The sequence below is a fragment of the Microtus oregoni genome, unplaced genomic scaffold (genome assembly GCF_018167655.1).
Source record: "Microtus oregoni isolate MIOR12 unplaced genomic scaffold, Mior012 000046F_ref0000063, whole genome shotgun sequence".
Lineage (NCBI taxonomy): Eukaryota > Metazoa > Chordata > Mammalia > Rodentia > Cricetidae > Microtus > Microtus oregoni.
Window position 1 is genome coordinate 10,302,168 of NW_024543220.1, and position 1,095,532 is coordinate 11,397,699.

Here is a 1,095,532-nt window from a genome sequence, read left to right on the forward strand (position 1 = left end):
CACTCTGGCCTCTTTGGTGAACCCACATGGTGCAGTTACAAACACACATAGCCAAAAGACCAATGCACATTAAATATATGTTTTTAAAATGTCAATAATGCATCTGGAAATTTCAGAAACAAGCAATTTGTTACTTGTAAACTTCCAATATATTACATTGTTATAAGTGTCCTGCTTTACTGTTTATCTCAGTGTAATACATTGTAACATATTGAAACCCCAGTTCAAAGGGTGAACCTTTGAGAGGAAGGTCCAAGTCAAAGGGTGGGAGAACTCCAAGGCCAGCCTGGTCTACAGAGGAGTTCTGGAGCAGTCAAGGCTACACAGAGAAACCCTGCCTGGAAAAAACAAAAACAAAACAAAACAAACAAAAAGAACTCTATTCACCTCAGCATCCCCAACCTTAGGGAGATGTGGACAGATGGGAGGAATAGGCTGGCCAAAGAGGAGGCTGAGGTGAGACAGATAACCATCCACTGGCCGTCCACCCATGGAGTGAGATAGCCCCTTCACTGGCCGTCCACCCATGGAGTGAGATAGCCCCTTCACTGGCCGTCCACCCATGGAGTGAGATAGACCCTTCACTGGCCGTCCACCCGTGGAGTGAAATAGCCCCTTCACTGGCCGTCCACCGTGGAGTGAGATAACCCCTTCACTGGCCGTCCACCCGTGGAGTGAAATAGCCCCTTCACTGGCCGTCCACCCGTGGAGTGAGATAGCCCCTTCACTGGCCGTCCACCCGTGGAGTGAGATAGCCCCTTCACTGGCCGTCCACAGCCACCCATGGAGTGAGATAGCCCCTTCACTGGCCGTCCACCCATGGAGTGAGATAGCCCCTTCACTGGCCGTCCACCCATGGAGTGAGATAGCCCCTTCACTGGCCGTCCACCCATGAAGTGAGATAGCCCCTTCACTGGTCGTCCCCCATGGAGTGAGATAGCCCCTTCACTGGCCGCCCACTGCCACCTGGGGGGCAGAATAGCAGAAATCCTAGAATAAGAATTCCTTAGAGGGGGTCTTATGTGGAGTGGGGTTAGGCTGGGGAGAAGGAAAGGGACAAAGCGGAAAGGCTGAGGGGCCTCTCTGAGGCTGCCCAGAGCCCACGGGCTCCTCCCCTCTCCCTGAGTTCCTGTCAGAGCCATCTCTCTTCTGCCCTCTTTCATCACCCGTCCGTCAAGTGGACTCATCTCCAGTCACACGCCTTCCTCTCCCTCGGGTAGAAGGTGACACTCCTGCCCACTCCCACTGAGCTGTTTTTCCTGTAGCGTGGATGGGTGGCCCTGACTCACCCACAGTCTTTATCTGGTGGCTCTCAGGACCTGGACACAGAAGGATGGGATTTATCTGCATGTAGAGTCCCTACCAGACTAGGCTCCCTTTGACAGAAAAATGACTCTTAGGGTCCCCATCTCTTCTCAGCCCCCCTCCTGGGAGCACTCTGCCCACGGCATCTGCCTGTGGGTGACAGCCACCTTCCTTCATTCTCTTCTTACATGGACCCTGTAACACACTGTCTAGGCTTCCAAACAGGGGACATTTCCCTTGGACCTCAGACTCGGGGATAGGGCTGATGTATGTCCTGAGTTACCAACACTACGCCTTGGGAAAAGTTCCCAGCACTCCGCCTTGGGAAACATGGCGATGTGGTGTGTGTGTGTGTGTGTGTGTGTGTGTGTGTGTGCACTATATACATGTTCATGTGGGTGTCCTCATACATGTGCACATGGAAGCCCAGAGGTCTTCATTGAGTGTCTTCCTCAATCGCCATCCACCTTTAAATTTTTATTTTCTTTTTGACTCAAGGTCTCTGTTTCCTGGAGCTCACTAACTGGCCTCACTGGCTGGATCCACCTGTCTACACTTCCTCAGCCCTTGGATTACAGGCTTTTGTATAGATGCTACAGATTCAGACACAGATCCTCACGCTTGCCCAGCAAGCACTTTGTTGACTGGGCTGTCTCCCCAGCCCAGCAGCTGACGATGTGTTTTTGGATTATGGGCTGTGTCCAAGCCACAAGACCTCTTGGTGCTTCCCCAAGAGTAGACAGTACCTCTCTCTGGATCTTACACTTCCTCCCCGGCTGCCCCACCCTCCTCCCCTTCCTGCCACAGGTGATGGAGAAGAGAGAACAGGGACCCAGGTCTAGCCACCGACTCCCTGCTGGCTCTCTCTCTGTGCTGCCCTCATTCCTCCCAGATGACTGACTTCCCTAAGCCACTCTTTCCCTAGTGGATTATAGTTCCCCCCAGGAATGCAGCCCGTCTCTGTTGACAACAGCGCTCACATGGCTGCGATGAGGAAGGACAGGCCTTTCCCCTGGACCATGAAATAGTCAGATGCTGGAGATGCTGGGCTGGGATAGGGCAGAGCCCACTATTGTAAACCCCTCAGGAGCTCTGGTGAGTGTCCCCTCCCTGGGTAACATGTTGCCCCTGGCTGGGAGTCATATTCTGAGAGCAGCTATCATGTGCTCCTCCCTCAGAAGGTTCTCTGTGGTGTGAGCTGTTGTCAAATCTGTCCCACTTCTGCTCCTCAGCTCCTACAGTCTCTGTCTCCTCTAAGACTGCCCTTGTGAGCCCAGCCTGGCCAGCCTCCATTTTCCACTCTTTCCATGCCTGTCCTTTTCCGCTTAACAGTCCCTCGACTCCAGGGGACTCAGGGAGCACAGTGAGGATTGAGTCCTCAGGGAGCACGGTGAGGACTGGGTCAGAGCCAGGTGCATCTTCAGGCTCGAATTCTGCAAGAGAAAGACTTGGCGACCAGGGACCCCATACACCAGGCTCCCTGCACCTGGACTCGTGTCCCCCACTCCCCTCCCCCAGAGCAGCACAGTCACCTGAAGGTCAGTCAGGCTCCCTGAGCTCAATACTGGCCCTGTTTAAGTGGCATCTAATTCAGCCTCCACTCCTCTTGTCCTGTGAGGAGACAGAAAGAGGGTGTGATTAGCGCTCAGGATAACAAAATATTTTTTTCTTGTCTGCTTTGTGGAACAAGGGCCAGGGAGCCCTGTGCTCACTGCCTGTCAATTAGCACGCCTATTAAATAGTCAGTCTTCCATTGTGCCCATTAGCGCTTGTAATTGGTCACCCAGAAACAGAGGTCCAATCCCTCCCCAGTCAGGACCCATGCACAAGAAAGGCTGGAGGGCGGGAGGAAGGGAGGGAGGGAGGGTCACGGCACAGTCTACCCATGGTTTCATGGCCTCCAGGGAGGCTGGAAGGACTGGTTGGGAGAGGGACTTCTAGGCCGGGTGTGGCATCCCTGTGGGCCATCGCCTCCCAGCTCTTCTGGAGTTTTCTCCCCGGGGTCTGGTAGGCCAGTTAGCAGCACACCCTGTGAGCAGCAAGGGGGAAAGACTGTTGTTGCCCAGACGGCCCTCAGGGCTGCACAATCACTTCCCACCAGGGAACAAAGCCAGGCCCTGGGCACCAAAGCATCCAAACACCCCACAGTCAGGCTCTCAGGGGCTGAAGGAGATGGAGAATTTCCCCTCTGGTGTCACAAACCTAAGTTCAGAACGTCAGCATGATGCCCACTCCCCAACCGGGGGCTTCACCTGGATCACTGACCTGTGCGCCACTACACAGAGAGACTGCGGCTCCCAGAGGCTCCCATGATGCCTTACTCCCTCAGTCAAGTCTGTTTTGGTCCCCATCATCTCATCAGAAGGGTCTCCTGTGACTTTTTTACTTAAACAATGTGTCAAGACTTGGAAGAAGGTGCAACCTGGATTCAACTCTAGCATGCCTACAGGGAGACAGGAGATGGAGAAGCACCCAGAAGTTTGTTGGCTAGACAGAGCCTGCTGCTGTGGCAGAAACCAGAGACCGTGCCTCCACACGGTGAAAGTTGCCTTCTGTAACTCCTCCGCACATCTTCTGAGGCACACACACAATAAGTAACTTTTAAAGTATATCTTCTTAGCCATTGCTACCACATTCCCATCTCTGAACTGCAGGACAGACTGTCTCACTAATGTGTGTGTGTGTGTGTGTGTGTGTGTGTGTGTGTGTATGTGAGTGTGTGTGAGTGTGTGTGTGTGTGTCTAAGTATGTGTGTGTGAATGTGTGTGTGTTTGTGTGTGAGAGTGTGTGTATATGTGTGTGAGTATGTGTGTGAATTCGTGTATGTATGTGTGTGAATGTGTATGTGTGTGTGACTGTGTGCTTGTGTGTGATATGTGCGCGTGTGTGACTGGATTTCATGGCAGTTGTCACTACACGATGTCCTACTACAGACACTTGTGAGCCCGGGAAGCAGTCACGTGTCCACTCGGAGAGCAGGGCCACCCAAGCCCCTAACAGCTGTCACCAGCTTTCGAGCTTCTGAAGGAACTGAGGGGTGAGAGAGTAAGGAACGGAGTCTGGGAAGACGGCCCAGTGGTTAGACCCCTCGCCGCCCAAGCTCGAGGACCCGAGCTCAGATCCTGCTGTATGGCTGTGCAGTGACTCTCCTGTAATTCCAGACTCGGGGTGGAGACAGGAGGTCCCCAGATCAGGAGGGCCAACGAGACTAGCCATGTTGGTGAGCTCTGAGTTTGACTGGGAGAACAAGGTAGATCAGTAGAAAATGATTTCCAGCACCAAGCTCCAGCCTCCACACGTACATACGTGCACATGAACACACACACACACACACACGCACACGCACACGCACATGAACACACACACAATGGACGAGGAAGTAAAAAGAATGGCTGTAAAGCCAAGAAGTCTGTATTGGTGTCTTCCTGCTGTCTTCAGTTTCTCTCGCCTCACTTCAGCTGCCTGGCTCTTCTCAGAGGGGTCCCCTTGGTGGCCAAGAGGACTCTCCCTCTGATGACCATGGCCCTGAACAAAGGAAGGCGCCTTTAGAAAAACACCGGTTAAGAAACTCTGGGCTGCCCTCTGGTGGCAGACCGAGGACTACCCACGTGGGAGAAAGAGCCGGAGAAACCAGGTCTGGGTTGTGGTAGAGACCTGTAAACCCAGCGTCAGGAAGGTCAGACGTTCAAGGTCATCATCACCTGGCAACTTCAAGTCCAGCCTGGGCTGTACGAGACTGAGTCTCAAAACACAAAATAAAGCTAGATGTGGTGGCTGAAGCAGGATTGGCCACAAGTTCAAGGCCAGCCTGGGCCACAAATCGAGAGCCTGGCAAAACAAAAATAAAACCTCAAGCTAGGTGTTGTGGTGCACAACTTTAAATCCCAGCACTCGGGAGGCAGAGGCAGGTGGGTCTCAGGGTTTAAGGCCAGCCTGGGCTACATAGTAAGTTCCAGGTTAGCCAAGGCTACATAGTGAAATGTGTCTCAAAATAAATAAACATATAAGTGAGTAATTTGGTGCCATGGTGTGCATGGTTGCAAGCTCTAGATTGAACGAGGCTGGACTGTCCTTTTTATTTTATTTTGTTTTGGTTCTTTGAGACAGTTCCTGTGTAGCCCTCACTGACTTGGAACTCACTTTGTAGACCAGGCTGGTCTCAAACTTGAATTCACAGAGATCTGCCTGCCTCTGCCTTCCCAGCGCTGGTATTAAAGGTGTGCGCCACGGCCGCCACCGCCACCACTGCTGCCACCGCCACCACGGCCTGGTGGCTGGAGTATCCAGAGATTTTGAGACCACTCTGAGCAACAGAGCAGAAGCATCTCTTAGCAACAACAACAACGACAGATAAGAGGAAATCTGGGGGTGTGCTCAGTGAATAGCGCGCTCACCCTCTCTGTGCACACAAAGTTCTGGGTTCAGTGCTAGTACCAGGGATGGCAGTGCACGTACATACAGCTGTGAGCCTAGCACTCCGGAGGTGGAGGCAGGAGAATCATGGATCTGAAGACATCTTAGCTATGGGAGAATCCAAAGACAACCTGGGGCCAAATGAGACTCCGTCTTAAATAACAAATATGAACACCATAATGGGTGAGAAAGTGTAGCACAATGCGGATCGCTGAACTAGTGTGGTGTGTGTGTGAGATCCTGAGAGCCATCCCCAGGACTGAAAGAGAAAAAACAGGGACAAAAAAAAACAAAAACAAAAACAAAAAACAAAAAAAAAAAAAACCCGATATCAGTAAGAGAGGCTGAGCCCACGACAAAGCGAAGCCAGGAGAATGTGAGGATGGCATTGGCAGATGCTTGGGGCTCCTCTTTAGCTTGTGGAATACCTCTTATTGCCGTCATCATGATTGACGGGTTTATTTTTTCCCTAGGCTCGGAGCTCCTTCAGGGCAGGGAGGACAGAAACTGCTTCCTGGGTCTGTCACAGCACCCGCACCCCACATGACAGGAGCTCAGAAAATGCGGGTGGAATCAGGGACAAATGAGTGGCTAGAGGCTCCCGGCCTGAGATCTTCAAAGATCTCCTGTTCCCCAGGAGGGTGCTCCGCTTCTATTATTAGATCATCCCATGAAATTAGCGCAGCTCTTTTCCAGCCTTGGCTAAGCATTTATTGCCCGTCCTGTCCGCCTCGTTATTGTTATGTAAATCTGCCATTCTGTTTCATCACCTAATTCCAAGGCTCCCTGTTGACGCAAGAGTACCTGTGCCCACTGCAGGCTCTCTCCGGAGAGACTAGGTACACCGGGAGGAAGGGACATAGACCAGCACAGTGGCTCTCCCTGAGTTAAGGATTCCTCACCACCCAGTCCCACTCAGTCTCCTCCCACCTAGTAAAACATGTCGTGTGTCAATGCAAATACAGTCTATTAATAGGACCTGAAACCTCCAGTTTCCTATCCCTTCATCCCACGGGTCCACCTGCTGTGTCCAACTGGGAATGAGCTGGAGCCAAAAAGTGCGCTGCCTGGACCTCCGCGCTGGCGTGTCTTGGGCAGGTGAGTTACCTCATTGCTCAATGTAGTTGGCTTGTTCTCCCCCCACTTCTTTCTTTCTCCCACCCTCTTCCCTCCCTCCCTCCCTTTCTCTTTTCCTTTTTTCCTTCCTCTCTCGCTTTCTTCCTGCCTGCCTTTTCCTTGAGACCGGATCTCACTGTATTGCCCAGGCTGGTCTCAAATCTTCAGCCCTGCTCCCTCAGGCTTTTGTTTTTCAAGACAGAGTTTTTCTGTGTAACAACCCTGACTGTCCTGGAACTTGCTTTTTTTTTTTTTTTTTTTTTTGATTTTTCGAGACAGGGTTTCTCCGTAGCTTTTGGTTCCTGTCCTGGAACTAGCTCTTGTAGACCAGGCTGGCCTCGAACTCACAGAGATCCGCCTGCCTCTGCCTCCCGAGTGCTGGGATTAAAGGCGTGCGCCACCACCGCCCGGCTTGGAACTTGCTTTGTAGACCAGGCTGGCCTCGAACTCACAGAGATCCACCTGCCTCTGCCTTCCAAGCGCTGGGATTAGAAGTGTGTGCCACCACAGTCCAGTTAATAGAGAAGGGAAGACAGAAACCAGCATAGCACAGGATCAATGTGGATCATGACATCGAGAGCCCTTCACTCCTTAATTGGGCCACACCAGGGCCTGCAGGACTATTTTGTTCCTTTAATGGCCCTCTCTCCTAAGAGGTTAGTATTGTTTTTTATTTCCCCCAATGCGCTGAGTATGTCCCTCAGTGAAAAATCTTCCCTGGAAAGTCTGAGGAGCAAGGAAGGTTGTAATCACAGTTCTTGTAAAACCTGGAGTTCCGGGACACCCTGGGCTACAGGAGTCTTTGCTTTAATAATAATAATAATAATAATAATAATAATAATAATAATAATAATAATAAAGGGTTGAGGAGGAGGCTGGGAGTGTAACATCGACGGTAGATTGGCTGGCCTGTCTAACTCGGACGGCAGATTCCCTCGCAGACATACACAAAGCCCTGGGCTAGATGCCTAGGATATAACTGGGCATGGTGGTGACCATCGTAACCCTAACGCTCAGGAGATGGAAGAAAGAGACTCAGAAATTCAACCAGGAAGGGAAGGTAGGGTATACTGACACACACCTTTAGTCCCAGCCCTCGAGAGGCAGAGGCAGATGGATCTCTGGGAATTTGAGGACAGCCTGGTTGACAGAGCCGTTCCAGGCCAGCCAGCCCGGGCTTTGTAGAAAGAACCTGTCTCCATACATGCGTGTATGTGCATCGTAAGCATGCAGTTTATGCAGTGCCCATGGAGAACAGAAGATGTCAGGCAGCCTGAACCTAGAATTACAGGCAGTTGTAGCCACCATGTAGGTGCTGGGAATGGACCCTGATCATCTACAAGAGCAGCCAGTGCTCTTACCCGCTGAGCCGTCCTGTGTGCTGTGCAAGTCTCTTAGCCAGTATGAAACCACCGGCTTCCTTTTTCTTTTCTTTTGTTTTGTTTTGTTTTTCGAGACAGGGTTTCTCTGTGGCTTTGGAGCCTATCCTGGAACTAGCTCTGTAGACCAGGCTGGTCTCGAACTCACAGAGATCCGCCTGCCTCTGCCTCCCGAGTGCTGGGATTAAAGGTGTGCGCCACCACCACCCGGCTTTTTTTACTATTTTTTTTTGTTTTGTTTTGTTTGGGCTTCCTTTTTCTTTAGCTTCTCTCTCCATTCCCTAGAATTTTGCCCCAGTGAAAGGTTTTTCGTTGTATTTTTTCTTTTCCTTCTTTCTGTTTTTAAAAAAATTCTTCTCTCATAAAATAATACATCCCAATGGCAGTTTCCCCTTCTTCCGCGCCTCCTCTGCTTCCCTTCAGAAAAGAGGAGGTCTCCCAGGGATATCAACCAAACACGGCATAACAGGATACAACATGACTAGGCACAAACCCTCCTAGCAGGGCTGAAAGAGGCAACCCAGTAGGAGGGAAAGGGTCCCGAGAGCTGGTAAAAGAGTCAGAAACTCCCCCACTCCCACTGTTAGGGGTCCCATAGAAACACCAAGCTAACAACCATAACACATACGCAGAGGACCTAGCACTGATCCACACAGGCTGTGTGGCTGCTTCAGTCTCTGAGCCGTAAGAGTCCTGCCTAGTTGATTGTGTGGGCCATGCTCTCCAAGTGTCCTCAACCCCTTCCTCCCCATCTTCCACAGAGTTCCCCGAGCTCCACGGGGAAGGACCCAGTGGAGATGGCCAAGTTGGGCTCTCTCTCTCCACCCAATGTTTGGCTGTGGGTCTCTGCATCTGCTCCCGTCAGCTGCCAGAGGAAGCCTCCCTGATGATAATCGGGCTAGGCACTGACCTATTTTCATTCTATTTCTTTCTTGTATTTTCCTGTTACTGCATCTCTCTGAGGGCCGTGGAGCTGAGTGTTCTCACGCCCATTGTGAGACGACTGTGGACTGGACTGAGGCTTTGGACGCTAGGGCAAGCGCTCGCTCTACCCGCTGAGCCCCCCCCCCTTGGTTGAGCCACTGTTTCTTGCATCCCGGACGACGCCTAAGTTGATGTTGTTGCGGATGAACTTGAACTGAACTTCTGTCCTCATTTCCCAAGGGCCAGGCTTACAGGTGTGTATCACCACCTCGTATGACTTGTGGGTATTAAATAATTATTCAGCACCAAATTTATATTACAGCTATCATAAAACACAAATATCAAAGATAAAAAGCACTGATTAGGCACTAAAAACAAAACTTTCATTGAAAATGCATCTTAAAGCTGGGTGTGGAAGCCCATGCCTTTAATCTCAGCACCCGTCCGGAGGCACAGGCAGGCGGATCTCTGTGAGTTTGAGGCCAGCCTGGTCTACAGAGAAACCCTGTCTTGAAGGAAAAAAAGAGGGAAAAGCAACCTAGATTCAGAAGTTCAGAAGAAAACACGGCTTTTATTTTTCCATTGAAGCACCATCCTGGTCTACTGTCATTTCCCAGCTAAGGCCACCAGGTGGCAGTAGGGAGCATGGTGCTCAGGCCCTCCCAGGAGGTGGAGTTCTAGACGCCCTGGGAAGAGGAAGCAGGAAGAGGTTGGGTGAGGTAGGAGTGTGCTTTATGTTATTCTGACCAAGAAAGGCAGAGCGGCTGAATAAGGAGGTCAAGGTGAGGGGGGTGGGGCTGAACTTGGAGATCAAGTTGAGGGAGGGGGGGCTGAACATGGAGGTCAAGGTGAAGGGGAGGGGCTAGACATGGAGGTCAAGCTGAAGGGGGAGCTAGACATGAAGGTCAAGGTGAAGGAGAGGAGCTGGACATGGAGGTCAAGGTGAAGGGGCAGGATGTGGAGGTCAAGGTGAAGGGGCAGGACGTGGAGGTCAAGCTGAAGGGAGCTGGAAATGGAGGTCAAGGTGAAGGAGAAGGGCTGGACATGGAGGTCAAGCTGAAGGGGGAGCTGGACATGGAGGTCAAGGTGAAGGAGAGGGGCTAGACATGGAGGTCAAGCTGAAGGGGGAGCTGGACATGGAGGTCAAGGTGAAGGAGAGGGGCTGGACATGGAGGTCAAGCTGAACGGGGAGCTGGACATGAAGGTCAAGGTTAAGAGGAGGTGGTTGAACATAGACACCTGCACACAATCCAACCAGAGACTTAGGGAGCTAAGAGATTAGGAGGCAGGGAGCAGAGGTGGGTTGGGTGTGCTCTGAGGAGGCTCAAACTCCCTGAGGCTCCTCCCTATCTGAACTCTTCCTGGGGCGGGTCGAGGTCAGGTTCCTCCTGAGATCCATGGTCCATTTCAGGGGCAGGTGGCCAGGGGTTTTCTGGGGGCTGGGTTCCTGCTGGCCAGGGGTCATCAGGCAGAGGAGGCTGAGGGGGATCAGTGCTAGGGGGCTCTGGGGGCCAGGCACCGGCATTAGGCAGATCTCTCCAGGGGCGGTTGGGGCCTGGAGGTGGAGGCTCATCAAACAGAGGAGGTGCTCCTGGCCAGGGGTCACCAGGGATTGGGGGGCCCAGTGGCAATGCTGGGGAGTCCTCTTCTTCTTGGGCTTCTGTGGGTCTGGGAGAGGGGTCCTCACTGCCTGAGATGCCTGTGGAGGAGGAAGGAAACAGATGCAGCCACAGACTGCTCCTCACCCAGTTTTGGACCCAAAGGCTGAGCCTCCTGCACAGCCTGAGCTGGCCCCAAAGCAGACCCCCCATCTCCCGCCCCCCCGCTAAAGTGCTCCTCATACACTTCCCAAATACTGAAGCCACCTCCATGCTGTGTGAAAACCCTGGGCTCCTTGGGACCACCCACATGATCAAGCCTCCAAATGGCTCTGTCCAATCTGGGTTGGGATAGCCCACAGCACACAGACTCCACACACCCACGTCACGACCCTCCACCTGACCCAGCAACATATCCACAACCGAACTGCCCCTGCCTACCTTCCCTGAGCTTCGCCCACTAAGAACACTCCTGCCCTCCTTGGGGGTCCCCGCCCTAAGGGTGAGTCGCCCCAGCTGTGCTCCTGGCCTCTCCCGACTTACCTCCAGCACACAGGCAAAGGACCAGGAGCCCCAGCAGCTTCCAGTTGAGCATCATGGCTGTCTACTGGCCCCCAATGTGGGGTGCTCGGAGTCTGGGTGCTTGAGAACCCGAAAGGCTTTATAGTAGAGGAGGTGACCAGCATGTGGGGAGGGGCCAGCCCAGTGACTTGCGGAATCCCCATCAGAGCCCAACTGGTTGGACCCGTTTACAAGGAACCCGCCAGTAACATCTCTTCAGTCCCCAGCCCAGGTCCCATCAGCCGGGTCTCCCCATCAGTGACCCAGACCCCAGGAGGCCCCACCCTTGTTTCCACACCTCCTTCATCCACACCCTGTAGCCACCGGTACCCACCTGTCATCTCTGTAATCACAGAGGCCACCTTTCATCCTTCATAGTTATTGGGAGCCACAAAATGGGGACAAACCTCGCGTGGGGAAGCTTGGTAATTACAGGTGGAGGCAGGACGCCTGGGTCAGTCAGCAGAACCCCTCCCCCACTTCCCTCCGGACCTTGCTGGCTGCTCTCTGAGTGTCTCTCTTTAGCTACACAGGGACCTCCTAGGCAGTGACATCTAAGGAATTCCATAGGGAGCCACCTAGGTGACTAGAAGCCAGGATATCCTGGTTCCTGACCCCATGCAGAGACCATTGCATCAACCCCCCCCCCCCCCCCCCCCCCCCGCTCCCCCCACCATCCCATGTAATCTGGTTTCTTCTTCCTTCTCCTTCCTCGGCACCACGGCCCTGCGACCCCTAAACACCCCCTCCCCCATGAGAGATTCCTTAAGAACACTTCAGAGTCTCCACATTGCTCCCACTGCCTGGGGTTGACCTGGGAAACCTAGCCCTGTTCCCAGATCCCTCACTTGGGCCCCTTCCTGAACCTGGACCCATTTCACTCAGGCTCCCAAGGTTTTAACCCACTGTTACTCCCCCCTCCACACACACCCAAAGTTTTTTCTTTTTAATTTTTATGTGCATAAGTGTTTTGCCATGGATGTTGAGTCCCTGGAACTGGAATTACAGTTGTGAGTTACCCTGTGGGTGCTGGGAATTGAACCCCGGTCCTCTGGAACAGCAGTCAGTTCTCTTAACCACTGAGCCATCTCTCCAGCCCACATACATACACACACACACACACACACACACACACACACACACACACATATATATATATATAATATATATATTAATGTGAATGGGTGGTGTTTTTTTTTTTCTTAACTTTTATGTGCATTGGTGTTTGCTATGGGTGTTGTGTTCCTTGGAACTGGAGTTACAGAGTTGTGAGCTACCATGTGGGTGCTGGGAATTGATCCCAGGCCCCTGAAAGAGCAGTCAGTGTTGTTAACCACTGGGCCATCCCTCCAGCCTCATGAATAGGTGTTTTGCCTGCATGTATATCTGTGCACCACATGTATGCAGTGCAGACAGGTCAAAGGCACTGGAACCACCAGAAACGGAGTTATGGGCAGTTGTGAGCTGCTGTGTGTGTGTGTGTGTGTGTGTGTGTGTGTGTGTGTGTTCTGGAAGAGAGCCATCTCTCCAACCCACCCCAAATCCCTTTACAGCACAATCTGGACCAGCTTTGGAGTAAAATCCAGCCCGGCCTAGCATCCCCTTCCCTCCTCACGCTGTTGTCACGGTGACCCTGGGCTAGGAAGGCCTCTGCTACGAGAAACTTCTTAAATACTGAATGTTTAGTGACCCTGGGCTAGGAAGGCCTCTCCTATGAGAAGCTTCTTAAATACTGAATGTTTGGTGACCCTGGGCTAGGAAGGCCTCTCCTATGAGAAGCTTCTTAAATACTGAATGTTTGGTGACCCTGGGCTAGGAAGGCCTCTCCTATGAGAAGCTTCTTAAATACTGAATGTTTAGTATTTTGCTCCAGGCATTCATCATCACTCAAGGAAAATAATTCTTTTTTTAAATATTTATTTATTTATTATGTATACAGTATACAATATTCTGTCTGTGTGTATGTCTGCAGACCAGAAGAGGGCAGCAGACCTCATTACAGATGGTTGTGAGCCACCATGTGGTTGCCGGGAATTGAACTCATGACCTTTGGAAGAGCAGGCAATGCTCTTAACCACTGAGCCATCTCTCCAGCCCCCAAGGAAAATAATTCTAAAACAAAAAGTGGAGGTAAAGAAAACTTGGTCCAGGGGCTGGAGAGATGGCTCAGAGGTTAAGAGCATTGCCTGCTCTTCTAATGGTCTTGAGTTCAGTTCCCAGCAACCACATGGTGGCTCACAACCATCTGTAAAGAGGTCTGGTGCCCTCTTCTGGCCTGTAGGCACACACACACAGAATATTGTATACATAATAAATAAATAAATATTTAAAAAAAAAAAAAGAAAACTTGGTCCAGGTGGCAGTGTCACTTGGGAGGCAGAGGCAGACGGATCTCTGTGACTTCGAGGCCAGCCTGGTCTACAGAGTGAGTTCTAGGTCAGCCGAGGCTACATGAGACCATGTCTTACAAAAAAAGGAAGGAAGAAAACGAGAGGTGGAGACAAATAAAATCTCTGTAAGTTCAAGGCCAGCCTGGTGTACAAACATAGTGAGCTCCAGGGTGGAGACCCTGTCTCAAAAGTCAAAACAAAAACCCCAAACCTGGGAGCAGTTAGGAAAGGGTACCACTCGGGAAGGTCGGGCAGGAGGAGCTGGCTTCAGGGAGAGTCCAGACAACTCTGAGCATCCGCCCCGCTATAGCCATCTTTATTTATTGCAGAATTCAGACTTGGTGGGAGCTGGGGCCCCGAGGCTTGCTGGGAAACAGGTCAGGCTGGCCCCTGCCCACTCCCAGGGGATCCAGCTCCAGGCTGGCTTCACTGCTCCTCCCCGCAGCACGTGGTATTCGGGACGTCTTCTTGGCATATAGCCTCCTCTCTGGAAATGGCCTCGCTCAGGCCTTGCAGGTTGTCGAGCAGGACAGTCAGGGACCCTGATACAGAGGACATTGCAGGTTGAGAACAGGCTCGGTGCTGCCCAGGGCACAGAATTGCACTGGCTGGGAGGCCTGAGGGGAGGGTCCTGGGCACAGGAGGCTGGGGGGGGGGGGGAGTCTTTCGGCGGAATTCTACCTTTCACAGATTCTCTGGAAGGTGCAGTTGCTGGAGACTCAGGATCTGGGGACCCTACAAGCTGGGAGCTGCACCCCGCCGACTTCTTATTCATTCCCGAGGGAAGCACAGCTAACAGGCGCTGCTGCTTGTAACGGGAGAGGAGACCCTCCTGCTTCAAGGTGGCCTGGGAAGGAGAGGGTCAGCCGCACCGCACCAGGGCCCACGAGCCGCCCCCACCCTACAGCTTTCCTCACACCAGCTACCAGGTCCCTGCTCCCGCCGTCCCCTACCAGCATGAGGTTCTTGTCCCTCTCCAGCTCCTGCACTCGCCGGGCCAGCCGCTGCCCTTCCTCCTTCCGGGCCTCATCCTGCAGGCGCCTGAGCTCCTGATTGCGCTCCTTCTCCCGAGCGGCTTTGTGCTGGATCTGGCGCAAGGAAATCACTAAGGAGATGGGAGTGGGTCAGCCCAGAGCCCAAAAAATCAGACCGTGCTCTCAGCTCTGACTCTCAGGGACTCTTCAACACCGCGAGTGGGCAGATGCCATGGATCCTGGGCTCTGTAAACCCCAGTGCCTTCCTCATCCCTGACAGCAACTCCTCAGGCAAGGCTTGTCATCTGTGCTGCTGTTGTTTTGAGACAGGCCTCGCTATGTAGCCCAGGCTGGCCCTAAACTATCCTGCCTCCTACTCCCTAGTGCTGGGAAGATAGGCAAGAACCACCGTGTGTGGCGAAGGCTCATGGAATTGACACTGGTGTCATGTCTGTGGGGTGGTGTGCGGCTGACCCATCATGTCTCCAGCTCCCACGACTCTGTCTACACGCATGACCATGGGCGCATGGGGAAAGACGTGATCATTCACCCAACGCCTCTCGCTCATGCGCAGTGACACAGGCCAGGAGCCAGGGAGGTCACCTGGTATTAGCGGCGGTGTGCTCAGCTCACTAAGTGAGGATTTATGCTGGGCAGTGGTGGTGCACGCCTTTAATCCCAGCCCTCGGGAGGCTGAGGCAGGAGGGTCTGTGAGCTGGAGGCCAGCCTGGTCTACAGAGCGAGTTCCAGGACAGCTAGGCCATTCGAGGGCCAAGTCCTCCCCAGCATATCTCACCAGCCTTGGCCTGCTCCCTCCGAGCCTCGTTCAGTCTCCTCTTGGTGTCTGAGAGCTGCTCCCGCAGCCGCGTTTCCACCTCAGTCACCTTCTCTTGCAGGGCTGCAGGGAGGGTGGGAGGCGGGGTCAGGAGCTGCCCATCCTGAAGGGTGGCGGGCATCGCCACGCTGCCCACGCTGCCCACGCTGCCCACCTTGCCCGTAGATCTGCTGCTGCTGTGTCAGCTCCTGCCGGAGGCTGGCGGCTTCCTCTGTGCTCTCCTGCTGGCCCTGCCGGGCTGCCTCCAGCTGTTGCCCCACGCTGGCCAGGGACTCCTGGGCGCGCCGCAGCTCCTGCTCCAGCTGCTGGGCCACCTCATTCAGCTGCCGGCGCTCTGCCTCCCCTAAAAGGAAGTTTCTAGGCACCTGAGCTTCAGACCCCAAGTCTTCCCCGGCCCCGCACACCCACCAGGGCCGCCATACCTTGCTCCCGTGCCCGGCCCACTTCTTGCTGGATGAGGTGGGCACTCAGCTGCAGCTCTGCATCCAAGCGATTTCGTTCTTCCCGTAGCTGTTCCAACTCAAGGCTCAGGTCTGCATCCAGTGAGGGTGGGGGTGGGGGTGGGGGATAGCTGGGACGGAAAGGAGGAAGTCAGAGAAAACTCCCTCAGCAGCCACCTGGCCAGTGCCTCTATCCTTTCTTGTCCTTTCTGAGTCCTGGCAACCAGTACCATACCACACACAACATCCACACACCCTCTACCTCAGTACACCTGTCCCAGACCGCCCTCGACACCATTCACCCTCCACCTCGGTACACCTGTCCCAGACCGCCCTCGACACCACACACCCTCCACCTCAGTACGCCTGTCCCAGACCGCCCTCGACACCACACACCCTCCACCTCAGTACGCCTGTCCCAGACCGCCCTCGACACCACACACCCTCCACCCCAGTACACCTGTCCTTTACCTTTCCAGGCGCAGCTGGGCAAGCGACAGTTTTCGAGCCATCAAACCTGAGAAGGAAAAGCAAAGGACAGGGAGATAGTTATACACGGACAGAAGGACAGTGGGGCACAGGGCAGGGATGCACAGGGCACAGAAAGTTACCAAGGCAACAGAGGATAGTTATGGTGTCAGATCTAGGGCTAAGAGGAAGGGGTCTGGGCCACTGGGGACAGGCTGGAAACCCACAATTGCTATACGTACCCTTAATGGTATGGACCTTACGGACAGCATAGCTGAGTCGGTTGCTGAGGCTGGGAATCCGGGCTACAGCCTGATTCACCCTGGTCATGGTGCTATGGAGGTTGGCCTGAGTGCTGGAAAAGGCACAGGTCACTCGCCCTTCCCCTCCCCTCATCTCATCTCTGAAGGACGTGCAGGGTATGTACACAGGACACATCCATCCTAAAGGATGTGCAGGATGTATACACAGGACACATTCGTCCTGAAGGACCTACAGGGTGTACACAGGACACATCTGTCCTGAAGGACGTGCAGGGTGTGCACAGGACACATCCGTCCTGAAGGATCTACAGAGTGTACAGAGGACACATCCGTCCTAAAGGACGTGCAGTGTGTGCACAGGACACACCTGTCCTGAAGGATCTACAGAGTGTACAGAGGACACATCCGTCCTAAAGGACGTGCAGGGTGTGCACAGGACACACCTGTCCTGAAGGACCTGCAGGGTGTACACAGGACATGTCTGTCCTGAAGGACCTGCAGTCTGTACACAGGACACATCCGTCCTGAAGGATCTACAGAGTGTACAGAGGACACATCCGTCCTAAAGGACGTGTAGGGTGTACACAGGACACATCCGTCCTGAAGGACCTGCAGTGTGTACACAGGATACATCCGTCCTGAAGAATCTACAGAGTGGACAGAGGACACATCCGTCCTGAAGGATCTACAGAGTGGACAGAGGACACATCCGTCCTGAAGGACGTGCAGTGTGTACACAGGACACGTCTGTCCTGAAGGACGTGCAGTGTGTACACAGGACACGTCTGTCCTGAAGGACCTGCAGTGTGTACACAGGACACATCCGTCCTGAAGGATCTGCAGAGTGTACAGAGGACACATCTGTCCTGTACTGTTACATAAGTGGGGAGGTAGGCTGTTAAGCAGCAAGAAAAGGGGGGACAGAGACCACTAGGAGGGATGAGACCTTGGCAGACCCTGAAGGTCACAGTACATCAATTAATCAATCAAGCTCCTTAGCAGACCTTAAAAACATAAATGCTTAGCCGGGCGATGGTGGCGCACGCCTTTAATCCCAGCACTCAGGAGGCAGAGGCAGGCGGATCTCTGTGAGTTCGAGACCAGCCTGGTCTACAGAGCTAGTTCTAGGACAGGCTCCAAAGCCACAGAGAAACCCTGTCTCGAAAAACCAAAAAAAAAAAAAACCATAAATGCTTAAGCTTTAGTGACTGTCAGATAAAAACATCCAGCATCCAGCTGAGCTTGGCAGTGGTGGTGCACACCTTTAATCCCAGCACTAGGGAGGTAGAGGCAGGTGGATCTCTGAATTAGAGGCCAGCCTGGTCTACGGAGCAAGTTCGAAGACAGACAGGGCTACGCAAGACAGCCCAAACCCTGTCTTGAAAAACAAAAACAAAACAAAAAAACCTCAAAATAAAATCCAGTTGAGAACAAACCCAACACCATGGCTCGGGCGTCTCATTTGGTTTGGCAGGGAAGGGATGGTCAGGGTTGAGACAAGAGTCCCAAGTAGCTGAGTCTGTGTTTAAAGCCGCCATGTGCCATCCTGCCTGGCCTGCAGTGTGCAGTGAGGAACCATCAAGGCTCCCAGGTCAGAGCCACCCTGGATCTGCAATCCATAGCTCAGGGAAGCGCTCAGTAAAACCCACAGCGGCCAACAGTGGGCACCGGGGCTGGCCAAGCTCTGAGTGAGGCTTCTACTGCAGGCTGCCACTCAGGCTCTGGCACTGTCTGCCTCCCTCATTGGGGTTTCAGACACTCTTTAAGCCTGGGAGGCTTCCTGGAGGCAGGAGGCTCGTGCGACACTCTGTATCTGGGCAGGGGCTCCTCTGACTAGTCTGTTCCAGGGATTCCTGAACGTCAGGCCAGTGCTGTGCTGAGCTATAGACCAGTCTGGCTGTCCGGCTTAGATGCTTTCCCCAACTAAACAGGGCATGAGTGAGAAGGAAGGACAGATCCCACCACTGAGCTCTGAAGCCATGGCCCCGCCCAGCTGCCCTACTTAGCTTCAAAGGCTACTGGACTGACCTGCAGGAAGCAGGATCCCCTCCAACCACAGGTGAGTCAGTTCACAGCGGGCGCCCCCCTTCTGCACCCTTCAGCCCGAGGCTGCTCAGGGAAGCAGCACCCCACCACCTGCCACCCCACGGAAGATACCTGCTCATGGCACGGACCAAGAACTTCAGCTGCTCCTCAGCAGAGGCTGTCAGCTGCTCCTGCCTCTGCCTGGCCTCCTGAGCCCGATTCAGCTCCATCTGCAGGGTCTGGTAAGGATGCGGCTTTGTGTGTGTATCTTCTTTAGAGCCTCCTCCTCCCCGGTGTCTGGTCAGGGTCTCTGTCCCCCTCCCTCAAGTCTCCTGGCTCAGACCTTAGTGCTCATCCGCTCCACCTCCAGCTCAGCGGCTTTGTCTTGTAAAGCGCGATGCAAGATGGCCTGCTCCTGGCTCTGGGACTTCACTTGTTCCTGCAGCTCTGCTACCTAGGGGAGCAGAGGGAGCTGGGCAGGGAAATCTGGAGCCCTGAAGTGGGGCTGGAGACACTGACTCAGCTGGCTAAAAGAACTGGTTGTTCTTGCAGAGGACCTGAGTTCAATTCCCTCTTCCCACATGATAACCATTTGTAACTCCAGTTCCAGGGGAGCCAACGCATTCTGACTTCCATAGGCACACAGTACATATACTTACACGCAGGCAAAACATTCCTACACATACAATCAAATAAACACATCTTTTTTTCCCTCCTAAGACAGGGTCTTACTATGTAGTTCTGGCCATTCTGATACTCACTATATAGACCAGGCTGACCTTAAACTCAGAAATTCTGCTTCTCCCTCCCTAAGTGCTGGGATTAAAGGCATGCACCACTACACCCACCTAAATAAATATGTGCTAATAGAAAGAAAGAAAGAAAGAAAGAAAGAAAGAAAGAAAGAAAGCCAGGCAGTGGTGGTGCACACCTATCTTTAACCCCAGTACTTGGGAGGCAGAAACAGCTGGATCTCTCAGTCTTTTCTTTGATCTCTCTCGCTCTCTCTCTCTTTTTAAAATCTTACTTTTTGTACACTGGTGTTTTGCCTCACGTATGCCTGTGTGGGAGTGTCGGATTGCCTGGAATTGGAGTTACAGACAGTTGTGAGCAGCCATGTGGGTGCTGGGAATGTAACCAGGACCCTCTGGAAGAGCATCCAGTGCTCTTAACCACTGAGCCATCTTCCCAGGCCTGGACCTCTGAGTTCAAGGTCAGTCTGGTCTACATGGCAAAATCTAGGACAGCCAGGGCTACAAAGAAAAACCCTGTCTTGACCATGCCCTGCCCTGATGGATCGGAAGCATCGCTGACCACCCTGCCTATCCACTTCAGTCTTGTCAACACCTTTTCTCTTTGCAGCACATCTGTGTGACATCAGCACATCTGTGTGACATCACCCATTCTTCTCCTTCCCCTTACAGCACATCTGTCTGACACCACCCATTCTTCTATCTCCCCCTTGCAACACATCTGACATCACCCATTCTTCTTCTCCCCCTTACAGCACATCTGTCTGACATCACCCATTCTTCTTCTCCCCCTTACAGCACATCTGTCTGACATCACCCATTCTTCTTCTCCCCCTTACAGCACATCTGTCTGACATCACCCATTCTTCTTCTCCCCCTTACAGCACATCTGTCTGACATCACCCATTCTTCTTCTCCCCCTTACAGCACATCTGTCTGACACCACCCATTCTTCTACTTATTCCTTCATCTTCCTTCAGAACTGAAGCTCCTGGGGAACACGTAGGCATCTCTTCAGGGCCTGTGCCCAGCACATGGTGACCACCCAAAGCAAAACTGTCATCATTGTGTGAGATGCTGAGCCCCTGACCTGGTCTCTCAGCCCCTTCATGGAGTTCCTGTGTTCCAGGTCCTGGGCCTTGAGCTGTACCATGAGGACAAACACCTTCTCCCGCCAGCAGCGCAGCAGCGATCGGTACTTCTTAGGAAACTCTGGCTCCAGGGCATCTGAAGGCTGGATCTGCATGTGGGAAGGCAGGAGAAGCATCCTGAGGAGGCGGATGGGGTGACCTTTGCTCTTTCTGCCCTACCACAGCGAGGAGCGAGGTTTTGGAGAAAAAGGATCCTAGTGGGTCTGGGCAGCACACCAACTACTGCCCCCAGAGGGAAGGCCTGCAGCCGGTCAGGGGCTGGCGGGTGAGGGAGTCCTACCTTCCTGGTCAGCTCCTCCTCCTGTAGGGCGAGCATGTGCATGAGGCTCTGGACCCGAACCTGCAGCAACTCCACAGTGGCCTGGAGGTCAGTGCGGTCCTCCGTCAGGCGCTGGGCAGAAGAGCATGCCAGTGAGTCTCCGTGCTACACCCAGGCAGTGGGCAGGCAGCCTGAGCCCTGCGACAGCGTGGCCTCCCTCCCTGGGAGTTATGCTCTCTCCTCTGGGCCATCCCTGTCCTTACCTGCACGGTGTCTAGAAGTTCCTTCCGTTCCAGCTCCCATGCCTGGCTCTGAACCTCAGGAGGGACCTGTTCCCCAACATACTTCCTCAGACTTTCGACCAAGGTCACCTGAGCTTCCAGCTCTTCTTGGGTCTTACTAGGGTGGAGGCAGAAACGGGAGAGTCCTCAGCGGAACAGCCCAGATGCCCCCATGCCGTCACCTGCTAGGCCCTTCCCAGTCGCCCCTGCCCCTGACCTCAGTTGACTCCGAAGCAGCTCCACCTCCTTCTGGGCCATAGCCAGCTGCTTGGTCTCCCCTGCCCGTTTCATTTCCAGGCTACTCAGAGACTTCTCCAAGTCCTCAGCCTTGCTGGTCAGACTGGCAAGAGCCTTTTGGTGAGCCTGGGTCAGGGAGGACATCTGTGGAGGGAGAAGGGGCTGGAGAGGGACCCGGCAGACGAGAGAGAGAGCTTCCCATGCACCCAGAACTCATTCAGTACTCAGCACCCACAGCAGGCACTTCAGAGGATCCAGTGTCCTCTCCTGGCGCTGGGTGCCCGCACACACGTGTGGTAGGATCCAGTGTCCTCTCCTGCCGCTGGGTGCCCGCACACACGTGTGGTAGGATCCAGTGTCCTCTCCTGGCGCTGGGTGCCCGCACACACATGTGGTAGGATCCAGTGTCCTCTCCTGGCGCTGGGTGCCCGCACACACGTGTGGTAGGATCCACTGTCCTCTCCTGGTGCTGGGTGCCCGCACACACGTGTGGTAGGATCCAGTGTCCTCTCCTGGCACTGGGTGCCCACACACACGTGTGGTAGGATCCAGTGTCCTCTCCTGGCTCTGGGTGCCCACACACACGTGTGGTAGGATCCAGTGTCCTCTCCTGGCTCTGGGTGCCCACACACACGTGTGATAGGATCCAGTGTCCTCTCCTGGCGCTGGGTGCCCGCACACACGTGTGATAGGATCCAGTGTCCTCTCCTGGCGCTGGGTGCCCACACACACGTATGGTAGGATCCAGTGTCCTCTCCTGGCGCTGGGTACCCACACACATGTGTGATATACATTTACCAACACCACACACATAAACAGAAGTCATCTTTTTTTTTTTTTTTTTTTTTGGTTTTTCGAGACAGGGTTTCTCTGTGGTTTTGGAGCCTGTCCTGGAACTAGCTCTTGTAGACCAGGCTGGCCTCGAACTCACAGAGATCCGCCTGCCTCTGCCTCCCAAGTGCTGGGATTAAAGGCGTGCGCCACCACCGCCCGGCAACAGAAGTCATCTTTAAGGGGGGCAGCTCCTCCACCTTGGGCCTTGTCTCTCAGAGAGCCACCCGCAGACCACCCTGCTATAAGCAAATGGAGACTTCCCTACATCTGGTTCTCCTGCTAGTTTCAATCATCAATTCTTGTCTGTTCTTTTCCCTCCCTCCCTGTGTCCACTAACAGCCCCAGTAAACATCGCCTTCTCCTGCCTGCGGGTTTGTGGGCTGAAAAGATGGCTCAGTCGGTTACCTCATAATTTAAGCCAAAAGCTGGGCACACCTGTAATCACCCAGCTCTATGGGCCAGGAGGTCTGGCCTACGTGATAGAGTTACAGGTCAATAAAATACCATGAAGGAGCTCAAGGACCCACGCCTGAGGGTGCCCTCTGACCTCCACCTGTGCCGCGCACACTCACGCCCCTCCACACCTGAATGTACACACACACACACCCTCCAGTGGTCCTGAGCATGTGGTGGCAAATGTCTATAAACCCGTGTTCTAGTGAGGTTTTGGTCAACTTGACAAAAGCTAAAGGATTTTTTGATTTTATTTCGAGACAGGGTTTCTCTGTGTAACCACTCTGGCTGTCCTGGAACTCATTGTGTAGACCAGGCTGACCTTGAACTCACAGAGATCTGCTGGCCTCTGCCTGAGTGCTGGGATTAAAGGTGCGCACCTCCACCACCCAGCTGTCAAGCTAGAGTTTGGGAGGAAGGGGGACCTCGACTGAGAAAATGCATCCATCAGATTGTCCCATAGGCAAGGACATTTCCTTGATTAATAGTTGATGTGTGAAGGCCCAGCCCCGCGGGTCCTGAGTTACATAAGCAAGCAGGCTGACCAAGCCACGTCAGTGACAGTGCTCCTCCTTGGCCTCTGCTTCAGCTCCTGCCTTGGCTTCCCTCAGTGGACGTGGCCAGGGTTACATATGCCAAACCCTTTCCTTCCCAAGTTGTTTTCTGTCATGGTGCTTTAACACAGCAACAGAAACCCTAAGACACCCCAGTTCTTGGGAAGCCGAGACTGGAGGACTGTCAAGTTTAAGGCCAGCCAGGGCTACATATCCAGACCCTGCCTTAACACACCCCTGCACCCCAAAATAGATCTGCCATACCTACCAAGCCTGCTGCCTGACAGAGTGCACTTCCCCAAGCTCTCTCCCGAGGCCCTCCCTGCACACAGTCTTTCTCGACATAAAATACAAGTCTGACTGTGTTGTTAGCCTGCTTTTCTTTCTGGAGCCCGTCGATGTGGCGCACACCTTTAATTCCAGCACTTGGGAGGCGGAGGCAAGAGAATGTGAGCTCCAGGCCAGCCAGGTCTACAAAGCAGGTCCCAGGACAGCTAGGCTACACAGAGAAACCCTGTCTTAAAAAATCAAAACAAACAGCAAAGCAAGCAGCTGTCTCACAATGACTGTGGAGTTGCCTTCTGACCGTGGTACCAATTACACAGGCTATCAAATATCAAAGCTGGTGTCTGCTTAGGGAAGCGACACATTCGGGGAGCCTTCTCAGTGATGACTCCCGGGCACAAAGGCCTCTGCTGCCCCGATATTACAAACAAAACACTCATCTTTATAGCTTCCCTTCCTGACCTCGCCATGGCCTGGGGTGGCTGCCCTCCCTGTCCCCGGCCACATTCGTGCTCCTGCACCCTGCAGTACTTTTCCAGCTGCAGCTGGCTATAGCCACATTAAATGTGTCCCCACCAGGCTGTCAGCTCCATTCATGACAGCAGAGACTCAGGCAACCTGATCACTGAATCCCCAGGCGAGCGGCTCCTACCTCGAGGATGGCAAAGAGAAGCCGTGGGCATCCTGACTGAACAATGTTCTCCTCTCAGTCTTTCCCGGGATCCATACCCGCTTTCCTCCCTCCCTCCACCAGGTTCCTAGAAGGGTACCTGGCAGAGAACTGGGAAATACTACTTGGGAGCGTTTCAAATGGTGCCAGGTCACATGACTCCCAAGAACAACTGCAGCCTGAGCAAGACCAAAACACCCACGTTCCCCTTCCAAGATGCCATGGCTCTGCTCCCACCCCCCCACCCCCCAGGCTCCCTGCACCCTCTCGCCCCCATCTTCACCTGCTCTTGGTGCAGACTCTTCATCTCCTGCAGCTCCCTCTGGCTCCCCTCCTCCAGGTTCTTCCGGACCATCTCGGCTCCGGCCAAGGCGGCACGCAGGCCCTCAGCCTCAGCTTGGCCAGCCTTCTCTGCCACGGCGAGAGCATCCAGCTCCAGAGCCTGTGCCTCCAACCGCATCTTCTGCTGCAGCGAGGTCTCCCGTAGCGATCGGACCTCCTCCTCCAGCCGCCGCAAGTCCTGGAGCTGCCAGGAGATCAGCTCGGCCTGCTGGCTCAGGGCGCTGGAGACCCCCAGTTCCAGAGACCTTCAAAGACAAGTGGGCACGGGTGAGATGCGTCCCAGGTACTGCGGGGAGGGTGGAGACAGCAAAGAGGATAGTGACCCCCTACTTTATGTGGGGAAGCCAGGGGCTAAAGCTGAGGCCGGAGGATCTCTACACGTACACCATCATAAGAACACCACGAGCAGCCGGGCAGTGATGGCGCACACCTTTAATTTCAGCACTTGGGAGGCAGAGGCAGGCGGATCTCTGTGAGTTCGAGGCCAGTCTGAGTTGTAGAGCAAGCACCAGGTCAGACTCCAGGCTTCAAAGGATTCTCACTCACACACAGACATATTCCTGGGGGCTGGAGAGATGGCTCAGTGGCTGAGAGTGCTGGCTGCTCTGGCAAAACCCCCAGTTCAGTTAGTTCCCAGCACCCACATCTGATGTTCACAGCCGCCTGTAACTCCAGCTCCAGAGAACCCTACAGCCTCTTCTGGCCTCCAAGTACGCATGCTCGCACATAGATAGAAATAAAATCTTATTTTGCTTTCTTTCCTTTTATCCAGACAGGGTTTTCTTTATGTAGCCCTGGCTGTCTAGAAACTCAGTCTGTAGGCCAGGGAGGGGCCTTGAACTCAAAGATCCACCTGTCTCTGCCGCTCTAGATTAAAGGCAGGCCATGCCCAGCTCAAAAATAAAATCTTTTTTTTCCTTAAATATTTATTTATTTATTATGTATACAATATTCTGTCTGTGTGTGTGCCTGCAGGCCAGAAGAGGGCACCAGACCCCATTACAGATGGTTGTGCGCCACCATGTGGTTGCTGGGAATTGAACTCAGGACCTTTGGAAGAGCAGGCAATGCTCTCAACCTCTGAGCCATCTCTCCAGCCCCTTAAGATTTTATTTTTGAGGGGCTGGAGAGATGGCTCAGAGGTTGAGAGCATTGCCTGCTCTTCCAGAGGCCCTGAGTTCAATTCCCAGCAACCACATGGTGGCTCACAACCATCTGTAATGTTATCTGGTGGCCTCTTCTGGCCTGCAAGTATACATGCAAGCAGAACACTGTATATGTAATAAATAAATAAATCTTTAAAAAAAAAATAAAATATTTATACACTGGAGCACTGGACTGAGCTCCCAAGGTCCCAATGAGGAGCAGAAGGAGGGAGAACATGAGCAAAGAAGTCGGGACCACGAGGCGTGCACCCACCCACTGAGACAGTGGAGCTGATCTACTGGGAGCTCACCAAGGCCAGCTGGACTGTGACCGAAAAAGCATGGGATAAAACCGGACTCTCTGAACATGGCGAACAATGAGGGCTGATGAGACACCAAGGACAATGGCACGGGGTTTTGATCCTACTTAATGTGCTGGCTTTGTGGAAGCCTAGCCAGTTTGGATGTTCACCTTCCTAGATATGGACGGAGGGGGGAGGACCTAGGACTTACCACAGGGCAGGGAACCTGGACTGCTCTGTGGACTGGAGAGGGAGGGGGAGAGGAGTGGGGGGAGGGGTAGAAGTGTGGAAGGAGGGGGAGAAGGGTGGGAGGAGGGGGAGGGAAATGGGAGGCTGGGAGGAGGTGGAAACTTGTTTTTTGTTTATGTTTTTTTTTCTTCTTTTCTTAATAAAAAAAATTGTTAAAAAAAAAAATAAAATAAAATCTTAAAACACATATTCAGAGCATAGCCATATGCAGAGGCATAATCCTATAAAGGATTTTTTGTTTTTTTTTTTAAGATAGGGTTTCTCTGTGTAACAGTACTGGCTGTAGGCCAGGCTGGCCTTGAACTCACTGAGATCCGCCTGCCTCTGCCTCCTAAGTGGTGAAATTAAAGATGTGAGCTCGCTGAAATCTGTTGTTTTTAAAGTATTTATTTATTTATTTTGTATATGGTATTCCGCCTGCATCTATGTCTGCACACCAGAAGAGGACACCAGATCTCATTGTAGATGGTTGTGAGCCACCATGTGGTTGTTGGGAACTGAACTCAGGACCTCTGGAAGAGCAACCAGTGTTCTTAACCTCTGAGCCACCTCTCCAGCCTGTATAGACCTTTTTAACTACTCCATAAGAAGCAGTATGGAACACTGTACCGGGTCAGCATGTCTAAGCTACGTGTCATCTTGCTTCCCAACAGCTTCTGGGCCATCCACCCATCTCCTCCCTTAGACAGTTACATTCCTTGGTAGCTGGGAATTTAAGTCCAGGGCTCTCTTTGTTATCCCCAGTGCATATGGTATATGCATTGTAGGCACCAACAACGCCTACAGAAAACCACACAAGTTATGGAACCAAGGGCTGAAATAAAGGCATGTGTGTACAAAGGATCACTAGCAAGTCCAACCCCTACCTGCCTCTCCGCCCTGTCCCCTGTCCATCTCCACAAACATCCTGTTCCCACATGGTCACTGTAGGCCTCTGAGTGTCTAACCGCCTCTCGACGACACCTTGGCCAGCCCTGGATTGGACCCGGGCAATGTCGGAAGCCCAGGTAGGGGCCATTCTTGGCAGAGTTGGAAGGGGCCGAGCTTGGAAGTGAGAGGGAGGAACCAGCCCAGCAAAACCTGAGGGGATCACAAGAGTAAAAGACTGTCAGTTTCTCAGCAAGAGAGGAGACCCCCAGCCTCCTGGACTGGCCTCACTGACCTGAAGGTGGCAACATCTCTGTCTTATCTGAAGCCTCTGGATCGTGTCTCCAGGCATGTACGTTCCCCTGGACAATAGGAGAAACAAGGACACTCCAGTTCAGTTCTCAGGCCACCTTCCAAAGAGAAAGTCCTATAATAACAAAGTGATAAAATACTAAAGTTACTGACTGACCCACAGGGCTCTAAGCTTCTCTTTCCCTACTTCCCTAAGAAGGCAGATGAAAACCAAACCACTTGCCTGTCCCAATCACATTCCTAAGAGAACGAACCCGAGGCAACAACCATGAGGTAAATGTACTGGGATGGGGGCCAGAGGGTGCCTTGGAGATTGCTTCTACTTACAGGATTCTGGGTGGTGCTTTACCTTCCTCCTTAAGGGTCTACGGTCCCTGCAGCTCAGGGCTGGAGGTGAGAGGGCCCGTAGGAAGCTCGGTCTCCACAGTTCTCGCCATGGAATGGTAGGGATGTTGGGAAGCCCATCTAGGTACCAACGAGCCATGATTTCTGGGTCAATTCCTTTCAAAGCGTTAGCCCAAGGCCTGGCCCCAGAAGAATGAGGCCACATATGGGGTTAAGTGGCTTCCCTAGGATCCCCGGGGAACGCAAGCAGCCTAGAGCCCGTTGCCGGGAACCCAGCTTCCTGCTATCTCAACGGAGCCTCTCGGTAACCGGCCTCAGTTTCTCTCTATCCCCATCCCCTCTGCTTCCATTCCCGAAGCCCGTCTCTGTTCGGAGCCCTACAGCATCTTCTTTGTCCAACTCCCATCCGAATTCAAATGTCTTTTTTTGTTGTTGTTGCTGCTGTTGTTGTTTGTTTTCACGCAATCCAGAGATTCTACACGCTTCTCCTCTTAGTTCTAGTCTGCATCCTTCTGGACCGAATTATCCTGCGCTCCCTGTCCTCCGGTCTCCCCCTCTCCTCTCCTGCACACACCCCTGACGCATCCCCCTGAGCACCCTGAGCGCTAAGGCTGTCTCGCCCCCCTCATCTATTTGTTTTCCGGGCTCCTGCACCCCCTTCCCCTGCGGACCCCGTCCACCCACCCTAGCACCCCCTCTCAGACCCTTTCCGCCCCCAACCGACTCTGGCCGAACGCCCCTTACCCGGCGCGAGATCCGCCCTCTTGCCACGCCCCTTACTCCGAGCTCCCGGTCCAGGCTTCACACCCCCGATCACGCATGCGCGAGGCGGGTGGGTTGGCGGGCTGCTCTAAATGCTCTAAAGCACCATTTCTCCTGGCCGGAAGGAGGAAGAAGAAAGGTGCGCGCCGGCACACTGACGCCTAAGGCCTTCCCCGCGCCCTGATGGCCCCACCCCACCCCGGGAACCCGGGAAAACGTGTGAGCCAATCAGAAAAGGCGGAGGGCGGGAGAGGGACAGCTCCTCCCTGTGCCTCATCCAGTAGAACGGAAGAGGGCAACTCAGACGGCCAATCAGAAGCAGCCGGGGGGGGAAGGCGGGCTCGCAGGCGCGAAGCTGGGCCCGGGAATTCTGAAGGAGGAGTCTGCGCGGCGCGCGCGCCTAAGCCGCGCCCTCCCGGCGGCTTCCTGGCTGTCAAACCGCAGCGGGAGCGAGGGGCGCAAGGTGTGGAGTCCCTTCCTCAGTTTACCCCGCAAGCGAAAAAGGAAAGGGTGAGATCCACTTTGTTGCAGTATCAGGGACCTGTCTGCGCCGCGCTTTGTGGGTGACAGCGGATTCTCTTCCCTCGAGGGACCGAAGAGCGGGGGCGGACAGAAGGGGTGCTCCACCTGGATTAGGAAGTTTCCCGGCTCCGGGCTACAGCTGAGGGGACACGTCCGTGCCGCACGCACGTTCGTGTCGCAGGACCTCCCCACCCCGTCTGCATGTTCCCAGCTGCCGCTTAAAGTAGCTTTGCCTTGCACAGATTGTTAGAGCCTCCCCGGATGCTCTGCGGCCCGAGAATCCGGCTCCCCCGAGGTCCCGCAGCACGTCTTCCTAGTTTTGCATCGCATCAGGACTTTCCTGGAATTGCTTTTTAAGTCTCGTCCTGACAGTCACTACCGCCTCTGGCGCCCTGAATCTGTTATTTCTCAAGTTGGCATTGCCCTCGGTACAGCTGTTGACGTCACTTAGCACTGAACTGAAGCCCGCGGTGCGTGGCCCAGGAGCAGGGGCGGTGATGAGCTGCTGAGGTGGCAGAAGTTGGTGCAGAGGGAGCACCCCCGATGCTGCCCTGCTTCCAGCTGCTGCGCATAGGGGGCGGCAGGGGCGGTGATCTCTACACCTTCCACCCCCCATCCAGGTCGGGCTGCACCTACCGACTGGGCTGCAGGGCTGACCTGTGTGATGTGGCCCTGCGGCCCCAGCAGGAGCCGGGCCTCATCTCTGGGGTCCACGCGGAGCTGCATGCTGAGCTCCAAGGGGACGACTGGAGGGTCAGCCTGGAGGACCACAGCAGCCAAGGTAAGCGGTGAGCAGGCAGCCCCAGTGTCAGTGTCCCGTGAACAGGCAAGCAGGATCAGGTCTGGCCTGCCCGCCAGAGCTGTGCAGTCAGCTCTTCCCAGGACTAACCTGCTCGGCTGTTTTGGCTCACGCTGGGCTAGGAAGGAGGCGCTGGGGTGTCATTGGTAAAGCGTCACAGCGGGACACTCTAGTACTAAGCTCAGACTTGTTCCCATGAAGGCAGTGTTCCACCCAGCCCTAGGCAGCCTCAAAAGTCCACAGTTCTTTTATCTCCAGTTCTTAGTTTCCTATTATTAGGTCAGATGCAAGGTTTGGAGAAGCCTCATCTGAAGTTTTTGGCATTGGTCTGTAACAGCCAACAGTAAGCGTGAGTGCTTGCTGTTACGGGCCATTTACGTTTACAGTCAAGGAAAAGGACAGCAGGGGGCAAGTATGGCTCTGTGTGTGTGTGTGTGTGTGTGTGTGTGTGTGTGTGTATGCACGCGCCCTGTGATCTCAGCGCTCCAGAGGCTGAGATAGGAGGGTTGTGAGTTCTGGGCCAGTCTAGATGACAGATTAAAACTGTCTCAAAAAAATATAAGCTGTTTAGGGGTAGATCTGCTCAAGCAGGAATACAGCGAGAAAACGTCCCATTCGTGGGACTTTCCTAGGTGCTCCCCTGAAAACCAAATGACCAGGTCGCCGTTCTTGTCACTTGTCTTGTGCCTCACCATCAACAGGGACTTTGGTCAATAATGTCCGACTCCCAAGAGGCCACAGGCTGGAGCTGAACGATGGTGACCTTCTGACCTTTGGCCCTGAAGGGCAAGCAGGAACCAGCTCCTCGGAATTCTACTTCATGTTCCAACAAGTCCGGGTCAAACCTCAGGACTTCGCTGCCATCACTGTCCCTCGGTCCAGGGGAGAAGCTGGGGCCGGGTTCCAGCCCATGGTGCCCCCTCAGGGGGCGCCCCAGCGGCCACTCAGCACCCTCTCCTCTGCCCCCAAGGCCACACTGATCCTCAACTCCATCGGCAGCCTCAGCAAGCTGCAGCCCCAGCCCCTCACCTTCTCCAGGGGTGGAGGCCGACCACAAAGCCTGGCTGCTCCCACCCGACCCGGCGAAGTGGGAGCTTCATCTGCTCCGCCCACAAGGAACCGGAGGAAATCGGCTCACAGAGTGTTGGCAGAACTAGATGATGAGAGCGAGGCTTCCCTGTGCCCCCTGTCCGTCCTGATGGAGCCCAGGAAGAAGCTCCGCATGGAGAAAGCGGCTCTGGTGTCCAGTGGGTAAGTTGAGTCCTCAGTGTTAGCCTCTGTCTGCACCTCACACCCTAGACTCCTTTTTATGAAGTCTTAGAAGGCAGGGATGAGAGGTACAGGGATAACATCCGGGTTAGCTTTCATCCGTAAATGCAGGAAATGTGTGTGAGGTTGCAGGAGTAAGGGTTAGAACTAGAATCTAGGGGGTGGGGCACAGGAATGCCTCACTGAGACATTAGCTAGCATGCACCTGACTTGCCCAAGGTTGGCGTCCCATCACATACATAAAACACCATCAATCTCAGCACTGGATAGTCGAGGCAGAAGACAGGATTGCCAAGTGTGAGACCAACCTGACCCATACTGAGACCCCGCCTCAAAACAAAAACTAGAGTAAGCAGGTCAACTTAGGATGTCTGTGTACCACGTGTATGCAGTACCCTGAGGCCAGAAGGCATTGGATCCTCTGGAACTGGTGGGGCACTAGACCCCAAATCCTCTGGAAGATCAGCTGAGCCATCTTTCTAACCCTGTTTGCTTTTGACGAAAGGGTCTCATTGTATAACCCAGGCTAGCCTCAAATTCCCCAAGTAAAGGACAGGGCAGTCAGAATGGAAGCTGATCTGTCCTGCTGGGGTTCCAGGCGTCACCTTGTGTGTTAGGCATGGATCTGTTGGCACCCCTTACCCTCCAAGTTCCTTCCTCCCACAGGCCTGGAGCCCCTTGTGCCGCTCTAGCGAGGTCTAGACTACAAGATACTCAGGAACACTCCCAGACTCCCACTGTCCTTAGAAGTGGGGAGCCCCTAGCCGGGCAGTGGCGCACACCCTTAATCCCAGCACTTGGGAGGCAGAGGCAGGTGGATTGCTGAGTTCGAGGCCAGCCTGGTCTACAAGAGCTAGTTCCAGGACAGGCTCCAATGCTACAACCCTGTCTTGAAAAATCAAAAAGTAGGGATCCTCATGCACCTTTGCGGCCACCCACAAGACAGTAGCCTTGGATGGCGGTGATGTCCGGTACCTCGTGACCTGCATTGGCCACCCAGGATGCCGTGTTGGATTCACACCTTGGGCTTTGCAGGCCAGAGGACACAGATGTTGGCTCCTCCGGTTTAGGGGCAGTGATAGTGGAAATGGAACTCACACCGTAGTGATGGCTCAGTGATCAAGAGCGCTTGTTGCTCTCAGCTCACCCCAGTCCCACGGGATCCAACGTCTGCTGGCCTCTGGCCTCCAGGCACACATGTACATACATATATACAGGCAAAGCATTCATTTTTTGGAAAAGAATGGATCTTGAGAAATATCTCCTTTCTCCAAAGGAGGGAATGAGCACAGGAAAAATCCATTGCCGTAGACTCCAACTCAAGGCTGAAGAACCCTCATGGCTGAGGTGACAAAATAAAAGATGGTTTCCTGCCAAAGGTGTTGCTGCCAACTTCCCAGTGAGCTGGAATGCCCAGTAACAAGGAATCACGCCTCGTTCCCATGGACACCAGAGTTACCTGCTGCTGGAGCAACCATCACAGAAGCCACCCCAGGGCTTCCTTATACTATGGCTAGCACCACAGCTGACTGGGTCTCTGTGACTGGCTTTTCAGAGCTTTGCCTTTAAATAAAAATAAATTTGCTTCATCCACATGGGGGTATTTATCCTTGAGTCTAAGCCCGCTTTCCAAATGCTGGGAAGCCTAGACGTGGTGTGGTGTAAGATGGAATTCCCTGCAGCAGAAGCACCGTGGGAATGACGTGTGTGTGTGAAGGCGCTGGCTACCGAGCCCAATGTGGAAGGAGAGAGACGTTCACGCATTGTCCCCGTGCTGTGGCACTCAAGGATTCATGCGTGCACACACACACACACAGATTTAATGTAGAGCGTGGAAGCATACTGTGAGTTCCAGGCCAGCTTGGTCTACACAAGGTCCTTTCTTTAAAAGGAGGGGCCAGAGAAACGGCTCAGAGCTGCTTTTCCAGAGGTCCCAAGTTCTATTCCCACAACCACTAGTGACTCACAACCATTTATAATGGGATCTGGTGCTCTCTTCTGGCATGCAGCCAGAACACTCCATATATAATAAAATCTTTGCTGGGCAGTGGTGGCACATGCTCTTTAATCCCGTGACTCGGGAGGCAGAGGCCAAGAGTTCTAGTGGAAAAAAAAAAAAAAAAAACACTTGAAGACTTGATTTTTTTTAGGTGGGAGAGATGGCCCAGCAAGCAGCTAAGAGCCACGGATAGACAGCCTTTAATCCCAGCGCTCTATAAAGGCAGAGGCCATCCTGGTCTACAGAGTTCCAGAACAGCGCGGCTACACAAGAGAAACCTTGTCTAGGAAAGTTGCAGAGGACCCAGGTTTGGTTCCCAGAACCTACAGTTCCCGGGGATCCAGTGACCCCCCCACAGTCACTTTACACAAATAAAACAAGCCCCAAATGCACCCATACAAACAAAATATAAAAACTAACAATTTAGGCCAGGCATGGCAAGGCACGCCTTGAATCCCAGCACTCAGGTGGTCAACTGCATGTAGACCTTGAGTTCCAGTTCAGAGCAGCCAGGGCTACACAGAAACTCTGCTCTGTAGGTTGAGTTCCAATCCCAGCTATCCCTTTGGCATTTCATAACCCAAGAGTTTGCAGGCGCCTTTATTTGAGGACTGCCTGGGCATGAGGCTCCATTACTGGATTTCTCTATCCCCAGACTAGCTAGTAACTAAAGGAAGACACAGTTTAGCCATCCAATGTGTCCCAGGCTTTATTTAAGAACAAAATGAGTGACAGGCTCACGATCAAAACAGCATCACTGAACTTCATCTTCCCCACCCTTTTTGTGCTTGGGACCCCTCCTCAGTAAAGGAGCTTCACCCCAAGGCTGTGGTGGCTCCAGGTTCTATCTACCTCTCTCCCCCTTGCCTCGGCTCACCTCATCCCCGGGCAGGGCTGGCGCCTCAGTTTGAATGCATGGGAGAGCCCAGGGCAGCGACGGGAACAGTAGGAAAGGCCTCGCCCTCAGGGAACGGGACTGGAGAGTAGAGTGTGGTAAAGTGGGGGCTCGCATAGCTTGGGGCACCAAAATGGGGCCCTGGGGGTAGAGGAAAAGATACAGGTCCCCCTGGGAAAGGGGACCCGGCAGCCTCATACTCTTCTCGTTGGGAATAATCAGCGTTTGATCGTTTGCCCTTCTGGCGACGGTTACAGAACCACACCCGGACCACCTAGGATGGTACAGAGAAGATTGGCATCAGCTCGCGGGTGCCGAAGCCAGAGGTAGGGAAAAGAGAACGGGGACCCAGGTACCACTCACATCCTTCTCCAGGCCGAGCTGCTTGGCGATAATGCTTATCTGCTGTAGGGTGGGCTTCGGGCACTGCAGAAACATGCTCTCCAGGTTCCCCCTCACGCCGTTCTCAATGCTCGTCCGCTTTCTCTTTCGAGCCTGCACCAGGGTCTCCGCTTTGCATATCTGGACATGGGCGGAAGGGGTTGTCAGGGAGCAAATTGCTATGGGAGCGTTGACTGGATGTGACCCCAGAGAAGGAGAATACTATAATGAAAGAGAATCCTGGACGGGGTGGGGGAGACCTAGATTAAATCTCTGAGCCTTTCTCAGCAGAACGGAGTTTGGGGAGGGACCAGAACTACGTTCCATCAGATTTAAACCTGGGATGAGGGGGCCCCAGGAAGAGAGAAACTGAATAGCAAATATTAAGGCCTTGGATTCTAATCCTCAGCATTAGAAGCGGGGGAAGAAACAACCACAGGACACAGAACTGCATCTCTGGTTGGAGAGGGAGCGTTTCAAGCGATGATGAATGGAAGGAGCCGGTGGGATTGGTACCTGGGAGGAAGGCACTGTGCGTGCCTGCCTGCGCATCATGGGGGACCGGGAGACGGGGGACGTGAAGCTCACCTCCTGAAGGTTCTCGTTGTTGTCGGCTTCCTCCACCCACTTCTCCAGCAGGGGGCGCAGCTTGCACATGTTCTTGAAGCTGAGCTGCAGCGCTTCAAAGCGGCAGATGGTGGTCTGGCTAAACACCTTTCCTGGGGAGCCACGCAGGCCAAAGGGGAAAGTAAGGTAGCGTGCAGGGCCTCCAAGACCCCTCCTCGCAAGCTCCCACCTCTTCCCAGAGGCAGTTCAAGTTTCTAATCTCCCTCTACACAGGTGAACGAGAGGTAGCCCCTAAAACGCCCTTCCCCTTGCAACTACATTGAGAGCTGTGACGGCTGTGGGGTCAGAACATGCAGAAGAAAACCCACCAAAGAGAACACCCAGGGTGAGCCCCACGTCGGCCTGGGTGTACCCCAAGGTGATCCTCTTCTGCTTCAGCACCTTGGCAAACTGCTCTAGCTCCTTCTGCAGATCTTTCATGTCCTGGGACTGCAGGGAGAAAGAGGGCTTGTCAGTCTTCGCCCCTGGGGTCCCCAGATCTCAGCATTTCAGGCTGCCCACTAAAAACCGGTCTGCTGATGTCATTTACTCTCTATCCCCAGGTGGCAGGGATTGCTCTTTCCCTAGCAACCGGTCACCTACACTACCCAGTGTGCCCTGCATTAGAACACAGGTCAAGCATCCCAGCAAATTCCCATTTGCTAACAAATTGCCCAGAACAGCCCCACTGGCAACATGTGACCCCAGTTTTAGTAAGTTTTAAGACTACAGAAAGAGCCAGGTAATCCCTGCATGTAATCCCAGCCCTCAAGAAACAGAGGCAGGAGGACTGCAGAAATAAAGAGCAGCAGGTCCACTGGACTCCAAACTCCACGCCCTCCCAGCTTGCTTTGAAGTTTCAAAACTACTGACACAGTACAAGTGGAGATATTGAAACAGGGACTTGCTAGGTAGCTGTCCTGCCTTGGTTTCTCAAGCCCTGGGGATAACAGGATCCAGGCTGGAGAGCTCCTTTAGAAACCACACACCTCACAAAGCAGGCAAATGCCCTGCTCTCATGAGCTGACAGTCCAATGTGTGAGAAAAAAAAACCCTTGCTAAGAGATGAGCTGTGGAAAGCCAGGAGGGCAGGGTAGCAGCTTGTGCAGGTGACAAGTCGAATTAAGATGGTAGACAATGCGTCAGAAGCTAAGGCATTACCACACATTTTAAAATATGGATTTGGTGCTAACCAGACAAACTGAGCTTGATCCCCAGAATAAGCAGTGTAGAGAATACCGCCTCTGATGCCCACAGACGCTCGGTGGCAAGCTTGCGAGCACAACAAATGTTTGTTTTTAAAATTAAGGCTGGGAGGCGCATCTTTAACCCCAGCACTCCCCTCAGAGGCAGGCAGCTCTCTTGTGAGTTTGAGGCCACCCTGATCTACATAGTTCCAGGACAGCCAAGACTACATAGAGAAACCCTGTCTGGAAAAAAAAAAAAACGAAATAAGCCGGGCGGTTAGTGGCACACGGCTTTGATCCCAGCGCTCGGGAGGCAAAGGATGGTGGATCTGAGTTCGAGGCCAACCTGGTCTACAGAGTGAGTTCCAGGACAGCCAGGTTACACACAGAAATCCTGTCTCGGGAAAACAAACAAAAAAGAAAACTAAGAGCCCGACTTAGGCCTTGGCAGGCAGTGGCGGTCGGGCCCAGGTGGGGAGGGATATGGGATGGCCAGTGGAGGCCGCTTCCCAAAGAGCGGAGGCAGCCTCAGAGTGAACCGGAACAAAAATGGCGGGAGGCATTTCGGGTTATCTCTAACAGAAGATGGAAAAGGAGGCGGTCATTTGGTGGCGCAAGTGAGCCTTCGCGGGGTGGGAGTGGGGGGTGGGCAGAGCAGGTCTGTCTTAGATACTCCAGTTAAGGCTGGTCAACCCAGCAGCCAGCGACGCACAGCCCAACGCGGTAGCACAAACTTCGGAAGGTGTTTCAACGGAGATTTTACCACCTTCGAACAAACTGACTTTCGTCTCCAACCTCGCTCCGCAAAGATCAAGTGCCCGCAGCTGGCGCCTCAGCTTTTCTAAATCCTACTTTGTGGATTTGGGATAAAGTAAACCACGGTTCAAGCTCCCTGCTTCATTAAGGCCACTTAAGACGTGAGATAAACTACTAATGCCTTCCCAGGGGGCTCCCGGTAGCTAAGAGGATGCGAGATAATGCATAAACAGGCACTTGGGCAGGGAGCCTCGAACTCACTAATTGCTAATACTGGCCGGCACCAGCGTCCACTCACCTTTCCCTGATGGCTAACTGCTTACACTTGCTTCCGAGGGCGGCCCCGCATTTTGCCGCGGTCCCGTCCAGGGCTTGCTGGAGGCCATCAGTCACTCAGCAAAGCCCGTGCACTCGCGGCACGATCTAGAGATAGCGATAGCATCTCCTACCAGAGTGCGTTTACAACTTACGGAAGTAGGGCTGAACGGATCAAATCTGCACCTCCAGCTCTCTACAAGAGGTGCCGGGGTGTTTACTTAGAGTAATGGTCACTCACGCATGGGTCTGCAGCAGAAGCAGGGCGGACAAGCCGTAAACTTGACTGAAGGTGAACCCAACTCCAACTCCTGCTGCCCAGAGCTATCAGCGGTCAGTCACACCCAAGCTTTGGAGTAACAAGAACTCCAAGATAAGCGTTTTCACCCTCCAGCCATGTTTAACCTGAGGGCCTGGGTCTGACCGAGAACCAAGTCCCCAGAAGGGCTAAGTGCAGAGGGAGAAGGAGCTGAAACCGGCCAACACTGGGGCACAGTCAGGCCCAGATAGTGACCGTCGACATGACAAGGACAGGCCGGAACAATACAGGCCAGTTTCGGATTCTTGCAATTCTGGCTTCTAGTTCAAACAGTGTCCTTCTCAGGAATAGACAGTCACCACAACCCCTTCTTTGCTAGGAAGACTGTCCTGCAAGCTCCCAATTCTCTTCGCTGCCGCCTCTGCCAGTGGAGCCATGTCCCCTCGACCGTCCCAGGCCGATCTCACTTACCTCCTCCGGACTTGGTTCCACCTTCTCCAACTTCACGGCACCAGGACGGATAGTGCCGGGCTCAGGGGAGGCCCCCTCCGAGTTGCTCTCCGCTCCTGCTCGATCCTCAGGCTGCGAAGTCTCCAGGCCAACTTGAGGCACTAGGCCCAGTCCAACCTGAGGTCCACAGTATGCCATCCCTCCACAGAACTCATATGGCGGAGGACAAGGGGAGATCCCCAACACCTCTGAGCCTGGCCCAACCCCTGGCCCGATTCCAGGCCCACCTGGAGGCCCTTGGAAACTTATCCAAGTCCGAGGGTCCACCCAGCCTGGCTCCAGCCCTCCCGACCCATCACCCCCACCAGGTGGGGGTGAGAAGGCGAAGTCTGAAGCCAGGTGTCCAGCCATAGGGAAGACAGGCACCCCAAGCCGGGGGCCTGACGGAAGGAGGGCTCACCTAGGGACTGCTTAAACCTCTCTCCCGCCCTCCTTCCCCAATCCCACCCGCTAGCCTTGACCTCTGGCCCCGCCCCCTGGATGGGTGGAGGAGTGGGCCAAGGGGGTGGGAGAAATTGAGGCGAAAGGTGCCCGCGTGTGTCTGGAAGCGATCCTGAGGGAGCAACCTTTAGGGCAGGACTCCAGGGGGACCTTCATTTTCAACTCTCAACGTCTATTCACACCTACCGTGGGCCCCGAACACCTCGGAGTTGACCACCTCCACATTGCTCAGGAAACAAGTGCTTGGCTCCCCCATCCCACCCCAAAGCCGCTTGGTACTGTCCCGCTCCGCCTTTCACTGCCCCCATCCTCTTAGAGGCTCCAACATTTATTGAATGTCCTGTCCCAAGTATTTCTGGGGCCACCCCTCAGTTCTTCAACTTACAAAGTGTGCTACCAACTGGACATCCACCCATTTAGAATTGTAGGTTCCAGAGACCGGGAAAGCCCAGTATTCCACCCTGTCTCCGGGGGCAGGTGGCGGACGAGGCTGGCGCTCCATGCCCATTCAGTCCTCCAGACTCTAGAGGTTCCTCATCTCCGGGCCCCCAGCCCCAACCCGCAATGTCCCCATATATCTCCCAACCTAAGTTGTCCAAAGGCTAATGACAAGCCAATCAGGGACTCCCCTCCCCCCACTGTGAGGCCTCCACTCAGGCCCACGATCCCCTCACAGTCAAGGCCTGGGCATCCCTCAAGGGGTTTAGTCCTCTCTCCCCCCACCTCTCATCCCAGGCCTCCAGCCTAGTTCCTGGGTGGAGAAACCCAAAGGGTGGTAGGTGTGTAGAGGGGGGAAAAAAATCTGATTTCAGGTTCAAAGAAGCCTGGGAGGGGACTGGGGGGGGGGAGGGTCAGGACAATGGCCTTGGCTGGACAATCCGGGTCCCCAGAGGGGGCATCTCTAACCCTAAACAAGTGCTCAACCCTTGAATGGGTTTGGATGGCTCCCCTGGGGACAACTTCCTGCTCCCCAACCCCCTCCCAGCCCCGTCCCCTCATACAAGGTTCCTCTCAGAGCTCTTCTGCATCTCTCTCCAATCCCTCAAAGACTGAGCCTCAGACTCAGAAGGGTACCCAGCTTCCCTTCGTCCTGGTGTTCGTCATCCACCCCTCCCCCAGCTCCCCAGGCTGAGGGATGGGATTAGGAGGAGGGGTGCAGGAAGCCTACCCTTAGCTTTCCTGCAGGGATTTTCTGGGCCTGAGAATCCTCCAGGGTCCCGGTTGCTGGCCTGGTGCTTGTCACGTTTGCAAGAGAATAGCCCTCGGAGAGCCTGTCTGCTAGGGAGGATGTTTGTCTGTCTGCACTGACACCGACACCTTGCCCTAAATGAAGTCCCCAGGGTGGATCTCACAGCCCCAAAAGGGCTCAGGGCCAAAGCACCCCACAGTGTAGACAGCCAGACCAGAGTTCTGAGCCCGGGCCCTGTCCCCGCCTGAGAGACGGCTGGCTAGGGTCAGTGGCTCTAGCTGCCTACGAGAGCCAGAGTGTTCCTTGGGGAGTCTCCTGATGCAGCCAGCAGCCTCTGTCATTGGTTCATTTATTATTTGGAGACGGAGCCTAACTCTAGATACCAAGCTGACCTTGACCTCAGGACAATTCTCCTGCCTTAGTCTCCCAAGAACTGGGATAACTGGAATGAGCAATGACCTCACCTTATTCTCTAAGAGACTTTTTTAAAATTACGTCCTAAGTGTGTGTGTGTGTGTGTGTGTGTGTGTGTGTGTGTGTGTGTGTGTGTGTTCCGCAGAGCACGGGTGGAGGTCCCCTTCGTCAGACCGGGTTGTTGGGCTTGGCGGTGGCAGGAGCCGTCTCTCTGGGCCTCTCTGGCCTTCCTCCCGAGTCTGCACCGTGCCCTTCATTTCTCGCTCATCTTCCTAGCTCTAAGCCTTAATTGTAGTTCTTTTCCATCGATTAGTCTGACAATCTGCAGATGTGCGGCTGGCGCTGGGTTCACGAGGCAGCCGTGAACTGCCCCCAAGGCAGATTAAGGGAGGGTAGGGCGAGAGGTGCCCCACCCCACCCATCTTCTCTGCCCCCAAGACAGAGCCAGCACACACCTTTGTCATGCAGTTACCTGCCGTCTGCCCTGCAGACTCGGCCTGGGGGGGGGGGGTGGGGGGGGGTGGAGGGGTGGGGGGCAGGCTAGAATCCCCCACACCCAGCTCCTCCACCCACCAGCCTCTAAGGCCTAGAGATCTCTCTCCACAGCAGGCCCTGTTCCTCCCCTGCTGCCCTGTTTTCCCAACCTCGGTTCAAGGATTATAATGTGTGGTTACTCCAGGTGGTGACCCACTGGCCAGGGCAGGAGGCATGTTCTGAGTGCTTGGCTCCTTAGTGACCAACTGTCGGTGCCAGGCTTGGCCCTAAGCATTCCTGGAGTCTAATGCCCACCTTAACAGCAACTGTCCCAGCAAGTCACCTCAGAGCTGGCCTGAAGATGAGGCTCTCCCCAGCCTGGTTCTGTGCTGTCAGCCGGTGGCCCTGGAGATCAGAAGGCTGGTGGCTTAGCTGACTTGGTTTCTTGCTTCCTGGGTCTTAGAGAATCATAATATATTTTTTTTTCTTTGAGAAAGGTCTCCCTATATCACCATAATATCTTAAATCCCCCAAATTACAGCCAAAATTTATTAAGTCTCCATGTTCACCATATTTTAGGACCAAGCCAAGACGTGTCCCAAAGCTCTAGAGTCCGCCTAGGAAACCAAGAAAGGCAGATGACACCAACTTTTCCAGTCAGGGACAGCCTACCAACATAGCACAAAGGTGTGATGGGAATCCAGACGTGGTGGTCCACACGTGCGATCCCAGCCCTTGGGAGCAAGGTCAGGGGCGAGAAACAGTCCAGCATTTAAGAGAGGACCCTTTTAGATTCTGTTCCCAGCACCCAAGTTGGGTGGCTCATAACCTCTAACTCTAGCTCTAGGGAACCCCCAAGTCTCTGACCTCTGTGGGCATCTGCAGCCATATGCACACACCCAAACATACACACGACCCCCACCCCCCAGAAACAGTGTTTCTCTGTAGCCCTAACTGTAAGACTTTAAGACAATCCTGAAGCCATTTTGACAATTCTGAATCCTCTCAGCCTCCGTGCCATAGTGCTTCCCCTCCTCCCCTGGGAACCAAGGACCTAACAGCTACACATGCACATACTCAGTTCCTGAACAATTACTCATATACGAATGTTTTGATTCAGTCCCCTGGGAAATGGGGTCAAAATGACCTCTTACCTCATCTGATCTGGCAACAGCTCTCCAGTCAATTATTGATAATAGCCCTTTCAAATAAGCCAATCAGAATAGTCAAAGATCAACCCCCCTTGCTTCTGTGGCCCCTTTAAAAGTAGCCTGTGCCGTCTATTCGGGGTCTCTCAGCTTCCTGACTGCTGGGGAACCCTGTCATGACAGAATTAATAAAATCCTCATGCTTTTGCATCGGCTATGGTGTGTGAGGTGGTCTCTGGGGGAGACTCCTCCTCGGTGTTTGGATGCTAGAGTCCAACATAACTTTCCTGGAATTAGCTCTGTAGACCAGGCTGGCCTCAAACCCACTGATATCCTCCACTTGCTTCTGCCTCCAGAGTGCTGGGAATAAAGGCGCACGCCACCAAGCCCGCTCTGATTTCTTTAAAAAGAGAGTTTAAGGCCAACCTTAACCACAGGAGTCTCCAGGCCAGCTTGAGCCACAGGAGACCTGGTCTAAAACAAAGTAAGCAGAGGCTTTGATGGGCAGCTCTGCTACTGTGAGCCCAGCCAGCGCTGGCTCGCTGGGTTTGCGGCACAGGGCACCTGGAAACTCAGCGAAATGGACTCACACGAAGGACTACTAGACTAGAGCTGGAAACCACGATTTTAGCTTCTGGGATCTGTCTCCCTATGAGGCAAAGGGGAGAGAAGAAATGGGGAGCCACAGAGACCTGGGCTCAGTCAGGCAAGAAAATATTCTCCCCTGATCATTTGCAGGGCCTCCCCTGCTGGTCAGCACCCAGCCCCTCCAGCCGCCGGCCCCATGGGGCCGGCCACTTCTCTTCCCAAAGCGCAGGTGAGAGCCAGGAGTGGGGAACAGGAAGAAACCAGAGTTCTCCACACTGGTTTGGATTCCTTAGCTGACTGCAACTGCAGCTCCCTTTCCTGGCCTTGGTTTTCGTGCCTGATCGGGAAGACTTGGGGCAGGCTGAGGAGGACGGTGGAGATGGCTCAGTGAGTGATGATACTTGCTGAGTCTAACAACCTAGATCTGATCCCTGGGGCACACAGGGTAGAAACATGTATGTGTGTGCATGTCTGTGTGAGTACATGAAGTGTGTGTCTCTGTATGCTCACTACAATGCCTGGCCTAACTCACCATTTTCTTCCACCTTGGAAAGAAAACCGCTGTCCCTTCCCACACATATGCCTGTCCTCCTCGCTCCATGTTGGGAGGGGAATTCTCTGTAAAGAGAAATTTGGCGTTGGAGAGATGGGAGGGGACCTGGTGAGGTGAAAGCTCCCATCTTCTCCATCTTCCACCTCCAGGCGACCTTCCTGGGAAGGCTGGCAGGGCTCCTCAAGTCTGATCAAGCTAGACCTGAGCAGTTGCAAGTCCAGTGTAGCTTTGGGTTTCAGTACTTGGATACCCATGAGAAACATTTCCCAAACTGGGCAAGATGTCAAATCCTGTAATCTGGGCACTCAGAAACTGAGGCAGGAGTACAGGAAATCAAAGATTAGCCTGAGCTACCTGGTGAAACTCTGTGTCAAAAAACCACAGAGAGGAGAAACTGGGAGGAGGGGGAAGGCTCAGAGGCCCTTTAGGTGGAGCTCAGCTCTAAAGCTGTGAACAGTCCTTTTCAGTGTTGGACCCTAGCGTCCAAACACTGACGAGGAGTCGCCCCCAGAGACCACCGCACACACCACAGCCGATGCAAAAGCATGAGGATTTTATTAATTCTGTCATGACAGGGTCCCCCAGCATTCGGGAAGCTGAGAGACCTCGAATAGCTGGCACAGGCTACTTTTAAAGGAGAAGGCCACAGAAGCAAGGGGGGTTGTGATTGGCTTATTCAAAAGGGCTATTACCAATAATTGACTGGAGAGCTGTTGCCAGATCAGATGAGGTAAGAGGTCATTTTGACCCCATTTCCCAGGCGACTGAATCAAAACATTCGTATATGGGTAATTGTTCAGGAACTGAGTATGTGCATGTGTAGCTGTTAGGTCCTTGGTTCCCAGGGGAGGAGGGGAAGCACTATGGCACGGAGGCTGAGAGGATTCAGAATTGTCAGAAATGGCTTCAGAATTGTCTTAAAGTCTTACATCAGGGATGTGCCCACCTCCACCCCTACCCAGGCCCCGTCCTCTATCCTGTGCAAGAGGAATAGATGTTACAGATACTGTAGACAGCTCTGGGAATATTTTTTAAGACTTATTTATTATGTATACAACATTCTGCCTCCATGTATACCTACAGGCGTGAAGAGGGCACCAGACCTCATTACCATGTGGTTGTGGGAATTGAACCCAGGACCTCTGGAAGAGCAGTCAATACTCTTAACCTCTCAGCCATCTCTCCAGCCCTTATTTTATTTTATTTTATTTTATCTTATTTTGGTTTCTTGAGACAGGGTTTCTCTGTAGCTTTGGAGCCTGTCCTGGAACTAGCTCTTGCAGACCAGGCTGGCCTTGAACTCACAGATCCACCTCCCTCTGCGTTCTCGGATTAAAGGCACAGGCCACCACACCAGGCTTTCTTTTTTAAAGGAACAGGGTTTCACTGAGTAGTCCTGGCTGGCCTTGAACTACTTTGTACACCAGGCTGGTCTCTATCTCCTGGAATTAAAGGTATGAACCGTGACCATGACCAACCCAAGTCTTGAGATTCTTGACGTAAAAATTTTTTTGGAAGAGCCAGAGTGAAGGAGTCAGTTTGTTGATGGGAGGCCAGCCCGATGTGATGCACTTAGAGCCAAGCTCTGGCTTTGGGGGAGTGCACCCATGTGCTACGGGCTGTGGCCGACAGACTGGAGCTCCTGGAGTTACACTGGCTAAAAGAGGTGATGACCACTGAAGCTAAGAGAGAAGCGGAAAAAGTATAAAATTTTTATCTCAGGTGTGGTGGTAGATACCTTTAATCCCTGCAGAATATCTTAGTTTGAGGCTAGCCTAGTCTGTATAATAAGTTCCAGGACAGCCAGGGCTGTTTAAAAAAACCAAAATAACTAAAATAACTTTTAAATAGTTAAGTAGTTTCAATGAAATAAAATAAATAAATATTTCTATTTTTATATTTAAATTTTTATATTTAGCTGGGCAGTGATGGCGCATGCCTTTAATCCCAGCACTCAGGAGGCAGAGGCAGGTGGATCTCTGTGAGTTCGAGGCCAGCCTGGTCTATAAGAGCTAGTTCCAGGACAGGCTCCAAAGCAACACAGAGAAACCCTGTCTCGAAAAACCAACCAAACAAACAAAGAAATAAACAGATAAATAATCTATATTTAAATTTAAAATAAAATAAATAATTTTTAATTAAATGAGATAAATAATTAAAATATTTTTTAATCAAATTTAATTTATAGTACGTGTAAACAGAGGAGGAGAACTTTAGGCAGTGCGCTTACAGGTGCTGGGAACTGAACTCCTGGAGTCCCTACCCACCATGCCCAGAGGCTGAAAGAGAGGCTAGCCTGTAGCCCTCAGCATCTCCACCTTCCCTTTCATGGGCCCCACCTGTTCTGTGTGCTGAGGCCCCAGAACCCAGCTCCCTGGGTTTCTAGGGAGGATTATTCCACTCTGGGTCAGGACAGCATCAGTCCTTCCCTTCTCTGTAACACTGTCATTTGAAAGACTCCCATAGTGCTGAGAAGGGCATCCCAGCAGTTATGATTACACGGGGGTTTACCCCGGTGTTCTGCCTTCCTGGTGGCTCACAGACCACCCTGCTCTGGAGGATGTGGATTCTGTCACAAAAAAAAAAAAAAAAGCCGGGCTGTAGCTCTTCCCATCTCCCGGAACACCTGGAATTCCCGTCTCCACCGATAGACACTCATTCTCCCAGGTACCGCTTCTCCGTCACCTGAGCGCCCAGAAAAAGAACTATGACACACTCTGCCCTGCGTCCCCTGCATCCAGTGGCTTCCTCCTGCATCACCACGGACCTCGTCCCTTCAAACCACCTCCTCACTTGTCTCCTCCAGGAGAGGGAGATAAAAGCCCACCCAAAACCCCACGGGAAGATCAAGCGACGCTTGCTTGAGATCTTCGTGTTTTAGACTCTCTGACCTCGCCCCCAACACGGTCTCACTACCTGGGCTAGAGCTTTCTGTATAGACCAGGCTGGTCTTCCTGCCTCTGCCTTTGCGTGCTGAGACCCGAGTCATGTACTCCCATGCCCAGCCCTGCTCTGATTTCCTGAGTTCTAACTTTCCTTTCCAGCTTCTGCTCTCTACAATTTTTGCTCTCAAACTCCAAGAGAGATGTCCTGCGGCTGCATTCTGGCAGACCCTAGGGAAGGGGTCAAACTAATGAGATGGGCTGGGGTAGAGCTCATTGGAAAGTGTTGGCCTAGGATGCCGAAGGCCATGGGTGGGTCGCATCTGCATCCCACCACTGCCTGACAAGATTAAAAGGGACAGTCCATGCCACTATATGGGACCGTGGCTCAGCGGTAGAACACATGCCAAACACACACATGGCTCCCGATTCAATCCCCAGTATTGCAAAGAAAACAACAGCAAAAACCATATAGTAAGAATTTAAGGGCTGGGACTGGAGAGATGGCTCTGCTGTTTAGAGCACTGACTGCTCTTGCAGAGGATCCAGGTTCAATTCCCAACACCCACCTAACATGTCACAACCAAACCGTCTATGACTCAGGTTTCGGAGTTTCTTCTATTCCACAGGGTCACACACATATAGGGTATATAAGCTCACACAGACAAAAACAGTTTAAATAGCACTTGTTGCTCTTGGAGAAGACCTGGGTTCAGTTTCCAGCACCTACATGGTGCTGAAAATTTCAATTCCAAGGGATCCAATGTCCTCTTCTGACCTTTGAGAGGAACAAGCATACATATGATACACATACATGCAAGCAAAACACTCATACACATACAAAATAAATACACCTAAAATAACCATGATAATCACAAATAGCAATATGGGTCTGGAGAGATGGCTCAGAGATTAAGAGCACTGGCTGCTCTTCCAGAGGTCCCTAGTTCAATTCCCAGCAACTACGTGGTGGCTCACAACCATCTGTAATGAGATCTGGTGCCCTCTTCTGGCCTGTGACATATATGGAGGCAGAATGTGGTACACAATAAATAAAAAAATCTTTTAATAATGTAAGCGTGAGTGTATTGACGCACATCTGTAATGCTGGGGACAGAGGCAGGCAGATCTCTGAGTTTCAGGCCAGCCAGTGATGGACAGTGAGACCCAGCCATAAAGGGGTTTGGGGTGGGGGCGCTAAGAAAGGGATAAAGAAAGATGTAAGCCAGGTGCTGCAGCTCAAGCCTATCATCCTGGTACTGGGGAGGCAGAGGCAGGATCTCACCTTAAGGCCAGGCTGAGCTGCCGCAGGGAGGTGTGCAGTAAGTGAGTGGTACCTTGGTTCAGAGTAGACCCAAGGTTATCTGCTAGTTGGAAACAAGGTGATGTCTGATAGAATAAGCTTACTTTAGGACCCTGTCTTTATAGCTGCTGGAACAGGGACGGGGCACTCCCGGAAGAAAGTCGCTCCTGGATTAGGAAATGTGGGATTGGATTTCTTTTCTCCTTTAAGGAAGGCTGGGGGCAACGACTAGAGAGGTAGAGACCTAGCCTTGAGCAAAGCCGTGGTCTTATATTTCATCCCACCCTTTCCTGTATCCATACCCAGGAAGTTGGCACCGCTGGGGAGTAACGAGGGAAATCAGGGGTGAGATCTTCAGGCAGGAAAACATAGCCAGGATCCCAGGAAGAGTGGAGCTCAGAGCCTAGCACCAGACCCACACAAAGCAGAACAAAATTTAATAATAAAATCAGCTTCATATATTTGGGGAGTTTTTGTTTGTTTGCTTTGATTTTATGTTAGTAAGGGGGGCAATTTTTAATTTTATTTTTTAATTTTTGAGATTATAATATAATCCCATCATTTCCCCTTTCCCTTTCCTCTCAAATCCTCCCAGGTACTCCTTCCTGGTCTCTTTCAAATTCAGGGCCTCTTTTTTTCAGAAACCTTTGTTAAGAACATATTGCTTGGGTAAATGTGTCACCCCAGCCCCTGGCATCCATATACCCAAAGAGTCTGGAATGTTCCCCTGGAAGCTCCATCCCAAGAACCCTCTGGAGATGCCTCAGTCCAGACCTGTTCCTGAGAAAGCTCGCCAAATGATGACCCCTCCCCAGAGATGCTCCCCCCCCCAGAACAAACACATGGTCTCCTCAACTTCCCCTGGGGCCACCCAGGAATGCTGTGCTCAGAATAAACCTGGATTTATTGATTTGGTTTGATTGGCTTATTATATCATCTGCAGCGGATTCCCAGTAACCAGGAGTTAAACCCAATACATATACATGCGTATGTGTATATTCTTAAATATAACCTGTTCAGTCTGTATAATGTTACCTGTTTATGTTTTCGGGCTGACCATTGTGTAGGTTAACCAGCTGGTGTGCTCTTCCCTGGGGAAGACCATTTCTCCTGCTCCCAGCATCCCTCAGTTACTGTAGACCTTCTGTAGGTCGAGGCCTCCTGGGCTTTCCCCACCTTATCTCCTGTCCAGCTCGCGTTTGCCAGCTCAGCTCATGTTGCTGAGACTTTATGACATCATCAGAAGTCACAGTCTCACAGCTAACTCCCTGACCCTCTGGCTCTTACAATCTTCCTCCCTCTTTCCCAAGCCTTAGGTGTGGGAGTTGTCTTATAGCTCAACAACGCAGCATTTGATTGATTGTGGTCCATGACTTCGCTACCCTTGGGCATTTGGCTGGGTTGCCAGTCTCAGGCACGATTTCCCTATTGGATTTTTGTTTGTTTTGTTTTCCTAGACAGGGTTTCTCTTTGTATCTTGGCAGTCCTGGAACTCACTTCTTAGACCAGGCGGACCTTGAACTCACAGAGATCTGGACCCTGTCCCCCCCCACCCTTTTTTTTGAGATAGGGTTTGTCTGTGTAGCCCTAGCTGTTCTGGAACTCACTCTGTAGACCAGGTTAACCTCGAACTCATAGAGATCCGCCTGCCTCTGCCTCCTGAGTGCAGATGCCCAGCAACTTAAAACACTTATTTTAGTTCACGTGTGTGAGCGGTCTGCCTGTATGTGTACCACGAGTGCCTGGACCCCTTGGGGGCTAGAAGAGGTGCCCTTCCAGGTGAGTTAGCTCTCCAGCCCCATCAAGCACAATGTTTTGTTACTTAATGGGTTTTTATAAAATAAACAAATAAATATAGTTTTTTTCTGTTTATTTATTTATTAAAGATTTCTGTCTCTTCCCCGCCACCTCCTCCCATATTTTTTAAATTGGGGTTTGGAGAGATGGCATGGACAGCTTCTGCAGAGGACTGGTGTGTGGTTCCCAACTCCTACATAAAGGCTCATAACTACATTTCCAGGGGATCCAACATCCTCTGCTGGCCTCCGTGGGCACCAGGTACATGGTACATAGCCATACATCTGGGCAAAACACTGTACGTACAAAATAATTTCTCAAAACTTTGCTGGTTCATCAGACAGAGGTCTGATCTCCAAAATATACAAAGAACTCAAGAGATTGGTCATCAAAAGAACAAATAGTCTAATAAAAAAATGGAGTAGAGGGGGCTGGAGAGATGGCTCAGAGGTTAAGAGCATTGCCTGCTCTTCCAAAGGTCCTGAGTTCAATTCCCAGCAACCATATGGTGGCTCACAACCATCTGTAATGGGGTCTGGTGCCTTCTTCTGGCCTGCAGGCATACACACAGACAGAATATAGTATACATAATAAAAATATTTAAAAAAAAATGGAGTAGAGACCTAAACAGAGAACTCTCAACAGAGAAATCTAAAATGGCTGAAAGACACTTAAGGAAATGCTCAACATCCTTAGTCATCAGAGAAATGCAAATCAAAACAACTCTGAGATTCCATCTTACACCAGTAAGAATGGCCAAGATCAAAAACACTGATGACAACTTATGCTGGAGAGGTTGTGGGGAAAAGGGAACACTTCTGCATTGCTGGTGGGAGTGAAAACTGGTACAGCCCCTTTGGATGTCAGTGTAGTGATTTCTCAGAAAATTAGGAAACAACCTTCCTCAAGACCCAGTAATACCCCTTTTAGGTATATATCCAAAGGATGCTCAATCGTGCCACAAGGACATGTGCTCAACTATGTTCATAGCAGCTTTGTTTGTCATAGCCAGAACCTAGAAACAACCTAAATGCCCCTCAACCAAAGAATGGATAAGGAAAATGTGGTACATTTATATAATGGAGTACTACACAGCAGAAAAAAATAATGACAGCTTGAATTTTGCAGGAATATGGATGGAGCTAGAAAACATTATTTTGAGTGAGATAACCCAGACCCAGAAAGACAAATATTTCATATGTCCTCACTCATAAGTGGCTTTTAAACATAAAGCAATGAAAACCAGCCTACAATTCACAATTCCAGAGAACCTAGACAACAATGAGGATCCTAAGAGAGACTTACATAGATCTAATCTACATGGGAAGTAGCAAAAGACAAGCTCTCCTGAGTAAATTTGGAGCATGGGGACCTTAGGAGAGGGTTAAAGGGGGGAGGGGAGAGGCAGGGAGGGGAGCAGAGAAAAATGTAGAGCTCAATAAAAATCAATTTATAAAATTGCTGGGTGTGGTGTTTCCAGGGATTCCTAGGCAGAGCCAGGCACTCTGTGAAAGCTTGAGGCCAGCTTGTTCTAATTAGAGTCCCAGACTTCCAGGGCTACACACAGAAACTGTCTCAAAAAGCCCACCAGCTCCCAAATGCCAAAACCATCCTATCTCAGCTCTTGGCTCATGTGGTTTCTCGGCAGCCTGAGACCTCAGATCCCCCTTCCTCTTGTCCTTCTCAGCCTCCCTCAGTGGCTGCAGTGGATGCTGTTGTGACCAGAGGGGTTTCCTGATGTCTTCTTCACTGCTTCTCCTGGTTCACACTATCTAGCACAACAGGCTAAACTCCAAAGCTCTTCACTGGGCTTTCTTCCCCCTGATGCTCCTACCCTCTCTCCTGCACACAAACATTTTCAAGGGACCTCTTCTGAACTCACCTCCGTATAATTTCCAGCAGCGATCCTCCAGTGCCATATTCTCACTTTCCATAATCAGAGTCGGTGTCAAGGTTTGGCTCCTGTGCACACCAGCATCTGCTTAGGAGTGACTCAAAGAACTAGACAGACAGTCGTCGCTCATCTCTGGCAACTAAAACTTCTAAGCCAGCCAGGCGGTGGTGGCGCACGCCTTTAATCCCAGCACTCGAGAGACAGAGGCAGGCGGATCTCTGTGAGTTCGAGGCCAGCCTGATCTACAAGAGCTAGTTACAGGCCAGCTCCAAAGCTACAGAGAAACCCTGTCTTGGAAAAAACAAACAAAAAAATCTTCTAAGTCATGGGCTGGAAAGACGGCTCAGTGGTTAATAGCACTGACTTCTCTCGCAGAGGGCCCAGGTTCAGTTCCCAGCACCCACAAGGCAGCTCAGAGTCTCCTGTAACTTTGGTTCCAGGGATCTGTTGCTTTCTTCTGACTGACCTCCTTGGACGCCAGGCACACTTAAGGTGCTCATACATACAAACAGGCAAAATATCCACTCATATGCATAAAATTAATAGATCTAAAATGTTTTAAAAACAAAGCTAAGAAATTTTGGTTTTTTTATTTGATATACATTTTTGATTGACGTTTATTGAGCTCTACATTTTTCTCTGCTCCCCTCCCTGCCTCTCCTCTTCCTCCTTCAACCCTTTCCCAAGGTTACTCAGGAGAACTTGTCTTTTTCTACTTTCTACTTCCCATGTAGATTAGCTCTATGTAAGTCTCTCTTAGTGTCCCTATTGTTGTCTAGGTTCTCTGGGATTGTGGTTTGTAGGCTGGGTTTCTTTGCTTTATGTTTAAAAACCACTTATGAGTGAGGACATGTGATAATTGTTTTTCTGGGTCTGGGTTACCTCACACAAAATAATGTTTTCTAGCTCTATCCATTTTCCTGCAAAACTCAAGCTGTCATAATTTTTTTCTGCTGTGTAGTACTCCATTGTGTAAATGTACCACATTTTCTTTATCCATTCTTTGGTCGAGGGGCATTTAGGTTGTTTCCAGGTTCTGCCTAAGACAAACAAAGCTGCTATGAACATGGTTAAGCACATGTCCTTGTGGCGCGATTGAGCATCATTTGGATATATACCCAAAAGTGGTATTGCTGGGTCTTGAGGAAGGTTGTTTCCTAATTTTCTGAGAAATGGCCACGCTGACATCCAAAGGGGCTGTACCAGCTTGCATTCTCACCAGCAATGCAGAAGTGTTCCCTTTCCCCCACAACCTCTCCAGCATAAGTTGTCATCAGTGTTTTTGATCTTGGCCATTCTTACAGGTGTAAGATGGAATCTCAGAGTTGTTTTGATTTGCATTTCTCTGATGACTAAGGATGTTGAGCATTTCCTTAAGTGTCTTTCAGCCATTTTAGATTCCTCTGTTGAGAGTTCTCTGTTTAGGTCTGTACTCCCATTTTTATTGGATCATGTGATCTTTTGATGACCAATCTCTTGAGTTCTTTGTATATTTTGGAGATCAGACCTCTGTCTGATGTGGGGTTGATGAAGATCTTTTCCCATTCTGGAGGCTATCATTCTGTCTTGTTGATCATGTCCTTTGCTTTACAGAAGCTTTTCAGTTTCAGGAGGTCCCATTTATTGTTTCTCTCCATGTCTGTCATTCTGGGGTTCTATTTAGGAAGTGGTCTCCTGTGCCAATGCGTTCAAGTGTACTTCTCACTTTCTCTTCTATGAGGTTCGGTGTGGCTGGCTTTATGTTGAGGTTTTTGATCCATTTGGACTTGAGTTTTGTGCATGGTGATAGATATGGGTCTATTTCCATTCTTCTACATGTTGATATCCAGTTATACCAGCACCACTTGTTAAATATGCTTTCTTTTTTCCATCTGATATTTTTTGCTTCTTTATCAAAGATCAGGTGTTCAAAGATGTGTGGATTGATATCTGGGTTTTCTATTCAGTTCCATTGGTCCTCCTGTCTGTTTTTATGCCAATACCAGACTGTTTTCAGTACTGTAGCTCTGTAGTAGAGTTTTAAGTCAGGGATTGTGATGCCTCCAGAAGTTCTTTTCTTGTGCAGAGTTGTTTTGGCTATCCTGGGTTTTTTGCTTTTCCATATGAAGTTGAGTACCGTTCTTTCGAGGTCTTTGAAGAATTTTACTAGAATTTTGATGGGCATTGCGTTGAATCTGTAGATTGCTTTTTGTTTGTTTTTTGAGACAGGGTTTCTCTATGTAGCCCTGGCTGTCTTTGAATTTTCTCTATAGATCAGGCTGGTTTCAAATTCCCAGAGATCCACCTGCTTCCCCAGTACTGGGATTAAAGGTGTACTCCCCACCTGGTTAAGAAATGAGGCACTGCTGGGCAGTGGTGGCGCACGCCTTTAATCCCAGCACTCAGGAGGCAGAGACAGGCGGATCATTGTGAGTTCGAGGCCAGCCTTGTCTACAAGAGCTAGTTCTAGGACAGGTTCCAAAACCACAGAGAAACCCTGTCTCGAAAAAAAAAAAAAAAAGAAAGAAAGAAATGAGGCACTTCTAAGCTATTTTTGCTTGTCTGTGACCCAGAAAAATTAGGCTTCTAGGAGAGCATGCCTGATTTAAGTGCTCCTTAGTAAATCTCAGAGCATGACAGAGGAGGTGCTGATGACCCAGCTGCACAGCTACTCCTTCCTCTCCTGTGTTTTAGGAGCCCCACTTTCTAGCTTCCCGTTGCCTGGAGAGCCCTTCACTGGTGGCATCCTCAACCACCTTTCTCAAGCCTGTCTGCACCCTGGCAGAATTCATCCCTGTCCCTTGGGAAGGGACCCCAAGCTGCTTCACAGTCTGCTGCCCCAGCCTCTACACCATTTTATGGATCTGCTCGACAGTTCCCCAAGAGGAGACAGCAGCCCCTAAGATCAGGGCTCATTCACCATCTTAATGCTTCAATCAAGAGAGCCCGTTCCATAGAAACTCATTTCTCTGTTCATCTCTTATCAAACTGAGCTGCTGGGAGCAGATCATCTGTGACCCTCCCCTCCCTCACCCGCACTCTAGAGGCTGAGGCAGGAAGATTTCCAGTTCTGGGTCAGTGCGGTGACAAACAGGCCCTGCTCAAACCACAAACCAACAAGCCAGGCATGGTGAAACTACCTCACTGTATCTCCAGCACCCAGAAGGCAGAGGCAGGAGGATCGCTGCAAAAGCCGTCCTGATCTACACAGTGAGCTCCAGGCCAGCCTGGTCTGCATAGTGAACTCCAGACCAGCCAGAATCACACAGCAAGACCCCTTCTCAAACAAACAAAGCCCACAAAATAAAAACATGAGGAGATGGTTGGCCAGTCACCCACTTCTGAGAGGCACCAGCCTCTGAAGGACCCTGTCTTTGCTCTCTGGGCTCCAGGAAGGCTCACAGCGTCCTTCAAAGGTTACAATATATGGGACCCCAGACGGCAAGGTTTCTCCACCACTGAGCACATCTGAGCCCTTAACTCACTAGTGTCTGTGGTGACCAGTGGGGGCAGCTGTGGTTCATCCAGGCTCAGGTCTCCGAGAGCAAGCGCAGCCTCTCCTGCGAGCCTAGGTCTGGTGTGGCGTGGGTCCGGATTCAGCTGGACTGGAAAAAGTAGAGGCAGCAAACACTCACACATACGGTGTCCAGCAGTCCCTGACTTTGCTTCCGCCAAGAACGGAGGGGCACCCTGAGTGCCAGGCGCCTTGTGCATCTCCCCTGCACCTGTGTAAGCCCTGGGAATCCCAGCAGCGGGGGTATGGCTTCCCTGAGCAGGGAAGTTGGCAGGGGTGGAGACAGACAGGATAACAACACCTGAAAAGCCCACCATTTTATTCTTTGAGATAGGTCTGCCACTAAACCTGAAGGCTCCCAGGATCCACCTGTCTCCACCCTCCATGTTGGAGGCAGGTCCAGCTATGCCCAACTTTAATGTGGTTGCTGGGAAATCAACTTAGGCTCCTCTTGTGTTCCCAGAAACCCTTCTCAGCCAGTGATTCTTCTCCCTAGTCTCTTGCTTTTTCTGCTTGTTCAGCTGGGTATCCCAGGCCATGGACTAAAGCTGCCCATAATTAAGGTGGGTCTCCCCACGCTAATTAACCTAATCTAGAAAATCGCTCACAGGTATGCCCAGAGGCTGGCCTAATCAGGACCACCCCTAACTGGCATGCCCAGGGGCTGCCCTAGTAGAGACCACCCCGACTGGCATGTCCAGGGGCTGCCCTAATCAGGACCAACCCTGACTGGCATGCCCAGGGGCCGCCCTAAACAGGACCACCCCTGACTGGCATGCCCAGGGGCTGCCCTAAACAGGACCACCCCTAACCGGCATGCCCAGGGGCTGCCCTAGTAGAGACCACCCCGACTGGCATGCCTAGGGGCCGTCCTAATCAGGACCACCCCTAACCGGCATGCTCAGGGGCTCTTCTCCTAGGTGATACTAGAACTTCAGCATCTTTCTTTCTATTTATTTATTTTCCAGTTTCTAGACAGTCTCACCACGTAGGCCTGTCTGGCCTGGACTTCGACGTGCAGATCACGCTCTACTCAAGTTCCCATAGTTCCACCTGCCCCTGCTTCCAGAGTGCTGGGGAGACTAAGGCAGGCAGGTACCACCAGGCTGGAAACAATCATCCTTAAACAGCCTGAGCTACGTGAGACCCTGTCTCAAAAATGGAATGGGGAGACGGGTGGCCCAGTGGTCAAGAGCACCTTCTGGGGATCGGTGCTTTTCCTAAGCATCATTTGTCAATTCCAAGTCAGGCATCAGGTGCCTCCGACCCCGGCAACGTCTACACTCGGGTGAACGTAGTCACGTGCAAGCGCACACCTACAAATAATTAGAAATAAATCTTTTCTTTCTTTCTTCTTCTTTTTCTGAGACGGTTTCTCTGTAGTTTTGGAGCCTGTCCTGGAACTAGCTCTTGTAGACCAGGCTGGCCTCAAACTCACAGAGATCTGCCTGCCTCTGCCTCCCAACTGCTGGGATTAAGGGCGTGTGCGGCCCTGTTTAAACTGGGCGATGGTGGTGGTGCAGGCATTTAATCACAGCACTTGGAAGGCAGAGGCAGGTGGATCTTTATGAGTTCTAGTCCAGTCTGATTTACAGGTGAGTTCAAGAGCAAAAACCAAACCAAAACAAAACAAAAAAAAACCCCACAAAAACCAAAACCACAACCAACAGCAGCAGCAACAACATAGAAAGATTAGGTGTTTTGGTGGATCGCTGACTCAGGCTCCGGGGCAGGGAGTATTTCCAGGACAGTGTAAGGTCACACTTGGTAGAAGCAGTTTCCAGAGGCCATAGGTTTCTTTATTGCCTTCTTGCTTCCAGAAGGGTCTTTTCCCCCTGCCTGTTTGTCAGCCACAGGTGTTAGTCTGGTCATCTGAGGTCGTAAACAAACTTCATAGGCGGGCTGAAGTGCCTTAACTCCCTCTCAGGCAGGTGACCATCCCACTGCAGGTTCACTTGCCCCCGCCCTGGCTGAGGCTAGCAGCAGCACAGAGGTTCAAGGTGAAGGTCACCTCAGCTGCAGGGAGCTGTGAGTGAGTTCAACCAGAAAGAAGCCCCTGTGGGGGGGTGTGAGCAACAACTCAGGTCACTACCTGGGGACTAGAATCCACTCCAGAGTTTTCCAGTTTCTGAAAACATCTTGCCCATCCCTCAAGAAGAAAGAATTTGGCCTTTGATGTTTGTTTGTTCTAAGACAGAATCTCAGCCGCCCAAGCCCTGGCTGGCTTGGAACTTGCTCTGTAGACCATGCTGATCTCAAACTCAGAGAAATCTGCCTGCCTCTGCCTCTAAAATGTTGGGAATTAAAAGAAAAAAATTAATTAATTTATGTGTATGTGTGTGGACCCAAGTATATGTGTGTATGGGTACCACACACATATAGGCTTCGGAGGAGGCCAGAAGAGGGCATTGGATCCCCGGAACAGAGTTACTGGCAGGTGTGAATTTCCCATGTGGGTGCTAGGAACTGAACTCAGGTCCACTGCAAGAGCAGCAGGTGCCAGGTGCGTCCACCCCTGAGCCACCTCTCTAGTCTCTCCCTCCCTCTGGGGCTTAGGATGTAGCTCTAAGAGCTAAGTGGAGCATGCCTGGAGTGTGTAAGGTGCGGGGTTCAATCCCCTGTAAAATAAATAATCCCACTGAAAAATAAAAACTACTGATTAAAAAGTATTTTCCTGCCAGGCGATGGTGGCGCACGCCTTTAATCCCAGTACTCGGGAGGCAGAGGCAGGTGGATCTCTGTGAGTTCGAGACCAGCCTGGTCTACAAGAGCTAGTTCCAGGACAGGCACCAAAGCTACAGAGAAACCCTGTCTCAAAAAAAACCAAAAAAAAAAAAAAAAAAAAAAAGTATTTTCCTTTTTAGCCATTACATCAGTAGTGGAGAACAAAACGGGATGTTGGAAATTGAATCCTTTTGGGAGAGTTAGGCTCAAGATCCCTAGACTCCTCCAAGCATAGAGTAATCCCAGCACTTGGGAGGCCGAGGCAGGTAAATCTCTGAGATCAAGGCCAGCCCAGTTTACAGAGCGGTGCTGCCATAGTCAGGGTGGCTCAGAGAAACCCTGTGGGGGGCAGGGCAGGGTGGGCGAGATTCCCAGAATCCTTTGTGTGTCCCCACCTTGTATATGGGGTAGGGAGAGAGGGAAGAGCCTAGGCATGACACAGTCAAGAGAGTAGACCCAAGACACCTGGTTTGTGTCTTGGTCCAGAGGAAGGAGGGACAGGGCAGGGTACCAGCTGCAACCAGGGTCGTCTCAGCACCTGGACTTCTCACTTCTCGTCCATTTTGTTCCTTTCTTGCAGGGTCTGGCCCAGTGATGGTCTCCCGTCACTAAGCCTTGTACCTACTCCAGAGTCCCCTTGGTGGGTTCGCCATCCTATGGTTCCATCACAGTCCCCCACCTCCTTATGCTTTGGGTGGCCTTTAACCTACTCCCTCCAGGTCTATGTAAGCCACACCAGTTCCTTCAAAGAGACTCTGGTCCCTCCAGCCACCGCCTTCAGGGTGCCTGTGTTGGGGGTGGAGTGAGCTGCTTGGTCCACGGCAGCTGCTTTGGAGCTCCTGTCTGGTCTTTCTCCACTGTCTTTCTTCTTGGCTGCCTCTAAAGACCAGCAGGGCGGGGGAGAAGGAACCCTCATTCAGTCTCAGCCTCGTGTGAGCCCTGGATCCCTACTGAACGTTTTTAAATCACACGTTGTCAGAAATGGTGCCCGAGAACTTGGGGTGAGGGCTTTGACATTCCACAGAATTGTGTAAGCAGAAACTGGACCAAAGTAAGGCAGTTTTTCAGAAGGATCTAGGAGTGACATAGGAGTTTGATTTTTAGTTTGCAAAACCTATAGGTCTCTCTGAAGGCAGAAGTCAACGGGAATTCCCTCGTCAAGGTACCAGAGATAAAGGGCCCAGCCCAGCTACCACCCACCTTGTCACCTAAGGGCACCTTTCTTCCTCTACCACCTCCGGCCGCTTTGTTCCGGTTCTGGGAACTCAGTCCTTCTCCTCAAGGTCATCAGGCTGAAGGCTGAAGCCGTAGGAAGTCTTCACCTTCTGCCTTGCAGTCCCCACCCCCAGTGCCCCCTCCTCTTTGTTTGCTTTGTTTGCATTGCTCAGTTTCTGTTTATTTACCTTCTTTACCGATCACGTGTTATTGAGAAATAGTTCCACACTGAAGAAAGGCGCAGAATTGATGGAAAGCGATGGAAGACAGGTGTGGAGACCAGCGTCTGAAATCCAAGCAGAGGCAGAAGGACCGTGAAAATATGGCCAGCCTAGGACGGTGTGCCTTCAAGTCTCTGTGTGTGTGAAACAGAGAGAGAGAGAGAGAGAGAGAGAGAGAGAGAGAGAGAGAGAGATTTTACCTTTTAATCATCATCATTATTATTATTATTTATTTATTCTTCTTTTGTTCATTACATCCTGGTCACAGCTGACTTTTTACCAATTTGAGTTGTCTTTTTTTCATTTTTTGAGACAGGGTTTCTCTGTAGCTTTTGGATCCTGTCCTAGAACTAGCTCTTGTAGACCAGGCTGACCTGGAATTCAGAGATTCACCTGCCTCTGCCTCCTGAGTGCTGGGATTGGGATTAAAGGCATGTGCCACCACCGCCGCCCAGCGAGTTGTTCATTTTTTAAAACCAAAAAAGACAAAGCAAACAGAAAAAAAAAAAGAAATTTTAAACAATGATGTGGCCAGGCCCTGGGACCAATGCCCAGCACTAAGACACAAACACACAAGACACACACACAAGACACACAAACACACAACAAAACACAAACACACAAGACACACAAATGTAAGACTTTAAGACAATTCTGAAGCCATTTCTGACAATTCTGAATCCTCTCAGCCTCTGTGCCATAGTGCTTCCCCTCCTCCCCTGGGAACCAAGGACCTAACAGCTACGCATGCACCTACTCAGTTACTAAACAATTACCCATATACGAATGTTTTGATTCAGTCCCCTGGGAAATGGGGTCAAAATGACCTCTTACCTCATCTGATCTGGCAACAGCTCTCCAGTCAAATTATTGGTAATAGCCCTTTTGAATAAGCCAATCACAACCCTCCTTGCTTCTGTGGCCTTCTCCTTTAAAAGTAGCCTGTGCCAGCTATTTGAGGTCTTTCCGCTTCCTGAATGCTGGGGGACCCTGTCATGACAGAATTAATAAAATCCTCATGCTTTTGCATTGGCTGTGGTGTGTGAGGTGGTCTCTGGGGGTGACTCCTCCTCGGTGTTTGGATGCTAGAGTCCAACACAAACACACAACAAAAATACAAACAAAAAATGTTAAAATCAATGTTTTTGCTTCTTTCATTAAAGTTAAAAGATAAGATAAAAAAAAAACTGAGGGGGCTGGAGAGATGGCTCAGAGGTTAGGAGCATTGCCTGTGCTTCCAAAGGTCCTGAGTTCAATTCCCAGCAACCACATGGTGGCTCACAACAATCTGTAATGAGGTCTGGTGCCCTCTTCTGGCCTGCAGGGATACACACAGACAGAACATTGTATACATAATAAATAAATATTAAAAAAAAAAAAAAACAAACCTGAGCTCAGTGCTGGGCATATGTCTATATCCCAGCACTTGGGGTTTGGGGTTGAGGCAGGAGGCTAGAACGTTGGGGCCAGCCTGGTGTACATAATACGCATATCCACCAATAATTTTTGTTGTTGTTTGTTTTTGAGACAGGGTCTCACTATGTAACTCTAGCTTTCCTGGAACCCACTCTGTAAACCAGGTGAGTCTCAGACCCACCTGCCTCTGTCACCCAAGTGCTGAGATTTAAAGGCATGTGCCGCCACACCCAGCACAATTAAAAATTTTAATCATTGAAAAGGAAATGAGAGGACTGGAGAGGTGGCTCAGTCGTTAGGAGCACTGGCTGCTCTTCCAGAGGACTGAGTTCAATTTCCAGCAACCATACAGTGGCTCACCACCAGCCATGATGAGATCTGGCGCCCTCTTCTGGCCTGCAGGCGTACATGCAGGGAGAACACTGTAAGCATTATATATAAATTAAAAACCAAACATCAACAACAAAAACCCACGGGGCTGGACTGTCATTTGGCTCAACAGCTAAGAGCACTGGCTGTTCTTCCCAAGGATCTGGATTAAATTCCCAGTAGCCACATGGGAATCCGACACCCTCACACAGACACACATGCAAGCAAAACACCAATGTACATAAAATTTTAAAAAAATCTTAAAAAAAGGAAGAGCTGGGTGGTGGAGGCACATGCATTTAATCCCAGTTCTTGGGAGACAGAGGCAGGCAGATCTCTGAGTTTAAGGCCAGCCTGGGTTACAGAATGAGTTCCAGGACAGCCAGAACTGTTACACAGAGAAACCCTGTCTTGAAAAACAAACCAAAAGAGTAAAGCAAAAGAAACACCAGAATGAGCGAAACTGTCTGTGGATATTAGCATCCTTCAAGTGGAGATGCCTCCTGCCCTAACTGCATCATCTGTTACCTCTTGTTACATATGGATTAAAAGATAACTAATCGCCTCAGCACTTGGGAAGCTGAGGCAGGAGGATCACCTTGGATTTGAGACCAACCTTGAGTCATGAACAGGATAGCCTGGGCTACAGGTGAGCTCCTGCAAAATAAATGAAAACCCAAGGGCTGGACAGATGGCAGAGTGGTTAAGAGCACGTGCTGCTGTCCCAGAGGACTCGGGTTTGAGTCTCAGCACCCACAAGCCTGCTCACTCCAGTTCTCTCTTCTGGCTTCCCAGGAGCACCACACAAGGTAAATGAAGGCAAAATAGAAAGATCGCGGCTTCCGCGATCTCAGCGCGCCCTCTAGTGTCCATTAGGCGCCATCACACCATAGGTAGAAAATATGGATTGCAGTGCAAGCAGTAGGGTACCCCTGGATCTATTTGAAGCCAATCCCCAAATTTTCAGCGTCGCTATGGCCCCTCCTGTTAACCCTGTAATTTACTCATCCCCCTTAACTATGTTACTACAATGTCACTACATCTGAGGGTGCGAGAATTCCCAGAGCTCCTTTGGTTACATCATAGCCTTGACAACAGAACCACAGTACAAGGTCAAGCAGAAGGCCCCGGTACAGCGCCTGCGCTCTTCATGAGCCCTGTGCTGCCTTTAAAGCCCCATCTCTTGTTGAACTCTGACCCTACACCTGCTCCCTTCCCAAGTGTCTGTCATTGTTGGGAGCTTTCTAGGACGGACAGGGTGTAGTCTGCTTTGGAGTATTTTCTCTCCCTGTCTTCTGGTTTGAGAAACCAGCCAGACTGGCTTGGGACAGTGTGGTCTCAGGGCAAGAAGCAGATGCATCAGTATCCCTTGTTAGGAATGCCCGCTGAGCTCTTGCCTCGTACCCTGACCGCTTGAGTTCTACTCCTGGACTTGTTCTTTTGAGACAGTATCTTACCACGTGGCCCTGGCTGGCCTGGAACTTGTTATGTAGACCTGGCTGGTCTCAAACTTAGAAATCCGTCTGCCTCTGTCTCTCAAGTGCTGACTGCTGGGATCAAAGGCATATACCTTCACACCAGTATCGGATTTCTTTTTCTTTTTTAAAAATATCTATTTACTTATTTATTATGTATAAAGTGCTCTACGTGCATGTATGCCTGAAGGCCAGATCTCATTACAGATGGTTGTGAGCCACCATGTGGTTGCTGGGAATTGAACTCAGGACCTCTGGAAGAGCAGCCAGTGCTATTAACCTTTGAGCCAGCTCTCCAGCCCCTGGATTTCTTTAAAAAAAAAAAAAAAAAAAAAAAAAAAGACTTATTTTTCTTTTATGTGTATAGGAGTTGCCATGGTCATGGTGTCTTTTCAAGCGATAGAAACCCTAACATGTGCCTTTTTTGTTTTGCTTTTGGTGACCCAATGTGTTTCAATAGGGTTGCTCTCGGGAGTGCAGGCTTCTTACCAGTGCTACCACTGTCTGACTAGCCATCCTCAGGGAGGGAGCCTGTCCCTCCTGCATGTGGGCATTTTGACAGATTGGTGCGCAGCAGGTCTCTGAGTTCCAGACTGCAGAGGCTATACCATACCCGGGAGATTGCTTCACCTCACACCGATGCTCCTGGGACTTGAAGGGAGTGGCAGAGATGTCCCAGTGAGCAGTGCGGCACCCTGGGGCCCCAGCAGAGGGAGAGTGTTGTTGAAACTCCTCCCCCAGTTGCTACTGAACCTTGTAGCACTGTGAACACTCCCCAGCAGGGAGGACGCTTCCAGCTCAGTTCTCCCTTGGTTTCTCTAAGTCCTGTAACTAGAGGACGCGATATCCTCAGACATTGGTCTCATTATCTGTTTCTCGTGGGCAACTCCTGTGTTGCTGTTGGGCCCTGTCTCCCAGACAATCATGGGGAGATGGCTCAGCCCTGGAACTGGGTGCCTTTTTTTTTTTTATTTTAATAACCCATGGCTTTGGGGAATAGCCTTTTTGAGACAGCACTCAGTAATCCTAGGTGACACAGAACTTGCCATGTACACCAGGCTGGCTTCAAACTCACAGAGACCTGCCTGCATCTGCCTTTCTTCTTTGGGGGATTTTTTTCATCCCCACGGCTCACTATTTGCTTTCTCATTGTCTAGTTTTTGAGTTCATCTGTACTCTGGATATTAATCTCTGTCTGCTGGCAAAGACTTTCTGTAGGCCCCTCTTCACCCTGTTAACTGATTCCTTGGTTGCTCAGAAGACAGTGAATTCCATGGAGTCCCCTTAGTTGACTGGTGTCTTTTTCTCAGGTGACTAGAGTCCTATTTAGAAAGTGCTTTTCTCTGCCTCTGTCTTTTTATTGGTTTTTCTTTTTCTTTTCTTTTTTTTAAAAAGATTTTATTTATTTATTATATATACAGTGTTCTGTCTGCATATATGCTTGCATGCCAGAAGAGGGCAGCAGATCTCATTACAGATGGTTGTGAGCCACTATGTGGTTGCTGGGAACTGAACTCATGACCAGTGGTCTTAATGGCTGAGCCATCTCTCCAGCCCCTTTTTTCATTTTTCAACACAGGGTATCTGTATAGCCCTGGCTGTCCTGGAGCTCCACCTGCCTCTGCCTCCCAAGAGCTGCGATTAAAGACATGCGCCAGCACAGTCAGGCCAAGTTCCTGGTCCCATACTGGGGTGTCTGAATCGTTTGGGGCTGGTTTGAGTGCAGAGAGAGAGAGAGAGATGAGGACCGAGCTTCATTCTTCCATATGAGACACCATTTTCTCAGCTCCACATGTTAAAAATGCTCTCTTTTCTCAAATATATAGTCTTAGCACTTTTATCGAAAATTGGGTGGGGGCTGGAGAGATGGCTCAGAGGTTAAGAGCACTGGCTGCTCTTCCAGAGGTCCTGAGTTCAATTCCCAGCAACCACATGGTGGCTCACAACCATCTGTACTGACATCTGGCACCCTCCTCTGAAATGCCGGCATACATCGAGGCAGAATGTTGTATACATAATAAATAAATAAATAAATAAATCTTTTTTTAAAAAAAAATTGGGTGGCTGGGGAGTGGAGAGATTGTTTAAAAAACTGGTTCTCAACCTTCCTAATGAGGCAGTCTATAATTTGGTTCCTCGTGTCGCTGTGAACCCTAACCCCAAAATTATTTTCTTTGCTACTTCATGACCGTAATTTTGCTACTGTGATGAACTGTAATTTAAATATTTCATATGCAATCTCTGTTGGGTGTCACCACCCGAAGGTTGGGAACCATTGGTTGAGGTTAACAGGGCTCACAGCCCTTGGAGAGGTCCTAGGTTCTAATCCCAGCACTGTCAAGGTAGCTCACAATCATCCATAATCTAGTTCCGGGGGATCTGAGACCATCTTCTGACCTCCTAGGGCACTAGCTACACATGTGGTCACATACATACATGCAGGCAGAACATTCCACACACAAAAGTTCTGTGTCGTTGCCATGCTGACTGTATTGCTATTGCTGTGATGTATAACTTGAAATGAGGTATGGTAATACATCCAGCAATGTTGTTTTGTTTGGTTGCTGTTGTTATTTTTGGTTTTTTGAGACAGAGTTTATTTTATTTTAATTAATTAATTAATTTTGGTTTTTCAAGACAGGGTTTCTCTGTAGCTTTGGAGCCTGTTCTGGAACTCGCTCCTGTGGACCAGGCTGGCCTCGAACTCACAGAGATCTGTCTGTCTCTGCCTCCCGAATGCTGGGATTAAAGGCGCACACCCCACTGCCTGATTCAGTATAATTTTCTTGTAAACAAACTGGCTGCTGATGTCTGCATGGTGATTTTGTGACCTGCTACTTTGTTCAAGGTGGTCATCAGCTGTGGAGTCTTCTGAAGGAGCCTTCGGGTCTTCTCGATACAGAGTCATGTCATCTGCAGGTAAGATGTCTTCCTCCCGATGTGTGCACCCCTGTATTCTTCTTCCCTTGCCTTATCACTGAGCTCAAGACTGGAAGGGCTATGTTGACAGGAGTGGAGTGTGGGAGAGGGGTCACTCATGGGAGCAGGGATAACTGGCAGTCCACAGCCTCACTGAGAAGCTCACCTTGACACAGGAAATGACTCACGGATGACTCATCTTCCTGGAGTTTTCTGCACAGCTGCCAGGCAGCTAGAAGTTCAGAGAATTTGCTTCTCCACAGCTGGCTGGCCAGTCCCCTCCCCAGGACATGTTACTCTTTGTACCGCTGGGGAGGGGTCCTTGAGAGATTTTAAAGTGTTGTGGTTTTTTTTTTTTTTTTTTTTTTTTGGTATCGAGCCATGTGGCTAACATAGATAAGAATAATGGGCTATATAAGTTATAAGAGTTGATAAGAAGCCTGAACTAATCAGTTTATAACTTTTAAAAAAGTTTTTGTTGCCGGGCGGTGGTGGCGCACGCCTGTAATCCCAGCACTCAGGAGGCAGAGGCAGGCGGATCTCTGTGAGTTCGAGACCAGCCTGGTCTACAAGAGCTAGTTCCAGGACAGGCTCCAAAACCACAGAGAAACCCTGTCTCGAAAAACCAAAAAAAAAAAAAAAAAAAAAAAGAAGTTTTTGTTTTTTGTTTTTTGGCAATGTTTCTCTGTAGTCCTGGCTGCCCTAGAACTCACTCTGTAGACCAGGCTGACCTTAAACTCACAGAAATCTGCTTGCCTCTGCTGGGATTAAGGAGTGTGCCACCACTGCCTAGACCTTTTTTTTTTTTAAACTGTTTTATTTGACATACATGGGCACTTTTTCTGCCCATATATATATATATATATATATATATATATATATATATATATGCGCCATGTGTGTGCAATGCCCACTGAGGTGAGGGAAAGGCACTGGATCTTTTGGAGCTGGAGTTACAGATGACTGTGAGCAGTTGTGTTGGTGCTGGGAACTGAACTTAGGTCCCTTAGAAGAGCGGTCAGTGTTCTTACCCACTGAGTCTTCTCTCTAGCTTGTTGTTCTCCCAGACACATTTTGGCCTGTGATAGGGCAGAACAGAGCTAGGTGGGAAAGCTAAACTGAATGCTGGGAGAAAGTAGGCAGAGTCAGAGAGACGCTGTGTAACCACGGGAGGGGAAAGACACGAGCTGCCAGCTGGAACCTTGCTGGTAAACCACAAGCCTTGTGGTAAAATACTAAATAATAGAAATGGGTTAATTTAAGGTATAAGAGCTAACTAGTAATATGCTTAAGCTATTGGCCAAGCAGTGTTTCAAATAATATAGTTTCTGTGTAATTATTTTGGATCTGGGCAGCCGGGAAATGGAGTAGTTTCCACCAACAAAATGGTGCACCAACGTGGTCTGAAACATTTGGGGTTGGTGCCCGCCACCCACTTTGGGTCCAGATGCTTGTGTGCTCACTTGGGGTCAGGAGGAAAGTAGCTGAGACCATGCTGTGACTCAGCGCTCCCTGCCTGGGAAGGCTGCAGGATAGGGCCTGCTAGAAGTGCACAGGCATGCCTGTAGCTCAGTGCCCCCTGCCTGGGCAGGCTGCGGGATCAGGTCTGCTAGAAGTGCACAGGCAGGAGAGCATGGCGGATTCCCACCATCACACACAGAGATATTTCCAGGCTGCACAGTGCACTGCATGGCAGATTTAGCTTTTATTCAGATAAAAAGGTGCTTCCCAGAGTTGAGGTGATGAGGACGGCTCCTTTCTGGCAGTCTCAGGGGCAGTTAACTGGCCTCTGCTATGCTGGACTGGGCAGAGCCAACAGGCAGGGCTGTGGAGTTGGTTCTAGCCATGCTCACTTAGCATTAAAAAAAGTGCTTCTGGTCAAAAAATAATTATGGATACACATGTAATAAAGACAAATCCAAATGGAAAAAAACCTCTAAATAGGTCACAGTATTGGATGAATGTACGTGGGCTTGAGAGAGAGAAGGAAAAGAATAGAGAAAAAACAAAACAAAGTCTTTAAGAGACAGAGTACAGACAGTTGTAGATTAAAGGAGTAAAGAAAAACAAGCCACATAAAGATGGAAAATACACAGAGAGTCTGGATTATGTATATTATTGTATTTTCTTTGAATTGTCTGACTGTGAACGAGCTAAGTACAGAGAGACAGTTCATTGTACAGGCTGCTAAGCTTAGCCAACGTGTATCCTTTAAATGTATCTTGACTTCACAGTTTGGGTCTAAGGAGATGTTGTTTGGAAAGGAGGTTCTGCTTTTGTTTCCACAGAAGATGAGAACCTGTGGATTCCTTCCAAACTAATGTGATTTGATGGACCAAGACCACTCAAAAGGTCTCCTTGAACACCCAAAAATACTTCCCCCAATTAAAATCTGGAAGCAATTTGGAAAGAACTATGTCTAAATTCCCAAATATTATTTATAAATGTTTGTTTACATTTAAAGGGGGATATGCTATAGAGAGGAATGCTTTGCATTGGTATGGATCTTGGTTTATTGATATAAATTTAAGGTCAAATTTGCTATATGTATCTTTCTGCTCTTTATTAAGGTATTGCATTTGTGCAGCTCATTTAAAAATGTAATATATAATTAAGAGATACAGGTTAATAGAAAGTTATTTATAATAGTCAAGCTTGTAGTCATGTTAGTTAGGTTTTCTAGATGTGCAGAGATATATTTCAGTTAGATAGAGAATCTTCAAACCTCTCAAAGACCTATGGAATATGACATTCAAAATGTTTTAAGCACTTAAGACTTTACATGACAGTGAGACACATCTGTTCCTGGCAGCACCAATCTCCTTCAAGAGGATGATGAGCATTGAAGAGACTTCTTTATGGTGTTTGTTAGCCATTTGGAAAAGAAACTGCGCTGGTCTGGATTGCTTGATGGTATGTTGTATGAACTGGAAGTGCAGGACCCAGAGAAAAATGACTGCTGAACTTGCCGAAAGGTGAGATGGTACCTTGGGGTTACTGCTTCATTAAAGAGTCTGCGAGACATTCTGTAGGACACAGAAGAAAGTGACTGACAAACTGCCAATATAGGTGGAACTGCCTTTGAAATTTCCTGCCTCATGGAAAAGTCTGCTGGATACTATGGGCCTGTAGGTTGAAGATGGGTGCCCCAGTGTTACAAAAGAACTTTGGGTGACTATCCAGGCAGTGAAATGTCTCTGTCAATTCTAGAGTTTTGGAAGTTGCTTACAATGTACTTTCTGTTTACTTAGGTAATATTATGTCCTTCTGGAATCTTTGATGGAGTTGAAAAATAGATATTTATAATTATAGTTTTCCTTAGTTATGATAAAAGATAATGTAGATACAAATATTGTAACTGCAATTCTTGTTTGATACCTGTTTTGTTATATGTAATATTACTATGTTAAAGTTAAAACCTTCCTTTTTATTGGAACAGAAAAGGGGAAAGAGTATGGGAAACGCTTCTGTATATGTGTTGCTTTTATTGATTAATGAATAAAGAAGCTGCTTTGGCCTGTGATAGAGCAGAATAGAGCTAGGCAGGAAAACTAAACTGAATGCTGGGAGAAAACAGGCAGAGTCAGAGAGATGCCATGTTGCCACCAGAGGAGATAGATGCTGGAACTTTGCCTGGTAAGCCACAGCCATGTGACAATACACAGATTAATAGAAATGGGTTAATTTAAGATGTTAGAGCTAGCTAGAAATATGCACAAGCTAATAGGCTGAGCAGTGATATAATTAACATAGTTTCTGTGTGGTCATTTTGGGTCTGGGTGGCACGGAACAAATGAGCAGCCTCTGCCAATACACACGTTCTCCCAGACACATCATGACCTTTTGTTACCTCCTGAGTGTCATGGGCATCCCAGTCCCTTCAAGGTGGAATGTTTGTTTCAACTCGGGAGAAACTTCTATGGAACAGCTTGGTGCTTCCAGCATCCTCCAGGCCTCATTCTGTAGACAGTGACTGTTCCAGGCGTCTACTTCCTTATTGTCGGAACACACAGCCATGCTCCTTCCTCAGTGTGTCTTCACTGCGGGACCCACAGCCTGGAAGGAACTTGGTCCAGCGCCCTTGAGAACGAGTCTTACAATCTTCAAATCCTTCCCCACATGTCACACACTGCACACCTATTTAAACAATGTTTTTTCCTATGTGTTTATTACACACCTGACATAAGTTGTCTAATAGCTTTTGTGGGTACAAGACTGAAAAAAATCACACCCTGTCATCTGGCCCACAGCATAGCCTCCCGAGGCTTAATGGAGGGTGGTCAGTATTTGCCATGCAAGCCAGTGGGTATGTAGGGACTGGGAACCTTGCCACTGTGAGCCCGTGTGTTGACTTTCTGGTCAGCCAAGGAGTCCTCCTGTCCTCAGCCTATGAGACTCTGAAGTGTTCTCTTGCATCACTAGGAGAAGCAGACATGGAGGGGATCGTTCACCAAGCTGTGTGGACATAGTCCAGCCTCCCAGTTCCCCACTCTGCATGAGAAGGTCTCAGGAGGAAACCAGGAGGGCCAAGAAGGAGGGGCTGAAACGGTGGCATGTGGCTTGCATGGCATCAGGCTAGTGCCTTGTGGTCACGGCTCTTCCTACTTATCTTCTGTGTGATACACAGCAATTCTTCTTAGGAAGTATTTCTGAGCATTTCCCATTTCCATCAACAAATTCCATCCAAGAAGTATTTGTTGGGCATCTCTAGCTTCTCTGTGGCTCCTGTGTACACAGAGCCCAGTGACATCCTTCCAAGAGGAGATGGATGTGGTTCACAGCCCCTCAGTACAGCCTGAGTAGCAGGCTCAGAACCTCTCAGGCAGGCCCTGGGGTCTGAAGTAATTAAGATTTTTGCCACATTGGCCCCATTCCTCAGCTATTCAGGTAGTTTTTCAACCCATGGTTTCTCATTCCAAATTAAGACTGGCTTAGGAGGCCCTTAAAGTGTTTCTTGTCTGTGCTGAAGTTCAGATGTCCACAGTTTCTCTTCATTGGGCCTCAAAGTTGCCCTGAGCAGAGAAGTATCTGCCTGAATTTTTTTTTTGTTTTTTTTTTTTGTTTTTTGAGACAGGGTTTCTCTGTGGTTTTGGAGCCTGTCCTGGAACTAGCTCTTGTAGACCAGGCTGGTCTCGAACTCACAGAGATCCGCCTGCCTCTGCCTCCCGAGTGCTGGGATTAAAGGCATGCGCCACCACCGCCCGGCTTCTGCCTGAATTTTGTTAGTGACTTTTAGATTGTCCTGATAGGCTCTCCACAAGACCCAAGTCCCTTGTATGGCTTCTTTGAAGAACAAATACCAGCCATCACTGCTGACTCCCATGAACAGAGAAGAGAAGACAAGGATTGCGGCAAGCCTCATGGTACATTTGGTGGTGTACTTGAGGTACACAGTTCTTAGGGCTGGAGGGATGGCTAAGACACTGAAAGCACCTTCTGCTCCAGTCAAGAATCAAGGTCAGTTCCCTGCACCCACACCCAGGAGCTCTGATCCCTCGTCTGACCTCCAGAACCCCCACCTGACTACACCCACACAGATGCTACATATTCACTGTGGTGGATTCCATGAGAAATGTCCCCATAGGCTTGGGTAGTTGAGCTTGGTTTTCTACTTGGAGGTGCTATTAGAGGAGGTTGAGGTTTAAGAGGTGTGGCCTTGAGGGAAGAAGTAAGTTACTGTGAGAGGAAAAAGTCCCATCTGCCTCCATTTTGCTCTCTCTCTTCCTGCTTGCCACAGAGGATGTGAGCTCTCAGCTTCCCGCTCCAGCCACCATGCCTGCGGCTCAGTGCACTGCTTACCTGTCATGGTGCACTCCTATCCATTGGAGCTGCGGCCCAAACAAACTCTTCTCAGGATTGCTTTGGTCGTGGTGATTATCACAGTAACAGAAAATTACTAATATATACACATGATTTAAAAAAATACTTTTTTGAGATAAGGCTTCATTTTGTAGACCAAGTTGGCCTTGAACTCCCAGAATTCACCTGCCTCTGATTTCAGAGACCTGGCTAGCCTATGAGTTCAAGGCCAGCCTGGTCTACAAGAGCTAGTCCCAGGACAGGCCCCAAAACTACAGAGAAACCCTTTCTCGAAAAACAAAAACAAACAACCCCCCAAAAAACAAACAAACAAAAACAAAAAACAAAACCTCTCTCTCTCTCTCTCTCTCTCTCTCTCTCTCTCACACACACACACACACACACACACACACACACATCTTTTAAAGACAACAGCTCTCAGCTGGGTGGTAGTCACGCATACCTTTAATATTAGCACTTGGGAGGCAGAGACAGGTGGATCTCTGTGGGTTCGAGGCCAGCAGGTTTACAGAGTGAGTTCCAGGACAGGTTCCAAAGCTACAGAGAAACCCTGTCTTGAAAAAAACAAAAATAAAAGCAAACAAACAAAACCAACCAACCAACAAACAAACCACAACAGCTCTCTGAGCTGTTGCTTCCATCTGCACTCTGGACACCCTTCCTATTCGCTCTCCACCCCTGAGACAACCTGTCCTTGTTTATTCCCTTGCACTGAATCACAGGCATCTTACTCCAACAGTAGAGGTTAGCAACATTGTATTACATTCTTCCCTGTAGGAGACCAGCAACACTGTATACATTCTCCAGCTCAGAAGATCAGCAACATTGTATACATTCTCCAGCTCAGAAGATCAGCAACATTGTATACATTCTCTAACTCTAGAAGATCAGCAACATTGTATACATTCTCCCACTCCAGGAGACTAGCAACATTGTATATTCTCCCCTTTAGGAGACCAGCAACATTGTATTTCTTTTTAGTAGGAGGGTAGGTATATCTGGAACAGACTTTGTGGGCAGATCACAGTGGCTATATCTGTGTCCCTTGCTTGAGGAGATTTCCTCCACCCAGAGGGAGACAGTGACAGCAGACCAAGGAAAACATCCATCCACAGTCAGCTCGGTGAGCCCTGAGCTCACTGGTCTCTCACAGGAGCCTGGGTGAGTCGGGGATAACCACTGACAGCCCTCCCCCAGTGCGCATGTCCGCTCACACAGCTGCACCACTGCAGCCCCCTGCACAGCTCCCAGCAGCTCCACTCCACAGTCTCCTCTCCCTCAGGAACTGCAGCTGGTTTAACCCTGAGAGGGAAGCGCTACATTGTGTCAACTCCGATGTTTCAGTCCAGAGGAAAATTCACAGTCACCTCCCTCTTCTACAGAAGCTCCCTTTGTTAATGCAATACCAGGTCAAGGGTTGGTGTGTCAAGTGCAGCCCCAGGTCCCCTCACACTGAGGTCAGAGACACCTGACTTTCCCCTCAGAAAGGCTCTACCCCCCCGCCCCAACTTCTTCCCTCATCTTCCTTCTGTCTTTAACATGTGATCTTATATTTTATTCACTCACTATATACTTATTTTGTATGAATATTTGCTGTGGTCAGGGTACTGGAAGTCATCATCCCTCACAAGATTATCACCTTTTTGGTCACTATACGTCTCTGCTAAGGCTCCTAGAGCTCCTGACTTGAAGTCACAAATCTAGAACAGAAAACTGTGGAGGCCATAACCTGGAGCAGGGAATGAAGTAATTTCTATCTCTGGTGAGCCTTTTTTTTAAAAAATTATTTATTTATTTATGTATGCAATATTCTTTCTGTGTGTATGCCTGAAGGCCAGAAGAGGGCACCATTACAGATGGTTGTGAGCCACCATGTGGTCACTGGGAATTGAACTCAGGACCTTTGGAAGAGCAGGCAATGCTCTTAACCACTGAGCCATCTCTCCAGCCCCCCCCCCCCCTTTTATTTTGGTTTTTGTAGACAAAGTTTCTCTTTATTGTTTTGAAACTTTTTCTGGAACTTGCTCTGTAGACCAGGCTGGCCTTGAACTCATAGAGATCTACCCACCTCTGCCTCCTGAGTGCTGGAATTAAAGGCATTCACCACCACTGCCCAGCATTTTTCCCCTTTTATCTTACTTTTACTCTCTCTAAAGAATTTATTATATTTAAACTATTTCTTTTTTTATGACTGTCTATACTCATTTGCTTTTCTTTCTTAAGTCTATGCCAGTGTTAAACACACTGAAATCTGTTTAGAGTTTTTTCCATCTGGATCCCTTTTACTGAGTATCTTTAATCTTTTTTGACCTTGTGAGTAAATGTTAAAGCACTAAGCTACTGCTGGGTCCTCCTTGTGGTTCTATTTGACTGGCTCCGCCCCACTCCGGTTGTGAAAGCCAAGCCTAATGCTCAAGGCCTGGTTGGAGGGGCCTGATTGGAGGAGTCTTGTTGGAGGAGCTTGGTTGGAGGAGCCTGGTTGGAGGGGCCTGGTTGGAGGACCTGACTGAGAACTGCATTCAACCCCAGAGCTCTAGAATGCCACTGCTTGCTGGCAGCTGGCAATTTCTTTTCTGTTTTTTTTTTTTTTTTTCTTCGAGATAGAGTTCCTCTATGTAGCTTTGGTGTCTGTCCTGGAACTAGTTCTTATAGACCAGGCTGGCCTCAAACTGACAGTAATCCACCTGCCTCAGCCTGTCAAGTACTGGGATTAAAGGCATGTACCACCACTACCTGGTGTCTTATGATTTCTTATGAATACCCACCCTTAGTTTGGCTTGTTTCTAGTCAGCATTTAACTTAAGCCATCCCATGTACCTTTTGCCTTGGGTTTTTATCTTTCTCTATTTTTGTTTTTTTTTTTTTTTTTTTTTTTTTTATTTTTCGAGACAGGGTTTCTCCGTAGCTTTTGGTTCCTGTCCTGGCACTAGCTCTTGTAGACCAGGCTGGCCTCGAACTCACAGAGATCCGCCTGCCTCTGCCTCCCGAGTGCTGGGATTAAAGGCGTGCGCCACCACCGCCCGGCCTTTCTCTATTTTTGTATACCTTTTTTACTTCTTCCTCTGTGGCTTGCTGTGTAGCTAAGTTGCTGGCCCCCAAAGTCCTCCTCTGTAGTAATAAGGGCGGCGGGGCTGCATCCCCAGCACCCCAGCCGCCCGCACGGCTAGCTTTACCCGAAATAACAACACACAAACTGTATTCATTTAAACACTGCTTGGTCCTTTAGCTCTAGCCCTTACTGGCTAATTCTGATATCCTGATCAACCCATCTCTAATAATCTGTGAGAACCGGTCTTACCGGGAAGATTCTAGCCTAGTCCATCCTGGGTCGGAGCTTCATGGCATGTGTCTGCCCAGGAGCCAGGAGCATGGCATCTCCCTGAGGCGTCTGCTCTCGAGAGGAGAGCTGTCAAGTCTGAGCTCAGTTCCTCTTCCTCCCAGCGTTCTGTTCCGTTTACTCCTCCCACCTATCTTCTAACCAATAAAATGGGCCAAGGCAGTTCCTTTATTAGCCAATGACCTTCCTCCATCACTCCTCTCCTTCGTTTGCTCCTTGATCTTCTCTTCCCAGATTTCTCTTCCTATTTATACGCTCTGCCTACCAGCCCTGCCTATCCTTTCTCCTGCCTTGCTATTGGCCATTCAGCTCTCTCTCTCTCTTTTAAGTTTTTTTTAAATGTTTATTTATTTATTATGCATACAATATTCTGTCTGTATGTATGTTTGCAGGCCAGAAGAAGGCACCAGACCTCATTCCAGATGGTTGTGAGCAACCATGTGGTTGCCGGGAATTGAACTCAGGACCTTTGGAAGAGCAGGCAATGCTCTTAACCACTGAGCCATCTCTCCAGCCCCTTTTTTTTGGTTTTTTGAGACAGGGTTTCTCTGTGGTTTTGGAGCCTGTCCTGGAACTAGCTCTTGTAGACCAGGCTGGTCTCGAACTCACAGAGATCCGCTTGCCTCTGCCTCCCAAGTGCTGGGATTAAAGGCGTACACCACCACCACCTGGATGGCTGCTCAGTTCTTTATTAGGGGTTGATCATGTGTTTTAGACAGACATACACAGCTTCACAGAGTTAAACAAATGCAACATAAAAGAATGCAACATGGGGACTGGAGAGATGGCTCAGAGGTTAAGAGCAGTCTTTGCTCTTCCAGAGGTTGTCCTGAGTTCAATTCCTAGTAACCAACCACATGGTGGCTCACAACCATCTGATGCCCTTTTCTGGCCTCATATATACTTACAGAGTTCTCATATACATAAAATATAAATAAAATTAAAATATAAATAAAATTAAAAAAGAATGCAACACATCTTTGCATCACTAAATAGATGTTCCACAACATAAACAAATGTAACACATCTTAAAATAATATTCTACAACATACCAGGATTTCCATTTGGGAGGGAGGCAGACCATAAATCTAGTAGGACCCGATTCAAGAAGAAACCCTGTAGATCCCTCCTCTCTGCCCATCCTACAATCCAGGTTAGATGGGAAAGAAGGAGAGAACCTCCAGGGAGTGGCCTGGAAGGAGGCAGGAGCTCAGGAGACTGAAGCTCATGTTCTCATCTCACAGTCTCCTGAGTGCAGGGGCCTAGTTGGGCCTTGACAGGACAGGGATGGAAAACACTCAGGGACCCCGAAGGAGAATGAGACAGGCACAAGAACAGGCCTAGTCCTCCATACTAACTAAAAAGACAAGAATTAAACACAGAAGACAGGGGAAAGAGCCACAGCTAGGACTGACCCCAGGTTGACCTGTCACAGCAGCCTTGACAGAATGAGTCTCTGGCCATCCCAGTGTCCCTGTGATCACAGATGTCAGCATGAGGCTCAAGTGATGAAGAGAACAGAGCCAGGAGGGGACAGAGCTGAGGAGTGACCATGTCACAGCCAACAACGGACTGAGCTCCACCTGGGCACAGCCCTGTTCTCACTCAGCTCCCACAGCCTCATCCTGTCCCACCAGATGCACACAGCATAATGAACACAGATTCTGGGAGGTTCTCCATGCTGCTATTTACTTCCTCCACAAAACAATAATATTCTCCCCTTTAATTTATAAACCATCAATGCCTCAGGTCAAGTTCACATTCACAGTCTTTCCTTTCCTTTCTTTCTCCTCCTCCTCCTCCTCCTCTTCTTCTTCTTCTTCTTCTTCTTCTTCTTTTTTTTTTTTTTTGTGCTTTCAATATAGGGTTTCGCTATATATCCCAGGCTGTCTTGGAACTCTGTAGACCATGCTGGCCTTGAACTCACAGAGATCCACCTGCCTCTGCCTCCCGAGTGCTGGGATTAAAGGTGTGTGCACCATCACCTGGCAACATTCAGATTCTTAATTTCAGTGGGGAAGTCAGGGCTACAGCTCAGGGCAGCTCCTGTCTGCAGGAACAGGAAGGTTGGCTGTGGAAGGGAACAGAGCAGTGCAGGGACAGCGTCCTGGTGTGCAGGGGTGGGCTGGGCTCTCCAGTTCTTCACATGAAACCCATAGGATCACAGGGAACATCAGACACTATTGCTGAGAATGAACTGAGGGGCTCTGGATGTCACTCCATCCACACCAGGCAGCTGTCTTCACACTACAGAACAAGAGTCATGAACAATCACTGTGAAGAGAACATCCCGACAACCCACCACTCACTCAAAGGTGATTCTGGGAGTCCCTGTCCCCTCTGCCCCTCCTCAGGTCAGGTTGAAGAGTGTCACCTTTACAATCTGGAAGAGACACATCAGAGACAGAGCTCTGGATACTGTCCCTGTCTAGAATAATACATAACTATTCATAGCAAGGTACAGAGGATCCAGAAGGTTTGGATGGTGGGATTATTATGGGCTGACTATGTTCCCAATCATCTCCAGATTCACCCCAACAGCCATAGGGACAATCCTGCCCCCATTCTTACCTGGAGCTGGAACATATTCCATTCATTTTCCACCTGTGAGAAGAAAAGCTGTGAGAGACCAGGGAAGACCCTGACCCTAGGAAGTTTCCAGAACTGACAGCAGACCCAGGTTAGAGAGAGCAGCAATGAGGGCTGTGGATGTGTTTCCCATTAATGAGGCAGAGCACACTTCTAAAAGGGGCTGAGAGAGAACTCAGACCCTGCCCTTTCCTACCTGTGTTTCTCCTCCTCTTCCTTACAACAGCTACCACAGCTACAATGACGGTCACAGTTCCAGGGAGAACCAGAACGACAAGGATTGCCGTGATGGGAGCCGCGATGTGGATGGGAGGCTCTGGGAAGGGAAGGACAGGAGGGAAGATGAGGGTCATGACCCCAGCTCTCAGCTCTGACCCTGCTCAGGGTCGGTAGAAGGCTCCAGCTTTCCCTGACCCCAGCTCTGCACCCACTCCCTCCTTACCCCATCTCAGGGTGAGGGGCTGCCTAAGCCCCTCATGGTACACATGGCATGTGTATTTGTGCTCCTCTCCAGAAGGCACCACCAGGGATGCCCACTTCTGGAAGGTTCCATCTCCAGAAGGTCTGGTCTCCACCAGCTTTGTGTCCTGAGTCTGTTCCTCCTCCTCCCTCTGCCAGCTCAGGGTGATGAAGGCAGGATAGAAGCCCATGACCCAGCACCTCAGGGTGACATCACCTTTAGGTCCAGGATGGTGGGTCACATGTGCCTTTGGGGGATCTGTGCTGATATGAGGAATTCCACAATTTAGCATTTGTTCAGGGAACCCCATAAGAGCTCAGGTGACCATTCTAGGAAGAGATAGAATTGGGGTGTGGGAAGGATGCAAACCTCACACAAAGGCATCTGGGAGAATGTATTCTTTGGAAAGTTCTAGAAACTGGGGGAAGCACCCTAGGGTAGGGGAGTCCATGTCTCCCATCAGGTAAAGGAAACTCCGGTCCTGGTGTGTAAGGGCTGACACACTCAGATGACAAAACAGGACTCAGTGTCCACACACACTGGGTGTGGGCAGAGAACCCAGCCTGGGAGAAGCCATGGCTGACAGGGGCTGCAGACTGAAGGAGCCACTGTTGGTGATGTCTGGATCCTCTCTCCTCCCTCCTGAGACAGAGGTGGAACTGTCCAGGGAGAAGGCTGAGCCCTGGGAGGTCAGTGCAGTCCCTGCCATGCTGGATCAGGAGACCCAGGGACACTGTCTGCCCTCAGAGACAGGGGCATGACCCCCGTGAGGATTTCCTCTTCCTCAGGACTGAGCCCAGCCCGAGGGCAGAGGGAGGAGTTGCCCGTGCCCGCCACCCCAACCCCGTACCTGTGCGCAGCAATGTGTCCTTCCCGTTCTTCAGGTGTCTGAGCAGAGACTCCACGCACTTGTTCTCCAGGTAGGCCTTGTGTCTCTCTGCAGCACCAATCTTCTCCAGCTTTCGCCGGGAGATCTGCGCCGCCGTGTCCGCTGCCGTCCACATCTTCAGGTCGTCGTTCAGGGCGATGTAATCGCGGCCGTCGTAGGCGACTTGACTGTATCCACGGTAGAAGCGACCGTCCAACCACGAGCACACGTGACAGCCATACGTATGCTGGATGGTGTGAGAGCCTGCGGGGATCCCGCGGTCAGCCCCGCCCACTCGCGGACTTCAGGGATTTCCGAGTCCAGCATCTCTGCGAGCTTCGTAGCCTCGGGCTGAACCTGGGACCCATGGAGCCTCTGGCCCAAATGTAGGGACGTGGAGGAGTCTTGACCTCCGATTAAAGGTCACTCACCATTCTCGCTCTGGCTGTAGTAGCCGAGCAAGTTCTTCAGGTTCTCTCGGAATTCCTTCTCCCAGACCTTTACTTTCCTTGTCTCCCTCTCCCAATACTCCGGCCCCTCCTTCTCGATCCACGGCGCCCGCGGCTCCATCCTCGGAGTCTCCGCGTCGCTGTCGTAGCGCACGAACTGCGTGTCGTCCACGTAGCCGACGATAATGAACCGGGGCTCCCCGAGGCCGGGCCGGGACACGATGGTGCGAAAATACCGCAGCGAGTGCGAGCCTGGGGGCGGCGCGTGGTGAGACCCTGACCCTGCTCCCGGGACCCCGGGCAGGAGCGTGGGCCGGGAGGGGAGCAGGGCGCGGGGCTCGGAACACGGGTGGAGAAGGGGCAGGAGGGTCCGGATGGGCCACGCGGGGACGCGGCTTCCCCGTTGCCGCCCCCGCCCTCCCCGCAGAGCCCGTTTCCCTCCCGACCCCGCACTCACCCGCGCGGGTCAGGGTCGGGGCCAGGGCGGCCGCCAGCAGCAGGAGCAGCGTGCGCGGCGACATCGCCCCCATTTAGAGATCTCGTGCGGGTCTCAGCCCTGTGGGAGTCGACTGAGTCGACTTTATAAGCAGTAACTTCGGCGACGCTGGTTGGTTCTCCAGGTTCGCGCCATCCAATGAAGTTATGACCTGGAGTCTTGAAGTCATCAGTGTCCAGGCAGACTGACAGGGCAGTTTAAGAGATGGAGAAGTGAAACTGGGAACATGGGCAGTCCTCAGCTCCGGACATCCCCACGCCAGACCTCACCCACTAAAGGAACAGCTTTTGTCTCGAACCCTGTGTTGCGGGATGAAGCACTGTTTGTCATGGTGTCTCTAAGTTCTGACCCAGAAGCTGAACACAAGGAGGCCAGGTTCCTTTTGTTTTCTCTTCCACCCTTCCTCTTCCTTCTTCTCTTTAGTTGCCAGAGGCTGAACTTTTCTAGGAGAAAAGTCTTCTCTGGGAACACAGTGGCAACAACAAGCAGGCTGGAATGCAGTGGACAGATGCTTCTCTTTAAAGCAGAGGCGCTGGCCTGCAAGCACCACACAGACTCCCACAGAGACCAGGCTCCTGTGTTCACCTGCAGTGGGCAGCTCACACTGCCAAGCCTGACGCTCAGGATCTCACATGTAAACAGAGACTTTGCCTCTTCACTCGGGATCGTGTCTTCACAGCCTGTGCTTACACTCAGACTCCTAGGGTTTGTTCCCAGATGATCATCTGTGGCTCCAGGTGCTTGTGTTTACACGGATCTTCATTCCATAGTCCTGAGATTGTCCGTGTGGACCTGGGTCATTGACTCAGCACAGTAGACCCTTTCTCCATGGGAAGAGACCCCTGTGGAGACCAAATACAGCAGGGCACTGACCCTGTCTACACTCCGTTTCCCTGTGTGCACACACTCCCATGGTACAGTTGCTTTAGTGAATAAACCCCAGTCAGAGAGGAACTGGAACTAATAATAAAGAGAATAACGGTGACAGCATGGTAGAAGATACATAACCTGTGACCATATCTCCCCCATCTCTGTCTCCCTTCCTCCCCTCTTCCCCCCCTCTCTGACCTTCGCTCTCACTTTATGAGCTGATGAGATGAGGGAGATGAATGTCACAGACTTGTGGGATCCTGGACCTGATAACAGTTGGCTTCTGAGTTCCTCAGTCCTGTGCAGTGTGGACACTGGACAGAGGGTGATTCTCACGGCAGGGTACACACTGGGGCTTTTAGGTTTTATCCTACTGTTCCACAGTGTGGAAAATTTTAAATTAATCATTTCTTTGTTTCTGGAGATTTTGACTTGATCACTTCAAATCTCAACCACACATAACTGAAGCAGAAAGTAAAGGCGGAGGTGAGTGGGGACTCGGTTGCACAGAGTCACGCACAAAACAGGGTGTCATAGTGTGTTTGACCAGAGCTGTAAAAACCCCAGTCACCTCTGAATGCAGGTGTCCAGGGCAGCCCCACACTCCAGGACTCTGTGACAGCATCTGCTTCCGTGAACATTCATTTTAAGTGCTGTGTGTATTTTACCTGGAATCTTCATTCTCTTAGGTTTCATCCTGACTAACCTGAGAAGGCAGTTAGCTTTTGGAAACTCTACAGAAAGTGTCTGTCTTAGATACTTTTCCACTTTTTAAATTTTTTTTATTTTTTTTAAATTTTTTATGGTTTATTTAACTTTATTTTATGTTCATGGGTGTGAAGGTGTCAGATCCCCTGCAACTGGATCTTCAGACAGTTGTGAGCTGCCATGTGGTTGCCGGGAATTGAACCCAGGTCCTCTGGAAGAGCAGTCAGGGCTCCTGAACCACTGAGCCATCTCTCCAGTACCTTTTTAAACTTTTAAATTTGTTTGTTTGTTTTTTTGAGCAAGAGTTCCTCTGTATAGCTCTAGCTGTCCTGGAACTTGCTCTGCTGACCAAGTTAGCCCGGAACACACAGATATCCACCTGCTTCTTCTCCTGGAATGCTCGGATTAAAGGTTTGTATCACCCCCTTCTGGCTTTAATTCTGCTCTTATTTTTGTGGGTTTGTTGTTTTGTGTTTTTGTTTAACTGAGATGGGGTTTCTCTGTAAAGGCCTGGCTGATGTGAAACTCATTCTGTAGACCAGGCTGTCCTGGAACTCAGAGATCTGTCTGCCTCTGCCCCCTAGTGCTGGGATTAGAGGTGTGTGCCACCTCCACCTTGAATAACTATTTTCTTTTTTAAGAAAAGGTCTTTCTATACAGCTCTTACTGTCCTGAGATTTACTATGTAGACCAGGTTGGCATTGAACTCACGGAGATCCAATTGCCTGTGCATTCCTTGTGTGGCCAGCACACATGCCCATAGTTACTTTCTTATGACTGTGATAAGACACTGTGACCCCAGCGAATTATAAGAGGAAGTGTTTTTTTTTTGTTTGTTTGTTTTTGTTTTTCGAGGCAGGGTTTCGTGGTTTTGGAGCCTGTCCTGGAACTAGCTCTTGTAGACCAGGCTGGTCTCGAACTCACAGAGATCCGCCTACCTCTGCCTCCCAAGTGCTGGGATTAAAGGCGTGCACCACCACCGCCCGGCAAGAGGAAGTGTTTAATTTGAGCTTAAGTTTTCAGAGGATTTGAGTCCATGATGGCAGAGGAAAGCTATGGTGGCTGAAACAGCTGAGAGCTCACATTGTGATCCACAAGCAAGTGTCAGAGACAATGGGAATGGTGGGAGTCTCTAAAACCTCTGTGCCCAGCCCCAGTGACACACCTGCTCCTACAAGACCACACCTCCTGATCCTTCCTGAACAGTTCCATCAGCTGGAGCTGAAGTATCCAAACCTCCGAGCCTGTGTCCATTCTCATTCAAACCCCCACAGTATTCAGTGTGGGATGTCAGATGCCCTGCAGGGTTCTACAGATGTGTCCACTGTGATCTGTAGACAAAGACCCTCAAACAGGAGGACCCCACTGCACCAGGGTCTCCCCCTTTGCTTCTGTCTCCTCCTGCCCAGTCCTCTGCCTTCTCCCTCAGGCCTCCCCCATCAGTGCCCAGCACCCCTCACTCCAGAGCTCTGCACTAACACTGTTTCTTTGCATCTAGATTATCTCTCCGTTGTCAGTCATCTTGCTGTGATCCGGGCTGCTGTAGGATGATGCTCTCGTACACTATAAAAATTTATCATTCATAATACTTTAATAAAATGCTGAAAAATGCTGATTGACCAGTAACCAGGCAGGAAATATAGGTGGGGCAATCAGACTAGGAGAATTCTGGGAAGAGGAAAAAGCAGAGTTAGTTACTAGCCAGACCAGAGGAAGATGAGAAGGCCTTACTCAGGAAAGATACCAAGCCACATGGCTAAGCATAGTTAAGAATTATGGGTTAATTTAAGTTGTAACAGCTGGTTAATAAGCCTGAGCTAAAAGGCCAAGCAGTTTGTAGTTAATGTAAGTCTCTGTGTGTTTTTTTGGTACTGAATGACTGTGGGACTGGGCGGGACAGAAACTTCTGTCTACAAGGCTGCAGGTTCCTTCTGTAAAAGCTCCAATGGGAATAGAGAGATGGCTCTGCAGTTAAGAGGACTTATTGCTGTTGCAGAAAATCTGGGTTCAGTTCCCAGCACCCCCATGAAGACTGGCAAGCATCTGTGACTCCAGTCCCAGGTGATCCAATGTCCAGCTCACCTGCGTACTAATATTCAAAAACCAAAATTCACCTCATAAAAACAAAAGTTTAAGAATACAGTTTAGGGGCTGGAGAGATGGCTCAGAGGTTAAGAGCATTGCCTGCTCTTCCAAAGGTCCTGATTTCAATTCCCAGCAACCACATGGTGGCTCACAACCATCTATAACGGGGTCTGGTGCCCTCTTCTGGCCTGCAGGCATACACACAGACAGAATATTGTATAATAAATAAATAAATAAATAAATAAATAAATAAATAAATACATAAATATAAAAAAATACAGTTTAAAAAGAGCTCAAACAGCTTCATATCTCCCTCCTACACATCTTGAGTATGACAGTCAGGGGCTGAGAGCACAGGGCTGTTTGGTCAACATTGAACCTCCAGTCAAGGAAGCCAGAGATGCAACAGGACAGGGACTGATGACTGAAATAGACGGTGCTGAAATGAAAAGTTGCCGAACAGCATAAAATTAACAATACAGTAATATTTCATTTTATGGGTCCCAGTGCACAGCCGATCACAGCCTTGTTACAGGAAGAAGACACTGTGTGCGCTCACCTTTGCAAATGAGCTGTGTGCTGGTTTTTGATTGCTGCTGAACAAGACAAATTCCTGTCAGTCATTTCAGTGGTAACTTGTAACAGACCATGACAGCCCACATCCAGCAAGTTCCTGCAGCTCATGATGTCTCTTTTCCCATCTTCCCTGCCACATGAGGCCCTCAGGCTCTCGTCTTTTTAATATGACAGAGAAGCATCAGAGTCTAAGGCAATAGTTCACCTTCTTGAAGAAAAAGAAACAGAACTCAGTCTGAGCCCACAGAATTTAAGGATGAGAAGGAGGAATCACGGTTGGCTGAACTGCCCCATGACCTCCCCGCTACACCACTGCTAGGGTCTCAGGCTGTCCTGCCCTCATGAAAATTACATCCAGATGGAACTTCCCATCCTTTCCCTCCCGTGGGAAGACAGCTCCCTGCAAGAGGGTAGGGAGGGTGCCGAGCCAGAAGAGTCACAGCAGCTGCAAAGCCAGGAACCAGGGAAGTTTCTAGAACTCTGAAACAGACTGTGATGTCTATTCTCGGTTGTCAACTTGACTATATTATATCTGATATTGACTAAAACCCCAAAATGGAGGGCACAGCTGTGAGGGATTTTTGCTTAAATTAAAGTGGAAAGATCGACTTCTGGTCTGGATATTTGAGATAGGAAGATAAACATAGTTGGACTTTCTTTGGATGGTCAGCTCCTGACATGGAGACCTTTTATTAATTATGAAAACTTGGCCTTAGCTTAATCTTGTTCCCAATTAGCTCTTAAAACCTAAATCATCCAATTTATCTTAATCTAAGTTCTGCCATGTGGCTCAATACCTCTTGTCAGTACCATGCATCTGACTTTTTCTTCTGGCTGGTAAATCTCCCCATCTCTAGGTCCTTCCCAGAGTTCCTATCTCTGTCAGGAGGTCCCCCCATATTCTCCTGCCTAGCTGTTGGATAGTCAGCTCTTTATTTTTTTATTTTTTTCATAGCATTATTGTTTGTTTTTATTTTTATGGTTTATTTAACTTTATTTTTGTGCATTGGTGTAAAGGTGTCAGATCCCCTGGAACTGGATCTTCAGACATTTGTGAGCTGCCATGTGGGTGCTGGGAATTGAACCCAGGTCCTCTGGAAGAACAGTCAGTGCTCTTAACTACAAACAATAATGTTCTTTAACACAAGATAAGGCAGAAATCAATCAGTTATTTATTGGAAATGAGCTGGAGGCCTCAGAATTTCATAAAAAGTGTCATGTCAATAGCAAAGGTTTAAAAAAAGACTTCCATCATGTGACATCAAGCCAAGGACATTTTAAGGAAATGTCCTACTTGTTCTTTACACAAACAATTACCATTACCTGCAGGAAGTAACCCAAAGGGTACTCAGAGGAATGAAATCTGGCAGATGGATGTGTTTCATTTTTTAGTATTTGGAAAACTAAAATCTGTACACCGCACCATTGATACCTATTCAGGTTTTCAATGGGCAATTGTTTTGAGTTTAGCAAAAGTGATTTGGTAATCACACAATTGCTAGAAGTTGTGTCCATCATGGGTTTACCTGCACAAGTGAAGATAGACAATGCTTCAGCATAAGTCTCTAATGAGATGAAACTGTTTTTTGATTTATTATAATATAAAGCATATTACAGGCATACCACACAATACTACAGGCCATTATAGAATGGTCAAATCAAACTCTAAGTGGCATGTCAAATAAACATAAAGGGATGATAAATATTCCAAGAAATAGATTGCATAATATTTTATTAAGTTTGAATTTTATAAAATTTTTTTGAATTTTATAAATGTTAACGAGAAAGGAACAACAGCTGCGGTGAGAAATTGGATAATAGAAAAACCTACAGAATTAAATCAAGTGATATACTTTAAAGACATACTGACTTCAGAATGGAAACCAGGACATGTGTTATGTTGGGGAAGGAGTTTTGCTTTTGTTTCCATAGGAGAAGAAAAGCTATGGATATCATCAAAATTGATGAAGATTTGATGTGAACAAGAGATACCTCTTAATTAGAAGAGATGATAGTTCATCAAGCAACTTGGCTCTTTAATCTGAACTAACTTATAAAAATAACAAGTGTTTTTCATTTGAACAGATATAAATTGCCAAATAAGAATTTCTCCAAAATTAGGGTCAGGGAAGGGTTTTGTTTCTGTCTTTTCAGGAGAATGAAGGTATCCAGCTGAAGAATCTAAAAACCACCGGACAAATGAGTCATCTGAAGAGAAAGGGCGAATCATGCATAAAAAATGTTCCAAGAACCAGAGTAAATTGGCAACTGGTATATCACATTCCCAACAGGGTAAATTTCATAAATCTTGGCAAATGTTTGCTTCTGCTGTTTTCTGCAGACATGTAATGCAAATGCTCTTTTTTGTAGCCCCAGTTCAATTAAAGATCAAAGCTGGCTTTGCAGTTGGAGTGCGGCTCTCCTTCTCTAACGGAAGCATGCGTATTAAAGCAAAATCCAAAATGTCTGTCTCATATCAGAAGAACCACCTGATATGGGAAAGAAGAAAAAAATTTAAGGACATTTTATTGCCACTAATCTCATAATCCTTTGGCTATATATTGACTCTATAACAACTTCTCCAGAGGCATAAATTTTATGTTTAATATATTTATTAAACTTTTCATCATGATATTAATGGTCATATAGAGTACTAATTAATTCTAGAAAATTATTTCATATACCTTCCTGTACATCATTTCGGGTTTGAGTCTCTATGAGTTTCCTGAAGTGTAGGACAATATTATACAGGTCACATATTTCTGCACTGTATTGGCAGCCAGGCTCTCAGGCCACCGTTTGCACCTGAGGTGGTCACATGACACTTACAGACTGGGTGTCACCTGGGTCAGGATATGTTAATGTTGTTCTGCTCCCTTCTTTGTAATTATGGAGATTGCCTGGGAAGAGGTGTTAATTCAAGCTAGCGACAGAGCTGAGAACTTGAAGTTAGTCCTGCTATCCCAGAAACAGAATGCGAATGAACTTCCTCCTCAGTTCACCTTTGGATATAAAAGCTGTTTGGAGAATAAATGCTGGTGATCTTCAGGATTTGAATGGACCCTGAGACTCCTTTCTGATATTGCTGTGTGAACTGTGTCTCAATTATTCCCATGCCTCCATGCTGGTCCAGAGAGACAATTTATGTTGGCGTTGGACCCCGACACTGAAATGAGCCATGAGCATACCTAACAGTGATCTCTGAAGTCTCCATAAAGAGAATGGGACCCCATTTATAGGAGTGGCGGGGTTGCGTCCCCAGCACCCCGGCCGCCTGCATGGCTAGCTTATGACCCGAAATAGCAACACACAAACTGTATTCATTTAAACACTGCTTGGCCCATTTCTATCTAGCCTCTTCTAGGCTAACTCTCGCACCTGGACTAGCCCATTTCTAATAATCTGCTGTAGCCCACACGGTGGCTTACCAGGGAGATTCTAGCCTACATCCATCCTGGGTCAGAGTTTCATCGCGTGTGTCTCAGAGAGCAGAGCTATCACGTCTACCCTGGAGAGGGGAGCATGGCGTCTCTCTGAGGCGTCTGCTCCCGAGAGGAGAGCTGTCAAGTCTGAGCTCACTTCCTCTTCCTCTCAGCATTCTGTTCTGTTTACTCCTCCCACCTATGTTTTAACCTATGAGGGCCAGCCAAGCAGTTTCTTTATTTTTTTAACCAATGACCTTCCTCCATCACCCCATGACAATGATTTCTCCAGGACTATGACAATACCACTAAGCTGAGAAACACCACCTAAAGATCAGTTTTGGACTATAAACTGCTCAGAACAATTTCAAGGTGTCCAGCTAAGATGATCCATTCTAACAGACTACTCTAGCCAGGACTTGTGACAAACCCTGCACTTTCCCATTATGCAGAGACTGAACAACAAATGATACATCTATCTCCCCCAGGACTTGACAAGTAACTCAATTTTTTCTCCACAATCCCTTAAAGATACTGTCACCACCCAGACAAAAGGAAGTAAATTTAAGAATACAATGCCCACATTCCCAAAAGGTGGCATGGGTAGCTTTTGGCCTTTCCACGGTTTATGAATATTTGTCATTGTTTAGGGGGATTGGTTACCAGTTGTTATCAGTTATGGTCAGGAGAAAAGTTGAACAAAGGAGATTAGATACAGAGTACTTGTTTTGAAAAGAAAAAGGGGGAAATAGATATGATAGGTTAAAAGGGAGGATTATTGACTCTACTCTAAAAAGAAAAAAAGAAAAATACCTATATATAATAAGATAAAAAGGTAGATTCATGAATCTACTTTTAAAAATAACTACTAGTTTTAAATGTTTTGCATTGGACTGAACTTTTGTTTATTTTATACTAATTTTTTTAGTATTTATTTATTTATTATACAATATTCTGTCTGTGTGTATGCCTGCAGGCCAGAAGAGGGCACCAGACCCCATTATAGATGGTTGTGAGCCACCATGTGGTTGCTGGGAATTGAACTCAGGACCTCTGGAAGAGCAGGCAATGCTCTTAACCTCTGAGCCATCTCTCCAGCCTCAGATACAAATTTGAAATTAATTTTGTTAGAACATATTATACATAGATTTTTACTCTTGTTTAAAGTATTATACCTATACAACTCATTTAACTATGTAATGCAAGTTTCTAGTCCTTGAAACTTATTATTACCGACTGTTTAGGATGATAAAGAAATGCTGGTTAATAATTAGTCACCTATTTTAATCAAACTTGTAGTCATGTTAGTTATGCTTTCAAGGCCAAACCAAGATACATTTTAGAAAGACAGGTCATCTTCAGACACTTCAGAGAGCTACAGAGTATGGTAGCATTTATGATGTTTTAATAGCATAGGGTTTTTTTGTTTGTTTGTTTTTTGGACAATGAGAAATTTCTGCTCCTGGCAGCACCAATCTACTTCAGAGAAGATAGCAGGCATCAACAAAACTCCACATGGAGTTTACTTTCTTGGCAGCAAAAGTAAGCCACTGGGCATGAAAAGGTCCTTGGCTAGACTGCTACAGCATGCTGTCCGAATTGGACAAGGACACAAAAGAGAGTGACTGATAAACATTGTCAAGACAAGGAGGGACAGCCCTTCAGAATTTCCTGCTCCACAGAAAAGTCTGTCGGATATGCTAGGCCTGTAGGTTGAGATGGGTGCCCGAATGTTTCAGAGGAACTTTTGGTGACAGTCTAGGCAGTCAGATGTTTCTGTCATTTCTTATATTTTTGGAAGTCACTTGCTTGTACTTCCTGATTATCAGTTAATATTATTTCCTCCTTGGGTCTCTGAGGGAGTTGAAGGCTGGATAGTTATAGTTTTCCTTGTACACCAGAAGCAGATAGCAAGCTACCTTGGAAAGTAATTTAGGTACAAGACATTGGACTCACAAGATAGGATCAATATAAAGTATTTTTTCTCTGAATTTGTCAAATGCAAATGAATTAGATATTGTTGATGTGTTTATTGCCTGTATATATTGTATATAGTTATTGTACTTCTTCTATAGTTTTTCTTATATTAGTTACAGCCTTTATTAGGGAAAGTATATTGCTATTTCATTTGTATTTTTTTTCTTTTTGGTTTTTCGAGACAGGGTTTCTCTGTGGTTTTGGAGCCTGTCCTGGAACTAGCTCTTGTAGACCAGGCTGTTCTCGAACTCACAGAGATCCGCCTGCCTCTGCCTCCCGAGTGCTGGGATTAAAGACGTGCGCCACCACCGCCCGGTGATATTTCATTTGTATTTTAATAAATAAAGATTATCTGAAGAACAGAATGTAAAACAGCCATGTTAGTTAGCCATACAGGCCAGGCAGTGGGGGTGCACACCTTTAATTCCAACAGCCACACTAGATAGCCATAGAGGCTGGGCGGTGGTAGTGCAGGCCTTTTGTTTGGTTAGAACAGTCACCTCAGCCCCTATCATCCTTATCCAAGGAGTCTGGAATGTTTAATTTAACCCATCTCCATTAATCTGTGCATCATCATAAGGTTGTGGCCTACCAGCAAAGTTTCAGTGCATCTGTCTCCAGCGGTGGCTCCATGGCTTCCCTTTTTCCCAGCGTTCAGTTTAGTTTTCCCCATCTAAATAAGTTCTGCCCTGCTATAGGTCCAAAGCAGTTTCTTTCTTCATTAATAGTAATCATAGCATACAGAGGGGAATCCCACATCAATTGTCTATTATAGTGATTGATTTAAAAGACTGCCTTTTTTTCTGTTTTGCTATATATTTACAAGAACAGGATGGAGAAAAATTTGCCTTCCTGGTTCCTGCTTATTATAATAATCTATTGAAAGATATCAGTGGAAAATTCTTCCTGAAAAAATGTTTAACAGCCCCACCTTGTGTCAGCATTTTGTACAACAGCCATGAGAACTAAATCATAGTTTCCTAAATCTAAAAATTATCATTATATGAATGATATCTTACTGGATGTTTCAGATGCAGATTCCTTAGGAAAAATGTTTGATGAAGTAAAGAGAATTTTGCCTGCTAGAGATTACAAATTGCTCCTGAAAAAATACAAAAAAGAGATTCTATCTAGGATAAAAGATAGGTTTACAGAAAATTCAACCACAGAAAGTACAAATCAGGAGAGATCAATTATGAACCCTTCATGATCTTCAGAAGTTGCTGGAGATGTTAACTGGCTACAGCCCACAATTGGATTAATTATACAAGAGATAATTTATTTAAAATCTTATAAGGTGATAAGGTCTTAAATAATCCAAGATTATCATCTGAGGCTGAGAGAGAATTGGCTTTGGTAGAAAAAAGATCACAGGATGCACATGTGGATCATCTGGATCCAGACCTTGATCGTACCCCAGTCGTTCTACCTTCTACTCACTTTTATAAAGAAATTCTCTCTTTTTGCTGTTGTTGTTGTTTTTAGGACAGGGTTTCTCTGTGTAGCTTTGGCACCTGTCCTGGCACTCACTCTGTAGCCTTGACCTCACAGAGATCCTCCTGCCTCTGCCTCCCAATGCTGGGACTAAAAGCGTGCACCACCACTGCCTGGCTATAAAGGAATTCTTAAGCAGAGAGAAGATAATGTTTTAGAGTAGATATTTTTAGCACACAGATTAAAGAAATAAAGACCTATGGCCAGGTGGTGGTGATGCACACCTTTAGTCCCAGCCCTCAGGAGGCAGAGGCAGGAGGATCTCTGTGAGTTTGAGGCCAGCCTGGTCTACAAAAGCTAGTCCCAGGACAGGATCCAAAGCTACATTGAAACTCTGTGTCAAAAAACCAAAAACCAAAAACAACAACAACAACAAAAAAGCAAGAAAAAGAAATAAGGACCTATAATATAGACAGTTTCTGAATTGATTCTGCAAGGAAAAATGGGACTTCATCAATTAGCAGGAACAGACCCAGCTGACAATCTGGTACCTTTTACTCATGGTGAAATTGCCTCAGCATGGGCAGAACCCTGACTTGCAGTAATTGCTTTGGGAGGGATTAACAACAAATATCCCCAAAGCAGGAGACTTCAGTTTATAAAAAGATCTAATTGGATTTGCCTTCATATAAAGAAAGGACACCAATTCCTGGAGCCTCTACATTCTATACTGATGCAGATAAATCAGGAAAGACAGATTATGTCAAGTGCAGCCCCAAGTCCCCTCACACTGAGGTCACAGTCACCTGAACTTTCCCCTCAGAAAGCCCCCAATTCTCCCCTCATCTTCCTTCCGTCTTTATCGTGTGATCTTATATTTTGTATGTATCTTTTATTCATTCATCATATACTTATTGTGTATGAATGTTTGCTGTGGTTGGCACTGGAATCCATCATCCCTCACAAGACGAAGATGGCAGAATCATGACAGCGATCATCACCTTCTTGGTCTTCAGACATCTCTGCTAGGGCTCCTGGAGCTCCTGACTGGACATCACAAAGCTCGAAGAGAAAACTGCAGAGGCCAGAACATGGGGCAGAGGATGAAGGAATTTCCATCTCCAGCATTCCCCACAATCTTTTCATTTTAAATTATGAATTTTGCATCTATGAGTGTTTTCTTGTTAGTAGTGTTTGCACCATGAATCTGCATGGTGTCCAGAGGGGCATTGGATGTCATGGAACAGGAGTTAAGAATGGTTATGAGCCATCAGGTGGGTGCTGGGATCTGAACCTGGGTCCTCTGCAAGAGCAGCAAGTGCTCTCAAGCCCTGAGCCATCTCTTCAGTCCCTGGATCAAGTTTTTTAATAAACATAAATCTAAAGTAGACTCAGCCTGTAAATCCTTGAGTCTCCACTGGAGGGAGCACCAGGATTCCCAGAAGCAGAGGGGGAGAGGAGACCTTGGGCAGAACACAAGACAGATCTGAGATGAGACCCTGTGGATCCCTCCTCTCTGCCCATCCTACAACCCGGGTTAGATTCTGATAGATGAGAAAGAAGGAGAGAACCTTCAGGGAGGGGCCTGAAAGGAGGCAGGAGCTCAGGAGACTGAAGCTCATGTTCTCATCCCACAGTCTCCTGAGCACAGGGGCCTAGTTGGACCTTCAGGGGAGAGGGATGGAAAACACCTCTTACTGCTGTCACTCAGGGACTCCACAGGATAGTGAAGCAGACACCACTCACAGGAGCAAGAACAGTCCTAGTCCTCCATACTAACTAAAAAGACAAGAAATAAACACTAAAGACAGGGGAAAGAGCCACAGCCAGGACAGTAACCCTGACTGTCACAGCAGCCCTGGAGGCTCATAATCCCGGAGACAGGACGAGGCCATGGCCATCCCAGTGTCCCTGTGATCACAGATGTCAGCATTTGGTTTTAAGTGATGAAGAAAACTGAGCCAGAAGGTGACAGAGTTGAGGAGTGACCTTGTCAAAGCCAACAATGCACTGAGCTCCACCTGGGCACAGCCCTGTTCTCACTCAGCTCTCACAGCCTCATCCTGTCCCACCAGATGCACAGAACACAGATTCTGGGAGGTTCTCCATGCTGCCATTTATTTCCTCCACAAACTCTATCTCAATTATTTAATTTAGCTGCCAAACAACCTGTCAGATCAGGACATTAACAAGTTCGCGTTTAGATCCTTATTTTCAGTGGAAGTCATGGAGGTGACAGGATGGAGATGTCCCCTCCTGTCTGCAGGAACAGGAAGGTTGGCTGTGGAAGGGAACAGGGCAGTGCAGGGACAGGGTCAGGTGTGCAGGGTGGTCTGGGCTCTCCAGTTCTTCACATTGAGCCCATGGGATCACAGGGAACATCAGACACTATTGCTGAGGGTGAACTGAGGGGCTCTGGATGTCACAGGAGAGACCTGGACACATCGTCTGTCACTCCATCCACACCAGGCAGCTGTCTTCATGCTACAGAACAAGAGTCACGAACAATCACTGTGAAGACAACATCCCATCAACCCACCACTCACTTAAACATGATTCTGGGAGTTCTGAAATCCAATCATGTCCAATTTGTTCCTCCCCAAATCAGTCCCAAGAGTTTCACCTTTACAGTCTGGGAGAGACACATCAGAGCTCTGGTCACTGTCCCTGTCTAGGGTAAAAATATATGTATTCATGAGAAGATAAAAACTTGATCCCTAGAAGATTTGCTGGAGGAGCTATTATGTGTTACCAGAGCTCCCCAAATATGCCAGCTTTACCTCACAGGCCTCAGGGACAATCCTGCCAACCACTCTTACCTGAAGCTGGAGCATAGTTTCCTCCTTTTCCACCTGTGAGAAGAAAAGCTGTGAGAGACCAGGGAAGACCCCGACCCTTGGAAGTTTCCAGAACTGACAGCAGACCCAGGGTAGAGCAATGAGGGATGTGGACGTGTTTTCCATTAATGAGGCAGAGGCTCTTCTAAAAGGGGCAGAGAGAGAACTCAGACCCTGCCCTTTCCTACCTGTGTTTCTCCTCCTCTTCATCACAACAGCCACCACAGCTCCAATGATCACAGCTCCAAGGAGAACCAGACCAGCAATGACTGCCATGATGGGGACTGTGGACTGAGGAGGCTCTGGGAAAGGAAGGACAGGGAGGGAAGGTGAGGGTCATGACCTCAGCTCTCACCCCTGACGCTGCTCAGGGTCTGTAGAAGGTTCCAGCTTTCCCTGACCCCAGCTCTGCACCCACTCCCTCCTTACCCCATCTCAGGGTGAGGGGCTGCCTAAGCCCCTCATGGTACACATGGCATGTGTATTTGTGCTCCTCCCCAGAAGGCACCACCAGAGATGCCCACTTCTGGAAGGTTCCATCTCCAGAAGGTCTGGTTTCCACCAGCTCCATGTCCTGAGTCTGTTCCTCTTCCTCCCTCTGCCAGCTCAGGGTGATGTCAGCCGGATAGAAGCCCATGGCCCAGCACCTCAGGGTGACATCACCTTTAGGTCCAGGATGATGGGTCACATGTGCCTTTGGGGGATCTGTGTAGAAGATTTAAGAAACCCCACAATTAACAAGATAAACTGAAATCTGCAAAGAAAAAGTTAAATCAATGATGACACTAAACTATGTGACTGTTTGAACACTTCTGTCATCACACTAGTGACCTGCAGGTAGAGCTGGTCCCCTCATCACAGAACTGCACAGTTTCCTGGGAACCCAGAAGCTAAGAGGGAATCCACATGAGCCAGCAGGTCAACATGGTCTTCTTATGTGATGTTCTATAGCATAAGTTAGGTAGTAAACAAATGGAGGAATGGAAAATAATTGATTTATACATGTGATTAAACTCATATCAAAATAAGAAATTAAGGGAGCTGGAGAGATGGCTCAGTGGTTAAGAGCACTGGCTGCTCTTCCAGAGGTCCTGAGTTCAATTCCCAGCAACCACATGATGGCTCACAACCATCTGTAATGAGATCTGGCGCCCTCCTCTGGCGTGTGGGTATACATGGAGACTGTTGTATACATAATAAATAAATAAAAATTAAAAAAAAGAAAGATATTAAGAGGCATGGGCTACACAAAAGGTGCCACCAACTTCTGCTGCCACCATTGAGGCACAACCACTGTGATCAATTGCTGATCTGTCCATCCAAGTGAACAGCCATCACCACAGTGAGCAGCAAAATGTGGTGAAACTCTGATACTCAGCCAGAGAAAATAAGTCCCCTAGCCCTGCCTCTTGGGGGGGAAAGAGACCAGGTATTGCCGGGTGGTGTTGGCGCTAGCCCTGCCTCTTGGGGGGGAAAGAGACCAGGTATTGCCGGGCGGTGTTGGCGCACGCCTTTAATCCCAGCACTCGGGAGGCAGAGGCAGGCGGATCTCTGTGAGTTTGAGGCCAGCCTGGTCTACAAGAGCTAGTTCCAGGACAGGCTCCAAAGCTACAGAGAAACTCTGTCTCGAAAAAAAAAAAAAAGATACCAGGTATTGTCACCCAGGATCCCTGAAGTGTGCTGTGGAGCCCAGTGCAGCACTCACTGGGACACAGCGGTGCTCACAGGGTGTGTGGATCTTCCCTGTCACTCCAGTCCTGGAGGTGCAGAAGACCCTGTCTCTGAGGAAGTTCAGTTCCTAATCCACTAGGGCAACACTATAACTTGTTGGGTCAGAGGGAGAGCAGGGGCTCTGGATGGCTAATCTGGCAGAAAATAATCTAAGATCCCAGGAATCTTTCTCATTTAAAGGGGACCCTGATTTATCTTATCTAATTCTCCAGAATGTCAGTCCCCATGGCACCTGTGGAGACTGATACACATGATAACACAGGGGAGGGAGAAAGAGATCACCCCAGTGAGGAAGAAAAACTCACTAAAAGCAAAATGACAACTTAAAAAAAAAAAGAATTAGCCGGGCGGTGGTGGCGCACGCCTTTAATCCCAGCACTTGGGAGGCAGAGGCAGGTGGATCTCCGTGAGTTCGAGACCAGCCTGGTCTACAAGAGCTAGTTCCAGGACAGGCTCCAAAACCACAGAGAAACCCTGTCTCGAAAAACCAAAAAAAAAAAAAAAAAAAAGAATTAAAGAAAGAACTCCTCCCCCCTTTTAGTATTTGTCCAGGGCACCCAGTAAGTTCCCACGAGACCATTTTAGAAAGAGATAGAATTGGGGTGTGGGAAGGATGCAAACCTCACACACAGGAATCTGGGAGGATGTATTCTTTGGAAAGTTCTAGAAACTGGGAAAGCAGCCTAGAGTAGGGGAGTCCATGTCTCCCATCAGGTAAAGGAGACTTCAATCCTGGTGTGTAAGGGCTGACACACTCAGATGACAGGACTCAGTGTCCACACACACTGGGTGTGACAGAGAACCCAGCCTGGGAGAGGCCATGGCTGACAGGGGCTGCAGACAGAAGGAGCCACTGTTGGTGATGTCGGGATCCTCTCTCCTCCCTCCTGAGACAGGTGTGGAACTGTCCAGGGAAAAGGCTGAGTCCTGGGAGGTCAGTGCAGTCCCTGCCATGCTGGATCAGGAGACCCAGGGACCCTGTCTGTCCACAGAGACAGGGGCATGACCCCAGTGAGTGTTTCCTGTTCCTCAGGACTGAGCCCAGCCCGAGGGCAAAGGGAGGAGTTGCCTGCGGCCCCGCACCTGAGCGCTTCAGTGTGTCCTTCCCGTTCTCCAGGTGTCTGAGCAGAGACTCCACACACCGGCTCTCCAGGTAAGCCCTGTATCTCTCTGCAGCACCGGTCTGCTCCCACTTGCGCCGGGTGATCTGCGCCGCCGTGTCTGCCGCCGTCCATGTCGTCAGGTCCTCGTTCAGGGCGATGTAATCGCGGCCATCGTAGGCTTCCTGACGGTACCCACCGAGGAGGTGCCCGTCTGGCCCCACGTCACAGCCAGACATCCCCTGGATGGTGTGAGACCCTGCGAGGACCCCAGGTCAGCCCGGCCCATCTGCCCCGTCCCGGTCACCCACGCCTGCAGCCCCACCCACCCGCGGACTCCAAACTGAAAGGGAACCAGGTCCGGTCCCCGTTCTCCTCCCCGAACTTCGGACCTGGGATCTGGGGCCACTCTGGGGCGATGCGGAGGGATCGTGACCTCTGACCGCGGTCACTCACCTCCCTCGCTCTGGTTGTAGTAGCCGAGCGCGGTCCTCAGGTTTACCCGAAAAGTCTGCTGGTTGCTCCTGGCGATCTGTGTCTCCCTCTCCCAATACTCCGGCCCCTCCTGCTCCACCCACGGCGCCCGCGGCTCCATCCTCGGAGTCTCCGCGTCGCTGTCGTAGCGCACGAACTGCGTGTCGTCCACGTAGCCGACAGAGATGAACCGGGGCTCCCCGAGGCCGGGCCGGGACACGGCGGTGTGGAAATACCGCAGCGAGTGCGAGCCTGGGGGCGGCGCGCGGTGAGACCCCGACCCTGTTCCCGGGACCCCGGGCAGGATCGCGGGCCGGGAGGGGAGCAGGGCGCGGGGCTCGGGACGCGGGTGGGGAAGGGGCGGGAGGGTCTGGCTGGGCCACGGGGGGGGGGGGCGCGGCTTCCCCGGTGCCGCTCCCGCCCTCCCCGCGGAACCCGTTTCCCTCCGGACCCCCGCACTCACCCGCGCGGGTCTGGGTCGGGGCCAGGGCGGCCGCCAGCAGCAGGAGCAGCGTGCGCGGCGCCGTTGCCCCCATCTCAGATCTGGGGCGACTCTGAGTTCCGCCGATTCCGTGGACTCCGTGGACTTTATAACCTGTAATCTGGGCGATGCTGGTCGTTTCTCCTGGATCTCGCCACCCAATGGGGCTGAGAGTCGCCAAGTTGTCATCAATTTCCGGGCAGAAGGACCTGACCCAGGTTAGGAGCTGGAGAAGTGAAACTGGGGACACGCTTGTCCACCCAGACCTCACCCTCCTGGGGACTAAGACTTTGCCTGAGCCCTGTGCGGGATGGAGCGCTGTTTGTCATGGTGTCTCTTAGCCGCCTAAGGACAACTGCTCCTCAGGTTAGTCAGAATGAAACCTGAGAGCATGAAGTTTCCAGCAAAAATACACACAGCACTTAAAATGAATGTTCATGCCGGGCAGTGGGGGGAAGGGGGGAGGCTTTGATTCTAATTCTTAGGAGGCAGAGGTAGCAGATCTCTGTGAGATGATAGAGGCCAGCCTGGTCTACAAGAGCTAATTATAGGACAAGTAGGGCTGTTACACAGAGAAACCCTGTCTAGAAAAACAAACAACAACAACAAAGAATGTTCACAGAAACTGGTGCTGTCTGAGCCCTGGAGAGAGTGTGGGGCTGTGACTGGATTTTTCACAGCTCTGGTCAAGCACTTTCGACACACTGTGTTATATGACTCTGCAGGAAGGAGCCCCTGCTCACCTCTGCTTTTACTTCTTAGTTCAGCTATGTGTGACTCCCATTTGAAGATATCAAACCAAAATCCACAAAAACAAAAGAATATATAAATATGAATTTCCGCACATTACTGAACAGGGTGAATCCTTAAATCCCCAGTGTGCACCCTGCCATGAAAATCACCCTCTGTCCAGTGTCCACACTGCACAGAACTGAGGAACTCAGGAGCCAACTCTGTTATCAGATCCAGTGTCCCACACACAGCGACATTCATCTCTCTCATCTCATCAGCTCATAAAGTGGGACTGAAGGTCAGAGAGAGAGCTATCATCATTATTCTCTTTATTATTAGTTCCAGTCCTCTCTGACTGTGGTTTATTCACTAAAGCAACTGCACCATGGAAGTGTGTAAACACAGACACAAAAAAAGTGAAATGTAGACAGGGTCAGTGCCCTGCTGTATTTGGTCTCCACAGGGGTCTCTTCCCATGGAGAAGGGGTCTACTGTGCTGAGACAATGACCCAGGTCCACACGGACAATCTCAGGACTATGGAATGAAGATCCATGTAAAACACAAGCACCTGGAGCCACAGATGATCATCTGGGAACAAACACTAGGAGTCTGAGTGTAAGCACAGGCTGTGAAGACACGATCCCTAGTGAAGAGGCAAAGTCTCTGTTTACAGGTGAGATCCCTGAGCATCAGGCTTGGCAGTGTGAGCTGCTCACTGCAGGTGAACACAGGAGCCTGGTCTCTGTGGGATTCTGTGTGGTGCTTGAGGCCAGCGCCTCTGCTTTAAAGAGAAGCATCTCTGCCCTGCATCCCAAACTGCTTGTTGCTGCCATTTTGTTCCTGGGAGTGACTTTTCTCCTAGAAGATTCAGGGTCTGACTACTGGAGAGAAGGAAGAGGAAGGATGAGGGGAGGATGAAATGAGTCTGACTGCAGGTCCCTCCTGGTGTTTTATGAGACAAGGTTTGTGTCCATAGCTCTTACTGTCCTGAAACTTACTGTGTAGACCAGGCTGGCTTTGATGTCACAGAGACCCACCTGCCTTTGTATCTCAGGTCCTGGGATTAAAAACTGTGTCACTATACCTGGCTTTAGTTACTTTTCTATGGTTGTGATAAGAACTGTGATCCAAGCAACTTATACAAGGAAGTGTTTAATTTAGGCTTAAGTTTCAGTAGGTTTGAGTCCATGAGGGTAGAGGAAGCTGTGGTGGCAGGAACAGCTGAGAGCTCACATCGTGATCCACAGGCAAGTGTCAGAGACCCTGGGAATACTGGGAATCTTTAAAACCTCTATGCCCAGCCCAGCAACACACCTCCTCCAACAAGGCCACACCTTCTCATCCTTCCCGAACAGTTCCATCAGCTGGATCTGAAGTATCCAACCCCTGAGCCTGTGTCCATTCTCATTCAAAGCCCCACAGTATTCAGTGTGGGATGTCAGATGCCCTGCAGGGTTCTGCAGATGTGTCCACTGTGATCTGTAGACAAATACCCTCAAACACTAGGATCTCCCCCTTTGCTTCTGTCTCCTCTTGCTGAACCCTTCTCCTTCTCCCTCAGGTCTCACCCCAGCAGTGCCCAGCACCCCTCACTCCAGAGCTCTGCACTAACACTGTCTCTTCCTTTGCATCTAGTTTCCCTCTGTGGTGAGCCATCTTGCTGTGAGCCAGGCTGTGTGGTTTCCTTCTGTAAAAGCTGCAATAGAGGGTGAAGAGATGGCTCAGAGGTTAAGAGCATCTGTCACTGTTCAGTTCCCAGCACCCACGTGGTGCTCCACAACCATCTGTGACTCCAATTCCAGGGGATCCAGTTCCTGGTGCACCTGCATACTCATATGCACAAACTATACATCTAATAAAAATACATTTTAAAGATTGCTCCAATGCCTCCCTCTCTCGCTCCTACACATCAAGAGTGCACAGGGCTGTTGAGTCAACATTGTACCACCAGTCAATGACGTCAGCTCTGAAACAGGACAGGATCTGATGATTGAAACAGACTGCTGAAATTGAAAAAAAATGAAAAGCAGTATAAAATTAAAAATAAAAATTCCTTTTATATACCTGCTCCGCATAGCGGGCCACAGCTTCACTCCAGGAAGAAGACACTCTGTGTGCTCCTCTTTGCACTTGAGCTGTGTGATAGTTTTTTTTTTATTTTTTTATGATTTATTTAACTTTATTTTATGTGCATTGGTGTGAAGGTGTCAGATCGCCCTGGAACTGGATTTTTCAGGCAGTTGTGAGCCACCATGTGGTTGCTGGGAATCGAACCCGGGTCCTCTGGAAGAGCAGTCAGTGCTCTCAACCTCTGAGCCATCTCTCCAGCCCCCTGTGTGATAGTTTTTAATTTCCACTGAACAACAAAAAAATTTAATCAGTCACTTAAATGGTAACTTCTAAAAGACCATGGCATCCCCAGCATCCAGGGAGTTCCTGTAGATAGTGATGGCCTCTGTCCCCATCTTCCCTCTTTCTTCAGCTTTCCAGGTCTCATCTTTTTAATGTGACAGAGAAGCATCAGAGTCTAGGGCAATAGTTCAACCCGGTGAAGAAAACAGCAGGACTTGTCCTGAGCCCACAGAGGGTGAGACTGGAGGGGGAAGTATGGCTGAGCTGCCCCACAGGCTCATGCTTACAAGACTCCAAGGGTCTCGGGTCTCAGGCTGTCCTGCCCTCATCAAACTTATAACCTGTGTGCAGAAAGCATCTTATTTTCTTTAAGGGAGGAAGCAAATTCATGGAAACCAAAAGAGGTTGCAAAGCATGGACCCAGGGAAGTTTCTAGAACTCTCAAGCAGCAGTTAAATTTAGTAAGGGAATTTATTGGTGAAAATGGGATCCTGTAACTTGGGATGAGGATGTGTGCTACTGAAGCTGAGAATTTGAACCCTCAGATTCTGGAGGGTTTATCTCACCTGAGAAAGCAGCCTCTTCACCCTCAGCCCCAACACCTGAAATGCTGGCTTTTTTCACCTTTGATTAGCAAATTCATCCTTCACTGTCTGTTAACCAGCAGGGACTTTCTCTGCAGGAACTGTCAAATAGGACATCCTGACCTCCCTCAGGACCCAGCAGTAGTTACCTCTGGACCTCTAACCAGACCACAGGTAAGGCTGACAGCTACAGGGGAGGTGGAAAGTGTAATCTCAGAGGGGATGTGCTGTACAGCTAAAGAGCTCAAAAAGTTACTAAGTCGTTCTAGCGGAAGTCTGGGGAATGTGTGGGAATGGATTTCAAGGCTGTGGAATAATGGTGGAAGGAACCTAAAACTGGGTCACACTATGTTATTGATATGGGCCCTGTAAGTGCAGATTCTAGATTCTGTATGAAAGCTCTCACAGTTTAGAAAGGTGACAAAGTTTGTTTTAATGTTTGTCTGAAGCACTTATCAAAGATGGCCTCTGAAAAGGACTTGGAGCTGCCTGACATCCCTTGGCTCAGTGTTGACGAAGGGATTTTAAGGCTCAGGGAAATTGCAGTGCTGGAGTGAGTGTGCTGTGTAAAACCTAACCCTCCACAATGGGAAGTCCAGAAGACACACCCTTCACAGATCCTGTAAGTCACAGAGTGATGAGGGCACCAGCAAGTTTTGTTGTCAATCTTTCGCTTGAGCCAGACCTTAGGGTTGGGATACTGCTGGTCAGTGCAGCTCATCTGGATGAATTAAAGACAATGGGATCCATTGGGTCCCAAGGTATCAGAGACAAATGGCAGCATGGAATTGCCAAAGACAAGGTGATCACAGTTATATAATGGTCAGCACAGGCAAAGGTAATTTTATGGTGGCATGAATCACACGGACTTTGGTACTGGATTAACCATGGTGTTTCCAGATAAGAAATAAATAAGAAGCTGTTGTAGTCAGTGTTCTATTGCTGTGAAGAGACACCATGAACATGGAAAATCTTATAAAAGAGAGCATTTAATTGGGGTTTGCTTACAGATTCTGAGGTTTATCCATTATCATCATGATGGACAGTGTCACAGCATGCAGGCAGATGTGGTGCTGGAGAAGTTGCTGGGGGTTCTTCATCTGGATCCTCAGCAGCAGGAAGAGTGGGGACTACTAAGCCTGGGTTGGACTTTCGAAAAAAGCCCACCACAGTGACACACGTCCTCAAACCAGGACACACCCACTCCAACAAGGAGACCCCTCTTAATCTCTCTTAAACAGAGCCACTCCCTGATGATAATCATTCAAATATATGAGACTGTGGGATCTTATTTATTCAAACCATCACGTTCCACTCCTTAATCCCCATAGGCTTGTAGCAATGTCATGATGCAAAATGCATTCAATCCAACTTCAAAAGTCCCCAGAGTCTATAACAGTCTCAACACTGTTTAAAAGTCCAAAGTTCAGAGTCTCTTGGCAATCTCTTAACTGCAATCCCTTGTAAAATCAAAATAAAAAAGCAGATCACATATTACCACCCCACAGCGGCACACGACATATATTACCATTCCAAGAGGGAGAAAAGTGAGCACAGTGAGGAAACACAGGACCAAAGCAAGACCAGAATCCAGCTGTGCAAACTCCATACTCTGCATCTCCTTGTCTGATGTCAGAACGCTCTTCAGATCTCCAACTCCTTTCTGCTCTGTTGACTTCTCTCTCTTGGGCTGGTTCCACAGAGTTTTAGCATCTGACCTTGAGAGGTGTCCCATGACTGTGCCATCTCTTCATGTAATGGCCTCTCTGGCCCCCATGCGGGGACGCCCTGACACACAGCTGTGCTCAGCTACATTTCTAAGTTTCTGCATAAGGAGAGAGATGCCACAACTTTATGGACCACTTCCTCTATGGAAAAGACAACACTTTGTCCTTCCTCGAGTAGATAACTATTCTGGTTATAAATTTGCCTTTCCTGCACATAGTGTTTCTGCCAAAACCACCATCCACGGACTACAGAATTCCTTACCCACTGTCATGGTGTTCCACACAGTATTGCTTCTGACATAGGAACTCACTTCACTGCAGAGAAGTGGGACAGTTGACACATGATCATGGAGTCTCCTAGTTTTACCATGTGCCTCACCCTCCTGAAGCAGCTGGACTAACAGAAAGGTGGAACGGCCTTTTGAAGACACAGGTGCAGAGTCAGTTAGGTGACAGCAGCCTGGGCCGCAGAGACAGGGTCTCCAGGAGGTGGTATATGCTATGAAGCAATGTCCAACATACGGTAAATTACCCCAGTAGCCAGGATCCATGAGTCCAGGAATCAAGGGGTGCAAAAGAGGACAGTTCCACTTACTGTCATCCCCAGTGACCCACTAGGAAAATTTTTGCTTCCTGTTCTAGTACCTTAAGTTCTGCTGGCCTGGAACATTTGGTTCCAGAGTAAGGAGAGCCCCTGACAGGGTCCACAAGAAGCATCCCACTGTACTGGAAGCTCAGACTTCTCCCTGGCCACTTTGGGATTCTGATGTCCTTTGGCCAACAGTCTAAGAAAGTAATAGTAGCGTTAGGAAGGGAGATCGATCCATATGACCAAGGGGAAATTGGTTTGCTTCTCCACAATGAAGATGAGAAAGATTATGTTGCCAGGCAGAGGCGGTGCACCCTTATAAATGAAAACTTTATAAATACACATCTTCCTCTACACTGGTGTTTCCTCCAGCTGATGAATCCCAGAGCCTCGGATGAACTAAAACTTCACTTTTCTGAAGGCGCTGGTGAAGTTAGTGTTGGCTGGAGAACAGCGGAGTCTACAGCAGGACCCGTGTGCAACCTTTCTGGCCGTTTGACCACAGGATCCTTTCTGCCCAGTGTGGTCTGGATGTGAGCACACGCACAGGAGATTCCCTCAAACCCAAGCACAGGGAAGCCTGGCTCAGCAGATGGGAAAGGTTGGCAGGGAGCTCACTTCAGTGTGGATCAAGTTACGGGAGAACTTGAGAAGGACCACAGCATAGAGGAAATTACCCTGGGAGAGCCAGGTGCTGAGAGAAAAACAACCCTGCTACTCCCCACAACCGAAGACGTCAAAATGCGGTCATGGCCATCAGGGTCCACCAACTCCACTGCACATTTGCTCTCAGTAGCACAGTGTGCAAAGTAGTGTGTCCCTGTGACCTTGTCACATGTGTGTGTAAAGTAGTGTGTCCTGTGACCTTGTCACATGTGTGTGTAGTGTGTCCTGTGACCTTGTCACGTGTGTGTAAAGTAGTGTGTCCTGTGACCTTGTCACATGTGTGTGTAGTGTGTCCTGTGACCTTGTCACATGTGTGTGTAGTGTGTCCTGTGACCTTGTCACATGTGTGTGTAAAGTAGTGTGTCCTGTGACCTTGTCACATGTGTGTGTAGTGTGTCCTGTGACCTTGTCACATGTGTGTGTAGTGTGTCCTGTGACCTTGTCACATGTGTGTGTAAAGTAGTGTGTCACTATGACCTTGTCACATGAGCATATAATATAGTGTGTCATGTTTTCTCTCTGTTCCTCTGTCCCTTTCCACACACCCTTACCCATGTCTGAGTCCCTAATACTCCTCCAGCTCTAATGCATCACCCCATGAATTTCCCATGATCCATCCAGTTTCTTTTTGGTTTTGTTTTATTCTATATTTATTTTATTTAGTTTTCCAAGACAGGTTTTTTCTGTGTAGCCCTGGCTGTCCTAGAACTCATTCTGTTGATCAGGCTAGCCTCAAACTCATGAATCTGCCTGCCTCTGCCTCTCTTGTGCTGGGATTAAATTGTATATGACTGCCAGGTGGTGGTGCACGCCTTTAATCCCAGCACTTGGAAGGCAGAGGCAGGTGGATGTCTGTGAGTTTGAAGCTGGTCTGGTCTACAGAGGAAGTTCTGGGACAGGCTCCAAAGCTACAGAGAAACCCTGTTTCAAAAAATCAAAATAGGGGCTGGAGAGATGCCTCAGTGGTTAAGAGCACTGGCTGCTCTTCCACAGGTCCTGAGTTCAATTCCCAGCAACCACATGGTGGCTCACAGCCACCTGTAATAAAATCTGGTGCCAACTTCTGGCCTGCAGGGACAAAAATAATAATAATAATAATAATAATTGTGCACCACTACACCTGGCTCTCTCTTGTTTTATGAGACAGCTTTTCACTGTGCAGGCCCAGCACGTGTAGGCTTCAGGGAATCGAGACGTTTGCTAGGCATTGTCTGGACAGCCCTTGGGCTCTGGTTCTAGTTCAGACCTGGTGCCAGTGGCTTAGTTTTCCACCAGCCTCCTTCTGGGTAATTCAGGTCGTTCCCTTCCCACTCGGCCTTGATGCTCACATTGGCACAGCAGCCTGCACCAGCCCAGTCCCCAGCAGGGGGTTAGGACAAATGACTGTCACTCAAGGGTCTTCCCATACAAGATGCAAGGTGGTCTCCCACACGGATGTCTTCAGAGGGTCCTGTGTGGGATCCTCACTGTGCACTCATGACTTTGGCATTGTTTCTGTCTCCCTCCCTCCCTACCCCCTCTCTCCCTCCTTCCTTCCTCCCTCCCTTTCTTCTTTCCTTCCTTCCTTTTTTCCTTCCTCCCTCCCTCCCTTTCTTCTTTCCTTTCTTCCTTCTTCTCTCCCTCCTTCCCTTCCTTCCATCTTTCTTTCTTTTCTTTATCTTCTCTTTTTGTAAAGACAGGGTTTCTCTGTGTAGCTGGCTGTCCTGGAACTCTCTCTGTAGATCAGGATAGCCTCAAAGACAAAGAGATTCACCTGCCTCTGCCTCCCCAGTGCTGCTGAGATTAAAGGTTTCATCATGGCCAGGTTCTGTCACTTGACTCCAATGTTCAAGGAGACCTGGAGTGAGCCTCCATGGCCTCCCTTCCTCAGCCTCTGCTTCCACCCACAGTAATGCCGACCTAGCATCCTGGGAAGACATGGACAGGACAAACCTGTGCCCCTGTCTTTCCCATGACAGTGAGTCCCTGCCATGTTCTGCACCAGGGCTGCTGTTTGCCCTCCATGTTCATTACCAGCACACAGAGTACAGGTGCCTCTCACAGACCTCAGAAGGCTCTGGCTACAACTAGAAACCTCACAGAACAGCAGCCTGTTGGGGTCCTTGCAGGAGGGGCCCTGAAATGTGGGTGCAGGGGTGACACACATGCCACTGTTGTCCCTCAGACTGGAAGTTGCTGAGCATGGGGACCATCCTTCTTCACCCTCACTGCCCATTGTCCGGGCTTGCACAGTCCCTGCTGCAGTTCCAGCAGTCAGGAAGCATGTGGCTTCCACTCTCTCACCCTGAGAGGGGACCTGTCCATGTGCCCCATGTCTTCACTGATGTGGGGGCTGAGGGGACCCTGGTGGCAGGCAGTGGGGGAGGGGAGAGCAGGGTGAGGAGAGCAGACAGATGCCCTGCAGGTCAAGTGCACCGCTTGTCTCCCATTTTCAGCTCTCAAACCCTTAGGATTTTACATTTTAGTATTTATTTTATGAGTATGCCTGGAGCCATTGATGGTCAGAAGTGATGTCAGATCCCCGGGATCTGGAGTTAGGGAGGTTGTGAGCCCCCATGTGGGTGCTGAGAAGTGAACCAGGTCCTCTGCAAGACCAGTGCTCTGAACACTGAGCCAACTCTCCAGTCTCTCCAAGTTGATTTTTAAATAATTACCTTACTGTGTGTGAACAGAAATTGTGTTCTGTCTGAAAAGTAACTACTTCCAGAGTTAACAACAGAGTGAGAAGAACGGATCTTTTCACAGGTTACTCTTTCCCACGTCCTCTTCCTGTCCACTTGTTAGAAGACCGATGGATTTTCCTGTTCACCTGTGTATTATTTCACCATCATTCTGGTTGAAGTACATGGAGAGAAAACTCCAAGTTCGCATCCACAATAAGAGCTGATACTTTGTTGTCATTGTTTTGCTTTGTTTTTTCCAGACAAGGTTTCTCTGTGCATCCCTGACTGCCCTTGAATTGACTTTGTAGGCCAGGCTGGCCTGGAACTCACAGTCACCTGCCTCTGTGCCCCAGTCCACGGGTAAGTCAACGGAGACCCTAGAGGGGAGTGGGAATGGGATGGGACAAGAGACACAGAGATGGAGACAAGACAGGATTCTGATCAGGTCCCGTTTATTCAAGGGAATAATCCAGGTAAACACAGGGTAAGGGAAACGAGGAAGTTCTCCTTGTGTACATGGGTAACTAAACAACTTATTAGGCCACCTAACCATGGTCTGATGGTCAGGCGGAAAGTCCCTAACTGCAACATGCAGAAAAGTCAGAATGTTCAGAAGACAGAAACAATGGAGCAGTAACTCCTTGCGGAGTTAGTATTTGACACATCAGAACAGCAGGAGAAGCCAAGCGCAGCAGGGTGGGTGAAACTGATCCAGGGAGCAGTGAGTCTCCCACACCTCTGCCTCCCAAGTGCTGGGATTAAAGGGGCGCGCCCCCATCACCTGCTGTTATGCTTAATGTCTTCAAGTAGTCACGGACACTCAATTTTAGTATGACAATAAAAAAACACCTTTATAAAGCTTTTATAAATGTTTGTTTATTTTATGCATGCGAGTGTTTTGTCTGCATGTGGGTATATGAACCACAGGGGCCTGCAGCCTGAGGAGGTCAGAATCAGGCATCAGGTTCCCAGGAACAGGAGTTATTGGTGGTTGTGAGCTGCCTTGTGGGTGCTGGTCCAGGGCGAGGGAGGGGTGGGGTTGAGCTGAGGAGGGGCGGGGTTGAGCTGATGAGGGGCGGAGCCTGCAGGGAGCAGAGTGAGGCTGTGTGCTCCTCTGTCCTAGTAATCTGCTGCTGCACAAACACCAGACCAAGAGCTACTTGGTAGAGCAGGGGTTTATTGCAGCTTACACTTCCACATCACAGTCCAGCATCCAAGGGATTCAGGGCAGGACCTTGAGACAGGATCCTAGAGGTGGGAACTGAAGCAGAGACCATGGAGGGACACATCCTGTTGCCTGGTTCCTCATGGCTTGCTCAGCCTGACTCCTTACACACCCCAGGTCTACCTAGCAAGGGTTGGTTCCTCCCACATAGGTCTGGGCCACCCACATCAATCATTGATCAAGAAAGTCCTACAGAATTGCCTACATGCGTTTCTACATGGAGGCGGCTTCTCAGGTGAGGTTCATCTCCGCAAACATGTCTAGGTTTGTGACAATTGACAAAAAAGAAACAGCACAACCTCCCAGTGAGGGGTCGCTGAGCCTAGAACCTGAGGGAGGAGGATTGTGTGAGCCTCTTCCCTGGTGTGGAGCACCAGGAACCCATCCTCTTTGGGGCAGCCCCATTGTTAGAAGAGTTGGACTTTGGAGGAGGGGACAGAGTGGGTTCCAACTCCATTTCTGTCCCTCAGTCCTATGGCCCTTCCTCCCCCTTGCCTGGTGTGTGACTCTGTTGATATAGTCATAGGAGCAAACAATGTAGGTCAGGGAAGTCTCTCAGAGCAGCCAAATCTGATTATGGGAGTGACTGATTATGGAGGGTTTGGAAAGAGAGAGAGAAAGAGAAAGAATTTATAAAAGAATAAAATAAGCATTCTCCCACTTAGAGCAGGCCTTGGGTAAGCTGGAGGAAGCGTCTCTTCCCCACCAAGGTCTGTTCTCCTGGGCTGTGGGTTAGCAATGAAGTTTGGAGGGTGCAGATCCCACAAATGCGGAGCTGCAGACTCACTGTGTGCAAAGCCTGCAGCTGCACTGCCCAGCAAGAAAGAACCGAGCTCAAAGGCGGCTCACTGCCTGCTCCTGCAGCCTGGAATCCTGTCAGAGCAACCTGGGACTTTCAGTTTGATTTGTCTTGAGGAGTGGCAGTCATGTGACCTTCACCTGGGCAGTCTCCTCAGGTGGAGCAGACTCTGAATGCTTCCGCCATCCCACCCCCCTTTCAGACTCTCCCAGGTCACCTCTGCAGGGGCTCAGAGTTTCCTTCTCCTTTCTCCATCCTCAGCTGGGCCAGTCAGCCTGGAAAAGACAGTGAAGGGAAGAAAGGGAATTTACATCAGAGCAGGAAAGCTAGGGCCCTCGGAAGCCTGGTGTTTGGGTGTCTCAACACCAGGAATGGAATCCTGTGAGGAGAATTCTGAATGCTCGTGAGAACACTCCAAGCAAAGAGTCTTGTGAGATAAGTTTGTTCAAAACAGGGAATTATTCTTGGACTGTGGTTTTTGTGCCCCTCCCAACTGTAGCAGATAGGAGTGAGTCTTTTTCTGATTACCCACAATTACTTTCTGTTGTTGTTTTAATCAAATGTTTAAACTGTCCTTTATAAGTTTCTATGGCAACCGTGCTTTTCCCATGTGCAGCTTGTCCTTGTGACTGTACACAGCTTGAACCCATGAGAACACTGCTCCTGTGACCTTTCCTTCTCCAGGAGTCCCATGATCTCAACCACACAGCTCCGCCTGGGGTGAGGCTGCTGACACTGCCAGCCGTGACTCCTTCAGACCACAGGAGAGTCCCCTCTTGTGGGCACTCTTTCATTGTGCTACCCTCCTTCCTCTTAAACCAGGATTTCTCTCTCTTCCTCTCTCCCCTTCCCTCTCTCTGACTCCAATTCCACAGCAACATTCGATCTTTCAGTGCTCTTGTCATGTCTGAAAAACATGGTTAAAAACTGTCCATCTGACCAGGCCAGACATCTACTTGACACATGCAGGGAATCACGGAGCTGGCCTGATCAAGTTGCCTTAAGAGGCATGAGCCATTGGTTTCTGAGGTTTGAATCCACAGCTCCTCAGACACTGTCTTCCCTTTCATTCCTGAGAAACCAAGGCCCTCCCTCAGGCAGTGCAGCCTTCAGACCACCTGTGTTTCTCTGTGTTCTTTAGAAGTCCGTGCCACATGTAGAAGTTTGGACTACTTAGTATTAGACAAGAATCTTGCACGCCCTGTCTAGCTTGCAATCAGCAGTGTATCATGGCTGTCACAATATTCTGTTTTGATAAGTGTACAAAAAGTCTGATTGCTGGGAACGAACTTGTCTCAGCCTTAGTCTTCCTGTGACCCCTTTAAACAGGCCTGGTTTTAATTCCCTCCAACCGTATCAGGAGACCCTGGTTCTAAGTAAGTGCTGGCGCTTACAGGTGCCTCCTTGAAGAGGGACTATAGTTATGTATTATTTGTGTTTTAATAAAGTTTTCCTGAAGATAGAAGAGCAAACAGCCATACTTGTTAGTCATACAGACCAGGGAGGGTTGGCACACACCTGTAATCACAGGACTTAGGAGACAGAGGCAGGTGGATCTCAGTGAATTCAAGGCCACTCTGGGCTACACAAAATTGAATCATCTGAGCTCACACAAGGTGGTCCCAGCACTTGGGATCACACGTCTTTAATCCTAGCACTAGGGAGGTGGAGACAGGAGCAATATGGCTGGACAGAGAGAGGAAGCGGGAAAAGATAGGAACTCAGGTGGTGTGGAGTTTGAGGATCTCACCCCATTTTGGTCTGAGGTCGAGGTAAGAGCCAGAAGCTGGCTACTTTGCATTTCTGATCTTCAGGTTGAACCCCAATATCTGTCTCTGGGCTTTTATTATTTGTGCTACTTTTGGCACCCAATGTTTGGGGTACAAATTCATGAAAAAGCCATTTTCCTGTGGCTTTGCAGGAACTGGCATAGGCTGGAGCTACACGCAGCAGCAATCATTGCCCTACCAGCTAGGATTTTCTTTTTTCTCTCCTGGCAGGCTCTCCATGAACCCCCTTCTCGGGCTGATCCCAAACAGGTAGCTGCCTTTAAATCCAGCCAGGCTTTTGCTGTTTTACACAGCAGCAATCAGCCTCATATCTTCATCAACTTCATCAGTAGATTTGATAAGACAAGTGGAAATTCTTTTTTTTTATTTTTTTATTTTTCGAGACAGGGTTTCTCCGTAGCTTTTGGTTCCTGTCCTGGAACTAGCTCTTGTAGACCAGGCTGGCCTCGAACTCCCAGAGATCCGCCTGCCTCTGCCTCCCAAGTGCTGGGATTAAAGGCGTGCGCCACCACCACCCGGCCAAGTGGAAATTCTTAAAGGGAGAAATTATTTAAAAGAGAGAGCTTTTCTCACATTAAAAAATGGAAAAATCCATTACAATGGAGGGATTTGGGTCTCTGTTGATAACAGGCCGGGCAGTTTGAAAATGGAATGACTAAATGAGAGGATGTCTAATTCAGATGGGATTCATGTAACGTCAGCTGTAAACATTATCAGCTTTGTCAGTTTTTTATCACTAAAAAGTTGATTAATCTTATCGCTAAGATACAAAGCTCAGAAAACCTTAATAAAACAGATCACAGAGATATTCAAATTTAGAGAGAGGAATTTAATGAAGAACTGATTTCAGCATTGCATTAAAAGAATAGAGTGAACCAGTCTATCATTTTCAAACAACCCACCTTAATATATCCAGAAATCTTATGGGAATTCTCAAATGGCAGAGGTTCTGCTACAGCTGACTGAACTCCTGTGCCAACATTAGATTTAATGAGATTCAAAGAAGCAGTGGTTTCATATGGCATGTGTTCACCTTTCATGAAGCAATTGTTAAACTCGTGGTCAGTTTGCAATAGAATTATTCCTAAAGACTGGACAGAATTGGTTAAAGGTGTTTTAGTCCCTGGTTCACAGTTACAGTGGACACCTGGATCAGAGAAGGGCTAAGATTATTGAACAATGGAGGAAAGCTAGAGGTAGGGAAATCTCCCAAGATCAACTTCGTGGAGAAGGAAACTATCTGTATACGACGACCACACCCTGGGATTTATGTCCTGCAGCAGCTTTGAATGCTTGGGGCACAGTGGGAGAAATAGGAGAGAAAACTGACTCAATTACTAAAGTTTTTTTTGTTTTTATTTTTGTTTTTTTGTTTTTCGAGACAGGGTTTCTCTGTGGTTTTGGAGCCTGTCCTGGAACTAGCTCTTGTAGACCAGGCTGGTCTCGAACTCACAGAGATCCACCTGCCTCTGCCTCCCAAATGCAGGGATTAAAGGCGTGCGCCACCACCGCCCGGCTCTCAATTACTAAAGTTATACAAAGCCCAAAGGAAGCCTATATGGATTTTTCACAAAGATTGATTTCAGCAGTTAATAGGATGATACCACATTCAGAAGCTAAACAAGCAATAATTGAATCTTTGACTTTTGAAAATGCTAATTCTCAATGCAAAAGAAAAATCAGATAATCAAAGGGAAGGTCAGCACCTTGGGAAAATGGATCCAGTATACAATTAAGGTTGAATCTCATGACCATGCTGATACTTGGATAGCAGAGTTCATTTCCAGAAGTTTGAAGAAAAATTGAAATGTCAAGTGTTTAAATTGTGGCAAAGAAGGTCACCTTAAAAGGAGTGTAAACAGGATGTTCCTAAAAACAATGTCTTTTCTAAGCATAATCCTTTCAGAATGCCCCTTCCTTCTGGATTATGCAGAAGCTGTGGCAAAAGCAGGCATTGGACTAATGGGTGTAGGTCAACAAGGGATATTCAAGGTGACCCTTTGCCTTTGGGAGACTCAGGAGGGGCCTCTCACAGGTTCAGTCATTTCCCGCCACTGTAGAGGAAACTCCTTCCCAGAGCAGTTACAGGACCTCATGCCTATTGTAAGAAACTGTACTGCTCTGGGTAGTAGAACAGCTATAGAAGAGAGATCAAAAAATTCAGGAGAAACGTAACGTGAGCATTTCAGCAAGCTTCTATAAGTGAATAAAGACCAAATTAAAAATACAAATAAATCGTGTCATTAAAATTCTGATAGACACAGGTACAGATATACCAATAATTTCATCAGAATTTTGACTCAAAATTGGCCTCTTCAAAATGTAAATGTTCAGTTTTTAGGAATAGGAACTTTATCTCAGGCAAAGCAGTGTGTGAGATGGGTTGAGGTATAGGACTAGAAGGACGGAGAATATTAAAACCATATGTTTAAGATAGCAATGAATTTGTGGGGACATGATTTATTGGAGCAATGGAATACTCAGATTCACATTCCTCCAAACTTAGGAAAAAACCCATAAATTAACATATGCTTTTGGGGGAAAATGTTACAAGGTACTATAAAGAACAGTCACCAACCAAGAACAGGGCAGAAAAGCTGCTGATCTTTCAAAGGGACCAACAGTCCTACCTTTAAATTGGTTGACAGACAAACCTGATGGGTTCACTATACCTTTACAAGAAATGGACAGAGAAAAATTTTCCTTCACAGTGCCTGCTTATAATTTTCAGCCTGCTAAGAGATATCAAGGGAAAGTTCTCTCACAGAGACTGTTAAATAGCCCCACCCTGTGCCAACCTTTTGTAATTCAGCCATTGGAGATGATACTTAAGCGATTTCCTGAACCTATCATTTACCAAGACATGGACAACATTTTCTATTGGATTCACATGTAGATATTTTAGTAAGAATGCTTGAAGAAGTAAAGAAAATTTTGCCTTGATGAGGATTATAAATTTCTCCTGAAAAAATACAAAGGAGATTATATTATTTAGGCTATAAAATAGGTTTACAAAAAGTAGACCCAAAAGGTACAAATTAGGAACGATCAATTACAGACTCTAAATGACATCCAAAGATTGCTAGAAGACATTTCCTATCTATTGGGATAGGTCCTGGTGATGTGACTAATTTAAACAAAACCTTAGATGGTGACAAGGACTTAAAAAGTCCCAGGGAATTATCAGCTGGAGCTGAGAGAGAATTGGCTTTTATTGAAGAGAAATAACGTAAGGCACAAATGGATCCATGCTGATCAGATTCGTAGCTGCATTCTGGCCATAACACCCTCCAGTCAGAGGGAAGACAGTATCTTAGAATGTGTAATTTTACCACATAAACTGAGTAAAATATTAAAAATTTATGTGGAAAAGGTCTGTGTGTTAATTCTAAAAGGGAAAATGAGATTTGGTCAATTAGCAGGGAGAGACCCACTGGAAATTATATTACTTTTCATAATGATAAAATTGACAAATTATGAGAAGAAAGTGAACCCTGGCAAAGAGCTTGTAGTAATTTTTTTTTGCAGAGATAAACAATAACTATCCCAAAAGCAAGAGAATTCAACTTATAAAAGAACTAATTGGATTCTTCCTCACATTGTATAGGAACCACCAATACCTGGAGCCCCCGCATTCTACACTGATGGAAATAGTTCAGGACAGGCAGGTTACACATCAGAACATTTAAGTAAAGTGCAGCAAAGCTTTCATGTTTCTGTCTAAAAGTCAGAATTTTGTGCTGTTCTCATGGTACTAAGAGATTTTTAAAGAACCGCTTCACATAGTTACTGAATTGTATCATGTAGAAAGAGTTGTTTTTTATATCAAAACCACTGAATCTATACCAGATGATACAGAATTGTTACAAGATACATCATGAATAGGAACCATCCCCTATATGTAACACACAGTTGATTCCATACCAGTCAACAATGTCCTCTAGTGCGAGGTAATACAGAAATCAATTAATTACTTATTGGTAATGAGCTGGAGGCCTCAGAAATTTATAAAAAAAATCATGTCAATAGCAAAGATTCTAAAGAAGACTTTCCCATCATGTGGCAACAAGCCAAAGATATTTTAAGGAAATGTCCTACTTGTTCTTTATTTATCCAAACACCACTAACTGTAGGAAGTAATCCTAAGGGTAATCAAAGGAATGGAATCTGGCAGACGGATGTGTTCCATTTTGTAGTATCTGGAAAACTAAAATCTGTACACCACACCATTGATACCTATTCAGGTTTTCAATGGACAACTGTTTTGAGTTCAGAAAAGGTGACTTGGTAATCACACTTTTGCAAGAAATTATGGCCATCATGAGTTTACCTGCACAAATGAAGGCAGACAATGCTCCAGCATATGATTCTAATGAAATGAAACAGTTTTTGATTTATTATAATATAAAGCATATTACAGGCATACCACACAATACTACAGGCCAGGAAGCTATAGAATGGCCAAATAAAACTCTAAATGATATGTTGAATAAACATAAAGAGATGATAAATACTCCAAGAAGTTGATTGCATGATACTTTATTAACTTTGAACTTTATAAAGGCCAATGAGAGAGGAACAACAGTTGTGGTGAGAGACTGCACAGTAGAAAAACCTACAGAATTAAATCAGATGATATACTTTAAAGACATACTGACTTTAGAGTGGAAACCAGGACATGTGTTATGTTGTGCAAGAGATTTTGCTTTTGTTTCCACAGGAGAAGAAAAGCTATGGATACCATCAAAATTGATGAAGATTTGATGTGAACAAGAGATACCTCTTAATTAGAAGACATGATAGTTCATCAAGCAACTTGGCTCTTTAATCTGAACTAACCTATAAAAATAACAAGTGTTTTTCATTTGAACAGATGCAAATTGCCAAATAAGAATTTTCCCAAAATTAGGGTCAGGGAAGGGTTTTGTTTCTTTCTTTTCAGGAGAATGAAGGTATCCAGCTGAAGAATATGAAAACCACGGACAAATGAGTCATCTGAAGAGAAAAGAAAAATCATCCAGAAAAAATGTCCCAAGAACCAGAGTAAATTGGCAACTGGTATATCACAACAGGGTAAATTTCATAAATCTTAGCAAATGTTTGCTTCTGCTGTTTTCTGCAGACATATAATACAAATGCTCTTTTTTGTAGCCCCAGTTCAATTAAAGATCAAAGCTGGCTTTGCAGTTGGAGTGTGGCTCTCCTTCTCTAATGAAAGGAAGCGTATTAAAGCGAAATCCAAAATGTCTGTCTCATATCAGAAGAACCACATAATATTTGACAGAAGAAATTTTTTTTTTCGAGACACGGTTTCTCTGTGGTTTTGGAGCCTGTCCTGGAACCCGCTCTGTAGACCAGGCTGGTCTCGAACTCACAGAGATCTGCCTGCCTCTGCCTCCCAAGTGCTGGGATTAAAGGCGTGCGCCACCAGTGCCCAGCTGATAGAAGAAAAAAAATTTAAGGACATTTATTGCCACTAATCTCATAATCCTTTCGCTATATATTGACTCTTTAACAACTTTTCTTGAGGTATGAATTTTATACAATATATATACACACACATATTAAACCTTTAAACATGATACTAATGGTCTTATAGAAAACTAAATAATTCTATAAAATCGTTTCATCTACCTTCCTGTACACCATTTTGGGTTTGAGTCTCTATCACTTTTATGCAGTGGACCATGAGCATGCCTAACAGCGATCTCTGAAGTCTCCATAAGGAGGATGGGGCCCATGACAATGATTCCCCAGGACTATGACAATACCACTCAGCTGAGAAACACCACCTAAAGATCAGTTTTGGACTATAAACTGCTCAGAAAAATTTCAAGTTCATCTCCTCAGCCCACAGTCTCCGAGTGAAGGGGCCTAGTTGGACCTTGATAGGACAAGGGCAGAAAAGTCCTCCTAATGCTGTCACTCAGGGACCCCACAGGCACCACTCACAGGAACAAGAACAGGCCTAGTCCTCCATGCAGACCAGAAGGATAGGAATAAACAGAGAAGACAAGGAAAGGGCCACGACGAGGCCAGAGCCCAGGCTGACCTCTCACAGCAGCCCTGGCTGCTCACAATCCTGGGGACAGGACAAGGCTCTGGCCATCCCAGTGTCCCTGTGATCACAGACCTCAGCATGTGGTTGTAAGGAACCAAGAGAACAAAGCCAGGAAGGGACAGAGCTGAGGAGTGACCACGTCACAGCCAACTGGGGACTGTTCTACCTGGACACAGTCCTGTCCTCACTCAGCTCCCACAGCCTCACCTTGTCTCATTGGATACCCACAGTATAATGAACACAGAGTCTGGGAGGGTCTCCATGCTGCTATTTATTTCCTCCATGAACTCGAAGTATCACAATCCCTCAATTTACCCACCAATCTACCTGTCAGATCAATGATGAGAACAATCAAGTTCACATTCAGATCCTTATTTCCGTGGGGGAAGTCAGGGCCTGCAGCTCAGGGCAGCAGGAGGTGGCAGGAGGGAGATGTCCCCTTTTGCCTGCACTGAACCAGGGAGACTGAAGGAAACCCAGACTGGACAGAGACAGTCTCCTGGTGTGCAGGGGTGGGCTGGGTTCCATCTTTCCTCACAATAATTCTATTGGATCCCATGGAAATTCAGACAATGTTGCTGAATGAGAACAGAACATCACAGGAGAGACCTGAACACATCTGTCGTTCTGTCAGGCCGTGCAGCTGTCTTCATGCTACAGAACAAGAGTAATGAACAGTTATTGTGAAGACGACAACCCAACAACCCGCCACTCACTAAAAGGTGATTCTGGGAGGCCCTGAAACCCAATCATGTCCACTCTGTCCCTCCCAATATCAGCTCTCAGAGTGTTACCATTACAGTCTTGGAAGGACACATCAGAGCTCTGGGCGCTGTCCCTGTCTAGGATAAATAAATATACATATATATATATACACATATACATACATATGCTTTATATACATTTGCTTTCATAGGAAAGCAAAAACAGGAACCACAGCAAATTTTAATGGAAGGGCTATTGTGGGTAACGAGATTACCAGAGATCTCCCAAACTATAACTTTACCCCAAGGGCCTCAGGGCCAATCCTGCCCCCCACTCTTACCTGGAGCCTGAGCATAGTTCCCTCCTATTCCACCTGTGAGAAGAAAAGCTGTAATAGACCAGGGAAGTTCCTGACCCTAGGAAGCTTCCAGAACTGACAGCAGACCCAGGGTAGAGACAGCAGCAATGAGGGGTGTGGATGTGTTTCCCTTTAATGAGGCAGAGCACACTTCTAGAAGGGGCTGAGAGAGAACTCAGACCCTGCTCTTTCCTACCTGGTTTTCTCCTCCTCTTCATCACAATAACCACCACAGCTACAATGATGGTCACAGCTCCAAGAAGAACCAGACCAGCAATGACTGCCATGATGGGGACTGTGGACTGAGGAGGCTCTGGGAAAGGAAGGACAGAGAGGGAAGGTGAGGGTCATAACCCCAGCTCTCAGCCCTGACCCTGCTCAGGGTCTGTAGAAGGCTCCAGCTTTCCCTGACCCTAGCTCTGCACCCATTCCCTCCTTACCCCATCTCAGGGTCAGAGGCTCAGGCAGCCCCTCATGGTACACATGGCATGTGTATTTGTGCTCCTCCCCAGAAGGCACCACCAGAGATGCCCACTTCTGGAAGGTTCCATCCCCAGAAGGTCTGGTCTCCACCAGCTCCATGTCCTGAGTCTGTTCCTCCTCCTCCCTCTGCCAGCTCAGGGTGATGTCAGCAGGATAGAAGCCCATGGCCCAGCACCTCAGGGTGACATCACCTTTAGGTCCAGGATGATGGGTCACGTGTGCCTTTGGGGGGTCTGTGTGGAAGATTTAAGAAATCCCACAATTAACAAGGTAAACTGAAACCTGTAAAGACAAGATAAATCGATGATCACACTAAACTATGCTTCTGTTTGAACACTTCTGTCATCACACTAGTGACCTGCAGGTAGAGCTGGTCCCCTCATCACAGAACTGCACAGTTTCCTGGGGGACCCAGAAGCTAAGAGGGAATCCACATGAGCCAGCCAGCAAGTCACCATGGTCTTTCTCATGCATAAGTCATGCAGGAAAAGGATGAAGGAATGGAAAATAATTAATTTATATATGTGATTAAATTCATATCAAAATAAGAAATTAGGGGCACGCACTACATGACGGTGCCACCACTGAGGCACAGCCACTGTGGCCATCTTGCTGTCCAGCCTTAACTGTCCACTCGAGTGAACAGCCATCACCAAAGTGAGCCTTAGAAACGTGGTGAACCTCTGACACTCAGCCAGAGAAAATGCCTCCACAATCTCTGTCTCTGGGAGACGAGATACCAGGTATTGTCACCCAGGATCCCTGGAAGTGGAGGGCAGAGGGAGGAGTTGCCGGTGGCCCCTGCACCTGTGCGCAGCAGTGTGTCCTTCCCGTTCTCCAGGTATCTGCGCAGAGATTCCACGCACTCGCCCTCCAGGTAGACCCTGCTGATCTCCCCAGCACCAGCCTGCTCCCACTTGCTCAGAGTGATCTGTGCTGCTGTGTCCGCTGCCGTCCACGTCGTCAGGTCGTCGTTCAGTGCGATGTAATCGTGGCCATCATAGGCGAATTGTTTATAACCCCGGAGAAGGCGCCCATCAGACCCCATGTCACAGCCATACATCTCCTGGATGGTGTGAGAGCCTGCGGGGACCCCGCGGTCAGCCCCGGCCACCTGTCCCGCCCCCTCACCTGCGCCCTCGGCCCCGCCCACCCGAGGACTGTAAACTGAAAGTGAAACAAGGTCGGGTCTCTCCAGAAGCTCGGTCCTGGGACCCTGGCGACTCCAGGCCCTGCTTAGGGACGTGGAGGGGTCGTGACCTCCGACCGCGGTCACTCACCGCCCTCGCTCTGGTTGTAGTAGCCGAGCAGGGTCCTCAGGTTCCCTCGGAAAGCCTGCTCGCGGTTCTTGGTTCTTTGTGTGCTCCTCTCCCAATACTCCGGCCCCTCCTGCTCCATCCATGGCGCGCGGGGCTCCTTTCTTGGAGTCTCAGCATCGCTGTCGAAGCGCACGAACTGCTTGTCGTCCACATAGCCGACTTCCACATATCTGGGCTCCCGGAGGCCGGGCCGGGACACGATGGTGTAGAAATACCGCATGGAGTGCGAGCCTGGGGGCATCGCGCGGTGAGACCCCGACCCTGCTCCCGCGACCCCGGGCTGGAGCGCGGGCCGGGAGGGGAGCAGGGCGCGGGGCTCGGGGCGCGGGTGGGGAAGGGGCGGGAGGGTGAGCTGGCCCGCCCCACCTTCCACGCAGACCCCGTTTCCCTCCGGACCCCGCACTTACCCGCGCGGGTCTGGATCGGGACCAGGGCGGCCGCAAGCAGCAGGAGCAGCGTGCGCGGCGCCATCGCCCCCATCTCAGATCTCGGGCGTTTCCTGAGTTCCGCGGACTCCGTGGACTTTATAACAGGTGATCTGGGCTACGCTGGTTGTTTCTCCGGATTCTCTCCACCCAATGGAGATTAGAACAGCTCAGTTGTCAACAGTATCTGGGGAAAAGGAGCTGACACTATAGGAGCCTGTCATGATATGCTAAATAGAAACAGACCACCCAAAGGAAGTTGTTCGCTTCCAACCATTATCACTGCCAGTGTAGGACTCAGCCATCCATAAGATTAGTGGAGGCTTAAATCTCAGTAGTTTACCCTGAAGCAACACATGGGGGCTTTTACATATGGGACTTGGTCTCCTTGTTGGTTTTTTTGGGTTTGTGGATCTGGGCATAACATTTGGGGGCTCGTCACGGATCCCCCAAGTGCACCGGAACTACCACCTGTAGAGTTTTCAACAGGTTGGTAAATTATCTGTGTTTTGTTTCATGTCTCATGTCTATGTCTCATGTCTTTCTGTCAGCGGGCCCAGGAAGTGTAAGAGCCTGTAGATGATCTAGGCAGAAGTAGGAAAAGATCACAGGCGGGCTACCGGGGAGAGGTCCCCAGGGTCCTCTGGTTTCTGTAGAGAGTCTGGCGGGATGCTCCTGGTGTATCAGTTCTGTCTAGAGACATGCAGGCTGTGCTTCTCAGTTCAGTAGAGAGACATGGGGGATGCTCTCAATGTCTTGGTTCTCTAGATAGATGGGCTGGTTGCACTGGCAAAACAGCTTGAGGCTGACGTCTTTGGTTTGTTAGGCACCAAGAGGATTTATCTGTCCATTGTCCTGTGTATCTGCGTGTTGTTGTGTTTTGTCCTGACTTAGACTGACACTGACGTGGGACAGATTCAAACTGCGACTTCTTTGGCCTTGAGATTGGGATCACTAACAGGACTTTAGAGATAGGGCCATAAGCATAGGGGTATATTTTCCTAAAAGTCATAAGACAAATAACCTCTACCCGCTGCCTTAAGCATTTCATGAAAAGCAGTCAGCCTTGGCCTGTAGTGCAGGGGCAACATGGGCAGATTCTCCATACTAGCAGGAGGCTGCAGGGCAGCATGCTTGTATGGATGGGTGGCTGGACTGTGCAACCTTGTTGTTACAATGTAGCAAGGCTGCCAGCCACAGCTGTAGGGAGTGGATGTACCTTAATAGTTTCAAATAGTTTCAAACACTGAACAGAGAATCTGGGTTAATTGCTGTGGCTGGAGAGGTTAACTTATTTCCCCCCCCCCACCCTCTGCATACCACCCTGCCCCCTCCCATGCTGGTGGATGAGTTCCCTCCACCTGGCCTGGGGCCTGCTTGCCTCAACTTCTGGCCAAACCTGAACAAGGTTTGGCTTCACTGGTCAGCGACTCCGGCTACAGGTTTTAAGCTGCAGTGGCCATGCTGTCACACTGTAGTCAGACTTCCCTCCACCGGAGCTGCTTTGGTCATTCACATCCAATGTGTTATAAATATCTATCATCATTTAGAGGGGCCGGTTACAAATTATTATTCCTTAGGGTATGGAAAAAAAACCACAGTTAGTCTCAAATGTTTCACACTGATTTTATGTGATGTAAAGTTATTTTGTTATAGTGTATGCATGTTTCTGTCCTTGTTTAAAATATTGTAGCCATACAATCTATTAGGTACCACTGAGGGAAACCACAAGAAAGACTTTGGTAAGAGATTTTGTGTTGTCCGGAAAGCGAGGGAGGAAGCAGGAGACTGAAAGGACGAAGAGAGGAAATGGATTGAAGGTTTATAAAAAGTTACAGAAGATCAGGAGGGGATGCGAGCTATGTTTGTGTGGTTTCTCATGCCTGCAAATACTGAATGTGCTTGTTTTGTTGAAAAGTTTGTCTCTGTAAGTTTTCTTGCAAGCATAGAGCTGAGACAGAAATGGTTTGGCTATTTTCGCTGTCTCTGCCACCCATCATCGCTGTGGCCACATTCATGGGCCTGACTTCAGAGGTTATCACTGAACTCTAGTTACTGAATTTGGTTTACCAGAAATTCAGATGATTTTTTAGTATAGATAATGTTAAAACATCTTGTTTATGTGAACATTCTGTAGCTTTAGATTTATAAGTTTATTTTTCTCAGATACGGTCAAAAATCTGTTAAAATAAAAAACTAGTTAAAAATTAATTAGTAACACTGGGAATTGATAACTTAAAACCTATACATGGGTAATTTTAAAGGAACCATAAGGTATGATTCCATTTTAAATTTTGAATTGCCATTTTACTAGAGTTCAAAAGAAATGGATGACACATAATTTCACCACCATCTTGATTAAAGGTGACCACATGGAGTGGGTCTAACAAATCTCCAAGATAGTTTGGATTGGGATGACTCATGTCCCGCTGTAAAAACATGGTTTAAAAGATACATATATAGGATTTAAAATCTTAAAGTTGCACCTTAATATTTTTATACACAAAAATATACCTTGCTCTGCCAGCTAGACTTTGTTAATTTAAGAGTCACCCAAGGGATAATGGTTATAAAGACTTAAAGGGATCATAGCAAACAGCTGAGGTTTACAAATGTGTGGCAGGACTAGAGTCCCAAAGAATGTGCAGAATGAACCTTAACAGTTTTAGAAATGTCAGTGCCAGGTGACAGTCACCAGAAGCACCAGCTACAGTGAATGGAGCAGGCTGAGATCTAAAGAACAGGCTTTGTAGGTGTTGTTGAGGATGGGACCAAAGAAGTACTTTATTTTTGATATTTCAAGAAGACGTTTAAGAAATTTTAATTTTTCCTAAGAAAAAATTTAAATAACTTTATAAGGCTGTGGGAAATCTGTGTTTATAAAATGTTTTATATTGTTAATATTTGAACTTAAAATAAAAAGACTAAAAATTAGGGTCAGAGCCATAAGCACCAAAAGCAGAAGACAATGACCTAAGCAGTTTGACAGAGGACTTGCAACAGCACCCAAGCCTGTGATTCTCAGTCCTTGGGAGGTTGGACAGGGGTAGTCTGGGGCCACCTGCAGGTCAGATGTTTGAACTGAGATTCACAACACAGGCAAAACTGCAGTTGTGGAATGACAGCGAGGAATTCTGTAGTGGGAGGATCACTGTAACATGGGAAACTTTATTAAAAGGTCAAAGCAGGGCTGGAGAAATGGCTCAGAGGTTAAGAGCACTGACTGCTCTTCCAAAGGTCCTGAGTTCGATTCCCAGCAACCGCATGGTGGCTCACAACCATCTGTAGTGAGTTCTGGTGCCCTCTTCTGGCCTGCAGGCATTCACACAGACAGAATAGTGTATACATAATAAAGAAAGAAAGAAAGAAAGAAAGAGGTCAAAGTATTAAAAATATTAACTAATGGTTTAAAAATGTATTTCCTTGTTCAAGGTCTATTCTGGCTTTAAAGAAAAGTTTGTTTAGTCTCCTCATCTTTGCTACCTTTGTTGGGTTTAAGCAATTTCGATAAACTGAGTCATAAAATTTTGTATTGATATTAAGAGGTTTGGACCTCTCTTTTGGGGAAAAGAATATTGTTTCTATGTCAATCACTCCGGGGTAATTAGAGATTCAATGGCCTTGTTAAGAAAATGGATTAATGATAGAGAACAGACGCTCACACAAAAGTTAGATGGTGTGAAAACTTGTTTAACAGGTCTCCTTGGTAAACCACCTTACTTTCAGCTCTTGGTCCCTGCCTTATCAACAGACTCATGGCTTTTGTTTGAGAATGAGTCAATACTGTTCACCTGATGGTGTTGAGGTCCCAGTATCATCCCTTGAACCAGTGGACAGAGGACCCATGGTTGCGTCCTGTCATCAGTACTTGTGAAGGGGAAAAATGTAGGGCCCAGGGCAGCTTTCCCAGGGCACCTTGGTACAAACCTGCCAAGACGGGTTCTATAGATCAGCAGGAAGGGAGACCTGAGTCTCAGTTTGCCCTAGGGCAGTGCTGGTTCCTAGACTCCCTCCTGCTCCTGTCTCACCCTGGGACCTTTTCCAAGCCTCCGCAGGAGACATTAACAACTACATACAAACCTGTTCTGTTTTTACCCTCGGAATGAGTAGCTTCAACTCAAAATCCTTACAGAGTGTGGAGTTCTAGTCTTGTGAAGGCTGCTAACTCACTGTAGACTGTTGGGAAGTACAAGTCAGTCATCTTTAAGGTACTGATATAATTAATTACAGGAATAAGCCTTATTTAGGTCCTTGTATATGTTTTCAAAGTCAAACTTAAAACAAGTAACTAGAAATAAAAGTTGTAATCAGATATACCTAGGCAGGCCCCATACTTCAGAGAGCTGCAGATTATGGCATTTAAAATAATGATTAAAAAGCTTATTATATTAGACAGAGACTCCGAGATCCTAGCAGTAACTCAAGGTCTCCAATGAAGATTATGGAACACCATGATGTCTCCACCTGGATTATGAGGACGCTGACCAATGGGCAAGATACACAGTGCAACACCTGCTCCCGGGACCCGGTCCAGACTGTGGACAAACAAGAGGACATTGGAGAATTGATTGCACCTCTTTTGCCAAGACAATAGAGGGTCAGTCTTTTCCGTGTCCCTCTTCCATAGGAAGCGGTATTGCTGGGTCTTGAGGTAGGTTGATTCCAAATCTTCTGAAGAACCCCACACTGATTTCCAGAGTGGCTGGACAGGTTTGCACTCCCACCAGCAATGGAGGAGTGTTCCCCTTCCTCCACATCCTCTCCAGCATAAGATATCATTGGTGTTTTTATCTTAGCCATTCTGTCTGGTGTAAGATGGGATCTCAGAGTCATTTTGATTTGCATTTCCCTGAGGGCTAAGGATATTGAGCATTTCTTTAAGAGTCTTTCAGCCATTGAGATTCTTCTGTTGAGAACTTTCTGCTTAGATCTGTACCCCATTTTAATTGATATATTTGGTATTTTGGTGTCTAGTTTCACAATAAAAGCAATATATAGCAAGCTGACAGCGAACATCATTTTTTTGTTTTTTTATTTTTTAAAAGAGAAAACAGACTATATTTTTTTCATTATAGATACCAATCCAAGGTTCCACTCTCTCCCCTCCTCCCATCCCCTTTCCACACCCCTATCCACCCATCAGAGAGGGTAAGGCACCAAGGCCCTCCCTACTATATCTAGGCTGAGAAAGGTATTCATCGAAAGGGCAGAGGTTCCCCAAAAGCCAGTATAAGCAGTAAGGATAAATCCTGGTGCTACTGCCAGTGGCCACTCAGTCTGCCCCAGTCATGCAACCGTCAAACCACCATCAGAGGGACCAGTTTGGTCCTAAGCTTCTTCCTTCTCAGTCTGGCTGGTGGCCAAGAGAGAGGTAGGGGAGAGGAGAAGGGAAGAGAAGAGAGCAGAGTAGAGAGAGAGAAAGAAAGAGAGAGAGAGAAATTAAGACAAAAAAACCACTACCCATTTAGGACACCTCTCCCCCATCACATACCTAGAAAAGGATGTTAGGTTCAGCTAAAAAGAGGCTGGTTTGGGGCTCAGCATTCTGGTGAGGCTCCCCCTAGCCTCTGCTGCCCCATCCACCGGTTCCTGACTTCATTCTCCCTCTGTACCTCAGTGCTTCTCTGCTGCAGGCTCACATCAGCCCAGGCTCTGTGGGTGCGAGAAGGAGCATGTAATTGGTTACTCCAGTAGCAGGCTTGCCACTATTGCACCAGTGGGCACATCTTTTCTGACCAGTGAGTCGTGCAGCACACAGGACCCACAGCTAAGGAAGCCCTGATGAGAACCCTCCCCCCATTCTCACAGCACACAGGACCCACAGCTGAGGAAGCCCTGATGAGAACCCTCCCCCAGATCCCGAGCACCTTCCAGCTCTGTGCACACTCTATAGCAGGGAGGATGCTTCCAGTCAGTTCCCACCTGGTGTCTCTATGTCCTGTAATTAGCGTGCGGTTCGTCAGCCACTGGTCTTGCTTCCTGGTTCTTGTGGGCAGCAGGGGCACTGGCAATTTCCTGTGTTGTTTGTGGGGCCTCTGGCTGACAGCTCAGGGAGATGGCTCAGCCCTGGCACTGGGTGCCATTGTTAATAACCCCTGGTTTTAGAAATAAACCTTTAGAGAGAGCATCTCACTGTGTATCCTTGGCTGGCCTGGAGCTTGCTTTACTGGGTAGATCAGGCTGGCTTCTAACTCATGAAAACCTGCCTATCTCTGCCTCCTGAGTGTATATTTCTTCCTTAGGAGATTTCTGTTCATCTCCATGGCCCACTGGTTTATTGGGCTGTTTGCTTTCTTAGTGTCTAGTTTTGGGGTTTATGTGCACTCTGGATATAAATCTTCACATGATGTAGAGCTGGCACAGACATTCTGCAGGCTCTCTTCACTCTGGTAACTGCTTCCTTTGCTGTTCAGAAGACCATGAATTCCAGGAGGTTCCACTGTTGACTGGTGTCTTATTTCCTGATCATCTCATGTCCTATTCAGAGAGTGTGCTTCTTCCTCCATCTAAAGGTGTTTCCCCTGCTTCTCCTTCTAGTGTCCCCAGAGTTCCAGGTCTCATACACGGGTGTCTGATGCTTTTGGGGTTGGTTTGAGTGAGGAGTGAGAGATGTCCTCTCCTTTGTCCTGGGCCTTCGAGCTCTCCAGCATTTCCTTACTGTAGACCTATCCGGGTCCCAGCCTGGTGGGCATCCAGGAAGAAGGCAGGGTGGTGACCTATGGCCTGTCCTTGCTTCTGACCCCAGGGCTGGTGAATTGCTTTGGAGGGGACTGGGGGACTGCTTTGTAGCTCTCCAGGATGATGGCACACGCCAGAGGGCCTGGGAACATGGACAGCTGTGGGCACTGTCCTGAGGGCTAGCATGGGAAAAGCCAGACTCTGGGATTGTCTGTCTCAGTCCCTAAGTGACGTCACAGCTTTTCTGAGGGTGGAGGGTCTGCAACCCCTGATCTAGACATTGGGGCAGGGGTGGACCTGACTCCAGAACACACATCTTGTCATTCACATTTGACCCAGACCCTCCTGTTGCCCTGCTTCTGTGCCCAGTGAAGACCACAGCAGTGGGTCCTACCTTCCTAATACTGCAACCTTTAATACAGTTCCTCACATTGTGGTTACCCCATAAAATTATTTTCATTGCTACTCCATAACTGTGATTTTAATACTGTTATTAATCATAATGTAAATATCTGTGTTTTCTGTTGGACTTAAGCAACTGCTATGAAAGGGTCCTTCAGCCCCCAAAGGGGTCGTGACCCCCAGGTTGAGAACCACTTCTCTAGCTTGAAGGAAGTTCCTTGACCAAGTCCTTTTTTTTGGCGGCGGTGGGGGGGGGGGTTTCAAGCAGTTTCTCTGTGCAGTCCTGGTTGTCCAGGAACTCACTCTGTAGACCAGGCTGGCCTCAAACAGAGATATGCCTGCCTCTGCCTCCTGAGTGCTGGGATTAAAGGCATAAACCACCATCCAGCCACCTGACCAAGTCCTAACCAACAGCCAGGATGGTTTTAGATGCCAGCTCATTGGGAGACTGAGGCACAGGATGTAAAACCTGTTTGGGTTACAGAATAAGTTCAAGGCCAGCCTGGACCAGGTTTTAAAAGTAGAGGTGGGGGCAGGGAGATGGCTCAGCGGGTAAGAGCCCTGGCTGCTCTTCCAGAGGTCCTGAGTTCAATTCCCTGCATCACATGGTAGCTCACAGCCATCTATCCTGGGATCTGGTGCCCTCTTTGGCATGCAGGTGTATGTGCAGATCGAGCACCATAGACATAAGATAAATAAATCTTAATAATTTTTTTTTTTTTAAATGTCAGGAATGTAGTTCAGTGGCAGGAAGCTGGCAAGGCTGACAGCAGTCCCCAGGTTCCTTTTACAATGTGGGGGAAAGAAGCTATCCAGAAAAAAATAATAACAATTTGACGTCATTTCCTCCTCCTCACTCACTTTCAGGTCCTTGGCCAGTGGCGGCTCTGAGCCCTCACCTAAAGATCTGGCACTTTGCAGCCCAGAGAAGGGAGAGGAAGGAGGAAGACTCTGAAAGCCGCTCTTGATTGGACCGTATGTCTTGTGGGCGGAGTCAGTGCTGTCCTTATGGAGCTTGCCCACCTCATTTCCCCTTCCTGGTTCCCAGTTCCAGCTTTGCCAGTCTCGCTCCAGCTCCCAGGATCCTTGAGGCTCACCCGGCGCAGCACTAGGTTGGGGGCCACAGGCTCACCCCAGATCCAACCCTGAGAATCCTTCATGGTCCTTTCTAGCTTGCCAGGCCTCAGATATCTACTCCACCGCCGCCGCCCCGCCCTGCCCCAGGTGTCAGTCTTGGGGATCCCTGTGTTCTGGTCTCACTCACCTTATAGTCCTGGCTGTCCTGAACTTGCTATGTGGATAAGAAAGTCAGAGATCTGCTTGTCTCTGCTACCTGACCACTGGTTTTAAAGGTTCCCAAAGAAACCGGGACCCTTTCTTCGGGTTACATCAAATTAAGCAGAGATGTCGTTCAGTTAGGACGAACTCAACACGCACGGTTTAATCCCCGGCAACATCAACAACTAAAGAAAGAGAAACTAACGCTGTGATGTGAGGGGCTTTGTAGGAGACAGCCGGTTCTCCAGTGTGGCGCAGACCGCCTCCAAGGCTCCTGAACCGGGCCAGCAGGTGGAACTCCGCAGCCTTCAGACTGATGAACATTTAACATCGTGCTGTTTCTCCCGCGATCTTCGGAAGCCGCGATGCCGCTAATGACCACCAGGGGGCAGCAGGACACAGAGTGTGAGCTGGTCCGGGCGCCTGCTCACCTGAGGGGCTGTGAACTTTGCTTGCTGGGGAAGGCAGGGAGGTGTAGCCTATGCCATCTTCGTCCTGAATCAGGGAGGGATTCACCTTTCAGTCCCGAATCCTGTTTTGCGGTTTGCACTGGTCCTTGTGATCTCCGGGCTGAAACTCAACTTCTGAGGAAAATTACACCACTAGCTCCTTCCACAATTGTTAGTTAACTCAACATCACACTCTCCAATCATTGTCACACACACAGAGAGACAGAGAGAGACAGAAACACAGAGACACAGAGGCAGTAAGAAACAGACACACTAACAAAACAGAGATGCTGACACAAGACAGAAGGATCAAGAATTCAAGGCCAGCCTGGCCTAAAAGAAGATAAAACAAAACAAACAGAGTAAACGGACACACAGACTTCACAGATCAGCAGCATCTAGACCCATCTGAAGCAGATGCTGTGTCAATTTCCCCTTCCTCCACAAATCCCTATGACCATCTAGGGCAGGCGACCATAGTCATTTAGGAGGGGTAACATCCCCTATACTGTTCATGGAGCTCTTTCTTTGGAGAAATCGTATTTCCGTCCATTTTTTTTGCTTTGATATTCTTTTTTTTTTATTGAGAAAAGGAAAAAAAAGTTTCCCTCTCCTCCCAGCCTCCCATTTCCCTCCCCCTCCTCCCACTCCTCTCCCCCTCCCTCTCCAGTCCAAAGAGCAGTCAGGGTTCCCTGCCCTGTGGAAAGTCCAAGGTCCTCCCCGCTCCGTCCATGTCTAGGAAGGTGAACATCCAAACTGGCTGGGCTCCCACAAAGCCAGAACATGAAGTAGGATCAAAACCCCGTGTCATTGTCCTTGGCTTCTCATCAGCCCTCCTTGCTCGCCATGTTCAGAGAGTCCGGTTTTATCCCATGCTTTTTCAGTCATAGTCCAGCTGGCCTTGGTGAGCTCCCAATAGATCAGCCCCACTGTCTCAGTGGGTGGGTGCACCCCTCGTGGTCCTGACTTCCTTGCTCATCTTCTCCCTCCTTCCGCTCCTCATTTGGACCTTGGGAGCTCAGTCCAGTGCTCCAGTTTGGGTCTCTGCCTCTATCTCCATCCATCACCAGATGAAGGTTCTATGGTGATATGCAAGATATTCGTCAGTATTGCTATAGGATAGGGTCATTTCAGGTTCCCTATCCTCAGCTGCCCAAGGAACTAACTGGGGACATCGCCTTGGGCTCCTGGGAGCCACTCTAGGTTCAAGTCTCTTGCCAACCCTAAGGTGGCTCCCTTAACTAAGAATTGTGCTTCAGTGCTCCCCTATCCAGCCTTCCTTTATCCCAGTCATCCTGTTTCCCCAATTCCCCCCATCCTCCCCTTCTCACTTTTCTCTCCCCATCTCAGTTATTTTCTTTATTTTAAAAAATATTTTTATTGGGGCTGGAGAAATGGCTCAGAGGTTAAGAGCATTGCCTGCTCTTCCAAAGGTCCTGAGTTCAATTCCCAGCAACCACATGGTGGCTCACAACCATCTGTAATGAGATTTGGTGCCCTCTTCTGGCCAGCAGGCATACACACAGACAGAATATTGTATACATAATAAATAAATATTTTTAAAAAATATTTTTGTTGTATGTGTTTGTGTGTTTTGCCAGCTTTATGTCCCTGCACCATGTGGATGCAGTGCTCCCGGCGGCCAGAAGAGGGCACCCTATACCAACCTCTCAATCCCGAGAGACTGTAGTTGCAAGTGTGTGAGCTGGTCCTAACCCAGGTCCTCTGGGAGAGCAGTGAGCACTCTTTACCCTGAGCAATCTCTCCAGCTCCAGGACTGTCCGTGAAAGTGACACCGTCTTCATTTTTACGCTGAGTTTTCTCTGGTTCTTTTCTCTGCAGCCCAGGGCCTCACCCAGGGCCTGAGCCACCAAACCCCCTGCAGGGAGGGTTTTAACTGGAGAAGCTCAGGGTCCTCAGGTCACAGCGTCCAAGCCATGGACTCTCTGATCAAAGAGAAGGAGCTTCCCCGTCTGTGCCCACTGCACTCTACAGGAAGGTCTGCTGTCCTCCAGCACCAATGCAGCTCTGTTAACACAAACCACGCAGGGAACTTTCTAGATATCCTGGTCCTCCTGGAGGGTCCCCTGCTCAACCGGCTGTGTTGCCATGGTCCAGCCTATTTTTTAATTTGTAGCCTTTGATTTTGTCTTCATCCCAAAGTTTTAGTACATACAAGTCTTTAAAATGACTTCAATCCCTGTTGTTTGAGATTTCCCCCCATACATCAGGAATGTGGCTTGGTACGAGGCCCACCTCGTACACCCCAGGCCCCGGGTTTGATTCTTCAACACCTCCAAAATTAGGGTGGGGGCACACAGGCTGGGCAGGTGAGATGGCTCAGTAGTTAGAGGAGCTTGCCACCAAGTTAGACCACCTGAGTTCAGTCCCCAGAACCCACAGTGGACAGAGAGAACTGGCTCCCCAAAGTTCTCTTCTGATGCACACACACACACACACACACACACACACACACACACACACACACACACCATGGCCGGGTGTGCCCTTATTCTCACACCACACACACAGTGATACTATTAATGCATAAAATAATTTGCTAGGTGTTGGTAGCACGTGCCTTTAATCCCATCACTCAGGAGGCAGAGACAGGTGGATCTCTGTGATTCTGAGGTCAGCCAGGGCTACAGAATGAGTTCCAGGACAGGCTCCAAAGCTACACAGAGAAACCTTGTCTTGGAAAACTAAAATAATGATGATAATAATAATGAGGAGGAGAAGGAGAAGAAGAAGAAGAAGAAGAAGAAGAAGAAGAAGAAGAAGAAGAAGAAGAAAAAGAAGAAGAAGAAGAAGAATTTAACATTTTCCATGATTATCTTTGTATGACTTGACTTCCAATCCTTCAGACAGCTTCTCATCACAGGATGGGTTTTGGACACAGGAAAATTCACCCACCGGAAGGTCTGAGGCAAACTAGACACAACATATAGATTTGTGTTTCTGTGTTCTTCAACATAAACTCATGCTTTCTTTTTTATTTTGTTACATTGATTTACTAATTTTGTGAAGGGTGTCCATATCCTGATGCCCATGTGAGGCTTAGAGGACGACTTCTGGGCCTCAGTTCTCTCTGCCACTGTGTGGTTTCCATGGATGGAACCCGGGTCATCAAGCTTGGTGGCAAGGTCCTCGAGCTGTCTATCTCGATGGTCTCCTTGGAGACCAGTGTGTTTGGACTTTTCCTTTTGAAGGTTCCTTCATTTCTGGAGTTGGCACACAGGAGAACCCCTGATTTAGAAAAGGTGTTTACTGGTCTGATATGTAGTAGCGTTCCCTTGCGTGTCTCTGCGGAACCGTGTCTTCCTGTCCACCTTTAGTAGAGCCAGCTAGTGTTGTCTGGAATGTTGTCAGCCAGACTTTGGGGTGACTTCTGTCATGGTTCAGCCACGATGGCTTTGTATGTTCCAGGGTGGAGGGGGTGTGGATTAGAAATAAATATTTAAAAAAAGATTGATTTCAGGTGTAAATAGAATACTGTCAGATTTAGAAGTCAGACAAGTATTAATTGAATCTTTGACTTTTGAAAATGCTAATTCAGAATTCAAAAGGGCGATTGTGCCTTTAAAGGCAAGATCAGCACCAATAGATGAATGGATTAGAAATACAGCTGATACTGGACCTCAGGTTTATGATGATACTTTGATAGGAGAAGTGATTTCTAAAAATTTTAAGGAAAATCAAAATGTCAGGTGTTTTAGTTGTGGTAAGCAAGGTCATCTGAAATGGGATTATAGGCAAGGCATTCCTATAAAAAATGTATCTTTTCTAGAGAGAATCCAAACAGAAGGCCCCAGCTTTCTGGAGTATGCAGAAGGTGTGGCAAAGGCCAGCACTGGACTAATGAATGCAGATCAACATGGGACGAACAAGGTAACCCTTTGCCACCGGGAAATACCAAAGGGGACCTCTTGCAGGCTCCAGGGTTCAATTTGGTTCAATTATTCCCTGTCAGCATTGGAAAATATCCACAGAGCAATTAAAAGACTTAATGCCTGGGGCTGGAGAGATGGCTCAGAGGTTAAGAGCACTGCCTGCTCTTCCAGAGGTCCTGAGTTCAAGTCCCAGCAACCACATGGTGGCTCACAACCATCTGTGATAAATTCTGGTGTCCTCTTCAGGCCTGCAGGCATACACACAGACAGAATATTGTATGCATAATAAATAAATATTTTAAAAATACTAAAATAAAAGAAGACTTAATGCCTGTTTGTTAAAGACAGCACTGGATTTGATCAAAGACAGATCAGCCTTAGCAGAAAAAAATAAAAAATCATGCCAGGAGATGGTGGCGCACACCTTTAATCCCAGCACTCGGGAGGCAGAGGCAGGCGGATCTCTGTGAGTTTGAGGCCAGCCTGGTCTACAAGAGCTAGTTCCAGGACAGGAACCAAAAAGCTACGGAGAAACCCTGTCTCGAAAAATCCAAAATAAATAAATAAATATAAAAATACAAAAATCACAAGAGACAAGAAAACAAGTATTTTGGGCAAACTGCTGTAAATGATCAGAGATGAAAGCTAAAATACAGATAAATGGCATTGAGATGGAAGGTTTACTAGACACAGGTGCAGATGGAACAATAATTTCACCAAAGTCCTAGCATCCAGCTTGGCCTCTTCAGGAGGTCAATGTTCAGTTTCTAGGGATTGAAACTTTATCTCAGGTAAAACAAAGTACAAGGTGGGTGGAATGTATAGGGCCAGAAAGACGAATAGGAAACTGTTTTTACTTTTTGTTTTGTTTTTTGGTATTTTTTTTTTTTTGAGACAGGATTTCTTTCTTTCTTTCTTTCTTTTTTTTTTTTTTTTGGTTTTTTGAGACAGGGTTTCTCTGTGGTTTTGGAGCCTGTCCTGGAACTAGCTCTGTAGACCAGCTGGTCTCGAACTCACAGAGATCCGCCTGCCTTTGCCTCCCGAGTGCTGGGATTAAAGGCGTGTGCCACCACCGCCCGACGAGACAGGATTTCTTTACATTGTCTTGACTGTCCTAAACTACCTGTGTAGACCAGACTGGCCTCAGACCCACAGAGATATGCCTACCCCAGCCTCCCAAGTGCTGGGATTAAAGGTTTGCACCACCATTGCCCAATTCAAATAGGAAAATTAAAGTCATATGCGGGTAATATAGCCATGAATTTATGGGGCATAATTATTACAGCAATGGAAAACACAGATTAACATTTCTCCAATCTCAGAAACAAACCATAAAATAAAGAACACTTCTGAGAAAAATATTAAAAGCTATTATCAAGAACAGTCACAGCCAACTCAGGTTGTACATAAGCAGGGCACAGCAGCTGTTTGTCTCTCAAAGGCACCAACTCCCTACCTTTAAAGTAGATAAATGACAAATCTGTGTGTAGAACAACAACCTTTGACATCAGAAGAATTACAGGCACTAGGACAGCTGGTACAGGAAAAGCTAAATGCTCAACATTTGAAGCATCGACCAGTTCTTGGAATTCTCCTGTATTTGTCATTAAAAAGAAATCTGGAAAATGCAGGATGGTAACAGATTTAAGAGCCATAAATAAGGTGATTCAGCCAATGGGCTCTTTGCAGCCTGGAATTCCCTAGCTTTCTTTACTGCCTAAGTGATACTCTATGAAAGTGATTGATATAAAAGACTGCCTATTTTTTACTATATCTTTACAAGAACAGGAGAGAGAAAAATTTGGCTTCATAGTGTCTAGTTATTATAATAATCTATTGGAAGGTGTCAATGGAAAATTCTTCCACAAGGAATGTTAAACAGCCACACCTTGTGTCAATATTTTGTACAACAGCCATGAGAACTAAATCATAAACAGTTTCCTCAATCTAAAAATTGTCATTACATGGATGATACCTTACTGGATGTTTCAGATGCAGATACCTTAGAAAAAATATTTGATGAAAAAGAGAATTTTGTCTTTCTAGGGATTACAAATTGATCCTGAAAAAACACAAAGAGGAGATTCTACCAATTATCTAGGATAAAAGACAGGTTGACAGAAAACTCAACCTCAGAAAGCACAAATCAGGAGAGATAAGTTATGAACTCTTAATGATTTTCAGAAGTTGCTGGGATTTTTATTAACTGATTACAGCCCATAATTGGATTACAATACTCAAGAGCTAAGTAATGTATTTCAAACCTTTCTAGGTGATAAGGTCTTTTTTAAATTGATTTTTATTGAGCTCTACATTTTTTTCTGCTCCCCTCCCTGCTTCTCCCCTCCCCCCTTCAAGGTCCCCATGCTCCCAATTTACTCAGAAGATCTTGTCTTTTTCTACTACCCATGTAGATTAGATCTATGTATGTCTCTCTTAGTGTCCGCATTGTTGTCTAGGTTCTCTGGGATTGTGATTTGTGGGCTGGTTTTCTTTGCTTTATGTTTAAAAACAACTTATGAGTGAGTACATGTGATAATTGTCTTTCTGGGTCTGGGTTAACTCACTCAAAATGGTATTTTCTAGCTCCATCCATTTTCCTGCAAAATTCAAGATGTCATTATTTTTTTCTGCTGTATAGTACTCCATTGTGTGAATGTACCACATTTTCCTTATCTATTCTTCAGTCAAGGGGCATTTAGGTTGTTTCCAGGTTCTGGCTATGACAAACAATGCTGCTATGAACATAGCTGAGCACATGTCCTTGTGGCACGATTGAGCATCCTTTGGATATATACCCAAAAGTGATATTGCTGAGTCTTAAGGAAGGTTGTTTCCTTATTTTCTGAGAAATTGCCACACTGACATCCAAAAGGGGCTGTACCAGCTTGCATTCCCATCAGCAATGCAGAAGTGTTCCCTTTTCCCCACAACCTCTCCAGCATAAGTTGTCATTAGTGTTTTTGATCTTGGCCGTTCTTACAGGTGTAAGATGGAATCTCAGAGTTGTTTTGATTTGCATTTCTCTGATGACTAAGGATGTTGAGCATTTCCTTAAGTGTCTTTCAGCCATTTTAGATTCCTCTGTTGAGAGTTCTCTGTTTATGTCTGTACTCCATTTTTTTTATTGGATTATTTGTTCTTTTGATGACCAATATCTTGAGTTCTTTGAATGTTTTGGAGATCAGACCTCTGTCTGATGTGGGGTTGGTGAAGATCTTTTCCCATTCTGTAGGCTGTTGTTTTGTCTTGTTGACCATGTCCTTTGCTTTCCAGAAGCTTTTCAGTTTCAGGAGGTCTCATTTATTAAATATTTCTCTCAGTGTCTGTGCTGCTAGGGTTGTATTTAGGAAGTGGTCTCCTGTGCCAATGCGTTCAAGTGTACTTCCCACTTTCTCTTCTATAAGGTTCAGTGTGGCTGGCTTTATGTTGAGGTCTTTGATCCATTTGGACTTGAGTTTTGTGCATGGTGATAGATATGGATCTATTTTCATTCTTCTACATGTTGATATCCAGTTATGCCAGCATCATTTGTTAAGTAGGCTTTCTTTTTTACATTTGATATTTTTTGATTCTTTGTCAAAAGTCAGGTGTTCGAAGATGTGTGGATTAATAACTGGGTTTTCTCTTCAGTTCCATTGGTCCTCCTGTCTGTTTTTATGCCAATACTGGGCTGTTTTAAGTGCTGCGGCTCTGTAGTAGAGTTTGAAGTCAGGGATTGTGATGCCTCCAGAAGTTCTTCTACAGTACAGGATTGTTTTTGCTACCCTGGGTTTGGTTTTTCCATATGAAGTTGAGTACCATTCTTTCAAGGCCTGTGAAGAATTTTGCTGGGATTTAGATGGGCAGTGATAAGGTCTTAAATAATCCAAGATTATCATCTGAGGTTGAGAGAGAATTGGCTTTGGTGGAAAAAAGATCACAGGATGCACATGTGGATCACTTGGATCCAGACCTTGATTGTAGCCCAGTTGTTCTACCTTCTACTCACTTTATAAAGGGATTCTTTTTTGATTGTTTGTTTTATTTTGTTTTGTGTTTTTTGGAAAATGGTTTCTTTGTGTAGCTTTTGAGTCTGTCCTGGTCCTCACTCTGTAGGCCAGGCTGGCCTTGAACTCACCGATATCCACCTGCCTCTCTCCCAGTGCTGGGATTAGAGGCATGTGCCACCACTGCCTGGCTATAAAGGAATTCTTAAACAGAGAGAAGACAGTATTTTAGAGTTGTTATTTTTTAGCACACAAACAGGGTAAAGAAATAAAGGCCTATGGCTGGGTGGAAATGTGATGGAGGAAGGTCATTGGCTAATAAAGGAACTGCCTTGGCCCATTTTATTGGTTAGAACATAGGTAGGAGGAATAAACAGAACAGAACACTGCAAGGAAGAGGAAGTGAGCTCAGACTCCACAGCTCTCCTCTCGGGAGCAGACGCCTCAGCGAGACGCCATGCTCCCGGCTCCTGGGCAGACACACGCAAAGCTCCAACCCAGGATGGACTAGGCTAGAATCTTCCGGGTAAGACCGGTACTACAGTTTATTAGAAATGGGTTGATCGAGATATCAGAATTAGCCAGTAAGGGCTAGAGCTAATGGGCCAAGCAGTGTTTAAATGAATACAGTGTCCATGTAATTATTTCGGGTTAAACTAGCCGAGCAGGCGGCTGGGGTGTTGGGGACGCAGCCCCACCACCCATATTACTACAGAGATGCACACCTTTAATCTCAGCACTCAGGCAGCAGAGACAGGCAGATATCTGTGAGTTCAAGGCTGGTTCAAGAACTAGTTCCAAGCTGGGTGGTGGTGGCGCACGCCTTTAATCCCAGCACTCGGGAGGCAGAGGCAGGCGGATCTCTGTGAGTTTGAGATCAGCCTGATCTACAAGAGCTAGTTCCAGGACAGGCTCCAAAACCCACAAAGAAACCCTGTCTCGAAAAACAAAACAAAACAAAAAACAAAAAACAAAACAAAAAAAAAAGAAAGAAAGAAAGAACTAGTTCCAGGACAGGTTCCAAAGCTACAGTAAAACCCTTTCTCAAAAACCACAAAAAAGTCGGGCGGTAGTGGCACATACCTTTAATCCCAGAACTCAGAGCCAGATGCAGGCAGATCTCTGTGAGTTCAAGTCCAGCCTAGGCTACAAGAGCTAGTTTCAGGACAGGCTCCAAAGTTACAGAGAAACCCTGCCTTAAAAGACAAAAAAAATAAAATAAAAATAAAAATCACAAAAAAAGAAAGGGGCTGGAGAGATGGCTCAATGGTTAAGAGCACTGACTGCTCTTCCAGAGGACCTGGGTTCATTTCCCAGCACCCACATGGCAGCTCACGACTGTCTGAAGATCTAGCTCCAAGGGATCTGACACCTTCACATCAATGCACATAAAATAAAGTTAAAATAAACCATAAAAAATAAAAAATAAATAATAAAGAAAGAAAATGAAAAAAAGAAACAAAGTCCTATGTAGACAAGGTTTACGAATTGTTTCTGAAAGGAAAAATGAAACTCCATCAATTAGCAGGAACAGACCCAGCTGAAGCTGTGGTACTTTTTACTAACGGTGAAATTGCCTCATTATGGGCAGAAAATGGACAATGGCAAAGAGCTTGTAGTAATTTTTTGGAGAGATTAACAACAATATCCACCAAGCAGGAGACTTCAGTTTATAAAAAGAACTAATTGGATTCTCCCTCATATAGTAAAAAGGACACCCATTTCTTGGGACCCTACATTCTATACTGATGCAAATCAATCAGGAAAGGCAGGTTATAAATCAGGAAAAATAAAGTGGCTCAAAGTCCTTACGATTCAGTTCACAAATCAGAGTTGTATGCAACTTTATGATATTATTAGATTTTCCTGTGACTCTTTTTTTTTTGTTGTTCGAGACAGGGTTTCTCTGTGGCTTTGGAGCCTGTCCTGGAAGTAGCTCTTGTAGACCAGGCTGGCCTCGAACTCCCAGAGATCCGCCTGCCTCTGCCTCCCGAGTGCTGGGATTAAAGGCGTGTGCCACCACCTGGCTCCTGTGACTCTTAATATAGTTACTAACTCTCAATATGCCTCTGAGTGCTGGGATTAAAGGTGTCTGCCACCACTGCCCAGATTTTTTTTTTTTCAAGACAGGGTTTCTCTGTGTATCTTTGGAGCCCATCCTGGAACTCATCTAGAGACCAGGCTGACCTTGAGCTCACAGAGATCTGCTTGTCTCTGTCTCCCGAGTGCTGGGACTAAAGGTGTGCATCTCCAGCGCCCTCTACTGCTGGGACTAAAGGTGTGCATCTCCAGCGCCCTCTACTGCTGGGACTAAAGGAGTGCACCTCTACTGCTGCACAATAATACAATTCTTTCCTGATTATTGTCCTTATTGTACAGTTTTACTACGTTAGAGTTAAAACTTTTCCTTTTTATTTAGACAAAGGGGAAAATGTAGAGGGATATTGGATTGTACTGTGAAATTCTAAGACTCTTGGTGAAGTTACCCTTGAGTCAGGGGGCGGAGTCAACAACCAGCTGTCTGGAATTAGCCATAGAGGTTTTGGAGGAGCCAGGATACGATAAGATAGAGAGGCACAGAAAAGTGTAGGGTGGGGCCTAGAAGGATTCATGGGTCTTTTTGATGTGGAAGCAAGGAGAGAGAGGGTCAGCTGCTTGTTTCTCTGCTGCTTTTTTACCCCATTATCTGACTCCTGAGATTTATTAATGATAGAACAATTTATATAAACAATTCACACAGCTGTGTCCCCTGCTTCAGGAGTGGATTTCCTCCACCCAGACGAGACAGTGACAGCAGACCAAGGAAAACATCCATCCACAGTCAGCTCGGTGAGCCCTGAGCTCACTGGTCCCTCACAGGAGCCTGGGTGAGTCGGGGATAACCACCGACAGCCCCCCCAGTGCGCATGTCCAATCACACAGCTGCACCACTGCAGCCCCCTGCACAGCTCCCAGCAGCTCCACTCCACAGTCTCCTCTCCCTGAGGAACTGCAGCTGGTTTAACCCTGAGAGGGAAGCGCTACATTGTGTCAGCTCCGTGAACCTGTAGCTTCTTGTGTTTCCTGAGCCTCATCAGGAAAATTCACACAGTCACCTCGCAGTTCTACAGAATTTTCCTTTTTTATAATTTTAAAACGTTTTTTTAATATTTATTTATTATGTATATAATATTCTGTCTGTGTGTATGCCTGTAGGCCAGAAGAGGGCACCAGATCCCATTACAGGTGGTTGTGAGCCACATGTGGTTGCTGGGAATTGAACTCAGGATGTTTGGAAGAGCAGGCAATGCTCTTAACCACTGAGCCATCTCTCCAGCCCACAGAAGTTTCCTTTACTAACACAACCTCAGGCCAAGTGCTGTTGTGTCACGTGCAGCCCCAGTTCCCCTCACACTGAGGTCACAGTCACCTGAGCTTTCCCCTCAGAAAGGCCCCCCCAATTCTCCCCTCTTCTTCCTTCTGTCTTTGACATGTGATCATACATATCTTTGGTTTTTCAAGACAGGGTTTCTTGGAGCCTATCCTAGAACTAGCTCTTGTAGACCAGGCTGGTCTTGAACTCACCGAGATCTGCCGGCCTCTGCCTCCTGAGTGCTGAGATTAAAGGCATGCGCCACCACTGCCCAGCATGATCTTATATTTTGTATTTACTTTGAGTCATTCCTCATATACTTATTGGGTATGAATGTTATCTGTGGTCAGCACTGGGACCCATCATCCCTCACAAGACAGAGATGGCAGCATCATGACAAAGATTATCACCTCCTTGGTCATCAGACATCTCTGCTAAGGCTCCTGGAGCTCCTGACTCAAAGTCACAAAGCTAGAAGAGAAAACTGCAGAGGCTGGAACCTGGAGCAGGGAATGAAGGAATTTCCATCTCTGGCATTCTTCATAATCTTTTATTTTAATTTATGAATTTTACATCTATAAGTGTTTTCTATCTTTTTTTTGTTTGTTTGTTTTCAGAGACAAGGTTTCTCTGTAGTTTGGAACCTGTCCTGAAACTCACTCTGTAGACCAGGCTGGCCTTAAATTCACAGAGATTCACTTGCCTCTGCCTCCTAAATGTTGGGATTAAAGGCGTGTGCCACCACCGCCGGCTATAAGTGTTTTTTTGCTAGTAGTGTTTGCCATGTATCTGCATGGTGTCCAGAGGGGCATTGGATGTCATGGAACAGGAGTTAAGGATGGTTATGAGCCATCAGGTGGGTGCTGGGATCTGAACCTGGGTCAACTGCAAGGGCAGCAAGTGCTCTCAACCGCTGAGTCATCACTCCAGTCCCTGGACCATGTTTTTTTAATTTTTATTTTTATTGATATTTATTGAGCTCTACATTTTTCTCTGCTCCCCTCCCTGTCTCTCCCCTCCCTTCTTCTACAACCTTGTCACAAGGTCCCATGCTCCCAATTTACTCAGGAGATCTTGTCTTTTTATATTTTCTACTTCCCATGTAGATTATATCTATGTGAGTCTCTCTTAGTGTCGGCATTGTTTTCTAAGTTCTCTGGGATTGTGGTTTGTAGGCAGGCTTTCCTTGCTTTATGTTTAAAAATCACCTATGAATGAATACATGTGATAATTGTCTTTCTGGGTCTGGGTTACCTCAATCAAAATAATGTTTTCTAGCTCCATCCATTTGCCTGCAAAATTCAAGATGTTATTTTTTTCTGCTGTGTAGCACCCCATTGTGTAAATGTACCACATTTCCCTTATCCATTCTTTGGTCGAGGGGCATTGAGGTTGTTTCCAGGTTCTGGCTATGACAAACAAAGCTACTATGAACATAGTTGAACACAGCCCTTGTGGCATGATTGAGCATCCTTTGGGTATATACCCAAAAGTGGTATTACTGGGTCTTAAGGAAGGTTGTTTCCTAATTTTCTGAGAAATTGCCACACTGACATCCAAAGGGGTTGTACCAGCTTGCATTCCCACCAGCAATGCAGAAGTGTTCCCTTTCCCCCACAACCTCTCCAGCATAAGTTGTCATCAGTGTTTTTGCTGGATCTTATTTTTTTTTTTTTGGTTTTTTTCAAGATAGGGTTTCTCTGTAGCTTTGGAGCCTGTACTGGAACTAGTTCTTGTAGACCAGGCTGGCCTCAAACTCACAGAGATCTGCTTGCCTCTGCCTCCCAAGTGCTGGAATTAAAGGTGGACCATGTTTTTTAATAAACATAAATCTAAAGTAGGCTCAGCCTGTAAATCCTCGAGTCTCCACTGGAGGCAGTACCAGGATTCCCAGGCGCAGAGAGGGAGATGGGACCTTGGGCAGAACACAGGACAGATTTGAGATGAGACCCTGTGGATCCCTCCTCTCTGCCCATCCTACAACCCAGGTTAGATTCTGATAGATGGGAAAGAGGAGAGAATGTAAAAGGAGGGGTTGAATGGAAGCAGGAGCTCAGGAAGTTCATGCTCTTATCCCAGTCTCCTGAGTGCAGGGGCCTAGTTGGGCCTTTAGGGGACAAGGATGGAAAACACCTCTTAATGCTGTCACTCGGGGACCCCACAGGATAGTGACGCAGGCACCACTGACAGGAATAGGAACAGGCCTAGTCCTCCATACTAACTAAAAAGACAAAAAATCAATACTAAAGCCAGAGGAAAGAGTCACAGGCAGAACAGCAGCCCTGACTGTCACAGCAGCCCTGGTGGCTCATAATCCTGGGGACAGGACGAGGCTCTGGACATTCCACTGTCCCTGTGATCACAGATCTCAGCATGATGTTCTAAGTGATCAAGAGAACTGAGCCAGGAGGGACCAGAGTTGACCAGTGACCTTGTCAATCTCAACAACGCACTGAGCTCCACCTGGGCACAGCCCTGTTCTCACTCAGCTCCCACAGCCTCATCCTGCCCCACCAGATGCACACAGCATAGTGAACACAGATTCTGGGAGGTTCTCCACGCTGCCATTTATTTCCTCCATAAACTCTATCTCAATCCTTTATTTTACTGCCAATCAACCTTTGAGATCAAGGACATGGACAATCAAGTTTACATTCAGATTCTTATTTTCTTATTTGGAGAAATCAGGGTTGCAGCTCAGGACAGCATGGAGGAGACAGGATGGAGATTCCCCTCCTGTCTGCAGGAACAGGAAGGTTGGCTGTGGAAGGGAACAGGGCAGTGCAGGGACAGGGTCCTGGTATGCGGGGGGGGGGGGGGGGGCTGGGCTCCCCAGTTCTTCACATTGAGCCCATAGGATCACAGGGAACATCAGACACTATTGTTGAGAGTGAAGTGAGGGGCTCTGGATGTCACAGGAGAGACCTGGACACATCGTCTGTCACTCCATCCACACCAGGCAGCTGTCTTCACGCTACAGAACAAGAGTCATGAACAATCACTGTGAAGACAACATCCCAACCACCCACCACTCACTTAAACATGATTCTGGGAGTTCTGAAATCCAGTCATGTCCAATTTGTTCCTCCCCAAATCAGTCCCAAGAGTTTCACCTTTACAGTCTAGGAGAGACACATCAGAGCTCTGGGAACTGTCCCTGCCTGGGGTAAAAATATATGTATTCATGGGAAGGTAAAAAATTGGCCCCTAGAAAATTTGCTGGAGGAGCTATTATGTATTGCCAGAGCTCCCCAAATACATCAGCTTCACCCCGCAGGCCTCAGGGTCAATCCTGCCCCCCCTCTTACCTGAAGCTGGAGCATAGTTTCCTCCTTTTCCACCTGTGAGAAGAAAAGCTGTGAGAGACCAGGGAAGTCCCCGACCGTAGGAAGTTTCCAGAACTGACAGCAGACCCAGGGTAGAGACAGCAGCAATGAGGGGTGTGGATGTGTTTCCCATTAATGAGGCAGAGAGTCTTCTAAAAGGGGCTGAGAGAGAACTCAGACCCTGTCTTTCTTACCTGTGCTTCTCCTCCTGTTAATCACAACAACCACCACAGCCACCACAGCTCCAATGACCACAGCTCCAAGGAGAACCACAACAACAATGACTGCCATGTAGAGGACTGTGGACTGAGGAGGCTCTGGGGAAGGAAGGACAGGAGGGAAGGTGAGGGGCACGACCCCAGCTCTCACCCCTGACACTGCTCAGGGTCTACAGAAGGCTCCAACTTTCCCTGACCCCAGCTCTGCACCCACTTCCTCCTTACCCCATCTCAGGGTGAGAGGCTCAGGCAGCCCCTCATGGTGCACATGGCATGTGTATTTGTGCTCCTCCCCAGAAGGCACCACCAGAGATGCCCACTTCTGGAAGGTTCCATCTCCAGAAGGTCTGGTCTCCACCAGCTCCATGTCCTGAGTCTGTTCCTCCTCCTCCTTCTGCCAGGTCAGGGTGATGTCAGCAGGGTAGAAGCCCATGGCCCAGCACCTCAGGGTGACGTCACCTTTAGGTCCAGGATGATGGGTCACAAGTACCTTTGGGTGATCTGTGTAAAGGTTGAAGAAATCCCACAATTAACAAGATAAACTGAAATCTGCAAAGACAAACTTAAATCAGTGATGACACTGAACTATGTGTCTGTTTGAACACTTCTGTCATCACACTAGTGACCTGCAGGTAGAGCTGGTCCCCTCATCACAGAACTGCACAGTTTCCTGGGGGACCCAGAACCTAAGAGGAAATCACATGAGTCAGCAGGTCAACATGGTCTTCCTTATGTGGTGTTCTGTAGTATAAGTCATGCAGGAAAAGGATGAAGGAATGGAAAATAATTATTTTATAAATGTGATTAAATTCACAGAAAAAAAAAGACTAATAAGAAGGAGGTACATGAGGTGCCACCAACTTCTGCCACCTTTGAGGCACAACCAACGTGGCCATCCTGCTGACCAACATTAACTGTCTGACCAAGTGAACAACCATCACCAAAATATGTAGAACTATTGGGTGAACCTCTGACAGTCAGTCAGAGAAAATGACTCCCCAAGCCCTGCCTCTGTGGGGGACAAGATACCAGGTATTGTCACCCAGGATCCCTGAAGTGTGCTGTGGAGCCCAGTGCAGCACTCACTGGGACACAGCAGTGCTCACAGGGTGTGTGGATCTTCCCTGTCACTCCAGTCCTGGAGGTGCAGAAGACCCTGTCTCAGAGGAAGTTCAATTCCTAATTCACTAGGGCAACACTGTGACTTGGTGGGGCTGAGGGAGAGCAGGGGACTCCGGGACTACTAAATCTGGCAGAAATAGACTAAACTCCCAGGAATCTTTCTCATTTAAAGGAAACACTGACTTGCTCCAAAGCTACAGAAAAACTGTGTCTCAAAAAAAAAAAAAATTCCAGCAACAACAAAACCCCACTGACTTAATTTGTCTAATTATCCAGAGTGTTAGTCCCCATGGCACCTGTGGAGATGGATACACATGATAACACAGGGGAGGGAGAGAAGGAATACCATCCTAGTGAGGAAGGAAAACGCACTAAAGGGAAAATGCCAACTTCGAAAATAAAACAAAGCGCTGGGCGGTGGTGGCGCACGCCTTTAATCCCAACACTTGGGAGGCAGAGGCAGGCGGATCTGTGTGAGTTCAAGGCCAGCCTGCTCTAGGCAGAATGTTCCAGGACAGGCTCCAAAGCTACAGAGAAACCCTATCTCAAGTTTGGAGGCTCAACTTACTAGACCTGGATGGAGGTGGGGGTTCCTTGGACTTCCCACAGGACAGGGAACCCTGATTGCTTTTCGGGCTGAGGGGGGGGGGACTTAATTGGGGGAGGAGGAGGGAAATGGGAGGCAGTGGCGGGGAAGAGACAGAAATCTTTAATAAATAAATAAATTAAAAAATAAAAATAAAAAAAGAAAAAAGAAAACAAAGCATACTAAAAAATGAAAAAGAGAAGAGAAAAAAACCTCCACAATTTAGTGTTTATTCAGGGCTCCCCGTATGTTCCCACGTGACAATTCTAGAAAGAGATAGAATTGGGGTGTGAGAAGGATGCAAACCTGACACACAGGAATCTGGGAGAATGTATTCTATGGAAAATTCTAGAAACTGGGGAAGCACCCTAGGGTAGGGGCGTCCATGTCTCCCATCAGGTGAAGGAGGCTTCAATCCTGGTTTGTAAGGGCTGACACACTCAGATGACAGGAGTCAGAGTCCACACACACTGGGTGTGGCAGAGAACCCGGCCTGGGAGAGGCCATGGCTGACAGGGGCTGCAGACTGAAGGAGCCACTGTTGGTGATGTCAGGATCCTCTCTCCTCCCTCCTGAGACAGATGTGGAACTGTCCAGGGAGAAGGCTGAGCCCTGGGAGGTCAGTGCAGTCCCTGCCATGCTGGATCAGGAGACCCAGGGACCCTGTCTGCCCTCAGAGACAGGGGCATGACCCCAGTGAGGGTTTCCTCTTCCTCAGAACTGAGCCCAGACCGAGGGCAGAGGGAGGAGTTGCCCACGGCCCCGCACCTGTGCGCAGCAGCGCGTCCTTCCCGTTCTCCAGGTATCTGCGCAGCCACTGCACGCACGTGTCCTCCAGGTAGGCCCTGATGATCTCTGCCTCCCCAGCCTGCTCCCACTTGCGCTGGGTGATCTGTGCCGCTGTGTCCGCCGCCGTCCACGTCGTCAGGTCGTCGTTCAGGGCGATGTAATCGCGGCCGTCGTAGGCGTGCTGTTCATACCCGCGGAGGAGGCGCCCGTCAGACCCCAAGTCACAGCCGGACATCCACTGGATGGTGTGAGAGCCTGCGGGGACCCCACGGTCAGCCCCGCCCACCTGTTCAGCCCCGGGGTCACCCGAGGCCCCGCCCACCAGAGGTCAGCCAGCGCAACAGCCCTGCCCCGAGGCCACGCCCTCCGTCACCCAGGCCCACGGCCCCGCCCACCCGCGGACTCTAAACCGAAAGGGAAACCGGGTCCGGTCCCCGCTCACCTCCCGAACCGCGGACCTGGGACCCGGGGCGACTCCGGCCCGTGCGTGGGGACGTGGAGGGGTCGTGACCTCCGACCGCGGTCACTCACCTCCCTGGCTCTGGTTGTAGTAGCCGAGCAGGATCTTCAGGTCAACTCGGAAAGCCTGCTCACTGTTCTTGGCGTTCTGTGTCTCCCTCTCCCAATACTCCGGCCCCTCCTTCTCGATCCACGGCGCCCGCGACTCCATCCTCGGAGTCTCCGCGTCGCTGTCGTAGCGCACGAACTGCGTGCCGTCCACGTAGCCGACAGAGATGTACCGGGGCTCCCCGAGGCCGGGCCGGGACACGATGGTGGAGAAATACCGCAGGGAGTGCGAGCCTGGGGGCGGCGCGCGGTGAGACCCCGACCCTGCTCCCGGGACCCCGGGCAGTAGCGCGGGCCGGGAGGGGAGCAGGGCGCGGGGCTCGGGACGCGGGTGGGGAAGGGGCGGGAGGGTCCGGCTGGGCCACGCGGGGACGCGGCTTCCCCGGTGCCGTCCCCGCCCTCCCCGCAGAGCCCGTTTCCCTCCCGACCCCGCACTCACCCGCGCGGGTCTGGGTCGGGGCCAGGGCGGCCGCCAGCAGCAGGAGCAGCGTGCGCGGGGCCATTGCCCCCATCTCGGATCCGGAGCGACTGTGAGTTCCGCGGTCTGCGTGAACTTTATAACCGGTGACCGCGGCGACGCTGGTTGGTTCCCTGGGATCCCGCCACCCAATGGGGGTGAGAACCGCCAAGTTGTCATCAGTGTCCGGGCAGAAGGACCTGACCCAGGTTAGGAGCTGGAGAAGTGAAACTGGGGACAGGGGAATCCCCAGCCCTGATCTTCCCCACCCAGACCTCACCCTCCTGGGGACCAAGACTTTGCCTGAGCCCTGTGCTGCTGTGCTGCGGGATGGAGCGCTCTTTGTCACGGTGTCTCTGAGCCGCCTAAGGACAACTGCTCCTCAGGTTCGTCAGGGTGAAACCTAAGAGCATGAATTTCCAGGTAAAATACACACAGCACTTAAAATGGATGTTCATGGAAACGGTGCTGTCGGAGTCCTGGAGGGTGCGGGGCTGCTGTGGACACCTGCATCGGGAGGTGACTGGGGATTTTACAGCTCTGATTAAGCACTTTCGACACACTGTGTTATACGTGACTCTCCCTGCAGGAAGGAGGCCCTGCTCACCTCTGCTTTCACTTTCTACTTCAGTTGTGTGTGGCTGCGATTCGAAAACATCAAGTAAAAAATCCAGAGAAACAAAAATTGAATAAATCTAATTTTTCTCTACACTATTGAACACGGATGAAACTTCAAATACCAGTGTGTACCTCTGTCATGAGAATCACTCTCTGTCCAGGAACTCAGAGGCCAACTGTTATCAGATCCAGGGTTCCACATGTCTGTGACAATCATCTCCCTCATCTCATCAGCTCATAAAGAGTGAAGGTCAGAGAGACAGAGATATGCTCACAGGTTATGTAACTTCTACCACACGGTCACCATTATTCTGCTGTATAATTAGGTACAGTTCCTCTCTGACTGGTTTATTCCCTAAAGCAGCTGTACCATGGAAGTGTGTGCACACAGGGAAACGTGGAGTGTAGACAGGGTCAGTGCCCTGCTGTATTTGGTCTCCACAGGGGTCTCTTCCCATGGAGAAGGGGTCTACTGTGCTGAGACAATGACCCAGGTCCACACGGACAATCTCAGGACAAGGAATGAAGATCCGTGTAAAACACAAGCACCTGGAGCCACAGATGATCATCTGGGAAGAAACACTAGGAGTCTGAGTGTAAGCACAGGCTGTGAAGACACGATCCTGAGTGAAGAGGCAAAGTCTCTATTTACAGGTGAGATCCTGAGCATCAGGCTTGGCAGTGTGAGCTGCCCACTGCAGGTGAACACAGGAGCCTGGTCTCTGTGGGATCTGTGTGGTGCTTGCAGGCCAGCGCCTCTGCTTTAAAGAGAAGCATCTGTCCACTGCATTCCAACTCACTTTTTGCTATTCTATTCCTGGAAGTAACTTTTCTTCTAGAAGTTTCTGGGTCTGACTGTTGGAGAAGGAAGAGGAAGGGTGAGGAGAGGATGAAATGAGTCTGACCTGCAGGTCTGTCATGGTTTTTGGTTTGTTTTTGTTTTTGTTTTTTTTAAGACAAGGTCTGTCTCCACAGCTCTGGCTGTCCTTCATCTCACAGAAACCCACCTGCCTGTGCATCCCAAGTACTGGGATTAGAGGCTGTGTCACCACATCTGGCTTTAGTTACTTTTCTATGGCTGTGACGTGACCCTGTCAACTTATAAAAGGACTTGTTTCATTTGGCTTAAGTTTCAGAGGGTTTGAGTCCATGAGGGCAGAGGAAGGTGTGGCAGGAACAGCTGAGAGCTCACATCTTGATCCACAGGCAAGTGTCAGAGACACTGGGAATAGTGGGAGTCTTTAAAACCTCTGTACCCAGCCCCAGTGACACACCTGCTTCAACAAGGCCACACCTCCTGCTTGTTGGGGTTTGGTGCTAGCCCGGACCATAAATTATTTCTCTTAACCAGACCCCAACATAAACTCTCTCTGGACCGGCGTAGAGGCGTGGGAATAAAGACACAACTCAAATGGCTTTATTGGGAGGGAGATTCTCAGTGGTCCCTCATGAAGTCATGAGTTCACGTCCTGAAGAATTTTTCTCGCTTATTCTCCAGACAGCGTTTATACCAACACGCTAACTGAGCAGGAAATACACCAGCATTCTGTCTCCTAGGAACCAGGTGAATGGCATTTTGTCACATCCACATCTACCTGTCTGCTGTGTATGCTAGCCGTCACGTAGGCTTGAATCAGCATCTCTATCAGGCATCCTTCAAATTACAAGAAAGGAGCAACAACATCCTGACCCTTTGTTAGGGCAGGGACAGCCTGTCTGCAGGGCCATGTGACCACCTCGGGTGGGGCCTCTGGCTTCAGAGCCTGGCTGCCACACCATATAGAAATATGGGCCTACACCTGCTCTTTCCCAACAGTTCCATCAGCTGGAGCTGAAGTACCCAGACATCTGAGCCTGTGGCCATTCTCATTCAAACCCCACAGTATTCAGTGTGGGATGTCAGATGCCCTGCGGGGTTCTGCAGATGTGTCCACTGTGATCTGTAGACAAACACCCTCAAACAGGAGGACCCCACTGCACTAGGATCTCCTCCTTTGCTTCTGTCTCTTCCTGTTCAGTCCTCTGCCTTCTCCCTCAGGCCTCACCCCAGCAGTGCCCTGTAACATGAAGCGGGGGCCTGTTTGTTTGTTGTTGGGGTTTTTGTCCTCCCACCAGGTACCCCACAACTGTTTAGCCCCAAAGAAAATCACACATAGGTCTCCATAAATTATAAGCTGATTGGCCCATTAGCTCTAGCCTCTCACTGGCTAACTCTCACATCTTGATTAATCCATTTTTCTGATCTATGTTAGCCATGTGACTCAGTAACTTTTTTCAGTGGGGCAGATCACATCCTGCTGCTTCCATGATCTGGGTAGGAATGTGAGGAATCAACTTCCTCCTTCCCAGAATTCTCCTGTTTTCATTACATCATTTCTATTTCCTGTCTGGTTTTTTCGCCTATATTTCCTGCCTGGCCAATCAGCATTTATTTATAACATGATTGACAGAATACGGACAATTCTCCCACACCAGTGCCCAGCACCCCTCACTCCAGAGCTCTGCACTAGCACTGTCTCTTCCTTTGCATCTAGTTTCTCCTTGTGGTCAGCCATCTTGCTGTGAGCCAGGCTGTGTGGTTTCCTTCTGTAAAAGCTACAATAGGGGCTGGAGAGGTGGCTCAGAGGTTCAGAGCACCTGTTGCTGTCACAGAGGATCCAGGTTCAGTTCCCAGCACCCACATGGTCCTTCACAACCATCTGTGACTCCAGTTCCCGGAGATCCAGTATCTGGTGCACCTGCATACTCATAAGCTTAAAATATACATCTTATAAACACAAAATTATCAAAATACATTTAAACAAAATTCTCAAGCATGTCCTTCTTCCTCTCCTACACATCTAGAGTGTGAGTCCCAGGCACTGAGGGCACAGGGCTGTTTAGTTAACATTACACCTCCAGCCAAAGGAGCCAGAGCTGGAGCAGGACAGGGACTGGTGACTTAAACAGACTGTGCTGAAATGGTAATTTGCAAAGCAGCATAAAATAAAAAATACAAAAGATTTCATTCTATAGACCTACTGTGCACAGTGGATCACAGCCTCATTAAAGAAGACACTGTGTGTGCTCATCTGTGCACTTGAACCATGTGTTAGTTTTTATTTTTTATTTTTTTTTATTTATTTATTTATTATGTGTACAATATTATTCTATCTGTGTGTATGTCTGGAGGCCAGAAGAGGGCACCAGACCTCATTACAGATGGTTGTGAGCCACCATGTGGTTGCCGGGAATTGAACTCAGGACCTTTGGAAGAGCAGGCAATGCTCTTAACCACTGAGCCATCTCTCCAGCCCCATGTGTTAGTTTTTAATTGCTGCTGAAGAAGAAACATTTTAGTCACTAAAAAGTCCCTTGTGACAGACCATGACATCCCCAACATCCAGAGAGTCCTGCAGTTAGTGATGTCCCCTGTTATAGAAGGAGCAGCAGGCCTGCTTTTCATCCCGCCCAGCTCCCTCATGGCTAGCTTTACACCTGAAATAACAACACACAAATTGTATTCTTTTAAACACTGCCTGGCCCATTATATCTTGCCTCTTCTTGGCTAACTGTCATATTTTGATTAACCCATTTCTATTAATGTGTGTAGCACCACGAGATGGTGGCTTACCAGGAAGATTTTAAGCTGTATCCATCTTGGAGAAGAGAGCTATGGCGCCTGCCTCATTGCCTTCTACCCAGCACCCTGTTCTGTTTACTCTGCCTACCTAATTTTCTGTCCTATCAAAGGGACAAGGCAGTTTCTTTATTAACCAATGAAAGTAACACATAGACAGGTGACTCTCTTCCATCACCCTGTCCCCATCTTCATTCTTACTTCAGGCCTTCTAGGCTCTCACTATTAATATGAAAGAGAAGCATCAGAGTCTAGGGTGAAAGTTCAACCCGTTGAAGAAAAAACGCTAGACTAGGTCTGAGCCCACAGAGGGTGAGGCTGAAGGGGGAAGTATGGCTGGCTGAGCTGTCCCACAGGCTCTTGTCCACACTACTCCAAGGGTCTCGGGTCTCAGGCTGTCCTGCCCTCATCAAACTTACAGCCAGGTGGGACATTACATCCTTTTCCACCAGTGGGAAGAAGACATCTTGTTTCTTTCAGGGATGAAGCAGATCCATGGAAACCAAAAGAGGCTGCCAATCCTGGAACCAGGGAATTTTCTAGAACTCTGAAGCAACAGTTAAAGAAAGGGCATTAATTGGTTAAAACAGGATCCCTTAATTTGGGATGAGGATGTGAGGGAGGGCCCTACTGAATCTGAGAACTTTGAACCCGGGTTTATCTCATCTGTAGAAGCAGTCTCTCTACCCTCAGCCACACCCCCTGGAGACAGGGCTTCTTTGTGTAACAGTCCTGTCTGTCCTAGACTAGGCTGACCTCAAACTCACTGAGATCCACCTGCCTCTGCCTCCTGAATGCTGGGATTAAAGTCGTGAGCCACCAGTACCCAACAGCTTTTTCACCTTTGATTGAGCAAATCAATTCTTCATTGTCTGTTAACCAGCAGTGACTTTCTCTGGAAATGTTAAGCAAGACAATCCTGATGTCCCTCAGAACCCAACATTAGTTACCTCTAGAACTATTGTTAGCATCCAGGTACACCTGGCCCTGCCCCTTGGGGACCTCACAGAATGTGTCACCCTGTGTACATAGCAGGCAGTACCCTGGGCTGCTGTGTGGTCTCTGCACATGTGCTGTGCCCCATCCCTTTAAAGAGCACAACTTCACCGACTCCTTTCTCTTCTTTCTCTTCCTCTTTGTCTCTCCCACAGTTGTCTCTCTCTCTTTCTCTCTCCAGCTCTCTGCCTCTCTGCACCTCTCTTTCTTTCTCTCCCCACAAGACTGCTCTGTGCTCCCCTTCTCTCTCCCCTTGCTCCCCACACCCCGCCAATAAAACTCCACATAGCTCTGTCTGCATGGCGTGTCTGTCTCTCACCCACCCTGGGGCTCCTTGGACCCTCCCTGCCCTCTCAGGTTCATCTTTTGCCACATTGTAACACCTATAACCAGACTGCAGGCAGAGCAGACAGCTAGAGGGGACATAGAGACTATAGTGCCAGAGGGGATTGCTGCAAAGCTAAAGAGCTTAATAAGTTTGCTAATTCACTCAAGCAGAAGTCTGTAGAATATGTGTGGGAATGGATTTTAAGGTGTGGAATAATGGTGGAAGGAATATTAAAACTGGGTCAGATTGGGTTTATTGATATGGGCCCTCTAAGTGCAGATTCTAGATTTAGCTCTCCCAGTTTAAAAAGGTCAATAGTGGGCTGGAGAGATGGCTCAGTGGTTAAGAGCATTGCCTGCTCTTCCAAAGGTCCTGAGTTCAATTCCCAGCAACCACATGGTGGCTCACAACCATCTGTAATGAGGTCTGGTGCCCTCTTCTGGCCTGCAGACATACACACAGACAGAATATTGTATACATAATAAATAAATAAATATTTAAAAAAAAAAAAAAAGGTCAATAGTTTGTTTGGATGGTTGTCTGAAGCATTTATCAAAGATGGCTTACTGATAAGGATTGGAGATGCCTGACACCTTTGGCTCAGTGTTGATGAAGGGATTTTAAGGCTCAGGGAAATTGCAGTGCTGGAGTGAGTGTGCTGTGTAAAACCTAACCCTCCACAATGGGAAGTCCAGAAGACACACCCTTCACAGATCCTTCACAGAGTGATGAGGGGCACCAGCAGGGTTCAAGAGTTTTGTTGTCAACCTTTTCCTTGAGCCAGAACTTTAGGGCTAGAGATGTTTTTCTTTCTTTTTTTTTAAAGGACAAATCTATCTATCTATCTATCTATCTATCTCTCTATTTATTATGTATACAATATTCTGTCTCTGTGTGTCTGCAGACCAGAAGAGGGCAGCAGCCCTCATTACAGATGGTTGTGAGCCACCATGTGGTTGCTGGGAATTGAACTCATGACCTTTGGAAGAGCAGGCAATGCTCTTAACCACTGAGCCATCTCTCCAGTCCCAGGGCTGGAGATGTTGCTGCTCAGTGCAGCTCTGATGTGGGAAGGTCATTTGTCTATCTGTTGCTTTCATTGGTTAATTAATAAAGAAACTGCTTGGCCTGATGGGTCAGAACATAATTGGGTGGAGTAGACAGAACAGAATGCTGGGAAGAAGGGAAGTGAGGTCAGACGGAATGGAGCCAGCCACCAGGTCAGACATGCTGAATCTTTCCCGATAAGCCAACACTTCGTGGTGTTCCACAGATTATTAGAAATGGGTTAAGCAAGATATGAGAATAGGTCAAGAAGAGGCTAGAGTTAATGGGCCAAGCAGTGTTTAAAAGAATACAATTTGTGTGTTGTTATTTTGGTGCATAATCTAGCAAGGCAGCCGGGAGCTGGGTGGCAGGAATGCAGTCCACAGCTCCTACACAGCTCAGCTGGAAGAATTGGGTCCCATGGTATCAGGGACAAATGGCAGCATGGGATTGCTAAAGACAAGGTGATCACAGTTTTTGATCACATAATTGTCAGCACAGGCGAAAGTAATTTAATGGTGGCGTGAGTCACATGGACTTGGTACTGGATTAATCATGGTGTTTCCAGGCAAGAAATAAATAAGAAGCTGTTGTAGTCAGTGTTCTATTGCTGTGAAGAGACAGCATGAACACAGCAAATCTTATAAAAGAAAGGATTTTTAAAATATGTATTTATTTATTATGTATACAATATTCTGTCTGTGTGTATGTCTGCAGGCCAGAAGAGAACACCTCATTACAGATGGTTGTGAACCAGCATGAGGTTGCTGGGAATTGAACTCAGGACCTTTGGAAGAGCAGACAGTGCTCTTAACCACTGAGTCATCTCTCCAGCCCCTAAAAGAGAGCATTTAACTGGGGTTTGCTTACAGTTGCAGAGGTTTAGTCCATTATCATCTTGATGGAGAGCACAGCAGCATGCAGGCAGACGTGTGGCTGGAGAAACAGCTGAGAGTTCCGCATCTGGATCCTCAGCAGCAGGAAGAGTGAGAGCCACTAAGACTGACTTGGGCTTTTGAAAACCAAAGCCCACCACAGTGACACTTCTAAGAAGGACACACTCACTCCAACAAGGCCACACCTCCTAATTCCTCTCATCAGTGCCATTCCCTGATATCCAATCATTCAAATATGTGAGCCTACAGGGACATTGCTATTTAAACTACTGCATCCCACTCCCTGGCCATGATAGGCTTGTAGCAATATCATAGTGTAAAATGCCTTCAGCTCAACAACTTCTAAAGCCCCATAGTCTATAGCAGTCTCAACATTGTCTAAAAGTCCAAAGTTCAAAGTCTCTTCTGTGATTCATGGCAATCTCTTAACTGTAATCCTTTGAAAGATGAAAATAAAAAAGCAGATCACATATTCCCAACCCTCTGTGGTACCAGGTGTACATCACTGTTCCAGGAGGGAGAAAAGTGAGCACAGAGGAAACACGGGACTAAAGCAAGACCAGAATCCAGCTGGGTAACTCCACACTCTGCATCTCCATGTCTGGTGTCAGAACGTTCTTCATATCTCCAACTCCTTTCAGCTCTGTTGACTGTGACACACTTCTCTCTCTTGGGCTGATTCCACAGAGTTTTAGCATCTGACCTTGAGAGGTGTCCCCCACTGTGCCATCCCTTCATACAATGGCCTCTCTGGTCCTCCATGCAGGGACGCCCTGACACACAGCATCCTCAGCTGCTTTCCTTAGCTGCAGAGAGAGTTCCCACAACCCATGGACCACTTCCTCCTTGGAAAGGACAGCACTTTGTCCATATTGGAGTAGATGCTTATTCTCATTATGGATTCCTGTCTTGCACTTACTGCATCTTCAAACCCACCATTGATGGACTTACAGCATGCCTTACCCACTGCCATGGTGTTCCACACCAAGGAACTCACGTCACTACAGAGAATTGGACACTAGGCCCACTATCATGGAATCTATAGTTTTACCCATCTCCCCTCCATCCTGACACAGCTGGCCTGACAGAGATGGAATGGCCTTTAGGAGACACAGTTACAAGTCAATTAGGTGACAGCAGCCTGGGGGCTGGGGCAGGGTCTCCAGAAGGTGGTGTAGGCTTTGAATCAGTGTCCAATGTATGGTACAGTTTCTCCAGTAGCCAGGATCTGTGAGTCCAGGACTCGAGGGATGGAAAAGGGGACAGTTCCACTCACTGTCACCCCCAGTGACCCACTAGGAGAATTTTGGGTGGGGAGGGTGTCACTTATAGGTAGAAAGCCAAGTTCTAGGAAAGCCTTGGCCACACAGCACAGCTCCAGTGAGAGCCTTATAAATACCCATCATCCTCTACACTGGCGTATCTTCCAGCTGATGAAACCCCAGAGCCTCAGATGAACTAAAACTTCAGACAAACATGCTGGGGTAGTTAGTGTTGGCTGGAGAACACTGAGTCTACAGCAGGTCCCGTGAAGGCGTAAGTCACAAACAATGCCACACCAATTTGGAATTATGATTAATAGGGTGGTATTTATTTAAAGGGGAAAAAACTTACAGATAACTGTCCCAGACAACAGCCCTCTGCGCAATCAGGAATTAGTCTAGTCGCTGGAACCGGAGCAGGAAGCAAAGAGAGCAAAAAGGGAAGTAGCCGCTTTTTTAAAGGGAGAGAGACCACATCCCAATGTGCTGGTATCTCAGCGGCTATTGGCTGGAGGAGCAGAAGGACCTCCCGCAACACCTCCCCCTCTTGTTTAAGTAAGAGAGTTCTAAACCTACTACGAAATTATATACAATAAGTACAAATATCCTATTCTAACTAGCTTAGGTCTTGTATAATAAATAACTTGACCAAGTCATGAGAAAAAAGTAACTACATTTATACAGTCTTCAACCCCATCGAAGATCTGAGAAGGGAAATAATGTTACCTGGGTAATTAAAAAGTTCAGTAAAAGCCGGGCGGTGGTGGCGCACGCCTTTAATCCCAGCACTTGGGAGGCAGAGGCAGAGGCAGGCGGATCTCTGTGAGTTCGAGACCAGCCTGTTCTACAAGAGCTAGTTCCAGGACAGGCTCCAAAACCACAGAGAAACCCTGTCTCGAAAAACCAAAAAAAAAAAAAAAAAAAAAGAAGTTCAGTAAAACAACTTCCAAAACACGCAACAAATCACAGAGACAACTAGCTACCTGGGGATTCACCCAAGGTCACGTTAGCAGCGTTGAAGCAACCAACTTTGGCTAAGGCCTAACATAACTGACATACCATTTTCAAAGGCAAGCAACTTTTCAAAACTATCTTACCCTGTCTTGGCAGGATATGACAGCCCTGTTTTATCCATTGATGCACGCTCTGTATCTCTGTCAGTGGTTGAGGTGTGGGCATTTCTTTGCCCAAAGGCCAGTTCTGCCAAAAGGAAAGGCTCCAGGTGGAGTGTCTTTGGTGCTCAACATTCTCTCGGGAATAGAGCGGTGTTGCCAGGAGCAATTGTGTCTCACTACCACAAAACTCTGAGTTAGATTAAAGGCCATTTTCTACAGCTCTTTGAAGAAGTTGAAGATTATTTATCTATACTGAGTATAATCTCTATATATCTAAAGAACCTGATTAGTCTAATTATAAATGACAAACTTAGATGACTATTAGTCTATATAATTTTCAATATCTATCTAACTTAAAGACTAAGACAATAAACGACTGTGTAACAAATGAGGACAATGACCTCCAAATATAAACAATGTACAAATATACATTGCAGTATGGTAAATATATATCAATACACAAACATTATATAAGTATCTTAATCCGAGGTAGAAATGTACACTGGAATATGGTAAATATATACTATATATATCAATACAATATATGTCAATACATAAAAAATGTTTTAAACAGAGGTGGAAACATGCTTGCATACAATAGTCAATATAATTTAACTTTGTATCAATATACAAGAATCAATACCAATATATTTGTCTAAAAACAGTAACTCACAATTACAACTCTATTATCCCATCATCCCTCTTTTTTTTTTTCAAAATGATCCCTGAGCTTATAAAATTCCTCCCCCAACCTCCCAACCCCTAAATGATATCCCTAAACCCAAGGGCAAACTTTACTGGGAGAGGGGACGTTGTCCTCTAGAATTACTTCCAGCTGTCATGGGGGCGACGTTCTTTCTAGGGGATCCTGTGAAAGTAAAATGATGGTTAAATTTCAAGATCAATGTCTTTTAAAATTGCAAATAGTCTCTGAGTAATTTTGTGCAGGTCTGGCCAGAATGTTGTATAAGATATGCACCATTTCAGCTAACCAAGTTGGGATTGTCTTGTGCAGCTGGTACCCAAAACAGGTCTTGTAGTAGTGCTATCAGTATCATGACATCGTATCAACCAGGTAGAGTTGTTGTTATGGGGCCCCATCTTCTTCCTGGAAACTTCAAATGTCACTTCAGGAAAAACTCATTGTTCATTGTGAAAAACTTAAACATTAATCATATAGACATATATAGACATATATATATATTCAATGAAATGCATGATAGATATATTCAATGAAAAGTATAATAGATATGAAGAAAAGCAAAGATGTTTTCTAAACTCATATTTCTTTCTGTCCCATATCATGGCTCTTGACATGAGACAGAAACTCCAGAAACTCTGGGTTTTTCTCTTACCAACAGGCTTGGAATTGGAGAGGGACTGAGCCAGAGTCCAACTTCAAAACCAGCTCTATCTATTTATAAATAAATGCACATTAATACATATTTAAAGATAAGAGTAGAATAATTTTACTTACGAGATCTATTTGATTTTCTTGCTGAATCTTATTGGGTTGTAAATAGTTTCCATCTGTCAGTACTCAAACATCCAGGGTTCCTTGAATTTTCTGAAGATGAATGTTTTCCTGCAGAGATAAGAAGAGAACCCTGCCCCCATTCTATATGTTTTTCTTAAGACCTGTATAAATATCATCATTGTGGATGAGTTGTTATTTCTCCTTTCCAAGAGGTTTCTCCTCTTCAAATCAAAACTTTATTAATTTTGATGGTATCCACAATTTTTCTTCTCCTGTGGAAATAAGAGCAAAACCCCTTCCCCAACGTAGCACATCTCCTGGCTTCCATTGAGAGGTCAGCACATCTTTGAAATAACTCGGTTGATTTAGTTCAGCAGACTTTCCCATTATTCAATGTCTTTCTGCTGCTGTCGTTCTTTTCTCATTAGCGTTAAGAAAATTCAAGTTAATAAAGCATTATGTAATCTATTTCTGGGGGTATTTTCGGTCCCTTTCTGTTTGTTCAGCATATCCTTTATAGTACGATTTGATCTTTCTATAACTGCCTGACCTGTAGGATTATTTGGTATACCTGTAATGTGTTTTATATTATAATAATCAAAAAAGCGTTTCATTTTCTTAGATACATATGCTGGACCATTAACTGTCTTTATTTGTGCAGGTATACCCATGATGACCATAACTTCCATAAATGTGTGATTACTGAATCAGCCTTTTCTGAGCTCAGGGCAGTAGCCCATTGAAAACCTGAATACGTGTCTATGGTGTGGTGTACATATTTTAATTTACCAAATTCCATAAAGTGGAACACATCCATCTGCCAGATTTCATTTCTCTTAGTACCCTTTGGGTTACTCCCTGCAGGCAACGGTGTTTGATTATAGAAAGAACAAGTAGGACATCTCTTTATAATGTCCTTAGCTTGTTGCCAAGTAATGGGAAATTTTTTCTTTAGGCCTTTACTATTGACATGATGCTTCTTATGAAATTCTGAGGCCTGCAACACACTTCCAATCAATAATTGATCAATCTCAGTGTTGCCTTGGGCTAGAGGACCAGGCAGACCTGTATGAGACCGGATGTATGTTATGTACATCGGACAAAGCCTGTTCCTGATTATGTTTTGTACCTGGATAAACAATGAAGTCAACTCTGTGTCATCTGGTATAAATTCAGCGGTTTCAATATGCAAGATAACTCTTTCTGCATATTGTGAATCTGTAATTATATTAAGAGGTTCTTTAAAATCCCTTAGCACCATAAGAATGGCATATAATTCTGCCTTCTGGACAGAATTATAAGGACTTTGTTCCACCTTACTCAATTCATATGACTTGTAACCTGCTTTCCCTGATTTATTTGCATCAGTATAGAATGTACGGGCTCCAGATATTGGAGCATCACATACAATTCTAGGAAGAATCCAAGAAGTTCTCTTTATGAGGTTAAGTCTACCACTTTTGGGATAGTTGCTATTAATTTCTCCCAAAAAATTAGCACAAGCTCTTTGCCATGGTTCATTGTCTTCCCATAACTTTTTTATTTCTTCAGTAGTAAAAGGCACTATAATTTCTTCTGGGTCTATACCTGCTAGTTGACAAAGTCTCAGCTTACCTTTTATAATTAATTCAGAGACCTTTTCCACATAAGTTTTTAATTTTTACTTGGTTTATTAGGTATAAATATCCACTCTAAAATAATATCTTCCCTCTGCATTAGAATCCCTGTAGGAGAAATTCTGGAAGGCAATATGACTAGGATGCAGCTAAAATTTGGGTTCACCCTATCCACATGTGCCTCCTGTAATTTTTCCTCAATCATTGTCAGTTCCTTTTCTGCTTCAACTGTCAGTTTTCTTGGACTATTCAAATCTTTATCACCATCTAAGGTTTTGTTTAAATGAACTATTAGATCAGGTGTTATCCCAACAGCTGGTCGTAGACTGGAAATGTCTCCTAACAATCTTTGGAAGTCATTAAGAGTCTTTAACCGGTCTCTCCTAATTTGTGCCTTTTGCGGTTTAATTTTCTCTAATCCTATTCTGCAACCTAGGTAATTGATAGAATTTCCTCTTTGAATCTTTTCAGGGGCAATTTGTAATCCCCACCTAGGCAAGACTTTCTTTACTTCTTTTTTTTTTTCTTTTTTCTTTTTGGTTTTTTCGAGACAGGGTTTCTCTGTGGTTTTGGAGCCTGTCCTGGAACTAGCTCTTGTAGACCAGGGTGGTCTCGAACTCACAGAGATCCGCCTGCCTCTGCCTCCCGAGTGCTGGGATTAAAGGCGTGCGCCACCACCGCCCGGCAGTCTTTACTTCTTCAAACATCCTTTCTAAAGTATCTTTATTTGAATCAGATAACAAGATGTCATCCATGTAATGATAAATTATGGACTTGGGGAATTGTTTACGAATTATTTCCAATGGCTTACTTACAAAATATTGGCACAATGTAGGACTATTGAGCATATCCTGTGGGAGGATAGTCCATTGATATCTCCTATTAGGCTGAGAATTATTATAAGTAGGCGCTGTGAAGCAAATTTTTCTCTATCCTTTTCTTGTAATGGTATAGTGAAAAAACAATCTTTCAAATCAATAACTATAAGAGGCCATCCTTTTGGTAACAGAGAAGGCAAAGGAATTCCAGATTGTAGTGAGCCCATAGGTTGAATTACCTTGTTAACAGCTCTTAAATCTGTCACCATTCTCCATTTACCAGATTTCTTTTTTTACAACAAACACAGGAGAATTCCAAGGTCTGGTTGATTCTTCAATATGGTGAGCATCTAGTTGCTCTTGCACCAGCTGTTCCAATGCCTGTAATTTATCTTCAGCTAGAGGCCACTGTTTGATCCATATTGGCTTCTCGGTTAGCCATTTTAAAGGTAGGGCTATTGGTACCTCTAAAGGTTTGGTATTTGCTGTATGTTCTTGTACAGCCTGAATGGCTGGTGACCTTTTTCCATAATACCTCATCATATCCTTCCCAGAATTATGAGTTCCTGGAACTACAGAAATGTTAATCTGGGTATTCCATTGCTGTAGCAGGTCACGGCCCCATAAATTTATTGCAATATTGGCTATATATGGCCTTAGTCTTCCTATTTGCCCTTCGAGCCCTATGCATTCAACCCATCTTGTGCTTTGTTTCACACGAGATAGGGTTCCAATTCCCAGGAACTGAACAGCTACCTCTTGAAGAGGCCAATACGAATGCCAAGATTCTGGAGTAATGATGCTTACATCTGCACCTGTGTCTAATAAGCCTTCAATAAAAGTGCCATTTATACAGTCTCTTAGCTTTGGTCTTTGATCATTAATAGAAGTCTGCCAAAATATACGTTTACTCTGTCCTACTGGGTTTTTTGACTCATCCTCCATGCGTAATTCATCATTTAGACCAGTATTACTTTTTACAGCAGAAATTGGAGCCTTTCATTTTCTAGGTGAGGCACGTTCTCCACTGTAACTGGGAATGACTGGGCCACTGTTGGCTTGGAGGCCTGTGAGAGGCCCCTCAAGGAGTTCCCCGATGGTATTGGGTTGCCTTGTCTGTCTGTTGTTGAACTGCATTCATTGGACCAATGTCGGCCTTTACCATATCTCCTACATATACCTGAAGACCGAGGTCTCCTATTTTGGTCATTCCCAGAGGAGATATTATTCCTGGAAATTCTGTGCCTGCAATCCCTTTGCAAATGTCCTAATTTATCACAATTAAAATACCTGGCAGTTTGATGTCTCCTCATTGCTTTGGAAATTGCTTCTCCTACCCAAGGTTTATCATTATAGCTAAACGCCTCAACATTCATCGTATGCTGAATCCATTCATCCATAGGTGTTGATCTAAACTTTAAAGGCCCAATTATCTTTTTGCATTCTATGTTTGCATTCTCAAAAGCTAGAGATTCAAGAAGTATTCGTCTAGCTTCTGGGTCTGTTACCCCTATGTCCAGAGCCTTAATTAATCTTTGCAAAAAGTCAATAAAGGGTTCTCTTTGTCCCTGCCTAATTCTGGTATATGATTCAACCCTTTTTGCTGGATCTTGTATCCTATTCCAAGCATTTAAAGCTGCTTAGTGACATAGAAACAGTACTTCATCGTCATAAAGAGCTTGGACCTGTGGATCAGCATATTCTCCTGCACCAAGAATTTGATCTTGGGAAACCTCAATACCTTTTGCTCTTCCTTGCTGTTCCATATGTTTGGATTCTTCTCTGAAATAAATTCCAAACATCAAGGAAGGTCCATTATCTAAAACTGCAGACACTAACTGATGGAAATCATGGGGGGTAGCTCTAGCATTAGAAGCCCAAGTCCTTATCATTTCCTTTACATATGCAGAGTGCAAGCCAAAATTAACAATAGCTTGCTTAATTTCTTTTAGATCATTCATTGCTATTGGCGTCCATCTAGCTTCTCTGAAGCCTTTAGAAGTTGATGCTTTGTCAGAATTAAGTATAGGGTATGCCGCTAAAACCTTGGGTAAGCCAGTTCTAATAGCTGGTGCTGGCATTGTATCCTGTCCTTCTGCCTTCTTACTCTGTTCACCAGCTCCAATAATTTCTTCAATCATTTCAAGTCTTTTTATTATTGTATTTATTATTGTCTCTTTTGAATCCTGAATCTCCTGACCTGCATGAGTTTCTAGTAAAGATTGTATGGTTCTTAGGTGTGCCATATTCTTCCTAAATGATAGAATATGCAAAAGAATACTGAAACCTAGTAACCAGTAAATTAAGTTATCCCCATATTCATATAAACCTTGCACGATATCCCATTGTATTGGTAACCAAAACAGTAAAATTCGTGTTGGAAATGAAAACTGCCATATTACCTATTATCCAGCAGGTGGCACTGTTGCCAAGTCATGCCGAAAACGGGGTCCTGTTTCAGTGTCCGCCTAGTATTTGTTAAAAACTGGGAAATGCAAGTTGCTCAACAAAGTAAATGTAATTAAATCAATTCCGTACACAGAACCATAAACCCAGAATCCAGGGGTAGAGAAGAGTAACCTGGAAGCCGTGTATGCTTCCATGTGACAGAGTCACCCTGAGGGGTTGCAGCTTTCGGCAACTGGCAACCGCGTGCTCTGGTTCGCGCCACTTAAGAGCTGTGCTTGCAAAGGAGATTTAAAAACGACTCAGAAAAGAGCAAACCATGCGGGCAGAGATTACGTGGGCCTGTGGAGTTTAAATCCATGTGGGGAGGGAGACGATAGGGTGCGTGGGGACTTGAAGTCAATCTGAGGTGTCTAAAGGGAAAATATAAAGAACTGCAGCAAGAAAAGCCTGTGCGTGAGGATTTATATTAAACTGCACAAGGCACAGGCCGCAAGGCACAGGCCTCGGCTGAGGAAGGGATGGCTCATGCCAAGCCGAACTCGTGGCAGGCAGCCGAGCAGGGGAAGGAGGGGTCCTAAAACCAAACATTGGGCGCCAGGTGAAGGCGTAAGTCACAAACAATGCCACACCAGTTTGTAATTATGATTAATAGGGTGGTATTTATTTAAAGGGGAAAAAATTTACAGATAACCGTCCCAGAAAACAGCCCTCTGCGCAATTAGGAAGAAGTCTAGTCGCTGGAACTGGAGCAGGAAGCAAAGAGAGCGAGAAGGAAAGTAGCTTCTTTTTTAAAGGGAGAGAGACCACGCCCCAATGGGCTGGTATCTCAGCAGTCATTGGCTGGAGGAGCGGAAGGACCTCCCGCAACAGTCCCGTGTGCAGTCACTTGTCCGAAGATGCTGGTGAAGATAGTTGTAGTAATTAGAGCGGCGGGCTGCGTTCCTGCCGCCCGGGCCACCTGGCTAGCTTATGCCCCGAAATAACAACACACAAATTGTATTCATTTAAATACTGCTTGGCCCTTTAGCTCTAGCCCTTACTGGCTAATTCTGATATCCCGATCAACCCTTCTCTAATAATCTGTGAGCACCGGTCTTACCGGGAAGATTCTAGCCTATGTCCATCCTGGGTCGGAGCTTCATAGCGTGTGTCTGCCCGGGAGCAGGCAGCATGGCGTCTCTGCTCCAGACAGCAGAGCTGTCGAGTCTGAGCTCACTTCCTCTTCCTCCCAGCATTCTGCTCTGTTTACTCCTCCCACCTATGTTTCAACCTATGAGGGCCAGCCAAGCAGTTTCTTTATTGCTTAATCAATGAAATCAACAGATTGATATATGACACTCCCACATCAGTTAGTGTTGACTGGAGGACAGCGGAATCTACAGCAGGACCCTGTGCAGTCTTTCTGGCCGTTTGACCACAGGATCCTTTCTGCCCAGTGTGGTCTGGATGTGAGCACATGCACAGGAGATTCCCTCAAACCCAAGGACAGGGAAGCCTGGCTCAGCAGATGGGAAAGGTTGGCAGGGAGCTCACTTGAGTGTGGATCAAGTTACAGGAGAACTAGAGAAGGACCACAGCATAGAGGAAATTACCCTGGGGGAGCCAGGTGCTGAGAGAAAAACAACCCTGCTAGTCATGACAACCAAAGACTGCAGAATGAGGTTCATGACCATGACAGTCTACCAACTTCATAGTGTGCAAAGTAGTGTGTCCCTGTGACCATGTCACATGTGTGTATAATGTGCTTGGGTCATTTTTCCTCTCAATTCCTCTGTCCCTTTTCCAAGTCTTCATCCCCAATACTCCTCCAGCTCTAATGGATCACTCATGGATTTCCCATGATCCTTCCTTGCAGCGGATCTCTCGACCAGCGAGAAAGAACAACCACCACACGAGGATTCTTCTCAGATCACGCTTTAATGGAGTGCCCTTGGTTGAAGGAGCATGAAACAAGAGGGCAGGAAACGAGGGGCAGGAAGGGAGGGGCAGGAAGCGAGGGGCAGGAAGCGAGGGGCAGGAAGCAAGGGGCCCCGAGAGCACTAAGGCAGCTGCTTATATAGGGAATTGGCACACGGGTCGCCCTGTGATTGGCTGCCACCATCAGCTGACACCAGACTGCGTCGGGATAGGCCCAAGGACCCTTAACCACCACGCATGCAGGAAGCGGGGGACACACAGCTCCCAGAGGCATAGCCAAATATGGAGTTGTTTGTTTCCAACAAGACAGGATGTCGGCGCCATCTTGTAATGGCGATCCTGTCCGGCTCCTTACAGTTCCCCCTTTCTTTTATAAAGACAGGCAGCTATTAAGTGGAGGGCATCAGGTCAGAGTCCAACCATGGTGTCAGATCTCAAGGAGAAGGGACTGGGACAAGGAGAGACCCTCCTCTCGAATGGTGAAGCAATTTACCTCTCCTGGGAACAGAGGGGTGCCTTATGATATTTAGGTCGAGTGGGGACCAGGCCTTTTTCCCCCCTTACCCATCCTAGGATTCCCAGTATCCTGTCTTAGGTTGGGGGATGTCCTGCCACAAGTCACCCGTCCTTGGAGCTCCTCAAATAAAAGGTATCTAGCGAGATTTAAAGTAAGCAGATCGGGCTGGAGAGATGGCTCAGTGGTTAAGAGCATTGCCTGCTCTTCCAAAGGTCCTGAGTTCAATTCCCAGCAACCACATGGTGGCTCACAACCATCTCTTCTGGCCTGCAGACATACACACAGACAGAATATTGTATACATAATAAATAAATAAATATTAAAAAAAAAATAAAGTAAGCAGATCACAGGGCACCCTGTTTTAGGCCATGTGGAGTGCACCCCTCGTGCCTGGGACCATGCCATGTGGAGCTGGCCAATACAGCCTCTGTATGGTGTGCTGTTCAGGTGAGGGCTCCGCAATATCTCCCGTCATTGGGCCCCTGTGTCTATCATTAATGAAAAGACTGTGAGGAGCTCCTCAAACAAAAGATATAATGATATAATTTGGGCACCAATAACTCCATTTCCAGACAAGAAGAAAGGACGTTTTCCAAACCCAGTATTCACCTTTTAGTCTGGCCTTAGGTATTCTCCTTCTTAAATGCCTACTCCACATAAAATTACGTGTACTGCCTGCCAACAATTAGGGCAGTGTAAAAGGGATCAAAATCTAAAATTCTTAGCATATGCATTAAACCCAAACATTTTACAGCGTGTGTCAAACCTTTTCCAACATCTATAAGCAGTTACAAATATCATTGGATCAATTGCAGTAAGAGCACAATGACATACATTGTTGTCATCAAATACCACCAGTTCCAGTCTCTGAGCAACAGTGACAGGAACCCCAATCTTTCCCCTTCTTAAGTGAAGAGGGGTTAATATTTTAATTAAAATGAGTTCTGTGTCCCAAAGGTTAAAACTGTCAGATGTTTAGTCTGCACCTTAGTTATAAAGCAAACCAGAATTTAAACTGCAGAAGGAGCTCAGCATTTGTGCTTCAGGGCAGGTGGGATTCCTGAGTGAGGTGAGCTGGATTCAGCTATCTGAAGCACATCCTGGCACTTATCTCAGCCGGGTCTCCCTGGGTCTCCCTGGACTCTCCTGGGAGAGTCCATCCTGCAGAGTGGCACAGCAGGTTCTGTTAGCAGACACTCCTCTCCTTGGGGGCAGGAAAGGCCAGACCAAGGACCTCTCCCCAGTCGCCTCTAGAACTCCTCTGTGGGCGTCTGCAGCCTCAACATCATATCCAGCTTTTATTTTCTTTCTGTGAAAAAAGCATAAACATATCCTCGACCCCAAATATATATAGGTCAGGTTTTTTCATAATGCATTGTAAGGGCCTTTCCACCTTGCCTTAGCAAAGGTCAGCTTGGTGTTATCACATCAGATCTATTTGTATCAGGATCTGCTTGCAACTTTTATGAGTTGCTTTTAAGGAGCCTTGTTATGCTCCATAATTTTTTTTATTAGCCATATATGCAGTTCTTCCATTGAAAGAGCCATTTGTAAAATTTAGCATAAAATCCTTTAAGGGATTTTTTGCTATAACATTAGCAAAATACAGGTGTGTGAATTGTAGCAATGACCTGGGAAAAGATTATTGTTTTTGCCTTTGAATTGAGCAAACATAATTGTCCAGGAATCAATCTTAAAATTATCAGTGAATCTATTATTTAGTATATGAAACATTGATCATAGTCAATATTTTGTCAAACCATTTTTCACCCATTTTAAAAATATATAAAGAACTCAGGAAATTAGTTATTAATAATTAATCCAATAAAAATATTTGTTACAGACCTAAACTGAAAACTCTCAACAGATGAACTTGAAAATGACTGAGATATTTAAAAAATGTTTAGCCAGGCGGTGGTGGCACACGCCTTTAATCCCAGCACTTGGGAGGCAGAGGCAGGCGGATCTCTGTGAGTTCAAGACCAGTCTGGTCTACAAGAGCTAGTTCCAGGACAGGCTCCAAAACCACAGAGAAACCCTGTCTCGGAAAAAAAAAATGTTTAAACATAACATCCTTTAGCCCTCAGAGAAATGCAAACCAAAATTTTGAGATTTTACCTTATCCTTGTAGAAATGACCAAGATTAAAAATTATTGCTAACAATTTATGTTTAAGAAAATGTGGGTAAAGAAAAAACCTTATTGCTGGAAGTGTAAACCGACAGTCACCTTTGGATCATATATAGTATTGAAAAACCTGAACAAACCAGACTTTCCCAGCAGGAAGAGAAGAACCAAAAATCCAGGGCCAGCCTGTTCAGTGACCCTGCATCAGGAACTAGCAGAAGATGAAACCAGACTGCAATCCTGATAATAATCCCGAGAAACAGTGAGTCTCCCCAGTGAGATTATCATTGTACTGTTTTAGGAACTAGCCCAAGAGAAAGTCAGACCATATCTTGAGAATAATCTTGAGAAACAGGGAGTTTCCCCCTGCAGGTACTACTGTTTTAGGAACTAGCTGATTACGACCTTGGGAGAGGCAGGGAGTCGCCCTGTGACCATCATTGGATTTTTGGAATTTATGACTCTCCCTGACCATAGGGCTGTGGCCTCTTTTCTTAAAAATTCTTTCTCCCGGTCACTTGGGGTCGAACTCCTCCCCCGCCAACCAAAGCCGCAAGCGCAACCTCAGCAAGGACAGCCTCCAGCGAACCATGGGGGGGGGGGCGCCATCCCAAGACCTGAGTGAGAGTCTCCCCAGCACTGAGGGACCCCCATTATGTCTATATTTTTAAAATTAAGCAAATATCTACCTCAAAACTTAGCAATACCCCTTTTGGGCCTAAATATAAAGTTGTTTAACCATAGGAACATGTGCTCAGCCTTCCTTGGATGCGTGGCTGAGCAGAGGGACTGGGCCCGACTGTTCAAGCTGATGAGCCTTACCACGGTCATGCTGTGCTTCTATGCCCTGAGGCCCACGCTGGGAGTGGCCTAGCGTTCTAGCCTTGTTGGTCCTCAAGGCAGGTCCCGTGTTTGCAGCTATGCAGACCCTCAGTGCTGCTTGGCCTTGGAGCCCCAGCTGTTCACATTCTACAAAATCCGGAGGCCTCGGTAACTCAATCCACAAGAATATAATTCCCTTCCTTAGCATATTTTGTTCAGCGGCAAAATCCAGTTCTCTACCATGCCTATCATAGGATGACACATTAAGATTGCCAGAGGTGGCAAACCAAGGTGCAACTGTGTCACCCTCAGCCAAAAACCTCTCCAAAGCGCTCCGTAACAACTCGTTAAGAGCTAGAAAAATCAGGTGTGATGTTGAAGCGCTCATTCTAAAATCCCATTCTTTTTTTTAGTTTCATTTTAAAACTTCTACTTTGGTTGTGGCTATACTTTAAACCGTCTGCTTTGGTCGCAGCTCTATTACCTCCACTCTCCCTTCTACCGGCGAGAGCAGAAAACCTGCTTTTTGTTGCAGATCCCCAATCTTTACCTTGAGGATTATTTGGTGCACCTGCTGACTGCAATGAGCATACTTGGAAAGACTTACCGACATCACCATTCCACGTGTTGAGTTCTGAATCCTCTTCGGCCCCTCGCCTGGCGACCGAAGTTCCCGGGGTTTCGGCACCAGCTGCGACCAGCGAGAAAGAATAACCACCACACGAGGATTCTTCTCAGATCACGCTTTAATGGAGTGCCCTTGGTTGAAGGAGCATGAAGCGAGAGGGCAGGAAACGAGGGGCAGGAAGGGAGGGGCAGGAAGCGAGGGGCAGGAAGCGAGGGGCCCCGAGAGCACTAAGGCAGCTGCTTATATAGGGAATTGGCACAGGGGTCGCCCTGTGATTGGCTGCCACCATCAGCTGACACCAGACTGCGTCAGGATAGGCCCAAGGACCCTTAACCACCATGCATGCAGGAAGCGGGGGAACACGCAGCTCCCAGAGGCATAGCCAAATATGGAGTTGTTTATTTCCAACAAGACAGGATGTCGGCACCATCTTGTAATGGCGATCCTGTCCGGCTCCTTACACTTCCTGGTAATACATATTTTTTCTTTTATTCCTTTTTTTCTTTTATTTAAATTTTCAAGACAGTGTATTTCTATGTACCCCTGGCCTTCCTGAAACTCACTATATAGATGAAGCCGACCTCACATTCAGCTATCTCCCTGCCTCTGCCTCCCGAGTGCCGGGAGTAAAGTTGTATAACACTGTGCCTGGCTCTCTCATTTAATGAGACAGTTTTTCACTGTGCGGTCCTGGCACATGAAGGCTTCATGGAGTCCAGTTGTTTTCAGACATTGTCTGGACACTCCTCGAGCCTCTGGTTCCAGTGCAGACCTGGTCCACTGGGTTAGTTTCCCACTGTCCTCCTTCTGTGTAATTCAGGTCGTTCCCCTCCCACCTGGCCTTGATGCTACATTCGCACAGCAGCCTGCACCAGCCCAGTCCCCAGCAGGGGGCTTAGGACCAAGGACTGTGTCACTCCAGGATCCTCACATGCAGGTGGCATCCACTCTCACCCTGAGGGGGGACCTGTCCATGTGCTCCATGTCTTCCCTGATGTGGGGGCCGAGGGGATCCTGGTGGCAGACGGTGGGGAGAGAAAAGGAGAATGGTGGCCTTCGTGTGGGTGAACACTTGGGTCTCGTGTGCAGCTCTCAAATTCCTCTGATTTTTCATTTATTATTTAAGATTTATTTATTTTATGGGAACAAAACTCAGTCTTCTCCGAGACAGTATGTGTTTTGAACCACTGAGCCAACTCTCCAGTTCCTCTCAATTAATTTTCAATAATTATCTTATGGTGTGTTAACAGAAATTCTATTGTGTCTGAGAAGGAATTATTTCCAAAATAAAGCAGCAGCAGGGGGAGTGGGTCTTTTACACTTTGTTTAACCCCACCCTCCTCTTGTGCGTTTTGTTAGAAGGTTGCTGGATTTTCCTGCTTCCTTCTTTTAATTTCAAAAACTTTTAAGGGCCTGCCTTTATTGTGGTATAGTACTTGTGTTTTAATAAATAAAGCTTGCCTGAAGATGAGAGGACAAAGCTAAGGCACTAGAGGCTGGGCAGTGATGGCACAAACCTTTAATCCCAGGATTCGGGAGACAGGGGCAGACAAATCTGTGAGTTCACGGCCACCCTGGTCTACACAAGATTGACCCAAGTGGTGGTGGCTCACATCTTCAATCCCAGCACTGGGGAGGTGGAGACAGGAGAGACATGGCTGGACAGAGAGAAGAATATAAAGGGGAAGAGACAGGACCTGACTGGAGCGTGGATACTGAGGTTAGTGGAGAACATTGCAGGAGCCCCTTTGTAGTAATAGGAGTGGCGGGGCTGCGTCCCCAGCACCCCAGCCGCCTGGCTAGCTTATGCCCCGAAATAACAACACACAATCTGTATTCATTCAAATGCTGCTTGGCCCATTAGCTCTAGCCCTTACTGGCTAATTCTGATATCCTGATCAACCCATCTCTAATAAACTGTGTAGCACCAGTCTTACCGGGAAGATTCAGCATGTCTGACCTGGCAGCTTGCTTCATAGTGTCTGCCCAGGAGAGGGGAGCATGGCCTCTTTCTGAGGCATCTGCCCCAGAGAGGAGAGCTATCCAGTCTGAGCTCACTTCCTCTTCCTCCCAGCATTCTGTTCTGTTTACTCCACCCACCTATGTTTTAACCTATGAGGCCAAGCAGTTTCTTTATTATAATTAACCAATGACCTTCCTCCATCACCCCTTTGTTTGCCTGAGCCTTGGCAGAGGTAAGATCTCTCTACTGATTTGACTGTTTTGCTTTTCTGATCTTCATCTTGAACCCCAATATCTGTCTCTGGGTTTTTATTATTCCTGCTCCACCTACAGAGTGCAGACCCCTGAACCAGAGTTACAGATGGCTGTTAGCCCACTGTAGGTGCTGGGAATCAAACTCAGGTCCTCTGAAGAGAAGCCAAGTGCTCTCCACCCCTGGACCCTCTCTCTTTCCAGTCCCAGACAACTACACTCACACTGTGGGTGCTAATGAGCTTTACGTCAGCTTGACACATGAACTCCAGTCATCGGAAAGGAGGGAATCTCAGCTGAGAAAACGCCTCCATGATATCCAGCTGTAGGACATTTTCTCAATTAGTGATCAGGGGGAGGGTCTAGCCCATTCTGGGTGGTTCTGGCCCTGGGCTGGTGGTCCTGAGTTCTATGAGGAAGCAGGCTGAGCAAGCCATGAGGAGCAATGAGTAAACAGCACCTCCCATGATCTCTGCATCAGCTTCTGTCCAGGTCCTTGCCCTGTGTGAGATTCTGTCCTGACTTCCTTCAGTGATGAACGGTGTTGTGGAAGTGTAAGCTCAACAAACCCTTTCCTCCCCATCTGGTTTCTGGTCCTGGTGTTTTGTTGCAATAGAAACCCTGACTGAGACCTGAGCCAACTCAAGTAGCCATCAGATGCTATTCTGCTTTATTTTCTTTGCTACGGCAAACACTGTGACCAAAAGCATCGTGGAGTGGAAAGGATTTGACTTTTAGGTTACAGCCCGGCCTTGGAGCTGAAGGCAGAAACTGAAGCCGGGACCATGAGACATGCTCACGGGCTGGCTCTCACTGGCTTCCTCTGCAAGCTTCTTTCTGTCCACCCCAGGTGCCCCTGCCTAAGGGTGCGGCGTCCACAGTGAGCTGGGCCATCTGACATCAATCTGTGTGGCACCCACTGCTCTGCTCCTAGAACCCTGGCTGGGGCAGTGAGGGAATGAAGAAAGGACAGACACACACACGATGGAGCTGGGATATGGGGGTTTCTCTAATGCTGCTGACACCTCCACAACCTGGAATCCCCACGTTTATAGGTACAGTGGAGGACAGGGTTGGCTAGTCTGGGTACGAGGTCTCTACAGGTGAGCAGGAAGCCACAGTTGGTAATCTTAGCACACGTTCACCCATAGTTCATAGACTCTCATGCTTGGATCCCAAGAAGAGCATTGCCATCTCTGGAGCCAGGCCTGTGCTGGTAATGGTCTTGACTATGTCCCATGGGCCATTTGATCATGGAATCCTCAGAAGGCCATGGCCGTGTCGAACACACACTCACTCCCTCAGGACTTCCTCTGCTCCCTACAAACCAGCAATCAAGAAAATGCCCACAAACACACCCTCAGGCCAATCTGATGGAAGCAATTCCTCAGATGAGGCTCACTCTGCCCAGGTTAGACACCACAGGAAGCAAAGCTCCATGTGTAGTTGGATATGTGCTGTCAGCAATAATACCCAGGGCAGACACCGTCTGGAGTGTTTTTTAGACTTTATTTTATGTGTATGCATGTTTTGTATGTGTCTGTGCTCATGTGCAGAGCCCGTGGTGGCCTGAAGAGGGCGACAGACCCCTGGAACTGCAGTCACGGATGTGAGCTGCCATGTAGGTGCTGAGAACCAAACTTACATCCTCTGTAACAGCAGCCGGTGCTCTTGACCATTGAACCACATCTCCAGCCCCACCATCTGCTTCTGTTTGAGGCAGATCAGGGGCTCATTACCTCCCACTGCAGCCTCTACCTGCAAGACCCTTTTCTAGAGGAGGGTGGAAGAGGGCGGCGGCTATGTTGGTGTTCTGGAAGAGCTAAGGGGTCGCATTGGACAGAATTTGAATCTTAGGAACTCTGGTGAGACATCCACCTCTCACCCCTTAGCGTGTTTACGGGGACTTTACTGGGCAACTAGACCCACAGTGGTGTCCTAGTCAGGGTTTCTTTTTTTTTTTTTTTTTTTTGGTTTTTCGAGACAGGGTTTCTCTGTGGTTTTGGAGCCTGTCCTGGAACTAGCTCTTGTAGACCAGGCTGGCCTCGAACTCACAGAGATCCGCCTGCCTCTGCCTCCCGCTAGTCAGGGTTTCTATCGCTGTGATGAAACACCATGACTTGGAGAGGAAAAGGTTTGTTCATCATTGGAGGAAGTCAGAACAGGAAGTCACAGGAGGCAGGAACCTGGAGGCAGAAGCTGATGCAGAGGCCATGGAAGGTGCTGCTTTCTGGCTTGCTCATCCTGGTTTGTTCAGCCTGTTTTTATTTTCCACCCTCTGGTTGTCCTGTAACTCACTCTATAGTCCAGGCTAGCCTTGAACTGAGATCCACTGGCCTCTGCCTCACAAGTGCTGGGATTAAAGGGGTGTGCCACTATGCCTAGCTCAGTCTGGTTTTTTGTAGAGCCCAGGACCAGGGATAGCATCACCCACAATGGACTCTGCCCACCCTCATCAGTCACTAAATAAGAAAATGCCAGCAGGCAGTAGTGGTGCTCACCGTTAATCCCAGCTCCTGGAAAGCAGAGGCAGGTGGATCTGAGTTTGAGGCCATCCTGGTCTACAAAGATAGTTCTAAGATAGCCAGGGTTACACAAAAACCCTGTCTTGCCGGGCGGTGGTGGCGCATGCCTTTAATCCCAGCACTCGGGAGGCAGAGACAGGCGGATCTCGGTGAGTTCGAGACCAGCCTGGTCTACAAGAGCTAGTTCCAGGACAGGCTCCAAAACCACAGAGAAACCCTGTCTCGAAAAACCAAAACAAAACAAAAACAACAACAACAACAAAAAAAAAAAACCCTGTCTCAAAACCAAAGAAAAAAAGGAGGGGGGGTTGGGGGAAAGGAATGGAAGAAAATGCCCTACAGGCTTTCCTATGTGGTCCTATGGAGACATTTTCTTGATTGAGGCTTCCTCCACTCAGATGACTGTGGCTGGTGTCAAGTTGACATAAAACCATCCAGGACACATGGGAGTGGGCAGAAAGGGTGCTCTAATCGTAACTGAGTGGGGAAACCTAGCAAGGCTTTCCTAGAATTTTCTGGCGTTCTCTGTGAACATCTTCTACCAGGACTCGGCCAAATCTCTTCAGGAAAGATGGCTCAGTGGTGAGAGGACTTGATGCCCAGCCCTCCTGTCAGGTGGCTCACAACCACCTGTAACTGCAGTTCCTCAGGGCCCAGTGCCCTCTTCTGGCCTCAATGGGTATTACACATGTAGAAAGCTATTTCTGATTTTCTGAGGCCGGTCAGCATGAGCTGGGTGTGAACACCCCCTCAGGTTGCCTGTTAGTGCTGAGGAAACTGGCTGCACACCAGCATTCTAAAGCAACTGAACTGCTAGGATCTGAAATCTCAACCAGCAACACAAGTTCTAGTCTCTGCCTGGCCAGAACAGGCAGGGCCGCGGGCAGGTGCCTCATCCAGGCCTGGCCCTAAAGATGCTAGGCAGCTGTCATGGAGCACACTACAGCTTGCTACACGGTCACCTGACACCTCCTATTCCTGCCCCTCCAGGGATCCCAGCGACTTTGCCAAGAACTTCCCAATAATCATGGAACAGATACAGAGCCATGTAAGAAACTTCACACATGACCTTCTGAACATCAGATCGAACAGGAGAAAGAGACGACAGACTTCAGGCCCCTGTCCTGGTTGATGCTGTGCCCATTAATCTTCCCAACCCAGAGACCCAGCCTCTCTACACAGCTCTGCTGGCCCAAGGGAGCTGAACCAGGCCTTGCTTACAGGTGCCGGATGCGTGAAAGGCACTGGCCCTGGTACTCTGGGACCCAGAAGCTGAAGGAGCAGATGAGATGCTGGGAAACAGACCTTGCTCTCGCTCCCTTCCGATTCCAGGCTCAGTGTCCCATCCTCACCCTCCATGGCCACTTTAGAATGGGAGAGACACCAGGAAGAGAAGGCAGCGGGGAGCCACTGCCTCCTGGGTTTGGGCCGTCCTCACCTTGAACCTGCACAACAGGGCTCACGATCAAGCCCTGAACAGGAACAGATGGAGCACGTAAGACACCACAGACACAGCAGTTTCATACTTAGTTTTGTTAAAAAAACAAACAAACAAACAACTCTGATAAATCAGGAACAGGTTCAGGAGTGGTGGTGACAGAGGGAAGCATGGGCAGGACAGGGTGAGGGCTGGCAGGGGCGGGGGACAGTGGTGTCTCCACCCTGATCCCTGGTGTCCTCTTCTAACTCAAGAGACGGCCACACTCCAGACTGGGTGATTCCTCTACCGCGTCTGTTCAACTGAAGAAAAACACCAGCAGTTACCAAAAAAGGGAAATTTCTCTCTCACACACACACTCTCAGCTCTGTCATAGGTTCAGAGGATACTTTTGGGAGTGGAGACACACATGAACACACACACACATGAACACACACACATATACTGTTTGTGTCACAGGTTCAGAGGATAGACTTGGTAGTGGAGACATGCACACACACACACACACACAGACATGCAGATGTCACAGGCTCAGAGGATACACTTGGGATTGGAGAGACAGACAGACAAACACACGGTTAAAACTTTAAAAAAAAAACAAAAAGAGGAGGCAGCATGCTGAGGGTGTACTCACTATAGGAGGAGATGTCAATCTCATCAGGTAGTTCACTGATGTTCACCTCAAAGCGGTCCTGCACGTCATTGAGGATCTTAGCATCATTCTCATCTGACACAAATGTGATAGCCAAGCCCTTGGTGCCAAACCGGCCTGCCCTGGCCACCTGGAAGGAGACAAGGAAAAGATCACAAGCCTCAAGGGGGAGACAGACAAGAGAAAATGTAGAGTGTGCATGCTAGCATGCGCGCGCACACACACACACACACAGGAAGTGGGGTAGGGTGGGCAGCTCACCCGGTGCAGGTAGGTGTCCGAGTCCTCTGGCATGTCATAGTTGAAGGCGATGTTCACACGTTCAATGTCCATTCCTCGGCCAAACAGGTTGGTAGCCACAAGAATCCGCCGCTGGAAATCCTTGAACTGCTGATACCGAGAGAGCCTTTGTGAGGAAGGAGAGATGATTAAGATTCCCTCCTCAGCACACCTTTTCCTCCCCAGAACACAAACCCACGGTCTCCAGCTCACCTCTCCTCCTGGGGCATCCCACGGTGGATGGCAATGGCTGGGAAGTTCTGCTCCACTAGAAGCTGGGCCAGGGCAATGCAGCGCTGCACGGACTTCACAAAGATCACCACCTGGGGGAGCATGGGCATCATTTCCGGAATCTCACCTTTTGTTTTTTAAAGTTTATGTATATGTGAGCACATGTGTCTGGTGTGTGGAGAGCCAAAAGAGGACACTGGACCCTCTTCAGACATGTAGGTATCATATCAGGAACTGACCTTGGGAACCCTGTAAGAACAAGAGTGTTCTTAACCTGAGCCAATCCTTCAGCCCCAGGGATCCGACTGTGTAAGGTTTTTCAGATGGATGGATGTGTTTGTGAATGTATGCGGGGCTGTGCAGGTGCCTTTCAAGACCAGAGACCTGGGGCCAGTTACAGGCATCTGTGTAGGGAGTGAGTGCGGATCCTCTAAAAGAACAGGACGTTTGAGGCAGGGTTTCTCTGTGCAGCCCTAGTTGTCCTAAAACACATTATGTAGACCAGGCTGGCCCAAAACTTGAACTCACAAAGGTTCCCTGTCTTTCATTAATCAGTGCTTGAGTTTAAAAATGTGGGCCAGCACACCTGGCACAACTTTTGCTTGGCTGGTTCTTCGGTTTCTGTGTAGCCCTGGCTGTTCTGGAGCTCAGTCTATAGACCAGACTGGAGTTGAACTCAAGAGGCTTGGCTCCCGAGAGCTGAGGTTAAAGGCAGATGCCACCACAGCCCAGCCCTGGCAGAATTCCTAACGGAGTTCCCCAGTCCCTTATCACGTTTCTTCCTGGATGTTCTTTTCTGCTCTTGAACCATCTGCCTGGGTCTAGGACAAGACTTCTGAAAAGCCTGGCCTCTGAGCTGCCATGACACAAGACCCCACACCGGCACACACGGGTGAGGCCACCTCAGGAAAATGCTAGAAATGACAGCTACAGCCTAGAAAAGCAGATGAGCCTCTTCAAACACTAAGAGCCCCATACTGGCTCTGCGGCCACCTGAGCACAGGCTGACACTGCTGCTCTTAGGTGACTACAAGAGGCGACAGCTGAGCACCCCCATCTCAAGGCTTCTCCACTTGCTGAGGTCATCAAGTCCTCTCACCCAGCAGCTCCATCTTCCCGCCTCAGACTTGCTCTTCACTCTCACCTCTTCACTTACTGGCTCCTCAATCACAGGCTCCTCCTACACAGGCTTCTGCCACAGCTGGAGCTGTCCAGTGCTCATGCCCACAGAGACCCTCAATACTGACCTGGTTGAACTCGAGGACATCGAGAAGGTCAAAAAGCTTCCGGTTCTTCTCATTGTCCTTCAATTTCACGTAGTATTGCTGCAACCCATGCAGCGTCAACTTGGTCTCGTCATCCACGAAGATCTCCATAGGCTGAGGGAAGGAGGGGTGGGGGCAGGAGGAGGGCAGAGTGGGGGGGTTAAACCTGGGGGGGGTGGAGGACGCTGATCTCCAATACACCCCATGGACTGATGGGGAGGAGAGAGAAGACTGAAGTCCCTCCCACCACAAAGAACACTCCGTACTGAGGTCCCTTTCCAGTAGATCTGGTGGCATCGGCATCAGTTGGATTTTGAGAAGCCCAACTGAGAACCGTCAGAGAAAGGAACTCTGCACAGAGCACTGAAGCTCACAGTTACAAGATGCCAGTGTCAGGTGGAGCTGGTGGGGGAATGATTAACAATGGAAGATAGTGCTCAAGGGGACAGCATGGCCAAGTCACACAGGAGGCAGGGGTGCTGGGGCCTGGGCAATGGCGCCAGAACAGGAGACAACTGCCCCACTTAACTGTCCTCTCAACACACGTCAGCATATGTCAAGGCCAGAAAGTTGTAATGGACACAGTCCTAAAGCCATTCAAAAGCTGGGCATTAGTGCACACGGACCCCAGTCTCAGGTGGCTGAGGTTGAAGTTTTAAAATGTCATTAAAGAGAAGCAAACATTGACAAAGTTGAGAGACAGCCTGTACCCAAGCCACTAGATCAGTTTTAGGGGAAACAAGTCAGAATCAGACCATCTATACTCGGGAGGTGAGGGGTCAACACATGGTCCTCGACAACAGGAAGTGCAGGCTTCCCCCAGCCACAGCTGGACCTGACCACCTTTTTGAGCTCTAACTCAGCACAACTTTGACTTTTCCCAATATTTCCTCTTTTATGGCACCAGACATCCTTAGCAGTTTGTGCTGATCCTCAGGGGTCTCCCTTTCTCTGCAGCCCCACCCCTTGCAGATGCCTACAGACTCCATTCCTGAGCCAATCTACTTTCTTGGAGTCTAAGGACATGGCCTCTCTCTTCCCCTCCTCCAGCTCCCTCCTTCCCGGAAGTTTTAAGATTTACAGCTTCCCTGTCCTACTGCTTTTCTCTGAAAATCTAATACAACCATCTTTTAGCATCAAAGGTGAAAAGGCAATAGAAAGGAACCGCTCTCACATTTCATAAGGAACTGTATACCCACCCTGAACCCTTGAAGGGGAGGAAGGAACCTAAGTATTCAATCAGACACCAGTGAACTTCAGGCGGGACTTTCCCCGTGCTCCATTCTGTCTCGAGAGACAGTTCAGAGAGCCAGGAATAAAGAAGGAATAAAGAAGTCTCCTCCCGAAAGCAAGGTGATAAGGCAGCTCCCCAAGTAAGTTTCACAGCCTCCTAATTCTAGCCCCAAGCCCGGCCCAAGAGGCAGCCATCTTCTCAAGGGAAGAAATGGGTCAGGGCAGGTGGACCCCACCTCCCATGCTCTGTCTTGGCGCTGCCACCCTCCTGGTTACATCCCAGTGCAGCTTCCTATTTGGCTTTTCCCATCACCCTCCTTTAAGAAAAAATGAGAAGGAAAAATTCTACCACCCCTTTCAGGACACCCCTCCCCCAACAAGTATGGGGAAATGGGGTACAGCACATTAGGTTCAGGAAACCGGGAAGAGAAAAAGAGGCTGGTTTGGTCCTCAGCATCCTGGTCAGGCTCCCCGTGGCCTCCGCGCTGCCATCCACTGCTGGTAGGTCTGCGTGCTCCCGCCGTGCCTCAGCTTCTCTGCTGCCAGCTCACGTCAGCCAAGGCTCCGATGGGCGCAAGGAGGTGTGGGCAGGAAGGAGGGGGGACTGGGGACTGAGGTGCCAATGGCCCCCGCCCCTGGAGCTGGGAGGGGTGGATTCATGGTGCCGTTTGCTTGCTCTTCTTCTTGACAGGCCCTGCCACCTGACTGTCCCTGTCTTGCTCTCCTGCCTCTGAGATGTATGCATTTCGGTGAGCAGAGGCTCCAGCTGAATGCCCATGCCACCTGGAGGGTGCGTGGCTGTGGTCGTGTGTAGGAGACGATGGCAGGTGACAGGGCACAAAATCGTGCCCTACCCCCGACAGTGAGAAGAGGTTCAAAAATGTTGTGATTAAAAAATGTCAAAGGCTACCCGCTCTCAAGTTAACCCGACCAAGTCTTCCGGAGTTTCCCTGGCACGCGCAGACCCTAGCGCTAACTGTCTCTGCCTCTGTGTTTCTTCAAGGAGCCATCACTCCCAGGTGGACACAAGCTCCCTTCTTGGTGCTTGAAGGACAAGGGAGTCTGGAGGAAGAGGGCGAGGAAGGGGAGGAGGCAGCGGGCGGGGAGTGGAGGGAGAGAAGGTAGAAGGTATTATTTACATCTTGCATGAACTTGCGGCAGACTGGCCGGATCTCTTTGCTCAAGGTGGCACTGAACATCATGACCTGCTTCTCGTGGGGGGTCATGCGAAAGATTTCCTGGACATCCCGACGCATGTCTGCGAGAGAGGATTGTAGAAGGAAGTGAGGCCACAGCCAGTGAGAGCTCAGGAGTTACTCTAGAGCCATGGCCTCCAGAACAAGCCAGGCTTGGGGCACAGCCTTATAAGCCCAGGACTTAGGAGGCAGGAGGATCAAGAGTTATACTTTGAGTTTTGAGACCAGCCAAGGATACTCGAGATTGAAAAAACAAAACAAAAGTAATAACATGGAAAAAAGCGATGTATTTACAAAGATACTTGGGGTCAGGTTCTCAGCCCTTTTTTTAGCCAAGAAATTTAACTTAAGCTAAAGTCCAAATTTATAAAATGGAGACAAAATCCAACATGGGCTCAGGAATGGCAGTCCTTAAACCCGGAGCATGAGGCTGGAGAGAGGCTCAGCATGCAGGAGCTCTCGCTGCTAGGGAAGCCAAGGCCTCCATGGGAACTCACAGAGAAATAATAAACCCGAGCCCCCCAGCAGCACTACACTAAAGCTGGACTATAAAGGGAAGACTAGTACAGCCCCTACACAAGAACGACACAGAAATCTCTGGAACATTCCATATAAAAATAAACCTTAAACACAAACTATCTTGCCAGGTATGGTGGTAGACATCTTGAATCCCAGCACTCAGGAAGTAGGGGTAGGCTGGTCTGAGTTGTCAGCCTGGCTCACACAGCAAGCTCCAGGCCAGGAAGAGGACGTACCGATGTGTACATAGAAAACCACGACGCTGAGGCCTGTCTAGCAGCTCTTCCCCTACACCAGCCTACAAAGCACTCACTGCAGACATCATCCACTCTGGCCTTCACAAAACAAAAGTAATAACATGGAACAAAGCGATGTATTTACAAAGATACTTGGGGTCAGGTTCTCAGCCCTTTTTTTAGCCAAGAAATTTAACTTAAGCTAAAGTCCAAATTTATAAAATGGTGACTCCAGCCTCACATCCCTGAACGGCCAAGCAAATATGACCTAATGCCCACCGTTACTCTGCCATCTCAGGCAGCCAAAGGCCATTTGGAAAACTTCCCTCTGGGGCTATGTGCTTTCCTACTCTTGCAACTAACCAAACCAAAATTATTGTTTTCTTTCTTTCTTTTTTTGGTTTTGTTTTAAAGATAGGGTCTTAAAATGAATGGAGCTAGAAAACACTATTTTGAGTGAGGTAACCCAGACATAGAAAGACAATTATCACACGTACTCACTCATAGGTGATTTTTTAGACATAAAGCAAAGAAAGCCAGCCTACAAACCACAATCCCAGAGAACTTAGACAACAATGTGGACACTAAGAGAGACTTACATAGATCTAATCTACATGGGGAGTAGAAAGTAGAAAAAGACAAGATCTCCTGAGTAAATTGGGAGCATGGGGACTTTGGGGGAGGGTTGAAAGGGGGAGGGGAGAGGCAGGAAGCCGAGCAGAGAAAGATGTAGAGTTCAATAAAAATAATAAATATAAAAAACAATTTATTCCTTGCTAGCCCTAATTATCTTGTAATAATATATTTCAAATAAAAAAAATAGGATCTTACTATGTAGCCCTTGGCTGGCTTGCAATTCATAAAGACCCACCTGGGTTTAAAGGCACACAAGTTTTTGTTTTGTTTTTAAGAGAACAAGTTTCAGTGTGTAGACCAGGCTGGTCTCCAACTTAAGAGACCCTCAGCTTCACACTTAGTGCTGGGATTAAAGGTGTGCACCATCACCACCAAGCAATAAGTTATTTTTAATTTTTATTATGTATGTAGGTGTTCTGCCTGCAGAATAGGGCTTTGGATCCTGGGTCTGGAGCTACACATGGCTACACTGCCATGTGGGAATGTGCCGGGATGGAAAAGCAGCCAGTTCTCACCCTTGAACACCTTCATTTTTAAAGTGTATGGATGTTCTGTCTGTTCTCCACTTCTATTCAGTGCCCATGGAGACCAAGAGGAACAAGATCTTAGATTACAGACCATTATATCTACCATATCGGTGTTGGGATAAACCCAGGTCCTCTAAAGAGCCGTCCACTCTTAATTGCCCTACAAAATCCTTAACATTTTCTTTTTAGCGGGGCAGTGGTGGCTCAGGCCTTTAATCCCAGCACTGGGGAGACAAGAGGCAGGCGGATCTCTGTGAGCTCAAGACCATTCTGGTCTACAGAGCTAGTGCCTAGACAGGCTTCCAAAGCCACAGAGAAACCCTGTCTCGAAAAACCAAGGGGGGGGGAGAAGACAAAACAAAAGTTTCTTTTACCCCACGTGACACACTGCCCCACCAGAACTCATGACTTCTGTGAACACTCAGATGAACCTCAGAATTGACCTCTAGAAACCTGCTTGTTTATGAATTCTGGTCAGGCATGCTATATACCACAGTGGTTCTCAACCTGTGAGTCCAGACAGGGGAGGGGGTGAATATCCTTTCACAAGGGTCCCTGTATCAGATTATTTTTACATTTTGATTTATAACAATAGCAAAATTACAGTTATGAAATAGCAACAAAAACAATCTCATGGTTGGGGTCACAACAGTTCACCATCAGAAAGGTTGAGAACCACTTTGTCCTGAGGCAGAAGGGCAGGCCCTCTGCTCTAACAGGCCAGCATGCACAAGGCCTTCAGCGCCCAACCCCAGGGGAGGAAAAGGAATGCAGAGCCATCAGTCATGGGTGATAGATCCAGAGTCGTCCTTGCACACGCGTGCTCCTGTGTCAAGCAAACATCATTTGGCTCCAAGGGGCAGCTCCCAAACCCCGATCCCAGCCGAGAACAGCCACTCACCGAGCTGTTCAAGCATCTTGTCACACTCGTCCAAGATAAAGTGTTTAATGTGCTTGAGGTTCAGGCTCTTATTTCGAGCCAGGGCTAGAATTCGGCCAGGAGTCCCCACGACGATGTGTGGGCAGTTCTTCTTCAGCACCTCTTCATCCTTCTTGATAGACAGACCGCCAAAAAACACTGCCACCTGTCAGCCAACAGGAAAGGCTCATGAGACAGGAAGAGGCTCCAGTCTCCCCAGAGTCCCTGTTACTTACCTTTCCCCCTTTCTTCTCTTGTGATAAAGTTTCACTGTGTAGCCCTGACAGGTCTTACACTCACTTTGTGATTAGCCTGTCTGCTGCCCAAATGCTAGGAAAAGGCACAGACCACCCTGCCAGTTAGCGGTGCCCACTCTTAGCCGACTGTAGACCAGCTGCTGGCTGTCAGCCCTGCAGTGACTCACAAGCCTCCAAAATCAGGCAAGAAACAAAGGGACCTGATCAGCACTGCGGGACCAACTGGGGGCAGGGATGAAGACGAGTGTCCAGTCACTCAAATACTTTTTTTTTTTGAGATAGGCTCTCTACATAGCCTTGGCTGACCCACACAGTAAGGCCCATGTGAATCTAAAGCCATGGCTTTCTTAGAAGAATGAAAACAGCAAGAACACAAGTCATCAGTAAATGTGAAGTACTACCAACACACACACACACACACACACACAATACTAAGCTTCCCTAACTCAGCTGGCGTAGCTTTGGCTGACCTCCTGAGTGCCAAGATTAAGTCTTGCCTTGTGTAAACTACTAGGTGAATGCTGGGATCTGAGCTGTAACACTACATCAAGTACCCCATGGACTTCTTCAGTTTCAAGGGGAAAGAACAATCAGGGAGCACAATGTCACACACTTATTCTTTTTTCTTTAAAGATTTATGTATACAGTGTATACTTAATTATGTACTCAGGACCTCTGGAAGAGCAGCCAGTGCTCTTAACCTCGGAGCTATTTCTCCAGCCTCCCCAACGCTTATTCTACGGTAACCTCTTCCTCCACTCTCACTCCAAAACCACTATTGGTTAACAAGGTTGGTGGCAAACAGAAGCATTCATGCCCAAAATGTTTTACCTTACATCTAATTACGCTTCCAGATATAAGTTTTGGTCTGCAGTAACTACTGAGGAAAGAGTAAGCTAGACCTAATGGTGACTAGAAAGGTCATTTGCAGAACCAAAGAAAAGTAGACAATTCTGTAAGTGACTGACGAGGGGTGGGGGCAGCACAAGGGGTATTCCCCCTAACTAACTGCAACTATAGGTGCACACACCACATCATCCCTACACAAGACAGGGCTCCTCTGTGTAGTCCTGGCTATCCTGGAACTCACTCTGTAGACCATGCCTCAGAGATTCACAGGCCTCTGTCTCCCAAGTGCTGAAATTAAAAGCATGTGCCACCATGCCTGGCCCAGCCTTGTATTTGATCCCGACCCTAAGAGCATTCTGGGTCGAGCACGGTGGTGCACTGCACGCCTTTAATGCCAGCACTCAGGAGTCAGAGGCAGGGCCAGCCTGGTCTACAGAGCACGTTACAAGACTACCAGGGCCACACAGAAAAAGCCAGTCCAAATAAATAAATGACATGTTGGGGTGGTAGCCTGGGCTCTCCCTTCCGCCTGCACGCCGTCTGAGCTCACAGCTCAGCCATCAGTCTGCGCAGCACACACTCTAACCAGAGCCATTTCTCCGGCCCTACTTTGGTTTTTAAAAAATTATTTTCAGTTTAGGGTTCTGATCAAAATTACTAGTTTAAAACATACAGTTGAATGCCGGGCGATGGTGGTGCACGCCTTTAATCCCAGCACTCGGGAGACAGAGGCAGGTGGATCTCTATGAGTTCAAGACCAGCCTGGTCCACAGAGCTAGTTCCAGGACAGGCTCCAAAGCCACAGAGAAACCCTGTCTCAAAAAAGCAAAAAAAATAAATAAATAGCCGGGCGGTGGTGGCGCACGCCTTTAATCCCAGCACTCGGGAGGCAGAGGCAGGCGGATCTCTGTGAGTTCGAGACCAGCCTGGTCTACAAGAGCTAGTTCCAGGAGAGGCTCCAAAACCACAGAGAAACCCTGTCTCGAAAAAACCAAAAAAAAAAAAAAAAAAAAAAAAAAAATAAATAAATAAATAAATAAATAAAAATAAAAAAAAAAATAAAACATACAGTTGAGTCAGGGTGGCGGCACACACCCAAAACCCCTGCATTCAAGCCATAGAGGCAGAAGGATGGCAATCACCTGCCCATGGTGATATTCTTTCTCAACCAAGCAAAATTGTTATCTGTAAAGAGAGCATGACTGCCCCCCCCCCCCAACCAGAACAGGAGTCTATGCGTCATCCCTCCACTCATCACAGGGCCATGAAGCACTCTGGTCACAGCAGACCCCACACACTTAAGCATAGCAACACATCATCTCCAAGTCCCTAAACAATGCCAAGCTCCTGGTGAAAGTCCTCGCCGCGTCACACCGTAGCAGACATGGCCACCTCCTACAGTCTTCTGTCACCCCAGAGTCCACACCATGTCACACCGTAGCAGACATGGCCACCTCCTACAGTCTTCTGTCACCCTAGAGTCCACACGCAGCTGTTTTGGAGCTTTTGTTTCCTCTTGCTACACACGCCCCCTCTCCAGCAATCTGACAAGCAGTGCTGGGGAACAAAAGAGCGCTCCAGCCAAAGGCCTGTCCCAACTACTCAGGAAGCTGAGGCAAGAGGCTCAGGTTCAGGGCTGGCTCTAGTCTGAGGTGAGTTCAAGGCCTACCAGGGTAATTTGGTAAGAGTCAATCTTAAATTTAAAAACAAGGCACGGGGTGGGGACTGGGAGAGATGGTTCAGAGGTTAAGAGCATAGACTGCTCTTCCTAGAGGTCCCGAGTTCAATGCCCAGCATGTGGTGGCTCACAACCATTTATGAGATCTGGTGCCCCCTGCCGTGCAGGCAGAGACTACAGAAACAATGCACAGGGTAGCGCAGGAGCAGACTCACTTAGTAGCTCAAGGCTCTGGAATCAGATTTACAACACCACAAAAAAATAAAATAAGTGAATCAAAGTGTCATCGTGAACTCTCTGGGACACAGATGCAGTCACAGCACTGCACCCGCACGGACAGCTGCAGAAGGCCCTGCCACTGCAGTAAAGGCACCCATGCTGCCCGCGGAAGCTCACCTCATACTCCGACCCCCACACGTCCCTGGCGTCTCAGCCTCTCACCTTGACGTTCGGCATGTACTTTGAGAAGCGCTCGTACTCCTTGCTGATCTGAAAGGCCAGCTCCCTAGTGTGACACATCACCAGCACAGACACCTTAAGGGAGCAATGGAGACACAGTGAAGTCAGTCCTTCGCCACCCTCTCCAGAGTGACTGTCACAAAAGTGCTTAAGCCCATGCCGCTACAGAACATTCCCCCTGCTGGCAGGGAGACCAGCTCTGAGAGTGTCTTGTAGCCACAGTCTCCGTGCCCTCCCCAGCACTGCCCCAACATACCTGCCCAGTGATTGGCTCCAGCTGCTGCAGTGTGGCCAGGACAAACACTGCTGTCTTCCCCATGCCCGACTTGGCCTGGCACAGGACATCCATCCCCAGAATGGCCTGAGGGATGCATTCGTGCTGGACTAGAAGGGAAAGGAGGAAGACTTTTTGCACCACGCCAACCCCTTCTTCCCAGCTGATACTCCAGATTTTTCACCTGTCCCTGTCACCTTTCAGACCCGTCCTATCTCTGTCCCGTTGGTCACATTTATATCCAAGTCAAGCCCTTCTTAGCTTCAGGCCTCCCTGGTGCTATAAAAACCCTCTGGCACCTGCCAGCAGCTCACCTCCAATGTCCCTGGCTGTCTTTATTTTCCCTACACTCTAACGATCCAGGAATCTGAATGCCTACTACAGACCAATTCTCCTCCTATGCTTTTGGGTCAGGTAACCCTGCAATCTTGGACAAAATGAAGGACGTGGCATATGACCCAGAAGCCAGCACCTTTAGACCAATCATTACGGTTGTTAGAGACCACAGCCGTCCTGGCCCGAAGGACGGGAACTAAAGGTCCAGCCAGGCCTTCTGTCTGATCAAAGCCAAGGAGTCTTCTAGTGCTGACATATGGATACACTCTCATGGCCTGGCCTATCCTAAACACAATCCCCTCCTTAAGATGCTTCACAAGGTCTCTGCCCACCTTCTGATGGATGCTCAAAGCCACAGTCTACAATGGCCCGGAGCAGCTCTGGCTTGAGCAGGAAGTCTCGGAAGCCGGAGCTGTGGATGGAGACGTAGGAGCCCTTGACGTCTTTCTTGGCAGGCGCTTCGGTGCCATCTCCCCCAGCCGCTGTCTCCACTTCATCATCTTCGTAGTCTAAGAGCTCGTTGTCGACGTCATTCTCTGCCATAACTGGGCCGGCACGGGGAGAGGGAGGTCTTGGGGTGAGTGGTCCCAGAGCAGGTGAGAAAGAATGGGAAAGAGGCGTTCGAGGAACAGAAGAGAAAGACACCAGTGTTCTGACAAAAGAGCTGAGAGAGTGGGGAACAACAACAACAAAAAAGGAAAACTCATCAGTCACGAATAGACTCTGTACTTCTGGTCCACCCCACTTCTTCCTACTTTCCCTCAACTACAAACCTTGCCTGGAAGGAAAGTGACTGACAGAGACACATACAACACCAAACGGGACACGTGGAGAGCGGTCTCAGGTGTCGGCGGCTTACTCAGACACAGTGAAAAACGAGCACGACAAACGACTGGCGGGAGGGGGAAATGAACGGGGACGAGGAGACGTAAGGCTGCGCTGTCCCTGTCACCGCCTGGTGCTGGTCCCCACCATCAGCCATCAGTCAAGGGTGATAGATAAAGGTCAGCACTGCGCGGAGCGCTCACTTGCAATTGCGAACATCATGTGGCTGTGGTCACCCGTCCAGAATCACCTGGGCACCCGTCCCGGCGGCGCACACCGGCGATCCCAGCCCCAGCCCCGGGGAAGCTGGAGCGGGAGGGAAGGGAGAGGGAAGGTGGGCGGGGAGGCCTACCGCCAGAACGGGAGGTGCCGGGGTGCAGGAAATGCAGGGGTAAAGGAGAAGAGGTACAGAGGGTGCAAGGGATGCGGAAGGTACAGGGATGCAGGAGGTGGAGAGGTGCAGGAAACGCAAGGGTGCAGGAGAGGGAGGAGGTGCAGAGGGTGCGAGAGGTGCAGGGGTACAGAAGGGGCAGGGGTGCAGGAGAGGGAGGAGGTACAGAGGGTGCGAGAGGTGCAGGGGTACAGAAGGGGCAGGGGTGCAGGAGAGGGAGGTGGTGCAGAGGGTGCGAGAGGTGCAGGGGTACAGAAGGGGCAGGGGTGCAGGAGAGGGAGGAGGTACAGAGGGTGCGAGAGGTGCAGGGGTACAGAAGGGGCAGGGGTGCAGGAGAGGGAGGAGGTGCAGAGGGTGCAGGGGTACAAATGCCAGAAAAAACCCACAACCGGGAAGGCTGGAGCGTGCGCAGTTAAACGGCAGCGCTTGCCCGGCCTCGGTCTCGTCCCGGGAGGACGCCCTTCGGTGGCGACACCGCCGGCCGCGCACGGAGGCAGCCATTCGGGGGGCGCTTGGAACGGGCCCGGGCGGGCGCCATCTCGTCCCCTACCCTGCGGGCCCGCGACGGGCGGCCCCGCCCTCCCATGGCGCCACCTCCGGTGGCCGCGGCCCCGGGGGGAAGGGACCCGCTGGGTCACCCACGCCACGAGGAAGCGCGGCGGCGGCCCCGGCCACCATCTTGGACGGGGGCCCGGCAAGGCTGGCTCCCCGGGAAGGGACGAGGACAATGGAGTCGGGTGCCCGACTACGCGCCAGCAGCCGGACCGCGGCCCGGGCGAGCGGGATCAGCGGCGCGGGCGGCGGGACGCGGCGCGGGGAAGGCGGATGGCGGCGGATGGCGCCCGAGGCCGAGCCTTACCTAAGCACTGCGAGCGCGTATGGCGGCGGCAGCCCGGACGGAGGCGGGAACCTGCCTTCACTTCCGGTTCCAGGCGCGGCCGCCGCCTCGCCTCCTTCCCAGCTGCCAGGGCGCAGGCGCGGGATGCCGGAAGTCGGCCCCGCGGCGGGCCTCCCGCGGCGCGCGCTCGGGGCTGCCTCTGAGAAACGCCTGTTTGGAATCCGTCCTCGGGCCCCTCCGCCGCCGCCGCCAGGGACAGCAGCACGGCGCGAAGGTCGCGCCTCTTCCCCGAAATGCTTCCCCGCTTCTCCACACCTCTCCCCTCGGCGTTCGGCTTTGCTTTTGTTTTGTTTTCTTTGCCACCCCAGGCTTCTCTCTGGACGCCTCTCTCTGGGCGCCGCGGACTCTGCGTGCCGAGCGGGAGGCGTTCTCACTGGGGCCTGAGCCTGGTCGTCAAGGTGACCTGGGGGTGGCCAAGCTCCGTCAGGCCTCCCCCGGGGAGGGTGCTGGGGCGGGGATTGGGGGAGAATGAGCACGATCTATCTGAGAGTTACTAGCGTCGTAGCAGCTTGGGAGATGGAGGTTTGCATTCTGACTAAGCGTTAAAAAACAAATGGTGGGGTTTGGGAGTTAAGCGATTTTCCGTTATTATTAACGAGAGCAGAATGCCCTTGGTCCTACCCAGCAGCTCCATTGTTCAGCCTGGATTTTCCCCCTATATATGTTGTACTCCCTTCTTTGAGACGCTACCTACATAAAGAGTGATGTTCTGCTGACCCGCTGCATCATAAATGTAAGCGCGAGAGGTACCATTGTCACCAAGGCTGTGTCCTGATCAACTCAGAAGCATTCGCTGCTGAGGGAGGTGCGCCCTCCCGTGTTGGCATCACAGACGCCACAGCTTTTGTGTGCGCCTAGGAGTAAGCGGGGATTTGGGGCCCTAGTACACTAGGAAGTGCCGCAGCTCCAGAGAGAGAGGTATCTGGGGCCCATGGCTGTGAAGACTTCCCAGGTTCTCAGCCGCTTCTGTTACCAGCTCAGCCTAAAAGGCCAGAGAAGCCCTCTCAAGAGAAGCCTTTTATTGGACCTAACATTGTAGCACTGAGGAGAGTAACATAGTACGGTTTATCCCCAGTTATCCCGACTGACCCACCAAGTGAGCCAAACATGTTGCTTTACAGCTAGCAAGGGTTGTTTGCACCAATCACAGCAAACTCGTGCAGTGAAGGCTTGTGTTTGCACCAACCACAGCAAACTCGTGCAGTGAAGGCTTGCCTTTGCACCAATCAGTATTGTCCCTTTTTAGTACCAGTCGTAAGGCCCCCTCTGCTCCAGAATGGGAAGTTCTACCACGCTACCATGGAGGGGGCGGTACGGGGCGATGACGGGACTAAATGTCGTCTAGAGTCCATCAAAGCATGTGATAGCAAAAAATCCAGTAGCTAACTGTTTGAAACAGTCTTGACAAAGGCCACACCTTAAAGAGCTGGAACAATTAGCTGTCATCACTGGGTGGTTTTCCCAAAGTGTTCAAAATGGCCAGTGCTGGGCAAAGGATGATCTGACTGGCTGGCTGGCTGGCTGACTCACAGTCCTGCTTAAGGCAGCTGAGGCAGAAAGGAATTGTCCAACAGCTGTCAGTAGAGAGTCAAATTGCCCCACCTGTTGGTGAACATCAGAGGAGCCCTTACGATAAATAAACAACTCATTAACGTTCATAGTGATTTTAGCAATGCTTAAACCTGGGCCAGTGGCCCAGAGCAAGGAGAAGCCTCGTCTTACTGTGATTCCTTTTCTTTGTCAGTAAGTTTGAGTCTGTTATATGGCCCAGACTAGCCTCAGACCCTCAATTCTCCCACCTCAGCCTTCAAGTGCTGGGATTAAAGGCAGTAGGCACCGTGCCCTGCTCAACTACTCCTATAAACATAAGCAAACAGAGAATAAAGCAAGACGGCCGAAGCAGTCCAGATAGCACGGTCACACCAAGATGGAAGCATCCCAATTTCCCATCACATCTGTCTCCCTACTTCAAAACTCTGGTTGATTTTACATAGCTATTTCTTCTGGATTGATACATCCCCCCTCATGAGATTTTCATGAAAGACTTTCAGAAAGAAGTTGCAAGACACAGAGCCCTTCTCCCAGACTGTGTCACCGGTAAACAGTCCCTGGTGACGGGAGTCTCCGGTGGATCCGCGTGGATCAGAGAGCTCTAATGATGGAGGAAGAAGACTTTTTGATGAAAAGCTGCTCTAGTCTCCCTGCGCCTGTGAGTGACCTACCACCCACGCTACCGACAATGGGCTCCTCGGTCTCCCTGCTCCTGTGAATGACCTATCATCCACGCTACCGACAACGGGCCCCTCGGTCTGCCAGTCTAGACTTGGAGGAGACATTTCTTAGGTCTTTCATTAGTGAGCTATCTGGCATAAATGGACTTTCTTTTATGTCTACCTACAGAAAAGTCATGCAAGAAAAGACTATAGGTTACCTCACTGATTCTCACTGGGTGAAAGGAGAGGAGCTCCTCCCGTAGTGAGGAGAGCTGCTGCAAGAACAGGGTCACAGAGCAGTCTCCCACCCCAGTATTATTTTACTCTATGGTATTTGCCAGCTGCCAATCATGTGCCAAGTGCTATCCTGGGCTCTGGGGACACAACAGCCTATCATCTGATACTTTACATAATGAGAGCCAAGATCTAAACACACAAGCCAGGCATGGTGGTGCGTCTTTAATCCCAGTACTCAAGAGGCAGAGGCTGGTGGATCTCTGTGAGTTCAAGGCGAGGTGGTCTCCTTAGCAAATTCCAGGACAGCCAGGGATACGTAGTAAGATACACCGTGAGACTTTCTCTCTCTCCCTCTCTCCCTCCCTCCCTCCCTCCCCCCCTCTCTCTTTCACACACATGCACAGACACACACCACACGTGCACACGCACACACACACCAGGCACTAATAAGCAGGTAGAACAAGGGAAGGTGCAGAGTGCCTGTCCCGACACGCCAGCTTGTCTCTTACTGTTATCCTATGCAGGCCTCGGTTCCCAAAGAGCCGCACGTGTTCCCGTTTGAGGGAAATTAATACATTACTATGTGTTTTTGCTTTTCCAAAAAGCGTCCCAGCTCAGCCTCTTGCAGAGATCTGAGGCGAGCGAATCAAAATGAGAAAGGGTGAGGCAAGAAGAGGCTGCTCCCATCACCAAGTGACGCGCCGTGGATACTTTATTGACATTGCTGTTGCACGGGGAAGCGAGGTGTTGAGGGCACAGAAAGGAACCCGTGAATGTGGGTGTCACTGCATCCTTCAGCTCTGAGGTGCAGTAGGCTTCGGGCAAACAGGGAAGGAGAGCCAAAGGGAGAGACCCACTCACGAGAAACAGAGAGAGGCACTAAGGGGTTCAACATACACTTGGGACTCCGCGAGGGGCTAAATGGCATTATCATACTGACTTTTCAGGGGCCATGAGGTGCCTGGGAAGAGCAGCACAGACATTCTTTAGAGATTGCTGGAGTCACAATGACCGAGCATCACGGAGTGCCGAGAACAGAGTATTAGGACTCGGCCAGGCAAGCAGGGGTCGGGGCAGTAGTCATAGCATGGGCTTGCCATTCATTGAATCACAACTAGTGCCCATCTGGAGCTGTGCTGACTTCTTACAGCACGGGTCACAGCACCACCTTACAAGGCGAACACTGTTATCATTCCAGTTACAAACAGGAGGGCACTGGGGCTTCCAGGTTAAATAGCTTGTCCCAGTCTAGCAGCCAGCAAGGAACAGAGGAGGGAGAGGAGCCCAAACCCGCCAGCTCTGAAGTCAGGGTGCGATCCACACCCCTGTCACCATGTCACACATGTCTCACAGAAGGCTCGGGCGAGGACGAGCTGGGCATTCCTTAGTATAGTTCCAGTGGACAGAGGTTCGGGTTTGAGTAGGCTGTAAGCCTTGTGGGAGAATGTTGGCTCCTGTCCCCTAGGATAATCTCTCCTAGGAACAGGTTATGATGTGAAGTGACGGGGCGGGGGTACTAGGGATCAAAGCCAGGACTCTGTGCATGCTACACAAGCAAGCGATTCCAGTTGGGATATTTCTCTGTGGAAGGAGCTGGCAGGAGTCAGCCTCTAGGGACATTGTCCCTATGATGTTCTAGACAGTGATCCGATAGTTGGGGTGGACCTGGGGCCTGACGTCACAGACCATGCCAAGAAGCTGAGCCAGGACACGCTCCCGATTTCTCTGCTGGGAGCTCTGCATGCCCTGGACCTGGCGTCTGGTGGCCTGTTCCACTTCAGCAGACAGGTTCCCCTGAGAGCCCATGGCCTGAGGGAGGGGGAGGAGGGAAAGAAAGAAAAAGGCAGAAACAGAGAAAGAAAGGTCCCAGCGTGTAGAAAGGAGGATCCCGAATAAAGCTTGGAAAACCTTTTCAAAACTACATGCACCCCACAAAAACATCTAGATACCAGACAGGTGAGCACAATCCCGATTTCTCACTCAGAGTCTAAAACCTCACCACAATGGCCATAAAACTCTGCCCCCCCCATCGATGTTGCCGCACTCCACACAGACTGTGAAGGCTGCTCCCCTCCCCCATCGATGTTGCTGTACTCCACACAGACTGTGAAGGCTGCTCCCCTCCCCCATCGATGTTGCTGCACTCCACACAGACTGTGAAGGCTGCTCCCCCATCGATGTGGCCAGGATCCCTTCTGTCCCCTCACACCCCAGTCTCTTGTTGAGGCACCTGCACACGTCTCACAGGAGGCGCCCACTAAATTTGCACCTGGGCGGGTCCACCCCTGCTGCCCGTCAGCTCACCGCCTGCTGCTTGCTCTGGAACTCCTGCTCACGCTCCCTGCGGTATTGCTCCACCTCCATCTGAGCCTCCTCCTTCGCCTGCTTCAGTCGCCGGGCCTTCCCTAGAGGCAGAAAGACAGTGGGTATAGACACACACACACACAGGTGTGGGAGCAGGGACCAGCCCCCCCCCCCCCAGAAAGTTATTCAGCTTCCTGTCAGCCAACCAAGCGCTGATTCTAAAACCCACCCACTTCTTCTATCCTAATAAGCTTTCGGCCCCCAGCTCTGTCTCCATTATCCTTGGGTTTTCCTAAGGACTCAAATGCCCGCTATCCCCTGCCCCTAGATTCTCCTTCCAGAGGAAAGAGGAGGCTCACTCTTCCTGGCATCGGCCACCTTCTCCGCTGCCCTCTTCTCTGCTTGCAGGAGCTGCTGGATACCCTGGGACTGACTGGCCATTTTTGCCACTAGAGAGGATGCTGTTGCGAAGGCGACCAAGGTACCAGATGGCTCCCACCCTCCAGCGCCTACTCCTCCGGCCCGTCGCTGCAGTCCTCCACTCCCACTGGGTCTTAGTGCTCCCGTTTTCTCTCCAGCATCCTCACACCGAGGACTGGTCCTCCTCCGGCGCCTCGCTGAGGTAGTACCCCATACGGCCGCCTGGGGGCAGCAGAGACCAGGCCGTGCTGACTAACGGCGGCAGGTGCAGGGCCTCGGTGTCCCCGGGTCTGCAGGGCTGAGGATGGGGGAAGGGGAGGCTGCGGTGTTCGGGTGGGAGGAGAGCGTGGTTGGTGGTCTCAGAGGAGACGCAAAGACGATGAGCACGGTGTGGGAAGGTAAGGGTGTGCTTGGAACAGTACCGTGGGTTTCACACTCCCAGCTCTGCTCGGTCTCCCCCCCCCCCTCAGTCTCCATCTTTTTTTTTTTTTTAATTTGGATTTCCCAAATCCGAACGTCTGCACACATCTCGCCTGCCGTCCTACGTTCGCCTTCTTAGCGTCGTCTCATGTATTTTTGTTTTTGGATCTACTTATATATTTGGCCCCATTGTGATTTTTTTTTCTTTCTTTGTTTTGTTCAGTATTCCGAGACAGCGTTTCTCTGTGTATCCCTGGCTGTTCCGGAGCTCACTTTGTAGACCAGGTTGGCCTCGAACTCAAGAGATCGGCCTGCCTCTGCCTCCCAAGTGCTGGGATTAAATTTTTTTCACTGTAATTTTTTTCATCTTTACTTCCCCCATCTTTTCTCTTTTTCTCTTTTCATTTTTTTTCTATCCGTTATTAAAGTATTCCCCTCCCCCCCCCCCCCCCGTGAAAGGGTCGGAGATAAACTTCCACATAGCCCTCCTGCCTTCCAGCCCCGGCCTCTGATCCAGTCTTCCGGTTTCAGGAGGACCCTGTGTCGCGATCACCTTGTTTCCCCTCCGGAGGCCTAATCGCGAGTCACCCAGTGTGGACGGAATGATTTCCGGACGGGCCCCGCAGTTCATATCCGCCCGCCCGGAGCGCTCTTCCCTTCCCGCCTCCGCCTCCCTTCTCGGAGCGACCTAAACACGGGCTCGGGCCTCCAGCTCCGCGGGTCCTGGGGGGCGGGGAGCAGGTTTGATGAGTCACCCCCCCCCCGGCCCCCGAGGACGAAGCCTCCACGTCTGTCTGTCTGTCGGGTGCATTGTATTCCGTTTCTAGATCATGGCTGATGAAAATTTCCCCGCTCTGGCCTTACTTGATTTTTTTGTTTTTTCTTTTCCCCTCCAAAGTCCAGAATGAACTTTTTTCTTGGACTCTGGAGCCTTAAAGCAATCGTGTATCATTTTCTCAAAAATTACATCCAAAGTGAAACCTGTGGCCCCGACCCCAACTCTGCCTCCCCGGCCCCCCAACCAGTCAGATGGTCAGGGACGAGAGTTTAGGTTATAGACAAGCTTCATCTCCGCTGAGTTGTGAGGGAGATGGGAGGTGAAGGCAGCAGCAGGCGGTCGTGTCCTCACATTTCCCACTTCTTCCTCAGCCCAAGAGTTCCATGGCCTCTGCTTCCCGCTGGCAACGCCGAGAGCGCCGCTTCCGGCGGTACTTGTCGGCAGGGCGGCTGGCGCGGGCCCAGGCTCTCCTCCAGCGACACCCGGGCCTCGATGTGGATGCCGGGCAGCCCCCTCCCCTGCACAGGGCCTGCGCCCGCCACGATGCCCCAGCTCTGTGCCTGCTGCTGCGTCTCGGGGCTGACCCTGCCCACCAGGACCGACACGGCGACACGGCGCTGCACGCTGCAGCCCGCCAGGGCCCTGATGGTGAGTGGGTCGGGGGAACTGGTCACGAGAGGCCGATCCGAGAGGAAATGAAGGCCTGGTGTGGTGGCGCACGCCTTTGACCTGAGCACTCAGGGGCAGGAGGATCTCTGAGTTCGAGGCCAGGCCAGCCTGGTCTACACAGTGAGCTTCAGGGCTACGTAGAAAGACCGTGCCTCCAACAACAACAAACATAGTTGGGAGAGCTAGTTGTATGGTCCTTGGGACCTGTTGAATCGGTTGACCTGGTTGGCATGTGGCCATCACATGCCTTACAGTAACAGATAATGTTATCCTAAAATTGCCCAGTCCCGTCAACTAAGAGGGTGTGTGTGTGTGTGTGTGTGTTTGGTTTAGTGTGGTGTGACTGTGTGACTGTGCCGGGGTATTGTTTTGAGTTGGGGTCTTGCTGTGTTTTTCAGGCTGGCTCAGCATCCTCCCAAGCACTGAGATTGCGGCCACCCCCAGCCACCCAGCCTGCAACCTTTTCCGCTACATTTCCTCTCTTGCAGGATTAGTGGTTACTTTGTTTCTTTGAGGGCTGTTTGTCTGTAGCACAGCCCTGCGGGAGTTAGAGTCAGATCCCAGCTGCAAGAAGCTTGCCCGCCTCCCACCCCCAGCTTAGTTCAAGTCTCTCTGTAAATTAGAACAATAGCAACCTTTGTGGTTTGCCACAAAGTCTAACAAAGTATCCTTGCTGGCTGTCACATGACCAGCTGGGATGACCCGCAGATGTGAAACCTGGCCTGGAGTTCTGCCGGAGACCTGCATTCCTGTGTTGGGAACAGATTCGTGTTCCTTGATGCAGACTTCTGAAACACCCTAGGGACCAGTTTTCCCCGGTCTCCACCAAAAATCTAATTTAAAGCTACTTTTAATCCAGTACTTTGGAGGCAGAGGCAGTCAGGACTGAGCTCACAGCCATCCTGGCCTACATAGTGAGCCCCAGGCCAGCCAGAGCTATAAGAGAGACCCTTCCTCAAAATAACAACAGAGCATCTCAAATCATTGCTAATGGCTTCACAGTGCAAACAGCCCCCTTCTAGCCTCCGGTTTGTGCAGATAACCTGCTCTGAAACAACCGAGCCACCTACAAAGATGGGAGATTACAGCACACTCCTGTAACCCCAACACTCAGGAGTGCGGGGTCACCCAAGGCCAGTCTGGTCCAGGCCTCAGTCTCAAACAAACAAGCAAATCTAACCTAAATGCAAGCCAGGGTGATAAGTTTATCCTGCTGAGCCCAACGCTTCGTGTGCTTGTCTGCCCTGGCTCCCCCAGCCAGGTGACCTCCTCTAGGCTCTTCCAGAAGAGCGCCATCAAATCCCAGGCAGTTCTGAAAGCAGCATGAAGTGTTGCTTCTACTGTGCGGCAGAAGCAGCACCATAGGGAGCGGCCTCCTGACTAGAGGGGAGAGCCAAGAGGGGGCTCTGTCCACTGAGGGTTTGCCTTCTGAACATAGAGTGTGAACAGCACCAACCCTGCTTGCTCCTTCCCTCATCTCCAGCTTGACCTCTCCTTGGTCAAAAAGAAAAAAATTCTTTTCTTTAATTCTGCATACTTTAATATTTTTTTAAGCTTAAAGAGCGTAAGTTTGCCAGATGCAGGCTGCAGCTGGCTGGCTGGTTTTGTTATGGAGTGTCTGAGGAGTGAAACTCCCCAGATGCCTGAATAAGTCCAACGGAGTCTTTATTTACCATCAGCGGGACTGTTCCAAGCAGGGTAGCGAGCTGGAAGCAGCCTCGACCTCCTCCGGTTTCTCTGAGTTTCTCAGGGCAGTGAATACAACTGTGACGTGCACAGAAAGGCAGCTCTGACATCTGCCGCCACCAAGGCTTGTTTACAAAGCGGGCAGACAGCAGTTAAATGGTCAGACAGTTAACCTTCAGCTCAGGGTCACCACAGAATGTGTGTTTGGTCTAAGTGATGGAGACCAGTTGTTACCCAAGGTAGTTTTACAATTTGGGTCTCATTAGAAATGCTTTCACAAGCCTGGATGGTGACAAAGCCCAGTGCCTGGGGCAGCTGCTTGCTGTCCTTACCTCAGGAGGCCTTGGTGAGCACATGACCCACAGACTAGCTGCAGCTTTGCTAGCTAACAATAACTGCTATTTTATGTGGCTCAGGTGAACTTTGCTGAGTAGCTCCTGATGGTGGAGCAGGTACCTCCGTCATAGTATTGAGTTCTGAGACGCATGTGGAACATTTGAGACACGGAGGCAAAACACTGTATTGTAGGAGGCTCAGGAGCTTGTCTGAGATGTCAGAGTTGAGAGTTTGCCACTGTCCCAAAGAGGAAACCCTCTCAGACTGTCACTCGCCAGCCCTGCCACCAGGTGGCGCTCTAACTTTGGCGGCTCCATAAAGAAACCGCCATCACCAAGAGCAGGACGAAAGACTGCAGCTCCTTCAGGAGTCTCCCTCAGTTCCCACGTTAGGTCTGAGGGATGCCAGAGTTCGCTGAAGTGACTGTGCGGGTTTATCATACCCACCAGAGGCCAGAAGAGGGAAGAGCCCCCCTCCCTTGTAGGATTTGGTAACTTTTTGGAACCTCGTGGGAGAGCTCTCTCAACCGTCAGAGGAGCCCACCAGTGGAGCCCATGTGAAACGGCGACAATGACAAACAGTGGTTTTCTCAGGCCTTCTGGGGGGTGAGAAACAAGCAAATAATTGTTGTGATATTTGGGTTTGGGGTTTAAGATTTGTTCTAGTTGTTCTGATGGTTTTGTTTGGTTGTTTTTTTTTTTTAAGACAGGGTCTCTCTGTAGTCTTGGCTGTTCTGGAACTCGATGTGTGGGCCAGGCTAGCCACGAATGTACAGAGATGTGTCTTCCTCCGCTTGATTAGAGGTGTGAGCCAGGGTCCCCACCTAAATTTGGGGATTATAGGTGTAAATCAGCGTCCCCACCTAAATTTGGGGATTATGGGTATAAGTCAGGGTCCCCACCTAAATTTGGGGATTATGGGTATAAATCAGGGTCCCCACCTAAATTCGGGGATTATAAGTGTGAGCCAGGGTTTCCACCTAAATTCAGGGATTACAGGTGTGAGCCAGGGGCCCCACTTAAATTCAGGGATTATAGGTGTGAGCCACTGTATTTTAGTTTTCTTTTTTCATGGTGCTGGGACTTAACCCAAGGCCTTGTACACACCAGACAAAGCCCTGAGCCTCAGCCCCAGGCCTCCTTGTTCTCTTTTTAGTTTGAGATGGCGGCCACAAGTGTAGCCTAGGCAGTTTTGACCTTTTGGTATCCCGACTCTGCTGCCCCAGGAGCTGGAACACAGTTTGTCTTTATGTAACACTCCCTGCACTGCCACCCTGATGCCGGCCTTGTTTGGAAATGACTAGGCACGGTTTATGTTCCACTGTCCCCCAGCCGCAGTCTGCAGTGACCCAGCACGGGTCTCAGTGCCTTGCCCTGTCAGGAAATGGGTAATGAAAGAATTTACCAGATCCAGGCAAGGTGTCACACGCCTGTAATCCCAGGAGACTGAGGCAGGAAGACTGAGTTCAAGGCCAGCCTTGGCTACACGCGCAATTCAAAGCCAGTCTGAGCTACGTGAAACCATGGGGGTGGTATCAGAGGCAGCAGAGAATTTATCGCTGCAGTGTAGACGGTAGAGAGGAGCTGTCTACACTTAGGTGTCCAGTTCTATATGGGCAGTAGGAAGCATTTTCACTCCATGGTGCCCTGGTTGTTCAGGTCTTATGGAAAGGGACACTTGTGTGGGCTCATGTCTAGATGCTTACGTGGGCATTCATTCCTTATTGTCAGATACATTATACAGTTTATTTCTTCTTGAAGCCAGGCGGTGGTGGTGCACACCTTTAATCCCAGTACTCAGAAGGCAGAGACAGGTGGATCTCTGTGAGTTTGAGGCCAGCCTGGTCTACAGACTTGAGTTCTAGGACAGGCCCCAGAGCTACAGAGAAATCCTGTCTCGAAAAAACAAAGAAAAAAAAAGAGGGAAAAAAAAACAGAAGAAAAAGTTATTTCTACTTGGGACTGTATCACTATAAGATGTCATGAGTTACTAGGGCTCAGACTAGATGGCCTGAGCCTACTCCTTAAAATCTCTTCAGTGCTATCGCGACACCCTAAGACAGACTGCAGCCAGGGCTTGTTAAGCTGAATTCTTCCTCTTTTAAAATTTAGTTTTATTTTTCTGTGTGTAGAGGTCAGAGGATACAGTTGTGTTTGGACTTCAAGTTCCATTTTATTTGAGATAGTGTCTTGTTTCTTTTTAACTGTGTACACCAGGCTAGCTCGCCCCTGAGTCTGTAGGGGGGCCTGGGATGGCAGGCGTGGGCTGGGGAGCAGACGCAGGGCCTCACGATCGCATGGCCAGGCTGTACCAGCTCTGCGTTCTTCTAGCCCCAGAGGCAACTCTTTCTGACCCTGCTCAGAGGGCAGCAGCCTTGCTTGAGCCGAGCCCACCACAGAACGGCATCCACACCCCCTACACACAAGGCTCACACAAGATGGAGGCCGTCTTCTGGAGCTGCAGCAGGGCTGGGGGCCCTTGCTGGCAGTGCTCATGTGCTATAGTTGTGAGACCACTGGGCAGCGGACGTTCTGGAAAGGGAGGTGGGGTTGCTGTTGAAGGAGACCGGAGGTCAGAAGACGACACTAGGTCAGGAGGTCCTGGGTGGCGGGAGGGGGCGTCAGGGCAGCAGTGACTGCTGCCCTGAGGTGGCACCAGCTGGAGCTGAGACCTAGAATCAGGAAGACGTTGATTTCCCAGGAGCTTGAGTAAGCAGCGACCAAAGACACAAAAGAGAATAAACACAGAAAGGGTTTGTGAGGGCTGCGAGGAGCCCCAGCCAGGAGGCTGATGTCCGAGTTAGACAAGGACAGTTGTTGTGTTTCTGGCTGGAGTGAGGGAGGAGAAACATCCAAACATAGGGAAAGGGAGACAGCACCGAGGGGCGGTCAGGTGGTTCTGAGACTTGCAGTCATTTATAGGTTAGAATAGGGAAGCTGCCAGGATGGGAGAGCCATCCCGAGACAGGGTGCTGTGAGCATCTCAGACCCAGCCTGCGCAAAGATGGCGCCTTTCTGGGTGAGGAGTTGGTTCCTTAAAACAATAGCATCTGAACAAAATAACAGTGAGCGGCCCTCGCACAAGACCATCGTACACTGGGCCTGAGGGAAAGCTGCAGGACAGCAAGGCAGGGCGGGGTATAGGTGACCACGCAGAGACTCCAGGAAGAACGCAGCAGTGACCATCAGGACAGAGGGACCCTGCGGATGTCTACGGAGTCTGAAATACTGGGGTATGGGAGTAAAGGTGGCAGCACCCAGGAAGTTTAAGAGGTCTCCTTGAGGGAACAGAGCAGGGATGAATTCCTTGAAATGCGTTGGGTCCCTCAATGCCTGGAGGGTCAAACGACACAGAGCTTGAGGTGGAGAGAGCGCCTGTCGCCCCTGCAGAAGACCAGGTTCAGCTCCCAGCACCACGCTCAGCTCACAGCCACCTGTGCCTCCAGCTCTGACCTCTGCGTGCATCCCGTACATACCTGTGGGGATGGGCGGGTGCTGCAGTACCATGCTCACAGCCTCCCTCTCTGACCTCTGCTTGCATCCCGTACATACGTGTGGGGATGGGCGGGTGCTGCCAAAATACTCAGACACAAAATCTCTGGGGGAAAAAAAAAGAGGTTAAATTACACCATTACAGCTCAGAAAGGAGAAGTGATCTTGGCTATTCATTAGGATCTGGGGTGTCTAAGGAAAAAGAGAAAGGGATCCCCAAGCAGCGCCTAGGAACAGGCAGCTTGCTCTTTTACCAGAAGAGCCTTACCTCTGGACTGACACCCGGAGCGGCAGGCCTTGCCATCTGGCTGCAGTGGAGGGGAACTGGCAGCGCCCAGTCCAGGGAACTCTGAGGGAGGACTCGCTGGTCTCTGGCTGGCACTTGGGACTTGCGATCCCTTTGGAAGAGAAAGTGTCCGTGCTTAGCTGACTGCTGTCCTAATGCCCTGCACCTTGCCTCGAGCATGCTCGAAAACTACCTTTTGTCTTAGCGAGGTAAATCCATTCAGTAGTTCCTTGAGGTCAGCAGCTGTTGGTGCCTCCTGAGGCTGCAGCCGGACTCTGCAGGATGGGCCTGCAGGTCTCTGAGCACTGGCTCCCGGCTAACCAGAGAGGGGAAGGTGAGACTCCTGGGAAGGTATTGTTTCACTTATTTCTGTTGTGTTCTAGACAGGCTTCTACATAGTCCTGGCTGTTCTGAACTATATAGACTAGGCTATTCTGGAACAAACAGACCCTCCTGCCGCTCCCTCACAAGTGCTGGCATTAAAGCTATGTGCTACTGCACCTGGCTTGAATTTTAAATGAGCAAAATCCTAGTTTTGCTAAAATTCAGTTTTCAGAGTAACAGAAAATCCAACAAATTCAGCAGAAAACGATCATCACGACAACATGAAATCTCTGTCTCGTGAAGCCAGCTTTTGGCGAATGTTCTTAACCGCAGCGGGAGCGGCGTCTCAGGAGACTTGGGCCTTAGCCGTGGGAGGTGTGGCATTGATGTCGGTTTCGGGGCCGCTAAGCAGCAGCACAGGCTCACCGTCTTCGAGCTGAGTGCAGACCTGTGACTCACGCTCGTTCCTTCGCCCTCGTCTTTTCTTTTCCATTTTGGAAAGTCCAGTCCCTTTATCTTAGGAGAATCGTAATCAACACAAACTTCTTTCTTAACTAAAAATACCCTTTCCTTTTCGCCCTCCTCGCCCAGGCCCTCTCACACTCCCTGCCCCTACCCGTGCCCGCTCCTGCTCACGGTGCTTGCTTCTTTACCAGAGACTTAGGTCTTCAGTTGCGTCCATGGCGTGAGGAAGCAGCCTAAATGTCCTGCAGACACAATATCAGACTGGAGGCTCTGTCTGGCCACGGTCTTTAGTCCATCGCTCATCTCCTGTAGGTTACTGTACAGTATCAGGAGCAATTGGAGCCAAATGCCTCAGGTTGACTATGTGTGTATTATTATATCCCTGCTAAACATTTTCCCAACGGAAAGCCAGGACACAGATCCTATTACCAGCTGTCTGCTGTGAGTGAGAAAGAAACGGAGTGTCTAAGAAGTGTGGGCCACTGATGGTCAGTGAGAGCAGACTTGACCCAAGCACTGGTGCCAGGATTTGATCCCTACAGAGAAGAGGTACATCTTTAAGATTGCCGGAAAATCTCACAGTGCCGCTAACAGTGGTGGTCACGGGCTGCTGATAGTGGCGGTCACGGTGCGGCTTTCAGGACTGGGATTATTTGATTTTCAGGTCCTTTGAAACACACGTAGGTTTTCTAATTGTTAAATTTTTCCTGATCTGCCGGGCGATGGTGGCGCACGCCTTTAATCCCAGCACTCGGGAGGCAGAGGCAGGCGGATCTCTGTGAGTTCGAGACCAGCCTGGTCTACAGAGCTAGTTCCAGGACGAGCTCCAAAGCCACAGAGAAACCCTGTCTCAAAAAAACCAAAAAAAAAAAAAAAAAAAAAAATTTTTCCTGATCAGTGGTTCTGTTTGTTTTTATATCCCAACTCCAGCTCCCCCCCTCCTGTCCTCTCAGTCCCTCCCCACTACTGCTTGGATTGGGGAAAGTGCTACAGAGTGTCCCATTTCTGTAGGCCAGGTGAGGAGACCACAGGACCTTGGCAGGGGATTGTCCTAGTCTAGGCACAGACAGGAGACAGCCAAGATTGTGTGTTCACCGTGCAGTGTGAAGTTTTGGATCCCTAAAAACCTGAAGGAGCCGGGCAGTGGTGGCGCACGCCTTTAATCCCAGCACTCGGGAGGCAGAGGCAGGAAGATCTCTGTGAGTTTGAGGCCAGCCTGGTCTATATAGAGCTAGTGCCAGGACAGGCTCCAAAGCTACAGAAAAACCCTGACTCGAAAACAAACAAACAAAAAACCTGAAGGAAATAGTAAACGGTTAGTATTCTTGGAGGATTGGAGCAGAGGGGAAAAAGAGAGATAGGGAGCTGGAGGGAAGGAGAGGCTGTCCAGTGTGGGGACTGGAGGGGAGGAGAGGCTGTCCAGTGTGGGGACTGGAGGGGAGGAGAGGCTGTCCAGTGTGGGGACTGGAGGGGAGGAGAGGCTGTCCAGTGTGGGGACTGGAGGGAAGGAGAGGCTGTCCAGTGTGGGGGCTGGAGGAAGGAGAGGCTGTCCAGTGTGGGGACTGGAGGGGAGGAGAGGCTGTCCAGTGGAGGGGAGGGGAGGGGAGGGGAGGGGAGGCTGTCCAGTGTGGGGACTGGACCTGGAACAGTTGGGACACAGCCTTCGGGAGAAGGGGATGAGGTCTCTCTTAGCTGCTTTGCCGAGGGCACAGATGTTGGGGGTGAAGTCCTTGAATGAATGTGTGAGAGAGAGAATGTGCGTGGGTGAGGAGGAGGTGCAGTTGGAGGGGGGAGACAGAGATGTCGCAGGGGAAGGTGCTGGAGGCTGAGAAGCTGGAGGCTGAGTGGGACATGCATGGCCATCAAAGATGTCATCTAAGGCTGAGTTCCAGGGAGGCACCTGTTGGGCCACGCAGGGTCAGAAAGTACTGAATAGGAGGAACCTGGGCCAAAATTACGGTAAAAAGATCCAGTTGTAGGCAGGATTATAGCTCAGTGTTCCTCATCAGGGTGGAAACAAGGGCCAAGTGTTATTACAAAGGAAAATAAGGTTTTGTTTGCTTTGTTTTTTGAGAAGTTAAAGACAGAATTTAGACCAGTTCTGAGAATATATCCCAGGGTGAGTGAGGGAGGGGTCATGAAACCCACCTTGTATCCTACCAGAGACGCAAGCTTGCCCCAGAGGCATCTTCAGAGGGCAGCAGCCCTCCCTGTTTTCAGTCCTGATTTGACTGAGGTTTGCTCTAAACCAGGGCGTCCTCCGAGAACAGAGACCTCCTGACTCACAGGGTGAAACCCAGTTGGTCAGACTAGGCTGACCTCAAAGAGAGACATGCTGGCAGAAAAGGGGGCCCCTGTCCCAAGAAAGTGAAGCATTGGTTACCCCTGGGGCCGCAGGAGTGTTGTTCTTGTTTGTGGTGTGAGGTCCCAGCCAGGGCATTGGGCATGGCCGAGGCAAGCAAGTTGGCATGTCTCCACTGAGCTGTGTCTCTGCAGCAGCAGGGGCTGCTGTCAGAGGTGAGGAGAGGACCTGCTCCTGTTGTTAAGGGAAGGTGTCTCTTCACGGACCCTTTCCATATACACTTCTTCCCAGACATGATCCCACACACCTTTAGTCCTGGCCGTTGGGAAGCAGAGGCAGGTGGATCTGTGCACTCTAGATTAGCCTGAGCTACATGGTGAGACCCTATCTTAAAAAAGAAAAAGGGAGGGAGGGAAGGAAGGAAGGGGGGAAAAGTCTATACTAATGAACATTGGAAAAGTTGGTGTAGGGTCTGGAGAGGCAGCTCCTTCGAAGGACCCAGGTCCATGTGCTGGGTGCTCACAACCGCCTGTAACTCCAGCTCAGGGATCTGTCTTCCTCTTCTGGCCTCTGCGGGCACCATTCTTCCCAAAGCTGAAAGGAAGTCAGGAAGAAAATTTTGGGAGAGAATTAAAAACTTTTAAAGGATAGATGGGGTAACTGTTTTAACCGTCCTACGAGGACTTTCATAAGCCACGCCTTTAATCACAGCACTTGGGACTCAGAGGCAGATGGAGCTCTTGAGTGTGAGTGAGGCCAGCCTGGTCTACAGAATTCTAGGACAGCCAAGGCTATACACACAGAAAACAAAGGACTTTCATATCTGTATGAGTATGGAAAAATTTCCAAAGAAGAAAATGAAAAATATGAATAGGATATTCACAAAATAAATACTAGTAGCCAGAAAAATTAAAAATAAATAAATTTATTAATAAAACTTTTTTTTTTTTTGAGATAGGATCTCCGCATAGCTCTGGTTATCCTGGAACTCACTCTGGATCAGACTGGCCACAGACTTACAGAGAACTCCCTGCCTCTGCCTCCCGATTGCTGGGATTAAAGGTGTGTGCCAACACCTCCCGGCCTTTTATTAAAACCATTTCTTGATCTGTCCCATTAGCAACATGAAAAGGTCGGTATGCACGTACAGGAAGGAAGGCGGTACACTGTGTGTTCGTGACACAGACATTGTGAACAACTCACAGGCTTCTCACGCTTTGGCTCGGAACACCAACCCTGAGCAGAGGCATATGCATACATAGGCATACACATATACAGGTTTGGCACAGTCTAGCAACCAGGGGTGGAGAGAGTCCTGTCTCAGACTCACAGGGAGCACTCCTTACCGTTGCCAGAAAGTAAAACAGACAGTAGGTTCCCGGGAAAATACAGGTGCTAGGTGAAAAACCTGTGAGGAGGAAGGCGTGAGCTTCAGCCCGGCTGAGTCTACAGTGAGGCCCTGTCTAAGTTAGTACTGCCTACTGTCAGCCTTGGGGGTGTATTTAACCATGTGTGATGTGGGTGCCCTAAATATTCTATTAACTGAAGTGGATGTGTGATCCATACACACCTCGGACACACGAGTCAGAGGTTTGAGGCCAGCCTAGGCTACAGTTACAAAGTGACTTCTAGGGCTCTGAGAGCCACATGAGGCCCTCTCTTACACACACACACACACACACACACACACACACACACACACACACCATAGCTAATAAAATAAGTTGGGTATTTCAGAAAAAAAGAAAAATTTTAGAAAAGCAAATTGCCAGGCTGGTCGCCTGCCTCTGAGCAAATGTGCATAGCGTGTGGTCACAGGCCGTGTGTGTACTCACAGCCTAGCGTGTCGTCAAGAGCCGTGTGTGCACTCACAGCCCTAGCGTGTGGTCACGAACCGTGTGTGTGTTCACAGCATAGCGTGTGGTCACAGACCGTGTGTGCATTCACAGCCTAGCGTGTCGTCAAGAGCCGTGTGTGCACTCACAGCCTAGCGTGTGGTCACAGGCTGTGTGTGCGTTCACAGCATAGCGTGTGGCCACAGGCCGTGTGTGTGTTCACAGCATAGCGTGTGGTCATGGGCCGTGTGTGCGTTTACATGGACCAAGGCAGGACTGGGGTTTGCAGCAGACTGTTAACAGAATTTTAAGTGGGCTGTGTTGGTGAACAACAACAAAAATCCTGAGTTAAACCTATGCAAGCCTGGATGCAGTCATATACACACACATAAGCACACACACTGTGCACTCACACACATGTAAACACACACCCTTGTGAGCCCTGGTGGGAAGAAGTTGAAAGGCAGAAGCCAGAGCAGGCAGTTGCTAAGTGGGACAACTGGGAGGTTTGTGGCAGGCAGGTCACAGCAGCACTAAGGAAACCTGCCTCACCCTGATGTGGTTTCGGAGGGGATTGGCACCTTGGTAGCCATGGGTAGGCCCTGCCATCTTCCTGGCAATGACAGGTCAGCCCTGCTTCTGTGCCATTGTCCTGGTAGGTGAACAGCACTTCCTGGAACCAGCCAGGCTGGCCTCCCATCCCTACTCTGGGAGACAAGATGGGCCCACGGGGCAGGAAAGCTGCCCGCTGCCCGCCTCATTGTTGCCTCCCTTGGGTAAGGCTGAGAAATCCTGCAGAAACATTTATTTCACTCAGCCTACTGGGTGGAAATAGTATGTGTGCTTCTCTGTGGTGATGCAGACATGGCGTCTGATGATCTCTATATAGTATGTGTGCTTCTCTGTGGTGATACAGACATGGCGTCTGATGAGTTCTATATAGTATGTGTGCTTCTCTGTGGTGATACAGACATGGTGTCTGATGATCTCTATATAGTATGTGCGCTTCTCTGTGGTGATACAGACATGGCGTCTGATGATCTCTCTTCCCATTCCTATTTATTTACTTATTTGTTTTCTGAGGCAGGGTCAATCATGTAACTCTGGCTGTCCTGGGATTCACCTTGTAGACCAGGCTGGCCTCAAACTCAAGACTCACCTGCCTTTGCCTCCTGCATGCTGAGAGTTAAGATGTGTTCCACCACTGCCTGGCAGAAATCTTAATATGTAGTTTTGGGTGAGAACTATATAATATTAAAAATATGTATGTTGTGATAATAGTTTCAGACCAAAAATAAAAAATAGTCAAAAGAATTTGAAGTTGTCCTAGGTGGCAGGAGCTGGGCCCAGAACTGCCTTTTGTTGCAGCACACGGAGCGCCTGAGGCTGTGGGGAGCTGTCAGAGCGCTCTAAGCTTCCACACTCACCACGCGTGTCATTGTACGTGAATGTCAGGAGTTAGAGACTCCAGGATGGTGGCCCTGCCAGGGCTGGAGCCCCAGGTGATCTCCCCGTCTCTGCCCCCAGCTTACAGGGACTTCTTCCTGCCTCTGCTGAGTCGCTGCCCCTCCGCCATGGGGATAAAGAATAAGGATGGGGAGACTCCTGGGCAGATTCTGGGCTGGGGCCCCCCCTGGGATTCTGCCGAAGAGGAAGAGGACGAGGAGGTTTCCAAGGAGCGGGAATGGCGGCAGAAGCTGCAGGGCGAGCTGGAAGATGAGTGGCAAGAGGCCATCGGGAGGTTTGAAGGTGAGGGCCCGCTGCCACCGCCACCAGAGCTGCCCTCCTCCAGGCCCTGGGCGAGTGCGCTCTATCTCACTGCCTTTCTAATCACCTCTCTCCAACACCCGCATCCCTCCTTCCAAACAGATGATGCTTCTCACGAGGTGCAGGAGCCCGAGTCCTTCTCAGCCTGGTCAGATCGCCTGGCTCAGGAGCATGCCCAGAAACGGCGGCAGCAGCTAGAGGCAGAGAGATCCTGCAGACCCCAAAGGGCGGAGGGCTCCAGTCACAGCTGGCTTCAGCAAGAAGAGGAACAGCGGCTTTTCCGGGAGCGAGCCCGGGCCAAGGAGGAGGAACTGCGCCAGAGCCGAGCCAGGCGGGCTCAAGAAGCTCAAGGGGGCAGAGAGACAGATCCTCTCCAGCCTGGGCCTGGGGCAGAGCACCCACGAGGGGCAGGGAGGGGCAGCCTCTGGCGCTTTGGTGACGTGCCCTGGCCCTGTCCTGGTGGAGGGGACCCAGAGGCCATGGCTGCAGCATTGGTGGCCAGGGGCCCCCCTCTGGAGGAACAAGGGGCTCTGAGGAGGTACTTGAGAGCCCAGCAGGTCCGATGGCACCCTGACCGCTTCCTGCAGCGATTCCGAAGCCAGATTGAGACCTGGGAGCTGGGCCGCGTGATGGGAGCGGTGACAGCCCTTTCTCAGGCCCTGAACCGCCACGCAGAAGCCCTCAAGTGACCCAGGGGGATGGGCAAGAACCTGTGTGGGTGTAGCCTCAAGGATGGGCAGGAAGAGGCGCAAGGTCATGGATGGGGATGGACAGAGGCAGGCCCTGCACAGAGAGGATATGGGGCAGGCTCACGTAATGGGTGCGGGGGTGGGGCAGGGGAGGCTCTACCACTGCTCTTGACTGCCGCTTCCTAATAAGACCTGGTTCCCCCGCTCACTCCAGAGTCTGCTCTGCTTTTTCCATTGCTATGGTTTTCATCACCATGACATCTCCTCTCCCGCCCAGCTGTCGAAACCCGCAGCTCCCACACACCTGCAGCACATAGACAGTGGGAGCTCTCCATGGAGGCCAGAAGCCCACCCTCCGCCCACCCACCCTCCCTTGAGGTCAGCCTTTAGAAGGTCCAGTTTGTCCTTCAGACCCCTTCTGCTCCCTCCCCTGGGGTCCTGACCACTTCACTGTCTGCAGCTGAAGAAAGATGTCAAAAAAGGGAACAAACCATTTTCCTCCCCCCTGCTCCCCAACCAGAACCACATCCTCCTCCCCACTGCACCCCAACACGGGCTTTCCCTGTGCTGAGTCACTAGAGAGCTGAGTTGGGGGCAGCCAGGGCTGGGGATCATAAAGACCTGGGAGGGCAGAGACTAGAAAGAGGGGATGGAGAAAGAGCCTGTGGGGGAGGGAATTTCAGCTGCTAAAATTAGAAGCAGGAAGGAGGCCGGAAAGAGCCAGATTATGTAAACTGGGTTGTCTGTTCTTGGGCAACTAGAGATCCACACCCGGGCTCCTGGGCAGCGCCTTCTCTGGCTCACCTCTCCAGGTCTCCAGTCTTGGTATCTACTGTTTGACTTCCCAACCATAAACCCGGGCTTCAGCTCTGGACAACCCAGGCTTGGCCTTCCACATAAGCATCTCCTTCCCAAGAACCCTGGGTTGAGGTCCTAGGGATTGGAGAGAGGAATGGAAGATGGGCAGGGAAATCCATCCGTATCACCGCTCAAATTCTGAGACGTGGAAGACGGGCAGGGAAATCCATCCGTACCTCCGCTCAAATTCAACATCTCTCTGGAAATGGAGACGCTAGGCATATTCCACTACCAACACCTAGACACAGCTGGGAACTCAGGTTTAAAGTAGAGCCAAGACAATGTTATGCAGGTGTGTACTGTATGTGGTTGTGTTTGATCCCAAAGGGCATCGTCAGGGTTGCAGCCAACGCCTACTTGAGGGCCGGGGTCCTGACATCACAAGGGAAGAAACTGCTGGGAATATACGGTTGACCTCAGACCCGGGGAAACATCGGGGAGGTTAGGAAGAAGCCCGAGCCCCCTGGCCCCAAGGCCAGGCAGATGTTGAGCAGTGGGGGGAAGAGCTCTGTGAGAGGAAGCTGCTGTGATTCGGAGAAGAGTCCTGGAACTGTGAGCGGGCCCGGCATCCGGTTCCTCTCACAGGCTGGGGATTTCGGAAGTGGCATGCAAAGAGCCCGCTTTGGAGTCAGGACCCTTGAGCTGGGGTTGAGAGGACCGGACCGGCGGTGCTGGCTTGTGGACTGAAGCACTTGGTTTCCTCCTCTACAGGAACTACATAACACCAAAGTACGCTGATACCCCTCCCCTGGCCAGCAGACCTCCCCCTCTGTCTCCCCCCTTGCAGCCTCCCCTGGCTGGCAGACCTTCTCCCCCCCCCCTTGTCTGGCTGGCAGACCTCCCTCCATGCCCCCCCCCGGGTGTCTGGCCCCCAGCCCTGGTGGGGGTTCCCCTGAGATGAAGGCTGTTCACTTTCTCTGACCACATGGTTTCCGCTTCTGCAGCTCTCATTTCCTAGCTGATAAAAATACTGAGTCCCAGAGGCCCCGGCTTCCTCTGACCCCCTGGTACCAGGCAGCAGGCATCCTGTCCACCATGGTGGGTGTGGGGAGGGAGCTCAGGGATCCCCAAGAGTTGACTCGGTGCCTACCGTGAAACAAGTTGTGGAAATGTGCCCCCCATCAGGCTGGGCCCAGGAGTTTGATCTCTGGGGTGGGGTACTTTGGGGCTCAATTTAAGAAAAGAGGTTAGGAAAGAAGCTAGAGATGGAATGTCATGCTCAGGACTGAGTGGGGGTGGAACAGGAGACTGGGCTTCTGTTTGACACATTTCAGCTAAGGATCTGAATTTAAACCCTGCATCTGAGGCAGGAAGAGCAGCCTTTACAGCCAGGCAGGAGGCTCCCCGGAGGGCAGGAACAGTGAAAAGACCAGCACGTGCTATGGTAGGGGCTGACTAAAGAGCTTGGGCCGAGGTTGAGAAGCCAGGAACCCAGCTGGTGTGAGCTGGTGTGAACTGAGCATCTTGGAGCAGAGAAGCTCAAGTTTGAGGGTGTACACAGGGAAGGCTGGGGCTGGGGGATTGATTGGTGCTGTGATGGTGACCCTGGGGTGTCTGTGAAGCTAGAATAGGGGGCTGCTGCCCGCTGCAGGGCCAGCCTGGGTTAGCTCACCCTTTCCAGCCACTGTAATCCTGCTGGGGACTCCAGAGCTCTCCAGAGAGGGCCCAGTGGCCGGCTGGGTGCTTTTCCCGAAGGGACTCCAGAGGTAGGTCTCTGCTGTTCTCCCATCCTCCGGTTTCAGCCCCTCCGCCCTCCCATAGCCGCTCACACACAAGGACTCTCTCCTATTGGGGTCATCGAGACCCCTCCTCAAAAGACCAACCATAGAGCTTAACAAAGTTCTCTGCCCTCCAATTTTCTGTGTAAAAACTGCCCATAATGAAGTCTTTGGACCATGTCTGACATCAGCTCCTCTGCAGAGGTTTTGAGAGGAAGGGTCCTGACAGTGGATGGGCGTGGCTGAGTTCCCTGCCTCTATCTGTTAGGGACAGTCTCTGTCCAGCTGTTCACTGTGTGCTGTCAAATCTAAAACTGAAAACTAACACCCACTTAGGGCTTTGAGTTTTCATGTCTGAAGACTTCTGTTGCAAAATTATTTTTTATATGTTTATCTCTCATTCGCACGTGCTTGTAACAGCAGGTGCTATGACCCTTGAGGGAAGAGGTCACAGCCTTCAGCCCCTACACTGTCAGCATCTCAAGAACGTAGGTGAGGGCCCTCCTTGCATAGCGTAACCATGCAGATCCCTAACTCATGCATTTCCACTTAAGCGCAGTAACTGCATTCAAGTGGGGAGGGGAACAGAGGTGGGGAGAGAGCCCATAAAGCGCTTGCCTTGCATACAAGAAGCCCTGAGTTTGATCCTCAGCACCCACATAAAAAGTCAGGCTGGTGGTGCATACTTGTAGGCCCTGTCCTGGAGAGGTGGAGGATCCCAGGAGCTCACTGGCCAGCCAACCTAACACAGTCAAGAAGCTCCAGGTCCCAGTGAGAGACCCTAGCTCAAAAGAAAACCATAGTGGGCAGAGGAACGTGTGTTGTTGACCACCAAGCCTGAAAACCCAAATTCTGTTCACATAGCGGAAGAGACCTGATTCCCATAACTGTCCTCTGACCTCCACACATGCCCTGTGGCACTCCTGCACACACGTGAAAGAGCAACTAAGCTGTTTTAGCCAGGTGGTGGTGGCGCAGCCTTTAATCCCAACCTCTGAGGTCAAGGTCAACCAGGTCTACAGAGCTACAGAGCGAGTTCCAGGACAGCCAGGGCTACACAGAGAAACCCTGTCTCGGGTGGACGGCTTCTGAGGAATAACCGAGATTGGCCTCCTCTGCACACGGATCCATGTGCACCTGCACACATGAACATACATACATCCCTGTGTATACACACCTATGAAAACAACAACGTGAAAGGAAGGAACATTCTGTCAACTGCAAAGGGGCAGAGGATGTGACAGAGGGCTGCTGGGGGCTGCTGAGGGCTACCGGGGGGGCTGGGGGCTGCTCAGGGCTGATGGGGGCTACTGAGGGCTGCTGGACGCTACTGGGAGCTGCTGGGGTTAGGGAAGGTCTGAGATGGACTCAGTTTCAGCCTCCTAAAGGGTTGGATGGGTGGTGGCGGCCTAAAGCAAGAAGGTGCAAGCTGGGCCATGGTGGCACATGACTTTAATCCCAGCACTCTTTGTGAGTTCGAGGCCAGCCTGGTCTACAAGAGCTAGTTCCAGGACAGGCTCCAAAGCTACAGAAAAACCCTGTCTCAAAAAGCAAAAACCAAAAAAGAAAAAGAAAAAAGAAGAGAGAGTTGCTTTTCACTTTGAGGAATGAGTGGGAGGTGAGGGGTGGAGGGCACAAAGCATGGTGGAGACAAGACAGGAATCATCTCTGCCCACAAATCTTGATGACAGGGAAAATCTTACTGGTTTTTGTTAGTCAAGGGGTCTAGTATTTTGAAACATCAGACAGAGAATGCAGGGGAGGGGGAGGAAGATTCCAGGCAGGGATTATTACATTTATCTTCAAGAAATAACACCGAATGTGTTTGTTAAACAAAGGGAAGAGCCGGGCGGTGGTGGCACATGCCTTTAATCCCAGCACTCGGGAGGCAGAGGCAGGTGGATCTCTGTGAGTGCGAGGCCAGCTTGGTCTACAAGAGCTTGTTCCAGGACAGGCTCCAAAAAGCTGTGGAGAAACCCTGTCTCGAAAATTAAAAAAAAAAAAAAAGGGAAGAGACGTAAATGGAGAGCAACAGTAGAAAAGTAAGGAGGGTGGGGAGGAAGGACTAGGGAGTACAGTCTGAAGAATCAGCCTTGGAAAAGAAGCGGTACTTCCAAGGACGGAGTAAGGAGGAAGCACGGGCCGGGCGGTAGTGGCTCACACCTTTAATTCCAGCACTCGGAATCTCTGTGAAGTCGAGGCCAGCCTGGGCCACAGAGTGAATTCCAGGCAGGCAGGCAGGCTCCAAAGCCACACAGAGAAACAAATCTGTCTTGGAAAAAAAAAAGTGAGCACCAGTGACATGGAGCACAGAGGAGGAGGGAGACACCCTCAGTGGGCTCAAGTTCTACGAGGTGGACAACATCATGCCAACTGTCGTGGAAGCCGCTGCGTCAGGGACAAAAGGGGTCCCTGGGATGCCACTCCGTGTTTGGAAGCTCTGGAGGAAAACCCAGGAAACTCTTTCTCAGTTCCTCAAACTGAGATCTTAAGGGTTTTTGTTTTTGTTTTGTTTTTTTGATAAAACATCAGGCGGATAACAGATTCAAAACAGAGAGTAAAATTGTTAGGCCTGTCCTCTGTGGTAAATAAAACCAACAAGAAAAGCTGGGGAAGGACTGGACTGGGGTGGCGAGGCTAGAATATTTGGAGGATAGCATGAGATGGCTGGCTGGATAGACAGACAGACAGATAGACAGACAGACAGACAGACAGACAGATAGATAGATGATGGATGGGATGGTGGATGGGTGGGTGGACGGACAGACGGACAGACGGACGGACGGACAGACAACCTAGGGATAGTGCAATGGGTAAACACTGGCCACAGAAGCATTAGGACTGTGGCTGGGAACTTGTGGGTCTGCAATGCCAGCATCCCTACAGTGAGGTAGAAGGTGAGGGAGAAAGAAGAACCCCCAGACACCTGTGAGCCAACTAGCCTGATATGTACAGTCACAAAGACATACATGAACCTGTCTCAAACAAGACATACAGCTAGCCTGATAGTCATGAAGACATACATGAACCTGTCTCAAACAAGACATACAGCTAGCCTGATAGTCATGAAGACATACATACATGAACCTGTCTCAAACAAGGAAGAAGGTAACAAAAACCACTGAAGTTGCCCACCGCCCTCCAGACACACGTGTGAAAGCACACGCCAACAAGAGGCATGATTACTTCTTACACCTGCAACCCCAGCCTTTGGAAGGCGGAGCCAGAAGGATGGGGAGTTCAAAGCTAACATCAGTTACATATTGAGTTCAAAGCCAACCTAGGCTACATCACTATGTCTCAAAAAAACAATCAACAAGAGAGAAGAGGAGGCAGGCAAGATGGCTCAGTAGGTAAAGGCTGAATTTAAGAAAAAAAAATTCAGCCAGGCTCTGGTGGTGCATGCTTTTGATCCCAGCACTTGGGAGGTAAAGGCAGGTGGATCTCTCAGTTTGAGGCCAGCCTGGTCTCAGAGTGAGTTCCAGGACAGCAGAGACTGTTATACAGAGAAACTATCTTGGGGGGGGGGGGGGAAGGAAGGAAGGAAGGAAGGAAGGAAGAAAAAACAAAGGAAAGAAAGAAAGAAAGAAAACCCAACATTTTTTGAGATAGGTCTCACTATGTAGCCTTGTCTGGTCTGAACTCGCTCTGTAGACCAGGCTCCTCTCAAACGAGATCCACCTGCCTCTGCTTCCCAAGAGCTGGACTGAAGGATTGCACCACCGCACCAGGCCCTAATGCCCTGTGTTGGTCCTTGGCACCACAGGGTAGAAAGAAAATTGTACTGACCTCCATAAGTTGTCCTGTGATCTCCACATGTGCTGGAGCACGTGTTCACCCCCCCACACACACACACACAAAATAAACAAATTTTTAAAAATTAAGGAAGAGAAGCCAGAGGAGAGCCAAGTCGAGATAAAAACCAATTCAGCAGAGAGGCGAGAACGGGGGAAATGGGTGGTTACAACCAGAGAGAACTCAGAGGTCAGACTCTTAAAGAGAATTATTTTATTAATTTATGTGTGTGAGAGAGTGCCCACCTTGGGGCCAGAGTCACAAGCATCTGTGAGCGCCTGGCATGGGTGCCGGGAACAGAGCTTCTCTGGTCCTCTGCAGGAGCAATGCGCTCTCTTGACCCCTGAGCCATCTCTCCAGCGCAGTCAGCTTTGAAAGGCTACCTCACTTCCAGGGGAATCTGAGGTGGGATGTGTGGCCAACGAGAAAGGCTGAAGCTGCCAAAGTCAAGAAAGTTGGAGAACTGAGTCCAGAGCCTAGATATGTGGGCTGTGTGTGGTTTTGAAGATGGGGGCAGGGGATGAGACATAGAGACTGAACTCGATGTAGGCTGTTAGGAGCACAGTACAGATGTTGATGGGGATTCAGCTGTGAGGACAGGAAGAATGTGGTCAGTGCAGTCAAGACCCTCTGAAGAGGAGAAAACAGGGGCAGCATGGCCTCTCTCCTCTGCCCCTTCTCCCTAGCACTAGTGCCAGAGAAAGAGCAGACACCCCCAAAGAGGGCAGAGGAGAGAACCAAGCCTCTGGTACCTAAAGAAAACACCTTCAATAATGAAACAGGGATGTGGGTAGAAATTCCACGGCAATAGAATACTGAGAACCGGATCTACAGAGGGGTCCTTGTCCTTATACCACAGTGAGAACCAAGGAGAAGGTTGTGTGGACAGGGTTTCTTTTGGAACTCATGAAAGAACATGCATGACATTTATTGTGGGGAGGTGTGTGACCTTGACAGGCCCTTGGTCCTGGCTTCAAGATCTCCTTTGTGCTGGCAGATCCTAGTCTCCCCTAACCCAACTTTGCCCCTGATTCTGAATGACAGCAGAGGGTGGATTTAAAGCTCACACCCCCAAAGCGGCCCAGCTTCCCCCTCGACTCCCACCCATCCAGCCCATCTCTGTCCATCTTCTCCCTGGAATATGTCCCAAGTGTGTCCATCTCTCTCACCTCCATGACCGAAACTACTGTCTCCTCGGCAGGACCGTTACTGCCCCTCTTTTTGTCTGTCTCCCCTCTTGTCTCCCAGAAGGCAGCAAAGATCAGGGAGCCATGGGGAGCTTTTTGTTTAGACTGTGTAGATCATGATGGCTACAGACTCTGAGGTCCACCACCTGCCTCCCAATCACCACCACCCCTCCTCCTGTTCCTCCTGTCCATCCCACACACTCCCACACCCTCCCAAAGATCCAGGGTAGAATAAAATGGAAATCCTTTGCCTCTGCTCACGTGGTCCTGACTGATCCGCTCCTGCCTTCCTCTCTGACCTCATCCCCACCCCTTCCACCACTGACCTTGCTGTCCATCAACTCCCCACTTGTCCCTCCACTCCACGTCCACCATAGCTCCTCCCTCTGTTTTGGAAACTTTGCCCTACACTTTCGCCCAGGTCTGTCACCTGTCTTCAATGCTACCCACTCCGAGAACGACATTACTAACCACCGTACCCAGAAGAATTCGCTTCCACTGCCCCACCTGCCTTGTTCCCTCATAGGACTATTTTACAGATTCATTTTTATTTTATGGCAATGTTTGGATGGGGTTCAGGGGCTTCCACATCCTAGGCAAGTGCTTTATTTCTGAGCCCCACCCCTCACTCTCTGATGTGTTTCTCCAATGTCTGGCCTCTCTGGAGCACGATCCCCAGTAGTACGGGTCCTTGTCTCACTTTTTTCCCACAGTGTCCTTCCTGCCTTGAATAAAGCTCCTGGCTGGTACTCGGCAAATATTTATTAAGGGTGGTGTGATAAAGCAGGGCAAAGCCCAACTGTGACTCGGTTCAGGTGGACGGCCCACCTGGTGCCGTGCTGAAGTCTGGGGTTAGAAACTGAACGACGGGTGGGGGGGGAGGCTGTGGGGGGTGAACCGTCTGACGGGAAGGATTTTATTGTGAGAGATCTCTAATCAAGTGTGTGCTTAGATTTGAGGTTGAGTTTGAACTGTGACTTGGTTTAAGGTTAAACTTGGATAAAGTCTGAGGCTACTGTCACCTCAGCCTGGTTTGGAGGCCCCAAAGGTTTCCGTGGCGGCCTCTCCTCTGAGAGCGCTATAGCCGCCACACAAGACTCCCAGTCATCACCCACCCAGGGAAAGTCCCAAACAGCTGGTAGCCTCCCCAAGAAAGAAACCGAATTTCACACAACCTCTAAAACTGAGATTGAAACCAAAATTGGCCCACGGCAGGGCACATCCTTCACGCTGCCAGCTCCCGTGACACGGCTTAGCCCCTTCGTGCCCTTCCTTCCTCTGTGTCTCACATCTCATGCTCTCAGCCTTCCCCTTCCATTGTCCCTCCATTTCCTTCTTCTCTGACCCAAATCTCACTCTTCCCCACCTCTCTCTCCCTCCTTAATTGCAATGCCATTTTCCCATTTTAATACGGTTTGGCCAGGATCTCAGTCCATTGGCTACCACCATTTAAGAGGCAGAAACAACAGGAAGCATAAAGATTCCCAGGGAAAGAGGAAGACAGAAAAGGAACCAAAGATGTCACAAACAATGACTAGATTAAAATTCGGTCCTAGAGAATGCAGCCAAGATAGAGGGTGCTTGCCCAGCATGCTCCAGGCCATGGTCCCCTTGCCAGCACTGCCAAGGATCAAAAGAACAAGAAGACAAAGTATTACAGAGGCTGGTTTTGTTGTTGTTGTTGTTACAAAGTGTCTCCTGTAATCCACGTAGCTAAATCTGACCTTGAATTTGAATCAGGAAAGCCTTCTGCCTTTACTTCCCAAGTGTTAGGATTACAGGCGTGCATCACCACCAGTTAACATGGAACTAGGAACAGAACCCAGGGTTTCCTGCGTGCTAGGCAGGAGCTCTACCAACTGAACCACATCCCCAAACCTGAAAGAGGCCTTTATGTGTTTCCTTCCTCCTTTATACCTGGGCAGCCACCAGCACTGTAGGCTCTGCTGGAAGCACTTTCTCCCAAGGGCCACCTCTACCTAGATGTGACACCCATCGTCTCCTAGCTGGGTCGTTGTAAAGTGCTCTTCACCATGGTGACCTCAGGCCCCTCCATTCTTCCCGTGTCCAGACTGTTTTATCGTCGCAATGTAGGTGGATCTCTTATTTAAATTTGCTGGAGGCTCTCAGAATGAGATTTAAATTCCTTTCCTTGGTGTTAAACCCTGCAGGTGTGTTTTCTGCTTACCCACACGTATTTCTTTTTTTGGTTTTTCGAGACAGGGTTTCTCTGTGGTTTTGGAGCCTGTTCTGGAACTAGCTCTTGTAGACCAGGCTGGTCTCGAACTCACAGAGATCCGCCTGCCTCTGCCTCCCAGGAGTGCTGGGATTAAAGGCATGCGCCACCACCGCCCGGCCCCCACACGTATTTCTGTCGCTTATTTCAGATGTACCCAGATGCACACTTCAGCCCACGAGGGCTCTCTCACCTTGAGTGCTCCTCCCCACCTTCCTTACCTTCCTACATAATGCCCCCAGTTCCGTGGATTTCCTGTGGGCTGCCCTGCCAAGGTCATGAAGCATAACCATTCTCCACTAAACTTGAGATCCCGGAAGCCAGGGAAGCGCTGTTGAAACTGTCTCCTCGGTTCCTTGTGCCGGGTGCGCAGTGTTTGTGGGATGCAGAGGACACCGAGCAGATTGTACGTGTACGAGAACGGGAGCTCACAGCGCATGCCCCCAAAGCATGGAGCCTGAGCATGCTGGGAACTCCAGAACGAGTATGAGATCTGAGAAGCGGCACCAAGTCTTTCAGCTTGTCGAGCCTTCTGTTCTGCCCGCATCTTCCGCCTAGGCAAGCCATCGAAACTAGAATTCCTCTTTACCAGCGTGGGTCGTAGAGACCAGAATCCTCCTTTTTCCATGACCTAGAAGTGTTGCCCTTCCCTTCCCCCACCTTTCTGTGTAAGAACCAGTCTTTGAGAAAATTTCTGCCAGGTGGTGGTGGGGGCGGCAGCGCATGCCTTTAATCCCAGCACTCCGGAGGCATAGGCAGGCGGATCTCTGTGAATTCAAGGCCTGGTCTACAGAGAGAGTTCCAGAGTTCCAAACTACACAGAGAAACACTGTCTTGAAAATCAAAAGAAAAAAAGAGTCTGATCCTGGGTCACAAGCCTCATTCAGCAGGGTCCTGCCCGATTCTGAGGAGGAAGGGCTGCTCATCAGAACACCCATGGGGAAGCTGAGCAGGCAGAATCAGCTTATCTTCCCACGCAGTCACTCGGGCCTGAGAACAGCAGCGTGCCCAGTGACCAGCCTGGCGGCCAGCACTGCCAGCTGCAGCCCCTTCAGCAGCCCGACTGCACAGCCAGCGGCGGCAGCTGTGTGAGGCTGCCGTCCTTTACCGCAATCCCAGAAAACATGACCAAAACAGCTTCTCACAAACTTTGCTCTTCGAAAGCTGTAACTAACAAGCTGAGTGAAAACGGGCTTAAGCTCACAGGTTTTCTAATCCATGTTTTTACGTCAGACAAAAGCCAGAAGCAAACCCCATGGCCATCGCCAGTGTCCTGTCCAGTTGTCACAGCCAAGAGCTACCAGCAAGGGGGCTTCAATGAGGGGTGGGCCATGTTAGAGGCTGTGCGAATGCCTGTGGGGTGTTAATTGAGGGCCCAGGCCATCTTCCGGATGGTGCTGCTGGATCGTCTGAGAAAGCCAGATAGACTACACGTGGAGGCATACACCCTTAATCCCGCACTCCGGAGGCAAAGGCAGGCACTTTCTGTGAGCTCAAGGCTAGCCTGATGTATGTATTGAGTTCCAGGCCAGCTAGGACTATGTAGTGAGACCCTGTCTAATGTAAATATGTGTGAGTGTATGTGAGTATACATATATAATAATAATAATAAATAACTGTTAAAACAATAAAATTTTTTTTAAGAAAAGCAAAATATGGGTGGTGGTGCACGCCTTTAATCCCAGCACTCGGGAGGTAGAGGCAGGTGGTTCTCTGTGAGTTCAAGACCAGCCTGGTCTACAAGAGCTAGTTTCAGGATAGGCTCCAAAAGCTACAGAGAAACCCTGTCTCAAAAAATTAACAAACAAAAAGACAAAAACAAACAAAAATATAAGAAGAAGAAGAAGAAGAAGAAGAAGAAGAAGAAGAAGTTGTTCTAAGACAGACGAAAAGGTAGGCCAGGAAGATGGCTCAGTGGGTAAAGGTGAGTGCCACCTTTACCTAATGGCCTGACCCCCGGAATCCACAGGGCAGAAGGAGAGAACCAACTCCAGAGAGTTGTCCTCTGACCTCCACATGTGGTCCATGGCACTTCCTTGCACTCACGTGCACACACACAGAATAAATAAATATAGTTCTAAATGTTATGTTGTGTATGGGAATTGGCCTGCACCTATGTTTCTGCACCACGTGAGTGTAGTGCCTGTCAAGGCCAGACGAGGGCATCAGATCCCCCAGACCTGGAGTTACAGATATACTAAGCCAACATGTAGGTGCTGGGAACTGAACACTGGTTCTTTGGAAAAACAGCCAGTACCCTGCACTGCTAAGCCATTTCTTCAGCCCTCAAAATAAATAAACATTTTAAGATATTGTTTTAAGAAAAAAAAATCTGGGAATGTGGGATGGACACACAGCTGGCAGGCAAGCTACCTGAGCTGTACCCCAGGCCCTTCGGACAGTGAGGGCTCCTCAGGTGCTGCTTCTAGACAAGACCCTGTGGAGAAATCTGAAGGACTCTGACCTGCAGGGAATGAGCTGGGGCCTTACTCTATATGGGAGTGGTGGGCTGTAATTGAACTCCCCCCCACCATCTTCCAGACCTGGACATTCTAAGGCAGTGCTTCTCAACCTTCCTAACGCTGTGACCCCATTAAGACAGTTCCTCACGTTGTGGTGACCCCAACCATAAAATTATTTTCATAACTGCGATTTTGCTACTGTGATGACTCATAATGTAAATAGTTTTTGAAGATAGAGGTTTGCCGAGCGGGTTGCAACCCACAGGTTGAGAACCACTGCTCTAGGGAGTAAGAGGGTGCCAGACCATGGGGGATACCTAGTGGAACTTCATGCCATGAAACTGACAGAGGCCAGAAAATAAGTTTACCGGAGCAAGTGTGACTTGAACCCTCAAAACCAACAGAGGAAGAGGGGTCTAGGTCCATGGCAGAAGGCTTGTCTTGCATACATTAGACCCTGGGTTCAAACTTGAAAAAAAAAAAAGGTGTCACTAGCCACATGTGGCTACCGAGCCCTCCAGATGTGACCAGGGAGGATGGAGAAGGAAACATGCAGAGAAGCCCGTGAGCAGCCAAGGGTGCAGACGTGTTACAAACCACTGCTCTTCAGGGAACCCGGCTTCCAGCCACAGCCCAGCTGTAAGCTCTCGTTCTCCACGAACTGCCTGTCCCTTGCCTGGAACTCCCGGGCCTGACCCTGCTCCCTGATAGTCCCTGCAGCCCACAGTTCCCCTGACCCAACTCCCTTTCCCAGAACTCAGTAGTCTGAGCCCCTAACCTGTGGCCTAAGCCTTTCCTGCCTTCAACTGAAACAGTAGCATCTTCTAAGCCCTGGGGGCTTCCCCAGGCCCCAGCCCCGACCTAGAACCCGCCCGCTGCCTGCCACACTGCCGCTTCCTCTATAAAGGGACCCAAGCGCCAGCGCCCAGGACCCCGCACAGCAGGTGAGCCTCTCCTGCCCCATCTCCTTGGGCTTACCCTGTTGCAGGCATCCCTCAGGATCCTGCCTCTTTATTTGGGCCCCAGCCCTTCCTGTACAAGCTGCCTGGATCCCCAGCCTTGTTGGGACTGTGGCTTTGACTTTTGGTCTGTTCCCCGTGGTGTCAGTCGCTCTCTCTGTCCCTGTCACCCACTGTCTGATTCTTCTGTGGTTCTTTCCTCGTCCAGTCTCTGGCTCTTTCTCTTTCTCCCTACCCACCGCACGCTTCAGGCAGGGTTCCCCTGCTTGTATCTTGTCCCCTTCTCTTGTCTCTCGCCCTGTATCTCAGGGTAGCTGTCTCAACTGGGAGGTAAGATCTGTCTTCCGCTGTGTGCCCCGCCTCCCTGATGCACACACTCTCTCTCCCTCTCTCTCTCTCTTTCTCTCTGCAGGTTCTCTCCATGACACCACTTGGACGCCTCTACCTCTTGAGGGTGCTTAGCGCCCCCCCTGTCTTTCTTCTGGGACTGCTGCTGGCCCTGCCTCTAGGGGCCCAGGTGAGGCAGCAGGAAAATGGGGGTGCATTGCTGGGGTGGCCTAGCATACCCGGAGTCTTAGAATCCTCTCAACTCTGTTGTCTCCTAGGGAGTCTCTGGTGCTCGGTTCTCAGCTGCCAGGACGGCACATCAGGCCCCTCAGAAGCATCTGAGTCATGGCATCCTGAAACCTGCTGCTCATCTTGTTGGTAAACTTCTGCCTCCAGAGATCCAGTCCCTGGCTCTCCTTCTGCCAGCCCAGGGGTCCAAGTGATCACCCCATCTCCCCACCTAAAGATAGGCATCCCCCCAAATCCATCCTATTGTCCAGTGCCTGATTCCTCCGGGATGGTGACTTCTGACCTTGACCCTCAACACCTTATAACCTTTTCTAGGATACCCCAGCAAACAGAACTCACTGCTCTGGAGAGCGAACACAGACCGTGCCTTCCTCCGACATGGCTTCTCCCTGAACAACAATTCGCTCCTGGTCCCCACCAGTGGCCTCTACTTCGTCTACTCCCAGGTGGTCTTCTCAGGGGAAAGCTGCTCCCCCAGGGCCATTCCTACTCCCATCTACCTGGCCCACGAGGTCCAGCTGTTTTCCTCCCAGTACCCCTTCCATGTGCCTCTCCTCAGTGCACAGAAGTCCGTGTATCCAGGGCTACAAAGACCGTGGGTACGCTCAATGTACCAGGGGGCTGTGTTCCTGCTCAGTAAGGGAGACCAGCTGTCCACGCACACAGACGGCGTCTCCCACCTGCACTTCAGCCCCAGCAGTGTATTCTTCGGAGCTTTTGCTCTGTAGAATCTAGAAAATCCCAGGATTGGTTTCCAAGCCTCCGTTCTGACCATTTTAAGGGCCACACCACCTCTCCTTTGCCTGTGCCCACAGTCTCAAGCCTTCCCCACCAAAAACACTCAGAGCTTTCACAGGAGTCTGGGGCACGCCAGAGGAACCAACCTCAGATGCTCAACTGAGGATTCAAGCCTGCCTACAAGTCCGACACAGAGCAGGGTCTATGTGGGTCTGGTGGGGCAGAGACCTGGACGTGAAGGAGGGGCAGATGTGGGGAGATGCCTGGGGACAGGGAAGGGAGGCTATTTATGAAGGGAAAGGTTAAGTTATTTATTTATGGAGAATAGAACGAGGAGAGAAATTGAGAGGCATCGGATGACAACCAGGTTCCAGACACAAAGAGTAAGGTGGCATCAGGACAGGACTCGTCGAAGGGAGAGAGAAGCAGGTGTGAGTGACCAAGGGGTTTAGAAGGAGGCACAAGGCTCTGAGCGCACTGTTTGGCTAGACACCACAAGGAGATGTCTGCACCATCAATGGCGCCCAATAAACCTCTTTTCTCTGAGATTCTGTCTGCTCGTGTTTGTTCAGGTTTGGGGGAGACTCTTCCTTGTCTGTTGAAGGGATGGAGTAGGGGACATGGGGTGTAGGCAGAACAAGGAGATGTAAAGGAGCCGGCAGCTCCCAGATACATGGTGGACTTGTGGGAGTCAGCGCCTACCTGACGGCGGCAGGGAACCAGAGGGTAAACCAGGGAGATCAAGCCAGGGGAGCAGAGAGTTTGGAGGACCAGACAAGAGGGTGGGAGAGTGCCCGGGTGGGTGGGAAAGGGACCCATCTGAAGATGGAGACATAAGAGTGGGAGAAACTGTGGAAGCAGGGGTGCGCAACATGGATGTCTAAGGAGACAGGAGACGGGGCCACACATCAAGACTACACGGCAGAGGCTTTATGAAAGAAAAAGAAAATCCTTTGGAAGCCGAGACTGAAAGCAGCAGTAGGAGCCGAGGTCAGAATGAAAGGAGAAGGCTTGCCTCGTGGGGTCTGTGAATTTCCAGGACTGAGTTCATTCCCTCAGGGGCTGTCCCATGCTTGTCCCAACCACTGCCACCAGCCCTCCCAAAGCCCATGCACACTCCACTCTCAAGCTGCTTGGCCCTCAGCCACTTCCTCTCAAGAACCCAGAGGGCTTCCCTCTCCAACAGCAATTTCTCCCCCCCTCACGCACCCAGCTGTCAGAAGCACCCCCAGTGCCAGCTTCTACCCCCATGGAGGTCCCATCTAGAAATCAAAGGGAGATAGGCCCAGGTGTGGTCTCCCTGCAACGAAACAGACATTTCTTGGCACTAGACGGCAGGGAGGAAATGGCCTTCAGCTCCCAGGGTCCTGCACGCACAGTTCGTGATTGGCCCAAGATTGCCACAGAATCCTGGTGGGGAGGGGGAGGAGATTCCTTGATGCCTGGGTGTCCCCAACTTTCCAAACCTCTGCCCCCGCGATGGAGAAGAAACCGAGACAGAAGGTGTAGGGCCACTACCGCTTCCTCCACATGAGATCATGGTTTTCTCCACCAAGGAAGTTTTCCGCTGGTTGAATGAGAGCATTTCCCCGCCCTCTTGCCCAAGGGCTATAAAGGCAGCTGTCTGCACACCCGGCCTGCAGAAGCTCTCTCAGCGAGGACACCAGGGGACCAGCCTGGAGGAAGAACAGCGACTCCAGAACACCCAGAAAATAGCTCCCAGGAAAGCAAGCAGCCAGACAGGCAGGTTCTGTCCCTCTCACACACCGGCCCAAGGTTCCACATCTCCCTCTGGAAAGGACACCATGAGCACAGAAAGCATGATCCGCGATGTGGAACTGGCAGAGGAGGCACTCCCCAAAAAGGCGTGGGGCCCCCAGAACTCCAGTCGCTGCCTGTGCCTCAGCCTCTTCTCCTTCCTGCTTGTGGCAGGGGCCACCACGCTCTTCTGTCTGCTGAACTTCGGAGTGATCGGCCCCCAAAGGGAAGAGGTGAGTGCCTCGGAAGCCTCCGTCTCACTTAGGCAGAAGCAGGGCCGGAGGGCATGAGAGGGAGTGAGGTGGGCAGACGGGCACAGGTAGTGTGGAAGGGTAGAGGGGCAGCCCATGTAGCGATGGTGGAAAGAGAAAGACGAGAGACAGGACCTCTGACCCATGCAGCCAGTTCACTAGGCTTCTGTTCCGTGGCTGCGTGGAGGAGCGAGTGAATGAAAAGGCGTGTATACAGATGTAGAGATGCAGGGGAGAGGTGGGATGCTTATACAGATGTAGAGATGCGGGGGAGAGGTAGGATGCGGCCAGAAGAGGGAAGACGTGAGCGATAATTACAGGGAGATAGTGATGAGGGAGGCGTGAGTGATAAGGAGAGAGATGAGGGGAGATAACAGGAGACATGGCACGGAAGATGCTCCACGGAAAGATGTTGCGTGGCTGGACAAGTGGACGAACAAAGGATGAGTGGACACGGGGGTAGAGAGAGAGAGCTGGGGGCTTCTCCTTTGTGGGTGACTCCCCAGCGACTGGCTACTAACCTTGTCTTTCTATTCCTACACAGAAGTTCCCAAACAACCTCCCTATCATTGGCTCCATGGCTCAGACCCTCACCCTCAGTAAGTAACCCCACTCTCTTCTCTTAACTTAGGGTGGGGGCAATGAGACCTGGGATGGAAGCAGTGGGGAGAACTTAAAGCTTGGTTTTGGAGGAAAGGAAATAGGGGTTCAAGTAGACAGGTGCTTGCTGGGAAGCCTAGAGGTCTCACCTTTGCCTTTCTTCGTTCCCCTTCAGGGTCATCTTCTCAAAATTCGAGTGACAAACCTGTAGCCCACGTTGTAGGTAAGAGCTCTATTGAGTGTGTGCACCTTGGGGGTGAAGGGACAGGATCTGGGGGTCGAGCCAGGTGAGAGGAGACAAGAGCTTGGGGTCAGAGGGGGGGTGACTCCAAAGGAAGAACTTAGTGGGGGTACCCAGGACCTCGCGGCCAATGGGTTGTGGGAACACAGAGGGTGCAGGAACCGGAAGTGAAGAGTGGGTAGAACGCGTGGCTCAGGATGTGGAGTGTGAACTAACACAGTCACCCTGACTCAATTCTCCCTCCCTCAGCAAACCACCAAGTGGAGGAGCAGCTGGAATGGCTGAGCCAGCGTGCCAATGCCCTCCTGGCCAATGGCATGGATCTCAAAGACAACCAGCTGGTGATACCCGCAGATGGACTGTACCTCGTCTACTCCCAGGTTCTCTTCAAGGGCCAAGGTTGCTCCAGCTACGTGCTCCTCACCCACACCGTCAGCCGCATTGCTGTCTCCTATGAGGACAAAGTCAACCTCCTGTCTGCCATCAAGAGCCCCTGCCCCAAGGAAACCCCTGAGGGGGCTGAGCTCAAGCCCTGGTATGAGCCCATCTACCTGGGAGGGGTCTTCCAGCTGGAGAAGGGCGACCGACTCAGTGCTGAGGTCAACCTGCCCAAATATTTAGACTTTGCAGAGTCTGGGCAGGTCTACTTTGGTGTCATAGCTCTGTGAGGCAGATGGATGTCCACCTATTCTCTACCCCGCCCCCACTTCGATCCCCAAAGCCCTCGTCCATCTCCTTCTAACTTAGAAAGGGGATTATGCTCAGGGTCAGACTCTGAGCTCGGAACTTTCAGCAACTCTAACACTCAGAAACACAAGCTCCTGGGATAGCAGCCTAGATTGTGGGGTTCCAGAATCCACTGGAGCCTCAAATGTTGATTCCTGAGTTCCGCCAAGGGGGCTCAGGCTACCTCTGGCTCAGAGTGCTGCCAGAGAAAATCTCAGGCCTTCCTGTCTTCGGATGCTCCCCAACCCTTCAGTGCCCAGCCTTCCTCACAGAGCCAGCCCCTCTATTTATGATCGCACTTATGATTATTTATTTATTATTTATTATTTATTTATTTGCTGTTGTATGTATTTATTTGGGAGGCCAGGGTGTCCTGGAGGACCCAGCGTTGGGAGCTATCTTAAGATAGACTTGTTTTCTGTGAAAACAGAGCTGAACCCATCAGCCACTCCCACCTGGCCTCCTGGCCTCATTGCCTCTTTTTTGCTTATGTTTAAAACGAAGTATTTATCTAACCCAAGTGTCTTAATAATGCTGATTTGGTGACCAGGCTGTCGCTACATCGCTGAACCTTTGCTCCCCACGGGAGCCGTGATTGTAACCGCCCTACGGGTCAGTGTAAAAAATAAAGATTGCTTGAAAATGAAATACAGTTTCTTTCCTGGGATTAAATCTGCATCTCTCTCTCTCTCTCTCTCTCTCTCTCTCTCTCTCTCTCTGGAGGTGGGAAACCAACCCCTAATGTCTTCCCTCCGGAGGCATAAGGTCTTTGGGTCCAGATCTGAGACTTTACAGTCCTGGCCCTTAAGACCCCATGGAACAAAAACCAGCCAACATTCCCCACCTGTCCCCGGAAACAGGAGCCTAAACCTAATTATCTTTGCCTATAGGCATGGGAATTTCCCACTCTGGGAATTCCAAATACCTGCTGGGAAAGTACTGCAGTTCTTTCCGGCTGTTGAGGCTGGGATGAGCTGGGGAGGAGCCACATTCTCAGGTACCTGAATCACAGCCAAGGAAGTTCCAGATTCAGGTGTCTGGGCTCCAAACACTAACTGTGCACCCTGAACCATTCAGCCTGCCCCTCTGCCCCTGAACAGAGACAGAGCGGGCACGGTCTGTGGGGAGAAGGCCTAACCTTCATCTGTTCCCCATTCTCTACTGGGCAGGGCGGGCTCAGCTGCATTCCGTGCTGGACAGAGTTCCGTGCTGGACAGAGTTCTGTGAAGGACAGGGCAGGCTCAGCCAGCTCTTCCTCCCTCCCAGCCATTAGCTGCCTGTTCTTTGCATCCTCTGAAGATGAGAGAAAAGTTTTTAAAAGACGAACGGCTAAAAGTGTGGTTCTGCAATGTGTGTGTGTGTGTGTGTGTGTTGTGTGTGTTGTGTGTGTGTGTGTGTGCTTAGCGTATGGGATGTCCTGAATTCAAACCCGAGACAGCAACAACAAAGAGAGAGGTACTCCGTGGGTGAAGGAGCCATTGCCAGCTTTGGTTTCACCAGTGTTTGGACAAATGATGACTACAGGAGGTGGGTGGGTTAGAAAGAGAAAAACACCTTGTTTAAATACTTTGTTGTTTTTTTTTTTTTAAAAATTACTTAATCATACATGCAGGGCCTTGGATTAGATCCCAACACCAACAATAATAAGAGTAATGATAATAATAATAATTCATTATTGTTGTTGTTGTTATTCAATAGTACTTGCTGGAGCATGTAGGCTGACTTTATTCAGAATCACAGTTATCGGAGCAGAGACTTGCTGGAGAGCGTGCAGCGAGAGCAAGCGGGCCGTAAGAGGCAGAGCGGGGTGGGCGTTGGGAATGGCGAAGGACTAAGAGGAAAGAGAGTGAGGGGTAGGGGACTCTGTCTAAACAGATCAGACGAGGCGCCTGTTGAGACAAGCCAGGTGATCAGACATCGCTCCAGGGACTGCGGAGGATGACGGGGCTGATCAAATATGGGAGAGGGAGCTTGCTAAACTGACTTAATGGGGTTTTTCACTAAAACTAAGTTTTACAGGGAAGGCAATGACTAGGTGGAGAGACTCAGAAGGCTGGCTAGAGCTTGGCAGAGTTGGTCACCCTCTCACCCTGGAAGGCCCTTGGGCAGGCAAGCAAAGACAGTGAAGGAGTGGGTGTGTAGCCATGCCTTTAATCCCAACACTCAGGAGCAGGTAAATCTTTGTGAGTTCAAGGCCAGTCTGGTCTACATAGAAAGTTCCAGGCTAGCCAGGGCTGCATACTGAGACCCTGTCTGAAAAAGAAAGAAAGAAGGAAAGAAAGAAGGAAGAAAGGAAGGAAAGAAAGGAGGAATTAAAAGTGGACCCCCAAGAGTGGCAGCCCTAATTGGGCTCACAGTTGGTTGGGTCTTTCTTCACCCCAGTAGCCAGAAAGGGGAAAACCAAGCACGTGGTTTCGTGCAGGGTGGTGGGTGACCCACTAGGGTGACCTACATAGAGCCTTGGGTTCTCCTTGGCCTCCTCCAGCCGTGGCGTGGGGGGCTGCAGTTACTCATCTTAGGGGCCTCCCACTTGCCCAACTTTGGGGTGCCTCAAGTGTGAACTAGGGGTGAGGACTTTCCGTTTCTTTCTAGAAAGGACCCCAGGGCATCTCCTTCCTCCGTGCAGCTCCTCCTCAGGGACCAGTCTCCACCCACTCCCTTCTCCCTGCCATTCACTTCCTTAGTCTGCCCCTTAGTGTGCCTGGGACTGCCCTGACCCCTCCTCAAAGAATGGGCTATCAGAGACCCTGGAGGCAAACACCTTTAATTCCAGCACTCAAGATGCAGAGGCAGGTGGATGACTGTGAGTTTGAGGTCAGCCTGGTCTACTAGTGAGTTCCAGAAGAACCAGGGCTACATATGACACCCGGTCTCAAAACAAACAAAACCAAATAAAAGCTGTCAGGCAGGTAGCAGCGGTAAGCTAATGGGCCCACAGTGCTTTGTCTTCGGTCTTCTGGGATTTTTCTCTCTGGGAACGAACTTTCTTTGTGTTGATGCTTCTCACAGTGAGGCAGAAGCCAGGAGAAAAGGAGGATGTGAGGGGCTCCTGGACCAGGATGCTAAGGGGAAGTCTCCGGCTTTAACTGTCCCTTCTCCCCTCCACCTGAACCCGTGGTGTTAGAGCCAGGGGGCGGACACATCAGGTGTCCACCGTTCAAAGCTAAGCCATCCACCCCTGCACGGCTACCCAGAATCAAACCACGTCTGCATCTCCGAGACGACGCTGGCACGCGCCAGCATGGTTTACATTCTTTATTTCCAAAATCCATGTCCTACAGCCCCCGCCCCCATCATGGGGTCCCAGGCTCCCCGACTCTCCGGACATCGTGATTCACACATTCGCACGGTCAGCCGATCCTCCAGGGCTGCAGTCGGCTGTCACCCCACCATCACCGCCCCGAAGAAGGTCTTCCCTCTCCTGTAGTCCACTTTGTCCGGGTGACTGATGTTGACATACACCCTCTCGCCGCTCCGGAGCTGCACCAGGCCGCCGAACCCCACGCTCGTGTACCACAAAGACGAGTACCCGCCGGAATTCACGGTCTCCGCCCCCTCTAGCAGCAGCTCCGGGGAGCCCCGCCCGTAGGCGCCCCCCGCGCGGTACAGGGCGCTGCGCAGTGTGAGCGAGCGAGCGCTGCTGCGGTCGGCAGGGGTCGCCCTGCCCCGGTACCCGACGTGGCAGTAGAGGTAATAGATGCCGTCCTGCGGCAGCGCCAGCCCGTCGGTGCGGGAGAACTGCGCCCCGCTTCTCAGAAACGCTTCCTCTTGGCTCGCCTCCCAGCCGAGCCCTTGCCCGCTCATCCATGCGCCTGCAGAGAGGGACAGGCGTGAGCTCTCGGGCCGTGGTCTCTAGGTTGGGGGATCCGGGTCGCGTGAGCCGGGACCCAGAGCGGAGGGGCGGGTCTTTTTCACTTGGCCATACTCAGCGGGGAGGGGCAGGGATAAGGAGGCTACCTCCCGGGGGACTAAGGTGGCCAGATCCTGGCGGGGTTTTGTTTCCTTCCAGAGAAGTCAGACAGAGAAAAGACTGGGACGGGTGGAGGCTGCAGGGGTAAAGGTGGTGGGGAGTGGGAACGCGCCCGCCGTGTCACAGCAGAGCCAACAGACCCTCGCTCGCTGTGGGGGTGCTTAGCTGGACTTCAGGTCTAACAGATGCTTACCAATGAGATGGGCAGCAGGAAGATTGTGACTGAGGTCAGTTTCTGGCTCCCGCTTTGGCAGCCGTTGAACCCCTGGATCCACGACTGGAGACAGGGTGGTTCCCCATGCTGATGCCTCCTGAGGGAACTGTGCAACAGGCCCTTGAGATGGGGAGCCTAGATTCCTGGAAGAAGAGGGTATCTCGGGACGCAGACGGGGGTCAGGAGTCCCCGAGAGGCGGGAAGGTGAGGGCAAGAGGCAAGATGGTTTACTGTCATCCCGTCTTTTTTGAGCCTGTGCTCCTGAGCCAGCGATCTTCTCAACCTGGATGGTAGGTAGGGTCACAATGCCCAGAGTTCAGATTCAGCTGATGGCAGCTCCACACCTCCCAGCATAGAGCCCAGCCCTAGAGCTACCTCCAGCACCCTGCCAGGCATGCATCTTGCTGGAAGGCAGAGCAAACAAAACATATGTTCTTGGGCAGCAAGACAGGCGCTGGGTATCAGGAAGAGACTTGCAACATCAGGGTAGGACCGCACGGAGAGCAGGCAGAGACAGACCAGACATGCCCTCTAGCGAGAGCCACCAGCTGAACTAGGGAGGCAAAAGCACAGAGGTCAATGAACGTCCACAAGATGCAGCCCTCTGGCGCCTGTTGCAGCCACTCACCGGTCGTCCCTGATCCTGGGGCACCAAGGCCAGCACAGCAAGGACAGTGATGGGCACTGCCAACAGCAGGGTGACCAGGGAAGTAGCTCCTGCCACAGCCAGCAAGAGGCAGCCCCTCCCTTGGGGCCTCCCACCCGGGCCCTGTAGCCCCCGTGTCCCCATCCAGACTCAGCACTAGGAACCGGGGGACAAGGGCTTTCATACCTCAGGGGTAGGGCCACCCCCTCCCTGCAGACCCACACACCTGCTGGGGACTTTCCGCACACCCCTGCTCCCCTCACACAACTTCCTGTTTACCCGGAGCTGGGGTCAGGGTGGGGAGGCTGGATGCCTAGGTTCTCTGAACTGGGGAAGGAGATGTGGCAGAAAGAGTTTTTCAAGGTAAAGGTGAAGGGGGACTTAGCAGGAAACCCAGGGAAGGAAGGTGGCTTGCAGAAGGCCAGACAACGAGATTGTAAAGGCCAGGCAGGATTCCAGGTATTTCATGTGGTCTGCATGCTCCTGGACCTCACAGGCCAGTGCTGGACGGAGGGCTGCACACACACACACACACAAACACACACACACAAACACACACACACACACACACACACAGGTTAGGAGATGTAGTAGGAGGCCACATCGGGGCAGCTGCGCGTCTGTACCCTGAGATGGCCCTGTCTCCATGGCTGGCCTCTTCTATTTTCACCACCAACACTATGTAGGAAGGGCAGGATTCATCCGGTCCACAGTGATAGGACTTCGTGAAGAGGCCTCAGCCTTGCTCTCTCTGGAGAAGAATGGTGGGAACATTTACACTGTGCCTCATCCATTCGGAAGCATTCGCTAAATGGATGAGCGAATTAGCAATTCATTGGATTTAATGAATCAAATCAATGGAAGAGGTGGCAGCTGATTGGAGCCCAAGGATGACTAGGTGTAAGGAAGTTGGCTGGACCAAGATCTCAGGTCATCTCCCCTTCCTGATGGCCCTGCAGTTCCTGTGTCCCAGCCGGGACTATGTGCTTGGGGGACAATGCCAACACGAACACTAAAGAATATGCTGGCTGCCAGCTACAGTCTTTATTATACTGCACATTCAACCTCAACACTGAGGCACAGAAGGAGTACAAGGCTGTGTCTGGGATGTGAGTGGAGCTCATTGACAGAATGCTTGACTACTGGGGTTCATTTTTTTTAAGGAGCAAAACAGTACTAATTTCAGATTTCTGCATTTTACTATATGTAAATTTTATCTTCCTGTGGCAAGGGAAGAAAATGAGGAAACAAATACTGAGCTTGAGCAGCTCAGAGGTAACACGGAGAGATGCTTGCAACTGGGAAAGATTTGAGAAGTAGCCTGGGGGTGCGGCTCACTGGGGAGAGTGCTTGCCTAGCCTGCAGGAAGCCTGGGTGTGGTTCCCTGCAGGAGATCCTGGTGCAGCAGGCAGGGCTGCATTCCCTGCAGGAGATTCTGGTGCAGCAGGGCAGTAGTCCCTGCAGGAGGTCCTGGTGCAGCAGGCAGGGCTGCATTCCCTGCAGGAGATCCTGGTGCAGCAGGCAGGGCTGTAGTCCCTGCGGGAGGATCTGAAATCAAGGTCATCCTTGACTTCAAGTGTGAGGCCAGGCTGGGATGCGGGAGAATGAGCCAGGCACGGTGGTGCAAGCCTTTAGTCCCAGCACTCGGGAGGCAGAAGCAGGTGGATCTCTGCGAGCTAAAGGGCAGCCTGGTCTACAGAATGAGTCCCAGGACAACCAGAGCTACACAGAGAAACCCTGTCTAGAAAAACTTAAAAAAAAAAAAGATAGGTGTGTGGTTCTGCAAGCAAAATGCAGATCTAGGTCAGTGATTCTCAACCTTCCTAATGCAGCAACCCTTTAACACAGCTCCCATGTTGTGGTGACCCCTAACCATCAAAGTATTTCGTTGCTACTTCATAACAGTAATTTTTGCTAGTTATGAATCATCATGTAAGTATCTGGTATTCAGGCTATCTGATCTGTGACCTTCCAAAGGGGATCACAGCCCGCAGGTTGAGAACCACTGATCTAGGTGATAAGAGCAGTTTGTGGGGGCTGGAGAGACGGCTCAGCAGTGAAGAGTACTGCAGCTCTTGCAGAGGACCTGAGTTCAGCTTCTAGCACCCAGGTCAGGTGACTCACAACCACCTGGAACTCCAGCTCCAAGGGACCCAATGCCCTCTGCTGGCTTCTGATGAGTCTGCTTGCATTCATGTTTCTACACAGACATGGACACAAACACAATTAAAAACATAAAAACAAATCTTTTGAGATATAGATTTATTTGTTGTAGGTTCTCTCTGTTTTTCTAGATGTTTGAACTGTGCAAGTAAGTGTGTGTGGTGTGTGTGTGTGTATGGTGTGTGTGGTGTGTGTATGGTGTGTGTGTATGGTGTGTGTGGTGTGTGTATATATGGTGTGTGTGGTGTGTGTATATGGTGTGTGTGGTGTGTGTATGTGTGTGTGGTATGTGTGTGTATGGTGTGTGTGGTGTGTGTATGTGTGTGTGTATGTGTGTGTATGGTGTGTGTGTGGTATGTGTGTTTATGGTGTGTGTGGTGTGTGTATGTGTGTGTGGTATGTGTGTGTATGGTGTGTGTATGTGTGTGTATGTGTGTGTATGGTGTGTATGTGCGTATGTGTGTGTATGTGTGTGTATGGTGTGTATGTGTGTGTGTATGTGTGTGTATGGTGTGTATGTGTGTATGTGTGTGTGGTATGTGTGTATGTGTGTGTATGTGTGTATGTGTGTGTGGTATGTGTGTTTATGGTGTGTGTGGTGTGTGTATGTGCGTGTGGTGTGTGTATGTGTGTGTATGGTGTGTATGTCTGTATGTGTGTGTGGTATGTGTGTGTATGGTGTGTGTGGTGTATGTGTATGGTGTGTGTGGTGTGTGTATGTGTGTGTGGTATGTGTGTGTATGGTGTGTGTGGTGTGTGTATGTGTGTGTTGGTGTGTGTATGTGTGTGTATGGTGTGTATGGTGTGTATGTGTGTGTATGGTGTGTATGTGTGTGGTATGTGTGTGTGGTGTGTGTATGTGTGTGTATGGTGTGTATGTGTGTATGTGTGTGTGGTATGTGTGTGTATGGTGTGTGTGGTGTATGTGTATGGTGTGTGTGGTGTGTGTATGTGTGTGTGGTATGTGTGTGTATGGTGTGTGTGGTGTATGTGTGTGTGTATGTGTGTGTATGGTGTGTATGTGTGTATGTGTGTGTGGTATGTGTGTGTATGGTGTGTGTGGTGTGTGTGTATGGTGTGTGTGGTGTGTGTGTATGTGTGTATGGTGTGTGTATGGTGTGTGTATGGTGTGTGTGGTATGTGTGTATGGTGTGTGTGGTATGTGTATGGTGTGTGTATGGTGTGTGTATGGTGTGTGTATGGTGTGTGTGGTGTGTGTGTATGTGTGTATGGTGTGTGTATGGTGTGTGTATGGTGTGTGTGGTATGTGTGTGTATGGTGTGTGGTGTGTGTGTGTATGGTGTGTGGTATGTGTGTGTATGGTGTGTGTATGTGTGTGTGGTATGTGTGTGTATGGTGTGTGTGGTGTATGTGTATGGTGTGTGTGGTGTATGTGTGTGTATGGTGTGTGGTATGTGTGTGTATGGTGTGTGTATGGTGTGTGTATGGTGTGTGTATGGTGTGTGTATGGTGTGTGTATGGTGTGTGGTATGTGTGTGTATGGTGTGTGTATGGTGTGTGTATGGTGTGTGTGGTGTGTGTGTATGGTGTGTGTGGTGTATGTGTATGGTGTGTGTGGTGTGTGTGTATGGTGTGTGTGGTATGTGTGTATATGTGTATGTGTGTTTGGTGTGTGTATGTGGTGTGTGTGGTGTGTGTAGTGTGTATATGTGTATGTGTGTGTGGTGTGTGTATTCTTGCATGTGAGTGCACCAGGAACAATCCTGGCCAATCAGGTGCCAGTCCTGGCCTCTGCCTTGTTTGAGTCAGGGTCTGGTGGTATCTTCTCTACAGATCCCAGACCAGGCACTCACTGTGATCTTCCAGGAATTCCCCTTCCTCCCCCTCCAGTCTCACAGTGGGAATACGGAATTTCAGTCCGGCTTCCATACCCATCTTTATGTGGGTTCTGGACAAACTCATTCAAGCTTGGATAGTATTTGACCAATGGGAAATACTTCACCCAGCGTTTGAAATTTTAATAAAAATAAGGTGTAATAATGAAATATAAAAAAGAAGAAAACCACTTAAATTATGTCCTATTTGTTCTGCGGGGGAACATTAGGGGAAATAAGTACCACAAAATTCCCGAATTTGGTCACCAAGACATGCGTGGGGTCCCAGGCACCAGATTTCTCACCCTTTGTCTCCATTTAGCTACTACCTTCGCTCTGTCCAAAGACTTGGAGTGCAGCCCTCCGGCAACCCCTCCCTCTCAGTCACAGAGGCTTTCGTCAGGGCCACGATTGCCTTTGGTTCTCTGCTCGACGCCAGAGTGCTGGCTCCAGGGTCCCCCAATCTTTGCTGGCTCCAGGGTCCCCCAATCTTTGCTGGCTCCAGGGTCCCCCAATCTTTGCTGGCTCCAGGGTCCCCCAATCTTTGCTGGCTCCAGGGTCCCCCAATCTTTGCTGGCTCCAGGGTCCCCCAATCTTTGCTGGCTCCAGGGTCCCCCAATCTTTGCTGGCTCCAGGGTCCCTCAATCTTTGCTGGCTCCAGGGTCCCCTAATCTTTGCTGGCTCCAGGGTCCCTCAATCTTTGCTGGCATCAACTTGTCATCCACTTCCTGCATCTGCAGAAGCATTGATCTGGTCTGGCTGCCTCTGAATCTTCTGATATCCTACTGCATATGACTGCCAAGCACCAGGATAAGATGGGTACCCAGAAATGCCCCAGAGTTCCATTTGACACTGCAGGTGCTGGGTGTATATATCTACACACAAATGCCAAGACCACGAACCCTAAGCAGAGGTAGTCGAAGGGGGATCTGGGTTTGAACTCATCATGGGAGGCCCCTGGAGGAGGCAGACATTCATTCACTCACAGGGTGAAATGAAAGGCTGGGACTGAGAGGCACCACCCTAGTGGTTGGTAGCCAGGAGTCAAAGGAAGGATGTTGTAACCCTTCCCCTGGTCATACTTCCTCTCCTAGATTCAGGGAGGTACTGAGGCAGGGTAAAGACACTAGAACTGGAGGAGGGGCACAAATGCCCCAGGTGGGGACGTTTGTTTCTTTTCCCTCAGGTGTCCCCTGCGTAAGCCAGAGTCTGGGTGAGCTAGGAGTGTGTGGCGAGCCTGCATGGGAGGGGTGCCTGCTAAGAGAGAGGGAAGCCGCTGTGGATCTGAGGTTTCCTGAGCCTGAAGCAATCGTCTGTATTCAGAGCCTGTCTTTGGAGTCATCATCCCCTTTCCCCCACCCCATGTCTTCACTTTCGAGATGTTAAAAGACTCTATTGCTGAAAATGGTGGTGTTCCCTGTCATGCACTCTGTAGGCTGAGGCAGGAAGACGGGGAGTTTCAGGCCAGCCTGGGCTACATAGCAAAACCCCGCTGATAATAATCTGTTCCTGATTCATCACAGTTCCTCAGTCCCCTCCCCCTGTGCCTGCTCCCCCCCACTCCAAGGCATTTCTCTTAAAACTAGGAGGTTCTTGGTTTCAAACTGTCTTCCCTGAGTCTGGTTCTTGGGTTATGTTAGGGGCCTCTTTCTGCCCTCAAACAGGAACCAGATTAAAGGGCGTGAAGTACCCGAGGGAACTTAAAGACCTCACACCACTCTTAGTCACTTCCTCACACCAGCCAAGTGTGGCTTTCCAGGGGTGGTCTCTCCCCACATCCCCCCAGCTCCCCATCCCCGTCACCCTGGGGCAGAGGAAATGGGAGGGGCTGGGGCCAGTTAAGCACCTTCTTATTACATCTGGGCCTTCCTTAGCTTTTTGTTTGCTTCCTGTACTGGGTCTTGTTGTGTAGACCAGGCTGGCCCGGAACCCACTGCGTAGACCAGGCTGGCCCGGAACCCACTGCGTAGACCAGGCTGGCCCAGAACCCACTGTGTAGACCAGGCTGGCCCGGAACCCACTGTGTAGACCAGGCTGGCCCGGAACCCACTGTGTAGACCAGGCTGGCCCCTGGCCGGGAAAGTAACACCATAATACATTAGGCAAAGGAAACAGCCCAGCGAGGACAAGGTTCGTAATGGGGCCCCTTGCCTCAGATGGGGAACTTGGGGGCACGTGACTCACTCAGGCCATTAAGGCCAGCAGAACAGGGGTTAGTTTAGTCTTGACCTTCAGGCCTCATCTCAGTCCCTGGCTATGTCAGAATTCCAACTGGGTAAGTAGGGGATGCCTCCGTTCTACAAGGGAAGGGATGGGAGTGTGGGGTGTGTGTGTGTGTGTGTGTGTGTGTGTGTGTGTGTGTGAAAAGTCAGGTTGTGGTGCTCACGGTTACACCCTCCCCCCCCCCAGAACCAACCAGTGCAGGTGAGAGTTGGGTTTCCTAAGCCCCAGGAACAGCAGGGTGTGGGCATGAAGTCAGGAGGGGTGAAAGGTAACCTGGGGTACGTGAACCTCTAGAGGAAGTGAGATGTTGACGTCTCGGTAAAGAACACATCGTGGGCTGGGGATGTAGATCAGAGGGCTCCTTAGCAGGCTTGAGGCCCTGGGTGACAGCCCCAGAGGCTCAGACTGGGCCTGGTATATGTCTCCTGCAGTCCCAGTGCCAGAGATGTGGGGCAGCAGGACTGAGGGTCAAGTACATGTACTCTCTGCGTAGAGACTTCGGGGCGTTTGAAAGCATCTGAGACTATAGGAGACCCCTAAAGTGGTGTAGCTGTGGCATACACCTTTAACCCCAGCTCTCAGGAGGCAGAGGCAGGCGGATCTCTGTGAGTTCAAGGACAGACTGTTTCACAGAGTGAATTCCAGGACAGTCAAAGCTACACAGAGAAACCCTGTCTTGAAAACAAAACAAAACAAAATCTCCTAGAGAATATTTTCCCGCATCTAAGATGGCCACAGGGTGGTAGAGCCCTGGCTTTGACTCCAGAACCACAGAAAACAGGCATGACACACACTAGGCAGCCTAGTTCCCCGAGGGGGAGGCAGGAGGATCAGCGAACTTGAGGCCTCCAGAGACTCTGTCAACAGGAAAGAAGAGACAGAAAGGTGGGGGACACACCCTTTGGGAGGGTAGGGGGAGAGGGAGGAGGGAGCTGGAGGCAGATATGATCAAGAGACTTTGTATATATATGAAATTGTCAAAAAATAGAAAGTGGAAGGAGGAGAAAGAAAAAAAGAGGGAAAAAAAGAGAAACTGTGAAATGTACATTTAACCAGGCTTGGGAAGCCAGTGGAAGAAGATTCCTCTCACATACACTTCTTCATCCTACAGATTACATACAGCTCGCGAGCTTGGTGCTGGGAGGGCTCCTTCTCGTGCCTGTCGTCATTCTGTCTGTCTGCCTGTGCCGGATCCATCAGAGAGGTGAGCCCTACCGCCACCTCCCACCACCACCTCCCACGCCACCCACAGCTTGCCCCACACATCCCTCCTCCTGTGAAGGCAGAAGTCCCATGGGGCCTGCCAGGCTCCGTTAGGAAAGATGAGAACAGTGCCCAAAGGGCTGGGCTTTGACTGTGGTTCCCGGGGCAGCTGGCAAGTGGGGAGTGGGGTGACAGTGTGTTGTGGGAGGCTGTGCTGGGGTAGAGGAGAGCTGGGATGGGGTGGAGGAGAGCTGGGGTGGTGTGGAGGAGAGCTGGGGTGGGGTGCCATTCAGTGTGAGGCTCTGTCCTAGGGTGGATGAGCCACTTTGGGGTGCCGCTCTGGAGTGGGGGAGCCGGGAGGGTCTTTCTGAATCCCCTCCTTTTTTTTCTTCCAGTGAAGAGACTGGAAAGGAATAAGGTGAGTCTGGAGGTTGAGGGGAGATGAGGGGAGACCCAAGTAGGGAATGAGGCGGGATGTAGGGGTGGGAGCCAAGAGAAAAGGGAAGAGGAAGTGGGGGGAGAGAAAATGAGAGAGGCACAGAGAGAAATGAGGCAATAAGAGGAGGGCAGAGGACAAAGCAACTCCAGAATGACAGCCAGGAAAGGAGAGAGGAGACGAGAGAGACAGAAGGGGTCCAGGACAGTCTGGACTACACAGAGAGACCCGGTCTCAAAACAATAACAACAAAAGAGAAGAGAGAGGAGGGGAAAGCGGCCAGCTGTGTGGCTTAGTTAACGGCATCCGTGTAGCGTGTACAGAACCCTGGGTTTGATTCCCAGCACAGCATAAAATGAGAGCAGTGGTGCACACCCAAAATCCCAGGGAGACACAGGGAAGCTTGTCCCCAGCTACATACCCAGTTGAAGGCCAGCCTGAGCTACATGAGACCCAGTCTCAGAAAAGGAAGGGGTTCTATGAAAACCTTGCTGCAGCCTGCCGTGGTGACCTGGGCCTGGAACCCCTGCACTGTGGGGTGCAGACAGGCAGGTCCTAGGGGCTCTCAGGCCACCCAGCCTAGTGGGAAACCAAATTTCAGTTCTAGTGAGTGGCTCGGTCTTAATAATAAAATAATAATAACAATAATAATTAGAAACTATTAGAAAGATGTCCGAGCCTTCTGGCCTACACAAGTACCTACACAAGCAGAGGTCGTCACACATATACGATAGATAGATAGATAGATAGATAGATAGATAGATAGATAGATAGATGATAGATGATAGATAGATAGATAGATGATAGATAGATAGATGATAGATAGATAGATGATAGATAGATAGATAGATAGATAGATAGATAGATAGATAGATAGATGGAAGGAGGAAAAGCAAGAGAGAAAAAGCCCAAGATAGATTGGCTGAGAGTCAAGGAGAAACATCGGTGAGAGTAAAGAATGAACACTTGGGTGAACAAGGGAAGTTTCAGAAAAGAAGGAAAAAGGAGACTGAGGCATCAGAGAGAAAGGTGGGAGGACTGAGCGTGGCACCCTGAGCCCTCATCCCTCCGCAACTCCACCAGGCGCAGACCCTGGAGCAGGAGCTCCACTATGCGTCTCTGCAGAAGCTGCCAGTGTCCGGCAATGATGTCACAGACAGAGAGGACGGCGAAGGCATGAAGGACGACCTCAGCACTGACTATGCCTGCATCGCCAAGAACAAGCCCACCTGAGCACCCCCAAATGCCCCCCTCGATCTGGGCGGGTGGTTAAAGATGCCCTGGGGTCACCTAGTAAAAACTGCTTCCCCACTTCTGTGTCAGGCTTCTCCCTAAGTCTCCAGACCATGGCTAGCCTTTCCCCCTGGTGGGGTCAGTTGTCACTGAGTGAGGCAAGGCGGTTAGGAATCCCAGCTCCTCTAAAAGCCAGGAAACCTTAGTGGTCCCCAAGGTACAATTGACAAGGGGTCAAATCGGCTCTGATAATCTTCATTCTCAGCTGCTGCGGCCTAGCCTCAGCGCCCAGGACAGGCAGGTGTGGCTGGGAGCGGCTCTAAGCATTAAAGGCAGGAAGTCTGTCCCCGGACCTTTCAGTGTCAATCCTGGAAGAAGGGACAGCTGGGGTGGGGGTGGAGAGAAGCATGGGGGTGTCTGGAGAAGGAAGAAAATTCATGAGAGTCCTAAGGAGGAGGGAGGAGCAGATTTATTGCTGGTCTTGATAGTGCTGGGTCACTGAGATACACTCACTCCTCACAGGCTGTGGGAGGGGCGCCGTGTGTTCCCACGTGACAGGGGCCTGGGAGAAACAGCAAGGGGTGGGGAGTTGCTGCTCAGAGCTAGCACCAGAAGCTCTCTCCTTGCAGTCTGTTCCCCCCATTTCTGCCACCATTGCCCCCCGCTCAGCAACTCACATTTGCCCTGATAATAGAGGGTACTACCCATGGCCACAGAGAGAAAACTGAAGGCGTAGAATCCAGCCCGAAGGAGGATACTTGTGTGGACTGCTTGCTCTGAGCTGGAAGCTTGCTGAGGAGTCCCTGAGGCAGAAGGAGCTCGGGAACTCAGGGCTGGGGACAGCCCTTAACTCCCAGGAACATTGCAACTTGGGGTCTCCCACCACCTCACCTTTCCCCACCAACAGCCGGGTCCCGTTTCCTGTTCCGATGCCCAGGCCTAGCACCTCCACCCTGCACACATAGATCCCGGAGTCACGGCTTTGAACGTCCTGTATGATCAGCTCTGCCTTGTGGTCCCTGATGAATCGAGGAACAACAGCAAAAGAGGCCACACGACCCCTGAACTCTGGGGTCATGTTGCTCACCTGCGTGCCTGGGGCCACTTTGTCTCGGTACCATGTGACGGAGCCAATGGCCAGTGTCCCTCGGCTGGCATTGAAAGAGCAGGGCAGGAGAGCGGTGGTGCCCTCCTGGACACGAATCTCTGGGGGCTGAGACACCCAGAGAGCACAGGATCCTGGGAAGAAAGCAAATATCCAGAGAACACTACCCAGTTACTCCAAAGAGAAAGGCATTTGGAGGACACCCCAGCTTTCCTCGTGGGGTGTGTGTCTCAGCAAACCCTTTCCTCTTTCTTCACTAATTTAATTTCTTAGTTTTCAAAGCCTTTCACACACCAACTCCACCCATATCCAGCCCACCGTCTCTAGAAACCATTCTGCTCAACTTGATCCTCACAGTATACTTGAAGCTCATGGATGGATGTAGCTGCCTAGTTAAGGAACATCATTGTGGGATCTCTGTGATATTGTTATTAAGATGGGAGTTGGTTTTGCTTTATGTTTGCTGGGGGTTTTGTTTTGATTTTTGTTTTCTGTACACTTGATACACAAACATAGATGCAGGCAAAATACCAATGCACATAAACTTAGTTTTGTTGGCTTTTTTGTTGTTATTTTTTGTTTTGTTTTGTTTTGTTTTTTGGATTTTTCGAGACAAGGTTTCTCTGTAGCTTTTGGTTCCTGTTCCTGGAACTAGCCCTTGTAGACCAGGCTGGCCTCGAACTCACAGAGATCCGCCTGCCTCTGCCTCCTGAGTGCTGGGATTAAAGGCATGCGCCACCACCGCCCAGCTAGTTTTGTTTTGTTTCGAGACAGCATTTCTCTGTAGCTTTGCTGTCTATCCTGGTACTCGCTCTTATAGACTAGGCTGGCCTTGAACTCGCTTAGCTGAGGATGCCCTTGAATTTCTGGCTCATCCGAGTGCCAGTTTGTGCCGTGCCCGGGGTCAAACCCAGGGCTTTGTGCACAGTGGGCAAACACTCTACCGCTGATCCCCAGCCTCAGCCCAACTTTTAAAATTTTGTTTATTTTTATGTTATGTGCATTGGTATTTTGTCTGCATGTGTATCTGTGTTTAGGTGTCAGAACACCTTCAGTCCCAGCTCTCGGGAGGCAGAGGTAAGAGAATCTTTGTGAGCTGAGGCCCATCTGGTCTACATAGACAGTTCCAGGCCAGCCAGGACTACATAGAGAGACCCTGTCTCAACACCCTCCTCTCAAATTATAGTAACTAGGTGTGGGGATTTATAACTATAATCCCAACACTTGCGAGATAATTGTATATTTGTGCCCTATCTAATAAACTTAATAATCTAATCAACTGCACACATCAAGGTAAGTCCTCAAGGACGAACACAGGAGTGCTAGATGGCTCAGCTGGTAAAGGCCCTGCCACAGACCCTAATGACCTGAGTTTGAGTCCCGGGACCCACGTAGCAGAAGGAAAGAACAGACTCTTGCAGGTTATTCTTTGATCTGTGTGAGCCTTGGCAAGTACGTGCTCCACCTCCAAAATAAGTTCATGTACTTTAAAAAATTAAAACCACAGCCAGGCGGTGGTGGTGGCGCATGCCTTTAATCCCAGCACTTGGGAGGCAGAGCCAGGCAAATCTGTGTGAGTTCAAGGCCAGCCTGGTCTATGGCGTGAGTTCCAGGACAGGCTCCAAAGTTACTCAGAGAAACCCTGTCTAAATAAATAAATAAAAAGATTTTAAAAAATTAAAAATAAAAATAAAATAAAACCATCAAAGAAAGAAAGTCAGCTGAGTGTGTTAGTATGAGCCTCTAATCCCAGCACTCAGGAAGCTAAGAGATGAGGACTGGAAGGCCAGGGCCAGGCTGGGCTACACGGCCGGAGCTAGGTATGCACTCTTTTGGCAGCATGCACGCAGCCCTGGCTTTGGCCCCAGCCAGGCATAGTGGTGCACCACTCTAGTCAGTGGGCATGAGAGAACTAGTTCACAGTCCTCCTTCACTACATATCTGAGATCAGCCTAGGCTGCTGAGACCCTGTCTCAGGAAACAAACAAGGAAAATAACACCAAGAGCCAAACTCAGAATGCTATCCCACCCCTTTCTCCTGGGGCCTTTCAGGTTTACCTTTTTAGAAAGGAGGCTGAGCAGAAAAGGGGCTCCGGGATGGATGACAGAAATGACCCTTTCAGGTGGGGGCCATCTAGCAGAACTGTCTTCTGAAAGAGCCATGGTCAACAGCTTTCTAAAGTGCTTTCTGCATTCCCCCGGGCACGGTGTTTGCCCCCCTCCAGGCACCCTCTGGAGCACCCAAGTCTGGCGTCTTCCTTTCCTCCCCCACCCGTGGGTCCCGAGAAAACTCCCAGTCACCTGGATAAACCACGATGCAGATCAGCAACAGCGCCTTGGCCATGTCTCCAGCCGGCAAGGCGAGGCGGACCTCACAGAGCGCTCTAATAGGGGAAGAATGGCCTGCTACCCGCAGCGAAGCCTAGCACAATGCCAAGGACCTGCACGGCTTGGGGCTCTCGGCATCGTATGCCATGTCCTGCCGCGGAGGGAGATGGCACTGGTGGAGATGCCGGGGCTCTCTGGAGGCAGCTAGTGGTCAGGTGGTGTACCAGGACAGGATGTCCTCCCATCAGATTTTACAAGAGGGGGTGGGTGAGACCAGGATGTGGGTCTCTCACCTTCTGAGGTTCAAGACCAGTTCACCCAGAACAGTTAGCCCTCCTCCTCGCCCCCTTTGCTCAGCCATGCCCAGGCCCGCTGTCTCCGTGCCTCCTCAGTCTGGCTTTTTTCCTCTGGGCTGTCCTAGGATTTCTATAAATGGGGCGGGAGAGGTTAGGGGAGCAAGCTAATTGGTGGTGGTAGGTGCAAGGTTGCCGCGGACTGTGTCTGGAAGCTTCATGTGTACAACTGGCCCATTCTCCCAGCCATGGAGACAGAGGAAGAGTCCCGTGTACAAGGGGGTCATTCTCCAGCCATGGTATCACGTGTACAAGGGGCCCATTCTCCAGCCGTGGAGACAGAGGAAGAGTCCCGTGTACAAGGGGCCCATTCTTCAGCCATGGTATCACGTGTACAAGGGGCCCATTCTCCAGCCGTGGAGACAGAGGAAGAGTCCCGTGTACAAGGGGCCCATTCTCCAGCCGTGGAGACAGAGGAAGAGTCCCGTGTACAAGGGTCCCATTCTCCAGCCGTGGAGACAGAGGACTAGCTGCTGTTAATGGATATGTTTGGCTCATTTGTTTTCGCATTTCCTGGAAAGGGACATCCCCGCAGGTCTGCTTTTCTGTGACCACTACACAGACTTACCCACCGGGAAATCCAATCATTTGTCATTTTATTGATGGTTTAACCACATTTATTGGGAATCTACAAAGTGCCCATATGTGTTCACAGGCACAACGGCAGACATCTTGTTACCTATAACTGAGGTCCCACAGTGCCAGGATCCCCAGGCATGGCACTGGGAGGAGAGGCCGTGAAGTGTGCCGTGCAAACGTGGCCCAGCCTCGCCATCATCTCTCTTGCTCTATTTATTTTCATGTTGCCAGGCAGTGGTAGCGCACACCTCTCATCCCAGCAATCAGGAGGCAGAGGCAGGCGGATCTCTTAAATCTGAGACCAGACTCATCTACAGAGCAACTTGGACAGCCGGGGCTACACAGAGAAACTCTTGAAAAACCAAAGAAGAAAAAGTGATTTGGAGCTCTCTCGGTGCTCTCTACCGAACTGCTCGGCCACCTGGATAACCACACAGGTCACCCAGTCTGGGAAGGAGTCGCTGGGTCATCTGGCCTCCTGGGAGCTGTGGAGCAGCCTCCCTGCTAGGGGGACCCAGGTGCCGAGAGCAGGTGTGTGCTGCCCCCTGGTGGCTGCAGAGCCTGAAGGCACTTAGGCTATTCTCTACAGAGCCTCAATTCCCTGTTCTCTTCATTCCCAGCCCAGAGTCAGTGTGGAGGATACTGTCTTCTTTGCCATAAGCCTATGTTTGGGAAGGGAGGGGAGGTACAATGGCCCTTTGACTTGAGATGAAAGTTGCGCTTTCTATCATTTCCCTTAAGTTTTATTTTTATGTGTAAGCGTGTTTTGTCTGAACGTATGTCAGGCTACCACACGTGCGCCAGATGCCCACAGAGACCAGAAGAGGGCACAGGATGCCCTGGGACTGGAGTTACAGGGGGTTGTGAGTTGCCATGTGGGCTCTGGGAATCGAACCTGGGTTCTTTGGAAAAGCAGCAGGTTTCCTAAGTGTTAAACTGTCCACCCAGCCCTCAGACCGTGTCTCCGCAGACACGGCAGCAGTTCATGACTCAGGAATGACGGTTTACGGGTCAAGCCGTTCTGAACTGCACCCTGCATTGACTACTTGTGTGCACAGAACCACAGCCATGAACTTCCAGACTCCCCCAGGCTAGCTACTTGATTTACATAGTTCTCTTTCCTCCCTTGAGGGCTGGGGTGACCCAGGAGATAACTGAGCCTAAACATAGGGGGGCTCTGCTCCCCCCTTCTCTTTCTGCCACCCAAGGCTTCTGACCCTTTGCCATGGCTGTGGACTCTGGAGACATTGCCTGAATGTTTTGTTCGTTAGTCCATGTCTTATCAGGGTTATTACTGCTGTCATGAAACACCATGACCAAGGGAAACTTGGGGAGGAAGACTATCTGGCTTACACCTCCACATCACTGTTCATGATCCAGGGAAGTTAAGACAGGAATTCATACAGGGTGGGATCCTGGAGGCAGGAGCTGAGGCAGAGGCCTTGGAGGGGAGCTGCTTACTGGCTTGCTCCCCATGACTTGCTCAGCCTGCTTTCTTATAGAACCCGGGACTGTAGTAGTAAGAGCGGCGGGGCTGCGTCCCCAGCACCCCGGCTGCCTGGCTAGCTTATGCCCGAAATAACAACACACAAACTGTATTCATTTAAACACTGCTTGGCCCATTCTCTTCTAGGCTAATTCTCACATATTAATTTAGCCCATTTCTAATCATCTGTGTGTAGCACCCCAAGGTGCGCTTACCGGGAAGATTCTAGCCTAGTCCATCCTGGGTCGGAGCTTCATCGCGTGTGTCTGCCCAGGAGAGGGGAGTATGGCGTCTCTGTCTGAGGCCTTACCTCACTTCCTCTTCCTCCCAGCATTCTGTTCTGTTTACTCCACCCACCTATGTTCTAAGCTATGAGCCCAAGCAGTTTGTTTATTACTTAACCAATGAAATCAACAGATTGATATATGACACTCCCACATCACGGGACCACGAGCCCCTATCAATTATTGTTAAGAAAAAGCCCCAGAGGCTTGCCTGCCTACAGATGGATCTTCTGCAGGCATTTTCTAAGTTCAGGTTCCCTTCTCTCAGATGATTTTTGCTTGTGTCAAGTTGACATAAAACTATCCAGGGCAGCAGGACGGCTGTGGCGCACGCCTTTAATCCCAGCACTTGGGAGGCAGAGGCAGGCGGATCTCTGTGAGTTCGAGGCCAGCCTGAGCTACAGAGCTAATTCCAGGCCAGGCTCCAAAGCTACACAGAGAAACCCTGTCTTCAAAAACCAAAACAAACAAATAAAAACAAAAATCAACAACTATCCAGGGCAGCTCATCTAGAATAAACCATGATGTGTGTGTGTCCAAGAACAATTTTCTCTATCTCTGAGACTTTCTAAGGACTTTATTAGTATCTATTTATTTATTTGAGACACAGTCCTAACCATGTAGTTCTTAGTTGGCCTATAGACCAAGCTGGCCTCCACCTCACAGAGAGCACAGAGCTCCTCCTGCCTCTAATTCCTGACAGCTGAGATTAGAGTTGTGTGCTGCCGCCACCACAGCCCAGCTGTCAATTTAATATTTTAATTAATTAATATAATCTCACTCTGCAGCCCAGGACACTGGAAACTTTAGTATGTAGACCAGGTAAGCCTCAAATTTCCAGCAACCTCTTGAATTAAAAAATGAGTTCTTGGGGTTAGAGAGATAGCTCAGTCATAAGAGCACTGGCTGTTCTTCCGAAGAACTTGTGTGGATGGCAGCTCACACTCTCATGTAGCTCCTGCTTCGGGGTTCTGTTCACTCAGCCTCTAGAACAGAAGTGCTACACAGACAGACATGCGGGCAAAGCCCCCCCCCCACACACAAACACAGTTAAAAAATGTATTTGTCAAACTGAGCAGTGGTGCTCTGTCCTGTGTGTCTTTATTAAAACTGATCTTCAGCGTCAGACATGGGAGAAATGGCTCCAAGTCTCAGCACTTGGGGGCTGAGGCGGGAGGATTGGTTGCTCAAGGTCGGCTTCCAGGCAGCTTGAGCAGCGTGAGCCCTGTCTCAAGAGGATGAAAGGAGAAAAGGCTGTATGGCTTTCCCGTCGCGGGTCACCTGAGATTCACCCAAGGGCTACAAAGACTGCGGAGAAACCTCGGTGGAGCAGGTGCCTAAAGAGGAGTGCTGGTCTTGGAGGAGGTTTGGGCCACTGTGACCTGGTGGGAATGAAGCCACGGGGACAGACGCACAGTGTCCTCCATCCTACTGTCTCCCTGTGGCCTGCACCGGGCAGCCTCCCAAGCAAAGAGCAGAGCTGGAGAGAGAATGAAAGTCAGTGGAAGATCCTCAGGGACCTACACACACACACACACACACACACACGCACGCACGCACGCACGCACGCACATTCACATACGCGCGCACACACACCTTGCACTTTCTTTTTTTTTTTTTTTTTTTTGGTTTTTCGAGACAGGGTTTCTCTGTGGTTTTGGAGCCTGGAGCCTGTCCTGGAACTAGCTTTTGTAGACCAGGCTGGTCTCGAACTCACAGAGATCCCCCTGACTCTGCCTCCTGAGTGCCAGCCCACCTTGCACTTTCTGACCAGAGCATTCTTTTCCAGGCAGCATAGTCTACAGTCCTGGGCCTAACACTAGTCTCACCCCTTGGAGAGACCTAACAAAGGGCCTTTGCAACAGAGGTCTCTAACCTCCCTCACAGGGTTCTAACAGATCCTTCCCCATCTCCATCTTTTCTGGTACATTCTGTTTTGGGGTTTTTTCTTTGTTTTATTTATTGTGTGTGAGAGAGAGTGCATGCCTGGAGGAGTCAGAGGTTAATTTGTGGAGGTTTCTTCCTTCCTTCCTTCCGCCAGGCAGGTTGTAGGCTTCCCACTCAGGCCTTGGAGCTTGGCAGCACTGTAACTCTCTGAGCCATTTCTCTTGCCCTTGCTTTCGTTTCCAGAGCAAGTCCCAGGCTGACCTAGAACTCTTTTAAGGCTGCTTCCCTCAAACCTTAGGCACTCCTGACTCAGCCTCCTCGGTGCTGGGAAATACAGTCCTGCACCTAGGCTAGCTTTTTAAAAATCCCTTTAATCTTTGGTTACATGCCCCGCCCCCAAGCTTTAGTCCAGCTCCATCTGCACCTGACCTCTGGGCCGAGGCGCACATGCTCCAGCCAGGCAGACTGCTCTTGCTTCAAGGCCTGAGTTTGCTGCTCCTCTTGTTCTTCCCCATATTATACTAAGATATGCAACCTCCAATACCCCTGCTATCTCCTAAGTGACAAAGGTTTAAAAGGGCATCTTCTGTGTTTTATAATAAGACTCTTTCAACTGGGCTTATGTTAATAGGGTAACTTCTGGAAAGTCCCTAAAGGGAGAAGTCTTGTTGCCAAGGGCAGGGATGGGTAAGGGGTTATATAACCTTAAACTCAACTGGTCCTTAGCCAATAGCTAATGATTTAATGGCTCATCCTGGCATGATGACGTGTCCTTAACACCCCAAAAGATTGGGGTCAGAGAGCTGTCAGGGAGAGTGGTGCCCAAGGGCACGGAAGCTCCAGACCATCTCCCCAGGACCTTGTCTCTCTGTCTGTTCTCTCTGGGTCACTGTTGGGTACTCTATAAGGAACCAGAACATGTGGCCAAGGTTCTCAACCTGAGCCCTGGGAGCCGGCCTGGCCAGTGACCAAAGCAGAAGAGGGGCTTATAGTGCTCTTGATTTATATAGCTGGCTGTCGAGAAATACAGGAGGCCTGGTCTCAAGGCCCACATCTTAACCTGGAGCGGTCTTGTTGGATAGAGTGCCTTCACGTGGAGGCCTGGTCTCAAGGCCCACATCTTAACCTGGAGCGGTCTTGTTGGATAGAGTGCCTTCACGTGGAGGCCTGGTCTCAAGGCCCACATCTTAACCTGGAGCGGTCTTGTTGGATAGAGTGCCTTCACGTGGAGGCCTGGCAGGCAGTGTTGGACATGAATTACACCGCAGGACATCTGATCAGTTTCCACCAGGAACTGGGGAACTCATTGGTGTGGGAAGACCCTTCCCATGAGGTGCTAACAGGGTACTGGCTGGATCAACTCCTGCACGCTGACCTCCACACACATCCTGAGGCACGTATGTCCGCACACAGACACACCAACTAATCAAAAGAAAAACAGCGTATTTCTTATCCACGTATCTCTTGCATCCCTGAGAGTCGACTTCTCAGAGGCATCTCCCCTGACTGTGACAGTCAGATCTACCCTCTACAGGGAGCTCTGTAGACCTCAGGAACAGACTTCTCGTTTGCTGGTTCACCAGGCCTAGCACTGTTGCATGAACACAGCTAGAGAAGTGTCCCCGTCAGACACTGAGCGTGCTGGAGGGCAGGTGTGCATTGCTCTCTGCATGGGGAGAGGCCACTATCCCCCACCACCTGGTCAAGGAGAAGCAGAGTGGATTCTGCCTGCAGTGGAAGGGGAGACAGCCTGGGGAGGAGAGAGTAAGAGCCAAGGGGTCAGAGTGAGTTAGAGGCAAAGCCCCAGCCTTCCCTAGTGGCCCAATGGCTGAATGAGAAAAGCTATACCTGGGGAGGGCATTTCCATGAGGGTTAGATGCTGCTCGGCCATGGCAGGGTGGGGACGTGCTCGGCTGTGGCAGGGAGGGGATGTGCTGAGCCGTGATGGGGTGGGAATGTGCTCAGCATGGCAGCGTGAGAAGTGCTAGGCTGTGGCGGGGTGGGACGTGGCTATGGCCGTGGCGAGGTGGGAAGTAGCTGTGGCCGTGGTGGGGTGGGACGTGGCCGTGGCCATGGCAGGGTGGGACATGCTCGGCCGTGGCCGGGTGGGATGTTCTCAGCTTTGGCGGGGTGAGAAGTGCTCGGCTGTGGTGGCAGGGTGGAACCCACTTGGTCTGCTGTCCTCTCAGCCTCACTTTCCGCCCTTCCAGAGCGTCTCCCTAAACTCTCCTATGACTTTGTATTCTCTACTAAGGATTTCAAAGTAGGTGAGGCAGGAGGGCAGTGCTGCCGATCATGAAGCGGACAAACCGAAGTCCTTCCGGAGCACGTTTCCACGCATCCCGTCCCAGTGTTCTTCTGGAGCCTGAGAGAGACACGTCTTTCCAGGCCCTGGCTTCAGCTCACCCCACTCCTGGGTCGGACTGCAGCCTTCAGCTTCTCTCCTGCACATGGGAGAGAGCCAGCCAGCTCTCCTCAGCTGTGTGTCTTAACCTGCATCATGAAGCCTGAGGAAATTTCAAGTAAACCCCACCCCCATCCCACTCCCGGGTAGCTGGAAGAGCCACTGTTTCTCTCTTCTTTGACTCTGGTTTTCATTTAAGACAGGTTCCTACTGTGTAGGCCTGGCTGGTCTCCAACTCCCAGGATCCTCCAGCCTCTACCTCTCAGGTGCTGGGATTGCAGGCCTGGGGTACCATCCTTGGTCCTCTCAGATCCCTCCAGGAGCTGGCCAGTCTTTGCCCCATGGAGGAACTGTGTGGAGCAAGGTGTGGGTCAGGGCTGCAGGTCCAGCCATTTAGGAGGCCGAGGCAGGACAGCAGCTTGAACTCAGGCACCTGGACATGTGAGACCCTGCCAAAAAAAAAAAAAAGGAATTTATCAGTGTGTTATTTTAAACCCTCTCTGCCTTCCTTTTTTACGAGGTCTAGTGTCAGCAAAAGTGAGGGGAAGTGATGCCTGGGAGTTAGCAGAGGAGGGAATGAGTAGAAAGGGGAAGTAGGAGAGAGGAGACTAGTGGAGAGACAGAGACCGGCAGGCTAGTCTTCTCCCACCTAAGGCCACCAGCACCTGCTGAGCTATGAGCCAAAGCAGGGATTTGCAGGGTAGGGTGGACCACATAGCATCAGGAGCCAGGATGGGTCAGGCCTGGGCTGGGGAACCAGGAAGGCTGCTGAAGGATCTCAGAGGGCAGAACTTGGGTAACCCTCGGGCATGGGAGGCAGGAAAGGGAGGGGGGCTGATTAACCTCTGTACCTCTCAGGAGGAAAAGCTTTTGGACTGCTGAAGGCCCAGCAGGAGGAGGGGCTGGATGAGATCAACAAGGTAAGAGAAATAAGGAAGAGGGTAGAGTCTGGAGGCTCCCCGGGGCCGAGAGGGATGACCCTGGCTCTGATCTGCCAACAGCAATTCCTGGACAATCCCAAATACAGCGGTGATGAGGACCTGCCCTCTAAACTGGAAGCCTTCAAGAGTGAGGAGACGTGTGGGTGGAGAGGGAAGTTGGGGCCAGGGGTGTTGGGGGGCATGGTGATTCACAGGACCTCAACAAGGCCAGCAGGATCAGTTGCTTTTTGCGGTGGAAGAGGGACCCACTTGTAGTCATTTTCCCTGCTCATCCATCTTACACCCCTATAGGTTCCTTCCACCTTCACAGGGCCTCGCGATCCCCACTTCCTCTGCCTGCCCCTCTTCCTCCTCCCACATCTTCTACACTACCCTAGCACTGGTTAACTGCCTCTTCCTTAAACCCCCATAACCAGCAACTACTTTTTTTTTTAACCTAGAGAAGTACATGGAGTTTGATCTGAATGGAAATGGAGATATTGGTGAGGAAAAGGGGGTGTGGGGGGAGTGTGCAGACCTAGGCAAACAGAGGTCTCTTCTGTTAGCCCTGTCCCCTGTGGACAGGCAAAGGCCCAGCCACAGTCAACAATACAAGGGTCAGGGATGGGTGCATGGAGGGACGAGATGGCAGAGAGACGGGACCCTCCTCTCCCACCTTGATTTTCCACCTTCAGATATTATGTCCTTGAAGCGAATGCTGGAGAAACTCGGGGTTCCCAAGACCCACCTAGAGCTAAAGAAATTAATTAGAGAGGTGTCCAGCGGCTCCGAGGAGACCTTCAGCTACTCCGACTTCCTCTCAATGATGCTGGGCAAGAGATCGGCCATCCTGAGAGTGTGAGCGTGCAGTTCCCACCTTCCTGAACTCCCTGTCTTCTCCATCCCCAGCCCTAACCTTGTCCCGAACAACCACCCTTCCTTCGCAGATGGACTCTCCCAAGATCCTTCACTGTCCCCACCGTGTCCGCAGCTCTGGTCCCCACTGTCCCCACCCTGTCCGCAGCTCTGGTCCCCACTGTCCCCACCCTGTCCGCAGCTCTGGTCCCCAAAGCCCCCACCATGTCCGCAGCTCTGGTCCCCACTGTCCCCACCGTGTCCGCAGCTCTGGTCCCCACTGTCCCCACCGTGTCCGCAGCTCTGGTCCCCACTGTCCCCAGCACTGCTTCCCTGTTCTTATTCTCCCCCCCTCTGAACTCTTACGGACACCTAAGATTTACTCCTTTGAGAGATGTGTCCTGATGCCTGTGTCTCTTCCAGGATTCTGATGTATGAGGAAAAGAGCAAAGAACACCAGAAGCCAACTGGTCCCCCAGCCAAGAGAGCCATTTCTGAGTTGCCCTAATTGGAGGTGGATGTCCACACGGTGCCACCAAGGGGCGGCTGATGACAGCAGCATGGGGGGAGAAAAAGAAGTAGTTGTGAGCCAGAGTCAAATAAATAAATAAATAAATAATGTTCCCCTCCCAGCTCACGTCAGCTCTGCTTTTATTGGGGGACACCTGGCTTGGGTCTGGGGAGGAAGGAAGCATCGCTCATTCCATCCGAGGATTTGGTAGAGGTAAGAACTAGTGACTGGCTGCTCTGGTTTTCCACCTCTCAGTATTTACCCCTTATATCTTACTCGGGGTTTTTATTATTAAAACCAATTAGAGCCGGGCGGTGGTGGCGCACGCCTTTAATCCCAGCACTCGGGAGGCAAAGGCAGGTGGATCTCTGTGAGTTTGAGACCAGCCTGGTCTACAAGAGCTAGTTCCAGGACAGGCTCCAAAACCACAGAGAAACCCTGTCTCGAAAAACCAAAAAAAAAAAAAAAAAAAAAAAAAAATTAGAATTCACTAGAATTCACACTACACCCAGTCTCCAGCCAATAGTTCAGATTCATTCATTCTTTGTTCCTTCCTTCAATGCTAGGTTGAAGCCAGGGCTTCCCACATACTGAGAAGACACTCTATCACTGACATATATCCCCAACTCAGGTTTCTTTACTCCCTGAAAGAGCATTTCATATACAGCAGCTGCAGCATACAAAGCTTCCCAGTGGTTCTTCCCAGTGGTTCTTCCCAGTGGTTCTTCCCAGTGGTTCTTCCCAGTGGCTCTTCCCAGTGGCTCTTCCCAGTGGCTCTTCCCAGTGGCTCTTCCCAGTGGCTCTTCCCAGTGGTTCTTCCCAGTGGCTCTTCCCAGTGGCTCTTCCCAGTGGCTCTTCCCAGTGGCTCTTCCCAGTGGTTCTTCCCAGTGGCTCTTCCCAGTGGCTCTTCCCAGTGGTTCTTCCCAGTGGCTCTTCCCAGTGGTTCTTCCCAGTGGCTCTTCCCAGTGGTTCTTCCCAGTGGTTCTTCCCAGTGGCGAAGCAAGAGAGATCCCCTCTCAGTAACTCCCACAGAGAGATCCAGTAACTGTGCAAAACTTCAGTGAGTGAAGGGTAGAGGGCTAGAAAGAGGCTCAGCAGTTAAGAGTGTACACTGCTCTCGAAGACCAGAGGCCTAGCACACACGAGTCTTTGAGTTGAATCCCTAGACAAAAAAAAAAAGACCTGAATTTGGTTCCAGTTCCAGAGGTTCTAGTGTCTTCTGCTGTCTGTGGGCACTGTACTCATGTACACCCCCCCACACATACACACAGTTAAAACAAAAAGAATAAGCCGGGCATGGGTGGTGTACACCTTTAATCCCTCAGGAGGGATTGGGGTTGGTTTGGAGCCAGTCTGGTCTATATAGTGAATTCCAGGACGACAACATAGCTCAAACATATACTACACACACACACACACACACACACACACACTTTATTTGGTGCTGGGAATTAAACCGAGGAACTCCAGCACATTCTTTATCACAACACTATGCTTCTAACTAAGGCTGAAAATTTTTTAAACTAATTTTTGATTGTATATGTGTGTGTGTGCACACAAGTGCCTAGGATACCAAAGGCACAGAATCCCCCGAAGCTGGAGCTACAGGAGGTTTTTGAGTCACCTGATTGGGTGCTGGGAACTGAGCTCTGGACCTTTGCAAGATCAGTTACACTCAATGGTCACCGCTCCAGTGCCCAACCCCCCTTCTCTCCCTCCCGCCAAGGTTTCACTTTGTAATGTATGCTGGCCTGTTGTGGAATACTCTTAAGGTGTGTTACTTTTGTTTATGCTGTGGATAGTTTGTTTAACTCAGTAAAGATGTGTTGCTTTTGTTTATGCTGCATTTGTCTAACTCTGTGAAGCTGTGACTCTGTCTAAAACACCTGATGGGCCTAATAAAGAGCTGACTGGCCAATAGCAAGGCAGGAGCAAGGATAGGCGGGGCTGGCAGGTAGAGAGGATAAATAGGAGGAGGAATCTGGGGGGAAAGGAGCAAGAGAACAAGAAGAGGAGGGCCTGGGGCAGCCAGGGAGTAGAAGTGAGAGTAAGATGGTATGCAGAAGTAAGAGAAGGTGCCGGGCATTTATAAGTAAGAATAAGCCTCCATGTATGATTTATATGGGAGCTGGGTGGTGGGCCCCCCCAAAAGAGTAAAAGTAAAAACAACACTTTGGCGGTGCAATGTGGGGTTAGCCAACAACACTGGCTTGAAATCATGAAAGATCTCTGTGCTTCGGTCTGGAAGCGCTGGGCTTATGGTACCAACCAGCAGTCCTTTTGTTCTACCTAGATAATTATTAGCTGGCAAGAAGCTCTTTAAGTACAGGGTTTGGCTGATTTTGTCATCCTCACTGTCAGCAAGTGGCGCCCTCTAGTGCAAAGCTCTCACGTGGCTCCCAACACCTGGAAGTGCAGCTTCCTGGCAGATAAGCCTAGGATCCTCCAGTTCTTGAGACCAGGCAGTATTACAGCTGTTGGCAGGGGGTGTCCAGGACCCATCCTGAAAACCTGACAACTCTAGAACTCTTACAGTAACTGGGCTGAAGAAGTTTCTCCTCTCTGGTTCATTTGTTCATTTACTTATTTATGTTTTGTTTTTGGAGACAGGGTTTCTCTGTGTGCAGCCCCGACTGTCCTGGAAATCGCTCTGTAGACCAGGCTGGCTTTGAACTCGCAGAGATCTGCCTGCCTCTGCTGGGATTCATGGGGTGTGTCACCAGCTCCTCTCTGGTTGGCTACAGATTCCTATCCTTTGGCCTCTGCTTTTGCTCTCCATCCTTTATACTTGTCCCTGCCTACATGCTCCCTCGGACGGATCCAGTCCGCTGCTCCTCTTCGGCTGTCAGGCAGCTTGCCTCTGCCACCTCGGTGCTGTTCACACTGCCAGCTCAGCCCACACTACTGAAAGCGGCGAGAGATCACCAGAGAGGCGTCTCATTGGGCCCTGTTCTAGCACTGAGGGAGGCAGCATGGGAGTGCTGCCCAGGCAACTTCAAGGGAGCCAACCGTCTCTGCGGACATCCCAGGGGTGGGCTAGCACCAGTCACAGCAGAGCTCCCACGGAAATGCTCGAGCTGTAAAACTCAGGGAACTGTCCCTTTAGCGGCAGGCGCAGCAGAGCTCCCATGGAAATGCTCTAGCTGGAGCTGTAAAACTCGGGGAACTGTCCCTTTAGCGGCAGGCGCAGCAGAGCTCCCATGGAAATGCTCTAGCTGGAGCTGTAAAACTCGGGGAACTGTCCCTTTAGCGGCAGGCAAGGCAGCATCTCCACCAGGCAGCGTGGAAATGGCGGAAGATCGTCTAGAATTCACGAATGCCTGTGAGAGCAGAAAGGTCAGTTGCAAACCTTTTGAAACAGCCCTGCTGAGCTGAACCTTCAGGGGCTGGAGCCATCAAATGACATTGTTTCTTCAACACTGTGGAATGTGCAAAAGAATGGACGTGGGAGCCGGAAGGTGGTGGCGCAGGCCTTTAATCCCAGCACTCGGGAGGCAGAGGCAGGCGGATCTCTGTGAGTTCAAGACCAGCCTGGTCTACAAGAGCTAGTTCCAGGACAGGCTCCAAAACCACAGAGAAACCCTGTCTCGGAAAACCAAAAAAAAAAAAAGAATGGACATGGGCAAAGTGGTCTGGCAAGCTTCTGACTAACAGACCTTGCTCTCCAGGAAGCCAGGGAAGGCAGGGAGAACCCAACAAATGCCACTGGGGAGGCAAACTGTCTGTGTTCCAGTGTCTTTGCTGTGTACAGGAAGTGAGAAGGGGTGCTTACAATAAAAACTTAAAGAACTTATTGTAAGCACTTAATTCAAACAGTGGTTAGCACCCAGTGCCCCAAGTAGGGTGTTTGAAGAATACAAGCATGTGTTCATTTTTAACTGTGCCCTGCTAGCTTTTTGTCGTCACTGTCTGCACTGGACAAGTGATTCCTTTACTTACCTACATCAGCTAGGCACAGGCCTGCAGACCTTTGTACAGATGTTTCTTTGTTTAGAGTGTTGGTTACAAGTTGTTACGGATAATGAACAGGAATAAAGCTAAACAAAGGAGAATAGACTCAGAGTATTTGTTTTGAAAAGAAAAAAAAGGGGGGAAATGCTGTAAAGATTTGTTAGTTGTATTGGTTTAATAAAATGCTGATTGGCCAGTAGCCAGGCAGAAAGTATAGGCGCAGGGTGTGTGTGGGGGTACCAGAACAGGGGAATTCTGGGAAGAGAAAAGCTCAGTCTGTAGTCATGATCTGGACGCAGAGGAAGCAAGATGAGAACGCCTCACTGATAAAGACACCAATCCACATGACTAACAGACAAGAATTATGGGTTACTGTAAGATGTAAGGATTAGTTAATAAGAAAGCCTGAGCTAATAAGCCAACCAGTTTATAATTAATGTAGGCCACTGTGTGTTTCTTTGGGATTGAATGGCTGTGGGACTGGGTGGGACAGAAACCTCTGTCAACACCTCTGCTTACCTACATCAGCTAGGCACAGGCTGCAGGCCTCTGCTTACCTACATGAGCTAGAGAGAGATGCTGGTACTCATGGAGGCCAGAGACAACCCTGGCTGTCTGCCATCCCTCAGATGATGTCCACCAGGCTAGGCTGGCAGGCAGTGAGCCCCAGGGGATCCACCTGCCCCGGTCTCTGCAGCACTGGGATCCCAAGTGGATGCCAAGTTCTACATTTCCACCCCCCACCCCACCCCCCGCATGTTTCTTGAGGTTTCCTAGAGCACTTACACCCTGCTCTTACCAGCATAGGCAGAGTGTCTTCACCTCCACAGTATTCCATGTTGTCTCTGGTACTTCAAACTGTTACTGATAGTTGCTGGAGAGATGGCTCAGTTAACAGCACTTTTCTTTCAGAGAACCTGGACTTCGTTCCTAACAGCTACATCTGGGGGTCCACAACCACCTGTAACTCCAGTTCTAAGGGATCCAACATCGTTTTCTGAGATCCACCCAGGAACCCATGTGGTGCATATGTGTACATGTATCCATACACAAAAATTAAAAATAAATCTAAAAAAAAAGTCAATTCTGGGGTTGGGGAAATGGCTCAGTGGATGAAATACTTGCTATGCAGCCGGGATCCTCCTAAGTGTGGATCTCGTGAACTCAGGTACAGGCTGAACAGATCACATGGGTTTAACTCCAGCACAAGGGTGCAGAGACACGAAGATCCCTGGAGTTCAGTGACCAGTCCATCTGCTCACCCAACCAACTATCCAGATTCACTGAAAGACTTTCAAAAAATGAATGTACAAGGGAGACCTCCGAATGTCCGAATGCACAGCACCCATAAAGGCCAGTGCGCCGCTCATACACATCAAAAAATTAGCAAGAAAATGTTGACTGAGTAGGCCTAGTGAGACGCAAAGATTTTACAGTCAAGTCCTAAGAAACAAAGAGGGGGAGCAGTGCTACCTTTAAAACTAAAACTCATTGTTGAAAGAACACAAATCGCCAATAAACCATAAAATATTTTTTGAAAGTTACAGGGCATAAAACTAAATGCCCACCTTGGTTATTCACTGCTAAAATTCGGGCGAGTGGGTCATCCCTCGTCTTTGTTCAAGTGATTTGCATACATTATGCAAATACCCAGAACCGCTCGAAGAACGCCTCCTCGGAGAAAGTCAACGATACAGTCCTCCGCGCCCTTTCATTGGCTCGCCTCGCCGCTCATTTGCATGACGTGATTGACAGGCTGGAAAGCCCGCCTCCCTGAAGCGTTCACCTCCCCCGAATGGACGGCAGCCCTGAGGCTCTTCCAGGGCCTACGTGAACTCCTCCCTCCACTAAGTGATCCCTTCCGCTCGTCGCAGTTCTTCCCGTCCTCTGGCCCGAAAGCGTCGGGCGCCGAGCATCCTTTTCCTGCGCCTCTTGCTCTCAGCCCGTCCGCGGACACAGCACGCATGCGCCGCCTTTTCCTCCCACCATCCGTCGTGTAAATTCTGCGCCCAACGGCCCGGCATTCCTTCGGGCCGACGCGTCTCAACCGCCGACGCCAAGGCGCCGCCCTAGCCAACCGGCGTCCTAGCGTCCGTAAGTCCCTCCCCTTTATGCAAATAGCCGCCGCACACGGCCTTCGTTTTTAAAGTAGGGGGACGGCGCTGAGACGCGGAGGGGTCGGGGAGACAGGGGCCCGCCCTCTATGCAAATAAGGGGGCGTGTCCAGCCGCGGAGAGAGGCGGGAGGCGGGGGGGGGGGGGTGCTCCCGGGGGCGGCGGTTGCCCGGATGGGCCGTTAGTCGGAGCCCAGCCGCGGAGTGAGCGAGGGAGACGGGAGGAGCCAGCGCGGCGCCATCCGCCGCCATCCGCCCCCTCCCCGCCGCCATCCGCGCCGGGGAGCCTCTGAACCCGGGTTCCGGACCCCCGCGCACCCGGCCAGGTGAGTCTGGGCGAGCCGGGCGCTGACGCCCTTTCCGGCGCGGGGCGGCGGCGGCGGGCCGGGGGAGAAGCTGCCATCAGCCGCCGCCATCTTGTCCTCCTGCCGCCGGCCCGCCCCTCCCCCTCGGCCTGCGCCGGCCGCTCCCAGGCCGCTGTGGAGGGACCAGGGGCTGACGGCGGCGCGGTCGCCGCGTCCCGGGTGCACGACCCCGCTGCGGGCCGCAGTGCCCGCCCGGCGCCCCGGGCCCCCCGGCCCATCCGGGGCCCCTCGGCCGCCTTGGAGGGTCTCTCCGCGCTGCCCCCCGGCGCCATGGTTCCCGTCCTGCTGCGTCTCGGGCCGAGTCACCCCGGTTCCGGGGCCCTGCTTTCGTCCAGCATCTCTGCCTCTCTGCTCTCTCCATTTTTCCTGCTAGCCGGATCTCCCCCGCTCACCCCCTTTATTCCCGGCTGTCTTGAGGCTGCCCCCTTCTCAGCTATTCTTGCTCCCATATATTATTTCTCTCCCTCCTTTCTCTTTGATTCTTATTAGTTTAAATTTGTCTGCTCTGCGGTCTTTCTGCTCCCCGTTTTTCACCGTAGATGTCAGATTGGTTTCCTTCTGTGCCCGTAGAGCAGCCCCCATCTCCTTGTCTCGGGCTTATGGTAAAGTTTTTTCCCAGGTTTGGGCTTTGATCCTGTGCCTGCCTGCTTTCTTCCTATCTTCCATCTCTCCTCCACACCGTTCCCACCCACAAATGACTGCCTGGTCGCTCTAGAATGCACCGAGATGGAGCGTTTGGCCTGCCTGGGGAGTAAGGGTTATTAAGAAAAGAACTGACTGCCTGTGGGAGATTTCATGAGGATAGAAGATGAAGCTGGTTCTGGTTTGGGCTCTCTGGGCCCATGGGTACAGGGTATTTTCAGGTTAGCTTCATAATGCTTTGTTTTTCCTCGGTTTTACATAGAATACACCGGAGTCCGCTAGTGTTTTTTTTCTGCGAGCAGCATTGTTTCCAAGACCCAAGATGGGGGCAAGTTAAGGAATGATAGATGGAGTATTCTGCTTACAGTGGGTTTTGTTCAACCTGGCAGTGTGTGGAGCCCCTGTTGTTTAGTAAGGCTTATTCTGGCACCAGCTCCCAGTCTGGCATAGCAAGCTCATAAAAATCCTTAACCTCCCAGCATACCTTCCTTCAAACCTCCCCAGATGGAACTTAAGGCTGCTGGGAATGGAACCTGGGACACAGAGCCCTGGGGCATGATTAGGGAGCTGGTGTCTAATAGGTTGGTAGTCCTAAGTTCTCTTACATGCTCGATGGAATTGTGTGCCTCATTCTGGTTTTCTCTGGGGCTTGGACTTGGTTGTCCATTTTTATCATGTATCTCTGATTATTGGAGAAGTGGAAGACAATTGCTTTTTCGATAGCAAGAGAGGCAGCTGCCATTTCTGTTTTGTTTTTCGAGACAGGGTTTCTCTGTAGCTTTGGAGCCTGACCTGGAACTCCCTCTGTAGACCAGGCTGGCCTCGAACTCACAGAGATCCACCTCCCAAGTGCTGGGATTAAAGGTGTATGCCACCATCGCCCGGCTGCTGCTGCCATTTATAAAGTGGCCCAAAGGGTAGCACCTTTATATCAGGAAGATACTATTATTTGTTTTCTTTGTCAGGATGTGTCAGGGAGAAAGGACTGGCTATGGGGGCTGAGTGGATTGTGGTCACTTAAGAGTCTATAGTAGTTTACTCAAGCTAGAGAGTGAAGAGAGCTTCTAGACTTTTGTTTGTGAAGGGGGCAGACTCTGAACTGCCTACTGTCTGACCCACAGGCACCGGCTCGTTTTGGGGGAGGTGCCTGCAGGACCCAACGTACTCAATGAGCTTCCAGCGCAATGTCCGATCGCTCGGGGCCGACTGCCAAGGGGAAGGATGGAAAGAAGTATTCCTCGCTCAACCTGTTTGATACGTATAAGGGCAAGTCCTTAGAGATCCAGAAACCCGCCGGTGAGGGTCCCGCAAAGATGTTGTTAGTGTTTGAAGGTTGAGCATGTGTTGGATGTAGACTCCTTGAACAAAAGTAGCAAACAGAACACTGAAGAGCTCCCGGTCTCATCTTCAGTGTTGGGTGGGGGTGCTGGGCTCTGGGTAAAACACCAGTCATCCTCCCCACAAAGGCGTGTTTTTGGTTCCTTGTCCATGAACACGTAAGAGTCGGAGGCAAAGAAATGTGGATTTGCAGAGATCTGGGACCTGCTTGCTCCCCGCAGGCTCCGGATCAGCTGTCCCACAGAGAAGCAGTGATTATAATGTATTCACCTTTGTCGGGAAAGCTTGGAGATTATTGAGTAGTGGAATGGCTTCTGAGAGAAATCTGTAGTGAAAAGGTAGTAGAATGCTGAGGGTAGTCTAAGTGGGATCTGAATGGGGACTGCTAGGTCTTCCCTGTGAGATATTGTTGACCCTTTCTCCACCTTTGCTTCAGTTGCCCCTCGACATGGCCTGCAGAGCCTCGGAAAAGTTGCCATTGCCCGGCGTATGCCACCCCCAGCCAACCTTCCAAGCCTGAAAGCCGAGAACAAAGGCAATGACCCCAATGTCTCACTAGTGCCGAAAGACGGAACAGGATGGGCAAGCAAACAGGAGCAGTCCGACCCCAAGAGGTAGAGGCCTGGGGAACCTAGAATGATGCGTCTTTTAGCTTCGAACTTGAGAAAATATTAAAGCGCGGGCGGTCTGTTCCAGACAAATGAGAACCAGAGACAGAAGCGCATTTTGCACCTCGTCTGTTAGATTACAAAGGAATGTAGCCTTAAGCTTAGACAGATGGGGAGAGAGCAAGAAGAAAGAGCCTGTCTGAGAGCTAGTTTGTCCTAGTATTTGTAGATGGTAGTGATGGTCTAGGGTTAGCTCCAACTTTGTATCAGTGGGAGAACGAAGGGAGAGGCATCTCAAAGTCTGGATAACCTTTCCATCCTGCTATTCCCCCAGTTCCGATGCCTCAACCGCTCAGCCGCCGGAATCGCAGTCACTGCCGGCTTCACAGACGTCTGCCTCCAACCAGCCGAAACGACCCCCAACAGCCCCAGAGGTACCTGGAGAACTGGAGGGGTTGGAGGAAGAATGATGCTTACTCTTCCCTCCTCGTGACCATTATTAATTACTTTGCTTCTCCAGAACACTCCTTCAGTTCCAAGCGGGGTAAAGTCCTGGGCACAAGCCAGTGTCACCCATGGAGCACATGGGGATGGTGAGTTCAAGAGTGTTGGAGGTCGCCATGTGAGTTCGAGACCAGCCTGGTCTGCAAGAGCTAGTTCCAGGATAGGCACCAAAGCTACAGAGAAACCCTGTCTTGAAAACCCAAAAAGAAAGTGTGAGATCACTGTCGTACGGGAGCCCTGCATTCTGTACTCCGACAGTAAAGCTCCGGGGCCTTTGTCTAAATCTCATCCTCCCAGGACCCAGAGCCTTCCACTGTATGTGCACGCTCAGGAAGCGAACTCTGTCTGACTCGTGCTCTCATTTCAACAGGTGGAAGGGCATCAAGCCTACTGTCGCGATTCTCTCGAGAGGAATTTCCGACCCTGCAGGCGGCTGGCGACCAGGACAAGGCTGCCAAGGAAAGGGAGTCTGCCGAACAGTCGTCTGGGCCCGGACCAAGCCTCCGCCCCCAAAGTGAGTGACCGCCTAGCATAGCCAGGCTAGCGTCTGGTCCATGGAGGAGCTAAATGTTCCTCCCCATCATTTTTGATGCATCCACTTGCTCCCAATCGGTAATAACTTATCTTTTCCCCCTCTTCACATTTTTCAAAATACAGATTCTACAACTTGGAGGGACGGAGGTGGGCGTGGCCCTGATGAACTGGAGGGCCCGGACTCCAAACTTCATCATGGTCATGATCCCCGGGGTGGGCTGCAGCCTTCGGGTCCACCCCAGTTCCCTCCCTACCGCGGAATGATGCCGCCCTTTGTGAGTTTGGCTATCCAGTCTTGGAGTGGTTTCACTAAAAGCCAGAGGGTTAAGTAGTCAAGATTTAGGCAGGGTATTGGTGGTTCACACCTTTAATCCCAGCACTTGAGAGGCAAAGGTAGGCAGATTGCTGTGAGTTTAAGACCAGCTTGGTCTGTAGAGGGAGTTACAGGACAGCCAGGGCTACACAGAAACTCTGTCTGGTGGTGGGGAGTCAGGATTTAGTCTTTAGAAGGCAGAAAGTAAACCCCAGTTCGGGGAGTGGTGTACGCCTTTAGCCTTTAATTCCAGCACTCCAGATGAAAGGATGACGGAGCTCTGTGAGTTCAAGGCCAGCCTGGTCTCCCAGAGTGGGTTCTTGGATAGCCAGGCCTACACAGAGAAACCTTGTCTTGAAGAAGAAAAAAAAAAGGACCCCAGTGAGATGGGGTTGGGAGGAGGATGTGTTTAAAGGGTTGGCAGCTATCTATCTTCTTAGCAGCGATTGTTGGGCCCTTTTGCAGATGTATCCCCCATATCTCCCATTCCCTCCGCCCTACGGACCCCAGGGGCCTTATCGATACCCGACTCCAGATGGGCCTGGGTAAGCAATCAGATTCTGAGTTTGTTCCTGGGGACAGTGTTAATAAGCTGCTTGGGAAGATGTGTTTGTACCCAGGAGGTTCAGTTTGTATGCAGTTCTACTACATACTGTATTTAATATTGTGTCTCCCCCACACTTTTTTTTTCTCTCTCCCCATACACAGCCGTTTTCCTCGCGTGGCGGGCCCCCGGGGCTCAGGGCCGCCAATGCGCCTTGTAGAGCCTGTGGGTCGGCCTTCTATTCTTAAAGAGGATAATCTCAAAGAATTTGACCAATTGGACCAGGAGAATGATGATGGCTGGGCAGGTAAATTTGGATCTTAAAAAGTAAAGCGTGGCGCACGCCTTTAATCCCAGCACTCGGGAGGCAGAGGCAGGCGGATCTCTGTGAGTTCGAGACCAGCCTGGTCTACAAGAGCTAGTTCCAGGACAGGCTCCAAAACCACAGAGAAACCCTGTCTCGAAAAACCAAAAAAAAAAAAAAAAAAAAAAAAAAAAAAAGTAAAATCTGACAAAGAAATGGTGGGTCGTCTGAGAGAGCAGCAGGCATGGAAGGGATGCTTGGTAGAGGCCAAACGCTGCACAGCGTTGAGAGGACTGAGGGTGCCAGGGCTTGGGCAGCAGCTGAAGGCTGGCTGGGTGGGCGTGGTTAGTGTTGGTTCATTTTGCTGTTGTAGTTCAGAAGATCGGTTTTGTTTGGGGAAAGTATCTGAGATTGGAGCAAAGACTGCTTGGCTTGCCTACTGTCAGCTTTCTTTCACCTCAGGAGCCCATGAGGAGGTCGACTACACTGAAAAACTCAAGTTCAGCGATGAGGAAGATGGGCGAGACTCTGATGAGGAGGGAGCTGAGTCCAAGTGAGTTAGGGCACCAGAGAGAAGGGGGCTTGTTTTTCTGTTACATAGACTCCTGGAGGGCTGAGTTTAAACACACTGGTTTATCAACAGCAAGGATTCCCAGTCAGCTGCTGCTGAGGAACCTGAAGCAGATGTCAAAAAGGGCACTTCCCCTGGCAGTGAGCCACCCCCTCCCAAGACGGCCTGGACAGAGAACTCAAGGCCCCCAGAACCGGAGCCCGCTCCTGCTACCCCAAAACCTCCCCCACCTCCACCTCACCGGGCACCTGTGGGGAACTGGGGCCCCCCTGGGGACTACCCAGTGAGTATCTACAGTGAGGGCTTGAGAGGGTCAGTTGTGGGAGGCGTCAGGAATGATGAATAAGCAGTAATAACAAGAAGCAAGGGGGCTGTCCAGTATCTCAGGAAAACTTGGGAACATTTGGTTCTGGGGGTGGGGGATGAGTTGGGATGCTGGGAAGGAAGGCCTGCGTGTTCAGGTCTCTAAAGGAACAGTGAGGATGAGGAGTTGGCCTCCACCCACAGAGACCTGTAACTTCATGGCCTGCTGCTTCCTGTTGATTGGTCTTTGAAAGAGGTAGAAGGTAGAATGACTGGTACCTGTTGCAGGACCGTGGGGGTCCTCCCTGCAAACCCCCAGCCCCCGAAGATGAGGATGAGGCGTGGCGGCAGCGTCGGAAGCAGTCTTCCTCAGAGATTTCCCTGGCAGTGGAGCGTGCCCGGAGGCGACGAGAAGAGGAAGAGCGCCGCATGCAGGAGGAGCGCCGGGCAGCCTGTGCCGAGAAGCTCAAGCGACTCGATGAAAAGTTTGGGGCACCTGACAAGCGGCTCAAAGCAGAGCCTGCAGCCCCACCTGCTACCCCTCCTGCCCCAGCTCTATCACCTGCAGTCCCCAAAGAACTCCCTGCTCCTCCAGCTCTGCCGTCAGCCCCAGCACCAGAGAAAGAACCTGAAGAGCCAGCACAAGCCCCTCCTGTGCAGTCCACCCCCAGTCCAGGTGTGGCTCCAGCTCCCACTCTGGTGAGTGGTGGTGGCACTGCCAGTAGCACCAGCAGTGGCAGCTTCGAAGCCAGCTCAGGTATGCAGAAAGGAATAGGCTGCTAGGTGCTCGTCCTGTGAGGATGCTGGGTAGTAAAGATGGTGTCACGGGAAGAGAGCTGTGGGTGGTAGAGAAAGAAGGGGTTCTGTTTGGGATATCTGGGAGGAGGATCTAAAGCGTTTTTGTAGCACCCAAAGTGGAGCAAAGCGTTTTCTGGTGTTTCACAGAAGTATTTGAGGCCTTGAAGTGTTTTCCCAGGTCTTAGACAGGATGGGCTTTAATATAGTTGGTATTTGGTTGGGGGTTGGAATTTCTGGGTAATTTTTTAGCTGTTTTAATGAACTGAACCTACTCACTCTGTTCTTCAATGCAGTGGAACCCCAACTGCCTTCAAAAGAGGGCCCTGAACCACCAGAAGAGGTTCCTCCACCCACCACACCCCCAGCCCCAAAGATTGAACCCAAGGGTGATGGGGTTGTTCCTACTCGCCAGCCTCCCAGCCAGGGCTTGGGCTACCCAAAATACCAGAAGTCATTGCCACCTCGCTTCCAGCGGCAGCAACAGGTGAGGTCAAGTTCTTCCCTTTTAGGCTGTTGTTTGTCTCTCTCTGCCGTCTTCAGGCAGTGTTCACCTTTTGACTGTGTTCCTGGTCCACCCACCCCGTGTGTGTTTGTCATGCCCTTGCCTTGACTTTTCCTACTAACGCCTTTGGCTGTAAACTGGTAACCTCTCTCCTGACTTGTTCTTGGCAGGAGCAGCTCCTGAAGCAGCAGCAGCAGTGGCAGCAGCAGCAGCAACAAGGCACTGCCCCTCCTGCCCCAGTGCCCCCGTCACCACCACAGCCTGTGACCCTGGGAGCTGTACCTGCCCCACAGGCACCACCCCCACCCCCCAAAGCCCTGTACCCAGGTGCTCTGGGCCGGCCCCCACCAATGCCTCCAATGAACTTTGATCCCCGCTGGATGATGATTCCTCCTTATGTGGACCCTCGACTTCTTCAGGGCCGGCCCCCTCTGGACTTCTACCCTCCTGGTGTGCATCCCTCTGGTAAGGGTCCATTGGAGTGGTGGGAAGCTCCCTGTTCCAGGAGGAGATACTTTGTATGACAGATTGCTGCGATGGTGTCTCTGCTTAGTCCTTCTGAGGGTCTTGTGAGAATAGGCTTGGGGAAGAGGTAAACCAAGGTCCTTCATTGGGCATGGTTTTTTTTTTTTTGTTTGTTTGTTTGTTTTTTGTTTGTTTTTCGAGACAGGGTTTCTCTGTGGCTTTGGAGCCTGTCCTGGAACTAGCTCTCTAGACCAGGCTGGTCTCGAACTCACAGAGATCCGCCTACCTCTGCCTCCCGAGTGCTGGGATTAAAGGCGTGCGCCACCACCGCCCGGCCTGGGCATGGTTTTTGAGGGGCTTTGATTACTTCATAGGGGAGCTGAGTGCTTGACTGTTTTCAAGAAAACCCAGACTTAGAGAACAGGAGGTGCAGGTGCTGCCTGCGTGCAAAGGGAAGATAATGTTGGTGTGGAAAGCCTGACAGGGTAGTTTCTTTGTTTTCTTAGGTCTGGTTCCCCGGGAACGGTCAGACAGTGGGGGCTCAAGCTCAGAGCCATTTGAACGCCATGCACCCCCTCTATTACGGGAACGGGGCACCCCACCAGTAGACCCCAAGTTGGCCTGGGTAGGAGACGTCTTTACCACCACACCTACTGACCCTCGCCCTCTCACCTCACCTCTGCGCCAGGCAGCAGATGAGGACGACAAGACTATGAGGTGAGTTGCTAGGGAGGAACTGCGGCCTGACTGTGTGCCAGGGTTATCTCAGGAGATGGGGAGTCCAGGGGAAAGGAGTGTCTAGGTCAGAATGCACTGAGTGTGTGCTCATCCTCATCCTGACAGACTTCTGTTTCTCCTCAGGAGCGAGACTCCTCCAGTACCTCCGCCCCCACCTTATCTGGCTAATTATCCCGGTTTTCCTGAGAACGGAGCCCCTGGGCCCCCAATCTCTCGCTTTCCTCTGGAGGAGCCAGCTCCTCCAGGACCCCGTCAACTACCTTGGGCCCCGGGCAATGATGAGGCTGCCAAGATACAAGCTCCACCACCCAAGAAGGAACCCCCCAAGGAGGAACCGCCACAGGTGTCAGGACCAGAAGCAGGCAGAAAGCCTGCCCGTGGAGCTGGAGGTGGAGGCCAAGGACCACCACCACCACGCAGAGAAAATCGTACGGAGACTCGATGGGGCCCTCGCCCAGGCAGCTGTCGTCGTGGGATCCCTCCAGAGGAGCCAGGTGTCCCTCCTCGCCGAGCTGGGCCTATAAAGAAACCGCAACAACCTGTCAAAGTCGACGAACTGCCTCCTAAATCCCTAGAACAGGGGGATGAGACCCCCAAGGTTCCAAAGCCAGATCCACTCAAGACAGCTAAGGGGAAGGTGGGCCCCAAGGAGACCCCACCGGGTGGGAATCTTTCTCCTGCTCCTAGGCTTCGGAGGGACTATTCCTATGAAAGACTAGGTCCTACATCGTGCCGGGGTCGTGGCCGAGGCGAGTATTTTGCCAGAGGAAGGGGCTTTCGGGGAACCTACGGAGGCCGAGGTCGGGGAGCCCGGAGCCGAGAATTCCGAAGTTACCGGGAATTCCGAGGAGATGACGGGCGTGGCGGTGGTGCAGGGGGACCAAACCACCCTTCTGCTCCCCGAGGTCGCACTGCCAGTGAGACACGAAGTGAGGGTTCAGAGTATGAAGAAATACCCAAAAGACGCCGCCAGCGTGGTTCTGAAACAGGCAGTGAGACGCACGAGAGTGACCTGGCCCCCTCTGACAAGGAAGCACCCCCACCCCCACCCAAGGAGGGAGTACTTGCTCAGGGCCCCCTTGCCCCACCACCACCAGCAGCTCCCCCATCGCCAGCCCCAGCCCGATTCTCTACTGCCCGGGGTGGTCGTGTCTTCACTCCAAGAGGAGTGCCATCACGTCGTGGCCGAGGTGGGGGGCGGCCTCCTCCTCCTGTTTGCTCAGGCTGGAGCCCTCCAGCCAAGTCTATGGTTCCAAAGAAGCCTCCGACAGGTCCTTTGCCCCCAAGTAAGGACCCCTTGAAAGAGAAGCTGATTTCAGGGCCCCTGTCCCCCATGTCTCGAGCTGGCAACATAGGTGTAGGCATGGAAGATGGGGAGCGACCCCGACGGAGGAGACATGGCAGGGCTCAGCAGCAGGACAAACCCCCTCGTTTCCGGAGGCTGAAACAAGAACGTGAAAATGCAGCCAGAGGAGCTGATGTCAAGCCCCCTTCCCTAACCCTTCCAAGCTCTACCCCTGGACCCGAGGAGACTCTGGCAACAGTCACTGTTCCCCCGCCCCCTCGCCGCACAGCTGCTAACTCTCCTGATCTGTCAAACCAGAACTCTGACCAAGCCAATGAGGAATGGGAGACTGCATCAGAGAGCAGCGACTTTGCCAGTGAGCGCCGGGGTGACAAGGAGACTCCCCCAGCAGCACTTATGACCTCTAAAGCTGTGGGGACTCCTGGGGGCAGTGCAGGTGGGTCTGGACCAGGCATTTCAACCATGTCTCGCGGAGAGCTGAGCCAGCGAGCTAAGGATTTGAGCAAGCGGAGCTTCTCAAGTCAGCGGCCAGGCATGGATCGTCAAAACCGGCGCCCAGGCCCTGGGGGCAAGACTGGCAGTGGTGGTGGCAGTAGTGGTGGTGGTTCAGGCCCTGGGGGACGGACCGGCCCAGGACGAGGGGATAAGAGGAGCTGGCCCTCTCCCAAGAACCGAAGGTGGGTAAGGGTAGATTGCTAACCGTTACAGTTGCTGGGGTGAGGGGGTGTCAGGTGAGGGTGGGTGCCAGGGAGTTGGGGACATGTAGATAATGTCAGGCATCAAGAGGTCCCATAATTCCTCCACCTTGCTAAGGGCAGTTAGTGAGCGGAAGAGTTGGCAGTCCTCATGCTTGTTTTCCCACTCGGTAAACAAAACTTTGAAAGGGTTTTATCGGGAGAGAGCAGGGTACCAGTGGAGAAGCTGGAAAACAGATGCTTGACTTGTAGGACAGAATAAGACTTTAGTGAGCCCTGGAGCTGATGCTCTGCTTTCTCCAGCCGGCCTCCCGAGGAGCGAGCCCCGGGGCTTCCTCTTCCTCCACCGCCCCCCAGCAGTTCTGCTGTCTTCCGCCTGGACCAAGTTATCCACAGCAACCCGGCTGGCATCCAACAGGCTCTGGCCCAACTTAGCAGCCGCCAAGGAAATGTAACTGCACCAGGGGGGCACCCAAGGCCTAAGCCTGGGCCTCCCCAAGCCCCTCAGGGCTCCTCCCCTCGGCCCCCAACCCGTTATGACCCCCCGAGGGCCAGCAACGACATCAGTTCTGGTAAGCTGGGGGCAAGCAGGTGGGAATGACTTCATCCCCAAAGGTCAGGTGCTGGAGTGGGGAGCATAAGTTTGACCTGGGGGCCCTGTTATTGGGTTCAGCGATGAGTAGAGCTGGAAGGACTGGGAGGTGGAGTTGGGAGAGCAAGCTAGGGTCGGTGGTAGAATGAGGTAGATGCTGACAGTTTTCCCCTTTTCCCCAGACCCCCACTTCGAGGAGCCAGGGCCGATGGTGAGGGGGGTGGGCGGGACTCCCCGGGACTCTGCCGGGGTTAATCCCTTCCCCCCGAAACGGCGGGAGCGGCCACCCCGAAAACCGGAGCTGCTGCAGGAGGTGAGGGATGGGGCTGGAGATTGGGTTTCGTTGCACTCTCACCTTTGAAGGCTCTTGGTTATGCTTTCTGTTGTGAGCCCTCACCCCAGATTCTCATTAGCGGTCACCACTTGTCTCCCATGGATCTGTCTCCCCTGTTGCTGCTGCTCCTCACTCAGCCCCAGCTTATTTGTGTTTTGCCCTTCTGGGTTTTCTTTCCTTAGGAGTCTGTGCCAGCTTCTCCTAGCTCTGGATTCCTAGGCTCTAAGCCTGAGGTCCCAGGCCCTCAGGGAGAGTCCAGAGATTCGGGCGCAGAGGCCCTGACCCCCCACATCTGGAGTCGTTTACATAATGGTGGGTAGAGCTGGTGCAGGGGAGAGACTGGAATTGGGGGCAGGGTGTGAGGTGGGCCTCAGAACTGTTTTCTCACTGCCTGCTTCCTGGTTGATGTTCTCCAGCCACAAGCCGAAAGAGTTACCAGCCCGGCTCCATAGAGCCCTGGATGGAGCCCCTGAGCCCCTTTGAGGATGTGGCAGGCACAGAGGTGAGTGGGTTAGGGGGTTAGTGATTTTTGTTGAGTGTTGTTCATGTCTTCTCATCTGTCCTGAATCTCCTTTTCTCAGTGTGTTGATGTACATGCACGTGTTAGTCATTAGGTGTTTTCTGCTCTTAACTTGACCTCTCCTCCACTCCTTAGATGAGTCAGTCTGACAGTGGGGTGGACCTCAGTGGAGATTCTCAAGTGTCATCAGGTCCCTGTAGCCAGCGAAGTTCCCCTGATGGAGGACTTAAGGGGTCAGCAGAAGGACCCCCCAAGCGGCCTGGAGGACCCTCGCCCCTGAATACTGTTCCTGGTGAGGGTGCATCTGGCTCTGAACCCTCTGAACCTCCTAGGAGACGGCCACCTGCTCCCCATGATGGGGACAGAAAGGTAAAAAACTTACCTGGCCCTGTCTGTCAGCCTTTCTTTGTCAGTATGTAGTGGGATTTCTTGGATTTGTTTTTTCCTGTCACCCACCAACTGTACTTTGTTGTTCTCCAATCTAGGAGCTGCCCCGGGAGCAGCCTCTGCCCCCTGGTCCCATAGGAACAGAACGATCGCAACGCACAGACCGAGGCCCAGAGCCAGGCCCCCTCCGGCCAGCCCACCGATCTGGCTCTCAAGTTGAGTTTGGCACTACCAACAAGGTCTGAATGGGCTGAACTTGGGCGTATCCTGGGTTGGGTATGGAGAGTGATGACAGGTGGGATGGGGGTTTGAATTGTGGGACTATCCTGTATCCTCCTCCCCCCATGTTACAGGACTCAGACTTGTGCCTAGTGGTAGGAGACACTTTAAAAGGAGAGAAAGAGTTGGCAACATCAGTTACCGAGGTAGGGGGGCTGTGAGTTTGGTGGGAAGGCCCGTGAACTCTGATGAAGATACACGGGAGTAATGATAAGCATCTAGACCAGTGGTGTCCTCTATCTTACTAGTGCCACAGGCCCCCCCCCCCCATGCAGTTCATGTGGTAGGGGCTTTCACAGAATAACATTATCTGTTGCTACTTAGTAACTAACCTTGCTATTGTTAAGAATTGTAATGTGGGGGCTCAGAGGTGAAGGGCACTGGCTGTTCTTCAGAGGTCCTGAGTTCAATTTCCAGCAACTATATAACAGCTTACAGCTATATAGAATGAGATCTCTTCCGGGATGCAAGAATGCACCCATACAAAACACTGTATATGAAATAAATCTTAAAAGAATAGTAATGTAAATATTAGGTATGAAACCCCTGTGGAAGGGTCATTCAATTCTTAAAGGGATCACAACCCACAGGTTGAGGACTGCTGATGTAGAATGTCAGACTTCCTTCTTGACAAGGCTTTTTTTTGGCCAGGCCATTCCCATATCCAGAGACTGGGAGCTGCTCCCCAGCGCTTCTCCTTCTACTGAGCCACAGGCCAAGAGCCTGGGTTCTGGGCACTGTGGTCCAGAGCCCAGCCCTTCAGGTCAGCGCCTGTACACTGAGGTCTTCTATGGCAGCCCTGGACCTCCCAGTTCCCAAGTAAGCGCCGTTTTTCATCATTTGCCCCCTTTCTACTCTTTTTTCCCCTGTTGTTGATGTTTTCCACATGTCTGCCATGTTCTGGGATTAAAGATGCGCTCTACCAACATGCCCAGCAGATGTGTGTGCCCGTGCATGTGCTACATCTGCCAGCAGAGGGTGCAGTCCTCTCTCCACCAGGTTCCCTGGGTCAGCAGCAGGTGCATTACCTGCCGAGCGGTGTCTCTTGCCCTGAAGTTGGTTAATTATAAAACATTTTGTTGTATGTTTTTCTTTTTCCTGCAGTGGGTAGGGTGGTTAAGGCTTTTGCTCAGGAATTTGTTTTTGTTTTTGATGGCATGTGTTAGATTTTCTATTGCTTTGGCAATACCTAAGACCTGTGGTTTTGAAGGTTCTTTGTGGTGGGACAGATCAGCTGCCTGCTGGAGAGCTGACTCAGGTTAAGAGCCTGTTTCCCAGAGGTCCTGAGTTCAATTCCAGCAACCACCCAGTGGCTCACACCATCTGTAATGAGATCTGGTGCCCTCCCTGTGTGCAGGCAGACATGTAGGCAGCACTGGGAAGGGCAGAAGCAGGTAGATCTATAAGAGCAAGTTCCAGGCCTGCCAGGGCTACATAGAGAAACCTTGTTTCGAAAAAGAGATTTTTGTTTTTGCCTGTATTTGTCTGCACCATGTGTATACAGTGCTCACAGAGGCCATAAGAAGACATTGATCCCCTTGGAACTGGAGTTGCAGGTGGTTATAAGCCACCATGTGGGTGCTGAGGATAGACCAGATCTGGAAGAACAGCCAGTGCAGATAACCAGCCTTGCATGTACTCAGTGGGTGTGTGTACATGACCACAGGTGCCCATGGAGGCCAGCGGCGTCTGATCTCCCTAGAGCTGGAGCTGTAGATGCTGTTGTGCCTGTTCTAGCAGCCGAGCCATCTCTGCAGCCCCCACTCCTGCCCTCTTCTCACATTGTGAGACAGGGTCTGGCCTTGAGCTTACTCTGTAGTACAAGATGGCCTTGAACTTGATGCTTGTCCCCTTCCTAGGAACAGATTCCACCAGGCTCCTCTGTTACTTTTTCACTTTGATTCTATCCAGGCCCTTGGCCTGTAGGATGGTGCTGCCCACTTTGAGGTGGAAAGTGCGCTTTTCTGTCGCCTGTGTGTTACTCAGTCCTGCTGACAGCCAGGATTACCCACCACACTGCTAGAGCACAGACCTGGGGCTCGGGCGGCAGAGAAGCCCCCTCTCTACCACTGCTGTGTGTATCCAGCCCCAGGTTACCTTTTCTTGATCAAAGATATTGGAACTGCTTCTGCCTTGCTGTTCTCCATCAGGTCTCTGGGGGTGCCATCGACTCTCAGTTACATCCCAACAACGGAGGCTTCCGTCCTGGGACACCCTCATTGCACCAGTACAGGTAAAGCTAGATTCCTACAGACCTCCGAAGGAAATAGAGATGGATTCCAGGGACGAGGGTACCAAACAATAGGTTAAGGTATTACTCACACTAAGAATAACATCTCCTCCCTAACTTCTTTTCAGGTCACAGCCCCTGTATCTACCCCCAGGTCCAGCCCCTCCCTCGGCACTGCTCTCTGGGGTAGCTCTCAAGGGCCAGTTTGTGGATTTCTCAGCACTGCAAACCACAGAGCTGGGGAAGTTGCCTGCTGGAGGAGTTCTCTACCCTCCACCTTCCTTCTTCTACTCTGCAGCTTTCTGCCCCAGCCCCTTGCCTGACCCACCCTTGCTTCAGGTATGAGGTGGGCGGCTGCTAGGGCAGCGGGGAGGGCGCTCATGGGGGACTTGACCAGTTTACAACCTGGGGGTGACTTTCCCTGCCGTCTCCCAACAGGTACGCCAGGACCTCCCGTCCCCATCAGATTTCTACTCCACTCCTTTGCAGCCAGGTGGTCAGAGTGGCTTCCTTCCCTCAGGGGCCCCTGCTCAGCAGGTATCTGTCATCTCCACTCCTTCGCCTGACTTAGTTGAATTTTCTCATGTGCCTTGCTGCCCTAATGGGCTCCCGGGGGTTCTTGTTGCAGATGCTTCTGCCTGTGGTAGAGTCACAGCTGCCAGTGGTAAACTTTGGCTCCCTGCCACCAGCGCCACCTCCTGCTCCACCCCCTCTTTCTCTGTTACCTGTGGGTCCTGCTCTGCAGCCCCCCAGCCTGACCGTGCGGCCCCCACCTGCTCCTGCTACTCGGGTGTTGCCTTCATCTGCCAGGCCCTTCCCCCCTAGCTTGGGGCGAGCAGAGGTGAGGTGTGGGGAATAGCGGCTGAGCAGTGAGGTGGCTGTTGGGTGGAAAGACTCAGTAGTCCACGTTGAGTGGATTTTGAAAGATGGCGAGGTAGAGAGATTCAGGGTCTGTCCCCCCAAAAAAGGAAGAAAAAGGGTGAATAGATCAGACTGGAGGTTCATAGGGTGAATCGTCTTTTATCTTCAGCTGCACCCAGTAGAACTAAAGCCTTTCCAGGATTATCGCAAGCTCAGCAGCAACCTTGGTGGTCCTGGGTCATCTCGGACTCCCCCAACTGGAAGGTAAATAGGAATATGGAGACTCTGCATCCTCAGGAGTTTTCTTTGAAACCAGGACAGGTCTTGGGCTTGCCTTAACCAAATTTCTTCCTTTAGGCCCTTCTCTGGTCTCAATTCCCGTCTCAAGGCCCCACCTTCCACCTACAGTGGAGTATTCCGAACTCAGCGCATTGACCTCTACCAGCAGGTGAAGGAGAAACCTTGTGACCCCAGCCTTAGCTTAGGTTCCCTTCTGAGCTGCTGAAGGATTGGTGACTTAACTCTTCCGCATGTGCCTATCCTCAGGCCTCCCCACCAGATGCCCTGCGCTGGATGCCGAAGCCTTGGGAACGGACAGGGCCACCTTCTCGAGAAGGGCCTCCCCGAAGAGCAGAGGAGCCTGGGTCCCGGGGGGACAAGGAGCCTGGATTGCCCCCACCCCGCTGAGGGAATTCCCCTTGACCCCAACCCCCGGGGCTTGTATATAGATTATAAATATATAAGGGGGAAAGGGGTGGATGGGGAGGGGTTGTGGGTCTGGAGCCTCACTTCCCCTCTTCTCTTCCCCTGGTCCCCTATCCCTGGGGCCGTTTGTTAAAAAAGAATAAAAGAATTTAAAAAAAAAAAGTCATTTGGGGGATTAACTAATGTACAATGTGTTGCTTAGTGATGTATACAACATTCTGCCTGCATGTATGCCCACACGCCAGAAGAGGGCGCCAGATCTCATTACAGATGGTTGTGAGCCACCATATAGTTGCTGGGAATTGAACTCAGGACCTCTGGAAGAGCAGCCGGTGCTCTTAACCACTGAGCCGTCTCTCCAGCCCCCCACCCCCAGCTTTTCTCTTTTAACTGGCTTCTGGGACCATAACCTGTTTCTTATTTGTTTGGGTGTTTTTTTTTTGTTTTTTTTTTTTTTTGGTGTTTGTTTTTTCAAGAAAGGGTTTCTCTGTGTAGCCCTGGCTGTCCTGAACTCACTTTGTAGGCCAGGCTGGCCTCCCACAGAGATCCTCCTGCCTCTGCCTTCTGAGTGCTGGAATTAAAGGTGTGCACTGCTACCACCCAGCTCCCCTTTCTTGTAACCTTGACTAAAATGGCTGAAGCTGCCAAGTTCTGCTTGCTGGAACTACTCTCATCCAAACATTTTCATAATTAGTTTTGATGGTTTTTTTAAATATGTATTTATTATGTATACAATATTCTGTCTGTATGCCTGAAGGCCAGAAGAGGGCGCCAGACCTCTTTACAGATGGTTGTGAGCCACTATGTGGTTGCTGGGAATTGAACTCAGGACTTTTGGAAGAGCAGGCAATGCTCTTAATCACTGAGCCATCTTTCCAGCCCCATGATGGTTTCTAAAAGTAAAATTGTGTCACATTGAGCATAGCTTTAGCAAAGGAGACCTCACAGTAATACTTTCTCCAACAAAGCCACACCTAATAGTGCTACTTCCTATGAGTTTATGGGGGCCAATTACATCCAAACCACATTCCATTCACTGGCTCTCATAAGCTTGTAACAATATAATACAAATACATTTAGTCCAATTTCAAAAGGCCCCATAATCAATGACAATTGTCTCAATACTGTTTAAAAGTTCAAAGTCTTTTCTGAGATTTGTGCTATCTCCTAACTAATCCCCTATAAAGTCAGAAGATCATATGCTTCCAACATATAGTGGTATAGAATATTCATTACCATTCCAAAACAGGTTTGAGTGAGGAAATGCTGGACCAAAGGAACACCGTAAACCAGCTCGGCAGACTCCAAACTGCGTCTCTAATGAGCTCCAACTTTCCACTGCTAGCAGCTCTCCTTGCTAGATTTCCATTGCTCTAGGCCATATCCTGACACATGCCTGGCCTCAGCATCTTTAGCCATCGAGAGAGATTCCATAACTCTTATTGCATCTCTGACTCAAAATTCAGAACCATGTGGCTGAAGCTGCCAAGGGCTGGAACGTGCCTCCTTGTTCAATTACAACTTCACCACCTTTCTGTTTACCATGGTTTCCTTCACTGACTAAAACTAAAGCTGTTCTGGAAGTTGTTCTGTAGATGAGACCAGATCCACCACCATCCTAATGCTGGGTGAGGTCATCAGGCTTTTCTTTAATCTGTTTACACTTCCGGGGTTCCTTTTCTCAAGTAGTTCATTTTGTATTTTTCATTGCTCAGCTTGCTCCTTTTCATTATAGATCTGTGTACGTGTGGCAACAAATAACCAAGCCATAGTCACTACTGAGCTATCTGGAAATCTTTGTCAAAACTATTCATAAATCTTCAATTTAGCCTCAGGCACTTTTTTGTAGAAGAGCAGAAAGTCACATTCTTCATCAAAATATGATAAGCATATCTCTAGCCAACATATTAATATCCTCCTCTGAAACCTCTTAAGCCAGGGCCCCACAGTTCAAAATACCCCCAGCACCACACCGCTACTGGCACCTCCTTTTCCCTACTAACATGGTCCACTAAGTCCCATTTAATGTACTTAGCTACTTTCCTATCCTAATCCAAAACTCCAAAAACATGGTATTACCCCAGTTCTTGGTACCAACTGTGAAGAGACACGATAACCATGCAACTATGGGGTTGGCGTACAGCTTCAAAGATTTAGTTACGCTCAACATAGTGAGATACAGGCAAGCATGGTGCTGGAAGAGCCAAGAGTTCTACATCTGGATCAGAGAGCAGCACTGTACCACGGCCTGGCCTGAGCATCTTCAGCAAAGCCACACCTAATAGTGTAGTGACGCTCCCTATAGGGTCCACTTTCATTCAAACCACCAAATATCATAATCAGGCCTTCCTGTTCCAGAGATCCAGGGCCAAGTTGTAAAACTTAGGAGCTGGCCTGAGCTTAAAATGAGACTAGTTTAACTGATGTTACAACAGAGTCAGGATAAGGGGTGGCAGAGGTGCATGGGTGCCACAGAATGTTATGTCTATTCTAGCATTTTCAGTCCTTTGAGACAGGGTTTCTCTGTGTAGCCTGGCTGTCCTGGAGCTTGCTCTGTAGACCAGGCTGGCCTCTGCCTCCCAACTGCTGGGATTAAAGATGGTAACCACCACTGCCTAGCTGAGTACCATCTTGATAGGCCTGCACATAGTCCATAAGGAGAGTATGAACGGTGTATGTGTACTGGGCACCTAGGGGTTCTTTGATGAAATGTGTGAAGGGAATGAAGGTATTCAACACTACCAGACAAAGGAGCCAGGAAAATCCGACTTTTATTTCTTAAATACTGTGAAGGAAGGGGGAAACGGTCCCCTGGTGAGAAAGCTAGGGGTCGTCAGCAAATGCCCGGTGGGCATTAGGGAAGCGCTGGGGGCTGTAGTTGGGATCTTCCTGCAGTCGTTTCTGGATATCAGACCGGAGCTAGAGAGAGAAAGCACAAGCAGGTTGAAGGAGTCCTGGTTTAGCCCTAGGATCCCAGCGAATGCAAAGACAACCCTCAGGATGTACTTCCCTGCCAGCCATGCTGGCAAGCCCAATGCGACAGCTGAGCCTTCCCAAAGGCCACAGGAAAATCTTGACCACCAACCGGCAGCCCCCACACTACCAATTCATCTCTCAATAGATACCGGGAAGCAGGAACCTGACCCGACCCTCCCAATAGACCATCCCTATTCTGCTGCAAAGTGGGGCACCTGCTGCCTGTAGCTCTCCTGAACCTCTGGTGCCTCCAGGTCCCGGCTCAGGCTCTCGGGGCTTGTCAGGGGCCGAGCTCCGGCTGCCTTAGCTGCCCGGCTCACTGCCTCTGAGAGTAGCAGCTGGGGGCCCTCACCCTGCATTGTCTGGGGACAAGTTGAGAGGGAAAAGGGGATCAACATCAGACCCAGTGCCACCACCCAGTTCACCCTTTCCATTAGTTAACCAGTCTCTATACTAACCAGGGTAGGGGAACAGTCTGCATGTGGTTTTAACAGCAGAAATGCCTTCCTAATTTATGGCCAGAAAATGTTTGCTTGATTGCAAAAGAAGGCACCAGCAGGTCAGACCATCTGAGATTCAGAGTTAGCTACTCTTCAAGGCAAAGCCCATCTTACACAATGGACCCTAATCACTTAGGAAATCACACAGCTGAGGTACCAGAACTGCCACAAACAGTAAGATGAAGGTTCACGTGGTCACACGTAACAATCATGAACAAGCCTGACCCCTAAGCAGGCTTCCTAACTAGATGAAGAAACTCAACTAGCTCAACAAGGGTACTGCATAGAGAGAGACATCCTCAGGAAAGAGACCAACCTTGCGTCTCTTGGCAGGCATACCACTGAGGTAGGCATCACTCAGGGGCGGCTGAGGTTTCACCTTCCGCTGGCTCTGAATGTCCTGCTGGATAATAGGGACCCATTCCTGGGGAGGAAAGGATTAGAAATAATTCCCACAACTACAGCTCTTTAGCCCACTGGATCACCTCTCGCCACTTACTGGGGGAACTGCAGCTGCCCAAGGCTCTGCATCAGCTGAAGCTCCGTCCTGCTCATCTCGGGAACCCCCCTCAGGAGCAGGGGGCGGGGCTCGGGACATGGCTTCTTCTGCTGTTGTTCCAGGGGCTGGAGAAGCATTCTCCCGCTAGAAAGCAGATGGCAGGAAGGTCCGGACTTGAGAATTCTTTGCCCCTAAGCCCCTTTTCTTCCAGCCATCTATACATTATCTGGCCTTTCCACCTCTCCCTGGTACCTGAGGTTCAGGGGAAGTTCTTTCTGCTCCCTGAACTTCCATTGGCTCTTCAGGAAGGGCCTGTGGAATTAGACAAAGAAAGGAGCTGGTGGTGGTGTGGGAGGAGTCAGCCCACCCATCTCTCCAGCTTCCTTCCATCCTGACTCCGTACCTGAGGGGGGTCTCCGACCCTGCGCACGTATCTGAGGATGGCATCAGGGCCCACAGGCATGTGCTCCAGGACCACCTGAAGCCTCAGTCCCATCATGGTCGTCAGCCAGCTCACCAAGGACGGGTTCACTCCACGAGACATGCGACGCTGAGGGTTAGAAATCCCACTTGAACTTTCAACCTGCTTGTGTGATCTACATCTACGCAGCAGGTGCAGTGTCTGGAGAGAAATATCAACTCTACAAGACATAACAAAGAAGCTAGAGCCCAGAGAACTGTGCTTACAATTCGGCCATTGATGACGGCAGCAAGCTCCATCTGCTGTCCCCCCAAGCAGTGCAGGTTCAGGGCCAAGCACTCAAACAGGCCCTGGTTACACAGTTCCAGCAACCGGGCTCCGAATCCACTGTCTGCAGAAGATGTGACAGGCGCATGAGTCTGGCAGTCCCGCACAGCCAGCACACCCTCTCCCCGCTGCGCTGGCCTCACCTGTGCAGCGCAGCACGTGAGCAGCAATGCTGTTAAACTGCTCCTGCAGAAACTCTAAATTTGTCCTGATGATGTCCACACCTGGTTGAACCTGCACCAAAGACTGAAACACAGAAAGAACTCCAAATCAGGACCTTGAGGATCTAGAAGGTGGAGGCAGCAGGGACCCCCAGCCTCCCCGCCCAAACCTAGACAGGAAGAAAACACACAAAGGATACTCACAAAACTCTCCCTCACATATTCCTCCAGGCCAGTGATCAGTGTGTGGGTTGCCATCTGTAGAGGAACGTCATAGCTCAGGTTTAGTTCCACCTCACTGACTGATGTCAGGGTTAAGGAATGGAGGTGGGGAGCAAGGAAAGCTCTGGGGCCCGGCGCCTTCATTTACCCGGATGTTGCCAGGCGTGGGCTCCTGACCACCCAGATAGTGCTGGTGGAAGAAAGCCCGCAGCTGAGGCTGGAGCCGCTGCAGTGGCTGGAAATGCCCATGCAGAAGCATCACCACATCCACCATTGAGAAATTCTGGCACAGAAGAGAGAGCAGAGCTCCAAAGAATCCTAGGGAGAGGGTCAGAAGTGAGCAATGGCCTTTACGTCCTAGCCTAGCCCTAATCCTTAGTAAAGAAAGGCCAACTACTCCTCCACCCTGCTAGTTCCCAAGACTATAGCACCTCCATTTTGCTTACCAAGAGCCCCATCAGCCCCAGGCTCAAAGATGTTGCTGGATCCACTGAGGCGTTGGATGAAGGCAGCAATGCTCTCACTGCTGCCAGCCCGAGCCCCCAAGGAGCCCAGGAGGGAGCTCAGCACGCCCTGTACCACCGAGGTGAAAAACTCCGGTGGCAGGCTCTCAGGACCCAAGCCTCCAGGACTCCCTGCTCCACCAGAAGGGGACCCTGGTGGGGGTGTGGTCTGCTGCTCTGGGGCAGGAGGGGGGGGTGGAGGAGGAGGAGGGGGGGGAGGGGCAGTCTGTGATGCCTAACAGAGAAGGAATAAAGAACAGAAGACCAAGACACAGGATCAAGAACAAAAAACTGCATTAAGAAGGCACAAAACAATAAGCCTGGGAGAAGGGGAGGGAGCTAAATTCTGAGTTTGACTTTAAGAAAAACAAAAAACTCTTTTTATCACTGTATTTAATGTGTATGGGCATTCTGCCTGACTACATCAGTTAAACGTGTATGCTTGGTTCCCATGGGGACCAGAAGAGAGTGACAGATCCCTGGAACTGGAGCTCCAGATGGTTGTGAACCACCATGTGGGTGCTAGAAATCAGAGTCAGGTCTCTCTGCACAAGCAGCAAGAGCTAGCTTTAATCTTAACTTCTTAAGCCAAAACACTCAGGGATAGACCGGGTCAGAGCAGGAAGCAGGCAGTGCTGACTTTTAGGCATCCACAGATCTTCAGGTCCCGTCCTCTCTTACGTCACTGTCCCCTCACTAAGGCTATTACTCCACAGTTACAGAGCGGCAACAAAGACCACTGCTCTGCTGGGCTGAAGCACAAGGGAACAAGGACAGCCACTTACCTGCAAGAAGTCAGTCATGCCCTGGAGAAAAGCGGGCACACCGGGCATTGCAACAGTGATGGTGGGAGAGGCCAGGCCAGGCCCGCCAGCCCCGGGCCCTGCAGGCCCCAGCAGGTTCCCCAGGAGCTGAGAGAACTGAAGGTCGGCTGCAGAGGGCTGCGGAGGTGGAGGCTGGGCAGGACCCCCAGGAGCAGGGCCAGCAGTTGTAGCTGTGTTGGTGGTACCAGCACTAGCTGACGCAGTGGCTGGAGCTGGTGCAGGCACAGGGGCAGGAGCAGGAGCTGGGGCAGGAGCTGCAGCTGCAGCTGCAGCTGCAGCCATTCCTGGAGTCCCCTGAGCTGTCAAGAACCAAAAAATAAAAAAGTACAATTTGAACAAAAACCAGATTTCAGCTGCCTCATCCTGGCCTTTCCGGCAGGAAAACAGAAACTAAGAACTTCTACAAGACGAGGACATGAGTGAGCAGGACAGGCTGGGTCATCAGGACAGCTGTCATGGACAGCCCTTTCCATCTTACTCAGTTAGCCCAGGCTAGCTTAGAAATTAGAAGTCTACAGTCTAGGGTGTCCTTGAACTCACAGTAACCCCAGCTGCAGCTGGAAATACCTAAAGTTTGAGCTAGAAAAGAACAGGACTCACCCACAAGGACAGGCTGCATAAGAAGTTGCCCCACAAGGCCGCTCACCATCTGGGCCAATGAAGTGTTTGTACCCAGCCCAGTGCCCTGCTGGGGAACAGGAAAAAGATTCAATCTTGTCCCTCCCCCCTCCCACAATCCTCCAGTATTTTCTCACTGGTATTTTCCCCAACCCTTGCTCACCAGAGTCCCAGAGACCGGAGGACCCCCAGGATGGGAAGGCCGAGCCTGTGGAGGAGTGGGCCGAGCAATCACCACCCGAGTTGGTGCTGTTGGGAAGCCAGGCACTTGCTGTCCTGTGGGCACAAAGAGACCAAAGAGGGCTGAGGGTCCAGCCCTTCCCCGCCAGCAGACAAGACCCACCACCATTAACTAGGCCCCACCTCCCAGGCCTCCCCTTCCATTACCTGCGGCCGCGGAGGCAACAGCTGCCACCATGGCCTGATGAGTGATCTGGTGGGCGACGGCGTGCATGAACTCAGGGGGCAGGGAGGGCAGCTGGATGAGGGTGGAGCCTGGGGGGTGGGTCTGATGTAACCTTGAACCTGGACCACTTCAAGCCACCCACTCAGCCCTACCCCTTTTCTACCCAGAGCTCTCAGCCTGCTCCTATAGCCTCACTCTTACCCAGGGTCTGTCCGTGACCAGGAGGTCCCAGGGGACCAGTGGGAGCACTCGGGACACCACCGGGCTGTGATCCAGAATCTGAGCAGGGAAGACAGGAAAAATTAAGAAGGGTAGGGCCAAGGTTTGGTTGTACCCTCCTGAGATCATCCATTCCCCAGGCCTCCAGAAACCCTGCCCTTTCCTCCACTTTCTCTTTCTGCAAACCCAAGGACAGAGCCCCTCCCCTCCTGCCTCTGCCGCGCTCACCTTGAATGTTCATGTGCATCATGACGACAGGCTCCACGCTCTGGTGGGAAATCCGGATGACCCGTGGGTGGCTGGCAGCTGAGGGTGGAGCTGTCCCCGGTGAGGGGGCTCCTTCAGTTGATGAATCAACAGTGGTAGAAGATGGAGGCAGGGATGAGGCCTGGCCAGAACCCGGGGAAGCTGCCTCTGAACTGGGAGCTGGTGGAGGCCTAGTCCCGTTGCCTGTCATGGTCACAGTAGTTCCCACATTGATCTGAAGAGACGGATGCAGATGTGAGAACAACGCAGGGGCTGAGAGCCACCTCTAAAGACTCCTGATGCTGTTTCCCCAGTTCTTGCTCCAGAGCCTCCCAGCTGTCATCTGGGTCACCCTCATCTCCCATGCCCCTGTTCTCCCTCCAGCCAGGCTCCCTGAACCCACCTGAATGGGAATGGCTGCCTGCTGGAGCACCATGGGAGTCGTGTAGTGAGACATGGGCCGCACCACGTGCAGATGCCGTGGGGGTGCACAAGCCAGATTGCAGCGCAGGTCAGACAGTGCCACAAAAGTGTTGCCCAGCAGCCGGAGGCTCTCCCCCACCAAGTTGATCAGCCTCTGGTCCTCCTCACGGCCCTCATGCTGAGCCCAGGGCAAACCCAGAAAAACAGGAAATTAACAAGAGGGATGATGGCTTCGGAGACTGCCACATGCTTTGTCTTGGGAAGCTTCTACATGAACTAAAGCTTTTCAATTTTCAAGTAAATTCTATTCAGTATACATAAATACTTTTCCACAAGACACAGCGAAGTTTTAGTAACCACATAAGATCTTCCTCACCCTGTACACTTCCTAAACAACTGAGGACACACCAGTCCACAGACTGTCACCACCCCATCACGTAGACCAGTCCCCTATGGGGGGAACGTGTGCGCTAACACTGAGAACAGTGAGGAGCTATCCAGGTACTGGGCTATTGGGTAGGAAGGCCATCCCAAGGCTCACGTTGTTGTTGTAGTCTGTGGTGGCCGCAGCACCGAGGACCTCACAGTAGCGCTGCAGGAAGGGCTGAAGACGGCGCTGCAAGCGCTGCAGCTCCTGGAGCACCTCCACATGCTCGGCAGGGGAAGGGTGGCTGTGGGAACATGGGGCAGTGAGATGAGCTGTCCTCCAGGGCCCCTGCCAGCCCCCAGGGATTCTCTTTGCAGAGAATGGAGAAGAGAAAGCCAATTGCTCTGTGCAGGAGCCAAAAAGAGCTCAAAACCAGACCAGGCCTCTACGAAGCACAGGCGGAGGCATTCAGAGCCTCCTGCCTCAGACATTAGTGCTACACAAGCGCTGACCTTTGATCCCCCCATCATTAAGACCCTCAGCAACCACTTTCCCCGCTTCGTATCTTCCTGGTCCCCAAAGGTTCCCTCCATCTCTCACTTGGGTGTATTTGTCTCTGGAGCAGGTGTTGGACCCGCTGGAGCTGGGCCAGAAGGGGTAAGCTCTGGAGTCTGGGCTGGGGTGCGTTCCTCCATGTCTTCTGACTCCATGGGCTCTCGAGGAGGTGCTTCACTCTCGACTGGTTCTGACGGTTGTGAGCTCAAGGCTGTCTCCGAGGCCACAGTTGGCGTCTGCGGGGGTGGCTGACTGGCCTGTGCTTGGGGTCCCCCTCGACACTGAATGTGGAGGAAGAGTCGGGACACCAAGGACAGGATGAAATTACTGCTGCTGAGGGTTATGCAGATCGAATAAGTCAAGAGTGGAGATGGTGCCCACCAAGGCTCCCCGAAGGCAGGGCTGGCAGAAGTGGGGTACACGGGAACCATTTGTAACCTTTACAGACTAGGAACCGTGCTTCCCTAACTTCCTAAACAAGGAGAGGGAACGGTCACAGTGTGGCTACAACAAAACTGACAGTTACGGTATCCCACCCTGAACACGATGATCGCTAAGGAATTTTAAAAACTGCCCAGGCCAGGCGGTGGTGGCGCACGCCTTTAATCCCAGCACTCGGGAGGCAGAGGCAGGCGGATCTCTGCGAGTTCCAGGCCAGCCTGGTCTACAAAGCAAGTTCCAGGACAGCCAGGGCTACACACAGAAACCCTGTCTCAAAAGCAAAACAAAAAGAAAAAAGAAATTTAAAAATATGGCATGCAGCTTTGCACGGTGCCTCCCACCCATAATTAGGGCACTTAAGAGGATAAGCTAGGAGACACACTGAATTCAAGGACAACCCAGGACAGAGACAGCTCAAGGAAAAAAAGGGGGCTACTTCTCTAAATGCAGGGAATCTATGGCATTATCTGGCAAGCCTGAAATGAACTCAGAAACCGGCATCAGGACTGGCAGCAGCACACAACACTGGAGCATGCCCATAAACCTCACCTGAGAAACTGAGGCAGGCAGCCGCGCAAACAGACTTTCTTTGCCTAAAAGGACTACATAGAAAACCTGCCGGGCAGTGGAGTCTCAAGCCTTTAATCCCAGCACTCAACACTCAGGAGGCAGAAGCAGGAGAATCTCTGAGTTCAAGGCCAGCCTGGTCTACAGAGCAAGTGCCAGGACAGGCTCCAAACTGACAGAGAAACCCTGTCTTAAGAAAACCGAAATAGGGGCTGGAGAGATGGCTCAGTGGTTAAGAGCATTGCCTGCTCTTCCAGAGGTCCTGAGTTCAATTCCCGGCAACCACATGGTGGCTCACAACCATCTGTAATGAGGTCTGGTGCCCTCTTCTGGCCAGCAGACATACACAGAGACAGAATATTGTATGCATAATAAATAAATAAATAAATAAATAAATAAATAAAGGAAAACCGAAATAGGGGGCTGGAGAGATGGCTCAGCGGTTAAGAGCACTGACTGCCCTTCCAGAGGTCCTGAGTTCAATTCCCAGCAACCACATGGTGGCTCACATCCACCTTTAATGAGATCTGATGCCCTCTTCTGGCCTACAGGCAGGACATGGAGGGAGGGAGGGAGGGAGGGAGGGAGGGAGACTGAAATAAATAAATAAAAAGAGAGAGAAGCCAGGTGGTGGTGGCGCACGCCTTTAAGCCCAGCACTCGGGAGGCAGACAAATCTCTGAGTTCGAGGCCAGCCTGGTCTACAAGAGCTAGTTCCAGGACAGGCTCCAAAGCCAGAGAAACTGAAAAACTAAAAAAAAAAAAAAAAGAAAAGAAAAAGAAAGAAAGACAGACTGACTAGGAAGGCAGATTCCTACAGTCACTATGACTGTGGCCAGCAATATTCTTCCTGCCAGACCATGAGAAGAGAGAACAGAAAGGAACTATGGAGCCTGGCAGACTTGCCCACTCACCTCCATCCGGGACAGGAGGGTCTGGATATCCCTGATCATGTGCTGAGCCATCACCAGCCGTACCCGGGGCTCACTCTATAACATAAGGAGGATGATCAGGGCAGGGCAGGGACTAAGCTGTGAGCTCCAAAGCATACTACACCAGCTCCCAGGCATCTCCTCAGTCAGGTTCCCCCCACCTCATGGCCTCCTTCTCCCAGATCCCCTTCCCTGACCCTCCCAGGCCCCTCAATACCTGAATTGGGGCCTGTTCCATGTTGATGTGAACATCCACAGCAGAGCCGTCACTCTGGGGAAAGGGTAAGGGAAGTTGCTCTGGGAGAAGCCACATACTAAGGCCTCCATACTGCCAATTCCTTTTCTGGAGCCCCTACCCTCTTTTCCTCAAAAACTGAGGCCACTATAGGTCAGAGGGTCTTCCAAACTCAAGGCAAACACTCAAAACACCTGTCTTCTATGCTCCCTACAGCTGCCATAATGAGAGCCACTCTCCCCAACAAAACCCTCCCACACGAGAAACACAGGCTCACAGGAAGATTGAAGGTTCCAACCATGACATAGCTGTTGGCATTCCGGTCATGAACAGAGGCCCCAGGCCCCCGAGTGCCAGGCAGGGGTGCCCCACCATGAGCAGCTGCGGCAGACCCTGTCCCAGAAGACGCTCCAGACGGGAGCTGAGTCTGAGGAGGAGCCCGTTCCACCAGGTGGATAACCTTCCCCCCAACATCTGCAGAAGAAAAAGATGTCAGTAAAAACCCACGGCCTCGGACAGCAACCTCAGCCCCAGGCAGTTCCCCCGCCCTTACTGTAATCTTGGAGCTTCTTATCGTCCTGCAGAACCCGGCCCTGGTAGATGAGCCGCTGTTTCTCAGAAGGGATGCTGACAGAGGCAGCAATGTGCTCCTTAAATTCCTTTACATTCATCTGAAAGGACAGTCATGCGTCGGAATCAGAAAACCAAAGGAAGCCGGGCGATGGTGGCGCACGCCTTTAATCCCAGCACTCGGGAGGCAGAGGCAGGCGGATCTCTGTGAGTTCGAGACCAGCCTGGTCTACAGAGCGAGTTCCAGGACAGGCTCCAAAGCCACAGAGAAACCCTGTCTCGAAAAACCAAAAAAAAAAAAAAAAAAGAAAACCAAAGGAAGGAAGAGGAAGAGGGACACCTGACTTCAGGTGCTGAGTGAGGACAAGAGCAAACAGTGTCACTAGCCAACTGTACCAATAGGCAGGTATTTATCAAGCCAAAAACAAAAATCCCAAACAGACAATAAACAAAACTAGGTACGAACGGGAGGAGGGAAAACCCCCAGTAAGAAAAACAGGCTGGAGAAAGGCTCAGCAGTTAAGAACTGACACCAGTCTGTTACTGCACAGGACCACAGCTCAATCTCCAGCACCCATACTGGGCAGCAGTTCACAACTACTGGTGAACTCAGCTCTAGGAGACCCAGTACCTACAGGCACGTACATACCCTGCCCCCACAAACCAATATATAACTAAACATAAGCGGGGAGTGGTGGTGTATGCCTCCAGCACTTGGGAAGCAGAGGCAGGTGGATCTCTTGGGAGTTTGAGGCCATCCTGGTCTACACAGTGAGTTCCAGGTAGACAGAGCTATGCAGAGAGACTGTCTCAGAAAAAAAAAATCCAAATAGTACCCATAATGATAACAATAAATAAATAAAAATAAATCTTACAATAAAAAAGCCAAACAGTTCTCCCTTTCTTTGTGACTTAGTATCTAAAAGTGAGCTCCTTTTCTAAATGTAAAGCCACACCAGGAGCTCACGACTGTAATCTAAAGCTAAAAACAGGTGGGTATCGTGGCACAAGCTTCTAATCCCATGGGGACAAAAGCAGGTGGATCTCTGTGACTACCAGGCCAGTCAGCTACAAAGTGAGACGCTGAATTAAAACAGAACGAGGGGCTAGAGACGTCTCAGAGACTAAAAACACTGTTGCTCTTGCACAGGACCAGAGTTTAACTCCTAGACATGGAGGTTTAAAACCATCCATACGTAACAGTAGGTGCTGTGACTTCCTGACTCCCACAAGAAGAGGAAAAGGTCACAGGGCCTGATACCCTCTTCTGACCTTCTTGGGCACCAATCACACACATGGTACACATTATACTTACAGACAAAACACACATAAAAATAAAACTCAGGCATGACGGCACATGTCTTTAATCCCAGCACTTGGGAGGCAGATGCAGGCAAATTTCTGTGAGTCTGAGACCACCCTGATCTACACAGTGAGAACCAAGGCAACATGGGCTACACGATGGGCACACTGAGACCTGTCTCAAAAATCTTGCCGATAGTGAGTGGTGCTTGCTTTTAATACCAGCACTCAGGACGCAGAGGCAAGCAGACATTTTCCCCCCAAGGCAAGGTTTCTCTGTACCTTTTGAAGCCTGTCCCGGAACTTGCTCTGTAGACCAGGCTGGCCTCGAACTCAGAGATCTGCCTGTCTCTGCCTCTCAAGGGCTGGGGTTAAAGGTGTGTACCACCATCACCCAGGACAAGTGGATCTCTGAGTTCAAAGCCAGCCTGGTCTACAGAACGAGTCTAGGACAGCCAAGGATACACAAAGAAACCCTATCAAAAAAAAAAAAAAAAAGTCAGGTATGGTACACACCTAAAATGTGGCACAGACACTGGAGGCCAAGACCAGCCTGAGATATTGTCCCCACCCCCCAGAAAAGAATCTTCCTAATTAGAATTAGACAAGTGGAGACAGGCGGATCTCTGTGAGTTCCAGGCCAGCCTGGTCTACAAGAGCTAGTTCCAGGACAGGAACCAAAAGCTACAGAGAAACCCTGTCTCGAAAAATCCAAAAAAAAGAAAAAAAAAAAAAGAATTAGACAAGTGACTCTCGGTAAGGGGCAGAAATAACTCCCACGTACACCTACTCACAGAAGCATATGTGATGTTTCAAGTGTTTTAGAAAAACACGAAAATGACCAGCTCATGATTTTTTTTTCAAAGGATTATGCAGTAAAAACAGAGATAATTGCGTCCACACCGCACCTTACAAGCTCAAGGGATTCAAACTATGCCCCAGATACCGGCAATTCTACCTAACAGTGGATGAAAGCAGGTTTCTGGACTCTATGTAGTATAAACCTGTGAACAAGTTGTTTAAAAAAAGAACAGACACACCACACTTGTCTGAGGTCCCTATGCTGCTTCCAGTCCCAAAGGCCGGAGTCAAGTCTGTCCCTTTAGGCCGAGGTCCGCCCAGGACAGGTAGAGATTCCTCCTATTTCCCGCTTCACTGAGTCCCATCAAGGTGAAGACAGACGGAACAAAATCTGCCCGACTCAACAGTAACCACACCTCCTCACTCAACAAGAACATCAGATGTTCTATTCAGGAAGGGACAAAGAAGTCAATGACAAGAAAATCGGGCTCATCCCTAGAAGACAAACGGTATCAGATCTACAAAGGACCGCTGTCTCACCTGGGCCCCCACAATAAAAGTCCGAGTCTGAGAGTCCAGGGTCTTCACCAGTACCTCCAGGCTGTCGGGCTCCTCCATAGCGGTACTGGTACTATCACTCGGCTCCATGGCCGACAGCTCTCTAAGGAAGAACGGGGGGAGGGTGTTTCGCTGTCGCCCGCACTGTTTTATAGACACGGAAGACTCTCTGGGCCCAATCTCCGCCCCAATCCCTTAAAAGTTTCTCATACACAAACACATAAATCCATCCTCGCCCTCATCCCTCCTCTCTGATTCGGGGGCACGGGAAGAGAAGCACAAAGGGCAGGAGATCGACGGCATAGGGAGGTGAAGGACGAAAGGTGGGAGGGGCTCCACGATGCCAATCACAATAGGGAGAGCCAGTTGGGCTAGGAATCGGGGAAGCAAGCACGAGACCGACCGGAGACCAGTGTCATCACCGGTCGCGACCGAGCAAGCGCCCGCCCGAGAGATCGGGAAATCCTAGGACAACGCGAGGGGGAGGGGGAGGAGTGGGGGGAGGGGAGGGTCGCGCTGGAGTCCGCGGAGAGAGTGGCTTCGCGCACGCGCACCACCACGACCGAACCCGCCTAAATCACCACGGACACTCACGGGAGCCTGGACCGGCACGCTGACCACCCCCTCCTTCCGCCTCCGCCTTCCGTCGGTGTTGCAGCGACACGACTTAACCCACACGCGGCCAAACACATACAAACACACATACACAGCCCACCACCCCGTGGCTCCGCCCCCCGACTTCCCCACGGTACCGTCACTTCCGGTCTCCCCCAACCTGGCACCAAAGAACACTTCCGTTTCCCCGATTGTAAGGGGGGGGGATCTCGAGGCGGTACTTCCGGCTTCCCCAGGCTCCCCCCAATTTACTTTTGTGGGGCACGATGAGAAAGTCCACAGCCCCAAACAGTGAGTTTCTAGGGGGCGAGACGGGCCGGGGTCGGCCTAGATGGGAGGGAGCCGGACACCCCGAGGAGCCGCCGCCGCCGTCGCCCGGGGACCGCACTGCGCCTGCGTGAGCCGCGCTGCGCGTGCGCACAGCTTAAGGCCCTCCCCGCCCCCCTCGGGCTGTGTGCGTTTCTTCCCTGCGCGCGCCGGAGCGCTGCGCGACCCAGGTGGCTACTCCAACGCCAGAAGAAAAATTACTGAGGGGGAGGGAGGGAGATGGCTGCCTCTATTTCGAGAGACGCCGCGGGCGCCTGTAGGGCACTTGCGGGGACTGCACCTCGTTCATCTGCGTCCGCCCGTGTGTGGACGGGCGGAGAGCGTTTACAGGCACGCTTCTAGCCACCTAAGCCTGGGCACAGACCCGGGTCCTCTCGTCATCCCTGCGCTGCCGGAAGTCACTCTTTTTTCCCTGGACGGTTGGGGCGTTCCGTGGGCTGGGTTGGCTTGTCCCGGGTGTCCGGTCCTGGCGAGATTGTAGACTCTGGGGCGTCATCTCGTCTTTGGTTGAGAGTCCCCGAGGGAACTCCATGCTCTAGGATAACTAAGCACTTTACTGCTTTTTAAACGTTTGTGAAAATAACTAAATCAAAGAAAGAAACGGAGCCGGGCTTTTTGGCGCTCGCCTTTAATCACAGCACTCGGGTCTCTGTGAGTTCGAGGCCAGCCTGGTCTACAGAGCGAGTTCCGGGGCAGCCAGGGCTACACAGAGAAACCCTGTCTCAAAACAAAACAAAAACTCTGGGATCGGATTAAAGGGCAAGAGAAGGGATTGAAGTCTGGCCGCGAAGGGGGTTGCTCAGGGCAGGACGGTTACAGTTTCTCTGCCACCACCCCCACTTACTCCTCCTTGGTGCCGGTGCTGATGATGAGAGAGGTCCAGTAAGCATTTAGTGAGCAGTTCTTCGGTGCCAACCTGTATGATAAAACTCTGTGTTTTCTGAATTGCCTGGAACTCATAATGTTCATACAGCCACCGCCCAGTGCTGGAATTAAAGTCGTGTGGTACCCTGCCAGACTACGTTTGTAATTTTTTTCCGCCGAGACTGGGTCTCAGCTCCACCTGCCTCTGCCTCCTGAATGATTGTGACCTTGAGTCTGCCACAGCTTAGCATAGATGTGGAGAAACGTGCTGGTGTCCGCTTTCCATTGTGTGGGGATCTGGCGATCTCCCAAGCACCCTCACCTGCCGTGCCATTTCCCTAGACCCAGAGTGTAGATTTTTATTATAAAAACTTAAAGGGCCTGCGTGGTAGGGCACCTACTTGGTCCCACACACAAACCTGATCATTACTCCAGTAGAATAATCAAGCCTATCATCATCCACGTTTTTTGCGGTTGTTCTGAACAAGCTACTATTAGGTACGTAACCAGGGGTGGCCTGATGGCAGGTAGAGCATGGAGCATGAGCCTGGATGGCTCTGGCAGGCCTTGCCCTTCTACCCCGTTCCCTCTGCCTTGCTGAAAGCCATTAGATTGCATTCCTAGAGCTAGCCGGCAATGTCTGTTCCCTTATTTGGCCACTTCCTCCTCAGGCTGACTACTAAGGTCCAGCTATCAAAGTACTGAAGTTCAGCAATCAAAGGCACCCTTTGGCTCAGCTAATGAACCTGCCTAATTAAAATTAAACACCTCATCCTAACATGGAGTTTTCCTTTTTACCTGTATATATATATATATATATATATATATATATATGTTTTTTCTTTTTTTTTATTTATTTGTTATGTATACAATATTCTGTCTGTGTGTATGCCTGCAGGCCAGAAGAGGGCACCAGACCCCATTGCAGATGGTTGTGAGCCACCATGTGGTTGCTGGGAATTGAACTCAGGACCTTTGAAAGAGCAGGCAATGCTCTTAACCTCTGAGCCATTTCTCCAGCCCCCATGTTTTTGTTTTTTCAAGACAGCGTTTCTCTGTGTAGCCCTGGCTGTCCTGGAACTAGCTCTGTAGACCAGGCTGGCCTCAAACTCACAGAGATCCACCTGCCTCTGCCTACCTGGGACTAAAGGCCTGCGCCACCACTGCCTAGCTATTTTTATGTATATTTGAGCATGAGCCTTGAGGCGCTTCAGGAGAAGACAATATTTATGTAAATAAATCCCACCTCATTGCATTGACAGTTCTATATACTAAGACTATCCGGTGACTTTAGTTCCTGACAATGTAGCACCCTACCATTTAAAACCTATAACCAGCAATAGCAGTGGGTGCTTTGTAGTCACTACAATAGTGGACATCTACTTCTGACTTGGGTGTACATGATCTCATGCAACTCTGAGAGTTATGAATCGCCCATTCCACAGATGGAAAAATAGCGCGAGCGATTACTACAACTGTCCCAGGCTCTGGGGGTGTGGATCACTGCTACTCCTGAGCAGACCTGGTGTGCTCAAAGCTCTAGGTTTGATCCCCAGCACAGGAGGGGGAAAAAAACTGTCCCTAGCCCAGCGCTGGTCCCAACACTTGGAAGGCAGAGGCAGAGGAATCTCAGTGAGTCCAGCCTGGTCTACAGAGTGAGTGAGTTCCAGGACAGCCAGAGCCACATAGTGAGACCCTGTCTTGGAAAAAAAAGAAAAAAAGGAGAAAGAACCCCAGCGAGACTGACTGGCGCCTGTTCTAACACTTATCAGCTTCTCTTGCAATGGTTTGTTTGTAAAGCTATTTTTCCGTTTCTTAAAAAAATGTCCCCCAGGATTAGCCAGTTCCTGGCCAACAACGGAAATCCCCAAATCTGCCAAGTGAATGAATGAAAGACCTAACCCAGTCACTTCTGGGAGCTTCACAGACAGCAGAGCTCTAAGTCAGATACAGGCGGGAAGACTGGAGGCTTCTACTGTAGGGCTCGGCTCTCCTCCTGACACCTCAGAGTCACTGGACATGCCCGCATATACTGTAGGGTGGCTGCATCCGGAAGAGGGGGAGGAAGGCCCCAGTGCTGTAGCTCGGCTAGGCTTGGGTTGGAAAACAAGGCTGGAGTTACTTATTAGCAGGTAAAAGGGTCAAGGGTCGAGGCAAGGGGGCTGAAAGCGGAGTGGACTGAGCGGCCAGCAGAGAACAGTCAAGGCAGAGGTCCCCTCACCTGCAGACAGCAGCTCTCTCCTGCCCGCGATGTTCCACCAAATCTGGGCGGCTGTGCTCTACCTCTACGGCCTTGTCTTTAACTCCATGAGCCAATGCCCTGAGCACAGTCAACTCACAACGCTGCAAGTGGGCGAGAAAGAGGTATGGACCGAGGAAAGGGAGACCCGAAGGAGAAGCTGGAGGCTGTGGGTGGGTAGCTCAAGATGACTAGGGCATGCTGGGAAAGGAGGGGAGAGGATGAGGGCACCAGCACCTCAGCCCTGACTCTTAGTCCGCTGACTGATGGAAAGACTGGATGGGTTTCCCGCCGGACCCACTAATTCATCCTCTTGCTTCCTTCACTGCCTCTCCAGTCCCCAGATCCCCACCTGGGCATGTGGTACTTCATCGCAGGAGCAGCCCCCACCAAAGAAGAGTTAGCGACTTTTGACTCGGTGGACAATATTGTCTTCAACATGGCGACCGGCTCTGCCCCAAGGCAGCTCCAGCTTCGTGCTGCCGTCCGCACGTGAGTGTTGAGGGAGCAGAGGCCCCACTGGGTGTGTTCTCTGCCCAGACTGCACAGTCAGCCCACCCGGAGTCCTTACCCACTGCTGATAGCATGGGCCTAGCTCTCCCTTGGCAGCTCGAACCCCAAAGAGCTGGGCTGTGGGAAACAGCAAAGGTTGGTGGTATGGCTGGAAGACACTCCCATCTTTCTACTGCCACCTCCGCAGGAAGAATGGGATCTGCGTGCCCCGGAAATGGATATACCACCTGACTGAAGGGAAAGGAAACACAGACCTCAGGACTGAAGGTTGGTTCTCACCTGCCCTCCCTCCATCCCCCTCCGAAGTGAGGATTAACCCCAGGACCTCTTGCATGCTGGGAAGCACACCATCATGAGCTATCCCCAGACCCCTTTCTAACCTTTCATTGCCCTAATGGGTGGTGAACTAACCCTGTAGCCCAGGCAGGCCTTGAACGTGAAATCCTCCTGCCTCAGCTTCCTGAGCAGCTGGGATCATGGCCCTGCACTACTAGGCCTGACTCAGCTTGGTTTTGCATCTGTCCTCACAATCCTTTCCCAATCCTGACAGGCCGCCCTGACATGAAAACAGACCTCTTCTCCAGCTCGTGCCCAGGCGGAATCATGCTGAAAGAGACGGGCGAGGGATACCAACGCTTTCTCCTCTACAGTGAGTGGGTACAGGGCAGGAAGTGGCCGAGGGAAACTAGAAGGCCAAAGGATCTCCCTTTCAGAACAGGCTGGGCTGATCTTCACCAGGTCTCTTAGGGCGTGGGGGGGGGGGGCAGGGCTGAGAAGCAGTAATGTTGACTGGCCTGGCGGCTCCCTGTCCTTCCAGACCGATCACCACACCCTCCAGAGAAGTGTGTGGAGGAATTCCAGTCTCTGACCTCCTGCTTGGACTTCAAAGTCTTCTTGGTGACTCCCAGGAATCAAGGTGAGGGGTCGAGGTCTCCCAGAAGAGGTCTGTGGGTATTGTCAGCAGAGGCCATGGCCCAAGGCAGACGTTATCAGGGTGGGCACATTGAGGCCTCTACCAAGCAGGGCTCTGGGGGACTCTGGCTCAGAGGTTAAGAGCATTGGCTTCTCTTCCAGAGGTCCTGAGTTCAATTCCCACAACCACTTGGTGGCTTACAGCCATCTACAGTGGGTCTGATGCCCTCTTCTGGCATCAAGGTGTACATGCAGATAGATCACTCAAATAAATCTTTAAAAAAAAAAAAGAGGCTTTTGGTCAGTGACAGAGGCAGAAGAATCGCCACAAGTTTGAAGCCAACCTGGTCCCCACAGTGAGTTTCAGGACAGCTGGGGCTACGTAGTGAGACTGTCTCTCAAAAATAAAAATAAGAAGAGGAAAATGGTAGGTTTCTGAGTCTTTAGAGCAGAGATTCTCAACCTGCCTGACACTGGGAGCCTTTAATACAGTTCCTTACTGCGGTGACCCCGTGACCCCGAGGTATACAATTCTTTTTGTTGCTACTTCACAGCCCGAGCTATACAATTCCTTTTGTTGCTACTTCATAGCTAACTTTGCTACTGTTGTGAATCAAAATGTAAACATCTGATCCATAGGGGATCTGACATCCAACCCCCACAAGGGTCACAACCCACAGGCTGAGACCCACCGCTTTAGAGGCTAACGGGAGCAAAGGGTAGAGAGAGAGAGAGAAGGGTCCCTTATTCCCAATCCATTCCGCTCACTGGGCTTCCTCTCTCCTCCCATCACAGAGGCCTGCCAGCTGTCCAGCAAGTGACCCGTCACTTCCATCTGTGCTAGACAGAGGGTGGGACTGAGCTTCGAGGGGAGACTTGGGAGACTCTCCACGCCCTCTCAAGGATAATAAACATGGTTCTCAATCCTCATCTCCGGAGTTTTGTGTGCAGACATCAGTCACTTCTCCATTTTGGCACGCCCCTGCCCCAGAAGGAAACCTCTGCCACGCGCAGCTGTTTGGCATCAGGAAGGACACAGAGCACCACCTCTCAGACCGCACTGGTAGATGGAGGATTTAGTGTAGCATGTTTATTGCTGAGTGAGCAAATCCCTAGCACGACTGGAGATGAGAGGCACTGTGCTGCCCCCGCTGCCCTGCACAGCCCTTCTGAACTGGTCCTCATGCCCTTGTGGCTTGCACCATCCCTGTCTCTCCGGGATCTCACTGAGTACCCGATCCTCCCTGCAGTACCATCACACCTGGAGCCCCTTCTACAACCCCTACCTCACAGCCCCAGTCCCCTAGGTGGCTCTGACCCTAGAATCCAAGGGAAAGCACAGATCTCCTCACTACCTCTTAATGCAGAGCTCTCTGTCCGCCTCTGGCCCCGCCCACCCTGGGGACTGGAAAGGACCCTTCGGCCTTCATTCTCCACCATCACTCTTATTTTATTTGTTTTGCTCTTTAAAAGTGGAGTGGGGGGGGGATTTGAGGTGGTAATTTAAAAAAAGGTGGATAAATGTAAAAGGAAGCAATAACAACAGCTGGTGACTCAAATGGTGATGTCCCATTGTCCATTCTCGGACACCTAAACAGCCCCAATCTGTCACCTGTATGACAGAGGCTCCTGAGGCTCCTCCCCATCCCTGAGGTCACTGTGCTTACATCTGGGTTTCCCCACCTTCCTCCCAAAGGCCACAGCACTGTCTCACCCTTTGCCCCCACCCTCACCAGTCACAGCGTCCTCTCTGGACCCTCCCTTGGCTCCTTAGCCTCCCTCCCCTGCCCCTCACTCTCCAAATCAGTGCTCTCCTCATCCTCAGTAGGTTCCCGGAGGCTGACAGCCAGCACCAGGGCCTGCAAGAGGCCAAAGAGACAGGCAAAATGCAGGGGATGGGCAGTAAGCAGGCTCAGAACAGCGTGGAGTCCATGGAGGGCAGCCAGGAAACACAGCAGCCCGTGTAGCCAGAGCCCCACAGGCCCTCGGAGGCCCACAGCATCCAAGACAGCTCGAAGAGGCCTGGAGCACAGGGCCAGCAGGGCTGAGGCTAGCAGCTCGAGCAGGTGTAGAGTCAGGTTGGTGGAGATCTGCAGGTACTCCTCTGGGTCCCGCAGGTGATGTGAGGGAGCCCCTGGGTCCCCCCGGAGCCAACGCAGGAGCTTCTGCCGGCTACCAGGTTTCTCCAATAGGGCTTCTGGTCCGGTAGTGCCTAGTCCTCCTGGGGGTGGCACTCCAAGGTTCTTCACGCCGCCTGAATCCACAGAGCCCCCTTCCAGTTTAGGAACGGCTCCTCCAGCCTCCAGTCTCGCAGACTCTTGAACGCCAGAGGCAGTCTTGTCCCGCTTAAAGGAATCCTTTCTTCTGCTCCCAAGTTGATCCACTTGGACCTCTCTGCTCGACTCTGGAGCAGCCCCAGGGATCCTTGATTTCCCTGAGTCCTTGGTCTTCTTGAGAGGCCCCACATCTCCCATTGTCTCTGGGGCACTGTCCCAGTCACTCCCAGAATTCTCGGGGGAACTGTCCACCCATCTGGGTTCTGGGGCAGGCAAACCAGCCTTTGTTGATTTCCTGCGGCCCCAAGGTCGAGGCAGCCAGCCACCAAGCCTTCGCAGGAACATGACTGAACTGTATAATGAGCTCCCCCAAATCTGCGACCGCTTCCTGACTCTGCTTAAGATTCTCGGGATCTCCTCAGAGGCCGGAATCTGTTCTGGTTCAGAATAGGTATCTGCTTGGTGATGTCTGATGTCGTCCTAACTCAGAATTCAGAAAGGGCTCACGCAGCCTCAAGTGTGGTAAATGGCCTGCCTCCTTGTCAGTTTAGAGGAAAAGAAATCCATCTGCCACCCCACACACTCACAGACTTCCAGGGCCTTATAAGGCCAGGATCACCCCCACAATGTTCTGTTTTCAGATTTCCTTCCCAGCGGTCAGCACCCTAAGTTTCACTCACCAAGGCCACACCCCAAGGTGCCCCCAAAAGGGGAGATGGTGCTCCATCGAAGAAGGAAGGTACGTGGTCCTGAGTCCTTCGGTCCTGAATTTGAGGAGCCTTAAACCGCGCTGCCCGAGGGGCTCAAGGAGCAGGAAGTCCCAGGTGGGAGGAAGCCGGGATGGAAGTGTCCAGCGAACTCCAGGCGGTTACACACATTCCTTAACTTAGGAGGCTCTCGGTCCACAAAGTGGCCCCACTGTCCCGCGAGGGCGCAGCTGAGACGCGGCCTCCGCAAGGTCAGAACGGAGACGTCCTTGGAGATGGCAGTCGCGAGGCACAGTGTGGGCCTCCCCGGGGACCCAGGCGTCTCGGCGCCGCACGCTGCGGGTAGCTCTGGGGCCCAGCGTCCGGGGAGCGGCCTCCCGGAGCCGTGCGAGCCCGGAAGCAGCTGTACCGGGCCGGGAGGGACCGGCGGGGGCGGAGCTCGGCCACTCGTGAGGCGGACCCTGCAGAACGACCTCCCCCGTAGCCCCCGCCATCCACTAGCGCAGGCGTAGAGAGGATCACTTAAGCCAGAACCTGAATACAAGCCCAGTTCTGCTCTTCACCGCCCACCTCCGACTCGGCGCTTCGGTCCTTGGTTTTTATTTTAAAAGACAGAGATTCCCTATACGTGTAGCTCAGGAAAGGCCTGGGCAGATATAGGTCAGGCTGGCTCTGAATTGGTTCTTAGCCTCTTCCCCAACGCAGCGCTTCTGGCTGTCCTGCGCTTCTGCACATCCCCCGCCACTCCTCCGTTTCTCACCTACCACTTCACGTATTGTTGGTCCAGAAAAGTAAATAACAGGAGCCACGTGACTTAAGCAACTGCCCTTTGCCCTTCGTGACAGTGATTTGAAAGCTTTCACATCTCTAGTACTTGGTATGAGGATCCCAAGTGAGCGTGGGTGCCAAGCAGGAAAGAAAAATGTCGGGAAAAGTGCTGCCTGTTTTCGGGGAGTGAAATGGAGTCTTGGGCTGTCTGTGGAGGACTAGGACGGTAACTCCAGAAGCACTTGTGTAGCAGGTATGACACTCTAGGTTACGGGGAGTGAAATGGAGTCTTGGGCTGTCTGTGGAGGACTAGGACGGTAACTCCAGAAGCACTTGTGTAGCAGCTATGACACTCTAGGTTACAGCCTCCACATTGCAAGGCTGGGGGGGGGGCGGTGTACACACCTTAGTCTTAGCATTCCAGAGACAGTAGGAGCTACACAGCAAGGTTGAGGCCTGCCTGATCTACATAGCAAGATGAGACTGTCAAAAAGGAAAAAAAAGAAAAAAAGGAAGGAATAAAAGGTCATCTGAAAACTTTGCACTTGGGAGGTCAGAGCTCTCTGGTGCCAGCTAGGATGGCATATAGGTTGGATAATGTTAGGCACACGGGTCAGTTCTGCAGGACTTCACTCCCCGATCTATCAAGGAGTTCAGAACTTGAGGGTTTGTGGTGTTTCCAGCAAATAACAGAACTGGTTTGTGACAGGGCATACACCACGGGATTGGCGTCCCAGAGACACTGAGAGGAGCCTTGAACAGAGCTGGGCAATTCCTACTTCAGGGAGGTTTCAAAGAACAGATAAAGTGCAGCCAGCCAGGCTAGGGACTCCCTTATCACCTGCAGAGCTTGTCCTTCAGTGAGGGTGACTCAGATTTGCCCCAATGCAACAAAGTAAACAAACCACAATGAAGGAAGTTTATTTATCTCCCAACTCTCAGTCATTCTCTCTATAAGCAGAGGCCAAAAGCCAGAACCCGAGGGTCTGGCATCTGGGCGGATCCCAGGAAGTAGAAGTCCAATACCCAGGCCAGGGGCCCAAGTCCAGCAAATTAAAGGCCAGCCTGCCTGGTCAGAACTCAAGGTTCATGTACAGTCTCAGATCTCGCTCCCAGGCTCTGTCCTTCTCCTCTCTCTTCCTGTTCTCCCTCTGACTCAGTGTGGCAACTCGAGGCACCCTCTCTCTCCCAGACACAGCCCGGGTATCTCGCGCTGGGAAGTGCGTGACTCGGGGTTGGGGTGCAGATCTGTAGCCCAGTCCTTCCTGGTCCCTCTTGAGGACAGTGGGAATGGGGTTGGCACGGCCTTCGCCCCGGGGTCCTAGCCCCATTCCTGGTTCCCAGCCACCCCTCAGTAGCAGCCTGAAGCCAGGACTGGAGGTGGGCACCCCAAGGGGAAGGCTGGAGGGCTGGGGGCTCCTGGACAGGGACAGCAGGTGGGCAGTAGATGTACGGTGGTTGGAGTCTTCAAAATGGGCACCACAGTCCTCACAGAACCGGGAGGTCAGGGGAGGCCTGCAGAGAAAGAAAGGAGTTACAGGGAAGGAAGGAAAAGCAGAGGGCCTGAAGCTGCCGCTATGCAGAACCTGGTGGGCAGGGCAGCCTGCTCCATGCTTCTAGATTCAGCGTCATCTGTTCTGTCTCGCATTGGAGAGGGACCCCAGGTCTGCCCAGCCCAGCCCAGCGTTAGGCAAATCTCCACCGGCCCCTCTCCATCGGCACAGAGGGACTACGTGGGGCAGTTAGGGAGGCCTCGAGCTCTTAGGAAGAGCGAGCAGAGCTGGTGTTGTCTAAAGTGCCCACTATGTGAGAAGCATGGCTTCCGCACTGACCTACTGCAGCTTCACGACCCTGAGAAAGGCGTTCCTACCCCCAACTTCTCAGGCAAGGACAAAGACCCTGTCCACCCCCGCTCTATGACATGAACGAGGTACACTGGAAGGTGGAGAGCCCCTGTGAGGGGTGTCCAGGAAGAAGAACACAATGAAGATGGGTATGAGCTAAGCCCCTCCTCACCGGTTCTGGTTCTCAGGGCTCCTCGTCTCCCCAGGACTCTCTCTGACCATGCGGGCTACGTCAGGGAAGCCTGCTTCTTCAGCCAGCTGAGCAGCGTCTCTGCCTCCCAGCTCACAGACCCCTACCCAGGCGGCCCCTCGGCCCAGGAGATAGCGCACAGCTGCCCCCTGGCCTGCCCTGGCAGCGCACATCAAGGGAGTCCACCAGAAGGCATCGCGGGCATTGATGTTCCCTCCGGCTCCCCCTGCCTCTCGGGGTTCCAGCAGCCTTCGAAGTTCTGTCACATCCCCATTCTGGGCTGCCAGCAAGATCCCCGGGGTCATCTTGTCTTCATCCTCAAGTGGTCTTCCTTGCTCCGAGGCTCCTGCCGCAGCATCCCTTGTTATTCTCCTTCTCTTCCTCTTTCTTTCCCTGATAGGGTCAGCTCTCTGGGGCTTAGGGGAAGTACTGTCGTCCGCGATTAGAGCCTCGTAGAAGGCCCGGGCTGCAGCCCCATCCAGGACAGGCTCTGGCTTCTCCGGCTGTGGCTGCTGCTGCCCATCCTTCCAGAGGTCGCTGGAGTCAGTGGCTGGAGTAAATGTGATGAGAGATGGCCTGGACATGGCTTTGGGGAGAAATGAGAACGGCTGAGAAGACCACTCAACTTTTCAGGTCGCCATTGTGATGAGTAACACCACCTCCAGCAGCCTGCTGGGCTGAGAAAGCAGGCTAGAACTAAAAGGGACCTCCCACCCCAAACTGACCCCACGACCTAGGATCTCGAGAGCCCAGGGATCCCTAGAATGACTGCCCAGATGTTAATAAATTTTCATGAGGCCATGGTGGATAAGGCTTTCTGTAGAATGCTTGCCTTGTATTTGGGAGGCCTGGGTTCTATCTCTAACACAAGAAAGACAAAAGCAATAATAGGAAAAAGTATTCCTCCAGACAGTTGTCTAGTGGTCCTGCATTCCACTCCCATCTCCCTTCAAACAAAAACAGCAGGCTCTCTCTGAAAACATTTTTTGCACCCTGTAGCACATACCACGTTAGGAAATACCAGCTTGACCTTTTAACTCTTGCTCGATCTTATTTGGGGGTCTCCTTTCCCCAAATAAAAACAGGCGTGACATTATTTCGGAAGGTTTCCAGGGCAAGGTGTTGCACTGTCACTTCCGTACCGCAAAAGGGAGCTGTCGCAATCTGCAAGAGTTGACACAATCAAATAGTCACGTGGCAGGAAGACGCGTGCGCAGCAGCAACAACAACAAAACACACACACAAGGTTCAGTTTCCCGCACTGGAACCTTTCCAAGCATCCGCGCAAAGCATCGCGTGCCCAGGTAGCGCGAGGACCCAGGGGGACCTGTCGGTTGGGGTCCTACTTTTCCATAACGCCCCCACAATGCTCTTCGTCACCCTCGACGTGGTCCCTCCCGCTCCTAGCTCCTCTTCTGGAGCTGGAAGGCCACGCTCTGCGTTAAGAAAGGCCCTGACCCGTGACATGCCGAGGAGCTGTGCGATGAAATAGCACCACCACGGTGCCCCTCATCACACATTTAGGGTCCACTCCAGCCCGAGGACATGGAGAAGTGCAAAGGGTCGAGCGGCAGATTGGCTGGCGCCACCACAGGTTAGCACGCCCGCCGCACTGCTCTCCAAGAGCCCCGACCTAAGTCCCTCCCCACCGAGCCACACCTCTACGCATGCCTGATGCTGGGCGACCGCTGTCGCGGGCCTGACGGAGGGAGAACCAGGGTCCCCGGGCAGAGCCGCGAGGGAGCGCGGCAGGGAGGACGCCCCGCTGGCGCCGGCCCGGCAGCCGAGCGAGCCTAAAGCGCCGAAGACTATATTTCCCAGGCTTCCTGGTTGGGAAGCCGCGGCCCCTGGCTTCCGCTTCCGGTGGCGCCTCCGTTCGCCCCGCCCCCAGGAGGCTTCTAGGGCCTCGCGACCCCAGAGGCGCGCGCGGGTGCTCCTGGGATTGGTAGTTCACCTTGCCCTCATTTCGTCAGTTTCTCGCCTCTGGCGGGACTCCATCTCCCGGCTTCCACAGAGGTAGGGGGCGGCCTCTGGCGCCTGCGCGTTGCTCTTTTCCCTCCCCCTTCCCAGTTTCCACTCCCCCCGCTCCTCACTTCGCCTGCGGCGGTCGGGTCGGCTTCCTGCGCCGTAGCGGTCGCTGTCGTTCCTTCGAAGCGCAACTCCCCCTTCCCCGCCCCAGTCCCAGTCCCCGTCCAGCCGGTGAGTCTGAGGCTGTCTCCGCGCCGCGTCGTCCGACCCCGGGTGCGGTGCTGGGTCCTGGGCTCCTAGATGTGGGGGCGAGGAAGGAAGTGACCGGGTCGGGAGCCGGGAGAGGGTGGGTGGCCTGGGGAGAGGAGCGGACTTGTGGGGACGCTGGCGCATCCCGCAGGAGGGCAGGCGAGGCCGGTCCTGGGGGAAGGATGAACTTCGGGAGCCCTGGGACAGGCGCCAGGAGCGTGCAGGCAGCGGCGGTGGTGGGGAGCCGGAGCCCAGAGCTCTGCCGCAGCTGACACGGGGGGACAGGGGCCTGGTCTTGGGTAACGGCGGGCACGGGGGTCACACTAGTGCATCAGGATCTGTCATCTTCTGGAAAGTAGTGGAACTCATTCTCACACTGAACGGGGGCCGAGGCAAAGAAGAGACGCGCGGAGAGCGATGCTTCAGAGCCTGGGGTCCCTTAAGCCAAGGTGGCCTCGGGCTCTTTCGTCTTCGGGGAGAGCGCGTGGGAGGAGGGAAGAGCCCAGAGACAGCTTGGTTTCCACTTAACGCTCCTCTTTCCCAGCCGACGTGAAGATGAGTAGCTCTGAGGAGGTGTCCTGGATTTCCTGGTTCTGTGGGCTCCGTGGCAATGAATTCTTCTGTGAGGTGAGTTTAGCTTGCTTCTTGGCCAGCTCCACGTGCCCTCGATGTCTTATTTTATGTTGTTTGAGGTCGGGTTTCACTCGGAGCTTACCACATAGCCTAGACTGGCTTTGAACTCATGGCAGTCCTACTGCCTCAGTCTCCTGCGTGCTGGGATTACAAGGCTTGTCACTGTGCTTGGCTAACAGAGGTTATCTCGGTGACAGGAAGATGCAGATGTTTCTTGTTAGAGTTCTGTAACGTGAAAATTATAGTATGTTAATGTCAGACATTGTAAATGCTTTTCACAAACTAGACTGCTTAGCCTTCATGATTCCCGAGTCCTTAGCTCAGAGAGTCCGATGTCCCTGAGGAAAGGGCAAATCAGTTGCTAGAGATGCGGGACAGAGGTTGAGTTACGTCTGTGCACTGTACAGAAAAGAGCTACGGTTTCTGTGGGACACTGAGGACTTATGCAGAATTGGGAGTAGGGCCCAGGGGAACTGATCGGTCATTAACCTGGTGGGCCCAGGTGAAAGAGGGGAGTCCACACTGGTTTCAGCCTCTTGCCCTCCCTGTCCCGGTAGGTGGATGAAGACTACATCCAGGACAAGTTTAATCTCACTGGGCTCAATGAGCAGGTGCCTCACTATCGACAAGCTCTAGACATGATCCTGGACCTGGAGCCTGGTAACAAGCCCTGGGGCTGTTGTTGAGTGTGGGGTTGATGATATTGTGTGCACTTACGTGTGCGTTGTTTTCTTCTTCCGGCCGCTGCTCACTTGCTCCTTGAATTTCTTATTTATTTATTTATTTACTTATTTATTTTAAGGCAGCATTTCTCTGACCTCGAGCTCACGGAGATCCACCTGCCTCTGCCTCCTGAGTGCTGGGGTTAAAAGCCTGTGCCATCACCACCCAACTGCTTTTTTTTTTTATTTCTAAATTTCCTTTTGATTCTCCACCTCTCCTATCCCCATACCCCTTGCTTGCTATTTATGTGTCCCCCCCATCCTCCATTCCTATCCCAACTGGACTTTACCAATTGCTCTTCCTGCCCTAGCCTTCAAGTGCTGGAATTCCAGCACAAGCAACAACACTTGGCTTCTTCATTCATTTGGTTCCCTACCTGACTCTTGCCTTCTGGGGCTGGAAACATTTGTTTCCATGTTGTTTTCACATTCTTTGAATGTGACTCAACTCTGTTTCATAATGCTGGTTTCTTCACTGGTTCTGTGTACGGCTTCTTCCCTGCCTGTCTAGTGCCGCCCTCTGCCCTATGTGTTTCTGTGTGTGCATTGGGAAAGGGAAGAAGCAGGCAGAGAGGTGTGGAGAGAAGGCAGTGCTGATGCATGGGCGGTAGATAGGGTGGGGCTCAGAAGCAGGTGCTGGATAAACTGTAGGTGGCCACCTTGGGCATGAGGTGGGGTTACAAGTGACCATCCTACCTTTCAGATGAAGAGCTGGAGGACAACCCCAACCAGAGTGACCTGATTGAACAGGCAGCGGAGATGCTTTATGGGTTGATCCACGCCCGCTACATCCTCACCAACCGAGGCATCGCCCAAATGGTGAGGCTCTGCTCCCACTGCTGCTGAGGCAGTCAGGACGCAGGTGCATGAATCAGAAGTCCTGTCTTGTACCTGTCAGGAAGTCTAGCTGAAGAGATAAGAGCTGGGCTGAGATCAGATCCCCACTGAGGGTCCTGCTGAAGTGTCCTCAGGGAAAGATGGAACCATTGACAGGAAGGAGCTCTCAGGGACAAACAGCAAATGGCGTTTGTGTTCTGCAGCCTGCCGACTTGAGAAGTCGAGGCCTGCCTTAACAGGAGCGGCTTCTAGTTAGAAGCGGGAGGCTCGGGCGACTGAGAAGTGAGTCGAGCTGCAAGGAATTGCTCTACACTCACCAGTCCCTTTCGTTTTGTTCCCTAGTTGGAAAAGTACCAGCAGGGAGACTTTGGCTACTGTCCTCGTGTATACTGTGAGAATCAGCCGATGCTTCCGATTGGTGAGTGTCAGGAGGAGGGGAGGGCACTATTTGGCAATCCTCCAAAAAGTCAGGTTAATCTAGTCAGTGCCTGAGTCCTGTGGGAGGTTGGGAAGAGTTGGGGGTACCTGGTCAACAGGGTCTGGCTCTCCCCCAGGCCTTTCGGACATCCCAGGCGAGGCCATGGTGAAGCTCTACTGCCCCAAGTGCATGGACGTGTACACCCCCAAATCATCACGGCACCATCACACCGACGGCGCCTACTTCGGCACTGGCTTCCCCCACATGCTCTTCATGGTGCACCCAGAGTACCGGCCCAAACGACCCGCCAACCAGTTTGTACCCAGGTGGGGAACAGAGGCAGTTGCAAGGGTCTGGAGAGGATTGAGGACAGACAGCCCTTTCTTGAGACCTGCCTCTCCCAAAGTCAGGGCTTTTTCTTGCTGAGTGACTGGGGAAGTTACTTGATTGCTTGTTCTTTCGATTTCTTATCCATAGAGCAGGGATGCTGACGATGGCTGCCTATTTCTAAATGTGTGGCTCTTGGCTATTTATACAGTGGCTATTGCCATCTTGGATGATCAGCCCTTTGCCAAAATCTTCAGGTTTTGTGGCTCAGCATGTTTGTTTGGTTTGGTGTTTGGATCAGGAATAGGGAATGGGCAGTGTTTGACAGGGTCTCTGTTGGCTGAGTTGGCCTCAAAGGATCCCTCTGCCTCTGCCGTAAGTGAGACTACACACCTGCACTGCCATTACCTGGACTAGAATTTGAATTTTAGTGGATGTCTAAGGTACATTTTTAAGGGGCTGGAGAGATGACTCGGTGACTGCTCTTCCAGAGGAAGAGCGGCCATCTGTAATGAGATCCAATGCCCTCCTCTGGCGAGCAGAACATGTAGACAGAGTGCTCATACGCATAAAGAAACTTTTTAGGAAAGATACATTCTTAAGCTGGGCATGGTAGTATATGCCAATAATCCCTGCACTTGGGAGACAGAGGCAGGCGGATTCTGAGTTCAAGGCCAGCCTGGTCTACAAAGCGAGTTCCAGGTCAGTCAGCACTGTTACACAGAGAAAAACCCTGTTTTGAAAAAAGGGGGTACATTTTCAAGTGTTCATGGGGGAAAAAATCAAGTATTCATGAGCAAGGAAGTTGGGGGACTCCTGAGTAGGCATGAGGCGGAGGCTGTGGTAGTGGTGGGATGCTGGCCACAGGCGGGGACGGAAGGGAACTTACCCCGCTGCCTCTCTGACTTCTGCCCGGTCCAGGCTCTATGGTTTCAAGATTCATCCAATGGCTTACCAGCTGCAGCTCCAAGCCGCCAGCAACTTCAAGAGCCCAGTCAAGACGATTCGCTGATGCCCCGTGCACCTTTCCTCTGTCTTTGGCACCACCGTTCCTTCGCTGCTCCCTTTCAGGAATTCTATGGTTTTTAGTTTAAATTAAAGGGATTGCTATCGTGGTGGGAACATGAAATAAACTGGAAGAAAAGGCCATGAGCTCGTCTGCTGGTGCTTGCTGGGTAGGGTTGAGGAAGGGAAGATGGTGGTGTGCCAGACTCCGGGGACCCTCGTAGTTCATCGTCCCTGGGTGGGAATAGCACAGACTGAGGCTGCATGGGTTGGTGATGTTAGTAGACAGGTAGGAAAGGGTGCAGAGCACGTTCTAGGTAATACACAGGGTTGAAAAGAAAGGGTTCAAACCTCTATCTGCTCCGTGGTTGTGCTTCTGCTCTGGGGGCTTCATAAGGCATACTCTCAGTCTCGCTGGTAAAGGAAATGAATCCTGAAGTAAACAGAACCCAGAGAAAGCACAGCCACAATAGTTGCTGTGCTAGCCTGTGCCCCTGCTGGGATAGCTGAGTCACCTCCATCTGGAAGGGATGGGGAGGCCTGGCCAACCTCTCATTCACAGTGGGAGCCAACCCTGTGGTGTAGGTGGACAGCGGGGCATGCCAGAGACAGGCACTGCCCATGGCCCTTGAAGTGGGGTACCGATCTTTCGGACATGTCTAGGATGAAAACACCTATAAGGATCCAGCTGGTGCCCACGTGGGAACCAGACCTTGTGGGAGGACATGCCATCTTCCCGGTCAAGATCTTTCTCCAGCCCTGCACCCCCAGCAGCTCTTCCCAGACCGCCTGTCAAAACCATTCTGCCTCTGAGGATTAAGGAGTGTGGTCCTAGGAAGGTGGGGTTTGGGGTTATTCCACAGGAGCTGCGCCTCTTCCCAGAATTCCATAGTGAAGGCTTGTAGGTGTACTGACCATGGTAGACTCGGCGATGGGAAAGGGTAAATGGGGCCAGGCTCTGGGAGGAAGGGGAAACCAAATCGGGGAAGGGTGGAGCCGGGGCCCTGGGTGTACTTGAGAGTGAGTCCTGGCTCCATCTCCTTTGTTCCTCTATGCCAAGCTCCCAATTGCCAATGTCTTCACCTGCCACTTGTGCCTCTTGGAAGACCCTTCACTGGGCTCCGTTTCTGGCTTAGAAAAGGGCACCATCAACAGCTGTTCATCCCCGGCATGGTTAGCACCATCTACCACTGTGGTAGAACAGCGTGGCCCGGTCTCCAGCATGAGGGTTGATGGAAGGGGGTGTGTGCGTGCGGACAAGTGAACCTGGTCTGCATGAATGCTGGGGAGTTAGGGTTGGGGCTGAGGGGAACTGTTAACAGGGATTATAACTGTCCCCGCCCTCTGGATGTTAAAGTTTCTTCCACGCACACTACAGTTCCTACCGCTGTAAAGAAAAATGCATCACCCACCACTCAGACTACTGGTGTAAGGCTGACTGCAGCCAGTATGATTGCTGCAACTGGTCCAGTGCCCAGCTCCGCAGCCCTCTGCCTGGGCCCCAAGAAGACATCTGGCCCTGTCTGAGTCCCAGATCCACCGGTTCTTCCAGGCCCTGAACCTCTCCTTGCTCCCGCTTGGTTTGTTCAGAAGATGTCTGAGAGCCCAGACCCATTTACCCCGCCCCTGGAGCTGGGTGTGTCCATTGCCGACCTGCGCCAAATACACCTGTTCTTCAACAGTTCCGGACTTAAGGCTCTTCCCCAGACTAGACTCCGGCACGTCCCCTTCCAGATTCTGCTCTGCAGTCCTCGATCCCTGTGGTCTCCTAGGCCTCCTCTATACTCCGACTACCTGGGTGTGGCTTCCCTCCTGTTCAAGCAGGTGTGACTTATGCTCATGCGTGTACTGTCACGTACCTCAGTCTGGTCGTGTGCTGCATCTCCTCAGAGCCGGCTCTTTATCCTCTGGCTTCTGCTCTTCTCTAGCCCCAGTGCCAGGCTCTAGCAGGAAGGGCAGAGGGTGGGCTCCTGTGCAGGTTCCCTGGCATGGCAACCTGTCCCACCTGGCTCCACCATCCTGGTCTGTCATCTTCCCGAGTCCTCAGTTCTCCTAACTCGGGGGGCTGTTCTTAGCCTTCCAGCCATACTTCCCTCCATAATAAACCAAGACTAGGCTAACTGCCATTTAGCTCCATGTGGTGCCGGGTATTTCACCTGAGGAGAAACTCAAGCCCACATTCATGTTTATTGAACAACCTGGATCATTTCGAGAATCCCGGCACCTTGTGGTAGATGTAGCATGCTAGGGGCTGCGGCTGTTAAGTCTTCATTTTAGTATTTTGGGATTTTTTAAAGATGAGGTCTCCTGCCTATATGGGAAGTAGAAAGTATAAAAAGACAAGATCGCTTGAGTAAATTGGGAGCATGGGGACCTTGGGGGAGGACTGAAGGGGGAGGGGGGAGGCAGGGAGGGGAGCAGAGAAAAATGTAGAGCTCAATAAATATCAATTAAAAGGGGCGAATATGGTTCCACCCCCAGAGGGGAAAAAAAAGATGAGGTCTCCCCAGCACTTGGGAGGCAGAGGCAGGCGGATCTCTGTGAGTTCGAGACCAGCCTGGTCTACAAGAGCTAGTTCCAGGACAGGCTCCAAAACCACAGAGAAACCCTGTCTCGAAAAACCAAAAAAAAAAAAAAAAAAAAAAAGATGAGGTCTCCTGACCCTCCTGCCTCTGCCTTTTAAGAGCTAGGATTATCACTGATGCGATATCACACTAAATACTGAGAAGTTTTGGCTAAGCATGGTGGGGCACACCTTTAATCCCAGCGCTCAGGAGGCAGAGGCAGGCCTGGCCTACATAAGGAATTCCAGGACACCAGAGCTACACGAAAGATCCTGTCTCAAACCATAATAACTAGGGAAAATTTCCCAACACAGAGAGTGCTCATTGTGCTTACATGGTGATCGGTTGTATCCCTTCAACAGTTCAACATCAGCCAGGCTTCTAGGCATCTGTGCTCTCAGGTGAGCGAGCGTAACCAGGCTCAGCCTCCATGCTCCCCTTTTCTCCGCTGCCCCTGGAAGGCAGTGCTGGAGTCTGCGGTGGTCACCTGTGCTGGAGGTAGGCCGCCCCTGATTGAGGAGACGACGCACAGGTGTGTGTACTTGAGGACAGACGTACATAGAGATATAGAGATCTTGCCTTTATTTTGGCCTTTTGAGTAGTGGTCTCTAGGCTGGCCTTGACACAACTCGATGCTGCCTCGGCCTTTGAATACACCATGCGAGCAGCCTGTTCTGTAAACCTTCTCGGCAGAGCACAAGCTGTCGCAAACACTTGCATGACCTTGGCCAGCTTCCAGTGCTGCCTTCATGTCCCTTCCTGAGCACTCTGCCTTGGGGGAGACCCTACTCATAGCAGCCTGCTGTGGCACACTCTGTAATCCTAACCCTGGAGACTGGAGGAAGGAGAATCGGAGCTGGAGGCCAGTAAGGGGCAGTGTAGTAGATTTTGTTTGTGCCTTAACAAATAAAGCTTGCCTGAAGATCAGAGTGCAGTGCCCAGCCACTGTTAGCCATAGGGGCCAGGCAGAGGCGACACACACCTCTAATCCCAGCACTCTCAGAGTTCAAGGCCACCCTGGGCTTGATCTTGTTTAAAAGAGAAACCGTGTGGCTCGCACCTTTAATCCCAGTACCTGGGAGTCACACACACGTCTTTAATCCCAGCACTGGGGAGGTGGGGACGGGAAAGGATATGAATGGGCAGAGAGAGGAATATAAAGCAGGAAGAGATGGGTGCTGTCTGGGGATGCAGTCTGAGGATTCATAGAGACCCCTTTTGGTCTGAGCATTGGTACAGGTAAGAACTTTAGTGGTTGGCCGCTCTGCTTCTCTGATGCTCCAGGCAAGCTTTATTTGTTAGGTTATAAACAACATATCACAACAGGGTATACGCAAACACACACATATCACCCCCCTTAAAAAAGAAAATTCCACAATGTTCCAAGATTTACACTGTTCTAACTGGTCAAACTGGGAGAGAGGCTTAAGAAGGGACATTAAACCTGGGAGTTGGAAAGCAAGGCTTCCTTGTTCCCTTGGGCCTCCTGTCCCCTCCTCAGGCACCTCCTCCCTGGGTCTACCTCATTGTTTGTATCCTGTATCCTGCCAATACAGCCCCTCGCCCACACCCAGCTCCTCTCAGGATGTCTGCTAACCTAACCAACCCAACCTTCACCATATAAGGGCATCCAGGTCCTCTTCAGCTTTGTTTGTCTGGAGCCGCCGAGTTGGAGATGCCAAGGCAGGGCTGTAGAGGGGCCCAGTGATGGCAGTCTAGTCCAGCTCCCAAGGCCTTCACCTCCAGAAGAGACAAACCAAACACTTTGCGTACTAGTTTATTTTGGGAGACACGTGAGGACTTTGGACAAGAGAAGGAGCTGGGCAAAGTAAAGGTAGGAGAGTGGGGTACAGATGGAGAGGAGAGGCCAGGGTGGGGCCGAGGGGTGGGGGTGTGTGCTGCTGTGAGGGCCGGGCCCAGATGGAGATCCGGAGAGTGGGGTACAGATGGAGAGGAGAGGCCAGGATGGGGCCGAGGTGGGGGATGGGGGAGTGCTGCTGTGAGGGCCGGGCCCAGATGGAGATCCGGAGAGTGGCTCCTGCTGTCCTGGCCCATAGTCTTCCTGTTTGTCGGATTGTTACAGAAATCCAGGAAGCAGCAGATCCAAAAGCCAAACAAACACCGGAGAGGCACGGGCATGGCAATCGCTCATCTGCTCCCTGCCGTGGCAGTTGCTCACCTTGAGGTTAGAGCAGCTGCCTAGGGAAGGACCACACGTACAGAGCCCCCAAATCCATCCTCAGGCCACCTGGTTGTCCTTAGCACCCTTCTCCCCTCTCTGAACCGATGGATGGACGAGGGAATGCCCAGTGAGCCATCAGCAATGAACTTTAAAACTGTCCATGGAAAGTCCAGAGGATTTGAAGTTGTAACATCGGCTGGAGTGTGGAGTCTGTGAGTCAGGGCTTGGGGAGAAGGATGGGGAGTCCAGCATCATATGACCGTTTGGAGAAAGACACGGAGATGTATTGAAGGTTGGGCGGTTTTCTCCAGCAGAAGAGGGTAGAAGAGTGATGTGTACCTTGGCGGCGGTGGGAGGCCGGCACAAGTCCTGGGTTCCTAGCAACAGAGATGAGAGAGAGATGGAAGATGGCTCAGTGGTCGAGAATGCCTACTGCTTTTGCAGAAGACCTAGGGAGTGTGGGCTACTGAGACCCTGTCTCAAAATGCCAGATAAAATGTACACAAGCCAGGCCAGAAGGCCGAAATCCTAGCACTGGCAAGCTGAGGTTGAAGAGGATCAGTGTGAGGCTGGCCTGGGCCACACAGTGAAATATTTAAAAAAAGAGAAAACGAATCTGCACACTCCAGCCTGGCATCTGCCCACGAGTACTGCAGCAGAAGGAAGCCATGTGTCGGGAATGAAGCCAGCTTTACCCGGGAGTGTTAACCGCACTGTCCTAGCCAGGCTTTCTGGTGCAGGGGGATCACAAGTTCCAGGCCAGCCTGGCTACATCGTGTAACTTGGGACCAGAAGAAGACCCACTTCTGGAGCCTCCTCTGACTGACTCGGTCTGTTAGATTCAGTCAAGCCTTCGGATCTTTCTGCACCCGCTTTTTTCTCTCAAATAGGGAAGTAATGCCCACATCAGAGGCTACGTCAGCTCCGCACTGAGAATTTGTTAATTTAATAGAGGTAGGGGTTGGGAGGAAGAAGAGGAGGGAGGGAATGCTGTCAGCCTTCCACCCTGGACCTGAGGTGGAGACATTCAAATGTGCGCCCAGAGACGAGAAGAGCGCCTTGGTGAACCATCTGGGAGGAGGTCTGAAGCTGATGGGGAGAGCCAGGCGAGCATCTGTGATGGGAGAGCGAAGGACCAACCAAACCTCCTGCCCGAGTCTCTGCCAGCAGTAACGCTGACCACTGAGGGAAGGCCAGTGCCTCTGGAGAGCCCAGTGCCCTCTGGCTGGGCATTGCGGGAAAGTGGGAGGCAGTTGGTATGGGCTGAGGGGGAAATGGGAGCAGGAGTGGAGACAGGTGGTGGCTCTGACAGAAAGTGCTGGAATGTCTTAGGGCTGTGGGAACAGGACACAGTGTGTGGCTTGGGAGACTGGGAAGAAGCTTGTGGGGGCTGGCCCACGGTGGGAGGAGGGGTCCTGTGTGGGAGGAGGGTCTGCTTACTGTTCTTTATGTGCAGGGTGCGAGGCAGACATCTGATCCCAGAGGGCACCCCAGTTCTTTGGTCTCCAGTAGCTATTGATAGCAATGCAGGCACTTGGTTAAAAGATGTCTGTGCCCTCAGAAAAGACTGGTTTGATCTAGAGCACAGAGAGACGCCTGGTCAGAGTCCAACCGCCTCCATCCTGTGTCAACCCCACTGCTCCTGCTCCAAATCCCCAAGACTTAAATGGACCTCATTAAGAATCTTCACTCAGGCTGCAGCATGGCTCAGAGGTTAAGAGCACTGGCTGCTCTTCCAGAGGACCCCAGTTCAGTTCCCAGCACCCACACGGCAGCTCACACCTGTCTGTAACTCCAGTTCCAGGGGATCCAGCATCCACATACATACATGCAGGCAAAACACCGGTGCACATTCAATAAAGATAAACAAATTATTAATTATTAAAATAAGAATCATCACTCTCGCCAGGTTTGGTGATACTCTCGTTCAATTCTGCACTCGGGTAGGGGCCAACGATCTCTGCGATTGAAACCAGCCTGGTCTACATAGTGGCAGGCACAGCCAGGGCTTCCTAGGGATCCAATCTCCAACAAAAGACCAGACCTCTACTCTGTTATATCCCCACCCCCAAATACACGCATCCAGTTAGCATAGTTGAGAGGGATAAACTGCGCCCACCGCTGCTCCATAAACCTAATTTACATCCGCAGGTGACGCTGGCCATCACAGCCCTGCTAGATTTAGTTATTCACTGTCTGGGATTGCCACCCACTCCGGGCTCCGCATTCTTTTTTAAACATGCCGCACACAGCCTCATTAGGTCTCACTGTCAGCCTTGGCGGGTCTTCCGCTTCTCTTCTTGCCTCAGGACCCTGGGTGCTAGGGTTGTCTCCAGTGAACATGCTTTCTCCTCCTCCCTCCTCTTCTTCTTTTTAAATTTAGTTTTCTGAGAAAGTTTCTCTGTGTAGCCCTGGCTGTCCTGGAACTCCCTCTGTAGACCAGGGTGGCTTAATACTCACAGAGATCTGCCTGCCTCTGCCTCCGGAGTGCTGGGATTAAAGTTGTACACCACGGCTGAATGTGGTTTCTTACGTAATAATCAGAGGTGAAAGCAAGAGTCTATCAGGGGACGGAGAAAGTCTGTGTCCTGTAGACAGGAGAACTTAAATAGCCCCATGCTGCGTGCCTTACTCTGGTGGCCCCATCCCTGGGACAGGCTCATGTTGAAGGTTGAACTGCATGCATATGAGGTCCCCTCTTCCCCTGGCCCTTGGTCCACACCGCATGTTAAGAGCTTAGGCCCAGCAGATGGCTTAGTGTGGGGCAGAGGCTTGGCCACTAGGTGAGATAGCACTCTGAATTCCGGGTCGTTCAGCCTTCCGGATTCTGGTTCTCTCTTCTGCACGGGCCCCAGCCCTCCCCACTCTGTGTTGAAACTGCAGGAGGTCTCTTCAATATCTCCTGAAAACCGTTGCTGATCAAGCAGTGAGGCTGTCCCCAGGACTCTCCTTTGGGGTGACCAGCAGTCCATGGGCATTCCCACACCTTCCTGTGGTATCATGCCTGCCGCTTCTGGACAGAAGTGCCCAGAGTTTCTCCATCTGGCCGGCCTGGCAACCCTTCCAAACGCCCCTGCCGTAGGGGCCACATATTAGATCTCCTACATGCTTGATATTTACATTATGATTACTAACAGTATTAAAATCACAGTTATGAAGTAGCAACGAAAATAATTTTATTGTTGGGGTCACCACAACATGAGGAGCTATATTAAAGGGTTGCAGCGTTAGGAAGGCTGAGAACCACTGCTTTGGAGACTCTTGCCAAGAACCAAGTTCGTCAGGACCAGCACTAGTAAGAGACATACATGGCGTGGGTGGAACTATGGAGCTGGGGGCCTCAGAGACCCATAGGCTGCAGTGCCTGTCAGGAACAGCACAACTTCCCTCCATTGGTGGGAGACAGGCGACATTCTGAGGTGGAAAACACCACCAGAACGGCCAGTGCAGAATGTCCTCAGCCACAGCTACTCGGGGCCCTAACATCCTGGCTTGGGGAAGGAGCCCAGATGGACTGTCTGTCTGCTTCCTTTCCTGATGCAGCCCCAGGGTCTACTTTTTAAGCCAGGGTCTATGTAACTGTAGACGGTCTGTAGATCGGGCTGGCACCTCACTCACAGGGCTCTGCCTGCCACTGCCTCCCAAGCCCTGGGATTAAAGGTGCGCCCCACCATGTCCAGCAAAGTGGTTTATTTTAGCTTGTTATCCCAGGTCACAGTCCACCATGGCAGGGAAATCACAGGGACAAGAACTGTAGAGACCTGGCCGTATTGCAACCACAGTCAAGATAGAGAACAAGGAATTCCTGTGTGTATGCTGGGGCTTGCTCACTTTCTTCGTCTCCCCCACCAAGATTTGTGTGTTTGTGTCTGTCTGTCTGTCTGTATGCACACACGTGTATGTGGGTGGCCAAGAGGGTCAGAGAGGGCATCACATTTGTTGGAGCTGAAGTTTGCTCCCATCCTCATGACTGAACTCTAAGTATTGCTAACCTCTGAGCCATCTCTCCTGCCTGGCTTTTCCCATTCTGTACAGTTCAGAATCCCCTTCCTGGGGATTTCCTGTGTGTTGGGTTGATCTTCCGACTTCCATTAATGTGGCCAAGACAATCCCCACTGAGACTGTTCAGGTGATTCTAGATTTTGTTCAGGTGACAAACCAGCATGCTGACCCTTCGAGTCATTGCTTTAGGTGCTGGAGATGCAATTGTGTAGAGTCCCTGCTCTCCCTGGTGGAAGTCTAGTGGGGGGGGGACAAGGTAGCAAGCAGTGGTGGTGGGGCAGAGTGTGGGCGGAGCACCTGAGCAGTGGTGGGAAGGGCAGAGCGTGGGGGGGGGCACCTGAGCAGTGGTGGGGAGGGCAGAGCAGGGGGGGCACTGGGCAGTGGTGGAGAGGGCACAGTAGATAGAGGGACCCTGTAGATAGATGATATGAGAGAGAGGGGGCGGGAACGCTAGCTGTGTGGCTCCTTCAATGTCGGGCAGAGTCGAAACCAGGACTGAGCGCAATTCCTCGGTTCAGCCAAAAGATGGCGACATAGGGCTTGGGAAAGAGGTGAGTGCGCAGACGTTGTGAATGAATGGAGGTAGTATGTTTAGTAAAGTTTCAGACAAGTTCTCGCTCCGGAGCTCTGTGTGGCCTGCGTAGACCGGGCTGTCCTGGAACTGGTCCTCCCGCCCCAGTCTCCCTACACTGGGGTGACAGCACCGCCACGCCGAGCTCTACAGTGGGAAAACAGCGCAGGTTTTGTGTCAGACAGAACAGAACCTGAGGCCAAAAAAGCGGGGCGGGCTTGCACAAAGTGACCAGGGCCCACCCTTCTCTGCCCCGCCGGGCTCGGATAAGGGTCAGTGCGTCTGTCTGGTCTCTGCACCCACGGACTAAGTGCTCCACGGCTGACAGCGCATTGGCTCCAGGGAGGATGCAGGGTTGGCCCCGCGCAGGCGCAGCTCGGTAGGCACGAGCAGGGAGGAGCCTAAGGGTTTGGAGCAGCCAAGCTCTCAGCGCTTGAAACCGCAGACACTCTAGGTGCGCTCTGCAAGTGAGTCCTCCTCTCAGGTCCCGGGAACCCACAGCTGGACCGCTTGCTTCTTCTCCCCAGGCAGGCTGCAGACTTGAAACTTTTTTTTTTTTAAAGATTTATTTATTTATTTTGCTTACAGTGTTCTGTCTGCATGTCTGCCTGCAGGCCAGAAGAGGGCACCAGATCTCATTACAAATGGTTGTGAGCCACCATGTGGTTACTGGGAATTGAACTCAAGACCTCTGGAAGAACAATCAGTGCTCTTAACCTCCGAGCCATCTCTCCAGCCCCCGACTTGGAACTTTTTTATTTTCCACTTTAAGCCACATCGTGCCACGGGAGACACAAGCTGCTTTAGTGTACTGTCTGTCTGGAAGTTCGAGGCTGGACCCCGCAGCCCAGGCCCTCACCTACTGTCAGAACTTTCCAAGAATCGTCACATCTCAGGACTGAGGGAGAAACCCGAGGCCATGAGGGATGGGCCGGGGAGGAAGAGGGACTAAAAGAAGCTTGTGCTGTTGGAGGACCGGGGGAGTACCTGGCACCCACCGATGCAGGATACAAATGTCTGTTGAATGAGCGCAGTGTCAGAAATCAGAGGAGTTTTTTTTTGTTTGTTTGTTTGTTTTTTGTTTTTTAAGAGTTATTTTATGTATACACGTGCTCTATCAACTTTATCCAGAAGAGGGCATCAGACCCCACTATAGATGATTGTGAGCAGCCATGTGACTGCTGGGAATTGAATTCAGACCTTTGGAAGAGCGGGTGCTCTTAACCATGTAGCCATTGCTCCAGCCCCAGAGGAGTCTTGAAGAGCGCACCGGGCTGCTCTGACCCTGCCACCTGTGCTGCCTGCTCTAGGAAGGAGCTGCAAAGGCTGAATTCCCACTGTAAGGCGAGGAGGTCAGGGCTTTGGGACCAGCAGGGCAGGTGCAGCCCTGGGAAGGCTTCAAGACCGTGAGCCTTTCTTTGACGTGTGGTCTAAAGCCCTTGCTTCTTTTTAGTAATAATAATAAAAAAAATTATGGGCTGAAGAGATAGCTCAGTGGTTAAGAGCACTGGCTTCTCTTTCAGAGGACCCAGGTTCAATTCCCAGCACCCACATGGCAGCTCACGACTGTCTGTAACTCCAGTTCCAGAGGGTCTGACACCCTCACTCAGACACACATGTAGGCAAAACCACCAATGTACATAAAATAAAATCATTTTGTGTTTGGCTGTTTTGCTTAGTATGTCTCTGTACCTTGTGAAAGACAGAAGAGGGCATGGAATCTGAGACAGCTGTGAGCCACCGTGTAGGTGCTAGGAGTCCAACTCCCGGTGGTCCGGGAGCAGAGTCACCTCCCCAACTACCCACTCCTTTGTTCCTGTCAGCTGTTGGAGATGGCTGGAGAGGATCCAGGGCCCCGACGGCTCATTTCTATGACAACAGCTTCCCTGAAGGTTTTCCTGAGGTAGAAGGACTTTGCAATAGACATCATGGTGACAGTGGCAGATGACCACATCCCTTGTGGCAAGGGATACCAGAAGGTAAACAGACAGTGATGGATGGACAGGGTCTGAGGACAGGGAGGGACACTTACATAAGGGACAGGCCACAGTGACGGCCTTGGAGAGCCAGCTTCTGTTGGGGAAGTCACTCGGAGAAACCGAGCCTTTAGCTGAATGTTATAGATGCCTAGGTTCACAAGGAGGACAAATAGAGACCCAGCTTTTCGCAATGGCTGGGCCTCCACCCTCAAGGGCCGTTCACTCCAGGGCCCTTGCCTGTTTTTGACAGGTTTGGAGGAAACATGCCCCTTGTGGGTCTTGGAGAAAATCTTCATGCCACCCTGGGGACAGAGCAGGCCTATGACCTGGTCAGTAAGAAGAAGGAAAGATGTGGCCTTGTCCGAGGTCTGGGTACCTCCCCGCTTTGCTCGGGTTGTCTTTCCAAGTATCCTTCTGGAGACCAGCTCCAGGCAGGCCTCACCTGGCACCCAGAACCCAGAGCCTGTGGGGTGGGACTTCTTAGCTAACTGCCTATGTTTGCGGAGCCTTGGTGTATAGAAATGAACAGTGAGCCAGGCCACACCCTGAGATTGTGGGACATGGGGAGTAATCCGAAGTGGACTACAGCCCCTGGGTGACTCAGAGTTCACGGGGTGTGTGCCCTGCTCCCCTCCCACCTTAGATATCCAAGGGCTCCTCCTGATGTGTAAGTTCTGGGAGGTGGTGGGGTTGCAGTTCCTGACGGCTGACTAGGAAGGGAAGCTCTGTGTCCCAAGGAAGGGGAGCTAGGACTAGCGTGTCCCTTAGCGAATTTGGCCTGGAACTGCAGGGTAAGGTTCATGAGCAAACTGGCTTTGGCTTTTTTTTTTCTTTTCCTTTTTCAGGGTCTCACTAAGTAGCCCTGGCTGACCTAGAACTTGTTATGTTATGGTGCTATCAGGCTGGTCTCGAGTTCACAGAGATCTGCATGCCTCTGTCTACTGAGTGTGGGGACTAAGGGTGTGTGCCACCACGCCCTGCCAAGAGTAGCAACACTCTTGCTACACACTTCCCACTGTGTCTACCTCCCAGGGTGGGTCAGAGAGCGCATCCCCACATCCTATCATCCACCCATCGGTAGCAGCTCTGCTGTGCTGAAGCTGAGCACTCGGAGGCGAGGGCCACCTCCTCCTCACCCCAAACCTGTCATGTCACCCTCATTCTCAGCCCTCCGCTGTGTTAGGATTCAGCACACTGTCAACTGTCCCCGAGCTGCCTGATGGCCTCTGCCATGGTCAGAAGTGGTACCCTGGGATCAGAGGCCACACAGGATCACCCCAAGACTAACCAGCACAAAATGCTGAGGCCTTTGCTAACCACCGTTGTTGAAAACAATGGCCCCAAGTGGAGGAGCTGGGGTTACTTCACCTGAAGAGAGGTTTCCAAGGGAAGGAGGCCAGGACAGGATGACAGGACTTGGCACCTGGCCCCGGCTCCCCACTGGCCCTGTTTGCTGGACAGGGTTAGGTTTGCTGCAGGGTCACTCCCTGTCCCTTGCAGAGACAGCAAGAGCTGAGCAACAAAAGGGGGGAGAGGGACAGGTCCCTTAAGGAGAAAAGCTAAGCAGGCAAAACTGTCCCCTACAGACTGCTGTTGTCAATCAGGGCCACCTCTCAGGCCAGGGCAAGGCCTGGGGAGGCCATGAGAGCCGGGGCGCTCTATGCATACATTGGGCACAGTGCTGAAATGGTCTGCATTGGACTGGAGACCGAGTTCATGATGGCTGTGGCAGAGACAGAGTTAAACTGGCCCGAGTGGAGTTTCCCAAAGTCTCACCCTCTGGGGCTTCTGCTCCCCCTACCCTAGCCACTAGTTGCCTGGACATCTGGAAAAAAAACCTCACAATCAGCCAGATAGTAGAAAAAATACCTTTTTATTAATTATTAGGAATAAATCATTCATTTAATGCAGGGTGTGTGCTGGGGAGCGCTAGTGCGTCCATGTGGATGAGGGGAACGTGCAAGAGGACAGTGGTCAGAGGGGCAGCCCCACTGCCCAGACTATAAACAGCAACACCAATAGAGAGAATCACAAAACGTCCCCTCATGTCTCCTCCCATCTCGTCTTTCCAGAAGAGTCTAAATGTGGTCCCTAGAGGTGCCAGGGCATCTGGAAGTGCTGGGCTGGGAGTGGGGTGCAGTGCGTGGCTTCAAAGTTGTGCAGATGTTTCCGGGCCTGGAGAAAGGCAGAGTGGGTGATGTGAGCACCTTCCCGAGCCCATGCCTCAGCCCTGCATAAGCCCCCTCCACAGGACCTTCCCCTCACCCCACTCCCGAGCTCACCAGAAACAGCGCCAGCTGCCTCCGCCCATCCGCACTCATGTCCTCCCCTGCAGAGAAGAGGCCCTCAAATCTGCTGTCTGGGATCCAGGATCCGTCCCCCTCTTCACACCCCACCACGCGGGTCCTCCTTACCCACACTCCAGGGGAAGTCGGGCCCATGCTCTGCCTGGTAGGAGCGGAGCACCGACAGACACCAGTCCTCCTCCACCTCCCACCGACTGTAAACGGAAGCTGCCCAGGGAGAAAGAAGAGTGTCCATCAACAACCTCCTTACCAGGCCCTGCCACCAGCCCACCTCAGGTGCCTCACCTTCCTCCAGCTGGGTCGAGGCCTCCAACCACTGCCTCACAGCTCGGAGCCCCTCCTCCACCATCACTCGAGGGTACCTGGGAGGGACAGGATGGGATGGAACCACTGCACTGCTCAGCCCTCACCCCACTTCTTCCCTGTGCTGCTGTTGGCCTAGCTGTGCACATCCCCAGCTCTCACCGGAACTGCAGGAGCTTCAGCAGGAGGTCATTGCCTCTGTTGGACATGATGTCCTCAGGAACCCTGGGGGCAGCCAGAGATACCCTGGTTAGAGGGGTTGGGCAGGGAGAGTCTCCAGACCTGGGTACATGGTAGGCATAGGTGGAAGGAGCCCGGGCACTCACGTGGTGTGCGCAAACCTGTGTGTTTGTGTGTGTGTGCGTGTGTGTGGAGCCGGGGCAATCACGTGGCATGTGTGTGCGTGTGTGTGTGTGTGGAGCCGGAGCAATCACGTGGTGCGTGTGCATGTGTGTGGAGCCAGGGCACTCACGTGGTGGTGATGATCTCATCCTTGGTTCTGCGGATCAGCAGCACAGGGCCCTGGAACCTTCGGAACAGAGCAGCAAGAAGGAGAGCTCAGAGAGAGCCAGGCCACCACTGGAGGCAGGAGGGTGCAGGCTCAGACTGGCCCTGGGGAAGCCCCCTGTGGAGCCAGGCTTAACCTGTCATTGCCAGATTGTGAGTGAGCAGACTCAGGGTCTCAAAGGGCCTGGGGAAGGGTGGCCAGCTAAGGCGACGGCCGCTCTCACCTACACAGCTGCTCCGAGTTGTTGAGGTTGAGGTGCTGCCTCACAGTCCTGGTCACCAGGACTCCTGGGGGGACACGGTGAGAGGGGCAGAGATGAAGACCTTGTCCACCCCCCACCCCCTGTCCACTGGACAGGACCTAGTTGGAAGAGCCCAGAGCTGGCCACCCCTTCCCCAGAACAAGCAGGGAGCTGCACTCACTCCAGCTGTCGGGCATGACCTTCAGGGCCAAGGGCACCAAGTCATCAAAGGAGGCGTCCAGGATAACAGCACTGATGTCTGGGTAGGACATGGCTGCCCACGTGGCTAGCAGAACAAGAAGGGGGTGGCTCAGAAGTGCAAGCAGGCACCTTTCCTTTAGGTCCCTCTTACCACTTCAACCTCTTTCTCTGGAAGCCGCTTCCCCCTTTGGGAGCTACCAATGCCTGTGCCCACATCTCCTAGGCAGGGACAAGAATCTGTGTTGGGTGGGACGAGCAGGGGTGGCAGGTACCAGTAAAGCCTCCGATGGACCAGGCGTAGATGACAATATCCTGGGGCTGGAAGCCCAGGCGGTGGATGGCAAACTGAACTACCACATCCATGGCATTGGCCTCATTTTGTGGGAATGGTACCCCCTGCAGGAAGATGGGCAGAAGCAGGGCGGGGTCAGCCTGAGGATAGCTCACCTAGTGTGGACCCTTCTTGCAGCCACCCTGTAACACAGAGACAATGGGACCCACTGTGCCCCTCTGCCTGTCGGCGTCCCCAGCACCCAGGTCACACGTGGAAGGCCCTGCAGAAACAGGCACCAGTTTCCTTCCTCCCATGGCTGAGCAGAGGAAGACACGCACGACTGACGGGTTCCGGACAGGGTCTCACCGTGCTTCCAGCAAAACCGGGGTGATTCCAGCCCAGGACGGAGTAGCCAGCTGTAACACAGGGAGGAGGTGAGGCTGTGTGACCCTGTGGGGAAGGGCAGGTGGGCAAGCATGGCGAAGCCACCGCAGTGCCAGGGAGGAACATGAACCAAGGGCCTACCTTCCAGGGGTGTGGAGACACAGCCCACCTCATAGAAGCCCGCATTTCCTTCACAGCAGATCACCTGGGGAGGAAGAGGAGGAGGGCTGGGAGGGTGCTGGGGTGGGCAGTCTGTGCAGCAGAGCCTCAGGAGACCATCAGACCATCCAGGCTGAGCTCAGGCCACTAGGGAGGCCTCTAACAGGACGGGATGAGGGGGCTTGGGGACAGCTGGGGGTGGACCCAGAGCCCATGCCCTAGGGCCTATGATTCTCTGAGGTGAGCAGACAGCTTTTCTGCTCGCTGCGCCAAGCTGAAGCTCAGAGATAGTGACAGCCAGGAGAGCCCAAACCTTGGACTCCTGCAGTCTTTCCAGGCCAGGGCCACCTTAAGGACACAGAACACTGGGGCCTGGCCACCCAGGTCAGGTTCCAGCACTGCTCACGAGCTGCGAGGCTGGCAGCCGCTCTGCGGACGCGTCCCTCACCCACAGAGTGAGCTCACACAGTCCCACCTCACAGGCAGTGAGCATGTGGCAAACGAGTTTTGTTTTGTTTTTCAAGATAGGTTTCTCTGAAACAGTCCTGGCTGTCCTGGAACTAGCTCTTGCAGACCAGGCTGGCCTCAAATTCAGAGATCCGCCTGCCTCTGCCTCCCAAGTGCTAGGATTAAAGACGTGTGCCACCTTTCTGTTTTCTTGAGGCAGAATCTTGCTAGGTAGTTCAGGCTGGCCTGACGTCCTGGGCGCTGAGACCCAGCCTGCACCACCACCCATCTACTGTCTGTTGTTGCGGGGCCTCGGGGTCTTCTGTGTCCCGGACAGGCCTTGAACTCAGTATGTGGCAGATCCTCTGCCTCCTCAGTGCTGGGTGACAGGGTCGCCATGCCAGGCTTTGTGTGTGCTTCCTGCACACTGGGCTCCCTGCATCCCGAGCTCAGACAGTCCTTTCCTCTGTCCGTTTCTGGTGCTGGTGACTGAACTCGGGAGGGGGAACTGCGCACACTACAGTTCTGCGTCCCTATGAGGCTCTAATCTGTGAACTTTTACTTCTTTTTTGAGACACAGGCTGGCTGCAACTCACCGTGTAGCCAAGGATGAGACCTTAAACTTGTGTGCGTGAGTGCTCGTGTGCACACTCGTGTGTGCGCACATGTGTGTGCTCTACAGCTCTGCTGTCACTCCGCCTGTGCTGTTTGGGGCTGCACTGCACATGCTCTACACGCGCTCTGGCGACCAGATCAGGTCCTCGTGCTTGCACGGCAAACATCAGCCACTGAACCATCAACACAGCCCTGGCCTTGAGCCCCAGATCCCCTTGCCTCCACTCCTGAGTGCTGGGGTTGCAGCCATGCACCCCATTCTCAGTGTACGTGGGACTGAGCATGAAAGCTAAGCAAGTGCTAACTGAGAAACCCCAACTCCATGTCCTCCTCCTGCTCCTCTCAGAGCTACCTATGGAGGGGTCCTGGGGGGAGCTGGAAGACGGCATTATTCTTTTTCTTTTTTTTTTCTGAGACAAGAGTTTGTGTTTCCCTAGCTGCCCTGGAATTCCCTCTGTAGACCAGGCTGGTCTTGAACTCAGAGATCCACCTGCCTCTGTCCTCCGAGGCTGGGATAAAGTCATGCACCACCACCGCCCAGTAGTTTTTGTTTTGTTTTGGATGACATTATTCCTAACCGAGGTTCCACAGCAAAGGCTCTGTGGCACCAGGGCCCTAGACTCTACTGCCCCCTACCACCCCCTTTTGCTCCCTGCCCCTTCTCACCAGCTTCTGCCCCTGGGGCTCAGCTGTCCCCCGCCGGTCCACAAACATGGTGTCAATCTCGTTACCATCGCAGGCCAGCAGTTTTGCCCGGCGCCCATTATACTGAGCAAGGGATGCAAAAAACAGGTCATGAGGGCAGGAGCGCATCCCTAGGGTGGCAGGGCGAGCAGCGGGTGGAGTCTCACCTCTTCCACCAGGCGGGCCTGGCCCTGCAGCAGCACAGGCATGAGCGCCTTCTGGAGCAGGTACACAGAGCCCGGGTACAGCATCCGGCGCCCCAGCGTGTGCGCCACCAGGTAGCTGTGGGGACACGGGTAGTGAGGCCAGGCCAGCACGGCCCAGGGACTGATCTCAGCACCTGCAGTCAAACTCCAGGGCATGCTAACCTTGCCCACTGTCAGCCCTCGATGAAACCGTGCAAGTCGGTGTTTCCCAACCTTCTCTATAAGATATCCATTTTAGGGTTTCAGGAATGCAGACCATACATAGCTTAGTGGCAGAGGGCTTGCCTAGCACGTGTGAGCCCCTGCGTTTGGGTCCCAGCTATGAAAACACCAAAAACATTTTCTATTGTGGCCCAGTACGATACAAATGCACAGATGCCCCCAGACTTATGTCAGGTTATGTCCTGAAAAACCATCATAAGTTGGAAATAACAGAGGCCTCAAGAGCACTTGGCCCCCACAGCCGACTGAACATGACGGTGGAGCCGCCCACACCAGTGGAAAGCACCCCGGCTGAGGAGGGAGTGACTCAGGCCCGGCGTGGCATCACAGACCACGCTACCCATTGCTAGGCAGGGAACGAATCCAAAACTCAAAAGCTAAACTATAGCAAACTGGGGACTGCTTGGATATGACCCCGAGAGTTTTACGAGACAATTTCTAGGTACAACACATAAGTGCAGTTCTCAAATATAATTCTGTTAATGCATAAAAATACACCTTATTAAAGGTTCTCAAGGGCCAGCAAGATGGCTCACTGGGTAGAGGGATTTGCTAACAGGCATTCAATGCTGGGGCCCCACACGGTAGGAGGGCCCCACACATACATACATGAACGTGTTTCAAAGTTTTAGTCCTCAAGTAGGACCGGGTGACTGCTGCTCAGTGGCCGAGCACTGGCCTAGTGTGGTCCTACCCCAGCACCACTCAAAACAACACAAGCGGCGGCCTGTGGCTCACCACAGTGACCTCCAGACACAGAGCCAGGCACAGCAACACACCTGTGTTCCCAGCCCTCGGGAGGACCGGGACTCAGGACCAGCCTGGGCGACACTCCTGTCAGAGCAGACACCCGGCTGTTATGTTCATGGTGATAATACCTGCCACACAGGAGCTGCCCAAGGAGAGTACCCCTACCATGTGTGTGGACTCCCACGGTAGGTAAGATGCGGTGGGCATGTAGCCACTTCCGGCTAAGCCGAGCACATCACTGCGCCACCCTGCCAACATCCCCTCAGAAATTTTTCTCAGGTCAGGTTTCAACAGCCAAAGAGAAGTCACACCCCCTTCCTCAGCATCCTAGAGCCTGGGGCTCACTCCCAACACCTCCTGCTCTGTGAGACTGAGCACTCAGAGGGGGTGTGTGTGTGTGTGTGTGTGTGTGTGTGGTCTCTGTCAGTCTGCCACAGCTGGTCTGAAACCGCCAGTTCCCACCACACCACTGAGCCCTCTGGCTTTGCTCTGCCCACAGGCAGGCAGGGAAAGTGGCTGCCATTCCCAGTGTTACCAGTCCATCTAACAATTCCAGTGAGGTAGGCACTCAGATGAAGAAACTGAGGCACAGTGGGAGCCAAGATGGGGAGTCGAGCAGCAGGGCCAGGACAACTGTACAGTGGCACCCTAGAGCCTGTCCAGGAAAAGCAAGGAGTCTTGTCTTCACTGAGGGGCCTGCTGCTCCTCCAGCTGCTAGGAGCTTTGCATCAGTAGACCTGCAGCATCCTGGTTCTTCAAGTGCTCCCCAAAGAAGCCTGGGCCTCACAGAGCCCCCCTCCCCCCGCATGAGACACACAGCACGAGGCCCTAAAGTCAGAGTCCAGGGGCCCTGCCTACATCCCCTCTCCCAGCTGCCTCCCCCCCACTTCCTACCTGGTAATCTGGCAGGGCAGCTTCTTGACCCTGTTGAGGAATGTGTCTGCTGTTCCCCGGTGCAGAGGCTCTGGGCGGAGCAGGGCCACGCCCCTGCGGGAATGGCCACCTCGGGACCCCTTGCTGAGGAAGGGAACAAGGAAGAAAACAGGGTGAGGAAGAGCAGGCTAGACCGAAGATGTCTGGGGGATGCGGGAGGGATGAGGACAGGGTTTCGAGGCAGGGCCAGTGGGGAAGAGCTGAATAACTGGAGCCTCACCGGCTGCTGGGCTCCTCCCAGTGGAAGTCGACTGGCCAGCTCCTGAAGTCGAAGTTATAGTTGGCCAGCTGCCTCTGCGGTGGGCACAGAAAGGAGAAGAACGGACAAGTGAGAGCTGAAGGGAGGCCCAGCAGTCACCCTCGACACCCTTATCGGGCAGGGACAGTGAGCGGAGGTCAGGGCCTTCTCACTTCTATGACCACAATACTGGGAGCAGGCAGCTGCCTCCCCGGCCAGCTCATCGTCCATCTCTACAACTCTTAACCCTGCTCCTGAAAATCTAAGGCTGGGGTAGGGTGCTTGCTTAGCATTCATGATGCCCTAAGTTCAATTCCCAAAGCCACCCAAACACTGAAAAAGCCAGGAACAACAGCATTGTGTCTACAATCCCAACATTCCAAAGCTGGGGACCAGCCGGGGACGTACAGGGAGTTTAAAGCTAGCCTGGGATGTGGAGTGAGATTCTATTTCATGGTAGCATATGTTGTGACCTCACCCAAGAGGCAAGAGGATCACTGGAAATACCAGGGCAGCCTGGGCTACATAGCATGACCCTGTCTTCAAAAAAAAAATAAATAAACAAAAATAAAAAAACCACCACAGAAATATCTAAGGCTGACCCACCCTAAGGGTGATGCTTCTGTGCAAAGATGGGGAGGATGAGGGCTGCTGGCTGCCGAGTCATCCTCCCTACCTGGTCTACAGAGCAAGCTGCAGCACAGACGGGGTTACACAGAGAAGCTGTGTCTTGGGAGACTCCCCCAGCCAAATAAACTGATGGTCCCACGGCTGAGAGGACAGTCACACCCACAGTGGGCTCCCCCGTGTGCACAGCCATCTCACTCCCCAGCCATGGTGTCCAGAGGCCAGCACTACCTCTGCCTGCGTCCCCCTACTGCACTGGGCCACGCGCTGTGGGCAGTGGGGCTGCGTCTTCATAATCCACTGTCCTCCCCCATACCCAGAGCTCCATGGTCTCTATTTTGAGGATTATTTTTTATTTTTGCCACAGAAATGCTTCTGACATTTTCAAAAATAACTTGACTAAGAAAGAGCAATGGAAAAAAATATACAAAAATGTAAATGAGAAAACAGGACGAGCAAAGCGCATCCCAGCCAGGCTTGGCCGGACAGGTCGCACCCTGACACAGGTCACTGACAGGTCACGAGCCTCTTGGTCTTACTCCTCCAGGCTGGAGTAATGACCTCATTGTACATCTGAGGAAAGAGAGGCCAAGAAGCAGATGACTGGGAAGGGCGTGTGCAGCATGCCTGACCCCTCTGCAGCAGGAAGTCGCTTTATGAGGCCCCAAAGCCCATCCCAAAGACAGTCACTCCAGCAACAGCAGGCCTGGCACAGTTTAAAGGATGCGGTGCCCTGCGGGCACGGGAGTGCACACACCTGCCCAATTCAGTCTATCCCAAAGCCAGTGTGGTGCTCAAGGCACACAGTGAGGTATACAGAGAACTGAGCCGCTGGGACAGAGGGCTCCTCTTCTTGGGGACACTGCGGGCATCTATTCTGAGACAATTCTTGAGCGTGGAAGTGGAGAGGGAGCGGAATGTTCCAGCCGACTATCCATGAGACGCTCAGAAAGGTAGAGACCCAGCAGAAGCTGGTGCCTGGAGCTCGGGGAGGCGGGGCAGCAGGACCCTCACCTTGTTTTCTACAGACTGGTTCCGATGTGTGGCTTCCAAGATGGTGATGAACTGCCGGTACTGGGGGTTGGTCCAGCGGCCGATGCCTGGACAGAGAGGACAGAAAACGTATTAGGTGAACTGGGAAGCCAGATATCAAGGAATTAAGAGATGAATTGGAAATGGGCAAGGAGGCCCTGTAAGGAGAAAGAAGCAGAAGGAATCAAGGGCCTCTCACGTGGGGACACAGCTGCAGGAGTCTTCTCCTGAGAGTCTCATTATTTTATATTGTGTGTGCGTGTGTTTGAGTGGTGGGCATGCAAGTGCCACAGTGGGAATGCGTAGACGCGGGGACAGCGTCAGGACTCTGTTCCCACTGTGGGATCTGGGGACTGAACTCAAGTCTCCAGATTTGTGCAGCCAGAGCTTTTACCCGCTACGCCATTTCACCAGCCCTTCTGTTCGTCTATGTTTTGCTTTGCTTTTTCTTCTGAGACATGGTCACGCTGTGTAGCTCTAGCTGGCCTGGAACTCACTATGCCATAAGTTCTGGCTTTGACTCTCCCACGTCCTGAGATTCCCGGCATCCATCACATACCGGACACTTCAGTTCATTTCTTTTGTTTTGTTTTGGAAACAGGGTTTACTCTGTGCCCAGGTGGCCTGCAATTCAGAACACAGGCCAGGATGACCTAGAGCTCTCAGCTACTCTCCTGCCTCAGCCTCCCAGACGCTAGGGCCTGGCAGTTTCTGTCTTTGTAAACCAGCAAGTCTCCCTAGCAGAGCTGTCAAAGCCCTGCAACCTCACTACTCCTGTGCTAACCCTGTTTCTTCCGGTCCTCTCCAGGGGGTCCCCAGCTTGCTTCTGCAGGCTCCTAACCCCCTGCCCATGGTGCCAAGGCCTTGCTCACAACTACTTCCCCACCCTCATTCCCTGCGTTTGCCCCACTGACCCTTCCTGCCTCTCGGGGGCCCCTTTTCACTTGCTCCTGACCCATCCTTGTCCCCTCCAATTCCTGGAGCTTCTGCTGGCTTCCTTTCTCTTCCCGAAGGCAGCTGGCCTCAGTGGTGATGCCTCTCCTCACTCCTGTAGGGTGGAGGCCTGAGCTCTACATTTTCCCCACTCGGACCTGGCCAGTGCTGTGTGCTAGGGATCATCCTACCCACGGAGACAGGCAGGCAGACAGACACAGCTCCTAGTCCTGAGGTGGGTGAGGCGGGGAAAAGACAACAAACCAGCCAATGGGAGGCTGCCAGAGGGCAAGCGCTACAAGGAAAGCAAAACTGAGCTCCTCGGCATCCACACAACATTGAGAAGAGTTCGTGCGGAGTGCCATTTATATCAAGATAGGTAAATGCAGCCGGGTGTGGTGGGGTACACCTAGAATCCTGGGCTATCCACAGACAACATACAGCTTTATTGTTGGTTGTTTTCTGAGACAGGGTTTCCCTGTGTACCCCTGGCTGTCCTCGACTCAGAGATCTTCCTGCCTCTGCCTCCCAAGCGCTGGGATTAGGGGCATGCGCCACCACCGCCCGGCAGAATTCAGTTAAAAATACAAATAAGAGCTGGAGAGATGGCTCAGTGGCGAAAGCTCCTCTTGCTCCTCCAGAGGACACAGGTTCACCCCCAGCACCTGTTACATCAGGTGGCTCACAAAGGCCTGTATCTCCAGTTCCCGGCTATCTGACACCTGCTGGCCTCCAAGAGAATCCACACACGTGATACACAAAGGCAAATCAGGCCCACACGCCCACATTGATAAAAAGTGCATAAACAAATCCTTTTTTAAAAATGCAAAGTACTGAGCTAGAAAGATGGCTCAGCAGTGAAGAGCACACACTGCTCTCCCAGACGGCCCAAATTTGGTTCCGAGCACCCACATCAGGTGGCTACAACCAACCGCCTGTGTCTCCAGCTCCAGGGTCACCTGATTCCGTTGGCCTCTTCAGGCACCTGCACTCATGCTCACAGACCTAAATACAGACCTACACACACACAGAGGCACAATTTTAAAAATGAGTAAAAAATACAAAAACAAAAACCAAACCAGAGCCATCTCCCACCAGGAATCTCCGCAGCCTGTACTGCCCCTGGCAGTCTTTGAGAGGACCACACGTGTGTGTCTTCTGGGTCTCATCACATATGCACGTGTTCTGACCTTTGCTTACATACTTATTCACTGACTGAGGTAGAAACCCCCCAAGCAGCCCGGGCTGGCCCAGGTAGCCTAGGCTGGCCGGGAACTCATCGACCTCCGCCTCACTCTGAGCCAAGCACTGGGATTAGAGGAGGCAGCTCATGCTTCTTCTGAGCCTTGTGTAAGTGGAAACTTAATGCGGTCCACCTGACGGCGTCTCTGTGACTGCACAGCGCCTGCATGTTCGGCTGCACCGCCGGGGAGCTCTACGCAGCCCTGGTGCGGCGCCAGCTCACGATGGTTTAGGTGGTTATCACGTACGGGATGTATGGTGTGAGCCACTTGAAGTGAGATTATTTTCAGCTATTCCCTGCAGGTCCTCTGCACCCACCTCGGAGGCAGGCCACCCCTGCCAGCAGAAGCAGCAATGTCCCGGCATAGTGAGAAAACGGCACCACTTTGGACAAACTCAAGTAACCTGGGAGGAAGAGAGACGACATGAGGCTCCCACCAGCCTCTCAGCAACCCTCCCAGTGGGCCCACAGCTCTATCCGAGACCCTCTCTCTGGGTTAACCATGCTCTTGGAGCAGCGGTTCTCAACCTGGGGGCTGCGAACCCCTTGGCAAACCTGTCTCCAAAAATATTTACGTGATGCGTCATAACGGTAGCAGAATTAGTTATGAAGTAGCAACAAAAATGTTATGGTTGGGGGTCACCACACATGAGGAACTGTATTAAAGGGTCACGGGGTTAGGAAGGTTGAGAACCACTGACTCAGGGGGAAAAGACTCCTGGCGGAAGAGGAAGTCCTGCCAGCGACCTGCCCGCTTCCTCCCCGCCGCACACTGACCTTTCCTGTATAAGTAGAAGAAGGCGAAGGGAGAGGAGTAATAAGAGATGGACCAGAAGACCGAAGCCTGCAGCAGAGACGGAGACAGGCAATCAACATGCCAGTGCGCACGCTGTCCTGCCTCCCAGGCCTGGGCTCTCAGACAGGGGATCCTGGAGCCACACACTCAACTGCTCTGCTCCTGACTTCATGCACACAGTAGGGTCACAAACATCTGTTGCCAGGTCGTGCGTCAGAGCTCAAGGGAGGCTGACACAGTTTCGTCACACTGGAGACACCAGCCTCTCTGTCTACTCAGTTAATCAAGCCTTCGTAGTTGGCCCCACTCAAGACAGCCCTAGGCTCTGTCACCATAGGAACGCTGCCAGAGGGAACAGCTGCCTCTGTAGCCAAAGAGGTTAGTTGCCAAGAGGACAGGTCACTGGGGACTGCAGGCTCAGAGATCTGCACAGGATCCCAAGAGTGAACGTGTCATCCTCAGGGCTCAACCAGCTCCAACAGAGGGAGTCCCCGAGAGGGAGTGCCAACTGTATGCACTAGGGGTGGGCTGGTGCGTATGCATTAGTGAGTTCTTCTGCACAGAGCTCAGAGCACCCCCACCTCCCAGGCTGGGCCTGACAAGAGCCACCAAGTCGCAGATGTGGAACTGACTTACCAGTGCCAGGACGCTGTCAGCATGCTTCTCCAGGGCACGGGGCTGATAATAGGTATCCTGCCAAAACAGACGGCCTGTTAGGGACCCTGCCAGCTGACAAGCCTTCCTCCCACCCAGAAGCCCTAATGTCCTAGCGTGTACCACCTGGCTCCAGCCTCCCTGGCCACTTCTCCTGGGACACTCCTGCCCTCTCTACTGACCCTGAGTCTGACTTCTCACCTCTGACCCTGACTGGGAAGCAAAAGTGAAAGCAGCATTTGGGAGACTGGCTCTTTTCTTTTCCCCTCCAAAACCAGGATATAAACATGATTGGGTATATGCGGGAAGAGGGTTGGGAGTAGATATGAAAGACTCCATGACGATTCTGGGAGGGAAGGAATAGTATTTGGCATCAGGGAAGAATGTAACGAGGTGTGGGCACTTTGGAAAGACTCCTCCTAAACACAATCTGCAGCCAATGAAAAGGGAAGAGAAGATTCGCAGGGCAGGCTACCACCACCTGCGGCTGTCGCGAAAGCGACGACCCTGGTCTTCAGGCTAGGCTTGTGGGTTCGTGCTGCACAAGTGGAGACATGACATGGGGAAGTCATTTTCAAACTGAAAAGTCAGGTTAGAGAGAAAGTCTGTAACACAGCCTAGGGGAGGAAGACTTCGGGAGGAGACGGGCAAAAGCCGACTCCGGACTCAACTGGGACCAGCCGCGAACCGGGGAACGCGAAGGGGGAAGCGGGCGCAAGCGCTGAGAGCGAGCGAGAGAGGCGGCGGCAGGCCCGGCGTGACTGCGAGCGGGGAAGCGCCCACAGGCGGACTGCGCGACCGCTTGACAAGCGGCCTCCCCCGCCGCCGACAGTGGACGCGTCCGGGCAGCGAGGGGCCGGCGCGGCGGGGACCGTACCACGTCCTCAGCCGGGGGGGACGCGACTCACCCAGGAGCTGGAGGAGGGGGCGGGGACGGCGGTGGGCGTCTCGGGGACGCTAGACGCGGCCCGATCCGTGTCCCTCTCCCGGTAGATCTTGTAGAGCCGGGGGCCGAGGACGCAGCTCAGCAGCTTCGCCATGGCCCGGCTCGGGCCGCTGTGCCTCGGCCTCAGGTCCCCGGCGGCCCCGCCCTCGGCCTCAGAGGCCCTGCGTGCGTGCGTGCGTGTGCGTGACGTCAGCACGTACCGGCTCTTCCCCGTGGCCGGGTCCGGCCTGGCGTTCTCGCCGCGAGAGGAGGGTTCCGCGCAGTTGGACCTAAGGTGCTGCGCCGTGCAGGCGTTGGTCAGAAGCATTCTGGACGTCGAGGGTTAAAACAAACAAACAAATCCCGGCGTGTTTAAATCTTTTTTTTTTTTCTCCTAACCCTTAATGTCAGCATGCTCTGGAACGATCGCTGGCTGAAAGTAGGAGCATTTGACAAGAACTTCAAGAAGAGTCTAGCTATGGGTCTCTGAGTTCCAAGCCACCCTGGTCTACGCAGAGAGTTCCAGGCCAGTCTATATAGAGAGACCCTGTCTCAAAGTGCTAGGATTAGACTATGTTTCACCATGTTCAAATTTTAAAAGTGTGTGTGTGTGTGTATCCACATATGCATACAGCCTTCATGTCCTAGAGTCTTGGATTAATGGCACCCGCAAAGGAGATTTCAAGGCAGCCCAGTATGGACTCCACCCTGTGGCTGTTAGTGGTTGTGCAGGTGTGTGATGAAAAGAAGCAGGCAGCACTCTTCTTTGGCTTCTGCATCAGTTCCTGCCTCCAGGTTTCTGCCCTGCTTGGGTTCCTGTCCTGACTCCCTTTGATGATGAGCTATGATGTGGAAGTGTAAGCCAAATAAACCCTTGCCTCCCCAAGTTGCTTTGGTCACGTCGTTTCATCACGCAATGTTAACCCTATCTAAGACACTTTGTTAGGGCTTTACCCTCCTCCCCCTTGTTTTGTTTGATTTTGTTTTTGAGACAGGATCTCACTATGTAGAGCTGGCTGTCCTGGACCAGGCTGGCCTCTGCTTCATAGAGATTCGCCTGGCTCTGCCTCTCGAGTGCTGGGATTCAAGGTGCACACTGCCGTACCCAGCTTAGTTAGGGTTTCTACTGCTGTGGTGAAGCACCATGACCAGAAGTAGCTTGAGGAAAGGGTTTCTTTCATCTTCCACTTCCACATCACAGTCCGTCACTGAAGGAAGAAATTCAAGAAACAAGCCAGGTGGTGGCGAGCATGATTAATCCCAGCACTCAGGAGTCAGAGGTAGTCAGATCTCTGTGTGAGTTCAGGATACTCTGAGTATCCTGGTATACAGAGCAAGTTCCAGGACAGCCAGGACTACACAGAGAAACTCCGTCTCAAAAATAAGAAAAAAAAAATCATTCTTCCCACAGGGCCCTAAGGTGTAATGTTGATGATAAAAGCTAGCCAGGGAAGGGGAGGGGTGCAGGAAGAGGGGATGAGAGGAGTGGAGGGAGAGGAATATAAAATAAAAATAAATAAATAAATAGCAAAAACAAAACAAAAAAAATAGCCAGTGAGTCTGTTCTCTCTGTCCTCCATGCGGCTCCTGTGGATGGAGCTCAGGCTGTTAGGCTCCTTGGCAAAGGCCTTTTATCCATTGAGCCAACTCACCAGCCCATAAATTAATGGCTGGGGATATCCCTCGGTGACAAAGAACTTGCCCTATATTTGAAATGAGTAACTAGCTGCTCATAATGATGCGTACCTATCACCCCACCTCATTCCTTGGGAGGTGGAGGGAGAGGATCAAGAAGTCAAGGTCATCCGTAACTGCACAACCCAGACAGCCTAAAACCCTGGCTAGAAACAAAACAGCAACGGCAGACTAACTAAACATAAGCAGTTAGTTGTGTATGACGGTGTGCTCATGAGTCTAGGTCATGAATAATCCAGGCCCCTGCTGTGTTTCTCCTTGAGGAACAGCTAAAGACACTCCTCGGGGTTCTGGAGTGGTCGATGGCATGCCAGGTAACCACAGGAAAAGTCACTTGAGATCACTGATGGAGCACGGTCTGGATGAACAGTTCTGTGTTGGGTTCCAAGGAGAGAACAGGCAGAGTCATTTGGCTCACGGTTGATGTCACAGGCGGAGTCATTTGGCTCATGGTTGAGAGATGAGAAGCCCAGAAGGCTCCGAGAAGTGGTAGACATCTGGGCTTCCTTCCACACGAGAGCAGCTTACACCAGGACTGCATCCAAGAGCTAAAGATGAAGGTTCCTTTTTGCCCAGAAGACATGCTACTGAGTTTTATCTCCCCCACATTCTCATTGCCCCCAAGGCCCAGTGGCTCCAGCCCCGGGAGTGGGGCCTTTATCTGTGTTCTGCTTCCTCCCTGGAAACACCAGGTCTCTGGAGCAGGGCAACTTGGCAGGCTCTCTTCATGGCATTCACGGTCGCCCTCCTCCTCCTGTTCTTGTGTGGGCACCCCCAGGCTGCCGCAGGTAAGGGGCAAGGGGGGAGCATCCTGCAGCTGTTTGGAAACTTGGGAGGGGCTGCTGCTTTTCCTCCTCAGCACGTCTGAAAATGCACAGGAAGACAGACAGTCTCCTCTATGCACTCTCTTCGCTTTCAGTCCTGGGGAGACCCAGAGGCACCATGGGCCTAGCTATGTACAGTTTCCTGTGTTTTCAAAAATGTAAGGATTAGGTCTGGGGATGTAGCTCAAAGAATGCTTGCCTAGCATGTACAGAGGTCTCGGTTCATCTCCAGCCAAGAGTTTGATCCCTGTCACCACAGAAACGGGTGTGCACTGCCCACCATCCCAGAATTTGAGAGGCGACAGCAAGACCAGGAGATCTGGGTAATTCTCAGCTACGCAGCTGATTTGAGGACACACACGAGGGTCTTGCAGTGTGATTGTGATAGTGACTCTTCTAGTACACACACTTCTGGGCGTGTCAATGAGGGCATTTCCGGAGAGTTTTAACTGAGGAGGGAAGAGCTACCTAAAATGTCTGTGGCACCAACCAGTGGACTAACTCAAATGGGGAAAGGACAAAGCCAGTAGAGGAGAGGTGTTCCCTTTCTCTACTCCTAAGTCCATCTAGAGGCAAGCATATTTCTACCACCATAAATTCCCCACTACGATGGACTGTGTTCCTTAAACCACGAGCCACAGTAAATCTAAGTGGTAGCACACACCTTTAATTCCAGCACTCTGGAGGCAGAGGCAGGTGGAGCTCTGTGAATTTGAGGCCAACCTGGTCTACAGAGCGAGTTCCAGGACAGACAGGGCTACACAGAGAAACCCTGTCTCAACAAAAGAAACAAAGACAAAAAAAAAATAGTAAAAATAAATAAATCTCACTCCCTTAAGTTGCTTTAGCTTGGTATTTTGTCAAATCAATAAGAAAGCTCCCAGCAGTCCAGATGGCCCTGAAACTCAGCCCCAGCCCCGCTCCTTCCTCTGCCTCCTGCATGCCACGACCGAAGGTGTGTGCCACCAGCTTACAGTTCCCCTTATTTTATTATTATGTTTGTTTTGAGACAGGACATTGCTTTATAATTGCCTTGGTACTTCTTATAATTGGCTTGGTACTTCTTATACAATGTAACCTCCTTCCTCAGCCTCCGAGTGCTGGTATTACAGGCATGCGCACCATCCCTGGCTTAGCTCCCTGTACGAAATAAAAACAGATGTTTAGATGTTAGAAGAGATAAGGACTTCCACCAACTATTGCAGCCTGTTTCTGTCCTGTCTCAGAACCTCTCGCTGGCAGGGAAAAACGGAAAGCCTTTATACTCTACCCCACCTCCCCTGTCCCCATCCCGAGTCTTACTGGGATTCATGAATCCCAGGGTAGCCTTGAACTCTTTAAAGATGTCATCCTTGAGGATGACAGTGAACTTCTGATCTTCCTGTCCCTGGGTGTCTGCATCGCCGGCATGTACCAGTATCAATGGCATGCACCAGTATCAATGGCATGCACCAAGATTGCTGGCATGCACCAGGATCGCTGGCATGCACCAGTCTCAATGGCATGCACCAGTCTCAATGGCATGCACCAGGATCACTGGCATGCACCAGGATCGCTGGCATGCACCAGGATCGCTGGCATGCACCAAGATCGCCAGCATGCACCAGGATCACTGGCATGCACCAGGATCGCTGGCATGCACCAGTCTCAATGGCATGCACCAGGATCGCTGGCATGCACCAAGATCGCCAGCATGCACCAGCACATTCAGCTTATGGGTTTATCTAGTACTGGGGCCAGGGTCAGTGCTTCATGCAATAAACAAGCACCCTCCCATCTGAGCTCCATCTACAGATAAGAGTTTTTTTTTTTTCTTTCAGTGCTGGGCATGGAACCCAAGACCTCAGGCAAGCACTTAACTAAGCTATGCCCCCAGCCCATCTCCCTTTCTGCTTAGCAGTCACTGAGAAATAAGCTTGGAGACTCAAAAGGAAAGGCAGGCAGCGGTTAGAGACAAAGTAGGGGTTTGGTGAAGGCACGGAAGGCTCTACTCTGACATCGCTGTTTCTCCACAGACAGCATCCACACCGTCTATGTCGTCTCCGGGGAGACAGTGGAGCTGCCTTGTCCTTCACCCCCTTCCCTACGTGGGGGCCAGCTCCTAACCTGGTTCCGCAGCCCTGCGGGAACCTCCTCCACCATCTTGGTGGCCCAGATCCAAGTAGACAGGGCAGCTCCAGATCTGAGGAAACCCGAAAATGACTCCAGGTTCAAAGTCCTCGGGAACTACTCCTTATTGCTGGAGGGGCCCAGGGATGAAGACGCTGGGCGGTACTGGTGCACGGTGCTGGATCAGAACCACAAGTACCAGAACTGGAGGGTGTACGATGTCTCCGTGCTCAAAGGTAAGTGAGGCTGCAAAGTCCTCTCTGGATACTGGAGACTGGGGAAGACCATGCGAGAAACTGAGGTGTCCCCCTCTCTTGCCAGGGTCTCAGTTCTCTGTGAAGTCTCCAGACGGCCTCTCCTGCTCTGCCCTCCTGTGCGCTGTGGTCCCCGCCAGGCGTCTGGACTCCGTGACCTGGCAAGAGGGGAGGAATCCTGTGAAAGGACATGCTCAGTACTTTTGGGGTGACGGGGCTGCCCTGCTGCTGGTGTGTCCTGGAGAGGGGCTTTCTGAAGCCAAGGGCCGTAAGCCGAGAAGCATCCGCTGCCTTATGCCTCAGAACAAGAGATTCAGCTTTAGCCTGGCAGGTAGGTGAGGGAGGAAATTAAGAAACAGAAAGGGGCTGGGCGGCGGTGGCGCACGCCTTTAATCCCAGCACTCGGGAGGCAGAGGCAGGCGGATCTCTTTGAGTTCGAGGCATGTATGTATGTGTGCATGCCTCTCTGTGTGTGTGCATGTCTGCGTGTGTGCGTGTGTGTGTATTGTGTGCATGCCTCTATGTGTGTGTGTGCATGCCTCTGTGTGTATTGTGTGCGTGCGTGTGTATTTGTGCGTGCCTCTGTGTGTATGTGTATGCATGGCTCTGTGTGTGTATGGCTCTGTGTGTGCATGTGTGTATGTGTACATGTATGTATGTGCGCATGCCTCTGTGTGTGTGTGCATGGCTCTGTGGCATGCACGTATGTGGAGGCTAAAGGTCAACCTCAGGTGTTGTTCCTTAGATGTCCGCCTTATTTTGTGAGACCAGGTCTCCCACTGGCCTGGAGCTCACATAGCAGGCCAGGCTAGCTGACCTGAGAGCCCAGGGGTCTGTCTATCTGTCTCTGTCTCCCTAGTGTTGGGACTACAAGCACGCATCACCATGAATGGCTTTTGTATGTGACTTCTGAGTTCAAACTCAGATTTTAATGTTTGTGTTACAAGCAGTTTACTTGGCAGAACTCTCTCTTCACCCCTAGATTAATCCCTTTCTAAATAGTGGTATATCCCAATAAGGCTTCTGGTCTGGCTATTCCTCTGGGAAGTTGGTTGGTCATGAGAGGTCGAGAAAAAAACTTTCTAGGCAGAAAAGCGACCCTCACCCTGGCCTGATTTGCCTCCTTTTCCAACCTTGAAAGATGTTCCCAGAGAATACCCCTTTCTGTTTCTTTTTTTTTCTTTTTTTTTTTCTTTTGGTTTTTCGAGACAGGGTTTCTCTGTAGCTTTTGGTGCCTATCCTGGAACTAGCTGGAACATGCACACACAGAGCCATGCACACACATACACACAGAGGCATGCACAAATACACACACACGCACACACACACACAGACATGCACACACACAGAGGCATGCACACATACATACATGCACACACAGAGCCATGCACACACATACACATAGAGGCATGCACAAATACACACACACGCACACACACACACACAGACATGTACACACACACATAGAGGCATGCACAGATACACACACATGTGCATGCCCATACATACAAATATGTACACATGTGCATGCACACACAAGAAAGAAATAGGCTAATCTAAGCAGGGCATGGTGTCACATGCCTCCTAGCACTTGGGGGGTAGAAGGAGGAGCAGAAGTTTGAGACAGCCTTGTCTCTATAGTGAGTTCAAAGCCAGTCTGCACTGCATGTAACCCCACTTCTTTAAAAAAAAATCATCACCATGTAACCCCACTTCTTTAAAAAAAAATCATCAGCGGGGTGGTGGTGATGCACACCTTTAATCCCAGCACTCAGGACGCAGAGGCAGATGGATCTCTGTGAGTTTGAGGCCAACCTGGTCTACAGAGCGAGTTCCAGGATAGCCAGGGCTGTTACACAGAGAAACCCTATCTTGAACCCCTCCCCTCAAAAAGAAGGTATCACAATAAAAGAAATAAGCTTGTGCCTTTAATCCTAGCTCTCAGGAGACAGAGGCAGTCAGTGTCTGTGAGTTCAAGGCCAACCTGGGCTATAGCAAATTTTAGGCCAACCAGGGCTATATAGAGGGGACCTGCGCCACCACCCTCTACCTTGCCAGAAAAAGAAAGACAAGACATGGACCAGTATATCAGTCAAGCACGGTGGTACAACCCCTGCAGTCCTGGGGATACCGAGGCAGGAGTTCCAGGACAGTCTAGACTGTGCGAGACCCTGTCTCAAACACAAACAGAAGAAACAGACTAATCTTTTATTTCTGAGGACTTTTGCATGGCAGAGAGGAAGTGCATAGGGATTGCTGGGGCTGCTGGCTTCTGAAGAGGGGTCCCGGGTAGTGTAGTATGATGGCCTGTTGACAGGGAAGGCGGCAGCAGAAGGAGCATAACTGGCCATGTCGAGAATGAATGCTCCTAGATGGAGAATAACCCATTTGTAAGTCAGAGAGAGGAGCAAATGGCCGATGTTTCAAGAGAAAAGATCTTGGCAAGGCCTCGAGGAGGAACACGCGAAGGGATGAACACAGGAATGAAGAAATGGAAACCATAAAGCACGTGTATTCTTTCTTTTCCCATTTTCGTGTGTGAGACATGCATGTACGTTTGCATATCTACATATGTGTGGGAACACATACATGTGTGCGCCCATGTACACGAGTGTGCGGGCCTGTGGAGGCCTGAGGTTGACGTCTGGAATCCATTGCTCTTACATCTTATTCAATGAAGCAGTGTCTCTCAGTAGAAGCCAGAGCTGGATGATAAGGGCAGTCTCACCAACTTGCTTGCTCCGGGGACCCTGTCTCTGCCTTCAGAAGCCGGAATTACAGGTGGGCTACCATGCCCAACCAGTATTCACACGGGTTCTGGGGATTCGAACTCCAGTCCTTACACCTGTGAGGCAACCATGCTAACCACTGAGCCGTCTCTGCAGCCTCTGTCTTTTTGATTTTTATGGTAGTATCTCTCTTTGTAGACCTGGTTGGCCTGAAATTCACTCTGTAGACCAGGTTGGCCTTGAACTTCTCCCTCTTTCTTCGGCTTTGAGACAGGCTTTCACACAGCCCAGGCAGGCCTCCAGCTCTGAGTCGATGATAAACTCAGTTCCTTACCTCTCACCTTCACCTCCCAGGTGCCCGTTTGCAGGCTTGCATCGTGGGCCCAGCTACAATACTTTTCTTTGAAAATGTGAATCATTGTGAGGGAGGTTATGGCTGGGCTGGGCCTGGAATCAGCTACCTCTGTGTGACTGGAAGCGACCCCTCACTGCTGTCTCTGTGTGACCGGGAGGGGAGCGACCCCTCATTGCTACTCCCTGATATTGGCTCCTGGCTTCCATAAGCAAAGTCTCATGGTGGTGGATGCTGCAGGCCGGGGGCTCCTGAGTATTTTCTGCAGGAAAATCCCACTTGACTGCCAGGAAGCTACGTCTTACTCAGGGTTGCCTCTCCTGACAGCTCAAGGCAGGAGACCAGACCTTTGTGTAAGTGACATCACAGAATGATTCTGCTTCCTTCCTGAGACCCCCTCAGTGCTGGTCATTCTTGTCTTGCTGTCATGGCAGCTTCCGCAGGACCTACTCCCCCCACTGCCTGTGTCTCCGTCCCGAGCTGGGATGTGCCCTGGTTACTGATGCTGTTGCTCACAGCAGGCCAAGGAGTCACCATCATCGCCCTCAGCATCGTGCTCTGGAGGCGGAGGGGCCAGGGGTCTCGGAACAGAGGTGAGTCTTTCCCCTGAGATGGCATCGGGTGTGAGAGAGGTTGGCCTCACATCTAGACTCTGGCCTCTGCCTGCCAGAGTGGCAAGGGACACATCCCTGAATTATCTGGTGACTTCTATATATCATACGACTTCTTTTCCCCAGAACCCTCAATTCCTCACTTCAAACCTGAAGTCCAGGTCTATGAGAACATCCATTTGGCCCGCCTTAGGTAAGGAACAACTGGGCAGGGGTGGGGTGGGGTGGAGGTTTACATCCCAGAGGGCCTGAGCGTGGGAAATTGTTACCCGGAGCTAGGGTTGGATTGCAGACAGGGGTCCTGGTTCCTGAGGAGGTGCGGTAGCTTTAACACGGCTTATTGCTTTGTAAACTCTACAGCCCACCCATCCACAAGACCAGGTGATCTTGGTGACATCTACCTCGGAAAGCCTGACCTGCTGTCCTGTGTCTTTGGCATCTGGCTCCTGAAGGACTCCCTGAAAACCTTGGCGAGGGGGTGGGGCTGAGGGCATGACTCTACTTCCTCTTGGCTTCCAACAGCCACCAAGCTGGAGGGGCCAGGAACATAAGGAAGGGAGTAACAGCATTCTGTGGTGTCACCTACAAAAAGGCGTGGTCTCCTGTCTTGAAGCAGCCGGTAGTTGAGTGACCCATAGTAAGACTTATTATGGGGTCTGAAGTCTCTGTCAAGGGCAAGAGGGACAGGGAAGCCCAGGGACTTGAGAAGAGCTTGGGCATCTGTCAGGAGAAACTGAGGAAAAGAGTGTGTTGGGGGTAAGGAAGAGAGAGGTTGAGAGACCCGGATGCAGAGTGGGGAAAACCGGAGTCCCAAACGGGAAATTCGGGGGACAAGGAAAAGAGTCAACAGGCCTCCTAAGTAAACCAGACTCCCTCCCCATGTTCTCACAAAGAGACGCTGAGAGGGAACAAGACCTTTAATCAGACCCCACACTTCCTCAGACGGAGCAGGAGGGAAGCAGGCCCACAGGCGGATGCCAGTCCTCAGCCCCAGCCCTCCCCTTATCCCTGGCGCACAGGCTCCCCTGTGGGTCTCTATCTGCAGGAGCAGCTTATCACTTCTGGCTCCCTGGGAGCTCTGCCCCAGGGAAGAGACCCCCAGGGGTCCCACGCTATCTCCCTGGGCAGAGGAAGCATGTGTAAGGGCTGGCAGATAGCTCCAGAAGGGAGCGAGTACTTCCAATCTTCCTGAACAGAGAAGAGCTCTGGGTCGGTGAGGTGGAACCGGGCCTCAGTGCTGCAAAGCAGTCAGTGGGCATCCGGAAAGGAGGCCACGCCCACACAAGCGTCCTTCCCAGGCGTCCTTTCGACTCTGGTCTCAAGCTTGGCTTTCTGGACTTCTCACCTGCGGCCTGCACGCTGCAGCGGTTTAGGCTCAGACGTTGGTAGGAACAGCCACACAGATGGAAACTGGGTGCGGGGCACCATTCAGCTTCCAGTGTGCTAGTCCAACCCACAAGGCAGCTACAGCTCGTTCTTGTGTGTGAGAGTGTTGAAGACATATGGGCGCCCGTGCAAACACACCGGTGCATGCGTGGAAGACCTCAGATGTCCTGTCTCTCCTCTCCATCTTACTCTCACTAAACTCGGAGCTAGGCTGACGGCCAGAGAGCCCCACAGATCCTCTCATCTCTGGCCCCCATTGGCACTGGGGTTACAAGCACTCATGTGTGGCTATACCCGGTGTTTTATTTTAATATTTAAAAGTGTTATGTGCACTGGTGTTTCGCCTGCATGTATGTCTGTGCACCACATGGTGTGCAGTGCCTGAGGAGGCCAGAAAGGAGGGTGGGATTTCCCGGGACTGGAATTGCAGATGGTAGTGAACCACCATGCTGGTGATGGGAATTGAACCTCAGGTCCCCTGTAAGAGCAGCCTGTGCTCTTAACCGAGTGATTTCTCCAACCCTAAGAGCAGCTTTTTAAGTGGGTGCTGGCATCCAAAACCAGATTCTTATGCCTACACATGTGCTGGTATTCCAGGAGACAGCTACTCTGCCCTATAGAGTTCCTTCTTAAAGGGAGCCTTCATGTGTTTCATCAGCACCCCCACTACGCACGATTGAGCATTACCAGACCCACAGACAGCCCTATTACTAGTCTTACATATTATTTATGCCTCTATCTATCTATCTATCTATCTATCTATCTATCTATCTATCTTGGTGGTGCAGGGGATTGAACCCAGGTCCTCGTGTATGGTAGGCAGACACTCTATCATTGAGCCACACCTTTACCCAATCAATAGCCCTTTTATTAAATATACTCTTCATAGTTCCCCAAGGTAGCCTTCCGTTCTTGAGACCCTCAGGTACCAAGTTACATCTTTCCTAACAGAGCTCCACCCCTCACCAGTCCTAGTGCCGCTTCTGTCCCTTTGTCTGGGACCCACAGCTCCTTGAGGGTGGCTGACCCGGGACACCTAGAGAAAAGACAGCAGGGGTTTCTTATGGGGCGAGGCTCCAGACACATGCATGCTGGGATGGGAACTCCAGCTGTAGAAATCGGGTCTTAGGAGGGGTCTGCAGAGGTGTTGGGTTCTTTATACAAAGCCACACTCTTGAGCAAGTGTGCCTCAGAAACATCTGTGCAGGGGTCCCCAGGTCCACGGTGACGTCGGAGTGCTGGGTTGACAGCCACGGCTCACAGGCTAGATGAAGATATGTGCAGCCCAGGCAAAGATGGCACCAAGGAGCAGGAGGGTGGCGTGGGGATGGCTTGGGAGTCGCTGCGAGGCTGCCGTATTGCACAGGTCCTGCTCACAGCATTTGTGGCGGAGAGCGTAAGGCTGTGACCAGTATGTGGCACGGCCCAGCAGAGGGCACTGGGTCCTAGGGAGGCAGCCTTTCCGCTCGATGACCTCATCCTCCTGATCTGTGGGACAAAGGAGGCACGCTGAGGCTGGGGGGAGGGAGACAGAGGCGAGGAGCCACCCCAGAAGGGCCATTGGACCAGAGCCCTACCTGAGGTGCCAACACTGATGCCACACACCTCGTCCTCCTGGCACTCTGTGAGCACCGGGTTGCAGGGCTTGGCAAAGCTGCAGGTGTAACACTGGAGTCGTCCTCTGGCTGGGGAAGTGGTGAGACCTGTTGGGTCAGCAGAGGTCAACTTCGGGGAGACACAGAAGAGGGAGAGGAGAGCCACAAAATGAAAGAAGACAGGGATATAAAGTAGCAAAGGGAGACGAGGGCAGGCAAAGAGCCAGATGGAAGAAAGAGGGTCACAGTAGTCAAGACAGACAGACAGGGACGGAGGCCAAGAGAAACAAGCCCACAGAGTGATGCAAAAAGCCTGACCCATGAGCAGGAAGGGGAAAGGCGAAAGTTAAGTGAGAGGAAAAGGGTGGAATAGAGACGGGCTGAAGATTCAAAGGTGTAGCCGGAAGAGATAGTTATTCTCAAATGCTCCCCCTCCCCCTGGTCTTTTGAGACAGTTTGACACAGCCCATGCTGGCCTGGGCGTCCAGCTCCTCTGGCCTCAGCCTTCCGGTATCCTAGTAACTCCCTACTTCTCTTCACCTATGTTAGCTCCCTCTCCATCCTCCATCCACAAGCGCCTGTCCCAGCCCTCTGCCCTTGAGGATTCCCCAGTCCACCCTTACCCAGTGCCCCAGAGAAGAACAGGATACCGAGGAAGGCGCCCGAGGGACCCATGGCAGGACCGGTTCAGCAGTCTGGGAGAATATGATCTGCGCCCCTGTCAGAACACACCTGGCCAAAGACAGGGAGGAATCTGGAAACAAATACACCTAGTGAGAGAGCCCGGGTGTTGATGCAGCAACTCTCCCTTCCTACCCCCAGGTCTCTCACTCCTGCTCCTGCTTGCCTTGAGGGTCTCCTGTTTTCTCATTGTTTGCTAACTCAGCCTCGCTGTCTGCCTGCCTAGAGTTGTGTCTGTCGCCTTCCCTCCTGTCCCCCTCCCTCTCTCCAGCTCAAGCTGTTCTCGGTTCTTTTTGTTTTTCTGTCTATCCCCTCAGAGCTTGTAGGCCTCCCAAGGTCACATCCTGAGCCCTCTCCTGCCCTAGATGTTAGAGTCCTGTTTGAGTGTGGAATCAACAAAGCCCACCCACCCATTCCCACACCCCACCCCACCCACAAAGCCCAGCTGCGAGAGGCCCTGCCCCACCTCACATCCCTTTGATTCACCCCCCCACCAAGCTTCGACATTGCTACCCCCGTAATTAGTCCTCCTGACTTTACTACCTTGCAGAAAAGAATTAATCAGGAGCTGGGCTAGAAGGATATAAGTCATTCCTCTGAGAAAAAGAAGATGGGTTAGGTTTCCAGTTTGGGAGAATGGACCCTTAGGGAGACTGGGTGGGGACAGGGGTTGTAGTATTTACTTGCAGCCTTGGAGGGCTTATACCACTGGGCAGCCCTGGATTCCAATTCCTGTACCAACAAAAGAACACTTCACCCCAGGGCTATGGTGAGGAAGAGGGTGGTAGACATCTCCACACCTCTTTATACCCTGGAAAGGACCGAAGGCCCCAGAGATCTTTCCCTCACACGAATTCCACCAATATTTACAATATCAGAAGCTACAGTGGGCTGGTGAGCTGGTTCAGGAGGCAGGAGTGTTTGCTGTGTGAGCCCAGGGCGCAGGGAGAGCCCTGGAACCACATGAGGGTGGAGAGAGAAGACCAAGCACACAAACCTGCGCTCAGCGGGACACACAAATAATAAATTTAGTTAATTAATTTTTTTATTTTTGTTTTTTTGAGTGGTCTGAAACTTGATTTGTAAACCAGATTGGCCTTAAACTCACACAGGTCCATCTGTCTCTGGGCCTGCACTACCACATCTGGCTATGTTTAACAATGTATGTGTGTGTGTGTCTGTGTATGCATATATGCAGGCCAATGTATGCGTGTATGTGTCTGGGTATGCATATAAGCAGGCCAATGTATGTGTGTATGTGTGTCTGGGTATGCATATATGCAGGCCAATGTATGCATGTCTGTGTATGCATATATGCAGGCCAATGTATGTGTGTCTGTGTGTGTGTCTGTGTATGCATACATGCAGGCCAATGTATGCGTGTATGTGTCTGGGTATGCATATATGCAGGCAAGGGCGGGAGCCCAGAGGCCAGAGAGGGCACTGGGGCCCCTGAAGCTGTGGTTACTGCTGTTCCTTGTGGGCACAGGGAAAAGAAGCTGAGCTGAAAGACAGCCGATATCCACTGAGTGATCTCTCCAGCCCTGAATACATTTTTGTTAAGGAAATCAAGAAGGCTGGAGAGATGGCTCAACAGTTTAGAGCATTGCTGCTCTCGCAGAGGACCCAGGTTCTAGTCCCAGCACCACATGATGGCTCACAGCCTGTAGCTCCAGGTCCAGGGATTGGATGCCCTCTTCTGGCCTCCACTGGCACCAAGCATGCATGCAGGGCTCATATCTACATGTAGGCAAAGCATTCGCTCACATAAAGTAAATCTTAAAAAAAATAATAAAAAAGAATTAAAACAAGAAGCCAGAAGTGACAGCACATGCCAGTGATCCCAGCACACTTGAGACAAGAGGATTGCCTCAAGTTTGAGGTTAGCCTGGACTACATGCTGAGCTTCAGGCTAGCCTGGGTTATGGGTAAAAATCTGCCTCCACCAGCAAATGTGTGTGCACGCGCACACACACACAAACATGCTCAGTAAATATATATAACTTAAGACAATAAAATAAATATGGCATTTAAAATTGGTATTGGAGCCAGGCATAGTGATTCACGCCTGTGATCCCAGCCCTTGAGACGCTGAGGCAGGAGGACCAGAAGTTCAAAGCCAGTCCTGTCCCCAAAACAACAGCAATCAGCTAGCTACATAAATAGTCAGGTATAGTTTGATTCATTTAACAAATAAAAACAAGCGTATTATATGTTAGGAAGCATAGTTTTGTGAAAAACAATAATTAGCCTCTGACCGCACAGAGAGAACGGCATTGTTTTACATTTTTGAGAATCCATTTAGCGCTGGTTATAATCAAAGATGGCTGGGTTTTTATAACCTACTTCTGCAACCCATCTGGAACGTGGATGAACAAAACCAAACCCTCCAGATACGGCATTAAAAGGGTAAGACCCTTGGGCGGGGTATGAAAGGGCCTTAGGGACCCCCCTTTGCGGGGAGGGTCTTCCCTAGATCTGCTGCTGAGAAAGGAAGCCTTTGGGGCTTCAGAAGACGCTGCTCAGAGTCACCCGTGGGGCCCCTCCCTGTCCCCATTGGGGCCCTGGTGTCTGCTGGGGGAGACTCTTTCCTTGCTTTTTATTGCCCTATAAAGTTCAAGGCAAGGGGGATATAAGGCGGGCAGAGTAGAGCCTGAGGGGGGGTGGGCGGGAGGGAGAGGCGCTACTGGCATAAGCAGACATGATGAACCCCCAGTTGGTCGGGATCCTACTCTGCACCCTGCTAGGCATTGCCTTGGGTAAGGAAGAAGCTCATAAGCCCCTGGCACAGGCCTGTCCTTCTCTCTGCCAGGGCTCCTCTAAGGACCTGGTCATGTACCTCTTCTTTCCTGCCAGGACACCGCACACGGTGCTATGACTGCAGTGGAGGCCCCAGCAGCTCCTGCAAGCAGACCGTGATCACCTGTGGTGAGGGTGAGCGCTGCGGCTTCCTGGACCGCAAACCCCAACCCAACCCTGGACAAGTCAAGCAACGTGAGTCCTTTCTCACCCCCCTCCCCCAACTTCCCTCTGCTTCCAACCAGCCCTCTCTTCAGTCCTGCGGGCTACCACCCTTCCAAATTCGGTCTGGCTCTGGGCAGATGGCGCCTCTGTTGTGGCAGGGCAGTCTAACCCTACTGGCTCCTGGCACTGTGCCTTGAGCAGCCCATCTGCCTTCGGCTTTCCCCGTACTCTCCATGAAGAACCTCACAGGTCCTTACGAGGGAAGAAACTGTCTCCCAAGACCAGAGTCAAAATGTTAAGCCAAACTCCGAACTTTGTCAGGGACTGGCTAAGAGCTGGGGAGGGACATACGTCCATGCGCGCATACATGAGTGAGTGCGTGCATACGTGAGTGTGTGCGTGTGTGCGTGCCCGCATAATATTTTATTTTGCAATCATTTGGTTTAACAGAAAATTACAAAGGAAATGCAGAGCTCCTGTTTCTAGCCAGCTTCTTCAAATGCTAGCATTCTATATCATTGCCAAAGTCAGAAAACGACAGTAACGATACCAATTAACCTAGACTTAGATTCAGTGGGCCAAGCTCAAACAGAATACCCCATTGACTTGTTATTCATTTTAAAGTAGTTATTTTGTTTGTTTGGTTTGTATTTTTGCTTAGTTGGTTGGTTGCTTGGCTGGTTGGTTGGTTGCTTGGCTGGTTGGTTGGTTGCTTCACTGGTTGGTTGGTTGCTTGGCTGGTTGGTTGGTTGCTTCACTGGTTGATTGGTTGCTTGGCTGGTTGGTTGGTTGGTTGGTTGGCTGGTTGGTTGGTTGGTTGCTTGGCTGGTTGATTGGTTGCTTGGTTAGTTGGTTGCTTGGCTGGTTGGTTGGTTGCTTGGCTGGTCGGTTGATTTGTTGGTTGGTTGGGGGTTGATTGGTTGCTTGGTTGGTTGGAGACAGAATCTGTAGTCTCGGCTGACCTGGAACTCACTACATAGACCTTGCTAGACTTGAACTCACAAACATCTGCCTGCTTCTACTTCCCAAGTGCTGAGGATAAATGCAAGTTATGAGCCACCACGCCTTACTTACAATGATTTTATTTTTTAGATTTTTAAATTTCATTTCATATGCGTGAGTATTTTCTGCATGTACCTCATGCCTTTGGAGGACAGAAGAGGGGGTGAAATTCTCTGGAACTGGAATTATAGGTGATTGTGAGCCACACTGGGTCCTGGGAGCTGAACAGACTCCTCTGGAAGAGCAGCCAGTGCCCTTAACCACTGAGCCATTCCCCCAGCCCCAATTTATTATTATTAAAAGATTTATTTTATGTTTGAGTGTGTCTGTCTGAGTGTATGTCACATGCGTGTGGGCATTCTCAGAGGCCAGATATGAGAACTCAGGTCTTCTGCAAGGGTGGCAATGCTCTCAGTCACTGGGTTCTCTCCAGCTCTATATTTTTAAATTATTTTTAGGATACAATCTTTTATGTCCCAGGGTGGCTTTGAACTTGCCAAATCCAAGGATGACCTTGAACTTCTGGTCCTTTCTGTACGCAGCGAGTGCCACCCATTCCTGCTTATGTTGGTACCACAGATCAAATCCAGGACTTTTGTACCCTAGGCAAGCACTTTACTAAGTGAGCTACATTCCCACCTCTGCTCTTTTGTTGGGACAGGGTCTCAATTTATAGCCCAGAGTTACCTTCAACTCAATGTGTTGGTCTTGAACTCCTGGCAATCCTCCTGCCTCAGCCTCCTGTGTTACAGGCATGCATCACTATGCCTGACTTTAGTTGTATTTGCTTTGTTCACAATGACACATTGTTTTACAGACTGTCCCTTTTGTGTTCAGCAGCAATTTTCCCATGTTGAGGCTGAGGCGGGGTGAGCCTGGGTTCTTGGAACACCATAGCATTACTGTCCTAGGTAGGCCTGTTGGCCCCAACGCCCTGGTTTGAGACAGGTGTTTTCTGAAGGGACAGAGCATCCCTTTAAGTCCCTGGAAATTGCATCTGCTCTCCCGCGGAAGGCAGATCCTGCAGTCAGGAGTTCAACACCCCAGTGTCGTTCTTTCTCTCAGCCTCCATGGTCTTGAGTCAGCACCACCCAGCCTGTGTGGCCACCCACCACTGCAATCAAGTGGACATAGAGTCAGTGGGCGGCGTGACCTTCACAACCCACAAAAACTGCTGCTTCGGAGACCTGTGCAACGGCGCCGTGGCGAGCTCCGTGACCCCTCTCTGCGTCCTGGCTGCAGCTGTCACCACCCTAGTCTGGCTCTTGCCAGGGCTGTAGAGCGGATAGTGGGATTGAGATTAGGGACAGGACTGAGGGGGCTGAACGCCTAAGGTGAGAAGATAAGCACCTCTTTATGCGCCTTTAAAATGTGTGGACTAATCTAGAGCTGACTAGTAAACTCTACCCATTTTTTTGTTTGTTTGTGTTGATGACAAGGTTTCTTTGTGTAGCCCTGGCTGTCCTGGAACTCACTCTGTAGACCAGGCTGGCCTCGAACTCACAGATCCACCTGCCTGTGTCTCCTGAGTACTGGGATTAAAGGTGTGCGCCACTGCTCCCAGCATCTATGTATCTTCTGTTGAAAAGGCTGAAGGGATAGTATGTGGGTTAGCTGATTTCTACTGTTCCCACTAATGTCTATCAGTGGACCCATCAGCAGTCCCTATCCAATGACACCCCTCAAAACAATAGAACATCTGTCCTCAGCGCCTCCTGGCACCTGCCACCAGGCCAGGGAGACTCTTCCTTCACCGTAGGGGTCACCGAGTGGAAGGGCCTTGGGCTGAGTGGAGGGTTACCAGGACGCCATGACAGGCTGTCCAGGTTGCTTTCCCGTCCATCCTTCTCCACGCGGCTCCCAGCAGGACTGTTTGACCTGGGAAAGGAAAGCGCCTGAATAACCCAGTTAGACGGGAGCAAGAGCCAGTTCTCTGTCTGTAAACACCTTTCCTGCCCTTTCTGGGGCGCCCTCAAGCTAGGCTGCACCTGCTTCTTGGCAGGGTGTAGTCTAAATTTAGGATAAGGGTTGTTTCTCCAAACACTAGCGCCAGTGTGTCACCCTCGGTACCGGAAAGGAGGAAGGTTTGAAAAACCTGCTCTTCCATTGGTCAGTCCGGCCTTGTGGGGAAACTCCCTGGAGAACGAAGGGTGGGGCTGGGAGTGAAATTTCCAGGGAGAGGGGCCCTACACCACCACCACAACTCTCTCTCTCTCTCTCTCTCTCTCTCTCTCTCTCTCATCCTTTTTGGAACTTGCTATGTAGAGGTCAGACAGGCCTCAGACTCAGAGATCTTCGCCTCTCAAGTGCTGGGGTTAAAAGGGTGTAGAGCCACGCTTGCCTCTTGCTTTTTGAGACAGGATCAAAGCGGCTCATACTGGCCTTGAACTTGCTATTTAACCAAGGAGGGTCCTGAACTCCTGATTCTTCTGCCTCTACTGCGCAGTTGTTGAGCTCACAAAGGAAAGCCGCCACGCCCCATGAGCCTGTCCATCCTCTGACAATAAACACGCACTTTACCAGACACCCACATTTATTTCTCAAGATGGACCGTGATGAGCAGAGGTTTGGATGAATCAACCCCATGCAGCGAGGTTAGCGGGTCCTTTGGGATCACTCACTGGAGACAAGACGGTAGCACTTCCGGAGCTCATCCCAGGGTCACACCGGTGTGCATCCAGGTAGGGGGCCCTTTCAGTGGCCCATGAAGGAGACAGAGGGGTCTCCAAGGAAGTGGGGAAGGACTTGGTATAAAACGGAGGATGCCAGCTGAGACGAGCGGCTGGAAAGACCACTCTAGGCACGGTCCCATGGAATAAATGGGACAATAGGGGAATGATCTTCAGAAGAAAGGAGCCAGGGGTCGGGAGAACATTCTGGAGAGCTGGAGTTCTAAGGGCACGGGGAGAAAGACTCAGCTGACAGATGGGAAGCGAGCAGCCGTGGAGTGACTCTCAGTGTAACAGCCAGAGGCCAAGGCCGGCCACGGAGGCGAGGGTGACCAAGGCCAGCGCAGGTGTGGGCCTCGGAGCCGGGCTGTTGCAGTTGTCCTGGTCACAGCAGGTGGTGTTGTAGTTCAGGCCCAGCTTGTGGTTGGTTTGGTTGAAAGCCTCTCGACAGGGCTCCTCCGGTGTGCCACAGCGCAGGTTAGAGAAAACCCACATCTTTCCTAGAGGTGGGAGCCAACAGAAGCGGCGTCAGAAGTAGGCACTGGCTTGCCTGTGTCCACGGGCTGCTCTTCCTCACAAAGCTGCTCCGCTCCACCCTTTTCTCTCTTCATTCTACTCATCCCGAGTGTGAGCCACAACCCTGCCTCCAGCACCAGCACCCATGTCATGGGGCCGGCACAAGCGTTCACAAACACAGTGTAGACACAGGTCACAAGCGTTCACAAACACAGTGTCTGTAGACACAGGTCACAGGCGTTCACAAACACAGTGTCTGTAGACACAGGTCAGAGTCTGGCACATACTCTTCCTTGGCCACATCCTGTCCCTGCTGTAAACTCCCAGTCCTAGCCCTGCATGGGCTTCAGTCCCAGCTCGTATCTCCCACTTGGTCCCTCCCTCCCAGGAAAGGGGACATTACCAAGGTACACGTTTGTCGTCAGGCATTTTTGGCCTGGCTCCAGACGACAGGACTGGCGATCCACACAGCCCAGCACGGGGACCTTGTAGCAGGAGTGACATCTAGTGTCAGCTGGGGAGATAAGAAGTCAGGCTGAGGTGATGGGCTGTCTCAGCCACCTCACCTGGGGATGAGTTAGGGGTGAGGGTGGAGGACTGCCCAGTGAGCAGCCGGTGTCTCTGACCTGCATTGTTCACAGGGACAGAGCAGGTGAGCGCCAAGTGGGCGTTGTGCGGAGGCGTTTGTTCTCTGTGTGGAAACCACACACCCTAAATACCTTCCTCCACCCAGCCTGTTTGGGATGAGTCAAGAATTGTACTAACAAAAACTCGGGACTGGGGATGCCTGGGATACGGGGAAAGTTTGGCAACTGAGAAGAGGTTAGGGGATGCGACTTGAGGTAGAAAGAAGAAATCACAAGGGGTGGGAGTCAGCAGTGCCCTCAGAGATGGTGTGGAACTGAGGCTGTAAGAAAGCCACCTGTGACCAGCTTTAGATTGGCTGGACCTCTGCCAAGAGCTTGGGGCGCATCAGTCCTGAAGGAATCCTATCTACGACTGTTCTGGCTGTCATCCTACAGAAGGAGGGATGGTATCTGCGAGGCGTATCACTGGATCATCTTATCTCCTGACAAAGATGTAGAGTGGGGGGCAGAGGGTGGCATGTCAAGGTTCCTGCGTTGGTCAACTTCAGGATTGAGCACGCAAAGTTCCATGACAGAATGGTCAGCTCGGATGGAGGAGCCTAGTGTGCCTCCAGCAAACCCAGCTCACTTTAGGGGTAAGTGTTCTGGCATCTTCTCTAGAAAGCTCAGGGAGTGTTTCTGATTCTTGAGAAGGCTGTATGCAGTTACTGGAACCACCCAGAAGGCTTTGCATCCCTGGTGGGGACGCAGGAATGTAAGGCAGGAAGGAACAAGCGAAGAGAGCCATTGTCACGTATGTCAGTGAGGAATGAGTGGGGTGGGATCCTGGGGTTTCTATAAAAACACCGCTCAGTGCAGAAGGGGAGTGAAGGCTGGTATCCTGGATCCTGGGGATCTACGTGTTGGAATAGGGCTGGCCAGAGAGTGTCCAGGAAGGGGGCACACTGGAGTGGGAAATAAGAGACCCAGTGCCATGGCAGGTAGGAAGAGTGAACCAGGAGAAGATGGGTCTAGGAGAAGATGGCAATGAAGAGCTGGCTCCTTAATAACGGATCAAGAGCCAGCTGTGACGTTTGTGTGACCCCAGCATTGATTTAGGAGGTAGAGACAGGAAGATCAGCTTTGGCTACAATGTTAGGGTCCGAGAATAACCCACCACAAAGACAGGGTTCCAGCAAGCCAAAAGTTGAAAAACAAAAACAAAACAAAACCCTGATACATCAGAGAAGCTCCAGGTTTCAAGATCCAGACCGCAACCCTGAGAGCAGGGAGCAGCAGTCAGTTTCAAAGGGAAAAAAAACACAGAGACAGTCCCATCCAATCACAGTGTAACGGGGGGAGGGGGGAAGAGAAGGGGAGAAACAGTTGGGGGACTGTCCACAGTGGGACGTTTTTCAGCCTATTAGCCTATTAGGGAGTTCTGAGGGCTGGTGGCTGGCTCTGGGTCCACCAGTCAGAAGGAGGTGGTGTGGTCTTATTCTAGACATCTGCATAAAGGGACTGGGGGTTGCAGCTCAGTCTCAGGAAATTGTGGGTAGCAGCCCAGGGCAGAGTGGCAGACTAGGGACAAATGGAGTTCCTGCTGCTAAGTGGGCTCTAACAACACATGACTCTGACAAAAGAGAAACAAGTAAAGAAATGGAGAAAAAGGAGGAAAGAAAGGAAAAGCAAAGAAGCAAGGAGCCCATCCTACTCAGACATCTGGTCCTAGAGGCGCTGGGGAGACTAAGCCAGGTAGGGTTGGGGTGGGGCCCGGGGCCCCTGGCACTCACCTGAGACCCAGCAGCAGAACAGGGCAGACAGGGTGACCAGCAGCAGGTGTTTCATGGTGAGGGTGCTGAGAATGTCCACAGCCCCAGAAGCTGTCAGTGGATTCTCGGGGATCCAGTTCTGAGAGTTGAGCAGCCTTTTCGGAATTTATAATCCCAAAGGCCCCTCCCAGGCCTCTGCCCTCTGTGGTACCTCCCTCCCTGTTTGTACCCAGCTCGCCAGAAAGAAAGACCAGAGGTAGGGAGGGTCCAAGCAAGCCTGGGTAGGGAGGGGAGATGAGGGAGGGGGATGGGAGAGAGGACAGGTGTCACTAGTGGCCAACTCCATTTTGGATCTTGGTTTTAGGACCACCCACGGAGGGCCCCACTGCTCTGAAGAAGCATCAGAAAAGCTTCTGTGACTTAAACAGCCTCAGTGCCAGCTTCTGCCGGGGTTCCTAGGAAGTGGGCAGTGGGTTGTCGCCGGAGCTGATCGTCAACTTGAGTCCCTGGGGGTGGGGGGCATTGATCAGGAACATGCAAGTAGAAACTGATGAAACGGACAGGATTTATGTAGATTCATTCCCCATCCCGCTTCCAACTGATGCTCAGCCCCCGGATAAAGGCTTGTGACATCATGGAGGGTTTCTGTGATGTCATAGAAGCAAGCGGAGGGGGGGGGTTGAGGCTGTGGATCCTGAAGGACCACAGGAATATGGTAAGAATGCTCTCACACCCCTGGGTTTGGGAGGAGCACCTTGGGTAGGGAGGAACACTGTGGGCACCCAGAGGTGAGATAGGAGCTAAGATAAGAGCAGATGTAATAATAATGTCATGCCCTGAGCATCCCCGTGTGTCATCTGTTGTTTCGGGCGTCCTCCATGTATTTATTTGGTTCTCGCATGCTTTCATCTCCATTTTCCTGATGAGGTGACCTGTTCACGTCACCCAGCTACTGTGTGGCAAAATCAGGATTTGAACTCAGGAAGCTGAGCCTCAGACTTTGGGGTCATGCTAGTTTGCAAAAAAAAAAAAAAGCGTAAAGCGTATGCAAAAGGTCCCGAGCACAAATTTTAAAGAGTTTTGAAAGATTTAAGACTACTAGTTGGTTTGTGAGAATTCCTCGAGGGATCCAGGAATTGGCGGCCTCCTGCTCGCTCTTATCTGAGCCCCTTGCTCGCAGTAGCCCTATCCCTGCCCCTCTGCTTCCCTCTCCGGTCTCCCTGCTGATTCACTCCCGCCTCTGCCTACCACATCCTAGCCATGGCCCTGGTTCTTCTGCTGCTGCCTCTGTTGCTCTCAAAGGTCCAGGGGGATCCCGAGGGTAGGCCATCCCTGGGGAGCTGTGATGGGCCGGGAAAGACTGAGACAGGCTAGGGTTGCCTGTGGAGGGGGCTGTGTATAAGATCCAGAATGGTGGAAGGGCAGAAAGGAGGTGTGGAGTGGAGGGAGGGGAAGGGGAGAAAGACAGACAGAGGCAGAGAGAGATCTAGCCTAGTAAACTAGCCCTAACCATCCACTTCCCTCACCTTCCCTAGTTTCTCTGGAGGGCAGCCCTGGGGACCGGGTGAATCTCTCCTGCATAGGGGTCTCAGATCCCACCCGCTGGGCTTGGGCGCCTAGTTTCCCTGCGTGCAAGGGCCTGTCCAAAGGGCGCCGTCCGATCCTGTGGGCCTCGTCCCCAAATGTGTACGCACACTTCTCTGGCCGCCTGCGGTCCCTGGACACTGGTATCAAGCGGCTGGAGCTCCTGCTGAGCGCCGGGGATTCTGGCACCTTTTTCTGCAAAGGGCGCCAAGAGAATGAGAGCCGCACGGTGCTTCAAGTGTTAGGGGACAAAGCAGACTGCAAGACTTCAGAATCTACCCACGGTAGGTCGAGGACCAGATGCCGAGGGGCACTTAGTTTGGACACACAGCCTGCACCAAATGTGTGTGTGTGGGGGGGAGTCTTGTAGAGCGGGAGAGCTAGCAGGACCCCGTGATCGTACCCCTGACCTCGGCATCCCTCCCTGCCTCGCGCATCTCCCCAGGTTCCGGGTATCCCAAGGTCCTGATTGCTCTGCTGGGCGTTGGGCTGGTGCTGGGACTGGGTGTCTCGGGCTTGGTCTGGTGGCGGCGCAGGTGAGCACTGGAGGCGGAGCCTGGCTTAATATAGGGTGTGACCAGTCAGGGCGGGGGTGGGGGGACAGAAAGAAGTGAGAGAGAACCCTAACCTAAGCAAAGAACAAGAAGTATCGGGAGGCTTGGCGGTGGTTTGAAGAAAGCGAGAGGCTCAGCCCTTGGGTGCTAGGTTACAGGCTGGAGTAGACGGCCCAGGCTACGGGAACCAAACTAGAAGGGCCGAAAACCCAGCGAGTGGGCGGGACCAGGTTCCGGAGGAGCCTAAATTGTTTTGCTGGTCGGAAACTGCAGTTTGTAAAGTTCTCATTGGCGCCGCCTGCGGCCGGGGAACCAGTAGGGTGAGATTGGTAATTCTCCAAGGACTTCCTTACAGGCACTCGTCCCCGCCCCCGCCCTTGCCTCGACCATTCCCCACATTTGGTGAGATTAACTGCACCCCATTTCCCCCTCTCCTACCCGAACAATCCCTAACCCTGAATTTTTGAGTCTGAGTCCTTGCCGGGAGCAGACAAAGTTGGTCATTTTCTCTTTACCCTTCAACTGTGTCCCTCCCTCCCACTCAGCTCCAGTCACAAATGCTGAGCCGCAGCGGCCTTTAGAGCAGGAGTCCAAGATCTCAGGCCATGTGGAGCAGGAGCCGGTAAGGGCCTGGGGATAGGAACGCAGCAGGCCAGAATCCTGGAGGAAAGGGGGTAAAAAAAAAAAAAAAAAAAAAAAAAAAAAAGAAGCCTAGAGCCGGGCGGTGGTGGTGCACACCTTTAATCCCAGCACTCGGGAGGCAGAGGCAGGCGGGTCTCTGTGAGTTCGAGGCCAGCCTGGTCTACAAGAGCTAGTGCCAGGACAGGCTCCAAAGCCACAGAGAAACCCTGTCTCGAAAAACTAAAAAAAAAGAAGCCTAGCTAGGTTGCAGTTGAGCAGCCATGGAATCCCAGGACTCTGGAGGTTTAAGCAGGAGGTTAGAGCCCAGACTTGCTACACAGTCTCCGCTGCACACGGGGGCGAAGGGTTGATTCCAAACTAAGGGTTCAAATTGCAGAGACCATCTGCCTTCCCCCTCTACCTCCTTCAGAGTCTGCACTATGCTGATCTGGACCACTCCGCCCTCGGGAGGCACCGCCGGACGTCCACAGTGGTTCCTGGTGATGCCGCCACTGTTTATGCTGTTGTAGTTTAAAAGGAGGCCCTCGTTTGCCACGCCCTCCAATCCGGGGCTTCCCTTCTCAACACAACCTCCTCAGCTGGAGGGGAGGCACCATGGACAGAGGCACTCGGCTGCGTCTGGAAACCTGCGGTGTGGGTCTCCCAGATATTTGGCTTTTTCAGCCACTCCCATCTCTCCTATAACGTCTTTCCTTCATCTAAAGATGATCAAGCTGTCTGTCTAGGTTTTAACTCCCAAATAGATATCCTCTCTGCTCCCTCTCCTTTTCCAAACAAGCATTTTGAACTTCAGGCATACATCTGGCCTCATTTCCCTGCTTCACTCCATCCCTGTGCTTACGAGCTGCAGCTGCTGTCTGTAAGGCTGCCAGGGATGTCCTAGCCAGCATGATAGCGTTCACAGACGTGGCCTTAGATCACCCCTCTCTAAACCCTGGTTTACTTTGTTGCCACAATCTCTCTTCTAGACATCCTGCTATTCTGTTTGCCTTTCTCTTTTCTCCTCCTTACTCCTCTTGTAGGAAGCTAGCCAACCCTCAGCCCCCTTCCCTCCAACCCAGACCTCAGCCCTAGTGCACCCTGTCCAGCTGGCCTCAGGCATTTCACTCAAGGCCTATCAAACCTGACTCAGCCATTTCCCAAGCTATCCCCTGGGCCCTCCTCTGCATTCTTGTGACCAACCCAAGTTGCCCAAGCCAGAAACTGGGAGTCAGGGCACACCAACTCCTCTCCCACACAGGGACAGCTAGCTCCCCCATCTTTCCTTTAAAGATTGGCTCTCCTGTAGCAGAGGCTGGCTTTGAACTCCTGACCCCCTTGCGTCCACCTTCAGTGCTGGAGTTACAGCAGGCCTTGCGTCTGTCACTGTCAAACCTGTACCTGTCTCCATGTCTAGTGCCGTCACTAGAGTGTGCTTTCATCATTGCCTCGTGGGTGTCCCCCAGTCCCGTCTCATCCTTCTGCCCTCCCGAGTGGCCACCGCTGCTCCACTCCTGAGGCTTTGGGTCCAGATGCTGCGGCACTTTGTGTACCAGGCTTATCTGTCATTTCCTGTGCACACGTGCCCACCTTAGATTCTCCACAATTTTCTCCCTACAATATTCATTGGCCCGGTGAAGTAAATTCCATCTTCTGGATTCCTTTTCCCTCACTGGGATAATTATTTATCCTCGGGATTTCACTCAAATGTAGCCTCTTCTAGGATTCCAATCCTCATCCCAAATGCTCACCTACTCCTGCACAAAATTTGAGGCTCTAGAAACCCCCATTTTCCTCATCCGAACCGACTCCCGAAAATCATCCCAGCATAACTTATCTGCCAAATAATAAGAAATTATCGGGAACTATTGAGTTTCCGGACACCAGGAGATGAACCCTTTTGAATCCCCGTGAAAGCCACAGTCCATGAACAAATGTGTGTCTGGAAAACACTGTTCTTCATCAAACAAAGGAGGACAGGTAATCCACCAGCGTCTGAATCACCGGACAGTTAGGTGAAGTCAGAAAACGACCCACCCATGCGTGGAATCCCCTTTTCTGCCCTGGGTATACTCCCCACAACAATCTCTTGTCCCTCTTTGTACCTGAGCTCTGTGGCAGGGCCGGGAGTGAGCTAGGGGCACACGAAGAGGAGGGTTTTTATAAAAGAGTCTTCCTCCCCAGCACTGACCCCAGCTTCAGGTTTCGGCCCCACCCCATCCCTTTGTCCCAGTGAGACACCAGCCACAACCCTACCTAAAAGGCCAATTTTCTTTTATTGGTTCTGACAGAGAGGACTCACCCAATGGCTCCTATTCTTTGTTTCACACTAAGCCCTCCCTTGTCCTGTTGCCTCTCCCCACCACTACCTACCGCCCATCCTCTATTACCTGATTCTACCCCCTATACGGCTCTATTCCTGGCCAGTTGGAGCCCCACGCCCAGGCCCTCAGCAGTGGGGGCGTGTGCTGAGCACCAGACAGAGGGAACTGAGTCCAGCGCCGGCCTTCTCCAGTTCTGAGCAGGATACTGGTACCAGAGTGACGTCAGAGAGCTTCTGCAGAGCCTGTGGGGAGGACACCGCAGGTGTTTTGATACCAGAGCCAGGCTGCCCTCTGGCCAGTTCTACTGACCCCACCCAGGCTTCTGCAGAAAGGCTCCCTGTATTCCTCCACCGGGGAAGACAGGCTTTCTCTGGTTGGTGGAGTTTTCCCCTCCCTCACCTCCTGGCTGTTGGGCAGGTCCCCACCTCCTCGGTGCAGGAGGAAAGGAGTGGTACCAGGTAACCCAGGACGGAGAAATAGACAGTCAGCAGCTGCGTCATCGGGGAGGGTCAGAGAGGCGTAGGGGTGATCAGTCAGCACTGCCATTGCCTGGAGAGAGGAAGAGAAGAGGGTGTTGAGCTCCCCACAGCTCAGTCCGCCTGACCGAACATAGAGGCTTGGGACAAGGGTTACACTTGTGAGATAAAGATTTCAAGTATATAACAGGGGCTGAGTCAGACATTGTCGGTTTCAAAGTCTCAGGCACTTTAGCTACCATTTACTTTTGCAGTTCCTCCCCAACTCTTTCGTACCCCTTGTTTACTAGGGTGTCATTTTGTGTTTGACAAACGTCTTAGTGAGTACAAGGGCTGAGAGCAATTCCAAGAGAGCTAGCCAAATTCCCTGCCGCCCCTGCTCTGAGTCACGCCCACATTGTTGGCCACGCCTTCGCCACCAGACCAGCCCCGCCTCACCCTGACAGCCTTTTGGGCAGCCTCACTGCTTCCAGCCACGACAGTGCGGGGTCCCCCCATGCCGCAGAGGCCGCGCAGGTGCGAGGCTCCGGACACCGGCACGGTAGAGACAGCGAAGTCCTAGAGAGAGCAGAAGGATTTAGGGGTGCTTAAGGAGCCCAGATCTAGCCCTCTGGCTCACTGGCAGCGCTCCGTCCCCAAGCGCTTCTGGTTCCTCACCCGGAATGTGTCTGCCACGATCTCAGCTCCTCGGTGATTGGTCCACTTGGAGAGCCCTACGAAAAACTCCCGGCCTGAATCCGGGAGGTCACGGAGGTTTGAAGGCCAGAGTGAGTTTGGAATCAAGACCTGAGATCGCCTAATCTCCCAAACTCTGCTTCCTTGTGCCAAGTCCCCAGGGGCGCTGACCATCTGTAGCCTCACCTGTGAAGAGGACGTCGGTGCCATCCAGCGTCGCGTTCTCGTCCCCCATCTCCACAATTCTGAGCCCCAAGTCCTGGAGGGCTTGGCGGACTCCATCAACCTTGGAGAAGAGAGCGCCGGCTGAGCCGTTCTCTCCCTATTTCCTGCCAATCCCAGACATCCAGCCTCCTCCCCACGACCGCCACCCCCACCCCGCGCGCGTGTAATTCTGTCCTCCAACACACCCGCACCCTGCCGCTCACCTCAGGCCTACGCGCTGGGCTCCAGGGCCGCGTGATTAGGGCCGTGTCTCCTTGGATCACGGCCGTGTCACCAAGCAGTGGTCCCAGGGGAAGTGATTCCTCGGGAGGCAGTTCAAGCAGCTGCAGCCCTAGTCGTTGCCTCAGTTTACCTCCTAGTACTCCATGCTCCCTTTGAGCTTTAGCCAGGTCCAGAGCCGGAAGACCAGCCCCCGCGCCCTCCCCGGATGCCAGGCTCTCGGGGACACCCCGGATCAGGGCATGGGAACAGCGACCCAGCCCCTCCCCCGGCGTCCCCATCCCATCCACACAGATGCCCCTTCCAGCCAAGTTGATTCCTGTTTTCTCTTTACTTCACTTGTCTGGGAGAAGAGACAGAAAGGGGGAGGGTAGCAGAGAAAGACGTGCAAAGAAGAGAAGGGGGGGGGGAGTGTTAAAGCTCCTGGGTCTTCCTCCGGCCATCTCCAGGCGCCCCTCCCACTCTGCCCCACCCCCTCCAGACCTCCTTGCCCTGTGGACCCCGCTCAGCCTCCTTTCAGCAGAGATCTGCTTTAAGAGGCGCCCAGAGAACAAGACTTGGATCCTTAATCTCCCAAACACCTGTTGCCCCTGCTCGGGGGCTCCGCTAGGTCCCTGCCCCGCGCCCCTCCTGGCAGCCGCTAGGATGCGCTCACTCCCCAAAAATGCGGCGGCCCCGCCCCCTTAACCCTCAGCTGCTCGCAGCAGGAGGGACCCGAAGTCCTGCCGGGGACCCTCAGAGGTTATGGGACTGGAAAAGGAAGCTGGGTATTGAGTCGGGGCCTGGGATGTGGAAGTCCTGAATGCTCGAAGGAGAAAGGAGGAGAGGGGCCACTCGGAGAAATTGACTAGAGTTAAGCATCCTCCCTCTCCACCCTAGCTGGTCACGTTGCCCTTCGAGCGACCCAGTATACACCAGACTTAGTCCCGGAGGACTGGGAGAGGTCTTAAACAAAATCCGGAGGGCGGGGAAACGGGGGCGTGGAACCACTCCTGGCTTCCGAACTCGGTACCCCTGTCCATCTTCCACCAAAGTCTACCCCGCCCAGCTCCTCGTCCAAGTGCAGGCTATTCGCACACTCCGTCCGGTGCAGGCACCGACCCAGCACCCCCAAACTCCAGCCTCTCCGTACCGTTCGGGGACAGCCCCCTCTCCAGACTCACCAGCGGCCACTTCCACTCACGCAGCGCTGTGATTTCGGCCTTGGCCCCACCCCAGAGGAGAGAGTTGATGAAGATGGGAGCCCGAGTCTTCAATCGGGGGAGACTGGGAGCTTGGGCTTTTGAGGGGTTCCCTGGGTAGGCGAGCTCACAGACGGCGATGGGGCGGGGGCGCAATGGTCTGGCGGCTCCGGGGCATTGTCTAAGCGGGACGGGGAGGGACCTCCAAAGACCACGCCCATTCCGCCCTGCTAGGCCGCGCCCATTCCTCCAGGACTGAAAGCCCACCCCCCACCCCGAACTCAGGCACCGCCCCAAGAGCGTTGCCCAGGCCCACTCAGATGCGGCTGGCCCTGGCTGCGGGGGGGCAGCAAACAAGACACGGACCAGAAAACAGCCCTCTAATGGACGGATGCAGAACATGGTAGCCCCTGCACAAACTCCCCTCCTTAATTCCTGGTAGATGCCCCGAGCTTAAATAAGATCATTATGACCCTTCCCCTCTACACTTTAAGTCCTCTTTGTGTAAAAAACAACACTAGATTTTCGTTCTGTATTTTATTACCGAAATACATTGTCTTACCCCCCACCCCCACCCCACAATAAAAATCTTACCCTTGTCGCCTATGCTTCCCCCCCTTCTCCCTCAGCCCCTCACGAGTACCCCGGATTTCCTGACACTGGCTCTTCTGGAGTGTCCACCAGGCAGCCTCCCAGAGCCTCTATGGAGAGAGCACAGTAGTGGGCAAGGGAGCCTTAAAAAGCTGCTCATTTCAGGGCCTTGGCCACTTGCTCATAGGCCAGCTCTATCTCCTCGTCGTCTGGACAGGTGGAGGCGAATTCTTCCCGAGCGTAAGCATTGGTCAAGTACCGATGAACTCCACGGAATGCCTCTGGGATGGTGAAGCCTCGGTACTTTTTACACACCACCTGGGGGTTAGAGAGAAGTCGGCTTGTTAGCCCCAGGGTAGACACGCTTGCTTTGCTCTGGAGCTGTTGGTCTTTCTCTTCCTCCAGGGTCCTCCAGACCATCTGGCTTCAATTCTTAACCAGTGAGTTTTTTTGTTGCTGTTGCTTTGAGGCAGGTTCTCTCTATGTAACCCAGGCTGGCCCGATCTCCACAGCCTTCCTCCTCAGCCTGAGAGCTGGGAGCACAGGTACGCACCCCTGTGGCCAGAGTCTTTAAATCTTTTAAATTTATTTTCTTTTTATGTGGATGAGTGTTTTGCCTACATGTATGGCGGTGCACCATGTGTGTGCAGTGTCTGTAAAGGCTAGAGGAGGGTGTCAGATCCTCTGTGTGTGCAGTGTCTGTAAAGGCTAGAGGAGGGTGTCAGATCCTCTGTGTGTGCAGTGTCTGTAAAGGCTGGAGGAGGGTGTCAGATCCTCTGCAATGCATTACAGACGGTTGTTAGCTGCTGTGTGGGTGCTGAGAACTGAACCCGGGGCCCGAGGAAGAGTGGCCAGTGCTCTTAGCCCCTGAGCCATCACTCCAGCCACATTAGATCCTCTCACTGATCCTTCCTTCCTTCCTTCCCTCCCTCCCTCCTTCCTTCCTTCCTTCCTTCCCTCCCTCCTTCCTTCCTTCCCTCCCTCCCTCCTTCCTTCCTTCCTTTCTTTTTTCTGAAGACAGAAATCTGTGTAGCCTTGATTGTCCTGGAACTCACTCTTTAGACCAGGCTGGCCTGGAGATCTGCTTGCCTCTGCCTCCCAAGTGCTGGGATCAAAGGTGAGTGCCACCACCGCCCGGCTTCTTATCTAACCTGACATTTGAAATCTCCAAGATGGCCAGCTCAACTTTTCATTTTCTCAAACCCAATTATTAATAGCCAGCTCCTTACCAGACTGACCTATTCTGTGGTTTAACTCTTCTCCTCTTGATTAAAAAAGAAGAGAAGCCAGACATGGTGGTGCATGCCTTTGATCCCAGCACTGGGAGGCAGAGGCAGGAGGATCTCTGCTTTTTAGGCCAGCCTGGTCAACATAGTAAGTTCCAGGATAGCCAGAACTAACTGTCTCAAGAAACCAAAATAAATTTTAAAAATAGTAACGAGAGAGAGAGAGAGAAAGAGAGAGAGAGAGAGAGAGAGGGGCTAAAGCAGTGGCCCAATGGTACAACCATTATTCTTGTCCCAGTCCAGAGCTTGATTTCCAGCACCCACATTGGATCTAACTCCCTGCACCTGCATTCACAAGTAATTAAATACACACACAGGCGGGGTGAGACACAGATAGGATAGGGACATGCTTAGCCCTGGATTCCATTTCCAGCACACACACAAGGAGGAAAAGTTCATTAGCAAAGTGTAATGTTATTTTTGTAGTGAATTTTGTCTCTTTTTTTCCATTTGATTTGATTTTTCAGGTCATATATCATTACCTTGATATGAATGTTTTATATTTGATTTGATTTCAATCTTTTTGTGGGCAAGAACTAATCAAACATCATCTGGTTACTCTCTCTCTCTCTCTCTCTCTCTTTCTCTCTCTCCCTTTTTTTAGGAAGGAGGGGACTATTTCATTTGAAACAGGGTCTCATTCTGCAGCTAAGGCTGCCCTCCAGCGCAGCGTGGAGAATGCTGAGGATCACAGGAAGGAGCCACCTTGCCCAGCTCTCTCCAGCGCTACTCATCAGCCAGTCGGTCCGTGGGGGAGGGATAACGGGCCTGTTTTACTAAGTTACACTGTAGCTTTAAGGCTATGACAAAAACATAGGAAAGGGCAACTTGTGTCTTCCTCGGGAGGAAATGGGAGGCCTGGGCTATACAGAGAGTTACTATGTAGACACTAGAGAATCCTGCTTTGTTTAAACTTGAGATTTGGCAGGGATACAGATGCAGGAAAAGCCTTCTTAGAAGCAACCCTGGACACAAACACACACAGGCACACACAGAAAATCTGGAAGGCTGCTCCTGATCAGACACTGCACAGCCACGGCTTGTTTTACTGATGGGATTCTCTTAATTGGGCAACAATTGCCAAGGGATAGGCTAGCACCCAGGTCAGGTGACTGAAGTTCAGTCTTGGGGATCCACATGGAGGAGGGAGAGAACCAACTCCCTCAAATTGTCTTCCATACCCCATTTGTGCCCCGCCCACTTACAATAAATAAAAGGTCATTTTCAAAAGTCTTCACCTGTACGATCCATCCTATCATCCCATCCTCTCCTCCCACAGCGACCACCCACCTGTACAATGTGAAGCTTTGGCAACAGGTTACAGTCGGCCAGGGTGAGCTCATTGCCATCCAAGAACTTCCTCTGAGAGATGCCCTCATCTTCAGCGCTGGTTTCATCCACTTCTTCTGGGAGGGGGGATGTCAAGTAGTTGTCTAGAACCTTCAGGGCTTTCAGAAGCCCCTTCTCTAGATCTGTGTGAGAGGGGAAGCTGATTAGAATGGTAAACACCTGGGAAGACAGTCTGCCCACGAAGAGCCTTCTGGACATAGCTAGACATAGCTCAGATCTAAAGCACCTGCTTAGCGTGTGAGACCCTGAATTTGATTAAAGAAACCAATAGCACCATGTATGCTCTTATTAAACTGTGTGAGATGCGTGTATACATATGTCTGCATGTGTGAGGTCAGAAGTCAATATCCAGTGTTTTCCTCAATGACGCCATCTTTTCTTTAAAGGATTTATTTATATATTTTTGTTTCTGTGCATGTGTGTGAGCCTGTGGAGTATATGTACACCTTGTGCATGTAGGAGCCTGATGGGGCCAGAAAAGCGTTCAGATTCCTTGGAACTGGAATTATGGAAACCTCTGAGCTACCATGTGGGTGCTGGGAACCAAACCCTGGTCCTCTGTAAGAGCAGTGGGTGCTTTTAACCAGTGAGCCATCTTTCCAGTCCCTACTTTATTATATACAAGGTCTCTCCCAGACCTTAGAGCTTACCAATTAGACAAGACCAGCTGGACTGTCTCCGTCCAAACCTTCTCCTACCTCTACCTCTCCAGCACTGGGATTATTGTAGCTGCCCATCCTGCCTGGATTTTGACATGGGTGCTGGGCATCCAAACTCAGGGATGCATACTTGCATGGCAAGCACCGTATTGACTGAGCCATCTCCCCAGTCCCTGACTTGCAATTTTCCCCCTGAGCACTAGACATTGAGTGTAGGGTTTCACACACTAGTTAAACTCTATACACTAAATCACACCTCAACCTCCTAGTCTAAGCAATCTATGAGAAAAGTCTCAGGTACTTCTCGTGTCGGCCTGGGAAATGGATATCGCCTCCACTTCCAGATCTGGAAGCAGATTTAAAAAGGACCCTCTCAGAATCAGTCCCCAACTTCACCAAAAAGCAAACTAGTTATGTAAAAATAGTAAAAGAAGTGTCTGGGTGCCTGGTAACGCGCAGCAAGTGTAGCGGTGTGTGCAGCATGCGTGAGGGTGCACTTTAAGAATGAACTCTAGGGGGCAGTGGTGGGGCACGCTTTTAATCCAGCACTCGGGAGGCAGAGGCAGGCGGATCTCTGTGACTGTGAGGCCAGCCTGGTCTACAGAGTGAGTTCCAGGACAGGTTCCAAAGCCACAGAGAAACCCCGTCTCGGTCTAAAAAAAAAAGAAAAATCTGGTCATGGGGCTGGAGAGATTAGTTAAGAGCACTTTTCTGCATACATGGGTCCACAGACGAACATTCAGGAAATACTCACATACATAAAAATAGATAAAACTGCCGGGTGGTGGTGATGCACACCTTTAATCCCAGCACTCGGGAGGCAGAGGCAAGCGGATTTTGTGAGTTCAAGGCCAGCGTGGTCCACAAGAGCTAGTTCCAGGACAGCTAGTTACAGAGAAACACTGTCTTGAAAAAACAATAAATAAAAAAAATTAAATAAGAATAAATAAAGAAAATCTCAAAACACAAAACAAGAACCCCTCTAACCCTAAAAGTCTTAGCAGGGAGGCAGCAGGGAGGTTGAGGGGTAAAGCCACAGTGGTGGCCCAGAAGATGTCCAGGACATCGGCTCCAACTCCCTGACAGCCAGACTCCCAGGGACTCCTGGTGCCTATCAACTCTAGGGTCTTTTCTCTAGGACCGAAGCTCTGCCCCAAGAGACTCACTGTCATTGAGTGCTGGGTTTGAGTTCTTGATGTAGGCAGAAAACTTGGCAAATATGTCCAGCCCTGAGGTGTTGGACTCAGGGTTCAGAGCAGCCAGCTTTGGGTACCTGGAAGGCAGAGGGAGATACTGAGCTCTTTCTGGAGGAGACTCAGCCCTACTGCTCCCCACAGCCTCCCAGCTCTGTCTCCTCTTCCCAAGTAGCCCTGTACCTGGGAGGGCACAGCACGGCTTCCAGGAACTCCTCGATCTTGTTGGTGTCTGTGTGCACTTCGGTGCCATACAACAGGAACGGGAGCTGTCCACCTGGGCAAAGCTTCTGAACGGTCTCTGTCCGTCTGGAGAAGGGGCCGGATAGCAAGAGAGGAAACGGGGGTCAGAAGCAGAAACGGGGACATCGAGATGGAGGAGAATTAGATTTGTCCCAAAGGAGCATTAGGCAGAAGGGCTCATGTTGGTGAGCGCGTGCATACACGCACACATCGACCCACCTCTTGGTGTCCACGGTGGTCACATTGAAGGTGACGCCCTTGAGCCAGAGCACCATGAACAGTCTCTGGGAGAAGGGGCAGTTCCCAATCTTGGCCCCATCACTGCCAGCCTGCAAAGAAATCCCATCCAGCATTAGGCCCAGGTCATTCTCTATACATACATACACCGCTATCGATACACCGCTATCGATATACTGCCATCCGTACACCGCCGTCCATACACCGCCGTCCATACACCACTATCCATACCGCTATCCATACACCGCCGTCCATACACCGCCGTCCATACACCGCCGTCCATACACCGCCGTCCATACACCGCCGTCCATACACCGCCGTCCATACACCGCTATTCATACACCACTATCCATACCGCTATCCATACACCGCCGTCCATACACGGCTGTCCATACACCGCTATACTCGCCAAGCTACCCCCTTAGCAGAGCTATTTTCCCCTTTGGGCCCAGGTCACACCTAGGGAGGATCAATGGGTACATTTTCAGCAGAGGTAGACTCACGGCATCCCAGTGATGGGCAGGTGGGAGGCAGAGAGGAACAGTTAAATCGTGACAAGCTTTGAGAAACCAGGGTCCCCATTCAATGAACCTCTATCCAAGCTGTTTCAGGAAGCTGGGCGGGCACTCAAGAGGACCTAGACCTCACCTGAGAGATATGGAGGGCCTAGCAAAGGGGGCACTCTCTAATTGGATGCAGGTGACCTCATCCCCCAAGGGACACCTCCCCCCTAGACTGAGGGTGATTCATCTCTGTGTCTTCAGGCATCTGCAGCTTCCTTCCTGGCAAGGAAGTGGGGGCAGGGACCTATACAGAGAGGCCGAGGCAGCTGGGGCCACCCTTATAGTTTCCTAAACCTTCATTCTCTCTACTGGCCCACCTAATTCGTGGCTCTGGTTCTCCAAGGTCCCCTCACAGGCCGTAGGGCCAGAATCTCTACAGCACCACAACACCCAGGAGTAAAAACAGCCCCTGGAGGCGAATGTGAGGAGGGGACCACACCTAAGGGGCGGGCCTAGGCTTCAGTTGACTTCCCCGGGCCAAGAAAGTGGGACCGGCTGCCAGGGAAACCCCAGCGAAAAGGAGAAACAGAACACACACCAACACATAGGCAGGATACAACCGACACACAGGCAAGACACACCGACAAGATGAACACGATGGGGGGAAGTGGTGAAAAGGAAGGCCCCAGAAGCGGAAGGTGGGGAGAAGGCACACCAGGGAGACAGACTCCCAGGACGGGGAGGGGCAGGTGCTGGAGGGCACAGGCCCGAGTGGGCGAGGAGGGCTGCAGCCAGCGGTTTGGTTTCCAAACCCAAAAGCGAGACCCGTTTCTCCTTGACCACACCCACAGAGGGAGGGGTGCTTTTTCTTCCACACCCATCAGCCCGGCATTTTCACCCAATCCAGGGGGTCTCCTGGCCCCATCTTCATCAGTAATGATTACTAAACTTTGATGTCCTTCCTGCCTTCTCTGGCTTCCCTCAGCCCAAGGGTGCTGCTTCCTGAGAGCGCCTTTCCGTCTTACCAGTCTCTCTCTCTCTCTCTCTCTCTCTCTCTCTCTCTCTCTCTCTGTGTGTGTGTGTGTCCTATTTTTCTTTCTTTCTTAGGGCCACATGTCCTAGCCGATTCTCCTCTGACCTTCTCAAACCCGGCCACTGTCCCTTTCTCGGTCCTTAGGTCGTCTGGACCCCTGGACCCCACACCATACCCCGCCCACTCTCTCACTCCTGAAAACCCCCTTTTGTCCACTTTCTCCCCTTTGGGCTGCTGGAAACCTCTTCTACAAACTTTTCAGGGCGAGTCCAGAACTCTCATTACTGTCTCACAAGTCACCCCCTCCCCCAGCAACCCAGCCAGATAGCACCGGGGATGGGGGTGGGGTCAGCGAGGAAAGGGGTTGGGGCATGAGAGATGGAGCTAAGGAAAGGGGAGGACTGGCTTGCAGAAATTCTGAGGGTCGCCAAAGAAAGAGGTGCTCTTACCTTCACGAACAGTTCGACCTGAGGTTGTTCTTCGGCCATGGTTGCGTCGGGGACCAGGAAGCAGCCGTCGCTGGGGGAACTGGGAGGGGCCGGGACCAGGGAAGGCGGGTCTCACCAGTCGGGGGATCCTGTCCCTTCGGCGCAACCCAAGTCCGATCAAACCCTTTCCTTCTCTCGGACACGGCTTCCCACCGGCCCGGTGCACCCCACACCCAGCTTCTAACCACCTCGGGTCCCTCCCGTTTAGCTCAGGGAGCAGCTGACTCACCGGCCGGCCCCGCCCTGAGCCTGGGGAGGGGACCGGAGAGGGAGGGACTCGAGGATCGTGGGAGTGGGTCGGGAACAGGAGGGGGAGGGACTCGAGGGTCGTGGGAGTGGGTCGGGGACAGGAGCGGGAGGGACTCGAGGGTCGTGGGAGTGGGTCTGGGACAGGAGAGGGAGGGACTCGAGGGTCGTGGGAGTGGGTCGGGGACACGAGAGGGAGGACTTGAAGGTCGTGGGAGTGGGTCGGGGACACGAGAGGGAGGGACTCGTGGGTCGGGGACAGGAGATGGAGGGACTCGAGGGTCGTGGGAGTGTGTCGGGGACAGGACAGGGAGGGACTTGTGGGTCTGGGACACGAGATGGAGGGACTCGAGGGTCGTGGGAGTGTGTCGGGGACATAGACATAGGCCTCCGGGACCACCAGGATAAGGCAGGGTGTTAGGAGGGAGGGGGGTGGCCTTGATTTTCTGACCTCTCCTGAACACTGCACCTTTTTTGTGCCTCAGTTTCCTCGCTTCATTAATGAGAAGGGTGGCTCACTGTCCCACAGGGAACCTTGACACTGACGAACTGCCCACGAAGGTGCAGAAATGGGGTTTGAGGATGGAGGATGTAAGGGAGTTCTTTTTAGTTCCAGCCTGTCTTTTGGTTTGCTAGGACTCTGCCCTGTGTGTGCACGCGTGTGCATGCCTGTGTGATATGGAAAAAGATACTGAGGTTGGGAATGTGGGTTGGTGAAAGGCGTGGGCTGGGAGAGACCCAGCGAGAGGCCCAACTCGAGGGAAACAGGAAGCTGAGCCCAGGCTTCGCCGCAGGGGGCGGTCCTCTGGACGCCTGTCAATACTTAGACTTCCCCATCCCGGGCCCCTTACCCTCCTCTCACTGGTAAAGGTTGCCTTGGAGACGGGGTTGTCCTGGCACTGGGATAACACTGGCTCATCCTGGGATGGGTGGGGTATCGGCTTGTTCTATCAGAGAAGAAAGCAAAGGTCAGACAGACCAGTGTGAGTGGCGTTACTTAGTGTTATCTAAGTAACATAGGGAGAAGAAAAGTAACTGACGGGCCTGATTTTGGAGCTGCTATCTAACTTTACTATCTATTAAAAAAATCTAAACTATGTCTGCCAATATACCAGCCTCTCTGCTCTGAGTTTCTACTGTCCACTCATCCTTTTTCTTTTCTACTCACTGTCTGCTCAAAAAAGATCTCCATTTGGAGAAAAGCATGCAGGATGCGGAAAGACCTAGAAGCAAAACTGGGCTGGACGCTGCTGAAAGAGGCTGGAGGGCGAGGGTGAGAGGGGCATGTGTTGCTGGAAACCAGCAGTTAGTGGCTTCCCCTAGCTTCCTCTCAGGGGCTTTCTCCTCCCCAGAGAAGGCAGGCATTTCTCTCTCCTCCCCAGAAAGGCAGAAGATACTTAGTATTTGGGCCTTAGATAAGATATAGACTGGCATTTCCATCATGTTGACCCTCGGAATCTGCACAGGGACTGGGAAAGGTAGTTTCAGAGAAGCCTTCTGTCCCAGACTCTTCCCTTTTCCCCACTTGATCAGTGACCACCAGGCATTGGCCCAGCAGAGCTCTCTCCACGGGCGGGCGAAGCTATAGTTAGTCTCAAACAGGTTTGACAGCCTCGCTCCGCCCCTGCCTTTATAGCCACAGCTGCCCTGATCACCAGTATTGACTGTGGCTGCCCGGATTGCTACCCTCAAGTTAGCTTGCCTTAATTTTCAGGCTGCTCTCTCCTAGGACCTCCCAGGGGTGCTTCCTGGATCCGAAGCCAGGACTGCAGCAGAAATATTTTCACTCCCATGTCATCTCTGTGCCCCCTTTCTCTCTTTCACCAGCTTCTCTTTCTGTGTCCAATGCCTTCCTTGTCTTGGTAGCCAGTTCAGTCCCTAATCTCTTCACACCCCAGATTGGAAGGCGTGTCCCTCCCTGCCACTCCTCAGAGCTGTCACCAACCTCCTCGAGGTTTCTATAGCTCCACTGCACAACAGTTTGCCACGGGTAACCATTAACCCAGCCTTAACTCTGCTCCCACCTTCCCCGTGGAGAGAATTGGCCAGTCACTGACCGGCAGAGCCAGGTCACCTCACACCATCTCGCTGGACGTCAGGCAGGATTGCTGGGACAGTTTTTAAATTATGTACTTATATTGTGTGTGTGTGCAAGGGCACAAGCCGTAGGTGTGGAGGTCAGAGGACAATTTGGGAGTCCGTTTTCTCATACCGTATGAGTCCTGGGGCTGGAATTTAAGGCGATCTTCCCCATGAGCCATCCTTGAAGGCTTCCTTCCTTCCCATGCAGCCCTATCATGGAGGAATCATGATGCCCAGTCTCCTTAGGGGTGAGTGGACTGTGGTAAGGGCGCCAACCGATAGGGGTGTATGTGATGTAACTAGGTCTGCTTTCAGGGTGAAGTGCATTCAGACACTTGCACTTCCTCTTCGGAGGTCCAGAAATAACCAGGCCCTGTGGTGCTCTCGCGGGGGGGTGGTCATCCCCTGCATTCAGGGTGCATTCAGCGAACAGGCAAAGTCTGGCTGAAGTTAGAGCTGGTTCTTACTTCCGCTTATTTATTTAAAACACTCATGTAGCGCTTCCTTTGTTGGCTAGACAGCGTTCCGAGTTCTTTATAAATATTAACTTAGTGGGTACAAATATTAACAGAGTTGTGGCTGCTGGCTTGGCCGGAGTCAACGCCGCCTCCCTCCCCTCTCCAGGGAGGGGGAAGCCCCGCTTCTGGCCCTTTAAGGTCGGCCTTCCGGCCCCAGCCCTTCCCCACCGCCCAGACCCTTTTTCCAGGCTGGCCCTGCGACCTTCTGGCGGGCTCCGCCCGGCATCAATCAAAGCCCGGCTGCTTAGCAACGGCAGAGGCGGGAATTTTGAACACGCCGGCACCGCCCCCGCTGTAAACAGACCAATCAGCGCTTAGACTCTTCCCTCCCGCGCTGCAGCGTACGCCCTCTCTTCCTATTGGATAGCTAGGCAGGCGCCTCCAGCCAGTAGCGACGAAGAGGGGGCGTGGCGAGCGCGGCTCCGCCCCCCCGCCCGCAGACGGGCTCGCCCTTCCCCAGTTGGCGGCCGTTGGTCAGTGAGGTAGATTGTCGCGACTGAGGCGACGAAAAAGGCGGGAAAACGCCGCGAGTGGGCGGCCCTGTGGGGGGCGGAAGCGGAGATTTGACAGTGACAGCTCGCGCCTGCAGACCTTCCGAAGGGTGGCCTCCGAGTGTCCCCACCCGGCCACCCGGGGAGACGTCGCCTCTGAAGCTCCCCTCATCCCAGGTCCTCAGAGTCGCCGAGCCCATGGCTTTCAGAGCCACCCCTGGCCCGACGCCGCCGGGCCCCGCACCCGGGATGCCCTCGGCCAGCTTCCCCAGCCCGCAGGCCCCAATGCCGGGGCCTCGAGGTCTCGAGGAAGAGGAGGAGGACGAGGAGCCGGCCGAGGTCTCGGAGGAGCGGGCCGGGAGGACGGGAAGCCTGCCCTCCCCGGGGTTCAGATACTGATCTCCTCTCCTCGCGGGGCAGGTCCACCTGTGCGTGCTGTGGAGTTCGGGCTCTCTGGGCATTGCTTACTATGACACTAGTGACTCCACTGTCCACTTCATGCCAGATGCCCCAGACCACGAGAGCCTGAAGCTTCTCCAGAGAGGTGGGGACAGAACCCTTCATTCCTCTGCTCTGGGTTTGGGAGCGTGTTCACTCATACGTCCTTATGTGACCTTAATCTACTTTATAGTCATCAGTTTGGGAGAATGAAGTATTCAATGCAACTTTATTAGGTTCTTTTTTTTTTTTTTTTTTTTTTGCTTTTTCGAGACAGGGTTTCTCTGTGGCTTTGGAGCCTGTCCTGGAACTAGCTCTGTAGACCAGGCTGGTCTCCAACTCACAGAGATCCACCTGCCTCTGCCTCCCGAGTGCTGGGATTAAAGGCATGCGCCACCATCGCCCGGCTTTTATTAGGCTCTTGCTGTGTGTTAAATGCTGTAGACTCAGTCCCCGGCAAACTCATGACTAGTCTAGTGGTTGTTTCCAGGACACTCTCATGTCCCTCCCTCCACCCCTGGAGTATTACTACTGCACTAAATCTCATTCCAGAATATGCTCCCAGTGCGCAGCGCACTCCCTAACAGACAGAAAATAAATTCTTTTATTTTGGTTTTGGTTTTTTTTTAAATATTTATTTATTTATTATGTATACAATGTTCTGCCTACACGTACCCCTGCAGGCCAGAAGAGGGCACCAGGCCTCATTACAGATGGTTGTGAGCCACCATGTGGTTGCTGGGAATTGAACTCAGGACCTTTGAAAGAGCAGGCAATGCTCTTAACCACTGAGCCATCTCTCCAGCCCCTGGTTTTGGTTTTTTTGAGACAGGGTCTTATATTGTATCCCTGGAACCCACTATGTAGACCAGGCTGATCTCAAACTCAGAGACTGGCTTGTCTGCCCAGTGCTAGGATCAAAGGCATGCGCCACCATGCCTGGTGGAGAAAATAAATTCCTGAGGGGAACAGTGTCAAGAAGAGAGCTTCCACTTTCCTCTGACTCAGTTGATCCCTTCTCTTTTCAAGTTCTGGATGAAGTCAACCCCCGGTCTGTCATTACAAGTGCCAAACAAGATGAGACTATGGCTCGGTTTCTGGGGAAGCTTGGTAAGGGCCGCGTAAAGACTGGAAGTGGAAAGACTACTGGAATGTGGAGTATCGGGAGGCCAAATTGGCTGGGAGGAAGCGTGGGACATCAACAGGACTGTCATGTGCAGAACCGTGGCCCTTTGCCCCCACAGCCTCCCAGGAGCAGAGAGAGCCAAAGAGACCCGAAATCGTACTTTTGCCTAGCGTGGATTTTGGTAGGTCCTTTTATCTTATCATACCCATCCCGGGGGCCCTGTCCCTTCCCTTAATCTCACCCCAGTATCAGAGACCTCCCCTGTCTGCTCTTACCTGCAAACAACTTCCCATGCCTGTCACCGTGTCCCCAGGATCTCTCCTGTACCTTGTCATTAATAACCCAACTTACTGAGAAGTCGCTGGCTTAGGTGCCTTAGGACAGAGTGACCACACTTTCAGCCGCTTGGAGTTCCCACTGTAAGCCAAAGTCATTATCGCATAGAAAAGAAAGCCAATGTTTCTGGGATCCTGACCCATAAGACGCTGCAAACTCCAAGGCTTACAAACAGGACGGGAATGTTCTGTCCTACCAGATATCAGGACTTACTGTTCTTTTCTTTATCATAAGATCTTTCTGACCTAGAAAATGTACAGCCCCAGACATCACTTGTCTCTCTCAGGTTGTGCGTATAGCCAGACATCTGTATGACACAAAGATGAAAAGTCAGACTAAGTCTGCATGTCTGCTTCTTGCTCAAGCTTTCCTTAACCACGTCTGTGGACTTGGGCAAGCTGGAGGTTGCTTCTGTTCTTGTTAAACTGGGGTGAGCAAGTGAGTTATCAAACCTTTCACCCCTTACCCCCCCATAGGTCCAGAGATAAGCAAACAGCGTCTCCTTTCTGGAAACTACTCCTTCATCCCAGAGTCTATGACTGCTACTGAGAAAATCCTTTTCCTCTCTTCCATTATTCCCTTTGACTGTGTTCTCACGGTGAGCTGGGTCACTGGGGTGAGGGCTGGGAAGTAGCTGGGGAAGGCATGGGCTCCCAGTCCCAGGCCACATTCTGGACTGGACTGCCTCAGCCCTGGAAAATGACAGGTTCTCTTGGTATTGGTGTCGTCCAGCTTCTGGAACGTTAGGCTTTATTCCAGCTCTGCTGCCGATCCCTTCCCAGGTCCGGGCACTTGGAGGACTGCTCAAGTTCCTGAGTCGGAGAAGAGTTGGGGTCGAACTGGAAGATTATAACGTCAGCGTACCTATCCTGGGATTTAAGAAGTTTGTATTGTAGGTGATTCACCCTAACCTCAACCAAAGTAGAGGGACTGGGGGTCTAAGAAGTAAGCCAGGTGCCAGGGATGGGGAAGAGTGGGAGACATGTGCTGGACATAGGAGAGGGATGGGGACAGTGGAGACACGGGAGAGGGATGGGGACAGTGGAGACACGGGAGAGGGATGGGGACAGTGGAGACACGGGAGAGGGATGGGGGCAGTGGAGACACGGGAGAGGGATGGGGGCAGTGGAGACACAGGAGAGGGATGGGGACAGTGGAGCCATGCTAGGACACATGGGAGAACCAGGGAGAAGATTGGACAGTACTGACAGAGGAGCCAAGGGAGCAGAGCGTGTAATGAACGTTTCTTTTCTGTTCTCAGGACCCATCTGGTGAGCATAGATCAAGACACTTACAGGTGAGGTGGAGACTGCCTCCAGAAACAAAAGGATTGAGCTTAACGCTCTAATAATCCTAAGGAGGCTCTAGTTTCTCTCATCCTGGGGCAGTTACATCTCTCTCCTAGAAGGAGAGGGTGATGGGGTGGAGGGGGGAAGGGAGAAACTAAAGCTCAAGGCCTCAGTGCTGGGGGTGGACCCGAGGGTGCTGCCTGCCAGGCTAGCCTTCTGCTCCCTGAAGTGATGACTCCAGGCTGTCTTTCCTCTCTTTCCTTCCAGATAGGGTCTCAACACAGCCCGCTGTCGGGAACTCACTCTATAGACCAAGCTGGCCTCGACAGAGACTTACCTGCCTCTGCCTCCCAAGTGCTGGATTAAAGGTGTGAGCTGCCAAGCCTGGCTTTCATTTTCTCTTCCTAAGGGGAGAGGCTGAGGCAAACACAAAAGTGAGTAATAAACCTCACATCAAGGTTATTATTGCTGCCGGTGTGGTGTGTGCCTCATGCCCATACAATTTGCTGGAGGAGACAGAGGCAGCAGGATCATGAGTTCGAGGCCAGCCTGGGCTACACATATTTTAAAAAAAAAAGATTATTATTGCCAGGGGTGGTGGTTTGAGCCTTTAATCACAGAACTCAGGAGGCAGGCAGAGGCAGGAGGATTTCTGGAAGTTCAAGACCAGCCTGGTCTACATAGTGAATTCTAGAACAACCAGGGCTACAGAGTACACAGAGAAACCCTGTCTCAAAAGAAAAAAAATTATTATGAACTTAAATTACAGTTTCTCAATTCCCAGCTCCTTTTGTTATTTAAAAAAAAAATCGTTACCATGCCAGTGGGAACCTGGCTCAGTGAGCGAAAGCTCTGGCTACTCAGGTTTGAAGGTCTGAGTTTTATGTAAGCGCTCGGCATCTCTGGCTGCTGTCTTATCCAGGTTCAATGAGAGGCCCTGCCTCAAAAGAGAACAAGACAGAGAGAAAGAGGACAGCCCCTCCCGTGTCCTCTGGCCTCTGCACATACGTGTGAGAGCATGCGCATTTGCACACAAATATGTGTACACAGGCAGCTGTGGTGGCCCATCCTTAATCCCAGCACTGGAAGGCAGAGGCAGGGGGATTTCCACTAGTTCAAGGCCAGCCTGGTCTACATAGTGAGTTCTAGCATAGCCGGGGCTACATAGAGAGACAAATAAATATGTACACACATGCGCAGCTGTCCAGACGTCCTCATTTCTCTGTGACAGCGTTCTGCAGATCTTCAAGAGCGAGTCTCACCCCTCCGTGTACAAAGTAGCCAGCGGACTGAAGGAAGGGCTCAGCCTCTTTGGTAGGTGTGCCCTATAGTTCACCCCACGCTGGGAAAGCCTGCTAGAAAAGCAGTTGACTGGAGATGTGTACAGTCTCTTCTCCCTGCTTTCCGGCCAACCAGCCCAGGTCTCTCGGTCACTGTGCCCACTCTCAGCCTGAGCTTCTTTACACCTAGCCATGGAGTGTAATTTGCATGTCGGCTGTGCCCTATCCAATACTACGTTCAGTCTCCGGCTCTGTCTGCATGCCCCTCTGTTCACAGAGGAGCGTTATATACCTGATTTGTATAGTTTTTATCTGGTTCCTCAAGCTTTAGGGTAAGTTAAGGACACGGCTCCAAGTGTCCAGTTTCTCACTGCGTTATGTTTAAGTTTTACATATTGTGTTGGACTTTGTGAGCTGTGGCTATGTCCATTTATATGTTTTCCTAGCTGAGTATCCATCCCTTTTCCTAACCTCCCATGATAATCCAAGGCCACAAATTGTGGCCAGGCCCTAACTTGGCTGCCTTTGTGTCCTGTATCTAGGCCTCCTTGTAACAAGTTCACCCCTATGCATACCCCACAGGAATCCTCAACAGATGCCGCTCTAAGTGGGGACAGAAGCTGCTCAGGTGAGTGGGTCTCAGACTGTCTATAAACACAGGATACCGAGGCCTTCAGACGTGTCTATAAACAAACACACACGGGATACCAAGGCCTGCTAACAGCGCCCACAGGCCATGCAAACTCTGTGATTTAGTAGGACTAGAAATAAGAACTGCCCCTCATAGTGGCTTGTATTGTCCTCATTTTTTGTCAGCACAGATACACACATGGTCATGAATAATATACAAACACACACATACCTGCAGTAGAAACTTAACCACAAACTACGGATGAATTACAAGATAATTTAACACCATATCAAAAGCTAAGAGCATGGCTCAGTGGTAGGATACTCAAAGTATGATGCCCCATCCCCAGTCTAGGAAAAAAAACGTTAAACAAAGCTAGGCATGCCTCCTCTCCAAATGCCTTCCCTAAACTTAGCTCTTGAGAGTAGAGTGCTTGTACAAACGTGAGGTCTGTGTCCGGATTCCCAGACGACAGCCCCAGATCCGGGAGGCAGTCAGTCTAGCCAAACCAGTGAGCGCAGGTTCAGTGAGAAAAACTGTCTCAAACAATAAGGTGGCAAGCTAGCAAGACAGCTCAGCAGGTAAAGGTATTCGACATAGACCTACAGACCCGAGGTAGGACTTCCAGACCCACACGATAGACATTCTCCACCTTCACTCGCTTGCTCTGGTCGGCATGGGACCACACATGTAACATACAAAACAAATACCTGTAATAAATGCTTTTCTGAAAAATAAGGTGATGGCCAATCAAAGAAGATCCCCAATGCCAATCAGCTTCTTTCATACGCAGATATGCGTGTGCATACACCTAGCATGCACAGAAACATACATACAAACACACACACATTGAGCTATTCAAACAGACCATGGTGGCACATTCCCCCCATAATTCCAGCTTTTGTGGGGTTGAGGTAGTAAAATCAATCAAGAACTGGAGGCTAGCCAGGCAGTGGTGGTGCACACCTTTAATCCCAGCACTTGGGAGGCAGAGGCAGGCGGATCTCTGTCAGTTCAAGGCCAGCCTGGTGTACACAGTGAGCTCCATGACAAGTTCCAAAGCTACAGAGAAACCCTGTCTCGACACACCCCCCCAACCCTAAGGAAAAAAACAATTGGAGGCCAGGGATAGAGGTGAGTCAGCAGTTACGAGTACTAGCTGAGGTGTACTAGATGTAATACTAGAGAAAGGAGTCAGCAGTTACGAGTACTACCTGTTCTTTTTTGTTTGTTTTTCCAGACAGGGTTTCTCTGTGTAGCCCTGGTTGGCTGTGATTAAAATTTTGTGCCACCACCGACTGGCAACAGTGACTGCTCTTGCAGAAGACCTTTGATTCCCAGCCCCCAAATGGAGGTTCAGAGGTTCACAACTTTTTGTAACTCCAGTTCTAGGGGATCTGAAGCCCCTTTCTGACTTCAGGGGACCAGGCACACAAATAGTGCACAGACCTACATGCAGGCAGAGCACCCATACACATTAAAAAATGGTAAATAAAATGGTCTTTAAAAAATCAGATGGAAGGGGCTGGAGAGATGGCTCAGTGGTTAAGAGCATTGCCTGCTCTTCCAAAGGTCCTGAGTTCAATTCCCGACAACCACATGGTGGCTCACAACCATCTGGAATGAGGTCTGGTGCCCTCTTCTGGCCTGCAGACATACACACAGACAGAATATTGTATACATAATAAGTAAATAAATATTTAAAAAAAAATCAGATGGAGGCAGCTGTGCTGCCTGAGACCCTATTCCATAGCAAACGAAACAGAAATTAGCCAAGTGCACACCTTTAATCGTAGCCCAGGAAGCAGACAGAGGATCTCTGTGAGTTTGAGGCCAACCTGGTCTACACAGTGAGTTCCCTGACAGCTGGAGCCACATGCTAAGACCTTGTCTCAAAAAACAAAACAGGAATTATTCACCTAACGCCCTCATCCTCCATAATCAGTTATTCACTGGTGTCTCTTGTCTCTATCCTGGAATCTCTTAGCCATCCTTCCTCCCTCTTTACAATCTAATTCTCGCTATCAGGATGTTAATCAGAAGCATTGCATTTACCTCCAAAATGGTCCCTGCCTCTGGTCTCTTTCTCTAAATGAGCCATTCATTCTAAACCACAGGCTGGCCTGATCAATAGATCTGGGCATGTCCACTTCTTAAAAAGTCTTAAGTAGAAACAAGGACGCTTCCCTGTCATGGGAAAGCTGAGCATATGTAGTGGTGTGATCTGTAGTGTGGTGTGTAGGGTTCCTTCCTGAGTTTCTTTTCCGTTGCTGTGGCAGCATATTTGATCAGAAGTAACTTAAGGGTAAAAGGGTTTATTGGCTCATGGTTCCAGGTCCCATCATCGTGGGAAGTCACATTGTATCTGCAGTTGAAGCAAAGAGCAGTGAATAAGAGCGAGGATTCTTGTGTGCGTGCCAGTATTGGCTAGGTTTCTCCTCATTCAGTCTAAAATCCTAAGCCCAGGGAACAGTGCTGCTCACAGTTCTCCACGTCATAAGACCTAGAGACAGATATTGGGGTTCAAGCTGAAGACCAGAAAAGCAAAGCAGCCAACCACTAGAGAGACCTTTTACCTCTACCAAATCTTCAGCCCAAAAGGGCGAGATCCTGTCTGCATGAGTCCTCAGACTCCACATGCCAGTAGAGTTCCTGTCTCTTCCCTTTTATTCCTCTCTCCTCTCTCCTCCCAGCCATATCACTTTTGTCTTCACTTCTCTAGTGCTGGGATTAAAGGTGTGAGCCAGTACCACCTGGATCTGTTTCTGAATCTATCTTGTATAGCCCAGGTTGGCCTGAGTCCTGGGATTAAGGTGTGCACCACCATTGCCTGGCCTGTATGGCTGCCTAGTGTGACTGCTTTGCCCTCTGATCTTCAGGCACGCTTTATTTATTAAAGCACAAATAATATATCTATGTATGTAATATATATTATATAGCACTGTATATAATGGATATAATTAAGATAATCCCTCAGACATTCTCAGAAGTAGTTCTAGACTGTATCAAATTGACAATTTTTTTTCTGGTATTCTTTTTTTTATTTTTATTTTTCCATTCAATTATTTACACTTCCTTTCCTCCTCCCAATCCCCTCCCGCTTCCCCCACACCCCCTCCTCCCTCTCCCACCCTGCTTGAGAGAGGGCAGGGAACCCTGCCCTGTGGGAAGTCCAAGACCCTCCCCGCTATATCCAGGTCTAGGGAGCTGTGCATCCATATAGACTAGGGTCCCAAAAGCCAGAACATGCCGTAAAAACAAGTCCCAGTGCCTTTATCAATGACTTCTCAGTCAGCCCCCATTGTCAGCCACAATTAGAGTCTGGTTTGATCATATGCTCATTCAGATTCGGTCCAGCAGGATTTGGTGAACTCCCATTAGAACAGGCACACTGCCTCAGTTGGTGGACCAACCCCTCGCAGTCCTGACTTCTTTGCTTGTCTTCTCCCTCCTTCTGCCTTTCAACTGGACCTTGGGAGCTCAGTCCGTTGCTCTGATGAAGGTCTCTGTCTCTATCTCCATTCATCGCCAGATGAAGATTCTATGGTGATATTCGAGATAATCATCAGCGTGATAGTGGGGCAAGGACAGTTCAGGCACCCTCTCCTCTGCTGTCCAAGGAACAATGCCCACAGTAGCTCTGACACCTAACAACCCTTCACCAGCACAACTCACATTGACGATTTAAACCAATCGTCACACCCCTGTTCACCTTGGTTTTAATTTTCAGGTTCACATCTCCAGATTCCTCGTAAATCCTTTTCTGCTAGCTCTACCCTGTATTCTAGTCACCCCTGTCAACATTTACACTCTGACCTTTCAGGTGACGCTCTCTCAGGTGCACATGAGAGGTGGGGGTGCACCTCCTTGTGCCCGTGTGGTCCAGCGTTCTTTCACATCAGGTTAGAATTCTTGGTGAAACAGTTGCCTTATACTTATGAGTTCCTGTTGCCCGCGTCTGGCACATGACTTTGTAGGTAGAATACTCAGTGAGTGTGCACAGTACGGGAACTCAAGCATACCAGCTGCATCGTCTCCAGAACCTCAGAACACATACAAACTTTTGCTAGCAGACAGGCCTAGGGCTGCTCCTTTCCCCACCTGCCCCACTGCAACACATTCCTTCTGGGGACTGAGGATGATCTCTGAGTAACAGAATTACCCACACATTCTTTAATGCTTCAGATGTAAATCCTGAGTTCCAAGCAGGGAGTGAAAAGTGGGGGTCTTAGAGGATTTGCTGGAAATGTGGTCTCACTGTGCACCCCAGACCAGTCTGAAACTTGCTAGAAAGGCCCAGGTGACCTTCTTCTTTTGATGATCCTCCTGTCTGCCTCCTGCATGCTGGGATTACAGGAATAGATGAGCATGCCTAGCATGGAGAAAGAGACTTTCCTGTGGAGAAGAGAATTATGCTAAAGAAGGAGAGAGCCAGGCATGGGGCAAATACCTGTAATCTCAGCACTCAGAAAGGGCGGGGCTGGAGGTAATACAAGTTTGAGGCCTTGGCTACTTGGCAAGATCATCGTGTGTGTGTGTGTGTGTGTGTGTATCTCAAGGCATATAGCACACATCTGTAACACTTGCTTGGGAGGTGTGACTTTCTTTTTTAAGAAGGTGTGTGTGTGGCTCATCACTTGCTGCTCTTCTAAAGAATCCTTGTTCAGGTTCCAGCGCCCATGCCAGGCTGTTCACAGTTGCGTGGAACAGCATGGAACTCCAGTTCCAGGATACGAGACCCTCTGGCCTCTAAGACACGTACTTGCTCATCCATTGCACATACTCACACAAACTTAAACACACACAAAAATTTGTTTTGTTCTATTTTTTTCAAGACAAGGTTTCTCTATGTAGCCCTGGCTGTCCTGGAACTCACTCTGTAGATCAAGCTGACCTCAAACTTAGAGACCTGCCTGTCTCTGTCTCTTTTGGGTTTAAAGAAATATGCTATCATCGCCCAGCTAATACATGTAAATTTTTTAAAGGGGAGGGATAGAGTAAGGACTAGGAATGTGTACCAGGCTTTTTCTTTTGGGCCACCAACAAGCTCCCATATCTGAGACTTATTATTATTTTTGAATGCTCGACCTATCTTGGGCGCATTTCTGGCTAGCTCTTTTAAATTAACCTGTTTCTCTTCACCTTTTACCTTGGGGCTTGTTACCTTTCTGTTTCTGTATATATTACTCTCATTGCTTCTCTATGTCTGTCTGTCTGGCATCTGCCTGGCTTCTTGCCCCAGGCATGTTCCTTATTCTCTCCTTTATCCTCCTCTTTCTTTCTGAGCTTAGATTTCTCCTATTTATTTTTTCTGCCTGGCAGCACTGCCTGTCCCCCTCCTGCCTAGCTATTGGCTGTTCAGTTTTTTATTGGATCAATCAGGTGCCTTAGGCAGTCAAGGTGAAACAGATGCAATACATCTTTACATAATTAAGCACACATCCTTACATCGTTAAATAAATGCAGCATAAACAAAAGTAACACACCTTTACACAGTTAAAGTAATATTCCCCGGGATAAACAAAAGTAACACACCTTTACACAGTTAAAGTAATATTCCTCAGTATAAACAAAAGTAACACACCTTTACACAGTTAAAGTAATATTCCCCGGGATAAACAAAAGTAACACACCTTTACACAGTTAAAGTAATATTCCTCAGGATAAACAAAAGTAACACACCTTTACACAGTTAAAGTAATATTCCCCGGGATAAACAAAAGTAACACACCTTTACACAGTTAAAGTAATATTCCCCGGGATAAACAAAAGTAACACACCTTTACACAGTTAAAGTAATATTCCCCGGGATAAACAAAAGTAACACACCTTTACACAGTTAAAGTAATATTCCCCGGGATAAACAAAAGTAACACACCTTTACACAGTTAAAGTAATATTCCTCAGGATAAACAAAAGTAACACACCTTTACACAGTTAAAGTAATATTCCTCGGGATAAACAAAAGTAACACACCTTTACACAGTTAAAGTAATATTCCCCGGGATAAACAAAAGTAACACACCTTTACACAGTTAAAGTAATATTCCCCGGGATAAACAAAAGTAACACACCTTTACACAGTTAAAGTAATATTCCCCGGGATAAACAAAAGTAACACACCTTTACACAGTTAAAGTAATATTCCCCGGGATAAACAAAAGTAACACACCTTTACACAGTTAAAGTAATATTCCTCAGGATAAACAAAAGTAACACACCTTTACACAGTTAAAGTAATATTCCTCAGGATAAACAAAAGTAACACACCTTTACACAGTTAAAGTAATATTCCCCGGGATAAACAAAAGTAACACACCTTTACACAGTTAAAGTAATATTCCTCAGAATAAACAAAAGTAACACTTCTTTGCCTAGCTAAAATAATATTCCACAACAGGGATGTAGCTCAGTTGGTAGTGTGTTTCCCTGGGTTCCTTCCCCAGCATCACATAGAGCAGAAGGTAGAAGGAAGAGGTTCAGAGGTTCACGATTATCCTCTGCTCATGAGAAGAACATGGGGCAGATGAGAGCCACAAACGCAGATTTCCACATGGGACCCGCAAGGCAGCACTGAGTGCTGAAGTGCAGGCTGCAGCTGCTCCCAGCTGACAGGGTGCTGCAGCCTGACACCCACATGCACTTCTCATTAGCAGTGCGGTGTTGGACAAGTTACTGACTCAGTCCTCACTTCCTCGGGTCACTAACAGAACAGGAGTCTGGTAGACCCAGTGTTCTAGAAGGAAGTCGCTAGGTGGGTCTTGTGCTCTACAGAGTTGGGACAGAGCTCCCTGGTCCGGCCGACACTGCTGTGGCCCAAGCGCTCTTTTCCTTGGAGAAGAACGAGGGTGGCCAAAACCCACCCTTGAACTGAAATGCATCTTTGGTTTTCTTCTAATTTGGGGTGTTCTGATTGAACATAACTGGCTATGGGCTAAGTGGGAGGTGACACCCTCAGGCCCAGGTCTCCACTTGCTGGCTCTCAGATTGCGTGAGTAATGGCTTGCTATTACGTAGAAAAGAACCCCAGGCTAAAGTTCTTACAGAATTAAATCCCACACCCAGAATTAAACAAATTCAGATGAGACATTACTGCTGTAGAGTAATTTATTTTAACTTAACAGGTAATACTTCTGGCAGCAAAAGGTGTGATGATGTCTGTACACACTAGTCATGTATGAATCAGACCCACCTGTTGAAACACCTTCACCATCTCTACAAGTCCTTCCTCTTCTAAGAGATGACCATTATTAAACATTTAAGAAGAGTTGGACATGGTGACTAGGTTGAGTCTTACCAGAGGCAGAAGCAGGCAGACTCTATGAGCTCTAGGCCAGCCAAGGCTACATAATGAGACCTTGTCTCTAAACAAGAAGAAGAAGGAACTGTAAACTAAGTAAAGTAGACTGAGGTGCAAGCTCAGTGGACAGAGGCACTTGTCACTACGCCTGGTGATCTGAGTTCAATTCCCAGAACTCATATCATAGCAAGTCTTTTTCTGTCCTGCCAGCCAGATTCCAAATAACGGCACAGAGAAGCTTCATTAATTATGAAAGCTTGGGCCAAGCTGGGCAGTGGTGGCATAGCCTTTAATGCCAATACTCAGGAGGCAGAGGCAGGCAGATCCCTGTGAGTTTGCAGTCAGCCTCATCTACAAGAACTAGTTCTAGGACAGCTAGGGCTGTTACACAAAGAAACTCTGTCTCAAAACAAACAAACAAGAAAACAGCTTGGCCTTAACTTAGGCTTGTTTTTAACTAACTCATAACTCGTTTCTATTATCCACACTCTGTCACGGACCACTCATCCTGCTTCTCTTCCCTATCTCCTGGCGTCTCTTCTGCACCTTAGTTATCCTCCTTTTCCTTTCTTTCCTCGGAAATCCTTCCTATACCTCCTGCCTAGCTATTGGCTGTTCAGCATTTTATTACACCAATCACAGCAATACACCTTCACACAGTGTGCAAATATCACATGACAGAAGAAGAAAACCAATTCACACAAGTTCTCCTCTGTCCCCTACATGTGCACCATGGCACATACATGCTCCCCCTCCCTCCCTCCCTCCCTCCCTCCCTCCCTCCCTCCCTCCCTCTCTTACACACACAAACACACAATTTTAAATGTAATTTTTTCAAAGACAATTCAAGGACTAGCATTCACATTGATAAGCTCACAGACACAGTTCCAGGGGATCAGTCTTCCCTTTTTGGGCTCCTTTTTTTTTTTTTTTCTTTTTTGGTTTTTGTTTTTCGAGACAGGGTTTCTCTGTAGCTTTGGAGCCTGTCCTGGAACTAGCTCTTGTAAACCAGGCTGGCCTTGAACTCACAGAGATTCACCTGTCTCTGCCTCCCGAGTGCTGGGATTAAAGGTGTGAGGCACCACCGACTGCCTTTTGGGGCTCCTTAAGCTCACACACACACACCTTTACAAAAAAGAAGGAAGAAAAAAACAAAAAAAAAAAAAAAAGGAATTGCAGTCTAGGGACTGGTCAGACAGCTCGACAGGTAAAGGTGTTTTCTGCAGAAGTCTAGCAACCTGAACCTACATAGAGGTGGGACAGAACCAGCTCCAGAGCTATCCTCTGATCTCCCGGGTGTCATGACATTCCTGTGCACACACACACACACACTCACACTCATAATACATGCACACACAAAGAATAGCAGACTGGGCAGTGGTCTGGTGGCACACAAGTGTAATTCCAGCACTTAGGAAATATAAGCTAGAGGACCAGGAGTTCCAGGTCAGTCTTGGCCATATAGCAAGTAAGTTTGAGACCAGTCTGAGCTATGTGAAACCTGTCTCAAAAAAAAAAAAAATGCAGGCTGGGGTGTGGCTCAGTAGTTTGTTGCTTGGATAGTGAGTAAGCATTGACTCAACTTTAAACATCGCCAGAAGAAAGAGTGGAAGAGAGCAGGAGAGAGAATGAGAATTTGTTACAGGCATTTGCACAGAAAGCACATGAAAAGATGAGGTTTCGTCTGTGCTGTTTCCCTAAGATACTGTCACAGCTACACACAGACAGCAAACTCAGAGTGACTCAGCTGCTCCCACTCAGCTGCAGAAATCTATAGTGTTGGCACACGAATACCACAACACGCTGCTGTCGTTCTAAAATATTGACACTCTCTATCACATATCCACATGGAGTGACACATGGTCTCCTCCATCAAATCCACGACACGCAGACAGCCATCGTGTTACAAACATGCCCACAGAGACGGGGCCCGCACTTGCCAGTTCATTCCTGTAGTGTGCTGCAGGCACATACTACCACACTTCCCAAAGATTTCCAAGCAAAATCAAGATGATGAGATGTGACTTCTAATCTTCCCACAGGCTATGGTTTACCCGTCCAACTCAGGAGCTAAGAGAACTCAATTCCCGTCTGGATGTCATTCAGTTTTTCCTGATGCCTCAGAATGTGAACACGGCTCAGATGATGCATCGTCTCCTGAGCCACATCAAGAACGTGCCTGTGAGCCCAGGGTCAGGGAATAAAGCTGAGAGCCCATGGTGGAGGTCAGGGAGCGGGAACGAGGCTGATGCTTATAGAAAGCTTTGGGCTTCTTATTTTTATTTTATTAAAATTTAGTATTTGTTTGTTTTTTGTTTTGAGATAGGGTCTCACCATGTAACCTGAATGGTCTGGAACTCAAAGGGACCCACCTGCCTTTATCTCCCAAGTGATGGGATTAAAGTTGTGCGCCATCACCCCTGACTATTTTTCACACAGGGTCTCTATGTGTGCTCCTGACTGGGAACTCGCTCTGTAGACCAGATCTCTCTGTGTGCTCCTGACTGACCGGGAACTCTGCCTGACTTCCAAGTGCTGTGTGTGATTAAAGGCGTGTACCACCACTGCCCAACCTAAGATATTGTTTTTAATTATATGCATTTATAGCCAGGCCTGTGAGTTTGAGGCTAGCCTGATCTACATAGTGAGTTCCAGTTCAGTCAGAGCTACGTAATGAGACTTTATCTTAAACAAACAAGTGAAATTAGGCGTGTCTGTGTGGAGTACATGCACGTGAGTGTGGGTGACTGCAGAGTCCAGGAAAGGATGGTGGATCCCCTAAGCTAGAGTTAATGGGTGTTTGTCAACCTCCTGATGTGGGTGCCGGGGACCAAACCTGGGTCTCTCCTGCCTGGACTGTGGGCCTCTTGTGGGGTGTCAGATGGCAAGATGGCCAATGATGGCTGTTCCTTTGTCTGCTTGTAGCTGATTCTGAAGCGCATGAAGCTGTCCCACACCAAGGTCAGTGACTGGCAAGTCCTCTACAAGGTAAGGCCTCCTGCCCCTTCCCGAGTTCTGGGATTGCAGGCGCCCCTTCTTAGATCCAGAAATCCCAGTTAAGCTTCAAATCCTGTACACAGACCTTCTCTGCTCTGGATACCTGCCATGCTACACCCACTGATGTGTCTCCTAAACTCTGTGCTGCAGACAATATCAAAAATACATGCAGTGTAATTTCTGCCCTTGTGCCAAAGTTCAGGGCCAGTACGCGGACTCCAACCGTCCCGTCACCTTCCACGAGCACTGCCCTTGGGTGACTACAGAGCTGGCACTGATGTGCCTGCTAATATCAGAACCACAAGGCCCCCCCTTTATTATTGTGCTAATATCAGAACCACAAGGCCCCCCCCCCCTTTATTATTGTACTAATATCAGAACCACAAGGCCCCCTCCTTTATTATTTGTACTAATATCAGAACCACAAGGCCCCTCCTTTATTATTTGTACTAATATCAGAACCACAAGGCCCCTCCTTTATTATTTGTACTAATATCAGAACCACAAGGCCCCTCCTTTATTATTGTACCCGTCTTTCTTTCTTGCCTGCGTGCTTGTTCTTTTTAATGTTTTAAGGTTTATTCAGTGTGTGGAATGTTCACCTGCATGTGTGTTTATTCAGTGTGTGGAGTGTTCACCTGCATGTGTGTTTATTCAGTGTGTGGAGTGTTCACCTGCATGTGTGTTTATTCAGTGTGTGGAATGTACACCTGCATGTGTGTTTGTGCTGCATGTGCATGCCTAACCTAGAAAGGCCAGCAGACGGCACCAGATCCTGGAACCGCAGTTACGAGTGCTTGTGAGCCACCATGCCGGTGCTGGCAAACAAATCTGGGTCTTCAAGAGCTACAAGGGCTCTAACTGCCGAGCCGTCTTCCCAGGATCATGAAGTTTGCTGCTAATAGCGTAAAGAAACTGGGACAGAAGCTAGAATTAATGACACATGCCTTGTCTGGGCTGATGTAACTAAATATTTATACATAATTATAAAAAGTAAAAGAAATCTATGTATTTATTGTCTTAGTGTTCTATTGCTGTGAAGAGACACCATGACCACAACTCCTCTTAACTGGGGCTGGTTTACAGAAGTTTAGTCTATTGTCATTATGGTAGGAAGCATGGCAGCAGGCAGGTACACACGGTGCTGGAGAAGTAGCTTAGAATTCTACATCTGGATCCTCAACAGCAGGAGGAGAGCGACACTGGATCTGGTCTGAGCACCGGAGTCCTCAATGCCCACCCCAGTGACACACTTCCTCCAGCAAAGCCACACCTCCTAATAACGCCACTCCCTACGGCCTGTGGGGCCATTTTCATTCAAACCTCTACATTTATTTACTTTTTTTAAAACAGCTTCTCATTATGTAGCCCTGGCTGTCGTGGAACTCCTTGTAGACCAGGCTGGTTTAAAATTCACAGAGACTGGCTCTCCTCTGCCTTCCTTCTGAGTGTTTGGGTTAAAGGAGTATGCCACCAAGCCCCTGTATCTTTTTTAATTTTAAAATTTAACATTCTGGAGGCTAGAGGGCTGGCTTAGTGGTTAAGAGCACTGGCTTCTCTTCAAGAGGACCTGGGTTCAATTCCCAGCACCCACATAACACCTCACAGCTGTCTGTTACTCCTGTTCCAGGGGATCTGATTCCCGCATAAAAATAAGTAAATTATAAAAAATTATTTTATTGTGTTTTTAATAGTTATTTACTTATTTGTTGTATATATAGTGTTGGCATCAGCTCTCATATCGATGACTGTGAGCCACCATGTGGTTGCTGGAAATTGAACTCAGGACCTCTGGAAGATCAGTCAGTGCTCTTAACCTCTGAGCCATCTCTCCAGCCCCATTCTATTGTTTTTACTTAGTTTTTAAGACTGATTACATTCGCTGTGAATGTGGGTGCACACGTGTGACGGTGAGCACTTGAGGCGAGAGGCAAACCTGCAGGGCCAGTTCCTCCCTCCTCCGTGTGGACACCAGGACTGACTCAGTTTGGTAGCAAACCCTTTGCTGTGCCAGCTTGCTGGCCCTTAGTTTTTGAAGAAATTTAAGACTTAAAAGTTGCAAGAATTATAAATCTTTCTGTGTCTGTTTCCTAAGCATTGATGTTTGCTTCTTTGGTTGCTTACTTTAGAGATGCGATCTCAAAAATATAACCCGGGCTAGCCTCAAATGCACTATGCCATCCAAGCTGATCTTGAACTTGTGATCCATCTGCCTCAACTTCCAGAGAGCTGGAATTACAGACTTGTGACACCACCCCCAACTGAGACTTTGTCCTCTTCCCCCAAAACAAGTTTAAGGCTAGCCTGGGCTACAGAGTGCATTAGAGAGCTGTGTGGGTAACTTAGTGGGCTCTTGTCTCAGAATAAACAAGGGTAGGGATCACAGCTCAGCACTGGAGTCCTGGGAGGCCCTTGGGTCCTGGGTTTAATTTCTGATAGACAATGAGGGGGCGGGGACCACACACCTGGTTCAAGCCCAGTCCATTAATTTGCTGAGTTTGTTTATTGAGGGTTGAGGCTGTCTTTGCCTCTGGTGCTTCAGGGTTCTCATCTGTGAACTGGGGGTGGCAGCAGTGCCCACCGCACAGGAGCACTCTGACGAAGCAGTGAAGTGAACACGCGTGGAAAACTAGAACTGCCTGGCCAGTCCGCGTGGGCCGCTGCGTCCTCCTCTTCAGTTCACCTGCTCTGCATGGGCCGCTGCGTCTTCTTCAGTTCACCTGCTCTGCTCCTGCTCTCACACGACTTTCGAGTCTTTATTCACGAGCATCTCCTTTCCTTTCCTCTGAAAAGGCTTCCCAACTGTTTCAGGCTGTGGCAGCTTGTTTTCTGACGTTCCCGATGACTGTCAGCTGTCCAGCTCACTGTTGGCTTTACCACTGTTTCTGCCGCTTGCAGTTTCTACAGCTCTGCACAGAGCGAGACCACTCAGGTGCTTATGACTCTGTCCAGAAATTTAATCAGTGGTTAGATCTGCGGCTTGGTCACTGGTCCTGCCCTGGGAAGTCGGTTCTCAAGGACTCCGAGCCCTTGCTCTCTGCTGGGCCCTAGGCTGGCGCTGCCTCTTCTCATAAAACATTTAGCTGAGTGGTGGTGAGGCACGCCTTTAATCTCAGCACTCGGGAGGCAGAGGCAGGTGGATTTCTGAGCTCAAGCCCAGCCTAGTCTACAGAGGGAGTTCTAGGGAAGTCAAGGGATACACAGAGAAGCATTGTCTCAAAAATTTAAAAAAAAATGTTTTTATTTGGTGTATGTCTGTGCTAGCCTGTACCGTGACGTTCATGTGTGAACCGGAGTACAGCCTGTGAGGCTCTCTCCTCCCCCACATGGTTCCGGAAGCTGACCTCAGGCTGGCAGACTTAGCTCTTGGCTTTTCTTCTTGACTTTTATTCCTAGTTCTGTCTTGTCCCCCCTCACAGAAGTTAATCCTCTTCTCTCTGTATATGTGTGTCTCGCTTTGTGTCTTTCTGCCTTAATAACTCTCAGTGTTCCCCATTGGTCTTCGTTCCCAGGCCCCCTCAGCTCCCCTGAGTGGGGTCACCTTCCTTGGCTGTCTGTCCTGCAGACTGTGTACAGTGCCCTGGGCCTGAGGGATGCCTGCCGCTCCCTGCCCCAGTCCATCCAGCTTTTTCGGGACATTGCCCAGGAGTTCTCCGATGACCTGCACCACGTCGCCAGCCTCATTGGGAAAGTGGTGAGCGGGAGCAGGATGGGGGAACAGGGAGGGTCTGGAGGATGTGCTGTGGGAGGTCCTGGGGTCAACTGGCGACTGCGCAGGGTGGGGAGAGGACGTGTGCGTGGGGGGAGATCTGGGCCCCGAGAGCTGAGGAACCATGCTGCCGAGTGCTAAGAAACTTCCCATCTGTCTCCTCAGGTAAACTTTGAGGAGAGTCTTGCTGAAAACCGCTTCACGGTCCTCCCGAACATCGATCCTGAGATAGACGCGAGTGAGCGCTGGGCGTGGGTGGGCGGGGCGGGGGCTGTCAGCCAGCACAAACCCCACAGCTGGGAATCAGCTTTCCAATCAGAGCAAAGATCTTTCTTGTTGTTTTTGAGACAGAGTCTCCTGTAGCATAGACTAGCCTCAAATTTAATTCATAGCTAAGGATGGCCTCAGAGTTCTGGTCCTTCTGCTTCCATGGTGGGCTAACATGCACCATGCCCAGCAGCTAATCAGGAATTTTTAAAAAATAGTTTCTTTTTTTTTTTAATTTATTTACTTATTATATATACAATATTCAGTTTGTGTGTATGCCTGCAGGCCAGAAGAGGGCACCAGACCCCATTACAGATGGTTGTGAGCCACCATGTGGTTGCTGGGAATTGAACTCAGGACCTTTGGAAGAGCAGGCAGTGCTCTTAACAGCTGAGCCATCTCTCCAGCCCCCTAAAAAATAGTTTCTTGTGGCCAGGGTTGTCCTAGAACCCCTAATCTTCCTGGACCTTCTCTTTTATATGCACGTAATTCTATACACAACTAGAAAAACGAAGGCTGATGGGCCTTCCGAGTTTCCTCACCGAGGTTGCTCAGAAGGAGCTGGAGAATCTGGACGCCCGCATTCCTTCCTGTAGTGTCATCTACATCCCTCTGGTGAGCAGGGCAGAGGGCGGAGCTTCCGGGGGATTGTGGCGAGGGCTGGAGGGGAGGACAGCTGCTCATGTCTCCTGTGGAGTGGTGAGCAGAGACTGACACCCAGCCAGATCAGCAGTCCAGGGCATGCTTACCTTTGCTGATTCTAGTGGTGTCGGGGCTTCCTCTAGAAAGAGAGGGTGTGGAGCAGGTTACCCCCCACTCTGTCTCTCTTCTCTCCCCAGATTGGCTTCCTTCTTTCCATTCCCCGCTTGCCTTTTATGGTGGAGACCAGTGACTTTGAGATTGAGGGACTAGACTTCATGGTAAATCTCTGGACTCCCGCTGCTGGGGATGGGGGAGCGTGATAAAGAAGCTGGAAGATCTCACCATCAGCACTGACCAAACTGTGGGGTCATGTCTAACTTAATCAGAGCTTTAGCTGAGACAGAGAAGTTAGGGGGCGCACTGCGGGAGGAGATGGAGTCTCTGGGCATGGTGGTGCACGACTGTAATCCCAGCACTTGGGAGACAGAGGCAGAGGGATTGCTTTGAGTTCCAGGCCAGCCAGGGCTACATAGTGAAATCATGTCACAAACGCCCAGAGCTTGGAACCCTTGCCCCCAGTTTCTCTCAGAGGACAAGCTGCACTACCGCAGCACGCGAACCAAGGAGCTGGACGCACTGCTGGGGGACCTGCACTGCGAGATCCGGGGTGAGGGCCATGGCAGGGGGAGCCTCAGGCTGTATCATCTGTAAGCCTGTTTCCAGGTCTTTCCAGGGACCTCTCTTGACCCAGAACTGACCCTAGTTCTCCCCCAGACCAGGAGACCCTGCTGATGTACCAGTTGTCCCCAGACCAGGAGACCCTGCTGATGTACCAGTTGTCCCCCAGACCAGGAGACCCTGCTGATGTACCAGTTGTCCCCAGACCAGGAGACCCTGCTGATGTACCAGTTGCAGTGCCAGGTGCTGGCGCGGGCGTCTGTCTTGACGCGGGTACTGGACCTTGCCTCTCGCCTTGATGTCCTACTGGCTCTTGCCAGTGCTGCCCGGGACTATGGCTACTCAAGACCCCACTACTCTCCCCGAATCCACGGGGTACAAATCAAGAATGGCAGGTGAGGACAGAGTGGGGCGGAGACACAGACAGGGCCACAGGCTCCGTCTTCTGGTGTGGGGTTCATCCACCTGGATCCTGGGCCATGCAGTGTCTCCCCCATCCCCAGGCATCCTCTGATGGAACTGTGTGCACGAACCTTTGTGCCCAACTCCACAGACTGTGGTGGGGACCAAGGGAGGGTCAAAGTCATCACTGGACCCAACTCCTCAGGGAAAAGCATATACCTCAAACAGGTGAGGAGCCATACAACCTCGGTCTTTGGCATCTCCGTCTCGTCTGCCAGCCAGGCCAAATCCTCTGCTCCCCAAAACACATGTCTGAGAACTGAGAGCCAGTTCTTTAGGATAGGCCTTTTCATGGCCATGGGTCCCTTGACCGAGCTCTGAAGAGATCCCGTGTCATTCCCGGCATGCCTTTACCCACAGCCCTGACTTTAGAGTAACTCTGAAGTCAGGACACGGGGACAGTGTGTCCTCTCTTTAATCTGTCACTCATGTCTTTAGTTGACCTGTTTGTACTTTGCCATAGTACCAGGCCCATGTCCTGTGTCCTCCCACGCACAGGTAGGCTTGATCACGTTTATGGCCCTGGTGGGCAGCTTTGTGCCAGCAGAGGAGGCTGAAATTGGAATAATCGATGCCATCTTCACCCAAATTCATAGCTGTGAATCCATCTCCCTCGGTCTCTCCACCTTCATGATTGACCTCAACCAGGTTAAACGGAGCAAAAGGAGGTGGGGAAGGGAGATTCAAGCAGGACTTGGGCCCCGCCCTTGGGGACACATTCCCTCAGCTGCATGTCCTCTGTACTTGGGGCCAGGGGGCACCTGGGTCAGAGTCTGGAGGAAGCAACACCATAAGCACTTCTGAGACTCCTTTGTGAGCCTTCCTCACTGCTGACAAGGGAGGGCTGAGCAGACAGGCCAGTCGCTGTAAGACAGGTGCAAAGTTTATTCGTGGCGACACGTCAGAAGCCAGTGCTGAGGCTAAGGAAACCCTGCTCACCCCGTGCTCAACAGGTGGCGAAAGCCGTGAACAATGCCACCCAGCAGTCCCTGGTCCTCATTGATGAATTTGGGAAGGGAACCAATACGGTGAGGAGGAGAATGAGGACAGGGATGGAGGATGAAGGGGGACAGGGGCAGGAGAGGAGCTCAGGGAAGGGAGGGGGATGGATGGGCAGAGACGGGGGTGGGGGGTAGAGGGTGGGTGCGGGGCAGGGCAGGTACAGAAGGGCACGGATGCCCTGGCTCTGTCCCCTCACCTCTGCCCTCTGGCAGGTGGACGGGCTGGCACTTCTGGCTGCTGTGCTCCGGCACTGGCTAGCCCTGGGACCCAGCTGCCCCCACATCTTTGTGGCCACCAACTTCCTGAGCCTGGTTCAGCTGCAGCTGCTGCCACAAGGACCCCTAGTGCAGTACTTGGTGAGGAGGTCACTCCAGCCCGTGGCCTTTCCCTCTTCTCAGTCCCTGGGAGTCCCACACTGTCACTGTTTGCTCTCCTAGACCATGGAGACCTGTGAGGACGAGGACGACCTTGTCTTCTTCTACCAGCTTTGCCAAGGTGTTGCCAGTGCCAGCCATGCCTCCTACACAGCTGCCCAGGCCGGACTTCCTGACCAGCTCGTTGCTCGTGGCAAAGAGGTGACGAGAGCCTGTGTGCTGCCACTGCCACCTCGGGGCTCCCTCCAGCACACCTGATCCTCTTCAAGTGGTTTTTAAGATTTATGTATTTTGCCCGGTGGTGGTGACACACACCTTTAATCCCAGCACTCCATGGGCAGGGGCAGATGGATCTCTGTGAGTTCAAAGTTAGCCTGGTTTACAAAGCAAGTTCGAGGACAGCCTGCTCTACACAGAGAAACCCTGCCTCAAAAAAAAAAAAAAGTCTTTTGTGCATGAGTGTTTTCCTTGCAATATTTATGTCTGCACCACATGTGCCTGGTGCCTGTGGGCGTCAGGAGAGGGCAGCAGATCTCAGGAAACTGGAGTCACAGATGGTTGTGAGCTGCCTTGTGGGTGATAGGGATTGAACCCAGGTCTTCTGTGAGATCAGCCAGTGTTCTTAACCACTGGGCATCTCTGCACCTTATACCCAACTCCTCCTGAAGACGTGGAGTGCTAGGCCCTCTTCCCTCATGTGCACCCAGCAGCTCTCCCGCTTTCCTTCTTGTGCTAGGTCTCAGACCTGATCCGCAGTGGGAAACCTATCAAACCTGTAAATGAGCTTTTGAGGAGGAACCAGATGGAAAAGTGAGTGTGGCTCCTTCCCAACATCTCCCCCTCACAGGGCCTCAGCCAGCCTTCCTGCAGCCCTGTGCCCTTCCCTCACCAAGCCAGGTGTGATGGACATGCCTGTAGTCCCAGTGTTCAAGGCCAGCCTGGGCTACAAAGCAAGACCTTGTCAGCCAATGACAAAACCAACAGGACCCATGCTGCTCTCTGAAACCGTTTCTCTTCAAAGCTGCGGTTTTCTGTGCACAGATTTGGAAATCACATGGTTCTTTCTCCCCTGCAGTTGCCAGGCACTGGTGACTAAGTTTCTGAAGCTGGATCTGGAAGATCCCACCCTGGACCTGGGCATCTTCATGAGTCAGGAAGTGTTACCAGCGGCCACCACCATCCTTTGAGCTCCTTCCCCATCCTCCCAGCTACCTGACAGCCGAGACCCGCCACATCGCTTCCTTTTCTTCTCTAGATGCTGACTTCTCTGTCTGCACAACATTTTTTTTGTTTTGTATTAGGAATAAAGTTTATTTTGGATCAAAATCCTTCCAGAGGCCACCCAATGGGACAACAGGAGAGCTGGGGGATGTAGTGGTTAGGAGCACTGGCTGCTCTTGCAGAAGTGGGTTGGTTCCTGCAACACAAGTCAGTTCTCATGCATCTGTAACTCCAGTTCCAAGGTTTCCAACATCCTTCTGGTCTCCTGGGCTCTGGGAAACGTGAAACTCAGACAGATATATGCACACAAATCCAGTCAGGGATGGAGATGAAGGCTTTTTTTTTTTAATATTTGTTATGTATACAATATTCTGTCTGTGTGTATGTCTGCAGGCCAGAAGAGAGCACCTGACCTCATTACAGATGGTTGTGAGCCACCATGTGGTTGCCGGGAATTGAACTCAGGACCTTTGGAAGAGCAGGCAATGCTCTTAACCACTGAGCCATCTCTCCAGCCCCGAGGTGCAGGCTTTTAATCCCAATACCAGGAAGGCAGAAACAGATCTCTGAGTCTGAGGCCAGCCTAGTCTATATAGTGAGTGCTACATAGAAAGACCGTCTCTTATAAAAAGTAAATAAATAAATACAAATTTAAATAAATTCAAATCCTGCTCTTGGGACTCAATGAGGCCAACTACTCCAAAGAGGCTCTACGAAAACAGACTGAAGGATGGCACATAGTTCAGGGCAGGCGTCTCTTGCCTTAATCTTGGCCTCAGAGGCTGAAAGACAAGGCAGGATGGGTAGAAGGCAGGGCTTGGAGAGGAACCAGCGCTGGCTCCACCCTTCCCACATCAGAGCCATGGGGAGCCTAGGTCCTGGTGGGCCACCCCAGGTGCAAGCACCCTACACTGTTCTGCTGCTTCCACTGGGGACAAGCCGCCAAGACCCAGGGGCCCCAAGCTTCTTCCTCTGGGTGAGTATTAGACCAGCGGGGTCTTGGGACATCCTCTCCCCTGATCGGCCCTCGATCTAGTTCCACTCAACTGAGGACCCACAAACTTTCCCTCGTGTCCCCTTGCCATCCAGGTCCTCAGTGGCCAATCTGAGCTCACACTTAGTGACCGGATAGCCATTTGGGAGTGTGGGCCATAGCTAGGGTCCTGCTGGGACTGAGAGTTTGGCTTTTGTTTGTTTAAGGCAGCTGCAGATGATGCAGGCTCTGGAGAGGGAACAAGATGCTCTGTGGCAGGGTCTGCAGCTGCTGGAGCAGGGCCAGGCCTGGTTCACAGACCACCTAAGGGAGGCACAGCAGAGGCAGCTGCATCTGGGGGCCCTCGGTGAGGTAGGGAGCAGCCTCCTAGGCATGGGCTGGGGGAGGGAGACCTAGCGGAGCCTGCTCTGGAAAGGAGAGGGTTAACGGGCAGGGATCATGAGGTGGAACAGCCCTGGGATGGCAGGATGGCACCCGTGTTCAGCCAGTGACATTGTTGTCTGCATTCCATTCAGAGGGGCTCCATTTGACCACAGAGTGGGGAGTGGCCTGCCTGCCTGCCTGTCACAGGGCAGGATGGACAGGGAGGAGCCATAAGGAACAAGAATGGGGGGGTGGGGAGCGTGATACTGTGCAGTCGGAAGGGAGCTGCAGTGTTAAGAGACTGGGTTTTCCCACCTGTCTGTGAGGGTTCTGGGACAAGGGAAGGCAGAGCAGAAGAGCAGCCTGTGGGAGGAAGTGGCAGGCGGGTCCCTTTCCGTCACAGTCACCCTCCAACCATCCAGGACTTTCTAATGAACTCAGACTCAGCGACTGACTCCCCACAGCTCACCCAGATTCAAGAGGTGAACGCTTGTTTGCGCCGTCTGATTCAGGTGAGCCTCTTGTTTTTAATGTACAGACTTTGGGGAGGTGGGGGGCTTTTGGAGTCGCAAGGCTGGTTCCTGCCTGGCCCAGAGCCAGGAGGAAATGCCAAGGGATGAGAACTTGTGGTAGCAATGGACAGACTGAAGGTGTGACAGACCCTGGCCCACAGGGGAAGCAGGGGCCAGTCTGGTTCTCTCTCCTGTAGGAGTTGTCACAGCAGCAAAAAGAACCGACCCAGTCCGAGGGAGAGGGAGAGGTGGCTCGGCGGGGGCAGAGGCGCCTGACCCGTGTGTGAATCCTCCCCTCCCAGCATCTCTGGGGAGAAGGCACGATCATGGGAGCCCTCCTTCAGCCTTAACCTAAACTGAGACACGGCCCGGATAAGGTGAAAACTGCGCCTACTGGGCTCTGCCCTGCCTCCTTCTGGAATAAACAGCAACTCCCCCCCCCCCAAAAAAAAAAAAAAAAAAACCTTTTGTGTGGTTTCTGTTCGGAGTAGGAACAGCACCTCATGGAAATCTGTCACCATCTGTCCCTCGCACCTCAGCCCTGTTACAGGGGCTGCAGGTGTGGACCACTGTGCCAGTCTGCTTCTTTAAGAAAGAGAAGGGAGGGCTGGAGAGATGGCTCAGTGGTTAAGAGCACTGTCTGCTCTTCCAGAGGTCCTGAGTACAATTCCTGATGTGGGAGTGATTTCTTATTAATAAAGAAACTGCCTAGACCCATTTGATAGGCCAACCCTTAGGTAGGCGGAGTAAACAGAACGGAATGCTGGGAGAAAGAAGCTGAGTCAGGGAGTCGCCATGGTTCTCCCACTCCAGACAGACGCAGGTTAAGATCTTTCCTGGTAAGCCAGCTCGTGGGCTACACAGATTAATAGAAATGGGTTAGATCAATATGTAAGAGCTAGCCAATAAGAAACTGAAACTAATGGGTCAGGCAGTGTTTAAAAGAATACAGTTTCTGTATAATTATTTCGGGTAAAGCTAGCCATGCGGGCGGCCGCGTGCCAGGGACGCAGCCCTGCTGCTCGTAACACAACAGAGTGGCGCCCGACGTGATGGACTAAATCCACTTAAAAACCTGAGAAGGCTTAAAAATAAGGGAGAGAGACTTTAACACAGATTTTTGCTGTTTGTTGGTGGCGTGCTGTAGAGAGATTTCCTGATTCAGCAACAGCAGCAGAAAAAAAAGCTGCGTCATTTTAAAGTGCGGCTTCTTGGGACTGTGCCGCCAGTGCAAACTCTGGCTTTAAAGCATTTCAATGGATTTTATGGGACTGGATGTTTGTGTTCCCGCTTGGGATCGGAAGGAGAGTGCTCTCAGCGCTCCCCGCCTGCACCTGGGCAGATGGCAGAATCAGGCTTAGGCAGGCGGAAGAGCATGGTGGAAGAGAGAGACGTGTTTTCAGACTGCGCAGTGCTCTGCGTGTCAGATTTGGTTGTAACTTGGATAAAAAGAGTTTCTGTGCTGCATGCTCAGTCTCAAAATTAAACTGCTGAGTGCGGCTCCAATGAGGACTTGCTGTGTGCCTGGAACTGTGCACAGCTCAGGGGCACCAAATGGATCTGAGGCCGGAGAGGCTGCTCCTTGCTGAACTGTGCTGGTTGGCAGGAACTACCGTAATTACCATAATAACAGCACAGTTAAGGTTTAGACTGGGCAGGACACAGGTGGTACCGTATTACCTGTACATGGTGCAACTTAAGTTTTTAAGAAGTGCTTAACATTTTAAGAAATGCTCCTGGATAGTAAAAATATTACAGATTCACAATAAAACAGATTCAGACATAACAGACCTCAGTGGATCACAGTGTTGGATGAATGTACATAGGCTTGAGAGAGAGAAGAATAAGAATATAGAGAATAAAGTAAATGTCTTTAAAAAAGGGTAAAGTCTTTAAAGAGACAGAGTACAGATAGTTAAGAGATTAAAAGAAATAAAGAAAAATAAGCCACGTAAAAATGAAAAATTCACAGAGAGTCTGGATTATGTACATTGTGCTTTCTTTAAAATTTTTGACTATAAAGGAGCTAAGTACAGAGAGACATTTCATTACATGGGCTGCTAAGCTAAACCAGAATGGATATAAGGGTATTACGATTTCAAAATTTGGGTTTAAAAATATGATGCTTTGGAGAGGGTCTTCTTTTGTTTTCACAGAGGACCAGACCCTGTGGATTTCTTCTATCCCAATTTGGTATGATAGACCACGACCTCCCGAAAAGTTCCTGTGAACACCCTCAAACAATTACTTCACTCAACTGGCAACTGAGATAAACCTGCCACACAGGTTACACCCTAAATGATCTGATTAACAGCGCCCCCATTCAGCAGGAAGCAGTTTGGAGAGAAAAAACTGCGCCCATGTTCCCAAAATATTGTTTGTAAATGTTCTTTTACATTTAAAGGGGGAAATGATATAGGTATGAGTAATTTGCATTGGTGTGGATTTTACAGTCAATTTTGTTATATGTATATGTATTTCTGATCTTGATTAAGGTATTGTGATTGTGTAGTTCATTTAAAAATGTAATGTATAATTAAGAAATATAGGTTAATGGTTAATCATCAATAATAGTCAAGCTTGTAGTCATGTTAGTTAGATTTTCTAGATATATAGAGATACATTTCAGTTAGATAGACATTCTTCATATCTTTCAAAGACTGCAGAATATGGCATTTAATGTTTTAATAACTTAGGACTTTTCATGACAATGAGACATATCTGCTCCTGGTGACACCAATCTACTTCGAGAGGAAGATGGGCATCGAAGAGGATCCTTATGGAGTTGGATAGCCATTTGGGCAAGAAACTGCTCTTGCCTGGACTGTTGCATAAAATGGACACAGAGAACCCGCAGAGAGAGGACTGCTGAACTTGCCTAAAGGTGAGATGGTCTTTTGGGGTTCATGACTCATGAAAGAGTCTGCGAAACATTCTGCAGGACACAGCAGATAGTGACTGAACTGTCTTTGAAATTTCCTGCTTCATGGAAATGTCTGCTGGATACTATGGGCCTGAAGGCTGAAGATGGATGCCCCAACCATACAAAAGGACTTTGGGTGACTGTCCAGGCAGCAAGATGTCTCTGTCATTTCTAGAGTTTTCTTATTTCTTGTTTACTTAGGTAGTATTATATCCTTCTGGAGTCTTTGATGGAGTTGAAGAATGAATAGATAGTTATAGTTTTCCTTAGTTATGATAAAAGATAAAATAGATAGAAATATTGTAACTGTAATTCTTGCTTGATAACTGTTTTGCTATATGTAATTTTACTATGTTAAAGTTAAAGCCTTTCTTTTTTGTTTAAACAGAAAAAGGGGAAATGATGTGGGAGTGATTTCTTATTAATAAAGAAACTGCCTAGACCCATTTGATAGGCCAACCCTTAGGTAGGCGGAGTAAACAGAACGGAATGCTGGGAGAAAGAAGCTGAGTCAGGGAGTCGCCATGGTTCTCCCACTCCAGACAGACGCAGGTTAAGATCTTTCCTGGTAAGCCAGCTCGTGGGCTACACAGATTAATAGAAATGGGTTAGATCAATATGTAAGAGCTAGCCAATAAGAAACTGAAACTAATGGGTCAGGCAGTGTTTAAAAGAATACAGTTTCTGTATAATTATTTCGGGTAAAGCTAGCCATGCGGGCGGCCGCGTGCCAGGGACGCAGCCCTGCCGCTCGTAACACAACAAATTCCCAGCAACCACATGGTGGCTCCAAACCATCTGTAATGAGATCTGGTGCCCTCCTCCGGTGTGTGGGTATAAATGGAGGCAGAAAGTTGTATACATAATAAATAAATAAATCTTTAAAAAAAAAAAAGAAAGAGAAGGGAGCTGGCAGTGGGTGGTGGCGCACACCTTTAATCCCAGTACTCAGGAGACAGAGGCAGGTCTCTGAGTTCGAGGCCAGCCTGGTCTACAGCACAAGTTCTGCGGCAGCCAGGGCGACACATAGAAGCCCTGTCTTGGGAAAAAAAGAAGCAAAGGGACAAGTGTGTAGAAGAAAGTCCCGAAGCAGTCAGGAGGGCAGGGCCCTGAGGCCAGGTGACAGCCTACCTACAGTGCGGGCTGGAAAGGAGTCCCTGAGGGGCTGTCACCAGGACGAGCAGCCTAGCAGGAACAGCGCCCCTCCAAGTGTCCCCCACCAGGCTCTGCCTACCACCCTTCCCCCAGCTCTGCCCTGAGTCACCAAAGTGGAAGAGAGCAGGGTAGGGGTGGCTGGAGGCAGCACACGGCCAGCGGAGTGGGCAGGGGTTTCCAGCTGATCCTGTGGAGAGAGGGGGACATTACGGTGTGCCCAGCTTTGGCAGCTAAGAGGGAAAGCGGAGGCAGCTTACCTGCGAGGCCTGGGCCAGCACCAGGAGCCGGAGAAAGGCATGGGTCGGGGGCCCTGGGCTGGCTCCTTGGCCCACCGCAGTCACAGTCACCATCACCACACTGTTGGGGGCTGCTGAATCCGGGACCTCCAGCCACAGGCGTCCCCAGGCGGACTCGTTCAGTCCCAGGCGAGCCCTGCAGAGTGGACAGAGGCTCCGGGGAGAGATACAGCCAAGGCTGGGGTCGAGGACTGAGGGCCAAGAGGTTGGGCTTGGGATGAGCCCTTGCGCCCTGGTCCCTACAGAACTGACTGGGTGGAGCCAGAACCCAAGCAAAGGTGGATGCGGGAGAATCTCACCTGGAGAGGTTGGAGGTGAGCGAGAAGCTAGGGTTGACAGAAGTCCGAAGATCAAGATCCTGGGGGCCAGAGAAGCTGGCAACATGCAGGCTGAGAGGGACTTTGCTGCCAGGAGCCAGGGAACCTGGCGGGCCACTGAGCTGCAGGGAAGGGCGGGTTAGAAGAGCTGGTTCTGGTCTCCCCAGCCCCGCCCGCGGCACTTCTCACCTCCAGGAGCACAGGAGCCACAGAGCAAGGCTGGGGGGCAGTCCTGCGCAGGTCCCGCCCGCCTCCGTCCTGGCCAAGCAGCTCCAGGGAGAACGGTGCAGAGCCAGACAGCAGTGTGGGTGGCAGCGAGGCAGCCAGGAGGCCTCGCTCAGGGGGTCCCACAGGCTCTAAGAGCACCCGACCCAGATGAGTGCCCTGGGGGACCCTTCGAAGGACAACGTGGGAAAAGTGTGGCCGGCCGGCCTCAGGGCTCTGTCTAGAGACGAGCCCTGTCACTTCTACCAGTAGCTGGGTCTGGAGACCTGAGGTGGGAAGGAAAGACAGTGGTCACATTCGACTGGAGGAGGCGCAGGGAAAAGGGATGAAGTCTTGAACTGGACGGGGTCATGTGAAGTCCACTAGGCTGGAACAGCCCATTAGTGTTCTTTACTCATCAAACATGACACAGACACATATGTATCCACTTCACATACACACGTACACACACCAGCACGCACGCGCACACACACCCCACGTGCACACACCTGCACGCACGCACGCGCACACACACACACGCAGGGCAGGGAACAGTCTATTACCTGCCACTGGCTGAGTCAGGGGGTAGAGGCCAGGGTGGGGTCCGTCCTCCACAGGGATCCCGAAGTGAAAGAGGAAGTCCAGGGAGGTCTGGGCTGAGGAGGAGGCAGTCAGAGAGGACCATGGTCGCTGTGGTCACCACACCCTTCCCAGGAGCCTTCCCTCCTTACCGTGTACTCTCACCCGGGGCCTCCCCTCAGCTGCTACCTGGATCTCCCAAGACCCTGTCTGAGGGGGGTCAGTTATGGCCACTGTCCAGAACTGTCCAAAGCGACGAGTGTGGCCCAGAGGACCTATGCCCTCCTCTGGACCCTGGGACACCCCTGGATGGGGACGAGAGGCTGTCACACGAAAGGATCCTTTCCCCTGCTGTCCCCTTGCTCTCCAGCCCCACAATGACGGTACCCGCGGGGCTCTTGATCCAGAAGCCACTGATGTCCCCGTGGACCCGGACTGTGACGTTCCGGAGGAGCCTGTCCACAGCAAACACACGAGTCTCCCCAGGGATGGAGATGGGAGGCTCCAGGGGAAGAGTCACCTGCAGATGAGGGCAGGACAAAGTGGAGAAGAAAGGAAAGCTCGGACTGAGGGGAGGGGTCCTCAGCAGGGCACCGGGCTTGGTGACACCACTGGAGACAGGGATGCAGGGTGAGGCTGTCATTTCTTTCCCCTTCACAGATGATGAATGGCTGGATGTGGTGGCGCACACTTTTAATCCCACCACTCAGAAGGCAGAGGCAGGCGGATCTCTGTGAGTTCACGGCCAATCTGGTCTACACAGTGAGTGGCAGGCCAGGCCAGCCAGGACTACATAGACCTTACCTCAAAAACAAAAACTAAAGTTCTTGTCTCTGCCCTGGAGACCAAGGTGAAGGACAGGAGGGCAGTTACGGACACAAAAGGCAAGATGGAGGGTTTAGAAGCCATGGATCTGGGGCGGCAGACACACGACCACCATGACTTCCCGCCCCGACCTTCTACAGAAGAGGCACAGAGCATCTCAGACCTCAGATCTGAGCTAAGGACATGGACCCCTTGGCCACGGTCACTCACCAGGCCACCAGCCATGCTCTCCCCAACAATGGCTGCCACGTCCTGGATGTGCTGGTCTTTGGTGAAGATCACCTCTCCTCCCGACGCCAGCGCGACTGCTTCATACGGCTCAAACCGCGAAGGTGACAAGGCCTCCCGCCGCACTCGGCCCTGAGCCCTCAATGGGTCTTCAGTCACTAGGAACGTCACCTATGGCCAAATGACGACCCAAGGCTGGCCCAGTGTAGCGGGCACATGGTGCCTGTGCTGACAGCTAAGCACTCGGGAAACCAGGAGTGCTAAACACACAGGGCTGTCTCTGTGTACGTATGCCCACCTGGAAAGGGCGCGTGGGCGTAGTTAACGGTCCGGTGATCTGTGCTGCCTATAGGGCTAGGCCTCACCTGAATCCCCAGACCCTTCCTCCCTAGGCCTCTATCCGAGCTGTGTCTCAGTCAACAGAAGCCACCCTTCTGGAAGGCAGGACGTCTGTACCTTGCAGGTTTATTGTGATAATTGTTACCAGGAAACTTCTTTCCAAGGTTATACTGTCCTTAAATATGCCTAACGTGAACTGCCCAGGGTCAAACTCTAGAATTTGAACCAACACTGGCTCCCTTCTCGCCTCATGCAATGGTTTCTCTGCCGGCCCCGGGGTCTGTGAAGACCCCACAGCCCTTCTTTGAACAGTTCAGTATTGCTAAAGGCGTGGACCCCCACTCTGGAGTGGGTTGAAGATTCGGGGTGGGGGCTGGAGAGATGGCTCAGAGGTTAAGAGCACTGACTGCTCTTCCAGAGGTGAGTTCAATTCCCAGCAACCACATGGTGGCTCACAACCATCTGAAATGAGATCTGGTGCCCTCTTGTGGCCTGCACGCATACATGGAGGCTGAACACTGTGTATATAATAAACAAACAAATCTTTAAAAAAAAAAAAAAAAAAGATTTGGGGTGACCCTACATGAGACCGCGTGTTCCCATCTTCAGGCAGCTAAGGCTGCGCTCACCCTGCAGCGCCGCTCCCGACTCAGAGACTCCACCCGGTTGGTAAGAAAGGCATCCTTGGGGGAGGCGTCCGTGAAGACGAAGACGTCTGAGAGCGGAGGTGTGTGCAGCAGGGCTAGCTGAGGAAGGAATGGCTGCCGGTAAACATGGTGGCAGGAGTGGGTGGAACCAGGGAGGGCAGAGCACAGGGGCCCTCGGAAGGAAGTTGGGAGACAGGGGAGAGGGTTGCCCAGCTCCGGCTCCCCCTGGTGGCAGGGCCTGGAAGGACAGCGTAAGAGGGAAGGGAGAGGGAGGGGCAGGGAGGCGGCCCAGACCTCCAGGGCAGACAGGCACATCTCTGGCTCATCTCCGCCTCCCAAGGCCTGGATCTCGTTGAGTTTCTGCCAGAAGCTGTCAGGGTCGCTGGTTGTGAAGACAGGGCCGAACCCTGGGCAGGGGAAAGGAAGGTCAGAAGACGAGTGGGGTGGGTAGAGACCGCGGGAGGGAGCCGTGAACCTACCAATGTGGGCGCCACACCCAGGTCCTCTGCAAGAGGAGCAAGCGCTCCTAACGGCTGAACCCTCTCTCTAGCCCGCTTCTAAGATGTAATGAGAGAAAATAACAGTTCTCCCCTAGGAGGCTCACTGCGAGAACTGAATGAGCTGGGGAATTTGTTGTTGTTTTTTAAATATTTATTTATTATGTATACAATATTCTGTGTGTCTGCCTGCAGGCCAGAAGAGGTCACCAGACCTCATTACAGATGGCTGTGAGACACCATGTGGTTGCTGGAAATTGAACTCAGGACCTCTGGAAGAGCAGCCAGTGCTCTTAACCGCTGAGCCATCTCTCCAGCCCAAGCTGGGGAATTTGGAAGCTAATGGTATTGATTCACGCGTCCGTGAAGCATGTGGCAAATCCCTACTCAACGTCAGGCACTCTGAGATGCATCGGATTCCAGTCTCCCCTGAAGGTATCTCAGTCTAGGACCCACCAGCTATGGCCTGTCTTAGATGGTAAGCAAGGAAGGACTAGCTGGCCAGCCCGAGGTGCCCCGAGGCTCACCGGCCCAGGCCAGGTGTTCTACTTGGTTGGGAGTAGACTAAGCATCCTGCCTCCCCACTGAGCAGGCCCATCTTCATCCTGATCTCTATGGCAGCAGCCTGGAGAGATGGCCCAACAGGAAGAGTGCTCGCTGCTGCTGTGCAGACCAACACAAAGGCAAAACAGCCATCACATTTTATATTTATAAAACAGTTTATATTTAAAAAAAAAAACAACCAAAAGATGTATTAGCACAGGAACGTAAGGAAGCCTGCCTAAGCCGGCACTGGACTTGCGAAAGTGCTGCCATTTTAGAGACAGCGGAAGCAGCTACTCTCCTCCATGGACACAGGTACCAGTAGACACTCACCAAGACAACAGGTAGCACGGCCCTGGGGCCCACTTCCAATCTCCGCCCTGGGCCTCCTCCCTCCATCCCTGCAGACCAACACTACCTGGGTCATGGAAGGGCACCAGGACGTAGAAACTGGGCTCCATGGGGCCGCCTTGCCGCTGCTCCATGATGCGGCGCGCCTGGATCTTGGCTGCGTTGATTTCCTCACCCATGCTGCCTGTGGTATCCAGGACAAAGCTCAGGCTGGAGGCTGGCGTGATGTCCAGCAGCCTGCGGTCCAAGTTGGAGGTACAGTGAAGCTCTGCGCCTTTGCCCCCAGCACCCGGGCCCTCAGTTCCCCGGGGAGCACTGACCGATCCCCAGCACCCGGGCCCTCAGTTCCCCGGGGAGCACCGACCGATCCCCAGCACCCGGGCCCTCAGTTCCCCCGGGAGCACCGACCGATCCCCAGCACCCGGGCCCTCAGTTCCCCGGGGAGCACTGACCGATCCCCAGCACCCGGGCCCTCAGTTCCCCGGGGAGCATTGGCCGATCCCCAGCACCCGGGCCCTCAGTTCCCCCGGGAGCACCGGCCGATCCCCAGCACCCGGGCCCTCAGTTCCCCCGGGAGCACCGGCCGATCCCCAGCACCCGGGCCCTCAGTTCCCCCGGGAGCACCGGCCGATCCCCAGCACCCGGGCCCTCAGTTCCCCCGGGAGCACCGGCCGATCCCCAGCACCCGGGCCCTCAGTTCCCCGGGGAGCACCGGCCGATCCCCAGCACCCGGGCCCTCAGTTCCCCTGGGAGCACTGGCCGATCCCCAGCACCCGAGCAGCACTGACCGATCCCCAGCACCCGGGCCCTCAGTTCCCCGGGAGCACTGGCCGATCCCCAGCACCCGGGCCCTCAGTTCCCCCGGGAGCACTGACCGATCCCCAGCACCCGAGCAGCACTGACCGATCCCCAGCACCCGGGCCCTCAGTTCCCCGGGGAGCACCGACCGATCCCCAGCACCCGAGCAGCACTGACCGATCCCCAGCACCCGGGCCCTCAGTTCCCCGGGGAGCACCGACCGATCCCCAGCACCCGGGCCCTCAGTTCCCCGGGGAGCACTGACCGATCCCCAGCACCCGAGCAGCATTGACCGATCCCCAGCACCCGGGCCCTCAGTTCCCCCGGGAGCACTGGCCGATCGGCGAACCCATCTCCAGCTGCCCACCCACCTGGAGAAACCCCCGTCTCCCAGGCGGCTCCGCAGGAGGCTGAAGGCCTCGATGGAAGCTAGGAGGGCCACTTCTGCAGCTGGGAGGTGCAGCGTGTGGTGCGGGGAGAAGCGTGGAGATGTACTGTCTTTGTTGATGCCTCCCCGGGGGGGCTGGGAGCTGCTCTGGTCAAAATAGCCTCCGTGGCTACACTTCCCTGTGGAGAGAGATCAGGCACATAAGGGTTAAACGTCCACTACCACTAAAAAACACAGGGTCCTGGCCTGGCCTTCTCACCCCACAGCAAGGGAGCATCAGGAAACAGTAAATCAAGAGGGCTCAGGGTCTCTCTGCATCCAGACCCAGCACTGCCCAGGCAACAAAGAATGACGGGGGTTCCTCAGAGGCCTTTATCCACCCACCCTGACCCTATTCCCCCAACCTCTCCTAAGGAGACAAACTAGGGTCCTCTGTTAAAAACAAAGGAAGTGACTCTCCCCTCTTCCTTCTAGGGACCTCTCCCATCTAGTACCTGGAGGTTTGGGGGGATCCATTCCAAAGTAGCCAGAGGTGAGCAGTGTGGAGTCCAGCAGATTCCCGGGGCAGCTCAGCTCCTCACAGTCAGAGCAGGTGGGGTCCCCCACTGGGAACAGAAGGCAGGGCTGCTAGCCAAGCTCAGCCAGCTGCACTTTCTCCCTGGTTACCTAATGCCTTCCTCTCGCGGGGCTGGAAAGACAGGAGGGACCACAGGCACCTTGGCCGGGCTTTCTGCACTAGGTCCTGGGCTCAGCGTTGGGATGTCTGAGATTGGAGCTGGTGGGTAGCAATCTTACTGGGATTTTGCTCTCTGTGAGCCAGACGGGCTACGGTCCCGCTGTGGACAGGAGCAGCTCCCAGTGAGTGTGGAGCGTGGGGGGCTTAGAGAGACGGCTGTAGAGTGGAGCTGGTGTGGCTGGGCAGAACAAGCTCACGGAAGACTGCATCCACAGCTGGTCCATGACCCTGGATGTTTCCCCTCTGTGATGCCGAGAAATCCACTCAACTGTTCTACCCACGAGTTGCACTAAGAAAACTCACTGTCCTTGCAGGGACAAAGCAACGTCACATCCTACGAGACCCCAGAAGGTGACAGTGATGGGTGCACTGAGGAGAGGGGCTGCCTGAGCCCCACTTCCACACAGGGTCACGGCCACACTAAGGAGAGGGGCTGCCTGAGCCCCACTTCCACACAGGGTCACGGCCACACTGAGGAGAGGGGCTGCCTGAGCCCCACCTCCACACAGGGTCACGACCTTACCTTGTGCCAGGCTCCAGAGCTCCAGTCTTGGCCAGAGGAGGTGAGGGTGCGGTTGCTGCTTCCCCAGCTCCACCCAGTTGCTGTGGCTATAGAAATCCTGGCCCCCAGGACAGAGAGAAGGGGAAAGGCATGGATTTGATCTAGCCAGCATAAACACGCTGACCTGCAGCCTAGTGGGTATTGCCCCCCTTACTCTTATTTACTGTCCCCCACTTCTGTTCTCATTGCCCAGATGGCAAACCCTTTTGTCCCAGCCTTTTCTGTCTTGGAGTCTAAGCCAAGCGCTTTCTAGTGGCCCCTAGGATAAACCGACATCCCCTCCACGTCTTCCTCTCCTTTTCCCTCCTCTGTAGCCCCTCCTGCAGGACACTGAAAGTGCTGCCGCCACCCCACCTACCCAGAGTAGGGGAGGCAGGTTAAAAGGCACCATGCGTCACCTGCAGGGCATGAAGTGCAGCCCCTAGACGCTGGCGGGCCAACGTGTGCTCAAAGGCTCTGGCTGCCACCACGGTCTCCCGCAGAGCCCCCACCAGGAGCGTGCGCCCCTGGACCAGCCTTTCAGCATCAAAGTGCAGGTCAGGATTGTTCTTGGAAGCTGGCAGGAAGTCTTGGGCTGCATTGGCACGAGCCACCTCTCCCAAAGCACCTCTGAACCGCCGGGAAGGAGACCCAGGTCCAAAGTAGGCAGCAAAGATGTCATCGGCAAGGAGGGTCCGGCCCTAGCAAGAGTGGTGAGGGAAACACTCCAGAGAAGCCCCTTGCTTCTGTCGCTGCCCGACAGCCTTAGCAACTGGCACTCCAGGCTGGGCAGGAACAGGATGGAGGGTGAAGAGCCCCACTAGGGAGCGTCAGATCTGCACTGTTTTCTACAGAGCCCTGCCTGACCTGCCTGGCCAGCACTATGTAACGAACCCAGGTTGGCCTTAACCAGCAATTGTCCTCAATTGCTCGGATCACAGGTGTGAGCCATCACATCCAGCCAGGTATACTTTCCCAAGGCTGGAGGATTCTGATGTTGCAGGGGGGGAGAAACGAGCAGGTGAAAGGTGGGCGAGCCTACCCTGACCAGGGCCTTGAGAAACCACGGGGAATCCAGGGATGCTCACCTTGTAGTCCTCCAGACGAAGGCGTGGCCGGCCTGGGGGTGCGTGCTCCAGAAAGAGCTGGAGGGTGACATTGAGTGCAGCCTCCTCAGTCAGGTCTTGGTGAGTGAGAGAGCCAGGGGCAGCCAGGAGGCTCCAGATGTTGGGAAAGAAGGCAGATGTTGGGGACAACAGCAGCTGAAGCAGAAGCAGTATTGGAGGCACCTCCACAGGGAGCATGGCTGAGTCATGGACCTAGGGAACAGAAGGACCTCAAGGGAGAAGCCACCCTCCCAGGGTAGGCCTTGCTGTCTCCATGGCACCTGCTGTCCACTTCCTGCCCCGCCTCCGGTGCCTCATCTACTCCAGCCTGGCTCTTGTACCCTCAACCTGCAACCCATGCAATCCAAGGGCCACCTGCCATCAGAGGGGCTCTTTTTCTACACCAGGCTGAGCCCCAGCCCTGCCCCATGAACAGGAAAGTCCCCTCAGGCCTCTCCTACCTGGTTGCTGAGTCTCCTGGGCAGCGCTGGCCTGGCGGTGGAGTCACAGGGCACTTAGGTCAGAGTTATAATTAACTGGCTCAGGAGAGTGGGAGGAAGGCCCTTAGCAAAGGGGGTGAGGACAGGCAGCCCCAGCCCTCTTCCTTCATGGCACCCAGGGGGACAAGATGCAGTGAGCTGGGGCGGCTCTCTACCAAGCGCAGGCGGTGCGGTGAGGTGAGCTGGGAGGAAGGAGCCAGCAGCAGAGCAGCATGACTCAGGCCTGGCACTGTGCCAGGCACAGACCCAGCCAGCCGCATCCTCTGCCCACCAGGACCCAGGCCTGGCTGCTAACCGGCAGCCTTACTGCCGCACACCCGCGCCCCTCCCGCCCTCACCACACACGACAAGAACAATTTTTGACAAAATATTTTATTGCTGCCATCCCTGTTGGTGGACCATGGGGGCTTTGAGAGTTGGAGTTGGGGGTCACAGCATCTTCTGGAACAGAGCAATGGCCTCATCCACCTTCCTGAGTTCTGCCTCTGTCTGTTGCAACTGGGGGTGCAAAAGGGGTGTGTGGTGAGGACCCATGCCCAAGGAGACCCAAACACCACAGACTACAGAGGAAGGGGCCCAGGCTGGTGAGAGAGGTGAGGCCTACAGGTCAGGGTGGTATGGTTGGCAGGCACCCCACACTTCCATCGTCCCTGCCTCTACACTCTTCTTCCTGAGCGGCCAGCACCCAGTGAAGGGCGTCAGCTTACACGCCCTGCCTGGCTGCACCCTACCCTCTTCACTGTGAGGAGAAAAGGGGCTGAGGGTCAGCACTCAGCTGGAGCCAGTGCCGGGTCTTTGGAGACCCCGCACCAGGAGCCTGTCAGCATGGCAGCTAAGCAGGGGCTGATGCTACACCTAAGACTCCTGACTGCCAAGCAGGGTTCCAGAGTCTAGGCATCTGGGCTGGCTGAGAAACGGTGTGACAGAGGAAGCTGATGCAGGGTGCCCCCACCACACACCTTCGCCTCGTCTGCCTCCTGGACCTCAAGGGGCACCTTGGCTGAGTAGCCAGAGGCAGCACGGCGCTCCTGCAGCCGCTGAGCCTGGCGCTGGGCCTCACTTCGCTTGGCCTGCAGCTTGCCTAGCTCCCGGGCTGGGTCCACTAGGCCCTGCAGCTGCAGGTGGATGGAGCAGCGGTCTGATGCCACAGCCACAGCACAGCCCTGTGGTGCAGGAGCCCCCAGGGCCAGGACAGCAACCACACCCGCACTGGCCAGCACCTGCACATAGCCTGACACCGCCGATGCCAAGGCGCCTGTGGCCTCGTCAGCTACTTCCAAGAAACCTGTCAAAGAGGGAAGGAAGTGAAGCCTGCTACAGCCCGACCCTGGGCTCCCGAGGGGCTGAAGAGGACAGTGGGACAAGGGGACACAGGGCCTAAGGCTCACAGTCAGGCCTGGTCCGGGTCAGGTTGTAGTCGGCACGCAGGGAGCGCACAGCTCGGGTGATGCTCAGCGCCAGCTCAAGAGCAGCTTCGGCCTCAGGGTCCTTCCAGGAGCACTGCAGGCAGAGTGGGGTAAGAAGGCGGCTCGGCTGGGCTGCAGCACACCCTCCAGGCCACACCGCCTACCTCTGAGGGCTCTGGGTAGGGGGTGATACACAGGCTAGCGGGAGCTGCTGGTGTCCGCCGGGGCAGCCTCTGGAACAGCTCCTCCGTGACGAAGGGCATGAAGGGTGAGAGCAGCCGCAGGCCAACGTCCAGGCAGGTATAGAGGGTCTGCCGGGCACATTCCGCTGCTGTCTCATCCACTCCATTCAGTACGGGTTTTAGGCATTCCTAGAGACGGGGAGGCAGTGTTCAGGGTCAGGGCTACCTGGAGCCTTCACTGTGCCTCTGAGGACTGGAAGGCAACAGGTGGACTCAGTGTACAAGCCAACACGCGGCAAATTAATGCCAGAGCCACAGGACCAGAGCCCTGGCCCCACTGCTCACCAAGTAGACGTCACAGAGCTCATAGAGCCAAAAGCTGTACTGGGCGGTGGTGATGGCCGGAAAATCGTAGGCCTGGAAACCTTCATTGCTGAGCCTCACGGCCTCAGTGAGTCGGCTGCGGATCCAGCGGTCCACCAAACTCTCATGCCCTTCAGGCTTGGGGGAAGAGGAACGTCAGTCAGGAGGCTACCACATGCCCAGATCCCTCCCACAGCAGAGTCTGCATTCCTGACTTGTCCAATGTCTGGGGAGAAAGGATAGGCCTAGCCCCTCGGTGAGAGCCCCAGCACCTGTCAATCATCAGCCTCTGTCTGTCCCCTGCCTACAAGGAGGATGGATCCTCAGGGTTTTGGTACAGCGGGGACTAAGCTTGACACTTGAGGACCAGGGATGCAGCCTGTGTGGGTGCTATCAGCAATCCCAGCCAGAAGACCCTCACCTTGGAGGTCTGCAAGGGCACGAAACTCTTCCCCAGGCCACGCAGGGCAAACTTTGTGGCATTCCAGAGTTTGTTGCAGAAGTGGCGGTACCCCAGGATCCTATTTACATCCAGGTTGATATCTCGACCTAGGGGAGGGGCCAGTGTAACTCCACCCTGTCCTTCTCAGAGAGGTCCTCTGCAGGCCCAAGGTGAAGGAGACCATGGGTCTCGGGGAAGGAAACACAGGCAACTGAGGCAGGATGGGGACCATACCTTGGGATGTGTAGGCACAGAGTCCAAAGCGCAGGGCATCTGTACCACACTCGGGAATCCCTGCTGGGAAGTCGGCCTTCTACAGGGTGCAAACAGATGGTCAGTCCCGCTCACCTGCTGCAGCTCCACCCCCAGGGCACACCCCCATACCTGTCCTTCTTTGGCTTTCTCCACCTCAGTGGGGTCCAGGTTGCTGTTCAATAGTTGGTCATGGAGGCCCTAAGAGAGGAGATGGGCGCCGTTAGGTTTTTCTCTAGCCTTAGCTGCATAGCCGTTCCCTGCTGACCCAGTGAGTGCCCCACCTGCAAAGAAACTCCATGGATGACATCCAGGGGGTCGATGACATTGCCAAGAGACTTGCTCATCTTCCTACCGTGAGCATCACGCACGATTGCGTGGAGATAGACCTGGGGACACACAGTGCAGAGAAAATGAGGCCATGATCCTTCCAGTCTTGGCCCTCACCAGGGTCTGCCCATCCAGAATCAGAGGTCCCTAGTGGCCCTGCCCACTCAGTGCTTTAGTATCTGAGAAGTGCCCCTCCCCCAGGGAGAGGAACCCTCCCAGCTGTGGGCCAGACTGAGCAATGCTAGTCCTAGCAGCAACCACACAGGAAGGCAGGTGAGGAGGCACAGGCGGGGGTGGGGGCTGGGGTGTCTTAGCGATCTCCACACCTCTCTGAAGGGCAGTCTGCCTGTGAGTTTCAGGCCGAGCATGACCATCCGGGCCACCCAGAAGAAGAGGATGTCATGGCCCGTCTCCAGCAGGGTCCCAGGGTAGAACACATTAAGGTCTTCTGACTGGGGAGATGAGGTGCGGAGGTGAGCCAAGCATTCCCTTACAAGGTCCCTCCCCCTCTTCACTCTAGGAACACACCTGATTGGGCCAACCAAGGATGGAAAAGGGAAAGAGACCAGAAGAGAACCAGGTGTCCAATACATCCTCATCTACAAAAGGTCAAAGGTCAGAGGTTAGAGGGATTGGAAAATAGGGTCAGGATCCCAACTGTGCTCCCATCTTCCGTGTCCACTCCCTGCCTTGCTGAAGGCTGATCTTGTCAACGGACACGCCAAACTCGCGTGCTGCCTTCTCTCTGGCCTCTGCTTCCGTGCGTCCGCTCACCCAGTACCGTCCGTCAGGGTCCTAATACAGAGGGTGATTGATCATAAAAAGATCTGCTGTTTCGCCCAGACCCCTCTGCCAACCAAGGGCACAACCAACCCACAGCTACTCCAACATCTAAGCTACACCCTTTCCTCACCTCACCAGGGGGTACAGCTGGGTCGTGGACGGTGATAAAGTAGGCAGGGATTCGGTGGCCCCACCACAGCTGCCGAGAGATGCACCAGTCTCTACAAACAGCAAGCAGTGAGTCGGGGTGCTCAGCATGTGCCCCTCAGATGGCAGTCCTTCCCACCCACCCAGGGGCCACACACACCGAATGTTGTCCATCCAAGAATGCCAAGTCCGCTGATGGGCCTCAGGCAGGATACGGAGGTCGCCCCGGGTCACAGCCGCACTGGCGGCCTGAGCCATCTCCCCACAGCGCACGTACCACTGTGGCCTTAGTAGAGGTTCTACCACATCCTTGGAGCGGCTGGAGGAGGGAGCGGGTTGTGGGGAGAAGGCAGGTGCTAAGTGCGCAGAGAGCCCCATTATTTCCCATCTGCACCAGTCCCCCGTTCCCAGTCTCACTTGCAAAGCGGCACCACCATGGGGTTGTCCTTGATGCCACGGAACAGTCCCCGCTCCTTCAGTGCAGCCAGCACTGCCTTCCTAGCCTCAAACCTGGGCAGGCCCTAAACAGGAACGGCCTCATCACAGCAATGCCCTTCCACCTCCTCCCCCAGCCCTCCACAGTCCAGACATCCTCACCAAGAAAGGCGCTGGCACATTGACAAGCGCCCCCTTTGAGTCCATGATGCTGATGGCCTCCAGCCCATGCCGCTGCCCGACCTCATAGTCGTTCTGGTCGTGGGCAGGGGTGATCTTCACGGCACCTGTTACACAGGAGTGCCAGTGTCCCACTGCATGCTGGGGTTGCCTCCCGAACCACCCCGTACCCACTCCCTAATACACTTTCCTGCATCCAGTCCCAGTCCTGCCTATGGGAGTGAAGATAACTTTTCATCTCTTCTCAACAGGCTAAGCCCCCACTCACCTGTGCCAAACTCCATGTCCACAAAGTCATCAAAGACAACAGGGAGGCTCCGGGACAAGAACGGATGAATGACACTCTTTCCCTTTAGATGCTGAACATGGAGGAAGACATCAGAAATGAAAGACGCAAGGCTGGGCACGGGACCCTCACCCAGGCAGAGCTCCCTATCCTGGGCTAGCACCCATCCCAGCTGCCGACAGCTCCAATTTCAGGACTGGGAAAGGCGCCCACGCGCTCGTCCCTGCCTACCTGGTACCTGGAGTCTTTGGGGTGCACAGCCACAGCCACATCTCCCAGCATTGTCTCAATCCGAGTTGTTGCCACCACCACTTCCTCGTCACTGTCTGGGGTGACAGGAGGAGCTGGGTCTCAACCCCTCCTCTGGTTCCTGCCCTCCTCCCCCAGCCCACATCCTGGTGTCCTTAGCTCCCACCTGAGCCTTGGACCTTGTAGGCAAAGGACACGAGGACCCCAAACTCCACCTTCTCCTTGTAGCCAGGCACAGAGAGCAGGGTGCGACCCGTCAGCTCCTTCTTATCCACCTGCGAGACAGATATTTAGAGAAGTGGCCCCGGGCCTGGGCTGGGGAGGACTAGAAAGGGAGACAGGCTGTGGGCAGAGGTGTACCTCAATGTCAGAAATGGCAGAATTGAGGGTGCAGGACCAGTTGACCAGGCGGGTGCTACGGTAGATGACACCTTCTTCATGGAGCCTAACGAAAGCCTCTGTCACCGCTACTGACAGTTTCTAAGGTAAAAAAGAAAGGAAGTCAGATTTGGTATTTGGAGCCAAGGTGGTGGAGTCCGCTAGAGCCCTACACCCCGCACAGACCCCTGGGCAGAGCACCAGGGCAGGCGAGAAGCCTAGCGATGGGACAAAAGGAAGCTTCCAGCTGGAGTCTGGGCAGAAACTGTGAGGGCCGTGATGAGGGCCAGGAGCTGGTGTTTAGAGCTGAGTCCTTGTTTGTGTCCTAACCTCCTGGCAGAAGGTAGCCCACCCAAGAAACACCCCTGCCCTGCCCTCCCCCGAGGTTCTGCCTGCATACAGGGTCCATGGTGAAACAGGCTCGATCCCAGTCCAAGGAGCTGCCAAGTTTCTTCAACTGGTGGTAAATCCTGTCACCCTTCCTGGAAGTGGACAAGGATAAGCCTTAGGCCATCTGGTGGCCGATGGGGCAGTGAGGGAGTCACTTGTCCCTCTGAAATTGACCTGGGCCCTCCAGCCGCCCCAGTGGGAGGATCTGAGCTGCACTCAGGGTCCACAGAGAGGGGGCTGTCACACCCACGGGCTGCACTCACTCCTCCTTCCACTTCCAGACCTCCTGGAGAAAGGCCTCACGGCCCAGCTGGTGCCGGTTCACACCCCGCTCTCTCCACAGTTTCTTTTCCACCACCACCTGGGTGGCAATGCCTGCATGGTCACAGCCCGGGTTCCACAGGGTGGTCTCCCCACGCATACGGTGCCTGTGGGAGGCATGAGGGCCAGATGGTGAGCCAGGCTAGTACAGCATCACACCAAAGGTCTCAGGTTTCTGCCAAAGGGGTCCATGGATGCTGAAGAAAGAGGATGAACTGAGACCCCTCATTCTAAAGCAGCCAGGCAGGGAGAGGATTCAGAAGACCAGCAGAACAATCTAGAAAAAGAACAAAGAGAAGGCTTTTGCCCAGTCAGGCAGCTAAGCATGAGACATTCCCATCAATCAAGTGAGTTTCCACATAGGAACAAGGCCACAGACAGACAAAAGTGAACCTCGTCCCCGCAGACCCAGGTAGACTGCTCACGGTCTTCCTCCTAGCCCCATGTTTGTAAGAGTCCACACACATTAGATGCCTGAGAGAGAACCAGATTGACAGGCAGTGACGCTCAGTGGTGCGGCTGGGCGATGCGAACCTCCCCTGGGTACCTGACCCACAGAAATACCGCCTGGCGGTGGTGCACACCTGTAATCCCAGAGCTCTTGAGGCAGAGGCAGGTGGATTCCTATGAGTTCCAGGCCAGTGAGAACTATAAAGTGAGGCCCTGTTTAAAACAAACAAACAAGGAGGCCAGAGAGATGGCTCAGTGGTTAAGAGCACTGCCTGCTCTTCCAAAGGTCTGGAGTTCAATTCCCAGCAACCACATGGTGGCTCACAACCATCTGTAATGAGGTCTGTCTGCATATTTTATTATGTATACATAATAAAATAAATATTTAAAAAAATCTTAGAAAAACCCCACAACATTGGTGACCACACTAGTATAGCATTTCCTGACTAAAAACCAGAGAAGTCAAACAAACAAAAACTATTAAGTTTTTACTTGGGAAGTAAAGAAGACATAGCACAGATTAAGCATGCAGCTTTGGTAGGTGTGGCCTTTGTAAGGTGGAAAAGCTTCGGCCAGGGCTTGGTGGCACACACCACCAATCTTAGCACTAAGAAGTCTCAAGAGAGGGATGAAGAGTTCAAAGCTGGCTTGGGCTACCCAGGACTGTATATACAGGAATACCTGTCTCAATGTTCCCACCCACAAAACAAGCTAGAGATACAGAAAGCATAGAAAAGCTAAATCAATAAAAAAAGACCCAGGGAGCTACTGGAAAGGGAACTGAAGAGTACTTACATATGACACCATGGTTTTAGGCTTTATGTGCATGTACATGTTCATGTATACTGAGTCCCCGTGCACATGTGGGTAGATGTGTATGCATGTGAAGGCCGGAGGATGACCTCAGGTGTCAGCCTGTCTTTCACCTTGGTCTCCAAGTTTTCAGCAATTCTCACAGTGCTTCTGGATCATGGACGCACATAGTGGCGCTCAGCTTTACAGAAGACCCGAGCCACAGCTCCCAGGCTCCCGCCACGCTCCATGGCGTACAATGGAATGAACACGTTCATGTCTACTCATCACGCTGCATTCAGATTTTCCCTGGGAAGGGGCTGCAGCAACCCCATCCTCCTACAGGTAACCAAGAAGTCGTCCTGGTGTGTGCCACGGAAAGTGTTCACTTTCTCTCTGGTTTTCTGAGACAGCCCTGGATGTCCTGGGACTCACTTTTTAGACCAGGCTAACCTTGAATTCATAGAGGTCCACTTGCCTATGCCTCTGGACTGCTGGGATTAAAGGCGTACCTTCCTCCTTACGTGAATGGATTTTATAGACATTAAGGTTTTTTTAAAGGGCGATGGTGGCAGAGCTTTATTCCTGGCACTCAGGAGGCAGAAGAAGGCAAAGCTCAAGGCCAGCCTGGTCTACAGAGCAAGTCCTAAGACAGCCAGGGCCACACAGGGAAACCCTGTTAAAGGGAAGAAAGAGGCATGGGAGGGCATTGGACCTTCTCCAAAGCAATATACCTCACCCTCTCTGAGGAGTGGATGGTGGTGTGACAGGTAAATGGAGGGAACTTGGACTGGTATGTGTAATGAAAAGGCAGAGATAGAGGCTAAGATAGATCTCTGAGTTTGACATAAGCCTGGTCTATATACACCAAGCTTCAGAACAGACCTCACCTCAAAAAAAAAAAAGCCTTTATAGATATTATTACCATTAAAAAATGGATCTGGGTATGATGGTTCATGCATGTAATCCTTATACTTGTGAGCTGGGGGCAGGGGGATGAGTTCAAGGCCATCCTTGGCTACCTAACTCATTGAATCTGATGCCGTCCTGGGCTGCATAAAAGCCTAAAGCATAAAATGAAAGAAGGGAAAAAAAAAAGGGCTGGAGAAAAGCTTCAGTGGACAGAACTGGCTGCTCATCTAGAGGACTCAGGCTCTCTCCCCAGCCCAGCCCAGCCCAACAGGGCAGCTTGCGACTGTCACTCCAGTCCCGGGATCAACACCATTCTCTGGCCTCACTGGGCACTGCGCAAAGTGGTGCACAGCCATATGCAGGAACTCACCGTCCACATACAATGGAAAAGAAAAACAAACCAAGAGTGATGCACTGCATGCATGGTAGTTCTAGCGCTCAGGACAGTAGGAAGGATCACTAACCCAGGAGCTGCAGGCTAGCCCAGCCAACAGAGCGACCTCAACTCAAGAAAGCGCAGGCTGGACACAGAGAATGTGGGTTCAAATCCCAGCACCCAGATGGCAGCTCTCAACTCTAACTCCAGGTCCAGGGTATTCATTGCCCTCTTCTGGCCCCTGCAGGCACCAAACACGTAGGTGCTGCACAGACATGTCAGGGAAATAACCACATATTTTATACAAATTTACAGATCTAAATTAAAAAGAAAAATAATGACGTCAGTCTGCATATAAGAAAGACTGACCTTGAACTGCCCTGATCCTGTCGGCCTTGCCTCACACCTGGCTGCCTGTTTTTTGTTTTTTTTTTTTAATTTAGCAATTTTTACTTTATGCGTGAGTGTTCTGCCACGTGTAGCAGGTGTGTGCCTGCAGAGGCATCAGCTCTGGAAATGTGAGTTAGGGACGGTCGTTATAGGTTCCAATCCTATATGGAACTCCACAAAAGCAGCCAGAGGTCTGAACTGCGGAGCCTCTCCAACTCTGAATAACAATTTTTGCTGGTTAGAGTTAAATCTTTTCTGTTTAAAAAAATAAAAAAGCAAGGAAGAAAGAGGGTCTGGGGCGAGGCTCGGTGGTTCAGAGGACCAGAGCTCAGTTCCCAGCACAGCGGGTGGCTCACAAACACCCAACAGCAGCTCCAGGGATCTGACATCCTGGGCCTCCGTCAGCATCCACAGTCTCCTGGACAGACCACACAGATGCACACACACAACTAAAATAAGAATTCATGTAGAATAACAACTGCCTCCCCTTCTAGCACTCCAGAGGACAGTGAAGATGAATCTGAGTTTAAGGCCAGCCTGGTCCAGAGTGATTTCCAGGACAGCAGGGCTAGGCCAACTGAGTGAGACCCCGTCTCGGAAAACACCAAAAACAATTGAAAGCAAACCAAAACCTAGTTGCTCAGGACCAGAGGAACCAGTGTGTGCTTGAAGAGCACTAATGTCTACAGCTCCATGTACACACAGTTTACAGCTGGGAGACCTGTCACTAAATGGGGCTCCATTCCAGGAGGGAGGTCTGGGCGGGAAGACCAAGGGATGTGTGCTTCAGCAAAAGTTTGCTCGTGCCTCCTGTAGAATCCACAGGCCTGCCACTGAACACCAGTGGTGCCCTTCTGTGGGAGACTGCATGCTTAGCTATCCGAGCCACAGGCACAGGCCCACCCCCAGCACTCAATGACACTTGTAACAATGCTCTTCTCAGGAGACACAGGGAGGGAGAGAAGGAACCTGTGGATGTCAGGTGCACAGAGGCATCACCTGACTAGCAGAGCCGAGCCGAAAAGCCCCATCTGAGGGGCCAAACAAACCAACATGGCAGTCGGTCTAGTTAGGGGAGAAAAAGGAGCCACACAGGGCAGAGGCCCCAGGGGAGGTGCAGACTGCAAGAGCTCACCATCGAGTCAGGCAGTCCTGGATGGCATTGGTGAGCGCGTGGCCCAGGTGCAGAGAGCCTGTCACGTTGGGGGGTGGGATGCACATCATGAAGACCCCTCGGGGATTTGGTGCTGACACGCTAGGACGCTGGTGGCAGAGAAGGAGGGGCATAAAATAAAGCACATGGCATCTTTATGGGGCCCCTCCTCAGGCAATGGGTCCTAACACCCTGCCCTTCACCCTCCATCCCCTCTGGGCCTGGGTAGCAGTAACCACTTACCCCATACTCTGGCTTGAAGAAGCCCTGACGCTCCCACCAAGGGTACCAGGCAGCCTCCACATACTGAGGGCTGTAGGAGTCAGGCATGGTGCCACTTACATCTGGGAGAAAAGAGAAGAGGGCTTAGTGAAGCTGGAGAGGCTCAAGTTAGGATAGGAGGAACAGGCCATAGGACAGGCATAGTGCAGCTGTTCTGCGAGCCTCACTAAGCAGGGCAAAGGCCAAGAAAAACCAAACAGAACACAGAAAGCAGCAGCCAGGTGGGGCTCCTTCCCTAGCCACTACCTTTCTTTTCCCCGGGTTGGGTAGGGAGGTCATAGGTAATGACCCCAGGGTCCTTTTTCTCCTTCTTCTCTGGTTTTGGTTTCTTCTGTTCAGAAGGAAGAAGATGCAAACATCAGCCCTCAGCAAGGCTTCCACCTCCCTCCAGCCCCATCCTTTGCCTCCTACCTCCCCTGGTGGGGGCTGCTGCTGGGCCTTCTGCTTCTGCTGGAATTTCTCTAGCTTCTCCCGTTTCTTTGCTTCTTTCTTGAGCTGAGCAGCTGTTTTTGGGGGTGCAGTGACTTCAAGACCTGGGGAGACACAGAAATCCAGACTCAAGGCTGCTGGGCTCCTCTATGAGCAGCGCTAGTCTAAGAAGGGCGATTTCTATGGTGCCAGGGCTCAAGCCTCTTATCTCCCACCTTCCCCTTCCACAGGCCCCCCACCCTAAAGGCCCAGGCATTTCTAAGATAAAAAGCAAGTTACATGGAGTGCTTGCTCCAGAGGGGCCTTTTGTCCCTCCCTCTGCCATCTCCTGTCCTCCTCACCTGGCTGTTGAGGGACAGACCTGGCCCCCGAGTACAGGACCACTTCTCCTAGCACAGCCCGGAATTCCGGTTGCCGGACACAAGTGTTAAACCAGCGAGTCACATTACCCCAGATCCGGCGGACAGCGGGGTCCAGAACCTGAGAGGAAAACAACAAAAAACAATTCTCTAAGTCACCCTGCAGTCAAGTCTGGTGGACACGCACCTGTCCCTCCCACAGCCCCAGTGACTCACGTATCGGAAGGGCAGCAGTAAGGCTGTCACGGCAGCTAAGTCTGCCAGAGTGGGCGCATCCCCGGCCAGGTAGGTGTGCAGCCGAAGCCAGTCCTCCAAGGGGCTCAAGGCCTTGCCCAGGGCACCCAGGGCAGCCTAGCAGGACAGGAAAAGGAGAAGACAAGGCTTGCATGCTTCTATCCCAGAGATTCTCAACTTTCCTAATGCTGTTGCGGTGACCCCAACTAGAAAGTGATTTCCGCTGCCACTTTATAACTGCGGTCTCACTACTGCTGTGAACTGTAAACACCTGTCTTCTCCAGTGGTCTTGGCACTGGAAGGGTTGTTTGGGGTTATGGATTGAGAGCCATTCAGTCTCCCTACTCCCATGATCACCAACTCTCAGGCTAATTCCTTTCTCATCCAAACGGTCATCATAAAAATACAATTGTTAGGTGTGGTGCTGCTTGCCTTTAGTACTAGTTCTTGGGAGGCAAAGGCAGGGGGATCTCTCAAGTTTAAAGTCTGTCTACAAAGTTAAGACCCTGTCTCTAACAACAAAGCTCTGTCTGACTGGGAGAGCAGGTCAGAGAGTGTTCAGCATGTAGGAGGCCCTAGGTGTGAGCTCCACCCACAAAAAATACAGATTATAGGACCAGAGAGACGGACGACATGGATGTTGCTCTTATGGAGACCCCAAGTTTGATTCCTGTTACCCATATAGTACTAACACACACACACATACAAGCATTTGTGTGTGCACAAGCGTGTTCAGTGGAACCCATCCAGCACTAAAGTTAAAGGATTATAGGAAGCAGCAGTCACTGTCAGGTCTGGGGCATCCACAAGTATGTCCTACCAAGTAGACACAGCTACCCTGCAGGGAAGGGGCTCTGTATTAACCATCGGGATACCAAGAAGCACGGCAGGGGTATGCTATTCACCCACCATGCGCCGGCAGGAGCGAAGCTCTCCATTAAGGCACACGTCTACCCTGGAAGGGCTCACAGAAACAGTCTGCAGGTACCTGTCTTCTCCCATCTCCTCCTCCTACTGCACTGCTCCCAGATCTCCCCTCAGCAGCCACCATTTCTCCCTCAGTCTTCCCACAGCTCAAAACAACAACGACTGGCATCTCTCAGGCTGTCAACCTTTCACTCCCGGGCTAGAACGGGTCAACCCCACACAGCCTAGTCAGTGTCATTTGGGAAGACGGGACCTCTACTGAGAAGGCGTCCCTGCCAGATTGGCCTGTACGAAGTCTGTGGGGCATTTTCTTAGTTAACGATTATTTGGGGCCTGTAGCAAGCTGCGTGGAATCACAACTGATGGAGATGTATAATCAACTCCTATGGCTAAAGTCTGATATATGCTATGATCACGCAATGATTATCAGCTGCCTGCATATGCGTGAACCTATGGGCAGTGCCCACCTGGCAATCAGGGATTGGCAGCCCATGCCTACTTAAGGGCTGGGAGAGGTTTGCCCGAGGAGGGAGGTCAAGGAAAGAGAGAGAAAGAGAAGGAGATAGATTGCTGTGAATAAAGTCCTGGAATAAACTGCAGTGAGAAGAGCTCCGGTGGTCGTGTCATTCCTTGCGGGAAGAGGGTGGCCGTGACAGGGGCCAGTCCATTGCGGGTGACGCCACCCTGGGAAAGTAGGCTAAACAGTGTCCCTCCACGGCCTCAGCTTCAGCCTCCAGTTCCCGGCCTGTGCAACCTGAGAACTGCACACCGAAATAAGTCCTTTCCTCCCCGAGTTGCTTTCGGTCCTATCGTTTTATGACGGCAACTGAAACCCAAGGGCCCTCGGAAACTTTAAGATGCCCGGTACACGAGTGCGCTTCAAGCCATTCCGCCAGGGTTCCAGAGGCCAGGTTTAAACACACACACTCCCCCAGCAATTCGGCAAACGCTGCAAACACGCTGCCAGGCACCCGGGGGAAGGATTACATCATCCTGCATTCTTAGACAGAAACTAAGGCTAAAGTACTCCAAGAGTTGCCGAAGTCACCACGCCGGCAGCAGACGCGGATTCGATCACTACTTCCGCACCTGACACCCTCTCTGAGGATCCTCTGCAATTCCCCTTTTCTGAGAATCCCTCCTCCCTCCTCACCTGGGGATCCTGCCCCGGACTCCGGAGTCCCAGCGCGGGCAGCGTCGCCCCGCAGGCCGCCGGCACGAGCTCGGTGTCGGCGTAGCTGACCCACTGCTGGACGAGGACGGCCGCCCGGCTGCCCCCGGGACCCCCCAGGCCTGCCGGCCACAGCAGCTGCGCCACAGCCGGGGCGCCCCACACCCACAGCCCGCCGGGCCCCTGCTCCAGGGCGGGCAGGCGAGGCGGCGGCAGCGGAGTCCGGCTGCTCGGGGGAGGCTGCAGGCAGATGCGGGGGTGCGGGCCTCCCCACCCGGGGCCGTCGCCGGCTTCCCCGTAGCGGGCGGCGATGAGGGCTCGGAGGCTGGGGAAGGCGTCGGGGTGAGGGGAGACGTAGAGGATGGACATGGTCGTGCAAGGGGCCGGTGCCGAGGACAGACCGGGCAGGGAGCCCTAAGCACGTGCGGCGAGGCCCGGCTGGGTGGCGGCGAGCGGCGCCCGGAGGAGGGGGCGGGGCCCTGTCGCCCGCCCGGGGCTGGGAGAGGCGGGTAGCGGACTCAAGGAGGCGGTCACTCCGGGCCGGCGGTTCTCCTCAGCCGGCCACGGCCACAGCCCCCAGGGCGGCCAGGGTGGAGGCGGCGGGTGGCGGAGGCAGCTCTCCCGCTGTGGGAGAGCGGGGCCGGGCGAGCGGGACCCACGTGTCCCCCTTTGTGACAGCGCGCGTTTCCGGGCCTGGGTCCTCGCGGGGCGGCCGGGCCCCGCCTGTGCGTGCGCGGTCCCGAGGGCCGGGCCTCCGTGTGCAGCCCGAGCTGAGGGACAGCGCGAGCGGCAAGCGTCACGTGCGTGACGGGGGAACGTGTCCGCGGGGACAAGTCTGTCCTGGTCAGGCTCCTCCGCGGCACCCGGGGTCCTCGGTCAGGCGCGGCCGCGGGCACCCCTGGGTCCTCGGGTCAGGCGCGGCCGCGGGCACCCCGGGTCCTGGGTCAGACTCCGCGGCACCCGGGGTCCTCGGTCAGGCGCCGCCGCGGGCACCCCGGGGTCCTCGGATCGGCGTGCCGGGCTGATCCCAGCCACCGCCTCTTGCAGGACGCCGGAGCCTGCGGTTGTTGTCAGCCGGCGCCGTAGGACGTGAAGTTCAGCACTGCGTCGTGCGCCCTGCACCGCTTGTTTACATCTTCTGCACCCAGAAAGTGTGCGGATCGGCTTTGTTGAAGGAATCCGGCATTGCCACTGGCTGGAGCCGAGCGCTCCACCAGCTCACGGGACCCTGGGATCTAACCAGCCCGAAGTGCTCAGAGTTCTTTCACGTAGAGGGAAGGGCAGGGGAATGGGAAGACGCACTAAAGCAAAAGGCTAGAAATAGAAGTTCGCAGCGCTGTTGGGCGCCCTTGGCTTTTCTTTTTAAGACTTACAGTGTCCTGCCTGCATATTTGCCTGCAAGCCAGAAGAGGGCATCAGATCACACTAGATGGTCGTGAGCAACCACATTTTGTAGTTGCTGGGAATTGAACCAGAACCTCTCGAAGATCAACAACCAGTGCCCTTAATCCCTGAGCCATCTCTCCAGCCCGCGTTTTTATTACATTTTTACTGTGTGCACTTGAGCGCGTGTGGAAAAAAAAAAATCTTTTCTGTTTCCAAAAAGTGGGTCCCAGGAGTCAAATCAAGTCATGGTTGGCGGCTGGCGCCATTTACGGAATGAATCATCATACTGGCCAAGGTATTACAAGCTTTAGGGCGGAAGTACATAACGCTGGTAACTTGGGTTTAATTCCCAGCCGGAGATGGGGGAGGGGGATATGTGGAGAACAGGAGTGGAGACGAAACGGCCTTTCCCACCTCCCTGTCCAAAACAGACCACAAAACCAGAACTCAGTTTCCATCATAAATTTTATTCCCGATGCGGGACAGATTCTTTCAGTCCCCCCCCCCCCCCAAGTGTATCACATGTTGCCCTGAAAAGGCCTAGGAGGCTCTCCCGTCTCGAGGGAAGGGAGAGGGAGGGAGGGACCAGGAACATTTCAGTTCCCAGCTTTACCCTCCCTCGCCAACAGAGGGCAGTTGCTCCCGACTAGTATCCCTTTCATCCATTCAATTAAAAAAAAAATAAATCGTTAACAAAACAAAACACACCTGAAGGACTGGGCAGGGTGTCCTTGTCCTTTGTTGGACAAGTTATGGTCACCAATGGGAAAGGGAGGGAGGGGACAGGGACGAGGGCATCACTGTTTCTGCTGAAGGGCTTCCTTCCTGGCTGCATCCTGCAGCAGCTGTGTGTCCACCTCGTCTGCTGGCAGCTGCACATAGCGGACCACCGAGCCCCTGATGAAGCAGTTCTTGACGGATAACTAGACAAACGTGAGAGCACCCCCATGACCAATGTGCCCCCCAGCCGCCCAGGAACTTGGGCTTCAAAGGCTCCCTGGCCAGCCCCAGCTCACCATGTGCGGGTACTTCTCAGGGTCCGTGACACTGATGTCCGTCAGTTTGATATTGAGATACTAAGGAGTAGGAACAGCATCAGGTGCGGCTCCTCCTCCACACTCCCACTTCCTTCCCCAAGAACAGACTGTGAACCTTTATCTCACCTGGTCCACGGAGTGCAGGGTTCCACAGATGCTGTCGGAGGCAAAGAGGAGAGAACCAAATTACTTTACACTGAAATCAGAATGGAGGGAACGTTCGAGCTACAAGAATATGGGGGAGGAGCCGGGCCATGGTGGTGCAGGCTGGCCCTGTGTTCTAAATCTTCCTGTCTCCACCCCCTACATGTTAGAATTAGATGAAAGCCACCGTGATGAACTGACATGCAATTTTTCCTTACCCTGTCGTCACCCTGTGAACCATATGATCATTTATACGCTGTGCACGAGGAAACAGATTACAGAGCCTGCTGGGGGTGTTATATACAGCTGCCTAGAAAGCCAGGCAGTGTCCTGTTGTCTCGAAAGACCAAATAAGAGCCTGGGGGAGGAAGCTAAGGCCTTGAAGCCAAAGGGAGAACATCTGTGAATTCTGAGGAGGGAAAGATTAAAGCCTCTGAGACTGGCTCATTTCAGACCCGTCTCTCCTTACACCAACGTATCCACAGCTACTACTCAGCGGTCGCAGGCCAGGCCTGTATTTGGCTTAATGTCTGTATTTCCTTAAGACAAGTTCTCACCCTGGCCCAGACTAATCTCAATCTTGTAGCAATCCTTCTGCCTCCACTTCTGAAGGTCTGGAACTATAGACAGGATCCATCATGTATAGTCATCTTTTTTATGGTTTTTTTTTTCCAAGATAGGATTTTATGTGTGTGTAGCTTTGGTGTTCTAGAACTACCTCTTGGGGTTGGCCTTGAACTCAGAGATCCTCCTGCCTCTGCCTTCCGAGTGCTGGGATTAAGGGCAGTGCACCACCACTGCCCAGCTACAGCCATCTTTTAAAAGTAATTAATATCATCCAGGAATTAAGAGCAGTCATGTAAATTACCCAAATTAGAACCAAATTATCAGGAATATCAGCCCAGATTGGCCTGACTCCCAGAAGCAATAGCTAACCACCACCCAACCCGCAAGACTATTTTTGTAGGTAGACCAGGCTGGCCTCAAACTCAAGAGATCCTCCTGCCTCTGCCTTCCAAGTGCTGGGATTAAAGGTGTGAGCCACCCCCGCCCGGCTTTAGCTTTATTACTTATGTGCACGCGTGCACCTGAGGCCAGGAGAGGGCACCAGAGCCCCTGAAGCTAGAGTGGCTCTTTGTGACTCACCTAATGCAGCCACGGGGACTCTAGTTCTCTGACAGCAGTGAGCTCTCCAGCTCCACCAACAGCCGCCTCTACACACTGTCTGCTTCGGCGCAGAGCCCAATGGATACACAAAGGTCACTAAAGTTACTCTATTCTTTCTGCTACACTTATCCTAACGGCACAGAAACAAGCCAGGCTGGCCCTCAGTTCCCCTTCCCTTGGATGAGGAAGGCTATCAACTCCAGTGCTCCCATGCCACCTTATTTTATAATTATCAACTATTTGAACAATCTTAAATCTTCCAGCCTGGTCTAAAAGCTAGCTAGTTCCAGGGCAGCCAGAACTGTTAAGCAGAGAAACCCTGTTTTAAAAAGACAAAACAAATCAAAACAAAACCAAAAAAGTTAGGCAGTGCTTTTAATCCCAGCATTTGGAAGGCAGAGGCAGGCGGATCTCTGGTAGTTCGAGGCCCTGTCTAGAAAAAAGACAAAAACCATAACTCTTCACAACTTCAAATCCCAAGTTTTACTTCTTCACTCCCTGCATTCAGGGAATCCCCACTGGTCTGCTGACCTGAACACTTGTGCGTGCCTTCCAGCTAGACTCATACAAACGAAAGGCCTTAACTACTTTGCACTCAAGTCTGGGTCAGCCCCTTACTTCACCAGTGACCATAACCATCTTACTTGTCCACACCCGCCTTAGAACCAGGGTTCTTAAGCACTGATGTGTGCTCAAAGGTTTCAAGAGTCTACAAGTAAAATGCTTTAAAATGAAACATGAGATACTAGGGTATCTGAAGGCTGGTGAAGAACCTTGATACCACGGTATCTGAGGGCTGGTGAAGACACATGAGATACTAGGGTATCTGAGGGCTGGGGAAAAAGTTCTATTGGTAGGGCGATTGCTGAGCGGAAAGCTCTGGGTTCAATCCCCAGCACCACACGAAAGAAAACATACTTGCATGAACATCTCTGCAGCGATGAAGCGTTTGAAGCAAATGGTACAGGGAGGCGGGGGATGCAGACGCAGTACAGAAGGGACCGCGTAAGTGGTCTGCTTACATTTTAACTACATGGGCACTACGCCAGGCATATTAAACGCAACTGCTTTCCTTACCAATACATCTCATTCTTATACTAATGGGTTTACCATGGAAGAACTCCCTACTGAATTTTTAATTAACCTCTTACATTTTGAGGGGTTAATGCTAGATACTTAAATTGTTTGGCTATTTATACAAGCAAAGCTACAAACATTTTTATATATTTTTCCAAGTACAATAAGCTTATGTATTAGCATTATTATTTATTTAGCGTATTTTAAAGAGCATAGTACAAACTGCCTGCACATATATATTTGTTTAACAAATCCTTTTTTTTTTTTCTCCCAAGAGAGGATTTCTCTGGGTGGCTCTGGCTGTCCTTGAATTCGGTCGGTAGACCAGATCTTGAACTCACAGAGATCCGCCTGCCTCTGCCTCCCGAATTTAAAGACATACGCCAGCATACCCCGGCAGTCTTAAACTCATCTTTACCCTTAAGGCACAAGCTATTTATTTCTTCCGTGCTTGGCCCACCTGCTCGCTCAAAAAGCTCTAGGGGAAGAGTCAGGACCCCAGGCACCCGCCCCCCCCCCAATCGCTGCTGTAGGTACCTACCTTAGGTCATTCTTGAGTTCCACGACCACATCCTTGCCCACGAGGGATTTGAAAAAGGAGTAGAAGAGCTATGGAAAGAGGCAAGGGGAAACTATTACATGAAAGGCACAGGAGGAGGAACTCTGAAATCCTACTCTTTGTGGCCCCACCGACCCTAGTATCTCAGAAGTCCACGACCCACAGTCATCTATCTCCTCACAGACACTCTGCAGTTCACTAGGCCACAGCCAGGGACTACCCTGTACCCCTCGATGCCCGGGCCCACTCCCGTAGGGAATCTGCACGTTTTCTCCACCCGCACCCTCAAAAAAATCCCGATCTCCCGCGGGGAAATGCAAGGCTAGCTTTCCGTGCTCCCGCGGTGCCCGCGGGCTTTCTCGTGGATTTGCTGGAAGTTCTCCCCAAAAAAGCATCTGCGCCGGGTAGCCCCCTCAAACTGGGGTGCGGGCACCAGGGCTGTCGGGGGAAGCCTGGGCTGCCGGCCTGCCCCAGTTCAAACTGCCCGCGGCGGCGCTCCCTTTTGACGTCACGGTACCCACCATGGTACTGGCGCCACGCGCTGCGGCCTGGACCGCGAAGGAAAGGGCCGAGGGCTGCGGGTCAGAGGCCGGGCGGGAGCCCGAGCGCGAGCCCGCGCGTGGGGCGGGACGGGATCACGCAGGCGCCAGGGGGAGCCGCGGGAAACGCCGGCTCGAGAGTGCGCAGCCGGATCCGGGCGCTAAGGCAGCGGAGGAGGGGAGAGCGGAGAGGACCGCCAAACCGAAAGGAGGGCGGGCCTTCCTGTCTCCCACTTCCTCTCGGGCAGCCGCGTCCTACTGCGCATGCGTGGCCCTAGCAGTTGCGCGTTCCAGGTAGTTCGCCTCTCTCCTGGATTATTTTGGTGTTTAGCGTTTTAAACGTGATTAACCCATAATCACCCATAATCACGTTGGGAAGCTTGAGAAAACTATGATTTGCATATTCTTTGATGAGTGGAATTTAAAATGTTACTAAGACCTGGCAGGTGCCCTCCTGGAATCCTGGAGAGAGCTAAGTGAGACGATTCTGCTATAGAGGTCAGCTGGAGCTGCCATAGCAAGACCTGTGTCGAGGGAGTAAAACACACATCAACAGACACTAAATATGCTTTGTGTGGTGTGTGTGTGTGTGTGTGTGTGTCTGGGATTTAAGGGAGAAAAATAAGGGGAACCTGAACACAAATCCTGATTTTTTTTTTTTTTTGATTTTTCGAGACAGGGTTTCTCCGTAGCTTTTGGTTCCTGTCCTGGAACTAGCTCTTGTAGACCAGGCTGGCCTCGAACTCACAGAGATCCGCCTGCCTCTGCCTCCCGAGTGCTGGGATTAAAGGCGTGCGCCACCACCGCCCGGCCTGATTTTTTTTTTTTAAAGATTTATTGTGGCCAGGTGGCGGTGGCGCACGCCTTTAATCCCAGCACTCGGGAGGCAGAGGCAGGCAGATCTCTGTGTGTTCGAGACCAGCCTGGTCTACAAGAGCTAGTTCCAGGACAGGCTCCAAAACCACAGAGAAACCCTGTCTCGAAAAACCAAAAAAAAAAAAAAAAAAAAATTTATTGTGTATACAGTGTTCTGCTTGCACACCAGAAGAGGGCACCAGATCTCATTACAGATGTTTGTGAGCCACCATCTGGTTGCTGGGTATTGAACCCACGTCCTCTGGAAGAGCAGCCAGCCTACAAATCCTGATTCTTTTTTTTTTTTTTTTTGGTTTTTCGAGACAGGGTTTCTCTGTTACTTTGGAGCCTGTCCTGGAACTAGCTCTTGTAGACCAGGCTGGCCTGCCTCTGCCTCCCGAGTGCTGGGATTAAAAGCGTGCACCACCACCGCCTGGCCAAATCCTGATTCTTATCAAAATTCTCAGCAAGCAAGTTCCTGTCAATTTCAGCCTTACGTAGGATTTGGGGGACAGGGTTTTCTGGAGCTTGAAGTTACACATTCTAAGCAAACCACCGACGAGCAACCCCAGCTGTAGTGTCCATATTTTTTTTACTGTAGCTCCATGGTAGAAACGGCATTTTATTTTTAGCTTCTATGTGTATGGGTGCATTTGCCTGCCTGTTGGGTCTGCACTCTGAGAGGGGGTAAGAAGTGGGCTTCAGATGCCCTGGGACTGGAGTTAGAAACTGTTGTGAGCCCCTTTGTGGGTGCTGGGAATAAAATCTGGGTTCTCTGGAAGATCAGCAAATGCTCAATCTCTGAGCCAACTCTTCAGCCCTGAAATATGTTCTAATACCTCCAAATATGTTGGATGTTCTGGGAACAGCATTAACAGGCTCGAAACCTTCCAGTTGTGAAGAGGCTCACAAGAGCTGGCTGATAAAAATGGAGAATTTAATAAAAGATACCACAAAAGCCTCAGCAGGAAACAGATGCAGAGACCGACAGCCAAACAGGCAGAGCTCCAGGAATCCTTCAAAAGAGAGGGAGTGAGGACTGTAGGAGCAGAGGGGACAAACCCACAGCACCAACCGACATGGGCATAGAGGCTCACAGAGACAGCTCACAGCCAGGGAGCCTGCAGGGCACTGACCTAGGCTCTCTGTGTCCAGTTTTTGTTGTTTGTTTGTTTGTTTGTTTTTCAAGACAGGGTTTCTCTGTCGCTTTGGAGCCTGTCCTGGAACTAGCTCTTGTAGACCAGGTCGGCTTTGAACCACCTGCCTCTGCCTTCTGAGTGCTGGGATTAAAGGCGTGTGCCACCACCACCACCTGGCTCACCTTGTCCAACCTTAATATGAGGGGAGGTGCCTAGCCTTTTTTTGTTTTTCTTTTTTTCAGAGACAGGGTTTCTCCGTGTAACAGCCCTGGCTGTCCTGGAACTCACTCTCCCCCCCCCCACCATCCCTGCCCAGCTAGGTGCCTAGTCTTATTGCAGCTTGATATGCCATGTTTGGTTGATATCTGTGGGGGTCTGCCCTTTTCTGAAGGGAAATGGTGGAGAAGTGGATTGGGGGTGGGGGTGATCGCTGCTGGGTAATACATGAGCTGAGGAGTAAAAAGTCAAGTTCCCAGAGAAGGCGCTGCTGGGGAAGGAATAGCTTTGTTGTTTTTCATAGTAATTAAGGTTGTATCTGGTGGGACACGTGTATGGGAATCGTGTTTGGATTCACAGGGATCGTGTTTGGATTCATAAGAATCATGTTTGGATTCATAGGGAATCGTGTTTGGATTCATAGGGATCGTGTTTGGATTCATAGGGATCGTGTTTGGATTCATAGGGAATCGTGTTTGGATTCATAGGGATCGTGTTTGGATTCATAGGAATCGTGTTTGGATTCATAGGGAATCGTGTTTGGATTCATAGGAATCGTGTTTGTTTGGATTCATAGCAATTGTGTTTGGATTCATAGGGAATCGTGTTTGGATTCATAGGGATCGTGTTTGGATTCATAGGGAATCGTGTTTGGATTCATAGGGATCGTGTTTGGATTCATAGGGAATCGTGTTTGGATTCATAGGGAATCGTGTTTGGATTCATAGGGATCATGTTTGGATTCATAGGAATCGTGTTTGGATTCATAGGGAATCGTGTTTGGATTCATAGGGAATGGTGTTTGTTTGGATTCATAGGGAATCGTGTTTGGATTCTTAGGAATCGTGTTTGGATTCTTAGGAATCGTGTTTGGATTCATAGGAATCATGTGTAGATTCATAGGAATTGTGTTTGTTTGGATACATTGGGAAACGCTGTTTTGATGAGTGTTTTGTATTGTCTCCTCTTGAGGCTGGCAGTAGGTACAAAAACTCTGAGCATCTGGCCTGCTGATTACAGGGTAGAATTCTCTACAGTGTGCCAGGATGCCAAAGTAGAAGGTAGCCAGGGGGTCTCGTGTGTGTGTGTGTGTGTGTGTGTGTGTGTGTGTGCGCGCGCGCGCACAGGGAGGCTGGAGCATGCAGGCCTGTGCAAGCCAGAGATGGACAATGGGTCTTCACTTTCCACCTTGAGGTCTTTTTTTTTTTATGTGTAAGAGTGTTTTGTTGCATGTATATGTAGCATGTCTGCAGTGCTCCCAGAGACCAGAAGAGAACGTTGATCTTCTGGAGTTATAGACAGTAGCTAGACACCATAGAGGTTCTGGGAATCAACCCTGATCGTCTGGAAGAGGAGTGAGTGCTCTTAACCACCGAGCCAGCTCTCTATGGGACTCAACCCTGATGGTCTGGAGGAGGAGTGAGTGCTCTTAACCACCGAGCCAGCACTCTAGTCCTCCACCTCATTTTTTGGACTACACTCTGTCATTGATCTGGAGCTGACTGATGCATTCAGCTAGACTGACTTGCCTATAAGACCCATGGATGCTTCTTGCTCTGCTTCCCAGTGCTGAGATTACAGGTGCACATCACTGTGTTCGGATCTGGATCCGTCAGAACAGCAAGCTGGATCTGTTACCAAGTTCAGCAGAATCCTTCACACCTGAACCCAAATTAGCCTGTCATTGATTAGAAGCCGTCACCACAGTTAGCCACGGCTTTATATGGGGCCAGGGTGCCGGGAAATGAGAAAATACTTCTCTTGGCAGGTGTGGTATTCTGCAGTTCCAGCCATCAGGCAAGTGGGGGCAGTGTGAACAGGAGTTCAGAGCAGATCTAGGATACATGAGACCCTGTCTCAAAACAAAAACAAAAAAGGCAAAGTAATTTTTTGGAAACGCTGAACTTACACAAATCCAAGTACTTTGCCCATAGCAGGTTAATCATTCACAACAAACCAACACTCACAAGCAGAAAACTCACGTCCTCTGTGAGCTCCCTTGCTTCCTTTCCGAGGGACATTAGCAGCGTAAGATAACAGGAAAGAAGCTAGTTAAGGGAGGAGCAGGCTGCTTCCAGATAGGGAGAGTTTGAGGCTAACCCGGGCTACAAGAAACCCTCCCTCCAAAAAACAACATCTGGGCATGGTGGTGCATGCCTGTAATCTCAGAACCCAGGTGGCAGAGACAGGAGGATTGCTGCGAGTAAAGGACCAAGTTGGCCTCCATAGTGAATGTCAAGTACACTAGACACACACGGTAAGGCCATGGATACATGAGTAAAAAAAAAGTCAGAAGTTACTTCCTTTGGGATCAATTTACTGAGAGACAACCATCCACACAGGAAGGAGAAAGATGGGATGTGGCCGATAAATAACAGACATCCAAATTCTTCAAATGGTTCAGAGGGGCCTTGTTCTCCTAAAGGTCCATTTCAGGATCGTCGCCGAGAGGGTGGGGGCTTGAGAAGATGGAATACAGACTTCTCCGTCAGCGTCCCAAAGGATGGTGACTTAGGCGCGAGTCCAGCCTGTTCAGGAATCAATCGAGGTGATGTTGGGAGATGAATAAACTTCACCTGGAGGCGCCCTTGCACCCTGTAGTCCCAGAAACGGCTAATCTACTTCCTCGATGGTCGGGCCAGTGGCGGCTCTGCCCGGCGTGTACCCCGGCGCGCAGGTGGGCCCTGTGCACCCTCCCTGGTAGAGTTTGGTGATGATAGGGTTACACATGTTCTCCAGTTCTTTTCTCTTGTGATCCAGCTCCTCCTTCTCCGCTAGTTGGTTGGCCTCCAGCCAGGAAAGGACCTCGTTGCATTTATCCAGAATTTTCTTCTTATCGGACTCGCTTATCTTGTCCTTCAGACCCTCGTCACTCACGGCGCTCTTCATGTTAAAGGCATAGGATTCTAGGGCGTTCTTGGCAGCAATTTTCTCTCTCTGGCCCTCATCCTCAGCTTTGTATTTCTCGGCCTCCTGCACCATGCGCTCGATCTCCTCCTTGCTCAGCCGGCCCTTGTCGTTGGTGATGGTGATCTTGTTGGCCTTGCCCGTGCTCTTGTCCATGGCGGTGACGTTGAGAATTCCATTGGCATCGATGTCGAAGGTCACCTCGATCTGCGGCACGCCCCTAGGTGCAGGAGGTATTCCAGTCAGGTCGAAGCGCCCCAGCAGGTTGTTGTCGCGCGTCATGGCCCTCTCGCCCTCGTACACCTGGATCAGCACCCCGGGCTGGTTGTCCGAGTAGGTGGTGAAGGTCTGCGTCTGCTTGGTGGGGATGGTGGAGTTGCGCTTGATGAGCGCCGTCATCACGCCGCCCGCTGTCTCCAGGCCCAGCGACAGCGGCGCCACGTCCAACAAAAGCAAATCTTGTACTTTTTCAGATTTATCACCCATTAAAATAGCTGCCTGGACTGCTGCTCCGTAGGCCACCGCCTCATCGGGATTGATGCTTTTGTTGAGATCCCGCCCATTAAAGTAGTCTTGAAGCAGCTTCTGCACCTTGGGGATGCGCGTCGAGCCGCCCACGAGAACAATGTCGTGGATTTTAGCCTTGTCCATCTTGGCGTCCCGAAGAGACTTCTCTACAGGCTCCAGGGTGCCTCTAAAGAGATCTGCACACAACTCTTCAAACCGTGCTCTGGTGATGGACGTGTAGAAGTCGATGCCCTCGAACAGCGAGTCGATCTCCAGGTTGGCCTGCGTGCTGGACGACAGGGTCCTCTTGGCGCGCTCGCAGGCAGTGCGCAGCCGCCGCACGGCGCGCTTGTTCTGGCTGATGTCCTTCTTGTGCTTCCTCTTGAACTCCTCCACGAAGTGGCTCACCAGCCGGTTGTCGAAGTCCTCCCCGCCCAGGTGCGTGTCGCCCGCCGTGGCCTTCACCTCGAAGATGCCGTCGTCGATAGTCAGGATGGACACGTCGAACGTGCCGCCCCCCAGGTCGAAGATGAGCACGTGCCGCTCTCCATGACTTCCTTTATCCAAGCCATAGGCAATGGCAGCAGCTGTGGGCTCGTTGATGATGCGCAGCACGTTCAGACCCGCGATCACGCCCGCGTCCTTGGTGGCCTGCCGCTGCGAGTCGTTGAAGTAGGCGGGCACCGTGATGACAGCATTGGTGACATTGTGGCCCAGGAAAGCCTCTGCAGTCTCCTTCATCTTCGTCAGCACCATCGACGAGATCTCCTCGGGGTAGAAGGCTTTCTTCTCCCCTTTGTAGGACACCAGCACCTTGGGCTTGCCCCCTTCGTTGATCACTTGAAATGGCCAAAGCTTCATGTCCGACTGCACAACAGGATCGTTAAACTTCCTGCCAATCAGACGCTTGGCATCAAACACGGTGTTCTGTGGGTTCATGGCCACCTGGTTCTTGGCCGCGTCGCCGATCAGCCGCTCGGTGTCGGTGAAGGCCACGTAGCTGGGGGTCGTGCGGTTGCCCTGGTCGTTGGCGATGATCTCCACCTTGCCGTGCTGGAACACGCCCACGCACGAGTAGGTGGTGCCCAGGTCGATGCCTATGGCCATTCCTTTATTAGCAGCCATGGTTTTCCGAGCCCTGTGGAGAAATGAGATTTTATAATCCTATTTAGGGGAGTGATTTTTTTTCTAATAAAACTTAAGCTATTTTTCGACTGGTAACTTTTTCAAGATTTATTTTTAATTGTGTGCGTGTGTGCATGTCTGTGTGGGCATATGCACACGAATGCAGGTGCCTGCGCAGTCAGAGTTGTGAACTGCCCAGTGTGAGCAGGCGCTAGGCCCTGAATTCAGGTCGTCTACAAGGACGGATGTGCTCTCGATGGCTGAGCCCTCCGTAGCCTCAGTCAGCTTATTTTTTTTAATGTTTAAAAATTATTTTGTGTATGTACATTTTGTCTTTATGTATTATGTTCCCAAGGAGGTCATGAGAGGGCATCAGATCCCCTCAGACTGCAGTTACTGTTGGAGCCACCATGTGGGTGCTGGGTATTGAACCTGGATCTTCCGCAAGAGCAGTAAGTGTTCTTAACTGCTGAGCCAACTACCAGCTTCATCAGTCTTGTTAAAACCACAAGCATGGGGGCTGGAGAGATGGCTCAGTGGTTAAGAATATTGCCTGTTCTTCCAAAGGTCCTGAGTTCAATTCCCAGCAACCACATGGTGGCTCACAACCATCTGCAATGGGGTCTGGTGCCTTCTTCTGGCCTGCAGGCTTGAAGATAAACACACCCAGTCTAACTGGCTTCTTCTGGACAGAAGGAAACCCTACACAAGGAGATTGTAAATGTTCTTGGTTTTGTGTTTGCTGCTGTTTTGGTGTGGGGTATGCACAAACATGTGGATTCAAGGGGACAACCCTGGACTGAAACCCTGGCCAGTTAGATTATGCTGGCTGTCCAGCAAGTGAACCATCTCCCTTACCCTATGATCACAGGCGAAGACCACCATGCTCCGTTTGTTCTGCTATGTGGGTTCTGAGGATTGAACTCGGGTCCTCATGCTTGTGTGCCAAACACCTTCCCCACTGAGCTATCTCCTAACCTCTCAATGGGTTGTTTTGGGTTGTTGTTTAATTTTTTTTTAAGGCAGTAGCCCTGGTTGGCCTGGAACTCACTATGTATCCCAGGCTAGCCTCAGACACGGCAGCTATTCTCCCTCAGGTTCCCGAGTGCTGGGGTAACAGGCATGAGGTTCTTCACTACTGCCTGAGCTGTCTCAGACGTCCTACAACTCGGTGCTTTCCCTCTTGTAAGAAACAGGACACCAACAGAGACAGGTGCTAGGCCTCAACTTTAAAGGTGTCTGATGCTATAGTTTATGTACCTGAGTTTCCACTCTGAAAACTATCAAATACACGTCAGAATGCCCGCTCCACTTCCTTTAGCTGTCTTTCGTCTTTGAGATCACCTTCAGGTTCATTTCTGGGTTTCGTCTCCTGTGTACTGGGGTGCGACCCAGGGCCTTGGGGATGCTACAGCCGGACAGGCTGGTCAAACACCAACACCACGATGCAGGAGTATACACAGGCCACTTTCTGCTGCCAGACTGGCTCCTGTTTAGTCTGAACCTTGCCCCAGTAGGCTTGATTAAAATCCTGAGGTCAGTAATGAACCTTCGCCTATATTCATTTTGAAATACTCATTATAACAGGAATTCTTTTCAAATGGGTCTCCTTCTGTTCTCTTTGCTGGGTGGTGCTTACAGTCCCTTGGCTCAGACTCCACAGTAGCTGGGAGTAGCGATTACCCTGACCTTTGCTCTGTTTCTCACCGTGAGTGGAATGTTTTAGGGATCTGTCTACCCTTACCCCACACAGCTGGAATTACACCGATTTGTCCGTGGATGGCTGGCCTTATTTCACTCAGCGTAATGTCTTTAGTTCTCATCCATGAGCTTGCATATTTCGGTCCTTCTAAGACTGAACACTGTCCGTCCGTTTTATGTGTCTCCCACCCTTTCCTTCCACATTCATCTCTGCATAGACCCAAGCTGCTTCAGCTTCCCCACTGTTGTGATTAGCGCTGCTGCTAACAAACATCCACGCACAGGTCAAGCGCTCACGTGATGACTGCAGACAGCCGTGTTCTCAGCTAGCATAGATTTGCATACGCACCAAGTGCTTACGTGATTGACAGACAGCAGTGTTCTCGGCTACTCCGAGGATGGATGGAAAGCGGTTTATATTCCCCACTCCTCCCAGGCCTAAATCAACTGTAGTGCTCCCATGACGGTGATATGTTTTACTGTGGGACCATAACTGTCTACCTGTCTCCTAAGATGGTGTTCTGAACTCCGCAAAAGGTATTAGGGGCCAAAAGGTATGTGGTGGCACACACCTTAAATCTCAGCACTTGGGAGGCAGAGGCAGGCAGATCTTTGTGAGTTCAAGGCCAGACTGGTCTACAGAGCGAGTTCCAGGTTCTAAAGCTACACAGAGAAACCCTGTCTCAAAAACACAAACAAACAAAAGATATTAGGAGCCAAAAAGATGGCAGTTAAGAATGCTTCCTATTCTTCCAGAAAACCTGGGCGTGGATCTTGGCACCCACACTGGCCTGTTACACCAGCTCCAGTGGATGAGACAGCTGCTTTTCCTCTCTGGAGGTGCTCACACGTACAACACACACTCACACAAACACAGACAAACCACTGCTTAAAACAGACAGGCACTAGTCTCCATGGAGACGTGCCTTTCTGAGCAACCTGTGATGCAGTAATTTAGCTCACTCTGAAGGGCTCTGCTAGGGCACCCCAAACAAGGCTTATTTTACTTCTAGGATAGGGGTCTCACTATATAGCTCAGGCGATGTCCCTGCCTCCATTCCTAAGAGTTGGGCTTAGAAGTTTGAGCCACCACGCAGCCTCCATCAACTTTTCTGAGAAGGAAGGCACAACAGGGAGATTTTCTATATATTTTTAGTACAAAATCCCACCCCCGTAGCCATGCTGTCTCGACATCTTCCGAGCCGGGATCGCAGGCACGCATCTCTACACCCAGTTTCTATCCTCTTGCTTGTAACTCCTGTCTTCTGCCAGTAACATATTCAAAAAGGTCTCAAGGGGTGTCTGCTCCCGATTCTGACTCAGGCTAATTCCAGCCACCTGTCCCCAAGAGACACTCTTTTCCTGGTTGCCAACCCCCACCCCCAAAATGGAAACAACTAGGGTCTGTGTGGGGAAGGCCACACTAGTAATCCCAACGCTCAAGACGCATAGGAAACGCGGGTGCCTCTAGCGGTTGCCTGTAAATTAATCAAACCTAAGGAATGTCGAGGCCCTTCTTCATATAAGGACTAACTGGGACAAACAACCCTCTGCCCCGTTCCAATAAGAGCCTTCACGGCTCACCTGGAATCTCTCCGCCTTCGCTCCAGTTTGGAAAACTTGAGGTCGCTGAGCCCCTCTGAGTGGGAAGCTCCAGGTACATTCAAACTGCACGCAGCTAGGGTCCCCCCCACCCCCCACCCCGCCCCTCCCGGCAACTCTGAGCCTGTTCTGGGACTGAGTCTCTGATTCCTAAATTAGTCCATGAGGTCAGCGGCAGCATGGCCATTGTAACGCGACTGCAGGGGACCACGTCACCAGACACGCCCCAAAGCCTATCCCTCGGTCACCAGAGAGGAGGAGGGGGAGTTACAGCCCACAGATCGACCCCCAAAATCAGAACTGCGCCAGAGAAACCCCCCGATATCACAACCAAGAATCCACAGCACGGAGCTAGCGTGACCTTCCCAGTCATTCCACGGAAGCTGCTGTAATGTGTCGCCATGGCAACAGTGACAGCAGCACGGCCCGCCGCCCTCCCCCCAGGAATCCGGCCTCTCCAGCGAACCCCAGAAGGGTCTGGAGAGTTCTGGACAGGGGCGGCACCCTCCTCAGCGATTACTCAGAGGAGACGGGGAGGCTCCACCAGACGCGAAACTGCTGGAAGATTCCGGTCCCCACGGCAGCCTCCGGCTCGCTGATTGGCCCAGGGGACAGCGGGTGGGGCCGCAGGACGCCGCATAAAGGCGCAGGGCGGCGCGCAGGGCTCCAGACGCCGCCTGAGGTGCAGAAGGAATCTCAGGTTCCCTCGCAGCGGAGAGAAGCGAAAGTGCGCGTTCCCGACCTTCAGGACCCTCGGTCAGGACCAGCTTTTCCCGGAGCATCCCCGCCGCAGAGCAGAGCGCAGCCTCGCAGGAGCTGAGCGCAGAGCCCCGGCAGTAGAGAGAGACCGAGAGCGAGAGCGAGCGAACGAGAGAGCCATGGCCAAGAACACGGCGATCGGCATCGACCTGGGCACCACCTACTCGTGCGTGGGCGTGTTCCAGCACGGCAAGGTGGAGATCATCGCCAACGACCAGGGCAACCGCACGACCCCCAGCTACGTGGCCTTCACCGACACCGAGCGGCTGATCGGCGACGCGGCCAAGAACCAGGTGGCGCTGAACCCGCAGAACACCGTGTTCGACGCGAAGCGGCTGATCGGCCGCAAGTTCGGCGACGCGGTGGTGCAGTCGGACATGAAGCACTGGCCCTTCCAGGTGGTGAACGACGGCGGCAAGCCCAAGGTGCAGGTGAGCTACAAGGGCGAGAGCCGGGCCTTCTACCCCGAGGAGATCTCGTCGATGGTGCTGACGAAGATGAAGGAGATCGCCGAGGCGTACCTGGGCCACCCGGTGACCAACGCGGTGATCACGGTGCCCGCCTACTTCAACGACTCGCAGCGGCAGGCCACCAAGGACGCTGGCGTGATCGCGGGTCTGAACGTGCTGCGCATCATCAACGAGCCCACGGCGGCCGCCATCGCCTACGGGCTGGACCGGTCGGGCAAGGGCGAGCGCAACGTGCTCATCTTCGACCTGGGGGGCGGCACGTTCGACGTGTCCATCCTGACGATCGACGACGGCATCTTCGAGGTGAAGGCCACGGCGGGCGACACGCACCTGGGCGGGGAGGACTTCGACAACCGGCTGGTGAGCCACTTCGTGGAGGAGTTCAAGAGGAAGCACAAGAAGGACATCAGCCAGAACAAGCGCGCCGTGCGGCGGCTGCGCACGGCCTGCGAGCGCGCCAAGAGGACCCTGTCGTCCAGCACGCAGGCCAGCCTGGAGATCGACTCGCTGTTCGAGGGCATCGACTTCTACACGTCCATCACGCGGGCGCGCTTCGAGGAGCTGTGCTCGGACCTGTTCCGCGGCACGCTGGAGCCCGTGGAGAAGGCCCTGCGCGACGCCAAGCTGGACAAGGCGCAGATCCACGACCTGGTGCTGGTGGGCGGCTCGACGCGCATCCCCAAGGTGCAGAAGCTGCTGCAGGACTTCTTCAACGGGCGCGACCTGAACAAGAGCATCAACCCGGACGAGGCGGTGGCCTACGGGGCGGCGGTGCAGGCGGCCATCCTGATGGGGGACAAGTCTGAGAACGTGCAGGACCTGCTGCTGCTGGACGTGGCGCCGCTGTCGCTGGGCCTGGAGACGGCGGGCGGCGTGATGACGGCGCTCATCAAGCGCAACTCCACCATCCCCACCAAGCAGACGCAGACCTTCACCACCTACTCGGACAACCAGCCCGGGGTGCTGATCCAGGTGTACGAGGGCGAGAGGGCCATGACGCGCGACAACAACCTGCTGGGGCGCTTCGAGCTCAGCGGCATCCCGCCGGCGCCCCGGGGCGTGCCGCAGATCGAGGTGACCTTCGACATCGACGCCAACGGCATCCTGAACGTCACGGCCACCGACAAGAGCACCGGCAAGGCCAACAAGATCACCATCACCAACGACAAGGGCCGGCTGAGCAAGGAGGAGATCGAGCGCATGGTGCAGGAGGCCGAGAGGTACAAGGCCGAGGACGACGTGCAGCGCGAGCGGGTGGCGGCCAAGAACGCGCTCGAGTCCTACGCCTTCAACATGAAGAGCGCCGTGGAGGACGAGGGCCTCAAGGGCAAGCTCAGCGAGGCGGACAAGAGGAAGGTGCTGGACAAGTGCCAGGAGGTCATCTCCTGGCTGGACGCCAACACGCTGGCCGACAAGGAGGAGTTCGTGCACAAGCGGGAGGAGCTGGAGAGGGTGTGCAGCCCCATCATCAGCGGGCTGTACCAGGGCGCGGGGGCTCCCGGGGCTGGGGGCTTCGGGGCCCAGGCGCCCAAGGGAGGCTCCGGGTCGGGGCCCACCATCGAGGAGGTGGATTAGAGGCCCCTCCTCGCTCTCCCGGGGGTCCTCCGGGAAGCGGACTGATGGAGCTGAGGACTGCCTTTGCACTGTCTGTCAGGGTTGGTTCCTCCCTGCTGAGTTCATTTGCACTGAAGTTCTAGCCTTAGGGACACATGTATTCACTTTGTGCAGTAACTAATGTTTCTATATTTCCTGTAAGTCAGTACTCGGAGGGTGGGTTTTCCCCTATCACTGCCACACTCTATGATTTGTTTTGCCAGACTACAAAGTTGGAAAATATCCTTGTAACACCATATTGTGCTTATCTGATTTTGGCTTGCAATAAGAGAAAGACAAAGAAGTGTGTGTTCGTGTGTGTGTGTGTGTGTGTGTGTGTGTACGATGTTAAAAAGAAATACATTGTCAGTCATGAGCAAACACCTTCACCTCTGTGTGTTCAGTCCCAGCCTGGTCTGTATAGTTAGTTTCTCCATGGCTTGGGCTCTATAGTGAGAATTTCTGTCAAAATACAAAAAAAGAAATATTTTAAGAAAACACCAGCAGATTTTTAAGGTTCTTCTGTCTTCGGGTTCTGTTCTTGGCCCCATGTGGGGCACCTCAGGTCGGTGCCTTCCATAGGCCACGTTTGTCTTGTGCTGGGCTACGCTCTGAGTGCTTCTGGCTTATACTTGTGTGTGCAGGTTTGTTGTTGAGCTGTTGAGCTGGTTTTTCCAGTTGTTAAACTTGGAGGTGAATTTATTTGCCATCTTTTGTTCACTTTTTTTTACATATTTATGCTGAACTCAGGTCCATTTTTAGTGATTATTTGAAAATAAACTCAAAATAACTTAATGACAGTGTGCCTGTTGTCCTTGGAGACCAGAAGTCTCTACTGCCTCTCTGGTCCCCCTTACAGTCTTGTCCACAGGAGAGTGACGTTTTCTCTCCACAGGGGTCTGGTGGACACAGGGAGCATTGCACTGTGATCCATTTGTGTGAGAAGGAGGAAATGGGTCAGAGCAACAGAAACCCTCTGGGACTGAGGTATAGCTCAGTGCAGGAGATCCTGGGATAAATTCTCCTGGAGATGAGGGAAGGGTTTGGTTTGTCCACAAAAGCCCTGGCCACAGAGGCTTGGGCAGGGGATCCGGAAGAAGCCAGTCACCTAGCGGGGTGGGGAGGATGCAGAGGATGTGAGGATGGCTGGGGAGAGGGGGTGGGAGCTCACTTGGTGTATACAGTTCTCTAGTAAAGACGGGAAGCAGAGGGGGAAATATAGTAAAAGATCATAGAGAGTGGCCTTTAAATAGTGAGAATTGGCACCGCCTGTTGAGGATACAATCCCTAGTTCTCATCTTTTACTTAATTTATGTAGGGGGAGGCATGCAGATGCCAAGGCGCATGCAGGGGCCACAGGACCAGTGTGTGGGGCATGCAGATGCCAAGGCACACATGCAGGGATCAGAGGAGCACTGTGTGAGGCATGCAGTGCTAAGGCGCACATGCAGGGCCCAGAGGACCAGTGTGTGGGGCATGCAGATGCCAAGGCACATGCAGGGGCCAAGGCGCACATGCAGGGCCCAGAGGACCAGTGTGTGGGGCATGCAGATATTATAGCTCACATGCAATGGTCAGAGGACCAGTGGGGGGGGGCATGCAAATATTATAGCTCACATGCAATGGTCAGAGGACCAGTGGGGGGCATGCAGATATTATAGCTCACATGCAATGGTCAGAGGACCAGTGGGGGGCATGCAGATATTATAGCTCACATGCAATGGTCAGAGGACCAGTGGGGGGCATGCAGATATTATAGCTCACATGCAATGGTCAGAGGACCAGTGTGGGGGCATGCAGATATTATAGCTCACATGCAATGGTCAGAGGACCAGTGTGGGGCATGCAGATGTCAAGGCACATGCAGAGGTCATGCACTGTGTGGGGCACATGCATGATGAGGCACACATGCAGAGATCAGAAGATCTGTGGAAGCATGTTCTCTGTTTTCATTCTCTGCGTCAGTCCTGGGCATGGAGCTGAAATCTGCAGTGTGCCAGCAACACCTTCACCTACTGAAGCTTCTCTTGGGCCTTCACCTTCTCCTTCTGATGATTTGAATGGTGGCTCAGTCAGGCTGTTCTACCCTACTGAGATTATGTGCAAGATCCCCCCCCCCCATTTAAAAAATCTGCTTTTAACACAGCCTTTGAGGCAGAGGCTGGCTTGGAACTCACTATGCAGTCCAGTCTGGATTTGACTCCGAGGGGTCTCAGAACCTCAGCCTCCCAAGTGCTGCACTATGCACACGGATTGCTATACCATCCCTACCTCATAACTTCTTGTTTATACACACGGATTGCTATACCATCCCTACCTCATAACTTCTTGTTTATACACACGGATTGCTATACCATCCCTACCTCATAACTTCTTGTTTATGTGTTTTTGTTTTTTGTTTTGTGTGTGGTGCTGGAGTTCAAGGCCAGCTCTACCGCTGAGCTGTATTCCCTAGCCCTGCAATTTTCTTTTGCTTTGTCTGTTGTTTTGTGAAGCAAACCTAGAGCTTGCAGTTGCTAAGCAACTGTTTTCCTGAGGTTCATCTTAAGCCCAGATTCCTGTTTGTTGTTGCTGGGTTATTTGTTTTTGGAGATGGATTCTCTCATACCCCAGGCTGGGCCCCCTCACTGCCCCTCCTCCAGATTCTGTACAAGTGGGGGTGTTGAGGGCTGGAGATGTAGCTCAGTGATAAGTACGGTATGTGGGTACCAACGGGCTCTGGGGTCAGACCTCTGCGTGTGTGTGGCTGTGTGAGAGAGAGGAGGGGGGAGACGGGAAGAGGGGTCAGGAATGGACCTGTTGCCCTCATACTTCCCTTCATGGTTATTCCTGAAAGGAGCTGGAGTAGAATTCACACTTGTGATTTTTTTAAGATTTGATGTGTGTGTGGTTTGGGTCCATGTGTGCGCAGGTCAGAGGATAACTCTGGGGATCAATTCTCTTCCTCGCTGGGTTCTGGAGTACTGGACGCAGGGAGGCAGGCTTGCATTCATGCACGCCAGAGCCACCTTCCTGGGCACCTTTGCAGTTTTTCTCGTCTACATGTAAAGTGTTCCAGTGAACATACACGCGGGTGGGCGGTGTCACCTGACAATATAGTGCCTCAGGCTCAGAAGGACCGCCACATGGATGGCTGTGACGGAGTGGGGGGGGGGGCTGTCACGTGTTGCTCTATTAACCCTACTGTGCTGGTTCATCTTCTGTCACCCTGACACAGGCTACAATCTTCTTTTTTTTTAAATATTTATTTATTTATCATGCATACAATATTCTGTCTGTGTGTATGCCTGCAGGCCAGAAGAGAGCACCAGACCTTATTACAGATGGTTGTGAGCCACCATGTGGTTGCTGGGAATTGAACTCAGGACCTTTGGAAGAGCAGGTGATGTTCTTAACCACTGAGCCATCTCTCCAGCCCAGGCTACAATCTTCTGAAAGGAGGGAACCTCATTTGAGAAGGAGCCTCCATAGGATCTGGATGTAGGTCATTTTCTTTTCTTTTTCTCTGTTTCTTTTATTTATTTTATTTAATTTACTTTACTTTTGATAAATAACTTTTTAAAGCTGTACAGATATTTTAATTAGTTAATTTATTTTATGTGCATTGATGAATGGCCTACAGGTATGTCTGTGTGAGGGTGTCAGATCCTTGGAACAGGAGTTACAGTTAGTGGTGAACAGTCATGTGGGTGCTGGGAATTGAACCCTGGTCCTTGGAAGAGCAGTCAGTGCACTTAAGGGAGCCATCTCTCCAGTCCATAATTTATTTATTTTACATCCTGACTGCAGCCTTCCCCTCCCTCTTCTCCTCCAACCTCCTCCCCACATTCCCTCTCCTTTTCCTTCATTAGTGATTGCTGTGATAGAGCCCAGCCTGTTGTGGGTGGGGCACCCCTGGGCTGGGGTTCCCGGGTTCTATAAGAAAGCAGGCTGAGCAAGCCATGGAGAGCAAGCCAGTAGCAGCACCTTCCTTGGCCTCTGCATCAGCTCCTGCCTCCTGGTTCCTGTCTAGTTTGAGTTCCTTCAATGACTACACTGTGAAAGTGTAAGCCAAATAAGCCTGTTCCTCCACCTCTGGTCACGGTGTTTCATCTCACGGCGATACCCAACTAATGAGGACAATTAGATCGCTCCACACCATACTCTATCTGATGGACATCAGTGAGGTGGAGCTGGACAGTTAGTGAGGTGGAGCTGTCTCTACACCACACAGTCTGATGGACATCAGTGAGGTGGAGTGTCTCTACACATACAGTCTGATGGACATCAGTGAGGTGGAGCGGTCTCTACACCACACAGTCTGATGGACATCAGTGAGGTGGAGCTGTCTCTATACCACACAGTCTGATGGACAGTTAGTGAGGTGGAGCTGTCTCTACACATACAGTCTGATGGTCATCAGTGAGGTGGAGCTGTCTCTACATCACAGTCTGATGGACATCAGTGAGGTGGTGCTGTCTCTACATCACAGTCTGATGGACAGTTAGTGAGGTGGAGCTGTCTCTACACCGCATAGTCTGAGGGACATCAGTGAGGTGGAGCTGTCTCTACATCACAGTCTGATGGACATCAGTGAGGTGGAGCTGTCTCTACACCACACAGTCTGATGGTCATCAGTGAGGTGGAACTGTCTCTACACATACAGTCTGATGGTCATCAGTGAGGTGGAGCTGTCTCTACACATACAGTCTGATGGACAGTTAGTGAGGTGGAGCTGTCTCTACACATACAGTCTGATGGACATCAGTGAGGTGGAGCTGTCTCTACACATACAGTCTGATGGACAGTTAGTGAGGTGGAGCTGTCTCTACACCACACAGTCTGATGGACATCAGTGAGGTGGAGCTCTCTCTACACACACAGTCTGATGGACATCAGTGAGGTGGAGCTGTCTCTACACCATACAGTCTGATGGACATCAGTGAGGTGGAGCTGTCTCTACACCATACAGTCTGATGGACATCAGTGAGGTGGAGCTGTCTCTACACATACAGTCTGATGGTCATCAGTGAGGTGGAGCTGTGTCTACACCACACAGTCTGATGGACATCAGTGAGGTGGAGCTATCTCTACACCATACAGTCTGATGGACATCAGTGAGGTGGAGCTGTCTCTACACCACACAGTCTGATGGACATCAGTGAGGTGGAGCTGTCTCTACACATACAGTCTGATGGACAGTTAGTGAGGTGGAGCTGTCTCTACACATACAGTCTGATGGACAGTTAGTGAGGTGGAGCTGTCTCTACACATACAGTCTGGTGGACAGTTAGTGAGGTGGAGCTGTCTCTACATCACAGTCTGATGGACATCAGTGAGGTGGAGCTGTCTCTACACCACACAGTCTGATGGACATCAGTGAGGTGGTGCTGTCTACACCATACAGTCTGATGGTCATCAGTGAGGTGGTGCTGTCTACACCATACAGTCTGATGGACATCAGTGAGGTGGCGCTGTCTCTACACATACAGTCTGATGGAAATCAGTGAGGTGGGTGCTGAGGGAATACGGGGATCAGGTGGGAAGCGCAGCCAACTTGGGAGCTCAGCTCCTGTCATCTCTGAGGACTGCTCTTGCATGGCTGCCACAGTTTGGTGAGCTCAGTATTGTAAAGGTCGCCAATCTTTCCATTGTTTCCATCTGATGAAGTAGAACTGGGTGTGGTACAGGCCTGTCTTGCCACTGGGAAATGGAGGCCAGGGGATTCCTGTTCAAGACTAGTCTGGGACCTGGGTAGATGGCTCAGCCTTTAAGAGCATTGACTGCTCCTCCAGGGGACCCAGGTTCAATTCCCAACACCCATATGGCAACTCACAACTGTCTGCGACTCCAGAATCCAGCACCCTCACACAGACATACAGACAGACAAAACAAATAAAATTAATTAAAGATAAAGCCTAGTATGGAGGGGCTGGAGAGATGGCTCAGTGGTTAAGAGCATTGCCTGCTCTTCCAAAGGTTCTGAGTTCAATACCCAGCAACCACATGGTGGCTCACAACCATCTGTAATGAGGTCTGGTGCCCTCTTCTGGCTGGCAGACATACACACAGACAGAATATTGTATACATAATAAATAAATAAATATTTTTAAAAAAAGCCTAGTATGGAGTACACAGATATACCCCATCCATGATGGTGGAGGGAGAAGATGAACAAGAGGAGGAGGAGGGTGAAGAGGCCTCAGGACACTGAAAAGTCTCTTAGCACTTGAATTGCTAAGACAGGAGGATTGCCAGGAGTTTAAGACTCATGTGGCCAACAGAAGAAGTCTAAAAATAGCAAACCAGAAAAAACTTTAAGCATAGATGGATGGGGTAGGAGAGATGGCTCAAAAGACCCCGGTCCAGTTCCCAGCTCCCAAATATTGTCTCAAAAACCAACTGGCTCCCAGCCTGGTCTACAGAGCTAGTTCCAGGAGAGCCTCCAAAGCCACAGAGAAACCCTGTCTCGAAAAAACCAAAAAAAAAAAAAAAAAAAAAACCAACTGGCTCCAGGCGGTGGTGGCACACGCCTTTAATCCCAGCACTCAGGAGGCAGAGGCAGGTGGATCTCTGTGAGTTTGAGGCCAACCTGTTCCACAAGAGTTAGTTACAGGACAGGCCAAAGCTTGTCTCAAAAAAAAAAAAAAATACTGGCTTCGGCAGGCACCAGGCACACAAGTGGTACAGACAGACAGGCAGACAAAGCACTCATACACACAGAGTAAAAACCTCACAGTAATTTTTAAAGCAGAAAGGAGCTGGGCAGTGGTGTCACACGTCTTCAGTCTGAGCTCTTGGGAGGCGGAGACAGGAGGATCTCTGTGAGTTTGAGGCCAGCCTGGTCTTCAGAGCGAGTTCCAGGACAGGTTCCAAAAGCTACAGAGAAACCCTGTCTTGAAAATCCAATTAAATAAATAAATGAATGTAAAAGAAACTGGCCCCCTTTTCCTAGCCCAGATTGTTCTGCTTTGGCATAGGCACTGCTAGTGCTGACAGAGCAGGGAGGAACGGTTTGGCCTGGAAGGAACTGCCCAGTCATTATTCTCAGGAAGACTCCTTAACAAAGCAAACTCCTCCCCTCCTGGGTCCCCAGTCCTCTCCACTCTGCTCTGGGACAGCAAGTTCAGCCAGACTGCACATTTAACACCAGAGGATTCTGTGCGCTGGGTGCCAGCTGTGCCTGGGTCACAGGGCTGCCTTTCCCTTCCCGATTCTGGCAGAGTTGAGTGGGTCAGACTGGAGTTTAGGGGCAGGGCCATGATCTGGTGGGCAGGAGGGAAGTTCCTGGGTGGTCGTTTGGCCGACCTGCACTGAGAGCTCACAGAGTGACCTTCACACCGCTGCCCTCCTAGTCTACGTGGTCAGTGAGTGGAGAGGCTGACTCGGGGAAGGCTGGTGTCAGGAAGGCAGGAGTTGGAAGAAATGTGCCCTGACCTTTCAGCTCCTGCCTTCTTCTCCCTCATCCTAATCTCTGACGTGTTCTTAAAACGCAGATGTGAGAAGCTGTGTGGATCCCTGACAGGCGGGTGCCACGGTTACCTGGGATTATAAATAGTCTCTGGCACAATGCGGGGAATATGCGTCTTATCTTGGTTGTGCAGGTGGGGACCAGGGCAGTTTGTGGCTTTGAAAAGTCCAGGCCTGTGTTCTAGGTGTGTCCCAAGGTCCTCTCTGTCTTAACCCTTTCCCTCAAAACCTGTGTCCCACTAGGGGCTGGAGAGATGATGGTCCATGGTAAGAACTGGCAGTGCTGTCCTAGGGGACTTGCGTTTGGTTCCCAGGACCCAAGTTTAGAAACTTACAACCACCTGGAACTCCAGCTCCAGGGGATCCAGTGCCCTTTTCTGTCCTCCAGGCCCCTGCACTGATGTACACATATACTACATTAAATATAAATCTGACAAACTCCCCAACTTTGCATCATAATGAAATTATTTCTGTCTTCTCTTTGTGGTCCTAGATAATTAAAGCCAAGTCCTTTCCCCTGCTAGACAGGCACGGCAGAGGGGAAGCTGTCCAGTGCTTTGGTTCTGGAGCAGGGTCTCTCTGTGTAGCCCTGGCTGGCCTGGAACTTGCTTTATAGACCAGGCTGCTTCAAACCTGTGGCAGTGCGACAATCCCTCTGTCCCTCCGTGCTGGGATTACAGATATAAACCACAGCACCTGCCTTATCCCAGTTTTAACTAATTTAATTACTTCCATAGTGCCTGAAATGGTCCCCAGCTTTGTGGGGCCCTCACCAAGAATGCGTGGGTAGCTGGACCTGAGTGTGTGGACCTGCCAATCAAAGAGGGGAAACTGCAGAGCACACACTGTGACAGCTATCGGAGCATTAGCCAGCCAGTCCTTGAGGCCACCACGCTGTGAAACAGATTTCTGTTTCGTCTGAGTTTTGGGGGTGTTTATTTCCTGAGACAGGGTGTAGTGTATTCTAGCTGTCTTCAGGTTCACTGTTGCCACGGATAAACTCAACCTTCTGGTCCTTCTGCCTCTCCCTCCCCACTGATGGTATCACAGGTGTGTGATGCTGGCCCTGGTTTCCATGGTAGCAGATTTAACCCTGGGCTTTGTGCACAATGAGAAGCACAGAGCTGAGCCCAGCCCGCACCCACCCGTGCATTTGCTGTTTCGAGGCAGGGTTTCTTCAGATGGCCCAGGTCACGGTCTCAGGGCATCCTTCTCCTCGGCCTGTCCCACTCTGGAGTTACAGGAGCTCCATCACACAGCCTGAAGTAGATACTGTTAACTCTATTTTAGAGACGGTCATATAGAGACCTGGGTGATTTAACAGAATACAAGTACTTGCCGGGCGGTGGTGGCGCACGCCTGTAATCCTAGCACTTGGGAGGCAGAGGCAGGCGGATCTCTGTGAGTTCGAGACCAGCCTGGTCTACAGAGCTAGTTCCAGGACAGGCTCCAAAACCACAGAGAAACCTTGTCTTGAAAAAAACCAAAAAAAAAACAAAAAAACAAAAAAAAAACAGAATACAAGTACTTCATTGTTAAAACAAACAAACAAAACAAAACAAACAAAAAATAAAATAAAACCAAAAAGCACCCTTGACCAAGAGGTAGACTCCAGACCAAACTGAGGTCTTCCCCTGTCCAGAGTGTCCTTCCACTTGCTGGAACTCTGCAGAGGTTTACAGCCACCAAGGCCTTTGCAATCTGTCTAAGAATGGCTGCCTCCGCAGGGTAGTGTCTGTCACAGGGGCCTCTAAGAAGTTGAGGCAGGAGGACCCCTGTGAGCTCCAGCCAGCTGGGACTAAGGGGTGAGACTCTCAGCAATACATCAAAAGGAGCAGAAGGAAGGCACCTGGGGGTTCATGACCCTTGCTCTGATGGCTTCCTAGCTTCCTCTGCATCTGCTCAGAACCATAGCATCTGATAAAAACGAGGACTGAGGGCAACAGGGCTGCTCTGAGAAACTGTAAGGAGAAGAGAGGAAGAAAGATGCTGGAGCCTCCTGCTGAGGAAGGTTCTCCCCTCTCCAGTGTCCTGGGTGTCCTCTCCTGCCCCTGGCGCTCCCCACCCCTTAAAAGTCCTTCACAGCCTCCCGCCCTCAGAACCCTGAACTCTGTTACTTCCAAATATGGACCTCAATAAAAACCTAATTCCAGAATGAACCAAGGTCCTCTGTGTGTGTGGGGGGAGGGGGGCGGGTGGGGGTAAGAGATGCTAATAATTAGATCCAGATGTCTTGGATTCTAAGCATGGATTCTACCAGCAGCTTGGGGTTCTTGGGGTTCTCCTGCCCAGCAATTAAAACCCTTCACTGTACTCCTGCCTCTGAAGCCAGGCTAAAAGGACAGACAAAATGTCAAATATCTTTGTGTGGAGAAATAGATGTGGACCAGGTGTGGTGGCCATTCCGGTTAGTCCTAGCACTGTGTGGGTGAGACAAGGGGACCATTCTGAGCTCAAGGTCAGCGTTGCAGGCCTGGAGTCTCGACTACCATTTGAGACCCTGTACCAAATTTTCTATTAAAGATATATTCTAAGAACTGCCGATTCCCAGAGCAGAAGGAATAAACCCAGGACTATCAGTGTCCACAGATGGTGGAGAGCAGGCCTCTGGGGTGTGGGGAGTAGCAAGGTCTCTGGGAGCTATGAGGCAGCTAGCAGGGACTCCTAGAGGAATCCCCAGCCAGAGCTGCAGAGTAATGGAAAAATCCTGGAAGTTTAACTGGTTTAACCAGATCGGGGTAGTGATTCATTAGAACTGAATTCATTTCATTAGCCCTGACTGGAACAAGCTGCAGTCTGCCAAGGACACAAAGGGGATCTATGCATCTTCAAAACATCGGCTGAGATCAGCAAACTACAGCACAAACAATTCGATGCCCTTGGATTCCAGGAAGAGATGTCTTGATATGGACTTGTGTGCACACACACGCTAGCGCACACAAAGATGCCAGTGGAGCTGTGTTCCAAAGCAGGGCTCTTTCCAGATATTGGCACCTGCAAGTTACACTCAGGAACCTATGGGGGGCCTGGAATTCCAGTACTTGGGGGTCAAAACTGGAGGATGGATGCTTAAGGCCAGGCTTGACTACTACACAGGAATCCAAGAACATCCTGGGCTACATGAGATCTTATCGAAAAGAAAATTAAAAAGAGGAAAGAAGCCCAAAAAGATTCGTGTATATAGTCACTCCCTGCCATAGACTGTTACCTCAGAACTGAGGCTCTAATGAATCCTCTGGTTTTTTTTTTTTCTTTTCTTTTTTGAGACAGGTTCTGATGTGGCCCTGGCTGGCTGCGAATTATCGATCCTCCGGCCCAAGCATGGGCCACCATCCCCAGCAGCCTCATGCTGGAGTTTCTGGTCTCTAACCGGGGGTCTTTACCCCTTCCGCGAGAAGAGGAACTGGGAAGGGAGCAGGGAAGATGATCACTGACAACTAAATGGATTTGTACTCAAAACAGGACATAGATGAGGCACTGAACCTTGCGGTTCAGGACAAAAAGCTCAGAGGTCAATCCGTAGGTGGGTCCCAACACCTCTGCCTTAGGGTCTCACCCAGTACTTGGGTTTAAATGCACTGTGAGGTGTGACGCTGTCACAGGACAGAACACCCCATCTCTCCATCTAAACACGGGATGGCGAGAGGCAGCAGGCACAGGCGGGAGAACCAAAGAACTCTAAGTTAAGCCTGACTTTACTGTCGCCATCAGAGCCAGAAACTGAGCAGAAAGAAAGGTGCCTGGCAAAGAGATACGCGAAGGAGAAGCCAAGCTGGCACGCTCTGCTTTCCTTAAAATGTTTTCAGACAAGGTATCCCTCTGCAATCTAGACTGGCATTGGACTCCCTGCTGTCCTCCTGCCTCAGCCTCTCAAGTGAGGAGATGACTGATGTGAGCCACCACACCCTGCCAATTTCTTTCTTTTCTTTTCTTTTTCTTTTTTTTGGTTTTTTTTTGTTGTTGTTGTTGTTTTTTACCCTGCCAATTTCTATGGAAAGTTTTATTTCTTACTAATGCCAGGCTCCAGCTTGAGGCAAAGGGAGTGGCTGCGTCCTGGCAGGGTCCACACTGCCCTGCCCTCCCGCTGGGACACTTTCCTTATTCCGGTCACAGATCCTCCTAATGTGAGAACCAAGGGTTTACACACAGACATCCCTTTGTAAACACTGGAGGCTCCCTATGGCGATCTACTGCTGACTTGTACTTAACCGTGATGTAAACACAGAAAGAAAAAAAAAACCCTATAGTTCGTGACCTCTTCTCTTTCCCCTTTTAAACCTAAGATGGGAAAAAACAGAGGAACGATCATTTCTCAGGACGCCCACAGGCTGTCACTCGAGCCTGGACCCAATCACAATCATTTTGGCTAAGCGTTATCCCGCCTCCTTTGAGAAACTTTGTGTGCCCGTCCTGTAGAAAAGGTTTGCAGACCTTAAACCCCCTCGATGATCTGAGTCTCTTACGCCTCTCACCGCTCAGCACCTCCAGAGGTTGACCCTTGTCTGCCTCACTTGACCACAGGGACCGCTACCGTACGTCCCCATGGCAACAGGGGCAGCAAGCACCTCCCGCCGCCCTACCCAGAAATCCGGCCTCTCCAGCGAACCCCAGAAGGGTCTGGAGAGTTCTGGACAGGGGCCGCACCCTCCTCAGCGATTACTCAGAGGAGGCGGGGAGACTCCACCAGACGCGAAACTGCTGGAAGATTCCGGTCCCCACGGCAGCCTCCGGCTCGCTGATTGGCCCAGGGGACAGCGGGTGGGGCCGCAGGACGCCGCATAAAGGCGCAGGGCGGCGCGCCCAGGGCTCCAGACGCCGCCTGCGGTGCAGAAGGAATCTCAGGTTCCCTCGCAGCGGAGAGAAGCGAAAGTGCGCGTTCCCGACCTTCAGGACCCTCGGCCAGGACCAGCTTTTCCCGGAGCATCCCCGCCGCAGAGCAGAGCGCAGCCTCGCAGGAGCTGAGCGCAGAGCCCCGGCAGTAGAGAGAGACCGAGAGCGAGAGCGAGCGAACGAGAGAGCCATGGCCAAGAACACGGCGATCGGCATCGACCTGGGCACCACCTACTCGTGCGTGGGCGTGTTCCAGCACGGCAAGGTGGAGATCATCGCCAACGACCAGGGCAACCGCACGACCCCCAGCTACGTGGCCTTCACCGACACCGAGCGGCTGATCGGCGACGCGGCCAAGAACCAGGTGGCGCTGAACCCGCAGAACACCGTGTTCGACGCGAAGCGGCTGATCGGCCGCAAGTTCGGCGACGCGGTGGTGCAGTCGGACATGAAGCACTGGCCCTTCCAGGTGGTGAACGACGGCGGCAAGCCCAAGGTGCAGGTGAGCTACAAGGGCGAGAGCCGGGCCTTCTACCCCGAGGAGATCTCGTCGATGGTGCTGACGAAGATGAAGGAGATCGCCGAGGCGTACCTGGGCCACCCGGTGACCAACGCGGTGATCACGGTGCCCGCCTACTTCAACGACTCGCAGCGGCAGGCCACCAAGGACGCTGGCGTGATCGCGGGTCTGAACGTGCTGCGCATCATCAACGAGCCCACGGCGGCCGCCATCGCCTACGGGCTGGACCGGTCGGGCAAGGGCGAGCGCAACGTGCTCATCTTCGACCTGGGGGGCGGCACGTTCGACGTGTCCATCCTGACGATCGACGACGGCATCTTCGAGGTGAAGGCCACGGCGGGCGACACGCACCTGGGCGGGGAGGACTTCGACAACCGGCTGGTGAGCCACTTCGTGGAGGAGTTCAAGAGGAAGCACAAGAAGGACATCAGCCAGAACAAGCGCGCCGTGCGGCGGCTGCGCACGGCCTGCGAGCGCGCCAAGAGGACCCTGTCGTCCAGCACGCAGGCCAGCCTGGAGATCGACTCGCTGTTCGAGGGCATCGACTTCTACACGTCCATCACGCGGGCGCGCTTCGAGGAGCTGTGCTCGGACCTGTTCCGCGGCACGCTGGAGCCCGTGGAGAAGGCCCTGCGCGACGCCAAGCTGGACAAGGCGCAGATCCACGACCTGGTGCTGGTGGGCGGCTCGACGCGCATCCCCAAGGTGCAGAAGCTGCTGCAGGACTTCTTCAACGGGCGCGACCTGAACAAGAGCATCAACCCGGACGAGGCGGTGGCCTACGGGGCGGCGGTGCAGGCGGCCATCCTGATGGGGGACAAGTCTGAGAACGTGCAGGACCTGCTGCTGCTGGACGTGGCGCCGCTGTCGCTGGGCCTGGAGACGGCGGGCGGCGTGATGACGGCGCTCATCAAGCGCAACTCCACCATCCCCACCAAGCAGACGCAGACCTTCACCACCTACTCGGACAACCAGCCCGGGGTGCTGATCCAGGTGTACGAGGGCGAGAGGGCCATGACGCGCGACAACAACCTGCTGGGGCGCTTCGAGCTCAGCGGCATCCCGCCGGCGCCCCGGGGCGTGCCGCAGATCGAGGTGACCTTCGACATCGACGCCAACGGCATCCTGAACGTCACGGCCACCGACAAGAGCACCGGCAAGGCCAACAAGATCACCATCACCAACGACAAGGGCCGGCTGAGCAAGGAGGAGATCGAGCGCATGGTGCAGGAGGCCGAGAGGTACAAGGCCGAGGACGACGTGCAGCGCGAGCGGGTGGCGGCCAAGAACGCGCTCGAGTCCTACGCCTTCAACATGAAGAGCGCCGTGGAGGACGAGGGCCTCAAGGGCAAGCTCAGCGAGGCGGACAAGAGGAAGGTGCTGGACAAGTGCCAGGAGGTCATCTCCTGGCTGGACGCCAACACGCTGGCCGACAAGGAGGAGTTCGTGCACAAGCGGGAGGAGCTGGAGAGGGTGTGCAGCCCCATCATCAGCGGGCTGTACCAGGGCGCGGGGGCCCCCGGGGCTGGGGGTTTCGGGGCCCAGGCGCCCAAGGGAGGCTCCGGGTCGGGGCCCACCATCGAGGAGGTGGATTAGAGGCCCCTCTTTGCTCTCCCGGAGTCCTCCGGGAAGCGGACTGATGGCGCTGAGGACTGCCTTTGCACTGTCTGTCGGGGTTGGTCCTTCCCTCCTGGGTTCGTTCTAAAGTTCCAGCCTTGTAGAAGGTAATTGAGTGGACTGTTAAACTTTATACGCTTATGTTCTTTATATCCACAGTAACGTTGCCAGTTTGTCTGTCTACAGTATTTTATTTAAACAGAGTAAAGGGATTTTGTGTTCTTAGACCTAATGATGTGTGAAATTTAAAGTATTAGTTGCTGCCCAGAGACCCATGACAGTCTCAGTGTCTGGTCCCAATCCAGAGCAGCTAAAGTTGACAGTGTCTTCTCAGTCATCCCCGAGACAGACTGGCTTTCATCACCTTTTTTCCACTGTGTATTTCTAACTTTAGTCTTCCACGCTAAAACTTTAATTATCTGCTTGTTCTTATTATCGTTTTGTGGTATAATCCATACTTCTTTGTATTTAATCCACGTACTGTACGGATGGCATTTTCCTGCCACCGGAGAATCAACACTGCCCCCCTGTGGAGAGTCTTTTCTTTGCAACACTAAAAAGAAAAAAAAAACTTACAATGTAAATATTCTAAATAAACTGTTACAACTATGTTTTGTCCATGTGTCTGTTGGGAGGGATGAGGACTTCTGGGTTTACGGGGGTTCCCTGGTTTTGGGTTGGCCAGAGCAGGGATTTGGGAGGGATGAGGACTTCTGCGTTTGCGTGGGTTCCCTGGTTTTGGGTTGACCAGAGCAGAGATTTGGGGAATTTTGTTCGAGTTTAAGTGCGGGTTTTCTATGTGTTAGGCAGAAGATTTTAGCGGCAGGTGCTCTAAAGTAGGAGTGGGGCTGGGTATAGTTTGGGGCTCCGTGGAGAGGGCATCAGGGGCTTTGATGGCTCTGAACTCTCCCCCACCTCCCCGGGACTGAATCTAGATCTGTGTTTCTCAACCTGCAACCGTGACCCCTTTTGGGGTCGTAGGTCCCTTTCACGGGGTCACTAAGACCGTTGGAAAACAGATTCTTGCATTATGATTCATAACAGCAAAGTTACAGCTATGTAGTAGCAATGAAAATAACTTTACAGTTGGAGGGAGTCACCTAACATGAGAAATGTGTTAAAGGGTCACAGCGTCAGGAAGGGTGAGGACCCCTGCCCTAGAGCATCCTACGTGCTAGCCAAGGCTTCCTCACCGAGCTCAGAGCCCTCCGTAAGGTCTCCTGTGTTCTTTGAGGCAGTCTCACTATGCAGTCCTGCCTGGCTCAGACTCTGAGAGACATCTTCTTTTTTTCCCACCTGGCTCTTTATTACTTTTTAAGATCTTGCAGAGCTGCCCCGGCAATGGCTACACTCAGACTTCCTCCAGCTCAGCCTGACCTTATCAGTCCCCGTCCCCGAACCCCTGCGCTGAGATTGGACACTTTTGCCACCAGGCACCAGGTCTGGGTATCTTTTTCTTTGGGGGCAGGAGGGTTCGTGTGTGTGTGTGTGTGTGTGTGTGTGTGTGTGTGTGAGAGAGAGAGAGAGAGAGAGAGAGAGAGAGAGAGAGAGAGGGCCTTTCTATGTAGCCCTGGCTGTGCTGGAATGTGCAATTTAGCCTATGCTGGCCTCAAACGCTGGGATTACAGCACACACTCTCACACCCACTCTCTATCTGCCCTCTTCCTTCCAAGCAGTAAACCTGGTGAAATAATGGACCATTTACCTAGCTTGTCCAAGGCCTAAATAAACAGGCAGAAAATAGGGGAAAAATAGCAGAAAAAGCCCTTTTGATGCATGAGTCTCTGTCCTATTGGTGTAATGACATCATCCTAGGATTGCTGGGGTATAGCTCAATGACAGAATGCTGGCTTAGTATGGAGGCCCTAAAAACAATCCCCAGCTCCAGCAAGAATAAAAATCACTTAGCTGGGCCAGGGTCAGCCACCTTCATTTCCAGCATATTCTTTTTTTTTTTTTTTTTTTTTTTTTTTTTTGATTTTTCGAGACAGGGTTTCTCCGTAGCTTTTGGTGCCTGTCCTGGAACTAGCTCTTGTAGACCAGGCTGGCCTCGAACTCACAGAGATCCGCCTGCCTCTGCCTCCCGAGTGCTGGGATTAAAGGCGTGCGCCACCACCGCCCGGCCCTCCAGCATATTCTTACACAGCAGGTGTCAGGCTGTCCTGTGGTAAAGAAGCCAGCAGCAAGAGTTTAATGACCGGAAACTAATTCTTGAGGTCGGGGCGATTATGTTCATGAACTGCTCATTAGAGATGGGTTTATTGCTAAGCCACACCAGACAGAAGTCATGTTTAGCCGGAACATGTACTCAGTGTAGAACTGAAAGCAGCTTCCTCCCATAGCCTCCCTGGTGCAAACCGGACCTCCAGGAACTGAGAAGCTTATCAAATAAATAATTGCTGTAGGATTCTTAGATTTTAAAAGGTTTATATTATGTTACAAAGCAGGATCTCTGCGTAGCCCTGACTAGCCTCGAATTCACAGAAATCTGCCTGCCTCTGTCTCCCAAGTGCTGGGATCAGAGGCTGGTGCCACCACCCCACCTCACAAGAGAGTTTTGATGGAAGGCTACAGCTTCAAGGGAGAGAGGGCGGATGGGATAACTGAAAAGAGTACAGAGAAAATCCATTTCTTGTATGCAGTGACCTTCCAAATTTCATTTATAATATTGTTTCTGAGTTAGCATCTTAGATCACCCTTTAGCTCCATAAAGGGCACAGCCCGGCCCTCCAACTTGAATGTACATATTTATTTATTTATTTATTTATTTATTTATTTTTTCAAGACAGGGTTTCTCTGTGTAGCCCTGGCTGTCCTGGAACCCCTATTGTAGACCAGGCTGGCCTTGAACTCAGAGATTTGCTGCCTCTGCCTCCTGAATGCTGGGATTAAAATTGTATACCGCTACCTCCCAGCTAAAATGTATTTTTAAAAACAAAGCCAGAGATGCTCAAAGTGGCTCACACATATGATTCCAGTATTAGGAAGTGAATGCAGAAGTGTTGAGTGCAGAACTGCAGTCTCAGAAAAATGACAAAGGGGGCTGGAGGGAGGCCTTGGAGGTTAGGAGCATTTACTGCTCTTCAGTATGTCCTGGCTCAGTGCCCAGCACCCACAGCAAGTGCCTCCCAGCTTCCTGTAACTCCAGTTCAAAAGATCCAAAGCACTGTGGCTGGCCTCAGCAGGCACTTGCACACATGTGGTGTGCACATACATAAATAAAATTAATTTCTTTGTTTGTGTTTTTCGAGACAGGGTTTCTCTGTGTAACAGCCCTGGCTGCCCTGGAACTTGCTTTGAAGACCAGGCTGACCTAGAATTCAGAGATCCATCTGCTTCTGCCTCAGAGTGCTGGAACTAAAGGCATGCACCACCACGCCCGGCCATAATATTAATTTTTAAAATAATTTTTAAAACTGACAAAGATGGGGGCTGGAGAGATGGCTCAGTGGTTAAGAGCACTGATTGCTCTTCCAGAGGTCCTGAGTTCAATTCCCAGCAACCATGTGGTGGCTCACAACCACCTATAATGAGATCAGGTGCCCTCTTCTGGCCTACAGGCAGGATACTGTATAAATAAATAAATCTAAAAAAAAAAAAAACTGACAAAGATGTCTGAACTGGTGGTGGGTCACTTCTGTAATTCTAAGCATGGTTGGACCCCATCTTGGACTATCTAGTTAGTAACAAATGAGCCAGGGATACGGTGGGGGTGTAGGGGAGAAAAGTTTACTACCCAATAAAACGCTTTATTTTTTTTTTTAATAAAAAGGATGGAGAGCAGAAGCTGAGATGCAAATTCAGATCGTTCTGGCTGGTAGAAGTGACCTGAGTCCCGTAGGTCGCCTGGATCATAACAGAATCACCGCGTACTTACACCTCCAGGGGGTCAGAGAGCGCACACACCCAGCCCGCTCTCCGGGGTCTTTACCCCACCTTGGGCGTCTAGGCCGCCCGCCTGCTTCCATTTTTGCTTTCCCTTTCTTTGGTAATTTAGCAGAAGTCACAAGTCATGCGTGACTCTCCACCCCGAAGAGTGAGCGACATAATTCCGCTTCGTTCCCTCCGCATTGGTCAGCGGGTGCCCGGGTCAGGCATATCCGAAGACGACTACGCGCGTCAGGACCCCGGGCTGGCGCGGATATAAAAGCGGCGCGCGCGCGGCGGCGGGTCTCTTTGTGCGCGTGTCTGCCGCGTTGCTGTGTGCTTGCCGTTGGGCCTGCAACCTTGCTGTGTCTCTGGCTTTGCTCCCTCCGTGGAGGTCGTGCAGCAGGTACCCCCGGGTCCCGTGGGGAGCGCTCCGCGGCGTGGGGCTGGGCAGGATGACCCACATTTACAGACTAGAGTTTCTGATGTCTCCGTGACGCCACCCTTGGAACTGACCCAGCCCGGGAGGAGGGACGCGGGCCGCAATCTCCCGGGTCTGTGCTCACACTGTTCTCTCTCCCCAGGTCTCTGATCCGCGCCGGCGGGACCCAGGGCCACGATGGTGAGTCGATGGTGCGATCGCAGGGCGGGATGTGGATGGGCTGGACCTGGGGGAGCGACGGTAATGATGACCTCTGGTGATTCTGAGTGTCCGCTGACGCCATCACCGCAGCGCTCTGACCGCCCCTGGCCGGCGTCTGCGCTAGCTGGGATTTGAACTTTCGTGGCCTGGAGTTCTTAACGGCTTGCTTCTATCTTGCTTCCTGTTAGGGAATTGAGGACACCCGCTGGCCGCTTTCTCCTGAAAGGTTAGTGTTGGGCGACAGAAGGTCCTTAGGTTATCTCAGACGGTTTTCTTAGCAAAGCGTCATGGCCATTAGCATTTGTTTATCCCTTGCTTGATTATTAATTTTCTAAAAATTTTATGTGCACGTTTGTCTATGAATTCGTCAGGGCCCCTGACTGTACTGGTACTGGAGTTACAGCTGTAAGCTGCCATGTGGATACTGGGAGTTTTATCCGGATCCTGGAAGAGCAACCCGTGGTCTTAACTGCCCAGCCTCGAGTGCGGGAACCCTATATCCCATGGGCATGCCACCATTCCCGGCTTTAACCTAATTCTAAACTTATAGTGGCTGGGGTTGAAGCCATGAGCCACGACCCTCATTTTATTGCAATTTTTCTGCATATGGGTGCTTTGTTGCATTGTTTGTAGCTCAGACATTTCCTTAGACCATTCAGTTTGCAAGGAGTTTGTTGTGTATGGTGGGTTTTTTGAGGGTTTTTTTTATGGTGCTTAGCTGTGGTTGTCCCATCTCTGTAGTTTTTAGCAGTTATGGTCCAGTGACTTGGTGGTTTTGGATTTCTTCTATGGCCCCAAAGCCTGAGAATACAAACATGGCCTACCACAACCAGTCTTGTTACTCTCAGACTAACAATCCTTGGGCTTCTGTTGTATTTCTACTGATTCAGGTCTCCCTAAACTGGGAATGATGATTTCACAGACTAGAGTCTCTGACGCTGGTCCTGATGTCGACTATAAATCTGACTCTTGGGGAACCTGAATCCTTATTTTGGGTGCACTATTTCCCTTCCTTGGGATGGAATCCAGTGTCCCAAATGCTCTGCTGATGTAGCTGGCCCCTGTTTGTCATTGACTGCCCTATTTTCGCCTCTAGAGTGAGTTCTGAAGACTACACAGAGGCCTGGTTCCCTCATCTAGATTATGAACTGACCTGAGAACCCAGCCTAAGGTGGAATCTGTACTTATAAGTGGTCCAGCATGGCGTGATTGTGCCTGCCCGGTCATGCTAGTGTCTGAGAGCGAGCCCTTTCTCCTTGCTGTGGCGGTGAGTGTTCTAGTTAACCTTCTGTTGCTGTGATTAAGAACTGGGTGGTGACTAAGGGCAGCTTGGGGGAGCAGTTTAAAGGGTTTGACTTAGTCTGTGGAGGAATGCTGCCTGCTGCCTTTTCCATGCGTTACCTCACTCCCGAGACCTGGGATCACTGGGCGCCCAACAGACATGCTGGTCTGTCCCCAGGGCTTGTAAAGTTACCGCTCGGTCCTTTCCGCTTTCTGTGGTAACCTTGTTGGACTAGCCTGAGCTTTCCTGAGGATGTTTGAGTCCACATGTTCCTTTTCTGAAATTTCAGGATTTGCTGCTACAGAGGCTGACATGGATCCTGAGAATTTTGTTTACTGTGTCAGCAGCTGAGTGCTGGACCACATCAGCTAAACATGGTGGCATCTGTCTGTTTACCCAGAGTGGAGCAGCCTTTCGCTTGAAGGGTTTGGGCAATGTAATGAAACTTGTCTCCCTGAAATGTTTACATACTGTCTTATCTTGGCTTTCTCTGAAAGTCTAATAAAATACTTGAACACTGAAGTGATTGTTGTCTGTGTGGCAGGGGTGGTGTGAAAGGGTTTGCTGGAAGTAAGGTCCCAGTAGTCACAGCTGTGGTGGTATTCGTCTATCACAAGGTGTCTGCCCTACCTGCCACAAGCATCAAACACAAGAGCTCAGGTCCTCCAGAGCTGTCATTTTAGTGCTTGGGAGCCCTTGAGCTTATGATTTGGTTCTTACTGAGCCAGACTGTGCTGTGTACTCTGCGGCAGTCCAGAGATAACTCAAATGCCTGAGGGGAGTTTATAAAGTTGTGATAGCAAGCACGGGGCCTGCGTGGATGGTTTAGTAGAGGCTGAACTGCCTTAACAGTTTTAGCCCAAAGTCAGGTCTTGATCTCAACTGCCTGCTCTAAACAAGGGTGGCTTGTAAGTGCTAAAACTTCTCCCTTCTGAGTGCAGGGACTAAGTTTCCCTTCTGCAGAATAGAATACAGCATCAAATCCTTTACACTGCTGGGCAGTGGTGCCCCACGCCTTTAATTGCAGCACTCAAGAGGCAGAGGCAGGTTGACCCTTAGTTGAGTACATAGTTGGCCTGCACAGGATACAAGTTACCCTTCTAAAATATATTCTATGTGCATTGGTGCTTTGCATGTGCTTTTGTGAGGGGCCTTGCAGTTAGAGTGGGTGCTGGAAATGGAACCCCAGATCTTCTGGAAGAGCAGGCGGTGCTCGTGCCACTGAGCCATCTCTTGCTCCTAGATGTGACACAGCAATTGCACTCATGAATTAACACAAGACGGCCCGTGTACTTGTGACCAGAGAGGATTCTTGGGAGGTCTCATTCTTCCCTGAATTATAGGCAATTAGTGGTCTCCGGGGAAACCAGACCAGTCTTTAATTTTAAATAAGTTTCAAATTTATGTCTGGATGTTTTGCATCGTTAATGTCCTCCATTCTTCTGACCTCTGAGGGCCAGGTACACACGTGCGTGTGCCTGCAGACAAAACACTTAGGTTTTAAGCAGGCTCCTTAGGCACAGGTGATTGTAGACAAGGGAAGCTGAGTTCCCTCCCTAACAGGAAAGTTGTGTTTTCCAACCTCCATTTTCCCTAATCGATTGATTGGCTTTTTCCCTTTGAGGTTGCCCTGTCTCTAACTGGCAAAATGAGGGAGCAGGAGAAGGAATGGTTTGAACATAAGCATAGCACAGAGGGGGTGACCCAGTTCATCTGGGAAGGCAGTTCGTGGCCAGCACCCTCCACAAGTGCGCACACACAAAAACTTAACGTCATTCAACTTTAAAAGACTCTTACAGCACTCGGGAGGCAGAGACAGGCGGATCTCTGTGAGTTTGAGGCACAGTCTGAGGTTTTTGTCTTGAAAAACAAAAGCAAATATTTTTAGGTTGTTTAGACGATTTGCAGGCCCTATGGACCATATGCATGCAATTCCCACAGTGGTCAGCAGAGGGAGTCAGATCACCTGTTCCTGTAATTACAGACTGCAGTAGTGGGTATAAACCTGGGTCATCTGGAAGAACAGTGCTTGCTTGCTTGCTTGGTTTGTTTGTTGAAACAGAGCCTCACTCTGTGGTCTGGCTGGCCTGGAATGCATTATGAGTTCAGGACTGTCCTTGAATTCACAGAGATGGGCCTGTCTCTGCCTCTAAAGGTGTTAAACTGGACTCTGCCAAAACTTTGAACGTTTTACTCTGATGGGTCTGTACTGCATATAACCTCTCAGTACTTGATTGGAGTTACAATATCTTGGGAACAGGGTGACTAAGATTCTGGAGGTAAACTGGGCACGGTGGCACACGCCTTTAATCCCAACACTCCGGAGTGGAGGCAAAGTGGATCTCTGAGTTGGAGACCAGCCTGGTCTACAGAGTGAGGTTCAGATCAGCCAGGAAAACTGTTACATAGAGAAATTCTGTCTCAAAAAAAAAAAAACAAAACAAAACAAAAAGATTCTGGAGGTAGAGGCTGGCCAGATGGTTCATCTGGTTAAGAGCGTTGGCTGCTCTTTTTTTGTTGTTTTGTTTTTCAAGACAGGGTTTATCTGGAGCTTTGGAGCCTGTCCTGGAACTACCTCTTGTAGTCCAGGCTGGCCTTGAACTCACAGAGCTGCATTGGCTGCCCAGGTTTGGGTCCCAGCACACCTGATGACTTGGTCATCTTTAACTCCAGTTCTGACCTCTGTGGCACCAAAAACACGGGATGCACAGACACACGTGCAGGCAAAACACTCATACAAATAAAATAAATTGTAAGCGAGTGGTTGTGCGCACGCCTTTAATCCCAGCGTTCTGGAGGCAGAGGCAGGTGGGTCTCTGTGAGTTCAAGGCCAGCCTGGTCTACAGAGCGAGTTTCAGGACAGCCAGGACTACACAGAGAAACTCTGTCTCCAAAAGCCAAAAAAAACAAACAAATTTAAAAAGTAGAAAAAGGAATGATTCTAAAGGCATTCAGAATACTTTTTTTTTTTAAGATTTTATTTATTTATTAAGTATACAGTATTCTGCCAGAAGAAGGCACCAGCCAGGCGATGGTGGCTCAGGCCTTTAATCCCAGCACTCGGGAGGCAGAGGCAGGCGGATCTCTGTGAGTTCGAGACCAGCCTGGTCTACAGAGCTAGTTCCAGGACAGGCTCCAAAGCCACAGAGAAACCCTGTCTCGGAAAAAAAAAAAAAAAAAAAAAAAAACCAGAAGAGGGCACCAGATCCCATTATAGATGATGATTGTGACTCACCATGTGGTTGCTGGGAATTGAACTCAGGACCTCTGGAAGAGCAGCCAATGCTCTTAATCTCTGAGCCATCTCTCCAGCCCCCAGAATACTTTTCCAGCAAATGCAAGACCCTGGGTTTGGTCCTCAGCTCCAGGGGTTTGGGGAGGCATGGGTAGGAAAGACAGAATACTTTTCTTTTTTTATTTTTTTGAGACAGGGTTTCTCTGTGTAATAGTCCTGACTGTCCTGGAACTTGCTCTGTAGATCAGAGTGGCCTCAAACTCACAGAGACCCACCTGCCTCTGTGTCCCGAGTGCTGGGATTAAAGGCGTGCGCCACCACAATTCTCCCAGAACACTTAAAGTTAACTTTGACCGCTTAGTCACTCTTACAGTCCCCTGTGTGGGGGAAGGAGAGTGCCTCTCATTCTCACAGAGAAGTTAACAATATGTAACATTCCTTTTATATACAATGCTCCTCAAAAGCCTTAGCACATGACTGTACTCGGTGTGAATGACCACAGTCTTCCCAGACAGTCACAAAGCCTATTCAGTCCCTCACCCGCCCTTCCCTAACCCTTGGCATCTCTTCGTAAATGGCCAACCATCCTTGTAAATGAGCAACCATTCATTTATCCAAAGGTCTCTTCTGCGTTCCTGTCCCTTCCTTCCACGATCTAAACTGCCGCCGGGGTGTCAGACCTCCTTTCTGGTGCCAGTCAGGCCTAAGATTGAGACACTGTCAGGGTGACAGTAATCACATGGGGCTTGGGATGTAGCTCAGGTGGAACTGAGCTTGCTTTGGCTGTTCACAGGGCCTGCCTCTCACCTCAACACCAGGGAGGTGCAGGTGGGAAGGTCAGAAACTCAAGGTCACCTTCATCTGTACAACTAGTTCTGAGCTATAAGATCTTGTCAATAAACAAACAGCCTGGCATGGTGGTCCCCTCTGGGAGGCAGAGGCAGGCAGCTCTGTAAATTCAAGCTCACCCTGATCTATGTAGTGAGTCCTGGCACACGGCTGGAGCTACATAGTGACATCCTATCTCAAAACACAAATAACTGTAGTGATATTTTATTTGTATTTTAGTAAGTAAAGCTTGCCTGTAGGTCAGAGAGTAAAACAGTCCTTCCAGACCAGGCAGTGGAGACACACACCTTTAATCCCAGTAGCCACACTAGTTTGCCATAGAAACCAGGTGGTGGTGGTGCACACCTTTAATCCCAGAACCAGAGAGGATGATAAACGGGAGGAGACAGCTCTCAGTCACAGTCTCATTCTGAGACTCCTGGAGGCAGGATCGCCATCCCAGTGGGCATCTGCTTTGCTTTTCTGACCTTCAAGTTGAACCCCAATATCTGTCTCTGGGTTTTTATTAATCATGCTACAGACAAGTCTCCAAAGCCTCAAAAATGCAGACCACTTCTGCTAAATTGAGATAATCATCCAATCATGTCTATTCTCAAAACCCACAGCTTCCTGTTATGAGGAAGAGATTTAAAAAGACATCTGTGCCAAAACTCTATCTTCATCTCTCCGGGAGCCTTTATCCACACACTGGAAGTGGAGCAATCACAGAAACTACCATGCTTCCATACCGCCGTCCCTCAAAGGCAATCTGTGGGAACCCAGGCAGACATGGAGCCTACCCAGGCCTCCACTCCAGAGGTCTCACATGGTCGTGAGCCACCATGCCTGGCCTGGGTGTTAATTGCCCTTACATACAGCTAAAATCTTAGACGTTATTAATGATACTGTTTTTTACATGCTGATCTCAAGCGTGCCCGATGCTCATTCTCCTATAAGTAATAGAAGCTGGTGTAGGACAGCTGACTCCCTAAGCACAGACGTGGGACTCTGGCTGCCTGGAGCAAAAGAACCGTCAGCCAGCTCTCAGCCAGATCACCCTCTGCCAGCACCACAGGGCTTTGAGAGACCCTGAAGGCAGGTCTCCAGCCAGGGCTGTTTGAAGCAGTTTGTACCATGGTTTTTTTTTTTTTAAATATTTATTTATTTATTTATTATGTATACAATGTTCTGTCTGTGTGTATGTTTGCAGGCCAGAAGAGGTCACCAGACCTCCTTACAGATGGTTGTGAGCCACCATGTGGTTGCCGGGAATTGAACTCAGGACCTTTGGAAGAGCAGGCAATGCTCTTAACCACTGAGCCATCTCTCCAGCCCTGTACCATGTTTTTAAAGTGATTTTGTGGCCAGGTGGTGGTGGCACACGCCTTTAATCCCAGCACTCGGGAGGCAGAGGCAGGTGGATCTCTGAGTTCAAGGTCAGCCTGGTGTACAGAGTGAGTTCCAAGATAGTCAAGGACTGTACAGAGAAATCCTGTCTCAAAAAAGGGAAAAAAAAATTGGCAATTTGTGGGAAGTGATGATGCTGGTTGGTCGCTCCTGACACCTCCGGGTAGACTGACAAAGGAAAAGAAGGTGCCAGATGGAGTTAGCCAGCTGACAGACACCCGTGTTTTCTTTCCCGCATCCTTTATCGGGTTATGTAAAGTCAACTAAGAGAATACCAGTGGCCATCGCATTTAAGTTGTCCCTGAAGGGACATTGCTCCCTATTCTAAAATTTATAATGTATTTGTGGTTGTACAATGGATAGCTATGCTAGGTATAACTGTGATCTGCTTAAATATATAATGCAGGGGGCTGGAGAGAAGGCTCAGTGGTTAAGAGCATTGCGTGCTCTTCCAAAGGACCTGAGTTTGATTCCCAGCAACCACATGGTGGCTCACAACTATCTGTAAAGAGGTCTGATGCCCTCTTCTGGCCTGCATACGTGCAAACAGAATATTGTATCCATAATAAATAAATAAATATTTTAAATATATATATATATATAATGCATTTGCAGTCGTACCTGGGACAGTTGTATTATGTTAGGCTAGGCTGGTTACTGTTTTCATTTGGAAATTAAGCATGACATAAGGACTTATGGTTTTGTGCCAATTTAACGAGGAATGGACTTGTGATGGCTATTCTTGGTTGTCAACTTGACTACATTTGGAATTAACTAACACCCAAGTAGCTAGGTACACCTTTGAGGGTCTCTTTCTTTCTTTCTTTCTTTCTTTCTTTCTTTCTTTCTTTCTGTTGGTTTTTCAAGACAGGGTTTCTCTGTGTAACGGTCCTAGCTGTCCTAGAACTCACTGTGTAGACCAGGTTGTCCTCGAACTTCCAAGTGCTGGGGTTAAAAGCGTGCACCATCACCACCTGGCTATAGTAATATGATATTAACTTCCTCAGACTCTTTTGGGGGACTCGCCACCAAGCTCCCAAAAGAATAACGCACAGAGTCTTATTCTTGTTTAAGAACATCCAGTCTTAGCTTGGCTTGTTTCTTGCCCACTTTTCTTAACTTATATAATCCTGTCTACCCTTTGACCTCTGTGTTTTTCCCGTTCTCTTACTTCTTTAAATATTTATTTATTTATTATGTATACAATATTCTGTCTGTACGCCTGAAGGCAAGAAGAGGGCGCCAGACCTCTTTACAGATAGTTGTGAGCCACCATTTGGTTGCGGGAATTGAACTCAGGACCTTTGGAAGAGCAGGCAATGCTCTTAACCACTGAGCCATCTCTCCAGCCCTCTCTTACTTCTTTAAATCTTACTCTAACTCGATAGATTGCTGTATAACTGGATGACTGGCCCCTGCCCCGAATGTCCTCCTCCTTCTCGGGCTACTGCTCCTCCCAACCCCTTCTCCCAGTTTTCTCCTTCTATCCATTCTCTCTGCCTGCCAGCCCCACCTATCCTTTCTCCTGCCTCGATATTGGCCGTTCAGATCTTTATTAAACCATCAGGTGTTCGAGGCAGGCAAAGAATCACAGCTTCACAGAGTTAAACAAATGCAGAATAAACAGAGTCACGTACCTTAACACAATAGCCCCAACACCTGTCACTTGTTTGATTTGGCCTGGACTTCCATCTGGGAGGACTGCTGGCCTCAAGTTCTTGATCCTTCTGCCTCTGCTTCCACAGTGCTGGGGTTCTAGGCATTTGCCACCGTGCCCTGCTTAGAAACACAGCTTTGGTTCGTGATTCTCAAAGGGCTGAGCAAAAGCGAAAGCTAAGACGCCCACAGGGACGCCTCACTTGGAGCTCCAGTGGGCTGCTCTCTTGGCGAGCCACTGTTCTGAGCTGAGCCGAGCACAGCACACAGAGGAGCCCTGTCTTGGAGCTCAGGAGCTGAGCCGAGCACAGCACACAGAGGAGCCCTGTCTTGGAGCTCAGGAGCTGAGCCGAGCACAGCACACAGGGGAGCTCCGGCCGGCGCAGTAACAGAAGACTGCACAGCTATGAAACTCACACTGCAGCCAGGCGTGGCGGCCCCCTGAGGCCAGCTAGCCTGGGCTGCACGCTAAGTTCTATGCCAGCCTGCGTTGCAATGTGATGCTTTTGGCCTTTGCCTCAGGGGGCACCTGAACTCACCTACACACACCCATTACACACACAGACACACACAATCTAAAAAATAATAAACCTAATTTTAAAATTGATTTCAAGGAAAGTGGGTACACAGGCTGAAGAGATGGCTCAGAGGTTAAGAGCACTGGCTGCTTCTCCAGAGGTCCTGGGTTCAATTCCCAGCAACCACATGGTGGCTCACAGCCACCTGTAGTGAGAGCTTGTGCCCTCTTTCGGCAGAATGCTGTATACATAATAAACAAATCTTTTTTTTTTTTTAAGGAAGTGGAATAGACATTCTAGAATAAAAATAAATACACAGAAAAAAATATGCTGGGTGGTGGTGGCTCACATCTCTAATCCCAGCATTAGGGAGGCAGAGGCAGGCAAATCTCTGAGTTCGAGGCCAGCCTGGTCTACAAAGTTCCAGGACAGCCAGGGCTACACAGACAAATACTGTCTGGAAAAAAACAATAGATAGATAGATGGATGGATGGATGGAGAGATAGATAGATAGATGGATAGATAGATAGATAGATGGATGGATGGATAGATAGATAGATAGATAGATGATAGATGGATAGATAGATGGATGGATAGATAGATGATAGATGGATAGATAGATGATAGATGGATAGATAGATGGATGGATAGATAGATGATAGATGGATAGATAGATGATAGATGGATAGATAGATGGATGGATGGATAGATGATGGATAGATAGATAGATAGATAGATAAACAGAGGAGTGGCTCACAGGACCCCACACCTAGCTGAGTTGCTATTGGTAACTGAAGGCTGCTAGTGTATAGAGAATCAGGTCTAAAATTTTGTAGCGTGTGTGTGTGTGTATGTGTACATGTGTGTGCGTGTGTGTATGGGTATGTGTGTATATGTATGTGTGTGTGTGTGTGCGTGTGTGTGTGTTCATGTGAGTACTCACAGAAGTCAGCGTAGCAGTCAGTTCTCCAGCGCACGGGTCCCCAGGATTGAACTCGGGTCTCAGGTGTGGAGACAAGTGCCTTTACCAGCTGAGTCTCTTCATCTACCTAGAAAGCTGCCGGCCCTGGTAGGATTTTCCACGGTCCAGAGATGGCCCCACAAGCACGGGTGTATGGGCAGCACCAGCTGGACTCACTGGTTTATAGAAATGGGGGGCATGGGGGTGCTGAAGAGGTGGTGACTAAGAGCACTGGCTGCTCTTCCAGAGGACTCAGATTTGATGCCCAGCACCCACGTGGTGGCTCACCACTGTCTGCGGCTCCAATCCAAGTGGGGCCTACGCTTTCCTCTGGTCTCTGAGAGTACCAGGCATGCATGTGCTATGCTTACAAACATGCAGACAAAACATTTATACAACGCATTAAATAAATCAACAACTTAAAAAGGAGAAGTGGCAGGGAGGTGTGGGGGGATGGTTGGGTCGGGGAGTAGATATCAAAATATATTGTATACGTGCATGAAATTCTCAAAGAATAAATGCAAAATATTATTGTTCGGTTGGAACCTCCAGCTCGACCTTGCACAATCTGGAGAGCCCCATTCCTGTCTCTCTCTCCAAATCCTGCCTACTCAGACTCTCCAGACAAAGGGAAGGCACCAAAAGCCCAGTTCCGATTCTGGGTGGCTACTGCGCTTCCTCCCCTGAAGTTGTCAGCAGCCCAAGTCCCGCCCGAGCGCCCAGCTTTTGATCACACTTGGGCACAAACCCAGCTTGTGACAGACACGTCACCACCCCGCGCCTACAAGCTCTATAATCTCCCTGCTTTAGTGTGGGCGTGTGATTTTTCCAGCCTCAATCTCCGAGACTGGAGAACCCACCCGGGAGTTGCTTTACTCAAGTAAACCTGTTGTTATACTTTTTCAGTTCAGCTTGGCTGAGAAACCTATAATGGGGGGAAAGGAGCAGAAAACCTATTAATTATATTTAAAATAAATACATAATGAACAGGTAACTGGAAGGCCACAATAGTGTCCTGAAAAGGAAATCATCCTTAAAAAGCAAAAGAAGTTTCTCAACCTGAAGGACCTTGGGCCGTGCCAACCGCCAACCAACAAGGCTGCTGGGAGCTATTCTAGCCTTTCGGGTCTAACGCTGTCATCCTAACAGGCACGGGCTGTGTCTTAGCGCTGCCCGAGGACACGGGCAGTTGAGGAAAGGTCTCCTGTGGCCTAGGCTCATCTCCAACTGGCCAGTGAGGTGTCCCCTGCCTCCCACAGGGCTGTTTTCTTCATTGTTGTTTTATTTTCAAAGAACCAGGAAACAAGTTCTCCCAAGGGTAAAGTACCTGCTGACGCTTGATGTGTCATTGTCCTTGGTCAGGTGACCTCAAGTGGAAATGATCACCTTCTAGAATCTCTATTGCCTCTCATTAAGCCAATAAACTAAAAATACATCCTTGATTACATCTGCCAACACTCTCCAGTTAACCCCTAGCAGGTAAACAAACTCAGGGACTTCCAAAGGGCCTTGTGATGGTAGATCTTGGGGGCTGGACATCTTCCAGAACCTTACAGGGAGCCCCTGTGGCTCCCCTGGTTTGGCTTTTTCTGAGAGAACTGAACAACTTCTATTAAAAGGTTTTAAACGTGTTTTGCATGTTGAGGTTGGAACGCAGGGCCTGGAGCAGAGGTGTGCTCCTGACTACACTCTGCAGCCTAGCCTTTTTTACGACAAGCAGCACGAAGAGCCAGGCCTGCAGGCACGCGACTGTCCACTCCATCCCGCTGCAGCATGCAACTGTCCACTCAGCTGTTCAAGAGGCCTGCAGTGTTGCAAGGCCAGCCTGGGCTACCGAGTGTGATCAAAGTCCTGGCTCAAGAAAAGAAACAGGGACTGGAGATAAAGCGCGAGCGGTAATACAGCGCTCACCTCGCAGGAGGGCCCGATCTAATCTTCAGAACAGGGTGGGGGTTCCCTGGGGGTTGGGGGATCGAACCAGGAAATTTGGGCCAGACCCTGCTCTATGGGGATCTTATCTAAACTCTTTTTCAAGGAGAGAGAGAGAGAGACAGAGAAAACTTGAAAACTTAAACAAGTCCCGGGCTCCATCTCTGCAAAATCCACACCCTCTCCCAACACTGAATAGAAGTTTAATAGAAGTTGTTCAGTTCCCTCCCCAGACCAATCTCTAACACCGCTGGCTGGCGCTCTTCCCTGCTGAGCCTTCTATCCAGCCACGGCCCTTTTTTGCCCATCCCACTTTTGCATATCAGGCCCAAGACATTTCTCTTAATCCCTATGTCCAGACAACGTGCTGGAACCCAGAAGTGCTGAGCTGCCCGCTCAGAGTCTCCTTCAGCAGTGGCAGGGGAGCTGGTGCGGTAGCCATGGCACCATGTCCTCAGAGACCAGTGTTTGCTCCTGGAGAGTCCCTGCCGCCCACTGCTTTCCACGGGGCCTCCAATTGCTCGGGCCGCTCCATCTCCAGCAGCATCTGCCTCCCTGCTTCCTGGAGACCAAACTGGCGCGGAGCAACCTGTCCAGGCCGCACGTTTGCGCAGTTCTTGCAGTCGACCCAGCCAACTGAACTACCACGGAGTCTTGACGTACAGATCCCGGAAATGTGATTTCTAGCCTCACAGAAGCACGTTTAGCCTTTTCCGTTACACCCAGAACAAAGACGGAGACCAACCAGTTCACCCACGGAAGATCAGTGGCAGAGGGCCTGACGAGCCTGTCTGCTGACTCCGGTTCCCTTCCCAGCACATCAAAGAAAAGGAAATGAAAAACCCAGACGCGCGGCGTGCCAACCACGTGTGCTTGGTTGCCTGTGTTTTCTTTTCTTTTTTTAAATTTACTCTTTTGTGTCTGTGACTGTTTTACCTGCTTGTCTGTAGGTGTGCCACATGAATGCCTGGTACCCTCGGAGGCCAGAAGAGGGTGTTGACTCCCTTCTGGAGTTGTGGGTTGTGAGCCATCATGTGGTTGCTGGGAACCTGGGTCTTCTGCAGGAGCAGTAGGTGCTCTTAACAGGGCTGAGCCATTTCTCCAGGCCCTTTGGAATCACTGCGTTAAAACACTGTCTGGGGGCTGGAGGTTTGTAGGCACCAGAGGCCAGAGTTCAGCTTCCAGGACGCATGGTGGCGTGGAAGCCAGTGAAAACGTGTGAAAAGGGTCCGAATTCAGGGTTTTAGGTGTGTATGATAAGCATTTTACCTGCAGGGACTGCCCCTGCTCAGAAATGTATTTAAAATGTTATTTTAGATTTATTTATGCATGTGACTGTTTTCCCTAATGTATGTATGTATACCACATGTGCGCCTGGTGTCTGAGGAAGTCAGAAGGCATCGGATCCCCTGGACCTGGAGGTACAGCCAGGTAAACTGAAGGCGCTGGCGCTCAAACCTTGGTGCTCTGGAAGAGCAGCGAGTGCCCTTAGCTGCTGAGCCATCTCTCCAGGATACACAGTCCGCCCCTAATCCCAGTATTCTAGAGGCAGAGGCAGGAGGTTCACCACAAGTTCAAGGCCTGACTCATCTACACAGTGACGCTGTCCCCTAAAATAAACAATCCCGGGCTAGGTGTGCTGTGTGGCTCAGTAAGTGGGTACAGTGCTTACCCAGCCTGCCTGAGACCCCAGGATCTGTTCCAAGCACCGGTGGTGGGCCTGGTACTGCCGAAGTGTACGGTGGGGAAGGGTTTGGTGTGTGCCGGCTCCAGAGCCTGGGGGGGGGGGTGTCTTCAAGCGCCATCTACTGGAGCTCAGGCAGGGCAGGGTTTCTGGCTCTGCAGGAGGTAGGGGGCAGGACAGGTCCACTGCCCATGACAGCTTGCCACTTCTACTTCACCAGGCGCCTCTCTCTCTCTCTCTCTCTCTCTCTCTCTCTCTCTGTTTTAAGTTTGACCATTCTGCCTGCCTATCTTTCTATTAAGGGTGTTGTTTGGTATCTCACTGTCAATCATTTTCCCTCAGACCCTCCCCCTCGCTTCTGCAGGCCAGCGGATGGGCCTGTCTGCCCCATGGGGCAACAGTGTGGTTTACTGATTGGGACCACGATCGAGCTCCATCAACGGACTCTGGGAACTGCTCATTCGAGGGAGAGAGCCCCCACCCTGGAGTTCCTGCACCAACCGTGCACCAGGAAACAAACAGCCAGGAGGGCAGACTCTCCCTGTTTTTCTTAAAGTCTTATTATTATTATTTTTAGCTTTTAGTTTTATGTGTGTGAGTGTTTTGCCTGCATGTATGTTTATGCCTGGTGCCCACAGAGGTCAGAAGAGGGCATCAGATCCCTGGACTGAAGCCACAGATGGCTGTGGCCACCATGTGGGTGCTGGGGGTTAAACCCAGATCCTCTGCAACAGCAACAAGGGCTGTTACCTGGAAAGCTCTTTTTCACTGAAGAACTTCAGATAATAAATGAGGGGAAAATGTAAATAAATAAATAAATGGTGGTGCATGCCTTTAATCTGGGCAGATCTTTCCAAGTTCAAGGCCAGCCTGGTTTACAGAGCAAGTTCCAGAAGAGGCTCCAAAGCTACAGAGAAACCCTGTCTCAACCACTCCTCCCGCCAAAAAAAAAAAGGTAAATCAGAAAATAAATAAATAGCAATCAGGAATAGATTTTCCTGGGTCCTGATTTTTGCTTGTTTTAAGTTATTTTTATGTAATGAGTTTTTCTCCTGCCTGAATGTCTCTGTATCATGTTTGTGCCCAAAGCCTGTGGAGGTCAGAGGGTGTCAGGTGCCCGGACCTGGAATTACAAGTGGTTGTGAGCTACTCCGTGGGTGCTGGGAGTCAGGCCAAGCTCCTCTGCAAGAGCAGCCAGTGCTCATAACTGTAAGCTGTCTCTTTGCCTGTTTGTGCTTTGAGAAAGGGTCTTGCTTGTGTAGACTGGACCTTGCTGAGACCAGGCTGCTCTTGGACTTGCAGCCATCCTCCTGCCTCTGCCTCCAGAGTGCTGAGATTATACTACCATTCCTGGTTTACAGTTCTGATTTGATCAGACCTAAGATATTTTTGAGATATTTGATTAAACTTGAATATTGGTTAGATAGTAGATACCACTGTTAGTACTTCTCTGAGTGTCCAATGACATCAGAATATTAATTTTTTTTGTTTTAAAGATTCCTTTAAAAGGAACTGAGACAGGCTGGAAGATGGCTCAAAGGTTAAGAGCATTGCCTGCTCTTCCAGAGGTCCTGAGTAATTCCCAGCAACCACATGGTGGCTCACAACCGTCTGTAATGAGATCTGGTGCCCTCTACTAACACATAGGCATACATGCAGGCAGAACACTGTATACATAATAAATAAATCTTTGAAAAACCAAAAAGGATCAGAGGCTGGACCTGAAGCGTTTGAGACATCGCACACTCCAAGTCAGCCTGGGCTACAGTGTGAGGCCTTGATTTAAAACTCACCTTTAATCCCAGCAGAGGCAGGCAGATCGCTGTGAGTTCGAAGACAGCCTGGTCTACAAATCAAGTTCCAGGATAGCCAGGGCTACACAGAGGAATCCTGTTTCAAAAGTTAAAACAAAACAAACCAACAAACCAGAAAAAAAAAAACAACAGAATTTGATGTTGGTCTGTCTTGGTGGGATGTACCAACAGTCCTTGTTCTGAGGCAGGAGGATTTCAGGAACTGGAGATCAGCTGGGCAATAGTGAGACCCACCCTAAAACAACCAAAACCTAACCTAAACTGACTGTTGAACACAGGGTAACCATTTTTCTCTTTTTGTGTTTTGGAAATGTCTGTTAGGCAGCTGTGGTGGCACACTTCTGGTATCCCAGTCCTTGGTCTCCAAGCGGGAGGGTGTTGAGGAGGCGGCCAGCCTGGGCTTCGTAGTGAGTTCAATCCACTTTGAGATTCATAACAGGATTTTGCTAAAAACAAAGTGATTAAAAGATGACTTGTCTACAGCTTTTAGACAACGCGAGCATGTGTTTGTGTGGGCGCCAGTGTGTGACAGTACGCGCTCACACGTGTGCTCACTGGAGTGTGTGTGTGTGTGATCACACGCTCACGTGTGTGCTCACTGAAGTGTGTGTGATCACACGCTCACACGTGTGCTCACTGAAGTGTGTGTGTGTGATCACATGCTCACGTGTGTGCTCACTGAAGTGTGTGTGTGATCACACGCTCACACATGTGCTCACTGAAGTGTGTGTGTGTGATCACACGCTCACATGTGTGCTCACTGAAGTGTGTGTGTGTGATCACACGCTCACACGTGTGCTCACTGAAGTGTGTGTGTGATCACACGCTCACATGTGTGCTCACTGAAGTGTGTGTGTGATCACACGCTCACATGTGTGCTCACTGAAGTGTGTGTGATCACACGCTCACACGTGTGCTCACTGAATTGTGTGTGTGTGATCACACGCTCACACGTGTGCTCACTGAAGTGTGTGTGTGATCACACGCTCACACGTGTGCTCACTGAAGTGTGTGTGAGAGCATGTGCTCACGTGTGTGCTCACTGAAGTGTGTGTGATCACACGCTCACACGTGTGCTCACTGAAGTGTGTGTGAGAGCATGTGCTCACGTGTGTGCTCACTGAAGTGTTTGTGATCACACGCTCACACGTGTGCTCACTGAAGTGTGTGTGTGTGAGCACGCGCTCACATGTGCACAACTGAGGCCTCCTGCATGCTTTAGTGCTTACCCCTGGGCTGTGTCAGAAGCCCTGGGCACACATCTCTGGAAAAAACACACAGAACTGTGCCCTTGTGCACTGGGCTACACTTCTCCCACACAGAACTGTTATCTTAATGTTTCTCAGAGCAGCTATCGACAGAGAAACGACCCTCTAACTGCAAACGACCACCTTTGTCCCTAATATGTTTAAATTTTTAAAAGCGGAGACTGTGAGGTGGCTCAGCTGGCAAGGCTCTTGCTGCCAACCCTAACAAGCTGAGTTTAATCCCTGGGACCCACAGGAGAGAACCATCTCCAGCTAACAGTTCTCTTACCTCTGCGGTACAGTGGAACACGCACTCCTTCCTCTCGACAAACACGGGCGCCCCTCACCTTCCTCCCGACAAACACGGGCGCCCCTCACCTTCCTCCCGACAAACACGGGCGCCCCTCACCTTCCTCCCGACAAACACGGGCGCCCCTCACCTTCCTCCCGACAAACACGGGCGCCCCTCACCTTCCTCCCGACAAACACGGGCGCCCCTCACCTTCCTCTAGACAAACACGGGCGGCCCTCACCTTCCTTCCGACAAACACGGGCGCCCCTCACCCACTGAACCCGGGGTCTTAAGCATTCTAAGCATAGGCAGTAGCTTTCCCACTGAGCTACACATCCAGCCCAGAAGTGCGGGGTTACACCCGGCATCTGCGCGAGGGTGACAGTGCTAATTTCTCACAGGCTGGGCTGACACGGCCTCCCACCAGGCTTTACACACCTGTTCCCTATTTCATATCCTGCCTTATTTTAGAAATATAAAATATTCTAAGCCAGGCAGTGGTGGCGCAGGCCTTTAATCCCAGCTCTTGGGAGGCAGAGGTAAGAGAATCTCAGAGTTCCAGAACAGCCAGGGCTATACTGAGAAAAAAAAAAGCAAATATAAATAAAAGTACATAAAAACAAAATAAATAAGTGAAACTCATAGTCGCTTCATGGGAAACATGCGGTTTGATTGACGGGTCCCCGTTCTAACCTCACTCCGGTTTCACCAGTGTCCGTGAGGCAGTCCAGAAGGTGCGAGCAGACAGAACCATAGACTCCAGAAACGCTTTATCTCCTTCATTAAAAATTTTAAGTTACAAATATTTTGATTTATAAATAATCAAGGTTGTGTGTGTGCGCCTACCCCTTACTCTGAAAGGCCATTCTGCCCCGGGTTCTTCCTGGAATCCTCTTTAAGTCCAAACCCCAGGAGGACGCTGGCCTTCCCAGTTCCCGGGGTTCACATTTAGTCATCACTCCAGGGAACACCCCCGCGCCCATGCTGTCCCTGCCTTGTCCTGAGAGAGCGCGTGGGGCTGTCCCCAGCTTTCTGGAAAGTGCTCCTGGTGCTGGAGGGACTTCCTGCCTGGGGGAGAGGAAGCTGAGCCGTTATGTCATAACCCAGTGACTTCCCTGTCAAAGAGAAGTTGCTTCTGCAAACGGAGGAAGAGCTGTGTTTCAGGCCCCCTCTGCAGACCCCGGGAGGGAGAGCCAGCCGTGAGGTCGGAGTCCAGGGCTCAGAGCGTCCCGTAGATGCTGACTTTGACCATGGAGATGCTCTCCGTGTACCGGTTCAGGCCTTTCTCATACAGAACGAACAGCTGCGGGGGCTGCTGTTCTCCGTCCGTGCTGTTTTCCAGCGTTGTCAGGGACGAGTAGCCGCTGGGCCCTGGCCACACCTGGACTTTCTCCTTCTGCCAGGATGTACCATTGCTGAAGCTCCAGCGCAGGGTCAGGTTCACTCCTAGGTGTGCGATAGGCACAGGAGGGAGTTGGATCTGCCCTGTCCAGGCCCTGGCTAGGCATGGTGCCCCCACCCACCCCACCCCCAGGTACTCACGGAACTCGGGATGGGCTGGATTGGAGAAGAAGACAATGCCTGAGCTGGTGGCTACTGCTCCTGCTGCCACCACTGGGTCCACCAGCTCGGGGTCGAAGGTCACATCCCTGGGCCGGAGGGTATCACAGGCATCGTAGCTGCGGAGCACGATCCTGCAGCGGCAGTGGTAGTTGTTCTGGTTCCGGGCATTGATGATGACGGAGCCATCTGGAAGCTCGTAGGGCTAAGAGGGGAGGACAGGGCCGCTGAGATGCCGGGGAGGCTGAGGAAGCCAGAGCTGGGTCTTTGGGTGCAATGGCATTCCGGGCGAAGGTGTGGGCAAGCGAATTCCCACCGACTCCTGACCTGGCATTCGTCGGGGTTGAAATCGTGCTCGTGTTTGGGCTGGCCGAAGGGGATGCCGCTCACTCCGGTCCCGTAGTGCCAGGAGGCACCGTGATCATCACTGAGGAGGCAGAAGACGCCATCTCTCTCCAGCGTCCCATGTCCACACACGATGAGTCGGCCCTTGTGAGGCTCCCGCTGTTTCTGTGAGAGAGGATGGCGCTGTGGGGCGCAGGCGGGCAGAGAGGGCACCTCCCAAGGCGAGGATACTCCTGGGTCCCTGCTGTTCTCCCAGACACTGCCCGCATGAAGAAGCTTGTGTGTGTGTGTGTGTGTGTGTGCCAGGCCTGTAATCCCCGCTACTGGGGAGGTACAGAGTGACTTTAAGGCTAGCCTGGGGAACTTGGTGAGGTCCTATCTCGAAAATAAAAAGTATAATAATAAGGCTGGGGGCTCAGCTCAGTTAGTGGTAAAGTTCTTGCCTAGCATGAGAAGGCCCTAGGTTAATAACACCCATTAGAAAAAGAAAGGAAGAAATGAAAAAGAAAATTAGTTCACCATCTCAGCCCAGGCTGGCCTCCCTCCCACTCACTAGGTAGCCAAGGCTGACTCTCAACTGGGTTTCTCTGTGTAGCCATGACTGTATTAGAATTCCCTCTATAGACCAGGCTGGCCTTGAACTCCGAGAGTCTTAACTTCCAACCATTATCACCTGCCAGAGGAGCTTTAATGGAGGCCTGAGTCTCAGTAGTTTACCCAAAGCAATACCTGGTTGCAGAAAGAACCACAAAGATTACCTAGCACCACCCAAAAACAGGCCATCCAAAAGAAATGCCTAACGTTCCAACCACTATAGATAGGATCTTCTGCCAGCACACTCACCAGGACACCCCTAGACAAGTGTCAGCCAATCAGGGGGTCCTGAACCTCAGAGACCCCTCACTCCCACCTTTACTACTATAAAACCCTATTCTAATTGAGCTTGGGGCTCTCCATTTATTCCAATACATTGGACATGCGGAGAGACTGAGTTTGCAAATTTGATTAAAATAAAGGCTCTTTGCTTTTGCATACGGGACTTGGTCTCCTTGTTGGCTTTTGCAGGGACTTCAAGGATGTGGGCATAACACATACATACTGCTTGGTACTTACACCCTCCCCACTGCCCTTCCCTGGAAGCTCCCCAGGACATGCAGAGTGCACCTCCAGACATGTGCACAAGTACCCACCCAGCCTTTGGGGCTTCACGCCTGCCTGAGTGTGGACTCCGCTGGGCACTGGGCACCGTGATAGAGGTCTGTGTCTGCCCAAAAGCCACCTAACTCTACCCTGCTCAGGCTAAGGACAATCTGTGGACAACCCCATGCGAGAAGCCAACGGCAGGGTTTCATCTCCACAGCAGGGTGCTCTTTCCAGAATATCCCCGCTGCCATCTCCAAGGAACCCCCCTCAAGGAAGAAAAAAATCTAATTTACAGGACGTTGCCCTCTTCACCTATCCCCAGGATAGAAACCTGAATGCCAGAGCCTGGTCCAGGGGCAAACATCTCGGTGCCAATATCCTCGGAGAGGTTCCGGGGTGGGCTCCAGGAAATGCCGTCATCCTTACTCCATACCAGCATGGTGGAGGCCACCTGGCAGTTGACCTTGTGGGCACAGAGGGTGTAGATGAGGAACACCACTCCTGTGTGAACATCGTTGACCACGGCCCCCAGGTTCAGCCCATCCGAGGTCTCCCCGTCGTCTACAATGAAGGCTGTAGAGGACCATGTGCTACCTGGGGAAGAAAAGAGCAGAGTGAAATTGTACCCTTTCTGGTTCACTTCCTGCCGTTCCCCAGGGACCTTACGGTGGCACCAGGACCCTGTTTCTTCTTTCTCTGACATTATTTCCTGCTCATTCCACCTAGCGACATAATTCTCATTCCCAGTGAGAATTAGGAGGCCACCCCTTGGTGGTCGCAGTTAGTTCCCAGGACACTTTCTCCCTCGGGATTCCCTAACTCCTTAGGGAACTCAGGCCTCAAAGTTCTACTCTGGGCGGTTGGATTGGTGAAGGGAACCCCCTACTCTCCATCTCGGTCACCCACCCAACCCCCTCATCCCCGGGCACCTTTGTACCCTGGTCCGTGGACCTCCTCATGGCGATGAACTTGGCCCCCTCGTCGGACGCAGACTTTTTCCTGGCCTCGGCGAAGGCGAGCAGCGTGCCCCGAGGGGTGGCTGTGATGAGCGGAATGCGGAAAGTGTCCACCGAGCCGATCTGCTTCCCGCTCACCCACAGCAGCTGCTCCATGGTCACCAGCGGCTGCACCTGTGTGGAAGGAAGGACCCCTTAATGCAGACGAGCTAGACGAGGCTTCAAGACCGGTAGGGAGCGCCTCCAGCTAGGGTAATGGGGAGCCTCGGCAGGGCTGAGGGGTGTCCCGCAACAAGAGAAGGCAGTCGGGAGGAGAGTATGGGCGGAAGCCGAAGATCCCTGAGCAGGGGAGAAGGAACCCTCGGGGATGGGAGAGGATGGGGGCGGGAGTGCCGCTCGGAGAGGTGGCCGAGCCGGGGGACAGCGGCCACCTCTGCAGGTGCAGCAGGGCTCACCAGACTGAAGTCATCTTCCACCCTGGCCTCGGACCCCGCCACCGCCACCAGCAGCAGGAAGATCGCTGCGAGCACCTGACCCCGACGGCGCGCCCAGCAGCTCAGCGGTGCCCGGGGTCTGCTCGGCTGTGCCCCCACCATTGCTTCCCGATGCGTGTCCCCCCGAACTGGTTACCGGCGGCGAGCCGTCAGCTGACCCCGACCCTTTAAATGTGCACACGTCACTCCGGCCCCGCCCCTCGTGGCCGCGGCCCGCGCTGCCGCGACTCCCGTTGGTCCTTCCAGCTGTCCGACATCAGCATGTGACCCAGGAGGCGGGCTCAGCCTGCGTGAGCTTTTTGATTGGCTCTGATACCCGGAACGCGACGAAGGGGCGAGGCTTGTTGCACAGAAACCGGCGGGGAGGAAGGCTCTAACCCCTTGTGGAAGGACTAGAAAGCACTTTGGGGACAGTGTGACTCCGTTGGTAGAGTTCCTTCCAGTCTAGGAAGCCCTCGGTTCAATCCCTGCCACCACCTAAGTCAGGTGTGGTGGTGCACACCTTATATATAAAATTTAAGAGTCACGTGGGTTTGCAGAGTTGGCTCAGTGTAAAAAGCATTTTGCTGTACGCTTTTCAGAACCCATTCTGAAACCTGTGCTCTGGAGGCAGAGATAGAAGATCGTGGGCAAAAAACGGTTAGCTGAATCTTTTTTTTTTTTTTTTTTTTTTTTTTTTAAGACAGGGTTTCTTTGTGTAAGCCTGACTGTCTGGGAACTTGCTCTGTAGATCGCCTGGTCCTGAACTCACTGAGATCCTGCCTCTGCCTCCCGGGCGCTGGGATTAAAGGTGTGCGCCACCATGTCCAGTTCATTTTATTTATTCTAAGATTGCTTATGTGTATCAGGCAGTGTTAGCACACACCTTTAAACCTAGCATTCGGGAGGCAGAGGCAGGCGGATCTACACAGAGAAACCCTATCTAAAAAACCTGAAAATAAATAAATGGAAAACAAACAAAAAGAAGCAGTCCCTTGGATTGTTGGTGACAGATCCCTTATTTGAACAGCCCCCTCCCCCACCTCTTCTTGTGAATCAAGGTCTTGCCCAGCTCCATCTGGCCTTGAGTTCACTCTGGAGTTCCTCCTGCCTCCACCTCCTGAGTAAGAGGACCACACGTGATTCCAGGCCGTGTTTATGCTGGAGACAGAATCTGGGGTGCTTACATGCTAGGCAGCCACCCTATCATCTGAAGGACACCCCAGTCTCCTACCCTCGGGTCCTGAACACATTTTCTTTTACTTGCTATAGAACCATGTAATAGTAATTTGGACTTCTATAGAAGAGAAATGAGTTTGAACTAAAAATAAAAACCATACTTATCAAGAATATAAAATATTAATCTTTAATAAAATTTGTTTACTATAAAATTGTGATTCTTAAGGCGTATCTGGCTGGGCTTCTGTACAGGAGGGTTGCTGTCCTGGGTCACGATGCCACCTCTCACTTCTTCCTCTTCTTGCCCCCAGCAGGGACCTCATTCTTCTTGCCCAGAATCTTCATCAGTGCCATGGGCATGTAGTAGGGCCGCTCCTGGGAACCGTCGTTTCTCTCCAGATCCTCCACTGAGTAGCAGAGTAGATCAATTAGAGCAGACCCTGATAAGTGGAACCCTGTTGCACCCCAGAAATAATCTGGGCTGTGTAGATCCAACAGCCTGGTCTCCTGTCCAAGCCACTTAGTTCTTTATTTGCTGAGATCCACCTGCCTCTGCCTCCCGAGTGCTGGGATTAAAGGTGTGCACCGTCCCTGCCCGGCTATATAGGCAGTTCTATATAACCTGCTTCCTCAAGTAAAGAGTATAAATGATCGTATGTTTTATAGGGTGACAACAGGAGAAAGAAAAATTGCATGTCAGTTCGTCATGGTGGCTTTCGTTTGATCCTAATATTTAGGAGGTAGAGACAGGACCACTTAGAACACAGGGCCAGCCTGAGGTACACAGCAGAACTCTGTCTGGGGAATGGCTGTGTATCTCCATGGTTCTAGCACTTAGGAGGCAGAGGCCAGAAGACTGGAGTTGATCCAGCCTGGTTTATGGAGCGAGCTGGAACCAACCAAGAATACATAGTGAAAGTAAATAAGATTTAACCAAGAAATAAAAGCATAAAGCAACAACAAAATCCTGTTAATTGCTCAGTGTGTGGCTGGGGGAATAGCACCGTGGTGGGACATTCCTGCTTTGCAGGCACAAGGCCTGGTGGCATCATCACTGGGACAAAAAGGTACCACAATGCCGAGCACTTGGGGGCTGAGGTAGATGGCTCGTGAGTTTGAGCCAGCCTTAGCTATACAGTTAGTTCTGGGTCAACCTGTGCTATATAGTGTGATCCTGTCCCACCTACCTGCATGTCCCCTCCCGCAAAAAATAAAAATAAAAAACAACTAAATAAAAGAAGGAAAAACACCCCCCCACACACACACACACTATGACTACCTTCCGGGAAATGTTCTGCGGTTAGCATCTTCCTATGTTTCCCAGCCAGGCCTCTGTCTGAGAAGGGTCCCCTCTGAGAATGTCCAGGGTTTGTTCCCTTCTTCCCTCCCCAGACTTCTAGCCTCAGAATGTCTGAAGATGCTCCCTCCAGTTGCTTTAGTTCACAAAGCTACAGACAGCCTCCAAGAGAAGCCCAAAGAGTCAGGAGTCAGGGTGGGGGACACTCACGGAAGCAGAGGAAGAGCGTATCTACACACATGCCAAACACGCTAAAGAAGCCACTGGCGATGACATAGGCTCCCATGATGGAGGTCTGCAGGAAACAAGACTGATTGGAACCCCACTAGGCGCGTCTGGGGACTTGGGTGTAGCAGAGGGAGATGTCACTCACCATGATGGGCAGCCAATAATAGTTGAGGTTGGGATTCTCAAAGTCTTTCCCCAGCCCCTTGATACGACCGGAGAAAAAGAAGAAAGACAGGACACCTGCGTGGACAAGGTTCCCAGGGTCAGGGCTGCTCCTCTGCAGACACCCCTTTCTGCACGTATTCCAGGGGCCCCCGACTCTGCAGACCCCGATGGTGGCCCTTACCGACACCTCCGACCACCAGCAGCTTCCCAAAGAAGAGCAGCAGATCTGTGACTTTATCCAGGACAACTACCCTGCAGTGGGAGGCAGGACGGCGGGGGGTGAGGTCCTGGCGGGGCTGGGAATAGTGATGGGGATGGCAGAGCCCTGGACCAAGCGTGAGACCCTTCTAAGCAGTGTCTGCCCGTGAGGCCAGCTTAAGGATGGGCGATCTGGGTAAGGGACCCCATGGCGGCCTGACCTGAGAACGTTCCTCATGAGCAGCTTGAAGGCGTTTTTGGCTGAGACACAGAAATTCTTCCCGTAGATGGCGATCTGGGAGGAGCAGGAAAGAAAGGTCAGAGCCACACCCCTGGCGAGCCTGGCCCCCTCCCCCGCGTTGGTGGAGCCCGGGCAGGCAGAGGGGTACTGAGCAAGAGGCTCCTTGAGGCCGTGCTCACCATGATGTAGGCGTTGCGGTTGAGAAACTTAATAAACTTCTCCAGGCACCAGAGGCAGCACTTGAAGCAGCAGATGATGCACCGGGCCACAGCATTTTGGGATCCTAGGGACAAAGGAAGCTGACGCTCAGCCGCTGGCTTCTGAGCTAAACCCGCCCATCACCGGTCACCATTCACCTCTTAGCTTGTGGTCAATGTATTCCAGGATGACCCGGGCTATCTGCACAAGGGTCAGGATGAGGGCTCCAAAGGCCAGCGACCCAGTGTGGTAACTGCAGAGGGTGTGTAGGCGAGATGAGATACCCCGGTACCTCCCGGTATCCCTAGGGCTGACGCTTCCCTGGGGGCTGCCCCTGGCTCACCGGAGGGTGCGGATGAAGGCTGAGCTCAAGGGGAAGGTAGGGATGTCTTTAGGCTTATGAAAGGCCCAGTAGAAGGAGGCAAAGGCCCCGGCAAGGACGCACTGGCCCAGCGCCAGTACCCAGTTAACCGTCCAGAAGAGCCCCAACACTCCATAGATTTGCAGGTTGAAGAGAGAGCGCTGGGCTAGGCCCGTGGACGAGTAGCCCTGGAAGGCGCACGTGAGCCCCGGGCAGGAGGAGAAATTCCCGGTTGAGGCCTGGAAGTGACAGGGAGGACACAGTAGGGTCAGACCCTGGAGTGGCAGGCAGATCCTTAACCTTCCCTCCAGGCTCAGAGCAGCTCAGACTTTCCCTGGCGTGACTAACCAGCTTCCTGGTTTCCAGGTCGACTCAGAAGCTGTCTAGAAGGCCTGTGGCAAGCCCAGTGTGTAGGTGGTTTTATGGTTTCCACCTGCTCTGTGGCTTTCCCAGAGACCTGTTTTAGAGAAGCCTCTGAAGCTGCCGTCAAGACACTGCGGGCATTTAACGGCATTAAGTAATTTTGTTGGCTGTAACAACAAAACAATGTCGGGGTGTGTGTGCGTGCGTGTGCGTGCGTGTGCATGCTTTGCCGGGATTGAACACTGATCCTCACCCATTTTACAACCTCCCCCCAGTAGCTGAGCTTCACACCCAGCTTTATTAGACTTCCTTTTTCTTCTTTTTTCCTTCCTTCCTATTTTTAGCGTAGAAGCTGGAACTTCAGGAACAAATGACAGTTTTTTTTTTTTTTATCAGTGACCTAATCCTCAAGCTCTGCTTTTTTAAGTCATCTGTTGAGGGGCTGGAGACGCGTATCAGCTGGTAGCCAGCTTGCCTAGCGTGTGCAAAGCCACCACAGAAGCCCCTGCACGGTTGGGCACGCCTGTTGTCACAGGCTGCGGGAGGTAGAGACAGGAGGATCAGTTTAAGGTCACCCTCTCCCACGTAGCAAGATCCAGACCAGCCTGGACCACTTAAGACCTTGTCTATAAACAGATAAACAAAGGAACAAATGCTCTTTGAGATCCACCTTAGCACACTTGTGTGTAAAGAGGTATGATAGTCAGAATCTGTATTCAAACTACCTGAGCTGCATAATTTTAGCCCTGCAATCCCAATATTTAAGGAAGCTAGGGCAAGGGGATTGCGGTGAATTTGAGGTCAGCATGGGCTACAGAGTAAATTTCAGTCTAGCACAGAGAGAGAGAGAGAGAGAGAGAGAGAGAGAGAGGAGAAGAATGGGGTGGTGGTGGCAAATGCCTTTAATCCCAGCACCTGGAGGCAGAGACAGGTATATCTCCGTGTTCGAGGCCAGCCTGGTCTACAAAGTGAATTCCAGGACAGCTAGGGCTACATAGAGAAACCCCATATCAAAAGAAAGAGATAGAAAGAGAGAGAGAGAGAGAGAGAGAGAGAGAAAGGAAGCTATGCCATGCCTCAGTGGTTGAGAGCCCTTGCTGTTCTGCAAGAGGACCAGGGTTCCATTCCCAGCACCCACATGGTGGCTCATGACCGTCTGTAACTCTGGTTCCAGGGGACCCAAGGCCTCTTCTGGTCTCTTTGGACAGCAAGTACAATGTGGTGAATAACTATACATGCAGGCCAGACACTCATGTGCATGAAATAAAGAAAGAAATAACAGAATAGAATAGAAAAATTATAAAGAGAGAGAGAGAAAGAAAACATTCCTTAACTACCTAAAAGTTGAGGGTGGGGGCAGCTTAGGGAATGTAGTTCATGCATGAGGCCCTGGGTTCAAACAGTAGCATTGCAAAAAGGAGGAGGAGGGTCCTCAGGAAGCTGAGGGCCACAGGCAACATCCTGTTACTTCTTCATATGTTTGGAAATGTCCATAATAACAGATAAAAATGAATAATTAAAACTAAACATCCAGAAAACATGACTTTAAACGCTTCACAGTGTCCGAGTGTGAGTCTGAAATAAAGCTGGGCACAGCGGTGCACAGCTTTAATGCCAACACTTGGGAGGCAGAGGCAGGTGGATCCGTTTAAGGCCAGACTGGTTTATATACTGAGTTCCAGGCCAGCTAGGGCTCTATGGTGAGACCCTGATTCAAAAAGAGAAAAAGAAAGAAAGCAAAAAAGAAAAACCCTTCTCTCAACAGATCACTGTGGGGCTGTGGCTGCCTTCAGTGCTGGAGGGTGAATGTTACAAAGGAAAACCGGGTCCCTCTGGGCACGGAACATGGTGGGTCTTTTCTATATCCAAATGAGCCTCCTCTCACTTTTGTGTGTAGGGGTTGTGTTTGAGGAAGGGTCTCCTTCTGTCACCCAGGCTGGTCCTGAACTGGAAATCCCCACTCTTAACCTCCAGGAAGCCGGCATTAGAGGTGTGTTCCCGTGGGTGTTGTGTGGCTTTTTGTTATGCTTATTTTTGTTTTGTAGAGACCGCCTCGTGTAGGTCAGGCTGGCCGCGGGACTAGCCGTGTGACAGAGACTGCTGTAGAACTCCTGATCCTGGGCCTCCACCTCTCGGGCTGGGAAGACAGGCCTCCCAAGGTCCTCCAGGCATCGCTCGCTTGGGTGGACCTGAGCCACTGTCTGGGGCTCTGTTCCAGGACACGCAGCTGTGGTCTGTCAGTGGGCAGGCACTGTACGCAGCATCAGACATACCCAATGGCGTCAAAACTCCTAAGCCACCCACGGAGATGGCGATTAGGATCAGCTCCCATTTACAGAGCAGTGGGTAGAGACCCAGGAGGAAGAAATATTTAAGGGCTTTGGTGGCCCAGAAAGGTCCTGCTTGCTAGTCAGCCCCCCCACCTTCACTCAGAGGTCCTGTCCGCACTTCACTTTCTAAAAAGTGGGCAGCTCAGCTACAGAACCGAGGGAGGTTCTATCCATGGACTGTCCTTGCCCTCTCAGGTACTTCTGCATCAGAGGAAATCTGGGCTAACTGACCCCCAAGATCCCCTCAGCACCTACCCTGCTCCCTCTCACCATGGGGTCACAGGACTTGTTCACAGGCACGTTCTGACAGTCAGATGCGTTGGAGTCGGGCACCCGATAGACGTACTGGGGTTGCCCGGATGTGGCCAGGTACCCAGAGATGAGTCAAGGAGAGCATGATGCCAGCTGTCAATCACAGGCCACACCTACATAGCTCCCCCTGGGACTGGAGCAGTCCACACACAGGGCTGGCATTCAACCCCTGCTCACCCTAGCAACTCAGTCCCCTCACACCGCACACGGGACCCGCCCAGCACCAGAGCTGGGGGGGCGGGGCGTACAAAGGATACAGAGCAATCAGGGCCCAGTAGCTGATGCAAATGACCAGGAGGACGAAGGTGACCAGGGGGTAGAACATAGTGGACATCATCTGGCCCACAGCCCTGTAGGAAGACAAGAGCAGCCCACTGGGACCTCAGCCCTGCGCAGCCTCTCCCAGGCCTGACCCTGGCTGCACTCCTCCAGCCTGTTTGTTTCTCCAGGCCAGAAACGGAGAACTATGGCTTTTTGTGTCCGCATCCCCAGCACCTGGTTCTTGGCGGGGTACACAGTGGATTCTTGCTGAGTGAACCCAATAAGGCTCATGGGACCCTTAGAGGAACCTGGAGCCACAGAAGATGCCTGGAAAGCCCAGGGAGTATAAGGGAAGAGAACCTCCAATAGATGCTGGCCCCTGCAGTCCACTTGGCAATGTCTGCTTCTCCTACCTCGACTCCTGCCGCCTCACCCAGCAAGCACCTCATCTCCCACCTAGGCACTTAGTCAACGCAGACGCATTCAGTCCTCACAATGCCCTTGCAAGGCTTAGTCCGCTCTGACAACTGTCTTACAAAGAGGGAGGCTGGGTGTGGTGGCGATTCTTCCAATCCCAGCGTCCAGGAGGCTGAGATAGCAGGGTGGCCAGGAGTTTGAAGCCAGTCTGAGCTATACTGCAAGACACAGCCTCAAGGGAGCAGCAGGGGTAGGGGGGACACAGGAGACCCTGAGTTAGACCCCCGCATAAAGGAGGCCTGGTGATCCACGCCCGCCCATAACCCTAACGTTTCTGGAGGTAGGTGCAGGAGGATGCGTTCAAGGTCATCTTCAACTATACAGTAAGTCAGGGGTCAGCCTGTGCCACCCAAGACTGAGCATGATCACCACCAGCACCGCATCTCAGGCAGGGAGATCAGGAGTTCTAGGACAGCCTCGGCTACACAGCTAATCGGACACTAGTCTGGGCTACATGAGCTCCCGTCTCAAAACAACCAACCAACAATGACAACAGCAAAATCCTTGGGGAAGCAGAGATGGCTCTGAAGTTAAGAGCACTGGTTGCTCTCCCAGAGGACTTGGGCTCACAACTGTCTGTAACTCCTGTTCCAGATGATTCAAAGCCCTCTTCTGGCCTCCCACAGTACCAGACATGCATGCTGGCAAAACACCATACATAAAACAAAAATAAGCCAATCTTAATACCACCACCACCACCCCGCCACCAAACAGCAACAGAACAAAGCAGACAGGGAAACTGAGGCCCTGAGAGGCTGAAACTCAGCAGTGCTGCTACTCACTGAGCAATTCTACCTTTCTCCTCCAGGGTTCCTATTACCCCATCCAGGCCGGCACCTCTGCCCAAGGTCCCCTCTCCCTCCCGGGCAGGCCCTGACCTGCTGGCCTCCTTCAGCAGAGCGCAGGCGATGCGGATCCGCTGGCGCAGGAAGATGAGCATCAGCAGCAAGATGCCCTCAAGGACGGCCAGGATAATTACTGCGGGGACAGCAGGTGGTGGTCCCCGGTCAGGGCTAGGGTCACCCAGGGCAACCCTCGGCAGCCAGCGGAGGGAGGGGACTCACGAGCAGCCAGCCAGGTCTCCTGCACGCTCTGGTAGGCGCTGAGGTCGGTGGTGAAGCCCAGCTGGGAGATGGAGGCACCGTTGTCCCGCAGCGCCCGGTACTGCTGCCAGCAGTGGTAGATGCCGTAGGCCAGCACTGCTAGCACCCCCACAATCAGCAGCAGCACCAGGGGCGCTGCCACCAGGCGCAGGAGCAGGATAAAGAGTAGACTTAGCACCAGCGCCACAGCCAGGGCCCTGCGGGGGAGGAGCATAAGTGAGGGTTGCCTCCCAAGCCCTTCAGAGTCCCCCAATTTCCTTTCCTTGTACCCTCAAGTACATGTAGATTCAAGTCCTGCCTGGCTCAGGGTCTATCCTGAGCTAGCTCCCCCTCTGATCACAGCCTTGGCCTCACACATAAACGTAAGGAAAGGAGATCAGGGAAGGGCAGCAGGAAGGAGGAAGGGGCTGGATCCCCAGGAAGCTATGGACTCACAAGAGGATCCATTTCCAGGACTGAGCAAAATCTTCAAAGATCTTCACAGAGATATCCCGGGCATTGATGTGATCAAGGAGGCCACTGTTTGGAGAAGGATGGAGTCAGGTGGGGCTGAGGGTAAGAGGGGACAGGGGGCTGACGGAGAGGATAATATCTACCTGATTCCATTAGAGACACTGGTGTTATTGATCTCTGGGTATTCGGGTAAGCTAACGTTGGGGAACGGAAAACAACGTCCCAGAGCTAGAAGAGAGAACAGGGGCTGCTGGGTGGGCGTCTGCCTGACCCTCCCAACCCAGAACACTGTCATGGGAGGCAGCGGCGATGGACAGGCAGGATCTGCTCTTTCAAGGCTGGGGTGCAGCAGCCTGTATTCCCTCCCTGTCATCAGTCAGAAGTCCTTATGCCCCGTCACCTGGATCCCTGCATAGGCCAGGACAGTCATGGCCTCCTCAACAATTTGCACAGCATCCATGATTGGTCCCTCAGCTGTCATGGTCCTGGGCCAGGCTTCCGGCCCGGGATTCTGCACACATTCTGTGGAGCTTCAGAACTTCCCCGCTCTCTCTCAGCTCAGCCCCTGCCCCATCTCTGTCTCTGGATCTCCAGCTGGGCCTGTGGCTAAGCGGGTTTGGTTTATCACTTACATCCTGGTGCTGAGGAAACAAGGCCAAGAAAGGTCGAGTAACCCACCCGAGTTCCAGCTGCTGGAAGTGCTCAAGTTTAAATCCAGATCTGTCTGGTTTGGAGCAGCTCTTGGACGCCCTTCCCACTGCACTTGCCTGGATGTTTTGTCTTTTCTCAACTAAAGTTAAAAAGCATTTTCTACTAAAATAGATAAAGAAATAAAAGAAAAGGCAGCTGGACACGGTGGTGTCTCCCTGTTATCTCAGCATGGGGACAGGCTGAGGCAGGAAGATCACAAGCCGGAAGCCTGTTGGACCACAAAATAAGATCCTGTCTCAAACCAAACCAGCCACACATGTTGTTGGGAAGAGGTGTACACGAAAGAAAGGCCAATGCGATCTAATTCCCTTCAGATTTATTCATTCATGTACATTTAATTAAAAAAACTTACTTTCGATTTATCTATTTTGCTTGATTTTTGAGGCAGGGTTCACTATGTAGCATTTGCTGGCCCAAAACTCACTGTGTGAACAGGCTGGCATTGAATCCATGGCGATCCTCCTGCCTCTGCTTCCTGAGCCCTGGGACTACAGGTATACACCACCATGCTGAGCATATTTTATTTTCTGTGTATGAATGCTTTGCCTGGGTGTGTGTGTGTGTGTGTGTGTGTGTGTGTGTGTGTGTGTGTGTGCCTGCGAGGGCCAGAAGAGGGTGTCAGGGCCCCTGGATGGTGTCGGATAGCCACTATGTGGGTCCTGGGAACCCATATATAAGCAGCAGGCACACTTAACTGCTGAGCAATCTCTCCTGCCCCACCATGGACGTTCTCATGAGACCCTCGAGCAAGTTGTTTCTTGTTATTGCTGTTCTGTCCTGTTTTTGCAGTGCCGAGAATCCAGGAATCCAGGGCATTGCACAAGCTAGGAAGGCGCTCTGCACGCCGCCCTTACATCTGTTTATTGTGTGCAAATGCGTGTGGGTTGTGCAAGGCTTCTGCTGGTTAGAGGTCTAGCTCAGGAGTCCAGTCTCGCCTTCTACCACATGGGTCCTGGGGCTCGAACTCAGGCTGTCAGACTTGGGGCACGCACTTTGTGTGCCAAGCCATCTCATCAGCCCTGCTTTACTGTTGGTCTGAGAGGACCCTGCTATGTGCCCTAGGCTGGCCTTCGAGATCTCCTGCCTCTGCGTCCCTGTTGGAAGCTTAGGCGTGCACCATCTAGTTGGCCTAGGGCTCCTCTGACCTCTGACCTCTCCACCTAGAATGCTGCTTGAGCAGGGGGTGGTTGGTGTCTATCATCCCTGAACATCTGTCCCGGACGCCAGCAATCTAACTACAAGTTCCTGAGGCCGGTAATGGCGGCCTGCTGCTCACTCCGGAGCCCCCGTGACATGCTGAGGGCCTTTCTCCTGGGTCTGCTTCCTTCATTTGAGAAATGGAAATATTGGATGGGTGATGCCTGAGGGGTGATGTGCACGGTTCTCACCTGGAGTAGAAGGAAGAAGGAAGGGGGGACAGAGTTCCTTCTTCAGGCTCTCCTCCACTGTCTGGGGATAGACGGGGAGAACAGACAGATGCACAGATATTGAAGTTGCGGCTCCCACCATCACTACCACCTTCACCATTATTACCACCATGATCATCACTACCACCTCCACCACCACCACCACCACCACCATCATCACCTCCACCACCACCACCACCACCTCCACCACCATCACCACCATCACCACCACCACCATCATCATCACCACCACCATTACCACCACCTCCACCACCACCACCACCACCATCACCACCATTGCTACCACTACCACCTCTGCCAACAACTTCTGCTACCTCAAGGCTCAGACTGACCCATTCCTCCTTGGAGCCCAACTTCCACCCCACTCCTCCACTCCCGGCCCTCTCCAGCAACAGCGATGGCACAGGGACCAGCATTTACCGTATTTGGGGGTATTCCTGGTAGACAAAAGTGCTTGGATTCGTTATAGACTTCATCGACTGTCTTTGAGTACTTGTCCACAGGCACAGCCCACGGGTTCTCCGGGCAGGAGGAGACACACACCTGTGGGCAGAGAACAGGCTAAGGGGCTGGTACCCAGGGCCTGGGGCGCAGGTGGGGCTGATAGAGGGCCTGGCTTCTGACCTGGGGTGTGGGGCACTGGAGGCCGTTCTGGGCGATGGAGATGATGTTGGCGCTCACAGCACAGCTGAGGATGTTGAAGTAAAAGACGTAGGGCTTATCCCTGCAGGAAGAGAGGCCGCGCATGCGTAAGGGCCTGGACAGGCGTGGGGCGCCATTCTCTTAGCACTCGACACCCAGCTTCTGGCCCAGCTCCTCTGGGGACATAAGGAGACCCAGAAGACCACCTAGGTAATCGATCCACCGTTCGATAGCCAATGTGTGGCTGAGAGTATCGATTCTGGAGCACTGCCTCTTGTAAGGCAAGCTTTATAACCCTGAACGAGGCCTCAAGTCTGTCTTAGATGAAATGATGGTATCACCCTTGGGAGGCTTAGCAGTTTGGGTGTGAACCACCGGTCCACCTGCCAGAGCGTTATAATGGTGACAGGAGTGTTAGCAGCTTGTTATTTACAGGGCACTTCCTGCATACCTTCTGGAAGGATGCTGCTGGTCAGTGCAGGAAGTCAGAGCTCAGAGAGGCTGAGCAAGATGTTCAAGGCCACACGACCCAAACTTATCCCGGTTGGGGACTCGGACAGCGGCGTCTGAACTCTAAAATCCTGCACTGAAGCTGGCTCTGCATTGTCCCAGTCCTGGGGAGGCTGAGCAAGAGAGAGCTTCCGGTGTGGGCGGGCGGGCTTGGGTTCGGGGACGCAGAGGTGCCAGGCTCTGGTGTCTACCCTGTGGTGTGTTCCCCCACCACCACCACGCTGCTCCTGCCCCCGCATGCCGCTGCCTTCCCCCTGGTACTCACTTGTTCTCCCCCACGCCGCAGTAGGCCCCCGTGGAGTTTCTGGGGTACAGCACTTGCCGAGGGTCTCCATATACCCAGGCTGGAGGCAGAGACACACAACACAGTCACAGAAAGACAGACTTGGGGGCAGGAGCTATGGGGGTGCTCTCTCTCTGGGTCAGTGTCCTTCGCCCTAGGTTCTTGGAAACTTACCCACAAGCCCCACCGCGATGTAACCCAGGATGAAGAGCAGGAAGAGGACACAGCAGATGATGTCTGTACAGCTCCTGGGGAAGAGACAGATGTCTGAACTGGGGAGTGTAGGGGTGCCGGTGTGGGGCTCAGGTATGGGGCATAGTCTGGGGGGTGATGGGTTAGAGGATTGGGGAATGCTAAAAGATTAGCTCTCTGTAGACCAGGTTGGCCTCAAACTCATAGATTCTCCAGCCTCTGACTCCTGAGTTCTGGGATTAAAAATATGAGTCACCACCACCTGAAAAGATTGGCATTCTTTATCTATTTTAAGAAAACTTTTCTTGGTTTTTCGAGACAGGATTTCTCTGTAGCTTTAGAGCCTGTCCTGGAACTAGCTCTTGTAGTCCAGGCTGGCCTCAAACTCACAGAGATCCGCCTGCCTCTGCCTCCTGAGTGATAGGATTAAAGGCGTGTACCACTGCCTGACTAACAAAACTTTTCTTAGGATAAGAATTCTTCTGCTGATGCTGGGCAGTGGTGGCATACACCTTTAATCCCAGCACTTGGGAGGCAGAGGCAGGCGGATCTCTGTAAGTTCGAGACCAGCCTGGTCTACAAAAGCTACTGCCAGGACAGGCTCCAAAGCCACAGAGAAACCCTGTCTCGAAAAACCAAATAATAATAATAATAATAATAATAGCCGGGCGATGGTGGTGCACGCCTTTAATCCCAGCACTCGAGAGGCAGAGGCAGGCGGATCTCTGTGAGTTCGAGACCAGCCTGGTCTACAAGAGCTAGTTCTAGGACAGGCTCCAAAGCCACAGAGAAGCCCTGTCTCGAAAAACAAAAACAAAGAAACAAAAACAAAAACAAAAAAACCCAATAATAATAATAATAATTCTGCTGAAATATAGCACAGCTGATTACAAGCTCATGCACACACACACACACATACGCGCTTGCACAGAGAGAGAGAGAGACAAGAGATGGAAAGAGAGCACACTCATAAATTTTATCTGGGTGAGTTTTCCCCAAATGCATACACACCTGAGTAGCTGGCACCTAAGTCAAGAAATCGAATGACCCCAGCACCCAGAGCCCCCTCAAATCCCTCCAAACACACAGATGCCTCAGTGGATCAGGCTCCTGCAGACAGAATCCTCCCTGCACCCCTGGGGGAAGGCGCCCACAGCTCACCTGTTTTTGATGGGGCCTCGAAAGGAGGGGTCATATTTGGCTGATTTCCCTGAGGGTGGGGAGAGTGAGAATGAGGCACTGGAAGGCTCTCTCCCCACATCCTGTCCCTTCCAGACACCCCTTAGTCCCAGGAGAGCCTGCCTGCTTGACTTGCAGCGAGAGGACACTAGGGAGCTGGATTCCCAGCATCCTGGCCAGCGGCAGGATGGTTGCCTGCTGTGGCTCCTACCCTAGCAACAGGTGGGAAGTGGGGCCTTTATTTTAGACAGTACTGGATGCTGAATCTATTGCTCCCAACGTGCAAGGCAAGCAAAGCACTGTCACTGAGCTAAAACCACGGCCATTTGGTTTGTATTTTCACTCTGTATTTCAGACAGGACCTTGCTGAGTTCTCCAAGCTGGCTTTGAACTTACCATTCTCCTGCTTCAGCCTCGTGATCAGTTGGGAGTGAGCTTCTGACTCCCTCCTCAAGGTCCTCCTTCTGCTGACCCTCCCAGTGGCACTCAGGACCCATCCTATCTCTGCTCTAACTCCTTCCCGGTCCTCTCTGGACCATCCAGGTTGGAGCCCCTGAGGTGACCAAGTCACTCATCTTTGCTATCTTAGCCCTCTGGCCCAAGGATGTGACAGAGAAAAGCCTAGTCACAAGTGGGAAGCCCTGCAGGGCACAGGGAGGAAGCAGGAACTCTGCAGACCCTCCACTGGGCTACACAGTTCCCGGTAGGCAGCCAGGTTGACATCTGAGCCGGCCTTTGGGGTTGTGGCCACGTCTTGTTCCTGGTCCTCCCTGAGTACACAGGGGAGGGGGTGGGGCCGGGCTGCCAGGGTCCTGGTGGACACTGAAGAAGGGTCTGAGGGCCGGGCTAGCCTGGGGCAGGGTGGAATCTGCTTTCTTGGGTGTTCTGGACTCTGCTCCACTCAGGCCTAGGGATCCAGGGTCAATGATTGACCCAAAGCTGCTCCAGGAAGTTTTCTGTGCAGTGCTCTGGCCTTTATGTGGTATCCCAGGGGACAAGCCCCACCTAGAGGAGGCCCAACCCTCAGAATGAGTTCCCCTGTAGGCGCTGAAAATCCTCTCAGGTAAGGAAACCCTCAGCCCTCCTTTCTCAGCTTTTGCTTCTCAGGACTTGGGGAAAGACTTCCAGCCCTTTTTTCCTTTGTTCTGGAAACAGGCCCCTGCTTTCTCTCTCCTCAGGCCTCACCTTCCACAGCACCCTGCCCCTGTTCCTTAAAGTGCCCCAGACAGACCCCCTTCTTTTTCTTCACAGCACAGACCTTAAGGCAGGCATCAGCCCTTTCTCCACCAGTCCGTAGACCCCCACTTTTCACAGGGCCTGTAGCAGGCAGACCCCAGCAGCTCAGGGTACCACTCTCTACTTCTCACAAGGACGCCTTTAGTCCACGGTACCAGCCCCTGCTCCTCAGAGCTCTAGCAGGCAGACTCCAGCAGCTGAGGGTCCCAGTTCACAGGAATCCTAGTAGGCTGACCCAGAATTTTGGGGTCCCAGCCCTCCAGTCCTTACAAGAACTTTCAGAGGGCCTGGCTGGCTCCCTAATTGTTCATACAGACCCCAGCATGTCAAAGTCCCAGCCACCGACTCTTCACAGGGTGTGGGTTGAGAGATCCCAGCACCTTTGCTCTTCAGAGATACAAAATCTAAAGTGGAGTTCCCCAGCTCACAAGAGCCCCAGCTCGCCGGAGTCCCAGCCTCCACCCTTGTAGGCTCTGAGCACAGGACGCTGCTGGACCCTGAGTTCTGTCCAGAAGCTTCAGGACCCCAACCTGCCTCCTAACCATGCGGGCTTTGTTTTCCAGGGCCCTGCCCTCAGGGACTTAGAGCTCATGCCAGCACCTCTAGCCTCTCCGCCCCCTGCACCCCCCCTCCCCCCAGGGCCAGGCCCAACACCTGCACAGACAGACCTCACTTCAGTACGCAGGACCTTTGCTGTGGCCCAGGCGGAGACCATCCTCCCGGGCAGGGCTGTCTCTTTCCGTGAACAGACCCAGGTAGTTCCTCTGCTTAGAACCCACCTTGGCCACCTCTCTCCAGAGCCCGGGCCTCTAGCCCCAGCCTTACCGTAAGCCTCGTTCTCCTTCTGCTTTCCCCCCATGGCTCAGTCTCCGGAGTGATTGGAGCCAGGGAGACCTGGCCGTTCACCTGCCGCCTGCCCCGCCCTCCCGGACGTCATAGCTCCACCCCCTGCCTTGTGGTCCCCGACACACTCGAGTTCCTTCTTCTGATTTCAGATCTGCCCAGCCATCGGGATACTGGGCCTCTGGAGCTGCCTGCCTGGCACGCCTGGAAGAACCTGGCGTACTTTGATAAGAAAACACTGCATAATTTTACTAAGTGCTCCAACTGTGGCACACCCAGACCTCAGGGCTGTGACTTGCCTTGGTCCCCCATAGCCCTTCTCTCCCACCAGGTGGCAGCCAGCAACTTGTCTTCTACCCACCACAATCCTCTTCGTCCTGAAACAATCACCAGGCAGTTTATTACCAAACCCAACATTTATTGAGAACACAGAAAATCAGTTGGCAGAGGCCCAACTTCAATTCAGCGAACTGAGGCCTGGCTCAGCGGAGTGTGGCCGGCCCTGACGTCACACTCCCAGTGAGAAACCAGCTCTGGGAGGGGGGGTGTCGACCTTCCAGGCCTGACTGGGGTCTCTGACAGAGGAATGTCTGAAGGGCAGTGCCCCAGCCTGGATTGTAAGAGTCCTCAGGTGTTTATGGGGGGCAAGGAGCTGAGTTCAGGCAGCAGTTCCGGGTGGGGGTCCAGCCGAGCCAGGCGACTCTGCTCCAGGGCGATGGCCTCCGCCGAGTGCTTGCACTTCTCGGAGCCACACTGGCAGGTGAAATACTTGCTTTTGATGTCCCAGAACCGGTCGCCATAGTCAAACCTGGCGGAGGAATACAGGGACTCTCAACTCACGCATCCAGACACTCAGAACCCATCGCAAAGAATGCAGGGGGCCCTCTCTCTAGGAGGGATTGATTTCCTTCTACCCAAACACTCCTCCAGATGGACTCCAGGTCCGCGAGGGGTCTGCTGACTCATGCTACCCCACAATATCATAAATGCAGGCTCTGGCCTTCCAGCCCTCAACCACAATATCCTGAGGCTGTGTGCTGGAGGCAAGATGGAGCCCAGGGCTCCCAAGTACTTGGCCTTTCAGCTAAACTCTGCAACCCCCACCCCCTTCTGGGTTTTTGAGCTAGGGTTTCTCTATATGGGCCTGGCTGTCCAGGAACTCTCTACATGACCAGCTAGTCTTGAACTCAGACAGATCCCCTGCTTCCTAAGAAGTGGAATTAAAACCACGTGCTACCATATCTAGCCCCTCTACGATTTCTGAGACCAGGGTCTTACTAAATTATCTAGGCTGGCCTTGAACTGGAAGTTACCTCTGCCTTAACCTCTTGGTGTGGGCGTGATAGATGTCCACCAAGACAGGCTGGGCCTTTTCTTTTTAGACAGGGTCTGTAACCCAGACTCTGTAATCCTCCTGCCTCAGATGCCCGAGTGCTATGATTAGGAGTGTATGCTACCACTCCTGTCTTGTACCGTTTTAACAAGCCCTCTGGTCTCTGAATGCCAAGTGCCCTCAACCCTCAGGCCCCAGGATTTCTGGGGGTACCTCACCCCAGCTCCTCCCCAGTCCGGATGTCTCTGGAACTGAAGAAGGCAATGCGTGGAAACCTCAGGTCTTGGTGCAGCATGAAGACCCGGACAGGGATGATGTTGGGGTCACACAGGTGGTTGATGAAGCGGCTGATGTTGCCATAGTAACGGGCATCAATGCAGTAAACCTCTCCATCCTGGGGGTAGACAGCACTCTTAATACCCATCTCTACTCACCTGCGTGGCGAGCCCTGCAGCGACACCCAGTTCCTCTACCCAGGTTTCTGCTGGCTGGCGCCCCAGCTGGCTCCAGAAGCCAGCCTGTGGGAGCAGAGGACAGGACACAGGTGCTGCCTGCCCACCTTGTTGTCCAAATCGAAGAGGTAAGAGTCATCTTCTCTCACGTCGGCCTCGGCATCAGAGATCAGCTCTCCAACATACCTATGGACAGAAACTACGGTTCTGAATCTGAGCAGGGCTCCAGGCCCCCTCTCGCAAATCTCGACCCCTGTAATCCTCTTCCGCTTCTCAGCTGCCATCACGGAGAACCACCAGGTCACTCAGAGCCTAGGGAGCAGACACTGGCTGGGCCAGCCTAAGAGGGATGCAGGACATAGTCCAGCCACCAGGGGTCCCACTGTAGAGCTGGGACAGCAGGTAGGGCTCTGTAAGGAACAGACCCATGGCGGGAAGTGATGGGGTTGGCTGTGGTCTGGGGTTGGCTGTGGTCTGGGGTTATCCATGCTGGCTGGGTGGAAAGACGCCAGACTTGGACACAGGGAAGTGTGTGCGCCACAACTATCCCACAGGTGGTGGGCCGTGTGCAGCTGACTCAGCCGTGAGGATGCCAAACGGGGTTGGGGGGAGCAGGGTGACTGAGACACCCGGTGGGAGGCAGGAGCCAGGAGGGCAAGGGCAGCTGCTTGTTTGAGAAGTTGAGAGAATATGAAGGGAAGAAACTGGGTGGTCCTCAGATGGTGAAGAGGCTTCTCTGCTGTGCCAACCACAGGAGGGAGACCTTGGTGAGTCTAACGGCCAAAGGGAGGAAGTGGACAGGAAGTAGCTAGTCTCTACTTTATAGGTAAGAAAAATAAGGCTGGAGGAAGTTAAATCACACGGCCAAGGACACACCACGGAGCATAGCTCAGACCCAGGTCTGACTGCTGCTGGCAGAGAACAGGGAAAGTGTGTGAGTGACATGAAATGGTGACAAGGTCTGGGGTTCAGGACGCAGGCTTTGTCCTCTGTTGGGCAGGAGTCAGCAGAGGTCCCCACAGTGAACTTACTCGCAGATGAAGGTACCCTGGGGAATGGTCTGCAGGGCACGGACCCCCCAGCCCATCTTGGCTGTACGGTAGAGCTGCAGGCGCACCCTAGAGATGGAGAGGGAGTCATTCTGAGTGTGGGACACCTGGAGGGGCCCCGGGGGATGGGAGGCGGAGGTGAGGCAGGGTGCCGGGGCGGGCGCCTCACTTGATGCCGCTCTGCACCACGCGGTTCTTGCAGCTTCTCCAGCAGGAGCATGCCTGGTTACACTCAAAGATCAGGGGGGGTTCGATCTTGTTAAACTCCTGAAGCAGCCGCCCGTCCTGGGGTGCGGAGGGAGGGGGACAGTGGTTTCTCTGTGGGGCCCGTCTCAGCTGCCCGGGACCCAGAGGACTCCACAGGAAACTCCACTCTGACCCCAGCCCAGGGCAGGGGAGGAAGAGCACAGAGAGTCTGCAGGCTAAGGTCAGAGACCAGGAAGTGTGCAGGCAGGCGGGCAGTAGTCAGAGTCCATTCGCATTCCCGGAGCAGAGGCCCGCGTCGTTCCTGGCAGGTCTCAGAACTTCCTGCCACACCCTGTGTCTCTTCCCCAACAGAGCAGTGTCCTGGGTCCAGGCTCCTCTGTGGGAGCGGCCAGACTTGGCCAGGTGAGGGACCAGGTGAGGAACACGCACCTTGTCATACCAGCAGCGGATGCTGAGCTGGCCACACAGACAGTTGGAGCTGGAGCAATCGTCCACACACGTGCAGTGCTGGGTGGGGCAGAATCAGTGTGAGTGGGGTTTACCCTGCTCCCTGCGGCCAATGCTTTCTCCCCCTCAGCCATGGGTCCATGTTTCACGACAGTGGAGGGTGACTGTCCCAGGGTGAAATTGGGTGGTCCCTTTCAGTCCCTGCTCGCTCAGCCAGGGGGCCCTTGACGGACACCTGCCCCATGCAATGCTGCTTAGTGTTACTGTAGGCATGCGGGGTGAGGGCCCTGCCTCACCTGCAGGTGAGTGATGTTCCGGTCAATGTTCATGGTTGACGTCTCGCAGTTCTCAGAGATGTACTTATAGTCCTCGGGGCAGGGCTCCCCATCTACTCCATTGACGCAGGGGATAGGCACATTCTCGTAGCCTCTAGCTACATCCCTGCAGGCGGGGCAGATAAGGCTAAGGGATGGCCAGAGTATTTCTGAGGGGCAGTGCTGGGGTTCCTCAGACATAAAGAAGAAGGGTGCCCGACAGAATAGGCACCAGCTGGTGTGGTGGCACCTTTAATCCCAGTACTCTGGAGGCAGAGGCAGGTGGGTCTCTGTGAGTTCAAGGCCAGCCTGGTCTACAGAGCGAGTTCTAGGACAGGCTGGAGCCTAGAGAAATTGTCTCAAAAAAATCAAACAAAAAACAAAACTAAAAAACAAACAAAATGATAGGTCCCAAAGAAAATAGTAATTTTAGAATAATAAGCGATAACTTGACCAAGTGCTAGCACTATAGGCAAAGGCCGGCCATGCTGGCCTCAAACATGGAGTTAGCCTGCCTGAGCCTCCTGAGCACCATCCTGCTGTGATTAGGTGTGCACCACCACACCCAGCCTGCACGGGGCACACCTGCTGTGATTAGGTGTGCACCACTACACCCAGCCTGCACAGAGCACACTTGCTGTAGTAGGTGTGTCACCACACCCAGCATGCACAGGGCACACCTGTTGTGATTAGGTGTGCACCACCACACCCAGCCTGCACAGGGCACACTTGCTGTGAGTAGGTGTGTCACCACACCCAGCCTGCACAGGGCACACCTGTGAGTAGGTGTGTCACCACACCCAGCCTGCACAGGGCACACCTGTGAGTAGGTGTGTCACCACACCCAGCCTGCACAGGGCACACCTGCTGTGAGTAGGTGTGTCACCACACCCAGCCTGCACAGGGCACACCTGTGAGTAGGTGTGTCACCACACCCAGCCTGCACAGGGCACACCTGTGAGTAGGTGTGTCACCACACCCAGCCTGCACAGGGCACACCTGCTGTGAGTAGGTGTGTCACCACACCCAGCCTGCACAGGGCACACCTGCTGTGAGTAGGTGTGTCACCACACCCAGCCTGCACAGGGCACACCTGCTGTGAGTAGGTGTGTCACCACACCCAGCCTGCACAGGGCACACCTGTTGTGATTAGGTGTGCACCATCACACCCAGCCTGCACAGGGCACACCTGTGTCACAAGCTTAAGTATCTGTTCATCTGGGAAAAAGTGTTTTTTTTTTTTAATTGTTAAAAAGCTTGTTTTATATGTATTAATACTGTACCTGCATATAAGTATGTGCACCGTGTGCATGCCTGGTGACCACAAAGGTCAGAAGACGGCATGGATCCTCTGGAACTGGAGTTACAGATGGTTCCAGTCACCATATGGGGGCTGGGAATGGAACCAGGTCCTCTACAAGAGCAGCCAGTGCTCTTAACCGCTTAGCTACCACTCTAGTCCTTCTTTTCTTTTATGTTTTTGGAGACAGGAGTCTCATACGTAGGTAGCCCTGGCTATCCTAGAACTCAGAGGCCCATCTGCCTCTGTCTTCCAAGTACTGCCATTAAAGGTCACCAGTCCTTCTGGGTGTAGTGCATCACACCTTTTAGCCCCAGTGCTTTGAGGCAGAAGCAGACGGATCTCTGAGTTTGAGGCCATTCTGGTCTACAGAGCGAGTCCCAGGACAGCTAGGGCCACACAGCAAGTCTTAAAGGTTCCCACTGTAGCGTCCTTCCACCTACTATTTTGGAGTTGGGGGTCTCAGTATGTAGTTCCGGAACTCAGAGATCAGCTGCCTCTACCTCTCAAGTGGTGGGATTGAAGGCTTGCACCACACCTGGCTTGAAAATTTTTAGTTTAAACCTTATTGTGTGTGTGCATGGGGGTGGGTGGGAATACACACGATACAGCTTACATGTGACGCTCAGCGCACAGCCTTCAGGAGGCGGTTCTCTCCCACAGTGGGTTCCCGGCACAGCAAGCGCTGTCGGCAGCTGAGCCACCTCAGACTGGTCGTGGCTGGGCCTTTTTTTCTTTTCCTTTCTCTTAAGCTTGAGTCTCATGCTACAAAGGCTGCTCTCCAACCTCCAGGCTTAAAAGGTAGGATCTTCCTGCCTTGGTGTGAGAATAGGAGGGGTTGCTACCCTATGAAAATCTTGGGATTTTTGTTTGTCTTTTCCACGACAGGGTTTCTCTGTAGCCCTGGCTGTCCTAGATCTAACTCTACAGACCAGGCTGGCCTTCAACTCAAAGATCCAGTTGCCTCTGCCTCCTGAGTGCTGGGATTAAAGGTGTGTGCCACTACTGCCTGGTTTGAAATTCTTAACTTGGATGTCTGGCCTCAAACTCAATCCTCCTGCCTCAGCCACCTCCAGGGTTTGGAACACATGTCTTCTCTCTCGAATTTACCTTTTCCCTGTTTCTTTCTCTTTCTCTAAGTTAAGGTTATATACTGGAACTCAGTATATAGACACAAACCAGGCTGCCTCAGATTCACAAAGACCTGAGTGCTGGGATTAAAGGTGTGAGCTATGTGAGTGTGTCATGCTGCAGGTCTCTATAAGTCATGGGACAACTTGGAGGAGCTGCTTTTCCCCATCTATCACGTGGGTCCAGGAACTGAAGTCGGTTTGTTAGGGTTGGCAGCAGGCTCCCTCCTCCTGAGGGTCTCACTGACAGAGCCCTTTATTGCCATCTGCCCCCTGGCAAGAGAGTTCTACCAATTCCTGGGACTTCCTGGACCTTGGAAGGGTGCTGGGACTGGGACAATGAGAGGCGGTGGTCGGTGGAGGCTGGCGGTGGCCGTCACAGATGCCAGGGCCACACTCACCGGCAGATGATCTTCTCGGTGCGGACAGCTCGGTTCCCTACCCCGAGTCGAAGCTTGCGATTGAGCTGAAGCGCGAACCACACATCAGAGCGCTCCGGGGTCAGGTCCCACGCTGTGTCCCCTTCCTTGTTCCGGAGCTCGGGGTTGGCTCCGCGAGACAGGAACAACCTGAGGAATGGCAGAAAGACCACGCCTGGGTCAGAAACTGGGCAGCGGGCATGGGTGCCAGGGGCTGGGGAAGCTGGGCTTACAGAACACAGTCGTGGTAGCTCTCCCTGGCAGCGATGTGCAGGGGCGTGTCCCCATGGTAGTTGACAGCATGGAGGTCACACCGGGCGTTCAGGAGGACCTCGGCAATGGCGGCGCTGCCCGTGAAGGAGGCCCAGTGTAAGCAGATGTTCTCCTCCTGTGGGAGCAAGGGGCGGAGACGGCGCTGCAGTCATCTGAATCCCTGCACCACGGTCCCACAGCACCCGCCACCAGCCCTCTCAGCGCCCTAGAGTCCCTCACATTGTCAGTGAGGGTGACATCGGCACCACGGGTCAGCAGCATCCGGATCACGTCAATGTGCTTGTGCTCGGCTGCCCAGATGATGGGCGTCCAGCCCCCACTGTCCTGAGGGAGGAGGAAAGACAGGAATGAGGGATGGGCGTCCAACCCCTACTGTCCTGAGGGAGGGGAGGCAGACAGGAATGAGGGATGGGCGTCCAACCCCTACTGTCCTGAGGGAGGGGAGGCAGACAGGAATGAGGGATGGGCGTCCAGCCCCCACTATCCTGAGGGAGGAGAGGCAGACAGGAATGAGGGATGGGCGTCCAGCCCCCACTGTCCTGAGGGAGGGGAGGAAGACAGGAATGAGGGCCCGGCCTTGCTGGCTAGAGGACATGAACTCAGGAGGGAGCACTTCCTTGGGGACAGCCAAAGGCAGGAGATGGAGTAGCACAGAAGCGTGCTCTCCCCACACATTCACAGGGACGCTCACTCAACACTTTCAGGGACAAAGGGGGGAACTCAGAGTTTCATGAGGCAAAGACAGGAGAAGGGAACCAATACAGAAAATGGGAGGCAGTAGGAGGGGGTCAGCTGTCAGATGGAGGAGGGAGGGGTCAGCAGTCAGATGGAGGAAGGAGGGGTTAGCAGTCAGATGGAGGAGGAGGGAGGGGTCAGCAGTCAGATGGAGGAAGGAGGGGTCAGCAGTCAGATGGAGGAGGAGGGAGGGGTCAGCAGTCAGATGGAGGAAGGAGGGGGTCAGCAGTCAGACGGAGGAGGAGGAGGGAGGGGTCAGCAGTCAGATGGAGGAAGGACGGGTCAGCAGTCAGATGGAGGAGGAGGGAGGGGTCAGCAGTCAGATGGAGGAAGGAGGGGGTCAGCAGTCAGATGGAGGAGGAGGAGGGAGGGGTCAGCAGTCAGATGGAGGAGGAGGGAGGGGTCAGCAGTCCGATGGAGGAAGGAGGGGATCAGCAGTCAGATGGAGGAGGAGGGAGAGGGTCAGCAGTCAGAGGGGGGAGGAGGAAGGAGGGGTCAGCAGTCAGATGGAGGAGGAGGAGGAGGAAGGAGGGGTCAGTAGTCAGATGGAGGAGGAGGAGGAGGAAGGAGGGGTCAGCAGTCGGAGGGCAGCCAGGCTGCTGACCTGCGCGTTGACGTCCACCTGCCCTGTGCTCAGCAGTAGGCTGACCATCTCCAAGTTCCCAATTTTGGCTGCATGGTGGAGACAGGTGGAGCCATCCTCTTCCTGAGGGAGACATGAGCCAGTGAGCCCTCGGGCGGGCACCCACACCAGTCTTCCCCCCCCACTGGCTGCCCTCCAGCCCTGCTACCTTGCTGTAGACGCAGCCCCCCAGCTGCACCATGTACCGCGCCACCTCCAGGTGGTTGTTCACCACGGCCTCCATCAGCGGGGTGCGCTGCTGCTTGTCCACGGCGTTGATGTTGGCTCCTGCCTGCAGAGAGGGCACGAGGGCTGGCACCAGGGAGGGGTGCTGGGGAGGGGAAGATAGCTGGACAGGGCAGGGGGCACGATGACTTACCTGCAGCAGCACGTGACAGATCTCCACGGACCCCTTCTGCGCAGCCGCATGCAGGGGCGTGCGCTTGCTCTGCTGGTCGCTCTGGAAGTTGGGGTCCAGGTTGTCAACTGCAGGGAGAGGGGGCAATGGTAAGAGAAGGGGTGAGGCGGTGCTGCCTCCAAGAGATGAGGGTAAGTGAAGGGGTGAGGCGGTGCTGCCTCCAGGAGACGAGGGTAAGTGAAGGGGGGCAGCGCTGCCTCCAGGATCAGGACTGCCCCCGCACTGGAGGAGGCACTCAGCCTCCCTATGGAAAAGCCTACAGGAGCTATGCACACGACCACCTAACAGTGCTCCGCACCATATGGCTTCCCGAGGACTCACGCAGCATGAGGATGACCTTCTGCAGTTCTCCCTGCTTCACTGACAGGTACAGCTGCCTCGGGTGGAAACGAAGCTTCTTCCGCCTGCCGGGGGGTGGTGGGGGAGAAGGTGGGCTGTTCAGACATGAGCGCCACCCGCAGCACCCGCTTCTCTGGCTCCATGCTGACCAACACCCTGGAACAGCACTGACTCACCTCTCTGACTCCTGGATGACCAAGGCCTTCTCCAGGGCTTCCCGGCCCGGCCCTGGGGGCAGACCCACAGCTGAGAGGCAGCCCCCGTTAGGCAGGGTTAGCGAAGGCCCCGAGCTGTCGATGGTGTCGGTCAGGGGGTCACAGGGTGGGCGCCGGGGCTCTCCGTGCCCTCGCATTCGGGCACTGTGGGAGAAGGTTCTAAGTCTGGGGGCAGGGCAGATGGAATGGGAGACAGGGCAGGAGGGCGAGGGAGGGAGGCCAATACCTGGGTTGGGAGGTATCTGCTCGCCCTGGAGCATCCTGTGCCAGGGGCAGCGGGGCAGGAGCTGCAGTGCCGGCTGGAGGGGTTCCCCCATCGCCCCGGGGAATGGTCACCTCCTGGGCCTCTGAAGCATCCTCTCCACAGTGGGGGCAGAAGACCATCCCGTTGAGCTGGGACACACAGGCCTTATGGAAGCGGTGGGTTACTCGGAAGTCAGGGTGGCATTCCAGGAAGGTACCCTGGGGAACAGGGAGAAGGCAGTGAGTCTCTGAGCTCTCTCCCCATCAGGCCACCCGCCCACCCCAGTGGTCACTCACTGCTGTGCAGAAGTAGCCACAGCCTGGGCAGCAATGGTGCTTGACCATTCGGGCTCGATGGGCCTCACAGAGTACCATCAGGGCCACTCGGCTAGAGGGCCGCATAGTCTCCCGCTTGAGGATGGCGGCGTTGCAACCCGACAGCTGCGGGGGAAGGAGGGAGAGGGCATTACAATGAGGCCAGGGCCAGAGCTGGCTCTCCTCACGCCTGCTACCCCCAGCCAGCACCCCAGCCTACCTCGCCGTCCACACTTTCGGTGGCCATGCACTTGTGCCCCGCTCTCTCACTGATGCGGTCTATCTTGGGCGCCTCCATGCGGCAGCTGCAGAGGGGCAGCTCCTCGAACCCGCGCTCTGTCTCCAGGGAAGACGTGTCATTGGACACCCCTTGGACAGGAAGAAATGGAGGCGATGAAGGCCTGGCCCCTCACCCACCAGAAGGGTTCCCTCCTTCCCACCCAGCCGCCCCCTCACATTCTAGAACCCTAAAGCCTGGAATGGATACCCCAGCTCTGGAAGGATTTCCCTCCACCCCCGTGGGCACCCCTAGTGGCTCCCTGCCCCGGCAGTTGGCACTTAATTACCAGCGTGGTTGGGGGAGAGGGTCCCCTCGCTGGGCAGCTCCAGGGACCCCAGAGGGACCTCCATGTACTCACTGGGCCCTGAGGAGCCCACACCATTCACTCCTGACACAGAGACAGAGATAGTGAGAGTGGGGGCTCATGGGGCCTGGGCACGTACGCACATGCGGTGGACACGGTGAGCATGCATGAGCATCCGGAGGAGAGAAGAGCGGAGGAGCCCTCTCACCTCTTGGCTCCTTGGCCCTCGGAGGCTCCCGCTTTCGCCTTTTCCTCGACGGCTTCACCCAGGGGCTGTCTTTTCGCCATTTCTTCTTGGCCTTGCGCCGGCCACTAGAGCCACTCTGTGGAAGAGGAAGACTCGGGAGTCTACTCCAGCTCCCAACAGCTCTCTGCTCCTCCAGGGAGGCCAGTCTCCGCTCTTACCCTGTCTGACTGATTGCCTGACTCCTCGTCTTCCTCCTCCTCTTCCTCCTCCTCCTCTTCCTCTTCCTCCTCCTCTTCTTCCTCTTCTTCTTCCTCCTCCTCCTCTTCACTCAATTGTTCAGCTAGAGCTTCAACTTCAGACTGAAAGAGAGAGAAACCAGGCTGGGAGAACAGCAAACTGCAGCTATCTCCGTGGAGAGCAAGACACAAGGAATCCTAAGGCCCCATCATCACCACCGCACGGCTGGGTAAGGTTGCTGGAGGTGGTGGATGTGGGCAGGAGGCAGATCGGGTTGGATAAAGACAGGTACATAACACTTCACGGCAGTGAAAAGGGCCGGTTTTAAGAAACACACAAATAGACATGACAGCCCACGGCGACAAAACTGCTATCTAAAAAGCTAACGAGTTATTCTCTAACAAAGGGGTCAGGCTGCCATCACCGGGAACCACAGGCCTATTGGCAATGTTTTCTTTAAGTTTCTTTGGAGACAGGGTCTCACTGGGTAGTCCTGATTGCCCTGGAACTCAGAGATCCAACCACTGTTGCCTCTGGAGTATGTCAACATTTAAGTGTAAGAGAAATGACCAAACGTCCCATACATCCAATGACAAGTGATGGGAAAGAGTGCTGGCACCCACTTCCAAATTTTCTAGCCAAAAAAACAAATAGAAAAACAAAAAGAAAGAACAAAAGAACGCTCCAGACATAGCAGCATACGCCTGTGGGACAAGCGCGTGGGACAGAGTCAGGAAGACCAGAAGCTCGGGGGCTTAGCAGTTAAGAGCACTGTTGCTCTGGCCAAGGACCTGGGTTCAGTTCCAGCACCCAACCCGTGGCTCACAACTGTCTGTGACTCTGGTCCCAGAGCATCCAAAGCTCTTCCAACTTCAAGGGCATCAGTCATGCACACAGCACAACACACAGGCAGGGAAAATACTCGTACACATTAAAACAACAAAACCCCCAGAGGCGCAGGATTATCCCTGGCTACATAGCAAGTTTGAGTCCAGCCTGGGGTACGCGAGATTGCATCCTGAGACAAAAAGCATTGAGGAACTTGAGGGAATCAGCGTCTAGAACTGTGAACAGCTTAATCATTCACAAGCAGAAAGGTCAAAGGCATTCGGCCCCCACTGAGCCAGGTGAAGTCCTGTAAAACTCACTTGCTTTCACCAGGTAATTGCTGAGAAAAACGGTTTTATAAGTGTCGCCAAGCTCCTGTCATCCTAGCACTGGGGATAGGGTGGGGCCACAGACAGGAGGAACTAAGTTCAAGGCCAGCCTAAGATACAAACTGAAACCTTCTCAACTGCCCCCAAGGGGGGAAGCACCCCTTTAATCCCAGCACTCTAAGCAGAGGCAGAAAAAGACAGAAGGACCTCTGGTCATTTTGAGGCCAAATAGGGGTACATACTGGGACCCTGTCTCAAAATGAAAGACAAGGGCTGGAGAGATGGCTCAGAGGTTAAGGACACTGACTGTTCTTCCAGAGGTCCTGAGTTCAATTCCCAGCAACCACATGGTGGCTCACAACCATCTAAAATGAGATCTGGTGCCCTCTTCTGGCATGCAGGCATACATGGAGGCAGAACACTGTATTGTATATGTAATAAATAAAATCTTAAAAAAAAAAAGAAAGACAAAACCAGTGATACAGCCCATACCAGTTATGCAGGAAGCTGAAGCAGGAGGATTACAACGAGTAAATTCAAGCCCAGTCCTGGTCGCCCTAGCAAAGAACCTGATACCCAATCACCTAAAAAGCAGCCTAGAGCTTGCTCACCCCGTGAAGCCCCAAGTTGAATCCCAAATTTGGCAAAACTAAAACATAGGCCTGTTTAGAGCTGCCAAGAGGGGTCTTGTCTACAGGAACGTGACACTGAGACTCTCTTGCCGAGTTGTGTGTACGAGGAGGGCAGCGGCTCCCTTCCGTGTTCAGTGGAAAGTTTCCACAGCAAAGTGGCAAATAAATAAAAAATGAACACAAAACTCAGGAGGCAGAGGCAGGGGAATCTCGGAGTTCAGGGCCAGCCTGGTCTATACAGTGAGTTCCAGGACAGCCAGGGCTACACAGAGAAACTCGTCCTGAAAAACCAAAGAGCTAGATAAAACGTAAAAGAGGAAGCGGAGATACTTCAGTGGGTAAAGAGATTGCAGCTCCGGTGTCTGATCCAAGCTGGATCCCCAGACTTCAGAGAGAAAAGCCAAGTGCTCCCACTTTGGTGACATAGACCCCTAACTTCAACCTCAAACACTGGGGACATAATCTAAAACCGGAGACCCACATACTAAGAGAGATAAAATCCAGCTGGGTGTGGTGGCGCACACCTTTAATCCCAACACCCAAGGAGGCAAAGGCAGACAGATCTCTGTGTTCAAGGGCAGCCTGGTCTACAGAGTTGAGTTTCAGGACAACCAGAGATACAGAGAAACCCTGTCTCTAAAAAAACCAAAGGGGGAAAAAAGAGAGAGAAAAAAAATCCCCAGGGCCTACGTGGAGCAGAGAACCATGCCCCTCAGGATGTCCTCTTCCATCCCAACACTGAGGAGGCAGAGGCAGGCAGACTAGAGCTGGACGTTAGCTGGGTTTCCAGGCCAGCAGGGGCTACATGGTGAGACCCTGTCAAACAAACAAAACCAACCAAAACAAAAAAGCACCACCAAAATGATCAATAAGTAAGCTGAAAGGAAACAAAAGAGCCTCCACAGTACAGGGAGGTCGTGATGGACAGAGGGGTAGAGCTGGGATGAGGAGTGGGATGCAAGAAATGGCTGCAGACCACACAGTGGAGGACGGGCAGGAAGGCAGAGGGAAGCTGGAGAGCCAGCCGGGCCAGCACACCTTGCTGTCTGAATCCACTCGCTCATCCACGGAGTAAGAGTCATAGTAGAGGCTGAAGTCGTCACCCACCACTGTCTCCCACTCCTCCAGTGGCCTGGGCTCTCCTTTCTCCAGGGTCACATCTCCTGAGCCCCGGGCAAAGTCCTCCGACTAGAGAAAGAAGACAAAGTCTGAGGCTGCTGCCCTGCCCCCCCCCACGCCCCCCCCCCCACCCCCAGGCCTTCTTCTCCAGCTTACCAGGCTGCCAGAGTTCAGCTTCCTCCTTTTGGCCACATCTGGAAAGACAGAAAAGCGAGGACAGAACTTGTAACCCCTGGGACAGAATACTGCAAGCCTCAGGGAGTGCGTACAGAGAGGTGCAGGGGTGACTAACCTGGGGTCACCTTCCCCAGAGAGTGCATGTCGTCACTCATGCGGAAATGTTGTACTTCAGGGGGCCGCTTCTCAGGGACGGGGGGCTGGAGCAGGAAGGACAACTTTCAGTCAGATTATTACTCACCCTTAAAAAGGAAACCTGGGGCAGGGCGGTGGTGGCGCAGGCCTTTAATCCCCGCACTCGGGAGACAGAGGCAGCGGATCTCTGTGAATTCGAGGCCAGCCTGGTCTACAAGAGCTAGTTCCAGGACAGGCTCCAAAGCTACAGAAAGACCCTGTCTCAAAAAAAAAAAGGAAACCTGGGGGCCTGGTGTGGCGGTTCACGGTCGCACCTTCAGCCCCAGCACTTTGGGAGGCAGAGGCACTCTGGGAATTCCAGGCCAACACGGCCTACCTAGCAAGTTCCAGGCCAGTCAGAGCCTCAAAAACAAGCAAAACACCAAACTACAACAAAAAGGAAAGAAATGTGGACACACACAGACTGGAGAAAACCTGAGGACACCATGCTAATGAAATAAGCGCTGTACACCACTCCTGGCTAAAAGGAAACTTTGGGAGAAATGACTCCCAAAGTTTCCTTTTAGCCAGGTGATGGTGGCACACGCCTTTAATCCCAGCACTTGGGAGGCAGAGGCAGGCGGGTCTCTGTGAGTTCAAGGCCAGCCTGGTCTACAGAGCTAGTTCCAGGACAGGTTCCAAAGCCACAGAGAAACCTTGTCTCGAAAAACCAAAAAAAAAAAAAAGTTTCCTTTTTCTCTCTCTCTCTCTTTTTTTTTTTTAAAGACAGGCGTCACATGTCACTGGGTAGCTGGCCCTAGCTGCCCTGGACCTTACTGTGTGGATCAGATTGTCCCAAAGCTCACTGAGATCCTCCTGATTCTACCTCCCAAATGCTGGGATTAAAAGTATGTATGACTGGGGGGCTGGAGAGATGGCTCAGTGGTTAAGAGCGCTGGCTGCTCTTCCAGAGGTCCTGAGTTCAATTCCCAGCACCCACATGGTGGCTCACAACCATCTGTAATGAGATCTGGCGCCCTTTTCTGCCTGCAGGCATAGCATACATGCAGACAGAACACTGTATACATAATAAATATTTAAAAAGTATGTATGACCGCTGCCTGCTAAAATTATTAATGAAAAAAATCAGTAGGTTGATATAGGAAGAAAATGTGAACAGAAACCCAGAGGTCTCCAACGTGGAGCCAAAATATTACTTTTTACTCATTTTCACGTTTCTGAGAGTTTTGGCGCTCCCTGTGTGCAGGAGCCTTTGAAGGCTAGAAGGCAGCATTCGAGCCCCTGAAGCTGAAGTTACAGGTGGCTGTGTGCTGCCAGGTGATGCTGGGATCTGAGCCAGAGTCCTGGGCAAGAACAGTTCTAGTGCTCTCAACCATTGGCAGCTCTCCAGCGGCATAGCCACAACACCAAAAACAAAAAGAAATAAGTAAAGACGACACTGTGGCTCAGTGGGCAGGGGTCTTGATGAGCAAACCCTACCGCTTCAGGCTGATTCCTGGGTCCCATGGAAAAGTGAAGAGACCAGGCTCCACAGAGATGCCTTCTGTCCTCCACCCCCCCACCATGCACAGACGTGAAAGCTGTGTCTACACCCAAACAATCTTAAGGACTACTGACCTAGTACTCATGTTAACTAATCACCTACAGTGGACCTAAACTACAAGGAAGATGTGTGTAAATCATATGCAAGTATCGAGATCGACTTGGCCGCTTCCCCAACTGCGCTCATAATTTTATATGAGGGGCCCTGAGCAAACACGGACTTCCCGTACCAGAGAAGAACAATGACACCCTGATGAGGTCATTGCTTTCTCAGAAACAGAAGACGGGGTGGGAGAGGTGGCTCAGGGGTTAAGCGCACTTGCTGTTCTTGTGGAGGACCTGGGTTCAGTTCCTAGCAACCACATGCGGCTCACAACGGCTTCAGACTCCAGCTCCAGGGAATCCACTGCCCTCTTCTAGCCTCAGAGGGCACCCTGCACACAAGGCAGGTAAAATACCCACATACATAAAAATAACGTAGTTTGCTGGGCGGTGGTGGCGCACGCCTTTAATCCCAGCACTCGGGAGGCAGAGGCAGGCGGATCTCTGTGAGTTCCAGGCCAGCTTGGTCTAGAAGAGCTAGTTCCAGGACAGGAACCAAAAGCTACAGAGAAACCCTGTCTCGAAAATCAAAAAAAAGTAGTTTAAAAAAAATTACAACAAAACACCTGGGTGGGGTGGTTCGGGACTAAACCTTGCAATCACAGCAAGTCCAGGCAGCCTATGTTACATATGACCACCTCAAAGGCAAAAATAAAATAAAATAATAAATAAAAGCAGGTTGGGGGCATACACCCGCAACCCCAGACTTGGGAGGCAGAGCAAGCTGGATATGTGAGTTAAAGGCCAGTTTGATCTCTACAGTAAGTGCAAGGCCAGCCAGGACAATATAGTTGAGATCTCGTTATACTTTTACACTTAAATACACACACACACACACACACACATATAAAAGTACACACATACACACATATATATAAATAAAAATACACACACATATATAAATAAAAATAAACAACCACCTCCAACAACAATAAAACCTTCCAAAACAACAACAAAGCAAGACCCAACCTAGGGTACACAAACCACACCTAGACAGGAGGAGCCCTAAAAACCTTGATAGTCCGATTCTGGGCTCTGGCCACTCCCACTGTCAGACGTGTGGCCTACCCAGGGGAGGGGTCCCAGTAAAAACTTCAGGCCCTGTAAGAGTGGTCTCAAAGACTGGGAAAAGCTCCCCAAGGACTTATCAGAGGTAGAAGGGAGGGAAGGCTGAGCCCGCAGAGTCGTTTTGGCAAGAGTAATTAGGACAATAACTATATAATTAACTCTGCATCTGTCAGTCTTCTCTCCGGCCGCCCCTCCCCCAAGAACACAAACTCCAGGAAGCCAGCAATTACTCCGGTCACAGACGAAGCCCGGCCCAACATCTGACACTTGGTAGCCTATTGGTAAATTCGAAAAAAAATCTGAATACAGGAGGCCCAAGGCTAAATCCCGGAAGGAGACGGAAAAAAAAAAAACCCAACAACAAAAACAAAGACCAAAAAAAGCCCATCCAGAGATTCCCCATTCTCTCCACCCAACCTCCACAATCTCACCTGTCCGTTGCCAGGCTTGGACATGGTTTTCCGGGCTCGGTGCACTTTGGGCTGCCCCTCCTGGCCGGCGGTTGTTGCCGGAGGGGGTTCAGGCCCAGCAGCTGCAGTTCCCTGGGCCCCGGGCATGCTCAACAGCCTCATGGCCAAACTCTGGACCGAGGGGGGCGACTTTCCGGCCCCAGTCATTGACATTTTAGCCCGACTGGGACAGGCACCCCCCTTGCTGGGGGAAGAGGGGAATGACTTTGTAGCGTGGCCTAGAAGAGAGGCAGGCAGGCAGGGGGTGCAGGGTAAGCAAGCGGCCAGAAGGTCCTTTTCCACCCCCCTCTCCCTTTAGCCCCAGCCGCTCACCCAGCAGGACTCGGCCCCCATCTCCCTCCAGGCTCTCGGGTTCATCCCCGATGAGTGGCGTGGCCCCCACTGGGGTGTCAACCCCCTCATCGCCGACGGTGACAGTGACAGAGGCCGGAGAGGGGGGGCCTGCAGGCTCCAGGGAGTCGGGGTCGGCCTTGGGAAGGGTCTCCTCGCTATGAGGGGTGTCCCCCAAAGAGCCATGCACTGTCGGGGGTGGGGGGAGAAAAGGAAAAGTTCAGGGCCTGAGGCTCCAGGATCCCGGGTTGGGGGTGGGGAGGGTGGCGGTCCGGCTGGGCCTGCTCCGGCCGCACTCACCTCTCTCGGACGTCCCTCTGGGCTCCTTCTCCAGCAGCAGCGCCCCCATCTCAGCGGGGGCCTCCCCCTGGGAGGGGAGACAAGGAACCGGAGGGCCCGTCAGCCCGGCAGGCAGCTGCGGGGCCCAGGACGCCTGGGCCCGGGGCAGCGAGAGCAGGCTCCGGGGCCTACCTCGCCCTCGGTGGGCGCCCCCCCGACCGCGGCCGCGGCCGCCCGTGGGGGTCGCACGCCCCCGCCCCCGGGCCCGCATCAGCCCCCTCCCTCTCGGCAGACCCCGCATCTCTGGGGCCGGCAGCAGAGGAGGGGGAGGGGGCGGGGCCTCCGCGCCCCGGCCCCGCCCCCTCCTCCCGGCTGCACGCGCCGCTCCCCCTTTGTCCCCCAGGCCGCGGGGACCCCGGCCACCAACCCCTGCAACGCCCGCTGCGCCCCAGCCCGGCGGACGGCCCCTCGCGCCCCTCGCGCGTGCTCCCGGGGTCGCGGCGCCCACCGCCCACGCAGGGGCCGCGGGCGGCGGCACGCGCGACTCGGCGCCCACTCCCCCCACCTCCCACCCCCTGGTCCCCTCATTCGCCCCCGGTGTTGGGCCCCCGGTCTGCTGCAAGTTCGGCTCGGGCCCCCCCGGCCCCGTTGCACCCCCGGAGCATTGCACGAGTGCGCGCTTCCCCCGGGCGCGCGCGCGGGCATGCACCCGCCTCTCCCCCTCCCCTTCCGCACCTCGGCGGCCGCCGCCGCAGCAGCTCCCGCCGCCGCCGCCATCGCCGCTTGCGCGGGGGGCCGAGCCGGCGCGCGGCCGCCCCGGGTCACGTGGACAAGGAGGGAGGGCGACAAGACGCCTTAAAGGAGCCGCTGCGGGCCTTTTGGCCATTTTTGCCCCCCGGAGTGGCCTCGGAGGTCCAGAACTAGGGGCTGCAGGGCAGAGGGCCTTCATTCCTAGGCTCAGCTCTGCGGGGAAGAAGGGCGAGGCGCGTCTGGGCTGTGGCTTCCCTGTCCCCGCCCGGTTTTGCTAACATGTGTAGCCTGAGCCTCTGCAGCTGCTGCGTGTGTAGCTTTCTGGTTCTGAGCCACCCGACTGGAGGCTGCGCCTAGTGCACGAGAAGGGGCGACAGGCTCGTGGAAGGCACCCTTCCTTCTGGATCAGCGTCCTGAAAGGCGAGGGCCAAATGTCTTGTGTGTGTGCCAGGCGAGTTACGCCACGACGTGCACGAGATGCCAACTGAAGGCAGCGGCCTCAAGGGTGACTATGGTCTGTGGACAGTAACCATTTCTGCCAAACGTCTTGCAGCCGGGGGTCATGGTCCAGCCGACAGTTTAGGAGAGAACGGTACACACATTAAAGTGCACGGCCCTGACAACACTGATCAGGGCAGCATCCCCTCAGGCATTACGTCCTGGCCAAAGTCTGAAAATACCTGTACGGCTTCACAGACATTACTGGACAGGCAGGTAGTTGTTATTGGGCCCGAGGCCAATTCAAAGTCTTATGGGAACTGTAGTTCTCTTTGGATAAGAACTTTTCAGAGCTTTCTGGGAATTGTAGTCTTCTAGGCATTCGAAGCTAAGTTTAGCTGATTTTTCAGCTTTCCTTAAAACACTAACTTTCTGCCACAGACAGACGTGTTCAGACACTGATGCCTGCCTGCCATCTCAGTGGGTACACTGACACCTGTGGTTCATGCCTGGCACTGGTACCAAACCACACAGAGGTTATGCCCTCACTAGGTGTTAAGGCTGCCCAACTGGAGGAGGGCGTGTTCCTGACCAGAGGAGCTCACTGGCATGTCCCTACTCCCCGCTTGAGGCTGGTCTCCTTTTTGGACAGGGCTGTAGTCGTTAGATTTGGGAGAGGCTGTCTATGGTGGGTAGTCATACACATGCAGTTGCCAGAACATAAAGAAAAAAAGTTTTGTTGTTTTTTATTTTATGGAAAAACAAAAACTAAAACCCCGAACTCCAGAAAAAATCCTAAAAAATACGTTTTCTTAAAAAATACTGTATAAGTCTCTACTCCTCTCCCTCCCCCCATCAGCCTTCCTCCTGTCCTTTTTCCTAAGTGCCCTGCCCCCCGCCCCTCCACTAGTAACTGTCCTTGCTATTGCACCCCCTCATCTCATTTCCTACCCAGGTTGCCCACCCTCTTCTCTTACCTGGCACATAGATTTTCTTTCATTTCCGGAGTCCCACTTCCCCAGCATGCAAGAACCGCCTCCCCGTCCTTTTCTGGGACTTCATACCTGTTTCCCCTACAACTCCCATCTCCCTGTGCTCTATTCTAATCAGGAGCAAGAAAAGTGCATCCTGCCAATCCCCCCACAATTCCCGCCCCCACCCCACCTCAAGAAACGCTAGAATCTTCCCCCTGGGCAGCTTTAGCCAGGAAAGAGCTGTTCTCCAAACTTTCCACCTTTGCTTTTTTGTCCTCCCTCCACACTGTACGTGTACCTCTACAAAAGAGAAATCTTTCTTTGGGACCCCATATTCCCTCAGCCTTGTCAACCCTGTCTCCGGCTCCATCTGTTTCTTCTGCTCTTTGAGGCAAGGTCTTCTCTCCAATCCTCCTCTCTCAAGATGTCTGCCTGCCCCAGAACCCCGCCCCCCAATTCTCCCGGCCCATCAGCGGATGAGGACGTTGATCTCCGCCACGCCAGCCTCCAGCACGTTCTCGGCTGTGGTTTTGCCATGTTGCTCCTTGAGATGCCGCCTGATGGCTGGCTTGTGGGCGAAGCGCACGTCACAGTAGGAGCATCGATAGGGCCGCGCTCCAGAGTGCAGGTTGAGGTGATCGTGCAGCGTGGACTTCTGCGTGAAGCACTTGCCGCAGATGCCACACGAGTGCGACTTGACGCCGCGGTGCACGTTCATGTGGCGGTTGAGGTTGCTGCTGTGGTTGAACTGCTTGCCGCACCGCGGGCACATGAAAATGAAATGTTGCGCACGCATGTGGAAGACCAGCTTCTCCACGCCCTGGAACACTTCCGGGCACTTGGTGCATTTGATGTTCTTTAAGGGGTTTCCACTTGAGAAGCCCCCGGGCAGGGGTCCCCGGCTGCCCCCTGCCCCCAGACTGCCCCCCGCCCCCCGGGCAGCCATGGCCACCGCTGCTGCTTCCACTAGGCCCGAGGTGGCCCCCACACTGGCCCGGCCTCCTGGGATCAACAACAGGCCTTCCCCTTCGGCGTCCTCTGACAGGCTATAGCAGGCCTTCACCACACCTTGCGGTGGGGCTACAGTGTTGGGGGCCACGCTACTCTGGGCCAGCTCCCCGAGGTGGCTGCTCACAGAGGCCCCGATGCCCAGACCCGCTGCTAGGCCTCCAGGGGGTTTGAGCCGGTGTGCCACTTCCAGGGCGGACTCCACCTTGACAATGCAGATGTCAGAAACATCCTCATCCTCGTCCTCGTCCTCGTCTTCCGCCTTCAGCTCTAGGTCCTCATCCAGCGGAAACTCCAGCTTCACGGGTCTTAGGAGCGGAGGGGGTAGAGGAGGTGGGGGCGGGGGTTTCGGGGCTGGCTTTGGGGTCCTGGCTGGAGGGAGGAGGGACTTGGTGGCACTGACGGTGCTTATGAGACTAGCCTCGCCGACCCCATCCTCTTTGAGGCCTATTTTGGGCTCAATGAACTGGCTGAGGGCGTTCCGGCATTTCTCCACCACGTGCTCCATCTGCAGGTAGGAGGCAGCCGTCAGGTAGTTGACGATGTCCCTGACTGCGAACTCCAGGGCGCCCGTGTAGCAAGAGAGGAGCAGGTCCGCCACAATGCGTGCGCTGTGCATCAGCGAGACCTGCAGCTCCGAGCTGGGGTTCAGCAAGAACTGGTCCCGGAGGAACGGTGAGCAGGCGGCCAAGATGACCTTGTGGCCACGGAATTTGAGGCTGTCGGCCACGATGGTCACGTCGCAGAACCGCTCCTCCGCACGGAGCTGGTTCATGTTCCGCAACGTAGCGGCCTCGTGGCCAGGCAGCTGGAAACGCAAGACTTCCACCCCAGAGGCCATTGTGGCGGGAGTGGACTGCCCTGGGTGGGAAGGAAACCGGTCAGAGACAAAAGGTCTCTGGCTGTCGGAAGCCAAGGCTCCAGACCCCTCATCCCCACCTCCCCAGGCTTGACGCGCCTCCCTCAGTTTCCCTAATTCCGAGGAGGCGCGGTCCCTCCGAGGAGGGAGGCGTGGTTCCCGGGGGCGGGGCAGCGGCGTCCACACCCCCCAGTCCCGCGGCCCGCGCGCCCATGGGAGAATGGAGAATGGGGTGGGTGGGGGTAAGGAACCCGAGGATTGCTACTCTGGGGTGGCCCCCAGTTGTAGGCTCTCCTCACCGGCCTCGCCTCTAGCCCGGGCCGCGCGCTGCTGTGAGTCCCCCCTTTTCACGACCTCCCGCCGCCCGGACAGGTCGTGCACGCCCCCTCCCACGCGCAGATTCTCCGTGGCACGCTCCCCCCGTCCAGACTCACGACCCTGGGTGCACGCGCCTCTCACCTGGCCCGGTTCCGCGTGCTGATTTTCCCCCCTGGTCCCCCACCCCCCCGGGGCCGGCGGCGCCCCCCACACTCGGGCAGGGCCTGGGCAGCGCGCAGGCGCGGGGGTGCACGGGGCGCGCGCGCGGGCCGGCTCCGCGTGGGCGGGAGGGGGAGGGGCGGGGGCAGCTCGTGCCGAGTGTTCCAAGGCCCCGCGCAGCGCAGCGTCCGCGAGGACTCGGGGAGGAGGAAGAGGGGAGGGAATTAAAGGAGCAGGATTCCCCCTCCCCGACCCCCCCTTTCCTCCCCGGCACCCCCACGCGGTTAAAGGGCTGGACAGTTGTGCCTCCCCTTTGGCCAGGATTATTTGTCCGCCAGAGCGGAAATACGCTCCACACCCCCCCTCTTCCACGCTCCCCCTCCTCTCTGCCTTTGGGGCCCGCGGCCCATCTGCGCGTGCGTGCCAGGGCCCGCGCGCTCGGGCCCGCCCCCGGCTCCCGGAGCGCCCCTGCGCGCCCCCGCTCGCCCCGCCCGCCCCGCGCCCCCCCCAGCGCGCGCGCTCCCCTGGAGCTGCGCAATCTGCGCGGCCACCTGCTCTAGCGCGAGGCGTCGCTGCCGCCCAGCTGTGCCGAGTCGGCACCTCCCAGGGCCTCGGACCTTCTGGTGGCCTACGGATCCCTGGATCGCTGCTGCCCACGGGTGCATCCTCCGCTTAATGTGGGCACAGTTCCTAGCTTCCAGACATTTCCAAGTCTTGAAGCTAGTGTCTGCCGTAGTCCTCCTGATCTAGAAGTTAATTTCGCTTTCCACACAGCCAGATGAACCAGAGATCCCTGCTTGCCCCGCTTCAGAACAGTTACTTAAACGCACACTCAACCTCCCTTCTGTTTCATCCATTCTAACTTCTTGCCAAGGCCAAGCTCTCTCTCGTGCTGTGGGAGACTGGTGCACTTCGCCTCCACTGTGTAATTAACCCTGGACTAATTCTGCAAATTACGCTGTTATTTATACTGGTGCCAGTGTGCCATCTTTACGGTTTCCCTGCACCCACCCCTTCCGATCCACAGCCTCTCCTCCAGAGAGGGGCTCCCCGACCTCCACTACCTCTCTACTCTGCACCTGGCTTTCCTAGTCACTTCCAAACTCAGTTGCGTTCTCCACACTTCAGAGTGCTTACAGACTTCACGGATACCTGTCTTAAAAGCTAACCACCCCGTGAGGGCTGGGGCTTCTGTGCACCCCAAATACCCACAGTGGCTTTCCAAACTATCACGGTCCCTCCAGGAAGACGCCACTGTTTATTACACCCTCCCAGGAAACTTCTCGACTCTGAGGACGCTAAACTGCTTGAAACCTAAAGTGTCCAGTATCTGCCCCCTTCCCAAGACTGTAACTTCTTGATTACAGGAATTACATTATGGAATGTGTTTTGCAAATAAAAGTCAGGCAATAAATGACTGTTGAAGTCATTCTCTGTCAGCTGGACCAGCATCCGCCCATACAAAGTTCATTCAGAGACTTAATTGAATACCCAAACCCAAGGGATGCTGTTTCCCGAGAAGGGTGGAGAGTAGTGAGCCGTGTGTTAGCCTCTGGTTTTCCTTTTAAATTTCTCCGACTTTTGTGCCCTCACCCAACTCACTCTTTAGTCGGGTTGGGTGGATTTAAGGGACAGCGTCTGCTTTTGTGTATGGTACTCCTCGTTTAAGGCCATAGTCACTGTCTAGCGCACAAGAGAGCACCTTCAGGCAAATTATTTAATTCTCTGAATCCTGGTGTCTCTCTTTGACCTAAAGACCCTGAAGCTCACCAGGCTGGTAGAAGGTTCTAGGGAGCCCGACACACACTGGATACAATGGATCTAAGGCGACACCCTTTCTCTTTGCTGTCATGGGAAATAGACTGGGCAGATTTCTTTTTTTTTTCTTTGTTTGTTTTTTGTTTTTTCATGTTTGTTTCTCTGTGCAGCCCTGGCTGTCCTGGAACTCACTCTGTACCAGGCTGGCCTCAAACTCACAGATCCGCCTGCCTCTGCCTCCCAAGTACTGGGATTAAAGGCGTGCACCACCACCACCTGGCAAGATGATGCTTTTAAAAGAATTTTAATTTAAAATTTCTGTTTTTCTATCTCATCTTTTCTTTTTCTCCTTACCAAACTGGAGAGATGGCTCAGCTGTCAAGAGCACTTGTTCTTGCAGAGGCCCCTAGTGCAGTTCCCAGAACCCACATGGCGGCTCACAACCATTAGTAACTCCAGTTCCAGAGGATCTAACACCCTCTTCTGACCTCTGCAGGCTTCAGGCACTTGCGTATGGATGGAAACACACACACACACAGAACACTCATACACGTAAAATAAATCTTTAAGATTAAAAAGGAAGAGTTCATATTTCACTGAGCAGTAATAGGAAAAACTGTCAAATTAAGAAGGGTGTTCATGGGGCTGGAGAGATGGCTCAGAGGTTAAGAGCACTGACTGCTCTTCCAGAGGTCCTGAGTTCAATTCCCGGCAACCACATGGTGGCTCACAACCATCTGTAATGATATCTGGTGCCCTCTTCTGGCATGCAAGCATACATAGAAGGAATGTTGTATACATAATAAAAAAAAAAAAAAAGAAGGGTGTTCATGACACCTGCCTTTAATCCCAGCACTCAGAAGGCAAAGGCAGGCGAATCTCTGAGTTCAAGGCCAGTCTGGTCTACAGAGCGAGTTCAAGGGTAGCCAGGAGTACACAGAGAAACCCTGTCTTAAAATTGCCCCCCTCCAAAAAAAAATATAACGAGAGTTTAGAGGTGGGCACGGTGGCACACGCCTTTAATTCCAGTGCTTGGGAGAGGCAGATCTCTGTGAGTTCAAGATCAGCTGGTCTGCTAGTGAGTTCTGGAGCAGGCAGGGCTCTGTCTCAAAACAAACATACAAAAAGAAGGAAAGTCTAGGGACTGGAATAGCTCAGTGATGGGAAGGGTTGGTATTCCTTTCTTAGCGCCCGTATTTGCTCACAATTGCCTGAGCCCGGGTCCAGCGCCCTCTTCTGGCCTCTTTGGGTACCTGTACTCACATGCACATTCTGAGAGTCTGTAAAGTTTGTTTTCCGATTCAGGTTCTCTCCACGTGGTCCTGGCTGTCCTGGAATAAACTATGTAGACCAGGTCCTCCTGCCTCTGCCTCCCAAGTGCTGGGATCAAAAGCGAGCTTGGGCAACGCCTGTAAAGTTTAATATCCTGTCTTTCTGGTCCTTCTCATCCCTGGAAATGTGGGTTTGCGTGGTGAGGGCTTAAGATGGGTAGACCAGGCACGCTGTCAGTCCTTACCCGTCCATCTAATCACGTCTTGTGCACCTCCTGTGCCAACACTGAGCAGAAGCAGGCGGACCGAGGACAGTGAGACTCTTTTCCAGAGGATGCCCACCAAGGGTCAGGTGGCCGAAGGACAGTGTGTCGTGGGAGTCTCACAGTCCCAAGGGAAGTGCCCCAACACGGGTCTGGTTCTTCTCCCTGTGTCTGTGGCTGCTCTTGGCCCTCATGTCTCCTCAGGTATCTCCCAGCCCCTCTGCCCTCATCCCTGAGTCCTACTTCTGAAGCACTCTTGAGGTCAAATGTCTCCTTGCTGGAAACACTGAACTGATTTCCTTCGTGCTTGAGGTAGGGGATGTTTTCCTCCATGTTCCAGGTCAATGAGGCTCCCTTTCCACCCATTCTTCCTTAACATACATGTTGCTTTGGGGCCACCCTCTGCTCACAGTCACTGCGCGGCCTGGGCGCCCCTCTCTCTCCCTTATCAAGCAGTGGGACACTCGCTGAAGCTTTACAGACTCTAGAGAGACCTGCGGCCAGCTCTACCGAGACCCGCCGCCATGGCTAAGTACTAACAGCCACGCCTAAGCAACGTTAGCAGCCGTGATGGTATCAGGGCTATGCCGCAGTGGCTGTGTTCTGCAGAGTCTCTGTTGAGTCCGTGGTGGATGGGGCACTGACCATTACCGCCAGTGGGGGATCCAGGTCCAAAGCAGTGTCATTCCAAGAGGATACTGAGGATACTAGAAGATGGCTCGGGGAGGAAGAGCAATTGCTGAGAACCAACCTCCTGAAAGTCGACTTTCGCTCTCCTGCCATGGTGCGTGTAGCCCCCCAAAACACACACACAGTAGCGATGACAAATGTTTTTTTTTTTTTTTTTTTTTTTTGGTTTTTCGAGACAGGGTTTCTCTTTGGTTTGGAGCCTGTCCTGGAACTAGCTCTTGTAGACCAGGCTGGTCTCGAACTCACAGAGATCCGCCTGCCTCTGCCTCCCGAGTACTGGTATTAAAGGCGTGCGCCACCACCGCCCGGCTGATGACAAATGTTTTGACTGGATAGATGGATCAACAGTTAAACTGTTAAATGTTAAGGACACTTGCTATTCTTTGTTAGGTGGCATACCAAAGTGGATGGGGAAAGCCCACAAGGCCTCAACCCTACACAAAGAATGGGCAACCAAGGAATGCTGGGAGCAGGAGAACCAGCAGGAGAAACCAGGCCATCCAGGGCTACATAGAGAGACCTCGTCTCAAAAAAGAAACAAAAAGTTTACATCGGACTGAGGATGAAGCTCAGTTGATAGGGCACTGGCCTAGTGCTCAGGAAGTCCTGGCTCCTGTTCTAGCATTCCATACACCAGGCATGGTGGTTACTGGCCTAGCGCTCAGGAAGTCCTGGGTCCTGTCCCAATGTCACATACCTCAGGCATGGTGCTGCATGCCTGTAACCCCAGCACTCAGGGCTACATAGAGAATCTGAAGCCATCCTGGGCTATGAGAAACCTCATATCATTCAAACACCAGAGGCAGAAAACCAGGAGATTTATGCAACTCTCCCCCACCTCAGCCTGTTTTCCAGCCCCGGTTTTCCCCGAGGTTTCCAGAGAAATTCTGCTCATATCCAGGGCATATGTGAGGCTGGGGTAGAACTCAGACATACACACTGCCCAGCATGTACGAAGTCCATGCCAGATCCCCAGCATCATGACACCATCGCCAACGACAGCCGATATCCACAGCAAACTAAGGAAGAGTAAGGAGCAGGTCCGGCTTCCGTCTCCCACGCGGTCCCTTTTCTCCGTTTACAAATGGCAGCGACCACAGTGCTGTGACGTCATCTGTTGTCTGCATTCTATCTGTCCACACAGATGAGCCTCAGGGGCTGAGAAGCCATGTGATATTCCATTGTCCACATGCACATATCTTGGTCCTCTGCAAGTGGACCCAGACTCGGTACAGCACCCTTCACATCTATAGGAGAACGCATGGGTCTTCACCCTCTCACGTCTATAGGAAAATGCGTGGGTCTTCTCCCTCCCACGTCTATAGGAGAACACGTGGGTCTTCACCCTCTCAAGTCTATAGGAGAACACGTGGGTCTTCACCCTCTCAAGTCTATAGGAAAATGCGTGGGTCTTCTCCCTCTCACGTCTATAGGAGAACGCGTGGGTCTTCTCCCTCTCACGTCTATAGGAAAATGCGTGGGTCTTCACCCTCTCAAGTCTATAGGAGAACACGTGGGTCTTCACCCTCTCAAGTCTATAGGAGAGCACGTGGGTCTTCTCCCTCTCACGTCTATAGGAGAACGCGTGGGTCTTCACCCTCTCAAGTCTATAGGAGAGCACGTGGGTCTTCACCCTCTCAAGTCTATAGGAGAACGCGTGGGTCTTCACCCTCTCAAGTCTATAGGAGAACGCGTGGATCTTCTCCCTCTCACGTCTATAGGAGAACGCATGGGTCTTCTCCCTCTCAAGTCTATAGGAGAACGCGTGGATCTTCTCCCTCTCACGTCTATAGGAGAACACGTGGGTCTTCTCCCTCTCAAGTCTATAGGAGAACACGTGGGTCTTCTCCCTCTCAAGTCTATAGGAGAACGTGTGGGTCTTCACCCTCTCAAGTCTATAGGAGAACGTGTGGGTTTTCACCCTCTCACGTCTATAGGAGAGCGCGTGGGTCTTCTCCCTCTCACGTCTATAGGAGAACACATGGGTCTTCTCCCTCTCACGTCTATAGGAGAACACGTGGGTCTTCACTCTCTCACGTCTATGGGATAGTGTGTGGGTCTTCTCCTTTTCTGGACTGAAGTATTAAGTGTTAAGTGTTTTTCTTTGGCTGACAAACCTCTCCACCAATGCGATAATCCAAATCAAACCAGATCAAACCAAATTAGAAAAGAGCCCAGGTTTAATGCATGACAGCACTCCCGGGTGACCCCCTCCCCCCAGGGAAAACACGGAGAGGGAAACAGAGAACCACGGAAAACCAGGAGACCATGTGTTCATTCTCCAGCGGGGCAGTTTAAATAGCCCATGGGAGTTGTCTTGACCCGCCCTGGGGAGGGGTCACCATTTGGTGGGCTTTCTTGGAGGTGGAGTTTGGACTGAGGCAACTCCCAGGGGAGGGGGCTTATGCCAGGAGCTGGGGTGAAGCCCCCAGCCAAACACTAAGTAGCTTAAGCTGCTCTTAAATCTGCAGTTCTCTCGTCTCATCCTCCTGAACGCTGGGATTCTAGGCTTGTGTCCCCATAGCTGGCTGGCTCCTCCCTCTGGGTGCTAATTGTGTTCTCAATGTGTTTCCCACCGGCCCCAGGTGTGACACGGACGAACAGTTAACTAATGTGCAAAGCCAAGCCTGAGCATCCTGGCCATCTTAAGCCAAAAATTCCCTCCACCGTGCTGCCCCACGGTGCCCCGAAGGAAAGCAAGCATGGATGTCTGTCCCCTCTTTCTGGAGACTCTACCTTCTCAGCCCTGGCAGGGGTGAAGCGGTGGGGGGGCAAGGACAGGAGCTCCAGAGCAGTTTCTGGGGAGAGGGGAGGAGATGCAGTCCATGTTTGGGACGGTATGCCATTGAAAACATAGAGCAGATGCTGGTCCCCCTCAGCGAAGGGAAATCCAGAGCAGAGCTTGTGGTAGGTAGGGTGTGGGGTAGCTGCAACATCCACCCTGTCACCACGTCCCTCTCCATGCGGAGAAGAGCCCCACCAGCCCTCAGCACGTGGAGCTCCCTGGGAGAATGGATGTGGATGTGCAGATGGGCACTCTCTGGGCTTCGGCTGTTGTCTGACGTGGATGTGACTCCTCACAGCAGGTCAAGGACAGATTTGGGAGACCCAGGAGCCCCCTTCTCAGCTTCTTGTTTACCCCTTAAGAAGCCAGCACAGTGGACAATGTCAGAAGGTTCAGTGTGGAGCCTAGCGTCTGGGTTTACAAGTCAGCCTCTGGGGAGGGTGCAAAGCTTCCTCAAGGTGGCGGTAGTCCTAGCACTGGGAAGGTGGGCAGGAGGGTCAGGAATTCAAGGCCATACTCAACTATGCAGCAAATTTAAGACCAGCGCTAGAAAATGGGGGGCTGGAGAGAGGACTAGGTTGGTAAATGCTTGCAAGTGTAGGACACCTTAGAATCCACGTTAAGAATAATCTCACTGCCGTCCGAAGCAGAGACGGAAGGTCCCTTGTGAGTTAGTCCGGTTTATTTGGCAAAGTTCTGGGCCAGTGAGAGACCACATCTCAAACAAAAGGTGGAAGGGGCCTGAGGAGTTACATTTACAATTGTCCTCTGACCTGCAAAGATACAAACACATGTGCACATGCACACACACGCACACACACATGCATTCACACACATGCACACACATGCACAACTCACACATGCACACACACACATGTACACACATGCGCACACACACATACACGAAACAGAAAAAATAGAATGCAATGATCCTTTTGTTGCTGATCTGACAGATTTCTTGGGGGGTGGGAGGGTGCTCATCTTGACCTTGTGTAATTGCAGAAACAGTAACTATAAGCTTATGATGGATAGGAGGCTAATACGTTGCCTTAAATTCTCCATGGCTGGGCAGGGCATAGTGGCACACATCTTTAATCTTGGGAGGTGGAGATGGGGGGTCTCTGTGAGTTCAATACCAGCCTGGTCTACAGAGTGAGTTCCAAGACAGCCAGAGCTACATAGTAAAACTCCATCTTGAAATGAATAAACTAATTTCTCCATGGCTGGATGTCCTGTGTTTGTAACTTTCACCCTTGGGAGACAGAGGCAAGAGGACCACGAGTTCACGGCCAGTTTCAGTTACTCAGCGAATTCTAAGTCAGTCTGGATTCTCAGAGGGGAAAAATATATCTAAATGTATTGTATGAAGAAAGTGTTTTTTTCCCAGTAAAAAGGTATATCTTAAACTAGAAAACACTATTATTCTTTTGACTACCCAACCCCCAATTTTTTTAACAAGTTGGGAATCTTATCTGCTGGATGTTCAAAAAAAATCTTCTAAGCATTCTTCCCAACTTTGCAAGTAACTGCTTGGTTTTTTCTTTTTTTCAACCCTGTTTTCGGGGAAAGACCCATATGCCTTATTCCAAGAATCTCCCCATATGCCAAGAAGCTCTGAAAAGATTAGTTTCGATTCCTCAGAAGCCTTCTCAGCAGGACCCACCCGACCAGGGAAGCAGATCCCTGGGGCCAACTCCAAAGGGAGTGAAGCAGCGTAAATAAAATGTTTTGTGCAGGGTTTGTGGGTTTGTGTGCTTAACACGATCCACACAAGACTAGGTGTGCTTTAGTGTGTGTGTGTGCTGTGTGCTGTGTGTGTGTGTGTGGTGTGTGGTATGGTTTGTGTGTGGTGTATGTATGTGTGTGGTGTGGTGTGTGTATATGTGTGTGTGTGGTTTGTGTGTGTGTGGTTTGTGTGTGTTAACACGATCCACACAAGACTAGGTGTGCTTTAGTGTGTGTGTGCTGTGTGTATATGTGTATGTGGTGTGTGTGGTGTGTGTGTGTGGTATGTGTGTGGTATGGTTTGTGTGTGTTGTATGTATGTGTGTGGTGTGGTGTGTGTGTATGTGTGTGTGTGGTGTGGTGTGTGTGTATGTGTGTGTGTGGTTTGTGTGTGTGTGGTGTATTTGTGTGTGTGTGTATGATGTATGTATGGTGTGTGGTGTGTGTGTGTGTGTGTGTGTAGTAGGTGTGTACCCAGTTAGGAGCAATGTCCACAATCTATTGACTGTGATGTCCTGGAATGAAGGGGCAAAGGTTCTGCCCCCAAAGCTGAATCCCTAATCTCTGTTGTGGCCTCTCCTTTCCTTTTTCTCCCCTTGACCATGCCCTCGCCACTCCCCGCCTTTTGATTCTCTGGCAGCCTGCTCAGCCAGCGGTGGTTTCGGGGAAGTCAGATGACCTTTTCTCTCCCCTGGCTCTCGGTTCTCCTGTCCCGACAGCATGGCCTCTCTGCTGACTCTTCTCTGCCTGCTGTGGCTGTGCCCAGGTAGGAGGCAGGGAACGAGGCTACTGGGGCCTTGTGGGCGTGGCAGGTGCTGCTGGGTCCAGAGACAGCCACTTCTTGCCCCTCTTTCATCCGGGCTGCTTTTCCTTTTCCACACCCACAGGCCTGGCCGCTGTCTCCTGTCCTCAGAATGTCAATATTTCCGGTGGTACTTTCACCCTCAGCTATGGCTGGGCCCCTGGGAGCCTCCTCACCTACTCCTGTCCACTGGGCAGCTACCCAGTCCCAGCCTGGAGAAGATGCCAGAGCAACGGGCAGTGGCAGACCCCAAGATCGGGCACGCCGCCGTTCACCCAGCGATCCTCTCGGTTTGTTAGAGCAGTCTGCAAACGTGAGTCCGTCTAGGGTTCTTGGGGACTGGTGAGAGAGAGGGGGGCTTTCAAAATACCGAAAACATGGGTTGTTGAGACTCTTGTCTTTAATTTGAGCCCTCGGGAGGCAGAGGGAGGACGGGAGGCAGAGGGAGGACGGGAGGCAGAGGCAGGTGGATCTCTGTGAGTCTGAGGCCAACTTGGTCTACATGGTGTGTTCTAGGCCAGCCAGGGTTGTAAAATGAGACCCTGTCTCCAAAAAACAAACAGTTCACCTAAACAAAGACACCCCCCCCCAAAAAAAAACCCCACAGAAACCAACCAAACAAGCAAACCCAGAAAAAGCCCTCTGTCCTTAGTAAGGACAAACTTATTTGGGTAAAATCAACTGTAGGATTACTGGCCATTCTAAATGGATGCTGAGAAGCCTGGCGGTGGTGGCGTACGCCTTTAATCCCAGCACTCAGGAGGCAGAGGCAGGCGGATCTCTGTGAGTTCGAGGCCAGCCTGGTCTACAAGAGCTAGGTCCAGGACAGGAATCAAAAGCTACGGAGAAACCCTGTCTCGGAAAACTAAAAAATAAATAAATAAATAAATAAATAAAATGGATGCTGGGTGTCTTAGTCCTTGGTGAGAGACTGGGGGACCACAGACCTCGAGGGGGGCATTAGTCAGTTAGAATGAACTGTTTTAAGTCGACAGTATTCAAACAACTGCCTAAAACTGCAATCTTATGTTTCAATCTATGTTTTGGGTTTTCTTTGGTGTTGCAGACGGTGATGAGGGATTTACTATGCTTGATCAGCACGCCTATTGAGTTAATTTCCCCAGCTGTTTTTTGATTAGTCAATTTTGTGTTGAGCCTGCCAACTCTGTCTGCTTTGGTTTCCAAGGTGAGCTTTGAACTCACTGAGGCTGAACTTAAGCTCTTGCTTCCCGAGCCCACTTCTCCATGCTGGCTGGACAAGCGTGAGCCACCATGTTTGACTTTGGGGTTTTTTGAGACAGAATGTCACTCTGTAGCCCAGGCTGGACCCAACCTTGAAGTAATTGATTTACCAGCCTCTGCCTTCTGAGTGCTAGCATTATAGGTGTGCATCCCCAACTTTCTGATTTTTTGGGGTGGTGGTGGTTCTGAGACGCGGTTTCTCCATGTAGCTAGCCTCGAACTCAGAACTCAGAGATTTACCTGCTTCTGCCTCAAACTCACCATATACAGCCTAGCGGGACCTGAGCTTCAGTGGCCCAAGTCCTGAGATTTATGGGCTGCACCGCCCCAAATTCTTCCCATGTTTTCAGGACAGTTGCCAGTCTTGGGTTCTAACAGAAGACCCCTCCCCAACACCTAGCTTCCAGCTCTTGTCTCTCTCTCCAGCGGTTCGCTGTCCAGCGCCGACTTCCTTTGAGAATGGCATATACACCCCTCGGCTGGGGTCCCACCCTGTGGGTGGCAACCTGAGCTTCCAGTGTGAGGATGGCTTCACATTGCGGGGCTCGTCTGTGCGGTACTGTCGCCCCAATGGCATGTGGGACGGAGAGACAGCTGTGTGTGATGACGGGGGTAGGCACTCTCACTGTCAGACTACGTGGGGGTGGGGTGGGGTGGGGTCGGGTCGGTCTGCAGCCTCAGAAGCTTTGTATTAAAAGGATGCAATTGGCCTTTAATCCCAGCACTCGGGAGGCAGAGGCAGGCGGATCTCTGGGAGTTCGAGGCCAGCCTGGTCTACAAGAGCTAGTTCCAGGACAGGAACCAAAAGCTACGGAGAAACCCTGTCTCGAAAAAAAAAAAAAAAAAAAAAAAAGGATGCAATTGGTGTGTGAGACTGGGGATGGGATCCAGGATTTCAGGAATGCCAGGCAAGCCCTCTACTAGAGAGCTATACTCCAAACTCCATAGTAGGAAAATTTAAAAATATGTATTTATTCAGCGGCACATACCTTTAATCCAAGCACTCTGGAGGCAGAGGCAGGTGGATCTCTGAGTTTGAGACCAGCCTGGTCTACATAGAGCCACCATTACACACAGTTATGAGCCACCATGTGGTTGCTAGGTATTGAACTCAGGACCTTTGGAAGAGCAGCCAGTGCTCTTAACCGCTGAGCCATCCCTCCAGCCCCCATCACATTTTCCTTTGTTCAGTACTTTAGTTTTGGGAATTATGAATGTTGTCACGAGAGTCCATGCTTCTCTCTTTTTAAAATTGTACAGTATTCCGTTATATGACTGTATTGTAAAGTATTATTCATGCCCTGTTGAGTATTTGAGTGGTGTCTGTTTGGGGCTGCGAAGAGTGAGGTTTGGGAACTGTCTCTCACGGACTTCATCCTCTGGAGTGATAAGCTGGCAGACTCAGCTTTATGCAGGGTTCCTGCAGTGGACACTCCAGCTGTTTAAACAGAGTTCTGATTGTTCCACATCCTCTCAGAGTCTCCTCTAGGTAGAGGGTCAGGCCTGGAGGGCTCCAGGGGCGGCTGAGGGCTAGGTAAGGTCTCCACCACACTCTAGTCTGAAGCTTCTGGTGTCTAAAAGAGGACATGGCGTGAAGGACGAGGGCGGTGAGCTGCAGACGTCGCCAGACCCTTATCTGTTGTTCTCTTGCAGCTAACCACTGCCCCAACCCGGGCATCTCAGTGGGTACAGTGCGGACAGGCTCACGCTTTGACCTTGGGGACAAGGTCAGATACCACTGTTCCTCCTTAAATCTGGTGCTCACTGGCTCTGCCGAGCGGGAGTGTCAGAGCGACGGGGTGTGGAGCGGGACGGAACCGATCTGCCGGCGTGAGTACCCTCAGTGTTCTCCGGTGTTCTCCTGGGACCCCACACCCAGGTCTGGTCCTGGCTGACCTCCTGTGGCTCTTCCCACAGAGCCGTACTCTTATGACTTCCCCGAGGATGTGGTCTCTGCCCTAGGCACCTCCTTCACCAGCCTGCTTGGAGCCACCAATCCCATCCAGAAGAGGACAGGTGAGTGAGTACTGGAGAGAGGACCTGGATGGAGCAGGAGAGGGGCAGTTTACATGGATGCTGGGAGCTGAGTGACCCTGTTGTCTCACAGGGTCGAGGTGGGCATCTGAGCCAGGGTCGGGTAGTGCTGGGTGACTGAGCCGGGGGTGGGGTGGGTGACTGAGCTGGGGGTGGGCTGGGTGACTGAGCCAGGGGTGGAGTTGGCATCTGAGTCCAGGGTGGGTGGGCATCTAAACGCTTTGTTTCCTGTTTTATTTAGAAAATCTGGGCCGTAGAATCCAAATCCAGCGCTCAGGACACCTGAACCTTTATTTACTGCTTGATGCTTCTCAGAGTGTGTCCAAAGAAGACTTTGAGACATTCAAGGAGAGTGCCACCCTCATGGTGGACAGGGTGAGGAACCCAGACCTGTGCCTCCCTCATGGTGGACAGGGTGAGGAACCCAGACCTGTGCCTCCCTCATGGTGGACAGGGTGAGGAACCCAGACCTGTGGGCAGTCCTTCCTTCCCAGCCCTGCTGGCCTCAGAGTCCCACAACCACGAGTTCAGTGTATGTGATCATATCTTTATTCCGTAAATGTGTTGGGACGCCTACTATGTCTGAGGCACGGGGCTGGGTGCCCGGAGGCACCACACAGGAGCAAAGCGCAGCTCTGGAGTTTCAGGGATCCGTCATCCACAGCTGTGGTCTCCAGAGAGATAACCTACGGGGCACTTCTGTTAAATGATCATTATTTTTATTAAGTCAATACATTTCCTTCCTTCCTTCCTTCCTTCCTTCCTTCCTTCCTTCCCCTCTTTCTTTCTTTCGTTTCTCAAGACAGAGTTTCTCTGTGTAGCTGCCATGACTGAGAAATTGCCACACTGACATCCAAAGGGTCTGTACCAGTTTGCACTCCCACCAGCAATGCAGAAGTGTTCCCTTTACCCCACAACCTCTCCAGCAAAAGTTGTCATCAGTGTTTTTTGTTTTTTGAGACACGGTTTCTCTGTAGCTTTAGTGCCTGTCCTGGAACTAGCTCTTGTAGACCAGGCTGGCCTCGAACTCACGGAGATCCGCCTGCCTCTGCCTCCCGAGTGCTGGCATTAAAGGTGTACGCCACCACTGCTCGACTCATCAGTGTTTTTGATCTTGGCCATTCTTACAGGTGTAAGATGGAATCTCAGAGTTGTTTTGATTTGCATTTCTCTGATGACTAAGGATGTTGAACATTTCCTTAGTGTCTTTCAGCCATTTTAGATTCCTCTGTTGAGAGTTCTCTGTTTAGGTGTGTACCCTATTTTTTTATTGGATTATTTGTTCTTTTAATGAACAATTTCTTGAGTTCTTTGTATATTTTGGAGATCAGCCCTATGTCCGATGTGGGATTTGTGAAGATCTTTTCCCATTCTGTAGGCTGTCGTTTTGTCTTGTTGACCGCGTCCTTTGCTTTACAGAAGCTTTTCAGTGTCTGTGCTGCTGGGGTTCTATTTAGGAAGTGGTCTCCTGTGCCAGTGAGTTCAAGTGTACTTCCCACTTTCTCTTCTAAAGGTTCAGTGTGGCTGGCTGTATGTTGAGGTCTTTGATCCATTTGGACTTGAGTTTTGTGCATGGTGATAGATATGGATCTATTTTCATTCTTCTACATGTTGATATCCAGTTATGCCAGTATCATTTGTTAAATATGCTTTCTTTTTTCCATTTGATTTTTTTTTTTTTTTTGGTTTTTCGAGATAGGGTTTCTCTGTGGCTTTGGAGCCTGTCCTGGAACTAGCACTATAGACCAGGCTGGTCTCGAACTCACAGAGATCCACCTACCTCTGCCTCCCGAGTGCTGGGATTAAAGGCGTGCGCCACCATCGCCCGGCCTTCCATTTGATTTTTTTTTTGCTTCTTTCTTTGTCAAGAATCAGGTGTTCATAGTGTGTGGATTAATATCCAGTTTTCCATTTGGTTTTATTGGTCTTCTTGTCTGTTTTTATGCTAATATCAGGTTGTTTTCAGTACTATATAAGCCAATAATTTCATACCCCAAGACAGATATGGTAGAGACGGGATGTTAGGAGCTCAAGGCCAGCCTCAGACAGCATGGGACCAACAAAAGACTAGGAAAATAGCTCATGGGTAAAGGCACCTGTTGCACAAACCTCATTTCAGATCTCTGGAATCCGAATAGAAAAAATTTAGAAGTCAGATGCCATAGACGTGTTTGTAATCCCAGGGGGATGGAGAGCAGGGGGATGGAGAGCAGGGGCATGGAGAGCAGGGGGATGGAGAGCAGGGGGATGGAGAGCAGGGGGATGGAGAGCAGGGGCATGGAGAGCAGGGGCATGGAGAGCAGGGGGATGGAGAGCAGGGGGATGGAGAGCAGGGGCATGGAGAGCAGGGGCAGGACTGCTGGACACTGGTAGCTTCCCTGGAGTTCTCAGCACAGAGCAGACAGACTTGTCAGAGACTGACTCCAACAAGATGTGTATGCGTGCACACACACACACACACACACACACACACACACACATGCATGCACGTGCGCACATATACACACACGAGGAGGGCAGCACCAACAAGAACTATGTCCTGGAACACACTATGTAGACCAGGCTGGCTTCAGACTCACAGAGATCAGCCTGCCTCTCCCCACCATACCTGGCCCAATACTTTTGTTTGTTTGTTTTTGTTTTTTGAGACAGGGTTTCTCTATAGCTTTAGTGCCTGTCCTAGCACTTGCTCTGTAGACCAGGCTGACCTCAAGTTCACAAAGATCTACCTCCTGCCTCTGCCTCTGCCTCTTAAGTGCTGGGATTAAGTGTATGTGCCGCCTGGCTGACCTTGAATTTTGATCCTTTTGCCTTTGCCGTGGATTTGTCTCTATTCCAAGCTCCATCTTATTTTATTTTTATTATTTTTAATTTTTATTTATGTGTGTGTGTATTTGTGACTGGGTGAGTGAATGCCACGTGTGTGTATGTGTGCATGTGCGTGCGTGCGTATGTGTGTGTGTATGTGTGTGTGTGTGCACGTACGCACGTCCTGGGAGGACAGACACAGGCACTGGATACCTTAGAGCTGAAATTATAGACATTTGTTAAATTACAGGCATCTGTGAGCCATCCAGCCGTGTTCTGGGATTGGAACTTAGGTAGAACAGCAAATGCTCTTAGCCCTGACCTCAGCTGCATTTAAACAGGATTTGTGTGTGTTCTGAAGACTGTTTTAGACCTTCAAATGAATAACTCCGGTCCGCCCTACACTCTCCTCAGTGGTATGGTTCAGGCTGAAGCAGCACAGCTCAATTTAACTGTGAGATGGGCATGCTCGTCACGGACCACCACTGGGCTGATGTGTGGGTGAAATGAGGAGGGGTCTTCCAGGAGCACATACTTGGTGTGCGTCATCCCCTGAGTGTCTCACCAAGGGTCTCACCGGTCAGCCGAGCGCATGCGCCATCCCCTGGGTGTCTCACCAAGGGTCTCACCGGTCAGCCGAGCACATGCGCCATCCCCTGGGTGTCTCACCAAGGGTCTCGCCGGTCAGCTGAGCGCAGGCTCTTGGTGTTTCTGGGACCTGCTCTTGCCTGGTTTCGCCACACCTGCCCCATACCACTTCTCCCCCACCCTCTACAGATCTTCAGCTTTGAGATCAAGGTCAGCGTTGCTATCATCACCTTTGCTTCCGAGCCCAAGATCATCATGTCCATCCTGAGTGAGAAATCCCAGGATGGGGTGGAGGTGATCAGCAGTCTGGACAAAGTCTGCTATAAAGGTTTGGTCGTCATCTGCAGGGGGAGGTCATCTGGTGGGGAGGTCATCTGGTGGGGAGGTCATCTGGTGGGGAGGCCATCTGGGGTGGTGAGGTCATCTGGGGTGGTGAGGTCATCTGGGGTGGGGAGGTCATCTGGTGGGGAGGTCATCTGGTGGAGAGGTCATCTGGGGTGGGGAGGTCATCTGGTGGGGGAGGTCATCTGGGGTGGTGAGGTCATCTGGTGGGGAGGTCATCTGGGGTGGTGAGGTCATCTGGGGTGGTGAGGTCATCTGGTGGGGAGGTCATCTGGGGTGGTGAGGTCATCTGGTGGGGAGGTCATCTGGTGGGGAGGTCATCTGGTGGGGAGGTCATCTGGGGTGGTAGAGGATGGACCGAGCAGAGCAGCTGCTGAGACCCCAGAGGGGAGGGGCCTGAAGGTGTTGCTCATATCCCAGGTCATCCTTGGCTACCTATGGAAACTGAGGCCACCTGGGCTACATGAAACCCTTCATCAGGGAGAGAGGGAGGGAGGGAGGGAGGGAGGGAGGGGAGAAGACAGGGAGGGAGAGAAAGAGAAAGAGTGAGAGAGATATTGAGTACTCTTCTTCTTCCTCCTCCTCCTCCTCCTCCTCCTCCTCCTCCTCCTCCTCCTCTTCTTTTGAGACAGGGTTTCTCTATGTAACAGTTCTAGCTGTCCTGGAACTCACTTTGTAGACCAGGCTGGCCTCGAAATCACAGAGATCTGCCTGTCTCTGCCTCCCGAGTGCTGGGATTAAAGGCATGCGCCACCACCGCCCAGCACATTTCTTCATTCTTCGGGCACTTGGGTCCAAGGGTAACAATAGGATTCCAGTTTCTACACCTCATAGCTTTCATTACCCACCCGCATACCGTGTAAAACCATGCATACCGTGTCGGGGTGCCACCAGACAGCTGCACCACGAGCTCTTTCCCTTTGTATTTAATTAAGTAATTTTTGAGACAAAGTCTCAGTGTGTAGCGCTGGCTGAGCTGGAACTTGTTCTGTAGACCAGGCTGGCCTCAAACTCACAGAGATCCTCTTGCCTCTGCCTTCTGAGTGCTGGGGTTACAGATTTGCACCATCACATCTGATTCTGCAGTGAACGTTCTAAGGTGGATATACAAGATACCCGAGCTTATCAGACACACTGACTCCTTGCATTTCTGGCTCTCTCACACACAGAGACGCCCCAGTCCCAGTTAGGTAGAGGGTTTTTGTCGTTTTTGTTTTCAAGAGATTTTTTTTCTGGCACATTCCAGATCATGAAAACGCCTCTGGGACTAACATTCTCAAGGCTCTGAACAGCGTCTACCTCATGATGAATAACATGATCGCCCGCTTCAGCCTGGAGACCTCTGCCTGGCATGAGATCCGCCACGCCATTATCCTGCTGACAGACGGTGGGTGTCTCCCTCGCTGCTGGAGGTCGGTCGGCAACAGTGGGCAGCATCAGGACAGGCTCTTAGGTCTTGTGTTCTGGTTGTCTTTCTGCCACTGGGGGACTCACGTGGTCTTTTTGTTTGTTTAGCTTTGAGACAGGGTTTCTCTGGGTAGCCCTAGCTGGTGTGGAACTCACTATGTAGACCACACCAGCCTCAAACTCACAGAGATCCACCTGCCTCTGTCTTGTCTTCCAAGTTCTGGGATGAAAGATGTACACACCCATGCCTTACTTACTTTATTTTATTTTGTTTAAGACTCTGGCTCTTACTCTGTAGCCCAGGCTGACCTCGAACTCCTGGTCTTCTTGCTTCAGCCTGCAAGAGTGGCTGGAATTACGAGTATGTGCCACAACACCTAGCCCATAAACACACACACACACACACACACACACATTTTCATTATCCACTCACCTGTTGGTGGGCGACAAGGCTGATTCCAGTTGTCTGCTCTAGTGAATTAGGCAGCAACAGTCATGAGGGCGCAGACATCCCTCCCGAAGGGTGTGCAGTTCTCCGGGTACACATGCCCGGGAGTGAAACAGCTGGGGCATGCGGTAGCTCTGTTCTGAATGTTTCTGAGAAATGTCCGGCATGATCTCCACACCACTGTACGTAACTTTGCATCTTGGCTGGCAATGAGAGGGCTCCTTCCTTTCTACATCCTTTCCAGACTGATTGTGAGGTTGGCTGGTGTCAGCCGTTCTGACTGGGTGAAATGGTTGTCTCAATGTAGTTTTAATTTGCATTTCCTTGATAAGTAAGGGTACCAAACACTTTTAAAAATAGTTATGGGGGGGCTGGAGAGATGGCTCAGTGGTTAAGAGCATTGCCTGCTCTTCCAAAGGACCCGAGTTCGATTCCCAGCAACCACATGGTGGCTCACAACCATCTGTAAAGAGGTCTGGCGCCCTCTTCTGGCCTTCAGGCATACACACAGACAGAAAATTGTATACATAATAAATAAATAAATAATTAAATAAATAAATAAATAAAATAGTTATGGGCCTTTGTGTTTCTTTTTTTGGAAACTGTCTATTCAGTTCTTTTCCCCATTTATTGATTGGGAGTTTTAATTAATTTATTAATTTATTTATTTATTTTTGGTTTTTTGAGACAGGGTTTGCTCTGTAGCTTTGGAGCTTGTCCTGGAACTAGCTCTTGTAGACCAGGCTGGCCTCGAACTCACAGAGCTCTGCCTGCCTCTGCCTCCTGAGTGCTGGAATTAAAGGCCTGCGCCACCACCGCTGGGTGGGAGTTTTATTTTCTTAGCACCCAGTTTCTCCAATTCTTTCTAAAACCTGCAAGTGAGCTCTTTGTCTGCAGTTCCTTTGGTAGAGGCTGCCCCGACTCGGGTTCTGTTCTCTGCTGTTTCCTTTGCTTTACAGAAACGGTTTGTCTTCATGTGTTTACTTGGTTTCACCTGCGTGTATGATGTACGTATGCATGATGTATGCATGTATGATGTATGCATGTATGACGTATGCATGTGTGTATGTATGATGTATGTATGCATGACGTATGCATGTATGATGCATGTATGTATGATGTGTGTGTGTATGTATGATGTATGTATGGTGTGTGTATGTATGTATGACGTATGTATGTATGACGTATGCATGCATGTATGATGTATGCATGTATGTATGTGCATTATATGTGAGGCTAGAGCCCTTGGAGGTCAGAATAGGGCATTGGATCCCCTGGAAATGGAGTTCTAGATAGTTGTGAGCCACCATGTAGGTGCTGGGAACTGAACACAGGTCCTCTGGAAGAGCAACAAGTGGTCTTACCCACCGAGCCATCTCTCCAGCCCCAAACGGTGTGTTTTAAAATGGCTGAATGTTCCCCGTCTTCCCAGAGCTGTGAGAAATTCTGCATTCAATCCAGATGGAGGATTCTCTCCCTTCTCTGTCTAGGAAAGTCCAACATGGGTGGCTCTCCCAAGCCAGCAGTTGATAACATCAGAAGTATCCTGGACATCGGTCAGAACAGGAACGACTATCTGGGTAAGGCTCTGCCCCATCCAAGCTCCTCTGCCGGGGGTTCCAGTGTGAATCAGCACTGGCTCTGAGCCACAAGGGTTTCCAGGTAGTTCTGTGTGGCAGTGGCTGAGTATCACACGGAGGACCTGGGTACAAAACTGGCTATGGTCCCTACTCCGGTTCCATCTCCGGAGGGCTGGGCTGTGGGCTGCTGCTTCTTCTGTCCTGAATGGTGCTGTTGGCACCGGAGCGGCTTCTGAGGGTGGGAAGGGGAATAAGGTGCCGATGAAAGTGTGGTCTGGTGCAGAGAACGCTCAGTATTGTCCGCCGCCGTGCCATTACCATCTCATGTTTCAGGAAACTTTGCAGGAAGAAGGGCCTGGGTTCCCCGTAGGGACTGTCCCCTCCCATGTCCCTTCAGCAGGAGACACTTAGGTGAAGCGTTGGCAGGCTGCTAAGGAACAAATGACTTCTCGGGTTCAGGGTGACCACAAAGTACTGATCTATGACAGAAAACAATTGCATTTTTTTGGGGGGGGGGACAAGGTCTTGCTATGTAGAGGCCTGGTGGCTGCAGGTGTCCTTGGCTTGTAACCACAAGACCCCAACCTCCAACTCTGTCTTCACCCTGTTTTCTGTCCTGTTTTCAGTGTCCAGCGAGCTATGTTTGGGTCCAAATTTCCTATGTATTTATTATCTTGTGCCTACCAAGCAAGCACTCTGCCACTGAACTATTCCCCAGCCCTCTGTCTACCCCTATTATAAATATATTTATCTCTGTCTCTGTAGATGTGTGTGTCTGTGTGAATGGATGCCGCACGCGTGTGCGTGTTCTTGCTACCCCTGGAGCTGGAGCTACAGGCCGTGGGTGCTGGGAACACACTCAGGCCTTCCGGAAGAGCAGCAAGCACTCTTGACGGCTGAGCCATCTCTTCAGCCCTCTTTTGTTTTATTTTTGGGACAAGCCTGGGCTGGCCTCTAACTCACTAAGTAGCTAAGGCTGGCTTTGAACTCCTGATCTTCCTGCTTCCACCTCCTGTGTGCTGGTAATACCAGGCCTGTTTCCCCAGTGGTGGTACACACCTTTGATCCCAGCACTTGAGAGGCAGAGGCAGGAGGATCTATGAGTTTGAGGCCAGCCTGGTCTACAGAGCGAGTTCCGGGACAGCCAGGGCTACACAGAGAAATCCTGTCTCAACACCCGCACCCCCCCCTCCAAAAAAAAAACCTTGTTTCTACTGCAGGTCACATTCACAATGGGACCTGAACACATTCTTCTAGGACACACAGTTCTACCCCCTGTAGGCAATACACAGGGTAAACAAGGCAGTCGTTTAGCCTGCGAGTGATAGGTACCCAGTGCTACGAAGCGAAGCTGAGTGGGTAGGGTGTGCCAGGGTCTGGGGCATTGCACACTTAGAAGACCTCGCTGAAGAGCCGTGTGGACGGCTGGGGCAGAGGCCTGAGCAGGGTTGGGGTCCAGGGATGGCGGCAGGAGGAGAGGAAGACAGGCGGGGATGGAGGAGGCAGAGTCCGTCTAATTCAGGTCTTTGTTGGCTCGGGGAGTTCAGGTACCCGCCTCACGTCTTGGGTGGGCTCTCGGCCACAGGCTCTCGTGATTTCCCTCCTTCCCCTCAGACATCTATGCTATCGGGGTGGGCAACCTGGACGTGGACTGGAAAGAACTGAACGAGCTGGCGTCCAAGAAGGATGGCGAGAGGCATGCCTTCATCCTGCAGGACGCAAAGGCCGTGCAGCAGGTCTTCGAGCACATGCTGGGTATGTGAAGCTTCATCCCCCTGGCCGCAGAGAGCAGAGTGGGGAGTCAGCCGGGGGCTCGGGGTGCCAGCCTGGACCCGTACCCGTCACCCACCTCCTTCCCTGCCTTCGCCCACAGATGTCTCCAAGCTGACGGATACCATCTGTGGGGTCGGGAACATGTCTGCCAATGCCTCTGACCAAGAGAGGACACCTTGGCATGTCACCTTTAAGGTATCAGGAAGGAGGAGCAGGGCTTGGATCGCAGAGGTGAAAACAGCCAGAAACAGCCAACCCAGACTGTTGTCTATTCCCTGTAGCCCAAGAGCAAGGAGACTTGCCGGGGGTCCCTCATCTCTGACCAGTGGGTACTGACAGCAGCTCACTGCTTCCATGATACCCAGATGGAGGACCGGCACCTGTGGAGGGTCACCGTGGGTAAGTCAGGGGCTGCAGCCGGCCCGTCACCACCGGTTCAGGTCAGCCTTCAGTCTCTTCCGGTCCACCCTAATCCACCGCTGTCCCTAGGGGATCCCACCTCTCCTTACGGCAAAGAATTCCTCGTGGAGAAGGCGCTGATTGCCCCAGGGTTTGACGTCCACGCAAAGCAGAGCCAGGGCATCTCTGAGTTCTACGCTGATGATATTGCCCTGCTGAAGCTGACCCAGAAAGTGAAAATGTCCACCCATGCCAGGTGCCTGAGCCCGGGTTGGGAGGGCAGCCTACAGAGGACAGCGTTCTGGAAAGTACCAGAGGGGATACTGAGGGCGGGCCCGTGTGACGGTCACCTTTCTCCCCAGGCCCATCTGTCTTCCTTGCACTGTGGAGGCCAATATGGCTCTTCGGAGATCCCAAGGGGGCACCTGCAGAGAGCATGGTGAGCTGGGGACAGAGCTTGGCTGTGCTGTCAGGGCCTGGGCTGCAGTCTTCACCTCAGGCTGGATGCAGGGGCTCTGGGTAAGGAAGCCTGTGCTGACACTGCCTTCTCCCCGCCGGCAGAGACTGAACTTCTGCAGCAGCAGAAGGTTCCTGCACATTTTGTGGCTTTGAATGGGAACAAACTGAACATCAACCTCAGGACAGGACCAGAGGTGAGAGCTCAGAAGGGATCCTGAAGTGGGGGGGGGGGGGGCAGCTCCGGAATGTCCAGCCCTGCCTGGAGTCTCCCCTTCTCCAGGGCCTTGCTGGTCTGCTTAATGTCTCCTGGCATTCTTCTCTCCTACTCCCCACATTGCAGCGGAAAAACTGTATCAAGGCCGTCTCCGAAAACAAAAACGCCTTCCCCAGCTTGACTGATGTCAGTGAGGTGGTGACAGACCAGTTCCTGTGCAGTGGGATGGAGCAGGATGACAGTCCCTGCAAAGGTGAGAAAGCCGTCCCTGCACTCCCAGGGAGATGTTACCGTGACATCTGCCCTGGGTGACACTGTCTCTTGTCCCTTCTTTCCCTGCAGGAGAATCTGGGGGCGCGGTTTTCCTTGAGCGGAGATACAGATTTTTCCAGGTGGGAAGTGGGGCTTGGAGGGGGCTGGCTGCCAGGCAGGGTGTGAGTCCTTCTTGCAGGGTCAGGTGGGAGCCCTTTGAGGAGCAGAAGGGTTGAGCAGCAGTAGGGCTGGCACTGTCCAACCCCGTGTCTCTTCCTCCAGGTGGGCCTGGTGAGCTGGGGTCTTTACGACCCTTGTCAAGGTTCCTCCAACAAGAACTTGCGCAGGAAGCCCCCCCAGGGTGTGAAGCCCAGAGACTTCCACATCAGTCTCTTCCGCCTGCAGCCGTGGCTGCGTCACCACCTGGACGGAGTCCTCAACTTTTTGCCCCTTTAACATGGTCCCCGAGTCCTTTACTGCTCTGACCCTTTCTGCCATGACCTCTGAGTGTCCTCACTCCTGGGTACATAAACCCTGGGCCCCAGGAACCCAGAGACAATGGCAAAAGGTGGGGAATCCCCAGGGTTGTACTGGGACTTCTGTCCGGCGGCCTTGCATGGATTGCGCTTCTCACTCTCACGCGGAATTTCCCAGTTAGGAAATTAATAAAAACAGTGATTTCCACATCGGCCTGTCGTATGTCTTGGGGGTGGGGAGGCCAGGGAGGTTCCAGGAAGGTCAGAGACCCTGCTGTACAAATAGCGGCTGGACTCTGCCCCATCACAGTCCATGGGAAGCTGGCCTCTAAGGGGGTGGTCTGGGCCTGCTGGGAGGGTCTGGGGGCTAAGGGGGCCCTCAGCAAGGGAAGTCCTGGCACTTGGTCAATAAAGAAATGGGGCTGGGATAGTTTCTGTTTCCTCAGTTGGCAGCTCAGCAGGGGCCCTCCTTCTTGAATGTTCCAGGAAAGCAATGTCTGTGTGGGCAGGCTGGCCAAATGCAGGTGCCAGAGCAGATTGCATAAAAGGGCCAGTGGGAATGGGTGTAGCCAGGCCCAGCGCTGCAGTTTCAGTTTGGACAGCGAGCCAAGTCGACACCCAGAGTGAACTGGAGAGGGCTTTTAGCGGCGGGCCTCTCTTTCGCTCTCCATGATGATGGGGTATAGCCTGAGTCCTCAGACCTGCCTGGTTCTCTTGGTCTTAGGCCTCTGCTCCGGAGGTAAGCAAAAGACACCCCGTCCTCATTTTGTCCCCAGCATCTGTTCTTGGCCTCCTGGGGCTAGGCTTCACCGGCCTCTCTCCTCAGGTGTGAGCACAACTCCAGTGTTAGCAGACCGGCCACAGGTCCCCTGCTCTCTGGAAGGAGTAGAGATCAAAGGTGGCTCCTTCCAGCTTCTCCAAGGTGGCCAGGCCCTGGAGTACCTGTGTCCCGCGGGCTTCTACCCATATCCTGTACAGACCCGGACCTGCAGATCCTCAGGCTCCTGGAGTGCCCTGCAGACCCGAGACCAGAAGATTGTCAAGAGGGCAGAATGCAGAGGTTGGAGGTTTGGGAGTGTGAGCAGTGGGTGGCAGGGACAGAGCTGCGGGCTGAGCAGTGGGCACACCTCGGGGAGTGCATGTGGGAAACGCGTCCTCATGTCAGGCAGCCCTGGCAGTGGAAACAGTACTTAGAAACCGGAGCCGGGATTCTAGGAATGCAGCTCACTCGGTAGAGAGCTGGCCTAGCCCGGACAAAGCAGCCCTACACGAAACGGTGATGGTACAGGCCTGTAAGCCTAGCACTCAGGAGGCAGGGGCAGGAGGGTCAGAAGCTCAAAGTCATGTTCAGCTTCATAGTGAGTTTGAAGCCAGCCTGGGCTCCATGAGACCTTGTCTCAAAACAAAACAATCCCGAAACACAAGAGGAGGGGCATCAGGTTGAGGGCACTGGGCAGTATGTTTCTCAGGGACATGAGGGACCCAGAAACGGCCCTCGGTGACGTTTACCTATCTTCCCTAAAGCAATACGCTGCCCACGGCCACAGGACTTTGAAAATGGGGAGTACTGGCCCCGGGCCCCCTACTACAACCTGAGTGACCAGATTTCTTTTCAATGCTATGATGGTTACACTCTCCGGGGCTCTGCTAACCGCACCTGCCAAGTGAACGGCCGGTGGGATGGACAAACAGCAGTCTGTGATGATGGAGGTGAGAAGCAGGTCGCCCCGGCTTTACCCTCTCCCTGAGGTTTCACCCTGGGACGTATGGGCACTCCAACTGTCCTCATGTCTCTGCAGCGGGATACTGTCCCAACCCGGGTATTCCCATTGGCACAAGGAAGGTGGGCAGCCAGTACCGCCTTGAAGACACTGTTACATATCACTGCAGCCGGGGACTTGTCCTGCGTGGCTCCCAGCAGCGAAAATGTCAGGAAGGTGGCTCATGGAGTGGGACAGAGCCTTCCTGCCAAGGTGAGTCTTGACCTGCTCCCTGGGTCAGCTCCTCCCTGGTGTCTCCACTTTAGGACACTGTTTTCTCACCACCTTACCTTAGCTCCTCCTCGCTTTCCAAACCTTGGTCAGTTTTCTACACTCTAAGGCCCTCCGTCCTAAAATCCAGCGCCCTGTCTACGTGTCCTCCGCACTGCAGACACTTGACCTACTCTCTGACCGTTCCTAGACTCTTTCATGTACGACACCCCTCAAGAGGTGGCCGAAGCCTTCCTAGCCTCCTTGACAGAGACCATAGAAGGAGTTGATGCTGAGGATGGGCATAGTCCAGGTTTGAGGACAAGGAGGGAGGTTGGGCGGGAACCTGGGGAAGGGTGGCTAACCTGCCAGGAACTGTGCATGCTGGAAGCTGAGTCTCTGATGGTGCCCAGGGGAACACCAGAAAAGGAAGATCGTCCTGGACCCCTCGGGCTCCATGAATATCTACCTGGTGCTGGATGGATCGGATAGCATCGGGGCCAGCAACTTCACGGGGGCCAAGCGGTGTCTCACGAACTTGATTGAGAAGGTAGAACAGTTTGCCCTCCCTTTGAAATGGACCTCACTGCCCTTTCAAGACTGGTCCCTGGGTCTCAGGTCCTCAGGAACTGAAGCCCTTGGGTCCCACTCCTGTCCTCCCTGCCTCCACAGGAGTGCAGAGTCCTCCATGACACTGTTAACACAGTGACCTCTTGCTCACCCGCAGGTGGCCAGTTATGGGGTGAGGCCAAGGTATGGTCTAGTGACCTATGCCACAGTCCCCAAAGTCTTGGTCAGGGTGTCCGACGAAAGGAGCAGCGACGCTGACTGGGTCACAGAGAAGCTCAACCAAATCAGTTATGAAGGTCAGAGGTTAGGGAAGGGGAAACTGGGAGGTGCATAGTGGGGTTGCCGTGGTCTGAGGCTGGGGCTCTTCATTTAGAAGTTTACCAAGTGTTCTTGGGCAATGGAGATTGCTGGGAGGGCCTGGAGAGCCAAGGGCAAGTGGGTGAGGAACCAGAAGTTAAAGATTGGGTGGGCTTGGTGGTGCAGGCCTTTAATCCCAACATTCAAAAGGCAGGTGGGTCTTTGTGAGTTCAAGGTCAACATGGTCTACCTAGCAAAGCAAAAGTTAAAGCATGTGGGATCTCAGTTGTCACAGACTGGCGGGGCTCAAGGGCGGCTTGGGAGATCAGACAGGGGAATGATCCCTTTTCTCTCTAGACCACAAGCTGAAGTCAGGGACCAACACCAAGAAGGCTCTCCAGGCTGTCTACAGTATGATGAGCTGGGCGGAGGATGTCCCGCCGGAAGGCTGGAATCGAACCCGCCATGTCATCATCATTATGACTGATGGTGAGACCTCTCTCCTGCCCTCCCATCCTCTCATCTCCTGTGCCAGTGTTTGGTCCTCACGTCCACTCTCATGGGACCTGTGTCTTCCACAGGCTTGTACAACATGGGCGGAGACCCTGTCACAGTCATCGAGGAGATCCGAAACCTGCTGGACATTGGCAGGGATCGCAAAAATCCCCGGGAAGATTATTTGGGTGAGTGACCCACCTGGGACCCAGCACTCTCGGCCGAGGGCTGGACCCCCATCCTTTCTCTCTCCCTTAGATGTTTATGTGTTTGGGATCGGGCCTCTGGTGGACCCCGTGAACATCAATGCCTTGGCTTCCAAGAAGAACAACGAGCAGCATGTGTTCAGAGTCAAGGATATGGAGGACCTGGAGAACGTTTTCTACAAGATGATTGGTAGGAAGATGCAAGGGAACACAGGGGCAAGTTGTCTGCAGGCCAAGGCTGCTGACTGATTTCCTGACATTCTTTCACTTCCTGATCTCACCATCACAGAACTCAGGTGTGGAAACTGAGAGGTCAAGACAGGCTCAGGGGACAGGATGTCAGCACCAAGGCTGGGCTAAAAGTGCCTAATCCTCCGATAGCCTGGTCTTAAGCTTCTCTCACTACATCACAGGGCTTCCTAGTCTAACACAGGGAACCCCTCCCCTCTTCCTCCTCGTGGGCCGTTGCTCTCTACAGACAGGCAGGGACCTGACAGACGGCTGCCATGACTTGAGCATTCAGCACTCTTTCTCTGCTAGATGAAACCAAATCTCTGGGTCTCTGTGGCATGGTATGGGAGCACAGGGACGGCACGGACTACCACAAGCAGCCATGGCAGGCCAAGATCTCAGTCACTGTGAGTATTCCAGCAGGGGGACTTGTGGGAGGGGAGACAAAATGTCCACACTAGCCAGGTCTGCAATCACAGCTGTTCAGGAAGCTGAGGCAGGGCTGCAGTGAGTTCAAGGTCAATGCCAGGAACTTATGAAACTGTCTGAAAATGGAAAGGAAGCTGGGTGAGGAGTGCGAGCAGGGTCGGGGGGATCCCCAGCAGCTGGAAGCGGAAGCAGAACTACCTTGAGTTTGAGGTCAGCCAGGGCTATGCAGCAGGACTCTGTCTGAGAGAGAAGCGGGGCGACAGGGTGCTGAGGCAGCACAGATGAAGCCAGCATCCGCACCATGCACCAAGGCTGTCACCGCATTGTTCTTCCCCAGCGTCCGCTCAAAGGCCACGAGAACTGCATGGGGGCTGTGGTGTCTGAGTACTTTGTGCTGACGGCAGCACACTGCTTCACAGTAGAGGACGAGAAGCACTCCATCAAGGTCAATGTGGGTAAGGATGCAGTGGGTTCTCATCTCCAGGCCATCCTCTCCCCTCCCCTCCCCTCCCCAGTACGGCCCTTCCCTTACACCCTAAGGTCGGGGAAAGCAGAACTCAAATATGGGGCAAGAGCCAGGAGGCTGCTTACGTAAACAATACCCATTTTCCTCCTCTCAGGAGGGAAGAGGCAGGACCTGGAGATCGAAGAGGTCCTATTTCACCCCAACTACAACATCAATGAGAAAAAGGCAAAAGGAATCCCTGAGTTCTATGACTATGATGTAGCCCTTGTCAAGCTCAAGACCAAGCTCAAGTATGGCCAGACTCTCAGGTGAGTGGGCCCGGGCCCTGAGGAACCAGGGAAGGTGGGCTGGAGGTACAGAGAACAGGGCAGGCTGTCTGCCGCCCTTGACTGTCCCCGTCTCCTGAATAGGCCCATCTGTCTCCCCTGCACGGAGGGAGCCACCAGAGCCTTACGGCTTCCTCAGACGGCTACTTGCAAGCAGCACAGTAAGGCGAGGTCTGGGAGGGGACAAGGATGAGACCCAAGATAAAGGGGTCACAAGGGGGAGTTACAGGCGAATGGTGGTGGCGCACACCTTTAATCCCAGCACTTGGGAGGGAGAGGCAGGCGGATCTCTGTGAGTTCGAGGCCAGCCTGGTCTACAAGAGCTAGTTCCAGATAGGCTCCACAGAAAAACCCTGTCTGGACGTCCCCCCACAAAAGAGGGAGTTGCGAGTAGCACTATGCTCAGCTGAAGGCCGAGCACCTAAGAGGGACGAGAAGTGAGGGGGACGGGGCATGACTCTGTCACTTGTCCAGAGGAGGAGCTGCTCCCTGTGAAGGACGTCAAAGCTCTGTTCGTGTCTGAAGAGGGGAGGAAACTGTTTCGGAAGGAGGTCTACATCAAGAACGGGGACAAGGTGAGAAGGGGCCCCTGGGGAGGCCGCCTTGGCCTGCTCCTTCCCGAGCCAGCTCTGCCCATCACGCCTTCTCCCTATAGAAAGACAGCTGTGAGAGAGATGCTCTGAAGGCCCCCGGCTATGGATCAGTCAAGGATGTGTCTGAGGTGGTCACCCCCAGGTTCCTCTGCACTGGAGGGGTGGATCCCTATGCTGACCCCAATACTTGCAAAGGTGAGGTGGCTCTCTGGCTGTGCTGCAAGCCCCTGAGGCCCGGCAGTCTCCCCTACAGCGCCTCTCTTCCACAGGAGATTCTGGGGGTGCTCTCATTGTTCACAAGAGGAGCCGCTTCATTCAAGTGAGTGTCCGCTCTCTAGTCTGTGGGGGAGATGCCCAGGGGCAGCATGAACCGTGGAAAGGAAAGCTGATGCATGAGGCTGGTAACGGTGGCAGAGCAGGGCTTGCTCTGACCTCATCTGACGCTGTGTTCTGAAGTGGCCAGGGCAAGCAAAGTGTCTGGTCTGTGGGCACCAAGGAAGGCAGTACAAGCTGGGCTCCTAGTGTCCTTCTTTAGGCCAGCTAGGATGCTTTCTGGGATTGTGAAGTGTCGAGTGACCTGTGCACCCGTCATCTACGCAGGTCGGTGTGATCAGCTGGGGAGTAGCGGATGTCTGCAAAGGCCAGCGGCGGCAACAGCTGGTGCCTGCTCACGCCCGGGACTTCCACATCAATCTCTTCCAGGTGCTGCCCTGGCTCAAGGAGAAACTCAAAGATGAGGATTTGGGTTTTCTATGAAGGGCTCTCTGCTGGGCAGGGGGAGGACTAAATTAAAGCAGCTGCAATCAAGACTGTGTTCCACATCTTTTTGGGGGTAAGGGAGCAGGGGATGTGCACTGGTCATCTTGCTACAAAGTAACATTAACACTGACAGCCACTTCTGAAGGTTTAACCCCATCCCAAGTACTGAAAAACTAGAGGCTGAAGGAGGTGAATGAGCTTCTGCCCCAGGATTTTACTGAGACCAGCTTGGGGGCATATGAGGCACAAGGAATCCAGCTTCGTGTCCTAGAAGCCATCCACAAAGGTTTCCTACAGATCGTCACTGTACACAATCTGGGTCCTCTTGTCCCGGTGGCAGCCCTTAGGGCTGTTCTGGACGGCTGGGGAGGGGGGAAAGTGACAGTTAAGGTCTGAGGCAGCACACAGGCTAGCCCTGAGGTTCCAGTCCTCCTGTCTCTGCCCAGCCTTGGCCTACAGTGTCTATGCTGCCCTCTGGTGGCCAGAGTCTCACGCTGGCTTAGAAAATCCAGACCCTTATCACGGTGAGCCACTCGGATGATGAAATCATGAAGCCCAGGGAAACTAAAGATGAGAGCATCTCTGCGGCCTTGCTGGTATACTGGCCGGTCTGCTCCTTCCTGGTGTCTACAGGGCTTTTACTCTGAAAATCTGCTCAGGCAGAGTGGGCAGTCCACTTTGAGGAAGCCCACAGGCCACGCCAGGCTTCGTAGGAGGCCTCAGAGCCCAGCTGCTCAGCTTCTCTCTCCACATTCCGGCTCCACCCAAGGACTTCACCCTACATCTGTGGGACCAGAGGCAGCCTCCTCTCTGGTCCTGTACCCTGCCTCTTTCTCAGAGCCCGGGTCCATGGCCCAGGGTTTCTGGGGCTGTTCTCAGCATGGACCCTTTTAAATGGTTCCTTTGCTGCAGCTGCCTATTCAGCCTACTGGGCCAGGATTGCTGGAGATGTGCTTGGCACAAACAGAGCCCAGCTTCCTAATGTATCTGATTCCCCAAACCAGTCCTGGGTCACCTTTTTCTCCAAAATTCCCATCTCTGATGGTTTCAGATGCACATTTCTGAGCCTGGCCTTCTGCTTGAGGTCTAGTTCCACAGTCAAGTTCACACACTGCTCCAGCTCGGAGGGACAGTCTGACTCCTGCTCCCCTCCCGTCCCCTCTGACAGACAGCCTGGCAGCTCTACAACTGCTTACACACAAATCCTGATCTTGGGCTCTCTGTGGAGGGACCCACAGTGGTGTGCTGTAGGGAGGGGTGAAGGAAGAGCCCCATCCTTACCGAGGGAGCCCCAGACAGACTTGCCAGTAGCAGCGTCCAGCATGGGCTGTTTGCGGGCTATGTTGACTTTGAGCTGCACGGATTCCACCTGGGTTCCGTTGAGCTGTGGGACGAAAGGGGAGGGGACAGAAGGTGGGTATTCCAGGGAGCCAGGTGCTGGCACCCCGGGGACCAGACAAGGGTCTGAGGATGAAGGTTCTCAATCAGGAGAGGAGGAAGAGCCTGAGGGGGGCAGGAGGGATAGGGGAGGGGTCTGACAAGTCCCCACCTCAGCCACGGCCTGATCCGCAGACTCCATCTTCTCATAGGTGACGAAGGCACAGCTGGGGTGAGAAAAGCGGGGTCAGCGGAGGTTCATGGACCCAGTGTCCCCACACAGCATCCCCCCCAGGGATGCTCATCCTTACTTTCTGGGTGGGTCCATGGAGAGGTCGATGATGTTTCCAAAGGGAGAGAAGGCCCCTCGGAGGAGGGTGGGCGTCATGTCCTCTCCATACACATACAGAGTGTTCCCCTTCCGAGGGGCCCTCCTCTCGGGGAACGAGTCTGACCCTGTGGGTTGGGAATCATGGTCACTACTGAGTCCCCATCACCCTCCGTTTAGCAGGACCTCCTCACCCTGGCCAAGAGCACTCACTGCGGAAAGGGCCCTCTCGCTCCCGCTCCCTGTCTCGCTCCCGGTCTCTGTCTCGATCCCGGTCTTTATCTTTGTCTCGGTCTCTGTCACGGTCTCTGTCTTTGTCTCTGTCTCGATCCCGATCTTTGTCGCGGTCTTTGTCCCGGTCCCTATCTCGGCTCCTCTCATGACTTCGGTCCCGGCTGCGGCTTCGGGGAGGGGAGGCTGAGGAGCGGGCACTACCGTGTTCTTCATAGCTCCAGTCAAAGCCTCGAGGTGGGCCATCAGCAGCCCCGGGGCCCTCTGCTTCTTCTCCATCTGGTCCCAGCTCCCGCAGCCGATCGCTAGAAGACACAAAGCTGGGGAGAGGCAGACAGTGAGGACCAAAGGAGCTCCATCTTCTCACGGACCTCTGTCTACAGCCGGCTCATTTCACTCCAGCCCTGAACCTTCCAGGAACTTCGGCCACTGACCCCACACCAAATGGTGGTCTCTCTAACAACTCCAGCCACTGACCCCACACCAAATGGTGGTGTCTCTAACGACTCCAGCCACTGACCCCACACCAAATGGTGGTGTCTCTAACGACTCCGGTCACTGACCCTACACAAAATGGTGGTGTCTCTAACGACTCCAGCCACTGACCCCACACCAAATGGTGGTCTCTCTAACGACTCCAGCCACTGACCCCACACCAAATGGTGGTGTCTCTAACGACTCCAGCCACTGACCCCACACCAAATGGTGGTCTCTCTAACGACTCCGGCCACTGACCCCACACCAAATGGTGGTCTCTCTAACCTTTCATACAGAGATTTCCTCTGGGGACGTCTGGATGACTGAGGAAAAAAAGACAGAACAATTAAGAAGATTCCCAGGTGCTGGAAAACCTGTGCCTTCTGTAGTTAATAACCCTGGCCCCACAGAAACCATTACCTCCTGCAGGTCCTCGTCAGCAGATACGCTCCTCTGGAACGGCTGGAAAGTGGGGACAGGCCCCTTCTCAGGGTCCTGGGGAGGGGGAGACACTGTGTTAGTGCAGACCAGGAGAGCTAGATCCTCTTTTGCTACCGTCACACTTCCTGCTGATGACGTGCTGGTCTCTTTGTCTATTTATCAAGACTGAGTTTCTGTGCAGCCCTGGCTGTCCTGGAACTCACTCTGTAAAGCAGGCTGGTCTCGAACTCAGAGCTTGGCTTCTTTCTTCCAAGTGCTGGGATTAAAGCATGCACCACCATGCCTGGCTGATGTGCTGGTTGTTTTTTTTTTTTTTTTTTTTTTTTTTGATTTTCGAGACAGGGTTTCTCCGTAGCTTTTGGTTCCTGTCCTGAAACTAGCTCTTGTAGTCCAGGCTGGCCTCGAACTCACAGAGATCTGCCTGCTTCTGCCTCCCGAGTGCTGGGATTAAAGGCATGCGCCACCACCGCCCGGCCTGATGTGCTGTTTTTAAGGAAGTGTTTGGTTTACCCAAACCTCCTCTCAACCCAGGAAGCGCAAACGTGGAAAACAGAAATGAAGGAGTCACCTTATACGACAGACAAGAAACCTAACGCTCCCGCAGTAAATGGTGGCATGCCCCTCTAGCCCCGGCTACTTGTGAGGCTGAGGCCAGTGCATCACTGAGTCTGGGGGAACAGTGAGAAAGGAGTAAAAAAGACTAAAAGAGACTGGAAGTAGGAAAACACCCTAAACCTCAGGATGGCACAACTTGCTCGTATCTAACTTCCCGTAAAGCTATCTCCCTTCTAGCTTGGAGAGGATCTCGCTGATGTCAAGGGTGCTCACCTTTAACTTCCCCTCGAGGGTCCGAGAACGTTTGAAGCCTGAGTTCTTGGTTTCCGCCTTGATGGCACTGATGGCTCCCGACTTCACCAGCTGCTTGGCCTGTTCTGTTGCTGTGGCAGTGTCCACCACAGGCTGTTCCGATAACGCTGGGGGTCGGAGGGAGGGAGGGAGGGAGGTGTTATGCCGGCTGTGGGGGGTAGCCCCACGCTGCCCCCCCCCAACTCTCCATCTCCATCACTTACAGCGTTTGACGCCACCCTGGCTCGCCGTGCCGCTGCTACTTTGCTTCTTCAGGGCCAGCAAGGCTTTTTTCTGGGAAGGAGAAAGATTAATGCAGAGAGGCTTGTCAGCCAAGGTGCTGGCCTCGTGTGTGCATCACTCCAGGGAGAGTACATGTGGTTCCCTCGTCCTGGAGTGGCACTAGTCCCTACATCATCATGACGCCAGCAATATCTAACCTAACCAAACCACGGTGTCCAAAGCCCCTCTAGTTTCACGTTCTGGAAGTTGAAAAACAAAAACAAAAGCAAAACAAAAACCTAAGCCCTGTGTCTGGAGAGATGGCTCAACAGTTAAGAGCATTGACTGCTCTTCAAGAGGACCCAGGTTCAATTCCCAGCACCCATGTGACCGCTTCCAACTGTAACTCCAATTCCTACACCCTCACACAGACATACACGTGGGCAAAACACCAACGTACGTAAAATAGAAACAAACCTAAGCCCTACGATATCAGCTGCAGAGAAGCCCTGAATGTCTTCCGTGAGGATTTGACCCACCTTTCTTCTGCGTATTTCACGAAGTTGTACAAAACTGAAGTGCCTAGTTCCTACCCTTGAGAAATGCACAATCCAGGAAATATAACGACTAGACTCCCAGCCAAGAATAATCAATTACTAATCAAACGCAGCTGAACGCACACAAACAGTCTCAGATGCTTATGCGGCTATCAAACTGGGACCTGGGTGGGATTTACCAACACAGAGAGATTTTAGACGAAGAAAGCAAGGTGGTACAAACGCAAAGAAAAGGTTCTGGGAAACAGGTTTTTAGAGTGAGTAATTCTGTCTTTTTCGAAAGGGATGCTGGGCTGAGATGTCAGGGCTTTGTTCTATACACGATGGGAAACCTTGAAAAGTTTTCAGGGGAACAAGGGTGCCCCCAAGAGCGCCACGCAAACCCTGCTCTGATGGGTCTCGTCGGAAGGAGTCCCTAAAAAGATCACTCAGGGGGGCTGGAGAGATGGCTCAGTGGTTAAGAGCATTGCCTGCTCTTCCAAAGGTCCTGAGTTCAATTCCCAGCAACCACATGGTGGCTCACAACCATCTGTAATGAGGTCTGGTGCCCTCTTCTGGCCTGCAGACATACACACAGACAGAACATTGTATACATAATAAATAAATAAATATTTAAAAAAAAAAAAAAAAAAAAAAAAGATCACTCAGAAGGATGGACCAAGATAATCAGGTGCCCCTGTAGTTCCAGCTCCTCAGAGAAGCTGAGGCAGGAAGACCACACGGACCCAGGAGTTCAAGACCAACCTAGGCCGTGTACTGAGATCCTGCTTCGAAGGAGAAAAACAGACAAAGTGGGAGGGCAGAAGGGACAGAACATGGGCAGACATGACAGACGTTTCGCTGTGTAAATAGTACGGAAGCCAGAAGTGAGCTGGGTGCGGGGTGAACAGAGAACGGTGGTTTAGGCAGAGCTGTTCCCGCCTACCCAAAGCTACACAGTTTCAATCCAGTGAGGCCCTGTCTGAAGAGGGGATAAAAGGCCAGAGAGATTTTAAGGCCTATGACGCTTAGGAGGTCCTATCTAAAAGCAAGGAGAGGGGAGTAGATCAGACAGGATGGTGACTTTAGCTTGGCTGTCTGATGGTTCAAAACGCACTGCATGGAACTGGGAATCCTAATGTGACCACCTCCAGCTCTTGGGTGGTACTCAAACCACAGGATGGATGACCGGTCCATGGGGGACCGAACAGAAAAGGCTTGACAAAGCTGGAGAAGCTACACAGGCGTGTGCTCCAGGTATGAGCCAGGAGAAGGGGCGCCCCATCCCCTCACACTCACCCAGGTTTCCTCCGAGTCTGCAGAAGGCTGCGCCGCCGCCCTACTCCCTTACCTTCTTCTTGAGCTTGTTGAATTTCTTCTGCAGCGCCTCTTCCTCTTCGCTCAGCCCGGGAGGTATCACCAACATGTCGGCTCCTGGTGCAGGGGCAGAACCCAAGACATCATTCTCTACCGTCACCACTCAAAATGCACACGTCGTCCAACTTCTGTCCATCCTGTATTTACCCCGACCTCCAGGCCCGCCTACCCAGCCTCAGGCCTTGCCCTAACCCCTTGTCTCCACGCGGCTGCTGTCCAGCCTCCTGTCCAAGGTCCAGACACCAGAGCCTTGGGGTACCTCAGCCCGGAGAAGGGAAAGCACTCCCTGCGACGCCAAGGCGATGGCTCCCGACCCCCATGCCCAATGGGGTTAGGTCAGCCAACCTCGGGGTCCGGTGGGCAGAGAAGGCGGCTAGGCCCGCGCAGCGCTATCTGGCCGACCAGAGGAGGAGGAGGAAGAACCGGGGACCGCGCAGGGAAGGCGCGAAGGATGTGAGACGAAGCCCTCACCTGAGGGGGCGGCGCCCGGACCCGCGGTCTCCCGCGGCGCCGCGCGGGCTGCTGCGCGCGGGCTCGCGGCGATGACGTAAAGGGGCGGGACACGCGGTAACCAAGGCGGCGAGCCGCAGCGACTTCCGCCCGGCCTTGCCCTGCTCCGAGCGGGGCTTCGGCGTCGCGCTCGCCCACGCTCCCGGCGGGGAGTGGTGGAGGGAGGGGGCGTGTCGGGAATTTCCGCCCATCTCGGGGCGGGGCCAACTCCGTGATTCCTTTGCGTTTCCGGGCTGCGAGGCAGCTGTCGCGGCTTCAGGATGCTGGACACAGAGAGACTCGGTGAGGGGGAGGGTATGGGAGGGGAGGGGAGCGGAGCAGCAGCTGGGCATGACTTTTGACCTCTAACCTGTGACCTTTCCCCTGTAGTGCTGCCTCCCCCCGATCCCTTGAACCTGCCCCTTGGAGCTCTGGAAGTGGGCTGCACTGGGCACTGGGAGCTGCTGAACGTGCCTGGGGCTCCACAGAGCACTGTGAGTGAGTTTTGAGTCTCATCTTTGACCCGGGAGGTTAAAAGTGACCCCTCTCCAGGACCTCACCTTCCTGTGACTGGACACTGTCACCTGGGCTCCTAGCCGATGCTGGACAGACCCCAGCCTCCAGGAGCTCCAGTGGGAGACTAGTTCTCAGAACTGCGCTTTCGTGCGTGACTTTCCTCCTTGGAAGTTTGTTCTTTCTGCATGCCTCCAGGCACTTGGCTGAGACCTCGCTTTTCAGCTTCTGAATCTGAAGCCGGGTGTGGCGCACGCCTTTAATTCCAGCACTTGGGAGGCAGAGGCAGGCGGATCTCTTGAGTTTGAGGCCAGCCTGGTCTATAAGAGCTAGTTCGAGGACAGGCTCCAAAGCTACAGAGAAACCTTGTTGGAGGCCAGTTTGGTCTACCTATCAAGTTCCAGGCCAGCCAGGGCCTCATAGTGAGACTTCATCTACAAAAAAAAAAAAAAAAAAAAAAAAGGAGAAGAAGAAGAAAAAGAAGACCTAGGAATGGCTTAGCCCAGAGGTTCTCAACACCTTGGGTGGGCAAATGATCCTTTAACAGGGGTTTCATATATCATATATCCTGAATCTCAAATATTTACAATTCATAACAGGGCTGGGCAGTGGCGGCGCACGCCCAGCACTCCACTCGGGAAGCAGAGGCAGGCGGATCTCTGTGAGTTGGAGACCAGCCTGGTCTATAAGAGCTAGGCTCCAAAGCTACAGAGAAGCCTTGTCTTGAGAAAAACCAGAACAAACAATTCATAACGGTAACAGAACCCCACTTAGGAAGTAGCAGTAGTAGTACTGCAGGGTTGGGAACCACCGGCTCGGTCGATAACGTGCTCGCCATGTGTGCCTGATGAGATGCGTGTAAAGGAGGGAGAGGGCCAGCCCCAGAGTCGTCCTCTGGCTGCCACGTGCTGTAGCGTGTGTGTGCCCATACCCACATGTTACACAAATCCCTGTATATAGTCACATGCTATTACTACTACAGAGTCATTCCGAATGCAGATTCCCAGCTGAGTGGGTAGCCAAGTTGGGATAGTGTTTGCCTGGCGTACACAAAGACCTGGGTGACACTCAAGTGTGGCATTGCATGCTTGTCACCCCTTAGTTCTAGGTCATGTTTATATATATATATGAAAATACATGATGTATGTGATATATCAAGTCGCATGCAAACCTGGGGTATGCGAAACCGTCTTAAGATAGGAACGCAAATGGCTGTGTCTGGCCTCCATGCGTCCGGAATGCATAGTTTGCTTTAGTCAGTGTCCCAGGTACCTCAGCTGCAGGTGGGTTTTGCTTAGCCTTCGGGCTTTGCTCATCTGATCGCCTTGGCTTCTGCTGGAGACATCCACCATGGGATCTAAACACAAATCCCCGTCGCCTCTTCTGCCTGCACTTTATCTGTTCCTAATGGTTCTCACCTTGCCCTTGTCCCAGCTACCCCACGGCCTCCCTCCCTGTGCCCCTGACCTACAGCAGGAAGCGGAGCAGCTGTTCCTCTCCTCTCCCGCCTGGCTTCCTCTGCATGGTGTGGAACACTCAGCTCGGTGAGGAGTCTGCAGGGCCCAGCTAGGGGGTGGACCACCCAAAGGGAGCAGGGATGGCAAGGAAGCTGACTCCCCAGTTCCTTTCCTTTTCTGCAGAAAATGGCAGAGGAAGAGGGATCCCTGGTCTCTTCTGGCTGCTCTGGGGGCTCCTGTCCCATCCGACCTTCAGGCCCAGAGACACCCAACCACAGGCCAGATACTGGGCTACAAGGAGGTGAGAGGTCAGAGACCACAAGAGACAAAGCTGGGAGCACAGGTCGGAGCAGACCGGGTCTCACCGGGACTCCAACCTCTTGTCTCAGGTCCTGCTGGAGAACACAAACCTGTCGGCCACAACCTCCTTGTCCCTTCGCCGGCCTCCAGGGCCAGCCCCCCAGTCACTATGGGGCAACCCAACACAGTACCCTTTCTGGCCTGGTAAGTTGTACATGGTGGGGGTAGAAGCGAGTGTCTTCGTGTCTAGGGAACGGGTCCCTGCTGATGCCGAACCCCGTGTTTCCCCAGGTGGGATGGATGAGCCCACCATGACAGATCTGAGCACTCGGGAGGAAGCTGAGGAGGAGATAGACTTTGAGAAAGGTGAAGTGGCCGTGTCTGGGGAGGGCCCAGCAGGCTGCTGCTAGGTGAAGTGGCCATGTCTGGGGAGGGCCCAGCAGGCTGCTGCTAGCTAGCCGTCCTGTACATGCGTGAACTATGGGAAAGGGGAAAACTGTTCTCTCTAGTTCCCCTGAAACAAGTGGCCACAGGTGCTGTGCACACGGCAGAGCGCTGTGACTGTCATGCGACGGAACAGTTGGGCGGCCGATGTCGTGGTGGCTGATGCTGTCCCTCTGGTCCGGTCCTCAGATCTTCTCACTGTCCCACCTGGCTTCAAGAAAGGCGTGGATTTTGCCCCCAAGGGTGAGTGTGAGGGGGATTTGTAGGGATGCCCTGCTCCGGCCGCCGGCGTGCGAATCTGACAGGTTGCTGTTGCTCCTCAGATCACCAAGCTCCTGTGCCAGGTTTGCTCAGCCTCAGCCGCCTGCTGGAGCCCCTAGATCTGACTGGAGGCGATGAGGACGAGGGTGAGCCAGCAGGAGGCCCTGGAGGGGGCACTGCTGCCGCCTCTCCATGCAGCGCTCCCCTGGGCCGAGCAAGCAGCTTGGAGGACCTCGTGTTGAAGGTTGGTGGTTACTGGTGATGGAGGCACGCGAGATGGGTCCTGACTGCAGCAGGGGTGGGTTCGAGGGTAAGAGTGAGCTATCTGGGCATGAGTGGCAGTCAGGAGCGCTCTGGTTGTATGTTTATCACTCCTGCCCGACATTTCCAGGAAGCATCCACAATCGCATCCCCCCTGGAGCCTCCCAAACCTGCACCCCAGGAACAGTGGGCCGTACCTGTGAATGTCACCTCCCCTGTAGGTGATTTTTACCGTCTCATTCCTCAGCCTGCCTTCCAGGTACTGCACCCAGGTCTTACTTCACCTCTTGGTAGCCCCGACCCTGGCCTTGCCCCTCAGCCCAGCCTTGTCCCCTCTCCTCCAGCGCCCACATACGGTCCCAGCCCTGCACTGGCCTTCTCCTCTTTGCCCCGGGTACCTGTGGGCAGGTAGAGGGGCCCTGTCACAGAGCCCTGTCCGTTTTCTCTCGCGCAGTGGGCGTTTGAGCCAGATGTGTTTCAGAAGCAGGCCATCCTGCACTTGGAGCAGCACGACTCTGTCTTTGTTGCGGCTCACACATCCGCCGGGAAGACAGTGGTGGCTGAATACGCCATTGCCCTGGCCCAGAAACACATGACCCGGTACACGTGGCTCCTCAGCCTGCCCTCCTCCTGCATCCTTTCTGAACCTCCCCTCTACCTTATCCCTTAGATAGGAGGTTCAGGAGAGAGGCCGGGATGGGGTTCAGAGAGAAATGAAAAGGTCTAGGAGAGAAAGAGAAACGGGGCCAGATGATGACCTGGGCTAGCTTAGGAAGGGCTGGTGTCATGAAGGAGGGTTGGAGGGCTGTCAGTGTGAGGGGGGGCTCCGGCGGGCAGGAGGGCTGTCAGTGTGGGGGGGGCTCTGGTGGGCAGGAGGGCTGTCAGTGTGAGGGGGGGCTCCGGTGGGCAGGAGGGCTGTCAGTATGAGGGGGGACTCCGGCGGGCAGGAGGGCTGTCAGTGTGAGGGGGGACTCCGGTGGGCAGGAGGGCTGTCAGTGTGAGGGGGGACTCTGGCGGGCAGGAGGGCTGTCAGTGTGAAGGGCGGGCTCTGGCGGCAGGAGGGCTGTCAGTGTGTGTGGGGGGCTCCGGTGGGCAGGCAGGATGTCAGTGTGAGGGAGGACTCCGGTGGGCAGAAGGGCTGTCAGTGTGAGGGGGGACTCTGGCGGGCAGGAGGGCTGTCAGTGTGGAGGGGGGGGGGGCTCCAGTGGGCAGGAGGGCTGTCAGTGTGAGGGAGGACTCCGGTGGGCAGGAAGGCTGTCAGTGTGGAGGGGGGGGCTCCGGCGGGCAGGAGGGCTGTCAGTGTGAGGGGGGGCTCCGGCAGGCAGGAGGGCTGTCAGTGTGAGGGGGGACTCCGGTGGGCAGGAGGGCTGTCAGTGTGAGGGGCGGCTCCGGCGGGCAGGAGGGCTGTCAGTGTGTGTGGGGGGGGACTCCGGTGGGCAGGAGGGCTGTCAGTGTGAGGTGGGGGCTCCGGCGGGCAGGAGGGCTGTCAGTGTGAGGGGCACTCCGGCGAGCAGGGGGGTGCCCCAGCTGTGGGTCTGTAAAGAGCCTCTGACTATCTGCCCTGTCTCCAGTACCATTTACACGTCTCCAATCAAAGCCCTGAGCAACCAGAAGTTTCGGGATTTCCGGAACACATTTGGGGACGTGGGGCTGCTCACAGGGGACGTGCAACTGCACCCAGAGGCCTCCTGCCTTATCATGACCACAGAGATCCTTCGGTGAGAGGGGTCTCCCAGGTGGGTTTAGGGGTGAGCACCCCTGCAGAAGCAGGGTAGACAGCTGCTGAGGAGTCAGCCTGGCGCTGCTTCTCCCCAGCTCCATGCTGTACAGCGGCTCAGATGTCATCCGGGACTTGGAGTGGGTCATCTTTGATGAAGTCCACTATATCAACGATGCTGAGGTGCGTGGTGGGTGGGTCTCATCACAGAGCCCCGTCCCACATACCCTGAGGACCTTTCTGTCTCTGCTCCTTGACTGACCTGTCTCCTCTGCTGACATGTGTGCAGCGTGGGGTCGTGTGGGAGGAGGTGCTCATCATGCTCCCTGACCACGTCTCCATCATCCTTCTGAGTGCCACCGTCCCCAACGCCCTGGAGTTTGCTGACTGGATTGGGTGAGATGTGTGGCCTGGGTGCTTGACTGAAAAGTGTGCTCTATGCGCTAGACCTCAGTTCGCCGAGCTTCGGGAAAGGGGCTGGAGGTTGAGAATACTCACGCAGAGACAGACCGACACATAGACCTTTTAACACTGATACCAAAGCCCCCCTTTATTAACACCATGTAGACTTAAATACCCTGCAGCCAATGGCCAACAGGTGAAAATCCCATCCTCTGATCCTCTAGCTAGGCACAGCTTCTAGTAACTTCAATTAGGAGGCTCTAGACAGGGAAGAGCGGCTGAAGGCCAGGATTCATTAGTCCCAACAGAAAAGGACCACGATGTTCCTTGGTTGGGGTTGGGGCGCTCAGGCCACTGCAGTGTGGAGGGGGTCAGACTATGGAGCCAGGAAATAGCCGCACCTGAGTGGCTGCCGAACCCCACCCCCAGCCTGAGGTTGGGGCCCCAGAACATTTTTGCATGCTGAGATGGGATGGTGGGAGCCATCCGTCTGGACAGGCATATTCCACGGTCCTAAGAGGCTGGGACAGGGCAGAGGTTGACCTTGAACCAGTGGAGTTAATGTGGAGATGAAGTTGTGGGTTCCTCCCACGCCTTCTCTGACCAGCCCTCTCCCTCCAGGAGGCTGAAGCGGCGGCAGATCTTTGTGATCAGCACAGTTGCCCGTCCTGTCCCCCTGGAACACTATCTCTTCACAGGAAACAGCCCCAAGACGCAGGGGGAGCTCTTCCTGCTGCTGGACTCCCGAGGGGCCTTCCACACCAAGGGGTAAGTCCAGGGCTGGGTGCCATGGCTGGGCCTGTGCTGGGCCTCACGCCCTCGCTCTGTGCTCAGGTACTATGCTGCAGTGGAGGCCAAGAAGGAGAGGATGAGCAAGCATGCCCAGACCTTTGGGGCCAAACAGCCCACGCACCAGGGGGGGCCTGCACAGGTGAGGACTGGCAGCAGTCAGCCCAGGTCCCTGCTGGGAAGGGTGGACTTGAGGTCTGCATCCTGCTCTACAAAAGCCTACTTAACCCTGACTCTCTCTCCCACCTCCACATAACCTCAGGACCGAGGGGTGTACCTGTCCTTGCTGGCTTCCCTCCGGGCCCGGGCTCAGCTGCCTGTGGTCGTGTTCACCTTTTCCCGAGGCCGCTGTGATGAGCAGGCTTCAGGCCTCACCTCTCTGGATCTCACTACAAGCTCGGAGAAGAGCGAGATCCACCTCTTCCTGCAGCGCTGCCTTGCACGGCTCCGAGGCTCTGACCGACAGCTACCCCAGGTGCGTCCCTCTAGATACGGGTGGGGGACCTGCCCCTGCCGAGGGGGCCTCCTACACCTTCTCTGACCTGCTCCCCTCCCCGCTGCAGGTCCTGCACATGTCAGAGCTCCTTCGCCGGGGCCTGGGTGTGCACCACAGTGGCATCCTGCCCATCCTTAAGGAGATCGTGGAGATGCTGTTCAGCCGAGGGCTGGTCAAGGTGAGCGGGGGTGAGAGGGCTAAGACATAGGCAGGACAGTGCAGTGGTTAAGAACCTGGGCCCTGGGTTTGAATTCCAGCTTCAGAACCCTAGTGACCTCTAGGTTTCTCATCTTAACCCTAAATGGGGATGTACAGGAGACAGCTCAGGTGGTCCTGGGAGACCTCTACAGCGGGGGAGCGTAGGAAAAGTCACTAATTAGACGCAAACCGGAATGCTCTCAGGAAACACAGCTAACGGTACAGTCAGGACTGCTGCACTCAGGAAGTTCGCTAACTGCGTATGTGGCCAGAGATGTGGGCTCTTGCCAGTCTGCCAGTGTTTGGTATTCAAGCGCTGCCGGTTTTCTGCCTCGGCACTATTTAAGCAGATTTAATATAGTATACCTTTTGGCACTAAGGGCCGTTCTTGGGTATTTATTACAGAGAAACTCGGCCTGGTCTGTGAGGGAACATATGCGTTGCTTTGTTCTCCTGTCCTGCTTATGATGACAGGGTCAGATCTCAAGCCCATATCCTGGGGGACCAGGGTCGAAAGACTGGCTGACAAACAGAATGCCCTCCACTGGGACAGTGGCTAGGTAAATGTAGGGGTATCCTCCCAGAGACGAATCACTACCTCAGTCACAAGCAGTGACTGCTAAGACGACAAGAACACGGATGGACGTGGAAAGTAGACAACACTCAGATGTATAGCTGTGTTTGTGTGAGCTATTATACAAGCACAAAGCCAAATAGTCTGCGATTCAGCTGGGGATGGAGGTGGGCTGTGGACGCTAAAGAACTAGGTAGCTGGCTAAGCAGTGTGAGGGAAAATGCCTGCACTGTGGGTCTCCTAAGACGAGGCTCCCCGGTGGGGTGAGCTCTGCCTGAGCTGGGCATAGACAGGACCTTTTTGCTGACCCATTCTCCCCTTCTGCCCCAGGTCCTGTTTGCCACCGAGACCTTTGCCATGGGAGTAAACATGCCAGCGAGGACCGTGGTGTTTGACTCCATGCGCAAACACGATGGCTCCACCTTCCGGGACCTGCTGCCTGGGGAGTACGTACAGATGGCAGGCCGGGCGGGCCGCAGGGGCCTGGACCCCACGGGTACAGTCATCCTGCTCTGTAAGGGCCGAGTGCCTGAGATGGCAGATCTACACCGCATGATGATGGTGGGTAGAGCGGAGGAGGCCGGGCTGGGTGTAGCTGCGGCACCAGATAGATCCCTTAGCCCAACTCTCCTCTCTTCTGATGAGTTCATTCTCCTGGGAGCAGTCAGAAGGGAGCAAGTCTAGCCTTAATCCCTGCACAGGGAGGCAGAGGCAGGCAGATCTCTGAGTTTGAGGCCAGCCTGGTCTACAGAGCGAGTTCCAGGACAGCCAGGGCTACACAGAGAAACCCTGTCTCGAAAAACCTAAAACAAAAAAATCGAGCAAGTCCCAGGGGACATCACTTCCTCTTGCTTTGCTGCCACTGTGGGTATGGCACCCAGTGGGGGCCTTTGGGAGTCCAGGTCTTTCGTTTTGTTCCCTGAGGTGAGCAGGGGGTTGGTTTGAGGCCTCCTGGCTGCAGAGCTGGGACCAGAATATGGCCAGGGCACGCAGGTCCCACTTCTTACTGACTCTGGCTCCAGGGGAAGCCGTCCCTCCGGGTAGGGCACGCAGGTCCCCCTTCTCACTCTCTGGCTCCAGGGGAAGCCGTCCCAGCTTCAGTCCCAGTTCCGCCTCACGTACACTATGATCCTCAACCTGCTGCGGGTGGACGCCCTCAGGGTGGAGGACATGATGAAGAGGAGCTTCTCAGAGTTTCCATCCCGCAAGGACAGCAAGGTGAGGAGTTTAGGGTGGCCAGCACAGCAAGCAGGTCAGAGCCGGCCAGGAGAGGTGGGTGGGCCACTGGGGTGGGGTAGGAGAGCAGGCTGGGCTTTCAGATTGGATACAGCCCCCCCCTCCCTTTCTACTCAGGCCCATGAGGAGGCTCTGGCTGAACTCACCAAGAGGCTGGGGGCCTTGGAGGAACCTGACGTGACTGGACAACTGGCTGACCTGCCTGAGTATTACAGCTGGGGGGAGGAGCTGACAGAGACCCGCAACATGATCCAGGTGAGGGAGTGGGGGTGTTGGGGAGACGGTAGGAGGGACAGTGGCTGGCAGAGCCCTGGTCTCACATCTCCCATGTCAATTGTGCCTGTCTTGTTCTCCAGCGACGCATCATGGAGTCCGTGAACGGGCTGAAATCTCTCTCCACGGGAAGGATGGTAGTTGTGAAGAACGAGGAGCATCACAATGCGTTAGGCGTGATCCTGCAGGTGAGGACAAGGGGGGTCCTCACCCCCACGGAGGTGTGCTCATTTCCGCTCGTCATCATTTTATGCCTGTCTCTGTGCCTGGTCCCCAAGACCCCTGTCCAGGGTGGGCATACCATGTCCACATTTGTTCCTCTAGGTCTCCTCAACCACCAGCAGAGTGTTTACAACGTTGGTCTTGTGTGATAAGCCTGTTGTGTCTGAGAGCCCACGGGACAAGGGGCCAACCACTCCAGATGTGCCCTACCCAGACGACCTTGTGGGCTTCAAGCTGTTCCTGCCTGAAGGTGAGCTCCTTGTGGTGGTGTGAACAGGATGCCTGGGCCATGGCGAAGTCTGACCTGACTGGCTTTCCAGGGCCCTGTGAGCACACCGTGGCCAAGCTCCAGCCAGGAGATGTGGCTGCCATCTCCACCAAAGTGCTCCGGGTGAACGGGGAGAAGATCTCTGAGGACTTCAGCAAGAGGCAGCAACCAAAATTCAGGTCAGAGACTTGGGGAACCTTTTCCAGGGAGGGGCACGCCCCAGTGGGTGTGTACGTACAAAGGGACCATGCAGTGGGGAGCCGAGGGGTGTCCTCAGCAAGAGGGGCTCCTGTGGCAAAGACGCCTCTTGGTCCAGATCACAAACCTGCTCCCCCTTCAGGAAGGACCCTCCCCTTGCAGCTGTGACCACTGCAGTTCAGGAGCTGCTGCGTCTGGCTCAGGCCCATCCATCAGGGCCCCCGACGCTTGACCCTGTCAACGACCTGCAGCTCAAGGATGTGTCAGTGGTGGAAGGTGGGCTCCGGGCCCGGAAGCTGGAGGAGCTGATCCGGGGGGCTCAGTGTGTGCACAGCCCCCGGTTCCCTGCCCAGGTAGCAAGCTGAGGCAGCTTTTCCTCCCTGGTCCCTATGGTCTGGGTACTCCTCCCTCAACCCTGTGTACCCCCGCTGAGGGCTGAGGAGCTAATGGTCTCTGCTGTGGCTTTCTTTAGTACTTGAAGCTGCGGGAGCGAAGGCAGATTCAGAAGGAAATGGAGAGGCTGAGCTTCCTACTGTCTGACCAGTCGCTGCTGCTGCTCCCCGAGTACCACCAGCGTGTAGAGGTGAAAGAGCAGGGCGGGGCATGAGGTGGGGGAAGCCTGGAGGGCAGTCAGGCTCTGCAGCCCTCGCCTCTCCTGTAGGTGCTCCGGACCCTGGGCTATGTGGATGAGGCGGGCACAGTGAAGCTGGCAGGCCGAGTGGCCTGCGCCATGAGCAGCCACGAGCTGCTCCTCACAGAGCTCATGTTTGACAATGCGCTGAGCACCTTGCGACCAGAGGAGATTGCAGCTCTGCTCTCCGGCCTGGTCTGCCAGAGCCCCGGTGACCCTGGGGATCAGCTCCCAAGCACCCTCAAACAGGTGGGGGCCATCACCCCCCTCTTGGCTTGTGCATCCCTAACCGCATTCCCCCTACCCAGTCCCCGTAAGTGTCTCCCAAGGTGTGCATAGCCTCTTCCAGATCAGGGGCCTTGACCTCTCCTTACTATCTGCAGGGGGTGGAGCGTGTCAAAGCTGTGGCTAAGCGGATTGGTGAGGTTCAGGTGGCCTGTGGCCTGAACCAGACAGTGGAAGAATTTGTGGGAGAGCTGAATTTTGGGCTGGTTGAAGTTGTGTATGAGTGGGCTCGGGGTATGGTAAGTACCTGGGTTTGGCAGGTGGCTGGCTGGGGAAGGTTGTTCAGGCCTGGCACATTTAGCCTTCACTCTGCTCTCCCCATAGCCCTTCTCTGAGTTGGCTGGGCTCTCAGGGACCCCAGAAGGCTTAGTGGTCCGCTGCATCCAGCGCCTGGCTGAGATGTGCCGCTCGCTTCGAGGAGCAGCCCGTTTGGTAGGGGAGCCCGTGCTGGGCGCCAAGATGGAGACGGCAGCCACCTTGCTGCGGCGGGACATTGTCTTTGCAGCCAGCCTCTACACCCAGTAAAGGGCGTGTTGGGCAAAAGCGAGTAATAAAACAGCAAAGGAGAAAGCTTGGAGTATTGGGCGGGGATGGCTGTACTCAGACGCACCAAGACACCTGCTTAGAAACCTGCTTTTATTATCTGCAGGGAGTCCAGACTGGTGTGTCCCCTGAGGCATCAGTCCTTGGGGGAGGGAGTCTTTGAGAGTGCCGGGAGGTCTTGAGTCATGGCTTCCACATACCATGTGGGCAGGAAGGCATAGGGTGCATCCCGATGGACAGACACAGTGACTGGGCCACCAGGTTCCCAAGAGAAGAGGTGAACAAGCCTGGAGGAAGATGGAGGTGTGGGGTGAAGCCAGAGACCGAGCTGAGATCCAGAGGTGGTGCACAAACCTCAAGTCCTTACCTGGGGTCATCCTGGACAACTGTGCTCTGGGCAAAACTAAGGAAGGCGTCACAGAAGTTCATGCACACAGAGGGACTCCAGCCATCCTGGTCATTCTGGAGGAGGCACAAGAGGCAGAGGACAGTGGGGTGGGAGAGGAAGGCAGATGGCAAGGGACACTGGACCTAAGGTGGCAGCCGTGATGCCCTGCCTTACCCTGACATTTTCAAACATCTCCATGGTAGGAAAGGTCTTTAAGGAACAGACGAAACCTTCTGGGTTCCGGAAGCCGGCGACAACATGTGGGACCCCTGGGAGGAATGACTGAGCCCACCACTTTAGAAGCTTGTGTCTGACAGGAGAGGCAAAGGGTCAGCAGGACCCTCCTCCCCCTCACCCCCAGGCTCCCTCTCCATCCCAGGCTCTCCTGGCCACCGGCCTGAACCTGTAGAAGCTCCTCCACTGGCCAGGGCTGTGCATCTCCTTGGAGGTCTTGAGCTCCACATAGCAGGCGGGGGGCTGTGTGGATGGGGCCTGGGGGTCCATGCAGTCTACCTCCCCGGAGAAGAGCAGAGGGTGGCTTCCCAGGCGGCTGCGTAGCACAGAGCAGAAGGCCACGTTGGTGTTAACCTCCCCGGAGGGGTCTGGGGAGCCTCCAGGTTTGTCTGTGCAAGGAGAAAAGCAGCAGCAGCAGGGGAAGGGGCTCTCGACCTCTGAGAGAGGGGAGGGGGGCCGCACACCAGGGATAGCTCTCACCTGCACACATGTACTGCTCAAATTTGTAGCCCATGTACATGAGCTCCCGCAGGAGGGGCGGTCTGGCTAGCCTCTGAGCCCGAGCAGCCGGGGTCTCCACCTCACTTAGGTACAGTGTCCCTTGGAACCGCGAGGCTGCCAGCTGCCAGCCTTCCTGCCGCTCATACGGCGTGGTCAGCAATTTTGTCAGGTGTCCTCGCCATGTTACTGTGGCCCCTGCCAGCCAGCCCGGACCCCTGAGAGGGAAGAGTTTGGGGCTAGTGGTCTGACAGAAGCCTTGGCTGAGGTGAGCTACAGTCCCTGCTAAAAGCCCGTCTGGCTCTCCTCACTTCAGGAGCTAAAAGCGGGCAGATGAGCTTGCGCGCAGGGCTTCGCTCACCCCTCCAGCTGGTGTCGGTGTTCCAGAAGCCAGCGCAGCAAATGGTCCAGCCTCTCCTTGACTTCCTCATCCCGGGGCTGGTATCTATCAGGATACCCATCTCTGAGGTCAAAGTCGGGGCCTGGACCGTTGATAGGGGGCGGGCTGTAGTAACGCAGGGCTCGGGCATCTCCATGGTACTGGCGCTGGGCGTCCAGGGAGAAGCAGCCCAGTTCGGAAGGGCGCCGGTAGAAGGGGAAGGGGCCAGAGTACAGAGCAGGCTCCGTGCGCAGTGAGGACAGTGGACGCGGGAGCTGGTTCCAAGGCTCCGCCACATCTGTCTTCTCTGCTTTTCTCTTGGTTCCTCTGGGCTCCATGAGAGGACAGGGTTTGCACTTTAGAGCAGATGAGGACAGGGTGAGCCCAGCGCGGTGCAGCGCCTGCCCCTCCTCATTCAGGAGCCCAGCGCCTCTTACCCGTCCACGGCCACCCAGACGCGGCGAGCTTAAGAAGTCTAGGCTTAGCCGGGCAGTGGTGGTGCACGCCTTTAATTCAGAACCCGGGAGTCAGAGGCAGGGGGATCTCTTTGAGTTCGAGGCCAGCCTGGTCTACAGAGCGAGTTCCAGGACAACCAGGGCTGCAGAGAGAAACCCTGTCTCGAAAAAAACAACAAAAAGTAGTTCGGGCTTAGAGCAAAGAGCTGGTTACCTCAAAGCTCCCAGCCCTGGCTTCCACCTTCTCCACGCTCTGCCGTCGGGGCAGCCCGTCTGAAGCCCTCCGGAGAGGCTGCAACAGTGTCGTGGCCGCGTCTGATGACGCAGTCATCACCCTCAGGCAGGGAAGGGCGACGGCACGGCCGGCGGCGGCACCTGAAGCCGATCCCAGGTGGACGCCAGCGCGCCCCACGGGAGCGAGTGCTGCCGCCCGGAGCCAATCGGTAGCGGCGCGGGCGCCGGAAGTGGGGCTGGCTCCGCCCCTCGCGGACGCGTCCGAGGCGCTGTCGTCATCTCCCCGCGTTTCCGGGCGCGCTTTCCCGGAAGCGGCGAGTCCCGGGCTATGAGTCGCAAGAGACAGCTCCTGGCTTCTGAGGCCTTTGGAGTGAAGCGGCGGCGGGCGCCGGGGCCCGGGAGAGCGGATCCTCTGAGGGCGGGCGCAGGTAACCATGGCAACCCGGGCGCGGCGGGCCCGAGGGTCGCGGCCCTCGGAGGAGGACCCAGGGTAGGTAACCGTGGCGACCGGGCGGCGGGGCGGCGGGCCGGCCCTTGGCGTCCTACCTGACCCCGCGCTCCCCGGCAGGGTCCGCGCGTGAGGCGGTGGAGGAGCTGGCGCGGCTGTTCCCCCGGGGGCTGTTCGAGGACGCGCTGCCGCCCATCGCGCTGAGGAGCCAGGTGTACAGCCTGGTGCCGGACCGGACGGTGGCCGACCTGCAGCTGGTGAGGAGCGCCCGGGAGACCGTCGGCGGCCCCCGCCCCGTCCCGCCCCGTCACTCCGACCCTCGCCAGCCCCTCAGGCAGACGTCAGCTCACACAGCCTCTCCGTGCTGTTTCGGGGTCACTAGCGAAGGCCTAGGTGGATGAGCTGAGTCTCTTGTCGACTCCCCGATTTCCCAGGCGATGGACTTGGGAAATGGGTTAGTGGATCGAGGAGGGGAGCGCTGAGCGGCCCGCTGAGCTGGAGGCGGTAGATCGTTGGCTATGGCGGCTGCAGATCCTTCTGGGCCTCTGAACACCAGGCAAAGTCATGAGGAGGAGACCCCTAGGGAGGCTAGACAGGTGCTGTATCCCGGTAACCAAGTTCAGAAGGTGATGAAAGCCAGGCTGCCCCTCGTCAGACAGAAACAAGAGGTACGGGGTGCACAGCGTTTAAGGTTTGTTGAAGGCCTGCTTCGCAAGATCCTGGGGATAAGGCGTAAGGATCACAGTCACCTCCCAGTTAAATCCGGCGGGCAAGTCTCAGTGTCCGTGTTACCAGAACTCCTCACAGACCACCGAGTCAGAGGTCTTAGCACCGTGAAAGCCGCTCACAAAGAGGCAGCAGTGCGGGGCAATGCATCCACACAGCTCCGCACCTTCAGACCGGCACTTCTCAGCTTCCGTCACAGATTCCCCTGGCTTAGCTCCGCCCTTACATGGCTCTGGAGTTTCTGACCCCCGAGAAAAGGCCGTAGATTCAATCCAAGTATATTTAAGAGATGTTTTGATTACTGCTAGCAGGACAGCAATCTTGGGCCATTCGAAGGGGGAGCGAGGGAAGGGTTTTTACAAAGGTAAAAACCACAAGGAGCTGTTCTGCCAAGGTAGTCCTAGACTGTCTGCCTAAGTAGGGGACAGAAGCCAAAAAGCAGTCAGTCATAACAAGTAGGCGGTCCCGGCTGTACATTTCTGAGTCAGGGCCATTGGGAACTTTTCCTCCGGGCACGCAGACAAACAGCTAGTAGGTACTCATACGGAGGCCGAGCTTCAAATGGAGCTCCGTTATCCAGCACAACATTCGTAAGTTATTTAGGGCCAGTGAGGTGGCTGGGTGGGTAAAGGGTGCGCCCAGCTGGACGCCAGAGTTCGATTTCTGGTACCCACGTAGTGAAGGAGACCCATTCCCACAGTTGTCCCTCGACTCCTCATGCAGGCCACAGCATTTGCGTTCTTCCCCATGACAAATAATTTTTTTTTATTTTTTTGCAAAAAAAAAAACACCCTATAAGACTTGCATGAGAGAAATGCAAACACGTTCACACGTTTTGTTTTATAACCTGACTGCCTTACACCCGAGACCTCCTGTTCTAGCCTCTCTAGTGGTGGGATGACAGGAGCCCTCCATGACACTTAAACTTTTGTTTTTGAGTTCTTTGGGGCAGGATTTCCTGTAGTTCAGCTCGTCTGGAACTCACTGAGGTGACCTTGAACTCTGATCCTCTTACCTCTACCTCCTAAGTGCTGGGGTTACTGGTGTGCACCACCATCTGAGGCCTGGCACCCACCCCTGATACAAAGATGTTACTCCTGTAGTCCCCACCTGGACAGAGTAGAGAACACGGCCAGCTCCCTCCATCGTCTTTTTCCCACGGTGACCACTACTTTGACTGTCCCTTTTGACTTTCCTCATACTATATGTGTGTGTGTTCATCAAGAAGAGCTGATTTCATGCCTTTTTTACCTCGACAGTGAGATCATACTGTGAGTCTTACAGTCTGGTCTATTCGTGTTGCTCTAGGAACACGCCAGAGGCCATTTAGTCTATGTTAGAAACGGCAGAATTCATTTCTTACAGCTGTGAAGGTGGAGGTCCAAGATGACGGCTTCAGCTGGCACAGTATCTGCTGGGGGTTGACTCTCCCTGTTCCCAAGATTCTGTCCTTGCTGTTCCTCAATGGCAGAAGAGAGGGGAGCACTGGGCAACTCTTGAGAGCCTTTATCATAAGGGTTTTGGTTCTTGACAGTGTGGCTCTCTCTCCAGGCACAGTGACCTTCTGGGGGCACTGCTCCTTACTGTCATCATTTGATGGTGCTGGGCCTGGAACTCAGAGCCTCACACAGCTGGGCAAGCGAGGATTCTGCCATGTGTTAATTACCCAGTTTCAGTGATCTGAAGAAGCCTACAGCACTGTATTTGTCCAATTCTTGTAATTAGCTGGGTAGTTTTGAGATTATTCTAAGCTGTCTGTAACAATAGTTAATCCATTTTCATGGGTTCCCATGTTATGAACCTGTTCCAGTTTGTGCATCCTTTTGAAACATGTGTTTTTGATGAGTTACAAATTTCATCTAAGATTCAAATTATATTTTCATCATTGATCCATTGGAAGTGTCTTCCTACCTCGTTTGTGACGGTCTGGAGTTAGTAAGACCTGTGCCATACGCTCCAGGCTTGTTACTGTGTTCTCACATGACATTGCGGCCAGAGAATTACACAAGATCACGGTGACCCCAGGCATGGCCTCTTCTGCTAAGTGTTATAGATGTGTATTTGGGAAAAAATATCGTTCAATCACTGATCTCTCTCACTGAGGTTATAATTGAAATACTCTATTTCTTCACTGATGATCTATTTCCTTCTTCTATGAACTTAAGAGAACTGGATTTGTATAATCCTCTGATTTTTTCATTTACTAGTGACTCTTTTTATTTGTGTGTGTATGTGCATATATGGAAGTCGGAAGACAGCTAAAGGGACTCTGTTCTCCATGGGGAAGGGAGGGTTAAACTCAGGTCAGCAGGCCTGACAGCAGAGATACCTCACCAGTCCTGTCGCCAGCTCTTAAACATTTTCTCTGCGTCCTCTCTTTGCTTTCTTCTGGAACTCAAATTAAGTAGACTTTGAACCCCTGAAGGCACTTCCGTGTTCAGTAGTTTTGGCTCTCATATTATTGTATTGAATAGTTTATAATCTCCCTTAGATTAATAATTTGTTTAAAAGTATTTGTTGTCTTTGTTTGTGGCTATGTGCATGTGTGTGTATGTGTGTGTGCCCACATGAATGCATGTGTGTCCACGTATGTATGCACCCTCCGAGGCCAGAAGAGGGCACTGGACTTCTGGAGCCACCAGACGTGGTGACTGAACTGGGTGCTCTGCAGCAAGTATTGCTCCTAGTTATATTTGCTCATGAGCTTTGCTCAGATCCGCAAACACGCCTCAGCGTTTCCTTTCTGTCAGAGTCTTTGTTCCCACTTTAATATATCTGTCTGGCAGTTCCTACGATTTTCTGAACTTTTTAATGTTTAAGCAATAAAAAAAATTGTTTTAAGACAAAGTCTCACTTTGTAGCTCTGGCTGGCCTGGAACTTCACTCTGCAGACCAGGCTGACCTCAAACTCACAGATCCACCTGCCTCTGTCTCCCCGGTGCTGGGATTAAAGGCGTGCCCTGCACCCTCATCACACTTTGGTGCAGTGACTGGTAAGGGTGTGGTTTAGAGGATGTTTCTATGGATTGTTTGAGGTCACTAGTTGGAAAGGGCTGCTTGACGGTCCACAAGAGTATCTCTCTGCGTGGTAGATGTCCCAATCCTGTCACAGCCCCTGCCCCACCCCCACACAGTGGCAGCCAGACCCCCTGCCCCAGTGCTCAGCTTCTCTTACGTCTTTCTTTCTACTCTCATCTCTGTGGAGACAGAAGGAGCTTCAAGAGCGAGGAGAGATCAAGATCATCCAGCTAGGCTTTGACTTGGATGCTCATGGAATTGTCTTCACTGAAGACTACAGGACCAGAGTACGTGTGCACATGAACGTGGAGGGGGGGGAGAGGGAGAGAGAATGTGTGTGTGTGTGGGTGTGTGTGTGTGTGAGAGAGAGAGAGAGAGAGAGAGGGAGAGAGGGAGGGAGGGGGCGGGCAGGGGAGTTGGGCATAGAAACAACAAAAGAAACATTATCCCTAGCCCACAACTCATAAACAGTGTCCAGAGCTCTGGTAAGTAGTAAGATTGGGGGAAGAGACCAGGAACTATGAGGGAGTAGGGAAAAGGGTCTGAGAAGTAGAAGGACCCCAGAGAGGGAGGAGTCAGGATGAGGTGGATAGAGAACCCTGCTCACAGACATCAACTCTGCGCTTCCAGGTCCTGAAGGCCTGTGATGGCCGACCGTGTGCTGCAGCAGTGCAGAAGTTCCTGGCCTCGGTGCTCCCAGCCTGTGGAGACCTTAGTTTACAACAGGACCAGATGACGCAGACTTACGGCTTCAGGGACTCGGAAATCACGTGAGCCGTTGTGGGGTCAATAGATCAGGAGAGTGAGAGGCTTGCCAGACACAGGAGGCCTAGCAGGAGCCATGCCTAACAGTGCTCTCTATGAGACCACAGGACGGTAGAGGCTGCAGTGTCCCTAAAGATCACGTTCACAGGGTCCCCATAGAGAAAAGGGAAAAGTACTAATCAAGGTCTTGGTATGGAAGGTGCCTAAACGCACTGTGTGTGAGGTCTCTGGTCTCCTCTGAGAAGTATCAGGCTGAGTGGGGGCGTTCTTAGGTTATGTGTGCCCTGAGACGACCCGCACTCAGGCGCATCTCAGGGCTGTGTCAGTGAAGCCTCCTAAGGGAGCTGTTTTACCAGCACTCATCAGAGGGCCGGGCCTGCTGTGCAGGCTCCAGGGCCATACCGCTGAGCACAGCAGGTGTCTGCACCCCGTGCTGAAAGGGACGGAGGCAAGTGGATATCCTACAGCAAGGTGTAGCCATACCAGCCAGTCCCAGGTTCAGACAGAGACCCTGTCTCAAAAAACAAGTCAGTCCCAGCATTCAGTGGGCAGAGCAGGTAGATGTCTGAGTTTGATGCCAGCCTGTCATGGTGAGTGCTAGGAGAGCCAGGGCGACAGAGAGAGAGAAAGACCCTGTCTCAAAAATAAAAGGGGGAATGGGGCTGGAGAGGTGACTCAGTGGTTAAGAGCACTGACTGCTCTCCCAGAGATCCAGAGTTCGATTCCCAGCTCCCACAAAATGACTCCCAGCTGTCTGTAACTCCAGTCTCGAGATGCAGTGCCCTCTCTGGCCTCCACAAGCCCTGCGTGCATGTGCTGTACAGATAGACATGTTGTCAAAACACCCATACACATACAATAGAAATGTCTTTTTAAGAAAGTTGAGAGTGATTGTACATACTTAATGTAAACCTGTGGCCTCTATATGCTTGTGTGTACTTGTGTACTTACATGCCTGCATGCACACACACACATACATGTACACATACAAGCAAGGTTATAGAGGAAAAATATACAGAAGGACACTCAGGCAGGGATGGTGGATCCTGCCTTAGGTTGTCTGTGTTTCTGGACACTTGGAGTCTACACATCAAGAGTTGGGGAACAGGGATTCCCTGGCTGCATTGACCTGGCCTCCCCCAACCTGCAGGCACCTGGTGAACGCTGGAGTCCTCACTGTCCGAGATGCTGGGAGCTGGTGGCTGGCTGTGCCTGGAGCTGGGAGATTCATCAAGTGCTTTGTGAAAGGTGTGCTGCCTAAAGACAAGTCCTCAGTGCCTCAAGAACACCTGGGGGGTCTTTAGGTCTCCACATCGGACTCACCTCCTTTTCCTGGGCTACCTCTCCTCCAGGGCGCCAGGCTGTACTCAGCATGGTGCGGAAGGCCAAATACCGGGAACTTCTCCTGTCAGAGCTGCTGGGCCGTAGGCCCCCTTCAGCAGTGCGGCTCGGCCTTGCATACCATGTGCATGACGTCATTGGGGCCCAGCTAGTGGACTGGTGAGTCTAGTCCTGCATCTCAGGAAAAGCGCAGTGCTCGGGTGGGGTATCCCCAGTCATGCATCATTCACTAGTGAAGCCCAGTGTGCTTCTTTTCGGAGACTCGGGAGCACACTGTGGGGCGAGGCAGATGACTCCAGTCTTGTCTTTCTCTTACACAGTGTCCCCACCAGTTCTGGAACCCTCCTTCGCCTTCCGGATACGTGAGGACTCAATTCTTGTACTGTGTAACTCACTGAGTGACATTCCTGGCAGCGCTGCCCCGGGTGGCTGGTTGGTGCCAGGCTCTGCTGCAGCAGTGGTCGCACCTGACTGCGCCTGTGCACTGCATCTCTGTTTCTGTGGTGTGGAGCCAGGGCCCTACCAAGGGGACAGGACGGTGGAGGGAGCAGAAAACTGCCCTCCGGGTCAGCTGGAAATTGCCAAATAAAATACTTGTGCCTGTCTCCTTGCTGTCGGTTGTTTACTGTGATGTGCGCAGGGTGTCTGTGGATAGGGTGAAGCCACGATTAGGGCTGAGATTTTGTCTTAGTTCAGAGAGAGAACAAGGATTACTCAGGCCATTTTCCCTGTGTGACTAGGAGTATGCTATTTTCTGAACGGAAGCTTTCGGTTAGAGCCTGCCCAAAGCAGAAGACTGCAGTTCAGTGTGCTGAATGTAGGAGGCAGGGGGCTCTGCAGCCATTCCTGATTTGTAGGAACTACAGCAGTCCTGCCCATGTGCCATGCTGGAGCTTTGCGAACACACATGGGCTAACACATGTGCATGAACACAGTTGAGGGCGGTGCCCGGTACTGGGAATAACAAGCACAAAATTCATTTTGGGGCCAAGATTTCTTCAGAGACCCTGATGTTTGGGCTGCTTCCCCAGCACTGGGCCTAGGGCCAGTTGCGTTTCTTGGCCATCACGTGGTTTCCCGGCTCATCTGGGCGAGAGGAGGAGCAAGGTCCAGAGTCAAACTGCCCCAGGCCTAGGTTGCCCAGAAGGGAGCAGACCTCTGACCAGACAGGTCTGACCTCCCTGGACCCTGCAGCCATGCGGCTCCTATGGGGACTGCTCTGGGTGCTGAGCGTCGTTGCCTTGTCTCTGCAGAAGCCCAGGTCCTGGGGCCAGACACTGGGCTTGAAGGTGCGGGTTAGGGGGAGTGGGGTGGTGGTCTTAGGCCGGGTCTGAAGTACCTCTACTGTTCTCCCAGGTTGCTCCTCTTCTCCCCTTCTGTGGTGAATTTGGGGGTCCCTCTGTCAGTGGGATTGCAGCTCCAGGATGCCCCTCCAGGACAGCAAGTAAAAGGATCAGTGTTCCTGAGAAACCAAAATGGTCGCATCTGCAGCCCAAAGAAGGATTTTGTGCTCAGTTCAGGAAATGGTTTTGTGCTTCTCAGCCTCGAGGTAACCAGTGCCCACACCCCTGCTGTTTCTTAGGCCTCCCTGTGTACCCTGTGCCTGTTTGCTTAGTCACAGACAGGAGCTTGCTATGTAACAGCCTGGCTTTGAACTCCCAGCAATCCTCCTGCCTCAGCCTCCCGAGTGCTGTGATCCACCAGGTTCTTCTGTTGCCTTTTATGTTTATTTTTGGTTTGGAAACGGGCTTTCACAGTATAGCCTGGATTGCGAGTGGTCGCTCAGCAGTCCTCTGTTGGCCGCCCTAGTGCTGGGGTTACTGCCACATGCCATTATGGCTGGCCCGCCCACTGGTCTTAGTGTCCCTGTCCTGGGCTCTGAGTCCCTTTCGTCTTGGACAGTCTCTCCCCGCCTACTCCTGACAGGTCCCACTGCCTTATGTGAGCAACTGTGGCCTCTTTGAGCTACGCAGAGCCCCCCACGTCCAGCTGGTGGCTCAGTCTTCCTGGCTAAAGAGCTCCCTGTCCAAAGCCACAGACACACAGGGCGTCAACCTACTGTTCTCTTCTCGCCGTGGGCACATCTTCGTGCAGACTGACCAGCCTGTTTATAACCCTGGCCAGCGGGGTGAGCCTCCTGCCTCAGCGCCTCTGCTTTCCTCTCCCAGGGTGCTCAGAGCCTGCGCTTGGTGGCTTGGTGTCCTCTGTGTGAGGTGACCCCACGGACGGCACCACCCAGAGGACTGCTTAGGGTTTAGTCCCCAGCGTCTCCTGGGGTCCCTGTCCCTCTGTGCAGGGGCTCTTACCTCTCATCCTCCACTCTTAGTTCGTTACCGGGTTTTTGCTCTGGATCACAAGATGCGCCCTTCCACCGACACCCTCACAGTTATGGTGGAGGTGAGTGCCTGACCTCTGACCTCCTGACCCTGTGCACTGGTGTGATCTCTCACCTGGCCACACTGATACTGCCCACTCCCCCGCAGAACTCTAATGGCCTCCGTGTTCGGAAGAAGGAGGTGTTTGCTCCTACGTCCATCTTCCAGGATGACTTCGTGATCCCAGACATCTCAGAGTGAGCTGCCCCACCTCAGGCCACCCCTCTATCAACACGTCCCTCTGACATAGGGGGTCACGTTCCAGATGCTCTGGCCCTGTGCCCCCCATGCCTCTTCTGGAGGATGCAGGCCATGGGCTGTCTGTGGGTAGCTGAAGTCTCTCCCTTGTCCACTGTCAGGCCGGGGACCTGGACGATCTCAGCGAGGTTCTCAGACGGCCTGCAGTCCAATAGAAGTGCCCTCTTTGAGGTGAAGAAATACAGTAAGTGCTGAAGTGTGGGTGGGGACAGGAGGTGAGGCAGGGCAGCCCTGCGGGAGGGAGCTGTGGAGGACCCTTTGTCTGGTGCCTGGCCACTCATCTCTTTACCCTCATTCAGTTCTTCCCAACTTTGAAGTGAAGATCACCCCACAGAAGCCATATATCCTGTCAGTGCCCGGCTACATGGATGAAATACAGTTAGACATCCAGGCCAGGTGACCGCCACCCTCTTGCCCACACCCAGGAATCGTCCTGCAGAGCCCAACTCTATGGCCTCCATTCCTCCCTTCCTCCCTCCCTCCCTTCCTCCCTCCCTCCCTTCCTGCCTCCCTCCCTCCCTTCCTTCTTTCCTTTCTTGCTTCCTTCTTCTTCTTTAGTTTTGTTTTTGAGACCTTGTCTTTCCCTCCCTGTGTACCCACCTAATAGACCAGGCTGGCCTGAACTCACAGCAGTCCATCTGCCTCTTGAGTACTGGGATTAAAGATGTGCGTGTGTGTGTTTACGAGTGCAGGGGCCTGTGTGTGTGTACATGTATGCGCAGGTAGGGGACAACCTCGGGGCATTGTTAGGATCTCTGTCCATCTCCTTCGAGAGACAGTCTCTCATTGAGACGGAACTTACTTAAAGGGCTAGGCTGGTTGTCTAGGCAACCCCAAGCCCCCTGCCTCCACCTTCCCACTGCTGGATTTACAAGTGGATGCTGTCTCACCTGGTGATTTACATGGATTCAGGGGAGTTGAATTCAGGTTTTGGTGCTGGCACGGTAATCACCTGGCCTGCTGAGGTATTTCTCCAGCTCTCAGCTCTCTGAATCTCCTGTGGGAACAGGTATATCTACGGGAAGCCCGTGCAGGGTGTGGCGTACACGCGCTTTGCACTCATGGATGAGGATGGGAAGAGGACTTTCCTTCGGGGCCTGGAGACACAGACCAAGGTAGGGACGTGATGAAGAGGACACAGAACCTGCAGACCCAGACTAAGGTAGTGTGTGGTGAAGAGGGCACTGAGACTGGGAACCCAGGCCTTGGTAGGGGTGTGGTGAAGAGGGCACTGAACAGAAGAGGGATCCTCACTTACATGCTGTTGTCTTTGTTTAGTTGGTGGAAGGCCAGAGTCAAGTTTCCATCTCAAAGGACCAGCTCCAGGCTGCCCTGGGTAAAGTCAGTGTTGGGGCTGCAGACCTGGAGGGGCTGCGCCTCTATGCCGCGGCAGCCGTCATCGAGTCTCCAGGTGGGTGGCTTTCTTCTGCTGCCACCCTAGACACGGGGGCACAGTGATACTATCAGTGCAGTCCTGCAGCCGTGGTGGTGCAGCATTGATACTATCAGTGCAGTCCTGCAGCCGTGGTGGTGCAGCATTGATACTATCAGTGCAGTCCTGCAGCCGTGGTGGTGCAGCATTGATACTGTCAGTGCAGCCCTGCAGCCGTGGTGGTGCAGCATTGATACTGTCAGTGCAGCCCTGCAGCCGTGGTGGTGCAGGCCTTTGACCCAAGCTCTTGGGAGTAAGAGAGGGGCAGGTGGATCTCTGAGTTCCAGGCCAGCCTGATCTACAGAGGGAGTGCAGGACAGCCAGGGCTACACAGAGAAACCCTGTTTCAAAAAACCTAACTAAATAAATAATATAAAATAATATGCCAGTTACACCGTTTTCCCAGCTCCTCATCCTCAGTACAGCCCTGATGTCTGCCTGCTCATCTCAGACACACAGCCAAGAGCAACGACCCCAAATCTGCCTCTCTCTGGGCCTGTCTGTCCCCAGTTGTCTTGTACCTTCCATCTGTCCACTCATGCACTCGACAGACCTGTTACACACATGTGAGGAGGGAAGGATGCTTGAGCCATTTCCTGACTGCTGTCTCTTTCCTGGGTTCCTTACTCCCCCTATCTGCCCCCTTTCTGTCCTATAGGTGGGGAGATGGAGGAGGCAGAGCTCACATCCTGGCGCTTTGTGTCATCTGCCTTCTCCTTGGACCTCAGCAACACCAAGCAGCACCTTGTGCCTGGAGCCCACTTCGTGCTGCAGGTTCTTCTCTGAAGGGCAGGAGCGGATGGGCGCACGCATGGGCTGCACAGTTCTGAGCATGGCCTTTTTCTCACCCATGTCCCTCTAGGCTGTGGTCCGAGAGATGTCAGGCTCCACAGCCTCTGACATTCCTGTCAAAGTTTCTGCCACGTTCTCCGCTGGCTCTGGCTCAAGAGTCCTCGACTTAGAGCAGAACACCAACAGGATTGGCCAAGTCAGCCTTTCTATCCCTGTCCCACCAGGCACCACAGAACTGCAGCTCTTGGTAGCGCTTCTCTGAGCCCTGGGGTCGGGCGTGCGGGAAGAGAGGGCTTGAGAGTCATTTTCTGAGTGCTTCTGCTCGAGTCTGGGGGGGAGCATTTGTGCACCTGGGTCCTTGTCATAGACCCCGGCCTTCCCTGCTCTTCTGTCCAGGTGTCTGCAGGCTCTGTCCATCCTGCCCTAGCCAGGCTCACAGTGAAAGGCCCACCTCCAGGAAGCTCTGGCTTTCTGTCCATTGAGCCCCAAGACCTTCAACCCCCTCGTGTGGGGGACAACTTCATCCTTAACCTGCGAACTGTGGGCATTAAGGGGCCTACCTTCTCTCATTACTACTACATGGTGTGTGGGACTCGTGGTATAGGATTGTTGGTGTTGGGCAGGTTCAGGACAGGGTAGGGTCTACACCAAGCAGAACATCACTCACTGCTCCTCCTTGTCTCAGATCCTCTCCCGGGGCCAGATCGTGATCATGAACCGGGAGCCCAGGAGGACCCTGACCTCTGTCTCCATCCTGGTGGACCATCGCCTGGCCCCTTCCTTCTACGTTGTGGCCTACTTCTACCACCAAGGACTTCCTGTGGCCAACTCCCTACTCATTCATGTGCAGCCTGGGGACTGTGAGGGCCAGGTGACTGGGACTGCAGGGGCAGTCTCTCTCTCTCTCTCTTTCTCTCTCTCTCTCTCTCTGGGTGTGTGTGTGTGTTAGTGAGGCGGGCTCGTGTGTGTGTATATCTGTGTGTGTGTGTGTGTGTGTGTGTGTGTTAGTGAGGCAGGCTCGTGCATGTGTATATCTGTGTGTGTGTGTGTGTGTGTTAGTGAGGCAGGCTCGTGCGTGTGTATATCTCGTCTCTGTGTGTGTGTGTGTGTTAGTGAGGCGGGCTCGTGCGTGTGTATATCTCATCTGTGTGTGTGTGTGTGTGTGTGTTAGTGAGGCAGGCTCGTGCCTGTGTATATCTGTGTCTGTGTGTGTTAGTGAGGCGGGCTCGTGCATGTGTATATCTCCTCTCTCTCTCTCTCTCTCTCTCTCTCTCTCTCTCTCTCTCTCTCTGGGTGTGTGTGTGTGTTAGTGAGGCGGGCTCGTGCGTGTGTATATCTGTGTGTGTGTGTGTGTGTGTTAGTGAGGCAGGCTCGTGCGTGTTTATATCTGTGTGTGTGTGTGTGTGTGTTAGTGAAGCAGGCTCGTGCGTGTGTATATCTCGTCTCTGTATGTGTGTGTGTTAGTGAGGCAGGCTCGTGCGTGTGTATATCTGTGTGTGTGTGTGTGTGTTAGTGAGGCGGGCTCGTGCGTGTGTATATCTCGTCTCTGTGTGTGTGTGTGTGTGTGTGTGTGTGTGTTAGTGAGGCAGGCTCGTGCCTGTGTATATCTGTGTCTGTGAGTGTTAGTGAGGCGGGCTCGTCCATGTGTATATCTCGTCTCTCTCTCTCTCTCTCTCTCTCTCTCTCTCTATCTCTGAGTGTGTGTGTGTCTCTGTGTGTGTTAGTGAGGCAGGCTCGTGTGTGCGTATATCTCGTATGTTGCATGGGCACACATGCATGAGTTTGCATGTGCTTGTGGAGATTGGGAGTCATTTTGGATTGCTCTTCTGCCTTATTCCCTCGGTGTCTCCTGGTGCTCACTGAGAAGCCTACTCTTGCTAACTGCCGTGCTCTGGGAATCCCTTCTCCACCTTTCCAGGCCAGAGTTACAGGATTTTCAGATGCCAGTCGTCATGACTGAATGGCACACACTTTCAGCCTCTGGTCCACGTCCCTAGCCCGCTCTGCCCCGCTGACTGCCCTGTATTTCCTATTTTGGCCAGCTGGAACTGAACGTGGATGGTGCCAAGGAGTATCACACTGGGGACAGCATGAAGCTGCAGATTAAGACAGACCCCGAAGCCCTGGTGGCCCTGGGCGCCGTGGACACAGCTCTGTATGCTGTGGGTGGCAAGACTCACAAACCCCTCGACATGGGCAAGGTTTGTCAAGCCCTCTCCATTTCCTGTGAGCCTAAGGTCCACTCACCCAGATGCCTCAGGCCCCTCTCGGGCCTGCCTTGGAGCCTGGAGCCTGGCCCCTTCCTCTCTTACCCGTGGTCTCCAGTTCTAACTCCACAAGGCTCAAGTTTCTTCAAGCCCTGCCCTAATACCCTCAGCAGAGTGACAGGCCGTGCCCCTCAGCCACTCCTGTGTCCCAGCATCTCTTTTTTACCCTGCCAGGTCTTTGAAGTAATGAACAGCTACAACCTTGGCTGTGGTCCTGGAGGTGGGGACAATGCCCTTGAGGTGTTCCAGGCTGCTGGTCTGGCCTTTTCTGATGGAGACCAACTAAGTCAAGTCAGGGAGGGTAAGAATGGAGCCAGGGGGACCAGACAAGGGAGGAAAGGCTGGGGTGGTGTAGGAATGGGGCAAGGGATCTAAGCAGCCGGGAAGCAGAGGAAGGCAGATCTCTCTCTCTGTGAGTCCCTGGACATCTTGGTCTAGAGTGAGTCCAGGACAGCCAGGACTACACAGAGAAACCCTGTCTCAAAAGACTAAAACAAAAAGAGATAGAATGGAAACAGAAAGCAGAGCTAATATTACTAAAAAAACAAAAAGAATGGAGCAGTGGGAGCAGCCGAGGGAGGGAGGCCGACTGCAGGATTTAAGGGTGAAAAGGCCTGGCCACGGACAGGGAAGGAGGGTGACCCAGATCCTCACTGCTTGGCCGCTGTCCTCTTGCTCTCTGCCAGGCCTGAGCTGTCCCAAGGAGAAGAAAAGCCGGCAAAAGAGAAGCGTGGACTTCCAGAAGGCTGTCAGTGAGAAGTGTGAGTTGTGGAAGAAACCAGGGTGGGGTCTGCCTCTCTGTCCTCTGCAGCCCCTCAGCCAGCTGTGGCATTGAGGGCTGGGAAGGCAAGGGTTGCAGGTGGAGGCTGGATGGGACATTCCATCGGTCTCCTGACAGTTTCCAGGCACATCCTGGTTTCTCCAGGGGACGGTGGGGCTGAGGTTCAGGTCCTGCACCTGCCCAGCCTCCCCTGGCCTACCAGTGGGCCAGTATGCTTCCCCAGAGGCCAAGCGCTGCTGCCAGGACGGGCTGACAAGGTTGCCCATGGTGCGCACCTGTGAGCAGCGGGCAGCCCGGGTGCGGCCGGCCAGCTGCCAGGAGCCCTTCTTGTCCTGTTGCCTGTTTGCTGAGGTCCTGCGCAAGAACCAGACCAGAAGCCAGGCGGGCTTTGCCCGAGGTGAGCAGCCAGGTGAAGCTGGGGAACAGTAGTGGTGCCTGAGAGGGCCAAACCTCCCCTCACTCCTGTGCCCCTTCCCCAGCCCAGGAGGTGCTGCAGGAGGAAGACCTGATTGATGAAGATGACATCCTCGTGCGCAGCTACTTCCCGGAGAACTGGCTCTGGAGAGTGGAGCCCGTGGACCGCTCCAAACTGTGAGGGCCTGGGCTGCTGACCTGGCCTCCGGGCTGGTTCTGGGGACAGTCCCGTGCGGTGACATGGCTTCTCTGAATTTCCACTACAGGCTGACACTGTTGCTCCCTGACTCTCTGACCACATGGGAGATTCATGGCGTGAGCCTGTCCAGAAGCAAAGGTGAGGTAACCCTGCCCACACCTCAGGCTGCTCCCTTCCCTTCCCCTTGACTGCTTAGTCCTCTGCTCCCAGCACGGGGTGGAGCCCATACACCTGGGAAGACCTCCCCTGGTGTGCATCTATCCTGAGAGCTGTCAAAGCAGAGGGCAGAGTGGAGTCATTGCCAGACCCTGCCTTCCTGTGCCCTGAGGTACTCATGTCCCTGCACCTCTGCCCCTGCCTCCTTTCCCCATCCACAGGCCTGTGTGTAGCCACACCGACCCGTGTGCGCGTGTTCCGAGAATTCCACCTGCATCTGCGCCTGCCCACCTCTGTCCGCCGCTTTGAGCAGCTCGAGTTGCGGCCCGTTCTCTACAACTATCTCAATACTGACGTGACTGTGAGACCCATGGGAGTCTGTATACTCAGGGCTGGGGGGAAAGGGTAGGTGCTAGCAGGGACAGGACAGGCAGCAGACTTGGCTGGATTAGGACTCTGGCCAGCCCCGTTTTCCTGTCCTCAGGTGAGTGTCCATGTGTCCCCCGTGGAAGGACTGTGCATGGCTGGTGGTGGAGGACTGGCTCAGCAGGTGTCGGTGCCCGCAGGCTCTGCCCGGCCTGTGGCCTTCTCTGTGGTACCCACGGCTGCTGCCTCTGTGTCCCTGAAAGTGGTGGCTCGAGGGTCTATTGAGAATTTCGTGGGAGATGCTGTCTCTAAGATTCTGCAAATCGAAGTAAGTGACTGCCCCTAATCTAGGCCCTGGTTCCCGGCTGTGTTCTTTAGTATCTGCTGGCGAGACCAGAGCTCAGCGCCCAAACCTAGTGCACTGCTAACCCACCCGCCACTGCGATTGTGACTCAGCTCTGTCTCTGAAATTTTACATGTTTACTACTTTTCAGACAGAGGCTAGATATGTAGCCCAGGCTAGCCTCAGACTCATTCTAGATATGATATGTAGCCCAAGCTGGCCTTGAACTTACAGTAATCCTCAGCCTTTGTCTTCCCAATTGCTGGGCTCGCAGGCAGGCACGGTCACAGCCAGCTGTTTCTGACGTTTTTCCTCTATGTCATTTACTGTTTGCGGTGCTGGGAGTTAAACCTAGGACTCTGCATGGTAGACCCGTGAGCCGGGTTGACCAGGGTTCCCATCCATGAAGTTAGCTCTAAGTCCTAGGGTGTCTGCCCCAGGAGGGGCTCGTGTACTCCTGGCTGATCCCTGCCTCCATATTTTTGACTGAGACAGAAGGAAGGGGCCATCCACAGAGAAGAGATGGTCTACGAACTCAACCCCCTGGGTGAGTGGCTCCTCCTACCCCAGCTGCCAGTTCCATGGGGCAGTAGTTAAGGGGCACAGGGGCCGACCGCCAGCTCCTCTCATCTCCCTAGATAACCGAGCCCGGACTTTGGAAATTCCCGGCAGCTCTGATCCCAACATCATCCCTGATGGGGATTTCAGCAGCTTCGTCAGGGTTACAGGTCAGAGTCTGGTCCTTTCCCATGAGCACTTGCGTGTGCCTGAAACCTGTAGGCTGCTGTGTTTCCCTGTGAGGCTGGGTCCCCACAGTCTCATCCTCACCTTCTCTTCCTTCACAGCCTCTGAACCCTTGGAAACTTTGGGCTCTGAAGGCGCCTTGTCCCCGGGAGGCGTGGCCTCCCTTCTGAGACTTCCCCGGGGCTGTGCGGAACAAACCATGATCTATTTGGCTCCTACTCTGACTGCTTCCCACTACCTGGACAAGACAGAGCAGTGGAGCAGACTACCCCCTGAGACCAAGGACCGTGCTGTGGAGCTCATCCAGAAAGGTTCTGTGCTCAGTAAAGTCAGAGTCACAGGCAGGGAGGGCATGATGGGCAGCTGGGAGCCTAGAGAAAGCTGGGGGTGATCGCTGGGTGCACAGCCCGGGCACAGACAGCGGGAGAGTGGGCACGTCACCTCACAGCCAGCTCTCCCTTCCAGGGCACATGCGCATCCAGCAGTTCCGGAAGAAAGATGGCTCCTTTGGGGCTTGGTTGCACAGGGACAGCAGCACCTGGTGAGGCTGGGCTGTGTGTTCAGGGCCTCAGGAGAACAAGAGACCACAAACCAGGTCACCAGAGGGTCTAGCCTTGTCTCCAGCTATCCCTTCCTTCCTTTAGGCTCACGGCCTTTGTGCTGAAGATCCTGAGTTTGGCGCAGGAGCAGGTGGGCGACGCCCCAGAGAAGCTGCAGGAGACGGCTGCCTGGCTGTTGTCCCAGCAGCTGGGTGATGGCTCATTCCACGACCCATGTCCAGTCATTCACAGAGACATGCAGGTGTGAGCATGCAAAAGTCCCTAGGATAGCAACAGTAAGACTGTCTGCGTCCCTCACCACCCTGGCCTGACACCCTCATTCTCTCCTTACCAGGGGGGCTTGGTGGGTCATGATGAGAATGTGGCCCTCACTGCTTTCGTGGTCATTGCCCTTCACCATGGACTGGACGTCTTCCCAGACGGGAGTGCCCAGCAGCTGAAGGACAGAGTGGTAAGGAAGCCAACACGCTGTCCCTTCGTGGTCCCAGCTGTCCTGTCTGGGAGCCGGGCACATCGGCTCAGGCCTCTGGTTTCTTCTAGGAAGCCTCCATCTCCAAGGCAAATGAGTTCTTGGGGCAGAAGGCCAGTGCTGGGCTCCTGGGCGCCCACGCAGCTGCCATCACAGCCTATGCCCTGACACTGACCAAGGCCTCCGAGGACCTGAGGAATGTTGCCCACAACAGCCTGATGGCCATGGCTGAGGAAGCCGACGGTGAGGGCAAGGGCGGCCTGGCAGAATGCCTGGGACCCTTGGGCTTGCCCTGCAGAGACAGACTGAAAAGAAGGGGCCTTTCAGGGCTGAGGCGTGGAACAGGGGCGACCAGCAGGGGGCGGGAGAGAGCCGGCGTGCTCAGCTGCAAATGCAGTTTCTCTGTTCAACATGCCCTTCCCTTGCCTTCCCTTGCTTCCAGGAAACCTCTACTGGGGCTTCGTCCCTGGCTCTCAGAACGATGTTGTGTTGCCCACCCCGGCTCCTCGTAGCCCATCAGAACCTGTGCCCAGGGCCCCAGCCCTGTGGATCGAGACCACAGCCTATGGCCTCTTACATCTGCTGCTGAGGGAGGGCAAGGGAGAAATGGCCGACAAGGCCGCATCCTGGCTCACCCACCAGGGCAGCTTCGAAGGGGGATTCCGTAGTACCCAGGTAGGGGCAGCCATAGGGCTCTGGGTAGGTGGTCCCGAGATCACGTGCCTAACTCCTAGCCTAATCTCCTTAGGACACAGTGGTCACTCTGGACGCCCTGTCTGCATACTGGATCGCTTCCCACACCGCAGAGGAGAGGGTCCTCAACGTGACTCTCAGTTCCCTGGGCCGCAATGGGTTCAAGTCTCACGCGCTGCAACTGAACAACCACCAGGTCAAGGGCCTGGAGGAGGAGCTGAAGGTGACCCACACCCTCCCTGATGGGGTGCCATGGGGGTTTGGGCCAGGTCTGAAGCGTGGTCCGTCCACCCCCATGTGCGGTCATGATGGTCCAGCTCTCTCCTGAGGGTGTTGTGGGAAGACTGACTTTTCTCCTGGCCGCGTGATTAAACCTCAGGGATCTTCCCTCACCCATAAAACAGTGTGTGTGCGGAGCCCACACTAGGGTCCAGGACAGTGGACCTCCACCTTCCTAAGGCTGCCACCCTATAATACGGTTCCTCATGCCATGCCCTCCAACCATGTGAAACCATGTGATCCATTGCTACTTCCTAACTGTCATTTTGCTAGTGCTGTCAACCCTACTGTAAATATGTATGGTTCTGATGGTCTGAGGTGATCCCTGGGAAACGGTTGTTCAACCCCCAAAGGGGTCAGGCCCCACAGGTTGAGAACCCCTGGCCTGGGAGGCTGGGGAGAGCTGCTTCAGCAAAGGAGGGGCCTTCTGGGCGGGGTGGGGGGATGCGCTGCTTTGAGGGACCCATCCTGTGCCCTCTGACCTGCTTTTCTCTCCCTCCTGGAAGTTCTCCCTGGGCAACAAGATCACTGTGCAGGTCGGAGGGAACAGCAAAGGCACCTTGAAGGTGAGGCCAGCAGGGCAGGGTGGCCTGGGCCTTAGGGAGACCTTGTGGGCGGAGCTCCATGCTGGCTGCTGTCTTCCCTGAGCCTTCCTCTTGCCTCTGGTCCATGTTTCTGGGTCTCTCCTGCCCCTTGTCCTTGTCCACAGCATCCAGACCCAGGTCCCCTCTCCTTCCCATTTGTCTCGTCTGCTGCTGGGACCCTTTATTCCCTGAGGCTCGCTGTCCCGCTAGAGCTGTCAGCAGCCTCCCTCCTGGCCCGGGTGACACTTGCTGTGCTCTCAGGCTGCCCCTCTGGTCACTGCCCAGCATGCAGGAGACTGGCAGCCCGGGAAAGTGTGCCACCTCCCAGAGTGAGTGGAACCCCTGACGGTGCAGAGGTGGGGGGCAGAGTCAGGAGGACCAGCAGCTCAAAGTCCAATCTGCTTGATAATGAACTCGAGGCCAGTTTGTGTAAGGGTCTGAGAATTGCAAAGGCAGACCCCAGACTCAAATAGTGTGAAAGACAGAACCTTTATTCCAGCATGTGGGTCTCCATTGTTCAAAATTGTGACCCAAGAAGAAAGACACAACCCCTTTTAAGCTCAGCTAGGGGAAGTCTAGGAGCAGTTAGGTTATCTCAGACACAATAGGTCAAGCAGGCTGCAGCCACGTTAGTACTTTTTATTTGAATGTGGTTATAGTTTTACCATTTTTGGGCGTACTAGGGCATGGCGGGGTATGCTTTAGGGAGAGTACAGGACCTGTAGTTTACTTTCTTTTTTTTTTAGATTTATTTATTTATTAAGCATACAGTGTACTGCTGGCATGGAAGGCACCAGGTCTCATTTACAGATGGTTGTGAGCTACCACGTGGTTGCTGGGAATTGAACTCAGGACCTCTGGAAGAACAGCCAGTGCTCTTAACCTCTGAGCCTTCTCTCCGCCCAGAGCGCACAGGACCTGTCCTTTTCTTTACTGCTCTGAGGTCCTGCATGAAGTGTCTCAGGCCTGTGACCTGCTACCTTCTCTGTCTTTGTAGGACGCACCTCAGGCAAGGATAAATCGGGAAAATTCAGACCTTTCTCTTACCCTCGTTAGACCCTTAGAAAGCAAACCAGATTTGCCTTCCAGCCCTCCCCTTACACAGCTGGGCTCTGCCCGCTGTCATCCCCACAGGTCTCCTCTGCATTCTGTCCTGTGTTGTCTTGGAGGAGCCACTGCAGGGCATCCTGTTGTGGTCTCTGCCCCCTTCTGCAGGCTGGGCTAGGGTGGCCTCCTCACTGCTCTGACATCTTGGCCAGGGCCTCATTTAGCTTCTTCATTGGGGTTGGGTGAGGGACGGGAGATCTGGGGTTGGCTTGGGGAAAGGGAGAAAGGGGGGCCTTAGGTCCCTCTGCTCAGGACCCTCTAATTCTGTGCTGTGTGTGTCCCATGTTCTTGTCCCATCTCTGACTGAGCCAGGTCCTCCGTACCTACAATGTCCTGAACCTGAAGAACACGACCTGTCAGGACCTGCAGATGGAAGTGACAGTCACAGGCTATGTGGAATACTCCCGTGAGTGTGGGTCAGGGGTCCTGAGCCCTGCAGGGCAGTCACAGGCTGTGGGAAATACACCCGTGTGTGGGTCAGGGGTCCTGAGCCCTGCAGGGCAGTCACAGGCTGTGGGAAATACACCCGTGTGTGGGTCAGGGGTCCTAAGCCCTGCAGGGTAGTCACAGGCTATGTGGAATACACCCGTGTGTGGGTCAGGGGTCCTAAGCCCTGCGGGGTAGTCACAGGCTATGTGGAATACACCCGTGTGTGGGTCAGGGGTCCTGAGCCCTGCAGGGCAGTCACAGGCTGTGGGAAATACACCCGTGTGTGGGTCAGGGGTCCTGAGCCCTGCAGGGCAGTCACAGGCTGTGGGAAATACACCCGTGTGTGGGTCAGGGGTCCTGAGCCCTGCAGGGCAGTCACAGACTGTGGGAAATGCACCCGTGTGTGGGTCAGGGGTCCTGAGCCCTGCAGGGCAGTCACAGGCTGTGGGAAATACACCCGTGTGTGGGTCAGGGGTCCTAAGCCCTGCGGGGTAGTCACAGGCTATGTGGAATACACCCGTGTGTGGGTCAGGGGTCCTGAGCCCTGCAGGGTAGTAACAGGCTGTGGGAAATACACCCGTGAGTGTGGATCAGGGGTCCTGAGCCCTGCAGGGTAGTCACAGGCTGTGGGAAATACACCCGTGTGTAGGTCAGGGGTCTTGAGCCCTGTAGGGCAGTCACAGGCTGTAGGAAATACACCCGTGTGTGGGTCAGGGGCCTGAGCCCTGCAGGGCAGTCACAGGCTATGTGGAATACACCATGTGTGGGTCGGGGGTCTTGAGCCCTGTAGGGCTGACACGGCTGAGACCCCTCACCACGGCCCTGCACAGGGGAAGCCTACGAGGACTATGAAGACTATGAGGATGATTTGCCAGCTGCGGATGATCCGAGTGCCCACTCTCAGCCTGTGACACCCCTGCAGCTGTTTGAGGGTCGAAGGAGCCGCCGCAGAAGGGAGGCTCCCAAGGTGGCAGAGGAGCAGGAGTCCAGAGTGCAGTACACTGTGTGCATCTGGTGGGTGCTGCCTGCTTCCTGCTTATGCAGTGGGGACGGGGGAGAACGGTGGCGGGGCATGCCCAGTGTGTGGTTCAGGTGGAGCCTGTACAGCCCGCCCCTCTTCCCTGTAGGCGCACGGGCAAGGAGGGGTTGTCTGGCATGGCGATCGCAGACATCACCCTCCTGAGTGGATTTCACGCCCTGAGGGCCGACCTGGAGAAGGTACGGTCAGCACCCCCAGTCACCCTCTGTCCTCGGGAGCCCTGCTCCATCTCTGTAGCACCCCAGGTGCTGAGCCCCATCACTGCCATGCCCTGTGACTGTCCCCCTCCCCTGCAGCTGACATCCCTCTCTGACCGGTATGTGAGTCACTTTGAGACCGATGGGCCCCATGTCCTGCTGTACTTCGACTCGGTGAGTGTGGAGAGGCACACAGGAAGCAGCTGGGTCTCCATCCTGCCTCATCAGGATCGGATGGTGTGGGGACCTGGTGAGGGAAGAGGTGGGGTTGTGGCCTTGGAGAGCTCACCTGTCCTGCCTCACCTCAATGCCAGGATGGGGCTGTGAGTTCTGTGAGTTCAGCTTGGCAGTCATCAGCCTTCAAGGGTTTATGGGGAGCCAGGGAGAGGTGGGGGCCATTGTAGACACTGGTGTGGAAGCAGGGCTCCCCACGCCTGCGTTCCTGGGGAAGGAGAAGTGCCAGGTGAGACAACATGGGTTGGGAAGCTAACCAGCGTGGAGGGTCTCACAAGGAATGTGTGCCTATAGTGAGACTCCGCAGAGGGCCTCGGGCACCGAAGACTGGGCAAGGTCACCATGGTGGCAGTGAAGTCATCAGAGGCCTTGGGGACCCATTTTTCGAGTCTAGTGTCAGGAAGATAACAGAACATGAGGGATGGGTGCTGGGGATAAGGTCACGGTGACCAAGCAGAAGCAAGGCAGGCAGCGGCCTGGCCCTGAGCAGCCTTCTTCCTGGTGCCAGGTCCCGACCACCCGGGAGTGTGTGGGCTTTGGAGCCCTGCAGGAGGTGGCCGTGGGGCTGGTGCAGCCGGCCAGCGCTGTCCTGTATGACTACTACAGCCCTGGTGAGCACTTGGGATGCTCTGGCATGCAGGATCAGGGGGCCTGACCCCTCACAGGGGTACCACAGTGTGGGGAGACCCTGGCTCCCGAGATGCCGAGACAGAGAGGAGAGGCCCTCACTCCTGGCTGCTCTTCTCTAGACCACAAGTGCTCTGTGTTTTATGCTGCACCGAGTAAGAGCAAGCTCCTGTCCACCTTGTGCTCTGCCGATGTCTGCCAGTGTGCCGAGGGTGAGATGAGGCCTGGGGCCGGGGCTGGGAAATGGGGGCGCCCAGCTGGTCTCACCTGACTCTTGTCCTCAGGGAAGTGCCCTAAACAGCGCCGCTCTCTGGAGCGAGGGGAGCTGGACAAGGATGGCTACAGGATGAAGTTTGCCTGCTATTATCCCCGAGTGGAGTATGGTTAGTGCCCCTCGGCCTCCATCCTGCTTGGCACCAGCACCGTGGTCTCCCCAGGTTGCCTGCTTTCCCCCAAGCCCACCTGTGGCCTCTTTGTGTTGCTGCAATGTCCCTTCCTTTTCCCTTCTCGTCCCAGGCTTCCAGGTTAAGGTTCTCCGAGAAGATGGCAGAGCTGCCTTCCGCCTCTTTGAGACCCAGATCACCCAAGTCCTGCATTTCAGTAGGGAGGATAGGCGGGTGGACTGGGGAGTCGTGGAGGCTGAGATCTGGGTGTGGGACCTCTTAGAATTGGGAAAACCCCAAACTGGGAATAAATCGAATGCGAACCCCCATCCTCTCACCTCCCATCTCCTGGTCTCTGGGAACCTGGACTTCCATCAGGACAGAGAGGGTTAAATGGCAGGATCTCCACAGAGCCCTGCCCAGGGCTCCTGGCCTTCCTTTCTCTGATGTCTTCTGTCTTATTCCGCAGGCAAGGATGCCAAGGCTTCTGTAGGTCAGACTCGCAACTTCCTGGTCCGGGCCTCTTGCCGCCTCCGCCTGGAGCCTAACAAAGAATACTTGATCATGGGTCTGGACGGGGTCACCAGTGACCTCAAGGGAGAGTGAGTCATCCTGCCCTGCCATCCCCTGCTCCCCATGTCTGTGACCTTCCTTTGGGTTCAGATCCTAGGCTCCTAGTTCTGTCCCTCCTAAGCCAGGTGTCTCCTGTGCCCGTCCTGAGCCTCCCTTTGTCTTCTGCAGCCCTCAGTACTTGCTGGACTCCAACAGCTGGATCGAGGAGATGCCCTCGGAGCGCCTGTGCCGGAGCACCCGTCAGCGGGCAGCCTGCGTGCAGCTCCATGACTTCCTGCGGGAGTACAGCACCCAGGGGTGCCAGGTGTGAGGTGCAGGACTCTGGACCCCTGAGCTCAGCCCAGGACTTAGGCATAAATAAAAGCTTTTGACAGCAAAGTGTGCCTGTGTGTCTGTCTGTAGGTGGGGCAGCCCACCCCCATCCAGGTTTTGTGGGCCTTGCTTAGTTTGCATAATTGTGGATTCTAAGTCTCTGAATCCTCGGGTTGTAAACCTGTGTTGAACTCTCCTTGAGGCCTCTCTAGAATTCAGCCCATCTTGGGGTCCACTAGCCAGTGCTCCAAGTGCCCTATCGCTGGGAGTCACAGTCACTGCCCCCTTAGGGACACCTCTCATCTTTAGACCACACACTCCACGCTGTCCCGTATATTTGGAGTTCTGAGTTTTGTTGGCTTGAACTGTGTTGTAGCTTGTTGACCTCGTTGAGGTTCTGAATGTAGGAGGCAGGGGGCTGTGAAGCCATTCCTGATTTGTAGGAACTGCAGCAGTCCTGCCCATGTGCCATGCTGGAGTTGTGCGAACACACATGGGCTAACACATGTGCATGAACACAGTTGAGGGCGGTGCCCGGTACTGGGAATAACAAGCACAAAATTCATTTTGGGGCCAAGATTTCTTCAGAGACCCTGATGTTTGGGCTGCTTCCCCAGCACTGGGCCTAGGGCCAGTTGCGTTTCTTGGCCATCACGTGGTTTCCCGGCTCATCTGGGCGAGAGGAGGAGCAAGGTCCAGAGTCAAACTGCCCCAGGCCTAGGTTGCCCAGAAGGGAGCAGACCTCTGACCAGACAGGTCTGACCTCCCTGGACCCTGCAGCCATGCGGCTCCTGTGGGGACTGCTCTGGGTGCTGAGCGTCGTTGCCTTGTCTCTGCAGAAGCCCAGGTCCTGGGGCCAGACACTGGGCTTGAAGGTGCGGGTTAGGGGGAGTGGGGTGGTGGTCTTAGGCCGGGTCTGAAGTACCTCTACTGTTCTCCCAGGTTGCTCCTCTTCTCCCCTTCTGTGGTGAATTTGGGGGTCCCTCTGTCAGTGGGATTGCAGCTCCAGGATGCCCCTCCAGGACAGCAAGTAAAAGGATCAGTGTTCCTGAGAAACCAAAATGGTCGCATCTGCAGCCCAAAGAAGGATTTTGTGCTCAGTTCAGGAAATGGTTTTGTGCTTCTCAGCCTCGAGGTAACCAGTGCCCACACCCCTGCTGTTTCTTAGGCCTCCCTGTGTACCCTATGCCTGTTTGCTTAGTCACAGACAGGAGCTTGCTATGTAACAGCCTGGCTTTGAACTCCCAGCAATCCTCCTGCCTCAGCCTCCCGAGTGCTGTGATCCACCAGGTTCTTCTGTTGCCTTTTATGTTTATTTTTGGTTTGGAAACAGGCTTTCACAGTATAGCCTGGATTGCGAGTGGTCGCTCAGCAGTCCTCTGTTGGCCGCCCTAGTGCTGGGGTTACTGCCACACGCCATTATGGCTGGCCCGCCCACTGGTCTTAGTGTCCCTGTCCTGGGCTCTGAGTCCCTTTCGTCTTGGACAGTCTCTCCCCGCCTACTCCTGACAGGTCCCACTGCCTTATGTGAGCAACTGTGGCCTCTTTGAGCTACGCAGAGCCCCCCACGTCCAGCTGGTGGCTCAGTCTTCCTGGCTAAAGAGCTCCCTGTCCAAAGCCACAGACACACAGGGCGTCAACCTACTGTTCTCTTCTCGCCGTGGGCACATCTTCGTGCAGACTGACCAGCCTGTTTATAACCCTGGCCAGCGGGGTGAGCCTCCTGCCTCAGCGCCTCTGCTTTCCTCTCCCAGGGTGCTCAGAGCCTGCGCTTGGTGTCCTCTGTGTGAGGTGACCCCACGGACGGCACCACCCAGAGGACTGCTTAGGGTTTAGTCCCCAGCGTCTCCTGGGGTCCCTGTCCCTCTGTGCAGGGGCTCTTACCTCTCATCCTCCACTCTTAGTTCGTTACCGGGTTTTTGCTCTGGATCACAAGATGCGCCCTTCCACCGACACCCTCACAGTTATGGTGGAGGTGAGTGCCTGACCTCTGACCTCCTGACCCTGTGCACTGGTGTGATCTCCCACCTGACCACACTGATACCGCCCACTCCCCCGCAGAACTCTAATGGCCTCCGTGTTCGGAAGAAGGAGGTGTTTGCTCCTACGTCCATCTTCCAGGATGACTTCGTGATCCCAGACATCTCAGAGTGAGCTGCCCCACCTCAGGCCACCCCTCTATCAACACGTCCCTCTGACATAGGGGGTCACGTTCCAGATGCTCTGGCCCTGTGCCCCCCATGCCTCTTCTGGAGGATGCAGGCCATGGGCTGTCTGTGGGTAGCTGAAGTCTCTCCCTTGTCCACTGTCAGGCCGGGGACCTGGACGATCTCAGCGAGGTTCTCAGACGGCCTGCAGTCCAATAGAAGTGCCCGCTTTGAGGTGAAGAAATACAGTAAGTGCTGAAGTGTGGGTGGGGACAGGAGGTGAGGCAGGGCAGCCCTGCGGGAGGGAGCTGTGGAGGACCCTTTGTCTGGTGCCTGGCCACTCATCTCTTTACCCTCATTCAGTTCTTCCCAACTTTGAAGTGAAGATCACCCCACAGAAGCCATATATCCTGTCAGTGCCCGGCTACATGGATGAAATACAGTTAGACATCCAGGCCAGGTGACTGCCACCCTCTTGCCCACACCCAGGAATCGTCCTGCAGAGCCCAACTCTATGGCCTCCATTCCTCCCTCCATTCCTCCCTCCCTTCTTCCCTCCCTCCCTTCCTCCCTCCCTCCCTTCCTGCCTCCCTCCCTCCCTTCCTTCTTTCCTTTCTTGCTTCCTTCTTCTTCTTTAGTTTTGTTTTTGAGACCTTGTCTTTCCCTCCCTGTGTACCCACCTAATAGACCAGGCTGGCCTGAACTCACAGCAGTCCATCTGCCTCTTGAGTACTGGGATTAAAGATGTGCGTGTGTGTGTTTACGAGTGCAGGGGCCTGTGTGTGTACATGTATGCGCAGGTAGGGGACAACCTCGGGGCATTGTTAGGATCTCTGTCCATCTCCTTCGAGAGACAGTCTCTCATTGAGACGGAACTTACTTAAAGGGCTAGGCTGGTTGTCTAGGCAACCCCAAGCCCCCTGCCTCCACCTTCCCACTGCTGGATTTACAAGTGGATGCTGTCTCACCTGGTGATTTACATGGATTCAGGGGAGTTGAATTCAGGTTTTGGTTCTGGCACGGTAATCACCTGGCCTGCTGAGGTATTTCCCCAGCTCTCAGCTCTCTGAATCTCCTGTGGGAACAGGTATATCTACGGGAAGCCCGTGCAGAGTGTGGTGTACACGCGCTTTGCACTCATGGATGAGGATGGGAAGAGGACTTTCCTTCGGGGCCTGGAGACACAGACCAAGGTAGGGACGTGATGAAGAGGACACAGAACCTGCAGACCCAGACTAAGGTAGTGTGTGGTGAAGAGGGCACTGAGACTGGGAACCCAGGCCTTGGTAGGGGTGTGGTGAAGAGGGCACTGAACAGAAGAGGGATCCTCACTTACATGCTGTTGTCTTTGTTTAGTTGGTGGAAGGCCAGAGTCAAGTTTCCATCTCAAAGGACCAGCTCCAGGCTGCCCTGGGTAAAGTCAGTGTTGGGGCTGCAGACCTGGAGGGGCTGCGCCTCTATGCCGCGGCAGCCGTCATCGAGTCTCCAGGTGGGTGGCTTTCTTCTGCTGCCACCCTAGACACGGGGGGCACAGTGATACTGTCAGTGCAGTCCTGCAGCCGTGGTGGTGCAGCATTGATACTATCAGTGCAGTCCTGCAGCCGTGGTGGTGCAGCATTGATACTGTCAGTGCAGTCCTGCAGCCGTGGTGGTGCAGCATTGATACTATCAGTGCAGTCCTGCAGCCGTGGTGGTGCAGCATTGATACTGTCAGTGCAGCCCTGCAGCCGTGGTGGTGCAGCATTGATACTGTCAGTGCAGCCCTGCAGCCGTGGTGGTGCAGGCCTTTGACCCAAGCTCTTGGGAGTAAGAGAGGGGCAGGTGAATCTCTGAGTTCCAGGCCAGCCTGATCTACAGAGGGAGTGCAGGACAGCCAGGGCTACACAGAGAAACCCTGTTTCAAAAAACCTAACTAAATAAATAATATAAAATAATATGCCAGTTACACCGTTTTCCCAGCTCCTCATCCTCAGTACAGCCCTGATGTCTGCCTGCTCATCTCAGACACACAGCCAAGAGCAACGACCCCAAATCTGCCTCTCTCTGGGCCTGTCTGTCCCCAGTTGTCTTGTACCTTCCATCTGTCCACTCATGCACTCGACAGACCTGTTACACACATGTGAGGAGGGAAGGATGCTTGAGCCATTTCCTGACTGCTGTCTCTTTCCTGGGTTCCTTACTCCCCCTATCTGCCCCCTTTCTGTCCTATAGGTGGGGAGATGGAGGAGGCAGAGCTCACATCCTGGCGCTTTGTGTCATCTGCCTTCTCCTTGGACCTCAGCAACACCAAGCAGCACCTTGTGCCTGGAGCCCACTTCGTGCTGCAGGTTCTTCTCTGAAGGGCGGGAGCGGATGGGCGCACGCATGGGCCGCACAGTCCTGAGCATGGCCTTTTTCTCACCCATGTCCCTCTAGGCTGTGGTCCGAGAGATGTCAGGCTCCACAGCCTCTGACGTTCCTGTCAAAGTTTCTGCCACGTTCTCCGCTGGCTCTGGCTCAAGAGTCCTCGACTTAGAGCAGAACACCAATAGGATTGGCCAAGTCAGCCTTTCTATCCCTGTCCCACCAGGCACCACAGAACTGCAGCTCTTGGTAGCGCTTCTCTGAGCCCTGGGGTTGGGTGTGCGGGAAGAGAGGGCTTGAGAGTCATTTTCTGAGTGCTTCTGCTCGAGTCTGGGGGGAGCATTTGTGCACCTGGGTCCTTGTCATAGACCCCGGCCTTCCCTGCCCTTCTGTCCAGGTGTCTGCAGGCTCTGTCCATCCGGCCCTAGCCAGGCTCACAGTGAAAGGCCCACCTCCAGGAAGCTCTGGGTTTCTGTCCATTGATCCCCAAGACCTTCGACCCCCTCGTGTGGGGGACAACTTCATCCTGAACCTGCGAACTGTGGGCATTAAGGGGCCTACCTTCTCTCATTACTACTACATGGTGTGTGGGACTCGTGGTATAGGATTGTTGGTGTTGGGCAGGTTCAGGACAGGGTAGGGTCTACACCAAGCAGAACATCACTCACTGCTCCTTTTTGTCTCAGATCCTCTCCCGGGGCCAGATTGTGATCATGAACCGGGAGCCCAGGAGGACCCTGACCTCTGTCTCCATCCTGGTGGACCATCGCCTGGCCCCTTCCTTCTACGTTGTGGCCTACTTCTACCACCAAGGACTTCCTGTGGCCAACTCCCTGCTCATTCATGTGCAGCCTGGGGACTGTGAGGGTCAGGTGACCAGGGCTGCAGGGGCAGTCTCTCTCTCTCTCTCTCTCTCTGGGTGTGTGTGTGTGTTAGTGAGGCGGGCTCGTGCGTGCGTATATCTGTGTGTGTGTGTGTGTGTGTGTGTGTGTTAGTGAGGCGGGCTCGTGCCTGTGTATATCTTGTCTCTCTCTTTCTGTCTGAGTGTGTGTGTGTGTGTTCATGAGGCGGGCTCGTGCATGTGTATATCTCGTCTCTCTCTATCTCTATCTCTCAGTGTGTGTGTGTGTCTCTGTGTGTGTTAGTGAGGCAGGCTCGTGCGTGCGTATATCTCGTATGTTGCATGGGCACGCATGCATATGTTTGCATGTGCTTGTGGAGATTGGGAGTCATTTTGGATTGCTCTTCTGCCTTATTCCCTCGGTGTCTCCTGGTGCTCACTGAGAAGCCTACTCTTGCTAACTGCCGTGCTCTGGGAATCCCGTCTCCACCTTTCCAGGCCGGAGTTACAGGATTTTCAGATGCCAGTCGTCATGACTGAATGGCACACACTTTCAGCCTCTGGTCCACGTCCCTAGCCCGCTCTGCCCCGCTGACTGCCCTGTATTTCCTATTTTGGCCAGCTGGAACTGAACGTGGATGGTGCCAAGGAGTATCACACTGGGGACAGCATGAAGCTGCAGATTAAGACAGACCCCGAAGCCCTGGTGGCCCTGGGCGCCGTGGACACAGCTCTGTATGCTGTGGGTGGCAAGACTCACAAACCCCTCGACATGGGCAAGGTTTGTCAAGCCCTCTCCATTTCCTGTGAGCCTAAGGTCCACTCACCCAGATGTCTCAGGCCCCTCTCGGGCCTGCCTTGGAGCCTGGAGCCTGGCCCCTTCCTCTCTTACCCGTGGTCTCCAGTTCTAACTCCACAAGGCTCAAGTTTCTTCAAGCCCTGCCCTAATACCCTCAGCAGAGTGACAGGCCATGCCCCTCAGCCACTCCTGTGTCCCAGCATCTCTTCCTTACCCTGGCAGGTCTTTGAAGTAATGAACAGCTACAACCTTGGCTGTGGTCCTGGAGGTGGGGACAATGCCCTTGAGGTGTTCCAGGCTGCTGGTCTGGCCTTTTCTGATGGAGACCAACTAAGTCAAGTCAGGGAGGGTAAGAATGGAGCCAGGGGGACCAGACAAGGGAGGAAAGGCTGGGGTGGTGTAGGAATGGGGCAAGGGATCTAAGCAGCCGGGAAGCAGAGGAAGGCGGATCTCTCTCTGTGAGTCCCTGGACATCTTGGTCTAGAGTGAGTCCAGGACAGCCAGGACTACACAGAGAAACCCTGTCTCAAAAGACTAAAACAAAAAGAGATAGAATGGAAACAGAAAGCAGAGCTAATATTACTAAAAAAACAAAAAGAATGGAGCAGTGGGAGCAGCCGAGGGAGGGAGGCCGACTGCAGGATTTAAGGGTGAAAAGGCCTGGCCAAGACAGGGAAGGAGGGTGACCCAGCTCCTCACTGCTTGGCCGCTGTCCTCTTGCTCTCTGCCAGGCCTGAGCTGTCCCAAGGAGAAGAAAAGCCGGCAAAAGAGAAGCGTGGACTTCCAGAAGGCTGTCAGTGAGAAGTGTGAGTTGTGGAAGCCACCAGGGTGGGGTCTGCCTCTCTGTCCTCTGCAGCCCCTCAGCCAGCTGTGGCATTGAGGGCTGGGAAGGCAAGGGTTGCAGGTGGAGGCTGGATGGGACATTCCATCGGCCTTCTGATGGTTCTCCGGGCACATCCTGGTTTCTCCAGGGGACGGTGGGGCTGAGGTTCAGGTCCTGCACCTGCCCAGCCTCCCCTGGCCTACCAGTGGGCCAGTATGCTTCCCCAGAGGCCAAGCGCTGCTGCCAGGACGGGCTGACAAGGTTGCCCATGGTGCGCACCTGTGAGCAGCGGGCAGCCCGGGTGCGGCCGGCCAGCTGCCAGGAGCCCTTCTTGTCCTGTTGCCTGTTTGCTGAGGTCCTGCGCAAGAACCAGACCAGAAGCCAGGCGGGCTTTGCCCGAGGTGAGCAGCCAGGTGAAGCTGGGGAACAGTAGTGGTGCCTGAGAGGGCCAAACCTCCCCTCACTCCTGTGCCCCTTCCCCAGCCCAGGAGGTGCTGCAGGAGGAAGACCTGATTGATGAAGATGACATCCTCGTGCGCAGCTACTTCCCGGAGAACTGGCTCTGGAGAGTGGAGCCCGTGGACCGCTCCAAACTGTGAGGGCCTGGGCTGCTGACCTGGCCTCCGGGCTGGTTCTGGGGACAGTCCCGTGCGGTGACATGGCTTCTCTGAATTTCCACTACAGGCTGACACTGTTGCTCCCTGACTCTCTGACCACATGGGAGATTCATGGCGTGAGCCTGTCCAGAAGCAAAGGTGAGGTAACCCTGCCCACACCTCAGGCTGCTCCCTTCCCTTCCCCTTGACTGCTTAGTCCTCTGCTCCCAGCACGGGGTGGAGCCCATACACCTGGGAAGACCTCCCCTGGTGTGCATCTATCCTGAGAGCTGTCAAAGCAGAGGGCAGAGTGGAGTCATTGCCAGACCCTGCCTTCCTGTGCCCTGAGGTACTCATGTCCCTGCACCTCTGCCCCTGCCTCCTTTCCCCATCCACAGGCCTGTGTGTAGCCACACCGACCCGTGTGCGCGTGTTCCGAGAATTCCACCTGCATCTGCGCCTGCCCACCTCTGTCCGCCGCTTTGAGCAGCTCGAGTTGCGGCCCGTTCTCTACAACTATCTCAATACTGACGTGACTGTGAGACCCATGGGAGTCTGTATACTCAGGGCTGGGGGGAAAGGGTAGGTGCTAGCAGGGACAGGACAGGCAGCAGACTTGGCTGGATTAGGACTCTGGCCAGCCCCGTTTTCCTGTCCTCAGGTGAGTGTCCATGTGTCCCCCGTGGAAGGACTGTGCATGGCTGGTGGTGGAGGACTGGCTCAGCAGGTGTCGGTGCCCGCAGGCTCTGCCCGGCCTGTGGCCTTCTCTGTGGTACCCACGGCTGCTGCCTCTGTGTCCCTGAAAGTGGTGGCTCGAGGGTCTATTGAGAATTTCGTGGGAGATGCTGTCTCTAAGATTCTGCAAATCGAAGTAAGTGACTGCCCCTAATCTAGGCCCTGGTTCCCGGCTGTGTTCTTTAGTATCTGCTGGCGAGACCAGAGCTCAGCGCCCAAACCTAGTGCACTGCTAACCCACCCGCCACTGCGATTGTGACTCAGCTCTGTCTCTGAAATTTTACATGTTTACTACTTTTCAGACAGAGGCTAGATATGTAGCCCAGGCTAGCCTCAGACTCATTCTAGATATGATATGTAGCCCAAGCTGGCCTTGAACTTACAGTAATCCTCAGCCTTTGTCTTCCCAATTGCTGGGCTCGCAGGCAGGCACGGTCACAGCCAGCTGTTTCTGACGTTTTTCCTCTATGTCATTTACTGTTTGCGGTGCTGGGAGTTAAACCTAGGACTCTGCATGGTAGACCCGTGAGCCGGGTTGACCAGGGTTCCCATCCATGAAGTTAGCTCTAAGTCCTAGGGTGTCTGCCCCAGGAGGGGCTCGTGTACTCCTGGCTGATCCCTGCCTCCATATTTTTGACTGAGACAGAAGGAAGGGGCCATCCACAGAGAAGAGATGGTCTACGAACTCAACCCCCTGGGTGAGTGGCTCCTCCTACCCCAGCTGCCAGTTCCATGGGGCAGTAGTTAAGGGGCACAGGGGCCGACCGCCAGCTCCTCTCATCTCCCTAGATAACCGAGCCCGGACTTTGGAAATTCCCGGCAGCTCTGATCCCAACATCATCCCTGATGGGGATTTCAGCAGCTTCGTCAGGGTTACAGGTCAGAGTCTGGTCCTTTCCCATGAGCACTTGCGTGTGCCTGAAACCTGTAGGCTGCTGTGTTTCCCTGTGAGGCTGGGTCCCCACAGTCTCATCCTCACCTTCTCTTCCTTCACAGCCTCTGAACCCTTGGAAACTTTGGGCTCTGAAGGCGCCTTGTCCCCGGGAGGCGTGGCCTCCCTTCTGAGACTTCCCCTGGGCTGCGCAGAACAAACCATGACCCTTTTGGCCCCTACTCTGGCTGCTTCCCACTACCTGGACAAGACAGAGCAGTGGAGCAGACTACCCCCTGAGACCAAGGACCGTGCTGTGGAGCTCATCCAGAAAGGTTCTGTGCTCAGTAAAGTCAGAGTCACAGGCAGGGAGGGCATGATGGGCAGCTGGGAGCCTAGAGAAAGCTGGGGGTGATCGCTGGGTGCACAGCCCGGGCACAGACAGCGGGAGAGTGGGCACGTCACCTCACAGCCAGCTCTCCCTTCCAGGGCACATGCGCATCCAGCAGTTCCGGAAGAAAGATGGCTCCTTTGGGGCTTGGTTGCACAGGGACAGCAGCACCTGGTGAGGCTGGGCTGTGTGTTCAGGGCCTCAGGAGAACAAGAGACCACAAACCAGGTCACCAGAGGGTCTAGCCTTGTCTCCAGCTATCCCTTCCTTCCTTTAGGCTCACGGCCTTTGTGCTGAAGATCCTGAGTTTGGCGCAGGAGCAGGTGGGCGACGCTCCAGAGAAGCTGCAGGAGACAGCTGCCTGGCTGTTGTCCCAGCAGCTGGGTGATGGCTCATTCCACGACCCATGTCCAGTTATGGATAGAAGCATGCAGGTGTGAGCATGCAAGAGTCCCTGAGATGTCAACAGTAAGACTGTCTGTGTCCCTCACCACTCTGGCCTGACACCCTCATTCTCTCCTTACCAGGGGGGCTTGGTGGGTCATGATGAGAATGTGGCCCTCACCGCCTTTGTGGTCATTGCCCTTCACCATGGACTGGACGTCTTCCCAGACGGGAGTGCCCAGCAGCTGAAGGACAGAGTGGTAAGGAAGCCAACACGCTGTCCCTTCGTGGTCCCAGCTGTCCTGTCTGGGAGCCGGGCACATCGGCTCAGGCCTCTGGTTTCTTCTAGGAAGCCTCCATCTCCAAGGCAAATGAGTTCTTGGGGCAGAAGGCCAGTGCTGGGCTCCTGGGCGCCCACGCAGCTGCCATCACAGCCTATGCCCTGACACTGACCAAGGCCTCCGAGGACCTGAGGAATGTTGCCCACAACAGCCTGATGGCCATGGCTGAGGAAGCCGACGGTGAGGGCAAGGGCGGCCTGGCAGAATGCCTGGGACCCTTGGGCTTGCCCTGCAGAGACAGACTGAAAAGAAGGGGCCTTTCAGGGCTGAGGCGTGGAACAGGGGCGACCAGCAGGGGGCGCGAGAGAGCCGGCGTGCTCAGCTGCAAATGCAGTTTCTCTGTTCAACATGCCCTTCCCTTGCCTTCCCTTGCCTTCCAGGAAACCTCTACTGGGGCTTCGTCCCTGGCTCTCAGAACGATGTTGTGTTGCCCACCCCGGCTCCTCGTAGCCCATCAGAACCTGTGCCCAGGGCCCCAGCCCTGTGGATCGAGACCACAGCCTATGGCCTCTTACATCTGCTGCTGAGGGAGGGCAAGGGAGAAATGGCCGACAAGGCCGCATCCTGGCTCACCCACCAGGGCAGCTTCGAAGGGGGATTCCGTAGTACCCAGGTAGGGGCAGCCATAGGGCTCTGGGTAGGTGGTCCCGAGATCACGTGCCTGACTCCTAGCCTAATCTCCTTAGGACACAGTGGTCACTCTGGACGCCCTGTCTGCATACTGGATCGCTTCCCACACCGCAGAGGAGAGGGTCCTCAATGTGACTCTCAGTTCCCTGGGCCGCAATGGGTTCAAGTCTCACGTGCTGCAACTGAACAACCACCAGGTCAAGGGCCTGGAGGAGGAGCTGAAGGTGACCCACACCCTCCCTGATGGGGTGCCATGGGGGTTTGGGCCAGGTCTGAAGCGTGGTCCGTCCACCCCCATGTGCGGTCATGATGGTCCAGCTCTCTCCTGAGGGTGTTGTGGGAAGACTGACTTTTCTCCTGGCCGCGTGATTAAACCTCAGGGATCTTCCCTCACCCATAAAACAGTGTGTGTGCGGAGCCCACACTAGGGTCCAGGACAGTGGACCTCCACCTTCCTAAGGCTGCCACCCTATAATACGGTTCCTCATGCCATGCCCTCCAACCATGTGAAACCATGTGATCCATTGCTACTTCCTAACTGTCATTTTGCTAGTGCTGTCAACCCTACTGTAAATATGTATGGTTCTGATGGTCTGAGGTGATCCCTGGGAAACGGTTGTTCAACCCCCAAAGGGGTCAGGCCCCACAGGTTGAGAACCCCTGGCCTGGGAGGCTGGGGAGAGCTGCTTCAGCAAAGGAGGGGCCTTCTGGGCGGGGTGGGGGATGCGCTGCTTCGAGGGACCCATCCTGTGCCCTCTGACCTGCTTTTCTCTCCCTCCTGGAAGTTCTCCCTGGGCAGCAAGATCACTGTGCAGGTCGGAGGGAACAGCAAAGGCACCTTGAAGGTGAGGCCAGTAGGGCAGGGCGGCCTGGGCCTTAGGGAGACCTTGTGGGCGGAGCTCCATGCTGGCTGCTGTCTTCCCTGAGCCTTCCTCTTGCCTCTGGTCCATGTTTCTGGGTCTCTCCTGCCCCTTGTCCTTGTCCACAGCATCCAGACCCAGGTCCCCTCTCCTTCCCATTTGTCTCGTCTGCTGCTGGGACCCTTTATTCCCTGAGGCTCGCTGTCCCGCTAGAGCTGTCAGCAGCCTCCCTCCTGGCCCGGGTGACACTTGCTGTGCTCTCAGGCTGCCCCTCTGGTCACTGCCCAGCATGCAGGAGACTGGCAGCCCGGGAAAGTGTGCCACCTCCCAGAGTGAGTGGAACCCCTGACGGTGCAGAGGTGGGGGGCAGAGTCAGGAGGACCAGCAGCTCAAGATCCAATCTGCTTGATAATGAACTCGAGGCCAGTTTGTGTAAGGGTCTGAGAATTGCAAAGGCAGACCCCAGACTCAAATAGTGTGAAAGACAGAACCTTTATTCCAGCATGTGGGTCTCCATTGTTCAAAATTGTGACCCAAGAAGAAAGACACAACCCCTTTTAAGCTCAGCTAGGGGAAGTCTAGGAGCAGTTAGGTTATCTCAGACACAATAGGTCAAGCAGGCTGCAGCCACGTTAGTACTTTTTATTTGAATGTGGTTATAGTTTTACCATTTTTGGGCGTACTAGGGCATGGCGGGGTATGCTTTAGGGAGAGTACAGGACCTGTAGTTTACTTTCTTTTTTTTTTAGATTTATTTATTTATTAAGCATACAGTGTACTGCTGGCATGGAAGGCACCAGGTCTCATTTACAGATGGTTGTGAGCTACCACGTGGTTGCTGGGAATTGAACTCAGGACCTCTGGAAGAACAGCCAGTGCTCTTAACCTCTGAGCCTTCTCTCTGCCCAGAGAGCACAGGACCTGTCCTTTTCTTTATTGCTCTGAGGTCCTGCATGAAGTGTCTCAGGCCTGTGACCTGCTACCTTCTCTGTCTTTGTAGGATGCACCTCAGGCAAGGATAAATCGGGAAAATTCAGACCTTTCTCTTACCCTTGTTAGACCCTTAGAAAGCAAACCAGATTTGCCTTCCAGCCCTCCCCTTACACAGCTGGGCTCTGCCCGCTGTCATCCCCACAGGTCTCCTCTGCATTCTGTCCTGTGTTGTCTTGGAGGAGCCACTGCAGGGCATCCTGTTGTGGTCTCTGCCCCCTTCTGCAGGCTGGGCTAGGGTGGCCTCCTCACTGCTCTGACATCTTGGCCAGGGCCTCATTTAGCTTCTTCATTGGGGTTGGGTGAGGGACGGGAGATCTGGGGTTGGCTTGGGGAAAGGGAGAAAGGGGGGCCTTAGGTCCCTCTGCTCAGGACCCTCTAATTCTGTGCTGTGTGTGTCCCATGTTCTTGTCCCATCTCTGACTGAGCCAGGTCCTCCGTACCTACAATGTCCTGAACCTGAAGAACACGACCTGTCAGGACCTGCAGATGGAAGTGACAGTCACAGGCTATGTGGAATACTCCCGTGAGTGTGGGTCAGGGGTCCTGAGCCCTGCAGGGCAGTCACAGGCTGTGGGAAATACACCCGTGTGTGGGTCAGGGGTCCTGAGCCCTGCAGGGCAGTCACAGACTGTGGGAAATACACCCGTGTGTGGGTCAGGGGTCCTGAGCCCTGCAGGGCAGTCACAGGCTGTGGGAAATACACCCGTGTGTGGGTCAGGGGTCCTGAGCCCTGCAGGGCAGTCACAGACTGTGGGAAATGCACCCGTGTGTGGGTCAGGGGTCCTGAGCCCTGCAGGGCAGTCACAGGCTGTGGGAAATACACCCGTGTGTGGGTCAGGGGTCCTAAGCCCTGCGGGGTAGTCACAGGCTATGTGGAATACACCCGTGTGTGGGTCAGGGGTCCTGAGCCCTGCAGGGTAGTAACAGGCTGTGGGAAATACACCCGTGAGTGTGGATCAGGGGTCCTGAGCCCTGCAGGGTAGTCACAGGCTGTGGGAAATACACCCGTGTGTAGGTCAGGGGTCTTGAGCCCTGTAGGGCAGTCACAGGCTGTAGGAAATACACCCGTGTGTGGGTCAGGGGCCTGAGCCCTGCAGGGCAGTCACAGGCTATGTGGAATACACCATGTGTGGGTCGGGGGTCTTGAGCCCTGTAGGGCTGACACGGCTGAGACCCCTCACCACGGCCCTGCACAGGGGAAGCCTACGAGGACTATGAAGACTATGAGGATGATTTGCCAGCTGCGGATGATCCGAGTGCCCACTCTCAGCCTGTGACACCCCTGCAGCTGTTTGAGGGTCGAAGGAGCCGCCGCAGAAGGGAGGCTCCCAAGGTGGCAGAGGAGCAGGAGTCCAGAGTGCAGTACACTGTGTGCATCTGGTGGGTGCTGCCTGCTTCCTGCTTATGCAGTGGGGACGGGGGAGAACGGTGGCGGGGCATGCCCAGTGTGTGGTTCAGGTGGAGCCTGTACAGCCCGCCCCTCTTCCCTGTAGGCGCACGGGCAAGGAGGGGTTGTCTGGCATGGCGATCGCAGACATCACCCTCCTGAGTGGATTTCACGCCCTGAGGGCCGACCTGGAGAAGGTACGGTCAGCACCCCCAGTCACCCTCTGTCCTCGGGAGCCCTGCTCCATCTCTGTAGCACCCCAGGTGCTGAGCCCCATCACTGCCATGCCCTGTGACTGTCCCCCTCCCCTGCAGCTGACATCCCTCTCTGACCGGTATGTGAGTCACTTTGAGACCGATGGGCCCCATGTCCTGCTGTACTTCGACTCGGTGAGTGTGGAGAGGCACACAGGAAGCAGCTGGGTCTCCATCCTGCCTCATCAGGATCGGATGGTGTGGGGACCTGGTGAGGGAAGAGGTGGGGTTGTGGCCTTGGAGAGCTCACCTGTCCTGCCTCACCTCAATGCCAGGATGGGGCTGTGAGTTCTGTGAGTTCAGCTTGGCAGTCATCAGCCTTCAAGGGTTTATGGGGAGCCAGGGAGAGGTGGGGGCCATTGTAGACACTGGTGTGGAAGCAGGGCTCCCCACGCCTGCGTTCCTGGGGAAGGAGAAGTGCCAGGTGAGACAACATGGGTTGGGAAGCTAACCAGCGTGGAGGGTCTCACAAGGAATGTGTGCCTATAGTGAGACTCCGCAGAGGGCCTCGGGCACCGAAGACTGGGCAAGGTCACCATGGTGGCAGTGAAGTCATCAGAGGCCTTGGGGACCCATTTTTCGAGTCTAGTGTCAGGAAGATAACAGAACATGAGGGATGGGTGCTGGGGATAAGGTCACGGTGACCAAGCAGAAGCAAGGCAGGCAGCGGCCTGGCCCTGAGCAGCCTTCTTCCTGGTGCCAGGTCCCGACCACCCGGGAGTGTGTGGGCTTTGGAGCCCTGCAGGAGGTGGCCGTGGGGCTGGTGCAGCCGGCCAGCGCTGTCCTGTATGACTACTACAGCCCTGGTGAGCACTTGGGATGCTCTGGCATGCAGGATCAGGGGGCCTGACCCCTCACAGGGGTACCACAGTGTGGGGAGACCCTGGCTCCCGAGATGCCGAGACAGAGAGGAGAGGCCCTCACTCCTGGCTGCTCTTCTCTAGACCACAAGTGCTCTGTGTTTTATGCTGCACCGAGTAAGAGCAAGCTCCTGTCCACCTTGTGCTCTGCCGATGTCTGCCAGTGTGCCGAGGGTGAGATGAGGCCTGGGGCCGGGGCTGGGAAATGGGGGCGCCCAGCTGGTCTCACCTGACTCTTGTCCTCAGGGAAGTGCCCTAAACAGCGCCGCTCTCTGGAGCGAGGGGAGCTGGACAAGGATGGCTACAGGATGAAGTTTGCCTGCTATTATCCCCGAGTGGAGTATGGTTAGTGCCCCTCGGCCTCCATCCTGCTTGGCACCAGCACCGTGGTCTCCCCAGGTTGCCTGCTTTCCCCCAAGCCCACCTGTGGCCTCTTTGTGTTGCTGCAATGTCCCTTCCTTTTCCCTTCTCGTCCCAGGCTTCCAGGTTAAGGTTCTCCGAGAAGATGGCAGAGCTGCCTTCCGCCTCTTTGAGACCCAGATCACCCAAGTCCTGCATTTCAGTAGGGAGGATAGGCGGGTGGACTGGGGAGTCGTGGAGGCTGAGATCTGGGTGTGGGACCTCTTAGAATTGGGAAAACCCCAAACTGGGAATAAATCGAATGCGAACCCCCATCCTCTCACCTCCCATCTCCTGGTCTCTGGGAACCTGGACTTCCATCAGGACAGAGAGGGTTAAATGGCAGGATCTCCACAGAGCCCTGCCCAGGGCTCCTGGCCTTCCTTTCTCTGATGTCTTCTGTCTTATTCCGCAGGCAAGGATGCCAAGGCTTCTGTAGGTCAGACTCGCAACTTCCTGGTCCGGGCCTCTTGCCGCCTCCGCCTGGAGCCTAACAAAGAATACTTGATCATGGGTCTGGACGGGGTCACCAGTGACCTCAAGGGAGAGTGAGTCATCCTGCCCTGCCATCCCCTGCTCCCCATGTCTGTGACCTTCCTTTGGGTTCAGATCCTAGGCTCCTAGTTCTGTCCCTCCTAAGCCAGGTGTCTCCTGTGCCCGTCCTGAGCCTCCCTTTGTCTTCTGCAGCCCTCAGTACTTGCTGGACTCCAACAGCTGGATCGAGGAGATGCCCTCGGAGCGCCTGTGCCGGAGCACCCGTCAGCGGGCAGCCTGCGTGCAGCTCCATGACTTCCTGCGGGAGTACAGCACCCAGGGGTGCCAGGTGTGAGGCGCAGGACTCTGGACCCCTGAGCTCAGCCCAGGACTTAGGCATAAATAAAAGCTTTTGACAGCAAAGTGTGCCTGTGTGTCTGTCTGTAGGTGGGGCAGCCCACCCCCATCCAGGTTTTGTGGGCCTTGCTTTGTTTGTATAATTGTGGATTCTGAGTCTCGGGATCCTCGGGTTGTAAACCTGTGTTGAACTCTCCTTGAGGCCTCTCTAGAATTCAGCCCATCTTGGGGTCCACTAGCCAGTGCTCCAAGTGCCCTATCGCTGGGAGTCACAGTCACTGCCCCCTTAGGGACACCTCTCATCTTTAGACCACACACTCCACGCTGTCCCGTATATTTGGAGTTCTGAGGTTTGTTGGCTTGAACTGTGTTGCAGCTTGTTGACCTCGTCAGATTGATTAGGCAATCATGTGGGGTTGTGCAACAGTCAGGCCTGAGGGTGATCATCTGGGCCCAAGGTTGATGCATTGTCCCTGGGATGCTCAATATGTCTCACGGGCGCCAACCTCCCTTCCCTGTCTGCCTCACTTCTCCTTCCCAACCTTGGTGGCATCTTTGGTATACCTGGGTGAGCTGGAATCCTACCTTCTGGGCTCAGATGGACCTGTCATTGGATCATTCCACAGGGACCATGACCTGTCTGATGTTGTCTGCCCAGTGATTGGTGCCAGGTCCCCTAGGAGACAGAAATGAGAGTAGGTTGTTCCTGTGCCCTGGGAGAGGCGACATCAGGGCTTCACTCAATGAGAACAGTACTAGAGCGACGTGGAAGAATTATTTCATGTGCTTTTTCGTTTTGTTTTTGAGACAAGTTCTCAAACTTGCCATGAAGTGTGTACATTTGAATGCTGAGGTTATAACACATCATCACACCAGGGATTCTGCCATTGCTAGGAACGGAGCCCAGGACTTCATGCGTACCAGGCGAGCACTCTGCCAGCTGAACCTGGATGTTTTCTGACTTTAGGAGACAGGCCTCACACAGCCAACACTGACCTTGAACTCCTGATCCTTGGCTTCCCCGGAATTACAGGAGCACCCCAGCATGCTCATGGCTAGTCTGTGTTTGGAAGGCGGAGTTGGGCAACCACCAGCATTCCTGGTCACCCCATCACATAGAGCCCCTGATAGGGTTGGTGGAGGGAGGACTTTGGAGAAACTTCAGTCTTTCTGGGCATTTCAGAACATCGGATCTCTTACAGCTGCCTCAATTTCTCCCAAACCGGCCACCCTGGTCTGCCTGCCTCCAGGCAGCCTTGCTCTACCTGTGCCTCTAACACAGGAGGCTCAAGGGCATGTGGAGGGGAAGGGCAAACCTTTTTCTGGCTCCCATCCCTGATCTCTGGCTGCCAAGGCCAACAAGGGTCCCTCTTCTCCTTTCCTAGTGGTTCTCTGAGACTCCTTGCACTTCTATGGTGAGTTTGGTGGTTTATATACTTATTTAGGTTTTTCAAGACCGGATTTCTCTGTGTAGCTTTGAAGCCTGTCCTGGCACTTGCTCTGTAGACCCAGCTGGCCGCACTTGCTCTGTAGACCCAGCTGGCCTCCAACTCACAGAGATCTGCCTGCCTCTGCCTCCTGAGTGCTGGAATTAAAGGTGTGCGCCACCACCGCCTGCCTTGCTTTTTTGGCTTTTTTTGTAAGTCAACTTGAGTTGGTCATTTCGTTAGTGTTGCGGCCAGAGAAAGGCAGCAGCTTCCGGTAGTTAAGCTGGCTGAGCACCTGGTTGCCTGCTGGTGCCTGGTTCTGCTTCAGAAGCCCGCACGCACACAAGTGCCTTGGCCTTGGCCCAAGCATCTTCATTAAAATACAAGGACAACGTTGTAGCCTTTGAAGCAGGATCGGGAGGGGGCCGTTAGGACAGTGTCGGGTACACTTTGTTCCAAAGTGGACGGCCAGGGCCGTGGCTCCTTGTCTCCCGACACTTTTCCATGTGATGGATGAGGAAAGAGCCCAGAGCCTCTCTGTGTGAGGCAAACACCAACAGAGCCTTGTTCCTTGAGATGGGGTCTTGTTGTGTAGCCCAGGTTGACCTCAGGCTCAATCTGCTTGTCTCTGCCCCCTAAATTCAGGCACCGCCATGCCTCACTCTAGATATTTCTGGCAACAAAAGAGGCCATAGAGTAACATCACCAGGCAGGCATTGTGGTATACGCCTGCAATCCCAGCATTTGGACATCGGCTACATACTGACTTCAAGACTTTCCAGGGCTACATAGTGAAACCTATCTCAAAAAAAAAAAAAAGGTATGGTGTGGTGGTTCATAAGTTTCTCTTTTGGTTTGTTTAGTTTTACACATACAAATTAACATAAAATATAATAAATAAATGAACAACTAAACAAATAAGCAAACAAAAAAACCTGTGCGTATGTATGTGCATGCAATTCCCTCTGGCGTCAGAAGAGGGCACTGGAACTCTAAGCTGGTGTTGTGAACAGCCATGTAGGCGCTGGGAATCCAACTCAGGTCTTCCATAAGGGCAACAAGTACTCTTAAACGCTGAACCACCTCTCCAGCCCCGTGGCACAAGTTCTCATTCTAGAGATGGGAGGCAGAGACAGGAGTATCCCTGGGGTTCAGCGGCCAGCCAGCCTAGTGGATTTGGAAGCCCCAGGAAAATGAAAACTCAGGGTCTTTCCATCTGGACAGACCACCTGAGGTTGACCTTTGGCCTCCACACACGCACCCCCCTCTGTCCCCACAAACAGCCTCAACCAAGCCAGGAACAACAGCAAAGAATTGCATAGGGGACCAGGTGGGGTGGCACTTCTGTTGCCCCAGATGTTTAAGGGACTGAGGGAGGGTTCAAAGTTTGAGGCCGAGCTACATAGTGAATTCAAGGTTCCCTGGGCAACCTGATGAGATCCTGTCTCAAAGTTAACAATAATGGGGGCATAGGTCCTGGGTTCAGTCACTAGTATCACAAATAAAGCAGTAGCAATAATAACCAATAAAATACTTGTAGGGACGGACAAGCGGCAGACCCAAAGGCACATTGGGCAGAGACTCCCACTTCTTTCTTTTCTCCGGGATAAGATAAATTCACACCACTAAGCCGACCCAAGGTGAGGCAGGGTGGGCTGGACGGGGCTCAGGGTGGACGCCGCGGCCCACAGGGCTGACACACAGAAAGGTCAGGGTCCTGCATCTCTTCCTTTCTTCTTGATGGATGGTCTCTTTGATCCATGAGCTCCAAGGCCAGCGGGATGGTGCTAACTTGAAAACACACTGTTCTGCGCATGGGACCACGGTAGGGGACTGGAGGCTAATAACGAACGGCTGGGGCCAAGAACTATAAAAAGCCTTGTCAGGGCCCCTGCACAAGTGTCCCGCCATGGTGTTACCTGGGCTGCTGCTGCTGCTGCTGCTGCTGCTGCTGCTAGCTGGCACTCGCTGGCTGTGGGGCCGGTGGAAGCTCCGGAGCCTCCGCCTGCCTCCTCTTGCCCCGGGGTTCCTGCACTTTCTACAGCCTAACCTTCCCACCTACCTGTTTGACCTCACCCAGAAACTCGGGCCTGTCTATAGGATTCGCATGGGACTGCAAGGTGAGCCAATCTGCTCTCTTCTGGTGACCTATCCCTCCCAGCTGACAACTGCTCTTTCCCCCAGATGTGGTCGTTCTGAATTCTAATAGGACCATTAAGGAGGCCCTGATCCAAAAATGGGCGGACTTTGCCGGCCGACCCCAGATACCATATGGTAAGAGTTGGGGGCACGGTTTTTTCTTCCTCTTCTTCACTGTGTAGCCCTGGCTGCCCTGAAAAATCTCTGCCCTGAAAATCTCTTTGTAGACTAGGCTAGCCTCAAACTCTCAGAGATACACCTGCTGTGGCTTGCTGCCCTGGCCTACTTCTTGGATGGGGGAGGGGGGGAGGCAGGTCAGGCCTTTGGCTTCCTTGGTTAGTTGGCATTCTCTCTTTCTGCCATCCCTCCTGCAGAAAATCTAGACTTGGACCTGTCGCTAGGGGACTACTCGCTAACGTGGAAGGCCCACAAGAAACTCTCTCGCTCAGCTCTGATGCTGGGCGTGCGAGACTCCATGGAGCCCCTGGTAGAGGAGCTGGCCCAAGAATTCTGCGAGGTGAGGCCGTGCTCCTGTGGCCTAGCCCTCCCGGGGTCAGCGTCCCTGTCCCCCAGTACCACTCGGTCCCCACAGCCCGGGTAGCCTGCCTCTTCTCCACAGCGCATGCGCGCGCAGGCTGGCGCCCCTGTGGCCATCCAGAAGGAATTCTCTTTGCTCACGTGCAGTGTCATCTGCTATCTCACGTTTGGAGACAAGGTCAAGGCTCTCCTCTTGCCCCTCGAGCCCCTCCCTCAGGCCCTCCTGACCTTTGCTGGTCCCAAACTCAAAGTATGCTCTCCTCTTCCGGCAGGACGACATTTTGGTACACACGGTTCACAGCTGTGTGCAGGACTTGCTGCAAGCCTGGAACCACTGGTCCGTCCAAATCTTGGAAATAATTCCCTTTCTCAGGGTGCGGGAGCACATCCCAGACTCCCCTGGGTTGGGGCGGGATTAGGGGGTGGCTGGTCTCCATCCAGAAGCTGACTCCCCTACCTGTCCCAGTTCCTCCCCAATCCGGGCCTCTGGAAGCTGAAGCGGTTCCAGGAGAACAGGGACAATATCGTAAGGGAGCAGCTGAAGCTGCACAAGGTAGGTGCCGCGGGATACCGCGCGAGCACTAACCCCCCTAGCCTCAGCCAGTGATGTGCCTGCAGAGCCTGCATCACTGCTGGGCACCCAGCCTGCTCCTTTCCCTGCCCTCTGCAGGACAGCCTGGTAGCAGGCCAGTGGAAGGACATGCTTGACTACATGCTTCAAGGCGTGGAGCAGCAAAGAGAGGGCACGGATGCAGGGCAGCTCCACGAAGGGCACGTGCACATGTCCGTGGTGGATCTCTTCGTCGGGGGCACTGAGACCACAGCCACCACGCTCTCCTGGACTGTGGCTTTCCTGCTTCATCACCCTGAGGTGCATTATGGGAGAGAGTGAGGCTCCTTCCGGCCCCTTGGCCCAGTCCTCTGCCTGGCCTGGACTCTGCTCACGGGTGCGGGGGCGGGTCTCTAGGCTTAGCTGGGTGGCTGGATAAAGGGGCTGCCGGCTGGGCAGCCCTGAGTCACCCAGCGCAAAGCTTGGTCCCCAGATCCAGCCTTGTCCCTTCTTCTCAGATACAGAAACGACTGCAGGAAGAACTAGACCTCAAGTTGGGCCCCAGTGCCCCCAGCTCCCAGCTCCTGTACAAGAACCGAATGCAGCTGCCTTTGCTCATGGCTACCATCGCTGAGGTGCTGCGCCTGCGGCCCGTGGTGCCCCTGGCCCTGCCCCATCGTACCACTCGGGCTAGCAGGTGACTCCCTGGGTTAAGGGTTGAGTGAGAACCACCCCCCCGCCCCCCCCCCCCCCAGGGTCCCGGACAGCTTCTGACTCTGCCTTCCCTCAGTATCTCTGGCTATGACATCCCCAAGGACACCATCATCATCCCCAACATCCAAGGCGCCAACCTGGACGAGATGGTCTGGGAACTGCCCGGCCAGTTCTGTCCTGGTACAACGGAGGGGTCAGGCACGGGAGCGGAAGGGCCCTAGCCTCGGTTGGGACACACTTCCCGAGCTATCTGTCCACGACCCACAGATCGCTTCCTGGAACCCGGCAAGGACCTCAGAACCCTATCTTTCGGCTGTGGGGCCCGTGTGTGCCTGGGAGAGCCGCTGGCGCGACTGGAGCTCTTCGTGGTCCTGGCGCGCCTGCTCCAGGCCTTCACGCTGCTGCCACCACCAGATGGCACCCTGCCCTCCCTGAAGCCCCAGAATTTCACTGGTGTCAATCTCTTGATTCGTCCTTTCCAGGTGCGGCTGCAGCCCAGGAACCTGATGCCCCAAGACCAGGGCCAGAACCCTTGACAGGATAGGACCAGTACCAGCCTCGTGCCTCAGTTTCTCCTTTATTGCTCCGTTACTAACCCCTCCCCTCCCCCCTGTAAACATGGTGCTGTGAGATCGTGGTAGAGAAGGCCTCTTTGGTGAGCTAGGCAGTAGAGGCATACTGGCTCTTCTCTGGCACGGCCCCTCAGTGCTCGGCAGTCATACTGGGGTATGAGCGAGGTGGGAAAACAGGCTCAGCTGCCCCTGGCAGGGGCCTGGAAGTTTCTAGGTCTCAGCTTCATTTCCGTGAAGGGCACCGAAAACTCGAAGCCCTTCCAGTGGTACCAGCTCACTCCCTGAGGAGAAAGTTGTCGAGGGAGGAGAGTTAAAGCCAGCACTCACCAATGGCAACTCCTTCATCCCCGCCCAGCTCCTGCAGGTGACCCCCGGGGGTCCATCCCTCTCCCTCACGGTTCCCTGCCTAGCCCTCAGCTGCAAAGGGCTGAGGCTTCATTCTGAGCTGGCGCCTTGTATCCACTAATAAACAGACTTTTCAAGCTTCCTAGGTGAGACTGGTATTACTGTCCCATTTCCCAAATGAGCCTCTGAGGTGCGAGAAGTTCAGTCATTCACATGAGAGTCCTCCAACCCGAGTGACCCAGAGCCCAGCCTGTGCTTCCACGGCCCCCACCTGGTGGTCCACTGTGCTCCCGTAGAGCCCGTTGAGGTTGGCATAGTGACAGTTCTTGTACCACCACGCCCCCCGATAAGAGACAGCGCAGGAGATGAGCAAGTTGTTGGGGTCCCGATCACGGGCAGAAAAGACGCTGCCGCTGTGGTAGCTCATAGAGTCCCCTGGCAAAGCATGGGAAGATGTGGTGAGGACCGCCCCCCGTGCCGGCCATCACCCAGTCCCGGGGCCCGCCATCACCCCGTCCCGGGCCCACCCTCACCTGCGGTGCCATGGTAACCCTCTAGGTGCAGGCGGTAATTCTCCGTTGCCGAATCCACACGGAAGAAGTCATACTGGGCGAACACAGCTTCCTTTCCAGCTCGCAGGTCCACACGCATGGAGTAGTCTCCAGCCTGCGTCAGGCTGTGTAGGACCTCATTGCCTGGGGTGGAGTATGCTCCATCAGGGTCCTGGGGTCCACAGGACTGCCATCCCTTCCCGGGTTCCCCAGCCCTATGAGGCACGGACCCAGCCAGAATTCCCGGGAGATGTTTCCAAAACCATGGGCATACTCCTCCCAGTCTCTCCAGAAGTCCGTCTGTCCGTCCATGCGGCGCTGGAACACCTGGAGAGCAGACAAGGGCAGCATTGGCCTTGGCTCCTGGGCATCGGCCCCTGTGCTACCCAGGTCCCTGGGCTCTGAACGCAACCCACCAGCCAGCCGCCCCCATCCGTCTCCATGTCACAGAACACATCCAAAGGCCGCTCGCGGTTGCCGTTGAGGAAGATGGTGGTGGTCTTTGAGGTGCTGGGCCCGTTCTGCATCTCCTCCCCACAGTCCCGGGGGAAGGGGACCCGCAGCCCACCTGTGGAGAGGAGATGGGGAGTCTGTCTGTCCCCAAGTCTCAGACCCCAGCCGCCCGCCTATGCTCAGGCCCAGTGTCAGTACCTGTAGTAAAGGAAGTGGACACAGGGGGCGTGAGGCTCTCGCCCCAAACAGCCCGCAGCTGGGCTCTGTAGAAGGTGGAAGGGAAGAGGCGGAGAAGCCGGTGGGAGGTGGTTCCTGCTGGAAGCAGGATTTCCTGGAGACCGACAAGGGACAGTCAGCAGAGGGTGAGATGGCCAGAAGGGCACCACCAAATCTAGCTATGGAAAGCAGACGGCCAATGAGGCAGGGCTGGGGTACCTGAATCTGTCCTCCAGGGGTGTCAAAGCTGAGCAGGTAGCCTGTGGGTGGGACTTCGGGCTCAGTCCAAGTGAGCAGGGCCGTGCGAGGGGTCACTTCCTTGGCCTCCAAGTCCTGGGGGGGCTTCAGCCCTGGGGACGTAGGAACAGATGGGTGAGCCCGTATCTGCTGCCTTGACCCTCCCGTGACCCCTTCCCCATGCACCCCTGGCTCTACCTGTGGTGAAGGTAATGCTGGCTGGCGAGGTGAAGTTTGGGCCTCGGAGACCACGCACGGTGGCCGTGTAGTTGGTGTCAACCGCCAGGTCTGTCAGCGGGTAGTCCACGGCGCTGCCGGGTGCTGAGGCCTGCAGGGGTGGGGCTGGGAGTGGGGTGGGCATCAGCCCCTGCCCATCATGCTGTACCCTGCTCTCCCCACCTCTTCAGAGGAGGTTCAGCCATGCTCACCCCCGGGGGATGCGACCTGGACGTTGTACTCGTCCACGGGTTTGTGGGGGGGCTTCCAGTGCAGAAGGGCGGATCCATTAGTCAAGTTCAGTGCACGCAGCTGGGTGGGGCCATCGGGAACTGGCAGAAACAGGGGCTCAGAGGCTTCCCTGCCACTGTCCCCACTGTTGACTCTCCCAACTTCACTGCCTCCCTGGGATCCCTCTGTCCCCTCTTCACCCTGGCCAGCCCTTGCGCTCTCTCTCTCTCTCTCTCTCTCTCTCTCTCTCTCTCTCTCTCTCTCGCCTGTCATGGTGCCCCTCTTACCTGTCGTGAGGAAGCCTGTGAGAGGCTCACTCTCCTCGAAGCCACGGACGGAGACCACAGTCACCTCGTAGCGAGTGTCTGAGCTCAAGCCCTGGAGGACCTGGGTCTGGGTCCGGCCGTCCACTACTACACTTTGCGGCTCTCCTATGAACATGGGTGGAGCCTGAGACCAGCTGGAGAATGGGCGGTATGCGGGGGTGGGGGCGGGCAGGAGAGGAGAGCTAAGGAGGTCTTGGCAGGACGGGACCATCACCTCCATCTGCGAGCTGGTAGGAAATTTTGAAGCTGTCCACCCTGGATGGTGGCGGCACCCAGTTGACTCTGGCTGATGTTTCCCCAATTTCACTGAATTGTAGGTCACGGGGACTCTCCAGAACTGAAGACAACAAGGGAGGGGTTCAGTGAGGAGGGCATGGGTAAGAAAGTTCCTCCCCCTTCTCCCTGAGTGCTCTGGCTTCAGAGAGGTCCACCATGCCTCTCTGGAAGGTTCCCAGGACAGAAGTCTCTAATGCCTTCAAGTCCTCTGCCCACTCTCCAGACCCCCGTTACCTGCTGGGTACTACTCTGCAAAGTCCAATGCCCCCTCTTCGGTGCCCAGTGTGGGTCCTCACCTGGGCTGAGGGTGCGGGCAGTGCCCTGAATGCTGTCCGCCTTGTGCGGCCCACGCAGCCCATACAGAGTGAGGCTGTACAGGGTCCCAGGATGTAGGTCCCGAAGCACAGCTGAGCGCTGTGTACCCGGCACCATCAGCTCTCGCTGCAGCAGAGGACGGAGATGCGGCTCCAGAGTGCTTGGTGAGGGGACCCCAAAGCGTATTAGGAAGGTGTCAAAGGAACCAAGCGGGGCCTCCCAGTTCAGCCGCAGAGAACTAGTGGTCATGTCTGTCACTGACAGCTGGGACAGGCGGGGCCCCGGGTCCCCTGGGGTCTGACCAGCAGGAACTGGACCTGTGGGAAGTGGGTAGGAGAAAAAGGTCTGAAGACACAGATATATGCCAGCCCCAAGGCTTGGAGCACGTCACGTCTGTCACCCTTCCCTATTGGTCAGAAGAACCCATGAGGAACAGAACCTCTGGGAAGACCGACTGGGAAGAGAAGGGGCAGTGTAGGGTAGACCTCGACCCTTCCTGGGCACCTTCCTCAAGCCTTCCCTGTGGCAGCCGCTTCTGGATGTCCACTTCCACCCTTCCTAACCCCAGACTAAGAAGGTGCAGGCCGGCCCACCTGTGGTACCCTCTGCAGAGACAGGCCCATGGCGCATCTCTTCACGGAGGCCATAAAGGAAGAACTTGTAGGAGGTGCTGGGCTCCAGGCCTGAGATGAGGACCTTGTCCTGGTGTCCATCAACAAGCAGGGCTTGGGGCTGTCCCTCTGTGTCCTGGTACTGGACCACAAAGGAGTCAAAGGGGCCACGGGCCACACCCCAGGAGAGGCGCAGGGAATCTGGGGTTGCCTCTGTCACTCTCAGCATCCCCAGGCGGGGGGCTTCAGGGGCTTCAGTGGGGCTTGGGGTTGACATGTCCTCTTCTGGGGCTGCACGGGAGAAAGCAGGGTGGGATCTTTACAGGGTGCTGGGCGCCTGCCCTGCTCATTCTGTCCCCTTCAAAGGAAGGGTTTGAGGCTGGCCTGGGATGAAGACACTTCACAGTCCAGGCAGGTAGCCCAATTGAGGAGAGGGAGGGAGCAGGCATCTTCTAGAACCTTCCAGTTCTTGAATTTGTTTTACCCCTGCCTTGGTGTTACCTCCTGACACCCAGGAGGCCTCTCTGAGCCCAGCCCCGGGATCTCCGGCCTGGGAAGCTACTGTGCCTGTTGGTCCCTCCTCAGCTGCTTGCTGTTTGGGGACCAGACTCCCTACCTGTTTCCCAGCACCTGGTGCATCAACCCCCTCAGCAGTGGCCCCTCAGGCTCTTCCCTGGCCCCGCTCTTAGTGCGGGCACCACAGGCTGGGGTGGCTGGTGTATGTGCCTGGCAAGTCACACTCGTGCCCTTGGCCTGGCCGATCTGACGTGGGTGTCAGTGGCCTCTGCCCATTGGATTTTCCGGTGATTTTCCATTTGAGACACATCCCTGGCTCCCGAGAACAGGGCGGGGTGTGTGTGTGTGTGTGTGTGTGTGTGTGTGTGTGTGTGTGTCTGTGTGTCTGCTGCACGCCTAGGCAGCAAGGGGATGGAGCCATTCTAACGGGGTAGTGGGGAGCAGCAGGTGGCAGGGATGACTGGGGTAGGGAGGGCAGGGAGCCCGCGAGGCCTTTCCTTGCTGCCTAACCCAGCTCCTGTTCTCTCAAAGGATCAGCCCCAGGGATGGGCACAGGTCCTCCCTTCTCTGGCTCTGGACAGGCCCCTGCCCTTCCCACCATCCTCTCTGGCCAATCTCTTTGTCCGCAGACTCCTCAGGCCTGTGGTCAGGCAGGGCAGCTCACCTGTCACTCCGAGGGCAGAGACGGGCCCCAGGCGCTTTCCTCCAGCCAGCCCATAGAGCAGAAACTTGTACTTCCGGCGTGGCTGCAGACCCTCTATGGCGACCTCGTTCTGGTCTGCAGCCACGACCACTGTCTGGGGCTGCCCATCCCTGTCTCTGTACTGGACCAGGAAAGAGTCAAAAGGGCCCTGGGCCACCGTCCACGAGAGGTGCAGAGAGTCAGCGGTCTCTCCTGTCACTGTCAGTTCGCCGAGGCGGGGCTGCGGCGGCTTCTCCAGGGGGGCTGAGGGGAGAATGGGATGATTCAGGTTAGTGTCTCCAGCCTTGGAGACTTGGGATGTGTGGCCTCAGGGACAGAAACCTGAGGACGCCAGGCCTGCGTGGTCCTGCTGCGGCGGACTGAGGGAGAGCCGCCTTGTCTCTGGAGGCACAGCCTAGCCCTTTCCTGCCTGGCGCCCGCTTGCTGCTGTCAGGTCACAGAGGGTCACAGTGAGGGAGGGCTAGCGGCGGGCACAGACTGGTCTTCATTTCCTCTGGACAGGGCTGTGGCCAGAACTGAGGCCTCTGGGGACATCTGCGTGCCAAAGAGATACTCTCAAGTGGGGGAGAGCTCCCCTCAGCCTGGGGCTGCCCCCCATCTCCTACACAGTCCAGAATTAATATCCCGGGACCAGGTGGAGCAGAGAGGCGACCTGCCCACGTGAGGGTGGCAGCTGACAAGCCTGCATAATGAAGGTTTGGGGAAGAACTATGGTATCTGAGGGCTCCAGCCTCTGATGTCTGTCTGGGGTGACTGACTCATGGACCTGGGAGTGGGGTAAGGGTCATGGACCCACTCCACCCCTTCCTTGGGGGCTGACTCATGGGCACAAAAACACCAGATTTTTCCATCGTCTTCTGTAGCCAGGCCTTCCCATCTCATGTCTCAGGGTTGGGAGGAAGAGGACATGGGTGCCAGCTACTGGTCGCCGGCACAGTGGGGAGTGGGCCACTGGTTGCCGGCACAGTGGGGAGGCCGTGGTGCACATGAGGTGGCTCAACCATGTCACGTGGCTGCCCAGGACTGGATTTGGGTTTGAACCCCGGTTAACCAAGCCTAAAAGCTCCTTAGGAAGGAGACGGTGAGTATAAAATGCTCAGACTGTGCCCAGTCCAAGGCAGGACTGGCCTTTCTGTAACGGCTTTTCCTCTTAGACTGAGGACAGGACAAGTCTCTGGAAGGCCCTGGGGATGGGAGCTGTGCCAGAGTGGGAGGCAGGGCCCGGGCTCACCTGTGGTGCCCTCCCCTCCACAGAGGCAGGGCTGGGACTCACCTGTGGTGCCCTCCCCTCCACAGAGGCAGGGCTGGGACTCACCTGTGGTGCCCTCCCCTCCACAGAGGCAGGGCTGGGACTCACCTGTGGTGCCCTCCCCTCCACAGAGGCAGGGCTGGGACTCACCTGTGGTGCCCTCCACAGAGGCAGGGCCCAGCCGTTTGCGGCCTGCTAGGCCGTAGAGCAGAAACTTGTATTTCCTATTGGGCTCCAGGCCAGGGATGGTGACCTCACGCTGGTCTGCTGCCACCGGCACCACCTGGAGCTGCCCTCCCCTGTCCTTGTACTGGACTAGGAAGGAGTCGAACTGGCCCTCGGGGACAGTCCAGGAGAGACCCACGGAGTTCTGGGTCACGTCTGTCATCGTCAGCTCCCCAAGACGAGGAAGGAGCTTTGTGTCTGCGAATGGAGAGGAGAGGAAGCCACTTAGACTGTGTAGTGTACTTACCGCAGGGGACAGGGACTGGGGTGGGGGCAGCTGGGGCCCTGTTCTTGGTGGTCAGAGGGGGCGATCGGGCCTCGCTCGGGATAAAAGAGCCTCCAGGAAAGGAAGCAAGTGTGCCCGCCCAGTGATGAGGGAGAAGGACGGAGTGAAGGTCTGAATTGGGTGGACCTCACAAAGAAATGGGTCACCAAACTCCAAGGTCTGGAATGTGGGCCACAGAAACATGAAATTCCAACAGTTGCCACAAGGGAGCAAAGGGTGCTGGGGGTTGCAGGGTCCGCAGTGTTGGGCCCTCACTCACCAGTTTTTGCATCTACGGAAACAGGGCCATGGCGCTTTCCACCCTGGAGTCCAAAGAGGAGAAACTTGTACTTGCGGGCTGGGTCCAAACCTGAGATGGTGACCTCACTCAGGTCTCTGCTCACGGGTACCGTCTGGGGCTGCCCCTGGGCATCCATGTACTGGACGAGAAAGGAGTCGAAGGGGCCCTGGGCCACGGTCCAAGACAGGCGCACAGTACTGGAAGTCACATCTGCCACAGCCAGGTCCCCCAGGCGGGGCTCTAGGGAGGGCTCTGTGGGCAGGGGCGCTGCAACAGAGCAGAGGAGGCTAAGGGGTACAGGCAGAACCTGCTGAGGGGACCAGACTGCCACCAGGCTGAAGAACAGCTTCTACCCCCTGACCCCAGCCATAGGAATGGCAGCTGCAGACAGTTCCACACCTAGGAGCCCCTGAACCGCCGATGGCTGGCACAGCGCTTCTCAACCTGTAGGTCGCGACCCCTTTAGCAACCATTTATCTCTAAAAATATTTACGTTATGACTCATAACAGTAGCAAAATTAGCTGGGTGGTGATGGCACACCTTTAATTGGGAGGAGGCAGAGGAATGAAAATCTCTGTGAGTTTGAGGCCAGCCTGGTCTATAGAGAGAGTTTCAGGACAGCCAGGGTTATACAGTGAAACCCTGTCTTGAAAGGCCAAAAAATAAAACAAAATAAGTAGCAAAATTACAGTTGTGAAGTAGTAATGAAAATAATTTCATGATTGGGGGTCACCACAACCTGAGGAACTGTATTGAAAGGTTGTAGTATAGACTGGAGAGATGGCTCAGAGGTTAAGAGCACTGGCTACTCTTCCAGAGGTCCTGAGTTCAATTCCCAACATCCACATGGTGGCTCACAACCATCTGTAGTGGGATAGGTGGCCTCTTCTGGTGTGCAGGCATATATGTAAACAAAGTACTTTTTTTTGGTTTTTTTTGAGACAGGGTTTCTCTGTAGTTTTGGAGCCTGTCCTGGAACTCGCTCTGTAGACCAGACTGGTCTCAAACTCACAGAGATCCACCTGCCTCTGCCTCCTGAGTGCTGGAATTAAAGGTGTGTGCCACCACGGCCCGGCCATAAATAAACATTTAAAAAAATAAATAAAAGGTCACAACACTAGGAAGGTTGAGAACCTCTGATTTAGCAGACGCCATTGTGATTGTTCCCCCGCTGCCGGAGCTGCCACTGTGTTAAAAAATGCTTGTAAAACCCCACAGTCCAGCTGGAGGTGATTCAGACCCAAGTAGCCCAGATCAGAGCCTGTTGTGAAACACCAAATACCCAGAGAGGGAGCCAAGGTGGGAGGACTGTGTGGGGCTCTGGAGTGGGGGAAGGAGGGACCACAAGGACAGCTCCAAGGACGGCTGCGCTGACCATCCCTTCATTCTAGGCGAGGGGGTCAGAAGCTCAGTGAAGCCCCAGAGACAGCTGGGAAGAAAGGGGGAGTAGAGGGCAGGGCGGAGAAGAGAGGAGCCGCGGAAGGCAAGAGCAAACACAGACCCCAGCCACACTCACCCGTCACGCCCACGGTGGACACGGGGCCCACACGCTGACCATCATGGAGTCCATACAGGTTCATCTTGTATTTGCGCCCAGGCTCCAGGTCTCTCACGATGGCCTCCCTCTCCTGGCCCCCAACACGCACCACCTGGGGCCGCCCATCACTGTCCTTGTACTGGACACTGAAGGAGTCAAAGTCTCCCTGGGGGACGGTCCAGGAGAGGCTCAGGGAGTCTGGGGACGATGCTGTGACAGTCAGGTCTCCCAGGAGCGGCTCCTCAGGGGGCTCTGGGGCCTCTGTGCTGGGCTCTGTGGGGCTGGGAGTCTCTTCCTCTGCAGCTGAGAAGGGAACAGACAGGTGAGCAGGGTCCCCCACAGGTGTCCTCAAGTGAGGACAGAGTAGCCATAGTTACCAAGGTGGTTCTGAGGTCAGTTCAGAGAAGCCCACCTTGGGGCTTAGGGGTCCTGGTCAGCTGACAGCTGGCCAACACGCCCAAGCTCCTGGGTCAGCTGAGGGGACCTGGACACCAGCACGGCAAAGCTGTCTGTGGCCCTGCTGCCCAGGGAGACTGGCCAGCCCAGAAGAAGGCACACAAAGGCAGACCTTAGTGTTAGCAACGCAGGTCTGTGGGACTGAGCAGATCTGGGGTGCTAACAGCACCCAGCCACCAATCCCTACCCAGCTGTCACCAAATAGTTTGAGTGTCTACCTCCCAGTGGGTCCCACCCTGGTCTCCCATGTCCACTCACCTGTCACCCCGACAGCAGACATGGGGCCCACACGCTGGCCACTGTGGATGCCATACAGGTTCATCTTGTATTTGTGGTCTGGCTCCAGGCCGGTGATGGTGACCTGGTCCTCGTGCCCTGGCACCCGCACCACCTTGGGCTGCCCATCCCCGTTCCTGTACTGGATCAGGAAGTGGTCAAACTGTCCTTCGGGGACTGTCCAGGAGAGGCTCAGGGAGTTAGGAGTGGCATCTGTCACGGACAGTTCTCCTAGACGTGGCTTCTTAGGAGGAGGCTCAGGAGTGGTGGTGGGCACCAGCTGTGTGGTCGTAACTTCCTCTTCTGGAGCTGAACACACAAACACACAAATTCAGGTCTTCTCTGTGCTCAGTTAGAATATAAAGAAACATTTATTAAAAACAAAGTTCCCATCCACAGTTCGACCACGGCTTGCCTTTTCTGTTCTTTCTACACGGCCATTCCTAGCATCCCGCCCAGACACCTGCCAACACCCATGTGACTGCTCCCCTCCCTCCCGCACTTGCCTCTTTTGAACATGCTCCACAGAGCCACTGCCCTGAGCCTCCCTGCCCTGGCTCTCCTTGCTGTCCGCTTCCTCCCTCGCTGGACTTAGATCTTTACCCCTGCTAGGTCTGGAAACCTCCTCCCTGAGGCTGTGTCCCAGCTGCTAGTGAGCTCAGTGCACTCCAGACTCTGGCTGTGTCCCTCTTGGGTGCCTCACACTCCCCCACCCACCTCTTCTATCACAGAACCTGGGCCACCATCTCCTCTCACTTGGGTGTTGACCCCGGTCTGACCTCCCTGCCTTCAGGCTCACTTTACCTCTTCCGCTAAGCGGTTGTGCTTCATGAGGAAGCCAGACTTTGAACAAGGACTTCCAACGGCAGCAAGGAACTGGACACCCAGTCCTGTGTGGAATCCCGAGCTTCTGAGCGGCCCCTGCCTCTCCATCAACCTCTCAAGACCACCCTGCATCCCAGAGGACATCTCACAAAATCTCTGTTCCTCACGGACCAGCTTCTTTCTAACCTTCTGTTCTTTGCACAGCGGGGACATTGACCTATAACTGTTCTCTCTGCCCTGTCACCAAGCCAACGCTTGTTCGACCTCAGGTCTCAGTTGCCTTATGAGAAAGCTGGTTTAGATGTCCCCTCAGGTACTGTTCTCGCCCCTAGGGGTCCCATGTTCTGGGCCCTTGGCAGAACTTAGGCCTTCTGCCTGTCACCCTGACTGTGAAGTCCATGCTAACACTGCTAGTTTTTCAAAGCCCCAGCCTGACGGAGACCAGCAGCCCAGACTCCCGTGGTCTGTCAGGCTCTGTCAGCTCAGGGCCATTCTAGCACAGCTCTGTCTTATGTAATCACACCAAACATAGACAACGGCACAGAACACAGACATCAGACAAGGCCACCTGGTACCATGATGGCAAGCTTGGAATCCTATGCTCACAAAGACACGCTCGACCATTTGCTACAAAACAACCAAACAGCCCTCGTCCAGGTAGTGAGGGATTTCTGCCTCTTCCTCTGGCTTTGTGGGCCCGCAAAACACCTTCCCCAGACAGAGCTCAGCAAACTCACGAGTGAGGGAGGCTCTACGGGCAGCATCGTTCAGAGCTGAACTCCCCTTGCTAAGGCTTCTGTACCCCCAACAACTTAGCAGCTGCTCTCTAACCCCAGAGTCCCCCACAGCCCAGCACCCCCAAGTGTTGACCCATAGTTCATTCCAGGTGAGCCTTGGGGATGTTGGCTCCCCAGCTGACAGCCCCACAAGTCCCCAGATCAGGGAATGGAGGCATGTGAATGAGAGTTTACAATGGAAGGAAAGGAGGAAAGAAGGAAGAAGGAAGGAAGGAAGGAAGGAAGGAAGGAAGGAGAGGACAAAAAGGAAAAAGGGCTTGAAGTGGTTTGTACATTGCAGACTCATCCACTGCCCGGGCCAGAGAACGTCACAGGGATAGAGCCGCTCTGTGAGGAACCCCCGCTAGCTCGTCCCAGAGAGGGCTGACACCTCTGCTACGGGCTTTGCTGCTCCGGGACCGATCCATGAACCAGCAGCGTGTTTCCCAGGATCTCCTTAGAAACAGGTTCTGGCCGGGCCGTGCTGGTGCACACCTTTAACCCCAACACTTGGGAGGTGGAAGCAGGTGGATCTCTGTGAGTTCAAGGCCAGCCTGGTCTACAAGAGCTAGTGCCAGGATGGCTACGATTGTTACACAGAGAGACCTCATCTCGAAAAAACAACCAACAAAAAAGAAGCAGGCTTTGGACACACTGCTGGGTCTGAGGCTGATTGGGGAGATGTCGGATGTGCCCGGCAGCTTTGGTGCACAGTACAGGTGTTTCCATGACGATGGCTGGAAAAGGAGTGGTGTGGGGCTGGTTTCCCCCCAGAGGCACAGCTAACACTCACCCGTCACGCCCACGGTGGACACGGGGCCCACACGCTGGCCATCATGGAGTCCATACAGGTTCATCTTGTATTTGCGCCCAGGCTCCAGGTCTCTCACGATGGCCTCCCTCTCCTGGCCCCCAACACGCACCACCTGGGGCCGCCCATCACTGTCCTTGTACTGGACACTGAAGGAGTCAAAGTCTCCCTGGGGGACGGTCCAGGAGAGGCTCAGGGAGTCTGGGGACGATGCTGTGACAGTCAGGTCTCCCAGGAGCGGCTCCTCAGGGGGCTCTGGGGCCTCTGTGCTGGGCTCTGTGGGGCTGGGAGTCTCTTCCTCTGCAGCTGAGAAGGGAACAGACAGGTGAGCAGGGTCCCCCACAGGTGTCCTCAAGTGAGGACAGAGTAGCCATAGTTACCAAGGTGGTTCTGAGGTCAGTTCAGAGAAGCCCACCTTGGGGCTTTGGGGTCCTGGTCAGCTGACAGCTGGCCAACACGCCCAAGCTCCTGGGTCAGCTGAGGGGACCTGGACACCAGCACGGCAAAGGTCTTAATGTCCCCACCCCCTGCACAGGGGAGATATGCCAGCTCTAGGGAGAGGCACATAGGCCATAGCCTCGGCCACAGAAGGTCTGGGTATTAGCCAGTCCCAGGCCACTGACCCCCACCCAGAGCAGATGGTCTCTCTCCTAGTGAATCCTAGGCTCCCATGTCTACTCACCTGTCACCCCGACAACAGACACAGGGCCCACACGCTGGCCACTGTGGATGCCATACAGGTTCATCTTGTATTTGTGGTCTGGCTCCAGGCCGGTGATGGTGATCTGGTCCTCGTGCCCTGGCACCCGCACCACCTTGGGCTGCCCATCCCCGTTCTTGTACTGGATCACGAATTGGTCAAACTGTCCTTCGGGGACTGTCCAGGAGAGGCTCAGGGAGTCAGGAGTGGCGCCTGTCACAGTCAGCTCGCCCAGGATGGGTTTCTTAGGGGTTGCAGTAGGCACCGCCTGTGTGGTCATGGTCTCCTCCTCTGGATCTGGACACACACACAGAGGGATGGGCTATGCCTTCCCTGTCCTCAGTATCCACACAAAGGGGCTTTTATAAAAATGAAGCCCTGAAGACTTCTGGCGGAAGTGACACTGGCCGCGGAGATCACTACGTATCTTTTCCGTGCCTTCTACACTGCCATTCCTGGCACCCCGCCTAGGTGTCCCCCCCCCTCTATCCACCAACACGACTTCTCCCCTTCCTCTACCCTCTACCATGTGTGAGCAGGCCCCACAAGGCCACTGCCCTGGCCTTCCCTGTGCTGGATCCCTTTGCCGTTTCCTTCCTCACTGGCTTCAGGACTTTGCTCAGAACACGCTAGACACCTCACCCGCCCCCTCCCAGATGCCATCTTTTGGGATGAGTTGTTGGAGGTCTCTGGCTGGAGACAGCTGACACTCAGCTCTCCGCTGTCCAGGACGGGGGACAGGGTTCTTTGTGGAAGGAATGAGTTGATGCGTGGGAATAAAGTTGAAAATTGCAACAATAAACAAATAAATAAAAATGAAACGAATAAAGTGGGTTTTTAGGTGCGTGGTGAGAATGCTAGCCTCCTCACTGTTCCCTCACGGGTGGATGTACCCTGCACAGACAGAGTCTCTTTGAGGAGCCAGAGGCAGTCACAGGCTCAGCAACAAGTTCTGAGGCTGTGCCTCGGCTGTGGGGTTTTTACCACCAGCACGGTTCTCGGGGTCCTGTGAGGGACAGAATAACAGGTTCTCGATGCACGGCTGGGTCTGGTCTGGTTTGTAGGTGACTGTTTCCTCTCGTCTAAGGCATGTCCTCAACTCTCTCTCAGGAAGTTCCTGAAGCTTAGAAGGCTTACAAGGCCTCAGCATGGCCACAGAAGCACAAATGTGGAGAGGAGGGATTCTCAGCAGGCACACGCTGAGCAGGAGCTCAGGAGAACACCGTGAGCTGTAACCGTGCTGGAGTTGGGTTTGCGTGGTGCAGCTGCCTCTGAGCTATCCGCACTCCTGCAAAGATCTCCACATTCCCGCAAGTGACGCAGGTGAACACATCGCTGAGCTAGACGTGGCTGGGGTTGTTGCTTGGGTCTGATTTCAGTGACTCATCTGGCATGAAAAGACAGATGTTCAGGTCTCCTCAAGAAAGTCAGCCAACATGATTGGCACTGGGATATGAACTAACAGAAGCAAAGGCAAGCTAGGGAGGAGAGGGGACGTGACCACGGCAACAGATGCTGAGGCCAGCGCCTAGGGTCTGCAGGATGACCTGGATACGGCCACTTCTTTCATGTGCTATGGGACGGTGAGCCTTCTTGCTGCAGCAATGGCTTCATGCTCCCTGCTATAGGAGATTGCACATGCAACCCAAGCCAGGCCACCTGAGAATGTCCAAGTGAGGATCTTGGCGTGTCCATTTTCCTAAACTGGATATGGTTGGTGAATGGTTTATACTACACAAATATAAGAATGTCTCCAAAACAGCAAATGGACTAGAGGGTGTATTCCAGTCCTTAAGAGTATCATGGATAGACGAGATGACAAGCAAGCTATGGTGGCCGCTGTGTGGCCTTTGCTGTGGGCAAAGAATTTAAACGGAAACTCAGCTGCCTTCTTAGAAAGAACTTGCCCACATGAGCGAGGAATTGCAGCAGGGAAAGGTCATAGGGATGCGATCTGCTCATTGGCCTCTGGGTTGGGGAAGGGAAAATAGAGACAAGACTAGAAGGGGTATCTGCTCGCTGTGTCCTAGAGCTGGCAGGTTGCAAGGTAAAGAGAGTGCAGGTTAAACACACTTTAAAAAGCCCGTCCTAAGATCAAACTATTGGAACCCTTGGTAACTGGGTAACTATGGGGGAGGGAAGGATGGAAGACGACAGACTTTATGTCAGAACGAGAAGAAAAGAGGAGCAAATCCAGGATTCAGTTGTAGATAAGGCATGAGTAACAAGTACGGGAATCTGCGCTGTTCAGGGCACACACAGTATCTGAGCAGCGTGGACCAGGAAAGACTTTTAAGCTGAAAATAACGAAGGAGCCTCCCACAGCCTTGCTTCTGCAGCTGTGAAATAGAGGCAGATGGGATTAATCTGAGAGGAGATGGAGAAACTGTCATAACAGCCCATTCCTCCTCGAGACAAAGACTGCATAACCCAAGGCAAAATGGGGAAGATCAATCCCTGGTGAAATGGCCCATATGAGCCACTGGGGACACTTAGTTCCATAAATATAAGGGCTTAAAGACCACAGAGGGGAGAAGGTGTGGCTGGAGGGAACTGGGAATGAGAGAGGCTACGCAGATGCCCAGTTCATGAAGTCAGACAAAATCATGCTAAATGCTAAGAAAGAGATCTGTAGCCTGATGTGATGGCATGTGCCTTTGTCTTCAATCCTGGTGCTGGAGAAGCAGAGGCAGGTGGATCTCTGTGAGTCTGAGGCTAGTCTGGTCTATATAGCAAGTTTGGGACCAGCCAGAGCTACACAGTGCTTCAGAGACTTGCTGGGACCGGGGTGGGATGTGACCTTCATGGCTCAGAATCTCTGGGAGTTCAGAATGACTCTGAATGGTATGTAAACTCTTTATAAAATGCAGAAGCAATTGAGAGGGGGTGAGAGGAAGGAAAGGCAGACTAAAGGATTTGTCCCGGTCACTCAAAGGGAAACATGACAAGATTAGCGTACGGACGGTTAGCACAAGGAAATGAGCGAATGCCAAATGCTGTGGTAGCAGCTTTCTGATTGGCTCTGCAGCCCAAGCAACAGCTCCCAGAAGACAGAAATCATAGGACAATGCAGATTTCAAAGGTTAAACTTGGGGCTGGAGAGATGACTTAGTGGTTAAGAGCACTGGCTGCTCTTCCAGAGGTCCTGCGCTCAATTCCCAGCCACCAGAAGGTGGCTCACAGCCATCTGTAATGGGATCAGGTTCCTTCTGGTGCGCATGAAGACAGAACACTCAGACGTAACATACATGAATAAACAAAAGGTTGAACTTGACCTAGGGGTGGACAATTATCACCTCCAGAGCATGCATGCACTTTTCTCCCTGTGAGAAAGTATGGATCCATGCGAGGGACAGAGATTAAAGGCCACATGATGGCTGGGAGCCTGTCGGAACTGGAGACCCAGCTCCAGTGGCAGGTGTGGGAGGTTAGAGTGCATGGGCCTAGCCGGGTCCTTCAGGACCATCCAGGGCAAAGAGATACACAGTGTTCGTAAAGAAACAGCAGCATCGGGCTGGAGAGATGGCTCAGAGGTTAAGAGCATCGCCTGCTCTTCCAAAGGTCCTGAGTTTAATTCCCAGCAACCACATGGTGGCTCACAACCATCTGTAATGGGGTCTGGTGCCCTCTTCTGGCTTTCAGGCATACATGCAGACAGAATATTGTATACATAATAAATAAATATTGAAAAAAAAAAAGAAACAGCAGCATCCTGGTGTGAGGAGGAGGATGGTTCCCGGAAAGCATGTCTGTGTTGTGGGAGGGTAGACAGGACAATGTGCACTCCATCTATGTCCCGTGTTCAATTCCCTCTCTCGGGATCTTTGTGTACCGTCCTGAGCGTTGGCGATGTTTCTTTACTGGTAGCACCTTTGCTCTGGATCCCAAGGCCAGTTTCATGTTCATTTGGAACGGCTAACCACAGATCTTCAGAGCACACCCCAGGGCTGTATTCATAGCCCTACATTTTGTCATGGGATGGGTCTGGGACCCTGCATTGTTATTCTGTCCACCTCTGGGAAAGCATTTGATGACAGAGATGGCATCATGCTAATCTCTGAATATTTTAAGTATCTGTAAAATCATCTGAAGAACAGGAAAGAATGAATTAAAGAGCCTAAAGGAAGGTGCCCTCCATGAATGGGAGGGGGCACTGCCAGAGCTATAAATTGTGTAGGAGTCTGATGTGAGGAGTGGGCTATGATTCTATGAGTTCTTCAGGCTAAGGAGGCCCCCGAGGTCCCACAAACCATAAAGGTATGGAAAACGCTGTTGGTTGCAACACTAAACTCAGTGGTGAATCCCTATTGCGGAAGACCCTGCACACTTGCTGCACGCTGCACACCTGCTGCACCCTGCACACCTGCTGCACACCTGCTGCACCCTGCACACTTGCTGCACCCTGCACACTTGCTGCACCCTGCACACTTGCTGCACCCTGCACACCTGCTGCACGCTGCACACCTGCTGCACCCTGCACACTTGCTGCACCCTGCACACCTGCTGCACCCTGCACACCTGCTGCACCCTGCACACCTGCTGCACCCTGCACACTTGCTGCACCCTGCACACCTGCTGCACCCTGCACACCTGCTGCACCCTGCACACTTGCTGCACCCTGCACACCTGCTGCACGCTGCACACCTGCTGCACCCTGCACACTTGCTGCACCCTGCACACCTGCTGCACCCTGCACACTTGCTGCACCCTGCACACCTGCTGCACCCTGCACACCTGCTGCGCACCTGCTGCACGCTGCACACTTGCTGCACCCTGCACACCTGCTGCGCACCTGCTGCACCCTGCACACCTGCTGCACCCTGCACACCTGCTGCGCACCTGCTGCATGCTGCACACTTGCTGCACGCTGCACACCTGCTGCACCCTGCACACCTGCTGCACCCTGCACACCTGCTGCACCCTGCACACCTGCTGCACCCTGCACACTTGCTGCACACCTGCTGCACCCTGCACACCTGCTGCACCCTGCACACCTGCTGCGCACCTGATGCATGCTGCACACTTGCTGCACCCTGCACACCTGCTGCACCCTGCACACCTGCTGCACCCTGCACACCTGCTGCGCACCTGCTGCATGCTGCACACTTGCTGCACCCTGCACACTTGCTGCAGAACATGGAGAAATCAGACTGAGACTCCACTGGAAGCTCCCTTCTTTTGGCTGGCATTTGTATTCCTGACAGGTACCATGCAGGCTGATGTGGGAAATCCTCACCAACAGTCCTGCTTGTCTACGAACCCCGAATACTAGAGAACCATCAATGCAGGCAAGATAAGACCCCTGGAACAATGTGCACAAGCATTATGGGCACAATAATTAGACTTAAAGTCTGCTTCCCGGGAGGGAACTCACGTCTTATGCTGTAAACCAGGGCAAAAGCCTAGGGCTGGAGAAGACATAGGCTCCGATGGGGGAGGCAACAACTACTGCTTTATTAAATGGATATGATACACCTATCAAATTCCCTTCTAAACATCTGTGTCTGCATCCGTGGATTGTTGCTGCTACCAACACCAATTAATCATGCAAGGAAACTTATTCCTTGCAGTTAGAGGTATACCATATATCATGGGGTCTCATAATTGGTGAAATTACTGTCACTAGACAGTGGCTATGTCATCATGGTCCAATACTCAGCAAAAGAAGAATGAAAATAATGAAGCATTTCTATCCTCTACTCCCAAGGCTCAGGGAACACTGCAGAAAGTGGAAAAATCTAAAAGCCAGAGGAAGGAACACAGCATTGTGCTGCTGTTTCTCAAGACCTGAAGCATTCCCTATTGGAGAAAAGCTCAGTAGAACTCAGGAAGTGGCCAGGTGTGGTGTTGTGTGCCTTTAATTCCAGCACTGGAGAGGCAAAGGCAGGCAGATCTCTGTGAGTTCCAGGTCAACCTGGTCTGCATAGTGAGTCACAAGACAGCATAGCATGGCTATATACAGAGGCCCTGTTTCAAAAACAAAACACCTGGGAAGCAATGGGAGCTTAAAAGGCTCAGAAAGCAACTCACAAGTCCCAGGAAGCTCCTGAAACTTACAAAGTTCACAACGTCTGTCCCAACATTAGCTAAACATTAGCAGCTCCTTGCAGGAGAGCTAGAGAAGGCTCCAAGGATAGATCTTTCCTGAGCCATTGTCCATGTCGAGGTCAGCTTTTATGTAATACACCTGCATTTGAGTCACCCATGTTTCTGCAAGTAAACCTTCACTCATATTCTTATAAGTAGCTCTAACGAACTCATGATTCAGTGTGCCAGACTTGTGTGGAATACCTTGTTTGTTGTTAGTGCCCTATGTAGACTGAACAGCCTTTAATATACATGATATATATATATATATATACATATATATATATGTATATATATATATGTAACTGCGAGCTCTTGACCGTCCTGTGTGAAGCCCTGTGTGTGTGTGTGTGTGTGTGTGTGTGTGTGTGTATATATATATATATATATATATATATATATATATATATCAACCTCCAGAAAAATGAGGTGCTCACACGCTCACACAGCCTTGCTACTTTGAGAACAAGAGTTACCACAAAGATGGTAGAAGAAGGAATGAGAATGAGTCATCCCGCACAGACCCATCTGACATTCACTCACCCGTCATGCCCACGGTGGACACGGGGCCCACACGCTGGCCATCATGGAGTCCATACAGGTTCATCTTGTATTTGCGCCCAGGCTCCAGGTCTCTCACGATGGCCTCCCTCTCCTGGCCCCCAACACGCACCACCTGGGGCCGCCCATCACTGTCCTTGTACTGGACACTGAAGGAGTCAAAGTCTCCCTGGGGGACGGTCCAGGAGAGGCTCAGGGAGTCTGGGGACGATGCTGTGACAGTCAGGTCTCCCAGGAGCGGCTCCTCAGGGGGCTCTGGGGCCTCTGTGCTGGGCTCTGTGGGGCTGGGGGTCTCTTCCTCTGCAGCTGAGAAGGGGACAGACAGGTGAGCAGGGTCCCCCACAGGTGTCCTTTGCTCTTAAAGAGGAGCTATGGCTACCAGGGAGGTCCCAATGCCAGTTTAGAGATAGCCCCCTCTTGGAGTCTGGTATCCCTGGTCAGCTGATAGCTGGCCAACACGCCCAAGCTCCTGGGTCAGCTGAGGGGACCTGGACACCAGCACGGCAAAGACCTTGGTGGCCCTGTTATGAGGGAGATCCGCCAGCCCCAGGGGAAAACAGACAGGCTGCCACAGTCTTGCTCACAGCCAGCCTGTGGTACTGAGTAGTTCTTGGCCATTGATTTCCCAGTTACTAGTCACCAAAGAACAGTAGGCTCCACTTCCTGATGGGTCCCACCCTGGTCTCCCACAATCCACTTACCCGTCACCCCGACAACAGACACGGGGCCCACACGCTGGCCACTGTGGATGCCATACAGGTTCATCTTGTACTTGTGGTCTGGCTCCAGGCCGGGGATGGTGACCTGGTCCTCGTGCCCTGGCACCCGCACCACCTTGGGCTGCCCATCCCCGTTCTTGTACTGGATCACAAATTGGTCAAACTGTCCTTCGGGGACTGTCCAGGAGAGGCTCAGGGAGTCAGGGGTGGCGTCTGTCACAGTCAGCTGGCCCAGGATGGGTTTCTTAGGGGTTGTGGTGGGCACCGCCTGTGTGGTCATGGTCTCCTCCTCTGGATCTGGACACACACACAGGAACAGGTTAGGTCTTCTCTGTCCTTACTTTCTGTGTAAAGGACAATTTATAAAAGCAAAGCTTAGCTGGTGTGGTGGCACGCGCCTTAAACCTAGTGCTGGGTAGAAGCAGGTGGATCTCTGTGAGTTCAAGGCCAGCCTGGTGCACAGTGAGTTCCAGTTCTGCCAGGGCTACAGAGTGAGACCTCGTCTCAAAACATAATAATGACGATTTAAAAAGTAATATAAAAATTGAAAAAAATGAGTTTTTTAAAAAAATAGCAAACACATTGGCCTTAGTGGCTCCCCCATACCTTTCTGCCCTTTCCACGCTGCCACCCCAAGCGCCCCACCTCAACTGTCCCTCTCCTTCCAGCTGCTAACACCACTGACTTCATCCCTCCCTCAGCATCAGCTTCTTCACGGCTGCACGGCCACTACTCGGAGCCTCTCTGAGACAGCTCTCCTTGTAATCACCCTCACTAGGCTCTGATCTCTGTCCCCAATCTGACCGTGGACCTGCCCCAACCCAGCTGCCTCCAGACTCAGAGTGTCCCAGACTTTTGTTAGAACCTTCCTAGCCGCCTCGGCCACCTGCCTGGAACCCGGGGATGGGCTACCATCTCCCACGATCCAGCCCTCCCTTCTTTACACCCTCCTTTTCTTGCTCAGCCTTCCAGCCCAGCTCTGCATAGACCCATCTTTTGACCCAAATGCCAGCATTCTACCCAGAACCAGACTTCCTGAGCTGCCCCCAGCGTATCCTAAGACTGTCTGAGGACATCTCATGAAATCCTTGGGTTTCGTCTGGACCATGCTTTTCCTAGCCTGCTGGTCTCTGAGCTAATTCGGATTTACTCTTCCTAAATCTGCTCCCAAACTCGTGCCTCTTAGACTTCAGGTCTCGGAGGTTCCCTGTGAGCAGGCTGGCTTGGGTGTCCTTTGTTAGGCCCTGCCTGTCCCCAGGCTTCTCCACACAAGCCCATGTTTGTTTGACTGTGAACCAACCCCTCATTCAGGAGCCCATCAATTTCCCAGGCTCAAGGTTCCCCATTGATGCAGTCTGCACCTGGGTCTGGCACCTGTAACTTTGTTGATACACTGGAGGAGTGTACAGTTAAGACCGCATCCCAGCCTGGCGGTGGTGGCGCACGCCTTTAATCCCAGCACTCGGGAGGCAGAGGCAGGCAGATCTCTGTGAGTTCGAGGCCAACTTGGTGTACAAAGGGAGTTCCAGGACAGGCTCCAAAGCTACAGAGAAACCCTGTCTCGGGGGAAAAAAAAAAAAAAAAGACCACATCCCAGCATCCTCTCACTGTTTCCATGGTGACAGAGCCTCTGTGAGGACTCATGGAGGCAGGAAGACTGCTGGACCACACATTCCCATGGAGTGCCAACTCCTTGGCTGTGAGGGGCCGTGCTGGCCCTCAGATACCTAGCCATTAAATGATGGGTCCCTAGGGTGGTTGGGGCAGGAGGAGGTGGACCCGTAAGAGGTGTGGCCTGGTGGAAGCCCTGGAAGAGGAGAGTGAGGCTGGGCGCTCCCCCCTTTCCTCTGGCCTGCTGTGATGTGCTAGTCTATAACAGGCTCTGAAGGAACAGGGCCAGCCCACCAAAAACCGAGCCAAAGCAAAACTTTTATCAGTTGGTTATATCAGGTTCTTTTTGCTTTCGAGACAGGGTTTCTCTCTGTAACTTTGGAGCCTGTCCCTGGAACTCGCTCTGCCTCTGCCTGCCAGAGCCGCGGCTGCCCGGCTATACCAGGTTCTTATCACCAGAGTGAGGCTAATGCTGTATCTTGATAATAATGCAGGCTAGAAGACCCTGGGTGGCCCTACTGTACCCCGACCTGCACTGTGGGAAGTCCCTGATGGTTAAGAGCAGAGGCTTCCAGGAAGTTGGTTACAGGGGGACAATTATGGTCCAACTCACACAGTCCTTCTCCTGTCCCTCAGCATCTACCACCGGGGTCACCCATCTATATTCTTGTAAAGAGTCAAGATCCAGGAGAGGCTCAGGGAGTCTGGGGAGGACCTTGAGGTTACTGGATCCCTCTGAAGTGATCCTCTGGGGTTTCTGGGGCCTCCGGTCAGGGATCTCTTTCTCAGAAACCTCTGACCTGGGAGAAGACTTGGGACCAGGCAGATGTTAAGGATATCCAGCAGATAAACTTCCTCAAGCAGAAGCCTGGGCTCATGTGGCCTCACAGTGGCCCTCTGGTCACCACAGGCTGGAGGCCCCGCTGTCCTGTCTTAGGCAGGCTGCCCTGCCACACACCTTCAGAAGGCAACAAGGCCGTGCGTGTCAGGAGCCAAAATACTGCTCGTTTCCTTTGCTCTAATAATCCCATTTCTGGGCACTTATCCTAAGAAAATTATTAAGAGCAGGAAAAAGTTACAGCATGGAAGAATTTATAATGAGATTATTCATGACAGCAAAATGTGTCAGGACTCAAACGATCCGTAACAGACGATCGGTTTTGTTGCAGGGCTTTCACCAGAGAGCATCGGATAACCATTAAAATGATGATTAATGCGGTCACAAGGTAAATGACTACCACCAACTGGCGCTCAGAAAAGCAGGGGCCCTCTGCATGGGAGCACTCAGACGCCGCATGGGAGCACTCAGATGTTGCATGGGAGCACTCAGATGCTGCATGCAGAAAGCAGAGGGGGGCACTTACACCGTTGGCTTTGGATTGGTTTTGTTAGGGGGGTGCTTACACCGTTGGGTTTGGGTTTGGTTTTGTTAGGGGGCGCTTACACCGTTGGCTTTTGTATTGGTTTTGTTAGGGGGCGCTTACACCGTTGGCTTTTGTATTGGTTTTGTTAGGGGGCGCTTACACCGTTGGCTTTGGGTTTGGTTTTGTTGGTGGTAGGGGTGCTAGACATGGAAGCCAGGGCTTCACACAGGACGATCAAGAGCTCGCAGTTACTAATGGCGGCTGTTGGGTCAAAGCCAGACCGAGCTTTTGCTCTCTAGTTTTCAAGCTTTGCTCGTGGCTGCCACGTTCTTCACACTACAAAAAATGCAGGCTTGAGAAGGAGTCATTGACTCAGAACATTGATGGGTGATGGGAGATGGGAAGGGGCAGTGATGCAGACAGAGAGGGATGGAGAGGACATGGGGACCGGGAGGGCGAAGGAGGAACGGGCCGTGGGCCCCTGGCCGCCCTCTCTACTTGCTGTGAGCTGAGAATTGCCCTTATAAGGAGTGGCAGGAGGTAAAGAGACAGGAAACTGAGCCGTGGGTGAGGATCGGCAGCTTACCCCAGGCTGCAAACTCTCAGTGGCTCCCCAGTTCTCCCCACACCCCACAACCCTGCAGCCTACAGGACACACGTACAGAAACGAGACCTGTCAAGTCAGGGAGACTGAGATAATGATCGTTCCACCTACACGGCCACCAGGGCACAGGAGACCCACAAGCTGGCCCCTCTGTGGCTGAGTGGCTTAACCCACCCCTCACAGTGTCCCCGAGGATGGGGCCTGAGCGCACCTGTGATTTACCTGTCCCCTTGCTGCTTAGGGACTCGCAGATTTAATTTTCTCATAATTAGAAACGAACAGCGTTGCCAGGGTGACAGGGGAGACAGATGGAGTGCTAAGGGAGAGAGGCTGCATTTTTCTGCTTTTCTGTGATTATAAAAGGAATGCGTGGAGGGGGGAAAGAAATGCTTGCCGTGTTGGAACATTCACACAATGCAGAACAGATTAAAACAGGAAAAAAAAAAAACAAGGCAACCCAGCAATGTGCAGAACGCCGCATTCCGTCTCTCAAGGCACACCGCCGTGGGCGCCGTGGGCTACGCCTCATCCTGCTCCCCTGCCTTGCTGGTTATTGTCAACTGGTTGTGATTAGCACCCCACGGAATCTTTGGGCTCTGCTGCCCCCTTTTCTCTCCCTCATCTTGGATTTTATTTTTTGAGGGAGGGAAGATTATTCTGACCCACACTTTGGGGGAGTGTTGGTCCATTGGGGAAGGGGGTGTGGTGGGACAGCCACATCATGGTGATCAGGAAAGAGGGAGGCAGAATCCAGGAAGGGTCCAAGCCAAGAGACAAGTCCAAGAAAATGCCCCCAGTTAACTACTTCCTCCACCAAGCGCCCATTCCTCCCTCTCACCAGCACCCAACAGTGCCACACAGCCCTAGTCCATCACGGAACTTGTGTGTGTATGTGTGTGTGCGTGCTTGAGAACACGGTGGCTGTTGCTACACAGGCATGAACCACTTATTTGGCACACGGTCTCTCGCTGGCCACCAATTTGTCTCAGCTGACTGGCCAGAGAGCCCTGGGGAGCTTCCTGCCTTTACCCCGCCAGCTCTGCCATCAAGAGCATGTACAGCCCTGTCCAGCTCTTTTCCGTGAGTCCTGGGAATCAGACTCGGGTCCTCTGCCTTCACATCAAGGACTTAACTCAGACTAGAGCTGTGTGTCATTGTTTATTACGACGGGATCTCCCTCTGTAGTCCAGGCTGCCCTTGACATCACAGATCTCTGTGAGTTTGAGCTCAGCCTGGTCCAGGACAGCCAGGGCTATACAGAAAAACACTGTCTCAAACAGTTTTTTATTTTTATCTTTAATCATGTGTTGTGCCTGTCTGTCTGTCTCTCTCCTCTGTGTGTGTGTGTGTGTGTGTGTGTGCGTGCGTGTGTGTGTGTGTGCGCACACGCGCGCGCACATAAAGCCAGAACCATCAGATCCTCCTGGGGCTGGAATTATAAGCAGATGTGAGCTGCCTGAAATAGGCGCTGGGAAACCAACTGGGGCTCACCTGCAAGAGCCTCCTTAACTTCTGAACCACGTGTGTGGTCCCCACACCAAAGTATCGCCAGGGTACAAATGCTGTTTATGCCATGTAGTCACCCCTAGCTAGTACGCTGTTGAGTTATCTGTGTATGAGTGTGAATGCGGCTTAAACAAAGACCCCTGCAACTGAGAAAGAAAAACGGGAAAACACTAGGAGGTGGTTTTCTGTGTGAGTCAGAGTGAGGAAGAAGCTGTGAACAAGGCCAAGGCTGAGCAGGAAGGACATGGAAGGAAACCAAATCTTAGCCTTCTGGGATAGGGAAGAGAAGGGGGCCACATAGCCCTGGAAGGAGACACGCCCCTAAAACCCCAGTTCATACTCACCGGTCACGCCCACAGTGGACACGGGGCCCACACGCTGACCATCATGGAGTCCATACAGGTTCATCTTGTATTTGCGCCCAGGCTCCAGGTCTCTCACGATGGCCTCCCTCTCCTGGCCCCCAACACGCACCACCTGGGGCCGCCCATCACTGTCCTTGTACTGGACACTGAAGGAGTCAAAGTCTCCCTGGGGGACGGTCCAGGAGAGGCTCAGGGAGTCTGGGGACGATGCTGTGACAGTCAGGTCTCCCAGGAGCGGCTCCTCAGGGGGCTCTGGGGCCTCTGTGCTGGGCTCTGTGGGGCTGGGGGTCTCTTCCTCTGCAGCTGAGAAGGGGACAGACAGGTGAGCAGGGTCCCCCACAGGTGTCCTCAAGTGAGGACAGAGTAGCCATAGTTACCAAGATGGTTCTGAGGTCAGCTCAGAGATGTCCACCTTGGGGCTTAGGGGTCCTGATCAGCTGACAGCTGACCAACACGCCCAAGCTCCTGGGTCAGCTGAGGGGACCTGGACACCAGCACGGCAAAGCTGTCTGTGGCCCTGCTGCCCAGGGAGACTGGCCAGCCCAGAAGAAGGCACAGAAAAGCAGACCTTAGTGCTAGCAACGCAGGTCTGTGGAGCTGAGCAGATCTGGGGTGCTAACAGCACCCAGCCACCGATCCCTACCCAGCTGTCACCAAATAGTTTGAGTGTGTTCCTCCCAGGAGGTCCCACCCTGGTCTCCCATGTCCACTCACCTGTCATCCCGACAGCAGACACGGGGCCCACACGCTGGCCACTGTGGATGCCATACAGGTTCATCTTGTACTTGTGGTCTGGCTCCAGGCCGGGGATGGTGACCTGGTCCTCGTGCCCTGGCACCCGCACCACCTTGGGCTGCCCATCCCCGTTCTTGTACTGGATCACGAATTGGTCAAACTGTCCTTCGGGGACTGTCCAGGAGAGGCTCAGCGAGTCAGGGGTGGCGTCTGTCACGGTCAGCTCGCCCAGGCTGGGCTTCAGGGATGAGGCCTCAGTAGGTTCTTCAGTAGAGTCTGCGGACGACAGAAAACAGAAGCTTTGTATTTCTGGAAGGAGTTCCCAAGTCCCAAGTCTCTGGCGTGTGGGTCAGAAGGAGGCTGTATCTAGGCCTGATCACGCTCTCTTCCCTGTTTGTAACCTCCTCCTCCTCCTCCTCCTCCTCCTCCTCCTCCTCCTCCTTCTCCTCCTCCTTCTCCTCCCTCATCCTAACCAGGCAGCCCTGCCCCAGATCGCATTTGACCTGAGGCATTGGAGGTCAGGGACAGGTTAGAGGCTGAGGAGTTTTGGGGTCCTGCGTCTCTGCTGTAGGAGACAGTGAGGGCTCTACTTGCCTGAGACGTAAAAGACTTTACTCACACTCACCGGTCACGCCCACGGTGGACACGGGGCCCACACGCTGGCCATCATGGAGTCCATACAGGTTCATCTTGTATTTGCGCCCAGGCTCCAGGTCTCTCACGATGGCCTCCCTCTCCTGGCCCCCAACACGCACCACCTGGGGCCGCCCATCACTGTCCTTGTACTGGACACTGAAGGAGTCAAAGTCTCCCTGGGGGACGGTCCAGGAGAGGCTCAGGGAGTCTGGGGACGATGCTGTGACAGTCAGGTCTCCCAGGAGCGGCTCCTCAGGGGGCTCTGGGGCCTCTGTGCTGGGCTCTGTGGGGCTGGGGGTCTCTTCCTCTGCAGCTGAGAAGGGAACAGACAGGTGAGCAGGGTCCCCCACAGGTGTCCTCAAGTGAGGACAGAGTAGCCGTAGTTACCAAGGTGGTTCTGAGGCCAGCTCAGAGATGTCCTCCATTTGGGGCTTGGAGCCCCTCCCGGTCAGCTGACAGTTGACCAACATGCTCAAGCTTTTAGGGTGACCTGCTGTAACCTTAGCGGCTACCAGCATAGCAAAGGCTTCTTTGGAACCCCTGGCCCAGGGAGACAAGCAGCCAAAGGAGGGTACAGGCTATAGCCTCGGTTGTAGCCAGCCTTGATATTGACCAGTTCTGGGCCAGCAATCAATCTCAGCCCACCTAACCTGGGGGTTACCTCTCAATGAGTCCCACCCTGAGGCTCCCATGTCCACTCACCTGTCACCCCGACAACAGACACGGGGCCCACACGCTGGCCACTGTGGATGCCATACAGGTTCATCTTGTACTTGTGGTCTGGCTCCAGGCCGGGGATGGTGACCTGGTCCTCGTGCCCTGGCACCCGCACCACCTTGGGCTGCCCATCCCCGTTCTTGTACTGGATCACGAATTGGTCAAACTGTCCTTCGGGGACTGTCCAGGAGAGGCTCAGGGAGTCAGGGGTGGCATCTGTCACATACAGCTCGCCCAGGTGTGGCTTAGGCTCGGGAGTCATGGTGGGTGGTTCTGTGGGCTCCTCCTCCCACGGCACTGGGCACGGAGAGAGGGAGATGACCACGGGAACTTTTCTCTCTCTGGATCTTTGCAGCTGTTTAGGTGAGACCCAAACTCTCACTTACCTGTCAGGGCCTCAATTTGAGCAGGGCCCACACGCTGCCCGTCATGGAAACCATACAGGGTCACCAGGTATCTGTGGTCGGACTCCAGACCAGTAAGGGTGATATCACTCTGGTCACCTTCTGTATTGACCACTTTGAGTTGCCCATCTCTGTCAGTGTACTGAACCTCGAAGGAGTTAAATTCTCCTTCCATCACTACCCAGGAGAGATGCAGGCTGTGCGGTGTGGCCTCCTCCACTCTCAGCTCTCCAAAGCGGGGTACAACTGCAGGAGTTGAAGTCGTGGGGACCTCTGTCCAAGCTTCTGTTGTTTCTTTGGGGCCTGGATCAGAGAGATGGGAGAGCAGGTGCCTGCTGTGTTGCTGGTCTCATATGTTGAAGAGGGGGAGAGGTTTGGGGAAGGAGAGAGTGGGAGGGAGAAGGGAGGAAGGCAGAAGAAGGAGGGTTAGCAGAAGCATTTGACGTGCCAAACGCCAAGTAGAAGATTCTGCATTTTGCAGGAGTCTAAAATAAGGTGCAGAGAGGCCAACCCCAGAGGACAGGAAGCATCCCAGTGGCTGCCAGGGCCTGGGGAACCAAGTGCAAAGAGGACCTTAAAACCGGGCAGGAGTGAAGCCTCCCTAAGGGGACCTTGTATCCCTCCCGTGGGCCATCAGAGCATCAAAACAAACCCCACCCTGCCCCAAGTTAAATTGCCCAGGAATCCCATGACGAGAGAAGGAAAAGGTTAAGGCTCCAGCCAGCAGGAGGGGTAACATGTCTTCTGGAAGGAGATGTCACCCAACAGTGACAGCTCGTCAGCCCACCATGCAGGAGACTGGAACTGATGGGTAGGACCAGCTTTTGACTGGGCCTGCTTAGCTATAGATACACCTCTGGCTCTCTGTTTAAACCTAATGTCAAGACCCCAAAGATGGATTTGAGGGAACACTGGACCTCTTTGCTTCTCTTCCCAACGTGGTCACGTTGGATAAAACTTTCTTTCTGCTTTTTTCTATGACCTGTCTATTTGCTTGGCCAATGGAGGGCAGGCGGTCAGGCCCCGAACAGATTGGGGGCACAGGGGTGAGGGGAGTGTTTTGCACTTACCAGTCATAGCGATGACAGAAAGGGGACCCACACGCTTGCCTTCTTGGAGGCCATAGAGAAGCAGCTTGTACCTGCGACCTGGGTCTAGACCAGAGACCCTGACCTCCCGATGGCTGCCCTCCACAGGCACCACCTGGGACTGCCCGTCCCTGTCTTTGTACTGGACGACAAAGGAGTCAAACTGGCCCTCGGAGACTGTCCAGGAGAGGTCCACGGAGTCTTGGGTCACACTAGTCACCTGCAGTTCATCCCCTAGGCGAGGTTTTGAGGGGGACTTTACTCCAGTGTGGTCCACAGTATTCATGGGCTCTGGGATGGAGACAGAGGCAAGAAATAGTTCAGATGGTCGTGGGCTGTGACCTTGATGGGCAGGGCAGGGAGAGGAGGGGTTGCTGCCTTAAGCTGGCCTGCTGCTCTGGGCCCTGCCAGGAAGACTCACCTGTGGTGCCCTCTGTGGAGAGGGGGCCAAAGCGCTTCTTTCCCTGAAGCCCATAGAGAAGGAATCTGTACTTGCGGCCTGCATCCAGGCCTGTGATGGTGGTTGTGTGCTCTTGGCCCGGTACCGGTAGCAACCGAGGCCCACCCTTGTCCTTGAACTGGACCACGAAAGAGTCAAAGTGGCCCTCGGGGACTGTCCAGGACAGGCGCAGGGAATCTGTCGTGGGGTCCGTCACCCACAGCTCCCCAAGGTGTGGAAGGGCCCCTGGGCTGGCGGCTAACACAGAGAAAGGTTCTTGTATTTATTTTTTCCAAAACGATTCTTGACCACCTCCCCCTCGGGCTGGAAAATTCCAGAGTGGCCCAGTGGTTAATGCCTCCCCATCCACTTTCACTACCCTCTCATCCACTCCCCCACCTAGCCAGAGCCTCCCCCACTTGATCCTTCTGTCTCGAGTCACCCCCGTATGGACACCCTAACCTCCCTGTTCATTTGCTCCTTCTCTCTGACTACGGTCTTTCTATCCCTTAGAGACTCCCTTTCTGCAGGGCACAGCTTACCCAGAAACCCCAGCTGAGTGACCTGAATGGCCCCCTGGGGAATTCCTAGGGGTGAGAGGCTCTCTGTTGGGGACAGACAAGTGGGGGAGGTGGGGTGCAATGGGGGTTCAGTGTGGCCCAGCCTCCCATTTGACTCACAACACCCACACTCCACAGGGCTCAGAGGTGGTGTGGGGCTCGCTCCGTCACATGCTGTGGGGATTTGTGTTGGGAGTGACACACACATGAGAACTCCCACAGAGAAGGGATCCCGTGACTGCCAAAGGAGCCATCCAACTTGGGAAGGCGCTGGCCCGCCGCCCTCCTGGACAGCAAAGCCACTGACGGAATTGTTATTGCAAGAGACTTCTGGCAATGGGGAGCCCCAAGGGCCAGAAGATGGCCTGGACCAAACCCCAAGAAATGGTCCAGCTGGGTAGGGTTTCTCTGGTTTCCATTTTCCCAGGCTCTGAGAAGTCAAGGGAGGAAGGTGAACCTCTCTACCAGAAGCGGATGTGTGGACAGAGGGATGGGAGCCAGGTAAGAGCCAGGGAGACAAGCCAAACTCAGGCTGTGACAGTGGCACCCAGCTGAGGAGGACAGGAGAGGCCCCTGGCCACCTTTACCCCTCTCAAGAGGCCCCAGGCCCCCACAGCCCACCTTCTAGAGAAGGTCCAGCAGCAGAGCAAATGAAGGAAAGAGAGGATTTGAGAACCTGCCCTGTTGGGTCCCAACCTGATTTGGACTGGGCTGGGTAAACAGGAAGGTAGCTAGCTAGCAGGAAGTTCAGACACTTCAGGGAAGCAGAGTGTCATGCAGTTTCACCTGTCTTCGCCTCCACAGAGACCTGACTGTGCCGTCTCCCATCTTGGACCCCAAAGAGCAGGAACTTGTACTTGCGGGAGGGCTCCAGGCCTGGGATGGTGACCTCCCGTTGGTCGGCTGCCACAGGCACCACTTGGGGCTGGCCATCCCTGTCCTTGTACTGAACCACGAAGGAGTCGAATTCACCCTCAGGGACAGTCCACACGAGGCCCACGGACTCGGGGGTCACATCTGTCACGGCCAGCTCCCCCAAGAGTGATTCCAGCTTGGCGGTCTCAGTGGCTGGAGCTGGTGGGAGGATGTCTAGGATGAGAAGCAAAGCATGGTTGAGCTCCTGGGAAGAGACCTGGCTCTGCCCGCCTTGGGGGCTGACGGTGACGTGGGAAAGTTTCCTCTTTATCTTCGGTGGCCAATAACAGCCTGGCCACCAAGATGGTGTCAAGTGCACTCGTGACTCTCACCAACAGAAAGGCACCTTTAGCGTGGCCTTAGAGTCATCCGGGGGCATCAAAGCACTGTTTGCACTCTAAGTGAGCTGACAGAAAGGCCCCGGCACTGCCAGGTCATAAATCAGAGAGTAAACTGTTTTGATAATGGCACATTGATCAGTCGATATCCATAAGATGGTTCCATGAACGCCAAACCCAAGGATGCTCAGGTCCCTCATAGGGGGTGGCAGTCTCTGCACATCCTGAAAACTTTGAATCACCTCCAAATAGCTTGCTGCGCCTCAAGCAATGTAACTGCTATACAAACGGTTGGCAACTATCTGGTTTATAAACCCATTTAATACGAACACACGTGTGTGCATGTGTTCACGTGTGTGCAAATGAGCATGCAAGTGCATGTGTGTGTTCATATGTGTTCAGGTAAGTATGCACATGGTGTGAGTGTTCATGTGTGTGCAGGTGAGTATGCACATAGTGTGAGTGTTCATGTGTGTGCAGGTGAGTATGCACATGGTGTGAGTGTTCATGTGTGTGCAGGTGAGTATGCACATGGTGTGAGTGTTCATGTGTGTGCAGGTGAGTATGCACATGGTGTGAGTGTTCATGTGAGTGTTCATATGTGTGCAGGTGAGTATGCACATGGTGTGAGTGTTCATGTGTGTGCAGGTGAGTATGCACATGGTGTGAGTCTTCATGTGTGTAGGTGAACATACATGTATGTGTGCATACATGTTCACGTGCATGCAGGTGAGCACGTGTGTGTGTACGCGGAGAGGCCTCTTGGGCTGTTCGTCAGTAGCCGTCTGCCTCATTTTCTTCTGAGACACAGACCCTCCCTGGACTTTAAGCTTGCCGACTAGGCAAGGCTGGCTGGCCAGTGAGCCCCAGAGACTCTCCTGTCTCTGCCTCCGCAATGTGGGGATTGCAAGCCTTCTCCACCATGCCCAGCATCTCCCATGGGTTCTGGGGATCTGATCTCGGGTGTTCACACTTGTGCAACTGCTCACTGACCTGTCTCCACAGGCCTGAGGAGGAGTGTGTTTTAGATTTTTTTTTTTCTGGGTCTGGTGAAATGGCTCCGTGGGTAAAGGCCTTTGCCTGGTGACCTAACTTCAATCCTTAGGACCCAGACGGTAGATGGAAAGTTGTTCTTCAGCCTTCATCACGCTGTGATAAGTGAGCGTCTACACGTGTTCGCACATGCTCACACACATGTAAAAAGTTATATATTTTTGTGTGTCTATTCTGTCTGCAGCTGCACGTGAAACCTCTGAAGATATGGAATGCTGATTATATCCACGTTGTTAGTGTCCTTCGTGATCATATGAATTCTGTTTTCTAGATTTTCATGCCATGTACTGAGAGAGGATAGGGATTCCCCCAGAAGCCATGGTCCGTGAGTCACAGTGAGCTTATGTCCGGGAGTAAAGAGAGGAAGCAGGAGCCTGGAGTTCAGGGAGGCATGTCTTCCCCAGGGGTGATGTTGGAGTGGGCCAGAAGGGAATGTGACTTGGACAGACACCCAGGACCTTTGAGAAGTTCTGAGATTGTGTGTGTGTGCTTGACCTCAGTGAAGAAGGGCAGAGATTGGGGAGGCGGCGGCTGTGTTCAAATCACAGGGGGCGGGGGCTGTGTTCAAGTCACTGTAGGGTTGTCAAGAGGCGGGAAGAAAAAGTAAAACAGCTGTGCAGTCAAAGAGAGGAGACGGGGGAGGGCAGAGAGGGGAGGAACAGAGGGATGGAGGCCAGATGGGAGGCAGGGTTAGGCTTGGAGTGCAGATAAGGAAACCACTGGGTGTGGGAAGGTCCCAGCCTTAGGCAGAAGCCAACGGTTTGGGGGGTTTGGGGGATGGACTCATGACTGTGAGCCTGAGAGAGGCCTGTAGTCACCGGTGCAGAGGCTAAAGGATGGCAGTCCCAGGCAGGGCTGGGACTGTGGGTCACCAGGGCTGGGTACCGCCTGACTCCCTCCCTCACCTGTCATTGCCAGCACAGAGAGGGGGCCCACACGTCGTCTGCCATGGAGCCCGTAGAAGTTCATCTTGTATTTTCTTGCAGGATCCAAGTCGAGGATGGTGACCTCGCGCTGGTCAGCAGCTACAGGCACCTCCTGGGGCTGCCCATCCCTGTCCTTGTACTGGACCATGAAGGAGTCGAACTGTCCATCAGGGACCATCCATGAGAGGCTCACAGAATTGGGGGTCACACCCGTCACTGTCAACTCCTCCAGACGGGGCTCGATGGCCGGAGAGGGCTCTTCTGGTCGCGAGTCTGAGACAGAAATGGTGGAGCCTGCTAGAAAAAGTTCCTAAGAGTGCCATACGCAAGACTGCACCGATCGGCAGCACTCCCGTCCAGAAGCTTCACCAGCAATCTGGTGGCTCTGGCACCGGCGATCCGGCTCAGCCGGCACAGGCACTTTTGAGCAAGCCTGGTAACCTAAGATCCATGGAGAGGTGTAAGGAGAGAGCCAGATTCACAGAGCTGTCCCCTGATGTCTGTACATGCACCGTGACACACGCATCAGATACAATAGCAACAACATGCACACACAGATGGCTTCACCGAATCCTTGCCAGCTGTCTGTCACGAAGCTGGTGATAGCCCTGGCCCTGGGTGACTTGCCCTGTCTAGATACTATGACTGTTCAGCAGCTAGACAGCCCCTGGCCATGGGGCATGGGACTCAGGAGTAAGAGGGAACAGAACCAGACCCCAGCCACACTCACCCGTCACGCCCACGGTGGACACGGGGCCCACACGCTGGCCATCATGGAGTCCATACAGGTTCATCTTGTATTTGCGCCCAGGCTCCAGGTCTCTCACGATGGCCTCCCTCTCCTGGCCCCCAACACGCACCACCTGGGGCCGCCCATCACTGTCCTTGTACTGGACACTGAAGGAGTCAAAGTCTCCCTGGGGGACGGTCCAGGAGAGGCTCAGGGAGTCTGGGGACGATGCTGTGACAGTCAGGTCTCCCAGGAGCGGCTCCTCAGGGGGCTCTGGGGCCTCTGTGCTGGGCTCTGTGGGGCTGGGGGTCTCTTCCTCTGCAGCTGAGAAGGGAACAGACAGGTGAGCAGGGTCCCTCACAGGTGTCCTCAAGTGAGGACAGAGTAGCCATAGTTACCAAGGTGGTTCTGAGGTCAGTTCAGAGAAGCCCACCTTGGGGCTTTGGGGTCCTGGTCAGCTGACAGATGGACATCATGCCCAAGCTCCTGGGTCAGCTGGGGGGAACTGGACACCAGAACAGCAAAGCTGTCTGTGGCCCTGCTGCCCAGGGAGACTGGTCAGACCAAGGGGAAGGCATACAATAGTAAGCCATAGCTTTGGCCAGAACAGATCTGGGGGACTGACCAGTCCTTGGCCACCATTCCCCAGTCACTAGTCTCCAAAGAGCTGGAGGTCCTGTTTCCTGATGGGTCCCACCCTGAGTCTCCCATGTCCACTCACCTGTCACCCCGACAACAGACACGGGGCCCACACGCTGGCCACTGTGGATGCCATACAGGTTCATCTTGTACTTGTGGTCTGGCTCCAGGCCGGGGATGGTGACCTGGTCCTCGTGCCCTGGCACCCGCACCACCTTGGGCTGCCCATCCCCGTTCCTGTACTGGATCAGGAAGTGGTCAAACTGTCCTTCGGGGACTGTCCAGGAGAGGCTCAAGGAGTCAGGAGTGGCATCTGTCACAGTCAGCTCTCCTAGAAGCGGTTTCTTGAGGGGCTCTGGGGCCTCTGTGCTGGGCTCTGGGGGGCTGGGGGGCTGACCCACAATGTGTGGTGGGGCTGAGGAAAGAGAGCAGGCACTTAACAGTGATGGCCAGTCAGCGGGGCACCAAAGCGCATATGCTCCTCTCCTGAAGTCTTAGGACCCCTGTGGCCTTGGTATCCAACACCCAGTCCCTAAAGCGGCCTTCTGAAGCTGCCTGCTCCCTCCCTACACCAGACCCCACCATTTCTAAGGAATGCTTTGCTGAGGTAAGGTCACTGCCTAGAATTCAGGGAAGGTGGCATCGGGTAGGCAGGCCTGGGGAGAGTCCTGCTCCTTCCTGCATGTACAACTCCCTGGACCCCACCCAGGGTCCTCACCTACTGTTCCCTGCAGTGGGTTTCTGAGACCCTGGGGTTCTATGAAGAACAGGAGCAGAACGGGGAGGGAGCAGACAAGAGGCAAACAGTGGCTATGGTGTTATGTGGGGAGGTCAGGAGCAAAAGGGGGTGCTGGGGAGGCAGCGGTGGCTTGGCTTCCACAGAACTGGCTCACAGGTGTTCTGAGGCAGAGTCAGCTGTACTTTAGGTAAGGTCTTACCGTGCAGCCCAGCCTGACTTGGGATTCAGCAAATCTCTTGCCTCAGCCTTCAAGGCACTGTGTTAAGGGTGTGTCTTACCATGCTTCGGATATTAACAGTGCCAAGGGGTATCACCATAAAGACCCCCGCTTGGCAGAACAGAAGCCAGAAGCAGCGAGATTAAGTGACTGGCCCAAGGCCCTATGGGCACTGACTTATGAAGTCAGTAGTCAGGGACGGGCAGCGGCCTCCAAAGACCGTTCTCCCTAGCAGTGTATCACCAGCGGACCGGAGGGGCTGGGGACATGGAGGACAGATAAGGCTCAGAGCCAGACTAGGAGCTGGGGAGTGGGAGGCTAAAAAGACTCCTTTCCATGTGGAAAGAGGCTGGAGCAACATGGCCCCCTGGCCCTGCCACTCCTGCACAGAGCAGCCATGTGGTCAGGGTGCCGGAGCCGAGGGCAGGAGCCCAGCAGTGATGGCCAGGGACTGAGTCAGGACTGAAGGCATCCAGGAGAAGCAGCTGCAAACTCTGGCTGAAGTAGAAGGGCCTGGAGGAGAGGGTCTGACTGTTCGGAATGGGGAAAGCGAACTCTGGAAGCAGTGTGAGGAGTCAGAGCCTGGGAAAGGAGTCCCGGGGATGGACGTGGGGACAGAAGAGCAGCTGGGAGGAAGGAGGCAGAGGTCTCAGCAGGAGGACTGCAGAGATGGAAGGTGGAGTGGAGGGGGGGGGCAGCCCTGCCTGGGGCCTGGGGCCAGCAGTGTGGGTTCTGACTCACCCGTTTTGGCCACCACAGACATGGGCCCCACACGCTGCCTGCCACGAAGCCCGTAGAGGTTCATCTTATACTTCCTGTTGGACTCCAGGCCAGGGACAGTGACCTCATTCTCATCCCCTGCGACGGGCACAGTCTGGGGCTGCCCCTGGGCATCCTTGTACTGGATCACAAAGGAGTCGAAGGGGCCCTGGGCCACCGTCCAGGACAGATGCAGGGAGTCCGGGGTCACGCCAGTCACCGTCAGTTCCCCCAGGAGGGGCTGCTCAGAGGACTCCTCTTTCCTGTCTGGGGCTGTAAGCAAAAAGAACGCACAGCCTGGGATGGGGGTTGAGATTTGGACCTGGGGTACACACTCTAAACACCCGACCCTGGGAAGCTGGTCACAGCCAGCATATGACACAGCTCCTGGGCTTAAGGGAGCACCCTGAATGGGATGGAAGGGGCCTAGCTGTGCAGGGAAAGCTGGCTGCCCCTTAGCCTGGGAGCAGGGCCAGGGTGTTGGGATCAGTGATTTTGCTGGGAGGCTCAGCTTCTTTCTGGCTGAGGGAGAGCGGGCAGAGATCAAGAAGAGGACACAAGGCTTAGGTGGCAGCCACTCACCGGTAGTGCCGTCCGCAGTGAGGGGCCCATACCGCTTCTTATTGGCAATTCCAAACAGAGTGAATCTGTACTTGTGATTGGGCTCCAGCGGGGAGATCACGGCTGACCGCTCAGGCCCCTCCACTGGCACCACAAGGGGCCGTCCTTCCTTGTCTCTGTACTGGACCATGAAGGAGTCAAACTGGCCCCCAGGAACAGTCCAAGAGAGGTGCAGGGAATCCGGGGTGGGGTCTGTTACCCACAACTCTCCCAGGTGGGGTGGAGATGCTGGGTCGGGGTCACTCTGAGGCACTGGGAAGGGGGAGTAGAGACAGGAGAGTCATGGGAGGAAGGCGGTCCTGGGCAGGCTGCTCCCTGTGCAAAGACGCATGACTGGGGAGGGAGCCAGCGGGGTCTGCCGAGCTGCGAGCTCTGTGAGGGGCTTGACCGGATTGCAGGAAGGAGTGACACCTTCTAAACAGCCTAATGCATTATACTCCCAGCCAAGGGGAAGAGGCTCCGGCTCCGGAGGCGAGGGGGGACAAAGCCAGCCTTTCACATCTGTGTGAAATCTCCCTAGGCAGCCTCCATACTTCCAACTTAGCTTTTAGTTTCTCCTTCAGGAGAGGACACCCGTGGGTGCACCCATCCACCTGCTGCGGTCTGCCATGCCCCTGTCCCTGCCTGTACCCGCTTTCTGAACCAACCTATCTCTTTCTTTGCACTCTGTTGCCAGAGGATTCCAAAAATGTCTGTATCCATCACCTCCAATCCAGCTCTGCCCTCCATCAGGCAGCTCCTGGTGACCTGGCCATTGCTAAGTCCTGTGGACCCTGGAGAGCCCTAATTCATTCCTGTGGACCCTGCCTGACTGCCCCCTCCTCCCAGCATCTGGGACACTATCCTGGTGCCTCTCCACCTCTGCTCCCTTGCTCCCCACAGCTACCAGGTCACAGTTGAGGTCCCTCTGATCGCGGTCAGGCAACCCTCTTGTACCTCAGTGGTGCCGCTTAAGGCTGCTCCATGGACCTATTGTCGTTCAAGAATGCCCTGAGCTCACTGGCTCCAGAGACACACAGAAGGTATTTTTCTGAATGTCCTGCCCTGTATTGTTCCCCCCCTGCTGCCGCCTGGGGGACAGAAGTGGCTGAACGGGGGGGGGGGGGGGGGGGACACCTGGCCTTCAGGCTCTCCTCTCACACCCAGTCCCACTGCCACCGTTCCAGACCAGCATCAGCCGTCAGTCACCAGCTGCTGACTGATTCCGTCATGCCCCAGGAGCAGACACTGCTGTTTCTAACGTAGCCCATCACTTCACTCTCATCCAGAGGCCTTCAGGGGTCCCTCAGGGCTCCCAAATGAGGTCGAACATCCCGCACAGCCCGCAGAACCCCAGGACTAAGTCTTCAGCACCCCACATGTCCTGCTCTCCAGCCAGAAGAATGCTGTGGGTTCTCTGGGAGACCACCCCCTCTGCTGCCCCTACCTCCTCATCTCTGCTGCCCCCAGTGCTTTCCCTTCAGGGTGTAACACAGCACAGGCTGCTATGGGCCCCACACCATCTCCCTGGACCCGAAAGCTCTGGGGCAAACTACTTCAGCATGACAAAGCGAAGGGCAGGGGTGCCTGCTGTCACTCACAGATCTTGGCTTCAGCCACCAAAGGGCCATGCCTCTTCTTGCCGACGAGCCCATACAGAACAAATCTGTACTTGCGCCCCGGTTCCAAGGATGTAACGGGGGCTGAGCGCTGGGGTCCCTCCACAGGTATCACCTGGGGCCCATCTTTGTCCTTGTACTGGATCACAAAGGACTCGAACTCCCCCGCTGGGACAGTCCAGTGCAGGAGCAGGGAGTCAGAAGTCAGGTCTGTCACCGTCAGCTCACCCAGGCGCGGTAGGACCGATGGCTTCCCAGGCTGCTCCTCAGTCCTGTCTGGCATTTGGGACAAAGACAAAGCAATGCTGGACCAACCGCTCCCCTTAACCCTGTCTCCCGCCCTCTGCTCTGCCTCACCCACCTCATCCTGGATGCCTCTATCCCTGACCCTCCTGAGAAAGATACATTTTCTCTAAGTCCCCTCTTGATGGCCCCACCTCTGTACCCTAAAACTTTAAGGAGAGCTTTGTGTCCCCTGTGGCATTACCTGGGAGTTTCTAGCCTCCCCCACTGGTGCTTCAGAGCAGTCTTCAGGCTCCCCAAACCCCTGAGCTGCTCTCTCCCTTGCTCCCCTCTCTCCTAATTGTCAGCTTATTCCAGACCTGAACCAGACCAATCTAGTCTCACAGGGAGAACCCCAGGGGTGTGAGGGCCAGGCATCCAGACCTGTCCTTCCCACCCATCTCTGAAGTTGTGACGGCAGTAGAACCCCCTGAATACAACACACACACACACACACACACACACACAATACCACAGACACACAGAGACACACACATACACAGACACACACACAATACCACAGACACACAGAGACACACACAGACACACAGACATACACACACAGACACACACACACACAATACCACATAGACACACACACACAATACCACACACACAGACACACAGAGAGACACACACGGACACAGACACACACACAGACACACACACAATACCACACAGACACACATAGAGAGACACACACACACACACACACAGAAGATTTTATCCCCAGAAAAACTGTTCATTTTAACTGCAGGTACTGTCTCCAGGGGAAGGTACAGCTAAGGGGCAGTGCTGGAACGGAGTTCCATCTACGTTGAACTCTATGACCCTGGGGCAGAGCAGAGGAGTAACCAGGAAGTGAGGCGTACCTGAGCAGGGTCACCTCCTGGATGGGTCACCACCCACCTCTGACTTTCTTCCTAGCCACCTTCCCTGTGAGCTCTCAAGCCTTTCTCTCCCTTCTGCTTTCTCTTATCCTCCGTTAGACCTGCCTTTCACCGGCCCCTGAAATCCTTCCTACCTCTAGAGCCTTGAGATGCCCCAGCTCCTCCCCCAGATTCAGGACACTGCTCTGAGCACAGTCCAGAATGTACCCATAATGCCTTGGTAGGTGATGGGAACAGAGGGCTTGCCCCCAGGGGTGATCCCATGGAGGAACAGCTTGTAAGGGGCTCCGGGAGGGGGCGGGGGCACCAGAGCCTGGTGGGCGTCTCCTGGTAGCAGTTCTTCATATGCCCAGGGCCCCTCGGCCACCTGCACGCGCAGCTGGAAGTGGGCAAAGGTGTCGGGCTGGGCAGTCCAGGCCACACGGAGGCGCCCTGCCTTGTCTCTGCCCAGCACCTTCAACTCTCCCAGCGGGTGATGCTCCATGATCAGGATAGGGGCCTGGGCCCCTTGGGTCGTAGAGGGGCCCGAGGGAGGAGGCTCATCGGTGGCCTCCAAGAGGCCAGAGGGTAAGGACCCTGGGAAGGGGCAGAGCGGGTGAGAAAAACAGGAGAGTTGGGTATGAGAGAAGGAAGGGACCCTTTAGTCCCCAAGTGTGCCCACAGCCTCTGAGCTAGGCGGCTCCCCTCCCCTCCCCAGCTGCTCCCCAGCCCTGTCTGGGTTCTTCTCACACTTGGCCAAGTCCTCCAGATTCCCCCATGGTGCTTATCTGGAGCGGCCAGGCCTGGCTCAGGGCAGGCAATGACAACCTGCCGCCCCTCCCTGCCCAGGAGCCTCCCACACCGGTGGTGTCCTGCCTTCCATTAGTGTTGCAGTGAGAAGCCTGGAAGAAAGGAAGGGGCGGTGATGTTAGGAAGAAAAGAGGTGGTGGGCAGAAAGGGAAAAGAGAGGGTGTGAGGGTGGACGTCCAGTTCCGGTGGCATCTGGGCCCTATGGAGGAAGAAGAGGTCCACCCCCACCCTGCAGCCGCAAAGCCCCCTGTCCCCGGGTCAGGTATCAGTCCTGTGGGAGAGACCAGCTGGAGGGGAGCCACGCCTGGGAAAGCAGTTCAGGAAGCCGTGGTTTCACACCACACACACGGCCATCCACTCACGCACACACCACGCGCGTGCCTGATGGCTTTCAAGGCCACCCTCAAGCACTTCTGCAGCCCTGCAGGGTCAAAGCCAAACTGTGGGAAATAACCACAGACCACAGGCTTCAGGCGCCCTCACCGCAGTGAGTCAAAGTGGGAATCTCCGGTTTCAGTCCCACCCACTGAAAAAAACTGCCGGGCAAATCTCTGCTAACACCCAAGTCTTCCGCAGCTCGCCTTGGAGGTGTCCAAGCTGCAGGTCAGCTGTGAGTGCTGCCCTACACAAGGCTATAAACTTGCCAAAAGCATTATGGATGGTAGTTTGTTTGTTTGTTTCTTCAATAAAAAAAAAAGAAACTTCAAGTGCAAGGTATGAACTTTGCACACAACATCGCGTTGCCATGTCAAGATGCCGGATTTGCCTGGCAAGAACAGGCATTGAGGAAGAGCTTGGGAGCCCAGGTGCGAGCCAGGCAACCCCACAAACCAGGTTTCTTTGGCTTTAGTAACCCTTAGGAGAATGCCAGGACCCTGGGATGGGGCTTTTGGGACACTGGAGGGCTGCTTTCTGTGGCAGTGTCCTCCAGCCTGGCCAGGTAGGCTAGGAGGTGGAAGGGCATGGTGGGGGCAGAAGCCTAAGCAGTGAGACAGTGGGAGGAGGAAGTGGCCGCAACCTCGGAGGCAGGTGACGCTGGACAGGGGTTGGGCAGTCCAGGGTCCCAGTCCACACTACCTGTGGTGGTGATGAAGGCGTAGGATTTGGAGGTCTGCCCTGCCCGCACCCCATGGACCTCCACGTGGTAAGTAGTGCCAGGTCTGAGGTTGGGTAAGCGGACAGTGCGTTCTGAGCCATCCACAGTCAGCTCCCCGCTCCGGCCCTTGGCGGGTGGCAGTGGTCGCCAGCGCAATACCACACGCTCGAACTGGCCCCGGAGCCCGTCGAGGGACACGATCAAGGCGCCGTCGGCTGCACTGCCCAGCACCTCGGGCTTCGGGTGACGCGCTGTGGTCACCAGGTGCGCATCATCGGACGCTGGGTTCACATCTCCCTGGTTCGATTCCCGGTTCCTGGTGCTTTGGGAGGGACTAGTGGTGGGGTGGGGGTGATGGGGCTTGGGTGCCGGGGCACCCGCTGTCTGGTGGCGCTTCAAGAACTCATGGATGTGGTGCGCCACCGACGCGTAAGTCTGGTTGGCGCGCAATGGGTAACCGTGGGCACGCAGGTGACGCTCCAGGTCCTGTACTGTGCCGCGGAAGCGGCCCAATTCAGCCGTCAGGTTACCCCACGGCCGTCGGGGAGGTTGGGGCAGGCTTGGCCGGGGATGCCACTCCTTCGCGATCCCCTCTGTGGGCCGCAAGGGCCAGGAGGGCCGCGGAGGCCGGGGACGGGGGCTGGGGGGCGGGTTTGGGGGGTGCACCTCCGGGTAACCGTAGTGGCCTGGTGCTGCCGAGTGAGAAAGGGGGAGGGGACATCAGGTCAGTGTCAGCTTCCCCCACCGCATGCTCCTCCTCACCACCACAGATCCCGCTAACCCACCAAGCACGAGGCCTCTTCCCTGAGGTCCAGCCCCACCTAGAAAGAGAAATTAAGTGTCCCTGAGCCCCACGCATCCCTTTGCCCTCCAAGCCAGCCACTGTTGGTGCCCTAGAAGGAAAAAAAGCCAGCAGGCGGGGCGTTTATCTGGTGGAGAGAGCGGGAAAGGGGGTAGGAAATGTGAGCGACTCCGAGGGCGCCACCTTGTCCCAGGAAAATGAACGATCCGTCTGGGCACCTGTTAAGAGACCTTGAGGGTTGGTGGAAAACCACGTTATGAGACCCAACCCCAGGCAATCCCAGTCCCAAAGTCAGCAGGACCTGTTTCGCTCTAGTCTCCCGAGATCAAATTGTCCACTGCCTATGTACCTAGGTTAGGATAAAAGCCACCCTACCCTGAAGGGTTCACAGCATCTGCACACTGCTTCCCTCCCAGTCTAACCTGCAAGCTTCCTATAGGACTCCAGGCACCCGGAGCCTTTAGAACAGAGCAGGACCTAGCAGGGGTGCTGGGATTGCCACAGCCGTCTGTGACCCTCCAGCCTGGGTCCTCAAGGAGAGGGCTCCCAGCCTTGGAAACTAGGCTCTTCCCTAACACTCGGAATGCCGTACCTGTGTTTGCCCTGATAGAAGCCGGGTAGCTGACTGCACGGCCCCGTTCTGCGGTGACAGTCACCACATACTCCACGCCTGGCATCAGGTCGGTTAGCTGAGTCCTGTCTGCCTCAGGGGGAACTTCCAGACGCACCCTTTGGTTGCCGGCACTGACGTAGGACACCACAAATCGGTCCACCTCAGCCTGGGGACGCAGCCAGCTGAGATCTAGAGTGGTCGGAGTCACGGCTACCACTCGGAGGTCCTGAGGACCATCGATCACTAGCAGGGTTAGACAGAAGATGGCTCAGAAGTGAATCCGCTTGCTTCTGCTCCGGTGCAGCCCCAGCCCAAGCAGATTCCCAGCTGCCTGCCAAATCCAGATGTCTTGCCCCCATAGCCCCAGCTCTCACTGGTAGTGATGGTCTTAGAGGCAGGAGGACCCCAGCTGGTCCCTCGTAGAGCACGGACGGTGACTTGGTAGTCCTGACCAGGGGCCAGTCCTCTCTGGTCATAGGCTGAGGCAGAGCTGGGCACCCGAGCTGTGAATGGTGGACTCGCCCCCTCAGTCTGCAAGAGAGTATCAGACACATCAGAGTGGAGCTCTCTTCCTTGCTCCCCGTATCTTCTTCTTTTTTTTTTTAAGGTTTATTTATTACGTATACAGTGTTCTGTCTGCATGTATGCCTGCAGGCCAGAAAAGGGCACCAAATCTCATTGCAGATGGTTGTGAGCCATATGTGGGTGCTGGAAATTGAACTCAGGACCTCTGGAAGAACAGCCAGTGCTCTTAACCTCTGAGCCATCTCTCCAGCCCCCAGTCTCTTCTTTTTAACAATCCCAAATGGCATCGACATAAAACTGTATGGGACTTGGTCCCACTCAGGCTGGGGAGCATGGATGGAAACCACAAGACACCTAGAGCCTCCCTCCGGCCAGCAACTCTTCTCTGTGGTTTGTGACTACCCGTTCACTTAACCATCCACGAAAACGGTTCTATCAATCCTACTTGACAAATGAGGAAACTGGGCTCAGAAAGCCCATGTCCTGATAGGGTGTGCACCAGGAGAGCAGAAAGGTTGGAGAGGTGGCTTACTGTTCCCGCATAGGATCTAAACCCAGTTCTCAGCACCCACATGGGGCAGCTCACAACCATCTGTAACTCTAGCTCCAAGGGATCCAATACCTCTGACCGCCTCAGGTCCCTGCATTCATGTGCACAATACCCACACACAGACACATAAGTAAACATAAAATCATCTTCTTAAGAAATCCCAGCTGAGCAAGGCCTGGTGGCGCACACTTTTAATCTCAGTTGGGAAGCAGAGGCAGATGGATCTCTGAGTTTGAGGTCACTTCAGAGTGAGTTCCAGGACAGCCAGGGCTACACAGAGAAACTCTGTCTCAAAAATTAAACAATAAAGATAGAAAGAAGGGAAACTGAGGCAGAAGAAAGAGTGCAGCCATCGAAAGCACTTGCTGCTTTTGCAGAAGACCAGAGCTGAGTTCCCAGCACCCACATGAGGCGGCTCACAAATGCCCATAACTCTAGCACCAGAGAATCTGTGGCCCTCTTCTGGCCTCCCTGAGCACCTGCACACACACATGTGCATACACACATGTGTATACACATACGTGCACATCAACAAAATGCATCCTTTTTGTTTTGCTTTTAGACAAGGCTTCTCTGTGTATCCCTGGCTGTCCTAGAACTCACTTTGTAGACCAGACTGGCCTTGAACTCACAGAGATCCACCTGCCTCTGCCTCCCGAGTGCTGTGACTAAAAGCATGTGCCACCACTGCCTGACAATAAATCTTTAAAAATATAAGAAAGCCGAGAGGCTTGAGCGCAGGCGGTGTGTCCCCTGGCTCCCCTCTCATGCACAATCCCTGCTCATCTGCCAGACCCAGGATTCCCTCTGGCTCCCCTGGCGACCCCAGCTACCCACACACATTCTTTCAGAACAGACAAAGCGGAGTGGGGATGTCCTGTGCCCCCTCTGCTTTCCCCGATCTGCTTAGCTGGCCCTGGGGGGAGTGCTTGCTGCCTGTGTGTGCCCGGGTGTCCCTTTAGACATTTTCTTGTCTCTTCGGCAACCTTACACAACCACTAAAGAAAGGCTCAGTGTTCCAGTAGCACATTTCCTCAGGGCTGCCATCATGCTGCATGTTGGAGACGCCATCCCTGTCCTGGGGTTGGGTAGAACCTAGTAGCCAAATGCAGCTCTCTCTCCCCAATCTCTATGTGTGGTAAATACCCACAAGGATAAAATCCTCTCCTTTAAGTGTGTGTTTAAGGTCATGAGGTTACATAGGGTGGCCCTGTGGGCTCCTAGAGCGCCGCTGCTGGGGGTGGGGGGGCTGGACATGTGTGAGCACCCTAACAGTCCTATGCTGTGCAGGGCTGCCTCGCCAGGACAGCCGCCGGGGACACTCTGTACCGCTCTGCTATGTTGGCCATGATAGGGACACCTCCATGCAGCCAAATGGGGTTGGAAAATTTGAAAGGTACTGTCCTAAACCAGAAAAGCATAGTAAATACCAAAGTTAAAAACCAGATGAGCGGCCACGTGGGGATTTTCGGGTGAGGGATGAACCAGGGCTGTGTCACTATTTTCTAGGTCCCCTGAGTATGGAGAATCCTGTCCTGCTCCTACAGTTCCAACTGAGGGGCCCTGGGGTGGCCTTCACCCACACGTGTGACATCCACACACCTCCCAGGACCTGCCCCGCCCTAGTCCACCTCCATCCTGTCTCTCCTTCTAGTATACGCCCAAAGTCTAGATCTTTCATCAAAGCAAACCCATCCTGAATTCTTTCTTTGGATCAACCTATTTCTTGGTCCCTCCCTGGAAGTCCCCATGCCAGCCTCACCCACGCTGCCCAGCCCCATCCCGCAGCTCTGAGGCAGGCTCTGGCCAAGCGTTGGCAGCTGCCACTGCTTCCTGGCAAAACTTGGCTCCGCTGATTGTTCGTGGTGACTGCTTAACTTGATGCTCAGTATCAGCCTCGGGGGTCCCACAGGGAAAGCCTCGCTTGGATGACCCCCAGAAAGGACCTAGCTCCCTTCTCCCCTTTTACTCCATGTCTTCCGAGGTCCAGGTCTGTCCCAGTGAGCGCCTGACACGGCTGTTTCCAGGCTGCAGAGGACACCCAAAGGCTCTGATTAGGGTTCAGGCTCCTCGGGTCATACTCCCTCCCATCTTGTAGAAGAAAGGGGACAGTCCTGGGGACAGTCCTGAGGCTTGAGACCATGAGCATGGACTAGAACCTTTGTCCCAGTGAGTTCTTGGCACCTCTACACTTCCACACCTCTCCCTCAGAACCTGAGGTGGAGGCAGCAACTCATGGGGCAGCATGTCAGCCAGCTCCCTGGTGACACTGACACCCAGGTCCTGGAACACTGAACACACTTTGAGAGCCACTGATCACGGTGACAGTCCACATACACAGGAGGGGAGCTGGAGCATGCACTTGGCTGGGAATAGCAGTCAGGTTCAGAGAGAGAAGTGTTTCGGGGTGGGGAGCTGCCAGGAACAGGCTGCGAGGAAGACGGAGGGGTGCCAGCAAACTGCAGAATAGGCTCCACGTCAGCTGATGGCCAGAGCATGGCCAGGGCAAAAGGTTCAGGCCCAAGAGTCACCACAAGAAAAGCAAATACAGCAGGTCTGAGGCTGAGTGTGGACCACGTGTCTGGTTAGGACTGGTTTAAGGGACCTCCTTCACTTGCAGCCTCACAAGGACCTGGAAGGGTCCCATGCCCAGAGAAGAGATGAAGGACTGAGAGCCAGGCTTGGTGCAGACCAGCTTATGCCACCCCGCACAGAGAGAGCAAAGGCTGAGCGAAGGCCGCACCCCTTGACAACACCCAAAATGGGCTGTGTGTGTTAGGAGCAGGAGACAACATTGCCTGAAGCCCTCTCTTATCTTGACTGTTTATTTTATTTCTCCCTACCCTAAAGGTTCATAGGAAAATTCCTCCTAAAGTCCCACCCTCCAGATTAGAGCTATGTAAATACTGTACACGCACGGACTGGGAGAGACACTTCGTAAAATGTTAGCGCGGTTGTTTTACTGTTAGGCGGCCAACTATCATTTTTCCTCTTCTCCACTTGCCAAATTCTTGTCTTCTGATTAAATTATTTTTATATTAAAAATTCAGAGAGAAGAAGGGGGGCTATCTTGGTTGTCAGAAGGGAGAGGGGTCTCCTGGTTGTCAGAGGAGAAGGGGGGCTATCTTAGTTGTCAGAGAGAAGGGGCATTCTTGGTTGTCAGAGAGGAGGAGGGGGCTACCTTGGTTGTGCCACAAAGCAGGGATACAGCTGCAGGAGACCTTCCTGTGAGACCTGCCCTGGGGCGAGGATGACAGCCAACACTTGCCACCTCTCTCTTCCCCGTTGCCTTCTGAGGCTGCAGGGCCAGGGAGTGAGCTTGTCTAGAGCCCCCCTCCACCAGACTGATGGACGCAAGTGCGGCCTTGCCCAGCATCTGTGGGATGGTGTGGGAAAGGCCGGATGACTGAGAAGTATAAGTGTCCCTGTACCCTGAGTCCAAGTCGCGGTCCCCAAGGAGGGGCCACCAGCTTTGTCCTTGCTATGCTCCCAAATGTTTTACGAACAAGCTGGAGGCAGGGAAAGAATGCTTGAAGTTCTGATGACAGCAGCTGGGAAAACAAACTCATGGACTCAGAATTATTGCCACGGCCCAGACAGCTTGGCCTAAACCAATAAAGATAACATTGAGCAGAGCCTAAGGCAAGCCTATATATAGACTGACGGGTAGGCAGAGAAGGCTGCCCTCGTCTTTTCTTCTTTTCTGCTTGGCTTATCTATAATTTCTTTCTCTTTTTCCTTCTTTTCTTCCTTCCTTCCTTCCTTCCTTCCTCCCTCCCTCTCCCCCCTCTTCCCTCCCTCCCTCTCCCTCCCTCTCCCCTCCCTCCCCCCTCCCTCCCTTCCTCCCTGTTTTTGTTTTATTTTCTAGATAGATTTCTTTGTGTAGCCTTGCCTGTCTTGAAACTTAGCTTTGAAGACCAGATTGACCTCAAACTCACAGAGATCCACCTGCCTCTGCCTCCCAGGTGCTGAGGTTAAACCTGGAGTGTTTATGTACGCTATCTGAAGGTTTTTCTCTGGGCCTCTGTGAGAGTTGCAATAAAAAGATACTTAAAGAAACACCATCAGAAACCACCTCACAGTTTGTATGGCTGCAGTTTGTATGTGGCAACTCTGAGAAAATGTCAGTGGGTCCAGAGACGGCAGTGCGTCTCCCCATTGGATCACTCTGAGAAAATGTCAGTGGGTTCAGAGACGGCAGTGCGTCTCCCCATTGGATCACTCTGAGAAAATGTCAGTGGGTCCAGAGACGGCAGTGCGACTCCCCATTGGGAAGCATGTACAAGAAGGCAGGAGGTACAGAAAATTGAAGAATCTGAAAACACAGCATTGGGGGAGGACAGATGAGGCTGAGGGTTGCCTCCGAGTGAGGTGACAACTGGGCACAGGACTCAGGAAGACCACATGTACCCCAGACGCTGGTGCCCAGCCAAGGGCAAATGGGTGTGTGCAGAATGGGGCCGACTTGGAATCAGCAGCAAAGACTAGCAGTAAGGGCCGCTGTGCACTGAGCAGCCAGGAGTAGGGATCTCACCATTAGCATTCTTGTTGCCCTGGGCCAATGTTGAGGCATCGATTGGTGCCAGGCTGGGGCAGGGTAAGAAAGCATTTAGAGCAGACTCGGACACCAGCCACTGAGTCTCATGAGTGTGACTTCTTGCACCCATGTGAGCCCACCCCCTCCCTCTTCTGCCTAAGCGGCCTCCCCCTTTGCTTCCCCTCACCGTGGGGATAAACTGGATTTCATAGGCATCCACAGGACCAGGAGCCCGGGTCCACTCTGTCCGGACTGTTGTCTCCTCCAGGAGATGCATCCTCATGTTCTGGATGGCTGGCACCTCTGTCCAGAGTGGAATAAGGAAATTGCTTAGCCTGGGGCAGAGCCATGGCTCCCCAGTCACTTGAGCCCACACAGGGAGGCACATCTTAGGTTCCCACTGCCCAAACTCAGGTTGGGAGCATTGGAAAAGGCCCAAAAGAGGCCTGGGTGCCCGTCAATTTCTCCCATGTTCTGTACATTAAAAACTCCTTAAAGACAACCCTCTGTCCAGAGAGCTAAAGGTCAGACTTCCCACTGGCGTGTGCTTATGGTTCCACTACCCCAGTGAACGGGGTCCTCCTGGTTGATACCCCCACACACACAATCTACAAGGAACAAGTCCTTCCATTCTTCCTCTAGGCCCCTAAGCCTCAGGCTTCTGCTGCCAGTATCCCTGTACCCTCCCCACTGTATGGGAGAAGGCACCTGGCTCACCTTCCCCACAGTCGTCCCCAGCATAGCCTTCTTGACAGACGCATCTGCCCTGGAGACACTCTCCCCGGCCGCGACAGTCACCTGGGCATGTCTGGATGGCACAGTCTGGGCCTCGGAAGCCCTCGACACACACACATTGGCCTGCACGGCACAGTTCCCGTGGGCCACAGCCCCCGGGGCAGGCGCTGGCAGGAGGCTCCTCTTGCCCACAGTCCTCACCACTGTAGCCGGCGTAGCACAGGCACACTCCCTGCACACAGCGCCCACGGCCACGACAATCAGCTGGGCAGGTGCGAGTGGCGCAGGCGGGGCCGGTGTAGCCTGGGTCGCACACACAGCGCCCATTCTCACAGCGGCCGCGCCGGTGGCAGTCGGCCGGGCAGGTACGGATGCTGCAGTCTTCGCCCGCGTAGCCCGCGTGGCACATGCACAAGCCATCCTGGCACACGCCCTGCTGGCTGCAGTCACGCGGGCACCGTCTCACGCCACAGTCCTCGCCCGTGTAGCCATCATCGCACACGCAGAACCCGTCCAGGCACCTGCCATGGCCCCTGCAGCCGCCGGGACAGCTGCGTGTGCTGCAGTCGTCACCCGAGTAGCCTACGTCGCACACACACACACCGTCCTCGCAGTGGCCATGTCCGCGGCAGTCCCCAGGGCACCGACGGCTCCCGCAGTCCTCGCCAGTGAAGCCCACATTGCACACGCAGCGGCCGTCCACGCAGCGCCCGCGCCCGCGACAGTCACCAGGGCAGGCGCGCGTGCCGCAGTCCCGGCCTGTGTACCCGGGCCAGCACACGCAGCGGCCGTTCTCGCAGCTTCCCCGGCCGCGACAGTCCCCGGGGCAGCTGCGCACCCCGCAGTCCTCGCCGCTGTAGCCCGCGTGGCACACGCACACGCCATCCTCGCAGCGCCCTCGGCCCCTGCAGTCCCTCGGGCAGGCGCGCGCGCTGCAGTCCGCCCCTGTATACCCGGGCCAGCACACGCAGCGGCCGTCCTCGCAGTGGCCCCTTTGGTTGCAGTCCCCGGGGCAGCTCCGCACACCGCAGTCGTCGCCGCTGTAGCCCGCATCACAGATGCATTCCCCGTCCTCGCAGCGGCCACGGCCATGGCAGTCACGCGGGCACGTCCGCGTGCTGCAGTCTTTGCCAGAGTACCCGGGCCAGCACACGCAGCGACCGTCCACGCAGCGCCCTCCCTCGCCGCAGTCCCATGGGCAGCTCCGCATGCCGCAGTCTTCACCGCTGTAGCCGGGGTCACACACGCAGCGGCCGTCCTCACAGCGGCCCCTCTGGCTGCAGCCCCGAGGGCAGTTCCGCACCCCACAATCCTCACCAGAGTAGCCGGGGTTGCAAATGCAGCGTCCGTTCTCGCATCGACCCTTCTGGTTGCAGTCCCGGGGACAGCTTCGCACCCCACAGTCCTCACCAGAGTAACCGGGGTCACACACGCAGCGCCCTTCCTCGCAGCGTCCTCTCTGGTTGCAGTTGCGAGGGCAGGAACGCTGGCTGCAGTCGGGGCCCGAGAAGCCAGGGCGACACACACACACACCCTGCACACAGCGCCCGCGCCCCTGGCAATCTCCTGGGCAAGAGGGCCAGCCACAACTGGGGCCGCTGTAGCCGGGGAAGCACACGCAGCGGCCTCGGACGCAGCGACCCTGGTCGTTGCAGTCGTCCGGACAGGTCTTGGAGGCTGAGGGCGGGGACGAGGTGGGCGTCCTAACGTCGGTGGGGTCTGAGCAGGTGGGTCCACCCCAGCCAGGCTCGCAGGAGCAGGCGCAGCGGCTCAGGTCGAAGACACCGTGGAGGCTGCAGAGGCTGCGCACGTCGGTCTGGCCTGGTGCGGGAAGGAGAAGGGGAGACCCAGCTCGTATTAGCAGATGGCCGGTAGCTTCAGAAGGCCATTTTAGCTCCTAGTTGCTTAGCGTAGATGCCCTCTTGGGAGTGTTTGGGTCGACTCTCCACGTTATAACCTTCAGTGCACACGTCACCCCTAAGGAGCAGGAAGTGCCACATTTTCTCCTTCGTACCCTAGGCACCTCTCCCATCCTGATCTTCGTCTCCCTCCCTCTGTGCCCCGCCCCCATCAGGGCTCACCCGTGCCAGCCTGAGCAGCCGTGGGACAGCACCCTCCTGAGCATTGTTCCTTGAGCCCCTTCACCAGCTCCTCCAGGATCTCCAGCCGGACCTTCAGGGCCTGCACCTCAGAAGCAGGCACCGGGGGTTCAGTGCCCGGGGGACAGCCACAGCCAGCCGAAGTGGGCAGGTTAATGCGGTGGGTGAATACCACCTGCTTCTCCCCTCCTTCCACAGTGTGCTCATACAGCTGAGAAGAAGGGCCCCCTGGCTGGGGAGGGGGCCGTGGGGCCAGGAGGGTCACATTGGACCGAGGAGAGAAAGGGCCTGCTCCGGCTCTGCCCAGCAGCACCAGGAGAGCAAGAACAGTCGTTAGGGCGCATCGAGCTGGCATCATTCAGGAAGCTGAAGAGAGAGAGGGCAAGTGTGAGAACTGACTCAGCTTGGAGGCAGTCACCGGCGCATCAACAGAGCCGGACTAGTAACAAACTCAGCTCCGGCGGATGAGAATCTGAGCCTCAAGGGTAGCCTCTCTGGGCAGATCTGGTCCGAGACTTTCTAAGTCATTTGGCCACTCTGTCTTCCCTGCTTAACCGGTTTCTGTTTGTTCCACAAGCTGGTCTTGTGTCTTCTGTATGTTTCTCTGTCTAGAATGCTCTTTCCTTGGCCCCACAGCTGGCCTCTTACAGTTGTGCCTTTAAAGGGCATAACTCCGGCCATCCTTATGTTGGGCAGAGCAGCTTGTCGTCCCCCCCCCCCCATCACAATGGCCTGCTCACACTCCTCAGGGTAGCATTTAGTGTGGCCTAGACATCTGTGTGGGTTTTGTGTTTTGTTTTTAACCTGTCTCCCACCACTAAAAGGGAGGTCCATGAGAACAGAGACCTCACCTGTCCTGGCTCGGCTGCATGTACTTGGCAGGAAAACTGGTCGGATAAAAACTTCAGCCCACACACCTGTGCCGAGGGAGTCTCGCAGATGAGGCCAAGGCCTCCCCAAGCACCTGGAGCCAGCCCCCCAGTGCCCACTGTCTGACAGACCGGCACAGGTGCGGGCACAGGTGCGTGCACAGGTGCGGGCACAGGTGCAAGGCTTCTTCAGCTCCTTGTTTCCCTCTTCTTTTTCTTCCTCTTTCTCTTCCTCCCCTCTTTGCCCTCCTCCTCCTTTTTCAACGCAGTTCTCCTGTAGCTCAGGCTAGCCTCAAATTCACTGTGTAGCCAAGGATGGCCTGAACACTTGCTCCTCCTGTCTGTGCCAGCATGAGCAGCAGACGCTACTCTGCTTGGCTCCCCATTGAGTTATAGTCCTTCGCTCTCCATTAAATCCTTCCCGTTAGCCTTTAAAAAGAAATAGGTTTATTTGTTTGTTTATGATGGGGAGCTGGGCATACCACAGAATGCCTGTGGAGGTCAAAGAATTACTTTCGGGCACCCCTGGGATCTCACTTGTTCCTCAGGCTTGGCGGGCAGCATCTTTACCCACTAAGTCATCTCTCCAGCCAGCCTACTAATTTGTTTGTTACATTTTGTTTTTTTTGAGACAGCGTTTCTCTATGTAACAGTCCTGGCTGTTCTGGAACTAGGTCTGTAGGCCAGGCTGGCCTCAGACTCACAGAGATCCACATGCCTGTCCCTCAAGTGCTGGGATTAAAGGTGTGCGCCACCACGCCCGCTCATCTTTTAATTTTTTTTTATTCTTCTCTCATACATTACATTCTGATGGTAGCTCCCCTCCCCCCACTCCTCCCAGTTCCCTCCTCACCACCTCCCCTCTGCCCCAGAGCCATCCCTCCTCCATTGTCCTTCAGAAAAGAACAGGTCTCCTAGGGATATCAGTTGAACACAACATAACAAGTTGCAATATGACTAAACCCTCATATCAAGGCTGGACAAGGCAACCCAGTAGGAGGAAAAAAGTCTCAAAAGTAATGCCTCTTAATTTTTTTAATGAGCTCAAATATCTCCAATTTAATATCTTCCTCAGAACTGTCAAATATCAAGATTTACAAAAATGCCAGGGCGCACAGGTGGAGTAGGACTCCGGAAAAGACCCATGTGTATGTGGTCATTAATGAATAACTAAGATACTATGGCAATTAAAAAGAGAAAGGGTGGGACTGGAGAGATGGGTGGGGCTTAAGAGCACTTATCACTCTTGCAGAGTACCTGGGCTGGGTTCAGTTCCCAGCACCCACATGGTGGCTCACAACCCTCTCTAACTCCAGTTCTAGGGGGTCTGATGCCCTCTTCTGGCCTCTACAGGCACTGCACACAACTGGTTCACAGACAAGGAGTCAAAACACTAGTACATACGAAGATAAATAATAACTAAATCAAATAAATAAATAAATAAATAATGTTGCATCAGTTAAAGAACCATACAGGGAAAATAGGAAGAATTGGTCCCCACCTTATATCCAAATATAGAAACTGCTGTGGCAGGGATCACAGTCCTAAATACAAGAGGGAAAGCAAAGGTTCCCATAGCAACGTAGAAGAAAACATGGGAAGAGATCTTTACGATTGGAGTAAGTGAAAATTGCTTAAGTGAGGCACACAAAACCTAACCACAGAAGAATGAACACAGTGGGCCTTGCTGGAAGTGATAACTTCACTCCCTGACTTGTGTCCTCCGTGCTGAGAATGGAACATGCCGGGCAGAGGCTCCACCACGGACTCGTGTGTCTCACTCAAGAATTGAAAACATCTGGTCATCGAATGACATCAGTAAGAAAATAAGACAATTCACAGACTGGGAGAAGCAAGTGAGGCAAACATGAAGGCGAGAGAGAGAGAGAGAGAGAGAGAGAGAGAGAGAAGGCGCTACGGCGCGTGCCTGTAAGCGCAGCGCTGAGGAGATGGGGCAATGTGGAACGCTGGCCTCCACATGTGTGTGCACGCACACAAACATACTCACGTGTACACCATTTAAGAGTGTGTGCTACTCTTGCAGAGAATCTGAATTAAGTTCCCAGCATCTGTGTTGGGCAGCTCACAACCGCCTGTAACTCCAGCTCTAGGGGTCAGATGCTCTCTTCTGAACTCTGGGCAACTGCATTCATGTGCACACACACACACACACACAACTGAAAACTAAATCTGAAATTTTAACTACAAACAAATAAACCTGGGTCCTCTGTAAGAGCAGTCATTATAACCAGGTGGTGGTGGGGCACGCCTTTAACACCAGCACTCGGGAGGCATAAACAGGTGGATCTCTGTGAGTTTGAGTTCAACCTGGTCTACAGAGCAAATTCTAGTACAGGCTCCAGCCTGGTCTACAGAGCAAAATTGCTAGAACTCTAGGATAGGCTCCAAAGCTACAGAGGGAAACCCTGTCTCAAAAAAAAAAAAAATAACAAGCAAAAAACAAAACAAAACAAAAACCAACAACAACCATTGTTTCTAACCACTGAGTGTTTTTTGGTTTTGTTCTGTTTCTTTGCCTAAACTGTTGTCATTTTTATAAAGGATCCCAGACGTTTGATCCTCCTGCCTCAGTCTCTCAAATTTTGGGATAACAGGCTCACACCACCACACACCACTGGCTGTTAACGGCTTTGTTTACATTAACTGAAAAGCAATTGAACTGGATAAATGACAGAAGAGGGAGAGACAGAACAGAATATTATGCAACAAGAAAACCTTCCTTTGTCTTTGCTACACATGACATGAATGAATTTCATGCATGTGCCAAGCAGATGCAGAAAGACAATGTCCTAAGTGCTATTATTTATGGGAGGCCTATGAACAGGCGGAGCTAAACTGTGCTCTTAGGAGACAGGACATGATTACACTTGGGGCTACTACAGACTGGAGGAGGCACGGGGCGATTCCTGGGACGTCCTGTACCTTCATCTGCACTGGGATAAACAGATGTATGTACAGCTCACTGAACTCTACACGTAGGACCTGTGTGTCAGGGTCTGAGAATTATACCCTGTGATTAAAAACAAATCCTTGCCCCACATCGCAGGCCTCCAGCCACCACACTTAACTACATTTTCCAGCCCTGTTTCCCTATTCCGCACACACGCCTCAATCCACTCCAACTGGCTTCCCCACCGTAGTCACGATCTCTAACCAACACCCCCTGTGGTCTCCCACCAAATCTAAGGGATGTCTGTCTTCATCTTCCTCAACATCTCTCAAAATCAATAATAAAGCAGTGGTGGCGCATACTTTTAATCCCAGCACTTGGGAGGTAGAAGCAGGCGGATCTCTGTGAGTTAGGGGCCAGCCTGGTCTACAAGAGCTAGTTCCAGGACAGGTTTCAAAGCTACAGAGAAACCCTGTCTTGAAAAACAACAACAACAAAAATCAATTTAAGTTAGTTGCGTCTTCCATTTTGAAACAGTCTGTGATGTCCAATATTCCACCCATGGCTCCTTCCACCGTGGGGAGCTGGGAATTGAACTCAGGTCATCTGGCTTGGCAGCAGGCACCTTGACCCACTGAGTCACCTCACCGTACACCCTCCACTGTTCTTCATTATGTACTTTAGTCTCCCTGCTCCTCACTAAACCTCTGTATCCACAGTGGCCCCTCTGTGGAGCATGCTAAACCTCTGTATCCACAGTCGCCCCTCTGTGGAGCATGCTAAACCTCTGTATCCACAGTCGCCCCTCTGTGGAGCATGCTAAACCTCTGTATCCACAGTCGCCCCTCTGTGGAGCATGCTAAACCTCTGTATCCACAGTGGCCCCTCTGTGGAGCATGCTAAACCTCTGTATCCACAGTCGCCCCTCTGTGGAGCATGCTAAACCTCTGTATCCACAGTGGCCCCTCTGTGGAGCATGCTAAACCTCAGTATCCACAGTGGCCCCTCTGTGGAGCGTGCTAAACCTCTGTATCCACAGTCGCCCCTCTGTGGAGCAGGCTTGCTCCTCACTCCAGGCTTCAGGTCTCCAGCCCACGTCACCCAGAGAGGCTGAGGCCCCATCATGATATCCTTGCAGTTCTTGCTTGTACTGTTTATGATGGTTTGTGAGCTTGTATAAAAAGGACTCTCAAGCTCGAGATGACAGAGGGTGCTACCATTTCTCTCTTTGTTTTACTGGCTGCTCTGTCTTGCATTCAGCACAGCCAATGTCCTCGGTAAGCATTTATTGACTTTAATAATGACAGTAAAATTCAGTGTAAGCCCAGGACGAGCTCTAAGGCTGGACCAAGGTCAGGGCTAGGACCACGGACAGTGTCTGGGCCTGGAAGTCTAGTAGGAACAGTAGCTGTGCTGAAGAGTCAACGACCAGGAGGAGAGGACTGGACGGCACAAGCATTTTGGAAAACAGGCAGAACATACACTGTGCAATAAAACTGAACATATACAGAGCTGCTGAGCCCACAGTGACTCCTAGGAACATAACAACATGGCAGAACCTGACACCACAGCCCTGAGGGGAACCACCAAATACAACAACACAGCAGAACCAGACACAGCAGCCCAGAGGAGAACCACCAAATACAACAACACATTAGAACTGGACACCACAGCCCCGAAGGGAACCACCAAATACAACAAGTTAGAACCAGACACAACAGCCCCAGGGGGAACCACCAAATACAACATGGCAGAACCAGACACCACAGCCCCCAGGGGAACCACCAAAGCATCTATCAGCTCTTATTGAATTAACTGTGGCTTATTCACACTGTGGAATAAAAATTCCTGAGGACTTAAAGGCCAGCCTGCTCTACAAGAACTAGTTCCTGGACAGCTAGGACTGTTACACAGAGAAACCCTGTCTTGAAAAATAAAAACAAAACAAAAACAAAAACAAAGAAAAACCAAAACAAAGTGGGATCCTGTGGATGGCTCCTAATGGAACAAGGCCAGAGAAGAAGGTGCTGGGAATCTCTAAGGAAGTCTGAGTGGGCGCGGTGGGCCACACCTGAGACCCCAGCCCTTGGGAGGCGGAGGCCGGCGGTTCTCTGTGAGCTGCAGACGGAAGTGGGTAGGAGAAAGTCTCATTTTTCACATTTTATTTCACGTGTGGACCTGACATGTCACAGTCTCAATGAGGCCTGGCCCTGGAAGGACAAGTTCTGGGAGTCCCTTCTCCCCATTCACCACAAGGGCTCCAGGAACTGAGCTCACATCATCGGGTCTGGCGGCAAGAGCCTTTGCCTGCGGAGCATCTTGCTGGCCCTTGAAGATGTTTGTGTACTCGTCCACCTACATTTTTATTAATTTTTATTAATAAACCCGGAGTTTTGCATTTCTAGGCAAATGTTCCGCCTCTGAGCACTTCCTGTGGAAACAGAAAAACCCAAACTGAGGGGGTAGGGTTTGGATCAGGAGGGGGTAGGGTTTGGACTCAGGAGGGGGTAGGGTTTGGATCAGGAGGGGGTAGGGTTTGGATCAGGAGGGGGTAGGGTTTGGATCAGGAGGGGGTAGGGTTTGGATCAGGAGGGGGTAGGGTTTGGACTCAGGAGGGGGTAGGGTTTGGATCAGGAGGGGGTAGGGTTTAGACTCAGGGTTCCTAGTTTCTTCATCCGGGTCTTTATCTGGATGTGGCTGTGGGCTCCCTACAAGTGGAGAGACAATTTGAGAAGAAAGAATGAGGCAGAGAGCAGGAAGAGGTGAGCAGGGAGCAGGACGGAGCAGGGTGGGTTCCAACTGCTGAGAAAGTTGAGCGATGCTGGCAGGTGCCCAGCGTCTAGAGCAGAGAGGCCAGAAGAGCAGGGCAGCCTGAGCACTGGGAATGTTGACCGGCCAGGAAGGAAGGGCTGTAACACCTCTCTCCCGACAGACACATTTCCTAGCTTCAGGGCCACCAGACACAACGCTCCCTGACTGGTATTGAGAGACAGAAAGGGGCCGCTCCGTTGGTGGGGTGCCCACCTAGCACAGCTCTAAGTTTGATCCCCAAAATCACATAAACCAGGTGTGGCGGCCCATGTCTGAAATCTCAGTACTTGGGAGGTCGAGGCAGAAGGACCAACAGGCCAGGGCCTGGCTCCGCTACATAGAAAATTTAAGAATAGCCTAGGTTCTGTAAGACCCCATCTCAAGGAGTAAAATAAAATAAGGAGACAAGAGAGCCAGGGAGAGGTTCTTTCCATGGGAAGTGCCTGCTCCTGGCAGAAGGCCATGAGGCAGGGCTGCCCTTCCTTGACAGCAAAGCCCTTGGTGGGAAGGGGCTCTGGCCTGCCTGTCACTCTGTGCCGAGACAGAAAATCACCCCTGCGCCAACTGTGGGGTGCATGTGTGCGCGCACACACACAAATACACGGCATAGGCAAATACAGCCCCTGCATTTGTCTGCAGACACAGATACGGGTGCACCTGTACATGAACCCTCATATCAACACAAATAAGGCAGCATTTTTTCCGATGTGTGGGCCCCTCAGGGTTGCTGCATACCTGGCCCCTGGGGGATGCCTAAGAAAGTGGATTACACTGGCGGAGAGGGCAGCTGAGTCGGAGAACTGAGCTGTAGTGGGAACGGCACAAGCGGCTGCTCTGTAAGTGGGGGGCGGAGGGTATGTACTTCCCGCTTGCTTCCTCACACCCCTGGGCCCTCTAGTTGACCAGTCTCTTCATGCAACTGGATCCTACTTCACACTCACATAGGTGATGGGGGGAGAGGGTCTCTGCAGCAGGAAAACGTACAGAAACCATACTGGCTTCTGCAGAAAGGCTGCTGAGGTTGGTCTAGAAGAGAGGTGTGACCCTCGGAGACCATGCCCCACAGTTCCTTTCCCAGGCCCTCCCCTCCCCCTCTCCTGTCACCATGTGAGCTCTCCTGTTTCCCCTCCCAACGCTTGGAAAATTCTGACCCTTCTCTTGGCACTGGGCAAGCAGAGATTTGGGTGTTTTTCGTGTCTCCCTCTCTGACTCTCTGAAATATGTTGGGGGGCCGGCCGCACCCTCTCTGCATCCTACTATACTTAGAGGACTGGCAGGGTGGGGGCGTCTTCCCAAACTGTGACTCAGTACCCTTGGTATTCAGTGTGTGGCCAACTTTGACACTTTATTCACTGGGGACCATTGGTCCTCCTGGGTGGGAGAGGACAGACTTCCATGAGGGCTGATCCAGGGATGGAGTCTGGTTCCACTCCAGTGTCACATCAACTCCCCCTGCCAGCCCCACTCCCAGCGAAGTCCAGCAGGGAGAGGTGAAAGCAGGACCCAGGACATGAGAAAACAGGGAGTCTCAGATACTGGACTGAGACAGGTTGAAAAGACGGTGCCAGTAAGAAGAGCTGGGGATCCAGGTTCCTCTTGTTTTGGGAGGAAGCAGATGGGCCATGGGAATAGAAAAATTAAGAGAAAGGATTTCCAGACCCCCAGTGGGAAAGGTCAGGGGGAAAGTGAGAGACAGGAAGATGGGTTCTGGTTCTTGCACCAATGGCCAGGGCTTGAGCAGAAGAAAGTGTGACTAATGGAGGTGCTGGGTCTCCAGGGGTTGGAGGTAGCCAGGGACAGCAGGAGGGAGGGGCTGAGATCCGGGAAGCAGGGGCGGGGCCGCAACAGCTGCTGTTTCCTAGTTGCTTCCCAGTAGTTCCCCCCAGTTCCACTTCCAGTTGTTTCTAAGCCATTAAATTCTTTCCAGGCGAGATAAGAGGCCCCGCCCGCCCCACCCGAGGCCTGTCACGTGTATTGGGGAGTGGGTGGGAAGACTCAGGCACACAGAAGCAGGGAGCCTGGAAGGGGGACCGAATGAAGACACAGCCCTGTGCCCTGTGGGGACATCACTCAGCCTCTGCAGGCTCGCTGAACCGTGAGTCATGGGTGCAGAGAACTCGCCAAGAACAAGTTACGGGATCGTCTCTGCAAGCTCTGAGCCCTTCCCATGCTCACGAGTCTTCTCTGTCCCATTTCAGCACTTCCGAAAGCCCTGCACCTCCCCAGACCTTGTTCTCAGCCCCTGTTACTCCGCACACGGTTACTTGAAAAAAATCCCCATTCTGCACAGCTTTCTCTGCCCCATCCCGACACCAGGCTCAGCAACTCCAGCTCTAGCATTCAAAACCTACAGTGCTTTCTTTCCTCCCAGTGTGCAGCTGGACAGCTCAGCCCAGCCTGGTCCTCCTTGCTGCCCCTGCCTCCTGATCAACTGTACCCTCCTGACTCCGGGAGTCCCACAGTTCCCAGGCCCTCTCAGGTACCGGCATCCCCTCCAAACCTTGGTGCATGCAACACACACCGCATTCTGCCTTAGTCTCCTGAACACCCTCCAGAGTCTGCCTGCATTTTCTCTGAGCTGAGCAGAAAGCCCCTGTCCTGGCAGGCACTCCTGCGACTCTTGCGACTGTGGAGCAGCTCAGAGGGAAACCCTTCACCGCTCACCACTCCTCTGGTCTTCCCGGAGCTCTGTTACTTACCTGGAGAGCGTGGTGGCTTGTGGTGGTTGCTACACCTCTGAACCTGCTCAGTCCCGACCCCAATAAAGGAAGTGTCTCAGGCAGGGTAAGCAGCCCTCAGCAGCCCTGGACTCTTGGGGGGGACCCTTCCCTTGTCCCTTGCAGCAGAGCCAGTACCAGGACTGTGGATCTCACAGCGGTGACAGAAAAGCAGGGAGCCCCGCAATGAGCAGGGGGGAGGAGAAGGGGAGGGCCAGCATGAGGTCAGGGAGGGGAGCGGAGATAGGGCAGGTCTTCCTACCCCTCCGGCCCCTCCCACCAGCCCCCTTCCTGTCCAGGACCAGAGTCATCTCCCCTGTACCCTCATCTCAACCTCTCTGTCCCTTATTTTACCCCCATGCCCTTCCCTACTTCACTTTTAACCTTCTCCCCACCGCAGTTTCTGAGCAACCTGGCATTCTCCATTATTCTCTCCCCACCTTTGGCCCCTTCCTTTAGCCCATTTCCCCTCTCTGCCAGCACCATTCCTCATGGTCTCCATCCCTACCGCCAAGCCCCCTTCCCCTCCTTCTTAGCTGCTGCTATGAGCTGGATCTCACCCCATTTGTTGCTCAGCACCTCTTTATTTATCCCTAAACTCCCCTTTGGTTGTGCTGTGCAGGTGCAGAGGTGGGGATGAGAGGCAACCGCACACACTCAGGCTTGAACCTCTCCAATGTAAGATCATTCCTGGGGCTCCTTGTCCCATTCCTGGGGCTCCTGACTGCACCCCTCCCTCACTCCTCCCCTCTCCTGCTTCCTCCGCTGACTTGGACTTGAGCAGCCCTTTGCTGCCCATTCTGCCCAGCCCCTCTCTGATTCCCAGCTCTGCATCTCTGCCCTGTTTTTCACTGCCCCAACTCAGCAAATTCCTAGAGGAATAGCAAGTGAGACTTGGGCACTGGCTGGGCAAAGGCTTGGCTGAACACCAGGACATCCAGTTTGGGAAAGTAGTAGTTGGGGGGGGGGGGTGGAGATTAGGAAGGAATGGTAGAAGGTCGAGAGGTTGGTATAGGGGCAAGCAAGCAGCCAGAGCTGGCAACTGACAGGTGGTGTTTAGCCAAAGGCTGCCCCAACAAGGTGCTGATGGAGATTTTCCCCAGAGGAGTATCAAAGGGAACCCCCCACCCCTCGCCCCAGGTTCTATGCTGAGGACACAGCTGTCTCTGCTCCACTGCAACTTTATCATTAAGGCTCACACACACCTCAGCCAGGTCAGGTGATGGCGAGGGGACTTGAAGGGATCCACATGTGTCTGGTGTCGCATGCAGGCTGTGGCACAAGTGTCTGCATCACAAGTCACACCTCCAGTCACAGGTATGCCTGAGAGGAAGCAGGTTGGCACAGCATGTGCCTGTGGCCACTGCCACCAGCCCCATGTGGCCGGGAACAGCAGTACACATGAGCTCCCTCACGGGTGGACCCGTGTGTCCCTGGGCCGGGGTGTGTGTGTTTTTCTCCTGGCTTTGATGGGAAGATGAAGTCAGTCTGTGGGATAGAGCTGGGCTTAGCTCTGCCTTGGCCAGAGTCCCCCAGAGCCATGAGTAGGTGATGGTCCTCAGGTCTCCCAGGGAAGTGGGGGGCAGCAGATGAGGGGGTCCTCAAATTGTGCTATGGAGAGAACAGGTGGCAGTTGAGCTCTCAATAGCTCTGAATTTTGGAGTTAAGCACAAGCAAAGGCCCATCTATGTCTTCCCTAGGTCCTGTTCCACACCTCTATTATTTGGGAAGTAGGGTCCCCATAAGTACAGTTGACCATGTAGGTGGCCAGGGGCCAGGAGACGATGGCTTGGGGGCTGGATGCTGGCGTCTTGGCACAGGAAGGCAGGGCCCCAGTCTATGAGCTTCCAGGGAAGGGACTGGAGGCAGATACAGCTGCAGGTTTGAAATCGTGGTTGTCTAGAACCACTTCCTCCTGGATCCCAGGCCCCTGGGAAGTCTGTTGTTAGGAGTGAAGGTCAACTCTGAACCCCAGGGACTGGGGGAGAGAGCCAGAGAAGCCAAGAGCCAGAGCGGGAATGGCTCCAGTAAGGTGTCCTGCGGGGCCTGCAAGGTCATGGTGCTGTCTAGAACAAGCGTGTTAGCTGTTCCCAGGATCCTGAGTCCAGGGGTCGTTGGCTCTGAGCCCCGTGTCCTTGAATGACCCTCAAAGTCCAAAGTCAGAGAAGAGGAGAGAGAGAACAAGACAAGGGCGAGTGAGGACGACTGAGGGCAGAGCCTGAAGGCACAGAGAGGCCAGAGGTGACCCGAGGAAGTGTCCCAGAGAGGCCAGGGCAGGAAACAACCTGGCTTCTGTACACAGCAGCTGAGCACAGGGCGGGCTTCCCTGCACCCTTCATGGCTTAAGAGAGAGGGCTCGTGGGTGCTGATCAGCTCTGCTAGGAATGGAGTCAGAGCCCACCCTCTCCCTCACCCCAGCAGCTCTGGAGAGCGGAAAGACTGACGATGGCAACGAATCAAATGGCTCCTTCAAGGTTCTGAGAAGGAATGGTGAAGAACTCGACTTTTGAAAGGTCTTCTTTTGTCCTCTTACTATGCAGACTCAGTGAGAAGAAACTGCCTGGGATGGGGGTGGTCACCATGCACGGTGGAGAGCTGAGTGGTACAGGGCAAGGATAGGCAACCCGGGAAGAGAAGAACACCAGAGGTTGGGAGAAGTACAAAGCCAGGGAGCAAGGGTCTGGAGCCTTCTCCCTGCCTGGAGACAACGGGTGTGGAGAGACGGGAGGGAGGACATTGCTATCTCGTGACAAAAGAAAGTCACACAATTGTTTTGCTCTCTGCTCTGGAGCGGGTGGGCGCCTGTATTTACCAGAGGGACTGAGGTCGCTGTGGCAACCACACATCTGGGCCCCGGGATCCAGATGTGCTGTATCCAGAAGCCATAGCAGAATGATGAGGCAAACACTAGGCTCCCCAGTCCTGGCCCCCGCAGCCAGGACTTCACTTCACCGAGCTTGGAGTGAAGAGCAGAGAGGAAGGAAAGCATGGAGAAAAGAAGTGCCGGGATGGGGACAGGACAAGGAGTGTTGACCGCCTAGGAGAGGACACAAAAGGGGGCAGCTGGACAGGGCCAACAGTGGTGATGTGAAGACCATGGGGCAAGACAAGGAGGCAGAGGAACTGAGGAAAACGAGGTGGGCTAAGGAGTCAAACAGAACACTTGAGTGGGGCAGAGGAGGAAGGCAGGCACGGGAGAAAGAGATGGCAGGGGCGGGATGACAGACGGGGATGAAGACTGCGAAGAAGGACCGACTAGCAAAGAGTAGAACAGGAAGCAGTGAGCCTTCGACATCGAAGTCCTGCTTAGGTCCAGAGCAACAGCGGAGCCCAGGTGGGCAGAAGGAAGGAAGCTCACGCTGGCCTGCAGGGCAGCAGCTGCGTCTGTTCCCACCTGCTGTCCTGCAACCCAGTCTCCCACTCTCCTGGGTCTCCCAGGACAAGCCTGAGGGCCCCAGTCTCCCACCACTTGCGAGGTCTAGGGTGGAGCACTCCAGGCTTGGAGCAAGCAGCAGACCCAGGACTGAGGCAGTGCCCACCCCAGCACAAGTGCCAGGGTCCGCAGCACCCCCTTGAAAAGCAGAGAGGCAGGTCACAGCTCACAGAGGGCCATCAGCTAATTCAAAGCCCACGAAGGGGCCCAGGACCAGGTCATCTGTTTCCCTTACAGCCTGGATAAGGTGCTCAAGGGATCCTGAAACAGGAAGTGGCTGTGGACCAGGGTTGCCCTCTGGAGGGAGGAAAGGCTGAGTTCCTGGGCGCCCTAGTTCCAGGTTTCCATAGTTCCCCGGTCTGTTTTCACTCCAAACACAGTAGGGGTGGGTAAAAGGAGTGGGGAGAGCCTGGCTGGACACGTGAGACTCTTCCTCCCTCCTTCAGGGCTAGGCTTATAGCCAGGCAGCCCCTGTCCAGTCATCTGGGCCTGGAGCCCAGGTCCAGCTCACACCCTCCAGCTGACCCAGGCCACTCCTGTAGGGTCAGGCCAAGGCGCTGCTGGGTGGGAGCAACTGCAGGGGACCCGGCAGCCAGGCAGACTGGCCCCCTCATCCGATCCCTTCCTTCCACTCAGAGCACACAGCCTTTCCGCCTACCCACTCCCGTCTTCTCCATCTGGACCCTCCCTCAGGTCTGTCTCCCTCAGTTCAGGGCCAAAAGGATGTCCCATGACATGCCCCCTTCTCCCTACCAGGCCCCTCCACTGTGATCCCGCCTTCCTGGGCTCCAGGCCCTCTGGCCCCCACGCCTGTTGTTTGTGCGGACAGCTCATCCTGGAAAGCAGGAGGGGACCTGTGGTAGAACAAGGACTGGAGCTGCTGTGTGCCCCGAAGGGCGTGGGGCCCCCTGTCTTTCCTGTTTACTCAGACACATTCCGGTGATCTGTATATCGGCTGTCACGCCAACACCACAGACATCATTGCTAGACACCGACATACCCTAGGAGTTGTAGGGTGGGGCGGGGGATGACATGAGGTCTGATTCCACCCCACTCCGCCACCAGTGACCTCTGTAGTGCATGATTCTTTGATGCTGGTCCTACAGGAGTCGCACGCTGGGAAGGCAGTCACCATTCCTTAACTTCCTCTGAGTTTTATTTAATAATAATAAAAAAGATACACACACACACAAACCGACTCCCACAACCCAAGAACATCCCTTGTCCCACCTGGGGACCAAAGTCCCATGTCTACTCCTGAATTGGAAAACCAAAGAACAAAGAGGCTATGGTAGCTACCCAGCCCTAAACTGAACCTTAGGCAGTGCCCTCGGGGAAAGAGGGGACTGGGGGTTTGTAGGAACGAGAGGAGCCCTATATTCTGAAAAGAGGTGAGGAGAGGTGAACCACCCGCCCTCCTCCCATTAAGTGCTTACTCCCCACACCCTGCTCTCCCTTACCAACTACCCCAAGTCCCGGGATCAGGTTCTAAGCCAGTGTGAGCTGCAGAGGTCAGGGGTGGTTGAGGTAGAGGGGCTGGTGGGAGGCCTGACTGGCTGCAGAAGTTGGTAAAGGGCCACCTGTGGTATTGCCTGGGGTTGGGGACGGCTGCTTTCGGAGCGAGGGGGGCACCGTGGAGGTCTTGATGTGAATCACCCTGGTGTCCATGACCTCACACTCGATCTGCATCATCTCCTCATAGTCCCCTGGGGGGCTCCGGCCTGAAACAGTCTCTGTGGAAGGGGAGGTGACCGGTGGTGAATGGGGTGAGATGGGGAGGAGGATTAGGAGGTTATGAAGAAAAGGAAGGGCAGAGAGGCAGGGCCATGGGTGGGGATGGAGTAGGAAAATAAATGACAATGGTAAGTGAGGGTCACACAGGAGAAGATTCAGAGAGGAAAGATGAGGAAGTGAGCAATGCAGCAGGCTCCCGCCCCCTCTGCTAGCCTCCTATGGGTGCAGCTTTTGGTCTGGCTGACACAGTCTCATTATGTAACCCAGACTCACCCCATACTCCCACCTTCCACTCCTGACACCTCAATGCTAAGATTTCAGGCACACAACTCTGCATTTTATTTTCTCCTCGGTTCCTAACCTCTCTCCACCTCTGAGCCTCTGGATGGCCCCTAATCTCACTTTCTCCCTTAGCTCCCCCTGCTGGATCTCTGCAAAAACTTCCTCAGATTTCAGAACCCTCCCCATAGCCAGAGGAGAGTTACCATTGGGAGCCATGGCTGGCATCACCAGGGACATCTTGGGCCTGGACGTCTTATTGTGACTGATGGCTGGGAGCAGCAGGTGGTCCTAGGAGCAGAAGGAGCATGCTGGGTGGCCGAAGAAGACACAGGGACAGGTTCCACTAAGATTATGAAGGGGACACACGGCCAGGGTGACAGGAGGACAGACAGGAGGGAGCGGGAGGGAGGGAAGCTCACCCTTCGGAAGGAGACAACATAGAAGGTGTCCTCCCGCCGGTCGATTGCATCTAGAAACTCAGGCTGAGAGCGGCCTGGATGGCGGTAGAGCTGCAGCTGGCCCACGGGGTCCCTAGGCAGGTGAGGACAGACTTAGGAGGCCCACGGAGAGGAAAGAAACAAAGGCCTTGCTGGGAGGACAGACTCCTGCTGGGGACAATGTTAGTGACGTCCCCTGGTGCTCTTTCTAGTGACTTCGCTCAGTAAAGGCATAACCAATGCTCACCTCTCAGGAGGTCCGGGAGGTTGGGTGGGGACTGGTTTCACTGGAGGTGACCTCCTCCGTAGCTGAGACTTCTGGAAGGAGAAGTATCTAAAGATTTGAAGAGGGTAAAGGGAGGAGGGAGAGAGACAGGCGGTCCCTGGAAGCTGGTGCCATCTCACATCCACTCCTCCACGGGCCCCACAATGCCCTGAAATCCCCAGGACACTTAGCTCTTGTCTTCATCTCGCCTTCCATGACCCAGAACCAAGGGCTCCTACCTGTCTCTCCTGGACCCTCTGAGGTATCTTCCGTCGGCCTCTCTGGTGACGTTGGACCCAGCCGCTCAGCTCATCAGCAAGCCTAGGGAGACAGGCCATCACTTCTAAGGCAGGCACCACACAGGATAGCAGGGTTATGTGCGGGGCTTCCAAGGGCAGATTGCACACCTCAGAGACTCGGTCCGGTTGAAGTGGCGGCAGTCAGAGGCAAGGAAGAGCTGGTCCAGATCTCTCAGTAGTAGCTCCTTGGCCCCGCCAGGGAAGGCTGTCAGATTTCTGAAGGAAAGAAGAGGAGGTAGTAGTCAGAGACTGCCAGGCACAGGGCGCCAGCAAGGTGTCCTGGGTGACAGCAAGTTTGGCTCTGTGCCATGCGAAGGCAGGTTTTACGGAGACTAGCTCTCATCCCTAACAGAGGGCTCTTTGCTTCTCACCTGAAGCTGGGCCTGCCTGCAGGGCTGGGCTGCCGTTCCTCGGGGCCCTCGGCAGTGTCCTGGAGGGGTTCAACACCATTAGCCAGCCCTTGTTCGGAGAACTCCAGCAGGTGTCTCTGGAGGCGAGGTTCCTCCCTGCTCATCCGAGGAGGCATGGGAGCTGGAGGTGGCTCACTGATGCTGTGGGGAGGGACGCAGATGGTGAAGCATTCTGGCTTCTCGGTGTCTTTAGTAAGAGCCAGGACTCTGCAGTCAGGCTGGCGCAGGTGTCACCGGCCCCACAAGAGTGAGGCCCTGGCCGTGAGACAGGAGCGGGAGGATTGCCTGCCTCACAGGTCCAGGAGAGAGGAAAAGGAGAGCGAGCATTCTAATGCCCAGCACCAAGAGAGCCTGGAAGTCACTAGGGTGGGTGCGTGTTGGGGCAAGGGGAGCCCGTAAGTCACTGTGGGGGAAGAGGGTTGGAGCAAGGGTTTATACGTCCATGTACACAGAAGTCAAGATCAACCCTGGCTCCCATCCGCAGTACAATCCACCTTCTCATCTTAGTTTAGAGTCACTGTGTCACGGGCCTGGAGCTCACCAAGCACTGGCCCTGCCTGCCTCTGCCTTCCTGTTGCTGTGTAAGTGCCCGCTGCCACAGCCAGCTCTTTTCAGAATGTGGGTTCAGGGGGTCAAATAGGCCCTCATGCTCGCATGCTAAGCACTTCATCAACTGAGGCCTCCGCCACCCCTGGAGCCATCTGCGGGAGAACAGGCAAACAGGCAGAGACTGACAGGCACACTGTCAGGGCTAAGGGTGCCCCAAATGTTGCATCAGTGAAGCCCACGGCCCAGGCCCACACTGCTCACAACAGGGCAGCGGCCTCACCTCACGGGTCCAAAGCTGAAGGCGATGAAGAGAAGGAAGACCATGATACAGACAGCTTTCCTGTTCCCAGACCCCAGCTTGAGCTCACTGTTCTGCAGGGCAGACATGGAGGGGGCGGGGTTACCGAGGGCCTTCCATTCCCACCCTTCTCTCCCCAAGGGCATCACAGGCTAACCTCTGCCAGCAGGGCCTCCAGCCGCCGCCGGAGGGCAGCATTCTCCCTGCGCAGCTGCTGGTTGTCTGCCAGCACAGCCTGCAGCCTGGCCTCCAGCCCCTGCAGATACTCCTTCTTCTTCCGGCGGGACTGGCAGGCCGACTCTCTGTTCTTGATCATTCGCTGCTGCCGCTTCAGCAGCTTTGCCTGGCACCAGCGAGGTCAGAGAGGAGTTGGAGTCCACGCCCCCAATACCAGGGAACCATTGACCAAAGCACAAATGGCTACTCTCCTGCCGTCCTGACCTACAATCTACTGCCACATTCCCCCAGGTCCTCAGATGGGGGACAAGGGAGACTGTAGAACCAGCATCCTTGCCAGGCCTTTCTTTGGGTTTTCCTTCTTTCCAATCTTGTTCCGAGCCTAACGTTAACTGGGCTGTAGTTAAGAACAGCTGGCCTGCCTTTCCCCCGGGAAACTGCCTATGCCCGGCACCCACAACCAAGTGGGATGCCCCGATTTGACTTCAGTCCACCGCCTCCTCCTGCTGTAAAAGCACACCTACAGGTCTCAGCCCTCCACCCCGTGTAGTAACTCCCTCTGCTGCACTGCTGTTTCCACGATAGACTTCTTTCTTCCTCCCACTCAAGAGCCTCTCCACCCTCCTGAACACTTACATCCACTTCGGGTGGGCAGGAGTTCCCAGGCATAGGAGCTGGAACAATACTCTTCCTCTCGGAGCGTGGGGCTGCGGGGGCTGGCCCTTCAGGCTGGACGCGAATAGCACCTTGGATGAGGACGACTGGGGACACTGGGAAAGGAAGCAGAAGCAAGTCAGAGTGGAGACAGTGTCCGGTGTTCCACCTCACGCCCAAGCACCAAAGGGCCGGGGACGTCAGTGGCAGCAAGCTCCCTGCCAGCCCCTTCTCCGTCCTCCACACCTGAGGGCTGCTGGACGAGGGGCTGCAGGAGGACAGCAGAGCTGGGAGGCCCAGCTCTGGGGGGCACCTGAACTGTGGTTAGCACCACAGGTTTGGGCTGCAGTGGAGGCTTCCGAGTGGCTGGAGCTTTCCCTGTAGGAAGATGAGAGGAAGGAGGGAATTACAGCTCTATAAGGCCTCTCACCAGGGACCCCGGGTCAGGAGCTCTATTACCTGAGGAACTATCAGGGGATGGACCCATGCTGATCTGCACAGCTCCAAGTGAAGGGGCAGGGACATCCCACAGGAGGCACCCGGGTGGTGATGGGGACTCTGTCTTCACTTCCAGAACCTCCTCTCCTATAAAAGCCTACGCAGGGCAGTCCAGAGACATTAGCTGGGAGTGGGGGTCAAGAGGGAGCGTCTCACACCCCCGGAGGAGGGCTGGGGCTGGGGCTGCAGAAGAGAGGAGACTGTGTGCACCTGGCTGGGAGAGTCTGCGGAGAGCAGGGAGGCCTCGGAGTTGACAGAAGAAGATGGAGAGGTGGGTTCTACCTTGGTCTGGATATCTGTGGGGGGCAGGAGACACAGGAGCTGGCTATCCGGGGGCTGGAGAGACGCTCAGGGGTAGAGAGAATCTCTTGCTCTTGCAGAGAACCATTCCCAGAGTCCACGTGGTGGCTGACAACTGTCAGTGACTGGGGGATCTGACGCCCTCTCCTGACCTCTGGGGCACTGCGCACACACGATGCATATGCAGGCAAAATGCTCAGACACAGAAAATAAATCTTAAAAAAGAAGATGCCGGGCGGTGGTGGCGCATGCCTTTAATCCCAGCACTTGGGAGGCAGAGGCAGGCGGATCTTTGTGAGTTCGAGACCAGCCTGGTCTACAAGAGCTAGTTCCAGGACAGGCTCCAAAACCACAGAGAAACCCTGTCTCGAAAAACCAAAAAAAAAAAAAAAAAACAAAAAAAAAGAAGAGCTGGCTACCAGGTAACTACTGAAGAGGGAAGGACAGGGCCATTCTCCCTTCCCTGGACTCGGGAATGAGCCCAGGCTCTCTGCCTTCGGGGTGTGAACCAGATGTGAACGCTCAGCACTGTGCACACCTGCCTGCCGCCACGCTTCCCACCATGCTGACCAGGGACTAAGCCAGCCCCACAGGGAGGCTCGATAGTGGTCTGCACAGCAATGAAATAGTAACTGGGACAGGGTGTGTGCGCTGGGGTGGGTAAGCAGCACACACACGCAAATGCACATTGGTGAACAGGCCACGAGAAAGGAGAAAAGCAAACATGGCGCTGCGCTCCGCGAGGCTACTGCCTCACTTTGTCTCTGAAGTTCTCCTGCCCAGCTTCCCTTCTCGAGGCCGTCATCCGCTCTCCCACTGTATTCCTGTCCCTGTCCACACAGGTGCACACATCCCACCCTGACAGAGCCAAGTGCCTGTTCTTCTGTTTGATGTGCATAGGTGTTCTGCTCGACGTATGTCAACGAGCCATGTTTGTGACTGGAACTCCTGAAGGCCAGAAGAGCCCTTGGATCCCCTGGGACTGGGGTTATAGACAGTTGTGAGCTGCCATGTGGGTGCTGGGAACTGAACCTGGTCGTCTGGAAGAGCAGCCAGTGCTTTTAAACACTGAGCCATCTCTTTAGTCCCATTCCCCCCCGCCCACCCCCAGTGGCAGTTTTTGTTTTATTTTTTGCTTTTTGGGACAGGGTTTCTCTGTGTAGCCCTGGAATTCACTCTGTAGACCAGGCTGGCCTCAAATTCAGAGATCTGCCCACCTCTGCCTCCTTAGTGCTGGGATTAAAGGGGTGCCCCCCCACCTGGCCCCCAGTGGCACAGTGACAGGCTGATTACCTGAAGGGTCATCGGAGGCGGAACCCACAGTGATCTGGACTGTCTCAGATGGGGACGCTGGATCATCCCCCAGCAGGCAGAGTGGGGGTGCTAAGGACTCCGTCTTCACGTTCAACACCTCCCCTATTCCAGGAACCTGTGAGAGCTAGGGTGGGGCGGGGAGGCAGGAAGACAGAAGGGAGGGACGCTAGAGAGGCTCTGAGAGCCAGCATGAGAGCAAAAGCCTGAGCTCAGAAAACACCAGTTATCCGTGCCGTGGCCTCAACAGTCCTGAGATTCTACCAAACCACCAGTTATCCGTGCCGTGGCCTCAACAGTCCTGAGATTCTACCAAACCACTAGTTATCTGTGCCGTGGCCTCATCAGCTCTGAGATTCTATCGAGGCTCCTGGCTCTCTGTTCTTCTATTTCCTTCTGGGGAAAGTCAACAAACTCTCCAGACTGCCACTATCAAGTTACTGTGGACACTGGGTAAGAACAGTGTTCCCAGCATTCTTTCCCCAGCCCCACTACTGCCATCCTCTGCATGTTGGATAGGCCCCACCTCCTTCCACACCACCAGAGTGGACGTTCAGCACACAAGGTGTCATGACTGGCTTCGTGACTCACAGAACATACATAGAACCTCGGCACCTAGAAGTAAAGTGAACGGAGCGCAATTCCTGCCACAGAGAACCACGGGGGACTCTCTCACCTGGCTGGAGGGCTCCGTGGAAAGACGCGAAGACTCTGAGCTGAGGGAGGAGGACGAGCAGGGAGAGGACGGCTCAGACTTCACCTGAAGATCTGAAAGGCAAAGAGTTGGGAGACAACCAGGAAGGACCGGGAATACAGCTCACGGTCAGATGCCCAGCTCGGATGCACAAAGCCAACACTGCGAAAATAAGTAACCTGAGCAGGGTGGAGGGTGGGAGGGTGAGGACGGACAGCATGCACACTGGGGATGGGAGAGCGGAGTGCAGACACCTGTGTGGACTGCACACAACGACATGGGAATTATGCTTTCCGGGATGCAGCGGGAAGGGTCTCTTACCTGGGAAGATAGGTAGAGGGTCCCAGGGGGGCTCAGGGGGGCTGACATCCATCCCCACATCCAGAGAGCTGCTGTCGAACTAAGCGATGGGGCACAGTCGAAGGCAGGAAAGTGAGAAAGTGTGAAACCAAAAGAGGAACAACACACCTTGCAAATTAAGGAGCCCATTGTTACCCCCCACACACACATTTTGCAAAAATACTTGTATTCCTCTCTCTTTCTATTTCTCCTAACAATATCTAACAAACGATTCTCTCGCCCCTGTAAAGACGCTTACAGCTGCTGATCTTTTATCTCTCCCCTAGAAAAGGACCTTAGAAGTCCAGAAGGGGCTGCTCTCAAAAATGCCGATTTAGAGCAGGCTGGCTAGTCCGCGTGCACCTCTGAAAAAAGGCTTGCTCCAGTTGGACAATGTTGAAACTGGACTTTCTCCTCGCAATGTTCGGGTCTAACAAAAGCAGGGTGAGCTCTGGCTTGGAGATGACTCCGAGTTTGGGGTGCCCCTCCCACCACCAAGGGTTACAGGAGAATCGACGAGGTAGCAGTACCGGGACATCCTGCTCCAGGCAGCGGAATAACTGTGTCTGCTCCTCAGCCACTTCATCCAGGCCGCTGTACAAGGTGCTGTCTGCGAGGAGGCCCGCGCGAGTGTCAGCCCCGGCTCCATTCCCCATTGGCTCGGCCGGGCCAGACCCACCGCCCGCCCACTCGCTGAGCCACACACCCCAGGCGCCCAGCCTCTGTCACCCGACCCCGGGGCAGCCCCGCGCTCCCTCCCGCGGGAGGCCACGGTCATCCCTCCTCCCGCACCCCGGGAAGACAAGAGCCCCGCTGCGCCTGCCGCAGACGCTGGGCTCGGCGTCCGCCCAGCCTTCCTCGCCCACCCTCTGCGGTCTTCCCGCGCGCCTCGGGCCCCGCGCCGGCCGCAGCCCGCTCCCTCCCCCCGGGCCTCACTCCGCGCACCCCAGTCCTCCGGGCTCAGCAGGTTGTCTGTGAAGAAGCGTGTCGGGTCGGCGATCTCGCTGAGGAGCATCAGCTCCGCCATCTTCCCCCCACCCCCCACCATGAGCCGGCTCTCGGGCCCGCCCCTCCCTGGCCTCCGGCCAATCAGTGGGCTCGCTGGAGGAAGCCGGGCATCCCGGAAGTCTCACTGACCAGTCAGAGACTTGGGTGCTGAGCACATGACACGAAGGCGCAGTGACTTGTACACTTGGGCCAATGGGAACGTGGCAGCGGCCAGCCGCGCCTCACGTCCAGGCGGAACTGCGCACGCGCCGTAGAGGCCCCAGAGATCAACCTTGTGGGAAATGTAGTTCTTAGCGCTTTAAAGTTCCGACATCTGGACTGGAACTATGGCTCAGCGGTTTTCCGCAGACATCTGCACCCACGTGTTGCCCATAAACTCATGAAAGCACAAGTGCACATAGTGAATGAATTAATCAACAAAGGTCCAGCATCCAGGATTGGCGGTGGGGATGCACGCCTTTAATCCCTGACAAAGGCGGATTTCTGAGTGCGAAGCCAGACTGGTCTATAAAGTGAGTTCCAGGACAGGCAGGGCTACACAGACAAACCCTGTCTCAAAAAAAAGGGGGTGGGGTGCTTTCTGCTCTTGCAAGCACCTGAATTCCATTCCCAGCACCCATACCAGGCGGCTCACAGCCATCTGTAACTCCAGCTCTGGGGAATGCAGCTCCCTCTCACCTCTGCAGAAACATGGAGGCATACAAACACATAAATACACAAATCTTCAGAGATGGATAAGCCACCACACCCCCGGGTGGCTCACGGACACCGTTGCTAACTCTCCATAGGGGAGAATATGGAATGAACTGAAACCCCTTTGGGGCCCTTAAAAAATCCCGCAACACAGATCACAATTCACAGACTCCTGTCTCTTCTAAAGTTGAACTTTTTAATCAGCTGAACATCTTGCGCAGACCCCGAGCCAGCCCTGCGTCCTGTTTCTTTCCCTGAATGACCACTCTCCCCAGTTCCTCCTGGGCTGCACGGTTTTGGGGGTCTGCCGCTAGCACTTTCTTGAGATCAGCGGTTGCTTTCTCCAAGTTCCCAAGGGCAGCCTGAGCCACCCCTCTTCGGTATAAGGCTTTTAAATGGCCCGGCTCCCGCTCCAGCACTCGGTCACAGCTCTGGGCCGCCAACTGGGGCTGCCCTAATAGCAACTGACAGGCAGCCAGGTTGGAATAAAGGATCGTTTGTTCTGGGGGTCCGGGTGGGGGTAAGGTCAGCAGCAGTCGGAGAGCCCGACCGTAGCATCGGGCAGCCCCTTGAGGGTTTCCAGCTCGAAACAGTTCTGTACCCCTTGCGTGCTCTTCCTTGGCCAGGGCCTTCTTCTCCACAGCATCCAACTCCCAGGAATCCCGACCCTTAGTGAAGGAATCCAGTCTGAGCTTGACAAGGGGTGCTGAGCATCCAGGAAGGCGAATCTCCGCTTCCTCACCTTGACACATGGACTCCAGGCATTTTTCTGTGAGTTCCCCCCAAGTCTTTTCCCTCCATCGCCCAATGCCTATGGTTAGTTCTGCCCAGCCTTCTGGCATCCCAGACCCAAAAGGAAACCCCAAAGCCAACACGCGGCACTGGGAGCCTAATTTGGGTTTGTCTAAGCCATGGCCACGGACTATGATCTTCTTTACAAAACTCCCATCAGGGCAGTACCAGAGATCAGAAGCCTGAAGACGATCTACCATTGCATTGGTGGAGACATGACATTTATCAGCGTCGCCTTCAAATCCAGCCACCGGATTTTCAATCTTTGGAGGGTTCTCCACAGTTCGACTGGCAGGATCTGGTTTCACTCCCAGATCCAGGGTTTCAGGGGTGGGGCCCGGGGACTGCTGCCTAAACTGGGTGGCTGCACCTAAGTTTCGCTGGGCGTTCTCTTCCCGCTGCTGCGGTAGAGCGGTGTCCTTCTCTTTCACTGGGCTGACAGGTGACGTCTCCATTTGACCCCCGATCCCTTCAACAGGAGATAAAGGAACAGTTTTGACTGGGAAGTGATGGATCAAGTGTAGTCCATACCTGGAAAACAAAAACAAACAATGCAAACTCCGGGATTCCTAGTTAGGACTCCTCGTCATTCTTCTGGGACCGGGGCACCTAGTCCTAAAAGTTCTTTCTTTTCTTTTTTTCCTTTCCAAAGCTAGAGTCCACCCAGATCCAGTTTACAGCCATAAACCTCGTAACTCCCCACGGTTCGGGTAGCCGTCCCAACTGCCGGCACTCGACTGAATCAAAAACTACCTGAGAGGACAAAAAGCCTGGGCGGCGGCCTAAGTCACATCTCCTTCCCTGCGTGGTCCAGAGGCCTGGGGGCGGGGGGGGGGCAGAGCCTGCGAGCAGCTGAGCCTGAAAAACTGTCGTGGAGCCCACGAGACTGAAAGCTAATTGCCAGCATGACGACCAATCGGGAGGACGGAGAGGCTGTTTAGCCCGCTCACTGAGTGACGTCATTTCCCAGCAACGTGAAGCTCCGTACCTTAGCAACCGGGCTAGACCTAAGCAATAGAATTAGGTCAGATCGAACCGAACCAGACAAAGATCTGGCTGACTGGTTTAATGTAAAAAAAGGACCAAGACTTTTTGGACTTGGACTGAAGAAGACGAAGTCGGGGTAGAGAGTTTTGGCAAGCATGCGCAAAGGGCCTGAGTATGAGACTCACTAATTTTTTAAAGGCCGAGAATTTAGCGGCTTCAGAACCCGCCGTGTTATGCCTAAATTCAGAGACCTTAGCTGAAATCAACTCCTGTCCAACTTCCTGTCACATCCATCATTGCCCTTCAACCGACCCCCTTGATCTAGCATCTTAGTGTTTTTCAGATTCGAATGTGCATGCCCATCACTTGGGAAAAGACGTCCAATTGCAGACCTGGATTTTCCAAGTCTGAGATGGAGCCTGGGATTCTTAGCTCCTGCTTCCAGCCCAGGAAACGCACCACCGACGGTATAATCCCTCGGTGACCTCATTCTGAACCAGCTCAGTTTGGCCTATATTGTGCCTGTGTAGCTGGTATAGCACGCTCCAGGGAATGGAGCAGTGGAGAACCGGTCTGCTCCCGAAGGAAGGTGACTCAAGCTTGCTTGGCGAACTGCCTGCGCAAGCTGGGCCAGCACCATTCTCAGGGAAGGAGAATCCCGAAGCACCTCACTTCAGCGCATGTTCTTGGTGTCCCTGGCCTGGAGCTCACTATGTAGGGGAGGATGCTGGGACTACAGGCATGTGTGCCACTGTGGACCGCACCCAGAGTTTCGTTGATGATGAAGGTGAAAACAAATACGGACAAGCTTTAACACTGATTAGAATATAAACCAGTCGGTAGTGGCACACTCCTCCTCTAATCCCAGCACTCGGGAGGCAGAGGCAAGCAGATCTCTGTAATTTTGAGGCCAGCCTGGTCTACAGAGCGAATTCTAGGACAGGCTCCCAGCTTCAGAGAAATCCTGTCTCGAAAAACAAAACAAAACAGACAAAAAAGGAATATAAAGAGAATAGTTGTATTAATAAACCCCCTCAGAGATATTAAATAAAAAATTAAACTTAGAGGCTCTGACCCAATTTTTTTTTAGGATTTTAAGATTTTATTTAATATTTAATTTTATGTGCATTGCTGGGTTTTTTGTTTGTTTATTTATTTACTTATTTATTATGTATACAATATTCTGTCTGTATGTATGCCTGCAGGCCAGAAGAGGGCACCAGACACCATTACAGATGGTTGTGAGCCACCATGTGGTTGCTGGGAATTGAACTCAGGACCTTTGGAAGAGCTGGCAATGGTCTTAACCTCTGAGCCATCTCTCCAGATCCCTGTGCATTGCTGTTTTGTCTGCATTCATATCTGCGTGCGGTGTTAGATCAGTTGGAACTGTTGTTACAGTTGTGTGCTGACTTGTGGGTGCTGGGAAGTGAACCCTGGTCCTCTGGAAGAGCAATCAGAGCTCTTAACAACCAAGTCTCTCCAGCCTCTCTGACCCCATTCTTATTCAAACATAACTTACAGCCGGGCGGTGGTGGCGCACGCCTTTAATCCCAGCACTCGGGAGGCAGAGGCAGGCGGATCTCTGTGAGTTCGAGACCAGCCTGGTCTACAAGAGCTAGTTCCAGGACAGGCTCCAAAACCACAGAGAAACCCTGTCTCGAAAAACAAAAAACAAAACAAAAAAACAAACATAACTTACAAACTGGCTTGCCTAGACAATTTAGGAAGATAAGGAAATAGTTACACCTCTGAATTAGTTGAAATCTAAGTTTCTTTCACTCCTTTGAGTCCTTTGCTCATTGAAAAGTCTCTTCTTAGCCAGGCGGTGGTGGCGCACGCCTTTAATCTCAGCACTCAGGGAGGCAGAGGCAGGCAGATCTCTATGAGTTCGAGGCCAGCCTGGTCTACAGAGTGAGTTCCAGGTCATCTAGAGATACACAGAGAAAACCTGTCTTGAAAAATCAGAAGAGAGAGGGAGAGAGATAGAGATAGAGATAGATAGATAGATAGATAGAGAAACCTCTTACCCGAAGAAGCAAAAGTTTGCTAACCTACTTGAGAAAGTGACCCTGGGCCTCAAGCTGCTCCAGAGTGACGTTGGTTTGTTTAGGGATAACTGAGACAGCCGACTTACACAATCACACAGAGAGCTATAACCTGGAGATAACCAGGGTGTCACCTGCCTCTGTGAATCTACCCAGAAAATGTAACCCAGAGGGAACCCAAGCCCAGTTTCCGCTTTTGTAACACTTGCTTCATTACTTAAAAACATAACTTGGGATGGTAATCTAAAAGACACCTGTAAACCAGGTGTGTTGGTACACGCTTTTAATCCCAGCACTCGGGAAGCCAAGGCAGATGGATCTCTGTGAGTTCAAGGCCAGCCTGCTCTACAAATTGAGTTCCAGGGCGACCAGGACCGTTACACAGAGAAACCCTGTCTCGGAAACAAAACAAACGAAACAACAGTGTTGAACTCCTTGATTCTTCGTTTTTTTCCTCTCTCTAAAATTCTATTTTTTGGCTTTGAGCCAGAGTAACCTTAGTCCATTGCCGGCATGACTAATTCTTGTGGTTCTTGGAATCCCTGGAATCTTACTGAGAATTGATCCATCTTTTCTCTGAGTGATTTCAAGAGAAGTAGGAAGTACAGAATGGTTTTACACTCTAATCCTTGGACAGAGAAACCCCACCTCCCAGGAGTATATCCCTTTGTAATATCCTCTTGCTACTTTGTATGTGTATATTTTAGCTCCAGCAGATTCCACAGGGAAGTGACATGTGTGTGCGTGTGTGTGTGTGTGTGCGTGTGTGTGTTTGCGTGCGTGCGTGCACGCGCGCGCGTGTGTGTAATGCCTCCAGCAGGTATTTATTGAGCAGCTGCTGTTTCTAGGCAGCTGCAAGGACTGGGGATATGTGCGTGCGCATGCACACACGCTTGTGTATGTGTCTGTCTGTCTGTCTGTCTATATGTCTCTGTGTGTGTCTGTCCGTCCGTCTCTGTGTGTGTGTCTGTCTTTGTGTGTGTGTGTCTGTCTGTCTCTGAGTGTGTGTGCCTGTGTGTGACTCCTCCAGCAGGTATTAAGTGAGCAGCTGCTGTACCCAGGCAGCATGCTAAGACTGGGGATACAGAGGTGAGGAGACAGACAGACAGATACAGCCTCTGCACTATGGAAAGAAAACATGGAGGTTAAAAATGTGCTGTGAGATTGAGCTGTGGGGCAGAGTGAACAATCTTTGTGATAACAGTTTTTGCTGATATCTAACTAGGGAGCTGGAGATGGGCCTTATGACTTCTATAATCCCCACCCCTAGGAAGAGGAAGGAGGATCAGGAATTCAAGATTTTCTCAGCTAAATAGTGAGCGAATTTGAGGGCAGCCTGGGCTACATGCATGACAAGGAAGAGGAGGAGGAACCAAAATGACTTGAAGGCTGAACCTCAGACATACATCTGACGTGTATGTCCTGTGGAAACAGTGAGCCCTTAACCACTGTGCCATCTTTCCAGTTCCTTCCTGAAGGTTGGGGCGTCCCTCAGAGTACATACATAGTGTACAATCTCCAGCGCCACACCCCAAATCCTTACTAGGTCCTCAGGATTCATCAATGAAGAAAGTAGACAAACGCAGAGGTCCCCATGGTGGGGGGAACATCCTGTTTCAAAATGCCCCAGATGCCAGGGAAAGTGGGCTGGGTGGCTGGACCTTTGTGATTTGGCTTCTTACGTGGGGGCAGTCAGATTGCTGAGCCTTGAAAGGCCGCCATTGTTTTGACATGCAGAGATTTGGGGCATTTATTTCGGCAGATGCAGCAGGAGGCAGCACCAGCCTTGTGGGCTCAGCATTGGGCGCTTCTGGCGTCAGTCTCAGCTGGCCCAGGCTGTTCCAGCTGCGCGCATGCTGCCCCATCACAGGGCCTGGAGCCAGCGGCGGTTCTTCACACTGTCAAACACTGTGCATTCCGCACTGCAAGGAACCAAATGCTGTCCTTATGCTCCACTGCTCCGCCGTTTAGCATCAGCATGAGGGACTAAGAGTCTAGCTTCCCGGAGGTTAAGCAAATGTGCCCTTCTGTTTAGTTTTGGTGGTTTCTGTGGTTTTGGGTTCTCCTGGAATTTGTGTCAAAAGTGTTCCTCTTTCTTCCCAAAGTTTTTTGACTGGGCTTGTCTTGCAGGCGGGGTTTTCTGGAGGGGAGGGGTACGACAAAAAAAGACTTTCTGCGTGAAACGTGTCCTAGGACGTGCCCCCTAGTAAGCCTGGCGTGAGTGACAGCCGCGACAGCAGGCTTTGTGCTGACGGACAATATTCTTTGCTCAGACCCATTAGCTAATATGTATTACCTCATTTCTCCTAGCTTAACTCAAGGAGCTATTTATTCATTCGGTCTTTTTTCCCCTTTTGTGATGGTGGGAACCAATTTCCAAGTCTCTGTATGCCCTTCGCCTGCTCTTCATCACTAAGCCACAGCCCCTCCCCAGCGCCTGTCCAACAACTTATCCTTTTGTTTGGCTGGGGCTGGAGAACGCACTGGCTGCTTTTGCAGAAGACAGGGTTCAGGGCCCGCCCTCCACATGGTGGCTCACAACCCTTGTAATTCCAGTTCCAGGGTACCCAACGCCTTCTTCTGATCTCTGTGAGCACCAGGCACACATATGGTACACATACATACATGCAGGCAAAACACTCATACACAGAAAATAAGTCTTTTAAACAATTATTTTTTGAGACAGAGTCTCTCTTTGTAGCCCTGGCTAGCCTGGAACTATGTAGACAAGGCTAACCTCATAGAGATCCACCTACCTCAGCTTCCTCAGTGCTGGGATTAAAGGAGTGCTCCACCATGCCTGACTTAATTCTTTGTTGTTGTTTTGGACAGACTCATAAATCCATATAATATGACTTTTAGTCATTTCTGCCCTGCCCTGTTCCTCCCCCTCACACTCTTCTCAACACGATCTTTTTGTGTGTGATCCACTGGGTTTAATATGGGTTACTTGCCCGAGTGTGAGCAATTTATCCTGACCACACGGCTGCAGAAATTCCTTCTCCCCAGACAATCAGCCACCAGTCTCACTGGGAGGGCCCCCTCCCCTTCCCTCTTTCCCCCTCCCCTGTCCGTTATGCAATGTCATGGACAAGTCTTTGTGGCTGGTTGCCTTCTAGCTAAGCTAGGGTCACAGGCTGAGGAACAGGCAAAACCTCACACCGTTGCAACAGAAGAGGTCAGGGGATAAAAACCTACTGACAAAATGTCCTACAATGTCAGTTACTCCGGTGAGACGAGCCAATAAACCAGGGTAAATAGGTAGGAAAGGTTCTAGGTGTGTGTGTTGTTTTTAATCCAACGCTGAGGGCAAAGTCTCCTCATGGAGTTGATATTGGTCCTGTGTCTAAAAGGATGCTTGGTGACCTATAGGGGTGGGGACAGCTCAGTGGGTGGAGTGCTTAACAAGGGGCTGGGTATAATTGGATAGTGGACCACATGGTTGACTTATACAAGGCCCTGTATTTTTTAATCGATTTTTATTGAGCTCTACATTTTTCCCTGCTCCCCTCCCTGCCTCTCCCCTCCCCTTCAACCCTCTCCCAAAGTCCCCATGTTCCCAATTTACTCAGGACATCTTGTCTTTTTCTACTTCCCATGTAGATTAGATCTATGTAAGTCTCTCTTAGTGTTCTCATTGTTGTCTAGGTTCTCTGAGATTGTGATTTGTAGGCTGTTTTTCTTTGTTTTATGTTTAAAAACCACTTATGAGTGAGTACATGTGATAACTGTCTTTCTGGGTCTGGGTTACCTCACTCAATGCTGTTTTCCAGCTCCACCGTTTGACAAGGCCCTGTATTTAGTGGGAAGAGAGTTGAGGGGAGGAAAAGGAGGAAGAGAAGAGGTGGGGGAAGGGAGATAGAGAACACTAAAATCTTAATCTCCAGAATCCAGATAAGGGCAGAGGTCAGAAACCAGCTCTGCAAGGCTGTCCTCTGTCTCTAAAGAGGCACCCGGCACACACCTAGCACACGCACCATACCCCCTCACAATGACAATATTTATTTTTTGAGGGGTCTCACTGTGCCACCCTAGTTGGCCTGGAACTCTCGGGCTGCCTCTAACTCATAGAGATCCACCTGCCTCTCCCTCTAGAGCTGGGAATAAAGGTGTGCATCACCCTGTTTGCAATAACAAAATCTAAAAAATTAAAAACCAGTTAAGTGAACAAAGAAAAGGGAAGTCAGGTCTTGGGTTGAGCTGGATATAGTGAGGCAGGACTGTAATCCCAGCCCGTGAGAAGCTGAGGCCAGGGACTCCTGAGTTCAAGGTCAGCATGAGCTATAGAGTGAGTCCCTGCATCAGAAAAGGGGAAAGAGCAGAGGAGGGAGGAGGGCAGAGGGAGGATGGGGAGCAGGGGGAGGATGTGGGGGGAGGGGAGGGCTGCAGCTGCAGCAGCTCAGAGGTAGAGGACCTGTGTAGTGTGCACAAGACCCCTGGTTTGACCTGTAGCACCGTCAGTGAAGATGAGAAGCCTTTCCCGTACCGCGGCAACAGCCTGCATATTTCTTTCCAAATAGCATCAATCAGAATTCCCTTCCTGACAGAGCGCAGGCACTTTTCACAGTGTCGTGCCCATGCTGACTACTTCAGCGAGGCTTTCTTCACAGAGGTAAAGCTATGGCACATCTGTACAATGATGGATGTGCTTCAGTGATGTAGAAAAAACCCATTCGGGACAATGGGGATGACTTAGGGAGTCCCCCAGCTCTGGCACGCAGAAGGTCTGGAATCCCTGGGCACAGAGTAACTGGGCCAGAAGCAAGCAAACCTCTGCAGCAGTGCGCTGGATGTGTGTGGAGAAGCTACGAGGAAGTTCTTTTCTGGGTGGTTCTGTTTCCTCGCTCTTTGGAAGGAACGTTGTCATCTTGTGGTCTCACGGGGGTGGGGTGGGGAAGGGCACTGAAGAGGGAAATGTAGGCTGGCAGCTGTGCAGCTGGCTCGCAGGAAGTGAACCATGCAGTATGACTGTGCATTTTCCTGGGCTCTGGTCAGCTGGTGGGTGAAGTGTTAGCAGACAGGGTGAGACCGAGTCAGAGGAAACTGTATAGAGGGAGAGGAGCCAAGAGAACAGGCTAAGGCCTCAAGGTGCTCGCGGTATTCAACTTTGAGAGCTGTACGAGGTAGATTTCTATTGCTGTGATGGAACACCATGACCAAAGCAACTTGGGGAGGAAAGGGTTTATTTCAGCTTACCCTTCCAGGTAACAGTCCAGCACTGAGAAGTCAGGACAGGAACTCATACAGGGCAGGGACCTGGAGGCAGGAGCTCCAGCAGAGGCCATGGAGGGGAGCTGTTTACTGCTCACATGGCTTGCTCAGCCTGCTTTCTTATAGAACCCAGGACCATCAGCCCAGGGATGGCACCACCCACCATGAGCTGGGACCTCCCACATCAACCATTAATTAAAAATATGTCCTACAGCTGGGTCTTTCTTTCTTTCTTTCTTTCTTTCTTTCTTTCTTTGTTTTTCGAGACAGGGTTTCTCTGTGTAGCTTTGGAGCCTGTCCTGGAACTCGCTCCATAGATCAGGCTGGCCTCGAACTTGCAGGGATCCACCTGCCTCTGCCTCCCAGGTGCGGGGATTAAAGGCACATGGCACCACTGCCCGGCAGCATCGCACAGCTGGACCTCATGGAAGCATTCTCTCAATTGAGTTTCCCTCCTTTCAGACGCTAGGTTGTATCAAGTTGACATAAAACTCACCAGGACAGAAGCTAAGCTGAGAAACGAGGAAAATAAGATTTTCTTTTGTTTCTGGAGATAAGGTATCACTGGTCCAGCCTGGCCTTGAACTCACGGCAGTGCCCCTGCTTAAGCCTCCCAAATTCTTAGATTACAGGCAGGACCCATCATACCTGGCCTGAAAATAGAAAACCGAGAAAATCAAACAACAATAAAAGCGGTGAGAGCTGGAGAGATGGATCAACTGTTAAGAGCACTGGCTGCTCTTCCAGAGGCCCGTGGTTCGATTCCCAGCATCCACATGGCAGCTCATAATCATCTGTAACTCCAGCTCTAGGTGATCTGATGCCCTCTTCTGCCTCCGTGGGCACCAGGCAAGTGTTACACAAGCGTACATGAAGGCAAAACACCCATACACATAAAATTAAAAAGAAAAATTAAGTGATGGACAAAGTCAGTGGGTGGGTGGTCCAGATGGAGCTGGGAGTTTTTCAAGCTGAGGGATGACGTGAAAAGACTGTGAGATGTTCGGGATGGGGGCAGCTACTGGGGGTGAGTAGGTGGTGGGTGGTGTGGGTAGGAGAGGGTGGGTGGCTAGATCATTGATATATAGGAATATCAAAGACATCAAAGGGCTGGAGAGATGGCTCAGTGGTCAGGAGCACTGGCTGCTATTCCAGAGGTCCTGAGTTCAATTCCCAACAACCGCATGGTAGCTCACAACCATCTGTAATGAGATCTGGTGCTTTCCTCTGGACTGCAGACATGCATGCATGCAGAACACTGTATACATTATAAATAAATAAAACTTTTTAAAAAAGATATCAAGGGGCCGGGCGATGGTGGTGCACGCCTTTAATCCCAGCACTCGGGAGGCAGAGACAGGAGGATCTCTGTGAGTTCGAGACCAGCCTGGTCTACAGAGCTAGTTCCAGGACAGGCTCCAAAGCCACAGAGAAACCCTGTCTCGAAAAAAAAAAAAAAAAAAAAAGATATCAAGGGGATGGAGAGATAGCTCAGTGGTTAAGAGCACTGGCTGCTCTTCCAAAGGACTTGGGCTCAGTTCCTAGCACCCACATAGTAACTCACAACTGTAACTCCAAGATCTGATACCCTCACACAGACATACATGTAGGCAAAACACCAAGACACACAAAATAAAAATAAATAAATAATTTTTTTAAAGATATCAAAAATAATCAGATGAGAGGTCCAGAATGTAGATCCCTGGTACAGCATCCGGTACAGCATTTGTCGGTCACACACAGTCCTGGCTTCAATCCCCAGCACCACAAACAAGAACAGCATAATAAACCATCAGAGAGAGAAGAGGCGAAGGCAGTGAGCCAGAGTGAGGGAGCAGAGCCTCTGATAGAGGATTCAGGCTGTTGCCGCTGACAGAGGTGCAAGAGCTGGGATTCTCTGTGCACGGGGAGCTGAGGCCAGCCAGGCAGGGAGGAGGAGAATCATAGGAACATGGGGTTTCTTGCCTCTCGGTGGGGGCAGAATCTGGGTGAGAGGAAGAGACGAGAAGTGGTTTTTACTCACTTCTCCTAATTACTTTCAAAGAGCTCAAATATTGGTGGGAGAGATTTTGCCAGATGAGGATCTGAAAAACAGAAAGGAGCGAGGTTTGACACCAGATTCCAAGCGCGGTGTGCGGCATCAAGACCTCAGGTGAGAAGCTGGGAAAATGCGGGTGCATGGGCTTCAGATGCAGAAACTCTTTCCTGAAGAAAGTTGCTGTAGGGCCTGGAGAGATGGCTCAGGGGTTAGGAGCACTGACTGCTCTTCCAGAGGACCCAGAATCAATTCCCAGCACCCACATGGCAACTCATAACTGTCTGTACAGGATCTGACACCCTCACACAGACATACATGCAGGCAAAACACCAATCAGTGCTCATAAAATAAAAGTAAATTATTAAAAAAAAGAAAGAAAGAGGAAAAGAAAAAAGAAAGAAAGTTACCTTGGCTGAAAACATTTTTTAGGTTTTCCTTCTCCTCCTCAGGAGGTCTCTGAGGTGACTCCCACCCTTGGGTGCTCTCACAGTATTGACACTCGAGTCTCTCCATCCAGAGATTCTGATTTCAAGACCAAGGATGTCACCTGATCTTTGGGCTTTAAAAATGCTGGCCTCTAGCCCCAGGATTCTACCCTAGAGAGTCTTGTGTGGTGGAGTGAAGGGTAAATTGTTTGGGCCTTGAAGGACAGGAACAAAAATAAATACAGAAGATTCCTGGAGAAAGCCTAGGGGTGACCTAGAGCCCAGGAGGGTCAGAAACTCACGATGAACTTCAAGGGGTTTGATTCACGCCTGGCCCAGTCTAGAGAAGCGGGCCTGAGATTTTGGTGCTGCTGGTTAAATGTGTGGAGGGGAGAATGTGGTTGAAACTTGGGTGGAACGGGGAAGAGTGAGCTCTAAATTACGAAGCACAGACAGACTGTAATTTGGTAAACAACTGAATTAGCAATGAGCAATATTGAAGGACTTCTGATCCTTCAGCGGGATTGCTGTTGACCTAGTTAATGTTATCACTGGAGGCTCCCATTCTTGCGGCCCAGGGGATAGGTTTTTCGGCTGGGGTGGTGCTGCAGGCCTTTAATCCGCATCTTGAAAAGTCAAAGGAACAACAACAGAAGCACGCTTGGACCTTCTGCAGCGGGGGTGAGTGCCCTGCTGATGCCCACTCCTCTCCCCCACATTTTATTTTGAGCCGGGTTTCGCTAAAGTTGTTTAAGTTGATTTTGAAATGGCTCTGCCGCCCAGATATGCTATGTGTGTTGATGTGTTTGCCACGTCACGTGTGTGGAGTTCAGATTTTGGAAGCAGGGTCTCTCTTGAGCCTGCTGTACTGCATATTCCTGGCTGACTAGTTTGGAACATTCCAGATGGTTGTTCTGTCTCCCACAATATATATATATATATATATATATATTGAGAAAGTGACCCTGGGCCTCAAGCTGCTCCAGAGTGACGTTGGTTTGTTTAGGGATAACTGAGACAGCCGACTTACACAATCACACAGAGAGCTATAACCTGGAGATAACCAGGGTGTCACCTGCCTCTGTGAATCTACCCAGAAAATGTAACCCAGAGAGAACCCAAGCCCAGTTTCCGCTTTTGTAACACTTGCTTCATTACTTAAAAACATAACTTGGGATGGTAATCTAAAAGACACCTGTAAACCAGGTGTGTTGGTACACGCTTTTAATCCCAGCACTCGGGAAGCCAAGGCAGACGGATCTCTGTGAGTTCAAGGCCAGCCTGCTCTACAAATTGAGTTCCAGGGCGACCAGGACCGTTACACAGAGAAACCCTGTCTCTATATATATTCCAAAGATCAAACTCAGGTAGTCAGACTTGTTTGGTGAGTGTTTTGTATCCCTGAGCTCCCTCACCAGCCCCCAAACAGGCCTTGAACTTTGTCTGTCTGTCCTTGAACAGGATAAACCTGGCTCTTCCTCCCTAGTGCTTGGGATAAAGGCGTGCACCACCACCCCAGGCAGGCTTTACGCTCAAGGTCTTCCTGCCTCAGCCTTTGCAGGTAGAACTACAGGACTCTACCATCAGGCCTGGTTTCTGAACCCCCTTTATTTCTCTCTCCTCTTCGGCTGGGGATGCAGCTGGGTGGTAGAGCACCTACCTAGCATTTGTGAAGTCTTGGGTTTACTGCTCAGTACAGACAGAGACAGCTGGCCAGCCAGATTGGTCACTTCAGGCAATCTTCCCTTTTGAGCAGCGGTTCCCTAAATAACTTTTTTGCTATTATTGCTGTTGTTCTGGCTTTCCTGGAACTCACTATGTAGATGAGACTGATCTGAAGCTCAGAGAGATCCCTCTGCCTCTGCCTCCTGAGTGCACCCCACACGTAGCCCCCTGACTTGAAGACGTTTGCGTTGTGGAGTCATGTCAGAAGCAGGACTTGAGGGTTAGCTGACAGTGTTGAGGGCGACAGTGTATGGAGGAGGTGGGGAGCCCTTTCGGGGAGGCCACTGCAATAATCCAGGATGAGGTAGGTAATCCCGGCAAGGGCTGTTGGAAGGGTGGTACCAAAGCATGCTACGGTTGTGGAGCTGACGCAGTTCAACAGCAGGCATGAGATGGATAAGGAGGCTGTCTGGGGCATGCTGTCATCAAAGGGGCCAACAACGCACAGTGTGATAGCATTTCACCAAGTTGGTTTAGAGCAAAAGGAGTGAAGAGCACAGGCACGGTCCCCGTGGCTGGCCATGTTCCTCCATAGACAGGCTTCCTGTGGCATGGTCCCGTGGCTGGCCGTGTTCCTTCACAGACAGGCTTCCTGTGGCATGGTCCCGTGGCTGGCCGTGTTCCTTCACAGACAGGCTTCCTGTGGCATGGTCCCTGTCCATGAAAGAACGCAGCCAGCCTCTCGAGGAAAGTCTGCAGGTGCTGTGTTCTGTTGGAAAGGTTTTGGGTCAGTGTTTGGAGTGTAACTGTGTGATGAGGTGTTTGCTTAACACATGAAGATCTGGGCTCAAGATTCATTGCCAGAAAGAATGAACAAGCCCGTACCAAAACTTTTAATCCCAGCACTCGGGAGGTACAGGCAGGGGGATCTCTGTGAGTTTGAGGCCAGCCTGATCTACAGAGTGAGTTCTAAGACAGCCAGGGCTACACAGAGAAACCCTGTCTCAGAAAAAAAGCAAAGCAAACCAAACCAAACCAAAAAATGTAGATACCTGGGAAAGGGGAGAAGGAGGAAGGGGTTATTAGCCGCGTGTTTGGGAAGGAGATAACGCGCCACTGAGCCCAGGTTAGGGAATTCCCAGTCAGGAGAGAGGTGTGCCTGAAGCCTGGTGACACACCTGTGATCCCAGCATTTGGGAAGTGGAAACAGTATTTCAGGAGACAAAGGTTATCAGTGAGTTTAAGTTTAACTTAACTATAAGAGATACTGTCTCAAGATAAGTCAATGAATAAAGGGTGGGGTGGGCAGGCGGACAGACAAGTCAGGCAGGAAAGGGCTGGGGGAAGCAGAGTGTTTTGAAAACATCACTAATTTTGTGCAGTGCAATCAGTGGCTATTAGAGATTCTAGCGGGGTGAGGAACGGAAATGCATTTCAAGGAGGCAGAAAGAGCGGGTTTGAAGGAAAGACAGAACCACAGAGACGGTTTCCAACTCAAGAAGAAAGCTGAAGAGGAATGAGGCAGGAGACACTGCACATAGGAAATCCTCCAAGAGCACTGGTGGTGGCTGCTCTTTCAGAGGAAGGTCCCAGCATCCACAGTAGGTGTGGCTCACGACCACCCGTAACTCCAGCTGCAGTGTGTCGGAGGGTGTTTGTGGGCATCGGCACTCATGCTTGTGTAATACACACACATATAAAAATAAATCTTTAAGAAAATAGCTATCGGGGCTGGAGAGATGGCTCAGTGGTTAAGAGCACTGACTGCTCCTCCAGAGGACCCGGGTTCAATTCCCAGCACCCACATGGCAGCTCACAGCTGTCTGTAGCTCCAGTTCAAGAGAATCTGACATTGTTATACCAATGTGCATGAAATAAAGTTAAATAAAGTTTTTTTTTAAAAAAAAAGAAAAAAGAAAATAGCTATCGCTAGGAAAGGCATTAGACCTGAAAAGTCTCAAGAGGAACCAGTGATACCTGTGCCTCCCTCCCTCGGCCTCAGCGCACCCCCCCACCCAGTGCAAGGTTTTCTGCCTGGATTCTGTCACAGCCTGGTCTGAGCATATCTCACCAGCCATCCTGTGTGTCACCGCCATGCCTCCTGAATGAACAGCTGGGACACACCCTGCTTTACATGTGTGCAGTGAAACCAGACACTCGCTCTGCTTGGTCCCCATCCCCTCTCACAGAGGCATCACTACAGGCTTAGGGTTAGCTAGGGCAATGAGCCCAGGTGTAGAGGATCTGTTAGCCCTTTTCCCAGGATTCCCACAGGTCTCTGCTCCTTGTCTGAGCTTGCCTTCCTGTGGGACTCTGGTGCAAGCTGTCCAGCCCCTGGCCAGGAACACCGTGGGCAGGTGATCTTTCCCCTGCTCCTGTTACCCCAGCCTCGACCAGCTTCACTGTGGTCTGCCATCTTCTTCCTTCTTGCCTTCTAGAAGTCTCCCTTCCCCCAAGCCCTAAACCCAACCTAGAAGGGAATGGGAAAGCAGGGCTGGAAAGCCCGGGAGAATGACACTCCAGGTCTTCCTCTGGCTTCCTCTCTCTCTTGACATAGGGTTTAGTACAGCCCAGAATGACCTCTAACGTGCTATAGAGTGTGACTTTGAACTCTTGACTCTTCCCCGCCAGACGCTAGGTCTATAGACCTACAGCAAGCCTGGCTAGGGGGACCCTCTTTTCTCTGCTGTCATGGAAAATTATCTCCTCCCGTTTTTTTCCCTGGTGAGGGTCAGCACCCCTTCCCGCTCCCCGCGAAGTGGAAAAACAAAAACCAAGATGAAAATTGAAAAGGGAACGGAACGCCAAGGGTCAAGGTGTTCTCCGAACTGTGGTCTTTGGAACTGCGGGTGATAAATCCACTAAAGTGTCTTTAATACCGTCTTTCGGAAGTTCACACACACGGACACACAGATCAAAATAAATCTAGGGCTAAGGGGAGCCGGGAAGCGCAGGCTCCCTTAACCCTTCTGCCCCGCTGCCCAGGGGTTGGCACAGATAGAAAGAGTATTTACACTGCAGGGACTTGGTTCTTTTTCAGGGTGAGGGGTACTAAACCGGAAACTTCCCACATCTCACTCCGAAAGCAACAAAATGGGAGTTCTGAAATTAGCAAGAAAATAGGCAGAGAGACCCGGATGGAGAAGGGAAAAATCCGCACTGGCAAAGATCCGAGCCAGAGTAGGGTTGCAGTTCTCCCAGGGCTGAGCCCTTTTAGAGGGGTAAGGGGAAAGGGAACGTCCGACTGCGGGTTGGGCCTGAATTCACAAACCCAATCAACAGACTGAACTACCCCGCAGGGAAGAAGGCGGAGCCTGCCGACCTGGAGGCGGGGTTTGTGGGAGTTGGGGCGGGGCCTATAGAGGAGGCGGAGCTTCGAGGGCCTGACTCCCTACTGAGGATCCGAGACCAGGGGAGCTCCGCCCCCGTTTTGCACTTGACGGGGTGGGGCGGCGACTCGGGGCTCGGGGCTTGGGGTTTGGCACGGATTCCAGTGTCGCTGGGGATGTGGGTTTTGGAGAAGTTCCTGAGGAACTGGATTCGGAGCGTAGTCGCTGGGCCCGAGGTTCCGTGGGGGCGGAGTTTATGATGTCTGGAAGTCCAGCGGCGTCGCAGGAGGATGTGCAGGGCGCGCGTTGGATAGGCGGCAGGACTGCACGACGCGCCTGGGAGGTTGGGGGGCACGGAGTGGGGCCGACAGGGGGGTGGTTTTAGGGATCCCAGTAGTTTTCGTGGTGCTGGGCGGCGATGATGATGACTACAGTGAGGATGGTACAGAGCACCATGGCTGCGATGCCCACGGCCAGGGAGATGAAGGAGAAGTTCCGGGCCTCGCGTGAAGCGATCTCGGCGGACACCATGTCTCCGCGGGCCAAGGCCGTGCGCACCTACCGGGGAGGGATGCGGGAAGGCGAGGGTCAGAGAGCCGCTGCTCACCCGTATGTCCAGAATGCCCTGGACTAAGGAAGCCCGGGGCAGCCCCAGCTTTTTCTCTCCTCCCCCGCCCCACACACCTGCACGGCCTTGAAGATGGCGATGATGCCTGTAGGCCAGAAGCAGCAGATGGTGGTCAACACAGCGATGGGCATGTAGTCGTGTGGCGGGCGCCTGGGCTCCAACAGAGCCAGCCCTGGGGCCTGGGGCGGCGGGGGCAGAGTGGAGGTCACTCCCGGCCCCCCAGGGGTCCCGCCTGCGTAGGGCTGTGGGAAGGACAGTGGGGAAAAGGGACGTCACGCCTACACTCCTGCTGCTTGCCAGCGGTTGGCCAGTTGGCAGAGAGGTTTCTACAAACCCGACTCTAAGATTTGGAGGGGGGGAGGAATTAACGCCCCATCCTCCCTGATAGTAAAATCGGCCTAGGCTTCCCCTCTTTGTGCTATTAAGCCCCATAGTCGTGCAAGTTCCCACACTGTCTTACAAGGTCTGGGTCTGTCTGCACTTCAGGTCTGTTTCCACGCTCCTTGGCATCCCCAGGCTCAGACTTTGCCCTCTTCTACCCTAGCTTCCCAGGTTCCATTTCTTTCTCTCCCTCCAAGCCGTTTCTGTCCTGAGTTTTGAACCACCTCCCAAACCTTGACCTCTGACCCCCAAAGATAGCCCCCTCACCAGGTCCACCACCTTCCCACCCGCAGTCCCTTCCCTCTCCACTCTTCTGTCTAGGGTTTGTTACCAGAACACCGCTCGCTCTGGTTCTATTTCGCTCTCTCCCAGCTTCCCGTGTGTCCCTGTTGCACCTGCCTCCCTCCTCCTAGGTCCTGTCAGCCCCACACTCACCGTGCCCACCGGATACACCGGAACATAGGCAGTGCAGGGCTGCAGCTGCAGCGGGTAGCCGGGCGCCACGTAGCCCCCCAGCGGCAGTGTGCCCACCGCCCCCGTGTGCGTGGGCACCACAAAGCCCGGGGCTTGGGCCGTCGGGGCTGGTGCTGGTGGGGGCGGGGCGGCGGCCGCCGGCGGCGGTGGGGGAAGTGGGCCCTCGAAGCGAGTCTCCTGCAGATAAGGGTCGGGTGGCATGCGGGGTAAGGTAGCACAGCCGGGTGGAGGAGCCCCAGCGCCGGGACCGGGTGGGGCATGGTGGGGGGGCCGCGGTAGCGTGGCGGAGGACGAAGGACCACGCTGAGCGCTAGCCGAGGCAGAGGCCAGCCCACCTGCCCCTAAGCGCGGGAGGGTGGCAGTGCCAGACTGGTGGTAGTGGTGGTGGTGGTGATGGTGCGAGGAGGGGGCCGTTTGTGGGGGCGGGATGGGGGGCTCTGCCGGAGGTTGGGGGGCATTGTAGGGCGGCGGCGAAGTGTGGGGAACTGAGTCTGGAAGGCCTGGCCACAGAAAGCGGAGGAGAGGATAAGGGGAAAGAGAAGACAGCAGAGATCAGAAGGGTGAGAACCAAGGTATTCAGAGAAGGAGAAATAGCGAGGGAAAGACAGGTGGGATGGCAGCTCCCAGTCTGGGGTCAGGGAAGCGGGTGTATCTAGGCCACCTGCCCTCCGATCTAGTTTTGCAGTCACAACTGTCACAACTCTCCTCCAGCCCCCCCCCCCTCCCGTCACCCACAGCTGCCAACCACACATCCTCATCCAGGGCTGCCCCAGAGCTGTCCCCTCTGAACTGCGTGCTCGCTTTAACAGTTTTCCTGTGGAAGACATTTCCGCTTTCCTCCAGTGGAGAAATGGGCCAGGGGTTACCTGGGAATCTCATGGCCTCAGTTAGGGTCCATAAAAATGTCTCCTGGGACTAGCCATGGTGGCTCATGCCTGTAATCCTAGTACTTGTGAGGTAGAGGCAGGAGGACAAGGAACTAGGGAGTTCAAGGCCAGCCTGGAAAATCTTATCTCAAAAAAAAAAAGTCTGCTAAATTCTTCTCTGGCAACCCCCATCTGATCAAGTCACTGATATTTCTCCACTGGGTGTCTCCAAGCCATCTGTCACTCCCAGGGATGGTGTCCCTGCAGTACCTGGCTGTGCCTTCCTCTCCTCAACCTGCCCCCCCCCTCGTGTTGTTGACATGGCAGAGGCAGACTGACCCAAAGAAAGGAAGAGAAGGATGAGCTACAGGAAGAGGAGGGGGTGGGGGTCTGAGTGCCTGGAAGTGGAATGGGACTGAGTCACTCAACACCCCAGAGAGGGTCAAAGAAGGGGGTTAGGGCAAGTGGGGGGTGAGACCGGAGAGGATGGAGGGGCTGTGGGGCTATTGGGATTTTTTTTTTACCTGACTTTTCCGATGACATGTTTGCAGTAGCTGGAGCAGGGTCTCTGAAGCTCGAGTCAGGGCCCCCTGGCCGGTGCAGAAGTCTGGGTCCGGGGATGGCGCAGCCGGCAGCAGCGGCGGCGGCAGCGCAGAGATGGAGAGATGAAGACAGTGTCGGAGGGGGGGCGGGCAGACGGAGAGTGGCAGAAGGAGCGTGGCAAGGGGGGGGGAGCTTAAAGGGACCGAGGCCAGGGAGGGGGAGAGCTTCAGAAGTCGCCCCCTCCAACACACACTCGTTGTCGCTCTGCTCTTGGACCACCTCTTCCCTCCTCTCACCCTGGCATTCAAGCCCCCAGTTTAGGCTCCCTTGGAGTTGTCATGGAAACCGGGAGGCAAGACCAGGCAAGGCGGTGGGGACTAAGAGAATGAAGGAAAGGAGGGAGAGAGAGAACTCTCTCGAGTCTCTCAAAGATGCGCTGTAATGATTACATTGTGGGAAGCCAGTTCAATGGATTTACCCACTTACCTCCAGACCCTGTTCACCCAGACCCGGCTCACCCAAGGGGTTCTTTCCTCAGTTCCCCTCAGAACTGCAAGATAGCTCTAGGCTTCTCCAGTTAGAGACAGCATCAGATGTGAGCGAAAACTGTTCAAAGCTGGGAACCAAGAGAGCCCAGTCCCCCAAGCATACAGCCTGGGCCTGCCCTTGTGTCACGGAGGCCAGAAGCTCGGGCCTGTAATTTGAAGCTGGCTGAGAGAAAGCACCTGTGGGGGTACACGGGCACCTTCTTCCTCCAGGGTTAAGAAGCTGAAATGCTTTAGCAGAGGGGAGCAAAATGCAATTGCTTATTTGTGATGGGCAGGTTTGAAAAAGCCTGCTTGTGGGGGCTCCAGAGTTCATATCAGTACCCTACAGCACCCCTGTCCTCCACTCCTCCCGCCCCAAGACGCTGATCCACCCCCGGAGTCAACCCGAGACGCTGGGGTGACTTACTGTCTTTTTATTTGCTTTTTGTGTCTTGGAAGGGCGTGGGTGGGGAGGTGGGGTGAGGATAGGCAGTCTACAGAGATTACACCAGTTGGGCCTTTTGCAGAAACCCAGCAGGAGAATCAGAAATGCCCTCCCATTTTAGAATTTCCCAGCCCTCGCCTGCAGTAGCCCTAGGACATGGCCCCTCCGGTGGTGTCCTGGATGGCAGTCCCAGGCCCCGGCTTGAGCCGGTCCCACGTCTGAGAAATTTTTGCATCACGGCCTCATACCGGTGATTCTGGTTTTTCAAGCGTGGATGGATCAGAGAGAACCCCGGATCTATTCCTCCCACACCGGCTTCACTACACGCGTCTGGTTTTATTGAGAGTCGAGTTTAGACTGAGCAAAGACCCTGCATACAGTCCGAGCGGCTCAGGCATGCTCAGAAATCCTGGAGCCTTATTTAATTGCTAAGTAAATGCCCTGACGGGTAAAGGCCAGCCAGGAGCACTCGGGCGCGCGCAAGGGTCACGGCTAGGCTGAGTGGTGCCAGCACCCGCAGCGCAGAAGTCTGGCTGCAGTAGCAGGGTCTGTGTCGCTAGCTGCCCGCTGAGATCTGAGGAGCAGATTGTTGGGATCGCTCAGGGCTCAAAGACTGGTGGAAATCCGATGGTGAGTCCCTAAAGCCCCTGGGGCCCTCCGCCCATGGAAGGTGGGTCTTGAAGGGTTGGTCGTGAACCCCGAGATAAAAGTAGGGCCAGAGAAACTGGGCCTGGCTGCACTTCACTCAAGGGGCCTGAAGGACTCTTGGCGTCTCCGGAGACAAGGTCACAACACGCACTTCAAAGTGAAGAGTTTGTAAGGCGCTGGTCGGGAGCGGGACGGAAGAGGGGCGTTCCGGTTGGGGTCGGCCTGGCACGCTGCCTGCCACTCGCCTGGCGTCCAGTTAGACGCTGGGTTAGCCTTTCGTCCGTCCTACACCCCCCCCCCCTCCCACCTTGGGAACAGAAATTCGGGCTCTGCTGCAAAGCCAGAAAACCTGCCTAGATTGGAAAGTTGGGCGCATCAAGGAGGGGAAGTAGTACCCTTGGGTGGCTGAATGCAGCCGACCCTACGAAAGCCTTTATATACCCATGATTTGCTATTGCGTCTCCCCTTCCGGTTGAATGGATCGCTCCGCCGCCTGCTTCCTCCCCAGCTCCCTGTGTGCAGTGGAATATTCCATTGCCCCTCCGGTCCGCGGTCCGAGTTGCAGGGGACGCTCTCTCTGTTGTCAGGGAAAGCCCCGGACGTGACGGCTTTGCGCGACCCCGAGCACCCCCCTTCCCATCCGTCATCCCCCTGCGCGCTCTCCTGGTCCCCCTTTCCCTCCCACCCGGTGGATTGCAGACTGGGTACAAGTAAACAGCTGGCGGAGCGAAGCCTCCAGACCCAGGCCAGGTGGGAGTTCCCACTCTCCGTGGGGCCTGGGCTGCTGCTCCGGGGCCCTTGCAGAACCCGGAGTTGTGCATGGCCGAGGTGATGCTTACGGAAGATCCTGGGCCTAGGGACCAAGTCCCTTGAGCGCTAAGTTGGGGGCGGGACTTAGGGTGAGCATTAGTGTGGCGAGGTGGTAGGGGGTGTGTTTGTGCCGAGCCTACTGAAGTAAAAAGTAGGCTGTTGTGGCAAGGACCTGGTATAGGAGCGGAGGCCGGAGGGTTGCTTGCTGGGAATCTACTGGAAGCCGAGGGGTGGGGGTCACTTCCCTTACAGCCCCTCGTTCCTTCTCAGGTAGGAGCATGCCGGGGCTATGGAGGCAGAGGCTTCCTTCGGCGTGGGTTTTGCTCCTCCTGCCATTCCTGCGGCTGCTGATGCCCGCAGCTCCCGCACCCCACCGCGGGTCCTACAAGCCAGTGATCGTGGTGCACGGGCTCTTTGACAGTTCATACAGCTTCCGCCACCTGCTGGACTACATCAATGAGGTCTGTCACGGGACGCCGGATGGAGGGTGTTGGAGCAGCTATAATGGCTGGGGAGGAAGCGTGGACAGCTGAAAGATAACCCCTCTAGGCCAGTTCCTCAGAGTATGGCTACTAGTGTGGGGGAGACTTGGGGGACGGGGGTTCCTGGTTCCAGCAAGCGCATTGAATGCACGTGGCCTTCATAGTTCAACCCCAGTGGCTGCATTGCCCCCTTCCCACAGACACACCCCGGGACTGTGGTGACAGTGCTTGATCTCTTCGATGGCAGAGAGAGCTTGCGGCCCTTATGGGAGCAGGTGCAAGGGTTCCGAGAGGCTGTTGGCCCCATCATGGAGAAGGCCGCTGAAGGGGTACATCTCATCTGCTACTCCCAGGGTAGGCAACACACTCCCAACTCCCAAGCCCTGTAGGAACTTGACCCTGAAGCTGCTTTCCAGCGGTTGCTTTTCTGCGCTGCATAGCTCTGGTCAGAGCCCCCAGCACCCCCATTTTCTGGCTTCCCTCAGCACCCGTCTTCCTCCTGTCCTGAATGGGAGGGAGGCTCCCCTCTGTCCGCATTTTCCATGGCTTAGAGTTAAGGATCAGAGGCCTAGACTCTTAGCTTGGCTCGGTCACGTGACCCGCAACTTGTTGGCCTAGGGTGTGTCTTCAGTCTTGGATCCCATTCTTTTAAAGTTTTGAGAGACCAGAGGCAAGGGTCACTGGGGTGCCCGTTCCAATGTTGGCGCTCTGCCTCCAGGGGGCCTGGTGTGCCGGGCGTTGCTGTCTGTCATGGATGAGCACAACGTGGATTCTTTCATCTCGCTGTCCTCTCCACAGATGGGGCAGTATGGAGGTGAGTGGGCACTGTGGGTTGCACAGAAGGCGCCATGTCCAGGGCACAGAGGGTTGAGGCTCCTTGGCGCTGCCGTTCTTTTCTCAGACACGGACTACTTGAAGTGGCTCTTCCCGACATCCATGCGGTCTAACCTCTATCGGATCTGCTATAGTCCTTGGGGCCAGGAGTTTTCCATCTGCAACTACTGGCATGGTAAGCCAGGGGGAGGGGCCCGCGTGGGCACGGCCCTGTGGGCGGCGCGGCCCGTGCCCACCTCTTCTGCAACCAAAGCAATGGTTTCCCTTTATCCACACTTACTAATCGAATAGGTGCTATTCAGAATGTTGTTGGCTAGCCAGCCACCCAGGTACCTCAGAGTGTGTGGTCTGGTGCAAAATTAAAAAAAAAAAAATTAGTGGATCATCATTATTATTAGTCTGTGTGCATGTGTGTGCGTGCACGTGCGTGTTCTCATTCATGAACATACATGAACACATACATGGAGGTCAGAGGACAACTTTCAGGAGTCCATTCTGTCTGTCTGCACCACTGTTCAGCTGCTGCAGTGTGGACCATAGCCCACATGAGTGAGTGAGTGACTTTATTTACAGTAACAGGCAGCAGGCTGGGTTTAGTCCTTTGGGGCCAGCCTCTAGTGCAGGGTAGCATGCCTGGATGCTGGGGCCAGATTAGTATCATTAAATTAATGAGAGTAAGACACTTTTAACAATCACTGGCGCACACTGGGTGCCAGATAAAAGTACCTTCCAGGCCGGGGGTGCTGGTACGCACATTTAATCCCAGTACTTGGGCGGGAGAGGCAGAAGGATTTCTTGAGTTTGAAACCAGCCTGAATTATATGGGAGTTCCAGGACAGCCAAGACTAAATAGACCCTGTCTCAACAAACAAACAACAGAAAACCTCAGAAAGTGCTTTTGATCATGATGACCGTTATTTTTATCCTTCTGTTATATGGCTGGGTGTCTGGTTTCACTGTTAGGTTTATATATGTATTTATGGCTGGGTGTCTGGCTTCACTGTTAGATTTATGTATATGTATTTATGGCTGGATGTCTGTCTTCACTGTTAGGTTTATGTATGTATCTATGGCTGTGTGTCTGTCTTCACTGTTAGACTTAAATATGTATTTATGGTTGTGTGTCTGTCTTCACTTTAGATTTATGTATGTATTTATGGCTGGGTGTCTGGCTTCACTGTTAGATTTATGTATGTATTTTATGTGTATACTTTGCTTGTTCATCTGCATACCAGAAGATGGCATCAGACAGCTATGAGCTGCCCTGTGGGTGCTGGGAATTGAACTCAGGACCTTCAGAAGAGCAGTGAGAAGTCTTAACCACTGAGCCATCTCTCTAGCTCCAGTCTTCACTGTTACTGCAGTCTCCTGACTGGCCATCTGGTCTTCTTTCCCATTACACTTTTCTTCCTTTTTTTTTTTTAAAGTTTTAAAATTTTATGTATATAAGGGTTTTTTTGCATATATATGCACCACATACATGCCCATTGCCTGTGGAGACCAGAAGAGGGCATTGGGTCCCCTGGGACTGGAGTTACAGACAGTTGTGAGCCACCATGTGGGTGCTGGGAATTGAACCAGAGTCTTGGAAGAGTAGCCAGTGCTCTCAACCACTGAGCCATCCCCCCAGCCCCATTGACTCTCTGTGTAGCCAAGGATGGCTTTGAAGTGATCTCCTGATGGGACATCCTGAGTGCCTGCTGTGTTGCAGGTGTGGGCCACCTATGCCCTCCTATGCAGTCTGTGGGGTCAAATCCCATGGCCTCAGGCTCCTGGCTGTCTCCCTAACTGCTGTTTGTACTCAGATCCTCACCACGACGACCTGTACCTCAATGCCAGTAGCTTCCTGGCCCTCATCAACGGGGAAAGAGACCATCCCAATGCCACTGGTAAGGCCCAGCTCCCACCTCTGTCCCTCTTCCGCTTCTACCCTGGTTTGCGTCCTGTGACTGACCCCATCTCTCTCCATCTCCACAGCGTGGCGGAAGAACTTCCTCCGCGTGGGCCGTCTGGTGCTGATTGGGGGTCCTGACGACGGAGTCATCACCCCTTGGCAGTCTAGGTAACTTGGCAGTCAGGGGGTTGTAGAGGCTGAAGACCTGGCCTGGTAGTGCCCCTGGCATACAGTGGATGTTCATTGAGAGACAGGGGCCTGGTGTGTAGCCCAGGCTTTACCTCTTGCCTTTGCTTCCCGAGTGACAGGCATTATTACCATATCTGCATCTCCCTCTTCTGTTCTGGGAGTGCTGGGGACCAGCTCCAGGGACTTACACACTCTAGGCAAGTGTTCTGCATACCTGACCCTTGTAGAACATGTTTGAGCCTGAGGCAAGAAGATCACTTGAGCCCAAGAGTTCAGGATGAGCTTGGGCAAGATAATGAGACTGTTTCACCAAACACAAAAGCCTGATAGAGCTAACCCTGGGACTCTGGAGGCAGAAGCAGGTGAGGCTCTGTTTCAGGCCATCCAGGGCTGTTTGTTTGAGACCCTGTGTCAAGAAACACCACCACCGCCACTGACAAGCAGAAAGTTTGTATAAAAAGTCTGTTGATTCTGGCAGCTGGAGATGAGGCTCAGCTGGCACGGTGCCTGCCTAGCATTCCCCGGGTTTCATCCCAGCACTTGGGGCAGAGGAGGAGGATGAGAAGTTCAGGGTACTACATCGTGAATTTGAGGCCAGCTTGGGCTACTGAGACCCTATTTCAAAAACCACACACGAGCATTCATACACATATAATTCTGAAGTAATCATGGATTCTTAGGAGGTTGCAGAGATGGTTTTTCAAGGTTCTGTGTGTGTGGTTCCAGAGTTTACCTGGGGCTGCATTCTGAGTAGAACACAGCATCCTACTCAGACCTCTGGGCGTGGTGGTGCACGCCTTTAATCCCAGAACTTGGGAGATAGAGGCAGGTGGATCTCTGAGTTTAAGGCCAGCCTGGTCTATATAGTGAGTTCTGTTCTAGGCTAGCCAGGGCTATGTAAAAAAAGAAAAAAAAAAAAAAAAGCTGACACCACTACCTTGTGAGTGTGAGGCTCCGGCCGGCCGTTTTCTCCGTTTTCTCACCGTTTTCTCACGGTCTCTACCGTTCAGTGCCAGGCCCGGTGAGTGTCCACCTCAGCCCGGCTCCCTCCTCCGGAAAGCGGATGGCTCTGCAGCCCCCACACACCTGCCTCTGTTGCCTCATGAGGAGTTGACCCAGGAGGTTCACCTGAAATTTACTCAACAGATACTTATTGATCAGTGTGTGCCCGGGTGCCATCCTGGGCCCTGGGGAAGCATCAGCAAAGAAAGTCCCTGATGTCGTGTTTTTTCCACACTGAAGTAGAAATAGTGTGGCAGGGACAATGAATGGAGGCAGGGGCCGGTGGTCAGGGGAGTGTGCTCATGTACCACCGCACATACTTGGGGATCTGAGGACAACCTGCAGGGCTTGGATAGCCCCCACTGTATGGGACTGGGGGATTGAACTCAGCGAGTCAGCTTGGCACCAGGCGCCTCTGCCTGCCGAGCCAGCGGCATGATTTAAAGTCATGTGTGAGTGTGTGGGTGTGTGAGTTCAGGTACCTGTGGAGGCCAGAAGAGGGGTTACAGGCAGCTGTGACCAGCTCCCATCCCCCACCATGCTCTTAACTGACAGTTCTCTAGCTCCTCCCCTTCTGTTAGCTCACTCCATCCTTGTAACAACCTAGTTGGGGTGATCACTGTATTAGGACACGTGGGGGCAGGAACTCACAGTTTGCCTACACTTGCAGCATTAGTGATCAGTGAGAATGGGCTGTCTGCTAGGTTTTCCTTCCCTTCCGGGAGGGGGCATTTCCACACAATATAATGAGATCTGATTAGACACAAGTCTGGGGTTCCAACGTCTTTCCTCCCTCCAACCCAGCTCTGCTGTACCCACCCAGCTGTCCCTTTTGTCCCCTTTGCCTGGGACATCCCTCCCTGGCCAGGCCTCATAACCAGCCTGCTTTCTTATTCCCACAGTCTCTTGGACAAGGTCTCTCTATAGTCCTGAATCTCACTCTCTAGACCAGAGCTGGCCTTGAACTCTCAGAGATCCACCTGCTTCTGCCTTCTGAGTACTGGGACTAAAGGCATTTGCCACCATGCAACTCCTGGACTTTATTTATTTTTATTTTATGTGCATAGTGTTTTGCTTGCACGTGTATATGTGTGAAGGCATTGGAACTCCTGGAACTGGAGTTACAGGCAGTTGTGAGCTGCCATGTGAGTGCTGGGAATTGAACCTGGGTGGTCTGGAGGAGCAGCCAGTGCTCTTAACCAGGGGGCCACCTCTCCAGCCCCCACGCCTGAACCTTTTAACAGCTGGCACTTGTTTAGGTATTGACAGGAGGTCTACTTGCTTTTCTTTCTTTCTGTTTTGAGAGGGTCTTACTGTGTCACCCTAGCTGTCTCAGAACTCACAGTGCTCCTCCAGCCGCTGCCTCCTGAGCGCTGGAATTAATGTGTACACCAACTGCATCTGGCAATATTAATTAAAAAAAAAAGTTGGCTGAGTCTGTAAAGATGCCTGGCCACTTGATCCCTGGATCAAAACAGTGGGAGGACTGAACCCACAGAGCTGCCCTCCACATCATGTCATGGCATTGCACACACAGTTAGTTAAATTTTAGCTGGGCATGGCTGGCTGTGCACCCGGAGCCAGAGGCCAAGGCTGCCTCAAAACAAACAAAAAGCCTTTCCTCCCTGCACTCATGAGGAAGAGGAGGCAGGAGGATCAGGGTCAGTGTAGGGTTCACAGTGAGACCCTGCAAAAACGACCAGCTGGCTTCTTTGCAGCAGCGAGTGTTGAATCTAGTATCGATGCTAGGCGTGTTTTTCTGTGTTTCAATTGTTTGGGTTTTGAGACAGGGTCTTTCTGCATAGCCCTGGCTGTCCTGGAACTCACTATGTAGTCCAGGCCAGACTAGCCTTGCACTCACTGAGAGCCTCCTGCCTCTTGAGTGCTTTGACTGTAGATGTCCACCACCACGCTAGGTTCTCCAGTCATGTGTGGGTGTGTCTACATGCGGGAGTGTGCACGCAGGAATCTTCTGTCAAAGATTCTGAGTGTCCACCAGGGGGCCTTAAGTTTCTCTGGGACTCTAGCACACGTTGGTTTTCCTAGCTCTCCTGATATTCTCCCTGCAAATCTTTCTATAGCTTCTTTGGTTTCTATGACGCCAACGAGACGGTCTTGGAGATGGAGGAGCAGCCGGTAAGCCCCTTGTCACAACTTCCTTTCTCCCTCCATTGGGTTTCTGCCTCTGACCCCTGAGCTGAAGGGTCTGTCTCATAGGGCCGGGGCAGCTGGGGCGGTGGGGGTCGGGGGTGATTTGGGCAGCAGCAGTACCTCACTTTATCTTTTTCCTGTGTCTCCACACCCCTCCGCCCACCTTGAAGGTTTATTTGCGAGACTCCTTTGGGTTGAAGACTCTCTTGGCCCGGGGGGCCATAGTGAGGTGTCCGATGGCTGGGATCTCTCATACCACCTGGCACTCCAACCGCACGCTCTATGATACTTGCATCGAACCATGGCTCTCCTGAAGATGCCCTCAGGAATCCCCCAGCCCAGAGACCAAGTGGTGGCCTTGGGAAACAGATGCCAGGCTCCCACACTGCCCCACCCCCCCAGGGCTCCCTGAATCCTCCCCTCTCTCCTCTGTGAATGACAAGTCCTGGTCCCCTACCTCATGTCCTCTTCTGGGGATGTCTCCACACTCCCCCTTTCTCCCACGGCTGAGGTTGGGAAGCGAGCACCAGGTTTTTAACTGGCTTCACCGCGGCTGCTGCTCCTCCGGGTCTGGCTGTACCGGAGGAGAACCCAGCCCCTGCCCACCACAGGGGCCCTTCCAGGCCACTCAGGACATTTTTAGCTTCTGTTTAGTGTCCCCTTTTCTCAACTTCCCTGTTTCCAGCCTCCCCACCAAGAGGGACGCCCGTGAGGGGTTCTGAGGTTCCCCTATGGGGACAGTTCACTTTTGAAGTGTCAGTGTTGGGGAATATCTGTGGCCTGCAAGGCCCATCTCAGGTTTGGGGATCCCCCAGTCCCTATGATCAGTGTTGGGGTATCCCCTGGGAGCCTAGGTTCTTTGAGGCCCCAGCCCCTCTTTTAACAACCCCTCAGTGGGTGTTCCCTGTATTTATAAAAATAAAGTTCCCTTTCCTCAGTGTGGCTTGGCTTATTCCCAGGTGAAGGGGATCTGGGCTCCCCAAAGAGGGCAGGGATGGAAAGCCTGGGGCCTGGGTGCCCAGATGCCTGCTGTGGGGTGGGGACTCCCTTGGTGTTTCCCGTCTTCTCAATGCCCATTCTGTTTAGGTTCCTGACTCTCTGTGTGTTCTTTCCTGCTGAAGACAATTCTCTTCCTGTCCCGGCCTAGGGTTAGGGGGCTGAGCTTCAGCCTCATGGGTAGAATTGGCCTGCCACCCCCGGACTAGACGAGGGGGCTGAGGGTCAGGGTGGGCATGTGTCATGCCCTTTGACCTTTGTCGGTCAGGGCTGGGTGAGGGGCTATACAGTGAGTCTCCCTTTGCCTGGGAGGAGGAATTCACACTGAGACAATAGAGCCCTGTCTGTTCTGGCTTGGGGGTGATGTCCCCCAACCCCCAATAAATGTCATCAAGGGACAGAGGCAGTTTCTCCTGGTGCCTTGGGCGCCCCTGCCCTTCTGTGACTGCTTTCTTTCCTCAGCTGATCTTGCCTGCTTGGCCATGACCTGCCCTTGGTCAGCTCTCCCTGTCCTCACATTCTCCCACAGTCTGTGTTAGGTCGAAGGGGGGTGGGTGCTGGTTGCCACTAGAGCCAGAAACTTCTGATTTGGGGGCCTTCAAAGGTTATGTAGGTCCTTCTAAGCAGCTTGGCTGAAGAGAGGGTGAGGGAGGCAGGACAGGCCTGAGACTGAGAGCCTTGTGGGAAGGAGCAGAAGTGGGAGAGCGCTGTCTGGGCCCGCCCCCTTGCCTTTTCCAAGCTGGAGAGGCCCACCCACCAGTCTGGGCGGCTGCTGCTGGGGCTGCAGACTCTCTGGACAGGGAAACAGGTAGGGAGTCGGGGAAGTCAGTGGAGGACGGGATTGCTTGGCCTTAGGATGGGTAGGGGCTGGAAAGGAGTGTGTCTGGTGTGTATGCGGTGGTGTGGGAGAGGAATGGAGGCAGAGCTGTGTGACATGAAGGTGTAGGCTCTCTACAGTTTGGAGGGAGCACACTGAGAAGGGCTGTGTGGGAAGGCTGGCCATGAGCTCGGGGCTAAGGAGAGCCTGGATGATGGCAGGACATGCCCAACAAAATGCACAGGCTGTTGCAGACCATGTGAGTGCTCGTGCTCCTTTAGAAGAGTGAACGTCCTGACCTCAGGAGATTGTTTTAGCAGGGCTGAGGCTAGACCAGCCAGAGAGAAGCCTGTAACTGCTTGTCTGCAGCCCACAGAGTCTGGAAGAACCATGGGGCTCAGGGTTGAGCTGGGCGGTTTCCAGATTGGACTCTCATTCCTCCTGCTACTGATGTCAGGCGAGGGGCGCAAAGGAGGAGCTTTCAAACAAAGGTGACAGCAAAGGGGGAGGGCCAAGGTGAGGACGGGGGGGGGGGGGGCAGACTTGGCCGTGTAAAACAAAACTGAACATTTAGAATGAGGGCACTGGGCCTCAGCAGCTGCTGAGGCCGCCACACTCAGTGCCTCCCACCTCCACCCCGACATGGCTGCAGTGTGGGGGTCTGCTCCAACCAGACCCTGGTGGTTCCACTCCGATACAATGAGTCCTACAGTCAACCGGTATACAAGCCCTACCTGACCCTGTGTGCTGGCAGGCGCGTGTGCAGCACCTACAGGTGAGAGGTGACGCCCGAGCACTCCCCAGAACCAAGCCCAGGATGGGTACCCGGAATCCTGACCCGGTTCTATGTTCTAGGACCACTTACCGCGTGGCCTGGCGGGAGGTGAGGCGGGAGGTTCAGCAGACACACGTGGTGTGCTGCCAGGGCTGGAAGAAGCCACACCCAGGAGCTCTCACCTGTGAAGGTGAGTGAGGCTGGGGCTTGAGGCCTTCATGGGAGGCACTGGGTGGTGCTGGGGCCTGGCACTGAGCCCAGGTCTTAACTCTCTTTCCTTTCAAATGCACCCAGCCATCTGCTCCAAGCCTTGTCTTAATGGAGGTGTCTGCACTGGACCAGACCAGTGCGAGTGTGCCCCAGGCTGGGGAGGGAAACACTGCCACGTGGGTGAGCAGGCAGGTTGCCCCACAGTGGGGGCGGGTGCTGGGATGGCCCCACCCACCGTGGCGCCCTTGCCCCCTTCAGCCCCCTCTGTTTTCTGGTAACTAGATGTTGATGAATGCAGGACCAGCTTCCCCCTCTGTTCTCATGGCTGTTTGAACACCCTGGGCAGCTTCACGTGCGGCTGTCCGCACCCCCTGGTTCTGGGTTTGGATGGGCGCACCTGTGCAGCAGGGCCTCTGGAATCTTCAACAAGTGCCAGCATCCTCAGTGTGGAGGGTGGGTATGAGATGCCTGTGGGGTAAGCCTGGGTCCTCGTAGTGGGCGAGGCCATGCTCACAGTCTCCTCTGTCCTAGTACGAGAAGCAGAACGTGAGGAGCAAAACCTGAGGTGGGAGGTTGCAGAGCTGCGGGCGCGGCTGGAGCGGCTGGAGCAGGTGAGCAGTGGGCAGAGGCAAGGGAGATGGAATGCACCCGGGACCGCGCCAGAATCCTGAGGTACCACTTTCCTTCGCAGTGGGCCACACAGGCTGGGGCCTGGGTCCGAGCAGTGCTGCCCATGCCCCCCGAGGAGCTGCAGCCAGAACAGGTGGCTGAGCTGTGGGGCCGGGGTGACAGGATCGAGTCCCTCAGTGACCAGGTGCTGCTGCTTGAGGAAAAGCTGGGTGCCTGTGAGTCCCCCCTGCTCCTCCTCCACAACTAAAGACATTGTCAACTCAGCACCTCACCTCAAAACCCTCCACCTCTGTCCTTACCCCAGACCCGTTCCCCGGGGTCACTTGCTTAGTGTTGGGGGACCTGACTACAGCCACCTTGCCTCTCTGCCATTAACCAGGTGCCTGTGAGGACAACAGCCTGGGCCCAAACTTCCACGGCTGACAAGGAACTCCCACAGCAGCCTGGATCCCTAATTTATACAAAAACTGCCTTATCTGGAATTGGTAGATGGGGGATTGACCACCTGGCCGCAGAGGCGCAAAGAGCCACGGGAAGCCCCCAGATCTCTCTTTCTCTTTATTCTCAGTTGCTTGCTGTTACCCCATAATAAAAACCAACCACACAAAACTGGATCCCACTCCTTCCTTCTGCCCCCCGCCTACCTCCTGGGTCTTAGGAATGGGTCTAGAGTGGGAGGCAGGGGAGTGGCCAGTGCCACTGGGAGGAAATGAAAACTGGCTCAGAGGGGGAGGTACCTCAAAAGAAAGAGAAATAAATTAAGCGCCCTCCTCTCCCTCTCACCAGGGTCAGGTTCTTTCCCCTAAGGCCCCAGGGAGCAGAGAGCGCAGCTTCTAAGGACTGCCCCTCCGGAATTTGGTTAGATGGTGCTGGGCCAGGACCCTGGAGACCTCTACCAAAGGGACGGGGAAAGCAGAATTGGCATTTGAAGTGTGCTCAGCCCCTGGCATGGGCAGGGATGAGGCCTCCGAGTTAGACGAGCCCAGCCCCGCTGAGGGTGACAGTGTTGAGTTCCCTAGGTGAGCTGGGGAGTCCTCAGGTGCAGCTTCCAGCCACAGGGTGAGGAGTCCTCACAGCAGATGGGCCCACTCCATCTGTGGACTTGGCGTGAGGAATGGATTGTTCCACACAACAGATGAGTCCATTGTCCAGTGTGGGGTGGAGAGGAAGAGAAGGCCACAAAGAGACCATTGGGGAAGGATGGGATGGAATGTCCCCACCCTTGTATCTGATGAGCCACTTGAGATGAGGGGAGGCAACTGTCCCACAAGACAAGATGGCAGGTGGGGATCGCAGTGGAGACTGTGCCCACACGGGAAGAGTCCGTGGGTAGGGTGGGGAAGGACATGGAGTGATGCTGTATCCATATTCACTTCAGAAGTTGAAGACTCAAAAAGGAGAATAGGGAGTGGGGACCCAGGAAGAGGGCCTGGCCCTGCTTCAGGCTCTGGGTTAGAGGTGTGGGGAGGAAGAGGGGAAGGGTAGGAGGAAGCTCAGAGCCGGGCCTCGCCCGCTCCCCCAGGCTTTTTCAGACAGTCACCGCCACCCAGGCCATCAGTGGAGATCTCCCGGAAGACGGTGAGCATGGAGTGCCGGACTCTGTCCGCCAGAGCTGGGACATCATCCGGTGTCAGCCCTTCTGTGGGCACTGGGGACAGCACCCGTACCTGACATCGTCCTGGGGGGGAGGGAATGAGGAACAGCATCATGGCTGGCACTCCTGGGTCTCGGCCAACTCTCTAGTGCCATCCCGCTATGCCTTTCCTCCACCTTCTGGGTCTCTCCTGTAAACCAGGATGACCGCTGCTCTGCTCGCCAGCTGCTAACCAAATCCCCAGGCTGCTGTCCAGGCCTCTCTCCAGGATTCCAGTGTGCGGTCACAGTGTGCAGAGCTGGTATCAGCTACAACTCTGCACACGCCAGCTTCACCTTCCCTCTTGGAGACTGGTCCTTCCTACCTGGCACACCCAGTGGGTACTTAAGGTCCCCCGCCTCAGGGACATTCCCCGGCCTCCCGTCAACTTCCTGGCCATGCCCTCCCCAGACCTGCTCAGAGCCCTCAAGCCAGGTGAGCTTACCCGAGGTGAAACGGCGTTCCTTTTTGCAGTAGAAGTCTTGATAGGAGGACATGACTATGGGGACAATGGGAACCTGGGGAGAAGAGGCAAAGCCAGGGAAGTGAGTGCATCTGTCCTGGGAAGGAAGGAAGGGGGTCTGGATGCTGATGAGCGGACAGCAGTGATCACCTGGGCCTGGACTGCAAGGTGGAAGGCGCCACGTTTAAAGGGCAGCATAGAACCGTTGTGGTTTCTCGTTCCTTCAGGAAAAACCCAGACTCGCACCTGAGGGAAAGAGGAGGGTCAGAGGCTGCCATGAGGACACAGCACTGATTATCAGGGGTTTGCAGCCATTTGCTCCCTAACCCCCCAATCCCATCGCAGAAGGACTCACATCCTGGGTGAGCAGGGTCTGGGCCACCTCAGACATGACACTGATGGCATCTCCCGTGCGTTTCCGGTCAATGAAGATGACTCCCGCCAACCAGCAGGCCAGCCCCGCAGAGCCAGCCCACAGTAGCTCCCGCTTGGCAATGGGCACACAGCGATCCGGCAGCACCTCCATCATCCCTTGGCAGGGGTGGGGATGGGGTATGGATGAGGGTATAAGCAGGATCAGAGCAGGCACCACACCCACCCAGGCCACCACCCACACAAACTGAAGAGGTGGATTGGAGAAGCCCTGAGAAATCAAACCTGACTACAGGCGTGCGCGCCTGCTGAGGGCAGACCCACCCCGGGAGAGGAGACCTGAACAGGGGGGACATTAGAGAGGAGGGGAATTAAGGTCTCTAGGGAAGCAGGGTCAGAAGAGAAGGCTCAGCTAGAGGACGGGGCCCTGTGATGAGGCCTCACCGAGCAGGTCGAGGGAGCTCTGGTGGTTGGAGACCACAACGTAGGGCTGCGTGGGAGGGAAGTGCTGAGCCCCCCGCACCTCCACTCGGATCCCATACAGGTATTTGATGTGCAGCAGCATCAGACGCAAGATCCTGTGGGGTCATGGCAAGGGGGCCCAGTGGGGTCCACTGATGCCCACCTCCGTGCCTCTGTGTGCCCGCCTGCCTACGACTTCCTGGGCGTCTCTGCAGTCCTTTCCCCCATCCTTGCCTCACCCTTGGGTTCCCTGGGGACCCACCGATTCTCGCCCCCTGGCCCTTACTTCATGTTCTCGACATTGCGCCCTCGCACTGCGCACACAGGGATCGCGAGGATAGCCAGGAAGAGGATCCAGCCGTTGTAGAAGGCCATCTTGAAGAAGTACTTGGCACTGGGGCTGCAGAACCACAGGGTGGACAGCAGGAGGAGCAGCAGCAGCAGCAGCGCTGTCCAGGCCCCGGGCCACAGCTCCATTCTGGTCACCTGCAGGTGAGAGGAGCCAGGTAAACCAGGAGGCAAAGCTGGGACATCTCCAGGAATGGGAGGAACCCAGCCTGAGATAGATAGCTGCCCGCTGCAGCTCTGGCTAAGTGATAAGGGAACAGCAAAGGCACAAGCTAACACTTGTGGCTGGACTTTTTTTTTGAGGCAAGTTTCATTTTAATCCAAGCTGACCTGGGGCTCCGTAGCCCAGGGAGGTCTCTAGCTCGCAGCAGTCCTCTGACAGGTATGAGGCACCACAGCCTGCTCTGGACAGGCGTCTATGTCTGTACTGGCCACTCCCAATGGTGAGGGACTGGGAATATTAATTAAATGCACACCAGACTCCTCAGGATTCTGGGTGAAAAACATGCATGTAAAACACCCCATTAATAACACTCGCTCTGTGCTGGACGCCAGGAAAGAGCACCACTAGTACTGAACCCTCCGGCTCTGATGGGCTCCGTTAAAAATACCAAGAAAACGGACTTCACTGCTTCTTTTCACCTTTCTTTCTTTTTTTTTTTTTTTTTGATTTTTCGAGACAGGGTTTCTCCGTAGCTTTTGGTTCCTGTCCTGGAACTAGCTCTTGTAGACCAGGCTGGCCTCGAACTCACAGAGATCTGCCTGCCTCTGCCTCCCGAGTGCTGGGATTAAAGGCGTGCGCCACCACCGCCCGGCTCTTTTCACCTTTCTTACTGTGGCCATCAGAAGCTTAGATCTAAGTGACTTCCTAGGGGAGGCCTTAACCTCACTGAAGAGCAGATGGGGGTGAAGTGGGGGAAAGGGGAGGGGTGGGAGGAGTGGAGGGAGAGGGAACTGGGATTGGCATATAAAAAATAATAAGTAAAATTTAAAACAAGAGCGGCTCCATTTTATTTCAGGTAGACAGCGCTGATTTATGCAGTATATTCAACCCTATGTGTGGCCACGAGATAGTTTACAAAGTTCTGTCAGCATTACTGGTTCCACAGGAAAGAGCTCACCTGGAGCCATGCAGCTCCTCGGCAGTTCTCTGATAAGCCTAGACATCCTGTGCTCCCAAGCCCTGCTCGTCCTGTCACTGTACATACATGTACACACACACACACACACACACACAGAGCAGACATGGAGCCCTGCTACATACAGTCACTGTACATACATACATACATACACACACACACACACAGAGCAGACATGGAGCCCTGCTACATACTGTCACTGTATACACACATACACAAACACACACACACACAGCAGACATGGAGACAGTGACAGAATACTGTGGAACAAGGAAAAGGCTCATGTCAGAGATCCAGAAAATCCCAGGCATGCAAAGGCTAATATGTTCACATGCAGACATAAATTTCTATCATACCTAGAAACAGAAAAAGGAATGCAAACACATGTCTAGAAAAATCTCTTCTCCCCTGTGGAGTCCTTTACGACCCCACACACGACATACCAATGCACTTCTGCAGACAGGCAAACCAACCCAACCATTCTCTCCCTCTAGCCTCATGGAGGAGGCAATGTGGGCAGACAGGTCAGCAAGAGAGGGAGAGGGCTGCAGCAGACACGGAACGGAGTATACAGAACCACCTGCTAGGATGGGGAGAGGCTCAGGCATGGGAGACACTTGCCTGCAGAACCCGCCTTCTGGGTGCTTCCTCTTTACTCCACTGCCCACTGCGGGCAGCATGGTCACAGCTGATAAAAAAGGGTGTTGTGGACCTGTGTCTCCAGGCAGGTCAAAGGTTCTCTCGTCCTGAACCTGGAAGGGCCCATCCTCCGCTCCCAGCTGTACACCGCACCCCCTTAGCGCTGCCCTCCACAGACAGGCTTCTGCACCCTAAGTTTGAGCACTCTTCTCTCAGAAAGGCCGTTTTTGAGAAGCCGGCTTTGCTTCTATCTCTGACTCCATCTCCAGAATGATTTTCTTGCCTTCCTCAGGTTCACCACAGGTCCTTCATGAGCTAAGGCTTCGCCACACTGCTCCCTGTGCCTGGCAGGCCTTCCCTCCCCTGGCTCCACACAGCTCAGCGCCACCTTTCCAGGCCCCTGCTTTCATTACAGATTCCTGGCATATCCCTGACTATCCCCCCCGACTGGTCGCGACACTCTTCCTGCCGTCCCTCCTGAATGCTGGGACTAAAGGTGTGGGCCACCACGCCTCACGTCAGAGGTTGTCAAGGTGTACAAATATAACTCCCGGGCCTCACCCAGACATAATGAGCCTGGGCTCCGGGCCAGCCTGTATTTTAACATGCCTTCCAGGTAAGTCTGCTGTTCACTGGGCTTGAGAACTAGTGGTAACACAAAGTGGGTAAGAGTTCACTGGCCGGGAAGTGGTGGCACACTCCTTTAATTCAGCACTCGGGAGGCAGAGGCAGGTGGGTCTCTGTGAGTTCGAGGTCAGCCTGGTCTACAGAGTGAGTTCCAAAATGGGCTCCAAAGCTACACAGAGAAATATTGTCTTAAAAAACCAAAAAGGAAAAAAGTTCACTAGCCTCTCCTGCTCACCTCCTCCGGGCCGTGAGCAGGGACTGTGTCAGGACTGTCTTACGTCCATGCCCAGATAGAAGCGGGCTCAGGAGGCGCTCAGTAAATCTTGGTGAAGGTTTTCTAAGGCTGTAGACACTCCCACAAATGGATCAGTTAATAAGGGAATATGGTTCTGTTTTTGTTTTCCTTCACTTTGCTTTTGCAGTGCGGGGCTTTTCACATGCTGGGCACGTGCTGGGACCCTGAGCTACACTTGCAGGCCAGGGATGGACGTTCTGATGGAGGAACATTAGGAAACATCGCCTCCCCCAAATACTGACAACAAGCCTTACAGCCCCCCATTTACACACGGCCACAGGGAAGCCAGTGTACAGACCATGAAGATGTCATCTCTCTCAGTACACAGGGGCACGACAACGATCCTTATGGACATGGGCACTGGGGGCTCACCACAGGACAGACTTGCACTAAGGGACGACACAGCCGGTGGAGGGAAACATGTAAAGACACAGGTCAGGAGTCAGCAAAGTAAAGCAAATGAATGGGCCCATGGGACCCTAGGTGTGGTGACATGGAAGGCAGAAGACCAGGAATTCCAGGCCAGCCTGGCTCCCTGGCTCCCTGTCAAGTTCAAGGCCAGTGTGGGCTATGTCAAACAAACAACTTAGGTGGGCATAGTGGTGCATGCCTTTAATCCCAGCACTCAGGAGGCAGACACAGGTGGATCTCTGTGACTCTGAGGTCAGCAGAGGCTACACAGAGAGACCCTGTCCCAAAACATAAGAAATAAATGGCAGGTGCAACCAGAAGTACATGTTATGGTTACGCCACACTGACAGGTCACATCACAGGGCTTGCAGATTTGTGGTGAGAACCACATGAAGGCAAACAAGCCCTTTGGTCACAGCAGGGCTAGCCACTGGGTCCCACACAGGAAGATCCTGCATACTCCAGGGCTGTGGATGAGCACCTGTGAAGCCAAACAAGCAAGCATGGGAAAATAAAAGGCCTGTAAGCACCATGGAAACCCCCAACAGATGCGACACGCCAAGTCCTCGCGTACACTTGGCACTGGAGCATGTCACAAACTTAACACAAGACATGGGATGAGAAGGATGGGGGCCACTCCGATGGGTGTTTAAACGTCCTTTCCTACAGCGGCAGTCAGCTGAATACAGCAACGCAACCTGTCAAAGGTGCTCAGAGCCTCCCACAAGACGCTCGCGTGTTAGTACGGGTCTATTCCAACGTGGAAGGCCGCTGAGAAATAAGCGCTTCTGTGCCCAGAGAGTAACGGGTGCCTGACAGCATTCCTAGGAAGCAGTCCTGGCCACCCAAAAGTCAAGTGGGGCCAAGGCGCAGCAGAAGGCTGGGGAACCTGAAGGGAATCCCCTCTCCGCGATTCCCTTGTCCACACCCCCGTCCCAAATTCGGAGTTCCCATCACTCCCCTCACCCGGCTAGGGCCCGCTAGTCAAGCCCTCCACCTCGGAGCTGGTCCCCAGCCCTCGCCGCTCCCATTCTTCCGCTCAGGCCCCTCTCCCCAGCCACCCTGCCCCCAGACGGCCCTCCCAACCCCATCTCTCCCCCATCCCGGCCCCTTCCCGCGCCCTCCTCCCGCCTCCTCCCACCCCTTTCCCGCCCACACCTCAATGGGGCGGGGGGCCTGGGGGACGGGCCCCCTCCCCAGCCAGGCTGCGGCAGCGGTGGTGGCGGCTGGCTCTATCTCTGTCTCGGTGCCAAGGGGGCGACAGGATTTGGGGATGTCCTAGCCCCGGCCGATGGAGGGGTGGTGGCAGTGGGAAGCTGGGCCCATATCGGCAGGAATGGTGGGGGGCCGTACCCCCGACACCCTCCCCACTGCCGGCTCTCTGAGGGCCGGGGCTACTGCTGCCGCTATCTCCCCCACCCCTCCCAGCGCGTGCTGGCTTCCGGGGCTGGCCAGGAAGTAGGGCCGATGATGGGCAGCGGGCCTCGCCAATCGCCTCTTCCGAGACCAGCATCTCCTCCCCACGCCGGCCAGACCTCTCGCTGGCCCCGCCCCGGGAGAGCTCCGCCGGGCTCGCGGCCGCTGCCAGCTCCAGCGCTCGGTCCAGCATTTCCAGCACCTGTGCCCCGGGTCCCTGCTCCATGTCCTCTGCATCTCAAGCTTCGTTCACATGCTCTCTGACCGTTGCCTTTCTTTGAACGCAGCGCTATGCTCAGCCCCTGTAACTCCAGTTTTCCCAAACACCCCTTTTCCTGTCCCCATAAACACACGTTTATAAAGTACCTTCTAAATTCAAGCATTAAGTTCACCCTTTTCTGCCCAGAACTCCATCTTTCCCTGCCGAGCTTTCCAGCTCTCTGTCCACTTGCTCTTTGTCCCGGGCCCCCATCTCCTTCCTCCACCCACCTTTAGCCTTTAAGGATAAAGGGCCCTCTCTCCCTTACAAGCTTGTTTGCCTAAGTCCTTTCAGAGTTCCTTCACTCACCCAGTCTGAGCCAACCGACACAATCTAGCTGCTGGCGTTGGTGGAGTGCACTTGAGACCCCGGGGCAGGAGCATCTCTGAGTTTGAGGCCAGCCTGAGCTACAACGGGACTTTGACAATGAAACTCTGCTTCCTAGGGGTAATAGAATGAGAAACTAAGGCAAGTAGCCTGCTGGTCAAGCCTGACTCCCTCTCTCGGGACCGGCTCATCACTCCTACCTCCATATTCGCCATTTCAGTATCTAAATCTCTTCAGCACTCCGGAATCCTCGCTCCGCCGTACCCTCTACTGAGTCCCAGCTTCTCACCTTCCTTTATTCCTGAGTCACACGGACACTTTTTATCAGTGTTGGGCAGTCCTGAGCCTGTCTCTGTCTCCCGCCCCTGGACACCTTTGCCTTGAATGAGTTTACACAGCTTGGTGAAGAGCCCTTGGTAGTGGGAGGACTGTTACCTAATTCTGCGCCTAGGGTCACACTGTGGGTAACTGAGTACTGAGTACTGGACCGGCCCAAGCTCCCAGAGGTCCAGCCAAAAAAAAAAGACCTGCAGGGCAAATTACAAGGAAGGGGCGGATCTACTCTGTCCTGACGCGGGTCACCTCAGGGGTGGGTTGTGCTCCTCGGGCGCCCGCTCACAAAGGGGTGGGACCAGACCTTTCCTGCTCTTAGGATTTAAGACGGAGCTGAGGTCCACCTTAATCTGCTCTGTGTCACATTACAACGGGGGCGGGTGGGCCTTGGGCTCGGTTCTGCTCTGAGATTCACCTAGAGAGGCTGAGTCGTCCAACCGAGAGAGTTGGGTTAACACCAGCGCCGCAGACCGATGACCGCACCATCCACACGTCGGGCTAACCCCACTTCTGCTCCCCACTTCTCCAGGAGGGAGGGGCGGACCCAAGTTCTGCCCTCTACGTCACCCAAGGAGGCCGGAGCCATCTTGAACCCTGCGACCCTGGTACTTCTGCCCTCTTTTCCCGAGCTCAGCACCGGCTCTCCAGGTCTCGGCCAATCAGCGGCGAAGCAAACCGCCCAATCAAGCCGAGAGAGTCCCCGGTCCAAAGGCCCGGATGAGGCCGAGCCGAGGCCTTTGAACCACTGGCCCCGCCAATAGCGGAGGGGTTGCCATGGCGACAGGACAGAGTTGGAGGGGTGGGACCGGAGTCGACTCAGCATCCGTCGGGTTGGCCCACGCCGCGCCCCCCCCCGCCCCTTATTGCGCATGCTCGCTTCCTGTAGCCACCCCGTGTCGCTCCAGCCAATCGTTTGACTTGGAACCGTACGCTCTAAAGTCCAATAGGAACACAGACATTCTTCGAAAGCGGAAGCGAAGGAGAGAAGCGGCTCAGAGGGGGCTACTTCTGCAGGCCCGAGCCAGTCCTCAGGGTCTGTGGCTATGACTGGCAGCTGCACAGACGAATCAGAGCCTCCGTAGCTGAGCGCATTATTACCAATCCCTCGGCCCTGCACAGTGACTGACGCTCTCTCAGCCAATCAGCATCGTGAAAGGGTAGGCCACGCACATCTTTTCCCGCCCCCACCCTCTAGCTCTAGTCTGGCTTTTGACTCCTGTATGATTGGCAGGCGTCTCGACCAATAGTCATGAGAAAACCTTGAAGTCTGCCCAACGATCGTGGGCAGTAGGCGGTCCTGGTTTGTTGGGGTGTGTGTGTGCCGAGTGTGAGTGTATATGTGTGTGTGTCTGGGGGTACTGAGGGGTACGCGGGGGCGAAGCAGAACGGGCCATGGCAGCAGCGGAGGAAGAGGACGGGGGCCCCGAAGGGCCAAACCGCGAGCGGGGCGGGGCGGGCGCGACCTTCGAATGTAATATATGTCTGGAGACGGCTCGCGAAGCTGTGGTCAGCGTGTGCGGCCACCTGTATTGGTGAGAATCCGAATCGGGGGCATGGGATGAGGGGTGGGGTTCCTCTGAGATGGGGAGGCCGAGAGCGGGGCCATGCAGTTAGCCCGATGACTCGAGGGCATGCCCCCCCCCCATCAAGGGAAGGCCTGAAGTGGGGACTGGTGTCTTTACTGGTGTGTGTGGTGTGGGGGAGTGTGGAATCGTTTCTGTGCAAATGATATGTCGGGAAAGGAGGGTCTAGGAGCTAGTGCGTATGTGGCATGGTAAAAGGAGGAGGTGGGATGGGGAATGGAAGACCCTGCACGTTGGTGCTGGTGAGGATTGAGCCAAAGTACCCCGTTAGGTCTACCCAGCTGTTGACATAAAAACAGATGAGAGAGACTGTCTGTTTAGGGGAGGTGCCCCTCTCGGAGGATGGCAAGATCTAGGGACTGTGGGTCCATACTGAGATAGGATGTGTGTGTGTGGGAGGGGGGTTGTCAAACCCAAGGACAAAGGCCTTGTGGAAAGGCAAGATCTCCAGAGAGGTTTAAGGGTCATAGAGATAGGGACTTTACTGAGCTTGAAGTGAGAGGGAAAGGGATCCGTAGGGCTGTAACGGTGGAAATCTGGAGGAATGGGAGCAAGAATGGAATTGGGGCTGAAAAGAAACCTGTTGAATTGGGAAATCAAGTTAAGAGGTAGAACATGGAGAGGTTGAGGGAGGGGTGAGGGGGTGGCAGGAGAGAGAGGGAGGGAGGCGTGTACCAAGTGTATTGAAGATGGAAAAACTTGAGGTATTGAAGATGAGAGAAGCTGGAAAAATTAAGTGAGCAAGTTTGCTGGAAGTTGCAGAAACTCTGGAAAGAAACATAACAATAAAGCAGGCAGTACCTGGGAAGACCGGTGCAGTGCGCTCCTGTCCGGTGCCGGTGGCTCTGCTGTAGTTTGACCTGTTTTCTCGTTTTCTCTTCCTTTTCCTCCATCCAGTTGGCCCTGTCTTCATCAGGTAATGTACTCATGAGATGAACAGGGAAACGGAAAGGGCTGGGGACCTTGAAAACCCTCTTTGTGTTCGAACAAACTTTGTGTTTTCTCTTCAGTGGCTGGAGACACGGCCAGACAGGCAAGAGTGCCCCGTGTGTAAGGCTGGCATCAGCAGGGAGAACGTTGTCCCTCTTTATGGGCGAGGGAGCCAGAAGCCCCAGGATCCCAGGTGAGAGACTCAGACGCAGTGCTAATGAACGTTGAAGCTTCGCCCCAAGAAGGGGACAGACATGCTGATCCCCTCTCTCTTTCCTCAGATTGAAAACTCCACCCCGCCCCCAGGGCCAGCGACCAGCTCCAGAGACCAGAGGGGTGAGTCTCCTTGTCCAGCTGTGTCCCTCCGGTGCCAAAGCCTGTGGTTTCCCTGATCTTCCCTGCCTCCCTAGGGCTTCCAGCCGTTTGGTGACACCGGGGGCTTTCACTTCTCATTTGGTGTTGGTGCTTTTCCCTTTGGCTTTTTCACCACCGTGTTCAATGCCCACGAGCCTTTCCGAAGGGGTGCAGGTAAGAGCTTTCCCCGAGTTCCTGCCAGGGCCCCCTCCTGGCCTGCAAGCATGCTGCTGATGCTTTCCTTTCTCCTACAGGTGTGGATCTGGGACAGGGTCACCCGGCCTCCAGCTGGCAAGATTCCCTCTTCTTGTTCCTTGCCATCTTCTTTTTTTTCTGGCTGCTCAGTATTTGAGCTGCATCTCCACCCTGCCCACCTCTAGCTAGAGGAGAATCAGTATTGGGGTCCCTGCTGGCCATTCCTTGCTTTTGGACCACCCTCACTTCCATGACCTTTCTCTGTCGGCGAAGGCCTCCTTTGGGAGGCCATGGGGAGGAGTGACCCGTCCGCTGCGGATGGGAGTATCTGCTGCTCTGTGCTGCTGGCTCAGTAGCAGTCATCCCCCACCTGGAGGAGGACAGACTAAAGACAGCCACCCAATTCCCCTTTGTTCCAATCCTTTGCTTCCCCCAGATTTCTTGATTTGATGTTTAAAGGTGGGCTCTCCCCCAATTCTCCACTTGTTGATTTAATTTAATTGTTCTCTCCCACCGTCTAATATGAGTTCTGACTCTTAGTGTCTCCTCTCCACCCCTCACTACCTCCTTTATTACAGATTCAATTAAAAAAAAGATGAAATAATCTGTTGGCAAATCTTCCCTATCCTTCCCTTTTTCTAGGATAGGCACCTCTTCCGCCCAGCTTGAACAGATGCTGGGCATGGTGGGAGGCATGGGGTGAGCCCCTCCCCTGCAGGGCTCCCAGGGATGCAGGGGTGAGGTCACTTCTCTCACAAACAGACAACAGGTAGGCAAGTGTGTCAAGTGTTTACTCAGCATGGGTCAGGTGGGCTCTGGTTGTAGAAGAAAGTGTATGAGGTGGAATGGGGCTCGTACGTGGGAGAGGGAGGACGAGGGCGGCGAAGGAGCTGGTGGACAGAGTCTGCCTGGGCTCTCCTAAGGTCCCCCTGCCATGTTCTCTGCTGTTTCGGCGTCCTCTGACTGATTCAGCTCCGCGCGTTCCTCCTCGTCCTCCTCATTTTCTGGGGCCTTCCTGAGAAGGAACAGTATCCTAGCCTTCCGGCGGCCCACTCTGACAGCTCCCCTGGCTGCCTGGCAGCCCGGGTGGAGCGCTTTTCACTCACCTCTCCTCTCTGGGTAGCCGTTTTCGCCACAGGATGACCCCAACGAGCAAGGTGGCCATTCCCAGGCCTCCCAGGATCCCCAGGGCCAGGGCTAGGGTCCCCAGCCCAGCCCCACCCACAGAGCCTGTAGGGACATAGGGAAGATTGAGGGCACAGCTCCAGCACACGGCTCCTTCCTTGTTGACTCTGCCCCAGTCACATGCAGCAGTCACACGCTTCCCTCTGACTCTAGTCCAGTCCCTCACCTGCAGCCGGCCCCTCCTGGCCTGTTTCTGGAAGACAAAGAGTAGTCTGAGGGGGGACTGGAGCTCGGATGGGGCTGTCTGGGGGAGGCCCAGTGGCATCTCCTTTCAGTGAGTGGGCAGGGTGAACTTCTCTCTTGACAGGATTGTTGTGGAGCAGAAGAGGCCTGGGTGTTGGGTGCACTGAGGGGAGGGGTGGCATGGCTCTTGGGGATCAAGTGAGTAGGGCAGGGAGTTGGATCTAGGGAGGGGTTACCTGTGATACTGATGCTGACAGGGGGGCTCTCCTGAGGCTCGTGGCTGGGATGGGTGGCCACACAACTGTAGATCCCCTCATCCTCATGCCCCACCTCAGAGAGGAGCAGCACAGGGTTGGAAGCAAGGGGCAGGGGTGTACCCTGGTGGGGAAGGAGGGAGATGGGTAAGAACCCCCGGCCACAACTCGTGCCTTCATTCCTACAGCCGCACATTGTGCCTTCAGCCCAGCTCTCGGGCGGACCTCCGCCTGCCACGGTTTCCTGGCTCTGGGGCTTCCTAGGCTACTCACATCCTTTTTCCAGTGGATCTGAGGAGGGGGCTGAGCTGAGCTGACACAGGTCAGGGTCACAGTTCCACCGGGAGTGACTGTTCCACCTTCTGGTTCAACCAACAGCTGGATCCCCTCTGGAGGCACAAGCTCTGGGCGAGGATGGGCATGAGGCCATCAGCTTACCTGGAAGCAGGTCTGATGGCCCTGGGGTTGATCCCTGCCTCCCAGACAGCCAGACCAGGCCCTTCCCTCCCTGCTCACCCCTGACATGGGTCTTGATGGGGGTTGCGTTCAAGGGCCTGCGTCGGGGAAGGCCCAGGCTGAAACTGCAAGAGAAGGTAGGATGGGTGGTTCCTCCTGGGGCTGGGGTCACTGTCAGCTCTGACTGCAGCATGAAGAGCCCTGTCTCGGGGTGTCTCGTGGTCTCTTTCTTCACGATTGTTCCTGTAGTGGGTAGGACAAAACTCCAAAAGCATGTGGGAGCATGTCGGGGAGAAGGCAGTCGGGTACAGGGCGTCCAGGCTCTCACCTTTGCCATCAGGAGTCAGAAGTTTCCCATCCAAGTGCCAGCTAAGGGTCCCTGCAGGGTAGCTTCCCTCTGACACACAGGTCCCTACCTGGACAAAGAATGGAGACCTCGTCCTCAACTCTATGGGAGGCCATGCAGGCCCACAGATGTGTTCAAAGGACCCTTCCATTTTCTGTTTCTGTACCTTATTAGGGACACCAGCTGTGAGTTCAGAGGCAGGATCCACAATTTCTGGCTTCCCAGGAATCTCTGGAGGGAAAGTTCCAATCAGAAGCTGCCTCTTGAAGGTTCTCACACTCCAGGCATGGGAACCAGGGCCGTGGAGATCAGAGGTCCACATATGCCAGGGTCAAGGGCCAAGGGGGAAAAAGAAGGCGTTTTCTAAAATGCAGAGTGACTTAACCAAGGCCATGGAACCCTTACGGTAGACTCGGACACGGTAGTTGGACTTGACCTCCTTTCCGTGCCTGTTTAATGCCCGGCACCGGAAAGTCCCCTCATCCATGATTCCAATAGCTGGAAGAAGGAGGGAACCGTTGGGGAGGATTCGAGCCACGCTGTCCCAGGGTCCTCCCTGGGGAGACAGGACCTTCCAAGCTTCGGTCCGGCCTGTGTTCTACAAGAGGAGAGAAGCCTAAGCCATCCAGGCGGTTTGGGGAAGGGCTGACCAGACAGGGAGGGGTGCTGGGGACCCTCAAGGATAGCTCCTGAGGTCGAGAGGCCAAGCGGGGTGGCCTTCTTACCAGTTTCCATTCCAGCTGCTGGGGCGGTTTCTTAGGGGCCCCCTTACAGCTCAGGACAAGTGGCTCTCCAATCCGGGCTGTGATGTTCTGACCAGCAACTACGACTCCTGGGTGGTAGTATCGGGGTAGAGGGGCAGAAGAGAGGTGGGGCCAGTGGGTAGGACAGAGTGGGTGGGGGGCTCTGGAAAGTGGTGCCCAGATTCTAGGAATTGTCTAGGGAGAAGGGAAGTCCTGGGGAGAAGGAAGCTGGACTCCTTAAAGGAGGGTCAGTGGGACTGGGAGTGACTCACCCCACAGAACAAGGACCAGCACGCAGGCTCCAGCTGCTGTCCCTGCTGGCATCATGCTTCCTTCCCAGGCTCCTGGTGCTGTCTGCCCCTTTCCCTGCTGTGGCCACTGCCCTAGGTGGAGCTTGTACCCTCTACCCTCCCCCATCTCCCATCTTGTCCCGTCACAGAGAATGCCAGGAATTCATGCCTCTGGGACAAGAGTCCTTCAGGTACTAGAAGCAGCAGTCTTACCCCACCCTGGGGCATTGCCAGTGCCTGGGCACAGCCTCTCCTGGAACAGGCTTGTACCCCACCAAGGGTCTCATTTCCTCCAGCCCACCATGTTCCATCAGTCTGACACACAGGGCTCACTAGCGCTCCACCTTGGCTGGGGCAGGTTGCTAGGCAACATGGTTCAGCCTGGTCTGTTGTCATCCTGGGATCTTAGTTGTGAGGACAGGACAGAAACCTGTTGGGGTTTCATTCAGAATTACTCTTTTGGGGGAGGGTTTCTAGTGTTGTTGTTTTGAAAAAAAAGTCTCAACTAAACCCAGGGAAAAAAGAAATCTCTTTATTTAAAACTGCATTTTTTTCTCTGTGAGTCTACAAGTTTACAGGCGAGAAGAGAACCATCCCGGCCCTGCCTCCCAACACCCTCCTGCCTGGGCCTTTGGTGGGAGGGATTCGCCACTGTGACAGTCCTGAAGATCCTGAGGATGTCTGAGGGGGTCAGAGGGGTTCAGGGCTGAGATGAGACCTTGTTTATGCCGTCACTCATACCTGGCGTTCTGCGGCCTCCCTCTTCTCCCCACCCCCCTGATTTTGGCATAACATTAAAAAAATGAGCAGAAACACTTATTTCTGGGAAACTGGAGGAGAGAGACACATGTAAGCGCCCGGCCCGTGTTCAGTGAGTTTGGCAAGAACACCCTCCATTCATTCTCCACTCTGCAAAGGGTTTAACAAAAAAAAAATTTTTTAAAGCCTTTTGACTTTTTCAAAATTACTGAGTTCAGTCCAGCCTTGCCCACAGGTTATTGGGAGAGGGAAGACAGGAGGCTAGAGGGGCATCGTGCTCCATGTCAAATACAGCAGAGATTTGCCGGCACAAGCTAGGAACACCTAAGTGACCAGGGTGAGGACATGGTGTCCTGCAAGATCCACTTCCCCCATGGGAGGCCTGGAGCAAGTGGCCACCACCAATTGTTTGTTCTCTTTCTAGGCCCCTTTGGCTCTTACTTCTCACGTGGGTAAACAAAAATAAATCAGTATGTTTATTTAAAAAAAAAAAACACGCGCGCACACACACACACCAAAATCCCTATTCCAACTATTAAAAACTAAGGATCACCACTACCAACAAAAACAAAAAAATTACAGACAGATCCCAGGTTTTCTAAAAAACAAAACCAACTCCAAAGCCCAGCCAATGATTCTCTAAAGTAGCAGAAGCTCCCTCCGAGGTAGATAACTGAGTCAGACACTCCTGTCCACCGAGCGAGTCTATTGGTTTAAGATGAGCTGCGAATGAGGTAATAAAGCCGTCTGGAGGGGCGGAAGGTGGGGGTGCGCGGGGAGGTGTTGGCCCAGGGCCTCTGTCCAGGAGTCCCCATTTTTGGCATCTCTGGGTCGGGCAGGGCTGACGTCTCCAGATTCCAGAGTGTTTGAGTGGGGTGGGGAAAAGAAAGCAGGGAACCCAGAGACAAGCGGAATAGTTGGTGCAGACTGGAGAGATCTGAGAAACACATCTGTTTTCTGTGAGAGGGAAAAAGACGGAAAAAAGGGGGGACACCCCACTTTCCCTGCCATGTAGTCAGCACCCCAGCACTGAGTGTCCAGTTGGGGAGAGCACGACCCCATTTGCTCTTCTGTGTTGTGCTTCTGTTGGGGTTTGTCCTTTAGATGCCCAAGTCCTCTTCAAGGGTTGCCTGGTGGGAGCCCCCAGCCCTGTGACCTTGAGGGGCAAGGTCAGTTGGAGGTGTCAGAGTGAACACTTCCCGGGCCCTCTGTTGGGGATGTCACTGAGGATGGGGTCACAGCCTCCTGCCAGCCACCATTGGCCTGGAAAAGAGAATGAAAGTGAGAGAAGGGGAAAGAAATCCCATGTGAGGCTCACACTCCATCCTGGCGAGCGCGAAAGCTGGAGGCAGCGGGGCCCTGTGATCCACTTACCCGCATTTCTCGAGGGCTGTATATCTGGCCTCCCCCGAGGTTATCCCCATAGCTCCCTGGCCCCATTGAGTGTCGGAGGGATTCCACCTGCAGGGTACAAAGAAAGACGTGACCCACGGACACAGGACACACGGAAGCCTTAGGCAGGCCTTGTGTGCTTGGGGGTGGGGCCGGTGACATAGCTCACGCAAGCCTGAAGATCTGGTTCTGGTCCCCAGACCCCACCTAAGCAGGAGATGATGGCAACCACAGAGCTGCCCTGACTTCAGCATGTGCAGTGGTACATGTACCTGCCGCCCCAGCATGCACACCATCAAAGAGAAAAGAGCTGGGGCTCCTGACCTGAGAGGCGGGGTAGGAATCCCCGTTGAGCCCGGGCACCCCCAGAAACATGTCTCCGGATCCTGAGAGGTTGAAAGAGCCGCCAGAGCCTTGGGAGAGCAGAGAGAGGGAATCATCTGACTGCAGACAGGAGGCGAACACAACCCTTAGCTCCCAGAAAGCTAACTCTGGGAATGCACATGGATTGTATACAAATTACCCACAGAACAGCAGTCCCACCCACGGAACAGGCTATCTGGGACCCTCCCCCTGACATCAACACCCCTGGTCTCTTTCGCCCCAAAACATCCTCTTTGCTATCATCTTGCATAGACAGGAAGCATGCAAAGCAGCCAGCTAGAGTGGCCGTGGGCTCCACCTGCAGAGGAAGGAGGCGTTGGGGAGCTGGTGCGGCTGTGGCCCCCCTGGGCGACGGACACGGCTGTCTTCACAGCATAGATATTGGCCTCCTCTTGGAACTTCCCAATATTTTTCTTGTAGCGAATTCGCTTGTTACCAAACCAGTTGGAAACCTGCAGGGTTGGGCAGAGGGGGTCAGACAGAACCCCTTCTTCTCCAGGACCCCCTGCCCAGGTGTCCCCCCCTCCCCAAAGCACCTGAGAGACAGTGATGCCGCACTTCTTGGCAAGCTCCTCTTTGGCCTCCTCACTAGGGTAAGGGTTACTGAGGTGGGAGTAGAAATATTCATTCAGGACCTCGGTGGCCTGTTTGCTGAAGTTCCGGCGTTTGCGTCTGGCATCCAGGAAGCGAGAGCGCAGGATCATGACCGCCTCGCAGGTGCTCTGCTTCAGCTGCATCTGGATGGCGCTGAACTTGCGATGGATGATGCTCACCATCCGCTCCATCTCCTTGGGGGCCACAGGACGAGTGCGGCTCTGCTCCCGCAGCAGGTTCATGACGTGGGTTGTGAACTCATTGCAGGCCTGTTGGGGCAGGTGGGCTGCTGAGGAGCTCTGTGGCTTGGGGAGACCTCCAGAGCCTCTCGCTCCCTGGGCCTCCTCTCCTCACCTGCTCGTACTTCTCCAACTCCGAGTGGTAGATGTGGCGGATCTGGGCAAGCTTGCTTCGATAGTCTGAGTGTTCGATGGAATTGTCGGGGGACACGCCACCTCCCGAGGCTGCGGCGGCTGCAGCTGCCGCTGCGGAGCCCCCCCCTTTCTCTGGTCCAGCCACACCTTCTGCCAGAAGCATGTTGTCCAGGCGCATCAGCTGCGGGTCCACCGGCTCCTCCTCTTGGGAGCTCCGAATGCTAAGGCCTAGCAGGCAGGCGAGTGGACTTAAGGCCCCAGGAACCCCCCCCCACCCACCGTGAGAAGAAAGGGGGGGACACCCACGTACCGGTTTTCTCCTTGATTTCGCACAGGACACTAAACAGAGCAGGCTTCATTCGGTGACAGTTTAGAGCATGTTTCCTTAGGAGGAACGAGAGAAGAGAGAGTTCAGGGGCCAGGAGAGAGGAGAGGGGTGCCAGGGAACCAGGTGGGGGCATAAATCTGAGGAGGGGGACGGTCGGAATGGAGGTGGAATGGAGTTGGAGGGGTAGTTCTTGAGAGATCAACTGCCATGGCTCCGGGAAGCTGCTGGGCCAAAGGAAGCAGAAGACGCAGGCAAAGGGGTTAAGGTCACCATGGGCGGGCTGAGGCTAAGGAAGAAGGTTCAAGCAAAAAGATGGAGAAAGGATCTCGAGATGACAGGAAATAAAGGTGACTAGGTAGGTTTGGGAGTAAGGGAAACTGAGGCTGAGATGGAAGAAAGTCAGTGTGAGGTGGCAGGGGGCCTGGAGGGGGGTGCCCCCTACCTGACACTTCAGTACAGTGTGTGGGAAAGCCTGGGAGGGCTCTTGGAGGCCCCAACCACGGTGGAAGGGAGTGTGTGGAGATCCTGGATCCGAAGAGAATGGGGCAGGCTAGCTGGATAGTTAGGGAAGGCAGCGTCGGCTGAAAACAGTTTCTAAGTCTGGGAGTAAGGAGATGGGCCAGCGCAGAGTGTAGGGGTCAGCAAAAGGTTAGGAGGGAGTGAGACCACCTGGGGCTCCCTCTGTTCGGGGGTTTTCGGGCCTAGGGGCAAAGCGAGCTTTGAGAGACCACCAGAACTAAGGAGAGAAAAGAGTTGCAAGATCCAGAGAGGGCCCTGGGGAAGGGGGGCTTGCAGAGGACTCAGAGCTGTGAGCAGGGTCCCGGGGTGGGGGCACTCACTTGGCCTGGGCCTCGTCCAGGCTCTGGTCGGTGATGGTCATTATCTGTTGCAGAATGTCCCCGATGTCTTGCTTCCCTCGGCCTCCCGGGACCCCCCCACTTCCCCCACCGGGGTCTCCGGCACCGGGAGGCTCGCCAGGGCCCCCGGGCTCCCCACCCACCAGCCCCAGGCTTCCCCGGCCCCCGCCCGGAGGGGGCGGCCCCAGCAGCCGCTCGTCCATAGCTGGGGGGGGCCCTGAGGCCCCCTCCCTATTCGCCCCTCCCCCCGCCGGTGACTTCCCCCCTCCAAACTCGCCGGGGCCGCTGCTCCCTCCGCCCCAACCCCGCCCGGCAACCCGCCTCCTGGCTCCCTCCGGGGGTTCACCCCGGCACTGAACGGGAGACCCAGGGTGCCGCCTGGGCACCCCCACAGGAGACCCCGGCCCCCGGCGGCGGAGAAAATGGAGCCGGAGAGAGAGAGAGAGAGGAGGCCCAAGCGGGGGTGTGTGTGCGAGAGGAGGGAGGAGGGAGCAGGGGGAGCTAGGGAGGCGGCTGGGGGAGGGGAGCGGGAGGAAGAGGAGGGGAGGAGAGGAGGAACGGGGAGGAGCCGGGGGCGGGGAGACGCAGGCCGGGCGGCGGCGGCGGGTGGAGGCGGGGAGCGGCCGGACGACCCAGGAGACGCGGGCCTGGCCCCGGGGCTGGCCGGGCTGGGGATGTCGGCCACCTGGGTTCCGAGCCCCCCGTCGGGGTGGCGCGGACTCCGGCCGCTGGAATGTTCTCCGACAGCTCGGTTCATATTTCTTGTTCTAATGACTCCCCTCCCTGTTCGACTTAATTAAAACCGGGAGACTGGGGGCTGGGGGAGATGATTAGGGAGGTCTCCAGTCGCTGCTTAATGAGCCAGTAATTAACCAGCCAGGGAGGGGAGTTGGCCTCTGGCCAAATCGCGGAGAGCGGCTGCCCCAGGCGTCACCTACCCACCTTGCACACCCACCCACCCCAGATACCAGTCTTCAGTCCAGAGGGGAATTATATTTATTCATACAACCAAAACATCAGACAGACTCAGCAGCAGGGGGGTGGGCGGGGCTAAGGTTCGCTAAGGCCTCTGGGGCCCTCTGCCTTCGGACTTGGGGTGCTAGTGGCGGACAGTTGTCTTAATTTTTTTCTTTTTTTCTTACTAGGCAGAAAGGGGCAGGCCTCAGCCCTCACACTCTGTTTAGTAGTTTGATAGCTCAGGATAGAGCTGTGTCCACCCTACCTTGCTTATTTTCAAAGTCAGAGTACTTGCCCCAAGTCCAGTTCCCTGGGGAAGTGGGTGGTGAATACTGCCGGGTCTTCAGTCTCTGGTTTCTGGTACTCCTGCCACACAGGGTTGAAGATATGCCGGGTGGCCCAGCTTTGAGTCCCAGAGAGAAGGGCTGGTTGGGAGTTAGGTCTCAGCAGGTGTGTGGAGGGGGCCGGGATCTCTGCTCCTCCATTCGACCTCCACCCTGAACTCGCAGTAGCAACTCCAGGAGCTCCTGTCCCCCGGGGGGGAGGGGCGGCTCTGACCGCTGGGCTTCCATCCGCTGGCACTAGAGATGTGAAGGAAGAGGGCAGTGGTAGTCGGGTGGTGGGTTTGGGTAAGCGGGCTAGGGCTGGTGTAGGGCAGATAGGAAATCTCTGCCGGCGATGAGGGGAGTAGAGGCTGGTCCAGGGACGTAAGACGTTACCTGGTGACTAAGGATGGTGCTGTAGAGCTGTTCTTTGTCCTCAAGAAGCCGGGGTGGGGTTGGGGCTAGGCTTGGGGGGACCTGAGGAGTGTGGAAGGTGGCCCTCTGTTCCTCTAGGCGGCGGGACTGGGCCTCAGCCACCAGGTCGAGAAGGAGCTCGGTCTGCAGGGAGAGCAGGGAGCCCGACCGGGGGCCCAGAGCTATGGGAGAGGAGGGAGGAGGGCTAAGACCCAGAGACGGTGGCAGAGTGGAGTAGCAAGGGGTGGGGACAGGTGAGCTGACAGACTGTGGGTTAGGGACTGGCGGGTGAGCAGGTACACTGGGAAACGGAATGGGTTAGGATCTCCCAGGGTTGGTGGGGTACCTGTGTGGCGGGTTCCTGGAGGAGGAGGGGAGGGAGGAGCAGATCGCCAAGGCCGAGTGGTGGAGTTCACAGGGGGCCAACCCTGATCATCTTTCGGGGGACCCTGATGCCAAGACATGTCCATACCAGTCAGGGGGAGGTGTGGGCAGAGGGCTAGGCCAGTAACCCATTTCCCGTGTTTCTGTTCCTGCCTCAGTGTGCCCAAGGTTTTCCAAGTCTCCTGTGTCCATCCGTCTCTAGGTCCTCACGGGGCCTTCTCCCTGTGTTGGCCTCCCCACCCCGGCACCCAGCTCACCTGCTCACCATCCTCTTCTTCCTGGGGTCTTTCAGCCTCCATCCCTGGTCTTGGGAAGAGATACTGATGGGGGAGGGGTGACTGGAATTTGGAAGGAGGACCGGAACCCTGGGTTCCTGAGGGGAATGGGGGCTGGAAGGGGTGGGGGGTGAGCTGGGGGCTGGATGCCTGGGTACTGAGCAGGAAGCTGGGTTCCTGGTCAGCCCCCCCATGGGCCCCGCCCATCTCTGTCAACTTCCTCCATTCTCTCTTCCCACCCAAACAGCTTGTTTGACCTCTCTTGCCCCAGGGGAGGACAGAGACCGGGAAGAAGTCCAGCTGCAGGAGTGGCGCAGGCTCCCCACAGGGACAGACTCTGGCCTTCTCTTTTCCAGAGCCTCAGTAGCCCCTCTAACCTGCCACACTGCTCCCTCCATCCCCACCTCCCCTGCTGCTCTTTTCTGTCAACACCGGAACTAGCTCTAACACAGGAAGTGGTTTCACTCAGACTAGGCTCCCCCCCCCCCCAGACTAGGCTCCCCCTCCCTAAGACTGATCCTGCTGTAGGATTTGGCCCTTCTCACCTCCTCTCTCGACTTACTGGGTCAGGGAAAGGTGTGGTTCTAGAAGGAAGCGGAAGGTTTGGATTCAGGGTGCACTGCTCTCAAATGCATACTTGGGTCCTAACAGTGGCCCTACACACAGGAAGTAGTCAGGGACTGGGAGTTGGTGATCACTACCCTCCCCTCAGGCATCACAGAGGGGATCCGAGTGTGACCAGTTCACTGGCAGCTGAGCTAGTGTAGACAAAGGCTGGGTGAAGACTTGCCTGGGCTCCTGAGAGTGGAATACAGAACTTAATTTGGCTTTTGACCAGTTCTGGTTAGTCCCAAGAGGGAGCAGGATCAACACCTGGGGTCTTCAAATGGCCACCTGCCGTGTGAACTTAGAGCTGAGTGACTTGGAGCCCTGCCTTCTTAGGTGAATGACATCTTCGGGCTTCGGTTTGTGAAAGGGTGAAGTGGCCTCATAAGAATTAGGAAGTGTTAACTGTAATGGGCATGTGGCGGATACTCTATAAATGGCGGCTGATGCTCTTCCAGAATGGCCTCCTGGGAGCTCATCACAGGCTTATCAGTATTGAGGTAAAGCCTTGAGGCTGCAAGGCAACTTCAGGATCCTCCTGTCTCCCTTCATTGAGACCTTAGGCATCTCTGGCTAGAGCTAAATGCCCTTGGGTGAGGGACACAGTGTCCCTCACCCTGTATATTTGACTAGTAGAGACTCTCTTTTTTCAGATGACTCCCCCAATGAACTAGGATCCCAAGTTGTGTTTGCCCTTAATTTATAGTTGACCTCTGTAGAACCTAGGGTACTAAGTTTCCCAAATGCTATGCACAGTCCAATTCCTCGGACAAAGTAACACTTTAAATCAGCTTTATTATCATGAGTTTGGGGTTCTTAGAGATAGCAGAGGCCAGAGAGCAAAGCCTCATCCCTGCACCGTTTTCCTGGGGGGGGGGGTAACAGAGGGAGGTCAAGGAGTCATCAGCAGAGGCGGCTACTGGTTACCCCTCATCATCCACACGCCTGGCACATAGTAGGTGCTCAATAAATATTTGCCGGCTACTTGTGGGCAGTGGAGTGCATTAGTTCCCCGTGGGAAACCATACACAGTCACTTTTTTTTTTTTTTTGTAGTTTTTCAAGACAGGGTTTCTCTGTAGCTTTCAAGCCTGTCCTGGAACTAGCTCTTATAGACCAGGCTGGCCTCCAACTCACAAAGATCCACCTGCCTCTGCCTCCCGAGGGCTGGGATTAAAGGTGTGCGCCACCAACCGCCCGGCCCACAAGACACATTTTACACCCAGTTTGTCCACCGTTTTTGGTTCCAGTTTAGGGATTCTCAAAGTCCACTTTGTTCTCCTGTAGCTGCTCTATTTTCCAGGGAAAGCTCGACGTGTGTCACTCGGAGATCCTAAATCCTCTTCCCGGGGCTGTGCATCTTCTATAAAGAGGACAAGCGAGCACAGCGCTTATTAAGTCTGGAGTCTTCCGGAATGCCCGTCATTCCCTTCCCTCCGTGCAGCTGCCTAGTTTTGACTCTCTCCACCCGGGTTTAAGGGCACCTCTTGGTGGACTGGAAGACCCCAGGCAACTTGAGGTGATCCGTGTTCCGGGGACGGGGTCAGGCTGGGAGGCGGGATCGGCGCACTGCGGGCGGAGCCGCAGGCTTCCAGGGCCACCCAGTCGCGAGGCCAGTCATCCAGTGCTGCCCTGGCCCCGTGTCGCCCACGGGAGCCCGCGGAAAACCGGCGGCCGCGCAAGGGCGGCTCTACGGAGCTTCCAGACCGGCTCCGGCAGCGCGCGTACACCGCGCCCCCGCGCCCGCGAGCCCCCAAGTCCACGGACCCAGCACGAGCCAGCAGGCAGGCTCCGCCCCCGCGCGGGCGCGCTCCCACCGACAGCGTCCGGCAGCGCGGCGCGGCCCCGCCCCCCGGCGCGATGCGTGAGTGCGCCCGGGCCTCCGGCGGCCCCGCCCCCTGCAGTAGCGTCAGTAGGTCCCAGTGGCTTCGCTGCCGGGCCACATCGCCCGGGGACATCCCGGACTGGTCCCGCAGCCCACGGGCCGCCCCGAGCTCCAGCAGCAACTGCGCCACCTCCACGGCTCCTTCGCGCGCCGCCAGGAACAGCGGCGTCTGCTCCTGCGGGGCGGGGACCGGGAAGCCCGAGGGCGGAGCGGTCAGGGAGTCCCCGCCCACCGGGTGCAGTCCCCTCCCGCCAGACGCTCCCACCCCCACCGTGAGCTTGCGGGGTTCCCGTGCTTTCGGCTTGTTCTGCGGGGCGTCTGCGGCAGGGGCTCACCCTGTTGTCTTGGGCATCTTTATCAGCGCCAGCCTGGAGGAGGGCGCGGGCCGCTCGGGAGTTGTTTACAGCTGCGGCCCAGTGCAGGGCGGTTTTTCCTAGGGCACCACATGGGAGCCGGTTACCCCGCAAGTGGGGGCCAGACTCCTGCGTTCCAGTTTCCCACGGGTTCTGGCCTTGGTGATGAGGGGTGGGGGACGGGACGACTACTTGGGTTTCTCAGAGAGGCGGGAAGCGTTGCCTTGGCAACCGACAGTCGGCGGCAAGCGTTGCCCTGGTGACGTCAGCGGCGCGCGGGAGGGACAATGGGTATTGTTCTGGACCGGTGGGACCGGAGTATCCCCATCCCATTCCCGCAGATACTTCTAACATCCCAGTTTCACGGACTGAGGCAAGATGTGTAGTTGACGGCGAAGGGGAAACTCACTCGTACCTCTCAATCCCTGCTGTGCCTGTTAGTTGAACCTCACCTCATTCCTGCTCTGCCTAACATTTCGGAAGCACACCAGCTCCAACCATACCCCTTTTATCTCTGGCTCCCACATCTGCTCGGGCTGCGATCAGTTCTTCAATCAGGTCCTCCACTGCCAACCTGGCAGCCAGCATCAGAGGTGTAGTCCCGTCCTCTGTGCGTGCATCCACGGCAGTCCGTCTGTTAGCCAATAGGAGCTGGGGAGACAGAAAGGGCCTGTGACCCCTGGGTTACCATGGACTTCTAGGCCAGGCCCCTCATGCTTTTGTTGTCTGTTTGGTTTTGAGACAAGGTCTCACTGTGCAGCCCAGGCTAGCCTGGGACTCAGAGATGTGCCTGCCTCTGCCTCCCCGGTGCTGGGATTAAATGGTAGGCCATTCAACCCTCTCCGGTTGCTACCTGTCAGATCGTGGGTCTCAGTTTCCTCCTTGTCAGACCCTAGAGAAGACCTCTCCATTTTACTTGCAAGCTTACTGCTAGTTCATGTGGGGACCCCAGTGAGGGCTGACCTGGCAGACTTCCCGAGCATCAGCAGCCACTGCAGTGTGAAGTGGGGTGCGCCCCGCCTGGTCAGGCTGGTTGGGATTGGCCCCAGCCTCAAGGAGGCGGCGGGCAGTGGTTGGTCGAGAGAATCGGGCAGCCAGGTGCAGGGGTGTCTCTCCAGTGCCCACAGTACGAGCCTGGGGGCAGGCCCCTCTATCCAGCAGTGGTTTCCAGGGTTTAGGACTTCCCAGCCACGGCCCCTGGACAATCGTGGATTCCACTGGCTCACAGAAGACTGCGGGCATCAGGGGTGCCGCCCCATCTGTGAGTGAGAGTGAGTGCAAGACCACATGAAAGAACACAAGAACTACTTGGCCGCCAGGAGAACTGCAGCTGTTAGACAAGCTCTGCCTCTTGTCTGGGTGGGGAGGGGTTGGGAAGGGGATTTAGACAGGGTCTCACTATGTAGCTATGACTGTCCTGGAACTCACTCCGTAGACCAGACTAGTCTTAAACTCACAGAGATCTGCCTCCCCAGTGCTGGGATTAAAGGCATTCGGCAGTACATGTAGCTCTTGATTTAGCAGTTCAGCAGGAACAAGAGCAGGACGTTCTCCAAGGCTCTCAGGCCTGGACCTGAGACGCACTTGTCTAGAGGGCTGGCTAGGTTGCTCCGCACGGCAGCTTGCTGAGAGTTTGAGTTTATTCCTGACATCTCCCCATGGTGCTGTTCTGTCCCAGGCCCCGGCTCTGAGAGCCGCTGTTCGAAAGACTCCAGTTTGGATACTAATGGGCTTTGCCTCTAAAAGGGTCACTAGGATTTTTGGGGGTTCTAGGTTGGTTGTTTACCAGGTCCACACGGGTCCGTTTCACACTCTTGAGGGGGTGTCAGCATGGCTACTTGTGGGAGCTCTCCACAGCCGCTGTTCAGTGGCCAGAGCTGGCGCTTGGAGACCAAGGCTGTTTCTTCAGCCTTGGGGCAAGAGCAAGGGGTAGTGAAGGCCACAGAGTTGTCTTTGCACCGCCAATGCACCTCCGTGCCACTCCCACCCCAGCCTTGGCACCTCTACGCCACTCCCACCCCAGCCTTGGCGCCTCTACGCCACTCCCACCCCAGCCTTGGCGCCTCTACGCCATTCCCACCCCAGCCTTGGCACCTCCGCACCATTCCCACCCCAGCCTTGGCACCTCCGCACCATTCCCACCCCAGCCTTGGCACCTCCGTGCCATTCCCACCCCAGCCTTGGCACCTCCATTCCGTTCCTACCCCAGCCTTGGCACCTCCGCACCATTCCCACCCCAGCCTTGGCACCTCCACACCATTCCCACCCCAGCCTTGGCACCTCCAAATCATTCCCACCCCAGCCTTGGCACCTCCGTGCCACTCCCACCCCAGCCTTGGCACCTCCGTGCCATTCCTACCCCAGCCTTGGCACCTCTACGCCATTCCCACCCCAACCTTTCATCCAGCCCACCTCCTCTCCCTCCTCAGGGCCCGAGCACATGGCTACTCCGTCCTCATCCACTTCTGCCTCTGGCTTCAGCGTCCTGGAGGGGGTGAGTAGGTAGGGGTTAATTATATAGGCTAGAGCCCATCAGCATCTCCAGCATCCAGAAACCCTCCAGGTCTGCAGCAGTATTTCTGAGCACCCTTGGCATTCCCCTCCCCAGTCTCACTTGAGACCAATGCTGTCCTCGCCTAGCGGGGGCCTCCGCCGGTGGGGTGCCTGCTGTGTCCGAGGCCTTCGAATGAAGCCAGGGGGCAGCCACAGGGCCCCATGTTCTCGCCGTTGCCGCCGCCGCCGAATGAGCTGGAGGACAAGGAGCGCCCCAAGGGCCAGGAGAAGCACCCCAGCCACTGGTGAACACAGAACAGGCCAGGGAAGCTGCTCGGTAGGTGGCCCTGGTAGGAGATAGACAGTTACAAAGGGGGCGCATTCTCAGGGAGACAGGGCCAGTGGAGTAGCCTGCCTCAGTTTCCTCACCCGTCACAGGTAACCGTGTTAACGGTAAAATGCTTAGGGAGCAGTATGATACGATGTGTTAGGAATGCTAGCTACTGTTCTTTAATAAGCCGGAGCCCAAGGCTGGTCATAGGACTATGCCAGAGGTTAGTAAAAGTTCTTAGGGCAATCGGGAGACCACTGAATGCATGTCCCAGGGGGAGATTCATTTCCAAGAGGAGGTGTTAGGGAGACCAAGTTTCCCACACCACATTTTGGGTCTCACTTTTTGATCTCTACCAGAGATGGCATGCACAAAGGTCAAGGGGGGGTGGTAGGGTCACCTACTGGTCCCTGCTTGAGGGTGAGCAGCCAGCAAGGGTCCAGGCAGCAGGGGCTCCAGGGCCCCCACTGCGGCCATTGCAGCAAGGAGGCGCAGCAGGAGCCCGGAGTCCCAGGGACAGCGTGATGCAGGGTGTTCCGGACCACAGCGGGACAAATCCACGCCCATCACCACCACAAACCTGGAGAAGAGGCACTTCAGGGACCCCCCGTTTGGCCCCTGCTCCTTTTCTACTCCATCTAAATAACTAACATTTGGCCCTCCCCTCCATCTCTGCTTACCCGGCACCAAGGGGGTCTGGCTCCTTGCCTGGAGGCTGGGTGTGAGGGGCTTGTCTTTCCCTGGAAGTGGAATCCCGAGTTCCGCTCAGCTCCTCCTTGGCCCGGGTCCCCGGATAGGGGAACACCATGTTCCTGCCATCGCTGTCCTTCCTCACCCAGAGCCCGACCCTCAGAGTCAGGGACAACACTCGGGCCAGGGCCAGCAGCTGCTGCTCCAGGGCTGGGGGACTCAGCACCACCAGCAGGGCCAGGGAGGGCCCCCACTCCGGGTCTCCGTCTTCTGGCCTGCAGTCGCCCCCGTCCCAGCCGCATTCAGCGCTGTTGCATCCTTTCTCACAGTGGCCATTGTGGAAGTGATCTCGGCAGTACTGGTCGTAGGCTGGGCTGCGGGTAGAGGAGAGATGGACTCAGGGCTCTTCACAGAGATTCACTGCCTCTCCGTTACCTCTGGCTCTCTAGTGGCTAAGGGTGGTGGCCAAACACCATCTCCTGAGACCAACCTTTCATCCTGCCCCTCTCCCAGAAAGAGGGTCCAAGACCCTTTCTCTTGGGAGTGCTGGTTGCCAGGGGAGGTTTTCTGTGGCAGAAGGTCTGGGGAAGGGAAGCTGAGGCCTGAGACCTTAGAGTTCTCAGGGGTCCAGACAAAGGCTGTGCCCCCCACTGTCAGTCATTCCATCCCTGGGTTGGAACCCAGGGTTTTTCTTAGCACGGACACTCCCTGGAGTCCAGTGTGGGCATCCTGTAGCTCGGGCATGTATGTCTCCCCACCGCCCGTATCCCACCCCATTCCCAGGCTCCAGGCTCACGTGCAGGTTGGAGGGGTTTCGCAGTCATAGCCATCAAACAGACACTCCTCAGAGTCGCACTGTGGGTGGCACCGCCCATCCCGGAAAAGAAGCCAGCACTGGGAATGGGGGGGACAGCCCTTCCAGGGGTCAGGGACCCCCAGGGAGCAGTCCCCTCCATCCCAGCCTCCTCCTGGGCCGCTGCAGCCAGCATCACAAGCCCCATCACCACCTCGGCCCTCACACCCATTCTCCCCTGGCCTTTGACACCGGGGCCCTGGAGAGTCAGGAGGGCAGGAGCATTGAAAGCCAGGATTGCCCGACCTGGGGATCTCAGAGCAGCTACCATTGTGCAGGCAGGGCGAGGGGGGCCCACAACCTTGTGGAGCTGGGGGTGTCAGGCAGTCAGGGCCCCCAAAGCCACCGAGGCAGGCACAGAGGGGTGGGGAGCCTGGCTTAGGGGAGGGCAGACATAGGCCTCCGTGGTGGCAATGATGGGTGCCGCAGGAAGGGGCTTTGTGGCTGCAGGTGGAGCCTTCAAAACCCTGTGGCAGAGAGGAGAAAATACAAAAGAACCTTGTATCAGTCAGTCTTCCTGAAGCAAGCGCCGGGGATAACCATGCACAGAGGGCTCTAGACTGTCATATGCAAGAGGAGCCTCAGAGAGCATGAAGTCAATTTTTATTTTATTTTATTTTTTGTTTTTTTCAAGACATGGTTTCTCTGTGTAACAGTCCTAGCTGTCCTGGAACTAGCTCTTTAGACCAGGCTGGCCTTGAACTCACAGAGATCTGCCTGCCTCTGCCTCCCGAGTGCTGGGATTAAAGGCGTGCGCCACCACCGCCCGGCTGCATCAAGTCAATTGTAATGAACGTTGCAGCTACGCCCCTGCTAACTCCACACGTAGCTGCCACATCCATGGTGGTGGGAATGGGTGAAGTGGGGCTGTGCAGCTATACTCAGTTTCAGGGCCCATGAAGACTAATCGGGTAGTGCAATTGACCACTTGCTGTGTCCTGGGAGAGGTCGCAAGCTCTCCTCTTCCTTCCAGAAGGGGTTTGGCTCCTGAATGTTATGTTAGGACAATGAAGGAAGGTACAGCCTGTAGTCATAAGGGAGGCTTCAGCCAGTTCCTGCCCTCACTCGCGCCTGTCCCCACACAGAGTTTAAAGAACTTGTCTAAAGCCATTCTAGGAAGGGCTGGTTTTATTTCTTTTTGTTCTTTTGAGATAGTCCTGTGTAGCCCAGATCGACCTCCACTGCACCGTAGCCAAGCCAAGGATGGCCTTGAACTCTTAACCTCTGAGTCCTCTCTCCAGCCTCACCTTGAACTCTTGAGCCTCCTGCCTTACCTCCCAAGTGCAGGGAGGATAAATTGCACCACTGCTGCCCTCTGATATTGCCTTTCCCCTGTTTCTGAGAACCGCGGTGAACTTGGGCCCTCTCCAGTTATCCTGTCTCCGGGGTTTCCCTGCTCACCGCCCTAGGGTTCTGGCTCTGGCATTCTTACCTTAGAGAGAAACAGGGGTTGCAGCACTTACCTTGGGGCAGTGGCAGGTGAAGCCAGGGGGTGGTCCTGTTGTGACCTCACAGGACCCTCCATTGGAGCAGGGCTGGCTCTGGCAGGGGTCTGTCTCCACCTCACACCTCTGGCCTGTGGTGGGGGCAAGATTAGAGATCACACCTGGCTTCAGTCACTGCCTCTGTCTTGACTTACTCCTGACAGTGGGTTCAGCACACACTATGTGGGCAAGAGGATGCCGGGGCATCTTCTCTGGGGAGAGGTGTGGAGGCAGAGGGCGAGGGACTGTCTGGGTGTTCCCGGTCTTAGCTGTGCCCCAGAGACCCCAGGCCTCACCTGTGTGTCCAGGCAGACACTGGCAGTAAAAGGCGTTGGCTAGAGAGTGGCAGACTGCAGTGCCCGTGGGGTGGCAGGGTCGGTCGAGACACTCGTCCACATCCCCCTCACAGCGCAGCCCCACAAATCCTGGAGGGCAGGCACAGTGGAAGCCTCCAGGCCTGGGGGTGCAGGTTCCGTGGTTGTGGCAGGGCTGAGACTGACAAGCGTCCTGTTCTTTGGAGCAGTTCTGTCCTTCGTAGCCGGGGGCACACTGGAGACAGGGAGATGAGGCACTGGATGAGCTGAGCTCAAGGCAGTCCGCCGGCCTCCCTGTCAACGGTCGCACCCCTCATCCCTCACAGCCTGCCTTAAACACGACATGCTACTCTTCCGTGACAGAGCTTAGCCCTCGGTCCCAAACAAGTGACACTGGGCACTGCCTCATTCTTTTCCCTACCAACTTACTCCCCAGCCGCTCTCATTGATTTGTTAAGCGTCCCCTGAATACCTGCTTGTGACATGCGTATGTGTGTGTACATGCATGTGTACACGTGTGTAGGCCAGAGGGCTTTTCCATCTTTTGTTTGAGATAGGGCCTCTCATTCGCTGGGAGCTTTGTCAGTCAGGCCAGGAAAGCTGGCCCGCTAACTCCCCAGGATCTGCCTGTCTCTGCCTCCATCTCACCGGGACTACAGTCATGTGTTGCTGAGCCCAGCTTTGTACTCAGGTTTCGGGGATCTGAACTCAGATCTTCAGGCTTTTGAGGCGAGTGCTTTCCTGGCTGAGCCACCTCCCCCGCTAGGCAGTGTCTTCTGTAGCACAGAAGAAGGGGAGGGTAGTTCTCATCCCGGTTCAGGGAAGTTTGGTCGACAGAGAGATAGTGCTGACTGTGTAATCAGTATCACACGGTTCTCTTAGCAGCTCTAAAGAAACGTCACACTTAATCCTCACTCCGCAGATAACGAAACAGTTGGCCAAAAGGTGAAGCTACTTTCGAAAGCCACGCGGCCTTGTCTGGGGCGAGGATCAAAGCAAGACTGGCATTGCCCAGAGCCACACTGCGGCTTTTCCTTTGTGAGGGCAAAGTTACAAGTTCTGTGCCAGATGGCATGCCAGAAGGAAGCTTCGGAGAGGAGTCGGAGAAAATGGACAGAGACTCCAGAGGCTGTGGGAATGCGTGGAGGGTGCCTCATGGGGGCATGGAGGGGAATAGTGAGTGAGCGTCTCTTCATTTTTGAGACAGGGTCATCCCTAGCCCCACCCTGCTTCTCTTTGTCTGAACATGTTCGTAAGGGTTAGATATGGCGATGCTGGGAGACATAACTAAGTGGGAAAAGTGTTTGCCTTGTGTGGTGGTTTGAATAAAAATGCCTCCCCCCCACAAGCCGGTAGGGGGTGACCACGTTGGAGCAGAAGTGGCTTTGCTGGAGGAAGTGTGTCACTAGGGGGTGGGCTTGGAGGTGTCAGAAACTCAGGCTAGGCCTAGTGGCTCCCTGTCTCTTCCTGCTGCCTGCTGATCAAGATGTAGGACTCTCAGCTGCGAGACTGGTGGTGGTGGAGCCTTTAATCCCAGCACTCCAGAGGCAGGTGGATCTCTGTGAGTTCAAGGCCAGCTTGGTCTACAGGCACTAGTTCCAGGATAGTCTCCAAAGCTACAGAGAACCCTGTCTCAAAAAACCAAAAAGAGGGGCTGGAGAGATGGCTCAGAGGTTAAGAGCATTGCCTGCTCTTTCAAAGGTCCTGAGTTCAATTCCCAGCAACCACATGGTGGCTCACAACCATCTGTAATGGGGTCTGGTGCCCTCTTCTGACCTGCAGACATAGACACAGACATAATATTGTATACATAATAAATAAATAAATATTTAAAAAAAAAAAAACCAAAAAGAGTTGTCTGGACCCGGTGGCTCTCACAGCATCTAGTCCCCCAAGAAAGTCCTTTTTCCAAGGTCGTGCCCTTTCCCTCAAGGGCTGAAGAAAGTTCCTGCCTGCTAAAATGGGCAGGGCAGGTGGTCACTCTCCTTACCTCTGACTAGAACTTGTGGCCCTTCAGTAGACTCTGGTGTCTGTTGTCAGGGTCAGCGCTCCCGCTGTCCCTACTCACAAGCCCGCCCCTCTCAAAGGCCCCCTTCTCCAGTTCCCATTTACCCCCACACTTCTTGCAACCTCTGCAGCTTGGAACGAGGTGGTTATTTCGGTTTCTTGATTGCGCCCATTGTCATTCCCATAGAAACAGAAACCCTAACTAAGAATACACATGATCCTGGGTTTGATCCCCATAGCTATAAAGTAGGGTGCACACCTGCCACCCCAGTACCAGGAGAGTTAAAGGTTGTCCAACCAAAGCAACGCAGTGAGTTCAAGGCCAGAAGTGGGGTGGGTGGGTGGGTAGTAGAGGCCAGCCTGGTTTATAGACTAGTAGCCAGTTCTGGGCCAGCCAAGGCTACACAGTGAAACCCTGTCTCAAAAAAAAAAAAAAAAGCATCTGTGTTTAGAGGCAGGAGAGGTTCAATGATTAAGAGCACTTGTTGCTCTCCCAGAGGCCTGGGTTCGATTCCCAGCACCCGCATGGCGGCTCACAACTGTCAGCAGCTCCAGTTCCAGGGGATCGGAATCTTCTGGCCTCCAGAGGTGCTGGGCATGCATGTGCATGTGGTGCACGCACATACATACAGGCAAAGCACTCACACACACAATTTAAAAACGTTGTGTTTCTGAGCACAGGGTTTGGACTGGTTGCTCTTTAGTCCCAGTGTTTCCTCTCCTGGGTAGTGGCCTGGACCAATGAGGAGAAGCCCTCCTCCAACTCTGAGAAACATGGGACATTGAGGGGGGGGGCAAGGGCCTCCAGGCCACCCTGCGGTGGAAGAGGAAGAGGCGAGGTGGGGAAAGGCTGCTCTGGGCATAGCAGCAGCAGAGCCTGGGGTTCAAAGGCAGGACCCCTTGGGTGTGTGAGAAGCAGCCGGAGCGGTGAGCAGTGCATGGCCGTGTGTGTGTGTGTGTGTGTGTGTGTGTGTGTGTTTGTGTGGTGAGATGGGGGACAGGACACGGACACAATGACGAGCCGGGCCGTGTGTGTGTGTGTGTGTGTGTGTGTGTGTGTGTGTGTGTGTGGTGTGTGTGGTGGGGTGGGGGACAGGAGACACACATGACAAGGGCGACAAGCCGGGACAGGAGCAGGTGTGGCCTGAGGACAGCGGGAAGACAGTCCTGCGGGACTTTGGAAGAAGCTGTCCCTGGAGGTGTTAATGAGGGAGGGACAGGCCAGCTTCTGTTTTAGTAGATCCCCTTGGCAGTGGGATGAAGACTGAACCAGCAGAAGAACAAATGTGGAGGCCAGGGTTGTAGGAGTTTGATGTAGATATCAAGGTAGAATTCTAAATAGATAGATGATAGATAGATAGATAGATAGATAGACAGATAAAAGAAGGGAAAAGAGGTAGTGGTGGAATGGCCTGACCTGGTGGGGGTTGGGTGCGTGGGTCAAAGAGGGGACTGGGTGAACTTGGTTCTCACCTACTCGACCGCGCTGTCGTGTTTTACCCCTCTAGACCTCTTACCTGGCAGACATAGCCATTGGGCTGGGCCACGCAGGTGGCCCCGTGCTGGCATGGCTTGGACTCACAGGGGTTTACTCTGTCCTGGCACGACCTGCCCTGGAATCCAGGAGGGCAGTGGCAGAAGTAGGAGGAGCCGCTGTCGATACAGACGCCTCCATTCTGGCACAGGTCAGAGACCTCCACGCCTGGGGAGATAGACAGGAGAGATGTCGGTGCTGTTGGGTTATGTCCGTCCATCCCAGGGTGTTCTAGCCGTGGTGGGACTGCTTGGCTCCGGTGAGACTCGCTGCTAGTGGCTGTGTTAAACTGTGGCCCTCCTGGGCTGTTGGTAATGACTGTAGTCGCAGAGCAGACCCGTGTGAGGGTGCGTTGTGTGCTGAACTGTGGGATAAATCTAGTTTCTCTTGGTTGTTTTGGCTGTGACATAGCTCCGTGATTGCCCTGGGGGTTGGGACAGGGGAGCGCTCTGCTCCCCGGTTGGTCCAGGGGCTGGTACCTTGGCTCACTGCAGCTTTCTGGCAGGATACAGGGAGATCACAGTGAGGTCCTGCCCATCCTTGGAGGCACAGGCACTGGAAGGAGGGGCCACTCTGGAGGCATCGGGCAGTGTGTGGGCAGGGCTTCTGGGCACACCAGTCAACCAGAGTCTGGGGGTTGGAAGAGACTATGAGACAGGAAAGCCTGCACTTCTGAGACCCAGAGAGGAGCCTCTGTCAGCTGTGGCTCCCTCAAACCCTCTCATTTCTAAGAAGGTTGAGCCGATACCCTCTCCAGTACAGTCTCCAGTATCAGAAATCCGTCCAGCTTACCCCAACACTCAGACTTTCTTGGGGTGTTGGGTGGGAGTGGGGGATAAGGTCTCATCTACTCCAAGATGGCCTCAAACTTGTCATGTAGCTGAGGCTGGTCTTGAACTCCTGATTCTTTTGCCTCTGCCTCCCAAGTGTTGGGATGACAGGTGTGCACCACCCTGCCCAGCTTTCCTGTCTTCACCTCACACCCAAGTGAGAAGCTAATCCCTAGGCTTCCTCACATCCCTTCGTGTGGACATCTGTCCCAGGTTCCCTGTTGCCCACCCCTTAGTCCCCAAGACCCCGCTAGCTGGAGCTCTCCAGCCTCTCCCACTTGGCACATCTGGCTGATTGCACCTCACCTGGCAGCTGCTTCCTGTATAGCCAGGGTTGCAGAGGCAGCGGGCACCCTGAGGTGTATCTTGGCAGGTCGCCTTGTTCTTGCAGGGGCTGGAAAAGACAGAGACAGTGTGGTAGGAAGGTCTGGAAGATGGGGAGCGTGTAATGTGGGGTAACAAGTTGGGTTGTGGGGAAATGTAGGTCAGCTCCTTGGAGGAGGGGCATCCAGAGGATGGGGAGCCGTGACAGCCTAGAGCTCAAGGAGAGGTGGGGAGGAAATGGGAGGCTGAGGGTTCCTCCGCTCCTCCTGGGGGCCTCACACCGTGCTCACCTGTCTGCACAGCTGGGCTTGATCTTCCCCTCACAGCGGAGCCCCTGGAAGCCCCTGGCACAGAGGCAGAGGAAAGCGCCAGGCTTGTTCACACAGGTACCCCCGTTGAGGCACGAGGCTGGAGAGAGGAGTCTGTGAGGGGTTGGGTTCCACGCCTGTAACCTGGCCCGTGACCTTGGTCACACAGCACAGAGGTGGTCTGCCGCTCACCAGTACAGCTTAGGGATGTCCAGTTAGTTATTTAAAACCAGAGGGTCCTGGGGACTAAACTCCAGGCTTCAGGCCTGATGGCTAGGGCTTGACCCTCTGAGCCATTTCTCAGCTGGACATGTAACCAGGGTGGACTCCCGATCCTCCGCTCCCAGCCCCCAAGAGCTGGGGTTACAAGTGAGCAGGCTTCATGGATGCTAGGCATGCCCTCTACCATCTGAACTGTATCCCCAGTCTCCAGTTAAAATATCTTTTTTTTTTTTTTTTTTGGTTTTCCTAGACAGGGTTTCTCTGTAACTTTGGAGCTTGTCCTGTGCCATCACCACACACACACACACACACACACACACACACACACACACACACGACCTGCCTGGTCCCTGTACCTAGCTGTGGTTCAGAACCCAGGACAGAACTCACCAGACACACAGTGGTCGATAAGGGTTTGGCAGTGGGAGCCTGTGTGACTCGGAGGACAGGTGCAGAAATAGCCCTCAGGGCTGGTGTTGCAGGAGCCTCCGTTGAGACAGGGCCCTGAATGACAAGCTGTCACCTCCTCATTACAGGACAGCCCTGAGGGAAGGACAGGCAACTCTGAGACTCTTGCTTTCTGCTTTTCATCTCCTTCCTCACCGTGCCCTGAAATCCCCTGTCCCACCGACCTCTCCTTCTACCCAGGAGTCACCGGTGATGCCCCCGCGGCCCACACTCCCTTCTCCTCCAGAGGGCCTAGCCACAGCCTTGGTTTGTGAGGCAACAGGCTGGAGTATATACGGTATAGGGAGAGACTCACCTGTGTATCCCGTGGGGCAGGTACAGTTGTAGCCAGAGAGCTGGGGGTGGCAGGTTCCCCCATGGGCACAGGGAGTGGAGATGCAACCCCCAAGCTCTGTCTCACATTCTGGTCCAGTCCAGCCCGCATCACACACACACGAGGATCTGATCATAAAGAAAAGGAGACGGTCCATCTCTTTCCCTCCTGCCTTGTTGACTGGACCCTGAGACCATCTCCTTTTTGGCTCCGACTCTGTTTGCCTTCTGTTCCTGTTCTAAGGACCTAGTTTACCTATTGTTTCTATGTGTATGGGAGTTTGTCTGCAGTAGGTCTGGGCACTACGTGTGTGCCTGGTGCCTGTGGAGGCCAGAGAGGCCAGAAGAGGATGCTGGATTCTCTGAACTGGAGGTGTTTTGGCTGTGAGCCACCATATAGATTCTGGGGATCAAACCCCTGTCTTCTGCAGGAGTGGCCAGTGCTCATAACCACTGAGCCATTTCTACAAGCCCCACTCCTTTTTTATTTTTAGCTTAAAACAAGGGGGGGGCAGTGGTGGTGCACCCCTTTAATCCCAGCACTCGGGAGGCAGAGGCAGGCGGATTTCTGTGAGTCTGAGGCCAGCCTGGTCTACAAGAGCTAGTGCCAGAGCAGGCTCCAAAGCTACAGAGAAACCCTGTCTCAAAAAACAAACAAAAAAGGGGAGGGACCTATCAAGTCCCTCATTCTCTCTCTCCTTCTTTTCCTTTCTTTTCCCTCAACCCTATCCTGTTCTCTCCAGGGTCTCCTGTGGCTCAGGTCAGCCACAAAACCTACCATCTAGCTGCCTGCGGCCTTGGCTGCCTGATCCAGTTGCCTTTACTTGGATTACCGTCCTGTGATAACACTCCTGGCTTGTTCTGTGTCGGGAAGTGACCACGCAGAGATGCCCAGTAACTGTTTCGGTAACAGAGACAAGCAGCCCTGGTAGTCATTCTCTTCCCCGCTCTGCCCTCTAGCCGTCTTTGGCCACCTCCACAATGCTCAGACGGTCCCCTCCATAGGTGCCCTCATCAGCTGTGCCTCCCGTCCATGGCTTGCCATCTCCCTCCTGTTCCCCCACAGGTCACATCCCGCATCCCGCAGGCTTGCACCCCGCCCCCTGCTGTCTTCTGTCCTAGCTGAGGCTGATGGGAAGGAGGGCATGGTGGTAGGCTCTTACCTCTGGCAATGGCCGTGGTGGCAGGTGCAGTTGTCCTTGGCAGGGACACAGCCGGGACTTCCATCAGGGCAGAGACAGTGGGCTCTGTCCTCCTGGTCTTGGCATTGCTGCCCAGGTTGGCACAGGTTGGGGGTGCACAAGGGAACGTCACAAAACTGGCCTGTGAGTGTGGGTGGGAGAGGAGTCTGAGAGGAAAGAAAGCCCCTGTTCGTCCTGAGGGTCAAAGGTCACCCCTCATGCTCCTGTCCTTTCTGGGTCTCTGCTGTCCTTGCCCTGGTCCTTCCCCAGCTCTGGGTCTCCTGCAGCTCCGAGCCGCTATCTCCCGTTCCGTGAGCTGCTCTGTCTGCCCTCAGGGTCACTTCGTCTAGGGAGTCTTTCCATTTTCAGTCCATGGTAAGACACAGGGCCTCATAACTGAAAGTAGGAGTTACAAGAATTTTGAAAACATACAACGACTAAAAATTCAAAATTTAAGAGCAGTGTGAGTCTGAGATGCCTGACTGTGCAGCCACCTGACAACCACAGCTGTGCTAGTCTTGTGTCTGGGTCTGGTGCTGTGACATTTAGTTAATTAATTAAGATGTGTGTGTGTGTTGGTGTAATGTGTGTGGTGTGTATGTGTGTGGTGTGTGTATGGTGTGTGTGTATGGTGTGTGTGTGTATGGTGTGTGTGTGTATGGTGTGTATGGTGTGTGTGTGTATGGTGTGTGTGTATGGTGTGCGGTGTGTGTATGGTGTATACGGTGTGTGTTTGTGTATGGTGTATGTATATGTGTATGGTATGTGTATGTATATGGTGTGTGTGTACGGTGTGTCTGTGTGTGTATAGGGTGTATGGGGTGTGTGTGTATGAAACGTGTGTGTGTGGTGTGTATTATGTGTGGTGTTGGCAGGCATGTGGTACATGACCAGATGATAACTTGGCCAGTTGTTGTCTCCGTCCACCTTCATGTGGACTCTGTGTTTTGAAACCAGTTGTCATGTTTACAGTTGCTTGCATTTAGCCTCTTATTTAACGCACCGTTTCCTGCGGTGCTGGGGATTGGAGCATGGACCATGCATACTTGGCAAGGTCTCTGCTACTGAACCACACTTGCAGCTCATTATAAATGCTTTTTTTTTTTTTCGAGACAGGGTTTCTCTGTGATTTTGGAGCCTGTCCTGGAACTAGCTCTTGTAGACCAGGTTGGTCTCGAACTCACAGAGATCCGCCTGCCTCTGCCTCCCGAGTGCTGGGATTAAAGGCATGCGCCACCACCGCCCGGCCTCATTATAAATGCTTTTTGCCCTGCCTAGTTTAAGGGCTGCTATTCTCATCCCGTTTTCACATCTGGACCATCAAACACCCACCAGTGGGCTCAAACACCTCCAGCGGGCTCTTCCTCACCTCCAGTGGGCTCACACACCTCCAGTGGGCTCACACACCTCCAGGGGCTCACACACCTCCAGGGGCTCACACACCTCCAGGGGCTCACACACCTCCAGTGGGCTCACACACCCTCCCCGTTCTTTCCGTTGTCTCCTGACCTGTGAAGCCAGGGTGGCAGAGGCAGAAGAAGGCTCCTGGGAGATTGATGCAGCTGGCTCCCATGGGGCAGGGGTCAGTCAGACACTTGTCCACCTCAGTCTCACAGTGTGGTCCTTCAAAGCCTGTGTCATAGGCGAGGGTCAGAGACTGCACCGATGGCCCTCTCCCCCAGGGTTTGAGCCTCAGTTTACCTGGGAGACACTCGCAGTGGAAGGCTCCAGGCTGGTCTCGGCAGTGCCCCCCATTGGCACAGGGGGCGCTGTTGCACTCATCCACGTCTTCCTCACACCTGGCACCAGTGAATCCTGGCAGGGGAGGGGGTGGGAACAGAGGGTGCTCATGGTCACGCAGGGAGGCACAGCGTGAACAAAAGTGAGTCTTCTGAGGAGACTCAGGGTGCTAGCAGGGCAACAGAAGCGATACAGACAGGGTGGAGCTCAGCCCCCGCTGGCTATGATGCTGCTGGGCTGTGGGCAAGCTACCCAGCTTCCCTCAGGCTCTCATTTCTCCCTGTGATAGAGCTAGGGAGTAGTAATGGCACCTGGGCTGCGGGGTGGCTCAGAGGTAGAGTGCTTACCTTAGGCATTCATGCCCTGCCTCTGTCCCCAGCACGGATAAAGAAAGAAGCTGTCTCATGTTAGCATGGGGAGGAGACATTCTCTGTGTCTTTGGAGGCCCATCCAAAGCCAGCCCGAGGTGCAGAGGGGTACACAGAGGGAAGGAGAGTGACTTGTCAGGGCAGGGGTGAGGGTGGGGAGTGAGCAAGGGAGGATTTAGGGCTGTGATGGAAGAGTCTGGGGAGCTGAAAAGAAGAGGGAGGAGCCTTCAAAGAGATGCTGGCCTCTAGAGGTTCCCTGGACCGGACTCTTCACCTACCAGGGAGGCAGATGCACAGGAAGCCATTGAGCAGGTCATGACAGCCAGCTTGATTCAGGCAAGGGTTAGAGGCACACTCATTGGTCTCCACCTCACAGACTCTCCCTTCCAAGCCTGAGGACACAGACGTGGTGGGAAGGGGGCTCAGCCAGGCTCAGCCAGCGGCAGCCGGGCTTTCTGCCTGGGCTACAGGGCTCTGCAGCAGCTCTGCCTTGGACTTGCAGAATACCACTGTCCTCCAGTGCCGTCCCCAGTGCCGTCCCCAGTGCTGTCCCCAGTGCCGTCCCCAGTGCCGTCCCCCAGTGCCGTCCCCCAGTGCTGTCTCCAGTGCTGTCCCTCAGTGCTGTCCCCCAGTGCCGTCCCCAGTGCCGTCCCCAGTGCCGTCCCCCAGTGCTGTCTCCAGTGCTGTCCCCCAGTGCTGTCCCCCATTGCTGTCCCCAGTGCCGTCCCCAGTGCCGTCCCCAGTGCTGTCCCCAGTGCTGTCCCCCAGTGCTGTCCCAAGTGCTGTCCCCCAGTGCTGTCCCCAGTGCTGTCCCCAGTGCTGTCCCCCAGTGCTGTCCCCAGTGCTGTCCCCAGTGCTGTCCCCAGTGCTGTCCCCAGGTCTGTCCCCAGTGCCGTCCCCCAGTGCTGTCCCCCAGTGCTGTCCCCCAGTGCTGTCCCCAGTGCTGTCTCCAGTGCTGTCCCCAGTGCTGTCCCCAGTGCTGCCCCGAGGCTTAGCTGCTCTGGGGGTGTGACTGCTTCCCTCAGGTCTGAAGGCTCTGGGAGCAGGGTACCTGCAGAGGGCTGAGGGGAACTGCTGTCTGAAGCCTTTTCTGTGTACCTAGAGTGTGGGGCTCTCCTGGTGGACTGCCCAGCCTGAGATTCTCGAAGTACAGCGGAAAAGTGGGCATCTTTCTGGAGGATGATTTCGCCCTTGTGTACTAGCTAGGCCTCTGTGCCAGGGGAGCAGGGATCCTGGCAGGGGTGTGGTGATGGTGGTAGTGATGGTTGTGATTGTAGCGGTGGTCATTGTGGTAGTGCTGGTGATGATTGAAGTGGTTGTGGTGCTGTTGGTGATGATGGTGTTGATGGTCATGACGGTGGTTGTGGTGCTGTTGGTGATGATGGTAATGATGGTCATGACGGTGGTTGTGGTGCTGTTGGTGTTGATGGTCATGATGGTGGTTGTGGTGCTGTTGGTGATGATGGTAATGATGGTCATGACGGTGGTTGTGGTGCTGTTGGTGATGATGGTGTTGATGGTCATGATGGTGGTTGTAGTGCTGTTGGTGATGATGGTGTTGATGGTCATGACGGTGGTTGTGGTGCTGTTGGTGATGATGGTATTGATGGTCATGACGGTGGTTGTGGTGCTGTTGGTGATGATGGTGTTGATGGTCATGACGGTGGTTGTGGTGCTGTTGGTGATGATGGTGTTGATGGTCATGATGGTGGTTGTAGTGCTGTTGGTGATGATGGTATTGATGGTCATGACGGTGGTTGTGGTGCTGTTGGTGATGATGGTGTTGATGGTCATGACGGTGGTTGTGGTGCTGTTGGTGATGATGGTAATGATGGTCATGATGGTGGTTGTGGTGCTGTTGGTGATGATGGTAATGATGGTCATGATGGTGGTTGTAGTGCTGTTGGTGATGATGGTATTGATGGTCATGACGGTGGTTGTGGTGCTGTTGGTGATGATGGTAATGATGGTCATGATGGTGGTTGTGGTGCTGTTGGTGATGATGTTGTTGATGGTCATGATGGTGGTTGTGGTGGTGGTAGCTGTGGTAGTGATGGTGATGGTGTTATTGCTGGTCTCATGGTGATGGTGGAGGAGGAGGATCTGAATAAAGACATTACAGTGGCAGAGTTGCCCTGTTTTTCACCTTTAAGTTCACCCTCGTCTCAATAGTCTCATGGTCAGCCTTCTGACCTCCATGCCCCCTCCTCTTTCCTGGGGAGTCTGTCGTGACCCCTCTTGCTACCTGTAACTTGTCCCTTGGAAGCAGTTTTTCTGCTTCTCTGTGCATGGTCTGTGTGTGGCCTGAGCCATGATGCTCGGGGATTGCTTGGCTTCCAGTAGGGGGTGGGGTGGTTGAAGCCCAGGGTTTGAATCTTGGCTCTGCTCCTCACTGACAATGTGACCTTGGAGAGGTCTCACTCCATCTCTCGATGTCAGCTTTTTAATTTATGAGCTGGGAATGCAATGAGCATTTTTTTTCTCCTCCTCTCATGGAGGCACAAGTGTGGGCAGCCGTGCGCATTCCTTTCCTATCGCACCACCGGCTCCAGCGCTCCACCCGTGTGGAATGCCAAGGGTTCACGCTCCACCTCTCTGAGGGAGAGTGTGTAATTGGGGGGGGGGGGTTCTGGGCTGGTATGACAGGCAAATGTGCTGTCGTTCTGTCCTCTTTGGCCAGGCCACTATGTACAGCGGACCAGGATACACGCTCCTTGATGATCGTGAAACCGGTGGCACACCCTGCCCCTGAATTACGCAGTGCACAGTCTCATTACAGGGCAGCCCGCCCTTCTCCTAGGGGGCTTGGGTTCCCTAGTTTTAGCTGGGACATGGGGAGAGAAAGAGGCATGCTGGGGAAATTGCCGCCAGTCACTCGGGCTAGGCGATCCCCCACCAGTCCTAAGTTACTTCTCCGTCTCTCCCACCCACGACCCCGCCCAGCTGTACCTGGTGGGCAGATGCAGTGAAAGGTGGCAAGTAGGTCCAGGCAGGTGCTGCCTGGGTGGCAGGGCTGGGACAGGCACTCATTGTGATCGGCCTCACAGCGGGAGCCCGTGTAACCAGGCGGGCAGAGGCAGTTGAAGGAGCCAGGGGTGTTGAGGCAGGAGCCGCCATGTTCACAGGGACTGGGTCCTTGATGGGCTGAGAGGAGAGGAGAGCTGAGATCCACAGAGGCCAGGGGTGGAAGGACAAGGAGGCCAAGGTGCCAGGGGAGGTGTGGGGGTCTGATGGGGAAGGGGGCTGTGTGTTTATAATGGAGCAGGCAGGGACAACCTATGGGGTCCGGAGGGTTGAGCACTGGGCTAAGAGCTGAACTCAGTTGAGACTCCTCCAAAGTAAATAAGCCTTTTGTGCTTTTGCTGTATATATCTATATCTATCTATCAATCTATCAATCAATCTATCTATCTATCTATCTATCAATCTATCTATCTATCTATCTATCTATCTATCTATCTATCTATCTATATTTTCCATTTGTGTGTGTGTGTGTGGTATGAATTTGTGTGACGACATGTTTGCACACGTGTGGGCACGCAGTGTGGGTGAGGCCCAATGTGTGAATGTGAGGGTGCAGGCTGGGAATCCTCTGCTGCTCCCCACCCCTGCTCACTGAAGCAGGGTCTATCAGACCCGGACGTTGTAGGTGTGGCTAATCTATCCAGTCAGCTTGTTCTGGGGGAGCCCCTGTCTTTGCCTTTGGAGGCTGGAATTACAGATGGGCCCTCATGCCCACCTGGCGTTTGCCGCCTCTGTGTGGGTTCTGGTGATCTGAATTCCAGTCCTGAGGCTTGTGTGGCAAGTCCCTTAACCACAGACCACCCCACCAGCCCTGCCTGTTGTTCTTCTGAGTCAGTCTCATGCACCCCAGGATGCCCTGGAACTCAGTGTGTAGTTGAGGCTCCTCCTGCTTCAGTGCCCTGGATTCTGGGGTTACAGGCACGTGGGATTACGTCGCACTAAGTCATGCCTGGTTTAGTTTTTCAACTTGATAAACCGTCTGCTGTGTCCTCTGTTGAGCACAGAGGCCTGGCCTCAGAGGGGCTCTGCGGGGGAACCCTCACCTATCTGACACTCATCCAGATCCTGGTGGCAGGTGGGTCCCGAGTAGCCAGGCTGGCATAAGCAGAAGAAAGAGCCTGTCAGAGGGTTGATGCTGCACTGGGCATTGCCATGGCATGGTTGGCTCAAACACCTGTCTTCCTGGTGGCACAGGAGGCCTGTGGGAGACCGAGGGGCAAGGCTCTTGCAGGCTGCTTGGGACTCCGTGTTGCCCTCCAGGAACTTTCTCCCCTTCCATGTCCCCACCCCCGCATCCTCTGCCTGCACCTGTGCGTCCAGGTGGGCAGACGCAGGAAAAGGAGCCCACGCGGTCAATGCAGGTGGATCCCAGGGCACAGGTGGCAAGTGCACAGTCATCCAAGTTCTCGTCACAGCCTGGGCCACCCCAGCCACTCACACACACGCAGTGGAAGCCCCCAGCTGAGTTCTGGCAGGTGCCACCGTTTCTGCAGCGAGGGGGACCCTGGGCTTCACATTCATCTATGTCTTCAGAGCAGTCCCAGCCTGCAGGGGACAGGAGAGGGGACGGGGGGGGGGGGGGGCTGGCACTGGGAGCCTCGCGAGGATGGAGGGAGGGGGTGCTGCCGCCACCCCGCACTTGCTCTGAACGACTCACCCTTCCAGGTCTCTGGGCAGAGGCAGGTGTAGGTGCCCAGCCCATCCAGGCAGGTGGCCCCGTTCTGGCATTGGTGCCTGACACAGTCATCTGGATTCATCTCGCAGTTCAGGCCTGTGAAACCTGACAGGATCATGGAATCAGCCATGGAGCCCACCCAGGGGAGAGGACCCTCCGTGCTCAGGGAGAGGGGTACAGGAGAGCCACCAGGAGTCTCTACCTGGGGGACAGAGGCAGAGATGGAAGGTGGCGTCTCCCTCTGGCACCAGCTGGCAGGTGCCTCCATTGAGACAGCTTCCAGGAGAGCAGGGTCCCTTCTTGAGCTGGCACTGCGGCCCCTCCTGCCCCACGGGGCAGAGACACTGGAAGGAGCCCAAGGTGTTATGGCAGGAAGTTCCCTTAGGGCAAGGTCCTGGCTCCAGGAAGCACTCGTTGATGTCACGTTCGCAGGTGTGACCCTCGAAGCCAGGCGGACAGCGACACTGGATCTCGGGGTATGTGGCCAGGCACACGCCTCCATTGGCACAGGGCTTGGCTGAGCAGAAGTCTCGGAGCTGGCACTGCTCACCTGCAGCAGGGCACAGGGGTGGGGCGGGCAGGGGCTGATTCGGGCGCAGCTCGGCGTAGTTTATGCAGCTAAGCTTGCTAGTGGTCCGTGTGCATGTGCTACACGCTCTGCCCTCTTTTCCTGTCTCTCTCCTGTTACTCTCTTGCTCTCTTCCCTCTGGTGCCCCATGCCCTGCCTCAGTTTTGCTGTACGTCACAAGGGTTGTGATTACACGGTTCATATCTTCTACTTTGGAAAGCACACATAGTTAACAGTGGAGTTTTACAAATCAGAGTACCCTGGAAAACTTGGGTTCCCTGCAGTGACCTTCTGGGGGGGGGGGGGGGTGAAAAGCCTCGGAGCCACCCTGCTGGGTCACTTTGCCTCTCCGAGTGAATTTCTTGTTATTTAGTTTTTGGTTTTCTTTAAGGCAAGGACTCACATCACCATGAATCTAAAGATGACTTTGAACTTCTCTTCCTCCTTTTTTTGACAAAGGGTCTCTCTAAACTGTCTTGGCTGTCCTAGAACTTGCTGTGTCCTGGAACCAGGTTGGCCTCGAACTCAGAGATCCTTCTGCCTCTGCCTTCTGAGTGCTGGGATTAAAGGCGTGCCAGAGTGTCTGCTCTGATTTTGAACTTCAGCGTGTCTGATCTCTAGAGAATCTGAACTTCTCTATTTCCTGAGTACAGGCGTGTGTGCTGCCACAGTTGAAGCATGCACCGTTGCAGCAAACGCAGCGATCCATGCACGCCAGGCAAGCTGTTTACGACTGAACTGTTATCTCCAGCTCTTTTTTCTGTTCTTTTGTTCCTCTCTTTCCACTGTGTGGTGTGGATCCCAGGGACTGAACCCAGGCTGGCAGCAGGTGCTACCCATGGCCCAACTGTCCCTACCCAGTTTCTTTTTTTTCCCCTTTTTTCCATTTTACATATTTTTTTTTGTGTGTGTACGGGTGTTTTGTTTGTATGTCTGTACACCACATGTGTGCCTGATACCCGTAGAGGCCAGAAGGAGATGTGGAGAGAGATGGTTTCTAGGTTGGGTCAAGCGGGGTGGGAAGACCTATTCTAAAAGTGGGCAACACCGTTCCCTGGACTGGGGTCCTGGACTGCATAAGAAGAAAACAAGCCGGGAATCAGCGTTCGTTTCCACGCTGACTGCTTTTGTCTACCGACTTGTCACAGTCTAGGATCACCTGAGAAGAAAGCCTCTGCTGAGGAACTGTCTGGATCAGGTTGGCATGTGGGCATATCTGTCACTGATGTAGGCGGGCTCAGCCCACTGTGGGCAGCGCCATTCCCTAGGTGAGGACCTGAGCTATAAGACAGGAGGGAGCTAGGTGAGAAGAAGCTGGCAAGGATGCTGTGTAATTGACAGCCTTGGGTTCTGCCTTGACTTCTCCATAAGGGCTGTCACGTGGAAACATCGGCCACACAAACCCTTTCCTCCCCGTGCTGCTCTTTGTCAGATGTTCATCAGGGCAACAGACATGTAACAAGAGCACCCCGCTTCCTGTCTGTTCCCGCCACATGGCTCCCCCACCATGGTGCGGAACCGGCAGGCTGAACTGAAACAAACCCTTTGGAAGCTTTTGTCTGGTGTTTGTCGCGGCATCCGGAAGACTGACTGACGCACCCCTCCTTAGGTGCTGGCCTAAACACCCCTGGGTGCTTACCTGTCCACCCGGGCTCGCAGGAACACCGTGGGCGGCCCGAGGCCTGGACATGGCAGTGGCCCCCGTTGAAACAGAAAGAAGGTGGACAGAGGTCTTCCAGGTGGATTTGGCATCGCTCTCCGGTGAAGCCAGAGGGGCAGGTGCAGGAGAAGCCGGGGGTCGGTGGAGAAGCAGGGCTCGGGGAGCTTGGGGGTATGGGAAGCAGGGCTTGGCAGCTGCCCCCATTCTTGCAGAGTTGGGTATCCCGGCAGGGGTCAGAGAACTGGCAAGTCTCACCCAGAAATCCAGGGGCACACCTGGGGTAGAGGGACATTTCAGGCCAGGCATCCCTCTTCCTGCTCTCCCTCCTCCTCCTCCTCCTCCTCCTCCTCCTCCTCCTCCTCCTCTTCTCCGGCTCCCACTCCCGTGAACCACACTCACTGGCAGGCTCCTTGTCCCTGCGGTAGCCTCAGGCAGGTGCCTCCGTTGGCGCAGGGTTCTGGGGAACCTCCACACAGAAGCTCTGGGGAGGATACAAGAGGAGAGGAGGAGAGGCGGCCCAAGGACCTGTGATGGCCCTTCCCCCTCCAGGTGCTCCTTAAAGGCCAGTGACCAGCAGCCCCCACGTGGCCCAGGTGCGCTGTGCGTGGTACTCTCTGCCATCCTCTCCATCACATCACACCCCAGTCCCAGGCTCCACATGGTCCCGGTCCCAGCTCTTCCATTCACGACTCTGTTATTACTCCAGCCCCTTCCTGTTTATTCTCCGTCCCCCGGAAGCAGGACAACTGGGATTAGGAGGGAGCCAAGGCGCTTCTGGGAGGTGAATGGCTGAGGCACCTAAGGGATTTCCTTCAGGAAAGGCCAGCAGTGAGCCACTGGGGGTGGGGACAGCTGGACAGAAAGGGACCTTGTGGTTCCTTCTATGTCTCCATGTCCCTTCTTGCTCCTCTATTCCCTGTAGCAGGCGGTCAGCTTTTTCTCCTGTCTGTCCCACACCAAGAGCCCTTTCTCTGGGGGTGGGCATCCTCTTTCCCACTCCACAGCAGCACCAACCCCGGCACCAGGCCAAAAGCCTGGGTCTCAGCAGCCCCTGGAGCAGTCAGTGCTCCCTTCAGGCTGCTCCTACAGAATTTCTCCCCTCCAGTGTTCCTTCAGAGCCCGGGCCTTGGCCCTCTTCCCTGACCTCACTAAGCATCTCTCCACCCCTTCACCTCTAGCCTTGCCTCACCTCTGGTCAGGATGACTGAGAAACTGGGCAGCAGCAGCAGCAACAGCAGCAGCAGGGACCGGGACTGCATTCCAGGCGCCTGCCCCTGGTCCGGTCTCTCCCTCTTCAGGCAAAGACCCTCAGAGCCCTTGTGGTCAAGCAAGGCCACCTCCTCGGGCTCCACCGCCCCTCCTTCCTTCTGGGCCTGCTGCACGCCTCAGTCTGAGCTGTTTCCTGAGTCACACAATGTCCTGGACACCCTACTGATGGGGGGGGGGGGTTGGTGTATGAGGGAACACTAAGGGAGGGTGAGGGAGGGGCCTCTGTCCGCTGACAGGCCCTGAGAAGAGGACAGTGCGGCTGGTGGACAGGTGAGAGGAGGGGGGACTGGTTTGCTCCTAGGACCCAGGGCAGGGCACATGGAGGAGTCCCTGTCTTCTTCATTGTCTCTGTGGTTTCTCTTTTACAGGACTGGGAGTGGCGGGTGGCTGCCTCCATGTCCCAGGAGGGGCAGGATGTGGAGACAGAGGTGTTGGGAGCATCTACTTCTCACAGATCCAGGCACTTGGCTTGAATTGAAGCCAGGCACTTTGGCAGAGGGAACCCAGGGATCGTCTAGGTCTTTCCTCGGCCCTTTCTGGAGGATATTCTTTTTAAAAAGGTGTTTTGAGACAGGATCTCACTGTGTATGTGGTCCCGGCTGGCTTGGAACTTGTGGGACTCCTTCTGCATCTGCCTCCTGGGTGCTGGGGTAAAAGGCACGTGACTCCATGCCTGGTGTCTTTCTGGGGAACGGACACGATGCTGGGCCCACCCCCCAGTGGAGCTGGAACCCAGGCCTCCCGTGTTCCACACAGATGCTCCATCTGTGAGTCACACCCGTAGTCTGCCCGGCTGCTTTTAGTACAGACTTGGAGGAATCTTGGCTTTTCTTCAGAGAAGATTGTGAAACATCGGCATTACCAATAACCAAAGGACACTATATTTCATCTACCTCTGCCTTCCTCCCTGACAGCGGCTGCTGGGGTAGTCAGGATGTTAGTCAAGACGTACAATTTAAGTTAAACAACAACACAACAGAGAATTTGTTGCCCTGAAAAGCTCATTCTGCCTCCTTTTATTTTTATAAAAAAAAAACCCAAAAAACCATAACAAAAAAAACCTTTGGATAAGGTCTCAATCTGCATTAGTCCAGGCTGGCCTGGAACTTGCCATGTAGTGGAGGCTAGCCTCAAACTCCAAGTCTTCCAGTCTCTCAAACGCTGGGATTGTAGCATGCCCTGCAATGCCTGGCGTCATCCCTTCCTGAGGACGCAGTACAGCTTCGGAACCAGTCACGGGCGGATTCCTCTAGTAACACTGGGAGTTCACACGTGTGTGTGTCTGGCTGCTTTCTTAGGCTAACTGCTAGGATTAAAACTCCTGAGTCTGCAGGTGACCACGGAATCAAACTGTGGTCATTGAAACCTGGCTGTCACCTCCAGCATCCGGTGCAGGACTCTGTTCCAGTCAGCAGTGTCTCTGTGTCTGCTCTCCCAGCCCTTGATATTCCACAGCCTTACAATTCCATTTGTGCTAAGCGTGGGGGCAGGCACCCTGAGTCCCAGCATTTGGGAGGTTAAGGCAAGAGAACTGGAGTTCAAGGCCAGCCTGGGAAGACTCCACTTCAAAACAGACAGCTCTTTATTTCAAACGCCAGACAATCCCCACCACATTTTATTATGAGAATTAGCATTATTTTCACACGTGTGATTACGTTCACGTTTCTTTTGTGCGTTTCCTGTCAGTGTTTTCAGCCCATTGTCCCATGGATGTGTCATTTTCCCATAACCGTCCCCACTTGAGGAGGCCGCTGAGATCTGGGAAATCTGAGGTCTGAAATCCGTGTGCAGAGTCCCGGCATCCTCGGCTGGTTTGCTGATGGGGGCGCCTGATGTTGGTGACCCGCAAAGGGAAAGGAGGAAGGGGCACCTGGTTCCTGGCGGGACCGCAGAGGCCTTGCTGCCAGTTTCACGTCGCTCGGGACGGAGCCTGGGGCACCCGGCTGGAGCTTGTGAGAAAGGAGAAACGGTGTTGGAGACAGGGAAGTGGTGAGACGGAGGGGAACCAAGAGTGTTGGGGGAGGGCAGCGTGGGCGGCTGCTCTGAGTACCTTCACTTTATCCGGCTGGGGTCTAGGCACTGCTCAGGGTACCTGAGCTGCTCCTGGGTCCCTGATAACCTCTCACTTCTAGGACCTTACTCCGCAGACTTCACCGAGGCTTCCTTCTGTTTCCCAGTGGCTCCCCAGGTGCGGACGCAGATGCCTGGAGGCTACCATTCGAGGGTACAGTGGTGTGAAGCCACCCCCTCCTTACGCCATCATGCAATTGACTTTTCTTTCCTTGTATATCCCCGGAGAAGGATAAATGCCAATCATTCAGGCTTCAGTTATAGGAAACTTCCACATTAAGACAGCAGCGTTGGTGTGGGCGTTTCCTGCCGCGAGCCTGGCTCCTTCTCTAGAACGCCCTTTGCTGCCACCGAGTTCAGAAACCAGAAGCTCTCTCCGGTACTTCCCGTCCCTAGTTTGCTTGTTTTTCATATTGTGATTATTTTTAACCACCTAACTCCCAGGTTATACACTTTATTTTATCCTCCTTGTGATCCGGTTGATAGTTCTACAGTCAACAGCCTCTCTAAGGATGGGGGTTTGAATGACAGAAAAATAGAAGCGTAAAACCGCTCGGGCTGGAGAGAGCGCTCAGCGCAGCACTGACTGCAGCCAGGCAGTGGTGGTGCATGCCTTTAATCCCATCACTCAGGAAGATCTCTATGAGTCTGAGGCCAGCCTGCTCTACAGGGAGAGTTCCAAGACAGCCAAGGCTACACAGAGGGACCTTGATTCAAAAAAAAAAAAAAAAAAAAAAAAAAAAAAAAAAAAAAAAAAAACCAAAACCCAAAACCCAAAAACAAACAAACAAAAAAGACAAAAAAACCAAACCAAACCAACCAACCAAACAAACAAAAAGAAAAGCAAAAAAGACTCTCTCTTTCTCTGCTCTTCTCCTTCTCCCCCTTCCCTTCCATAATCCACTAAATAAATATCCAACCTCAAAAAAAATTAAACAAGAAAGAAAGAAAGAACAAAAGAAAAAGGGAGCGAACACTGGCTGCTCTTCAGAGGGCCCGAGTTTGGTTCCCAGCACCTGCTTCCCACGGCTCACAACAGCCTGTCACCTTAACATCAGGCATCAAACTCTCTGTTGACTGCTGCACACACACACACACACACACACACACACACAGAGCCTCCTCAAATATTTAAATATAAATCCCGCAACAAACAAACAATTTCGGCTCTGTCGGGAGGGAGGAAGGGGGAAGTCCAGGGTCCTATTTAGACGTGCTGTTTGGAACCACAAGAATTTCTGTCTAGTTAGCTTGCTGCGTGTGAAGCAGCCCCCACTGAGCACATCCTACTCCACAAACACCCCCAGGAGGGCAGCACCTGCTCCACTCGAGATGCGATGTGGAACCCAGGACGCTGAGCCCTGGATCTTTTTGTGATAGTTCAACACGTCTGCAAACCTGCATTTCCAGGCTGTTATTTTCTTTCTGTTGTTCAGATCAAGTTGGCTTGTGTCTTTAGTTTCCCTGTGCTCTTTTCTTGTTATCTTTATTCTGCTGTAGAGTCAACCTATGGGGTTTTAAGCTGTGGCTATTGCATTTTAAAGATTTATTTCCTGTTTTTATGTGTGTATGGGCATGTGTCTGTGTGTAAGCGGGTGCCTGAGGTGTTCAGAAAAGGGTGTTGGGTCCCCTAGGGCTGGACAGTTATACTCAGTTGTGAGTGGCTGGGCATGGGTTCCAGGATTCGAACTCCAGTCCTCATTATTGAGCAGTAAGCCCTATTAACCTCTGAGTCATCTCTCTAACCTTCTTTTGACAGGGTTGCCTGTAGCCCAGGCTAGCCTCAAATTCCCTCCATGGTGAAGCATAGCCTTGAACTCACAACCCTCCTGATTCTGATTTGGTCTTTCTTTGCAAGCCTAACCCCCCACTTTAGGCCTCTTGAGATGGAGGTTCCTTCCCAGCAAAGCGAGTTTGGTAGGGCTCCCTGACCACCCCAATGCTCCATCCTGTGTCTCAGGAATTCTACTGAAGTATTTTCAATGCATCAAACATTATCGGGGCTCTTCAGGAAAGTCCATTCAGTTTTTCCAGAAGCAGAACAGGAAGTGGCACCAAACAAAAGCTGGCATTTCCGTACCTTTCCCCCAGGACCCGGTGCTGCCTCAGCTCCCCCTGCTGCCCAGTAAGTTTCTGTCCAGGGAACGGAAATCTTTCCTGGTCAGGACGACAGTGACGGGTGCTCGCAGACTGAGGAACCTAAGTTTTGAATTTTAATTTGTCTGAGATGGGGTCTCTTGTATCTCATCTCAAACTTGCAAAATACCCGAGGATGACCTGGAACTAATCCTCCTGCCTCTGCCTCTCAGTACCTGGGACTCCCCGTTTGCACAAGGTTCCTGGGTTGTTAGGTGCTGGGGAATCAAACCTAAGGCTTTGTGTGCACAAGGCGAGCCCTCTAACTCAGCGGCATTTCCAGGCTACACTTACTTAATTCATCAGGTTTTATTTATTTATTTATTTTGAGACAGGGTTTCTCTGTGTAAACTTCCCTGACTATTGTGGAACTCACTCTGTGGACCAGGCTGACCTTGAACTCATAGATCCACCTGCCTCTGCCTCCTGAGTGCTGGGACTAATGACGTGCACCACCACAGCCCAGTCACGTTAATTTTTTTAGAATTTAGTTTTATGTGTATGGTGTTTACCTGATGTATGTCTGTGTATCGCTTGAATGCCTTGCACCCGAAGAGGCCAGAGGAACTGGAGCTGCAGATGGTCGTGAGTCTCCACGTGTGTGCTGGGAAGTGCACCTAGGTCTTCTGGAAGAGCAGCTGACACTCTGAGGCATCTTTCCAATCCCCTTTAATTTCCTTTTGAGACAGGATCTCACGTGGCTCAGGTTGGCCTTGAACTCACTGTCTAGCCTACGTGGTGACGTTGTATTTCAGCCGCTCTGTTTCCTTCTTCCCTAGTCCCCATATCATAGGTGTGCAGTGCCATCCCTGGTTTATGCCGCGCTAAGGTTTGAACCTATGACCTTGTGCTTGTGAGGCAAGCCCTCTACCTCAGCCTTCCTTGGTTTGTTTCAATGCTGGGAATATAGAATCCAGGGTACTACTTACTACCCATAGCGACCTAGCTGCTCTACCCCTGAGTTAGATCCCCTCCTCCATTTCCTCTAATTTAAATGGATTTCAGGAGAACCATCCAGCCAGAGGTGGCTGCTGTATGAACAGCTCAATGCCATCTCTTCCCTTGGGACAAAGATGGCTTGTGGTGGCCTGTCCTGTTACACATGGAGTCTAAGCTATGCCTCTCCTTCTGGGCTGCTACAGGCTTGTGCATCTGAAGAGACTGGATTAAGGGGCTGGGGAGGTGGCTCAGTAGTTAAGAGCACTGACTGCTCTTGCAGAGGGTACATGTTTAGTTCCCAGCACCTACATGGCAGCTCTCAACCATCTGCAACTCCAGTTCCAGAGGATGTGACGCCCTCTGCTGGCAACTTTGGGCACTGCATGCAAACGGTGCATGGACATAGAGTACTCATACATACACATGAGAACTAAATATGCATTGTTGGGGACCGCAGACCCGCAGACCCTGAACTTCCTATGAACCTTTGCCTGCCGGACTGAAAAACTTGTTTTCCTGTGCTTGCAGCTGCTCTGAGCACGAGACCCTCATTAGTTCCTGATAACAAGGAAGTGGTTGTACCCGCCCAGCAGGTCCAGTTATTCCAGGGTCCTGAAGAGGCGCTATCTGAAAAAGACACGGGCGGGAGAGGGAAAGAAGACCAAGCAAGCCAAACAGGATTTCGTTCTCAATTTGTCAAGGTCTCCGTTTATTGAAGCAAGCTTTAGTCTTAAATACTCCTCAGCGAGGAACTCGGGCAGGGGGAACTGGGGAAGGGGGAACTGGGGAAGGGGGGAAGGGATTCAGCAGCTCTGCAGCTAAGCAGGGCAGTTGCAAGGTCAGTGGCTAGAACACCTGCTGTTAGTGATAAGCTGCAAGCCTTGAAGACACTCTGTGGTGCTTTCCAGAGCTGGAGTCTCCAAAGTTAGCACGTAATGTTTTGGTTAACTTTAAGTTTTCTGTCTTAAAGTTTTTACTTCAAGGCCCTGTGAGAAAGGAGAAGCCTGAGATGGCTCCTGACAAGTGGTCACTGGTGGGCCTGCAGCTGAAAAGTCCCAAGAGCTAGGGTGTGGCCATTGGTCAGGGAGAGCCCTATATAAGCTGGAGCACAATAAAGTTCGCATTCTTGTTTCAAGAGTGACCCATGTCTTTGTGACCCTTGCTGATTGCGGTTCCAGGTGGTGCAGGCACCACAGGTGGAGGCCCTCTGGGATTGGGAACTAGGGACATTCCGAGGGATGCCCTCCGGAAGGCTGGCCAGCGGGAAAGTAACAAAGCGAAGGTGGGGGTGAATTGTAAGGATGAGGGTGGATTCTTCCAAGTCTGCTCTCATAAAGGAACTATAGGTACTACAGAAAAAACAGGGTACTGGGATTAAACAAAGTCTTTAAAGAGACAGTGAACTTGTAGAAAAAGTAATAAGAATAAAGAAAAAGCCACTTAAAAATGGAATACACACAGAGAAACATTTTATTGAATGGGCTGCTAAGATAAACCAGCATAAAGGTATCTTGACTAAGGTTTGAGTCTAAGGATATGTATGTTATGGACCAATACCTCCCCCCCCGAAATGTCACTGCAAATGCCCCCAAAATTACTTCACCCAATAAAAATCAGGAAGCAGTTTGGAGAGAACTATAGCCAAATTCCCTATTTGATTGTTTCAATTGCTACATTTCCGTTATGGAGGCTGGTTGAAGAGTCTATGCTTACTGAAGGTTGTGGGGTAGGGTAGCAGTTTGGAGAAGCCGCTGGGATGCTGGAGGATGTCCGGGATGGAGAGTCCCTGACATCATGCAGGGGAGATCCAGGGAGCTGGGGGAGCCTAATTTAGAAAAGAGGGGAGATGGGGGAGTCTGAGGAGGCTGGGATCTCAGATAGTAGTGATTTCAAGTCATCTCTTGGGACTGGGTCTGTTCTCTTGCCCCGCCCCAGGAGAAAGAATCCCTGTTACAGAGCAACTGCCCCTCCGGCTAGTGAGGGGGAAGTGGATGAGTTGCTGAGACCAGAGTCAAAAAAGGACTTTTCAGCCGGGCGGTGGTGGCGCACGCCTTTAATCCCAGCACTTGGGAGGCAGAGGCAGGTGGATCTCTGTGAGTTCGAGACCAGCCTGGTCTACAAGAGCTAGTTCCAGGACAGGCTCCAAAACCACAGAGAAACCCTGTCTCGAAACCCCTCCCCCCCCCCAAAAAAAGGACTTTTCATGCAGCTGTCTGTATGTCAGGCCATTTTCCTTCTAACCACACCTTGAATGATTCTGCCCTTAACTGCTCTCAAGTTTCATATCATGTAAGCAGCTGTTGGACAAACGAGCCGACTATGGCTGTGGTCCGGGTTCCAGGCTTGGTACCTATCCCAGTGAATCAGCTGGTGCTGAGCCGTCCTGGTGGAGACTTCGGGATCACCGCGGCTGTAGTGGCTGCTATTGTCACTGCTGTGGCCTCCGCCATGGCACAGGAATTGCCATCAGCCAGACAGCTGCTGTGGCCTCCGCCACGGCAACCGTGATTACCATCGGCCAGACGGCTGCTGCCGCTAGCACAGACCCAAAATTTCCCTAATGAGCATCTTCACCAGGGCGTTTTCCAACTTAACCTGTAGACAAAGAGCAGTTAGATTTCTTGTGGGATTTGCATGTGGTTGGCTGCTCCCCTTCCTTCTATCATATTTGTGCCATGCCTGGGCCAGTCCAGCCACTTCCAGAGAACTCCTGTAGCCGGAGGGTTTCTGTTGCTCTGCTTCTACTACAGGCGTCAGGAGCAGCAGTGATGTAATATCGCTATTATGCTTGCCCAAGAGTGTGGACTTCCTCATGCTATATAGAAAAGAGGGAGCTGTTGGGGACCACAGAGCCTCAGACCCTGAACTTTCTGGGACCCTTTGCCTGCCGGAGTGAACAGCTTGTTTCCCTGTGTTTGTAGCTGCTCTGAGCATGAGACCCTCATCAGTTCCTGATAACAAGGAAGTGATTTCTGGTGGACTTGCAGCTGAAAAATTCTGGGAGCTAGGGTATGGCCATTGGTCAGGGAGAGCACTGTATAAGCTGCCCAGGAACATAATACAATTGGCATTCTTGTTTCAAGAGTGACCCACGTCTCTGTGTGTTTTTCACTCCCCAGACCCTTGCTGATTGGGTTCCAGGTGGTGCAGGCGTCATAACACATCTCTGGAAAAGAGGAAGAGCGGGAAAAGCAGAACAAGGTGCACTGCTGGCCCTTGCCTCTAGCAGTGGTAGAATTAGGTGCACACCAAAGAATTGTTTTTAAATAAATTACATAGTATCACTAATTGATTTGGAGGAAATACATCTATTTTATATTCTTCTATTCTAGGTCATGTAGACGTCTTGGGGGTGAAATGGGCCGTAAGTGGGTTCTTCTCTCAGGCACACCCAGTGGCCTCATGGTTAGGGAAAAAGACAAGGGGCTGGCGTAAAGTAGAGTCGTGCAGGAGTCCAGCACACGATGAGTCCTCAAGCCTTTGGAATTTGCCCTTTTCATTAACAGAAGTGAGCCCTATTCCCTTCCCAAGCTCCCAAGTGACACTTTCCTTCTCGGAGAGCCTTTATGTGGCCTGTTTCTCCACAGTTTGCTCCCTTATAGGGGACCCATCTGCATCTCACAACGCCCAGAGCCTGCCCTGGCCTCACGGTGGCTGCAAAGCGGCCCCCAGGGGACAGTGGCTCTGGAGCTGACCTCATGGTGCTCATCCCTCAAGACAGGAAGAACTGCATGAGAACTCTGCCTTCCCCTGCCTCAGCCCTGAGAGACTCAGCTGATCAGAGCAGCAAGAGCCAAGGTCTCTCAAGTGACCCAGATCCCTAAGAAATGCAGATTTGGGAAGTTCAAAGCCACCAGGACAGTTTACTCTTTGTCCTAACTGTCACCTACCAGGGAAGCCCAGTCTGCCTTATGTGGCAGGGGCTAAGAGAAGCTCTCCTTGTAGCCACACTTCAGAACGCCTCTCAGAGGCACAAGATCATTCCTTTGACGTGTGATCATCCCGAAGGACAGCCTCCGTGTCCTGTTCTCTTGGGACAGGTCAGCTAGCACTTCTGGTCCAGGCCTTCTGCCCCCACAACCCTTTCTGCCCCTTACTCAGAGCCCTCCTGAACCAATATGAGTTAGTTGTTTTCTTGTTCTAAGCAAACACCTGAGAAAGGCAGCTTTAGGAAGAAGGGCTTTATATTTCAGCTCAAGGTCTGAGGGAAGCTGCTGGCTCATCCTACCCACAGTCGGGAGACAAGATGGGGGCTGGGGTGCAGCTGGCTTCTTCCTGTTTTACTCAGCTATTGACCCCGGCCTAGGAGGGGGGACCACATCAGGTGACTCTTTCCTCCTCAGTTATACATCCTTGGAAACACTCTCCCGGGAGTGTGTCTCCTGGGACATTTGCCCTCCAGACAAGTTGACTAGGGACGATCACACCCTGCTTGCTGGTCTCCTCTGCACACAAAGGAATCCAGCGCAGCTTGGGTCCAGCAGTTACTGAAGACAGCTGACTTCCATCACGTCAGCTAAAGTCGAATGTGACAAAATGGGTCTCTTCTGGAAAGTCGGTCCTAGGAGGAGGGGGTGGTTAAGGGAAATGCCCTGTTCCCCAGGGCTGGGATCTTGGCCGGATGGAGTGTGCCCTTAGCAGATTGTGCCCATGCCCCAAGTCAGTGAGCCAGTCAACCCCTCTGATTGTCATGAGATTTGGCTTTGGGCAGCCTGGGAGGTGGACAGAAGGTGGGGACAGCCTGGGTTAGGGGATGTGTGTTTGGTGAAGGGTTGGGAGAGATGGATGAGCCCATCCCTGGGGTACTCTGTGAGACTCCAGGCTGGGAGGCTTTTGGGGTTACCACTTTCCCAGAAATATTTGTCACACCCAAGAATAGACTTGGACAGTCTTTATTGGACACACAAGGTTTAATAAAGACTAAGTTTGAAATGTTCTGTTTTTTTTTTTTGTGAAATGTTCTGTTTTAAATTTAAAAATACTCACACAGATAGGCAAAAGTTGAAGCTATTCATTTGAGTTATTTATTTTTTATGGAGGGAAAATAATTGCTCTGCCACCTAATATGAGGAAGAAATTAAAATATAGGGCACTTTGTAAGTGTAAAAAATTCATAAGCATATATGAATTCGTCAGCATGATTAATGGACAAATCAAACAAACAAGAAACCGCTTGGTCCTCAGTAAATGTCTTCAGGCTCCATCCCCAGGGACCCAAAGGTCTGGCATCTCTGCTTTCCTTGACATCTTTCTACCACTCTGTTGGGCCTTTGCAAACACTTGCTGAGTGTAGGGAGCATGGAACCAGAGATCTCTCTCTGCCTCTGGAGGAAGCAAGTCCTCTGCAGTCAAAGCCACGACTCAGGGCGACTGAGTGGGTTTGGTTAGGAGGCTGGGGGTTAAGACAGGAAGGGAGGAAGTGGGAGGTAACAGAGCCGATGTGTGACACGGGGGTGGGGGGGTGGGGGATAGCAGGTGGGGGGGCAGTCCAGGGCCTGCTGTGGCTGAAGAAGTGGACTCAGGGAGGGCTGGGAGAGCCCACGGTGCGTGGCATGAATGGATCCAGGCTGCAGTGTGCCGCCAAGACGGCAGCCCAAGGCGACTGTCCTGCAGCTGACCAGCTGACTGGGCTGTCTCTTCACGGTCTACTCTCCTTGGCATTTCTCTAGTCTGTGGCTGGTGCCGACGGTGAGGCTCGGAGTGCCTTGGTGGTCTCCCATCGCCTTGGGTCAGCCTGCCCTCATTAGGAAGGAGGAGAATCTGTCTGCTAGAAAGAATCTCTGGTCACAACGTCACGTCCTCCAACTTTCCCAAGCACGGTGGGAGATACAGTTTTAACAGGTCCAAATGGACTTCTTGGATCCGTGACCTGGTCATACCACTGCCGTTCCTCTGCAAAGTGTGTAACGGAGAAATCCATGGGTACCTACAAACCCTGCTGGGAAGTGACCGCTCTGTCACATTCTGACCACACGGGGGCAGCAGAGGCCGAGGAAATGCAATTGGGATTTCCTGAGTGACGCATGAAAAGCAAACCTATATACAGATTTATTTTTACTTTACTTATGTGTACGTGTGCATATCTTTGTGAGCCTATGCCTCATGTGTGCAGTGTCCAGCTGAGGCCCCGAGAGCATCGGATCTCTGGGAATGGAGTTACAGGTGTTTGAACATGAGGGAGGTGGGAACTGACCTGGATCCTCTGAAAGAGCACCCTGCCAGCTGAGCCATCTCTCCAGCACCTGGACTAGCATTTCACACACCCTTGAGGTAGGGTACCGAGGAGTCCTCTCAGGCTGTGGTCCCACTGTGAGATGCACGGTTCTTCCAAGCTCTTTAGATGCTTTTACCACTAAGACGTTTAGAACGCAGAGCTCACAAACCTGCACCACAGCACAGAGATTATACAAGAGAAATCCAGAAACACAAGAGAAGGGAGAGTGACCTCTGCAGTAGAAGTTCTAATGCACCCCACTCTCCACTTCCCCCAGGTCAGTGGAGTGCTCCCCACATTAATGTCCCAGTCTGGGGGTCTCCTGTTGAGTTCACTTCTCTCTCTCTCTCTCTCTGTCTGTCTCTGTCTGTCTGTCTGTCTGTCTGTCTGTCTCTCTTTCTCTCTCTCTCTCTGTCTCTCTCTCTTTCTCTCTTTCCTACAGAGCTGTCTGGAACTCAGTATTTAGACCAGCCTGGACTCAAACTGACAGAGATCCATCTCCTTGTCTGTGCTGGTATTAAAGGTGTCTGCCACCTCACTCAGTACCCTCCTTTTTGAGACAGGGTTCACATACCTCAGGCTGACTTTGAATGCTCCCTGTAGCTGCGGATGTCCCTGAGTTCCTGATTACCCGGCCTCTCCCTTCTGAGCGCTGAGAGGGCAGGCCTGCCTCACTCCACAGCCTCAGGATCACGTGTCCACCAGCACAGCCAGCTGTGGCTTCTGTACCAGTGCTTACGGTCACTGCAGCTAGATGTGACCACAGTGCCCTGGGAGAGGACACAGGGGACAAGCAGTCAAGTCCCTCAATGTCCCCTTAGGCTGTCTGATCTGCTCCTGGCCATTGCTCCCCCCTCCTGCTCCCCATGGACAGCATAGGCTGGGGCCTCAGGAGGAGATAAGGTTTGTAACATCAAGGCACCTGGAGTCCAAGGTTCCTTGCAGGCTCCTGCTGAGTCTGTGAAGCCTGGAGTGGTGGTTGGGCAGGGCTGGGGATGAGGGGTAGTGCAGGGTGGGCACAGGGAAGAGAGATTTCTGGAAGACTTACTTCCCTTCATCCTAGTAGTTACTGGAGCTGGAACAGGGCTCTTGATGTCACCTCTATTTGCAGTCCTGACAGGAGTTGACATCACTCAGAGGAGTCCAGCCAGCTCCTGATGCATCACAGAGATTCAGTGAGGTCTCCTTTACTTCTTTCTGTCATCCCACAGTGTAACAGCGTAAATGAATGCAGACAGATTGTAAAAATATATACAGCTTTAATGGCGAAATAGACTTACAGAGCCACCGTTCCCGCGGAGATCAGGAAAACAGAAGCAAGCGCTGAGAGCACGCTCGCCAGATATATAGGTAAACATTAGCCTGAGGTGAACACGCCCCCTAAGGGGCGGGACTTATCCCTACATCTCCCCCTTTTGTCTAAATAAGACAGAACTAAACCAAATACAACTATATACAATAATAACAAATAATAAGTATAACAAACAATATTGAGAACAAAAGTTTTGCTAAACATTCTATCTCAAGGAGTCTAAATAATATAGAGAGTAACTACAATTATATAATCTTCAACTCTGTCAAAGATCTGAGAAGGGAATAAATATTACTCAACAAATGAGATATATCCAAAATGTGCAACAATTGACAGAGACAACTGACTACCTGGGCAATCACCCAAAGTCTCATTTGCAATGTTGAGTCAACCAACTTTGGCTAAGGCCTAACATAACTGACATACCATTATTAAAGGCAAGGAACTTTTCAAAACTATCTTACCCTGTCTTGGCAGGATATGACAGTCCTGTTTTATCCATTGATGCATGCTCTGTATTTCTGTCAGTGGTTGAGGTATGGACATTTCTTTGCCCAAAGGCCAGTTCTGCCAAAAAGAAAGGCTCCAGGTGGAGTGTCTTTGGAGCTCAACATTCTCTCGGGAATAGAGCGGTGTTGCCAGGAGCAATTGTGTCTCACTATCATGAAACTCTGAGTTAGATTAAAGGCTATTTTCTACAGCTCTTTGAAGAGGTCGAAGATTATCTATCTATACTGAGTATAATCTCTATATATCTAGAGAACCTGATTAGTCTAATTATAAATGACAAACTTAGATGACTATCTATATAATTCTCAATATCTATCTAACTTAAAGACTAAGACAATAAACAACTGTGTAACAAATGAGGATAATGACCTCCAAATATAAACACTGTACAAATATACATTGCAATATGGCAAATATATATCAATACACAAACATTATATAAGTATCTTAATCAGAGGTAGAAATGTACACTGCAATATGGTAAATATATACAATATACGTATATATATATCAATACAATTTATGTCAATGCATAAAAATGTTTTAAACAGACATAGAAACATGCATGCATACAATAGGTAATTGTGGGGAGCCACATACTCCATTACAGGATGGCGCCTGCATTCGTTAGCGCCAAACTGATAAGTAAGTTAGCGCGCATGTGCATGGTAAATTTCCATCCTTAACTCTCTGCCTCTCCTGTGGCGTCATAAGGGCTGACGAGCTGCAGCCAGTCAGGGAATGACACGTCCTAGGCGAGGACCATTAACCTATTTAAGGTGTTACAGGAGGTCCTCCCACTCCTCCAGCCTATCGCCACGAGATACCAGCCCATTGGGGCGTGGTCTCTCTCCCTTTAAAAAAGCGGCCACTTCCCTCTCCTCTCTCTCTTCACTTCCTGCTCTGCCGGCGACTAGACTCCCTTCCTGGTTGCGCAGAGGGCTGACGGTGATCTGTAAGTTTTTTCCCCTTTAAATAAATACCACCCTATTAATCATAATTCCAAACTGGTGTGGCATTGTTTATGACTTACGCCTTCAGTTGGCACCCAACGTTTGGTTTTAGAACCTCTCCTTTCCCCACTCGGCTGCCGGCCGCAAGTTCGGCTTGGCGGGAGCCCTCCCTTCCTCAGCCGCCGGCGGCGGCCTTGGCCTCCCCACGTGGATTTAAACTCCACAGGCCCGGGTAGTCTCTGCCGCGTGGTTTGCTCTTTTCTGAGTCGTTTTTAAATCTCCCTTGCAAGCACAGCTCTTAGGTGGCACGAACCAGAGCACACGGTTGCTGAAAGCTGTAACCCCTCAGGGTGACTCTGTCACGTGGAGGCATAAGCGGCTTCCAGGTTGCTCTTCTCTACCCCTGGATTCTGGGTTTCTGGTTCCGTCTCTGGAATTGATTTAATTACATTTACTTTGTTGAGCAACTTACATTTTCCAGTTTTTAACAAATACTAGGCGGACTCTGAAACAGGACTCTGTTTTCATCGTGACTTGGCAACAGCGCCACCTGCTGGATAATAGGTAATATGGCAGTTTTAGTTTCCAACGCGAATTTTACTGTTCTGGTTGCCAATACAATGGGTTATAGCATGCAAGGTTTATATGACTATGGGGATAACTTAATTTACTGGTTACTAGGCTTCAGTATTCTTTTGAATATTCTATCATTTAGGAAGATCATGGCACTCCTAAGAACCATACAATCTTTACTAGAAACTCATGCAGGTCAGGAGATTCAGGATTCAAAAGAGACAATAATAAAGACAATAATAAAAAGACTTGAAATGATTGAAGAAATGATTGGAGCTGGTGAACAGAGTAATAAGGCACAAGGACAGGATACAATGCCAACACCAGCTATTAGAACTGGCTTACCCAAGGTTTTAGCGGCATACCCTATACTTAATTCTGACAAAGCGTCAACTTCTAAAGGCTCAAAGGGAGTCAGAGAAGCTAGATGGACACCAATAGCAATGAATTATCTAAAAGAAATTAAGCAAGCTATTGTTAATTTTGGCTTGCACTCTGCATATGTAAAGGAAATGATAAGGACTTGGGCTTCTAATGTTAGAGCTACCCCCCATGATTTCCATCAGTTAGTGTCTGCAGTTTTAGATAATGGACCTTCCTTGATGTTTGGAATTTATTTCAGAGAAGAATCCAAACATATGGAACAGCAAGGAAGAGCAAAAGGTGTCGAGGTTTCCCAAGATCAAATTCTTGGTGCAGGAGAATATGCTGATCCACAGGTCCAAGCTCTTTATGATGATGAAGTACTGTGTCTATGTCACCAAGCAGCTTTAAATGCTTGGAATAGGATACAAGATCCAGCAAAAAGGGTTGAATCATATACTAGAATTAGGCAGGGACCGAGAGAACCCTTTATTGACTTTTTGCAAAGATTAATTAAGGCTCTGGACATAGGGGTAACAGACCCAGAAGCTAGACGAATACTTCTTGAATCTCTAGCTTTTGAGAATGCAAACATAGAATGCAAAAAGGTAATTGGGCCTTTAAAGTCTAGATCAGCACCTATGGATGAATGGATTCAGCATACGATGAATGTTGAGATGTTTAGCTATAACAATGAACCTTGGGTAGGAGAAGCGATTTCCACAACAATGAGGAGACATCAAACTGCCAGGTGTTTTAATTGTGGTAAATTAGGACATCTGAAAAGGGATTGCAGGCACAGAATTTCTAGGAATATTATCTCCTCTGGGAATGACAAAAATAGGAGACCTAGGCCTTCAGGTATATGTAGGAGATGCGGTAAAGGCCGACATTGGTCCAATGAATGCAGGTCAACAACAGACAAACAAGGCAACCCGATACCGTCAGGAAACTCCTCGAGGGGCCTCTCGCAGGACCCCAAGCCAACAGTGGCCCAGTCATTCCCAGTCACAGTGGAGAACGTGCCTCACCAAGAAAATTAAAAGCTCCAATTTCTGCTGTAAAAAGTAATACTGGTCTAAATGATGAATTACGTGTGGAGGATGAGTCAAAAAACTCAGTAGGACAGAGTAAACATATATTTTGGCAGACTTCTATTAATGATCAAAGACCAAAGCTAAGAGTCTGTATAAATGGCACTTTTATTGAAGGCTTATTAGACACAGGTGCGGATGTAAGTATCATTACCCCAGAATCTTGGCATCCGAATTGGCCTCTTCAAGAGGTAGATGTTCAGTTCCTAGGAATTGGAACCCTATCTCGTGTAAAACAAAGCACAAGATGGGTTGAATGCATAGGGCCCGAAGGGCAAATAGGAAGACTAAGGCCATATATAGCAAATATTGCCATAAATTTATGGGGCCGTGACCTACTACAGCAATGGAATACCCAGATTAACATTCCTGTAGTTCCAGGAACTCATAATTCTGGGAAGGATATGATGAGGTATTATGGGAAAAGGTCACCAGCCATTCAGGCTGTACAAGAACATACAGCAAATACCAAACCTTTAGAGGTACCAACAGCCCTACCTTTAAAATGGCTAACTGAGAAGCCAATATGGATCAAACAGTGGCCTCTAGCTGAAGATAAACTACAGGCATTGGAACAGCTGGTGCAAGAGCAACTAGATGCTCACCATATTGAAGAATCAACCAGCCCTTGGAATTCTCCTGTATTTGTTGTAAAAAAGAAATCTGGTAAATGGAGAATGGTGACAGATCTAAGAGCTGTCAACAAAGTAATTCAACCTATGGGCCCACTACAATCTGGAATTCCTTTGCCTTCTCTGTTACCAAAAGGATGGCCTCTTATAGTTATTGATTTGAAAGATTGTTTTTTCACTATACCGTTACAAGAAAAGGATAGAGAAAAATTTGCCTTCACAGTGCCTACTTATAATAATTCTCAGCCTAATAGGAGATATCAATGGACTATCCTCCCACAGGGTATGCTCAATAGTCCTACACTGTGCCAATATTTTGTAAGTAAGCCATTGGAAATAATTCGTAAACAATTCCCCAAGTCCATCATTTATCATTACATGGATGACATCTTGTTATCTGATTCAAATAAAGATACTTTAGAAAGGATGTTTGAAGAAGTAAAGAAAGTCTTGCCTAGGTGGGGATTACAAATTGCCCCTGAGAAGATTCAAAGAGGAAATTCTATTAATTACCTAGGTTACAGAATAGGGTTAGAGAAAATTAAAACGCAAAAGGCACAAATTAGGAGAGACCGCTTAAAGACTCTTAATGACTTCCAAAGATTGTTAGGAGACATTTCCAGTCTACGACCAGCTGTTGGGATAACACCTGATCTAATAGTTCATTTAAACAAAACCTTAGATGGTGATAAAGATTTGAATAGTCCAAGAAAACTGACAGCTGAAGCAGAAAAGGAACTGACAATGATTGAGGAAAAATTACAGGAGGCACATGTGGATAGGGTGAACCCAAATCTTAGCTGCATCCTAGTCATATTGCCTTCCAGAATTTCTCCTACAGGGATTCTAATGCAGAGGGAAGATATTATTTTAGAGTGGATATTTATACCTAATAAACCAAGTAAAAAATTAAAAACTTATGTGGAAAAAGTCTCTGAATTAATTATAAAAGGTAAGCTGAGACTTCATCAACTAGCAGGTATAGACCCAGCAGAAATTATAGTGCCTTTTACTACTGAAGAAATAAAAAAAGTTATGGGAAGACAATGAACCTTGGCAAAGAGCTTGTGCTAATTTTTTGGGAGAAATTAATAGCAACTATCCCAAAAGTAGTAGACTTAACCTCATAAAAAGAACTTCTTGGATTCTTCCTAGAATTGTACGTGATGCTCCAATAACTGGAGCCCGTACGTTCTATACTGATGCAAATAAATCAGGGAAAGCAGGTTACAAGTCAGATGAATTGAGTAAGGTGGAACAAAGCCCTTATAATTCTGTCCAGAAGGCAGAATTATATGCCATTCTTATGGTGCTAAGGGATTTTAAAGAACCTCTTAATATAGTTACAGATTCACAATATGCAGAAAGAGTTATCTTGCATATTGAAACCGCTGAATTTATACCAGATGACACAGAGTTGACTTCATTGTTTATCCAGGTACAAGACATAATCAGGAACCGGCTTTGTCCGATGTACATAACACACATCCGGTCCCATACAGGTCTGCCTGGTCCTCTAGGCCAAGGCAACGCTGAGATTGATCAATTATTGATTGGAAGTGTGTTGCAGGCCTCGGAATTTCATAAGAAGCATCATGTCAATAGTAAAGGCCTAAAGAAAGAATTTTCCATTACTTGGCAACAAGCTAAGGACATTATAAAGAGATGTCCTACTTGTTCTTTCTATAATCAAACACCGTTGCCTGCAGGGAGTAACCCAAAGGGTACTAAGAGAAATGAAATCTGGCAGATGGATGTGTTCCACTTTATGGAATTTGGTAAATTAAAATATGTACACCACACCATAGACACATATTCAGGTTTTCAATGGGCTATTGCCCTGAGCTCAGAAAAGGCTGATTCAGTAATCACACATTTATTGGAAGTTATGGCCATCTTGGGTATACCTGCGCAAATAAAGACAGATAATGGTCCAGCATATGTATCTAAGAAAATGAAACGCTTTTTTGATTATTATAATATAAAACACATTACAGGTATACCAAATAATCCTACAGGTCAGGCAGTTATAGAAAGATCAAATCGTACTATAAAGGATATGCTGAACAAACAGAAAGGGACCGAAAATACCTCCAGAAATAGATTACATAATGCTTTATTAACCTTGAATTTTCTTAACGCTAATGAGAAAGGAACGACAGCAGCAGAGAGACATTGGATAATGGAAAAGTCTGCTGAACTAAATCAACCGATTTATTTCAAAGATGTGCTGACCTCTCAATGGAAGCCAGGAGATGTGCTACGTTGGGGAAGGGGTTTTGCTCTTGTTTCCACAGGAGAAGAAAAATTGTGGATACCATCAAAGTTAATAAAGTTTCGATTTGAAGAGGAAAAACCTCTTGGAAGGGAGAAATGACAACTTATCCACAATGATGATATTCATACAGGTGGTAAGAAAAACATATAGAATGGGGGCAGGGTTCTGTTCTTATCTCCACAGGAAAACACTCATCTTTGTAAAATTCAAGGGACCCTGGATATTTGGATACTGACAGATGGAAAAATACCTGCCCAATAGGAAATATCAAGACAACTGAATGGGTTGTGTAAGTAAAATTAAACCATATTTCTAAATTTATAAAGCTGGTTTTGAAGTTGGACTCTGGCTCAGTCCCTCTCCAATTCCAAGCCTGTTAGTAAGAGAAAAACCCAGAGTTTCTGTCTCATGTCAAGAGCCATGATGTGGGACAGAAAGAAATATGAGTTTAGAAAACATCTTTGCTTTTCTTCATATCTATCATACTTTTCATTGAATATATCTATCATGTCTTTCATTGAATATATATATATATATATGTCTATATGATTAATGTTTAAGTTTTTCATAATGAACAATGAGTTTTTCCTGAAGTGACATTTGAAGTTTCCAGGAAGAAGATGGGGCCCCATAACAACAACTCCACCTGGTTGATATGACATCATGATACTGATGGCGCTACTACAAGACCTGCTTTGGATACCAGCTGCACAAGACAGTTCCAACTTGGTTAGCTGAAATGGTGCACATCTTATACAACATTTTGGCCAGACCTGCACAAAATACTCAGAGACTATTGGCAATTTTAAAAGACATTGATCTTGAAATTTAACTATCATTTTACTTTCACAGGATCCCCCAGAAAGAACGTCGCCCCCATGACAGCTGGAAGTAATTCTAGAGGACGACGTCCCCTCTCCCAGTAAAGTTTGCCCTTGGGTTTAGGGACATCATTTAGGGGTTGATTATAATTAGTATACGATTGAGGGTTGGGGGAGGAATTTTATAAGCTCAGGGATCATTTTGAAAAAAAAAAAGAGGGATGATGGGATAATAGATTTGTAATTGTGAGTTACTGTTTTTAGACAAATATATTGGTATAGATTCTTGTATATTGACACAAAGTTAAATTATATTGACTATTGTATGCATGCATGTTTCTACCTCTGTTTAAAACATTTTTTATGTATTGACATATATTGTATTGATATATATATATTGTATATATTTACCATATTGCAGTGTACATTTCTACCTCTGATTAAGATACTTATATAATATTTGTGTATTTATATATATATTTACCTACTGCAATGTATATTTGTACATTGTTTATATTTGGAGGCCATTGTCCTCATTTGTTTCACAGTCGTTTATTGTCTTAGTCTTTAAGTTAGATAGATATTGAGAATTATATAGACTAATAGTCATCTAAGTTTGTCATTTATAATTAGACTAATCAGGTTCTTTAGGTATATAGAGATTATACTCAGTATAGATAGATAATTTTCAACCTCTTCAAAGAGCTGTAGAAAATGGCCTTTAATCTAACTCAGAGTTTTGCGGTAGTGAGACACAATTGCTCCTGGCAACACCACTCTATTCCCGAGAGAATGTTGAGCACCAAAGACACTCCACCTGGAGCCTTTCTTTTTAGCAGAACTAGCCTTGGGGCAAAGAAATGCCCATACCTCAACCACTGACAAAGATACAGAGCATGCATCAATGGATAAAACAGGGCTGTCATATCCTGCCAAGACAGGGTAAGATAGTTTTGAAAAGTTGCTTGCCTTTGAAAATGGTATGTCAGTTATGTTAGGCCTTAGCCAATGTTGGTTGCTTCAACGCTGCTAATGTGACTTTGGGTGATTGCCTAGGTAGCTAGTTGTCTCTGTGATTTGTTGCATGTTTTGGAAGTTGTTTTACTGAACTTCCTAATTACCCAGGTAACATTATTTCCCTTCTCAGATCTTCGATGGGGTTGAAGACTATATAAATGTAGTTACTTTCTCTCATGACTTGGCCAAGTTATTTATTATACAAGACCTAAGCTAGTTAGAATAGGATATTTGTAATTATTGTATATAATTTCATAGTAGGTTTAGAACTCTCTTATTTAAACAAAAGGGGGAGGTGTTACAGGAGGTCCTCCCACTCCTCCAGCCTATCGCCACTGAGATACCAGCCCATTGGGGCGTGGTCTCTCTCCCTTTAAAAAAGCGGCCACTTCCCTCTCCTCTCTCTCTTCACTTCCTGCTCCGCTGGCGACTAGACTCCCTTCCTGGTTGCGAAGAGGGCTGACGGTGATCTGTAAGTTTTTTCCCCTTTAAATAAATACCACCCTATTAATCATAATTCCAAACTGGTGTGGCATTGTTTATGACTTACGCCTTCATTAAGGGCTGGGTTTTCTTCCCCTGGGGTCTCCGCTCTGTAAGCTTATGCTCTCCCTCTCAAGATGCATTAAAGCTTTTCTGCAGAAGGATCCTGAGTGTGCCGCGTTCTTCTTGCTGGTGAGACAGTAGCGCGGGACATCTGGTGCCGAAATCCCGGGAACCCAACATCGTCAGCACCGCCGGAGACCCCTTGGATTCAAGGAGGATTCAGAACTGCAGGTAGGTACACTCAGAGAGGTATGCCTTTTCTGGATTTCGGATTGGACCTTTCACCACCTTGGGAGGGTAGCGTGGAAGCCTTGGTGATTGTTCTGGGAGCGCTTTTGATCCTTATTTTGGGAATGCTTTGCTTCAACCGTTATTATTGCTAAACCGTTATAATTGCTAGGTGCGTTAAGTCAGACGTAGATAAGCGGCAGTACCTTGGTGTGCGCTTCAGCCTCTTGTAGATAAAAGAGCCGCGCGCGGACTGTAATTTCGTTTTCTTCGCACTTGTAAGGCCGATGTAGATAAGCCGCAGGTGCCTGCTCGCCATCATGGGCTCCTCACAGTCTGTCATTATGGCCTTAGAGTCGGTGCTGAAGCAAAGAGATATAAAGATCGCTCATCGGACACACTGAACAATTTTGTTAAGGAAATCGATCGGGTAGCTCCTTGGTATGTCTGCTCCGGATCTTTGACTCATGCCTCATGGAATAAATTGGGTAGAGACCTCGATAAAAAACTAGTCGAAAGAGACCTAAGACAAGGGACCAAGGCCATCTGGAAACTTGTTAAGAACTGTTTGGAGGATGAAGCCTGTCAGGCGGTCGTAGCCGAAGGACAAGGTGTCTTAGAAGAAGTTCAGGATAGCATGTCAGAAACTGAGCATAGTGAGAGGTTGGGCGCGCGCAAGAAAAAACCAGTCCCAGTTAAGAAAAATAGCCCCCCCGGTATGTCTAAGGACAAAGGGGGTGTCTGCATTGGACCCTAAAGGTCCAATAAAGAAGAAAAAAGGGAATACTAGTACTAATGTCTACCCTTTACGGGAACTTGAGGCTTTAAATATTGACTCTGAAAGTTCAGAAGATGAAGGTTTAGACCCGGAGGAAGAAGCCGACTTAGAGGAGGATGCGGCTAGGTACGAGGAGGAGAGATATCATCCTGATGATTATCCCCCGAGTAACAAAGAGGTCAAAAAATGGCAGCCCTATGTGGCCCCCTCGCCGGTGGCCCCTTCGGCGCCCCCTCCTTATGAGATGCGCCTGAAGGCCTTCTCCTTCCTCCCAGAAAAGGTAAAGAGAAAGCTACGCCTCGCCTACCCTGTCTTTGAAGGAGCAGAGGGAGGATGGGTGCATGCACCTGTAGAGTACAATCAGATGAAAGAATTGGCAGAGTCAGTCCGAAAATATGGAGTAACAGCTAATTTCACTCTAGCTCAAGTGGATAGGCTGGCTATGACGGCCATGACCCCAGCCCTTTGGCATGAGGCAGCTCAGGAGCAGGCCAGGGCTAATGCTATGGCCTTGACTCCAGAACAGCAACAATGGACGTTCGATCTCTTGACTGGCCAAGAGCGGTTTGCCGCCAATCAAACAGATTATCATTGGGGTGCATATCGGCAAATTGCTGATACAGCCATTAGGGCATGGAAAGCACTTTCCAGAAAAGGAGAAGTAAATAACCAACTCACTAAGATTATTCAAGGAACCCAGGAGCCTTTTTCAGATTTTGTGGCACGAATGACAGAGGCGGCAGGGCGCATTTTTGGTGACCCTGAAACAGCCGCGCCTCTTATTGAGCAACTTATTTTTGAGCAGGCCACCCAAGAATGTCACGCGGCTATAGCCCCTAGAAAAAATAAAGGGCTACAAGATTGGCTTAGAGTTTGTAGGGAACTTGGAGGACCTCTTACCAATACAGGACTGGCCGCTGCTATTTTACAATCTCAGAAGAGCCCCTTTAATGGGCCTGGTAAAAGAGTCTGTTTTAAATGTGGAAAGCCGGGACACCTAAAAAAGGACTGCAAGTCAACAGAGAGGGCTCCCCCTACTCTTTGTTCCCGTTGTGGCAAAGGCTACCACAAGGCTGAGCTATGTCGCTCGGTGAGAGATATAAAGAGCAGAATCCTCCCCCCACTAGAGACATCTGATAATGAAAATCCAAAAAACGGGTTAGTGGGCCCCTGGTCCCAGGGCCCACAAAAATATGGGAACAGATTCATCAAGGCGACCGACGAGGTCTCTCCAGGGACGGAGCAAGAATGGACTTGCACGCCTCCTCCGACTTCTTACTAATGCCCCAGATGGGGGTGCAGCCCGTCCCTGTTCGAGTGCCAGCACCTTTACCCCAGGGGAGTGTGGGCCTTCTCCTTGGTCGGGGGTCACTCACCTTACGGGGACTGATTGTCCACCCCGGTATTATTGATGATCAACATACCCCTGAAATCCAAGCATTGTGCTCCAGTCCCAATGGGGTCTTTTCTATCAGCAAAGAAGATAGAATAGCTCAGCTACTACTCCTTCCGGGTGAGACCCATCAAAAACCAGGAGATAAACAAATGGGATCTTCAGGTCAGGATTCGGCTTATTTGGTTGTTAGTCTCCAAGACCGGCCAAAACTGTCCCTCTGGGTTAATGGCAAACGCTTTGAGGGCATTCTGGACACCGGAGCGGACAAGAACATAATTTCTTCCCACTGGTGGCCAAAGTCTTGGCCGATCACTGAGGCCTCCCATTCGCTACAAGGACTAGGTTATAATGCTCACCCAACCATTAGCTCCTCGGCCCTTATCTGGAGGACCACGGAGGGGCAGGAAGGACAGTTCACCCCTTATGTGCTTCCTCTACCCGTTAACCTATGGGGACGAGACGTCATCCAGGACATAGGGCTAACCTTATCTAATGAATATTCACCACAAGCAATTAACATGATGAGAAAAATGGGGTACAAGACAGAAAAAGGACTGGGGCGCCTAGGACAAGGTCGGATTGGGCCTGTGGCCCCCGACCCCAATCAGGGAAGACAGGGTCTGGGTTTTTCCTAGGTGCCACTGGGGCAGCACGGCCCATACCATGGAAGACAGAGGTTCCGGTATGGGTTCCCCATTGGCCCCTGACCTCTGAAAAATTGGAAGCTGCAACTAAACTTATTGCAGAACAGCTAGCCTTGGGGCACATAGAGCCATCAACTTCCCCTTGGAACACTCCTATCTTTGTTATCAAAAAGAAGTCAGGAAAATGGCGCCTACTACACAATTTAAGAGCGATTAATGAACAAATGCACCCCCTCGGGGCAGTACAACGGGGACTCCCTATACTCTCTGCCTTGCCCAAAAACTGGAGTTTAGTTATTATAGATATTAAAGATGGCTTTTTTTCTATTCCTTTACATCCTCCTGATAGACCTCGCTTTGCATTTACTGTTCCTTCGGTTAATCATATGGAGCCCGATAAGCGATTTCAATGGAAGATTTTGCCTCAGGGTATGGCCAATAGCCCTACTATGTGCCAACTATATGTACAGGAGGCTCTCAAACCAATAAGAGAGCGTTTTCCGCAGATGCTTGTGGTCCATTATATGGATGACTTGCTTATGTGTCATGAGGATCTAAAGATCCTCAAAAAGGCCTATCCATTGCTACTTGACAATCTACAGCTTTGGGGCCTCCAGATTGCCACAGAAAAGGTTCAAATTGCTGATGCTGGCTAGTTTTTAGGTTCTATAATTCTTCCAGATAAGATCCTTCCACAAAAACTAAAAATTTATAAAGATGATTTACAAACATTAAATGATTTTCAAAAATTGTTAGGAGATATTAATTGGCTGCGACCATTTTTAAAGATCCCCTCTGCCGATTTAAAACCTCTGTTCAATATTTTGGAGGGGGATGCTCATATTACTTCCCCCCGGGCTTTAACACCGGCGGCAGAAGCAGCCTTAATGTTGGTAGAGAAATCCATTGAGGAGGCACAATTGTGCCGCATTGATGTTACCCGGTCGTTTTCTCTTTGCGTATTTAAAATGAGAAAATTGCCCACCGCTGTGTTATGGCATGATGGACCATTGTTGTGGATTCACCCACATGCCTCCCCTCAAAAAATTATTGATTGGTATCCCGCAGCTATAGCTCAGATCGCCCTTAGAGGCCTAAAAACATCTGTTAGCCATTTTGGTAAACATCCAGCTATGATGATTGTCCCTATAGTTCCCCTCAGATACAAACCCTGGCTGCCACTTCTAATGATTGGGCCATCTTTGTCACCACCTTTTCTGGGAAAATTGATAATCATTATCCCAAACACCCTCTGCTACAGTTTGCTGCATGTCATCCTCTTGTCTTTCCCCGGGTAACATCTTCCGTTCCACTAAAAGACGGAATGGTGGTTTATACAGATGGCTCCAAGAGTGGCATGGGAGCCTATGTTGTGGATTCCAAGGTATTTTCAAAAAACTTCTCTGTAACCTCACCTCAGATGGTGGAATGCATGGTGGTGTTAGAAGTTCTTCAAAGATTCCACTGCCCCCTCAACATTTCCGATTCTGCCTATGTGGTTAATGCTGTAAAATTGCTTGAAACCGCCGGGATCATAAGACCTACTAGCATGGTGGCATCTCTTTTCCATAAATTGCGGGAATGTTTGCTAAACAGGAGAGCTCCACTATATATTACACACATCCGGGCACATTCAGGGCTCCTGGGTCCTATGAGTCTGGGTAATGATTTGGCTGATCACACTACGCGATTAGCCGCGGCGGCTCTTGCCTCCCCATTACAAGCTGCTAAAACCTTTCATGATAATTTTCATGTCACGGCTGAAACCCTGCGTAGACGCTTTTCCCTTACTAGAAGAGAGGCTCGTGATATCGTGACCCAATGTCACAATTGCTGCCAGTTTCTCCCTGTCCGACACACAGGGATAAATCCCAGAGGGATTCTGCCTCTACAAATATGGCAGATGGATGTTACCCATATCTCTGCCTTTGGAAAACTTCAATATGTGCATGTGTCAATTGACACATGCTCTGGTATTCTCCACGCCACGCCTCTTACAGGAGAAAAGGCTTCTCATGCTATTCAACATTGCCTTGAGGCATGGAGTGCTTGGGGCAAACCCACATTTTTAAAAACTGACAATGGCCTGCCTATACCTCTCAAAAGTTTAATCAATTCTGTATGCAAATGCAGGTGACACATATTACAGGCCTGCCCTACAATCCTCAGGGTCAAGGCATTGTTGAACGAGCGCACCGCACGCTCAAATCCTACTTGCTTAAACAAAAAGGGGGAATAATGAAAGATTTACCCCCAACGCCAAGAGTGGCTATTGCCATGGCATTATTTACTATAAATTTTTTAAATTTGGATGATAATGATCACAATGCAGCAGAACGACATTGCTCGGATCCACAGCGACCTAAGGATCTTGTAAAATGGAAAGATGTGCTGACTAATGAATGGAAAGGCCCGGATCCTATTCTAATAAGATCCAGGGGAGCTATCTGTGTTTTCCCACAGGATGAAGAAAATCCTTTTTGGGTCCCTGAACGGCTTACTAGAATAGTCCTGGAGCAAAAGGATGACACGGACCACCCCATGACGAGAAGGATTGGGCTAATCCTCATGATGTTAATCATGGGGATCCCAATCGCCTGGGGAGAACCACGATGGGGGATCATGTCGACTTTTCCACTGCCGATGCCGGTGTTGTATAATGCACAGGTTTTCCCTCAATTTTTTGCCACTAATAAAGAATTAGGTCTTACATTTTTACCAAAGGATGAGCAAATTGAAGGACTTAAGGAAAACAGAACCCTTTTCCTTAAAGGAAGCTTATGCTTTTTGGTCATAGATAAGCTGGATAAAAGCAACCCCTGTATTATATTAGGAAATTTATCTACTGCTTGGCTGAAAGAAGCTGCATGGGGGCCCAGCAGTAACATTGTAGCCAATGCTACTGTTATCTATGGCTGGTGGCCACAGTTCCCATCTATAAATGGTTCTTTTACCCCACCACGGCAACCAAAATTGGCCCCCTTTTGCACCGGCAGACAAACGGAAGAGATGGCATTGCCTTGGACAGGATGCCAATCCAGGGATGCTGCCTGGGCTATTACAGGCCTGTTTTCCTTTTCCCCAAGGATAGGCATGGGAACTAACTTTACATCTTTGGACCCCATGCGGGTGGATACTAATCCTTTTGATCAATGGCTGCTTTGCGGCGTTAATGAAGTTGCACTGATCTTACACCCGTGGCCATGCTGAAGGGAGGCAGAAGTGAACAGGGCCAATTGGAATTTGACTGGAAGGGATCCCTGGGCAGTCAACTCCAATCAGGCAAGAGTTCAGGGTCATTTCAATGGACTGCCTCCAGAGTAAAATATAAATCTTTTAGACATGTAGATTATGAGGCCACTCCATTTTGCGTCTGGCCTCCCTTTATGTGAATTGTGAGCAATAAGAATGCCACAGACAATGAATTTTATTGTAGATCCAGTAAATGCTATAATACCCTGTGTTGGGATGCTTGGATATATTGTGGCAAATGGCACAGTTAGGCTGCGAGCAAAAGCTCCCTGGCCTTTGTGTCACCTCCATTCAATATGAAAATTTTACTAAAGCAGCTAATTTGTCTAAAAGCCTTTCACAGTTCATTTTATAGAACTGGACCTGTGAGTTTGAATGGATGCTTCGCGAATTGAGGGCCGCCATCATCCAGATCAACTCTACCCGTCTTGACCTGTCCTTCACGGAGGGACTGTTGTCCTGGATTTCCTCTGCTGTTTCTTACTTCAAGGAGTGGGTGGGGGTGGGACTGTTTGGTATGGTCATCTGCTGTGAAATGGTGTTTCTCCTCTGGCTGGTCTGTAGGCTCAGAACCCAAAACTGAGAGACAAGGTGGTTATCGCACAGGCCCTGGTCGCCCTAGAACAAGGGGCTTCCACTGACATCTGGCTAACTATGCTCAAGCAATAGGCTGCCGACTGAATAGCTCTTGCACACCCGGAACTTAGGTTCATTGCACAGGGTAGAGTGTTCAGTTTGGCCCCCAGGAGGGGTGTTGAGCTGAGAGCATCGCACAGAGAGCCGTTATGGTACCCTCTCTGAGAGACATGTTGTCCTGCATAAGGGTTTCCTGCCTTACTTTCCCTTTCCCAGAAAAACGGCAGAGGACAGGTCGAAAGCATCCCGGGTTCAGTTGAATCTAGGGATAGCTTTCATACACATCTTACATGTTCTGTGCCTGGGAAGTACAACCACTGTCTCTACCCTCATGGATTTGGGGATGCCTAGTCGCTTATACTAATAAAAAGGGGGAGATGTGGGGAGCCACATACTCCATTACAGGATGGCGCCTGCATTCGTTAGCTCCAAACTGATAAGTAAGTTAGCGCGCATGTGTGTGGTAAATTTCCATCCCTAACTCTCTGCCTCTCCCGTGGCGTCATAAGGGCTGACGAGCTGCAGCCAGTCGGGGAATGACACGTCCTAGGCGAGGACCATTAACCTATTTAAGGGCTGGGTTTTCTTCCCCTGGGGTCTCCGCTCTGTAAGCTTATGCTCTCCCTCTCAAGATGCATTAAAGCTTTTCTGCAGAAGGATCCTGAGTGTGCTGCGTCGTTCTTGCTGGCGAGACGGTAGCACGGGACAGTTAATATAATTTAACTTTGTATCAATATACAAGAATCGATACCAATATATTTGTCTAAAAGCAGTAACTCACAATTATATATCTATTATCCCATCATTCCCTCTTTTTTTTCTCAAAATGATCCCTGAGCTTATAAAATTCCTCCCCCAACCTCCCAACCCCTAAATGATGTCCCTAAACCCAGGGGCAAACTTTACTGGGAGAGGGGACGTCATCCTCTAGAATTACTTCCAGCTGTCATGGGGGCGACGTTCTTTCTGGGGGATCCTGTGAAAGTAAAATGATGGTTAAATTTCAAGATCAATGTCTTTAAAAATTGCCAATAGTCTCTGAGTATTTTGTGCAGGTCTGGCCAGAATGTTGTACAAGATGTGCAACATTTCAGCTAACCAAGTTGGGATCGTCTTGTGCAGCTGGTATCCAAAACAGGTCTTGTAGAGCTATCAGTATCATGACGTCATATCAACCAGGTAGAGTTGTTGTGGGGCCCCATCTTCTTCCTGGAAACTTCAAATGTCACTTCAGGAAAAACTCATTGTTCATTGTGAAAAACTTAAACATTAATCATATTGACATATATAGACATACATATATATTCAATGAAAGGCATGATAGATATATTCAATGAAAAGTATGATAGATATGAAGAAAAGCAAAGATGTTTTCTAAACTCATATTTCTTTCTGTCCCATATCATGGCTCTTGACATGAGACAGAAACTCCAGAAACTCTGGGTTTTTCTCTTACTAACAGGCTTGGAATTGGAGAGGGACTGAGCCAGAGTCCAACTTCAAAACCAGCTCTATATATTTATAAAGAAATGTTTAATAAGACATATATATATATATATATATATATAAACTAATACTTACAAAATGTGTCCATCCATCAGTAATTAAATATTCAGGGTCCCTCAATTTCTTTGAAGATGAATATTTTCCTGTGGAGATAAGAAAAGAACCCTGCCTCCAACCTATCTGTATTTGTTACCATCAGTATGTTCGCCATCCTTATGAAAGAATTGTTATTTATCTTTTCCAAGTGGCTTCTCTTCTTCAAACCAAACCTTTATTAATTTTGATGGTATCCACAATTTTTCCTCACCTGTGGAGATAAAAGCAAAACCCCTTCCACAACGTAGCACATCTCCTGGCTTCCATTGTGAGGTCAGCACATCCTTGAAATAAACTGGTTGATGTAGTTCAGTAGACTTTTCCATTATCCAATGTCTTTCTGCAGCTGTTGATCCCTTCTCATTAGCGTTGAGAAAATTCAAGGTTAACAAAGCATTATGTAACCTATTTCTGGGGGTGTTTTCCACCCCTTTCTGTTTGTTCAACATATCATTTATAGTTCGATTTGATCTTTCTATGACTGCTTGACCTGTAGGATTGTATGGTATACCTGTAACATGCTTGATATTGTAATAATCAAAAAAACATTTCATTTTCCTAGAAACATAAGCAGGACCATTATCCGTCTTTATTTGTGTAGGTATACCCATGATAACCATGACTTCTAATAAATGGGTGATTACTGAATCAGCTTTTTCTGAACTTAAAGCAGTTGCCCACTGAAAGCCTGAATAAGTGTCAATGGTGTGATGAACATGTTTTAATTTGCCAAATTCTGCAAAGTGGAACACATCCATCTGCCAGATTTCATTCTTTTGGGTGCCCTTTGGATTAGCCCCTGCAGGCAGTGGCGTTTGGTTATAGAAAGAGCAAGTAGGGCATTTCTTTACAATCTTCTTAGCTTGTTGCCATTTAATTGAAAATTCTTTCTTCAAACCTTTGCTATTAACATGATGTCTTTTTATGAAATTCAGAGGCTTGTAGCACACTGCCAATCAATAATTGATCAATCTCTACATTACCTTGTGCTAGAAGACCTGGCAGACCCGTATGGGATTGGATGTGTGTTATGTACATAGGGCAAAGCCTGTTCCTGATCAAATCTTGAACCTGGAAAAACAATGAGGTTAGTTCTGTATCATCAGGTTTAAATTCAGCAGTTTCAATATGTAAAATAACTCTTTCTGCATATTGTGAATCAGTGACTACATTAATAGGTTCTTTAAAATCCCTTAGCACCATAAGAATGGCATATAATTCTGCCTTCTGGACAGAATCATAAGGACTTTGTTCCACCTTACCCAAGTTTCTGATTTGTAACCTGCCTTCCCTGATTTATTGGCATCAGTATAGAATGTACGGGCTCCAGTTATTGGAGCATCACGGACGATTTGAGGAAGGATCCAAGAAGTTCTCTTTATGAAGTTAAGCCTCTTGCTTTTTGGATAGTTGTTATTAATGTCTCCCAAAAAATTAGCACAAGCTCTTTGCCATGGTTCATTATCTTCCCATAATTTCTTTAGTTCATCAGCAGTGAAAGGCACTATAATTTCTGCTGGGTCTATGCCTGCTAGCTTGCCTTTTATAATTAACTCAGAGACGTTCTCCACATAAGTTTTCAGTTTCTCACTTGGGTTATGTGGTAAAAAGATCCATTCCAAAATAATATCATCTCTCTGCATTAAATTTCCTGTAGGAGAAATTTTTGATGGTAGTATTACGAGAATACAATTGAGCTCTGGATTCACCCTGTCCACATGTGCCTGTTGTAATTTCTCCTCAATCATTGTCAGTTCCTTTTCTGCTTCAGCTGTTAATTCTCTGGGACTGTTTAAATCTTTATCACCATCCAAGGTTTTGTTCAAATGAATTATTAGATCAGGTGTTATCCCAATAGCTGGTTGTAGACTGGAAATGTCTCCTAACAGTCTTTGAAAGTCATTAAGAGTCCGTAGGCGATCTCTCCTAATTTGTGCCTTTTGTGTCTTAATTTTTTGCAAACCTATTCTATAACCTAAATAATTAACAGAATCTCCCCTCTGAATTTTTTCAGGAGCAATCTGCAATCCCCATATAGGTAAAAGTATCTTTATTTCTTCAAACAGTCTGTTCAAGGTATCCATGTTTGAATCGGATAACAAGATGTCGTCCATGTAATGGTATACTATCGATTTGGGAAATTTCTTGCGTATTATTTGCAATGGTTGGTTCACAAAATATTGGCACAGGGAGGGGCTATTTAACATACCCTGGGGGAGAACGGCCCAGTAGTACCTCCTCGAAGGTTGAGAATTGTTATAAGTAGGCACTGTGAAGGCAAATTTTTCTCTATCTTCTTTTTGTAAAGGTATAGTGAAAAAACAATCCTTTAAATCAATAACTATGAGAGGTCATCCTTTTGGTAATAAAGAGGGCAAAGGAATTCCAGATTGTAGAGGGCCCATAGGTTGAATAACCTTGTTGATGACCCTGAGATCTGTCACCATTCTCCATTTACCTGATTTTTTCTTAACCACAAATACAGGAGAATTCCAAGGGCTGGTAGATTCTTCTATATGTCCAGCATCTAATTGTTCTTGTACCAGCTGTTCTAAAGCCTGTAACTTTTCCTCAGCTAAAGGCCATTGCTTTGTCCATATTTGTTTCTCAGTCAACCATTTTAGAGGCAAGGCTGTTGGTATCTCTGAAGGGACATCAATTGCTTGTTCTTGTACAGCCCGAAAAGCCGGTTTTCTCCGTTTGTAATACCTTTTAAAATTATTCTCAGAAATATAGGCTCTAGAAGTAGCAGGAATGTTAATTTCTGTATTCCATTGTTGTAATAGGTCACGATCCCATAAATTCATTGCAATATTGGCTACATATGGCCTTAATTTTCCTATTTGTCCCTCTGGGCCTATACATTCAACCCATCTCATGCTCTGCCTTACTCAAGATAGGGTTCCAATTCCCAGGAGCTGAACATTTACATTCTGAAGAGGCCAATACGGATGCCAAGATTCTGGGGTAATGATACTTACATCAGCACCTGTGTCCAGCATGCCAGTAATAAAAATGCCATTTACACACACTCTCAGTTTAGGTCTTTGATCATTTATAGAAGTTTGCCAAAACACACGTAACTTATCTTTCTGATCATTATTGCTTGTAACAGTAGGCATGGGGCTTCCAAATTGTCCTGACGAGGCACGTTCTCTGCAGAAACTGGAAATGACTGAACCATGTTTGCCATGGGGGCCTGTGAGGCCCCCCTCTCACGTTTCCCATCTGTATCATGTTGCCTTGTCTATCTCTATCGACCTGTATTCATTGTACAGCCTTAGTTAGTCTTTGTAAAAAGTCACTAAAGGGTTCTCTGTGACCCTGCTTAACTCTGACAAATGATTCCATTCTTTGTCCTGGGTCTTGTACCCTGTCCCACGTCCTTAAGGCTGCTGTAGTACACATGGAGAGTGTGTTTTCATCCAAATTGGAAAGGAGTTTCTTATTTTGTTTTCACAGAGGGTGAGAATCTGTGGATTGCTTCTATTCCAATATGGTATTATGGACCACGCCCTCCTGAAGGGTTGCTGTGAACACCTTCAGTAAATTGCTTCGCTCAACTGCCAACTGAGATGAAATTAGCACACAGGTTATACCATGAAAGACCTAATTAACGACGCCCCCATTCAGCAGGAAGCAGTTTGGAGAGAAAAAACTGCGCCCATGTTCCCAAATATGGTTTATAAACGTTCTTTTACATTTAAAGGTGGGAATATGATATAGATATGAATAATTTGCATTAGTATAGATTTTGCTTTATTGATAGAGGTTTAAGATCAATTTTTGTTATATGTTTATGTATTTCTGATCTTGATTAACGTATTGTGATTGTGTAGTTCACTTAAAATGTAATATATATAGGTTGTTAATAGATAATCATAATAGTCAAGTTTGTAGTCATGTTAGTTAAGATTTTCTAGATGTACATAGATGTATTTTAGTTAGGCATTCTTCATATTTTTCAAAGATTATAGAATATGGCATTTTAAATGCTTTAATAACTTAGGGTTTTTAAATTTGGATCTAAGGACATGATGCCTTGGAAAGGAGTTTCTTATTTTGTTTTCACAGAGGGTGAGAGTCTGTGGATTGTTTCTATTCCAATATGGTATGATGGACCACGCCCTCCTGAAGGGTTGCTTTGAACACCTTCAGAAAATTGCTTCGCTCAACTGCCAACTGAGATGAAACTAGCTTGTTCCTGAGGGTCGGAAAAGATCCCTTCACCTAGAATTTTATCTAGGGAAATGTCAATTCCTTTCACTTTTTCCTGCTGTTCTAAAAGTCTAGCCTCTTGCCTGAATAAGCATTTCCATTTCAATTGCAGTCCACTCTCAAGTACAGCAGAGCTCAGCTGGAGCCAGTCCGAGGGGGTTGCTCTGCTTGTCGTGGCCCAAAATTTTAGCATCTCTTTAACAAAAGAGGCGTGCATCCCAAAAGTCATGACAGCCTGTTTAATTTCTTTGAGATCATTCATATGGACAGGCTCCCATGTATCTTCCTTGATGATCCTAGGGTTTCTGGAACCAATCACCTTCTCTGTTGTTATTACTGTAAAGGCAGGTAGAGCTGTGGGTAGAGCTTTGTGGAAATTGTCCTGGAGAGATTTACCCACAAATGTAGTTAAAATTTGCCTTTCCACCCTTTGCTCTTTTTCATTAGAATTTAGAAATTCCTCAATCTTTTCAATTCTATTCACCATTGCCTTCTGCAATGTCTGAATCTCCTGTCCAGAATTATGTTCCAAAGCCTTCATTGATGATTCTAAAGTACGAAGTTTGTCCATTAGAGATAACATCTCATCTTTGGACATAATTTTTATGGCATAAACCGTGCCTTCTTTTATTGACAATCTTTCCGCCAATCTGTTATAAGCTTTAGACAAAATCCGATTGCCACATTCAGCAGTTTTGATTCTCTCAGTTAATGTTTCATTTCCTACAGAAAGGGACTGAAGCTTACGATCCAAACCAGCTGTTCCCTCTTCCATAGTAATGAATTTCTCCTTAATATCAGCCACTAATGTTTCAGTTCCTACAGAAAGGGACTGAAGCTTATGATCGATCAAGCTCCGACCCAGGATGGACATAAGCTAGAATCTTCCCGGTAAGCGCACCTTGGTGCTACACATTTTATTAGAAATGGGCTAGTCCAGGTGCAAGAGTTAGCCGAGAAGAGGCTAGATATAATGGGCCAAGCAGTGTTTAAAAGAATACAATTTGTGTGTTGTTATTTTGGGTAAAGCTAGCCGGTGGCGGGAGCTGGGTGGTGGAACACAGCTCCACTGCTCCTATTACTACAGAATGGCACCCAGATGTGTGGACAACTGAATCCACTGAAAGCCTGAGAAAGCTTGGAAAAGAGTAAAGCATGTTTTCTTGGTAGCAGTGATTTCTTGGGCTACTAGAGGCAAGTAAGCGCTCTCATCTAAGAGAGGCTTCCTGACTCAGCTTCAGCTGCAAAACCCTGCAGCTCTTAAGAGGTCCTGCCACGAAACACTTAAATGGTGTTGATGAAAAGCTGAACGCATGCTTTTCGGTTTTCAGCCGTAGCAGGAAAAAAGCTGCACCGTTTAAAAATGCCGGCTTTCTGGGCTGTCCTGCCAGGGCAAACTCTGACTCTTTTATGCAGGCGGTTCGTGCAGTTTGAAAGCACAGGCTGCTGAAGCTCGCTTGCTGGCAGGGACCTTGAAATGCCATAGAGTTGTGGCAATAAACATGGCGACAGCCTGTATCTCTGCCGTGAGCCTGGAAAGCTAAGGAATGGGCTGGATCCAGCCGCCAAAGCAACAGCTTTAGTCCTACTGATATTGCTTGGTAAATTAAAGACTCATGTGGCCAGAAAAGGAGAGATATACAGTAAAAGAAAGATTCAAAGTAAAAGAAAATGTTTAAATGATTTACAGTGTGTTAAAAATATATGCAAGCTAAAAGTTAAGGTTCTTAAAAGTAAAAAAAAGGAAGAGAGAGAGTAGTTGGGTGTGGTAGTACACACCTTTAATCCTAATGCTTGAGAGGCAGAGGGAGATTGACCTCTGTGACTTTAAGGTGTGGTAGCACACGCCTTTAATCCCAGTGCTCAGAAAGCAGAGACAAACAGATCTCTGCGAGTTCAAGGTGTAGTAGCATACACCTTTAATCCCAATGCCTGGGAGGCAGAGACAGGTGGATCTCTGAGAGTTCAAGGACAGCCTGGTCTACAGAGTTATTTCAGGTCAAAGATGTACGGAGAACCTGTCTCAAAAAGCAAAAAGTTAAAAGTAAAAATAAACAAAATAGAGATTAAAAAAAAAGCTACACAAAGATGGAAAATACACAAAGAATCTTGATATTGTATGCTATGATGCTCTCTTTGAATTGTTTGAATGCCGAGGAAGGAGCAACAGCTGCTAAAAGATATTTGTTTATCAATGCTGCTGAACTAATCCAACATAGATATTTTGCAAATGCCTTGACTTTGAAATTTGGATCTAAGGACATGAGGCTTTGGAAAGGAGTTTCTTCTTTTGTTTTCACAGAGGGTGAGAGTCTGTGGATTGCTTCTATCCCAAGATGGTATGATGGACCACGCCCTCCTGAAGGGTTGCTGTGAACATCTTCAGAAAATTGCTTTGCTCAACTGCCAACTGAGATGAAACTAGCACACAGGTTATACCATGAAAGACCTAATTAATGACGCCCCCATTCAGCAGGAAGCAGTTTGGAGAGAAAAAACTGCACCCATGTTCCCAAATATGGTTTATAAACGTTCTTTTACATTTAAAGGTGGGAATATGATATAGATATGAATAATTTGCATTAGTATAGATTTTGCTTTATTGATAGAGGTTTAAGGTCAATTTTTATTATATGTTTATGTATTTCTGATCTTGATTAACGTATTGTGATTGTGTAGTTCACTTAAAATGTAATATATATAGGTTGTTAATAGATAATCATAATAGTCAAGTTTGTAGTCATGTTAGTTAAGATTTTCTAGATGTACATAGATGTATTTTAGTTAGGCATTCTTCATATTTTTCAAAGATTATAGAATATGGCATTTTAAATGCTTTAATAACTTAGGGTTTTTCATGACAATGAGACACATCTGCTCCTGGCAGCACCAATCTACTTCAAAAGGAAGCTGGGCATCGAAGAGGCTCTTTATGGAGTTTGATAGCCATTTGGGCAAGAAACTGCTCTTGCCTGGATTATTGCATAAACTGGACACAGAGAACCTGCAGAGAGAGAGGACTACTGAACTTTGCCTAAAGGTGAGATGATCTTTTGGGGTTCCTGATTCATGAAGGAGTTTGCGAGACATTCTGCAGGACACAACAGATAGTGACTGAACTCCCTTTGAAATTTCCTGCTTCATGGAAACGTCTCTGGATACTATGGGCCTGTAGGCTGAAGATGGATGCCCCAATGGTACAGAGGAACTTTGGGTGACTGTCCAGGCAGTGAGATGTCTCTGTCATTTCTAGAGTTTGAAAGTTGCTTATTTCTTGTTTGCTTAGGTAATATTTTATCTTTCTGGAGTCTTTCATGGAGTTAAAGAATAGTTAATTATAGTTATAGTTTTCCTTAGTTACGATAAAGATTATTGTAATTTTTACTTGATAACTGTTTTGTTATATGTAATTTTGCTATGTTAAAGTTAAAGCCTTCCTTTTTTTTTGTTTAAACAGAAAAAGGGGAAATGATGGAGGAAGGTCATTGGTTAAAAAATAAAGAAACTGCCTTGGCCCATTTTATTGGTTAGAACATAGGTGGGAGGAGTAAACAGAACAGGATGCTGGGAGGAAGAGGAAGTGAGCTCAGACACGATAGCTCTGCTCTCTGAGACGCACGCGATGAAGCAAGCCGCCAGGTCAGACATGCTGAATCTTTCCCGGTAAGACCAGTGCTACACAGTTTATTAGAGATGGGTTGATCGGGATATCAGAATTAGCCAGTAAGGGGTAGAGCTAATGGGCCAAGTAGTGTTTAAATGAATACTATTTGTGTGTTGTTATTTCAGGGCATAAGCCTGCGAGGCGGCCGGAGTGCTGGGGATGCAGCCCCTCTGCTCCTATCACTACACCACAGCCTTTCCTTAACAAGTGTGACCCCAGGAGTCTCCGCAGCAGGCAGCATTGTTGGTGACCAGGGTGAGGGTGAGGTGGGGAGGTGAGGTGGATGTCCTCCTCTTCCTGATAGAGAAACACGCCCTGTTCCCATTGCTTCAGCTTCCAGTTCTGATGGATGAAGCTCCCGTTGTTCTGTGGGCCAGGAGCGCACTGCTGGAGCAGGGTGGGACAAAGTCTCTGCAGAGGGGGATGACTTAGGTCATGTCTTCCTTTCCATGCCCATTTTGTCAAGTAGACTGAGAAATATCTCTTCTCCAGGCGACCTCCTAAATTGTAGTAGAAGGATCAGAATGACATTAGCACATCCTGACCACTTGTTAGGATGATGTCAGGTTCTCTCACTATGAAAAGGCCAGGTGACTACCATCTGGTCTTGTGCCTTGCAGGTCGCTCAGAACTCTGACTGCCATACAAGGTAGAAGGACAATGTGGGATGCTAACCTGCTTTCTCCACAGCTTCCCACTGCTGTGGGACAGAGGCCCTGGTGAGCCCCCTTCAGGACAGGCTGTGTCCCCACGCTCAGGACAGAGGCCCTGGTAAGCCCCCTTCAGGACAAGCTGTGTCCCCACACTGAGGACAGAGGCCCTGGTGAGCCCCCTTCAGGACAAGCTGGGTTCCCACACTGAGGACAGAGGCCCTGGTGAGCCCCCTTCAGGACAGGCTGTGTTCCCACACTGAGGACAGAGGCCCTGGTGAGTCCCCCTTCAGGACAGGCTGTGTCCCCACACTCAGGACAGAGGCCCTGGTGAGTCCCCCTTCAGGACAGGCTGTGTCCCCACACTGAGGACAGAGGCCCTGGTGAGCCCCCTTTAGGACAGGCTGTGTCCCCACACTGAGGACAGAGGCCCTGGTGAGCCCCCTTCAGGACAGGCTGTGTCCCCACACCAGGACAGAGGCCCTGGTGAGCCCCCTTCAGGACATGCTGTTGTAATAGGAGCAGCAGGGCTCGGCTGCGTCCCGCCACCCGGCTAGCTTTACCTGAAATAATTACATGGAAACTGTATTCTTTTAAACACTGCTTGGCCCATTATATCTAGCCTTTTCTCGGCTAACTCTCGCACCTGGACTAGCCCAATTCTAATAATATGTGTAGCCCACGAGGTGGCTTACTAGGGAAGATCTTAACCTGCGTCTGTCTGGAGTGGGAAAATCATGGTGACTCACTGACTCAGCTTCTTTCTCCCAGCATTCTGTTCTGTTTACTCCGCCTACCTAATTTTATGTCCTATAAAAGGGCCAAGGCAGTCTCTTTATTTAACCAATGAAATTAACACAAGCCAGAAGACTCTCACCCATAAACAGGCTGTGTTCCCACACTCAGGACAGAGGCCTGTGTGGGAAAATGCAGACAGGGACGACTGTGGTGTGAGAGGTGACTGGGAAAGAGTGGACGGACACACGGACTCACACTGACAACTCACTTGCACATTCTACAATCTTCACACACACACGAGGTTCATGGGACAAAACTCTTATGGGTGACGTTTTCCCTTTCCCACCAGGGACCCAGGCATCCAGGGAACTGAACACCTTATGGTCTCACATCCTGCTTCCAGGGCACCTGTGTCCTCTCCTGCTGCACACAAGGCTGGAAACTGTCCAGGCTCTGTCCCAGGAGCCCTGACACCACTGCCATCACAGCCCAGCTTAAATAGGAAAAGTAAAGCCATGTGTGGTTAATGTAGCCATGAATCGATGGGGTGATGATTATTGCAGCAATGGAAAACACAGATTAACATTCCTCCAGTCTCAGAAACAAATCATAAAATAAAGAATGCTTCTGAAAACCGGGTGGTGGTGGCTCACACCTTTAATTCCAGCACTTTGGAAGCAGAGGCAGGTGGATCTCTGTGAGTATGAGGCCAGCCTGGCCTACAAGAGCTAGTTCCAGGACAGGCTCCAAAGCTACAGAGAAACCCTGTCTCAAAAACCAAACCAAAACCAAACCAAAACAAAACAGGATAGAGAAAACTGCCTTCGTGGTGCCTACGTATTATAATGCTCAATGTATTGAAGGCGTCAATCGAAAATTCTCCCATAAGGAATGTTAACCAGCCCCACTTTGTGTCAGTATTTTATACAACAGCCATGAGAACTAAATCATAAACAGTTTCTTCAATCTGAAAATTATCATTATATGGATGATACCTTACTGGATGTTTCAGATGCAGATACCTTAGAAAAAGTGGTTGATGAAGTAAAGAGAATTTTGCTTTGCTAGGGATTACAAATTGTTACTGAAAAAATACAAAGAAGAGATTCTATCAATTATCTAGGATATAAGATAGGTTTACAGAAAATTCAGCCACAGGAAGTACAAATCAGGAGAGATCAATTATGAACTCTGAATAATTTTTCAGAAGTTGCTGGGAGATAGGTACTGGCTACAGCCCATAACTGGATTAATTACTCGAGATCTAAGTAATTTATCTCAAACCTTACGAGGTGATAAAGACTTAAATAATCCAAAAAAAAAAAAACTATCACCTGAGGCCGAGAGAGAATTGGCTTTGGTAGAAAAAGATTACAGGATGTACATGTGGATCACCTGGATCCTGACCTTGACCTTGATTGTATCCCAGCCATTCTACCTTCTACTCACTTTTATAAAGGAGTTCTTCTTCTTCTTCTTCTTCTTCTTCTTCTTCTTCTTCTTCTTCTTCTCCTTCTCCTTCTCCTTCTCCTTCTCCTCCTTCTCCTTCTCCTTCTTCCTCTTCCTCTTCCTCTTCTTCTCCTTCTCCTCCTTCTCATTTGTATTTTGTTCTGTTAGAACAGGTTGGCCTTTAACTCAGAGATTCACCTGCCTTTGCTTCCCTAGTGCTGGAATTAAAGGTGTGTACCAGTACCACATTGCTATAAAGGAATTCTTAAGCAGAAGATAATATTTTAGTGTGGATATTATTGCACACAAATTAAGTAAATAAATAACGACCTATGTAGACCAGGTTTCTGAATTGATTCTGAAAGGAAAAGTGAGACTCCATCAATTAGTAGAAAGAGACATAGCTGAAGCTGTGGTACCTTTTACTAATTCTGAAGTTGCTTTGTTATGGGCAGAAAATGGGCATTGGCAAAGAGCTTGCAGTAATTTCTTTTGGGAGAGATTAACAACAATATCCCCAAAGTAGGAGACTTCAGTTTATAAGAAGAACTAATTGGATTTAGATATTAAAAAGGACACCAATTTCTGGGGCCCCTACATTCTATACTGATGCAAATAAATCAGTAAAGGCATATATGTCTGGAAAAATGAGTAAAGTTGCTAACAGCCCTTGTGATTCAGTTAAAAAGTCAGGGCGGTATGCCAATCTTATGGCATTATGAGATTTCCCTGAATGTCTTAATATAGTTACTAACTCTCAATATGCAGAAAGTGTTGTTTTACACATTGAAACCACTGAGCTTATTCCAGATGATTCAGAATTATCTTTGCTGTTTATTCAGTTACAACAAGTAATCAGATACGGAAATCATCCCTTGTATGTAACACACATCAGATCCCATAAGAGTCTACCAGGACCTCTAGCACAGGTAATGATGAAACTGGTCAGCAGTTAACAGGGAATGTGCTAGAAGCCTCAGAAATTCATAAAAACACCATGTTACCAGAAAATGTTTAAAAAAGGTTTTTTTTTTTTCTGTCACTTGGCAACAAGCCAAGGGAATTATAAGGAAAGATCCCACTTGTTCTTTGTATAGCCAAACTCCATTACCTGCAGGAAATAACCCAAAAGGAACGCAAAGAAATGAATTTCGGCAAAAGGATGTGTTTTGTTTTGCAAGGTTGGAAAATGGCAGTATGTGCACCATATCATAAACATATTCAAGCTGACATGGGCAACTGGTCTGAGTTCTGACAAGGCTGGTTCTGTAATTACACTTACATCATGAGGATATCTGTGCAAATTAAGACAGACAGTGCTTCAGCAGATGTCTCCAGTAAAGTGAAACAGGGTTTTCCATATTACAACATAAAGCATATTACAGGTGTACCACACAACCCTACAGGACAAACTGTCATAGAAGGATCTAATCACACTTTAACAGTTATCCTTAATAAACAGAAAGGAGTAATAAAGACCCAGAGACAGATCACACAATGCTCTGTGAACTGTAACATTTTAAATGCTAACGAGGAAGTGATGTCAGCTGTGGAGAGACAGCGGGTAATAGAAACAACTGCCCAGTTAAGTCAGCCTGAATAAAGATGAGTTGACCTCAGAATGGAAACCCGGGTGTGTGTTCTGTTGGGGAAGGGGTTCTGCGTTTGTTTCCACAGGGGAAGAAAGCTGTGGATTCCATCAAGAAGGGCAAAGTTTTGATTTGAGCAGGAGAAACCTCTTGAGTATGAGAGGTGATAGTTCATCAAACATTATGGCCATTGGGTCTAAACTGACTTATAAGACTGACAAACGCCTTTCATTTGATCAGACAAAACCTGCCAAAATGGGAAATCCCTGAAGTTAGGGTTGGGGAAAGGTTTTGGTTTTTCTTCCCAGGAGAATAAAAGCAAGCATCTAATTAAGGAATCTGAAGACCATTGGACAGATGAGACGTCTGAAGAAGGATGAATCCTCAAGAGAGAGAGTAATTGACCTGATGGGATAGCACAAACCCAATAGGACAAATTCTCATAAATATTCCCAGATGTTTGTCTTTATATTCTCTACAGACATAAGGCAAATGCTATTTTTGTAGTCCCAGTTCAATTAAAAATTAAAGCTGTCTTTTGAGTTGGAGTGCGTCTCTCTTCGTCTCTAAACCCAAGCATGCTTGTTAAAGGAAAATCTAAAATCTCTGTCTTATGTCAGAAGAGTCACCTGCTGTGGGACAGAAGTTCAAGGCCAGCCTGGTCTACAAAGTGAGTTCCAGGACAGCCAGGGCTGTTACACAGAGCAGCCCTGTCTCGAAAAGCAAAGCAAAACAAAACAACAACAAAAGGACGTTGTTTGTGCCACACTTCCTGAATATTCAGGCAATGTTTATTCTTTTCTTGTCTCTGATGGGGTTAAAAATTAGATAGTTAAACCATTTTCTTTGTTACCAAATTCAGAAAAGTAACTTAGAAAAGAGATGTAAAGTTTATAAGGTTGAGAGACATATAAGCTTGAGATGGTTATCTTAGAAATGTCTAAGGTCTAAAAAGATAGTTTTAGGGTAGTAATAAAAGTTATGTTAGAAAGCGGTTTATGTATAAAACTTTAAGGTATCATAGATAATAGAGTAATATCTCAGAATTTTTCAAATACAAATGGATTGGATATTGTAGATGTAATTCTGTTTGATTTTTGTTTTTGTTTTTTGTTTTGTTTTGAGACAGGGTTTCTCTGCAGCTTTGGAGCCTGCCCTGGATCTTACTCTGTAGACCAGGCTGGCCTCAAACTCACAGAGATCTGCCTGCCTCCGCGTACTGAGTGCTGGGATTAAAGGTGTGTGCCACCACCACATATAAATGTAATTCCTACCTGATTATTGTTCTTATTGTACATAGTTTTACTATGTTAGAGTTAAAACTTTTCCTTTTTATGTAGACAAAGGGGAAATGTCGAGGGATATGTGATTGTACTGTGAAACTCAAGACTGTTAATAAAGTTATCCTTGAATCAGGGGGCGGAGTTAACAACCAGCTGTCTGGAATTAGCCATAGAGGTTTTGGAGGACCCAGGATACAACAAGAGAGGCAGAGAAAAGAGTAGGGCACGGCCTATAAAGATTCATGGGGATATCAATGTGGGAAGCATGGAGAGAGAGGATCAGCTGGTTTTTCTTCTGTTGCTTTCTTTTTTTCTTAATATTTATTTATTATGTATACAATAATCTGTCTGTATGTCTGCAGGCCAGAAGAGGGCACCAGACCTCGTTACAGATGGTTGTGAGCCACCATGTGGTTGCCGGAAATTGAACTCAGGACCTTTGGAAGAGCAGGCAATGCTCTTAACCACTGAGCCATCTCTCCAGCCCCCTTCTGTTGCTTTCTTGACCTATCAGGTTTTACCCCAATAGCTAACTTCTGAGATTTATTAATGATAGAACAATTTACATTAACAATTAACATAGCTGTGTCCCCCTATGAGGAGTAGATTTCCTCCACTCCAGTTAGAGACAGTGATAGACCAAGGAAAACATCCATCCATGGTCAGCTCAGTGAGCCCTGAGCTCACTGGTCCCTAACAGGAGCCTGGGTGAGTCGGGGATAACCACTGACAGCCACCCCAGTGCGCATGTCCGCTCACACAGCTGCACCACTGCAGTCCCCTGCACAGCTCCTAGCAGCTCCAGTCCCTCAGGAACTGCAGCTGGTTTAACCCTGAGAGGGAAGCGCTACATTGTGTCAGCTTCGTGAACCTGTAGCTTCTTGTGTTTCCTGAGCCTCATCAGCTCCTCCTGGCTCCAGCAGGGATGTTTCAGTCCAGAGGAAAATTCACAGTCACCTCTGTGTTCTACAGAAGCTCCCTTTGTTAACACAACCTCAGGTCAAGTGCTGGGCTGTCACGTGCAGCCCCAGGTCCCCTCACACTGAGGTCACAGTCACCTGACCTTTTCCCTCAGAAAGTCCCGCCATTTTCCCTTCATCTCTCTTCTTTGACAAGCAATCTTATATTTCATTTTTAATTTTTCTTCATTCTTCGTATACTTATTGTGCATGAATGTTATCTGTGGTCAACACTGGGACCCATCATCCCTCACAAGACAAAGATGGCAGCCCCATGACAGAGATGATCGCCTCCTTGGTCATCAGACATCTCTGCTAAGGCTCCTGGAGCTCCTGACTGGATGTCACAAAGCTAGAAGAGAAAACTGCAGAGGCCGGAACCTGGAGCAGGGAATGAAGGAATTTCCATCTCTGGCATTCTTCATAATCTTTTATTTTAATTTATGAATTTTGCATCTATGAGTTTTTGTTTTTGGGTTTTTTTTTTTTTTTGATAGTAGTGTTTGCACCATGGATCTGCATGGTGTCCACAAGCGCATTGGATGTCATGGAACAGGAGTTAAGGATGGTTATGAGCCATCAGATGGGTGCTGGGATCTTAACCTGGGTCCTCTGCAAGAGCAGCAAGTGCTCTCAAGCCCTGAGCCATCGCTTCAGTCCTTGGATCATGTTTTTTAATAAACATAAATCCTAAGTAAACTCAGCCTGTAAATCCTTGAGTCTCCACTGGAGGGAGCACAGGATTCCCAGAGGCAGAGAGAGAGAGGGGACCTTGGGCAGAGCACAGGAGAGACCTGAGATGAGACCCTGTGGATCCCTTCTCTCTGCCCATCCTACAACCTGGGTTAGATTCTGATAGATGGGAAAGAAGGGTAGGACCTCCAGGGAGGGGCCTGAAGGGAGGCAGGAGCTCAGGAGACTGAAGCTCATGTTCTCATCCCACAGTCTCCTGAGTGCAGGGACCTAGTTTGGCCTTGAGGGGTCAGGGACGGAAAACAGCTCTTACTGCTGTCACTCAGGGACCCCACAGAGTAATGAGGCAGACACCACTCACAGGATAAAGAACAGGCCTAGTCCTCCATACTAGCTAAAGAGACAAGAAATTAACAGAGAAGACAGGGGAAAGAGTCACAGCCAGGACAGCAGCCATGACTGTCACAGCAGCCCTGGCGGCTCATAATCCCAGGGACAGGAGGAGGCTCTGGCCATCCCAGTGTCCCTGTTTCACAGATGTCAGCATGAGGTTCTAAGAGATGAATAGAACGGAGCCAGGAGGGGACAGAGTTGACCAGTGACCTTGTCCAAGCCAACATAACGCACAGCCCTGTTCTCACTCAGCTCCCACAGCCTCATCCTGTCCCACCAGATGCACACAGCACAGTGAACACAGAATCTGGGAGGTTCTCCATGCTGCCATTTATTTCCTCCATAAACTCTATCTCAATCCTTTATTTTACCACCAATCAACCTTTGAGATCAAGGACATGGACAATCAAGTTCACATTCAGATTCTTATTTTCAGTGGGGAAGTCAGGACTGCAGCTCAGGACAGCATGGAGGAGACAGGATTGATATGTCCCCTCCTGTCTGCAGGAACATGAAGGTTGGCTGTGGAAGGGAACAGGGCAGTGCAGGGACAGGGTCAGGTGTGCAGGGTGGGCTGGGCTCCCCAGTTCTTCACATTGAGCCCATAGGATCACAGGGAACATCAGACACTATTGCTGAGAGTGAACTGGGGGGCTCTGGATGTCACAGGGGAGACCTGAACACAACGTCTGTCACTCCATCCACACCAGGCAGCTGTCTTCACGCTACAGAACAAGAGTCATGAACAATCACTGTGAAGACAACATCCCAACAACCCACCACACACTCAAAGGTGATTCTGGGAGTCCTTGAAACCCAATCATGTCCACTCTGCCCCTCCCCAGGTCAGGTCCCAGAGGGTCACCTTTACAGTCTGGGAGAGACACATCGGAGCTCTGGGAACTGTCCCTGCCTGGGGGTAAAAATATATGTATTCATGGGAAGCTAAAAATTTGGCCCCTAGAAGATTTTCTGCAGGCGCTATTATGTATTGCAAGAGCTCCCCAAATACATCAGCTTCCCCCCACAGGCCTCAGGGACAATTCTGCCTCCCACTCTTAACTGGAGCTGGAGCATAGTTTCCTCCTTTTCCACCTGTGAGAAGAAAAGCTGTGAGAGACCAGGGAAGTCCCCAGTCTAGGAAGTTTCCAGAACTGACAGCAGACCCAGGTTAGAGACAGCAGCAATGAGGGTGTGGATATGTTTCCCATTAATGAGGCAGAGATTCTTTTAAAAGGGACTGAGAGAGAACTCAGACCCTGCCCTTTCCTACCTGTGTTTCTCCTCCTCTTCCTCACAACCACCACAGCTCCAATGATCACAACTCCAATGAGAGCCAGACCAGCAATGACTGCCATGATGGGGTCCATGGACTGAGGAGGCTCTGGGAAGGGAAGAAGAACAGGAAGGGAAGGTGAGGGTCATGACCCTAGCTCTCAGCCCTGACCCTGCTCAGGGTCTGCAGAAGGCTCCAGCTTTCCCTGACCCCAGTTTTGCACCCACTCCCTCCTTACCCCATCTCAGGGTGAGGGGCTCAGGCAGCCCCTCATGGTACACATGTCATGTGTATTTGTGCTCCTCCCCAGAAGGCACCACCAGAGATGCCCACTTCTGGAAGCTTCCATCCCCAGAAGGTCTGGTCTCCACAAGCTCCATGTCCTGAGTCCGTTCCTCCTCCTCCCTCTGCCAGGTCAGGGTGATGAAGGCAGGATAGAAGCCCAGGGCCCAGCACCTCAGGGTGACATCACCTTTAGGTCCAGGATGATGGGTCACATGTGCCTTTGGGGGATCTGTGTGGAAAATTAAATCTCACAATAAACAAGATAAACTGAAATCTGTAAAGACAAAGTTAAATCACTGATGACACTGAACTATGTGTCTGTTTGAACACTACTGTCATCACACTAGTGACCTGCAGGTAGAGCTGGTCCCCTCATCACAGAACTGCAGTTTCCTGAGAAGACTCAGAAGCTAAGAGGGAATCCACAGAGCCAGCAGGTCGACATGGTCTTCTTATGTGATGTTCTATAGCATAAGTTAGGTAGGAAAAGGATGAAGGAATGGAAAATAATTAATTTATATATGTGATTAAACTCCTACAGGAGGGGTCTGGGGAGATGGCTCAGTGGTTAAGAGCATTGCCTGCTCTTCCAAAGGTCCTGAGTTCAATTCCCGGCAACCACATTGTGGCTCACAACCATCTGTAATGAGGTCTGGTGCCCTCCTCTGGCCTGCAGCCATACATGCAGACAGAATATTGTATACATATTAAATAAATAAACATTAAAAAAACTCCTACAGGAATAAGAAATTAAGATGATCGGGCTATATGAAGGGTGCTACCAACTCCTGCTGCCACCATTGGGGAACAAGCACTGTGGCCATCTTGCTGACTAGGTTAAGTGTGAGCCAAGTGAACAGCCATCACCAAACTGTGTGGAACAATTGTGGTGAACCTGTGAAACTCAGCCAGAGAGAAGGACTCCCCAAGCACTGCCTCTGAGGGACAAGATAGCAGGTATGGTCACCCAGGATCCCTGAAGTGTGCTGTGGAGCCCAGTGCAGCACTCACTGGGACACAGTGGTGCTCACAGGGTGTGTGGGTCTTCCCTGTCACTTCAGTCCTTGAGGTGCAGAAGACCCTGTCTCTGAGGAAGTCCCGTTCCTAATTCACTAGGGCAACACTGTAACTTGTTGGGTCAGAGGGAGAGCAGGGGGCTCTGGAAGGTTAATTCTGGCTGAAAATAGTCTAATCTCCCAGGAATCTTTCTCATTTAAAGAGATCACTGACTTAACTTGTCTAATTATCCCGAGTGTCAGTCCACATGACACCTGTGGAGACTGATACACAAGATAACACAGGGGAGGGAGAGAAGGAATACCGTCCTAGTGAGGAAGAAAAACTTAAAGCAAAATGACAACAAGGAGAGAGGGAGGGAGAGAGAGGGAGAGAGAGAGAGAGAGAGAGAAAGAGAATACAAGAAAGAAAGAAAAAAACACCCACAATTTACTATTTGTCCAGGGCACCCCATCTAGGAAGAGATAGAATTGGGGTGTGGGATGGATGCAAACCTGACACACAGGAATCTGTGAGAATTTATTCTTTGGAAAGTTCTAGAAACTGGGGGAAGCAGCCTAGGGTAGAGTGAGTCCGTGTCTCCCATCAGGTGAAGGAGACTCCGGTCCTGGTGTGTCAGGGCTGACACACTCAGATGACAGGACTCAGTGTCCACAGACACTGGGTGTGGCAGAGAACCCAGCCTGGGAGAGGCCATGGCTGACAGGGGCTGCAGACTGAAGGAGCCACTGTTGGTGATGTCGGGATCCTCTCTCCTCCCTCCTGAGACAGATGTGGAACTGTCCAGGGAGAAGGCTGAGCCCTGGGAGGTCAGTGCAGTCCCTGCCATGCTGGATCAGGAGACCCAGGACTCTATCTGCCCTCAGAGACAGGGGCATGACTCCAGTGAGGGTTTCCTCTTCCTCAGGACTGAGCCCAGCCCGAGGGCAGAGGGAGGAGTTGCCTGTGGCCCCGCACCTGTGCGCAGCAGCGAGTCCTTCCCGTTCTCCAGGTATCTGCGCAGAGAATGCACACACAGGCCCTCCAGGTAGGCCTTCTTTCTCTCTGCCTCCCCACCCTGCTCAAACTTGCATCTGGAGATCTGAGCCTCTGTGTCAGCCGCCGTCCAAGTCGTCAGGTCCTCGTTCAGGGCGAGGTAATCGCGGCCTTTGTAGGCGTACTGGTCATACCCGCGGAGGAGGCGCCCGTCCGACCCTAAGTCACAGCCTTACATCAGCTGGATGGTGTGAGAGCCTGCGGGGACTCCGCGGTCAGCCCCGCCCACCTGTTCAGCCCCGGGGTCACCCGAGGCCCCGCCCACCAGAGGTCAGCCAGCCCAACAGCCCTGCCCTGAAGCCCCGCCCCCTTCACCCAGGTCAGCCCCGCCCACCTGTTCAGCCCCGGGGTCACCCGAGGCCCCGCCCACCAGAGGTCAGCCAGCCCAACAGCCCTGCCCTGAAGCCCCGCCCCCTTCACCCACGCCCGCGGCCCCGCCCACCGCGGACCCTAAACCGAAAGGGAAACCGGGTCCGGTCCCCGCTCTCCTCGGACCTGGGACCCGGGACGACTTCGGCCCGCGCGTGGGGACGTGGAGGGGTCGTGACCTCCGACCGCGGTCACTCACCGCCCTCGCTCTGGTTGTAGTAGCCGAGCAGGGTCCTCAGGTTCTCTCGGAAACCCTGCTCGCGGTTCTTGGCGATCTGTGTGTGCCTCTCCCAATACTCCGGCCCCTCCTGCTCCACCCACGGCACCCGCGACTCCATCCTCGGAGTCTCCGCGTCGCTGTCGTAGCGCACGAACTGCGTGTGGTCCACGTAGCCGACGGAGATGAATCGGGGCTCCCCGAGGCCGGGCCGGGACATGGCGGTGTAGAAATACCGCAGCGAGTGCGAGCCTGGGGGCGGCGCGCGGTGAGACGCCGACCCTGCTCCCGGGACCCCGGGCAGGAGCGCGGGCCGGGAGGAGAGCAGGGCGCGGGGCCCGGGACGCGGGTGGAGAAGGGGCGGGAGGGTCCGGCTGGGCCACGCGGGGACGCGGCTTCCCCGGTGCCGCCCCCGCCCTCCCCGCGGAGCCCGTTTCCCTCCCGACCCCGCACTCACCCGCGCGGGTCTGGGTCGGGGCCAGGGCGGCCGCCAGCAGCAGGAGCAGCGTGCGTGGCGCCGTTGCCCCCATCTCAGATCTGCGGAGCGGAGACTCTGAGTTCCGCGGTCTGCGTGGACTTTATAACCGGTGACCACGGCGACGCTGGTTGGTTCCTCGGGATCTCGTCACCCAATGGGGGTGAGAACCGCCGAGTTGTCATCAGTGTCCGGGCAGAGGGATCTGACCCAGGTTAGGAGCAGGAGAAGTGAAACTGGGGACAGGGGAATCCCCAGCCTGGGCTTCCCCACCCAGACCTCACCCTCCTGGGGACTAAGACTTTGAACCCAGTGCTGCGGGATGGAGCGCTGTGTGTCATGGTGTCTCTGAGCCGCCTAAGGCCAACTGCTCTTCAGGTTAGTCAGGATGAAACCTGAGAGCATGAAGTTTCCAGGTAAAATACATACAGCACTTAAAATGAATGTTCACGGAAACAGGTGCTGTCGGAGTCCTGGAGGGTGCCGGGCTGCTGTGGACTCCAGCATCGGAGGTGACTGGGGTTTTTACAGCTCTGATTAAGCACTTTCGACACACTGTGTTATATGTGACTCTCCCTGCAGGAAGGAGGCCCTGCTCACCTCTGCTTTCACTTTCTACTTCAGTTGTGTGTGGCTGCGATTTGAACACAGCAAGTAAAAAATCCAGAGAAACAAAAAATTAATAAATTTAATTTTTCTTCACACTATTGAACCGAATGCGACCGAGACTATCCAGTGTGTACTGTGTCGTGAGAATGACCCTCTGTCCACAGTCTACATGAATGAGGAACTCAGAAGTCAACTGTTATCAGATCCAGTGTCCCTGTGACGTTCCCCTCTCTCATCTCATCAGCTCATAAAGTGAGAGCGAAGGTCAGAGAGAGAAGGGGAGAGAACGAGAGAGAGAGAGAGAGAGAGAGAGAGAGAGAGAGAGAGAGAGATTATGTAACTATCATTTTATTCTGCTTTATATTTAGTTACTCTTAACTCTTACTGACTGTGGTTTATTTCCTAAAGCAGCTGTACCATGGAAGTGTGTGCACACAGGGAAACGTGGAGTGTAGACAGGGTCAGTGCCCTGCTGTATTTGGTTTCCACAGGGTCTCTTCCCATGGAGAAGGGGTCTACTGGGCTGAGACAATGACCCAGCTCCACACGGACAATCTCAGGACTATGGAATGAAGATCTGTGTAAAACACAAGCACCTGGAGCCACAGATGATCATCTGGGAACAAACACTAGGAGTCTGAGTGTAAGCACAGGCTGTGAAGACACGATCCTGAGTGAAGAGCAAAGTCTCTACTTACAGGTGAGATCCTGAGCATGGGTCTTTGTTGTAAGGAGGCTGCTTGTTTGTTTCTCAGCCACCCAGACTCCTGAAATAATCTCACGGAAATCACATTATTTGCAATACTGTTTGTCCAATAGCTTAAGTGTATTTCTGGCTAACTTTTATATCCTAAACTAGCCCATCTCTATTAATTTGTGTATTGCCATGTGACTTTGCCTTACTGGGAAAGTTTTGGCATGTCTGTCTGGTGGCAGCTCCATGGCTTCTCCAAACTCCCCCTTTTTTTCTCCCAGCATTTAGTTTCCCTGCCTAGCTAAGTTCTGCCCTGCTATAGGCCAAAGCAGTTTCTTTATTCACTAACCAAAAAAACCAACACATAGACAGAAGGATTTCCCACAACACATTTTCCCTTTTCTGTTTAAATAAAAAGGAAGTTTATAACTTTAACATTGTAAAATTATATATAACAAAACAGTTATCAAGCAAGAATTACAGTTATAGTATTTATATCTCCTTTATCTTTTATCATAACTAAGGAAAACTATCTCTTTTTTTAATTTAGTTTTATTATTTTTAAGATTTATTTATTTATTTACTATATATACAGTGTTCTGCCTGCACGTATGCCTGCAGACCAGAAGAGGACATCAAATCTCATTATAGGTGGTTGTGAGCCACCATGTGGTTGCTGGGAATTGAACTCAGAACCTCTAGAAGAGCAGCCAGTGCTCTTAACCTCTGAGCCATTTCTTCAGCCCAATTACTATCTATTCTTCAACTCCATTTAAGATTCCAGAAGGATGTAATATTACCTAAGTAACAGGAAGTTCATTGTAAGCAACTTCCAAAACTGTAGAATTGACAGAGACATCTCATGCCTGGACGAAGTCACCCAAAGTTCTTCTGTATCACTGGGGTACCCATCTTCAGCCCACAGGCCCATAGTATCTGGCAGACTTTCCCATGAAGCAGGAAATTTCAAAGACAGTTCTGCCTGTATTAGCAGTTTGTCAATCAGTGTCCTGCAGAATGTCCGACAGGCTCTTCCATGAAGCAGGAACCCCAAAGGATCATCTCACCTTCCTTACGCAGTTTCAGCAGTCATTTTTCTGTGGGTCCTGCATGTTCAGTTCATACAGCATAATATCAAGGAGTCCAGGCAAGAGCAATCTCTTGCCCAAATGGCTAGCTAACTCCATACAGAGCCTCTTTGGTGCCAATCTTCCTCTTGAAGCTTTTGGTGCTTCTAAGTGCAGATGTGTCTCATTGTCATGAAAATCCTAAGCTCCTAAAACATTTCAAATGCCATATTCTGAAGGTCTCTGAAAGATCTGAAGAATACCTATCTAACGGAAATATATTTCTATATATTTAGAAAACCTAACTAACATGACTACAAGCTTGACTATTATAGATGATTATCAAGTAACCTATATTTCTTAATTATACACTACATTTTAAAATGAGCTGTACAAACATAATACCTTAACCAAGAGCAGAAATATAACAAAATTGACCTTAAATTTGTATCGATAGAGCAAGATCCATAGCAATGCAGAGTATCCACCTCCATAGCTTCTCCCCCTTTAAATGTAAACAAACAGTTATAGACAATATTTGGGAATATGGGCATAGTTCTCTCAAAAAGCTTCCTGCTTTTTGTCAACTGCCAGCTGTGCAAACAGTCCCGATGCAGATTTGGTAATGCGTGAGCATCACCTAGGTGGTACTGGTTTTGAGGGCATGAAGGAGTCATGGAGGCCAGGTGAGGTCTGCACTGTGAGAGGCCAGGAGAGGCCGTTGGTGAAGGTGCAGCCTCCGTGGCAGTGGAGGCCCAGGACTGAAGGGCTCATGACAAGGATTTGAGGCTTCGTACCACGAGACCCTGTGAGAGGCCATTGGTGAAAGTGCAGCCCTGGTGTTTTGGAGACACCAGCACCATGGAAGATCACCAGGAACAGCAGCAGCAGTGAGTGGAGCCAGCGGGGCCTAGAAGAGGAGCTGTGTTAGCTGCAGAGGGCAGAGCTGGAGAAGAGACCATAGCCCTTCGCAGGGGTCCAGATGGTTGTGAGTGAGTCCCAGACAACTCGACAGTGAGTTTTTCTACTGTTGAGATTGACTTTGCTTGGATTAAATTGGGACAGTGCCTAGGTTCTTCCCTCTTGAAGAAGGTATTTAGTATCTCTCTCTCTCTCTCTCTCTCTCTCTCTCTCTCTCTCTGTCTCTCTCTCTCTCTCCTTTTTCAAGATAGAGTTTCTCTGTTTAACAGCCCTAGGTATTCTGGAACTCGCTCTGTAGACCAGGCTGGCCTTGAACTCACAGAGATACACCTGCCTCTGCCTCCCAAGTCCTGGGATTAAATGTGCACCGCCACTTTTGAATTTTAAAGAATCCCATAGATGAAATACTTGAACATTTAAAAGAGATTTTGAATGTTTAAAGAGAATAGATATTCTAAAGAGACTGAACTTTTATTATGTTTGAATTTGTAAAGACTAGACTTTTAAAATTATTATGATTTTCATGTGAGATCATGTGAGAACGGGAGGGTTGTGTCTGAATAGTGATGGTTTTCTGTGTCAGGTTGACATAAGCTAGAGTCTTCAGAGAGGAAGGAGCCTCAGTTTAGGAAATGCTTCCATGAGATCCAGGTGTAAGGCTCATTCTCAATAGTGATTAGTGTGGGAAAACCCGGTCCACAGCGGCTAGGGACAGCCCTGGGCTGGTGTCCTGGGTTCTCTCAGACAGCAGGCTGAGTCAGCAAGCGGCTCCCCTTCATGACCTCTGTGTCAGCTCCTGCCTCTGGGATCCTGCCCTGTGTGAGCTCCTGTCCTGACTTCCTTCAGTGCTGAGCAGCAATGCTGAAGTGTGAGCCCAGTAAACCCTTTCCTCCCCAGCTTGTGTTTGGGTCATGGTGTTTCATCGCAGCAATAGAAACCCTAACTAAGACAGCACTGATACATAAAATGTAGTTAGATAAACTTTAAAAGAATTTCCTTTTTATTATATTGTCAGTTTATTAATAATCGTGTTTCTTCAAGTGAGAGTTTGAAAAAATAACTGTGAGACAAATTGAATTTGACTGTTTCTCTGTGGCCTGTGAACTCATGATTATGTTTAATGTCAAATGTCAAACAGTACGTTGTGCTTTGTGAAAAGATGAAATTCAAATTTCAGTATCCACAAATAAACTTGTATTGTAACCCCATGGTGTTCACAGATTTGTAGAGTGCGTATGGCTGCCTTGTTACCAACAAGACAGCACTGAGTTGTGAAGGATATACGTGGACAAGAATGTGTATTTGTTGTCACAGAAAAATTACCTGTCCTGGACAAAGTAGTAATTTTATTTAGTAACTCTACTGACCCTTGTAGAGTAGAAACTGGTGTCATGGGAAAGCTGGATTCCTGGTTGCACAGAGTAAGGTGTGCACAGCATCTGGACCAGCATCTCCTCCTATGCTCAGGCTGGGCACAGTGTCCAGCCTTCCTCCCCATCAGTCCTTTTGGGAGCTGTGGGAGGGAGGGGACCGCAGAGTGAGGGGACAATGGAGGGCAGAATGGAGGGGTGGAGAGGGTGGGTGGTGAGGGATAGAGAGAGGGAAGAGCTTTGGGGTGTTGTGGGGGAGAATGAGGAATGGGTGGAGGTCGGTGGGGTCAGAATGTGGCTGTCTGTGCAGAAGAGGACGTGGGAGTCAGGAGAGGGAGAGGGGAGTCCTGGTCACACCTCTGTGAAAGCTCTGCAAAGGGTGTAACAGGGTAATCAATGGGCAGGTGCCTAGTTGGGAGCTGGGCGCTATGTCATATTTTGGCACAGGGGTGCAGCAGAGGCTGAGGAACTGCGGGTGAGACTTCCTGAGTGGCATATGTACTTATATCACAATAAAAACAAACCTATATAGAGATTTATTTTTATTTCACTTGTGTGTATGTGTGTATATCTTTGTGAGCCTATGCCTCATGTGTGGAGTTTCCAGCCGAGGCCCTGAGAGCATAAGATCTCTGGAGCTGGAGTTGTAGGTGATTGAGAACACCCAAGGAGGGTGCTGGGAACTGACCTGGATCCTAAGAATGAGCACCCTACCAGCTGAGCCATCTCCCCAACACCTGGACTAGCATTTCACACACCCTTGGGGTAGGCCACTGAGAAGTCCTGCCAGGCTCTGGTCCCACTGTGAGATGCACGGTTCTTCCAAGCCCCTTAGATGCTCTTGACCACTAAGACGTTTAGAACTCAGAGCTCACAAACCTGCACCACAGCACAGAGAAACAAGAAAAATCCAGAAACACAAGAGAAGGGAGAGTGAGCTCTGCAGTAGAAGTTCTAGTGAACCCCAGTCTCCACTTCCCCCCAGATCAGTGGAGCGCTCCCCCCATCGATGTCCCAGTCTGGCTGTCCCCGTTGAGTTCATCTTGCTTTAGGGGCAGACCTAACTCCTGCCAGGGTTTGTCTCTGTGATTCTGTGGCCCTGGGTAGTTTCTACCCATCACTAACCCTCCAAAAATCATAGTTTTACACCCGAAAGCCTTGGGAACGAAGAAGAAGCTGTTCAGAACACGTGACTGTGAGCATGTGATGGAGGAAGGTCATTGGCCAATAAAGAAACTGCTTGGCCCTGTGGGTGGAGTAAACAGAACAAAATGCTGGGAGGAAGAGGAAGTGAGGTCAGAGTCTCGACAGCTCTGCTCTCCGGAGCAGACGCCTCAGCAGAGACGCCATGCCCTGCTCCCTGGCAGACACACGTGATGAAGCTCGGACCCAGGATGGACTAGGCTAGAATCTCCCCGGTAAGCGCACCTTGGGGTGCTACACACAGATGATTAGGAATGGGCTAAATTAATATGTGAGAATTAGCCTAGAAGAGAATGGGCCAAGCAGTGATTAAAAGAATACAGTTTGTGTGTTGTTATTTCGGAGCATAAGCTAGCCATGTGGGCGGCCGGGTGTGGGGGACGCAGCCCTGCCGCCCCTATTACTACAAGCATGGGCCTGGAATTTGTGGTCACATCTTCTGGAGACCCTGTGGTAATAGGGCCCAGGCTGCCCCGCATGCCAGGGCGGTTAAAAATTCCCTGCCTGGATGCACAGGGCCTTACACTCCCTGCAGCTGAGGCTGACCTGGATTCTCCTCTCCTTCCTCCGTCTCTGCAGTGAGTCCTGGGGTCACAGCTGTACACACCTGGCCTTGGCTCTGGGCGTCAGCTGGCAGCAGCTCCAGCACCTGACAGCCATGAGATGCTCAGCTTCCAGCAGGAGTGATTGATTGACAGCAGGCACAGATGACATGCTGGTGTCAGAGCCCTAAGGAGGGCTCTGGGTGTCTGCATCCTCAGCTGCAGCCACTGTCAGGGTCACCTGTCACACATGCAGGGGTTGCAGCTCTGGTGTTTGCATCCTCAGCTGCAGCCACTGTCAGGGTCACCTGTCACACATGCAGGGGTTGCAGCTCTGAATGTTTGCATGCTCAGCTGCAGGCATGGTCAGTTTCACCTGTCACACATGCAGGGGTTGCAGCAGTCAAGCCTAGAGTGCCAGGACCCTTGTATCTTTAAGGAAGATTTATTTTGCATTATTGTTAATTAAGTATAAATGTTTGTGTCTCTGTGTTTATGTGCATTTGTGAGTGCAGGTACATGTGGAGACCAAAAGAGGGCGCCAGATGCCCTGGAGCTGGAGTTGTGGTCAGTTACAGAGCTGTGGTTCTTCCACAAGAGCAGTGTGTCTCTTACCCACTGCGCTGCCTCTCCAGCCCCAGGAGCCCTGACTCTAGAAGCTTGGTGGCGTTCAGATCTCACCTGGGGTCTGCAGTTTCTCATTGTTGGCTCTTCAAGTCCATCTGTCTTTCTTTAACCCCAGCTTTCTGTCTACTGTCACCCTCCCTCTACGTTAGCTGTCCCTCAGTGTCCCTGCTCCCTGCAGTTTCTGCCCTGGGCACACTCCTTAGTTTCCCCTTTGTTTTCTGCTGCTGTTGATGTCTGTATTCATCAAGGTTCACTATAAGAACAGAATTTATAGACTGAGAATAAGAGAGAGAAAGACACACACACACACACACACACACACACACACACACAGAGAGAGAGAGAGAGAGAGAGAGAGAGAGAGAGAGAGAAAGGAAGACAAAATTTACAGAAAAGAGAGATACAGAGAGAGGAAGGAAAGGTATTTATTAGAATCACTTAGAGCCTGTGGTCCAGCTAATACAACCATAGCTGGCTATGAAGAGAAAGTCCAAGAGTCCGGAAGTTGCTCAGTCCCCGAGGCTGTCTCAGCTGGTCTTCAGTACATGGTGGAATCCCTGGAGAAGTCAGCTCTGATGCCGGTGGAGGAATGGAATTACTGGCCAGTGCAAAGCCAGCAGGGAGAGGTCAGAGCATCTTCTACAGCCTTGTCTGGGTTTCTAGCACAAGGTGGGCCCAGCTTAGAGTTGGGTTTTTCTATCTCGATGATTTGGGTAAAGGTTTGTATTCCCACCTCAAGACCAAATTTAGAAATGGATCTTTGCTGAGCAGTGGTGGTACAAGCCTTTAATCCCAGTACAGAGGAGGCAGATCTCTGGGTTCAAGGCCAGCCTGCTCTACAGAGTAAATCCAGGGCAGCCAGGGCTACATCGAGAAACCCTGTTTTGAAGAACAAAACAAAATAAACAAAAACAAAGAAACAGAAAATGAAGGGGATCTTGCTTCCTGTTTAAATTTCAGCAAAAACCTCCGAGATGTGTACACTCAGTGTTTAGGGTTTTACTTAATTCCAGATGTAGTCAAGCTGAGAAACAAAACTAGGCACCGTAGTGTCCCTGCCAACAGGCTGATGCAGACTTCATCACTGCTTCCTCCACCGCTGGTCCCTGTCTCCTCCTCATGCTACACATGGTGGTGATCAGGAGCAGTGAGGAGAGAGCAGGTGAGAGGAGCCTTTGTGTCCCAGCCAGTAAACTTCTCTATGTGGCTGGAGAGATGGCTCAGTGGTTAGGAATGCTGGCTGCTCTTACAGACGTCCTGGCTTCAGTTCCCAGCCCCACCCCCCCCCCCCCCATGAGTGTGAACATCCATTGTTGCACGCATGGAGATGCATGTATGGACACACTTACACTATGAATAAAAATCAGTAGATCTTTAGAAAGGACTCTTTATCTAATGTTGTGTGTGTGTGTGCGTGGGTGTGAGTGCCGGTAAATGAGAACTGGGTGTCCACGCCATGGCTCACACATGGAAGCCATAGGATGCAGGAGTCAGTGCTCTCCTTCTACCATTCCAGGTGTCAGGCTTGGGGCTCAAATCTTGTATAATCTATTTAATTTCACCCCCACTCTCTCTTTCTCTTCCTTCTTCCTTCCTCCCTTTCTTCCTTCCTCTCTCCCCCCAATCTCTCTCTCTCTCTCTCTCTCTCTCTCTCTCTCTTTCTCGGGGTGGCCTGGAACTCAGTATTTAGACTAGCCTGGACTCAAACTGACAGAGATCCATCTCCTTGTCTGTGCTGGTATTAAAGTTGTCTGTCACCTCACTCAGTCCCCCCCATTTTGAGACAGGGTTCACATAGCTCAGGCTCTCTTTGAACACTCCCTGTAGCTGCGGATGTCCCTGAGTTCCTGATCATCCCGCCTCTCCCTTCTGAGTGCTGAGAGGGCTCACTCCACAGCCTCAGGATCACGTGTCCACCAGCACAGCCAGCTGTGGCTTCTGTACCAGTGTTTATGGTCACTGCAGCTGATGTGACCACAGTGCCCTGGGAGAGGACACAGGGGACAAGCAGTCAGGTTCCTCAATGTCCTCTCAGGCTGTCTGATCTGCTCTTGGCCATTGCTCCCCGCTCCCGCTCCCCATGGACAGCAGAGGCTGGGGCCCCAGGAGGAGATAAGGTTTGTAACATCAAGGCACCTGGAGTCCAAGGTTCCTTGCAGATTCCTGCTGAGTCTGTGAAGCCTGGAGTGGGGGTTGGGCGGGGCTGGGGATGAGGGGTAGTGCAGGGTGGGCACAGGGAAGAGAGATTTCTGGAAGTCTTCCCTTCTTCCTAGAAGTTACTGGAGCTGGAACAGGGCTCCTGATGTGAACTCTATTTGCAGTCCTGACAGGAGTTGACATCACTCAGAGGAGTCCAGCCAGCTCCTGATGCGTCACAGAGATTCAGTGAGGTCTCCTTTACTTCTTTCTGTCACCCCACAGCCTTTCTGTAACAAGTGTGACCCTAGGAGTCTCCGCAGCAGGCAGCATTGGTGGTGACCGGGGTGAGGGTGAGGTGGGGTGGCGAGGTGAACTTCCACCTCTTCCTGATAGAGAAACATGCCCTGTTCCCATGGCTTCAGCTTCCAGTTCTGATGGATGAAGCTCCCCGTGTTCTGTGGCTGGGAGCTCTCTCTTGGAGCAGGCAGTGTCTAAGCCTCTGGAGAGGGGGGATGACTTAGGTCATGTCTTCCTATCCATGCCCATTTTGTCAAGTAGACTGAAAAACATCTCTTCCCCAGGCGCCCTCCTAAATTACAATGGAAGGATCAGAACGACATTAGCACATCCTGACCACTTGTTAGGATGGTGTCAGGTTCTCTCACTATCAGAAGGCCAGGTGACCACCATCTGGTCTTGTGCCTTGCAGGTCGCTCAGAACTCTGACTGCCATACAAGGTAGAAGGACAATCTGGGACGCTAACCTGCTTTCTGCACAGCTTCCCGCTGCTGTGGGACAGAGGTCCTGGTGAGCCCCCTATCAGGACAGGCTGTGACCCCACAATGAGGACAGAGGCCCTGATAAGCCCCTTTCAGGACAGGCTGTGTCCCCACACTGAGGACAGAGGCCCTGGTGAGCCCCCTTCAGGACAGTTTGTGTCCCCACACTCAGGACAGAGACCTGTGTGGGAAAATGCAGACAGGGACGACTGTGGTGTGAGAGGCTACTGGGAAGGAGTGGACGGGCACACGGACACACTGACAACTCACCAGCACATTCCACAGTCTTCACACACGCACGAGGTTCATGGGACAAAATAATTATGGGTGAAGTTTTTTCTTTCCCACCAGGGACCCAGGCATCCAGGGAACTGGACAACTTAGGGTCTCAATCCTGCTTCCAGGGCGCCTGTGTCCTCTCCTGCTGCACACAAGGCTGGAAACTGTCCAGGCTCTGTCCCAGGAGCCCTGACACCACTGACATCACTGCTCAGGTTAAATAGGAAAATTAAAGCCATATGTGGCTAATGTAGCCATGAATTGATGGGGGATATGATTATTGCAGCAATAGAAAACACAGATTAACATTCCTTCAGTCTCAGAAACAAATCATAAAATAAAGAATGCTTCTGAAAACCGGGCAGTGGTGGCTCACACCTTTAATTCCAGAACTAGGGAGGCAAAAGCAGGTGAATCTTTGTGAGTTCAAGGCCAGCCTGATCTACAAGAGCTAGTTCCAACAGAGGCTCCAAAGCTACAGAGAAACCCTGTCTCAAAAAACCAAAACCAAAAAAAAAAAAAAAACAAACAAAAAACCAAACAGGATAGAGAAAAATTTGGCTTCGTGGTGCCTACGTATTATAATGCTCAATGTGCTGAAAGGTGTCAATGGTGTCAAAGGAATGTGAAACAGCCCCACCTTGTGTCAATATTTTGTACAACAGCCATGAGAACTAAATCATAAACAGTTTTCTCAATCTAAGAATTATCATTATATGGATGATACCTTACTGGATGTTTCAGATGCAGATACCTTAGAAAAAGTGTTTGATGAAGTAAAGAGAATTTTGCTTTGCTAGGGATTACAAGTTGTTAATGATAAAAATACAAAGAAGAGATTCTATCAATTGTCTAGGATATAGGATAGGTTTACAGAAAATTCAGCCACAGGAAGTACAAATCAGGAGAGATCAATTACGAACCCTTAATAATTTTCAGAAGTTGCTGGGAGATATTAACTGGCTACAGCCTATAATTGGATTAATTACTCAAGATCTAGTAATTTATCTCAAACCTTGTGAGGTAATAAGGACTTAAATAATCCAAGAAAATTATCACCTGAGGCTGAGAGAGAATTGGCTTTGGTAGAAAAAACATCACAGGATGCACATGTGGATCACCTGGATCCAGACCTTGATTGTAGCCCAACCATTCTATCTTATACTCACTTTTATAAAGGAATTCTTCTTCTTCTTCTTCTTCTTCTTCTTCTTCTTCTTCTTCTTCTTCTTCTTCTTCTTCTCCTCCTCCTCCTCCTCCTCCTCCTCCTCCTCCTCCCCCCTCTCCCCTTCCCTCCTCCTCCTTCTTATTTGTATTTTGTTTTTTTTAGGCCAGGCTGGCCTTGAACTCACAGAGATTCACCTGCCTTTGCCTCCCTAGTGCTGGAATTAAAGGTGTGTGCCATTACCTCCTGGCTATAAAGGAATTCTTAAGCAGAAGATAATATTTTAAAGTGAATATTTTTAGCACACAAATTAAGTAAATAAATAAAGACCTATGTAGACAAGTTTTCTGAATTGATTCTGAAAGGAAAAGAGAGACTCCATTAATGCACAAAACAATCCCACACCAGTTTGGAATCAAAGGGTTATTTATTTGAGGGGAAAAACTTACAGAACACCGTCCTACATGACAGCCAGGAAAGGAGTCTAGTCGCTGGAGCAAGAGAAGGGGCAGAGGGCTGCCTCTGCTGTTGAAAGAGAAAGAGACCACGCCCCAGTGGGCTGGTATCTCAGCGGCTATTGGCTGAAGCAGTGGAAGGCGCTCCCTGCAGCACTCCATCAAATAGTAGAAAGAGACATAGTAGAAATTGTGGTACCTTTTAGTAATGGTAAAATTGCCTTATTATGGGCAGAAAATGGGCATTGGCAAAGATCTTGCAGTATTTTTTTTGGGAGAGATTAACAACAATATTCACAGAGCAGGAGACTTCAGTTTATAAAAAGAACTAATTGGATTCTTCCTCATATATTAAAAAGGACATGAATTTCTGGGGCCCCTACATTCTATACTGACACAAATCAATCAGGAAATGCATATATGTCTGGAAAAATGAGTAAAGTTGCTCACAGCCCTTGCGATTCAGTTAAAAAGTCAGAGTGGTATGCCAATCTTATGGTATTATGAGATTTTCCTGAATCTCTTAATATAGTTACTAACTCTCAATATGCAGAAAGAGTTGTTTTACATATTGAAACCACTGAGCTTATTCCAGATGACTCAGAATTATCTTTGCTATTTATTCGGTTACAACAAGTAATCAGATATGGAAATCATCCCTTGTATGTAACACACATCAGATCCCATAACTGTCTACAAGGCCCTCTAGCACAGGTAATGATGAAACTGAGCAGCAGTTAACAGGGAATGTGCTAGAAGTCTCAGAATTTCATAAAAACACCATGTTACCAGAAAATGTTTAATAAGGTCTTTTCTGTCACTTGGCAAAAAGCCAAGGGAATTATAAGGAAAGGTCCTACATGTTCTTTGTATAACCAAACTCCATTACCTGCAGGAAATAACCCAAAAGGAACCCAAAGAAATGAATTTCGGCAAATGGTTGTGTTTCATTTTGCAAGGTTTGGAAAATGGCAGTATGTGCACTATATCATATACATATTCAGGGTTGACATGGGGAACTGGTCTGGGTTCTGACAAGGCTGGTTCTGTAATTACACACTTACATCATGAGGATATCTGTACAAATTAAGACAGACAATGCTTCAGCAGATGTCTCCTGTAAAATAAAACAGGCTTTTCCATATTATAACATAAAGCATATTACAGGTGTACCACACAACCCTACAGGACAAACAGATATAGAAAGGTCTAATCACACTTTAAGAGCTCTGCTTAATAAACAGAAAGGAGTAATAAAGACCCAAGACAGATCACACAATGCTCTGTTACCTGTAACATTTTAAATGCTAACGAGGAAGTGATGTCAGCTGCGGAGAGACAGCGGGTAATAGAAACAACTGCCCAGTTAAGTCAGCCTGAATAAAGATGAGTTGACCTCAGAATGGAAACCAGGGTGTGTTTTCGGTTGGGGAAGGGGTTCTGCGTTTGTTTCCACAGGGGAAGAAAGGTGTGGATTCCATCAAGAAGGACAAAGTTTTGATTTGAGCAGGAGAAACCTCTTGAGTATGAAAGGTGATAATTCAACAAACATCGTGGTCATTAGGTCTAAACTGACTTATAAGACTGACCAATGCCTTTCATTTGATCAGACAAAACCTGGAAAAAAATGGGAACTCCGCAAAGGTAGGGTTGGGGAAAGGTTCTGGTTTTTCTTTCCAGGAGAATAAAAGCAAGCATCCAATAAAGGAATCTGAAGACCACTGGACAGATGAGACATCTGAAGAAGGAGGATGAATCCTCAGGGAGAGAGTAATTGACCTGATGGGATAGCACAAACCCAATAGAACAAATTCTCATGAATCTTCCCAGATGTTGTGTTTATGTTCTCTACAGACATATAACGTAAATGGTGTTTTTGTAGTCCCAGTTCAATTAAAAATTAAAGCTGTCTTTTGAATTGGAGTGTGTCTCTCTTCTTCTCTAAACCCAAGCAGGCTTGTTAAAGGGAAATCCAAATCTCTGTCTCATGTCAGAAGAGTCACCTGCTGTGGGACAGAAGTTCAAGGCCAGCCTGGTCTACAAAGTGAGTTCCAGGACAGCCAGGGCTGTTACACCGAGCAGCCCTGTCTCAAAAAACAAAACAAAACAAAAGAAAAAGGAAGTTGTTTGTGCCACACTTCCTGCATATTCAGGCAATGTTTATTCTTTTCATGTCTCTAATGGGGTTGAAAATTAGATAGTTAAACCATTTTCTTTGTTACCAAATTCAGAAAAGAAACTTAGAAAAGAGATGTAAAGTTTATAAGGTTGAGAGACACATGAGCTTTACATAGTTATCTTAGAAATGTCTAAGGTCTAAAAAGATAGTTTTAGGATAGTAACACAAGTTATATTAGAAAGTGGTTTATGTGTAAAACTTTAAGGTATCATAGATAATAATTTCTCAGAATTTATCAAATACAAATGGATTGGACATTTAAATGTAATTCTGTTTGCTTTTTGTTTTTTGTTTTGTTTTGAGACAGGGTTTCTCTGTAGTTTTGGAGCCTGCCCTAGAAGTTACTCTGTAGACCAGGCTGGCCTCAAACTCACAGAGATCCACCTGTCTCTGCCTCCTGAGTGCTGGGATTAAAGGTGTGTGCCACCACCACCACATGTAAATGTAATTCCTACCTAATAATTGTTCTTATTGTACATAGTTTCACTATGTTAGAGTTAAAACTTTTCCTTTTTATTTATTTAGACAAACGGGAAATGTCGAGGGATATTTAATTGTACTGTGAAACTGAAGACTGTTAATAAAGTTATCCTTGAATCAGGGGGCACAGTCAAGAACCAGCTGTCTGGAATTAGCCATAGAGGTTTTGGAGGACCCAGGATACGATAAGATAGAGAGGCAGAGAAAAGAGAAGGGCGGGGCCTATAAAGATTCATGGGGATATCAATGTGGGAAGCAGGGAGAGAGAGGGTCAGCTGGTTTTTCTTCTGTTGCTTTCTTGACCTATCAGGTTTTACCCCAATATCTGACTTCTGAGATTTATTAATGATAGAACAATTTACATAAACAATTCACACAGCTGTGTCCCTTGCTTGAGGAGCAGATTTCCTCCACCCAGAGGGAGACAGTGACAGCAGACCAAGGAAAACATCCATCCACAGTCAGCTTGGTGAGCCCTGAGCTCACTGGTCCCTCACAGGAGCCTGGGTGAGTCGGGGATAACCACTGACAGCCACCCCAGTGCGCATGTCCGCTCACACAGCTGCACCACTGCAGTTCCCTGCACAGCTCCCAGCAGCTCCACTCCACAGTCTCCTCTCCCTCAGGAACTGCAGCTGGTTTAACCCTGAGAGGGAAGCGCTACATTGTGTCAGCTCCGTGAACCTGTAGCTTCTTGTGTGTCCTGACCCTCTTCAGCTCCTCCTGGCTCCAGCAGGGATGTTTCAGTCCAGAGGAAAATTCAGTCACCTCCCTCTTCAACAGAAGCTCCCTCTGTTAACACAACCTCAGACCAAGTGCTGGGGTGTCACGTGCAGCCCCAAGTCCCCTCACACAGAGGTCACAGTCACCTGACTTTTCCCTCAGAAAGTCCCACCATTTTCCCTTAATCTCTCTTCTTTGACAAGCAATCTTATATTTCATTTTTAATTTTTCTTCATTCATCATATACTTATTGAGTATGAATGTTATCTGTGGTCAGCACTGGGATCCATGATCCCTCACAAGACAAAGATGGCAGCCCCATGACAGAGATGATCACCTCCTTGGTCATCAGACATCTCTGCTAGGGCTCCTGGACGTCACAAAGCTAGAAGAGAAAACTGCAGAGGCCGGGAATGAAGGAATTTCCATCTCTGGCATTCCCCACAATATTTTATTTTAATTTATGAATGTTGCATCTATGAGTTTTTTTTGTTTTTTTTTTTGTCTTTTGCTAGTAGTGTTTGCACCATGTATCTGCATGGTGTCGACAGGGGCATTGGATGTCATGGATGTTAAGGATGGTTATGAGCCATCATTTGTGCTGGGATCTGAACCTGGGTCCTCTGCAAGAGCAGCAAGTGCTCTCAAGCCCTGAGTCATCACTCCAGTCCCTGGATCATGTTTTTTAATAAACATAAATCTAAAGTAGGCTCAGCCTGTAAATCCTTGAGTCTCCACTGGAGGAAGCACCAGGATTCCCAGGGGCAGAGAGGGAGAGGGGACCTTGGGCAGAACACAGGACAGATCTGAGATGAGACCCTGTGGATCCCTCCTCTCTGCCCATCCTACAACTCAGGTTAGATTCTGATTGATGGGAAAGGAGAGAACCTCCAAGGAGGGGCCGGAAGGGAGGCAGGAGCTCAGGAGACTGAAGCTCATGTTCTCATCCCACAGTCTCCTGAGTGCAGGGGCCTAGTTGGGCCTTGAGGGGACAGGGATGGAAAACACCTCTTAATGCTGTCACTCAGGGACCCCACAGGATAATTAAGCAGACACCATTCACAGGAACAGGAACAGGCCTAGTTCTCCATACTAACTAAAGAGACAAGAAATTAACAGAGAAGACCGGGGAAAGAGTCACAGCCAGGACAGCAGCCCTGACTGTCACAGCAGCCCTGGCGGCTCATAATCCCAGGGACAGGAGGAGGCTCTGGCCATCCCTGTGTCCCTGTGATCACAGATGTCAACATGTGGTTCTAAGTGATGAAGAGAACAGAGCCAGGAAGTGACAGAGTTGACCAGTGACCTTATCAATGCCAACAATGCACAGCTCTGTTCTCACTCAGCTCCCACAGCCTCATCCTGTCCCACCAGATGCACACAGCACAGTGAACACAGATTCTGGGAGGTTCTCCACGCTGCCATTTATTTCCTCCACAAACTCTAGTACAATCCTTTATTTTACCACCAATCAACCTTTGAGATCAAGGACATTAACAATCAAGTTCACATTCAGATTCCTATTTTCAGTGGATGTAGTAATAAAGGCGGCGGGGCTGCGTCCCCAGCACCCCAGCCGCCCACACAGCTAGCTTATGCCCGAAATAACAACACACAAACTGTATTCATTTAAACAGTGCTAGGCCCATTCACTTCTAGGCTAATTCTCAGATATTAATTTAGCCCATTTATAATCATCTGTGTATGGCACCCCAAGGTGCGCTTACCAGGAAGATTCTAGCCTATGTCCATCCTGGGTCGGAGCTTCATCCCGGGAGCGGGGCAGGGCGTCTCTCTCAGGCATCTGCTCCCGAGAGGAGAGCCCTGGAGTCTGAGCTCACTTCCTCTTCCTCCCAGCGTTCTGTTCTGTTTACTCCTCCCACCTATCCTCTAACCAATAAAATGGGCCAAGGCAGTTCCTTTATTACCAATGACCTTCCTCCATCAAGTGGAGAAGTCAGTGTTGCAGCTCAGGACAGCATGGAGGAGACAGGATGGAGATGTCCCCTCCTGTCTGCGGGAACAGGAACGTTGGCTGTGGAAGGGAACAGGACAGTGCAGGCACAGGGACAGGTGTGCAGGGGTGAGCTGGGCTCCCCAGTTCTTCACATTGAGCCCATAGGATCACAGGGAACATCAGACACTATTGCTGAGAGTGAACTGGGGGTCTCTGGATGTCACAGGAGAGACCTGAACACATTGTCTGTCACTCCATCCAAACCAGGCAGCCGTCTTCACACTACAGAACAAGAGTCATGAACAATCACTGTGAAGACAACACCGCAACAACCCACCACTCACTCAAAGGTGATTCTGGGAGTCCCTGAAACCCAATCATATCCACTCTGCTCCTCCCCAAATAAGGTCACAGAGGGTCACCTTTACAGTCTGGGAGAGACACATCGGAGCTCTGGGAACTGACCCTGCCTGGGGTAAAAATATATTTATTCATGGGAAGGAAAAATTTGTCCCCTAGAAGATTTACTGGAGGAGCTATTATGTATTGCCAGAGCTCCCCAAATACTCCAGCTTCACCTCACAGGCCTCAGGGACAATCCTGCCCACCACTCTTACCTGGAGCTGGAGCATAGTTGCCTCCTTTTCCACCTGTGAGAAGAAAAGCTGTGAGAGACCAGGGAAGTCCCCAATTCTAGGAAGTTTCCAGAATTGACAGCAGACCCAGGGTAGAGACAACAGCAATGAGGGGTGTGGATGTGTTTCCCATTGATGAGGCAGAGACTCTTCTAAAAGGAGCTGAGAGGGAACTCAGACCCTGCCCTTTCCTACCTGTGTTTCTCCTCCTCTTCATCACAACAGCCACCACAGCTCCAATGATCACAGCTCCAAGGAGAAACAGACCAGCAATGACTGCGATGATGGTGACCGTGGACTGAGGAGGCTCTGGGAACGGAAGGACAGGGAGGGAAGGTGAGGGTCATGACCCCAGCTCTCATCCCTGACCCTGCTCAGGGTCTGTAGAAGCCTCCAACTTTCCCTGACCCCAGCTCTGCACCCACTTCCTCCTTACCCCATCTCAGGGTGAGGGGCTCAGGCAGCCCCTCATGGTACACATGGCATGTGTATTTGTGCTCCTCCCCAGAAGGCACCACCAGGGATGCCCACTTCTGGAAGGTTCCATCCCCAGTAGGTCTGGTCTCCACCAGCTCCATGTCCTGAGTCTGTTCCTCCTCCTCCCTCTGCCAGGTCAGGGTGATGAAGGCAGGATAGAAGCCCATGGCCCAGCACCTCAGGGTGACATCACCTTTAGGTCCAGGATGATGGGTCACATGTGCCTTTGGGGGATCTGTGTGGAAGATTAAAGAAATCCCACAATCAACAAGGTAAACTGAAATCTGCAAAGACAAAGTTAAATCAATGATGACACTGAACTGTGTGTCTGTTTGAACACTTTTGACATCACGGTAGTGACCTGCAGGTAGAGTTTCGTGGGAGACCCAGAAGCCAAGAGGGAATCACATGAGCCAGCAGGTCACCATGGCCTTCCTAATGTGATGTTCTGTAGCATAAGTGAGGTAGAAAAAGGATGAAGGAATGGAAAATAATTGATTTATTTTGTGATTAAACTCCTACAGGAATAAGAAATTAAGATGATCGGGCTACATGAAGGGTGCCACCAACTCCTGCTGCCACCATTGGGGAACAAGCACTGTGGCCATCTTGCTGACCCGTTTAACTGTGAATCCAAGTGAACACCCATCACCAAACTGTGTGGAACAATTGAGGTGAACCTGTGACACTCAACCAGAGAAAATGACTTTCTAACCCCTGCCTCTGGGGGACAAGATACCAGGTATTATCACCCAGCATCCCTGAAGTGTGTTGTGGAGCCCAGTGCAGCACTCACTGGGACACAGCGGTGCTCACAGGGTGTGTGGCTCTTCCCTGTCACTCCAGTCCTGGATTGCAGAAGACCCTGTCTCTGACGAAGTTCAGTTCCTAATTCACTAGGGCAACACTGTAACTTGTTGGGTCAGAGGGAGAGCAGGGGTCTCTGGATGGTTAATTCTGGCAGAAAATAGTCTAAGCTCCCAGGAATCTTTCTTATTTAAAGGGAACCCTGACTTAACTTGTCTCATTATCTAGAGTATCAGATCCCATGGCACCTGTGGAGACTGTAACACAAGATAACACAGGGGAGGGAGAGAAAGCATACCGTCCGAGTGAGGAAGAAAAACTTAAAGCAAAATGACCACAAGAAGAAAGAGAGAGAGAGAGAGAGAGAGAGAGAGAGAGAGAGAGAGAAACGAAGAGAAGAAAATAAAAGAAAGAAAGAAAAAACTACCCACAATTTACTATTTGTTCAGGGCACCCCATGTAGGAAGCGATAGAATTGGGGTGTGGGATGGATGCAAACCTGACACACAGGAATCTGGGAGGATTTATTCTTTGGAAAGTTCTAGAAACTGGGGAAGCAGCCTAGGATAGGGGAGCCATCAGGTGAAGGAGACTCCGGTCCTGGTGTGTAAGGCTGACACACTCAGATGACAAAACAGGACTTGGTGTCCACACACACTGGGTGTGACAGAGAACCTGGCCTGGGAGAGGCCATGGCTGACAGGGGCTGCAGACTGAAGGAGCCACTGTTGGTGATGTCGGGATCCTCTCTCCTCCCTCCTGAGACAGATGTGGAACTGTCCAGGGAGAAGGCTGAGCCCTGGGAGGTCAGTGCAGTCCCTGCCATGCTGGATCAGGAGACCCAGAGACCCTGTCTGCCCTCAGAGACAGGGGAATGACCCCAGTGAGGGTTTCCTGTTCCTCAGGACTGAGCCCAGCCCGAGGGCAGAGGGAGGAGTTGCCCGCGGCCCCGCACCTGTGCGCAGCAGTGTGTCCTTCCCTTTCTCCAGGTGTCTGCGCAGCCACTGCACACACAGGCCCTCCAGGTAGGCCTTCCATCCCTCTGCAACCCCATCCTGCTCCCACTTGCGCTGGGTGATCTGCGCCGCCGTGTCCGCCGCCGTCCACGTCTTCAGGTTGTCGTTCAGGGCGATGTAATCGCGGCCATCGTAGGCGTGCTGATTGTACCCGCGGAGGAGGCGCCCGTCAGACCCCAAGTCACAGCCGAACATCCGCTGGATGGTGTGGGAGCCTGCGGGGACCCCGCGGTCAGCCCCGCCCACCTGTTAGGCCCCGGGGTCACCTGAGGCCCCGCCCACCAGGGGGTCAGCCAGCGCAACAGCCTTGTCCCGCCCCGCCCCCGTCACCCACCCGCCCCGCCCCCGTCGCCCGCGCCCCGCGGCCCCGCCCACCCGCGGACTCTAAACCGAAAGGGAAACCAGGTCCGGTCCCCGCTCTCCTCCCGAACCTCGGACCTGGGACCCGGGGCGACTCCGGCCCGTGCGTGGAAACGTGGAGGGGGTCGTGACCTCCACCGTGGTCACTCACCGCCCTCGCTCTGGTTGTAGTAGCTGAGCAGGGTCTTCAGGTTCCTTCGGAAAGTCTGCTCGCGGTTCTTGGTTCTTTGTGTGCTCCTATCCCAATACTCTGGCCCCTCCTGCTCCATCCATGGTGCACGGGGCTCCTTCCTTGGAGTCTCCGCGTCGCTGTCGTAGCGCACGAACTGCGTGTCGTCCACGTAGCCGACTTCCACATATCTGGGCTCCCCGAGGCCGGGCCGGGACACGATGGTGAAGAAATACCGCATGGAGTGCGAGCCTGGGGGCGGCGCGCGGTGAGACCCCGACCCTGTTCCCGGGACCCCGGGCAGGAGCGCGGGCCGGGAGGGCAGCTGGGCGCGGGGCTCGGGACGCGGGTGGAGAAGGGGCGGGAGGGTCCGGCTGGGCCACGCGGGGACGCAGCTTCCCCGGTGCCGCCCCCGCCCTCCCCGCGGAGCCCGTTTCCCTCCCGACCCCGCACTCACCCGCGCGGGTCTGGATCGGGGCCAGGGCGGCCGCCAGCAGCAGGAGTAGCGTGCTTGGGGCCATCGGCTCCATCTCAGATCTGTGGCGACTCTAAGTTTCGCGGTCTGCGTGGACTTTGTAACCGGTGACCGCGGCGACGCTGGTTGTTTCTCCTGGATCTCGTCACCCAATGGGGGTGAGAACCACCAAGTTGTCATCAGTGTCTGGGCAGAAGGATCTGACCCAGGTTAGGAGCTTGAGAAGTGAAACTGGGGACAGGGGAATCCCCAGCGCTGGGCTTCCCCACCCGGGCCTCACCCTCCTGGGGACTAAGACTTTGTCTGAGCCCTGTGCTGCGGGATGGAGCGCTGTGTGTCATGGTGTCTCTGAGCTGCCTGACGCCAACTGCTTCCTCAGTCAGGATGAAACCTGAGAGCATGAAGATTCCAGGTAAAATACACACAGCACTTAAAATGAATGTTCACGGAAACAGGTGCTGTCGGAGTCCTGGAGGGGGCGGGGCTGCTGTGGACACCTGCATGGGGAGGTGACTGGAGATTTTACAGCTCTAATTAAGCACTTTCGACACATTGTGTCATATGTGACTCTCCCTGCAGGAAGGAGGCCCTGCTCACCTCTGCTTTCACTTTCTACTTAAGTTCTGTTTCGTTGAGATTTGAAGACATCAAGTAAAAAATTCCAGAAAAAAAATAATACATATAATTTTTCTCCACACTACTGAACCGTATGCAACCTAGAATATCTAGTGTTTACTCTGTTGTGAGAATCACCCTCTGTCCACACTGTACAGGCCTGAGGAACTCAGAAGTAAACTGTTATCAAGTCCAGTGTCCCACAAGTCTGTGACATTCATCTCCCTCATCTCATCAGCTCATAAAGTGAGAGCGAAGATCAGAGAGAGAGAGAGAGAGAGAGAGAGAGAGAGGGAAAAGAGAGAGAGGGAGAGAGAGAGAGAGAGAGAGGGAGAAACACACACACAAAGAGAGAGAGAGAGAGAGAGAGAGAGAGATAGGGCCACATGTTATGTAACTTCTACCACACTATCATTTATTCTGCTTTATATTTAGTTACTCTTAACTCTTACTTACTGTGGTTTATTTCCTAAAGTAACTGTACCATGGAAGTGTGTGCACACAGGGAACCGTGAAGTGTAGACAGGGTCAGCCCTGCTGTATTTGGTCTTCACAGGGGTCTCTTCCCATGGAGAAGGGGTCTACTGGGCTGAGACAATGACCCAGGTCCACAAGGTAGTCTCAGGGCTATGGAATGAAAATCTGTGTAAAACACAAGCACCTGGAGCCACAGATGATCATCTGGGAAGAAACCCTAGGAGTCTGAGTGTAAGCACAGGCTGTGAAGACACGATCCTGAGTGAAGAGCAAAGTCTCTGTTTACAGGTGAGATCCTGAGCATGGGTCTTTGTTGTAAGGAGGCTGCTTGTTTGTTTCTCAGCCACCCAGACTCCTGAAATAATCTCACGGAAATCACATTATTTGCAATACCGTTTGTCCAATAGCTTAAGTATATGTCTGGCTAACTTTTATATTCTAAACTAACCCATCTCCATTAATCTGTGTATTGCCATGTGACTTTGCCTTAACAGCAAAGTTTTGACATGTCTGACTCTGGCAGCAGCTCCATGGCTTCTCCAAACTCCCCCTTTTTTGTCCCAGCATTCAATTTAGTTTTCCCTGCCTAGCTAAGTTCTGCCTTGCTATAGGCCAAAGCAGTTTCTTTATTCATTAACCAATAAAAGCAACACATAGACAAAAGGACTTCCCACAACATTTTGCCTTTTCTGTTTAAATAAAAAGGAAGGTTTTAACTTTAACATAGTAAAATTATATATACCAAAACAAGTTATCAAGCAAGATTTACAGTTACAGTATTATTATCTCCTTTATCTTTTATTATAACTAAGGAAAACTATAACTATCTATTCTTCAACTCCATTTAAGATTTCAGAAGGAAATACTATTACCTAAGTAACAGGAAGTGCATTGTAAGCAACTTCCAAAACTGTAGAATTGACAAAGACATTTCACTGCCTGGACAGTCACCCAAAGTTCTTCTGTATCACTGGGGCATCCATCTTCAGCCCACAGGCCCATTGTATCCGGCAGTCTTTCCTATGAAGCAGGAAATTTCCAAAACAGTTTTGCCAGTTAGCAGTTTGTCAGTCACTTTCTTCTGTGTCCTGCAGAATGTCTGGCAGACTCTTCCATGAAGCAGGAACCCCAAAGGATCATCTCACCTTCCTTAGGCAGCTTTAGCAGTCATTTTTCTGTGGGTTCTGCATGTCCAGTTCATACAGCATAACATCAAGCAGTCCAGACAAGAACAATCTCTTGCCCAAATGGCTAGCAAACTCCATACAAAGCCTCTTTGGTGCCGATCTTCCTCTTGAAGCTTTTTGTGCTTCCAAGTGCAGATGTGTCTCATTCTCATGAAAAGTCCTAAGCTTTTAAAACATTTTAAATGTCATATTCTGAAGGTCTCTGAAAGATTCGAAGAATACCCATCTAACTGAAATATATCTCTCTATATTTAGAAAACCTAACATGACTACCAGCTTGACTATTATAGATGATTATCTACTAACCTATTTGTCTTTATTATACAGTACATTTTAAAATGAGCTGTACAAACCCAATACTTTAACCATGAGCAGAAATGTAACAAAATTGACCTTAAATTTGTATTGATAGAGCAAGCGCCATAGCAATGCAGAGTATCCATCTCCATAGCTTCTCCCCCTTTAAATGTAAACAAACATTTATAGACAATATTTGGGAATATGGGCATAGTTCTCTCAAAACTGCTTCCTGCTTTTTTTTCAACTGCCAGCTGTGCAAACAGTCCCAATGCGGATTTGGTAACGTGTGAGCGTCACCTAGGTGGTGCTGGTTTTGAGGGCATGAAGGAGTCATGGAGGGTAGGTGAGGTTCTGCACTGTGAGAGGCCAGGAGAGGCCGCTGGTGAAGGTGCAGCCTCAGTGGCAGTTGAAGGCCCAGGACTGAAGGGCTCATGACAAGGATTTGAGGCTTGGCACCATGAGACCCTGTGAGAGGCCATTGGTGGAAGTGCAGCCCTGGTGTTTTGGAGACACCAGCACCATGGAAGATCAGTAGGAACAGCAGCAGCAGTGAGTGGAGCAGCCGGAGCCTAGAAGAGGAGCTGTGTGAGCTGTAGCGGGCAGAGCTGGAGAAGAGACCATAGCCCTTTGCAGGGGTCCAGGAGGTTGTGAGTGAATCCCAGACAACTCAACTGAGTTTTTATACTGCTGAGTTTGGCTTTGCTCGGATTAGATTGGGACAGTGCCCAGGTTCTCTCTCTCTCTCTCTCTCTCTCTCTCTCTCTCTCTCCTTTTTCAAGATTGAGTTTCTCTGTGTATCAGGGATACACCTACTTCTACCTCCCAAATCCTGGGATTAAAGGTGTGCACCACCATCTGGCCTACTTTGGAATTTTAAAGAATCCCATAGATGAAGTACTTGAACTTTTAAAAGAGTTTTTGAATGTTTAAAGAGATTAGATGTTTTAAAGAGACTGAACCTTTATTATGTTATATTTGTAAAGTCTGGACATTTAAAATTATTTATGATTTCCATGTGAGATCTTGGGGAGGAATAAGAACGGGAGGGTTGTGGCTGAATAGGGATGGTTTGTATGTTAGGTTGGCATAAGCTAGAGTCTTCAGAGAGGAAGGAGCCTCAGTTTAGGAAATGCTTCCGTGAGATCCAGGAGTAAGGCTCATTCTCAATAGTGATTAGTGAGGGAGAACCCGGTCCACAGCGGCTAGGGACAGCCCTGGGCTGGTGTCCTGGGTTCTCTCAGACAGCAGGCTGAGTCAGGAAGCGTCTCCCTCCATGGCCTCTGTATCAGCTCCTGCCTCTGGGATCCTGCCCTGTGTGAGCTCCTGTCCTGACTTCCTTCAGTGCTGAGCAGCAATGCTGAAGTGTGAGCCCAGTAAATCCTTTCCTCCCCAGCTTGTGTTTGGGTCATGGTGTTTCATCACAGCAATAGAAACCCTAACTAAGACAGCACTCATACATAAAATGTAATTAGATAAACTTTAAAAGAACTTCCTTTTTATTATGTTGTCAGTTTATTAATAATTGTGTTTCTTCAAGTGAGAGTTTGAAAAAAATAACTGAGACAAATTGAATTTGACTGTTTCTCTGTGGCCTGTGAACTCATGATTATGTTTAATGTCAAATGTCAAACAGTGCTTTGTGCTATGTAAAAAGATGAAATTCCAATTTCAGCATCCACAAATAAAGTTTTATTGTAACCCCATGGTATTCACTGATTTGTATGGTGTTCACTGATTTGTATACCAAGGGTTGCCTTGGTATCCACAAGACAGCACTGAGTTGTGATGATATAAGTGGACGAGAATGTGTATTTGGTCTGTTATAGAAAAATTTAACTGTCCTGGACATCGTAGCAATTTTACTTAGTAATTCTACTGACTGTTTTGAAGTAAAACCTGGTGCTGAGGGAAAGCTGGATTCCTGGTTGCACAGAGTAAGGTGTGCACAGCATCTGGACCAGCATCTCCTCCTATGCTCAGGCTGGGCACAGTGTCCAGCCTTCCTCCCCATCAGCCCATCAGTCCTTTTGGGAGCTGTGGGAGGGAGGGGAATGCAGGGTGAAGGGACAATGGAGGGCAGGATGGAGGGGTGGAGAGGGTGGGGAGGTGAGGGTTGGGGGGAGGGAAGAGCTTTGTGGGGGGTGGATGAGGAGTGGGTGGAGGTCGTTTGTGTCAGAATGAGGCTGTCTGTGCAGAAGAGGACGTGGGAGTGAGGAGAGGGAGAGGGGAGTCCTGGTCACACCTCTGCCAAAGCTCTGCAAAGGGTGTAACAGGGAAATCAATGGGCAGCTGCCTAGTTGAGAGCTGGCCGCTGTGTCATATCTTGCCACAAGAGGGCAGCAGAGACTGAGGAACTGCAGGTGAGACTTCCTCAGTGGCAAATGTACTTACATGCACAATAAAAACAAACCTATATAGAGATTTATTTTTATTTCACTTATGTGTATGTGTTTGTATCTTTGTGAGTTTACGCCTCATGTGTGCAGTTTCCAGCCGAGGCCCTGAGAGCATCGGATCCCTGGAGCTGGAGTTGTAGGTGATTGAGTACACCCAATGAGGGTGCTGGGAACTGACCTGGATCCTAAGAAGAGCACCCTACCAGCTGAGTCATCTCCCCAGCACCTGGACTAGCATTTCACAACCCTTGGGGTAGGCCACTGAGGGGTCCTGCCAGGCTCTGGTCCCACTGTGAGATGCACGGTTCTTCCAAGCCCCTTAGATGCTCTTGACCACTAAGACGTTTAGAACTCAGAGTTCACAAACCTGCACCACAGCGCAGAGATTATACAAGAGAAATCCAGAAACACAAGATAAGGGACAGTGATCTCTTCAGTAGAAGTTCTAGTGAACCCCAGTCTCCACTTCCTTCTAGATCAATGGAGTGCTCCCCACAGCGATGTCCCAGTCTGGAAGTCTCCTATTGAGTTCACCTGGGTTTAGGAGCAGATCTAACTCCTGCCAAGGTTTGTCTCTGTGATCCAGTGACCCTGGGTAGGTTTCTATCCATCGCTAACCCTCCAAATATCACAGTCTTACACCAAATTCCATGGGAATGAAGAAGCTGTTCAGGATGAAGTGGATGTGAGCATGGGCCTGGGAATTTGTGGTCACTTCTTCTGGGAGACCATGTGGTAATAGGGTCCAGGCTGTCCAGCATGCCAGGACGGTTGAAAATTCCCTGCCTGGCTGCACAGGGCCTTACACTCCTGCAGCTGAGGCTGACCTGGATTCTCCTCTCCTTCCTCTGTCTCTGCACTGATCCTGGGGTCACAGCTGTACACACCTGGCCTTGGCTCTGGGCGTCAGCTGGCAGCAGTTCCAGCACCTGACAGCCATGAGATGCTCAGCTTCCAGCAGGAGTGATTGATTGACAGCAGCCACAGATAACATGTTGGTGTCAGAGCCCTGAGGAGGGCTCTGGTGTCTGCATCCTCAGCTGCAGCCATGGTCAGGTCACCTGTCACACATGCGGGGGTTGCAGCTCTCAGGCCTAGAGTACCAGGACCCTTGTATTTTAAGAAAGATTTATTTTGCATTATTTTTAATTAAGTATAAATGTTTGTGTCTATGTGTGTTTGTGCATTTGTGAGAGCAGTTACACGTGTAGGACAAAAGAGGGCGCCAGATGCCCTGGAGCTGGAACTGAGGTCAGCTGAAGAGCGTGGTTCCTCCACAGGAGCAGTGTGCCTCTTACCCACAGCGCTGCCTCTCCAGCCCTAGGAGCCTTGACTCTAGAAGCTTGGTGGCATCCAGATCTTATCTGGTGACTTGGGTCTGCAGTATCTCATTGTTGGCTCTTCATGTCTGTCTGTCTTTCTTTTGCACAGTTTTCTGTCTACTGTCATCCTCCCTCTGCTGTAGCTGTCCCTCGGTGTCTCTGTCCTTGTGGTCTGCCCTGGGCACACTCCTTTGTCTGCCCCTTGTTACTTCTGCTGCTGTCGGTGTCTGTATTCATCAAGGTTCTCTAGGGAAAGAGAATTTATAGACTGAGAGTTAGGGAGAGAAGCAGAGTCAGAGAGAGAGAGAGAGAGAGAGAGAGAGAGAGAGAGAGAGACAGAGAGAAAGAGAGAGAGGCAGAGAGAGACCTAGAGAGAAGGAGACACAGAGAGACACAGATAGGGGAAGGAAAGGTATTTCTTTGAATGACTTACAGACTGTGGTCCTGAAATCCAAAAATAGTTGGGTGTGAAAAGAAAACCCAAGGATCCAGAAGTTTCTCAGCCTCCGAGGCTGGCTGTCTCGGCTGGTCCTCAGTGCGTGATGGAATCCCCTGGAGCAGTCGGCTCCGATGCAGTGGAGGAATGGACTTACTCGCAAGAGGAAAACCAGCAGGGAGAGATCAGAAGCTTCCTTCCTCCCTGTCTTTACCTAGGTTTCCAGCATAAAGTGGGGCCCAGATTAGAGGTGGGGTTTTCCAACTCAAATGATTTGGGTTAAAGGTTTGCCTTCCCACCTCAAGACCAAGATGAGAAGTGTGGCACACACCCTCAATCCCAGAACTCTAGCTGCAGAGTCAGGCAGATCTCTGAGTTCAAGGCCAGCCTGGTCTATAGAGTGAATTCCAGAGCAGACAGGGCTACACAGAGAATCCTGTCTTGAGAAAGAAAACAATCAAAAAACAAAGACACAAAAAATGAAGAGGATCTTCCTTCTTACTTCAATTTTAGCAAAAATCCCTTAGAGGTGTACCCTCAATGTTTCGGTTTTGCTTAATTCCAGATGTAGTCAAGTTGAGGAACAAAACTAGGCACCATAGTGACCCTGCCAACAGGATGATGCAGTCTTCATGACACCAGAGGATGTGGGGTCAGCTCCCAGCACCCACACGGCTGCTCACATTTTTAGCTTCTGATTCTGTGACAACCAGGCACACACGAGCCACACACGAGGCACACATGAGACACACATGAGACACACATGAGACACACACGAGACACACATGAGACACACACGAGGCACACATGAGACACACTCGAGGCACACATGAGACACACATGAGGCACACATGAGACACACATGCACAAACATAAGAAGATATGAATGCATATTGGATAAAAATAAAGATTCAAGAAAATAAAGATTTAAGAAACCATTCTTCATCTAATATGTTTTATATGTGTGCGTGGATGTGCGTGCAGGGAAATGAGACCTGCGGTGCCCGTGTCGTGGCTCACACACGGGAGTCATAGGATGATGGAGTCCCTGCTCTCCGACCTTTCTGTGGAGTCAGCAATGAAACTCAGGTTGTCAGAGTTGGTGGCCAGGGCTTCTATAATCTGCTACATCATATCCACCTCTTCTTTCGCTTTGTTGTGGTTTCTTTTCTCTATTTCTTTCTTTTTCTTTTCTCTCTACAGAGCTGTTCTGAAACTCAATATTTAGAGCAGGCTGGACTCAGGCAGACAGAGGTCCATCTGCTGTGTCTGTGCTGGTGTTAAAGTGTCTGCCGCCTCACAGCCTCTCACCTTCTGAGACTGCATTCACACAGCTCAGGCTGGTTTTGAACTCTCTGTCAAGGACCAGCCTCAACAAAAACACTTTTTAGAAGATAGGGCATGGGAGTTGAAGAAATATAAGCAAAGAATTTGAAGACGAATTAAAATAATACGACAGAAAATATAGAAAGTGTTGGGAGGGCATTTCAGTGACTAAAATCCTGAAGTTTTACCAGCATTTATTATTTTATAGCTTTTATATTTAATATAAATGGGGACGAGAAGGTAACAAAGGCTTTATTAACGTAATACAAAGGATAACTCACACAGTCAATGGCTTCATCGCTCTGAGACATCAAATCATCTGCATTCTGTTATCTAGGTAGCAAAGGAGGTCTATGTCACATATGCTGAAGACTTCCCTTCCCCAGGTGACCTCATAGTTACTGAAGAAGGAGCAGAAGCACATTTGCGTATCCTGGCCACCTGTCAGGATGGGATGTAACTATCTTAATTTCAAAAGAACCAGGCAATCATCTCCTGAGTTAGTAGGTGAAACTATGCCTGTCAAATCTGCAAACTCTCTGACCCTCAGACAAGGTGGAAATGGGCCTGCATTTTTGGCCCCCACAACTCTCTCTGTAGCTGTGGACGTCCCTGAGTTCCTGATCATCCTGCCTCTCCCTTCTGAGCTCTGAGAGGGCAGGCCTGCCTCACTCCACAGCCTCAGGATCACGTGTCCACTAGCACAGCCAGCTGTGGCTTCTGTACCAGTGTGTATGGTCAGTGCAGCTGATGTGACCACAGTGTCCTGGGAGAGGACACAGTGGACAAGCGGTCAGGCCAGTTAGTGTCCACTCTGGCTCCTGGTCATAGTTTTTCTTCCCCTCCCCCAGGGAAGGTATAGACTGGGGACCCAGGAGGAGATAAGGTTTATAACATCAAGGCACCTGGAGTCCAAGGTTCCTTGCAGCTTCCTGCTGAGTCTGCGCTGTGTGGAGTGGGGTTGGGCGGGGCTGGGGATGACTGAGTCTGTGCTGTGTGGAGTGGGGTTGGGCGGGGCTGGGGATGACTGAGTCTGTGCTGTGTGGAGTGGGGGTTGGGCGGGGCTGGGGATGACTGAGTCTGTGCTGTGTGGAGTGGGGTTGGGCGGGGCTGGGGATGACTGAGTCTGTGCTGTGTGGAGTGGGGGTTGGGCAGGGCTGGGGATGACTGAGTCTGTGCTGTGTGGAGTGGGGTTGGGCGGGGCTGGGGATGACTGAGTCTGTGCTGTGTGGAGTGGGGTTGGGCGGGGCTGGGGATGACTGAGTCTGTGCTGTGTGGAGTGGGGTTGGGCGGGGCTGGGGATGACGGAAGGTGAGAATTCTGTGCCAGCCTTGCTTTCTTTCCCTAAATCTGAAGTTGTTTCCAAGGGGCTGGAGAGAAGGCTCCGTGGTTAGGAGCCCTTGTTGGCCCAGTAGCCACATGGTGTCCCAGAACCATCTCTAGGTCAAGCAGATGGGGTGGGCACAGGGAGGACAGGTTTCTGAAAGACCTACCTTCCCCTCATGTTAGTAGTTCCTGGAGCTGGAACAGCGCCCATGGCATCGTCTCTGTCTGCAGTTGTGACTGGGCTGACATAACTCTGGTGAGTCCAGCCCAGCTCCTGATGCTGAACAGAGATTCAGCGAGGATTCCTTCCCCCTTCTCTCACCCAGAGCATTTCCTTACAACGTGTTGGCCTTGGGTGTCAGCATTTCATTTGCATTTTAATTAACTTTTTTTTATATATATTTATTTATTATGTATACAGTGTTCTGCCTGCATGTGTGCCTATACACCAGAAGAGGGCACCAGTTCTCATTACAGATGGTTGTGAGCCACCATGTGGTTGCTGAGAATTGAACTCAGGACCTTTGGAAGAGCAGGCAATGCTCTTAACCTCTGAGCCATCTCTCCAGCCCAGCTCATTTGCATTTTAATGAATAATGTTTGCCTGAAGATCAGAGAAGAAAACATCCCCACTGGTCAGCCTTACAGCCTTACAGACCAGGCAGTGATAACACAACCTTTAGCCGCCATAGAGACCGGAGGGAGGTGCATGCCTTTAATTCCAGTGGTGCACGTCTTTAACCTAAGCCCAGAGAGGATTATAATACAGGGGGAGACAGCTCTCAGCCCCAGTCCCATTCTGAGGTTCCTGGAGCAGGATCGCCATTCTCCACCTGAGGTCGAGGGAAGAGCAGAGTCTGACTGCTTTGCTTTTCAGATCTTCAGGTGAACCCCAGTTTCTCTCTCTGAGTTTCTATTAATCGTGCTTCGCTCAGGAATCTCCCCAACAGGAGGGGTTGTTGGTGGCAGAGTGGGCTGGAGTGGGGTGGTGAGATGAACTTTCACCTCTTCCTGATAGAGAAAGGAACAAGCAGAAGGCCCACACACCCTGTTCACATCAGCTTTCAGTTTCGGTGTTCCGATTGCTCTACTGACTGGGAGCGCTCTGCTGGAGCCCGCTGTGTCTAAGCCTCTGCAGAGGCCATGACAGCTCATGCCAAGCTCTGCTTAGGAACTATGACCCTGTTGGAGATGTGGAAAGCAGAGCCTGGTGTTGGGAAGAGCCGAGCTTAGCGCTGTGAGAGCACCTTGGAGCAGGGCTGAGCTCCGGGAAAAAGATCTGGGGTCTGCTAAGTCCTCTAGGGTCCCCATCCCCCATGCAGCCACCTTGGGAGCAAAGAGAAGCAGGTATGTTTGCTCTGAAGATATCTTGAGCCTGAAGAAGAAACCAGGAAGGAGTTTATGTTTGGTGAGTCCCAGCAGGTCACATGCCTGGTGACTGAGCCTGGAGACACCTTAGAAGTCCCTGAGTTTGTCCTTCTCAGGCCTTTAGGCTCCCCCTTTCCTAACCTTCTAAAGAGCAGTGATTGGGGCAGACTAGGGTTTATTTATGTTCTTTTCAAGCCTGTCTATACCACACAGGGTCTTTATCAAGGACAGAGAGAGGAGGATAAACCTGTCTGTGGGACGTGTGTGTGTGTGTGTGTGTGTGTGTGTGTGTGTGTCATCTGCCGAGTGTGGGGTGATAGCCTGGAACTATGGCAGGGACTGGACTGGGACTGAAGTGTGAAAAACTCCACAACCAAAAGCTCATCCAAGGCCCTCGTGATGGCAGCACAGCCTCCTCGGGGACAAGTCTGTCTCTGAAGCTGCTCAGATGGCTCCTGGTCACAGTTATGGAACAACAGAAGCACAGGAGGCGGCCATGCTGTCCCCGAGGGAGGGGTGGGCACAGGCTCCATGTCTGGGGTCACAGGCAGTGTGGACGTGGAGAGAGGGATTGACGGTGTCTCCTCTGGGCTCTCCTCGGGGTGCTAAGGGGGCAGGGCCTGGGTTCTGGGTAGAGCTTGGCTGTACTGTGTCTGGGTATGGGGTGGAAATGAAGGAATGGCTTCCTCTCAGAGGACTTGGATGTCCCCAGCTCCCCAGTCTTGTTCTGCAGGGCTGGGAGGAACCCGGGCATGGTTGTTTGCCTGGTAGTGTAGACGTGTTTTGTCCAGTGGGGCTGACACCAGCCCTGATGATCCTCTCCCTGCTCAGGTGTCCAAGCTCAGTGTGGAACCTGCCTCCTGCTGCAGCCCAAGGGTCTTGGTCTCCCCACCTGTGTCTCCCTGGCTCCAAGGACATGGACAAGTGCTGCAAGCATGCTCTGCTCCGCTGTGTCACCTGCCTGTTTGTCCTTGCACAGCTGCTTACCCGGGCGTCCACAGGTGAGTGTGCTCTGCTCTCTCTCCCATGTCTCCCTGCGGTGACCGGGATCTGCCACGACCAGGCTGCTCAGATGTGCACAGACTCATTAATACTGGGACCCAGGGGTTGTCTAGTGTTCCATTTACAATGAGTTACTAATAAGATCTAGGCTGAGCCTGCTTGCATGAGCGTTCGAGAGGCTGGGAATGGAAAATTGCGAGTCCTTGCCCTGCCTGCGCACAGTGGCCACACCCTACCTGGGGAGCAGAGCTGGGAACACAGCCTTGGATCTGGCAGTGTGCCAGGGGTGTGAGGAGCTGCAGAGGCCAGGGTTGGCTGAAGCAGGGTGAGCCAGGCAGAGAGAAGCAGGGGCTGAGGGTGGGAGGTCCTGCAGGGGTGAGGGTGGGAGGTTCTGCAGGGGTGAGGGTGGGAGGTCCTGCAGCAGATGGCACCCTCAGTCCCAGTATCACAGTCCTTCTGGGCTAGAGGGTCAAGGGCACTCAGACTAAGGCAGCCATCTTTCTTCTTTATCAAAAAAGCTATTGGGATCCCAGGTAGGGCTGGGTGATTTTTCACAGAAGTACCCTTTGTCTCCATGTATATGGGTGCTTTTTCCAGAAAGTATGACTGTGTGCCCCCTTCATGTCTGATACCACAGAGTCTAGAAGACTGTTACAGACAGTCGTGAGTGCTGGGAATGGAACCCGGGTCCTCTGCAAGTGGAATTAGTGTTCTTGGCTGCTCAGCCCTCTCTCCAGGCCTCTGCTCTGTGTCTTAAGGTTCACGTATAATTCAGTGGAGGAAGATGTGCGCTAATACAGTGAATGCAGGGCTGGAGGTTATGAGTTTCCTGTGTGTGGTCTAAGACAGACCAGGTAGAACGATGTTTCTCAAGGTGCGTTCTCAAACCCAAGGTGCGAGCATCTGCAGGGATTTTACAAAGGCAGGATCTTGGCCCAGCCCAGACCTACTCAAGCCTGAGCTCTGGGCTGAGACCCAGGGCACCTGGGACCAGGTTCATGGAAGCTGGAGAGTGAAATACCAAGAGGTTTCCTAATGGAAGGGTCTGGGGCCAGGGGCACAGGCAAAATGGGGAGTCTCTCTCTCTCTCTCTCTCTCTCTCTCTCTCTCTCTCTCTCTCTCTGAGACAGGGTTTCTCTGTAGCTTATGAAGCCTGTCCTGGAACTGCTCTTGTAGATCAGGCTGGCCTCGAACTCACAGAGATCTGCCTGCCTCTGTCTCCCAAGTGCTGGGGTTAAAGGCGTGCGCCACCACTGCCTGGCTCTGAAGATCTCTTATACATTAACCATAGATGCCTACCCACAATGCCTAGAGCAACCTCATCCGGCCTCTGCCTCCTGGTCCCAGGACATTCCGTGTCATAGTGGTTGTCCTCTGCTTTAACCTGTGTCTCTTCAGTCCTCTCACGGTGACATCTGTGTCCACAGAGCATTTCCGGGTGTTGGGTCCCTCAGACCCCATCGTGGCTGCTCCAGGTGGGGAAGCCATACTTCCCTGCTCCCTGTCTCCAGCCATGAGTGTGGAGAAGATGGAGCTCAGGTGGTTCCGCTCCAGATTCTCAGAAGCAGTGTTTGTCTATCGGGACCAACAAGAGCAGAAGCAAGAGCAGATGGCTGGGTATTCAGGACGCACCTCGCTGGTGAAGGACCAGTTCCACCAAGGCAAGGCTGCTGTGCGCATCGGAAATGTCCGGGTCTCAGACAGAGGGATGTATGTCTGCTTCTTCAGACAGGGTCTCTTCTATGAAGAGGCCATCTTGGAGCTGAAGGTGGCAGGTTGGTTAACTGATCCCTGTTCTAAAGATGTTGGGGGACCTGTGTGTGGGAGGAAAGTAAGGGCTCATGTCACTCAGCTCCCTAATATATTTTTGAGCAATGTCTTCTGTAGACCAGACTGTGGTTAAGCCAGTCGTGTAGTGGAGGGTGACACTGAACATTGGATCCTCCTGCTTCTTCCTAATTCTGGGCTCACAGCCATGCTCTGCCATACATGGCTCTGGGCCATTATTGTTATTTCTGTTTATTTTTTAGTTTTTTTTGAGATGAGAAATAGGTGATACATTCTTACATAGGTTATTTCAATCTAAATTCTATATGTGTAGCCCCTAAAATGTCCTTGACCTTGTTCTGGGGACCAGGGATCCTGCCAATGTCATGGTAAACACCAGCTGTTGGATTTTATATTTTAGAGGCGTAGGCAGAAAAAGTCAGAGAGCTCCCAAGAAACGTCAGTGAGAAATGATGATCAATGCTTTAGACAAATGATCGGGTAGAGAAAGGGAGGGCATTCAGGGCTTCCCTGGGTGGAGCTGGGTGTCCTGCTCTCCTGGAGCTCACAGGTGTGTGGAGAATGGGGAGATGGAGTGATGGTTTCTACGTCAGGGCTCTGGGGTTCAATGTCCTTCAGTTCCTCTGGGTCTTGTGGTTGATAGAACAGTGACCCGTGCCCTCTTTCCCATAGCAGTGGACACTGTTGTTTTTCTGCTGTTGAGCAATGGGGGCAAATCCTGGTCCCAGCCTTGGAGGGCTTTCCTCTTCAATACCTGTGTTTCCCATGAGAGGTTCCTATGAGACACACAGGTGATCCTGGGGTCCCTGAGCCTAAAGTGCCTTCTACGTCCTCACATGTGTCCTCCTGCAGGGATGGGCTCTGTCCCTGAAGTGCACATCAAAGATACAGAAGATGGTGCTGTGTGTGTGGTGTGCAGTGCTTCAGGGTGGTACCCGAAGCCCCAGGTGCAGTGGAGAGACTCCAGAGGGGAGAATCTCCCAGCATCCTCTGAGACCCACACTGAAGATGCTGCAGGTCTGTTCAGCATGGAGAGCACATTGGTGGTGAGAGACAGGTCCTTGGGGAGTGTGACCTGCTCCACCTTCAACCCCATCCTGGGCCAGGAGAAGGCCATGGCCCTGTTCATCCCAGGTGAGAGCTGTTCCTCACTCCTACAGAGCTCGGGAAGTGGGTGGCCTTTCTGGAGTGTGCTGGGCTGTCTGTCCTCAGGTGTGCCCCTCACTGGCTCTCTGCCTGGGCCACAGAGCCCTTCTTCCCTCAGGCTTCTCCCTGGATGCCAGCTTTCGCTGTGAGCATGACCATGATGGGACTTCTAGTCCTAGGGTCTTGCTGTTTTCTCAGAAGGGAGCAGCGTGCAAGGCTGCAGGTGCATCAGGAACTGGAGAATCTGCAGCGTGAGCAAGAGGAGTTGCAGAAGACAAAGGAGCATGCACTGAAGGCAGCGCGTAAGTCCTGATGGCAGTGAAGGACTGGGCCAGAGTCTCCAGGAAGATCCAGGGTTCTGGGATCAGAGTAGGTGGCCCCCGAAGCCCCGAGAGCAGGGCTGGAGTCCTGGGGTCAGCTGGGCTCTAGTGCAGCCTAGTAGGAAACAACATTGTTTCCTGTTTTTCTGCCAAGTGCACAGCTCCTCTCTTCTCACTGTTTTTCAGGCAGACTCCAGGAGGAGCTGGGTGAGTCACGCTTTTCTTCCTGAGCCCTTTGTGTCCCCTCATGCTTTTCCTACTGACTCCTTGTCCCCTCTGTAGCCCAGCAGCTCACTTGAGTCCTCATGTTGTTTTTCAGATCAAAGGAAAGCAGCTTATATGGCTGGTGAGTGACTGCCCCATTGTCCCATGGTTCCCTGTGCACATGCGCCCAGGGGTGCCCTCTCCTTGATTCTAGGCAGAATGGGAACCCCTTGAGGGGACAGAAGTGTAAGATTCTGGGAAGGGGAAGCCTGTCCCATGGGCTTTTCCAGATCTCTGCTCAGAGCTGGAAGACCTGGGTCTCTGGATGTGCCCTGTGCCCCGGGGCCTTATTCCCACCGATGTCTGTCATCTATATTGTTGACTTTTGTCTCCATTAGCTCTGGACTATTGCCTGCTCTGGGGGAAAAACAACAGGGTTAAACTTTCAGTGAAGATGCAGGCAGGAACCTGGGGCAGGAACTGAAGCAGGGACCACAGAGAACAACCTCTTGCTGTCTCGCTCCCAATGGCCTGCTCAGCTTGCTTGCTGGTCCTCTCCTGTCCTTCCTAGTACTGACATTATCTACAGTGGGCTGACCCCTTCTACAATAATCCTAAACCATGATAACGCCCCACAGCCTTGCTTGCAGCCATTTTTATGGGGGCATTTTCTCAGCTGAGTCTCCCTCCTCTCAGATGACTCTAGCTTGTGCCAAGTTGACACAAAGCCAACATGCAGAAGATGTTTATAAGTGAATCAGGTCACAGACCCTGGAGTGTGACCTCCACTCATTCCACAGTCATTCCCCAGGGAGTCGGTTCCCTCAGCTCTGAAGGTGTTGATCAAAGTGATGGGCAGAGCCAGGGCTGCGGACCTGAGTGGGAAGGGATGGTGAGCTGGGTGCCCGTGGAATAGTGGTGCCCTGCTGTAGAGATATTTAAGTGTCCATGAGGAACAGTGGGCACTTCACCCAGAACTCACTTCCTGTCCATGTACACACATTCTTTTTTTCAGCACATCTCCAAATCCACCTTTCCAAGAAGTGCTGATGTCATCATGGTTTCTGATAACTATTGAATAACTGTATTTTATTCTCTAAGATTTTTTCCTGTATTGTAAGGTTTTAATTAAGAGTGAAACTGAATAATTATAGATTGTTACTACTGCTACGACTACTACTATTTTAGCTTTGATTTTTGGAGTAGAGGGAGCCGGTTGAGTGTTTAAAAGCCACACAGAATTGGGACAATGGGGGACTAAACCCTAAAGCACCATCGTTCTCATCTGTGGTCTAGGGGATTTCCCATAATACTTTGCTGCCTCTGCATCTTGCAGAATCCAGCTCCTCAGGGTCCTCTCTCCTCCTAGGTAAACCTCACCTTTAGAATGGAGGGAGGATGGGTTGGTGGACTGTTTGAGTGGGCTGTTCTGATTGGTTCTCATAGAATATGTTCCTTTGCAGCCTGGAGGAAGGCCCAGCTGTATGCAGGTGCGTGACTCTGGAGACCGCTGTCCTCTGGGCAGAACATGGGTCTTAGGGTTTCCCCTAAGTGAGGAAAAGCAGCTTGAGGAGGAAAGTTTGTGTGACTCACACTCCCAGTCCACACCACAGCAAGTCAAGGCAGGAATTCACACAGGGCAGGATGTGGAGTTCAGAGCGAATGCAGAGTCCATGGAGGACTGTTGGGTACCATATTAGCCACCCGGCTTGTTCTGTTTCTTTTCCCATGTTCCTATGACCACTGTCCATGGGATGACACAGCCCACCACGGCCTGCATTCTCCAGTTTGAACTATCAATCATCCATCAACCAAGAGAATTCCCCATGGGCTTGCCTACAGGCCAATCCTATGGAAGCATTTTCTCAGTTAATATTCCTTCTTCCCAGATGACCCTACCTTGTGCCAAGCTGGCATAGAAGCTTGTCAGCACAATGTAGCCATTGTCCTTGGAGCTGTCGGAGCAGTGACTGCCCAAAGGACACATGCACAAGACTGGGCACATTAGGAGAGAGGAGTCACACGGCCTACCCTTGCCAAGATGTGTTTTCTCTCTCACTCTGTGTGTGTTCTGTAAGTGTGTGTGTGTGTGTTCTGTAAGTGTGTGTGTGTGTGTGTTGTATGTGTGTGCACGTGTATGTGTGTGTGCTGACATGAGTGTGGAGGTCAGAGGACAACTTCCAGAAGTCTTTGCTTTCTTTCCATGAAGTGGTTCCCCGGGATCAATCTCAGGTTGTCTGGGTTGGTGACAAGCACCATTATCCTTGCTACGTCATCTCTGTTACCCTCTATGAGGCAGATGAAGGGGGCTGGGGGAGGCCTCCTAATCAGGCTCTTCCCCAGTTCATATGTAGACAGTTCATGGCTGTTGAGGGAGAGGGATTTTTTCTTTAATGTTGTGGTCGCTCATCCATGGCTCATGCTTCTCTAAGGAACCCTGATGAAGGCCATTGTGTCTGTGTTCCCACGCTCTGTGCTCATGTGGACTTTCCTCTGATCTGTCGTTGGTACCCTGTCCCTGTGCACAGACATGTGTGCACCTCACACAGCACCGGCTCTCATGTTTCCTCACCTTCTCCAGCTCCCGTCATCCTCTTCTCTATGTGTGCACGTGTGTCCCCACCCACTCTCCGGCAGGATGAGATGAGTGTCCTTCTGTCCTTGTCAGTGCTGGCCTCCATCAGAACACCACTGGGAGCCTCCTCGGGCTCACAGAACGCATTCTGGTTTGTCCTCTGGTGTAAGTCATTGTCAGCATCAGCATGGCCCAGTCTGCAGTCACCTGGTTCGGTGGACATCTTCTAGGAGCAGCGTTAGTGGCCAGTTCAGCTTTGCGTAGAGACTGGTGAGGGGTCACAATGACTCTGTGGATCAGAATTATTGCTTTCAGGAAGATTCCAGAAGTCAGGTCAGGCAGCATGGGACTCATGTCTCACTAAGATAGTCTTTGGTTCCATGTCCTCCTTAAATTTGGGATTCCTTGCAGGACAGTGCTGGTGCACACATTCAATCCCAGCACTCAGGAGGCAGAGGCAGGGGGATCTCTGTGAGTTTAAGGCCAGCCTGTTCTACAGAGCGAGTTCCAGGACAGGCTCCAAAGCCACAGAGAAACCCTGTCTCAAAAACAAACAACGAAAGAATGAATAAATGAAAAGTTGGATTCCTTGTGCTTTTGTCTCAGTTTTCACAAAACTCTTTTTCTTCCTAGTCTTCTGGTCTCTTGGTGGCGTTCTCTCTCTCTCTCTCTCTCTCTCTCTCTCTCTCTCTCTCTCTCTCTGTCTCTGTCTCTCTGTGCTTTGTGTTCCCTGCTGGATTCCTTCTCCAGAGCACCTGGCTGCTCAGGGATTGGGTGTTTGGATCAGGTGTTCTGAGTTGGTGTTCGGTGCTTCCAGGATGCTTATGGGTTTGCTGAGGCCTGTGTGATCCACTCGAAATTATACATGACTTTCTGTAGTCTTTGCATCACGTGAACTAGTGTGCAACTTAGAATTTCTCACAAGCATGTGTGTGTGTGTGTGTGTGTGTGTGTGTGTATGTATGTATGTGTATGAACATTTTGCCTGATTATATGTCTGTGTGCCATGTGCAAGCCTGGTTTTGTTGGAGTTTCAATGAGTGTGGTTTATTCCCCGGAACTTGAGTTACAGATAGTCATCAGGATTCATGTGAGTGCTGGGAACTGAACCTGGGTCCTCTGCGAGACCATCTAGTGCTTTCAAGCACTGAATCCTTTTCTGTTGTTTGTGGTTCTGTAAGATCAAGCCAGGACCTTGCAGGCACTGAGCTGTGGCATGCCATGCATGCTGTTGTTTTTCTGAGACAGGATCTCACTATGTAGCTCAGGCTGGTCTCAAACTCAAGGATCCCCTGCTTCATCACGTCCCTCCTTCCCTGTCTTGGAAATTTTCACATTCAACGATGTCCGTCTTCCAGGATGGTTGTGTGTCTGGGCCCTGACAAGCCATAGTGAGACCTACATTGCCCTTCTGCCTTTATTAGGGTAGATGTTAAGCTTCATTGGTCAAATCTTTATGGGAAGACTAGGGCAGGATGAGTTTGTGTGTGTGTGTGTGTCTGTGTGTGTATGTGTTTGCATGTTTATGTGTGTCTCTCTGTGTGTATATTTGTGTGTGTTTATGTGTGTATGTATATGTTTGTTCAGCAGGTACATTGTCCCCACAACTCCCAGGTCTGTGTTTCACGAGACAAGCACTGACCAGATGGGTGCAGTGTCTGAAACCCCTCACATGACCTGTGCTTCTCTTGTAGATTGGCGCAGGGAGCACTTCCAGTCCTGTGAGTGACTCTGGTCCTTAGGGACACTCCTCCTGCTCTTCCCATGGCTCTGGTCCCTCCTTCAGCTCCTGTGGTGACAACCTCAGTGGTGGTGGTCTGGGAGGCAGAGGGGATGCTCACTAAGCTGGATCTGGTTCTCAAGGGCCCTGTGACCTTGAACCCCTAGACGGCCTTTTGTTCCCTTCCCCTACTTGCTAGTCATGGTCTTGAGCCACAGGCTGTTCTGAGAGGGACTTGTCTCCCTAGAAGAAGCTAAGAGACTTTGAGGTGGAGGTGGGATGGCTGAGGTCTTGTTTAGGGGCTGGGGAGGACCTCCCATGATTGGTAACTGTCCTGCAGGGTCTGTCATTCTGAATCCAGACACTGCCCACCCCATCCTCGCCATCTCTCAGGACAGGAGGCGTGTGACCCGGAAGGATACCACTCTGTGCCTGGATGACCTCTTCTGTGTGTTAGGCATGGAAGGCATCTCCTCCGGAAGACGCTACTGGGAGGTGGAGATAAGGAATGGAGACAGCAGCAAGTGGACTCTGGGGGTCTGCAGGGAAGATGTGGAGAGAAAAGGCTTTTACTCAGAGTGTCCCCAAAAGGGGTTTTGGACTGTGGGGCGGTCTAGCAGTGGATACTGGGCCTATATTGACAGTGGGAGGGCTTCATTATCCTTTAGGCAAGCTCCCCAGTGTGTGGGGGTGTTTGTGGACTACAGCGAAGGCGACATTTCCTTCTATAACATGAGTGAGATGTCCCACATTTTCTCCTTCCGTGAAGCTTCCTTTGCTGGGACTCTTTTCCCATACTTCAGGCTCAAGTCCGGAGATGTTTCAATGATTCTCAGCTCCTTGGAGCATGACTCTGAGGGGGAGGAAGGGGAGGAGAAGGGAAGAAGGAGGAAGGGGAGGAAGGGGAGGAGGGGGAAGAGGAAGAAGAGGGAGAAGAAAGGGAAGAGGTTATTTTTGCCTTCTTTGGAGGAGTCTGGGAATCCTCCAGGGGAGGGGCTCACCCCAGGCTCTGGAGTTGTTGACTCTCCCCCAGGGGAGGAATCCCCATTCCTCCCTCATCCTGGTGACATTTTCCTCCCTTAGTGCAGTTCACTGCCTCTAAGTTGTCAGTGTGAGTCATTGTGGGACTGTAGAAGCCACAGGAAAGCCCGCAGGCTGAGTCCTGGAAGGGCCTGGAGTCTTGACACTGCTCTCAGGTCTGACTCTGTGGCTGTGGGAACAGGGCGTCCATGCCTTGTGTTCAGACACCAGGCGATGAGCCCTGACCATTGCTTCAGCTGTTTTGAATTCTGGGTAGGCATGCTCCTTTTGGTGTTAAATGGCATTTTCCTGGGTTTCATACCTTTTGGTAGGAAACTGACCAAGGGCTGAATGGACATTGTATTAATTCATTCATCTGGCCATGGGACTCCAGGGTCTTCTGTGTATGTTGGCTCTTGTGACCAGTGTGCCGTGAATCAGGGGGAGCTGACCTCTGACACATGACTTCCTGTCCTCAGGATTCGTTCCCAGTAGTGGGATTGCTGGGTCATAGATAGTTACATTTGGTGATCTTCTCTGTGGACAACAACCTGTGCATCAGGTGTCCATGGACCAGCCTCATCCTAAGTCAGTCTATTAATAAAATAATTTATTGCACAAACCGTTTGATTTCTATAATCGAGTCTCTCTCCCCACACATAAATATACATATGACTATGACAATTCATATTTTCTAAAGATTGACTTCATGTATTTTAACTGTTTGTTTGTGTATGTAGATATGTATGTATGTATGTTTGTATGTGTGTATGTACCTACCTACCTATCTATGAATCTCTTTCTCTCTCTATGTATGTATATATGTATGTATGTATCTATCTATCATTTATTTTTTAAAACAGGATCTCATGTGACCCATGAACCTCTCTTTGTAGCCATACATGTTGTTATGAATGAGAATGCCCCCTGTAGTCCCATATGTTTGGATACTTGGTTCCCATTGGTTGTGGGGTTGGGGCAGGATGTATGTAGCCCTGATGAAGTCATCACTGGGGTGGGCTTTGAGGATTCAAAGCTGTGCGTCATTCCCAGCTCGTCCTCGCTGCTTCCTGCGTGTGGATGAGGACGTAAGCTCTCAGGTCCCTGCTGTAGTCACCATGCTTCCGGTCCCCCGTCACGGACTCTGCCCTCTAGAGCACTCATGGCGCAACAAGATGGTGCAGGTTCCTCCACCTGTGTTCTTGCTGAGACATTTCAAGTCTAACTATAATGTGATCTGCTTGGAGAATCCCTTGGAACCCCAACTGTATTCTAGGTACCCGAGGTCAATAGGCCCCAGCTAGCTCATCGTGTCTTCTGCTAATTTGCTTGCCTGTGTGAAGGCCCCTGAAGTTGTTGAGTAAAATGTCAGAATGGGGATTTGCATTCAAAATCTGGACACTTGGGTCTCATCTGGGCCTCAGAGTACCTGGGCGTCGTCCCTTCTTGGTCCCTGAGTACCTGGGTGTCATCCCATCTGTGTCCTGAGTACCTGGGCGTCGTCCCATCTGTGTCCTGAGTACCTGGGTGTCATCCCTTCTGGGTCCCTGAGTCCCTGGGTGTCGTCCCATCTGTGTCCTGAGTCCCTGGGTGTCATCCCTTCTGGGTCCTGAGTACCTGGGTGTCGTCCCAGCCAGCTGATATCAAGACTTTCTGTTGGCTGTGAAGTGTCTGAGTGGTCATCTCTGTTCCCATTACACAGTAAGTCCAAGTAAACGCTTTCTTATATACATTGCCTGGTTATGGCATTTCAGCACAGAAATAGAGAAATAACTAATATGGAAATTTGTATTAGAATTGTGGGGTCTGTTTTCTCCACAAATTTAATGACTGTAGATTTTAATGTCAATTGACATAAACTAGAGTCATTTTGGAAGAGGGATGAACTCTCAGTTGAGAAAGACTCCCATCAGATTGGCCTGTGCACAAGTTCATGGGTCATTTTCATAACTAGCGATTGGTGGGGTTGGCCCAGCCTGTCGTGAGTGGTACCATCCCTGGGTGCTGGTCCTGGGTGCTTTAAGAAAGCAAGTTGAGGCTCTGCTGCAGTTCCCACCTTCCTGCAATCAGATGAGATACCTGCCTCCAGGTTACACCCCCCGCACTGAACACTGTCCCACAAGACACTCTTCTGCCCAATCCCAAGCACCCGAGCATCCTCCCTGTGGCCGGCCCTCACCTGCAACCCCAGCAGACCACACAGGCACAGGCATGAAACACACCAGTTGAAAAACAGTCGGCTGCATAGACACAGGTGCAATCACAACAGTTGGAAGAACCAGCACAGGCAGAGGCCACAGCAGGTGGAGGAGAAGAGCAAATGACAGCGTAAGAATCCATCCAACAATGGAAAGAGCCGTCCTGCCTCCACCAGAACCCAGTGATCCTGCAACAGAGAAGCCTGAACATCCAATGTCGCAGAAACACAGGAAAATGAACTTAAAGATTGCTCTATGAAGATGACAGAGGCCTTAATGAGGAAACACAAAATTCTCTTAACGACATCAAGGAAAAACAAATCAGAAAATCGAAGAAATCAATAAATCCCTTAAAGAATGCTAAGCAAGCCAAGAAAAACCATCACCTGATGAAAGAAACCATTCAACACCTGAAAACTGAAATAATCAAGAATCAAGACACAATCAAGAGAACACAAACTGAGGGAGTTCTGGAAATGGAAAATCTGGGGAAGTGAACAGGAGCTACAGATGCGAGCATCACTAAGAGAATACAGGAGATGGAAGAGAGAATCTCAGGCATTGAAGACACGATGGAGGAAACACTCGCCAGTCAAATAAAATGCAGTGTTTCCGTCTCATATCAGGATCCATCTGGTATGGGACAGAAAGAAGGAAGAATTTTGGAAAGATATTACTTCTCCCCATTAATATTTTTGTCTCTATAGTACCTTTCATTGAATGTATGTCTGTATAAATAATGTTTATGTTTTCCACAATGAACATTAAATTTTCTGCAGTAATCTATGAAGTTTCCAGGAAGAAGGTGGGTTCCACAACCACGAATCCACCTGGCTGTTATGACATCATGATGCTGACAGTGCTGCTTTCAGATCGGTTTTGGATACCAGCTGCTCAAGATGGCTCCAGCTTGGTTAGCTGAAATGGTGCACCACCTTCGTACAACGTTCTGGCCAGAACTTGAAATAAGAACTTCAAACAGAATTTCAAATAAGAATTTCAGCAAATCCACATTGACTACTGAGAGACTATTTGTAATTACACCAGACAGTAACCTTGGTACTTAACCATCATTTTACTCTCAAAGGATCCCACAGAAGAACATCGCCCCCATAACACCTGGGAGTAATTCTAGAAGACAACGTCCCCTCTTCTAACAAAGTTTGTAGTCAGGGTTAGGAACATCAATTAGGGGTTGATTATAGCTGATATAAGGTTGGGGGTTGGGGTGTAAATTTTGTAATCTCAAGGATCTTCTTTGGGAAAGAAGGAAAATACAAGTAAAAAGGGGGTATAAATATGATAAGCTAGATTGTTGAATATACTTTTATTCAACTTTTAAAGCAACTATTCGTTTTAAATGTTTCACATTGGTTTTACTTTTGTATATTGTACACAAGTTTTATATTGATACAAATTTGAAATTAATTTGTTAAAACATACTGTACATACATTTTGTTACCTACTGATTAGGAGAATAAAGAAATATAGGTTAGTAATTAATTACTTAGTATAATCAAACTTGTAGCCACATTAGGGATGTTTTAAAGGTCAAAAACACATAATTTAGATAGATCATCTTCAATTGCCGCAGAGATCTGTAGAATATGGCATTTAAATGTTTTAATATCTTAGGTCCTTCTTTTTTATGGCAATGAGACGTGTCTGCTTCTGGCAGCACCAATCTAGTTCAGAGAAGATAATGGACACCGAAGAAACTCCACATGAAGTTTACTTTCTTTGTGGGAAAAGTAAGCCACTGGGCAAGAAAATGCCCATGTCCCAAGCTGACAGTATGCTGTCCTAATTAGACAAGCAGCACACGAAATATCCTGCTTCCAGAAAAGTCTGTTGAATTTGTTATGCCCGTAGGCTGAAGACTGATGCCCCAATGTTGCAGAGGAACTTTTGGTGCCTGTTCAGGAAGTCACCCATCTCTGTCATTACTCAAGTCACTTGCTTGCACTTCCTGCTTACACAGTTAATATGATTTCCTTCTTGGGTCTCTGAGGGAGTTCAAGACTAGTTAGCTATAGTTATAGTTTACCAGATACAGAAAGCAAGTTATGATAAAAAGTAAATTAAGTATAAGACTTTGGACTCACCAAAATAGGATAGATATAAAATATTTTCTCTGAGTTTGTCAAATGCAAATGGACTAGACATTGTTGGTGTATTTACTGCCTGTATATATTGTATATAGTCATTGTATTTATTGTATATAGTTTTCTTATATTAGTTATAGTTTTCTTTTTTTTTTAGACAAAAAGGAGAAGTGTAGTGGCATTTCATTTGTATTTTACTAACTAAATACTGCCTGAAGATCTGAGAGTGAACCAGTCCCACTGGTCAGCCTTACAGACCAGATCACGGTAACACATACCTTTAACCTCAGTAGCCGTAATGACGCACACCTTCTTCTCGAGTTCTGGTTGCCATAGAAACTGGGTGGTGCAGGCCTTTGATGGTGGTGGTGCATACCTTTAATCCCAGTTCTAGAGAGGATTATGAAATAGGAGGAAACAGCTCTCAGAGACAGTGTCTCTCTGAGATTCCAGGACAGAGGAGTGCCATTTCAGACTGAGGTCAAGGTAAGAGCCAGTGGCTGGCTGTTTTGGTTTTCAGATCTTCAGGTCCAACCCCAATTTCTGACCTTGAGTTTTTATTAAAAGCGTGTCTCCACCGGCCTCTCAGCTGATTTGTTTCACCAATTCCAAGGGTGCGTTGATTTCTCCTGTCTTCAGCTGCATCCCTTGGCCTGAACAGTCAGGGATGAGCATGCAGTGCCCAAGGAGACCACAAGAGGGCGCAGGTACATAGAGTTGGAGATCTAGGCAGCTGTGAACTCCACCTTCAGACACAGACATGGTGCTGGGTTAAACCATCGTCTCCTGCAGGAACAGTAAATGCTCTTAGCTGGAGATCATGTTTACAGGCCCTTGAAGACATTTTTAAAGGCCATTTAACTCTCATGCCCTGGACACCAACAGCTGACACATCGGCTGAGGTCATGGGACTATGACAAGCTGCAGATTCTCATGCAAATAAGCTGGGACATGACTGCTCCTGGTTGACTTAATGAGATGGATTTCAGTTTCTGACAAATTAGAATGTCAAGGAAAGCCTACATTTTATGAATAATAAAATTAATTTTATGCCTTTAAATTTTATAGACCTACACAGAGGCAGGTGAGGTGGGGACCAAGGCCAAGGAGTAGATATGTGAAGCTGAGACCCAGACAGGCGAATATTTGAGATGAAACGTGTGATGGCCAATCCCCCTGCCTCTGCGATCAGTGCTGGCATTAAAGGCTTATGCCACCACCACCTGTTTTAAAAACATTTCTTAAGAATTAAGTACTATCTCAAAATTTATAAGATTATTATATATCTATATTTAAGCTTTCCATCATGATATTTATGGTCATATAGACTACTAACTAATTCTAGAAATAAGCTTCATCTAGCTTCCTGTACATGGCTTTGGGTTTGAGTCTGAGGCAGGTAACTGGGAACTAAGTTTGTGTATCCCGAATGTATTTATCAGACTGTGGTCCTTTAACCCCAGAGACCTGCTGCATATGTGTTGGAGCCTGCGCTGGCAGGAATCAGCAAGAGGTACTTGGGAGGGTGTGCAAGGTTACAGGAAATGGCAGATTGAGAGAAATGAAGACTGAAACATAGGATAGACTGGGAGGACAGAAGGTAAATACCAAACAGCCCCAAGTTTATTTCTCAGCCAGCACACAGATGAATTACAGGCAAAAGGCAGTACAAAGGGCAGTAGAGTCTGCTAGGCACCTCCCTGCTCCGTCCTTGGGAGGAAGCTCAAGCAGGTGCATTATCTCTATACAAGAATTCAGCTAGTAGCAAGCAGCTACCTGATGGAGGAAGGTCATTGGTTAAATAAAAAGAAACTGCTTGGCTCTCATTGGTTAGAAGATAGGTGGGAGGAGTAAACAGAACAGAACACTGGGAGGAAGAGGAAGTGAGCTTAGACTCCACAGCTCTCCTCTTGGGAGCAGACGCCTGAGAGAGACGCCATGCCCCGCTCCCGGGCAGACACACACCATGAAGCTCTGACCCAGGATAGACTAGACTAGAATCTTCCTGGTAAGACCGGTTCTCACAGATTATTAGAGATGAGTTGATCGGGATATCAGAATTAGCCAGTAAGGGCTAGAGCTAAAGGGCCAAGCAGTGTTTAAATGAATACAGTTTGTGTGTTGTTATTTCGGGGCATAAGCTAGCCATGTGGGCAGCCGGAGTGCTGGGGATGCAGCCCCGCCGCCCATATTACTACAGCTACCAATCACTAAGGAGGAGAGTGCCTTCAGCCAGCATATAGCAGTCCAAATCGTAATAGGTAATGCGTGCTTTCTTATGGGCAGAAATGCTCTTCCCATGGACTTAATTAGAACTTCTTCACAGCCCTCAGGGTATTGGAAAAGACAGAACAGGCGAGCTTGAACTCAAATGACTTCTTTAAGTCAGAATGACTCCAGATGGAAACTGAGTCATACGTGGACCTCACACATATGACATTTCAAATGGTTAGGATTTCTGCAGTGAACTGTGACCATTCCTGGCAGTGACCTTTGAGTTCTTCAAGAAGATGATGGGAACCTGCAATGATGAATCTGCCTGGATTGCGGTAACACCACTGAGCTTACAAACACCACCCAAAGTGCAGCTTTGAGTTACAAACTACTCAGGACAACTTCAAAGTGGTTAGCTGAGAAGGTCCAGCCTCCCAGACTCTTCCAGCCAGGACTTAAGATAAGCCCTGCACTTTCCCATCACACTGAGACTGGACAACAGATGATACAGCTGATCCCCCAGGACTTGACCCTTATTTTAAGTTTCTCAGGGTCCCCTAAAGATGCCATTGCCCCCAGGCAACAGGAAGTAATTTTAAGAACATGATGCCCACATTCCCGAGGATGGGGCGGATGATCTTTGGTCATTCAATGGGGTATGGATGTTCGTTGTCGCTTAGGGAGTTAGCTGCAAGTTGTTATTAGTCATGGGCAGGGAGGAAACTAAGAAAGGGAGATTATATTGATGGATCTTTCTTTGAAAGGTAAAAGAGGGAGATAGAGAAATGACAGGGTAAAAGGGTAGATTGCTGGATCTACTTTTAAACTGAAAAGGAACTATTACCTTAAAATATTTTACATTGGTATGGATTTGTGTATACTAAATAAACTTGTTATTTTTGTTATAACATGCTGCATATATTTTTTTACTCTTGTTTAAGGTATTGCAACTATGCAGCTCATTTAAAAATGTGATGCAAAGTCCTAGTCCTTGAAAGCTATTAATATAAATATTTAGGATAATTAAGAAATGCAGGTTAGTAGTTAGTCACCCATAACAGTCAAACTTGTAGTCATGTTAGGTATGTTTTCAAGGTTGAACAGATAGACAGTCTTAGATAGATAGATAGATAGATAGATAGATAGATAGATAGATAGATGATAGATAGGTAGATAGATAGGCTTCAAACACTTCAGAGTATGATAGACTTTGGCACTTCAGATGTTTTAATAACATGAGGCTTTTCATGAGAGTGAGACACATCTGCTCTGGAAAGCACAAATTTCCTTCAGATAAGCTGATGGGCACTGGGGAACTTCATATGGACTTTGCTCTCTATGTAGAAAAGCTAACCATTGGACAAGAAACTGCCCTCGCCTCAACTGCTGACGGTAAGATGAGCAAACTGGAGAAGCAGGACACAAAGAAAGGCGACTGCTGAACTCTCCTAAAACAGGATATGACAGTCCTTCAAAATTTCCTCTCCACAGACAAGTCAGACATTCTAGGTTTGTCGGCCAAAGCTGAATGCCACAACATTGCGAAGAAACCTTGGGTGATTGTCTAGGCAGCCAGTTGGCTCTATCATTACTGTAGTTTTGAAAGTAGTTTGAGCCAGGCGGGCGGTGGTGATGCATGCCTCTATTCCCAGCACTCAAAAAGTAGAGGCAGGTGGATTTCTGTGAGTTCAAGGCCAGGCTGGTCTAGAAAATGAGTTCCAGGACATTTCTCAGTGCTATTACACAGAGAAACCCTGTCTCAACCCCCCCCCCACCAAAAGAAAGTTGTTTGTGCTACACTTCCTGAACATTTCCTAAACATTTAGGTAATACTTATCCTTCTCAGGTCTCTGATGTGGTTGAAAATTAGATAGTTTCACCATTTTATTTTTCTACAAAATTCAGAAAAGAAACTTACAAAGAGATGTATGGTTTATAAGGTTGAGAGACATAAAAGCTTCAGATGTTTATCTTAGAAATGTCTGAGGTCTAAAGCAGTAGTTTTAGGATAGTAATAGAAGTTACGTTGGAAAGGGTTTTAGGTTTAAAGCATTGAATTCACTAAGGTATGACAGATAATAGAATAATTTCTACCAATTTGTCAAATACAAATGGATTGAACATTGTAGATTTTTTTTTTTGAGAAAAGTTTTTTCTGTAACTTTGGAGCCTGCCCTGGAACTAACTATGTAGACCAGGCTGCCCTGGAACTCACAGAGATCAGCCTGCCTCTGTCTCCCGAGTGCTGGAACTAAAGGTGTGCATCTCCAGCGCCCTCTACTGCTGGAACTAAAGGTGTGCATCTCCAGCGCCCTCTACTGCTGCATGTAAATGTAATTCCTACCTGATAAGTGTTCTTATTGTACATAGCTTTACTATGTTAGAGTTAAAACTTTTCCTTTTTATGTAGACAAGGGGTGAAGTAATAAGGGTGGCGGGGCTCCGACCCAGGAGCCAGGAGCATGGCGTCTCTCTCAGGTGTCTGCTCCCGAGAGGAGAGCTGTCGAGACTCTGAGCTCACTTCCTCTTCCTCCCAGCGTTCTGTTCTGTTTACTCCTCCTACCTATCCTCTAACCAATAAAATGGGCCAAGGCAGTTCCTTTATTAGCCAATGACCTTCCTCCATCAAAGGGGGAAATCAAGAGGGATAGTTGATTGTACTGTGAAACTCAAGACTGTCAATAAAGTTATCCTTGAGTCAGGGGGCGGAGTCAAGAACTAGCTGTCTGGAATTAGCCATGACATTGTGGGGGACCCAGAATACAGTATGATAGAGGCAGAGGAAAGAGAAGGGTAGGCCTGGAAAGATTCATGGGCCTCTTCAATGTGGGAAGCATGAAGAGACAGGGTCAGCTGGTTGCTTCTCCACTCCTTTCTTGATCTATCAGGTTTTTACCACAATATCTGATCCCCGAGTTTTATTAATAATAGAAAAATTTACATAAACAATTGACATAGTGGTGCCCCCTGCATGAGGACTGGATTTCCCCCACTCCAGATAGAGACAGTGACGGCAGACCAAGGAAAACATCCATCCACCATCAGCTGAGTAAACCCTCAGCTCACTGGTCATAACAGGAGTTAAGGATGGTTATGAGCCATCAAGTGAGTGCTGGGATCTGAACCTGGGTCCTCTGCAAGAGCAGCAAGTGCTCTCAAGCCCTGAGTCATCTCTTCAGCCCATGAATCATGTTTTTGTGGATTGATTTTTATTGAGCTCTACATTTTTCTCTTCTCCCCTCTGCCTCTCCCCTCCCCTTCACCTCTTTCCTAAGGTCCCCATGCTTCCAATTTACTCAGGACATCTTGTCTTTTTCTACTTTCTACTTCCCATGTAGATTAGATCTATGTAAGTCTCTCTTAGGGTTTTCACTGTTGTCTAGGTTCTCTGGGATTGTATCTCAGTTCCAGGAGGTCCCATTTATTAATTGCTTCTCTCAGTGTCTGTGCTACTGGGGTTATATTTAGGAAGTGGTCTCCTGTGCCAATGCGTTCAGATATACTTCCCACTTTCTCTTCTATAAAGTTCAGTGTGGCTGGCTTTATGATGAGGTTTTGATCCATTTGAATTTGAGTTTTGTGCATAGTGATAGACATGGATCTATTTTCATTCTTCTATAAGTTGATATTTAATTATGCCAGCACCATTTGTTAACTATGTTTTCTTTTTTCCAGTTGATTATTTTTTTTGTTTCTTTGTCAAAAATCAGGTGATTGAATGTTTGTGGATTAATGATGTGGAAGTGTCATCTATCTGTTGCTTTCATTGGTTAATTAATAATGAAACTGCTTGGCCTTTGATAGGCCAGCCCTTAGGTGGGTGGAGTAGACTGAACAGAATGCTGGGAGAAAGAAGCAGATTCAAGCAGTCGCCATGACTCTCTTCTCCGAGACAGACACAGGTTAAGATCTTTTCTGGGAAGCCACCTCGTGGGGCTACACAGATTACTAAATATGGGTTAATAAAGATGTGCGAGTTAGCCAATAAGAGGTTAGAACTAATGGACCAGGCAGTGTTGAAAAGAATACAATTTCTGTGTAATTATTTTGGGTAAAGCTAGCAGTGCGGGAGCCGGGTGGCGGGAAGCGGCCCGCAGCTCCTACCACAGATTAATATCTGGGTCTTCTAATCGGAGTTTTCTGTCTCAGGCCTGCTCTAGACTAGGTTGTCAGCTCAGACCTGTTTCTTAAAGGTCCCTGGTCTGGATCCATTCCTGCAGAAGTCCCTGGCTTCGGGGTTGGTCCTTTAAAGGACTCTGGCTGTCATCTACTCCTTGTAGTTCCCGGGCTCAGGCTTACTCCCCCTGAGGTCCCTGACTCATGCCCAGAACCACAGAGGTCCTGGCTCTAGCCTCGTTCCTCGGTAGTCCTCGAATGATACCCAGACTCACAGGGTCCTTTGCTCAGGTCTATTCCCTGAAGGACCCAATTTCACGTCTGGACCTACAGAGGTCTTGGTCTCTGGCTTACTGCTCAGTGGTTGCTCCCCTGTACCTGCTCTTGTGGAGTTCACTGTCTCAGGTCTGCTCTGGCCCAGGTTGCTGGCTCAGTCCTGCCTCCACACATGTCCCTGGTCTGCATCTGCTCCCGCTCTCATGGAATTCACTGTCTGAGGCCTGCTCTGACCCAGGTTGGAGATTGCAGCCTCAGACCTGCTCTGGCCTAGGTTGCTGACTCAGTCCTGTCCTTATCTGAATCATGTTTTTTAATAAACACAAATCTAAGTAGACTCAGCCTGTTCTGTAACACGTGGGCAGCATTCTGTAACATGAGGGCCTGCTTGTTGGGGTTTCTCTCCCACCCGGTCCCCCAGCCATTTAATCCCAGAGAAAACCACACAGAGAGTCTGCATTAATTATAAACTGATTGGCCCATTAGCTCAGGCTACTTATTAGCTCTTGTAGTTTATATTAATCCATTATTCTTATCTATGTTAGCCACAAGGCAGGTCACATCCTGCTTCTTCAGTAGTATGGGCAGGAATGGCTGAGGGAGCTTCCTCCTTCCCAGAATACTCCTGTTCTCTTTGCTCCACCTTTACTTCCTGTCTGTTTTTTCCCACCTATACTTCCTGCCTGGCCAATCAGCATTTATTTAAAACATGATTGACAGAATACAATTATCCCACACCAGTCTTCACTTGAGGAAACAACCAGGATTCCCAGAGGTAGAAAGGGAGAGGGGACTTGGGCAGAACACAGGATAGATTTGATTACTTTTTTTTTGTTTTTGTTTTTGGTTTTTCGAGACAGGGTTTCTCTGTGGCTTTGGAGCCTGTCCTGGAACTAGCTCTGTAGACCAGGCTGTCTACAGAGATCGAACTCCCAGAGATCCGCCTGCTTCTGCCTCCCGAGTGCTGGGATTAAAGGCCTGCGCCACCATCGCCCGGCTCCACAGGATAGATCTGAGATGAGACCCTGTGGATCCCTCCTCTCTTCCTATCCTACAACCCGGGTTAGATTCTGATAGATGGGAAAGAGGGAGAGAACCTTCAGGGAGGGGCCTGAAGGGAGGCAGGAGCTCAGGAGACTGAACCTCATGTTCTCATCCCACAGTCTCCTAAGTGCAGGGGCCTAGTTGGGCCTTGAGGGGATAAGGATAGAAAACACCTCTTAATACTGTCACTCAGGGACCCCACAGGATAATGAGGCTGACACCACTCACAGGAACAGGAACAAGCCTAGTCCTCCTTACTAACTAAACAGACAAGAAATAAAAACTGAAGACAAGGAAAAGATCACAGCCAAGACAGCAGCCCTGGCGCCTCATAATCCCGGGGACAGGACAAGGCTCTGGCCATCCCAGTGTCCCTGTGATCACAGATGTCAGCATTTGGTTCTAAGTGACCAAGAGAACTGAGCCAGGAGGAGACAGAGCTGACAAGTGAACTTGTCAATCTCAACAACGCACTGAGCTCCACCTGGGCACAGCCCTGTTCTCACTCAGCTCCCACAGCCTCATCCTGTCCCACCAGATGCACAGAGCACAGAACACAGATTCTGGGAGATTCTCCACGCTGCCATTTATTTCCTCCACAAACTCTAGCTCAATCCTTTAATTTAGCTGCCAATCAAACTGTCAGATCAAAGATATAATCAATCAAGTTCACATTCAGATTCTTATTTTCAGTGGGGAAGTCAGGGGCTGCAATTTAAGGTAGCATGGGGGAGACAGGATGGAGATGTCCCCTCCTGTCTGCAGGACAAGAAGGGTTGGCTGTGGAAGGGAACAGGGCAGTGCAGGGACAGTGTCCTGATATGCTGGCTGGGCTCCCCAGTTCTTCACGTTGAGCCCATAGGATCACAGGGAACAACAGACACTCTTACTGAGAGTGAACTGGGGGCTCTGGATGTCACAGGAGAGACCTGAACACATCGTCTGTCACTCCATCCACACCAGGCAGCTGTCTTCACGCTACAGAACAAGAGTCATGAACAATCACTGTGAAGACAACATCCCAACCACCCACCACTCACTTAAACATGATTCTGGGAGTTCTGAAATCCAATCATGTCCAATTTGTTCCTCCCCAAATCAGTCCCAAGAGTTTCACCTTTACTGTCTGGGAGAGACACATCAGAGCTCTGGTCACTGTCCCTGTCTAGGGTAAAAATATATGTATTCATGGGAAGGTAAAAATTTGGTTCCTAGAAGATTTGCTGAAAGAGCTATTATGTGTTACCAGAACTCCCCAAATATGCCAGCTTCACCCCACAGGCCTCAGGGACAATCCTGCCAACCACTCTTACCTGAAGCTGGAGCATAGTTGCCTCCTTTTCTACCTGTGAGAAGAAAAGCTGTAAGAGACCAGAGAAGTCCCTGACCCTTAAGAAGTTTCCAGAACTGACAGCAGACCCAGGTTAGAGACAGCAGCAATGAGGGTGTGGATGTGTTTCCCATTAATGGGGCAGAGCACACTTCTAAAAGGGGCAGAGAGAGAACTCAGACCCTGCCCTTTCCTACCTGTGCTTCTCCCCCTCTTCCTCACAATAACCACCACAGCTACAATGATGGTCACAGCTCCAAGGAGAACCAGACCAGCAATGACTGCGATGATGGGGACTGTGGACTGAGGAGGCTCTGGGAAGGGAAGGACAAGAAGAGAATGTGAGGGTCACGACCCCAGCTCTCAGCCCTGACCCTGCTCAGGGTCTGCAGAAGACTCCAGCTTTCCCTGACCCCAGCCCTGCATCCACTCCCTCCTTACCCCATCTCAGGGTCAGGGGCTCAGGCAGCCCCTCATGGTACACATGGCATGTGTATTTGTGCTCCTTCCCAGAAGGAACCATGAGAGATGCCCACTTCTGGAAGGTTCCATCTCCAGAAGGTCTGGTCTCCACCAGCTCCATGTCCTGAGTCTGTTCCTCCTCCTCCCTCTGCCAGGTCAGGGTGATGTCAACAGGGTAGAAGCCCAGGGCCCAGCACCTCAGGGTGACATCACCGTTAGATCCAGGATGATGGGTCACATGTGCCTTTGGGGGATCTGAGTGGAAGATTTAAGAAATCCCACAATTGCCGGGCGGTGGTGGTGCACGCCTTTAATCCCAGCACTCGGGAGGCAGAGGCAGGCGGATCTCTGTGAGTTTGAGGCCAGCCTGGTCTACAAGAGCTAGTTCCAGGACAGGAACCAAAAGCTACGGAGAAACCCTGTCTCGAAAAAAAAAAAAAAGAAATCCCACAATTAACAAGATAAACTTAAATCTGTAAAAACAAAGTTAAATCAATGATAACACTGAACTATGTCACTATTTGAACACTTCTGTCATCACACTAGTGACCTGCATGTAGAGCTGGTCCCCTCATCACAGAACTGCACATTTTTCTCAGGGGCCTAGAAACTAAGAGGGAATCTATATAAGCCAGCAGGTCAGCATGATCATATTTGACTTTCAATAGCATAAGTGAGGTAGAAAAAGGATGAAGGAATGGAAAATAATTGACTTATATATGTGATTAAACTCCTACAGGAATAAGAAATTAAGATGATCGGGCTACATGAAGGGTGCCACCAACTCCTGGTGCCACCATTGGGGAACAAGCACTGTGGCCATCTTGCTGACCACTTTAACTGTGAATCCAAGTGAACAGCCATCACCAAAATGTGTGGAACAATTGAGGTGAACCTGTGACTCTACATAGAAAATGACTTCCTAACCCCTGCATCTGGGGGGACAACATACCAGGTATGGTCACCCAGGGTCCCTGAAGTGTGCTGTGGAGCCCAGTGCAGCACTCACTGGGACACAGTGGTGCTCACAGGGTGTGTGGATCTTCCCTGTCACTCCAGTCCTGGAGTTGCAGAAGACCCTGTCTCTGAGGAAGTTCAATTCTTAATTCACTAGGGCAACACTGTGACTTGGTGGGGCTGAAGGAGAGCAGGGGGCTCAGAACCGTTAATTCTGGCAGAAAATAGTCTAAATTCACAGTAATTTTTCTCCTCTAAAGGGAACCCTATCTTAACTTGTCTCATTACAGAGTGTCAGTCCCGAATGGCACCTGTGGAGACTGTAACCCATGATAATAAAAGGGGACAGAGAAACAAGACCTCCCCAGAGAGGAAGAGAAACTCGCTCAAACCAAAATGACAACTTAAAAAAAAGCAAGAAAGAAAAGAAAAAACCCTACAATTTAGTATTTGTCTAAGGCACCCCATAAGTTCCCACTTGACCATTCTAGGAAAAGATAGAATTGGGGTGTTGGAGGCATGTAAACCTCACACAGGCTTCTATGAGAATTTATTATTTGAAAAGTTCTAGACACCGGGGGAACAAACCTAGGTATGGCGCCCAGTCTCCCATCAGGTAAAGATACTGCTATGTCCTGGTGTGTAAGGCTGACACACTCAGATGACAGGAGTCAGAGTCCACACACACTGGGTGTGGGCAGAGAACCCGGCCTGGGAGAGGCCATGGCTGACAGGGGCTGCAGACTGAAGGAGCCACTGTTGGTGATGTCGGGATCCTCTCTCCTCCCTCCTGAGACAGATGTGGAACTGTCCAGGGAGAAGGCTGAGCCCTGGGAGGTCAGTGCAGTCCCTGCCATGCTGGATCAGGAGACCCAGGGACCCTGTCTGCCCTCAGAGACAGGGGCATGACCCCCGTGAGGGTTTCCTCTTCCTCAGGACTGAGCCCAGCCCGAGGGCAGAGGGAGGAGTTGCCCGCGGCCCCGCACCTGTGCGCAGCAGTGCATCCTTCCCGTTCTTAAGGTGTCTGCGCAGAGAGTCCACGCACTCGCCCTCCAGGTAGACCCTGTGTATCTCTGCAACACCAGCCTGCTCCCACTTGCGCTGGGTGATCTGCGCCGCAGTGTCCGCTGCTGTCCACGTTTTAAGATCGTCGTTCAGGGCGATGTAATCGCGGCCATCGGCCATCGTAGGCGGCCTGATGATAACCTCGGAGGAGGCGCCCGTCCGACCCCACCTCACAGCCATACATCCGCTGGATGGTGTGAGAGCCTGTGGGGATCCCGCGGTCAGCCCCATTCACCTGCCCTGCCCCCTTCACCCGTGCCCTCCTCTAAACTGAAAGCGAAACCATGTCTCGTCCCTGCTCTCCTGGTACCTTAGGCTACTCTGGCTGGTGGGTAGGGACGCGGAGGGGTCGTGACCTCCGACCGCGGTCACTCACCGCCCTCGCTCTGGTTGTAGTAGCCCTGCAGGATTCTCAGGCTCACTCGGTAAATCTGTTCGCTGTTCTTGGCGTTCTGTGTCTGCCTCTCCCAATACTCCGGCCCCTCCTGCTCCACCCATGGCGCCCGTGGCTCCTCTCGTGGAGTCTCCGCGTCGCTGTCGTAGCGCACGAACTGCGTGTGGTCCACGTAGCCGACAGAGATGAACCGGGGCTCCCCGAGGCCGGGCCGGGACACGATGGTGGAGAAATATCGCATGGAGTGCGAGCCTGGGGACAGCGCGCGGTGAGACCCAGACTCTGCTCCCGGGACCCCAGGCAGCATCGCGGGCCGGGAGGGGAGCAGGGCGCGGGGCGCGGGGCTCGGACGCGGGTGGAGAATGGGGCGGGAGGGTCCGGCTGGGCCACGCGGGGACGCGGCATTCCCGGTGCCGCCCTCGCCCTCACCGCGGAGCCCGTTTCCCTCCCGATCCCGCACTCACCCGCGCGGGTCTGGGTCTGGACTAGGGCGGCCGCCAGCAGCAGGAGCAGCCAGTGAGGTGCCATCGCCCCATCTCAGATCTGGGGCGACTCTGAGTTGCACGGTCTGCGTGGACTTTAGAACCATTGCCCGCGGCGACGCTGGTTGGTTCCCTGGTATCTCGTCACCCAAAGCCGGTGAGAACCGCCAAGTGGTCATAAGGCCAGAATGGCCTGACCCAGGTTAGGAGCTGGAGAAGTGAAACTGGGAACAGGGGAGTCCCCAGCCCTGGGCTTGCCCACCCAGACCTCATCAGCCTGCAGACTAAGACTTTGAGCCCTGTGCTGCGGGATGGAGCGCTGTGTGTCATGGTGTCTCTGAGCCGCCCAAGGACAACTGCCCCTCAGTCAGGATGAAACCTGGGAGCATGAAGATTCCAGGTGAAATACACAAATCACTAAAAATGAATGTTCACGGAAACAGGTGCTGTCGGAGTCCTGGAGGGTGCGGGGCTGCTGTGGACACCTGCATCGGGAGGTGACTGGAGTTTTTACAGCTCTGATTAAGCACTTTCGACACACTGTGTTATATGTGACTCTCCCTGCAGGAAGGAGGCCCTGCTCACCTCTGCTTTCACTTTCTACTTCAGTTGTGTTCGGTTGAGATTTGAAGACATCAAGTCAAAATTCACAGAAAAAAATTATAAGTTTAATTATTCTCCACAGTACTGAACAATGATGAAACCTAGAATCTCCAGTGTGGACCTCTGCCGTGAGAATCACCCTCTGCCCGCACTGCACAGGACTGAGGAACTCAGAAGTCAACGGTTATCAGATCTAAGGTCCCATAAGTCTGCAACATCCATTTCCCAGGGCTCATCAGTTTATAAAGTGCGAGTGAAGGTCAGAGGAGGGAGGGGAGAGAGAGAGAAAGGGAGAGAGATAAAGATAGATAGATGGATAGATAGAGATGTTATGTATCTTCTACCACACGGTCATCATTATTCTCTTTATTATTAGTTCCAGTTCCTCTCTGACTGTTTTTTATTCAATAAAGCAATTGTACCATGGAAGTGTGTGCACACAGGGAAACGGAGTGTAGACAGGGTCAGTGCCCTGCTGTATTTGGTCTCCACAGGGGTCTCTTCCCATGGAGAAGGGGTCTACTGTGCTGAGACAATTCCCCAGGTCCACACGGACAATCTCAGGACTATGGAATGAAGATCTGTGTAAAACACAAGCACCTGGAGTCACAGATGATCATCTGGGAAGAAACACTAGGAGTCTGAGTGTACGCACAGGCTGTGAAGACATGATCCTGAGTGAAGAGGCAAAGTCTCTGTTTACAGGTGAGATCCTGAGCATCAGACTTGGCAGTGTGAGCTGCCCACTGCAGGTGAACACAGGAGCCTGGTCTCTGTGGGAGTCTGTGTGGTGCTTGCGGGCCAGCGCCTCTGCTTTAAAGAGAAGCATCTGTGCCCTGCATACCAACTGGCTTGTTGATGTTATTGTGTTCCTGGAAATGACTTTTCTTCTAGAAGATCCAGGGTTTGACTACTGGAGAGAAGAAGGAAGAGGAAGGTGGGGAAAGGATGAAGTGAGTCTGGCCTTCAGGTTTCTTCTGGTTTTTGTTTTGCTTTGTTTTGAGACAAGGTCTGTCTCCACACCTCTAGGTGTCTTTGATCTCACAGAAACCCCCCTGCCTTTGCATCCCTCGTCCTGGGATTAAGGGCTGTGTCACCACACCTGGCTTTAGTTACTTTTCTATGGCTGTGAAGACACTGTGACCCCAGCAACTTATAAAAGGACTTGTTAGATTTGGGTTAGTTTTCAGAGGGTTTGAGTCCATGAGGCAGAGGAAGGTATGGCAGGAACAGCTGAGAGCTCACATCGTGATCCACAAGCAAGTGTCAGAGACAATGGGAATGGTGGGAGTCTCTAAAACCTCTGTGCCCAGCCCCAGTGACACACCTGCTCCTACAAGGCCACACCTCCTGATCCTTCCTGAACAGTTCCATCAGCTGGAGCTGAAGTATCCAAACCTCCGAGCCTGTGTGGTCATTCTCATTCAAACCCCCACAGTATTCAGTGTGGGATGTCAGATGCTCTGCAGGGTTCTGCAGATGTGTCCACTGTGATCTGTAGACAAACACCCTCAAATAGGAGGACCCCACTGCATTCGGATCTCCTCCTTTGCCTCTTTCCCCTCCTGCTCAGTCCTCTGCCTTCTCCCTCAGGCCTCACCCCAGCAGTGCCCAGCACCCCTCACTCCAGAGCTCTGCACTAACACTGTCTCCTCCTTTGCATCTAGTTTCTCTCTGTGGTCAGCCATCTTGTCAGCCATCTTGCTGTGAGCCAAGCTGTGTGATTTCATCCTGTAAAAGCTGCAATAGGGGCTGGAGAGGTGGCTCAAGGTAAGGAGCACCTGTTGCTGTTGCAGAGGATCCAGGTTCAGTTCCCAGCACCCATATGCTGCTTCACAACCATCAGTGACTCCAGTTTTAGGAGATCCAGTGCCTGGTGTACCTGCATACTCATAAGCTTAAAATATACAATCTAATAAACACAAAATGAAAATTTAAAAAATGCTCTAGCATGTCCCTCTCCTTCTCCTACCCATCTAGAGTGTGGGTCCCAGGGGCTGAGGGCACAGGGCTGTTTAGTCAACATTGAACCTCCAGCCAAAGGAGCCAGAGCTGGAGCAGGACAGGGACTGATGACTGAAAGAGACTGTGATGAAATGGTAATTTGCAAAGCAGCATAAAATAAAAAATACAAACCGGGCGGTGGTGGCGCACGCCTTTAATCCCAGCACTCGGGAGGCAGAGGCAGGCAGATCACTGTGAGTTTGAGACCAGCCTGGTCTACAAGAGCTAGTTCCAGGACAGGAACCAAAACCACAGAGAAACCCTGTCTCGAAAAAACAAAAAAAAATACAAAAAGATTTCATTCTATAGACCTACTGTGCACAGTGGATCACATTCTCATCCTAGGCAGAAGACACTGTGTGTGCTCATCTGTGCACTTGAACCATGTGCTAGTTTATAATTGCTGCTGAAAAAGAAAAATTTTAGTCACTTATATAGTCCCTTGTGACAGACCATGACATCCCCAACATCCAGAGAGTTCCTGCAGTTAGTGATGCCCCTGTCCCTATCTTCATTCTTACTTCAGGCCCTCCAGGCTCTCACTTTATGAATATGAAGGAGAAGCATCAGAGTCTAGGGTGAAAGTTCAACCTACTGAAGAAAAAAAACAGGACTATGTGTGAGTCCACAGAGGGTGAGGCTGAAGGGACACATGACTGCCTGAACTGCCCCACAGGCTCCTATCCACACTACTCCAAGAGTCTCAGGACTCAGGCTGTCCTGCCCTCATCAAAATTACAGGCAGGTGGAACATCACACCCTTTTCCATCAGTGGGAAGAATACTTCTTGTTTTCTTTCAGGGAGTGTAGGAGCAAATAATTTTAGCCGCTTTTCTGGCACAGACTTTTATTTTTGATTCGATCTGTGAGAAAGAACTTCTGTAAGTATGAAATTAGTAAAGAGAAAGATTTATTCTACGAAGATGCTTAATTGAAACAAAGGAATAGAGTGGGAGGCCCCAAGAGAGGGGGCTTCACCCAGGAATTTATCACTAGGTGTTCTGTATACAGCAGCGGAACCACATGGGAACATGCATCCCAGTAGACATCATGGGGACAGACTTACACATCACTGGAACAACATGGGAATACGTATCAACAGCACACCATCACGGGATCAGACTTACACATCACCGGAACAACATGGGAATATGTATCAACAGCACACAATCACAGGAACAGGCTTACACATCACCGGAACAGCATGGGAACACGTATCAACAGCACACCATCACGAGCACAGACTTATACATCACCGGAACAACATGGGAATACGTATCAGCAGCACACCATCATGGGAAGAGGCTTACACATCACCGGAGCCACATGGGAACACGTATCAGCAGCACACCATCACGGGAACAGGCTTACACATCACTGGAACAACATGGGAACACGCATCCCAGTAGACATCACGGGAACAGGCTTATACATCACCAGAGCAACATGGGAATACGCATCCCAGTAAACATCACGGGAACAGACTTACACATCACCGGAAGAGCATGAGAATACGTATCAGCAGCACACCATCATGGGCACAGGCGTACACTCATCTGACTGAACGTCTCTCCTGGGTTGAGACAGCAGCAGCTCGAGCTGTTCCCAGGCTGTGAAGCCTCATGAACAAAGGGGGCTCATTGCCCAGTCATCGGCAGTCGTCCAAACACCTGGTCCAGTGCGCACGTCCACTCCCAGACGCTGGCCAGATGTCAATGATGCAAAGCGCATCGACATGTCTCTGTCTTATTTAAAACAAAGCCCTCCCCGTTCTTGATACTGAGAACTGGCCAGGTCCTCACAGCAGAGAAGAGGGAGCATCTACAGTTCCTGCCTTAGACTGAGCAGAGCCTCAGCTCAAGCCTCTCCTCTCGCAGGGAGGGAGCAGATCCATGGAAACTAAAAGAGGCTTCAAGGTCTGAAACCAGGGAAGTTTCTAGAACTCTGAAACAGCAGTTAAAGAATGGACATTAAGGGCTGGAGAGATGGCTCAGTGGTTAAGAACATTGCCTGCTCTTCCAAAGGTCCTGAGTTCAATTCCCTTCATGAAATAGAGGAAAAGACAAACAAAAATTTTAAAGAAATCAATGAATCTTTTAAAGAAACCAAGAAAAACAAGAAAAATTTAAACAGGTGAAGCAAACAATTCAAATAGTTCAAGACTCAAAAACTGGAAGGAGGCAATAAAGAAAACACAAACCAAGGGAATTCTGGAAATGGAAAATCTGGGTAAATGAATGGTTACTATATAGAGGCAAGCATAGCCAACAGAATCCAGGAAATGGAGGAGAGAATCTCAGGTTTGAAGATGTCACAGAGGATATTGATTCATTGAACAAAGAAAGTGTTAAATCCAACAAAATCTTAACACAAAACTCCAGGAAATCTGGGACATCTGAAAAGACCAAGCCTAAGAATAATAGGGATAGAAGAAGGAGAACTCCATCTCAAAGGCACAGAAAATATATTCAACAAAATCATAAAAGAAAACTTTCCCAACCTAAAGAAGGATATCCCTATGAAGATATGAGAAGCTTACAGAACACCAAATAGACTGAATGAAAAAAGTTGTCTCTCAATATAATAATCAAGCCGCAAAACATACACAATAAGAATATTAAGAGCTGCAAAGGAAAAAGGCCGTGTAACATATAAAGGCAGGCCTAACAGAATTACACCCAACTTCTCAATGGAAACCCTGAAAGCCGAAAGGTTGTGGACAGATGTGCTGTAGACACTAAGAGACCAATGATGAAAGCCCAGGCTACTGTACCCAGCAAAACTTTCAATCACCATCTATGGAGAAAACAAGATATTCCATGACAAAACCAGATTTAAACAATACCTACCCACAAATCCAGTCTTACAGAAGTACTAGAAGGAAAACACCCACCCAAGGAAGCTAACTGCAGCAGCAAAAACACAGGCATCAGATAACCTCACACCAGCAAACCCCAAAGAAGGGAAACACACAAACACTGCCACTGAAAATAAAAAGGAATTAACAATCACTGGTCATCAATATCTCTTAATATCAGTGGACTCAATTCACCTATATAAAGATCCAGGCTAAGAGAATGGATACATAAGTAGGATCCATCCTTCTGCTGCGTACAAGAAACACACCTGAACCTCAAAGACAGACATTTTCTCAGAGTAAAATGTTGGGAAAAGATTTTCCAATCAATTGGACGTAAGAAACAAGTGGGTGTAGCTATCCTAATGTATAACAAAATAGACTTCAAACTAAAATCAATCAGAAGAGGTGGAGAAGAACACTTTATACTCATCACAGTAAAAATCCATCAAGATGAAGTCCCAATCCTGAACATCTATGCCCCAAATACAAGAGCACCCACATGTGTAAAGGAAACATTATTACAGCTTAAATTGCACACCAAACCACACATACCAATTGTGGGAGACTTCAACACCCCAACTCTCCCCAATGGACAGGTCAACCAGACATCAGCTGAACAGAGAAGTAGAACTATCAGATGATCAAATGGACTTAACAGATATCTATAGAATATTTCTCCAAGACAGAAAAGAATACCCCTTCTTCTTAGCACTTCATGGAACCTTCTCTAAAATTGACCACATACTCGGTAAGAAAGCAAATCTCAATGGATTAAAAAAAATATTGGGATAACCCTCTGTATCTTATCGGATCACCATGGTTTAAAGTTAGATTTTTAACAACAACACTAATAGCAGAAAGCCTACAAACTCATGGAAATTGAACAGTATGCAATTGCATCACCCCTGGATCAAGGAAGAAATAAAAGAAGAAATTAAAGACTTCCTTGAATTCATCAAAAATGAAGGCACAAAATGAATACCCAAATGAAACTGAAGTTCCCAAACCTGTGGGACACTGTGAAAGCAGTGCTAAGAGGAAAGTTCATAGCACTAAGTGCCTACATCAAGAAAGCAGAAAAAGATCACACTATTAAGTTAATAACACACCTGAAATCTCTAGAACAAAAAAAAAGCAGACACTCCCAACGGGAGTACGTGACCGAATATAATCAAATTGTGGGCTAAAATAAATAAATAGAAACAAAGAAAACAATACAAAGAATCAATGAAACAAAGAGCTGATTTTTTTGAGAAAACCAAGAAGATCAACAAACTCTTACCCAAAGTTTGAACATCCAAATTAACAAACTCAGAAGTGGAAAGGCGGACGTAACAACAGTTACTGACAAAATCCAGAGAATCATTAGGTCATATTACAAAAAGCTGTACTCCACAAAATTGGAAGATTTGAAAGAAATGGACAATTTACTGCATAGGTACCACATACCAAAATTAAATTAGGTCCAGGTGAACAATTTAAATAGATTTGCAACATGCAATAAAAGAGAGGCAGTCATCAAAAGCCTCCCAACCAGAAAAAGCTCAAGGCAGGATGATTTCAGTGCAGAATTCTACCAGAACTTCAAAGAAGATCTCACACCTACACTCCTCAAAGTTCCACATAATAGGAACAGAGGACATTTCCAAACTCTTTTTATGTGGCTACAGTTACGCTGATACTGAACCATACAAAGACTCAAACAAGAGAGAGAGATTACAAATCAGTTTCCCTTATGAACATTGATGCAAAAATACTCAATAAAATATTGACAAACTGAATCCAAGTACACATAAAAAAATCATCCACCATGATCAAGACAGCTTCATCCCAGAGATGCAGGGATGGTTCAACATACAAAAATCTATCAGTGTAATCCACCATGTAAATAAACTGAAAGAAAAAAACCATATGATCATCTCATTAGATGCTGAAATTGTATTCAACAAAATCCAATACCCTTTGCGATAAGTGTTTTGGAGAAGTCAGGGATACAAGGAACATATCTAAACATTATAAAACAATATACAGCAAGCTGGAAGCCAACATCAAATTAAGTGGAGAAAAACTCAAAACAATTCTACTAACATCAGGAAGAAGACAAGGGCGTTCACTCTCTACATATCTATTCAGCATAGGTCTTGAAGTTCTAGCTAGAGTAATAAGACAACAAAAGGAGATCAAGGGGATACAAATTGTTAAGGAAGTCAAACTTTCGCTATTTGCAGATAATATGTTATTATACATAAGTGACCCCCAAAAACTCTACCAGGAAACTCTTACAGCTGATAAATACTTTCAGTAATGTGTCAGGATACAGGATCAACTAAAAAAAATCAGTAGCCCTCCTACATACAAATGATAAAGAAGCTGAGAAAGAAATTAGAGAAATGTCACCTTTCACAATAGCCACAAATAACATAAAATATCTTGGGATAACACTAACCAAAGAAGTGAAAGACCACTTTAACAAGGGCTTTAAGTCTTGGAAGAAAGAATTTGAAGAAGATACCATAAAATGGAAAGATCTCTCAGGCTCTTGGATAGGTAGGATCAACATAATAAAAATGGCAATCCTACCAAAGCAAACTATAGATTCAATGCAATCCCCATCCAAATCCCAACACAATTCTTCACAGACCTTGAAAACACAATACTCAATTTCATATGGAAAAACAAAAAAATCAGGATAGTCAAAAATCTTGTACAAAAAAGGAATTTCCAGAGGTTATCACCATCCCTGACTTCAAGCTCTATTATACAGCTATAGTAAGGAAAACAGCTTGCTGTCATCATAAAAACAGTTAGGTTAGCAAATGGAATTGAATGGAAGACCCGGATATTAATCCACAGACCTATGAACATAAGATTTTTGACAAAGAACCTGAAATAATACAATGGAAAAAAGAAAGCGTCTTCCACAAACGGTACTGCCATAACTGGATGTCAACATGTAGAAGAATGGAAATAGATCCGCATCTATCCCCACGTACAAAACTCAAGTCCAATGGATAAAGACCTCAATATAAATCCAGTCACTCTGAACCTGATAGAAGAGAAATTGGAAAGTAGCCTTCAAGCATGGGCAGAGGAGACCACTTCCTAAATATAACCCCAGTAGCACAGACACTGAGAGCAACAATAAATAAATGGGACCTCCTGAAACTGAGAAGCTTCTGTAAAGCAAAGGACACAATCAAAAGACAAAAATGCAGCCTGCTGAATGGGAAAAGATCTTCACCAACCCCACATCAGACAGAGGACTGAGTTCCAAAATATATAAAGAACTAAAAAAATTAGACATCAAAATACCAAATAATCCAATTAAAGAATGGCATACAGATCTAAACAGAGAATTCTCAACAGAAGAATGTCAAATGACCAAAAGACACTCACAGAAATGTTCAACATCCTTAGCCATCAGGGGAATGCAAATCGAAATACCATCATACAACAGTCAGAATGGCTAAGCTCAAAATCACCAATGATAGCTTCTGTTGAAGAGGCTGTGGAGTGAGGGGAACACTCTTCCATTGCTGGTGGGAATGCTAGCTTGTACAGCCCCTCAGGAAATCTGTTGCAGCATATAATAAAATATTCCCACACGAGCCCAGAATGGCGTATATTAAAGTCACTTTGTTTAGGGGTAGACTCACAGATCAGCAGTCCTCTGCGTGAGTGTGGAGCTGGAACTGCGTCCAGCATCCCGGGGTGCTTTTACATCTGCACATATAGTACGTGTGACCACACCCAAAGTGGACCAGTGTCTTAAAGGCTATTGGCTGAAGGAGTTCCCACAAGAGTGAATAGGTTTTTTTTTTTGGGAAATGTGTGGTAGAGTCAGGAAATGAAGTTCTGAGAATGTAGCTCCATGGTAGAGCTCTTGACCCACACATATGAGGCCCTGGAGTCAATCCTTAGCAGTTCAAAATAAGACAAACACAAAGAACAACCAAAAGTAGACAGCATGTCTCAAGTGAATGGATTCCTCTGTCTGCAGGGATGCATGCAGTGCACTTGTTCTGCAGGGCTTGTTGTGAACTTGACACAGGCTACATCATCAGAGAGGAAGGAGCCACAGTTGAGGAAAAGTATCCATGGGATCCACCCGTCAGGCATTTGCTCAGTTAGCAATCAATGAGGGGGGGCCCAGCCCATTGTGATGGTGCCATCCCTGGGCTGGTGGTCCTGAGTTCTTTAACAAGGTTGGCTGAGCAAACCATAAAGAGCAAGCCAGGTAGCTTTGCCCCTCCATGGCCTCTGCATCAGCTCCTGGCTCTGGGATCCTTTCCTGTGTGAGTTCCTGTCCTGACTTCCTCCAGTGATAAACAGCAATGCTGAAGCGTAAGCCTAAAAATCCCTTTCCTCCTCAATTCGCTTTATGGTCATGGTGTTCATCACATCAATAGAAGCCCTGCCTAAGACAGTTCTCACACATAAAATATAAATAAATAAAGTTTAAAGAAATCTCGTTTTTATTATATTCTCAGTTTTCTAGTAATTGTGTTTCTTCAAGTCAGAGTTTGATAAAATATCTATGAACCAGCTTTTGTGTGGCCTGTGAACCCATGTTTACATTTAATGTAAAATGTCAAACACTACTCTCTGCTATGTGAAAAGATAAAATTCAGCTTTCAGTATCCACACTAAAGTTTTATTGGAACAGTGGTGTTCACTGATTTGTATAATATGTAGGATTGCCTTGGTACCAACAAGACAGTTCTGAGTTGAGTGATGGATATCAGTGGATATGAATGTGAATTTGTTCATTTATAGAAAAATTTAACTGTCCTTGACAAAGTCTGATGCTATTTAGTAATTCTACTGACCCTTGTAGAATAAAACCTGCTGCTGAGGGAAAGTTGGATTCATAGTTCTACAAAGTAAGGTGTGCACAGCATCTGGACCAGCGTCTCCTCCTACAGATGCTCAGGCTGGGCACAGTGTCCAGCCTTCCTCCCCATCAGTCCTTTTGGGAGATGTGGGAGGGAGGGGACTGCAGGATAAGGAGACAATGGAGGGCAAGATGGAGGGGTGGGGAGGGTGGGGAAGTGAGGATCGGGGGAGGGAAGAGCTTTGTGGGGAGTGGATGAGGAGTGGGTGGAGGTCGGTGGGGTCAGAATGAGGCTGTCTGTGCAAAGAGGACGTGGGAGTGAGGAGAGGGAGAGGGGAGTCCTGCTCACACCTCTGCCAAAGCTTTGCAAAGTGTGTAACTGGGAAATCAATGGGCAGGTGTCCAGATGGGAACCGGTGTGCCACATTCTGGCCACAAGGTGGCAGCAGAGACTGGGGAAATTCAGGTGAGACTTCCCGAGGGTCTCATACACACAATAAAAACAAACCCATACAGAGATGTATTTTTATTTCACTTATATGTGTCTGTATCTTTGTGAGCCTACACCTTGTGTGTGCAGTTTCCAGCCGAGGCCCCAAGGGCATCGGATCCCTGGAGCTGGAGTTACAGGCGATTGAAAACACCCAATGAGGGTGCTGGGAACTGACCTGGATCCTCTGAAAGAGCACCCTACCAGCTGAGCCATCTCCCCAGCACCTGGACTAGCATTTCACACACCCTTGGGATAGGCCACTGAGGGGTCCTTCCAGGCTCTGGTCCCACTGTGAGATGCACGGTTCTTCCAAGCCCTTTAGATGTTCTTTACCACTAAGACGTTTAGAACGCAGAGCTCACAAACCTGCACCACAGCACAGAGATTATACAAGAGAAATCCAGAAACACAAGAGAAGGGAGAGTGACCTCTGCAGTAGAAGTTCTAGTGAACCCCAGTCTCCACTTCCCCCAGATCAGTGGAGTGCTCCCCCCATCGATGTCCCAGTCTGGGGGTCTTATTGAGTTCTCCTGGCTTTAGGGGCGGACCTAACTCCTGCCAGGGTTTGTCTCAATGATTCTGTGGCCAGGGTAAGTTTCTACCCATTGCTAACCCTCCAAATATCACAGTCTTACATCAAAAATCCATGGGAATGAAGAAGCTGTTCAGAACACGTGACTGTGAGCATGGGCCTGGGAATTTGTGGTCACTTCTTCTGGAGACCCTGTGGTAATAGGGCCCAGGCTGCCCCGCATGCCAGGGTGGTTAAAAATTCCCTGCCTGGCTGCACAGGGCCTTACACTCCCTGCAGCTGAGGCTGACCTGGATTCTCCTCTCCTTCCTGGGGTCACAGCTGTACACACCTGGCCTTGGCTCTGGGCATCAGCTGACAGCAGCTCCAGCACCTGACAGCCATGAGATGCTCAGCTTCCAGCAGGAGTGATTGATTGACAGCAGCCACAGATGACATGCAGGTGTCAGAGCCCTGAAGAGGGCTCTGGGTGTCTGCATCCTCAGCTGCAGCCATGGTCAGGGTCACCTGTCACACATGCGGGGGTTGCAGCTCTGGTGTTTGCATCCTCAGCTGCAGCCATGGTCAGGGTCACCTGTCACACATGCGGGGGTTGCAGCTCTGGTGTTTGCATCCTCAGCTGCAGCCATGGTCAGGGTCACCTGTCATACATGCGGGGGTTGCAGCTTTGGTGTTTGCATCCTCAGCTGTAGCCATTGTCAAGTTCACCTGTCACACATGCGGGGTTGCAGCTGTCAGGACTAGAGTGCCAGGACCCTTGTATCTTTAAGGAAGATATATTTTGCTTTATTTTTAATTATGCATATATGTTTGTGTGTATTTGTGAGTGCAGGTACATGTGGAAGCCAAAAGAGGACGCCAGGCGCCCTGGAGCTGGAGTTGTGGTCAGTTAGGGAGCTGTGGTTCCTCCACAAAAGCAGTGTGCCTCTTACCCACTGTGCTGCCTCTCCAGCCCCAGGAGCCCTGACTCTAGAAGCTTGGTGGCTTCCAGATCTCACCTGGGGTCTGCAGTTTCTTATTGTTGGCTCTTCAAGTCCATCTGTCTTTCTTTAACCCTAGCTTTCTGTCTACTGTCACCCTCCCTCTACGTTAGCTGTCCCTCAGTGTCCCTGCTCCCTGCGGTTTCTGCCCTGGCCACACTACTTAGTTTCCCCGTTGTTTTTCTGCTGCTGTCGGTGTCTGTATTCATCAAAGTTCACTAGAAAAACAGAATTTATAGACTGAGAATAAGAGAGAGAAAGACACACACACACACACACACACACACACACACACACACACACACACACAGAGATAGAGATAGAGAGAGAGAGAGAGAGAGAGAGAGAGAGAAAGGAAGACAAAAACAGAGAGACAGAGAGATTCAGAGGGAGGAAGGAAAGGTGCTTATTAGAATCACTTAGAGCCTGTGGTCCAGCTAATACAACCATAGCTGCTATGAAGAGAAAGTCCAAGAGTCCGGAAGTTGCTCAGTCCCCGAGGCTGTCTCAGCTGGTCTTCAGTACATGGTGGAATCCCTGGAGAAGTCAGCTCTGATGCCGGTGGAGGAATGGAGTTACTGGCCAGTGCAAAGCCAGCAGAGAGAGATCAGAGCATCTTCTACAGCCTTGTCTGGGTTTCTAGCACAAGGTGGGCCCAGCTTAGAGTTGGGTTTTTCTAGATCAATGATTTGGGTAAAGTTTTGTATTCCCACCTCAAGACCAAGATTAGAAACGGATCTTTGCTGAGCAGTAGTGGTACAAGCCTTTAATCCCAGCACTCGGGAGGCGGAGGAGGCAGATCTCTGGGTTCAAAGCCAGCCTGGTCTACAGAGTAAATTCCAGGGCAGCCAGGGCTACATCGAGAAACCCTGTTTTGAAGAACAAAACAAAATAAACAAAAACAAAGAAACAAAAAATGAAGGGGATCTTGCTTCCTGTTTCAATTTCAGCAAAAACCTCTGAGATGTGTACTCTCAATGTTTAGGGTTTTACTTAATTCCAGATGTAGTGAAGCTGAGAAACAAAACTAGGCACTGTAGTGTCCCTGCCAACAGGCTGATGCAGACTTCATCACTGCTTCCTCCACCGCTGGTCCCCGTCTCCTCCTCATGCTACACATGGTGGTGATCAGGAGCAGTGAGGAGAGAGCAGGTGAGAGGAGCCTGTGTGTCCCAGCCAGTAAACTTCTCTATGTGGCTGGAGAGATGGCTCAGTGGTTAGGAACGCTGGCTGCTCTTACAGAAGTCCTGGGTTCAGTTCCCAGCCACCCCCCCATGAGTGTGAATAGCCATTGTTGCACACATGGAGATGCATGTATAGACACACTTACACTCTGAATAAAAATCAATACATCTTTTGAAAAGACCCTTTATCTAATGTTGTGTGTGTGTGTGTGTGTGTGTGTGTGTGTGTGTGCGTGGGTGTGAGTGCCGGCAAATGAGAACTGGGTGTCCACATCATGGCTCACACATGGAAGCCATAGGATGCAGGAGTCAGTGCTCTCCTACCGTTCAAGGTGTCAGGCTTGGGGCTCAATGGTTGTATAATCTACTTAATTATAATTCTCCTCCACTCTCTCTCTCTTCCTTCTTCCTTCCTCCCTTTCTTCTTTTCCTCCCTTTCTTCCTCCCTCTCTCTCACCCAATCTCTCTCTTCCTCCCTCCCTCCCTCCCTTCCTCCCTCTCCCTCTCTTTCCTACAGAGCTGTCCTGGAACTCAGGATTTAGACCAGCCTTGACAAAAACTGACAGATATCCATCTCCTTGTCTGTACTGGTATTAAAGGTGTCTGCCACCTCACTCAGTCCCCCCTATTTTGAGACAGGGTTCACATAGCTCAGGCTGACTTTGAACACTCCCTGTAGCTATGGATGTCCCTGAGTTCCTGATTACCCAGCCTCTCCCTTCTGAGCACTGAGAGGGCAGGCCTGCCTCACTCCACAGCCTAAGGATCACGTGTCCACCAGCACAGCCAGCTGTGGCTTCTGTACCAGTGCTTATGGTCACTGCAGCTGATGTGACCACAGTGCCCTGGGAGAGGACACAGTGGACAAGCAGTCAGGTCCCTCAATGTCCCCTTAGGCTGTCTGATCTGCTCCTGGCCATTGCTCCCCGCTCCCGCTCCCCGTGACAACAGAGGCTGGGGCCTCAGGAGGAGATAAGGTTTGTAACATCAAGGCACCTGGAGTCCAAGGTTCCTTGCAGGCTCCTGCTGAGTCTGTGAAGCGTGGAGTGGTGGTTGGGTGGGGATGGGGATAAGGAGGAGTGTAGGGTGGGCACAGGGAAGAGAGATTTCTGGAAGTCTTACTTCCCTTCTTCCTAGTAGTTACTGGAGCTGGAACAGGGCTCCTGATGTCACCTCTATTTGCAGTCCTGACAGGAGCTGACATCACTCAGAGGAGTCCAGCCAGCTCCTGATGCGTCACAGAGATTCAGTGAGGACTCCTTTACTTCTTTCTGTCACCACACAGCCTTTCCTTACCAAGTGTGACCCCAGGATTCTCCGCAGCAGGCAGCGTTGGTGGGGACCGGGGTGAGGGTGAGGTGGGGCGTTGGTGGGGACCGGGGTGAGGGTAAGGTGGGGTGGTGAGGTGAACTTCCACCTCTTCCTGATCGAGAAACACGCCCTGTTCCCATTGCTTCAGCTTCCAGTTCTGATGGATGAAGCTCCCCATGTTCTGTGGCCGGGAGCGCTCTGCTGGAGCAGGCTGGGACAAAGTCTCTGTAGAGGGGGGATGACTTAGGTCATGTCTTCCTATCCATGCCCATTTTGTCATGTAGACTGAAAAACATCTCTTCCCCAGGCGACCTCCTAAATTACAATGGAAGGATCAGAACGACATTAGCACATCCCGACCACTTGTTAGGATGGTGTCAGCTTGTCTCACTATCAGAAGGCCAGGCGACCACCTTCTAGTCTTGTGCCTTGCAGGCCGCTCAGAACTCTGACTGCCATACAAGGTAGAAGGACAATCTGGGACGCTAACCTGCTTTTTGCACAGCTTCCCGCTGCTGTGGGACAGAGGCCCTGGTGAGCCCCCTTCCGGACAGGCTGTGTCCCCACACTGAGGACAGAGGCCCTGGTGAGCCCCCCTTCAGGACAGTCTGTGTCCCCACACTGAGGACAGAGGCCCTGGTGAGCCCCCTTCAGGACAGGCTGTGTCCCCACACTCAGGACAGAGGCCCTGGTGAGCCCCCTTCAGGACAGGCTGTGTCCCCTCACTCAGGACAGAGGCCCTGGTGAGCCCCCTTCAGGACAGTCTGTGTCCCCACACTCAGGACAGAGGCCCTGGTGAGCCTCCTTCAGGACAGGCTGTGTCCCCACACTCAGGACAGAGGCCCTGGTGAGCCCCCTTCAGGACAGGCTGTGTCCCCTCACTCAGGACAGAGGCCCTGGTGAGCCCCCTTCAGGACAGTCTGTGTCCCCACACTCAGGACAGAGGCCCTGGTGAGCCCCCTTCAGGACAGGCTGTGTCCCCTCACTCAGGACAGAGGCCCTGGTGAGCCCCCTTCAGGACAGGCTGTGTTCCCACACTCAGGACAGGGGCCCTGGTGAGCCCCCTTCAGGACAGGCTGTGTCCCCACACTCAGGACAGAGACTCTGGTGGGCCCCCTTCAGGACAGGCTGTGTTCCACACTCAGGACAGAGGCCCTGGTGGGCCCCCTTCAGGACAGGCTGTGTCCCCTCCCTCAGGACAGAGGCCCTGGTGAGCCCCCTTCAGGACAGGCTGTGTCCCCACACTGAGGACAGAGGCCCTGGCGAGCCCTCTTCAGGACAGGCTGTGTCCCCTCACTCAGGACAGAGGCCCTGGTGAGCCCCCTTCAGGACAGTCTGTGTCCCCACACTCAGGACAGAGGCCCTGGTGAGCCTCCTTCAGGACAGGCTGTGTTCCCACACTCAGGACAGGGGCCCTGGTGAGCCCCCTTCAGGACAGGCTGTGTCCCCACACTCAGGACAGAGACTCTGGTGGGCCCCCTTCAGGACAGGCTGTGTTCCACACTCAGGACAGAGGCCCTGGTGGGCCCCCTTCAGGACAGGCTGTGTCCCCTCCCTCAGGACAGAGGCCCTGGTGAGCCCCCTTCAGGACAGGCTGTGTCCCCACACTGAGGACAGAGGCCCTGGCGAGCCCTCTTCAGGACAGGCTGTGTCCCCACACTGAGGACAGAGGCCCTGGTGAGCCTCCTTCAGGACAGGCTGTGTCCCTACACTGAGGACAGGGGCCCTGGTGAGCCCCCCCTTCAGGACAGGCTGTGTCCCCACACTCAGGACAGAGGCCTGCATGGGAAAATGCAGACATGGACGACTGTGGTGTGAGAGGTGACTGGGAAAGAGTGGACGGACACACGGACACATTGACAACTCACCAGCACATTCCACAGTCTTCACACAAGCACGAGGTTCGTGGGACAAAACAATTATGGGTGACGTTTTCCCTTTCCCACCAGGGACATCAAGGGAACTGGACACCTTAGGGTCTCAATCCTGCTTCCAGGGCACTTGTGTCCTCTCCTGCTGCACACAAGGCTGGAAACTGTCCAGGCTCTGTCCCAGGAGCTCTGATACCACTGCCATCACTGCCCAGCTTAAATAGGAAAATTAAAGCCATATGTGGTTAATGTAGCCATGAATTGATGGTGGGATATGATTATTGCAGCAATATAAAACACAGATTAACATTCCTCCAGTCTCAGAAACAATTCATAAAATAAAGAATGCTTCTGAAAGCCGGGCGGTGGTGATGCTCACCTTTAATCCCAGTACTTGGGAGGCAGAGGTAGACAGATCTCTGTGAGTATGAGGCCAGCCTGGTCTACAAGAGCTAGTTCCAGGACAGGCTCCAAAGCTACAGAGAAACCCTGTCTCAAAAACCAAAACCAAAACCAAACCAAACCAAAACAGGATAGAGAAAACTTTGGCTTCATGGTGCCTACACATTACAATGCTCAATGTGTTGAAAGATATCAGTGGAAAATTCTTCCACAAGGAATGTTAAGCAGCCCCACCTGTGTCAATATTTTGTACAACAGCCATGAGAACTAAATCATAAACAGTTTCCTCAATCTAAAAATTATCATTACATGGATGATATCTTACTGGATGTTTCAGATGCAGATACCTTGGAAAAAGTGTTTGATGAAGTAAAGAAAATTTTGCTTTGCTAAGAATTACAAATTGTTACTGAAAAAAATACAAAGAAGAGATTCTATCAATTATCTAGGATATAAGATAGGTTTACAGAAAATTCAGCCACAGGAAGTACAAATCAGGAGAGATCAATTACGAACTCTTAATGATTTTCAGAATTGTTGGGAGATATTAACTCGCTACAGCCCATAACTGGATTAATTGCTCAAGATCTAAGTAATTTATCTCAAACGTTATGAGATTATAAGGACTTAAATAATCCAAAAAAAATTATCACCTGAGGCCAAGAGAGAATTGGCTTTGATAGCAAAAAGATTACAGGTGTTAGGAATATACGCTCCTAACTTGACAACAGGACGCACACGTGGATCACTTGGATCCAGACTTGTTTCCTCCTCCTCCTCCTCCTTCTTCTTCCTTCTTTTTCTCCTTTCCCTCCCCCTCTTTCTCCCCTTCTTCTCTTCTTCCTCCCCCTCCCCTCTCCCCTCCTCCACCTCCTTGTCATTTGTATTTCATTTGTTAGACCAGGCTGGCCTTGAACTCACAGAGATTACCCTGCCTTTGCCTTCCTAGTGCTGGAATTAAAGGTGTGTGCCACTACCACCTGGCCATAAAGGCATTCTTAAACAGAAGATAATATTTTGGAGTGGATATTTTTAGCACACAAATTAAGTAAATAAATAAAGACCTATGTAGACAAGGTTTCTAAATTGATTTCTGAAAGGAAAAGTGAGACTCCATCAATTAGTAGAAAGAGACATAGCTGAAGCTGTGGTACCTTTTACTGATGCTGAAATTGCCTCAGTAGGGGCAGAAAATGGGCATTGGCAAAGATCTTGCAATAATTTTTTGGGAGAGATTAACAACAAATATCCCCAAAGTAGGAGACTTCAGTTTATAAGAAGAACTAATTGGATTCTCCCTTATATATTAAAAAGGACACCAGTTCCTGGGGCCCCTACATTCTATACTGATGCAAATAAATCAGGAAAGGCATTTCTCACAGCCCTTGTGATTCAGTTAAATAGTCAGAGTGGTATGCCAATCTTATGGTATTATGAGATTTTCCTGAATCTCTTAATATAGTTACTAATTCTCAAAATGCAAAAAGAGTTATTTTACACATTGAAACCACTGAGCTTATTCCAGATGATTCAGAATTATCTTTGCTATTTATTCAGTTACAACAAGTAATCAGATATGAAATCATCCCTTGTATGTAACACACATCAGATCCCATAAGAGTCTACCAGGACCTCTAGCACAGGTAATGATGAAACTGATCAGCAGTTAACAGGGAATGTGCTAGAAGCCTCAGAATTTCATAAAAACACCATGTTACCAGAAAATGTTTAATAAGGTTTTTTTCTGTCACTTGGCAAAAAGCCAAGGGAATTATAAGGAAAGGTCCTACATGTTCTTTGTATAACCAAACTCCATTACCTGCAGGAAATAACCCAAAAGGAACCCAAAGAAATGAATTTCGGCAAATGGTTGTGTTTCATTTTGCAAGGTTTGGAAAATGGCAGTATGTGCACCATATCATATACATATTCAGGGTTGACATGGGCAACTGGTCTGGGTTCTGACAAGGCTGGTTCTGTAATTACACACTTACATCATGAGGATATCTGTACAAATTAAGACAGACAACACTTCAGCAGATGTCTCCTGTAAAATAAAACAGGTTTTTCCATATTATAACATAAAGCATATTACAGGTGTACCACACAACCCTACAGGACAAACAGATATAGAAAGGTCTAATCACACTTTAAGAGCTCTGCTTAATAAACAGAAAGGAGTAATAAAGACCCAGAGACAGATCACACAATGCTCTGTTACCTGTAACATTTTAAATGCTAACGAGAAAGTGATGTCAGCTGCTGAGAGACAGCGGGTAATAGAAACAACTGCCCAGTTAAGTCAGCCTGAATAAAGATGAGTTGACCTCAGAATGGAAACCAGGGTGTGTTTTCGGTTGGGGAAGGGGTTCTGCGTTTGTTTCCACAGGGGAAGAAAGCTGTGGATTCCATCAAGAAGGACAAAGTTTTGATTTGAGCAGGAGAAACCTCTTGATTATGAGAGGTGATAATTCAACAAACATCGTGGTCATTAGGTCTAAACTGACTTATAAGACTGACCAATGCCTTTCATTTGATCAGACAAAACCTGGAAAAAAATGGGAACTCCCCAAAGGTAGGGTTGGGGAAAGGTTCTGGTTTTTCTTTCCAGGAGAATAAAAGCAAGCATCCAATAAAGGAATCTGAAGACCACTGGACAGATGAGACATCTGAAGAAGGAGGATGAATCCTCAGGGAGAGAGTAATTGACCTGATGGGATAGCACAAACCCAATAGAACAAATTCTCATCAATCTTCCCAGATGTTGTGCTTATGTTCTCTACAGACATATAAGGCAAATGGTGTTTTTGTAGTCCCAGTTCAATTAAAAATTAAAGCTGTCTTTTGAGTTGGAGTGTGTCTCTCTTCTTCTCTAAACTCAAGCAGGCTTGTTAATGGGAAATACAAATCTCTGTCTCATGTCAGAAGAGTCACCTGCTGTGGGACAGAAGTTCAAGGCCAGCCTGGTCTACAAAGTGAGTTCCAGGACAGCCAGGGCTGTTACACCGAGCAGCCCTGTCTCAAAAAACAAAACAAAACAAAACAAAAGAAAAAGGAAGTTGTTTGTGCCACACTTCCTGCATATTCAGGCAATGTTTATTCTTTTCATGTCTCTAATGGGGTTGAAAATTAGATAGTTAAACCATTTTCTTTGTTACCAAATTCAGAAAAGAAACTTAGAAAAGAGATGTAAAGTTTATAAGGTTGAGAGACACATGAGCTTGACATAGTTATCTTAGAAATGTCTAAGGTCTAAAAAGATAGTTTTAGGATAGTAACACAAGTTATATTAGAAAGTGGTTTATGTGTAAAACTTTAAGGTATCATAGATAATAATTTCTCAGAATTTATCAAATACAAATGGATTGGACATTTAAATGTAATTCTGTTTGCTTTTTGTTTTTTGTTTTGTTTTGTTTTGAGACAGGGTTTCTCTGTAGTTTTGGAGCCTGCCCTAGAACTTACTCTGTAGACCAGGCTGGCCTCAAACTCACAAGATCCACCTGTCTCTGCCTCCTGAGTGCTGGGATTAAAGGTGTGTGCCACCACCACCACATGTAAATGTAATTCCTACCTAATAATTGTTCTTATTGTACATAGTTTCACTATGTTAGAGTTAATACTTTTCCTTTTTATTTATTTAGACAAACGGGAAATGTCGAGGGATATTTAATTGTACTGTGAAACTGAAGATTGTTAATAAAGTTATCCTTGAATCAGGGGGCACAGTCAAGAACCAGCTGTCTGGAATTAGCCATAGAGGTTTTGGAGGACCCAGGATACAATAAGATAGAGAGGCGGAGAAAAGAGAAGGGCGGGGCCTATAAAGATTTATGGGGATATCAATGTGGGAAGCATATAGAGAGAGGGTCAGCTGGTTTTTCTTCTGTTGCTTTCTTGACCTACCAGGTTTTACCCCAATATCTGACTTCTGAGATTTATTAATGATAGAACAATTTACATAAACAATTCACACAGCTGTGTCCCTTGCTTGAGGAGCAGATTTCCTCCACCCAGACGGAGACAGTGACAGCAGACCAAGGAAAACATCCATCCACAGTCAGCTCCGTGAGCCCTGAGCTCACTGGTCCCTCACAGGAGCCTGGGTGAGTCGGGGATAACCACTGACAGCCCCCCCAGTGCGCATGTCCGCTCACACAGCTGCACCACTGCAGTCCCCTGCACAGCTCCCAGCAGCTCCACTCCACAGTCTCCTCTCCCTCAGGAACTGCAGCTTGTTTAACCCTGAGAGGGAAGCGCTACATTGTGTCACCTCCGTGAACCTGTAGCTTCTTGTGTTTCCTGAGCCTCATCAGCTCCTCCTGGCTCCAGCAGGGAAGTTTCAGTCCAGAGGAAAATTCACAGTCACCTCCCTCTTCAACAGAAGCTCTTTGTTAACACAACCTCATATAGTAGGAGCGGCGGGCTGCGTTCCTGCCGCCCCACCTCCCGGCCACCGGCTAGCTTTACACCCGAAATAATTACATGGAAACTGCATTCTTTTAAACATTGCCTGGCCCATTAGTTCCAGCCTCTTATTGGCTAATTCTCACATCTCAATTGACCCATTTCTAATAATCTGTGTAGCACCACGAAGTGGTAGCTTACCAGGAAGGATCTTAACCTGCGTCTGTGTCAAAGAGGAGAGTCATGGTGACTGTCTCACTGCCTTCTTCCCAGCATTCAGTTCTGTCTACTCCGCCTATCTAAGCAGCTGTCCTATCAAAGGCCAAGCATTTTCTTTATTAATTAACCAATGAAAGCAACAGATAGACAGATGATCCACCTCCATCAACCTCAGGCCAAGTGCTGGGGTGTCACGTGCAGCCCCAGGTCCCCTCACACTGAGGTCACAGTCACCTGATCTTTTCCTCAGAAAGTCCCACCATTTTCCCTTCATCTCTCTTCTTTGACAAGCAATCTTATATTTAATTTTTAATTTTCTTCATTCCTCATATACTTATTGTGCATGAATGTTATCTGTGGTCAGCACTGGGACCCATCATCCCTCACAAGATAAAGATGGCAGCCCCATGACAGAGATGATCACCTCCTTGGTCATCAGACATCTCTGCTAGGGCTACTGGACGTCACAAAGCTAGAAGAGAAAACTGCAGAGGCCAGAACCTGGAGCAGGGAATGAAGGAATTTCCATCTCTGGCATTCCCCACAATATTTTATCTTAATTTATGAATTTTGCAATCTATGAGTTTTTTTTGTTTGTTTTTTTGCTAGTAGTGTTTGCACCATGAATCTGCATGGTGTCCAGAGGGGCATTGGATGTCATGGAACAGGAGTTAAGGATGGTGATGAGCCATCATGTGGGTGCTGGGATCTGAACCTGGGTCCTCTGCAAGAGCAGCAAGTGCTCTCAAGCCCTGAGCCATCTCTTCAGTCCCTGGATCATGGTTTTTAATAAACATAAATCTAAAGTAGACTCATCCTGTAAATCCTTGAGTCTCCACTGGAGGCAGCACCAGGATTCCCAGAGGCAGAGAGGGAGAGGGGACCTTGGGCAGAATATAGGACGGATCTGAGATGAGACCCTGTGGATCCCTCCTCTCTGCCCATCCTACAACCCAGGTTAGATTCTGATAGATGGGAAAGAAGGAGAGAACCTCCTGGGAGGGGCCTGAAGGGAGACAGGAGCTCAGGAGACTAAAGCTCATGTTCTCATCCCACAGTCTCTTGAGTGCAGGGGCCTAGTTGGGCCTTGAGGAGACAAGGATGGAAAACACCTCTTAATGCTGTCACTCGGGGACCCCACAGGATAATGAGGCAGACACCACTCACAGGAACAAGAACAGGCCTAGTCCTCCATACTAACTAAAAAGACAAGAAATAAACACTAAAGACAGGGGAAAGAGCCACAGCCAGGACAGCAGCTCTGGCGACTCATAATCCTGGGGACAGGACAAGGCTCTGGCCATCCCAGTGTCCCTGTGATCACAGATGTCAGCTTGTGGTTCTAAGTGACCAAGAGAACTGAGCCAGGAGGGGACAGAGCTGAGGAGTGACCTTGTCACAGCCAACAACGCACTGAGCTCCACCTGGCCACAGCCCTGTTCTCACTCAGCTCCCACAGCCTCATCCTGTCCCACCAGATGCACACAGCATAGTGAACACAGATTCTGGGAGGTTCTCCATGCTGCCATTTATTTCCTCCACAAACTCTATCTCAATCCTTTATTTTACCACCAGTCAACCTTTGAGATCAAGGACATGAACAATCAAGTTCACATTCAGATTCTTAATTTCAGTGGGGAAGTCAGGGTTGCAGCTCAGGACAGCATGGAGAAGACAGGATGGAGATGTCCCCTCCTGTCTGCAGGAACAGGAAGGTTGGCTGTGGAAGGGAACAGGGCAGTGCAGGGACAGGGTCAGGTGTGCAGGGGTGGGCTGGCTTCCCCAGTTCTTCACGTTGAGCCCATGGGATCACAGGGAACATCAGACACTATTGCTGAGAGTGAACTGGGGGTTTCTGGATGTCACAGGAGAGACATGAATACATCGTCTGTCACTCCATCCACACCAGGCAGCTGTCTTCACGCTACAGAACAAGAGTCATGAACAATCACTGTGAAGACAACATCCCAACAACCCACCACACACTCAAAGCTGATTCTGGGAGTCCCTGAAACCCAATCATGTCCACTCTGCCCCTCCCCAAGTCAGGTCCCAGAGGGTCACCTTTACAGTCTGGGAGAGACACATCGGAGCTCTGGGAACTGTCCCTGCCTGGGGTAAAAAAAAAAAAAAAATATATATATATATATATATATATATATATATATATATATATTCATGGGAAGGTAAAAATTTGGCCCCTAGAAGATTTACTGCAGGAGCTCTTATGTATTGCCAGAGCTCCCCAAATACATCAGCTTCACCCTACAGGCCTCAGGGACAATCCTGCCCACCACTCTTACCTGGAGCTGGAGCATAGTTGCCTCCTTTTCCACCTGTGAGAAGAAAAGCTGTGAGACCAGGGAAGTCCCAGTCTAGGAAGTTTCCAGAACTGACGGCAGACCCAGGTTAGAGACTGCAGCAATGAGGGATGTGGATGTGTTTCCCTTTAATGAGGCAGAGATTCTTTTAAAAGGGGCAGAGAGAGAACTCAGACCCTGCCCTTTCCTACCTGTGCTTCTCCTCCTCTTCCTTACAACAACCACCACAGCTACAATGATGGTCACAGCTCCAAGGAGAACCAGACCAGCAATGACTTCCATGATGGGGACTGTGGACTTAGGAGGCTCTGGGAAGGGAAGGACAGGAAGGGAAGGTCATGACCCCAGCTCTCAGCCCTGACCCTGCTCAGGGTCCGCAGAAGGCTCCAGCTTTCCCTGACCCCAGCTCTGCACCCACTCCCTCCTTACCCCATCTCAGGGTGAGGGGCTTAGGCAGCCCCTCATGGTGCACATGGCATGTGTATTTGTGCTCCTCCCCAGAAGGCACCACCAGTGATGCCCACTTCTGGAAGGTTCCATCCCCAGAAGGTCTGGTCTCCACCAGCTCCATATCCTGAGTCTGTTCCTCCTCCTCTCTCTGCCAGGTCAGGTCGATAAAGGCAGGATAGAAGCCCATGGCCCAGCACCTCAGGGTGATATCACCTTTAGGTCCAGGATGATGGGTCACATGTGCCTTTGGGGGATCTGTGTGGAAGATTAAATAAATCTCACAATTAACAAGATAAATTGAAATCTTCAAAAAAAGTTAAATCAATGATGACGGTGAACTGTGTGTCTGTTTGAACACTTCTGTCATCACACTAGTGACCTGCAGGTAGAGCTGGTCCCCTCATCACAGAACTGCACAGTTTCCTGGGGAACCCAGAGACTAGGAGGGAATCCACATGAGCCAGAAGGTCAACATGGTCCTCTTATGTTATGTTCTATAGCATAAGTTAGGTAGTAAAAGGATGAAGAAATGGAAAATAATTGATTTATTTTTGATTAAACTCCTACAGGAATAAGAAATTAAGATGATCGGGCTACATGAAGGGAGCCACCAACCCCTGCTGCCACCATTGGGGAACAAGCACTGTGGCCATCTTGCTGACCAGTTTAACTGTGAATCCAAGTGAACAGCCATCACCAAACTGTGTGCAACAATTGTGGTGAACCTCTGACACTCAGCCGGAGAAAACCCCTGCCTCTGGGGGGACAAGATACCAGGTATTGTCACCCAGGGTCCCTGAGTGTGCTGTGGAGCCCAGTGCAGCACTCATGGGACACAGCGGTGGTCACAGGGTGTGTGGATCTTCCCTGTCACTCCAGTCCTGGATTGCAGAAGACCCTGTCTCTGAAGAAATCCCGTTCCTAATTCACTAGGCCTACACTGTAACTTTTTGGGTCACAGGGAGAGCAGGGGTCTCTGGATGGTTAATTCTGCCAGAAAATAGTCTAAGTTCCCAGGAATCTTTCTTATTTAAAGGGAACCCTGACTTAACTTGTCTCATTATCCATAGTCCCCACGGCACCTGTGGAGACTGATACACATGATAACACAGGGGAGGGAGAGAAGGAATAACGTCCTAGTGAGGAAGAAAAACCTAAAGCAAAATGACCACAAGAAGAAAGAGACAGAGAGAAAGAGAGAGAGAGAGAGGAAGAAAAGAAAAGAAAGAAAAAAAGAAACAAAAACACCTACAATTTACTATTTGTCCAGGGAACCCCTTCTAGGAAGAGATAGAATTGGGGTGTGGGATGGATGCAAACTTGACACACAGGAATCTGGGAGAATTTATTCTTTGGAAAGTTCTAGAAACTGGGGAGCAGGCTAGGGTAGAGTGAGTCCGTGTCTCCCATCAGGTGAAGGACACTCCGGTCCTGGTGTGTAAGGGCTGACACACTCAGATGACAGGAGTCAGAGTCCACAGACACTGGGTGTGGGCAGAGAACCCGGCCTGGGAGAGGCCATGGCTGACAGGGGCTGCAGACTGAAGGAGCCACTGTTGGTGATGTCGGGATCCTCTCTCCTCCCTCCTGAGACAGATGTGGAACTGTCCAGGGAGAAGGCTGAGCCCTGGGAGGTCAGTGCGGTCCCTGCCATGCTGGATCAGGAGACCCAGGGACCCTGTCTGCCCTCAGAGACAGGGGCATGACCCCAGTGAGGGTTTCCTCTTCCTCAGGACTGAGCCCATCCCGAGGGCAGAGGGAGGAGTTGCCCGCGGCCCCGCACCTGTGCGCTGCAGCGCGTCCTTCCCGTTCTCCAGGTATCTGCGCAGCCACTGCACGCACTCGTCCTCCAGGTAGGCCTTCCAACTCTCTGCAGCACCAGCCTGCTCCCACTTGCGCTTGGTGATCAGCGCCGCTGTGTCCGCCGCCGTCCACGTCGTCAGGTCGTCGTTCAGGGCGATGTAATCGCGGCCGTCGTAGGCGAACTGTTCATACCCGCGGAGGAGGCGCCAGTCCGACCCCAACTCACAGCCATACATCAGCTGGATGGTGTGAGAGCCTGCGGGGACCCCGCGGTCAGCCCCGCCCACCTGTTCAGCCCCCGGGGTCACCCGAGGCCCCGCCCACCCGCGGACTCTAAACCGGAAGGGAAACCGGGTCCGGTCCCCGCTCTCCTCCTGAACCTCGGACCTGGGACCCGGGGCGACTCCGGCCCGTGCGTGGGGACGCGGAGGGGTCGTGACCTCCGACCGCGGTCACTCACCGCCCTCGCTCTGGTTGTAGTAGCCGAGCAGGGTCTTCAGGTTCCCTCGGAAAATCTGCTCGGTGTCCTTGGCGATCTGTGTCTCCCTCTCCCAATACTCCGGCCCCTCCTTCTCGATCCACGGCGCCCGCGGCTCATTTTTCGGAGTCTCCGCGTCGCTGTCGTAGCGCACGAACTGCTTCTCGTCCACGTAGCCGACAGAGATGAACCGGGGCTCCCCGAGGCCGGGCCGGGACACGGCGGTGTAGAAATACCGCAGCGAGTGCGAGCCTGGGGGCGGCGCGCGGTGAGACCCCGACCCTGTTCCCGGGACCCCGGGCAGGAGCGCGGGCCGGGAGGGGAGCAGGGCGCGGAGTTCGGGACGCGGGTGGAGAAGGGGCGGGAGGGTCCGGCTGGGCCACTGGGGGACGCGGCTTCCCCGGTGCCGCCCCCGCCCTCCCCGCAGAGCCCGTTTCCCTCCCGACCCCGCACTCACCCGCGCGGGTCTGGGTCGGGGCCAGGGCGGCCGCCAGCAGCAGGAGCAGCGTGCGCGGCGCCATCGCCCCCATCTCGGATCTGTGGAGACTCTGGGTTCCGCGGTCTGCGTGGACTTTATAACCGGTGACCGCGGCGATGCTGGTTGGTTCCCCGGGATCTCGTCACCCAATAGGGGTGAGAACCGCCGAATTGTCATCAGTGTCCGGGCAGAAGGACCCGACCCAGGTTAGGAGCTGGAGAAGTGAAACTGGGGACAGGGGAATCCCCAGCCCTGGGCTTCCCCACCCACACCTCACCCTCCTGGGGACCAAGACTTTGCCTGAGCCCTGTGCTGCGGGATGGAGCGCTGTGTGTCGTGGGGTCTCTGAGCCGCCTAAGGACAACTGCTCCTCAGGTTCGTCAGGATGAAACCTAAGAGCATGAAGTTTCCAGGTAAAATACAACAGCACTTAAAATGGATGTTTATGGAAACAGGTGCTGTGGGAGTCCTGGAGGGTGCGGGGCTGCTGTGAACTCCAGCATTGGAGGTGACTGGGGTTTTTACAGCTCTGATTAAGCACTTTCGACACACTGTGTTATATGTGACTCTCCCTGCAGGAAGAAGGCCCTGCTCACCTCTGCTTTCACTTTCTACTTCAGTTGTGTGTGGCTGCGATTTGAAGACAGCAAGTAAAAAAATTCCAGAGAAACAAAAAATTAATAAATTTAATTTTTCTTCACACTATTGAACCGAATGTGACCGAGACTATCCAGTGTGTATTGTGTCGTGAGAATGACCCTCTGTCCACAGTCTACATGAATGAGGAACTCAGAAGTCAACTGTTATCAGATCCAGTGTCCCACAGGCCTGTGACGTTCATCTCTCTCTTCTCATCAGCTCATAAAGTGAGAGCGAAGGTGGGGGGGGGGAGATATTATGTAACTATCATTTTATTCTGCTTTATATTTAGTTACTCTTAACTCTTACTTACTGTGGTTTATTCCCTAAAGCAACTGTACCATGGAAGTGTGTGCACACAGGTAAACGTGGAGTGTAGACAGGGTCAGTGCCCTGCTGTATTTGGTCTCCACAGGGGTCTCTTCCCATGGAGAAGGGGTCTACTGTGCTGAGACAATGACCCAGGTCCACACGGACAATCTCAGGACTATGGAATGAAGATCCATGTAAAACACAAGCACCTGGAGCCACAGATGATCATCTGGGAAGAAACACTAAGAGTCTGAGTGTAAGCACAGGCTGTGAAGACACGATCCTGAGTGAAGAGGCAAAGTCTCTGTTTACAGGTGAGATCCTGAGCATGGGTCTTTGTTGTATGGAGGCTGCTTGTTTGTTTCTCAGCCACCCAGACTCCTGAAATAATCTCACGGAAATCACATTATTTGCAATACTGTTTGTCCAATAGCTTAAGTGTATTTCTGGATAACTTTTATATCCTAAACTAACCCATCTCTATTAATTGTGTATTGCCATGTGACTTTTCCTTACTGGCAAAGTTTCGGCGAGTCTGTCTGGTGGCAGCTCTGTGGCTTCTCCAAACTCCCCCTTTTTTTCTCCCAGCATTCAGTTTATTTCCCTGCCTAGCTAAGTTCTGCCCTGCTATAGGCCAAAGCAGTTTCTTTATTCATTAACAAAAAAAAGCAACACATAGACAGAAGGATTTCCCACAACACATTTTCCCTTTTCTGTTTAAATAAAAAGGAAGTTTATAACTTTAACATTGTAAAATTATATATAACAAAACAGTTATCAAGCAAGAATTACAGTTATAGTATTTATAGCTCCTTTATCTTTTATCATAACTAAGAAAAACTATCTCTTTTTTAATTTAGTTTTATTATTTTTAAGATTTATTTATTTATTTACTATATATACAGTGTTCTGCCTGCACGTATGCCTGCAGACCAGAAGAGGACATCAAATCTCATTATAGGTGGTTGTGAGCCACCATGGGCTTGCTGGGAATTGAACTCAGAACCTCTAGAAGAGCAGCCAGTGCTCGTAACCTCTGAGCCATCTCTTCAGCCCAATTACTATCTATTCTTCAACTCCATTTAAGATTCCAGAAGGATGTGATATTACCTAAGTAACAGGAAGTGCATTGTAAGTAACAGGAAGTGCATTGTAAGCAACTTTTAAAACTGTAGAATTGACAGAGACATCTCATGCCTGGATGAAGTCACCCAAAGTTCTTCTGTATCACTGGGGTACCCATCTTCAGCCCACAGGCCCATAGTATCTGGCAGACTTTCCCATGAAGCAGGAAATTTCAAAGACAGTTCTGCCTGTATTAGCAGTTTGTCAATCAGTGTCCTGCAGAATGTCTGGCAGACTCTTTCATGAAGCAGGAACCCCAAAGGATCGTCTCACGTTCCTTAGGCAGCTTTAGCGTCATTTTTCTGTGGGTTCTGCATGTCCAGTTCATACAGCATAACATCAAGCAGTCCAGGCAAGAGCAATCTGTTGCCCACATGGCTAGCTAACTCCATACAGAGCCTCTTTGGTGCCAATCTTCCTCTTGAAGCTTTTGGTGCTTCTAAGTGCAGATGTGTCTCATTGTCACGAAAATCCTAAGCTCCTAAAACATTTCAAATGCCATATTCTGAAGGTCTCTGAAAGATCTGAAGAATACCTATCTAACGGAAATATATCTCTATATATTTAGAAAACCTAACTAACATGACTACAAGCTTGACTATTATAGATGATTATCAAGTAACCTATATTTCTTAATTATACACTACATTTTAAAATGAGCTGTACAAACATAATACCTTAACCAAGAACAGAAATATAACAAAATTGACCTTCAATTTGTATCGATAGAGCAAGATCCATAGCAATGCAGAGTATCCATCTCCATAGCTTATCCCCCTTTAAATGTAAGCAAACATTTATAGACAATATTTGGTAATATGGGCATAGTTCTCTCAAAAAGCTTCCTGCTTTTTGTCAACTGCCAGCTGTGCAAACAGTCCTGATGCAGATTTGGTAATGCGTGACTGTCAGCCAGGTGGAGCTGGTTTTGAGGGTATGAAGGAGTCATGGAGGGCAGGTGAGGTCTGCACTGTGAGAGGCCAGGGGAGGCAGCTGGTGAAGGTGCAGCCTCCGTGGCAGTGGAGGCCCAGGACTAAAGGGGTCGTGACGAGGATTTGAAGCTTGGCACCACGAGACCCTGTGAGAGGCCATTGGTGGAAGTGCAGCCCAGGTGTTTTGGAGACACCAGCACCATGGAAGATCACCAGGAACCGCAGCAGCAGTGAGTGGAGCCAGCGGGGCCTAGAAGAGGAGCTGTGTGAGCTGCAGCGGGCAGAGCTGGAGAAGAGACCATAGCCCTTCGCAGGGGTCCAGATGGTTGTGAGTGAGTCCCAGACAACTCGACAGTGAGTTTTTCTACTGTTGAGATTGGCTTTGCTTGGATTAGATTGGGACAGTGCCTAGGTTCTTCCCTCTTGAAGAAGGTATTTAGTCTCTCTCTCTCTCTCTCTCTCTCTCTCTCTCTCTCTCCTTTTTCAAGATAGAGTTTCTCTGTGTAACAGCCCTAGGTATTCTGGAACTCGCTCTGTAGACCAGGCTGGCCTTGAACTCACAGAGATAACACCGGCCTCTGCCTCCCAAGTCCTGGGATTAAATGTTCACTGCCACTTTTGAATTTTAAAGAATCCCATAGATGAAATACTTGAACTTTTAAAAGAGATTTTGAATATTTAAAGAGAATAGATATTCTAAAGAGATTGAATTTTTATTATGTTTGAATTTGTAAAGACTGGACTTTTAAAATTATTTTTGATTTTCATGTGAGATCATGTGAGAACGGGAGGGTTGTGTCTGAATAGTGATGGTTTATGTGTCAGGTTGATAGGGGTCAGCAGCACTGGCTGGTTTTCTGTGTCAGGTTGACATAAGCTAGAGTCTTCAGAGAGGAAGGAGCCTCAGTTTAGGAAATGCTTCCATGAGATCCAGGTGTAAGGCACAGTCTCAATAGTGATTAGTGAGGGAGAACCTGGTCCACAGCGGCTGGGGACAGCCTTGGGCTGGTGTCCTGGGTTCTCTCAGACAGCAGGCAGAGTCAGGAAGCGGCTCCCCTTCATGACCTCTGCGTCAGCTCCTGCCTCTGGGATCCTGCCCTGTGTGAGCTCCTGTCCTGACTTCCTTCAGTGCTGAGCAGCAATGCTGAAGTGTGAGCCCAGTAAACCCTTACTCCCCAGCTTGTGTTTGGGTCATGGTGTTTCATCGCAGCAATAGAAACCCTAACTAAGACAGCACTCATACATAAAATGTAATTAGATAAACTTTAAAAGAATTTCCTTTTTATTATGTTGTCAGTTTATTAATAATTGTGTTTCTTCAAGTGAGAGTTTGAAAAAAAACTGTGAGACAAATTGAATTTGACTGTTTCTCTGTGGCCTGTGAGCTCATGATTATATTTAATGTAAAGTGTCCAACAGTATTTGGATGAGATCTAGACATGCTATGTGAAAAGATGAAATTCCAGTTGCCGTAATCCACAAATAAAGTTTTATTGGAAACCCCATGGTGTTCACTGATTTGTAGAGTGCGTATGGCTGCCTTGTTACCAACAAGACAGCACTGAGTTGTGATGGATATACGTGGACAAGAATGTGTATTTGTTGTCACAGAAAAATTTAACTGTCCTGGATAAAGTAGTAATTTTATTTAGTTATTCTACTGACCCTTGTAGAGTAGAAACTGGTGTCGTGGGAAAGCTGGATTCCTGGTTGCACAGAGTAAGGTGTGCACAGTATCTGGACCAGCGTCTCCTCCTATGCTCAGGCTGGGCACAGTGTCCAGCCTTCCTCCCCATCAGTCCTTTCGGGAGCTGTGGGAGGGAGGGGACTGCAGAGTGAGGGGACAATGGAGGGCAGGATGGAGGGGTGGAGAGGGTGGCGTGGTGAGGGATGGAGAGAGGGAAGAGCTTTGGAGTGTTGTGGGGGGGATGAGGAGTGGGTGGAGGTTGGTGGGGTCAGAATGAGGCTGTCTGTGCAGAAGAGGACGTGGGAGTGAGGAAAGGGAGAGGGGAGTCCTGGTCACACCTCTGTGAAAGCTCTGCAAAGGATGCAACAGGGAATTCAATGGGCAGCTGCCTAGTTGAGAGCTGGTTGCTGTGTCATATTTTGGCCACAAGGGGGCAGCAGAGGCTGAGGAAATGCAGGTGAGACTTTCTGAGTGGCAAATGTACTTATATCACAATAAAAACAAACCTATATAGAGATTTATTTGTATTTCACTTATGTGTATGTGTCTGTATCTTTGTGAGTCTATGCCTCATGTGTGCAGTTTCCAGCCGAGGCCCTGAGAGCATAAGATCCCTGGAGCTGGAGTTGTAGGTGATTGAGAACACCCAATGAGGGTGCTGGGAACTGACCTGGATCCTAAGAAAGAGCACCCTACCAGCTGAGCCATCTCCCCAACACCTGGACTAGCATTTCACACACCCTTGGGGCAGGCCACTGAGGGGTCCTTCCAGGCTCTGGTCCCACTGTGAGCTGCACGGGTTCCTCTAAGCTCTTTAGATGCTTTTACCACTAAGACGTTTAGAACTCAGAGCTCACCAACCTGCACCACAGTGCAGAGGTTATACAAGAGAAATCCAGAAACACAAGAGAAGGGAGAGTGACCTCTGCAATAGAAGTTCTAATGCACCCCAGTCTCCACTTTTCCCAGGTAGTGGAACGCTCCCCCCATCGATGTCCCAGTCTGGTGGTCTCCTGTTGAGTTCATCTGGCTTTAGGAACAGACCAATTCCTGCCAGGGTTTGTCTCTGTGATTCTGTGGCCGGCCCTGGGTAGGTTTCTATCCATTGCTAACCCTCCAAATATCACAGTCTTACACAAAATTCCATGGGAATGAAGGAGAAGGTGTTCAGAATGAAGTGACTGTGAGCACGGGCCTGGGAATTTGTGGTCACTTCTTCTGGAGACCCTGTGGTAAATGGGCCTAGGCTGCCCCACAGCCAGGGTGGTGAAAAATTCCCTGCCTGGCTGCACAGGGCCTTAAGGACTCCCTGCAGCTGAGGCTGACCTGGATTCTCCTCTCCTTCCTGGGGTCACAGCTGTACACACCTGGCCTTGGCTCTGGGCGTCAGCTGGCAGCAGCTCCAGCACCTGACAGCCATGAGATGCTCAGCTTCCAGCAAGAGTGATTGATTGACAGCAGCCACAGATGACATGCTGGTGTCAGAGCCCTGAGGAGGGCTCTGGGTGTTTGCATCCTCAGCTGCAGCCATGCAGGGTCACCTGTCACACATGCAGGGGTTGCAGCTCTGGTGTTTGCATCCTCAGCTGCAGCCATGGTCAGGGTCACCTGTCACACATGCAGGGGTTGCAGCTCTGAATGTTTGCATCCTCAGCTGCAGTCATGGTCAGGGTCAACTGTCACACATGCGGGGGTTGTTTGCATCCTCAGCTGCAGCCATTGTGAGTGTCAACTGTCACACATGCGGGGGTTGCAGCTCTGGTGTTTGCATCCTCAGCTGCAGCCATGGTCAGGGTCACCTGTCACACATGCGGCGGTTGCAGCTGTCAGGCCTAGAGTACCAGGACCCTTGTATTTTAAGAAAGATTTATTTTGCATTATTTTTAATTAAGTATAAATGTTTGTGTCTGTGTGTGTTTGTGTGCATTTGTGAGAGCAGTTACACGTGTAGGACAAAAGAGGGCGCCAGATGCCCTGGAGCTGGAACTGAGGTCAGCTGAAGAGCTGTGGTTCCTCCACAGGAGCAGTGTGCCTCTTACCCACTGCGCTGCCTCTCCAGCCCCAGGAGCCTTGACTCTAGAAGCTTGGTGACGTCCAGATCTCATCTGGTGACTTGGGTCTGCTGTTTCTCATTGTTGGCTCTTCAGGTCTGTCTGTCTTTCTTTTGCACAGTTTTCTGTCTACTGTGACCCTCCCTCTGCTTTAGCTGTCCCTCGGTGTCTCTGTCCTTGTGGTCTGCCCTGGGCACACCCCTTTGTCTGGCCTTGTTACTTCTGCTGCTGTCGGTGTCTGTATTCATCAAGGTTCTCTAGGGAAACAGAATTTATAGACATAGAGTTAGAGAGAGAAGCAGAGTCAGAGAAAGAGAGAGAGACAGAGGGAAAGAGAGAGAGGCAGAGAGAGACCTAGAGAGAAGGAGACACAGAGAGACACAGATAGGGGAAGGAAATGTATTTCTTTGAATGACTTACAGGCTGTGGTCCTGGCAATCCAAAATAGCTGGGTGTGAAAAGAAAACCCAAGGATCCAGAAGTTTCTGAGCCCCCGAGGCTGGCTGTCTCGGCTGGTCCTCAGTGCGTGATGGAATCCCCTGGAGAAGTCGGCTCTGATGCAGTGGAGGAATGGACTTACTCGCAAGAGGAAAATCAGCAGGGAGAGATCAGAAGCTTCCTTCTTCCCTGTCTTTACCTAGGTTTCCAGCATAAGGTGGGGCCCAGATTAGAGGTGGGAATTTCCAAATCAAATGATTTGGGTTAAAGGTTTGCCTTCCCACCTCAAGACCAAGATGAGAAGTATAGCACACACCCTCAATCCCAGAACTCTAGCTGCAGAGTCAGGCAGATCTCTGAGTTCAAGGCCAGCTTGGTCTATAGAGTGAATTCCAGAGCAGACAGGGCCACACAGAGAATCCTGTCTTGAGAAAGAAGACAATCAAAAACAAAGACACAAAAAATTACTTACTTCAATTTTAGCAAAAATCCCTTAGAGGTTTACCCTCAATGTTTCGGTTTCGCTTAATTCCAGATGTAGTCAAGTTGAGGAACAAAACTAGGCACCGTAGTGACCCTGCCCACAGGCTGATGCACTTCATCACCTCAGAGGACGTGGGGTCAGTTCCCAGCACCCACACGGCTGCTCACATTTTTAGCTTCTGATTCTGTGACAATCAGGCACACATGAGGCACACACAAGACACACATGAGACAAACACAATACACACATGAGACACACATGAGGCACACGTGAGACACACGAGACACACACAAGGCACACACAAGATACACACGAGACACACATGAGACACACAGGAGACACACACGAGGCACACACGAGGCACACACGAAAAACACACGAGACACACATGAGGCACACATGAGACACACACGAGGCACACATGAGGCACACTCGAGACACACACGAGACACACTCGAGGCACACATGAGCCACACATGAGGCACAAATAAGACACACACGAGACACACACAATACACACATGAGACACAAATGAGGCACACATGAGACACACACGAGAAACACATGAGGCACACATGAGACACACACGAGACACACACGATACAAACATGAGACATACATGAGGCACACATGAGACACACGTGAGACACATATGAGACACACACGAGGCACACGTGAGATACACACGAGGCACACATGGGACACCCGTGAGACACACACGAGGCACACGTGAGACGCAATTGAGACACACATGAGGCACACATGAGGCACACATGAGACACACGTGAGACACATATGAGACACACACGAGGCACACGTGAGACACACGTGAGACACAGGTGAGACACACGTGAGGCACACACGAGGCACAAATGAGACACACACAAGGCACACACGAGACACATGTGAGACACACATGAGACACACCAATGAGACACACGTAAGGCACACATTAGACACACACGAGGCACACGTGAGATACACACGAGGCACACGTGAGAAACAATTGAGACAAACATGAGGCACACATGAGGCACACACAAGACACACATGAGACACACATGAGGCACACATGAGACACACGTGAGAGACACACGTGAGACACAAACGTGAGACACACGTGGGGCACACATGAGACACACACGAGGCACACACGAGACACACATGAGGCACACATGAGACACATACATGAGACACACGTGACGCACACATGAGACACACACGAGGCACACGTGCGATAGACACGAGGCACACGTGAGACACACGTGATGCACACGTGATAGACACACGAGGCACACATGAGACACACGTGAGACACACATGAGAAACACATTAGGCACACATGTGGAACACACGAGACACATATAAGACACACATGACGCACACATGACACACACGTGAGGCGCACATGAGACACACACGAGGCACACACGAGACACACGCGAGGCACACATGAGAAACACGCGAGGCACACGTGAGACACACACGAGGCACACATGAGACACCTACGAGGCACACGTGAGGCACACGTGAGACACACACGAGGCACACGTGAGACACATGTGAGGCACTCATGAGACACACGCGAGGCACACGTGAGACACACATGAGGCACACATGAGACACATGCGAGGCATACTTGAGACACACGTGAGGCACACGTGAGATAGACACGAGGCACACGTGAGACACAAGTGAGGCACACGTGAGACACACAGGAGGCACACGTGAGACACATGTAAGGCACACATTAGACACACACGAGGCACACGTGAGATACCCATGAGCCACACATGAGCCACACATGAGGCACACTTGAAACACACACGAGGCACACGTGAGACACAGGTGAGTCACACGTGAAACACACGTGAGGTACACATGAGACACACATGAGGCACACGTGAGACACACGTGAGACACACATGAGACACGCGCGAACTACACGTGATATACACACGAGGCACATGTGAGACACACGTGAGGCACACGTTCGACACACATGAGACACACGTGAGGCATACGTGAGACACACACGAGGCACATGTGATACACAGGTGAGGCACACGTGAGACACACGTGAGATACACACAAGACACAAGTGATGCACACGTTAGGCACACACGAGGCACACATGAGACACACATAAGACACACACGAGGCACACATGAGACGCACATAAGATACACACGAGGCACACATGAGAAACACGTGAGGCACAGGTGAGACACACGCGAGGCACACATGAGTCACACATGAGACACACGTGAGACACACACGAGGCACACACGAGGCACACATGAGACACACACGTGGCACACATGAGGCACACAGGAGGCACACACGAGACACACATGAGACACACACGAGGCACACACGAGGCACACACGAGACACACACGTGGAACACATGAGGCACACACGAGACACACACGAGACACACATGAGGCACACATGCACAAACGTAAGAAGATATGAATGCATATTGAATGAAAATAAAGATTTAAGAAACCATTCTTCATCTAATATGTTTTATATGTGTGCGTGGGTGTGCGTGCAGGGAAATGAGACCTGCAGTGCCCGTGTTGTGGCTCACACACGGGAGTCATAGGATGGTGGAGTCAGCAATGAAACTCAGGTTGTCAGAGTTGGTAGCCAGGGCTTCTATAATCTGCTCAATCATATCCACCCCTTCTTTCGCTTTGTTGTGGTTTCTTTTCTCTATTTCTTTCTTTTTCTTTTCTCTCTACAGAGCTGTCCTGAAACTCAATATTTAGAGCAGGCTGGACTCAGGCAGACAGAGGTCCATCTGCTGTGTCTGTGCTGGTGTTAAAGTGTCTGCCGCCTCACAGCCTCTCACCTTCTGAGACTGCATTCACACAGCTCAGGCTGGTTTGAACTCTCTGTCAAGGACCAGCCTCAATAAAATACTTCTTAGAAGATAGGGGCATGAAAATTGAAGAAATATAAGCAAAGAATTTGAAGACTAATTAAAATAATACGACAGAAATTATAGAAAGTGTTGGGAGGGCATTTCAGTTAAAAATTCTGAAGTTTTACCAGCATTTATTTTTTATAGCTTTTATATTTAATATAAATGGGGGCGAGAAGGTAACAAAGGCTTTATTAACGTGATACAGAGGATAACTCACACAGTCAATGGCTTTATCACTCTGAGACATCAAATCATCAGCATTTTGTTGTCTAGGTAGCAAAGGAGGTCTAGGTCACATATGCTGAAGACTTCCCTTCCCTAGCTGACCTTATAGTTACTTAAGAAGGAGCAGAAGCACATTTGCATATCCTGACCACCTGTCAGGATGGGATGTAACTGTCTTAATTTCAAAAGAACCAGGCAATCAACTCAACCTCCTGAATTAGGATGTGCAACTATGCCTGTCAAAACTTCAAACTCTCTGACCCTCAGACAAGGTGGAAATGGGCCTGTATTTTTATGGGCTCCAGAACTCTCTGGGTAGCTGTGGATGTCCCTGAGTTCCTGATCATCCAGCCTCTCCCTTCTGAGCGCTGAGAGGGCAGGCCTGCCTCACTCCACAGCCTCAGGATCACGTGTCCACCAGCACAGCCAGCTGTGGCTTCTGTACCAGTGCTTATGGTCAGTGCAGCTGATGTGACCACAGTGCCCTGGGAGAGGACACAGTGGACAAGCAGTCAGGCCAGTTAGTGTCCACTCATGCTGTCTGATCTGCTCCTGGTCATAGTCTCTCCTCCCCTCCCCCAGGGAAGGTATAGACTGGGGACCCAGGAGGAGATAAGGTTTATAACATCAAGACACCTGAGTCCAAGGTTCCTTGCAGGTTCCTGCTGAGTCTGTGCTGTGTGGAGTGGGGTTGGGCGGGGCTGGGGATGACTGAGTCTGTGCTGTGTGGAGTGGGGTTGGGCGGGGCTGGGGATGACTGAGTCTGTGCTGTGTGGAGTGGGGTTGGGCGGGGCTGGGGATGACTGTGTCTGTGCTGTGTGGAGTGGGGTTGGGCGGGGCTGGGGATGACTGAGTCTGCGCTGTGTGGAGTGGGGTTGGGCGGGGCTGGGGATGACTGAGTCTGCACTGTGTGGAGTGGGGTTGGGCGGGGCTGGGGATGACTGAGTCTGTGCTGTGTGGAGTGGGGTTGGGTGGGGCTGGGGATGACTGAGTCTGTGCTGTGTGGAGTGGGGTTGGGCAGGGCTGGGGATGACTGAGTCTGCGCTGTGTGGAGTGGGGTTGTGCGGGGCTGGGGATGACTGAGTCTGTGCTGTGTGGAGTGGGGTTGGGCGGGGCTGGGGATGACTGAGTCTGTGCTGTGTGGAGTGGGGTTGGGCGGGGCTGGGGATGACTGAGTCTGCGCTGTGTGGGTGGGGGTTGGGCAGGGCTGGGGATGACTGAAGGTGAGGATTCTGTGCCAGCCTTGCTTTCTTTCTCTAAATCTGAAGTTGTTTTCAAGGGGCTGGAGAGACAGCTCCGTGGTTAGGAGCCCTTGTTGGCCCAGTAGCCACATGGTGTCCCAGAACCATCTGTAACTCTAGGTCAAGCAGATGGGGTGGGCACAGGGAGGACAGGTTTCTGAACGACCTACCTTCCCCTCATGTTAGTAGTTCCTGGAGCTGGAACAGCGCCCATGACATCGTCTCTGTTCGCAGTTGTGACTGGGCTGACATAACTCTGGTGAGTCCAGCCCAGCTCCTGATGCTGAACAGAGATTCAGGGAGGATTCCTTTCCCCTTCTCTCACCCAGAGCATTTCCTTACAATGTGTCGGCCTCGGGTGTCAGCATTTCATTTGCATTTTAATAAAGAAAGCTTTCCTGAAGATCAGAGAAGAAAACATCCCCACTGGTCAGCCTTACAGCCTTACAGACCAGGCAGTGATAACACAACCTTTAGCCGCCATAGAGACCGGAGGGAGGTGCATGCCTTTAATTCCAGTGGTGCACGTCTTTAACCTAAGCCCAGAGAGGATTATAATACAGGGGGAGACAGCTCTCAGCCCCAGTCCCATTCTGAGGTCCTGGAGCAGGATCGCCATTCTCCACCTGAGGTCGAGGGAAGAGCAGAGTCTGACTGCTTTGCTTTTCAGATCTTCAGGTGAACCCCAGTTTCTCTCTCTGAGTGTCTATAAATCGTGCTTCGCTCAGGAATCTCCCCAACAGGAGGGGTTGTTGGTGCCAGAGTGGGCTGGAGTGGGGTGGTGAGATGAACTTTCACCTCTTCCTGACAGAGAAAGGAACGAGCAGAAGGAACACACACCCTGTTCACATCGGCTTTCAGTTTCGGTGTTCCCATTGCTCTACTGACTGGGAGCGCTCTGCTGGAGTCAGCTGTGTCTAAGCCTCTGCTGAGGCCATGACAGCTCGTGCCAGGCTCTGCTTCCTGTCTGCTGGCCTAGGAACCATGACCCTGTTGGAGATGTGGAAAGCGGAGCCTGGTGTTGGGGAGAGCCGAGCTTAGCGCTGTGAGAGCACTTTGGAGCAGGGCTGAACTCCGGGAAGAAGATCTGGGGTCTGCTAAGTCCTCTAGGGTCCCCATCCCCCATGCAGCCACCTTGGGAGCAAAGAAAAGCAGGAATGTTTGCTCTGAAGATACCTGGAGCCTGAGGAGGAAACCAGGGAGGAGTTTTATGTTTGGTGAGTCCCAGCAGGTCACATGCCTGGTGACTGAAACTGGAGACACCTTAGAAGTCCCTGAGTTTGTCCTTCTCAGGCCTTTAGTCTGCCCCTTTTCTAACCTTCTAAAGAGTGGTGATTGGGGCAGACTAGGGTTTATTTATGTTCTTTTCAAGCCTGTCTTCACCGTGCAGGGTCTTTATCAAGGACAGAGAGAGGAGGATAAACCTGTCTGTGGGACGTGTGTGTGTGTGTGTATGTGTGTGTGTGTGTGTGTGTGTGTGTGTGTGTGTGACATCTGCCGAGTGTGGGGTGATGGCCTGGAACTGTGGCAGGGACTGGGCTGGAACTGAGGTGTGGAAAACTCCACAACCAAGAGCTCGTCCAAGGCCCTCGTGATGGGCAGCTCAGCCTCCTCGGGGACACGTCTGTCTCTGAAGCTGCCCAGATGACGCCTGGTCACAGTTATGGAACAACAGAAGCACAGGAGGAGGCCATGCTGTCCCCAAGGGAGGGGTGGGCACAGGCTCCGTGTCTGGGGTCACAAGCAGTGTGGATGTGGAGAGAGGGATTGACGGTGTCTCCTCTGGGCTCTCCTCAGGGTGCTGAGAGGGCAGGGCCTGCATTCTGGGCAGAGCCTGGCTGCACTGTGGCTGGACATGGGGTGGAAATGAAGGAATGACTTCCTCTCAGAGGACTTGGATGTCCCCAGTTCCCCAGTCTTGTTCTGAATGGCCGGGAGGAACCTGGGCATGGGTGTTTGTCAGTGTTGGGTTGTGGAGGGCGTTCACCCTGGTAGTGTAGATGTGTTTTGTCCAGTGGGGCTCACACCAGCCCTGATGATCCTCTCCCTGCTCAGGTGTCCAAGCTCAGTGTGGAACCTGCCTCCTGCTGCAGCCAAGGGTCTTGGTCTCCCCACCTGTGTCTCCCCGGCTCCGAGGACATGGACAAGTGCTGCAAGCATGCTCTGCTCCGCTGTGTGACCTGCCTGTTTGTCCTTGCACAGCTGCTTACCCTGGCGTCCACAGGTGAGTGTACTCTGCTCTCTCTCCCATGTCTCCCTGCGGTGACCGGGATAGGCCATGTTACCTGCCTGTTTGTCCTTGCACAGCTGCTTACCCGGGCATCCACAGGTGAGTGTGCTCTGCTCTCTCTCCCCATGTCTCCCTGCGGTGACCAGGATCCGCCACGTACCGGGCTGCTCAGATGTGTACAGACTCATTAATACTGGGACCCAGGGGTTTTCTAGTGTTCCATTTACAGTGAGTTACTAATAAGATCTAGGCTGAGCCTGCTTGCGTGAGCGTTCGAGAGGCTGGGAGTGGAAAACTGTCCTTCCTTGCCCAGCCTGCGCACAGCAACCACACCCTACCTGGGGAGCAGAGCTGGGAACACAGCCTTGGAGCTGGCAGTGTGCCAGGGGTGTGAGGAGCTGCAGAGGCCAGGGTTGGCTGAAGCAGAGTGAGCCAGGCAGAGAGAAACAGGGGCTGAGCGTGGGTGGTCCTGCAGGGGTGAAGTTGGGAGGTCCTGCAGGGGTGAGGGTGGGAGGTCTTGCAGGGCTGAGTGTGGGAGGTCCTGCAGGGGTGAGTGTGGGAGGTCCTGCAGGGGTGAGGGTGGGAGGTCCTGCAGGGGTGAGGGTGGGAGATCCTGCAGCAGATGGCACTTTCAGTCCCAGTATCACAGTCCTTCTGGGCTAGAAGACCAAGAGCACTCAGACTGAGGCAGCCTCTTTCTTCTTTATCAAAAAGCAATTGGGATTCCTGGTAGTGCTGTGTGATTTTTCACAGAAGTAGCCTTTGGCTCCATGTATATGGAGTATGACTGTGTGCCCCCTTCATGTCTGATGCAGACAGAGTCTAGCAGACTGTTACAGACATTTGGGAATTACCATGTGGTGCTGGGAATGGAACCTGGGTCCTCTGCAAGTGGAATTAGTGTTCTTGGCTGCTCAGCCCTCTCTCCAGGCCTCTGCTCTGTGTCTTAAGGTTCACGTATAATTCAGTGGAGGAAGATGTGCATTAATACAGTGAATGCAGGGCTGGAGGTTATGAGTTTCCTGTGTGTGGTCTAAGACAGACCAGGTAGAACTATGTTTCTCAAGGTGCTTTCTCAAACCCAAGGTGCGAGCATCTGCAGGGATTTTACAAAGGCAAGATCTTGGCCCAGGCCAGACCTACTCAAGCCTGAGGTCTGGGCTGAGACCCAGGGCACCTGGGACCAGGTTCATGGAAGCTGGAGAGTGAAATACCAAGAATTTTCCTAATGGAAGGGTCTGGGGCCAGGGGCACAAGCAAAATGGGGAGTCTCTCTCTCTCTCTCTCTCTCTCTCTCTCTCTCTCTCTCTCTCTCTGAGACAGGGTTTCTCTGTAGCTTATGAAGCCTGTCCTGGAACTGCTCTTGTAGATCAGGCTGGCCTCGAACTCACAGAGATCTGCCTGCCTCTGTCTCCCAAGTGCTGGGGTTAAAGGCGTGCGCCACCACTGCCTGGCTCTGAAGATCTCTTATACATTAACCATAGATGCCTACCCACAATGCCTAGAGCAACCTCATCCGGCCTCTGCCTCCTGGTCCCAGGACATTCCGTGTCATAGTGGTTGTCCTCTGCTTTAACCTGTGTCTCTTCAGTCCTCTCACAGTGACATCTGTGTCCACAGAGCATTTCCGGGTGTTGGGTCCCTCAGACCCCATCGTGGCTGCTCCAGGTGGGGAAGCCATACTTCCCTGCTCCCTGTCTCCAGCCATGAGTGTGGAGAAGATGGAGCTCAGGTGGTTCCGCTCCAGATTCTCAGAAGCAGTGTTTGTCTATCGGGACCCACAAGAGCAGAAGCAAGAGCAGATGGCTGGGTATTCAGTACGCACCTTGCTGGTGAAAGACCAGTTCCACCAAGGCAAGGCTGCTGTGCGCATCGGAAATGTCCGGGTCTCAGACAGAGGGATGTATGTCTGCTTCTTCAGACAGGGTCTCTTCTATGAAGAGGCCATCTTGGAGCTGAAGGTGGCAGGTTGGTTAACTAATCCATGTTCTAAAGATGTTGGAGGACCTGTGTGTGGGAGGAAAGTAAGGGCTCATGTCACTCAGCTCCCTAATATATTTTTTTGAGCAATGTCTTCTGTAGACCAGACTGTGGTTAAGCCAGTCGTGTAGTGGAGGGTGACCCTGAACATTGGATCCTCCTGCTTCTTCCTAATTCTGGGCTCACAGCCATGCTCTGCCATACATGGCTCTGGGCCATTATTGTTATTTCTGTTTATTTTTTAGTTTTTTTTTGAGATGAGAAATAGGTGATACATTCTTACATAGGTTATTTCAATCTAAATTCTATATGTGTAGCCCCCAAAATGTCCTTGACCTTGTTCTGGGGACCAGGGATCCTGTCAATGTCATGGTAAACACCAGCTGTTGGATTTTATATTTTAGAGGCGTAGGCAGAAAAAGTCAGAGAGCTCCCAAGAAACGTCAGTGAGAAATGATGATCAATGCTTTAGACAAATGATCGGGTAGAGAAAGGGAGGGCATTCAGGGCTTCCCTGGGTGGAGCTGGGTGTCCTGCTCTCCTGGGGGTCACAGGTGTGTGGAGAATGGGGAGATGGAGTGATGGTTTCTACGTCAGGGCTCTGGGGTTCAATGTCCTTCAGTTCCTCTGGGTCTTGTGGTTGATAGAACAGTGACCCGTGCCCTCTTTCCCATAGTAGTGGACACTGTTGTTTTTCTGCTGTTGAGCAATGGGGGCAAATCCTGGTCCCAGCCCCGGAGGGCTTTCCTCTTCAATACCTGTGTTTCCCATGAGAGATTCCTATGAGACACACAGGTGATCCTGGGGTCCCTGAGCCTAAAGTGCCTTCTACGGTCCTCACATGTGTCCTCCTGCAGGGATGGGCTCTGTCCCTGAAGTGCACATCAAAGGTACAGAAGATGGTGGTGTGTGTGTGGTGTGCAGTGCTTCAGGGTGGTACCCGAAGCCCCAGGTGCAGTGGAGAGACTCCAGTGGGGAGAATCTCCCAGCATCCTCTGAGACCCACACTGAAGATGCTGCAGGTCTGTTCAGCATGGAGAGCACATTGGTGGTGAGAGACAGGTCCTTGGGGAGTGTGACCTGCTCCACCTTCAACCCCATCCTGGGCCAGGAGAAGGCCATGGCCCTGTTCATCCCAGGTGAGAGCTGTTCCTCACTCCTACAGAGCTCGGGAAGTGGGTGGCCTTTCTGGAGTGTGCTGGGCTGTCTGTCCTCAGGTGTGCCCCTCACTGGCTCTCTGCCTGGGCCACAGAGCCCTTCTTCCCTCAGGCTTCTCCCTGGATGCCGGCTTTCGCTGTGAGCATGACCACGATGGGACTTCTAGTCCTAGGATCTTGCTGTTTTCTCATATGGGAGCAGCGTGCAAGGCAACCGGTGCATCAGGAACTGGAGAATCTGCAGCGTGAGCAGGAGGAGTTGCAGAAGACAAAGGAGCATGCACTGAAGGCAGCGTGTAAGTCCTGATGGCAGTGAAGGACTGGGCCAGAGTCTCCAAGAAGATCCAGGGTTCTGGGATCAGAGTAGGTGGCCCCCGAAGTCCCGAGAGCAGGGCTGGAGTCCTGGGGTCAGCTGGGCTCTAGTGCAGCCTAGTAGGAAACAACATTGTTTCCTGTTTTTCTGCCAAGTGCACAGCTCCTCTCTTCTCACTGTTTTTCAGGCAGACTCCAGGAGGAGCTGGGTGAGTCACGCTTTTCTTCCTGAGCCCTGTGTGTCCCCTCATGCTTTTCCTCCTGACTCTGTGTCCCCTCCGTAGCCCAGCAGCTCACTTGAGTCCTCATGTTGTTTTTCAGATCAAAGGAAGGCAGCTTATATGGCTGGTGAGTGACTGCCCCAATGTCCCATGGTTCCCTGTGCACATGCGCCCAGGGGTGCCCTCTCCTTGATTCTAGGCAGAATGGGGACCCCTTGAGGGGACAGAAGTGTAAGGTTCTGGGAAGGGGAAGCCTGTCCCATGGGCTTTTCCAGATCTCTGCTCAGAACTGAAAGACCTGGGTCTCTGGATGTGCCCTGTGCCCCGGGGCCTTATTCCCACCAATGTCTGTCATCTATATTGTTGACTTTTGTCTCCATTAGCTCTGGACTATTGCCTGCTCTGGGGGAAAAACAACAGGGTTAAACTTTCAGTGAAGATGCAGGCAGGAACCTGGGGCAGGAACTGAAGCAGGGACCACAGAGCACAACCTCTTGCTGTCTCGCTCCCAATGGCCTGCTCAGCTTGCTTGCTGGACCTCTCCGGGATCCCCTTCCTAGTACTGACATTGTCTACAGTGGGCTGACCCCTTCTACAATAATCCTAAACCATGATAACGCCCCACAGCCTTGCTTGCAGCCATTTTTATGGGGGCATTTTCTCAGCTGAGTCTCCCTCCTCTCAGATGACTCTAGCTTGTGCCAAGTTGACACAAAGCCAACATGCAGAAGATGTTTATAAGTGAATCAGGTCACAGACCCTGGAGTGTGACCTCCACTCATTCCACAGTCATCCCCCAGGGAGTCAGTTCCCTCAGCTCTGAAGGTGTTGATCAAAGTGATGGTCAGAGCCAGGGCTGCGGACCTGAGTGGGAAGGGATGGTGAGCTGGGTGCCCGTGGAATAGTGGTGCCCTGCTATAGAGATATTTAAGTGTCCATGAGGAATAGTGGGCACTTCACCCAGCACTCACTTCCTGTCCATGTACACACATTCTTCTTTTCAGCACATCTCCAAATCCACCTTTCCAAGAAGTGCTGATGTCATCATGGTTTCTGATAACTATTGAATAACTGTATTTTATTCTCTAAGATTTTTTCCTATATTGTAAGGTTTTAATTAAGAGTGAAACTGAATAATTATAGATTGTTACTACTGCTACTACTACTACTATTTAAAGCTTTGATTTTTGGAGTAGAGGGAGCCGGTTGAATGTTTAAAAGCCACACAGAATAGGGACAATGGGAGATTAGCCTTACAGCACCATCGTTCTTATCCCTGGTCCATGTAATTTCCCCAATTCTCCTGCCCCTGCATCTTGCAGGAGCCAGCTCCCTGGGGTCCTCTTTCCTCCTAGGTAAACCTCACCTTTAGAATGGAGGGAGCATGGGTTGGTGGACTGTTTGAGTGGGCTGTTCTGATTGGTTCTCAGGAGAATATGTTCCTTTGCAGCCTGGAGGAAGGCCCAGCTGTATGCAGGTGCGTGACTATGGAGACTGCTGTCCTCTGGGCAGAACACGGGTCTTAGGGTTTCCCCTAAGTGAGGAAAAGCAGCTTGAGGAGGAAAGTTTGTGTGACTCACACTTCCAGTCCACACCACAGCAAGTCAAGGCAGGAAGTCACACAGGGCAGGATGTGGAGTTCGGAGTGAACGCAGAGTTCATGGAGGATTGCTGGGTACCGCATTAGCCACCCGGCTTGTTCTGTTTCTTTTCCCATGTTCCTATGACCACTGTCCATGGGATGACACAGCCCACCACGGGCTGCATTCTCCAGTTTGAACTATCAATCATCTATCAACCAAGAGAATTCCCCATGGGCTTGCCTACTGGCCAATCCTATGGAAGCATTTTCTCAGTTAATATTTCTTCTTCCCAGATGACCCTACCTTGTGCCAAGCTGGCACAGAAGCTTGTCAGCACAATGTAGCCATTGTCCTTGGAGCTGTCAGAGCAGTCACTGCCCAAAGGACACATGCACAAGACTGGACACATTAGGAGAGAGGAGTCACACGGCCTGCCCTTGCCAAGATGTTTTTTCTCTCTCACTCTGTGTGTGTTCTGTAAGTGTGTGTGTGTGTGTGTGTTCTGTAAGTGTGTGTGTGTGTGTTGTATGTGTGTGCACGTGTATGTGTGTGTGCTGACATGAGTGTGGAGGTCAGAGGACAACTTCCAGAAGTCTTTGCTTTCTTTCCATGAAGTGGTTCCCCGGGATCAATCTCAGGTTGTCTGGGTTGGTGACAAGCACCATTATCCTTGCTACGTCATCTCTGTTACCCTCTATGGGGCAGATGAAGGGGGCCTGGGGAGGCCTCATAATCAGGCTCTTCCCCAGTTCATATGTAGACAGTTCATGGCTGTTGAGGGAGAGGGATTTTTTCTTTAATGTTGTGGTCGCTCATCCATGGCTCATGCTTCTCTAAGGAACCCTGATGAAGGCCATTGTGTCTGTGTTCCCACGCTCTGTGCTCATGTAGACTTTCCTCTGATCTGTCGTTGGTACCCTGTCCCTGTGCACAGACATGTGTGCACCTCACACAGCACCGGCTCTCATGTTTCCTCACCTTCTCCAGCTCCCGTCATCCTCTTCTCTATGTGTGCACGTGTGTCCCCACCCACTCTCCGGCAGGATGAGATGAGTGTCCTTCTGTCCTTGTCAGTGCTGGCCTCCATCAGAACACCACCGGGAGCCTCCTCGGGCTCACAGAATGCATTCTGGTTTGTCCTCCGGTGTAAGTCATTGTCAGCATCAGCATGGCCCAGTCTGCAGTCACCTGGTTCGGTGGACATCTTCTAGGAGCAGCGTTAGTGGCCAGTTCAGCTTTGCGTAGAGACTGGTGAAGGGTCACAATGACTCTGTGGATCAGAATTATTGCTTTCAGGAAGATTCCAGAAGTCAGGTCAGGCAGCATGGGACTCATGTCTCACTAAGATAGTCTTTGGTTCCATGTCCTCCTTAAATTTGGGATTCCTTGCAGGACAGTGCTGGTGCACACATTCAATCCCAGCACTCAGGAGGCAGAGGCAGGGGGATCTCTGTGAGTTTAAGGCCAGCCTGTTCTACAGAGCGAGTTCCAGGACAGGCTCCAAAGCCACAGAGAAACCCTGTCTCAAAAACAAACAACGAAAGAATGAATAAATGAAAAGTTGGATTCCTTGTGCTTTTGTCTCAGTTTTCACAAAACTCTTTTTCTTCCTAGTCTTCTGGTCTCTTGGTGGCGTTCTCTCTCTCTCTCTCTCTCTCTCTCTCTCTCTCTCTCTCTGTGCTTTGTGTTCCCTGCTGGATTCCTTCTCCAGAACACCTGGCTGCTCAGGGATTGGGTGTTTGGATCAGGTGTTCTGAGTTGGTGTTCTGTGCTTCCAGGATGCTTGTGGGTTTGCTGAGGCCTGTGTGATCCACTCGAAATTATACATGACTTTCTGTAGTCTTTGCATCACGTGAACTAGTGTGCAACTTAGAATTTCTCACAAGCATTTGTGTGTGTGTGTGTGTGTGTGTGTGTGTGTGTGTATGTATGTATGTGTATGAACATTTTGCCTGATTATATGTCTGTGTGCCATGTGCAAGCCTGGTTTTGTTGGAGTTCCAATGAGTGTGGTTTATTCCCCGGAACTTGAGTTACAGATAGTCATCAGGATTCATGTGAGTGCTGGGAACTGAACCTGGGTCCTCTGCGAGACCATCTAGTGCTTTCAAGCACTGAATCCTTTTCTGTTGTTTGTGGTTCTGTAAGATCAAGCCAGGACCTTGCAGGCACTGAGCTGTGGCATGCCATGCATGCTGTTGTTTTTCTGAGACAGGATCTCACTATGTAGCTCAGTCTGGTCTCAAACTCAAGGATCCCCTGCTTCATCACCTCCCTCCTTCCCTGTCTTGGAAATTTTCATTCAACGATGTCCGTCTTCCAGGATGGTTGTGTGTCTGGGCCCTGACAAGCCATAGTGAGACCTACATTGCCCTTCTGCCTTTATTAGGGTAGATGTTAAGCTTCATTGGTCAAATCTTTATGGGAAGACTAGGGCAGGATGAGTTTGTGTGTGTGTGTGTCTGTGTGTGTATGTGTTTGCATGTTTATGTGTGTCTCTGTGTGTCTCTCTGTGTGTATATTTGTGTGTGTTTATGTGTGTATGTATATGTTTGTTCAGCAGGTACATTGTCCCCACAACTCCCAGGTCTGTGTTTCACGAGACAAGCACTGACCAGATGGGTGCAGTGTCTGAAACCCCTCACATGACCTGTGCTTCTCTTGTAGATTGGCGCAGGGAGCACTTCCAGTCCTGTGAGTGACTCTGGTCCTTAGGGACACTCCTCCTGCTCTTCCCATGGCTCTGGTCCCTCCTTCAGCTCCTGTGGTGACAACCTCAGTGGTGGTGGTCTGGGAGGCAGAGGGGATGCTCACTAAGCTGGATCTGGTTCTCAAGGGCCCTGTGACCTTGAACCCCTAGACGGCATTTGTTCCCTTCCCCTACTTGCCAGTCATGGTCTTGAGCCACAGGCTGTTCTGAGAGGGACTTGTCTCCCTAGAAGAAGCTAAGAGACTTTGAGGTGGAGGTGGGATGGCTGAGGTCTTGTTTAGGGGCTGGGGAGGACCTCCCATGATTGGTAACTCTCCTGCAGTGTCTGTCATTCTGAATCCAGACACTGCCCACCCCATCCTCGCCATCTCTCAGGACAGGAGGCGTGTGACCCGGACGGATACCACTCTGTGCCTGGATGACCTCTTCTGTGTGTTAGGCATGGAAGGCATCTCCTCCGGAAGACGCTACTGGGAGGTGGAGATAAGGAATGGAGACAGCAGCAAGTGGACTCTGGGGGTCTGCAGGGAAGATGTGGAGAGAAAAGGCTTTTACTCAGAGTGTCCCCAAAAGGGGTTTTGGACTGTGGGGCGGTCTAGCAGTGGATACTGGGCCTATATTGACAGTGGGAGGGCTTCATTATCCTTTAGGTAAGCTCCCCAGCGTGTGGGGGTGTTTGTGGACTACAGCGAAGGCGACATTTCCTTCTATAACATGAGTGAGATGTCCCACATTTTCTCCTTCCGTGAAGCTTCCTTCGCTGGGACTCTTTTCCCATACTTCAGGCTCAAGTCCGGAGATGTTTCAATGATTCTCAGCTCCTTGGAGCATGACTCTGAGGGGGAGGAAGGGGAGGAGAAGGAGGAGAGGGAGAGAAAGAAGAGGGAGAAGAAAGGGAAGAGGTTATTTTTGCCTTCTTTGGAGGAGTCTGGGAATCCTCCAGGGGAGGGGCTCACCCCAGGCTCTGGAGTTGTTGACTCTCCCCCAGGGGAGGAATCCCCATTCCTCCCTCATCCTGGTGACGCTTTTCTCCCATAGTGCAGTTCACTGCCTCTAAGTTGTCAGTGTGAGTCCTTGTGGGACTGTAGAAGCCACAGAAAAGCCCGCAGGCTGAGTCCTGGAAGGGCCTGGAGCCTTGACACTGCTCTCAGGTCTGACTCTGTGGCCGTGGGAACAGGGCATCCATGCCTTGTGTTCAGACACCAGGCGATGAGCCCTGACCATTGCTTCAGCTGGTTTGAATTCTGGGTAGGCATGCTCCTTTTGGTGTTAAATGGCATTTTCCTGGGTTTCATACCTTTTGGTAGGAAACTGACCAAGGGCTGAATGGACATTGTTTTAATTCATTCATCTGGCCATGGGACTCTAGGGTCTTCTGTGCATGTTGGCTCTTGTGACCAGTGTGCCGTGAATCAGGGGGAGCTGACCTCTGACACATGACTTCCTGTCCTCAGGATTCGTTCCCAGTAGTGGGATTTCTGGGTCATTGATAGTTACATTTGGTGACCTTCTCTGTGGACAACAACCTGTGCATCAGGTGTCCATGGACCAGCCTCATCCTAAGTCAGTCTGTTAATAAAATAATTTATTACACAAAGTGTTTGATTTCTTTAATCAAGTCTCTCTACCCACACATAAATATACATATGACTATGACAATTTATATTTACTAAAGATTGACTTCATGTATTTTAACTGTTTGTTTGTGTGTGTAGATATGTATGTATGTATGTATGTTTGGATGTGTGTATGTACCTACCTACCTATCTATGAATCTCTTTCTCTCTCTATGTATGTATATATGTATGTATGTATCTATCTATCTATCATTTATTTTTTTAAAACAGGATCTCATGTGACCTATGAACCTCTCTTTGTAGCCATACATGTTGTTATGAATGAGAATGCCCCCTGTAGTCCCATATGTTTGGATACTTGGTTCCCATTGGTTGTGGGGTTGGGGCAGGATGTATGTAGCCCTGATGAAGTCATCACTGGGGTGGACTTTGAGGATTCAAAGCTGTGCGTCATTCCCAGCTCGTCCTCGCTGCTTCCTGCGTGTGGATGAGGACGTAAGCTCTCAGGTCCCTGCTGTAGTCACCATGCTTCCAGTCCCCCGTCACGGACTCTGCCCTCTAGAGCACTCATGGCAGAACAAGATGGTGCAGGTTCCTCCACCTGTGTTCTTGCTGAGACATTTCAAGTCTAACTATAATGTGATCTGCTTGGAGAATCCCTTGGAACCCCAACTGTATTCTAGGTACCCGAGGTCAATAGGCTCCAGCTAGCTCATCGTGTCTTTTGCTAATTTGCTTGCCTGTGTGAAGGCCCCTGAAGGTGTTGAGTAAAATGTCAGAATGTGGATTTGCATTAAAAATCTGGACACTTGGGTCTCATCTGGGCCTCAGAGTACCTGGGTGTCGTCCCTTCTGGGTCCCTGAGTCCCTGGGTGTCATCCCTTCTGGGTCCCTGAGTACCTGGGTGTCGTCCCATCTGTGTCCTGAGTACCTGGGTGTCATCCCAGCCAGCTGATATGAAGACTTTCTGTTGGCTGTGAAGTGTCTGAGTGGTCATCTCTGTTCCCATTACACAGTAAGTCCAAGTAAGTCCAAGTAAACGCTTTCTTATATACATTGCCTGGTTATGGCATTTCAGCACAGAAATAGAGAAATAACTAATATGGAAATTTGTATTAGAATTGTGGGGTCTGTTTTCTCCACAAATTTAATGACTGTAGATTTTAATGCCAATTGACATAAACTAGAGTCATTTTGGAAGAGGGATGAACTCTCAGTTGAGAAAGACTCCCATCAGATTGGCCTGTGCACAAGTTCATGGGTCATTTTCATAACTAGCGATTGGTGGGGTTGGCCCAGCCTGTCGTGAGTGGTACCATCCCTGGGTGCTGGTCCTGGGCGCTTTAAGAAAGCAACTTGAGGCTCTGCTGCAGTTCCCACCTTCCTGCAATCAGATGAGATACCTGCCTCCAGGTTACACCTCCAACACCCACTGAACACTGTCCCACAAGACACTCTTCTGCCCAATCCCAAGCACCCGAGCACCCTCCCTGTGGCCGGCCCTCACCTGCAACCCCAGCAGACCACACAGGCACAGGCATGAAACACACCAGTTGCAAAACAGCCGGCTACATAGACACTGGTGCAAAGCACAACAGTTGGAAGAACCAGCACAGGCAGAAGCCACAGCAGTTGGAGGAAAAGAGCAAATGACAGCGTAAGAATCCATCCAACAAGCCGGGCGGTGGTGGCGCACGCCTTTAATCCCAGCACTCGGGAGGCAGAGGCAGGCGGATCTCTGTGAGTTCGAGACCAGCCTGGTCTACAAGAGCTAGTTCCAGGACAGGCTCCCAAACCACAGAGAAACCCTGTCTCAAAAAACCAAAAAAAAAAAAAAAAAAAAAAAAAAAAAAAGAATCCATCCAACAATGGAAAGAGCTGTCCTGCCTCCACCAGAACCCAGTGATCCTGCAACAGAGAAGCCTGAACATCCAATGCGGCAGAAACACAGGAAAATGAACTTAAAGATTTCTCTATGAAGATGACAGAGGCTCTTAATGAGGAAACACAAAATTCTCTTAACGACATCAAGGAAAAACAAATCAGAAAATTGAAGAAATCAATAAATCCCTTAAAGAATGCTAAGCAAGCCAAGAAAAACCATCCCCTGATGAAAGAAACCATTCAACACCTGAAAACTGAAATAGACACAATCAAGAAAACACAAACTGAGGGAGTTCTGGAAATGGAAAATCTGGGGAAGTGACCAGGAGCTACAGATGCGAGCATCACTAAGAGAATACAAGAGATGGAAGAGAATCTCAGGCATTGAAGACACGATAGAGGAAATGCTCGCCAGTCAAATACAATGCAGTGTTTCTGTCTCATATCAGGATCCATCTGGTATGGGACAGAAAGAAGGAAGAATTTTGGAAAGATATTATTTTTCCCCATTAATACTTTTGTCTCTATAGTACCTTTCATTGAATGTATGTCTGTATAAATAATGTTTATGTTTTCCACAATGAACATTAAATTTTCTGCAGTAATCTTTGAAGTTTCCAGGAAGAAGATGGGCCTCACAACAACGAATCCACCTGGCTGTTACGACATCATGATGCTGACAGTGCTACTTTCAGATCAGTTTTGGATATCACATTAGGGATGTTTTAAAGGTCAAAAAATATATAATTTAGATAGATCATCTTCAATTGCCTCAGAGATCTGTAGAATATGGCATTTAAATGTTTTAATATCTTAGGTTCTTCATTTTGATGGCAATGAGACGTGTTTGCTTCTGGCAGCACCAATCTAGTTCAGAGAAGATAATGGACAGCAAAGAAACTCCATATGGAATTTACTTTCTTTGTGGGAAAATTAAGACACTGGGCAAGAAAATGCCCATGTCTCAAGCTGACAGTATACTGTCCTAATTAGACAAGCAGCACACGAAATATCCTGCTTCCAGAAAATCTGTTGAATTTGTTATGCCAGTAGGCTGAAGACCGATGCCCCAATGTTGCAGAGGAACTTTTGGTGCCTGTTCAGGAAGTCACCCGTCTCTGTCATTACTCAAGTCACTTGCTTGCACTTCCTGCTTACGCAGTTACTATGATTTCCTTCTTGGGTCTCTGAGGGAGTTCAAGACTAGTTAGCTATAGTTATAGTTTACCAGATACAGAAAGCAAGTTATGATAAAAAGTAAATTAAGTATAAGACTTTGGACTCACCAAAATAGGATAGATATAAAATATTTTCTCTGAGTTTGTCAAATGCAAATGGACTAGATGTATTTACTGCCTGGTATATATTGTATATAGTCATTGTATTTATTGTATATAGTTTTCTTATATTAGTTATAGTTTTTTTTAGACAAAAAGGAGAAGTGTAGTGGCATTTCATTTGTATTTTACTAACTAAATACTGCCTGAAGATCTGAGAGTGAACCAGTCCCACTGGTCAGCCTTACAGACCAGATCACGGTAACACATACCTTTAGCCTCAGTAGCCGTAATGACGCACACCTTCTTCTCGAGTTCTGGTTGCCATAGAAACTGGGTGATGCAGGCCTTTGATGGTGGTGGCGCACACCTTTAAATCCCAGTCCTAGAGAGGATTATAAAATAGGAGGAAACAGCTCTCAGAGACAGTGTCTCTCTGAGATTCCAGGACGGAGGAGTGCCATTTCAGACTGAGGTCAAGGTAAGAGCCAGTGGCTGGCTGTTTTGGTTTTCAGATCTTCAGGTCCAACCCCAATTTCTGACCTTGAGTTTTTATTAAAAGCGTGTTTCCACCGGCCTCTCAGCTCTGATTTGTTTCACCAATTCCAAGGGTGTGTTGTTTTCTCCTGTCTTCAGCTGCATCCCTTGGCCTGGACAGGCAGGGATGAGCATGCAGTGCCCGAGGAGACCACAAGAGGGCGCAGGTACCTAGAGTTGGAGATCTAGGCAGCTGTGAACTCCACCTTCAGACATAGACATGGTGCTGGGTTCAAACCATCATCTCCTGCGGGAACAGTAAATGCTCTTAGCTGGAGATCATGTTTCCAGCCCCTTGAAGACATTTTTAAAGGCCATTTAACCCTCCTGCTGTGGACACCAACAGCTGGCACATCTGCTGAAGTCTTGGGACTATGACAAGCTGCAGATTCTCATGCAAATGAGCTGGGACAATTACATGACTGCCAGCTGGTTGACTTAATGAGATGGATTCCAGTTTCTGACAAATTAGAATGTCAAGGAAAGGCTACATTTTATGAATAATAAAATTAATTTTATGCCTATAAATTTTATAGTCCTACAACAGAGGGCAGGTGAGGTGGGGACCAAGGCCAAGGAGTAGATGTGTGAAGCAGAGACCCAGAGATGCGAATATTTGAGATGAAACGTGTGATGGCCAATCCACCTGCCTCTGCCGTCAGTGCCGGCATTAAAGGCTTATGCCACCACCACCTGTCTTAAAGACATTTCTTAAGAATTAAGTACTATCTCAAAATTTATAAGATTATTATATATCTATATTTAAGCTTTCCATCATGATATTTATGGTCATATAGACTACTAACTAATTCTAGAAATAAGCTTCATCTAGCTTCCTGTACATGGCTTTGGGTTTGAGTCTGAGTCAGGTAACTGGGAACTAAGTTTGTGTATCCGAATGTATTTATCAGACTGTGGTCCTTTAACCCAGAGACCTGCTGCATATGTCTTGGAGCCTGCGCTGGCAGGAATCAGCAAGAGGTACTTGGGAGGGTGTGCAAGGTTACAGGAAATGGCAGATTAAGAGAAATGAAGACTGAAACATAGGATAGACTGGGAGGACAGTAGGTAAATACCAAACAGCCCCAAGTTTATTTCTCAGCCAGCACACAGATGAATTACAGGCAAAAGGCAGTACAAAGGGCAGTAGGCACCTCCCTGCTCCGTCCTTGGGAGGAAGCTCAAGCAGGTGTGTTATCTCTATACAAGAATTCAGCTAGAAGCAAGCAGCTGCCAATCACTAAGGAGGAGTGCCTTCAGCCGGCATATAGCAGTACAAATCTTTTTTTTTTTTTTTTTTTTTTTTTTGGATTTTTCGAAACAGGGTTTCTCTGTAGCTTTTGGTTCCTGTCCTGGAACTAGCTCTTGTAGACCAGGCTGGCCTAGAACTCACAGAGATCCGCCTGCCTCTGCCTCCCAAGTGCTGGGATTAAAGGCGTGCGCCACCACCGCCCGGCAGTACAAATCTTAATAGTAATGCGTGCTTTCTTATGGGCAGAAATGCTCTTCCCATGGACTTATTAGACCTTCTTCACAGCCCTCAAGGGTACTGGAAAAGACAGAACAGGCGAGCTTGAACTCAAATGACTTCTGTAAGTTAGACTGACTCCAGATGGAAACTGAGTCACACATGAACCTCACACATATGACATTTCAAGTGGTTAGGTTTTCTGCAGTGAACTGTGACCATTCCTAGCAGTGACCTTTGAGTTCTTCAAGAAGATGAGGGGCCCTGCAATGATGAATCTGCCTGGATTGTGGTAACACCACTAAGCTTACAAACACCACCCAAAGTGCAGCTTTGAGTTACAAACTACTCAGGACAACTTCAAAGTGGTTAGCTGAGAAGGTCCAGCCTCCCAGACTCTTCCAGCCAGGACTTAAGATAAGTCCTGCACTTTCCCGTCACACTGAGACTGGACAACAAATGAAACAGCTGATCCCCCAGGACTTGACCCTTATTTTAAGTTTCTCAGGGTCCCCTTCCCCTAAAGATGCCATTGCTCCCAGGCAACAGGAAGTATTTTTAAGAACATGATGCCCACATTCCCAAGACTTGGGGTGGATGATCTTTGGTCATTCAATAGGTATGGATGTTCGTTGTTGCTTAGGGAGTTAGCTGCAAGTTGTTATTAGTCATGGGCAGGGAGGAAACTAAGAAAGGGAGATTATATTGATGGATCTTTCTTTGAAAGATAAAAGAGGGAGATATAGAAATGATAGGGTAAAAGGGTAGATTGCTGGATCTACTTTTAAACTGAAAAGGAAATATTACCTTAAAATATTTTACATTGGTATGGATTTGTGTATGCTAAATAAATTTGTTATTTTTGTTATAACATACTGCATGTATTTTTTTTACTCTTGTTTAAGGTATTGGAACTATGCAGCTCATTTAAAAATGTAATGCAAAGTCCTAGTCCTTGAAAGCTATTATTATAAATATTTAAGATAATTAAGAAATGCAGGTTAGTAGTTAGTCACCCATAACAGTCAAACTTGTAGTCATGTTAGGTATGTTTTCAAGGTTGAACAGATAGACAGTCTTCGATAGATAGACAGATACATAGATAGATAGATAGATAGTCTTCAAACACTTCAGAGATGTATAGACTTTGGCATTTCAGATGTTTTAATAACATGAGGCTTTTCATGAGAGTGAGACACATCTGCTCTGGAAAGCACAAATTTCCTTCAGAGAAGCTGATGGACACTGGGGAACTTCATATGGACTTTGCTCTCTATGTGGAAAAGCTAACCAATGGGCAGGAAACTGCCCTTGCCTCAACTGCTGATGGTAAGATGAGCAAACTGGAGAAGCAGGACACAAAGAAAGGCGACTGCTGAACTTTCATAAAACAGGATATGACAGTCCTTCAGAATTTCCTCTCCACAGACAAGTCAGATATTCTAGGTTTGTCGGCCAAAGCTGAATGCCACAACATCGCGAAGAAACCTTGGGTGATTGTCTAGGCAGCCAGTTGGCTCTATCATTACTGTAGTTTTGAAAGTACTTTGAAGCCACGCGGTGGTGATGCATGCCTCTATTCCCAGCACTCAAAAAGTAGAGGTAGGTGGATTTCTGTGAGTTCAAGGCCAGCTGGTCTAGAAAATGAGTTCCAGGACATTTCTCAGTGCTATTACACTGAGAAACCCTGTCTCGAACCCCCTCAAAAGAAAGTTGTTTGTGCTACACTTCCTGAACATTTCCTAAACATTTAGGTAATACTTATCCTTCTCAGGTCTCTGATGTGGTTGAAAATTAGATAGTTTCACCATTTTATTTTTCTACAAAATTCAGAAAAGAAACTTACAAAGAGATGTAAGGTTTATAGGGTTGAGAAACACAAAAGCTTCAGATGTTTATCTTAGAAATGTCTGAGGTCTAAAACGGTAGTTTTAGGATAGTAATAGAAGTTACGTTGGAAAGGGTTTTAGGTTTAAAGCATTGAATTCACTAAGGTATGACAGATAATAGAATAATTTCTACCAATTAGTCAAATACAAATGGATTGTACATTGTAGATTTTTTTTTTTTTTGAGAAAAGTTTTTTCTGTAACTTTGGAGCCTGCCCTGGAACTGACTATGTAGACCAGGCTGCCCTCGAACTCACAGAGATCAGCCTGCCTCTGTCTCCCGAGTGCTGGAATTAAAGGTGTGCATCTCCAGCGCCCTCTACTGCTGGGACTAAAGGTGTGCATCTCCAGCGCCCTCTACTGCTGGAACTAAAGGTGTGCATCTCCAGCGCCCTCTACTGCTGGAACTAAAGGTGTGCATCTCCAGCGCCCTCTACTGGGGCATGTAAGTGTAATTCCTACCTGATAATTGTTCTTATTGTACATAGCTTTACTATGTTAGAGTTAAAACTTTTCCTTTTTATGTAGACAAGGGGGGAAATCTAGAGGGATAGTTGATTGTACTGTGAAACTCAAGACTGTCAATAAAGTTATCCTTGAGTCAGGGGGCGGAGTCAAGAACTAGCTGTCTGGAATTAGCCATGACATTGTGGGGGACCCAGGATACAATATGATAGAGGCAGAGGAAAGAGAAGGGTAGGCCTGTAAAGATTCATGGGCCTCTTCAATGTGGGAAGCACGAAGAGACAGGGTCAGCTGGTTGCTTCTCCACTCCTTTCTTGATCTATCAGGTTTTTACCACAATATCTGACCCCCGAGTTTTATTAATAATAGAAAAATTTACATAAACAATTCACATAGTGGTGCCCCCTGCATGAGGACTGGATTTCCCCCATTCCAGATAGAGACAGTGACGGCAGACCAAGGAAAACATCCATCCACCATCAGCTGAGTAAACCCTCAGCTCACTGGTCATAACAGGAGTTATGGATGGTTATGAGCCATCATTAGGTGCTGGGATCTGAACCTGGGTCCTCTGCAAAAGCAGCAAGTGCTCTCAAGCCCTGAGTCATCTCTTCAGCCCATGAATCATGTTTTTGTGGATTGATTTTTATTGAGCTCTACATTTTTCTCTTCTCCCCTCTGCCTCTCCCCTCCCCTTCACCTCTTTCCTAAGGTCCCCATGCTTCCAATTTACTCAGGACATCTTGTCTTTTTCTACTTTCTACTTCCCATGTAGATTAGATCTATGTAAGTCTCTCTTAGGGTTTTCACTGTTGTCTAGGTTATCTGGGATTGTGATTTGTGGGCTGATTTTTTTGCTTTATGTTTACAAACCACTTATGAGTGAATACGTGTGATAATTGTCTTTCTGGGTCTGGGTTACCTTACTCAAAATAATGTTTTCTAGCTCCAGCCATTTTCCTTCAAAATTCAAGATGCGTTATTTTTTTTTTTTTTGGTTTTTTGAGACAGGGTTTCTCTGTAGCTTCTGTGCCCATCCCTGAACTAGCTCTTGTAGACCAGGCTGGCCTTGAACTCCCAGAGATCCGCCTGCCTCTGCCTCCCGAATGCTGGGATTAAAGGCGTGCGCCACCACCGCCCGGCTAGATGCGTTATTTTTTTCTGCTGTGTAATACTCCATTGTGTAAATGTATCATGTTTTCCTTATCCATTCTTCGGTCAAGGGGCATTTAGTTTATTTCTTGGTTCTGGTTATGACAAGCAATGCTGTTAAAAACATAGTTGAGCACATGCCCTTGTGGTTGAGCATCCTTTGGATATATACCCAAAAGTGTTATTATTGGGTTTGGAGGAAGCTTGCTTCTTAATTTTCAGAGAAATCACCATAATGCCATCTAAAAATGCTGTACCAGCTTGAATTCCCGCTAGCAATGCAGGAGTGTCCCCTTTACCCAACATTCTCTCCAGCATAAGTTGTCATCAGTGTTTTTGATCTTGGCCATTTTTATAGGTTAAGATGGAATCTCAGAGTTGGTTTGATTTGCATTCTCTAAGGATGCAACTATCCTTCAACTAAGTTGAAGATGTTGAGTATTTCCTTAAGTGTCTTTCAGACATTTTAGATTCCTCTATTGAGAGTTCTCTGTTTAGGTCTGTACTCCATTTTTTATTGGAATATTTATTCTTTTGATGACCAATTTCTTGAGTTCTTTGTATCTTTTGGAAATCAGAACTCTGTCTGATGTGGGATTGGTAAAGATCTTTTCCCATTCTATAGGCTGTCGTTTTGTCTTGTTGACCATGTCCTTTGCTTTATAGAAGGATCTCAGTTCCAGGAGGTCCCATTTATTAATTGCTTCTCTCAGTGTCTGTGCTACTGGGGTTATATTTAGGAAGTGGTCTCCTGTGCCAATGCGTTCAGATATACTTCCCACTTTCTCTTCTATAAAGTTCAGTGTGGCTGGCTTTATGATGAGGTTTTGATCCATTTGAATTTGAGTTTTGTGCATGGTGATAGACATGGATCTATTTTCATTCTTCTATACGTTGATATTTAATTATGCCAGCACCATTTGTTAACTATGTTTTCTTTTTTCCAGTTGATTATTTTTTTTGCTTCTTTGTCAAAAATCAGGTGTTTGAATGTTTGTGGATTAATGATGTGGAAGTGTCATCTATCTGTTGCTTTCATTGGTTAATTAATAATGAAACTGCTTGGCCTTTGATAGGCCAGCCCTTAGGTGGGTGGAGGAGACAGAACAGAATGCTGGGAGAAAGAAGCAGATTCAAGCAGTCGCCATGACTCTCTTCTCCGAGACAGACACAGGTTAAGATCTTTTCTGGGAAGCCACCTCGTGGGGCTACACAGATTACTAAATATGGGTTAATCAAGATGTGCGAGTTAGCCAATAAGAAGTTAGAACTAATGGGCCAGGCAGTGTTGAAAAGAATACAATTTCTGTGTAATTATTTTGGGTAAAGCTAGCAGTGCGGGAGCCGGGTGGCGGGAAGCGGCCCGCAGCTCCTACCACAGATTAATATCTGGGTCTTCTAATCGGAGTTTTCTGTCTCAGGCCTGCTCTAGGCTAGGTTGTCAGCTCAGACCTGTTTCTTAAAGGTCCCTGGTCTGGATCCATTCCTGCAGAAGTCCCTGGCTTCGGGGTTGGTCCTTTAAAGGACTCTGGTTCTCATCTACTCCTTGGAGTTCCCGGGCTCAGGCTTACTACCCCTGAGGTTCCTGACTCATGCCCAGACCCACAGAGGTCCTGGCTCTGGCCTTGTTCCTCGGTAGTCCTCGAATGATACCCAGACTCACAGGGTCCCTTGCTCAGGTCTATTCCCTGAAGGACCCAATTTCACGTCTGGACCTACAGAGGTCTTGGTCTCTGGCTTACTGCTCAGTGGTTGCTCCCCTGTACCTGCTGTTGTGGAGTTCACTGTCTCAGGTCTGCTCTGGCCCAGGTTGCTGGCTCAGTCCTGCCTCCACACATGTCCCTGGTCTGCATCTGCTCCCGCTCTCATGGAATTCACTGTCGGAGGCCTGCTCTGACCCAGGTTGGAGATTGCAGCCTCAGACCTGCTCTGGCCTAGGTTGCTGACTCAGTCCTGTCCTTATCTGAATCATGTTTTTTAATAAACACAAATCTAAGTAGACTCAGCCTGTTCTGTAACATGTGGGCAGCATTCTGTAACATGAGAGCCTGCTTGTTGGGGTTTCTCTCCCACCTGGTCCCCCAGCCATTTAATCCCAGAGAAAACCACACAGAGAGTCTGCATTAATTATAAACTGATTGGCCCATTAGCTCAGGCTACTTATTAGCTCTTGTAGTTTATATTAATCCATTATTCTTATCTATGTTAGCCACAAGGCAGGTCACATCCTGCTTCTTCAGTAGTATGGGCAGGAATGGCTGAGGGAGCTTCCTCCTTCCCAGAATACTCCTGTTCTCTTTGCTCCACCTTTACTTCCTGTCTGTTTTTTCCCGCCTATACTTCCTGCCTGGCCAATCAGCATTTATTTAAAACATGATTGACAGAATACAATTATCCCACACCAGTCTTCACTTGAGGAAACAACCAGGATTCCCAGAGGTAGAGAGGAGAGGGGACTTGGGCAGAACACAGGATAGATTTGATTACTTTCTTTTTTGTTTTTTGTTTTTGGTTTTTCGAGACAGGGTTTCTCTGTGGCTTTGGAGCCTGTCCTGGAACTAGCTCTGTAGACCAGGCTGTCTCGAACTCCCAGAGATCCGCCTGCTTCTGCCTCCTGAGTGCTGGGATTAAAGGCCTGCGCCACCATCGCCCGGCTCCACAGGATAGATCTGAGATGAGACCCTGTGGATCCCTCCTCTCTTCCTATCCTACAACCCGGGTTAGATTCTGATAGATGGGAAAGAAGGAGAGAACCTTCAGGGAGGGGCCTGAAGGGAGGCAGGAGCTCAGGAGACTGAACCTCATGTTCTCATCCCACAGTCTCCTGAGTGCAGGGGCCTAGTTGGGCCTTGAGGGGACAAGGGCGGAAAACACCTCTTACTGCTGTCACTCAGGGACCCCACAGGATAATGAGGCTGACACCACTCACAGGAACAGGAACAAGCCTAGTCCTCCTTACTAACTAAACAGACAAGAAATAAAAACTGAAGACAGGGAAAAGATCACAGCCAAGACAGCAGCCCTGGTGGCTCATAATCCCGGGGACAGGACAAGGCTCTGGCCATCCCAGTGTCCCTGTGATCACAGATGTCAGCATTTGGTTCTAAGTGACCAAGAGAACTGAGCCAGGAGGAGACAGAGCTGACAAGTGAACTTGTCAATCTCAACAACGCACTGAGCTCCACCTGGGCACAGCCCTGTTCTCACTCAGCTCCCACAGCCTCATCCTGTCCCACCAGATGCACAGAGCACAGAACACAGATTCTGGGAGGTTCTCCACGCTGCCATTTATTTCCTCCATAAAATCTAGCTCAATCCTTTAATTTAGCTGCCAATCAAACTGTCAGATCAAAGATATAATCAATCAAGTTCACATTCAGATTCTTATTTTCAGTGGGGAAGTCAGGGGCTGCAATTTAAGGTAGCATGGGGGAGACAGGATGGAGATGTCCCCTCCTGTCTGCAGGACAAGAGGGGTTGGCTGTGGAAGGGAACAGGGCAGTGCAGGGACAGCGTCCTGATATGCTGGCTGAGCTCCCCAGTTCTTCACGTTGAGCCCATAGGATCACAGGGAACAACAGACATCTTACTGAGAGTGAACTGAGGGGCTCTGCATGTCACAGGAGAGACCTGAACACATCGTCTGTCACTCCATCCACACCAGGCAGCTGTCTTCACGCTACAGAACAAGAGTCATGAACAATCACTGTGAAGACAACATCCCAACCACCCACCACTCACTTAAACATGATTCTGGGAGTTCTGAAATCCAATCATGTCCAATTTGTTCCTCCCCAAATCAGTCCCAAGAGTTTCACCTTTACAGTCTGGGAGAGACACATCAGAGCTCTGGTCACTGTCCGTGTCTAGGGTAAAAATATATGTATTCATGGGAAGGTAAAAATTTGGTTCCTAGAAGATTTGCTGAAAGAGCTATTATGTGTTACCAGAACTCCCCAAATATGCCAGCTTCACCCCACAGGCCTCAGGGACAATCCTGCCAACCACTCTTACCTGAAGCTGGAGCATAGTTGCCTCCTTTTCCACCTGTGAGAAGAAAAGCTGTGAGAGACCAGAGAAGTCCCTGACCCTTAAGAAGTTTCCAGAACTGACAGCAGACCCAGGGTAGAGACAGTAGCAATGAGGGTGTGGATGTGTTTCCCATTAATGAGGCAGAGCACACTTCTAAAAGGGGCAGAGAGAGAACTCAGACCCTGCCCTTTCCTACCTGTGCTTCTCCTCCTCTTCCTCACAATAACCACCACAGCTACAATGATGGTCACAGCTCCAAGGAGAACCAGACCAGCAATGACTGCGATGATGGGGACTGTGGACTGAGGAGGCTCTGGGAAGGGAAGGACAAGAAGGGAAGGTGAGGGTCACGACCCCAGCTCTCAGCCCTGACCCTGCTCAGGGTCTGCAGAAGACTCCAGCTTTCCCTGACCCCAGCTCTGCATCCACTCCCTCCTTACCCCATCTCAGGGTCAGGGGCTCAGGCAGCCCCTCATGGTACACATGGCATGTGTATTTGTGCTCCTCCCCAGAAGGAACCATGAGAGATGCCCACTTCTGGAAGGTTCCATCTCCAGAAGGTCTGGTCTCCACCAGCTCCATGTCCTGAGTCTGTTCCTCCTCCTCCCTCTGCCAGGTCAGGGTGATGTCAGCAGGGTAGAAGCCCATGGCCCAGCACCTCAGGGTGACATCACCGTTAGATCCAGGATGATGGGTCACATGTGCCTTTGGGGGATCTGTGTGGAAGATTTAAGAAATCCCACAATTAACAAGATAAACTTAAATCTGTAAAAACAAAGTTAAATCAATGATAACACTGAACTATGTCACTATTTGAACACTTCTGTCATCACACTAGTGACCTGCATGTAGAGCTGGTCCCCTCATCACAGAACTGCACATTTTTCTCAGGGGCCTAGAAACTAACAGGGAATCTATATAAGCCAGCAGGTCAGCATGATCATATTTGACTTTCAATAGCATAAGTGAGGGAGAAAAAGGATGAAGGAATGGAAAATAATTGATTTATTTTGTGATTAAACTCCTACAGGAATAAGAAATTAAGGTGACCGGGCTACATGAAGGGCGCCACCAACTCCTGCTGCCACCATTGGGGAACAAGCACTGTGGCCATCTTGCTGACCAGTTTAACTGTGAATCCAAGTGAACAGCCATCACCAAACTGTGTGGAACAATTGTGGTGAACCTGTGACACTCAGCCAGAGAAAATGACTTCCTAACCCCTGCCTCTGGGAGACAACATACCAGGTATTGTCACCCAGGATCCCTGAAGTGTGCTGTGGAGCCCAGTGCAGCACTCACTGGGACACAGTGGTGCTCACAGGGTGTGCGGATCTTCCCTGTCACTCCAGTCCTGGAGTTGCAGAAGACCCTGTCTCTGAGGAAGTTCAATTCCTAGTTCACTAGGGCTGCACTGTAACTTGTTGGGGCTGAAGGAGAGCAGGGGGCTCAGACCGTTAATTCTGGCAGAAAATAGTCTAAATTAACAGTAATTTTTCTCCTCTAAAGGGAACCCTATCTTAACTTGTCTCATTACAGAGTGTCAGTCCCGAATGGCACCTGTGGAGACTGTAACCCATGATAATAAAAGGGAACAGAGAAACAAGACCTCCCCAGTGAGGAAGAGAAACTCGCTAAAACCAAAATGACAACTTAAATAAAAGCAAGAAAGAAAAGAAAAAACCCTACAATTTAGTATTTGTCTAAGGCACCCCATAAGTTCCCACTTGACCATTCTAGGAAAAGATGGAATTGGGGTGTTGGAGGCATGTAAACTTAACACAGGCTTCTATGAGAATTTATTATTTGACAAGTTCTAGACACCGGGGGAAAAAACCTAGGTATGGCGCCCAATCTGCCATCAGGTAAAGATACTGCTATGTCCTGGTGTGTAAGGCTGACACACTCAGATGACAGGAGTCAGAGTCCACACACACTGGGTGTGGGCAGAGAACCCGGCCTGGGAGAGGCCATGGCTGACAGAGGCTGCAGACTGAAGGAGCCACTGTTGGTGATGTTGGGATCCTCTCTCCTCCCTCCTGAGCCAGATGTGGAACTGTCCAGGGAGAAGGCTGAGCCCTGGGAGGTCAGTGCAGTCCCTGCCATGCTGGATCAGGAGCCCCAGGGACCCTGTCTGCCCTCAGAGACAGGGGCATGACCCCCGTGAGGGTTTCTTCTTCCTCAGGACTGAGCCCAGCCCGAGGGCAGAGGGAGGAGTTGCCCGCGGCCCCGCACCTGTGCGCAGCAGTGCATCTTTCCCGTTCTTAAGGTGTCTGCGCAGAGAGTCCACGCACTCGCCCTCCAGGTAGACCCTGTGTATCTCTGCAACACCAGCCTGCTCCCACTTGCGCTGGGTGATCTGCGCCGCAGTGTCCGCTGCTGTCCACGTTTTAAGATCGTCGTTCAGGGCGATGTAATCGCGGCCATCGTAGGCGGCCTGATGATAACCTCGGAGGATGCGCCCGTCCGACCCCACTTCACAGCCATACATCCGCTGGATGGTGTGAGAGCCTGCGGGGACCCCGCGGTCAGCCCCGTTCACCTGCCCTGCCCCCTTGACCCGCGCCCTCCTCTAAACTGAAAGCGAAACCGTGTCTCCTCCCTGCTCTCCTGCCAAATCTCGGACCTGGTACATTGGGCTACTCTGGCTGGTGGGTAGGGACGCGGAGGGGTCGTGACCTCTGACCGCGGTCACTCACCGCCCTCGCTCTGGTTGTAGTAGCCAAGCAGGATTCTCAGGCTCACTCGGTAAATCTGCTCGCTGTTCTTGGCGTTCTGTGTCTCCCTCTCCCAATACTCCGGCCCCTCCTGCTCCACCCACGGCGTCCGTGGCTCCTCTCGTGGAGTCTCCGCGTCGCTGTCGTAGCGCACGAACTGCGTGTCGTCCACGTAGCCGACAGAGATGAACCGGGGCTCCCCGAGGCCGGGCCGGGACACGATGGTGGAGAAATATCGCATGGAGTGCGAGCCTGGGGGCGGCGCGCGGTGAGACCCCGACCCTGCTGCCGGGACCCCAGGCAACATCGCGGGCCGGGAGGGGAGCAGGGCGCGGGGCTCGGGACACGGGTGGAGAATGGGGCGGGAGGTCCAGCTGGGCCACGCGGGGACGTGGCATTCCCGGTGCCGACCCCGCCCTCCCCGCGGAGCCCGTTTCCCTCCCGACCCCGCACTCACCCGCGCGGGTCTGGGTCTGGACTAGGGCTGCCGCCAGCAGCAGGAGCAGCCAGTGCGGTGCCATTGCCCCATCTCAGATCTGGGGCGACTCTGAGTTGCGCGGACTCCGTGGACTTTAGAACCATTGCCCGCGGCGACGCTGGTTGGTTCCCTGGTATCTCGTCACCCAAAGCCGGTGAGAACCGCCAAGTGGTCATCAGGCCAGAATGGTCTGACCCAGGTTAGGAGCTGGAGAAGTGAAACTGGGAACAGGGGTGTCCCCAGCCCTGGGCTTCCCCACCCAGGCCTCACCCTCCTGGGGACCAAGACTTTGTCTGAGCCCTGTGCTGTGGGATGGAGCGCTCTGTGTCATGGTGTCTCTGAGCCGCCCAAGAACAACTGCCCCTCAGTCAGGATGAAACCTGGGAGCATGAAGATTCCAGGTGAAATACACAAATCACTAAAAATGAATGTTCCCGGAAACAGGTGCTGTCGGAGTCCTGGAGGGTGCGGGGCTGCTGTGGACACCTGCATCGGGAGGTGACTGGAGTTTTTACAGTTCTGATTAAGCACTTTCGACACACTGTGTTATATGTGACTCTCCCTGCAGGAAGGAGGCCCTGCTCACCTCTGCTTTCACTTTCTACTTCAGTTGTGTTCGGTTGAGATTTGAAGACATCAAGTCAAAATCCACAGAAAAAAATTATAAGTTTAATTATTCTCCACAGTACTGAACAATGATGAAACCTAGAATCTCCAGTGTGGACCTCTGCCGTGAGAATCACCCTCTGCCCACACTGCACAGGACTGAGGAACTCAGAAGTCAACGGTTATCAGATCTAAGGTCCCATAAGTCTGCAACATCCATTTCCCAGGGCTCATCAGTTTATAAAGTGCGAGTGAAGGTCAGAGGGGGGAGGGGAGAGAGAGAAAGGGAGAGAGGGAGAGAGATAAAGATAGATAGATAGATAGATGTTATGTATCTTCTACCACACGGTCATCATTATTCTCTTTATTATTAGTTCCAGTTCCTCTCTGACTGTGGTTTATTCACTAAAGCAACTGTACCATGGAAGTGTGTGCACACAGGGAAACGTGGAGTGTAGACAGGGTCATTGTCCTGCTGTATTTGGTCCCCACAGGGGTCTCTTCCCATGGAGAAGGGGTCTACTGTGCTGAGACAATGACCCAAGTCCACAAGGTAGTCTCAGGACTATGAAATGAAGATCCGTGTAAACACAAGCACCTGGAGCCACAGATGATCATCTGGGAAGAAACACTAGGAGTCTGAGTGTATGCACAGGCTGTGAAGACACGATCCTGAGTGAAGAGGCAAAGTCTCTGTTTACAGGTGAGATCCCTGAGCATCAGACTTGGCAGTGTGAGCTGCCCACTGCAGGTGAACACAGGAGCCTGGTCCATGTGGGAGTCTGTGTGGTGCTTGCAGGCCAGCGCCTCTGCTTTAAAGAGAAGCATCTGTGCCCTGCATCCCAACTGGCTTGTTGATGTTATTGTGTTCCTGGAAGTGACTTTTCTTCTAGAAGATCCAGGGTTTGACTATTGAAGAGAAGAAGGAAGAGGAAGGGTGAGGAGAGGATGAAGTGAGTCTGGCCTTCAGGTTTCTTCTGGTTTTTGTTTTGTTTTGTTTTGAGACAAGGTCTGTCTCCACAGCTCTAGCTGTCTTTGATCTCACAGAAACCCCCCTGCTTTTGCATATCTCGTCCTGGGATTAGGGCTGTGTCATCACACCTGGCTTTAGTTCCTTTTCTATGGTTGTGAAAAGACACCGTGACCCCAGCAACTTATAAAAGGACTTGTTAGATTTGGGTTAGTTTTCAGAGGGTTTGAGTCCATGAGGGCAGAGGAAGGTGTGGCAGGAACAGCTGAGAGCTCACATCGTGATCCACAGGCAAGTGTCAGAGACACTGGGAATAGTGAGAGTCTTTAAAACCTCCATGACCAGCCCTAGTGACACACCTGCTACAGCAAGGCCACACCTCCTGACCCTTCCCAAACAGTTCCATCAGCTGGAGCTGAAGTATCCAAATCTCCGAGCCTGTGTGTCCATTCTCATTCAAACCCCCACAGTATTCAGTGTGGGATGTCAGATGCTCTGCAGGGTTCTGCAGATGTGTCCACTGTGATCTGTAGACAAACACCCTCAAATAGGAGGACCCCACTGCATTCGGATCTCCTCCTTTGCCTCTTTCCCCTCCTGCTCAGTCCTCTGCCTTCTCCCTTAGGCCTCACCCCAGCAGTGCCCAGCACCCCTGACTCCAGAGCTCTGCACTAACACTGTCTCTTCCTTTGCATCTAGTTTCTCTCTGTGGTCAGCCATCTTGTCAGCCATCTTGCTGTGAGCCAAGCTGTGTGATTTCATCCTGTAAAAGCTGCAATAGGGGCTGGAGAGGTGGCTCAAGGTAAGGAGCACCTGTTGCTGTTGCAGAGGATCCAGGTTCAGTTCCCAGCACCCATATGCTGCTTCACAACCATCAGTGACTCCAGTTCCAGGGGATCCTGTGCCTGGTGCACCTGCATACTCATAAGCTTAAAATATACAATCTAATAAACACAAATTAAAATTTAAAAAATGCTCTAGCATGTCCCTCTCCCTCTCCTACACATCTAGAGTGTGCGTCCCAGGCGCTGAGGGCACAGGGCTGTTGAGTCAACATTGAACCTCCAGCCAAAGGAGCCAGAGCTGGAGCAGGACAGGGACTGATGACTGAAAGAGACTGTGCTGAAATGGTAATTTGCAAAGCAGCATAAAATAAGAAATACAAAAGATTTCATTTTATAGACCTACTGTGCACAGTGGATCACAGCCTCATCCCAGGCAGAAGACACTGTGTGTGCTCATCTTTGCACTTGAACCATGTGTTAGTTTTTAATTGCTGCTGAACAAGAAAAATTTTAGTCTCTTAAATAGTGACTTGTCACAGACCATGACATCCCCAACATCCAGAGAGTTCCTGCAGTTAGTGATGTCCCCTGACCCCATCTTCATTCTTACTTCAGGCCTTCCAGGCTCTCACTTTATTAATATGAAGGAGACGCATCAGAGTCTAGGGTGAAAGTTCAACCTACTGAAGAAAAAACACTGGACTGGGTCTGAGCCCACAGAGGGTGAGGCTGAAGGGACCCATGGCTGCCTGAGCTGCCCCACAGGCTCCTGTCCACACTACTCCAGGGGTCTCAGGACTCAGGCTGTCCTGCCCTCATCAAATTTACAGCCAGGTGGAACATCACATCCTTTTCCACCAGTGGGAAGAAGACATCTTGTTTTCTTTCAGGGAGTGTAGGGGCAAATAATTTTAGCCGCTTTTCTGGCACAGACTTTTATTTTTGATTCAATCCGTAAGAAAGAACTTCTGTACGTCATGGAATTAGTAAAGAGAGAGAGATTTATTCTACAAAGATGCTTATTTGAAACAAAGGAATAGAGAGGGGGCTTCACCCAGGAATTTATCACTAGGTGTTCTGTATACAGCAGCGGAACCTCATGGGAATACACATCCCATCACGGGAACAGGCTTACACATCACTAGAGCAACATGGGAATACGCATCCCAGTAAACATCACAGGAACAGGCTTACACATCACCGGAACATCATGGGAATACACATCCCAGTAGACATCACGGGATCAGGCCTCACACGTCACCAGAACAACGTGGGAGTACGTATCAGCAGCACACCATCACGGGCACAGGCTTACACTCATCTGACTGCACGTCTCCCCCCGGTTGAGACAGCAGCAGCTCGAGCTGTTCCCAGGCTGTGAAGCCTCATGAACAAAGGGGGCTCATTGCCCAGTCAATCGGCAGTCGTCCAAACACCTGGTCCAGTGCGCACGTCCACTCCCAGACGCTGGCCAGATATCAAGGATGCAAAGCGCATCGACACGTCTCTGTCTTATTATAACAACGCCCTCCTTGTTCTCGATCCTGAGAACCGGCCAGGTCCTCGCAGCAGAGAAGAGGGGTCATCTACAGTTCCTGCCTTAGACTGTGCAGAGCCTCAGCTCAAGCCTCTCCTCTCACAGGGAGGGAGCAGATCCATGGACACTAAAAGAGGCTTCAAGGTCTGAAACCAGGGAAGTTTCTAGAACTCTGAAACAGCAGTTAAAGAATGGGCATTAAGGGCTGGAGAGATGGCTCAGTGGTTAAGAGCATTGCCTGCTCTTCCAAAGGTTCTGAGTTCAATTCCCTTTAAGAAATAGAGAAAAAGACAAACAAAAATTTTAAAGAAATCAATGAATCTTTTAAAGAAACGAAGAAAAACAAGAAAAATTTAAACAGGTGAAGCAAACAATTCATATAGTTCGAGACTCAAAAACTGGAAGGAGGCAATAAAGAAAACACAAACCAAGGGAATTCTGGAAATGGAAAATCTGGGTAAATGAATGGTTACTATATAGAGGCAAGCATAGCCAACAGAATCCAGGAAATGGAGGCGAGATTCTCAGGTTTGAAGATGTCACAGAGGATATTGATTCATTGAGCAAAGAAAGTGTTAAATCCAACAAAATCTTAACAGAAAACTCCAGGAAATCTGGGACATCTGAAAAGACCAAGCCTAAGAATAATAGGGATAGAAGAAGGAGAACTCCATCTCAAAGGCACAGAAAATATATTCAACAAAATCATAAAAAAAACTTTCCCAACCTAAAGAAGGATATTCCTATGAAGATATGAGAAGCTTACAGAACACCAAATAGAATGAATGAAAAAAAAGTTGTCTCTCAATATAATAATCAAATGCAAAACATACACAATAAAAAAGAATATTAAGAGCTGCAAAGGAAAAAGGCCGTATAACATATAAAGGCAGGCCTAACAGAATTACACCCAACTTCTCAATGGAAACCATGAAATCGTGGACAGATGTGCTGTAGACACTAAGAGACCAATGATGAAAGCCCAGGCTACTGTACCCAGCAAAACTTTCAATCACCATCTATGGAGAAAACAAGATATTCCATGACAAAACCAGATTTAGACAATACCACAAATCCAGTCTTACAGAAGTACTAGAAGGAAAACACCCACCCAAGGAAGCTAACTGCAGCAGCAAAAACACAGGCATCAGATAACCTCACACCAGCAAACCCCAAAGAAGGGAAACACACAAACACTGCCACTGAAAATAAAAAGGAATTAACAATCACTGGTCATCAATATCTCTTAATATCAGTGGACTCAATTCACCTATATAAAGATCCAGGCTAAGAGAATGGATACATAAGTAGGATCCATCCTTCTGCTGTGTACAAGAAACACACCTCAACCTCAAAGACAGACATTTTCTCAGAGTAAAATGTTGGGAAAAGATTTTCCAATCAATTGGACGTAAGAAACAAGTGGGTGTAGCTATCCTAATGTATAACAAAATAGACTTCAAACTAAAATCAATCAGAAGAGGTGGAGAAGAACACTTTATACTCATCACAGTAAAAATCCATCAAGATGAAGTCCCAGTCCTGAACATCTATGCCCCAAATACAAGAGCACCCACATATGTAAAGGAAACATTATTACAGCTTAAATTGCACACCAAACCACACATACCAATTGTAGGAGTCTTCAACACCCCAACTCTCCCCAATGGACAGGTCAACCAGACATCAGCTGAACAGAGAAGTAAAAGAACTATCAGATGATCAAATGGACTTAACAGACATCTATAGAATATTTCTCCCAAACAGCAAAGATACCCCTTCTTCTTAGCACTTCATGGAACCTTCTCTAAAATTGACCACATACTCGGTAAGAAAGCAAATCTCAATGGATTAAAAAAATATTGGGATAACCCTCTGTATCTTATGGGATCACCATGGTTTAAAATTAGATTTTTAACAACAACACTAATAGCAGAAAGCCTACAAACTCATGGAAATTGAACAGTATGCAATTGCATCACCCCTGGGTCAAGGAAGAAATGAAAGAAGAAATTAAAGACTTCCTTGAAGTCATCAAGTATGAAGGCACAAAGTGAAATACCCAAATGAAACTGAAGTTCCCAAACCTGTGGGACACTGTGAAAGCAGTGCTAAGAGGAAAGTTCATAGCACGAAGTGCCTACATCAAGAAAGCAGAAAAAGATCACACTGTTAAGTTAATAATCTCTAGAACAAAAAGAAGCAGACACTCCCAACGGGAGTACGTGACTGAATATAATCAAATTGTGGGCTAAAATAAACAAATAGAAACAAAGAAAACAATACAAAGAATCAATGAAACAAAGAGCTGATTTTATTGAGAAAACCAAGAAGATTGACAAACTCTTACCCAAAGTCTGAGCATCCAAATTAACAAACTCAGAAGTGGAAAGGCAGACATAACACAGATACTGACAAAATCCAGAGAATCATTAGGTCATGCTACAAAAAGCTGTACTCCACAAAATTGGAAGATTGGAAAGAAATGGACAATTTACTGCATAGGTACCACATACCAAAATTAAATTAGGTCCAGGTGAACAATTTAAATAGATTTGCAACATGCAATAAAAGAGAGGCAGTCATCGAAAGCCTCCCAACCAGAAAAAGCTCAAGGCAGGATGATTTCAGTGCAGAATTCTTCCAGAACTTCAAAGAAGATCTCACACCTATACTCCTCAAAGTTCCACATAATAGGAACAGAGGACATTTCCAAACTCTTTTTATGTGGCTACAGTTACGCTGATACTGAACCATACAAAGACTCAAACAAGAGAGAGAGATTACAAACCAATCTCCCTTATGAACATTGATGCAAAAATACTCAAAAAAATATTGACAAACTGAATCCAAGTACACATGAAAAAAAATCATCCACCATGATCAAGACAGCTTCATCCCTGAGATGCAGGGATGGTTCAACATACAAAAATCTATCAGTGTAATACACCACGCTGTTGAAGGAGCTACGGGCCTCTTCCCACAGCCCAACTCCTGGTCACCTGGCTAGCTTATACCCTGAAATAATAACACACAAACTGTATTCATTTAAACACTGCCTGGTCCATTTCTATTAATGTGTGTAGCACCGGGAAGATTCTAGCCTACGTCTATCCTGGGTTGGAGCTTCATCGCGTCTGCCCAGGAGAGGGGAGCGTGACATCTGAGCTCACTTCCTCTTCCTCCCAGCATTCTGTTCTGTTTACTCCACCCACCTATGCTCTAACCTATTAGGGCCAAGCAGTTTCTTTATTAATTAACCAATGACCTTCCTCCATCGCCATGCAAATAAACTGAAAGAAAAAAAACCATATGATCATCTCATTAGATGCTGAAATAGTATTCAAAAAATCCAATACCCTTTGCGATAAATGTTTTGGAGAAGTCAGGGATACAAGGAACATATCTAAACATTATAAAACAATATACAGCAAGCTGGAAGCCAACATCAAATTAAGTGGAGAAAAACTCAAAACAATTCCACTAACATCAGGAAGAAGACAAGGGCGTTCACTCTCTCCATATCTATTCAGCATAGGTCTTGAAGTTCTAGCTAGAGTGATAAGACAACAAAAGGAGGTCAAGGGGACACAAATTGTTAAGGAAGTCAAACTTTCGCTATTTGCAGATAATATGTTTTTATACATAAGTGACCCCAAAAATTTACCAGGAAACTCTTACAGCTGATAAATACTTTCAATAATGTGTCAGGATACAGGATCAACTAAAAAAAATCAGTAGCCCTCCTACATACAAATGATAAAGAAGCTGAGAAAGAAATTAGAGAAATGTCACCTTTCACAATAGCCACAAATAACATAAAATATCTTGGGATAACACTAACCAAAGAAGTGAAAGACCTCTTTAACAAGGACTTTAAGTCTTTGAAGAAAGAATTTGAAGAAGATACCATAAAATGGAAAGATCTCTCAGGCTCTTGGATAGGTAGGATCAACATAATAAAAATGGCAATCCTACCAAAGCAAACTATAGATTCAATGCAATCCCCATCAAAATCACAACACAATTCTTCACAGACATTGAAAACACAATACTCAATTTCATATGGAAAAACAAAAAATTCAGGATAGTCAAAAATCTTGTACAAAAAGAACTTCCAGAGGTATCACCATCCCTGACTTCAAGCTCTGCTATAGAGCTATAGTAATGAAAACAGCTTGCTGTCATCATAAAAACAGTTAGGTTGGCAAATGGAATTGAATGGAAGACCCGGATATTAATCCACAGACCTATGAACACCAGATTTTTAACAAAGAACCTAAAATAATACAATGGAAAAAAGAAAGCGTCTTCCACAAACGGTACTGACATAACTGGAGGTCAGCATGTAGAAGAATGGAAATAGATCCGCATCTATCCCCACGTACAAAACTCAAGTCCAATGGATAAAGACCTCAATATAAATCCAGTCACTCTGAACCTGATAGAAGAGAAATTGGAAAGTAGCCTTGGGCAGAGGAGACCACTTCCTAAATATAACCCCAGCAGCACAGAACTGAGAGCAACAATAAATAAATGGGACCTCCTGAAACTGAGAAGCTTCTGTAAAGCAAAGGACACAATCAAAAGACAAAAGTGCAGCCTACTGATGGGAAAAGATCTTCACCAACCCCACATCAGACAGAGGACTGAGTTCCAAAATATATAAAGAACTCAAAAAATTAGACATCAAAATACCAAATAATCCAATTAAAGAATGGCATACAGATCTAAACAGAGAATTCTCAACAGAAGGATGTCAAATCAGCAAAAGTGTAGTGAGCCGGACAGGATCGCCATTACAAGATGGTGCCGACATCCTGTCTTGTTGGAAATAAACAACTCCATATTTGGTTATGCCTTTGAGAGCTGCGCGTCCCCCGCTTCCCGCATGCGTGGTGGATGAGGATCCTTGAGCCTATCCCGATGCGGTCTGGTGTCAGCTGTTGGTGGCAATCCCTATTTAAGCAGCTGCCTAAGTGCCCTTTGTCCCTTCGCTTCCTGCTGTCTCTCCCCTTCGCTCCCTGCCCTTCCCTTCCTCTCCCTCGTTTTCCTGCCCTCTCGTTTCCTGCTCCCCATCAATCAAGGGCACTCCAGTAAAGCGTGATCTGAGTGGAATCCTGGTGTGGTGGTTGTTCTTCCTCGCCGGTCTAGAAGTCCGCCACAGCTGGTGCCAAAAACCCAGGAACTTCGGTCACCAGGCGAAAGGCCAAAGAGGATTCAGAACTCAACACACGGAGTGGCGACGTTGGTAAGTTTCTCCCAGTATGCTGATTTCAGTCTCCCCAAGTATGCTGTTTGCGGGAGTGGATTCTAGGGTGTTTGGTCTCGTGTTCTTGGCGTTTGTGGTGTTTGTCTTAGCCTGCGGTTTCTGGTTGTGCTGCCGTCAGTCCGGCCGCAGCCTCAGGGGGGACAATGTGAACATTCCGAGAGAAGGGTAGAGAGCCCTCAGTGAACACCAGGACAGTCTTTTAAAATCATATTCAAAGGGAGAAAACTTGGATAGGCCTAAAAGAAAAAAGGTAAAAGAAAAGGATCCTGATACAATCCTCCCTAAAAGGGAGGCTAATGAGAAGAGGGGAGGTCCCCTCTATCCAGTGCTCGAGGAATTTGCGGGCCTGGATCGGTCTGAGGAGGAGTTAGACCCTCAGGAGGAGGAAGAACTGGAAAAAGCCGCCTCTGGCAATCTTAATGTGTCATCCTATGATAGGCTTGGTAGAGATCTGGCCGCTAAACAAGATATACTAAGGAAGGGAATTATATTCTTCTGGTTCGAGTTACTGAGGCCTCCGGATTTTGTAGAATGTGAACAGCTGTGGCTCCAAGGCCTAGCAGCACTGAGGGTCTGCAGAGCTACAAACACAGGACCTGCCTTGAGGACCGACAAGGCTAGAACGCTAGGCCACTCCCAGCATGGGCCTCAGGGCATAGAAGCACAGCATGACCGTGGTAAGGCTCACCAGCTTGAACTGTCGGGCCCAGCCGCTCTGCTCAGCCAAGCCTCCAAGCAAGGCTGAGCGGCTGAGCACATGTTCTTGTGGTTAAACAACTTTGTATTTAGGCCCCAAAAAGGGTATTGCTAAGTTTTGAGGTAGATATTTGCCTAATTTTAAAAAATAGACATAATGAGAGACTCTCAATGCTGAGGAGACTCTCACTCGGGTCTCGGGATGGCGCAGCCCCCCCCCCTCCCCCCATGGCTCGCTGGAGACCTTCCTTGCTGAGGTCACATGCACGTGGCCTTGGTTGGCGGGGGAGGAGTTCGACCCCGAGGTACTGGGAGAAAGAATTTTTGAAAAAAGAGGCCACAGCCCAGTGGTCCAGGAGGGTCATAAATTCCAAAAAATCCACTGGTGGTTGCAGGGGGACTCCCTGCCTCAGGACCACTCCCAAGGTCGTAGTCAGCTAGTTCCTAAAACAGCAAGCTGATAATCACAAGGAGGAAACTCACTGTTTCTCGGGATTGTTATCAGGATTGCAGTCTGGTTTTGTCTTCAACTAGTTCCTGATGCAGGGTCGCTGAACAGGCTGGCCCTGGATTTTTGGTTCTTCTCTTCCTGCTGGGAGAGTCGGGTTTGTTCAGGTTTTTCAATACGATGTATGATCCAAAGATGGCTATGTCAGTTTACACTTCCAGCAATAAGGTTTTTTCTTTAACCACATTTTCTTAAGCATAAATTGTTAGCAGTAATTTTTAATCTTGGTCATTTCTACAAGGATAAGATAAAGTCTCAGAGTTTTGGTTTGCATTTCTCTGAGGGCTAAAGGGAACATTTTTTAAATGTCTCAGTCATTTTTAAGTTCGTCTGTTGAGAGTTTTCAGTTTAGGTCTGTAACAAATATTTTTTGAATTTTTAATAACTAATTTCCTGGGTTCATATATTTTTGGAATGGATTTATAATAAATAAAGATCTTTTCCCACTCTATAGCCTTGTTATACAAAAGCTTCTCAATTCAGGAGATCTAATTTATGGTTTCTCACAATGTTTGTGCCACTGAGGCTATGTTTAAGGTATGGCAAAGTGTGCTTCAAAATTTTTTCTCTGTGAGGTTCAACATAATTTTTATATGCTAAGGCCTTTGGCTCATTTAAACTTAAGTTTTGTACATGGAGATGGATATGGATCTATTTTCATTTTTCTACATGTTGGGGTCAATCCTAGAGGGCTGCAACCTAATGCATTGTGGCAAATAAATGTTACCCATGTGCCTGAACTTGACAAATTAAAATATTTACATGTATCAGTGGATACCTTTTCTGGCATTATTCATGCCACGCCCCTAGCGGGAGAAAAGGTAACTCATGTAAAAACACATTGCCTTGAGGCCTGGGCTGCCTGGGGAAAACCCCTACGCCTTAAGACAGACAATGGCCCGGCATATACCTCCCATGGATTTCGTGCCTTTTGTGCACAGCTCCAAGTGACCCACATTACGGGTCTTCCATACAATCCACAAGGACAAGGTATTATGGAGAGAGCCAACAAAAATATTAAAAAAATTCTACAAAAACAAAAAGGGGGAATAGCTGAATCTGCTTCCCCCAGGGAAAGAATCTCCCTTGCTCTCTTCACACTTAATTTTTAAAATCTGAATGAGTCGGGTACTGCAGCAGCTGAAAAGCATGCAGCAGGCCCTATGGAACAAAAGGAATATGTGATGTGGAAAGATGTATTGGATAACAAATGGTATGGACCGGATCTTGTGGTGGCAAGATCCAGGGGAGCTGTATGTGTTTTTCCACAGAGCCAAGAGGCTCCGCTTTGGGTTCCAAGCCGGCTGACTGGCATGATCAAGGAAGTTCCTAAGGATGAGGCTGAGTCTCTGGAGGAAGTTCCTGCTGACATCCCTGATGATGTGGATCCAGGGGAAGGCGGAGCACTGAAGGGGAATCCTGTCAGCCTTCCCAAAGGCGATGCCTGTTCGGCATGATGCCAGTTTTCCCCAGATTTTTACCACCAATAGAAACCTTGATTTACCATTTTTAATGTATAAGTCTAAAGTGGCCCTTTTAGGAGAAGCACGTTACATTACAGAGAAAGGGTCCCTGTGCTTTCAGTTGCGTGGGCATGTTTTTTGGCAAGCTCCCTGGGTGGCTGTGTATTGTGCCTGTGGTTGGTTTGCTGCCTTCGAGCCCAGACCAATAGGGATAAGGCTATATTGGGATAAGGTTATAATCTCTCAGGCATTAGCTACCCTGGAGTGTGGCTCCTTCCCCCAGATATGGTTGTCAGCACTAAGAGACGCTTAGGGCTTCCATCGTGCATAGCCTATGCACCCCATGGGATCTGTTGATCCATTGCACTTGGGTAGGTGTGCGGATGTAGGTTCCTGCTGCACAGCCTATGCACCCCATGGGATCTGTTGATCCATTGTACTTGGGTAGGTGTGTGGATGTAGGTTCCTGCGACACAGCCTTTGCACCCCCGGGGTTCCTCGAGTACCCATTGCACAGGGGAAGGTGTGTCCACGGAAAATATCTTCCATCCTCGATCGACCAACACATCATGAGGTGGGGGTCAGATTGGATGACGTTAGTCCTGCGCTCATTGCTTACAAACAATAAGGGGGAACTGTAGTGAGCCGGACAGGATCGCCATTACAAGATGGTGCCGACATCCTGTCTTGTTGGAAATAAACAACTCCATATTTGGCTATGCCTTTGAGAGCAGCGTGTCCCCTGCTTCCCGCATGCATGGTGGATGAGGATCCTTGAGCCTATCCTGATGCGGTCTGGTGTCAGCTGTTGGTGGCAGCCAATCACAGGGCGACCCGTGTACCAATCCCTATTTAAGCAGCTGCCTAAGTGCCCTTTGTCCCTTCGCTTCCTGCTGTCTCTCCCCTTCGCTCCCTGCCCTTCCCTTCCTCTCCCTCGTTTTCCTGCCCTCTCATTTCCTGCTCCCCATCAATCAAGGGTACTCCAGTAAAGCATGATCTGAGTGGAATCCTGGTGTGGTGGTCATTCTTCCTCGCCGGTCTAGAAGTCCGCCACAAAAAGACACTCACAGAAATGTTCAACATCCTTAGCCATCAGGGGAATGCAAATCAAAATACCGTCATACAACAGTCAGAATGGCTAAGCTCAAAATCACCAATGATAGCTTCTGTTGAAGAGGCTGTGGAGTAAGGGGAACACTCCTCCATTGCTGGTGGGAATGCTAGCTTGTACAGCTCCTCAGGAGATCTGTTGCAGCATATAACAAAATAGTCCCACACGAGCCCAGAATGGCATATATTAAAGTTACTTTGTTTAGGGGTAGACTCACAGATCAGCAGTCCTCTGCGTGAGTGTGGAGCTGGAACTGCGTCCAGCATCCCGGGGTGCTTTTACATCTGCACATATAGTACGTGTGACCACGCCCAAAGTGGACCAGTGTCTTAAAGGCTATTGGCTGAAGGAGTTCCCACAAGAGTGAATAGGTTTTTTTTTTTTTTGGGGAATGTGTGGTAGAGTCAGGAAATGAAGTTCTGAGAATGTAGCTCCATGGTAGAGCTCTTGACCCACACATATGAGGCCCTGGGGTCAATCCTTAGTAGTTCAAAATAAGACAAACACAAAGAACAACCAAAAGTAGACAGCATGTCTCAAGTGAAAGGATTCCTCTGTCTGCAGGTATGCATGCAGTGCACTTGTTCTGTCTGGGCTTGTTGTGAACTTGACACAGGCTAGATCATCAGAGAGGAAGGAGCCACAGTTGAGGAAATGTCTCCATGAGATCCACCCGTCAGGCATTTGCTCAGTTAGCAGTCAATGAGGGAGGGCCCAGCCCATTGTGATGGTGCCATCCCTGGGCTGGTGGTCCTGGGTTCTTTAACAAGGTTGGCTGAGCAAACCATAAAGAGCAAGCCAGGTAGCTTTGCCCCTCCTTGACCTCTGCATCAGCTCCTGGCTCTGGGATCCTTTCCTGTGTGAGTTCCTGTCCTGACTTCCTTCAGTGCTGAACAGCAATGCTGAAGTTTGAGCCAAATCAGCTCTTTCCTCCCCCAACCTGTGTTTTGGTCATGGTGTTTCATCGTAGCAATAGAAACCCTAAGACACATTGGCACCAGTGTAGTGGGTATTGCTGTGACAGCCCTCACCGTGCTTCTGGGAGGATTGTGGGTATTGCTGTGACAGCCCTGATCATGCTTCTGGGAGGATTGTGGGTATTGCCATGACAACCCTGACCATGCTTCTGGGAGGATTGTGGGTATTGCTGTGACAGAGCTGACCATGCTTCTGGGAGGACTGTGGGAAGGATTTGGAACTTTGAGCTGTGTTAGGATCTCCGTGGGGTCTTCTGTGGGAACATGGGAGATAAGAACACCGAGAACAGTGCAGAAGCTGGAGGCCAGGCCTGCGGAGTTTCAGAGGGAATTTAAAGGTTCTCTCAGGGCCATTTGTTATACTGAATTTAGATCCTGTGGTTCTGGTTATCTGGGGCTGAAGATTCTCCTGTAATGACCAAATACCAATACTAAAGGGAACCTTTGTTTCTCTGAGATACTTGATGCTGCTCGGTGGAGCTAAGAAGTCAGCGACGATGGAGAAGAGACCAGCATCGCTGAGGTGAAATCTTCAGGGAAGTATTTCCTGAGAGCACAGGGAAACCGGGATCCAGAGGATGCCAAGCTTGTACCTTATGCTGGCAGCCAGACTTGCTAACATGTGAGCCTCACCTAGGTGCTACTGTTTTTTTTTAAATTTATTTATTTATTAAAGATTTCTGTCTCTTCCCAGCCACTGCCTCCCATTTCCCTCCCCCTCCCCTAATTAAGTTCCCCCCCCCCAGCCCGAAAAGCAATCAGGGTTCCCTGTCCTGTGGGAAGTCCAAGGAACCCCCCCCACCTCCATCCAGGTCTAGTAAGTTGAGCATCCAAACTGCCTAGGCTCCCACAAAGCCAGTACGTGCAGTAGAATCAGAAACCCAGTGCCATTGTTCTTGAGTTCTCAGTAGTCCTCATTGTCCGTTATGTTCAGAGAGTCCGGTTTTATCCCAGGCTTTTCCAGACCCAGGCCAGCTGGTCTTGGTGAGTTCCCAGTAGAACATCCCCATTGTCTCAGTGTGTGGGTGCACCCCTCATGGTCCTGAGTTCCTTGCTCGTGCTCTCTCTCCTTCTGCTCCTGATTTGGACCTTGAGAATTCAGTCCTGTGCTCCAATGTGGGTCTCTGTCTCTGTCTCCTTTCATCGCTTGCTGAAGGTTAATATTCAGGAGGATGCCTATATGTTTTTCTTTGGGTTCTCCTTATTTAGCTTCTCTAGGATCACTAATTATAGGCTCAATGTCCTTGGTTTATGGCTAGAAACCAAATATGAGTGAGTACATCCCATGTTCCTCTTTTTGTGTCTGGCTTACCTCACTCAGGATAGTGTTTTCTATTTCCATCCATTTGTATGCGAAATTCAAGAAGTCCTTGTTTCTTACTGCTGAGTAATACTCTAATATGTATATATTCCATACTTTCTTCATCCATTCTTCCATTGAAGGGCATCTAGGTTGTTTCCAGGTTCTGGCTATGACAAACAATGCTGCTATGAACATAGTAGAGCATATACTTTTGTTGTATGATAAGGCCTCTCTTGGGTATATTCCCAAGAGTGGTATTGCTGGGTCCAGGGGTAAGTTGATCCCGAATTTCCTGAGAAACCGCCACACTGCTTTCCAAAGTGGTTGCACAAGTTTGCATTCCCACCAGCAATGGATGAGTGTACCCCTTTCTCCACAACCTCTCCAACAAAGGCTATCATTGGTGTTTTTTATTTTAGCCATTCTGACAGGTGTAAGATGGTATCTTAAAGTTGTCTTGATTTGCATTTCCCTGATCGCTAAGGAAGTTGAGCATGACCTTAAGTGTCTTTTGGCCATTTGAAGTTCTTCTGTTGAGAATTCTCTGTTCAGTTCAATGCCCCATTTTATAATTGGGTTGGTTAGCCTTTTACAGTCTAGTTTCTTGAGTTCTTTATATATTTTGGAGATCAGACCTTTGTCAGTTGCGGGGTTGGTGAAGATCTTCTCCCAGTTAGTGGGTTGCCTTTGTGTCTTAGCGACAGTGTCCTTTGCTTTACAGAAGCTTCTCAGTCTCAGGAGGTCCCATTTATTCAATGAGATCCTTAATGTCTGTGCTGCTGGGGTTGTATGTAAGAAGTGGTCTCCTGTGCCCATGTGTTGTAGAGTACTTCCCACTTTCTCTTCTATCAGGTTTCGTGTGTTCAGACTGATATTGAGGTCTTTAATCCATTTGGACTTGAGTTTTGTGCATGGTGATAGATATGGATCTATTTTCATTCTTCTACAGGTTGACATCCAGTTTTGCCAGCACAATTTGTTGAAGATGCTCTCTTTTTTCCATTGTATACTTTTAGCTCCTTTATCGAAAATCAGGTGTTCATAGGTTTGTGAGTTAATGTCAGCGTCCTCTATTCGATTCCATTGGTCGACTTCTCTGTTTTTATGCCAATACCAAGCTGTTTTCAATACTGTAGCTCTGTAGTAGAGTTTGAAGTCAGGGATGGTAATGCCTCCAGACGCTCCTTTGTTGTATAAGATTGTTTTGGCTATCCTGGGTTTTTTGTTTTTCCATATAAAGTTGATTATTGTCTTCTCCAGATCTGTGAAGAATTTTGATGGGATTTTGATGGGGATTGCATTGAATCTATAGATTGCTTTTGGTAGAATTGCCATTTTTACTATGTTGATCCTCCCAATCCAGGAGCAAGGAAGATCTTTCCATTTTCTGGTGTCCTCTTCAATTTCTTTCTTCAAAGACTTAAAGTTCTTGTCAAATAGATCTTTCACATCCTTGGTCAGAGTTACCCCAAGATATTTTATGCTATTTGTGGCTATCGTGAAAGGTGATGCTTCTCTAATTTCCCTCTCTGTTTCCTTATCCTTAGTGTATAGGAAGGCCACTGATTTTTTGGAGTTGATCTTGTATCCTGCCACATTACTAAAGGTGTTTATCAGCTGTAGGAGTTCTTTGGTAGAGTTTTTGGGGTCGCTTATGTATACTATCATATCATCTGCAAATAACGAGAGCTTAACTTCTTCTTTTCCGATATGAATCCCCTTGATCCCTTTATGTTGTCTTATTGCTATTGCTAGAACTTCAAGCACTATATTGAAGAGGTATGGAGAGAGTGGACATCCTTGTCGTGTTCCTGATTTTAGTGGGATGGCTTTGAGTTTTTCTCCATTTAATTTAATGTTAGCTGACAGCTTGCTGTAAATAGCTTTTATTATATTTAGGTAGGACCCTTGTATCCCTAATCTCTCCAAGACTTTTATCATAAAGGGGTGTTGAATTTTGTCAAATGCTTTTTCAGCATCTAATGAAATGATCATATGGTTTTTTTCTTTCAGTTGATTTATATGCTGGATTACATTGATAGATTTGCGTATGTTGAACCAGCCCTGCATCTCTGGGATGAAGCCTACTTGATCATAATGGATAATTTTTCTAATGTGTTCTTGGATTCGGTTTGCCAGTATTTTATTGAGAATTTTTGCGTCGATATTCATGAGTGAGATAGGCCTGTAATTTTCTTTCTTGGTTGGGTCTTTGTGTGGTTTTGGTATCAGGGTAACTGTAGCTTCATAAAAGGAATTTGGCAATGACTCTTCTGTTTCTATATTGTGAAATACATTAAGGAGTATAGGTATTAGCTCTTCTTGGAAGTTCTGGTAGAATTCTGCATTGAAACCATCTGGTCCTGGGCTTTTTTTGGAAGGTAGATTTTTGATAACAGTTTCTAGTTCTTCGCGACTAACAGGTCTATTTAGATCGTTCACCTGGTTTTGGTTTAGCTTTGGTATGTGGCACTTATCTAAAAACATGTCCATTTCTTTTGCATTTTCTAGTTTTGCGGCATACAGGCTTTTGTAGTAAGATCTAATGAGTCTCTGAATTTCCTCTGTGTCTGTGGTTATGTCCCCCTTTTCATTTCTGATCTTATTTATTTGTGTGTTCTCTCTCTGTCGTTTAATTAGTTTGGATAGGGGTTTGTCGATCTTGTTGATTTTCTCCAAGAACCAACTTTTTGTTTCATTGATTCTTTGGACTGTTTTCTGCGTTTCTATTTTGTTGATTTCCGCCCTCAGTTTGATTATTTCCAGTCTTCTGCTCCTCCTGGGCATGTCTGCTTCTTTTTTTTCTAAAGCTTTCAGGTGTGCTGTTAAGTCTCCGATGTATGCTTTCTCTGTTTTCTTTAAGTGGGCACTTAGTGCTATGAACTTTCCTCTTAGCACTGCTTTCATAGTGTCCCATAGGTTTGAGTATGTTGTTTCTCTATTTTCATTGAATTCCAGGAAGACTTTAATTTCTTTCTTGATTTCTTCCTTAACCCAGGTGTGGTTCAGTAGTTGACTGTTCAGTTTCCATGAGTTTGTCGGCTTTCTGGAGGTAGGATTGTTGTTGAATTCTAACTTTAATCCGTGGTGATCTGATAAGACGCAGGTGGACACTGATATTTTTTTGTATCTGTGGAGGTTTCCTTTGTTTCCGAGTATGTGGTCAATTTTCGAGAAGGTTCCATGGGCTGCAGAGAAGAAGGTATATTCTTTCCTATTTGGGTGGAATGTTCTATAGATGTCTGTTAAGTCCATTTGCTTCATTACCTCCAGTAGTTCTCTTACTTCTCTATTAGGTTTCTGTCTGATTGACCTGTCCATTGCTGAGAGAGGTGTATTGAAGTCTCCTACTACTAGTGTGTGTGGTTTGATATCTGCCTTGAGTTTTAGTAATATTTCTTTTACATACATGGGTGCTTTTATATTAGGGGCATAAATATTCAGGATTGAGACATCATCCTGACAAATTGTTCCTGTTATGAGTATAAAGTGTCCATCTCGATCTCTTCTGATTGATTTTAGTTTGAAGTCAGTTTTGTTAGAAATTAATATGGCCACACCTGCTTTTTTCTTAGGACCATTTGCTTGAAAGACCTTTTCCCAACCCTTTACTCTGAGTAGATGCCTGTCTTTGTGGTTGAGATGTGTTTCTTGCAAACAGCAGAATGTTGGATCCTGTTTTCGTATCCAATCTCTTAGCCTGTGCCTTTTTATAGGTGAATTGAGACCATTAATATTAAGTGATATTAATGACCAGTGGTTGTTCATGCCAGATATTCTTGTTGTTTTTGGAAGTAGAATTTGTGTGTCTCCCTTCTTTGAGTTGTGCTAGTGAAGAGTCGCTAGATGCCTGAGTTATTGTAGGCAGTGTTGGCAATGTTGGATTCCTTGGGTTGCGGTTTTCCTTCTATTACTTTCTGTAGGGCTGTATTCGTGGCTACGTATTGCTTAAATTTGTTCTTATCCTGGAATGTCTTGGTTTCTCCATTTATAGTGAACGAAAGCTTGGCTGGGTATAGTAGTCTGGGCTTGCATCCATGGTCTCTTAGCTTCTGCAGTACTTCTATCCAGGACCTTCTGGCTTTCATTGTTTCCATAGAGAAATCAGGTGTAAGTCTGATCGGTTTACCTTTATAAGTTACTTGGCCTTTTTCCTTTGCAGCTCTTAGTATTCTTTCTTTAACCTGTATATTTTGTGTTTTGATTATTATATGGCGAGGGGATGTTTTCCTTTGATCCAGTCTGTTTGGTGTTCTGTATGCTTCTTGAATATTCAAAGGAATATCTTTCTTTAAGTTGGGAAAGTTTTCTTCCATAATTTTGTTCAAAATATTTTCTGGGCCTTTGAGCTGTGACTCTTCTCCTTCTTCTATTCCTATTATTCTTATATTTGGTCTTTTTATTGTGTCCCATAATTCCTGAATGTTTTGTGATGAGACTTTGTTGGCTTTGCAGTTTTCTTTGATCAGAGCGTTTATTTTCTCTATGGTGTCCTCAGAATCTGAGATTCTTTCTTCTATTTCTTGTATTCTATTGATTATGCTTGTTTCTGTAGGCTGTGCTCGTTGACCTAGATTTTCCATATCCAGCTGGTCCTCAGTTTGTGTTTTCTTCCTTGCTTCCATTTCAGTTTTCAATTCTTGAACTGTTTCCATTACCTGTTTGATCATTCTTTCTTGGTTTCCCAGGGTATTATGTACGTATTTACTCATTTCTTCAAATTTTTGGTTATACTTCTCATCCATTTCTATAAGGGCATTTTTCACATGTTGTTTAAGGGACTCTACTGCTTTCAGAAAGTCAATTTTTTCCACTTCTTCTGTGTTAGGGTGTTGGAGATCTTCTGTTGTAAGATCATTGGGTTCTGGTGTTTTCATGCTGATTTTCAGATTATTGGGTGAATTCTTTCCTTGACGCCTGCCCATCTCCTCCTATCGATGCTATCTAAGGGGTCTGTTAAAACTGGTTCAGGTTTCACTGCTGGCCAGGGACTCCTCTTACAAAATGCCCTTGCTCTGTTTCCTGGTTCCTGCCGGGGGGCCAAAATCCCTCTCACCCCTCAGAAGGGTCTTCAAGAATAGGACCCGGCTCCTCCTCTGCCAGGGACCTCCCTAACCCAATGCCTACCTCTTTGGTTTAATTGTAGTGGGGCGATCTGTTCTCGGTGTTTCGCGCAGTCCCTGCAGCCTGCTTCTGCTGCTGGGATGGTTCCCTCCACCAGCAGCCTGTGTCCTCTGCTGCCGCTCAGGACCCCGCCGGTTCCAGCCTGTCCCAGTTGGTCTCCGCCGGCTGCGCTGGGCGTCCTCCGAGGCGGCCGGTGTTCCGGCCGCCTTCCGCCGCCCGGTGTTCCGGCCGCCTTCCTTATTTTGGTTTTTTGAGACAGGGTTTCTCTGTAGCTTTGGAGCCTGTCCTGGAACTAGCTCTTGTAGACCAGGCTGGCCTTGAACTCACAGATCCACCTCCCTCTGCGTTCTGGGATTAAAGGCAGGGTGCTACTGGTTTTGAGGGCATGAAGGGGTCATGGAGGGCAGCTGAGTCGTGGCACTGTGAGAGGCCAGGGGAGGCCATTGGTGAAGGTGCAGCCTCTTGACAGTTGAAGGCCCGGGACTGAAGGGCTCATGAAAAGAAGTTGACTCTTGGTACCACGAGATCCTTTGAGAGGCTTTTGGTGAAAGTGCAGCCCAGTTGCAACAGCAGACCCCAGCGTTTTAGAGACATCAACACCATGGAGTGACCACCAACGACAGCAGTTGCAGAGGGGTGGAACCAGCCAGAGTCACCATAGAGGAAGGAACCTCAGTTGAGGAAACGCTTCCATGAGATCCAGCTGTAAGGCATTTTCCCAATTAATGGTAAATGAGAGAGGCCCAGCCCCACGTGTCCTGGGCCATCCCTGGGCTTGTGGTCCTGGCTTCTATAAGGCAGCAGGCTGAGCAGATCCATAAGCAGCTCCCCTTTATGGCCTCTGCCTCAGCTGCTGCCTCCAGGGTCCTACCCCTTTTGAATTCCTGTCCTGACTTCCTTCAGTGATGAATAACAATGTTGAAGTGTGAGCCTAATAAACCCTTTCCTCCTCAATTCTCTTCATGGTTATGGTGTTCATCACATCAATAGAAGCCCTGCCTAAGACAGTTCTCACACATAAAATATAAATAAATAAAGTTTAAAAAGAATTTCTTTTTATTATATTCTCAGTTTTCTAATAATTGTGTTTCTTCAAGTCAGAGTTTGATAAAATATCTATGAACCAGCTTTTGTGTGGCCTGTGAACCCATGTTTACATTTAATGTAAAATGTCAAACACTACTTCCTGCTACATGAAAAGATAAAATTCAGGTTTCAGTATCCACACTTAAAGTTTTATTGGAACAGTGGTGTTCACTGATTTGTATAATATGTATAATTGCCTTGGTACCGACAAGACAGCACTGAGTTGAGTGATGGGTATAAGTGGATGTGAATAGAAAAATTTAGCTGTCCTTGGCAAACTCTGATGCTATTTAGTAATTCTACTGACCCTTGTATAGTAGAAACTGGTGTCATGGGTAAGGTGGATTCCTGGTTACACAGAGTAAGGTGTGCACAGCATCTGGACCAGCGTCTCCTCCTACAGATGCTCAGGATGGGCACAGTGTCCAGTCTTCTTCCCCATTAGTTCTTTCGGGAGCTGTGGGAGGGAGGGGACTGCAGGGTGAGGGGACAATGGAGGACAAGATGGAGGGGTGGAGAGGGGTGGGGAGGTGAGGGTTGGGGAGGGAAGAGCTTTGTTGGAGTGAACGAGGAGTGGGTGGAGGTTGTTTGGATCAGAATGAGGCTGTCTGTGCAGAAGAGGACGTGGGAGTGAGGAGAGGGAGAGGGGAGTCCTGGTCACACCTCTGCCAAAGCTTTGCAAAGTGTGTAACAGGGAAATCAATGGGCAGGTGTCCAGATGGGAACCGCTGTGCCACATTCTGGCCACAAGGCGGCAGCAGAGACTGGGGAAATTTAGGAGAGACTTCCTGAGGGTCTCACACACACACACACACACACACACAAAAAAAAACCCATATAGAGATTTATTTTTATTTCACTTATGTGTATGTGTCTTTATCTTTATGAGCCTAGGCCTTGTGTGTGCAGTTTACAGCCGAGGCCCCAAGGGCATTGGATCCCTGGTGCTGGAGTTGTAGGTGATTGAAAACACCCAATGAGGGTGCTGGGAACTGAACTCAGATCTTCTGAAAGAGCACCCTACCAGCTGAGCCATCTCTCCAGCACCTGGCCTAGCATTTCACACACCCTTGGGGTAGGCCACTGAGGGGTCCTGCCAGGCTCTGGTCTCACTGTGAGATACGCGGTTCTACCAAGCCACTAAGATGCTCTTTACCACTAAGACGTTTAGAACTCAGAGCTCACAAACCTGCACCACAGCACAGAGATACAAGAGAAATCCAGAAACACAAGAGAAGTGAGAGTGACCTCTTCAGTAGAAGTTCTAGTGAACCCCAGTTTCTACTTCCCCCATGTCAGTGGAGCACTCCCCACATCAATGTCCCAGTATGGGGGTCTCCTGTTGAGTTCACCTGGCTTTAGGGGCAGACCTAACTCCTGCCAGGTTTGTCTCTGTGATCCAGTGACCCTGGTAAAGTTTCTACCCATCGCTAACCCTCCAAATATCATAGTTTTACACCAGAAAGCCTTGGGAATAAAGAAGAAGCTGTTCAGAACACGTGACTGTGAGCATGGGCCTGGAATTTGTGGTCACTTCTTCTGGTAGACTCTGTGGTAATAGGGCCCAAGCTGCCCCACATGCTAGGGAGGTTGAAAATTCCCTGCCTGGCTGCACAGGGCCTTACACTCCCTGCAGCTGCGGCTGACCTGGATTCTCCTCTCCTTCCTCTGTCTCTGCACTGAGTCCTGGGATCACAGCTGTACACACCTGGCCTTGGCTCTGGGCGTCAGCTGGCAGCAGCTCCAGCACCTGACAGCCATGAGATGCTCAGCTTCCAGCAGAAGTGATTGATTGACAGCAGCCACAGATAACATGCTGGTGTCAGAGCCCTGAGGAGGGCTCTGGGTGTTTGCATCCTCAGCTGCAGACATGGTTAGAGTCACCTGTCACACGTGCAGGGGTTGCAGCTCTGGTGTTTGCATCCTCAGTTGCAGCCATGGTCAGGGTCACCTGTCACACATGCGGGGGTTGCAGCTCTGGTGTTTGCATCCTCAGCTGCAGCCATGGTCAGGGTCACCTGTCACACATGCAGGGGTTGCAGCTCTGGTGTTTGCATCCTCAGCTGCAGCCATGGTCAGGGTCAACTGTCACACATGCGGGGGTTGCAGCTCTGGTGTTTGCATCCTCAGCTGCAGCCATTGTGAGTGTCAACTGTCACACATGTGGGGGTTGCAGCTGTCAAGCCTAGAGTGCCAGGACCCTTGTATCTTTAAGGAAGATTTATTTTGCTTTATTGTTAATTCAATATAAATGTTTGTGTCTGTGTGTTTGTGTATTTGTGAGTGCAGGTACATGTGGAGGCCAAAAGAGGGCGCCAGATGCCCTGGAGCTGCAGTTGTGGTCAGTTACAGAGCTGTGGTTCCTCCTCAAGAGCAGTGTGCCTCTTACCCACTGCGCTGCCTCTCCAGCCCCAGGAGCCCTGACTCTAGAAGCTTGGTGCCGTCCAGATCTCACCTGGGGTCTGCAGTTTCTCATTGTTGGCTCTTCAAGTCCATCTGTCTTTCTTTAACCCCAGCTTTCTGTCTGCTGTCACCCTTCCTCTATGTTATCTGTCCCTCAGTGTCCCTGCTCCCTGCGGTTTCTGCCCTGAGCACACTCCTTAGTTTCCCCTTTGTTTTTCTGCTGCTGTTGGTGTCTGTATTCATCAAGGTTCACTAGAAGAACAGAATTTATAGACTGAGAATAAGAGAGAGAAAGAGAGAGATAGACACACACACACACACACACACAGAGAGAGAGAGAGAGAGAGAGAGAGAGAGAGAGAGAGAGAGAAAGGAAGACAAAAACAGAGAGACAGAGAGATTCAGAGAGAGGAAGGAAAGGTATTTATTAGAATCACTTAGAGCCTGTGGTCCAGCTAATACAACCATAGCTGGCTATGAAGAGAAAGTCCAAGAGTCCGGAAGTTGCTCAGTCCCCGAGGCTGTCTCAGCTGGTCTTCAGTACCGGTGGAATCCCTGGAGAAGTCAGCTCTGATGCCGGTGGAGGAATGGAGTTACTGGCCAGTGCAAAGCCAGCAGAGAGAGATCAGAGCATCTTCTACAGCCTTGTCTGGGTTTCTAGCACAAGGTGGGCCCAGCTTAGAGTTGGGTTTTTCTAGATCAATGATCTGGGTTAAAGGTTTGTATTCCCACCTCAAGACCAAGATTAGAAATGAATCTTTGCTGAGCAGTAGTGGTACAAGCCTTTAATCCCAGCACTCGGGAGGCAGAGGAGGCAGATCTCTGGGTTCAAGGCCAGCCTGCTCTACAGAGTAAATTCCAGGGCAGCCAGGGCTACACCGAGAAACCCTGTTTTGAAGAACAAAAAAAAAAAAAAAAAACAAAAACAAAAAAACAAACAAAAACAAAGAAAGAAAAAATGAAGGGGATCTTGCTTCCTGTTTCAATTTCAGCAAAAACCTCCGAGATGTGTACACTCAATGTTTAGGGTTTTACTTAATTCCAGATGTAGTGAAGCTGAGAAACAAAACTAGGCACCGTAGTGTCCCTGCCAACAGGCTGATGCAGACTTCATCACTGCTTCCTCCACCGCTGGTCCCCGTCTCCTCCTCATGCTACACATGGTGGTGATCAGGAGCAGTGAGGAGAGAGCAGGTGAGAGGAGCCTGTGTGTCCCAGCCAGTAAACTTCTCTATGTGGCTGGAGAGATGGCTCAGTGGTTAGGAATGCTGGCTGCTCTTACAGACGTCCTGGGTTCAGTTCCCAGAGCACCCCCCCCATGAGTGTGAACATCCATTGTTGCACACATGGAGATGCATGTATGGACACGCTTACACCCTGAATAAAAATCAATAGATCTTTAGAAAGGACTCTTTATCTATTGTTGTGTGTGTGTGTGTGTGTGTGTGTGTGAGTGCCGGCAAATGAGAACTGGGTGTCCACGTCATGGCTCACACATAGAAGCCATAGGATGCAGGAGTCAGTGCTCTCCTTCTACCGTTTAGGTTGTCAGGATTGTGGCTCAAATCTTGTATAATCTACTTAATCATATTTCACCCCCACTCTCTCTTTCTCTTCCTTCTTCCTTCCTCCCTTTCTTCTTTTCCTCCCTTTCTTCCTCCCTCTGTCTCACCCAATCTCTCTCTCTCTCTCTCTCTCTCTCTCTCTCTCTCTCTCTCTCCCTCCCTCCCCTTCTCCTTCCTACAGAGCTGTCCAGTATTTACACCAGCCTGGACTCAAACTGACAGAGATCCATCTCCTTGTCTGTGCTGGTATTAAAGGTGTCTGCCACCTCACTCAGTCCCCCCCCCCTTTTTGAGACAGGGTTCACATAGCTCAGGCTGACTTTGAAAGCTCCCTGTAGCTGTGGATGTCCCTGAGTTCCTGATCACCTGGCCTCTCCCTTCTGAGCACTGAGAGGGAAGGCCTGCCTCACTCCACAGCCTCAGGATCACGTGTCCACCAGCCCAGCCTGCTGTGGCTTCTGTACCAGTGCTTATGGTCACTGCAGCTGATGTGACCACAGAGCCTTGGGAGAGGACACAGTGGACAAGCAGTCAAGTCCCTCAATGTCCTCTCAGTCTGTCTGCTCTGCTCCTGGCCATTGCTCCCTGCTCTGGCTACCCATGGACAGGAGAGGCTGGGGCCTCAGGAGGAGATAAGGTTTTTAACATCAAGGCACCTGGAATCCAAGGTTTTTTGCAAATACCTGCTGAGTCTGTGAAGCCTGGAGTGGGGGTTGAGCGGGGCTGGGGATGAGGGAAAATGTAGGGTGGGCACAGGGAAGAGAGATTTCTGGAAGACTTACTTTTCTTCATCCTAGTAGTTACTGGAGCTGGAACAGGGCTCCTGATGTCAGCTCTATTTGCAGTCCTGACAGGAGTTGACATCACTCAGAGGAGTCCAGCCAGCTCCTGATGCATCACAGAGATTCAGTGAGGTCTCCTTTACTTCTGTCTGTCACCCCACAGCCTTTCCTTAACAAGTGTGACCCCAGGAATCTCCCCAGCAGGCAGCGTTGGTGGTGACCGGGGTGAGGGTGAGATGGGGTGGTGAGGTGAACTTCCACCTCTTCCTGATAGTGAAACATGCCCTGTTCCCATGGCTTCAGCTTCCAGTTCTGATGGATGAAGCTCCCCGTGTTCTGTGGGCCGGGAGCACTCTGCTGGAGCAGGCTGGGACAAAGTTTCTGCAGAAGGGGATGACTTAGGTCATGTCTTCCTATCCATGCCCATTTTGTCAAGTAGACTGAACAACATATCTTCCCCAGGCGACCTCCTAAATTACAATAGAAGGATCAGAACGACATTAGCACATCCTGACCACTTGTTAGGATAGTGTCAGGTTCTCTCACTATCAAAAGGCCAGGTGACCATTTACTGGGTGCTAGGTGCAAACTGTGCCTTGCAGGTCGCTCAGAACTCTGACTGCCATACAATGTATAAGAAGGACGATCTGGGATGCTAACCTGCTTTCTGCACAGCTTCCCGCTGCTGTGGGACAGAGGCCCTGGTGAGCCCCCTTCAGGACAGTCTGTGTCCCCACACTGAGGACAGAGGCCCTGGTGAGCCCCCTTCAGGACAGGCTGTGTCCCCACACTGAGGACAGAGGCCCTGGTGAGCCCCCTTCAGGACAGGCTGTGTCCCCACACTGAGGACAGAGGCCCTGGTGAGCATCCTACAGGACAGTCTGTGTCCCCACACTGAGGACAGAGGCCCTGGTGAGCCCCCTTCAGGACAGGCTGTGTCCCCACACTGAGGACAGAGGCCCTGGTGAACCCTCTTCAGGACAGGCTGTGTCCCCACATTCAGGACAGAGGCCCTGGTGAGCCCCCTTCAGGACAGGCTGTGTCCCCACACTGAGGAGAGACGCCCTGGTGAGCCCCCTTCAGGACAGGCTGTGTCCCCGCACTGAGGACAGAGGCCCTGGTGAGCCCCCTTCAGGACAGGCTGTGTCCCCACACTGAGGACAGAGGCCCTGGTGAGCCCCCTTCAGGACAGTCTGTGTCCCCACACTGAGGACAGAGGCCCTGGTGAGCCCCCTTCAGGACAGGCTGTGTCCCCACACTCAGGACAGAGGCCCTGGTGAGCCCCCTTCAGGACAGGCTGTGTCCCCACACTGAGGACAGGGGCCCTGGTGATCCCTCTTCAGGACAGTCTGTGTCCCCACACTGAGGACAGAGGCCCTGGTGAGCCCCCTTCAGGACAGGCTGTGTCCCCACACTCAGGAGAGAGGCCTGTGTGGGAAAATGCAGACAGGGACGACTGTGGTGTGAGAGGTGACTGGGAAGGAGTGGACGGACACACGGACACACTGACAACTCACCCGCACATTCCACAGTCTTCACACACGCACGAGGTTTGTGGGACAAAATAATTATGGGTGAAGTTTTCCCTTTCCCACCAGGGACCCAGGCATCCAGGGAACTGGACACCTTAGGGTCTCAATCCTGCTTCCAGGGCACCTGTGTCCTCTCCTGCTGCACACAAGGCTGGAAACTGTCCAGGCTCTGTCCCAGGAGCCCTGACACCACTGCCATCACTGCCCAGCTTAAATAGGAAAATTAAAGCCATATGTGGTTAATGTAGCCATGAATTGATGGGGGGATGATTATTGCAGCAATGAAAACACAGATTAACATTCCTCCAGTCTCAGAAACAAATCATAAAATAAAGAATGCTTCTGAAAGCCGGGCGGTGGTGGTGCACACCTTTAATCCCAGCACTCGGGAGGCAGAGGCAGGCGGGATCTCTGTGAGTATGAGGCCAGCCTGGTCTACAAGAGCTAGTTCCAGGACAGGCTCCAAAGCTACAGAGAAACCCTGTCTCAAAAACCAAAACAAAACAGGATAGAGAAAACTTTGGCTTCATGGTGCCTACACATTACAATGCTCAAAGTGTTGAAAGGTGTCAATGGAAAATTCTCCCACAAGGAATGTTAAGCAGCCCCACCTGTGTCAATATTTTGTACAACAGCCATGAGAACTAAATCATAAACAGTTTCCTCAATCTAAAAATTATCATTACATGGATGATATCTTACTGGATGTTTCAGATGCAGATACCTTAGAAAAAGTGTTTGATGAAGTAAAGAGAATTTTGCTTTGCTAAGAATTACAAATTGTTACTGAAAAAAAATACAAAGAAGAGATTCTATCAATTATCTAGGATATAAGATAGGTTTACAGAAAATTCAGCCACAGGAAGTACAAATCAGGAGAGATCAATTACGAACTCTTAATGATTTTCAGAATTGTTGGGAGATATTAACTCGCTACAGCCCATAACTGGATTAATTGCTCAAGATCTAAGTAATTTATCTCAAACGTTATGAGATTATAAGGACTCAAATAATCCAAAAAAAAATTTATCACCTGAGGCCGAGAGAGAATTGGCTTTGATAGAAAAAAAGATTACAGGTGTTAGGAATATACGCTCCTAACTTGACAACAGGATGCACATGTGGATCACTTGGATCCAGGCTTGTTTCCTCCTCCTCCTCCTTCTTCTTCCTTCTTTTTCTCCTTTCCCTCCCCCTCTTTCTCCCCCTCTCCTCTTCTCTCCTCCCCCTCCCCTCCCCTCCTCCACCTCCTCGTCATTTGTATTTTGTTTGTTAGACCAGGCTGGCCTTGAACTCACAGAGATTACCCTGCCTTTGCCTTCCTAGTGCTGGAATTAAAGGTGTGTGCCACTACCACCTGGCCATAAAGGCATTCTTAAACAGAAGATAATATTTTAGAGTGGATATTTTTAGCACACAAATTAAGTAAATAAATAACGACCTATGTAGACCAGGTTTCTGCACTGATTCTGAAAGGAAAAGTGAGACTCCATCAATTAGTAGAAAGAGACATAGCTGAAGCTGTGATACCTTTTACTGATGCTCAAGTTGCCTCAGTAGGGGCAGAAAATGGGCATTGCCAAAGATCTTGCAGTAATTTTTTGGGAGAGATTAACAACATATATCCCCAAAGTAGGAGACTTCAGTTTATAAGAAGAACTAATTGGATTCTCCCTTATATATTAAAAAGGACACCAGTTTCTGGGGCCCCTACATTCTATACTGATGCAAATAAATCAGGAAAGGCATTTCTCACAGCCCTTGTGATTCAGTTAAATAGTCAGAGCGGTACGCCAATCTTATGGTATTATGAGATTTTCCTGAATCTCTTAATATAGTTACTAATTCTCAATATGCAAAAAAGAGTTATTTTACACATTGAAACCACTGAGTTTATTCCAGATGATTCAGAATTATCTTTGCTATTTATTCAGTTACAACAAGTAATCAGATATGAAATCATCCCTTGTATGTAACACACATCAGATCCCATAAGAGTCTACCAGGACCTCTAGCACAGGTAATGATGAAACTGATCAGCAGTTAACAGGGAATGTGCTAGAAGCCTCAGAATTTCATAAAAACACCATGTTACCAGAAAATGTTTAATAAGGTTTTTTCTGTCACTTGGCAACAAGCCAAGGGAATTATAAGGAAAGGTCCTACATGTTCTTTGTATAACCAAACTCCATTACCTGCAGGAAATAACCCAAAAGGCACCCAAAGAAATGAATTTCAGCAAATGGTTGTGTTTCATTTTGCAAGGTTTGGAAAATGGCAGCATGTGCACCATATCATATACATATTCAGGGTTGACATGGGCAACTGGTCTGGGTTCTGACAAGGCTGGTTCTGTAATTACACACTTACATCATGAGGATATCTGCACAAATTAAGACAGACAACGCATCAGCAGATGTCTCCAGTAAAATAAAACAGGTTTTTCCATATTATAACATAAAGCATTTTACAGGTGTACCACACAACCCTACAGGACAAACAGATATAGAAAGGTCTAATCACACTTTAAGAGCTATGCTTAATAAAGAGAAAGGAGTAATAAGACACCAGAGACAGATCACACAATGCTCTGTTAACTGTAACATTTTAAATGCTAATGAGGAAGTGATGTCAGCTGTGGAGAGACAGTGGGTGATAGAAACAACTGCCAAGTTAAGTCAGCCTGAATAAAGATGAGTTGACCTCAGAATGGAAACCAGGGTGTGTGTTAGGTTGGGGAAGGGGTTCTGCGTTTGTTTCCACAGGGGAAGAAAGCTGTGGATTCCATCAAGAAGGACAAAGTTTTGATTTGAGCAGGAGAAACCTCTTGAGTATGAGAGGTGATAGTTCATCAAACATCGTGGTCATTGGGTCTAAACTGACTTATAAGACTGACTAATACCTTCCATTTGATCAGACAAAACCTGCCAAAAATGGGAACTCCCTGAAGTTAGGGTTGGGGAAAGGTTTTGGTTTTTCTTTCCAGGAGAATAAAAGCAAGAATCCAATTAAGGAATCTGAAGATCACTGGACAGATGAGACATCTGAAGAAGAAGGATGAATCCTCAGGGGAGAGAGTAATTGACCTGATGGGATAGCACAAACCCAGTAGAACAAATTCTCATAAATCTTCCCAAATGTTGTGTTTATGTTCTCTACAGACATATAAGGCAAATGGTGTTTTTGTAGTCCCAATTCAATTAAAAAATTAAAGCTGTCTTTTGAGTTGGAGTGTGTCTCTCTTCTTCTCTAAACCCAAGCAGGCTTGTTAAAGGGAAATCCAAATCTCTGTCTCACGTCAGAAGAGTCACCTGCTGTGGGACGGGAGTTCAAGGCCAGCCTGGTCTACAAAGTGAGTTCCAGGACAGCCAGGGCTGTTACACAGAGCAGCCCTGTCTCAAAAAACAAAACAAAAGCAAAGGAAGTTGTTTGTGCCACACTTCCTGCATATTCAGGCAATATGTATTCTTTTCATGTCTCTAATGGGGTTGAAAATTAGATAGTTAAACCATTTTCTTTGTTACCAAATTCAGAAAAGAAACTTAGAAAAGAGATGCAAAGTTTATAAGGTTGAGAGACACATGAGCTTGAGATAGTTATCTTAGAAATGTCTAAGGTCTTAAAAGATAGTTTTAGGATAGTAACAGAAGTTATATTAGAAAGTGGTTTATGTGTAAAACTTTAAGGTATCATAGATAATAGAGTAATTTCTCAGAATTTTTCAAATACAAATGGATTGGACATTTAAATGTAATTCTGTTTGCTTTTTGTTTTTTGTTTTGTTTTGAGACAGGGTTTCTCTGTAGTTTTGGAGCCTGCCCTAGAACTTACTCTGTAGACCAGGCTGGCCTCAAACTCACAGAGATCTGTCTGCCTCTGCCTCCTGAGTGCTGGGATTAAAGGTGTGCACCACCACTACCACCTGTAAATGTAATTCCTACCTGGTAATTGTTCTTTTTGTCAAATGTTTTATTGAGTGTACACATCTGGAGTACTGTAAAACATGCATTATCTGTAGATTCAAAAAGGAGCAATCCACATTGTCTTCACTGTCAAATGTGTCAGGCTTGGCATACATGATGGAGATTAATGAAGTATCAGGAGAGTAATATGGTTCTTGAAAAACTTCTACAGTTTGAAGTAGGGTCTTAATCACGTGAGAAGCAAAGCTGTTCACGCTTAGCAATTTGCATTTCATTGAGGGTACGCAGTATTTTATAATTTAAAAACAAATAAAAATAATTTGTTTGTAGAAGATTCCCACTCCTAACTTTGTCACTTTACATTTCAGAAACTTTAATTTAAAAAACAAAATCCCCAAGCCCAATATATGCATTTTAGAAGTTGTATGTTTATCTGAGCAATAACTAAAATTTATTTCTTTTTTGGTTGCTGAGGTGTATTAAATTTGAAGAAGATAATATCTCCATCTTCAACAATTTAATTTCTGCCTTGTTACCTGTATTTTCCAGCAGCCTTGGCTGCGTTCTCAGACCCCTCCTCCTTAAAGTCCTCATACTTCATTACTTCAGCCATAATGAAGCCCTTTTCAAAATCTGTGTGAATCTTTCCTGCAGCCTGAGGAGCCTTCGTTCCTTTCCTGATGGTCCACGCACGCACTTTGTCTGGGCCTGCAGTGAAAAAGTATTCTAGCTGGAGTGCTGCAAACCCAGCCTCAATGATCTTTGGCCGAGCGCTTTGTGTCATGTTCGCTTCCAGATACTTCTGTCTCTCCTCGGCACTCAATTCTTGCAACTTGAGTTCCAAGGCCCCACTGAAAGGAATGACCAAGGCACCTGGGTCAGACTTGTCCACCCAGTCTTTAATTTTTATCAACCATTTGTTTTTCTTTCTTATATAGTCTTTTTCAGAAAGATTAACCAAGTAGACCATTGGCTTTGAGGTAAAAAATAAGTGCTTATTCAACACTTCAATCTCCTTGTCATTCCAATCATGATAGAAGCGTACAGGTTTCTTTTGATCTATAACCCAGGATTTGACTTTGCACATTATATCATATTCAGGCTTTAGTTTCTTATCTTCTCCTCGCACAGCCACCTTCTCTAGTTTATCTATAATGGGCCCAATCATTTCCTCATCTTTCAGCTGAAGCTCTTCATGAATTATTTCTATATCTCGAATGGGATCTACACTTCCTTCAACATGCGTGATATCATCATCTTCAAAAGCACGTGTTAGATGAAAGATCCCATCACAGGCACTAATATGAGATAAAAAGGCATTCCCCAAGCCGTGCCCATTGGGAGCTCCTTTCACAAGGCCAGCAATATCCACTACATTTAGGAAAGCAGGAATCTTGCTTGCTGGCTTGTGATACTGGCAGAGGAAGTCAAACCTCTCATCCGGCACAGGCACCCTGCTCTCATTAGGATCGATAGTGCAGAAGGGGAAGTTCTCTGTGGAAGCTTGACTATTGGTTAGTACATTGAAGAAGGTGGACTTCCCAACATTTGGCAATCAAACAATACCAATTTTCAGTGAGGTGCCAAATCTTCCAATGATTGGGGGTGGTTTAATTCCATCTCCTCCCTTTTTCAGGGGCATCGTACAATGGGTTGACAATCACGCCGGGTACCGGGCTGCAAAACCAGTGTAGCCAGCAACCTGAGGTGGGGAGGATGGCGGAGAGAGTGCAGGCCTGGCCCTCCGCCAAGCTGCAGGCACGACGGCGGAGGCCCTGATAATTGTTCTTATTGTACATAGTTTTACTATGTTAGAGTTAAAACTTTTCCTTTTTATTTATTTAGACAACGGGGAAATGTCGAGGGATATGTGATTGTACTGTGAAACTCAAGACTGTTAATAAAGTTATCCTTGAGTCAGGGTGCGCAGTCAACAACCAGCTGTCTGGAATTAGCCATAGAGGTTTTGGAGGATCCAGGATACAATATGATAGAGAGGCAGAGAAAAGAGCAGGGCAGAGCCTATAAATATTCATGGGGATATCAATGTGGGAAGCATGGAGAGAGAGAGTCAGCTGGTTTTTCTTCTGTTGCTTTCTTGACCTATCAGGTTTTACCCCAATATCTGACTTCTGAGATTTATTAATGATAGAACAATTTACATAAACAATTAACATAGCTGTGTCCCCCTGGTTGAGGAGCAGATTTCCTCCTCCCCAGACGGAGACAGTGACAGCAGACCAAGGAAAACATCCATCCACAGTCAGCTCGGTGAGCCCTGAGCTCACTGGTCCCTCACAGGAGCCTGGGTGAGTTGGGGATAACCACTGACAGCCACCCGAGTGCGCATGTCCGCTCACACAGCTGCACCACTGCAGTCCCCTGCACAGCTCCCAGCAGCTCCACTCCACAGTCTCCTCTCCCTCAGGAACTGCAGCTGGTTTAACCCTGAGAGGGAAGCGCTACATTGTGTCAGCTCCGTCAACCTGTAGCTTCTTGTGTTTCCTGAGTCTCATCAGCTCCTCCTGGCTCCAGCAGGGAAGTTTCAGTCCAGAGGAAAATTCACAGTCACCTCCCTGTTCTACAGAAGCTCCCTTTGTTAATGCAACCTCATATAGGGCTGCGTTCCTGCCGTCCCGACTCCTGGCCACCGGCTAGCTTTACACTTGAAATAATTAAACGGAAACTGCATTCTTTTAAACACTGCCTGGCCCATTAGTTCCAGCCTTTTATTGGCTAATTCTCACATCTCAATTAACCCATTTCCAATAATCTGTGTAGCACCACAAAGTGGTAGCTTACCAGGAAGGATCTTAACCTGCGTCTGTGTCAAAGAGGAGAATCATGGTGACTGTCTCACTGCCTTCTTCTTCCCAGCATTCAGTTCTGTCTACTCCGCCTATCTAAGCTGCTGTCCTATCAAAGGCCAAGCATTTTCTTTATTAATTAATCAATAAAAGCAACGGATAGACAGATGACCCACCTCCATCAACCTCAGGCCAAGTGCTGGGGTGTCACGTGCAGCCCCAGGTCCCCTCACACTGAGGTCACAGTCAACTGACCTTTTCCCTCATAAAGTCCTACCATTTCCCCTTCATCTCTCTTCTTTGACAAGCAATCTTATATTTCATTTTTAATTTTTCTTCATTCCTCATATACTTATTGTGTATGAATGTTATCTGTGGTGAACACTGGGACCCATCATCCCTCACAAGACAGAGATGGCAGCCCCATGACAGAGATGATCACCTCCTTGGTCATCAGACATCTCTGCTAGGGCTACTGGAGCTCCTGACTGGACGTCACAAAGCTAGAAGAGAAAACTGCAGAGGCCGGAACCTGGAGCAGGGAATGAAGAAATTTCCATCTCCAGCATTCCCCACAATTTTATTTTAATTTATGAATTTTGCATCTATGAGTTTTTTTTTTGCTAGTAGTGTTTGCACCATGAATCTCCATGGTGTCCAGAGGGAACAGGAGTTATGAATGGTTATGAGCCATCAGATGGGTGCTGGGATCTGAACCTGGGTCCTCTGCAAGAGCAGCAAGTGCTCTCAAGCCCTGAGTCATCGCTTCAGTCCCTGAATCATGTTTTTTTAATAAACATAAATCTAAAGTAGACTCAGCCTGTAAATCCTTGAGTCTCCACTGGAGGCAGCACGAGGATTCCCAGAGGCAGAGAGGGAGAGGGGACCTTGGGCAGAACACAGGACAGATCTGAAATCAGACCCTGTGGATCCCTCCTCTCTGCCCATCTTACAACCCGGGTTAGATTCTGATAGATGAGAAAGGAGAGAGCCACCAGGGAGGGGCCTGAAGAGAGGCAGGAGCTCAGGAGACTGAAGCTTATGTTCTCATCCCACAGTCTCCTAAGCACAGGGGCCTAGTTGGGCCTTGAGGGGACAAGGATGGAAAACACCTCTTAATGCTGTCACTCAGAGACCCCACAGGATAATGAGGCAGGCACCACTCACAGGAACAAGAACAGGCCTAGTCCTCCATACTAACTAAAAAGACAAGAAATCAACACTGAAGACAGGGGACAGAGTCACAGCTAAGACAACAGCTCTGGCAACTCATAATCCTGGGGACAAGACAAGGCTCTAGCCATCCTAGTGTCCCTGTAATCACAGATGTCAGCTTGTGGTTCTAAGTGATGAAGAGAACAGAGCCAGAAGGGGACAGAGATGAGGAGTGACCGTGTCAATGCCAACAACAAACTGAGCTCCACCTGGGCACAGCCCTGTTCTCACTCAGCTCCCACAGCCTCATCCCGTCCCACCAGATGCACACAGCACAGTGAACACAGATTCTGGGAGGTTCTCCACGCTGCCATTTATTTCCTCCATAAACTCTATCTCAATCCTTTATTTTACCACCAATCAAACTTTGAGATCAAGGACATTAACAATCAAGTTCACATTCAGATTCTTATTTTCAGTGGGGAAGTCACTGTTGGAGCTCAGGACAGCACGGAAGAGACAGGATGGAGATGTCCCCTCCTGTCTGCAGGAACAGGAAGGTTGGCTGTGGAAAGGAACAGGGCAGTGCAGGGACAGGGACAGGTGTGCAGGGTGCGCTGGGCTCCCCAGTTCTTCACATTGAGCACATAGGATCACAGGGAACATCAGACACTATTGCTGAGAGTGAACTGAGGGGCTCTGGATGTCACAGGAGAGACCTGAACACATCGTCTGTCACTCCATCCACACCAGGCAGCTGTCTTCATGCTACAGAACAAGAGTCATGAACAATCACTGTGAAGACAACATCCCAACAACCCACCACACACTCAAAGGTGATTCTGGGAGTTCCTGAAACCCAATCATGTCCACTCTACCCCTCCCCAAGTCAGGTCCCAGAGTTTCACCTTTACAGTCTGGGAGAGACACATCAGAGCTCTGGTCACTGTCCCTGCCTGGGGTAAAAATATATGTATTCATGGGAAGGTAAAAATTTGGTCCCTAGAAGATTTGCTGGAAGAGCTATTATGTATTGCCAGAACTCCCCAAATATGCCAGCTTCACCCCACAGGCCTCAGGGACAATCCTGCCCACCACTCTTACCTAGAGCTGGAGCATAGTTGCCTCCTTTTCCACCTGTGAGAAGAAAAGCTGTGAGAGACCAGGGAAGTCCCCGACCCTTGGAAGTTTCCAGAACTGACAGCAGACCCAGATTAGAGACAGCAGCAATGAGGGGTGTGGATGTGTTTCCCTTTAATGAGGCAGAGATTCTTTTAAAAGGGGCAGAGAGAGAACTCAGACCCCACCCTTTCCTACCTGTGTTTCTCCTCCTCTTAATGACCACAGCCACCACTGTTCCAATGACCACAGCTCCAAGGAGAACCAGACCTGCAGTCACTCCAATGGTGGGGGCCGTGGACTGAGGAGGCTCTGGGAAGGGAAGGACAGGAAGGGAAGGTGAGGGTCATGACCCCAGCTGTCAGTCCTGACCCTGCTCAGGGTCTGCAGAAGGCTCCAGCTTTCCCTGACCCCAGCTCTGCACCCACTCCCTCCTTACCCCATCTTAGGGTGAGTGGCTCAGACAGCCCCTCATGGTACAAACGGCATGTGTATTTGTGCTCTTCTCCAGAAGGCACCACCAGAGATGCCCACTTCTGGAAGGTTCCATCCCCAGAAGGTCTGGTCTCCACCAGCTCCATGTCCTGAGTTTGTTCCTCCTCCTCCTTTTTCCAGGTCAGGTCGATAAAGGCAGGGTAGAAGCCCAGGGCCCAGCACCTCAGGGTGACATCACCTTTAGGTCCAGGATGATGGGTCACGTGTGCCTTTGGGGGATCTGTGTGGAAGATTTAAGAAATCTCACAATTTCAAAAAAAAAAAAAAGAAATCTCACAATTAACAAGATAAACTGATATGTGCAAAAAAAAGTTAAATGAATGATGACGGTGAACTGTGTGTCTGTTTGAACACTTCTGTCATCACACTAGTGACCTGCAGGTAGACCTGATCCCCTCATCACAGAACTGCACAGTTTCCTGGGGAACCCAGAAACTAAGAGGGAATCCACATGATCCAGCAGGTCAGCATGGTCTTCCTTATGTGATGTTCTATAGCATAAGTTAGGTAGTAAAAGGATGAAGGAATGGAAAATAATTGATTTATTTTGTAATTAAACTCCTACAGGAATAAGAAATTAAGGTGACAGGGCTACATGAAGGGTGCCACCAACTCCTGCTGCCACCATTGGGGAACAAGCACTGTGGCCATCTTGCTGACCAGTTTAACTGTGAATCCAAGTGAACAGCCATCACCAAACTGTGTGGAACAATTGTGGTGAACCTGTGACACTCAGCCAGAGAAAATGACTTCCTAACCCCTGCCTCTGGGAGACAACATACCAGGTATTGTCACCCAGGATCCCTGAAGTGTGCTGTGGAGCCCAGTGCAGCACTCACTGGGACACAGCGGTGCTCACAGGGTGTGTGGATCTTCCCTTTCACTCCAGTCCTTGAGGTGCAGAAAACCCTGTCTCTGAGGAAGTTTAGTTCCTAATTCACTAGGGCAACATTGTAACTTGTTGGGTCAGAGGGAGTACAGGGGGCTCTGGATAGTTATTTCTGGCAGAAAATAAACTCCCAGGAATCTTTCTTATTAAAGGGAACACTGATTTAATTTGTCTAATTATCCAGAGTGTGAGTCCCCATGGTACCTGTGGAGACTGATATATATACAAGATAACACAGGGGAGGGAGAGAAGGAATACCACCCCAAGGAGGAAGAAAAACTTACATAAAGCAAAATGACAAGAAGGAAAAGAGCAAGAGAGGCAGAAAAGAAAATAAAAGAAAGAAAAAAGAAGAAAAAAAAATCCCAAAATTTAGTATTTTTCCAGGGCATCCCATATGTTCTTATGTGACTATTGCAGGAAGCGATAGAATTGGGGTGTGGGAAGGATGCAAACCTCACACACAGGAATCTGGGAGAATGTATTCTTTGGAAAGTTCTAGAGACTGGGGGAAGCAGCCTAGGGTAGGAGAGTCCATGTCTCCCATCAGGTAAAAGGAGACTCCGGTCCTGGTGTGTAAGGCTGACACACTCAGATGACAAAACAGGACTCAGTGTCCACAGACACTGGGTGTGGGCAGAGAACCCGGCCTGGGAGAGGCCATGGCTGACAGAGGCTGCAGACTGAAGGAGCCACTGTTGGTGATGTCGGGATCCTCTCTCCTCCCTCCTGAGACAGATGTGGAACTGTCCAGGGAGAAGGCTGAGCCCTGGGAGGTCAGTGCAGTCCCTGCCATGCTGGATCAGGAGACTCAGGGACTCTGTCTGCCCTCAGAGACAGGGGCATGACCCCAGTGAGGGTTTCCTCTTCCTCAGGACTGAGCCCAGCCCGAGGGCAGAGGGAGGAGTTGCCCGCGGGCCCCCGCACCTGTGCGCAGCAGTGCATCCTTCCCGTTCTCCAGGTATCTGCGCAGCCACTGCACACACGTGTCCTCCAGGTAGGCCTTCAGTCTCTCTGCAGCACCATCCCGCTCCCACTTGCGCTGGGTGATCTGTGCTGCCGTGTCCGCCGCCCCCCACGTCTTCAGGTCCTCGTTCAGGGCGATGTAATCGCGGCCATCGTAGGCGTCCTGACGGTACCCGCGGAGGAGGCGCCCGTCCGACCCCACCTCACAGCCATACATATCCTGGTACGTGTGAGAACCTGGGGGACCCCTCGGTCAGCCCCGTCCACCTGTTCAGCCCCGGGGTCACCCGCGGCCCCGCCCACCCGCGGACTCTGAACCGAAAGGAAAACCGGGTCCGGTCCCCGCTCTGCTCCCGAACCTCGGACCTGGTACCCGGGGCGACTCCGGCCCCTGCGTGGGGACGTGGAGGGGTCGTGACCTCCGACCGCGGTCACTCACCTCCCTGGCTCTGGTTGTAGTAGCGGAGCAGGGTCTTCAGGTTCACTCGGTAATTCTGCTCGGTGATCTTGGCGATCTGTGTCTCCCTCTCCCAATACTCCGGCCCCTCCTGCTCCACCCACGGCGCCCGCGGCTCCATCCTCGGAGTCTTCGCGTCGCTGTCGTAGCGCACGAACTCCGTGTCGTCCACGTAGCCGACGGCGATAAACCGGGGTTCCCCGAGGCTGGGCCGGGACACAGTGGTGAGGAAATACAGCAGCGAGTGCGAGCCTGGGGGTGGCGCGCGGTGAGACCCCGACCCTGCTCCCGGGACCCCGGGCAGGAGCGCGGGCCAGGAGGGGAGCAGGGCGCGGAGTTCGGGACGCGGGTGGAGAAGGGGCGGGAGAGTCCGGCTGGGCCACGCGGGGACGCGGCTTCCCCGGGGCCGCCCCCGCCCTCCCCGCGGAGCCCGTTTCCCTCCAGACCCCGCACTCACCCGCGCGGGTCTGGGTCGGGGCCAGGGCGGCCGCCAGCAGCAGGAGCAGCGTGCGCGGCGCCAGCGCCCCCATCTCAGATCTGCGGCGACTCTGAGTTCTGCGGTCTGCGTGGACTTTATAACCGGTGACCGCGGCGATGCTGGTTGGTTCCCCGGGTTCTCGTCACCCAATGGGGGTGAGAACCGCCAAGTTGACATCAGTGTCCGGACAGAAGGACCTGACCCAGGTTAGGAGCTGGAGAAGTGAAACTGGGGACAGGGGAATCCCCAGCCCTGGGCTTCCCCACCCAGACCTCACCCTCCTGGGGACTAAGACTTTGCCTGAGCCCTGTGCTGCGGGATGGAGCGCTCTGTGTCATGGTGTCTCTGAGCCGCCTAAGGCCACCTGCTCCTCAGGTTAGTCAGGATGAAACCTGGGAGCATGAAGATTCCAGGTAAAATACAGCACTCAGTATGAATGTTCCCGGAAACAGGTGCTGTTGGAGTCCTGGAGGGTGCGGGGCTGCTGTGGACACCTGCATCGGAGGTGACTGGAGATTTTACAGCTCTGATTAAGCACTTTCGACACACTGTGTCATATGTGACTCTCCCTGCAGGAAGGAGGCCCTGCTCACCTCTGCTTTCACTTTCTACTTCAGTTGTGTGTGGCTGCGATTTGAAGACATCAAGTAAAAAATCCAGAGAAAGAAAAAAATTAATAAATTTAATTTTTTTCCACACTACTGAACCATATGCATCCTAGAATATTCAGTGTTTACTGTGTCGTGAGAATCACCCTCTGCCCACACTGCACAGGACTGAGGAACTCAGAAGTCAACTGTTATCAGGTCCAGTGTCCTACAAGCCTGTGACGTTCATCTCCCTCATCTCATCAGCTCATAAAGTGAGAGCGAAGGTCGGGGGGGGGGGAGAGAAACACACACACACACACACACACACACACACATGACCACATGTTATGTAACTTCTACCACACTATCATTTTATTCTGCTTTATATTTAGTTACTCTTAACTCTTACTTACTGTGGTTTATTCCCTAAAGCAACTGTACCATGGAAGTGTGTGCACATAGGGAAACGCGGAGTGTAGACAGGGTCAGTGCCCTGCTGTATTTGGTCTCCACAGGGGTCTCTTCCCATGGAGAAGGGGTCTACTGTGCTGAGACAATGACCCAGGTCCACAGGGACAGTCTCAGGACTATGGAATGAAGATCCGTTAAAACACAAGCACCTGGAGTCACAGATGATCATCTGGGAAGAAACACTAGGAGTCTGAGTGTAAGCACCAGGCTGTGAAGACACGATCCTGAGTGAAGAGGTAAAGTCTCTGCTTACATGTGAGATCCTGAGCATCAGGCTTTGCTGTATTGAAGCTGCTTATTTGTTTCCCAGCCACCCAGACTCCCGAAATAATCACCCAGAAACCACATAATTTGCAATACTGTTTGGCCAATAGCTTAAGTATATTTTTGGCTAACTTTTATATCCTAATCTAACCCATTTCCATTAGTCTGTGTATTGCTATGTGACTTTGCCTTACCAGCAAAGTTTCGGCATGTCTGTCTCTGGTGGCAGCTTCATGCTTCTCCAAACTCTGGCTTTTTTTCTCCCAGCATTCAGTTTAGTTTTCCTTACCTAGCTAAGTTCTGCCTTGCTATAGGCCAAAGCAGTTTCTTTATTCATTAACCAATAAAAGCAACACATAGACAGAAGGATTTCCCATACCATTTCCCCTTTTCTGTTTAAATAAAAAGGAAGGTTTTAACTTTAACATAGTAAAATTATGCATAACAAACAGTTATCAAGCAAGAATTACAGTTACAATATTTATATCTACTTTGTCTTTTATAACTAAGGAAAACTATAATTATAACTATCTATTCTTCAAGTCCATTAAGGATATAATATTACCTAGGTAAACAGAAAGTGCGTTGTAAGCAACTTCCAAAACTGTAGAGTTGACAGAGACATCTCGCTGCCTGGACGAAGTCACCCAAAGTTCTTCTGTATCACTGGGGCATCCATCTTCAGCCCACAGGCTCATAGTATTTAGCAGATTTCCCACGAAGCAGGAAATTTCAAAGACAGTTCTGCCTGTATTAGCAGTTTGTTAGTCACTTTCTTCTGTGTCCTGCAGAATGTCCGACAGGCTCTTCCATGAAGCAGGAACCCTGAAGGATCATCTCTCCTTCCTTAGGCAGCTTCAGCAGTCAATTTTCTGTGGGTCCTGCATGTTCAGTTCATACAGCATAACATCAAGCAGTCTAGACAAGAGCAATCTCTTGCCCAAATGGCTAGCAAACTCCATACGGAGCCTCTTTGGTGCCAATCTTCCTCTTGAAGCTTTTGGTGCTTCCAAGTGCAGGTGTGTCTCATTCTCACGAAAATCCTAAGCTCCTAAAACATTTCAAATGCCATATTCTGAAGGTCTCTGAAAGATTTGAAGAATACTTATCTAACTGAAATATATCTCTATATATTTAGAAAACCTAAACAACATGACTACAGGCTTGACTATTATAGATGATTATCTACTAACTTATATGTCTTAATTATACACTACATTTAAAATGAGCTGTACAAACACAATACCTTAACCAAGAGCAGAAATGAAACAAAATTGACCTTAAGTTTGTATCAATAGATCAAGCTCCATAGCTTATCCCACTTTAAATGTAAACAAACATTTATATACAATATTTGGTAATATGGGCATAATTCTCTCAAAACTGCTTCCTGCTTTTTGTCAACTGCCAGCTATGCAAACAGTCCCAATGCGGATTTGGTAACGCGTGAGCATCACCTAAGTGGTACTGGTTTTGAGGGCATGAAGGAGTCATGGAGGGCAGGTGAGGCTTGGCACTGTGCGAGGCCAGGGGAGGCCATTGGGAAGGTGCAGCCTCTGTGGCAGTGGAAGCCCAGGACTGAAGGGCTCATGACAAGGATTTGAGGCTTTGCACCATGAGACCCTGTGAGAGGCCATTGGTGAAAGTGCAGCCCAGGTGTTTTGGAGACACCAGCACCATGGAAGATCACCAAGAACAGCAGCAGCAGTGAGTGGAGCCAGCCGGAGCCTGGAAGAGGAGCTGTGTGAGCTGCAGCGGGCAGAGCTGGAGAAGAGACCATAACCCTTTGCAGGGGTCCAGAAGGTCGTGAGTGAGTCCCAGACAATTCGACAGTGAGTTTTTATACTACTGAGTTTGGCTTTGGTTGGATTAGACTGGTACAGTGCCCAGGTTCATCCCTCTTGAAGAAGGTATTTAATTATCTATCTATCTATCTATCTATCTATCTATCTATCATCTATCTATGTATGATGGAGGAAGGTCATTGGCTAATAAAGGAACTGCCTTGGCCCATTTTATTGGTTAGAAGATAGGTGGGAGGAGTAAACAGAACAGAATGCTGGGAGGAAGAGGAAGTGAGCTCAGACTCGACAGCTCTCCTCTCGGGAGCAGACGCCTCAGAGAGATGCCATGCTCCTGGCTCCTGGACAGACGCACGCCATGAAGCTCCAACCCAGGATGGACATAGGCTAGAATCTTCCCGGTAAGCGCACCTAGGGGCGCAACACAGATGATTAGAAATGGGCTAAATTAATATGTGAGAATTAGCCTAGAAGAGGCTAGATAGAAATGGGCCAAGCAGTGATTAAAAGAATACAGTTTCCGTGTAATTATTTTGGGTAAAGCTAGCCGTGGGGGCGGCCGGGTGCTGGGGATGCAGCCCCGCCGCACCTATTACTACAAATGGCGCCCAACGTGGGGCTCGAACCCACGACCCTGAGATTAAGAGTCTCATGCTCTACTGACTGAGCTAGCCGGGCAGGCAGCCTGGGTGCTGGGAACGCAGCCCCGCCGCCCCTATTACTATAGATTGGCGCCCAGACGTGTGGACAACTGAATCCACTGAAAGCCTCAGAAAGCTTGGGAAAGAGAAGAGCATGTTTTCTTGGTAGCTGCAATTTAATAGAGGCTTCCTGACTCAGCTTTAGCTGCAAAACCCTGCAGCTCATTAAGAGGTCCTGCCACGAAACACTTAAATGGTGTTGACGAAAAGCTGAACGCATGCTTTTCGGTTTTCAGCCGTAGCAGGAAAAAAGCTGCGCTGTTTAAAAATGCCAGCTTTCTGGGCTGTCCTGCCAGGGCAAACTCTGACTCTTTTATGTAGGCGGTTTGTGTGGTTTGCAAGCACAGGCTGCTGAAGCTCGCTTGCAGGCAGGGGCCTTGAAATGCCATAGAGTTGTGGCAGTAAACATGGCTACAGCCAGTACCTCAGCCATGAGGCTGGAAAGCTAAGGAATGGGCTGGATCTAGCTGTCAAAGCCATGGCTTTAGTCCTACTGAGATTGCTTGGTAAATTAAAGACTCATGTGATCAGAAAAAGAGAGATATACAGTAAAGAGAGATTCAAAGACAGAGAAAATTTCTGAATGGTTTGAAGTGTGTTAAAAATATATTCAGACTAAAAGTTGAAGTTCTTAAAGTAAAAAACAAAAAAAGGAAGAGAGTTGTTGTGTGTGGTAGTACACACCTTTAATCCCAACACTTGAAAGGCAGAGGGAGATTGAACTCTGTGACTTCAAGGTGTGGTAGCACACACCTTTAATCCCAGTGCCTAGAAGGCAGAGACAAACAGTTCTCTGTGAGTTCAAGGTGTAGTAGTGTACACCTTTAATCCCAAATGCCTGCGAGGCAGAGACAGGCGGATCTCTGAGAGTTCAAGGACAGCCTGGTCTACAGAGTTACTTCATGTCAAAGATACAGAGAACCTGTCTCAAAAAGCAAAGAGTTAAGTAAAAATAAACAAAATAGAGGTTAAAACAAAGCTGCACAAAGATGGAAAATACACAGAGAATTTTGATACTGTATGCTATTATGCTCTCTTTGAATTATTTGAATGCTGAGGAAAGAGCAACAGCTGCTAAAAGATATTTATTTATAAATGCTGCTGAACTAATCCAACATAGATATTTTGAATTTGGATCTAAGGATATGATACTTTGGAAAGGAGTTTCTTATTTTGTTTTCACAGAGGGTGAGAGTCTGTGGATTGCTTCCATCCCAATGTGGTATGATAGACCACGTCCTCCTGAATGGTTCCTGTGCACGCCTTCAAAAAATTGCTTCGCTCAACTGCCAACTGAAATGAAATTAGCACACAGGTTATACCATGAAAGACCTAATTAACGACGCCCCCATTCAGCAGGAAGCAGTTTGGAGAGAAAAAACTGCGCCCATGTTCCCAAATATGGTTTATAAACGTTCTTTTATATTTAAAGGGGGATATGATTTAGGTATGAATAATTTGCATTAGTATAGATAGCGATTTAAGGTCAATTTTGTTATATGTATAAGTGTTTCTGATTTTGATTAAGGTATTGTGATTGTGTAGTTCATTTAAATATGTACTGTATAATTAATAAATATAGGTTGTTAATGGATAATCATCCATAATAGTAAAGCTTGTAGTCATGTTAGTTAGATTTTCTAGATATATGGAGATATATTTTAGATAGACATTCTTCATGTCTTTCAAAGATTACAGAATAGGACATTTAATGTTTTAATAACTGAGGACTTTTCATGACAATGAGACACTCTGCTCCTGGCAGCACCAATCTACTTCAGGAGGAGGATGGGCATCGAAGAGGCACCTTATGGAGTTTGATAGCCATTTGGGCAAGAAACTGCTCTTGTCTGGATTATTGCATAAACTGGACACAGAGAACCCGCAGAGAGAGGACTACTGAACTTGCCTAAGGTGAGATGATCTTTCGGGGTTCCTGATTCATGAAAGAGTCTGCGAGACATTCTGCAGGACACAACAGATAGTGACTGAACTGACTTTGAATTTTCCTGCCTTATGGAAATGTCTGCTGGATACCATGGGCCTGAAGGCTGAAGATGGATGCCCCAACGGTACAGAGGAACTTTGGGTGACTGTCCAGGCAGCGAGATGTCTCTGTCATTTCTAGAGTTTTAAAAGTTGCTTTTTTCTTGTTTGCTTAGGTAGTATTGTATCTTTCTGGAGTCTTTGATGGAGTTAAAAATAGTTAGTTATAGTTATAGTTTTCCTTAGTTATGATAAAGATTATTGTAACTTTTACTTGATAACTGTTTTGTTATATGTAATTTTGCTATGTTAAAGTTAAAGCCTTTTTTTGTTTAAACAGAAAAAGGGGAAATGATGGAGGAAGGTCATTGGCTAATAAAGGAACTGCCTTGGCCCATTTTATTGGTTAGAAGATAGGTGGGAGGAGTAAACAGAACAGAATGCTGGGAGGAAGAGGAAGTGAGCTCAGACTTGACAGCTCTCCTCTCGGGAGCAGACGCCTCATAGAGATGCCATGCTCCTGGCTCCTGGGCAGATGCACACTATGAAGCTCCGACCCAGGATGGACATAGGCTAGAATCTTCCCGGTAAGCGCACCTAGGGGCACAACACAGATGATTAGAAATGGGCTAAATTAATATGTGAGAATTAGCCTAGAAGAGGCTAGATAGAAATGGGCCAAGCAGTGATTAAAAGAATACAGTTTCCGTGTAATTATTTTGGGTAAAGCTAGCCGTGGGGGCGGCCGGGTGCTGGGGATGCAGCCCCGACGCCCCTATTACTACATATGTATCTGTCTATGTATGTATGTATGTATGTATGTATCTATCTATCTATCTATCTATCTATCTATCTATCATCTATCTATGTATCTGTTTATGTATCTATGTTTGTATGTATGTATGTATGTATGTATCTATCTATCTATCTAATCTCCTTTTTCAAGACAGAGTTTCTCTATGTAACAGGGATACACCTACTTCTACCTCCCAACTGGGATTAAAGGCGTATGCCACCATCTGGCCTACTTTTGAATTTTAAAGAATCCCATAGATGAAGTACTTGATCTTTTAAAAGAAATTTTGAATGTTTAAAGAGATTGGATGTTTTTAAAGAGACTGAACTTTTATTATGTTATATTTGTAAAGTCTGGACATTTAAAATTATTTATGATTTCCATGTGACTTGGGGAGGAATAAGAACGGGAAGGTTGTGGCTGAATAGTGATGGTTTGTGTGTCAGGTTTACAGGGGTCAGTAGCATTGGCTGGTTTTGTGTGTCAGGTTGACATAAGCTAGAGTCTTCAGAGAGGAAGGAGCCTCACGTTAGGAAATGTTTCCATGAGATCCAGGAGTAAGGCACCTTCTCAATAGTGATTAGTGAGGGAGAACCCAGTCCACAGCGGCTAGGAACAGCTCTGGGCTGGTGTCCTGGGTTCTCTCAGACAGCAGGCTGAGTCAGGAAGCAGCTCCCTCCATGACCTCTGCATCAGCTCCTGCCTCTGGGATCCTGCCCTGTGTGAGCTCCTGTCCTGACTTCCTTCAGTGATGAGCAGCAATGCTGAAGTGTGAGCCCAGTAAACCCTTTCCTCCCCAGCTTGTGTTTGGGTCATGGTGTTTATCACAGCAATAGAAACCTTAGCTAAGACAGCACTCATACATAAAACGTAATTAGATAAACTTTAAAAGAATTTCCTTTTTATTATGTTGTCAGTTTATTAATAATTGTGTTTCTACAAGTGAGAGTTTGAAAAAATAACTGAGAGACAAATCGAATTTGACTATTTCTCTGTGGCCTGTGAGCTCATGATTATATTTAATGTAAAGTGTCCAACATTATTTGGATGAGATCTAGACATGCTATGTGAAAAGATGAAATACCAATTGCTGTAATCCACAAATAAAGTTTTATTGTAACCCCATGGTGTTCACTGATTTGTAGAGTGCGTATGGCTGCCTTGGTACCAACAAGACAGCACTGAGTTGTGATGGATATAAGTGGACAAGAATTTGTATTTGTTGTCACAGAAAAATTTAACTGTCCTGGACAAGGTAGCAATTTTATTTAGTAATTCTACTGACCCTTGTAGAGTAAAACCTGGTGCTGAGGGAAAGCTGGATTCCTGGTTGCATAGAGTAAGGTGTGCACAGCATCTGGACCAGCGTCTCCTCCTACAGATGCTCAGGCTGGGCACAGTGTCCAGCCTTCCTCCCCATCAGTCCTTCGGGAGCTGTGGGAGGGAGGGGAATGCAGGGTGAAGGGACAATGGAGGACAACATGGAGGGGTGGAGTGGGTGGGGAGGTGAGGGATGGAGAGAGAAAAGAGCTTTGGAGTGTTGTGGGGGGGATGAGGAGTGGGTGGAGGTTGGTGGGGTCAGAATGAGGCTGTCTGTGCAGAAGAGGACGTGGGAGTGAGGAGAGGGAGAGGGGAGTCCTGGTCACACCTCTGCCAAAGGTCAGCAAAATGTGTAACAGGGAAATCAATGGGCAGGTGTCTGCTGGGAGCTGGCTGCTGTGTCATATTTTGGCCACAGGGTGGCAGCAGAGGCTGAGGAAATGCAGGTAAGACTTCCTGAGTGGCATATATACTTACATACACAATAAAAACAAACCTATATAGAGATTTATTTTTATTTCACTTATGTGTATGTGTGTATATTTTGTGAGTCTATGCCTCATGTGTGCAGTTTCCAGCCGAGGCCCTGAGAGCATCGGATCCCTGGAGCTGGAGTTGTAGGTGATTGAGAACACCCCATGTTGGGAAGGATCCTCTGAAAGAGCACCCTACCAGCTGAGCCTCTCCCCAGCACCTGGACTAGCATTTCACACACCCTTGGGGTAGGCCACTGAGGGCTCCTGCCAGGCTCTGGTCTCACTGTGAGATGCACGGTTCTTCCAAGGTCTTTAGATGCTTTTACCACTAAGACGTTTAGAACGCAGAGCTCACTAACCTGCACCACAGTGCAGAGATTATATAAGAGAAATTCAGAAACACAAGAGGAGAGTGACCTCTTCAGTAGAAGTTCTAATGCACCCCAGTCTCCACTTTCCCCCAGATCCATGGAGCGCTCCCCACAGCGATGTCCTGTTAAGGAGGTCTTATTGAGTTCTCCTGGCTTTAGGGGCAGAACAACTCCTTCCAGGGTTTGTCTCTGTGATCCAGTGGCCCTGGATAAGTTTCTACCCATTACTAACCCTCCAAATATCACAGTCTTACACCAAAAATACATGGGAATGAAGGAGAAGGTGTTCAGGATGAAATGACCGTGTGCATGGCCCTGAGAATTTGTGGTCACTTCTTCTGGAGACCATGTGGTAATAGGGCCCAGGCTGCCCCACATGCCAGGGTGGTTAAAAATTCCCTGCCTGGCTGCACAGGGCCTTACACTCCCTGCAGCTGAGGCTCACCTGGATTCTCCTCTCCTTCACTGTCTCTGCACTGATCCTGGGATCACAGCTGTACACACTCTGGGCGTCAGCTGGCAGCAGCTCCAGCACCTGACAGCCATGAGATGCTCAGCTTCCAGCAGGAGTGATTGATTGACAGCAGCCACAGATGACATGCTGGTGTCAGAGCCCTGAGGAGGGCTGTGGGTGTTTGCATCCTCAGCTGCAGACATGTCAGGGTCACCTGTCACACATGCGGGGGTTGCAGCTCTGGTGTTTGCATCCTCAGCTGCAGGCATGGTCAGGGTCACCTGTCACACATGCAGGGGTTGCAGCTCTGGTGTTTGTGTCCTCAGCTGCAGCCATGGTCGTGGTCACCTGTCACACATGCGGGGGTTGCAGCTCTGGGTGTTTGCATTCTCAGCTCCAGCCATGGTCAGGGTCACCTGTCACACATGCAGGGGTTGCAGCTCTGGTGTTTGCATCCTCAGCTGCAGCCATTGTCAGGGTCACCTGTCACACATGCAGGGGTTGCAGCTCTGAATGTTTGCATCCTCAGCTGCAGCCATGGTCAGGTCACCTGTTACACATGCGGGGGTTGCAGCTGTCAGGCCTAGAGTGCCAGGACCCTTGTATTTTAAGAAAGATTTCTTTTGCATTATTTTTAATTAAGTATAAATGTTTGTGTCTATGTGTGTTTGTGTATTTGTGAGAGCAGTTACACGTGTAGGACAAAAGAGGGCGCCAGATGCCCTGGAGCTGGAACTGAGGTCAGCTGAAGAGCTGTGGTTCCTCCACAGGAGCAGTGTGCCTCTTACCCACTGCGATGCCTCTCCAGCCCCAGGAGCCTTGACTCTACAAGCTTGGTGGCGTCCAGATCTCATCTGGTGACTTGGGTCTGCTGTTTCTCATTGTTGGCTCTTCATGTCTGTCTGTCTTTCTTTTGCCCAGTTTTCTGTCTACTCTCATCCTCCCTTTGTTTTAGCTATCCCCCGGTGTCTCTGTCCTTGTGATCTGCCCTGGGCACACCCCTTTGTCCGCCTCTTTTTACTTCTGCTGCTGTTGGTGTCTGTATTCACATCAAGGTTCTCTAGGGAAACAGAATTTATAGACTGAGAGTTAGAGAGAGAAGCAGAGTCAGAGAGAGAGAGAGAGAGAGAGAGAGAGAGACAGAGACAGAGGGAAAGAGAGAGAGGCAGAGAGAGACTTAGAAAGAAAGAGTCACAGAGAGACACAAATAGGGGAAGGAAAGGTATTTCTTTGAATGACTTACAGACTGTGGTCCTGGCAATCCAAAAATAGTTGGGTGTGAAAAGAAAACCCAAGGATCCAGAAGTTTCTCAGCCCCCGAGGCTGTCTGTCTCAGCTGGTCCTCAGTGTGTGATGGAATCCCCTGGAGAAGTCGGCTCTGATGCAGGGAGGAATGGACTTACTCGCAAGAGGAAAACCAGCAGGGAGAGATCAGACGCTTCCTTCCTCCCTGTCTTTACCTAGGTTTCCAGCATAAGGTGGGGCCCAGATTAGAGGGGGGGTTTTCCAAATCAGATGATTTGGGTTAAAGGTTTGCCTTCCCACCTCAAGACCAAGGTGAGAAGTGTGGCACACACCCTCAATCCCAGAACTCTAGCTGCAGAGTCAGGCAGATCTCTGAGTTCAAGGCCAGCCTGGTGTATAGAGTGAATTCCAGAGCAGACAGGGCTACACAGACAATCCTGTCTTGAGAAAGAAAACAATCAAAAACAAAGACACAAAAAATGAAGAGGATCTTCCTTCTTACTTCAATTTTAGCAAAACTCCCTTAGAGGTGTACCCTCAATGTTTTGGTTTTGCTTAATTCCAGAAGTAGTCAAGTTGAGGAACAAAACTAGGCACCATAGTGTCCCTGCCAACAGGCTGATGCAGTCTTCATCACCTCAGAGGACGTGGGGTCAGTTCCCAGCACCCACACGGCTGCTCACACTTTTAGCTTCTGATTCTGTGACAACTAGGTACACACGAGGCACACACGAGACACACACGAGACACACACGGGACACACATGAGACACACACGAGACACACACGGGACACACACGAGGCACTCACGAGACACACACGGGACACACACGAGGCACACACGAGGCACACACGAGACACACACGAGACACACACGAGACACACACGAGACACACACGAGACACACATGAGACACATGAGACACACACGAGACACACACGAGACACACACACATGAGGCACACACGAGACACACACGAGACACACATGAGACACACACAAGACACACACGAGACACACAGGAGACACACAGGAGGCACACACGAGACACACGTGAGACACACACGAGACACACGTGAGACACACACGAGACACACACGAGACACACACGAGACACACAGGAGACACACACGAGACACACACGAGACACACAGGCGACACACAGGAGACACACACGAGGCACACACGAGACACACACGAGACACACGTGAGACACGACACACACACGAGACACACACGAGACACACATGAGACACATGAGACACACACGAGACACACACGAGACACACATGAGACACATGAGACACACACATGAGATACACATGAGACACATGCACAAACATAAGAAGATATGAATGCATATTGAATAAAAATAAAGATTTTAAAACCATTCTTCATCTGTTTTATATGTGTGCGTGGGTGTGAGGGCAGGGAAATGAGACCTGTGGTGCCCATGTCGTGGCTCACACACAGGAGTCGTGTGATGGTGGAGTCAGTGCTCTCCGACCTTATGTGGAGTCAGCAATGAAACTCAGGTTGTCAGAGTTGGTGGCCAGGGCTTCTATAATCTGCTAAATCATATCCACCCCTTCTTTCGCTTTGTTGTGGTTTCTTTTCTCTATTTCTTTCTTTTTCTTTTCTCTCTACAGAGCTGTCCTGAAACTCAATACTTAGAGCGGGCTGGACTCAGGCAGACAGAGGTCCATCTGCTCTGTCTGTGCTGGTGTTAAAGTGTCTGCCGCCTCACAGCCTCTCACCTTCTGAGACTGCATTCACACAGCTCAGGCTGGTTTGAACTCTCTGTCAAGGACCAGCCTCAATAAAATACTTCTTAGAAGATAGGGGCATGAAAATTGAAGCAATATAAGCAAATAATTTGAAGATGAATTAAAATAATACAACAGAAATTATAGAAAGTGTTGGGAGGGCATTTCAGTTAAAAATTCTGAAGTTTTACCAGCATTTATTTTTTATAGCTTTTATATTTAATATAAATGGGGGCGAGAAGGTAACAAAGGCTTTATTAACGTGATACAGAGGATAACTCACACAGTCAATGGCTTTATCACTCTGAGACATCAAATCATCAGCATTTTGTTGTCTAGGTAGCAAAGGAGGTCTAGGTCACATATGCTGAAGACTTCCCTTCCCTAGCTGACCTTATAGTTACTGAAGAAGGAGCAGAAGCACATTTGCATATCCTGACCACCTGTCAGGATGGTATGTAGCTATCTTAATTTCAAAAGAACCAGGCAATCAACTCCACCTCCTGAGTTAGGATGTGCAACTATGCCTGTCAAATCTCCAAACTCTCTGACCCTCAGACAAGGTGGAAATGGGCCTGCATTTTCAGCCTCCACAACTCTCTGTGTAGCTGTGGATGTCCCTGAGTTCCTGATCATCCTGCCTCTCCCTTCTGAGCACTGAGAGGGCAGGCCTGCCTCACTCCACAGCCTCAGGATCACGTGTCCACCAGCACAGCCAGCTGTGGCTTCAGTACCAGTGCTTATGGTCACTGCAGCTGATGTGACCACGGTGCCCTGGGAGAGGACACAGTGGACAAGCGGTCAGGCCAGTTAGTGTCCACTCATGCTGTCTGATCTGCTCCTGGTCATAGTCTCTCCTCCTCTCCCCCAGGGAAGGTATAGACTGGGGACCCAGGAGGAGATAAGGTTTATAACATCAAGGCACCTGGAGTCCAAAGTTCCTTGCAGGTTCCTGCTGAGTCTGCGCTGTGTGGAGTGGGGGTTGGGTGGGGCTGGGGATGACTGAGTCTGTGCTGTGTGGAGTGGGGTTGGGCGGGGCTGGGGATGACTGAAGGTGTGGATTCTGTGCCAGCCTTGCTTTCTTTCCCTAAATCTGAAGTTGTTTTCAAGGGGCTGGAGAGAAGGCTCCGTGGTTAGGAGCCCTTGTTGGCCCAGTAGCCACATGGTGTCCCGGAACCATCTGTAACTCTAGGTCAAGCAGATGGGGTGGGCACCGGGAGGACAGGTTTCTGAACGACCTACCTTCCCCTCATGTTAGTAGTTCCTGGAGCTGGAACAGCGCCCATGACATCGTCTCTGTCCGCAGCTGTGACTGGGCTGACATAACTCTGGTGAGTCCAGCCCAGCTCCTGATGCTGAACAGAGATTCAGCGAGGATTCCTTCCCCTTCTCTCACCCAGAGCATTTCCTTACAACATGTAGGCCTCAGCCTTGTGTGTCAGCATTTCATTTGCATTTTAATAAAGAAAGCTTTCCTGAAGATCAGAGAAGAAAACAGCCCCACTGGTCAGCCTTACAGCCTTACAGACCAGGCAGTGGTAACACAACCTTTAGCTGCCATAGAGACCGGGAGGGAGGTGCATGCCTTTAATTCCAGCGGTGCACGACTTTAACCTAAGCCCAGAGAGGATTATAACACAGGGGGAGACAGCTCTCAGCCTCAGTCCCATTCTGAGGTCCTGGAGCAGGATCGCCATTCTCCACCTGAGGTTGAGGTAAGAACAGTCTGACTGCTTTGCTTTTCAGATCTTCAGGTGAACCCCAGTTTCTCTCTCTGAGTTTCCATTAATCGTGCTTCGCTCAGGAATCTCCCCAGCAGGCAGGGTTGTTGGTGGCAGAGTGGGCTGGAGTGGGGTGGTGAGATGAACTTTCACCTCTTCCTGACAGAGAAAGGAACAAGCAGAAGGCACACACACCCTGTTCACATCAGCTTTCAGTTTCGGTGTTCCCATTGCTCTACTGACTGGGAACGCTCTGCTGGAGCCGGCTGGGACAAAGCCTCTGCAGAGGCCATGACAGCTCGTGCCAGGCTCTGCTTCTTGTCTGCTGGCCTAGGAACCATGACTCTGATGGAGATGTGGAAAGCAGAGCCTGGCGTTGGGGAGAGCCGAGCTTAGCCCTCTGAGAGCACTGTGGAGCAGGGCTGAACTCCGGGAGGAAGATCTGGGGTCTGCTAAGTCCTCTAGGATCTTGAACCATCCCCCATGCAGCCAAGTCCTTTCAAAGCTGCGAGCAAAGAGAAGCAGGTATGTTTGCTCTGAAGATACCTGGAGCCTGAGGAAGAAACCAGAGAGGAGTTTATGTTAGGTGAGTCTCAGCAGGTCACGTGCCTGGTGACTGGGCCTAGAGACACCTTCAAATCTTCTAAGGAGTTTGTCCTTCTCAGGCCTTTAGGCTGTCCCCTCCCCTAACCTTCTGAAGAGCGGTGATTGGGGCAGACTAGGGTTTATTCATGTTCTTTTCAAGCCTGTCTGTACCACACAGGGTCTTTATCAAGGACAGAGAGAGGAGGATAAACCTGTTTGTGGGACGTGTGTGTGTGTGTGTGTGTATGTTTTTGTGTATGTGTGTGTGTGTGTGTGTGTGTGGCACCTGCCGAGTGTGGGGTGATGTCCTGAAACCATGGCAGGGACTGTGCTGGGACTGAAGTGTGGAAAACTCCACAACCAAGAGCTCGTCCAAAGCCCTCGTGATGGGCAGCACAGCCTCCTCGGGGACACGTCTGTCTCTGGAGCTGCCCAGATGACGCCTGGTCACAGTTATGGAACAACAGAAGCACAGGAGGTGGCCATGCTGTTCCCGAGGGAGGGGTGGGCACAGGCTCCGTGTCTGGGGTCACAGGCAGTGTGGACGTGGAGAGTGGGATTGACGGTGTCCCCTCTGGGCTCTCCTCAGGGTGCTGAGAGGGCAGGGCCTGGGTTCTGGGTAGAGCCTGGCTGCACTGTGGCTGGGCATGGGGTGGAAAGGAAGGAATGACTTCCTCTCAGAGGACTTGGATGTCCCCAGCTCTCCAGTTTTGTTCTGCGTGGCTGGGAGGAACCCGGGCATGGGTGTTTGCCTGGTAGTGTAGACGTGTTTTGTCCAGTGGGGCTCACACCAGCCCTGATGATCTTCTCCCTGCTCAGGTGTCCAAGCTCAGTGTGGAACCTGCCTTCTGCTGCAGCCAAGGGTCTTGGTCTCCCCACCTGTGTCTCCCTGGCTCCGAGGACATGGACAAGTGCTGCAAGCATGCTCTGCTCCGCTGTGTGACCTGCCTGTTTGTCCTTGCACAGCTGCTTACCCGGGCGTCCACAGGTGAGTGTGCTCTGCTCTCTCTCTCCCATGTCTCCCTGCGGTGATCGGGATCTGCCACGACCAGGCTGCTCAGATGTGCACAGACTCATTAATACTGGGACCCAGGGGTTGTCTAGTATTCCATTTACAGTGAGTTACTAATAAGATCTAGGCTGAGCCTGCTTGCATGAGCGTTCGAGAGGCTGGGAATGGAAAATTGTGAGTCCTCGCCCAGCCTGCGCACAGCAACCACACCCTACCTGGGGAGCAGAGCTGGGATCACAGCCTTGGAGCTGGCAGTGTGCCAGGGGTGTGAGGAGCTGCAGAGGCCAGGGTTGGCTGAAGCAGAGTGAGCCAGGCAGAGAGAAGCAGGGGCTGAGGGTGGGAGGTCCTGCAGGGGTGAGGGTGGGAGGTCCTGCAGCAGATGGCACCCTCAGTCCCAGTATCACAGTCCTTCTGGGCTAGAGGGCCAAGGGCACTCAGACTGAGGCAGCCATCTTTCTTCTTTATCAAAAAGCTATTGGGATTCCAGGTAGTGCTGGGTGATTTTTCACAGAAGTACCCTTTGCCTCCATGTATTGGGTGCTTTTTCCAGAAAGTTTGACTGTGTGCCCCCTTCATGTCTGATACCACAGAGTCTAGAAGACTGTTACAGACAGTCATGAGTGCTGGTAATGGAACCTGGGTCCTCTGCAAGTGGAATTAGTGTTCTTGGCTGCTCAGCCCTCTCTCCAGGCCTTTGCTCTGTGTCTTAAGGTTCACGTATAATTCAGTGGAGGAAGATGTGCGCTAATACAGTGAATGCAGGGCTGGAGGTTATGAGTTTCCTGTGTGTGGTCTAAAACAGACCAGGTAGAACTATGTTTCTCAAGGTGTGCTCTCAAACCCAAGGTGTGAGCATCTGCAGGGATTTTACAAAGGCAGGATCTTGGCCCAGCCCAGACCTACTCAAGCCTGAGCTCTGGGCTGTGACCCAGTTACCTGAAGGGCACCTAGGACTAGGTACACGCATGCTGGAGAGGGAACTCATGAGAGGTTTCCTAATGGAAGGGTCTGGGGCCAGGGGCACAGGCAGAATGGGGAGTCTCTCTCTCTCTCTCTCTCTCTCTCTCTCTCTCTCTCTCTCTCTCTCAGACAGGGTTTCTCTGTAGCTTATGAAGCCTGTCCTGGAACTAGCTCTTGTAGACCAGACTGGCCTCGACTCACAGAGATCGGCGTGCCTCTGCCTCCCGAGTGCTGGGATTAAAGGCATGCGCCACCACTGCCTGGCTCTGAAGATCTCTTGTACATTAACCATAGATGCCTAACCCACAATGCCTAGAGCAGCCTCATCCTGCCTCTGCCTCCTGGTCCCAGGACATTCCGTGTCATAGTGGGTGTTCTCTGCTTTAACCTGTGTCTCTTCAGTCCTCTCACGGTGACATCTGTGTCCACAGAGCAGTTCCGGGTGTTGGGTCCCTCAGACACCATCGTGGCTGCTCCAGGAGGGGAAGCCATACTTCCCTGCTCCCTGTCTCCAGCCATGAGTGTGGAGAAGATGGAGCTCAGGTGGTTCCGCTCCAAATTCTCAGAAGCAGTGTTTGTCTATCGGGACCAACAAGAGCAGAAGCAAGAGCAGATGGCTGAGTATTCAGGACGCACCTCGCTGGTGAAGGACCAGTTCCACCAAGGCAAGGCTGCTGTGCGAATCGGAAATGTCCAGGTCTCAGACAGAGGGATGTATGTCTGCTTCTTCAGACAGGGTCTCTTCTATGAAGAGGCCATCTTGGAGCTGAAGGTGGCAGGTTGGTTAACTGATTCCTGTTCTAAAGATGTTGGGGGTCCTGTGTGTGGGAGGAAAGTAAGGGATAATGTCACTCAGCTCCCTAATTTATTTTTGAGCAATGTCTTCTGTAGACCAGACTGTGGTTAAGCCAGCCGTGTAGTGGAGGGTGACTTTGAACGTTGGATCCTCCTGCTTGTTCCTAGTTCTGGGCTCACAGGCATGCTCTGCCATACATGGCTCTGGGCCATCATTGTTATTTCTATTTATTTTTTAGTTTTTTTTTTTTGAGATGAGAAATAGGTGATACATTCTTCTATAGGTTAAGTCTATCTAAATTCTATATGTGTAGTCCCTAAATGTACTGGGCCTTGTTCTGGGGACCAGGGATCCAGCCAATGTCATGGTAAACACCAGATGTTAGATTTCATATTTTAGAGGCGTAGGCAGAAAAAGTCAGAGAGCTCCAAAGAGACGTCAGTGAGAAATGATCCATGCTTTAGACAAATGATCGGGTAGAGGAAGGGAGGGCGTTCAGGGCTTCCCTGGGTGGAGCTGGGTGTCCTGCTCTCCTGGGGGTCACAGGTGTGTGGAGAATGGGGAGACGGAGTGACGGTTTCTACCTCAGGGCTCTGGGTTCAATGTCCTTCAGTTTCCTCTGGGTCTTGTGGTTGATAGAAGAATGACCCGTGCCCTCTTTCCCATAGCAGTGGACACTGTTATTTTTCTGCTGTTGAGCAATGGGGGCAAATCCTGGTCCCAGCCCTGGAGGGCTTTCCTCTTCAATACCTGTGTTTCCCATGAGAGGTTCCTATGAGACGCACAGGTGATCCTGGGGTCCCTGAGCCTAAAGTGCCTTCTACGGTCCTCACATGTGTCCTCCTGCAGGGATGGGCTCTGTCCCTGAAGTGCACATCAAAGGTACAGAAGATGGTGGTGTGTGTGTGGTGTGCAGTGCTTCAGGGTGGTACCCAAAGCCCCAGGTGCAGTGGAGAGACTCCAGTGGGGAGAATCTCCCAGCATCCTCTGAGACCCACACTGAAGATGCTGCAGGTCTGTTCAGCATGGAGAGCACATTGGTGGTGAGAGACAGGTCCTTGTGGAGTGTGACCTGCTCCACCTTCAATCCCATCCTGGGTCAGGAGAAGGCCATAGCCATGTTCATCCCAGGTGAGAGTTGTTCCTCACTCCTACAGAGCTCGGGAAGTGGATAGCCTTTCTGGAGTGTGCTGGGCTGTCTGTCCTCAGGTGTGCCCCTCACTGGCTCTCTGCCTGGGCCACAGAGCCCTTCTTCCCTCAGGCTTCTCCCTGGATGCCAGCTTTTGCCGTGAGCATGACCGTGATGGGACTTCTAGTCCTAGGATCTTGCTGTTTTCTCATATGGGAGCAGCATGCAATGCTGCAGGCGCATCAGGTACTGGAGAATCTGCGGCGCGAGCAGGAGAAGTGTCAGAAGACAACGGAGCATGCGCTGCAGACAACATGTAAGTCCTGATGGCAGTGAAGGACTGGCCAGAGTCTCCAGGAAGATCCAGGGTTCTGGGATCAGAGTAGGTGGCCCCGAAGCTCCGAGAGCAGGGCTGGAGTCCTGGGGTCAGCTGGGCTCTAGTGCAGACTAGTAGGAAACAACATTGTTTCCTGTTTTTCTGCCAAGTGCACAGCTCCTGTCTTCTCACTGTTTTTTAGGCATACTCCAGGAGGAGCTGGGTGAGTCACACTTTTCTTCCTGAGCCCTATGTGTCCCCTCGTGCTTTTCCTCCTGACTCTGTGTCCCCTTAGTAGCCCAGCAGCTCACTTGAGTCCTCATGTTGTTTTTCAGATCGGAGGAAGGCAGCTTATATGGCTGGTGAGTGACTGCCCCAAAGTCCCAAGGTTCCCTGTGCACATGCGCCCAGGGATGCCCTCTCCTTGATTCTAGGCAAAATGGGAACCCCTTGAGGGGACAGAAGTGTAAGGTTCTGGGAAGGGGAAGCCTGTCCCATGGGCTTTTCCAGATTTCTGCTCAGAGCTGGAAGACCTGGGTCTCTGGATGTGCCCTGTGCCCCGGGTCTTATCCCACCAATGCCTGTCGTCTGTATTGTTGACTTTTGTCTCCATTAGCCCTGGACTATTGCCTGCCCTGGGGGCCAAACAACAGGGTTAAACTTTCAGTGAAGATGCAGGCAGGAACCTGGGGCAGGAACTGAAGCAGGGACCACAGAGAACAACCGCTTGCTGTCTTGCTCCCAATGGCCTGCTCAGCCTGCTTGCTGGTCCTCTCCGGGATCCCCTTCCTAGTACTGACATTGTCTACAGTGGGCTGACCCCTTCTACAATAATCCTAAACCATGATAACGCCCCACAGCGTTGCTTGCAGTGTTTTTATGGGGGCATTTTCTCAGCTGAGTCTCCCTCCTCTCAGATGACTCTAGCTTGTGCCAAGTTGACACAAAGCTAACCTGCAGAAGATGTTTATAAGTGAATCAGGTCACAGACCCTGGAGTGTGACCTCCACTCATTCCACAGTCATCCCCCAGGGAGTCTGTTCCCTCAGCTCTGAAGGTGTTGATCAAAGTGATGGGCAGAGCCAGGGCTGCGGATCTGAGTGGGAAGGGATGGTGAGCTGGGTGCCCGTGGAATAGTGGTGCCCTGCTGTAGAGATATTTCAGCGTCCATGAGGAACAGTGGGCACTTCACCCAGAACTCACTTCCTGTCCATGTACACACATTCTTCTTTTCAGCACATCTCCAAATCCACCTTTCCAAAAAGTGCTGATGTCATCATGGTTTCTGATAACTATTGAATAATTGTATTTTATTCTCTAAGATTTTTTCCTATATTGTAAGGTTTTAATTAAGAGTGAAACTGAATAATTATAGATTGTTACTACTGCTACTACTACTACTATTTAAAGCTTTGATTTTTGGAGTAGAGGGAGCCGGTTGAGTGTTTAAAAGCCACACAGATTAGGGACAATGGGAGATTAGCCTTACAGCACCATCGTTCTTATCCCTGGTCCATGTAATTTCCCCAATTCTCCTGCCCCTGCATCTTGCAGGAGCCAGCTCCCTGGGGTCCTCTTTCCTCCTAGGTAAACCTCACCTTTAGAATGGAGGGAGCATGGGTTGGTGGACTGTTTGAGTGGGCTGTTCTGATTGGTTCTCAGGAGAATATGTTCCTTTGCAGCCTGGAGGAAGGCCCAGCTGTATGCAGGTGCGTGACTATGGAGACTGCTGTCCTCTGGGCAGAACACGGGTCTTAGGGTTTCCCCTAAGTGAGGAAAAGCAGCTTGAGGAGGAAAGTTTGTGTGACTCACACTTCCAGTCCACACCACAGCAAGTCAAGGCAGGAAGTCACACAGGGCAGGATGTGGAGTTCGGAGTGAATGCAGAGTTCATGGAGGATTGCTGGGTACCGCATTAGCCACCCGGCTTGTTCTGTTTCTTTTCCCATGTTCCTATGACCACTGTCCATGGGATGACACAGCCCACCACGGGCTGCATTCTCCAGTTTGAACTATCAATCATCTATCAACCAAGAGAATTCCCCATGGGCTTGCCTACTGGCCAATCCTATGGAAGCATTTTCTCAGTTAATATTTCTTCTTCCCAGATGACCCTACCTTGTGCCAAGCTGGCACAGAAGCTTGTCAGCACAATGTAGCCATTGTCCTTGGAGCTGTCAGAGCAGTGACTGCCCAAAGGACACATGCACAAGACTGGACACATTAGGAGAGAGGAGTCACACGGCCTGCCCTTGCCAAGATGTTTTTTCTCTCTCACTCTGTGTGTGTTCTGTAAGTGTGTGTGTGTGTGTGTTCTGTAAGTGTGTGTGTGTGTGTTGTATGTGTGTGCACGTGTATGTGTGTGTGCTGACATGAGTGTGGAGGTCAGAGGACAACTTCCAGAAGTCTTTGCTTTCTTTCCATGAAGTGGTTCCCCGGGATCAATCTCAGGTTGTCTGGGTTGGTGACAAGCACCATTATCCTTGCTACGTCATCTCTGTTACCCTCTCTATGGGGCAGATGAAGGGGGCCTGGGGAGGCCTCATAATCAGGCTCTTCCCCAGTTCATATGTAGACAGTTCATGGCTGTTGGGGGAGAGGGATTTTTTTCTTTAGTGTTGGGGTCGCTCATCCATGGCTCATGCTTCTCTATGGAACCCTGATGAAGGCCATTGTGTCTGTGTTCCCACGCTCTGTGCTCATGTGGACTTTCCTCTGATCTGTCGTTGGTACCCTGTCCCTGTGCACAGACATGTGTGCACCTCACACAGCACCGGCTCTCATGTTTCCTCACCTTCTCCAGCTCCCGTCATCCTCTTCTCTGTGTGTGCACGTGTGTCCCCACCCACTCTCTGGCAGGATGAGGTGAGTGTCCTTCTGTCCTTGTCAGTGCTGGCCTCCATCAGAACACCACAGGGAGCCTCCTCGGGCTCACAGAACGCATTCTGGTTTGTCCTATGGTGTAAGTCATTGTCAGCATCAGCATGGCCCAGTCTGCAGTCACCTGGTTCGGTGGACATCTTCTAGGAGCAGCGTTAGTGGCCAGTTTAGCTTTGCGTAGAGACTGGTGAAGGGTCACAATGACTCTGTGGATCAGAATTATTGCTTTCAGGAAGATTCCAGAAGTCAGGTCAGGCAGCATGGGATTCATGTCTCACTAAGATAGTCTTTAGTTCCATGTCCTCCTTAAATTTGGGATTCCTTGCAGGACAGTGCTGGTGCACACATTCAACCCCAGCACTCAGGAGGCAGAGGCAGGGGGATCTCTGTGAGTTTAAGGCCAGCCTGTTCTACAGAGCGAGTTCCAGGACAGGCTCCAAAGCTACAGAGAAACCCTGTCTCAAAAACAACGAAAGAATGAATAAATGAAAAGTTGGATTCCTTGTGCTTTTGTCTCAGTTTTCACAAAACTCTTTTTCTTCTTAGTCCTCTGGTCTCTTGGTGGTGTTCTCCCTCTCTCTCTCTCTCTCTCTCTCTCTCTCTCTCTCTCTCTGTGCTTTGTGTTCCCTGCTGGATTCCTTCTCCAGAGCACCTGGCTGCTCAGGGTTTGGGTGTTTAGACCAGGTGTTCTGAGTTGGTGTTCGGTGCTTCCAGGATGCTTGTGGGTTTGCTGAGGCCTGTGTGATCCACTCGAAATTATACATGACTTTCTGTAGTCTTTACATTACGTGAAATAGTGTGCAACTTAGAATTTCTCACAAGCATGTGTGTGTGTGTGTGTGTGTGTGTGTATGTATGTGTATGAACATTTTGCCTGATTACATGTCTGTGTGCCATGTGCAAGCCTGGTTTTGTTGGAGTTCCAATGAGTGCGGTTTATTCCCCGGAACTTGAGTTACAGATAGTCATCAGGATTCATGTGAGTGCTGGGAACTGAACCTGGGTCCTCTGCGAGACCATCCAGTGCTTTCAAGCACTGAATCCTTTTCTGTTGTTTGTGGTTCTGTAAGATCAAGCCAGGACCTTGCAGGCACTGAGCTGTGGCGTGCCATGCATGCTGTTGTTTTTCTGAGACAGGATCTCACTATGTAGCTCAGGCTGGTCTCAAACTCAAGGATCCCCTGCTTCATCAAGTCCCCCACTCCCTGTCTTGGTAATTTTCATATTCAACGATGTCCGTCTTCCAGGATGGTTGTGTGTCTGGGCCCTGACAAGCCATAGTGAGAGGATGAGCCCTACATTGCCCTTCTGCCTTTATTAGGGCAGATATTAAGTTTCATTGGTCAGATCTTTATGGGAAGACTAGGGCAGGATGAGTTTGTGTGTGTGTGTGTCTGTGTGTGTATGTGTTTGCATGTTTATGTGTGTCTCTGTGTGTCTCTCTGTGTGTATATTTGTGTGTGTTTATGTGTGTATGTGTATTTGTGTGTGTGTGTATGTATATGTTCGTTCAGCAGGTACATTGTCCCCACAACTCCCAGGTCTGTGTTTCATGAGACAGCTGCTGACCGGATGGGTACAGTGTCTGAAACCCCTCACATGACCTGTGCTTCTCTTGTAGATTGGCACAGGGAGCACTTCCAGTCCTGTGAGTGACTCTGGTCCTTAGGGACACTCCTCCTGCTCTTCCCATGGCTCTGGTCCCTCCTTCAGCTCCTGTGGTGACAACCTCAGTGGTGGTGGTCTGGGAGGCAGAGGGGATGCTCACTAAGCTTGGTCTGGTTCTCAAGGGCCCTGTGACCTTGTAACCCCTAGACGGCCTTTTGTTCCCTTCCCCTGCTTACCAGTCATGGTCTTGAGCAACAGGCTGTTCTGAGAGGGACTTGTCTCCCTAGAAGAAGCTAAGAGACTTTGAGGTGGAGGTGGGATGGCAGAGGCCTTGTTTAGGGGCTGGAGAGGACCTCCCATGATTGGTAACTCTCCTGCAGGGTATGTCATTCTGGATCCAGACACTGCCCACCCCATCCTCGCCATCTCTCAGGACAGGAGGCATGTGACCCGGAAGGATACCACTCTGTGCCTGGATGACCTCTTCTGTGTGTTAGGCATGGAAGGCATCTCCTCCGGAAGACGCTACTGGGAGGTGGAGATAAGGAATGGAGACAGCAGCAAGTGGACTCTGGGGGTCTGCAGGGAAGATGTGGAGAGAAAAGGCTTTTATTCAGAGTGTCCCCAAAAGGGGTTTTGGACTGTGGGGCGGTCTAGCAGTGGATACTGGGCCTATATTGACAGTGGGAGGGCCTCATTATCCTTTAGGCATGCTCCCCAGCATGTGGGGGTATTTGTGGACTACAGCGAAGGCGACATTTCCTTCTATAACATGAGTGAGATGTCCCACATTTTCTCCTTCCGTGAAGCTTCCTTCGCTGGGACTCTTTTCCCATACTTCAGGCTCAAGTCCGGAGATGTTTCAATGATTCTTAGCTCCTTGGAGCATGACTCTGAGGGGGAGGGAGGGGAGGAGAAGGGAAGAAGGAGGAAGGGGAGGAAGGGGAGGAGGGGGAAGAGGAAGAAGAGGGAGAAGAAAGGGAAGAGGTTATTTTTGCCTTTTTTGAAGGAGTCTGGGAATCCTCCAGGGGAGGGGCTCACCCCAGGCTCTGGAGTTGTTGACTCTCCCCCAGGGGAGGAATCCCCATTCCTCCCTCATCCTGGTGACACTTTGCTCCCATAGTGCAGTTCACTGTGTGTCCTTGTGAGACTCCAGAAGTCACAGGCTTTCTTTGGGTCACCAACCAGCTCCCAAGTCCTGAATGGGGACTTGGCATTTATTGTGGATGCTTGGCCTTATCTTGTACTTGCCGTACTAGCTCTCATTGCTTAGATTAGCCTGTTTCTCTTCATCTCCGCTTTGCCTCAGGACCTTTTACCTTTCTTTCCTTTTACATATCCTGCTCTGTGTGTGTCTGTCTGGTGGCTGCCTGGCTGCCCCGTGGCGTCCCCCTCTCTTTCTCCCTTGTTCTCTTCTCCCTTCTCCCCTGAGAACCCTGTAGATTCTTCCTCCTCCTATTCTCTCTGCCCACCAGCTCTGCCCATCCCTCTACTGCTTAGCTATTGGGTGTTCAGCTTTTTACTCAACCCATCAGATGCCTTAGGCAGGTGAAGTGAAGCAGCAACACAGCTTTACACTGGACTGCTGGTCCCGGTGCTATAAACTGACGAGCTGAGCAAGCGGTGGGAGAAAGCCAGGAAGCAGCCTCCTCTAAGGCCTCTGCACCAGCTCTGCCCTGCCTGAGTTCCTGTCCTGACTTCCTTTGAGGATGGACTGTGGTCTGGAAGTGTATTGAAACAAACCCTGTCCTCTCCTTGTTGCCTATGTTTGTCATGGTGTTTACCACAGCACAGAAGCCCTAGCTGAGGCGAGGTGCCTATGGCTTCTTTCTGGGAAATGTGTTGTAGAGGCCAGAAATCAAAGCTCCTCATGTGTGAGGTCCTGGGTTCAGTCCTCAGGATTGTAAAGTAAAACAAAGGACCACCCGAAGTAGACGGATTTATTAAGTTAAAGCATTTCTGGTTTATTAGTGCTTGTTTCTTCAAGCAGAGTTTGAAAAATTATCTCCTCTGAGCCAAATTGTGTTTGACTGTTTTTTTGTGTGTGTGTAGGTATGTGCTGTGAACTGTTGTAAACATTTATTTAATGTAAAATGTCAAATAGTACTTTGTGCTATGAGTAAAGATGAAATTCAAATTTGAATATCCATAAATAAAGTTTTATTGGAACACAACAGTGTTCACTCATTTGTATAGTATGTATGGCTGCCTTGGTGCCCACAACCGAGCTGTTGTGATGGTATAAGCAGACAAGAATAAGTATTTGTTCTCTTATAAAAAATTTAACTGGCCTCGACAAGGTATTTTATTTAGTAATGAAATAATAATTACAAGGTAATAATTTTATTTAGTAATTCTACTGACCCTTGTAGAGTAAAAACTGTTGTGGGAAAGCTGGATTCCTGGTTGCACAGAGTAAGGTGTGCACAGCATCTGGACCAGCGTCTCCTCCTACAGATGCTCAGGCTGGGCACAGTGTCCAGCCTTCCTCCCCACAGAGTAAGGTGTGGACAGCATCTGGACCAGCGTCTCCTCCGACAGATGCTCAGGCTGGGCACAGTGTCCAGCCTTGCTCCCCACAGAGTAAGGTGTGGACAGCATCTGGACCAGCGTCTCCTCCTACAGATGCTCAGGCTGGGCACAGTGTCCAGCCTTCCTCCCCACAGAGTAAGGTGTGGATAGCATCTGGACCAGCGTCTCCTCCTACAGATGCTCAGGCTGGGCACAGTGTCCAGCCTTGCTCCCCACAGAGTAAGGTGTGCACAGCATCTGGATCAACGTCTCCTCCGACAGATGCTCAGGCTGGGCACAGTGTCCAGCCTTCCTCCCCATCAGTCCTTTCGGGAGCTGTGGGAGGGAGGGGACTGCAGAGTGAGGGGACAATGGAGGACAAGATGGAGGGGTGGAGAGGGTGGGGAGGTGAGGGTTGGAGGGAGAGAAGAGCTTTGGGGTGTTGTGGGGGGTGGACGAGGAGTGGGTGGAGGTCGTCTGGGTCAGAATGAGGCTGTCTGTGCAGAAGAGGACGTGGGAGTGAGGAGAGGGAGCTGGAGGATTGTTGGCAGCCGAAGGCTCTGTGCTCTCGCCCTCAGCCACACTTTCTGCCGGCGGTTTATGTGAAGAGGCTTGCTCTCTCTGCCTTGCTCTCTCTGCCTGCTGGCTTTCACTCTTGCCGGCAAGTCCGTTCCTTTACTGGCCTCAGAGCCTGCTTACTCGGGATTCGGTGTATACTGAAGACCAGCTGAGACACTCAGCCTCGTGGACTGAGCAACTGCTGGATTCTTGGACTTTCCGGTGGGAGACAACCATTGTGGGACCCCAGCCCATAAGCCACTCTAGTAAACCCTCTTCTCTTTATAGACCTTCATTCTCTAGGTTTCTCTAACACGGGGACCTTGACTCAGGCCAGGTCTAGGTCATGGCAGAGCTATTATGAAGCAGAATTGGAGAGTCTTTCAATTTTTTTTTTTAAATATAGGCTTTAGTCACGAGGGCTAGGAGAAAGAGACGCATGCCGGGAAGAGTCTAAGGCACTCTCAAGTACATGGGCCTGGGCTCCTCTAAGAGAGAAAGGAAGACACAGCCCAGCACAATACTGGCTTCTCTAGGGAGTATTGCAGCGAGTGAGGCCTAATTGCTGGTTCTGACGGACAGGTGTTTGTCTCAGCACTCAGCATGTTGGTCCTCAAGTTACATCCCCAAAACGCTACTAAAACACCCTCTCTCTCTCTCTCTCTCTCTCTCTCTCTCTCTCTCTTTTAAAGATGATTTGTCTTTTGAGACAGGGTTTCTCTATGTAACCCTGACTGTCCTGGAACTCAATTCTGTAGGTCAGGGTGGCCTAGAACTCACAGAGATTTCCCTGCCTCTTGAGTATTGTGATTAAAGGTGTGACCACAGGGCAAGATTTATTTTTATGTGTATGGTGTTTTGCCCTGCAGTGCCCACAGAGGACAGAAGAGGGCGCCAGATCCCCCAGAACTGGAGTCTCACATAGTTGTGAGCCTCTGTCCTCTGCAAGAGCAACAAGTGCTTTTAACCCCTGAGCCCTCTCTCCAGTTCACACCCCCTCCTTCCGGTAAGTGAGGTTTTAGTGTGGCTCCGAGATTCCTTGGAGGAGAAAACCAGAAGACAGTAGTGTCGTACAGGGTTTAGTAGGTGTCTCTTCTAGGAAATTGCTGGTTTGTGTCAGGGAAGAGAGAGAGGCCTTTAGCAGCTGGTCATTGCGCTGGACATCTCGCTTAGGCTGAGGACTCAGGAGGGTTCCTGGGTTGAGACCTGAGCGAGCCTGAGGGGAGAATGTGGAGTTAGCTAGGGTGGAGAGGGGGATGAGCAGACACCTGTGCAGAAAGAAACTGAGGCAGACGTTCATAGAAAGGACCAGCCGGAGCAGAAAGCTCAATTGTGGGAAGTTGTGAGTGGAACCTGGCAGGAGGGGCAGATGGTTGGGAGAATGAGGTAGGTCTCTGAGGAGAGAAGGTGGTGTCCAAGGGTTTGGGCGGCTCGGGGGAAATGAGGGAGAGAATGACTTAGTGAGAGAGAAATTGGCGTGGAAAGACACTTGGAGAAGAGAATGGGGGAAACTGAGGGGCCAAGGTGGTGATGGGAACTAGGTGGGGAAGGTGGAGAGGGAGAATTAGGGCCAGGGAAAGGAGAAGAAACAGGGGGAACACAGTGGGAGGGACCTGGGTGGGCGGTAGTGAGGGAATTACTGAGAAGGTCGAGAAGGGAACTGGGAGGAAGGCGGTGATGGGAACCTGGGGGAAGGTATTGAGGGGGCACCAGTGGAAAGGGAAACCAGCAGAAAGCAGTGGCAGGAAGCGTGTGCGGGGCAGCAAGCTGAGAGCAGAAGAGGAGCTGGAGGATGGCGGGGTCTGTCTTGGCAGCGCATCTCCCCATGGAACCCCACTCCAGCCTCTTCTGGCCCCAGGCACAGCTGTGTGCGCGCATGCGCGTATGATATGCGGAGGTCATAGGACAACTTGGAGTAGGTGCTCTCCTTTCCACCGTGTGGGTCCTGGCTTCAGGTTTGGCTGAAGAAGGCAACGTTACCCGTTGAGCCACCAGCCAACTGCTTACTCTCTGAGGCAGGACAGGAAGACAGAAATTAAGAGGACATGAAGGGAAAAAAGAGCCCCTCACAGCTCTGTGTTGGGTTACGTCTCTTGCTGAAGGTAAGTACTTTTCAATTTTTATTTAAAGTATTATTATTATTATTATTGAGATAGAGTTTCACTATGTATGTCTGGCTGGCTTGGAACTGCTGTGTAGACCAGGCTGGCCTTAGAGTCACTGTTGTGTAGACCAGGTTGGCCTCAGACTCACAGAGTGATGCCTCCCTCGGCCTCTGCCTCTCTAGTGCTGGGATTAAGAACATGCCATCACGCAGGCTCTATTTTTACTTTTATTTATCTTTTATGATATGGGTGTTGGCTGCACATCTGTGCACATGTATGCAGTGCCTGAGGAGGCCTGAGGAGGGCGCTGGATCCCTGGGAACTGGAGTTACTGAAGGCTGTGAACTCTGTGGGTACTGGAAGTCAGATCCAGGGCTCTGCGAGCATCCAGTGCTCTTAACTGCTGAGCCACCTTAACAACCCCCACAGCAAAGGATTTTCACATGAGCAGTTGACTTAAGGACTGCCAGAAAAGGGTCTCTAAGTAAGGTTAGTGAGTGACTAGGTGTGCTGGGAATCACAACAGCTATCTCAGTCTCTGTGTGTGTTCTATGCGGATTAAGAATTCCTTTGGTTTTCTTTTAAAACCCAATCTGTGTTTTTTTATTTTATTTTTATTTTAACCACACTACTTTCTCAATTGTAAGACTGCTCGGAGCCCCTCATCGGTTCCTGTAATCTCACTTAAGAAAAGGGCTTCCTTGGATAAGACGATACTATTCCACCTTATTTCCCACTTAATCCATTTGTAGGTCGCCTCTTTGGCGAGCTGCCCACCACTTACCTGCCGGCGGTGTCTTCCCATCTCCTTTGCACAGCCACGAGGTTAACCCCATGAGTCACTTGCCTCAGATACTCAGGAAGCTTTTCAGTTGCCCAGAGAGTAAAGTGTAACCTTAGGTTTGTTTTTAGGAACCTCCTTTCCACCGCCGTTTTCAGAACCCCATGTTAGCCCTGGTGAGTCTCAGCTGGGCACCAGGGTGTGCCTGGGAGCACAGCCTCCTGCTGTGTATCCCTTGCCTTTCTTCTGCTCTCTCTACGTCACGTGTCCACATCTAATCCACTGTTTGTCACGCGTCATTGCTCTCTCCCCATCAAAGGGACAGGGATTTTCCTTTTTTTGAGATTTCTGACCCTTTTATTTCTAAACTCTTACCAGCCTGTCCTTTTAAACTACTTTTGGACGCATTTTAATACTGGCTCTGAGAGATAATTGTGCTTATATTGTCTCTATTTCTGCCATAGACTACTTGGTTGCAGGAAGTCTGACTTTTATTGTCTATGTTTTTTTTTATGACTAATAAAGCATTTGCAGCCACCAAGATCCTAAGGTCAACTGGGTAAGCTAGAGATAAAATACTGTCAAAGGAACTTATCAGATATTTAGTAAAGACATTTTATTTCAGAAAACACCGTCTTTCCTCATTGGATTGTGTATATATTGACTTATAAAGCAAAATTTGGAGGATGAAGTTTGTGGCGGGTAAGTCTAGTAATGGCAAACTTCTGAACAGCAGAAAATCAAGATGTCTAGAGAAAATGGATTTTATAGCCATGATCCACTGGGATTGAGATTCAGCTTATACCCGAAGGTCACAGTGGAGGCTCAGCTTTGCCCTCTCTTTCTCAGTCTTCATTCCCACCTCCCCTCTTCTTCCTACTCTTCCTTTCCATGGGGTATTCACCTTCTCCCTGTTGTCCAAGACTTGCTTCAGATGGTGCTGTGTGTGTCCCTGCTGGGGCTTCTGCTTCGGGTGGCCATGCTGCAGGAGGTGGAGTAGTAGTATTTGTGTATTGGGGTTCCCATGTGACCGATGGGTTGTCCTCAGCTCTCCTTGGCGATTCCTGTCTCTTCAATATTCCATCCTCATTCTTCCTGTTCACGCATTCCCATCTTTTGGGAGCTGGCGGTTCACACCATACGACTTGGGGTACACATTCATTTTCCATTCCTGTGTCAAACCTTACTTGAGATTCTTGTCCTCTTGGAATTTCTGCCTCGCAGCAAATTAGAGATTCTGGTCTCCTTGTAATTCCCATCTGATCGACTACATGGGTCTCACCCTCACACAAGTAGTTCTCTCTTCTTATGTCAGAGTCACACCGGCTTTTCCTGCCCATCCACGACCTGTCTCTCGCCCCCTCGATGCTCTTGACTCTTCGTTTCATCTCTCTCTTGTGCAACGCTGTAAAGGATTCATTAGAACCTACCAGCATTTTCTTCCTCATAGACTCCCTGTTGTAGTCTGAGCAGGCTGTGCCTCCTCCACATTTTAGCATCTGGGCTTTGGAATCTGCTCTTCTGGCAAACCCTCCACACATGTGCCCTGGGAATAGAACTGGGTATACAGAAAAAGTGTGTGATTCAGGTGTCCAGTGTTTCCTATCTCTTTCCCCCAAGACTGACTTTAAAGCCAACAAACACAGTAACTGGAGACATCCCCCCGCAAATATAAAATGATGGAAATCACATAGTACAGATATTACTATGACTTAGATATTAGATAACACAGGTGTTGATAACTAATAAAATACACATATTATTGATAAAATTCTGGATTTTTTCAGTAAGCTAGAAAATGAGAAAAAAGGTAAAATGTGAAGGGAAGGGCTTGTCATTTGTTCAGTGGTCAGGTCTAAAGAAGGGACGGGGCGTGATGAGCTCGGAACTGTGGGAAGAAACAATCATCTCTTAAACGGGAGGAAACCCAAATGCACTGTCCCTGTTGACAAAAAGCATATTTCAGTATGCAGAAGTGGTAACAGCACTAGCTGATCGCGTTTATCCTCTTCTAAGAGCCCACTCTCCATTTGTTTTTAGATTTGTTTGTGTTGAGTGTGTGTTTTTGGTGAAAGTCTACCACACATGTGCAGTGCTCTTGGAGGCTAGAGGAGAGTGCCAGATTCCCTGGAACTGGTGTTATGGATGCCGTGAGCCACTACGTGGGTTTGGGGAACCAGATCCTCAGGAAGAGCAAAGCATAATATGAAATAGCCCAATCCACACAACTGCCAGGATACTGTTGTTTTTTGAGTTCTACAGATGAAGATGAAATGAGTGTCTGGGTGATGCTGATGGTGGTGGGGAGGACAGTGTCCAGGTGATGCTGATGGTGGAGGTGGGGACAGTGTCCAGATGATGCTGATGGTGGTGGGGAGGACAGTGTCCAGGTGATGCTGATGGTGAAGGTGGGGACAGTGTTCAGGTGATACTGATGTTGGTGGGGAGGACAGTGTCCAGATGATGCTGATGGTGGAGGTGGGGACAGTGTCCAGGTGATGCTGATGGTGGTGGGGAGGACTGTGTCCAGATGATGCTGATAGTAGAGGGGAGGACAGTGTCCAGGTGATGCTGATGGTGGAGGTGGGGACAGCGTCCAGATGATGCTGATGGTGGAGGTGGGGACAGCGTCCAGGTGATGCTGATGGTGGAGGTGGGGACAGTGCCAGATGATGCTGATGGTGGAACTGGGGACACTGTCCAGGTGATGCTGATGATGGTGGGGACAGCGTCCAGGTGATGCTGAGGGTAGAGGTGGGGACAGTGTCCAGATGATGCTGAGGGTGGAGGTGGGGACAGCGTCCAGGTGATGCTGAGGGTGTATGGAGCTGGGGACAGCGTCCAGGTGATGCTGAGGGTGTATGGAGCTGGGGACAGCGTCCAGGTGATGCTGAGGGTGTATGGAGCTGGGGACAGCGTCCAGGTGATGCTGAGGGTGTATGGAGCTGGGGACAGGGTCCAGGTGATGCTGAGGGTGGAGGTGGGGACAGGGTCCAGGTGATGCTGAGGGTGGAGGTGGGGACAGGGTCCAGGTGATGCTGAGGGTGTATGGAGCTGGGGACAGGGTGCAGGTGATGGCTGAGGGTGGAGGTGGGAACTGAACCTGTTAGTCAGATTCCAGAATTCAGTTTTAAATAATCACTTTTGACTACTTAAAACAGGTGCTACCTCATTATTCAAAATTTCAGGTCCCTCTAATTACATGTGGGTAACCAGCCTTCCAGTCCATCCTTTCTGTGTGATCTCATAAGACTCAAGTTGTTAGCTTTGGGTAAGAATTTTGTGTTTTTTTTTTTTGTTTTCTCTTTAGTAATTTGGTTCCCCAAATCAAGAGAAGGAACTATCTAGGCTATCAAAGTAAACTATGAGCATTTTTGCTGGGGAAGGAAGGCTCAGTGTGGACAGGGACTCAGTCTGCCTGTCAACTAGAGTCATTTAGAGGGGTAGCAGAAAGAAGGTGGGGGCCTCCACTTACAAAGAGAGGAACTCTAAGAACTTCTGGGGTTCAGAGTGCATTTTCCTCACGCTCTGCTGAAGATGAATGTGGCCATGCTCACTGGGCACTCAGAAGGTGGTGGCAGTGCAAATGATATGCCCTTGTGTAGGGCTTCAACTTCCCTGCAGCAATAGCCCCCAAACAGACACTGGGAGCTTAGGAGATTTTGAATAAGAGGAGCATTTGAGGTGCCTCAATTTTAGGCATGTAGAAAGTCTGAGAAGCTACGTCAAATATCTGAGTTGAGAATGGTTGAGGAACTTACCCATAGGAGGAAGTGCTAGAAGACAAAACACAGAAGACACATCAGTGGCCAGCTTCAAACCCCCAAAGAACCCACCTTCCAGCAGCCTTTCTCTAGGAAATTATTTGTGCTTTTGTTTGTGTGTTTAGTCTGTGAAAGAAAGCGTGTGCCTCATGCTGGGACGCTCTAGACGGCCAGGTGGAACTGCAGGCAGCTGGGAGCCACCTGGCGTGGGTGCTGAGAACGGAACCCAAGCCTTCTGAAAAGCAGAGCATTCTTGGCCACAGAGAAGACCACCCTGTCCCACTGAGCTGAGAGACACATCCTCAGGCTAGTGATGTCGGTCCTCCCTGGGTCTAAGTGAATGCATCCCCTGCCTTCCCTTACTCTCCCACAAGTCCCTTTAAATCCCATTTTCCTGACTGACAGTCACGATCATCATCGTGTCTTGATGTGCACATTTTGTCAACCCCAGGGTATTTCTCATCTTAACATCTTAAGTGAAAACAGTTTGATAGCACAGCACAGAGAAAGCCAGTCCCATTATGGCAGACTATACCAGTGGTTCTCACCGTCCTGAAGCTGCAACCCGTTAACACAGTTCTTCATGTTGTGGCAACCCCAACCATAGGATTATTTCCATTGCTACTTCATAACTGTAATTTTGCTACTATTAGAACTGTAATGTAAATGTTTTTGGGAGATAGAGGTTTGCTAAAGGGGTCGTGACCCTAAGGTGAAAAATCCCTGGACTGTGGTGGCTCTTCTATTAGTAACTGAATCAGACAAAATGCTGTATTTTACTACAAAAGGAAAATAGACAAGAAGGATCCAAACTGAAATAAGAAGGAACCACTTAAGACAGAATGACTCTTTCAGATGGAAGGGTTTCCATTTCAACAAGATTTTGCAACATAAACTCAAGGGTGTTAATCCCAGGAACAGGGAAGTGATACACACTTACTGAATTTTCCCGAACTGTCCACTGAAAGACATAAAGGCAAACACATCATCAGTCAGTGGGGATCCTCCCTCCTTCCTGACCTCCAAGCCCCTACATTGGATAGAATCCATGTCATTGCTGTCTGAGTCCCATTGGGTTAAATGTGGGACACTTCGGTTTCCTATGCAGCTCAGTTCTTTGACATAAAAGATTGTATGCCCCGTCTTCACTAACCTTAATCATTTTTTAGTTTTGATTTGAAATGGGAGATCCTTAGGCTAGTGTAGGGGTTTTCCACTGGCTTAATTTCAAGACTGTGTCTCAGAAAATACTGAAGGCGGAGTGATGGGAGAGACACATGGTCAGGGCAGGCAGACAGATAAAATGATTTAAACTTACACTAGAAAACGTGGAAGAAAAGGGATGGAGAATTATTTATGTCCATGAGTTCGGCGGTCAGAGGTCAAAAGTGCCAGTGCAAGCAGAGACCAAGGATGCTACCCACACGGAGGGAGTTTGAGGGGCGAGACCTGGACTTACCCGAGCCTATCGGTGCAAACACTTAAAAGGAAAAGGAAAAAAAAAAGATTGGTTTTAAAATAAATTACGCACTCAGTTCCCATCCAGACCCCACTTGTAACCCTAGAGGAAGGACTTAGTCAGACAGTTCTGTCCTCCAAGAATATTCTCCCTTCTCACAGCCAGTGACTTAGAAACCCTCATCATCTTCATGGCCTGTGGGACCAGTTTTAGGAGTAATGGACATCTTTTTTCCTTCACAAAATGAAAAAAAAAAAGATTCTTAGCCAAAGCAAAGTGTCATGACTTTGAGGAGACTGGCAGGGTCCTACCATGAGCCCCTTCTTCATGGCCTTGTTCTATGTATACTCAGGAGCCTGTCAACATGCTCTCCATACAGTAAACTTGTCTCTAAACTTTGGTTACAGTTTGTATTTAACAGTCTCTGGGGTTGAATGAGAATTCTAAAGCTGGTTTGGGAGGAGCTGTGATTGAGGAAATACTCTAGATATTTTGGGATTAAGAAATAAACCACATTTCTTTATAGTTAAAGATTTCTAAATAGGTGTGTGTCTCTGTGTGTGTGCCTGTGTGTGTGTGTGTGTTGTTGGGGGGGGGGACTTCTTGGAGTCTCTGGGCCTTCCAAAAACTTCCCACCACTTAAGATTTAGGGCTTGGACTTGGGTTGCTGGCTCAGCGGCAAGCGCCTTTCTCCATGGTGTCTATTCTGTTCTTTACCTTCCGTCATGCCCTGCAAGGCTCCCATTGCTCAGTACAGTTTATCTTTATTTCAAAACTGCATCAGTTGTCTTTAAGATTGCTCTGGGTTTTGTGATAAGCTCATGCCATGACTGAGGAAAAGTCAGCAACTCCACAGCTTCCTAAGAACTGAGGGCAGCTAGAACCACAGTTCTGAATTGATCTTCAGCTGAGGGTGTGCGGTGGTCATGAGCAATGCCGGCTTGCTCTTCGCTCACAGGGCATTTAGGGATGAGTTGAAATACCGTCATTTGATAAAAGTGCTCTTTGTGGGTTAGGGAGGATATAGAGGGGAAGGTGGGTGGATTCGCGGGAGAATGGCACCCGGGCTGGGGCCATAGCTCCCCTTAGTGTCCTAAACAAAATTTGTCTTTAATGCTAGCAGGGTTTTATCATTTGATTAAAACCCCAATTCTCTCACAACCACAAAGTGCTTGCAGTAGGTCATGTGTACCCAGAGAGCACACGACTGCACACTGGAGGACTAACCACTCCAGGTCTCAGGTGCCACGCCACGGTGTGTAAAGTGTGGCCGGGAACAGACCGGCTAGTGGAGTGGCGGGATTGTCACCTTGACCATGTCACGTGAAAAGCTAAGACTGTGCGGTGGGACAAACGTTTCCTAGGAAATGTGGGAGCGGCAGGTTCTGAGTTCCGTGGTGAAGGATTTCTCTTGAAAATTCTCCACTAGGAATTATGCTAAAGAGGCCCTGGAGAGACAGCGCCCATATTTAGGGTCACTCCCAAAATGCAGGCCCCTGGACCCTCCTGAACCTCATAGCACACTGGCCTGCTTGTATTCTAAAGGACTAGTCATGTATGAAAGCAGGATTTCTACCAAAATAGCGTCAGCACTAATCAGTCCTGAAGTTCTCTCTGCATTAAGTGACCAGCGCCATGGAGGGCCCTAATGTCCATCTGTCGTCTTCATTCCATTTACCCCCTGCTGGCCAGTCATTGTGCATATTAGACAGAAAATTCTCCAGTACTTAAGGGGTTCTAGACAACAGAGAAGGAAGGGAGCTTGGTAAACATGAATTCAAAATCCTTTCCATCTAGGAAAGGCTTTAAACGATACTGAAATGTAGAGTAGATGGATAAATAACTTACCAAAAATCACGGGAGTAACTGGCAGGACAACATGAAACAAAAACCATATTAGCAGAATATTTGGAACAAGCTCTAGTCTCTTTCCTTGTTTTTTTTCTCCAAGAGTTAACCATTGCTAGCGTTTCTGCTGGTGTCAGACCTCCCCCAGAGCTACCTGTGATAAGAGGTGGGGCATATTCTAATGAGGGGACTGGTCTGCTGTGACTGCAGTCCCGTGTAGGGCTCCCTTTTCTTCCCTTCTAGAAGGAAGGCTAAGGCAGAGCAGTCAGCAAGCTGATGCTGGCTGCACTCACTCCCCTCCTTCCCCTCCCTCAGCCTATGTGCCGTGGGCTCCTCTGGGCTATCTCTGTACCTGGCGTAGCATCCTCCGTAGCTTTTCTTCTTGATAGAAGCAGGAAAATTTTTATTTCTTATGGAAAGCCATTGGCGAGCTGGAGAGATGGCTCAGTGGTTAAGAGCACTGGCTGCTCTTTCAGGGGGCCCTTTCTCAGCACCCACATGGCATCTTACAACTATCTGTAACTCTAATTCCAGAGGGTGTGACATACGCACAGGCAAATTGCCAATGTTCATAAATAAATTACAAAACCAGGAGAAGCAAAGCCGTTGGCAGGTTGTTCGGGGATTTTTCAGTCGAGCGTTAGTCTTTCCAGTAACAGATTGCTCACTAAGAGGGCATGCTTGGGGTAGTCATGAATAGAAGCATCCCACCGAACAGAGATCGGCCAGGACAGCATTCTCTCCACTGTGGGCATCCCTAATTCTATGAGATGGATGAAAAGAAGATGCACTTGCAGATAGGCACTGCTCCACGGGCTAACATCCAAACACAGACAGTTTGTGTAGGCTGACACTGTCAACGACACCAGCAGAAGTCTAACGGTAAGGTCTGTCCAGACAGGGATTCTGGGCTGAGAAGAGACCCTCCCCGCCCTTCAGAACGAGAGGCTGCCGTATATTTTTCCTACACTAACTCAGTCATTTTGGAAGGGTGAAAAGGAGACGAGTCATTTTCCTTTCCTTTTGTTATCCGGTTCCTCTGCACAGGCTGGGCAAACTCCGTTTCTCGGGCTTTTGCCCCCAGTTTTGTTGCTCTCTCGGGACTTTTTCTGCTTCCCCTATCCTCCTCACCTCTGTTATTTGTGGAAGAGTCTGGACAGTGAACTCAGGAGATGCTTACCCAGCTCTAGCTTGTATTTGCCAGTTTCACTCCATTTAGTCAACAGGGGCAGAGCTCTGTGAATCCCGTGCAATCGGGAGCACCCTAGTGCTGCTGCTGGAGGTAACAACAACAGCAGTGACCTGTGGCGTCTCACGGGAGTCCTCTTCTGCTTTAGTCCCCCTCTCTGAGCACTTATGTGTCGTGGCGTGCACATGGGGGTCTGAGGACATCTTGTAGGAGTGTGAGTCTTCCTAAGTGTGTAAAACTTGTTTGACTCTAGCAAGACATTCTACTTACCAGGAATATACCGTCATGTTCATGTTTCTGCTAGTCCACTGTTCCCTAAGAGATCCTGGTACTCAGGAGACTATGTAATCTACCCTAACATGGAGACAGACACGCCTGCCCTGAGCAGGGGCCGTACTTATCAAAGGGGAGCTTTCTTAGAGTCGCTGTAGTTGGTAAAGCCAGCAGAGAGAGCACGATGCACACGGCTGCTCTCCAGTGAGGGCAGAGACACACCAAGTTCTAAGAGGATTTGTTAGCGCTCAGAAGAAGGAGCTTTTCTTTTTCTCTCAACTTCCTTGGACATGAAACGTCATAAATGTTCAAATGCACAAGTGAACTCTGGAGGAATGAGCTTTTTTTCTATCTTGGCCCTGTTGTCCTTCCCCTGGCCCTCCACTATTTTTTATTTTTTATAAATGAGTAACATCTCAGTTGACTTAACTTGCTAATTCAGTTTGATTTCTTCTATCTCTTACTTTCTTTTTGTTTAAAAACCCCAATTATCTATTAACTCTAACAAGAAAAGCAGCGGGTGACATTTCCCATAGGGGACAATTTGTGAAAGCTGTCCGAAGCAGCAGGAAGACATGCTGGCGTCCTGCAGTAGGGGCGGCAGCTTCCAACAAAGGCTAGCAGCTGTGCACTGAACAAGAAGGGATGCTGCTCGGAGATGAAGGTGCTGGATGCGCTGGCAGCACATCACAGACACATGACAGAGGATACTTAGTAGCTCGTCAGTGCCAACATTATCATGTCATTGCAAATAAGAACAAAATAACCCAACTAAAAATATTCAAAAGGCGTAGATCTGACTTCAAGGTGCCTTCAGGCAGCTCATGGTCTGACTTGTTACCGGCAGGGTTTTCAGTTACCGGTGACTTTAGAGGAAGCTGTGTGATATGAAACAAGAGAGACAGCGGGTGTAGGAACCAACCCAGGATGGGCGGGCAGACATGGCACTTACTTGGGTCTTGTCTCACTGTGAAAAGAAACAGATAGATAAATGACCACAAGTTTCTGGATGAAGAACACAGCTACTTCTTTTTTTTTTTTTTTAAATTTATTTATTTATTAAGGATTTCTGCCTCGTCCCCACAACCGCTTCCCATTTCCCTCCCCCTCCCCCGATCAAGTCCCCCTCCCTCATCTGCTCGAAGAGCAATCAGGGTTCCCTGACCTGTGGGAAGCCCAAGGACTGCCCACCTCTACAGCTACTTCTTAAACGCTGCGACAAGTTCTAGAGAAGGCCAGTGAGGGCTTGCCACGTCAGCGCCCTTCAAATGCTCTGGCGGCTCTGAACTGAGGCGCCTTTTGGAGAGACGAGTGTCTCTGGAAAAGGTCATTTCCCCCCGATTTCTCCCCGGTCTCCCCAGACAGAAGTTTGAAAATTCACTGCTAAGAATTTTACATCCCTATCCTTTCCTTACCCCTCTTTGGAAAGACTGTGTTCAACTGTGATATTTTTATTAGAGCTCAGCTGTTCTTAGGTTCATTTTCGTGAGCTCTCTCCTCTTCTTCCATAAGCATAAATATTTCACAGGAGTGGGGTTGGGGGTCCATTGTTTCTCAGAGAGTCAGCTAAGGAGACCTAGTCTGAGTGACCATGGTAGTAGATATGGAATTCCTCCTGTGTATGTTAGGAAATGACTTATGTGATACAATGTATATTCATATATTAAGTACTGAGTTTACTGCTTGGCACAAGCTAAATACCTAATAAATAGTTATCATCACAGTACCACACCAGGTACTAAGCAACTTCAGTTATGACCTCCAAATGGCTACGGAGAGTTGAGAATGAAGCCAGCTGCTGGGAACAGGAGTGGGGAATTCGGAAACTAGGGATTCTAAAAAGCCAGTAAGGCAGAGAGTCAGAAATAGAAATGTTGGGTCTTGGTGCATTCACAGGGTTGACATGGGGACTCGTCGACAGGAAGTTAAAAACAATACAATTGAGGAAAACGCAGGACTTACGTATTACAGGTGGTCCAGGTCTTGCTTTAATGAAAAAGACAAAAACGTTAGTATAGTTTCCGATGAGACAGAATTATCTGTGCACATGCATGACTGCTAGATGACTCTTGCAAACTGACTCAGAGGGGGAGGTTCAGCGGGCTCATTTGGTCTCTGGATCACTTAGTTAAAGTCCCATATCCCAAGCTGTGTTGAGCTGAGCTGCCTTCTTGACCCTCCACGGTCATTTGTCATTTGATGCTCACTTGTGGGCATCAGAGGACAGTCCGTGGGAATTGGTTCTTTCCTTCCACCATGTGAGTCCCAGGATGGAATTCAGATCATCAGGCTTGGCAGCAAGTGCCTGCCTTGCCTCTGAGCCACCTGGTTAAATGTGAATGCCATTTCCCTGAGTGTGGGCACACGTTTTTGTTCATAGATGGCAAAGCAGCGGTGTTCTTAGATGTGAGTCTGAACTTACACTGTCTCAGGCTCCGTGACAGGGTTGCTGTGGGCTAGAAACCTGTGTCTTGTGAATTCCAGGCTCTTTGAGCCGCTGGGTTTCTCCTCTTCCGAGAACTGCATCCGTGGCTGCAAAGGGCTTCAGTTCTGGAAGTGGGATGCTTTCAGATCTCACCAGGGACAGAGGAAAGCACAGAGGGTTGTTCTCATCGCTAGTTACCCCCTCCTCTGTCTGAGAAACACAGAAGGTTGGATCTTCTGCAGGTGCCCAGTTTTTCCAGGACTGCCTCCTTGGGGTGTGATTGCTTTGTTTGGTCTCTTATTGATTTGAGAAATAAAAAAAAAAAAATCCCACATTCAAGCTAATGGCGCAAGCACCGATGGTCACCGCCTGTATGAAAACTTCTATCACACTTACGAGGCGTTTGTTTTGAGAAAAAGCTGTGATCTACCACACACCCTGCCCTGCATCTCTGCCTTCCCATCAGAAAGTCCCTGTCTCCGGGACCTTCTCCAGGGAGACCCCTGTCCTGTCAAAGTCAGCAACGACTTCCACTTTGCAAACTCTAAGTCATATTCTCTCCAGCTCGGGAAGGTGGTTCTGTGGGACCCATGGTCCTCTGCTACTGTCCACTCCATCACTCCATGTCTGCGCCTAGATCTTCCTTTTGTGTCTAAAACGGGCTGTCTTCAGCCTGGTCCTTGGCTCTGCATCGTTGTGTACACCTCGGATGATCCAGTTGACTCCAGTCTGCTTCTTACTCTTTCCATGTCGGCTGTTCCTTTATATCATCATTGTCGTCGTCATCACAGACAGCTCCCGTCTCTGGAGTGGTGGGATTGTAGGCGTGAGCCACTCTGCTTGACTGCCCCGTGGCTCACGTATTATCTGTTTGCTAATTAACTCAGATTTATTCCTTGCTGCGTTTTGCTCCGAGTCTTCGGATTCAGACAAACACCGTATGTGTCCACAGAAAGAAGATCTTTAGGCAGAAGAGGGTGTGGGATCCCCTGGACTGGAGTCATGAAAGATTGTGAGCCATCATGTGGGTGCTGGACATGAACTCAGGTCATCTGCAAGAGCAGTCAGTGCTCTTAACCACTGAGACCATTCTGAAGCCTCCACTACATTTTAAAATCTCAAAATATAATCTTGAGTGAGGAGACGTGGAGTCACCAGATCGGCACCAGTGCGTAGGACCACGACTGGGCAGAGCAGACCAATAGATATTACATATATATCCTGCAGCGTGTCTCATCTGTGTCTGCCAAGCCTGCTAACTCTGACATACTTGAGAATAAGTAATGTCTTGTCTCAGTCCTCTTCAGATTGATCAGTTTCCTCCTAGGTTTGTTCTAGTCCTGTAAACCAGCGCATGCCTCGTGTTTGTGCTTAAAGCCAGACGAGACTGCGCTGGTGAAGAGGAAGACGGCGTAGTTCCCAGGTGCCTTTGGCATGCCTTTATGCCATCATAAACCCCATGTCCCGGCTTTTGCATGCCTTCTCTGCCTAGTGTTCCTGAAGCCTCCACCAAAAAGAGTATTATTTGTTCAGTTTGGATTCCAGCTTTTCATTTCCAGTGGCCAGACCTTCTGCTTACTTCAAGTGACCTGTGTGTGTTCCTGTTCCCAGCTGTATGTGGGTCTGTGATGGTTCTCTTCTTTATCAACTTGATTGATTTAGAATCAGGCAGGAGACACACTTCTGGGTGTATGTAGGAGAGTGTTTCCAGGTAGCTTTTTTCCCCCTAAATTATATGTCAGGGTGTGGGTGTGTGCACAGGAGTGCAGGTGTTTTGGGGCTTTGGATCTCTTGGAACTGGAGTTTCAGTGGTATTGAGCCACCAGATGTGGGTGCTGGGAACCAAACTCTGGTCTGCTTCAGTATTAACAACACTGTCTTTCAACATAAGAGAGGCAGCTCTCCAGCCTGCAGGATGTTTCGGGGAGGGAAGACCGCTCCTGAATGTGGGTGGCACCTGCCATGGGCTAGGTCTTGGACTGAATAAAGAGAGGAGGAAGTGTGTTGTCACCAGCATTTGTCTCTGCTTCCTGACTGCGATGCAGTGTGACCGGCTGCCCCACACCCCTGCTGCCCTGCCTTTCTTTCCCGGCATGTCCAGATACCCTTAAATCCTTTCCTAGGGCATCTGACTATACTTAATCCTTTCCCGGCATGCTAAACTACCCTTAAATCCCGAGCCACAACAAAGCCTTCTTCCTGAAGATGCTTTCTGTCACAACAGCAGCGGCTGATACCTAATCTAGGACACTTGGAGTTTCCAGCTCTGTTCTTGGTCCTGGGTCATGATGCTATGTTCATCGTGCAGTGGAAACTGGCCAATCTGTCTGTCTGTCGAGGAATACATGTGGGTGGGGACTTCAGAGAGGCACTAACATGTTCTATCAATAGCATCTATTCCAATCCATCAAAGCAGCCCCTTGGTCCTAACACTGAAACCACTACATTCTACCAGCAGAAAGGACTGGGGCCCGCTTGTGTGGAAGCAGAGGTCTGCAGTCTACCAGACGGGTTCAGACACACAGCATGGTTATAGATGGGGACATTTTCACCCCAAATGTGGATTAAGTCATCTGCTTTGTCAACTCTCTATCTGCATCTTTCTTCCTTCCTTTCTTCCTTCCTTCCTTCCTTCCTTCCTTTCTCCTTCTTTCTTCTTTCTTTCTCCTCTTTCTTCTTTTCTTTCTTTCTTTCTTTCTTTCATTCTTCACGAATCGATAGGCTGGGAGGAGCAGCCTCTTTAGACCCTGCAGCCTCCTGATCCCACTTCCCGTAGCCTCTTTAGACCCTGCAGCCTCCTGACCCCACTTCCCGCAGCTCAGGTCTTCTGGGCACACTCACTTATAGTCCCCCTTGAGCATTCTGAGTTTTTAACCTTGACAAGAACTCAGCATTTTAAGCTCAGCACGAGGAACAGGTGGGGATGTTGCAATAGACTCAAGAGATAGCCCTTGAATTCTGCGGTCACCATCAACATTCCATCTGCAAGTTGGGTGGTGGTAGCCAGGCCTTTAGCTCCAGCACTCCGGGAGGCAAAGGCTGCCTGTGAGTTCAAGGCCAGCCTGCTCTACAAAGTGAGTTCCAGGACAGGCTCCAAAGCTACACAGAGAAACCCTGTCTTGAAAGCCACAAACAAACAACAACAAAAACCAAAACCAAAACGAAAACCAAAACAACAAAATTTGATTGGTGTTCAGTATAGTCTCAGATAGCATCTGGTATCTGAAGGTGTGTGTTGCTAACAGAAGGGGGGGGGGTCTGTATCTGGGACCCCTGCTGGCTGCCGTGTAGTTGGCCTCAGGACCTTGTGAAACGTGAAAGCAACTGGACATGAGAAACAGCAATCTCAATTTCTAGCATTTAGAGGTGAAATCAGCTAAGCCTTGAAAACCCCCACATACCCCAGCAGAAAAGTAAAGAACTTACTTGTGGTTCTCTGTGAAATTACTAGGAGAGAGAGAGAGAGAAAGAGAGAGAGAAATCCATTTATTTTTCTTAACTAGAACCAACACAGAACTCTCTAATGGTTTTGATGGTGTCTGCGAGGGGATTACTCAGCTAAAGAGCAAGGATGCATTCAAAACAACTCCATGCAGATTAGCTCAAATTTAAATGCGAGATTAAGTAGTGGTGAAGAGGTCAGGGCAGAATGCCTTCAGGTCCCCTCATCATTGGGTTACAGACTTGCCTGAGACTGGGGGACTTTGTATTCCTGCCTACACCAATATTCTCTTGCTAGAAAAACTTCTGCCTATGTCTGCTACTTCGTAGCGATTTTAGATTGATCTTTGCAGACCCATGCTAGCTCGTTACTTCTTTGTATCCTGTTATGCAGTTATGTTTGGTGCAGGAAAGCTGGACCGGAACAAGAGGGAGAGTCTCGGCAGAGAAGAGAATCAAATCAATCGGTACTCACTTATGGGCGTTGCAGACGGGCCTGAAAAGTAAGAAGAGCTGTGAGAGGCACATCTGTGATGTGGGCAGCTTAGCAGGGTACAGCGCTAGTCTTGAATTAGGTCCGATGACGATATTCTCGGGTAAAGAGTTGGCCTCAGTTTCCTATCCACTTCACTATCATAGGAATTCAATGAGACGGTGCAACTGAAAAGACGTTAGTTCGTACGGGAGGGGGACGCGGATACAGCCTTGGGGCCAGGTTGGGCTGGAAGACAAAGGCAAAGGGAACTGGGGGTCACACATCTCAGGTGTCTGCACACAGGGCAGAAATGGGCTGGGCACACAATAACAACATTGGACAACAGAAGGAAACCAGGTAGAACTCACAGTTCGGAACCGATGAGGAACGACCATCTGTAAGACAGAGAAGGGGCTCAGTGCTTCTGTGCTGCACAGGTTTGTCTCTGTTTAGAGCTCTGTCTTGATGGGAGATTAAGCACCCTTTGGTCCCGCCTGGTCCCCATGCCTTAGCAGACCCGCGCTTTCTGAAGGGGCTCCATGATGTCAAGGCTTCTGATACAAGAAGGCAGGTAGTTAAAGTCATATGTCCCCTAAACCCAGAGACCTTAGGAGTCAAAGAGAGGAGAGCTTGGGGCTCCCGTGCTGGACTTACTGATGACACATGGAGGTGGTCCACCTGGTAAGAAAAAACAAACAAAAAAACAGAAAATTACCTGCTTTTTATTTTTTCCCATTCGTTTTTATTTTGTTTTGTTTTTACACTTTAAAAGAGTATTCATTTTGTATGTGTGTGTGCATGTGTGTGGGTGTAGGGTGTGTGGACACACACATGTGGAGGTCAGGGGTCAACTTCTGAAGTTGGTTCTCTGCTTCTCCCTGAGGGTTTCATGCATTGAACTCAGGTGTCAGGCTTGCGGGACAAGTCCTTTGACCCTGAGCCATCATATTTTCCCACTATTATTTTATATAAGTCGATTCTTGGATTTTTTTCCCATAAAAGTATTTAAAAAGTATATATATACACATATATATATTTATACTTTATATATATATATAATGTAAAAGTGGGTGCAACACGGAAACAGCAGCTTCTAAGCTCGAAGATGCGCTGCACGGCCAGGGAAATGGTTAGATGTTGTGGTATCAAATGTGGAAAGGCAGACCCAGGAGGCTGGGACACCCTCATCACAGCGGGTTTTTAAGTACCCTGTTTCTCTTTCTCTGTCAGTTATTCTTTTCTATAACCAATCTTTTATTGGTGATTACGTAAAACTGTAGGACCCTGTACATTTTTCCTTTCATATGTTTGTATATCAGTCAACTTCAGATTTTAGAGGCTATTACTAATAACCAGGCAGATTTTGATAGTGGATCCCACAGTGGCCAGATAAAGACTGTTGGACCCAGCATGGGGGTGCTGGGGGAGGCGGATGGATGGAGACTTACACATCGCTTGAGTCTGTATTGCACCTGAAAAGCAAGCAGAGAAGTTGAACACTTTGCTTTCTTCTTTTAAAAACAGTGACTTTGAGACAGGGTCTCACTATGACCAGGTTAGAACTGTGACTCCCGGTTACAGACGGCACCAGACCAGCCCCACTACTTCCTGCTTGTTCCTGGTTTTCTCCCCCATCCTTCCCACATTAGGGATTGAACCTAGGGCCTCACACACAGTAGGCCAGAGCTTTATCACCAACCTATATTCTTTGATATTCCTGGCCCCTTCTCTTACCACTCCTAGCCCCCTTCTTTTGCATTTTTGCTTTTTATTTTGAGACAAGGTCGTGTTAGTTTGCCCAGGCATGCTCTTCTCTTAGCCTGTGGTCCAGATTGGCTGCAAAGCAGGCAGGCCCCGAGCTCTGTAGTAGCTGGCCTCACAGACCTACGCCCTCACAGACCCGAACCACCAGCCTTATTTCTTATTTCTTCCTTGCTGCAGACTACAATAAAGGCATTTAAAATTTTCAGAGAACTGGTGACCACTTTGTGGAATTCCAGGCAATGGAAAAGCAGAAGGCTCAGAAAATGGGACTTTTCAGTCCCTTTGTTAGGACATCAGGTGTGATATGTCCTGTAGGACTCTGAGAAGGCCCAGCAGGGACAAACAACACACTGATCACTTGTAGAGATGGCCCAGCTGGAAGACAGGAATATGCATTATTTTTCATTTGTTCATTCTTCCTTCTGCATTAAGTTCCCAATTCAGAATCTTTAGAACCACAGGGAAACTTTTTCCTTTGACCTTCAACTCTTCAGTAAGTCAAGCAACATCCTAGAAGCTTGTTACCACCCTAGTAGAGTCATAAGGGCTCAAGGAATGGAGCTGTAAGCTGTTGGGTCCTAGCATGGATGGGGACATTTTGGCTCAAGAGTTTTTTGACGTCCCTGGAGACATCGGGGTCCGTCATGAAAGGAGGCAGCCAGACTTACAGTTGGATCCGGCAGCTGAAAAACAAAGGCAGAAGTTAGGTGGGAAGTCTGGTGACAGGGTCCTCAGTGGAGGGACTCAGGGCCTGCTGGAGACACGCCAGCACACTCTTGTCTCCTCTCCTCTACGGGACTGCCACCTGCCTGCTCCTCAGGTTGGAGTCTTTTCTAACCCTGCTGCTCACCTTCTCCCCCGACTTTGGTGCAAGCCTTGACTCACTTATCCAGCCTCCCTTCCGCTCTGGTTGACAAGTTGCTATGATATTTGGGGGTTTTCTCTAATTTTTTTTTGACAAGCTCTCATGTAGCCAGACTGGCACTGGGATTGCTAAGGGTGATCTTGAACCCTGGATTATCATCTCTGCTAGCTCTCCAGTACAAGGGATACAGTGTGGCACCATGTTCATCACTTCCTGGGGACACCAGCTTGATGGTGGAAAGGAAGAGGACAAGGGGGAGAACAAGGGAAATACAGAAGGAGCAGAGGAGCAGCACAGGGGGAGCACAGGAGGAGGATGGGAGGAGGACGGAGGAGCACAGGAGAAGGACAGGAGGAGCATAGGAGGAGGACAAGGGGGAGCACAGGAACACAGGAAGAGGACAGGAGGAGAACAGGAAAAACATAGGGGGAGCACAGGAGGAGGACAGGGGGAGCACAGGAGGAGGACAGGAGGAGGACGGGGGAGCACAGGAGCATGGGAGGAGCACAGGAGGAGGACAGGGGGAGGACAGGAGGAGGACAGGAGAAAGACGGGAGAAGCACGGGGGGAGCACAGGAGGAGCACAGTTGCTACAGTCACAAGGCAGAAGGAAGCAGAGCAAAAGTGTCCAGCCTCTCCAAGAGTCTTTCATTCCCACCAGCATGTGACTCACCGCTGCAGAGCTCTGAAGGGTCTTCGGCTGGAGAAGAGCAAACAGGGACAGTCATCAGCAAGGCTTCACTTACCCTCTTTTCCATCTAGGGTGGAAACTTCTCGAAACAGCTCGAGGTGACGTCATGATTCATAATGTCACCTGCAGTCCCTTCAGACCTGCTCCCTGCCTGGCCACCTGAGCTATCTGAAAAGCGTTTCTTCCTCACTCCTTTTTGTAGGCTTCTAAAGACACTCATTTCTATAAATTCCTTTAGTTTTAATTATCTTTCTCTAAACTTTTTTTTGTTCATCTACAACTTACAGGAAAGCTTCTGGCTTTCTCTCTATTCCTCCTAGGAGCAAAACTAGTAATACAATTTTCATGTGTACATTATAATATTTCCAAAGTATTTATGCGCAGGAGATATATAGTGGCTCTTAGGAGACTTTGGGACACCAAGAAAAGAGTTTCTCTCTTTGAGAATTTCCAAGACAGCAGGTGTAAGGTTATTGAGAGTCCGGATAGAGGTAGCCTTAACTGAGGGTTAGGGTGTGGCCAAAGTCAACTATACTGACTTATTCATTTACCCAAAGTTCCTTAGGACCAGAGTCGTGTGGGAACAACACCCATTGTGGAGGTCTCAGTGGTCACGCTGTTGTGGATGCTACCCTGCCCCTCTACAGTTTGACTTCATTTCTTTTGTATACTTTATGAGGTTGTACACACCATGGCACCCGAGACCAACCAGCAGTGAAGTCTCCGCTCTTTACGGCTCACTTGACCAGTGTTCTCGCCCCTTGTTGTTTTCTCTACGTTAGTGCTACTGTGTCCTAGCAGGCCCTCTGTGGAATGCACAGCTCTCCTGACCCGGGAAGATGACGTGTTATATGCTATATATTATAAAGCATACCATGTTTTGAAGCACATCATAGCATTTAGTGGTTTCCTTGCTCTTTTATTTGAAAAAATTTATTTTATGTATATGGGTATCCTGCTTGCCCATATATCTGTATACTATGTATGTGCCTGGTATCTACAGAGACCCAAAGAGGGTATTAGATCCTCTGGAGCTGGAGTTACAGTTGTGAGCCTCCATGTGGGTGCTGGGAACTGAACCTGGGTCCTCCGCAAGGGCAGCAATTGCTCTTAACTGCTGAGCCATCTCTGCAGCCCCTCTCTTAATATGTGACCCTAGAGAGTTCTTAGCAGCTACAGAGTGGGAAGCATGACAACATGCTTCAAACCATCATCCTATGGCAATGAAAACCACCAAGATGCAGAACGCACCATCAGAACATGCGAGGGCAAGGGACACCAGAGAGGAAAACGAGAGGTTTACCTTGTTCTGCAAGTTGCACTGCAAATAGAAAAAAACGACTGTGGTTAGATATGGAGCAGGTAAACTGTCCTCCAAAGGCTGTGGAGAGCAGCCTTTCCAGGCAGTGCTGAAGCCAGCACTCAGCATCAGCAGGTCCCGCAGGCTCAGCCTGCACCAGCCCCCAGCCTCCCTCTAGATCTAGCTAGAAGGAAGGGCTGCCACCTCAGGTTTGCATTCCCACCCCTGTCCTGCCAGGCATGCAGGCTTCATTTTTATGGCTACCCTCTTGGAACTTATTTTTACTTTTAAACCTTTTCTTGTACCACAATTAATAAAAACCCAGAGACAGATATTGGGGTTCAACCTGAAGGTCAGAAAAGAAAAACAGCCAGCCACTGGCTCTTACCTCGACCTCAGTCCAAAATGGTGATCCTGCCTCTCGGAATCCTCAGAATGAGATTGTGAGAGCTGTCTCCTCCCATTTTATATTCCTCTCTCTAGGACTGGGTAAAGGTGTGTACTACTACCACCTGGTTTCTATGGCAAACTAGTGTGGCTACTGGGATTAAAGGTGTGCGTCACCACTGCCAGGTCTGTAAGACTGTTTAGTGTGGCTGTTTTATTCTCTGAACTTCAGGCCAGCTTTGTTTATTAAAATACAAATGAAATATCACTACACTTCCTCCAACTCTCTTGACCATTATGCTTGCTTTAAAAGTCGTTTCAGTGTTAATTAACATTGTTATGCTCATAAACAATAGTAGGCTGCCTGATACTGACTGTAGGGCAGCGGGGCCCCTGTTTTCTTAAATATGACAAGTCTTTAAGAAGGACGGTGACGGCAGAGGGAAAGGCAAGGCCAAGGACGGGTTAGAGAGTGGCTGGAGCCAAAGTCCTTTGTCATAGACAGTCACTAGTGGCGAGCCAGTGTGTCTATGGCCAACTTACCAAAAGGGCCCGGAGTTTGCACTAGAAAGAAATCAGAATTAGCATGTTAGCATGAATACTTTTGCTGGAGAATTTTCCTAGGGGAGGTCGAGCAGGGAGAAGGGGCAGCAATGCTGGGGTCACGGGGAACAAACCCAGTCTGCTAACTATGGAAACAAGGACCTGTGCTCTTCCCGCCAGTACCAGGAGAAGAGACTGCTGCCTACATGAGGACTATGGTAGGAGTCTTCTTTCTCACCAGGGGTGCACGGGGGTGGGGGGCTGTCTGGTTTGAGGAGCTTCAGAGTCTGAGCTGAGGGCCAGTGGAACCTTCTGCTTTTAGTGGAGAACTGGCTTTCGGTTGATGACGCTGAGGACCAGAAATCTGTCACCTCCCCCACAAGCATTGCTTGTGCAGGATGAGCCTTGTAGGGTAACATGCGTCCAGAAGGGAGACCCTACAGATTTTCGTTCAGAAGTCGTGGCTGGGCTCCTCTCAGGATTCCTGTAGACTGTGGACACAGGGCTTCTGAGGGGCCTGCGGGGTTTCCAGGGCAGGTCAGCTCCTACTTTGTTTGTTGGAACATCCAAGAGAACAGAGCCGAGACAGCTTTTGAGTCTTGTGGAGACCACAGCAAGGACAGTTCTCAAGAAGGGGTTTGGCTGCTGCGGTCCTGCTGGCTGACAGCTTCTGCTGAGGATGCACCGAGTCAGCTGGCATCAGAGGGCCACGGTAATCCTATGAGCGCAGCTCAGTTCATCCAAAAGACCCCCCGTTGGGACAGCAGCCCCTTTCTTTTCCACCATGCTTCATGCCCTGGTGCTCATGATGAAAGATGTCCGTGGTTGACTCATCTGAAGGTGGCTTTCCAGATCAGGGTACCCCGGGCCACGAGCAGTAGACAAGCTGGAATTTTGGGTGTTTTGCAACATACCTTAGCAGTTTCTCCCCCTCTTCACCGTGTGCACGCACGCATGCATGCGTGTTTACCCTTGGTCTCGGGGTAGAACCCCTAGAGTACTTGCAAAGTTAGTGTCAGCATTGCACAGATGACCGCTTCACGTTTCTGCTCTTTCTTCGGTCTCCTCCCCCCCCCCCCCCCCCCCCCCCCCCCCCCCCCGCTGTCAGCGTGCGCAGCCTCTCTTTCCAGCCCCTTCTCAGCCACACTGAACCTCCCGCCTCCTGCTCCACTGACTTCTTCCCTTTCCTCTCTCCGGCTGTCATCTTCATCCTTTTTCCGCCTTCTCTTCCTTTAGGCCTGTTCTCTCCTGAATTCAGCATGTTCTGTAACCCTCTTTGTAACACCCAAAAATGGTAGCAGAAGGACTGAGTCAATAAAACTTGAGTCCTTGGGCTGGAGAGATGGCTCAGTGGTTAAGAACACAGACTGCTCTTCTAGAGGACCTGGGTTCAATTCCCAGCACCCTCACTGCAGCTCACACCTATCTGTAACTTCAGTTCTAGGGAACCTGACACCCTTAGACATATGTTCAGGCAAAATACCAACACATAGAAAACAAAAATAAATTAAAAAAAAACTGAGTCCTTACTTCTTAAGGACAACATGATACCGTGCCATTCCTCATTGCTACGCCCCCAAAATAAGACAAATTTCAACGAGACATTTCAGAGTTAGCCAGCGACGGCTCATTCGGTTAATCACATGACTCTGAGGCACTCCATTTAAAAAAAAATCTTAATTTTGTTAGTAAGATCAAAACACAATGTAAAAAATCTAGTTTGTGTGTAGCTAGGACTCAATTTATAAAGCTATATAGAAAACAATGAAGAGTTTTATCTTGGCACCTAGCCGTTACATATGCTGTTTCTGAGGAAAAGTATGAATCGGGAGGTGATGGTTGCCATGGCAGCTGGTGACAACAGAACCAACTGGAGAAAAGTCGTCAGAGAAACTTGATGCTTGGCATCATTCACAGGATGACGAATGCACGGAGGGTGGAGGTTTCGGCGCTGTGTGGGAAACCTCGATTGCACGCTGACTCCAAAGTGCTGGGTCGTGAGAAGTGGGTCAGGAAGGGAACCCCGGGCTTGTGGGCTCCACTGTCACAGTTAACACCATCTATAGGAGCTCTGGGAGGGACAGTGGAGCATGGTCGTGCTCAGCGTCTCAGTCTGTGGGTGTAGACCATTGGCTCAGGCAGACTATTAGCCTAGTGTCTCAGTCTGTGGGTGTAGACCATTGGCTCAGGCAGACTCTTAGCCTAGTGTCTCAGTCTGTGGGTGTAGACCATTGGCTCAGGCAGACTATTAGCCTAGTGTCTCAGTCTGTGGGTGTAGACCATTGGCTCAGGCAGACTCTTAGCCTAGTGTCTCAGTCTGTGGGTGTAGACCATTGGCTCAGGCAGACTATTAGCCTAGTGTCTCAGTCTGTGGGTGTAGACCATTGGCTCAGGCAGACTCTTAGCCTAGTGTCTCGGTCTGTGGGTGTAGACCATTGGCTCAGGCAGACTCTTAGCCTAGTGTCTCGGTCTGTGGGTGTAGATCATTGGCTCAGGCAGACTCTTAGCCTAGTGTCTCGGTCTGTGGGTGTAGACCATTGGCTCAGGCAGACTCTTAGCCTAGTGTCTCGGTCTGTGGGTGTAGACCATTGGCTCAGGCAGACTCTTAGCCTAGTGTCTCGGTCTGTGGGTGTAGACCATTGGCTCAGGCAGACTCTTAGCCTAGTGTCTCGGTCTGTGGGTGTAGACCATTGGCTCAGGCAGACTCTTAGCCTAGTGTCTCAGTGTGGGTGTAGACCATTGGCTCAGGCAGACTCTTAGCCTAGTGTCTCAGTGTGGGTGTAGACCATTGGCTCAGGCAGACTCTTAGCCTAAGTATCCCAAGGGTCCAAGCATGCAATGGACACCGAGGTGACTTACCGAAGGTTTTCTGAGACAGATCTGGAAAGAAAAAAGGAATGAAACAAGAAGGTGAGTTAGTAGGTGATCTGGGCTCTGGATTGGGCTCTGATCTACAAGCCTTCTCTGCTGGGGACGGAGTGCACTGGAGTTGGGCTGCTGCAAGCTGACTCTTGCTGAAAGCGCTAGAGCAAGCTCGGGCAGAGAAAAGCCCTTCACCCTTCGGCTCCCCTGAGACATGGGTGGCAGAGGTTCTTTTCAAACTCTTGCAGAGGACTAGGAAAACCTGCCGGAATCATTTTCTGTCGCTCCCACTGCCCTCCCTCCTTCATGCTGTTGTTAAAAGCATGTGTGTAATGTTTACCAGGGCCCAACCTCCACTTTCTGCTACCATGAAGTGTGTGTTCACGACTCCCAGATGATTCACTGAAATGCCAGGTGGAGGAAAACCAAAAAGGCCAAGAAAATGACACTTTCAGACCTTTGACACTACCAGGGAAAGCGGGAAAAGACCCTTTAGCTACTGCATAGAAAGAGCGAGCACCCCAGTAGAGATTTGGACAAGAGACTTACTGATAGGTCCTGTGGCTCCAGCTGCAGAGAGACAGAGAGAGAGAGAGAGAGAGAGATCATTACTTTATGAAGGAAATGCCCGAATACCTGCCTCTCAGCCTTCATGCTAGCAGAACTATCATGGATGCAAAGTCTGTGAAAATCGAGCATGGCTTGTTCGCTAAGCCACGGGTAGCCTTCCCACTGTACAACACACGGTACCTGTAATAGTGGAGCTTGCTTTCTGTGCTGTGGCGGGCCAGCCTTAGGCAGTCGAGAAAGGCCCCACATTAGATCGCAGTGATTATGTTTTCCTTTGTTCGTTTCCTTAGAGACTTACACTTACAGCTTAAGAAGTAGACCCTCCTTTTCTGAAGAATGGTTATACTGCCCCCTAGAGGCCCTTACTGCGGTTTTTTTTGTTTTGTTTTTTAATTAAGTTAGTACATGGGATTCGAGGTCTTTGCATTTCACGCACGGTCGCTTTGGGAACTGTAGTGAGAGGCCCAGGAAAGGGGCAGGTCCACCCCCACCCTTGCAGGCTATGGGAGGGGCCGGAGTGGAAGACAGATACTCACGAATAGGCGCGGAGAATTGCACTACAATTTAAACAAGGGAGCATCAGTGTGGCTAACAGGTGCAGAATTTACATGCCACCAGTTTTCCCAAAGACATCGTGAGACAGCTCAACCAGAAGGAGGGTGGCTAATACAAAGACGGCACGCAATTTAGCAGAGAATCATGAAAAGTTCCCTTCAGAGCAAGTTATTCAGGGCCCATCTTAACTGAGAAATAGAAACAAAAATCTCAACAAAATAATAAAAAAAGAAAACAAAAATGTTAAACCTATTTAACCTTCCCTTTTCTTAAACTCAGTGACGTTTCAGGGCATTTTGTCTTAGGCCGTGGCGTCAGGCGGTGTCATGGACTTTGAATGCAATCACGGAACATGTATGGGAAATTCTTCAGGAATGGGAGTTGAGACAGGAGGGGTATGGAGACGATCGGGTCCCAGATACCATAGGACAGAGAGATAAAAGGGAACTCACTTATAGGTCCAATGGTTCCAGCTAAAATATTGGAGAAACAAAATGAAGTTGATTAGTTCATGGGAAAAGTTTCAGTGGGCAGCACTAACTGAGGCCAGCACCCTCTCATGGACAGCACGCTTGGACACAGCCCCTGCCTTCCTTTTAGCTGGCCAGCCGGAACTGGTTAGCTAGAGTCTGTGACTTCATCTTCTAAGGAGAGCATGGGATTCCTATCTTTGTGATGAGTTTGGTCCTTGTTCAAGAGTGAGCAGGTTTGTCACTGAGGTTTGAGACAGACTGAAGGCGTTCTAGGTAGGGATTGTGGGTAAAGGAATTAGGACCTGCACACTCCTTGTGTGGGGTGTGACTCACGAGCCCCAACTCTGACATTCTTTTTCCTTTTTCCCTCAGGGTTAACCTGTTCTTGGCCTGAGCGGCATCAGGAATCCGTGTCGCACACTAGAGTCGGGGAGTTTCTCTTTTTGTGTTGGTAGTCGTTTTACTGCTGCTGCTGAGTGGAGACTCCACAGGGTTGGAAAAGCTGCTTCAGTTGGGGCCAATCATGCTAGGTTTTTATTTTCTTCCTAAGTCACTCACATCTCTTATCCTGTATCCCGCAGGCTCCTGACGGATCTGTTGTTAGAATTGTCTTCCACAACAGTCTCCAGGCTCCTCCCTAGGCCTGTGTCACACACAGCAGTCTCCAGGCTCCTCCCTAGGCCTGTGTCACACACAGCAGTCTCCAGGCTCCTCCCTAGGCCTGTGTCACACACAGCAGTTTCCAGGCTCCTCCCTAGGCCTGTGTCACACACAGCAGTCTCCAGGCTCCTCCCTAGGCCTGTGTCACACACCGCAGTCTCTGGGCTGCTCTTTAGACCTGGGCTCATGGGCACACTCCATCACTGATGGGGGGGACCCTCTGTTTGCAGGTGGGACTCATTGTGTGCCACAGAAACCTTCTCCTATGTTGCCAAGGAGGCGGCCACGTTGGTCTCCCGTGCGTGCCAGAGGAACCACCCTACTCTCCACTGGACTGTGTCTGTTCCCAGCCCCTCTCCCTTTGCACTGGAACTGCAGTTAGGAGGTTTTGGATCTCACAGGGGTTCCCAGCATATCAAGGGCAGAGGAGGAAGAAGGGAAGGAACCGACAGTGTTTGCAGGAAGAGGTTCAAGATCCCAGGACTGTGAATGTTGTAACTATTTTACCCAGCGAGGCAAAGCCAAAGAGGATCAAAATGCAGAGAGGAACTTACTGATGTGTCCTGCGTTGCCAGCTAGAATAATAAAACACAAAACAGTAAGTTTGGAAGAAGCACACCTTAGGGACAGTTTTTGGGGGGGAGCAGGGGGATTAGTTGGGTCAAGCATTCATCAAAGTCAGATTCATATAGGAGGATGCCAGGAAGTCAGTCTGCATTTCCTTTTGTTGTTTAGGAGACAGAGGCCACCATCTAAGATTGTTTGCCTTCGTCTGGGTTTCCCCTGGTGCTTTTCACCAAATCTTTCTACAAATCTGTTTTGGATGAAGTGCTTCATCTGACCCAAGAATTCCCCTTGCACTTTTAAATGAACGAACTTGGGCTTGTTAGCAGGATTTTCACCACCTTGCATAAAGCAGCGGAACCATCCCTTTGAGGGTCTTCCTGCGTCTGATTGTGTCTCCACCACCCTTGCCAGCTCGCCTAGAGCAGGCATTGCACAGAAGACCCAATTATAGTGGATTATAGATCAGAGAAACATACACATAGGGTCGCCAACGGCCTTGTTGCTTCTTGTTTTATCTGTGATAAAAATTGAGATCATTATTGAAATCCCCAAGTGGTCAAAATGCAGAAATCAATTGCACTTTGGGTGCCTACCCCCAATTAATACATTAACAGCACAATCTGTATACTTAGGGAATATCTCCAACAAGGGGACAGAAGACTGTCAGGGCCCCAGGACCAAAACAGCTCCTGAGAGAGTCTCTTCAAATGCGAGGGTGAGGTTGAGGAGGGAGGGGTCTGGGAAGAGGCAGGTGATTACCAAGGTAGGCTGTGGACTTCTCTGAAAGCTCACAAGACATTACAGAAAGGACAGAAGAGTGTCTGACAACTCGGGCCATAGCAGGCAGCTGGTTCTCTTCCCTCCAGAAGTCTTGAAGTTACAGACCCAAGTGTCAGCTTTGCCACCCTCCAGTGCTCTGGCTTTGGGTACTTCCTCAGGCTTAGAGTGGAAAGTGTGCCCCTGTCTTAGTGTTACTTTGAGACCCCAGTGGAAAAAAAAAATCCAGAGTTAAAACAAATGGGAAAAGAGGAAATTCTGCTAGGAACACTGTGAGGAGAAGGACCCTGTGAGTAGAGGGGGGAGCGGGCAGAGAGGGCTGAGTCTGTGAACCCTTGGAGTGGAAGCAGAGAGGCACAAAGCTTGGGTGCCCTGCCAAACCCTACAGAAAGCAACAGATCCAGGGCAGTCTCTGGGGAGAGTCCTTCAAATGAGAACCGAGGCTGCCCTGCAGTGTGCGCTAAGTCTTCAGCCTAAGTGGACAGACTGTTCATCTCTGTGCTGTGGGATGATTAGTGCCCTTAGGTGTCTTCAGGGACATATGCACAGGCACACACACAGGCGTGCACACACACGCATACACACATGCGCACAAGCACACACATGTGTACACACACAAGCACCTACACAGAAAGTTCCTGTGCACACACACGGTCTCGGGACTGTGAGAATCTACCAGGATGAGCTGTCATAGGGGTGTTGTCTACTTGGAAAGTCCATCCCCCATCTAAGAAGTATTTGAGTTTAATAATTAAAATAAATATGCTGACCACAGTACCCCTGCAGGCGGACTGGCTTAGCAGTGGCTCATTGGGGAGGGAAGGCAGTGAGCTCTCAGCCTTCAGCAGCAGTGTGGGGGGGGGCTAGCTCCAGGGGGCTGTGGCCTGAGGTAGGAGGGCCAGTGAGACCTTTCCACTGTTTTAAGAATAGGTATCAATTGACGGAATCAGCTTGGACACGTGGGATGAATAAGGTCTTCTGGTTACAAGGCCCCCGAGGCTGTGGTGCATGGGGGCGTTGTGGGGATTATGAACTACGTTTTCAAATAATCTGATATACATTTGGACAAGATGGAATGATTTTACCCCTAGAAAAATAGCTTTAATTTGAATTCAGATGAACAATAATCAGAGTGGAAAATTATCTCAAGCATATAGGTCTGGAGAAAAAAAAACCAAACTGTCTAATTGGGATTTTTTTTTTTAATTTATCCCTGGAATCCTTACTTAAAAAAAGCCCACTTCTGTTCTCTTCATCTTTCCTTTATTTAGGAAACACATGTGTTTTCCTGGAATCTCATTTCCGGGAGACTCATTTGTCTTCCTCCCTTTTGAGAACCTTAAAGCTGATTGTTGTAATTACTTATGTAACTGATTTAAACCATCAGACAGGAGATGGTTTAAATGTCGTGAAGGATGGTCGGTGAAGGCTAGCTACAGAGTCTGGAGCTCCAAGTTAGGTCACCTTGCCTTATCAGAAAACTCGTAAGAAAGTGTGGGAGTCTGATAAAATCAGATATTAAAAAATGTAAGAAAAACTTACGTGGTGGTCCTTGGATTAAAGCTGAACAACAGTAAAAAACACAAAAGCAAAAATCATGTTAGTGTGGAGGTAATGGTTTGTAAGAGGGGCCCCTACACTGCTGCAGCTGGCCCTGCACACCAGTCCGCCTCTGCAGGTAACCCTAATCTGCCCTTTGTCTTCCGCACCTGCTGTCCTGAGAGAGTTTCCCAAAGGTGCAAAGCCCAGACAAACTTCCTTCAAAGAAAACCCAGAAAACTGCAGAATCCTTATCTGAGAATTTGCATTTGGCATTGTCCCTCTGGGGGGCTTAGAGCCAAGACTTTGGTATATGGAATTGACTTGCTAAAACTGTGACTTGTTAGCAAAAGGGCCCTTTGCTCAGCCAAGGTGAGTGAGTCCAGAGAGATGAGGGAGAATCCACCCTGCAGCTGGAAAAGGCTAAATTCTTCCTTAAGGTGCCTCTGTGCTTCTTTCTCGACCCGCTTGAACGAATACCCACCCCTGGAATGCAGCATGGCTCACACACTATGTGATGTCCTGGACCATTGTCAAGAGCTGCTCCCAGGATGCACTAGGTCGTCCACTGCCCAGCAGGCATAGCACCTCCCTCCGCCTGGTCACTGACTTGAGATTTTCAAAGCTGGACTAAGTTCTTAAGCACACAGGGTTTGAGATCCCCTTCCTCGAGTACCACGGTCTGGTGGTGGTCTGTGGACATGCCTCGCGGGAGGACTTCCCACCTCCACAGATCCCACAGCTCCTGAGCCTCAGGGATGCACACCCTGTAGCTGAATCCTTTAGCTAGTAACACACTTTCCTTTGTGGTTAGGAGTCCCAGGGGTCATGGCCTCAGGATATGCCCTAGGGTCATCTTTGTCTTAAGGACATGCACCCCCCTTCTTTCTGAAACGTATGCGCTGTAAAACATGTGGTGTCTGAATTCATGTTGGGGACTTCCTTGCCTTGCTACAGTGTGGCATCACCACCTTTGTCTGACAGCGAGACAGCCCTGCTTCATTTGGGGAGCAGAGAACGGGAAAAATGAGAGCTGGGATTTTACAGCAGAGCATGTGGCTACAAATTAGTGTGCTGTAGACATTGTACAATAATGCCATGCTGTATACTATAAATCAGTACCCTTTGTATTTATCAATGAAGAAAAAGGACCCCCAAATGCACCATGCCTTTTGCAGTCCACTGAGTGTTGGCTGTTTAAAAATCCCACACCCACTGCTGCAGGAAAATGTCTTCCTTGATCCAGAATGTTCTTTCTAACAAGCCCATCCTGTAGACGCCCCTGTGGGCTTTGGAGCACAGCAGTGTGTGCGTTCCCTGCCTGCACTGCACAGCCATACAGTTGCCTCACGCCCTACAGAAAGAAGCCTGTCAAAATTCCACCCTTCTTCCCTGGCGGAACCTTCCCAGGCACGGACCACAATGCTCAGCATTGCTGTTCTCTGCTTTAGTCTCAGACTCCCCGGCTCTGTCCGTCCTCCCCGGCTCTCACCCTCCATCATCAGGAGCTGCTGGTCTTGCACTCTGACACCTTGTCATTCTCCTCTTTGAAGGGGAATTTGACTCTTTCTGCTGGGGTGGGTGATGTCTTCCCTAGGATCCTTCCCTTGCCAGTTCGGGTCTCCTTTCAAAGCCCCTTATTCTACCTTGCTCTGTACCCCCATGTTCAGCTCCTCCTCTGCCTTAACACTCTAATCCACTGTCTCCTAAGTTCTGGTCTCCATCCGAGCAAGTGTAAGTGTGTTTGTGTGCAGGTGTGTTTTCATCTTCCTTGGCTGGGACCTGTCCTCTGTAAGACAGGCCCCGACTGGCTTGCTCTTGCACACACTAGGCACACTAGTAAATCATAGGACTTTCTAATGTGTTTCAGTGTCCAAAGTTCTCTAATTCCCCTGCCTTTTCTTTTCCTACCGTCTTGGAAAATTCACCTTTTCAAGCAAGCAAGAATATTTATGGTTATTAGGGCCAGAGCTGGAAAAGGACAGGTCCCTAGGGGAGGGGAGTGAACTAATTAAACGTTGAGATATGCAAGCCCCAGGAGGCCTGGCACCTGTTGTCTGCTCCCCAGTCCACAGTTTCCAACTCTCTAGCTGTCAGCTAGTTCATCACCATGACAGAGTTTTCACAGTCTAGAATCCAGCACTGGACTTCCGAGCAGTGCACAGCGGGAAGCAGTGTGAGGGGTGGGTCCAGCATCTGGACCAACCCAGCTGGTGCCACTGTAGCCACAGCAGTTCCAGCCCTCAGCACCTTTGACACTTCCCTGTGCTTGTCCCCTGAGAGGTGGCCGTGAAGATCTGAGTTTATATAAATCAAATGTTTAAATCAGAAAAGTTCTAGTTTGTTCTGTAAGAAATTATCTTTTATATGACTAAATTACATGAAAATGAAGCAAAGCTAAATAAAATCTATTTTAATTGTGAAGGTTTGAATGGAATTGGCCCCCATAACCTCATAGGGAGTAGAATTATTAGGAGGTGTGACTTTTGGGGGTGGGTGTGGCCTCATTAAAGGAAGTGTGTCACTGTGGGGTGGGTTCTGAGGTTTCCTATGCTCAGGATACCACCCAGTATCTCAGCTGATTTCCTGTTGCCTGCAAGATGCAGGACTCTCATCTGCTGTCTGCCTGTGCTGCCATGCTCCCTGCCAAGGTGGTAATGGACTCAACTCTGAGACTGTAAGCAAGCCACCACAATTAAATGTTTTCTTTATAAGAGTTGCTGTGATCATGGTGTCTCTTCACAGCAATAAAAGTTCAGAGAGGATTTAAGGGCAGCTCTAAGGAGTGCCCTGTGAAGGCCTTGCTCATGAAATGACGGTGGCATACCACAGGCAAGCACGATCATTTTCAGATCGAGATTGCCACAATTTATCATTTTCGAGCCGTATTTTAAACTTGAAGTGTTATTTTAAAATATAAGCGCCATTTTGAAAATCTCTTGAAATCAGCTTTTCATTTCAAAAGCTCGCTGCACTGAAAGAAGAAGTTCATGTCCTAGATTCCCCGGATCGCTGGGCAAGCCCTGACTTGGAGTGAAAACACAGGCTTCAGAATTTGAGTTTGGGCCCTTTTTTGGAGCTGTCTACCTTCAGCAATGTCAAGAGCTCCCTGTCAGCTCCTGCTTCCTCATCTGCAGCATCCGTGAGCCTGCCTTTCCTTTCCCCATGGCCTTCTCCAAGCCTCCTGCCCCCATTGTTTGTCTTCTGCAGCCTACTTCCTGCCTGTTTTCTAAGTTTAAGAAAGATGTTAAGGCTTTGCACAGACACACAAAACTTTCCACCAACCAACACCACTTTGATTCTCTCTAATTTTGTTAACCAGTTTGTCAAGCACTTTCTTAAGAACTCATTAATTCTCTAAAATACTCAGCGGTGAATAAGAAATGGCAGAAACCTCGTAGGGTTAGGATACAGTTCCAGCTGTGGGGCCCAGCAAAGAGTGAGAAGGGAAAGAAAGAGGAGGGGCCCATCTATTGGCTCGTTCTGAAAGGCAATGAAAGCAAAGGGCTTATGGCACTAGGCTCAAAAACTGTGTGTTCATGTCCATGTGTGTGTGTGTGTGTCTGTCTGTCTGTCTGTCTGTGTCTGTGTTTATCAAAACAAGGAGCTGGGAGAGCATCAGCTCCCAACCAATACAGTTATAGTGCAGGGAGCAGAGGCATTAGTCCCCTGTTCCGTGGCTGGGACACGCGTGGGGAAGTGGGCGCTGTCAGCCATGCAGAACTTGCAGTCTCTCGCTACACATGACCATCTCTCTCCTGCATCCCCTGTGCTCATCAAATCCCCTCATCCCTGTTCTTCGCCGCATTATCCAGTCCTTGTTCTACAGATTTGGGAATCGGTGTGATTCCTGGGAACACGCTGTCTTAACAAGCTATGAGGAAGCTTCATTTACTTTCTGTACTTTGGTTGAGTACTAGGGTGTCTGGTTATAGTGAATCAAGAAATGTGGGGAGTTCCTGGAAAGCTTCCGGGGCACAGGGTCGACTGTTGGCAGAGGTGAAGAAAAGCAAAGCAACTTACCAGGACTGCATCGTGAAAGTCCTTAAAGCAAAAAAACAAAACCAGAGTTAGTGCTTCACAGCTCTGAGAGAACTCAGACTCTGTGATGTCACCTTGAAGCAAGGCCGAAGGAAAGAAGACAGTAAAGAGTCACACCCTTTTCTACTGTTGGAGGCACCGTGGTGAGTGGTCTCTCTGCATCACTCTCCGGGCAGGGCGTGCCCCGGACTCTGGTGTGCCTCCTGGGGACACTGGCAGAGAGAGAAGGACGAGAGTCCACAAGAGCAAAGATCAGACATCTTAAAAAGAACAAAATAAAACTAACAAACGCGGGAAATATGACCATCTTATCCAAAGATCGGTTACATAGGAAAACAGAATGAACTCAGACAAGGAAATAGCTCGTGACCGAAGGGACACCCAGGACTCCCTGCTGCTCACTGTGGAGGCTCATCAGACATCAATGTGACACAAGCTAGAGCTATTTGAAGGAAAGGAACCTCACTTGAGAAAATGACTCCATTAGTGAGTGTGGGGCAGGGCCAGGCCCAGGGTGGGTGGTGCCAACCCTGGGCTGGTGGTCCTGGTTTAAGAAAGCAGCTGAGCAAGGCACGAGGAGCAAGCCGGTAAGCAGCACCCTTCCATGGCCTCTGCCTCGGTTCCTGCCCGACTTCCGTCGGTGATGAACGGCGATGCTATGGACGTGTAAACCCTTTCCTACCCAGGTTTCTTTCGGTCAAGGGGCTTCATCACAGCCACGGTCACCCTGACCGAGACATTCACTGAACCAATTCCTTTTCCCTCTCTTGCATAAGTATGTGCGGTAAGTGGAATGATAACGGCCCTGAAGCTCCCGTGTCCCACACCCCGGGATCTGTGGTGCTGTTGTGTGGAGAGGTCAGGCTGTCCCAGGACTGTCCTGGGTCGTGTTGGTGGGAACAAACATTTAAGGGGATTATTTTGTTTCCATGGTGATTTGTCTGTCCTGAGACTTCTCAACTCTGAGCACGCCCGTGTCAGCACTGTCTTCCTCTCACGACTGCGAGCCTGTGTTTGTTCCACTGCACTGAAGTGTGGAGACGAAGAACTGGGCGCAGACTCTGTAACAGCCCTTCGCGTCCTCGCATAAGAGGCAGGAACACAAGAAGTCTCACTGTTTTTGAGTATGGTCTAGTAGTAGTGTCTCAGCACTGCCCGTGTGTCCCCGACAGAAAGAGGGCAATCAACGAGACAGAGAGAGGAACGTGTGAATGCAGAAGAGCAGGCAGTGTGGAAACTGTTAGAGTCTGTGACCGCTGAGGAAGGATGGAACCCGAGCGAGCTGCTCGCTGGAAAACAAGGGAACACCCCGGGAGGAGTATAGATCTGCTGACACCCCAATTCAGTGTGTTTGGAGCCTTCTGCCTACTGATCTGTAAGGTAAGGGTGTTGCGTTAAGCCAGAAAGTTATGATAATTTTTCACAGCCATGGTAATAAACACAGTCCTGTCCTTGCAGCTGGGTATGGTGCTCTGACTGAGGTCTGGCCCACCCACTGTCAGAGCTGAGAAGTAAGACAACACCCAGGATGGAGAGGAGCACCTACTAAAGACACCCAAAGATCTACCTCTGCTCACTCAACGGCAGACAGCAGGAGCTGGAGCCCTTAACTGAAGAGGTGGAGAAACTGGACAAGATGAACTCGGCTGCTCAGGCCGTGCCTGACAGAAGAGCACTTAGCGTCCGTCCGGGCGGGACTTGCTCACAGTGGCTGTGGTGCTACTCTCTAGCCGCCAGCGCTCCAAGAGGCTGAACTGAAGGCTAGCCTGGGCTATGCACACTCCCCCCATCACAAACCACACACCTTCAGACACGGGTTTAATTAAACACAGATGAGAAGGGGGGTACTGAGAGCTGCGCCATGAAGAGAAGCCTTAACATTTATTCTCACGCGTGCTAGCTCTAGAGAGAGAACTGTGGGTGTAGATGGAGGTGGGAGGCATGGACATAGTCAAGGCAATTAAGGGAGGAGACTTTTTATAGTTAAAGAAAGATTTGAGTCAACGGATTGGAAAATCTTGAATCCTTAGTAGGACGAATGAAGTTAGTAACACATGCAGGAACAGTGCGGCTAATACTCAGAATGCAAGAAGAAAGAGAAGTCTATTCTATAGAAAATATTCTATTGTTGCTTAGTAACAATCATCAAAATAGAAAATTTTATCAACAATAACTAAACCAAGGATGAGCAAGAAAAATAAAGTACCAAAGATTTCCACCCTGTATTTAGTGAGATCGTGGGATCGAGTGTGAAGTCAGGGTACTTTCAGTTGCAGGAAAGATGGGGAAGCAAGTCCTCACACTCGGGACTGGGAGGCCGATTGTCTGTGAGGTGTAGGTTAGAGGTCTGTGGGGTTAGAATTAAAGGAGCGATCGTCCTCAGCTTACAAACAGCTGTTGGCATGGGAAGAAGGCCTGCTGGGAGACGGCCAATTAAACACTACTGTCTCCATTAAAAAATAAAACAGCTAGCAAGAATGAATAACACAAATTTAAGATGAACAAAGCGAATCCAGTGGAACAGCAAAGCCAAACACGACAGAGAAAGGAGGCCTTGGGACCGAGACCACCGTTAGCAGACAGACCCAGCATGACAGCGGCTTCGAAACAAGAAATTTGATCCCCCACTTCTTTTCAAAACAATCCTCCAGAAGTAAATTTAGAAATCATTTGGAGGAAGGCCTTGTACCTAGAAACATAACCTTTATAACAACAAGACACAGTTTAAGACAGTAGCTTGTGGTACCCACGCGAGGATAGCCAAGAAAGCGTCCACTTGACAAGACTGACATGTTGTGTTACAGGGGGATTTACTGTGCGCAAACCCGTCTTCAGTGGTCTGGGGGAGGGGTGGAACCGGCCAGGGGACAGCATGAGAGAGTGAGAGGAGCTCCTGAGGATGCATGAGGAGGGAAGATGATAGAAAAACATTGACTATTCACAAGCTGTGCTTTCAGTCCACAACCGAGGTGCATACATTACATTTTTGTAATTACAGTTTTACAGGTTTGAGGAAAACACCAATTGCAATGGTGCCTTAAAAAGATGGCATTTCAGTAAAAATTACAAAACAATAAATAATGCTACATGGTGTTCAGTGATAGATTGTGTAACTATCACAAGTAGACATTAAAGACCATGCAGAATTCACTTGTAAGTCTTAGAAAGAGGGTAGGGAAATCGAGGAGTCTGTAACACGCACAAAGGAATTGCAGCGTTATTTACTACTGGAGAAACATGAAGGTGTTTACACACAAGGAGGCTGGGTTCACACAACGAAGGAGTGTACACACATTGATGGGCTTACGCTGAGAGTGCGTACGTACACTGAAGATGGGTTTTCACACTGTACCATGGTGTAGACACAGTGAGGGTATTTACACAGTGTTTATACACAGGGAGGGTGTTATATACAGTGTTAATTATTTCTGTATCTTATTTTTAAAAACACCTTAAAAGAATCAAAAACAAGTATATAAACAATAAGGCTTGCAAAGCACAGCATGGCAGAACTGAAAGCCAGCCAGGGAACACTCACCCATGGAGCTGGTTGACTGTACCCCCACGGGGTTGATGGGTGGTCTTCCCAGAGAAGTAGCAGATGGTGCTAAAACACATGAACAGAAACTCAGGAGGTCAGCCATCGGGATTTGCCTGTCAGCTGCTGCCAACGCCGTTGCCGTAAGACTTTATTCTGGCGATGGAACTGCTCTTTACGGGATACTTTTATGTCAGCTTGGCATGAGCTAAGGTGGCTGAGCTGGGAGGGAGCCTCCGCTGATAAAATGCCTCTGTAAGATCGGGCTGAAGGCAAGTGTGTAGAACATTCTTTTCATTAGTGATAGATGGGGGAGGGCCCAGTCATTGTGAACAATGCCATCCCTGGACTGGGGCGATCCTGAGTTCTATAAGGAAGCAGGCTGAGCAAGTCATGGGGAGCAAGCCACCATGGCCTCTCTATCAGCTCTTGCCTCCAGGTCCCTGCCTTGTGTGAGTTCCTGTCTTAACTTCCTTAGATGGTGTGGAAGTGTAAGCCAAACAGACCCTTTCCTCCCCAAATTGCTGAGGTCATGGTGTTCATTGCAGCAACAGAAACCCTAAGACTGGGCCTTACAGATGCTAAGCAAGCTCTCTACCACTGAGCTGAATTCCCAGCACAGGGCCGTGTAAACCTCTGAAGCCTGCTATCTCCTGCTGTCCTCTGCCTTCCTCTCTCTTTTCCTGCTCTCTCCCTTCCTCCTCCGCCCCGTTCTCTGGCTCATGGTTTTCTCTTTTTCTTCTAGTGATCTGTGACTCAGCGCTCGGGGAGTGATTGACTCCTGTGTGCTGGGTGTTTGTCCTCCGTAGACACAGCCTAGGGAAGGTGCTATAGTGGAACTGAGTTTCAAGAAGCCAGACAATACTTACTTAAACATCCTTTGGGCACCCCTGCAAGCACACACACACAAAAAGAAAAGTCAGTTTTAACATGGCGGTGTTAATATCACTGCAGACAGCTACCCAAACATCATCACCAGGGAGCAGGCAGGCAATGAACCAGAGGCAACAATCTCTTCATGGCTTGACTTATGAGTTAAATGAACAAGATGGAGGCTACCTACAGCAACTAATTTGTAGAAGAAATGCAAGGGATGGAAACATTAAACGGGGGTATATTAATTATAACAGGAGTTGAAGGGGAGCAGGGGAGGGCTGGCTGAGAATTTAAGTTTAAAGGGCACCACAGTAGCTGCACACACACGTGGATGTAATCATTGGATGTGCTTCTGGAGAGCTAACACTTGTCTTTTAGTAATGTCATAGCAATGGAATTCCTAAAGGATCCAGAGACAGGCACAGCTAACACCTGGAGGAAGGCTAACTGCTCAGCAACCCAGGACGGCCAGCTGGGGGGTGGGCAGGCAGGGAGAGGGGGCTGGACCCTTCATCAGTCATCAGTCAAGAAAAGGCTTCACAGACTTGCTTACAGACAACCTGATGGAGGAGCTTTCTCAGCTGCACTTCTTCCCAGGTGACTAGCTTGTGTCAAGTTGTCAAACACACACTCTCTCTCTCACACAGACGGACAGACAGACAGAAATACACAGACACACACACACACACACACACACACACACACACACACACACACACATGCCAGGACAGATGCCCTTATATGTGCACTAAGTCAAAGCACATGGAAGTTTCTCTCTCTCTCTCTCTCTCTCTCTCTCTCTCTCTCTCTCTCTCTCTCTCTCTCACACACACACACACACATGCCAGGACAGATGCCCTTATATGTGCACTAAGTCAAAGCACATGGAAGTTTCTCTCTCTCTCTCTCTCTCTCTCTCTCTCTCTCTCTCTCTCTCTTACACACACACACACACACACACACGCCAGGACAGATGCCCTTATATGTGGACTAAGTCAAAGCACATGGAAGTTTCTCTCTTTTATACTATTACTTCTTCATGTGTGTGGTGCATAGAGGTGTTTGCACATGTGTGCACATGTGCAGGTGAGTGCCCATGCACAAGTGTGTGCTCAGGTGGGGGCCAGAGGAGGCACTGGATATCTTTCCCACCATCCCCACCTTATTTCATTAATTTATTGGGCAGTGCTGGGAATTAAATCCAGGGCCTGTGTGGGACCAGCAGCACTGTCACTAAGCTGTGTTGCCTACCCTGTCCCTTCACCTTAGGCTTTGAGAAGGTGTCAGCCATTGAAGCTCATCAGTCTGGCTTAGGATGGCTGGCCTGTAAATACTAGCGATCGGGCTATGTCTGTCCCCAACAATGTTGTCTCTGTGTTTGGCTTTATGTGAGTGCAGGGATCTGAATCAGGCCTGTATGCATGATATGTTTGAAATTGGTTATAAAATAAAACTCTTAGACACTGTATATGCATTTTCCTGTAATAGTAAACATGCATTCAATTAAATCTCAATGTCTAAGTTATCAAGCAGTCTTATCATAACTATGACTCACTTAAACCGAGCTATAAACACTCAATTTCATGCACATAAAGAAACATCGTGACTTCCATAGTCTCAATTGACCGGTTAATATTCAGAAGTGGTAAAAGGGAACTTGCCAGAGCTTAGGCACCCCAAAAAGCTAGGATAGTTGTGATTTATAGGCCCACTTTTAGGGGGATTGCAAAGCCATTAGTCTTCATGAGTTTGGGGTTTTTTTTTTTTTGGTTTTTTTTTTTTTGTTGTTTGTTTTTTGAGACAGGGTTTCTCTGTGGTTTTGGAGCCTGTCCTGGAACTAGCTCTTGTAGACCAGGCTGGTCTCGAACTCACAGAGATCCGCCTGCCTCTGCCTCCCAAGTGCTGGGATTAAAGGCGTGCGCCACCACCGCCCGGCAGTCTTCATGAGTTTTAAATTTTGACTTATCCACATGTCAGTAAGATGTCTCCAGATTCAACTTTTCCCTAAGGTGCAAGCATCCACAGCCAGAAACGAGCAGTCAAGGCAGTGCTGAGTCATGTGAAAACAAAGGTATTGCCAGAAATCCCATGTGCCTGTCTGCTTTGAGTCATCTAGCATCCCACAGCCTTGGACAAGCCGTTACCATTTCTCATGAATGTTCCTCTTCCGCCAGTTAGGAGTAGTCATATTAGTAAATACGTTGATTTAAGTATTTAAGAGCTGATCACCAAGGCTCCCTGACAGTGTGCCTCTTCAGAGCTGCTGTGTTGCAGAGATTCCAGTTGTCCACCGCACAGAGAGCCCTGCGCTGGACTCCCGCTGTGGGGCTGTGTGAGCCTGGAGGATCCCCAGTGTCCTCCACTATAAGCTGGGGTGGGTCAGTGATGGCAGGGACAGCTCTGGGCAGCTCACACATGTGGATGTCTGCGTTGCTCGTAGAGAGAAAATGACCGATGCCCACTGGGGGGCCAGCACACGGTGGGTGCCGAGTCCATGCGATTCTCTCCATGTCCTGTCGCGAATGGCTTTGCTTTGCCACCTTAAGTTTCTCACACCGAGGTAGCTCCTGGCGTTGGTTGGATGTGCTTTGAGGAGTAACTGTCACCCAGGAGGTGGAGACACAGTGACAACACCAGAGAGTGACCATACTTCTTTGAACTCTGGGAACTTCACTGTCCAAATCCTACCACTGTGCAGTTAATTTTCAGGGATCTGTCGCCCCCCTGCCGCCGCATTAACACTGAGCAAGGTGTATCGAGCTGTGGTGTTTGTGTGATCCAGACACTGGGGTGCCCTCTAGCACTTTTCCGCCTGTGTTGGGGTGTCATTGGCATAAGATTGCGTAGCTTCATGATGGCTGGATATAAACATTGCAAGATGATCACCACGTCCAAGCAAATAAGCGATCATTGCTGATAGACTGTGTCTTTCTTGTCATGATGAGAACACTTGCAAGCCACTCACGGGTAAACTACGAGCACGCGTCAGTTATTCTGTGATTATTTCCTCAGGATTTAGTCCCCTCAGAATGGCAAGTGTGTGCCTTCCATGAGCACTGCCTGTTGCTTGGTCTTTAGTAACTGCCTTTCTGATCTCTGTTTGGATGAATTTATTTTTATTTGTTGAGAATTCCATGCATGAACACTGTGTTTTCATCACTTCTTCCCCGCTTCTCCCTCCAAGTTCTTCCACATCTCTCCCACTCCTCGAATTCGTGGTCTCTTATCTTTAATATTTTGTTACATATACATGAATTGCCTTTCCTATTCCTTCTCAAATTCATGGTCTTTTCTATTTAATTATTTTGTTATTACCCCCTCCCCAGTCCACTGGGAAAAGTCAGGACAAGAACTCAGAGCAGAAGCCTGGAGTCGGGAACTGGAGCAGAGGCCGTGCAGGAACACTGCTCAGTGGCTTGCTCCTCATGACTTGCTCAGCCTGAATTCTTGCACCCCAGAACCACCTACCCAGGGATGGCCTGGCTACGTTAATCATCAACCAATAAGGTGCACGCCAGGCTGTCTACCGGGCAATCTCAGAGGCCGGGACCCAGCGGGACCCTCACCCAGTCACCCTAGCTTGTGTCAAGTTGACATAACAGCCCGCACAGACGTTTTAACATGGCAAGTCTTCCAAACCAGAGCTCAGTATGTCTTTCCATTTTCTCGTGTGTTCCCCGGTTTCCTTAACACAGTATTGCCTTTGGCAAGCAGATCTTCCCCTTCCTTGGTTTTTCAGCTAGTCCACCAACAGTGTAGAAAATGCTGCTGGTTTCTGTATATTGTTTTTGATGCCCCACACTGCAGCAAAACTTTGGTCTTGGTGACTTTGATGGAACATGGGGTGTCCTACGTACAAGGCCACATCTGCAAACAGGTGATTTCTGCTTCTCCCTTCCTGGTTTCTATGCCTTTTGTCAAATTGTTCTGGGGAGGATTTCCAGTCGGATTGCAGAGGACAGTGATTCAGTTTCCACCCAGGAAGATGATGTTAGCTTTAGAGCTGTCACTTGGGGGCTTCATCTGTGGAGGTACCTTCAGTATGCACATGACTTATCGTGGAGGAATGGTGGATTTTGCAAATGCATCTTCTACAAATCTGGATATGGCCATATGACTTCATCCCTTCATTTTAAAAATTTACTTTATTGATTTGCATGCAGGAAACAATTCCCCACTGATTCTCTTTTGAATACTTAATTTGGTCTGTTGGTATTTTGTCTATTGTTCTTGCACCTGGTTCTTTGGTGATACAGCTGGTATTTTCTCCCGGGGCTTCTGCTCGGCTTTGGGATCAATGCAGGGCTGATTTGGGAATGCTAGTCTCTAAGTATTCCTTCCTCCTCAGTTACTTGAGCTTGAGAGATGGGATTGATTATGGATTGCTAGATCAATTCACTTGCATGTGGGCCGGACTTTTGATGACAGCATTTTGCAAATAGCCGATTCTTTTATCCATCTGACGGGAGCTGTTTCCAGATGCTCTCCATGGGAGACACTTAGCAAGTGAGCCATTGAGGGGGCAGTGTCGGGAGTCCCAGGCAAGGTATCTTGGGAAATGTTCTTGATGGAGTCTGTGGGATGTCACCTGGCAGCTTATCCTCCCCACTCCCAACCTCCTAATCACTGAGGGTGATCGCCTTTGTAGACAGAAGGAACTGAGTCTGATGGGCAGCGTTCCTTAGGGCTGGAGGACGTGAGCACTCATTCCGTGTGCTGAGACTTTTCCTTCTGGGAGAAATGATGGCGTTAGGGGGCCTTTCTTGAGCTTTGAGTTTGTCTCGGTGGGGAAGGTGAATGATAAGAGTGAAGCTGTCAATAATTTTAATGTCTTTATTCTAAGATTCCCTTCCTGGCTCCCGGAGTCCCACAAGGTTCTCTTGGGTGTTGATCTACGCTGCTTGGCACAGAGGAGAAGGAAGCTCTTGGTCATGCTGCTCCCGTCAGTGTCTCAGGGGTTGGAGGGTAGGCAGGAGGGGGTCGGGTAGGCTGCCTGCAAAGTCAGTTCACAGCATGAATCCAAACATCTCTCAACGTTTGCCAGACTTCCCTAAACCTTTGATTTCTTGACTTTTGTTGGTGGTGAGTGTTAAGTTTGGGTCTTAAGTGTCTCCCACAAGCTTGTGTGCTCAGAGTTGGTCCTCAGTACATCAGTGTTTGGAGATGGTGTCTTTGGGGGTGGTGGCATTAAGAGGGGTTGTTTCTTGGCATGCATGAGGTAATAGCGTTGCTCCACCACAGACTGGTCCAAAGTAGCCACCAACCCAATGGAGAGCTCTGAGAGGAAGAGCTGAGTGTCTACTGACATAAATATCTATGTCTACCTCAAATATTTTATCCCATGGTGGAATTCTGATGGAAAACTGGTGACAGGATGGTTGCTTGCATCTGGAAACAGCTCCCGTCAGATGGATAAAAGAATCGGCTATTTGCAAAATGCTGCCATCAAAAGTCTGGCCCACATGCAAGTGAATTGATCTAGCTCTTGGAACTGTTTGTGGGGGGAGTTTGGGCAAGTACAAGGACAGGAAAAGCTTAGAAGCTGAAACGGAGCTCTGTGGGCAGCCAGCAGGGCCTGAGCCCTGCCCAGATGCTGGCAGGACTGACATCTCAGAGGGGAATCAGGACTCTCCTGGGGATTCTCCTCTCCATTGCTTACAGGAAGAAGCCATGTCCACACATGGCCCAGACGTGAGGCAGTTGATTGGGAGTTTCAAGGTTCCACATTCTTCAGGCAGTGGTATGGCTGTTTCTGGCTGCATTAGGTGAGAATTGTGAGCAGAAAAGTTGTGGCAAGATTTGACAAACGCTCCTTGGCCAGCAAAGGAAGTGCTTGAAAGCTGTGGCGAGATTAGGTCCTTGAGAGGAAGCTGCCTGCTTCAGGACACTATGTATCAGGATCAAAAGTATCAAAGTTTGGAATTTTCTTTTTTCCTCAACTACCCTGGCTCTCAGAGGCCATCCAAGGGAGAAGGTGGGGGGGGGGGCTCCTGCTGTCCCCACAGCATCTGTGTGATGCTGTTTTTCCAAGCATGCAGAATGTAAGAGCTACATAGTAATGAAGGCTTCTTCCTAGACTTCTGAGGTGCCAAGCAGCTCTGGTGCTGGTTTTAACTGGATGCCTGCATGCAGCCCACAAGACGGGGCGTTTGAGCTAAAGACGCAATTGGAGACCCTAAGCAGTTGCAGGTGTCAAGATCCTGGGACGCCTGCTGAGGGAAGCCACAGGTGGTGAATGGGGTCAGTCCTGGAGAGAGCCTAGACTGGCTGCAGACAGCGGAGGTAGAATGGGGATTCTCAGACCCAGGAGCTCACGTGGTGCCACCTTCCTTGCTGATGCGAGCTCGGGGACTCTGGGCCATGCTGGGCTGGGACTGCCTCTGTCTGTGCTGATGCGAGCTGGGGGACTCAGTGCTGTGCTTGCCTGGGAACTGCCTCTGTCTGCGCTGATGCGAGCTCGGGGACTCTGGGCAGTGCCGGCCTGGGAACTGCCTCTGTCTGCACTGAAGCGAGCTCGGGGACTCTGGGCAGTGCAGGGCTGGGAACTGCCTCTGTCTGCACTGAAGCGAGCTCGGGGACTCTGGGCAGTGCAGGGCTGGGACTGCCTCTGCGCTGATGCGAGCTCGGGGACGCAGTGCTGTGCTTGCCTGGGAACTGCCTCTGTCTGCGCTGATGCGAGCTTGGGGACTCTGGGCAGTGCAGGGCTGGGACTGCCTTAGTTTGAGTTTCCTTCCATTGCTTTGCTTCTTTCTTTCAGAGTGAGAATACTTGCCCCATGCTGATGTGTCTAGGAGCTATGTGAGCTGTTGGTCTGATTTTTGAAGATGCGCAGAGCTGAGAGTTTGCTTCAAATCTGAGGGGAAACATAGGACTTGGGTGTTTGGCCTGTTCTGGAAGCACCAAGACTTCAGAGTTCCTTAGAGAGGAACTAGATGCAGTTTGTACTGTGGGATGCACATGAACCTGCGGTTTGGATCCCGACTGTGTTCTAGAAGATCTCAGGTTGAAGGCCTGGTCTCCAGGGCAGCATTCAGAAGAGGGTCTTTGGGAGGGGACTGGATCTCACTGCATGGCTGGTTGATCGATTTATAAACTGTGGATTAACAGGAGGAGCTGCTGTGGAAGTAAATGCTCTCTGCTTTCCTGCAGCAGCTTCTGTCCGCACGTGCTCCTGCCGTGTGCTCTCTCCTTGCCCCATCTTCAAAGCGTCTGGACCGAGGATCCGTGGGCTGAAGCACCCGCTCAGCAGCCAGCTCAAGCCCTCTCTTTTGAAGGTGTTTCCCTCAGGTGTGTTTTCACATGAAGGCCTCACCGATCCTCACGCTAGTAGGAAGATGGCCGTTCCCTCTAATTTTACCATAAATAGACTTACCTCAATTATCACATGCAATGTCTAGAGGACTGAAGAAAAATGTAAGATTCTTAATGCCTTCTAAACAGACTTATGTATTCATTAACAAACCAGTGTCTAATATACTTGCCACTTTCTGTTGGAAATGAACTTCAGGATCTTAGAGGAAGCTAAGCACCATTATGAGACTCTGAATTGATTATACGCATGTCTGCGCTACGCGTCAAGTAAAATTCTGATTACCTTTGTTACGTCTGGCAGAGGCGATACCTTGTGCGAAAGAGAAAACAGACTGTTACCAATGTTTCACCAAGAGATAAATTTACCACCAGCCCCCATCACGACTAAGGGCTTAGCCCTCTCCCAGACTGTCCCACTCTTTTGTCTTTAATTTCAGAAAATAAAGAGGGTTCAGAAGTTCCCCGCTCTCCTCTCTTGCATGTCGTGGACCAGAAGGATGGAGAGGAGGCGATGGTGAAGGTAGGTGGAGGGTATTCACAGCAAACTGTGTGATCCAACATTCCTCAACTCTTGGGGATGTGTGTGTGTGTGTGTGTGTGTGTGTGTGTGTGAGAGAGAGAGAGAGAGAGAGAGAGAGAGAGAGAGAGAGATTGCTTCTACAACCCAAAGCTTCATGGTCCTCTAGGTTTCGATTGGTTGGTGGGTCCAGTTGGCTTCAAACAAGAACGAGGGGCAGTGCGCAGCTCCGAATGAGATCTGGATGTGACTCTGGAGAGTGAGTCGAGGGCACACCCATAGGCAGCCACTGGGAGAACAGTTCTCATGCCAAGATGACAGAGAGAAGGACATCGAGGCATACTGAAACCAGAGGCTCATGTGAGTCCCTGCAGAAAGAAAACCTCAGTGCCTTGGAGTCTCCTCCTAGCCATCGTGTTTCTGGAGATGTTTTATTTCAAATTACCTTTGTAATTCACTCCAGCCTATATAGCTAAATTTGGTGGATAATCTAACTATAAAAATGCTAAAAATTGAAATCTAGCACTCAATAACCCTCTTTCTCTAAGTCAAGTGGGTGTACTTAGTTTAGAATCTGAGCATTGGAGTCATGAGCCTCAACTCAGAACCCAGCTTCTCCTTTAGTAGTGAGGCATGGATGGGTATCAGCTGTTCAGATTATTAACTTCATTTTTAAAAATAGGGTTCATAAATTTTGTGTGTCTCATTTTACTGTATAGCTTTCAAAGTATCTCTTCAATATGCTATTTGACCTTCATGACAATCTATAAACTATGTGTTTTGTCCATGTAAAATGTATTTTATGTGTGTGGTCTTGGTGTTTTGCCTACATGAACGTCCTTGCTCTTAACCACTGAACCTCTCTCCAGCCCCTTTTATCCTATTTTAAACATCTGTGGACTGTTTTTATAAGGGTTCTTATAGATCCTGGGGATGGGCGTAAACCAGAGGAGAAAGTGAATTATTTCAATGATCTTAAGGAGAGACAGTTGCCCTATTGGAGAAAACGCCCAGCTGTTTTGCATCTGCATGAGCACAGAGCAAGGCAGCTGGAAGCCACAAGGGCAGTCTGCTACTTGTCCACATGACGCTGAAAGCGAGAAGAAGCAACACATTCTTCATGAACTATGCAGTTCCTAACATTTGTTCCTACCATCTTCGTTGTCCAGAAGCCCAGCACCTAGGGAGAAAGGAGAGAGAGCTCAGTGACTGTGATCTCAGCGCTTTACTTAGACATCTAAGAGTTAACACAAACACAGACTTCCAGGATGGCACTGCAGCACCCAGCTCTCTCTTCCCCTGCAGTGTCCTGGGCTCATTCTCAAAGATGTTGCTACCTTTCCCTCCTCATCAAAGCAACCTTAGCCCGATCCACTCTCACCATTCCTGGCTGTTAGAGCCTTCTGTCCAGTTATGGAGGCCTCTTCACAGCAAGACTTAGACCTCCCACTGAGCAATCAGTTTAATGGCTGAGGGGTCTGTTGATCCCAAAGCTTAGGGTTTCTGCTGCCCCTGAGAGGAGCCTCCCAACCATGCATGCACATGCACTACTGGTCCATTCTAGGAGATCTCTGCCAGGATTCCCTTAGAAATGCAGAGGTGTAGCTCACGGGGTCATATACTCTGTGTTCTGCAAGCACACAGGTGAGCCAGACACACATGGGGGAATCCGCATGCAAAGCACTTCATCGCTCAAGGTGTCAGATACTCACATTGTTCTGAGTTGACTCTGGAGATTTGTGTCACTGTGGAAGGGGTAGGCAAATGTTTCCATTAACTATTGGCAGAGGCGTTCTTTCCGACCCAACCTTCTGTGCTCTAAGCCTTGACCCTCCTAGTGATCCTAATGGGATGCCAAGTCCTCCTTTCCAGTGTCCCCATCCAGCCCTGTCATGCTAGCTTGCTTTCTCTCTGAGGGCTCACAGGTACTGAGGAGAGGAAGTCTGGGGCATGCGGGTGACACAGAAGAAAGCAGGACAGGTATGGAGGAGGATTCTGTGGAGAGGGACCTTAATTCTGGGGCCCTGTCCTCTTCTCCTTCTCCCCCCTCCTCTAAGTCATAAATATCCAGTTCTATTCTGTACGATGTGTCTGTCCCTATCTCCTGCCCACCCGCCATGTGTCTCCCTGCCTGGGACCAGCTACCACTCTGGGACTGGCAGCCATCTCTGTCTGGTACTGGCTGCTCTCAGGGCCTGCTGCCTGCCGCCACATGGCCTGCTACCACCATTTGGGGACCTACAACATTTCTGCTGCCTACTGCTGCCAGGGATCTTGTAGCATTTTTTTTTAAAATTATAACAGGTACCACCGAGTGTTTGTATTACTGTCTCCCACGCTGTCGTGTGTTTTTTTCCTGCACACCGTCAGATGTGGCGTCTGCCAGCACCTTGTTTTCCCACATTTTCACACTTGTGTGCTTTCCTTTGGAACTGAGATAGACTTGGTTTTAAAGTATTCTTATTCCTCTCACTAACTCTTCTGTTTCTGTTGACTGTGCTGATGGTGTAAACTCTGGAATTTTACTCTGTGAGCAGAGTCACTGGCCGGGTCAGATCTCTGACACCTGTGTGGGGCACACCCTGAGCACACCAGGAAAGTCTGTCGCTAGGGGGCTGCCTCTCAGCTTCCCTCCTTCTGGGACTTTTGAGGGGAGTCGTCATGGTTACTCACCATTTTTTCTACACCGTGTCCATCTTACTATCAGAATAGCCAGGAAAAGGAGGCCCAGCAGAGTCAGGACGGCAACCAAAATTACTTCTGAAACAAAAAGAGACCTATCTGCTTTGGGCCACGTCATCGCCTGAGGCCACTGCTGCCCTCATACTGTTCTGTCCCCTCCTCCCTTTTCCCTCTGGGGTCTCATAGAGCCCAAACTGGCCTTGAACTCACCATGTAACAGAGGCTGGCTTTGGTTCCTGTCTTCCTCGCCAAGGATTACAAGCCTTATGGGCAAGCCCAGCTTCTGGAGTTCCCTTCCTCATGCTTCATTCTGGCCCCAGCCCAGTTTTTAGCTCTTATACTTGTTCTCTTGGTTTTGTAACAGTCCTGGCTGCGATAGCCCTTCTTTAAAGTGGGCAATCAGAGGGATCCCCTCCTCCACGGAGGTTGTCAGTGGAGCCCCCTCAGTGGAACAGGAGGAGGTTGGGGGAGATCAGTGGTCTGGCAAAGCAGTCCTCTGAGGGGTGAGGGAAAAATTAGAACTTCTTTTTTGGTGTGTGTTTATAATTTAACCTTTTATGTATACATTTTCCATTTTGTTTAAAACATAAATATTAGTATATTTGTACATTTGTAACTTTTACAGATACACATATAAGAATGTCATACTCAAGTTTTTTTTGCACGGATGAGCAACCTTTTGGTTTTGGAGGCCCTGGAAAGGTGCCCTCTGAAGGCAGTGTTATTGATGTGTGCCAGATGAGAGGATGGACGTTTCCTGTCAGTGACCTTGGAGTCGTTGCTCACTGAGCCAACTGATGAGATACACACTTGTGAACTTTGTCACCGGGACTGGAGGATGATGCCCACTAGGACTGTCTGTGTATCTATATGGTTGGTTTGTATTTGATATTTAAGATAGAGCAGAAAAGACAATGAATGGGGGAATAAGTCCATAGCAACCAGAAGTCTGTGTGACCATGGAAGCCTGAAGATTATCAAGCTCTGAATGCCCAAGGTGTAGTAGAAGGGGAACAGGCTGTGTCCCACCGTCCGGCTAGCTTAGCCCCAAAATAATTACACAGAATTAGTATTCATTGAAATACTGCCTGGCCCATTATCTCAAGCCTCTTCTTGGCTAACTCTCACATCTTAATTAACCCCTTTATTATTAAATCTGTGAATGACCACGTGACTGTGGCTTACTGGCAAGATTCTAACCTACGTCCATCTTGGTTCAGAGAATCATGGCGTCTCTCCCTGCCTGCCTTCTTCCTCCCAGAATTCTGTTCTGTCTACTCCGCCCACCTAAGGGCTGCCCTATCAAAAGGCCAAGTCAGCTTCTTTATTCAACCAATGAAATCAACACAAAGATAGAAGGACCTTCTACACCAAAAGGAAATAGATCATCCCACAATCAAGGCTACTTCCGAGAGAACTAGTGGAAATCTGCTTCACGAAGTAACCTCAACCCTGCTGGCGGGTCGGGCTGGTCTGCTGAGACATTTAGATGTTTGTGAGAAAATCTGCTGCCAAACCCTTAGCATCTAGAGATTTGCTCTGAATATATTTCCTGAAGTCAGCAGCTGGTCTCCACCACAGGAGTGTCAGATTCTGGTGAGAAGGAGATTAGCTCAGATGGTGGCTCAGAGGATGTCCCAGAAAGCAGCTGTCCCTTACCTGGTGTTTGAAATGTTCTTGGTGTGGACTTTTGGACGTGGCCATCCTGTGTGTGGGGAAGGGATGAAGTGGGACGTGGCCATCCTGTGTGTGGGGAAGGGATGAAGTTGGACATGACCATCCTGTGTGTGGGGAAGGGATGAAGTTGGACGTGGTCATCCCGTGTTTGAGGAAGGGATGAAGTTGGGCGTGGTCATCCCGTGCTTGGGGAAGGGATGAAGTTGGACGTGGTCATCCCATGTGTGGGGAAGGGATGAAGTACCTAATTTTTGTTGCTGAGGCAGTGAGCAGTAGGAAGGATGGCGGGGGGCTGTGGTATGTTCTAGCACTGTGGGCAGTGGTTACTCTGTCTGATAATTTAAACTTTAAAAAGCCAGAAATGATTGCTCTAGAGATGCGATGACCATGGAAACTTTCCCTTAGGAATCAGTCAGAACGAAAGAACGGGTATTGGGGCTGAAAGACACCAGGTAAGAAAGCAAGCCAGTTCCATTAATGCCCCCAGGACAAGACTTGAGAGAGTAGGTATCGAGGAAATGCCAGAGAGGAAGCTGGCTCTTACCCAAGCCTGCCATCTTCCGGTTAGTGTCCTCAGTGGGTTCCACGGCATCTGGATTTGTTTGTCAGAGAGAGAGCAAGATAAATAAGTCCTCAAACTCACAGCCCCTGAGCTGTGAGGCCTGAGTGCTAGGGAGACCCTTGTAGACAAGAGTGCAGAGGGCCTCCCAGGAACTGTGTGGCTTAGGTTCATCAGACCTAAGCAGGATATGGTCTGTGAAGGTTCCGGAACTGGTGTCATAATGAAGTCTTAGAACTTCCAAGAGGCAAGAGAAGTCCCTAGAGTTAAAGAGGTAAGGACTTCTGAGAGACCAGATTTAAGGACACTTTGGTGCTCACACATGAGGCCGTGCTATTGGTTTTTACAATAATTTTTGATAGTCCGGACACTTTGGCTCAGGACTCTGTGTCTGTTTCATGTTGAGTACCTTCAGCAGGGTAACTTTAGAAATGTTTCTTTGTTAAGAAGGTGAAAAAAATCTTAAAAGTAAGAGCCTTCAAATGAAGATGAACAAGGGAAGATGCTGAGCCAGGTAACAGGGCCACCAACTGGGGTTTCACACTCCCATGTTGGTAACAAAGTACTAAGTCTCTTACTGAAGTCTACTAGTCTCAAGGCTGTTCAGTAGGCAGCTGAAAGCACCCAAGCAGCCCCCAGTAACCGTCACCGCCCCAAGGAAACTTCCTATCTCCCCAGTAACCCATTACCCTCCCTCCCCCCAGCACTCTTTCAAGATGGCAGACGGCGGAAGTTGCCCAGCAACAAATGGCTGGGTTTCTGATCACAAAGCCCATGTGATATGCTCAAAGCCATGTTTTCCTGCAGTGCTGAAGGCCTCCTGTCTGAAGCGGTGTTTCCTAGGGCAAGCAGCCAGCTCTAGAAGAGGAGTGCTGCCCTCTAGCGGCAGAGGCCCCACCTTTGGGACTTTGTTTTGCTTCAACCCTTATGGTTACAATCTTTACTCAATTTTTTATGGTCTAAGTTGGTAAGAAAGTAATTTAGAAAGTTTCCTATTTATAAATTTAAATCACTAGAATTTCAATAGTAACTTAAAAATTTCCGGATCTCTATCCTCTCAACTATATAACCTTGATTGTGGTAATAACACAGCATAAAAGAAATAGGATTTGTTTGCATAAGGTTTTACAAGATAGATTGCTACCTCAGCTTGGTGTCCAAGTTTCAATGCAAGTTTTCCTTGTCTGTTGAGATTAAGAGCTTACAGAAGGGACCCTGTGCTGGGCCGACAGGGAGACTTGCACAGTGAGGGTCTCTTGCTACTGGGGGTAGATAACAAGGTGAGGATATCCCGGGTCAGTGATCAGCGAGGTGGTGGGGTCCTCGGAGCCAGTGACCTCCCAGGAGTCCCACACTGGGAACACCACCCAGACTCCATCAGCGGCTGGGCGCTCCAGGGGCTCTCGCTGAGGAAGCCAGCTGCAGAGAAGCAGTGATTCACTATCGCTTTGGACAGGGAAGGCCTCACAGGTCTAAGGGCCATAGCCTGCTACCTCAGTGCCTCCCTCTTGCCTCCTTGGAGCTGCCCTCGCTGAAGTTGTCGTGGCCTGAACAAACCTCGAACCGTTCATGAGTTTGTGCACCCACGGAAAGCTCAGGATAGACTTGCCTCACAGTGAGGCCTGCCAAACATTTAATGACCAACTAAAGGTCTTCCTGCCTAAGATTCTGCAAAGCTGCAGAGAAAATGCTTCCAAGCTCTCTCTAGCTGAGCACCGTTATCCTGTGACTGTAATCAAACAAGGACACGGTGAGCCAATGACACACAAGACACAGGGGTGCAAAAGTCCTCAACTCAAACCAGCAAACCTAATCAACAAGACACAGGGGAAACTCACATACGTGACTGGCGAGGGCTGTCCCAGGGATGCACACGTGACTGGCGAGGGCTGTCCCACGGATGCACACGTCAGAGACTCACATACCGTGACTGGCGAGGGCTGTCCCAGGGATGCACACGTCAGAGACTCACATATGTGACTGGCGAGGGCTGTCCCAGGGATGCAAGACACACCAGAAAAGGTGGTAGAAAGTTGAAGAAAAATGAAACCACAGACTTAGTATTAGTGGACAAAATGTTTTCAAATTTGAACATTCTTCCATGACTGAAGTTCCTAATAAATTCAATATGGAAAGAAGACACTTCAGTGTAACGGGGAACACACATGACATTTCTACACCAGTCATGACATTCAGTGGAAAGACCAGTGAAGACCTGGGCCTGTAAGAAGTGAAAAGCCTGTGGTGTGGTCACGGCAGTCATCTTCTGCAGGACCTCAGAAGCAGCAATGTCACACACACGTTTCCTACTAAACCACCATGTCTTTTTTTTTTTTTAAAGATTTATTTATTTATTATGTATACAATGTTCTGTCTGCATGTATGCCAGAAGGCCAGAAGAGGGCACCAGACCTCACTACAGATGGTTGTGAGCCACCATGTGGTTGCTGGGAATTGAACTCAGGACCTCTGGAAGAGCAGTCAGTGCTCTTAACCTCTGAGCCATCTCTCCAGCCCTAAACCACCATGTCTTAAAGGCACTCGGTCACATACTGGTTATTTCTGTACCATTGTTTAAAATCTCTTGCCTCTAAGCTGGGTGTGGTGGTGTATGCAAGACTTCAGTCAGAAGAATCGCAAGTTTGGAGCATTCCCGGGATACATATGGAGCTTGAGGCCTTGTTCCTCGTCGTCTATGGTTCCCAGGTGATGTCCAGCTGAGATCTCTATAGTGCCCTCCACCCCTGCAACAAACTTCTTTGGGTCTGCAGGCTGGGTGGTGCACCCCATGGAGTCTGGTTGGGAACCGCCATGGCTGACAGCCCCTGCTCTCAGGGCATCTGCGGAATTAGCTGCACACGGAGGCTTCCACAGTTAACAGCTGTGCACCCTGGACTGGCGGTTAGGCCACACCTGGACCTCCTTGAGCTGTGGATTGGGAGGGCAGGGGGCCCTGTGCCGGGGGAGCGCCAAGAAGCATCGAGCGGGTTGCTTCCTCTTTGGTCAGGGTTTCTAAGTAAAACAGTTCAGGGACGTAATCCTCCCATGTTCTTCCTTTAGAGTTTAGACACATGCACATGTAAATACATATGAATATCCATGTATGCACACAACGGAAACGGATGCATACAAACTGAAAATGCACCAGAATTAGTCTATATCCATGTGATTTTAGTTTCTCAGTAGATGAAACTTTCAGCCCTTTTCTTTATCTGCTCGTCCTGACAGGCATCCTGACCGACTGCACAGTTAGTCGTGGAGGATTGTGTTGCAGTAAACACGGAAGCAGGGACAAGCCCCGGGTTCCATGCCCAGTATAGGAAGACACAATCACAATGCACAGTGACCACCAGTAAACAGCAGCACATGGCACCTGCTGGAGTCACACGCAGCATGCAGATGTGTTGGGCTTTGCCCTCACATGTGCAGCCCCGCCAATGCTGCCTGATGCACCTCAGCTCGGACCTGAAGCTGTCTCTGCTGTGACTGCTGTGTAGAAACAGCCGTGTGATCGCCAGACTGCAAGCTGAAGACTTAGGGTTTCGTAGCGCAGGTCTGCAGCCGGTCAGGGCCAAGCCAGCATCCTTGGGTCATGCTGCGCTGGGCAAACACGCGTCTCACGAGCATGCACGATGGCTTTCACTTTTAGTCATTTATTTGAGAGGCATGTTATTTTGTCTTAAATTGTGTGCGTGTGTGAGACAGGTACCCACGGAGGCCGGAGGAAGGGATCTGCTTGGAGCTGGGGTGACAGATGCCGTGAGCTACCCAATGGAGTGCTTGAAGCCAAAGTCGGGTCCTCTGCAAGAGCAGCAAGTGCTCTTAGCCATCTCCCCACCCTGCATCCATCCTAATAAATGACAAAATTATGTGTATTTCAAATAATTGCTTGACATGGAAGTTCTTTATGGGCGTTTGATTTACTCGCCTAGCACGTGCTCCTGTCTTCCTGGGTCAGGCAATGGTTAAAGTCTGCGGGGCAATGTTGGTATTTGCTGTAGGCTGACATATGTAAGGATTTCCCACACATCCAGCTCTCTGCTCTCCACGGTGAATGTTCCACTGAGCTCCTTCCTTCTGGGTGAGCATCTCAGTTTTCTGCATTGAAACCCGATGGTGACAAGTGATGCTTTCAAACAATGCTCTCCTCTCTCTGAAGAGGTGGGGCGAGAGTCCGGGTGGCAGCTCTGACCTCCCCCCATTTCTTTGAGAAGGCAGCAGTTAGCCCAACTTTAGCTAACCTGTCCTTCCCTCCACTGCGTTCCCCCAGGAAGTGTGTGCTTCCTCATTGGCCTCTGCCAAGCTTCAGGTTTTACTAAAAGGAAAATAGATGGGTTGCCCACCAGGGGGCACTCGCCTTCCATCAGTGTGCGGGGTGGGGGCGTGCCTGTAGCTGACTTCTTGTAGCCACTCTGCCGCTAATGGGCCCAAAATGGCCTTTGGGTTTAACGACGGTTTCTTTTCTCGGTTGTCAGAGTGTGGTGACTCAGTTACTTCTGGTGTCTGAGGACGCTCTAGAGCGCAGCTCCTCGATGTTGGGGTGCACTGGGTGTACTGGTGTAAGTTTGCCATAGCAACCTGTGCAGCTCACCCACCCTACACACTCTGAAGTCTGATGGTTAGACGTTTAAATTGATTTTACTTATATAAAATGTTACCGTGAACAAATGCTCCTTGGTTTATGCTGCTAGTTAGAAACTTTCATCAGCTGGGAAGGGTTATTAATGAAATGCATATGAAAGACGATGATTTATTTTTAGTAAAATAAGTAGCATTCTAGCCACAGGCTTTACAGGATGGATTAAAAAGAGATTGATTGAGCAGGTTGATTTCTATTATGTTGGTGTGTGTGAGTGCGCGTGTGTGTGTGAAGGTATGCATGTGTACATGCTTGTACACATCACAGCCAGAGGTCGATTAGGATGTCATTCCTCCGAAGCCATGCACCTTGTTTGAGACAGGCTTTCTTACTGGGACCTGGGCTTGCTGAGAGGAGGGGCTGCCTGGCCAACAGGATCCACCTGCCTCAGGCTCCCCAGTGCTGGGATTATGGTCATGTGCCACGCGTCTAGCTTTTTACATAGGTGCTGCGATGGAGCTGAGCCGTCAAGCTTGTGTGGTAAGCACTTTCCCGGCTGCGCCATCTCCTTGGCCCCAGGCTGATGCTTTCCACACTGTCCACACCACACACAGCTGCAGGGAGGTGAGTCCTAGAACGCTGAAGTGAATCTGAAGAAAATACATCTTCCTACCTGGACCCTTAGATCACAACTCCGTGATCTTAGCTAGTCTAGAGGGTAAGGTGGGAGGACGGCAAGTTCAAGGTTATCTGTGAGACTGAGTTGTCTGGAAGTCGAAGGTGGGCTGCAACTGTAGCTGAGTGGTTGGCGCATGCCCAGCACGCGTGGGGTTGCTGGGTAATTTGCTAGTTTAGTCGCTCAGTGCTAGGTCGGTGCTTTGCCATGGAGATCTAGATGGGGAGAAAACCTTAAACTCTTCTGTTGTGGGATATTATTTTAACTGGGCAAAGATGTGTTACATTTGTTTAATTATGTAAAAATATGTTGCACTTGTTTTTACCTTGCCTAACTCTTGATTGGTCTAACAAAATGCTGAATGGCCAATAGCTAGGCAGAAGAGAGAGGTGGGGTTGGGGGCTGAGGGAATAAATAGGAGAAATCTAGGCTAGAGAAGAGAAGAGAGAAAAGAACAAGGGAGAAAGAGAGGGACATGCCTGGACCCAGAAGTCAGGCAGCTGACAGACAGACAGACACGAGAAGCACGAAAGTAGGACAGAAAGAAAGAAAGAAAGAAAGAAGAAAGGTTAAAAAACCCAAGACAAAATGTAGATAAAGAGAAACAGATTAAAATAAGAGCTAAGTTAAGGCTGCGCATTCATAACTAATAGTAAGTTTCCATGTCGTGACATGGGAGCTGGTTGGTGACCCAAAAGAAAGCCTACTAAACTCTTCCCTGTATGATATTAATCTTCGCAGCTGTGAGAATCCCAGCTCCCTCCCTGAGCATCCACAGGAATTCTGGATCTGACCTCGGTGTGTTGTGCTAAAGAATATAAAACCAGGTAAGTTGAGTCAATGACATCAGGATGAGGAGCATCACCTCCAGCTGACACCCACAGAGATGAACACATATTCCAGGGCTCTGACCCAAGTCAGAGAACTGCTTCAGTCTGGATCCAGCTCTGCCGCACACCCCACAACTCTTGCTCTCAGGACTTCAACTGAAACCTGGCAGGACCCCACCCTCATCCCCCAGGACGCTCAGCAGTTATGGAATTGTCTTTTTGTGCACGGTGAAGATGTGTTGCTCTCATTGGCTTAATAAAGAGCTAATGGCCAATAGCTAGGCAGGAAGAGGTTGGGCGGGGCTTGTGGACAGGGAAAAAGAGAGCATGGGGATGAAGAAGGGCAGAGTCACCAGGAGACGCAGAGAGAAGCAAGATGGACTTGCCATGCTGAAAAAAGGTACCACACCACTTGGTAGTTCACAGAGAAGAAATGTGGCTTAATTTAAGTTGTAAGAGCTAGTTAATAACAAGCCTAAGCTATCGGCTGAGCATTTAGAATTTATTATAAGTCTCTGCTTTGGTTATTGGGGAACTGGTGACCCCAACCAAAAACTCCACATACACTCAGCCTCTGCTTTGAGTGTCTCCCTTGAGGACTGGACTGTGAATAACCATGGGGACACTCACCTGCGCTTCTGGAGGCCCCACTGAAATCAGCAACAGTTCAGGAGCTGAGCTGGAGAAGCCCCTCATGTCAGGACTACACCATGACTCACCTTCAGTTTCCATTAGCTTCTCAGAGATTCCCCTAACTGAAGAAGCGCAGTCCAATCAGGAGCCTGAGTTCTGCCACATCATCGGTTACCAGGGAAGACTGGAAACTGCTCCTGGAGATGACCACAGCACCACAGCCTTCTCAAGCTCTAGGAAATGTGAGAGACAGTGGTGACATCATCTGACATGGACATCGTCAAGCTGCGTGCAGTGAGCACCAGGGTAAAGGTGACTGACTCGTAGCCGTCTTCCTTCATCTCCTTGGCTCCCACAAGCTTCAAACACACAGTAGTCCCAGCAGCCCTGTGTAGGGAGGTGACTGCTTGTCCAGTGCTCAGACTGGAGAATGAGTGACACCATCGCAGAGCCGGCTCAGCACTGTGGCTGGATGGAAGCATTTCAGCTGCGACTGGATCAAGCATTAAAAATACCAAATTAAAAAAGAAATTGCTGGTTTCATAGAGGGCCCTCATAGTGAATTTCTAACTAGTAACTGATGATGCTGTTCACATCTAATGCTGATTGGCTCCTCAGCATCGACCTTACTCAGCACAGCACCAAAGCAGTGAATCCCCTGGGTCTTCTGACCTGGGTGTGGATGGAGAGAGGAGACAGTTTTCAGGGTGTGAGACCACCTCTCCTCCAGCATGGTGTGTCTGTGGCTCCCCAGAGGCCCCTGGGTGGCAGCTGTGGTCCTCACACTGATGGTGCTGAGCTCTTCCATGGCTTTGGTCAGGGACCCCCGACGTAAGTGCGCACCTCAGGTGCTGAGCTGCTGGGGGTGGGGGAGGAAGGGGCCGACTTCTCACTGTCCAGGTCAAGCCCCTTGAATCTACTGATATTTTCTGTGACCGCCCACATTCCTCACATGAAATCCAAACTGTTTCCCCAAAGAGGAGTGTGGATGCCTGTGCTCTCAGATCTGTGTGAGAGGCCCCACGTATCAGCCACTGCTTTCCAGTTTCTTCCTGGAGCATCTCCAGCCTGTGTCACAGTCCTCAGGGCCTGGAGAGGACTGATAATCACGGTGTTAAATCAACCCCTGCACAGGGCTTGTCCTCATTGTGTTGAGCTATGCCAGACAAAGAGGTTTCTCTTTAAAAATAGGACTTCATATGTGTGTTTGTATTCTATGTTGTATGTATATTTCTATTTTGAGTAAAAAGCTGAGCTTCCTGTGTGGAAGCTCAGCTGGGTGGTGGGTTAGTTCGCTTTCTCCTCGGGAGCTAAGGCAGCCTTAGCCGTGAGCCGTGGGCTCCGTGAGCCGTGGGCTCCGTGAGCCGTGGGCTCCGTGAGCCGTGGGCTCCGTGAGCCGTGGGCTCCGTGAGCCGTGGGCTCCGTGAGCCGTGGGCTCCGTGAGCCGTGGGCTCCGTGAGCCGTCCTTCTGAGAGCCCGGGGCGGATTGGAGCCCGGTTTGGTTTTGCTTTCACGTTTTTGTGGCCTGGAACCGTGAAAGAGGATTGAATCTCATCAGCTTCCTCCTCTGATCAGATTTGACAAGTAAATTTGGCATTGCATTGTAAAAAGATCTGGCTTGTGAATTCTCTGGATCTGTCATTCAGATCAGAGACTGTGAGTCAGTGTTGGGATCATGGTTTAAATTTCTGGAAACTTCTCCAGCAGTTTCCTATTACTTTGGAAAAGCCCAGAGGCCTGCGTCAACGCCCGGCTTTTAAGTGCTTAGCTCCCCACGATCCCTCCAGCTCCTCTCTCGCCTGCGCCCTCACATTCTGAGATTCATTGTCCTCTGCTTTCTTGGCTAATTTCATGAACTCTCAAGTTTTTATGCATGGTTTCACCTCACCTCACGTGTGCACCCTTCCGTAAACACTTGTAGCCACCACCCTTCCCGTCTGAGACCAACGTAACCATCCTTGACGCTAACCGTCGTTCGGTTCCCCAGAGCGCGTCGTCTCTGGTTCCGTTTCCATCTACAGAGCCGCACCCGTCTCTCCTGACTTGTCTCGCTCCGGGATCGCGTCTTGACCGTTTCCCTTTGGTTTCTCACTTCATAATTTTAAGGTGAAGAGTGAGAAGAGGTCGTTGCTTTCTCCTCTTTAGATTCCCAGAGGCAACACAGGCCCGCGTCACGGCCAGCCCTAAGGAGCCTTTGGCAGAATATTCTAGAAAGGGTGAAGAGGCTTGAGAGTGAAGGTGGGAGGCAGCTGTCAGGCTGAGGCTCGGCCCTGAGCAGTTACTGTGTGTGGTCTTCATTAGGACATTATGGGCACGGGATCAGAAGGTGTCCCCTGCTCCAGGGCCCCCTCTGGGTGCTGATCTTTGAGGAGGTGACCTGACCGCAGCGGTCACTACCAGTCCCTTCTGGCTGGCCATGGCAGGGTTGTGCTGTCTTGTTTTAACCCATCTGGACTGTTCGTTTCTAGACTGTGGGTCAGTAGCAACACTTCCACCCTTTCTGAGCAGCGGAGATTGTTTGTATGTGGGAGACATCCCTGCCATTCCTCCAGGGTTTTTGTTCTATTTGGGGACATGCTCTTTGACGGGTCTGGAGCTAGGCTAGGCTAGTGGCCCGTGAGACTCCTGGATCCCTCTGTCTCCCCTCACAGGGTTAACGGTGTGAGCTCTGGGAATCAAAAGGCAAGTGCTTTACCCTTGAACCATCTCGACAGCCTCGGCAGAGGATGTATTCTTGGCCAAGACTGGGAGAAGCGGGAGATGGAATGGCCCATCAACTTCTCCACCTGTTTGGGGTCTGGAGGTCATAGACAAGGACTAAAGAAATGAGGGGAGGCACGGGCTAGTGAAAGGGTGGGGTGTTTGTGCTTTCTCTGGCAGTCGAGGTAGGTTTTCCCAGAATCTGGGTCCTTCTCTTTTATGGATTTTGTTAAGATTGTAGTGGGATATTATTCATATTTTAATAAATAAACCTTGCCTGAAGACCAGAGGCGAAGTTAAAGCCACTAGAGGTCAGATAATGGTAACACACACCTTTAACCCCAGAATTTGGGAGGCAGAGGCAGATGGATCTGTGAGTTCAAGGCTACCTTGGGCTACACAAGACCAATACAGAAACAAATTCAGGTGGTGGTGGCTCACACCTTTAATCTCAGTACTAGGAAGTCACATGCATTTAATGCCAGCACTAGAGGGGATATAAAATGGGAGGAGAGAGAGGCTTAGTTTGCTTAGTCTATAGTTGCCCAGCCTTGGTAGAGGTAAGACCTCTCTAGTGGCTTGGCTGCCTTGCTTTTCTGGTATATGGGTTGAACCCCAATATCTGTCTTTATTAATGGGTTTTTATTATTTATGCTACAGAGAGAGAGAGAGAGAGAGAGAGAGAGAGAGAGAGAGAGAGAGCAGTGTAGGCAGAGGTGGTTCAAGGCATTCATGCCCACTTGGTTTGGGTATCTGAAGAGGGACATATGGCTTTGAGGTGTCGGGTCCCTGAGAGTCACTTGGGCAGGTGACACTTCTGTCTCCACAGCTCGTTTCTTGCAACAAGTTAAAAGCGAATGCCATTACTCCAATGGGATGGAGCGGGTGCGGTACTTGCAGCGACACATCTATAACCAGGAGGAACACTTGCGATTTGACAGCGAGGTGGGCAAGTACCAAGCAGTAACTAAGCTGGGACAGATCCAGGCAGAGTACTGGAACAGCCAGAAGGGTTTCCTGGAGCAGAAGCGGGCCAAGGTACACACGTTCTGCAGATTCAACTACGCCATTGTGGAGATACTAACAGTGCAGCAGAGAGGTGAGGAAATGGGGAGGGAGGGAAAGGCCAGAGAGAGAAGGGGAGGGGGAGAGAGGAGGAGAGGACACAGAGAGAAGAGGGGAGTGGGGGGAGAGAGGACACAGAGAAGAGGGGAGTGGGGGGAGAGAGGACACAGAGAGAAGAGGGGAGTGGGGGGAGAGAGGAGGAGAGGACACAGAGAGAAGAGGGGAGTGGGGGGAGAGAGGAGGAGAGGACACAGAGAGAAGAGGGGAGTGGGGGGAGAGAGGAGGAGAGGACACAGAGAGAAGAGGGGAGTGGGGGGGAGGAGAGGACACAGAGAGAAGAGGGGAGTGGGGGGGAGAGAGGAGGGGAATTCAGAGAGAAACGGGAGGGGGGTGTCACACACATGTGAGGAGCACCCAGAGGGAGTGTGTGGCTGTTGATTGACAGGGGTGCTTACCTGGACCCGGTCTGACCTGTCACAGGTGGATCCAAGCTGTGACTCCCTGAAGTTTGCATTAAATTCTTAAGTTTACAAAAAGGGATAAAAGTTATAGACATATTAGCATTGCCACTGTTTTAAATTTGCACTGAAAATGCACCTGTAGAAAAAGCAGCTGACAGGTGTCTGTAGACAGTGGAGTAGACTCATGTAGAAAGAGCAGCTGACAGGTGTCTGTAGACAGTGGAGTAGACTCATGTAGAAAGAGCAGCTGACAGGTGTCTGTAGACAGTGGAGTAGACTCATGTAGAAAGAGCAGCTGACAGGTGTCTGTAGACAGTGGAGTAGACTCATGTAGAAAAAGCAGCTGACAGGTGTCTGTAGACAGTGGAGTAGACTCATGTAGAAAAAGCAGCTGACAGGTGTCTGTAGACAGTGGAGTAGACTCATGTAGAAAAAGCAGCTGACAGGTGTCTGTAGACAGTGGAGTAGACTCATGTAGAAAGAGCAGCTGACAGGTGTCTGTAGACAGCTGGAGTAGACTCATGTAGAAAAAGCAGCTAACAGGTGTCTGTAGACAGCTGGAGTAGACTCATGTAGAAAAAGCAGCTGACAGGTGTCTGTAGACAGTGGAGTAGACTCATGTAGAAAAAGCAGCTGACAGGTGTCTGTAGACAGTGGAGTAGACTCATGTAGAAAGAGCAGCTGACAGGTGTCTGTAGACAGCTGGAGTAGACTCATGTAGAAAAAGCAGCTAACAGGTGTCTGTAGACAGCTGGAGTAGACTCATGTAGAAAAAGCAGCTGACAGGTGTCTGTAGACAGCTGGAGTAGACTCATGTAGAAAAAGCAGCTGACAGGTGTCTGTAGACAGCTGGAGTAGACTCATGTAGAAAAAGCAGCTAACAGGTGTCTGTAGACAGTGGAGTAGACTCATGTAGAAAAAGCAGCTAACAGGTGTCTGTAGACAGTGGAGTAGACTCATGTAGAAAAAGCAGCTGACAGGTGTCTGTAGACAGTGGAGTAGACTCATGTAGAAAAAGCAGCTAACAGGTGTCTGTAGACAGTGGAGTAGACTCATGTAGAAAGAGCAGCTGACAGCTGGAGTAGACTCATGTAGAAAAAGCAGCTAACAGGTGTCTGTAGACAGCTGGAGTAGACTCATGTAGAAAAAGCAGCTAACAGGTGTCTGTAGACAGCTGGAGTAGACTCATGTAGAAAAAGCAGCTAACAGGTTTCTGTAGACAGCTGGAGTAGACTCATGTAGAAAAAGCAGCTAACAGGTGTCTGTAGACAGCTGGAGTAGACTCATGTAGAAAAAGCAGCTGACAGGTGTCTGTAGACAGCTGGAGTAGACTCATGTAGAAAAAGCAGCTAACAGGTGTCTGTAGACAGCTGGAGTAGACTCATGTAGAAAAAGCAGCTGACAGGTGTCTGTAGACAGTGGAGTAGACTCATGTAGAAAAAGCAGCTGACAGGTGTCTGTAGACAGCTGGAGTAGACTCATGTAGAAAAAGCAGCTGACAGGTGTCTGTAGACAGTGGAGTAGACTCATGTAGAAAAAGCAGCTAACAGGTGTCTGTAGACAGTGGAGTAGACTCATGTAGAAAAAGCAGCTGACAGGTGTCTGTAGACAGTGGAGTAGACTCATGTCTGCGAGCCATGGCAGAAGCTGTGGCTGTAGGTTAAAAGTGTGAGCATACTCTCCTCTGTCCAGAGGACTGGGCGTGTGCGTGTGCGTGTGTGTGTGTGCATGTGTGTGCGTGTGTGCGCGTGTGTGTGTGCACACGTGTGCATGTACATGTGTGTGTGTCTGTGTGTGTGCGCTTGTGTGTGTACATGTATATGTTTATGTCTACATATAGACAGACATACAGATAGATAGATATGACAGAGATGTTTTCAGTATGATGAGAAGCGCTTTTAAGTCTATACTTAGAAAATAAATCTTGAGCTTTTGACTATGATATCATTAGCAAAACTTTAGTAACTCTAGATTAATAGCTTATCAGAACTCCATTGATTAATGTTAAAATTCTGAACTATTTTTGTTTTTGGTTTTTTGAGACATGATTTCTCTACATAGCCTGACTGTACTGGAACTCACTCTGTAGACCAGGCTGGCCTCAAACACAGAGAGATCCACCTGCCTCTGTTTCCAGAGATTAAAGATGTGCACCACCACTGCCAAGACCTCTGAACTTGTGAAGTCTTAATAGCAATAGCATAGATGGAAGGAAATGTGCGAAATCTCTTGTTTTCACCTCAGATCCCTTCCTTAGGCCGTCACCACACGCAGTGACACGCCTCAGATCCCTTGCACACCTCACATCCCTTCCTTAGACCATCACCACGTGCAGTGGCTCGCCTTAAGTTACTTTCTTAGATCCTCACAACTCACTTAACTTCAAATCTTTTATTTCCATACCATGAGAGACAGATGGTTGGTCCCTAAGATCAGTCATCGCAAAGCAAACTCTTTAAAATAAAGGAATAGTAAAACATTGAGGCCCATTCTGTGGTTTATCTTTCAGTGTGAAGTCAGTCAGCAAGGCAAACCGTTCTGTGTCTGCCTTTCCTGTTGGGAGACCTAATGGCTCTGGAAAAGTGAGGCCTGATTTTACACACGAAATGAACTAATCGGGCAGCAGCAGCCTTGCGGGGAGGGGCTGGGTGCTCGCTGCTGCCAAACTGATAAAGCTACAGTTAGTTGTCAATACCATCAGCTCTCTTTGCTCAGTGGTTAGTGTTACCACAACCCAGGAGGAGTTGCCTATGCCATGGAGTTCTTTGGAGAACTTAGGGTTGCCTCTAGGAGCTGTCGTTTCTGTCTGTGTGTGTGTATTAATTAATTAGTGAATTAATTAATTAAAAAATTTCTCATTTTACATACCAATCCCAATTTCTACTCCCTCCCCTTCTCCCACTCCCTCTCCCTTCCCCCCACTCCAGAGGGTAAGGCTTCCCACGGGGAGTCAAGCAAGTCTATCACCTTGCTTTGAGGCAGGACCAAGGCTCTCCCCACTATGAGCAAGGTATTCCTCCAGAGAGAATACTGGCCCCACTGCCAGTGGCCCCACAGACTGCCCCAGCCATACAACTGTCACCCACACTCAGAGGGCCTAATTTGGTCCTATGTAGGTCCCCAGCTGTCAGTCCAGAGTCAGTGAGCTCCCATTAGCTCAGGGAGACTGTCTCAGTGGGAGTCCCCATCATGGTCTTGACCTCTTTGCTCATATTCTCACCCCTCCTCTTCAACTGGACTTTGGGAGCTCAGCCCTGTGCTTGGTTGTGAATCTCTGCATCTGCTTCCATCGATTGCTGGATAAAGGTTCTCATGGGAAGCTAAAAATTAAACATTTAGCATGTCATATTTAGCAGATCTCTGAGGAGTTTGAACACCATATATCAAGTATACCTGATTTTAAACAGACTGATGTTTTTAGCTACTTGCTTTAGGGTTAACCTTGAAAACATCTACAGGAGGCTGATAAAGCTCGTCCCTGCAAGTGGATTGCATTTGCACTTGGCATGACTGACATGGTTCTGAGCTCATTAAAGAATCTGATCATTGGGACTGGAGAGATGGCTCAGTGGTTAGGAGCACTGACTGCTCGTCCAGAGGTCATGAGTTCAATTCCCAGCACCCACATGGTGGCTCACAACCACCTGTAATGAGATCTTGTGCCCTCTTCTGGACTGCAGGGGCACATGTAGGCAGAGCACTATATACATAATAAATAAATAAATCTTAAAAAAAAGGATCTGATCATTTATAAAGTTACTGACCGTTAATTCGCATGTCTTAATTACCTTCAACAGTTGACAAGTTAATAGCTTTGGTAAGATTAGGTCTTTATAATTTTAGCCCTGTTAAGTCTGGGCCTTAAAAATTTGTCTTGAAGCTGGGCAGTGGTGGCACACACTCTTCTTCCCAGTACTCAGGAGGCAAAGGCAGATGAATCTCTGAGTTCGAGGCCAGCCTGGGTTACAGAGTGAATTCCAGGATGGCCAGGGCTACACAGAGAAACTCTGTCTTGAAAAACAAACAAATACCAAAAATTTAATTGAAGATCCTTTATTATCAAAATAAAATTTTAAATTATAATTAGAGGAACCAGGAGCTTTCCAAGACCATAAATACAGCTCTCATAGAGACCGGAAACCTTACTGTCCTGATCCTGTCGTAGTCCACCATGACAGAATGAAAGGAAAAATATCGGCTCTCGATGCCCAAGACCAAGTTCTCGGAGGGACAGAGGACCAGGAACAAGAGACAAACCCTGGAGATAGAGGACAAGAGAGAAGGAGAAGGGGACAGGGGGAAGGGGGCTGGGGTATTTGTCCCAGATAAGGACAAAGGCCTGCTCTGGGTAGAGAAGAAACAGATGTGGCCCATAGGAAAAATGGCAGTTTATCAAGGCAAAAAAGGGAAACTCCATGTTAGGATGAGGTGTTTAATTTTAATTGGGCAGGTTCATTAGCCGAGCCATAGAGGGCATTTGAGTTCTATACTTTGGTACTTTGATAGCTGGACCTTGGTGGTCTCAGGAGGAGGAAGTGGTCACATAAGGGAATGGACGTTGGTGGCTGGCTAGCTTTAGGAAAATAATCGAATGGCTTTTGGCAAGGCAGAGGGAATGGGGGAGAAGAGCAAGGCCTGCCAGAGCCATGTGTGCCACACTTGAGCTGGCCAGAGTCCTTTCCTAGAACACCAGTTTCTTGTGTGTCTTAGGCTTTCTGTCACTGTGAAGAGACACCATGACCACGGCAACTCTTATTAGGAAAACATTTAATTGGGCAGACTCATAGTTTCAGAGGTTTAGCCCGTTATCTTCATGGTGGAATGTGGTGGTTGGGAATACGGCAGCGTGCTGGAGAAGAAGCAGAGAGTCTTATATCTTGCCTTGCAGGCAACAGGAAGTGGTCTATGACACTGGGTGGTATCTTGAGCATAGGAGACCTCAAAGCCTGCCTCCACAGTGACACACTTTCTCCAACAAGACCACACCTCCTAATAGTGCACTCTCTTCAGGGGCCATTTTCCTTCAAACCCCTACATTGTATGTCTCAGTTTATCCAAACAGCTAAAGGTTGATAAAATTAGCAAAGACAAACAGGCCAGACATATATCTCCAAGTCAGTTTCTGCTAACCCAAAGAGACTTTAGGAATTTATAAATCTTATTTATCAAACATATTTTGTTTCTTTAAAAAAATTTTCCAGAAGCCTGGTGTTGAACACAATTAGCAAAAACATAATGGTTAGACACACGTTTCCAAGACAGTTTCTGTTAGCCTGAATAGACCTGTATAATCTTAGGAATTTATCATCATATAAAAATACACTCTAGAGCCGGGCGGTGGTGGGAGGCAGAGGCAGGCGGATCTCTGTGAGTTCGAGACCAGCCTGGTCTACAAGAGCTAGTTCCAGGACAGGCTCCAAAACCACATAGAAACCTTGTCTCAAAAAATCAAAAAAAAAAAAAAAAAAAACAAAAAAAAATACACTCTAGCCTGGCGGTGGTGGCACATGCCTTTAATCCCAGCACTCAGGAGGCACAGGCAGGCAGATCTCTGTGAGTTCGAGGCTAGCCTGGTCTACAAGAGCTAGTTAGTTCCGGGACAGGCTCCAAAGCTACAGAGAAACCCTGTCTTAAAAAAAACAAAAAAAAATCCACTATAATCCAAAATATTTTAGAGACCCATTCTTGCCTCCTTGGTGTAAAAGGAAGATACAATGATAAGCAGAGGATTCGTTCAGTAGACTTAAGAAGTTTTATGAATGTCGCCTTAGTTGGTTTATACCACGTGGTTATCTTAATCAAGATGGTGGTGAGATCCATGGCATGGACTCTTTTTTAGCCTTAGAACAGTTTGCCGCCAGCCACAATGTTGTTTCCATCCTGATGAGGCCATCAGCCAAGATGGAGGCAAGTCTCAGGGCTGCTATTTAAAAACATCCACCTTCCTAAACAAGAGTTGAATCCCAGTTACACATAGTGAATTATGATTGCACATGTATAGATTTTTAAAAGCATCAACCCTTTGTTACAAGTTTTAAGCTTTTTGTTCCATATTTTGCAGAATTTTAACCACACCCCAAAACTCATAAATCCTAGAGTTTACACAATAGGTTTTAGAGATTTTTCTTTTGTTTTGTTTTTGAGCAGAAGTTAATCATGACGATAAAAGATTTTCAGGAGTGGAAAGTAGAACAGTCTTAGGGTTAGACTTTTGGAAGTGAGAGCAGAGAAAGTTCAGACATAAGAGACTCTTTGGGATCATTTGTTGGTGCAGTGGCGATTGTTAGGATCTGTGGGAATTTAGAGGTCAAGTGTAGTAGCACCGGCCACTGAGCTACACCGAGTCGACAGTGGGAGGGTTGTGAATTGTCCACCGGCTCAAGAGGGAGCCAAGGCAGAATTACCCTCAGAAGAGCATCATTAGGGGAGCGCCTGTGACCGTGGGTGTCAGGAAAAACAGTGGCCATGTGTGATGGGAGCCTGAAGGAGAAGCCTCCCTGCTCCTAAACGGAATGTCTGACTTAAAGATTTCCAGGGAGAAGCAGTTTCCTAGTCTGGGTGACTATGGCTGTGATGGCTTATACATCATCCATGTTCTTCATGGAAGAGGGCAGGACAGGATCTCACACAGGGCAGGAGCCTGGAGGCAGGAGCTGATGCAGAGGCCAGGGAGGGGAGCTGCTTACTGGCTTGCTCCTCATGTCTTGCTCAGCATGCTTTCTTACAGAACCCAGGACCAGCAGCCCAGAGGTGGTACCACCCACATTGGGCTGCATTCCCACACCCCATTGATCACTAATTAAGAAAATGCCCTACAGCCCTATCTTGTGGAGGCATTTTGTCAACCGAGGCTCCCTCCTCTCAGATACCGCTTGTTGAGTTGATGTGAGCTAGCTAGCACAGGTGGGCAGTTCCACAGTGTGTGATACAGCCTGGCTTAGCTTCCATGACTCCTGCAGTGGGTGGTCTAGACAGAACTATAAACAGTGCCATGGAGCTGCAAGGGAGAAGGGCTGGGCTTGCTCCTGCCCACCAGCTCTGACATCACCAGCAGGGGCCTGCAGCTCTGGGGCCTGATCTCTGGAGAAACTGGAGTATAAACTGGAAGTGTGTTAATATTCTGCTGTTCTGAGGACTGCTTTCCAGACCAGGATGGCAGTGCAGAATTTTTTTTCCTGGCCTGTTAGCTATGGCCTTCAGTCTACAGGAACCACACAACGGAGGAGGAATACTTTTCTTCCCTTTATTAATACAATGTATTGTAGAAATTGAAAATATTTTAACTCAATAATGAAAAGTTGTCTGAGGTATAAAATAAAACCTTAGGGTTCCTCAGATCTAATGGCCCTGTGATCAGGATTAATGTCATGGGAAGGTTTTGGAGGCCTGTCTGGACTTCAGCCTGGGTTGATGGAGGCAGACAGGTCTCCAACCAGAGAGGACAGCTCTGCCCTCATGACCTATTCTCACCTCCCTTTCTCCTCCAGCTGAGCCTAAGGTGACTGTGTACCCGGCAAAGACACAGCCCCAGGAGCACCACAACCTCCTGGTCTGCTCTGTGAGAGGCTTCTACCCAGGCCAGATTGAAATCAGATGGTTCCGGAATGGCCAGGAGGAGAAGACTCGGGTCGTGACCACGGGCCTGATCCGGAATGGAGACTGGACCTTCCAGACCCTGGTGATGCTGGAGACGGTTCCTCAGAGTGGAGAGGTTTACACCTGCCAGGTGGAGCATCCCAGCCTGACCAGCCCTGTCACAGTGGAGTGGAGTGAGTGGGAAGGAAGCTCCTGACCCAGCGAATCCCCGCCCACCCGGCAGGGGCGTGGCTTACCCCTGCCTGTCAGTTTTCCTGACCTTGCTAATCCTCACCCACGTGGAAGGGAGCCTGTCTTACTGTTTGTCAGCTCTCTCTGCCCACACACTATTTCCACTGGTTCTGCACTGTCCTTCCCTGGCTGCAGCCTCTGCCTCTGGCTGGGTTGTGTTTCTGCTGCTGCTCATGCAGATGATGGACAAGGAGCAGCGCAGGGTCATGGCTGACCTCAGGGACGTCCAGTCTCAGCTCTGCCTTTGCTTAGCTCTGTCACCCTCAGGACTGTGCATCCTCAGAGCTCAGAGGCTTCCTGTCAGCTCAGCTCAAGGTGGCCATATTAAATCTCTTCATGCTGTGAACCTCTTGCTGTTTGACTGCTTTCAAACATCAGCAGGAGTGTTCAAGTCCAGATCCCCTAGAACAGGCTTCTTTTTTGGTCTCAAAGCTCTGAATCCCAAGGTCCCAAGTGGATGCAAGATTTGGGATGAAAACCTCTAAGCCTGGCTTCCTTCTCAGGGGCTCAGTCCTCATCTGCACAGAACAAGATGCTATGTGGAGTTGGGTTCTTCGTGCTGGGTCTGCTCTTCCTCGGGCTGGGGCTGTTCATCTACTTCCGGAACCAGGAAGGTAAGGAACCTGGTGGTGGTCAAGACTCCATAGCATTTCAGAGAAGAGACATGACTTTGTTCTTAGAATGTCATTGGTGCTGTGGTCTCAGGTGTCAATGGACCCTGAACCCAACAGTCAGAAGTTACTAGAGTGAACCCTAAGGGTTGATGAAAGACGGAGATGGGAAAGTTAAGATGGTTCTAACTTGAGAACTGGGAACAGAGGAAGAGTGAAGGAAGAGCCACTGGGCTGGTGTGCCTGAGGCTTCCTGAGCCCCTTCTCTCTGTCCACACTCCCCTCGGCCCTGCCCTGTCTCAGATGGCAGCTCAGCCTATGGGAACAGGTGTCTGGGGACAGGTCTTCCTCCATGCACTTAGTGTCTATTTTATTCTCTTTTCTAGGACAGTCTGGACTCCAGCCGACAGGTAACACCCTTCAGTCTTCCCTCAGAGACAGATCTGCTTCCCTACAGTGTGGAGTGGGGTGTGAGGGACACCAGGCAGAAACACAGGGGAAGATAGAGACCCTAGGGCCTGACCAGGGAGTTTGCTCTGAGCCTTGTTCCTGCACAGGCCTGTTCCCTGTTCAGGACTGTGCTGTGAAGCAGCGCAGACTTGGAACTTGAGACGTTCTCTCTGCTCACCACCACGCTGTCCAGGCCTGAGGGGGTGAGAGAAGACAGACACTGCAGAGTTCGCTCTGGAAACTCCACTGTCCCCTGTGTTCTGCAGGCCTCCTGAGCTGAGCTTAGGTGACAAGGCTGAAGGAAGGAGCTCTTTTGTCTCCACATCATGAAATCTTTTCCTTCTGGACTCAAGTTCCCCCACTGACAGTGCTTCCCCTGGACCTGCCTCCTCCTGGCTCTGGACCTGCAGACTGTGCTCCCCGTCCGGCCTCCTCCTGGCTCTGGATCTGCAGACTGTGCTCCATGTCCAGCCTCCTCCTGGCTCTGGATCTGCAGACTGTGCTCCCTGTCCAGCCTCCTCCTGGCTCTGGACCTACAGACGTGTGCTCCCTGTCCTGCCTCCTCCAGGCTCTGGAGCTGCAGACTGCTCCCTGTCCAGCCTCCTCCTGGCTCTGGACCTGCAGACGTTGCTCCCTGTCCAGCCTCCTCCTGGCTCTGGACCTGCAGACGTTGCTCCCTGTCCAGCCTCCTCCTGGCTCTGGACCTGCAGACTGTGCTCCCTGTCCAGCCTCCTCCTGGCTCTGGACCTACAAACGTGTGCTCCCTGTCCAGCCTCCTCCTGGTTCTGGACCTACAGACGTGTGCTCCCTGTCCAGCCCCTGGCCTTAGCCTGGCATCCTCTGGGACAGAAGTAACCCCATTTCCACCTGCCCCTCACCTGGTGCATCTGGGCCCATCTATGATGTGGGATTCCCCTCTGTATGCTGTTAATATGTCTTACTGTCATTGGTTAATAAAGAAGCTGCTTTTGGCCTATGGCAATGCAGAATAGGGCAAGGTGGGAATTCTAAGCAGAGATAGAGGAGAAAGAAAGGCAGAGTCAGGGAGATGCCATGGAGCTGCTGAAGGAGAAAGATGCCCGCCAGATACTGCTGAAACCTTGCTGGTAGGCCATGACTTCGTGTTGATGCACAGATTAATAGCAATCAGTTAATTCAAGATGTAAGCTAGCTAGAAATATGCTTAAACTATTGGCCAAACAGTATTGTAGCTAATACAGTTTCCGTGTGATTGTTTTGGGTCTAGGCAGCCAATTACTGCCGCAATGCCTGCTGTCTTGGATAGTTTCATGTCAACTTGACATCAGCTAAATCATCAGAGGGGACAGAACCTCTACTGAGAAAATGCTTACGTAAGACTGAGCAATAGGCAAGCCTGCAGGACATTTCCTTAATTAGTGGTTGATGGTTGAGGATGGGAGGTGCTGTTCCTGGGCTGGTGGTCCTGGGGCTGTAAGAAAGGAGGTAGAGAAGGCCATGAGGAGCGAGCCAGTACGCAGCTCGGCTCCTCCTTCTGCCCGGTCCCTGCCCTGCTCGAGTTCCTGTCCTGACTTCATGAATGGACTGTGTGGTGGTTTGAATGTAATTGGCCCCACAAGCTCACAGGGAGTGGCACTATTAGGAGTGGGTGTGGCCTTGTTGGAGAAAGTACATTAATGTGGAGGCAGGCTTTGAAATCTTATCTATGCCTAAGCCACACCCAGTGACTCGGTTTACTTCTTGCTGCTGTAGGTCAAGATTTAGTATCGTCAGCTCCTTCTCTAGCACCACGTCTGTCTGTGCATCATTATGTCCCACCATGGTGATAATGGACTAAGCCTCTGAAAATGTAGGCCGCCCCAATTAAATGTTTTCCTTATAGGAGTTGCCGTAGTAATGGTGTCTCCTCACAGCGATAGAAGCCCTGACTAAGACAGAAGTTGGTACCAGGAGTGGGGTATTGCTGTGATGGGCCTGACCAGCTTTGGTTTGAAGGAGTATGGACTTGGGGCTGTGGGTTAGAAAAGCAGTTGGATGCTTTGAGTGCTACTTATGGGTCACACTAGCAGGAGCATGGAAGACAGCGGCGCTGAGTGTAATTTGATGAACTGTGGGGCCTGGCCCAAGAGGTTTCAGAGGAGAATATTAATATGTGACCTAGAGAGTGTTGTGATATTTTGAAGAATGTGGCTGCTTTTTGCCCTTGGCCAAAAAGTCTGACTGAGGCTTAAGTGAAAAGAGTTTTGCATTAATTTCCTTGGCAGAGGAAATCTCAAAACAGCCTAGTATAGACTGTCATGTGGTTATTAGTGTTAGCTCTAATGAAGATTTACAATGAAAAGTACCAAGTTTAGGCAGTGAAGAAAACGAAAAGTTTAGGCAGTGAAGGAAACCATCAAAAACAAACGCTGGTGGAGATGTAATTGAAGAGGGGCCATGTTCCAGCTCCAGTAAGCAGCAGAATCTGGCAACTTCAGCCATGTGGTTCTGGCTTTAGAGTTAAGGAAAGAAGAAAGGGGCTATGGACTATGTCTCCATTACTAGGAAAAGCAGCAGAGGCTAGGCATGTGTCAGGGTTTTCCCTGCATGGAAACTTAGAGACATCATTGCATAAAACTGTGAAGGAGAAACCTGGATTGCCTTGGAGACCCCAAGATATTGGAGATGTCAAAGCCATGGGGTACCTGCAGAGGAAAGGGGGTGGAACCAACCCAAGAGAGAGAAGTGTGCTGTAGTCAACAAAGCTGAAAGGAGTTGGAGATCTGAAGAGCGTTTTGACATCAGACACGGAGACGCAGGGTTTGGAGTTTGCCCAGATGGTTTTCAGTCTTCCTTTGGTCCAGTGTTTCCTTACTATGCTCACTTCCCCCACGTTTTGGAACAATGATGTATATCATGTATTATTAAATGTTGCAAGTATGTGATCTTCTTTTCATTTTGATTTTACAGGGGATTACAGTTATGAGATTGCATGAATCTCAAAAGAGACTTTGAACTTTGAAATATTGTTGAGGCTGTGATAGACTATGGGGACTTTTGAAGTTGGACTAAATGCATTTCGCATTATGATACTGTTACGTGCTTATGGGGCCAGGGAGTGGAATGTGGTAATTGGCTCCCATAAGCTCACAGGGAATGGTGCTATTAGGAGGTGTGGCCTTGTTGGAGACACTGTGTCACTATGGAGGCAGGCTTTGAGGTCTCATGTATACTCAAGACACACCCAGTACTCAGTTCACTTCTTATTGCCTGTGGGTCAAGATGTAGGACTCTCAGCTCCTTCTCCAACACCGTGTCTGCCTGCAGGCCACCAAGTTTCCCCACCATGATGATAATGAACTGAGCCTTTGAAAATGTAAGCCACCGCAGTTAAATGTCCTTTATAAGAATTGCTGTGGCCATGGTGTCTCCTCACAGCAGTGCAAACCCCAAGACAGACTGTAATAGTGAAGGGTGAGGGAAAGAAACCCTTATTCTTCATGTTGCTTTGGTCTTGGTGTTCCACCAGAATAATGGTAACGCTAAGATATCTGCTCACTGTTTCCTCACGTAAACCAGGAATGGAAATCACCTGTTTCATAGAGTTGGCGAGGCAATAGGAAAGAAAGGAACGACTCAGACATGGTTTATGCCTAAAGCAGATAATGTGTAGGGAATAAATTAAGCTTATGTTTTACATATCCTTGTCTGTTAGAATAATTCTATACATCCCAAATAGTTCTGACTCTTTTTAAAAGGACATATTGAGTAGCTTGGATCTGGCTCAGTCGATGGAACCGTTGCCTCACAAGCACGGTGACAAAGTCAGGTCCCAGAACTCTTGTTCTGATGCTGGGTGTGGCACAGGTTAAACCCCAGTGCTGGGGAGGTCGAGACGGATCTCTGGAGCACCCTGGGCTCTCTGTCAGGCTGAGTCAGTGAGATTAGGGCAGTGAGAGACCGTCTTAAACTGGCTGAACGGTGTTCCTCAGGAGGACACTGAGGTTCCCTTCTGGCCTCCACATTTATGCTGGATCTAATTTCTCTTTATTTCATGCAGATTATTTTATAAAGGTCACATGAAGCCCACAGATAAAAACATCCAAAATGAGTCCTTCTTACTTATATTGTCCAATATTTAAACATCTGACACTTTTTCAGGACACTTAGCTCCTTGTATCATTTTATGGTAACAATTGTGTTATGTGTGATTAGATTGTGTGTATGTATTACAAATATGTAATTTGTCTGTTTGTTACAAATATGTAATTACCATGAGAAGCACCCCCCTTTTTTTTAAAAAAAAAAAAGCTCATTATATTTTGGGGGAAAAACTGTATGAAGGAGACGAGATCAGAAGAAAAATGATAGAATGAGATAGAGGAGGTGATTTGTTTAGGTAGGAATACTTTCTCCAGAGCAGCGGCTTCAGGCGTCCCTGGCCTGCAGGGCACACGATCCCCCATGACTGGCCTGCAGGGCACACGATCCCCCATGACTGGCCTGCAGGGCACACGATCCCCCATGACTGGCCTGCAGGGCACACGATCCCCCATGACTGGCCTGCAGGGCACACGATCCCCCATGACTGGCCTGCAGGGCACGCGATCCCCCATGACTGAGGTTGTTTTTCTTTTCAGTTTAGTGGCTGCACCTGAATCTACTGATATTTTAACTCCAATCTCCAACCCCCACCCCAGACCCTGCCGTTAGCCCCAACTGCTCAGACCACAGCCTCGTGGGATTTCTAGTGCTGCTGGCCCTGGTCAGCCACAGCCACCAAATGTAGGTTTTAACTGAGTCTCTGATGTTGGGGTGAAAGCCAGGCTGGATCAGAGAGGCTGAGCAGCAACCAGCTGATCTTGTTTGGGTGCAAAGAGAAGCATCTCTGCACTCATCCCAAACCAAAAAGACTGTGAATCTTTAAGCCCCCCCCCCCCCCCCACTCTTTCCTGTGTATCTCTCCGTCCATATTCCTGGCTTCTCTGTCCTTTCTATGGTTAATTTCTGTCAACTGGTCACTGGCTCCGCCCATTGATCCAAAGTTAATTTTATTAACACAGTCTTGGAGTTTACAGTGTGACCAAATAGCCACCACAGAGGTGTGAAGGGTGTCACTGAGCTGTGCTGGGTGAGGAGCTGGACAGACAAAGACCATAGCCAGCCTGATAAATCAGGTCTCAGAGACCCATCAAAGGAGCCTGGGCAAAGCTGTGAATCTGAGTTTTGTCCATCATGCTGAATGAGACACGCCCATCCTTGTGCTTCAAGAAGACACACTCTGGCAGACTCACTCAGTTACCGTGAACAGACTCTCTGGAGAGGTGTCTGCCCAGTACGTGCCCTCAGAGAGCCTGGTGGCCGAGAAGCCATCCTGTAGTTTTACACTAGTCTTCCCATTCCTGGTCACACGCACACACTCCCAGGACCAAGGCTTCGCAGCTCCTGACCACCACCTCCCAGTACCACTACCCTGAGGTAAAGGCCTGCTGACCCAGCTCGCAGGGCCGGGAGTAGAATTTCAGCCAATCTGAGGTTAGATCTGAGGTTCCCCGTGGTCACGTGTCCCTCTTTAGATAAGATGAGTTTAGGGTGTGCCTGGGCCCCGAGTTACAGTCACTGTGAAGAAACCATCGCTCTGATCTCTGAGACACTCTGCCAGATGGAGCACACAGGAGTCCTCTGCAGACTGAGATGGCTGGGGCTGGAAGGGGAGAGGACACTCGGACATGCATCTGTCCCAGCCCTCCTTTACCCACTGTCCAAGGCTGAGCCCAAACACGGGGAGCAGACGCGTTCTGAGATGGACAGAGGGTGACTCACCGGCGCGGAAACGTTCTTTCCTCCAACTCTGAAAAGAACATAGATGTGTGTTAGCAGACCTAATATTTGACTTTTCTACCAAAGGAAACCATTCCTTTGAATTCTAATGTCCCAGATGCACTTTGCACATTTTGTTTGACCTAAATTTCCATTCCTCTTCTCTTCAAATATTGACCCTTGAATTAATTACTCTAAATACACCTTCCATTGTGTGGACTAGAGGGGTTCACGGTACAGCTATCATCTTCTCCAACAGAGAGGTGCCATTCCACGGCCTCCCTCAGGCACTCCTGAGCACACACGGGTGGGACGCAGCTGTGAGGAGTGGCGTGGAGTTCCCACTTAACTCTCATTATAGCATGTTCCCACCCTCCCTAGGACGGTGTGCGCACTGGGCCTCAGGGTGGTCCCCAGGATGGTGTGCACGCTGGGCCTCAGGGTGGTCCCCAGGACGGTGTGTGCGCTGGGCCTCAGGGTGGTCCCCAGGACGGTCTGCGCGCTGGGCCTCAGGGTGGTCCCCAGACTGGTCTGCACGCTGGGCCCCAGGCTGGTCTTCAGGGTGGTCCCCCGAACTGTCTTGTCAGCATGCTGGTCCCCAGGACGGTCTGCACACTGGTGCCCAGGCTGGTCTTCAGGTTGGTCCCCAGGACAGTGTGCACTCTGGTCCCAAGTTGGTCCCCAGGACTGTCCAATCAGCATGCTGGTCCCCAGGACGGGTTGCACACTGGTCTTCAGGCTGGATCCCTAGGACTGTCTGGTCAGCATGCTGGTCCTCAGGATGCTTTACACTCTGGTTCTCAGGACGGTCTGCACACTGATTCCCAGGCTGGTCCCCAGGACAGTGTGCAGCTAAGATATTTTATCCAAAGTCTTTGGACCCAGTGTCTAAGGAATGGTCAAGGGTTTCTGGTCTAGTCGACAGCAGCATAGCCCATTTAAGCTGAGGCACTGTCCCTTCCAGGTGTTTCTTACCCTTGTCGTCCATAGCTCTGATTGGAGGGGAAGAAAACAAGCCGTCCTCTCCTCTGCTGAAGTGAAAGCTTGCATTTTCTCTATTAATTTTTTGTTAGTGTGTGTGTGTGTGTGTGTGTGTGTGTGTGTGTGTGTGAATGCACATGTGAGCACAGTTGATGTGGAGGTCAGCAAAGGGCACTGAATCTCCTGGAGTTGAAGTCACAGGCAGTTGTGAGCCTCCTGGGTCTGGGGGCTGGGAATTATCTCAGGTCCTCTGCAGGGGCACGTGCCCTTGACCTCCAAGCCATTTCTCCAGCTCCTATTTCCCCTATTAACAGCTTAGGCAACATGATAAATTTCTCTTTCCACCTCCAACAAGAGAAATACCTCAACATTTCTCACCCATTTGGATTCCCCTGATACTCATGGCACTGATGTCACCATGGTTTCGGAACTAGATTTTGATTGACAGCTATTCTCTATTAAACCACCCCAGCATTTAAGATGTAGCTCAGATTGCTATCAAGTTAGAGCTGGTTTCTCTACCAACATTTGAAAGATCATTCTTAATATTTTAATATAGTGCTGCTGTTTTCATTTTGGGAATCATGGGGTTGTTTAATATTTAATTCCTTTGAAGGCTGTCTTAGCGCTGTGCTCAATGGCACCCGTACAGAAGTTGCTCATTGTCAGTTCTTTATGAAACATGCACAGATATAAAGTGTTAAAAACTTGTGGAGTAAGCCCATGGAATAATTCTACTTACATTAAATCTAATATTATAGTT

The 1,095,532-nt window shown here is 51.2% G+C and overlaps 75 protein-coding genes, 4 long non-coding RNA genes, 5 other non-coding genes and 2 pseudogenes across 153 annotated transcripts; 36 read left to right on the plus strand and 50 right to left on the minus strand.

Moving 5' to 3' along the window:
• Positions 1-10,483: 10,483 nt before the first annotated feature.
• On the minus strand, positions 10,484-11,333 carry Psors1c2 (psoriasis susceptibility 1 candidate 2). Its single transcript, XM_041634781.1, has 2 exons — positions 11,279-11,333; positions 10,484-10,836 (listed from the first exon to the last, which is right to left on the minus strand). The coding sequence occupies exons 1-2, from the start codon at positions 11,331-11,333 to the stop codon at positions 10,484-10,486; spliced, it is 408 nt and encodes a 135-aa protein (XP_041490715.1).
• Positions 11,334-13,807: 2,474 nt separating this feature from the next.
• On the minus strand, positions 13,808-28,606 carry Cchcr1 (coiled-coil alpha-helical rod protein 1). 8 transcript variants are annotated; one of them, XM_041634780.1, is made up of 19 exons: positions 28,474-28,606; positions 27,734-27,849; positions 27,368-27,434; positions 27,072-27,285; positions 24,451-24,754; positions 21,352-21,515; positions 21,117-21,252; positions 20,875-20,985; positions 20,534-20,683; positions 19,035-19,145; positions 18,824-18,930; positions 16,646-16,758; positions 16,407-16,452; positions 15,918-16,066; positions 15,650-15,838; positions 15,457-15,558; positions 14,640-14,791; positions 14,368-14,533; positions 13,811-14,228 (listed from the first exon to the last, which is right to left on the minus strand). In XM_041634780.1, exons 3-19 carry the CDS (start codon positions 27,381-27,383, stop codon positions 14,113-14,115), a joined length of 2,346 nt encoding a protein of 781 aa, XP_041490714.1. In that variant the 5' UTR covers positions 27,384-27,434; positions 27,734-27,849; positions 28,474-28,606; the 3' UTR covers positions 13,811-14,112. The 8 variants fall into 8 exon arrangements, with proteins under 8 accessions (XP_041490708.1, XP_041490709.1, XP_041490714.1 ...); XM_041634776.1 differs by having other exon boundaries at positions 27,368-27,499; XM_041634778.1 differs by having other exon boundaries at positions 27,712-27,849.
• Positions 28,607-28,859: 253 nt separating this feature from the next.
• Tcf19 (transcription factor 19) lies at positions 28,860-32,668 on the plus strand. 2 transcript variants are annotated; one of them, XM_041634864.1, is made up of 4 exons: positions 28,860-29,001; positions 29,256-29,794; positions 30,514-31,063; positions 32,358-32,668. In XM_041634864.1, exons 2-4 carry the CDS (start codon positions 29,557-29,559, stop codon positions 32,365-32,367), a joined length of 798 nt encoding a protein of 265 aa, XP_041490798.1. In that variant the 5' UTR covers positions 28,860-29,001; positions 29,256-29,556; the 3' UTR covers positions 32,368-32,668. The 2 variants fall into 2 exon arrangements, with proteins under 2 accessions (XP_041490798.1, XP_041490799.1); XM_041634865.1 differs by lacking the exon at positions 32,358-32,668 and having other exon boundaries at positions 30,514-31,067.
• Positions 32,669-33,982: 1,314 nt separating this feature from the next.
• Positions 33,983-38,340, minus strand: Pou5f1 (POU class 5 homeobox 1). Its single transcript, XM_041635092.1, has 5 exons — positions 37,951-38,340; positions 35,292-35,412; positions 34,945-35,075; positions 34,339-34,497; positions 33,983-34,249 (listed from the first exon to the last, which is right to left on the minus strand). Exons 1-5 carry the CDS (start codon positions 38,338-38,340, stop codon positions 33,983-33,985), a joined length of 1,068 nt encoding a protein of 355 aa, XP_041491026.1.
• Positions 38,341-75,531: 37,191 nt separating this feature from the next.
• Positions 75,532-78,557, minus strand: LOC121435283 (H-2 class I histocompatibility antigen, Q10 alpha chain-like). 2 transcript variants are annotated; one of them, XM_041634509.1, is made up of 7 exons: positions 78,485-78,557; positions 78,010-78,279; positions 77,561-77,842; positions 76,693-76,968; positions 76,447-76,566; positions 76,233-76,265; positions 75,532-75,908 (listed from the first exon to the last, which is right to left on the minus strand). In XM_041634509.1, exons 1-6 carry the CDS (start codon positions 78,555-78,557, stop codon positions 76,255-76,257), a joined length of 1,032 nt encoding a protein of 343 aa, XP_041490443.1. In that variant the 3' UTR covers positions 75,532-75,908; positions 76,233-76,254. The 2 variants fall into 2 exon arrangements, with proteins under 2 accessions (XP_041490443.1, XP_041490444.1); XM_041634510.1 differs by lacking the exon at positions 75,532-75,908 and having other exon boundaries at positions 76,255-76,265; positions 76,432-76,566.
• A 13,132-nt stretch (positions 78,558-91,689) lies between these two features.
• Positions 91,690-96,349, minus strand: LOC121435273 (H-2 class I histocompatibility antigen, Q10 alpha chain-like). Of its 2 annotated transcripts, XM_041634491.1 has the most exons (8): positions 96,201-96,349; positions 95,720-95,989; positions 95,247-95,522; positions 92,862-93,137; positions 92,621-92,734; positions 92,415-92,447; positions 92,219-92,266; positions 91,690-92,079 (listed from the first exon to the last, which is right to left on the minus strand). In XM_041634491.1, exons 1-8 carry the CDS (start codon positions 96,271-96,273, stop codon positions 92,075-92,077), a joined length of 1,095 nt encoding a protein of 364 aa, XP_041490425.1. In that variant the 5' UTR covers positions 96,274-96,349; the 3' UTR covers positions 91,690-92,074. The 2 variants fall into 2 exon arrangements, with proteins under 2 accessions (XP_041490425.1, XP_041490426.1); XM_041634492.1 differs by lacking the exon at positions 92,219-92,266.
• On the minus strand, positions 92,002-145,890 carry LOC121435269 (H-2 class I histocompatibility antigen, L-D alpha chain-like). 3 transcript variants are annotated; one of them, XM_041634480.1, is made up of 8 exons: positions 145,786-145,890; positions 145,311-145,580; positions 144,759-145,034; positions 142,508-142,783; positions 142,259-142,381; positions 142,047-142,079; positions 141,852-141,899; positions 92,002-92,079 (listed from the first exon to the last, which is right to left on the minus strand). In XM_041634480.1, exons 1-8 carry the CDS (start codon positions 145,856-145,858, stop codon positions 92,075-92,077), a joined length of 1,104 nt encoding a protein of 367 aa, XP_041490414.1. In that variant the 5' UTR covers positions 145,859-145,890; the 3' UTR covers positions 92,002-92,074. The 3 variants fall into 3 exon arrangements, with proteins under 3 accessions (XP_041490414.1, XP_041490413.1, XP_041490415.1); XM_041634479.1 differs by lacking the exon at positions 92,002-92,079 and adding an exon at positions 141,324-141,712; XM_041634481.1 differs by lacking the exons at positions 92,002-92,079; positions 141,852-141,899 and adding an exon at positions 141,324-141,712.
• Positions 92,621-823,844, minus strand: LOC121435313 (H-2 class I histocompatibility antigen, Q10 alpha chain-like). 2 transcript variants are annotated; one of them, XR_005972564.1, is made up of 5 exons: positions 823,580-823,844; positions 822,934-823,170; positions 820,913-821,188; positions 820,672-820,782; positions 819,707-820,123 (listed from the first exon to the last, which is right to left on the minus strand). XR_005972564.1 is itself a non-coding variant. In XM_041634557.1 (4 exons), the coding sequence occupies exons 1-3, from the start codon at positions 823,815-823,817 to the stop codon at positions 820,959-820,961; spliced, it is 705 nt and encodes a 234-aa protein (XP_041490491.1). In that variant the 5' UTR covers positions 823,818-823,844; the 3' UTR covers positions 92,621-92,734; positions 820,913-820,958. The 2 variants fall into 2 exon arrangements, 1 of the variants encoding a protein (XP_041490491.1); XM_041634557.1 differs by lacking the exons at positions 819,707-820,123; positions 820,672-820,782 and adding an exon at positions 92,621-92,734.
• On the minus strand, positions 115,666-824,168 carry LOC121435272 (H-2 class I histocompatibility antigen, Q10 alpha chain-like). 2 transcript variants are annotated; one of them, XM_041634490.1, is made up of 8 exons: positions 824,055-824,168; positions 118,234-118,503; positions 117,761-118,036; positions 116,911-117,186; positions 116,667-116,783; positions 116,453-116,485; positions 116,202-116,249; positions 115,666-116,061 (listed from the first exon to the last, which is right to left on the minus strand). In XM_041634490.1, exons 1-8 carry the CDS (start codon positions 824,125-824,127, stop codon positions 116,057-116,059), a joined length of 1,098 nt encoding a protein of 365 aa, XP_041490424.1. In that variant the 5' UTR covers positions 824,128-824,168; the 3' UTR covers positions 115,666-116,056. The 2 variants fall into 2 exon arrangements, with proteins under 2 accessions (XP_041490424.1, XP_041490423.1); XM_041634489.1 differs by lacking the exon at positions 824,055-824,168 and adding an exon at positions 118,680-118,829.
• On the minus strand, positions 141,324-845,317 carry LOC121435275 (H-2 class I histocompatibility antigen, Q10 alpha chain-like). Of its 4 annotated transcripts, none has more exons than XM_041634499.1 (8): positions 845,184-845,317; positions 844,709-844,978; positions 844,137-844,412; positions 842,334-842,609; positions 842,093-842,206; positions 841,880-841,912; positions 820,264-820,311; positions 141,324-141,712 (listed from the first exon to the last, which is right to left on the minus strand). In XM_041634499.1, exons 1-8 carry the CDS (start codon positions 845,254-845,256, stop codon positions 141,708-141,710), a joined length of 1,095 nt encoding a protein of 364 aa, XP_041490433.1. In that variant the 5' UTR covers positions 845,257-845,317; the 3' UTR covers positions 141,324-141,707. The 4 variants fall into 4 exon arrangements, with proteins under 4 accessions (XP_041490433.1, XP_041490431.1, XP_041490432.1 ...); XM_041634497.1 differs by lacking the exon at positions 141,324-141,712 and adding an exon at positions 819,707-820,123; XM_041634498.1 differs by lacking the exons at positions 141,324-141,712; positions 820,264-820,311 and adding exons at positions 841,165-841,544; positions 841,685-841,732.
• On the minus strand, positions 141,324-949,418 carry LOC121435270 (H-2 class I histocompatibility antigen, Q10 alpha chain-like). 3 transcript variants are annotated; one of them, XM_041634483.1, is made up of 8 exons: positions 949,319-949,418; positions 948,844-949,113; positions 948,380-948,655; positions 946,585-946,860; positions 946,326-946,457; positions 946,127-946,159; positions 945,931-945,978; positions 141,324-141,712 (listed from the first exon to the last, which is right to left on the minus strand). In XM_041634483.1, exons 1-8 carry the CDS (start codon positions 949,380-949,382, stop codon positions 141,708-141,710), a joined length of 1,104 nt encoding a protein of 367 aa, XP_041490417.1. In that variant the 5' UTR covers positions 949,383-949,418; the 3' UTR covers positions 141,324-141,707. The 3 variants fall into 3 exon arrangements, with proteins under 3 accessions (XP_041490417.1, XP_041490418.1, XP_041490416.1); XM_041634484.1 differs by lacking the exon at positions 141,324-141,712 and adding an exon at positions 945,375-945,791 and having other exon boundaries at positions 946,341-946,457; XM_041634482.1 differs by lacking the exon at positions 141,324-141,712 and adding an exon at positions 945,375-945,791.
• Positions 174,272-187,967, minus strand: Ddx39b (DExD-box helicase 39B). 3 transcript variants are annotated; one of them, XM_041634464.1, is made up of 11 exons: positions 187,813-187,967; positions 186,070-186,401; positions 185,384-185,511; positions 185,110-185,202; positions 181,867-182,050; positions 178,991-179,109; positions 176,601-176,732; positions 175,336-175,445; positions 175,105-175,249; positions 174,826-174,973; positions 174,272-174,493 (listed from the first exon to the last, which is right to left on the minus strand). In XM_041634464.1, the coding sequence occupies exons 2-11, from the start codon at positions 186,278-186,280 to the stop codon at positions 174,477-174,479; spliced, it is 1,287 nt and encodes a 428-aa protein (XP_041490398.1). In that variant the 5' UTR covers positions 186,281-186,401; positions 187,813-187,967; the 3' UTR covers positions 174,272-174,476. The 3 variants fall into 3 exon arrangements, with proteins under 3 accessions (XP_041490398.1, XP_041490399.1, XP_041490397.1); XM_041634465.1 differs by lacking the exon at positions 187,813-187,967 and adding an exon at positions 186,766-187,046; XM_041634463.1 differs by lacking the exon at positions 187,813-187,967 and adding an exon at positions 186,511-186,644.
• Positions 181,740-181,816, minus strand: LOC121435733. The gene has a single exon (XR_005972594.1). It is a non-coding gene; the product is annotated as a small nucleolar RNA SNORD83 (small nucleolar RNA).
• On the minus strand, positions 186,714-186,789 carry LOC121435732. The gene has a single exon (XR_005972593.1). It is a non-coding gene; the product is annotated as a small nucleolar RNA SNORD83 (small nucleolar RNA).
• Positions 190,996-193,132, minus strand: Atp6v1g2 (ATPase H+ transporting V1 subunit G2). The gene is made up of 3 exons (XM_041634583.1): positions 192,965-193,132; positions 192,606-192,706; positions 190,996-192,110 (listed from the first exon to the last, which is right to left on the minus strand). The coding sequence occupies exons 1-3, from the start codon at positions 193,044-193,046 to the stop codon at positions 191,937-191,939; spliced, it is 357 nt and encodes a 118-aa protein (XP_041490517.1). The 5' UTR covers positions 193,047-193,132; the 3' UTR covers positions 190,996-191,936.
• On the plus strand, positions 193,288-208,287 carry Nfkbil1 (NFKB inhibitor like 1). 2 transcript variants are annotated; one of them, XM_041634501.1, is made up of 4 exons: positions 193,288-193,423; positions 194,595-194,871; positions 207,145-207,366; positions 207,487-208,286. In XM_041634501.1, the coding sequence occupies exons 2-4, from the start codon at positions 194,607-194,609 to the stop codon at positions 208,071-208,073; spliced, it is 1,074 nt and encodes a 357-aa protein (XP_041490435.1). In that variant the 5' UTR covers positions 193,288-193,423; positions 194,595-194,606; the 3' UTR covers positions 208,074-208,286. The 2 variants fall into 2 exon arrangements, with proteins under 2 accessions (XP_041490435.1, XP_041490436.1); XM_041634502.1 differs by lacking the exon at positions 193,288-193,423 and adding an exon at positions 193,949-194,250 and having other exon boundaries at positions 207,487-208,287.
• Positions 221,710-223,031, plus strand: Lta (lymphotoxin alpha). Its single transcript, XM_041634569.1, has 3 exons — positions 221,710-221,805; positions 221,894-221,993; positions 222,180-223,031. The coding sequence occupies exons 1-3, from the start codon at positions 221,710-221,712 to the stop codon at positions 222,590-222,592; spliced, it is 609 nt and encodes a 202-aa protein (XP_041490503.1). The 3' UTR covers positions 222,593-223,031.
• Tnf (tumor necrosis factor) lies at positions 224,293-226,255 on the plus strand. Of its 3 annotated transcripts, none has more exons than XM_041634554.1 (4): positions 224,293-224,593; positions 225,156-225,210; positions 225,387-225,434; positions 225,702-226,255. In XM_041634554.1, the coding sequence occupies exons 1-4, from the start codon at positions 224,408-224,410 to the stop codon at positions 226,118-226,120; spliced, it is 708 nt and encodes a 235-aa protein (XP_041490488.1). In that variant the 5' UTR covers positions 224,293-224,407; the 3' UTR covers positions 226,121-226,255. The 3 variants fall into 3 exon arrangements, with proteins under 3 accessions (XP_041490488.1, XP_041490489.1, XP_041490490.1); XM_041634555.1 differs by having other exon boundaries at positions 225,159-225,210; XM_041634556.1 differs by lacking the exon at positions 225,387-225,434.
• Ltb (lymphotoxin beta) lies at positions 229,399-231,152 on the minus strand. The gene is made up of 3 exons (XM_041634516.1): positions 230,991-231,152; positions 230,342-230,645; positions 229,399-229,990 (listed from the first exon to the last, which is right to left on the minus strand). The coding sequence occupies exons 1-3, from the start codon at positions 231,150-231,152 to the stop codon at positions 229,560-229,562; spliced, it is 897 nt and encodes a 298-aa protein (XP_041490450.1). The 3' UTR covers positions 229,399-229,559.
• Positions 237,188-240,171, plus strand: Lst1 (leukocyte specific transcript 1). Its single transcript, XM_041634586.1, has 4 exons — positions 237,188-237,281; positions 238,341-238,433; positions 238,828-238,850; positions 239,952-240,171. The coding sequence occupies exons 1-4, from the start codon at positions 237,263-237,265 to the stop codon at positions 240,099-240,101; spliced, it is 285 nt and encodes a 94-aa protein (XP_041490520.1). The 5' UTR covers positions 237,188-237,262; the 3' UTR covers positions 240,102-240,171.
• Ncr3 (natural cytotoxicity triggering receptor 3) lies at positions 240,598-243,746 on the minus strand. The gene is made up of 4 exons (XM_041634568.1): positions 243,508-243,746; positions 240,993-241,340; positions 240,779-240,904; positions 240,598-240,663 (listed from the first exon to the last, which is right to left on the minus strand). Exons 1-4 carry the CDS (start codon positions 243,548-243,550, stop codon positions 240,611-240,613), a joined length of 570 nt encoding a protein of 189 aa, XP_041490502.1. The 5' UTR covers positions 243,551-243,746; the 3' UTR covers positions 240,598-240,610.
• Aif1 (allograft inflammatory factor 1) lies at positions 251,083-252,923 on the plus strand. Of its 3 annotated transcripts, XM_041634573.1 has the most exons (6): positions 251,083-251,227; positions 251,386-251,447; positions 251,529-251,595; positions 251,909-251,950; positions 252,143-252,305; positions 252,726-252,923. In XM_041634573.1, exons 1-6 carry the CDS (start codon positions 251,203-251,205, stop codon positions 252,808-252,810), a joined length of 444 nt encoding a protein of 147 aa, XP_041490507.1. In that variant the 5' UTR covers positions 251,083-251,202; the 3' UTR covers positions 252,811-252,923. The 3 variants fall into 3 exon arrangements, with proteins under 3 accessions (XP_041490507.1, XP_041490508.1, XP_041490509.1); XM_041634574.1 differs by lacking the exon at positions 251,909-251,950 and having other exon boundaries at positions 251,529-251,607; XM_041634575.1 differs by lacking the exon at positions 251,909-251,950.
• Positions 259,019-275,477, plus strand: Prrc2a (proline rich coiled-coil 2A). Of its 3 annotated transcripts, none has more exons than XM_041634360.1 (31): positions 259,019-259,203; positions 261,006-261,180; positions 261,659-261,836; positions 262,165-262,264; positions 262,351-262,423; positions 262,705-262,848; positions 262,992-263,143; positions 263,647-263,726; positions 263,890-264,032; positions 264,492-264,582; positions 264,673-264,883; positions 265,192-265,660; positions 265,995-266,185; positions 266,374-266,668; positions 267,175-267,385; positions 267,530-269,389; positions 269,711-269,979; positions 270,182-270,312; positions 270,516-270,645; positions 270,750-270,835; positions 270,989-271,222; positions 271,339-271,479; positions 271,594-271,665; positions 272,171-272,338; positions 273,670-273,752; positions 273,878-274,088; positions 274,188-274,286; positions 274,378-274,590; positions 274,780-274,874; positions 274,968-275,058; positions 275,157-275,477. In XM_041634360.1, exons 2-31 carry the CDS (start codon positions 261,069-261,071, stop codon positions 275,295-275,297), a joined length of 6,474 nt encoding a protein of 2,157 aa, XP_041490294.1. In that variant the 5' UTR covers positions 259,019-259,203; positions 261,006-261,068; the 3' UTR covers positions 275,298-275,477. The 3 variants fall into 3 exon arrangements, with proteins under 3 accessions (XP_041490294.1, XP_041490297.1, XP_041490295.1); XM_041634361.1 differs by lacking the exon at positions 259,019-259,203 and adding an exon at positions 259,992-260,105; XM_041634363.1 differs by lacking the exon at positions 271,594-271,665.
• On the plus strand, positions 261,337-261,468 carry LOC121435739. The gene has a single exon (XR_005972600.1). It is a non-coding gene; the product is annotated as a small nucleolar RNA SNORA38 (small nucleolar RNA).
• Bag6 (BAG cochaperone 6) lies at positions 278,069-290,998 on the minus strand. Of its 17 annotated transcripts, none has more exons than XM_041634406.1 (26): positions 290,740-290,998; positions 289,970-290,090; positions 287,310-287,427; positions 287,034-287,230; positions 286,739-286,792; positions 286,504-286,578; positions 284,628-284,863; positions 284,202-284,331; positions 283,641-283,838; positions 283,220-283,472; positions 282,974-283,051; positions 282,754-282,861; positions 282,530-282,642; positions 282,349-282,436; positions 281,710-282,047; positions 280,868-281,159; positions 280,570-280,739; positions 280,404-280,457; positions 280,182-280,284; positions 279,978-280,102; positions 279,694-279,840; positions 279,543-279,602; positions 279,291-279,434; positions 279,108-279,215; positions 278,507-278,653; positions 278,069-278,234 (listed from the first exon to the last, which is right to left on the minus strand). In XM_041634406.1, exons 2-26 carry the CDS (start codon positions 290,075-290,077, stop codon positions 278,139-278,141), a joined length of 3,540 nt encoding a protein of 1,179 aa, XP_041490340.1. In that variant the 5' UTR covers positions 290,078-290,090; positions 290,740-290,998; the 3' UTR covers positions 278,069-278,138. The 17 variants fall into 17 exon arrangements, with proteins under 17 accessions (XP_041490340.1, XP_041490336.1, XP_041490335.1 ...); XM_041634402.1 differs by lacking the exon at positions 290,740-290,998 and adding an exon at positions 290,582-290,726 and having other exon boundaries at positions 282,349-282,433; XM_041634401.1 differs by lacking the exon at positions 290,740-290,998 and adding an exon at positions 290,582-290,726.
• Positions 293,951-296,387, plus strand: Apom (apolipoprotein M). The gene is made up of 6 exons (XM_041634567.1): positions 293,951-294,157; positions 294,370-294,524; positions 294,733-294,812; positions 295,096-295,194; positions 295,363-295,461; positions 296,253-296,387. Exons 1-6 carry the CDS (start codon positions 294,044-294,046, stop codon positions 296,276-296,278), a joined length of 573 nt encoding a protein of 190 aa, XP_041490501.1. The 5' UTR covers positions 293,951-294,043; the 3' UTR covers positions 296,279-296,387.
• On the minus strand, positions 296,267-299,206 carry CUNH6orf47 (chromosome unknown C6orf47 homolog). Its single transcript, XM_041634517.1, has one exon. It carries the CDS (start codon positions 298,076-298,078, stop codon positions 297,194-297,196), a length of 885 nt encoding a protein of 294 aa, XP_041490451.1. The 5' UTR covers positions 298,079-299,206; the 3' UTR covers positions 296,267-297,193.
• Gpank1 (G-patch domain and ankyrin repeats 1) lies at positions 300,114-303,060 on the minus strand. Its single transcript, XM_041634507.1, has 4 exons — positions 302,902-303,060; positions 302,249-302,406; positions 301,225-301,828; positions 300,114-300,723 (listed from the first exon to the last, which is right to left on the minus strand). The coding sequence occupies exons 3-4, from the start codon at positions 301,824-301,826 to the stop codon at positions 300,282-300,284; spliced, it is 1,044 nt and encodes a 347-aa protein (XP_041490441.1). The 5' UTR covers positions 301,827-301,828; positions 302,249-302,406; positions 302,902-303,060; the 3' UTR covers positions 300,114-300,281.
• Positions 303,287-307,543, plus strand: Csnk2b (casein kinase 2 beta). Its single transcript, XM_041634560.1, has 7 exons — positions 303,287-303,441; positions 304,004-304,086; positions 304,650-304,752; positions 305,518-305,633; positions 305,994-306,069; positions 306,206-306,395; positions 307,318-307,543. The coding sequence occupies exons 2-7, from the start codon at positions 304,015-304,017 to the stop codon at positions 307,406-307,408; spliced, it is 648 nt and encodes a 215-aa protein (XP_041490494.1). The 5' UTR covers positions 303,287-303,441; positions 304,004-304,014; the 3' UTR covers positions 307,409-307,543.
• On the plus strand, positions 307,592-309,231 carry Ly6g5b (lymphocyte antigen 6 family member G5B). Its single transcript, XM_041635101.1, is given in 5 exon segments — positions 307,592-307,639; positions 308,462-308,574; positions 308,780-308,898; positions 308,901-308,969; positions 308,972-309,231. Coding segments are annotated over 5 exon segments (609 nt in total).
• Positions 309,288-316,330, minus strand: Ly6g5c (lymphocyte antigen 6 family member G5C). The gene is given in 7 exon segments (XM_041635102.1): positions 309,288-309,344; positions 311,910-312,080; positions 312,082-312,164; positions 313,588-313,608; positions 313,611-313,703; positions 315,413-315,470; positions 316,319-316,330. Coding segments are annotated over 7 exon segments (495 nt in total).
• Abhd16a (abhydrolase domain containing 16A, phospholipase) lies at positions 320,556-333,568 on the minus strand. Its single transcript, XM_041634451.1, has 20 exons — positions 333,364-333,568; positions 332,438-332,494; positions 331,783-331,849; positions 331,323-331,409; positions 328,812-328,897; positions 327,153-327,226; positions 326,894-327,016; positions 324,989-325,103; positions 324,804-324,905; positions 323,058-323,121; positions 322,899-322,948; positions 322,531-322,654; positions 322,239-322,343; positions 322,040-322,103; positions 321,781-321,837; positions 321,471-321,533; positions 321,291-321,367; positions 321,114-321,212; positions 320,982-321,028; positions 320,556-320,874 (listed from the first exon to the last, which is right to left on the minus strand). The coding sequence occupies exons 1-20, from the start codon at positions 333,493-333,495 to the stop codon at positions 320,791-320,793; spliced, it is 1,677 nt and encodes a 558-aa protein (XP_041490385.1). The 5' UTR covers positions 333,496-333,568; the 3' UTR covers positions 320,556-320,790.
• LOC121435292 (lymphocyte antigen 6 complex locus protein G6f-like) lies at positions 335,803-342,151 on the plus strand. The gene is made up of 5 exons (XM_041634524.1): positions 335,803-335,863; positions 337,915-338,244; positions 338,330-338,593; positions 341,778-341,936; positions 342,081-342,151. The coding sequence occupies exons 1-5, from the start codon at positions 335,803-335,805 to the stop codon at positions 342,149-342,151; spliced, it is 885 nt and encodes a 294-aa protein (XP_041490458.1).
• On the minus strand, positions 344,605-345,610 carry LOC121435329 (lymphocyte antigen 6G6e-like). Its single transcript, XM_041634581.1, has 3 exons — positions 345,559-345,610; positions 344,918-345,043; positions 344,605-344,828 (listed from the first exon to the last, which is right to left on the minus strand). Exons 1-3 carry the CDS (start codon positions 345,608-345,610, stop codon positions 344,605-344,607), a joined length of 402 nt encoding a protein of 133 aa, XP_041490515.1.
• Ly6g6d (lymphocyte antigen 6 family member G6D) lies at positions 348,321-350,894 on the plus strand. Its single transcript, XM_041634577.1, has 3 exons — positions 348,321-348,375; positions 348,473-348,610; positions 350,648-350,894. Exons 1-3 carry the CDS (start codon positions 348,321-348,323, stop codon positions 350,860-350,862), a joined length of 408 nt encoding a protein of 135 aa, XP_041490511.1. The 3' UTR covers positions 350,863-350,894.
• Positions 352,139-355,181, minus strand: Ly6g6c (lymphocyte antigen 6 family member G6C). Its single transcript, XM_041634582.1, has 3 exons — positions 355,127-355,181; positions 353,171-353,281; positions 352,139-352,751 (listed from the first exon to the last, which is right to left on the minus strand). The coding sequence occupies exons 1-3, from the start codon at positions 355,179-355,181 to the stop codon at positions 352,537-352,539; spliced, it is 381 nt and encodes a 126-aa protein (XP_041490516.1). The 3' UTR covers positions 352,139-352,536.
• Positions 356,365-358,399, plus strand: Mpig6b (megakaryocyte and platelet inhibitory receptor G6b). 5 transcript variants are annotated; one of them, XM_041634561.1, is made up of 6 exons: positions 356,365-356,426; positions 356,641-356,973; positions 357,135-357,225; positions 357,599-357,645; positions 357,789-357,865; positions 358,295-358,399. In XM_041634561.1, the coding sequence occupies exons 1-6, from the start codon at positions 356,366-356,368 to the stop codon at positions 358,397-358,399; spliced, it is 714 nt and encodes a 237-aa protein (XP_041490495.1). In that variant the 5' UTR covers position 356,365. The 5 variants fall into 5 exon arrangements, with proteins under 5 accessions (XP_041490495.1, XP_041490496.1, XP_041490497.1 ...); XM_041634562.1 differs by lacking the exon at positions 357,599-357,645 and having other exon boundaries at positions 357,766-357,865; XM_041634563.1 differs by lacking the exons at positions 357,135-357,225; positions 357,599-357,645 and having other exon boundaries at positions 356,641-357,036.
• Ddah2 (dimethylarginine dimethylaminohydrolase 2) lies at positions 360,133-363,347 on the minus strand. The gene is made up of 7 exons (XM_041634522.1): positions 362,947-363,347; positions 361,768-362,126; positions 361,526-361,625; positions 361,322-361,395; positions 361,103-361,222; positions 360,588-360,737; positions 360,133-360,430 (listed from the first exon to the last, which is right to left on the minus strand). Exons 2-7 carry the CDS (start codon positions 362,062-362,064, stop codon positions 360,314-360,316), a joined length of 858 nt encoding a protein of 285 aa, XP_041490456.1. The 5' UTR covers positions 362,065-362,126; positions 362,947-363,347; the 3' UTR covers positions 360,133-360,313.
• Positions 363,545-370,763, minus strand: Clic1 (chloride intracellular channel 1). The gene is made up of 6 exons (XM_041634550.1): positions 370,509-370,763; positions 368,506-368,615; positions 368,227-368,352; positions 368,017-368,123; positions 366,132-366,313; positions 363,545-363,873 (listed from the first exon to the last, which is right to left on the minus strand). The coding sequence occupies exons 1-6, from the start codon at positions 370,545-370,547 to the stop codon at positions 363,712-363,714; spliced, it is 726 nt and encodes a 241-aa protein (XP_041490484.1). The 5' UTR covers positions 370,548-370,763; the 3' UTR covers positions 363,545-363,711.
• Positions 374,083-397,602, plus strand: Msh5 (mutS homolog 5). The gene is made up of 24 exons (XM_041634430.1): positions 374,083-374,223; positions 374,305-374,428; positions 375,352-375,432; positions 375,567-375,629; positions 376,261-376,382; positions 376,567-376,676; positions 377,046-377,081; positions 378,305-378,387; positions 378,936-378,981; positions 388,327-388,465; positions 389,210-389,272; positions 392,847-392,975; positions 393,156-393,228; positions 393,763-393,872; positions 394,097-394,177; positions 394,479-394,566; positions 394,783-394,972; positions 395,081-395,207; positions 395,538-395,687; positions 395,993-396,067; positions 396,254-396,397; positions 396,479-396,616; positions 397,152-397,225; positions 397,491-397,602. The coding sequence occupies exons 1-24, from the start codon at positions 374,083-374,085 to the stop codon at positions 397,600-397,602; spliced, it is 2,499 nt and encodes an 832-aa protein (XP_041490364.1).
• Sapcd1 (suppressor APC domain containing 1) lies at positions 398,499-399,865 on the plus strand. Its single transcript, XM_041634592.1, has 4 exons — positions 398,499-398,612; positions 398,841-398,981; positions 399,416-399,505; positions 399,703-399,865. The coding sequence occupies exons 1-4, from the start codon at positions 398,499-398,501 to the stop codon at positions 399,790-399,792; spliced, it is 435 nt and encodes a 144-aa protein (XP_041490526.1). The 3' UTR covers positions 399,793-399,865.
• Vwa7 (von Willebrand factor A domain containing 7) lies at positions 403,345-412,621 on the minus strand. Of its 3 annotated transcripts, XM_041634419.1 has the most exons (17): positions 412,440-412,621; positions 411,961-412,191; positions 411,292-411,573; positions 410,855-410,951; positions 410,090-410,200; positions 409,579-409,774; positions 408,477-408,646; positions 407,313-407,425; positions 407,001-407,117; positions 406,015-406,203; positions 405,367-405,499; positions 405,132-405,284; positions 404,964-405,056; positions 404,386-404,687; positions 404,179-404,318; positions 403,841-404,015; positions 403,345-403,770 (listed from the first exon to the last, which is right to left on the minus strand). In XM_041634419.1, exons 2-17 carry the CDS (start codon positions 412,174-412,176, stop codon positions 403,597-403,599), a joined length of 2,661 nt encoding a protein of 886 aa, XP_041490353.1. In that variant the 5' UTR covers positions 412,177-412,191; positions 412,440-412,621; the 3' UTR covers positions 403,345-403,596. The 3 variants fall into 3 exon arrangements, with proteins under 3 accessions (XP_041490353.1, XP_041490355.1, XP_041490356.1); XM_041634421.1 differs by lacking the exon at positions 405,132-405,284; XM_041634422.1 differs by lacking the exons at positions 411,961-412,191; positions 412,440-412,621 and having other exon boundaries at positions 411,252-411,382.
• Vars1 (valyl-tRNA synthetase 1) lies at positions 412,835-426,951 on the minus strand. The gene is made up of 29 exons (XM_041634398.1): positions 426,080-426,951; positions 423,982-424,116; positions 423,748-423,886; positions 423,389-423,510; positions 423,224-423,308; positions 422,939-423,039; positions 422,678-422,805; positions 418,565-418,729; positions 418,312-418,393; positions 417,894-418,013; positions 417,700-417,808; positions 417,516-417,610; positions 417,267-417,357; positions 416,981-417,105; positions 416,801-416,904; positions 416,544-416,702; positions 416,367-416,457; positions 416,143-416,248; positions 415,982-416,052; positions 415,780-415,905; positions 415,408-415,512; positions 415,256-415,324; positions 415,106-415,184; positions 414,851-414,978; positions 414,412-414,567; positions 414,049-414,255; positions 413,867-413,978; positions 413,438-413,763; positions 412,835-412,976 (listed from the first exon to the last, which is right to left on the minus strand). Exons 1-29 carry the CDS (start codon positions 426,464-426,466, stop codon positions 412,908-412,910), a joined length of 3,792 nt encoding a protein of 1,263 aa, XP_041490332.1. The 5' UTR covers positions 426,467-426,951; the 3' UTR covers positions 412,835-412,907.
• Lsm2 (LSM2 homolog, U6 small nuclear RNA and mRNA degradation associated) lies at positions 427,941-432,231 on the minus strand. 2 transcript variants are annotated; one of them, XM_041634584.1, is made up of 5 exons: positions 431,989-432,231; positions 431,450-431,517; positions 428,647-428,677; positions 428,500-428,559; positions 427,941-428,406 (listed from the first exon to the last, which is right to left on the minus strand). In XM_041634584.1, exons 1-5 carry the CDS (start codon positions 431,989-431,991, stop codon positions 428,281-428,283), a joined length of 288 nt encoding a protein of 95 aa, XP_041490518.1. In that variant the 5' UTR covers positions 431,992-432,231; the 3' UTR covers positions 427,941-428,280. The 2 variants fall into 2 exon arrangements, with proteins under 2 accessions (XP_041490518.1, XP_041490519.1); XM_041634585.1 differs by lacking the exon at positions 431,989-432,231 and adding an exon at positions 431,734-431,933.
• Hspa1l (heat shock protein family A (Hsp70) member 1 like) lies at positions 436,494-442,140 on the minus strand. The gene is made up of 2 exons (XM_041634440.1): positions 442,041-442,140; positions 436,494-438,768 (listed from the first exon to the last, which is right to left on the minus strand). Exon 2 carries the CDS (start codon positions 438,753-438,755, stop codon positions 436,830-436,832), a length of 1,926 nt encoding a protein of 641 aa, XP_041490374.1. The 5' UTR covers positions 438,756-438,768; positions 442,041-442,140; the 3' UTR covers positions 436,494-436,829.
• Positions 442,711-445,675, plus strand: Hspa1a (heat shock protein family A (Hsp70) member 1A). The gene has a single exon (XM_041634442.1). The coding sequence runs from the start codon at positions 442,937-442,939 to the stop codon at positions 444,860-444,862; it is 1,926 nt and encodes a 641-aa protein (XP_041490376.1). The 5' UTR covers positions 442,711-442,936; the 3' UTR covers positions 444,863-445,675.
• On the plus strand, positions 457,100-459,899 carry LOC121435245 (heat shock 70 kDa protein 1A). Its single transcript, XM_041634441.1, has one exon. It carries the CDS (start codon positions 457,350-457,352, stop codon positions 459,273-459,275), a length of 1,926 nt encoding a protein of 641 aa, XP_041490375.1. The 5' UTR covers positions 457,100-457,349; the 3' UTR covers positions 459,276-459,899.
• Positions 463,458-465,610, plus strand: LOC121435340. Its single transcript, XR_005972565.1, has 5 exons — positions 463,458-463,569; positions 463,748-463,785; positions 463,995-464,032; positions 464,903-465,073; positions 465,378-465,610. It is a non-coding gene; the product is annotated as an uncharacterized LOC121435340 (long non-coding RNA).
• Positions 463,845-463,906, plus strand: LOC121435735. The gene has a single exon (XR_005972596.1). It is a non-coding gene; the product is annotated as a small nucleolar RNA SNORD48 (small nucleolar RNA).
• On the plus strand, positions 464,710-464,775 carry LOC121435734. The gene has a single exon (XR_005972595.1). It is a non-coding gene; the product is annotated as a small nucleolar RNA SNORD52 (small nucleolar RNA).
• Neu1 (neuraminidase 1) lies at positions 481,424-485,336 on the minus strand. Its single transcript, XM_041634474.1, has 6 exons — positions 485,119-485,336; positions 484,645-484,837; positions 484,039-484,301; positions 482,547-482,729; positions 482,202-482,424; positions 481,424-482,105 (listed from the first exon to the last, which is right to left on the minus strand). Exons 1-6 carry the CDS (start codon positions 485,257-485,259, stop codon positions 481,879-481,881), a joined length of 1,230 nt encoding a protein of 409 aa, XP_041490408.1. The 5' UTR covers positions 485,260-485,336; the 3' UTR covers positions 481,424-481,878.
• Slc44a4 (solute carrier family 44 member 4) lies at positions 486,489-501,412 on the minus strand. Its single transcript, XM_041634434.1, has 21 exons — positions 501,308-501,412; positions 499,229-499,277; positions 498,050-498,123; positions 497,858-497,936; positions 497,065-497,164; positions 496,861-496,983; positions 496,402-496,462; positions 494,446-494,530; positions 494,285-494,368; positions 493,811-494,046; positions 493,625-493,724; positions 492,266-492,358; positions 491,967-492,069; positions 488,986-489,242; positions 488,801-488,895; positions 488,624-488,727; positions 488,425-488,498; positions 488,187-488,257; positions 487,986-488,080; positions 487,823-487,907; positions 486,489-486,722 (listed from the first exon to the last, which is right to left on the minus strand). The coding sequence occupies exons 1-21, from the start codon at positions 501,339-501,341 to the stop codon at positions 486,601-486,603; spliced, it is 2,124 nt and encodes a 707-aa protein (XP_041490368.1). The 5' UTR covers positions 501,342-501,412; the 3' UTR covers positions 486,489-486,600.
• Ehmt2 (euchromatic histone lysine methyltransferase 2) lies at positions 501,723-519,970 on the minus strand. 4 transcript variants are annotated; one of them, XM_041634396.1, is made up of 28 exons: positions 519,891-519,970; positions 519,177-519,243; positions 518,859-519,065; positions 518,508-518,764; positions 515,345-515,429; positions 515,209-515,246; positions 514,972-515,121; positions 512,126-512,266; positions 511,929-512,043; positions 511,703-511,804; positions 511,357-511,505; positions 511,119-511,262; positions 510,805-511,040; positions 510,540-510,722; positions 510,346-510,428; positions 509,986-510,092; positions 509,776-509,898; positions 509,589-509,690; positions 508,469-508,573; positions 508,210-508,364; positions 507,959-508,126; positions 505,110-505,254; positions 504,796-504,873; positions 504,329-504,444; positions 504,142-504,228; positions 503,218-503,296; positions 502,877-503,052; positions 501,723-502,133 (listed from the first exon to the last, which is right to left on the minus strand). In XM_041634396.1, exons 1-28 carry the CDS (start codon positions 519,930-519,932, stop codon positions 501,953-501,955), a joined length of 3,621 nt encoding a protein of 1,206 aa, XP_041490330.1. In that variant the 5' UTR covers positions 519,933-519,970; the 3' UTR covers positions 501,723-501,952. The 4 variants fall into 4 exon arrangements, with proteins under 4 accessions (XP_041490330.1, XP_041490331.1, XP_041490328.1 ...); XM_041634397.1 differs by lacking the exon at positions 511,703-511,804; XM_041634394.1 differs by lacking the exon at positions 519,891-519,970 and having other exon boundaries at positions 519,177-519,500.
• On the minus strand, positions 521,263-524,005 carry Zbtb12 (zinc finger and BTB domain containing 12). The gene is made up of 2 exons (XM_041634468.1): positions 523,644-524,005; positions 521,263-523,186 (listed from the first exon to the last, which is right to left on the minus strand). Exon 2 carries the CDS (start codon positions 523,164-523,166, stop codon positions 521,787-521,789), a length of 1,380 nt encoding a protein of 459 aa, XP_041490402.1. The 5' UTR covers positions 523,167-523,186; positions 523,644-524,005; the 3' UTR covers positions 521,263-521,786.
• C2 (complement C2) lies at positions 532,762-547,185 on the plus strand. Its single transcript, XM_041634428.1, has 18 exons — positions 532,762-532,919; positions 533,041-533,268; positions 534,624-534,809; positions 535,851-536,027; positions 536,115-536,213; positions 536,473-536,606; positions 539,817-539,955; positions 541,216-541,356; positions 543,315-543,404; positions 545,019-545,159; positions 545,278-545,372; positions 545,459-545,576; positions 545,667-545,832; positions 545,939-546,015; positions 546,138-546,229; positions 546,376-546,502; positions 546,592-546,641; positions 546,784-547,185. The coding sequence occupies exons 1-18, from the start codon at positions 532,874-532,876 to the stop codon at positions 546,955-546,957; spliced, it is 2,280 nt and encodes a 759-aa protein (XP_041490362.1). The 5' UTR covers positions 532,762-532,873; the 3' UTR covers positions 546,958-547,185.
• Cfb (complement factor B) lies at positions 547,537-553,367 on the plus strand. Its single transcript, XM_041634427.1, has 18 exons — positions 547,537-547,716; positions 547,804-548,037; positions 548,502-548,687; positions 548,777-548,950; positions 549,159-549,260; positions 549,361-549,497; positions 549,675-549,813; positions 550,172-550,303; positions 550,396-550,497; positions 550,568-550,705; positions 551,056-551,153; positions 551,513-551,630; positions 551,796-551,949; positions 552,052-552,128; positions 552,442-552,542; positions 552,623-552,755; positions 552,830-552,879; positions 553,161-553,367. The coding sequence occupies exons 1-18, from the start codon at positions 547,647-547,649 to the stop codon at positions 553,314-553,316; spliced, it is 2,301 nt and encodes a 766-aa protein (XP_041490361.1). The 5' UTR covers positions 547,537-547,646; the 3' UTR covers positions 553,317-553,367.
• Nelfe (negative elongation factor complex member E) lies at positions 553,371-559,678 on the minus strand. Its single transcript, XM_041634477.1, has 11 exons — positions 559,500-559,678; positions 559,129-559,211; positions 557,244-557,313; positions 557,002-557,147; positions 556,153-556,227; positions 556,018-556,055; positions 555,238-555,575; positions 555,008-555,152; positions 554,869-554,923; positions 554,601-554,703; positions 553,371-553,681 (listed from the first exon to the last, which is right to left on the minus strand). The coding sequence occupies exons 2-11, from the start codon at positions 559,201-559,203 to the stop codon at positions 553,611-553,613; spliced, it is 1,116 nt and encodes a 371-aa protein (XP_041490411.1). The 5' UTR covers positions 559,204-559,211; positions 559,500-559,678; the 3' UTR covers positions 553,371-553,610.
• Positions 559,829-570,754, plus strand: Skiv2l (Ski2 like RNA helicase). Its single transcript, XM_041634400.1, has 28 exons — positions 559,829-559,946; positions 560,034-560,137; positions 561,591-561,700; positions 561,797-561,914; positions 562,003-562,117; positions 562,205-562,279; positions 562,547-562,600; positions 562,681-562,862; positions 563,010-563,138; positions 563,334-563,479; positions 564,451-564,597; positions 564,695-564,779; positions 564,886-564,992; positions 565,620-565,766; positions 565,833-565,929; positions 566,050-566,262; positions 566,351-566,461; positions 567,386-567,616; positions 568,136-568,273; positions 568,409-568,546; positions 568,648-568,752; positions 568,889-569,036; positions 569,107-569,233; positions 569,395-569,605; positions 569,725-569,835; positions 569,914-570,132; positions 570,267-570,407; positions 570,493-570,754. Exons 1-28 carry the CDS (start codon positions 559,925-559,927, stop codon positions 570,691-570,693), a joined length of 3,732 nt encoding a protein of 1,243 aa, XP_041490334.1. The 5' UTR covers positions 559,829-559,924; the 3' UTR covers positions 570,694-570,754.
• Dxo (decapping exoribonuclease) lies at positions 570,791-573,083 on the minus strand. 2 transcript variants are annotated; one of them, XM_041634446.1, is made up of 8 exons: positions 572,880-573,083; positions 572,648-572,716; positions 572,193-572,566; positions 571,814-572,049; positions 571,503-571,722; positions 571,274-571,409; positions 571,079-571,173; positions 570,791-570,998 (listed from the first exon to the last, which is right to left on the minus strand). In XM_041634446.1, exons 1-8 carry the CDS (start codon positions 572,994-572,996, stop codon positions 570,848-570,850), a joined length of 1,398 nt encoding a protein of 465 aa, XP_041490380.1. In that variant the 5' UTR covers positions 572,997-573,083; the 3' UTR covers positions 570,791-570,847. The 2 variants fall into 2 exon arrangements, with proteins under 2 accessions (XP_041490380.1, XP_041490381.1); XM_041634447.1 differs by lacking the exon at positions 572,648-572,716 and having other exon boundaries at positions 572,880-573,082.
• On the plus strand, positions 573,177-579,802 carry Stk19 (serine/threonine kinase 19). Of its 2 annotated transcripts, XM_041634540.1 has the most exons (7): positions 573,177-573,327; positions 573,468-573,604; positions 577,283-577,378; positions 577,722-577,861; positions 579,007-579,104; positions 579,209-579,356; positions 579,518-579,802. In XM_041634540.1, the coding sequence occupies exons 1-7, from the start codon at positions 573,228-573,230 to the stop codon at positions 579,561-579,563; spliced, it is 765 nt and encodes a 254-aa protein (XP_041490474.1). In that variant the 5' UTR covers positions 573,177-573,227; the 3' UTR covers positions 579,564-579,802. The 2 variants fall into 2 exon arrangements, with proteins under 2 accessions (XP_041490474.1, XP_041490475.1); XM_041634541.1 differs by lacking the exons at positions 573,177-573,327; positions 573,468-573,604 and adding an exon at positions 573,654-574,015.
• LOC121435219 (complement C4) lies at positions 580,349-596,876 on the plus strand. Its single transcript, XM_041634365.1, has 41 exons — positions 580,349-580,458; positions 580,554-580,746; positions 581,124-581,325; positions 581,524-581,594; positions 581,681-581,769; positions 581,932-582,014; positions 582,130-582,226; positions 582,840-582,945; positions 583,109-583,241; positions 583,921-584,036; positions 584,125-584,301; positions 584,451-584,636; positions 584,740-584,925; positions 586,097-586,255; positions 586,496-586,622; positions 587,008-587,082; positions 587,305-587,499; positions 587,582-587,693; positions 587,783-587,853; positions 588,093-588,232; positions 588,356-588,565; positions 589,076-589,127; positions 589,219-589,308; positions 589,426-589,635; positions 589,790-589,865; positions 589,969-590,125; positions 590,219-590,335; positions 590,425-590,596; positions 590,796-591,028; positions 591,102-591,269; positions 591,832-591,891; positions 593,329-593,422; positions 594,276-594,459; positions 594,573-594,663; positions 594,781-594,855; positions 595,424-595,526; positions 595,665-595,754; positions 595,827-595,925; positions 596,059-596,142; positions 596,395-596,527; positions 596,667-596,876. Exons 1-41 carry the CDS (start codon positions 580,394-580,396, stop codon positions 596,806-596,808), a joined length of 5,223 nt encoding a protein of 1,740 aa, XP_041490299.1. The 5' UTR covers positions 580,349-580,393; the 3' UTR covers positions 596,809-596,876.
• LOC121435220 (complement C4-like) lies at positions 597,558-613,361 on the plus strand. The gene is made up of 41 exons (XM_041634366.1): positions 597,558-597,657; positions 597,753-597,945; positions 598,323-598,524; positions 598,715-598,785; positions 598,872-598,960; positions 599,123-599,205; positions 599,321-599,417; positions 600,045-600,150; positions 600,314-600,446; positions 601,169-601,284; positions 601,373-601,549; positions 601,698-601,883; positions 601,987-602,172; positions 602,764-602,922; positions 603,163-603,289; positions 603,672-603,746; positions 603,970-604,164; positions 604,247-604,358; positions 604,448-604,518; positions 604,758-604,897; positions 605,021-605,230; positions 605,741-605,792; positions 605,884-605,973; positions 606,091-606,300; positions 606,455-606,530; positions 606,634-606,790; positions 606,884-607,000; positions 607,090-607,261; positions 607,462-607,694; positions 607,768-607,935; positions 608,497-608,556; positions 609,994-610,087; positions 610,761-610,944; positions 611,058-611,148; positions 611,266-611,340; positions 611,909-612,011; positions 612,150-612,239; positions 612,312-612,410; positions 612,544-612,627; positions 612,880-613,012; positions 613,152-613,361. The coding sequence occupies exons 1-41, from the start codon at positions 597,593-597,595 to the stop codon at positions 613,291-613,293; spliced, it is 5,223 nt and encodes a 1,740-aa protein (XP_041490300.1). The 5' UTR covers positions 597,558-597,592; the 3' UTR covers positions 613,294-613,361.
• Positions 616,632-619,251, plus strand: LOC121435338 (steroid 21-hydroxylase). Its single transcript, XM_041634591.1, has 10 exons — positions 616,632-616,842; positions 616,907-617,002; positions 617,236-617,378; positions 617,481-617,576; positions 617,671-617,772; positions 617,865-617,951; positions 618,069-618,269; positions 618,467-618,645; positions 618,739-618,842; positions 618,930-619,251. The coding sequence occupies exons 1-10, from the start codon at positions 616,632-616,634 to the stop codon at positions 619,196-619,198; spliced, it is 1,488 nt and encodes a 495-aa protein (XP_041490525.1). The 3' UTR covers positions 619,199-619,251.
• Tnxb (tenascin XB) lies at positions 619,233-670,867 on the minus strand. 5 transcript variants are annotated; one of them, XM_041634359.1, is made up of 42 exons: positions 670,484-670,867; positions 668,385-670,223; positions 667,855-667,970; positions 662,430-662,586; positions 662,035-662,298; positions 658,963-659,331; positions 657,566-657,859; positions 655,947-656,237; positions 655,347-655,637; positions 653,732-654,064; positions 653,011-653,334; positions 652,260-652,553; positions 649,835-650,137; positions 648,471-648,746; positions 648,032-648,340; positions 646,944-647,264; positions 646,543-646,854; positions 645,830-646,153; positions 645,184-645,480; positions 644,449-644,772; positions 639,002-639,316; positions 638,283-638,606; positions 631,635-631,949; positions 630,935-631,258; positions 628,523-628,849; positions 627,788-628,111; positions 626,250-626,537; positions 625,630-625,902; positions 624,192-624,473; positions 622,994-623,302; positions 622,382-622,717; positions 622,024-622,146; positions 621,771-621,914; positions 621,465-621,584; positions 621,235-621,378; positions 621,019-621,149; positions 620,782-620,914; positions 620,547-620,698; positions 620,361-620,457; positions 620,113-620,274; positions 619,851-620,014; positions 619,374-619,515 (listed from the first exon to the last, which is right to left on the minus strand). In XM_041634359.1, exons 1-42 carry the CDS (start codon positions 670,857-670,859, stop codon positions 619,414-619,416), a joined length of 12,303 nt encoding a protein of 4,100 aa, XP_041490293.1. In that variant the 5' UTR covers positions 670,860-670,867; the 3' UTR covers positions 619,374-619,413. The 5 variants fall into 5 exon arrangements, with proteins under 5 accessions (XP_041490291.1, XP_041490292.1, XP_041490293.1 ...); XM_041634355.1 differs by lacking the exon at positions 658,963-659,331; XM_041634356.1 differs by lacking the exons at positions 631,635-631,949; positions 638,283-638,606; positions 658,963-659,331.
• Atf6b (activating transcription factor 6 beta) lies at positions 684,381-692,541 on the minus strand. Of its 2 annotated transcripts, none has more exons than XM_041634436.1 (18): positions 692,435-692,541; positions 692,020-692,099; positions 691,472-691,550; positions 691,133-691,224; positions 690,439-690,583; positions 689,056-689,141; positions 688,807-688,942; positions 688,594-688,725; positions 688,330-688,463; positions 687,674-687,859; positions 687,499-687,590; positions 686,631-686,810; positions 686,368-686,475; positions 686,200-686,281; positions 685,943-686,010; positions 685,678-685,789; positions 685,462-685,546; positions 684,381-684,975 (listed from the first exon to the last, which is right to left on the minus strand). In XM_041634436.1, exons 1-18 carry the CDS (start codon positions 692,535-692,537, stop codon positions 684,755-684,757), a joined length of 2,121 nt encoding a protein of 706 aa, XP_041490370.1. In that variant the 5' UTR covers positions 692,538-692,541; the 3' UTR covers positions 684,381-684,754. The 2 variants fall into 2 exon arrangements, with proteins under 2 accessions (XP_041490370.1, XP_041490369.1); XM_041634435.1 differs by having other exon boundaries at positions 685,943-686,013.
• Fkbpl (FKBP prolyl isomerase like) lies at positions 693,373-694,867 on the minus strand. Of its 2 annotated transcripts, none has more exons than XM_041634505.1 (2): positions 694,736-694,867; positions 693,373-694,513 (listed from the first exon to the last, which is right to left on the minus strand). In XM_041634505.1, exon 2 carries the CDS (start codon positions 694,435-694,437, stop codon positions 693,391-693,393), a length of 1,047 nt encoding a protein of 348 aa, XP_041490439.1. In that variant the 5' UTR covers positions 694,438-694,513; positions 694,736-694,867; the 3' UTR covers positions 693,373-693,390. The 2 variants fall into 2 exon arrangements, with proteins under 2 accessions (XP_041490439.1, XP_041490440.1); XM_041634506.1 differs by having other exon boundaries at positions 693,373-694,451; positions 694,736-694,834.
• Prrt1 (proline rich transmembrane protein 1) lies at positions 709,593-713,069 on the minus strand. Its single transcript, XM_041634511.1, has 4 exons — positions 712,559-713,069; positions 711,130-711,668; positions 710,370-710,555; positions 709,593-710,243 (listed from the first exon to the last, which is right to left on the minus strand). Exons 1-4 carry the CDS (start codon positions 712,575-712,577, stop codon positions 710,067-710,069), a joined length of 921 nt encoding a protein of 306 aa, XP_041490445.1. The 5' UTR covers positions 712,578-713,069; the 3' UTR covers positions 709,593-710,066.
• On the plus strand, positions 714,027-722,496 carry Ppt2 (palmitoyl-protein thioesterase 2). 3 transcript variants are annotated; one of them, XM_041634512.1, is made up of 9 exons: positions 714,027-714,179; positions 715,278-715,468; positions 715,690-715,843; positions 716,208-716,303; positions 716,391-716,498; positions 718,129-718,212; positions 718,301-718,385; positions 721,490-721,544; positions 721,730-722,496. In XM_041634512.1, exons 2-9 carry the CDS (start codon positions 715,286-715,288, stop codon positions 721,871-721,873), a joined length of 909 nt encoding a protein of 302 aa, XP_041490446.1. In that variant the 5' UTR covers positions 714,027-714,179; positions 715,278-715,285; the 3' UTR covers positions 721,874-722,496. The 3 variants fall into 3 exon arrangements, with proteins under 3 accessions (XP_041490446.1, XP_041490447.1, XP_041490448.1); XM_041634513.1 differs by lacking the exon at positions 714,027-714,179 and adding an exon at positions 714,793-714,947; XM_041634514.1 differs by lacking the exon at positions 714,027-714,179 and adding an exon at positions 714,797-715,025.
• On the plus strand, positions 723,760-725,467 carry Egfl8 (EGF like domain multiple 8). The gene is made up of 8 exons (XM_041634521.1): positions 723,760-723,863; positions 724,025-724,147; positions 724,228-724,337; positions 724,442-724,537; positions 724,640-724,810; positions 724,889-724,968; positions 725,049-725,202; positions 725,367-725,467. Exons 1-8 carry the CDS (start codon positions 723,763-723,765, stop codon positions 725,408-725,410), a joined length of 879 nt encoding a protein of 292 aa, XP_041490455.1. The 5' UTR covers positions 723,760-723,762; the 3' UTR covers positions 725,411-725,467.
• Positions 725,533-734,430, minus strand: Agpat1 (1-acylglycerol-3-phosphate O-acyltransferase 1). 3 transcript variants are annotated; one of them, XM_041634520.1, is made up of 7 exons: positions 734,127-734,430; positions 728,204-728,403; positions 727,900-728,033; positions 727,439-727,614; positions 727,234-727,329; positions 727,066-727,138; positions 725,533-726,665 (listed from the first exon to the last, which is right to left on the minus strand). In XM_041634520.1, the coding sequence occupies exons 2-7, from the start codon at positions 728,392-728,394 to the stop codon at positions 726,481-726,483; spliced, it is 855 nt and encodes a 284-aa protein (XP_041490454.1). In that variant the 5' UTR covers positions 728,395-728,403; positions 734,127-734,430; the 3' UTR covers positions 725,533-726,480. The 3 variants fall into 3 exon arrangements, with proteins under 3 accessions (XP_041490454.1, XP_041490452.1, XP_041490453.1); XM_041634518.1 differs by lacking the exon at positions 734,127-734,430 and adding an exon at positions 733,579-733,722; XM_041634519.1 differs by lacking the exon at positions 734,127-734,430 and adding an exon at positions 732,535-732,816.
• Positions 734,949-737,377, plus strand: Rnf5 (ring finger protein 5). The gene is made up of 6 exons (XM_041634570.1): positions 734,949-735,243; positions 736,192-736,210; positions 736,305-736,417; positions 736,506-736,560; positions 736,635-736,752; positions 736,833-737,377. Exons 1-6 carry the CDS (start codon positions 735,104-735,106, stop codon positions 736,928-736,930), a joined length of 543 nt encoding a protein of 180 aa, XP_041490504.1. The 5' UTR covers positions 734,949-735,103; the 3' UTR covers positions 736,931-737,377.
• Positions 737,563-740,274, minus strand: Ager (advanced glycosylation end-product specific receptor). Its single transcript, XM_041634475.1, has 11 exons — positions 740,213-740,274; positions 739,923-740,029; positions 739,603-739,795; positions 739,364-739,428; positions 739,180-739,267; positions 738,912-739,094; positions 738,669-738,799; positions 738,378-738,519; positions 738,125-738,151; positions 737,880-738,003; positions 737,563-737,788 (listed from the first exon to the last, which is right to left on the minus strand). The coding sequence occupies exons 1-11, from the start codon at positions 740,265-740,267 to the stop codon at positions 737,692-737,694; spliced, it is 1,212 nt and encodes a 403-aa protein (XP_041490409.1). The 5' UTR covers positions 740,268-740,274; the 3' UTR covers positions 737,563-737,691.
• On the minus strand, positions 740,742-745,387 carry Pbx2 (PBX homeobox 2). Its single transcript, XM_041634471.1, has 8 exons — positions 744,901-745,387; positions 744,044-744,117; positions 743,714-743,961; positions 743,302-743,628; positions 743,064-743,217; positions 742,706-742,794; positions 742,364-742,450; positions 740,742-742,252 (listed from the first exon to the last, which is right to left on the minus strand). The coding sequence occupies exons 1-8, from the start codon at positions 745,119-745,121 to the stop codon at positions 742,160-742,162; spliced, it is 1,293 nt and encodes a 430-aa protein (XP_041490405.1). The 5' UTR covers positions 745,122-745,387; the 3' UTR covers positions 740,742-742,159.
• On the minus strand, positions 745,909-747,669 carry Gpsm3 (G protein signaling modulator 3). Its single transcript, XM_041634558.1, has 4 exons — positions 747,254-747,669; positions 746,959-747,061; positions 746,595-746,794; positions 745,909-746,456 (listed from the first exon to the last, which is right to left on the minus strand). The coding sequence occupies exons 1-4, from the start codon at positions 747,476-747,478 to the stop codon at positions 746,319-746,321; spliced, it is 666 nt and encodes a 221-aa protein (XP_041490492.1). The 5' UTR covers positions 747,479-747,669; the 3' UTR covers positions 745,909-746,318.
• Notch4 (notch receptor 4) lies at positions 748,653-773,837 on the minus strand. The gene is made up of 30 exons (XM_041634364.1): positions 773,689-773,837; positions 772,899-772,980; positions 772,479-772,774; positions 770,474-770,821; positions 770,254-770,376; positions 769,905-770,141; positions 769,640-769,795; positions 768,523-768,717; positions 765,852-765,965; positions 765,167-765,280; positions 764,975-765,097; positions 763,448-763,607; positions 762,268-762,413; positions 761,895-762,047; positions 761,265-761,382; positions 760,957-761,044; positions 760,300-760,450; positions 759,804-759,988; positions 756,262-756,514; positions 755,945-756,057; positions 754,425-754,948; positions 753,619-754,002; positions 753,343-753,518; positions 752,729-752,954; positions 752,527-752,599; positions 751,901-752,024; positions 751,078-751,373; positions 750,618-750,765; positions 750,097-750,194; positions 748,653-749,936 (listed from the first exon to the last, which is right to left on the minus strand). Exons 1-30 carry the CDS (start codon positions 773,756-773,758, stop codon positions 749,325-749,327), a joined length of 5,886 nt encoding a protein of 1,961 aa, XP_041490298.1. The 5' UTR covers positions 773,759-773,837; the 3' UTR covers positions 748,653-749,324.
• LOC121435633 (butyrophilin subfamily 1 member A1-like) lies at positions 856,871-865,792 on the plus strand. The gene is made up of 8 exons (XM_041635103.1): positions 856,871-856,955; positions 857,179-857,281; positions 858,355-858,731; positions 859,597-859,878; positions 859,992-860,196; positions 861,801-861,904; positions 864,684-864,710; positions 865,050-865,792. The coding sequence occupies exons 1-8, from the start codon at positions 856,871-856,873 to the stop codon at positions 865,790-865,792; spliced, it is 1,926 nt and encodes a 641-aa protein (XP_041491037.1).
• Positions 878,244-909,701, minus strand: LOC121435271 (H-2 class I histocompatibility antigen, L-D alpha chain-like). Of its 3 annotated transcripts, none has more exons than XM_041634487.1 (8): positions 909,582-909,701; positions 909,107-909,376; positions 908,627-908,902; positions 906,823-907,098; positions 906,585-906,701; positions 906,376-906,408; positions 906,137-906,184; positions 878,244-878,660 (listed from the first exon to the last, which is right to left on the minus strand). In XM_041634487.1, the coding sequence occupies exons 1-8, from the start codon at positions 909,652-909,654 to the stop codon at positions 878,656-878,658; spliced, it is 1,098 nt and encodes a 365-aa protein (XP_041490421.1). In that variant the 5' UTR covers positions 909,655-909,701; the 3' UTR covers positions 878,244-878,655. The 3 variants fall into 3 exon arrangements, with proteins under 3 accessions (XP_041490421.1, XP_041490419.1, XP_041490422.1); XM_041634485.1 differs by lacking the exon at positions 878,244-878,660 and adding an exon at positions 905,586-905,996; XM_041634488.1 differs by lacking the exons at positions 878,244-878,660; positions 906,137-906,184 and adding an exon at positions 905,586-905,996.
• LOC121435281 lies at positions 879,231-882,437 on the minus strand (annotated as a pseudogene).
• LOC121435341 lies at positions 909,565-911,481 on the plus strand. Its single transcript, XR_005972566.1, has 3 exons — positions 909,565-910,015; positions 910,181-910,867; positions 911,459-911,481. It is a non-coding gene; the product is annotated as an uncharacterized LOC121435341 (long non-coding RNA).
• On the plus strand, positions 922,549-933,454 carry LOC121435336 (butyrophilin subfamily 3 member A1-like). The gene is given in 10 exon segments (XM_041634589.1): positions 922,549-922,825; positions 923,726-923,894; positions 925,521-925,868; positions 926,738-927,019; positions 927,133-927,333; positions 927,538-927,558; positions 927,671-927,697; positions 929,021-929,047; positions 931,821-931,847; positions 932,186-933,454. Coding segments are annotated over 9 exon segments (1,734 nt in total). The 5' UTR covers positions 922,549-922,825; positions 923,726-923,809; the 3' UTR covers positions 932,902-933,454.
• A 31,979-nt stretch (positions 949,419-981,397) lies between the features above and the next one.
• On the minus strand, positions 981,398-982,624 carry LOC121435268 (annotated as a pseudogene).
• Positions 982,625-985,449: 2,825 nt separating this feature from the next.
• LOC121435277 (RT1 class I histocompatibility antigen, AA alpha chain-like) lies at positions 985,450-989,400 on the minus strand. Of its 2 annotated transcripts, none has more exons than XM_041634504.1 (8): positions 989,328-989,400; positions 988,853-989,122; positions 988,375-988,650; positions 986,503-986,778; positions 986,262-986,375; positions 986,043-986,081; positions 985,853-985,900; positions 985,450-985,712 (listed from the first exon to the last, which is right to left on the minus strand). In XM_041634504.1, the coding sequence occupies exons 1-8, from the start codon at positions 989,398-989,400 to the stop codon at positions 985,708-985,710; spliced, it is 1,101 nt and encodes a 366-aa protein (XP_041490438.1). In that variant the 3' UTR covers positions 985,450-985,707. The 2 variants fall into 2 exon arrangements, with proteins under 2 accessions (XP_041490438.1, XP_041490437.1); XM_041634503.1 differs by having other exon boundaries at positions 985,708-985,739; positions 986,049-986,081.
• Positions 989,401-1,003,736: 14,336 nt separating this feature from the next.
• Positions 1,003,737-1,013,724, plus strand: LOC121435250 (butyrophilin subfamily 3 member A1-like). Its single transcript, XM_041634445.1, is given in 11 exon segments — positions 1,003,737-1,003,834; positions 1,004,714-1,004,882; positions 1,006,298-1,006,645; positions 1,007,512-1,007,793; positions 1,007,907-1,008,107; positions 1,008,310-1,008,330; positions 1,008,443-1,008,469; positions 1,009,790-1,009,816; positions 1,012,609-1,012,635; positions 1,012,976-1,013,496; positions 1,013,499-1,013,724. Coding segments are annotated over 11 exon segments (1,824 nt in total). The 5' UTR covers positions 1,003,737-1,003,792; the 3' UTR covers positions 1,013,658-1,013,724.
• Positions 1,013,725-1,019,989: 6,265 nt separating this feature from the next.
• LOC121435344 lies at positions 1,019,990-1,029,065 on the minus strand. The gene is made up of 4 exons (XR_005972568.1): positions 1,029,046-1,029,065; positions 1,028,036-1,028,050; positions 1,025,622-1,025,639; positions 1,019,990-1,020,096 (listed from the first exon to the last, which is right to left on the minus strand). It is a non-coding gene; the product is annotated as an uncharacterized LOC121435344 (long non-coding RNA).
• LOC121435342 lies at positions 1,020,099-1,023,877 on the minus strand. Its single transcript, XR_005972567.1, has 4 exons — positions 1,023,774-1,023,877; positions 1,023,255-1,023,275; positions 1,022,312-1,022,326; positions 1,020,099-1,020,108 (listed from the first exon to the last, which is right to left on the minus strand). It is a non-coding gene; the product is annotated as an uncharacterized LOC121435342 (long non-coding RNA).
• A 46,556-nt stretch (positions 1,029,066-1,075,621) lies between the features above and the next one.
• LOC121435709 (HLA class II histocompatibility antigen, DR beta 5 chain-like) lies at positions 1,075,622-1,088,170 on the plus strand. The gene is made up of 5 exons (XM_041635173.1): positions 1,075,622-1,075,727; positions 1,078,426-1,078,695; positions 1,086,610-1,086,891; positions 1,087,453-1,087,563; positions 1,087,947-1,088,170. Exons 1-5 carry the CDS (start codon positions 1,075,628-1,075,630, stop codon positions 1,088,168-1,088,170), a joined length of 987 nt encoding a protein of 328 aa, XP_041491107.1. The 5' UTR covers positions 1,075,622-1,075,627.
• The last annotated feature ends 7,362 nt before the right edge of the window (positions 1,088,171-1,095,532 follow it).

Coding starts and splice junctions, on each gene's coding strand:
- Psors1c2 (XM_041634781.1), bottom strand. CDS start 11,333: ATGATGCTCAACTGGAAGCTGCTGGGGCTCCTGGTCCTTTGCCTGTGT. Junction 10,837..11,278: donor CCTTTGCCTGTGTGCTGGAG/GTAAGTCGGGAG, acceptor CCTCCTCCACAG/GCATCTCAGGCAGTGAGGAC.
- Cchcr1 (XM_041634772.1), bottom strand. CDS start 27,934: ATGTGGCCTCATTCTTCTGGGGCCAGGCCTTGGGCTAACGCTTTGAAA. Junction 27,435..27,733: donor GTAGACCCTTAAGGAGGAAG/GTAAAGCACCAC, acceptor CCTATTGTCCAG/GGGAACGTACATGCCTGGAG. Junction 15,559..15,649: donor GCAGCAGATCTACGGGCAAG/GTGGGCAGCGTG, acceptor CCCTCCCTGCAG/CCCTGCAAGAGAAGGTGACT.
- Tcf19 (XM_041634864.1), top strand. CDS start 29,557: ATGCTGCCCTGCTTCCAGCTGCTGCGCATAGGGGGCGGCAGGGGCGGT. Junction 29,795..30,513: donor GGAGGACCACAGCAGCCAAG/GTAAGCGGTGAG, acceptor CACCATCAACAG/GGACTTTGGTCAATAATGTC.
- Pou5f1 (XM_041635092.1), bottom strand. CDS start 38,340: ATGGCTGGACACCTGGCTTCAGACTTCGCCTTCTCACCCCCACCTGGT. Junction 34,498..34,944: donor ACAACGAGAACCTTCAGGAG/GTGAGCTTCACG, acceptor GCCCATGTCCAG/ATATGCAAAGCGGAGACCCT. Junction 34,250..34,338: donor AGCTCGGCCTGGAGAAGGAT/GTGAGTGGTACC, acceptor GTACCATCCTAG/GTGGTCCGGGTGTGGTTCTG.
- LOC121435283 (XM_041634510.1), bottom strand. CDS start 78,557: ATGGGGGCGATGTCGCCGCGCACGCTGCTCCTGCTGCTGGCGGCCGCC. Junction 76,969..77,560: donor GGACACATTGCTGCGCACAG/GTACGGGGTTGG, acceptor ATATCAGCACAG/ATCCCCCAAAGGCACATGTG. Junction 76,567..76,692: donor GCCCCTCACCCTGAGATGGG/GTAAGGAGGGAG, acceptor TTCCCTTCCCAG/AGCCTCCCATCCACATCGCG.
- LOC121435273 (XM_041634491.1), bottom strand. CDS start 96,273: ATGGGGGCAACGGCGCCGCGCACGCTGCTCCTGCTGCTGGCGGCCGCC. Junction 95,990..96,200: donor CCCGACCCAGACCCGCGCGG/GTGAGTGCGGGG, acceptor CGCCGCCCCCAG/GCTCGCACTCGCTGCGGTAT. Junction 93,138..95,246: donor GGACACACTGAAGCGCTCAG/GTGCGGGGCCGC, acceptor TCTTCTACACAG/ATCCCCCAAAGGCACATGTG.
- LOC121435269 (XM_041634480.1), bottom strand. CDS start 145,858: ATGGGGGCAATGGCCCCGCGCACGCTGCTCCTGCTGCTGGCGGCCGCC. Junction 142,382..142,507: donor GCCTCTCACCCTGAGATGGG/GTAAGGAGGAAG, acceptor TTCCTTCCCCAG/AGCCTCCTCAGTCCACAGTC. Junction 142,080..142,258: donor TAACAGGAGGAGAAGCACAG/GTAAGAAAGACA, acceptor TTCTTCTCACAG/GTGGAAAAGGAGGAAACTAT.
- Ddx39b (XM_041634463.1), bottom strand. CDS start 186,545: ATGTGTCTCTGTCAGTCACTTTCCTTCCAGGCAAG. Junction 185,512..186,069: donor CTTTGAGCATCCATCAGAAG/GTGGGCAGAGAC, acceptor TTTCCCTTCTAG/TCCAGCACGAATGCATCCCT. Junction 179,110..181,866: donor CAAGATGCTTGAACAGCTCG/GTGAGTGGCTGT, acceptor CCTCTCTCGCAG/ACATGCGTCGGGATGTCCAG.
- Atp6v1g2 (XM_041634583.1), bottom strand. CDS start 193,046: ATGGCCAGTCAGTCCCAGGGTATCCAGCAGCTCCTGCAAGCAGAGAAG. Junction 192,707..192,964: donor GGTGGCCGATGCCAGGAAGA/GTGAGCCTCCTC, acceptor TTCTGCCTCTAG/GGAAGGCCCGGCGACTGAAG. Junction 192,111..192,605: donor TCCAGAGCAAGCAGCAGGCG/GTGAGCTGACGG, acceptor CCCCTCCCTCAG/GCCATGGGCTCTCAGGGGAA.
- Nfkbil1 (XM_041634501.1), top strand. CDS start 194,607: ATGGCCTCTGCTTCCCGCTGGCAACGCCGAGAGCGCCGCTTCCGGCGG. Junction 194,872..207,144: donor AGCCCGCCAGGGCCCTGATG/GTGAGTGGGTCG, acceptor CTCTGCCCCCAG/CTTACAGGGACTTCTTCCTG. Junction 207,367..207,486: donor GGCCATCGGGAGGTTTGAAG/GTGAGGGCCCGC, acceptor CCTTCCAAACAG/ATGATGCTTCTCACGAGGTG.
- Lta (XM_041634569.1), top strand. CDS start 221,710: ATGACACCACTTGGACGCCTCTACCTCTTGAGGGTGCTTAGCGCCCCC. Junction 221,806..221,893: donor CCCTGCCTCTAGGGGCCCAG/GTGAGGCAGCAG, acceptor GTTGTCTCCTAG/GGAGTCTCTGGTGCTCGGTT. Junction 221,994..222,179: donor ACCTGCTGCTCATCTTGTTG/GTAAACTTCTGC, acceptor AACCTTTTCTAG/GATACCCCAGCAAACAGAAC.
- Tnf (XM_041634554.1), top strand. CDS start 224,408: ATGAGCACAGAAAGCATGATCCGCGATGTGGAACTGGCAGAGGAGGCA. Junction 224,594..225,155: donor TCGGCCCCCAAAGGGAAGAG/GTGAGTGCCTCG, acceptor ATTCCTACACAG/AAGTTCCCAAACAACCTCCC. Junction 225,211..225,386: donor GGCTCAGACCCTCACCCTCA/GTAAGTAACCCC, acceptor GTTCCCCTTCAG/GGTCATCTTCTCAAAATTCG.
- Ltb (XM_041634516.1), bottom strand. CDS start 231,152: ATGGGGACACGGGGGCTACAGGGCCCGGGTGGGAGGCCCCAAGGGAGG. Junction 230,646..230,990: donor CCCAGGATCAGGGACGACCG/GTGAGTGGCTGC, acceptor CCTACCATCCAG/GTTGAGAAGATCGCTGGCTC. Junction 229,991..230,341: donor TCCTGCTGCCCATCTCATTG/GTAAGCATCTGT, acceptor CCCTCTCTGCAG/GCGCATGGATGAGCGGGCAA.
- Lst1 (XM_041634586.1), top strand. Junction 238,434..238,827: donor GTGCCGGATCCATCAGAGAG/GTGAGCCCTACC, acceptor TTTTTCTTCCAG/TGAAGAGACTGGAAAGGAAT. Junction 238,851..239,951: donor AGAGACTGGAAAGGAATAAG/GTGAGTCTGGAG, acceptor CAACTCCACCAG/GCGCAGACCCTGGAGCAGGA.
- Ncr3 (XM_041634568.1), bottom strand. CDS start 243,550: ATGGCCAAGGCGCTGTTGCTGATCTGCATCGTGGTTTATCCAG. Junction 241,341..243,507: donor CTGCATCGTGGTTTATCCAG/GTGACTGGGAGT, acceptor CTTTCTTCCCAG/GATCCTGTGCTCTCTGGGTG. Junction 240,905..240,992: donor CCGGCTGTTGGTGGGGAAAG/GTGAGGTGGTGG, acceptor CTTCTGCCTCAG/GGACTCCTCAGCAAGCTTCC.
- Aif1 (XM_041634573.1), top strand. CDS start 251,203: ATGAGCCAAAGCAGGGATTTGCAGG. Junction 251,448..251,528: donor GGCTGGATGAGATCAACAAG/GTAAGAGAAATA, acceptor ATCTGCCAACAG/CAATTCCTGGACAATCCCAA. Junction 251,596..251,908: donor TAAACTGGAAGCCTTCAAGA/GTGAGGAGACGT, acceptor TTTTTAACCTAG/AGAAGTACATGGAGTTTGAT.
- Prrc2a (XM_041634360.1), top strand. CDS start 261,069: ATGTCCGATCGCTCGGGGCCGACTGCCAAGGGGAAGGATGGAAAGAAG. Junction 262,849..262,991: donor ACCAAGCCTCCGCCCCCAAA/GTGAGTGACCGC, acceptor TTCAAAATACAG/ATTCTACAACTTGGAGGGAC. Junction 264,033..264,491: donor GAATGATGATGGCTGGGCAG/GTAAATTTGGAT, acceptor CTTTCACCTCAG/GAGCCCATGAGGAGGTCGAC.
- Bag6 (XM_041634401.1), bottom strand. CDS start 290,691: ATGTGTGTTTGTATGTGTTTGGCCGCGTGTGGGTTAAGTCGTGTCGCT. Junction 279,841..279,977: donor CCGTCATCAATGGCCGAATT/GTAAGCACAGTT, acceptor TCTAACCCTCAG/CGTCGCATGTCTCGTGGAGT. Junction 278,235..278,506: donor AGGAGAGCTACAGGCAGCAG/GTGCCCCACTTT, acceptor TTCTCTCTCTAG/CTCCGGTCTGATATCCAGAA.
- Apom (XM_041634567.1), top strand. CDS start 294,044: ATGTTCCACCAAATCTGGGCGGCTGTGCTCTACCTCTACGGCCTTGTC. Junction 294,813..295,095: donor CACAGACCTCAGGACTGAAG/GTTGGTTCTCAC, acceptor CAATCCTGACAG/GCCGCCCTGACATGAAAACA. Junction 295,462..296,252: donor GGTGACTCCCAGGAATCAAG/GTGAGGGGTCGA, acceptor CTCCCATCACAG/AGGCCTGCCAGCTGTCCAGC.
- CUNH6orf47 (XM_041634517.1), bottom strand. CDS start 298,078: ATGTTCCTGCGAAGGCTTGGTGGCTGGCTGCCTCGACCTTGGGGCCGC.
- Gpank1 (XM_041634507.1), bottom strand. CDS start 301,826: ATGTCCAGGCCATCTCTCATCACATTTACTCCAGCCACTGACTCCAGC. Junction 300,724..301,224: donor AGCCCTGAGAACCAGAACCG/GTGAGGAGGGGC, acceptor CTTTCTCTGCAG/GCCTCCCCTGACCTCCCGGT.
- Csnk2b (XM_041634560.1), top strand. CDS start 304,015: ATGAGTAGCTCTGAGGAGGTGTCCTGGATTTCCTGGTTCTGTGGGCTC. Junction 306,070..306,205: donor TCAGCCGATGCTTCCGATTG/GTGAGTGTCAGG, acceptor GCTCTCCCCCAG/GCCTTTCGGACATCCCAGGC. Junction 306,396..307,317: donor GCCAACCAGTTTGTACCCAG/GTGGGGAACAGA, acceptor TGCCCGGTCCAG/GCTCTATGGTTTCAAGATTC.
- Abhd16a (XM_041634451.1), bottom strand. CDS start 333,495: ATGGCGAAGCTGCTGAGCTGCGTCCTCGGCCCCCGGCTCTACAAGATC. Junction 331,410..331,782: donor CTTCTACTTATACAGGAAAG/GTCAGTGTGCGG, acceptor TCTTCCTCCCAG/GTTACTTGAGTTTGTCCAAA. Junction 328,898..331,322: donor AGGGGTGGCCTGCCTCCGAG/GTGGGTGCAGAG, acceptor CTCTCTGTCCAG/GCATCGGCCGCTGGACCAAC.
- LOC121435292 (XM_041634524.1), top strand. CDS start 335,803: ATGGCATTCACGGTCGCCCTCCTCCTCCTGTTCTTGTGTGGGCACCCC. Junction 335,864..337,914: donor GCACCCCCAGGCTGCCGCAG/GTAAGGGGCAAG, acceptor GTTTCTCCACAG/ACAGCATCCACACCGTCTAT. Junction 338,245..338,329: donor CGATGTCTCCGTGCTCAAAG/GTAAGTGAGGCT, acceptor CTCTCTTGCCAG/GGTCTCAGTTCTCTGTGAAG.
- LOC121435329 (XM_041634581.1), bottom strand. CDS start 345,610: ATGGGTCCCTCGGGCGCCTTCCTCGGTATCCTGTTCTTCTCTGGGGCA. Junction 345,044..345,558: donor GTTCTTCTCTGGGGCACTGG/GTAAGGGTGGAC, acceptor CTGACCCAACAG/GTCTCACCACTTCCCCAGCC. Junction 344,829..344,917: donor CATCAGTGTTGGCACCTCAG/GTAGGGCTCTGG, acceptor TTTGTCCCACAG/ATCAGGAGGATGAGGTCATC.
- Ly6g6d (XM_041634577.1), top strand. CDS start 348,321: ATGAACCCCCAGTTGGTCGGGATCCTACTCTGCACCCTGCTAGGCATT. Junction 348,376..348,472: donor CCTGCTAGGCATTGCCTTGG/GTAAGGAAGAAG, acceptor CTTTCCTGCCAG/GACACCGCACACGGTGCTAT. Junction 348,611..350,647: donor CCCTGGACAAGTCAAGCAAC/GTGAGTCCTTTC, acceptor TCTTTCTCTCAG/CCTCCATGGTCTTGAGTCAG.
- Ly6g6c (XM_041634582.1), bottom strand. CDS start 355,181: ATGAAACACCTGCTGCTGGTCACCCTGTCTGCCCTGTTCTGCTGCTGG. Junction 353,282..355,126: donor GTTCTGCTGCTGGGTCTCAG/GTGAGTGCCAGG, acceptor TTATCTCCCCAG/CTGACACTAGATGTCACTCC. Junction 352,752..353,170: donor GACGACAAACGTGTACCTTG/GTAATGTCCCCT, acceptor TCCCACCTCTAG/GAAAGATGTGGGTTTTCTCT.
- Mpig6b (XM_041634561.1), top strand. CDS start 356,366: ATGGCCCTGGTTCTTCTGCTGCTGCCTCTGTTGCTCTCAAAGGTCCAG. Junction 356,427..356,640: donor GGTCCAGGGGGATCCCGAGG/GTAGGCCATCCC, acceptor CACCTTCCCTAG/TTTCTCTGGAGGGCAGCCCT. Junction 357,866..358,294: donor GCCATGTGGAGCAGGAGCCG/GTAAGGGCCTGG, acceptor TACCTCCTTCAG/AGTCTGCACTATGCTGATCT.
- Ddah2 (XM_041634522.1), bottom strand. CDS start 362,064: ATGGGGACGCCGGGGGAGGGGCTGGGTCGCTGTTCCCATGCCCTGATC. Junction 361,223..361,321: donor TCGTGGCAGACACATTCCGG/GTGAGGAACCAG, acceptor TGCTCTCTCTAG/GACTTCGCTGTCTCTACCGT. Junction 360,431..360,587: donor ACCTGCCCAACAGCCAGGAG/GTGAGGGAGGGG, acceptor TCCTCCCCACAG/GCTCTGCAGAAGCTCTCTGA.
- Clic1 (XM_041634550.1), bottom strand. CDS start 370,547: ATGGCCGAAGAACAACCTCAGGTCGAACTGTTCGTGAAG. Junction 368,353..368,505: donor ACCACCGTGGACACCAAGAG/GTGGGTCGATGT, acceptor CCCCTTCTCCAG/ACGGACAGAGACCGTTCAGA. Junction 366,314..368,016: donor AAACCCAGCACTCAATGACA/GTGAGTCTCTTG, acceptor CCTCTCACACAG/ATCTAGAGAAGGGGCTTCTG.
- Msh5 (XM_041634430.1), top strand. CDS start 374,083: ATGGCTTTCAGAGCCACCCCTGGCCCGACGCCGCCGGGCCCCGCACCC. Junction 377,082..378,304: donor ATAGATCAAGACACTTACAG/GTGAGGTGGAGA, acceptor TCTCTGTGACAG/CGTTCTGCAGATCTTCAAGA. Junction 396,068..396,253: donor TTGGGAAGGGAACCAATACG/GTGAGGAGGAGA, acceptor GCCCTCTGGCAG/GTGGACGGGCTGGCACTTCT.
- Sapcd1 (XM_041634592.1), top strand. CDS start 398,499: ATGGGGAGCCTAGGTCCTGGTGGGCCACCCCAGGTGCAAGCACCCTAC. Junction 398,982..399,415: donor ATCTGGGGGCCCTCGGTGAG/GTAGGGAGCAGC, acceptor CCAACCATCCAG/GACTTTCTAATGAACTCAGA. Junction 399,506..399,702: donor GTTTGCGCCGTCTGATTCAG/GTGAGCCTCTTG, acceptor TCTCTCCTGTAG/GAGTTGTCACAGCAGCAAAA.
- Vwa7 (XM_041634419.1), bottom strand. CDS start 412,176: ATGCTCCCTGTGGAGGTGCCTCCAATACTGCTTCTGCTTCAGCTGCTG. Junction 410,952..411,291: donor CTGCACTTCATGCCCTGCAG/GTGACGCATGGT, acceptor CCTGGGGGCCAG/GATTTCTATAGCCACAGCAA. Junction 403,771..403,840: donor TGCTGGCCCAGGCCTCGCAG/GTAAGCTGCCTC, acceptor CTCTCTCCACAG/GATCAGCTGGAAACCCCTGC.
- Vars1 (XM_041634398.1), bottom strand. CDS start 426,466: ATGTCCATCCTCTACGTCTCCCCTCACCCCGACGCCTTCCCCAGCCTC. Junction 423,887..423,981: donor TACTGCTGCCCTTCCGATAC/GTGAGTCACTGG, acceptor TTTTCCTCTCAG/GTTCTGGACCCCGCTGTCCG. Junction 413,764..413,866: donor GACCCGGACCAGGCCTGACT/GTGAGCCTTAGG, acceptor CCTCTTTGACAG/GTTTCTTGGAAGTAGCTGAC.
- Lsm2 (XM_041634585.1), bottom strand. CDS start 431,862: ATGCTTTTTTGGGGAGAACTTCCAGCAAATCCACGAGAAAGCCCGCGG. Junction 428,678..431,449: donor GAACTCAAGAATGACCTAAG/GTAGGTACCTAC, acceptor TGCCTCCGACAG/CATCTGTGGAACCCTGCACT. Junction 428,407..428,499: donor CTGAGAAGTACCCGCACATG/GTGAGCTGGGGC, acceptor ACGTTTGTCTAG/TTATCCGTCAAGAACTGCTT.
- Hspa1l (XM_041634440.1), bottom strand. CDS start 438,755: ATGGCTGCTAATAAAGGAATGGCCATAGGCATCGACCTGGGCACCACC.
- Hspa1a (XM_041634442.1), top strand. CDS start 442,937: ATGGCCAAGAACACGGCGATCGGCATCGACCTGGGCACCACCTACTCG.
- LOC121435245 (XM_041634441.1), top strand. CDS start 457,350: ATGGCCAAGAACACGGCGATCGGCATCGACCTGGGCACCACCTACTCG.
- Neu1 (XM_041634474.1), bottom strand. CDS start 485,259: ATGGTGGGGGCACAGCCGAGCAGACCCCGGGCACCGCTGAGCTGCTGG. Junction 484,302..484,644: donor GAGGAGGTCCACGGACCAGG/GTACAAAGGTGC, acceptor TTTCTTCCCCAG/GTAGCACATGGTCCTCTACA. Junction 482,106..482,201: donor TCCAGCCCATCCCGAGTTCC/GTGAGTACCTGG, acceptor TCGCACACCTAG/GAGTGAACCTGACCCTGCGC.
- Slc44a4 (XM_041634434.1), bottom strand. CDS start 501,341: ATGGGGGGAAAGCAGAAGGAGAACGAGGCTTACG. Junction 499,278..501,307: donor GAAGGAGAACGAGGCTTACG/GTAAGGCTGGGG, acceptor CCCCACCCTCAG/GGAAATCAGCCAAATATGAC. Junction 488,499..488,623: donor ACCGCAACGCCTACATCATG/GTGAGCACGGCC, acceptor TGCTCCTCCCAG/ATCGCCATCTACGGGAAGAA.
- Ehmt2 (XM_041634394.1), bottom strand. CDS start 519,456: ATGCGGGGTCTGCCGAGAGGGAGGGGGCTGATGCGGGCCCGGGGGCGG. Junction 511,263..511,356: donor CCGAAAGTGTGGACGGCGAG/GTAGGCTGGGGT, acceptor CTTCCCCCGCAG/CTGTCGGGTTGCAACGCCGC. Junction 504,445..504,795: donor TCCGCTGCTGGTATGACAAG/GTGCGTGTTCCT, acceptor TCCGCACCCCAG/GACGGGCGGCTGCTTCAGGA.
- Zbtb12 (XM_041634468.1), bottom strand. CDS start 523,166: ATGGCCTCTGGGGTGGAAGTCTTGCGTTTCCAGCTGCCTGGCCACGAG.
- C2 (XM_041634428.1), top strand. CDS start 532,874: ATGGCCTCTCTGCTGACTCTTCTCTGCCTGCTGTGGCTGTGCCCAG. Junction 532,920..533,040: donor CCTGCTGTGGCTGTGCCCAG/GTAGGAGGCAGG, acceptor CCACACCCACAG/GCCTGGCCGCTGTCTCCTGT. Junction 536,214..536,472: donor TCCCATCCAGAAGAGGACAG/GTGAGTGAGTAC, acceptor TGTTTTATTTAG/AAAATCTGGGCCGTAGAATC.
- Cfb (XM_041634427.1), top strand. CDS start 547,647: ATGATGATGGGGTATAGCCTGAGTCCTCAGACCTGCCTGGTTCTCTTG. Junction 549,261..549,360: donor TGAGGATGGGCATAGTCCAG/GTTTGAGGACAA, acceptor GATGGTGCCCAG/GGGAACACCAGAAAAGGAAG. Junction 552,543..552,622: donor ACATCAAGAACGGGGACAAG/GTGAGAAGGGGC, acceptor TTCTCCCTATAG/AAAGACAGCTGTGAGAGAGA.
- Nelfe (XM_041634477.1), bottom strand. CDS start 559,203: ATGTTGGTGATACCTCCCGGGCTGAGCGAAGAGGAAGAGGCGCTGCAG. Junction 555,576..556,017: donor AGGAAATCTCTGTATGAAAG/GTTAGAGAGACC, acceptor GCCTCTCCCCAG/CTTTGTGTCTTCTAGCGATC. Junction 554,704..554,868: donor CGGATCAGGCCGTGGCTGAG/GTGGGGACTTGT, acceptor TTCGTCCCACAG/CTCAACGGAACCCAGGTGGA.
- Skiv2l (XM_041634400.1), top strand. CDS start 559,925: ATGCTGGACACAGAGAGACTCG. Junction 568,753..568,888: donor CGTTAGGCGTGATCCTGCAG/GTGAGGACAAGG, acceptor TTGTTCCTCTAG/GTCTCCTCAACCACCAGCAG. Junction 569,836..569,913: donor AGTACCACCAGCGTGTAGAG/GTGAAAGAGCAG, acceptor CCTCTCCTGTAG/GTGCTCCGGACCCTGGGCTA.
- Dxo (XM_041634446.1), bottom strand. CDS start 572,996: ATGACTGCGTCATCAGACGCGGCCACGACACTGTTGCAGCCTCTCCGG. Junction 572,567..572,647: donor GTCTGGGTGGCCGTGGACGG/GTAAGAGGCGCT, acceptor TCTGCTCTAAAG/TGCAAACCCTGTCCTCTCAT. Junction 571,174..571,273: donor AGATGTTTGAAAATGTCAGG/GTAAGGCAGGGC, acceptor TGCCTCCTCCAG/AATGACCAGGATGGCTGGAG.
- Stk19 (XM_041634540.1), top strand. CDS start 573,228: ATGAGTCGCAAGAGACAGCTCCTGGCTTCTGAGGCCTTTGGAGTGAAG. Junction 573,328..573,467: donor TCCTCTGAGGGCGGGCGCAG/GTAACCATGGCA, acceptor GCTCCCCGGCAG/GGTCCGCGCGTGAGGCGGTG. Junction 573,605..577,282: donor CGGTGGCCGACCTGCAGCTG/GTGAGGAGCGCC, acceptor CTGTGGAGACAG/AAGGAGCTTCAAGAGCGAGG.
- LOC121435219 (XM_041634365.1), top strand. CDS start 580,394: ATGCGGCTCCTATGGGGACTGCTCTGGGTGCTGAGCGTCGTTGCCTTG. Junction 589,866..589,968: donor CACAGGGACAGCAGCACCTG/GTGAGGCTGGGC, acceptor TCCTTCCTTTAG/GCTCACGGCCTTTGTGCTGA. Junction 593,423..594,275: donor AGGCTATGTGGAATACTCCC/GTGAGTGTGGGT, acceptor GGCCCTGCACAG/GGGAAGCCTACGAGGACTAT.
- LOC121435220 (XM_041634366.1), top strand. CDS start 597,593: ATGCGGCTCCTGTGGGGACTGCTCTGGGTGCTGAGCGTCGTTGCCTTG. Junction 607,262..607,461: donor CATGGCTGAGGAAGCCGACG/GTGAGGGCAAGG, acceptor CTTGCCTTCCAG/GAAACCTCTACTGGGGCTTC. Junction 613,013..613,151: donor ACCAGTGACCTCAAGGGAGA/GTGAGTCATCCT, acceptor TGTCTTCTGCAG/CCCTCAGTACTTGCTGGACT.
- LOC121435338 (XM_041634591.1), top strand. CDS start 616,632: ATGGTGTTACCTGGGCTGCTGCTGCTGCTGCTGCTGCTGCTGCTGCTA. Junction 617,577..617,670: donor ATCTCACGTTTGGAGACAAG/GTCAAGGCTCTC, acceptor CTCTTCCGGCAG/GACGACATTTTGGTACACAC. Junction 617,773..617,864: donor AAATAATTCCCTTTCTCAGG/GTGCGGGAGCAC, acceptor TACCTGTCCCAG/TTCCTCCCCAATCCGGGCCT.
- Tnxb (XM_041634359.1), bottom strand. CDS start 670,859: ATGATGCCAGCTCGATGCGCCCTAACGACTGTTCTTGCTCTCCTGGTG. Junction 625,903..626,249: donor TTCCGTAGATGCAAAAACTG/GTGAGTGAGGGC, acceptor CTCCATTCGCAG/ACACAAAGCTCCTTCCTCGT. Junction 620,699..620,781: donor GTCCACTTCCTTTACTACAG/GTACTGACACTG, acceptor TCCTCTCCACAG/GTGGGCTGCGGGTCCCCTTC.
- Atf6b (XM_041634435.1), bottom strand. CDS start 692,537: ATGGTGGGGGGTGGGGGGAAGATGGCGGAGCTGATGCTCCTCAGCGAG. Junction 688,726..688,806: donor ATCCCCTGATAGTTCCTCAG/GTAATAGAGCTC, acceptor ATCTTCCTACAG/GGAAAGCTCCAGCCACTCGG. Junction 685,790..685,942: donor CCTCCCGGACCTCCTGAGAG/GTGAGCATTGGT, acceptor TCACCTGCCTAG/GGACCCCGTGGGCCAGCTGC.
- Fkbpl (XM_041634505.1), bottom strand. CDS start 694,437: ATGGAGACGTCACCTGTCAGCCCAGTGAAAGAGAAGGACACCGCTCTA.
- Prrt1 (XM_041634511.1), bottom strand. Junction 710,556..711,129: donor CGGTGTATCCGGTGGGCACG/GTGAGTGTGGGG, acceptor TCCTTCCCACAG/CCCTACGCAGGCGGGACCCC. Junction 710,244..710,369: donor CCATCTTCAAGGCCGTGCAG/GTGTGTGGGGCG, acceptor CCTCCCCGGTAG/GTGCGCACGGCCTTGGCCCG.
- Ppt2 (XM_041634512.1), top strand. CDS start 715,286: ATGCCGGGGCTATGGAGGCAGAGGCTTCCTTCGGCGTGGGTTTTGCTC. Junction 716,304..716,390: donor ACAGATGGGGCAGTATGGAG/GTGAGTGGGCAC, acceptor TTCTTTTCTCAG/ACACGGACTACTTGAAGTGG. Junction 718,386..721,489: donor ATCACCCCTTGGCAGTCTAG/GTAACTTGGCAG, acceptor ATCTTTCTATAG/CTTCTTTGGTTTCTATGACG.
- Egfl8 (XM_041634521.1), top strand. CDS start 723,763: ATGGGGCTCAGGGTTGAGCTGGGCGGTTTCCAGATTGGACTCTCATTC. Junction 724,148..724,227: donor CGCGTGTGCAGCACCTACAG/GTGAGAGGTGAC, acceptor TCTATGTTCTAG/GACCACTTACCGCGTGGCCT. Junction 724,969..725,048: donor GGCTGGAGCGGCTGGAGCAG/GTGAGCAGTGGG, acceptor TTTCCTTCGCAG/TGGGCCACACAGGCTGGGGC.
- Agpat1 (XM_041634518.1), bottom strand. Junction 727,615..727,899: donor GAGCTCCCTCGACCTGCTCG/GTGAGGCCTCAT, acceptor ACCCCTGCCAAG/GGATGATGGAGGTGCTGCCG. Junction 727,330..727,438: donor AGACCCTGCTCACCCAGGAT/GTGAGTCCTTCT, acceptor TCTTTCCCTCAG/GTGCGAGTCTGGGTTTTTCC.
- Rnf5 (XM_041634570.1), top strand. CDS start 735,104: ATGGCAGCAGCGGAGGAAGAGGACGGGGGCCCCGAAGGGCCAAACCGC. Junction 736,418..736,505: donor CAGAAGCCCCAGGATCCCAG/GTGAGAGACTCA, acceptor CTCTTTCCTCAG/ATTGAAAACTCCACCCCGCC. Junction 736,561..736,634: donor CAGCTCCAGAGACCAGAGGG/GTGAGTCTCCTT, acceptor CTGCCTCCCTAG/GGCTTCCAGCCGTTTGGTGA.
- Ager (XM_041634475.1), bottom strand. CDS start 740,267: ATGATGCCAGCAGGGACAGCAGCTGGAGCCTGCGTGCTGGTCCTTGTT. Junction 739,796..739,922: donor AGCAGCTGGAATGGAAACTG/GTAAGAAGGCCA, acceptor CTCCTCTTGTAG/AACACAGGCCGGACCGAAGC. Junction 739,429..739,602: donor CTACCGTGTCCGAGTCTACC/GTAAGGGTTCCA, acceptor CTTTCCCTCCAG/AGATTCCTGGGAAGCCAGAA.
- Pbx2 (XM_041634471.1), bottom strand. CDS start 745,121: ATGGACGAGCGGCTGCTGGGGCCGCCCCCTCCGGGCGGGGGCCGGGGA. Junction 743,629..743,713: donor AGTTGGAGAAGTACGAGCAG/GTGAGGAGAGGA, acceptor CTGCCCCAACAG/GCCTGCAATGAGTTCACAAC. Junction 742,451..742,705: donor ATTCCTACCCCGCCTCTCAG/GTCAGGAGCCCC, acceptor TGTACCCTGCAG/GTGGAATCCCTCCGACACTC.
- Gpsm3 (XM_041634558.1), bottom strand. CDS start 747,478: ATGGGCGGGGCCCATGGGGGGGCTGACCAGGAACCCAGCTTCCTGCTC. Junction 747,062..747,253: donor AAGAAGAGGATGGTGAGCAG/GTGAGCTGGGTG, acceptor TCTTGGCATCAG/GGTCCCCCGAAAGATGATCA. Junction 746,457..746,594: donor GCACCATCCTTAGTCACCAG/GTAACGTCTTAC, acceptor TCACATCTCTAG/TGCCAGCGGATGGAAGCCCA.
- Notch4 (XM_041634364.1), bottom strand. CDS start 773,758: ATGCAGTCCCGGTCCCTGCTGCTGCTGTTGCTGCTGCTGCTGCCCAGT. Junction 765,966..768,522: donor TCACTGCATCTGCCCACCAG/GTACAGCTGGGC, acceptor CTGTGTCCTCAG/GCTTGGAAGGGAGAGTCTGT. Junction 760,451..760,956: donor ATACAGGAAGCAGCTGCCAG/GTGAGGTGCAAT, acceptor TCCAACCCCCAG/ACTCTGGTTGACTGGTGTGC.
- LOC121435313 (XM_041634557.1), bottom strand. CDS start 823,817: ATGTCCCGGCCCGGCCTCGGGGAGCCCCGATTCATCTCCGTCGGCTAC. Junction 823,171..823,579: donor CTACAACCAGAGCGAGGGCG/GTGAGTGACCGC, acceptor GCTGTGACTTAG/GGTCGGACGGGCGCCTCCTC. Junction 821,189..822,933: donor GGACTCGCTGCTGCGCACAG/GTGCGGGGCCAC, acceptor TTTTCCACACAG/ATCCCCCAAAGGCACATGTG.
- LOC121435272 (XM_041634490.1), bottom strand. CDS start 824,127: ATGGGGGCAACGGCGCCACGCACGCTGCTCCTGCTGCTGGCGGCCGCC. Junction 118,037..118,233: donor CTACAACCAGAGCGAGGGCG/GTGAGTGACCGC, acceptor GGGTCCCCGCAG/GCTCTCACACCATCCAGGAG. Junction 116,486..116,666: donor GAAGAGGAGGAGAAAACCAG/GTAGGAAAGAGC, acceptor TTCTTCTCACAG/GTGGAATAGGAGGGAACTAT.
- LOC121435275 (XM_041634499.1), bottom strand. CDS start 845,256: ATGGAGCCGATGGCCCCAAGCACGCTACTCCTGCTGCTGGCGGCCGCC. Junction 842,207..842,333: donor GCCCCTCACCCTGAGATGGG/GTAAGGAGGAAG, acceptor TTCCGTTCCCAG/AGCCTCCTCAGTCCACGGTC. Junction 820,312..841,879: donor CAACTATGCTCCAGCTCCAG/GTAAGAGTGGTG, acceptor TTTTACCCCCAG/GCAGGGACAGTTCCCAGAGC.
- LOC121435633 (XM_041635103.1), top strand. CDS start 856,871: ATGGACAAGTGCTGCAAGCATGCTCTGCTCCGCTGTGTCACCTGCCTG. Junction 859,879..859,991: donor CATGGCCCTGTTCATCCCAG/GTGAGAGCTGTT, acceptor CCTGGGCCACAG/AGCCCTTCTTCCCTCAGGCT. Junction 864,711..865,049: donor CAGGGAGCACTTCCAGTCCT/GTGAGTGACTCT, acceptor ACTGTCCTGCAG/GGTCTGTCATTCTGAATCCA.
- LOC121435271 (XM_041634487.1), bottom strand. CDS start 909,654: ATGGGGGCGATGGCGCCGCGCACGCTGCTCCTGCTGCTGGCGGCCGCC. Junction 906,702..906,822: donor GCCCCTCACCCTGAGATGGG/GTAAGGAGGGAG, acceptor TTCCCTTCCCAG/AGCCTCCTAAGTCCACAGTC. Junction 906,185..906,375: donor CAACTATGCTCCAGCTCCAG/GTAAGAGTGGTG, acceptor TTTTTACCCCAG/GCAGGGACAGTTCCCAGAGC.
- LOC121435270 (XM_041634483.1), bottom strand. CDS start 949,382: ATGGCACCGCACTGGCTGCTCCTGCTGCTGGCGGCAGCCCTAGTCCAG. Junction 946,458..946,584: donor GCCCCTGACCCTGAGATGGG/GTAAGGAGGGAG, acceptor TTCCCTTCCCAG/AGCCTCCTCAGTCCACAGTC. Junction 946,160..946,325: donor CACAGGTAGGAAAGGGCAGG/GTCTGAGTTCTC, acceptor TTCTTCTCACAG/GTGGAAAAGGAGGCAACTAT.
- LOC121435277 (XM_041634503.1), bottom strand. CDS start 989,400: ATGGGGGCGCTGGCGCCGCGCACGCTGCTCCTGCTGCTGGCGGCCGCC. Junction 988,651..988,852: donor CTACAACCAGAGCCAGGGAG/GTGAGTGACCGC, acceptor GGGGTCCCCCAG/GTTCTCACACGTACCAGGAT. Junction 985,740..985,852: donor GTCTCTCCCAGACTGTAAAG/GTGAAACTCTGG, acceptor TTGTCTTCACAG/TGATTGTTCATGACTCTTGT.
- LOC121435709 (XM_041635173.1), top strand. CDS start 1,075,628: ATGGTGTGTCTGTGGCTCCCCAGAGGCCCCTGGGTGGCAGCTGTGGTC. Junction 1,078,696..1,086,609: donor ACTAACAGTGCAGCAGAGAG/GTGAGGAAATGG, acceptor TTTCTCCTCCAG/CTGAGCCTAAGGTGACTGTG. Junction 1,087,564..1,087,946: donor CTACTTCCGGAACCAGGAAG/GTAAGGAACCTG, acceptor TCTCTTTTCTAG/GACAGTCTGGACTCCAGCCG.